Below are 861,029 nucleotides of genomic sequence, written 5' to 3'. Positions count from 1 at the left end.
TGACAACAATGGAGTTTTGTGTTTGTCTTTAATGGTGCAGGGGTGTGTAAGGCACATAATTAAACCATTTTCACCTCGTTTTCAACATTTAATTGCAGCAGACTGGCATAAAATCTGACTGCACAAAAAGATTTGTGGAGAAGGCTGTAATTTTCTTCAACTAAGGGTAGAAGCAAACATCTGGGATGTGGTTTAGGTTTTTTTTTTATTGTTTGCTTGGGTTTTGTTTTCAATATTATACTTTTTCTTTTTACACTTTGCTCATGCTTCACTAAAAAAAGAACACTTTTGTCTAGACCAGTCGCTGTACACTTGTCACTAGGGATGGGTATCGTTTAGATTTTATCCGATACCGGTGCCAAATCGGTACTTTTGAAACGGTGCCGGTGCTCAAACGGTGCTCAAACCGGTGCTTAAAGAATGGAGAACACAAAATTGGTCCAAAAACCTCTCATGTTCAGCTGTTTTTTGTAAAAAGATAACAATGTTAGCCTTTTCTGCAGTTATGGGGCATATATGGTATCACTCTTGGCTGGAAGCAGTGCTTAAACAATGGAAAAAAACACAAACTTTATCCAAAAACCTCTCATGTTCAGCTGTTTCCCTCTTTTTCTTTGGTCATTTTAGCCTTTTTGGCCAGGGTGAAGGGAGTATCTGCCATCAAACAAGAGGACAGCCGCATGTAGCTATGATGATGTTTGCTAGTTCACCTTACATGCATTAATGTAATAACGTGGTTAGCCTACTCAAAGTAAATTACACACGAACAACATGAAGCTACTCACGCAGAGAAGAACGGCTGCTGCTGCATCATCATCCGTCATCATTTCTGCTACACTGGCAGGGCTAGGGGCCAGGACTCTATTCTTTGGGCTTTTGGGGGATGTTGCTCCGGGTCTGATAACTGGCAACCCACCCGCAGTAGATGTGCACGGTGTGAGGTCTCGCAGCAAGCTATCAAATACGGCGCATTTCTCGGCTTTTAAAAAAAACGCTATGCGTCGCCAGGTGTTTCATCGGATTTGAGGTGTTACCTCCTTTGACAGTATCACAGTATCAGCTTAAAGCACTTGTTGCAGGCTGCTGAGTTTGCATCTTTTGCTGTGAAGTACAGCCAGACTTTTGACCGCTTCGCCTTGGGCATTTTTAATCTGTAGCTCTGCTCTAAAAGAACGTACGTACCTGGCCCCGCCTACTATCCTCGGAAACGTAAAATGATTGGCTAGAAGTGTATCACAGCTCAGGAAAAAAAAGCACCGAAATAAAGCACCGAAATGTGCGCTGCTTTTCGGTCTGGTTACTACCGTTTATGTCAGAACCGGTGCAACACCGGTACCCATCCCTACTTGTCACTCAACAGCACCTTTGCATGAACACACAACCACCAGTTCAAACAAAGGCACATCTATTTGCTCTACCATTTGACACCCCATATAAGATTTCAAACATGGAGAGAGAATGTGCAAACATCACTGATGGTCAGTAAGGTGACTTCAGCTGACTTCATCTTAATTGTGCACTTTACCAAGCGCCACTCCATAACAGTTCAGTTAATTGAACTGGGTACAGAGAGCATGTTGAAAGAAAGATTAGATTTGATGAGAAAATATTCAGTTTGCACAATTGCAGCTTTAATTAAAACCAGGATTGACCAAAGAGGAAGGGAAGCCACTGGCCAATAAAGGTAAAGGTTATCGTCCTGGTGGACATGCAGTAAATATAATAACTGCTTTGAACAAAACTGATGAGCATAGTGCTGCTCTGAGCAATTTATATGCAATTTAAACCCATGTTGAAAACAACTCAGCTATGATGCAAGTTGATGATATATTGTTGAGTATAATGGAAACTCTTTCTTTATATCCAACCCTAAAGATGTTCTTCCATGAGCACAAAATCTTGAAAGATCTTTAAGGTAATTCCCCCTTTAAACACACACACACACACACACACACACACACACACACACACACACACACACACACACACACACACACACACACACACACACACACACACACATATACATATATATATATCAAAAGCTATATCAAGATTGCGGGCCATTAACACAGATTCTCAATAGTACACTGAGTTACTAAAACACAACCTAGAACATAAAATATGTGAATCATATTATAAAGAATATTTACACTATAAATGAAAAAAAACAAAACTGTTCCAAGAAGGTATAATACAGAATGAGGAATATGGAGTCTTATGTCTGAAGGTTGTGTTTACTTGTCACAGCAGCAAGAGTTTTAGTATAGTTGCAGGGAGAATGGAAGGAATGATTTCCTGAAGCATTGTTTATGGCAGTGTGGTTAAATATATATATTAACATTTGGAGGTGTTTCTTAATATTGACTAGTTGTTACATAAAAAAAACAACAACAAACACCATAAATAACATGGATGGCCAGCAAGTAAAATCTATTTAAGGTGAAGTCTAAACATCATATTTTTGAGACTCATAAAGTTGATGCTTTAAGAGTGCTGATTCAGAACTAGAGATGAGTTTAGTCACCACATCTTGAAGAAAGCGATAAGCGTTTGGAATGGTGTGAAGGACAGAATAAAAGCTCTAAGAATTGGCCATGCTGTGGTTTTATGAAAAATGTAGTTGGGTGTTTGAGTGATAGTGAGGTGCAGGAGTGTGAGCTCACCAAAACCCCAAGCTGCCTGAACACAAGCTTAAATCTGAGTCCCCAAGCCAGATGGGGATCAAATCTATGGCTAAAGCCAGTTGCAAATAACTGAGCAGCAACCTGCTATTTCATGTTCCCTACTCTGATCTTAAGACTAGACTCTTCAGTCCTGCGGGGCACAATATCGACAATCGAAAATCAAACACTTAACACACAGTAACAGATCTCCAAAATGAACTCTCAGGAGGGGAGTGTTTTAACGCCTCGTCGTCTACAAAGCTGTTCCACAGAACCCAATTTAGAAATGACCTTTTCTAAATTCTAAACTCAGTTTTCATTAAGTTGATTGAATTTTAAAAAGCACCATACTCTTTAAAATACTAAATCTCGGTCAGCCCTCGTTAGGTTGGTCATAAACTTTTTAAGTGTGGTTATTACTTCACACATCATCAATGAGGATAGACAGGCTATTGTGTACTTGTGAGTATTTGTTTGAATCATGATCATAGCAAAACACTCGGGAAAACTACAGCGCCAGCTTTTCCAAGCCAGCCCTACCAGTAACTCAAGGCCCTCTTGTTGAGTGAATGAAAAAAAGAGAGATCATCAATGTGACATGCTGGACAGGATGACAAAAAACAAGAGAGCGAGCTAGACAGAAAGGGAGGAGGGCCATCATGTACAACCCATATTGATACAGCACTCAATAATCCCCACATCCAATTCAATACATGTGCTTATGTTGCAAACAGCCTTAAAAGCTCAGTCTTAAATCTTTATGACTGGTGTCCTCATAAACTTCTCCGTGAATCCTTTTCTCTGTGGAGACTTGCTGATGCCTCACACAAAGTTTTTATTGCGAGGCATCCGACTGTATGAACCTAAAAGAACAAGGAGAAAGAAGAGTGCCATCCTTATAAAACTCTGCCCTCTGTTTTCATTAGATGAGGTTTCCAATATCTTTTGAAGTAAACAATTAAAATACTGAACCACCTTTTTAAAGACAGAATTGGCATCATTCCTGCCCAATAGATTTTTAACATATGTCTAGCAAAGTTATAACTCAAGTTAAATACAACACTGATTGCCAAGTCCAATATCTCAGTAGATCAAATTCCCCTAAATTTCAGTATCGGCTTTGGAAACTGAACTGTTTAATAACCCCATATAAATCCATATAATTATGTTCATTGAGGGCACGCTATGTAAATAGGTTGATCATTACATTGCTGGTCTCCACAGCATGTTGTACACTGAGTAGATGTGACCCTGATTCACCTTTGTTTGCCCGTGCTATCAATTTGCAAGTATGAGGGGAATTCCAGCCAAGCATGTCGCAAAGTCAGGGCAAATGCCGTCCACCCACACATAAATGAACTCATTAATATGGTGGCTTCCACATTGTCTCGCATTGCATCGAAACGTAAAGTGCTGATTCAAATGTACCCTTGAGGCCCCGTAATTAATGTTATAGTTGCCCTGTTCTTTCACCTTGCTCTGTTTGCCTTTCGTGGTGTCTACATCACATATTTATCCTGACCCACTTTGAATTCCCTCATACTCTACAATTTATTACCTAAAACAATAGCACGGTGATAAAAACATATTGCAGTGGGCTGACATGGGACTTGACATGGGAAAGAAAATACAGAAAGGTGGCAGGTGTCCCCGTACTGCGATACAAATCACTGCATAATCCCATAATCCCTCACCAAAAGCTGACAAGGTTCAGCAAAAAGACCTTACCAATCACAAAGCCATAATTTTCTCTTTTTGAGTACCAAAGAAAATCAAGCTGTTATCATATGGCCTTAATGTAGAAAACGATATCACCATCATCATCATCATCATCATTTGGGAGCTCTGGCATTTAAATCTCAAACTGGAACTCAACCAGTTTAATGTCATTATTACCCAATTTAAACAAGGCTGGGACCAGTTAGAACAGCATTCCAGCACATTCCGTTTATGAGGAATTAAATTTCATATACAGTTTAATTCAGTTACATTAAATTTTATTTATATAGTGCCAATTTGCCAGAATGGTCAACTTAAGGCCTTTTATATTATAAGGTAAAGAGCCAACAATGAGACAAAAACACTAACATTACACATATGTCCCTGCGATGAAGTATAGCAGTCCTTTCAGCTGGTTCCAGTTGGACAGTTCCTTATCATCCCTGTCATGTGTTTATGCATGCAGGCATCAATAAAGTTGCAGCTGTGGTACTTCAGCTGACACAAGGCAAGTGAGCATAAACAAAGTGTACGAAACAGTTCCACAAATACCACTAAACACAAACTTTCTCAGTGCAGTTTCTGCGCAGTCTCTCTGCTGGCTAGAAGCTGTATTTTTAAGTGAGAAAAGGAAATTTTGATATGTGAAAATGTCATTCTGAGAAGGAGAAAAATGCAAAACAGAAAGGACTGGAAGAAAAGATTGACAAAAGGATGGACAGAGGACAGAAAGATGAGATTTCAAGGTTAAGGAGCGACTGAATTTGGATTAGGACTCCAGCACAAACATTAAAATAATGCAAACATAAAGCTGTGTCTCTTTTTGACACTTAGGCTAGCTTAAATATTTGCACTGTATGATAAAGCACTTGACGTGTTTGGAAAGCAGTCATGATGGCTCATGTTAATCTGGAAAACTGCATAAAAAGCAGTTAACCGCAAAGAAATTCTGCTGGAGCTCGAAACAAAAATGATTACATGACCTGTCTGTACGTGAGCAAATTTGCCCCACTCCACTGTTACATCAGAATTAAGGTTTCTTAAATCGTAACCCCTGAATATACTGTACCTGAAATAGTGCCTCGATTTCTGCCAGGAGTTATCTGGTTTCCGATTTTGGTTGAAGGTGCTGCAGGTCTTTCCACTGATAATAACTACAAATTAGGCGTTCAGATGAGCTTCTCTGTTACCCTAATGCTAAGTGTAACAACCTTTTATTGGAATCAATAATGGTATGTGCTCAGTTTCTGTATTCTGAGAAAAGCTAAAACATGAGTGACCTATAACTCAGTCTTGTGCCTAAACACATCAACTAGACTTGATTGAAGAGACATACTGAGTTTACCAAACATTTAGCTGACTGACTGAAATATGCAGATGTTGGCTTGAGCTGATTGTGATTTAACTTTTTCTTTTACCAAAGAATTAGTTAAACTATGGGTAGAAAAGCTTTTTTTTTTAACACACACTGGTAAAAACAAGCATCTCATGCCAAGCATCCACCCACCTGCCCACCCATGTACATGCAAAACATGTTATTTATGCCACACAAACTCTTCACAGCTTGACTGTGTTTGTGCCAAACTACACTGTATGTGTGTTATAACAGATAATACAGAAGAGGAACTGAAGCCAAGCACAGCAGCTGTTTTCGACTGAATGCCTAGGGGCTGATAACGGGAGGCTCCGAGACCTGTGACCCCGAATGTGCTCTGTCATTCCGGGCAGGCAGAGCATCTGAGAGTTAGCTTCTCCGGTCATGAATTATTCCATGTCTATGCCTCACTGAGTACCTGTAGTCGGCTCTGCAGAGACAGAGTCAAGGGGCTTTGACTGACAAAGCCTTTGATCCCACAACAGCCACGCACTCTATGATCAACGTCTCTCAGAAGGAGGGAAACCAGAGCTCTCTTGACATTTTCTCCCAATGAGCTCTTTCTCTCCTACTCCTGTCTCTTTCTATCTATCCATATAACTCTTTATCTGAACTCTGTATAACTGTGAATAGAACTCTGATGCAACAACACACGCAGACACAGACAGACTAAGCCATCTTTGTTCCCTTTTAATTAAATATAGCTCTGCCCTAGAAGCATCCGTTTAGAGATGTGTTTCAGTGTGCTTAATTTTGGATCTATAAGTGGATGCCTTGCATAGTGCTAGTGACCGTATAAGAATGCCTCTTGCTAATGTTTAACAGTCCTGCAATTGTCCTCCATTTATAATAAGGCACTTTTCTAATTTGGCAAGAAAAAGATTTATTCTGATGGTCTGTCTGATTGGTCACTATTTACAGCTGTCTGCTTTTATCAGACACACAATTCTCCATTGACATAGCTTATTTCTAAGCTATTATCGTGTTCTTTATTCTTGTTAAAAGCTTATTCACTGTGACTTTATATCAAAATATTTTAATCAAGATCCAGTAGTTATGAAAGAAGTCACACGTTGACTTGCAGTGGCAGTATATTTTGATGATTTTGGTGGAAAACTGCACAACGATTTCAGTTGATTATAATCTGTCATGATTAAGGACTGGACAGTATGATGGCTGTCCTAATGAAGTTCCTCTATGTAACACTGAGTATCCAAAACCAAGGCACTCGCTGATATTCTGCACTGACACAAATACATCTAAAATATGTGCAATATGTCATGTAATTTCATTGAAATACATTCCATATACACTCTCTATATATTTTTCATCACCAACAAGTTATGGCTACTTGGTCCAAACGCAGGTCTCACTCTGTGGAGAAAACACCACATACAAATAACCCACAGGGGACGAAGCGCAGACATACTTCACTGAAAATGGGGAGTGGGCATAGCTGGCCCAATTTCTGCCTAATATTATGAGGAGTGATACTGTTTTTTTTGCATTTTTCTTCATTTGCGTGTTAGCTCATAGCTCGGGGAGGGATGCTCTGTCATGACCCCGGCCCCAGCTGCAAGCTTGTACAAGTTAGTTGTTCAAATAAAAATGTTGCCAAACACAATAACAAAAAGCCTACAGCTGTGTGTGTAGCCATATGCTACCATTTTACAACATTTATCCAGTGCGAACAAAATAAAAAGAAAATAAAAAAAAAAAATAAACAACATTTTGTTAAACACAAAAGACCACCCCACTTACAGTATATGAAACCTCTCTGCAAAACTGCATGGCACTCTTAATCGGAAAAGTTATAATTTCATTATAATATACCTGTGTGTGTGTGTGTGTGTGTGTGTGTGTGTGTGTGTGTGTGTGTGTGTGTGTGTGTGTGTGTGTGTGTCTATAGTACAGAAAAGCCATTGTACATGATCCCTATCTCTATATTTATCTATTTTCTATCTAAGTAATATTTATCTATTTATATTTATCTCTGTGTCTACACTCATATGAGTACTTCATGTTTGTTGTATATTTGCTGCTATGACAACTCAATTTCCCTCTGGGAGTAATAAAGTTTCTCTGATTCTGATTCTGAGTATGTAGCAATCTACACCGTAAGTGTACATCAGGTTTATTTTCTCAATTTGCATATATTTTGCACATGTTATTTTTCTGTAGTATTTATCATGTGCTGTTCTTTTTCATTGTTTCTATGGTTTATCAATGATCATTTATTCTATTATCTGTTTTACATGTGAATTTCATTGTACAGGAAAACATGTGCATACAATAATATAGCTTTAAAACTCTGAAACTTGAAAACATTGAGCTTTTTAACCAAGAAACTAATTTTTGACAGAATTAGATTTATTTGTATTTAATGAATAAAACGTTCAATTATGTTCAAATACGTTAAATTATGTTAAATTATGTTAAATTCCAACCTTAAAATGAAAAAAAGAAAAAAAGAAATATTTGATTTCCTTCAATCCACCTTTGTCCTATATATTCATAAATGCATTCAAGACTCAAAAATTATGTTCATCACATCACAGTTTTCTAAATAAGCATAAAAATCTCATTTCACATAATTTCCAAGTGCTTATTAAACTCTGACTGAAAGGACATCGAGGCGTTTTCTTCACTCGTGTTTGGAGAGCAGAGGCTACAACAACAAGCGTTTCTTTTGTTATCTATGATCAGCAGAAATTAAATCTCATTGCACTTTCACAAAACAATCTGAGCGGCCCTGTTTATGTGTAATATTTTGTTTCAGACAAGCTGTTTGCAAATGGATTTTCATTTGGAATTCATTAGGACAAACCCGACTGACCATTTAAAGTGCTCTACAAGCCACATTGACCCATATGTTCATACAGCGCTTTATTCTATACACTTTAAGCACTTTACCTACTTCAGGGTTTAGAATCACACAATTTAGAATCACTATAACTGATCCAGTTCAAATCAACAAGTAGATACAAAGTTATTTAGATCATTAAATATGATGCAGCAAGCTGGGTGAAGCTAGCGCTACACAGCTTTTCATTAACAATTTTTACCCTCAGCAACAGAGAACCTTTATTCCCCATAAATACAACAATTTGTATTGTTGTACTTGCATTGTACAATGCGCTCAGACAGAGATGTTGATGCCTCAGCAGTGTGATTTCTTATTAAGACTAAATAAGCTTATTTAGCAGACAGAAGATGCAGAGGTAATTTCATGACACAAATCAGTGATGCAGATTTAAAACATACTTTAACTTAAATATAGCAGAAGTTCAAGCTGTTCTGATAGATGTTGTTACTTAAAAAGTGTCTGCTTATTTTTATTTGTTCTCTACCTTGTATCAAAAACATTAGATGTAGCTAAATCACTAGAAATTATTAGTTAAGTTTAGCTTTCTAAAATACTAGTCTGCAAAATATTTTTTGTAATTTATTATTTTAGTTTGTTAAAGATTTTTATCCGGTCGTTAAGTCAGACGTCACTAGCCGTGTCTGGGCCTAAACTCCGCTGCAGGTCCATATATCAAACAATCACTATGGCATTACTGAGAGTGGAAAACTGTCTAAAGTCTTTCATCTTTAATATCAGCGTTCTGCTCTACCAGGTGTAACAACTGAGTTTAACATCCAGGCATCCATGAAAACGGAATCTATGACATTTAACGGAGTTAGAAGTTAGCAGGAAGTTAGCTCGCTAGCTTCTATCTAAATACAATATAGCATGTCCTGACTGCGGGGTTTTGGAAACAAATTAAAACGTACAGCTCTGTTATCACTTCCAACATAAATAAAGACAGAAAACTAAACAGCAGTGACGTTTGTAGGGTTACTGAAGTTTGGCTAGCTGGTATATAATGATGTGCTATGTGACCACTAGCGACACAGCTATGTTAGCATAATATAAACAAGCTAACTTTTTTTCCACTCGATAAAAGTTTACGTGAGTGTTCTCGGTGGTCAGGAACAAATGTAATCGCATGGCAGGATGCTGTAAAAGGACCAAGCTTCAGCCAGGAGAACAACTGAGATAATCCATCCACAATACGAGGTTAGTCATTCATATACTGCTGCATAGGCTGGGCTGTAGTTACATCGTAAGGTTTTAAAAACTGAGCTTAAATAAATGATTGGCGGTAATAAAAGCCGAGGGAGGTCAACAGTGATCACTGACTGTTTTAGGAGCTTTTTGAGATCAAATAGAAGAAAATACAAAGCATTAAACATGTTAACAACACAAAAGCCATATTAAACGCAGACTACTTTAGGCCCGGAAGTAGGATTCGTCACTTCATTCTTTGCTACAGTACGGCTTAAGATTCAAGTCTAAAGGAAGTCTATGTTCAGCAGCAGCAGCATTCTGAATATTGTTATAAATGCAGATCAGTTTATGCCTTTTTATTGGTTTGCAAATTGTTTCACTGTTAAATTTCACTTTTGGGTGGCAGCACAAAGACTGAGAAAGCAGGATAGAGAGCGAGGGAGCAGGATGAAGACAGCCAAAAACGAGAGAACAAAAAAAAGATGGATAAATAAAGGGAATGTAGCTTCTATTATGCCCAAATTCTCTGATGATGTTTTTTTTCTCCCAGTGTCTAGATCAGTGGCGTGTCTAGAAAATTTTTGTTGGGGGGGCCAGGTAGGGGCACAGATTTCGAGAAGGGTGGCAGATGTAATTGGCAGATAATGTTAAAAACAATTCTACCAACCATTAACCATAATTCAATAATCCTATAAACCTAATAACCGAATGCACTTTTAACTCTTATTAGAATGAGATTTTAACCACTACAGTGCAAAGTTTTTAGATACTGCATTGATAAAGTACAAGAGATACAATCAGTCAGTGTTTATTCAGCAGTCAAGGACATCAATATTTGCATAGTATTTTTACTGACATGTAGAGCACATATGTTTTGGGCAAAAACATTTTTGAATATTAAAATACGAACATTTTTAACATACAATTGGCAAATTAGCTAATGCCAATGCAAAACCAATGCCTGTTAAAAAAAAGAAGATAATCTTCTCACAAACTGGTGTTTGATTTTGAAACAGGAAAAAAGTGGGGAAACAAATAAAAAGACTAAAATTTGAATAAAACCTGAAAGCAAGTAAATACTTTCTATGCTGCCTTATGGTAAACTTTGGTAATATTGATCAAGAACAACACTGGCTGATGATGAAATACAGTCAGCTGGCATGGTGACACTGCCAGTATTAACCTGCAGGGCTGGACTGGGACAAAAAAATTGGGCATTTTCACTAGAGACCGGCCCACCAGGTATTAAAGCCATAAAGCCTTTGAATGAAAACAAATGCTGTTGTGACAGTGATGTATACTGTCTTTTTGGTATATGTATGATTTCTATACATTTTAAAAACTGATAAAAACATTGTTCGCAAGATTCAGATAATTATTTAAAAAAAGCTAAATATTTTACATGAGAATAAAAAAGAAAAGTATTTCTTTTTGCCCCCCTCTCCCTGTTAATGCCCTACCTGCCCCCCTGGAAACACTTTGCTAGACCCGCCCCTGCACAGTTACCAGTTGTCAGCTACCTAAAAAAGGATCCTGGTGTTATTTGTCTCTCAGAAACAGTTCATAACTTCCCTTCAACTCATTCATGTCACCTAAAAGGTAAACCTGTTTCTCCATCACCTGTTCAGCTCTGATGATCCAGTAAGGACATCTCCTGGTTTCATCTTCACGTTTCCCTCTCACCACATATCCAAACCGACATCATGACCAGCAGCTTTACAGCTGTGGCTCCAGCAAACATCAGCTGATAGTAGAAATTAATATTAAATAAATTCTAACAACAGCTGATCAAGCTTAAACGTGTTGCTGTTGTTTAGCGCGATATCCGCTGGTTTCCTCTTTCTGGCGCAAAGTGGGCGATAAACAAACAAGAGAGACGATCAGCTGATCATTGATCAGTTTCATGATTGAAGTAGCAATAGAAGAGGCAGCTGTAAAGACAGAATAACTCCAGCTTTGTGTCTTTTTCCATCCTAGCTGAAGTACGGGACAAACTGTGTCTCTTCTCAGCTCAATACAAAATGCATAATATTTTCTCTGAATGAGGGACCATTCCATTTTTTAAGGAGCTGTTGGCAACTCTACTAACTAACCTTATGAATAAAATAAAGTTCACTATCAGTAACATCATAGCGAACAGCTGTATAAACTCGTCATGCTAGCTCACGCAGTATGAGGTATTGTAACTGACTGTAAAAAGTCAGCACAACGAAAATAAACTGCACCTAAACTTGGTTTATATCTGACCCAGATAGACTGCAGGTCATAACTTCTTACCTGAAGTTCAGTTCACCTGACACTCGGACCGGTGTTCCAGATCTACTGGCGTTTAGATCAACTGGCGTTGGTCGAACAGATGTGTGGCAGTCTTGCGTTTCAGTAGCTCCTACCGACAAACCAGCAAAAAAAACGCCAAATGTGTCATCTGTGACACTTGTGAGGTTATCTCAAACACACTCCGTCAGTCTTGATGCTGTTGAACAACAAAATGTTTAAAAATGTGGCGAGTTTACCTGGTGATATCCTCGTGCGCGACGCGATCGCGAAAACAGCAAACAAGTAACACCACGCCGTTGTTGTTCACGGGACAGCAAGAGTAAACGATCGGGAGACTCTTGTCGTCGTTATCGTTCCCCTCGCACGGTTTATTTCTCCGAATTCAGCGTTTTTGCTTCACAACTACAGCGAGCAGTTTACTTTGTGCACTAACATGGACTCGAGTCAACCAGCGCCACCTCTGGCCAAGTGCCACAGCCTACAGCCAGATCAACCTGTGACACATCTGCACCACGTTTGAATTCGTGTCATGCACATTTGTACCTTTCAATTGTGTCTGTTTGTGCGTCATGCAAATAAACCTTTGGAAAGAATGAAATGATATCATATATTCCTTATTGGCCTACATTTGTACAAAATTCCAAATTATATACACAAAGTCATAGAAATCACCACTCCAATTGGTCATCATGATTTTAATATTCTCTTTTTCCATAACAATGAAATACGCCTTGGACAAATATGACACATCAATATTTCATTAGTGTCGTCACATCACATCCTGTAAGCATCGTCTGTCTGTGTCTTTTCCCTGAAAATGAATATTTCCAGCCAATATAGGCAATTCATCAACATGGCTGGAGTTATATACAGTCTGTATAAGTGTGGTTAATCTAATGAAGATTTGTAAGGAGACGGCAGTTACTGTGAATTCACAGCAGTTACACAGTGATTAGTAATAAACAGCCAGTGAGAGTGAGTGGATATGACTGTTCCCACCACTAACACATGACCATAGGCCACTACTAGATTAACTTGTGACACATCTGCACCTGCTGCTATGATCACATTGAGTAGAGGCTGAGTGGCTGCACTTACCCCTGGTACATCCAAATCTACCCACAAACATGTTGAAAGATGCAATGCCAGCAATGTGGATTGTCAACACTGAAAACAATCAGTAAGCAAAGACAACAGGGATCACTTTTTTCTGTTTATTTAGCACCCACAACATTTGTAGTCGCCTTCTGCACAAGGGAAGTCCACACACACCGTGTGGTACCACTTTCCACAGAAGGTGCAATCTGCAAGATTGAATGAGATTGTCAGGGTCATTGTCTGACTGTTTATTACTAATCACTGTGTAACTGCTGTACATTCACAGTAACTGCCATCTCCTTACAAATGTTTATTAGATTGACCACACTTATGCAGACTGTATATCACAACCAACTCTAACATGTTTGTTTGCAGAGGGAAGACACAGGCAGACTATGCTAACGACATGTGATGTTACAACACTGGTGAAATATTAGTGTGTTCACGACATTTTTCGTATGGGCAAAAGTATTGATATCAGGATGGTGATTCTTATGTGTATGTCATTTGGCATTTTGTACAAATGTAGGCTGATAATAAATACATGATATCATTTCATTCATTTCAAAGGTTTATTTGCATGACGCACAAACAGACACAATTGAAAGGTACAAATGTGCATGACACGAATTCAAACGTGGTGCAGATGTGTGTCACAGGTTGATCTGGCTGTAGGCTGTGGCACGTGGCCAGAGGTGGCGCTGGTTGACTCGAGTCCATGTTAGTGCACAAAGTAAACTGCACGCTGTAGTTGTGAAGCAAAAACGCTGAATTCGGAGAAATAAACCGTGCGAGGGGAACGATAACGACGACAAGAGTCTCCCGATCGTTTACTCTTGCTGTCCCGTGAACAACAACGGCGTGGTGTTACTTGTTTGCTGTTTTCGCGATCGCGTCGCGCATGAGGATATCACCAGGTAAACTCGCCACATTTTTAAACATTTTGTTGTTCAACAGCATCAAGACTGACGGAGTGTGTTTGAGACAACCTCACAAGTGTCACAGATGACACATTTGGCGTTTTTTTGCTGGTTTGTCGGTAGGAGCTACTGAAACGCAAGACTGCCACACATCTGTTCGACCAACGCCAGTTGATCTAAACGCCAGTAGATCTGGAACACCGGCGGCCGCCTCGGGTCTCTCCTCCTGCCTCACCTTCCCTCATCCACCTGTTGCCTCTGTGGAAGCTCCGCCATAGCCACCACCAAACAACTGAGTTATTTTTACACATCGGCCAGCATCTGGCCAATCCACCACCTCTCATAAATAAGTCACCAGCCCACGTGCAAATGTCCGATGACTAGTCCAGCTATGTTAACTTGTTAATCTTTTGCCGAAAAAATGTTTTCTGCGGTGCCGTCTTTCGTGCTTGGCTCTCCTACCTTTGCTAACATGATGCGCATAGTGCAGAAGCCGGTGCTGCATTCACTTACCCTCGGATATCTGAGCTTCACTGTGAAACCATAATCGTACATTTGATATTTCATTAAATTTTATTGTTTTAGCTTCGGGGTGGCACCTGGGGTGGCCAGTCTGGTTGGGGGGGTGGCCTGTGCCCCCCCAGGCCACCCTGCTGGACACGCCATTGGTCTAGATGGGTTCTCTCTGGGTACTCCAGCACAGTCTAAACACATGCAATTAGTGAGGTGAGGTTAATTGGTGATTCTAATTTGCTCATAGGTGTGAATGTGAGTGGGAATGGTTGTTTCTCTGTGTTAGACCCATGACAGTCTGGCAGCCTGTCCAGGGTGTATCCCACCTCTCATCCTATGGAAGCTGGGATAGGCTCCATCATCCCCGCGACCCTGATAAGGATAAGCGAACGAGGATGGATGGATAATTTTACATGCATTTAATGAAAGCTTTGTGTGCTTTAGCACGGTTGAAAATATTAGTGGATGTTCGAAAGAACATATTTATTAATAGGAACAGTAGCATTTGACAGCTCTCGTACCAGTTTGCTTCTCGTCTAGGTGTCAGGATGAGTTTTCACTTTCTTTATTGAAAAATGCTACTTTAAGTGCTTGATGATTTGGTGGACTTCCACTATGTGGCTTAGAGACTGAAACAGTGTTGTGTATGTTTATTCTTTCTCATCACAAATTGTTATTTAACTTATTTGGAAAAAAAATCTGGTTAACACGATTTAGCCTTTGCCTCAGATTTGATAATTATAAGTATCCACCCTACAAATGGTGTATTATATTAAAATCTGGGATTAATTATTCTGAATTCATTTTAAACACTGCAATAGTTCATCCAACTATCGAAATTGATTTTGAAGGTAACATTATAATATGTACCCAACTGAAATGATGCTTACAAACGTGAATAGAGTTAACTAGAAGTAGCACATTCCTTTAATATTAATTGCAAGGCAATGTATGCATGACATTCTGACTGGGAGCTGAGCACCCCTAAATCTTTAAACCTAGATTCCCCCCCCTGGTGAACACGATTCTGACTGCTGGCAGACAGTAAACATTTATATCCTACAAAACCATTCAAAAACACAATGAAGTCTACAAAATAGATTAATAGTTGAGAAGCAGCAGATACTGCTATCAGGAAAGGAGTTTAATTTTCATGTTGTTGCTTTTTATATTATTGCTTTAATACTCTGTTGGATATTTGAAGTAGTCACCACTGGCAACCAACAAAATGCAATGTAATCACATAAACCTCAAATGATCTTGTATTCCTTCCCATAGACCTATAAATTTAGGCAAAATACCTTAGATATTATTTGTATATATGAGCTTGTATGGGATTTCTTTTTCAACTCTTGGGAAATATATTTTCTTTTTCTTTCTCGTTCTTGTTTCCATTTCAGATGTGCAGTAATTGGGTATGCAGCTTTAACGAAATTATATAGGAAATTGAGGACAGTTAGCCAAAAACCAGCTAAAGCTTGACTGTAAAGAAAAACAAAAAGATAACTGACTTTTTCAACAAATTTCACTAACACAAAACAAGGTTGATGCCTGGCAGATAAAAGCGAGAATGTCCATGTTATTGGCTAGGACCACCTCCTCCTTTGCATTTCTTATTCAATGTAGGAATCTTGGTGATTTACCTGACATACTTAAACTAGTTGAATTATGATTTGATACAGTCACAGGACGTGTGACACAGCCCTGGAGTTTGGGCAATTTGGTTTTTTCTTTTCCTTTTTTTTTGCTTGGGAAATAAAAATCTTCATTAAAACCAAAAAGGGCAACAAAAAGAGAGTATTTTAAGCTTCTCTATTGTTATGTTATTCCTATCAGTCCAAATTCAATCCATTTTTTTATTCAAAGCAAACCATCTGCCTATCTATCATCTTTCATTTTTATTGGTCTTTAGATCTTTATCTTGATCTTTATTGGATTGAGAGTTTTCCAGGAAACCTTTTGTTTTGTCCAGTTTTTAAAATAATAACTATCTTAGCAGAATTGAGACAGTAATATGAAACAAGTAGAGCTGTAACTGAATATTAAACTGCATTATTATTATTTTTTTATTGTTTCAGTATTTGCTTTTTAATTGTAGGATTGAAATTATGCGTGTATGAGACTTGAATGGAGGTTTAAACATTGCTATCACTGATAGCCAGCACCAAAAATGCTAGTCGGTTGAATATATTCTAATTTAATGAGTGTACAACAGCAGTTACTGGATCAGAGGTATTACAATGCCAGGCAGTTGTGCCCTTCTCTCAGTATTTCTTTGAAAGGAAGCTGTAAATGAGCCAGGGTAAAATAAATAGAACACAGCCATGACTTTGATGTTAAAAAAGCAACCATATAGACAGAATTTTTTTCTTTCATAGCAACTCTGTCAAGAGGCTCAGGGTTCAGAATCTGAACATATTTTATCTCTTTAATTTTACAGTTAGTTCGAGGTAGATGCACTCTGACACTGTCAAAGCAGTCCTCATAATTGGATTTGTCAGCCTGAGACTTGGCACACATGAAAATCTAAATGATAAGCTTCATTTTGCAGATGATGGTCAGTCCCAGTGGAAATGTGTTTATATTGCAAGTGATTAGCCGAGGATGATGTCTGTTTTTATGAGTCCACAACAAGCATCAGCAAAGCAGTAGTAAAATTTGCCGGCCATTTCAAGTGTGTTTCTACCCCATGGGGGAAAAGAGACCAACCAGGTCCACAAATGGAATAAAGACAGAACATGAATAATTTACTCACTTCAAGTGCAATGAATACAACATTGTTTCCCCAAAAAGTTGGGACGTTTGGTGAAATCTAAACAAAAGGAAAATGCACTAAATTTCCCTAACATTTTAGAAAGACATAGTCTGAAACAGAAGCTTTGTATTTATCTGTTTTTCACACACCACACACACATGAAACAGTCAAAGAGGCACAAAAACAGAGAGAAAAAACCAAAAGAAAGAAAGAAAGAGAGGGAGAAGAGAGTGAGAACAGAAAATGAGGCAGAGATGGACAGAGAACAGGTTGGTGTGCTGATCTAATATGTCTGAGGCCCCTTGAGAGAGCTAAGCCTATTAGCTAATAAAAGGAAGTGGAAGGAAACAAGACAGAGGTGGCCTAATCAGGTTGGCCTGAGGTATTGAGATTTAAGTAGCAGCGACTTTAGAACCCCAAATATGTAAGTCAAAGACCTCCCTCACAGTCTTCTCTGAAACTGACACCCGGGCTGAGCTACAGAATCTCTGCTTTTCTGAACTCGAAGGAGTTTCACGTTTAATTATTCCAGTGCTCTGTAAAGGTCAAATTCACTTTTCTATTTTCTCATTTCATCAACAGAATGGATAAAATAGCAAACATTGGGAACAACTATGGGAATGGAAACTCGTCTTAAAAGCATGAAATAAAGGCAAAGTCATAAATAACTATCTTCATAGACAACAAGAACAACAAGCTCTGCCTCCCAGTGTCAGTATAGGGTTAGATTATATTAGATGGCTGAGAAATATACACGTTAAATGCTTTTTAAATTATTTTATTCACATTATTTCACTAATTTGTGATCTTGTCTCAGTTCAGCACAGCGCAAGAATTCTACTATACTATATTTTTGCAGGTGATCTATGCAGTGAATTATATTTCTAACAAGTGGCAATTAATGTAAAAGACAAAACCTCCCAGTCTGATGGAAGGGAAGCTACTCAGGTAAATGGTACTAGAATTTCTGCAGCTGAACCACCCAGAAAACACAGGACATGCTTGGACCTGCACCTCATTTTAAAGACAGAGGACGCACCATCCAATGTTCTTCTGAACAAAAAACAGTGGGCTACTTTCCCCAAAGCACACAATTTCATTCCTCATAAGGACTGAGACAATTATCCAACACTTAGGTAGAACAACTCGCACCCCGTGTACCAAACTAATAAATCAAAGTTTGCCTGGCAAGATCTCGCAAGTCTCGCAAGTATCCAGATATGATCAGATGATGGGATCTGGTTTTGAGGATTCCACATTTATCATGTGATTAAAAAATACAAGCAATGAATCATGTGTTAAAAATAATTCCCATGTTCTATTACATTGTGTTGTCAAAACCACTTGATATTACCAATAAAAATAAAGAACGCACCCTTCATTTCTTAATGAATTATCACATAGTCCTTTCCTTTGTCATATTGAGACTGAAAAAACAAAACAGATGACAGCTCACCACAGGATTTTGAATCCATTGCACTAGAGCTCAAGCTGTAAAAGCAAAAAAGCCATTTTTTTCTGTCAAGACTTGCCCAACAGTGTATATAAGTTAAATTGTAGGGCAAATTTCCACAAAACACTGAAAGATATTAAAGACAAAATTGCCTAGTGTCTTTTACGTACTGCGCACGTGGACATTTAAAGCAAGTTCGTAGTTAAGACTTATGAGAGCACAACAGGCTGTGGCAAGACGAGTGCAGCTACGGCAGCTAATGCTTCCATGCATGTATAAGTACACTCCAGGAGAAGAAATGGCAGTTAGATCTTGCACCAAAAAAAAAAAAAAAAAAAGGCGCAATGAACTTCCAGTTCTCAAACAGGAAAAGGCACTCAGGGATCTCAGGAAACACTATGCATATTTCACTTTGTGCAATATAAATAAATAAATAAATACATAAAAAGGACAATCGTCATCTTCGAGGCATAGAATCCAGCACCACTGTCAAGGATTTGTCCACACCCCTTTAGTGCAGTTCTTAAAAAAGCATCTGAGAAATCGCATCCACACCCAGCTTCTCAGTCATTTCAGCTGGTTAAATAGGTGACTGTAAGTAAAATTTAAACTTTTGACTTTGAGACGATGACTCATTTGGCACAGTCACAGGAAAAGGGGCAACCATTAAAAATTGACACAGGTGCTTTTCCAGCAGACATTTGATGTATTACTTCAAGTGGAATGAAGAACTTTTATTTTGGCAGGTGAATAATCAATTTTTAAGGAGTCTTAACAATTGCCTCACCTTCTTTTTATGCCTTTCATCCTTTCATATCGTCCATGTTGCAGTTAGGTCTACTGAAGATGTCTAAGAGCAATCTCTTGTTTTTGCCCTCAGGCGTTAAGGGCTGTAAGTTATATGCACCTGTGTGTAATTACAGGTACATCTCGATGCAAAATATTGACACAGTTTACTGTTTACAGCTCTGAAGTTCATAGAGTTGTGCTTTCAGATTCAGTCAGTAAGGTTGTTTCGACAGCATTTCGCGAAGAAGATGGACAACAACCCAAAACATACAATCAAACTAATCCGGGACACTTTAAAATCAGAAAAATTCCAAATCATTGGCTACGTCAGTCATCTGATCTCAGGATGTAATCAACCAGAACGTCACTTGCTGAAAACTAAAAGCACAAAGAGCCAAGAACAAACAAAAGCTCACAGTTGGAGTAAAGGCCTGGCACAACATCCCAAAAGAGCCTTCTTTTGTGGCCAGGGGTTCCACAAATTAATAGTCATAGCCTGCAAATGATTCTCAACAAATAATTAAGTAATAAACTAGGGCTGTTTTGTAACACCCCTAGAACATGTACTTAAAGCCTTAATTTACATGTCTGCTTTGGTAAATGGCTGAAAGAGCAAAAACTGTCCCAAAGTAAAAAAGAATAATAATAACTGAAGAAGTCCTCACCACCAGTCCTCTTTACTTCAAATGATCTTAATCGTGTTACTATGGAGATACTGTCATAAGGGTCTTTCATAGAGAGGTATACACTCGCTATCAACATACACTCCTTACATTCACTTTACACACACTTCTATTGATCTGAGATGTGGAATTTTACTTTTCTGTGAAACAAAACGAGGACCAGTGAGTGTATGTGGGGGGTTTTTAAGTGAAAAGAGCTTTTTTCCCCCCTTTTTTTTCAACAACCACAAGCCTCGAGCAGCCCCGAGTCTGTCACTGTTAATGTCAGCTGCAGTTTAAGCTACATTTTTGATTTTAAAGGTTCCTAGAGACAACATAAAACAAATGTATTACCATAATCTCTTCCTCCCTGTGAAAAACATCTTTCAACTTTCAACTTTCAACTAAATAAGCAAAAAAAAAAAAAAAGGACAAGGAGAAGAGCATCAACTACACAGACAGCTGGAGCTGCTTTTTGCCCCCCTAGGATTTCAACTGTCCGTTGTGAGTGTGTGTTTGTTTGTTTTGTTTAGTTTTTGCTACTCTCTCCCCCTACAGTGTGTTTCATGAGCTTAAATCATTTGTCACACTCCACTGAATATGATAGTGGAAAGGTAAAATGTGATGCCAATGAAGAACTATGAATAATTCAAAAGTTTTATCCCCCCCACCCCCCACAAAGCATTTGCCTTTGTAATCTTTGAGCATACATTTTTCCAGGATTCATAGCTATATTTTGCTCCTGTGCTGTTAATACTTTTCTGGGGATGAACGCAATTAACTGCCATTTTTGGCCATAACTCATTGCCAACTCACACACCTGGTTCATGTCAATGATAAATTGTTTTGGAATTATTTATAAACCTAACATCACATTAATAAATTTACTCGGTCCCTGCTATTTTATATAATTTTTTATTTTATGAGCCGGCACTCCTCCCATCCAGGTCAAATTTGTGCTGTCCCTTTTTGATTTTACATGCACTTTGACACAGACAGTGACAGGAGTTCATTTTTGTGGTGCAGATTTCTTGTATTGCATTTATTCTAAAACATTTCTATCTTCTGATTATGGCAGGATGACACCGCTATCTTCAACAAGAAAACGGGAACAAAAACAGCCGACCCTAGATGACAAAATTTTAAATGTGACAGGTATAACATGTCATATCTTAGGTGTCGGGGTATGCTTTTTATTGGCTCAAACTTACACCTAGAACACTCATTTTAGTTCTTGCTGTTAAAAAGTGCCGTAAAACCATGTGTGTACTTAAATTTTACATGCATCTAATGTCTAATTAGATGCATAATTTATTTAGAATAAATTATTTATGCTGTGAATTTTATGTGTCATTTTAAAAGGCTAAAGCAACCACTTCTGTTGGATGCACATACGTTTTTACAGGTCTGTATAATGGCTCAGTCACACTGGAGGAAAAATACCAATGCAACCACTTTGGAGCTATAAAAAAAATAATTAGCTTTAAAAATGTAGTTATGGCGACTGTCTGACGTTGATCATGCAATATCCTCAATGCCTGGACAGCCACTTTTGATTGCAGGGTATCTGCACAGGTCGCCTGTTACCCAACAATCACAGTTTGTTTCCTATTGACTGCAGTCGTTCTCAGACAGATTGGCTAAAGTTTGCAAATTACTGGCATTTATTATATATATATCGGTCTGCACCAGTGTGTGCAACTTGTCTATGACGCATCTCTTTGCAGTAGGTAGACTTAACTCAGTTGGTTGCCAAATCAAATCTTAGTAGTTAATGTGAATTTCTATATTGATAACTAGCAAAAGAACCCTATCCCAGCTACTATAGGGCACACCCCAGGCTGGCAATCTGACACAGGGCGTACATGTCTCAGTATGAACAAATTAAAACAAACAAAGAGTGTACAGAAATATTTTTAACACTGGCATCAGTAAACCATGTTCAAATGACTTGTTGTGATCTTGCTGCAGTAGCTATTGACAGAACTTGGCTGCTAATTAGCTACTAATGTTTGATTATGTCTGGAGTCTAATTAAATGGTGCTTCCGAATTTTAACAGAGATTTGTTCTACATATCCTTTCCTGGTGGAACAATTACCACTTGCCAACGTTGCTGACAATATTTTGACAATTTTGACAACACTTTCTTTTATTAAATAACAAACAAGTTACTCTAAAAAGACTGTCGAGTAGACTTTTCAGTAATTCAGTGGATAAGGTGACACATAACTTTGTATAAATTGCAAGTAAATTCATTCATAATACAACAAATGTACTTTTATTATATTTTTTCAAATATTCACCTTAAAAAAATCCAGTCATGGCACTTCTAAAGCTTTTCATATGTTCATGTAAATCTCTCCTTTTTGGAGAAGAATTAATGGGTGGATAAAACACGAGTGTACGAGGTGGGGGCAATAAAGATGATGTCAATTTTGTAACATGAGCGCCTGGCCCAAGATCCCCTAGTGGAGGGAAACGGGGCCCAATCCAGGAGTCCTATTACTCTGTCTGCATGGGTAATGTCCTCAGATGATCCCTACTAGCAGTCTCTGGATGAAAATCAAATGACTAAACAGAAGAGAGGAATTAAGCGAGTGGAGGAAACATACTGAAAAAGACAGCAAGGAAACCAGTTCAGCTTTGGACTGAGTACTGTTGTCTGCAAGAGGAAAGCAGAATTAAGCCATTCTCTGACACATCCCTCCTAAAATAAACATCCAGATATTGTGATCAAAGCTATTACAAACTCTTCTGCCCCAGAAGAATCACAGTGCTATTCTAATCACCTGCCTGCTGTGGGTACAGCATCAAAGTGATACAATGAAAATGCCACCGGGCCTCCCAAATAATTATGCACATTTAAAATCCCAACACAAACAGACATGCGCGCACATCGCAGGTTGAAACACTGCCTTGCCCCAATTGAGCAGATGAAAAAGTGATAACAATGACTCCTTCAGCTGGATAATAGAAAGAGGTGTACTTACAAGTTCTTATCTTTCTCTCCATCTGCAGCTTTCACTCTCCCTTTCTGTGTCATACCCCTTCTCCCCTCAGCACTGTTCCCACTCATGTACATGTGTACACTGGGGGGAACCTGAGAAGGATCCATTACACGCACAGTAACTGATGCCAAATTAAGTTTATGCAAGCGTAAGCTCAAATATGTTTGTGCAATGAGTGCTAAGGGTGTAATAATACATGCATTTGTCTTGAACCATTCGCCGTGTGATTCAGTGTGAAATATTCTCAGATCGGTGCACTTTAAACAGCCCTGTGTACAGTCTACTCTTACTGACAAGTGTGCAGCATCTGGGAGGTTTTTTTCTTAGGGGAAGAATTGTGGTCATTTCAGACTCTTTTTATATAAAAAAAAATACATGCAATAATTTTATTCTTTTGTACAAAACTGTAACTGGATACTTCCAAGTGAAACCTAGGAATAAACGAAGAGAAACGCATGTTGATAGAGAAATCTTTAGAGCGCCGCCCACATCTCTAGAGGAGGTTTAGTTAGCAGAGAGCGAGCAAAGCTCATAAGACAAAGCCCTTCTCTAACTAGGTTAAAGGGTTTTCCTCTACATCCATTAGCCTGGTAATGAACCACTGGCCCTTTTATGACTTCCCACAGTGGTGCTATCTGTATCTCTCACCAAGTGTTTATGCTATATTCAGGGGGAAACGTTATTTGTTGAATTGAAAGCCTTACCTTAACAAAAGAAACAGAATAATTTATATTTTCACACTTTATATGGTTCAAGTTGTAACATGCAGCAAAGTCAATAATCTAATAAAAAAAAGAAAACTTATTTTCTTGCCACTGCCTTGTGATCACGCTTTTCTGTAGGAGAAAAAAATGAATGAAAACTCTGGGTACCATAATTCAGATTACTCAAAACATTATGCGCATTGTGACTAGGGAGGCAAGCTATATCAACACACCTCCCAACTTTCCTTATCTTACAACACTAACAACAAAAAAGTGAAAAAAGAGCAACATTTTAAGGCTACACAAAAGCTAGTGCAAGAGGTAAAATATGGAGAGTATATTACTCCATATCCGTCAATTCATACAAAGGAAAAGAGGACATGTCAGCGCTGACGTGACAAGATACTATCATCCCAACACCTGGAGTATTACTTACAGCAGTTTTACGTGGTGCTGTTTAACCCAGTCGGGCCTGTTTGATTGACCCATCTAGCAAAGTGTTGTTCCACAACCTTTTTGCACTACATTGACAGCAATAAGATGATAGGATCAATAGCAGGCCTGCAGATTGTTTGTGTGTTTGTGTGCTATGTGCACGTGTGTCTTTCTCTGCCATCAATCTGCAGCAGGATAACTGCTTATTCTGCTCTTAGGTTACATCAACTTCAATGGCTCACTGTGGGAGAAGGGTTCCAAACCAACATCGATACAGAGCATGCTGAGACACAGGGAGAATGACTGATTGAATGAAACCTTGGACTGGTATTTGAGACCAAAGTCTCTGACAACAACAGCTCAGGCTGTCAGCCTTCCAAATAGACAAAAAAAACCCTAACACAAAGCTTCAAGGTTAAAAGGAAGAGGGCAAAAACGATAGGAAAAAAAGAACAAGGATGGTTTGTTTGAGTAACTGCTAGCACTGTTAGCTAGGAGGTGAAAAAGGCAGACAGCTCATATAAATACACTACAGTGTTTTGAGGGTTTAATATCAACTACAGTGGTTTCTCTCCAGAAGACTAATCTGTGCTTTCAGTATGATGTCAACTGCTGAAACACTGAAAAGCCACTGGTGGCCTTAAGTATCTCTTTTTACAAGAGACATGCACAATATGCTGGATTGTAAATTTGTTACAAATTAACAAGAAATACCAGTTTTCCTGAACACACACACACACACACACACACACACACACACACACACACACACACACACACTATAAAAGCATGAATGATTAACTTAAATTGCCTTTTCAGGGATTCCACAGGCATATGAAATACAGACACTCATCACTGGCATCTGTGCGGTGATGATGTGCAGAGTATTGGAAGATAACGCTCTCTTTTCATTTCATTTTAGTTTTCTTCAAATCATTCAAGTTTGTAAAAGCTTTGAACGAGTTTGCATATTGCAGATAACAACATTATGCTACTAAGGGTTTGTTGCTTTACTTGAGGTGTGCAGAATCGCAATATTTTAAATCAACATTCAAGCAAACCTCTTGCTAGACATTAAGAAAAAAGATTGCCGTTCCATCAATCAATTTTTTTTAAACGTGCCTCCAGCTAGGCTTAACTAATCAAGATCAGAATGCAATCATAATTTTGGAGATCAGAATCATTAAATAGGGGTCTTTTAAATACGTTCCTCTCTGCAGTCCTTTTACTTTTTCAAGCAAATGACTGAACGATTTCCAATGGCTGAAACAAATGAGTAAATAAGTGAGTATTCTACAGTATCATTTAATATTGTGTTCAGTATTTGTTTTTGCTATTCAGACCTTTTAATTATTTTTTTTTTTTGGGGGGGGGGGGCTAAAGATGATGTCAGTAAGAGGGGGAGTCCTCTTATAGTGTTCTAATTAGGGCCAGCTCCAGGCAAGGCCATGAGAAATGCCTTGTGGCTGAACAATACATTTATAGCACCTGCACCAAAACTTACGAATTATGAATCAGACCTTGAGAGTGCATTTGTTTTCCTGTTTTTATTGCATTCTAAATGAAAATAAAGGAAGTTGTAGATGAAATACAAAATCTTAGTTTTAACAAATTAAAAAAAAAAAAAAACTCTGATAAACAGAGACATTCGTCATTCGTATTTGCCGCATGGCAGACAATTAATTCTGACAACATAGTAACTTCATTCCCTTGCGAAATCCTTCCATTAATTAATCTCAAATGCAACTTTCTCTCATCTCCATGTGCAATGCTGCTGCTTAGAGTTTGACAAGACCAGCTGTCTGGGATATTATAAAATCTTTTAATTACAGGTACTGACAGTGCAGTTTTCTTAAAACATCATTACCATGTAACAAGGTCTTTTTTGTTTGGCACTTTTTCCATTAATTTTGTAAATAAAGAAGTTAGGTAAGTGACATGATGTTGATATTCGTAAATTATTGTCTTATTTAAATTATGATTTTTTTCCTGTTAATGATCACATTGGATCAGGCTGAGCTTGCTATGGAACCCACTGAGAACAGTTTTAGGTTATTATTCCCCACTGACATCCACAAGGGTGGGATTGAGTGCCTTTCCAACAGAGACACACACACACACACACACACACAAAGTGGAGGCCTCAGTATTTGAAAGAGTTGTATCTTATTTGGATGATTTTAAAAAAGCGATAGTGCAACAAAAATGCAACAGCAGACTGTGCAAACAGATACAGTTTTTAAAAAAAAGCATTTTTACTTCGTACAGTTTAACTCCAGCAACAGTGTCCCTGTTCTAAATCTGTTACACTGATGCACAAACACTAAACTGCCCTGAAAGACAACCCTGATGCCAAAGAAGTTGACGTGGTGTATAAAGTGGAATTCACTGCAGCTCTCATGAACCTATATTTGATACACAATAGACTAGTGAAAACAGATCACATATTTAAAGAGACAAAATGTGGTAATTTTGAACTTCATGCCAATAACACTTTTTAAATTTTCATTTATTAGCCATTATTTATATAGAGCCAGTTTACCAGGCTCTATACTTATTTTTGGTTAATTTGATTTTGAAGCTTTGGACTGTTAATATAAGTTTATATAAAATGCTGTATTAATAAAATCATGTCTTGCTCTAAAATGAACCACTAAAAAAATATTTGCTAATGTTTTACTGAGTTACTTCCTGCATATTAGATGGCTCAAATTAAAAAAAAAAGTAAGCTAAGTAAAACCAATAGTGATATAAGGAGAATGCTTCCTACACTGACTGCTACACTCGAAGTGCCAGAGTTTCTTGAGGGATCCCACGGGAAGGTCAAGCATAAAGCAGAAAGGTTCCTGAGGTAACTGAGCTGGTGAAGACCATGCCGTCATCTTTTGTTGTGCTGTTGCCAGCTAACTGCTAACCGTCATCGCAAGGGATTGGCACTAAGAACAGACAGCGGGAGAGCGGTGATGTCCAAGTTCAAGCAGAGTGACAGCTAGTGCCTTTTGAAAAACTGGCCGTGGTGCCACCAAAGGGAACTAGAGGATAGGCAGTGAAAAGTTCAGCCATCTCATCCTGGCTCACTATCACTCTCCCTCCACTAATCTGACAGCTGATTCATGCCAGCACAGGCCTATTTCTTTCTCCTTCAGTCTTTTTCTTTACATTGAAATATTGTTTCTCATTAAATAAAACTTTTATTGTGACTTCATGCTGTATATCTACCACTCAGACCAAACTTTCTGAACATGTCAAATGACATCACTATGAACCATTCTGACCAGCCATACATAAACTCAGCACAAACACAAACAGTTCATTAGACTGATTGAAAGACTGCCTAAGGGAAATGGCTCGGGTATAGCACCACTGACTGATCGATTCATTGACTGATTGATTTTAGGGAGTGGTGCCACTTTTCCCACTCTAAAAAATGCTGATGCAGTCCCCTCACTTAATCGCTGACTTCATACCTCATTGATTTATCCTTTTGTACATTTAAATGAAAACCAAATTGAGTGCACAATCACTCACACAATTCAGAAAGACCAGTTGCATTTATGCAGAGAAAATATTCCATCTCTCCTGATATCTCTTCTTGTCTTTCCCCTCTCTTTGCATTTCAGCCCTCAGCCTATCTGAACTATTCACAGAGGGACTGCTAACAAGATGTTACCTATTAGATCCTAGGATGGTGGAAGCCTTTAACTATGATGTGTCATCAACATGCCTGTTTTATAGCAGCTTGGTGATTGGAATATTCCCTACCACTTCTCCAATAGTTGGCTAATTGAGAATGAGGGAGTGATGATTAATTATCTACTCCCAGTGCACTGTTTACCTAGATGATCATGCTGATGAGGGGTGATTAAAACTGCACTGCCACTCAAATTCAGGCTTTGTGTCAAGCATTGTGTAGATCTGGCGATCTAAGTCATTTTTCTACTCCTTTTACCATAGCTGCTGTTTGTAAAATCCTCCTCTAATTGTATCTTCCGAGTCATGTTCAAGAAAATAGTGCATGAACAACCAACAGCTGATTTAAGAGTATTACAGTTTCATTCATATATTGTGAATTCTTGGAGAATCCTGAACAGCTTAAGGAAAGGATGACAGTACAGAAATTTGCTAGTCAGTACCAATACCATTGAATTACCAAATAAGTGTGAAGTGTGATCACTCCAACAGTAAACACACACGCATGCTCAAGTAGTGTGTGCGAGAGTGAGAGAGAGAGAGCTCAAGCGGTGAGCGAAGAAGGTGTTTGGTGTACACCCTGGACACAGTCTGTTTGACCTGCTCCCCTCAGGCAGGAGGCTCCGGTCCATTCGCACCAGAACCTCTCGCCATAAGAACAGTTTCTTCCCCTCTGCTGTTGAACACATGAACAATAACCGTATGACTGTTCCCACCACTAACACATGACCCTACGCTGTGTTCACTGCATCATTCCATGTTTGGCACTGATCACCACCTGCACTCATGTATATATCATGTATATATCTATCTATCTACTTAGCACTTTTAATTCTTATTCTCATTTTTATTTTCATGTCTATTTAAGCTTAATTTATAACAGTATGTTTGCACTGAAGCACCGCAGCAATTTCCTAATGTTGTAAACCCGCTCAACATTTGACAATAAAACCCTTTCTGATTCTGATTCTGATTCTGTAACCAACACCTTCTGCAGAGATCAAGCTGGAAAGGATGTGCAGCAGGTCAGGATGATTAAGGATAGAGAATGAAATAAGAGTATGCGGAAAAGACTGAAATAGTACTCGGAGAAGCTGTTGGATGAAAGAAATAAGATGACTGATGGACCATAGCTAGTGAATCAGGAAGAATCAGGTGGTTGGTCCAGATGTCATGCCTGTGGAGATATGGAGATGTCTAGGAGAGGGGGCAGTGGACATTTTATCAATGTTCATGATTGTTTAACACCTGAGGACAGTGTATAGCTCTGTCTTTTTCAGAAATCATTACTCTAGTAACCCCCATCACATCAAAAACTTCACTGACTTCACCAACAAGTTTCAGAAACCAACCCCAGGGTCCAAATGAAATCAAAATGTTGTGATCTCACTCTTCACTTGCATACCTACAACTGAGGCCGTAGAGACTGTCAGACAGCTTCTTAGAAAACAGAACCAGCTTAACTCCTGATCAGATGATACCGGGGTCACAATCAAAATCCAAGAAGCAGAACTCTTCACTGTTCACATCTCAGTTTCTGTCCACTGAGTTCATCAACTCAGTGGACAGAAATATAAAGTTCGCCGGTGAGGATACAAAGCAAAATAGTTTACCATTTCTGGAGACCAGTACCTACAACACAAACTTAGAGTAATCAGGACGTATGGCTGTGAAGGTTCTCAGTCATCCAGGTCATCTTAGTCTAAGGAGCTTGGAAAGAAAAGCGTCTGGACTTCTTTGAGTTGCTTGAAGACGTTTCACCTCTCATCCAAGAAGCTTCTTCAGTTCTAAGGGTCAAATGGTGGAGAGTCCCACTGGGTTTAAATCTGCAGGGTCAAGTAATCAGGACCCTGCAGCACCGGGGAAAATGTTCCCTCCAAGCCAGGAGGGAAAGAAAGGTCTTAAAACATGTGGTTATCCCATTTGGGCTTCTGCAAATCAGCAACGATACACCGTAAAGGTCAGACACCAACTAGGGAGAAATAGAATGACAAGCAGAACACTGTCATCCCTTATGTAACAGGTTTACCAGAGAAACTCGGGAGATTCTTCTCCAAGCACAAAATCCCAGCGTACTTCAGACCCAGCCGCATCTCAGACAAAAACTGGTTCATCCCAAGGAGACAACTCCCAAACACAAACTAAACAACATAGGGTATTCTGTGCAAAGCAGCAAGGAATGCTCAGACCTCTAGATTGGAGAAACCAAACAGCCACTTCATAAACAACATAGAAGAGTCATCTCGACGGGACAAGACTCAGCTGTACATCTGCATGTAAAGGACAAAGGTCAATCTTTGAGGATGGCAATGTTCACATTTTGTACAGAAAAAACTGGTTTGAAAGAAGAGTGAAAGAAGCCATGTATGTCCACTGTGTACGACCATCCTTGAACCTACAATCTAATTTTGAGATTCCTTCCCAGGCACCTTAACACCCACTCATATCTTCTTTCAGATCATCTCAGTAGGCCAAATGATAAGGTCTCACAACCTCTGCCGATAATGACCCACACCCTTTTTCACATCTTGGCTCTTGTCATAAGGCACATGATCAATAGTGGGTCAAAGACCCTCTTAAGGGACAACTCCCACTAGGGCTTAAATACCTGGGACTCTTCACCATTTCGTCCAAGAACTGAAGAAGCTTATTAGAGGTGAAACATCTTCAAGAAACTTAAAGAAGTGCAGATGGTTTTCATTCTAAGCTCAGATTTGTGTGAGAAGGTGCACTGCCAGTGCCTTACAAAATTACCTTCAGTTAGCTATTTACATGCATGTTTCAAACCAAACTGTCAGGCACTGTTTCCTTGAGGAGGGTATTACAATCAGACATCTTTTACAGGGACCTCTGCTCATAGACCAGTACCGCGCAGTCTGGGGAACACCAGAACACCAGAACTGGCAGGTCTGCCACTGTGACAGAAATGAAAGAGTCTGGAGAAGCAATGGCATCTGTCACATGTGCTCAATGTGAACCTGCTCTCATCTGTGAAGAGAACAGAGTGCCAGTGGCGCAGCGTTGTAGTTGCTGGGTCAACATGTAATTCTAGATCAGCTTCCCTGGCACTGATCTGACAAGTCTCTGGATTTGGAAAATTGGGACTTGATTCTGCTAAAATAGAGAGTACCCCATTTGTGGGGTTGTTGTTGCTGGTGGAAAGTTTTTTATTCACAGTGCACAATCCATTATTGTGACTGTTAAAACATTCGACAGTCACATCCAAATTAGCTGGGTAAGGGTGCACGCCAAGGACATAAATAGGACTTATTGGATTCTAATGTGCCTTCCAAAACAAGTCTTGAGGAGAGTGGGGACTGGCCTCTGTTTTTAGCCATTAGTGATTTGATGCAGGTCTTCAGCGATGCCACATAGAAAGGAACATGTTGCCCAAGTGGCAGCCAGCCATAATGACTTGCTTCAGATCATATAAACAGATCAGTCAATTGCCAAACCAAACAGCACCAAACGATGGGTGACAGCCTAGACTAATTGCTTCCATAGTTTATTTTTACCCCTTTTTTTTAAATTATACTGCTGTGCAATTCATTTCTTGAAAAAAACGGAGGAACGTGCATTAAACTGAGTCACTGTGGAATGACAGCACCACACCTGACCTTTATTAACACTCCATTACAAATGACACAGATGTTTATGAGCAATTTATTTTCTTTTATTCAGTTGCATTTAGGTAGACTGGAAATATCATCTAACATTTGTGGGAGAAATTCAGAGTGAATTGAATTAAGATGGAAAAAAAGAATATGAAAAAAGATACTGCTGTGTATCCAGTAGTGGACACTACTGAATTCATCACTCCACAACACAGTCTGTAAGACTCAAAGTACCGCTTTGGATCATCAGTCCTCACATAACACATTGTTAAAGTCTTGCTCAGTGGGGCAGGATAGACACAACAGTCAGAAAAGCCAGAAGAAGGGGACAGGAAAAATGGAAAGGCCAGCAGCTGAGAAAAAGCCAGAGGGTCTGAAAAGCACAGGCTTTTTTATTTGAATATTATTTGAATGTCAAATGATAGCAATTTTCTATGCCCATCTCTCCGCCAGGACTTGTGAACACAGAATACATTTGTGGAAATCACAGACACCCCAGTACATTTCGACTTTATTTTACTATGAGTTCCAATCTCCTCTCTCGCCAGTTTTTCTGTCTTCCTGTCCATTTCCTGTCCTCTCTTCCTCCTTCCTTCTGTCTGAACCAACCAAAGGGTCCAAAATTGTCATTTGTTTTCAGAGCTAAATACATTTTTTGTCATTAGAAATGTTGTAGAGGGTTAATAGTTTGTGTGAAATAACAGTTAATGATAGTCCATTATTTGTCATTAAAAAACAACAAATAGTTATTGTTTTAAAACAATCCATAAATTGATGTAAAATTTATCATTTGGTGTAGTTTTAGCAAAATAATGACTGACTATATACTGATTAGGTAGGCTGGCTCTGTGATTGGCTGCAAACTAGACACTCATGAAGCTGTGGTGGACAGCAGGTCACCGAAAAAACTATCCATCCTGATCACCACAGAATGATCATAGATACAGGACATTATTTATACCACATGTTCTGACCCTCTATCAATCACTTGCAATAAAATAACAATAATAATAATGTTCAACTGCAAGTAAAAAAGTAACAAACAAGTATCTCTTTTCTTATCTTAAGTACAGGTCTCATTAGCCCACTCATGCAGATCCATTCCATATGAGTGAACCCTCACTTGATAACAATCTCATCCATCCAATCCACCCAGCTAAGCACATGACCAACAAAATGATTTCTTCACGCTAAATTATGCACAATGACATCTTACACATGCATTATCTGCTGTGCCGTGGGGCCTGAAATGCTTGGCCTCCTCATTGTGCAAGTGTGTGCACAAAAATCCAAACCACAGCAGCGCCTCAACACTGTAGTAAGAAAGGCTCCCGACCCATCTATGATTTAATCCTCATTATACATGCTGACATCCTCCACAGTAACGCCTTTTCAAACCACAGTCTACCAAACCGATTGTAGGCCATTACAAGTGAACGTATTACAGCAGCCACATTGTGCGAGGGAGAAATGTATCTTAAGCATATTTGGTGTGATCTGACGCTAGGTTGTTATGCAAAAAAAAGGCATCCGGTGAAAGCAGAGACATGCAAATGCACCGATTTACTGACACACAGAGGAGATGTCTAGAAGGGCTGAAAATGCTGAAAAGAAACGTAAGGGAATTTGATGGATGAGCTGTGGTGCATTATCTCAGAATGATGTAATGCGGAAGACACAGTTGATCAAGGGAGGCAAAGTGCTGTTTAGCTGATATCTCTGAGTAATGGAAAATCTGCATACATTTTTCTTCAATCCTCAGGTGGCTATGCTAAAATATGCTAAACTGACAGAAGGCCGATTGAAATAAATGATTATGCCCCAGAATTTTCAGCTGTAGCCAGCACCTGTGGGCAATCGCTGTGCTCTGTGTGTTTATGTATGGGTTTGTGTACCAGCTTGACTGTTAGACCTTGAAAGTGAGAGCATTTAGGAAGAGAGGTATACCTGGCAGCTAATGTACTAGTAACTTAAATGAGAGAAATTAAGGAAAAAATCAAACCAGTCACCAAGGGTGGGTGTGAGAAAATACTAGGAAAACAGCCGTACGTTAGCACGATCTAATGGATGAGGTTAAACACCAGCATTAAAACTACAGTGTGTATATTGTGGCTCAAGAGTTGGGAGTTCGCCTTGTAATCAGAAGGTTGCCAGTTCGAGCCCCGGCTCTGACAGTCTCGGTCGTTGTGTCCTTGGGCAAGACACTTCACCCGTTGCCTACTGGTGGCGCCAGTGTCCGGCAGCCTCGCCTCTGTCAGTGCGCCCCAGGGTGGCTGTGGCTACAATGTAGCTTGCCATCACCAGTATGTGAATGGGTGGGTGACTGGATGTGTAAAGCGCTTTGGGGTCCTTAGGGACTAGTAAAGCGCTATACAAATACAGGCCATTTACCATTTATTTTTATTTGTGTACTTTGCTGTAAACACACACAATTTCAGATCCATTTGTCGAGGTTGGCTACTGCAAAATCATTATCTTTTTTGCATGCATGTGCAGAATATGCTAACACAAAGCTTTAGTGTTTGCATGTCTGTTTATGCCTTGAGGCAATTGCTATTGCGATTCGTTGCTATATAAATAAAAGTGAATAAAATTACATTGAATTGAACTGATTGAACGCACACTAAACACAGCTGCCTTGTACCATGCCTGAGCATGATTGTTCCCTCTCCCCCTGCTCCAAGGTCTGTGCTCATTCGGCATTTAAAAACTCAGACACAACCTGTTTCTGTCTTTCATGCACATGGACATTTGAAAATAGAGAGCTTTTTAAGCTTCACTGTGGAAGTGGTGACACGCTGTCCTTTAAATATAAACAGGGCCTTATTATTAAAGAAGCATTACAGAGCACTGAAGTAAAACTAGTAGCCAGTCATTACATTCATACACATACTGCACATGGTTCAAAGGCAGGGCAAGCCTTGTTCAAGACTAAGAAAGTGAAGTAAGTAGTTCTACACTTTTTTTTCCATAATGCATACATCTCTGTCATAAAAAAGTCTATCCACTTTCACATGCAGTTCTTCCTGACCTCTTTTCATAAATCATGAGTGAACATTTTTGTTTTGGAAGTCAGCATAGCTCCAAAATAAGTCCTGGCACTAATGCAATTATGAGGCCTTCACATACCAATAGGCAGCAGCTGTGCAGAAGGAGTCTCCACTCTGAGACATCCTCTCCTTCTAAACAAGATTGTGTGCCCTACCAAGATCCAACGATGCAGGAATGCTTCCTTTTATTTCCTCATACCAAGACACACTACACAGCAGCACAAACACACACCTGAGTAATATGTTTCTGAGTTCAGAAAGGAAAGTGTATATCTAGGGATGACTGACCTTTTAATTTGGCACCGCTGGGCATTTTTTATTCAAGACATTGCTTGTCTAGTCATGACATTACCGATGAGCCAACACAGCTAAGTCATGGGGTTCAAGGCAGTGAAAATGTTGCTGCGGCTTTTAAATTAACTCCAAATGCACTCTAAACTCACATTTGAAACTAATTGCTTGTGCTGTTTTATAAAGTACAAACAGGATGCTGGTTTTTATGATCGTTTATATCCATTCAACCTGATTTAAATCAATTAGAGTTCATGGCAAAATCCCAAAACCAAGAGCCTGGGCAAAGGATGTTTCAAATATTCATTGGATATCAAAACAAAAGCTAGGATATTGTTGTTTGTTATTGTTATCACTTTGGTCAGCTGTTAAAAGCCCATTAAAGCTCAAGGATGCTTTGATTTGATGTCTTTTAAACCGGACTTGTGCAAACTTGTGCAAATGGGTCATTCTATCTACAAAAAAAATAAAAATAAACACTTTTCACTTGACCGTCAAATTTAAATGAAAAAAGTGCCTTGGGAAAGACACATTTTAACAGTTATTATGAAAAATTTCAGGTCATGAATGACATTAGTTTTCTGAGGAAAAAAATACTTTAATGGATGTTGATAGGAGCATTTTTCTACCATCCCACCATTTGTTTGAGGGGCCATTTTTAAAAAACGTTTATTATGCAAAGAACGCAATATTTTTTAAAGCACTCCAAATCAGGAGAATGATTTCACAAATATTATCTTGAATATGGGAAAGTGTGATATTCCCCAGGTATGACACCATGTATCAAATCCTTTTTAACTTTTATAAAAGGTTTTTTTAATGATATTCTGGGAATATTATATCCAAAGTCTGTAAATGCAACCTCTCTCATTTTCACATTATTAATATATTCATTTTGAAATTATTCATCAAAAATAATGTGAGCAAAAAACATAAAATGAGCAATGAGAGGCAATTGGTCTAAGTCTCAAAACCCACACTGATACTGCTGAAGTTACTTTAATACTGTGAAAGAACCACAGGGTGTCCTTTATAAATGAGATGTCAGGGCAGACACTGACATAAGGTTACTAAAGAATCCCCCAAAACTGCAAAGACAAAAAAAAAAAAAACAGGTTGAGAAAACTGAATGTTTTCTCAACAGCTGGTTGGGAATCAAACTGTCCTGGCTCCTTCATAATTTTTTAGCATGTTTGCATTTACATACTGCTACACTTCTAATCGCAATAACACGCACCACTTCTTCCTTTAAAATGCATCTGTTCATTTTAAATGAAAGACATTACAGTTACAATCCACATACACTTAAAAAATCCAGCAGCTGAACTTACGTGAAGAAAGAGTGAAGCACATTTGCTTATTTCAAACCACATGTTAGCCTGTACTAAGTAGGAACCTGCCAATGTCAAGCTGTGACTATCTCAGTTAATACAGCCATGTTTCCTAAATCATCATCTTAAGAGGCTGACATAATAATGTCATATAGCCTATAGGAGAGGAAGTGACTCATTCAAGCAGATCAGTGGTGTAAGAAAGGTGCCTTTGGAACTAGATTACTGAGGTACAAGTTGGATCAAAACACTTGATTAAATATGTTTCTTTTTGATCAAAACAGTATTTTAAAACGTTCCTATATATTATATTGTTTCTTTGTTTTACTCAGTGAAGTCTTTATTCTCATTAACCTCAGACACAGTGGTAGGCACTAGACCTCTATTTTAAGACAATGATCATTTCCATGTGCTCTAAACCTCTGATTACACGTTTCATGTTGGGAAAGATAATAAGTTGAACTATCACAACATATACAGGTTATTTCCTGGAATAAACAGCACTTACTTACAGCATACTGGAGATAAAAAATGCACACATACACTGATACCACCTTTTAAAATCTATTCGTTTTCAATCAAATGAGGAATGGTAAACGGCCTGTATTTGTATAGCGCTTTCCTAGTCCCTAAGGACCCCAAAGCACTTTACACACTCAGTCATCCACCCATTCAGACACTGGTGATGGCAAGCTACATTGAAGCTACAGCCACCCTGGGGCGCACTGACAGAGGCGAGGCTGACTGACACTGGTGCCACCGGGCCCTCTGACCACAATCAGTAGGCAACGGGTGAAGTGTCTTGCCCAAGGACACAACGACCGAGACTGTCCAAGCTGGGGCTCGAACCAGCAACCTTCCGATTACAAGGCGAACTCCCAACTCTTGAGCCACGATCGGCCATCGAGGGCACATTTGATGACTTTATACAAAACAACACCCTGATGTTGCATCATATTGAGAAGGCAGCTGCGCAAGTTACACTGTGACAATCACCAGTTAACATGGGCAGCTGTCTACTGCCTATGTTAATGTGTTTGCTAAATAAGCAGCAGCAGGTGTTAACCAGCTGACAGAGTTAACAAGATATATGCAGGTAAACTCAAGTCTCCATTGAGTTGGTGGGTGGTGTCACACGGAAAGCACCCGCTTCTGAATTATGGCACGGAAAAGCACTTTTTTATCACTTTAAATTTATTATGAAGACAATAGTAGGACTATAGCATGAACTGGAGCTCAGTGAGCTCTTGAAACTTGTCAAACCTTATGATATACTGACAGGCAGAGGGGACTACTTATTGAAAATGATGAATCTGCGGATGCAACATCTGGAACATCGAGTGGACAATGTAAACAAATCTCAGCAGTTAACATGAGGATATCAGTTAAACTAAAATAGCAAAAGTTGACAAACACATGCTAAAATGAAAGCTTTTTACTTCTTCACTAACTTCACAGCTGGCGTTATAAGCAACTAGAAAAAAACACCTCTGTGTGTAAAATTGTGCACATTTAATGTGAAATGACTTTTAGTATTTCAGTTGACATCTTGCACATTTTTATCCTTGAGCTTCATTTTCACACGTTGTTAGCTTCAAAACAATTAAGCTAGCAATCTGGGAATTCAATAGTCTACTTCAACACTGAACACTTAGCTTGTACCTATATGTATTTTTAGCATCCCGTTCAGTAGTTCTGTTCATTTGTCTCTGTCTGTTCGACCACCATCACAAAGTCAAATTAAACCATGTTAAGTACTATCTCAGCATGTCAGGTGAAGGTTGGACTGTACCATTACTGTATGAAGAGGAGCCACCCATTTAGCAGTGAACATTTTTGGCCTCGGTTGTGTTGAGGCCAAACAACACAATTTAAACCATTGCTTTACCATCACAATAGAGTAATCCAACACTGAGGAAAACTGTCAGTAATTTTCCTTTCTCTTAATTTCTATACACCCCCTAGCAAACCCATGCAATCAGTCCATCCTGTCAGTTTTATTCTACATTGGGAACCAATGTTGACACTAGTAAAAATATGAAATCCAAAAGCAGTTACATTGCAACTGAACTATGTTAACCTGGGAAAGACGGCGAGGGAGATGTATCTCTTAGCAATGTCAGACAGGCAAGCAGCTTTCTTTGAACCCAGTGCTCTGCCTCCTCACTCCTCCTCCTCCACTAAGGAGTCAGGCACAAGGAAAACACCCAAAGGGTTCAGAAAACCATGCTCTGCAGTAAGCAGAAACATCCTTAGCATTTAACACTGCACAAGAGATAAAGATCTGTCTCTCACAGTTTAGCCAATCTTTTCTTTCCTTCTCATTCTGAGCTTGTTTTCTCTGCCTCTCATCTTTGCCACGAGTATCACTATGACTGATGTTCCATCCTAGGCTGCCATATTCTGTCCCCTCACACTGACTTGTTGTCTCTCTCTGTTTCCTACTGGCAGTCCTCTGACCCCTCTTTTCTCTCTTAATAGGAACGGATACATTTTGCTTCCTCCTTCACATGGCCTTCCACAACAGTCCCATTGCCCCTGCACTATGAGATCACAATCCCATCTTCCCCTAGATTCTCTGTACCCCTGTTCACAAGATACATGTTTAAAAAGCACCATCAGTGGAATGGTTTGGTAGTGATAGTCCAAGCATGCAGGCAAGCAAATAGATCAGGAAGTGATATTTTAAACAGCATGTGGGATTCATCATGCTATTAGGATTACTTTGGTAACTTTCTGTTTGCTATCCTGGATTTTTTTAAACATAAAAAAAGAGATTTTCCAATTAAGACATTATATGGACCTAAAATAAAACTCTGTGGACACATAGCAAAGGTCATGATTTGAATTCAAACCTACTAAATGGTAACCAAATTGAACATGGACACTTGCTGACAAGACTACTTGGTTCCCTCTATGAAAGAACAGCTGTGGGGAATTTTGCAGCCACCTTTTTTCTTACCTACATAAACAAGTGCATTAGCCATTCCCAAGACCTCGGTAAATTCATTAAAGCAGCAGGGAGTGGACCAAGGGGAGACAGATAACCTCTCCTTCCAACTGTCAGACAGCCAAGGTTAGCCAATGTCAAACCACAGGTTGCACTCGGCACCAAACCTAATCTCCTCTCTGTCTCTGTCTGTCTTTTTCTCTGGTACAGTCTTACTGTGTTCAGTTTTTTTAAATGCAGCATTATTTCCCACCCTACTTTCTCAACTGTTTTAACCTCCTTCTTAACAAATAATTTCTCCTCATCATCCTCCCCCAGAAGTCCCCCATTACTTACCCAATTCTCTCCTTATTTATTTTTTTTATTGTTACCATTTCTCTTTCACCTTTACCTAATTTCTCCACCCTCTCAGTTCATCCCTCATTCCATCTGACTTCATACCCAAGCCCAAGCTAACAATGAATAAGAGCAAAAGCTCCTGACTGACTGAACTTTGCCCTTTTTGTGCCCTATGTGCATTTGTACAGTGGTGGTATATCACTGTACAGCACACAGAGATGAGGTCAGTGCAGCAGATTATAACACGGGGTGAACTACTGTGTGTTTTTTTTAATCATTGCGATATACTCAAAACAAATCTGTATGCAAACATAATGCTACGCAAAATCTGCAAAACTCACCTGACATATTCTAAGCGACCAGAAAACTCTGGAACGATAATCACAATTGAGCTCCTCTCCTCTTAAAGAAGTAGTTATTTTGCAGTTTCAGCATAACACATAAAAACTAGTGTCTCATAAAAGAGAGTAAACATGAGATAGTTTACTTTCCATAATGTAAAGATCACTTTAACTGGTCTTTATTCTCTTTGGGATGTTCATTGTCACAGATCACTAATATGTATGAAGTGGTAAGATAAAGTGGAGAAACAGTAAGAAGTAAATCAGATCATGCACTCCACAAACACAGCCACCTTAAACAGTCCCCTGCCTTTGCTTCTCTCACACCCTCTCACTGCTATCTCGTTCTGTTGCTGTGACACTCAGCAGCTGTCCCTGGGCCATGCCATGGCCTATCAGGACCATCTGCAGGCATGAGATGAGAAAGGCATCGGTAGCCACATGAGAATCAGCTGACTTTACTTAACCCGAGGTCACAGGTGGTGCCAGGGGACATAAAGAGGGTTTGCATATGAAAATAAATATGCATGCAAAACCTTATCTAAAACACATTCTATGGGATGTGATCATTCTTGTTGAAATTGGGATTAGATGGTGTGTTTTGTGCAACAACAGAAAAATGTATTTAATACTACATAGATAGCATTTTTTTTATTTGTTGCATTCACAAGGATGCATTCTATCACATTTACCTGCACAAGTGCATATTATGGCACTGGGCTCTTATTGCGCACTGAGCACAAATGCTTAGCTATGATATTCCATAAATCTCCACAGTATTTCCTTCAGTGAAAAAGTTCTGACGTTGCACATGCCATCAGACAAAATTTATGCACTTCAAAAGAGCTTACATAGATATTCTGCAGCTACCTTAAGTGCGCTAAGAGGCTTGGGCTTAACATTGCATGACCTCATCACTACATTTACACCATGACCTGACGAAAAACCAGCAGCCCAAACATCAAAGGGCTCCAGTCAGCAGTTCTTGCCCTGAGCCTCGATTATGCTTGGCTCAAGTCTAGTTCGATATAAAAACGAAAAAAATAAATAAGAAATGCTAGATGCAATACAAGACTGGGGTAAGAAATTGGTGCAAAGAACTAGGTGGAGATGAGAGCATGTGTGTGGGGGGTGGGGTAGGTATGCACAGTCATCACTAACACATCTGAGGACTGTAAATCACACATAATCATAGCAGTTTTATCCCACCGAGGCTTCAGGTCCCTCCCATTGGCATCACATAAGTCAATAATTCATTTTAAAACAACAACAGCTTAAGCTGTAGCCAGCCCAACACATACACTCACACACAAACCATTTTTGTGTTGTACTTAGAAATAGACCTGACTAGGTTGTTTCATGGTTATTTACTTCCTAAGAACATTCCCTTAATTTCTGCAACAGTGGTGAGTGAAAGTATTAGCACTGGCAGGAGGGTAAACAACAACAAATAATACCAGACTCAGAAAAACCTAGAAAGGTTGACATAAAGAGAAAAAAACCAGATCATAGTTGTAATGTGTGCAGTTAAGCACACGCACACACGTACGCACCTCTAAACCATCACAGGAATCCTGAGCAGCAGTGGTTATGTATGGAGCTGTATGGAGCTCTACCAATAGCAAAGACAGGGTACACACCATGTCTGCTACACACACTTGCATTCATTCACACAGACACTGAGGATAGTGCTGGAAAGTTTGGGGAACGAGGTGCTGAATAAACAGCTCCTCTGTGTTTGAGGGAAAAAATGGCAGAGGGACAGTGAGCGGCAGTCCCAGAGCTGGAGCTGTCCAAGTTACTGAAACCCTCTTACTCCCTCAGACACAATTGGCTGGTTTTGAAGAGAGCGGAGGCAGAGTGGGCTGAAGAGAGGAGCTGTCCAAGGTACGGAATAAACAGCATGCCTTTCCTTTCTGCACCAGATATATTTCCATATACAGAGTAAGCCTCTGTCAGACTGTTTCCTTATACCTTTGATACCATCCAACTGAATTTCCATGCAGCCATCAACGCTGGCTGTTCACAGACAAAATGGGCCGTCTGATGAGCTATAAAAATTATCCTCTGGCTGCATTAAATAGAATCAATAACAACAGAAATTTAACCTTATCTTAAGTTCTAAGAACAGGAATGGTGCTTAGCGCTTTGTTTGTTGACACATCATGTCTGTGTCAACACAGATAAATTAGAAGAAAAAAAACACTGTGTGTATTTTTTTGCTTGGTAAACAAGCAAAAAAATCTAAATTGTTAGAAGCAAAGCATCACCAGAACACAGCAGACGTAGTGTGCTTGCCATTATCACTGTGCCGTGTATCGATTCTGTTAAAAGATTTCTATTTAAAAAGTTGGTCTCATGTTCTCCAGAGCTGCAATGATGAAATATGAGGGCAACAGTTTACACTGGACCAATCGATGTTGGGCGTTTTGTAGCACAATTAATAGTCTAATTTTATTTCATTATTGATGTTTACGCTTTACCAACATCAGCTCTTAATGTGTTAGACTCTACATTTTACAGCTGGAAAATGTGAAACATTGACTTGCTCTTTCAACATCATTCAAATGATGTTTTAATCCTGAACTGAATCATTTATGGAGAATCTGAGCGATGATATTCAGCATAGGTTACCAGGGCGATAAGCTGCCATTAAAATTAAGGCATCTTCATGCAACAAGAAAGTCAGTGTTAAACCCAAGGTTAGCTGACTAACGTAATAGTCTGGCATTGTGAGACAGGCAGCAGTGTGGGAGAGAGGAAACAAAGCATGTGGGTAGAGATCTTTCCATGGTGCTGAAGCGACGGCAGCTCTCAAAACAGTGGCAGCACTAAGAGCTGTATGCCAATGGACCGTGTGCACAAAGCATGTCCTTCCTTAATAGTCATGGAGTCCTTGTGACTTGTGCGCCATGCACCCATTGTTTCTGGTTCAGCTGCACTGCTAAAGTGAAGAGGCAGGAGGTGGCAACGCACTGTGGAATGTGCCACAAACACTTAATGACATCACGGAAGGTCACTGAAATACTCAGAGCTAACACTCCACATTTGACTGCAGGCAGCAGATGGAGAAGATCTGAACTGACTAAACTCTGTAGCTTAAGGAATAATATGAAGGAAGACTGCACATTTATTCTGGACATCTCAAATTTTGGTTAAGCATTGTGGTTTTGGTTAAGGGCCAATTAAGAATTTTCATGTAGTTTGCACTTTAACTGATGAAGGAAAGCAAGGATTGAGGCTTTTGGTGGTCAGTTTCCTTTCAAGTACTCTGATTTACAGTTTTCCTGTTTGCCCACATAAAGTAAAAATGCTTTCTGTCGCTGACTCGATGAATACAGCAGTTACTGGGCTACAACTAGTTTTAGTTTCCATATTTCAAATGGTAAAAAATATAGCAGTTGTTATGAAATCCTTTTTTTTTTAATTTTCCACTATTCACAAACTTGGTTCCTGCCGCAGATATTTGCATGTTTTAAACCTGTAATCCTAAGAATGCTGTGAAAACTACATGAGCCACTTCACCTCAACAAAACAGTCACTTCAAGGCGCGTTATACTGTAAGGTAAAAATCCTACAGTAATACAGAGAAAGGCCCAACAATCTAATGACTTCTCTGTGAGCAAGTATTTGTCGACAGCAGAAAGGAAAAACTGCCTTTTAACAGGAAGAAACCACTGACAGAACCAGGCTCAGGGAGAGGTACCATCTGCTAAAACTGTTTGGGGATGCAAATGCAAAGCAGTGTAAAAACACACAGACAATCAAACAAGGTGAATGAAGAAGAGACATTCAGCCCATCATGAGACGCTCCCAGCAACCTAGGCCTATTCGAGTAGAACTACTCCTGATCACCTGATCCAACCCTAACTATAAGCAGTATCAAAATAGAAAGTTTTACCACAAGTAACCCAGCTGTCTGAGAGCAAAGTGCTCCATTGGGGTGAGCTTATCTTAAAAACCTCATTGTGGTACTATGAGGTCTTTAAGATAAGATGAGACCTGGATATTTAAGAGTGTGTATGTGGTATATTCAATTGATCCAAAAATACAAAATGAAGCCAGAAATGCTTTTTGATGCCATGCCATTTGTAAAGCGAGGCTGTTCAGCTCTCAAATGCACATAAAATATATAGCACCGCTTCCAGCTTCAAAGCAGCATAAGTTAAACCTCCCCATCCATAAGCAATGCACCTCAGTGTCAACTTTCTACCAGCCATGTAGCCTAACAAGTGAAATATATACATCTTCTACCATTTATAATGTTGATTACAACTGCTGGATGTGATCACTTTGCAAATGTGTGAGAACTCCAAGAAATTGCTTCTACTCAGAGGAGAGAACAACACACTCTCTCACTCTACTCGCTGACTTGCTCCGGGCCACACAGGTGTGACTAAGTCTTACAGATTGAGAGTTGAGCTGGGTTAGCCAGTGAATAGTGGGTAACTAGAGCAAAGTGCACGGCTTGCAGCTAGCGGCATCCTTGGAGAAAATGGCTTGGCAAGAGTGTTAGCTTTCAATCGATAATGCTCTGAAGAAGTTTGATAGGTCTTTGGAACGGCTGACTTTTCAGCACAGCTTCTGTGTTTTGGAAAACCTAAGAGGTCCTCTGGGCTCCTGTAATCTGCCTCTGTTTCCTTCTTTTCTCAATTTATGTATTTTTTCCTCTCTGTTAGTATCTGACTCTCTATCAGCCTGGAAGCTATCCCCTGTGATGATGTTGGCCCTTCTTCTTACTGTAATGTGGGTGTTATTATTCAACTCCATCTCTGGTTTAATACTGTAAGAGCAAAATCAAATAAGCTAGCGTTTGTTTGTCTTTGTCTTTTAGTTCATGCAATGTGTCTTGTAACACTTACAATTAAAATACACAAGGTAATAAATACCAGTGAATTAAAAACAAAATAATACCCTATTGTGGAAATCCAGGTTTTGATGACTGCTATGTTTCTTCAAGACATGCCAAGGTGACAGGCTGCTGTGCCATATGAGAGGTGGAAAACACCAATACATTCTTAGGGATCTGCTTTGTCAAAACAAGTCCGAGCGTTTCTGGCGCTAATACCATCTGTGACACACATGCACACTTCCTGTCTCCCACACTCTACAGCTTGTTGTACACCGGGGGCCATGTCAAATCACATAGTTATTCCAGGGACTCGCTGGGGAGTGGGAGGAACGTGTCATCGTATATTCCAGTCCCGGAACACCCAGGCCAAATGGTGTGACACACCAGCTTGGAACATAGGGAAAACACTGATGAATCCTGGACTGCTCCATTTGGAAATGGTAGAGAGACAGACTTGGAAACCTGGTAAGTGCTAAACCCCCATAATTAGCACCATTGCAAGGAAGAGTGGCTGTGATCCCAAAGCAGTCAAGTCTGGGCTTATTTAATATCCAGACCATGATCTGAGAGGCTGCAGCTTTGGACACCTTCAGTTTCTGCTGAAACCAATCCCAGAATGTCTTAAAATACAGATAGTGTTCAAAATCATGACAGTTCAGATTTTACACTCGGCATGAAAATACACACACTGTTGATGTGGTTTCAGTTAATATCATCTCAAATTAGTTGTTATTCTAATTAAAAAACAAATACCTGCTGGAAACGTGCAACATCTTTTTTTGTGCAGTAGAAGATGTTTTGCTGGGGGACAGCAAAAGCAGCAAAAACAAACTGCATCATTGTTGCACTATTATTGCATTATGTCTTTAAACAGAGTTTATAAATTGGGGCAACGACATATTTAAGGCATATTCAAGTCAAAATAGTAAGGAATGAGGATTTTATATTTCAGCTCACTGATTCACAACTAAATAGAAGCATATGGGACAGAAATGCAGGAAAAAACAGTAGACTGTGCATTTTCTTGGAGAAGCACACAGTCCGACAAACTAAATAAAAAGTCTGTACTGCATCTCAGCAGTTAGTCAGCAAGTCTCACTGAAGCTATTTGGATGGATGGCTGGACTGAAACAGCTGGACTAAGATGGAGGAAGGGATGGATGGCCTTCAAATCAGCTCTCCCTCTCCACACACCCTGCTCATTCTCTCTTCTCCGCCTCTTTTCCTCTTACCATCATTCTGACACATTTAGCCTTCACATCTTTGCTTTTCTCCTTCAGAACAGGAAAGTGGCAGCCAAAGTGGCAGATTGGCACAAATGTGACACAGGTCTCATTTGCTTTTGACAAATAGGAAAATGGGGAGAAAAAATCTGCATCGGCAACAGAGAAGTTACTAAAACGGAAATTTGAAAGAGTGCAAAGAAAAATTAGCACCGTGGCTATCAGTGAGATTGTTTTTTTACTACTAAAAACAAATATTCAAGAAACACAGTGCTTGAAAGCCTGATACATTACAACTATACAAATACAATAAAGCTAAATGTGACTGAACTCGATGCCTGTTTTATGTCTGTTTTTACTTTGAATCTCAAAATTGTGCCAGCAGTCATTGCTCAATGGTGCTTCTGTATTCCTGGCTCATTACAACTGAGAGAATAGTGTTGGGTAATTGTTTGACCCTGTCTGCTCAACCTGTGCCCTTGGCTCCTGAGAGTGCTCGACATGAGAGTTCTGTGGGATAAATGGTGGCTATTCCCACATTCTGCCCTGTGGCCGCCTGCGAAAAGAGTGCCATCGTATCAGTGACAAGAGAAGCCTGATGAAGGTACGCTGGCTGCACAAACCCAAAGCAAACCCCGGCAACAGCAGAACCACCTCTCTAAAAAGACCCATTGTGCCCTGCCAAAGCCTTTCCCTCTCTGCAGTGAAGTGGCCATTGTGGCTTGCAGAATAGTCACTCCTTTCCATTGCCTGGTGGGAAAAGTGCTGTCGTGCTGGGGTTGAGTGTGGCCGTGGTTGCAGGAGTAGACAGTATCTCAATATCATGACCCCCATCAGCCCCCGAGTGCCCCCTGTCGCTCAGTTCATTCATCCTGCACGTAGGAACAATCCAGACCTAATTTCAGATGGTGAATAAAACATAAGGAACAGCTGAACGCTGGGACTGGAAAATAGTTACACTTCAGAACGGGGCTAGAGCTGGACTTGTAGGCTAAGGAGCTTTTTGCACGAATAACTCATGTTCGAATATCTCGTATTGATTTGGCTGCAGGGATGGCTCCATGAAAATATGTTCATTTATGACAGTGCGGACAAAAGCTTTATGGATTTCTAGAAGAGGAATAAACTGTGGGGGAGAACAACAATTCTCTTAAGGGCACTTGACTGAGAGCAGTACTTACAGTTATTCAAGTTGGTCTGTTGAGATTCACGAAAGAAGGTGGGAGGAGGTGTACAGAAAAGAAAGAAAAACATGCACAGAGACAAGCTCGGTTAAAAACGTGGTCTGAGGAAACCTGGCTCGCTGGAACTCAGCGGCCAACTCATGAATGAATGGAAATATAGATCTGTGTTTGGGTTGACGCAGACGCATTCATATTGATAAGTGATGACTGAACTCTCCACACTCCCTGCATCTTTAAAAATGGTTAAAGAAAATAGCCTCATACTGTGCTTTGATGTCTAAATTGTGTGTAAGTGGTTAATGTTAAAGTCCAGCACTTATCTTTGGAAGTAAATGCTATTGTGTGCTTCGATATGCAAGTGTTATGCAAACAAACTGCATGATTATAGAGAACTAGCAATAGTGTGGATGACTGATATCCCACAGCATAAGGATTAGTTACTTACACCCACTCCTCAATTATGAGCATAAAACTCTTATGTGGGGTTTTTTTGTGTCCCATATCCCTGTTACGCAACCTGCTCCACTTCGAAATAGGATCCTTTCACAGCTAGCTTCATGTTAGCATACCCTGGAATAGATGGGTATAGCTGAAAGATGGAGGCAGCCTTGCTGTTTAGATATAAGGCTCAGAACTGTTCTATTGGTCTTACAGGTTCTGCAGTGCCAAAGACCTCCAATCATTGGCTGACTCTGAAAGGAAGGGCTAACTTTAGGTTGTTGATCATCATGTTTTCCCCCACAACATGCCTTTCCAAATAAGGAAGCAGCCATGATATTTTTAAACCTGAGAAACAGCAGCTACCTTTGTGCTGCTCGAGTAATTTAGGTTAACTAGCTCGCCTGCAGGTGCTAAAGAGATGTGTCCCACACCTGAAACATAAATTCTCAGGCCAAGAGTTCTTTTAGGTCTAGACTGGGCAGCACCTGGTGGAGACGACATTTGAGGCGAGCCCAAAGAAGAGACGGGAAGAGAAGTTTTATTTGTGTGTTACTGATACTTCACTATTCTCTTTAATGAATTCCAGCTAAACTGTAGCACCAAGGATCTTGGTTGAGGCTGCTAAAAGGCGAGCAATATGGTAATGAAAATATTTCACATCAAGCTCTCACTGGAGGCTACAAAGAACATCTTCATTAATTCATTGGAAGAGCCTGCTTTTCGGGGGTTACTCAGATATGAAAAAAGAGGTCTGGGATTACATTACTTTCAACAATTCGTGAGGGGGGGGGGGGAGAGAAAACCATCATCCAAGATTCAAATGCACTTGCAAGCTCTGCTGAATGAATTCATGACCCAATCTTTGTGGAATACAGTAGGGTATATGGCACAGTTCCAGCTTTTTTCAACATAAAACTCCTTCTCATTTAGAAAGACCAAAGGCAACTTGTTAAAAACCACACAGAGCTTTGAACTCAAACGGCTCCATCACATGACAATTTTTTTTCCCCTCTGCATCTGACAGCGCTCTGAGAGATGTATTAGCTTTGATATGCTCAATAATAAATGTCCTGCCAGGCTGACTAAGATTAGTCTCAATCTAGGCACGGATATCCTACCGGCAAGGCCACACAGGAGGCAAGGGCGTAAACTGATAGGATCGATAGGCCATACTGTATTCTCTCTCTTCAGTCTGTGTGCTGCTCCATCTCTTTCACTTCATGCAATCACCGTGAGACAATGAAAGGTGCTTCACTCTGTCTTTGCCTCACAGGCTCTTCTTCTACAGACTTTATCAAAGGAGCTAACATTATAAGCAGAACACATAGCAACCATGCTTATCATCGTCCCCACAGCTAAAATGGAGGGCATGAGGGAGAGAGAAATCTTTCTTTTCATATTTCTGTTGCATTTCCTCCTTCTTTTCTAACAGAAGCGCAAGTTTCTACCTTGTTTCTAGCTCCCCTGTGCACCTCTATAGCATATAGCATCTCTTTTGTCCTGCACTGGGGGCGGATGGTGGACAAATGGACAGAAAGATGGATGAGAGCCACGCGGCAAGCAGCAGAATAGTGAGTTAATGAGGCAGATTGCTCTCTTTGTGGGATTACAGGCAGATTACCCATTCCGATTCTCTTCTCTTCCAATTTTACTCTCTTGGTCTCTTCGGTGGTAAACCGGAGGGGCCAGGCAGGGCAGAGGGGAGGCGTGGGGAGAGCATGAGTACCCGTGTTTAGTGGGAGGTGAGGTAGAAGACAGTTTCTCAGCTCTGTCTTGCTGTCAGAGGAAAGATGTCAGCTGCTCAAAACACTGACCTATGAGTATATAGAATTTCTGAGTGATGCCTCAGCCAGCTGCTTCAAGGGCTGGATCTGAGCTAAAATACACCCAACCTAAGACTGAATCTCTCATTAATCACATTAAGTCTAGGTCCTTTATTAAATCTATTCCCTGATAATAGCTCTGCTAATCTTTGTCTACAGATTTCTCCTACATAGAGTAGAGTCTTCTCAATAAGTCACATTATACTTTTGCAAAGGTTATTTTCCAGCATAAAAACAGGCTGATGGCTGTGTGTTGACCCAGAATGATGGCATTTGAGTTGAAAAGCTGGAGATTTGTATTCAGGAAAGTTGGTGGAAACCTCATGACAGAGGAATGAGCGAAAACAAAGAGAAGCACAGGACCTCAAATCCACTTTTTGCACTCACTGAATAACAAACAGTGAAAAGGTCTGGAAAAATTATTCAAATTGCAGAGGAATTTGCAATTATTATAAGTCATCTCTACCCACAAAAGCAATGTTAAGCACCCTTCATGAAGTGCACTGAAAGCTCTGAGAACAAAAGTGGAACTGTATACGGGCCCATTTTCTGTCGAAGGTGTCTGCTCAGTGTGTATTGTTATAAAATGGAGAAGCTATTTAGGTATTTCTAAAGCCATTGTCAAAGCTGGAGTCATTAGACTGTGTTGATGGTGTTTCTTTTTACAAAGTGGGATTTAACAAGAAACTGCCAGAGTACAAGTATTTCTGGGGAAAGACGTGTGCTGTCAGTGTTGATTGAATAACAATAATAATGACAAAAGATGGAACAAAAAAAAGATTTTGTGCTGTGAGTTAAGTGCCGCTGGACTTCTGTAGTGTGGACTTGTGTCCTACATTTCTAGCTTGACAAAGTAACCAGGAAGTGAGTCATATCACCTTAGTGGATCTCTCCTGCAGGGCTTCATCTGCATTAAGAACATGGGTGGCTTCATAAGAAATACCACCTCATGTGTGGTCGCCCCTTCGAGGGTTTCATTTACTCCTTCAACTAATGAATCCAGGTCAGTGAGTAAGAGCTGGGACGCTTCTCTCTGTGTTCTTCCAACTTTGATAAACAGTGAGCATCTTCTTTGCCACTGATATTTCGCAAGGTCATAAAAAGGCAACATAATATGCCCCCCAAAAAAGAAAAAGAAAAAGAAATAGGACTCGTTTTTTATTAGTAATCAAGATGCAAGCAATAAACATAACGGCGAGCTAATGCTCTCGTATTTATTAAAAGTTCACTGGGCTTCATTTTAAAAGCACCGAGCAGGTCAGCTTCCCGCTGGCGTTCACACAGACGTTCATCATGTGGCGTCTGCTTTCCTCTCTCTGGTCCTTCCCATCAGCGTCCGCGTCTGCCTCTGCGCCGCCGAACAAGACAGAGCTCAGTGCTCAGTTAAGATATTGGCCAGTACAACTAACAACAACCCAGCCTTGAATCTGATAATCGGGGATTTTACCGATCTGTAGCACTTGTTAATTACTCTTTTGGCTCGGGGATTTTGTGCGGAGACACCGTTAAGCACCCCAGTGGGCGTTTGGCGACACGGTGGCGCAGGAGTCTCGTACGGTCGCAGTACACTACTCGGCGCAATATAGAGTCCAAAATACCCACGCACCTGCGTGCGTGCATTTCCAACTCGTTGTGCGGATCAGTTTTACTTGGAGAAACACTTCTGAGGTCGCTTTAGGGAGGAGAGTTACAGACCATAGGATTTCTGTCGTTTAACAAATAAAAAAAAACCCGCATCTGTTCATTCAAGAGTATACCCTCGGGGGGCACAATTGTCCGGGGCATCTTTTCCTTTTATCCTTGCATTTCTAATAATTTGAAGTAAAATGTTGCTGGATGAATAATTCCAGCGGATAAAGCCAAAATCAGAAACCGACTACTCAGTGAGAGGACTCCCAGCAAAATTCGCTCTTTTTGGACTGAAGAAGTGCGTACAATTAATCAGGCTGTGCGCGTGTGTGTAACGAAATAGGCGAGAAGTATTATCCCACAGCGTACACTCGCTATAATTCAACCATATATTCTGTTCTAAAGCCGAGCAGCTAATTTGAAACAAGACCTCGGGTTTAACGAAGGTCGGAACCTGTAAGAATAACCTCTCAAGTCATCTGCACGTTGCGTAAATACAGCCACAGCTCACCGAGGCACAAAAACTGACTTTCCAATTAACCGTCACCTCGGTGAAATAGAAAGATTTTTGTTCCCTTTATTTTATTTTATTTTATTTTATTTTATTTTACTCAATTCCCACACTCTGACATTGCTGTCACGCGTGGTTTCAAACCACATATGTCCATCATTCCCCCCCGCACGCCAAATTCAGCGTGTCTGCTCCAAGAGCCGCAGAAAACAAACAGCAGACCTCAAATCCACTCGCCTCCCAAATCTCCTCCAAATATTGACCCATTACGCATCATTTGCTGCTCGCTACATCTCAACAGCACAAAGCGAGGAGTGTTTTAGTGTAGCTTTTATTTTTTCCTGACATCACCTGTCACCAATTGAAAAGCCTTTCCACAGAAGGACAAATCCTTATGGCCAAAAGAAAGAAGGTAAAAAAGAGCGCACACGCACACACGGAGTGACACACAGAGCCATACAGTCACCAAAGCAAAGAAGAAAAAAAAGTCCTTACTTGTATTTTGCGGCAATCCCTTCGATATTATTCTCCAGACTTGGGGAGGTTTGTAAATATCCCTGGGTATAGTCTGGACGTAGTTCAGGCTTCTACGCTTATTTTCTGTTCAATTTTTATCCAGAGCGTTGAACAGACCCGAACGCAGGTTTTCTTCCCCCCCTCTCTCCTTCAAGACAGATGTGAACGGTCCTGGCCGAGCCGCTCCACCTGCATCCCTGCTGTCAAGCTAGCCAGAAGGCAGGAAACTCCGCTTTAGATTCTTCTTTCCAAATTAAAACATCCACGCTGATGTGTTCCGTTGTGACTTTTATTGTGAAGGTCCTGGCACCCCGTTTCTTGTGGTTGCTTTAAGGGCCTTTTGACGCACCTCCACCTGCATCCACTGGAACAGAAGACAGCGGCATCAGCAGCAGTGGCAGCGGCACCGCACTGAAGAGGCCGCCCACGGAGACACGCCCCACTCCGGCTGGACAAGGCTACTTCACCCCGGGCGAAGAGGGCAGGTGTATTGTGCAGATACTTCTCTCCCTCAGGAGTTACCACACATAGAGAGTGAAGGATTTAGAAATCCATAGACACGGTTATCAAACAACAAAACATAACCCCCTCCCCCAAAATGGGCCACAGATTTTATAGGTTGAGAACCATGGTCACAGGTTCATCCAGTAATGCAAAGATGAGAGCCAATAGACTGCCATAAGCTGTTTGTGAATGTAATATACATTACATTTGTCTGAGTCAAAATGGAGCAATAAAGCCCAGACTTATTTAAGATACAACAATAGAGTGCACTGCTGCTATTATTTTCTAATGACTGCTCGCAAACTGAAACATTTCTGCAGGCAATTATGTAAACAAAAGAGCGAGTCCACAAGCTCCTTTTGAACTTCATAATTAAAGGGAAAACAACATAAAAGGGATCTTTTTTCTTCTTCTGCAGATAGTTTGTTTATTTGAATCCACACAGAAAAATACCCCATAATAATTTATGATATCCCAAATAGGTGAGTTAAAACGAAATACAGCGTATATATAAAGAGAATATTAAAATCTTGGATTACATAAGGGTGTGCTTTTTTGTTTATGATAAAAAAGAAAAAGAAAAAACTGAATGAATGTAAAAGTATTTACTTCATCTTACTTAAGTGATTTAAAAACAAACCAAAACCTGGTGTTTGCAAATCTACTGAGATCTACAAGACCCTGGTCAAAAAGCATCCCATTCTGCCTGTATATCTGTATCTTGTTTGTTTCTTGGAGTATGGACACTCTGTAAGTCAGTTTGAAGGGATAAAAGGTGCATATGCTCTGAGCATGGTCTAATCACAGTTTTTTTTAAAAGCTATAACTCCTCACAGCAAAGGAACAAAATGAAAATTTCATGTTTTTCATAATCACCATTGTTAATATTTTCCACAGTGTCGGATGTACAGACAGATGCATATATTACTGTAATGTAAAGTAATTCTAAATTAAATGATCTATTCCTCGGAGTTAGCTCTTATTATTACTTATTGCATTTTTGTTTAAATCTTTGATGCATTTTGTGTAAAGTCAGCATCTGCAGTACTGCAAATCCATTCAATGAATGCAGAATAAATGCAGCTTTCTGCTACAGTTAAGCACGGATTTACTGATGTCAATTGATGATCAGGTAGCCACTTTATTTGAACATGATGAAGCTGCAAAGAAGTTATGTTTTGTTGACCATGATTATATTTGGAATCAAAGAGAACACAGATATCAGGGCAGACTAGGATAACAGTTAAGGATAAGAAGGATAAGTGTCTATGTGGTATAAATATACCATTAATAGTAAACATCTTACTCTGTGTGAGTCTACTAAATGTTTCCGCTGTTAAGCTTTTACTGTGATAAATATGTCATTTTCAAATTCACAGTATATTTCAGCTGGTCAAACATCAGCTGCATTCAAAGGTTTTGTAATGTTGAGAGGCAGAGCTGTTTGCTCAAGTGGAACTTGAATAATTTGCTGAGATGATGTGAATATCCACTCCTTTATAGCTTCCTTTTGTGCACCAGCAGGGTTCAAATCTTTGTATTTTCTCAAGTCAACAGAGCACTGATTATTTTTAATCCTACCAGTTAGTTTAATTGCATTTAGTTTACATCTAAGTGCAAATCAGCCCCCAATCAACAGCTTAAATTAAAACCAGTAGGGTTCTTAGCCACACTGGACTTAAACCCCACTGTTGTTGTTGTTGTTGTTTTGTTATTTTAGACCACATGCAGGATGAGCTTTAGATAGCCAGGCCACTCTTTTTCTGCTGTGCTGTTATGTATTACCTTAAAGGCTAGCCCATTGCCATTGCTCCTGACAAAACCTAAGTGTCACCTGCACAAGTGGGAACATTTGATCTGGGCACAGATGAGGGTCATTTGAGTCAGGAAGACCACTGGAGGGTGAATGAACTGCATTTCTCTCTGCTCTTACTTTCTTTTTCATGTCCTTTGTTAATCATGTCAGACTCTGGGCTGACAAAGTTCCTCATTAGAAGCCTCCATTGCCTTCATGTGGTCCATTGCTCTGTCTTGCCTCAATGGAAGAACGGCTGTGTCTGCTCATCACATCCTACATCTTGTGAGCAAATTGTTGTAGAAGAAGTCTTCATTTCAGCCTGAGATACTCTTCACAGGAAATAGTTTTTCCTTGGCCAGAACACCGTGGTCTTTCATTTAAAACACATTGCTATGCTGTAGTTCAGTATTCACATATAAATATAATTTACTTATAGGATGGCTAACTGGCTAATTTATGTCCTCCCAAATGATCAATCAGAGCCCATTAGGAACACACATGCACGACTTACATGTAAGTCAGTAATGTGTTTTTTTAAGTAGTAGCAGAGTAGTTCACTCTGTCCAATCAATCTAACCATCAGCATGTTCTGCCTTGAAGGTCTGTCAACAATAGAAAAACCAGGGTGTCGACAGAGAGAAATCACAGTCCTAGTCAATGAACCTGGAAGGGTGGGTATCAATCAGCAGTTTATTGAACAGCATGGCGTGAAAGAAGCCTTTCAAAAGAGTACCAGAACCACAGGAGAATTGATCTCCCCAGTCAAAATGTCAGATTTAAAACAATGGGATTTGAAAGCACATTACAGATTGTGTCATTGTCATTTCAAGTTTTTCAAAGTTACACCTGCTCGTGTTTGGAAGACAGAAACGTAAACGGTCAGCCCTCTTGTCTCTCAGTGTAGGATTTTAGAGGCCTCCTTTTGGGACGATCCCTCACTGTAATCTTGACCCAGAATATTCATCAGCCAAGGGTTCCCACTTCTGATACTAAATTGTTATAAAGATCTGAAATAAACAGATCTACAAAAACAGGTTGTCTTAGTGAGATTTGAATTTGCCTTTGCAGAGGAGTCAAACAACAATACAGAGCACAATAGCAGCCTGCGTGGCTTTTCACAAGGAAAAATAACAAGCATAGAATAATTTATAGAAACATGTTATCTAACCACCATGGTCGTAGAATACAATCAGAACATTAAGTAAAAAAGATAGCTTGTACAGTTGATTATATCTTGTATTACAAGATTATATAAAGACAAAGCATCATCATCATTTTTGCCAGGCCTGTGGCGTTTTTTCACATTCTTCATTCTGTATTTTTTGGTGAGTTGAACAAAGTTTTGTCACAGATGTTAGTGACTGTTAAGTTACGTACAGGCGGTGCATGTTGAACGTGACGTGAGGCAACCACAAATGGTTGGGGACGTGGAAATAAACATAAAATACAAAAAAATAATCCAAAGAATTTGTATTTGTAATAAATCTGGATGAAACACATTGAGATGTACATAATTTGTGTATTTGTGACGATGTAAAGCTTCATCCAGATTGTCCCACCTTTAAAGGAGCAGATAGGGTATAGAAATATGCATGCAGCATGTTGATTATAGTAAGATTACTAATCCAGTAATTGGTCAGCAGCCACTACATCCTGGAAACACAGTCTAACACAGACAAAGATGGTCATTCCCACTATAATGAAATAGTATTTTGGTCAAACTGCTCACAAACCTTTATTTGAGATGTAATTTGAGGTCACAAAGAGACCTGGTGAAGGGGCTTATCTTCCAAAAAGGCCAAAAAGCACCAACTTTATACATCCCATTGTTTGTTTGCAAAAATGCCCTTTCCCACAGCTCCAGAACGTCTTCTGATATATAAAAGTCTAAGCTATCATCAGAGAGTGTTTTTTATGAACAGTATATGACATTTGTCAAAGTCCTGTCTTTCACAAACTGCTGGTCTCTGCGGTCATTGTTAGATGTAACCATCAATCAAATGTGAGTCAGTGTTGTTTAGCCCAACGAGACTTTTCTATCACAAGCGCCATCTAAAAATAAATGAAAATATCTCACAGCAGACAGATGTCAGCTGAGTGTATAACACAGCAAATAGCATCAAATAACGACCAGCTTGTTATCATGATCTGATTTGAATCCAATAGAGATTTCATGCCTTTTAAATATCAGTATAACTCATTCCAGTCATATGTCTTCCAGCGCCTTGATTTAATATTCTCTACATATAAATCTGGCTGATTTGATAAGCTTTCACTCATGAGTAATTCATTTCATTGGAGGACCCAGTGAGGTTGTTGTTTTTTCCTCATTCTCTCCATTGAGCTAATTAAAACTAATTGAATTGAATTGATGGTACCAAGCCCCTGAATTGCAGTGCAACCATCTCGGTCCTGCTCATCCTTGAAATGAGACAAATCAAGTGTGCCGTGTAATCAGACATGAAAAAAAGTCAACACGCCAAAGAAGTTATCTCCCTTGTTTGTTGTTAGCACATTATCCCATTTCCATCAAATTCACAAATAATAACTTGGCAGAGCTGGCGTGGAAGTTGCTGTTTGAACACAAGTAAATGTTTTTTAAATTTTTTTGGTTTATATTTTCCTGTTCTTAGTATACCCAAAATCCTCCCTTAGTTACGCTGTGATAGGTCTAGGGCGCTGGGTGAGTCTTTCTTCTTCAGTCATCTTTTTCACTCACTATGTGTTTTTGCACCTCTCTGCATTTAATTATTAGTTATTATTAGTCTCTGGTGGACATCTTTGCATCTTTGTCATGTCTTCCTCCCCTCAACCAATCAGTTGCAGCAGATTGCTGCCCCTCCCCTCCCGAGCCTGACTCTGCTGGAGGTTTCTTCCCGTTTAAATGGAGTTTTTCCTTCCCACTGTCACCATATGATTGTTGGGTTTTTCTTTGTTTTCTGTTATTTATTATTGTAGGGTCTTTATTCTACAATATAAAGCACCTTGAGGCAACTGTTGTTGTGATTTTCTACTCTATAAATACAATCATATCAAAATAAATACAGCTGCCTCATTAAACTGAACATAAAAAAGGGTACAAGCACCAGCTTATATTCTTTGATAATACATTCGAAGAAAGTTGAACTCAGTTACCCCAACAAACACTTAGAAGTTTGACCTGGTGCATATGTGTGGTGTCAGCAGGTTAGAACTTTAAATTATTACTTCAATAAATGAGCTCCTACAGGATACAGTAATAGTAAACAGGGCAGGACTCATTAAAGGAATGTTTACCGATCAATGTGTACTTACTGTAAATTGAAAGTGCTGTTGTTGTGGTGAGAAACCTAAAAGTTTCCTTCCAGATCATTAACTAAGAAGTGAAGACCAGTGCTGAGACACACTGGTCCAAAAAACGAATCTGTCTCCACTGTGTAAGAAGGATGTTGATTAATGGTCAACAAATGACAGAGAAACAGCAGAGAAGAGGTTTGCATGCTGAAATCGTTGAGAGTTTAATATTGCTGCAACAAATCTGTGCTGCTACCCTTTGAGATACATTTGCAGAATGGCTTCCTGAAAAATGGTGCAGTATTTGTTGTTTTAGTAAAAAGAGCCTCTGGAGCAAATGAGAAAATAGTGTTTGATACCATTATAGGGCCATACGTCCACATACATAGTTGTTTGGTCAACAAAATGTCACATATTGATTGTTTATTTTCTTTTAGGGTTATAAATCTCTAAACTTGGCAGAGTTATGCCAGTGATACTTCAGCAACATTTGCCAGATTGTTTCTGTAGCCTAAGCAAATTCACTCACGCCAATCCCAATGTAAGATAAGCAAATTATTTTGATTTGACTCTCTAGTTTTTTTGTTTGTCTTTTTGTGATAAAATTGATAGGATAGACAGATCATACAAAGGAGCATTTTTTATATAATTAGTAATAATAATGTATTATAAACAAAAAGACAAAAAAGTAAGGAAATTTCTATTTTCTTTTATTATTTCTTTCTTATAACAATGTCTCTTAGCAACCTTATAAATCCTGTTTATTTTCCTATAAATGGTGCCACTGAAATTGTATTTTTGGCTTGAACCATAGAATTGAGTATGTGAGTTGTGCTCATGACAAACTTGCCAAATCTTTCCAAATCAGCAAATGTGGTTGTGTTGGTCACTTTGGTATAAATGACATGTCCACGCTAATCCCACAAGTGTTCATTGGGTTTAAAGTCAGGACTTTAGGCAGACTATTCCATCCTCTCCATTCCCGGCTAAACCTCGCACTGTGAGGATGAGCATTATCATCTTGGAGGATGAAGTTCTGACCGGACTGTGGAGATATGGAATTGCCACTGATTGAAGAATCTCACCTCAATATCTCTCTGCATTAAGATCGCATCCAATCATTACTTGTTTGTTCAGTGAGGTAGATGTCACCCCACCATCACACTACCTTCACCAAAAGTTCTTACCCTATCAATGCACCACTCAGGCCTACAGGCACCCCTATGAGCCCAGAGATTGGTTATGTGCAGTCTGTTCCAGATTGGCTGGGTAGAGAGCAGTCGGCCATATCATCCTTCAAACCTCGACTGCAAATCTGCAGAAGACTCCCTATGATTTTTAAATTTAGAGATGGTACTTGGGCTCTTTCCAAATGTTACTACAACTCGGTTTTGAGGAACATCAATTTGAAGTTGCTCTATGGCATGGACTATATTCAGATCAGTAAAGCATGGCATGCGCCCAGCTCACAGGTGCTGCTGATCAGGCACCTGATTGTCAGTTACCTGTAGTAACAGAAGCTCAAAAAAAACCAACAACGAGAGCAACAACAGCAGGATGAGCAGTTTGGAACTGGCAGAGAGGATCTGGCAAGATTTTCATGGGCACAACCCACATACACTGCTGTTCAACCCACAAATGTGTTTTCCTTTCAAATGTGACACAGTTTTTCCAACAGTATAAAATTAATTGCCAAGAATCATTGGTACAACAAAGAAATAATCAACCAAGCACAAATTTTGTTACGTTTGTTGATAAGTTTATTAAATGGTACTTTATGAAAGACAAAAGCATATTAGCCTCAAGGAAATTAGACGGAAGATTGCAGTTAACAAAGACTGCTTTTGGAACATGCATGGCAATTCTCCTGACTGGGAACTGACTCATTATCAGTTTCATTACTTCAACTGATGCAACAAAGTAGACAGTAGCAGTAAAAGAAAAGGTATTTCTCTCATCAAGATATTTGTGGAAATTTTATTTCAGACTGAAAAAAGCACTTTAACTGAACAATAACTGAACATGTAAGCAAACGTTGATAGAGCTGTCCGATGTGTCTGAAGCAGAAGCATGAGATAGTACCTTTGATGGAAAAAGTCGAGATACATCAATTATCTTAAAAAAATTGTCAAAGCAGCACTTCATTCATCTGGCCACAGTAGCAAACCACTCCTCAGATATAAATCTGTAGTGTTGAAGGGCGTTGTGGGAGAACTGTGTGATCAGCATTTATGATGAGGCAAAAAGCAAGCATGCTCTCTCCAAAGGCCTAGTTATGATTAGATGATCAGGCACAATGGCTCCGAACATATTTACCCTACAGAGCCCTTTGGACATGGTATGTGTGTGTGCATGTGTGTAACGCAAGAGTGACAACATCAGCACATTTGCAGATAAACGCTTCTACAGAAGACAGAGAACAGAACACAGATATACAGCCGAAACAGTCTGCTGGAGATTTGTATCTGTTTCTATAAATTGTGTGTTTGCATGTGAAATGTGTATCAGTATTTTTATGTTCTTTTTCATTTTTTTTATTGTTTTTTACAGTGTAAAGAAAGGGAAAAAAGCCATATTGCTGTAAAGATTACAATCTGGACTGAGACCTAAATGTATTTATCTCTGCGTGGTGTATTTATGAGCCTCTCCAGACTCTGAGTGTCTTCTCACCACAGCGTGTGCACAGATGCACATCAGGGGGTGCTATTTTCCACGGGGCTCCTCCACTGATTGCTGTTGCTGCATCGAGCACAGACAGCAGTGGTCTGTGTCTGAGCAAGGTGGGGGCAGCGTGGCTATTGCTATCATCATCATCATCATCATCACCACTGAAGGGGGGATGCACTGTACACAAAGTGTGTTGGTTGACAATTATTCCTTCTCTCTCTTCTTTTTTTTTTTATCCCCATGAGGTGGAGACTGCCAGCCACTGGTGAACAATGCTGCTTTTGTGATGGACTATCAAGACTGAGAAAATCAGAGCCGAGCTTCCCTCTGTCAGGCAGCATGTGTACCTGTGCTGGTATTCATGTGTTTGTGTGTGTGTCTGTGTGCGTGTGGGTTTGTCTAGCTCTATTTAATTTAGAACCTTACATCTTCAAGGTTACACCATAATGTTGCTTCTGAGTGTTACAAAATTTCAAGACACAAGATATTTTTGCAAAATATCACGGCGTATCTGGTAGAAAGCACCTGCATTTTACCAGCAGGCTGAACACGTTTACACTTGGTGTGTATGTGGTTTCTAGAACAAGAAAGAAATGAAAGAAAATGCAAACAAATAAACAAACATCATCAATAACGATACAACTGGTTACACTGTACCATAAACTTGATTTATAAGCTATCAATCCAGCTTCAGCTGACTGTAATTATCTGAAAGAACAGAGAGAAACGTTATTTGAAATTCTCATACGAAGTGAAAAGACAGCAAATATTCATATTCATGCTTTTTTTTAAATTTTATTTCTGTCATACATGCTTTATCCAGTGGCAGTTATTGAAATTTTCAATATTTTAACGTTTTAAACAATGTGTTCAGCATTTTTGCTGTTAATCCTTGTCAGCCAAAACCAAAAGCAGTTTTTTTCTTAATCTTGGCCCTAATATGGTCTCCTCAAACACACAACTGACTGGAAGCACAGAAGCCCAAATCACCTGCTCAGCAAATCATAAGAAATTTGGCTCAAATGAAGGGAGAGTGGAGGTAAAAGGACTTGTTCAATTCAATTCAATTTCATTTTATTTATATAGTGCCAAGTCACAAAAACAGTGGCCTCAAAGAACTTTATATTAGATAGATAGATAGATAGATAGATAGATAGATAGATAGATAGATAGATAGATAGATAGATAGTAGGGGTGCAACGATATTCGTATCGATATTGAACCGTTCGATACAGTGCTTTTGGTTCGGTACGCATATGTATCGAACAATACAACATTTGTAATTTATTTTATCAATTTTCCTTCTGACGATGCTGTCTGTGTTGAGCGCTCAGTGAATCTGCGTCGCCTAGGCTGCACTGTCGAGCGCAGATCCACTGAGCGTTCAACACAGACAGCATCGTCAGAAGGAAGAGCGCAGGGCAAGCTAGCGAGACAGAAGTTAAGCTCTCCTTGCAACAGGCAAATTGAACCTCATTCAGATCTGGCGTTTGGAATTATTTTGGTTTTCATGTGACGTATGACCCTGAAGGTAAGCGAGTCATGGACTAAAGTAAAACAGTATGTTGGATGTGCCATGCAATGCTCACTTACATTGGTGTGAACTAGTGTGTTAGCGCAGTTAGCTCGTTAACGTGTTGGCCGTCTAGCCCCATGCACGGGGCGATCAGGGGTAGCTCGTTAACGGAGATTTGCCGTGTTGTGGCGTTAAGGTCATTTCAACGAGATTAACCTGAAAGCACTAGTGGGAACACAACGAATATGACTGCACATTTACGCCGACATCATCCTAGTGCAAAGACCAAAACAACAAGCATGCTACTAACTTTAGCCGAGTCATTTAGACAGCTGTTAGCACATGATTCTCCTTATGCTGCTGAGAATATAGCCCAGAAGAAGCGGATAGTATAGCTTTTATTTTGGAAAGAGCCATTTCTCTGTAATAAACTCTCTTTTCCAAAGATGAGTGATTCCTCAATCAGATACAGGGCTTGCAATATCGCTAGCCCGAAGTCCCGGGGCTAGAGATTTTTTCAGTCGGGCTACCAAAATCTATCTCTTCCCTGCCCGTCGGGCTATTGTAGGAAAAATATATGTCAATGCTTTTGCATTCTTTCAGAAATGTAGCTGGGTAATTATGTCATTGGCATCGGTGAGCCACTGTCAATATGTGACATATTGAAATCGCGTTTGAATTTGCGCTTGTTTTTTTGCTTTCACTTTGCAATCGTGCAAACTGTGTATAGAGAGCGACAGCACTGATCTGTGAGTGATGATAATTTGTGCACCAATTCCTCTGACATCGTCTTATTAATCGTTAGCTTACTATGCAAACATGACAAGTGAAATCTCCCGCAGCTTAAACATGTGAGAGGTTGATCGCGCAGAGAATCGCTGAGCTTATGTGAGTGAGTGTGTAAAAGCATTTCAGTTCTGCTGAGCCAAATAAGACAGGTCAGGGTGAAGAAGTGACAGCCAAAGAAAAGCTTACCACAAAACGGAGAAGTTATGACAAATCAGACTATAAGGCAAAAAGAAAGTGCAGCTTTATGGTTTCATGGACAAAAGAATTTCTGTGGCTGCAATATGACGAGCTAAATAACCAGGGCTGCACATAAGTGGTCCGCAGGTGCGCATTCGCTGTCAAAATAAAAAACACGCACAAGGGTTAGGGTTAAATTTAAAAACTGTACTTTTGAGTTAAAATATATATTTATAATTTTAATAAATGACAAATTAAAAATGCATGAACATTTTTTTGTATCGAAAAAATATCGAACCGTGACACCAAAGTATCGAACCGAACCGAACCGTGAATTTTGTGTATCGTTGCACCCCTAATAGATAGATAGATAGATAGATACCAATACCAACATTGAACATCTTAACACAAGCATCAAATGTTTGTGGAGAAACTGAAACAAGAGAAAGTACATAAGCAGGGGCGATTTTAGCCCATTTTTGATGAATGAATCAAAGCACCCCCAAAGATTTCTTCCTTTTTTTTGACAATATTTGCTGTTTGTGTGACACACTACTAAAAATATAAAAAGCTTACAGTACTGTACTTGTTTGAGACGTAACATTTTAACAACAAAAGTATAGATAACCCCCCTCCCAAAATGGTTTGTTCCAGCTCGCCTCTCCCCTACTCTGGCTCTAGCCTCTTGCTGCCAGAGCGATGGTGGCTGAGACGCAGCAGAGCTGAGGTGTTAGTGCCTGGCTTAAAACAGGACATATTCACTGCATTTAACCTTCAGTTACTCTTTATATAGTTAGGTAGGATTCAGACCATGTTTATTTTTAGCTGAAAAGCATTACACCAGGTAACCTGCTGGGTTGAAAATGTGTTTTCCGACAATGTTTGCTACCCTACAATCCGTCCTGCTGTGTAGTAAATTCAGCGACATTTGACCCTCCCGTTGCTTCCATTGAAATGTATACAGTCTATTTAAAATCTAAAACTTAAAATTGTCCGCAGCCTACTGTTGTTACCACTGTCCTGTTTGAAATGGATACTAACTAGCTAACTGACTGAATGCCCATTAACCTTATAACTCCTGTTGTGTGTGTGTGTGTGTGTACAGAGACAGCCAGGTTCATAATGGATATAAGGAAGTTTTTTCAAAAAAAGGAGCCACATTCAGGTAAAAGTGTAAAATCAAATGATCCGTCAATCAAGAATAATGTTGGATCAGTGTTTCAATGTTTATATCTTTTATTAGATGTTCATGTGGTTTGGTTATTTGCCTTTTGGTTGAAAGTACACTGAGAGAGGACTTTTTGTTAGTGATCTTAATAGAATTTTTTTCATATCAATGTAATTTTTCATCTAATTGAATACAATCTATTTGTGTATGATTGTCAGTCCAAAGAGGGAGAGAGGAAAGAGGGAACGTGAGGAGAAAGTACAAGGTCAGGAAGAACCAGGTAAGAAAACAGACAGGAAACAGTGACAGGCAAAACAGAAACTGTTTAAACTGACAAAGAGAAAAAAAAACTAATTTTACTCACACAGTGTCGAAGTTGTGTTCTCCCTATATTAAAGCTGCTATACAGAATCTGCAAAACAAACTGGGTTGAAACATTTTTGACCCTCTTTAACAACATTCCAACATAACATTATCATTGATTGGGGAGATTAAAATTAATTATATATTTTTATGTGGTTCAGCCACAACTCTACTAAAACCTCAGACAGTAATAGGTAGACCAACTTTTGGACCGTCCACTTGTCTGTATGACTGCCGCAGTACATACGTCACATTTGTGCAATCAGAAAGTGCCAAACAGCCCTGGTGGAGTGAGGAGCTGTAAAGAGAAGCAGATGCTCTGTTTATATTCGAAAAATGTTTTAAGCTTGTTTCAAAGATTCTGTACAGCAGCTTTAAATGTTTTCCAAAAGCACACATACACTTCTCAGTGTTTCTCAAACTTTTTACAGTGTGTACCACCTGATAAAAATGTCAAGCTCTCCTAAGGACCACTATGAAAGCATGAAAGTCATAAATCTTACAACACAAAGTTATTATTATTAAATTAGTAAAATTAGTGTCTGCAGTAAAGATTTTTTCATACATTGTATAAATTCTACCACAGGCAAAGTTGCCTCCATTTTTATAGCTTTTATTAATATTTTGTAATAATTTATTCTGTTTTGGGAGTGTTTTTTAATGTGTCTGTATTGTATTATACATACACATTAAAAGTGAATCTCTGTCCAAAAAATGCACTCAGTTTACTTTTTACTCACTATGAGCATCATTCATTATTCTCCCACAGTAATTAAGGTTAGGTTATGTATTTTTTTTTATTCCAATCCATTCTTCTTTAGCAGCATTTAAATAACCTTTATCAGATTTGATGTTTTTGTTACAGACTTTTCAAAAAAGTGTTTTGCTTTTCTTTCACAAATGTGGAGATTAAATTGTGTTAAAATGCACAAAACAGTGATGTCGTGTTTTGTGACGAGGACCCAGGCACCGAGAGACTTGATGAATTTAAGAATCTTATGATTTAATAAAGAAATTTGCAGACTAGCACAGAGATGGTAAAATTATGATGACTGATAACGGAGACTAAGACAACAGACGATGAGGACAGGGAGGAACAGGGGTTTAAATGCACCAAAGTGACAGTCAGAGAGAACTCGGGACAACATTTAAGGATGCAGGGACTGACAGAGACAGGTTTATCTTGCCTGGCTGGGCAGCTCTCTGGGTGCTCAGCACCCCCAAAGCTCTGATCCTAAAATCGTCCCTGTACATAAGCCTGTTCACAGCATACTTTGTAACCATGTTGTCTAATGTGACTGATGGGGGATGCACTTTCTGAATCTATGTCAGCTGCAGTCCTCCGCAGCAGATATCCTGAAGGGTTCATTTTAGCACATTTTCTGCTAAGATCAAAACTTCTCAAATAAATATCGCAACATGTTTGGTAAATTTCCACATTTCCTGAGATTTTTTTCCCCCAACGATTAGTTAAATTCTGTCATCTCTTTGCAGAAATGCAGGTGTAACATCTATTACAGTCACACTAACTCCCCACCCTATTCAGCAGGAGTTCTTAGTGTCAGGAAATTAAAGATTGTTGGATTGTATGATGCAGCAATAAGCAGTCAGCTTGTAGCAAGTAATTATTTGCCCCTGACTCTGCTGTGTCATGCTTTATGTTGATTGCTACTAGGTATAGATTGGAGTGAGGCCTAACCTCATACTCAGACAGTGAATGTAGAGCTTATACATAGCAGATAAATGACACATGGGCCTTTAAAGTATAGGAAAGCAGACTTGCATGCATGAGTCTGGTTTTAAAGAGAAACTGAGATGGCCTCCTTTGTCCCTGATTGCAAGTCATTCCTTCAATCTCTCGGTCAATCTTTTTCTCCCCGTCTCACTTTCTTTCTTTTTTTTTCTCCGGGCCATCTCTCACTTAATCTCCCATTCTTTCTCTCTCCACCTTCAATTCAGTTTAATTTGCTTGGTTGGCATGGGAAGTATGCATTTATGTCAGCCAGGCATCTGCAGGGATAAATGATGGCGCAATAACCATAGGGAAACAATGCTCTCAAACAGGAGGGAGTAGGTATCTCTATTGAACCATTAAATAAGGGAAGGCTCAATGCTCCCTGTGACTTTCTAGGACAGAAATGAGTGTCTTTTTTCCTCCAAATGACTCTTCTATCTGCAGCAGGGCTGGCCTAAATCAAAGTGATGAAGTAACTTCTAATTTGTGCAGTTTTGCCGCCGTATCCTATGAAAACCCATTTATAGTGGAAGCTGAGTGTTAAACAGTGTGGATTTACTGAATGCATGAGTGCCACTGATGGATGGAGTGTGGCTCCATTTTGACTTAGAATAGGGATGCATGGATGGGTTTTGGATGTTTCATGGAAAGTGTTGTTAAGAAAAAAATATAATATAAATATAAGATATATATACATATACATATACATACACACACACACACATATAAATGTATGCAGATAGATAGACAGATAGATATTTTTCAGGAGACTGCTGTAAAGCACTGATTCAAAACCTTCCCCATGTGCTTCATAGGGTTAATAGTTTCTAAGAAGGCCACAGCATATGATTTACATTATTTTCATATTCAAATCAAAACATTTCTTAAACCCCCAATGCCCTAAAGTCTGTTTTCCATGATTCACACTTGAATTTTTAGAAAGAAAAAGTTCTGATGTAGAAGCATATTAGTGTTATTTTTATGACCTCTGTTTATTATATCATCATGATGAGCAGAAATGAATCGGGTCTTATTTACTAAAACTTGAAATATAAAGTGAATAATGATGAAAACATCTTGAAAGTATAAGATATTTATATTTACGGTATTTTCTACTTCCTCTGAGTTTACTTCTCGTGTCCACGTGTCTGTCTGGTCTCTCTGTGCCCATGAACACATCTGTACTCCTGTCCCTGTCTTTTCTCCCGTCCTGTTTCCATGTTTTTATCTCTGTGTTTTGTCCTTTTGTCTCCATGTCTGTTTATCCCCAGTAATGTGTCTTAGTTTGAGTCTCAGTGGGTGTTACTTCCTGTTTTACAGTCTCCTGACTCGCCGGTGAGATGTTTAGTTATGATTCTCTTCAGCTGTGTTCCCCATGTGTATCATCTTACCTTAATCAACCTCTTGTCTATATACTGTATGCAACGTCTTCTGGGTATTGTTCTTTTCTCCTGCTTTGTGGGGTCACGTGTCTGTTAGGTCAGCTCAGTTAGTAATTAGTTTGTATGTTTCCATGTTCTAATTTAGTTTTCTTTTCTTTTCTTTTTGCCAGTATTTAAAGTTCAAATTTTGAGGTATGTCAGTCTGCTAAGCCCCGCATCAGGGTTCACACCCTGTTTGCCACACACCTTTAATTTAATCATGTCTGTGGCTCTTCTTATAAACCTGAGCAGGTCCTGCACATTCATCCCTCCTGTACGCTGTGTATGTGAGATATATTACAATTAGGTGATACTGCACTTATTCTGAGATAAGGATATACGCATCATTTTCTCTTAATATGATTTACTCACAGTGTGATTAAAATGGATTAAAGGTATTTTAAATTGGAATGAGGTGCAATTTGGATTGCACCTCATTCCAACAGCTCAGACCAACAGCTTTTTTGTACATGGATTTAAGATCCTGGTAGAAAAAGATCTTTAGTAATAATACGAGCCTTTCTTATACAGTTATCGTAGGTGAAGGATTTCCTGAGCATCAAAATATTTACTTTTATGCCAACATACCTTGTGATCACAAAAATTAAAGAGGGGATATAATTAGAGCCATTTCATCTCCAGCTGTCTGTAGTTAATACATCTTTTTAAATATTGAAAACCAGAAATGAAGCAAAGATAGGATCTTAATAATCCAGGCTCATTTTTATACCTAAATAGAATATGACTTCATTACAGGTGGTCTAATCAAAAAAGGGGAAATTCACCCTGAAAACACAATACACCATGTGTAATATATTCCTGGGCCCTTTTTGAGCTCAGTTGCATATTTTTCTTATTCCCTTAGATAACTGAAGTGATGCAGATGATTTGAATATCAGGCTTGGATATTTCCTAGGTAGATATGACAGAGTCTGATAACAGCTTTTGTTCAAAACTTCAAGTTAATGGCAGGTTGTGGTACCAAATAGCAAAAGCTTTTTTATAAAAGCCCCATTTCAAAGTGACATTTAACAACCACAATGTAGATACAGTTCAGAATATGCTACATTTCTCCAGGGACAGTGGCTTGTTGTACCTGGATTAAGTGCAGCTCTTGATTGTTAGCGGTGTGACATTTTCAGAAAATTAGACTTAAAATAATCTGTGATATCTGAAGTGTTTGTATTTATGCATGTGAGCGTGGCTCATAACAACATGCAACATGTTCTTACATACAGTTTTATCTAAGGTGATATACATCCACTACTTAGACCTACATACATATATTGCATATGACTAACAAAGTCTCATCTTCTGCAAATACATATTTGCTTTCAAACGTCATTATGGGTAATTTTCCCAGTAACCATATGCTGAAAAACACCTTTGTCCCTTTATCATTAATTTTACGTGAGATGCTCACACAAGCCAGTTATTAGTGACAACGTGGCTTTCGATAACTGCAGATTAGAAAAAAGAATTCAAAGTTTTCTCTGTACTTCTCTCAGTTTGCCTTTACAGGAAACCATAAACCCTGTTCGTACACCGCTCCAATTACTGCAACACTGAAAATGGTCCATGTATTAAAGTGTGCTGCGCCTCTATATTTTCCAATGTCATTTCATTTGTCCAGTAAAATTAAAATGACATTTCTCATACATACACTGGCTGTATGCAATCAAGTGTTCATAAAAGATGCCGATGCACGAATAGCAAATCAACTCACTTGAAATGCTCACTGATAACTACAGGTGCACTGAACCTCTCTTATAGACCTGGTACTTTGTAGCTGTGAACAGCAGTTCTAAAGCTTGTTTTTAAGGTGCACTGAACCTCTCTTATAGACCTGGTACTTTGTAGCTGTGAACAGCAGTTCTAAAGCTTGTTTTTAAATAGAAGAAATACACACACGCACAATTCTATACATATACACACATATATATGAATTTGAAATTCAGTGCCTGAAACTGTACCAGTGACCTGCACATCTGTTTAAGGCTTCTCTTGTGTTACTTTGTGAGTGAAATTTCAGCCTCACACTTCCCATGAGGCGCTTTCTGGCAGTTGCCTTCCCCATACACCTGTTAAATGTGCTGTAATTGTCTGTTAAGTACTAGTGAGCATTTTGGAAAGGCGTAGATGGAGGTAAGGGAACTGAGCCAAGTGGGTTTTTTGAGTTTTATTGCAGCTGGTTTGAGGCGAAGCAAGAAATGGAGAGATGGTGCCAGAGGAGGAAGATATGGGGAGGCGACGCTGTTAAGTTTTCATCTGTCATTGTGTCATGAAATGGAATTCAGAAAGTTAGAGAGCCAGTCAATGTGCTTACAGGTACAGAATGTCTGACACTCGCACACTCAGCGTCAAAAACTGCTCACAAAAAAATCTGGAGAAAGTTCCACATCCACTTTCCCAAACATTACCATCGCTCTGTTCCTAAAATGATATTTAATTCAGCTTTTTCACTTTTTATCCAGCCAGAAAATAAATAAGAATTCATATCGAGCAACCACAGGTGTGTATTTGTGCATTTTAAGGAAGATTGTATGTCTCCATATAATATATTAATATATTTCTTGAACTTTTGGAATTACAGTATGAATGCTTGAAAACAACCTTTTAGTAGATGCAATGTCTTCTTTTCCCTGACAGTTGTCAAAGAAAAGAAAACAGATGCAGGTAATAGCAGGATGGAGAAGACCCTATTAAGTGTAATGGGGCTCTTCTTTTAAGTAGAAGTAAATAGAGAAATATATGTACAGCAGAAGGCAGGTCAGAGCTGTTCACTGTTTTTGGAGTCATATTGGGTTTGCTTAGCTAGCAGGTCCAAAGCCAAACATAATCGACTGGAAAAATACCGACTTTTATCCAGTGTGAAACACTGAGGATACCAAAAAACAAATGATAATTGACAGGCACTGAAAAACCTCTCAAAGAGGTGGAGCCCTCAGTAATGGACACCACATTGCCTCATATCACTCTTACCTGTCATTTACATCAGTACAGAGAGAATCCAGTAGACCTAAACTCTTTCATAAGATTGTGTGTCTAAACCTTCAGTAAGTGTCTGAACTCTCGGACCAATGCAGCAGATACTTTTTATCTTCTTTGCCAGGCAGCAAAAAGTCCAGCATTCAGCAAGTGCTCACTTCTGCTGAGACCAGGTGACTGAATCGGCCAATCTGCCCCCAAAAAGCTCTCAGGTTGTTTTGACTGTATTTTTTTAGGTTTTGCCGCCCAATGATTTTTGATGCATTTGTCTGAATGAGAGCACACAGAATGTTCCTGTACACCTCTGCATTCATCCTGTTTCTTCTGTCAGCAGTGAAATCATCAATAAATGGCAGAGTGCCAGTTCCATTGGCAGCCATACATACCCAAGCTGTAACAGAAGCACTGCCATGTTTGACAGATAAGGTGTTGTGTTATCTCATGAGCTGTGTTTTTCCAGCACAATTTTTCCTCTCTCCAATATTTTGATAGCGGCTTATTTTTGTTTCATCACTTTGTTTCTGCAACTCTGCTTCCTGTGTGTTTTGTAGGATGTGTGAACTTTAACCTGGTGTTTCTGTATTAAGGGAACAATTTACAACTTGTTGTGAAGCCCCCCTGAAGTTCTGATCAGGGAATCTTTCCTTGGTTGCTGGCGACGAATCATTCGCGCCCACATCCTGGAGCACATTCTTGACTTGTTGTGTAATTATAAAAGTTTTTTTCTTTTTCTTTTTTTTCACCATACAAATCATTTTCCACTTACCTACAAGACATTTGCTCTTCAGCAAAAGAATTCACTAGACAGCTTGCTATTTGAACATTTCAAAGTGTGCTAACCTTTAGCATACATCTCCCATACAGTCTATACATTATTTACTATGTGCCTTTATTTGCTGGAGACATTTTGCATTGAAAATGTAATAATAATGCTGTGACATGCAATGGATACCTGCATATAGTTGTTCAGTATTATTTAATATGCGGAAATGATATTAAAACTGAAAAATATCAACCTGCCTAACACTAAGAGGTACAAGGCTTTTATTTAGCCTTTTCCATTTCTCCAAAGCTGTGTTGAACAGCAGCTTTTCTGTCTTTTGTTGTTGAAACAAAGATCAAAATGCCTTTTGACTTGGATCACAACACAGATTCCCCTGTGCTCCTTCTTTTCCCCTTTTCCCCCTTCTGCTTTAAAATAGAGTCTGGAGGCTTACTAATAACTCCCATAAAGACTGCATTTTCACTGTAGAGGCATGAGGGAACAGGATAGATTTCATGCTCTGTGGCTTTAGTGGAATAAACAGGTTAGTGGAGTGAATTTTTGAATTGCTTTCACCTTGTCTGGCTGTAACTTTGACCCTGTTATTCCACCATAAGACACGACTAAAGTCAGCTGGGATTAGGGATAAGTCAGGACTTCTATTTAAAAATTTTACTGTCTTATCAGGCAAAATTATAAATCAGATCAGCAGTAGTAGAGAACTCTCCACATGACTCTATATAGATCCATCCATTCGCTTCCGCTTATTCTTTTTCAGGGTCGCGGGGGGCGCTGGAGCCTATCCCAGCTCTCATAGGGCGAGAGGCGGGGTAAAACCTGGACAGGTCACCAGTCTAACACACAGAGACAGACAGATTTGCGCTCACATTGACTCCCGCATTCACACCTATGGGCAATTTGGGTTATCCCCACACACTGCATATCTTTGGAGAGTGGGAGGAAGCTGGAGGTAACCCACACAAACACGGGGAGAACACGCAAAGTCCACGGCCTGATGGTGGAATTGAACTCAGGACCTTCTTGCTGTGCAGCAACAGTGCTAACCACTGTGCCACCGTGCTGCCTGACTCTATTAAAGAGTCTAATTTCTAAGGCTACGTTCACACTGCAGGCCAAAGCGCATCAAATCCGATTTTTTTGACCCTATGCGACCCATATCCGATCATGGTATGACAGTGTGAACGGCGCAAATCTGATATTTTCAAATCCGATCTGGGTCACTTTCGTATTTGGTACTGAATCCGATACATAGCCGATGTTTTAGAAAGCGACTGCTGTGTGAATGGTCAAGTCGCATTAAATCCGTCTTTTACGTCACCGACACAAGACAGACGCCAATTATCAGCGCCAGAGAAGCGTCCGAGAAGACATCGCGAACACTTCCTGGCCATCCGGTGAAACTGCTGGGAAGACAGCGTTGGAGAAACGTTAACATTTTATTTGTACTGTATAATCTTCAGATTCTGACAGAAATCTGCAGCTATCCTTTGAAGCACTGCTCCTCTCTAAAACAGCAATAAGGTTATTTACATTATTATGTAAATAGCCTAATAACTTAAAGCAAAAATTGGGAAACGTAAAGTCCGAAGTCTTTATATTAAGGGCCATCAGTCAAACAATATTGTTTGCTCTGGGTCTAAACAGAGCGTGTTGTGTGTGACATCTTCTTTTGTGCATGCGGGCCGCTTTGAGGGTTCACACTAGAGCACGTTTGCTGTCGCATTTTATTTGTAGTGTGAACAGGCAGACAAAAAAATCGGATCTGATCAAAAAATCAGAATTGAGCATTAAGACCTGCAGTGTGACCGTAGCCTAATTCAGCCTAATTTCTAAAATGTAAACTGACTGGTTTACACAGAATCTTACTTAGTTTGAACATTTAAAGCAAGAACCGCGTCCGTGGAATCGTTAGTCTGCTTGTCTAGTGATTCCACTTATCAGTTCTTGGACTTGTGCGACAATCAGTTGATTTCAGTCCAAAATGTGGATATGGACATTACTTTTATTTTTTTGCACAATTGGATGACAGGGCAATGATAAAGTGGAAGCTACATTCAGGACATAAATAGCTGCATTGTGTTGCTAACACAATTTCGGTTCTTTGCAAGCATCTGCACAGACAGCATGCTAGCTAAGAACCCTGGGTGATGTTAAAGGTGAGTGAATGCCGACCCCAGCCCAGCAGCCAGACCCTGTTGTTGCTTTTGTTTTCATACCTCAATACTAAGAGAAAGATTATATTTTTTTCCTCATTTAAATCTCAGTTTTTGTTGTTTTGTGTGCCTCAGTTTATATTGGTTAAATGGTAATTATGAGACAGTGTGTTTCAGCTAGTTTACATTAAGATGTAAATATCTTAATATAATCAATTACTTTTTCCTGGAAGTAATTAAGTAATATACTGTTTTGTTTTGTTTTTTTAACAAAAGCAATATGTGTAATAATTCCTTTTTTGGGTAATGACCACAACACTGATCACAACAAAGAAGGGAAATACCTCCAACATGGACAAACATTTGATCACACAGCATGCAATTAATCTGCACAAATGCAAAGTCTTTGATATGCTGATATGATGGTGGTGATTGTCAAAGCGGAGCCATTGAGAATCGGTAAGGAATCAAATCCCACAAACAGCATACATCTCCCATACAGTCTATACATTATTTACTATGTGCCTTTATTTGCTGGAGACATTTTGCATTGAAAATGTAATAATAATGCTGTGACATGCAATGGATACCTGCATATAGTTGTTCAGTATTATTTAATATGCGGAAATGATATTAAAACTGAAAAATATCAACCTGCCTAACACTAAGAGGTACAAGGCTTTTATTTAGCCTTTTCCATTTCTCCAAAGCTGTGTTGAACAGCAGCTTTTCTGTCTTTTGTTGTTGAAACAAAGATCAAAATGCCTTTTGACTTGGATCACAACACAGATTCCCCTGTGCTCCTTCTTTTCCCCTTTTCCCCCTTCTGCTTTAAAATAGAGTCTGGAGGCTTACTAATAACTCCCATAAAGACTGCATTTTCACTGTAGAGGCATGAGGGAACAGGATAGATTTCATGCTCTGTGGCTTTAGTGGAATAAACAGGTTAGTGGAGTGAATTTTTGAATTGCTTTCACCTTGTCTGGCTGTAACTTTGACCCTGTTATTCCACCATAAGACACGACTAAAGTCAGCTGGGATTAGGGATAAGTCAGGACTTCTATTTAAAAATTTTACTGTCTTATCAGGCAAAATTATAAATCAGATCAGCAGTAGTAGAGAACTCTCCACATGACTCTATATAGATCCATCCATTCGCTTCCGCTTATTCTTTTTCAGGGTCGCGGGGGGCGCTGGAGCCTATCCCAGCTCTCATAGGGCGAGAGGCGGGGTAAAACCTGGACAGGTCACCAGTCTAACACACAGAGACAGACAGATTTGTGCTCACATTGACTCCCGCATTCACACCTATGGGCAATTTGGGTTATCCCCACACACTGCATATCTTTGGAGAGTGGGAGGAAGCTGGAGGTAACCCACACAAACACGGGGAGAACACGCAAAGTCCACGGCCTGATGGTGGAATTGAACTCAGGACCTTCTTGCTGTGCAGCAACAGTGCTAACCACTGTGCCACCGTGCTGCCTGACTCTATTAAAGAGTCTAATTTCTAAGGCTACGTTCACACTGCAGGCCAAAGCGCATCAAATCCGATTTTTTTTGACCCTATGCGACCCATATGCGATCATGGTATGACAGTGTGAACGGCGCAAATCTGATATTTTCAAATCCGATCTGGGTCACTTTCGTATTTGGTACTGAATCCGATACATAGCCGATGTTTTAGAAAGCGACTGCTGTGTGAATGGTCAAGTCGCATTAAATCCGTCTTTTACGTCACCGACACAAGACAGACGCCAATTATCAGCGCCAGAGAAGCGTCCGAGAAGACATCGCGAACGCTTCCTGGCCATCCGGTGAAACTGCTGGGAAGACAGCGTTGGAGAAACGTTAACATTTTATTTGTACTGTATAATCTTCAGATTCTGACAGAAATCTGCAGCTATCCTTTGAAGCACTGCTCCTCTCTAAAACAGCAATAAGGTTATTTACATTATTATGTAAATAGCCTAATAACTTAAAGCAAAAATTGGGAAACGTAAAGTCCGAAGTCTTTATATTAAGGGCCATCAGTCAAACAATATTGTTTGCTCTGGGTCTAAACAGAGCGTGTTGTGTGTGACATCTTCTTTTGTGCATGCGGGCCGCTTTGAGGGTTCACACTAGAGCACGTTTGCTGTCGCATTTTATTTGTAGTGTGAACAGGCAGACAAAAAAATCGGATCTGATCAAAAAATCAGAATTGAGCATTAAGACCTGCAGTGTGACCGTAGCCTAATTCAGCCTAATTTCTAAAATGTAAACTGACTGGTTTACACAGAATCTTACTTAGTTTGAACATTTAAAGCAAGAACCGCGTCCGTGGAATCGTTAGTCTGCTTGTCTAGTGATTCCACTTATCAGTTCTTGGACTTGTGCGACAATCAGTTGATTTCAGTCCAAAATGTGGATATGGACATTACTTTTATTTTTTTGCACAATTGGATGACAGGGCAATGATAAAGTGGAAGCTACATTCAGGACATAAATAGCTGCATTGTGTTGCTAACACAATTTCGGTTCTTTGCAAGCATCTGCACAGACAGCATGCTAGCTAAGAACCCTGGGTGATGTTAAAGGTGAGTGAATGCCGACCCCAGCCCAGCAGCCAGACCCTGTTGTTGCTTTTGTTTTCATACCTCAATACTAAGAGAAAGATTATATTTTTTTCCTCATTTAAATCTCAGTTTTTGTTGGTTTGTGTGCCTCAGTTTATATTGGTTAAATGGTAATTATGAGACAGTGTGTTTCAGCTAGTTTACATTAAGATGTAAATATCTTAATATAATCAATTACTTTTTCCTGGAAGTAATTAAGTAATATACTGTTTTGTTTTGTTTTTTTAACAAAAGCAATATGTGTAATAATTCCTTTTTTGGGTAATGACCACAACACTGATCACAACAAAGAAGGGAAATACCTCCAACATGGACAAACATTTGATCACACAGCATGCAATTAATCTGCACAAATGCAAAGTCTTTGATATGCTGATATGATGGTGGTGACTGTCAAAGCGGAGCCATTGAGAATCGGTAAGGAATCAAATCCCACAAACAGCATACATCTCCCATACAGTCTATACATTATTTACTATGTGCCTTTATTTGCTGGAGACATTTTGCATTGAAAATGTAATAATAATGCTGTGACATGCAATGGATACCTGCATATAGTTGTTCAGTATTATTTAATATGCGGAAATGATATTAAAACTGAAAAATATCAACCTGCCTAACACTAAGAGGTACAAGGCTTTTATTTAGCCTTTTCCATTTCTCCAAAGCTGTGTTGAACAGCAGCTTTTCTGTCTTTTGTTGTTGAAACAAAGATCAAAATGCCTTTTGACTTGGATCACAACACGGATTCCCCTGTGCTCCTTCTTTTCCCCTTTTCCCCCTTCTGCTTTAAAATAGAGTCTGGAGGCTTACTAATAACTCCCATAAAGACTGCATTTTCACTGTAGAGGCATGAGGGAACAGGATAGATTTCATGCTCTGTGGCTTTAGTGGAATAAACAGGTTAGTGGAGTGAATTTTTGAATTGCTTTCACCTTGTCTGGCTGTAACTTTGACCCTGTTATTCCACCATAAGACACGACTAAAGTCAGCTGGGATTAGGGATAAGTCAGGACTTCTATTTAAAAATTTTACTGTCTTATCAGGCAAAATTATAAATCAGATCAGCAGTAGTAGAGAACTCTCCACATGACTCTATATAGATCCATCCATTCGCTTCCGCTTATTCTTTTTCAGGGTCGCGGGGGGCGCTGGAGCCTATCCCAGCTCTCATAGGGCGAGAGGCGGGGTAAAACCTGGACAGGTCACCAGTCTAACACACAGAGACAGACAGATTTGCGCTCACATTGACTCCCGCATTCACACCTATGGGCAATTTGGGTTATCCCCACACACTGCATATCTTTGGAGAGTGGGAGGAAGCTGGAGGTAACCCACACAAACACGGGGAGAACACGCAAAGTCCACGGCCTGATGGTGGAATTGAACTCAGGACCTTCTTGCTGTGCAGCAACAGTGCTAACCACTGTGCCACCGTGCTGCCTGACTATTAAAGAGTCTAATTTCTAAGGCTACGTTCACACTGCAGGCCAAAGCGCATCAAATCCGATTTTTTTGACCCTATGCGACCCATATGCGATCATGGTATGACAGTGTGAACGGCGCAAATCTGATATTTTCAAATCCGATCTGGGTCACTTTCGTATTTGGTACTGAATCCGATACATAGCCGATGTTTTAGAAAGCGACTGCTGTGTGAATGGTCAAGTCGCATTAAATCCGTCTTTTACGTCACCGACACAAGACAGACGCCAATTATCAGCGCCAGAGAAGCGTCCGAGAAGACATCGCGAACGCTTCCTGGCCATCCGGTGAAACTGCTGGGAAGACAGCGTTGGAGAAACGTTAACATTTTATTTGTACTGTATAATCTTCAGATTCTGACAGAAATCTGCAGCTATCCTTTGAAGCACTGCTCCTCTCTAAAACAGCAATAAGGTTATTTACATTATTATGTAAATAGCCTAATAACTTAAAGCAAAAATTGGGAAACGTAAAGTCCGAAGTCTTTATATTAAGGGCCATCAGTCAAACAATATTGTTTGCTCTGGGTCTAAACAGAGCGTGTTGTGTGTGACATCTTCTTTTGTGCATGCGGGCCGCTTTGAGGGTTCACACTAGAGCACGTTTGCTGTCGCATTTTATTTGTAGTGTGAACAGGCAGACAAAAAAATCGGATCTGATCAAAAAATCAGAATTGAGCATTAAGACCTGCAGTGTGACCGTAGCCTAATTCAGCCTAACTTCTAAAATGTAAACTGACTGGTTTACACAGAATCTTACTTAGTTTGAACATTTAAAGCAAGAACCGCGTCCGTGGAATCGTTAGTCTGCTTGTCTAGTGATTCCACTTATCAGTTCTTGGACTTGTGCGACAATCAGTTGATTTCAGTCCAAAATGTGGATATGGACATTACTTTTATTTTTTTGCACAATTGGATGACAGGGCAATGATAAAGTGGAAGCTACATTCAGGACATAAATAGCTGCATTGTGTTGCTAACACAATTTCGGTTCTTTGCAAGCATCTGCACAGACAGCATGCTAGCTAAGAACCCTGGGTGATGTTAAAGGTGAGTGAATGCCGACCCCAGCCCAGCAGCCAGACCCTGTTGTTGCTTTTGTTTTCATACCTCAATACTAAGAGAAAGATTATATTTTTTTCCTCATTTAAATCTCAGTTTTTGTTGGTTTGTGTGCCTCAGTTTATATTGGTTAAATGGTAATTATGAGACAGTGTGTTTCAGCTAGTTTACATTAAGATGTAAATATCTTAATATAATCAATTACTTTTTCCTGGAAGTAATTAAGTAATATACTGTTTTGTTTTTTTAACAAAAGCAATATGTGTAATAATTCCTTTTTTGGGTAATGACCACAACACTGATCACAACAAAGAAGGGAAATACCTCCAACATGGACAAACATTTGATCACACAGCATGCAATTAATCTGCACAAATGCAAAGTCTTTGATATGCTGATATGATGGTGGTGACTGTCAAAGCGGAGCCATTGAGAATCGGTAAGGAATCAAATCCCACAAACACAAACAAACACACTGATGGCCCAGGGATACTTCAACACATTGACTGAAAGTGCCATTTGTGTTTCAGATATGCCACATCATTACTGGACACATTTGAAATGACAATTCAAAAATTAAAAGCTGGACTGCTGCAAAACATACACGTTCCCAACCAAACTTCCCAAAAAGGTTTTTAACAATAAAACAAATATTTTAAACGATTTAATGGCAATTGTGGTTCAAAATCCAATCAAATTTGATTTGCAGCATTTTAGTAGTGGAAGTATTTGTTTCTCATGTAAAGCAGAGATACAGCAGAGACTTTCACACTACTCTACCTACTCTGTGTGTTTGTGTCTCACTAGACACCCAGTGTGATGTTGAATGCATCACACTATTAGCAGCGGTCTTCACACATTACAGCAATCCAGCACCACCGAAACTTTTTCCCCCCTAGGGAGTTAAATACCAGTGTGTGTGATGTGTGCACTCTTACATTTAGCTTGAAAAGATCAGACCTACAGGCATTTGTGAAAACAACTGTATATATAATCTACTACTCATGAAAACAAGAGATGCACACCACATGAGCAAAAACCGTGTGTCCCTAACCTGAAGTTTTTTCATTGAAGAGTTTTGACAATGACTGTATGAGTTGATTGTTGACTTAGCGAACCACTGTACTTGAGCCGATGAAGTACATGCATGTGTGTCTGTGTGTGTGTGAGCACCTTCACCTGTCTGACTCCCTCTCAGTGGTGAAAGAACTAACCTTTCTTCGACAGGTTTCCCATAACAGCTTTGCATAACTACTTATTATGCTAATTAGAAATGATAATGATCCAGTAGAGTACACTTTCCTCCATCATGGTGTGCAGTATGCGTTATCCAAAACCACCCCCGTCATCCATTTGTTTGTCACTTTTGTGGAAAACGCCATCCTAGGCATCTGTATCCAGCAAACAAAGAAGAGAAGAGCCGGAGCTGTGTAGACACACATGTGTGTGCTGAAGCAGCTGCTTCTGCTGCTGCTCGGCTAATGTGCTGCTCAAGCAACGTTTCCTGGGTAGACAAGGTGTTGGATGATGAATGCTTTTGCTTTAACATGGAGCCACAGAATAGCCTCACACACTGGATACTGTGCAAGATTCTATTTTTAAAAATGAAGAAATCTTAAGCCTAGTAAAAAAAACCAAAACAGTTATTTCAAGGTCAAGAAAAGTTGTGTTTACATGTATGGACATATCTGGCTTGTTTATCTCCAGTAACAACAAATACTAGTCATAAACAGTCTTGAACCATAATGTTAGGTTGCCAATGCCGTACTTGCACAGGCTGATTGAAATCAACTCTTTGCAGTATGTTTCCAATAACTGTCTGATTCATACCTGAAAAGCTAGTAGCATCCAGTCAAGTTCATTCAAGTGTATAGCTGTTATAACTTGTTACTTCTTTCTGTTACTCTCACTATCAAACTCATGCCTTCACTGTTTGTGAGGAACACCCCCACCTTGACCTCTTACACTGCACATGGTGTTATTGATTTAACCATGATTTAATGTTTATGTATGCTTTTATTAAGGAGGATTAAACTTTCTCAGCAGAGCCCTAGACACTTTTCTCCAATGTAAACTTGCTGTATGAAAAGGAAATGTCAACGACATGAAAACAAAAACAATGAAATCTGACATTATTGTGTTATTAATTGCTTGTAATTGCCACTCTCCTACTGCTCTGTTTACCACGTATAGCTACACTCTGCCATTCACTCTCACTGCAGTGCCTCCAAATAAAGAAGCATGGCCATACTGCTTGCCCCGTGTTCGCATTAGAACGAACAATCGCCTGAAGAGTGATGGGGCTTTCAAGGCAGCCACTGTAAGTGGAAGAAAGGAGTCTAGAGAGAGGGTGATGGTGGCAGAGGCGGTGGCGGGACTCCAAGATTGGTTGCAGAGGCGGGATGAAAAGGATTCTTCACTCACTCACAATGATGCACGCATACAGGTGCACACTTTAGTACACATGAAACACCACTTCCTGCAAACAGCAATATGCCCGAGATGAATGCTGGCCTTAAATAAGTAAAGGTTAGAGCAGTAGAAGGAAGGTGGTTGGATGTGTTCCTCTGAATATGCGATCATTTTATTTTGACCAGTGGTGGTAGTCCAGTCCCATTCCCTGTCCGCTCCTTGCTCTGTCTTTGTGAAACTGCTGATGCTTAGCTGTTGCCTCCATGAGTAGATACCGGTGGCTCACCAGGATAGAGGCCCTCTTTGGAAAGGCATTTTCCTGGCTCATCCTCAGGATGATTGAGGATTGAGGGTTGTGTTTCTGGGGCCAGTAAAGACGTCTCAGGGCACCTGTTCAAAGCACCAGGGACAAGGGCTGCTCTTTTGGCCACTGTTCCCAGGATCAGGCATCTTTCCAAGGGATTAGCAAAAGTTCAAGTTGGCTTGTCAGAACCAGAATGAAGGCTTTTAAGGCAATTAAGTCTCATGGGATCTACCTTCCTTAAGTGGGTCCACTGGTAACCCCAAGGCTGCAGTGTTAAGCCAACATGCAAAGTTTTAAATACAGACACAGGCTGTAGAAGCAGCCATAGAAATAGGACAGAGAGAAAAGGGCATTCATACAGTATGCTAACATGCAAATAGCAGGATTACACAGGCAGACTAATCATGCTAATCATACTCTTTCCTCATTATTTCCCCTGGGTAAGAGAATAAGACATCTTTGGTGAATTTAGGTCACTACAAAGAGATTATATGTGAACCACAATCGCTCCCTCCTCCTCTCCCCTCCTCTGTTCTCTGTGCAATACAAACAACCACATTATTGAAAACAACAAATATTTTTGGCAAAACAATTCCCTCAGCAAGCTGGGAGCCTTATTGCCTTGGATGTCCTCTCTCAGCGGCATGTGGGGTTTTTAAAAAAATGATTTGAGATCCGGAGCCTCATTCCTTGTTGTTTCTTTAATTTCCTTCCTCAGAGCTCCTGTGCTGAAAAAGAGCCAGAGAGTATTATTGCTGTGATTATTCTGCCACATGATCTAGCTGAGAGCAGCGGCAAAATAAGGTCGCAGTCGCAACTATCTGTACCCTAACTGAGTGCTAGCCGCCCCTATGGACTAACTGATAGCTGCTGCTGTATATGAGATTTATGCTGGCCTCTGGCATCTGGCCTCATAACTGAATGGGCTGAGAGAGACACAGAAGCCAGGCTGGAGCTGAGGTTGCTGCTTGTCATACAGTCGTACCCTGATCAGACCCCCATCTCAACTTGAGGTTGGGGTCTGGTCATGGTCAAGGTTTCAGGGCGATTGCATATAGGTTATTTATTTGAAAGCGGCGTCCATCCACTGTGTCACATTTCCAAGGGAAAGACAGTAACTGCAGAGCTTTTGGGCTTGATGAATATCACAGAGGGTTCAGTTACAGATGAAATCCACTAACAGGTAATTTGATACAGATAACCTTTTTCTACTGTGATATTTTGATTAGATAAATAGCACTTGTGCCACAAAGCACACTTTAGTTGTTGCTGCTTAGTTGTTTGTAATATGGAGGTTGTTGGGACTTGAAACATTTTAGATAATGTTGGCAAAAAGCACGTTTATATTTGAAATGTGAAAAGATTTGACTTCTAATGGCAGTTTCACAACTATGACCACCAATCATCATTAACCTATTTTCGCCCCAATTTTCAAATTTTAGCTAAAATATTATAAAAGAAAAGAAAAGAAAGACACTGTCATTAGTGAAACAGGTTTAATCTGCCACATGGGAACATTTGTTAAGGACCCCATAGCCTCTGATTGTGGTATTTTTAAATAATACCATAAAGTTCTCAGGGAAATTTTTACTGTGGTTTTCAATTCAATTTTATTTGTACAGCGCCAAATCACAACAGTCCCCTCAAGGCACTTTATATTGTAAGGTAGACCCTACAATCCCATATGGAAAATATATATATAAAAGTTTGTATCTGTCTTGTGTGAAGCATACAAGAATGAAAACAGATATAAGATCCCTAGAAAAATCATATAAATGAAACTTGTATGTTTTGGATACTTACTAAAACAATATATGAAAGTGGCCACTTTCATGAGTAAATCATATAAGCCTTATATGATTCACGATATGAAGTAGGCCACATCTGATGCAAGTCTTTTATAAGTTTTTTCTATTTCTTTTCCATATGGGATAATACACACAGAGAAAAACCCAACAATCATATGACCACCTATGAGCAAGCACTTTGGCGACAGTGGGAAGGAAAAACTCCCTTTTAACAGGAAGAGACCTCCGGCAGAACCAGGCTCAGGGAGGGGCGGGGCCATCTGCTGTGATCATTTGGGGAGAGAGAAGTTAGACAGGATAAAAGACATGCTGTGGAAGAGAGCCAGAGACTAATAACAGGTAACAGATAAGTTACCAGGAAGCCATTTCACCATTCAGCCACACAACAACTTCTTTTTAGTAACAAAGAGTCACACCCTGCTAGACGTTTAAAGCGCGTCGATGTTTGCTTCTCTTTTCAGACCCTGAAACTACGTCCATCTAATGTCACTGGCATGTCTTAAACTAGAAACACATTTCACTGGATTATTTACATAATATCTATTATGTAGCTCCATAGTGGCTAACATATTTACTTAACATGCAAAAAATCCTTGCTTTGAGACCGGAAGGAAACCCAAATTTGTGGGAAGGCTGTGTCAGGAAGGTCATCCAGTGTAATTCATCCACTGTGACAACCGACTGCAAATAAGGGATCACCCAGAGGAAGCTTCTCTTTTCATAGTATTTATTTTAAAAAGTTGGCAGCCTACGTGCTTAATTTTAGTCAAACGTGGCTATGGAAATGATAAGAACATCTGAATTTAGTTATGAGGATGGATGAGTCAATACCGTGTAACACCTGCTGTAAAGAAGATACTTATGTGGCATAGAAAGACTCATATTCATATCTGCGTTTGAGTTGAACATTAATCAAAATACTGTACAGGGCAAAGGGTCCAGAAAACTCAGAAAAGTAACAGGGGTGGCTGTAGCTCAGGAAGTAGAGCAGGTCATCTACTGATCGGAAGGTTGGTGGGTCGATCCCTGGCTCCCCATAGTCTGCATGCCAAACATCCTTCGGCAAGATATTAACTTCAAGTTGCTCTCCGATGCATCCATCAGAGCATGAACGTGTGGTAGTTAGCAAGCACTTAAATGCATAGAAGACAGTGCTGGGGTGAATGTGGCATGTTGTATAGAGTGCTTTGAGTACTCTGAGAGAGTAGAAAAGCACTATACAGTGGTCCCTCGTTTATCGTGGTAGTTTTTTTTTTTACAATTATTATAGCTGTTTTAAGGCTGTAAGATCCCTCACTACACACTTAATACAGTTTTCTCAGACAGGCACGAACATTTTCAAACATTTCTCTCTTTAAACACTCACAACGTTCAAACCTTCGCAGAAAAATAAGTCCAGTATTACAGAAAGAAACCAAAGGCAAAGTGCAAAGTGTTTCATCGAGATGTTGTGTTTGTTAGGGAGAAAACATAGAGTACAGCTCTTCAGAGTCACACTGCTCAAAGATTTATGTAAATTTGAAAAGCTGAACGCATTCTGTACTGTACAGGAGACATGGCACGAGATTGATTGACAATGGTCTACAGCCAATCAGGATGCAGAACACAATACGCATTTAAAAAAAAAAAAGCATGCGAGGACGCGAAAGGTGAACTGCGTTATAGCGAGGGAGCACTGTATGGGAATGAGTCCATTTACCTTTACCATGCTGGAAAGCCATATCCCAAAGCAACACAGACATAATATTAAATTAAAGTTAAGAGCTTGATAATAGCATATACACACTGAGGAGGATGATCAGGTGAGTGAATTGGGTAGCTGGAACAGATGCAATGGGTTTGACATGTAAGATACTACGCAGAGAGGAACACTGCCACATTTTACATGGCGCCTACTAATCCGAGCATAATCGGTTTAAAAACTCAAACTAAATAAAAAATCTCTGTATAAACTCAATCACGGGGAGGTAAAGCTTCCAAGCTGAACTGGTCCCAGGTGTAGAGTCTGTATTAAACAAACTCTCAAAGAATTAAGAGCAAGACAATAAATATCCGCGCTCAGGTTGCTGATCAAACAAGATAATAGATCGGCTTCACGTATTAATCTCGTTTACATGGATCACACTTTTCTGATTGGACGTCTGAGTGCGTGTAAACACCAGATTGTATTAAATCATATCACGTGTAAACATTTCTGCTGTCCCATTTTGCTTCCCTTTCAGAGAAGTCAAAATGTCTGCCACAAAAAAAAGAGCATTTATTTATTTAATTGGGATTACTGTCAGAATTTTTTTTGTAAAGGTAACTGCAGCTACATCTTGTGTGTGGGAACAATTACCTGAACAACTGACAAACAGTAAGCACAAATATTATGCTAAATCAAGCAATAATTAGCTCAATTATGATCACATTAGCATAACGTGTGTTGACTAGTTGTAACATGTGGTGACTTTATAAGAATGTAGGGTGGCTCACGTCTGCTTGATCACTGAGAGGTGCAACACATCATTGTAACTGTTCATTGCATTCATTTTCATTCATTCACACAATCACCTTAAGCCACCATCTAAACTTAGCACAGTAAGGAAATTTGTGTTTTTTTTATTATTACTTTGTTGTAACACCTTATCCTATTGGAAAGACTGCTTATTTCCCTTTAAATTGCTCCAGTATGTTTTTGGATGAGATAATTTTTAATATTGTACCTTCAGTCTTCAGTTGCAGAGAATTTCTAACAAAATACTCATGAGAAGAACTCCCAGCACTCAGCAGATGGTCTGGAGGTAAACCCAGCTCGACTATGCATCACATCTGGAGACAGCTTCACATCAAGATATGCAGCAGGATGCTACTGATTTCTTTATGGCTTTTCACAAAAAAACATCTGCGATCCTGTGGATGTTTCAACATCGAGCAGTCAGTTGTCTAGAAAGTGAAAATGTTTAACGGTGATAGTAAAGTTCAGAGGTTCACTTTTTCATATCATAACCTCTAGAGTGCGTTCAACAACAGCAGTGCTGAGGCAGAATTTGATGCTGTTTTATTTTTTGTTTATTAAGAGAAACGTGGCTCAGGGGGTTGGGAATCGCATCTGTAACCGGAAGGTCGCCAGTTCGATCCCTGGGCTCTCTGTCCTGGTCGTTGTGTCCTTGGGCAAGACACTTTACCCTACTTGCCTACTGGTGTTGGCCAGAGGGGCCGATGGCGCGATATGGCAGCCTCGCTTCTGTCAGTCTGCCCCAGGGCAGCTGTGGCTACAACTGTAGCTTGCCTCCACCAGTGTATGAATGTGAGAGTGAATGAATAGTGGTATTGTAAAGTGCTTTGGGTGCCTTGAAAAGCGCTATATAAATCCAATCCATTATTATTATTATGAGCCAGCTGGAGCGCAGGCCAACCCCACCATGGCCCTAAGTTGTAGTTTGTTGAACCTGCTTTCTGCAAGAGACCTGTTAAAAAGGTGGAACACTGTACTGCAATATGATGTATTCACTTTACATGTAATTTGATGGGGTTTAAGCCATATTTTGGACCATTTTTAAGCTTTTATGTTTGAATTTCCTGTGTAGCTAGTTTTCACTAGATACTTCATTTAACCCATTAAAACCGGTCGGAGCGGGCACGCTCCGTTTTGCGTAACTATTTTTAAATCTCTGTAGAACTGGAACCACGTAAGCTAGCACAAGAATTTTTTTTGCATATGAAACCGGAGGAGTTGTACTTACATCTTATGCCATCAGCTTGTCCTAGGTCACAGTTTCCTTCCACATATAGCTTTGCAAAAACTGCATAAAAAGCACTTGCAGCAACACAAACATTATATTCCAGAAACACGCTTTGGCGATCCGATCAGCTGTTCATAACGCTTCCTAGGTTGGAATAGATGTCAGCGCGAACTATCGTATGTCCGCCATTACCTGGCCGAAACCGGAAGTGACATCATTTTCGAGGAAAATGTAGTTATTTTTTTTTCACCTTCAGGGCCTTATAAGCCTATACTGGTGTTTTTAAAAGTCATATTTGGCTTTATGCTTTTCTGTATAGTTTCTGGCATGCTTAGAACTCAAATTGCACTGCTGGAAATAGTTTATTTTGATGCACATGCTGTTTTTTTTGCAAATTTGCATTATGATATTTATTTTCGTTTTTCCTGCAGTATATAAAAATTGGTGTATCTCAAAAATATAACTATGAAGACACTCAAAATAAATTTCCTGTGATTGGAAACTATTTTGTGCAACTTTTTTGTATTTACAGTTTTGAGCAATCAACCTCTTAAATTTCTCTAACTAGAAATATATGTAAAAAAACAAAACAAAAACGATTTTTTTTTTTTTTTTTTTGCAATTTATGTAGTTTCTTTGGACTTAATGCATACATGTTTTTAAAATTTGGGCTATAACGGTTGTATTGATGTATAGCAACTTGAAATGCTCCCAAAAATGGCACTACAGCATGTAAAAATATAAAGATAAGCGCTGGCGGACTTGGTTCTATGGTAGGTCTTAAAGGGTTAAAGCACCAAAACTAACTAAACTGAGCAAGAAAAGTTTTTTCAAATTAGAGTATTTTGCTATGTGAACTGCATGTTTAAATTTCCTTTTCTTTTGCTGATGACTACAGCTGGCACACAAAATGACCCCTTTAGATGAAAACAGTTTTAGGAAGGGATGAAAGAAAATCTTTTTTTATGCAGTCCCTGCTGCTGCATGCTTTTAGCATATCAGACCTCTCTTGCTCTCCCTCCAGCCTGGCTTTGGGTCTCACCAATGCAGAATCTTGTGGCAGCTAGTTTTTAGCCTCACCGCTAATAATCCTGTGTACTGAGCCTTGGGAAATTAGTTGCTCATTGAAGCATGCCGCAAGTAGCCTCATGAACCTTTGTTGGAGGAAGAGCAGCCACACATAGGTCAGAGGAATCAATGTCCTTTAGGGACCCAGAGGCCAAGCTAGAGAGCAATGAACTCTCTCTAACCTCAAACAGTGGCTGTGGCGTAATTGCACTGATGCAATGAGTGAAATAGGGTGGGAACTGCCAAGAACTGAAGCTACAGAAAAGCATGCAGGATTGTTGTTTACTTGACGGCAGGATGCCACGGCAAAGACTTATGAAATTAAAACAAAACCTTGCCAATTGTTTGAAAAAAGAAAAACCCACAGGCAAACTGTGCTGTGCAGGACTCCTGAAATTCTTAGCTGAATTTCACATAATCTCTGTGCAGGTCAGACGTAGCATTAAAAAATATATAAATAAATAAAATCAACAACTTTAATTTCTTCTGAGAAAAAAAAGTTGAAGATGGTGTTTTGTAAAAGAAAAAGAAAATTAATTTAAATTACATAATTGTAAGAACAGAAAACAAAAGAACATCCAGTGCATTTTCAAAACCTATTATTTCCTCCTCGGGAACCATGTGTGAAGTGCAACTTATTTTATCCAAACTACAGTTTCTGGAAAGCATCATCGTATTACTGTCTTATAATGACAGTGTTCCTACCTGTAGCTGAAATCAGCACCAGACTACATAACTAACTTAAGACTAGTCTGAAGTTTTCAACTGAGAAAAAATACACAATTGTAATTTTTTGAGATCCAACAATCACCTAAAACCTTAGATTTCAAACATATTTGGCACGTACTTAAAGTTAGATCTATTCTTGATGCATAGATGTATTTCTTGACAATATGATTTCGTCCTGCATTGCAGCTGACAAGCTGCCCACGATCAGCTGATAAATGTGCTGAGTAAATGGCCAACAGTCAGCTCAGTTTTCCCTCTAGAGTGTTGGCGAATGAGCCATCCCCAAGCAAGTGACCTAGGCCTGGTCAGACTCAGTCACCCAAGGAAGCCATCTGAGACTGCCTCCACTCAGCCAGAAAGCACAAGGGAGGTGACTGGGGCATGGGCACATCAGTAGAACTGCAGCTCCCATAGGCCAACAGGGTTAGAGATCACAGATGCGGACAAGAGGTGAGGGAGTGTTTACAGTTTGGGGAAGCTGATGGAAATTAGAAATGATGGTGGCAAAGGGTAGGAATGCTCTCATCTCACTGATACAAAGAGACAACAAGTAGACACTGTACTATGAAGTGAAGTCTTTACTAAAGGAAGTTGAACTGCTTCTAAGAAATCAAAAAAATTCACTCCTGGCATCTAACGGTTCCTCGTAGACATTCATTTAATTTTGGAATAAAGCGATAACTACTGGGATTCCATTTTTAGACGGAAAATATAAGTGAAATTAACATGTCACCTGACCTTCATAGAATTCTCAATATTACTGATGAGAATATTATATACATATTAAATACTTGCTGCCAGTGATACTGGTTAGAGTTTGATATTTTTGGAGAAACCTTTTTATATCATTGAAGTCCATCCATCCATTTTCTGCTGGTTAACTGGGTCCTGGACACCCAGACTACCCTCCCTTCAACCAGATTACATCACCATTATGTTATAAATAGTGAAAAATAAATAAATAATAATAATATAAGTTAGAGTGATTTTTTTCTGTTGGTTGAATCAAATAAGGAAAAAAAACATGGCATATCATGTAACAAGATGCAATGCATATACAGCAAAATCAATTAAAATTAGAATTATGAACTTTATTCTTCTATTTGCTGCTGATGCCAGAAACTTAAGTAATGATTCTGAGGAAAAATAATAAAGAGTTTAATGTAAGATGCTTGTAATGTAAGAAAATCTTGTTATAGTATTATAATTCTTCAGATTCAACTTTAATGTTTAACGGGCATAGTATTGACTGTACAGTGTTTACTGTTTGCTTTTCATTTGATAGAAGAAATGTAATAATAACAATGCAGAGGATTAAACTCATGTGCTCGAGCCTGCTCTGGCAGATATGGAAAATCTAATAAAAAACACAAACCAAACTGTGCTTAAAACACAATAATTTTCATCAATAAGCATAAGCTTAGTGACTTAAAGTATACTTCTTCAGGGGTTTTTTTTTTTTGCATCTAAATTTCAGCCACTGCAAAAAACTTTGTCGAAAATTACAGATTTAATCCTGCTTTCCACTCCTTTATGCATGTCTCAAAAACAGACCAAACTAGACATTTCACGGGCAATATTTACTTCAGTACGCAATGCCCATGACCAAATTGACTTGTTTTAAAGCGTTAATCCTGTAACTACTAGCTCCTACAATATTTCAGCCTGCTAGCTATGCTAACAAGTCTACTGATGCTGACTTGAGTATGACTTACGGCAGCTCATAATCCAGTTTTCAGTCACGTGACTGACGTTTGGGAAAAACATTGCTCCATGGCCACTAGTGGACAGTCAGTAATACTGCAGGACAAAACTGATGTTTTTTTCCACTGTCTTGATCCAAGACTACTTGGATCAGCTGTCCATGGTGGAAAAACAAAGCTAGGAAGAGAAACCACGAATTTTGGGTACTTGTGATTCATATTGTGCCTTGGCAGCTTCATTTAAATCCCATCTCTCCCAGAGCTCCATTTTGGTGACATCTACATGTATCTTGTACAGAATCTATCACCTTACACTGCTGCCAGGATGAAAGCTTTCAAAGTACGGACAGCTAGGTGTATTTTCAATCTGGATGGGCAAACTAATGCTGCTGTGTGAGGTGAAGAACAAGCAAAGGTAAGCACTTCATAGCTAGCTTAAACAAGCTAGCACACATAAGTCTGACTTTTACAGTGTTGTGCCAAAAAAAGTTCTGGTAGTATTAATTATAATTCGACTTTATTGTTAATTAGCTGGAAAAATCCCACAGCGAGCCTTTGGGCTAAAAGCATTAATTTTATAGACAGGACAGTATTGATTCAATGGCTCACCCACTTTCTAATGACCCATTACATCCAAGAAACCTGTTTGAACATGTGCAAATCATAATTAGCAGATCACAGACGTTTTCCTGTTACACTGAATCTGCTGCTTGCATAAGGATCAGTGAGGTAAGTAGATTTCCCTGAAAAAACTACAATTTATTTTACCAATAACCACTACTTTCTGAAAAACAGTGGAGTTAGGTCTTTGTCACCCATTAGAAGATGAAATACATTGACAGCGCACTTAGATATCGGCCCCTACTGTGCAATAAAACTAACTGCTGTTGTTGTCTTTTCAAGTTTAACAAAGAAGATAAAAAGACCCTGGGAGAATGTCAGAATTTTCTCTGGCATATCAACTTTAATGACTGAATTAATTGCACAGCACTTCACAGAGAGGCATGAACACGTTTCCCTTCATAGTCTTTGAAATCAATTACTGGTGTCCTACAAAACAACAGGTAAACATAACTCCATGTTTATTACTGTCACAGTGCTTAATGCTATCACTCCTCATGAAAAAGGAGTATGTTTCAAATCTCAATGGGAGCTATTTACCAGAGATACAGAACTAGAGATTACAGAACTAGACAGGCTCATTTGCGATGTGAATTATTTCTGGCAGTGTGATTAATAAGCTAGAGTTATATAGCTGCCATTGCAATACCAATGAGGAGATATTAATAACCAAATGGTGAAGATTGCTTTCCAAATCTTAGCTGCAGAAGTACTTTTATTTTGTAATACAAAATGTGTTTATTTTAAATTGCAAGGATTTCAATTGCCTCCAAATTCCTGCTGGCATGTATTTGAGTAAATATTGATTCACACAAATAAAAAAATAATAATTTGGAAGACTTTTTTGGTGACAATTTAATTGGCATATACAACCACAAATCATGCCAGCGAATTCTATCCTGCATTTCTTCTTTTGCTAATTTTTTTCTCTTACTCAGCTCAGAAATGGCATCAAAATGTTCAAACCAGTGAGCATCAGCAGGCTTAGGAGGACATCTGCACCCTTTGTCAAGAAAACAGGTTGTTGGGTCAGATATCTGGGCACGTAACAAGTGTGATGAATGCTCCACTTACCTGAAACTTGGATTTAACTCGCCTTCCTCCAGTGCCTCATGGGCCCAAATTCAATTCTAAGATTTAAACTGTCTTCATATGGGAAACAAGAGAGTAATGCTAATTCAAAAACAAATGGCGTTTGAGTAGATTTTGTGCATCTAAGTGTTTTTTTTAACAGACAAATTTCAAACATTACAATTAATTGAAAAATGTTTTTTTGTACCTTTAGTAACTCGTTATTGATCCTTTAAGACTAGATTGTAAGAAAACAAAGATTCCCAGTGTTCGTTTTGATGACACTGTAAGCCACTAGCCTGATGGTATTTATTGAAAATGCGCACCAGGAAACTAAACTGCTCTGCTCAGCCGAGCGCATGATGTGGATGAGTTTGTCAGTGGAGGAGAGAGAAACCCTCTTGTTGTGGTGACAGGGGTGACATTGCTGTTAGGCTGCCTTTTCTGATCGTGACTTCGCTTCCGAATGCTGCCTTTGACTGACTTACATTACTGTGCAAATGTCTTCAGCCATCATTTCTTTATATTTTGCTTCCAAGGAGCTGGACCCCTCGGAAGGAGTCTTATTTTTTTTTAAACTGAGCAATAGTTCTGTGGACTTTCTGAAGGTCCTTCAAAGTCTTTCTTTGGAGATTGGCAGCTTGTTTGTTTTCTGTAAGTTATACCACTTAACACTGACCTGTGAATCATTCACGACTTCCTTCCCTATGGGATGAACCAATGTTGTGTCAACACATAAAACACAGATTAGCAAAAATGTAAAATTTAATGATTAGACACTTTCTTTAGGTGATTCTTTGAAAAGTATCAGGTCTGACTGACATAAATTAATATGTTTGTCCTAATAAGGTTATTCCCAGAAAGCTACAATGCATCTGGAAAGTATTTAGTGCTTCACTGAGGGCATATTAAATACTTTTTTCACCTCACTATACCCACACAATACACCATAATGACAAATTGAGGAAATGATTGATTGAAATACTTGTACATTTATCAAAATTAAAAAACAAAACAAAACAAAAACATGTACGTAAGTATTCGTAACGTTTGCTCAATACATTGGTGAAGCACCTTTGGCACACTGAACGAGGGGAGGACACAGGAAGAAGTGTCAGGCCAACTATCTACAGCAAATGAACAGTATCATAAAGTGATGTCCTCAAGAAATAAGAAAAACCCATAAAGGTCTGACACAGGACCTGAGTGATGCTTTTGGCCTTTCAGCAGATCTCCTTACAAACAGTTAAAGAGTGACTGTCAGGAGGCTGTTTTTAAGGAAGGCAAAAAGGGAGGAAAACTTTGAGGTCTTGAAAATCAGTGTAAACAGGTTTTATAAAATATTGAACCCAAATTTGAAATTGTTGGTTTCATATGTAGAGATCAGGCGGGCTCTACAACAGTGAGTGTCTACAGTCATCTGTAAAGCATGGTGGAGGCCGTGTCATCGTTTGTGTCTGCATTTCAGTCAGTAGTTTTTGGGATCTTGTCAAAATGTAAGAAATTTTGAACACATTTTTATTTTGAGCTACTATGAAACATGTGTGATTGTCAATAGCTTCATTTTACAACATGATAATAACCCAAACACACTGCGTTGTCAGTAAAAGCATAACTGGATAAAAAAAACATAACAGAACACTCTCAGTCATAGATTGGCCTCCCCAGCACCTGGGCCTCAACATTGTTGAAGCTGTGTGGTCTTGACTGCTCTGTCTTGACACAGAATAGGGGAAAAGTCAGCCGACCTATGGAATGTCCTTCAAGATGTCTGGGTAAATATTTCTGAACACTATTTAAAGAAATTACATGAAAGCTGAAAATGCTGTTTTTTTTTTTTTTACAATATTCATTCATTTACCAATTGGTGTCAAACAGTGTGTGGCTGTGCGTCTTTGTGGACTTTTCACTCCCATTTGGCCTTTAGATGATGAAACTGCTTCTCCTTTGTTCTGACACGACCTGTCCCTTCACATCAGGCTTCTGTGATGGAGACTGTCAGCGTGGCATGCTCGCATTTGTCCCTGACTCATAAAACCCTCTTACGCATGTGTGCTCTTTCTTTCTCTCTCTCTCTCTCATACACACACACAGAAATCACCTTTGCTCTCCAACAACCTCTTGTCTGTTTGTTTCCTCACATGACTGTCAATCACAGCCCCTGAGATGAACAGACCTGAGATGAGACAGTAAATACTTGATGCCTTGAACAGCCCTAAAAATGGACACACGTGCGCACACTTAGGCATATACTCATCTCCGTGTTTACGCCTGGCTTTGAAATCCAGTCGTCACGTTACTGATCACAGAGTCAGCCCTTTGCACAGAAATATTTCATGCATGCCTGCATAGAGTCAATTCAACATCTGGACGTTCTTATTCTTTTGAAATAATACATGGCTCAGTTGTGAGTGCTGCTTGATTGAAGCTGTGCCTGCTCTTCAGCTAATGACCGTTAAAAGTACCTTTCATCTCCCGGCAGCTTGTTGCCCAAACGTTTTCCTTTTTTCACAGCAGCGCTGTCTAAGGGGAAGAGCAATGATAGCATGGAGGAGGAGGACGGCAGGAAGAAGATGTGGCGTAAAAGCAGAGGAGAACCTTAATAGTAGCACAGTTGAAGTAAGACAGGTTTGATCATAAGGGGATGGGGGCGACTCAGATTTTAATGATTATTCCTTCCTGTAAAAGCTCCATGGTTTCAGATGTCAGTGCAGAGATCTGTATAGATCACTAAAATTGGACTTGTGTGAGCCACCGTCTATAACTGGGGAAATAAAACACAACTGGTCTCAGGCTGCTAACATTTATGCCCTAAATGCTTTTACATGTGTGGCTTCAATGAAGAATTGCTGATATAGTAGAAGGATTTGTTTTCACACATTTATTTGCTTTGTTCAAGCTGCAGAAGCTCATTAAAGACATATTGTAGAGAAGTGAGTGCCAATCACTAATGGTTGTCTTAAAGAGAGTGTGGAACAGTTACACAGGGTGAACAGTGTGAATTCAGTTAAGTGGGGTCAAGAGTTAAACTGGTAACCAACAACATCGATACATTTCATCCTCCCTTTATAGTCAATCATATAAAACTCTCTAAAGTCATTTAGCATAGATAAAAATAAGTAATTAGGGACACTTTATATAGGTCAGTGTAAACCCTAATAATACAGACGCAGATCAATAAGGAGCAAAGAGAAAAATTTGTTACAATGTGTAACATTTAAGTAGTTTTGGCAGTTGCTGATGACAAGTGACATCTTAGAGCAGACGCCCAGATAAAGGTAGGAGAAAGTGATTGGCCCACCCAGAGTCTTGACCCTAGTGGTGGTACAGAGTTAGTACATAGCCGATTTGCCAGGATAACCTGGATAAAATTAAAATGAGGCCTGATGGATGGATGTATTTTTTTTTTAATTTGAGTGAGTGGTATTTAAAAACTATATAAAAAAGAAACACACATTTGTGGTTAGTGATTCTTTATTAGGTCATGAGCTGGTATTTAAGTCAACTGCTTGTGGAAGGTGAAGACACTGGCCATCCTACCTGTGTCAGGAAAAAGAACCTGAGTTAGAGCAGTTCATGTCGTCTCATTATCATTGGTCTGTAGCCTAAATTATTTTTGTATAAAGAGAAGTGTGTTAACATTACTCACCTTTCCTGGTTGCTTCCTTTGCAGGATGTGGAGCAAAAGAGTAAACACAGCTCAATCACCGCTTATGAGCTCCTGGAGCAAACCAAAGTGCCAGGTTAGGGGAGTGTTTTAATTTATGTAGTGGTGGTTGAAGTCTATATGTTATTGAATTAGATATAGGACTTGGTACAAATCTAAATATTTCTTTCATGTGTTGTATTGTGGTTTGATGTTTGCTCATGTGTTTATGTTTTCATTTGGTTTGCTAACCCCAGACTTGGGTATTCCAGATGCTCACCTGAATCGGTAGAGTATAAAAGGAAGTACGTTGGTTTTAGAGTCGGGTTCTTTTGCTTTGTGTTGGTGTGTAAACTCATGTTCTCTTTAATAAAGTCTTCCAGTTGCTGGATACATTTTATTCCAGTCTCATCCCATTTTGTTTGAATTGACACATGATCGACGGCCAAAACTGATAAGCACTGATGTCAGATTTTTGAATTAGGGATGGAAGTGAGAATGGCCCATATCGTGGAGGGGAATGGAGACTGAACTACAGAAAACAGATCTTTATTAAATTCAACATAGCAAGTTAAACTTATCACAAGGACTGTAGTTTAAGTTTATCTGCTGATTTGAAGAAAGAAAACTAGAAGGGAATGTAATGCGATTGTCGGTCTTACACACTATGGTTGTTATTTCAGCTGTAGCCATTTCTCTGTGGCAGTATATCTGTGACATCCTTGCTCTTTACCCACATATGTGAAAAGCCAAATGTGGTGAAAGCACACCTCACTGCCTTACACACGGATACCCAGCAAGCACCCTGGGCGACTGTTGATGTGAATTGGTTTTATATAAATGAAAATGAATTGACTCAAATACCTGGAACGCATAAAGGCAGGGCTAGCAGCAGAAAGACTCCCACACAGAACAAAGCAAGTCTTAATGACAATGCAAGATGTCAGAAAGTCAGAAATAGCTGAAAAGGCATGGATAGGAGGGGCGGCAGTGGAGGTGGGCTTGTGAGGCAGTTTGCAGAGGCAGCATCAATTGTATTCAGCCTTAAGCAATTTACAATAACATATCCAGTATAAGATTAACCAATAGAATGCATAGGGGGACATCATGTGATGCAGGCAGGAAACGATATTAGATTATCTCCGTTTAAATAATGTTGAGAAAAATTTGTACTAAATACAAGAAATATTTAAGAAAAAAAAACAGTTTTTTCTTTAAGTTTCATGAACAGCTAGAAGCTTAAAATACTTTGTAACAGCTTTAGATCAGATGTAAATTAAGCGTACACACAGATGATTTGCACCTTATTATTATGTTTCTGGATTTGACTGTTTTACAGCGCTCTAAACTTTTAATCCTTAAATTGCTTGATGTAACATTAAAGAGAGAGAGAGGATGTCGACACGTCTTTGTTTCTGTCCTGACAGGCTTCACCTGCTTCACCTGTCACCTGTTTCTCTGCTTCCCCAATTAACAGCACAGTGGTGTTTAGATGGAAAGGACTCTGAGTTTAGGGTTCATAATCTAAATTGTGCAAGTTTCCTCCTCTCCTTAATATCTCACTGTCTGGTGACAGCTACATTGCGAATTAAGTATTCCTTTTTTTTCTTATCCAGGTTTTGTCAGCAATTTGATGCGCCGCCTTGCTTGGCAGTGGAAGACAGAGCAGCAAGCAAGCACCGGCTTTGAGGGTTTTGATAGCTCATGTACAAACCCTTATGGATCATTCCTCGCAGAGCCAAAAGCTTTAATCAGTGCTCCTCCAATATGTTGGAAAGGGGCGGATTTGGAAAGAGCTTGAAATAGTTATTGAACAAACAAGCATGCTTGTTTATGTCCTCGGTGTAGGCTTGCCTCCCAGGGATGAATTACATGGATGTCTGCAAGATGGCTGCCATCTCGATAACATCCGAGTGTGGGAAAATGTGATGGACAGATTGTCTCACATGAACACGCTTCCACACTGCTCACCTCTCTCCCTGACAGTTTGAGAGGTGTCACAGTCTTAAGGATGCAGAGAGGGGGCAGGAGAAAGCAGGTTTCTGCTCACGTCTTCTCCCTGTGTGTCTGACATGTAACGCTTAATGAGAGATGCACATTTGGCACCTTGTTCTGTCTGTACATTCTTTTTCATCCTGGCTCACGTGCTGCTGAGACACTACGAGTCTGGCTTGTTGAGTGAGCACATATCAAAAGAAAGTGGCGTGTGCAGCGTTTGTTGATTGATGGTGTCTAGCCACTTAAAGTTGTGAGTTAAGCCTACATTTCAGCCCGATATGGGCTCTCTGTGATCTATATCTCTTTTTTAGTCAGACCCTCAGATACCTGGTGGAAGCTGTGATCATACTGGAACCCCAGTATGCCTGAGCACTGCACTTCACATCTCTGATCTCCTTCTCTCTCTCTTTTTTTGTGTGTGTGTAATTGCTGTGATCCTTTGGAGTGAGGTGGTGTGTTTATGCCTGTGATATTCAAAGATACTGTTAGTCATTTTAAAAAACCTCAATTTCAGAAGAGAGCACCCCAAAAAGCTTGTGTCAAGTGCAGATTTTCCTAAACAGGCCATTTATTGATGTGGTTCACTAATGATCACGCTGGTGTCACTCACTGCTTATTTTATTGATTGATAGCCACTGTTTCTTTCACTGGCAGAAATCTTGTACTTTCAAATATAAATTCCAAGCTATCATTAAACTGATGGGTCAGTGCATACATTACAAACACAAAGGCCAGGAAAGCCTCAAGATGAGTGAGCGTAATGAGAAAAACCAAGCTCTAGCATCATAATATTAAGATGATGAGGGCACTGACAGAGGCACACATCTTTTTTTTTTTAACAGTATGTTTATTGAGTTTTATATTACAGAACAAGCAAAGAATAATAGTACAGTTAACATGAGATTTATATTAAAGAACATAGTCCCCAAAATAAACAAATATAAATTAAAAGAAACAACAACAACAATAATAAAAATAAATAAATAATAAAATAAAACAAAACCGATGCACAGCATGGGTAAAACAAACAAAGCAGGACGTGAACGAAAAATAAAAACAACAAAAACAAAGAAACAGACAACAAAGAAAACAACAACAACAAAACACACACACAAACCCCCCCCCCCAAAACTCAGCACCAAGTATCGCTTCCTAAATTAATTCCCTTCATAATGTCTCAGAAACTCAGTTAAAGGTAACCATATTTCTTCAAAATCTACTCCCTTTCCTCTGACAATATAAGTAAGTCGTTCCAATACAATACATGATGCCATCTCCTTCACCCACATATGACTTGAGGGTACATCCACTTTCTTCCAATACAAAGATATTAAGCGCCTAGCTTGCAGGAGGCCAAAGTCAATCAATTTTAGCTGTCTGGTGCTAAAGTCACAGCTCTTTGGATATATACCCAACACACACATTTTTGCTTCAATGGGTATATTTACTCCAACAATCTTAGATAAAGTTTGCGTGATTAATTTCCAGTACTGTTGTAATTTTGGACAGCTCCATACACAGTGGAGCAGAGTGCCCTTCTCGTCTAAACATTTACTGCAGCTATCTGGGATGACAGGCGACCAGCGATTCAGTTTGACTGGGGTTATGTAAGTTCTCATCAACCACTTATATTGGAGGAGTTTCATCCTTGTATTAATTGATTGTCTTTGGGCTTTTAAACATGCAGTTTCCCAGTCCACCTCCTGTATCTCCTCTTGGATGTCAGCCCCCCATGCGTCCAACTTGTCAGTGGCAGATTCCTTATCATGTGTTAACAAAGCTGTATAAACTGAAGAGATGTGACCTTCTCCAAGTGTGATAATGGTGGCTCAGATACAATCTGTTTATATTTTGACATAATGAAATGTTTAACTTGTAGATATTTAAAAAAATGTTTTTTGGGGATCCTGTATATTTGGCATAGCTGATCAAATGTAAGAAGGTTGCCATCCTTATAAAGATCTGCCACCTTCTGTACACCTTTATCTGCACAGACTTTGAAACCCCCATCTGCTCTTCCTGCTTTAAAACATGTGTTGCCCCAAATAGGTTAAAAAACGAGAGCTAGAAGACTTATCTCCCATATACTGATGGGCCCTATACCAAACATCTATTGTGTTTTTTAAAAAAGGGTTATTTGTCTTTTTTTTTTAATTGTTCAGGCTCGCAGAATATAAATACAGATTTAACTGAAGATTTGTTACTGATGTTTGTTCAATTTGTAACCAGGCCGGGGGTGTCTCAGTGGAAAAGTAGAACATGGCTGAGCGCAGTTGTGCAGACCAGTAATACAGTCTAAGATTAGGGAGTTGTAACCCCCCCCCCCTTCATCCTTGTTCAGAAATGGATTTTGAATCATTTATATTATAGCCAGAGAATTGTCCGAATAACTCCATTTGTTGCATTAATTTTGGTATACTAATGGACAGCCTAGTCAGAAACACTATCAGGTCATCAGCATACAGAGCCAATCTATGCTCCTGATCTCCTATCTGGACACCAAATATGTCAGTTCTCATTCTAATTGTCATCGCCAGGGGTTCTATAGCTAAGATAAATAGCATTGGAGATAATGGACACCTGCTGGCGAGTGGAACGCTCCAATGTGATAGGGTTAGAAACTATGTTATTTGTTAAAACACTAGCTTTGGGATTTGTATACAAAAGTTTAACCCATTTGAGAAAATTGTTTCCAAATTCACATCTTGGGAGAACAGTAAATAAATATGACCACTCTATCCTGTCAAAAGCTTGACGAGCGCCAAGTGATAATAATGCTGTATCTTTAGCATCAAATTTCTCGTGAATTATATTTAGAACCCTTCTTATACCCGGTTCGATCCCAGGGCTCTCTGTCCTGGTCGTTGTGTCCCTGGGCAAGACACTTTACCCTACTTGCCTACTGGTCTTGGCCAGAGGGGCCGATGGTGCGATATGGCAGCCTCGCTTCTGTCAGTCTGCCCCACGGCAGCTGTGGCTACAACTGTAGCTTGCCTCCACCAGTGTATGAATGTGAGAGTGAATGAATAGTGGCATTGTAAAGCGCTTTGGGTGCCTTGAAAAGCGCTATATAAATCCAATCCATTATTATTATTATTATATTGTGAAACCCGTTACGTTTTGGCACAAAGCCATTTTGATCATTATGAACTAAATGTGATATATAGGGGTCTAATCTTAAAGTATTTTAGTGTCAACACCCATCAGACTTATTGGTCTAAATGATGAACGCTCTGCAGGGGGTTTGCCAGGTTTCATTATCAAAGGAATCATTGCCTGTCTCAGAGCGGGTGGGAGAGCTTCATTTTGATACGCTTCTTCATACATGTTAAAAAGTGAAATTAATAATTTGTCTTGGAAAGTTTTATAAAATTCAATCGGAAAGCCATCTGGCCCAGGTGCTTTATCACTGTTAATGCTTTTGATAGCCTGTGATATTTCTTCAATAGTTAGTCTAATTCCTGCTTTGTGTTTTCTGTTAGCGTCTGAAACTGAAGTTGATCTAAGAATATGTCCTGTTCTTCTGAGGTTTGAGCACATTCTGATTTATACAATTTTTCACAAAATTCTCTAAAGCTGTCATTAATTTCCACTGGATCTACTGTTACATTCCCTGAAGAGGTCTTTATACTATTAATTGCTGTTTCACTCTGCATTTTCTTAATTCTGTTAGGTGTGGCTGTGTGCAGGCAGGAATAGGACCCAAGGTGCAGACTCCGGAGACAGATGTGAACTCAAAACAACTTTAATGTTAAACTCAAATATAACATAACTGGAAAAATCAAAATAAACTTACACCAGGAGGAATGACAGAACACACAGCTAGGAAAACGGTAGATCGCGACACGGACACAGAGAAACACAGGGCTTAAATACACAGAGGGAGCAATCAGGGAATGGGTAACAGGAGGGAAACACAGCTGGGGCAAATCAGAACTGACGAGACCAAAGAAGCATAAACTGAACACACTGAGAAAAGACAGAGACCTTCAAAGTAAAACAGGAAACACATAACACAGACTGAACAAAGACACAGACTCACATGCAGGCACTACAAAGGGAACAGAGACGTGGGAACAGGGCAGACACAAACACTGACTGAACACGGGGATATAGGAACTTAAGATACACATAGACACGAACTAGACAAGGGGATGCAGGTGATAGGGGAGACAGAGCAACTAAAGACGACAGAGACATAAGCCATAAGACGGAACTCAAAGAAACCAAAAACTAGGAAGTATAAATAATATCAAAAACTCAAAAACCCTGGGTCGACGACCCAGGCATCCTAACAAATTCTCCATGCCAAAAGTCTACCTGCTTTCTCTCCTTGGTCATAATAAGATTGCTTCAGCCACATTAGACTTTTTGCTGCTGCATCAGATGATAATTTATTATATTCAGTTCTCAGACGTAGCAACTCACTTTGTTTTGTTGAGTCGTCGCTAAAGTTTAAGTCTAATTCCAAAGATTTAATCTGTTTATCCAGGGTTTCCATTCGCTTTCTTTGCTGTTTATTCTTTGTACTCGTAAAGCTAAGAATTTCACCTCTAATATATGCTTTGAATCCTTCCCATCTCACTGAGGCACAAGTTTGATCTGTATTTAACTCAAAGTAATTTTCTATTTTCTCCTCTATAAATTTAACAAATTCAGGATTCTGCGGCCATTTTGTTTGAAGCCGCCAGTGAGTGACTTGAATGACAGGAGAATTCTATTTTATCAGGATTTTGTTCACACTTCTACCAAGTTGATATCTGATATAAATTGATTTATTAGTCGTCTAGTTTGTGCTTTATATGTATCTGAGCCTGTTGAGCGATCTATACTCGGATTGAGAGTACAGTTAAAGTCTCCTCCAATTATATACAGTCCTTGCAAAGCAGATACAGTAAGAAACAGATCTTCAAAAAATTTGGGCATAGAGACTCACCAAGTTTAAAGTAATAGGAAGGATGGTACCCTGAGTGATTAGGTACCTACCAGCAGGGTCTTTTATTATTTTCGTCATTTGGAATGGTATGCTTCTATGAATCAAAATAATTACACCTCTCGCATAGTTATTGTATGATGCGTGGATCACCTGGCCAGGCCATCTGTTCCTCACAGACTTTAGTTCACAGTCTGTCAGATGTGTTTCTTGAAGAAAAACTATTTTTGATTTTAATTGCTTGATCCTGCTTATAACCTGTTTCAGTTTGATTAGTTTCCTGAGACCCCGGACATTCCAACTAGTGACTTTTATGTCAGAGATATTGCGGGTGTTTAGTTGGTCCATACTTGGAGTTTTCATTCTGTAATATTAAGATAACAACACGTGATGCTGATGTCGAGTAAACAAAAGTGACAAGTAAACTTTGAATAAAAAAACCAAAACCCTGGCATTGACCCATAACACTTAAAGTCCCCCCCTTCCCTTACTCAGAGTAGTCAAAGGAGCTTGCAAAGAAAAGCGTCTGGACTTACTTGAAGACGTTTCACCTCTCATCTGAGAAGCTTCTTCAGTTCCCTAGTTTACTACTCAGAGTAGTAAACAGCCCCTAGTTTACTACTCAGAGTAGTAAACTAGGGGCTGTGCTATTCCACTACAAAGGGGAATAGCTGAACTATAAGAACCCAACCCAACTAAAGCAACAGTGGTGTCTGTCAACCATGCATACACCATATTCAAACATAACATAAACATAACAAACCCATATGTGTTAACATATCAGACTAGCCACTAAATTAGATTAATTCCATGTGGAATTCCATTCCGTGTCCTTTTTGTGACTTACAGAATCCCACTTGAAAGGATAAAAGTTTAACCAAAGTAGGTAACATTGTTGTGTTCAAGAGGGAGAAAGAGAGAAAAAGGAAAAACAAACAAACCAAAAATTTCGTTTGTAGTATCGTTATTAAAACGTAACGGAAAATTTTCAAGCTCTAGAAAAGAAAAAAAACTTCCTGTGTCCAATAACATGGCAAGTCAATGAGTAGCAAAAAGCCAAATATTATAACTGAGCGAAAACACAGATTTTTACAGCTCATCTATTAGTTATGAGCAGCTGATTCTGCAGTTCAGGGAGTGAAACGCTCACCGCTACAGTTAGTCCTGTCCAGTGTGTCTACGGTGGAAATCCTTGGCCTCCTTTGGAGATGAAAACAGGCGTATCTTCCCATCGTGGAGGATCATCATCTTGCATGGATTATATTGAAAACTGCGGAACATTCCTTTGTCGGCGAACAACTTTCTGATCGCGTTGAACTCGGTTCGCTGCCGGATGGTCTCAGCTGAGATCCTGTGCAAAAAAGATTTTGTTTCCATCATGCTTGATGTTACTGTGTTTTGTGGAGCGGAAAACACAGGTAGGATATCCGCTTCATGGCATTGCTGAGATCGGCTACGCTCTTTCCCAGGAGCTCCTCTGCCAACATTATTCTATTTTCAGCTTCCTTCAGTCGTGTAGCATTTGCAGCAACATTTTGCTTTACCTCCGTCATGTTTGTCTCCACAGCAGCAACTGACTTCGTCATTTCGCCCATATGGTTATCTATGCTGTCCAGTTTAGTTCCGAATACACTAAACTCGGAGCGCAATGACCAAAGTTCAGCTAACTCCGTGCTAAGGTCAACCATGCTACTAACGCTAGCAGCTCCCTCGCTGTTTTCAGGCGTTGCCAAAATATCGGTTTTAACTGTTTTTTGGGAACCACGTTTTCGGGTGAAAATATCACAGTCCTTGAGATTAGTCATTTTTGACATTTTCCAATAGAAATTTAGTTTCTAGTTTTGGGTTGTTCTGGGATTTTAATGCAGGTTACACGGAGCAACCACTTTATGCTGCCATCCATAGCGCCCCCGAGGCACACATCTTTGATGTCATTCAAAGGACACTTACTCTCTGACTTTATCTACAGCGTGAGATTATTCGTACGTTTTTGAGTGCGATAAAGCAAGACTTCATTTTGCAGATTAAAGAATCTCTGTTGAGCATCTTCGTTCATTGTCATTTTGTATATGACTGTGTCGAACACAAAATTCCTTTCACTGCGTCAACACCACGGTAACCCAATAAAATGATGCAGGGTTAAAAAAAATGGTTCAAAGCAGCTATCTAATTTTGCATGAGCACATATCAGCCCTCCAGGCAGATCAATTTTCTGCCCGACCTCATCAGGTTTAAAGAGGTGAGACTCTGCTCGCAGTCCATTAAGCTCATTAGGAAATGAGTGAGAAATGCTATGTGAGAAGAGAGTAATCTGAGAGAGTATACGGTGTGGTATCTCAGCTCCAAAGCCTCCCTCTCCCTCTCCCCAACTTGATCCTGTCAGTCCACATAAACCAGTGTCATATAAGTCCCTTAGATTACTTCAAGTATGCACAATATTCTTTTCATCTGGCATGATGGAGGTGTTTGTCACAACACAGACTCACAAGACCCCTAAAAGGACGTCATTTGAATATTCTTTAACATTGTGTAATTGGACTAATGAAAGCTTAAAGGTCTGTTCAGTTCAGTTTCCCTAAACAGCTTCACCCTCCAGTAGGAAAACACTGGAATATAATAAAATGAAGTACAATAGTTACATGTGTAATGCAATGCCATGACCTCCTAGGACAAGGCATCCACATATGTAGACATTACATTTTAGGTTGTCTGGACCACAATACTAAATTTTGATCTACAAGGGCCTGGTATCCTCTTCTCAGAAACTACATCAGGTAAAAAGATAATTCTTTGTTTTTACATTCATCAGGTCCCAATCAGCCCAAATAGCAAAGAGAAATTGAAGAGTTTGGGTCTTAGGTGGATAAAGGTGTGTCGAAGTGTTGACTGGTCAAATTTCAGCTGCTTTACCTTTTTAATTTGTGGCTTTTTAAAGCAATGTGCAAAATCCAACAGCTCCAAGATATCAAATCATTTGTTTGTGTGGTGCTGAAGCTAGAACATCAAAGAACATTTGAGTCAAACTGCTTCCCTCAAGCAGCGTATTTCCTAGCTCCTTTGGTCTTTTAAGCATTTTAGTTGTTATTTATCACATTTTAGATCCTAGCATGTCAGTTTTCTGTCTAACTCACGATAAAGAAGCTCTTTTAGACCAACTGGCTCAAATTCTCTAACAGGATTATCTAAACAAAATAAATTAAAAGAAAAATGAAAACGTTTTTTTTCCCCTCCATTTTTCCGGCATCAACCACAAAGAGGAAATAAAACAGAAAAAAGTAGAACGCAATGCAGACTTAAAGAAGCTTTGATGAAAACTTTCATCTTCAGCAAACATCTTTGTGTGTTATCTAATTATAATTTAAGGTCATATACATTAAACTGAACTAACAAAAACAACATATTTCCCAACTTTAAATGTATGTAAAAGTCACAACTGTAATTGAATATAATGCATTTCTGAATGTATTTCATTACAAGAGCTAGACTCTTTCATCCATACACATACAAACATAATAAGTGAACTACACTTAGACTCTGTGGGCCCAATTCATATGCTAAACAGGGAAATGATGGTAAAGAAGAGGTAATTAGGGAAGGAGCAGGGGAGAGGTGGTGAAAATGAGAAAAGTGGAAGCACTGAAGCAGAAAGACTGAGGCATTTTAAAAAGAGACAAATGCATACACACACACACACACACACACACACACACACACACACACACACACACACACACACACACACACACACACACACCGCCCTGCACGCACACACGTACACATGCACATACATGCACAAACATTCTACACATGCAGTGAAAACTGAACATCTCCAGGGCTGAGTCCCAGACAGATGTTCTTCTGCAAAGCAAATGCCAGCACGCTGTGTAAAATTATTAATGAGGAGTCAAATGGCATTTAAAAAAATAGCACATTACAACAGCCAAACTGCACCCCTCACATTCACCTAGATTACCATAAAATGAACATTTGTACACAGATGATTGTACACACACACTCACACACACGCTCCTACCAGCACTCTCTGATGGAAATGCCAGTCTTGATCTGGCAATCTGGTGAAAATAAATTACAAAAAACATCAGTCATTTGCTGAAGTTCTGATAAGGCTGCCATCTCTCACAAGACAGGCCTGTTGGCTGTTGGCGTTCTCTGGCTGCATAGAGCATCAGCACAGATAACAATATCGTCTCATGTTCCTCTACACATGAGGTGAGTCTGTCCACCTGCAATCAATTTACCTCAGCTTGCCTCGCCTAGTTGCATGTTATCTCACTTGGTAAAAGTCTGAAGATTATTTACGTCTGTTTTTTTGCCGAGAAAAAAAGATCCTTGCGCATGTTAGGCATAAAGATTGTCTGACGCTCTCTCTTAAATTCCTGTTAAGTGAAAAACATTGTGCCTTTGGTAGTGGAAGCCACTACTTTGAAATAAATAAAAGAATTGCACAGCTCACTGAATCTCTCTTTTAAATCTTTTCAGTCTTTTATTGTCAATTCAAGTTTTAAAATATTAATATGTACAAAAATGATCGTGTCCTGATGTATTGTGCCATATTAACACAAATAATATAAACTAGCATCTCCAAAAGTTGATTCTGTTCATCTGGACGTAGCGTTTTGTGGGAGAAACGTTTCGTCACTCATCCAAGTGACTTCTTCAGTCTCAGCTGACTGCAGGTTTCCCCAAATCTTATAAACAGTACATTTGCATAATGACTGAAACCAGCCCACTGAAGGAACAATGGGCTGGGAACTAGCATATGCAAGAAAAATGCTGTGTGGTATTTGGGTCATTTGTTCCTTTTTATTCATTTTATTCTTTTTATCCAGCAGATTTCAGCATTACTGCTTAGTGAATTCTCCAGAGGAAACTGGACCACTTCCTTGAACCCATTTTAGGGATAATTATTTACACTATTAGTAAAAATAGTTGTGCCTTACTCTCTAGCAAGTAAGCAGATTTATTCAGTCTGTAAGCAGCTCACTGCTTGCAGAACAGAAACTGCAAATGCAAATTTCCTGTTACTTTATTTTACAAAACAATGGCTAGTTAACATTTTGAAACCAATAGGCAGTTTTTAGTCAGTTAAACATGTAGCTTAAGTAGTAGCTTATGCTGATAGGGGGAAACCACAAGATGTTACATAAAGTTGTACATGTGTATCAGTTTTAATGATCCATCCATCCATCCATTCACTTCTGCTTATCCTTTTCAGGGTCGCGGGGGGCGCTGGAAGTTTTAATGATAATTACTATAATTAATCCTCTTTTAACTAAAATAGATTAATTTATGAAATGTCACTCGGGGGTGACATTTTTAAAGCTCTGAAGGTGCTGTCTCTGTTTTAATTTCTAGTTATATTTTAGTGGAGCTTGTTTAGTTTTTCTGCTGGAACACTGCATCCCCACACTGCAAAAAATTGTAATATAAAAGTATTTTACTGTGTATTTTACAGTTTTGTACTGTTCTTCTAGAATATCATTAAATTTACATAAATAGACTGTGATTTCACATTTCAAATGTAAATTAATGTAAAATCACTGTAAATGTAATAAAACATAATTTTCTTGTTTTTAAATGTATTTGTCTGTACATATGCATATTTAGATATAATGCAATGCTATGGACAAATATATAAAATGATTCTTATAAAAAAAAATTTACATCAAATTATTATTATTATTATTATTTTTATTTAGGGCGATCGTGGCTCACGAGTTGGCAGTTCGCCTTGTAATCAGAAGGTTGCCGGTTTGAGCCCCGGCTCGGACACTCTCGGTCGTTGTGTCCTTGACACTTTACCTACCACCTACTGGTGATGGCCAGAGGGGAATTGTAAAGCGCTTTGAGGGTCTCAGAAAGCGCTGTATGAATGCAATCCATTATTATTTAAACCAACTGTTAACTGTATATTTCTGTACATTTAAGTATTATTATTCATATTGTCACATTCATTGACCTTGTTTATAGGTAATTTCATTGTTTAATCACATTAAAATGTTCCTAATTTAATGTTTAAAAGCACTTGAAAAGGCAAAATCCCATGTAAAATTAGGGCAACAAACTGTATTGTCATTACTGAAAATAACCGTATTTTCATGTGAAAGTTATTTTCTGTTATTTTCTGTTATTATTTTGCTGCCAGAATATTACAGTTTTTTTAGGATTTGTTTTTTTACGGTGCAGCAAGCATTTTGACAAAACAGAAAAACTTGAATCTGATCCACAATGACAGCTGTTAACAATAGAACCTTTGTGAGTGAGGTTGTGAATTTCAAAATTCAGAAGTATTGTAATTTAACTGGTTTGAAAAAAACAACAAACAAACAAACAGAAAAAAAAGAGTAGAAGTGTGCCTTGGTGATGTACATCATCAGGACCTACATGGAACTGTGACAGTGAAGTCAGAGTCAAATAATTAATGATCCTAAAATGAAATCACATTTTAGTTTAACTATCTATCCCACTTTCGTCACTTCATAATTGGTCTCTTCAGTACATTTTAATAAAGCCAGTGTAGAATACTTATCTGACTGGGCTTTAGCTGCCTTTTCCTAACAACAAGCCACTTTGATGCCATAATGATTACCTCCATTGTCATTGTGAATGCTACATGGGAGGCTGTGCACCCTGCCAAGATAGCAATTGTCAAGCACTGTCATGCTTTGGTAAGTGCCAATCTACTGTTGTGAGGCACATTACATTTTGCACATTTTCTCTCGAAAATTGGCTTTAACATGTTTTTGGTGGCATTTGGTACACAAAAGAAATAAAAATCCACCATCAAAGACTCTATGGTGCTGAGCCAAATGGTTTCCAGGTCTATTTCACAGCACGTTTTTTTTTTGTGGTTTTGTTTTTTCAGCTGGATAAGCCAAAGACCCTAAAAATGCCATTTTTGTTCAGATATGTCAAGAAAATGTATTTTCAGTTAAAACTATTTTCCCTTCCCATTATACTCATTTTCACTTACAGTGATATTAAAAAAAAACTTACTTAGTAGTTTTGCAATTGCCAGATATTTTCTACATTTTTCAGGAACTACCTAACTTTTAAATTTGCTAAGTTGTGCTAACTTCCCAGCAGACATTAATACATAACCACTGCATTTTTCCTTTTTTAAACATCTCAGTATGCTAGGATCTTTTTGTCATGAATCATTCAAAAATGATCTTACTTCTAATGACTTCAGTTTGACTGTTTCATGAAGTTATTTGCATATTCTCCAAAGTTGTACTTATCAGTAGGTAAACAATAATTTTGAAAAATTTAGCAGTATCCATGTAGGGCTCTTTCTCAACTCACTTTTTCTTCATCTTTCTCAGGGATTTTCCTCTGACATATAGAGCTTTTCCCCCCTCATCTTCTGATGCTTTCCTCTATTATTTTTCTGAATTTCATTCTCTAGTGCTCTGTGTATAACGAGACCCCTTTTTATCTGAGATTTCTCACTTTCTTAATAGACAACAATCCAACTTTTTCCTCAAAGGCGGAAGAGTCTAGAGCCATAAGTGGCAAGCTCTAGGCAAGTTAATGTTGAGCATTTTTACTTTTTAAAAGTAAAAATATACATTTTAAATGTATTTATGAGGGAATATCACACATTGTTTAAACATTGTTCTATAACTTGTACATGGATATATATTTACTGAATAAGTATTTATTTACATAATAAATAACTATCATGACAAATTAAGTGAAAAATAAGTATGCACAAGTACAATAAAATCTTCCCAACAAATGTTACCTAACAGTTACAACAAGAGTGCAAGTGAGAGTCAGATAGAAATCTACAGAGAAAGCTCTGTCACTGTAAGAGCTTTTGAGTCATGTCAACTTACTTGAAAACAGTTGGTGGTTGTGTCAAAAGCTATTGGAAACATGTAAAGAAATGTTGGTGAAGCAGGTCTGAAATACTCCAAGCTGCTGGCCCTTCACTCTGTGCTCTCCCACTAGCTACCAGTGTAATGATGATAAAACATATTTTAAAAAGAAATTCAGAAATTAAACAGACTGTACCATTGTCACTAATAGTGACCCAAACCAGTCAGGACTGAACCAATATCCAATTCAAATATTGGGCTTTGGTGTCAATGAAATCATAATTTAAAATAAAGGGAATTTGACCTTATGCAAAACTTTAGAAGTGCTAACATCATCACCTCCATAAGTGGACAGTGGTTTCAAATATTTTAACAGACCACATGACGGTGTTTGAGTAAAATTCATGGAGTTGGTAAAGTCACTAGGCTATTGGGACACAACATTTTAAATCCAAATTACTGGTGGTGCAAGTAGAGGGAACCTTTGGAAGTCAGAAGTTAATCCAGCATTAACATTTAATTTTTTCTGAGTTTTTGACCAGAATGTGTCCTTCAGCATACATAGGACAAATACATAGGACTGCTTTCATGCATTTGTGCAATATGTCTGAAATTATATTCCAACTCCAAAATTGGATTTAAAATCCTTTTTCTCACATACAACAATATTAAGACTTAATAGTTCCTTATCACCCCAACAGAGCACTTTGCTTTCAGACTGCAGGCTTTCTTGTGATTCCTATGGTATTTAAAAGTAGTATAAGAGCCTTCGGCTTTGAGGCCCCTCTTCTGTGGAACCAGCTCCCAGTTTGGACTCGGCAGACAGACACCCTCTCTACTTTTAAGATTAGGCTTAAAACTTTATTTTTTGAATAAGCTTATTGTTAGGGTAAAAACAGGTGACCCTGCATCATCCTATAGTTATGCTGTAAAAGACTGCTGGGGATCCCCATGATGCACTGAGTATTTCTTCTTCACTCACCTCTCCTAAGTCTCTGTGTTCATACACCATTTTGTATTTAATCATCACCACTCCTCACCCACAACCTGTCACAGCAGATGGCTGTTCTGACAAAGGGTTCTTGTTGTTAAAAGTAGGGATGCGAATCGAGAAACAGTTTTCTACAAAAACCAGTTCCGGTTAGTCTGCTTGCCTATCGATCTTGCTTATAAATTCTTGCACTCATGCTACAATCAACAAATGTCAGTTGTCGGCAGAGGAAACTAGTAGGGCAGTTTACTGCGTGGATATGGACCTTAATTTTTATTGCACAAAAGTACGAAGTGTGATTTTAAAGTGCAAACTCCATCTATGACAGAAACAGCTGCTAACACAACTTCAGCTCTTTGCAAGCACCTTCACAGATAGCATGCTAACACTAAGCTAGCCAGGTACCCAGAGTGATGTTAAAGCCGAGAGAACGCCAATCCCATTTTGTTGTGTGGCACTGTAGCTACAGCTTTATGTTGTTGAATGGTAATTATGAGACAATATGTTCCAGGACATTTTACAAATAAATGCAATAGCAATTCACAAATGTGTTACAAATTACTTACAGTAATGTAATGTAAGTAATGTACTGCATTACTTTAAAAAAAAGTGTTCTGTGCAATACGTTACTTTTTTTTTAGTAATGAGCCCAACGCTGATCACAACAAATAGGGGAAAAAACTCCAACATGCACAAACATTTTGCCCACAGCATGTCATTAATTTGCATGGATCTGGTGTCTTTGATATGCTGCTTGTATGCTGCTTTGATATGCTGATGGTGGTGACTCCCAAAGTGGAGCCAAAGAATCCATAAAACAAGCAATGAAAAATCCAATCAATAAGTGATATCGATAATGGAATCGGAATTCTTATCAATTCCCATCCCTAGTTAAAAGGGAATTTTCCTTTCCAGTGTTCCCATCGTTTGCTTATATAAAGTGCGTTGATGTGATTGTTTTAATGATTTGGAGCTGTAGAAATAAACTGAATTAAATTGCTTTAAAATAGTCAGTTTGAACACTGATGAATAACAACCATTATTATATCTGAGCATTAAAAATATCAATTTGATTAAATAGTTTTCTGTTCTCCATTTCCTGTTTCAAGTATTTTTATGGCCTATTAGTAGTTATACATCTTACCCCCCCCCCCCCCCCCCCCCCCCACTTTTGCAATAACATGGCTTGTCCTCATTAGTTTGACCTGTGCCTTGTTTCCAGATCAATTCCTTTGTGTTTGTGGTAACTTGTCAGTCTTGCTCTTCTTCTTTATAGATAGATAGATAGATAGATAGATAGATAGATAGATAGATAGATAGATAGATAGATAGATAGATAGATAGATAGATAGATAGATAGATAAAACTTTATTAATCCCTCGGGTGGGTTCCTCCGGGAAATTCGGTTTCCAATTGCACAGCACCGACAGAAGTTACAGAATGTGTAATGTAACTAACATTTCCTGTCTCTCTTTGTGCCACTTTCTTTGTTTCTTCACTTTTGCCTATTAGACTTTTGCCTTGCTTTCTTTTTGGATATTATTTTGTTCATTTTCTGAACATGCCAGCATTTTTGTTTATTAGTAAATTTAATTAAACTTTGTCTTTGTTCTTCTCTGCATCTTGTGTTTCCATTCTTAACCTGAAACCTTACAGAATTCATGCAAATGAATATGATCGTTTTTACAGCTACAGTCAAAGTAAAGATTCACACTAAAATTCTGCATCAACTGAAAATGTTAACACAAACAAATGTGAACCATTAAAGTAATTAAATCACACAGCGGACCCATGACATTCAGTAATTTCAGAATACAATATAGATAGTAGTCACAGTATCTGTAGAAACAGGAGCAATGATAAAACTGTAATGTGAATGAGGAAATGGGTTGATTGATTTGAGAACTGATTTAGAGCTAGTGAGAATAGGGCTACCTGATCTTAGATTTGCACCAATGATACACACAAGTGATATGAACAATACTATTAAAGTGACAATCATAAATTCAATTATGCTGCAAGTTTGTATTTAACAATTAAATAGACAACATAGAAAAATTTACACGCTGGCAACCTTCAGTGATAGATCACATAGCCAATCATCCTCATATAGCTATTTAGATCTATGAAGCTCTATAAAGATCCATTTACAGCAAACCTGTCTTACGTCTTTCCTCAAAGGGTTAACAGTTCATAAGGTTCCCCCATCAGGTCTTTCTAACAATACAGTGCATTGGCTCATTGTCTATGGAATACGGCGATAGAGCAGTATAAAATGCAACCATCAGATTCACAGGATTATCATTTATGTCTCGCAATTATGTCATCTTTATTGTCACCGAGTGTACACTTTAGGCACATTAAACGTATGACTGCTCAGCTGAAATTACAGATGGGACTTGCAGCTGACCATATGGTTTTAATAACAAAGCTGGCCAATTAGCATTTGCTTTAAAACTCATCCTTCAGCATGTCCTCCAAAATTGCATGTGAACAATAGGTTTGAAGCAGCAGACTTAGTTTCACCTTTATCTTCATAGACAAGGGTAAGATAAGGGCAGCGATATTAAGCAAAACTGTCCATCTGTCATCATGTTTTATTTTATTGTTTTGCTGATCTTTGCTTTATATAAGCTCTCCTCTCTGTGTGCCCCCTTCACTTTCTATCTATCTCCTGTCTGTACTCTGCGTACCCTAGGTAGAGGATTCTCGTGAAATGCCAGCTGTCAAAGTGACAGACGCAGTGTCACCTCTGTGAAGTCATGTCACAGAGGCGACAAGCCGTCAACATGCATGGGTGAAGCATTAAAGAGAGAGAGAGAGAAACAAAGCTTGATGCAGTGTGTGGGTGTTTGTTTGTATTGCTACATTTGAGAGGATGAGTTTGTGTTTGTGGTGTCAGAATTGTAGGAAAGAAAGAAAAAACAGGTCAGGATGAAATTAAATCTAGGGATTAAACATGTATTGCTCAGGGGCAAAGATGAGAAGGGGTTAACTAGAGTAATACAGTATGTACAGTATGCAAGGTGTACACAGCATGCATGTAACTGATGAAAAGGCAAGAGCAACAGCCTGGGGTGAAAGGAGGTAAAGTCATGACAGAAGTGGACAAAAGGGGGTTTCGGATAAAGGGAGGCAAAGTGTCTTGTTGCACATGGCAGCAGTGGACGAGGAATACATAACTAAAGAGGGAGAAAGTATAAAGAGATTAAAGACAGTGCATTTTAAGAAGGCACAAATTTAAGGAAAGAAGGAGGCTCAGAGAAAAAGAAAGAGATGAAAAATACACTAAATACAAGTTCAAAAGACTACAGAACAATTGGATAAAATGAGAGAAATGGAGTATACAATTTCAAGCTGAAGGAAAAGGCAGGGTGAAGGGATTAGAGTCTAAGTGAGTATAAGAGACAGGGAAGTTGGTGAGGTAGATGGATTAGAAACAAAAAGGACAAAGAGATGGGATTTGTTATGCTTAGAGAAGAAACGTGAGTGACTGACCAGCAGCTGAATTTGAACTAGCTTCCTTACCAAGCCTGTGAGCATGACCACTCACACATAACAGGAACATATGTTCTTCTTATCTTCACTGTAAATGTATTTTCTGAGCCACAGAGAGTCGAAAAAAGCTATTGCTATAGCCTACTATTGCTACCCAGCTGTAGGTTCTAACACAGACATGATCCTTCACTAATTTCTAGCATAGAGACAAATTTCAAGTAGAGTAATCTTGGTCAAGAAACATTTTTCATATCTTATTAACATTTTATTGGGTTGTATGGTATATGATGGCATACAAGGAGCTGAAATGAGCTTGCAGTGATGTGTGCCTATGCCTGTCCTTGGCGATAGGGTGAGGAGCGTCATCAGAGGTTTGAGCCAGTGCACCGCCACATAAACGAAACCAACCCCACATAGCAAGCTGGTCTGGCCCAGATCTGGTATAAAGCCGGCACTGCTGGCTGACTTCTGGCTTGGTGGTATGTCATCCAGATATGGGCCAGGCCTGGCATAGATGGCTCTGTCTATGTGATGGCATGCCATATCTGGCCCAATTGTGGTTTGGTGTATGTGGCCCAGGCCCATAAAAAACAGGTCTAGCCCAGATCGGGCATCAAGCTGGCACTTCTGAATAACTGGTGTCATGACAGAGTGTATGTCAACCAGATGTGGGCCAGGTCTGGCAATGATGGCACTGTTTATGTTCCTATTTTCCTGTTTTAGTTAGAAGATCCAAATGCCATGTTGCAATACTATACTGCTATGGTAGCCAACGTTTCAAATGCAGGTTTGACAGGTTTGTGAGTGTACACTTTATCCAATATCTAATATGGGCCAGCACAGGGCCAGCAGTGTGTCTGCAACTGGCCTTGTGCTGACCCATGTGTGGGCCACATCTGGCAAACCAGATCTGGGCCACCAAAGGGCTGTCATTCTTTGCGATGTGTGGGCCAGATCTGGGCCATACCAATTTTGCTATGTGGGACTGGAGTGATTTTTATGATTAAGATGCCTCCAAAGACAGGGTGCAGGCTGTATTTGGTAGGAAATAGTGGGTGAGACCTGCTGCAGGACAGCCTGGAGAGCTTCTGCCTCTTGGGTGGCATGGGAACACATTTGTTTCCCCTACAGAAGATCTAGAGGTGGTGAAAGGTAATGAAAGGGAAACCTGAGCAGCTCTGCTTAGAGACAGATAAGGAGTAGGAAGATGGATCGATGGATTCCAGACTTAATGTGAGATCAAGGCTCTTTGGTGGTTTGTATTTGAGGCTCATATGATGCTGTAGAATAATCTGAAATTGATAAGATTTTTTTTCCGCAATAATGGTGTATTAGGAAGAAATACAGGCGTGCCCTGTCTGGGGCACTCCTCAACTCTTTTCTAGGTGGGTGGCATGACTTGTCCTCTTTGGGCTTTCATACTCTCGGGTGGACTCTAGATGTCTGGGGCCTGGATCTCCTTCATGCCTGCTTCATGTCCTGGGGGGCAGGGCTATGCCCCCCTACACCTACATGGAGAAACCTTATGAATACAAGCGCGCTTGCACACACAGGTGTACAAACAGGTACTCACAAACACACACTAGCTTGGTTGGCTGCTGCCTCTAAACATATATGTGTTATTAGTCCTCCATGCTGCTCAGTAAATTTCAATATTTATTATTTACTGTTACTTATGCATATGTTGGTTGTTGCTGTGGTTTCCCTACTGTGTTGTTTTCTTTTTGCTTGTTTTGTTTTTAGCAGGTGGTAAAGCAGATTTTCTGTCTTTTCTCTTGATCCCCTTTCTCCTCTATTTTTCTTTCCTCCTCCTTTTGTAAACTCTCTTTTTGAGATCAAATAAACTATGACAATGAAGTGGACCAGTATAGCAAAAGCCAGTCCACTTGGGAAAATAAATCGGCCATTTTTGTGGCCTTCAGACAATAATGCTGATTGCTACTGTGTCAGACAGGACAGGCAAAAAAAGTGAACATATATTAATGGCAGACAACGACAATAACACTTCTGAATTTCTTCACTGCAAGTGCAAAAGTGCAAGTGAAAACTATTCACATAAGCTTATTTTACTACCTTATTTATATAAGAAAACCTGCATCACAGCAGCATGATGAAGCAGTCATAAAGACTAAATCATGAAGACTGATTTCCTCCCTTTGTCCAGTGTTCATCTAGCAGGACAACATTTCTGAGCCCATTTATCAAGCAGGCAGTTCAAAATAAATATATAAAAATCTTCTAGTGTATGTTAAGTGTTAACCTAATATTTTTTTATGACATTATGCTCCAACTGGGAAATCATTTCTTGGGGCAACATGATGAAAATGGGGTCAAATCAATTTTGTTCAGGAGGAAATGAATGTGTATAAATAATGACAAAGCTCTCACTAGTAATGTTTGGTCCTGTAGTGAAAATTTGCCAGTTGATTTCATTAACAATAAAGAATAAATAAATAACAAGTGTAGTCATTTTAATAACGTCTGAGTATTACAAGCCGTACGCCGCGGTGAGTGTCCACTTGAGATTAAAATCTTAAGAAAATAAAATGGAGAGACAATTTTTCTGCAGTCTCTGGTGGCATTTGGCTTATTCATAAGCAGCAATCACTCCTGGGTTACCTGACCTGGCCCTCCATGAATACTAATGACCGCAAAATGATAGAGCAGCAATTCACTTTCTTAGCAACCAAACAGAAGGGTAGAGCAGATATGAAAATAAGGCAACTGGCAAGTCAACAAAATGCCCCGACACTTCTCTGTGGTGTCAGACGACAACACTTTCCCCGGGGGTCTGGGAGGAAACCAACTGGCTTTTATTTACCTGGGAAACGCCGAAGTGCAGATAAGTGCAAAATGAGAAGGAGATGGTGGTGTGAGGAGAAAGACAGAGAATTAGAGAGAGTGGAAGATAATGATGAAAGGGCTCTTTTAGCCTCAAGAAGGCAATGAGTCATCCAATCATGCATCCTGACTCACTGTGGCCTGGATACAACCCAAGCCTCAGGACATCTTTGGTCACCGTGGTTACAGGGCACACGGGTTACAACACGCTGGAGGAGGAAGTAGAGTGGAAACTCATATGTCTATATTTATATGCACTTTACAATAAACACTTCCAGAAGACCTTGACTCTCAGACATGGTAAGGAATATGTAGGTTATGCATGGTGCCCAAAAGCACTTGGCAGCATTTATAATTGCTCTGTGGTCGGCTGTTATTTCAGTATCTGGCCAACAGGGATATACACCGTTAGTATTGACAGACAGACCCTGAATGACAGCTCTGCCTTCCTCTCTAGTCTCCCTCTTTCTCTCCATGACATTGCTCAGAATCTTCATCTCTCCCTTGCTCTTTCTCTCAGTGTTGCAGGGCCTTATAATGAAATTCATTACTGTTACAGATAGGAGAGTAACACCCGTTTAGAGATCTGTGTAGAAAATCAATCACTGGCTAGTTCAGTGTGGGGAAAGTTCACTGAGGTTTCTCTCTCACTGTAGTTGTGGTTAATGTCTGTGGCCTCTCCAGCTTTGGTATTTGGTATTATCAGAAAGGGGATTTCTTGCATCAGCAAAAAGATACCTTCTTTGACCTTGACCACCTCTGGTATGTGTCTGCACAAATAAATATAGAGTGCTGGGGGAACTATTTGATTCAAGAGAATGAGGCATGGTAGTCAGGTTTAATGCCGCCACCTACATTGATTTCTGATATAAAAGAAAGAAGGAGGGAAAAAAAGAATCACGGTCATGGTGTGGTTTCTTAAAATAAAGAGGAGAATGAGATTTTAAAGTCAAAGGTTTACTCTGCGAATGCATTTTTAATGAATCAAAGGGAACTGGCAATGACACACTGCTGTATACGATGAGTAATGGTGTCTTCTTAAAATGTAGGCAGTAACATCAGTGAAATACATCTTAGTTTTGTCTTGTATGTGTTTTCTTGAATCTCATAAACTCATGATTCATTTTGTAGCTGGTTGCTTGACTTCATGGCTCAAAGTGAGAAAATTATTATGTACTCTCTGGGCCTGTGAAAGATGCCGCAGCCGCTATTCAGCTCTGTATAGACGGCTGCCCACCTTAAGAATTATATTAACAACCACATATGACCAGAGGACCTTGTTTATGCTGGTCAATATTTTATTATTGCTTCTTGGCCTGGTCTAACAATATACAGCATCAATGTGAAAGAGGCTTGAAAAAATATTCATAAAAAAGCTTCAGTTTAAAACTTAAAAATATTAATGAAATTGAATAAAGGAATTATCAAGTGGTCCTAGTTGAGACACAGGTAGATATAATGATAAGCTAGCAACAGTGTGACCATTACATGTTCAACTAGAAAATGAAATATGAAATCTGGAATATATTTTCCACTCTGTCAAGTTTATTTCATTATCCTAACCCTAATCCTCCATTGTTAGAATAAATAATATAAAGTAATTGAGTAAAAAAAATTGGCCTGACAATCACAGGATAAAAAAACTCCCCAAAAAACCCCAACTTTTTTTTCCAGCTCTGCGTCAGGCTGGTGAAGTGTCCAGGGTGTAACCTGCCTCTCGGCCTATGATAGCTGGGACAGGCTCCAGCTTCCCCGTAGCTCTGATAAGGATAAGCAGAAGAGAATAGATGGATGAATGGATGGATACTTTTAACTTGTTTTCAATTGATATATCCACTGATGAAAATAGGTTTGAATTTATTTTGAGCTGAACATTTTAGGGCCCTCATGGAGTTTTGGTCCAGATAGGATGCTGAAGTGTTGTAGCTTTGGTGTCAATCATAGGCACATCTGAAATACCTGACTTTTTGTCTATTTCATACTAATCAGGACTATAACTTACAAAAAGAACATGGTGCTGATAAACTCATTACCTAAGCACTGGAGTCATAGATGAAGTAAGTGGTGAATAATTGTGTTGAACTTACATAAATGTCAGTACAACAGGTTTTACACCTTGATAGTACCTGTTGGAACACTCTTTACCTTCAAAACAACCTTTATGCCACTGTCATGATGCTGGGCCATGTTGGCCCAGCATTCTTAGTTTTCCTGTGTTTTGTTCTTTATTTATGCCATGGTTTCTAGGTTGTTCTGTTAAGATGTTCCTTATTTGATTACCCCCTGTGTGCCCCTCTGTGTATCTGTGAGCCCTCGTTTCCCCTCCTTGTGTTTTATTCCATGTTTTCCCAGCCCGTTATGTCCGTGCTCACCCTGCTCCTGTCTGAACCTCTCTGTACTTCCTGTTTTACTTTGACAGTCTCCCGTTAGTGTTGCGTTTACTCCTGCCATGTCTTGTTATGATTATCAGCGTCACCTGTGTTCCCCGTGTGCTCCCACTTCCCTCGTTAACCCTCTGTGTATTTATGTCTGCGTCTCCCTCAGTTCTGTGAGCTGAACATTTTAGGGCCCTCATGGAGTTTTGGTCCAGATGGGATGGTCTCCCTCATTCATGGCCGTGTTTCTCTGTGTATTACGTTATAGTTTCCCAGTTAAGGTTGTATGGTTTTCTCTCCAGCAATAAAGCTGTGTTTTGAGTTCATTCCTGCCTCCGTGAGCTTGCGTTTGGGTCCTCATCCTGCCTGCACACAGCCGCATTATGACAGCCACAGATTTAACAAAGTCCTGAAAACATTCGGTATAAATGTTGGTCAATGACATTAACACCAGCATTACACAGTTCCTGCAGATTTGTCAGCCCAGATGCGCTCTACTTTGAGATTTCGTGACTGAATGGTCGACTTGTTGCCTTCTGAGGAGCCTTAATTCTTCATAGCATAGATTCAATGAGGTGCTAGTAATATTCCTAATTATAGTACATATAATTAGTAGTTTTGGTCCATACTGATATTATAACATCATGCAGTTGCTGCAGATTTCTAAGCTGCACATCTATGATTCAAATCCCTCATTCCACCACACCACTGGTGACTGTGGATGAGGTTTTAGTACAGTGAACTGACTGGAATGTTCAAGAAACCAGTTTGAGATGAGCTTTGTGACAAATTGGATACTCTGCTGGATATAGCCATCAAAAGATGGCTTTTAAATGATGCTCAGTTGGTCCTGAGGGGCCTGAAGAGTGCCAAGAAAATATCCCCTGAAACCATTACGCTACCACCAGTATAGTATCTGTTGTATAAGGCAGGATGAAGACATGCTTCTATGCTGTTTACACCAAATGGTATTATCTGAATGTTACAACAGAAGTCAAGGCTCAACAGACCTATCAGTGGTTTTCTAATTTTCTGTTGTATAATTTTGATTAACCAGCAGAATCTTGATTCAATGTGCTGTGAGTTCAGAGATGGTCTTTTGCATTCTTGCATATTTGAGTTCATGTTGCCTTCATTGAGTTCATTCTCCTTTGACCTCTTGCATCAACAAGACATTTTTGCCTAGAGAACTGCTGCACACTGAATATTGTTTTCTTTTTTAGACCATTCAGACAATTTTCTGTAAATATAGAGAAAAACATAAAGACCAGTGACAGATAAAGTGAATAACACTGACTATCTCTTCATCATGGCACCTCTTAGTGGGTGGGATATGTTGGGGAGCAAGTGAACATTTTGTCCTCAAAGTTGATGTGTTAGAAGCAGGAAAAATGGTCAAGTGTAAGGATTTGAGTGAGTCTGACAAGACCCAAACTGTGATGGCGAGATGACTGGGTCAGAGTATCTCCTAAACTGTACTCTTGTGGGTTGTTCTCAATCTGCAGTGGTCAATATCAATCAAATGTGGTGAAGCAGCAACAGAGTCGTTGTAGAGACCCTTTCATGGAAATGGTATTCCCTGATGGCTCTAACCTTTTTCAGCAGGATAATATTCTGCCACAAAGTAAAAATGGTTCAGGAGTGCTTAAAGAGTACAATAATGACTTTGACGTGTTGACTTGGCCTCCAAATTCCTCAGATTACAATCAAATCCCGCATCAGTGGGATGTGCTAAACAAACAAATGTGATCGATGCAAGCCCGACTTCACAACTTAGGCTACGTCCACACTAGCCCGGATATATTTGAAAACGGCGTTTTCGTCTGAAAATGCTCCACGTCCACACTAGCGTTTTCAGTCGTTTTCACAGAGTTGTGCGTCCACATTGAAATGCCCAAAAACACTTGTGTTCCAGTCCTGCGTGTGCGTGAAAGCGAGTGAGAATTAAAGAATTTGAAGAAGCTGTCTGGAGCATGTAGAAACTGATATTAAACTTTTTTAGGGCTGTCAAAATTGAGAGCAATCAAAGCAACTGCTGTATTATGCACTCCGCTATCGTTGTTTGGTCACATGACTGCATCACATGACTAAAATGCGTCATCGTTTTAGAAAGTCTGCGTTTTCGAGTGTCCACACTGTGACGGGACAGCTCCATTTTGAAATGTATGCGTTTTCGAAACGCTGCGTTTTTCCTTGGGCAAAACGGAGAGAAAACTGTGTTTTCAAACAAAAACGCATTAGTGTGGACGTAGCCTTACAGGACTGAAAGGATGTGATGCTAACAGCTTGGTGTCAGATACCACAGCACACCTTTACAGGTCTAGTGGACCCCTAAAGGGTGCTAGGGTTAAGGCAGCAAAACCCAATATTAGCTAGGTGGCCATAATATTGTGCCTGATTGGTGTACTTTCATTAATGAGGAGTTACTCATTACTCATTACTCTTAATTGCCCCTTAGGGATAAATAAAGTCTTTCTGAGTTGCACAGATCGTATCTTTGCAACCAGAGAGGAGTCTCCCCTTCTAGCCAACAGAAAGAAATTCAGGTTTAAGGCAGCTGTCCATTAGTTTTACTTACAGTGCTGGAAGTGATGTTCCCCTTATATACAGTATGCACTTGGTATGTATCAGCCAATTTACACCACCTGTACAAATTTCACAGCTAAACTAACATCCAGTAGAAATAGCAAACTGTTTCTGCACAGATGAATAACAAAGAATAAATATGTGTGATATCTACCAGTTTAAGCTCTTTCTTACAGCCTTTTTCTGAGAAAAGATAAAGCCGGCACATAACATATGAGACAATGACCTGCTAATTTAAATAATAATTTTAATTTCTGTTCCTAGTCAGAAATTATTACAGTATCATGCTGGGCTGCACAAAAGTCCAGATTTCCAGCACAGCAATAATTTAAGCTGCAGAGACTCTAAGTGGTCTTTGTAGAGAGAGGAAGGGGAGAAAAACAAATTTAATTAGTGTGAAACATTTCTTACTAAAATGAGCTCAGTTATTATTTAGAATGTCAAGAGTTACAGTAAACAGAAACAAATGGACTTGAGTGTTTTGGGATCAGAATACGTAATTCTTCCAAATTAATCACTAAAAAATAGAACAGAGAAGGACAGCACAGCAATTGTTTTTCCTTTTCTTTTACACTGCTGTTTGATTGATTTTTGCAGTTATGTACCAGCGCAAGTTTCCTATCCTTGGGGATATTGTATTGAAAACTGTTACTTCACAGCAACCATATTTTCCAGTGCAGAAAGAGGGGAAAAAAGAGAGGATAATTGCCACAGCAAATAAAGACGTTCGGAGTCTTTTAGATGTTAAATAATTACAACACAAGCACATAAGTTTAAAACTGCACAACAGATTTTATTAAGAATGTATTTTTTAAATGGGTTCAGCACTAAAAGTCCTTGAAATTCTAGTCTGACAGACACAAAGGTGGCCATTGTTAATTCATTTCTTTTCTTTAAGCCCCAATCTGAATCTGAAGAGCTTGCCTGAGTCGAGTGACTCTGCTTTTTAATAACCGAGTGTAAATGTGTGATTCAGAACCTCAGCCTTATCAGCTCCCAGAGACTAAAATAGGGGCCATCACTCTGCCTGCTTAATACTCACCCTAGCACCTACAGGGACAGTCCAGGAAGTTTGTCACTGCTTGTCAGCTCTTCCATCAAATCCCCAGAGGGCTCTGCAGTCACAAAACTAAAACTATATTTCTTTTCCTTTTTAAACCCTATTGTAAGTCTGTGATGATAAGGGATCATGACAGGTCAGGACGCTTTTTTATCAACTGTACTTTCTTGTTGAAGAGGGAGGAATATAGATTTAGAAGTGATGCTCCCATGACACTTTGTGATTGATGGAATTAAAGCAAACATCTTATTTATTTATTTATTTACTTTTTTCAACAAGAGTGTTAAAAAAGAGTATTGACAGTTTGTGAAAAGTATGTAATAAATGTGAAGGTGACATAAACTGCGCTGTTTTCACTGTCTTCACTGTGAGCGCTGTAATATTTTTTCTTTCTCACCTTTTTTGCAAGATTCTAAAAGGGTATGAAGGGTTAGAGTATTGGACAGAAAAAAGAAAGCAAACATGCAGTCACAAGGGTCCTATTACCTGTATTACATTCTGTCTGTGATTAAGGATGAAATGCAGTTGGAAAAACAAACAAACAAATAAACAAAAAAATTCTGGCCTTCAGCTGAGTGGTTTGTTTGTGTGCTTCTGCAGAGAGCGGCTTGATTTACCAATCTCACTGATGCTGGCTGCTCTGTTCGAGTATTTTCCCGCCTCCACGGGTGGTAGGCTGGTATAAACTTTTCATCAGTTCAAATATAATAAACTGTTAATTGCATGGGAGCAACTTAATGCATTTAGACATGTAGGAATGGTGAAGACGTCCTACTCAACTAAAGAAAAATGACTTCAGGGACTTTGAAATTGCCATGAGTATTTCAGATGATCTGTTGGGATTTTCCCCACACAGTTATCTCTGGGATTCGTAGAGAATGGTCTGGAAAAAGAGCAAATATCCAGTGCACAGATGTCAGAGGAGAAGGACCAGAGTGCTGTAAGACAACAGTAATTTAAATAGACGCTTGTTCCAAAGTGATGCGGAAGAGCATATGTGAGCACACAACATGTTGAACATGCAGATGGCCTGCACGAGCAGAAGTCCACAGCAAGTGTCGCTACTGACAGCTGCTGTGACATTCAGATGGTAGGTTTAGAATTTGGTGTGAACAACATGTAAGCATGGCTTCTTCCTGCCTTGTATTAACAGATAAGGGAAGGAAATTTACTCCCTTAAGGTGGTGTCGGAGAGGCGGATGTTGTCCAAGATAAGGACGATGCTGGACAATACCTCCCACCCACTCCATGACGTGCTGGCCAGTCACAGGAGCATGTTCAGTGAGAGACTGAACTTACCCACAATGCACCACTGAACAATAAATATCATATCATACAGCAAATATAAAAAAATTTCAAATTCAGAGCCATTAACTGGAGTAGCAGTATTTGTACTATGCAAACGTCAGTATATGTTTATTTATCCCAAATCAAGCTAAGTTGCAGAATAGATGTATTGCAGGTGTATTGGCCCCTACAAGTGCTGTCATGGTCAACTAAGTTGATGACAGCTTAAAAGCTCTGCTAACAACATGTTTCTTGTTTTCCTCTCTCTCTCCCTCTCTCTCTTTGTCACGTTGTTATTAGATTTACTGAAGTTAACCACTTGCTGGGGCGATGTTATTTCATTTACGGCAACAAAACAAGTTTTCTTTAACTTGATTAATGTTATCTTCACTTAACCTGTGTCTTGCCTGCTTTACTCCATGTCTGCAGGGGTGCACATGATATAAATCAGAGATTAGAGAAGAGAGCGGAATTAGCACAACTATAAACTCAATTCAATTCATCCATTCAGTTCATTCACAATGATTAAATGCAGAGTGGTTTATAAACACATAATGAGTGAAAAAAAAAAACACTCACTTGCAGCCTAGACCTATTACAGTGTATTTAAGGGAGGATTCAGGGTCATTTGATCCAGCCCTGACTACAAGCTTTATCAAAAAGGAAAATTTTAAAGTTAATCTTAAAAGGAGAGAGGGTGACTGTCTCCCGAATCCAAACTGGGAGCTGGTTCAATTTTTAAATACCTGAGAAACTACAAATTAGCCCGCAGTCTGAGAGCAGTGCTTTAATGGGTGATATGCTGCCATTAGCAATTAAGATAGGATGGGACCTGATTATTCAAGACCTTTGATGAGAAGGATTCCGTTCTGGATTTAACAGGAAGCTAATGACAGCAAAACATAGTAGAGACTTTCACAATCAACTAAAGTGAAATTAGCTTAAATAAATTAGGTAAATAACATACAGACAATATCTTTGTCATCTATGCATTAGTGATAAATATCAGTAAATGTATATTGTATGTGTTACAGCTTCACTTTAACAGATGCGGCCATAAACACAAGCTGATACTATGTTGTGTATGCTAACTTATTAGAAAACAAAAGCAAGTCACAGCCATGATTTAAAGCTTTGATATATTTATTTATGTAGAGATAAATTATCTATAGAAATCAAGGCATGCTTTTTTTGTTCCTAAACACAAACAGAATATTTAACATGGTGATATAAGGAGAATTGTCTCACTTTTGGAGCCGTTCTCAGTGGACACTCAAGGAACTGTAGGAGAAAAAGTACTTTTTACCTCCACCTAGGAAGTTCTGCTTTTGTCAATGCTTGTGAAATCTTTTGAATGAATTCTGATATAACTTTGTAGGGGTCTAGAGGAGAGTCGTGTAAACAATCCATTAACATTACATTAACTTTTTGTCCTGTTGATATTTCTTTTACTAAACAATGAAATGATACACGAGTACTATATCCACCTAAATAAAAACCATAAAAACAAATCATTCTGAAAATGATGATCAAATACTGGTTTTAATGGGGCAAATAAGCAAAACAAGCACTTTGTAGTTGTTTTTACTGCACTTACTGCACTAAAAAAAACAAAGAAAACAAAATTAAAATGTACAAAATAAAATACTTTTTCCCTTAAACTGTTCCCAGAGCGAGTCACCTTGGCGGAGGTTTGCTTCTTTATTTTCAGTTTCGGGTTGTTACTGCACCACACACAGTATGAGGAAAGAAAGAAACATCTTTGCATGTATTTGGAATTAAACTGCTTGCAGTTGAAAGCAGATGTGTATTCATCACATTATTTAAAATTTAAACAACTGCTTCTTTGTATTTGGGAATCATTAGTGTAGCATATGTGGTGTAAACATCATAGCATTTTGCATATTTCATGCAGGAGTCATTCCCTTTTTAATATATGCTAATAGATGCTGGGAATGCACAGAAACACGTATCAGTGAAATCTTGTCAGGCTAACATGCTCTCTATCCGCAGCTAAAACTGCCCTTTGAAACTATCACTCACATTTGCATTCGCACACTAAGGTCATCTCACATTTCTTGGGAAAGGTCATCTGTGTTTTGTTGCTTGCCTCAGATTTACATCTTCTCACATTATCACATATGTCGCTTTGGAAATACTCTTCCAAGCAAAGTGTGGAACACACTAAGGTGTTTGAGCTGAATATGCATGAAGATCACACGGCGTGTTCTGGATGCCTAGGTGTCAATGATTTCCTCCTGAGCCATTATCATAAACTGTGATTTATTGCAATAGTAGCACGGCTGCACCACTACATGATTACCCAAAGCAGTGGCATATAATATTCTAACCTGCATAATCAGAATCTCTCCCAAGAAGCAATATTACTTGAGAGGTTCTGACGCTTAGTGTTGTTTCAATTCCTCACTCTACCTCAAGTCTGCAGGGGAAGAAACGCCTGTCAATTTTCATATCGCCTCTTGATTTATTTTGAGCAGTTATTAAAGTTCACCTCCCTCTGAGAATCTCCATAATGATCTCTCTTACATTGGTATATATGAAGCACAAAGACTGCCTGGGCATACCAGCGCGTCTTTTATTAAATCTGTTGAGCTGTGAATTTACTCAAAGGCATGTATGATTAATGAAGGTAAGGATTCAATACAATATTGGAGCCTGTTTCACAACTTTGTTATGGCGTGGCGAGATGTGTAAGGGTGAGCAGACATTTCTCTCATCCTACCAAAATCATCTCAAGGCACACTTGCTGCTTTTGTTTCGAGGTCTCACTGGAACTTTCAACACCAGAACGTTATTAGTGTATCAAAAATTATGCTTCTTGTTCTCAGGCGGTTAAATATGCAAACCTGTAGATGGAGATGTGTTGTGATTTCGGCTACAATTTGCATTGCATGCTCTTTTTCATGTGCTCATTCAGCGCCTTGCGTGCTTGAAACAATAAGCAGCTTCAGCATTCAGACGACATACAGAGGGCCAAATACAGTGATTGATTGCCCTGCATGTGTCCAGAGTAGAAAAGTGTTTCTGGTAGCAGGGGGATTGCCACTGCACTACATACTCCATTGAAGTGCTGAAAACTGCCTTTTTTTTCTCCCTTCCTTCCTTCTTGTCTGCCAGTCATCTCTCAGTACGAGTTCAATCCCACGCAGCGGACAGAAACAAATTAAGCAATACATAAATGCTCAGAACGCATATTTGCCACGGTGGGCTCCTGCCTCAGATTTGTCAGTGCTCCCCAGGAGGCAACTGGAACGTAAAGAGATGAAAACATCTAGACATCCAGATGCGCTTGCCTCAGGATCCCAAAGCCCCCTCCCCAGCCCCCATTTGATGCAGGAGGCAAGCCGTAGCAACTAATGCTTGCCACTACTCAGTCAATAAAACCAGAACCCCCGTGGCATCTCACTCCGTCACCTTTTAATTACAGCCCTTTAATTTTTAAACAGAATCGAGGGAAAAAGTTCAAGTCCAGGCAGAAGGCAACACAAACTTTTTAATGTGCGCTCTTTATCTGTCTGGCTTTCTCAGTTCTTGTCACGCTACTCCATCTCCTCTCCTTTTACCTTTTCTCACAGAGACTTTTATTCCTGCACTTCACTCTCACCTTTTTTTTTCTTGTTTTCATCATCCTCACTTATCCTGCTTGCCTGATTTCCCATCTTATGCCGTCTCCGGCTTCAGCTATGGTTTTATAAAGAAACAACAACAGACAGATCTTCACAGATGAGTATTTTGAGAGAAAGTCAGTGTGCTCACCTGCATCCATCAATGTCACCGTTCACAGTTGGTGAGCCCCTGCCAGCATCCTGACATCACAGCGGGAGTTACAAATGGATGTGACACTCTTGTTCCTTTTCTCACAGCCCTCTCCCTTTGCTCGCGTGCCTTCCTGGCCGCAACGTTCTCTGAAATACAGTGGGTATCTCTCACAGCCACTGCTGTGAACATCTACTTTTAATCTTTAACCTAGAGCATTTTAGAGATTTGAGGTTTTATCTTTGTCTTGGATACCTGTGCCGTGGTCCCTGCATTTGGGGTTTCATCAGCAGCAAAGGTGCTACTGATATCACTCCCTTCCTGGACGTTACTGAAAATTTGGATTCTGTATGTGTGGGATAACAGGGTGACCTTCGGGTGTAATGATGTTTGATTCTCATAGGAGCAAATTAATCTGTAGAAAAGAAGATGGAATGAGAACTTTGTGGAAAGAAGTAGAGCTGTAGAATCCACAAAAGGTCATGATTACAGTCACTAAGAAAACACAGCAGATGGAGGAAATGGATTAAATTACTGCTGTCAAACATATTTCTAAGAGGAAATGAACAGTTCAGATTCCTGTTGTCAGTGCTGGGTTTTGTCTTATTAAATCCCAAGTTTTTTGGTTGTATTTAGTTGATTTGTTGGGTTGGCAGCAATCACACCACCACACAATACTGACCCACACATATAGTTCTTACACACACACTGGACATTGTTTTCACTTCATCACTTAAATAACTTTAAGCATATTTGGACTGCACAAGACATAATGTGGATTGCACAACACTGGACATTATATTCTTCATTTCCAGTTAATACTTGTACAGCTGCTGTTATTGTGTATATATTTATTTATATTTCTTCATACATTCTTATATAGTTCTATATTGTGTATTTTGTTGTACAGTTATTTCATTTTCAACTTTAATTTATATATTTTATCTTATTCTTTCCCAGTTAAATTTACCCTTCATTCTAATTTGTGTTGTACAGTTATTTCATTTTTAACCTTAATTTATATTTTATTCCTTCCTAGTTAAATTTACCCTTTTTAATTTTTCATATTTATTTCCTATCTTATTCATAGCCTTTTCCTTTTTTTCTTTAGGTCATGAGCAGTTGTCCAAGCATTTCACTACATATCGTACTGTGTATGACTGTGTACGTGACAAATAAAATTTGAATTTGAATTTGAATTTGAATGATCATGAAACTAGGAAGTCTATGCAGTTTTCAGTTCCTTCTAAAGCCGCAGCTTTAAAGATAAACATGGTCATAAAGGTGCTGTAATTTTAATAGGATAGTTTTTGCAACTTATGGTTTCATCAGTGGACACATAATGATGTTTGGTTAGCTAATTACCCATTTTTCCATGTGCCAGGTAGTCAAAAAGACTAACAGTAATCCCTCTCTGAAAAGGATATCGCCAAAACCAAAAGTTCTCTACAGGTTTTGTCACTGTTACAGAACTTCTCCTTGGATAATGAAGCAAATCAAGAAGAAGCCTAGATAGGAGAAATATCCTTTCTGACATGATAAACAATGGGAACGTGTGCAGATTAACCAAATCCAGAGCGGTTTTGATTACTAAACTTGACCAAAACATAAATCAAATAGTCAAAAATGCCCAAAGTTAGGTCCTGTGCTATATCTCTCATGCGTATGGACATTTTTTTTACTTCCCTGTCAGATAAGCTGACATCTTAAACTAATTCTAATGAGGTTGATTAAAAAGGCAGTCTCTACCAGTCAGGGTGGGAATGTGCTCCATAAAATGCTGATGATGATCAGTGTGGTGTCAGCTCTCAGGTGATCTCAAAGATCAGCTGTCAAAGAAGCTACAAGCAAAAATATGATACAAATATGTCTGTCTTTCTGTTTTTGTACTTTTATTATTCTGAGGAATCATTCACTGGAAATCCAATTATGTGTCCAGGCTAAAAATTTGACTTTGCCAACTGCTTGTTAGCCGATTCACTTTCAGTCCAAATAACGATTTTACACCTCTGCACTTGGCACAAAGCGTTATCCACCATGACACTCTGCAGAATGCAAATGGAGACAAACTAAAGCTGCTAATAGGAGAGCACATCCTCCAGCATGGCTGATCCTCCGTTTAGCATTTTGGAAAATTCAGCCGGTTCTTGGTTTGCCCACAATCCACCTTTCCACTAAGTATCCTGAAACCTTAGCCGGTAGTTTTTTGCTGAGAGACAGACAAACATTGGATCAGCTCTTGGCTTGGTTGATGCTTTCAGTGTAGTGGGGAGCGGTATCTAATTTTGCCATTTAGTTTAGTTGTTCTCTTTTGACTAAAAGGCTATTTTGTTTTAATTCTAGTCTACTTTAAGTCGTTAAATACCATAAGATTAAATCCAAAGTTGATATAAATATAAAGTGTAAAAGTTTGTCCTGTTTTTATCATTGATTTAATTTCCATGAATTCAAATGTGAAATGTCTACAATTTCCTTCCTCCCATGCGTTGACATTTTGTTGAGTTTTCATGACAAACAGAGAGCATGGGATCTCCTCCGCCTGGCCCGGATTGGCATTTGTTGGCGACAGATCAAATGTGTGTATCTGTCCTCACTGCACAGAGAGGTTACTTCTGATTGAATCTCGTCTCTCCAGGACATTTTGACCTTGTTTGTACTTGTTGATGAAAGTGTCATATCATCTTATCATAGTTTTTGCCCTTAAGCATTCGTTTTTATTTAGTTTTTGTCTTGTTTTCATCAGGAAAAAAAATCGTTAATGAAAATTCTAAAGAAAATTATTAGTCAGTCAAATTAGCACTGGTGTGGAGCAATGGAATATCTGTTAGATGCATCTGTTTACTTCACTGTGTATCCAGTTCAGAGTAGCATGGGACTGAAGCCTGACCCACCAGTCAATCACAGGTGTGACACAGACAGAACTGCTGACACTCACAGTCTCACATAGGGCCATTAGAGAATCACCAGTTTACCTAACTGCATGTCTTTGGACAGTGGGAGGGAACCGGAGCACCCTTGAGAGAATCCACACAAGCAAAAACAAAACACACAAACTCTTAGTCTGTGTGGCAATTTAGTGTGGCAAAACAAGATCAATCAGTTAATCTGCAGTGATGAAACTGCAACGTTATTGAAATCATTTGCTGCTTTTTTTTTAAGTGTTTTTAAATCATCTGTAGACTGGTTTAAAAGCAGAAATTACCGGTGCAAGGTCCATAATATTTTTGTAACTGAATGGCAGCTGCTGATTTAATATTTGCTAGTGATGATGTAGAAATGTTATCAGACATCCAGGTACTTCACTGCAAAAAAATAACATATAAACAGTATTAGTAATGGTGATGGTTGCTCTTGTCTAGGGTATTTCAAAGAATTCACTAAATCTTCTCCATCAAAAAACTGATGAGATGCGACTGTGAGCCTTCAGTCACCCACAGTGAGCATTACCACATCATTGCCATCAGATAGCAGTCACCTTGAATTAACAGTTGCCATCATACCTCAGCCTATTTTCCTATGCAGTGTGTGTGTGTGTGTGTGTGTGTGTTTTCTCACATATACATCTTTCTGAGGACCAAAAATTCAACTGTTACAGTACTTGTGGGGATCAACAGTCCTTTATGGGGCCAAAACTCTTGGCAAAATTCCTACAGTTAGGTTATGGTTAGGTTTAGGCATTCATTTTGGATGGTTAGGGTTGGGATAATTGGCTAGGGAAAGCATTATGTCAATTAGATGTCCTCACTAAGATATGAAGGGCACGTGTGTGTGTGTGTGTGTCTGTGTGTGTGTGTGTGTGTCTGTTGGGGCACAACGAAACACTGAAAGTAGTGATTTTAGATAGAGCAGCAGTGATAAAACTAAACAAATTCCCACATGCAAACACCTATATGTATAATTGCAGAAGACACGCTCAAAATCCTGTGATTTTGAGTGCTGCCATAAGGAGCCAGATGTTTACTGTAGTACAGCGCTTATGAAGTTATGAGTTGATGATTGTCTGTTAAATGTCTCGGTAGCTGATATACCACACACCCTGCTGTTACAGATGCTATCTAATGCAGATTACCAACTCCCTCTAGAATTAAACATAATTCTGAAGCATTCTCAAACCTTTAAAGATTATGTGCTACATCCTAATTTGTGCTTCAACTTTCCCTTGGAGTTCTGCTGCCCATAATGAATGCTATGGGGAGATACCCGGATCCCCAGTGCTGCCAGATGGTTGCCATTTTCCTGGTTGCTGTCTAGTCAGCTGTTCACAGAGCAGCCAATTGCACACGTGAGGAGAACAAGCTAACACCTGAGGGCTTTCAAATAATGACACATCCAGCGGAGCGCAGTCCATACAGCTTGCAATATTGTGTCCTTCTGTGTTCTTGTTGTGAAGGTCATCATTGACTATAGTCATTCTCTAAATCAAGATAAAGACTAGTGCAATTTACTGCAGCTTGGCCTAGTGTAATGGGCAAAAAATTGGTTCTCTTAATCCCTGACTTTAGGGCCCCTTGGCATCTCAAATTGCTCTTATATTTGTATTTATCTTCTCAAAATGTTATTCAAATATGGGTTAAATATGATTTCTGACATTCCAATGATGGCAATATTTCCTCTGCATGTAAGGCATCTCCAGTCCATATTTAGAAGCAGTGCACACAATTAAAGGAATCTGCAGGAAGTGGAGACTACAAGCTAGATCTAATTCAGATCATGTTGGTCCTTTCCTCTTATAAAAAAACTTCCTGGAACAAAAGAAAAATGTCAACAAATCTTCTGAATGAATTATGCTGGGATGTACATACATGCACTCACTGAAAACTTTAATAGGTACATCTTCTAAGTACTAGGATGGACTTGGAGACAGAACCTGAACTCAGACTTTATTGCTGGAGCTCAGAAAATGAAATACAAAATAACGGAAAACTCAAATTAAACTGGGATCTAGGACTCACAGTTACGTAACTGAATGAAAGGAGACATGACAAAGATCAGGGGAAAAGTCAGACAATAAATACACAAGAATCAGGGCAGAGAGGACACACCCGGGGCACAAAGGAATCTAACTGACAAGAGACAGGAAGCAAAGCAGAACATAACACACATGACGAGGAACTGTCAAAATAAAACAGGAAACACAATGTGACACAACTGTGACTATATTCAGAAGAAGGATAAATAAATTCAAACACAAACACACACTCAGGCTCAAACTTCTTTTTTAACCCTGTACGATGTCAAGCAGAGTGGATGTGCCTATGGTCATCTCAGACATGCAGAGCCAACATCCAGCTGCTGTGCAAACCTTTTGTTTACAAGGGACAGCCAATCAGAAGACAGTTCTAGACAGCGGCTGTGCCAAGTTTAGTTATAGTATAAATAAGGATTATTTAAGGGTCCAAGCGTAAAAATATTGAGCTGGAAAATGAGCATTATTTTCCTCCACTGTGGTGTTACATACGTGCAAAATTGCCTTCATGTATAGACAGACTTTCAAACTTACAGACATATATGGAAAAAAGGCTCAACATCTAAAACCTTCCGGATTTGGGGCTCCTCTCAGGAGAGACAAACCAATTAAAAACGACAGCAGAGTCTTATCCGATTTTTGTCTTTGTATTGCTCAAAAATCTCCCTTCCTCATTTCCTTCTCTTCACCCCTTTCTCCTTTCTGTCATTTGTGGGAGATGGTCTAGTTTTAAGGCCAGTGTAAGGCGGGGGTGGGAGTAGGTTTGGGGGGCATCTTTTGTGTCTTTGTTGCTCAGGATATTTGAGTGTAATTGCTGCACTTGCTACTAATTAACAGTCTAACAGAGATAAGCTGGCAAGAGGCTCAGAACAGTATCTGTGTGGATTCACTGATAAAGGGACACTTTCAAGAGGAAGCAGAAACCCACATGACAACCTATCAGACATGGACTAACTGAGAAGGAACACTACTTTTATTATAATTAGCTGGAATGCATTGGTTTTAGGAGAGCAGAGCTAAAAAGTTTTGGTTTATGCACTATTTGTTTAGAAGTGCTTTAAAAGACCATAAACAGTTGGTGGACTCAAACTTCTAATTAGTTTTGGTTGTCACAGCACGTGAAAGAGAACGTACGTTTTAGTACGACACACTGACTTACTGGGTTGAACGGGTCAGAAAGTCAATCTGAAGCAATGTGCTTCTAGTGCTGTTGTTACTTAAATGTGTTTTGAATTCCCACTCAAAAGCTCCTACTTCATCTTAGTACAAAAACACAAACAACCCAAAGAGACACTGTGGTGGCTGTGACAGTCAGACATGGCTCATAGTATGTTTTAGCTCTGCATCATCCCTGAGAAATTCAGAGGAATTAATCCATCAATGACAGCAAAGCCCTAATATGGAGGCCAAGGAGGAGAGGGAATGTGTGCTGAGGGATTATGGATAAGCAGATGAGCAAACATTAGACATTACAACAGTAAACACTGATGTATTCCTTCTTTCTTGAAAAGGAAAAAAAAAACAACGACTAGGGGATCAGAATAAGGGCCTCAACTGAAACTGGAAAAGGAGGGGTGTTGATGAAGTGGTTCCTCCTGCTGTTTGCAAATGTGAAAACGCTGTTTTTCACAGTTGCAATTTTGGATACTACAGCAATCTGGTAATACTCATCCCCAACTATTTCCAGTCATTACAAAGCAAATTATAGCTGAATGTCAAGGCAATTTCCAGATAATCACTGGTATTGCAGAGATAGACATTGGTTCCCACTCGGGTCCTTCTTTTTTCCTGCTGATGGCAGTACATTTCACTCCAGTAGAAACTCAAAGTATAGCTCCATTCTCTCAGCTGGGGCCTATTATTCCTTCCTTCGGTTTTGTAGAGATTCAATTCCACCATCAGTCTCCTGAACTTGGCATCAACAAATAGAGGCCCAATCCCAGTGGAATGCTGCTTTCTCCTACCTATCTTCTGTCTTTCACTCGTGGCTTTCCTCTTAACGGAGCCCCTTTCCTTCTCTCCATGATCGGAAGCGATAATGGAAATGAGCTGCAGCACGCTGATTATTTTTGTCACATTTTACCTCCACAGGGGGTTCAATTTTAGAGCTGCGATCATTATCTAGGAATGGAAGGTCCTATGGGCGACACAACATGACAGCGAGTGCTTAATTTGACACTCACTTGCTTTATATCAGATAAAACACAGGTTCTTGTATTTGCACTGATGAGGAAGATAGAAATTAAACATTTACGTGGACTCGTTCAACTCGCAAATGCTTTTCAGTGCGTAGCTGAGGCAGTGGAGGCAAGCTGGAAGAGCAATTGTGACAAAATGCTGTGACAAGACAGGGAGGAGGGCTAGTGCCAGTGACAGACAGGTGAATTACTCCTGAACCTGGACCTGGGGGATACTTGTCCCCATAGCTTACTGACTGGGTTAGGAAACAAATGTCATCATCACAGCACAGAGCAGCCAATCAGCTGTTGGACACTGGCAGGCTGTGTCAGTAAAAGGGGGTTAAAGAGACAGAGCAAAGTGTTTGTGCACCTGTTCGCAGGTATGTTAGCTCATGTGATCACTGTCTTGATACATAGGCAGTCGTATTGTATCACACTTAAAATCCAAATCCAGAGAAAAAAACCCTGCCCTTGCCATCTGTTTCTCCTCTACCTGCAGTGCCTGCTCCTTCCCCTCCACCTAGCTACTCGCTTCACATCTGCTCTCCCTGCAGTGTTTGTGTTTACTCGTTCTGCGGCAACAGTTTCCCTTTCCTTCCTCTCTCCTCTTTCCACTTCCATTCTTTCCAAGCCACTGGCTGGAGCCTTTAATCGTCAGTGGCACCTGTCCCCAAGAGCCGTAATGTCCCCCATCCATCAGAAGTAGATGACAGGCCATATGCCCCCCCCCCAAACAGACACACACACACACCATCCATGCCTCTGACCAAGCAAGGTGGGGAGGGTTCACACTCTACCAGACCAGAGCCGCTGTAAGGTGTTTGTGTAGTAGAAGAGGACACTCATGGTCATTGGACCCGGACTCTTAATCATTGAGGCCTGATGTGTCTGTCTCACCCCTCCCGCTCCAGCCACTACAGCATTTCCCCCACATCCCCACAGGATGAGGATGGAAAAAGGAGGTGGACAGAGGGTGGAGGACATGCAGAACTGTTCATCTGAGGGATCTGTGTGTGGCATTCACCAATGCAGTGAGTGATACTGTCTATGTCTTGCATTGCTTCATAAAAATCAATTAATTTATTACACACTAATTCTAGAATACACTGATTCCATATACGTAAACAGAATTATCTTGAATTTAAATGCTATTTTTAGATATTTCAATCTTGGCACCAAACATATTCCAGAAAGTAAATGGTTTAGTTCCTTATAAAGCAATTTTCTAATTAGTAACTCAAAGCACATTTAAATGCTTTCTATCTAGCAATGACAATGAATGCCAGGAGAGAAACTGGAGGTTTATCATGGTCAAGAATACTTTGGCATGCAGACAAGAGCAGCCAATGATCAACCCACCAACATTCCGCCTAATAGATTAGCTGTTCTACCTCCTGAGATACAGCCACCCTCAAAGCATGGAGACTCTTGCAAGTGGTGTTATAAGTGACCACTGACACTGAAATGAACGTAAGTGTTTGAAGGTGTTTTAAGATGGTTGCCAGGTTTCCAGACTTACTCTTTCCCTCTTTTAATGGCTTTGACCACATGGAAAAACACCAGATTGAGGCATGAATAATGCATATGCATTAATACACGCTTTACAAGTAGGTGTTGCTTCAGTGTGTGATGGTGGGGGAGCCTATGTTGTTTTTGTCTGTTTGTTTTTTTAGTTTTTTCGTTTGTTTCTTTGATGTGCATTTGTCATAGCAACAACAACCAATTATTCGCAAAGCTAGCAAATGAGCAGCACCGTTAAACTGATAAACTCCGTCAGTTTGATGCCAGACTTTTTAATTCAATTGCTCTTTATACTGTAAATTAAAGAACCTTCAATTATACAGATTAAACAGAAAAAGCCCCAACAATTGTATGACCCCCTCTATGAGCAAGCCCTTTGGTGAAACTCCCTTTTAACAGGAAAAAACCTCTGGCAGAACCAGCGAGGCAAGTGAGGGAGGAGCCAGTTGGGGTTGAGGGGAGGAAGATAAGACAAAGAGAGCCAGAGATGAATAATAACTCATTACTACAAAAGCAACGACTTCAATCTCGAGATATCTTCATAATGTGATCCAATTGGTTTATGCCTGTGCTTGCACTTGAAACGAGTGCTACAAGGCTATTTGTTGTTGTTGTTTTTAACTGGGGAGTGAATCATTAACTATATTCCCAGGCAAAATAGTCAGATAGAAAAATTATGTTTAAAGCTGAAAATTCTTTCTTTTTCTTTTTCTTTTTTTTTTTGCAAGCAGTCTCTATCTGTGCTTTTACCCCCAGGAAAAGTAATTTTCTACTATGAATATATACAAACAAAACTAAGGCTGTCCAACTGCTCGATGTTCTGCTTCATTCTGAATCATACTGATATACGCCTGCTCAAATGAATGAATTAGGTGGGTAAATTGGTTAGGATCTACAATTTCTGGAAATATAAGAATATGTGCCATAATATAATCAAAAATCATGTTGTTTGGCTTTTTTACTCAGTATTCTTTCAGCGGGAATATTTTCAGGTAATATGACCTTTAGTCAGATCAATGCAAACACAGTCAATAATCACCATAGACTTCGCTATGACTTGGTATGACTACGATTTTAATTCAGTGAAATTTATACAAAGAGTACAGAACCTCTACAGTCCAAATATGATTTTTTAAGAATAATAAAAATATAATTAAGGGCTCTGAATGTTTAATCTTCATAAAACTAATACAATAGGGTCTGAACTACTTTTTAGCTTTTTTTTTTAGCTATTTTTTTAATAGTATTGGTCATAAGTATATGAAGTGGAGTAACATCAGTCGAATGTTTAAACAGAAATTAGGTTGATGGGTCACTACTCTTTTGATTCATTTGAAAGAAGCAGATGCAGTATATCACTGTTTGCAGCTGTGGCAGCACAAATCATATCACCGTATTTTACAAGAGAAAGTTTAAAGTGACAGAATGTAGATATTTAGTGGTCCTAAAAATTACAAAAAAACAAAGTCTAAAAACAGTGTGATCAAAGCTGAGCAGTTGTTTTGAAAAATGGTATTTTATTTCATCACAATTAGACGTGTCTGGAAAGCACTTTCTCAGAGATATCATCGCTTTCATCTGCTCTCTCACAGAAATCACATAAATAGATGATAAAAAGCTCATTAACTGATGTCTGCAGTGAAAACGGGTGCCAACAACTTCACCATTTGCTACATTACATGTCACTCAGCCATAATTGGAAAAATCAGCACAAAAAGGATGATCTGACAAAATGTGAGATGTTTCTCTTTCTCACTCACTCTTTTCCTCTATCTCTATATTTAGACCCAGGAGATGAACAAGAAAAAGGTTTGCAGTAGGAAACTTGCTAGAAATACATTTGAAAAAACATGGAACTCTCAGCTTGGCTGAATATACACAGCAAGAGAAACATTTTTAGGTCTTTTCCCCCACTTCAATCCTTCCTGTTACCATGGGGGCCCTTTAAGGGCTTTGTCTGCAAATTGCAAGCCATTTTTACTATGTGCACATAGTGTAGCACATACTGTGAAAAATCAAGCTGCTGCCTGATCCAGCAGAGATTATGTGAGGAAAAATATATATAGCATGAATAGTGCATGAGAGCTTGAAACCTCTACGAAGTTTCGGAGCTATATAGTTCATGGTAAAATGTCACTGCCTTTTAACATCAAGTGTTGTTCTATCGTTCTGTTGCGTAAGTACAGATTACTTTTACAGCATAGAACCCATAGAAACAAAACTATGAATGCAGAATAGTGTTTTGTGGTATTTCCACTAAATATTGATATTTGTACTATCTAGTAAATGCGAGGAGACCGTCACAGCCCTGCACAAGCAGAAGCAGTTAGTTAAAAGCAACCAAAGGGGTGTGCGTCGTGATCACTAAACTCGATATGAAAATAATCATAAAGCTGTAATATGTTCTACAATCAAGGACAGATGAGATGAGGGTGTTGTGGAAGTTTTCCATTTAAATAAAGCCTGCAGACAAGCGGTGAGCGGTAGCTAACATTCTTTAATCACAAACAAAGAACAGAAAACCAAGCTTGGTGGAGAGCCTGTATGATCGCGGGGCAGACGGTCAGCAGAGTCTCACCTGAGCCTAGCATGGCTCTCAGTTAAATACCTTCTCCAGGAACAAAAGGCAGTACACAGCTGTTTCACACCTTAAGGTTCACACTCCCTTGCTACCCCAGAGTCCTCGAAGAGACAAAAGACTCTTCCTGTGGAGTGTCTGCTTCCCCCCAACTTCCTTACCAAACACTGACAGCAGCAGCAGACCTGACCCTGGCTTCCAAAGCCTGTGACATTTGTGTTTGTGATTCTCGTGACTTACTGAGCTTTGTATATAGTGTGTACATTAGTTGTAAATAGCACATTGTAAATAGCCACTCACCTCATCTCCTGACTTAGCTTGTTTTGTTTGTTATTTTGGCCTTTGTTCACCCCAGAGCTTCATTTTCAGTGTAGACAAATAAACCACCATTCACTAAGAAATTGTTTTTTCTGTGTATGGTTTTGGGGACCAGGGCGGGGTGACTTCCTTTTTTTGTAACTCTTATGCTACGTTCCTGTACCCCTAGACTGGTGCGTAACCTATATTTTAGTGAATACCTTAAATTTCGATTATTTCCACAAAAGGTGGTGTTAAAACTGTTATGTTAAAGTAACTTTTGTCGACAGTGTACAGGAACATTCTGATGTACTTGTTATATGCAACCCCATGTAAAAGTATGTGTGAACTTACCCAGTTATCCTTTCAGAATAACATACTCTATGATACAAATGCAACAATGTCTGCAATTTACCCAACTGATCAGTTAGTCCAGTCAAATCATTCACTGTTATGACTATTTTTTCCCCTTGTCAAAGATAAGACTCTCAGGCAAGGGTGTGTGTGTGTGTGTGTGTGTGTGTGTGTGTGTGTGTGTGTGTGTGTGTGTGTGTGTGTGTCTTCATGTCTTCTGTTATCTTTGAACACAGGGACCATGCAACTCGTTCGCAAAATTGCTCAGCACTTATCTCAAAGTGTAGGCTTTAAAAACAAGCAGCAGTCATCAAGCAGACTGGCTTTTATAAAGCTGAATAGGAAAATGCATTAGAAATGGTGTTTGCAACACACACACACATTCATTTGAATAATTGAGTTTTACAATCCATCAAAGCCACATTTTGTTGTCTTGTTTCCTAGAAGAAGCAAGGTCTGAAACAAGGAGATGAAGGTACAATTTGAATTTTGACCCTGTACAGGGTTATGTTATTGATATATAATGAAAATATCAATCAGCTACATTTGTATAAACATGTTTTAATACCAGCATGCCAGTGTTATTGTCATGCAAATGTCTTAAAGTCTGAACAGTAAATCACTGGACAGTAAAACCTCACTGGCATGTAACAAACTATATGCAAGTTGGCTTGTGTTAGGGTACCAATGATTACTAAGACCTAAACGCTTGGTCTTCTGGCTGCAAGCTTTACCTGCTGAAAGTGTTGATTCGATATTTATTCCCCAAAGGGGGTACATGGATCATGTGTGCAATTTGATAGGATTTCCCACAAATCAGATCACATGTTTAATGGTGAAACAGGATCCCCTGTGTGGCACTATGTGGAACCGTGTGTATAAGTGTGTCTTGACAGTTGCTCCCTGGATGCCAGCTAATGTGTTGTCATCAGGGTTTTTCAAGGTGGGATCACTTACCCATGTCCTCCACGAACCACTCAGATGTGTGACCTTCACCACCGTAGGTGCCTTGGGTGCCGGCTAACCTTTCAGATTCATTCACTGTTAGCGAGGATGAAATATGTGTCTGTGTACGGTTACAATATTCAGCCCAGAACAAATGTAATTTGGAAGATCCTCATGCGCCTTTGGGTCTTATAACTTTAAACACATTGTAATTTAACATCATAGAGACCATGTAAATGCAGGTCAAGAGTAATGTTTGATCACTTACACTTGAAAATATTACCACCTTTAAAAAAAAGGAGGGAAAACTGAAAATATGGTAGTAACAAGTAACAAGAAAGAACATTAGGCTACAAAGTCACTCATCAGAACTTATTTGTGCTTAAATCGTATGTACAAACAATTTAAGAGAACTCCAGTTAGAAAATACAAGAGGTAAATGAGAAAATAGATAATGAAGTGTGTGTTAGGATGTGAAGTGCACATCTGTGCACTCTCATGCATGGTTGTCTCCTGCTAACTGTGGCCTTAGGGACAGAGTATGTGAATGTGTCCGCCTGGTGTTCACCAAGCAGAGTCGGTTAAAGGCAGACGCATCTCAAGGTCAACCTCCATCAGGAAACTAAAGCCAATCAGGCTTGACATGACCCCTCCATCGCCACATGGCTGGGCATCGGTACCACGGCCAAATTCTCTCTTTCTCCTCCGACTCTCCCTTCCCCTCTTCATTACCTCCGCCCACGAAAGCGCTGCTTCTGCCAAAAACCTGCTGCCCTCAACACTGGTGGAGACATGTCTCTCACTCTGTCTCTCACACTAACATACAGACTTGCTTACTCACTGGTTTGCTCATGCACAGTCATGCACTGTCACACACACACACAAAAGCAGCCACTGATTTTTTTTGTTCTCAGGTTATCCCTTCCAGATCCTCTGTTGCATTTCCTTCCCTCCTGTGCCTTACTCTGTTTATGTCTCTGTGACCTCTACACCATCCCCACTGCCACCATGACTGCCCACCATGTTGCCCATGAGCTTATTGTTCCTGACAGCAAGTATAAACACAGAAGCTTTGCTTAAGTAATTCAGAGTGCGTACTGTGAAAGGACTGCAGTTCAAAGTCGTTATTCTGACATGGAGAACTCTGAATGACATCTGAGTTTATATTTTTATAGCTCTACTATTTGTTCCTTTTCATTAGCTACTTAGAATTACGGATATACAATATTTTTACCATTAGAATAGCAAAAATGTACCTTACCCGAATCGTGGCACTTACTCATAGCTTTTAATTAGCAAGATCCCTTAACAGCTGTTGGATGTTGCAACTTCAGGTGTGTCTGTTTCCTGTGGAGGGTGGTGATTCAGTAAATAAACCCCAATGGGGAAGCAAAGAAATGACACCAAATGCTCTGGTTGTGCTAAAAGTTACATCCACATAAATAATACACCCAGCTGAAAATTCATTCATTTTCATTTATTTATTCATTTTCAGGCACAACAAATACCTATATTGAACATAAAATACAAAAAACAAAACTTGCCTGAAAAAGGAGTGGGACGAAGAAAACTTATTAAATCCCACCCCTATACTCACTCATCAACAAAAAAAAAACAATAAACTTCCCGCAGCTACGCCCATCATTGCATACAGACCCATCAACAGCCCCGGGCAGATACAAGCATCTAAGCGGCAGCTCGCAACCAACAATTAGAGCCTTCATAACTGAATACAGAATATATAAATTATAAATTGCATTACCACAGGTAACAGGCAGTAATAACTACAAGTAACAGACACACATACATATACATACATATATATCTACACACACAAGTACATATGTGTACATACATACGCACACTTTATTTTTTATTTTGGAATCCATACCAGCAATGGTAAGAGGACAGACATTACAGAGCACACTAAAACCCATCATTGAGTATACTGTGACCAGACCAACTGTTTGTAGAGAAATTTAAATCTATGAATATTTTTGCATTGTTTCAATTGTAAACTCAGACTGTTCCAGATTTTCACACCACATACAGACACACAAAAGCCTTTACGGGTTGTTCGAGTTCTGGGTAATTTGAATTCTCCAAAGCCTCTCACATTATAAACCTTTTCTCGAATTTCAAATCTAGTTTGTAAATTTGCCGGTAAAAGTTTAGTAAAAGCTTTATACAAAATTATGGATGTATTGTAATTAACCAGATCCTGGAATTTAAGTAACTTTGCCTGAAGAAAGAGTTTGTGAGTATGATCTAGATAACCAGCCTTGTGAATAATACGCAGTGCTCGTTTCTGTACTGTGACTAATGGATTAGTTGTATTTTTATATGTATTTCCCCACACTTCCACACAATATGTAAGATATGGAAGAACCAGGGTACAGTACAGAGTACGAAGTGCATCTTTATCAAGGAATTGTTTCACTTTGTTCAAAACTGCGAGGCTTCTGGAAATTTTGGTTTTTATGTGTCTGACGTGGGGTTTCCATGAAATTTTGTTATCAATTATAACTCCCAAAAATTTGTTTTCACTCACATTATCAATTGGTACACCTTCAATGATAATTGGTAATTCTATATTATATTTTAAATTACCAAAAAACATTGCTTTAGTTTTATTTATATTTAATGATAATTTATTTATGTCCATCCATTTTTTTATTAATTTTAGCTCCCTGTTTACAGTCATTACAAGATCAGTATAATCATCGCTACTGAAAAATATGTTGGTGTCATCTGCGAACAGTATGAGTTTAAGTACTTGAGAAACATCAAAAATATCATTTATGTATACATTGAAAAGTTTTGGTCCCAACACTGACCCTTGGGGAACACCACATGTAATACCAAGTTTCTCTGAATGGTAATGCCCTATGCTAACATATTGTTCCCGACCTGTTAGGTAACTTTTTAACCAGTTACCAGCTTTCCCTCGAATACCATATCTTTCCAATTTATCCAGTAAAATTGAGTGATTGATTGTGTCGAAGGCCTTTTTGAGGTCAACAAAAATACCAACTGCATATTTATTTTTATCCAGTGTATCAGTAATTTCTTCTACTGCCTCAATTATCGCCATTGAAGTGGTTCTTTGCGTTCTGAAACCATACTGACCAACATTTATTATTTGATGTTTTTCAAGGAATTTTTCTAATCTTGAATTAAAAAGTTTTTCTAGAATTTTTGAGAATTGAGGCAGTAGAGAAATAGGCCTATAATTGGTAAAACTGTGTTTGTCATTACTTTTATATAGTGGTATTACTTTCGCAATTTTCATTTTTTTTGGAAAACAACCGGACTGAAATGATAAATTACAGATATATGTTAAGGGACTAGCAATATTCAGAATAACCTGTTTAACTACAGACATATTTATGTCATGATAATCCATTGAAGACTTACTTTTACATTTTAATGTGATATTTATTACTTCTTGCTCATTTGTAGCTGAGAGGAACAGTGAAAAGGGATTTGATTTTATATTACTGATATTTTCATTTTTATGACACGGGATGTCCGCTGCTAGTTCAGGGCCAACATTTATGTTGAAAAATGATTTCAAGCTGGTGTTTGGTTAATTTGAGTTCGTCTCTGTGGAGGAGATACCAGTGGAATAAAAGTGTCTAAAGGAAATGTAGGTCTTTTGTTAGGTGGGAAAACATGTTTTTATTAATGATATAAAAAAATCAGTAAAATAAATGATGTGCTTGTGAATCAAACGAGGGTGCTGAATTGAGGGATCAGTGTTTCAGCATTAGATGAAAAAGATGTGAGGTAAACACATGCAGCTTATTTAACTGTTCCCCAGAATTCATTAAAAATCATGTTTAAAAGCGATAAAACTCGACAAAACCAAACGATTAAACTGCTTCAAATATTTTAAAGGTTTTAAATGCAGGGTAAAAGTATTGGCTCTCCCAAATTTATTCTCAAGCATGACAATGACCCTTAACATTACCACCAGAGTCTGTATGACCCCACAAAATGATACGAGCATCCTCAAAGTAAATTTGGGCTTTGATGATGATAAAGATGCATTTGAAAACAGCACAGATATGTGTAAGAATCTGGACAAATTATCCAAGGCACCCAGCAAAATAAACACATATTGCTGTGAGGAAGTGCTGACCACCATGCTGCTGCTATTAGACGCATTATTGTTTACACTTCTTACCTTTATTATTAATGCCTAAAACATTAAATGGTGCTAAAACTCAAATGATTCATTCTGGTGTTTATTTAGCAAATGTTAAGGCAGATTTTCTTTTACTATATTGACAAGCTACTAAATGCCAACTACTGCTACTGACTAAATGTGACAAATACACACGATCATCTGAAAAAAGCTAAATAGCCTTTTAATAAATGTGCCATGCACTGTTGAGGAAATAGCATTATTAACATTATTAAAAATCTTGGAAATGTAGTGAAATTTAAACGAAACAATTTGAAAAAGGTAATCATTGGCATACAATATTAGTTGTAATGATAGAATATGCTTGCTGATGGGACAGTGTTGTGTTTTTCTTTAGCAGACAGACAGAAAAGAAGAAAATAGGCCAAACAAAAAGAAAAGCAAGAATTTAATCACTTTTAGAGAACATAAAAAATAGTTCTGCAGGGAGGTTCAGGAAAATAAGTTCAGAACATAGAAGGAAAACAAGAAAAATAAAAACAGACAGCACAGCAACTGCACAGGTGAACAAAGTAAAGAATGAGGGAAGCCACAGAAGTAAAATAACCTTCAAAATAAAACAGGAACTAAATGAAAGTGTAACAAAGATGAAGCCCACACAGACAAACAGGAGAGCACAGAGAGGGCATAGAAACCATAACAAACAACTGTCCACAAAGTTTATGGGCTGAGAAAAACAGCATCAATATGCAGTGAAGTTTACCATATGATTGGCAAGTCAGATTCACAATTTGGTACATTTCATTTCAAACAAGGTGGGTGACATGGTAGTGTGCTGGTGAGCCCCACACATCCTTTTACTCTACAGGGTCCTGGGTTGAAATCTACCAACCCGCTGGAGCCTTTCCAGGTGGAGTTTGTTCTCCCCGTGAACTTTCTGTCATTCTGTGAGACAGAATGATGTTTATTCAGTTTAATATATTCACAAATGAAATGCAAAATCCAAACATGATGACATATTATAACATAGTTGTTTGTGAAATGAACTTCCCAAAAGCTATAATTCCCAAGATACATTACCATAGTAACCTAAATCACTAAAAATATCTTAAAACTACCCTAAGGATGCTAACATTTAAATAACACTAATTCAGTTCACCTAGACAGTGGCACATGAACATTTTAGTATGAATTATTTAAAGTATGAACTTTAAATTGAAAGCTATTTGCATTCCGTTCCCCTCAAACGTTTTCCCATGTATCCATGTGACAGGAAGATTATATTGGGATAAGCTGTAGTTAAGCCTACATACTATATTACACATTGCACAGGCATTATGAAAACATGTTGCACTCAGTTAACTTCAGACATTAGTAGCAATGAAAGAGGATGACAGGGAGCATCTACCTAAGGCCGTGATATGGCATTCATTTGTTAATTCATTCATTTACTTTGCCAGGACGCCTCTGAAAATTATAACAACAAACAAACAACAACAAAAATAACAACATTCAATATGCCTATAATAAACAATTTTCTTCAGTTGTTTGGAAAGAATGAGTAGTATAGATATAGGACAGTCATACAGACTGATAGAATAAGAGATGGCTTTTATAATGTCACTACAAAAGCCACCCAGATCTGTTTAATGGGAGCTCTTCGTTGTCACGATTTCATTAATCAGTTGGTGTCAAGGAAAAATCCTTTAAATAATTAGCTTGAAGATATTGTTTATATATGAGAGTAAATACTAATAGTTTTAGAAAGATTTTTTTCTAAAATTGTCATTAAAATTGTTGGCAAGATTTTCATTCAGTTAATTTTGGGTATTTTCCTCAACTTTGGTGTGAGGGATCACAGAACAATGACGTCATTGGGCTTAGTTTAATGTTTAAGTGTATTAATTCAAAAAATGTGTGTCAGCATATTTATATTTTTTAATATATAGGTGTTTGACTTGGAGCTTTAATATGGTATTTTTAAAGTATGTTATTTTTAAATTGATTCTAAAATACCCCTTTTAAACCATTTTCATTTCATAATAATTTCAGGTATGGTAGAGTTTGTGGAGTCAGTTATTTCATCATTTAAAGTATTATGTGCAGCATCTTGACCTTTACAACTACGGACTGAATCCCAGTTTTATTAATTTTGTATTTTGGCTATTTTTGCTCTGGGCTTAAAGCAAGCTATCTTTTTTCAGTAGATAACAAAACACGTGGTACCTCTACTAGAGCATTGATTTTCCCGGCTTTGAACTTTAAGTCGATCAACTAGCTACTTGCACTGTATTCAAGCTAAAATATCTATATTTATCTATGTAATAACATCACATTTTGAATGACAGCGAAATGTCCTGCAAATATTTATGTTCCCTATATAGTCCTTCTCTTTTTCTTTTTTCTTTTTCTTCTTAGCTTAGATGCGTATTCCTCTGGCACAACCAAGAGATTTAAGAGGGTTTGAGTTCCAACTATATGTTAATTTACCATGAAATTTGGAATAGATATTCATGTCCCACATGAATCCAAATGACTGTGAAAGTCCCCTGACTTGCTGCCTGGTGCCACCAGCTGGCCAAAACTTTACTTGTCTAGGGAAATATGTCAATAACAAGCAGATGACACAGAGGAAATTTGTTTTCAGCAAACAGCCACGATTCCAAGAGGATACAGACATGACAGCTATTTAAAAGTGTAATGGATTTACACTGCAAAAAATGTTTAAAGTTTATGAACAAAGGAAGCTGTGTGTATTTTTACGTTATGATAAAATGTAACAAATTAAAATAAATGTCACTTTAAACATTGTGTAGCTTTGTGTATTACAGGCTCGTGGACACTGCAGCTATTAGAGCGAAATGAAAGTTTTGTTTTAGGGCACAAATTCCCTTAATTGCCTATGAGAATACACAGGTTTTGATTTCATTTGTGGTATACTGCAGCCTTTATGCTACTTATGACTTAAGGTTTTAAATCAATTCAGGGCAGACTATTATTTAGAAAACTCCCACCATCTCTTAGAAAAGCAGACTTATCTGAGTGTGAGATTTATGTTTTAAATCTTCGCCTTGATGTGGTTAGACAAGAACAGCTGCTTAGCGCTCCCTAATGAATTGAATACTGGCTTGTGATTCAGGAGATTCACTTAACCATGCTGCGTGTGTGAATCTGTGTCTTGCTCACTTTCCTCTTTCTACATGCATCTTTGTCTGCCTGCATATCACTGAGTGTGCTCTTGCATGTGTGTCAATCAGTGCCCGCGTGAGTTTAATGCTTTTGTTATTGTGTCTATGTGCTTGCCAAGGATAAAAGATAAACAAAGTGGGAGAATAATGACCCTTCCTCCTTCTCTTCTCCTCTCTCTCACCCTCCCACTTTGTCTCAGCCCCTGTGATGACAGTGCTGTCTGCTGGAGTGTGCTGCTTCTTGTCTCTCGGCACATTGTGTACCCATTAACAAGGCTGTGTGTGCATACACCCCCCCGCTGCCAGCCACTCCACCCCAACCTCCAGTCCCCTCCTCCTCATCTTCCTTTCCTCTCAGTCGTCACATCCACTGAGGGCTGACATGTCTTGGGTAAAGCTAAGTGCTCTGCCGCAGCGTACTTTCACGAGGGAGCAGTCCAAATGAGAAACTGGTAAAGGGGTGGAACGGTGGAAGCAGTGGGTCTGTCTTTAGTATTCAGTTTTATAAAAAATTTGAATTTGACAGAGTTCATGCTTGTTCCCTCCCGGGCCAGACAGCAAGAGCATTAGCATAGGGAAAAACTGCATGGAGTGCTAATCTTCTCCTTTAGACAGATGAGATAGAACTGAGAAGAGGGAGGTTTTGGTTTGGCAAGAGATGGTGACCTGACACGTAGTTATGTCCTTATCTTTGTGATGTGTAGTGTCAAGGGTGTAATTTGCTCGCTAAAACCATATACAATCAAAAATGCATCGATATCTAATACACCTTTTAAACTGTCTGAGACACCCCAGAATTGTTTCTTTTATTTTAAAACCACCTCTAGTGGTTGATTTAGCACTGAAAAAAATAACTGGAACTTAAAAATGAATAAAGTGCCTATGAAAGTAAAAACACACATAAAATAATGACAAATAGAGAAAAGTGTTGCAGAAGAGAATAACAGCACATATTTGTTGTGCACTGCCCCTCCACTGGTATTATGAAGCATGTTTAGCAACAAATCAGGGCACAGGTAGCTGTCTAGAACAAAGAAATCCACTGTAGTGCCAACAACAAAAATGTGCCCATTAAACTTGATGTGTAACCTTTATTCATGCATTGTCATTTGTTAATATCTTAGACCGATGGGCTAGTCCTTCTCATTACATTTTTAGGGGAGCCTCTGAGATGGATGCAACAACTTCAATAAGTACACTTAAAATACTCTAACTGGAGGTATTAGAGAAAGCATGGGTAAATACATTAAAAGACTTAAAACTTAAGAAGGTCAAGCATGCTAATTATGCTCTAAATCACTACATTGTGGTGTTAGCATGTCTGTGTATTCTCGCTATCATTCAGTTTTAATGATGTATCACTGTTTTCCTTTCCCTCTCTCTCCCTGTCTTCCTGTCTTCTCTTCAGCTGTCACTATCTATTAATAGCAGAACTGACAAATAATAAATCTTTGCATAGATAATGTGTCAGTTTGGTTAAATAACTTGCTTTCTAATTTGCCTTCCCCCTGAGTTTCTTCTTATGAGTAGTCACAGTAACCCTTTGATTTTGTTAAGTCACAGTGGTGCGGATATCAATTTAGAGAAATTGAAAAAGAAAATATGGACTTTTGGCATCAGTTTATTGAATTGCAAGAAGATGCTAACCAGTATATTTTATTAGCCTTAATAGTCATGCATTCAGTGCTGACTCATGAGATTCAGCTGTGAGGTATTAGCCTGAATACAACAGCATGAATCATCTGAAGGGAGGGAGCACTAAGTCTTATAAAACTTTGGAAACATTATTTGTGTGTAGTTTACAGAATTGCTCTTGGTGGGTGTTATTAAATTGCATCTACAATTAGGTTTTGAGAAGAAAAACTTTCACCTCAACAGTGTGGTAATATATAATAAAAATTCAGAAGGGTTGAGGGAAAAAATAACAAACAAACAAATCAGGTGCTCTACAAATATTGCTTAAACTTCTGGCTATCAAATACTATGAGCAGAGTTACTTGTGACTCGTTACTGTAATCCGATTACTTTTTTCAAGTAACGAGTAAAGTAAGGGATTACTATTGCAAAAACGGTAATTAGATTACCGTTACTTTCCCGTAGGAACGCTGCGTTACTGAGTTACTAAAACCTTGATTTTTTTGCGAGAATGTCTCATGACAGTGACGTAAGCGAGTGCGACGTTTGTGGCAACAGCTGTGTGCAGATCAACAATGGATCATATATCAAGTGCAGGAGAGAGTGTGAGCGTGCAGCGTTTAAAGCGTGGAAGTACTGACCTTATTTTGAGTTTGATTCCATAAAAAGTGACAAAAACATTAGTGTCCGTTGTGCGTGGGAAGAAAACTTTTTACAGCGAAAAAACCCCTAAACTTCCAAGCTAGCACCGAGTGCGCTACGACGTAATGGGAAACTCACAGAGAAACTCGCGGATTCTTCCACTGATCGCTGCGGCACACCTGCACCAGGATAAACCTCCGCCTACGCCACTCCTGCTTTACAGGTGAAAATAGAGCAACAGGACCGCTAGTCTGTGACTTTATTTATTTTCTGCTGTGTTTTACTTGCATCTATTTGAAAGAGTGAGTGTAAACACACACAAAAAAAATATTTTATGTGCTGGAATGTGCAGAAAATCGGTTTAAATGTTAAACAAGTTTCTTCCAGTCAGAGAATGTTGCATATAATTACATTTTTGCTTGATGCATAAAGTTAAAAGATTAAAACTAACAAAACAAGTTTTAAAAAGAGACTTTTCCATTTGATTACATTTTGTATGATGGATTATGTAGAAAAAGTAGAATTGGGCTGAAAGATCTATCGATTTATCACCTATTCAGGTCGTAAATCGTGTTTTTAAAAAGTAACTAAGTAACTAAGTAATTAATTACTTTTGAAAATAAGTAATCAGTAAAGTAACGGGATTACTTTTTTGGGGAAGTAATCAGTAATTAGTTACTGATTACTTTTTTCAAGTAACTTGACCAACACTGACTATGAGTGACAAAGGGCTATCCACACATTAGTGAAAAGATATCATATTTGCAAGTGCCATTGTCCTCTCAATAAACAAAAAGGCAGAAACTACTGTTGCAGCATCTTTGCTGAGTTTCTACGATGACAACTAAAACTAAAACTAAAAAAATGCAAGTCACTATATTTTAGTGACTTGCATTTTTTTGACATATAAGAAACTCTTGCCTGAGTATTTGGGGTCAATATAACCTGAATTTGAGAATGCTGTACTAGAGCGATCATGCTGCATGTTGCCTCTCTCCTTAACAACATTACGTACAAAAGCTCCCTTCAGTTGTTCACCAACAGAAACAACAAAGTCAGATGGGAGACTTGATAGCGCCACCCTACACTGAAAACGTGTATGCAGTCAGATTGAGAGATTTGCAATTTTGGAGTACAGTCAACTTGAAAGTGACTCAGGAGAGGCATATAATCTGCAGTGTTATCTGTGACAGGATTCAAAGGCAGCGATGAGAAGGGACCCCAGGACATTATGGGGACTAAATAGCTCTATCAGGTCTAAGCTAGATCAGCACATGGTGGTGTAGGGATGCTTTGATCATACACGCTCGCGCAGACACATACAGACACACACACATACACATACACACATGAAATACTAGGTAAAAAACACCCAGCATGAATGTTGCCTCCCTACTCTTGAATGTTTTGAAAGCAAGTGAAGAAGCACATGTGGAGAGGCATTTGTGATTTACATGTTATTTTGGACTGCAGTTAACAGCCCTGACATGGGAACAATGACATATCATCTATATTCAAGCAAAAATAAAGGGAAGACAAACAAAAGAGGCCTGAGCAATATCACCGCATTGTCTGTTGTTTAGATGTTTGCTTTTTATTCTCTGAACATTCTCATCTTACCAAAACAAAAACGCTTGTTTTTGTCTTTGATCCACTGTTTTGTGTACACTGAAAGGCACTTTGGTGCCAAGTTCTCTCTCAGCGGGGGAAACTCGACTCCTATCTTACGCTGAAAAAGTCACAATATTGTGTTCATACTGTGCACACCCAATCAGCAGAACACTCCTTTTTGTTTTTGATAAAGTTCCAAGTCTCTTCTGGTGATCGTTGTGTTATCCAGAGCAAAATGAGGCGAGAAGGTGAAAAAGAAATAAGGGATAAGATTAGACAGGGGTCTGGAGCTCGACTCACACTCATAATGACAGGAGGACATGGTATGTGCCTTAGCTTGAGGTTCAATTTCAGTTCATTTGGAGTTTATACACTTTATACACACCTCATTTAATGGTTTTTCTTCATTTTCATGACTATTTGCATTGTAGATTCTCACTGAAGGCATCAAACCATGAATGAACACATATGGAATTATGTAGTGAACAAAAAAGTGTGAAATAACTCAAAACCTGTTTTATATTTTTGTTTTATATTCAAAACAGCCACCCTTTGCTTTGATTACTGCTTTGCACACTCTTGGCATTCTCTTTGTGAGTGTCATGATGAGTCACCTGAAATGTTTTTCCGATTGAAGGTCCTTTTACCTTCAATCTTGGGTCCATCTCATCCCAAACCATCTCCATTGGGATTAAGTCAGGTATCTGGCGCAGCACTCCATCACTCTCCTTCTTGGGCAAATAGCCACAGCCTGGAGGTGTGTTTGGGGTCCTGTTGAAAAAAGAATGATGGTCCAACTAAAAGCAACTCGAAAGGGATGGTGTGTCACTGCAGGATGCTGTGGTAGCCATGTTGGTTCAGTTTGCGTTCAATTGTGAATAAATCCCCAAAAGTGTCACCAGCAAAGCACCCCCACACCATCACACCTCCTCCTCCATGCTTCACGGTGGGAACTATGCATTTAGAGACCATCCGTTCACCTTTTCTGCATCACACAAAGACACAGCAGGTGGAACCAAAGATCTCAAATTTGAAGTCATTAGACCAAAGCACAGATTTCCACTGGTCTAATGTCCATTCCTTTTGTTTCTTGGCCCAAACAAATCTCTTCCACTCATTGCTTTTCCTTTGCAGTGGTTTTTTAGCAGCTCTTTGACCATAAGGGCCTGATTCACGCAGTCTCCTCTGAATCTACTGGAATTCTGTGTGGCATTTATCTGGGTTCTAATCTCAGGTGCTGTTAACTTGCAATTTCTGAGGCTGGTGACTCTGATGAGTTTATCCTCAGAAGCAGAGGTGACTCTTGGTTTTCATTTCCTGGTGCGGTCCTCATGTGAGCCAGTTTGATTGTAGCGTTGATTTTTTTTTTTTGCGACTGCACTTAGGGAGACATTGAAAGTTTTATCAATTTTTATTGATGTAGTATTGATGCACTGTCATTTTTTTTTTACATTCTTTTACTCAGCTGATTGGTCCTTGCCATAATATAAATTCTAAAAGGTGTCAAATAGGGCTGTCAGCTGTGTACCAACCTGACTTCTGCACTAAGAAGGCATTTCCCATTAAGAAGGCAAGAAATTCCACAAATGAACCCTGACAAGGGCAAATGAAACCTTTTCAGCTCATTGAGAGACGGCCAAGACTTTGCAGCGCTGTCAACAAAGCAAAGAGTGGAAGACTGGAAAATATTCTGGAGAAAAACACAATCAATTCCAATTCCACAGTAAAAGAGTCTGATAGGTGAATAATAAAATAATAAAAATAAAATAAGACCAGTTTGGAGACATTCAGACCTTTATGTCTTTAAGAGATGCCTTTAGTTTAACTGTATCAATTTGTAGATATATAGCTGTGTACTATCTGTATTGTAATGAAAATGCAGTGTTTTCTAAAAAATATTTGCCTCAAGGAATATTATATCAAAAACATCGGTCCCAGTACGGAGCCCAGAGGAACTGCATGCCTGACTTTCATGTGTGAGGAAGACTCCCCGTTGACCTGCATAAATCGAAATCTATCAGATAGATAAGATTCAAACCACTGCTTTGCATTGTCTTTAATATCAACAGTGTATTCAAATCTTGTGTCAGGAGTACAGAATGCTATATTTGGGTTTAAGAAGACAAGCATATAGACATGTGGGCGACTGTGGAGAGACTGTGGGTGCTCCACAGCAACTGTCCCAGAATAAAATATGAATAGTAGACAGCAGGAATAAATAGCAAACAGGGGAAATATATAGAATCAATAGGGATATGTACAAACCCAAAGAATATATATAAAAATGAGAGAACAAAATTGTTGCAAGAAGAGACTTGGTCTGAATAGACTCTGTGTGTGAGTGGCCTGAGTGATGCAGGTTACACAGACCATGGCTCAGATTAGTGAGGTGGGAGGGCAGAGTCGTGTGTGTGTGTGTGTGTGTGTGTGTGTGTGTGTGTGTGTGTGTGTGTGTGTGTGTGTGTGTGTTGTGGGGGGAGGTCACTTGTTTGAGGTGGGCAGGGTGCAAAGGGTCACCTGTAGTTGCCCTGGTTTTCCTCAGACAGAAGAAGCTGGTGGTGCCTCCAGGGGTGGCAGATGTCAGCCAGTGATTTTTTGGGCAGTGTTAATTACTCTCTGTTGAATCACACTTGTTATAAATCTCTCTATTAAGCCCCTCTGTTCTCAGTACTGGCCCCTGCGTACCAAACACCCAGGCAGTAAGAGAACAGGCACTCCCCTCACACAGTGACAGTGGGCAGTCGAACTGATTGAGGCCACTTGAGGAAATCTTTGATCCAGGAGCAGGTGGCAGGGGGCATTATTTGCAGCATCATATGCAGTCAGGATGTGAGGATTTTAAACATGTATCATGAAATGACACATGTGGGACTTTTTCACTGAGGATTACAGATCCATGGGGAAGAATTTTAGTTTACATGAAAAACAGAGTGACTTGTGTTGGAAGGGGAAAAGGATGAAATCACCTGTGAAGGTATCTCAAGTCCTTAAAACATGATGGAATTTTTTTGCAAAACGGAAAAGCAAAATCATACACGAGAAATGCAGACACCATATTCGACCTTCAGACATCACCTAGAAGAATTAGAATTGAATTTAGTGGGTGCTGAGAGGAAGCAAACAACAATAAAATGTTCAATACAATAAACTTTAACAAAATAACCAAAACAAACTTAGTAGGAACAATTGGATGGAATCAGATCTTGCCGAGGGCAAGAAAGCAAAGAAAAGAAAAACTCAGTGGAAGTGAAAACTGAGGATACAATTTACAGCTACTAGATACTGTTTAGACTTGTCGTGATGTCAGAGTTTGCTGACAGTGCCAGCAGGGTTAGGTTTATCATTTTTAGCCAGTTCAGTGCCTTCGTTTGCTACGACCTTGTGTTATAGAAAGGACAAAACTACTGCAAACTCTTGTATTCTTAACAAAGAATTCAGAACTCCAAACAAACATCCTAAACACAAAGCTATACTTTGTGCAAAAGATACGCAGTGCAAATAATGAATTGTGCTTAGAAAAATTATATCTCAAATTAGGAAAAGCAATTATTCCATATAAATTGCACACTGCTGCAATGTGCATTTAAAATAGGCTGTAATTTAAAACAATTTATTTCATACGACTTGCTCTGGAAAAATACACTTGTTCCCATAAGGCAAAGACCTGATACTGCAAGACACAACCGACTTAAGGTATTGAAACTCATCTGTTCTCATCTTCAGCTGTTTCACAAATAGATGGCTCTGCTGTGTTATTTTGACAGCTAAAAGAACAGAATTTATGTTTGGACAGTCTGAACACAATGGGAAAGTTTTATGGAGTGCCATTCAGTCAAGGCAGCTGCATGAGGGAACCTGGCTTGGATTCATTTAAAATTACTCCCCATTTTCACTATTTCTGTAATACTGACAATGCTTTTACTCATATTAAAACAGTATTTCTATGCACAAAACACATCAGCTACAAAAGAAGTATTAGTCTGACATATAATGAAAAAGAGTCAGCATGATTCTGTGCTGTGCCATGATGAGTTCTCTAGCTCTTCAGGCCTCTTGGAGGTGAAAGATGGTGGGTGTCTCACAGAGCGCCATCTGTTATGATTATGGAGACCCTGAAGGGGTGAACGGTGACTAAAGTGGGCTTCTAATTGAATTGGGTGTAGAGGTAATCTTGTCAGAGTGCCTGGGTGGCTGGCACTACTGCCAAATACTCCTCCAAAGCCTTCTCTTTACCCCAGTGCTGGTACAATGGATGACAGAACAGTTATGGTAGATCTATACCATACATGTATGAGTGGCTGTGGATAGAGAGATGTCTGTGTGAGTGTGTGGTAGAGTATTGAAATAAGCAAAAAATCTCCTGATTCTTTATGTCAGCCGAGACACATTTGAATTTAGTGAAGAAAATTCTCTTTTTTTAAACTAAGCTACTTAGCAGTAGCAAATGATAATCGGGATAACCTATTAGTTTATTGTGAATGGATTCCTCTGAGATGATTTAGATGCACTGCACCAAGTTTAGTGAGGTGCAATAGAGCAGAAACAAATGAATATATGTTATTCTGCAGGAGATTGATAGATCATGCGTCAGTATACAAAATACATCACTGCTTAAAAGTTTGTGGTCTTCCAGAAAATGTCACAATTTCAGGAAAACTCATTCTTCCATTTATCAAATAAGTTTCAAAATGAATACAAAATATAGTCAAAGGGTTAAAAAAAAAGTTTAATTTTTACATGCAAATTATCTTTAATCAAATAACCAATATTTTCCAACATAAAGTGCACAGCCTTGACTTTTTCTATTTCACTTATGGACTTATTCACCATTCATTCAAGTTCTTCCCACAATAATCCAATCAGATTCATTACATCACTCTTGTTTTGTCCAGTGTCTGTGTTCTTTTGCTCATCTTAGTCTTTTCTTTGTACTGGTCAGTGTTCTTTGCAACTTTGCCCAGAAGGCCAACATCCTGGAGTTACACCACGACTGTTGGTGTTGAGTCTGTTTATTTGTGGGCATTATTTCATGAAGCTGCCAGTTAAGGACCTGTGAGGCATCTGTTTCTCAAACTGGGGACTCTGATGTACTTATCCTCTTGCTCAGTTGTGCACAAGGGCCTCCCGCTTATCTTTTTCAGTCTGGTTAGAGTCAGATTGCACTGTTCTGTGAAGGGACTAGTAGGCACTGTTGTAATAAAATCAAGTAGTTTTTTGGGTTTTTTTAATCACCACAACAGTTTTCAGCCATACAGAGCTGGAACGGTGGTTCATGTGATGATCAAATATCCTTTTAACATGACAAATTTGCATGTAAGTAGCACTGTGTCATATATAACAATATTACTTTGCCGCTTCCAAAGAATGGTAATTAAAGCCAGGTACTTTAGAATGTAACTGAAGAGTTGTTAGCAGTGTTGGGCAAGTTACTTTGAAAAAGTAATTAATTATAGTTACTAGTTATTTCTTCAAAAAAGTAACTGAGTTAGTAACTGAGTTACAATATTCTAAAAGTAATTAATTACTTGAAAAGTAACTATCCCGTTACTTTAAAAAAAAACGTTTAACCCTCTGGGGTCCAGGGTATAATTGGCCATTTTTGACTACTTTTGATTTTCCCTCCACATTTTCCCTTTAAAAACTATTTACTTTGCCTTGTTTGGTATCATCCTTTTCAGCACAACCTCGAATGTCTGAATTTGCAGTTATGTTTTTATTTTGACATACTGTATTAACACAATTGATCTAAAATCAGACAAAAAATATAAAATCCGAGTAGAAAAATTTATATTTTTTACTGTAACAACCACAAACATGTTTATTGAATCATATTTCATAACTTTAAATGCAAACATAAATTGTCAATTTCAAAATCATATACACAAGTTTTGCAAATAACAAAGTTATTTGCATCCATTTACCTTTTACCCTTTTTTATAACCATTTCAAACTATTTACATAACAATCAGGTGTTCTACATTCAACAAGATGCCACACAAATTATTTGTGCCACTCCAAAAGAATTATTTGTCCACCATAAAGGAAAACATCACAGCCTGATACCTGCAGACAGCAGCTGCCTCATTGTTCTAACACACAACACAAAACTATCCACAACACTACACACTAACTACACGAGACAACACATTAACTACACACTCCAAACACACTAAACGTCACAAATCTCTCACATCTCAAAACTTGCTCTCTTTTTCTGCTCTTTCTTTCTCTCTCTCTCTCTCCCTCTCTCTCTCTCTCTCTCTCTCTCTCTCTCCTAAAACTTTTTTTTGTTTATTTGAACAATTGAACAACAAATATACATAGTAATGTAGTTATAGAAAGGGTATGAAAAATTTCACATCTTGCAGTATCTTTTACAAGTCATGTATACAAATACAAATACAAATACGTAAAGAAAAAAGTACTTTAGTACTTAAAAATTTTGTACAATGTATGTGAAATTTGGCAAAAATAATCAGAAGATTGATAATATATTTTTTCCCTGGATTTATTTTATCGGTATGTGAGAGGCCGAATAGAATATGTTGAAACTTCAGTTTGCATGAGGGATCAATTTTGGTGTTTATAAAATTATTTAAATCAATCCAAAAAATATGTGTATACGTGCATTCCCCAAATAGATGACATATTGTTTCCTCTGCATTGCTGCAAAAAGTACAAAGAGTATCAATATTTTTCTTAAATTTAACCACATATGTCTTTACTGGATAACATCTATGGATCAGCTTAAGAGTAACTTTTCTTACCTTATTAGTGATAATAAATTTCCTTGATAGGATCCAAGTGTTTTTCCAGTCTAGTCACTCCTAAAACTTCCCCCTCTTCCTAAACAACCAAATGTCATGTTGCCATATCATTTTTTGATTGGTCGACATGGTGCATTTTTCCACCAACAGGAACGGGCTGGGTTTTTTTTTTGTTTTTTGTTTTGCTCAAAAGCAGATGTTAAACGTGCCGAAACTATTCAGGAAAAAACACCGTGTATATATTGTTTATCATGACTCTGGTTTTACGTGGCCTAACCCTTATATATCACCTTGTTGCTTTGTCATCTTGAAGTGGTCATGTGATTGGCTTACCACGACTACTTTATTTTTCCTCAGTCAAACAGCAGCACTCACGCAATTGTTTTGCCCCCCTAGCTACAGCTGTTGTGCCAAAAAGTGATCATGATTGCCGTCCGCGGGAGCGCGCAGCTGCTTAAAGCTGTAGCGCCCAGATTACTTACAGCTACTTCTGTGCAACTGATATAAGATGCGGTAAGATGAACACAGCTTCAACCGTCTGTTTGTTGAAAAATAGTAACGCGACCCCACCGCATTTTCTTGTTAGTAACGGTAACAGCGTTGTAACGATAGGAATAGTAATTAGTTAGATTACTCATTACTGAAAAAAGTAACGCCGTTACGTGTAACGCTGTTATTCCCATCACTGGTTGTTAGTCTTGAGTTTACAGAAGTCTAAAGTCTTAATCAAAAGGAGAGACAAGAATACTAATAAATAATAATTATAAGGGAGAAACTGAGTACAACTACTACTCTAATTGGTAATTTGTTTTAGCATTTCTGTTGCAGTCTCTGATGAAAATGTATTCAAAGTTTGATTTGGTTAAACTAAATGTTTATGATATCGTGTTGGATGGAGGACTGATTCTCCTAAGCTAGCCCTTTTTCATTTGTTATGAAGCCCTGTTTACACTCTTTAGCTTTAGTTGACACACATGTATAATATGTGGCAATCCATCACTTCATGCGGATTCCATCACTTCATGCGGATACCCTCTCGGCGCCAGCTGCGGTCGCAAGGCTGGAGCCGAACAAAGAACACCCTGATAACGACTGTCTTTAGGCTGTTCCTTCCCATTCCATGCAAGGCCACCTGGGTTGGCTGGAAGACTGTTTAGGCAAGGCAAGGCAAGTTTATTTGTATAGCAAAATTCAACAACAAGGTGATTCAAAGTGCTTTACAGAGACATTAGAAACAAGAACAAATAAAAAGCATGATTTAAAATTGATTAAAACAAGCAAATAAACTAACTAACTAATTAACAAACAAACAACAAACAACAGTATATAAAATCAAAACAGATAAAATCAGAACAGTAGATAAAATCAGTAGTTAAATGTAAGTTTTGAAATTTAAGCTTAAAGTGTGGATTTGGTGCTTTATTCAAATGCAGCTGAGAACAGGTGAGTCTTCAACCTGGATTTAAATAAACTGAGTGTTTCAGCTGATCTGAGGCTTTCTGGGAGTTTGTTCCAGATATAAGGAGCATAAAATCTGAATGCAGCTTCTCCGTGTCTGGTTCTGACTCTGGGAACTGATAAAAGACCGGATCCAGATGACCTGAGGGATCTGGATGGTTCATACTGGGTCAGGAGGTCACTGATGTATTTTGGACCTAAACCATTCAGAGCTTTATAGGCCAGCATCAGAACTTTAAAGTCTATCCTCTGACGGACAGGCAGCCAGTGTAAGGACCTCAGAGCTGGACTGATGTGGTCCACTTTTTTGGTCTTAGTGAGGACTCGAGCAGCAGAGTTCTGAATGAGCTGTAGTTGTCTGACTGATTTTTTAGGTAGACCTGTAAAGATGCTGTTACAGTAATCAAGCCTACTAAAGATGAATGCATGGACTAGTTTTTCCAGGTCCTGTTGAGACATCAGATCTTTTATCCTTGATATATTCTTGAGGTGATAGTAAGCTGACTTTGTTATTGTCTTAATGTGTTTTTCTAAGTTTAGGTCTGCATCCATCACTACACCCAAATTTCTCGCCTGGTTTGTGGTTTTTAGATGTATAGATTGAAGTTCTCTGGTGACCTGTAATCGTTTTTCTTTGGCGCCAAAGACTATTACCTCAGTTTTGTTTTTGTTTAGCTGGAGAAAATTGTGGCACAACCAGTCATTGATTTCCTCAATGCATTTACCAAGAGCCTGTACAGGGCCTCGGTCTCCTGGTGACATTGTGATATATATTTGTGTGTCATCTGCATAGCTGTGATAGTTTATTTTGTTGTTGTTTATAATCTGTGCCAGTGGGAGCATGTAGATGTTAAACAGAAGGGGTCCCAAGATGGAACCTTGGGGAACTCCACATGTGATACTTGTCTGCTCAGATGTGAAGTTACCTATTGATACAAAGTATTTCCTGTTTTCTACGTATGTTTTGAACCAGTTTAGTACAGTTCCTGAAAGACCTGTCCAGTTCTCCAGTCGTTTGAGTAATATGTTGTGGTCAACTGTATCAAATGCTGCACTGAGATCCAGTAAAACTAAGACTGACATTTTTCCACTGTCTGTATTCAGACATATGTCATTAAACACTTTGGTCAGAGCGGTTTCAGTGCTGTGGTTCTGTCTAAAACCTGACTGGAAGGCATCGTAGCAATTATTCTGTTTTAAGAAGTAACTGAGCTGTTGAGAAACTGCTTTTTCAATGATCTTACTTAAAAACGGGAGATTTGAGATCGGCCTGTAGTTGTTCATTTGTGTCTTGTCAAGATTGTCCTTTTTCAGTATAGGTTTGATTACAGCAGTTTTTAGTGATTCTGGAAACACACCTGATAATAAAGAAAAGTTGACGATCTGTAACAGGTCTGACTCTAAAGTCTTTGAGACCTTTTTGAAAAAACTTGTTGGCAGGACATCTAAACAGCAGGAGGAGGAGTTCAGTTGACCTAAGATGTCCTCCAGGTCTTTGCTGTTAATAGGTTGAAACTGTTTCATGGTGTTTAAACAGTTTTTTGGTGGACACAGTACATATCCTGGATCTGCTGTTGATGTACCAATTGCTTGTCTAATTTTTTGGATTTTTTCAGTGAAGAATTTGGCAAAGTCATTGCAGGCCATGGTCGAATGAAGTTCAGCTGACACTGACACAGGAGGGTTTGTTAGCCTGTCAACTGTAGAAAATAAGACCCGAGCATTATGGCTGTTTTTAGTGATGATGTCAGAGAAGTAGGACCTCCTTGCATTCCTCAGTTGTAAATTATAATTGTGAAGTTTCTCTTTATAAATGTCATAATGAACCTGGAGGTTTGTTTTTCTCCATCTGCGCTCAGCTTTCCTACACTCTCTTTTTTCATTTTTCACCAGTGTGGAGTTTCTCCATGGAGACTTTTTCCTTCCAGAGATAACCTTCACCTTAATGGGAGCAATAGTGTCCATTACATTTAACATGTTAGCATTGAAGCTATTGACGAGCTCATTGACTGACCCTCTGGGCAGGTCAGGTGTTAATGGGAAGACCTGGTTAAAGATCTCACTACTGTCTTCAGTTATACACCGTTTTGTGATCACTGTTGTTGATATATTTGTGTGGGCTGAGATTTTACTTTCAAAGAAAACACAGTAATGATCAGACAGGCCCACATCAGACACAGTAACCTTTGAAATGCTCAGGCCTTTGGAGATCAGTAGGTCAAGAGTGTGTCCTCTATTATGTGTGGCCTCTGTTACATGCTGAGTCAGCCCAAAGTTGCCCAGAGTGTTACTCAGGTCTTTAGTCCCTTTGTCCTGAGGGTTGTCCACATGAATGTTAAAATCCCCAGCAATAATAACACAGTCAAAATCAACACAGATCACAGACAGCAGTTCACTAAGGTCATTAAAAAAGTCTGTGCAGTATTTGGGAGGCCTGTAAACATTAAGAAACACAACTTTGGATGGGGCCTTCAGCTGTAAAGCCACATATTCAAAAAACTGAAAAATTCCAGGAGATAGCTGCTTACATTGAAATGATTCATTAAATAAGACAGCAACCCCTCCTCCTCTCCTGCTCGCCCTGACCTCACTGATAAAACTGTAGTTAGGAGGGGCCGTCTCGATGAGAACAGCTCCACTGTTACTTTGGTCCAACCAAGTTTCAGTTAAAAACATAAAATCAAGGCTGTGCTCAGTGATTAAATCATTAATTAAAAATGTTTTCCCAGCTAGAGATCTAATGTTTAATAAAGCCAACTTAAGTGTTTTAGAGGTATTACTTGTCCCCTCGTGTTTGGGAGCAGTCTGTGGCACACAAGGTATGTTTACTATGTTTAAAGATCTTTTAGAGTGCAGCTCTCTGTGTTTTGACCAGGCCACATGTCTCCTGTCACCTAAAAGTACAGAAATTTTAAAACCTTCTAGTAAACAGGGTCCCAGCTTCTCCTGGGAAAAGTCACCACTGCCATAATCCTCACAGCCCTTCACACATCACGCATCAGACTGCGGAGACAGGGCATGAAGAGGAACTAAGGGGGGCGAGGCTGGGCAATGTGACTTCGATTGCTCTGTTGAGGGTGGGGCTCGATGGCGAACCTTTGGCCGCTCTGGTGGGGGGTTTATGGGGGACAAAAAGGGATTGGGATGGGGGGTAGATCTGAGCCCAGCATTGACCCGCTCCATCATCTCCTCAGTGAATTTCAGGTGTGGGGAGGAGGGAGAAAGGGAGGGGGAGGAGGGTGATGGCCTGTCAGGGGTTTGGGGGACTGGGGAAGGTCGTGGTCCCTTGTCCTGGTCGTTGGTGTTGTTGAGAGAGTTGGAGGCAAATAGGGACCCCTCTTCTTGCCTTAGATGTCTCTCCTTTCTGAGGCTCTTCCTCAGATGCCATGGATGTCTCTCCTTTCTGAGGCTCTTCCCGGGTGGGGGCAAATGGAGCTCCTCCTCAAGGTTTCTGCTGGGCTTTGTCTGTTCTTGGAGTACTGTTTGTTCCTCTTTATGAGATAACTCCTCGTTTATCTCAGCCTTGGCACCAAGCACGGATGGATGACGTATGGAATAAAACAAGTTGGAGGTGAACAGTTTCACCCCTGACTTGTTAAAATTAAATCCATTTGCTTTGAACAGATGCCTGCGTTCCCAAAAAATATTAAAGTTGTCGATAAAGTGCACTGAGTGGTCAGCACATGCTGATATAAGCCATTTATTCAGTGTAAACAACCTGCTGAATCTCTCGTCTCCTCCTCTGACCGGCGGTACAGGTCCACTGATGAATACAGCTGCATTCAGAGAGTTTACAGTATTTAATAATCCAGTAAAGTCCCATTTCAGAACCTCCGACTGTTGTTTGGACACATCGTTTGACCCTGTATGCAGAACAATGTTTGTCACAGTTGGATATTCATCTGCAATTTGAAGAATTCTCTCCTTCAGGTTGTTGACCATATCGTTAGGAAAGCAGAGGACTTTAGTGTTCTTACCGCACATCCTTTGTACATCCTTTACGGCAGAGTCACCCACAATCAGAGTTTCAGGCCTAGCCTTTAGCTTTCCCTGTGGCCTTTCACTTTTCAACAGATTTTCAGACCTTATTTCGCTGCTTTTAGATGGATGGTTGTCCGATATAGATCCAGGGTCCTTTGATAGTGGAGCAAATCTGTTCTGCAGTTTCACATTCAGTTGTTTTGGAGGTTTGTTGTTAACCTTCCTATTCACGGTTGTCCAGTCCTGTTTCCTCCCGTATACAGGGGTAGAAGAGCTTCTCTGTCTCGTAGGAAGTGAAGGCCAGTCGGTTTCGGAGATTTCAGCTCGCTGTGCCCTGCCTGTGATACGTCCTCCCCCTTCCAGGAGACATGATTTATGTCTTGGTTTTGCACCAAGACAGTCTAAGGGGGGATTATCACTTGAGGATTTATAATAATGCACAGTCCACTTTCTTGGTCATGTTATCTGTGCTCCTTAGCTGTGTACTAGCTTGCTCATCGCCATTGTTTTGAATCAAAGGCAAGGTTGTTTCATTTCCACACAGTCCATTTACCTCCACGTTTACTTCTAAGCGATGAATTTTTGTCTCCAGTACTGCAATCTTCTGCAGGAGGCTGTGGTAGTCATCTGTGGAGAGGGAAGGCATCTTGTTGCTAGTTAGCCTAGCGGTTAGCACCTTTCCAGGCTATTGAGGCTGCTCGGTGCCCAGACGCTGTAATCAGGCTTCAGCTGTGTCTAGGCCACAGACACACGGAGCGCTGAGGACAAGGTAACCATAAAATGTTGCTGTTTCTGTTAAGAACACTTTAGTCCTAATGATCTACAAGTGTCCAGAAGTTATCGCAGGTAAGCTCACACGGAAAAAAGGGAAAAAATCAGCATAAAAATCAATAAAAATCAATATAAGAAGCAAAGCATTCAAGAGCAAAGAGATGAAGCGTCCACACTCACAAAGGGGAGGAGAAAAAAAGCCTAGCAGGGCGAAGGACACTGTCTCAGCTGAACTCTGGACACGCACACACATACATATACACTGATATGCACACACTCATCCCCCCTCCCTTTCCAAACGCCTTCGACGCTTATTCCCTTCCAATGTTGACGGTGGATCAAGGAGACCAGCGCACGCAGGCCCGGATGTACTGTCTAAATCGGCTGTCTCTCACCCTTTACCCACCCCTGTTGCTTGTCATGTGTTTCTTTGGTGTATTAAGAGTTTTTTCATGTGCTATGTGCAGAGGTGTTTTTTTCTGTTCTCAAACTGATCTCCCTGTTGGAGCTCAGTCTGGGGGGAGTTATTTTTTTCTCCTTACCTTTCCTCGTGTGGTGCATTTTCCATTGTTATACCTCTCTGACCTGTCTTCCCCATGTGATGTTTTGTGTTATGTATGTATGGTCGGTGGGTAAGATGGCGCCGCCATTGCGTGCAATAGGTCGGCAGCCTTATGAAATTTCCTCTTGTGGGACTAATAAAGGTATATCAATTCAATTTAATTCAATATTCGATTATCTTCAGCTGTTCTGCACACGAGGAGGGATTTTATGACAGGGTTGTACCAATAGGTGCAAAACATGGAGAAGATTTAATATGGTGTTTAATAATTTTCTCTGGCCACTTGGAGAAGTTTCTTTTGATTAATGTGCATAGCTCTCCTGCACCACTGTCCATGCTTGACCTTAATGTCAGCTCATTACCAGCTTAATTGAAAGCAGGAAGTCAGAGTTGAATCCCTTGACCATTGCACAACTTTTATGATACGTGAACAAGGTTTTCTGCTACACACAAACACATATGCACTCTTCTACACAGTTATTACTTTGCATCACACAGTTGGAGGGATGAAGAAGTGTCCTCATTAGTGTCCCATGAGTATGTGTGGGACTTGAAAATTGCTGATAATGATTGTAAGCCATAAGCTTGTTACTGCAGCTAAAGCACATATAGTTGTGCAGCAAAGTAGAGCTAGATATACAACAGTTATATTATAGTATAGATGGTTTATGCTGCACATCTACTGTATCGGTTGCTTGTCATCAGGACTTAATTGAATGCAGACGTACAAAAAATGCAAGTAAACATTTTGAGCACCACAAATAATTTAATGCAGGTGACATGAACAGTTTCCTGTTATTTTGGAAAACAAAAATACATTCAGTAACACCACTGAACGCACACATCTCATACCTCATCCACACTCGAAACTGACCTTCGTCTAAGTGTGTATCCTCCCAGGAGGCTGTCATCCAACTTTTGACAAAGTGCCGATGGCCTGGCTCCAGGTCTCCTCATTCATGCTGTCTAGGTAGGGGCTGCAGAGGCCACACTGTATTGTACTAAGTGAATAGTGTAAGTCATCCATGGGAGCATAATGCAGCAGTGGCTGAATGAAGTGGAGGTGATCACCCTGAACTTTCTCCAGTGAAACCCTTTTCATTTCTTTTCTCTCAAATGACCTTCATGACAGTGGCTTGTGTGGAGATGTCAAGCTGGGCATGGAGAACAATACCCAGTGGGTTGGTCAGATAAATGCCCTGTTGATAAACCTCCCAGGTTTGAATCATGACCAGTTTTACCCTATTCATTTTATTCATCATTTTATTTTGTCCTCAAGATCACACCTCTTGAATGTCATTTGCACTGCCAGCCTGCATTGAAATGGGACAAAAGCTCTGTTCTCTGCTTTGTGCCCCATATCTTTTTTTTCTTTGTTTCAACTGTGCTGTGTATAATTGTTCTTCGTTTGGGCCCATTTATTTGTCCTCATTTGAAAAATCAATAATTATCAGAGGTGCAATTTTCCTGTTCCTCCTTTAGCTGATCTCACAATTCTTTAAATTACAGTTTCTTTTTGATTGTCCCACCTGTAATTACTGAGTAGACGCGCAGAATCCACAGTTAACACAAAGCTTTTACTCCAACGAAAAAGGCTGGGCTAATTAGGAGTATTTTAAAACCAGAGTTATAATGAAAAGTTCAGGTTTTAATAGCGCTGAGGCTCATTAAATGCTGCACTGGGTGCTTTTCACTTCTGGAGAAAATAGAATCAATGTCAGTTTGTGTAACCGGTCTTGGTTAAAAACTCCACAGTGTGTTTGAGTGCTCAGAAAAAGCAGTCTCATAATCAATATGAACGAAGCACATGCAATAATACTGACCTTGTTATTCGGCCAAGCCTCACGTTTCCACACTCCATTGCTCATTATTCCCTTATTTTATTGGAACACTTCTGGAGAATGGATTCTACAGCTGACCACTCAGCACGCTGGTCCCTGAAGGCAGATGTGCCTTAGACTCACCAACATCTATAAAAGATGACAAGTTGAATCACTAAGGTGGAGTTCTGCTGCCCTAAGCAATCTTTAGACTGCCACTAATTGATAGGAGCGTTGAAAGCTCAGAATGTAATCTGATGGAGGGGAGGTAGCACCGGGGGTCCATGCCAATTATAAATGAATGTATGAAGTAGAATATTCTGATTCAGAGTTTGGAAGCCCTGCGGGGCCATAGAACCCCACCTCACACCCTACGCTACTCCTCTTTTTTTATTGACACCAAAGTTTGATGTTATTACGTGGTGAAGGGCACCTATTTTCCTCACATGGGTAGTTTGAGCTGGACAAATATGAAAAGATTTTAAAAAAAAAAGAGGGTGAACTTAAAAGCATGTGTGAGAAAACACTGGGAAATGATTATGGTGATTTAGACCTCTCCTACCCACATGTCTCCTCCCAGTGGTTTTCAAGGAAGAACTGGAGTGTAAAGAAGACGGTTCGTCAGTCCATGTTTTTATTTAACCTCTCCACTTCACACAGTAGCTGCGATTAGGCACCTGTAGGTGCAAGTACATAGTGTACGTTTTAGAGAATCAAAGGGATCAATTCCTTTGTGTGCAGTATCTGTGCGCCCACAATCTCTGTATGTTGCTTTATATGTATGCATGCCTGTCTACGTAAATCTGAGCTTCATCTCTCCTCCTTTCCATTTTCCCTCCCTCTGTCTTGCCTCTTGTTTTAATGGCCACAAGCAATCGACTGAAACGACAGGCTTCAGGAGGAGCAGGAACAGAAGAAGCAGGCAAATTAATGTTCCCACATCACTGCTCAGATAAGGGTTACAATGTATTTCCCCCTAAAAGCTAGAAAAAAGAATAAAAAGAAGCCACCTGTTTTAGACTGTCTACTCACTTTTTCTCTAAAATCTTATCTGTTGTCCTTCTTCTCTCCCTTGATCATGCCTTCACAATGCACTGCTGCAGAACAAAGGCAAAGGAGAGGAAAACCTCACAAGGAACTGTTCACTCCATTGGTCCAGGGCAACATTTATTTTTACAGTGAGAAGATCTATCTATCTATCTATCTATCTATCTATCTATCTATCTATCTATCTATCTATCTATCTATCTATCTATCTATCTATCTATCTATCTATCTATCTATCTATCTATCTATCTATCTATCTATCTATCTATCTATCTATCTATCTATCTATCTATCTATATACATACATCAAGTCAAGGAAATCTTTTTGATTGTCACTGTCGTACTCATATATGAAAAACAAACTTGTTTACTCACACCACACAGACACCTGCTCCCATAACCCTGCTCACCATGTCAGTGACAACTGTTGAAGCTACTTGTTTATTGTCATTTCCTAATACACCCACAGAAAAGCACAAACTCAGACAATGTAATGAAATACTTATTTTTACAGTATTTCTGCCTGCATGCCTGCCTACATGGTGTGAGCAGAGCCAAGGCAGTCTGCATGCAGCCATCTATGGCAGTGTATTGAGCACAGGGAGCCAAGTGAGGGTAGCCCCATGGCATAAATTGATTGCTAGAGACATATGTTGGCAACGTTGTATTTCACTCTGTGTGAAATCTCCCCTATGGGGCGGACAGACTGAAACAGGGAGGGTGGGAGGGAAGGGAAGGGAAGGGTGCAGTAGTTGTTGAAGAAGCTAGAAATGAACATGAGGAATGAGCCTCAGCACAGGCAGGTGTGCAGTGTGTACATGCATTTGTCTGTGTGCAAAAAGAAAAAAAAAGCGTGCACGCAGAGCCAAAGGTTTCTGAATGTGTATGTGTGTGCGGTCTATGCAAATCTATATTCTTGCATAAATCCACAGCTGTGTGCTTCTCTTTTTGTGTGCCGGTGTGATGTCTACGCAGAGAGCAGACCTTGATGATAAGCGAGTCATCTTGCCATGCTGAGTGGGCCATTTAAAAGACAGCCATTTTTCTGGCAGCTCCGTGGAGAGAAGTATGATGGAGGGGGAAGGATGGACAGGGAGGCTGCTCTGAAGTGTGTGTGCAGTGCAGAAGAAAAAGAGAAAATATAAACAGCCTGTGGGGACAGAGCACCAAAGAACACAGTTTTCCTCTGCATCAGACATGAGCACACATTTAGAACACACACATATTCACGTGCTTATACAGAAAATCACATACATGCAAATGACATGTCTCCACCCACACACATGAAGACAAGCAGACGCAAATTATAGATCGCTTTCAGCCACAGCACCCCCTCACCTTGGCTGCACGGGCACTCAGAAACCACATACTGCGCTTCCATTAGCTGCCCTTTTATGTTAACAGCTGTCATTATAGAGATCTTCAAGAAGTGTTTGTAAGTGATTGTGCTGAATCACATGGGAATTGCACTTACACAAATCAGCATATTGCTGATACTGGGCATGTTGGTAGCTTACCTGACTCTGACTCTGAATTACTGATGTATTCATATACAGTGGGGCAAAAAAGTATTTAGTCAGCCACCGATTGTGCAAGTTCCCCCACCTAAAATGATGACAGAGGTCAGTAATTTGCACCAGAGGTACACTTCAACTGTGAGAGACAGAATGTGAAAAAAAAATCCATGAATCCACATGGTAGGATTTGTAAAGAATTTATTCGTAAATTAGGGTGGAAAATAAGTATTTGGTCAATAACAAAAATACAACTCAATACTTTGTAACATAACCTTTGTTGGCAATAACAGAGGTCAAACGTTTACTATAGGTCTTTACCAGGTTTGCACACACAGTAGCTGGTATTTTGACCCATTCCTCCATGCAGATCTTCTCGAGAGCAGTGATGTTTTGGGGCTGTCTCCGAGCAACACGGACTTTCAACTTCCGCCACAGATTTTCTATGGGGTTGAGGTCTGGAGACTGGCTAGGCCACTCCAGGACTTTCAAATGCTTCTTACGGAGCCACTCCTTTGTTGCCCGGGCGGTGTGTTTTGGATCATTGTCATGTTGGAAGACCCAGCCTCGTTTCATCTTCAAAGTTCTCACTGATGGAAGGAGGTTTTGGCTCAAAATCTCACGATACATGGCCCCATTCATTCTGTCCTTAACACGGATCAGTCGTCCTGTCCCCTTGGCAGAAAAACAGCCCCATAGCATGATGTTTCCACCCCCATGCTTCACAGTAGGTATGGTGTTCTTGGGATGCAACTCAGTATTCGTCTTCCTCCAAACACGACGAGTTGAGTTTATACCAAAAAGTTCTACTTTGGTTTCATCTGACCACATGACATTCTCCCAATCCTCTGCTGTATCATCCATGTGCTCTCTGGCAAACTTCAGACGGGCCTGGACATGCACTGGCTTCAGCAGCGGAACACGTCTGGCACTGCGGGATTTGATTCCCTGCCGTTGTAGTGTGTTACTGATGGTGACCTTTGTTACTTTGGTCCCAGCTCTCTGCAGGTCATTCACCAGGTCCCCCCGTGTGGTTCTGGGATCTTTGCTCACCGTTCTCATGATCATTTTGACCCCATGGGATGAGATCTTGCGTGGAGCCCCAGATCGAGGGAGACTATCAGTGGTCTTGTATGTCTTCCATTTTCTGATGATTGCTCCCACAGTTGATTTTTTCACACCAAGCTGCTTGCCTATTGTAGATTCACTCTTCCCAGTCTGGTGCAGGTCTACAATACTTTTCCTGGTGTCCTTCGAAAGCTCTTTGGTCTTGGCCATGGCAGAGTTTGGAGTCTGACTGTTTGAGGCTGTGGACAGGTGTCTTTTATACAGATGATGAGTTCAAACAGGTGCCATTCATACAGGTAACGAGTGGGGGACAGAAAAGCTTCTTACAGAAGACGTTACAGGTCTGTGAGAGCCAGAGATTTTCCTTGTTTGAGGTGACCAAATACTTATTTTCCACCCTAATTTACGAATAAATTCTTTACAAATCCTACCATGTGGATTCATGGATTTTTTTTTCACATTCTGTCTCTCACAGTTGAAGTGTACCTCTGGTGCAAATTACTGACCTCTGTCATCATTTTAAGTGGGGGAACTTGCACAATCGGTGGCTGACTAAATACTTTTTTGCCCCACTGTATATAGACACTGTCTCCGGAGAGCACGGAAGTGTTCTATAAGTTGGCAGCCCTGTGATTTGGCTGAGGAAGTTACATGTTTTCAGCTCAGGTTGTTCTTAATTACACATGTTCAAGTACTTACAAATACAAGTACACGCATGTACTAGCACAAGTAAGACAAAGGTGGACAAATGTCAAAGTAAATGGATACGAATAACATGGATTTTATGCATGAGTTGTCAGGCGTCAGCCTCCTGGTGGCAATTACATGAATATTTTAAAATTCTTCTCTTCACTTTCTTTTAGCTCATTTATGTGGATTTTATTTGCTGTGTGAAGAATTGAGCACCAGGCTCTTATACATGAAGGATTCCTTGTATTCTTTATATGGTAACAATTGAGGTGCTTGCGTGCGGATCACTCCTTTTTCATATATACTAGATTTATTTTTATCCAACCATCCTCTTATTAAAGAGTAAAATCTTTTTGTGTTATTTTTTTATTAGTATGGCTAAATAACAAACAATATATCAGTTAAACAGGGGTGGCTGGACACAAGAGGACCCTAGGGAGCTGCCCAGCTTAAGCCACAAAAATCCATTTAAGCGTCTTAAATTATTGTTTTAATAACAAAACCATGTTTCATTTTTTTTGTGCCTTTATACTTCAGCGCTTTCACGAGAATACTCACTTTCCACAGGATGATGTTTTGCAGGAAGAAATGCACAGGTGTCATTAACAGCTTGGAAGCATTTTGGTTGTTTGACTGTTACAGTGAAAACAGTGTGTAGTACACAGTTATTCTAGTATGAGCGCCTATGGAGAAAGGAATGGATACCTTTCTTGCTGTGTTTACGCTACTATTACGACACAAGAAGCTAATGACAATTGCTGCTGCTTGCAATATTGACATCTTGATACAGTTTCCAATATTTAAATCATGTAGCTCTGTGCTTTCGAACTAAATTAAATTGACTGATGCTGTACAGCAGATACAGCAGCAGAAATTTCACACAGTCTATATTTGGGTTACTTAGTGTCAGAGGGTTAAATGGAAGAAGTAGGACATGAACAAATAATGTTTATGTCATGCAAGAAACAGCAAAAGGTGAGATACTAAACGCGGATCCACGAACTAGTGGGTGACATTAGAGTAATTTATTGGTGAGCCAGTATTATCAGCTAATATTTATAACAGACGATGAACAAAAATTAAAAATAAAGATGTGAAAATTCAATTACAGTTTTTCTCAATTGGTTTGGCTCATTTCTTGAAACCGAGATGACATTCTCAAAATAACATGGACAAATCTCCAAACCACCTTGCAATTGTTCACAACAGAATGTCATTTTTCATTGGTTTTATCAAATTGCAAATGCTTTAGTACATGTCTCAAGTGACTCTGTGCATTTCTTTTCAAATGATTATGTACAAGTAGCTACAGTTAGCACAATGAGCCCACATTTAGCACATTTTCCAAATAAATAGATCTTGGCGATCTAAACTGATTAGTTGATTTTTCAGTGAAATGGTTACTCACTCCAAAACATATCAGCATGGTTTCATTGTGTAAGTCATCATATGCACAATTGTCTGTTCAACTGTCAAAATTAGTCAAAGATATAATACCATGAAAGAATATCTTGGAACATTTGATAAAGTTATGACAGTACTTGACAATCAATCAGGTGAAATTAGAACTTACGAAGGAGCAGTTTCCCACATCTCAGATGACCAATCAAACAGGTTGTTTAGATACCTGACAGGTGTTGTCTATGATTATGACTGCTGCCAAAAGTATATAGACAGAGCTTGGCCCGGGGCCAGTTTCATTTGCAGTGTGAACATGGAAGCACCTCGCCAAGTACAACCGCAACTTCCTGCTCGAGGAAGAGGAGGAAGAAGAAGAGGAAGAGGAGGAGTGAGAATGCGTGGAGGAATAGGGGGAAGAGGCCGAGGAGCACGGAGGCACCATGATGTCCCAGATGAAATCCGGGCCACCCTTATTGACCACGTTATAAACCATCGCCTCACAATGGCAGAGGCAGGTCGCCGAGTGCAGCCTAATGTGCCTCGGTCTACAGTCTCCTCCATCATCCAAACCTTTCGCAGGGAAAACAGGTACAGAACTATGCTATTGAACTATTCAGTGTTGGTGTGTGTGTAGGCCTAGAGTACTGTAATATCTTCATGTGATGTTATATGATACTATAAAAATGACAAAGAAAAAAAATTGAGAAAATACTGTGAATAGTATTCCAGTCACTGTGCAGTGCATCACACTTTTAGTACCATAAAACAGCAGTACAATTACATTGGTAACTCATTTTGTAACAAATTTACAGTGTTGACCTTTGACTTGTATGTCTAGGATTGGACGACAGCCTCAAGTGGGTGGCAGAAGTAAACTTCTTAATGAACAACAAGAACGAGAAATATGCAACATGGTCATTGCAAATAATGCCATCACACTGAGACAGATTCGTAATGCAATCCTGCTAGACAATGTAATGTTCCAAAATATAAACTCTATCAGCATCTCCACAATAGACCGGGTATTGAAGAAACATCAGATGACCATGAAACAGATTTACAGGGTACCATTTGAGAGAAACTCTGACAGAGTGAAAGGGCTGCGGTACCAGTATGTGCATGTAAGTCAACTACTGGTTGTCTATCATTGTAACACTATTACAGTAAGACATGGTTACCACTGTTTTTTTTGTTTTGCGTTATCCTTTTTACCTTCAGAATCCAGCTTTGTGTGACTAGAGCATTTTGCCTAGAAATTGTCTTCAGTTTTCCACTCCCTGTTTTTACAGTACTTTAGATCCTCCCTGCAGTATCTGTCTCTACTTGACTGATTAGATTTATTTCTATTCTATTGTAGAGAATAATGACATTAGAAGGCAAACCCCTCACATCCTAGTGTTCGTTAATGAAGCTGGCTTCAACCTGGCCAAAGGTCGAAGGCGTGGCCGTAACATCATTGGCCACCGAGCCACTGTGGATGTCCCAGGCCAGCGAGGAGCAAATATAACAATGTGTGCCGCTATATCAGAAAGAGGTGTGGCCACACACATTTTCCCAGTTTAGGGCCCTACAATACACAAAAGCTCCTCAATTTTTTGGACCACCTTTATACTGATCTGATCCCAGAAAATGAGAGAGGTGAAGAAGGACCTCAGCTACCACATTATGTCATTGTGTGGGATAATGTGAACTTCCACCGCGGCCCACGCATCAGAACCTGGTTCACCACCCATCCCCGGATGCTAATGGAGTTTCTTCCACCTTACTCTCCTTTCCTAAATCCAATTGAGGAGTTTTTTTCAGCTTGGAGGTGGAGGGTGTATGAGCATCAGGCTCAAGACCAGAGGGCCCTGCTGCATGCAATGGATGCTGCATGTGAGGACATCACAGGGGATCAATGTAGGGGATGGTTGAGACATTCACGCCGTTTCTTCCCTCGCTGCATCGCAAGAGAAAATATCCGTGGCGATGTGGATGAGAATTTATGGCCTGACAGAGAGCAGCGCGTCGATGGCCAGGGGGATGAGGATGGTGGCCAGGAAAGAGGGTGACAATGGCGACCACTGAAAATATTACTGTACTATAGTTCTGAAACTTTATTTACAGTATGGTAGGCTAGAGGTTTTTTTTGTTTTTTGTTTGTGTTTATAACTGTTCACATTTACAGAATCCTGTATATGTTTTCTTTTCACAGTATGTTCTCTAATGTTAACATTTCTTTGTACGAATAAAAATGTTTACAGTTTCCTTGAGTATGAGTGGTTTATTGGGGGCTGATTTTACTGTAAAATCTTTTAGTTTTATTCATAGTGGTATTCTGTTGCTAGACCTGTGCCTCAGTGACATAACGTCTAAGCATTTTGACTTGCAGTGCTTAAACAATGCCAAAGGTATAATGCATTTTGGGGGCATTGACTATTTATATGAGAAGGATATTTAGTTCTGACACATGGATAAACTCTTTTTGGGAGAGGTGTGAGCTTTTGCAGGGGATCCATGGTGTTGTGCTAAACCATCCAGGTTATTTTGACAAAAGCACTAAATGAATGCTATGTGCCAAGGCACTTGAGAAGGATCTGTGCTATTTTGACTGTACTGACCTTTTATATGGGAAAGGAATCTGCTTTTGAAGCATGGACGAAGAGTTTGGGGAAAGATATTTGATTTTGCTAGTGAGCTATAATGTTGGGCAGAACTGTAAGACTGTTTGGCCAAATGACCTTATGGTTTTGAGAATGTCATCTCGGTTTCAAGAAATGAGCCAAACCAATCGAGTGAAACTGTAAAGAAGAGATGGGAGAAACACCCTTCAATCATGTGATGAATGTTGACACTCCATAGTTTATCCACCAGAGGGCACTCTGCAGCCAGCTGATCCTAGCAGAGGTAAATAACTACACAAAACAAATGCAAGAAAATTTTCATGTGTATGATAGAAAAAATATTGGCCAATATATCAGATTATCAATTTTTAAAATCACCAAATATTGGTATCAATTTTGTTATTGATCGTAAACTACATCCATATTCCATAATCTTTCTATCCACCATTTATAGTGAACAACTGAACTTGCTTCATCTAAGAAAAATGAGATCTGAAACTCAAAAGACTACGGAAGATTTGGGAAAGATAATATAAAATATTTTATGAGATGGGTTGAGTCAAAAGAGTGCATAAATAAATGTTTTCTAAAAATAATTTTAAAAATTAGAATACTTAGACAAGAGCATGCAAATACATCAGGAACAATACTCACTGCACTGTAGTTCAAGATTAGAATGAGTATTTCTGTAGATAGAATATATAAGATGAAAAAGATGTGAAAAGTTGCTGTCAATTGGTGAAATCCTTGAAACAACAGATGTTTGGCTTGCTGCAAGAGAGAAAATCCAATTACTAAAATAAGATGGGGCACAGTGGAGTGTAGAGATGACATATGGAATGGCGAGTTGTCTCCTTTGTTGGTCAAAATACTTTCCTCTGGAGTATGAATCTGGGGATGGTGTGTATGAAGCAGAGATGAAGCAACTGGTGTAAAGAAGTGGGTGAAAGTGGAACAGTATTGTCAGGAAAATAAGTGGGTGGGGGTGGTGGAGGAATGTGTCTGTGATGAGAAAGGAGATGGGCTTTGAGTTAGCTTTTTAGATCTAGACAAGAAAAGCTAGTAAAAAAAAAAAGGAGTAACGTGAGCGACAGGTGGAAGTAAAGTGATGTTGACAAATGCACCAAGGCACTCAGAGGAGAAAAAATTTTCACGCCCTTTTTCTTTTTTCTTTTTAAAACTGAAAGCTTTTAGTCATCGCTATCATGAGCGGTCACTCAGAGGAGCAAATATTCAAGGGGCAGGCAACTGAGAGCTACAAATTCCGACCATGCAGACAACATTTTGATTAGATGTCTTCCTAACGAAGTAAATCGTTAGGAAGCACTCCACACACTGCTTGCACTCCACACACTGTTTGGAAACTGTTTACAGGTAAATAACCACAGATAAGCAGCTGCCCACGAATGCTGATGTGACTTCCAGCCAGTTCTATAGCAGTGAATGTATCCCAAGACGTAGTTGGATTGGCTTCGACAATGACGGATGGAAGGTTTTTCTCCCACGGTTATAATTTCCATTTCATAAAAGAACACGGGCGATAAAGAGTGCTTTGTGAAATACCCCCCAGTGTCTGCACCAGCATAATGAAAAGCAGAAATCAATGGGAAAGGACTTACTCTGCTCATTTCTCATTGGCCACGTGAGTGAAACTATGCAGTGTCTCTGTATGTTCATCTCAAAGCATACAGTGTGAGCATTTGAATGTGTAGAAAACCCAATTAAAAGGAGAATTAAAAGTGGAAATACATAAATGACTGCTATTTCAGTCATACTGCCTTTGTGCTATTGAAGGCAGCAGCATGTGGTGTGAGTCACTAAAAACCGGTTGCGATAATGCTCAATCTGTGCTCTCAGAGCTGACAGACACGCAGGTTAATTTTGATCCTACCTCACTGCATTATTCTACCTTGAGGGAATAGAAGAAGTGATAAGGATGTTTTTAAATGAAGAGAATATGAAAACAGCATCTTTCTAGTGACATGACAAGGAAATGTTCCAATTGTTTTCCATTATATCAATGCTGTGGTCCCCTCTTTATACATATACTTGTGTGTGTGCGTGCGTGCGTGCGTGCGTGCGTGTGTGTGTGTGTGTGTGTGTGTGTGTATACAGGAAGATAGCGCTCCGAGATAAGCTCCTCTAAGAATGCCTCAGGCAGCTGGAGACAGACAGTGATGAGGAAAAGGAGGAGGAACTGACAATCCAACCCCTACATTGGATATATCATCGACAGATGGTATATCCCATCTGAGCAAGTAGCTGACATCAAGAAATCCTTACAGTGGCTGGAAAAGGCCAGCTTGAAGGACAGCACAGAGGCCCTCATCATGGTAGCACAAGAACAGCACTGGGTCCTTAGAGGCAGGAGTTTACCATAGCCTACAGTTCTAAACTTTGCAAAGGCGCCTCAGACACTATCCTACACATAGTAGTAGCATAGAGAAGGAGGCTGGGACAGCATACAGTGAGAGGCACAACCAAGTGGCAGGGAAGCATACAGGAACATCAGTGCAACATATGAACTAGAAGACTCCAAGTCCTGATGGGAAACACCACCAAAGATTGCTGAGAAAACCAGGGCTGTGGGACTGTTCCAGAGAGACAAGCAGCTGCTACCCAACCAGCCAGACATAGTGGTGGTGGTTGACATTATTTATTTATTTAATTTGCACTGATCAGCACAGAACTATTTGGCTGAATCTGAGCAGGGAGTGTCGCTCTGAACACATCGACATTACTTTACAACACTTCTATCAGCAGTGTGATGTCCAAACCCATGACCAAGCTCTAAAGTCACTAACTCTTATTTACTTTTATTTATTCCTTCATGACCTACCATTTATTTATTCCAAACAATGACCTACGTTAGTTTGCAGTACGTTTACTGATTGGTTTAAACACATTTGTTCTGTTTGTAAGCACGCACATTTAGTTTACCTAATTCATTTCTCTTTTTTTGGTTTGTGATTGTGACTAATCCTTGTTTCTTTTACTGGTTCCTTACCTACAATCATCCCTCGGAGTCGCCAGACAAAAGATGATGGCCAGGGCTTAGAGTACTTAGAGGGGACTGCACCACCAGTTCCTGCTTGAGGGGGAGAATGTGTATTTTCTTTAATTATCTAGCCTTTGTATTTAACTAAATATTTGATCTTTAATTAGATTTTTCTGTTTTTGAGAGTAACCAGCAGCGTGTACCTTGTTGTAAATCCATGCACACCTCACTGCACTGCACAGCATACACTGCATTGTTTAGCTTGTGTCTTTTGTCCTTGGCATAAACCGCTTTTTGTCTGATGGTGTTGCTTGTTCTGAAGTAGACTGGATTGTCATTCTTTAAAAAAAATTATTGAGTTTCTCTGACAAACCTGTCAGATAAGGGATAACAGTGTTGTTCCATTTGTCTTTGTGTTTCTCCCTGGCCAGTGTCTCAGGTTGTTTTTTATGTGTGTTGCTGATTTAATGGAGGTCTAGTTTGGATAACTACATGTTTTAAGTGTTCTATGTCCCTTCTGCACTTCCCTTTGACTGTATATGTCTCCTGATAAGCCTAGAACTGTTTTCCAGCGTGTGCAATGCAAATTTGGGGGTTTTTGTTACCAAGAAAATTCATCAGAAAGTTGTCTTTTGTGGTCTTTCAGGACTTTTAGTATTGTTGAGCTGGCTGGTACATTCATTCTTCTAAAAATGTAGCAAATTTATTTATTCAGCCACTACTTGTCTGATAGGTTTATTGTGGGCCTTTAAACTAATGGTGTGTCTTTGTCATTGTCCAAAAAGGGACCTAGCTGTAATTTTTTTGATTAATAATAATAATAATAATAATAATAATAATAACTAGTGATTAAATCCAAAATGGCATATAAATAAAGCCTAATCTTAAAAACAGATAGGGTGTCTGTCTCCCAAATCCAAACTGGGAGCTGTTTCCACAGATGAGGGACCTGGAAGTTGGAGGCTCTGTCTCCCATTCTACTTTGAAATAACCTAGGAGCCACAAGTAACCCAGCTGTCTGAGAGTGAAGTGCTCTATTGGGGTGACACGGTGACATGAGGTGTTTAAGATAAGATGGGGCCTGATTATTCAAGACATTGCAGGTAAGAAGCAGGATTTTGTATTCAATTCTGGATTTAACAGGGAGCCAATGAAGAGAAGCCAGTGCAGGAGAAATATGATCTCTCTTTCTACTTCCTGTCAGTACTCTTGCTGTAGCATTTTGGATTAGCTGAAGGCTTTCCAGGGAGTTTTTAGGACATCCTGATAATAGTAGTCCAGCGCAGAAGTAATATATTCATGAATTACTTTTTCAGCGTCACTCTGACAGACAGATGTGATGCTGGATGTTTCTGATATTGCTTAAATGGAAGAAAGCAGCCCTGCATATTTGTTTAATATGAGCATTGAAGGACATCCTAGTCAAAAATGACTCCAAGATTTCTCACAGTGTTACTCAAGGCCAAGGAAATGGCATACAGAGTACAGATCTGATTTCATGGATATATAAAGCTGGGTATCATCTGTGTAGCAGTGAAAAAGTATGCTCTGCCTTCTAATGATGCAGCCTAGGGGAAGCATGTATGATGTAAAGAGAATTGGTCCTGAGAGAGAACACAAAGAAGTGCTTTCTTTTTTAAAAACAAAAAAAAAGCCCCTTAAAAAAGAGAAAAAGACAAAGACTGGTCAGACAGATGTTATTAGTTTAAAGGCCACAGAAAAACAATATAACCTTTTGCACAGATGCAAAATCACAAACATACAGTACAGTCTCCACAGCCTGTTTCCTACAGCACCGTGCCTATGCATATGCTCAACATCTATCAATTTAATATACCTTTATATCTGAGAGCAACCACAGCAACGCCAACACTATGGAACTGGGCAATTAGACAAATACATCAACCATGGAGATTCAACAGCACATGCTTTTTATGAGTCTCCTTACATCTACTTTCTACAAAATACACAGATAAACACTATTACAGGAGACATCAAAGTGCTGAGACTAGATATCGCTCCCCTCACGTATGTCTCCCATGAGTTGGTTGGGAGCCATTTGTCACTGATGAACCCCTCAGGCAAACACAAGGGAGAGATTTATTTGATGTACCTCTAACATGGTTTCTCCATTGCTAGAATGCTGTGAATGTTCAAAAGCATGACTATAGCTCTTGCAGCAGAGATAGAAAAGAAAGCCACATCTGGTCCATTTTCACTCATTCAGCTCATTTTTCCTTTCCCGGTATCTTGTAAAAAAAAAAAAAAATCTTCCTACTGTATTATTCAATCTAAAGGCTTCACGGCTTAACATTTTTGTGGAATCCAAGCCAGCCTTGAAAGTCACAAAAAGATGTCATGATGTCAAATTCAGCTCTTATGTGTTTATGTTATTTTTCCTTCATTTTTTTAACCATTTTATGAAGCTAAATGTATTAGTGCGACATGTTCCTATTTCAATTGAAAAAGCCAATATCTTTTTGTAACTATTAAGAAAATGATTTTAAACTCTGCTGTCCTTCACATGTGCAACAAACCAGCATAACCAGGCCTAACTCTAATTTAAAACTGTGAGCAAGCTGATTTAAGCAGTTGGTGCTGAAATGCTTTATTCAGTGGAGCAGACTAATAACTTTACACTCGAAAATCTCACATTGAATTCTTTCATAGTTAGTTATTGGAACTAACTTAACCAGGCAGCTTTTAAGGTTTAAAATGGTTCCACTAAAATGAAAAGTAGAAAGGAGGAAATATACCACTTGTAATGATATATATACCGTCATCAACTTCAGAGTTAGTCCCATATTTAGTAAGGGTCTTCGGTTAGGATCTGTTTGTCTGGCACGACGATGGGCCACAAGGCCAGCCTAATTACTTGCTAATGGTGATGTACCAGATGTGGTTCCTTATCTGGAGAGTAGAAATGGGAGAGGATAAACAAAGACCATACTTGCTATGCTGTGTGTTTATATTATTTGCTCCATTTTCCATAAAAATGCAGTTATAGAAAACGCTATTTATCTACCCTTCCTGCATGATTATTTCTGCATGACAGTAAACCTTATCACATTGTCATTTCGATAATCCCGTAGGATTTATGTTATTATAAACTCAAATACTGTCAATAGTGCCTAACTGCTATAAAGCAGTCAAGCATTTTGAACATTATGAAGCGCCTTGAGGCGACTTTTATTGTGATTTGGCGCTATATAAATAAAATTGAATTGAATTGAATTGAACTTTTACATTTATTTGGAGCCTTTAAATATAACCTACAGCAACTGTATCGCTTTTTGCATTTCTTTGACATGACACTTTTGAGTGTTACCTGATTACCTGCCTCCTAAAATAAGTAAATATTGTCTTTACTGCAGCTGCCTTGTCAATGATTTGTGATTTTTGAAGGAGATGCACAAAGCAAGACTACAACAGTTTTCTGAAACTGTTTTTGTGAAACTATATGTTTGCACAACTCGGTATTTGCTGGCATATTGGACTGGTTGGTCAATCAGTCAGGCTCTACTCACAACTGACATTTGAGGATTACCCGAAGCAATTCAGAGACATTAAGTCATAGCGATTGTTAGTTCCAGTCGAAAGACTTATAAATATTATACTTTCTGCTGTATTATGAGAAGTGTTGGGAAGGTTACTTTTAGAAGCTATTCCACTACAGATTACAGAGTACAGTATTCTGAATACTTTGGATAACTTACTATATTGTCATGCTTCTTACAACTACATGAATGTTACTGTGTGATTTATTACTATTACTGAATGCTACTCGCCACCAGGCTAACATTGTTAGCTGGCGTTAGCTGAGGTTAGTTCATAGATCGCAGACTGTTAGACTTTATAGATGGCATTAACAACCTGCTAGCTGCAAAAAATCACGAGCAGTTCTGAAAGCAATCCGAACTATTTTTAACTCCTAACCCTCTCAAGGCAGGCGTTGCCGATTTGCAACAGTTAAAAACTAACAACCTGATTACCCCACATACATATTTTGAGTTTTTTTTACTCAGAAGTACCACTGCAGGACTTGGTTGTGCCTTAGCAACAAAAAGTTTAATTTGAGCCTGAGAGGGTTAATATAAAATGAGTAACAGTAGGATGGACATTAGGTAAGGCTAGACTTTTTTGCAGTGATCTTGTATAGAAAACTATTTCTGTATCAGTAATATGTTTTCTTTTTGTCTGACTTCAGAACTGCACATTATTATTTGCAGCTAGCAGGTTGTTAACACATCCTTCAGTAACAGTAATAAATCACACAGCAATAGTACATCAAAGATACTGAAGTGGCACATAACCTGGGTAGCTATACTAAAACAAGGTACAGTGGAACCCCGGCTTACGAAGACCCCATTTAAACGAAAAATTCAAGTTACGAAGGCACTTAACGGCAGTATTTCTGCTTGTGGTACGGCAAAATGCCCACGTAACGAAATCCGCTGGCTCTGATTGGCTGAGCCCAGAATGCCCAGAATGCCTTCCGAATCATGTGATGAGCTCTTGGCTTTTGTACTTGCGTCGCTGTTCCAAGTGAAAGGCGTACTGTTGTTGCAGTTAGCAATTAGCCTGCCGTTCATTCATAATGAGGCCGTACACGTACATGTACATGTATGCATGCATACGTATGCTTTCTTCAGCCTCCACCACCTCCGCCACCTCCTCCTCCACCAAGAACTTTGTCTTCAGCCAGCATCGCCTCAAAATGGCGATGGAAAAAGGCGCTTCGATTTACGAACATTTTGACTTACGAAAGACCCTCTGGAACGAATTCATTTCGTAAGTCGGGGTTCCACTGTAGTTGCAGTAGGCTAACCTTGGTTTTTAAAAAATAACTTATTTCCAGATGTTTCTTTAGGTTGGAGGCGGAGTGTTTTGATGCTGAGAGTAGCTTGGTTGCTGGCAAACAGTCGCATGGTCAGCTTTCCCGTCGGAGCCTATTATTGTGTGTTTTCTTTGGGTTTCCGGCATTACCGAAATTAAAGAGGGCATAGCCTAACATATGAAACAGGAAAGGACTGCCATGTAATCCATTTATTTCAACAAAAGTAACTGTATTCTAATTATCACCTATTTAATGGAATACAGTTACTCATATTTTATATGTTAAATACGTAACACCAGTACATGTATTCCGCTACTCTCCAACACTGGATGTAAGTTGTATTTAGGTTCTACTTTATTAGAACTTACTGGAGAGTAGACATAGGAGAGGGTATACAAAGACCATTCCTGCTGTGTGTTTAGATTATTTGCTTGATATCAAGTGATATTTCATAAAAATGCAGTTATAAAAATCACTATTTCTGTTCTCTTTTTGCACGATTATTTCTTTTTGTTTGTGGTGTAGTTCGTTGAAATCTATATATTTGCTGTTCACCAGTTTGTAGTGTGCAGCCACTGTTTTTTCCATTAGCACCAATAATAAACAAAGTATGCTTGGAGCAATTATTATGAAATGCTCAACTCAACCTGAAATTTCATTTGATTGCAATTAAAAACAAAAAAAGATATAATGGTGGATGAGTGAATGAATGGAATGTAAGCTGAATGCATAGATCCTCAATGCAACCAAATTGCTGAGGGAGGCAATCATATTATATATGGAGCATTAAACACAATCCCATTTCTAAATGATCCTCAGCACATAAAACACTGATTTATACACATTATTTACTTTTTAGAACCATGTGACATTTGGCTGGCTGGAAATGTTGGTAAAATCATAGTTAAGTGTTAACTCTGAGGTCTCACGAGCAGCAAAAAACGGTTCTGACTCAAACCAGATCATGACTAAAATTATTTTTATATATATACCCCAACAGCTATTTCTTTAAGTAGCCATCACTGCATTTCCCATTGTGTCACACTGATTTTAAAGCTATTACAAATGGAGCTATTTGAGAGTCTGGCAGTAGTTCTGTGCACAGTGAAGAGATAATTGCTAAAGAACCCGTGATGCTATGTTGTGACAACATCACTGCTGATAGTGGATGAGAGGAATCACTTGTGTGTTAAAATTACCATTCAAACTTGGCCAATCAATCGTGGCAGGCATTTAAATGTTAACGGTTAAAAATGAACTGCTACACTGTTGGTGGACAAGTGGTGCTTCCTAGTCAATGCAGTGTTTATTCACAAACCGTTTAATTGCTGACAAGGGCATGTACCTTCAAGTGAAGTGACTACAGAACAAGAGATATTTACAGCTATTTTTTCCAACTGAGAAATCACCAAATAAAAAAGAAATCAATCTAAGAGAGGTCCCGCATTCATCATTATATGACAGAGATATATGTCATGCATGGGAATGGCGCAGAAAAAAGCCATTATCATATGTCATATCAGCCATGGAGTGCTCAGTTTCAATCTAATGAAAAATCTCACAACAAGATCTCAAACACACAGTTTCAAATGTCAGAGACTGCAGACCACTGCTTGTGAAGTGCACAGCCTTACAATACGTCAGAGCCAATTGAAATGATAGAGAAATGGGAAATCCTAACAACAAAAGGTCTTATATCAACAGTCATTTCATATTAGAAGCAATCCACCCTTACTTTAAGGCAGCGAGCTGTGACGAGGGTCAGGAGCTTGCAGTATAAGCTGTGGTGGACGGGAATGTGTTTCAGAGAGGATCAGAACGGAACAAGAGAATTCCATTAGCCTCAGCCTCTAAAAAGACATCATATTTATCTTTTGTACCATAAACTACCCTGTATCTTTTCCTTTTCCCTTCACTCAATTCACTACTTTTACTTTCATACCACCCTTTTCAGCTAAATGCTTTGCACTTGCCTGCCTTTTCTCACTTTTCCCTCAAATGTCATGTCATCCCTTCCCCTCCGCCTTAAATTTCTGTGCAGGAAGAATTCAACTTCCACCTACACTGAAAAAAAGGGATTGGTCATCGCTTGGATTTATGTAAGCATCTTGCGTGTATTTAACACAATTACCTTATGCTTTAAAGTTAAGTGTAACTATATAGTGTAGAAACTGCATGATATGCAGAGAGGGTAGATTAAATTGTTCATATCATGTTCGAGTGAAGTAAGTCAGTAATATAGCAATGTTGAATCTCGCGACACCGCAAGGAATATCAGGTTTGAGGAAGGCATCCATCTCAGTCAAGTCGAGCAGCCGCCTCTACTTTTTTTGGTATACTGAAAAAAGTAAATTGGGTGGTTGTTACATTAAAAAAGTCTACCTTGTAATTTGAACACAAAAATTTCATGTTTCTATCTTGAACGTAACTAAATCATGTAGGATCTGTACGAAATTCAACAACAAGATGACATGATACAATCTAGTATGAGTGGTTAGTTGCTGGACTCATGAAATTCACAAGATTGCACAAGATTTCAAACTGCAGGAAAATCACTGGAGTTATAAGAGGCAGACAACTACCACACCGCGTGTATGCTATCGCTATTTACTCTATTTATTGTGGTTTAACCTGTCAAGGACAAAAACACACAAAAGATTCTGCATCAAGCCTTGAAATCATAGCTTTCCAACTTTTGTTAAGCCTGGCTTGGTAGCATGATGGTTAGTGCTGTTGCCTCACAGTAAAGAAAGTCCTGGGTTCAAATCCACAATCTGGCTAGTTTGCAGTGGTTTCTCTCTGGGTATTCTAGTTTCCTCCCACAGTTAAAAGTCAAAAGAGTTAGGTTAGGTTAATTGGTGATTCTAAATTACCCATGAATGTAAGTGAAAATCGTTGTTTGTCTCTATGTGATAGACTGGTGAGCTGTCCAGGGTGTACCCTGCCTCCTGTAACCTATCACTTCAGGGTTATGCCCCAGCCCTTCTGCAACCAGGATAAAGATAAGAGGATGGTAGTTATTGTAGATCCATTTCATTTTTATGCTAACCAGACTCTAGACTTTGTTGAACATTATGTAATATGAAGACAACATGTAGTATTTAAGTGACCAAGTAGTACTGGGCTAAACGTTATTGAATAGTGTTGAAATAAAATAACAACATTACGAAGGATTAAAATATTCTTAGAGCTCACCTTACTTCATCTAAACATGTTTCAATCACGTTTTATCAACACAAAATGCACAGGTTTATTGAATATGAATAAGTTGTGTTGATTTAACTCAGTTGTTTAAGTTTCTGCCAAAGCAAAACAGTTGTGTGCAACCAATGTCCACTATTGAACTAAGTAAATCCAACATGGCCTTTTTTTCAGTGTGGGTTACATTTCATTTTGCTCTATAAGGTATTTTTTTCTGCTAAAAAAGGCAATAGTAAAACCTTAACAACAAATGGCTGGTACTCAGCTGAAATAAACAAAGGCATTTACATGAAGGTTGTTCTGTCAGCTTAATTAAAGCACTGTGGTTTTAAGCAGCTTTGCTATTTTTTTTTTTAAAACAGCACCACTAAAAATTGCAAAATGTTTTTTAAAATGTTCCTGAAATACAATCAAATGTCTGCTGCCTGTGATTTATCTCTGCAGAGTAGCTACTTTCTCAAACATTGCTTTCTTCTTAACCAGTGTTCTAAGTTCAGCTGCCTTTTTGCTTTCTATACAACAACATTATTCAAAAGGCAGTGACAGTTGTGCAATTCAGGAAAGCTGTGGCTGGCCCCTCAGTAAATCTAGTAGTGTTGGTAAACACACTGCTAAATTTAAAACTCATTTTCAAGCAAATATCTTGCAACCGCGACTGTAATTTTCATATGTGTGGTAAAAAGGAGAGAACCAGGAAGAACCTTTAGAGAGGAAAGGGAAAATGAAATAAAAAAATATTTATATTTAAGAATTCTATATTGTAACTGCATTAAAAGTGACACCATCATGCACAGTTAAAAGATATCTGTCATAGGTTTAACGACCTAATAAAACAAATCATCTGTCTTTAACTGGATCTAAGATTATTTAAATAAAATTTCAAATGAACAACACCATGTCAACATTTAACAAAAACTAAACCAAAATGCAAAAGCAATGTGTGTAAAATTAAATACACCCTTCAAAAGCTTGTAGAGCTACCTTTAACTTTACCTTTAACTTGATGTAATCACTTTCAGCATGATTTCAGTCTTTCACATTATGGCAGGGGAATTTTGGCCTTCTTCACAACACTGGTTCAGTTTATTGAAGTTTGGTGCCCACAAACATGGCAAAACAAGCCTAAATTATGATGAGATGAGATGAGATGAGATAGCCTTTATTTGTCAGTTGCAGGTCTTTTGCCCACAACCGAGATGACAGACCTTGCCAACCGTACATACAATACACAAACATCACATTGGGGAGACCAGTCAGGCTAGGTAGCAAGGAAAAAAACATTGAAATGTGTAACACAGAAGGATAATACAGGAATGCACAGATATCAACACACCATAGCACAATAAACACAGACAGCAACATGTGAAAGTGTTCCAGTGTGTACATCTGATCTGGGACCGCTGCAATCTTCAACTGCACCTCCAGCTGACCCGATGTCCACATCAGAGGGGAGGTAAACAATTAACACCCGTCCACCACTATGGTTTACAGCTGGTATGAGTCATTCGTGCTAATATGTTTTTTTTGTTTGTTTGTTTGTTTCCACCAAATTTGGCACCATTATGGTCAAATTAGATCACTCAAAAAGAAATTTAAAATCAGCAAAATGATTGAAAACTTTTGAAGCATAAAACCTCAAAAAGAAAGAACAAATGCAGCATTCTGAACTGCGCCAAAGAGTAAAACACTCAATTGTTTTGTCTCTCTTCCAAAGGAAAGAAAAATGACTCTCTTCAAAGTTTTTGTTATTAAATGAACTAATATTTAATCAACATATTGATTTATCTGCTCTTACAGAGACCTGGTTGTTGAATATGTGAGCGAGTCATTCATTTAACATTCCTGTGGATGCTGAAACCAACAGCCTCAACACTACATTTGATCAATTATTAGAGTCAATTGTCTTGATGCCTGCTCAATCATCCAGGTAAGTAGATCTCAAAAGGTTGATTCTGTTCATCTGGATGTAACATTTTCAGTGGGAGAAACGTTTCGTCACTCACTGCAGGTTTCCCCAATCTCATAAACGGCACATTTTCACAATGAGCTGTGAGGTCAGTTGCTTGATCATTAATTAATATGCAAATTGTCATTACCATTGATCAACAACAACTGATCTAAGCCCATCAGTCAACTGGCTTCTCTCAAAATGTAAATGAGCCCAGCTACCACTTTAATCACACTCTGGATGCTGTTCTGACATATGTCATAGAATTTCTTAACAACACTTACATTTACAATAATGGATAACACAGCAGTGGGCAATACATTTCAGTATAGTAGATGTCTTGCCAACAGTGCTACAACTATGTTTAAGGATACAGTTTCTCCAGTGCTATCTTCAATGCAATTTGCCAACACAAGCCAGAGCAGCTGCCTAAACTCTACTTCTCACTGCAACAATGGATACTATGGCTCACAAAAACGCAAACAAATGTGCACTTTGAATCAGATAAATCATAAGCTGGAGACGAAATAGCATCTCAGTAATTTAGAAGATTAGCCTGGAAAAGGAGTTTGTTGCTCTATAAAACACAGCCCTCTGTAAAGGTAGGACATCTTACTGTTTATCACTGATTGAGAAAATAAGAACAACTCTAGGTCTAACAGCTGACTGATCATCTGCAGAGGAATAGTTTATTTCTCTTATTCGTGAACAAGATCCCGAGATACTTAAACTCCTCCACTTGGGGCAGTAAACCCATCCCTGACCTGGAGTGGGCACTCCACCCTTTTCCGGCACAGGACCAGGGGACCAGACTTGGAGGTTTGAGCTCATTCTCGCCGCTTCACATTTGGCTGCGAAACTGGAGGCTACCACCTGATGAACCCAATAGAACCACATCATTAGCAAAGAGTAAACATTAGTAAAGTACATTACTTCGTAATTGTTAGCTGCAGCAGACATACCATATGATTGGTGTATGAACACTGGTGCTTCCGGCAGACTTTGCGTTGTGCTACAAATTTATGTCAAAAAATTCCTTCTCAATTCTACATTGATTCGCAGCTCTGCATGCACATTTTGATTAAATTGTTTGGAGCTAGATTACATGTATTTATTCCCCGTGTTTGTGGCAATGAAAGCGGGACAATTCTCTGTTTTGCGTTCGATTTGAGAAAATAGATCATGCAATATTTTCCCTGAGACATGATTACAACAGCCAGGTAATGCAATAGAATGTAACATCAACACAAAGGAAAGCTGGTGTTCACATCTGGAGGAAAAAGGGTTAAGTCCACAGTAAACAAGTTGTAATGAAAGACAGACGAGATGGAGAGATAGAGAGAGGAAGAGGAAGAAGGGGCAGGAAGGGCGTTCAAAGGGTTTGTTCTCGCATTTGAAAGGAGAATTTACAACAAGAAGGCAAACAACACACAGCAGCAGGGCTTTGAAGTGTCTGGCTATGTGTGGAGATGCCGGTGCTTACATGCCTTGATTAGCTGGAGAGAGTTTCACACCCCCTGCTGCACATGTTGTTGCTGTGATACCCTCACCAAGCAGGGGATGTGGTGATAGTCAGAGACTCAGCTGGAGCTGTCTTCATGAGTGTGTGTGTGTGTGTGTGTGTGTGTAGATGTGCATATAAACGTCTGCAGAGTTGGGTTACGCATTAGCATGTGTGCACGAGCAGCTCCGGTAGGTGATGTAAGGCAGTGGTGTGCAGTGGCGGAGAGTGCAAATGCGTGTATTTGTGTGTGTTCGTGGGCCAGACTGTCGGCATAATTGGATTGACAGCTTCAACTGTGAAGGGTGCAGCAGAGTCAACTGGTGTGTGTTCTTCGAGAGCTCTCCGTCCTCCACCTCCTCCTCATTGCCGTTCTCCTCTTTTCCTCCCACCTCTTTCTGCTGTGATCCTAACCCTTAGGCGTTCCTCGTCAAAAAAGTTACCCTTTTGGGTAACTTTGGATTTTTGATTTTCAATATATCAGTCATTTTAAAGACTAGTTGCATGAAACTGACTTATGATGTGCATTTTAGGATTATTTTTAAAATTCATTGATCCCCTCTATGGTGTGGTGTATAGTAAAGGAGATTCACATAAGTGTTACCTTTCGCATCCCTCGTACCCTTTTGGGTCCCATTGACTCCCTTTATAATCACATATTTTCGATATACTGTAATCCTGACATGTGATAATTTTTTTCTCGTGAATACCTAATGGATCTAAGCCTCAGCCTTCAAAATAAAGGAAAAATAGGTTTTGGATCCAATGAGCACAATATTAGGTACAGCACCACCATAGACATTTTCAGTGTTTTTGAATGCAGGACATGGTTATCTTATTATGCAAAATACATGACAATAAAACAGCTGACCACCATAAAATAGTCTCGATGTAGTGGAACTGATATAAGAGAGTGGTGTGAATGTGATTGAGAATATATTTATATTTTATATATATATTTATAATATATATTATGGGTTCCCCCCCCCCCCCCCCCCCCAAAAAAAAAAAAAAAAAAAAATAAACAGGGGTCTTTATGACAATAAAGCTATAAAAACATAAAAAATATTTACAAAATTATGAAAAACTTTATATCTGTGGTTAGGTCTGAAGTTGTTTAAAAGATCTGATGTGAAAAAAAATGAAAAAACAATTCATAAAATTCATTGCTATATCACCTTTTGGATGGGGACCATTTTGGGTCCCGAGGGATACCAATGGATGTATAATGCAAAAACTCTTATTGCTCCAAAAATAATAATGCAGCCAAATCAATTCTGTTATGAATTCTTTACCCATCCAAGGCTCTAATAACCTCATGCCAAGTAGTTCCATTTGCAACTCATTTTTTTGAAAATATTGCATATTATGGTTTTTTACCCCCCAAAGAAAATAAACAGAGGTCTTTATGACAATAAAGCCATAAAAACATAAAAAATATTAAGAAAATTATGAAAAACTTTATATCAGTGGATAGGTCTGAAGTTGTTTAAAAGATCTAATGTGAAAAAAACTGGAAAAAAAATTCATAAAATTCATTGCTATATCACCTTTTGGATGGGGACCATTTTGGGTCCCGAGGGATACCAATGGATGTATAATGCAAAAACTCTTATTGCTCCAAAAATAATAATGCAGCCAAATCAATTCTGTTATGAATTCTTTACCCATCCAAGGCTCTAATAACCTCATGCCAAGTAGTTCCATTTGCAACTCATTTTTTGAAAATATTGCATATTATGGTTTTTTACCCCCCAAAAAACAGGGGTTTTTATGACAATAAAGCCATAGAAACCTAAAAAATATTAAAAAAAATTATGAAAAACTTTATATCAGTGGATAGGTCTGAAGTTGTTTAAAAGATCTGATGTGAAAAAAACTGAAAAAACAATTCATAAAATTCATTGCTATATCACCTTTTGGATGGGGACCTTTTTGGGTCCCGAGGGATACCAATGGATGTATAATGCAAAAACTCTTATTGCTCCAAAAATAATAATGCATCCAAATCAATTCTATTCTGAATTCTTTACCTATCCAAGGCTCTAATAACCTCATGCCAAGTAGTTCCATTTGCAACTCATTTTTTGAAAATATTGCATATTATGGTTTTTTACCCCCCAAAAAACAGGGGTTTTTATGACAATAAAGCCATAGAAACCTAAAAAATATTAAAAAAAATTATGAAAAACTTTATATCAGTGGATAGGTCTGAAGTTGTTTAAAAGATCTGATGTGAAAAAAACTGAAAAAAAAATTCATAAAATTCATTCCTATATCACCTTTTGGATGGGGACCATTTTGGGTCCCGAGGAACTTAAAAGGGTGTAAATTGTAAAAACTCTTATTGCTCCAAAAATAATAATGGGTCCAAATCAATTCTGTTCTGAATTCTTTACCTATCCAAGGCTCTAATAACCTCATGCCAAGTAGTTCCATTTGCAACTCATTTTTTGAAAATATTGCATATTATGGTTTTTTACCCCTCAAAAAACAGGGGTTTTTATGACAATAAAGCCATAGAAACCTAAAAAATATTAAAAAAAAATTATGAAAAACTTTATATCAGTGGATAGGTCTGAAGTTGTTTAAAAGATCTGATGTGAAAAAAACTGAAAAAAAAATTCATAAAATTCATTCCTATATCACCTTTTGGATGGGGACCATTTTGGGTCCCGAGGAACTTAAAAGGGTGTAAATTGTAAAAACTCTTATTGCTCCAAAAATAATAATGGGTCCAAATCAATTCTGTTCTGAATTCTTTACCTATCCAAGGCTCTAATAACCTCATGCCAAGTAGTTCCATTTGCAACTCATTTTTTGAAAATATTGCATATTATGGTTTTTTACCCCGCAAAAAACAGGGGTTTTTATGACAATAAAGCCATAGAAACCTAAAAAATATTAAAAAAATTATGAAAAACTTTATATCAGTGGATAGGTCTGAAGTTGTTTAAAAGATCTGATGTGAAAAAAACTGGAAAAAAAATTCATAAAATTCATTCCTATATCACCTTTTGGATGGGGACCATTTTGGGTCCCGAGGAACTTAAAAGGGTGTAAATTTTGAAGATCGCCCAACTAATCAAGAGAGAAAAGCCAGCTTGTGGTCGCAGAGGATCTTACTCTCATGGAAATGAAAATAAAAAGGAAGAGGACAGACTTGAAACATACAAATATCTTCAAAACTCAAAGTGTGTGTTTGACATGGAAAACTGAAGAAAGTGTACCAAACCTGAATCTTGCAAGAAAACCAACTCTACACATGTTTTTAAACATACAAACATGGACTTTTCTAGGAAGAGGTGCCTGTAAAAACTGAAACATCCAATGCAGTTGGACGTTAGCTAGCATTTAACCTGCCAGCTCACGCTTAGCAAATTGGTGTGATGCTGGATTGCACTGATGGACAAATAGAGCAGGTAATCTGGTGGATATGCTACGAGTGATCGGGAGTCTTATGTGCTGCCTTTTTACATTCTTCTAAGCAGAGTCTAAAACATTACTTTCAGCAGCGCAAACTCAAGCGAAGTGTGCTATTTTCTGCTATGATCTGTAGAAAGGACAAATGTAGAAAATCCTTTGACCTGTTTGTCCGAAGTTTGCTCAAAACTTTCAGTAAATTACAGGGTGTTGCCTTGCTGAACGTGATAAGTTTGGTGTTACTGTTGCCAACAGGCAGTTTGACCAGAGCCAATACAAACCACAGTAATCGCACCAGAAGATAAAAAAGAAACGTTTATAGTCTTTTGTCAGCTAAATAGGGTGAAAAGCCAGAAGATGTGATAATTACTGAAATGCGTGCATACTTTTACACAGTCTCAGAGAGAAATGCACATGTAAAGAATGGAAAAAGAGCTGAATACAGAAGTCCAAACCACTTAGTTTTCCACATTTGTACACCTGCTTCACTGGGTGGTGTCAGAATATTGCCAATGGTTAGTGTATATTAGCAGTTTTTAACAAATCAAATATAATTCTTGCTTAACTTCTATTTCAAGTTTCTCATGCTAACCTTTTTACATGATGATAACACAAAATTTGCCCATGACTGTTGAAGGCAATCACATTTAGTGAAACACTCCTAATATTGATCAGCTAATTTCTTCAACTGTCGCACACAGTAGAGCCCACACATTTCTGCGGGTTCTTTCTGCTAAGTTACCCAAAATAAAAGAATACATGTAACGCAATTGCTAGACATATTGAACATATAATCCAAATACATTTTTAGGAGCAACCGAGGTCAAGTATTGTGTGCGGTGGCGTACATGGGTGCAATTTGTATCCACTGAGAACATTGCTATGGAACTTGTTGTATGTAAACATAAAAACATTTCTATCTGTGCTCAGATGGCTGTAACTTGTTGAAAAAAAGATAATGTATGAAAGAATAAAGGCAATAAAAAGTTCTACAGGACTACATGATATATTTGAGTCATGGCTGTGATTGAAGAGCAAAGCACTAAAATGGGTTATGTATGTTCATATTGGATCATGATCATTTTATTGTTGTGAGAGAAGTATTTCTCTAAAATGATTCCAGGGATCCAGTTAGTGGACAAGATTTAGTTTTGATGGATACATCTCATTGCATAAACTGGATTACTGCCACATCAGGTGACACGGATACTGGTTTGTGTGTGGACACTTTTAAATTCATGGTCCTTTTATTATATGCCTTTTTTCAACATTGGACACTTAAGAAGCAAACAAGGCTTAATGGAGGTTGCTACACAAGTCAACAACTCAGCTATCAGAACATTCCTGCCTGCATTTTTCTTGCATGTTAGACTTGTTACTCCCTGTCCCACCATGGCGTTGCTGTTAAGGCCACTCTCATATTGGCAATGGAACAGTGGGATGCTAGTTACCCGCTCTGCATGTGGCTGATGGCCGGAGCCTAACAAGAGCCATGGGTGATTGAGATGGATAGGATGGGGATTCAAATTCTTTTGCTTGTGTTCCTGCTTGCCAGGGATCTCCACTAACTGCCAAAAGGTTGGGAGGTTCTCTTTACGTTTGTTTGCTTATTAGGTTCTGTATGTGTTTCTCCGTTTCTCGGTATTTTTGTAAGTTATCCCCATTTTTCATATTTTCCCATTTAGCCTTGTTCCATCTGACTACTGGAATTTTAACCTCTGTAAACACAAACTTGTGTGCCCGCACTTTTTATCTGTACTTCCCTTAGCAAAGAGAAGCCTTACCCCAGATTGCCTAGTCACTGGGGGCAACACTGCTTACTACCAAATTGGCCAACATATGTCGCTCTAATGAAACTTTATGACAATGATGCATATTTAGTGATAGCTGTTTGACTCCTCTAGTCTACAAGTAAACTTCTAGTTTAAGTGCTTCTTGTCACTTTAATATGCTCTGTTTGAGTCATATAATGCAGCATAAAGAGTCGAGTGAAATGATAAAGTTCCTCTTCGGTTGTTTGGATATGTCAGTGCAGTACATCTTTCAGAGAGCAGTGCTGCTACAATAGATGCATATTTAGCTCTAAATGACTTGTCACTAATGTGTATGTTTTTGATTTAGAAGATGAATTACATCAATACATAGTCAATATGCTTTTGGAAGTAAAGCAGTGGAGCAAAGGCATACAGCACACCGTTGTCACTGCCATCAGCTTACTTATAATGGCTCTTCTGTCCCCCAGCTGTCCCTTCCACAGAGACTCTGTGTGTGTGTCTCTCTGTGCGCGTGTATGTGTGTGGTGGTTATTATGTTTCTCTCGCATGCTCTCTCCTTGACAACCTAATTACTACTTTCAGCAATACACTGACATACAGATCGAAAACTGCAATCTGGAATGTGGCTCATTTTTGACAGGGTGGTGGTTGATAAGATGTTTGTATAGGAGATTTTTTCCCCTCTTTTTTCCCCCCTGTTTTTGTTTTGCTTTCTCCGTACTATGCATAGTTATGTACATTGGCAGTGTCACTGAAAAGGATCGAGTGTGATTTGTGATTTAAAAAAAAAAAAAGACAATGCTTCCTCTTGCTGACTTAGAGTGAACTGCATTTACGCTGCATGCAATGTGGTTAATAGAGCGGTCAGTTTTTACCCATGCGACAGTGTTTTATCTATAAATGTGACATAACATCACTAGTGAGGTAGAAGTAGGTGCTATATACAGCATAATTAAAGAAAACACTATCATTTGTGCATGACTCTACACTATTACTGAAATGTGTGCTTTTTCTAATAAGAGATTACACTGTTTGGCTGTAGATGGAAGGGAGCACGTCCTAATCTAACAGTTTTTTCAGACACTTGCTGCATCTTCTTGTTGTTTACTAGGTGTTCTTTGGTGTTGGTGCTCATCAACCATTAGTCTTGGCAATATTGGTGACTGTGCATAACACAGACTGAAAGAATGGTAGATGGACTGGTTCTTAAAGTTTTGCACTTTTCTACTCTTCATACAACTTGCTTCATTCAGACAAGCACTTTTTTCCTGATACAAGTGCTTTCACACTCCAACAGATGCATCAGAGAGCATCATCTCAGGGTTAGCATCTTGCCCAAGGATATTTAGCATGCAGACTTGAACAGACGGGGATCACACCACCAACTTTCCAATCAATAGGCGATGTGCTCTACCTCCTGAGCCACTGCCACCAGAGCAATAGCTAGATGCCTGACCAAAAAATGACAGAATGACTGCAACTGACCAAAACTGAAATGAATGGTCTTGCAGCCTCAGCTCAATGCACAGAAACCAGGAGAACAAAAATGACTTTCTTCTGTCCTGCAGGTACAGTTTCAGGTAGGAACACACACAGTAGGGGGAACATGCACAAATGTGGTATTCTAAAACTGCTCCCAAACAGCCTAAGAATATACAAAGCACACAATGGAACATAAAATATAAAACTAAAACTTTAGTTGCTGAATAGTTTGTACTTTCAAACAGAACAAATGAGCCAAGATAGCAAAATAATCAAAGTGAAAAATGAGAAATAAAACTTGTGTTGTTCTCACAGTGAAAAGGGAAATTCTCCGGTGGGTCTTACTCTGAATACTGCGCACAAGAACTATACTTCTGGTGGCTGCCACTTTATTTAAAGAGAATAAACATTGGAAGAAGAGCAGTACTGCCACAGCATTACCTCCCTCTGCAACCCCATGGAAAAGTCCAGAATAATAGGCAGGTATTTGTGATCCCCATACAGAGTCAAAACGACTATGGCCCTAGTATAGAGACATAAAAGTGTTTATGGCCAATACACTGTTTAGTTGAAATTAAATTGTATATCACAGCAACCAGCATGTGTCTGCAGTTGTCATCCGAGTAAATGCTACACAAGAGAGTGTTTTTGTCCTTAGGGGTATGCAAAGATTGCAAATGAAATGTAGCGTTTTTACAAAAAATGGCAATATGCGCATTTGTTGCTTTAATCACGAAGTTAATGTTTATTGCACAATTTAATGGCTACAGTGACATAATTAGTGTTTAGATTCCACCTCACTTTCACTGTACAGCTCTAACAAAAGGCCCATGGTGCAGCCAAAGAGGAAGAAAACTGCCCCTTTTAACTTTTGATTTGCTCTTGCTCTTAATGTCTGAGTTGTTAGAACTGACTTCATTTGTGCACCTAAACACTGCAAACACAGCTCTCGAGCTGTGTTGCGTGTAAGCCGTGATTTTTAATTTATTTATTTTGTGAAGCATCAGTGATGCGTTTGATGTGTGAGTTTGTGTTATACATGGTAACATGCGTAACACCCGCTCTAAATACCCCCGTTAATCTCTTTGGTCTCTGGCTGAATCCTTTTGACCTGCATTTATCACGGAGCGCAGTTACAGCATTAATCCATATTAACCTGTGTACTTTTCTTCATGAACTAACTACTCCATCTCCAGTCTATAGCCTAACTGAATTACTTCACTGCAGGCTGAAGGCCACGTTTCAGTTATTTGCATTAATTGACTGTGGAGGCATCACAGGGATTCGCTGTCCAGCACTGCCGTGGGTGTTGACTGAATATCTAAATAAATAACTGCATTCATGTCTATCACAGGAAATAAATATATTTGCATTCTGCCTATATGGAGATCATTAAATTGCAGTTGCATTTCCAAGCACATTTGAAACATTCTCCCACTGTAAGGTTGACAGGTCTGAACAATCAATGGGGCTTTAGAGAGACTTTTCATAAATGTTCCACTTCAGAGGTTATTTTTCTGCTTGCCTGCTTTTACTTTGTATTGCAGAAAAGAGACTTAAATGTGTGAGTTCAAACTGGATGCCACAGTTCAGCTTCAGCAGGTTGTTTTCAAAAGCAAATGTGCGGACTGTTTTACTTTACTGTACCACAAAGGTTATTCTGGTATAGAAGGATTTCAGCTAATCTTAGCTGGGGGAAAAAAGTTTTTACAAAGTAAGTTTACTGTAGCCTCTTGTGCTTATTTTATGGCTTCACAGATGATGTAATATTCCTTTGTAGTCTCATAATTATGTCACCATTCAGATAAAATGGTTTATAAATAAACATCTGAGCAAATATTGAACAGTCTGCTGTCACAGATCAAAGGCATCAGAGTTTAACCGCCGACTATGACTACGCCATACCTTTTCTGATGCTTAGAAACCTGACAGCGCTGCACTTGTAATTATTTAATTCTTTTGATTCACATAGTAATGGCTATTGGAAATATAGTTCAAAGCAACAAAGAAGCCAACTTTAGTGACACTTCAATAAAAAGCGGGTTCAAGGTTACAATAAAACAGGTTAGCAATCAAAGACCAGGAAACCCTGCTGAGGCAAAATCCAAAGACAAGTTTCACAAAGCAAGCAGAGACTATTCTAGATGTACCCTGAAAAGCTCAGGCACAGGGGGAAAGAGATATCTGGCAACTGAGCAGTGGAAAGCTAGGAGTGTATACACTGATGGGGCTAATTGGGAGAATGGAAACAGGTAAGTAGTTGGGTGATTGGATCAGGTGATTCAGCGGGCTGGCGGTGAAAGCGGCCGGTCTGAAGGGGTGAAAGAGTGCATCAATTAAACACAATAAATCAATGGCAAAAACCCAAACGTGTGACACTCTCGAGCACCGATTCAGAGATTTTTCCTTGTATAAAATGTTTGCCTTACACCTCTGTCCTTACACCTAGCATATATAGGAGGAGAAAAACATTTGTGTGGTGGTTACAATGCCGTGTTACGCTTGACTGTTCACGCATGTGTGGTTTAGGCATGGTATGATTTACCACGCTGATACACCACCATATGGGGTGTCGACTGTTTTCTCTCAGTCAGCGATCCAACAGGAAAACATCTTCTTGTCTGTGAGTCATCGGTATGAATAATGACGCTTTGGGCTGAATGTTTGTTCACAGATCCCCAAAAGAGCTGCAATTTAAAGAAGGCAACATGAAGGACAGCCCGCTCCTTGCCTTGAGTGTTTGAAGGGCGGCGGTGACGACAATGCATACATGCTGAGAGCACAGGTCTGATCAGGAAAGTAATGTGTGCTGCGGGTGGAAAATAGACTTGGAGGGTGCCTGCATGCTCGTCGGGCTAAGAGAAAGAAAACAGAAGCAAATAGGAGTATATACCAGGCTAAAGCTGGGGACTTGGATGCACAACTCCCTGCAGAAGCTTAGCTACTATTTTAACCACGGAAGGTTTAAGCGTTTACCTCCCTATTTTTGACTGTGTCTGTTTGTAATGTATTCATCTGTGATTCATAAACATGCTTCAGCTGTGTGTGTGTGTGTCTGAGGGTGTGATTGACTAAATCAGTGTGTACTTGTGTTTATTTCAGAACCACATGAATCCCAGTCACCTCTCTGTGGCGAATTTTCCACTTAACATGATAGAAATGCCTTTGGCCATGAATAACACATTTACTATCAACTGTACCTGAGGCGAAGAACTACATGATCAGTTTCCTCTGCTAGGATATGCTAAAAATGAAAAAAAAAATTCTGTCTTCCTTGCTTAAGGAAGCAGAAGCTAAGGAAGCAGCACAATTTTAACGATTAAGAAAAAAGCTGGAAGAGATAGATCAACCCCCAAAAAAGAGAAAAACAGCCTTAGCAGTCAGTAATGATTTGTGTCGCCTTCAGAATCACAGTTGCTGGGAGGGTAGTGTGCATTTGTGCGTACTTGTGTCTGCCAGCGCAAGTGTGTGTCTGTGGGTGTCAGTGCATATGTGTGTCTTAGGGCTGAGTGTGGAGGGGCTAATGGAGTGTTGATTGCCTGGCGGTAAGCAGGCATCAGTGGGTAATTGCAGCTCTACGGTGTAACAGTTCTAAAATGAAGACGCATTTCACATTCAATCACTTTGCCTCCAGTATCGATGCATGTACATTTGGTGATTGGTGATAGAGGCTTAGAGTGTGACCGCGGTCCTATATCTACACGGAGCTGGGTGACATAATTGGCACAGTGATACTGAGCTGCAAGCCACACTTATACTCACCTTAGCTGCTTGGCTTGTATTAGAACAAGCAGTTTTTCAGGACGCTGCCAAACTGTAGATTTTAAATGGACTTGACAAATTTTTCTGGGAGTAAATGTAGAGCCGCGCGGAGAACAAACCGAAAGGTAAAAGAGCTCGAGGTGGAACCGGAGTGTCCTGCCCTTTCTTTTTCCTTCTGTTTTCTCTCCCTTCGCGCCTGGTTTAAGTCTCCCCTTGGTGAACCTCACTCGCGTTGCCAAGCGACAAGGTTGCCTGGGAGCAGGGCTTTGATGAACAGTCACAGTGTAATGGAGGTAGCCCTGCTAACACGCTGTACACAGGGACAGACAGGTGGACAAACACATGCATGTGTGCAAACACTGTGTGGCATGTGTGCAGCCAGGGCGGACAGGACACAAATACAGCCACTGGAATCGTGTCTGGTGTTTTTCTTTTTTTCCTTTTACAACTGCAGCTTTGACTCAGGCTAACAATCTGGACATAAGTATACAGTGATTGGTACTATGTCTTAAGATTAGTGCAAGAAAGGCAATTTGCTATTTAGTTTCCTCAATTAATTCCTTTGATGAATAGAAACTGATGTCGGGGCCAATGTCGAAAGCTACAGCGTGCTGAAATCTATTACAGTTATCCATGACCTCTTTAAGTAATTAGCCTTCTGTGTTGTAAAAGATGTGTTTAAAAAAGGCTATAAAACATTCTGCTGCTTTGGCAAATCCAGGATATAATTTAAAGTGTAAAAGGCAAAATTTTGTCTGACCATTACCTCAAACGGCTTTGCTTCCACATAAGAGAAAAACAAAAGATATACTTGTATTTACTTCCTCTATACGAGGCATGTCAGTGGGATTGAGGAGATCCTCAAAGTATGACTTCGAAGACCCAACTACTGTATATCCTTGGTTGAATTCAGGTCAATCACTGAATAGATGAATAGACACCACATTGAACCTTGAAGCAGATGTGCTGCAGCAGCAGAAGACCACACCCAGGTACCACTGCTGTCAATTAAAAACAGGAAACGGAGGCCCTACTTTGCATGGGCTCACTAAAATTGGACAACAAAAGAAACACCATTGCTTGGCCTACCTGAGCATAGTTACTGACCATTGTGACCACAGTGTATCCATCTACTGATGCCTGCTTCAGCCCTGTGGCAGAGCTCAAATCATTTCAAACTGCTTTCTTGACTATGACGATGAGTTCACGGTAGTGAATCCAACAGAGCACCTTTGGGATGCGGATGAACATCAGATCATGGATGTACAGCCAACAAATCTTCAGCAACGGTGTTATGCTATCACATCAATATGGTCCAAAATCTCTGAGAAATGTTTCCAGCACCGTGTTGAAACTATGCCATAAATATTTAAGGCCATTCTGAAGAGAAAAGGGATCTAACTCCACATCGGCAAGGTGTTTTTCTCAAATGCTACTCACCCTTTTACACATGATTTCTGGATCATCACCAAATGTGTTTAGAAGAAGAGACTGTGGCTAAACAGATGTCCAATTAGCCTGACTATTTCATCACAAACCTTAGTTAAGAAGGTAAGAAGATTGCAGACAGATACCTCAGTTTCCTCACCATGACTGTCACCTAATCCTCCTTCATACACGGAGCTGCTGCACTTTACGATGTCTCTTCTTGTCAAAACCCTATCATGTCTCTATTAGTAATATAATGAGAGCTCAATGGTAACAGCCATCGCAACAGGTCATCTGGGAGGTGATGCAAAATGGGAAAAGAGAGAATCATAAATATGGACCATCAGTTTCAGCCCTGTGTAACACTGACACTGAATCTGCACTGATGGGTCAACTAAACCGCATAAAATATGCACAAATGGACAGATATGATATCACCGCATGCAATCAAAGAAAAGATGGATGGAAAATGACACGAGCACAGTGGTCAACACCATCAAAGCTCAGTGTCACAGTCTGCTGTAACAAAGTGTCTGATTGAAGGGCCCCAGCATACCCATGGATGTGGTAATTAAGATTTAAAAAACGTTTGATCAGTCCAAGTAATGAAGTGTCTAACCCACACAGTCCACTGCCTGAAGCCCAGCTGCTCACATGTAGCTCCCCTATCTCTTTGCATTCTTAAAGTAATAGTCTAGTCTACAACTTTTTCAAATAATTGGCTATTTTCTCCTTCTTACTCTCTTTGTGTGGAACATGATAGTGATTCAAACTGGTTCATAAAAGCATTTACAGTTGCTCTAGGAAATGTTCCTCTGGCTCTCATAAGTGGTTTACATTTCCGATGACTGCAACAGTACTTCAGTTATAGCTGCAGGCTCACACCCAAAACTCTCTCAGCCTTTCCAGTCAGCTGCGTACATAGATGCACACACCATGGACTGTCATGTTTGGGGTTATGATTAAGGCTTGTGAGAGTGCCGCCTGCAAACATAAAGCTACTGGTGGAAAAATTGCTGAATCTGACTTTTAAAATTATCACTACCAGGGAATAAAACTCCCCAAAATGGCCCCGTAGTGAAGATTGTAATTACTGATTTTTTTCTTCTTCATAAGCTGTAAACATGGCACAGACATAAAGCAGATAGGGATTCACACTAGTATATATTTTGACTTAAATTTCTGGCCACCTGATAGATGAAAGCCCAACATTCACTCATCTTTTCATGGTTTGTAGCTAATCTGGTTTGGCCTCTGGCTTCTGAGGGAAATATCAGAACCACATTTTCCCGCAAGTAGCTGATTTTGCTGAGGCGATCAGGTAGCGTATGCTGAGGTTTTAGGACTTTTTCACCCGCTGTGGCCAAAACAAACAACAAAAAAACAAATCTACGAAAGCGAGTTAACAATGATGATAACAATAGTAACAGTAATGGGGCAAGCAATGAGCAAGGGGATGCTAGAAAACCTTGCACTGTACATTTATGACATGTCCTTCCATTGCTGGTATCAGTAACTGTTAGAAAAAACAGCATATAAATCATATAAATTGCCTTTTGTCACCATAAAGCTTCAAACACATAAAGCTTCAAGGACATTCAAGGACGGACTGAAAATGAAAGGAGAAAAACAGTCAAAGTAATCATTTGTTCGATAACTTTGATCGATCTTCCCTGATAACTTCCTGTTTATACAACCTAGATTGCTACAACATTGCTGTAAGACAGACATTTAGCTGCTAAACCTGGCAGTCCAGTCAGGTTGTGAAATAATATTTGCAATGCCTATATCACATAATAAATTGTCAGTCTAATATGTACAGATGGGGTGAAATGATGTGTGTATCTACTGCAATGCGAGTATTCATAAGTGTGTGGGGTTGTCTTTATCTGTCAGTCTAATTGTGATTATGGCATTTAATTAAGCCTGATGATTTGCACTTCTGTAATAATCATTAGTTGTGTGTGTGCATGCGTGTGTGAGTGAGTGTGTGTGTGTGTTTGTGAACATGTGTGAAAAGTTTTGGGCCGTGCCATTCCACTAAGACCAAGGATGAAACTCTCTGACTGTCTATCTGTCTCACTGCAGGATTAGCTCCGTGTCATCGCTCTTGGAAAAGAAAAACTCTGTTGACACTGAAATCCTCATCAAATCATCAAATGTCCTCTGGCTAAAAATAGTCACCTCATGTCAAGCCATGGAAACATTCACATCTTCTACAGCAGCTACAACTCGCACGGAAGCCACCGTGGTAAATGTCAGTGCCATCTTAGAACAGCTGCAACATCCACCTTTATAACCACATAACCTCTGTCAAAGGATTTTTCTACAATAATACAATGACAGCTTAGTTGTTTGTGGAATTTGTAAAAGCTTGACTCCCTTCTGGCAAACTAAATGACCTGTGAAAGCTGGTATGAGAAACACATAGTTGTGATACATAAACAGACTGCTAACTAGCCAAGTGTGAATATAGCTAATTAGAATAGCAGTGATGTAAACGTCCCCACCGCATATGCGTGGGCGCATTTGTGCATTTATGGGTTTGACACGCATGAGTGGAGAATTTAATGTTGGATTTCCTGTTTTGACTGTCAGCAAAGGTGTGATGTGGTATTTTAGCCAGAACCTCGTAATGTCCTCTATTATTTTCAGTCAACAGCACATGCACAGTCAGTCATTTACATAAAAGCTATAAGAACAAAACCAGCTGGCTTGCCTATTTTTTTTTAAAAGTATGCTGCCTGTAGAAAAACACAATACTTTGAAGTTTATATTTGGTATTATTGAAGTATTTTGAACACACTGAAAAAAGGAGAAGTAAAAAAAAATGTTCATTTTTGTTGTCTTGTTTCTGTTGAAATATGAAAGAGAAATAAGACTTCAATGTCCAGCATATATAATGTCCAAACTTTGATATGTAAATTGACACCATGTTTCATTAAGGCAGCAGTAAACAAACCAAGTGCTTTTCGGTTCTTGGAAGTGGAAGTCGTTGCAAAGAAGGTGCTGCACCAAAAATCTCCTCAGGATTGCTTTTAGGAAGTTGCTGTGGTCACCTAATGCAATGGGCATTTGTCCGCGTGGAAGATGCTGACTTGTCTGCAAAGTTCAAAAACTATTTGGAAACGGTTTGGAAAATGCTAGTTCCCAAAGAAGTTGCTAGGCAGATTTCAATGCAGCAGTATGCACCTATTTGCCACTATTTTAATGCTCGCAATTGCTAGCACTTTTCAACCGCTAACCAATTGGTCATACAATACATACTTTTCCCTAGCAACCACTGGTTGCCAGGGGTTCACTGACCAGTCTCTAGACCTAAGTGATCAGGGCACTAGCAATCAGTTTTGCAATGACTACCAGCAATCTCTCAAAACTGGTCAGGGGATGCACATTTTGTGCTATTGGCTGATGGTTTTTAGAGACAGTCACTGAGGGGCCTAAGATAGCGGACTTTTGAATACAAACTTTTCTTTTTACATTATATAATAAAACTAGAACAAATGCTGGCCTACAACAAGATATTGAAGGCCAAATTTATCCTGTTGAATACATACATGTTTCATACATGTGTGTTAATAATAATGGATTGGATTTATATAGCGCTTTTCAAGGCACCCAAAGCGCTTTACAATACCACTATTCATTCACTGGTGTAGGCAAGCTACAGTTGTAGCCACAGCTGCCCTGGGGCAGACTGACAGAAGCGAGGCTGCCATATCGCGCCATCGGCCCCTCCGGGCCAACACCAGTAGGCGGTAGGGTAAAGTGTCTTGCCCAAGGACACAACGACCAGGACAGAGAGCCCAGGGATCGAACTGGCAACCTTCCGGTTACAGATGCGATTCCCAACCCCCTGAGCCACGGTCGGTTGTTAGTTAAACTGCTGAATTTTGCTTCAGTAATCCATCAGACTAGAAAAACTAAATAAACATCATTTCATTCCTAAACCATTGTTTAAAAAACGAATTCATGGATTACATGTGATTTTTTCCTGATATGGTTTATATTTCAGTATAGTGATATCTACTACTATTATACTTAAACCCATACTAGTACTTAAACGCATCTTTATCTCTCTTAGCCACAACAAGTTGTTAAATATATATATTGCATTTCCTTAGGTAGTCAGTCAGGCCATCCTATTTGCTGAGACGCTCCCTCCCTGTGTTATGCTGGAGTCAGGAAAACATCTGGAAGTTAATTATGAGGCTTTTCCTCAGGATGTAGTCAGGCAGGTTTCCCTCTCGTTCACTGACTCCTTTGTCTTGCCCGGGGCTTGTGTATTGGCTGTCAGCAAATTGCAGTGCAATCTATGCTGGTTTTAATCATGTTTTGAAACAACTACAAGGTAGGCTATGTGTTCTCCTCCCCATATCTTACCTTTTCAGAGAGTATTGTAGTAGTATTTTATTCGCTTTTCCACATTCTTGATTGGGGTGTGATTGTCACAGAGGAGGCAGGTAGATGCTTTATAACCTGCGGTCGCAATACCGTGTCTCTTTATAGATAAGCTGATTTTGAGGGCACTTTGATTACATTGCACAGCCTGTTACATCTGAGCTAATGCGTAAATTTCATTTCTACTCTACTTGCTGTCACCTTTACAACGGTTGTATAACCCACAATGACCATTACATTTGTCCCCAAAGAGTTGGTGTCTTACCTAATACTGTCTGGCCTGAAGCTGTCTTGTATGGTGTTTGTCTGGTGATAGTAAGATAATGAGCTGGCTTTTGTTTCATATGCCCACTGATTAGTGCTGTCCAGCCATTCCTTCAGTAAGGTGGTCAGTCCTAATGCAAAAGAAATGTGATGTAGACGAGTTGTGTTCTGACTAAGCTCATTTGCAATGTGTGGCTGGACCGGAATTGTTTAGTGACAGGTTACCTGTCATGGTCCTGGGTCGTTGACCCAGCGTTTTGTGTTTTGTGATTATTTCCCTCTGTTCTAGTTATTCTGTGTCCTCCCCCCTTGTGTCCGGTTCGGGTTCTAGATTTCCTGTTTTGTTCTGAAAGTCTGTGTCTGTTGTCATTGTGTTCAGCTTGTGTCCTCCAGTCATCATGTGTATTCAGATCAGCTGTTCTTCCCTCCTGTGTGCGATTACCCGATTACCTTGTGTGTGTGTGTGTGTGTGTGTGTGTGTGTGTGTGTGTGTGTGTGTGTGTGTGTGTGTGTGTGTGTGTGTGTGTGTGTGTGTGTGTGTATATAGTGGGTGTCGGTCTGTGTTCGTTGTCGGCTCGTCTGTGTTTCTTGGTATCCTGGTCCTTGGTCTGCGTCTCTCTGCTCCGCTCTCCGTTTTGTAAGATTTCAGGTTTGCTCTTTAGTTTCTCCCAGTTTAGGTTTGTCATTACTCATGCTTCATTGCCTGTTTTTGCCACTGCCACCGTGTAAATAAACTTCACTCGTATCATCAGTTTGCTGCATTTTGGGTCCTCCTTTTCCTCCACACCACACGGCTCACTCCGCCAGCCGTGACAGTACGAGCCGACCAAACATGGACCCAGCGGCATCCGCACCTCCCGAGGAGCTTCAGGAGGAACTAATTGACTCTGTTTCCAGGTTGGTTAACCTATGGCTCGAGCATGAGGGGGAAGAGTGTCTCCGCGCTGTAGAAGCCAGGCTACAGCAGCTCATCTCTGCTCACTCCTGGCTGCTGGACTCTCTTCACCCGCTCGCACAGGACTTCATACTCAACGAACTGCACCTTCACCCACCAGCCGCTACCGCTTCCCAACTCAGCCCGGCGGCGAAGATTTTGCCCGGCCCGCCGGAGGTTTTGCCCGGCCCGCCGGAGGTTTTGCCCGGCCCGCCGGAGGTTTTGCCCGGGAGGAAGCGACGATCGCGCCGTCGGCGCATCACCCCACAGCCGAAGACTAGGACTTTGGAACTGCCAGCTGTGGTGAGTGAAAAGGACCCTTTTTCTGTTTTGGACTGTGTGTCTGTTTATTCCGGGGCTGTGTTTTTTGAGTCGGCTGCCCTGCCGGTAGCTCAGTTAGCTGCCCAGCAGCCACTAGCTCAGTTAGCCACTCAACCGTCACCCCCATTACAGTCACAGCCAGACCTATTAGACACTTGGTTACAATCCATAGCTCAGTCAATAGCTCAGTTGACAAGAGACTCATCCGCCTTATTATCACCTATTCAGCCATCGTTGTCACCAACTCCTCCTGCACAACAAGTTAAGTCCATCCAACCCGGAAAGAACTATTTTTCACCTGTTCATGTCAAGCAGAGAGACACACCACATAATATTGTAATCAGTCCTCAAAAGCTGGCCAGCCCAGAGACTGTGACACACTCCAGGGCCTCCCCAGAGGCTGGGTCCCAGCCCCCGGCCGACTCTGGACCCCTGGAGATTAAGAAGCCAGCTGAGGACTGTATCCGGCTGTCGCTGCCTGAGCTGAGTCGATGCTCTGTGCAGCTGCAGTCTGCTTTGTGTTTGCCAGAGGCCCGTGCGCCTGCTGGTTCTGATCTGTGCCTGCCAGAGGCCCATGCGCCTGCTGGCTCTGTTCTGTGCCTGCCAGAGGCCCGTGCGCCTGCTGGCTCTGTTCTGTGCCTGCCAGAGGCCCGTGCGCCTACTGGTTCTGACCTGTGTGTTCCAGGGGCCCCGGTGCCCACTGGTCCAGAGACTGTTTTCGCTGGGGGGCCCGAGGAGCCCGTCCAGCCTCCTGCTTCGCCTGCTGGGGGGCCCGAGGAGCCCGCCCAGCTTCCTGTCTCGCCAGCTGGATGGCCCGAGGAGCCCGTCCAGCCTCAAGACTCATCGGCTGGAGGTTCAGGAGAACCTAGCCAGCCTCCTGTCTCGTCAGCTGGGGGGCCCGAGGAGCCCGTCCAGCCTCGAGACTCGTCAGCTGGGGGGCCCGAGGAGCCCGTCCAGCCTCGAGACTCGTCAGCTGGGGGGCCCGAGGAGCCCGTCCAGCCTCAAGACTCGTCAGCTGGAGGTTCAGGAGAACCTAGCCAGCCTCCTGCCTCGTCAGCTGGAGGGCCCGAGGAGCCCGTCCAGCTGCCAACTGCAGCCTCATCATCCTCGCCAGCTGCAGCTTCATCCACGCCACGGGCAGCAGCAGCTTCTTCCACGCCTGCAGCGCTACAGTCTCCGGCTTCCACGCCGTCGCCTGCTGCAGCCTCATCATCCTCGCCAGCTGCAGCCTCCGAGCCTTCATCCTCGCCCGGTCCAGCTTCGTCTTCAGCATCGCCTGGTCCGGCTCCAGCCTTCGTGTCTTCAGCATCGCCTGGCCCGGCTCCAGCATCCTCGTCAGCATCGCCTGGTCCAGCTTCTGCTTCAGCTTCGCCTGGTCCGGCCTCTGCTTCAGCATCCTCATCAGCTGCCTCGTCTGGTCCAGCCTCTGCTTCGGTCTCGTCTGGTGCTGCGACGGCCACGCCACCTTCGGGTCCCAAACTGCCGCCTCGACATCGGCGGTCATCTGCCAGGCCGCTGGTGGAGCGTCATCGTCAACATGGACGACCTCCTAGACGCCGCCGCTGCCTTCCGCGCGGTCGGCCTCCAGACTTGTGTCATCGCCGCCGTTGCCGTCCGCGCGGTCGGCCTCCAGACTTGTGTCATCGCCGCCGTTGCCGTCCGCACGGTTGGCCTCCAGACTTCTGTCATCGCCGCCGTTGCTGTCCGCACGGTCGGCCGCCTGAACGGTTTCCCTGTTGCCGCCGCTGCCGTGTGCACGGGCGGCCCCCTGAACTGCCTCCACTCCGCCACCGCTGCCTTCCGCTCGGTCGGCTTATGGATCTACGTCGCCGACGTGGCCGGCCTCAGAAGATGAACTGTCCTGGACTTCTGAGTTGTCAGCCTCCGGGCCGGCCTCCTGAACTGTGTTTTGTTCTCGTGCTCCAGCATGTGTGTTTTTGTTTTGGACGATTCTCTCGGTTCGCTGGAGCTTGTGTTGGTCCCTCCATCCTGGGCCCCCGCCGCCCGCCCTGGGTTGGTCGTCTGTTTTTGTTTTGGGCTGTCTGGAGCCAGCCCTTGGAGGGGGGGTACTGTCATGGTCCTGGGTCGTTGACCCAGCGTTTTGTGTTTTGTGATTATTTCCCTCTGTTCTAGTTATTCTGTGTCCTCCCCCCTTGTGTCCGGTTCGGGTTCTAGATTTCCTGTTTTGTTCTGAAAGTCTGTGTCTGTTGTCATTGTGTTCAGCTTGTGTCCTCCAGTCATCATGTGTATTCAGATCAGCTGTTCTTCCCTCCTGTGTGCGATTACCCGATTACCTTGTGTGTGTGTGTGTGTGTGTGTGTGTGTGTGTGTGTGTGTGTGTGTGTGTGTGTGTGTGTGTGTGTGTGTGTGTGTGTGTGTGTGTGTGTATAGTGGGTGTCGGTCTGTGTTCGTTGTCGGCTCGTCTGTGTTTCTTGGTATCCTGGTCCTTGGTCTGCGTCTCTCTGCTCCGCTCTCCGTTTTGTAAGATTTCAGGTTTGCTCTTTAGTTTCTCCCAGTTTAGGTTTGTCATTACTCATGCTTCATTGCCTGTTTTTGCCACTGCCACCGTGTAAATAAACTTCACTCGTATCATCAGTTTGCTGCATTTTGGGTCCTCCTTTTCCTCCACACCACACGGCTCACTCCGCCAGCCGTGACATTACCTGCCACCAGGTGACGTGTACAATTGCCTTGGAAATGAAATTAATCACCCAGAGGTTGAGGCTCTTGCATGCGTAACCTCTGAGCAACAAGCTGGCTGCTTCAACTACTTGCAAATGGACTCAAACAGCAAAACAATTTCATTGCAATCACCAGGCAGCCATCAGTTTTTCCAAATTGCACCAAAGTTGCTGTCCTATTGTTACTTTCTGATTGTGCCATAAATGTAACTATTTCTGCTTTCCTTCAAACATTTGTGTTTTTAACAATCACAGAATTGTATTTTTATTGTAGCAGAAGATTTTAAAAACTTAATATCCTGTGAAGTAAAATATTAAGTTCCTTCCTTATGTTTATTATACTGTTTTACAATATTTCAGTAAGGAATTGTAGTAGATACTAGCTACTTTATTTGAAGAAAATATGACTTATGTACAAGTTATTTAAGTTTTAAACTTCAGATATAATTAATTTATATACATTTTACTAAATTGCTGTCATTATTTAATTGTTACTTAATATTACTTGCTTTTTTTGCCTTCTCAAGCAAAGTGGCGCATTAATAGATCCTAAGAGGTCTAGAACTCCTTCATGAGAGTGCACACGGAGCAGCTAACAATTAAGTAAGTTAATGTTAAAGGTCCTTATTTCTGTGGTAAGTGGCTGATTTCATTAATCAGGATCTACTAATGAATACATTTACAGTATATCAATTTATAGTTATTTAAGACAAATCATGACCTAATGTGTTAATGTGTGTCTGACTGAGTCATTTCTCAGGCATTCCCTAGTAACTACTTATTGAACACTAACAGTTTCACACATCTTTGCTCTTTCTTATTGGAAAAGATCACTTTTCCAATCTAATTAGTGATCCGCTCATATATAAAGGCCTCTTTACTTGTGTTTTTTCCAGAAAAGGAGAAGTGTATGCTCAAATATTTATCAAGCGAAATGATTTGCAAGCTGTGATTACATTTGCAACAGCCTTGACATCAAGAGCAATAAGAGATTTACTCACTTTATCGGCATGCTCCTCTAAAGGGAAGTCATACCTGCATTGCACAGTTTCATTTCATATTCCTTTTCATATAAAGTGCATTTGTTCACTGAATTATTGAACATTTTATGACTGTTGGGGAAATTGTTTTAGGTGTTAGCTGTACAGCATCGTTTTCTAAATTAATGTGCTATCTGTTTCATACTTTTTTTTTCTACGTTTTCCAAGTGTGCATTTTACCTGAAACATTTAGCACATGTTCCAGTGTCTAAGAGACGGACTGAGCATTTGTTTAGAATAAAAAATGAGAGGAGTGAGAGGACCAAAGCGTATTAAACTCCAACATATATCCAAATTAGAATTGTAGAAGCTTTACTACGATTGCAGGTGAGTTTAGATATAGAATTGTGTGAGCCACAAATGTGAGCTTATAGCCAAAACTTAAGTTGGAAAATGATACAATGTCAAGATCAAAGAACACATTATAAAATCTAAAATGCTTCAGTCGTCTAATCTTTATTTAATTCTTCAGTTTAGAAACTTTAGCACCGAGCTGAAGAGCTTTTATGGGATTTATTAGGGATTAATGCGAGCAAATGCTATAGGAAAGTCAAGCAGTATGCCCTACAGCATTTCCAGTTTAAGTTCACTTCTAATTAAGAAAAACAAGGTGACAGCATTTCTACTTAAGTAAGATATTCTGGCAGTCTTTCCAATCAGCAGCACTGTCCTCCCTAACCCGACCCTCACTTGTTTTTCTCTGTCCTGTCGTCATCTGACAGCAACAACCACAGAAGTAGCAGTGGCAGCAGTTGTGACAGTGCCAGAGGCCACACTACTCTGCCACACAGTGATCTGGCAGTCTGTTGCCTCCTCTGCTTCGTCCTATCATGGTTCTCCTCCCCTTCCTTCCCCCTCACCACCTCTCCTGGCGCCCTCTCTGTCTAAGCTGATAGACACTGGAGCAAGACAAGGGGTCAGCCTGGCCACCAAGCATGTTTGCCCACTTCCACCTTTTCACGGAGCATGAGTAAACGTTTGTGTGTGTGTGTGTCTGCATGCGTGTGTGAGTGGTTGCTGTAATAAATGAGTGTATATATTTAGCATGCCTTTTTTCTTTCTGTCCTCTTTAATTTAGGCCCTTCCTGCTGCTCCTGTCCCATTCATTTACAGTAGATAAATTTTGTTAGTTTTGTTTTCAGGCACAGTTTAAATTTACACTTTATGTGCCTTTAAAGTACATACATGAAAAGCCAGAGAGTAAAACACTTCAACTGCTGCACCAACTGCAGGCAGACTAAAACGGTTTCATCTCACTAGATTTGGCTAAGAGTTCTATGCCAACCGTCTAAGATGCCAAAGAGATGAAATCTGAAACTGTTGCAGTGCGTATAGAAAAGACACTCAATTAGGTTCATTTTAAAATGTTATTATCTTAATTTGCCCCTCTTTTATGGAATTTTTTTTGGTTCCAAGTCTTTCTATTCATGCAATAGCCCTTTTCTTTGCAGGCATTATAGTATTTCATAACTAATTTTGAATCAAATAAAAGTTCTGTTTTTATCAGGTTTTTCACTCCTTTGCATTATCCCTGAATTATCATCTTAAAACAACCTGTTTTCCTTTTTGTTTGTGAAAGTCTGAAAGTAAAAACAGGAGTAGAAATGCTTTCTTTGCTCTTTAAGCAAGCACTATTGATGTCTTATTGGATCTTTGTAATTAATTTGTTTGTGGAATGCTTAAATGTTACAGACCATTAAAGAAATTTTAAAATAAGACAAATGTAATCTGAGTTAATACAAAATGCAATTTTTCAATGATTTTTTCATTTCTTAAGTCTACCTGGCCACATAAAATTGCCTCCTCTTATTAAATCATGAAATAACTGTGACTAACCACATGTTTTTGAATAGCTAAGTTTAATTTCACCACCTACACCCAGACATGATTACTGCTGAATCGAGAAAAAGCTGAACCTGAACCTGTCTGAAAAGTCAACTGGGCTAAAATATCTCAAAAAGCTGTACAAAATGCTGTGATCTACAGAAACACAAGAACAGATGAGAAACATAGCTATTTATATCTATCAGTCTGGAAAATGTTACAAAGCCATTTTTAAGGCTTTGGTGCTCCAGTGAGCCTTGGTTTTATAAATAAAATTACATCGCTGATTACGTTGCTGAATTGTCGCATTTGTAAATTCTACATAGTTGAAGAAGAAGAAAGCTCTGCTTTTACTGACACGCTTCTAAGATTGGGGGGTCTTTTGAACGCAATCTGTGGCAGCTTGCTCAAATAGCCCTTCATAATAGGGACAGAACATATAGTGTGCCAATACTTGTGAATAGTAGTGGCCATATATTTAGTCAGACGTGAATTTTGAATGGCACATGAAATCTTCTTGTCTATATTTGTTCAAATCCAAGTGGTGTTTAAACGTTGAAATTGTATTCTTGAAATGATTCAGGCTTGTTTTACCTGCTAATGTTTATATTCTCTTAAAAGTCTTTGTTCTACATCAGCCATTTGTGCTTTGAAATCACAGTGGAACTGAGATATAGAAAGATTTCTTTTTAAGGTATAGAAAGATATGAGTCATTATCCAGAAATGGAAAAATAAACTGTGTTGAACCTTCTCAGGAGTGCCCAACATATCAAAGTTATTTCAAAAGTACATGGATGGCTCATCCAGGACTTCACAAAAGAACACAGAACAACATCTAAAAACCCGCAGGCCTCACTTTCTTCTATTAAGCTCAGTTTTCATGATTCAACAGTAAATGGTAAATGGACTGGTTTTTATATAGCGCTTGTCTACTTTACCTAAGCACTCAAAGTGTTTTATACCCATTTACACAATTATCGGGAAGGGGGTAAATACTTTTCCTTAACCGGTATGTTTTAAGTAAGGATGAGCACACCATTTGTGTTTGTGTTCTAAGGTGCTGTATGTAGTGTAATCTTATTTGTTTGCATGTGTTTCATCATTTCTGTTTTTCCTCTGTAGGATCCTCCTAAATAATGACATTGTACATCGTAAACCTTCTGGGAGAAAAATGCAGATAAAATGAGATGAAATGCACAGAGGTAAACACATTCTTTTATGCTTTTGTCAAAGTCTATTCTTTTTGCACCTGCATCCGTTTCTTGGGATCAAACACACTTTATTATTTATATAAATCTCCTAACATTGTGACAGATAAATCAGGATGTAAAGGTAAAAGCTCTTGAACTACACCTTTATCGAATATCTGTAATTATTCTATATTTTTACAGCAAATGAGCAGATAAGCACAGTGAGATATGCGATTAGACAAAAAGGGTTAAGCCACCTTGTAGGATCTCACCTACTTATGTTCAGGTAAGAACACTAAACACTGCATCACAATTCAACCAGCAGATAGTTATTTAAACCTCCATGCAATGATGATGCACTGAAAACATCTGTGTTTGTCAAACTTTAACTAAAGCTCACAGAGACTCATTTACATATTTTTAAAACCAAATATTTAAAAGTCTATTCAAATGGTCAGAGGACTTAAAGTGGCTTTTAATGATGGCCTGGACTGCACAGCAGTGACACCAGTGGACTCATTCAGCACTATCAACATATGGAGGGATTCTCATATTTTCTGTGAAGCCAAGCTGACAAAACTAGTAGTATTGTAATATTTTTCAGGCATAATGTTTTCTCAAGTTTATTTCACTATGCTGTATTTTCTTTACAGTTTAATAAGTTACATCCATGTTTGTTAAAATCCACAAACCACATCTAGAAGTACTGAGACGACTTTTCTGAAGGGGGCCTGCAACCCTGAACGTTTTTGAGTGTTGGTTGAGTATCCCCTGAATTTTTATAAATATCTACTGTGATTTAAGGTCAACCTCCACAATACCCTGTAAGACCTAGTTATTTACTTTCAGTTTAGCACTTCAGACATTATTAATTCAACCTGCTAGTACCACTCATCTCTTTTCTTTCACTGACTCAATGACCCAATTTGTAAAGCAATGAATTACATCTACAGCAGCGCAACTTTTTACTACTTTCCACATTTTAGATACAAACTGAAGACATGAAATATATGAAGCACAATATATGAAATTATGTAGCAAAGAAAAAAATGATAAATAACTCTACATGTGTCTCACATTTTAGGTTCCTGAAAGCAGCTCCCTTTGCTTTGTTGACAGCACTGCCAACCCTTGGCCTTCTCTCAAACGAGCTTTGTGATGTAGTCACCTGAAATGGTTTTCACTTCACAGGTGGTTCATTTGTGGAATTCCTTGCCTTCTTAATGGGGTTGGGATCATCAACTATGTTGTGTAGAAGTCAGGTTGGTACACAGCTGACAACTGTTAGAATTCACATTATGGTAACGTCTTGATGCATTCTCAATCATTCAGGAAAGTAAATCTCCAAAATGTTGATTCTGTTCATCTGGACGTAGCGTTTTGTGGGAGAAACGTTTCGTCACTCATCCAAGTGACTTCTTCAGTCTCAGCTGACTGCAGGTTTCCCCAATCTTATAAACAGTACATTTGCATAATGACTGAAACCAGCCCACTGAAGGAACAATGGGCTGGGAGGTCAGTTCCTTAATCTTAATTGCATAGCATTGTAAGATGGCGAAAGAAAAGGGAAAGACCATCTCTGAATCGATGAGGGGGCCTAAGGGTACATCTTTCGCCATCTTACAATGCTGTGATTGCAGCCATTCCCCAACTCTCTGTGAATGGTACTCATGGCCATTGATCAGTGGTCTTTGATCAGTGGGTTTTGGTCAGTGGTTGTTGATCAATGGTCATGAGAATTTGCATAATTAAGGGAAGGAAGACCAGGAGTCCCCTCTGGAACTGAGGATATATTATTATTATTATATCCGAGTCACCAGCCTCAGAAATCGGAAGTTAACAGCACCTCAGATTAGAGCCCAGATAAATGCCACACAGAGCTCCAGTAGCAGACGCATCTCCACATCAACTGTTGAGAGGAAACTGCGTGAATCAGGCCTTTATGGTCAAATAGCCACTACGAAACCACTGCTAAGGAAAAGCAAGATTTGTTTGGGTGAAGAAACACAAGGAATGGACATTAGACCAGTGGAAATCTGTGCTTAGGTCTGATGAGTCCGAATTTGAGATCTTTGGGTCCGTCCTTTACAGTCACCTGACCTAAACCCAGTGAAGATGGTTTGGGATGAGATTGACCTCAGAGTGAAGGCGAAAGGGCGAACAAGTGCTCAGCATCTCTGGGAACTCCTTCAAGCCTGTTGGAAAACCATTTCAGGTGACTCGTAGGAAGCTTATTGAGAGAATGCCAAGAGTGTGCAAAGCAGTAATCAAAGCAAAGGATGCCTCTTTTGAAGAATCCATAATATACCGATTTTATTTGTCACATAAACAGTACAACATATAGTGAAATGCTTGTGTCCTGAACTGCAAACAGGCTGCACTTCAGGGCTGTTTTTTTAGGATTAGGGGTAAACTCAATCAAACTTGCGACCCTCGCTCCAGAGGTGTGTAGTCTTACCACTACACTATCCAGCTGCTTAAAACTTACAACATGTTTTCATGTTTTGAGCTATATCACACTTTTTTGTTTATTACATAATTCCATATGTGTCCATTCATAGTTTTGATGCTTTCAGTGAGAATCTAATATGGAAATAATCATGAAAAACCATTAAATGAGAAGGTGTGTCCAAAACGTTGACTGGTTGTGTATAATATACTGGTCCTCTGCATTATATCCTCACACTACAAATGAGTGGAAGAATTTGCAGAAACAGCCATTGCTTTTTTTTTTTTAAATACAAGTCTAATTTCCTTAAACTTTTTTGGACTTTGCACTGCAATGAAAATGCAAATAATGACATTTCTGGGGAAGCTTTTAATTCCCTTGGACTGAAGTTGCGAGTACACTGGTTGGAAATGTGACTAAATTAAAATTTTTTACTGATGATGGTGCCGTATGCAAGAGCCATGAATATTTAAACAAAACTGTAAGGCTTTCTGTTGCAATAGCATTTATTTTTTTATTTTCAGGATTCAGCCTGTCTTTACCAAATTCCTTGAACAAAATATTGAATCTGCACTAAAGCAATAGACTGACTGGCACACCAACATTGCCATTCATTGACTCGTTCTTTTAGTAACCCAAGAAAAACTTGGCTAATGTAATTTGTTTTAACTGAGACATAATTATTACATTAATTAAGTTGTATTAATTTTCTAATTGCATTTACTTACTTCACTTTCTGAAGCACATTCACATGTAGATTTTGCAGAGCAATGCACCAGCACCGCTAAAGAAGCAATCTGGTGCTTTGCTCATGGTCACGTTGATGATGGTTGACGGTGCAGAGTAGGTTTTACACACTCATTTTTCCCTACCAATTTTTTTTCCAGGCTGATATGGGTTCCAGGAAGCCTCTAGTCAAAAGTCTGCATTTCTAATCTGCTGTGGGTCCTGCTGGTTCATCACACTCCCTCTGCCTCTTCCACTCCACCAGTATTTATTTTCTCTCCCTGGGCCAGACAGATGGGAGTGTTCAGGAATAAAAGCGTCAGTATTTACCATATTATTTACTACCATCAGTGCTAGCCCCTTTGGCCATGCCAGGCTAAGAAAAAACACCTCATTTTCCTCCTCCTTCTCTTCCTTTTCTTTGGCTTTCCTGGATCATTTAGGATTTATGTGGGACAACTATCCTGTTCAAGCCATTTAGTAGCTTGATCAAAGATGTGTCAGTGCAGCGATTCACTGCACTGACCCACGGGTTAAGAGTGGGTTTCATTCACTGTGTAGCATATATATCATACTGTGACAGATGAATGGTTTTGTATCTCTGTGGACAACCTGAAACCAAATACGGACACTAATGGATTTCTCTCTGCAACGGGAAAAAAGTCATATAAAGTGAGTGGCAGGAACGATATTATAAAGAATGGAGGAAGATATTAATCTGGGATTTTTATCAAATGTACACCAAACACTAGATGAAGACAGTCGATGTTGTGTCATCAGCGAGATGACAAGAAACTTGTACACAGTTTCACTTATGTAACAGATAGTATGCAGTGAAATTTTGATGTGCCTTTATGCATATAGTTGCATAATAGTGGGAAAACGCTGCTTTTCATTAATTCACAAGACTATTAATTCCAGAGCTCAAAGTCCTAATACCAATTTTCTTATACAACATTACTCATGCTAACAGAAAGACAACTTCTAATTAGAGCACGTTTTAGCTTAAAGAATGAGCTATGTCCATAAAAGTCTGTATTAAACGGAACCTAATATGCTCATTTTAGAGGGCAGATTTTCTCACCTAGAGTCTACTGGAACAGCTGTGCATGATTCACAGTTTAAAATAATCCTTTTTATCTCATACTGGGCCTTTGCTTAGCTCCTTGGTTAATCCACTGTCTGAAATAAGCTGCTTTAGCTCCCTTTAAGCCAGCTTTCTTCTGATTGGCTGTCCCTTTGGGAAAAAAGAAGAAGAAGAAGAATGGAAAGTGGGTGGGGCATATGCTCTTGCTGCCAGAGCCTTGGTGCCCATGTGAGGGCTATGATCGCTAACTGACATCATGCAGAGCCAAGAGTTAAAAAAAAAGTATTAAAACAGTCGGATGCCTGAGCTTTTGGCTCACACTGAATACTTGCACAGATGTTGGCCTCGTTATGTGAAACTTTGGCCATGCTTAATGAGCATCCACCTTTAGAATAGTAAATGTCACAGACAGACAGTTGCCAGTCCTTTGAAACTGTGGACACAAATTAGATTATTTAATTCACCACTGGGATAATGTCACTATCAATATAATCAATACCCTTAAGATAAACAGTTTTTGATGCTCAACAGGGTCTGAGTGAGTGCCTTTCTTTACATGCGTGCAGGAACAGCTTTGTGTTGTGCATATGTGTGTGAGATGCTGTGAGTGTGTAATTATGGGCAGATTATGGAAGAAGCGGACAGCATGAAGCAGTCTTTGATGGGATTAAACACTCAATTACTCAGCCAAGTCTGCCCAACCCCTCCTCCTACCAGCACCACCCGTGCACACACCCGCATGACTCTCAGGTTGAAACATCTGTGAGTACACAAAAACACATACACGCATAGATAAACGACAAATGATGCCATTCTCACTTCTGTTGACAGGAAGTGACAACAAGTTTAGAGCACTTTGTTTTTGCAGGTCAGTAAGTGTTGCCATGACAACAGTGTGGAAACATCCCATTTTAGAACAGGAAGTGGCGTTGCTCCCCTTGATGTTACATTAAAGGCAGTGTGTTTAGATTCTGTATTTTTTATATGTAGTCCAGATTCAATGCAGTCATTTAAACATTATGTTATAGAGAAAGGAGGCGCACACTTACGCGTGAATGGAAGGAGAAGCGTCTCTGGCAAAAGGAGGCTGTGCAAACTTGACCAGGAGATTCTAAGAAAATGCTTGTTCACTTCTTGCATTAGTTTGAGATTCTTTATGTTAACTAGTACTGAGGCTTTACATATCTGTGATAGACCTCTTGCCCCTTAATAGCAAAGATAAGCTTCAGCCCCTTGTAATCTTGAATTGGATAAGCAGTTTAGAAAATTGATTGAGTTATCAGCACACTGAGGAAGGTGAGTGTTTAACATCCACATTCAGACAAATTGTGTTATAATATGTTATTGTTCTGTGCTCAGAACACCTTAAAAACACAGTGGAGAAGGACTTTTGGAATCAATGCTACTAAACAGCATATCAGATTTTCTTTCAGCACAGTTACCCTTCAGACTAAGCAAACAGAGCTGATCGATTCTATCTTACTGAAAATATAAGACAAAATCTACAAATGTCATTTGTTATTCAAACTATCATCCCATCTGAGATGTCCATTTGCCTCATATTGCTATATCAAATCTTTCCCTTCCTCTGATAGAGGCGATTAAGGAAAGTCTTTGACTACATCCTTAAAGCTCTCTCCAGTTGTTGCAGTTTCAGAATTCTTTAAATGGGTTAGTCTCATTTGAGCACTGGGATAATGTGTAGCATACTCACCATAGCAGAGCTTAGGGGAGGGGCTATGTTATTCTGAAGGGTAGTGAGAAAGCTACAGTTCTTGGTGTTGTCTTTATTTCCCAAGTATATTTAGAGTTATAATTAGTTTTCTTATCCATTCACGAATGGTAATCCAATATTTACTATCCCTTTTATCTCTGTTTGTGGTCCATGATTAAATTAGTAATGCTCAGCCGAGTTCACCAGCAAGTTCCTAAATCTTTGTGCCTGCTGTTTGGTGGTAGGCATGTGGTTTACTGTCTATTTGTTTTTCTGATAGAAAGCATGTGCCTTTTGAGCTCTGAGATTGACCCAAAGGGAAAAGTAGGTGTAAAACTAAAACGTTGTACGTCTCTATAAAACAGACCTGTAGGGGTAGAGTCCAAATTTGGGGTGAAAACCACCTTAAACTAAGTGATGATGATTCCACAGCTGAAGGGGATGCTATCAGCTTCTCCTATTTTGAACCTTTTTTATTTTAAATGTAAATAACATACATAAAACAAGTGTTTTCATTCTTTTATTGATTGCTATATTTCTCTCTGCACAACCTCTACTCTACTGTCCTTTACAAGTTTACTTTTAATAACCACATTTCCACTTCCACTACCAAGCAGATATTGTCCCTGTCAGTGGCCTTTTACCAACAAATATACCTGACATTTGAATGCACACATTAAAGTGTGTGTCCTTGCCCGCCCTACTGTATAGATACATGGATGTAATAGGGACTTCTGAGAATGCCTATTATCTACCTGTATGGGTGTGTGGGTTGAGAAATTGAGGGCCAGCTACTGTGGAAAGGTCAGGTCCCCAGTCAGGCACAAGTGGTGGTCCTTGTTTATTGTACCCTTTGGAGTTACTCAAGTCCTGTAGTGATTTACAGTTACTAATGTTTTTCATAGTGTCTTACATATAACCCCATGACATTAATAGCAGTCACTTTTTCATAACATGTTACTAATAATGCCAGAGCCTTTGTTTCTTCTGTATCAGCAGCTGTTTAATCCAGCTGCCTCAAACTTTGCAGGTGCTTTGCAGGTAATTGAAGTAAACACAGTGATGAGGTTGTTGAATACTCACATTTCAGCTAAAACCTGTGTAACACTTTATAATATGGCTAAGGGTGTAATTACATGGAATTTTTATATACTTTATTTGAAATTCCAACTAATTATATTTACCTACAAATACTTAAATGTAAGTCAACTAGAATAAGGGGACAACAAGTCAGCTGTTTACAAGAAAGAAAAAAAAATTATAAGTACATTTAAATAGCTTGTCAGTAACTTTATTTAGCGCATGGGTGATTTAAATATTATAAGCAAAGTGTCATTTTAGGTATTTTAAGGAATGCACAAATTGTGGGTTTTTTACAGGAAATGAAACAAAAATTATACAATATATATATTATATATAATAATTATTGTGTTAGTAATTACAAGTATTGTGTATTTTCTTGATAATTTTGACAAAAAACAAACAATATTTTCCCATCTTACATTGTAAGTCTACTGTACTTTTTGATCTGCAGGCTGTATTATGGGGTGGCGTAATCTTGCCTACCTCCCAGGTATTTTACTATAAAAGTAGTAAAGGGAGAAAAGTCCTTATTACATTTATGTTGGTTAAATAAAAGTGCAATTGAAAAATGGAACAGCCATCATGCTCATCAACATAATGAATATTAAATATAGAGATTTAAAATTCAGATGTAAAAAAGGCAAAATTATTTCACTCCAAAAAGTACAAAAGGGAAATATTTTTTATTTGTCTGCAAAATTACCACGAATTACTAAAATTACTCCTTAAATTTATTTACTTACTTATTTGCTTACTGCTTGATACCCTTTTATGTCTGCCTTATGTTTGTAAGATTTGTAAATAAATAAATTACATTGCAATTTCAAATAAAATACATTGAAATTCAGTTCACTTACAATAGAACTGCGCCCCTTGAGGGCCATATCACCAAGTGTTAGCAAAAGTTATTCTGAGACAATTTAATCTCTTAGCTCACTTTAATTCCTCACTATGATACCTGCAAAAGTGAAAAATAGCTGTGTGTTTATTTGATTTCTTTTCTTTGACACTTACTTTTCCTTGATGACTAAATGATAAATATACTGGTTTTATAAAGCCCTTTTCTACGTGAGCACACAAAGTGCCTTATACAACTTGCCTCATCCTACATTTAAGTGCCTTTTATCTATCATTCATGCTCCAACAGATGCATCAGAGAAACCTGTGGTTAGTATCTTACCTTTGGATATTTAGCATGCACACTGGAACAGCCAGGGGTCGAGCTACAGCCACCCCCAGTAAACAGTTTGCTGGAAAGCTTCACAACAACAAAATTAATGTTTTGACAGGTTTGGACAGAGGTGGCAAAAGTACAAACATTTTGTACTTACGTAGACGTTCAGATACTACTGTCCAGTAAAGGAACTGATTCAAATTCCAGATGCAAGTAAAAAACTAAAGCCTCTGAAATGTACTCAGAGTAAGAAAGTAAACAGTAGCTTTTTGGAGGATGTTTCTAACAGCTATTTTTGTGCAAAGCTAGCTGAGCCCTGTGCTATATGAATGTATTAATGTAATATTAAAATAATATTAGCATATGGGAATAAAGATTTTATTTCACTCTAAATTTTAATTCTAATAAATTTTCTTAGCTTGAATCATTTATGTAGAACATGAGAAAAATATTAAAATTAAATTACAATTAAACGGAATTAAATTATATAAATTAAAAATAAAAATAAAAATTTCTTTGCCTCTAAACTGGAAAATGAGTACAGTATTTTAATGCCAATTGTAAATAACACATTTAGTCTACCTCAGTTTGTTTTGCAGCACATTTCACAATCATAAACAAACATAATATCACTTGTACAAACCTAATATGTGATTTAAAAACATGAGCATTTACATGTAATCTTTACATTTCCGGTTTATCACACCTCACTGTGCAGTCCTTACCATTAAATCTAACATCTCTTCTTCCTCTCCTGTCCTGTCTTTCTTATCTTTCTCCATCTCTGAGTGAAGTCTCTCCTTCTTTTATCTCCCTGTGAAATACAGCAGCTGGACCTTTAGCTAGCGACACACTGTGTGACAAATTGCACACAAACAGTTTGCTGATGTTTTCTGAGCTGATAAAAAAATTGCATTTGAAATTAATAAACGAATAGGACTGCCTTTCATGTGTTACTGTTTATGATGTGTGACGGCTCCCCTCTAAATGCATTAAACTAAAAGTAAAAAGAAGTTTTGAAAATGAGAAACGAGTAGAAACCGTTTGTTTAAAAATGTGGGGAGGAAAAGTAAAAAGAATATTCAAGTACAGATACCGAAGAAATCTACTTAAATAGACTAATAACATATTTGAACTTTGTTACTTCACACCTTTGGGTTTGAGACAGCCACAGAAACACACATGTAAGCATTCAGTGAGTGCATCCTTACAGCTGTCCTCTTTTCAGAACAGTACATTTATACAAATAACAAACCTGGGATTGAAACTGTGTCATGAGTCAGCGTGATTTAAACTCACATGTGATGTTATGGGCTGTAGCCTTACAGATTACAGACTCAGGATGAGTTCATCACAAAGCTAGTTTATTCACGTGGTTCATCTGTTCCTTGGTGGCTGTTTTACATACTTTTGAGTATCTCTGATACATTAAAAGTATCACTAGTTTAAAGTGGGTGGCTGTAGCTCAGGTTGTAGAGCAGGTCATCTACTAATCGGAAGGTTGGTGGTTCTAATTCCTGGCTTCCCTAGTCTGCATGCCAAATATCCTTGGACAAGATACTAACCCTAAATTGCTCTCCGATGCATCCATCGGAGTATGAGTGTGTGAATGATAGTTAAAAAGCACTCACAAGCACTTGCTTGGGTGAATGCACAAGTTGAGTGCTCAGAAGAATAAGAAAGTGCTATATAAGAACCAGTCCATAATACTAACAGACTGATATTTGGTGGTACTAATAAGACCAAGGCTGTGCTGCTGATGTTATTAAGCTCAGGTGCCAGCTCAGAGATGCATGTGATGATGTTTTTAACGGTGTTTAAGAAAATAATATGGAATTGTTATTGTAATGAATGAGTGGTGTTAACCAGTTAAATGCTACTATTTAGAAGAAAAAATGCTGTGCGAACACTGTGTTTTCTTTCCTGTTTGTCCCATATAGCCATTAAGACTTATTGTCCCTGACATGGTAACTGTAAAGCAGGCGCTTGCAAACCAATTCTCACTTTTCCCCAATCGACTTCTCCTTTCCACATTGGTGAACAATCGCTATGAAAAAATGCATGACCTTTGTTTTTATGGACCATTTGCGTTACAGAAAAAAATGCCAGAGTGTGATTCTTCTTACTACCTCTGGTACTAGAGGAAAAAGCCAACAGCCCTCAAAAGCTCTGGGCAGAAAAACGCCTATATAATACGTGTGTGTGTGTATTTGGTGTGGTCACCTTGATCCACAAGTTCATTTTGAACTTTCATGCACCATAAAGAGCCATCAGGCAGATACTGTAAACTCATGAGATTGAGGGGGGAAACAGCAAAACAGCTCTTGCATTAAAAGGTTGACTCCAGAACAGATGGGATGCTTCACTCGGCTGACAAAGCCCAAGGCCTAGGACCAGACTCAATCATGATGACCAGTCCACTGTAGCTTCCACAAGAAATAGCAAGTAAATCTTGACTGCCTGAGATCCAAACATCCAATTATTCAGTGTCAGGGAAAGCCTTTCCTCTACAGAGCCTGACTTTATTTGAAAAATCTGAACAGGCCAAACAGGAAATGTGCTTTCATTTCCAGAGGCAGCCAAGAGCTGAGACTGAACGCCATTTTAATGAGCTTTCCCAATGAGGTGCCACCTGTTTTATCCAGATAATTGGATGATTGGCCACCCTTAAACGACCCCTGCTTGGCAAGCAGTTTATTTCTTTCTTTTTTCTTCTTTCTTTCTTTCTTTCTTTCTTTCTTTCTTTCTTTCTTTCTTTCTTTCTTTCTAAGAATAACCTTACAAAAGCACGTAGATCTCACATTGTTATTAAAAGGCCTTGACAGATGATGATAAAACTAAAATCAGACTGCAGACAAACATTTGGCTTTTATATGAAGAAATTAGTCTTGCCTGCCACTGTAAACCTTCCCAAGCAGCTTAACTGCAGAACTTTGATTTATTCATAGTGTGACATCAAACATAAATCCATTCAGATAAGATGAAAAATACAAAACAAATGCTGCACATACAGTATGTGGTTTCAGCATTTGTGGAACAATATACGCCAGTGATGCAACTTTGTCTTCTTAATTTTAGAATAGCACGGTGGTGTATTTGGTTCAGCTGGACCACAGAGATGTTGCAGTGCACTGATTGCTTTAACAATTAATTTACAGTTGCTTTTGTCATTCTGAGTGCATTTGCTGTATAGCAGATATTAGACTCCACGCTGAGGCAAATGGCACGATTTAATCCATTTCACACTGAACAATTGGTCCACAGTCTATGATAACTTGATAATTTCATGATTTCACACTGCTCTTTTACATACAACAGACATAGTCAGCTGCTGCTCTGCCTGTGACTGTGAATGAAGCCAGTTCCAACGTCCTGGCATCTTATGGGGAAAGATTATTGACAAGAGACACACCAGGGAGATTCAATGTCAGTTATAAATGCAAATGAGCACACAGGAGAAGTTGTAGAGGTTTACCCACATGCATTTGACATTTAGAACTAGAGAATCTACTGCACATAAGGATTGCAGACATTTTGGCTTTATTACTTATTCATTCATTTGTTTTTCATGTATTCGTAGTGTTTATTTATTTATTTAATGACGTCTCTATTTGTGTTAAGTCTCATCACGGTCAGATTGTTCACTTAACTGAATGTTTGTTTTAAAAAATCATTTAACTTTTACTTTCAAATTGAAATATTTGCACAGCTTGAGCTTCAAGCTTAATGAGCTTTCCTGGATTCAATCCATTTTTCATGAGCACACGAAAAAACTAACCATCACATATTTGCCTTTCATATTATCACACACTGTAATTACACAACAACGTGAAAGTTAATTAGTGGATTCATATAGCAAAAACGAAACATGTTACATACGCATTTCATACGTATATCCTACTGAAGCAGCTATTCACATATATTTTACTAGGGGCGATACCTTTGTTGGGTTGACTTGTGATTGTGATCAAAAAACTAGCTAGCTAACAACTTGAGTTCAGCTTTTGATTACCTGGCATTATGCTCTTGTGTACCTCTGTGTACTTTCAAAAGCAATCACCCACCTGCTTTGGCAGTCAGCTTGCTTGTTGCCTTCTTGTGTGTATTCAACCTGCAGGCAGTACCTCCAGACACTGTCAGAGGTTTTATTTCTCAGAAATAAGCCACAATAAAACGTCATTTGTTATTTCATGGGCAGGATATATGTTGCTATTTACAACATAATAGATAGGAGGAGAGTGTATCATGTCTTAATGTGTATCATCTGGTTTGAGCAGAGTGATAATTTCAGACAGATTTGGTTCAAAATAACTATCTTATCATACCACACCTGTTAAAAATGGGTACCGAAAATTAGCAGAATTGCTCTGTCTCTGGTTGCTGTTTTTACATAGAAAAATAAACCTTGTGCAGAAAACAAAAATTAATGACACTCATATTTGATTCAAACAATAGCATCATGTCTATTCAGCCTACCTGTGTTTGCAGTGATGACACTAGCAGGCTCACTTGTTGTTGTGCTCCATTAAACAGTCCACAGCGTATGGTATAACACACTTTGTAGTGCGGAGGAGGCTTGCCTGCCTATACCACAGTCTTGTTTGTGTACAGTAATTACACTAAACTCTAACATCTGTGTTGTTTATTTCATCCAAAACAAGAGCATGTGCTGTAGCACCTTTAGGAGACGGTGGGCAAAGTAGCATAAATCCATGCTGTTAATGTTTAATTGCAATTAATGACACAGGTTTTTACACAGGATCCAAGATCAACGCGTTTTAAAATTCTTCAAATCATCACAACTGCACTTTGTGTCCAAACTTTATAGTGGCCTTGTCTGTCCTGTCATATGGAGGAAACCCTATAGAAGCCAGGTAAGGGGGCCAGGAGGCTTCCCCGAGTCATCCTGAAAAAGTAGGCCTAATCCTCCCAGACAGCGGGGAACGGCTGCTATCCTGGCCTGTCACAACCACTCTGGGCCCTCACGGCTGAGGCCGTCACAATGAAAGCCAGTGCTCCGCAGAGAAGAACAGGACATGGGGGAGAGGAGGAGGGACAAGGGGCATAAAGGAGAGGATTTAAATGCTTGGCTGTTCTTTTTATGCCACCCAGAGGACTCAGGTGGAGCAGGTGGATTTATGATACCACCGAGAGGATAGGAGGCTGCACTGGGCGTGAAGGATATTAATAGTTTTATTATTTTGTCTTTTATATATGATCCACCTTCTGGTCATATGGTATCCTTGTGTCCTTGTGTACTTCTGTGTACTTTCAGAAGTAATCAATGGCAATGCAATGGCCTCACCACAGACAACTGCTTGCACACTGAGATTTATGGCAGTGTTGTCTGACCATCATGATCCCGTCTCTTACACTTGTTTCCTTCCACTGTCAATCCATCCATCCATCCATCCATAGCAGCAGATAGGTGATGAACACAGTAAAACATTTATTGACTAATTTTCCTGAAGATCAGATGGAAAGTTCAACAAAGACAAATGAAATGTGCATTTTTGGACTTTGACATGACATGCAATGGGAGTACGGCCAAAGTATTGGCAAATATGTAATGTGGAGCAGCTTTCACTGCCCTGAACAGGTGCCAAAAAAAGAACAACCCATTGGGTGAGCGAATTTAAGCCCACTGGGGGCAAGGTGGGTTTTTCGTCTTCTGTCATATGTGAAAAGCTTTCCCCTGAGCAGTCAGTCACATTAGAAATTCCATCGGCTGTGGTCTTGTCTATACAAAAAAGAAGCCGAGTAAAAAAAACAAGAGGACGGGGGTTAGAATGAAGAGAGAAAAATAGATCAATATTTAATTTTCTCCCCAGGAGATATGTTCAGGCACTAATCAGCAGCGACTGGAAAAGATGACACCTGGAATAGCAAGCAGCAGAGCTGTGCCGTCCTCTCCTCTCCTTCCACCAAATCTTTTGCTTCCCATGTCAGTCTCTCACTTTGCCTGTACTGTCTCTGTCAGGATACGTTTCTTATTTATTCAGTCAAGTCCGTCCATCCCTCTTTGTCTTTCTTTCATATTATCCCAACACTTCGTTCTCTCACTCATCTACCTTCTGTCATCCTCTCCCTTTCCCCGCATTCATCCTGTGCCCTCGTGGATCTGCTTTTATTTCCAGCCGAGTCTCTTGCCCTTGCACCCCTCCCTCTCTTTCTCCAGTCTTCTCACCCAATCTCTTCTTTCTTACTTTCAATCTTTTACTCAATAACCGCTTGTCCAGCATGACAGAACAGCTGAGATTGGGGTTGCAGGAGAAAGCAGAGATTCACTTAACAAAATCACTATACATGGAGCAGGTATCATTCACAGCGGGCACTCCAGCTGTGTGCGGAATTGGTAATCCTGCATTGTGTGCTCTTTCTTCATTACAAAGCTCGGTGATTGAGCTCCTTGCACATGAATCTCGACTCATGTGCATTTACAGTGCTCTTATTGGCGGTATACATGGCTCTTTAGGATAAAATGAACTGTTACACTTGGGTGATATTTCCTGGAGAGAAGAATGTAACACAGCACTGAAGTGATTTCTCCAGACTGGTCATGATTTGATTTGCAAGGCTTTCACATTTTCATTTAGCAACATTGAGCAACCCATCTGTATTTCAAAAGCATTTCAAATTCATGTTCCTTCTCTCACTTGGGGTTTAACAAGACCTCAAGCGTAATGAGCTTCATTTCCAACTTGAACAAATTCATACAAATTGGGTGTTATCGCTTCAAATTACTGCTCTGATTTCAGTGCCAGAGATGCCTGCCTGATAGCAATAATAGAATTGTTTTTAATGTGCCAGAGCAGTTGTGTAGGAAGTCTCCAGATATTTTATTTAATCAATGTCATAAGGTAAAAATGTAAAGAAATAGTCCTGTATTTCACCTGTGTGTCCGTTATATATATAAACCTCTGAATTTTGTCAACTGTATAAAGCACTGTTAAAAATAAAGACCCCGCACTCTGTAGTCTGAAGTTTAGTTACATAGAAAGGTACTATATGTACAGTGGGGCAAAAAAGCTTTTAGTCAGCCACCGATTGTGCAAGTTCCCCCACCTAAAATGATGACAGAGGTCAGTAATTTGCACCAGAGGTACACTTCAACTGTGAGAGACAGAATGTGAAAAAAAAATCCATGAATCCACATGGTAGGATTTGTAAAGAATTTATTCGTAAATCAGGGTGGAAAATAAGTATTTGGTCAATAACAAAAATACAACTCAATACTTTGTAACATAACCTTTGTTGGCAATAACAGAGGTCAAACGTTTACTATAGGTCTTTACCAGGTTTGCACACACAGTAGCTGGTATTTTGGCCCGTTCCTCCATGCAGATCTTCTCGAGAGCAGTGATGTTTTGGGGCTGTCGCCGAGCAACCCGGACTTTCAACTCCCGCCACAGATTTTCTATGGGGTTGAGGTCTGGAGACTGGCTAGGCCACTCCAGGACTTTCAAATGCTTCCTACGGAGCCACTCCTTTGTTGCCCGGGCGGTGTGTTTTGGATCATTGTCATGTTGGAAGACCCAGCCTCGTTTCATCTTCAAAGTTCTCACTGATGGAAGGAGGTTTTGGCTCAAAATCTCACGATACATGGCCCCATTCATTCTGTCCTTAACACGGATCAGTCGTCCTGTCCCCTTGGCAGAAAAACAGCCCCATAGCATGATGTTTCCACCCCCATGCTTCACAGTAGGTATGGTGTTCTTGGGATGCAACTCAGTATTCTTCTTCCTCCAAACACGACGAGTTGAGTTTATACCAAAAAGTTCTACTTTGGTTTCATCTGACCACATGACATTCTCCCAATCCTCTGCTGTATCATCCATGTGCTCTCTGGCAAACTTCAGACGGGCCTGGACATGCACTGGCTTCAGCAGCGGAACACGTCTGGCACTGCGGGATTTGATTCCCTGCCGTTGTAGTGTGTTACTGATGGTGACCTTTGTTACTTTGGTCCCAGCTCTCTGCAGGTCATTCACCAGGTCCCCCCGTGTGGTTCTGGGATCTTTGCTCACCGTTCTCATGATCATTTTGACCCCACGGGATGAGATCTTGCGTGGAGCCCCAGATCGAGGGAGATTATCAGTGGTCTTGTATGGCTTCCATTTTCTGATGATTGCTCCCACAGTTGATTTTTTCACACCAAGCTGCTTGCCTATTGTAGATTCACTCTTCCCAGTCTGGTGCAGGTCTACAATACTTTTCCTGGTGTCCTTCGAAAGCTCTTTGGTCTTGGCCATGGCGGAGTTTGGAGTCTGACTGTTTGAGGCTGTGGACAGGTGTCTTTTATACAGATGATGAGTTCAAACAGGTGCCATTCATACAGGTAACGAGTGGGGGACAGAAAAGCTTCTTACAGAGGACGTTACAGGTCTGTGAGAGCCAGAGATTTTCCTTGTTTGAGGTGACCAAATACTTATTTTCCACCCTAATTTACGAATAAATTCTTTACAAATCCTACCATGTGGATTCATGGATTTTTTTTTCACATTCTGTCTCTCACAGTTGAAGTGTACCTCTGGTGCAAATTACTGACCTCTGTCATCATTTTAAGTGGGGGAACTTGCACAATCGGTGGCTGACTAAATACTTTTTTGCCCCACTGTATGCTGCTTGATTCTTTTGTGTTCTGTTATGATAAGGTGCTTTTTGTACCAACATTTAAAATTAAGCACTTTTACTTGATTTTTTTACTCCACTAGCATCAGTAAACGCTAGCTAGCTAATTACAGCTCTTGCTGTCTTCGCCTGGTATCTCCACAGCTGCTTGAGTCTGATGTGTAATTACGTTGCTGAGAAGGCACAAATCAGCTACAGCATTGTCAGGCTACATCACTGCCAGTAAAATAATGGGGTGGGCAAAGGCTGCCTTATGGTCTCTGAATTAGTACTTAAAATGTGTTTATAGTCATTCTGTACAGTTTCACTTGAGGGCAGAGCGAATAGCCAACCATTATGAAAGGGGGGGAAACGTGACCTCCACAGAATGGAGGTCAGAATGGAAGAACTGTGCATGTTTTCCAAAAGTCTTGTTCACATACCAAGATCACTAAAACATCTTCTGCTTTAAGACTAACTTACTTTACCCAGTCGGTTAGAAAGATGGGCCCACCAGTTTTGAATCAAACACAGTTTGCAGTTCTATCATAACAGTCTTTGAATTATAACAAAAAAGCAAGTGTCACTGATCCATTCATTCATCTGCCCATTTTCTATGCCGTCCAGGGTGCAGGGCCAACAGTATAAGCAGAATTACCCACTGCTCCATCTTCCCAGCAACCCCACAGCTTTGCCAGGAGCACATTGTTCACGAGCCAACCATGAGAAAAAACCTCTCCAGCATTGGCCTGCCTCGGGGTCTCCCTGAACCTACCACACCACATCTGGAAGTAATCCAGGAGGCACCCTGATCAGATGCCTAGACCACCTAAATGAATAGGTGGTTTATTCAATGAATGAATATCAATGAGGAAGAGAATCTACTGTCTCTATTATGAGCCCCTTCTGAATTAAAATCTGTAAGGGAGCCCATACACACTACTTTGAGAAAGCTCACACCACTTGTATCCACAATCTTATTCTTTCTGTCACTACCCACAGCGAGGTAACATTTTTCTTTTTTATATTCATCATAGGAGTCATTAGAATTACACTCTGTCTGGGCTTTACCCAGGACCAATTGGCTCATTTGGAGGCCCTATCAGGGGCAAATTACCCATGATAACTTAACTCTCGGGAAGGCTTGTGGCGGCTGTAGCTCAGGAGGTAGAGCCGATCATCTACCAACTGAGCCAGTTATGTTTTGATACCTTGGACCTTGTGCCAAAGTGTCCTTGAACAGGTTACTGATATTGAATGTGTTGTGCATGATAGGTAAAAAGTAGGGCTGAACGATATATCGCATTTGCGATAATATCGCGACATGATCAAGTGCAATTTTCTAACCGCAAAGGCTGCGATTATACTCTGGACATGTCCAAATTCATGGGCTGCATCCTCCTGAGGCCGCATTTGTAGACCGATTACGTCACAGCGACGTGCCGAAGGCTGTCCAAATTACTACCATATCCCAGAATTCATAGCGCGGCCCAGCCAAACTCCAGTTTCCAGCAATGGCGGCCGCTACTAAGTTTTAAAATTACTCATACTAATCTTTCTGGGTCACAAAATAAACTTTTAACATATTTTCAGGCGAGAAAGTAGTTGTGTAAACATCAAATATCTGCTCGGTTTATCAAGATATCCCATATTTGCAAAAGTGCTTCGACGTTTTCAGAGGCGTCTGCTACCCACCAGCTCGACAGCTAGCCGGGAGCTCGAGGGTTACTGATGCGGCCGAGAACGGCACAACTCCCGGCACATCATTTTCAGATCACCGCGGAGTTTCGGTGCTCGGGTTAAACGTAATATATAAGTCACTTAGACAACCTAAAAATGTTATTGTTGGGCTTTTTTCAGTGTTTTGTTTGTTCGTGAGTAAATCGGTTTGGCTGAGATTAAAGTTATTAGATTAGATAAAATAAAACTTTATTAATCCCCCGGGTGGGTTCCTCCTTGGTTTTCACACAGCTGACTAAACGTCAAACAGAAAACTTATTAAACAGAAGTATGAGACAGTCGAGAATTTACACCAGTGTCTGGTTATATTTTAGATAGCAAGAAGCAGACGGCCGAGTTTATTAAACTCCACCGAGACAGCGGTGACGCTAATCAGAACTAGCCTTCTGATTAGCTAATCAGAAGGCTAGACCGTCCAATTTCACGCCTTTAAACTTTAAAGGCGTGTTTGTGTGTGTGTTTATACAATTGCTATTATGTTTGCACTTTATGTGTAATGTTACTGACTGCAAAGATCAGTAAGATGTGTGTATTTTTTATTTATTAGTTTTATTTATTTAATATTATTTTTTAATTGAATGACTGTCTAGTAGTTCACAGATGTCGAAAAACTGAGTGTGGTAAAGCCACTGATTTTTTTTATGTATATTTCTGCAATCTGCACATTGTACTGACTTTCATTTTAATGTTTACACCAGGGTTCCTTGTCAGCACTTTATGCTCAGATGTTTGTAAGCTAAAAATAAACTATTGTGTATGTTCAAATATACTGTTGTGATTGAAGAAGTTAAATAAAAATGTCAGTCATCAATTCATGCATCACCTCATGTCATCATAACAGAGGTCTGTCTTCCAGGAAAGAACAGTTTAAAATTAATGTAATATAGTATTGGCCATACTATATGATGTATTGCTTGTCTTTGTTTAATAATACAGAAGACAAAGACCTTAAAAAATAATCGCATATCGCATCGCAATCGCAATATTGGGGCAAAAAATCGCAATTAGATTATTTTCCATAATCGTTCAGCCCTAGTAAAAAGTGCATAAAGTCATACAGTGAAGTGCTGTGTCAATGTCTGTCTGAATGGCTCTAAAGGTGCTTTGAGTCCTTGGTAAGAGTGGAAAATCTATATATAAAATGACTTTCACGATTGAAAGTGCAAAACTGATATGGTATCTGTAAAGCTATAAATGTTACCAGTACAAAATCTGGGTGATGCAAACCTATTCTCTACAAAGAGCAAATAACAGATTTGTTTAGTGATAGTACATTCATTATAACATTGGATAAGCATTTGATAGTGGTTAGTTTTCTTCAGTTAGTCAATCAAACTGCAATTCAAAATTCCTAACAAGTAACAGTATCCTGTACTGGTTTTAAAGCTTTCAAAAAGAAGCCACTCTGCAGTCTCTCTCCCCACTTTCCTCACTGCAGGGAATGAGTGAATGAGATAAGAGCTTTCGGAGGTAAGTGGACCTTATCCAGTGGACAGAAAGGTTGTTCAAGGTTGATCTGTTGTGGGGATTCTGACATTGGACAGCTAGCCAATCAAGCTGTCCTGCCGATATCTAAAAAGCATGCACACAAGCCCACACTCACATAACTGGAGCAAAACAGAAACTCAAGAGACTGGATTACCATACTAGACCTCCCTTTGAATATTTCACTTTACTGTATACTTCTTCTGACACTTAGACAACCATCTATGGCCTGTTGGTGGGTGTTGAATTGGTCTGCTATGAAGGAAGCGTGAGTGTGTGGATGGAAGTCTCTCCTGTCTACACAAAGCCTCTGGGGTGAAGATCCAAGAGACGCAAAGAGACGGGGAAGAGGGAAAGAGAGGCAGGAAACCTTTGGCCCCAAAGGGAAGTCCCAATACAGCCTCTGCCTGCCTGCCTGACTCCTTCTCTCTGACTCTGTGCATGCACTGTCAACCTGTCTGACCACAAACACACAGACACGCATACGTCATACGATAAAAACAGTCTATTACCTTTGCACTGCAGTGAAAGTGTGTATGTGATAGAGGAAATAGCAGTCACAATTCTAATGTAGTCGATTTCATCCTTAAAACCTCAGCTCGGTCCATGATGCAGACGGTTGTTGATCTCACACATACACACACAGCTCCCCCCCCCCCCCCCCCATGGAAACCAGCGTGTTTAATTAATACCGACACCATAGTCCTAGCAGGAAAGTCTGCATGTTTTGTTCTGTAAATTTACGTGAACGTGTGTGTGTGTGTGTGTGTGTGTGTGTGTGTGTGTGTGTGTGTGTGTGTGTGTGTGTGTGCGTGTGTGTCTGTGTGACACACGTGCGTGTAAGACAATATGAGCCCAGAAGTCTTTACAGCTACACTGTTTATAGAATAAGTGGCCATTAAATATTATGCAAAGCTCATTCTCACACAGAGTGAGGCCAATCTTCCTCTCAATGTCACCTACACAGTCTTAAGAAGCCTCAATTAACTTATTAGCAATTCTGCAGAGCTTAACATGGGTGCTAATGAAGGGAGCATTGAAAGGAAATGAACTTAATGATAGGAAACAGGAGTCTGACACACCGCATTTTGTAGTGCTCTACCTTGTTTTTGATGGGGTTAAAATGTCCTTTGCCTTTTGACCATTGTTAACAGTGCTGATTTGAATCCTTTGAATATTTAAAAGCAAAGAAATCATACTACTGTGATGCTTTTGAGGTTATGCTTAAAATTGTCCCTATTGCTAAAGCTAGGGCTGAATCAGGTGACCCTGGATGGTTAAATGATTCCCTGTGTTAGTGTTGTTTCTACATCATCCAGGATGAACATTGCAACTGACCTGTCACGTCATTGTGATTTGATAGCTTTAGAATTTGGTGCCATTGTTTATATAAAACACTCTTCTTGAACAAATGGTAAGCATTTCAAGTGTATTTAAACAAGCTACCAAATATATTATCAAGTTATGTTTGCTGTTAACCAGTGTTAGGTTACTCATGCTGGTTTTTATTGTTAAAATAGTTTTTAATCATATTAGCTAACGTCTTGGCTAATGCTAACTGAATGGTCAGACCAGTGTTTCCCAACCTTTTGAAGCCACAGCACATATTTCACATTAGAAAAATCACACGGCACAACACCCAAAAAAACCATGTCACAAAAAGCATATTAATAAATTCCCCTGCACACTAGTGGAATTGGCTCAGTTTGTCCCCAGTATACCTTTTTTGCTTTCTTCTGACCACTACTCATGCTAGATCGTGTATAAAGCACCTTGAGGCAGCTATTGTTGTGATTTGCTGCTATATAAATAAAATTCAATTGAATTCAATTGAATAGCTCCTTCATCTGGGTTGGAATTTTCTCCAGGACCCGGGACAGATTTACTACTTTTTCTTTTCAAATATTTTTCTATTGCTGTCTCACAGCATGACTATCATGTAGTTTCTTCTTCGTCTCTTTCTGTTTTACTGGCAGTTGGCAACCCATTTAATTAGATGAGATAGTTGTACTGCCCTCTAGTGGAAGAGAATGAAATTGTTCAGCTCGTTGATCACACAGATCGCTTAGTACTAATCAGAAGGAACGAGATAATCTTCCATGGCATGGGAAACACTGGGTCAGGCAATGTCATCATGGACCAGCATTGTTATGATGATACAGGAGCAACACCCAAATGGGGATATCAGATCCAGATCCTGAACCCTCCCTCCTGCAATTGACCTCAACTGCTGGGGGCTTCGCACGATGCACTCAGTGCTTTTTCTTCACTCACCTTTTTTCCCTCTCGTGTGTTTATATGCCTTTGGATTTAGTTATTATGATTAATGCTTATCTCTTCCACAGCATGTCCTTTGTCCTGTCTCCCTCCCCTCACCTCCAAACACCCGTGGCAGATGGCTGAACCTCCCTGAGGTTTGTTCTGCTGGAAGTTCCTTCCTGTTTTCTCTGTAGTATTGTAGGATCTTCACCTTACTATATTAAGCATCTCGAGGTGACTGTTGTTGTGATTTGGTGCTATAGAAATATAGATTTATATAGCACAATATTGAAATGGCCAAAAATAGCAACTCTATGAGATGCATCCCATTGGAATGGCTCAAGATGTAAAGAGATGACAGCGGCTATTAAGCAAAAATAAGGAAAAGAAACTATTCATTGTATGAGTACAGTTAGTGATTTCTGGCCACAACATTGTCATGGGAAATGAAAGAAAATATACACACCCTACTAAATTACTATAAATTCTTCCTCTACTTTAAATAACCTTATAATTTTTTATAGCATATCAAATATATAGCATTTTACTTGCATATGTGCAGTTATTCTTTAAAAATTCATTGCAGTAATGTTTTAATCATGCATGTTTCAAAAAGGAAAATTATGGATATTCAAGATAAACAGGAAAGTTTCAAAAGTAAGCCTCCGAATGACTTATCCTGTACATGATAACATCATCTAATTTCTCTCTCTCTCCCTCATTCCTGCACTTTCTTCATTGCTCATTACCATCCCTCTCTGCATCCTTTCCTTCTTTCTCAAAACTCTATCAGCTCCTCCCTCTTCCTCTGTTGCTTATTCATCTTCTCCTTCCTCACAATTTGTATCCCTCCTTTCCTTCTTCCGCTCTCGTTCCCTCCCTCTCCACCCCTACAGGCAGTAGCAGTCTTGCACAAAGTGACACGATGGTTGTAATTGGCTGCCCTCTGCCACAAATCAGATCACAGTTGGTGCTGGGAGTGCTCTGGCGATTATCCATAACCCCCCACCCCACAGATCAGTGGCTAACTCCAAAGAGACTTGGAGACAGGGAGGAGTGAAAGGGTTAGAGACTAATTTTGTTACTGTGTTTTTTCCTCTCATCAGCTTCCCTGCCATTTTACCACCGATATAGTGTTCATCATAGTGTTGTAGGTATACGAAACAACAGTTTCTTCTTAAGTGGCTCCTTTTCAGATTAGCATTGATCTGATCAGAAGGAGCACTGAAAGGGTGAACAATGTGGTTGTTTTTTTTAAATATCGGCTGTCCTTTACCTTTCTCCTCCCTTCTCTTTCAGTCCTTCCTCATTCCTTGTTCTAACACCTTCTTTCTGTAAAGCGAAAAGAAGGTGATGAGATCCAATTTACTCACAGGAGCAATTGACTTGGAATTGCTTGGCTTCTTAGACACTGCATCGACCCTCCATTCTCAGTAAGGGGTCACGCTTGATGTGGTCCTTTATTAGCTCAAATTAGGCTTCGGTGTCTCCAAGAAGGGAACATCCATCTCCTTATTCATTTGTTCTTCTTGTCCCATTTATTTACTTAGTTGGCTAGGCAGTGGGCTGTTTGGACAGAGAGCATTGGTCGCCCCAGGCAGGGACACAAATATCATCTTATGCACATTAGTTACAAATCACCAATGCAGGGTGAAGGTCAGAACATGGGGAATAGGTGAGGCTTGAAGAAGCATAGGAGGATGCGAAGTGGATTTGCTGAAGAACGTGCATTATCTGTGCAAACATTTGTAACATGACTTTTTAGACCTTTCCAATTAAACGCAGCTATTGGTTCATATTAATTATCCTTGAGCATGACAATCTGCCACTGTCATTTTATCAGTATCACACATCAGTGTGAGAGTTGTATGTTTTCTTGGTTCATGAATCTTAATTAATGTAAAAAAAAAGATCCTATTTTCTACATTTAAAAAGGGACTTTAATAAATATGCTTCCATTTGATGGTGGAACAGAATCAGTCTTAATAAAAATGTTCTTTTTTAAATCTAACTTTATTTAGATTCAGGTTTTTTTTAACTATTAACCAACATTGACTGTTACTTGGGTGGTTATTAATTTGTTTCTGATTATCTAGATGTAATTGTTGATGTTTAAGAAAATAGGCAGGCCGGGTAACAAGATAGGCAGCACGGTCCCGTGGTGGTTAGAACTGTTGTTGGTTCGAATCCACCATCTGCCGTAGGTTCACTCTGACTTCCTCCTGCAGACCAGAGACACTGGTGACTATAAACTGACCATATGTGTAAAGTGTCAGTGTGTGGATGGATGGATGGATGGACGGACGGACGGATGGATGGATGGACGGATGGACGGACGGACGGACGGATGGATGGATGCTGTTCTTGTTCAGTTGGCTTTCCTTTTTCACTTTCACCAGCTATTGCAGTAGAAATGGGCATCAAAAGTAGCAGGATAGTCTTAGGAAAAGCTTATGGTTTGCATTAAAATTCAAAAGTGAGACTAGTCTCAGTGTTGTCTTGTCATGTATCACAGCTACTACAACACTAAAGGGCACATTTGATGTAAGCATCTCTAACTGAGTGGCAGTATGTGAAACCCAGGAAATGAGGACAGGCTCAGTGACTGGTAAGGAACTTTTATTTATAAGCCACAACAACATTTGGCATTGAATTAAAAAAAAAAGTACACAGAATGTTATGAGCCTCTCCAGAATGTAAATGTATGTATCATCTATGGTACAATACAAACCACAGTTCTTATTTGCATCATGGACATTATTGAGATAAATATGAATCATGACATTACTGATAGTTTGAGACCATTATTAATTATTTAAATCCTTGTTAGCCATATAATAGCTTTTTACTGAAGTTTAATTAATTGTCAGTTTACAGTTCTTCAGCAATGGCGATCATGAAGTGTTTCCATGCACACTGGTGTAAGAAAAGCGTTGGTCTTTAAGTAGTTTATGCCTCTGGGTAATTTAATCCCTGTGACAGTACATATTTTATAAGCTCATTACATGGCTTTTAGGTAAAATATTATTCTACAAAGTAACTGTAGGAGCTGTCAGATATTTTATAAAAGGTGCAATATTCACTTTTGAACTGCAACAGAGTGAAGTAAGCAAAGAAGATCAAAATGCTGTTTAATTTGAGAGGACGTCTGTGGATATTTTTAACCACAGGATCGAAGTAAAACCATTAGATAAGCAATAGGACCGAAGCGCTATTGTGTAAAATGACTGTGATCTTTAGCTGTTATTGTACTCACCTAATTATGAACACCAAAGTTTGCTTAGTTTTGCTGAAAACCTACATATACAGGGCAGTGTTTGCACCCTTTGTTTTCAGCTGAGAGGGCACAGATATTTCATCAGTGACTTCCTATTGCCCATTTCCATAGCTGATTATTGGCTCATGAACTCACCGTATCAATTTATAGATTGATGGCTATGAAAAGCACTAAACCCAGGGGTGCTGATGGATCCAGCTTAAGAATCACTGTTAAACATGAGCTATTTAGAAGATAGTGGAGCATTGCTTGTAAATTGAGGTTTAAGATGCCTCGTGGCTCAGCTGCAACTATATAGCGAAACAGATGGTAATAATCACAGGGACATTTCCACCACAAAGACTGATGTTTAGTATGTAGTTTATGTGTAGAAAAGTCACTCTGAGAACCTTTTGCATGTTTCAACCACAGAAAACGCATCAAACGGACTCCCAGTTATTTGTGGGTACCCAACAATAGCATTTAAGCCCCCATCGTTCTGATCGTTACAATGACAACAGAGTAATATATATTTGTCTTTACTAGCAGAATGCAAAACACTACCTAGCTGACATCACTCTTGCCTGGAGTTCATCTCAACACAGTGGGATGGTTTGGGACGATTCATGAAAGGTGAAGTAGCAATGAAGTGTTCTTGGTGTGTGTGCCGTGGCCATCTCCAGAAGGCAAGACTGTGTTTCTCCCTCAGATTTGGTTCCTTTTACAGTCTCAATTTAAATTTAGGTGGAGTGAAAGAGAGGTAGAGGGGGATGGTGGGAGCAGACAGAGAGCACAGGGGTTACTGTCAGACAGAGATCCCTCTCTCCTCTGCTTATCTCAGATTCTCTCTGTCTGATCACAAATCATAGCCCTGACTTAACTCAAGCAAAGAGGAGAAAAGCCAGAGCCCCTCAGCTATCTTTGCTGCTTATACCCCTCTTCTCTATTTTTCATCTCTGTGTCTGTCTGCCTCTCTCTCCCTCTCTCTCTTTTCCAGTCATGCAACTCGGGGCGGCGTCCTGGCCTTTAAAAAGGCAAACTTGTAATCTGATAATTAACAATCTGCTAAATTTCTCAAAACGAAAACAGTCATGAGAAATGTCTGCCTCATGCCTGTGAGTAGGATGACCTTTTGCCGAGGCTGGAATGGCAGGCGAGGCGACTCACTTAGAAGCATTTAATTAGCTCTGCTCACGGCTGTGTGTGCTGCCAACGGACAGATGAGGGAGGAGGAAAGAGATAGTCAAGGACAGATGCAGACATGAAAAATGAAAAACGTTTCTTATTTAATACTTTTCCCCTCATCTTAATGCCGCAGCACCCTACTTATTGTGGAGTGAAGGTGGAGGAGGAATGGAAGCGACTCAGACAGTAGCAAGCTTCTCTGGCTTTTGCAGTATTTCTCTCTTTCTTCTTCTTCTTCTTCTTCTTGACTCCAACAGTTCCCTTTTGCAGCCTCAAGGTGAGACTATAAGGTCAGGAAGTGCATCTTTTAAAGTTTTATGACTCAAAAAATTAAATAAATAAAGTCAAATAAAAGTATCAGGCCTCTCACTACTGACTACTTTCATTCTGTCCTCTTCCTCTGTGTTTGTTCTTGCTCTTTGCCTTTCTACGCCCAGGCTGACTTGTCTGGGTGTAGGGTACACACTAACCTCAGCAGCAGTGTAGGAACATTGCAGCCCTTTGGCATATTTAGTGGCTTTCCCCAGAATGTCAGTGTTCATCTGCTGCAAAAAAGAACAAAGCTTATGTAACACCTGCTTAGTATAGTAGGGTTAAACTTATAGACTAGATTCGAGAGGAGTAAAATAAATTTGAGAGAATTGAGTGTTGAACAGCCGGCAGATTTATTACAATGTTACAGTGGTGCAATAATCCAATGTAAACAGCATAGAAAATTAACAGAAGATCAACAGAGAAGAGCGCTCTTTTGAAAATAACAACAAAATAAAATAAAATAAGTAGTCTCTTTAGACCTGACTCCTGATGAGCAGGATATTGGGAGTTCAATAGTTTCCCAGAGAAACAATCCGTATGAAGTAAGCAGTTTTTGCTCTTGCTTATCTGAAATCCTGCGATTCGAAGTAATTCAGACTGTAGCTCTACTCCTGCATCCAGAACAGCTGGCCACACTGCTTTTGGATTCGCCAAGAGTTTTCACAGGGTCTGGCTCGCCATCCATATCCAGAACCACTTCAGATCCAGGATCACAAAAAACCAGTCTGCACATACAGTACAGAGCAATAAACAAAATAGTTCTTAACAGTTTTTCTAAATAAAATGAGATCTCATAAAGTTTTCAAAATCAAGTACACTGTTGTTTTAACATTGTTCTGTCTCTATGAATTCCATTTGTATTGCTTTACAGCATTACAATCAATTGTATTTAAATACCCCTTTTTAAGGCATATGTAATCACATCATGAAATGTTTGTAACGTAACTAGTTTTAAATAACTTATTTACATGTATTAACCTATAACTGAAATGACAAAGTGCAGAAAAGGCACTGGACAACATTTATGGCTAAAAGAGAAGTGCATCCTGCATTAGTTTTGCACATTTGTGAAGATGCCCAATCAAATAGACAATAAAATAAAATACGACATTCCATTTCACACACGATTCAAGTACTCCGACTGGTTTTAGCTTTTTTTTAGACAATACGGAATTCGCACTGTTGCAGTGTTTACCACATGTAAAATTAGCATAAGTTTTCCTGCTAACTTATCATCTCTAGTAACTCACCGGAATTCCCAAGAAACAAATACACGCTCTGCCTGGTTTTGGTCGAGAGTAAAACACATAAAGGCCTCTGAAAAGTACATAACTTTAAGTTAGAGACTGTTGAAAATACTTTATAACACTTATTTTATACCAAAAGACTCACTGTGTAGCTTGTTAATTGCTCTCGGTGTCTTGCTCCGTTTTGCCTAGCTTAATGCAGCAACGTGCTTTTGTTGCATTCACTGAACTACAGAAAATCAAAGTGTGTTCAAGGGGTGTCGGAAATAATAATACCAGGTAAAAACAAGAAAATACTAGTAACCATGTCTATAGGGGTTACACTTACAAAGCAGCAAGAAATGTTTTGCTCTCTTGCTTTATTTTGAGGAAGCTCTTCTGCAGTTTTTTCCAATTAGAATGCTACAATGACTTAATGAATGCATGTCTTTATTCTGTTCTTTATATATACTTTACATACTGTATCCTATTAGCATTGCTTTGTAATGACACAGCTCCCTCAAGCTGGGATCATTTAACTTTTGTGCTTCACTGCTTTCTTGCTTTATAGGACACAATAAGGAGATACATTCCCCAAATCAAACACAGCACAGTCATAATGGCAACTGCAAACTAAAGCTGTGATTTAGCCGCATGGAAAGGGAATAAGGTATTTCAGAAATCCAAGACAAAACACCCACAGGAATCCAATGGAAGTCAGTTCAACAAAGTCAATAAACGCTCACGATTCCACCTCATTTCAAGTACACATAGACAAATAGTGAGCGGGATATTACTACTGTGACTCCAAGAAGCAGCAGCGCTAATGCACTTAGAGGGTTAATCACTGCATTTGTATGCAAATATGTATTTAAGAGTGTCTGCCCTTACGAGAGGGTTGAATGAAGGAATTGGGCCCAGGCAGTAGGTGACATTCAGCACCAGTGTAACCTCTGCAGATAGCTTCCCTAGCGCTATTTGTGAATGTTAATTGCTTTTCGGCTGCCGTTGCCTCCCCAGCCTCCACCTGTCCCTCTGTACGGAGCAACTTGAGACTCTCGCTGTTCTTAAAACCAGAGCTTATTGTTTAAAAGAGCGAAAATCCTCCTAGGAATAATGTTTGTTGTCTTTGCGCATCACATCAAACTGATGCCTTTATGATAAAAGTGTCCCTTGCAGGAGAACAACAATTTTAACCAAAAGACAGGAGCGACTTCAATTATCAAATGTATATGTATCTATGTATAGGATAGGAGTGTGAAGGATTACATTATGCAAAAAATACCATATTTAGTTTAGGGGTTTTTATTTTAGATTTTTGTCATCCACATGTATATACAAAAACAGCAGGAGAGGAAGGGAGGAGACTGAAGAGTAAAGATAGAGATCTTTCATTTTCTGACAGGGTGCTTTGAATTGAGGTAATCCACAGAACTGTGGAAATTAAAACCTCATCTGTTAAAAAATGCAAATAGACCTTTTTGATTCAGCTGTAGAGGGAAAATTGCTGAAATCAAAAGATTACCCCCAATAGTTATAGATTAGGTTTCAGTTTTATTCTCAGCCTCCTCTCTTCCCCTTGCATTTTTTTTTTTTTGCACCATTTCTCCTCCCTTCTTCCCCCAGATTTCAGTCGGGGTGTCTTACTGTTCCATAGACAGGTGGGGGAGAAAGGGAAATGGATACCTGGGATCTAAATTTGGCCTGTAACAGGGATATCAGGTACAGTCCATAGGCAGTTTATCATGCAAGCTGTCTGTTTAAGCAGCGTTCACATTGGAAAAAGAAATGTTAACCTAGAAAATCCAGATTCAATATCTTGCATTATTATTATTCCAATCAGTGTCTTCAGTTGTGACAGAAAGAAAGTGCCCATAAATAAACAGTGGATAAATCTTGAAATTACCCAGGTTAAAAGTGACACTAAACATTTATGAATGCCATGAATCTGTGTGTTAAAACACAACCATTTAGTCTGGAGTGGTGTTTTATGGACTGCGTCCAGTGGACAGCATTGCTAACAATCCTTTTTTTTTTATTTTGTTTCTATCGCTTGCAGGCTCCCTCTTAGTGATATTCAAGTAAAAGCCATATAAATGCTAACAGCATTCCATTGATTTTCCTGGGTGTGCATGTGTGTTTATGTGTGTGGATTTGTCTAAGGCATCAATCTTGTTTACATGGGCAACTTAGGGTGGAGGTCTCAGCTTGGGACAATATCAGATGTAAATTTAAACCCCTTTAAATTAAATTTCCCCCCTTTAAAATCAAATGTAATGCATTTACTGAGAACAGTCTGCAGTTATTTGACCCCATCAAAGCATTAAACCTAAACAGGAGTAAACAGAGAAGAGAGGTAACACACATTTTGAAGCTGGAAGTTGGTTTATCTCTGCAAACAACTTCTAAATTTGCTCAGAAGTGCGAATGTTGCAGGTTGGTCTGCTGACATTAGAGAGAAAGGGCACAGGGATCACAGGGATCAGTGCATGTATTCATTTGTGTCTGTTGTGTAGGGCTATGTGAAAACAGTGTCCTGACAACAACCCTTTCGCACATTACTGCGCCTGGAGTATGCGACTCTGGTGGGTTGTCAGGCAAGATACATATCACAACAAAGGGAGGTTAGATAAGAGGTCATCACCATTTAGTTTGTGACAAAGATTGCCAACATATTTTTAAAAACACAGTTAAAATCAATTTTGATCACAATATTGCATTTTTAATAGCAACTCATCTTATAGATATTGCCCACCCACCCAAAACCTGTTGCAAAGACATCTGACATGTTTTTGGCAAATGTTTAAGCCCACAGTGGTCAGCTGTGGGTAATCTGTGGGACTTTCTGGGTGGGACAAACCAAACACGTGGGTTAGTTAGATGTACTCGTATAGGGCTGACAGCAGTTTTGTGCTTTTGGTTTTGTATGGTTAAATCCACTATGGAAATGAACACGGGAGAACACATGTGGGGCTCCTTGTAGGCTAGCTTTGTTTTTGGGTTTTTTGGGCCCTCCTCTTTCCCAAGAGGGAATTTGGTGGGCGACCCCACAGTGGGCTTATCCAGAGAACAACCCATGTGGGGCCAAAGCAAGCTAGTCCACGTGGGGCCCATTGCAGTTTTGACGTTTCACTTCCACTTGAGCCTGTGTAAGGAATGAGTGTGGGTTTGATCTGCCCAGACAGCTTCACAGTTCGCCCACACCTACCCACTATTGGGTTAGCTTGCATATTTTTCAAATTAGAAAACACTACACAGAGAAAAGTGACTGCTGTGGAAAACATGAAACCATAGACTACTGATTCAAAACCTCAGTAAAATATAAGTTAAACTGAATATACTGATATACTTCATTTTCTCCAACTCCAGTGACTAGCTTGTTTGATAGGATTTGCATGCTGTGGGCATGTTTGGTGGGGCAATCTTCTCAAGTCATTGAAAATATGTTCATAGAGACGTTCCCTTTATATCTAAATGAGGCTGAAAAATGAAAAGACTCAACCTGCAGATTCAAAGCAAAACCTGTTGAATATCAAACATTGCATGAGATTTCTCATGAGATTCTGTGCAACAAATGAGAAATATAATTAGAGATATTGAAATGACAAATTCCCTGTCCACCAGGGCATGAAGCAGGTATGGAGATCAAGGCTCCAGACATCCAGAGCAAAGGAGACCAAGGAAGAAAAAAAGCATTATTCATGCACTAAATATTTTATATTCAATTTAATCAGCTGACAACTTTTCACCGTTCACTTTTGCACCAAAGACTGGTCAATCAGATTTAGCCCAGAACGTAGTGTCCATGGACTTCTAGTGGAGTCTGGCACCAAGACTCTACCAGCAGAACTTTGTGTCTCAAATAGCATCCAATGTGGGGCCTCTGAGTGTCTGGCTTGTTCTATCACTTTCCATTTATGCGGGCAGTTTGAAGGCTGCGTCAGCGCCCGGGGCTCTGATTTTGCAGAGTGGTGGGGCACATTGTCCTGCTGTTAGAGACAGCTGCCACTGGGGACCATCATTGCCACTGGGGAGTGTACTTGATCTGCATCAATGTTTAGGTGGGCAGTCTCCACATGAGCAGCACAGTCCAAAGTTTCCAAGCAGAACAATGCATTTGAATGAGACAATAAATCTTATCCACTTCACCTGACAGTGGTTTCAGTGTTGTGGGCCCTCTGTGTATATACACCCAGAGTCTGCCTATGCTACATATCTACCCAGTGAATCCTTGGGCTCCTTGTATTCATTACTAGCAAGCCATTTCATCAGTATGCTTTTTTTTTTTTTACATAGAGATCAGCAGCCATTGTTTTAAATCAGGGATCTAATATGTAATACGTGCTTGTAAAATCCCATAGGTTAGAAAAGAATCTGAGGTTAACTGCTGACTTCATCTGTGACTCATCTTTTTCATGTCTTTCCCTTCCCCCCTTGTTCCCACTGAATATGGAGGACAAACGCATCAAGCCGCTCATAAGCCTTTTTAATCAGCGTGAGAGATTGCCCACATATCTGTTAACTCTGTCACTAATGGCTATTCTTCCTCATTAGGGAATGTTATGCTCCCTCCACCACGTGCAGGCATGATCAATTCCTCTATCATTTAGGACCAGATCAATCTCACATGGCCCCTCCCTTTTTAAACTCCAATATCTCCCCCTTCCATCATGATGCATTAGAGCATCTAATTAGTCACATAGCCCAGGGAGCGAAACTGGAGCAGGGGAACAGGTCCGCACATTCAAGGTGGGCTCCAGTGGTGTAGATAAGTCTTCATTAAACTAACTCCCATATATCCACACGGTAGTACAAAGGGAGGATAAGGAACATCTCTGGATGTGGATAGTTTGTGAGTCAGTGCATTACATTACAGTATTTATCTCTTTGGCTTCTCCCGACAGATGTATGTTTTTTTGACATTAAGACATATGCGCTTCACTTTTTGGCCTGTTTTTAATGTGAGTTGCTTTTGTGTTGCAAAAAATATTCAATCTTTAGTTTGAGTTGACTTCTTAAGTGTAAACGCAGATAATTTTATCTGTTTCCAGCACAAAAATGAACTTTTTTCTAAACTCAGATATACAGTATGTCTTGTTCAAGTATGCCAACTCCACTTTGTTCTGAAAATAAAGTGAGCCATCTCATCCCACCGGTAGCAAATAAAGCACAAAACAAAAAAACAAAAAAAAGTGGGTCAAGATATGCAGGCTCATGAACAAAAGCTGTTTTAATGACATTATCACAGTTCTTGATGTTTCCTTTAAGAGGAGGTCAAGACTTACCCTTTGGGTGCAAGTGAACGACGCTGGATGGGCAAGCTTTTAGTGAAGCCATTTGGGAATCATTGTTTCTTTGGCGTTTAGCTCAGTTATAAGGTCAATACAGCTATGAAAGCACACTATAAAGCCAAGGTGTGCATCTTGTCTTGCAGTGGAACAACAAAGCAAAACCCCAAAGCTCTTTGTAGCAAGAAAGCTTGTAAGACCTGAAGACGCTGGATGTACGTGTGTGTGCTTTTTTTCATGCCAAATGATAAATTTGTACTTTTTTAAACAAATATATCATCATTATTATTATTATTATTATTATTATTATTATTATTATTATTATCATGGTTCAATAAAGAAAGTACGATTATGCCTACTCCCTTAGAGTGCTGGATCTATTAACTGGCAACACAAGGTTAAAACACAGTCCTCCACTTTAAGATATTCAATAAACAGGGTAAGTTTAAATATGAGACCTGATAAAGGTGCGTTTAATGAATCCACATATGTTGTAAATTGAACACTGAGATTGTAGCTAATAGCAATGCAGAAAAGGGAAATATTTCATTTTTTCCCCTTTAACCTGTTCAGCCTCCTAAACCTTAGCAAGAGAATACTGTAGGTTACCACAACCTGTTGTTACCCCTCTGCCATGCTCCTCTTCATCTCACTGCAGTGTGCAATGTGTAGTGTCGACTGCGATGTGAAGAAAGAGGACAGAGGGGAGGTATTATTTATTAATAGTCAGTCTCCCCAAAGCTCTGTAAAACATCCTGTTGAGCTCCCTGAGGTGAGCACTCAGCTTCAAAGCAATTAAAACCAAAGCTATGAGAGTGGAATGAGAGCAAAGGAAAAATGAATAGAGCAGGAGAAAGAGAGTGAGATAGGCCTGGCCTAGCCACAAGGCCAGTGGGCTTGGCTGACTGCACAGTCACATACTGTAGATTCAGCTTTCATGCCTGGGAGAGCAGGGGCTCTGAGCAGAATCAACTCCCCAGGTCAGGGATCCCTTGTCAGGGTTTTCTACTGTATATTGGTGTTAAACTATATTGGCAACCCCTGCAGGGTGTTTACCTGCTTGCAGCCACATGCTGGGATATGCTCCAGCTGCCAACAAAAATGACTGGTCTCATAAAAACAAATGAAAATCTACCAACATGTTGGCAAAATTAGCCCAAAGGCGTCCAATAGCTAGGAACTACTCAACGCATTTGAAAGCATCACTCTTAAACACAAGAACGGTATGCTTCCTCATTGCATCCAAAGGATTTCTACTTATGAACCTTAAACCTCATAAACCCCATGAAGCAAGGTTAAGCCTATACCCATCTGCAAATGCTGTTAGGCGTCATAAATGCAGCTTAAGTGGCCTTTAATAATGGTGGGCTTTACATGCCTCTTGGGCATTTTCTCATAAAAAACCTGGAAGGTTTTTGGCAAATCGTTGTCTCTTATGGGCTTGTAAATCCTTCGCATGCTCCTCTGACCACAATGACAATAATGTCTTTAGAAGACTTTCTAGGCCTTCAACAGCCTCATAACCCTTAGATTATTGGCCTAGGATGATGCTCTGTCCCAAAATGCCCTGTTGCCCCTCCACGTTTTTCCTACAGACCCTTGTGTTCCTCTTTGTTGCTGCACATCTAGGAGTATTTTTGTCATCAGCTTGATTTGATCAGCGAAGAAAAAACTGGAGAAAGAAAGATTCTGTGAATAACTTATGAGTGCTCCCAGCTCAAAACTGAGGCATTATGATACGTATATTAGTTCCACTGTTTTCCCATTCTGTGCCCGCTGTCAAGGTGGGTTATGCAACTGAACAGACTGAGACAAAGCAACTATTTTGGGCAGAACGCATGTGTTTGCCTCAGAGCCACAAAGGAGACAATGCCTTGCTTCCGCAAAAGTGAATAAAGTGACGTAGGAGAGGAATAGGATGCCACGTAATGGTGACGACAATTACAGTTATTGGAAGCAAACGTACTAAATGGAAGGGGAAACTGAGCGCTCATCCTTTTATCCCTTTCCTCTCTATTCATATTCTAGGTCTCAGTGGCAGAAGGCTGAGAAAGGAAGCTAAGAAATCCTTCTTCACATCCTCTAGCTCTTCCTGGGGCATCGCAAGGGGTTTCCAAGCCAACCCAGATATGTAATCCCTCTAGTGTGCTCCGGGTCTGCTCAAGGCTCTGACCACACTTCAGCAGGGAAGCAGGAGAAAGTCAATCATTTTCCCAAATCACCTCAACTGCTGACTGTTCTATTCTGAGATATCCCTCAGGGACAGTCCAGATATCCTGCTAGGAAAGATCATTTTGTTCTTTTTATTAAACAGTCTTGTTGTCAGATACTACCCATTTGCCATTACCTACTGCCACTGCCTCCGTGGTCTCTGAAAAAGAGATGGAGATTGTATCCAACAAGATCTCTAATGATGCCTCTTTTGCGGTGTGTGGGAGTTGTGTTAGGAAGTCTACAGATTTTTTTCTTTCCTCTACCTGACTATATCTTCAGCTGGGTTCAGTAGTTCTTGTCTCCTGCTGAGAACAGCCTTGGCAAGGCTCTGCATCCTTTTCCTGAGTCATCTGGTGGTTTGCCAAAAAGCAGCCCGTCGCTATAGCAGCCAGAAACCTTAGCAAGGCTCGAGTTTTTCCTTTCAAGACCACATTTGCCGCAATCTACCAATCCTCAGATTACCTGGGAATCTACCTAGAATACCCAAGTCTGAAATAACAACTTTTTCAGATTGATGGTTTTGTAGATACAGGAGGCTATTCCTCCTGATAGAAAGATGACATTCTGGTTATAGTTGTGAGCGGCTGCAACCAGGCAGCATCACAATAAGAGATATGTTTAAATTGGCCATTTTCCAGGACATATTAGGTGCAAAAGGACACTGAAATGAAACAGTGTACATCACTGAGCAACTAATTCTCCTGCTAAATAATCCAGGATTCATTTTCCGTTGGGTTTTATTTAATTGAACTTTTTGAGCTGACTGTGGAGGGCAGTAGGAACCCATCCAAGATATGATATGATTTTAGATCTCACACTGTGGAGCTGGAGCGGTAAAAGTCTACCATTAATCAGTTTATTCTGGAAATGAATCAATTAAATGAATAATCTACAAATTTATGCCTAATGAGAAGAAACGTTGTGGTCAGAAATGTCCACGAATGACTCCTTTTTAGCAGTCTTAGCCACAACTGACATCTACTCAGACAGCAAAGCTCTGCAGCGTGTCATTTGGATATAATGTATGAATAAATGTTTAATTGAAGTATTAACAACACTCTGAGATCTCCGTGTCATTATTCTTGGCGTTTTGTTAAATTAAAAAAAAGAAAAAGAAAGAAAGAAAGCAAACACTTTTATTCAAAGGATAACCAAGGATAATAAATACTAAATTCATGTCCTCCAGGTATAAATCAACTGAGTAACCTCCACCACACAGATAAGCAACACCACACAAATGAATAAATGACAGAAGGACAAAGAGCTACAAAGGGTAGAAATCACAGGACTGCTGAGGTGCTCTGGGCTGAAAGCAGACTATTTCATGCTTTCACTGATGAAATATAACTCACCTTTCAGAGCGATGATAGCCTGCATTTAGAGGCAGGTCTTTATTGCAGCCATTTATGCATGCATACTTTTATAGCCTATCATATCTGTGCTTTCATGAATACCTCAAAGCAGGAATGGTAGATGCGCTAAAGTGCTGCTTATAATCTTCAAAAACACCATGGGAATGAAAGGCATGGGGACTGTAAAGTACATCCAGGGATAAGCTTGTTGTCGTTCCTTCAGTTGTTTTTTTTAGGGGTCCCTTAGCAACAACGGTGACCCGGCTGTTCAGGTTATACATAGATAAGTCTCAGATGCTCCGCTGTCGGTGATGCCAGGGTCACGAGATACAATCTGCGGGTCTATCAGTCAAAACAGGTTTGCTGCTGAGGTGTGCTTCCCTGCCTCTCCTCCTCCTCCCTGTACCGCCACTTTAGGAATATTAAATATGCGAGGCGTCCCCCACTGCAGATGCAATGCTATTGATTTGGTGTCAATCCTCAAAGCCGCAGTAACATGATTTGGTATCAGCAATGGCTAAATGAGACTTCTCCCAGCAAGAATGGGAGAAGAGGTGAAAGGTTGTCAGGTTTCTCATTCGGAATGACTCCTTGTTTACAGGTAGCTTGATATTTGTCCATAGCCCTTTGGTTAAGGATTCAGTTGGTCTCTCATCTTACGTCTTGAGACAGCTGAGGCTGATTTTACATAGCATTTGAGTACATAGCATAACCTTGGCTACTTGGCTGTCTTCTTCTCTTCTCAAAAAAAAAAAAAGCCTTGAGAGTATTGAAACTGCAGAGATGAACCAGACATTAGAAGTGTTTCTCTAATTCTTTTAAAGTTACACCAGGTCCTGGCCACATCCCACTGGGTCTCTCTGGAGAAAGTCAAATTTTCTTAAAGCAATATTCATCATAACTGATTCTCCTCTAATGAGGATTCCAACCCCCTACAGTGCCCAGTGCTTCACCAGAGTCAGCAATGATCTTAATGCAATTAAGGCTGCAGCCTGACTGAGCCGCTTCGACTTTGAGACTGTTTGCCCGGCTGCTTTTTAAAAAATGTCGACAGAGCCAGATAAGCAGCGCTCAGGCGCTCGAGGCGCTTTCGCTGGAACCTATTTGACTTGCTTTACTTGGCATCAACTTCATTTATGCTGTTTGACTTTAAAGATTACTTTGAGCGAGGGACATCTGTGGATGCGATTTTAATACATACGTGGTTTCTTTGAATAAAACACATGTACTCACTCGTTTTTCTCTGCAGAGACACCTGCAAGCTGTGGGGTGAAAACATATTAAACACCGCTAGCATGTGTCTGCTGAAACGGTTCTGAGGGTATTTTATTTATTTATTTATTTATTGCTTGTCTGTGTGCAGGTGAATAAGAAATACAAGTATAAGTGACTGCTTATAAAGAAGTAGCAGTCTATTTTATTTACAGTATGTATCTTCTTGGGCAGTTTCAAAAATGTTATTTTATTTCATTTTATTGCATTTTATGAGACGAAACATATAAAAGGCAGAGGAATCCAGCGCCGTTATCTGCATTGTGATGCTGCATTGTGATTCACCATGAACCCCTGACAGTGGCTCTGTTTTTGTCACATCACTGGCACGGTTCCCACCTCACTGCTAAGAGCCCTACATCGCTGCGTGCTCGATTACAATAGCTCAACATTGCCACCAAGTGGTACACAGCAGCCATGACCCCGGTTTGGCAGAAGGTTAACAGCTCCAGATGCTTGCAGTCAGTGCAGCACAAGGGGACGGCGCTGCAGATGCAGGTGTCACTGTGGGGCTCAAAGAGACGAGCAGACGTCAAATAATCACACAGCTTGGCTGCATTCCCAGTTTTTGATGAGCAGACATGGAATCAATGATCTGTTCATTAGTCCTACATGAGCAAATCTGAGAGTGATCTGCTGCCCAAAAGAGGCAAAAAAAAAATCAATACTGCATGTGGATACTCTTTGCACCACATCCTTCTCTCCATACATGATAATCTTTTATCTCTGGCAACTGAAACGAATAAATGCCAATAACTAGGAACAAATATGCCTCTATAGTCTATCAGGGGGCTGTGGGTCGAATCTTTGTCTAATTGAACATCAGCTGGGGGGGGGTCTTAGCTAGAATGTGTTTTAGCTTTCAGGCCCTGGAGTCTTTTTTTTCCTTGCAATCAAGGTCACAGTGTGAGAGCGTGAACAATGCACGAGGTTATTTCCCTCCTGCCTTCATTACTATACAATTAGCTGTGGTGGTATTCCATTTCCCTCATTTCAGACTTTGTAGATCGATATTGCTCAGGCTCCTGGCTAAGTAGCTGCGCTGCTGGTAGGGCTTTTCAATAGCTGAATGGGAGGCATCACTCACTGAGCTAAAAGAGATGTTTGAGAGCTGTAGTCGGCGATGGCCACACACACACACTTTGATGAGCGGTTGTAGAGACTTTGCAAAAACAGTCTCACAAATACGGGGGACACTGGGTGATTTTTAAAGAGGAGATTGTGCTAATGTCAAGTTTGAACAATGGTTCCACTATCATCATTATCAAGGTCATTTATTTGCTTGTGTGGGGTCTGTTGAATTTTGCTTTGAGTCTCCTTTCTTTTTCGGATTTTCATTCATTGCTTTAGTTTAAAGGTACAAAAAATGGGTACAAACACTTTTTTTGGTTTGGATATCATTAATTGGACCTTCTTGCTGGTGGAACAAGTGGCTACAGAAGCTGAATGTATCACAGTAGCACGGTAATGTGCTTAAACTTGAATGCATCTACAGTACAAGGCGGTATTTGCCCCTTGTCATGCTTAAATGTTACAGACTATCAAACAAATTATATTATTTCCACTAGCCACACCCCAGCCTGATTATTGCTAGATCTGTTTGAATCAAGAAATGACTTAAATAGAACCTGTCTGACAAAGTGAAGAAGGCTAAAAGATCTCATAAAGCTGCTTTTCAGTAGCTGAATGTATCAGTCATTGATCGACATGTGTTCGAAGACATCGTGCCACAATCTAAAGAAACTCAAGAACCAGTCTGGAAAGGGTTAAAGAGCCATTTCTAAGCCTTTGGTACTCCAATAAACCAGAGTTAGAGCCATTATCTGCAAATGTAGTGCACTGGTAATAGTGGTGAACCTTCCCAGGAGTGTAAACGTATACAAGAGCGCATCAACAACTCATCCAGAGGTCACAAAAGCAAAACAACATTTAAAGAACTGCAGGCCTCCAGGGTTCATGATTCGACAGTAAGAAAGAGATTGGGTCAAAATGATCTAATACTAACACAGCATTTGGCAAAAAGAGCAACATACCAACAGTCAAACATGGTGGTGGTGCTGTGGTGGTGTGGGGCTGCTTTGCTGCTTCATTACCTGAACCATGACTGAGATCATGATGGACCTGGACCATGATGGACCCATGAATTTGGCCCTCTACCAAAAAATCCTAAAGGAGAATGTGTGACCATCAATTTGTTCCCTGAAGCACACCTGAGTTGTGTAGCAGGGCAGTGAAACACACCAGCAAGTCCAGCTGTGAATGGCTCAAAGAAATTGATTGAGATGTTTTAGCATAACTCCAAACTGGCCATTCAAAAGCTTGTGGTGTGTGTGGCTGGATGAAAACAACTCTTCAAAGAAGCATGGGCCAAAATCCCTCCACAGCGATGTGAAACACTCATTGCCACTTACTGCAAGGGCTTGATTGCAGTTCTTGCTGCCAAGGGTGGCACGACCAGTTATTACGTTTAGGTGGCAATTACTTTTTCACATAGCTTAATAAATTAGATCATCATACAAAAAATGCATTTTATTTTTTTCTGGATGATCTCTGTCTCATTTTTTGATTTTGATTTTTTTGGAGGATGTGAAATATTTAAAGGTCAAAGAAATCCAGATGGCAGCAAATACTTTTTGTGACACTATTCTTGTGCGTGATAGACCAAGGTCAAAAGGCCAGGTTATCAACACATCACCTCTCCAATTCATCAGCTCATTTTTATTTGGCACAGTCCCTCATGAGAGCATTTAGCAGCATGATGACAGGAGGGATGAGATATGAGCCGAGCCAGTGGCTGCAGAAAGTCTACAGAAAACACGGAGCAAGGGCTGTGCAATCAGACACCACAACTGACTTCATCTCAGAGAATAATTACATGTGGCACTGACTCCGAGGCTGGTTATTAATGCCTATAATGGACAGGCAGCAGAGGGCACTGGATCATGGTCACATGAAGGGTGAATGAAATGTACAGTAGTACAGTAGTATCCTGTTTTGTTAAAAAGGACCTATTGTGCTCATTTCCAGGTCCATATTTTTATTTGTAAACTTGACTTGGGCAGTCAAATGAGCCATGGCTCATCCTTATTTACCTCACACCGGGGTGTGGTGCAGGCCATCAGTGTGAATCGAGTGACTTTAGCTCACAACCCTTTCCCTAGCCAACTGACAGAACGAGCTGTGTGCCCAAAAATGACCTTATTAGGGTTATCCACTGACATCACACAGAGTCAAGAGTAGAAAATAAAGCTTTTGAGTCACATGGGTTGCTTGTATATACCCTAATTGTATATATCCAACAGTTTATGCAGTACATTAAAAAACTAGGACCATAATAGGTGCAATATCTCAAAGACCTTTTTTCAGTTGCTGTTAAACTGTCTCTTGGAAAATACTTGAATTTGGAATCGTAGAAAAACGTTGCATTGATATTTTAATGTGCTGCAGGCCATACATGCTACATTAAACTGGGCCGTTTTGTATTAAATGTGAGAACGTGTTCTGAAGTTAAGCATGTTTGCAGCTAGTGTTAACTAAATGATTTTACACCTCCACTCTGCTAAACCTCTTTGTCTGTTTTACTGAGCTAAGCTGATCTTGAATGGACAGATTCAGACAGGGGAACAAAGAGCTCCCTTTTTATGAATTGTGAAAGAATATCTTTGATGTTTTACTTGACACAATTGTTCAATTTTTTAAAAAAAAAAAGAATTTCTTCTTCACCAAAATCGCCAGCTTTCATTATGAAACATTATCTGTATTTATAGTAACAGCACAAAGTTTAAGTAAAATCAACCATCTTTAAGATCAAAGCAGCTGCTTTAATTTAAAGTGTTCCCTGCTCAAGTAAAAGAAGAGAAAGATTTATGTGAATACACCTTTGATTCAGCATACAAAGTGAAAAGAGGACTAAAGCAAGACAAATTTTACTGTTAGTATCATTATTATTATTATTAGTCACAGAATCTCATAACAAGAACACATATTAGAAAGATGCCTGCTGCATTTAATACTGAGGAATCATGTAGAAACAGACCACGAGGAATAGCATGACATCGTTCCGAATAACAGCAAACATCCAATCGTCAGGCAAGGAGTGGCACAGGACAGGCATATTCGTTTTTTTCTTTGTTTTTTTACCAAAAAAATAAATACCAGCAAACTGAGGAGCCTCATTCAGCGACAAACTGGCAGTTGAAGCAAACGCCACTCAAAGTCTGAAGTCATCTCTCCACAGGGACCAAGAGACAGAAACATTTCCTCTGTGTGGAATTTCAAGACATCATACTTGCTAAATAAACGAAAAGTTGGCGTGCTACGTAAAAAAAAAAAAAAATTACAAATTTAAAAATAGAAAAAAATATCTGTCAGGAGAATACGAGGAAGAAGGAAGAAGCATGCAGATTATAAACAGCGAAAATACAACTTGCATGGAAACTTCTCAGGAAAATGTTTTTAGAAGCTGCTGTCAAATAAAAAACGGCTCCAGTTCTAATCTTGTTCTTTTGATTATTTCATTTATTTTTTCTTTAATGCTCTCAACGCATTTACTGGGAAAGAAAAATGGGCTTCTTCATGTGACAGCAGCATTCCTGTTTCTGCTACATTCACAGTACTGCAGGAGGATGGGTCATCTGTCACTGCACTGGTACAAGACAGTACTCTATACTGAAAATAACACCAACCGCAATAACTATAGTTACTGATATTCAGGTAAACGTGACGAAGAACAGAACATTAATTAAAGTCCATCCCAATTACAGCCGTCGCCACGGTTCTTTCAGCTGTTTCCTTTGCTGCCGTTGTCATCGCACTTCAGACGGGCACCACAAATATTTTATCTGACATCAAAATTGGTCCTATTATTGGTCCGCTGAAATGTATTTCAAAACAACAAACAAGAGGAGAGGGGGGGAAAAAAGTTGAGCTTCCCACTTAAAGGAGACTGTAGCTTAGTCTGGGTGGCAGCTTTACATTCTTGGCAATAACAGCACCTCTTTTATGTTTTAAAGAAAAGACAACTGCGCCAATCTGCAGTGTGCTCAAATTTACAAACTCCACTGACGTGAACATTTCACCAAGAAAATACAATTTTGTGGATTTTCTTTTAAATATATATAGATATAGATATATAGAGAGAGCGAAAGAGTAAGTATTTAGTAAGTATTTTACAGTAACACTCGTGGCCGACACAGAATCAAAATGCACATCTTTTTTTTTCATAGAAATCATACAGAGACATTCGTTTCCCACTGGTCGTCACATTCCTGTGAGTCGGGCAGAGAGGAGTGCTGCTGCAGCGTGTGTCCACCGTGTGGCAGCATGTAGGTATCCTGGATCGTGTTCAGTGCAATTTCTCCTCAGCGCTGCGGGTTGTAAATCTGACACACTGTAGCACATTCTCCGTCTCGCTCTCGAAAGGGGCTGATTTGGCTTCTCGAACACCGACCGTAGGAGGGATTCTAAAAAAGAGCCAAAATCTGTCACCGGCCTGTTCATCAAAACCGCTCTTCAGTTCAAGACTCCTGCAAAGATTTGTCATACACTGACAGTCAGACGATGCTGTGTAAAGGCTGTGGGAAACTGTGGTAACGGTGAATAATTGCACTGTCTCTCTTCAAGGGAAGACCACGAGCTAAGCAAATCAGGCACGAGTCTGACATTCCCTGTGTGTAACTTGGTGTGAAATACTGTGGAAATGTGCACGATTTTATTGCACTACATCTGCAACGCCTTTAAGTGACCTTAAAGGAGTAAATATTATCATTATTATTTCAGTATTATTAATCTCCACATATTTGTTTACTTCTCACAGAGATCTCCAGGATGATCTCCAATACCATATCTGGTCCTTTTTTATGCACTCTGATACTTTTCGTTTTTGTCAAACTCAAACTAGTTTCACTTCTGTGGGAATAAGCTGAGAAGAGAAGTGAACTTTCATTTGAGGTTTCAAGCCAGAAAGGGATTAAACGGCAACACACTGGTGTGTTTTCTGTGCGGTTGCATGGGTTAAGTGGCTTTAACAGGAAGAGAAATGAGTTATGCTAGAAAACTGGGAAATATGTACGCATGTTTGAAGGTGACCAGCAACTCTGTAGCTAATTAACTAATTCCACACAATTTGTTATTTGTGAAAGAGCTACAGGTTGATAGCCAGGCTTTTAATGATTACTGTGGTAGCTGACAGACTGTGTCAGGTCCTGCTGACTTTACAGACAACAAGAATTCTTCCAGGTCAAAATGGAAGCTATGAACTCATTTAATTAATTAGGAACATAACTAATCAGCAAAAACATATAAAACAATTATCTATTAAACAGCAAATAAGCGGTCAAAGTGCACCTCTCTCACCTGGTTATAGATGGACATCAAATACTCCTTCCTCCACTGCCTCTATATCCTCCTCAGCAATTACTAGTGGGAACAGAGAAGGTGAGGGCAAAGAAATAAGTGGCGGTTTGGTCAGCCATCTGGAAATGCAAAGCATCGCCTAAAATCCAGAAATGTGTGGCCTTTGTCTATTTACCATTCCCAATTCATTCGTCTGGCAGCATTGTGCTGCCCACTGATGGAGCAGGTTTGCACTGATACAGAATTGAGCCAGGCAGGGCGCCACTTTTGCTAATGTCTGATGAAAACACTGCCTTTATGAGTCACTAGCCTCACTGTGGTGGACCATTTACATTTCCATTGCAAATTACACTCTATTGTTGGAAGAAAACACTCCAAATGTCAGCTCCCCATACACTCAAAGGAAGACAAAAGCCCCCATCAAAAAGTGGAGGTGTTGCAGTGGTGACATGAAGTCAAAATTCCTCCGGGCTACACTTGTTTATCTTTGATGCCTGCGATGGGAGATTCTATTTTATCAGCACGAGGGGTCAAACTTTAAGGTCTGTACACATATCAAGCTAGCTGGTACTGTATTCATTCCTGTGAGAAACAAAGATTCTAAAAACAAGTAACTCGATGCTTGAAAAATACACTTATTCTGTGGGGGCTTTTTGCTTATGCCTGTAGGCCACAACCAGCAGCAGGTAGTTGCATAAGGACCATAGATATATATATATATGTGTATATATATATACACTAGAAATAGGAGGGCTGGCTCTATCCAAAAAGGCTGAAATTGATCAGAAATGTTATAAGATAAGAGATAAGAGATAAGATAACCTTTATTAGTCCCACACGTGGGAAATTTGTTAAAAGACAGTTATCAGTGGAATCACAAATCATTTTTTAATTTTTAATGTAATACGTATTTAGACATGTGTAGGGGTCCATTTCAGCAATCATCCTCTTGGAAACATGAGGGATGCTAGCTGCATGTAGATGCATCTTACCAGTGTTCTGCAGGCTGGGTGGGGTGTTAGCAGGAGGAGGGAAGCTGTAAGATCTGGCCTGGAGAGCTGGCGGCGCTTCATGGCTGATGCTCTTGGTCCTCTTCCGGCACTCAACAGCCAGCCGGCTTCGGCAGGCCTTATGGCAGTTGACCCCGCAGGCTGCAGTGGGAATGTTCGCACGATGGGAGAAAGATGGAGGCAGGGACAGGTTTCGGGAGAGGAGGAGAGGACGGGGGGATTGGAAGGGAGGGAGGGACAATCGGCGAGAGAGCAGGCGAGACAGGAAGAAAGGATGAGAGGGCCAGGGGCGAGAGGAAGATGGAGGTGGAGAAGAAGGGTCAGACAAAGGGACGGGTGCAAACTGATGAAACGGGGCAAACGGGAGAGCTAACGGTGACAGTAAAGTGCTTCGACATGCTGTACAGACACGCGAACACTGGCACATGCACACGGTAAGGCCGACTGTGCCCGACAACAGCTCTGTCAGCTGTGGGTAGTCTACAAGGAGAGGAGTGATGGGTCACCCAGCAAGGCAGCAGGAAAGCAACTGAGTTACTGGAATCCACGGCAACAGAAATCTTTCCTGGTTCATTTCTTCACTGTCACTGGTGGTAGTCACCTGACTTTAAATAACTATAAAGTGTGCAGATAAGCATCATATCAAGAGAAGAAAACAGTAACAACCTACATAGTGGCAATATAACAAATTTTGATCATACTGGATTTTTTTATAATGCTTATTTCTTTAACTCACTATGAATTTTTCATTCTAAAATAATTATCACAGATATTCGTCAGTTCCCAAATAATGACACATACCTATCAGTCTTTGCTTAAACTCTCATGTACTCTCATGTCTTTCCAATGTATATGAAGCTATAAATGTTGCTACTATTCCCAGTCTTCATGCTATGGTGAGCAAAGCAGCTGGGGGATGACAATTCAAATTTAACAAGGAGATCTTAGAGCAGTCTTAAGGTCTAAAGCAAAAAAAAAGAAGCCTACCTGCTAAAACGTCAAAGAGATAGAAAGAAGCAAAGATGTTTCTGTGATATGGATGTTAGAATGCTGGCATGAGCACAGCCCCACATCTGTTCAGACAGTGAGAGGTTTCTGATTCAAATCTCAGTAGCTGACATCTACTACCCCATTACACACACCAGACAACCCACACACATCAAGAGCGCTCCTGCACTGCACTGCACTGCAGTGGGTGATTCATTTCAATTATGTGCCTGCCGGTCTGTCTACCTCCCTGAGTTTGGGCTAACAATGGTAATGGGGATGAATGGCTGTGGGGCTCTCTCATTGACTTCCCCTGGTCTCATTAATGGAACAAGCCAGAACTAAAACTCTCAGTCAGGCTCACAGAATGCACTCCTGTAGAGTGGAGAGGACACGGGAGAGTGTGAGGGTCAGTGGTGTGTATGTGTGTCTGTATACACAGAGAAATGCATCGATCTCTTTGTGTGGATCTGCTTGTGTTATTTTTTAAAGCAATCACATGCTTGTCTTTGTATTTTAACAACAAACACAAGTTAAAGATTTAAAGCTCCTTACATAACTTGCCTCATTCACGCAAGCACTTTTTGCTACACTTTTTCTATGTAGCAGTCACACAACAGAGAGCAACTTGGTGTTAACATCTTCCCCGAGGATGTTTGACATGTAGACTGGAGCAGCTAGTGATTGAACCACCAACCTTCGGATTAGCAAATTACCTGCTCTACCTCTCCTGAAGTACTAATCCAAGTCTCCCATCCAAGTACTAACCAGGCCCGACAAGATCGGTTGTGCTTAGGGTGGTATGGCCGTGACCTAGTCAACATGATGTCATCATGAAAAATAAGAAATTACTCATCCTTAAAGTTGTTACACTAATTCAAACACAAATATCTGTATTTGTTAACACATGTGTCCTTTTGTTCTCCTACTTAGACCTCCAAGGCTCCAAGAGAACAACAAAGCGTTACATCCTGCGATACACAAGGACTCTGCACACAATACAATACTACTGTGAGGTTTCTCAAGCTGTCATTGCATTAACACAATACTTAACTTCTTCTAAATAATGAGATATTCACGCTAGTAACTGAACAAACTGTGTAGGCAAGGCTGACTGAGAAATCTTTGCAAAAACCTGACGTGGAATTTAGTTTATGCAACACAGAAAAAGCAGGGAAACGCCATCTATGAAATATCTGCCCTACCTTTCTCGCTCAGATGTCTGAACTGTATCCAATCACTCCTTAAAAGACTACAGCAGATGGAAACTAGGTTTATTTGCATTTTAGATCCGGCATCATGTCCAAACCTTTGCTTGACATCTGGAGAGCAACATATTTGTTGCAAATTATTTAGAGAGTTTAACGTCTGCAGATCATCACTCTGCTTTACAACATCAGCACGGACCACCAACAGCATGTCCACAGAGGGGGGGGTGGACAAGCTGCAAATGTGTTTAAGAAGGTAGCCGGCCTCTGTGTATGTGCATTTGTGAAATGAACCAGCTTCCTCAAACACAGGTCCACTTGGAGGCCTGAAAGGGCAAATAATTCTCCATTGTGTATAGTGTGCTCTCCGGTGATGGAGTTTATCCAGCTGCTTAAGCAGAGGGCTTTGAATATAATTAAATGTGTGATATGTTTGATGACATTTACTTAGCACTCAAAAATCTGTGGAAGGTGCAACAGATGGGAATCGATGGCTTCAAAAAAAAGGCACTAATTCCTTGAAGCTTGTACCCTTGTAGCTAGAACAAGTTTATTTGTGCAGAAAACAGCGAGCAAAAGCTGAACGACTCCTCTCTTACCTTTACATTTGTAGCCTTGCTTGTAAAATCCCCAGATCTGGAAAAAAAGAAAGAAAAGAGAGGGGAAAAGGAGCGGGGTTGGGCATTAATCCTGATTTTATTTTGTTTAGGACACAAGGCGCTTTATATAATGAGGTAAAGACCCTACAATAATACAGAGAAAACTGCAACAAACAGGCAACTGTGAGTAAGCACTTGGCAAAGCAAGGCAAGAAAGAGGTACAATGAAGCAAAGAGACACGTAAGGTGTGAGAGCGAGATAGAGGGAAAGAAAGGGGGAGAGAGACGGGAGGCCGGCTGGACAGAGGGGGTGGAGGGGGACCGAGATCAAGCGGGATGCAGGGAGCGCACAGGCAGTGGGGGAACAATGACATGAAAGAGCTGAACTGGAGATCACACACCGCACTGGCACATCTGAGGAGGCACAAAATATCCTGACCTCTTCACGTACACACATACAGACACACACAAACCTACATGAATGACAGCAAAGCCACATACACCTGTAGGTGCACATTTGCACACTGACACAAAGAAAGTCTCTCTCACACACACACACACACACACACACACACACACACACACACACACACACACACACACACACACACACACACACACACACACAGCCAGAGGCTTTAAAACAAAGAGAAGTTAGTTCTGAGCAGAATATCCAAACACAACTATCATCACAGCCCTGCCTACGCTGACTGACCTTTAAAGCCTCTGTAGACGCTAAAACACAACACACTACAAACAACAGCTGGAAACATGCTGGTTTTAATTTAAGCTTTGCCACCTCTACTGGCTGTAGTTACACATTTGATATTTAAAAAATGCACCGGGAGACGTTTATGTTTCTATTTTTGAAATCATTTCTAGTGCCTCAGTGCTGAGTTTTGAACCAGCACTGACAAGCAGTGTGTATTTAATTTCTCAGGTATTTTAAGGCAATCTTTTATCAAATAGGAAAGTTCAAATAAGGGAAACTGTGCTGTCTTTAATGCCCCGACTGTAACAAAACTCAAATGTCATTCTGTTCCTGCTAAATTGCTTAACACAAAAAAAGTGACAGAAGGTAAAATTTGGCTTTTATACGACGAGAAAAGTTTCCATTTATCATTCTACTGAATTCCCATGAACCTTTTTTTGTTATCGCCATTTTATTTTAAGTATTTTCAAATGAGGGAACAAGTTGTTTTCTAAGTGACTGACATCAGCCATTATTGTGGAAGAAATAATGGAAGAAAATGTGCAAATTTGGAATTGGAATCACTTTATCTAGACAAGCTCAAAAGTACCCTATTTTTTGTCTCTAGTGGAGGAAGGGGGTTAACTGATCGAACTAACATTTTAGTCTGTCAGACAAAATAATTTGTAGTAATTTATGTCATGCACATAAGTAAAAAAAAGAGCACACATCCAACCCTTTCCATGTGCACACATGGAAAAACAGGGACAGGGAGAGCAGCAGCATGACCCTGTGCAGGACGCAGCAGGCAGGAAAGCCTGGTGGACGGGCACGCCTCTTTCACTCAATTATGTTTAAGGCTGTGAAATCATTTGCAGTAAAGCATCACTGTTCACTGTAAATGATTCTCAGAGTAGACGCGTTATTTTACATCTTTCAGAATCAGGCTCAGGACTGGGAGTTAAACTTAACATGTAGTTTTTAACCTCCATTATTATTTTTCAGTTTGTAGACCTTTATGCTAGTTTAAGAACCTGTAACCATATCAAACACATAATATGACGTCAATGTACAATTAACCCTGCAAACCAAAAGCTCATCGACAGCTCCAAACACTTAGTTTCAGACATTACATACTCTTACCAAACTCTGCAGTCCAGCAGGATAAGGTCACCCACACATGTCCATAGTAGGCTTGTTTAGAAATGCTAGTTTGCAGTATGAGCATACATGCATGTACAAATGTACCTTGGAAATCAAGTATATACTGCATAAGACACGCAGCCTGGAAAAGATCTGTGACTGTAATGAGATATTTTTATCTTTTGTCACAAGGTATGAACACTCTCGTAACTCAAAACAGAATAAGAGATGCAGCATGCGTCAAAAAGCCTCGATGCATCACTCTGTGTAATTTCTCTTCTGAAACTTGTTTGAATCTTTTCCAGAAGCCTGCTGCATCCTCCGGAGATGGAGAAGCTTGCACACGGTGCATTGTCGGCTTGCTTCTGTAATCTGTAAGCCAGTAATTAAAATAAAAGACCAAAGAAGAATGCAGGCACCACAGCACCAGACTGAACATCCTTGTGCGAATACCGGTGACTGGACGCTGGTGTTTACAGAAGGCCCAGCTGGAATTGGACAGCATGTTTTAGGCAAGTGTTGAAAAATGTGCTGCAGGAAAATATTTTGTTTGCACAGGAGCCAAGAGGAAAGCAGACAGATGAGGAAGTGGTTGGTGTACAGTATCTACCTCTGCCACACACACACAGATATATCCAAAGGAAGAGGCAGACTGCCAGGGTCCTTATCTTTCCCTGCTCTGTATTCTGAATTTCCCCCATGACGATTTAAAAGTAACAGACTTTCCCCAGAGTTTAACGTGCTGCTGTATACATGTTTAATTTTAATGGAAACACATACGGTTGTCTGTACGTCTCTCTCGAGAATTGGTCCGCTTATAATGCAATATAAAGAAATGAATGTCTCTACTTCAACACTAAAGGCCTGTTCTCATTACAGCTTAGTCACTGTCTGTGTCTCAATAACACAGAGATCCTTGGGGGACTTTTGGGAACGTTGAGGGCCAGAGGACGCACACTCACACACCCTTAACACTGCCACAGACGAGGGTTATCATCTCACCCAGTTAACTTCCTCTCATATTTCCCAGAATGCAACTTCAGCAGTGTGTGGCTGCAGCTCAAAGTGACTGCACTACCCTGACCTGACAGGAGGAACCTTAAAGAGTTGTGCTACCACGGCTTGACAGTGACAGCCAAGACAAATAATGAAGTGCATGACACTGGGGCATTTATAAATCCTACAGCTGAGTCAGTGCCTAAAATCGAGTTTTTCATGGACTGTGTTTCATGAACATTTTAGGATGGACTGAGGTCAAAAGCAGAATTATACACAAGCTGAAAAGATGGCTACTGTTTAAGTTTTAGGCATAGATGTTTACTCACAAAGCCAGCACAGTGTTCACAGAACGTGGGCTTGACATAGGTGGTCTCAGTAAAAGTGTGGATGAAACCCATCTTGCAGTTCAGCAGAGAGCTGGCTTTCATAAAGTAGTCTATCATCTCCTCCCTGCTGATCTTCCCGTCTCTGTAAGAGGACGCAGAAAGAGATGAATGTCATAGAAAGCAGATTGTAAGTTGGCTCAGTCTATAAAGTGCTTGTGAATAAAGCTACAGATTCTCACTGGTTCTTGTCCAGTTCTCCAAACTTGCTGAGGTATGGAAAGTTGTTCCTGATTGCTTCAAATTCATCCCTGGAGATATTGCCATCGCCATCTGTGTCAAAGTTCTTGAAGACTGACTGAAAAGAAGAAAGATGTGAAGTAATTAGGCTGTTTTAGGGAAAAGTGATTATTGTGATTGCCTGAAAAATAACACAAAAATTTATGTATTTAAAATTTAGATCCACAGATTTGTCCATGCATGAGCTCTGCACCAAGTTTCACAACATTTTTCTTTTCCATCTTTGGTCATATATCTGCATTTCACTTGTTTATTGTGTAGTTTTGATGAATTAGCAGTTCTGATACTAACACCTATAACACCTCTCAGAGCAACCTAAAAAACTAAATGTTCAAACTGGGAAACAAGTATTCCCTCCCTAAAAGGCAGAGAAACCCACAGCATCACAGCAGGTCACATTTATTAAATAATGTTGATTGTCTTTAAACTTTATAAATATATATACATACAGTAGATAGAACAAAGCTAACACTTTGACTGGGTGACAACCAACTTAACACATCTGGAAAATAACATTTGCTGAAACAGAATTTTACAGACAGAGTAGATCTGTCATGCAACTCATTTGCAGATGTGCATTTGTGGGGAAGAAGTTACCAAAACACATACGCCCTAGTTATGGTAGTTATGGTTTGTGCAAGACTAAAAAAATACACTCTGACATTTGCTAAATCTTTGACAAGCCCAATAAAATGTAGTAGATCAGACTCATGCAGTCTAAAAGATGATTTCATAATCCAGCAGTTTGATAATGAAGAGCACTGGTGAGCGTTATTGTTTTTGAATTAATCATTTTAGTGGTAAAAGCCTAGAGATGTATCAGTTTTTAAACTTTTGATCTCTGACAGTTGTGGTGGTGAGTACAGCCATAGCTCATTTTTATCCTTATCCTTGTAGCACCTCTCAGGCTCTGAGAGATGTGAATATGAAGGGAGCAGAGAAACTCACTTCCACCATCTTCTCTATGTGTTTCTTGATGATCGTGGGGTCAGCGCTGGGCTTCACTGAAACGGCCCACTCATCAATCATACTGGGCTTGGGATCAGGTGCGGGGGCAGGGCTGGAGTTCTGCTACAGTTGATGAGAAATCAGAGACCATGAGATCAATAATAAACCAGGGAAGTGAAGCAAAGAAAGCTGCCACACAGGGCAGAAGTCAGGAATAACCTCGGTGGATCAGAATGAAAATACTTTTTGAAAAAGATTTCCAGCGTAACAATTCTGATATTTTAATATCTTAAGATAAATATTGTCTACAGTATATTTGTCTGAAATGCAGGCAATTTTAGACTGAGGTTCAGAAGGCACGCTTAAAATCACCATTATCTATCATAGCAAGTCTGTAGAAAAGCAATATTAGTGCATGAGAGGTGAGGGGCTGGGAACACACGGGATGAGTATATCACCATGCTGCTTACCACTGGCTTGCGTGGTTCCCTCTGTAAAGACATCTGATAGATCTCCTCTTCTGTGTGGTATTGGTCCAGAGACACCTGCACAAACAGCCAATGTGAAAAAGGCACATGAAAAAATTCAAGTAATTTCCATTTATCAGGTAAAATCAGGTATTAACACCAGCAGTTATTTCAAATAAGAATACTTTTATTTCTTAAATGTAAAATACTTTTTCTATAAACATCAAAGTAAAGTTTTTTATAGAGTTACATTTTGGTTCATACCTTCCAAATCAGTCCTACAAAACCTAAACTAAAGGCTAAAATATTGTTTGCTAGCTAAAAATATGACATTTTGAGACATCAGTGGTTTATGCTAGCAGCCTGTGTCTAGTTAGCTATTAAAGTATGAACTGTGTTAGCAAGCTACTGGAGTTACCTAAGGCACTATACATATTTAAAATGGTAAATGGCCTGTATTTATATAGCGCTTTACTAGTGCCTAAGGACTCCAAAGCGCTTAACATATGCAGTCATCCACCCATTCACACACTGGTTTGATTTGATTTGATTTGATTTTATTGATTAGCATTCAAATATCTCAGTGAAAACAGAACAAAGATCTACCACAAAGCAAGAAAGCATGAGACAAGGCTAATCAAAAGGTATTGGCTGAAGCATTTGCTTATTACGCCAACCCTTTTAACAAAAGATCTTTTTGCATGCAGCTCCTGTACACAGGGCTCGAAGCAAATAATAAAACAAAGCAAAAACAAAACAAACAAACAAATAAACAAACAAGAAAAAGAAAAAAAAAACGTTCCACCTTAGATAAGTAACTACATCAAAGCAAAGGAATCAAGAGTTTTTTTTGTTTTTGTTTTTGTTTGTTTTTTCTTTTTTGTTTTTTGCTCTTTTCATTCTTGATTTATATATTTTTCTAATACTGTATTTTTAAACATATTTTTAAACAAGGAAAATGAACTACACCTTTTTAAATCACTGTCATAACTATTCCACAGGTTAACTCCTCTAACAGAAACACATCTCTGCTTTATATTTGTCCTTATCTTGTTTTTTTTTAAAGAAATCTGTTCCCCTTAAGTCATACTGACTCTCTCTGACTTTGAACAGCTTCTGAGTACTGGGGCAAAGCAAGTTATTTTGTGCTTTATACATTATCTGTGCCATTTTATATTCAACTAAATCATACAATTTCAGGGTATTCAGATTAATAAACAAAATGTTAGTTGGTTCTATATAGTTTGATTGGTTTATAATTCTTATAGCTCTTTTTTGTAACTTGAAAATAGGAAGAGTGTTCGTTTTATATGCATTACCCCATATCTCCAGACAGTAAGTCATATATGGAAGCAACAGAGTACAATAAAGTGTGTATAATGATTTTTTGTTCAGGACATGCTTTGTTTTATAGAGAATAGCAATGGTTTTTGACATTTTTGTTTTCACATGGTTTATATGAGACTTCCAGCTCAGCTTATCATCAATTATCACTCCAAGAAATTTATTTTCGTACACTCTTTCAATTTCAATTCCATTAACCCTTATTTTAGATACATTTTTCATTTGTCTAGTGCCAAAAATAATCAATATTGTCTTCTTTATATTTAATGATAACTTATTTACATCAAACCAGTTTTTTTATATATTTAACTCCTTTTCCGCTGTAGTCAGAAGCTGTTCTAGGTCACTGGTGAAGGCAAGCTACATATTTAAATGTAATGAGAGGGGAAGACCCAAAAGTCTTTCGCTTTAATGTGCAGAAACATCATAGCTTAGAACTAACATTTGAGTTTGGAAAGCTTATATAAATTTACTTTTTGGTTCTTTGGTCTGTTAGCAATTTGCTGCAACACTTAGCAGCCTGCAGCCATTTATTGTTGCTAGCTGACGGAACTCAAAAGAAGTCACCTAATATTTCAGCTGCAAACCATTTCAGAACACTTGTCACCTGCTATATATAGTGATATAGAGTAACTGCATGCTTTCGTTCTGAAAAATATATTGCCACGTTGTCTGAGCGCACACCATTTATTGCAATCTTTTGCTAATTACTGCCTACATACGCACATTGAAACCTTTTATTTAATGGGCATTGATCCAGTTTCTTGTATGGTGCAATATAATATTGGATTCTTTAATGGAGGCAAAGGTTGTCATTAGGGGTGGGTTTTTATAATCGATTCATCGATTAAAATCGATTCTGGCTTGGATAACGTAAAATCGATTCATTAAAATCCTGAATCGATTTTTTAATATAAATTTATTTTGTCCGAAATGCCAGAATCTCTGGTGACATCTCACAAAATTTCAAGAACCACCAAACAGTAAATGAGAGCAGGTACAGGGATTCTGCACATAGACTTAAACACACAGCGCGACCCGCGGATCAGAATCAGTTAGATGTCGCCTTTCTCACAGTCGGGGCTGAAAGCCGACAGCTCGCTGATCCGGGTCCGCGCTTTGTGTTCACGCCCTTTATGCGCTGATTCTAAAGCTGTTAGTTTGATCTCTCTCCAAACAATATTGACCGAATCAGCAGCAAAAGAAGATCCAAACGCTTCACATAAACATCGTCATGAATTCACTCTGTTTTGCTTCCATTGCGATGCGCAGCTCTCTCTCTCTCCCTCTCTCCCTCCCCCCCCCCCCCCCCCCCCCTCTCTCTCGAACAGTTTCGCTTTCTTCATTATTCGCTTGCTTGTTACGCACAAGTCTACTGTTGTTTACAGCGCTGTCGGCCGCTGTTTTTTTCCCTTTTACATTCTTCCGAAAAGAAAACCTCATTTCTGCTGTTCAATACTGAACAAATTTAAACTTTTTAATATTATTCAAAATGCAAAATGCTTAGCCGTGTGTCTAATAAAACCGCTGTAACGTCAGAGGTAATGTTCATTAATTAATGGTTTTCTTTCGTTTTTGATGTACTGCAGAATATTTTTATAAAATCCCAGGCCAGGAAAACCTTCATGTTTTTCTGTGTTTTATCCTCAGCTACTTTGACACAAAGGCATCTGCTGTGATGCTCACACCTTGGATAAAGTCTTGCGAGTGTCAGCTTCCTTTTTATAGATACAAAAATATGTAAATGTTCTGATCTGAATTATACTTCTGACTGTCAAAATTTCCCAGATTTAAATCGAATCGAATCGAATTAAATCGAATCGTGGATCGAATCGATTTGGGACCTTGTGAATCGGAATTGAATCGATTCTAGAAATCAGTGACGATACCCAGCCCTAGTTGTCATCACTTGACTTGTGTTAACTCTAAAGTCACATGATGTCAGCTGAAGTAGCTCCATTAAGTGACTTACTGTCAAATGTAGTTCAAAGCTGAGGATAGTCAATAAACATGGATCTATATGCATCTGTTAATTTGTAAGTTTAAAGACAATATATAAGCTTAATTACTTTATATTGTGAAAATTTAAAACAATAGCAATAATCCAAACACCTAAATCCAGGCATCTCATAACAACAATTTGTTGAATATAAATGTATTCACATATAGTTTCTGAACGCATCTGTCGAGTACTTAACACAAAGACCCTTTCACACAGAAACATATTTCTCAGAAGACCTGTTAAGCAGAGTCATCTCTTGCGTACAGAGCCATTATAGCAACAAGTGAGAGAGCAGCATCTATTTTTTGCACTTGTAAACACCATAGACATGTGGCATATACGGTCTATGGTTAACACATTTAGGTCTGCTGCTACACGTACTCGTCTACTGCATCCACGCTTGGCCTCGTACACTTTTGTTTTCCTTAAGTCCTACTCTCTCACTGTACTTGTGTGTCTTGTGTTTTAGTCAGCTGGGACAAAATTGCTAAATTATTTTCTTTTTATTGAACCGTGTCATTTCGAAGAATTCCAGACATTTCAGGGAAAAGGTTCAGTTGCAAAGCAAAGTACATCTGAAAAGCTGAAGAGAAAAATAACCTGCGTGGTTTGCTTATTTTACCTGTCTAAAATAAAGCATGCCTTCCCCTTTTCATTATTTTGAAGGATTTATTGACTTGCTTTCCATCTTATCGCTGCAAACCCAGCAGGCCTCATGCTAGATCAACTCCAATAAGCACTGGCATAAGATAATTGGATATTGACTCTGTCCAGCAAACTTTTTCTCTTGCCTCTCAGCTCCAGAAGCTGTCACGTTATTTTCTTTTATTTTCACAGGAGAAAAAAGGAGAAACCAGCTGCAATCTCACAGCAACACCTGCTACCAGTAATTGATCTCCTTGGATTGTTTAAATTCAGAAAGCACTTAAATTCAGGAGATTCTTGTCTGCATCTGCCAAAAATACTGACATATACACACACACACACTGGGTTGTGAAGTTGTAAAATGCCACTACCACCTCAGCTTTCAAACTAAAGAGCAGGTAGCAACAATTAAGGTATCATTCTCACTCACTGTTACATGATATTACAGTACATCCACTTTATTTCAAGTGGATGTGTAGTAAAATATTTGCTTAAAATATATTTCTTTATACTGACTTATTTAGTCATTGAGGTAAATCCAAAACATTGCCTTTTGTTTAAATTCCAGTTAGATTTTGGTCTGAATGCAAATCAGTTTAGTCTGTTTTCCCTGGGTAAATAAAAACAGCTGAGGATATCCTCACTGCTGTATATTTCCTGTGTGCTACTGTGCTCTCTAAAAACCCTCTCATTTCTCTCTCTATCAAAATGTTTGTCAACCACAAATTATGAGCCATTTCCTTTTGTTGTTGCAGAGTGCCACTAGTTAAAGCAGATGTCACTGACTGGCACCGTGGTAACATTGGTTACAGTCTTGCATTAGCCTGGTAGGGAGGTGTATACTTTTTACTTAGTTTTTTTTTGTCTTTATTATTGTAAAACTACAAAACAGCCCAGTCCAAATGAATGTGGTCTCAATTAGTTATGTGTATAAAGCAAACATGTCCACAGAGTCAATTTCTTCCATTCCAGCCACTCTGCCAACATAGGCCAGACCAAAGATCTGTCAAAGGACATCAGGGACATGATTGCAGCCCTGCACATAGCTGGAATGGGCCAGAAGACCATCAGCAAGAAGCTTTGTGGGAAGGGAAAAGCTGTTGGTGCGATTTCTCAGAAATGGAAGAAATATAAAATTTCCATCAGTCACCTTTGATCTGCAAGATCATGCCTCACAGGGTGAGGATGATCATGAGGAAGGTTGTGGATGGGTGAAGATGGGTTGTGAATTGGTCTTCCAGCATAACAGTGACCCACAATATAGTCTCCAGACCTCAAAATGAAAAATTCAGCATTGGTTCAAACAATTAATTCCGCCACTGTATTTCTGTTGATCTGGATAACCAAGTAAGAATCGTATGAAAATGAAAATGTCACAATGTCACTATGTTACAATTTTAATTAAACTGATCCTAAGCAGGCCTTAACACAAAGGTCTTTGTTGTTACTTTTTACCCAAGCTTCACCTCTTCACTAAGTTTTATTTAAGCCTTTGTATCACCTTGCTAGCAAGTATAGCAATACACATGACAACAAACAGCAGTGAACGCATGCCTCCTCCTCAGTTCTTCCCTCAGTAAAGGAATAAATACAGCTGAGCTATTAGTACAGTGATCTCTTAGGTAAAGGGCTTTCTTGAAAAACTGTTCAGATTTCAAAGAAGAGACTGCTGCTACTGAGATCCCCTTGGGTACTTTCAAAGCTAAAGCAACCTGACAGGGAAAGCTTTTTAGTCTAAAGGAATAGACATGAGGTTTCAGTGCAGGTTAACAACTTAAAGTTCAGTGAAAATGATGCTGCAGGGGTTACAACTCTCTGTCCCTGATAAAGAACAATGAGTCACTTCAAACAGTGGAACTGGGCTAGCAGTGTTACGAAAGTGAAAACAACAATGCTGACTTAAATGCCCTCTTTAATGTTCTCTGCACCCAAGCGTTAGCATTAAAGCTAACGTACGATGCCTTTTTCTTTTTTACCCATTTAGTTTTGTGAATTTTGCTCAGCCTGTGACACATTTATTTCTTTCCCTCCTGTACGGCTGTACAACATCATGTAAGTGCAAATGTAAGTAACCCAGCTTGTCTCGCTTCTGCTTCATCTTGCTGTTCATTTTCAGTGCATTTCCAATCAAACGCTTAGTAACCATTTCTCTGTTATGCCACTGTGGACCACATCTGTAAATCCCATTTGCTTTGTGATTGAAGGTTCATGTTTTGAATCTTTTCCTCTACACATGATCTCTGACTTTTGTCTGTGCACAGATTTTGTCCCAGCTGGCTACAGTCTGTCTGACCACGAGCCAGTCGAATCACAGCAGAACAAAGTCAAGCAGACTGCCTGTTTCACTGGCTGGAAATAAAATGTTTCCTCCTACTACCTCCTCACAGCCGTCTGGTTGACAAACAAATGCCACTTCATCATGACTAACTTGATTCGGGACCTGATTTGTCTCTTATTACTACCCCTTTAACTGCTTTCTGTAGAGGTAGGTAATTGAAGCCAAACATTTCTCTTGGACTCGGAACAAACTTTATACCCACTGTAAGTAAGTTGAGCAGGTCTGTGTTGGCATCGACGTTAGGTGGCGTGGCCTGAATGAGCGCCAGCTCTTGAAGGATAGCGTACAGCTGCTGGGTTTTTGCCAGGTTGACTCGTGTCTTCTCTTTGTCGGCCCAGTCTGGCAGTGCCACATGCACAGCTATCAGGTCTTTCAGGTGCACGCCAAGAATTGGGAACCGGAAGCCGGAGCATTCAGAAAAACGCTTGCGGTACTGACTGTAGTTGCCACATGATGTCACCAGTTCAATTAAGTTGTTAAAAACCTGTCGTAGAGTGAAAGGAATATAGGTTTGAGGAGCAGAAAAGAGAATGCCTGTCTCAGAAAAGATTGATTTGGAAGCATCACAAATATTGTCGAAAACTTTGCTCCAGATGGACTTGCATAACTGTAACTCGCCCAACTGTTGCATTTAACTTTCTAGTCATGTGACTCAAATTCATAGTTCTAAAAAGACACTGTGTAGGAGTAATGGGCACAGACAGGGAGCTTGGTACCGCTTACACAGAAGATGCTGAATACTCAATCAGGAAGCATTATCACTTATTAGCTCAGCGCACAGACATGCAGCGAACATTGAATTTGTCTGGTAGCGCCTGGTTGCGGTTGCCAGAAATAGATGACAGATGGCTGCAGCTACTGCACCTTGTTGGTCTCTGCACTGATGTGAGCCTGCGTGTCTTTGAGACGAGAGATGGAGCTGTTGCTGAGGCCGCCCACTACCGCCATGAGTGTATTGAAGTTCTGCAACTGTAGCAGCTTCTGTGAACGGAGGAGGAAGAAAAATTAGGAGTGAGGGTGAAAGAAGAGATATTTTATGAATGTGTAAGACACTGCCAAGAGCAACCTGGCCAAATTTTTTTTTTAAGGCGGAGAGAGAAAAAGATAAAGAAGGGTGGTATAAGTTAGGAAAAAAGACTTACAGGCAGTCAGAAAGATGCAGCTATGGAAATAAATGGTTACAGGGTGAAGAGACTTCTGGGTTAGATACTGAAAGAGTTTAGCAGGCCAAATACACATCCACACATAATCTGAATACCAAGAATTTAGTGAATGCTCTAACCTGTCTATGTCAAAGTTAGGCTAACTCTTTGTGAATGGCGCTCTGTGGGGCTGCTCGCTGCCCTTCAGACTGCTGGCATCTCAGTGAAAATCAATGAGGTCGCTGCTGCGTGGGAGGGCTGCCAGAGGGGATCATTTGATTCAGCTCAAACAACCTTTAGAATCAATTTGCAAAGCAGTATGGAAAGCAGGCCATCATTTGCAGAGTGTCGCTGCACCACGCATACATGTGTTCATCAGTGATGCCTGGGAAAGGTTTCACTGTCAACATGCCACACCTTTCCCTGTCACCTAAGAGTTAGCACACAGTGGACTGGTGATGCGGTATGCTTATCAAACGCAGGTGGAACATTCACAAAGAACACAATGTGCAATAAACTGAAGGCAGCCACGTTCACAATTGAATTTATAATGCAAGTGTGCAGTTGAGAAAAAAACACTAATGAGCATGAGTCATTTGTGATAGGCTCCCAGTAGGATGCCGAAATGGGACACAACCAGCAGAGGGAAGCTTTAGGAAATGTCAAGTGCAATAAGACTGCCTCCTGTGCTGCCTCTGAATACATCTGAAGCCAGCATGTGTTTGCCCTGGGATACATCAGAGAATATCAAAATTTGTGACATTTTAAATGGGCGGAAAATGAATGAGGAAATTTTGTGGAGGGTTTGATCTTCTCAGATGTGTATGCTCTAATTTTGGCCCACTCTTAGCCTTATTGGAGGACTTTGGGGCATAAATCGCCATTTAAGGTCATGCAAAGCATCTTAATCGAATTTAAGTGCAGTACAGTTTGTTTCAGTCCTGCATAATCCTGCACAAAGTGTGCTTGAGCTTCAGTGCACAAACTGATGGCCTAATACATTTGACTCTTCCAAAAGGTTCAAATTTTGTCTTGTCAGTCCACAGAATATTCTCCCAAAAATCTTTGGGATAATCAAGATGTTTTTCAGGTTTTTTTGTTTGGTTAGTTAGTTGATTTGGGGGAGGTTTAGATAAATGAGAAATCGGCCTCTGTGTTCTTTTTGGTCAGCAGTGGTTCTATCTTTCACGGCTCTGTACATTCAAGTGAGGAACTAGATTGTGTTAAGCTTTGCTGATGCATTGGACACATGTTTGCAAACTGGCTTCATTCACGGCACTGCCCCAGAATCTGAATATAAAGAAGTTGAAATGTGTGGAGTTGGTGTAAGGTGTTTCATGGGAAAGATAGTTACTTTGGTTTTAATCATTAACTGCATAGACAGCCATGCACAATCATCCTAAGAGGACCAAAAAAAAAGGGAATTTAACACTAAGCATTGGCTTCATTAAAATGTCTGCACAGATCAGCTGAAGTTCTGTATTCATGAATTCATTCTACTTAATAAAGCCACAAATTAACCTTCACCAAACAGGGTTAGCTGTGCAGCTCATGTTACCATGGTTATCTGCTCTGGTTGAAACTGAGCCAGCTTTGTATGTGAGGATGTTCTCAAGCACAGCGGTCCTTTAACAGTAAAATCAAAATCAAGCCGCAATTTCCAGGGATGAAAAATGAAGCAAACGGGAAATGTGAAACACTGCAGTTCCTATAATGGCCACTTGAAGCTGGCTCTACAAGTCAGACTTTACAGAATTAAAAAGCATAGCCTGGGACAGAGAACTGTTTTAACCTCTGCGAATCATTTCCCCATCATAATAACTGTAAGGAGGGTGAACAGCTTCTGTTAAGACTGACAGCTGGGCTTGAGGATACTTTGATTAACAGGTGTGTTAGTACTTGTAGTTGGAGATACTCAGTCTGTGCTGTGTTTCACCTCCTGTAATTCCACTAGCTCAACTTGACATCTGGGTGATGTCAGTTTTGATTAATCTAGCTTTATATACACACTAGCATTCTGAATGTGTACACATTTGAGCAAAGTAAGTATAATTGCATTATCGAACAGCCAGCAAAAATAAAATGAAGCCTAATGGCAAGTCATTCTTTTCAAATAACTGAAGAACAAAGAGTTCTCTGGTGATGGCAGTGAGTCAGCAGTGTGGGGATCACCACCGTTATTACGAAGGATCTCATAACAAACGAGAATATCCACCTAGCAGCTGGAAGGCTGTTTCAATCCACAATCACAAAGGCCAATGTGTATTCAACACAACAAATGTCATCAGAGCACATTACAATTCATCCAAGGGATGCACACTTCAGTCACTGCACTGCTTTAATATTGTGGATAAGGAAACACGCTTTTTATTTTTGATTAGTATCAATCCAAATTAAACCACTGACAAATATAAAAGAGTTTAATTGGTGCACAGAACATCATGTGACCAGCTGACTGGCCAATAGACACCGCTGTTTGATGGCGATCTTTGGATCGGGCTGCACAGAAAGAGCTCATTATCCACCGTCTGCACAACCGAACTTTAGTTGTTCATACTGTCCTCACCTCTAAAGTATCTAGCTCCCTGAAACACTCAAACAACCTTAAGTGTTCAGTTTGAAACACTTGGGAGAGCTCTGCTGGGCTTCCCCTGATAAGAACCCTGCAGAGGTGTTAGATTGCTGGCGTACCTCAACAGAGCACATTATGTGCGTCTAGCATGTGTTCTGCTGAAGATGAAATAAATGGAGAACGGGAGTAGACCTAAGCGACTCATAAAGATGAAAACAAACCCACACTAGACTTGCAGTAAGTAATGAGCATGCATTCACAGAGCACTGCAGGCTATTAAGATGAAAATTATTTTTCTGCACTTTCTATGGCTGACTGAAGCTTCCTCTTAACGGCTTAGATGACTGAGTTGTCGCGTGGAGGGGAAACTCAGCCCATCTGGCAGACCGAACCAAGCGATAACATCAAGCTGAACTGAAATCAATTACAGAGAAGCCCCGGGTGCCACTTAAAGACATGCGTCTGTAGTGAAAGGACGACAGTCTCCAGACATATGATTGGAAAACCATACAGCGCAGCTAGCTAGCAGTTTCTTCCAGGAAATTGTGGAAGTATTAAGATTAAGTGAAGATTAGGATTAGAGCGATCATGACACGCAGACGACCATAACGCTATAGCGAATGAGTACAGAAACAGGAAGGTGGGCACAGTTTTCAGTCATATTTCTCTAGTTGGAAACTAGATTCCTCCACTACAAAACATCATAATAATATTAATGAAGCATTTATAGAAAAGCAATTTTTAAAAAAAGAAATAATTGCAATAATTCTGTCAGTCAAGTGTATCTACAACTGTTTTGTGTGTCTGTTGTCTTTTTTGGCAAATGAAAAATGTTCAAAATACAAGTTTATGGAGGTGGTAAGAGAATCTTTAAGCATAAGTGTACAAAGGTAAACAGAAAGAAAAATCAGTTGTCTGTAGCATATGTGCAAAATAAATATTTCATTTTTAAATATCACCATTACCATAAATATCATATTTTCCTGAAACCCTCTAAACTCAAGGCATGACTGTAGGGCAACAGGTCAAGCTTTATGCTAAAAACTCTGCTGCAATTTTTTCTACTCTGTGTGATGTAAATATGAGAGGATATTTGTAATATGGTCATGTCAGACACGCAGCTCTTTCTGCATCACAGAAGCCCACCCACTGTTTCCAGGGGTCAGCCAGTCAGAAGTAAGCTGACTGAAGCTTGTTTCAGAAGGTGGATGAAGTCATGGACTGCACCAAGACTCAGCGTGAGATAAGTAAGGATTATTTGGTACTGTGAGTCACAGAGAACTACTCTGGTAAACTACAGGAACAAAAAAAAACCATAGATAGCTGGAACTGAGCCCAAAGATCTCCTTTATTTTTAAAAGATGCAAAATTGGCAGCAGCATTATCTCACTGAGCAGGGAGCTTGGAATGCTAATACCTCCAATGCCATTTTTGAATTAATGTTCCCTTTTTCACACAGTTGTGCTGCTAATGGGAAATCCTAGTATATTTTGCATTTGTTTGCAAGTCATAAGAGATCCTCGGTGACTTTTCCACTTCTCTCTGCTCCTCCTGGTTTTCACAGTTGCTTCCAAATCACCTTTCCTGCTTTTTTCTCTCTGCCCCCAACAATCACCCACTAACACTCTCTATCCATGAACCCAGAACCGCCAAGCTTTCCCGATTGTAACAGACCCAGCAGACAGACCTGTGCCACTCGGATGAAATGGGAGATAACAGCAGCTCTCTGCGGGGCGGTGGGCTTGCTGAGCACCATAAGCTGGATCCATTGTGAGACGCTGTTAAAGAGCGTGATGAAGCGCTCTAAGATGGGGTTATCCACCGTGCAGCCATGCATCACAAAGCTGTGGTAGTCCTGAAACTAGAAGGAGAAGTAAAGCATTGAAAGCCTTTATCTATTTAAATTACAGTACATCATATTCACATCCCACAGCAATTCTGAATATTAGAAAATGCCTGACGACAAACATATATGCAAAGGCCTTTCTCTTGTTTTGTATATATTCCTCTTGATTGTAGACAGTCTCCTATGTCCATACAGTAAACCTGGATATGCAGTTGGTTTGCTTAGCTGAGCACAGAACTTTAAACAATGAAATAACAAGACTGGATACAAAATACAGACGCAGTCTGAAATGAGAAGTACCGTAAGCCTGCATTATTTCTAATAGTCAAAGCAGGCGGAGACTCATCTGTTTCCAAAAAGAAATATTATCCAGTATTTATAACCTCAGCAGATCCTTTCCCGATTCATTTATGGTCTGATTTGTTAGTTTCAAGTGTCTAATAGAGCTGCATGTCCAAGTCAAATTTGGATTAAAATTGCCACGAGACAGAAAACAATTAAGGTATTGACAACTTCCTATCACATGAGCATCTAATGCTGTATCAGTCCGATTAGCCCCACAAACACTGGATGACGCCATTACGTCTGTCTAATGCAATCTATGGGAAACAGCAAGCCTGGTTTATGAAATTATATTATTATATTAACTGTCTGTAATCAGTCAAATGCAGACAAATAATATTGTGTAATTACAGCTGTACTCGTTGTTAGATCCTCATTAATTCGATTTTTTGTTTCCTTTTAGGCAAAACTCTATTTTAGCAGAGCCATGAAGACAAAGACAAAAGAAACGCCATTAACACTGTCCCTACTGTGCCACGAGCATCATCCCACTGGAATAAATTATCAACAAAAAGAATCCTCAAGCGTTTAATTCTGCACAGACCCAGTCATTTCTTTTGCCTCCTGAAATAGCTCTCAAATTGAACACTATTTCCAGTCACTAAATATAATTACTGCCCAGTTAAAGTTGATTTTAACAACTATTGCTTAGCAACTGCAGTGAGCCTTGAATCATGTAAACACAGAGTTACTTGAGAATTTAAGAGCTGTAAACATCACAGTAAAAAAAAAATAAAAACAGAGCCATGGTCACACTGACCAGGATCTTGCAGAAGGATTTGTATTCCAGATAGGTCAGGTGTTCAGCCAGTTCACAGGAGTCGAGGTGATCAAACAGCAGGGACATTTTCCTCTTTTTGGACACAGATGGGACACGCTGGGTCACCTGCCGCTTCCATTTATATGACGGCCTGAGAGGGGAGAAAAAGCACGGTTGTCTCTTTTAAGGTCTTTTGGAACTGCACCATAAAAAACTACACAAGGATCACTTTTATAGCCGCTGCAAAAGTTACAGCTGGCCTTTAAAGGCTGTTGGGGAAAAAAAAGGAAAAACTACCATGAGAAAATGATGATAGTACAATGTGTCTACAATATAAAAAGCCCTGAGAAACCTCATATTTGTAGACTGAACTACAACTCTCCAACTATTGCTGTAGAAGTTATTTTTAGAAGGCTATTCCCCTGCTTATTCTAAGATATTCTGGCATAGAAATCAAATCAGCTCCACGAATTCATTTCCTTGGAGCAATAAAAGAAAGCGGAGCCATATAGAAGTGGCATTTCTCAGAAAAGGACAGGTCACTGGCCCTGCATAGCACAGCTCAGCAATTTCAAATAACAGGCAATAAAGGGCTTGCTGACATAAACATCGGCAGATGGGGACACTCATTCAAACTGTCAACAACACACGCAGCATTCAGCGGCCTATTCACTCACACGCTGTCCAAGTCAATGAGCTGACTCTGCCTCTCATTGCCCTCAGTGGTCAAGAGGTCTTTATAGTCTTTGATCTGGTCTGCCAGCTCCGGGTTCAGATTGAACTCTGCGGGAAACTCAGAAATCCAGTACCTGGAAGAAAGAATAAAGGGAGAGAGAGAGAGGTGAGCGTGATGGCATACACTGAAAGGACTGGGCTGTGGTCAACTCATAATTTAAAATAGCATTATAGTTTTGGTATTTGATGAAACAAAGCACCTAATTGGAGCACATGAAGAAGACCATAGAAAAAACTAGAAAAGATAAAAGGATAAATGGAAATGACACTTGGAAAGATCAAAGATCTCTTAGAAAAAGGCAACGAGACGAGCAGAAGTCAGAAAAGATGGTTTGTTACTTGACGAGGTGGCATATTTTTGTTCGGCGCTCATCGGTGCAGCCATCCTCTTGAGATCTGATGCTGAGGTCAAGGTGCAACCGAGCTGCTCCTCGCAACACTACAACAACTTCTTCAAAAATCTCATTTAGATTTCACAGATTTAGAAGGGGAACAAAGTCTGGCACTATTTCCATTGCTCTGTGCATTATGTGTGAAAAAAGATATATTCATAGGCAGCATTCTTAGAAAAACAATAAGCAAAAAAACACATAACATTTGTCACTGATGTAAGAACACTCAGAGGTGAAGGATACTTCAGCACGAGCTTCTTGGCCAGGTCAGCTGAAGGGATATACCAAGGGTGCATCATGAGGAACATGCGGACCAAGGATGCATCCTTCAAAGTGCCCTTCTCATCTATGAGGAAAAACAGGGAGTCACCTGTCATTAAGAAGATACCTCAGCATGTTCAATTTGTGCTTGTGTTTTTTATTCTACTGCCTCCCTTTACAAGCAGATGAATAATTCATATAAAAGAAATAATACTTAAATAACCAACCAAAGGCTTTGATGCAGGCTTCCACCAGCTCGTCCACAGTGGCAGACTGTTCCGATAATATGGACTCCATCGTAGCTGTCCTCTCAGTTTTCCACCTCGTTTACCTCTCTGTGGTTTGAATCTGTTGGCTCTCACTGAACACAAAAGGAGATGAAAAGAGAGGGGAGTAATTATTAAGTAAACACAGGGGAAGCAAAACTTACTCTGGCTACTGCAGCACACTTAAAATAGCTGTGTGGTTAGTTCTTCTATATCCTGTTCAGCACTGCAGAGTGGCATATTCATTGCAGTAAGTTAACTGGGACATGTGCCTGTCAGTGTCATCTGATATGATGGTTAAGTATGGCCAAAACACATTCATGGTGTCAATGTGCAAAATCTGCAATGAACTCATTCTACTTATAGAAGCACCTTTTAAGTGACCCAGTTTTCAGGGTTAACAGTTTAAAGTTTTTGCAGTCTGTTAGTGTTGTGTGTGGGGAAATGAGTTGGTGAATTAGGGCTTTAGTTTACAGGGAACAGTTGCACCAATCAGTCTTTACCAAGCCTGGTCCTCACAGCAAAGGCCGGATCTTGATATCAGGACCAATCAAACATAAACCTAGTCTTAACTACACCTATAGTGCATTACTGAATATGAATAATTAGAATATCAACATATCCTAATTAGCGATCCAAGCTGGCGGCACTGAATTTAAACAGAAGTAAAACTGCAAACTTTTAATCCGTACTGCCAATCCTGTTTATTTCTGACTCCCTAAATAAGTCGTACACAGAAAACTGATCAGGTTCTATCCATGATTGTGTTTTTTAAATATTATGCTGTATTCATAGTGATACCTGCATGGATCTACTTTGCTAAGAACCAAAACAAATCCTGCTTTTCCTGCCTTTGTCTGGAACCCACTAACTCGAGAAGGACATCACTTCCTAACAAAGGTTTCTGGAATGCAGTACTAGTCTTAGCTATTTATATGAAGGCTCATGTGACTATCATTATTGTCTAACAGCAAGCACTGTGTTCCAAATTTGTCAAATTTGTGGGATCGATAAAGGAATAAACAAAAAAAAAAGAAGGCAATACCAAGAAGCCAGGGATTATAGTCCGTTTGAGGTCCTCATGAGACATACGCACACCTGAGCACAAAATACTGTCAGCTGAAGAGCATGAAGGCTACTTGTGTAGATTCTCACCCACAACAAGAACACAGACTTCTATTAGGGCCATTAGCATCTAGAATGCCAAGATATGACCCACTGCTGCAACTGCTCCAGTGGTTGGTCATTTGCTTCTCATTGGCCAGACAATTGCTGTGATTACTTCTATCTATACTGCAAATTCACAATAGTAGATTTCTGCTGACCAACATTATCTTTGACTACAGCCTCATAGAAAATGTTTTATATTTTGATACACTGGTGGCAAAATGCAGAAACAATAGGTATTTGGACCCATGTGTGTAGCTTGTGTCCGCTGCAGCGAGTAATCAAATGACTATTTACACCGTTAGTAGATGACCAGCTCTACTTCCTAAACTACAGACGCCCAATTTTTACACGATTGATTACAAAATATGACCCTTTTAAAATTGTTTTGCCCAGAAGTTTACATAAATATTTGCGTTACATCTTAACCAGCTGAACAAATTACTGCTTCGATAATAAATTGTTTTCAGACTGCGGCAATGCTAGTTTTGTATCAGTAAAGAATCAGATCTATAATCCTGGCTGATTGTTTCGTCAAACTAAAATCAGTTTTTACATTTACACACCAATTCTATGCTTTATAACTGCACTTTGGAGCCAAGCATAATAAACAGTTTTCACCGATGTGTGTGGCTTTTCTATCAGACAGATACTAAGCCACAAGCCCAATCAGCAGGAAACCACTATTTATCTTTTCCTGACATGCTGTAATGCTGTCTGCAGCAGGCTATAAAAACGTTTGATGAATATTTACGACACAATAGCAAATATTTTGACATGCGTTTCATTCTATCACATATTCATAGGAAACAAGCTAAAAATTTGCATCTGTGCTTTTCTTGATTTGGTAAGGTCTGGCTCCAAGTAACCATGGCAACAACAACTTAATGACCAGTTACTTTTTAACAACATATACACACACCTGAGCACAAAATACCTTCAGTAGAAGAACAAAAAAACTATTTTGGAGTAATCCCAAATTCTTTACTTGTGTCTCGATCAGTAAAATATACCATCTTCCAAGTTATGACATGATTAATTGGTCAAATGTATCCATCCATCCATCCATTCATTAAAGAAACTAGTAATTTTGATTCATTTTTATATAGCCCCAGATCAAAACATTGACGGCCCAGTGCAGTGAAAAAAGGATTTGCCTTCCCTCCTGATTTCTTACTTTATTTCATATTTGTCACACTGAAATGTTTCAGCTCATGAAAGATAATTGTAGTATTAAATAAAGATAACCCAAGTTAATCTAAAATGCAGGCAAACAAAAGGCTCCAAACCTACCTGGCCCTGTGTGAAAAAGCAGTTGCCCCCTGAGCCTGGTTGCACCACCCTTGGCATCAAGAACTCCAATCAAGCTTTTGCGATAACTGGCGAGGAGTCCTTCACATCACTGTGGAGGAATTTTGCCCCACCTTTCTTTGCAGAATTGCTTTCATTCACCCTCATTGGAGAGTTTTCAAGCATCAACAGCTTGTTTAAGGTCATTCTTTGACAGTCAGATTTTGACCAGGTCGCTCTGAAATCTGTTTGGTTTTTTGGGAATTCTTTGAGGCTTTAGGAGCTGGACTTGCAGATGTGTTTCGGATCATTGTCCAGCTGCATAATCCAAGTGGGCCTGAACCTCCAGGCGCAAACTGATGACAGTCTCCTGCAGGATTTTCTGGTCGCAAAATTCATGGTTCCTTCAATTACAGCAAGGTAATTGAAGGAACCACCTTCCAGGTCATGAAGCAGCAGTGGACGATCACACTTCTACGGTGTCTGACTGTTGGTGGGATCTTCTTTTTATGAAATGCTGTGTTATTTTTATGTCAGATGGTTCTTCCCAGTCTCTTTCTTATTACTGAATCATGAACACTTTCTTTTAGTTGTTCTGGGTTCTGAAGTAATTTTGGGATGGTTCATCAGCGCTCCAAGGTTTCTCCATGATCTGATATCTCTTAGCCTATTTTTACTGTGTCAGACTCAACTCAATTCAATTGAAATTATTTCTAAATAAAAAAATAAAAAAGGGTGTGGCTGTAATCAGGCCTGGGTGAGGCTAGTCAAACTAATTTCATGATAGATATTTTTTATCACATAGGGCCCGATAGATTTGAATAGCTTTTTTTTCCTGACTGAATGAAATTATTATTTAAAAAATATTTGATATTTACTCTGGTTGACTTTGTCTAATAGAAAAATTTGTTTGTGGTCTGTAACATGTAGGTGTGAACATTTTTTCATGACACTATAAGTGTAAAAGTGACACTAAGGTTAAGCTCAAGTAACAAAGTTAGGTAACAAAGTCCCCAACAACACACTGTGCACTGCTGTAACTTTATTTTAATGTGGTGGCTCTGTGAGTGTGAGAAGGGTGTGATGTGTATGTGTACGTATCCATTGTGCCTGACACAATGAAGCCTTTCACTGCACTGTCTCTGCCGCAACGCGGTGGGTGGACACACTCAATTACAGGCTTCACAAGCTGTCTCAGCCACGTTCTGCAGGGATGGTGGGGGAAGCAAACGTAGAGAAAGAGATAAAAGTATAATCCTCAACCGCAATTTAAATCATCACATTGTTAGGGCGATCAGCCACAGCGCTGATCAGTAGGCAAGATTAAACTGCTGAAACGATATGGTCAGATTACGGGAAGATAAATGGCGAACAACTAAAAAGGCTTTTGTGTTGCTGTAAATAGATATGAAAGTTTCAAGGTGGGTTGCTAAAGTCACCACAGGAAGTAAAGCAGTGTTGCATGTGAGTATTAAAACCTCAGCAAACAAACACCAAGACCTGTGATGCCTAGCTCAGAAAAAGGAGCCTACACTCCATCAGTATTGGCTCTGTGCACTGGCAGTTACGTCTGCTCGCATGTCATGAATATAATGAGAATGAAAACTGCCTTGAAGTCAATTGTTTCCTCACTGCAGTAGATAAGCCTGAGGATCATCTAGGTTTGAGCTGAGATGGCCTTGCCTGTGAAAAAATGTGCTCTTCTGTTTCACTTCTGCATTTTCAGTGTTTATTACAAAAGTGTCCATCCTCAAAACTGAATGAGGACCTAAAACCACTTTCTCCTTCTGTGTGGGGCCCATCTCTCAGGGGCTAAACAAAACAAGAAAGGGAGAAGCAGAGGTGTTTTAAAGTGTCACCAACGCTTTAGCAGAGTCTAGTCTGGCGCTGCTGAACACACTGTGCCCATCTTGATGATGATGGTATCTTCCAAATACACCATTCATCATCCTGCTGACAGGAACGCTTTGCCATTACCCAGAGAACAATTTTCTCTAAGTTTTTATATGAATTAAGACTGATCTGTCTTAAACAGGGTCCCTCCTCCCTTCTTTTCTAGACATTCTTTAAGTGTTTTTCCAACAGCGTCTTTCTAATACAGTCCCGATATCTGCAAAGCGGCGAATTGATTGTAAAGAAGCACACACTGCGAGAGCTTTAGTGTCATCCTTGGTTGCCTGGTGACGAGGACCCGGGGCCATCGATCAGGCAGATTAAGGGGTGGATGGGGCTCAGCGGGGATAAAGGGAAGTTGACGGGTGCCTGGTCAATCCTGGCCATGCAGAATCTGCTGTGTGCTGCTGCTTTACTGGGCAGTGAAAAAGGTCACATCCTCCAGCTAGACGCAGTCAGACCCCCTTCAGACTACTGCCTCTCTCGTTTTCAATATCACGGTCACAGAATAACAGGCGAGCTGCTTTTCAGCTCATTCTCAACTTTACACCAATGCTTTTGAAGTTTGACCCATAACAGTGAATTCACGCTGACATATTATTGTTGCTACTGTTTAAGAATTGATGACTCCTGTTGGACACATTTAAAAGCACCTGAAATATACATGTAGTTAAAATAATGAGGTTAACATAACTAATAATAACAAATAGTGGTTTTATAGGATGTCTGTGAAAACTGATATTCCAAATATGACGGCTTCTGTTCTGCTGCTCAAATGCAGAGTTTATGAGCTGACTTAAAGCAGCAGAACTCTTAATAAAAGGAGCTTATGCTAAACGCACACTTTTTCCAGCTATAGACATTAGAAGAAAACCAAGAGCTTAAATCTTTATTGACTTTCCCGTCTTAAAGTACTAACTGATGATAAGGCATTGACAAACAGGCAATAATCATGTCCATCGTCTTATCGACACTCCCATAATGGACTCAATTCCACGCTGATAAATGCTACATGCTAATTCACAATCATTGATTTAGCTCTATCCTCTCTCATTGGCGTTTGGGAAAAACACGTTTTTTGTGGATAACAGTTATAAGAAAAGAGACACAATTTTAACAGAATTTGATTCTTTATTCAAATTGTCAATGCCATAGCAAGACTGATTGGACAGAGTCCCGTTTTTCAAGTACGTTTGGATGGATTACTACCAAATTGTACATTTTGGGCCTCATATTTTGTGTGCTTACAACTTTTGTCACAACTTTCTTTAAGCAGACACACAAAGATGACCTCGGCTCTATGTTGTGTTTGGTGTGAATCTTCAGATATAAGCATGTGACATACTGAACAACATGGCAGACACATTATTAATTAATGGAGCACATTGTCATGCTGATGCTGCTTATAGCTGTCAGTCTTGTATGAACCTCAGTGTATGAAATAAATAAGTTAAGTATTCTTCTACTAAAACTTTAGCAAATATATAAGAGCTCTGAATTTGAGGCTACCGTGTAATAATTGTTTACAATAGTAAATGTTTCTTACTATTGTGTGGAAGAAATGCAAAAACAACACTAAAACATAGTTTTATAGTCTAGTCACATACTTTATGAATGACTTAAATAGCTACCGTGTTTTAAAGAAGAAAAAAAAGAGGCCAGATTTCCTATAAAACCTTTGATTATTTTCACCCGCGCGGGCTTTTCCTCCTATCTGCCTCCTTTTTACTTTTGCTGTTCCATTTTCCATTTTTGTGAACCACTTACTGGTGGGTAATGATGCTAAGACAGTTTTCCTTTCATCATATGTTACAGCTAGAAACTGTAATAGCATTACGTTTAGATTTCCACTAACAAATTTGGCCATGGAAAATGTAACATAACAGCAGGCACAGGCAGACAACCTTTTCTAATGATATTAGCTTTTAAAAAAAAAGTATATGATATTAAATCATATCTTCCTGTCTTTGACAGACTGTAATACGCGTACAAAAACCAGTTCTTCATACACACCACCCTTGTTTATTCCCCTACATCCCCCAGTTGTAGTAAGGGTGTTGCATGATGGGACAGATATAGTTCTTCAGAGTAGCTGGTGGCAGGCTTCTATTTAGAGACTGTAGGGTACTGAGAGCAGGAAGGGAAACATTTCCCTTTCCCTGGACACGCAGAATGCCACATCAGTGGGGGGGCACCGGCTGCAAACTGAGATTAGCAGCTACAGTTGCTCCTTAGGGAGGGAAGGGGTTGAAGCAGAGGGAGGAGAGGAGGAATGTTTGAATGGGTGATAAAGAGAGAGACTGGGAGGCAGGAAGAGTGTGCTTCAGCTCAGTAAAACACAAAAAGATACTGTTGGCCGAAGGAGGAAAGAGATTAAGTATAGAGGGTTAGTACTGACAGAAGACACAATGAGATATATGAAATTAAAGTGCAACTGGGAAATTTCTATAGGCACATGGAAGCACTCATGCTAATGCTTCTCAAAAGATTGAGAAAAGCAGCACTTCTTTGTAATCTTGAAATAACAGAGAGGGGAAAAGGAGAAAAATATGTAAATGTCCTCCTGCTGGGAGACAGCAGCTACCCACGTGGGATGTTGTGTTGTGTCCTTTAACAAATAAAGTCACGCATCCTGCTCCACATCTGGCTCAAATTAATATCTTATATCTCCCATTTCTGACTTCAAATGAAAAACGTAACGCAGGAGACAGAGAGGACATCGTGGCTGATTTCATGTGTTATAATGTATGCCTCCTGCCACCACCCCCCCAAATGCGACAATGCATCATTGTGTCAGATTGTTTTCACTGCTTTGTGTTCAAGCTTCCTGCTCAAATATGGGTCCTTTACCAGATGTGAAAGTTTGCTTCACAACAAATACCGGAAGGGTGTGCTGCTATGTGTATGTGAGATGTGGCAACTTCTTCTGTTTGTCCACACTTTTCTCTTTTTTTGCTACCTTATTACAAACACACTTGTACAGAGCGGCTTGAGTAAGTGTTATGAATAATTTTTTTCACACATATTTCCTCTATATGCTAGAGTTTTTCCTCACTCTGTCATTTATCCCTCTGACACACAAAACTTCCTTTTCAAACCTCACTGCGTGATGAGTAAAAGATGAGGCCACATGGCGTATTGTGTGAAAGGCCCAATGTGATACATCATTTTATGGAATTCTGCATTTGGGTTTGATTCCTGCCAGCTGTCTATTAACTTCAAAGCATGCCTCGGTCAGGGTTCGTGTTCTAGTGTTCTGCTGAAGTCAGGGATATCACTTCCTGTTGTTGCAAAGTGTTCCATCTCCAATGGCCAAATTTTAAATTAAAGGGGAAATACATTCATTCATATATTTGCCAAGAGGAATTTACTCTACTTGCATGTCTCCACAGTTAATATGAGGATATTGCTACCTATAGTTAGCTTACAAGGGTTTAACTTAGCAGATTTTATGACCTTGAATGCAGCCGGGCTAGCCTTTTTTTCCTGATCAGAGTTGTGAGTCTTCTAAACAGAGCGAAACTGGCACATTTGCACTTTTGTCAGACTTTTATGTAAGAAAACCTTTATGTGAAGCGGCGCCAAGAAACTACTTAGCTTAGCATAAAGAATAAAATAAAACAAAGAGCTATCTTAACAGACAAGAACCTCTAAAGCCAGTTAGTTGTGTGATTGTGTTTTCCCTTTGTGCAACACACAATCATGTAATCCCCCGTTTGCCAGGCAATACTGTCCATCTTTACTCAAGGCTATGCAGCTGCAAGCTGTTACATACTATATTTACCTTCTAGAGCAGAAAAATACGTTTGTGGTTAAGGCTTTCTGTATTTTTTACATGAGGTTAAAGTTAAACCCTAGATTAAAAGATGTAAAACATGGGTGTAGTCACAATGATAACACCCTCTGGTTAGTGCATAAAAGCCTCAACCTGGGTGTTTTTGCTGTCACTATCTTTTCACTACTGATAAGTGATAGTCATTAGCCAATAAGCACATCCTGGATGACCATGCTTTCTCGCTCTAATAGTAACCTTCATTTGCAATATGAAATTATGAACTTTGACCTGGAAGTAGTGACTGAGTCTATTGGGACAAAGTTTGGTGGTCACTGGACAAGGTTCGTTTTGCATAGACTTTTAGAGAGCCGGAAGTCTTGTTGCAAAAAGAGCAGTTGCCCAAAACCTAAGAAGCTTTCCTTCATAAATCCTGTCTAACACAAAGCCTTGAATGTAAACGTTGACCAACAGTCAGCAGTAACGTGCTATACTCAAGCAAGAAATCATCCGAACAAAAGAAAACTGAAAAGTATTTTTTAAGCCGCTTCACCTTCGCAATATAAATCTCAGCTACTTATATTGCCCAAAGGTGCTGTTTTCCACCCTTGACTCAGAAACAAGGAGGCACAGCTGTGCAGCTGCTGTAAAAACTGCTTCTGGTTAGGGCCACATACCAAGTGATGCTGCATGTTTTAATTCTCACAAACTCCGATCTTCGAAGAAAGGCCTGCGGTTTGCAGAATGAGGCACAAACTGCAGTTCTGGAGGCCAATTTGTTCTGTTCGCAATGTTTATCTGCTTCATTTCCTCCTGCCTGTCAGAGATGTGCTCACTGAGCTGCACAGTGGTTTTATACAACAGTCATTTTGAACTAGTTGTGAATGCTGGGAGTTTCACATTCAAACAACCACCCTCCTTTTTACCCCCGCAGGCTTTTTAACAGCCCTGGCTAGTTCCTGTTTATGTATTCCTCCCTAAAACAGCACACATCCATGAGCACACCACAAAGCCCTCAATTTCCTGTAGTCATAACACACCAAATATTATGCACATTCGGATAAAAAGCTTGACAGATTACAGACTGTAAACAGAATGAGTGGGAAAACAAAGGTAGAGACTACTTGGTAGCAGATGTGGGATAACAGGCACTTTCGATTCCCTTTCTGAAACTGAGGCACGCCTAACACCTGTTCAGTGCAGAGCGACCCCACTCAGCCCAAACTTTAAATAATGGTGATATTGTAACCACCTGCTAATTTCTCTAGTAATCAGCTTTGGATTTGCCCACAAATGCCTTTCACCCTATCTGATTGAATTCAAAGCCTCAGCTTGATTTATAGCTCTTCAGGTCTGACACTTTCCCACCCCCGCTACCTTCCCCTCCTACAGAATGTCTCCCTCTCCTCTGCTGCCGCCTCTCTTTCCTGTGTTCCCGCCATACCTTTTTACAGAGTACGTGGCCTTTGCTGCAAGCTGAAGAGTTGAGTAGGGAGCAGAGGAATCCAAATATCCCAGATGACCGCTTAATTATTTGCAGACCATTTGCAAAACAGTTTGTGAAGGCTGATACATAATTAGAAGTAACCCTGTTCACATCTATTCACAATTAGATCCTTAGTTGTCACAATTTTGGGATTGCTGTTCTTCTGCCAAGTTAGTAGGAGTCGTACCAAGTCTGATTCCAGCTCTGCCTACGCCGCGTGCCTTTAAATTCTCCTTTCAGGTGTTTAAATCAGTTAAAAGCATCACCAAACAAACAGCTCAAAAAAAGACTTCAACATTCAGGCGGCCTCCGTGGTGGTAATCAAGGAGGATTAAATTGGATTAGCTAATAAAAAGCAAACTTGAGAAGGTAGAGGACAGACAGAGAGCACAGGACCATCCATCCCGGTGATGGCAAATATCCAGTGCACATGTCTGAGCTGCTGCTCATTGTCTGCTCTCTGTAATTATTTTCTCTCAGCTTGATTTTCCTCCACCCCCCCCCCCCCCCCCCCCGTTCTGTTTTAGTTCTTGCCTTCCTCAACTCACCATCCCTTCCTCCCTAATTTGTTGCTGTCGGTCCTTTGGCATAAAGCAGCAAAGCTTTTTACAATACAACCAATTATAGCTGGCTTTCCTGATAAGTGCACCACCACTGCAGGTTGAGGTGGAAGGAGGCAGCTGGAAGTGATGCTAAATATCAAGGGTGTCTGCTCCACAGGCCAGAAGTAATTGCACTGCAGCAGCAGAGGAGAACGCGAAAGAACAGAGATGCAGAGATTTCCTACTTTAATCTCTTCCACTCAGTTTTTTCTACACTCGGTTTTTTGGAGGCACTTTAATCCTTGAAATCCCGTCTTTTTAAAGCGCTCTACCTTTCAAGTCAAGCACCACTTCAGTGTTTGTGTACATGAGATCACAGAGGCCATGGGTGACTTTGAGGTGACTGATGATCAAATGAGCCAGCATGTGACAAAATGGACTTTGGACTATTTTTTTTTTTATTATTGATTTGTTGGTCGCTGACAGAAGTGTGTAAGTGGGAGCCACACGCATGATGGTTGATGCTGAATGTCTGCCTCATTTGCATTCTCCAGATGAGCAGCTGCTAATCTGGATGAGCAAGTGCACAAAAGCAGGCTTGTCCAATATTCAAAATAGCAGCGGGAGCTACATCAGCAACGTGTAGCTCCAGCCAAATGAGCTACACACTGAAAACACTGAAGTGACTTCTCTGTTTTAGCCTCTCGCATGCAGCAAAAAAACATCAGTAGGGATTCCAGCTTACAAGTGAAATCCCACGGCTCTGACACCACGGCTCGGGGTGGATAAAGCTGGGGTGAACTTGGCAAAGACGCTGCAGTGTGAGTAAGCGTCCACACACTCCGAGATGCCTCCTAATCCCTGCTGCTCTGCACGCATTGGCACGAAATCACCTTGAATCATTACATTTAAGACAGCTGCAGTCTGCACAAGAAAACAAGCAATGAAGAGGTTGACTGAAGGCTGAGAAAGCTACACCTGACCTGTCACTCGTTTGACTCACCACTGGGGCCTGCTGAATCACAATCAGCTGGGATGTGGCCTACAGTGTTGCGTTACAGTCGAGGTAAATTCCTTTCAATGCAGGTATCATTACATCCGTTGGTTTAGTAGTAGAGCAGCCAGTAATCCTGAGACTCAGTGCATGTGCAATATAAAGCACACCTCACTGTGCTGTCAGCTCTGAAAGATGCATAAGGTTTAAAGAGAAGAACTCAGCTGGAGCTTTGGCATCTTGAGCTGTAACTGTGCGTGCCAGCAGACCTCTGTTAACCATCATTCTCATGCCAGCTGAAGCAGGACAAAGATTTTAGATTTTAGAAATAGGCATCCCTCTACCCCCGCCCCAACCACCGCCAGTGTAGCTGCAGCTCTAAGCATCTCAGCTTTATATTGTGGTTATAGTGAGTCTATTAATAGCCACAAAGATAATGCATTTCTTCATTCATTCTTACACACAGCCGCCGACGCTTGTTGTTTGCAAGCTAGATATACACAAACACACAAGCACACAGTCAGTCACACACTGGGCCCTGTGAATAGCACCATCACTGTCTGAACACTGTTCAACAGGTAGATGTATCTGCAGCTGCAAGTCTGAGCCCAGCAGCACTAAGTTCACCTCCTTTTTTTCCACAATGAATCGACGTGAAATTATCAGACAGACAATGCAGTTGTTGATGGTGCAATCAGGCATGCCCATGCGCAATTTCACTGTTGCAAAAGAAGTAACACTTGCACTCATGCATTAGTCAGCCTATCTAGGTTGTGAAAGGCTTTTAACAGAACCAGAAAAGGACGTGTAACGTTTCAGCAGATTTCTTCAAGAAATAGGTGCCGTAGTTGAGCTCCACCTTGCAGATTAAAAAGGAAAAAAAGTGGCACCAGTGGCACCATTTACTAACAAGTAAATAGGAGATTTCTTACCTTTAGAGTTTGAAGCGTCCCATGCTCTGAGAGGAGAGGCTGGAGTGACAACAGTTGTGGAGTGAGCTCTGATATGGGAAGCGTTACATCACCGTAACACTGTCGAACTCACAAAGTCTGTTCGGCGACCGAGTGTTAGAGTCGGCAAAGATGGGAGCCCGCAAGAAGTCATCAGATGATAAACAACTGGGGTCCGACCTCGGGGGATTAATGCTGCTGCTGTGAACGGGCCATGCGGCTGTCTCCAAGTTCTCGAGTGGCGCACTCGGAAGCACGTTGTGGATGTGATGCGTGTTGGTGCAGCGGAGGCAGCCGAGCTCAGTTATCTGCTCGCAGCTGGAACGCGTGCCAGTCTTCTAGTGTTCCAGCTGTGCAGCTCACAAACACACTGCAGAGCCACAGTCCCGCCTATTGGTAGTATGACTGCAATACCGCCACAACCTGTCCACGGGGCTTTTCATCGTCTGATCGCTTTTCTGAGAGATCGAGGCGTCCTATCAGCCGGGATCACATATTTATTAAATGTGGACGTGTGTTACCTGAAAAAAACTCATGAAAATGTAAATGTTTTGGTGAGTGAGTGCTGTTTAGCAGATATATATATGATGTATATATATATATATATGATATATGATGTAGTTGTTTTTTTGAATTTTGGTTTATCCGTTGAAAGTTCAAAAGTCCTCCCAAAGATCCTTCAGGATATTTATTATTTTATACATAAATGTATTCATTTAATTATTTATTTCAGTCACATTCCTACAGCCCAGCTACCTGTTGCTGTAGATCACAGTTGTGTCCCTTCATTACGTCACGCGTTGCATTCAGGTCTCGCAGGAATAAGTATAAACAACAGAGAAAACATTAAATACTAAAAATACAGTATTTTGCTGAAGTAATTTAAGCACAGCCACCAAAAATTGTTTATTTGATAAGATTTTTTAGTAATATTTAAAAAAAATCTGTTAGACAGTATTTTATAAATAAGCGGGACGACAGGTATAAATAATAATATAAATAATTTTTTATTTTCTTCTTATAAATAGAAAAATAATCAGTTAAATAAATCATACCACGTATTTTGATGTTAAGTCTAACCTATTTTCTTCATGTTCGGGTTTTACAGACCAAGGTTTAAATAATGCAACAAATATCGTACGCTCCGGGGTACAAGTTTGATGTTTCCGAAAACTTTGAAAGCAGCATTTCATGATTCCGCCCCACCAGGAAGACGCAGGGAGCAAGAACTAACCATAGGTGCGTTTAAAAAAAGAACTTTTCATACATTTTACATGAAAAGAAAAGAGATAAATACTTCGAGGTTAGCCACACTTAACCGAGGTGTCTAATTACGAATGTATGCTAATTAGCTGTAGGCTAAGTTACACTGAATAGTGCAGAAATACTTTCTGTGGTTGGGGTTTTTCAAAAAGCAGAAATGCATTGTATGGTGTATTGAAATAACATACGTACAAGTATATCATATACATATATATACATATATACACATATATAGATATATATCTATATATATATAAGAGGCTGAAGAAGTTGCTTAGATTAGTGACCAAACGTTTTTCACACTGAAAACCTTACGTCCAGATGATTGAGCATGCGCCAACACAACATATGAAATTGCAGTTCGGTGAATAGTGTATGTTTTTTATATAGTTTGAAATCCGACATATTATTGAAGAATTTCAGAATATTCTTACTGAACTAAACTTAGGTCCGTATGCATTCATTATTATGTGTTATAAGCAAATTCTTTAAAATGAACTAGATGAGGAGTTTTTGAAAAGTCCTGACAAATTAGGCCGTTAACACTATATATTTAGTCCCCTTTTAAAAGTATACAAGTTCAATTTCATCACGCGTTTTGTTGACTTATTTGTGTGTTTGTTTTTTTACATTTTTATCGTAATGTTAATGTTTTAAAATATTACAAACGGGCCGGATGTGGAGCCGCTCTTTCTCAACAATATTTCAACAGTATTGTCATTTCATGGAATTTCCCTCTCTTGGATCACTCTCTTACAGGAACAGGGTGAGGAGGCCAAGAGAGAAGGATTTTTTTTTCCTTTCCGAAAACAGCTAACTGCGTCTGTTTGCCACAATGGACAGTCGAGAGGTGGGAGATTTACTGGACGAGTGCCTCGGGGCAGCAGAAGCAGCAGGTCGGCAGTCCACCGGGGTTTCTGAGGCAGGGCCCACCACACAAGAGCGGCTGAATTACTGCAGCTGCAGAGGTCAGACACAAGATGGTGCTGTTTAGTGTTTTTTGAGCATGTGAGATACTCAGAGATTTGGGTCAGGATCAAAGGTGAGGTGGAATTATGCTTGCATAAGCTCTGTACAGCTCTGTAGCTTCCATGGCATGAATTTGACACTTTGTGATGTTAAGCATGTGCCTTTAACTAATGCGGGCTGGTGTCTCACATCTTATAGGGTCAACACACACGTACTGTTACATGTCACTGCTAAACAAGGGACAAAACATGCTCCATTTCACTTAGATTTTTCATATAAATGATGTTTTGCTGCTTATTTTAGAATCTTAGACCTAAAACTGTCCAAGGCAGCTTAAACTAAGTCTAAGTAAATTAAGTCTTCCTTTTGGGAACTTCCTGTTATTGGTTCAAACAGCAGTACATTTCTAAACAGCAATCCATCCAGCTTTTCCTTGTGTTGCGTTGCGTTGATGTGAATCTTTCATGCTTTTTTTTGTATATACTTTTTCTAATGGTGGATGCTAATATTAACCATGGTCAAAGTTTCAAATAAAGAGGTCAGTTTATGTACTAGTAATCCCCGTGTAGCTTGAATGTAGTCACTTTAGGTAAAGATATTCTTTTGTGAATACATTTTGAAAGCATCAGTGTATCTTAAGCCCAATACTGTTTGCTCATCTGGATTTTTATTTCCTGTAGACTCGCTGTGTGCCGAACTGGCCTCCCTCCTGCAGGAAGCCATGGACATGAAATGGCCTTTTGCACCGGAGAAGTGGCAGTATAAGCAGTCTGTCAGCGCCGCTGACAAAACCAACCTCAATGACCTCATCAGCAAACACTTGTCTCAACTACTGGTAATAATTAAACAATAGCCTATTCAGCTTGGCACCCTGTGGTGTCATTGTAAATAAAAACATAAGCACAATCCCAAACGTCGTGTTTGTGTCTGCCAGGATCTCCTGAAGGCCTGCATCAGAGCTGAGGAGGCACACTGTGCACTGGCAGTTGTCTTCTTAGTGGACCGTTACCTCTACTGGACTGATGATTCAAGCCGTCTGCTGAAGATTGCCAAGCTTCTCCACAGACGCTACCCCGAGACCCCCATAGCCCCCCAGCTGGTCATACGGCAGGCCAGGGTCTATTTTAACTCGGGTACAGTGCAGTGAAAGATTGGGATCGATGCTTTTAAAGTATTTTTTGTCTTCTCATCTCTGTGTGATATCAGTGACACGGGATTTATCTAATATGGTAATTTCAGCTACGCTGCGAGCACAGAAGCTCCACCCATCAGCTGTTCAAATCTTTTGTCTGCAGGGGGCAACAGATCAGTTTGGCATGTAGGGAGGGGTGAAAGAGCTAAAGCAGCTTTTTTTTCAGACAGTGGATGGACTAAAGCAAAATAAGAAAAACATAATTTTTTTAAACTATAAATCAAAGCCGTTCTTGGAGAGTGAAATAATAGCAATTTGGAGCTGGAAACGACTATATAAACTCCTGTTTGATACATGTTAGTGCTAATTATTGTTTGGAGAAATTATAGTGATTGACGTAAACTCATAACCTGGAAATTGCACATGAACGGCTCTCACTCCTTAGTTATTTTTGCCACATTTCATTAAAGGGTTATTTTAAGTAAGGCTTGTGCAGACCTGGGTAAATGCAAACATAATCATTATCTGCCCCACAGGAAAACTGCAGAAGGCAGAGTACATCCTGAGCAGCCTGATTAACAACAGCGGGACGACAGGTAGTTTCCTGTCTGTTCCTTTTCACGGACATTTATTGAGGATTAAACTGAGTCCACAAAGTAAACAAATAATGTGCCTTTATCTTTTATGTGCAGGTCATTGGATATACCACTCTGAAAGTGACCGGGTGCTCGTGCAGGCTGTGAGTGTTCAAGTGCGTGGCACGATTTTGCAAAAGCTGGGTAAGATCACTTTTGTGAAGTGAAAGATAATTGTCATTATTTTGTGATTATTTTTTATTGTCTTTGTGTTGTGTTTTAGGCCTGTGGTTAGAGGCTGCAGAGCTAATATGGGCTTCCTTGGTTGGGTACTACTCGCTTCCTCAACCTGACAAAAAGGTACCACAGACAATACTATCATTTGGTTGCCATAGTTGGCATAGTTGGTTGAGGTTTAAATCAGGGATGTCAAACTCATTTGACATTGTGGGACACTCTGCTTTGTGTCAGCTTAAAGAAGTTTAAGTACACATTTTATCTCTGGGATATTTGAATATAAGCAAAAGAAAGGTAACTTCTACATGATGAAGAAATGCTGCTGTGTGCTTTAATTGTAAGAAATAAAAGTGTAAAATTACAGAAAAGATTCTGTTAGCTCAAACTTTCCTCTAATTAAAAAAATGGAAAATCTTTGTTAATTTACAGAATGTGCTTTGTTTTTATTTTTACTCTGAACACACTGTAAAAATACTGCATTTCTATAGCAGATAATGATTGTGTCATTTAAGTGTTTATCAGATATTTGTTTTACTTTGGTGTTGTATGAATGGCCATGATGAAGCTGTAAAATCTATGAAAATACATTTAAAATATAAAACTTTTGTCCTCCTTCACATTTTCCAAAGCCATTCAGTGGACCAGATTGAACTCTTTGACACACTGATTCTGGTCCCCAGGCCTTATGTTTAATGTTTGACTATCCTGGTTTAGATGTTAGTCGGCCCAGTTTACACACTGTGATAAACCTCTGACCTGCAACTCTGTTTATTTTATAGGGTATTGGAACTTCCCTTTGTATACTGGCCAGTATATTGGTATCTATGAATAATGAGGACTTCCATGCCTTTAGGACTAATCCAGATATTGATTTTGTAAGCCCGCCTCACAATCTCCATTCATTAGTTGTTTTTTCTAAAAAAAAATTTGCTGCATTATTTATTCTGTCCATTTTTTCAGACGTTACTTGGGGATGGAAATCATCGTCTTCTCTCAGCAGCCCAGGCTGCTAAGATGGCAGTGGTATACACTCAGTATACTTCACTGTATGTTTTGACTAACGTGGTAAGTTACTTCTACTGAATAATCTCTGTCTACTTGCCTGCAATTGACCTTTAGAGTTCTAGTTTATCAGCATAGATTACTGACGCAGATAACTGAAACTTCCCCAGCATAACTAATTTGAACTAAGTTTTATTTCCTGCAGTGATAGAGAATCCTCATAGTCCAGCAAAAGTTTTATGTTTAAGCAAGTAGTTATCAGGCAATCCTCCATTGAATGTGTTTGCTGTTTTGTTGATAATATTGAAATCTTCCTTCCTTCAGACTTATTTTTTTGAGTCTGTTAATTAGAACCCCACTCAGGCATGAAATTGGTACTGCTGACTGATTAAATAATAGATAAATAATAATGACAATTATTATTATTGTTATAAATACCTATGCAAAAAGAATGTATGTCAGATTTGTAGATAGTCTTGTTGCGGCTCAGTTACACCAGAGTAGTCTAACAGCAAACACCTTATGATTTTTTTACCTCCAGAGATGACCCTAAGTGACTGCGTTAACTGTCTGATCACAAAACAATTGCACAAGTTGCCTGGTGGGAGGCAACCTGTCTCCAAACAGTTGCGAACAGACTCAGACTGCCTGCAATCACTTTCAGACACACTGTTAAAGGTCTGCAAATAACTGCTGTCTAACTTATAAACACAAACAGCCAAAATGTTGCAATCAGTATGAGTCAGTCTGCTGTGATAAGTGCAACTTGTCCTTGACACGTTTCTTTGCAACACTGGGCTCAACTCAGCTGCTTGTATTTGGTTTTATCCTGGTGATATTCCTATGTAAAGGTAAGGTTGCAGAGCACCTTTGTCATTTTGCAGTTAATCTGCCACCCTGCGTCACTATTTGAGGAGGAATTTCCATTAGGTTCTGGTTGGACTCTTAATGTTAAGTAGTTGCTGCATGAATTTCTGTACTTATGTACTAAGGTTGAAATTCATTGCAAACCATGGCACGTTTGCAATAATTTTGGTTGTGTTGTGGTCTTCAACTACTGTTTTCTCTATCCCCTTGAATGCAATGCTCCATCAAAAAAAGGGATTTTTAAAATGTTAATTAACTTCTTAACGATTTTTAAAGCCTGTATTTAGCCTGTGATAGTTTTTGCGATTTTGAATTCAGTACCACATGAGAACTGAGCAATGTTAACTACTGTGGTTAATCAGCTTGTCTTTCAACACTATCTGTGTTTGGGAACTGACGTGGAGGGCAAATAATTTTGTTGCTTGATAATAGGGCTGGGCATTTGCGATAATATCGCGACATGATCAAGTGCAATTTTCTAACCGCAAAGGCTGCGATTATTCTCTGGACATGTCCAAATTCATGGGCTGCATCCTCCTGAGGCCACATTTGTAGACCGATTACGTCACAGCGACGCGCCGAAGGCTGTCCAAATTACTACCATATCCCAGAATTCATAGCGCGGCCCAGCCAAACTCCAGTTTCCAACAATGGCGGCCGCTACTAAGTTTTAAAATTACTCATACTAATCTTTCTGGGTCACAAAATAAACTTTTAACATATTTTCAGGCGAGAAAGTAGTTGTGTAAACATCAAATATCTGCTCGGTTTATCAAGATATCCCATATTTGCAAAAGTGCTTCGACGTTTTCAGAGGCGTCTGCTACCCACCAGCTCGACAGCTAGCCGGGAGCTCGAGGGTTACTGATGCGGCCGAGAACGGCACAACTCCCGGCACATCATTTTCAGATCACCGCGGAGTTTCGCTGCTCGGGTTAAACGTAATATATAAGTCACTTAGACAACCTAAAAATGTTATTGTTGGGCTTTTTTCAGTGTTTTGTTTGTTCGTGAGTAAATCGGTTTGGCTGAGATTAAAGTTATTAGATTAGATAAAATAAAACTTTATTAATCCCCCGGGTGGGTTCCTCCTTGGTTTTCACACAGCTGACTAAACGTCAAACAGAAAACTTATTAAACAGAAGTATGAGACAGTCGAGAATTTACGCCAGTGTCTGGTTATATTTTAGATAGCAAGAAGCAGACGGCCGAGTTTATTAAACTCCACCGAGACAGCGGTGACGCTAATCAGAAGGCTAGACCGTCCAATTTCACGCCTTTAAATTTTAAAGGCGTGTTTGTGTGTGTGTTTATACAATTGCTATTATGTTTGCACTTTATGTGTAATGTTACTGACTGCAGAGATCAGTAAGATGTGTGTATTTTTTATTTATTAGTTTTATTTATTTAATATTATTTTTTAATTGAATGACTGTCTAGTAGTTCACAGATGTCGAAAAACTGAGTGTGGTAAAGCCACTGATTTTGTTTATGTATATTTCTGCAATCTGCACATTGTACTGACTTTCATTTTAATGTTTACACCAGGGTTCCTTGTCAGCACTTTATGCTCAGATGTTTGTAAGCTAAAAATAAACTATTGTGTATGTTCAAATATACTGTTGTGATTGAAGAAGTTAAATAAAAATGTCAGTCATCAATTCATGCATCACCTCATGTCATCATAACAGAGGTCTGTCTTCCAGGAAAGAACAGTTTAAAATTAATGTAATATAGTATTGGCCATACTATATGATGTATTGCTTGTCTTTGTTTAATAATACAGAAGACAAAGACCTTAAAAAATAATCGCATATCGCATCGCAATCGCAATATTGGGGCAAAAAATCGCAATTAGATTATTTTCCATAATCGTTCAGCCCTACTTGATAAAGCATTTTACTTTACTTGAGCAAGACGGAGTCACCTTTGCCATATTTTATGTTTGATAACGTGTCAGGTGATTCTATTAGTGACAGCTTAGGACTCTTAGCATGCCAGTTAAGCAACCACAGTGCTGCACTGTGCCGCTGACATACCTGAAAGAATGTGGTTTGGCCTTTTCATTCTGAAATAAGCGAGGCCTTCCTGAAAAGCAATGTGTTTCTCCAAAACCCAAAATTATATTGATCCATATAAGGGATGTTTCAGTATTCTTTTACTGATGATAACCATGATATTTAAAAAACTAAATATTTTTATGTGGTTTTGTATAGTTACTTAGAGATTCTCCACTTTCCAACGCTTGTTTTTTGATTGTGATTCATTTGCCCCCCAAAAAAACACGAGTTAGAGATGAATTTGACTAATGCTTCTTAATCTGTAATTGTGGCTTTTAGCACTGATAATAACAGAGTAAAAATCTGGTGTCTGACAGCCTTAGTTCAGCATAAATAAGGCCTTCACAGAGATGCAAGTTTCACATGTGCATAGCAATGTCATTGCTTTGAATAGTGTCCAGATCGCAGGCTGGATGGTTCCTCTCCTTTTAACCCAAAGGATGCAAAGTCAGTGATTCAGTCAGAAATATAAATTTTGATTAGTCAGTCAGACCACAGGAAAGTTTTCCCCTTTGCCTCAGTCCCAGAGGTAGGGGATATTCTGGATCCTGGTTTTCATGCATAGTTCCTTAACCCAGACAGTGGTTTCTGCTAATGTCTAATAGTTCAAAGATCACAATCATTCAATACTGGTTTTCACTTTTTCTCCCAAAATGACCTTTTTTGAATATCATCATTTCGTTCTGTCTTGATATGATATTTTCAGGTAAATAGAGGGTTTAAATGATTTGTCAACTGTTGCATTTTGAGTTTGCTTATATTTACATACAGTGACCCAACTTTTTTTTGGATGTATAGCACTGCGCAAAACTCTGAAGCCACCCCTCATTTCTTTATATTTTACTATGAAAATAGGAAAACCTGCAGTGAATTATTTAAACACATGTAAACATACATGGCAATATAGTACAGAGGGCGAAACAGTACAATTCCACATTTATTCTTCAACACAGCCTGCACGCAGCTTTCTTCTGATTTGTTTAAGGAATTTTCGGGAACAGCTCTTCAGCGTTCTAAAAGGACATTTCAAAGCTCTTACTTGGATGCTGGATGGCTTTTATTCCACTGACCTTACAGTGTTTCAGTAATGTTGAGGTTTGGGTTCCATTATTTTGACAAGCTCACCAACACCACTGGCTTAAATGCAGCCCCAGTGACAGAGCCTACAGATGGCCATAGACCCTCGCTGTTGTACCTCTCTCCTGGCCTACTCTGTACAAATTGATGACAATTTGAACCAAAAATTTCACATTTGGATTTGTCACTCTGGTCGCCACTGATTTTCAGTGCAGTTTGTGTGTTATTTCCATTCCTATTCCATTTCCATTTTTGATGAGCAAACAGTAGCTGGATCCACTAGTGGGCTAGATGCATCCCTCAGCTCCTATGTTAACCTTTTGCTGGATTTTTTCGTATTTCTTAAAGATAAGACTTTCAGAAAAAGTTCATCCACTGTAGATAGTTTTTTAGTCCTGATACTTTTTCTCTTCTCCAATTCTCAGTTTTTTTAATCACAAATCGCACACCATGGCAAGATATGCTAAGTAAAATAATAATATATGCCTGTCGAGCTGTGTTATCTTTGACCTTTTTCGCAGAATTAACCAAAATAATGGGAACAAATTATGTGTTTTTGTGACAGACCGCTAATAACAAAATGCCTAAAGATACAAAATTGGTTCTATGATAATTTGTCTGTTATGTGTAGACACAGTACTAGTACATGCATTGCATTAGGTTCTTCTTAATGCTTGAATACTGTCAGGTACAAGAACGGCACTGAAAATGAGTGAGTAAAGAAATGAGGGGTGGCTAAAGACTTGCACAGAATGTAGGATCATAAACGAGATCTTTCCTGTGGTTATGTAATTGTTCCTCTGTTTGTGTTTTTCTTTAGACAACCCAAGGTACCTGCTTGCTATCATACAGTTTCTCTGTGGAGTGTCCAGATTCTCAAAGACAGTCATTTCTCCAGCAGGCACAAGAAGCATTTACAATTGGCCTTCTCACCAGAGCAGAGGGTGATCTGGTAACCAGCAAGCAGGAGCTTCATACCTTTCTAAAAGCTGCCTATTCCCTCACTGTCACTCACAAGTGGCTTGGAACTCCTTTGGAGGTTGTAGCACAGGCAGTTCAAGCTTGTCAAAATGCTTTATCTAGTTTTTACAGTTACTGCCATGCTGGTACCCAAGACAAAGACAGCCTGTGCACTGAGATCATGCACCTGGTCACCCAAGTCAAGCTGCTTCTCCGAGTGGAGCCTTTCCTTAATTCAGACAAGGGGTCTTTTGTCCCTGACAGCTACAGAAATGTCAAAGACACCTCTGTAAATTTTAATCATGCAGGTTTTGCTAAGATAATGAGGCGGTTCCAAAAGTATCACGAGTCACTGTGTGAGACCACTAACACACACTGTAGGGATGCTAAAGATGAGATAGAGATGGACAGAGGAAGGCTGTGTATAACAGCGCTTTGGACAACCACTGGCACACTCAACACAGAGGCTCAGGGAGGCTCACATTCATCCAGCGTGCATATGCCTCAAAAGCCTGAAAGCACAGATATCCTTGGCTCCTCGTGGCAGGAAGTGTCCATAACAAGTTCAGGCTCTCCTCAGCCCAGCAGAAGCTATACAGGAAGCAGTGCTATTGGACATAGAGAGGGAGCGACCAATCAGAGCTGTCTACCCACAGAAGATGATGAAGAAAGGTCAGACGACAAGTCACAGTCTCCCCATGAAAACAAGAAGCGAAACTTACAGGGTTGTAACTCTGGTGTCAGTTCTGCACTACCTGCCACTTCCTCCTTCAGCATGAGCAGGGATTCAGAAAACTTTCAGATGATAAAAGCTGAAATAGAAACGCTGACCTCTGAAGAGGACGTGATGTCTGATGCTGCTGAGGCAATAGCTGAAGGAGTAGTGCAGTCCTTATCCCAGCTATCTATAACATCCTCTTGCTCCCTTGGGGACAGTTTCGGTTCCCAGTCATCATGGGAAAAACTTTCAGCTGATCTGAATTCTCCCACATACAGGAAACCACAACCAAGTAGTATTTCCAAAGCAGGAGCTTGCCAAAACAGCGATTCACCAGATTCAGATGGGAGCTTCTTCATTTGTGAAACGGTCGATTTTGAAACAGATGATTCCCCTTCTGATCACATGAGCAAAAACCAGAAAATACGTGCTTTATTAAAACCACAACCGATCAAAAGCCCCAAAGTTTACCAAAATGCGGAAACTGAAGTACAACCTGCAACAAACAGCACTTTAGCAATGCAAAATAATCAATCCCAAGCTGTCACAGAACTGTTACCTGTCACTGAAACCTCTACAAAGAGTTCATTTGGAGTCCTGGAGGTAAACCAAAGTTGTTGTCAACAAACTGAGGTGCAGAATGTGCCCCAGAAGAAGAACTCCATGTGCTACAGCTGCCTAGACCCAAGCACTGTAGCTGATGCTGTCCCTATGAAACCATTCTTGTTGTCACAATGGGATTACCGAGCCCTTCTGGCTGGCATTTGCAATGATTGTCTGCTGAAGAGGTTGCACAATGATGAGAAAAAATTCAAGTTGGAGCAGTACAAAACTGCCCACAGTAAGTTTACATTCCTGCTCTTCCTTTGTCACCATCAGTACTTTCTGTGAGCTACAGAAGAACTATGTCTCTAGGGTGTCAGCATCATTCTGTCACTCTAGATAAAAATATCTTAAATGTAAAATATATTATGTATGATCACGCGTTGGATGGATTACTGTGAAATTTTAAACACTCACATTCCCCGTCCCCAAACGATATATTCTACTGTCACTTTCCCTGTAGTGACACCATGATGTTCACACTTGCTGTTTTGAGTGAGGTGTCTCAACGGCGACTGGATGGATTCCAGCAGAGTTTGGCACAGATATTTATGTTCAGCACTCGTGATTAGGGATGGGTATCGAAAACCGGTTCTTGTTGAGAACCGGTTCCCACTGTTTCAATTCCTTGGAATCGTTTGCCACTTTTAAAAACGATTCCCTTATCGATTCCAGTCGCCCCGAATGACGTCATCACGTTGAGTAGCGTCTTTTACCCAGTAGGAAACACGGCGCCTGAGCGGCACAAACGCTCAAAAGTTTGGTTACACTTTATGAGAAAGGATGACAACAGGGCAACGTGCAATACTTGCAAAGTAGAGATTTCATCAAAGGGAGGAAACACTATGAACATGCAAAAGCATTTGCTCAAAAAACACGCGATTGCTTTCAACGAATGTCGTGTTTTTGATCCGCTCCGGACTAGCGAAGCTCAACCCAGCAGCAGCGGTAGCATTTCCACGTCCTCTCCCGTTAATACTGCAGGTAACTAATCAATTAGCATTGCATATTATGTTAGCGCGATTGACCTTATTACAAAACCTGCTATTACTGTGCGTTGCATTTAGATAACCATGATGAGAGAGACAGAGTCTGGCTGGCTCAGATGCTGGCAGTTGTCGCTGCAGTCTACCGGTAGCGTCTCCTTTCAGGCCAGGATAGACAAATGTCACCGAGCAGTGACTCAGTTTGTGGTCAAAGGCTTGCACCCATTTGCCACAGCAGATGCCCCCGATTTCACTTTGGTAAGTGAATGTGTTTAATTGTAGGCAGGACATTACTGGATATTCTTGTGTAATTGCTACAGAATAATTTATGTTAAACTTTGTTATTGCTACAGGAGAATATTTATTTTATTATTTTACATATACATTTTTTTTCCTGGGGACCCTGTGACACCCCATTGAAGAGCCGTAGGCTGTGGCTCTCTTTAGATCTCACTGTTGGGTTTGTAAGGCCATGTTACTCCTAAATTTCTATCTTGTTCAAAGAGAAGATATAAAACAAAGTTCTAAGCTAATCGACTTTAGTGTTCTCCTTTAAAAAAAAAAAAAAAGAATCGATAAGAGAATCGATAAGGAATCGAATCGTTAAACAGAATCGAAAATGGAATCGGAATCGTTAAAATCTTATCAATACCCATCCCTACTCGTGATATTTCCATTGCTTTGATTTCATTTTGCACCATTTTTTTCCAGCTCCCCTTTTAAATTTATACTTGGAATCTGATTCTATAGTTTTGCATGATTCACATTTATGACAATCCTTATTTTCTTTCTACACTGGGCTGCACCTCACTTCATACATAGCAGTTCTGACTCCTTTAAGCCTCCCTCACTTTCTTCTGATTAGCTGCACTCTCATAAATAGGAGGTTTAAACCATATAAGTAGGGCTTCTGTGCTCACACCCAGATCTATATGCTATATATATATCATACAGATCTGGCTATATAAGAATTAGACCAATTACCACCTTCACAGATGGCTTTGCTTTAGTTTCTTATTCAATGGGCTACATCCATCCATTTTCTTCCATTTATCTGGAACCAGGTTACAGGGGCTGCAGCCTAAGCAGGGAAGCCCAGACCCCCTCTCTAGCTACCTCCTCTACCTTATCTAGGGGAAACATGAAGGCGTTCCCAGACCAGCTGAGAGATATCATCTCTCCATTGTGTCCTGGGGCTGCCCCTCCCTCCGGAGCTCACCCAGGAGATGCCAAGGAGGCTTCCTTATCAGGTGTCCAAAGCATCTCAGCTGGCTCCTTTCGAGCTCAGTCATCTAGGAGAGGCTCTGAGTAAACCCGCTACTCTACCACATCGAAAGGAGCCAGCTGAGGTGCTATCTCTAAGGCAAAGACCAGACACCCTACAGAGAAAGCTTATTTCAGCCACTTGTTCGTTCAGTGTCTACCCAGAGCTCGTGACCATAGGTCTATGTCCCCATTTAAGGGGCTGAGATGATCTTTTTTTCCATGAAAATGAGCACCAATGAGTTCAGCAGGCGGGTAGCTTTTATATATCAACCCCAGCCTTGTCTTACAGAACAAAAAAGCTTGTAATTGTCTGTTGATCTCTATCTAGGTGCTCTCCATTTAAAGTTCTCCAAGGCCACCGGACTGTGGACAGCCATGGAAACTTGTGTTTACATTGGTGACTCAATGGGGGAGAAGGGCGCGCAGAGAACAACAATATGGGTGCAGTTTTTACACCAGGAGGAGCGGCTAAGCAAGTATGGTAGCAATCTTGGTTCAACCTAAATATGGTGACTTGAAGTCTCATCTTTTTCCTGTATTTGTCCTTAGTTATGTGGGGAAAGATTACTTGAAGCCAAAGCTGATCCAGTTTCCTCTGAAAGATGTGGAGCGACAGATGACAGCCCAGTACTATGTAACTGAATTCAACAAAAGTCTCTATGACAAAGAAGTTATGGCTCAGATCTTCTTTATTCCGTCAGAAGCCCTGTTGGTGAGGGACTGCTGGAAACACTTATTTAAAGGAATTCAAGATAACAAATGTTGCATTCAAAGTGCTTACTTTGTAAAAACAGCTTTAATAGAAGCCCATATCCAGAGTTTGGTACAGACTGCAGCAGCTTGAAATGTAATACTTTCAGTTTAGAGCTAGAAATCTGTTTCGTGATATAGTCAAGCAATTATTCTGTAGGTTATTAGTCTAGGAGGTGCTATGATCTGCAAATTTTTACAATTCTGTGTGGAAAGTATTTATTGATTTGGGCCAAAGACAGAGAGCCTTTATCATTATTCACTGAGTGTAAACCAGACTGTGTACTGCCATTTATCTTTATAAACACAATACAACAGTACAGCAATGTGTGTGCTGAGAGCCAATCACAAACCCAAAAGACACATAGAGCCAATGGATTACTGAGATTAGTAACATTTAAATACAAAGATTTATTTTAGTAATATTGTTGCTACCAGTAGAATCCAAACAGTCTTCAAATGTTACAAAATATCTCTCTTGTTTTCCGGTGATCAGATTCTGGATGGAGATGAGATTGTGGGCTGTGTAACCGTGGAGCCCTACATGCTTGGAGACTTTGTCAAACTGACCAACAACACTGAAAAGAAGGAGAAGATGTTCCATGCTACAGATTATGGCCTCGCATTTGGACACTTCACCTACCTGTTCTCTGGTGGCCAGGAAGTCGTTGTAGATTTACAAGGTGTGTGACATCTGCTGCTTTTCACTGAACGCAATATTGTCACATGACAAAGATTAGTAGTCATCCATTTATTTTTCCACAGGATGGGTGACAGCCAACGGCAAAGGACTGACCTACCTCACAGACCCACAGATTCACTCCACCAGGATCCCTAAGGGTCCTTCTAACTTTGCTGCCAGAGGGCTCAGTTTGTTCCTGAAATATCAGCATGGACCTGAGTGCAATCAGATTTGCCACCTGCTCAAACTACCTCCACTGGACCCAAACTCAAACGTTTCTCCTCAAAAACTTTGAGACGTTGGACACTATTTATTGCTATCCACAAAAAATTGAAAATTATTTAAGGGGCTTGTTTTGGCAAGTTTTTGGAACTGACTGCTTTTCTTTTTTTTTAAATGTACCGATAAATGCATTGTGCACCCTTTTCTTGGAATGCTAGAAGTGTAACAGATTTACAAAGAGCTTTTGGGTGCTACATTTAGTTACAAGAGATAAGAGATCATTCTTTTATAAGAGAAGGATCTGAAAAGACAAATGCTACAAAATTGTTTATGTGGTTTCATTATTGTCAGCAGATTATCAAACAGTTAACATCTTAGGCTCTTTTCATCAGGTGGTCAAAGATCTCACGCCTGACAGAAATTTTTCTTATTGTACCTTTTTTTTTTAATTGGAAGTTACAAAAACCATGTGACTGCAGTCACAAGGAAACATGATTTGATAAGAGAAAAAATATTTTTTAAAAGATGTTATCCATCACTGTCTCCTCTCTATGAGTGGATTGCTGCCTAACTGGAAAGGGAGTGAATCACCTGATGCTGTTTGAAGTCGTTTTGAATGCTATTATGGAAGATTTTAAGTAGTCTGTCCTTTTACTGGGATATAAAAACATGTTGTGTTTGGGGTCTGGGGCCTTTATTTGTGGTGCTGTCCCCCGATCCACTCCTCTTAGACTGAAAAATGATCCAATATCCCAGGGCTGTAAAATCCCTCTATTGCTGTGCTTGCTTGGTAATGTTGCACAACTTGACAAAATGTCTCATAATGCACATCCGCATAACCACACAATGCGTTCATGCACATGTGACTCCCACACAATTCTAATGACATGTAAAATATGCAAATATGTGCAACTGTTGTATTGTCTTCTTTTCTTGTTTGTATCACTGCATATTTTGTCCTTTTGTAACAATATAGATAAAAAAAATAATTAACTTTGATGATAAAAGCCAGCAATGTTTAGTGAACTGTAAAATCTGTGTAAACAGGCTACATGAAGATGATTATTGTGCAGTCTTCTCTACTGAAATGTTTTTGGTGCATATGGTCCAGTAAATGAGTGATAGATAGATGTTTGAAAAAGATACTTTATTGATTGCACAAGGGAAATTGATGTGTTACAGCAACACGATGAAGGGTACAGTCTACAATAAACAGCACAGTTAAAAAAAAAGGGCCACAGGTGCCTGGTAAGGGCCTTATACTATGAGATAGTGCAGGAATTTATATATTTACAACAGTGATAAAAAACAAAGAAAAAGAAAAATGATGTTAGTAAGACTGACATTTGTAAGGGAGAAGTGCAAATTGCATTAATAAATAAAATGTACAAATTAAATCGTGAGAAAAAGCTGCATGAAGGTATAATACAAAAATGTGTTTGGGACCATACGCCTGACAGGTGTGTTCATCTGTCACAGAATGAAGAGTTATTATACAACTTTACAGAGAGTGGTAGGAATGAGTTCCTGCAGCGTGCTTTATGGCAGCGAGGTTTATGTAGTGCAGAGACAATCAACTAAAAATGGCTTCTGACAACAGAACAGTACCTTGTGTAGCAGATCCACCATTAGTTGTGTACCTGTGTGTGTGTTAATAGGTCAATAAATGGAGCCCTTTGCAAAGTGCTTTGCAAACTGCCAATGGGGAAACGTGTAATGTAAATATAGTCCATTTATCTTTACAAGGGGTGTGCAACATGGTCAAGGTGAATACAGTAGAAAGACCTGACTGACATCATTTCAGTGCGACAAATGACCGCTGCAGGTCTACACCTGTAGGTCAGATACCCTTGTAACTGTTGGTGTTTGTTCAATTTCCAAATGGAAAATGATAACAGTATAGAAATGCTCTGCTCGTACACATTAAAAACATCTCACAAGGTGCATTACTGAGTCAGCCAAGAGTAGAATTATTAAGATGATGACAATGATGAAAGCAAAAATAATTCGGAGAATCTACACTGTAATACTACACATAGCATAACTTGCAAAGGATGTGTGTGAACTGCAATATTAGAAACGCCTTCTTGTATAGCATAACTACAAGTTTTGTATAGGCTTATATGTAATTAATGCATTTTAAAGTAGTAGGTTTGTAAGTTTATCTAAAGCTGTCAGGTGGTTAGGTCTGCTGACAGCAGTCACACACCTCTACAGTCACATGACAGTGATGTCATTCATGCGCACATGTTTACCCGTCCCCATTCGGCCAAAATCCTGTTCGGGCTTTATGAGCTGCCCTCTTTTGTAAACACAGCATGCTTTACCCTTGGCCCACTAAGCGCAGTATGACACAGTATCACTAAGCGCTGTTATGAATATTCGACTGGAAAGCGGTGTATTTTTGAAGTTTGTCCTCACTGTAAGTGCACTGTATGAATAGAGTTGGCATAACATTATAAGCACCTACAGATAGAAGAATAACACCGATGGTCTCTTCATCGTGGCAGCCGTTAGTGGGTGGGATATGTAAGGGAGCAGGTGAACATTTTGCCCTCAAAGGTGTGTTAGAAGCACGAAAAACTGCAAGCGTAACGATTAGCGTGAGTTTGACGAGCGCCAAACTGTGACTGTTTGGAGACTGAGTCAGAACATTTCCAAACACTGCAGCTCTTGTGGGATGTTCTCAATCTGCGGTGGCCGGTGTGGGTAGCTATGAAAAGTGGTCCATGAAGAACAGTGGTGAACCAGAGACTCGGTCGTGGACAGCCAAGGCTCACTGATAAAACGTGGGGACGAGCAATGGACGAGCTGCCGTAGCTCAGATTAAATGTGGTTCTGATAGAAAGATGTCAGGATACAGAGTGCATCACACAATATGAGGCAGGTGGTCATAATGGGGTTATGTTTCACTTTTGTTGCAGAATTTGTACATTTGTAAGCATTTACAGTCTACACACACTCTGCTGTATGAGTCTCTTGCCCTTGGAAAACATTAACCAGCTTTTAATGTACAAAGACATTTCCTTTTATGGGCTTACACTGCGACCTCACCCTGACAACACCCGAATCTGAACTTGAGCCCTCAGATGTTGGTTGAAAATAAAATCCGGAAGCATCTAGGCCTGTCTGGTCATCTGTCAGCATATATAAGGAAGTGCAGCTCCTCTAGAGCAACAGAGACTTCGCAACTACCTGTGAGAAAGTCTGCGGATTCCTCGAAGATGAAACTCTTTGTGGTGTTAGCGTGCGTGCTGGCAGGCTGCCTGGCAGAGAAACCTCGCCCATGCAGTAAGTAAAAAAGGAAATCGGAGACGAGCTCCGTTGTGGTTACAGTGATAGCTCACTGTTGGGTTCTCATTGCTGTTTTCTCTCGCTGACTTGTAAATATTAATAAATAATTCTGTTTTCTCTTATTTCACGCAGAAAGCCCTCCCCTTCTGACTGGAGCCCTCACTGTTGTGAGTTTATGCTTTGTGTACTTAAAACTTTTGCTGTTGCTATTAATTATGAGGGAGAAATGAGCCTCTGTTGTTGTTGTGCATTAGCAATGTTTGATTGAAACATAAAATATGACCCATTGTTTAATGTTTGGGTGAACAGTGGGTAAAAAGCATTTAAAAAAGAATAAAAGTGTGTCAGCCACTGCATCAGAGTTAGGAATGAGGTGGTCTTGTGGTGTTGAGATACAAGTCCAGACATTTCAGTGCTCAGGTCAAGGTCCAGATTGATGTTTATGGCGAGTGAGCACGTCTGACAGTGTGGAAAGCAAACAAAGAAAATGAAAGTTGTACTTGAACCAAACGTGCAACCACATTTAATTGTCATTCATATTCTGTGTGAACGAGAAAGATGTCAACAATCTTGCATTCTGTTTCTCCAGTCCACACAGAATGTGGACTGGAGAAACAGTCCACAGAAGCTGTGGGTTTATGCCAAATACCTGTACGATGCATGGGGACAAAGGGTCCGGCTCATGGAGCTGGGGAACTACCAGAACAAGTCTTTCACCTATGACGCCCTGCTGCTCTTCAGAGAGGTGACCAAAGCAAACACAAGAACGTCTCAAATATTTGTTTTAGTGTGCAAATCACTGCTGATACGATTCTACTGAAGTGGAGACGCATGAGGCCAACAACACAACATGTTATAAGAAAGTATTTTCTTTCCTTAATGTTTTACTGGAATATAATGGGAACTCGTAAGCATGTGCAACTGACACAATAAAAAGCGGGCCATATTTAAAAAAAAACAAACAAAAAAAACCCCGACAATGACAGCATATTTAATTAGTTTAAGGTTAGCACATCTTTCTCTTGATTAGAATAGATATTATGGCATAATTTTGGGTGTGAGCACCCATATATGTTATTTCTGTGCTAGGTTTTGGTTGTTATTTCCATCTTCAGCAAACAGAAGTTACTGAAATAACCATCATCTTTAGACTGAATCCTATTGTATGTAACAGCAAAAGAAATTCTCATTCTTACCCCACAACTCATGCACCAGGCTGCCATGTATGAGATCGACGACAAAGCTCGTACATGCAAGAAAAAGCCTCTGAAGGCAGACTTCCATCCTATGGAAATCCCAATAAATTCAACTCTGGTGGGCCAAGCCGTCCTGGGCAGCTCATCTGGACCTGGTGAAGGACTCCTGGTCAACACCTGGACTGGAAATCTTCCTGGAAACACAGGTGAGTTGGCATCTAATGTTCAGAACTGTCATCCTGGCTGTTTATCTGCACTCTGTTTATGGACACATTTCATGTCTGTCCTTCCAGGAAAGTACCTGACCACCTTCACTGAATTCGGATGCATTCCAGTCAACACTATGTACCAGACACAAGAGTATGGATGGATGGTGACAGGGTTCGTTTCCTCTCAAGTCTATAGTGTGAAAAATGTAGAATGAAATACGTTTGCGTCCGTCCAAGTAAAAGCTGTGTCCCTTTTTTTTTTTTTTTTGTGCTCACCAGCTTCTTCAACAACGTCGTTGGGATTTCTGACCCTGGTCAGCTCAACCCCCCCGACTTCTGCCCAACAGAGATGACGTCGAATGGAGAGAAGCCTGAAGATTTCACCAGCTTGTTCTTTAAGCTGCAGTGAAGGCTTCGGCGGGTTTTTATCTTACGCAGTGCACTGAGATCACCAATGTTGGAAATTGGCATTATATAAGTAAAAATGAATGGCATGTAATTGCATGTAAAATGCTGTCTCCCCCGTATTCCTGTTTAAAACATGGAGGACGAGTTTGGCCTCATTGTTCTTTCTGTGTATCTCTAACCGGGATGAACTTTGCAATCTTTTTGGCATGCAGAAAATGATAAAGCGGTTCGACAAATCATCTGGTTTGGTTTGGTTTTTTTGTAACAGGTTATTGCCTGTCATATTTGCTTTTCTTACTTCCCATTTTCTAACACTGTGTTGTGGCCACATCTTGTGTTCATCAATATAAATGTAACGCATGAATGCATGCGGTGTATTTCTTGTTTCATAAGAAAAGGTAAAGAAGGATGTATTCTCACAATCTGTCTATTGACACAAAAAAAACAACATGTGACTTAATGGTTTCAAGAGAAAAAAAAAAGTCCTGGAGGATCAAAAGTCTTTATGTTTAATGCCCACCTTGCTGGTTTCCAGTTGTTACTTGCTTTCTGGGTTGGTTCACCAGAGAGGTGACACTAGTCACCTTTACCAGCAGACATAGTTTCTAGCTTGTTAAAGTAGTTTGTGTACATATGAAGTGGGAGTGGTTAAGGTTACAAATGCTGCTCTTTTACATCTACATGCAGTCTATCCTCTCAACTTTCTCTTCAGTCAGCCTTCTAGCTCCTCCCCTTGGTTTGTTAGTTAGGGGTCAAAACAGCTAAAACGCAGTTTCTACTATTAAAAGACATTCCCCTTGACTTTTATTCTCACATAACTGGCGTATTGAGAAATGACAAACAAAAAACTTGGCAGCGAAAACAGAATGGGAGTATCACCTGCTTGTTTTTTAAGGAAGTGATATTTTTGAAGCAGTATCATATGAGCAGCTGTTGCAGAGGAAAACATTCAGATCTGCAATCGAACAGCATGAAGGTCCTCGTCCTGCTTGTGTGCCTGTCCGTGGGCTGTCTCGCTCAGAGACCACGGCATTGCAGTGAGTACGCAAACATCTGAAGAAAGTCCTCTTTCTTCAAATGTCTCCAAATGCAGCAGTTCTCTTGCTTTAGCATCAGAACTGATGGTGCCGATTTGTTTTTGCTTCAGTGTAGAATGACCAAGTTAGCAATGTAGCACATCTGTAGTGTAAATCCTCCAAAATGCTTTAATTTTCACAGGATACCCGCCACTGATGAGCGGAAGCCTGTCTGTGGTAAGTCTCCTCTCATATCCCTCGATTACATTTGAGTGTTGCAATAACAACTGATACTTAATGCAGTTGTTAGTTATTCAGAGTAATCTGTGAGAAGTAATCTGCAATGACGAACATTTGCCTCTGTTTGAAAGTCCACTGCAAATCAGAAACTGCTGGCATTCTCCAAGTACATCTATGATGGACTGGGAGAGCGCATCCGCTTCAGACAGTTTGGACTCTATGACAATAAGACCTACCACCTTGATGTGCTTCTACTGTACAGAGAGGTAGCGACGGCACAGCAGTAATATTTGCATTCAAGTTTATCCTGGATACCATAAATGACTGTGTAATGGTGCCCTGTCCTCTAGGGTGTTATGTACAAAATAAACAACAAGAACCGCACATGCACTAAGCAGCATCTGAGCCCTGACTTCCATCCGCTGGCAGTTCCAAGAAATGCCACCCTGATGGGCCAGGTTGTGTTGGGCGCCTCCTCTGGTCCTGGACAGGGAGTCCTGGTCAACAGTTGGTACGGGGAGGAGAAGACGAAGACGGGATCAGGTACAATAAGAGGAAATCAAAGCGAAAAATTGCAAAGTCATGTGTTAGTTTGTAACACATGACATTCTCTTACATAAGCTTGTGTTGATCACAAACAAACCTGCTTGTCTGGTTGCGCTGCCTCGGCTCCCATGTGATCCACTTCTTGTTTCTGCAGCCAAGTACTTTACCACTGTCACCCAGTTTGGATGCATCCCCGTCAGTACTCTGTACCACACCAGCAGCGGTGACTGGGTGGTCAACAGGTCAGTGGGCAGAAGGCTTTTAATATTGTTCTAGAACTTTCATGCATGTTTCCAAAACTATTTGTCACGTTGCGTTTTTTTCCTTAATATTTGCCAGTAAACACTGAACTGGGTCCCTCAGTAGGGCACTGGCTTTTTCTCACACTCTAAAGTCTCTGAGAATCTGTGATCCTGGTTGAAGAAAACTGTTGGCATCCTCTGATTCATTTTGCTTCATTTGTTTCTGTTTTTCAGCTTCTATAACAATGTCATTGGATTAGTCGATCCCCAAAAACTCAACCCGCCATTTTTCTGCATGAATGCTGAGCAGGGGGATGAAGACGAGCCAGTAACATTTCTCAGCTTGTTTAAAGAATGATTTTACAAATGGTGGTGACAATGATGATGATGATGAGTCACTGAACTGCGTTGCTGCCATTCATAAACAAGCTTCATTTGGTTAAAATTCATGCTAATATTTAATCAGAGTATTTTCATACATATTTTACATTCATCAGATTGAGCAGCGTTTCCTCTAAAATCTATTTTTAATCACACGGTTTCTCTTTTTTAATATTTTCCCATAACAGTTTATCGGTTAAATTAGTGTTTTAACATTTATGTCATAAGAAAATAAAAACAAATTCAGAAAAGTCGAGCCTGATACTTTGTTCCTGATACTTTTTTCACTGATCTGCACAAACTGCAGTAGGAGTGTGGCAATAATCAATACTCACAGACTAACAACGCAAAGACTAAAGGCCACTGGTATGTCCCACTGGGTGGCATGTTGGCAAAGTTCAGGAGTATCACACCAAAGAAGATCCTGAAGCTGAAGAAGCATTTTGCCATTCCCACTTCAAGAAGACTTCAAATGAATATTTTAACCTCACACCTTCCACAACAAAACTGGACAAATCAAGAAATAAATCTAATGGCATACATTCTGCTACTTTCCAGATGTTGCAGAGCGTGGTGTAAGGGTATTGCTACACCCTGTCATCCACTGATTGACTGGGGGGGTAGGCAAACTGAGGGCTATCAGCAGTGTCTTGGGCCATGTGGTTGATGTGTGTGAGAACCAGTTTTTCGAGGCATTTCATGGCAATTGGTGTGAGTGCCACTGGCCTGAAGTCGTTTAAGGTGGACATGTCCGGTCTTTTGGAGACTGGTATGATGGTGGAGGATTCGAAAACGCATGGGACTACTGCCTGACAGGTTGAAATGCACAATGCACTGTTACCTCCCAACAAGCATCCCTCATCATCATTTCTTTGTGGCGTTTCTCTCTGTGTGTGAGTAGTCCAGCTTCTTCCCACAGAGGCATTAAAGCCTCAGTGGGGTTAGGTTGTTTTGCCCATAGGTGTGAGCGGTTGTGTTTGTGTTAGAGAGACACCTTTTCCACCCACCCACCCTCCCAAAAAGCTAGAATTGGATGAACCGAATGACATTTGTAATGCATTATGTAAAGCTGCAAGGTATTTAGATGTTTCTCATAAATAAATCTGAGTAACATGAATTAATAAATCAGAAATAATATCTGAATGCGGGAGATCCATCACTGCCAAAAAATATTAATTTGATTGGAAACCATTAATGTGTCTAGCTGATGTTTTTTCTTCCCTTTTCTTTCTTCCCTATTGTAGTGCACTGTAACTTTGGTACTTTGTACCTAGAGCTACTCTTCTGTTTACAAAGAGGAAATGAGCAATGTGGTCGCGACCTGGAAAACACACTGCCACAACATCACAACAACTTTGCCTACTTATCTCTCTATATATAAGTTAGATATATATAGAAGTACTTCCATAATATGATCGCCCAAAACTACTGGGCTTTAAACATTACTAACGTGTACCTAAAACTGCCGTCTCCAGGCCTGGAAATGTTTCTACTCTACTCTACATGTCTTTAAAATATTTCTCTAAAAGAGGCATATGTGTGATGTAAGTATAGAGAACATTTACTTTGCAAATTGTATCACAGTGTTGTGTTCTGCTGGATGGGATTGAAATCCTGGATGCTGGGTGCCTGCTGGCCACTAGATGGCAGTGTGTGACAAGTAATGAAAGAGAGAGATTTCCAAATCTATGCAACTCAAACATGAAACACTGATTTACAGTTCAGAGATGATATTACAATTGTGTTGTATTATTTTATTTATTTATTGGAGTAAAAAGTTTCAGTTATAGAGCAGGATGAGGGGTCACCTGGTAGCAGTAGTAATGGATCCCCCTTAGCTCTCCAACTTCCTGCACCCCAACATCTGCTGTCATCACTCCCGGATCCTGTGCAGCCGTCTCCAGCCAAATAAGCCTGGAGTCAGGGTCCTCATCAGAAAACTGGAGCAAGGACCCTGAACTCCGCAACACCCTTAAACACTGCTTCAAGACCAGGCTGGCATTTCGCTTCCCCTCCCTGGACCTTAACAAGGCATCAGTGGTCCCCTTGTCAATTATAAGGTCCACAGTACTAGGACTGAAGCGTTTATCAAGCTGTGTGCAGTCCAGCTCTACGAACTCAATTTGAGAAGAACAGCTGTGAGGTTGAATGGCTTTAGCTTGAATGTGTTCCTGCATTAGTTTCACAGCTATGGGGGAAATGTCAGCACAAGTGACATGGACGGAGACAGGAGAGTGCCTGTAGATAGAGGGTCCCAGTGCTGACGTACCACAGCCCATATCCACCACCTGGAGCGCAGCGTCTGGGCGAGACATAGTTTGCAAGAGGGGCATGATGAAGTCTCGGACAGAATCGAAACCAAAAAACCACTCAAAGTTTTTGAAGGTGGCTTTCCCGCTGCTGGTCTCGGTGTAGAAGCGGTCCCAGGTTGCTTTCTTATCCATGTTTTCAATCAGTTCAGCTACAGTGAAACAAAGATGGGACACAGGAGTTATCAGTAATACACAAAACATCGGTTATTTTAGCATGATCATGACTGAGCTCTTTTCTTAGGTTATAAATAGACATTAATAGTTTCTTTTGAGGAAGTTCCCTCAACTTTAATGTGATTTCCAAGTTTATACAACAGCAGTGTGTATAAGATACATTTATGCATTGCTGATATTGTTGTAAAGATGCACAAAACCTTTCAGTCAAATCCACGTGATAAACATGCTTTGCTGTTTGGTTCAGCTTTTCGGAAGCTGCGGTTTATGATGTTGTTGACAGGTGTTTGGCTAAGTGTTGCCCAACTGTGGTCTGCACAATTGTTTAGAAGGCACACTGCGGCTGCGATTAGAGACTTAAAGCACATCTTTCTACACAGCTACGATGACCTTTAATGGGCTTTAATGTGTAAACTAGCAGCCGACTGTACTACAGGACTACCTCGTGGTACAACTGCTTTTTTTTCAGTGAATACGTCACTAGCTTGCACCCCAGTCACAGCAGAGTCCTTCGTCTCTGTGAATGGCTAAGGTGTTGTAGCTAGTTGCTAGCTGTAGCTTATTAGTCTGCAGTCACGTGTAGCATGAAATGTCATGAACACATTTCAGTCAGGCTAGCCTGGTATTAAAAAAATATAACATGTTTATACATACCAGTTAGAGAAGAATGATACCGCAAATAAGCCCCCAAAACTCTTCTGCCTGACAAAAATGACTTTAAAAACGGAGACATCTTGCCTTTCACTCTAACCTTTAACGTAAGAGTTCTCACTTTGGTATTTTTTCTTGGTACCAACAGGACTCAACGTCCATAAAATGCTAAAGAGCAAAGTATTTTATGGTTATAGACGATCTTTGGTTCGGTTATGCTGCAGTGACGGAACTGCGCATGTGTGTGAGTGCAAGCGTAAACAACATACACCCACTTAACCATTCTGTCAAAAAGCAGCTGTCCGTGTACATCACTGACATCTGTATATTGAGAACTACATATCAAACGCTTTCTAGGTACCAAAAACCTTTTAACATGTACGTTTTCTCTTGTAGGTCATATACAATTTATTACTGTATAGTCCCATATTCTTCTTTCTCCTCTCCCTGCAGGAATAATGCAATAATGCTTTCAATTCAAGTATGGTTATACCAGGTTCCTACAGATGGATGCAGCACAGTTCTGACATCAAATATTCATCAACGTGCAGTGTTGTTTACACAAAAAGACTTAGAACGTTATTCTCAACTTTCAATATTTAACTGAAAAACAAAAATCATACTGACACAAGAAATAAGATGTAAATTGCTTTAATAAAACTCAATGAAACGCAGTGTAACAAAGGAAAAGAAACAAAGCAAGTAGATAACATTTACAACCACAAAAGAAAAAAAAACTCTGTACAACTCTAAATGGTTGGAGTCACTTCTATATTTCCAAAGATTTTTTTTTTTAATTTAATCATTTTGTCATGACTGAAGGTAAATTTGGGGGTTTGGGGCAAGAAGGGCAAATGAGGCAAGTAATGTGATTTTCTCTCTCTTTTTCGTTTTTTTTTTTTCCAAATACACGAGTGTAATCTCATACACAGATGTACGTTTCATCAGCATGGCTGCTGGTAGGATTTCTTGAATGCGCTGCTGCGGCACACAGCAGGAGATGCATGAGATGGGCTGTGGCCAGGAGTGCTATTTGTACAAGATGTCGTAATGGCCAGGTCTATAGAGGAGGAAGATGCGGGGGTCTCCGCCTTCGGGAAAGACGTGGTGATTGACTGTTCCTCCCTCTCCTCTATCCATGTACTCCACCAGAATGGATACGTCCAAGGCCTGAGCTAAGGCGATGATGTGAATGTGGTCACTTTCTTTAGACATTGGCTCTACCTCCTTGGAAAAAGAGAAGAAAAAAGCACATTAGGTGCGAGTTTCAGACAATAAAACGTGTTTTTTGTACCAGAATGGCAAACAGTCATAACATGTCATAACAGTTCAACAGTTATGTACATTATATTTAAATTTAAAAGCAGGAAAATGATTATCTACGTAGGGAAAACCTTCACCTGCTGGCAGAACTCCTTGACAGTGCGCCCACCCTCTATGAAATGCTGAAAGAAGGTATGCTGTCGCTGCAAGTAGCCTGAGGTGAGCAACCGCAGGTACACCACCACATAGTCTGATACGTTCTGGTCATTGAAGGAGTTCAGCAGCTCCTGCAGGCTCGGCTGTTTCTCACATAGCTCAATCAGGTCCATGAACTAGCAAGAAAAACAAGATTTACATGTTTAGACTCATGTACTCAGGCCTCAGCTTGCCAACTTTCTATTTAACTGGCCAAAACATGTGCTCTGGCAGATGGCCATCTAAAATTGGCTAATCAATAAGGAAAAATCATTTGCACCTTAACCAACATAACAAATGATAGGCTGTCAATCAGGTTGAGGGTTTTACACCTCTTTTTTAAGCTTATTTACAGCAACAATGTAAAAAAAAAACCAGACAATAAAACAAATGTATCTAACTAGATGACATCCATTTGCATTTGTAGCAACTTCACAAAAATAGTCATTTAGGTTTGCCAGAATACTCACAGTATTGTGAAAATCTTCAATAGTAAACTCAGTGAAACCTTCGTTAACCAGATCCAGTTTACTTTTAGCTGCAACTGCTTTGAACCTGATGAGACAAAATGTGTATTTAAAAAGTAAAAATTGTAAATATTACAGCCGCCTATGTGCTTATCCGAATTTTAAAATATTGAAAACAGAACACAGTGTACTGCCCACACACACTCATACATCCGATGAACAGACAGAACAGCAGCAGAACGCATTTAAATCATCTGAGATGATGATGAAGTGTGAATTTGAGCATAGACACTAACAGCCAGCAGAGCACACACAGTAACCACTCTGGCACTCACCTCTGAAGTTCTTTGCTGTCATCTAGCAGGGACTCGAGATGTGCAAAGCCAAAGGCTCTGTAGAAACAGTTTCCATCTGGTCGCGTCTTGCGAATGTACGAGTATTTTTTGTGCAGGTCCTGTAATAACAATAATTTAAAAAAAATCTGTAACACCAGATCCAAAACAGTTTTTGCGAATTTAAACAGAGAAACTTTGGATTGACGTGTGGCTGCAGTAACCTGAGAGGTGCAGCGCTCTGACTGACCTTGATCTTGAGCTGATAAACCGTGTCATCCTCAGCGTACTCGCTCTGCAGCACCGACAGGTCCTGTCTGTCTGACACTAAAGGGTTACTGTTGGCTATCTGCACAACCACACACACAAAATTGCAAATTAGTCATTGCAATCCATCTCAATACTTGTTTTTAGACTTTTTATTAAACAGTATGTCAGTGATTATGCATTAGTGACATTTCTTTTTATGCTCATCATAATCTCACAGCTGTGCACATAAAGCCTGTTACAGGTCAAGGTCAGTGTAATTACTGCACAGATAGATTCTCAAAGAAATGCATCTCATTTGTGTTCAGAGTGCAAATGATGCTTTTATAGCCCTGTCCACATGTCATCTGAGATTTCTGAAGTTGTAACTGTGAAATAAAAAAATAAAAAAAAAATAAATAAAGACAGTGGAATAGGGCTGCCACAAACGATTATTTTGATAGTCGACTAGTCACCGATTATTTTTGCGATTAGTCGACTAATCAGATCATCATCCATTGAACGTAAAAGTACAGCTTATTGCACCAGCAGCATCTGCTCTTATATAACTATCATTAGCTTACAGCTTTAAGTGTTTAAGGTCTGTGCTAACTAAAAATAAAGACAAGATGATAGTTAATTGAATTTTAATTAAATGTGCAGATTGTTTCGGTGGAGTTTAATAAACTCAGCCGATTTACTCAGGAACAAATAAAATACTGAAAAAAGCCAAACAATAACATTTTTAAGTTATCTAAGTGACTTATATATCATGTTTAACCTGAGTAGGGCGGTGGGTTTGAAAACGATCTGCCGGGAGTCCGGTGCTCTCATGGCCCCCGGCTCGCTATCGAGCTAGTGGGTAACAGACGTCTCTGAAAACGTCGGAGCGCTTTTGAAAATATGTGGTGTCCTGATAAACTGAGCAGATATTTGAGGTTTACACAGCTACATTCTCGCCTGAAAATATGTTAAACGTTTATTTTGTGACCCAGAAAGAATAATAAGAGTAATATTAAAACTAACTAGCTGCCGCCATTGTTGACAACTGCGCTGGGCCGCGCTATGAATTCTGGGACACAGTTTCTTCTTCTTCGGGGTTTAACGGCAGCTGGCATCCTTGTACATGCAGTGCTGCCATCTTCTGTTTCAGTCCGTTATTACACTCTTAAATCCTGCTACTTATTCCTGCTTTTGGGATCTTACAAAGCTTCAAACGACGCGTCGACTATTAAATCAGTCGTCGACGATTTTGATAGTCGACGTAATCGTGACTAGTCGACTAATCGTGGCAGCCCTACAGTGGAATGTGGAAATTTGCTCATCCGGATCCCGAGAATAACACAAAGTCATCTTTATTTCTTTTTGCTTTCCAAACTAAAGGCTTTCTTACCTCCTGCTGAATCCGGTCCTGTTGAGCAATTATGGCCTCATCATATGCTAGGCAGTTCACTCCTGTAAGACAAAGGTGACATATTTAAGAGGCTTCAGGAGTAGAGTAGTACTTAAATGACATACTGGCCGACATGGAGGATGGTGAAGCTGTGGCATTGGGATTTTAACTGCACATCAGACTAGAAGCAGATTTACAATACCATAAATGTAGTAGCATTTATGGTGCTATATACAGACAATAGCACTGTAACAGTTCTGAAACTGAGACTGAAACTGCCCTACAAACATCTACAGTATCAAAGCACAACTCCATCTTCCCAAACTGTGCAAGCTGTATAGAGGTGTTAATGTTTCGTCAAAGGATGCTAGTCTGAGAAAACTCTAATGTTTAAAAACTGATTAGGTTAACGTCTTTAGTAGAGGGACCCTAATGTGATCTACTGCCCAGATCTGTGGTTTAAAAAAATGAAAAAATTGAAAAAAGGATGAACTGAAAGCTAGTTCCACCTTCTAGTGTTTCAGAAAGTTAGGATGCAAGCGTTTGCTACTAGGAAAACAACTGTTGCACAAATTCAATATTTGGATTGGATATTGATCCGATACCAACCGTGAAAACTGGACCGGCTATCAGTGATAACGAGCCAGCCCATTCGATTCACTTCTGTGTTGCTCTGTGTTTACTTTGCCACGTGTATCCTAGAGCTGTTTTCTTTTAATTCACTAACAAATACCAAAAATTGTATAGAATTATATTTATTTATTCATTCCTTTTTAGTTTTTTCAAAGTTAGGAAAGGTTTTAACTTGAGTCTCGTGTTTCCTGAAACATAAAAGAATACTTTCTAGTCTCTTGCTCACATTGATATAGATTATTCAATTAAAACTGGTATCCTATCGCTAGTCAGTATTAGCAGTTAGCAAAGCTAAGGTATCGGTATTGGATGGGATTCAGAACAAGCCGATTTGGGCCATCGCTGACTGCATTCACTTTTACAATTGGTGTGTTTAAGCAGATGTGACCTAGTGACACTGTCAGTGTACCTGCATTGCACCTGCAACGCTGTGTGACAATGTAATACCCGAACAAGCCAGGGACTAAAACTGAAATAACTTTATATTACTTGGTTATTCTAGGATATTTTTTAAAAACGCCTAGCTTGGATTTAGCAATCACAATTAAATGCGACTACATTATCTTGGATGTAAAAATAAATAAATAAACTTGATTACCCGTAATACAGTGTAGGTAAGGAACTAGTATCTTAATAAAAGTAACGGTGCCAGGTCCTGCATGTCGTTTTGCTTTAAATGTTTGTCTTTTGTCAAAAAGCCCTTTTAGCTCGGTGTTTTCCTTCTCACTGGCGAAACCACTGATTTCGTTATAATGCCAGACAGCTGCATGTAAACAAAATGTAATAAAATCTGGAATAAATCAATTGACAAAGACACACTTCCCCTTTCCGTCACCTGCCGACACCAATAAGCAAACAAGAGCGCATTTAGCCCTTGGTCAGTATTTAACATGAAAACAAGTTAACCTACAAGCTAACGTCAGTCAGCTAAACTTGGCTAGCGCGACTTGTGCGAAAACAAAACAAATTTTAGCCACGACGACAGTCGCAGTTTTACAAACTAAAAATACGACGTCTTTTCTTTAATATTAAGTACACATTTTAAGCATTTCCAAAAGTCAAAACCTCTGGAACTGTCACTCACTGCTGCCCTGACATTAACTAAACAAGCTTTTTTTTCTTTGTGTAGCAGTGGCAGCTAGCTAACGTTAGCCCAGAAGCTCTGGCCTCTGTGTGCCCCTCACCGCTGCACATCAGCCAGATTCAGCACGGAGGAGGTAACGGCTGAAACGCTTTACAGATGCTCGTGTGAATAAGAGCTTTGTTTAGAAGAGAAATGACAGCGCACTTTGCTTGACATTTGTTGGTGTAACTGTTTCTCTCACCCTCCATCTCTCCCTGTGATGACTCTTGCTGCTCCTCCGCCATCTTAGCTGCTGAGATCGGTTTCCTCCCTCCGCATGACATCACTCGTCGCACACTTCCGAGCGCAGGTCAACGGTAAACTTACTTTATTTACTTACTTATTTATTTATTTATTCATTCATTCATTCATTCATTCATTCATTCATTTAGTTGGTGGGCAACCTTTTCGCATGAATAATGACTTTGTTAACAAAGCTAAAGCGTCGTACGAGGCTTCCAGTAAATAATGCATTTATTTATATAATTACAGTATTATACCATATTTAATATACATTTATTTCTTTATTAATTAAAAACTTTAACTAAAATGAATAGAATATTTGGTAGTGTTGTCAAAGGGTTCGTGTTGTTGCTCCACGCCATTATAACAGGTTTCTTTTCTGAGGGTCAGGCAGGATTATGAGGCAGGTGAAGTGTGCAGTCCTTCCACAAAACCATGGACCCTCACAGACCTGTACAGTCACTGGTTTGGGGTCATTTGTTTAATTGCAAACATGGGGAAAATTATGCACTAATTCACTCTAAAATTAGAAGGGCTAAGGAGTTAGAAAATCCCTGCATACGTTAGTTCTAAATGGCTTGTTTTTATTTATTAAGTTAGTGGCTGTTCTTTAGTATCTATGATGAAGGTAAAAATACCACAAACAATTCGTTTTGTACATTCATCCTCTGTGATTTTGAGTTGGCCCTTTCCTGTCAGTATAAAGGTGTTTAACTGCACATTTGATCTTAGTATTAGAAAAAGCAGAGCACTTTCAACAACATATCTAAATATAAATACATAAATGTAAGAAATCTCTTGCGTCTCTCTTTGGGCATACATTTTAAGAAATAAAAGTGTCAAATTACATTTCTAAAAAAAATGGTAGCTCATTCTCCAGTCTGCCCTGTTATTACAAAACAACGTTTTTCTTAATTCACAGGAAACATCCTGTTTTTTAAATGTATTTATTTATCTTTTTTGTTTTGTTTTGTTACTATGGATGAAAAAAGAGACATTTTGATAGTATCAGAATCAGTAGTTAAAAAAATAACAGAAAGGGTCCTGTCATCTAATTGTTTATCTATTAGTTTTGATGCATGAATTTCCATAAGGGAGGGGAAAACATTAAGATGCATGGAAAAATTAAACTCCATCATATTTATCATAGCTGTCCAGTGGTCTGAACTGGAGTCTTTACCAGACCGATTTATGTTTGACACCCTTGCCCAACAGTACTCTTAGGAAAACCCCAACAATCACAACAACAAGCGCATATGAGTAAGCACTCTGTGACAGTGGGGAGGAAAAACACCCTTTTAACAGGAACAAAGTAGGGCAGAACCAGCCTTGAGGAAGGCTGCCACTCCTCCTGCTGTGCCTGTGGTTCGAGGACTCTGACAGTTAGCATGACTCAGTGGGTGCTGGTTCATTTAAACATATTCATCCTGTTGCAACCAAGATGACTACATTAACTCTGATGAAGCAATTGGATATATGGACAATGCACAGTGATAGAAGCCATTGGACAGGAACTAAAAATATAGTAAATTATTCAGTGGCCAAGATGTTTCTTTAAGGTTTAGTTTGCTACGATAACTACAACAAAAGAGCAAAAACTGTTGGTATCCCAACGTCCCCGCTTTGAGCAAGTTCTGTTTCAAGTGAAAAAACCCATCTGATGTGATGATGAAGCTCCTATTACAAGGAGAGCCTCTGGGGAAGGAGACCAGAAGTCCCAGGAGCTGCAGTGAAAAGGTTAATTAGCCTCCTAATTCTGCAATTAACAGTACCTACTGAGTGAGAGCACTGAGACTGAAGAGGCAAGAATTGGCGTTACTTGAACATTTTTTGATTTCAGCTGTGAGGGCAGATGGGTTTAAATACCTGGGATCAACCAAAGCAACAGACAGTGAACATAGGCAGCAAAAAAACCCATAAGGGAAGGTTTAAAAGTGAGACCTGCTGTGATGTATGATTTGGAGATGAAGTCGGGAGGCGGAGGTGGCAAAGATGTTCTTTGGGAGCAAGACTAAAGAGGGGGATTATGGATGAAGTAAAGGAGGACATGCAGACGGTTGGTAGAGACAGACTGGAGCAGCTCAAAGAAGAAGAAAACTACAAAATGTAATAGTTTCTGTGCCTTCAGTTTTTTCTACAATATAAAAAATAGTTTAAAAAATGAATGAACAGGGGTAACTAAAGTGCTGTACACCTGCACCTTTAGAAAAACCACATACATTTATTTCAACCCATCAGTACTAGCTGATAACCATCCAAAGCTCTCCAAATAATTAGAAATCCAGGCAAATGTCCAAAAAGATCATCTGGATCACAATCTTTCATAGTTGGTTAGTTCTGCAGTTTGTTGCCTCAGTCAGGCCCCTGCACTTTCCAGCAGTATACACCAGGGGGCGCTGTCTGCAAATGCATTTGCTTTCAGACATTATGGCTTCTCATTTGTTAGGTGCTGCCAGATAATAGTCACACATCACTTTAAGTTTGCCACAAACTGTCCCAGCACACTTTTTACACAACTAAAACAACATCAGACAAGTGTCTCGGAAAAAAGTCGTATTTACAGCAGATAACATAACAAAAAGGAAACAATACAATTATACAATTGTACAATAAAATGTATGTAACAAACAATATAATACTTCATATTTGTCAGAATAGCAAACCTGTTTTTTTTTCATGTTTTCCCTTTGGCACATTTTCCCCAATACTCATAACAGATATTTTTTTTAAAAATGTGTACACAGATAAACAATACATGTTTGGCTTTTATGCTGCAATCAAAGGCTGTAACATGTCCCTGTGAAACTCCTTTTGGAAAGACACGGTCCTCTTTTGGAGGAAATGTTCCAAACTGTACAGAAAGTCCATGTGTGGCAACCTTTTTTTCATTTCTATGATCTGCTTTGTGAGAATCCAGGAATACTTACAGACTCTGATCAATTCTAACTATGTTTTCCAAATGTTTGGCAGCTTTTCCAGATTCCATTGACGTTGACATTCATACTGTGTGTGTAAACATCGACAGACTGAACATAAATGCACTCTAATGTATTAAGTGTGCATGCTTCGTATATGCTTTTTCATCTCTAATCTTATATATGTATACATCAGTATGTTTGCAGTACACATGTACTATGTGCATGTGAAAGAGGCCACTGAGGCAGAAGGATGCGTGACCTGGCAGATGGATGCAGCACATTTTATTTGTTGTTGTTACTATGCTGTGTCTTTGTTACTTCAGATTTAAGTATTACAGCTCCATTTCAAAGGCGTTTGTAGTTTTCTTTGTTTGGTTTTTTTGTTCTTTGTTTTTTTAAGAAAAGGGAGATCACTCGTGTATTTGTACAGATTTACAGATCACTACATGTAAGGGACATTAATCTTGTTTTGGTATTAAGGTTTCATCTGATTCAAACTGTCTCAGTGCCTACGGCGGCAGGACAGTAAGACAATATGAAGGTATGGAGGTTGCAGGTGTGGCCAGAGATGAACAAGCCAAAAAAATCTGGATCAGGTCCCAACCAATGTTGTGTAAGAGAATGTAACACAGGCAGTTACTCTTACACTCACCACAATCTCTTGCAATCTCCTTTTTAGATTTACCGACTTTCCCACAGCCTTGTTTACTCCTCCTGTATTTCCTGTTTTTTCCACAACAAGTGCTTTCGATATCCCCTCATAAGCTCGGGCAGCTGCATTCACCTGCAGCTGGTTAGAGCAACAGCTGTGTTGTGAAAGCTCAGAAAGGAATATCATCGGTGATGATGCTGAATTTGCTGCACTGGAAAATGTGTGATATTGTCTTTGGTTTCCAGTAGCTCTGCAAACATTTGGGGAATACACCCAAACAGCAGGCAGCAATAAGAAATGCCCTAAAGATGCTTTGGAGTCAACCGCATCCACAAAAGCGGTGCAGTTCTGTAGTTTCACGTATTATTTTCTCACCAGCTGTTAAACTATTTGAGCCTTGTGGATTATAGAGGCGTGGGGATTGACCGGATGGGGGCTTGGGATCCTTTTGTATTTTAACAGGCCATTACTGGGGTGGCAGGGCACGCTGTGACCCTCAGACACCTGAGAGCTGTTCGTCTCGCTGTCTTGATCAAAAGGTTGCTCTTGACTGGCAGGACCGCCCAGCCCTTCGTCCACTTCATCATCGTCGTCCCTTATGGGTGGGCAGGTGCTGCTCACGGGAGGGTGTTGGTGATTTTTGGTGATGCTTCCCAGTCGCAAACCCACATCCAGTGGGACAATGGGGCTGCCGTTCATCGACCTCAGAAAGTCGGGCGTTTGCATTCTCTGAGGCATTTGCGTGAGAGGAGCGTGGTAGTGAGTTTCCGGCTACAAAGACACAGAACAGATTTTGATTGCATCATCATCAGGTTAACTATGCAGTGGTTAGTAATATGGAGCCGAGGCATTCCACAGTTTGGCGAACTCAAGCCTTGACACGCACACTAAGACACACTTACCAAAGATAAAGAGCTGTTTTTCACATATCTCTCCACTCTGAGACGGCTTTCCTCGTCTCTGTCCAGAGGCCTTTCTCTCCCCCTCCGGGAGTTGTTGTATATGGCTGGTCTGCCCAGAGAGTCATACGCAATTCCTCCTCCCCGACTGCCTGAGATAGTAGATCGGCTGTCACGGCAGTGAGGCTGCTCCTGTTTATGGCATGGAAACAAAACACTAGTAACTATTATTCGACACACTGATTAGGTGCATAGATTGTAGCAATTCTATGCTCAAAACAACAGAATTGCTACAAACATTCTCCCCAAATTCACATAAAAAACACATTTTTTAAAGAATCCCTGATTATAGTTAGATCATTTACTTACATGTATATTTAAAAAAAAGTGGTTTTAAAACAATAGCTTAGCATTAACTGGGGAAATGTGCTGTCTTGCTGACAGATGAAAAAATTGGTATTACTGTGTAATATCCCTTTAACCATTATAAAGCTAAACCTGGAAGTCTTCAATAAAGTCTTCCAAAAAGGAGTTGACATAATATTGATGCCAATAGTTTGATGTTAAATAAATAAATAAAAAAATGGCATAATTAGTTATGTTAAAAATAATTTTAAAAAAAAATAATAATAATAATAAAATACATTCAGTTTTAATGGAAAATAGTCTGTTATTTATTTGCATTAAATTAGTCACCGTTTCCAAGAAATTCGGAGGACAGTATTGGATAATATATAAGGATAATATATATAAAAAAAAGGATAATATATTAGATATAAGGGATTTAATTTTAGGCCCCAAACTTCACTCCAGGTCCTGATTGAATCAGGCCTGACATACAATTAGGCAATGAAAGCTTTAAAAAGTAGCTTTTTGGGCCTAAACGTTGGGCTGTAAAAGACAAAAAAATGGGAATAGCCACATACAAAATGTTACTTTTCTTTTCTCAGTAAGCTGCATTTGATGACACTACAGATGAAATTAAATGGGTTTTCTGTTGTTTTGGGAAATATGCTACAGCGTATTCTTCCTGAAACATAAAAGCCTGCCACTCCCATGTCTTCATGCTAATTACAGGAGCTACAACCAGCAGTAATTTAGCTCAGGAAACAGAGCACTATTAAACCAGTCTGATCTCACTAAAATGTGAAAGGTAACTACTGACTCTTAACACCACATTACATAGTGACATATGTCTGAGCTAAACATTGTCATTTTAACTCTCTTTAAAAGAATCAGCCACTATTTTTGCTCTTCTGATAAAGTTGTAAAGGCCAAATCATGGACTTATTATCAGCCTAGAAAACCAACTAAGCATCAAATAAAAATGAGCATGAGGACAAGAAGTATAAACACGTGAACCCAAACTTCTTCTCCCCTCAATTTTGTTTGCTTTATACCTTATCTAAAGGAGGAAATTCATCTGTCCACAGTAACAAAGTTTCTAACCTCCCAATTGCACCACGCTACATTATACTTCACCAATTAGAGCTGCTGGCTTGCAGTTGTAGTTGGTTGTAGTTTAAAACAGCCTAATGTCTGGCCTAATTCTCAGCATGAACTTTAGGGCCCATTGAGAGGAACAGAGATGTTAAAAGAGAAAGAGAAAAAGAGCTGTGATGCACTACATGCAGATTCGAAATGTTGAAAGTCAGAACTTAGCCATCTGGCATCTGGCTAGTAAAGCCTCAGTCCCGGGCCCTGGCCCTGCATGCAGATTTATATAGATACGTAGACTGACCCCAAGGGAAGACAGGCTGTTCCTCAGTGTTCCCTCCACCCTCAGAGGGATGTTTTCCTCTGTCTGCAATCAAAAGAAACACAACAAAATTCTAAATCGTGAAAAAATCTGTGCATTCAAACCTTACCATACTATGCTTTGATTACTTTAAAACTGATGGTATTATTGATAGAAGATATGAATATTTATCTGTTGCGACTAACAGATTGAAGTATTTGGAGTTAGTCAGAGTGAAATCTGAACGTTGAAAACAGGTTTGTGTGATACAAGTGGTCCACTGATTTGGATCAGTGCTGAGCAGTGTGAGAGAATAATCATGCAAACGTACTGTTCTCCTGGTGTCTGTACTCGTGGAGTTCATTCTCCTGATAGAGGCTTGTCTGGAGAGAGTGTGTATTTCCTCCCTGTGAGAAAAAAAGAGAGAGAAAAATTAATTTGTAAATGCCACGTGTGTTATTCTCTGGCAGCTCAAGTTATGCTAAAGCTTCATTTTTGAAATTTAGATTTCATGCATATTTGTGCCTGCTGTTAATTTACAAGTCCCCCACACAGAGTCATTTAGCCTGTGCATTTTACACTTTATGCTCCTCTAATTTTACACGCTCCGCTGTTGTATCTGTCAGCTGGAATATTCTTAATAGCTGTGATTTGCCCCATTTTTATATATATTCTTCTCAGCCTGCGGATATTATTAATTCATCTCATCTTTTCGCATCTTAATTAAACATCACATTATCTCATACTTTTTCTCAGTCAGCTGTCTCTTTAGCTTCTTGTTCTTGCGCTTGTGGTAACATGTGACAGCAATGATGATGGTGAGCAACAAGACCAGGAGCCCAATGGCCACGCCCCCCACAATGAACATCAGCTCCTTTTCAACACCTCTCGGCTTCGGGGCAATTTCTGTGACGGTAGAGTTAGAAAGATTAGAATTAAACGGATATGCACTTCTATACACATAGTTTATATTACTTTGAGAAGTATGTTGATACTGCTGCCATCTACCTTCCACATTAATCTCCACCTCTGTCTTTCCAACTCCCACTTTATTCGTTGCCACACACTGATAAGTGCCCGCATCTGAAAGGTTAAGGGGTCGCCCAAAAGCTAGCGTTCCATTCGGGTGTTCGATGACGCCTTTCGGCAATTTTCCATCCTTCCTGTAGAGAGAACGTACACAGACAATACTACATCACAGTCAATCCACACCAATTAATGTCACCTTCAATCTTGAACTCTCTGGACAGGTTGTCAGTCTGTTTGAAGGCTAACAGATAAGAACCCAGAGAGAGCCCATACAAACATGTTTACCCTATTAGGCTCAAGTGTCCTAAAAAAAATGCAGTTTCGCTCCAATAAATGAGATAAATTAGAGTTTATTTGCTGAGTGTCCGAGTCGCTAACAATGTTAGATCCACTTCAAAGAAAGTTCAGTGACACCGGCTTATAGCAAGAGCAAAAACAGAAGTGCTTATCACTGTCATCATGCAGAAGTGAGTTTCGCTGACTAATCGACCTGTATCAGACTCCTCTCACAAAGATTTATAACCTCCTGCAAAGTGGATGCTCCACCCCCAGCATTATAAGTTAAGCAGTGATCCGACAGCCTAGACTCACTAGATAAAAGCCAGCTGGAGTGTTTGAGGTAACTCGGGGACAAAAAGCGAAAATATCACAAAGTATTTGTCAAATATTTGTTTTTCTTATTACTGATTTACTTCCATATTAATCTTCGTTAATATAGTGTGTACATACAAAAACAGTAGTAGAAACACGCTAGCTAGCCACAACAGCTATGGGATATAAATGGTTAACAAGCTTGCTAGCATTAGCTGATAACTGTCACTCCACCCTCCGGTCCTAAGATGCTGAATAATGGCTGTAAACAAATGATAGCAATAAATAAATAAATAAATAAATAATGCCAAGGCTTCAACGTACAGCCACCTGAAAGCAATGGGTGACTTTGGTGTACCTTATACCATCTTTTATAGTAAAGACTCTTTCATAGCTTGCAGCCTCGTATTATTTAGATAATAATTCAGTGGGACATGGCATGCTCGCATAATGATAACAATCAATTCCACAAGATCTTAAAGAAAATTGAACACCCCATCCACCAGCAACACTAATTATACTTCTGTACCTTCTAGAAGAGAACTTAATGATATAGTAGCTGAACACATTGTTTATCTACTGTATCATGTCAAAAATCAAACAGCTACCTGTGGGGCTGAGAAATGCAGCCACAGAGAGAACTTATTCCCCACAGACAACCATGTTAAAATACCCAAATTAGTTAGCAGGGATCTGTCTGTACATTGTACCGGAACAGTTTATGAATGCAGCTTGCTAGCCAAGCGTCCTAGTATGAAATAATAATTTATCTCGCAAAAATGGTTACTTCTAGATCCAATAAAGTAGCGCGATAGAGACCAAAAGACAAACAACGAGGCTTCAAAGTGCAAAGCCCCGAAACTACTGGGTGACGTGGTTGCATCTTTTACATACAGTTAAAAAAGGACACAACTTGAACATTCTCAGAAATACATCTTCTTTTGTATAGAGGCCACTCTATAATGTAATCTATATTAGAGATGTCATAAGTGTGTTGCATAGAACTCTTGTTTCACAGAGTCGTTTCTTTTAAGCAGAAAGGAGGAACCATATACTTGTACTACATATGCAACACATTTTCATGATAACATCTCACACAGATCTCACGCTGCTTCCTTTTCCTCCACCCTCCACCCCTGCCTACCTGCTCCTACTAGTTAACTTCTGATTATTGCTCATCCCTTTCCCTTTTACTTCTCATCCCCCTCCTGCTCCCTCCTTCGTGTGAAACTGTCTCATCTGTCTGCTCTCGGCACAAGCCGGAACATGACACTGTGACAGCAGCTATTACTTCACCTGCCGCCATTTACTAACAGGTTTTCCCAGTGTGTGTGTGTGTGTGTGTGTGTGTGCACGTGCATACACAGTCATTCATAAGTCTGTAAGCGTGTATACACGGTGTGTGCCTCTTAATCTTTACTCACAAAACCTCCTTTCATAAGGTATGTTCCTGTTTTGATAACTATTAAAAAAAAAGTATTAGATGCTTTACTTTCTGTCAAAACAGCGAAGACATAACCAAACATTTGCTCTTTTTCTTGTTGTTTCTTTCAAAAACTTCAGATAGATAAACATATTTTCTGCGTGTTTTTCCCCCGTGAAAGCCTAACTGTCACATGCCTAGATTTAATCGGTGCCATTCCTCTTCCAGCTTTTCAAGGCCTGCATTTTTTCTAGCTACACCACACCCTGAGAATATATTAATGCATTGAAACAAACAGCTTAAAATGACAGCTGGTGACTCAAGCAGAAGAACTGAAACACCTGAGTCAAACCCTCAGCTGGCTGAAAGCAGGGCTTCTCCTGAATGAGCTGCCTTCCAGCCTTCCATTGAGGCCGCAGAAGCAGGAAGTGACAGTGTAATGAGGTTGTTTGGTTAAGACTACGTCCACACTAATGCGTTTTTGTTTGAAAACGCATCATTTTCTCTCCGTTTTGGCCTCCCGTCCACACTGAGACGGCGTTTTTGCTGATGGAAAACGCAGCATTTTGAAAACGCTCTCGAAAACGCATACATTTGGAAACGGTGCTATTGCGTCGCAGTGTGGACACTCAAAAACGCAGACTTTCTAAAACAATGACGCATGTTAGTCATATGATGCAGTCATGTAACCAATTAAACTAAGATAGCGGAGGGCATTATACAGCAGTTCTTTTGTTTGCTCTGAATTTTGACAGCCCTATTAAAGATTAATATCAGTCTGCACATGCTCCAGATAGCTTTTCTTCAAATTCTTTAACTTGCTCACTTGCTTTTGCAACTTTGTGCTTTTGTGTTACTCGCAAAAAAAAATCACTTCACACAGCTAAAATCTGTTAGCTGTGTGAAGTGCTGGAATAAATTTGACAGATGTATGATGGCAAAAGCACACTATGAGGATTTCATGTAAGGCCTTCACAATTATCAATGCAAAAACACTGATGCTAATGATATCACCACAATATTTAAATATAATTCAAATGTAAGTGCATGAACTGTATATTTTAGATATGTAAAATATACAATATTTAAGTTGATTTTAGTCCATTTAACTGGAAATTCAGGGTTAGTTTCCATAAATTCATAAATTAGACACAGACATTAGATTTAATAACATAAGTACGCAGGAATTATTGGGGAGGAAGCACTAGCTACACATTTCCATGAAAAGAATGTCAAAAGACAAGAAACTACCGTGATGTGTAGTCTACTGCCGGCATTGTGTAACTCCAGTTCACAGTTTCACCTATTCACAGTGGTGTCACCATTCCTCTTTCATTTTGCCATGTATGCACTTGTGCACATGCAGTGCAGTGTGTACCCAGCATAAGAGTATTACAGTAGTAATTAAAAGTTTTGTAAGTTTAATCATATTGTCTGGTGTCTTTCTGTGTGTTTAAGTAAACTCCTAATGTGTAAACAACAGTGACTGTTGCTTCTACTAAGCATTTTCCAACAAGACTTGCTGTATGTAATAGTAACTAATACATAATTAATAAGTAATAAAGTAACTGTAAGTTGGTGATGACCTGAATTTGCTTTCACCAAACGTTAAATTAAAGTGGTGAAATCATGGGACACAAAACTGGCATCACAACTGGCACTTCTGATTAAAGTAACCATGACCAGACAGTTAGTCATACAAACAGCAGACACCCGGAGAGATAGGTGGATCCTACCATACCTGATCCAGGTGAAGACGTGTGGTTTGGGGTTTCCTCCACTCACGCAACTCAGGGCAGCATTCTCCAGACCCACATACCAGTTTCCATTGTAGCCAGATACCTCTGCGTGCGGCGGATCTGAGAGAAAGGATAATAATTTACCAACTTTAACGCTTTGAGATGGAATAATCAGACTTACAGCTGATGCGAATATGAATGCAACATTTTACAAATAGTTAAAATCACTGCCACGGCTTAACGTCAGTGTAAGGTATTGTGAATGATAATGCATTAAAAATTAAGGAGGGGAAGTACTACTATTTTTTATGTATATTTAACACACTCTTCATCTTGAAAATGAAAGGTGAAGAGAGTTTTATAGATATAAAATGTAGGTAGTGTGAGCTAGACTTGCTAATATGGAGAGAAACGTGTGTAGCAACACAGTGTTCAGAAAGTCTCTTGTGACTCTGAAGGGATCACAACAGTGATAAAAACAGGAAGTGAGAACATCGGTCCTATTACTGCTTTAACTCTACGTATGCTTGTGTTTTTCATGATTTAAATGTGTCTCATTTCTGCACTACTGGATCATCTCAACTCTTTTGATTTTTAAAACATAGTCCAGTTTGGGTGTAATGTGGAGGGAAACTCACAGTGCACTACCAGCTGGTTTTTTAACCTGCGGGGTTCCGAGTAAGTCGGATGCCAAACCAGGCAGTCCAACTTCTTTCCATTCATGCCTCTCAGGGGATACAGGGAGAAGTGAGAGGAGACTGCCCCGGTGTCTGAGGTGCGATTGATCGACTTCCCGTTCAGTTCGGTGTCCCAGGAGAGCTGCGGCAGGGGTCGGGCTACGGAGCGGCAGGTAGCAACCTGGCTGAATTCCTGTCCCTCCACCACAGTCACAGAGTCCACTGTGGAAATGGGATGAGCTGGAAGAGGGGTGGTTACAGTGTTTGATCAGGGAGGAGATAATGATGGTTAGATCAACACACTCAGCAGCCAGTGTTGAAGGCAGCTGTACACTTAAACAGATATTTAAAGGTCTTTCTAAGTAAGCGTGTCTGGTCTTATGCAACATGCGGGTCGCAGCAAAAGTTTGCTCACTAATTAGAAGAGCGTGTGGCCACGTTTTTAGAGAAGAAATAAGATACATAGTTTCTTTCTTTCCTCGCTTATCAGTATTAAACAACTTTATGGTAACAACAGCAATAACTGCTTATGCTTAAATATTTAAAGCTCAAATAAGATTTGAATGCTTTCAGGGTAATAAAATTAAGTGAGCATAGTTTTTTTTTCAGGCAGTCAGAGTTCATTTAAGTCTGCAGTCTTGTTAGATCAGCTGATAACAGCTGATCTCAGTGTTGACATCTCAGCTGATTTACTACTGAGCAAATCTCATGTAAAGCCATTTATTTAAAGTGCTTTAACCTGCCTACAGTTTCTTAAAGCTTATGCAAGCAACCTTCCTCCACCCCACATCCTCTTGATACTGTATCTATTTTAATCAGTGCCATATCTGTTCAGTACTGTGGGATCTTGCTGCTGCTGTCACGGTCAGACTTTCCATGTGTGGTAAAGTAAAGAGGGACAAAAATGAAGCTATATCACCAAATATCAATTATTGTAGGCAGTAAAAACAATTTTCTTCAGAGTTAAGTAGAGCTGATGATGACTGATTTTGCTGTCGAATAATGCAGTTAACACTAATGATACCATTATAATAATAACGTTATTAGTGTTGATTTGCCTCCTAATGAGTTATAAGCAAATAATCAAGAGGTAGATTCTGGTCTGAATTCAAACCAAAGCAGAAAATCTTCAGTGCAACCTGATCAAGGCTTCTTTTGCTACATACTAGAGGAAACGTGTTGTTAGAGGTTGAATCCTAGAAGCACTTGTAAATTCTATATACTGATTATTACTTGCACTTGATCAGTTTTATTAATACAAAAGTGTAGAACCATATATATCGACAGTAAGACAATAAGTTAATGTGAACGTTGGAAACACGACAAAATATACTTCTGAACAATAAACTTCAATTACAACCTTAAATGTAAAAACCTGAAAATACGACCACTTGTAATGCCTTATTAGGTGCTACAAATGCTTAATCGAGTGACAAATACAGTCATGAGTAAGTGTGTTATTCATATTTTGTCTGTGTTACTACATTATTAGTCATGTATTAGCTACGCCTTAATAAACTAACAACCTGGTGACAATATGAATTAGTTTCCATCCTTGAGAAGACAACATATTGTCTCTTCTGTTGTGTATTGTATGCCAGAGTCATGATGGAAGGACTCACTATACACAAGGAGTGACAACTCTGTCTCAAAGTTTCCAAAGGGGAAAGTGCTGACATGGCAGGTGTACTTCCCCTCATCAGAGATCTTTGTGATCTTGATGACCAGAGACGAGTCCTTGGTGGGTTGGTTGCTGTTAAACTCCACGCGATCGGCCCACGGTCCGAACGCTAAGGACAGAGACAAAAAGAGAAAGACAGTTTAGGGAACCCAAGAGGAAGGATGTCACACAGAAAGTTAAATCCAGCAAGTTCAAACAAACCTCAGGCTTTCTTTTTAGCATTTTCAGTTCCGTACACATGTCTGAATCCCTCTCTTATAACTGAAATTACGTTACGGCGTGGGCACTAATGCCTTCTGTGAGCAAAGACTCCAATATCACCTAAAATTACACCAAACTATAAAAATCTCTGGCAAACTGCTTTTAGACATTTATGAGCTCAAGCCTTGGTGCATGATATGTTTACTGGGAGGAGAAACAAAGCCACTAAATAACTCTTGTCAGCTAAAACAGACGCATTAACTTGCAATACAAGGAAACTTTGTGAGGGATTGATAAAGAAAACATTTCCCACTGTGAGGAAAAGGGAAGTAACTCAATGTGACAATTTAGTTTTTAGCACTTGGCAGAGGACGTAAAGACAAGGTCGAGGGCAGAAAGAGAACTGGAGCTCAGACACAGTGCCAGTTACCTGTTTTTCCATTTACATGATGTGCGGTGATGATCTGCTCCTTGGTACCATCAGGTTTCTCCTGAAACCAGGTGACCTGCACCACTGTACTCTCGGCATCTGGCTCGTAGCGACAGGGTAGGATGGTCTTTTCCTCCGCCAGGGAAGTTAAGGAATAGTTTGGAGGAGGTGCCACAAAGTCTCCTTTTATCACTGTCACTGGAAGAGAAAGATAGGACCATAAATTCATCTGATATAAGAATCAAGTACTTGCAGCTAATTGACAGCACGGTGGCTTGTTCATCTCTAACACAGTGACACTGAGCTTGGCACGCTGGTCGTAAATACTAGAATCCCATTACAAGTGCCACATTTTTAAAAGTTTTAACCAGAAAGTGGAACTCCTGAGACTCAGAAAACACAAGCAAACTCTTCACAGAAGGACTCTGCCTGGGCTCAAACCCCAGACTCTTTTGAAGTGATCTACAGGCTTTCTGAAGCTCTTTTTTCTTTGCACATTGACTGTCTTTTCAATCATTTTCAGTTGACTCCTTATTAATAACAATTTTAAAGGAATGCTTGTTTCTTTGTTTCTTCATTAAGACAACTAACAGCAATTTATTAATCACTGAAGCCACCTAACTTAATAGAAGAACCAGGGTTGTCTCTACAAATAACACACAACATAACAAAGAAAAACAATTTTAAACAGTGTCTTTAGCAACTTGTTAATCCCAGCCTGTGGCAAAAGCAAAGAATTTTTTTCCAATGTCTTTAATTGAATCTACAGAAAATGCAAATGAAAACACAGCTTCATTGCAATTCTGCACCAACAGGCTGATTCCAGAAGAGCTAGAAGCCGAAATCTTGGCCTATCTCAGAATGGTGAACTGAACAAGCGGCAGGCGTTTAAAAAGACGTACAGCAGATGAACATGAAAATGAAAACCTTAACTGTTTGATTTTAATCTCAAAGTCACATCCATGAGAAACAGAAAAATGTCCAACAAAGAAGAGATAGGACCTGAGAGATGGATCAATATGTACAGAGGACATCAGGAGAGAGGTACAACATCTGTGCACCACTGCAGAGCCGCTGTCAAGGTTTGGGGCTGCATTTCAGCCACTGATGTAGGAGATCAGGAATACTGATGGAATTATGAATACAGAAATGTACCATCTGGAAAGTGTCTGATTGGCATTGCTTCATTTTTCAGCATGATCCCAAACACACTGAGAGTGCAGCAAAAGCATTTCTGGATAGAGAAACACACAATGGAGAACTATCATCTCAACAGAGGATGAAACAAAAGGCAGCAAAAAGGGTTTTGAATGTCCTTCAAGAAGCCTGGAAAACTATTCCTGAAAACAACATCAGAAAATTAGAAGAAAAGAAAGAGTTCAGGATGTGTTAAAAAAAAATAAAGTGACCAAATAGTGACTTTAAAGCTTGTTAGAAACACACAATCTCAGTTTTTTCTTATTAAATCTATAAATACACTATATAAATAATTCCATCTATTTTAAATTTTCCTGGCAAAATATAAAGAAATCACACTTTTAAACAGTGTTGTATCTTTAAAAAGAGAAGTCTCAGTTATATGTGCCAGTAACTACTGTAACTTGTGTGCTGTAGTGGTGATAAGGCTTTTAACTTGTTTTCTGTTTTCAACTTGCTACCTAAAGAAAAGTAAAAGCATACAGTTTTACATTAATACGAAGTTGCATCAGTTCTACAGTAACTTTGCGAAGCTGCCTTATGCCGTGCGTCAAAAGTCCCAGTTCAATTAAAAGCATAATAGTGTGGAAAATGGTGGCCTGGCTGTGCCGGAGTTATATATTATTTGAGTAAGCAAGCTGTGGTTATGTGGGGTGGCTATTTTGTCCGAGCACAGGAAGCCAGAGCTGCTTCTCGTACTGTCACGCTTTTCTGTTAAGCTGAGCCAACAAGCTGCAGGGTTTAATGCAGCTCTGATAGTAGTTTTGTCTTTTTGCCAAACTGTCTGGAAGGACTAAGCAACATTTAAAATGATTTCATTAATATAGTGTTTCAGGAGCAGAGTTTCGGTAGAGACAGGTGTGCACTAGTCTGACTGGCAGCAACATAGTTTTAAAAAATGGCAGTGTTTAAAGGCAACGGATGAGGTTTGAAGGCACAGAGTTAGTACAGAAAACAAGCTGTATATCATAAGCATGAGTCAGTACAAGTGAAGATATGTCGTATAACTAGTTGTTCAAGATAAGCTTTCAAAGAAACTAAATGCTCAGTGTCTGCACACAAACAAAGGGACCCCAGAAAACATAAAGTTAACACAAAGTGCATCGTATCACATGTCTCATTGTCACAAAGCAGCATTATTTAGTGCAAACCACAAGTTTACATAAATATCTTGTTTTTTTTTTTACTTTTCTCCCCTTCCTCCTTTCAGTTTGCTAACCTGTTTGCTCTCAACAGACTACAATCCTTCACGTTACCTGCAATATGTGCAGCGCACTGTTACACGGTTTAAAACTGTATTTAATGCTTCTTTGCATTTGTGCATGTTCACCTTGGCACAATGCTAAAATAAAACTGAATTCAATTTTGTGGAAGTTTTGCCTATACGCACAATGCCTGCTGTCATATTGCTGCTCTTAGATCAAGCTGGAGTTGATTGATACTACGATGCCACCATTTCCGGTTGTCATCTAAAGGCTGAAAGCTAAAAACAGCTTGCTTGCCTAATAAGGTTACAAGGTGTAGTTTTGTTTTTAATACTCATATATATCTGGAAACAAGAACTGAAAACTCTGGTTGTTTCATTTAAACTTTTCAGCTGGTTTCTAGCAGCTAGAATAAGTCAGTTTATCCACATAAGTTAGTTTTCATTCGAGCTTTTAGTAATATTCATATTTTCATTCATGGCTTCGTTCGGACGTTGATTCAGTAGCTGATGTGGTAGAATCTGTTCAGATATGTCGGTGGGTACGATGTGAATCATGCATTTACCAGCAGACCTGATGACTCTTCTCATCAGACAGGTGTGTTTTTTTTTCCATGAATGTGTGTGTGTATGTGTCACCCTGATGTTTAAACCTACTTTGGAATCTGCCTGTGCTGCATTACTGGAATGATGCCCAGCCTACCCTGCTTTTATGGGATTGAAAGGTTTTCTTCAGTCTAGTGTAGCATTATCTGTTCATGTTAACTTTTTCCAAGTCATTTTTGTCCATGAATTACCTGCAAAGTTCTCATCTCATACAATATTAGGTTTTTTGTTTTTTAAGCATGCACCCCAAGTCTCACAAAAGATGTATAATAGCACCAATCTATAAACTTAAGGACTGATTCAGGCAAAATTATGATGTATTGTTTAAAAACAAAAATGTCCATGGCTGAAGCAAAGACAAAAAAGCCACATAAATTACACAAAAAACACACTAAAATGCAGTAGAAACTGGAAGGGTACTCAGAGTCATGACACAAAGCCCTGTGTCCACTGTTGTGATTTAAAGATAAGAAATCGGGATCAGGATCTCTTACCTTTAAATCACATACACATCTTACATCTCTACAATGGTGAGATATGTATGTAGGTAGATGAGGGCAGACTGCCAATAGTGAGATGGTGACAGACAATAGCACCCAGCAAAGAAAGCTTAGACAAAAATCAAGAGGAAGTGCAGCGTCCACAGAAAGACTGCGGACACTTTTTAAAGTGTCATTGAGTTTTATTGTTGAGAAAGATAAATATAAATGACTTATTTGATAATAAATCAATTTGATGTCCATCTCTCAAAGAGTTCCTCCCCTTTCTGATCGCTGCACAGCTTATGGGCTAATGTGCAGTTTTTACAGTGACAAACGGTATATAATATAAACCACAGCCATTCACACTTTGAGTAAACAGTGTTTGACAAACACTGTAAGAGTGAAGTAAGTAAGAACTAGCTTTCAGTAAGGTTTTCAAACATATGTGGCTAATGACCTTACCTTCTATCTCAGATCAGTCTGACTGATTCTGACTCACAGGCCTTATCCCCTTTGAGCTTTAAGCGAAAGTTTAAATCACTCAGACCTCTGGAGTACCCGTATAACATGTATTTTGTAAGTGCATCAGCAGCTTCTGACATGTTTTGCATACATTTGAGTAGTGATGTTTGTACATAGTATTTAAATATGAAATGAATAGTGGGCCCAGGATAGAGCCTTGCGGAACACCTGTAGACAACATGGGAGTATTTGCATTTCTGGGTAAATTTAGCAACATTATTTTATAACGTTGAGTGTTGTGTTTAAGTATATGTAGTAGAAAGTCTTATGAAGGCTGTGTGGATATTATTTATCATATCATCACATTTTTGAATGACATATTTATACTTAAGCAGCACACACACATACACACTAGGAGGATCCACAGAGTTCATATGAATGCTGCAGAAAGAAGCGTATTGATCAACAGCAACCAGTTTTTCCAGAAATAGAAGCCAGGAGTGTTTCCTAACAGCCCTCCTCTATGTATTCTTGAGAAAACTGACTATGCCTTTAGAGGTTGCAAAACATAGCTCATGAATATGCTTCAGATACTGTATTAGGCCTTAATAGGGTACAGGAAAACCAAAGTGTGCATCATGATATTTTTAAAAAGCCTTTTTTAACTTCCGATGCGTTTGATGTGTGACACACAGCTGCTTTATCGCTGCGAATAGTGGAGTACAGCGGTGCATAGGCAACACATTAAACAATCACAGCACAATAAAGGGGTCAGTAAAGGCAGGGGATAAAGATATATAGTATTAAAAGAACACAAAACATGTTTAAATATCATTTTCATCAGACTTCATATGAGCGCTTATCTTACCAAAGACACGGAGGACAAAGAGGCACAGAGAGAGTCTGTTCAGCAGAGATGTCATTCTCTCTGGGAGTTGCTGTTAACTGTGCACAACTTTTGACAATTTCAGCAGTGGAAGAAAGCTCATAAGTCCAGGTAATATGATCCTAACTGACAGGCAGGCTCGAAGCATTGAGGCACGCTCATGGCTCGTACTGCCGGATCATCCTTGGAGATGTTTTTTCTTTGAGAACCAGATCCCTTTGAGAAATGGAAAAACTGTGCGTAACCCCGTCCTTGTGAAAAAGTTAAATCCTTTGAGTTTAGAGTCCTGTATGGTTGTTAAGCCCACGCCATCATGTTTGCCCTTTAGAGGAAAATAAGGCGCAGCTTTACCTGTTTGGGATACACCTGTTTGAGCTACACCCCTCTCTCTCTCTCACTCTCTTGCTCTCGCTCTGACATACACACACACCTAACAACCCGACAAGCCACAAACACACACTCACACGCACACAGCTGCGGGGAAAAAAAGTCACCTTTCCGGTTTGGTTGAGGCAACATGACAGTTATTTTCTCGTCTTTACTTGCTCTGCTCAGAGGAGAGGCAGGTGAAAAGCAGGCACAAAGACGCTGTTTAAAAGAATGAATGTTTCGCTTTAATACTCACCCTGATACTAAACTAGTGCCTCCTCCCTCATAAAGAAAGCAAATTAATCCTTTAATTTAAAGGGATCGTCACAAACATCAGTACTATGCAAAAAATTCCTGTGAAGACTTCCTCAATTTAAAAAGAAAAACACACAAACACACACAATAAAACACCACCCTGCACATAATGGTATTTGTAATCTTGTTAATTTGCATACATGTAACTGGCATATTCACAGCTTGTTACAAAATAAATCTGAGCAGCTGTAACCAGCTAAACCAACAGGACGCCAGCAGTAAAACTACTGCCAGTTACTAATCATTATTAGTATAGTATAGTAATGTTTTGTTTTATTATTTTGGGGTTTTAAATCACAAGGTTGGAGGCTTCTTGGAGACACAACATTTAATGTTAACATAAAACTTTTAATAGGTTTGGTGTGTATGTACATGTGACAGTTTTAAGGCAGAAGTTTACTTACAAAATAACATGCATGATTTTTTTCGATAGCACACAGGTGAGGACCAAAGACAGCATCGCTGCCATCCTGTGGTGTACAGGAAACACTGCTCATTAAAGAGAAGCACGATTATGTTTTTCTGTACTCCTCAACAACAATTGAACATCTTAAACTGCAGCATTTTTTAAAACAGTCATGTCTTCTTCTGTTCTGTTTTGTTGTTGTTTTCTTGTTTTTTGAATAGCAGAACTTGGGAGGCTAAAACTAAAACACACAATTTCTCATGTTCACACAAACGGGCAGCAAAAAAAAGAAGAAAAGGAGGAAGTGAGATGGACAGTACAGCTTGTCTATATAAAAAAAGAGTTTATATTTATATATATAAAAATATCAAGCAAAAATCACTCTTTTTTCAGTTACTGGGTATAAAATATACTGGATATATACTGGATATAAAATATCTCTGAAGCTTTACCGCTGTCAAACTGAGTTTGTGTTAATGTTAAATATACGAGCAATCAAAGTATGTCATGCAACAAGGAAAAAGCATTTCTCGCAATCTCCCCTTTCTGGCCTCAACTTCCCTGTTTGTGACTCCTTCCAAACTTCCTCTAGAATCTCTAAAAGCAAAAGGGAAATAACCCGTGATGTACAAAATCTCATACATTCTTGAAGACCTAAGCTGAGTATGATGTGCAACATTTAATTACAAAGAGAGAAAGAAGTCATTCGTCATATCACTTCTTCATGCCGATTGTTTCATATGTGTCCGTTGCATGAGGAGTGAGACCCTGAGGGGGAGGATGAGGAGAATTTCAGTCCATAATTCATTAAATATAATTATAATAATAATCCAGCATTCGACTATCTGCTGGTTTTCTTCTCTTTGACATGTTGATAGCACAACAACTCACCGTATATATGCCCTCTTCAACATTCTGACAAGGAAAGAGGAGAGAAAAATGTCAGATACAGTAGAAATTAAAGAAATCGGACATTGTAATGACGGGTTTTTTTTGGTTCTTAGTAACTAGTTACAGATCTGAGAAAAAAAATAGAAGCCAGTAAGCAACACATGAGTGGCTTAGGCGGTGCAGAGTTTGTGGCTAGCAATAGGAAATTAATAGACTTAAAAAGGGGGTGAAGCAGCGCACCAGTTTTGCATGAGAAAAAGAACACTATCTATCTCTGTATCCTGTGCAAGTCAGATTTTTGACAGAAAGAAAAAAAACTGTCACTGAAGCTGTTGCTTGTGGATTAAATTTAGAACTACGGATATTTATAAAACTGTCTTGGCTTCATGTAAATGTTAAATGTCCACATAGCTAAAACCAGATTCTTTGGCTCTAAGTGACACCCTGTTCATTTTCTAAACCTTCCCAGAGCGACAGATGTCTACACGAGCTCGAAAGTAAGCTGAGTAGTAAGTCCTTAATAGAGATTTGGATTAAATATGTCATGAACTAAGTAGACGTGGTTGTATGCGGCTATGGTGTGGCAGCTTCATCCTTCAGTTTCTGCTCCATTTTCAGACCTCAGGGTTTGTCCACTGAGGTTTGACCTGGCCAATGAGCTCATCTTTGTCTCTGGTGAAGTTCTGCCTTCTGGTTGTTTACCGAAACGCTACTTTTGTGCTGTGGTGTGTATGTGTCGCTGCTGTCTGCAGTTTAGACAGTGTGTTGCTTCTTTGTGCCTGTGTCAGTAAGGTATGCACTTGTGTGTCTGCATCCATTCTCACCCCCTTCGGCTTTCCTTTCCCAGCGGCCTCTTTAGCATTGGAGATCTGTAGAAGGCAAAGTTAGGGATCATTAAAGAAAAACTACAGTAACTTTTGAGTATAACCCTAAAGGTATGGTAAGCTATACGTGCATTTCCTGTTGTCACTTTAGAGTTAGCAACATTACACACGCTTTAGATATATCTTCTTTCGTTTGTCACAAATAAAGGAAGTGCAGTGCAGTAAGATAATGACCAAGTACTTGTGCTGCAAAAATAGTTTAAATCTAAAATCATCACTGTCAGCATGTAGAAGTACCACAGTCAAGAGAATATTTTTATAACCATCTTAAGAGTTTGTGTGCTTACTTTGCTGATGATAGCCTACTGTAGATACATTTCAACTTTCTTGGATACAACTTTTATGAAAACCTTATATTAGTGTTGATGTAGGCTTCTGCAAAGATATATACATTGATATCATATGCAAACCTTGACTTTGCAGTAGAGAGCTGTCAGGATGATCCCGTACAGAAACAGGATGCCATCCAGGATATAACAGATCTGGGGCTCAGCAAGAGCCGCTGAGAAAACACAAGGGAATGTCGTTAGCAGATTAGATTAGATCATATATTCATTTAAAATGATTATATATCATTGATATATCACTTATATCAGCAATAACACGGTTTTGTTGGGTAATGGCGCTGCCACCACTTTAGACTGAGAAACAGCGATGGCAGCAAGTTCTGTGCAACTGCAGAACGCTGTCTGTCGGTCAGTCTGCAACATGTAACATGTTTAAATGTATCCATAAATACATTCAAGTAGCATAAGATATGGGGTATGTTGCCTTTTTTTAATGCTGTGTCTTATCTGTGCTCTCAGTTGATCGACTACTGTGATTAACAAACAGCATGGGAGGAAAACTTCAAATATGCGCTACACAGTACTCAACAGATAGTTTTAACACTATAATCATTCAAAAACCTTTCATATTGCAAAAATTACAAGCAAACTGTCTACAAATAACTAGAAGGACTGGGTCATATCTTTCAATGACCAACATCTGCCTGACTGACTATAGAAGATACAACAAAAATCCTTAATGCTGTTATCTGTGCTCTCAGTTGATCGTCTACTAAAAGAAGTGTGACTAACAAACAGCATGGGAGGAAAACTTCAAATATGTTCAGGCCTAAAGTTTAAAGTGAATAAGAACCTACGCTACAATATTCAACAGGCTCTTCTCGCTGCATGTTTACCACATAATGGAAGCACTGAACAGTACTCAACAGATAGTTTTAACTCTATGATCATATAAAAACCTCTTTTATCTTGCAGAAATTACAAGCAAAGTGTCGACAAACAAACAAAAGAACTGGGTCATGTTTTGACATCACAAACATCTGACTGACTATAGAAGATGCAACAAACGGCCTTAAAAAGCATTGATCTTACATTACAGTACTTTGAAGGTTGTGTGTAATTTCAATATTGCGCGATCGTGTCATATTCAGTCATTTATAATCCATAAAAGTGTTGATAAATCTAAAACTGTTCTGGATATAAGAAATTCAAGAAACTGACCTTTTTTAAAATAAGTATTTTTTAGAATTATAAGTAATTATTGCCCAAATAATTCAGTTTTTGTACTAGTCTCTCTTTTTTTTTTGACAGCTACTTTGTTTTTCAAGGAACTAAAACTTACGTGATTACAAAGATCCCGTGTAACTTTAGATTGGGTAGATGAAAAGAGAAGTTTTGTCTTATGACTCCAAAAACAGCTACTGGCCAGTCAAAGCACAGAGAGTTGGATTTCTTCAAATTTGCTAAATTCAGATGGAAAAGATGAGATCATAGGAAGAATTCATCAAAAAGTCTGAATGGTTTATAATTAACTTTTAATAATGGCTTTTCTTATTAAGGCTGAAAGTATACACTGAAAGTATATTATGGCCTTTAAAACTTTGATGTGTACACAGTTATTTGCAGTTGGATGAAAGGATGATGTCTTCATTGTGAATTTCCCCAGACAGCTAACGTCATTTTGGTCTGTTCCTTCCTTCACAATTTGTTTCGCTCTTCTCATAAATTCACTTCTCTAAAATCTCTGATCACATGACGGCTGTGCACACAGAGACTCGCTTCCAAACAGTGTGATGTAAAGTTGGACCGCCACTAAATTTCTGCCACACGTGTAACAGACATGCTTGCTCTCAGGTGTATCCATTACGTTTGCATGTGATCTTAAAATGTTGCGGTTTATCTTTACTTTTTCTTGGCATCTTTGGTTTTTCATAAGCAGTGTTGGGTTCTTAAGAAATGTAAGTCGCCTGACAGCTATTGGTTTGATAGTGATGTAGTGACAGTTTTTTCTTTCCTGACTTCTGGGGCATCAGCAGTGAGCACAGCAATTCAAAATAAAAAATAAAAATCACTGAGACCCTTTTACTTTTTTTCCTTTTGCATTAGAACTGCGGGGTACTCAGGAAACATGAAGAGATTTTTTTCTTTAAGAATTTTATACTAGTTGTAGACTAGCTGTAGGCCGCTCAGATGGAACCAGACATTTGCACCTTATTTAAGGTGCAAATGTCTCTTACACGGTTAATCTGTTCAGTTTTTTGAGACAAAAAAATGCAAACTGCAAATGTTTAGGGATAAAAGTACGAAACTGTTCCCTGCTACCTTCTCACTTATGTTCTTTAAATAAATAAAACATCTTTTTTCTTTAAAAAAAAAAAAAAAATCATAATCCACATTTGCATAAAGACAAACATCGACATTTGACAACCATTAAAAAGTCAAAAAAATATCCCAGAATGATCTCACAGCAACTTCACCAGACGCGTTTCCGTCTGCAAAATTAATGGCCGATTTAGGGGCCGACAACCTGTACGTGTTTCAGCTTAGCCTGTAAAAATGTGTTTATTTGATCCCATTAACTGTTGGTTGTATTTGATTAAAAACGGAACAACAGTGTGATTTTATTTTATCTTTTACTTAACAAAAAAAAAGAAGAAGATTTTTGCACATACACCGTCAGAGACAAGTTTCCCATATTTGGAGGGAGCTGAATTTGTTACATACGCAGAAGTGGCTGAACAAATGCAGAAGCTGCTACTGGCCATATAGACCAGCATCCACACCCCTTGCCACAAGCAACAAACTCAGCAGGGTCAGTTTCTCTTCTCACAGGAACTAAAATGTGGTAAATACATCTGCTGCCTACACTGAGCGGAATAAGGCCAAATGTCAGAAAACCTCAGTGTTCTCTAACTTTCGGCAAACAGGATAGTGTAGTTAAAGAAATGCTGTTTAATTGAACAGCAGTGTTGAATCTAGTCAACCACATAATGAAAACACATCATGTTCATCCTGATTAACTTTACACCTCCGTTCACCCAAAAACTGTTCATTTTTCTCGGAAACTGAAACCAAGTGCGAGATCTCTGGACATTAAATCTGGTGACATAAAAACAAAGCGTTCCAGTATTTGTGTCAACTCACCGGCTTTCCCAAAACACATCCACAGAGGAATGGCCACCAGCATTTGGTTCCTGCACCACCCAGCCATGATAACACAGGCTCGACACGGATAATCAGCTCCTTGAACAGCGAGCAAACACGACTGCTTGGTGCGTTTTTTTTTTTCCGCTAAAGACTTCGACTACTGCATACCCAGCTTTACAGCTCAGAGGGGAAGTTGTGGTCTGAGCTCTAAGTCCATTTGTCTCAGATCTCATCAGACCACTCCCCCTGTTAACACCAACCAAGAGGAAAGACTTCACTCAGGCGTCGGTGTCTGCTGTCATCTTTAATACTTTATTTGTTTTCAGGCGGCACAAGAGCGTGGAAAGAAAAAAAGAAAAAAAAGAGGGTGTTTTAGACTTTATGAAGCCTTAAGATGTCAACTTATCGCAGTGGGACAAAGAAAACAGATGCGTTTACTGTTCAGACATAAAATATTTATTAGGTTGATTTGGGCATTGTACATGAATGGTGATAAACGAAGCCGCCTGTCAAAAAGCTCACTACAGTGAAAAGAGAACAGGAAGAAAGCCCGTCTGACAAGATAGTGGTGTGACAGAGAGAGAGAGTCCTCGCTGGGGAAGCGACACATTAAGAGTATCGCTTTAACGGTCCACCTCTCCAAACACTATGTCCTGCGTACCTGCAAGAAGATAACACTCGATGTGAAGCAGCTCCGTTTGCACGCTCGCTTCTGCATGTCTGCAAGTATTTAAGTTATTGTGACATTCTCACCAATGATGGCCACCACATCTGCCAACATGTGTCCTTTGGCCATTTTATCCAGACCGGCCTAGAAAGAAGCAAACATGAAGTAACATTTAGAGCAAGTGAAGCTTCCAGTATGCACGAGAGCACAAAAGTTGTCTTAATTCATGAGATTATAGCCTCGAGTTATCACAGTAACGACTCAATTAGTTTGTTTATGCAACTTCAAACACATTTTTAGCCTTGTAAACCCAAATTCTAATGACGACGTTCAACTGCATTAGCTCGTTTACCCATGAGCTAAGACGAACAGGAAGGAAGCCGAGGAGAGCTTTGGACAAAAAAAACAAAAAAACAACTGCTCCGTAACGCTTAATAAAATATAGTTAATGAACTCAAAGTAGCCTAGAGGACAAGCCGTTAAATGAGCTGAATAATTGATGGTGGGAGTATTTAATATTTCACAGTGTCGTGTGAAATTTTTAAGTACGCACCAAGTGAGCGAATCCAGGGGCTTTGATCTTGCAGCGATAGGGTCTGCTGGAGCCGTCTGAAACCATATATACACCAAACTCTCCCTGGAAGCCACACACACGCACACACAGACACACACACTCCAATAAGCATATTACACCACAACAAAGTCCCATCTAATTAAGACTCAAAAAGCCTTAGTCGTACACTTTGATGACTGCACAATTTGTCCTTATACTCTACACTGAGTGCTCTCACCTTAGGTGCCTCTACAGCTGTGTATGTGGCCCCTGGGGGGACCTGGTAGCCCTCTGTGTACAGTTTAAAGTGGTGAATCAGAGACTCCATGGACATCTAGCAAAATAACACAAAGTTTGTGGGGGGAAAAAAGCATAAAAAGAAAAGAGCATCAGTGTATATTGAGGGAATGTTAACATTACAACAGTGAGGGGAAGTACAGGTGGTTTCCAGCCTTAAGTGCAGCCAAATTTAATTGAGTTTTACAATAAAACTGTCCTAACTCTGAAAAAGGACGAGTGAACACAAATTAACAAGAAATTGAAATAACACACGAGTGATGAAATACAGAGAAGAACGTAAATAGCCTGCAGGCTGCACAGCAAAAGAGGAAACCTCTCTACTCAACACACCTTCATCTCAGACCTCTTAGGCGGAGCCACTTTGGCATCATCCACCTTTATCTCGCCCTCTGGCATCTTGTTCATCGCCTGGTGCATGATCCTCAGGGACTGCCTCATCTCCTCCACTCTGCACAGATACCTGAGCCGCACACATACACACACAAGTAGCAGTAAACCACAGGACTGATGTTGCTCTACGCCACTACACGATATACACCTCAAACACTCTGCAGAGAAGGTAGAAGGCAGACGTTAGCAGCTCAGTCTGGCATCATCATGCTCAGAGTGCATTACACAACTACAGTACTACGGCATAGTATAGTACAGGAAATCGACCTGAAGGAGAAAAAAATAGTTCCCAGGGCCATTTTGACTGATTAAAACAGAAGTGGATGTGTTCCACTCATGCCAGTGAGACTGGTGAACCACAATGTGCTTTGTACGCAGCCACATGTTTAGTCACTCCAAGAGGGTGATCAGAAAATAGGTCAAACTCTGTGGACAAACGAGGTCGCCAACTTCTGCCGTCTGTGAGTGACGGCTCATTCTGATTATTTATGCTGCATTCATGAAAGCCAGGAGCATCAAGCTCTCACCGTGTAGGCACGTAAACCAGGATTCCTTTTAAACACAGTTGGCCAATAATGTCTCTGTGAAGCTTTCTGTTGCTAGGCTGAACGTCTGAGTTTTAAACTGGGTGACATATTTACTGCTAAATTTACATTGTGTTGCTTTGATCAGAAACAGAGATATGCGCCATGGCAGCTGCCGAGTGGTAAGACCTGGTTCTATAGGCAGCCTTTTGTAAAAAAGCAACAGATAAACTCACATAAATCACAAGTATTTCATTTCAAAAAGACTAAACTGCTCAATAATAAGAGACAGTAGAAGAATATATATAATAAAGAGACCAAATATTCTTCTGGTGTGCTCATACCCGGGCTGCTATAGAGAAGACTCGGGCTGTTTGTCTGGAGGAGTCTTACCTGTCATAGCAGTCTCCATTGCTTCCAATCGGAACGTCAAATTCCACTTCATCGTACTTGTCATAGGGCTGAGACTTCCTCAGGTCCCACTTGATTCCAGACCCTCGTAACATGACTCCACTGGTGGTGGGAAAAGCAGAGTGATGCATTTCAAGGTTTACAAACACATGTATTTCTAGCAGCTTCCAGAAGGAGACTATTTAAATGAATTATACAAACTGATTTCATAAGTTTGTGGCAGATTGCACCATTATTAAGACTGAAAACACGCGTTGCCTCTGACACAGCAGTGTCACTTCCCTTTAGGAGGGTTTGTTTATTCATTTAGAATGCATTTATAACAGCTCACTACTGTGCAAGTGAAGCCATCATTGTCATCAGTGTAACTTAATTTTCTAATATGTCAGTGAACTTTCATTTATGGGTTACCTGAAACCGTAGTTGAGGGCCTCCTCAGCAGAAACCACTCCGATGTCCACAGTGCGATTCTTCCAGATACGATTGTTGGTCAGCATCTGCATGAAGGAAATCCAACATGAATGTCACTTTAAATTTATTGCATCCACAAGCTCCACACACCTATCGTGCTTGAGCTCACTGAGAGCTTGTGGAGAACTGAGGAGAACATGGAGTCATTCACCTCTTCAACTTCATCAATCCGAATGGAGAAATTCTTACACCACTCATAGATGTCATCCATCAGGCCAAGAGGCAAATCCTGAAACATATTCAAATGCAACAATATTATACTGATCTTTAGATTGCATCTCTCATCTATCTATCTATATAATCTATATGTATCTATAGATAGATTTTAAAAAGCATGTTTAGAGAAGTGTTGAACTTTCTAGTTATAAAAATGTAATGAATTCTTCTCCTACCTGATGTACGCCACCAGGCCTGACGTATGCAGCGTGCATCCTTGCTCCAGACACTCGTTCATAAAACTCAAACATCTGAGAGGAGACAAGAATTAAAGATTTAAAGAGGAAAGAAAAAGAAAAAAACCCCACACATTTCCATGTACAGTAGTGTCACAGTCTCAGGATTAGTGGCAAAACTCATACGCTGGATTAGACGGCCTATTTTAAAAGAAAAGCTACAATCGTATGTACCAGTCGATCACGGTGATAGGTTATCATTTCACTGATGAATGCTGTTACAATCAAACAACTGAGACTCTCAATGAGTAGACCGAGGCTGGTGCCACTGCAATCAAGTGTCTAGTCAACAGACACTGAATGCAAGACGTTTGAAGTTCAGTGTGAAGTTTCTAGACTTTGATTATTCGGGGTACCATTGTTTTATCAGCATATTAGTACTTTATGCAACAGTGTAGCCGTAGATTTTGGAGGACTGCGTATTCCACCTGTTGTCAGGATTTATGATGATGCAGTTTTCATTTCACTAACACCAAATCCTTTGATGACCACTTACTACTGTGTTTGCTTGACTTGGCTGAACCCCTTAGTGAATCTGTGGGGTATTGTCAAAAAGAAGATAAGTAACACTCTGACCTAAAAACACAGACAACCCGAATCTCACTATCAAAGCAACCCGGAATTAAGTAACATCACCGTGGAGCCACAAACTCCTCATTTCATGCTACGCTGGATGCCGTAAACCAGGATTCTCTTCAGATCATCACATTGTATCGCCAGCAGAAGATTCAGACTCAAGCGGTTGACTCATTTTACAGTCCTGTCATTTTTGGGACACTTTCAGTGACTCAGTGAAAATGTGAAGTCAGACGTGGCCCACATCCTGACTCACACACAGGATATTGTTGAGTAAACACCTGAAGAGCTGAAGGTCACTGTGCCACTAACTGATGAGAACATAGCTACTGTTTATGAATCAAAGATACAGCGATTTTGGGAGCGGGCTTGACTCAACAAAAAAAAAACTAGAACAATCCCCAGATTAGAACCACAGTACACCTTGTGATTGTTGTTCCGTTACCTTCTCTCGCTCCTCGAACATCCAAAAGAAGGGAGTCATGGCGCCAATGTCGAGAGCATGTGTGGTGATGGCCATGATGTGGTTCAGGATGCGAGTCAACTCTCCATACAGCACTACAAACGACACAGAACAGAGCTCAACAAACTGGAAACAGGTTCCAGCTGCTCACTGGTGAAGTTTTACTTTACTTTCAGTTCAACATGTTTTGTTAGCGTCCACGTAAAATAAAATAAAATAAAAAAAATCTACTTAAACACTTCAATGCTTCTTGAAATTAGATTGGTGATTACTTGGTCAAACAATCAATTCAATCAGATAAAAAAGCCCCAGGAACACTAACTGAGTGCAAGAACAGAGGGCATGTTAGCTCTAGATAGCTCGTATGTCAAGTTAACTCTTCACAAATAGAGCCTAAACATTAAAGGCAGGTACACAACACAACAGTCAACACAGTAGTTGACGCTTTTTGTTGCCAGACACGACTTTAAAGTGATCCTCTTTGAAACAAAACTACGACTCTGATCCTTGGTTCTCACTGTTTCCTGTTGAGGAAGAATCCAAGCAACCACAACTACATTTTCCAATTCTCCACATTGGAAAATGTAGTCTTTTCAGATCTTCAAGTTCATGTACGTTGTGCAATTGTGGCTGCCTGATCTCTACCAGAAACCTCATTTGTTCCGTACAAGGCTAAAGGTGAGAGGCACGTGTCTGTGGCACAGAAACACACTGAGCGTACATCTCCGTGCAGCCTATGCTGTGAACTTTGTAATGGACCAATAGAAGACAGTAGCAGCGCTTATGTTTAGTTAGCGCCCCCTAGTGTGTCATTTTTAACTGCATCTTAAAGCAAAGGGTCAAAAACAAACATACCAGACAAAGAAAACTGCTGTTGGAAACTCAAAAAAATGTAAACGTTTGTTAAATGCTCATGAAATCAAGCTTTAAAAGGGTTTTTTTTTGCCCAGTGAAGGTCTTACACTTCCAGAGAAAACAATGCTGCGCAAGTACCATGAAAGTGCACAACATTAAATTTGATTCATCTTACAGTCATAACAATAATGTAATGCATACTTTATTAATCCCCATAGGGAAATTACTCATCTGCATTTAACCCATTCACTCAGTGAATGGGTACCTCGGGGTAGCCGTTTAGTAGATTCAAACCTTCCAATCATGGGGCGACCACTTTAGGTCACGAGCAGTTGTCTAAGCATTTCACTGCATATCGTACTGTGTATGACTGTGTACGTGACAAATAAAAATTTGAATTTGAATTTACCCACTATCCCTGCTCCTAGCTATATTTATATTTATTTCATTTATAGCATTTTTATTTTTTTCTATTTTCTGACAGACTTAATAGTCTGTCAGAAAATAGAAAGAAAAAAAAAAAACACAGTTTCCTTCAGCTAAATACACAAACTAAAGATATGTAGATATGAGTACATAAGTGCAAACTACATTGTAATTAAATAAAAAAATTATAATAATATAATAATAATATAATAATATAATAATTTATAAATTATTACAAATTGTAATAATTTATAAAATGCAAATTTGGCATTAATAGTGGTTAAATAAGACTTCCAGAATAATGTTTTTTTAAATATTTTTTCTTCAGGAGTTTTCATATTTGACCACTCATGCTCAGTACCTCTGATCCACTGTGCACGGGGTGGGGCCTGGATGTTGAGCAGCTTCTCCACAGCCAGAGAGTAGGCTTGCTCATTACACATCATGGAAACATAGTCCAGGCGGTCAAAGTAGGGCAGAGCCTGCAGCAGAACGTGTTTTATTTAAATGAGGATGGTTACAAAAATAATACAAACTGCCCCTACACTTACATGCATACAAAATAATTTAACAGGTATGTAATGGCTGGAAGTTGGCGAGTACAAAGACCACTTAAGTCATCCCATTGTTCAGTACCTGCAGGTATGTCTTATACTCGATTAGCTTTTCTGTGCCACGATGCAGCAGGCCAATGTGTGGGTCACATTTCTTGACAGACTCCCCGCTGAGCTCCAACACAAGACGCAGCACACCGTGAGCTGCAGGATGCTGAGGGCCGAAGTTAATCGTCAGGTTGGACACCTCCTTCTCTGCAGGAGGATCTTTGTCTGAAAAACAAAGAGCACAAAACAGCAAACTAAAGTTCGACCAGTCTGACAGACCAGCACGTTTGTTTTCATCAAACAAATAACCATAATGCGGAACAAGCTGCCCAAACTATGAGCACATCTTAAATCAAGTGCACTGTGGAAATAGAAACGCGTAAGTCAGACACTGAATACCTGCCTCCCATCTTAATGAAGGCTGGCAGACAGAAAACACAGAGGACAAAAATGGAAATAAGTCAAACGTTTTACCGTTGTGTCTCTGCCAAAGGCTGACATGATACATTTAGACTTGGACTGTGTTCAACTCTCCCGCAGTCTTGGCAGCTCATTATTTTCCCTTTCAGTTACAATTAAAAGAAAAAAGTAATATTTGAAACGAGTAGATGTTGGTGAACAGCAGTCTTTACCATTCCACGGGGGCGGTGTCCACTTCTCATTAACAGCAGTGGGGTACATGACTGCACCAGCGAACTGCTCCGTCCACTCCACATCTGGCTGCCATTGTTTCTGCCTGTGAAACACAGCAAGGTTATTTTTAAGGCGATGTAGGTATGAGGCTGGGTGGCGACCTTTATCAGTGCTAACACGATCCTGCAGTACAAAAAGGTGGTGCCTCAGGCTACCTATGCGCTGCTTAAAGCCTTAACCTCATTATCAGATGTTACTTGGAACTGAGCCTGCCAACCTGAGGACTGATCGTTAGAAGTAGCTCATCAAGGAAACATGCAGAGATGGAAAGTTTTCTTCGTGAAAAACAAAATATGTCAATGATTCAGTAGTTTGGAGGGCCACCTTTTGCAGAACTTAGGTCGAGTAATTGTTTTGTGCATCACTTTATCAGTCTCTCGTGTCATTGTGGAGGAATTTTGGCCAAGTTTTTTTTTTTTACAATGCGGCTTCAGATCATTGAGGTCTGCAGGCTCTCCTAAGATCTCCCGACAGTGTTTCAATGAGGTTGAGGTTTGGACTTTGAAACTTTGTAGATTTACTTCTGCGACTGGAACAGCTATCCCTCATTTACTCATTTTAAGTTTTCACTCATCCATTCAGAGTCAGCGGATGCTGAAGAGTGTGCAGATGTCACCAACTTTCTGCAGAGCGAATCTCTACAGACCTCCATACTTCAATGGGCTTCGGATTAGCTAAAGAACAGTGCGTAAAGACCTTCATGGAATCGGTTTTTATCGTCGAGCAGCTGCATTGAGTGGTATAAAACTCTCCATCCCTGGAAACTAGAGCAGTGGAGACGTGTTCTCTGGAGTGACCAATCACACTTCTGTCTGGCAATCTGAAGGATGAGTCTGGGTTTGGTGGTTGACCGGAGAACGGTACTTGTGTGACTGCACTGGATTATGGTGTGGAGTTGTTTTTCAGGAGTTGGGCTCGGCCCTTTAGTTCCAGTGAAAGAAATTCTTAATGTTTCAACATATCAAGACATTTTGGACAATTTCCTGCTCCAAACTTTGTAGGAACAGTTTGGGGATTTCCCCTTCCTGTTCCAACATGATTGTGCACCAATGCACAAAGTAAGGTCCATAAAGACAAGGATGAGTGAGTTTGGTGTGGACGAACTTGACTGGCGTGGATAGAATCCTGACCTCAACCCGATAGAACATCTTTGGGATGAACTAAAGGAGAGACTGAAACCCAAGCCTTCTCGTTCAACATCAGTGCATGACCTCACAAATGTACTTGTGACAAAATGATCAAAAATTCCCATAAACACACTCTTAAACCTTGCGGAAAGCCTTCCCAGAAGAACTGAACCTGTTACAGCTGAAATTCTGTGCAGACATAATATTAAATCCTATTGATGAATTTCATATGTGTGTGAAGGCAGATAAGTACGTATGGAAACACTCTTATCCCACGCAAAAACAAACACACACTCAAAACTACCACCAGGTTTATGAAATGTGTGCACCGGCCTATTTTGGTCTTGCCATTGTGTGTATGTAAGTAAATCAGAATCACTCTGAACCAGCAGGCTTGTGCACTCTGCATACTGCCAAGGCCCCATGTCTACATAAGGAAATACGCTGAGCTCCAGGTAAAGTGGAAAAAGTGGTAATAATGCAAGAAAGAAGCCTGAAGACACTGAAACAACTGTGTACGAAAAGGAAGCCAGAAAAGGTACAGCCTTCCAAAGACTTTGCATGAGAGCAACAATGCAATGAGAAAAAAACCACAGATCCTCCAGAATATGTGGGACAATGCCAAAACTGTAAGTGATGTCATTCAGCAAATCACTGATTTGTGCGTGAACTTACATACTATTATTAAATGATAATTAAATCTTGTGGGGGGTTTCAGAAGCAACTTTGCAAACTTTTTCTCTGGGAACTGTCATGAATTTAAACACTTAACATGCTAACTCAGGCCTGTACAGTCTAAGATGGAGCTCTTGGGATTTTCCAGTTCCTCTGAGCACTGCACAGCCTGACCGTGGATTGCATTCGTTGGGATTTCCACCCCTGGAAAGAATGTGGCGTTGTATTAACACACACCTGAGTGCTCTAAAACTAGCAAACAGCTAGTTTGGTAACATTTGCGGATCAGTTATTCAAATGCATTTGATTAGCACCATCTGGCTGCTCTGTGCCCTCCTAACTCCTATAGAAGTAGTAAGCATGTACATGTTTTTGACAGCACTGCATGAGTCCTGTAACATACAGCCACGGTAATAAAATAGCACGTATTAATGCTGAATATTACAAATATACAGAGGCATAAATATGTCAGTAACTAGCATTGCATAATGCTAGTTACAGGTTTATATCCCCCTGAATTCGGTTCAGAGACCTTCTGAAGCCCTGAGCTGAGTTAAACATAGCGTACTACACCTCCAAAATCATCCAAATTATCTATTTATTTTCATCCTTGTGCCAAAACCTTTAATTTTCTGTCTATGCGTTAAAACCATTTTGACCTCACTGACCATGAAACACCGATGTAGTAAACACTGACACACGCTGACAGCAGATCTCCAGTTAACCCGACAGTGGGAGATGCGGACCTATGCTCTAAACAAGCTGCTGAGGGCACTCGTTATAGCCAAGCAGCCAATAAATATGTTTTTCATTTATTTTCATACTACTAAACTGCACAGGACGAGCCCTGCGATGTTTTATAGCAGCAAAGCCGGATTATGTAGCGTTTTGCTAGCATGAGCCTCTCGGCATGCACATCTGTGAGGAGCTAAGCGAAGACCGTCATGAGGACAAAGATAACTCGTGGAGTCACGGTTTGTCTTTTTGCTATCATACCTGTTCTGCAGCAGCGCACAGCCAGGGCTCAGCACATTATGGCCTAATAACAATTTTGTTGAAGGACGTCCGAGTTTGCTAAGCGACCTCAACATTGTGGCCGCCATCTTGGCTGTTAGACAACCTCCGGCCAGTGACGTAGAAGAGTTTCCTCTTCTGTAGTCGTGGTGTCGTGTCTGCCACCTGTCGGTAAATGTAGTTCAATTCATTGTTTTCTATTCTTATGTCTACGAAGATTTAAAAATATAAAGAATTATTAATATATATATATATATATATATATATATATATATATATATATATATATATATATATATATATATATATATATATATATATAATAAAATGAAAGTAACAATTTAATATCATAACTTACATTTTTACATCAATAATTCTCACTTCTAATTCTCACTGAGGTCTTTTAAGTGGATTTGGTATGTTCTCCCAGGTACTCTGGCTTGCTCTCACGGTCTACAAACATGCAGGTGGTTAATTTGTATTGTATTGTATCTTTATTTTGAACATGTTAAAATAGTACAAAAACAGAAAAACAAGACAAACAAAAAAAGCAAATCAAAAGGAAAACAAAACATTAATAATAATAAATAACTTACATGTTAATAAAGGAACAGGAAGATGCATAAACTTATTTAATCCCAATCCATCATTTAGTTACTAATAGTTATACTAATAGTTAATTGGTTATTCTTAATTTGACCACAGGCATGAATACAAGCTTGAATGGTTGTCTGTCTCTCTGTCCTGGATGGATATTGCACTTATATTATCATACAATGGTGCATCCAGTCAATAATCCATGTGCAGTCTTGGTTGTATTTAAACTTAACTATAATTAGATCCTAATAAATATGGGAAGAATTTGAATGATTACCCCCATGCTGGTAACCTCTAGCAGGTACATTGGATATAAAACAGCAGTGGAAGGTAAAAAGAATCACAGGCTATTGAACTTACTCAATGTTTTTACAAAACCAGCCAAAATTAGGACCCCAAAATTAGATAAAGTATTAAAAGTTTATTATTATTTTTCTAAAACACTTTGTACTGCCATCTATAAACATACTACAGACTTATAATGGACTCTCCAATGAAGAATTGAAGCTCCAGCAGTGCATGTTAAAAAAAATCTCCACCTACTCAAAGATGACAAATGCCACACTTTATAAAAAACAGTGCTTTTATTTATGTAATACTGTGGAAAAATAATTACATACCATTTTTAAAAAATATTGAAGGTAATGAAATTAAAAAATGAGAGTTTGATAACGTTCGTTGTACATCTTTTGAACAGTTTTCTCTGCTACGAAGAACAGTACAATAAGATAAACATTGGATTTTTCTAAATTCAAAGACACAATAATACAGGATACAGTCCTACCAGAGGTATAAAAGTACTGTAACAGGATTGTGAGAGAAATGATATGGACGTATACCTTAAACACACACACACACACACCCACACACTTTTAGACACAGACATGCACACACGCAAGTGCATACAATAGTGACGCGAGCGCTCCGATTGGGGCGCCGCGTGTTTAAAGTATGCTTCCCGTACACGCGCAGTCATTCACGCATCTATACAAACACGCTGTACAAATCGATGTGCGCGCCTACGCCCACGCACTCCCCCTTGATCCTTCTCTCTCTCGCTCTCTCTCACACACACACACACACACACACACTCGCACGCCCACACGCTCACAGTCATACACTACTACATGTCAATATTGTGGACAAGCCTTCATTAAACCTCTCCTTACACATTCTCCTCTGGCCATTTTTGGCAGACGGACGATGAGGAATGATTCAAAAATGGAAATGTATGACATGTTCCTCTATAAGGCCACTCTAAACCCAACATCTGTGTTTTCTCTCTCCGTCTGCACCAGGCTTGTAGTTCGGAGCTCGGAGATAAAGGCTCCAACCTACAAAAAACTGTCTGGGAATGACTCAAGGCCCCCAAGCCTGGTTTGTAAAGCAACAGCCGCCAATAGTAGGAGCTTCTACTGCATATACATGGTCTAAGGTGAAGAACAACATGAACACTTGGCACTAGGTTTCTTTTATACACTGATACAGCCTTCTGATGTGAAACACAACCTGAATTCAGGCTCTTCTGTTGGCACTCTTGTCTCAGTGGATTTCCCTCAGGCCCGAGCTACGTGCGCTCTCGTTCAAAGTTTTGGTCCGTACGTACACATTACATGTTTTTACACTGACAAAAATAATTCTGTAATGTTAAAAAATAGAATACAAAGCTCTAGTCTTGTGTGCAAATAAAAAGAAGACATAACACAGATATAGATGTCTAAGACGTCTAAGCATGAATACTGTTGATGCAGTGCAAAATGACGACAACCCCCCCGAGCCCCCCCGCCCCTCCCCAGCCCAAGAGTCCCCTACCCTGCCTGACAGGCATGACGGCCAAGTGCCACTGTACACAAGGGCGCGCTGGGCTACTATGTATATGTGCTCTATGATCACTGAATAAGTCAACCAGCAAAAAGGAAAGTTAAAATGACGGCCAGGAATGACTTCCACCGGTTGAGGTTTCTTCCGATCAGTTTGTACTATGTTTTTCAGTTTGCTTTTAAGACGCTCTCTCATCATTTTACAACGTCAGTTCACAGCAAAGGCTATGGGCTCCAAAGATCAGCGATCTCTTGTCCTCTCTCGGGTTCTTGCTCTCATTACCCATCTTGATTGTGACTTGCACCGTCCGCTCTTTCAGAGCTCAGATTTACAAACGCATCGGGAGTGAGGGAATTCCAGACTGTGGAATTTCCCTTCCCTGTCTCATTAAGCTCCTTCCTATCCACCCTCTCTTTTGCTCGCTCCTTGCTTGTTTCCCCTACCCCCGTCTCACGGGCATGGTTGTCTGACTTTGTGCCTGTGTGTGTCATGTTTTTTTTGTCTTCTGTAGTTGTGTTTGTGTTTAGTAGGGTGTGTTCATGTTAGTGTGTGATAATGTGTGCATGTCAATTTGTGACTGAGTGTTTTCAGGTGTGACTCTATTTATAAGATGCTTCCTCATGCGCAGCTAAGACTGTGAGGCGGGTATGCATCTCTGTCTCACACGTGAGTCTGCATCCGCTGTGTGTGCCGGCTGTGGGAGTAGTCAGAGTGTTGTGAGGTGTAGGAGAAGCGAGTGGAGCTGCCGTACTTTCCTAGTCCAGTCTCTGATCCCGAGGGAGCTGGGCCTCCTGGGCCAACCCCAACCCCAGGGCTGCCCACCCCAGATCCTACCCCGTACATCTCATAAGACGGGCCGGCTTCCAGAGGAGCCAAGCTGGATGGTGCAAAACCCATTCGGTAGGTCTGGTAGTGCGAGGGGTATCCATAGTTGTCGTAGGCCAGCTGGGAAGTGGAGTCCAAGAGGCTGCAGTCTCCAGGGAATTCACTGGTGGCAGGGGCAGGGTTAGCCGGGGGCTGCTGGCTCTGGCCCCCGCGGGTGAAGGTGTTGAACTGGGCGTAGCTGATGTGGGACAGTCTGGAAGGCGGTCGCGGGTCGTAGCAGGCTTGTGGGCGTCCGGGTGACGTGAGGGGGCCAGGGGGCCCTGGGGCTCCTCCGCTGGCTGTGGCACCTGAGCCACCGGTGCTGCTGCTGATAGATGCAGCTCCCCCTGGTGTTCCCGTGGGGGAGCGGTAGTCAGAGTAGTGCATGGTGGAATGGGAGGCAGGACGGACTTCATCGTGGGTGGAGGCTCGCACATTGTAATAGCCATTGGTGGGGTCCTGAAGAGAGAAACAAGACAGCAGGAAACAAAAGAAAGAATGAGTAAAAAGAGTTCAGAGAGTTTATTTTTAATGATTTTTTAACAATTTAGCAAAGTTCAAAGGTCTCTGTAGTAAATCATGTTCCTTTCTGTTCTCTCAGAGACTTTTCTGTAGTCGTGGAAGGTCAGAGGTCAGGGCTAACCGCAAGTTTTAAGCTGTTTAACATCAAGGTGAAGATTCATTAAAATCGTGCTGTGTGGCCAGTTTGCTCCTTAATCGTGACTCAGCTGCTCGAGTCCTTTGCAGAAATGAGTGCAAATCGATTTCTTGGGAGTCTTCAAAAATGACACTCAAGGCTAAAGCACCCTGCATGATTCGTCTGCAGCACGGCCCTATCAAACCCGACAGCTGAGAGAACCGTGACATCGTGTCACCCTGCTTGTCAGTTTTTACATTTAGACTTTTATTTGCATGCGTAATAATTTTAATGAAAAGCTGGAAATTATGCACATAAAAATGTGTAACCAATATTTAACCAGTGGTCAAAATTATTATAGAAAGGAAGAGGATAGCATGTAAGAGTACACTGAGTATATCTCATTAGTTTCAGTTCAAATATTTGCTAACAGAAACACACGAGTTTCACCGTTTATTTTATTGTTATGAATTTCACTCAAATATAAAATAACAAGAAAATGCACATTACACTAACGGTGTCCTAAAAAACTGACGATAACTGGGCCATTTAAAAATGAAATATCAATGATTTGTCAAAAATGAACCAATGATAAAACTGCAAATAACTGTATAATTTGTACATTATTCTACAGTTATGTTTACAGACTCTCTCTCACCTCCATGTGCTTATATTTTAAGTTTCATTTGCCAAAAAAGACAACACATAAGAATCATTTTTTTAAAGGTTTAGTAGCTTTAGTGCTATTATCTCTCCACCGTCTATATCTGGATGTTTTTAACTGCTGTTAGCAGCTCACAGAGATATCAACTTTCCAGTGTATATACAGAATTTGGGCTTTTATTTGGCAGGTATTCTTATTGTGTATTTTGTATCCCAGGAGACCAGATTAGTCAAGTTAACAATAAGAAGAAATTCTGATTCTTGCTGAATTTAAGCGTCCATGAGCAGCAGGACAACACGCAGGGCTGACCCCAGGATGCCTGCGTTAAAAATGAAACGATGCTTTCCTTGCTCACTACATCGCAATTTGCTCTTCAGCTCAATCTAACATGTTTCTGCAATTTCATTGTCTTTCAGACTTCTCTCCCACCCAACTTTGCTTCACTGTTTTGCTGCTTCAGGCAGCAGGAAGAACAAAAAATTTTTAAAAAGCAGTTGTCGGGGTGATCTAACAACCTCCTGGGGCGGATTCATGTCTCTGTTTCTTCAAAGTGATCCGAGGCAGCACTTCAGCTAGTGGGGTGGTTTGTTTGCCCTCACAAAATATTCATGGTGGGTGGAGGGTGGGGGCGCGGGGAGTTCAGAAGAACATTTTGGCAGCTGTTTGCGTGAAAATTCATTCATCACCTTAGCCCAACCCCACAGTGTCAAAATGTGTAAATGATTCATGCCAGCTAAATAGGCAGAGTGTGCTTGAACCTGGTTTGTTCTTTTAAACATTTCTTTCCAATTTATGGAGTTTTTGTCTTCTTCTGTGTTTTGTCTTGTAATGACTCTGCAGCCAGCTCGCTATGTAATCAGAGGGAAGAGTTACATCACAGTTGGACTGAGAGGGAAAGGCAGAAAAGACCAAAAGAGCTCCAGCAATTAAGGCCAGCTGCACTGAAAAAATTTGATCTTAAATATCCTACTCTAACATTCTCACAGATACTGAGTACAGCACTTACACTATTCCCAGCATACCACCAGCAAATGAGGCAGAACACATCTCTGCTGAAAAGACGATTAGCCCAAAGGAAAAATCTGGCTTCAGAAATCATACTTTTTTCCAACGTTTTGAAGAACACTCATTCCTGAACTGACATACGCAAATGTTTCTGGCATCTGTGTGATCTCACCTTGAGGTCATACTCCTGGCGGGTGTCCAGGGTGTCACTGCGGAGGTCAGACTTGAGCTCTATGTCATCTTTAAAGGGCTGATTGGAAGGAGAGAAGGACACAGAGGGGAGAAACTAAACCGTCAAACAACAAAACAAAACAAAAAAACAAAAACAAGGAGGAGACAGGAAAAGGGAAGGAGGCGACAGAGTGTGACAGGAGAAGAGAAAATGGGATTGAAAGTGTTAAAAAGGGGAGATTAAAAGGGAAAAAACATGGTGTTTTTCTTTAGTCAAAAGCCACAGTGTGGTGCAGGAAGAGGTTACCGAGTTAATCTGAGGGGTTTTTTCTACAACTACAGGCTGTGTAAACAGTATCCAACCCAAACACACACACACAGACGCACACACCCTGCCGCTTCTCACCGAGTACATGGCCTTGACCATGCGCGAAGCTGTGGACACGCTGCCGGAGTCCTCCTCTAAGCTGTGGGTCTCCTTGTTTATCGTTTCTACCTTGATGTCGGGCTTACCCAGCGTGACCCCGCGCCGACCTGGAAGCAAAACACGGCGAGGTTGAATGCAGCTTGACACACGCTTGTCAGTCGGTGTGTTTTCGTGAGCTGAAGGGAACAAGTTCAGAGGGGACCTGCATCCATACGGTGGAGAGGAAGTCGTAGGTGTTTGATTTTCTCTGGTTTGCTGCCCGTTTTTTGGCATTAAATGAAGCATTTAATCTGCGATGCTCCCTTAAAAGGCATGGGAAACAATGGATTTGCAGATTTTCTTTATAATGTACGTGAAAGCATATGGAGAGTACGACTCACTGCCTTTGCGTTGCCGGTAGAAAATGAGAACGAGGACCAGCAGGAATATGAACAAGAGGATGGTAGAGCCCACGGTCCCACCAGCTATTAGCCCCACTGGAACCTCCTCTGTAATGAGAGGGTGAGAGAGAGGAACAGTGAGTTACAGATGTCTGCTCTTCGCTGCAGCAGCAAGGCTTTAATGGAACAAATATTTTATGAAGCTACATAACAAGACATGTAAAATTTAATATATAAGCAGGAAACATCTTTTAGTCGCTATATGCATACACACAATCAGCTTTTACTATGATTTATGTGCATATTTTGTTTTAAACTCATACTCTAATCATTGTCTTCTTTCCTTGTGAAACTTCTGAATAATTGTGTTCACTTCTCCTTCCCACTAGATGGTCATTTCATTGAGATTTTCTCCAGAACACTGAAAAATGTTCTATAAATATATGTGAAACACACCGGTCTCCTCCAGCGTGATGATCATGGTGCCCGGGCCGAAGGAGTTCCAGGCCGTGCAGTTGTAAGTGGACAGGAAGTCGGACTCCATCACGTTGTTGATGGTGAGGGTGGAGAGGACGCCACCGCCCTCAGATGACAGTTTGCTCTGCTCCACTGTGTACCTCTCCAGCAGCGTCCCCTTCTCCTTCTCCCACACGTTTTCCTTCCACGCCCACACCTGACGCGCACGCACAAACCCCGTTAGACTAAATCAGATTCAATTAAAAGGCTTCAAGAGCAGATTCATTGTAGTCAGGAAAGCTGTGTAAGACCTGCTCAGTATAGAAAAAAAACATCACACTGTGTTTTGCACTAATGTCATGATTTTTTTGTAGCCGTGCAGGAGTCACTACTTCATTTCACTCCATAATAAAGTTACATAAATACTGTGACGAGTCCTACTCTTGCAACCATTATAGCAGGAGTTGTCCTGTGATACCGTCGTTACCATGGGAAACATATGAGGATATTATTATGACTTACTTTATGATTCCCACCCCAGCTATCAAATCACAGTCAAGTCAAATGCTTCCAGTTATGCATTTGTGCACAAATACATATTAATGTGCTGTATTCAAGCACATTAAAGGGTACCTGAAACAGAACTGGTTACATAAAAGTGTTCACAGTATGGCTAATAAATGCAGAAGATCTAAGTAACTGGCAGTTTAATGATTTGTGCTATCGCCACACTACATTTTCAGTTTTTCAAACATGAATAAAAAAATTGAAATTACCGCTGTTTAAATATTTGCTTTTCTCAACACAACAGGGTGATCGTAGCTGTTAAGATATTTCTTTTCAAAAATGCCAACTGGCTATAATGTGTCACACTAACATTGTAGAATGACATGACAGTAATAGATGAATGAGCTGGTGAGAATCTTGCACACCCTCCAACCTTAAAGCCACTAAAAGCAGCTGTATTATTCAGCACTGAAGTACTGCGCTAAGGTGAGTTAATTATACATAAGCCCACATGTTTCCATAATCTGCCCACTTATTCGAGAGAAGGAGATTCTCTTGGCTGTGGCGTTTACTGGGACAACTGTTCTTCCCCAGTCTTTTATATTTTATAAATCTTTCTCTGCCCAAACCACCGCCACTTGCATTAGAAGCGTGCAACGCAAGTCAGGATGGATCAGTCACAGAGGCGGGGGAGCCGCGGAGCTACTACTGCTGCGTTTCTGTGATACAACCAAGCAGGGAAAGCATCCAGGACGATTTCTGACGCAGAGCTAAAAGCGGGCCGGCTTAGTGTTGGTTTGTTTATGTGATGGGATGGAAGAACATTCTAGGAGAGTTTAAGGGTGAGTCACCACTCAAATAGAAAAGGGGACAGTGTCGGTGCCTAAAAGCATTCGCCATGCAGGAAAAGAACCATTTACGAAAAGGAAGGTACAGTAACCATAAAATAGATACTGCTGTCGGACTAAAAGGCACAACCTTGTTGTCTCTGTGACCAAAGCTTCTCCTGGTTTGGCGTTTTTCTCGGTCTGGACTAAAATGTAGAAAAAATTATCTTCGGTTTTTTTTTGCCACAAATGAGTCACATTTCCTTTCACTTACTATCTTATCTGGAGGAGGTGTACTAGCTATGTAGCATTTCACCTCTCCTCTCTCTCCTCTCCCGGCATACTGGACTGGATCACTGGAAATGATGGGTGGGCCTGCAGGGAGAGAACATGTGGATGCATTTAACAAAAATGTAAAAGAAACTACTAAAAACCGCTAAACCCAAGCTTATCACTCGTTTCTTTTTTTAACTGTTGACCTTACGGACCTGTTCAAAAGGAGGTGTAGGATGGTCAAAAACAAGTGCCCACCACTTTAGACATATAGCAATTTTTTTTTTCTTTCAATTACAGAGACGCTGACCTTTTCGAAAGTACAACATTTTCGTTTACAAGCAGTGACACATTAAACTGTGTTGATGTTTGCTGACCGTTGACTGTGAGCGTGACCTCAGTCTCTCCTACTCCAATCCGTGGGACGATAGCCTTGCATACATACTGGCCAGCATCCGCCTGGCTTACCGACTTCAGAAACAGCTGATTGCTGTTACTCAGAACCTGTGGGGGAGTGAAAAAAGAAATATAAACAAGGCATCTGCAAAACTGCAGCAAGGAATAAACAGAATAAAGGTCCACATGTACAGTGTATAGGGAGAAAAAAGGTCCATGTGTATTATCTCAAAAGATCCCATCGTAGATAGTATTTAAGTATACGTGTTCTTCCACTCTGACTCTAAATTGCCAACAATGCAAACATGCACATCCAATTTTAACCTATCACAAAGGTTTTGAAGACGCTTAGCAACCAAATCCAAAAAATTAGCCATGTTAAATTATGTCTAAATATGTAAGCATGTAGAAAGAAAAACACCTGAATGAGTTTGATTATACAGATGTGGTTTTTGGCCAAGGCAGACCACAGTTTCCAAACAAAGACATGTAACAAGCCCATTTCTTTTACTGTCTTAGTGATGGTCTCTTCCCCACTGTAAGTCACCGCAGCTAACATAAACAGCCTTATTGCTAACCAAACAGTGTACCATAAGTGTGCTGTTGCTACACTTATGGTAGCAACAGCACAAAGAGGTAACTGCTGATCCTCAAAAATTCAGTCAGATATAAAGCCAGAAACTGCAGTGTGCCGAATAACCATTAGAGGCTGGTTCCAGACGCAAGTCAATCCTCAAAGAGCCCCATGTTGAGCCTCTGAGATCTGAGCTGTCATTGGTGCCCACCATAACTCTAACCCTAGGCAAAACAGAAGCATTATTTTTGCTTTTATTAAAAGCTTGTGTTAAAGTTTTGGCAAATAAAGAGTCAAAGTGACACACACCAAAATTCATTCCATAAATGCCTGCTTTACCTTTCTGCAAAGGTTAGAATAGGGTTCCCTCTATAATGGCTTAGATCTCAGATCATTTTAAACTCAAAAAAGAAGAAAACAAAAAAAGAAACAGGGTGTTGGCCAAAAATATGGAGGTCCAGAAGACTCAGAGATCAAATAAAGCATTTTGTGATGTTTATTTTATTTATTTAGACAGTAATTTAATCAACATCCAAAGGAGGAATTATAGATATTTAAGAAAGAATATATAAGAAATATAAATACTTCTAAATTAACTATTATCCCATTAATAGAAAAAAGGATTTACAGAACAAAAATAACTCTCAATAAAAAAACATTTCAAATTTACAGTGTAAAAAATTGATTTTCAAAAATGCTATTTAAAAAGAGGAATTGTGTGTAAAACAAAAATGGCAGTAGACACGGGCTCATCAGTCCAGATGTTAACACATAATTTTCTGATACTTGAAGCCTTAAAAGACTTGACAGGGCGATTATGTCTGTCAGTCCTTGTATTGCTGCGCTCTATCAAGAGAAAGGCTAAAGATGATGCTATTGATTTCAGTTCATTTGTCTTACTTACACAAGTGCACGCACTTTGACACAAATCTAAGCAATGAAAACCATTTAAGGAGCACTGTACACCTAGCCATCAAAGGTTTAATAACATACCGTAAGTCCTGCAAAATCACACCACATCTGATGTATGAGTTTGGTAGATTTGCTTATTGTCAGTAAATCTCAAACCATTTGAAAGCCTGTTTATTTTCCCTTAAATTGTGCCACATTTGTAAAGAAAATGCATTTGTCGGTTGAGCAGCAGAGTTGTGTATGTGGGTTGCACCCATGAAAAATCTGCCAAATCTTCTTTTATACATCAGAGTTATTCAAATGTATCAGCAGTTGGATGTCACTGTTAAGTGAATGGTGAAAGTGACCTGCAAGTATTTTTGACTCTTTCTTTTTAGAATTCATCAGCAGCTGCTGAGGAACGTATTTGAATATTTGCTTGAATCTCTTCTATGCCACTTTCCTTCACCTTAAAGCTGAGGGATGGCTTAATCCTGGCGAGGAGACAAACATCAGTGTTTTGCATCCTCTGTGCAACAACCACTCATCAAGATCAGCCAGAAGTCTATACCTGTCTACAGCTCTGTTGAGCAGCACAAGATATAGGAACAGACAAAATAATGAATAACTCAATTTCAGGTAGATGATGAACAGACAGAGTTTTCATCCCTGAGCTGTACCATGCCCTGCTCTGCAGAACTGATCAATCCAACTGTGCAATTTCCAGAAACAATACCAACATACAATTGGACAGCTTGCATTCTTTGAAAAATGCTGGGCCATTTATGATCCGTCTATCAGAAATCACGTGTCCTTGGCTTTCCTGCACTTTCATAATTCAGTGTTTCATACTTTGTTGAATATCAATAATAAAAGAAATGACTGAACTGCTGTTCTGTCATTGTAATCACCCTGTCTAAAGTCTTTTAAGCATCAGAACGTTATGTGGTAATATCTGGACTGATGAGAGCATTTTAATAATTATTTTAAAGGTTGTATGTTTCAGTGATTGCTCTAACACTGTGTGTAAATGTGACAGGCTTTTTGTTTGTGAAAAGCAAATTAGCTTACTAAAAACGATAGCTAGCTAGTGCTAGTAATATTTTCAAAAGCTAACATGAGGCTAAAAGTGATGCTACGGTTAGCCATGTTAGCACGTTATTTATAACAGGTGGTCAGGCTGAGTTCACCAGAGCACACTTAGAGGATCATTTCACTGCAGTGTCCCTTTGCATACTTCTTATACAGGCTCAGTCATACACGAGGTTAAGTCTCCTTAAACAAGCACAAACATTTACTTAAATGCTAACTGGAGCAGCTAATCCAATAGCTTATTAACTACATGAGGTTAAATGAGGTTTCCTATTGAGAGTTTATTGAGATTTTTTCTGTAAATCCTTTTTCTATTTGAAGTATTTATTGATAGATTAATAGTTAATTTAGAAATATTTATCTATAATTCCCATTTTTATTGTCCATGAAATGATCAGATAATGAATTATTGTATTAATGTCTTATTTTCTAGCTCATAGTTTTTTCCACAAGTCAATATTAAATCATGAAATCATCATCTCCCGATCCTCCATAAAAAAATGGTACTTTGTAAACCAGTGAGTGATGTCATGATCACTACACTCATTTTTTTACATACAGGTTATTATTTGCAAACACCAACTAAATTTACCATTTTTGGGGGGGAAATACAATAGATGTGAGCGACAAGTTACTAATAGTTAACCAGACATTTGTCAACAAACAGATTTTCTAAAATTCAAATTGAAAATAACTTTATTGACATAATTGAAATATTAAATATTATTAATACCTTTTGCTGATTATAGATTAGGATAGAGTTACTAAATTGGAATCATATTACTATAGACAACAAATCAAAACCTAGTTTCATGTAAGTTATAAATATAAAAGATGGTGTTTGAAAATATAACATAATGCTTTTCGATGACCGGGCACTTTTGTAAACACTTGGGAAGAAAGTGTGACCTGTAAAAACAGTGTGAGCACAAGTACAGAGGAAAATGTGCAAAGCGTGGGCTCTTAGCTTCTTACCATGTTTGAACCCTTTTTGAACCAGGTGAGTGTGAGCGGAGGGTTTCCAGCCCATTTGCAGTTGAGGGTCACATCAGAGTCAACATCTACTGTTTTTGGCTGTGGCTCCACCAGCAGGATTGGACCGACTGGAGACAGAGATTGAAAGAGAGAGAGAGTAATAATGCAGTAGGACTAAAAGGGGAAAAGCTACTCGGAGAAAAAGAAACACAACAACGGTGTGTTTTATCCCTCTGACTCTGGACCGTAGTGAGTGAAGTGGGCCGCAACTTATTGAACATAGTGAGATGACTACAGTGTGACTCACAGTGAACGTCCACCAAGATGCTGACGTTGGTTTTTCCCACAGCATTGAAAACAAGACATGAAACCGGCTCGGTGAAGAAGGAGTGGTCGGCCTTGGTGGTGAACACGCTTTCCCTGGCACCCTGCAGCACCACGCCGCCCTTAGCCCATCTAGGATTTAATACAGTGCGTTAGATGTACTAAAAAAAACCCGGAAAAACACAAAGATGAGTAGCATGTGTGACATGAATTGAAACCTAAAATTGTTTGATAACTTAGTTTGAAACTAAAATCTGTCACTTTGACTTTGTAGCAGCTACTTTAAGAAGCATGCTGAAAATGAGAATGAAGCCGACCTGTAGCCCATGATAGGAGGGTTGGCGTGAGCCTGGCAGGTGAAAGTGACTCTGTCCCCTTCTAGGACAGAGCGAGGCTCAATGGACAAGGTCACTATTGGTGAATCTGGAGGAGAGAGAGAGCAAAAGAGACTCACATAAGACCAGGCCCTAGCACATCTAATGCATGCAGCAATCTGGAGGACAGGCTGATGCAAAATGGCTGCCGCGCATTACTTAATAGCTGCTATAAAAGCTTTTATCTGGTGGCAGATGGTATACATTCAAAATTATGATGCTTGTTCTTTTTTGTCATAAAAATAATAATAATAAAAGTAGCAGGGGGAACAGTCATTATATTTGTGTTTGTCTCTGTAGTAAATATTTGCTGTTAATATATGTATTTATCCTTCAGTCAAGGAATCTGAATGAGATGTGGAATACATTATTTTTCTTCTCAGTTTGCTAACTTGTCTGTATTAAGAAAATCACTGCTTACGGTGCACGTTAAGAGTGACGGTTGTGCTTTTGCCAGTGGGAACAGCCAGATTGGTGGCCACACAGCTGTAGTTCCTCCCAGTATCGGTGTCAACCGGCTGGATAGGCAGATCGCTCCGTGTGGTCACCCGCTTCCTGTCTGGAAGCACTTCCTGATGATTGGAGGATAGGAAGACAGAGAGAGATACGCACATATAGGAGTGTTAGAACTGCAGATACTGTGTATGTGTGTTCAGTATTTCTAGGCTCATGTGTGGGTTTGTCTTTTTAGGTTTACAGTGATGCTGTTAGCCCCCTCCACAGGTAGACCATCTTTGAGCCACTCGATCATGGAGGGCGGCTTTGCCCCTCGAGACACACAGCTCAGGTTGTAGGACTCCCCTGCATTCAGCAGTACCTCCGGACCCCCATCAATCACTGGGTCGTCTGGGGGGACTGCAGCAGAAAAAGAGCGCAGTTAGAATCAAACACCGTCTCGCGTGCATCCCATAGTCATGTGCAAAGACACAGATGCACACAAACATACTGAGGACAGTGAGTTTGGCCCTTCTGGACCTCAGGGCAGCATCTGGCGCCTGGCACTCATACAGGGAGTCATCGGACAGATCAGCTGACAGAATTTCCAGGTTGTACTGGCCCAACTCCTGGACCCGCAGCACACGGTACCTGGGCCAGGCTGGGAACACACATACACAAACCAAGGATATAGCTTCACAACAAACAAAGAGTGCATATTATATTATTGCTTGCTTTGTATATCTGTTTAGGGTTCCGGCACATCTGAAAACAATAAAAAGACAAGCAACAGGGACATTTTTAATCTGTATTTCCACTCTTATGTTGACATTTTAGCTGTAGTCTCAAATCTATTCCCACGTATCAATGTTGTCTTGTGTGCTTATGTTTTTTTATTTTATTCATCTTTTATATTTGAACCTTCAAATACTAACTACCCATAGTCACATGCTTCAAGGGCCCAACATATTCTGCAATATCTTGCAGCTTGCTGAAGTTCACGCAGATTTCAATCATCAGATATGTGTCATACGTGAGGTAGAAATTGGACCTTTTAACCATCAGCGTAAAGGACAACAGAGCAAAGCACGGCCACATGACGTGACTGATTTTAAAAAAAAACAAGCATGCATTCACTTAGTTTCACGATGCGCATGCACAGTAAAACACACACACGAGACACAGCCTTGTAATCTTCCCTTCCCCCATCCAGCATACAACCCAGTTGTGTGACAATACACTATACATTCTCACCATTAGGTGGCATCCCTGCTCTCTTTACCCAGCAGGGGGAAAAGATGAATGCATTATGACAGCAACGTTTTAGAGGACTCACATCGACTCTAGTCCATGGTGCAGAATTCATGTTTGCTGCCCAGACGTAGTTCACATGTGAAAAAATAGATCTCTGCTGCCGTTTGCATGTGCAGCCTCTGAACTGAGCCTTGCAGCTCGCCTAACCTTGCGCGTCCTTCTTTCTGCATGCATTTGTGCATGCGTGTGCCTTGTATATGCGTGCATTTGCATGTGAAATGTTGAGGGCGAGAAAGCGTATGAAAAGCCCAGAGAAGCAGGGATGGTGGTGGGGGGCAGAGGGACAGTGCTCCATACACAAACAACACACACACAGTGAGAGTATGTGTGCACTAAGTGGCCAGTGTTCATTCACGTTTTTGTTTTTTGGGGGGGGGTTTGTTTTTCAAGCTTTAGGCACTAGACTGTTACATTAATAATATGAATCAACTAAAGTAAGGAGGAATGAGGAAAAGGCAGGACAGACAAGGACAGGCCGAAGGAGAAAGAAATGACAGAAAGGATGACAGAAAGAGGAGGGGATGAAATAAGAGTGTGTCAAGCTAAGGAGAGACGAGCCCGACAAGTTAAAAGAAGAATATGAGAGAGGCCTCAGTGCAACAGTGGCAGCTGAAAGAAGGAGAGCAAAGGAGAAAGAAAGGAACAAGGGATCTTAGATGGGAAGGTCACAAAGGAATAAGATGACAGAGGAGAGGAGAGGAGAGGAGAGGAGAGGAGAGGAGAGGAGAGGAGAGGAGAGGAATAAATGGTGAAACAAAAGTAATCCAGAGCCAAGCAGAAAAAAATGTGTACACTATAAATTGACAACATCTGCAGAAAAACAATAACAACAAATGCAAGGCAACAACATGAGACAGATGATGCAGTGCCCCTCTGGACCAATCAGTTAAAAATGTACCCACTTGTTTAGACCAGTAATTGCACAGCCCCAGCATTAGTCCCTTTGGGCTAATCAGTGCAGTTCTGACAATGTTAGAAACAAGCGATGAGATGCATCATTTGCCCCCGAGTTTTGCCCAAGTCAGGCAAAATCAGACTAGGAATCATGTGAGGTAAAAATGGAAACAGTACAGGCAGAGAGCTTCATAACAGAAGGAGGGTTACGTATATAGCGATGAATCGCCCTTTCAATAAAAATCAGCAGGCAGCTAATCAGTGTCACCCACTGCTAATAATACAGAGGTGGTGATGTTCCTTAGTCAAAATGAAGGGTGTCTACAAAACCTGCCCAAGGGAGTTTAGAAATTCCCATCAAAAAAACTGAAGATATGTGGAGGAAATGGCTAAAAATATCATAAGCTGAATGATGTACACAGTGTGCCACAACAATCTGATTCCAATTCAATTCTGGTGTATTTATACAGCACCAAATCACAACAAATCACCTCAAGGTGCTTTGAATTATAATGCAAAGACACTCGCAGGATTCTGGAGAACAGCCCAACAATGAAATGAGCCCCTATCAGCCTATACTTGGTCCAGCCTTAACTTTATCAAAAAGGATATTTGTGAGTGTAATAAACAGTAAGTGATGCGACATCTGTGTCTTTTTTTTAATATGACAGTATCCTCTTTTATCACTGTGGGAAACTCGCGCAGGCACACCTGTAACCAACATTTTCTCCAGCAAAAACACTTAGTAACCAGTAGATACCACAGTTACAATGAGACAGGCTTTAGTAACACTGAGCAAGAGTGTATCATTCACAATGTGGCTTTATTAACAAAACTCTCAAAGTCCACAAGAGAAACAAAAGCAACAATGTTTCTACCATGCCACAGCATAGACCCGGTGAAAGTCTAACTGTTTTTCTTTAGCATACACAGCATCACACTGAATGGATGATGTTTGGTGGTTACTGTTGGTCAACTAAAACCATGTGAATATGTGGCATTGGGTTATGGAAATTATTACCAGTTTACTTTTAGACAAAGCGATTCATTACCCTATCAAGAAAGTACTCTGCAGATTAATTCATTACAAAAACAAATATCAGTGGCAGTCCTCAGTGTTAACCAGTCCAATTGAAAAACCCTTTCAAGGCCATGATGTTGGAGCCAGGCTTCTAGCAACTTTGTCTTGCTAACTATTTTATTTTGTGAGGCCATCATAGACGGTAGTTTTGTGCTGATGATCACATTTAGCCCAAAGCACAGCTGAGACTCACATGGCTTTAAAGAACTTTTAATAAAACCTCCAAACTTTAAGAGCAAATCACTGCACTATTTCTATAGCCTTTCAACATGCTATCAAGCTATTCCAATAACTGCCCTACTACTCGGACTTTGTGGCAGGTGCAGAAGCTCTCATTAAGGTGGAATTCAGTCATCCCGTTTGCCTTGCATGTACTTTGGTTTGTGCATTTCCAATTTTTGCTGATTGTCGGAAAAAGTCACACAAACAAAACAAAAAGAAACTAAACAATTGTAGCACCTTGATGCCTTCTGCAGTCCCACTTTTAGCTCGGTGCCATAGCACAGTACAACTTTACCCATGTGTACTGTAAATATTGTAGGCCAGACACCTCATGAATGGAGAATCGGGGGGGGGAAAAAGTCCAGACACTATCAAAATTTCTGCTTCTCTAAAGACGCAGCATGAAACGTAGCCCGAGAGCTGCTGCGATCCAAAGATATCAGAATCAGCTTTAATAATAAAACAATCTTAGTCACATGCTTAACTGAGTGAAAGAAGGGCCTCGGGAGGCTGTATGATGTCTCACCTCGGAGGTCCTCTCCAATGCCCAGAGCCAAGCCATCTTTGGTCCACTGAACAATGCCAGAATAGTTGAATACAACACAGGACAGGATCACCCTCTGGCCCCGCACCACCGACTGGTCTGCTGGCTCCTGAGAGAATCTCGCTGTCCAAACTGGTGGAGAAAACAGAGGGATAAGTTATGGAATTATAAGATATTTTTATGTGTACACTCTAAAGAGAAGCTTAAGTAAAAATCATTCGTTCAAGTGTATCGGCCTATACCTTTTATGGCTAATTGATTCAAACTTTATTCTCCCAGCAGCAACGGAAGGCCATAATTACCACGTTTGATCACACAGTGGCTCGTGGGCATTAAGTGCAGGGCAGCAAAGAACAGCGTGGTGAGACAGGGGTGTCAGAAAAGAGCAAATCAGAGCAGAACTGGAGAAGAAAGAAAGAGAAAGAATGAAGTGGAAGAGGCAGTCAACGCTCACTCACGAGAGGAGATCAAACTGACAACTTCAGCCATAGGGTGTCTCACACCCCCTTTTCTCCCTCACTCCTGGCTTTTATTTCTCCAAAACTCCCCGATCCTCCCTCTCGTTTCCCTCTTGTTTCTCCCTTCTTCATTCCTGCCTATGAGTCATCTCCCAGGCTTCCACTCCCCAACCAAAACTACAGTGGCTGTCATTGTCTACCACACTCTCTCACTCCAGTTTGTAGCCCACTACCACCATGAGGAAAACGGGTGTGTGTGTGGGGGGGGGGCTTCAGCCACTGTTTCATGCAGTACAATGACGAGTTGTAATTAGGTGTCCCCTGAAGACATGGTGCACGTACGATACACGAGAGACAGCCGCTGCAAGATTTGCTTCAAATCTTCAGTCTTTCCATTCGGTCTCTCGCCTCCATTTTTTCCCTCTCTCCCACTTGTTATTTCGAAGAATCTCGTACTGTAGATCATTAACCCACTGCTGCATTGTACACCCCCCCCCCCCAGCCCCCACCTTCCTCCTCCTCCTTTGTCATTGCCTCTCTTCTTCTGTTCTCTCTCTGTAACGTTGTACGTCCTTTACCCAAATTGCTTCGCGTCACTCCCTGCTTTTGGTGTATATGTATGCATCCCCACTCGCCTCCTTCACTTTGTACATCTATAATTCTGTCTATAACTGTCCTTTTGCTTCCTCCACCTCTCCTTTCCTACAGTGTGTACACACCTCTCTCTTTCTATCTACATACATAACGCCGTATATATCCTTTTACCCATAATGCTTTCTATTTCTGTGTTGCTTCTCCTTTGCTGGTTGGAAGGGGGTTTGAGGCGGACTGTCACAACTCATTTATCACATTAAATATCAGCCCTCTAGCACTTTCTCTCTCCCTCTCTTTCTCATCCCCCCATTCACCCATCTCTCTCTCCTCTCGCTTTTTCCCCTCACTCCTTTTTTCTTCACCTTCTGCCATTTCCATCTCTTCTTCTCACTTGTCCACGCCACTTTTTTTTATCACTTGTTTTGGCCTTCTGTTTCCCTTACACCCTCTTTCTCACTCATTCCCTCACACTCTCTTTGAGCCCTCCAGCGCTTTTCCAAAGGTTTCCATCTCTCTCACTTTTTTTAACAACTGCCATATGCCTCCGCACCCCACCTCCTGCCTCCCCATCATGACCCTCAGTGCCCATCTCTCGCATTCCCCATCCCTTTCACAAACACAGACATGCACTCTCTCCCCATCATGTCATATTTGGTGTGATCTGCAGAGGTTCAATATGCCTGATAATACAAAAGAACCCAGTCATGCAAAAAGATTTCTGTACCAATCACAACAATGGCTCCTGACAGTGCAGCACATTAATATTCTGAAGATAAAGGAGGTGTGCAAGGATACACGGTGAAAAGGGAACTGGATGCAGATGGAGCTTTGCAGCATGCATACCAAGAATAATTCAGTGTGTTGCCCCAAAAAACATATTCTAGTCCTTAATCTGCTCCCTGAGGACCCCAAAGAACTAAATCGATGAATTAAGATTAAAAAAAGATGACAGAGCAAAAGTGAGTGGCCATGAGAAGAAGGGAGTAAAATGTTCTTAATTAAAGGCTTTTAACTAAGAATAATGAAAAGTCATCTCTCAGTAGTGAGCAAGCACATTAGTCCAAAGCTACATGATCCTCCTAATGGGCACTCAATACAAGCCTGACTCACTGTGTTGAGATAAATAAGGAACTTGTGATTGCTGTCTAACGCTGACAAATCAACAATCAAACTAGAATCTACATCTGTCTGTTTTGAAACTAAAAGAACATCAATTCTTAAAGGGCCTGAAATCATCCTTCAATATCCTCTTACCGTAAGCAACAGATTCCTCATTAACACACACGAAAACACGTTTGTGTTATTTGCATTATTAAAGATTCGTATCCATGTTTTTCTCTGTATGCTGCCTGACTGATTGAAGTGGGTGCAGCTTCGTTGGAAAAAAACTTATGTTACATACTCCCGTGCACGCAATGCCAGATTAATGTTCTTTTTAGATCTGTTTGTTTTCTAACGGGTTTTCATTGCTGTGATTTAAAAATCAAGCAAAGTTGCAAGCTGCACAGTCAAATCAATGTGCTCAAACCAAGCAGAAGACACTGCGAGTGAAAAATGAACCTGAAAAATTAAGTGCCCGCAGTTCCTCCCATCAGGAGGCTGGTTCTAAAACACTGACGGTATATAAAAGATGGATGTAGCTTCCAGGTTCTGAAAACCTGCATTATCACTAATGGGCTACAGTTATAGACTCCTTACATTGCTAAAAGGCTTGTACTAGTACAAAGGCCTATGGATAAACTAGGGTATGCTGATTGCAATTTGCAAGTTCTTAAGCAATGAGAACAGGGCGTTCCCCAGCTTCACAGTCGGATTCACATCATATCCGGTTTGAAAAAACCAAGACGTTTAAGAAAAGCCAATAAAAGATCTGGGCTTCACAAAAGAATCAGCGAGTAAAATCAGTGTAACAGTGGTTACATCCAGCTTTTGTATACATGTTCCAAAATGGAATTAGTCAGCTGAATTTCTTGTGCAATAGATCTATTTGCTGAAAAAGTCTGCTTTAATTCTGGTGAGTAAAAGTCTCAAATAGGTATCTATGTCTGGAGTGTAGCCACACAGCCAAAAGAGTACCAAAAGATGCAGACTGAGCTAGATGCTCTTAGATATCCTAGAGTGTAATAACGGACTGAAACAGAAGATGGCAGCACTGCATGTACAAGGATGCCAGCTGCTGTTAAGCCCCTGAAGAAGAAGAAGCTGTGTCCGGTATCGTAGCTATGTCCAAATTCAGGAACCACATCCTCCTCTGCCCACATTTGTAGGCCAATTACGTTACAGCGACACGACGAAGGCTGTCCAAATTCGAAGACTCCGACAAATGCGCCCTTCATTTCTCCAGATTTGAAGGATGGGTCGGATGTATACTTCATGGCCCAACCTATCCCAGAATTCATAGGGTGGCCCAGCGCGGCCCTGCTCAGTTTCCAACAATGGTGGCAGCTAGTTAGTTTTAATGTTACTCTTATTATTCTTTCTGGGTGACAAAATAAACGTTTAACATATTTTCAGGCGAGAATATAGCTGTGTAAACCTCAAATATCTGCTCAGTTTATCAAGACACCACATATTTTCAAAAGCGCTCCGACGTTTTCGGAGACGTCTGTTACCCACTAGCTCGATAGCTAGCCGGGGTTCTAGGCTCACTAGAGCCAGTGAGAACACCGGACACCTGGCAAATCGTTTTCAAACCCACCGCTGTCTTTCACTACTCAGGTTAAACATGATATATACATAACTTAAAATGTTATTGTTTGGCTTTTTTCAGTATTTTATTTGTACGTTTTACGTCCAATGGATGATGATCTGATTAGTCGACTAATCGCAAAAATAATCGGTGACTAGTCGACTATCAAAATAATCGTTTGTGGCGGCCCTATTGTCCAAATATATTTACATTTGGCTCCAGGAAAAAAAGACTACCTGACAGCAACCAAAATACTGCCATCAAGACTTCAGGAGATTTCATAAAAAAGTCTGTACAGTCTATTGCCGAAACACACAAAACACAGCAGGGATAATAAGTCTCAGTGGGATTGTCATTATGAACAACGTCTTCGTTTCCATTGGAAATAAAGAAATGCTGATTGCAGTGCGTTGGTGTGGCATGCTCTCTTTGCACAAGATAAATCAAAGGAGTGGCTGGAATCTGTTTCTCATACGCCAGATCTAATGAGATGGTACAGTGTGTAAAGATCCAGTGTGCCTTGAGCAGTTAATGTAAATAAAACATTAATGCAGAGGTGATTAAGGTAGAAAAGGAAGAATTAGCTTGGATATTGCCTGCCATTACAAAAAAAGATCACTGTCGATGGCAGATTTTTGATGGTAGATTTGTCCTTTAATTTTCCTGCATGCACCCCAATTAAATGAAAGTTGCACTTTTCTAAAGCTAATTACTGGGATGCGGAGTGTGGATTTATAGCGTCTTAAAAAGCGTGACAAGCCTTTCTCAGTTATACATGGTGTAAAGAGAGTTTATCTGGGTTTAAACTACCCCGCAACCTCGACAGTAGCCTGAGGGCAAGTAAATCCTTCCTTCCACCACCTCTGCTACGGTAGCTGAAGGTATTCCCTCAGTAAACCAAAAACATAATCCAAACTGAATACTCCTGAGTGGAGGCTACACAATCTGCAGAGAAAACACCCATGCAAAGGCTGAAGACTGAAAACATTGACTCATTTAAACATGTGCTCATCGCCTTCTGATTTCCATATTACACAGTTAACACTTGTCAACATGAGTGTATGTGCTCGTCTCTGTGTGTTTAAAGAAGGAAATCTACAAGCGGCGAGTAGCCAGAGTGAAGGAAAGACAGGAGAGTGCATGCAAGAGAGCTTGTATTCTCTCATTATGTGGGTTATGCTGCAGTGACAAATTTAGAGTGTGTCCTGATTTCTTTGAGTCACCGATCCCCAAGACACCACCGGGAGACTCCGAGCACCCTGTCCCCACACAAACTACGGTCACAAAGGGATGCTTGCAGACACGCACGCGCCCGCACACAAATAGGCTGCAAGGATGACCTAACCTTCGCCACATGGGCAAACCATTTCCTGTCAACACACACATAAACACAACCACTCAAAACCCCAACCATATAATTGACACACAGAGGCGGTTTCCTGAACATGGATCACACCACAGCTTGGCGTAAACCATCAAGCCAGCGGCGCATCTTCATCTCCGCTGGGAATAGGTCTCGGTTTGGTCTGGGATTAAGTACAGCCCTAGCCAAAGTTTGGAAAGGGATTAGGATTAATCTGGGGCTAAGGACAACAGCCCCTTGCAGACACTGAGACACCAACCTCTGCTTGTCAATGCACACACAAAGCCAAAGGCGAGCGCATGCTGCCTCGTCGGGTGACTCACCAAAAGCATGGCCACACATCGCCACAGTGTGAACTACTACAGCAGTTTCCCCCGGGAGCACCTCTCGCACCACGCAATGGTGTTTTAATAGCAAGGTAATGAACCATCCATTTGAAAATCACCGAAAAGGTTTATGCGTGCAAAGACGTTCAGAGCTATTTTTAGCGAGTGTGCTCCTTATACGTCCCCCATTTCTGAAAGTGCCGCACATTCTGCTGTTAGGTGGCGACTGTCAAAACTTGTTTGCACCTTTTAAACACACGTTTGCTTCACCTCAGTGGGATATGAGACAAAGCTGGAAGTGATGCCATGCAATCCACAGTTCTGGCAAAGGCTTGACTGGTGGCATTCAGTCTCATTGAATTAGATGCTATTAAATAAAAAGCCATTTGTATGGATTGTTATGCATTGATCTAATTATCTTTGTGTCTGGCCCCCTCCCCGTACCCCTCCGACAAAGTCCCCCTGCCTTCCTCTCCCTCGCTCTCCTCCAGCCAATCCCCCGCCTCGGCTGGATCACGGACTTGCGTCACCATAGCAACAGCTGACGTGTAAAGTAACTGCCCAAAAAAAGTTTTCTGTACAAACGCGTCTACGAGCGCACCCGCGTATGTGCATCTGTGTCTGATGAAACCCTCCCTCGTGCTTGGTACACCCATTTTCCTGAAAAAACATTTTTCAATGACCTCATCCTCCCTCCACCTATTCAATTAATAGCCAGACGGCTATGCTGGGCTCTCATTATTTCTCTGTTTCAGCCCTCACTCCCTCTCTGTTCGCCATTAATCAATCCCCTCTAAATTGATTCTGTTATCTCTCTAATTCCATATCGCCGCCGTGTGTGGCCGATCCGTTGGTGCTATGGAGGGGCTGCCGAAAATGAGATGCAGGAGCGGGAGAACAAAGAGACGGCGAGGTCCACAGACACCGAGCTGTGAAGTGTGATGGAGGATGACATCATTGTTTCAGGACAAAGTTGCAGCCATAGGAGTCGCACTGGCTCACCCTCTCGCTGTTTGCTGTATATAGCGTACATGTAGCTGTGTGTGTGTCGCTCTGTGATCATATTTGTTTTTTCTTCCTGAAAAACTGATTTGGATATATGAGGTTTTAAAGCCCTACCGCACCGTGTAAAAATACTCAGACTATGTAGCCTACATACATTTTAATTTACTCTATATGCGATGAATGGCAAGAATTTTTAATTACATTAAATAAATATATTTATTCAATGTATTTATTAATTGTCTCTTTGTTAGGTCAATAAAATATACTCACATGTGAGTCTATGGTGATTCTTTAAAACTACTTATTTCTTTCAAACAATAAGCAGGGAAGCACCTGTTGTGTATTTCTGAACCCACATCAGTGTTTAAGATACTGAAATAACACTGTGTGTTTGTTATTACTCACCTCATGTATCCCCATCACGTGCCACTGAAATATAATAAGTATTTTTATGTCTTTTTTTGGTTCTTCAAAAGTTTTGCCAGCACAAAATGTATGTGATGCAAGAGATGAAACGTCTTGTCGTCTAAAGCACTTTGGGTCATCAGTAAGACAGGAAAACTGCCATATAAATCCTGGTCTATTCCATTGCTACATTTCCACTGAGGGGATGTGTATACCGAAGCATGTGTTTGGCCCATCTAGTAAGTGCTTTTCAGGCACATGGAGGCAGCGGTAGACCCACTCAACAGTGACATTAACATATCCTTCAATCTTATTCAGCACTGTTACAAGCAGGATGTGACGTTTGGTTGGTATAGAATTCGCCTTCCTCCCCTCACTGTGATTGGACATTGAGTAAAAAATGATAATCATAACCCAAATTAATAATCTTCCATGGCCTGACAGGAGATAATCAGCTCACCGTGCTTTTTTTATACTAACTGAGTGATCTGCTTCCATGAAAACTCATGGCTAAATTGAAGTCTCCATTCTTTTTGCTGAATTGAGATAGAGACTAGCATATGAAGTCCTGTGTAGACCTGGTCAATATTAAATACCATGAAGCAAAGCACCAGTTGCACACACAACTCTTCAAACATATATGTAGTCACCAGTTGTTGGACAGGCAACGTCAGATTGGCAAATTGGGCAAAAACATATCACCCAAACCTAGCGCAGACAGATTCAGTTTATCCTCAGACCAAACCCTGATACTTACGCAGCTGAACACCTCCCTTCTTAAATAGTTCATTTCTATAGCACATTTTACCCTGCAGTGCTCAGATTGTTTCAAATATTAAAATTAAAGACTAAAACAAACCTTCCACTATCAAAACTACGATCAATTAATGTCTAATTGATAAATCAGCCAAAGCTTTTAGCGCTAACTCAAGTGTATTCACGTTCTCCATTTATTTAGCTGGCTGTGGGAACTCTACCACCTGTGCCTGTCTTCTTTCAACAACATGGCCGCCTGGCAGGATGGCCATAATAACCCATCACCATGGTGACGGCGCTATAGGAACAAGCAAGTCACATAGATGGAGAGAGGCAGCGAATGAAAGGAGGCGACCCGCTGCGCTTGCTGACACCGTGTCACTCAAACACAAAGGTGTCTCCTGGAGGTGGGGACGGAGCACAGGGAAGATTAGGGCAGAGGGGAGAGAGAACAGAAAGACTCAGAGACTCCTTCCTTTGTTTGCCGCATTGTCTGCCCGCTCACTCCTTTCCTCTGTCACCTTACCTAGCCGTCCTCCCCCTTACTTGCAGTTAGCGACCCCTCTTTTTCTTCCTCTCTTTTGTGGCCATGCCCCTTCCTCATTGCTTATTCACTTTCTTTTGTCTGGCAGGCATCTTACTTAGAAATTATTACTCCTTCTCCCCTCCACCTTCCACCTTATCCCCCCCTTTCTATCTCTGTGCACATCTTTCTTCTTCTGGAGGCAGGTTTATTTGGAAATAGCAGGTGGAGAGGGGGGGTGAAAATTATTCCTCGGTCTTTGTTTGCCCGTTTTTGATACAACTGTGTGCACACGTGCTCCTGTGAAGGTGTGCAGAGTCGTTTTTCCATGAATATTTGCGCTGGGAAAGTGTGCGTGTGCCACCCTTCCATTCTCTGGGGCTCCACTCATACATTTCACATCTGAAGAGCTTTATTTGTACCAAACCTCTGTTACAGACATTGTTACCATGGCTACAGCCCAGTGAGGACCACTGACACAATGATAGACACAGTGGCCATGGCAACCCTATGATCACTAGTGGGTAATATGATAATTCACGGATGAGGCTTCTGACACATTACGGCCACATGAATATGCTCAATCGCTGGAAAGCCGGCCTGTCGCTGGTAATCCACAAGCCTTTGTGCAGCCAGCGTGCCGAGCGACTGACAAAAGATACTCTGCTGTAACCAAGGGTGAGCAGAACTAACAATAGCTGTCCTCTGGATAAGCTGGAACAAGAGGATACATACATATCAAGCTGCTACTCTGCAGATATGCACTGTGTAGCTTGCGCCACATGGGTCGCCACCGAATTCAAATGGCACAATCAATATCATAATGAACCTGTGATTCCCAGCAGTGGTTCCACATTGACGATAGTTAGCAGCCACACTGCCTCCGAAATCCTCGAGATCGGGCAAGTAGGCAAGGTCCCTCAATCCACCTCGTGTTACAGTATGGTGCAGAGACAGAATCCAGCAAGACTATTTTACAAGCAGCATCCCATCAATAAATCAGCCCTTCCAAGGTCTGCTTTAATTCAATCCAGAGCAATCTAATTTTATTGGTATGTACTGTAGCCTCTTGCAATGTCATCTGTCAGTAAAAGCATCCCATAAAAGCTGGGGGCCTTGACCTGCTAGAGTGTAATAATATTCATACATACCCCCACCCCCTTCCCCCCTGTCCAATATCACCTCCAGTGTCTCGTGTCTCTTTGAAAAGAAAGCTTCTTTGTTAGCAGCAGATACCAAAACACACTAGAAAGCGAGGATTTCTGGGACGAGGATAAGAAATACAGAAAACGATTTTCACAAAAGCAAACATCTGGTTTTTTTAACTCACTGATCTGTATCGTAGCTTTCTACGTGGGCCAAATATTTGTGTTAGGCAATATGTTGCAATGCAGTTGGAAAACTTAAAAAAATAACATAAAATTTTTAAAAAAAATTAAAAATCATTCCCACCAAAAGACAACAAAACAAATGGTGGCCAACTCAGCAGACTCCAACAGCAAGATGTTGAGCTGTTCCACAACTGCAGTTGACTCATGGTTTACTTACCTAGTCAGATTCTTAAGACGACGTACAAAAAATGTCAAATATGATGCAAAAGCATGGAAGAAAAAAATAACACAAAACAGCAATAGACTTTGTCAACAGCTGGTATAGTCCCCAAAACTGTAGTGCACTTGTGTTTTTGTTCTTTTTAACTCGTTCCAGTTAGAGAAAATGATTTAATAACGCAGTGGTGTTTTAAACACCTTTTTGCCAACAGTTTGGGAAAGACACATTCCAGCTTTATCACATTATCAGTTTGTTGTGGAAGAACTTTGACCAGCCTGCACAGAACCCTCCATCCAATCAGCTGCACCCCCCACCTTTGGGATAAACTGGAAGATCGCCAAACATCAGCGCCCAAGATCTTGAGGAAAGATTTCCATAAAGCAGGGGTTGCGGGGGACTTCAGGCTTCAAGAATCGGTGTCCTACAGGTTTTAGATGTGTCCTTGATCCAACACAGCTCATTTAAATGGCTAAATTACCTCCTCAACATGTCTTGAAGTCCTCCAGAGGCCTGGTAATGAACTAATCATCTGATTCAGGTGTGTTGACCCAGGGTGAGATCTAAAACCTGCAGGACACGGGCCCTTGAGGCCTGGAGTTCCCCACCCCTGCCCTAAATTGTTGAAGTCCACGTACTTTTGGCTATACAGTGTGTCTTCATATAAACTCCTGATGACTTGGCAAAATGTAAATTGGTATAATCTGCTTCTAAGAACTTGGGCACACTGGGTTATGGTAAACATAGCCTTGAGGGTAGAGCATTAAGTTGGCAGCTGTAGTCTGACAAAAGTAAAGCACGCGCAGAACATTGTTTTAAGGACTCGACTCTGAAGCCATTGATGATTATTATAACTAAAAGACGGCTCGCTCATTATTTGCAGTCCGCAACATTTTAGCCTGCAGGCTGTTATAGTCGATGACATGAGGACAGCGAGCGTTGCCGCGCTGTGGTAACCGATTTAGTTGGACGGCTGACCCTAATGCTTTTATCATAAAGGAAAGATGGATGGAACAAGTCAAATCTCTCTCTCCCTCAGACCCTGTCCCTGCAGAGCAGCAGAAACTGGGAGAGCAGAGAAATGAAGTGACATCATCAGCGTAGGCCACATTCCTGAAGAGGGAGGGGGTGAGGAGGAGGAGGCGGGGGAGAGAGGGAAGAAGAGGAGGAGGAGGAGAATGTCCCAAAACTTTTGAGGTTACAGGACCCGCACCCCCCAAAAACACAGACACACTAACACGCTCTCCCTCTGTGTGTGTGCATGTTTTCTAGCACACATTTCTTTGTGTGATAAAGTACATGGGCTCCTCTTCCTCATCATGTGCTCCCTGTTTTAATTCATGTGCTTCTCCTCCTGTCCCCTCCCCCCACTGCCTCCCCGACTCATACACTCTTCCCCCAACCCCCTACCCCACACACCCCCCCACCCCGTCTCTTTCTCTCTCCACCGACCAGAGGAATGCAAGAACCACATCTGGAACTTATTAGAGAGCGAGCAAGAGAGAAAGGGGTAGATGGAAAGAGAAGAAGTAATGGTGGTGGTGGAGGTGGGGAGGGGAGTGAAAAAAAAAGAAGTCCAGGAGGGAACAGAAAGCGAGAAAGAATGAACTTTGGTAAGCAGAAAAGGGATCACGCTGAGACAGAAAGTCAAAGACGAGCAGAAAAGAAAGTTAACGGCGACACCGGCTAATGGCAATTAACCTCAGTGGGGACGGAGCGGGGGAAGCGCTCGGCTGGCACCTCAGATGTGGGTTCAATCAGTTGTGATTCCAGCGCAAACGTAGCCTTTGAACCGGACTCGACCATATTCTGTGTGAATGAGCAGCTTTGCTGTCCCCACTGAGGGAGCAGTCAAGCCTGAGTAATAGTCCCTTTCTCTATGCCGCTGGCCTCCCGACCACTCCTCCTCCTTCGTCCTGGTCCCTTTCTCCTCACTCCCGGCTCGCTTTTCTTTTCATCCACAACCTCGTCCTACACTTCAATACTGCCCCGCCACCCACCCACCTCACCACCTCTAAAACAAACAAAAAAAAAGAGTGCAATCACTCTCGATTCCTGCTTCACCCACCTGCCCAAAGGACGACCCCCCCCTCTCTCTCTGTCCCCCTTCCTGCCTTCCAAAAGTTTGGGGGTTTTTTCTATTTTTTTTCCTGTAACCCCTCCATCACCTCAAATTGTTTCTTGCTACAGAAATGTGGCTGTGCCATGTTGGAAAATAACAAGGCCAATAGATTCAGTCAGATGTGATAAAGTGTTCCTCTCTCTTGCTCGGGGGACTGTGCATAAAGAAACATTTTTAAGGGGAAGTTTTTTTTTTCTTTTTTCTTTTTATAACTTGTTGGCCGCCGGCCTGTCAAACACAATCAGATTATGAGGCCTTTAAATCCTGGGGCTTCACTTGAGGAACATTTACGTGCATAGCTGCTGAGGATGCTTGCAAGTAAGCGTGCCCGCTTTTGACCGAATTCATCTCGGACCACAAGTCTGACGGCGAATTATCCAACTGCATACTTCTTCGAGGTTTTCGCTGGATCATCCGAGAGCAAGCGAGTACGTTCCTCCTCCCGAGCGCCACTTGAAAAAACATAATAGGACACTCGTGTCCAGAGGAATGCCCTTAAACAAACATATCAACTGAGAGAAGCAATCAACATGTCACACATTGACAAACACCCGCGGGGGACAGAGATGCCAAGAATTTCTTGATTGAATGGAACCCAATGGGGAACAACGGGCGTACATGTACATTATATTACAGCTGGTTCAGTGATTGCTTTCAGTGGCTAATGTCAATTAGAGATGCTTTTTTGGTAAATAGGCTTCATTCGAATCACATAAAAACCGTGACCTCAATTCGCATATTAACGGTGGGATGCAGCAGAGCTATATCTCTGCTCACTGGGATCAAAATTAAAAACAGACTTCTGCCTCGCTACATACAGTCTGTCACTCCGGATCTACACTCTGAGCCACAGAGAGCTCAGTATAGGGGAAAAAAACTGGTTCGTTAGCCTCAAAAACCGTAGCAGCGAGCTTTCAAAAAGCATCATATCGCTATAAATAGTTGTGTAAAGTGGTAATCCACTTGGAGGACAAGTTTCTGTAGGTGGAACTTTTATTCTTCATCAGTTACTAGTGCTGCGCTCTCTTTTTTTAATTTCCCGTAGCCATCATCTGAGTCGAAACAAATGAATCGCATCATTTTGTGGCAAACTTTTGATCCCTGGATATTGTTTTCCTAGTATGCATTCATGTGCTAAAAAGTGAGGCTCGTCTATGTGAGATCAGCCCAGACTAACTACAGAATCCTTCTTTTATTTATTGTGAGGACAATAAAAAAGCGCCATATGTTGTGTGATATGGGATATTCCCATGCTAATGAAAAAGAAACCATGCCTGAATCAGAGATAAGAAATCTGTGAATTTATTCAGAGGGAGGAAATGCCACAGATTATTACTGGCAAGAATGTATGTAATGTTGTAAATCAGCAGTTTTAACAGAGTGTTTTAGCACCACACTGGATTCTTTATGAGCCTTTCCCAATTCTTCATTTTTATTTGAGCTATTACAGCCCACTTTGAGTCATTAACATATCGCAGTTGAACCACTGCTTCTCTGATCAAACAACCCCTGAGGAACCCTTCTTTCTCTGGGTGTAAAATCCCCTCTGAGTGTGTCTGACTCTTCCAGCATGTGAATATTTTCTTAGCTGAGGACAACACAGGAATCCGTCTGAGGTCTGTGATTCACAGCCCGGCTGTGTGATTCAGGGCTGGAGAGTACAGTACAGGCAGCAGCAGCTCGTGGCTTGGATGTGCACAAAAGGACAGAGGCTGACAAATGGCACTGGAGCCTTTGTCCGCGTCAGCATTTCAGGCCCGAGGTCTGGCTATAGGTGCAGTGCTGCGAGTCCAACCTCGGGGCTTGAACGCTCATTAGTAAGTTAAAGGAGCGAATTCGCAATGATTGATTATGCAGTAACATTTAACAGCAGCATTAATGGCAGCGCTTGCTTAGGACTTATTACTAGGCTGGTATGTAGATACAAGGCTGGGATCCTGAATCAATCACTCCTGCTGCTAGTACAGACAAACTAACGCTTGCATTGACTTTAAATACCTTAGAACATTCTGATATTCCAAAGCTTTAATTAGCTGCTCCACTAATAACCATCCAATCATTAACACTAGCAGGCAATTATATGTGAGCAAATTGCAGGCTATGGAATACTGTTTTACCCATCTAATGAAGAGATAAGAGTGGGGATCAGAAGCAAAAGAAATTGTGCTCCCAAACCGAAAGCAACTGTTATCTCTTTGGAGGTGATATGAATTCCAGCTCTTTCTGGATTATGTCAACTCCTCTTCTGTTTTTGTAGCCCAGTGCAAAAAATTTTTTAAAATCTCTGGGCAACATTTGAGCTCTCATGTACGGCCCTGCTAATCACGTCGCGGGGAGAGCCTTCAGAGAGCAGATATCTCCTGGTTTGAGAGCGCAGCGTGGAGTAATAATGGATTATACAGCTGTAGCAGACAATGGGACGCAGGGCTTCACACATGTAAAACAGGCTGCGAGCAAGTGTGTCTCATGCACATTCAGTCATGTGGACTGAATGGTTTATGAGGGGGGAGAAATGGGAACGGCATGTGACAGTAACAAGGGGTCAGGGTGGCGAGGAGGGGGATCGGTGGTGGTGGTGCTGCCGCATCGGTTGGCAAATATGTAGACGAAGACGAACCTGCTCCCTAGTACGTGTACATCCTCGCGTGCTTATGTGAACCCTCAGCAGCACTTACTGGGTGGATGCTGAGCAGAAGCAAAAAAAATAAAAAATACAAAGCCTGGCAGACTAGGTGACATCATCCTTTTCTATACCTTCCTTTCCTCCAAACACGCCCCCTACCTATGATGAAGTGGTCTCCTGGCCGCCCAGCAGCCAGCATTGCATTACTCCCCGGTCATCCAAGGTGAGGGAAGGGGTGTGTGTGTGTATTGGGGGGGGGGGGGGGGGGGTATAGGTGGTCTGCTGTGGCTGTGCAATCACAAAGACACACAGATATGCCTCAATCAAACAGGTAGCTTAGAGAAATTATCCTCTCCTCATCCTCCTTCAGCCTCCTGTTTCCTAGCAACTCGGCTACAGCTGTGATTATCATAAGCCAATAGCATACCTGGCACCCCACAGGTACGGTGTGTGTGTGTTGGTGTGTTGGGAGGGGGTGCAGATGCATGGCGGCTACTGCTGCTTAAATGCACAAAGGACGCCAAAGGAGAGGGTGAAATGGATGAGGCGCACAGGTAGAGCAGGAGAGAGGTGTGTGTGCGCGAGGCAGACAGAGGGGAAACGGGGGGGAGACGGCTGCCTCTCAGCACAGAGGATCACTACAGGAGATGGTGGCAGAGCTCTCATTGACTGACACGCCATTCAGAGGCGATAGCAGCGTGGAAGTGCTGCTGGCATGTAGAGCAGCGCTGGTCAATCACTGTCATTCCCGTCACGTCCTCAGCGCCTCACAACCCGTCTGAGTAACGGCGCTGGCAGTTTGTCAAATACGCAAAAGGTCATTTAGGCCGGTGAGCGCGCGCCACACCAGTCATGTTCAAGTTAGACGCACGCGCGCACACAATCGAACGCCTGTAGTCGCGACAATAATCCTAAAAAAAAAGAGCGTAATTGCCGCGGTGCAGTCACACGCGCGCGCGTTCTGCGTGCTCGTACGCAGCTACACGCGCTCACAAGGTGATCCATCGCTGCGGTTCATATGGGAATGAAATCATATCAGATCCCCTCTCGTTAGTTTCTACACACACAGACCGCACAGTAAAAACTAAAGACAGGCTCGGTGTGCATTGAGCTTAATGTACACACACACACACACACAAACATTTGAGTTATTCGAGCTCGAAAGAAAGAGAAAATGTAGTCTTACCAGTTTGAAAACTCAGCACCAAACTCAGGAGGAGCAGCCTCTGCATGGTTCAGCCGACCAATAAGTCCGTTATTGGCTCAAACCTCCGTGAGGACAGCATCAAAAAGCGGGAGTTTACAGGACTTTGACGGTAATTACAGACAGAACAATAATCCTCTGGCGTTGTCCCTCCTCGTCTTCCCCCTTACTAGGCTTGCACTGGCTCGAGTTTTATACCATTTCACTGCTTTTTTTTTCTTTACCTCTCTCCTGCTCTCTCAAGCGGCAGTCCGTTTTCTACTATACCGAGGCGCTAAGCGAGCGGCAATGACAAACCTTACTTCCGGTTAGAGCGTCAAAACAAAATAAAATTCGAAGCAGGCGGTTTTAAGTAGCTATGTCATTGCTTCCTAAGCATTTACTCAGAAGCACTGTATGAAAGGTCTTTATACTGTTGGGTTTACTGTGACTTTAAGATTTTTATTTGCATTACTATTACTTTTTAGGGAACTCTGACAAAATGTGAGAGCTCATTTCAAATAATAGACGAGTAGAAATAATATTCTAACGGCTCGAATGCCGTTAATTTCTTCTTAACTTTCTATGATACGTAAAAACAAAAATGATAGTGAAATACAATAAATGTAAACGTTTACTGAGTATGACCCTGCGCGCTACTTCCGGTGTTGTGTAGTAATCTGTCCGACTTGACGTCATATTCTCATTAGCGGCACATTCCTCTCTCTCTTTCTATCACGTCAGCAGAGCCACAGCACTGCCCCCTTCTCCCGCTCCCTCTGGATCTTTAACAGGCCAACACCGTAAAAAAAAAAAAAGGGGGGGGGGGGGTATTAAATAAATAAAAAAATAAAAAAATAAACCCGCTTAGAGAGGCATAATCATTTTGACACATTTGCTGTAGCCGGAACTGCTTGTTTTCTCCTGCTTACTGTGTGGAATTAGGTAATGAAATAAGCTGTAACCCTAAAATTATCAACATGTACACATTAAGGTCAACGTGAGGTCATCTGTTTGAACAGAAACGTATTATTACACTAAGGTAAATCCAGATGGCTTAGAGTAATAAACTGATGTTATAGTCAAATGTCATGACATTGGCTGTAGTGTACAACTAATGTTGTTATGACCAACATATAAGCACAGTGCACCTAAAATAAAAGAGGAGATACTACAAGCATTGGGTTACAGCAAGGGTTTTTAGTTTTTCTGTTATTATTATTATAGCAACAGAATCCGCAGCGACATCATTAGAATAATACTGACTGCGCAGTGATGCCACTGTGATGACTAAACACCCCATGTCCTTATTCTTGCCACATCATGTAGGAGAGTGGTTTTAGTGACGGATTCCCGTGACAGGCCTACTGTAGCTGTCACAGCTCAGTAGGTCTCCACACTGAGCTGGTTCCTCCCGACTCGCTGTAAGTAGCGGGGATTACGCTGATGCTGGAGCGCCCCCTTGCGTTCAGGACCCAGACCTACCCTGCGCGTTCTTTGACCACTTGAAACGTAAAGGCAAATAGGCGGAGCGGTTAGTGCTACGTTTGTGCAGATTTGAGCAGGTAAAATTAGCGTTTGTGCTGCTACGGTTTTTGAGATATTAAACATTATTTTATAGGTCATTCAAAGGTCACCATCCCCCCAGACTGCTCCAAAACGGGCCAAAATGGTCTACTTTTTTAGTGCTAGGTTTGTGCTGATTTGTGCAGGTAAAATTAGCGTTTGTGCTGCTTCTGTTTTCCGAGATATTAAACATTATTTTATAGGTCATTCAAAGGTCACCATCCCCCCAGACTGCTCCAAAACAAACCAAAATGGTCTACTTTTTTAGTGCTACGTTTGTGCTGATTTGTGCAGGTAAAATTAGCGTTTGTGCTGCTACAGTATCTGAGATATAATGATTTTAATTATTACGGCCTACGCTGTATAACACCAGTGTCTGTGGCAGTGACTTTCAGCAGCTGTGGAGTTTTGCACTTTTTCTAGGCTTGCTGCATATTAACTTTTATTAGTTTACACTTTAGTAACACAATTTATTCAGCGGAAAGGTCGATATTTCTTTTGTTACTAGTGCAGAAACGTACACAAGGTAGGCTAAAGTTTTTATTTTATCTGTGGCAAAACTGAGTTTCATGTGAAGTGATTCACGTATACCTAAATTATTATTATTTTTTACATACCCAGTTTGCCTCTATGATTTTGTTTTGAATTATATATGTTCATTATTATTAATGTAGCTGTCTCAGAAAAAATGAAGTGTTTGCTTTGATAGGTTGTTACCTACGTGTAGAAAACTGAATATTCCACAGCACCTAGGCGAGGGATCTTCAACTTGCGGCTCTAAAGCAACATGTGGCTCTCCGGCCCCTCCACTGTGGCTCTTATAAGACCAAGTAAGTCATTTTTTTATTATAAAGACAACAAGAAAGGGTTCTGTTAACAGTTTTTTTTTTTTAATGAAATATCTGCATTGACTATTCACTGAATGTACAAGGCTTTTAAAAGTGATTTAATGTTTCTTAGCTTCAAATCTGTTTACTGTAATTTTCAAGTTGGTTGCCCATCTTTCCTAATTTTCAATTATTATGGAAAGGACTCACGTAGCTGGCTTCATTTTAACAAATACTTTTTTTCGTTATAAAGCTTTGATGATTCATTGTCTTATCAAATCTAAAAATAAACATTTTTATTTACATTTCCATAGCTTACACGATACAACAACTCATTTTCTAGATATTTATAGGCTCTTTCTTTTTTTAGGCACTAGACAGGTTTTGTAGCAGCAGGGGGAAAAGGGGCCCTTTGAAATGAAAAGGATGCTGACCCCTGACTTAAGCCACCAGGTAAACACAAAACAAATACAGAAAAATTATTGACAGAAAAATGGAACGGGTACTTTCAAGGCTACGGGTGAAGGTGACTGGGTGTGTAAAAGCAAATATGCATCAGACTGACAAAGAAAAGAGTGTTAAAAGATTTTTAATTTAGAACTTTAACTTTATGTGCAAAACTGAACTTACTGATAACACACACTAGCCATTTGAACACATGTAACTGTAATGAACCAAATAAAACAGAAAAATGCAGGCAGCACTCATTATACTGTGTATAACACAGCATGGGGTTGTATTTTTTTCTTTTCAGATGCTCCTGTCACTCCATTTCCCAGGTCATCATAGCACTCCCACACACATGGAGCTCTCCTGCAGTATGCAGTGTAATGCCCCAAACCATCAGTGGTCATCTTTCCATGGAAAGCAATTACTTTCCATGGAAACCAGGATGGCAGGAGAAACAAATGGCACTTCCCTTGTCATCCCTTTGCTGAGCTAGCAGTGCTGTGAAGAGCAGTGTTTGGTAAAATAAACACTTGAGATGTTCCTCATTGTCTTAGCAATTACAGCAGAGATATTGCACTGAGCATCGATTTGGATCGCAGCAGACCTCAACGAGACAGCTTCAAACATTACACTAAGCAGCTCTGCTCTCCTCCTGTAGGTTTGTTGGGTCACACCATCTGTGGCAATGGCTTTCACCAGCTGCAGGACTGGGTTTTCACTGTCTTTCAGAACAGCATTTTGAAATGTGGAGCTGTCACAGAAGGCACAACATAAGCACTGAAAAAATGCATCAAATGCACAGGTATTGAGCACAGAGATTGTCGATTCCCCCTAATCTAATAGGCTGATGGAGGTTTCCATTTTTTAATAATCCCACTTTCACTCTTTTGGCCCCAAAAGTTTCATCTGCATGGAGCCATTCGGTACATGAAGAGAGGTAGGAAGTCCTCTTCCTTTTTTTGGGTGGAACAGCTAGGCCCCTCCAGTTCTCAACTGCATCCCCATCAGCCGGAAGAATGTTTGTGGCAGCATCAGATCCCACAAACGGGTGAGCATCCATTTTTATTTTATCTTCTGCATTGTGAGTCGTCATGGATCCAGAATTGGCATCTGTGACTTTCAGTGGTCCCACTGTTGGCTCATCTTTGACCTTTTCTTTTGCAGAACAAATCCGCATATTTCCCTCGATGAAGGAAAGATGACGAGCAATGAAGCGATCGACTCGAAGAGGCAAGTTGTCATGTTTGAAAAGGCCATGTTTTATGTTTTTGAACTCAGCTTCAACAGTGGCTGAACTTGCTGTGATGCTGGTGCTTTGGAAGAGAGGGACCATTATTCCTGTCCAGAGTGGCAAGTAACTTGCCAGTCTTATTATATGAGGAATAATCTCAGGGAGAAAGTGAATATTATCTCTATCCCCGTTTGCTGCAGCAAGTGACCTGCTCTCCTCACATTTTTCTGTTACCCACTGTCGTAGGTCAGTCTGGATCTCATCCACTGAATCCACTCTCTCACTTTCCTCCGTCTGTTCATCTGGAATGATGATGGAGTCTTGAGCAATTTGGGCTTTCAAGTATTTCTTGCACCTTTCTGAAGGAAGAGGGGCTCCAGAACTGTCATCACCTTCTGCCTCACTGAGGGCCACAACAGTGATAGCATGTAGGAGCTGTTTTGCATGGTCCAAACATTGAGACTGAAGAAGTTTTGCTAATGACCTGAAAAAGAAATCTTTAACACGATGTGTTTTCTTCTTCAGGCAGTTCCACTGGCATATCATCTTGATGCAGTGCGCAACATCAACCCTGATATAACAAGAGGGGAGTTTGGCAGACTGGGTTCCAAGAAGGACATGAAAGCATTCATTAAGGTATGACTTCAGATCAGGATGAGGAGTGAAAGCCTTGACCAGAGCTCCCAGAATTGCCAGAGAAAAGTCACTCACAGCTTCCTTTGGCACAGGTGCACCTGCACGAATCCATTCTGTCAACCAGTTTGCGATGGCATTAACATCATGTTTCTCTGACAGCATTTGCACCACTGGGACACTGCGGCAATTGTTTTCTTTCAGAATACCTTGATAAAGGAATATATGGCCAGATTTGCCATTTGGTCTCAGCAGTTTTTTCACAACTGAACCGGTTGCATCAAAACACACAGTTGGGGGAGATTTTTTTGACAATGTCTTATAAACATTCATCTGTGTTTTACTCCAGTAGTGACAGAAAAACCTGTCCAGTCCAATATCTCGGATGCTACCACTGTGAGGAACACTATATTTTAACAATTGCAGAGATGCAATGGGGTCCTTATCTCCTAATTCCAAGTCTTTTCTCTCTTGTTTGGCTTTTCGCAGAGTGGCTAAATTTGGAAGGTGGCTTGGCTCAGGATCTCCAACATCCATCAGATCTGCTGCCCTCGCTGACCTCCATACAGCTGGTTCCATTCTGCCCTCACACAGCTCTTTAGCGATCACCCAGGTTTCCAGACATGAACCGCTTGGAGTGGCCAGTGTGCAGGGAGAAATCTGTATTTCTCATGAAACACTGGAGCACCATTGGACTATTAATTGCTGGCTGTCTGTCACATGACATTTCTAACTGGCCATGACACTCCTTACAGTCGCCTCTGATGTCCAGATAATTATTGTTGACAATTGGATGGACCTTTGCTCTACGGAACACAAGTGTACATGTATTTTTGATCTTCTTCCATATAAGATCGTTGATGATATGAGTCCAAGTGCCAGGTTTCAAAATTGTGTATTCCCTTTTTTGGGTAGGAGAAAACTTGTCATTGTATTCAACCTTTTCAGGAATAAATTTAACCCAGTCCTCAAAAGGGACTTCTAGTTCAAAAGCTTGACAGTTTTCTTGTCCAGGAGAAATGCAATGTGAATCTAACTCTCCTTCACTATTACTTTCCTGATCACTGATTTCCAAAGCTGACCAGATGTTGTGTCTATTTAGCTTCACAAAAGTGTACAGGGCCTTTGCTGACATCTTGTCTTCTAGCTGCTGACTCAGCTCTTTCCAGACTGATGCAGCTGGAGTGGCTATTTTGCCATTTTGGACTATGGCCTCTTTTGAATTGCAAAGAATTGCAAAAATGGAAACCTTGTCTACAGATGGCTTTCGAGGCATCTTTAAAAAAAAAAAAAACCACACTATGATTATGATGGAGCAAAACGTGATTTCTGAACTATATATACAACCAGGAGCAACCCCTCCCCCAAGTTCTCCACCAATCTACACTTTCATATTTTGTGGAATTATTGTTTTTAAGATGGAGCTATTGAATTTGTGAGTTTATTAAAGAGTCTGAGTATTTAACCCATGTACTGTACAGCACTTTAGTCCAGTGTGCTACATGTTTTAAAGTGCTTTAGAAACTTTTTTCTTGGACATTTTTGAAAATGTTTAACATTGAAAAAAAATCCTTTTGATCCAAACAGTTAGCTATATCATGTATTAACTCAGTAACTAAAATCTCAGTATTTTAAATGTAAGCTTACCTTGTTCAGAAATCAGATGAACGCTGTTCTAAGAATCCTTCAGACACAGTAATGCCAAAAAATATTTTTTTCTGCCAGAAAATGTGTATTTGATGCAAAAGACTGCGAGCTTGTTCGTTTCTCAAAAAGTGTTCATGGGAGTGTAAAATGTTCAAATGTAGTTTTCAATAAAGTTTTTTTAATCCACTCTAAAAAAAATAAATACTCAAGCATTTGCATCGTGGTTTTATGAACAAAAAGTGATTGAAGTAAAGAAATTGAAGTTTAAAAAAAAAAATACACTCATTACAAATTTAGCTGATTAAATACGACAAGAGGGTTTTTTAACAGAACTTTATTGAACAAGTGAACACACAAAGTGAAAGGTCATTTGAAAAAGACATTTTTCAGCAGTAAACCATAACAGAATATCTCAAATCATAGCAGCACAAACGCTAATTTTACCTGCACAAATCAGCACAAACGTAGCACTAAAAAAGTAGACCATTTTGGCCCGTTTTGGAGCAGTCTGGGGGGATTGTGATGTCATCAGCAAAAAATATAACTTTTAATATCTCAGATACTGTAGCAGCACAAACGCTAATTTTACCTGCACAAATCAGCACAAATGTAGCACTAAAAAAGTAGACCATTTTGGTTTGTTTTGGAGCAGTCTGGGGGGATGGTGATGTCATCAGCAAAAAATATAACTTTTAATATCTCAGATACTGTAGCAGCACAAACGCTAATTTTACCTGCACAAATCAGCACAAACGTAGCACTAAAAAAGTAGACCATTTTGGTTTGTTTTGGAGCAGTCTGGGGGGATGGTGATGTCATCAGCAAAAAATATAACTTTTAATATCTCAGATACTGTAGCAGCACAAACGCTAATTTTACCTGCACAAATCAGCACAAATGTAGCACTAAAAAAGTAGACCATTTTGGCCCGTTTTGGAGCAGTCTGGGGGGATGGTGACCTTTGAATGACCTATAAAATAATGTTTAATATCTCAAAAACCGTATCTTGCTGAGCAAGATGCCCGAAAATATATGCGCGCGCAGGCACACATTTCACCGGGGGATGTTAGAGGCGAAATGTAGTAATGATAAAACCTGAGGTAATCATATTTTGATAACAATAATAATAACGATAATACTAATAATAATAAAGTCATCTACATGCTGGCTGATAAAAGCTTTTGCGGTGCTATGAATACACTGCACTGGCTACAGTCAAAAGTCTAAATGTTTTCACATTTTTAAATAAAAGACATTAAAATACATACAGTGCAGTATATACAGTAAAATACATTGCAAAGTTGGATTAGGATTGTTATGTTTGGTCATAGGTACTGGAAAATGACTTTCATCAAACTCTTACTAAAGCTTTTAAACACAGAAATATAATGGGGGGAAAATCCCAATGTTTAAAATCCAAAATGTTATGGCTATATATATACCTATAAAATCTATTTTATGGGTTTTAAGCTTCTTGAAAATGGAGACATAAATACTAAATCAGTACCAAAGGCGTGAGGACTTGAAAGAGGACATAAATAAGGTAACGTAAGGAGAGCATAAACTAATCAGACTGGGATATCAGAACAGAACAGGCAGGCTCATGTTTGCAGCTCCTGCATTAAATCTGTACTAGAGGTTATATTTATGTTTGTGTGCTCTGTGTAGCTGAACATCAACCTTCTGAGCTCCCAGTTAAGGCTCACTATTAATAGCATGATCATCTGCAATCAAAATGTCACCCGCACAATTTGATAAAAAAAAATATCGCAGGTCTGCCGTGCGGCACACAGAGTGACTCATCTCTGCCGGGACTCGAACCCGGAGCCTCTGGATTAGAAGTCCAGCGCGCTATTCCATTGCGCCACAGAGACTGCGCCAGGATTACCCCTCTCTGCCAAGGTTTACATACTTCACATCCTCTCATACCGCCGCTCTCTGCATCCCCGCAGCATCAGGACCACTCTGAGCCGACATATTGGCAGTGCCTTGTTTTGACCACGAGAGGCCGCTGTTGTACAGCGATGAGGGGAGGAGTGCGTCAAGCTAGCCTGTGTGTAAGCGGAAATCCAGACTTAGTGCGTTAAAAAATAAAAGCCGCGAAGCCTGCAGATAATAATTTAACGTGTATTCGTAACTGGGGCTTTAATTTTGAAACTGCACCATCGAGACGCTAAGCGTTATTATTGTATCTTAGCGCAAGCTATTAGAATAGCCCCACAGAGCGAAAATGGTTTTTGTGGGAGCAAAATAACCAAACGTTTTATTTTTTAGGCTGAGTGTCGGTAAATTGACGGATTTAGTAACGAAAACGATTAAAGGCTTTTCTTAAGCGTCACATAAATTAAGCGTCTGTTTTAGCGGGCGGCCTTTAATACGCTTAAATGAAATGGCTTTCTAATGTCGGCTGTTGCGTGTAGTATTTCATATCTGTGTAATGTCAATTTTACAGGCCACCGTCACCGTCGTTTTTATGTTTATGAGTGGAAATGGTGCGCAGACTCACTAAAGAGACTGACATCCTGCTGGCATTACACCAGGGTTGCATCAGAATCCAGTTGTGCACGTCCCCAGAAACCACAGAGTGAGACATCTCGATTCATTCCATGTCACTCCGGGTTTCGTCCCGTCGTACAGCTGTGGAGACACTTGTCTTGCTGACAGTAGGGTTGGTTGCTACACTTTTTGTTCTGCATGAATTGCTGATCAAGCAGTGGTAATTATTGTGAATTAAGAGAAGTAAAATTAAGGAATTGACACAAAACGACTTCCACATTCCATAAAAATATCAATGATAACATTTATATTTATTATTTTTTAATGAAAGCAGTTGTCTGTATCTTTTAAAAGACAAAAACAGTCTGTGCAAGATTTCCCACAAGGTAACCTGCACAGTAGTGAGCAAGGCAGCGTAAACACGAGAACCACAGTGAATGACATCAATATCAAACCGACTCTAAACCTTTTTAAGTCTCCACGTGTGCTCGATCATCCAGGTAAGCAAATTTTCAGGGATCTCCATTTTAAGGTTGCTATTCTTGATCTAGATTCTCTCCCTGAATTGCCAGGGGTAATCACAACACGTAATCAGTTCTGGCACACAATACATCAACATCATACTTCATTTGGTGTATGGCTCAACACAAACCATTGTTCCAACAAAGAAACAAAAAAGAAAGAAAGAAACAAAAACATTTCTCTCAACGTTTTAACCTTTAGCTGGCTAGTGAAAAACTGATTTAAATCAAAGCTTTTTAACAAGTGACCATTTTATAAAAGACTAATATTGTCTCATCTTTTAATACAATAACATCAAAACCAAGAAAACTTACTCTGACCCATGAAAACTACAAACTGTATGATATCAATAGAATTCCACAGTGGCCTCTAAAGTGGCAACACCCAGCAATGTGACAACCAGCCCCGGTTTCCCCACATCTACCCTGCAAAGGAACTTCCACCCAAATCTAATGTAACTGGCATCCTTAAAATGGATACAAGACTCAGAGTCCACAAGCACAGACACGTCCCTCAGCTTGAAATTTGAGTGCTGATATTTGGACTTTGGATTAATCGCATGCATGCAGGCTTAGAGACCGAAAGATTAACAGAAGCTAGCCACTTCACAGAAAACGTAAGGAAGACCATTTATAGAAAAGAATCTTTGGTTTCTCCAATGTCACACATTTTTCTATTTAAAGCAGATTACACAACTTCCTTCTTATACTGAAGAGAAACATGTTCTTCTGAAGTTGTGTGATGCCATTACTACTAAGGGGATCTGAAACTTCAGAGAGGGAAATAAACCGTTTACGTCCAGCAGCAGACACATGGCGCTCTTTGAACCCGCTATACCTCGGTTTTGATTTCTGTTAGATCAGCGACCCTAATCAGTGAAACTTGATCTGCCTTTACTCGCTTTGCTTCTGAATCTTTGCTGGTATTGCCTAAGTTTTGACACTGTCTCGACACCCTTGAAAAAATAATTTGCAGAAGTGGATCTGAGAAACCGTTTGCTACGAAATTCAAAATTGTGAAATTCCGATCACAAAATATTATGTGCTGGTAATACTCGTACAGACGAATGAGGTGCATGTTGGTTACAGTATAATGACAAAATGACAGAAGGGGAAAATAACTATATAAAGAACACAATAGTATATTAAGGAAATTTGTTGCTGTTGTTCAAAAATATTTGGAAATCCATTTAAAAATGTAGTTATTCGGAGAAAAAGTGGACACTAAGGCACAGTTAGACATTTTTCGAGATTATTGAACAGGAAAAAAAACATGTTTTACTCATGCTCACTGATTTGTGTGCAGTTACATCTGCACATGACATACATTTCAAACATACTCAGAGTTCCTCGAACTTCTCTGATTAGCTGTTCTGGAACTGAAATTGCAATCTCAGAGGTAATAAACTCAGAGTTTATTTTTAAAGTCGAAGTTTTGTTGAACCTCCCTCCTGGAACAGGGCCCAGGAAGAGTGCAGCAAGCTGCCAGGAAGCATACTTTAAAGAATAAAAGACAGACAGCATCAAATGGCTTGTTTGGTCCAATCTTGTGAAACAGTCGAGGACAGAAACATAAACAGTTAGTTCTCTATATCTATTATCCGTCTATATTTCACACAATATTAAGTTTGCATTATTTATTATACAGTCTTCTTAAAATTAACACGATGATAAACATATGGAGAAAATACTTACTCACTTTTTTTGCTGAGACTTAGAGCAAAAAAAAGTAAGTATAAATATGTCTGTGAAGGTTCTCAGTCATCCAGGTCATCGTAGTCAAAGGAGCTTGCAAAGAAAAGCGTCTGGACTTCTTTAAGTTGCTTGAAGACGTTTCACCTCTCATCCGAGAAGCTTCTTCAGTTCTAAGGTCAAATGGTGGAGAGTCCCAGATATAAACCTAGTGGGAGTTTCCCCCCACAGAGGGACAAAAGGACCCCCTGATGATCCTCTAATCGCCTGAGCCAAGGTGTGAAACTGGGTGTGGGTCCCAATCAGCCAGAGTTTCGGGTGAGTTCATTGTGAAACCTGGCCCCACCTTATCATGCGAATTCCTGAGATCAGATGGCCCAGGATGTGAGTGGGCGTTAAGGCGTCTGGGAAGGGATCTGGGATCTGGGTCTGGGAAGGGGTCGTAAACCACCGAAAGATGGTTTACGACACCAACTCTCTGCCATCTATAATCCAGTTTTGAGATCCCTTCCCAGACGCCTTAATGCCCACTCACATCCTGGGCCATCTGATCTCAGGAATTCGCATGATAAGGTGGGGCCAGGTTTCACAATGAACACACCCGAAACTGGCTGATTGGGACCCACACCCAGTTTCACACTTTGGCTCAGGCGATTAGAGGATCATCACGGGGTCCTTTTGTCCCTCTGTGGGGGGAAACTCCCACTAGGTTTATATCTGGGACTCTCCACCATTTGACCTTAGAACTGAAGAAGCTTCTCGGATGAGAGGTGAAACGTCTTCAAGTAACTTAAAGAAGTCCAGACGCTTTTCTTTGCAAGCTCCTTTGGCTAAGTATAAATACAGAAATCAAATTTCTTAGAGGAGAAATTAGATTTCTGTATTTTCCACATGAAGTCTAAGCTCAGTTAGCTTATCTGGAAGTCCCACACATGAACCCAAACAAACACGAGAAAGACTCAATACTTCATGAGAAATGTGTAAAAACCACAAAAAAGAAAAAAAGAAGAAAAACAATCTTACTTGTGGGACATTAAAAAAAAACATCAGAGGAAGTAAAATAAAGTCGATTATAAACTTATTTTCAGCATTGAACACTATAATAATTTCATCAAAACATTTAAACACTATCACACAAAGACTTCTGTGTTTTTACACTGCGTTTAAGTGTCCAGGAGGAGAAGCCAAACTATACGTTCGACCGTGAGCACCACTGAGGTGACGAATCAGCCGTGTGACTGGCTACGGGGCAAACGTGGAAGCATTAGTTAAAAAGAAACTTAAGAAGGTGGTTTATATCTCTACTTGAGAAAAAAGTAAAAAGGTAAACAAGCACAGGGTGTTCCTTTCATCAAGGCTGATATCCTCTGTTAAAGGCCTGCTGGAGAAACATGGTGCTGTTAAAAGCTAAATCATCAGCCTCTGCTTCTGATAAAAAGTTCACCATTTCCTTCCTCCAAGAGCATGAGGTATTTCCCAGACTACTGTCCACTAACAGACCAAACAATGAGGCTGATGATTCATAAGGACATGTGGGTATAACCTTTCAGCCTTCTGGCCGTCTAAAACAAAAGACGGCAAATCTGTTCCCTGTTTTTTTGTTTTTTACTCTTAGTAAAGTAGGCAACTAAGTGATACATTCATTACATCGTATACTCTCAGAAAGCTGGGCATGTCTTTGTTTCTTATGTACAGCATACCAGGCTGCAAGAAATCCAAGGCAGTTAATACAGTTAATGGCAGCTGGACAGGGACAGTGCTCACAGGTCAACAGCAGACTGGCTCAGTAAGTCTTCCATATATATGAAGTAAAAACATTTAAGCTGTGACAGTGACACCATTGGGGCGGTGTGAAAAAGTATTTGCCCACTTAATGATTGTCACACTTACATATTTCAGGCCATCCAACAATTTTTTAGTTACATTTTAGTTACTTTTTTTACATAGGAAACAGTAGTTTTGGATAGATTTGTTTCCTTAATGAATGAAATCATTATTTAAAACCTGCATTTTATATTCACTTGTGTTACCTAATGCTAATATTTCCTTGATAAAACATTTAAGTGTGGCAATCGGGAAGGGGGCAAATGCTTTTTCGCAGCCCTGTAAGCGGTGCAAAGGTAGTAAGTCTGTTGGGATACATGCGTGGATGACGCTGTTCTGATTTGACTCAACATTCAGGCTCAGCTCACGACCAACCGCCTACTGTCTGCTGCCGATGGGGTTGCAGTTGTTGTTGTTTCATCTGTATCAGCAGCAGACGGGTCCAAAGAGCCTCACAGTATCTGACACATGGCGGTGCAATGCAAAGCTGTGACCCTGCACTAAAATGGACGTTTGTGTTAGGCTCGATTATGTAACCGACATGATTTCCAAAAAAGGAACCACTTCGGTGTGCAAACAAAGCATGTTGATAAGGGATCAAAATGCCATGGGAGCATTGCTGTGAATACAGAATCAACTTAATGCGTTGGTATATGTTGTGTGTCACTCCATAGGGATGATAAAGACATGCAGTGTTGTATTTCCCTGTGAGATTCATGGCATCAGATTTTAGCAGCACTAAATACAAAGTGCTGAAGCAGCAGCAGCTGCTTCTAGTTGCTCTTCTTCTTTGGGAGCACGAGGGGACGTCGGGCACTTATCACCAGTCTGGCTTGTTGATTTTGGGCTCTACCACAAGAGCAATTTTACAGTTGTCTTCTTCCACCGCCATGGCCTGAAAGTTGCACAGGGCCGTCTGAAAAGAGGAAGAAGAAGAAGTAGAAAAGAAAATGTGATAGTGTTTAAGAGAAAGCCAACTGTAGCCTGGCATTCAAAGAAAAACAACAACAACAACAACAAATGCAGTTCTAAGAATTTGCAGTACCTCGGTGATTATGAGAAGCATGCACTTACAAAGAAAAAGAAAAGGAGAAACGAGCACACAAGTACACCTAAGAGCAAAAAACTCACCTTATTGTTGTTGTCGCAGATATCACTGAGGAGATCCCGAGGCTCTGGTACTTTGGGAAAGATAGTATCCTTGTTTCTACACAGAGACAGTTAGATATCAGAGGTTAGCGCAGCCCCAAAAAAACAGAACAAAATAAAACCAAAACAAAGCCAACGAACAACAGGATCCATTCAGTAAGAAGAAGAGACTTTTTACTTACTTCTGGTAACACATCACAGTCAGGACTGTCAGGGTGGCAACCACCAATGGGACTGTAATCGCAAGAAACACTAATGGACTGAAGCCCGAGTCTGCTTCTGCATGCAAACACATATAAGCATTCATTTCAGCAACAATGAAACTGTTTCATGTTTCAGCCTTTGATGTTACTTTCCCCTTTCAGCTTTTTTTAATAGAGAAAATAACATGTCGGCTTCATTCATCCATTTACACCCAGGGATAAAACTATCTTCTGATTAGCAGATGACCTGCACTAGAGCCACCCCAGAGAAGAATGTATGGCCTTTATAATTTAAAAACAAATAATAAGTCAGTGCATTCTGTTTTTTATTAACACAAGATTAGAAAAAAGACACAAAACAGAAAATGACTTTACCAAAATACTGTTGGTCGGTCCACGGTGTTTCTCCTTTTTCTCCATACTTTGCTTTGATAGCCATGCTGTAGCTACAGTGAGGGACCCGGTCCAGCTCGTGTGATGTTTTTTCTTTTAGTATTATTGGACTCTGTGAAAAGTGTTTGAGGGAAACGATCGATTTGAGCCTTGAATCAGTTGATTAAAACTTCATCCTGAGAGAAACATCAGTGAGTTTGCAAAATTCAGCACGTAACCATAAAGGACAAATTTAAATATTTAATTTGGACTCATCTACTTGGGACCCTGTCGATTTCTGCCAAATATAATAACAACCGCCACTATAACTGATGAGGGTTTGTTTTTTTTAAATAAAAAGCTGCTTTAGCTGCTTGGAGAAAAGTCTGTAATTTTCTCCTTATTTTCTCTTCTTATTTTCTCTGGATATGATGGCTACCATTATTCCCAAACCAAGAGCTATCATGCTAGCATGGCTTAAGGTTGTATTTAAGCTAAGTCCTGTTCCAGAGGGAGCCCTGGAAGCTGATCCTTAGCCACTTCCTCCTCCCCCTCTGGGATTCCAAGACTTTCCCAGTTAAAAAAAAAAAAAAAAAGGTTATATAATCTGTCCACTGAAATATGAGTTAGCCTCTAACAGACGTCTTTTAACACAAAGGACCCCATGTCTTATATGAGCTCCCACACAATGTTTTGAACTCCTTACCGTGTCCTCCAACTTCACTCTAATGCTGGAACTCATTCTCTAAGTCAGGGGTGTCAAACTCAAATACACAGTGGGCAAAAATTCAAAACTGGAACAAAGTCGCGGGCTAACGTTAGTATTTTTTTGAAATATATTTATTCCTCCAGATATAAGAATGAATCTTTTCTTATGTGCTCAAACACGTTTTGCTGAAAAACTGAATATGGAACAAGCAAAGCTTAATACTAAACAATATATATATATTAGCTGTATAATACCAGTAGGCCAGCTCTAATAGTAATTTGGTATGGCTTCGCGGGCCAAATGTAATTAGGCTGTGGGCCAAATTTGGCCCGCGGGCCAGAGTTTGACACCTATGCTCTAAGTGCTTTCAGTTATTCGTTTTTTAACACAATCGTAACACACATTACTTTAAACTAATGGACGTGACAGACAAAGTAAGATAGTATTGTTGTTATTCTTACTTTTAGTTGACCACACTTAGTGTAATTTATTATATATTCCCACTCGTCCTGTGCAATCACTTCAGGAGGGTACCAAGTAATATTAAATTGATTCCCACTTTTCTCGACTTTCCAGTTAAGGGGCGGTGGTCTCACTGCACAGAGAATAACAGACAGATGTTGCAGTTAGTACAAGCTAGCCAGAGGTGCCTTAAATGCAAATCATAATGCAAAACAGTGTGTATTTTGCCTTTCGAAAAGTTGGTAGTTCTAGATTGTGTCATAAAATACACAGTGCTAGATACACACAGATGCATGCCACCCCCCCCCACACACACACACACACACACACACACACACACACACACACACACACCATGATAACAGCTAAAATATTTCCAAGAAAGGAGAGAAAGAACAAATTATACCCCAGAAACTGAATGAGGAAGCACAAAATATTTCAACACAAGTTTCCTCTCGCATTACTTTTAAATTCTGAATTAGCACTGACCACTACACAGCTTACCAAAGCGAATGAGGCGTTTAAGGAAGGTGTTCCTGACAGTTTTGTTGTTCAGTGTTGTGTTAAACAAGACGCTTATAATATGTTGTGTGCTCACTGGCAGATAACAGCCAGTCCTCAGATCATCAGTGTAAGTATACGATGGGCATTCTTCTATTCCACTGACGATTTCATTCCACTCATCCTCAGACCTTGGAAACATAAAGAAAAAGGTGATTTACTTTTCTACCAACACACGGTATATTCCAAAAGGAAAGGACAAAACAATGAACTAATAATAAGACACTGGCATGCTTTTGCCTCTCGGTGCTGGTGAATAGAATAAGCAGGGGAAATGTGTTTCTTGCTAATGTGCAACAACAGCATCACATAGACTGTGGGACTCAGCCACCGAATAAAATAATAAAATTTGAAGTATTTCTTTAATCTCGTGACATTTTGTTGGATATTTTAAATGCAAAATGTAATAACTGTGTTTAACAAAGAAGCCACCCGGTGGGAAACAGCCAGTTATCAATACCATGTACAATATTTGTACCTACAGTACAAGTTTGGACACAATTGTGACGCATGAATGTGTTGAAACCTAGAGTGTCAACGCATTCATTAGAACTACAGCCTTTTGCTACGTGGACTAGCGATGCTGCAGTTTTATGCAATGTTTTGTAAAGTTTTGTGATGCAAAAAACAAAAACATTTTAATTTAAGATACTAATTTAACATCTATGAAACTGTATAATTAAACAGTTTCTTTTACTTCCTTATTTGTGCTCTCACTGGGAAACAAAGAAGACAAAAGTTCATAGGAAAATGGGTCTTTGTTGCAGCCTAACAAAACAGGAGTGACTTCTGGATTCAGTCTCGTCTTGGTAACAATATTGTGCAAATACCATGATGTTCACATAATAATGTCATTGTCACCTTCGTTATCTGAGACACTTTAAAAAGTTTATGTTGACAATGAACTTCTCGACGATGTCGACGGGTGAGGCAATAGAGGCGCTATTGTGAAAGTTAGCCTTTGTGCTTTGGATACAAGAGTGCAGTCATAACACATTTGAAGCAACAACTTAAACACACAATTCTCACATCTTTGAGTAATTTCAACAGCATCCTGACAAAATCAGTGGACAGTGAGGAATAACACTCTCCAAGTGAATGCCAATATGTACATACAACCTTCCCAGAGGTCATCTCAATCAACGAGTCAGAGGGGTATACTGCAAGTAAAAGTTTGAACCTAAAACCCCTGCTGGAGATCAAAGTTATCACTGTTAAGCAGAGCTTTCTGCTTCAGCTTCTGAGCGTGCTCATATAAAAAGCAGCATTTCACAGGTCATAAGACTCTTCTTCCACAAAAAATGATCCCCGTGAGCGCCCCCTACCCATTCCCTTATAATGATATGAGGATATAATGATTATAATTCCTTATAATGCTAGTGTAACGGGGGGAAATTCACATTTAGATTTAGGTCTGTAGAACTTTACTGTTGGATTTAGTTTGACCTTTTCCTTCTTAGATGAAGGATGTGTGTGTGTCAATATGACCTGGTGAAAACTTCTTAGATATGCTTAACGATGTTTCACTAAGTTAACCTCTAATTGTTAGGGAAACTCACAAGAAGACCAGTGCCAGGTGCTGCCTGGAAAATAGATAGTGGGAAAGTCTTCCCTGGCCAGCAACAGCCCGGGTGGGACAAAAGACTGTTGTAACTGAAAAGATACAAAGAGTGTGTGTGATGTTATCAAAGGGACGCTGGGAAATCCCAAGGTTAGCTCTCTCGTGACTGTAGAACTGTGATGTTTGATGTGTGTTAGCTTTCCTGCATCCAGCAATTACATTAGCTTGACCACAGCTGACTGTGTTGCAGACTTTAATAACAGAAATTTCACCCACACTAGGCACAGTTTGCTCTTCACTCAGTGGTTTTAGTATTCACGCCTAACAACCTGCACATATAAAACACCATTATATATATATAGTAGAGAATTTATAATACACTTGAAATGATGTAAATAAAAGACTCAGTGAAAATGTGGTGCTTATAGCCGATTTACAAAGAAATGCTCTGCTCCTGAACTTGTTACGTGTTCGCTACAAGTTAGTGTAGTGATTTAGCCAGTTAAAAACAGAGCCACTTTCGTAATACAGAAACCTCTCACTTTATGCTCGACAGCTCGCGAGACATTTATCTAAGTTAGTTGACTCCGCAGGGTGTGGTAGGTTATTTACAGCAGAAACACCTCATTTAAGTGTTAGGGTCATGGATAACAGTGGAGCTCTGTGGCCCAGACGGATTAAACATATACCTCTCCAATATTATCTTTGATGCACTGGCTACTGGGCAGTGTGGATGAAAATTTATAATACCTTCTTCTAATGCAGGTGCCCTTTAAATAATCACCAAGCTGCACATTAAATGTACCATTTTACCCCAAAAGAGCACTTCTGTGTCAGAGCACAGACCTGCCTCCAGGTTCCTCCCCTGGGACAGCCCTAGGTAAGAGCAGGGGTGAATAATTCTGGTTTTGTTCAGCCAATGCAAAAACTGAGTTAATGTGTAACTGAGTCCTGCTGCTCATTCTAATAAGAAATGTTCTTATGCTCTCTCATGACACATCTCCCCTCCCCTTTGGTGAGGCTCATACATTTAATATAAAGTCATGTTGCTGTTGATGTGACAAAGAGAGTGAGAGTGGGAAGCTGCCACTTCCTTTATATGTGTGTTAAATTATTATTTATGATAATTCTGTGTGCCCTTTAAAACAAAAGAGGGCAATAGGACTACACTGAACGAGCAGCAGAGTTTCTCTTTGTACAATTCAGCAGGTCTTGGGTTTCCTATGTAAACTGGTAACATATCTTATGCTCTGGATTGGCAATATAAAAGTTAAATAAATAAAAATGCGTTTGGATACATGATCCCCACTTGTGTCCAAGATCACTTCATTTTTATGGATTGTCATGCAGAAAACCGCTGTGTTGCTTTAGTTCATTTCAGTATTTGCTTTTGGGTTTCTTTGTTTTTTCTTTTTTTCTTTTTCTTTTTACTTGCAACATATTTGTTTCAAGTTTGTGAAGACGTTTACTTAATTTGCTTAGGTTTTGCCTATTTAAATACATGACCTTAAACGGCAGTCCATTGGGATATCAGGGCTCCGGCGTGTTACAGTTGGCTTGAGTTAACACTTAACCCTCTTCATTTAATGTTACATTGCCAAATATGGTTTGGTTTTGTATGCATAAATCCCCACACCCCCAACAAACAGCCTGCAGCTGGCAAAAAAGACAGAGCCATTAAACACAAGAATTTAGCCCTGATTGAACTCTGGCTCATTACTTCCACTTCAGCTCAGAGTGACCACTGACTATCAGGAAGTGTTGCAAAATTACAAAACTACCTGTACTGCGTAATGCTGAATTTCTATTTCTTTAAACTGCATAATAAAAAAGCACATACTTGTAGAAGAAACGGAGATCTGCGGCGATACCGGTTGGTGACCATGAGCAGTTTGTTTGCTTTGGGGAGTGGACGTAGCACTGAAAATCTGTCACCAGCTCTGAGAGCGACAGAGACACAGATTAATAATCAAACACATAGACAGCAATTTGCTTCATATGTGGCTCAAAAGCATTTTTTTACAACAAAGCAGAGTCAGTGGTGAGAATTACCTGGATTAGTTTCACTGACGACCACTGGCTCGCTTGATGACTTATTCCAAAAACTTCTGATAGACACATTTAAGACGTTTCCATTCATTAACCCCTTCAAAACTAAGGAAGTGCCCTGCTATTAAGAGAAAAAGAGAAGAAAAAAACTAATTTGAGTAAACAGTCTAAACCAATCCCAGATCTTTTGTTTGAAGAACTGGCTAACCAACCAGACATAGTTGTGGTGTACATGCAGAACAAAAGGGCTGTGGTAATAGATGTAGCAATACCGAGAGAGAAACATCAGGAAGAAGGAACACAAGAAGCCCGAGAAACACCAAAGGCTGAGAGAAGATGTGGAGGGTGAAGACAACAGTGGTCCGGTTACCACGCGAGATCTAGAAAGCCCAGGACTCAGTGCCACACATACACACAGCTATAGCTGTCATGGCTTAAAACATGTGAGGTCCACAAGAGTGCAGCTGGAGAAACGGTACGCTGCAACACAACACAGTCTTCCCCTCAAAACTTAAAATAGCGGTTGTCTATACAAAATCTAGAAATTACTCAAACCTACTTTTCATATCTGAAAATGTTTTTCAGCAGTATGCAAATAATGAGCCTCTACTTCCAGGAGGTGGTTGAGATTACTTGCAGTCTCTTAGCAGCGGTCTTTCCGGGAATTATTGGTTATTAACTGATGAAAGACTTTTAAATTATGGGGTAAACGTTGTGTAATCACAATGAATATACGAGGTTTTAAAGTAAGCATATACACATATAAGCGTACTTACAGTGGATTCATATTTTTGTCCGTTTGTATTTGTAGACACTTTATACTGGTAATCGACAGAATTCTCTGGTCGTACCCAGGTCACGTTATGATCAAAGTCGTTAATCCTCCGCAGGGACACATTTCGTGGTGGTAAGATTTCGCCTTAGTGAAGAAGGAGAAAGAACAGAAAATGAGTCAACATCTGCAGGATCAGCGAATAAAGACGCTTTATGTGGCTCGCCAAGCAAGCTGTTGCGCTGAGCCAGTCACTCAGGAGGGAAAAAAATCTTTCCCTCAAGGCTTAGAGAACATTCACACTTCTGCGTAACAGCTGTTACGCAGACTGCTGAACAGTCTATTTACCAGATCTGATCCTGCTTTCGGATTTCTACGTGGATAATTTAAAAAAGTCAGATTCCTCCTGTTTCTGTCACGTAAACAGAATCCGGATTGGAATACTAACATGGGGGTGCGCTGAGAGGATTTACACGCGCGATTTACACGAAACACATTCTCCCACAAAGTTTTCTCTTTTTCCAGAGTCCGTTTTACTGTTCCGCTACACAGTGGTGAATGCCAGACGTGACGTCACTAGTGGGAATCACCGCAAATGACCCGAGCGAGAAAACTGGGAAAAGGTGTCAAAGAAGCAGGCAATAACAAAAACCCAGGTAAATGTGTTGTAAGCGTGGACGTGTAGATCGTCTTACCGTGACTGGACTCGATCGTCAGAGACAGGCAGCACAGAACTAACAAACTTGGGAACATCCTGCTGATCCCGTGTGTTCAGCTCTCCCCCTGAAAACTTTCTATCTCCTGAGTTTCTGTTGTGAGGAGAGCGGGGGAAGCGCTCTTGAAACGGGGTCCCCTGCTTCTCAGACTCTGTGTGGTCACAGCTGTTCAGAAGGCAAAAGCAGAGAGACGTCTGCCATGTCTCTGATCTACTTTCGCTTCCAGCTTCTTGGGAGGAAGGCACAGAAAAATAGTGGGAGGCTGGAAGTGGGTGGTACGCTTCCTCCTTCTGATGTAGACACGCTGACGCACGCACTGACATGTTGTGCTTTCTTCCTTTTTTTAGAAGTCATATTTTTCAGTACACATATTCTATTTTTTATGTAAAACAAATAACCTATGATAAACCTTTGCACAACTACTAAGACACATTTGTAAGTTTCAGAACTCTAACCAAACAAAATCTAACAAACAGGGGCGTAAAGACAAAAAAACAAACAAACATTGGCTGCTGCTGGTCCCCCAACAGTAGAATGTGCTGTGTGGAGTGAGAACGTGTTAAGACCTGCAGGTAGTCTGTAAGTATGTGAAAACGTTTAAAGGCTTGGACAAAGATTCACGTTTTATTGTCATGTACAGATAAAAAGTATAGCCACATTTATCCATAATGAAATTCTTTGGCTTGTGCTCCTCAGCTTTACATGAGCATATAGAGAGTGTGCAGAAAAGGAGAGAAAAAAAGTATTAAATATTAGAGAGTTGAGACGAGTTGGTATTTACGCGTTTGTGCAAGAGTATTTACAGGTTGTGCAAAGTTGTGCAACGAGCATTTAAGTGGCATTTGTTGAAGTGATGGTGTGCAGAGTCCTGTAATTGTAGTGAGTGTGTAGTGGTGTGTATGGAATATCAGCAGTTCAAAGGTCTGATGGCTTGTGAGTAAAAACTGTCTCTGTGTCTGGTAGTGCGGGTCTGGATGCTCCTGAGCCGCCTGCCGGACGGCAGGAGTGTGAAAAGTCTGTGGCTGGGATCCGCTGCATCTTCCTTATGCAGCATGGCTGGCAGTTCACCTCTCACCAGCCTCTGCAGAGCTTTGCGGTCCAGAGCATTACAGCTGCTGTACCAAGTGGCGATGCAGCCAATCAGAATACTTTAAATGGTGCATCGATAGAAGTTTGTAAGTATTCTGGGGTTCATTCTGAATCTTCTGAAGAAGAGCCGCTGTCTTGCTGCTTTTATGATCACGCCAACATGGTGTGACCAGCTCAGATCCTCGCTGATGTTGATGCCCAGGAATCTGAAGCAGCTGACTCTCTCCACCTCTGGATGGGGGTGTGGCCTCCTCTCTGCAGTCCCCTGTAATCCACGATGAGCTCCTTGGTTTTGCTGACGTTAAGCAGCAGGTTGCTGTCGCCGCACCATGATGTCAGGACATCTGCCAGCTGGTGGGCACATGCTTTGAAAACTCGACCTGGAATGTTGTCTGGTCCAGGAGCTTTCAGAGTGTTTACTTTCCTGAAGTATTTACACACGACTGCCTGAGATATCTGAAGAGGGCAGCACAAAGGTCACAATACACCAACACAGTGTAACCATGTGCTTACATCAGGCTCTGCATCTCTGCACCAGTTGTAGACTAACATGGTCTTCTTGCAGCCAAGCAGGCGTAGACAGCTAACAACACTAGGTTTGCACAAGTCATTCACAAGCATCACTCCAACAGGATTAAAACTTTATTTTATGTTTGGGGATCATTTTGGGGACTTTGGGCTTTTTTTTTTTAAGCCAAATGTTGATTTAGCTGCCACAGCCTCCTTGAGAATTGTTGCAGGCCATGTCCATCCCTTCAAGACCACAGTATTCCCATCTTCTTCCAGCAGGATAACATGCCATGTCACAAAGCCCAACTGGTCTAAAACATCGTAAACTTAAACTTGAACATAACGATGAGTCAAATGACCATCACGGTCAGCAGATCACTGTCTAATAGAGCATCTTTGGGATGTGGCTAAACAGGAAAGTCACATCATGGATGTGCGGCCAACAAATTTGCTGCAGATTTGATGTTGTTGTGTCAATATGGACCAGAATCTCTGATGAATGTTTCCAGCATCTTGTATCTATGCAATGAAGAACTGATGCAGTTCTGATGGCAAAAAGAGGTTCAACCCACTATTAGCTATGTGTAAGCAATGAAGTAACTGATGTCCGACCCTGTTCTCCAGGCAGAGAAAGAGCATGGACAGCCACTCATACCTTCAAGCAAAGACTTATAAAAATGGACTGTCGTCTGTGGCACAATACATGGTTTAGTGGGGTAAAAAAGTTCTTTGTCATTGTCACCTCAGTGTTTTGAAATCAGCTGAGCAGGGCTGGATCTGACAGATAAACAGACACTGTGTGCTCATACAGTATTCACATGCCCAGCCTAAAACCTTTATACACTTGTTTTTGCAGCAACTCCCCCTGCTGGCCAGTAGAACAAAGTGCAGGTTTACAACTCCATTGCAATGGCCTCACTTTTTAAAGATTTCACGCAAATGCGTCAGTTTATTTAAAGCCTATTTTTGTTTGCTATGACTTCACAGCAGCCAAAAAGGGAAAAATAGGTTGATCATTAAAAAAATGATAAAAAAAAACCCCAAACTCAGTGTCTGAAGCCTCATATAAGCTTTAGAAAGAGCGTTATTGTTCTGCCCTTCTTCACTTACATCATGAGATCCTGTTTCAGTGCTCATACAGGAACCTGACTATTGTTTTAAGAATGAGCTGAAAAACTGAGCTTCTGTACTTATCCTCGGGGAGTATCTCCCCCTGCAACCTCCAGTTTAATCTACAATGGGTAGGTTTTTTTTGTTTCCGTCTTTCAGGAACAAAAACATGTTAATGATTCAGGTTAATACCTGCTCACTGAAAATACACACATCCAGATGCTGAGACAAGCTGCTCATTTCTGTTTGAGCAACTATTACAAGAAAGGCTGAGCGGGTTCCACATTATCACATCCAAAACACAGATCAACACACATGTTTCCCTCCCCCAAACAAATCCATGTTTTTAATCTGTCTCAAAAAGTCTCTAAAGCTCAAAAGTTGTGTTGGAAGCCCCCATTTCCCCTGGAGCTACTTTGGACTTCACCTTCCTTCCTTCCTTTTCAAGGAAGAGCATTTCCCTCTCAAGGTGATATTTCCATTTGGTTGTGTTAAATGCCAAGTCAAAATAGCGCTGCACGGAGTTGACAGTGTGACGTCGAAGTTTGTAATTATTTTATTATATGTTCAGATGTTTACAGTTCTTGGAGTACTTACATCACTTCTCTCTTTACAAAGTTTGAAAGTTTTGTACAAAGACAGAAAACTCTTAATGCCACACATCAAAGATCTTTTATACAGCTTAACTTTAGTAAGAAAATGCCATCCAAAACATGTCTGCCAGCAGAGTTCATGCAAGTGAATATTTAGACGGACAAGGTGAAAGTTCTTTTCACATGCACCAACAATGGTAAAACAGAGAAGTATACGTAGGCTGTCGCAGTCACCCAGCACTAAAGCCCAGCAGTGTGCTCTCATCCCGACGTGTTTTCCACAGTTTGGGGCTTTTTTTGCTACCAAAACCTTGCATCCTAGTTAATTCCTGCACAGGTGACTCCGGATGGCAGTCAAATTTTCATTTGTACAAATAAGGTTCATGTTGTGACAAGATTACACTTGTTTTTCTTTCCATTTTATGAGTTACAGCAGATATCCAGGGAAAAGTCAGCTCTTGTTACCACTAGAACATCTTCCAGATTAATCAGCCTCCTCTGGTCTTCTCTTTCCAACGGGAATGCAAAGCCTCCCCTTATCTTCCTCTGCCTCAGCATGAGGATATCAATCCCACTCACATTTCTGGGTCCACGGTCGGGCAGCTTTTCTGAAGCAAATTCCGAAGATTTACTGCATTTCTTTATCCTGTCCACAGCACGCTCAATCAGCGTGGATCTGCACTGTCCCACAGAGTTACTTATTAGCAGGTGAAATTCCTTTTTATGCAAACACGGACACAGGTGTTCACCAGTGCAGCAGAGGTGCCCCACAGCACACGTCAAACCTGCAACAGGTATGAAACTTTCAACCGAAAAAAGGCAAGTGAAACTAAATGTTTTCAACCTGCTGTTAAGTTACTATGTATATGTTCCTTCAAGTCCATCTGCACTGCGAGCATTCCTCTGAACATGTGTGATTAGGAGATTTCCTGAGGAATTGTGTTTTCAGATACAAGGATGATGTGTTCAGTGGATTCTGGCTCCGCTTTGTACAGATCTCCAGGGATGGACTGAAAAACACAGCAGTGTAAAAATGAGTATTTATGAGGACAGAAAGAGCATTTGACTAGACTTTTTTTTCAAGTATATACCTTAGAATCTCTGTTTCCAGTCATCATCATTTCCTTGAATATTGTTGAAGGATCAGGTATCCTGGGACAAAAGATTTCCCTGTTCCTGCAACACACACACACAAAACCCCAACACATCATGTTTAGGCATGACTCTGACACTGGAAATACCTTGGAAGTACCTTGTGGTGTGAAATCATGTTACACAACGTCATATGGAAAATTTAAACCATCATTCAAATACTTTTCAGGGAAGTAGTACAGATACCTGCAAGTTCTTTCATTGATTTCAAGAACCAAAAGTGAGAACTAGGTTTCTTTGGTTTTTATTCCAGTATTTTAGCCAGGTAAGATAACACCAACTGAGATTCAAAGCAGTCGTTTTTATGTCTTGAAGTGAACCAATTCACCTTCTCCAAGAAAACAGCAGCAGAAAAGGAAGATGGTGGAGTTCGTGTAAAAAACAGGGACTCTTTGAAGGTCTAGTGTTATTTCTGTGTGTCTGCATGTTTGCTGTTTTATCAACATTTATTATAAATCTGGATTTCTTACAGGACAGTGTCTATAGGAGTATATAGTCTTTATTTTTGTCATTAATTCTTATCAAGAAAAATATTATATTTTTATTTAAGTTTTTAACTAATTATTAAAGATCTTAAATCTTATCTGAAAACATGTTGCACCTTTTACATGATTCACTGGCATTCAGTCAGGACAAACAACACACCCAGAGCATGTCAGGTGAACTGTAAAAAGCAGACCTCTCCTCAAACGTGCATGTTTGGACCCATCCTTTACACCACTGCCATCTTGAGGCCACCAGTGGATATGGTCTCTGGAAGCACAATTAACACTGAAGCCACTGAAATCTGGACTGGTAGGTGTTCAGCAGCTTGCAGTTGGTTAGTTTTTTGTACATGTGCATTGTGGGTAAATCTTTGGTGTTTGTTGGAAGACTGACAAAACATTAGCGTGCTAGCTAAGCTGTTGCTGGCTCTGCTTTCACTGCTCTGAGATCAGTTACCAGAAATAAGAGTTGTAGAAATAAGAGTTAGCGCTCTCATTTATCATTGTAAGAGAAGAGGTTTTTTTCTTAGTGACCACTTTGGCCGACATGCGTGATGTAAGAAACGTTTAAATTTAATAAAGTTAAGCAAGCTGACCAGGTGATGGTTCTACCGTGCCGGTAGAACCATCACCTGGTCAGCTTGCTTAACTTTATTACTTTTAACTTTTTATACCAGGGGGTTTCTCAGAGATATTGAAAGTGCCTTTCAATATCTCTGAGAAACCCCCTGGTTGACCTAACGTACAATTAACCCAGCTATTTTACTAATACACAACCTTCATTTTTCATTAATTATTTAATCCCACATATTTTCTTAAATCAAGTTAGACCATGCTCAGGTCTTTCATTTCAGCTCTGATTCTTTTTGAATAGATGAATATTAAAATACATGCTAAAATCATGATGAAAACCTATGATTTGATAGGATATGAGGCATTAGTGTAGATTAAACAGAACATGTATATGAAAGAAAGTGTTTAGAATAAGTTAAACATCTGCAGCAATAATATTAATTCATTTAGCACTGATGGGAAACATATTTCTGCAAAGTAAATCCTTTGATTTTTGATACTTTATGTGCAATTTTACAGTAATACAGTTTCATGTGAAGTATTCTTTTGCTACTTTTGCTAAAGCAGCAGTTTTAAACAGTCCTTCACTCCTCATTACAAGCTAGTGCTAAATAGTTAGAAACTATAGTAGTAATAAAATATTCAAATTCTATAGCCAGGATGAGGGCAGAAAGAGGCTGTCACAGCAGTATGTTTTGTAACTTCAGACGTTCACACAGATACGATATGAAGCTCCAGTATTAGATAAATATTATTTCCAACTATGGATCATGCACAGCTAGTCGAGTAGGTCCATGAATACAAATCCACAGCTGGAAAATGGCAGAGTAGGTCATATTTTTACCTATTTTATCGATGCAGCTCTACCTGACACACCAGTCTGTTGTGCTGGGAGAATCACTTTAGGTCTCAGTATAACCAGCTGATATTAGCTACTTGCCTATCTATTAGCATTGGCATTAATAGCGGCCAGTAAATGACACATGGGAAAAACACCCCACAACCATGCCATGATGTTACAGAGTTTCTTCACCAGAGGGCACTCTGAATCTTCCCTCTTGGCAACACATCACAAACACAACAACCAGCTTATCCAGAGTCATGTAGAGCACAAAAGAGTAAATAAGTGACTACATAAATGTAAAAGAAATCTATTTATGTTTTGACAACAAACAGAATATCTGATTTTTAAAATACCAAACATGAATATCAGTTTTAAAGATCCTGCATAGGCCAGGCTCTAGTCTGAACCTTTATTATTTTACCCTGCACATAGATCACGCCACAGACTCAATAAAGTTATGATATAAAAATGTGTGAAAGCTTTTCTTAGAGTAAATAAACTAAGCTGCTAAGTCATATGAGTTCATAGCACTATGGGAGGTTATAGTGCTTTCACTTCTGCTGTGTCTGTGTGTATAAAGGCACAGTCTGGCAGGAGAGGGTGAGAGGTTTTTAATCATTTGGGCCTATGACTAAGCCTTCTGCTATTTGCTACGTGTTTGCTGCAGGCCACACCTACCTGCCTGTGGCTACAGGTGGGGCAGTTTTGTCAACCTTTCCACTCAGAGGCATCGTCATTCTGTTTACTGATTAAACACTAGTCCTCAAGAGTCCTCAAGAGTAGCCACTCGCCATGGTCTATCAATTCTATTATCTTCTTTTCTTATAAAATCAAATTACACCAAAGTCACATCAGGAGATATTTTCACTACATGAAAAGCAAAGAGAAACTCAGCCCTCTCCCCGGGGCAAACATTTACTGACAGTGAGGAGGGGAAAAAAACTTTTACAAGAAGAAACCTCCTCAGGTAGCTTCCATGCTAGTGTTTATTTGGTTAACTATTGCTTGACAGACGCAGTAGGAGAAGCTTCTTTTGACATTAGTCTTTTAATGTCTCTCTGAGTGCAATGAGGCTACTGCACAAATCATTCTTGACACTGACTAAATCAACTCAACAATACTGTATGCTGTGCAAAACCATTGTTTAAAACATGGATTTTGCAAAATCTGCACTTGCACACAAACATTCACTTTTGAAATCATTCTGGCACATACCTCTGGAAGCAGTAGCAGGACAGAATGACGGAGACAGAAAGAATAATTGGGACGACGATGGCGATCACAGTCAGCATCTCATCTGGAGACCTATTCTCCCCTGGAGTGAACAAGAGAGACTTCCTGGTAAAGCTTTTAGGAGATTTTCAACATTTTTGCACATTGTGTTGCACATAATATTGTGTATCACAGTGGTTTGCTAGTGTCTAATTTCTAATTGATGATCCAAATTCAGTGCTCCAAAGTTTACAAACAATACTTTTTGTAAATTCATTTTAAAATGTGCCATTAGACATGATGGAGAACAGCTAAAAAGCAAGGCTGTATAGAGCTTTCATTAACTAACAGATAGCTCAATCACCCATCACATGAATGCTGGGATTTTCTGCTTCTAGCCGTGTTCCTGTTGTACAACATAGCTCGAATTAGTGAGCCAGCACCTGCAAAACTATTTTTTTTTGTAGCACGGTACACTGCAACATCAGACACAGGCATTTTAGTTATTTATTTGTTTTATGGAGTGTGTAAGATTAATGTGTGATCCTTAAAATATACTGTTTAGTATACGACAGTGTTGCTTTGATTCCTTGTGTCCAAGTGACTGTGAGTTATTTTCTTGTAAACGAAGTTCCTGATGATGATGAGTCATTATTAAAATGACCCGACTTCACCCACCCACAGAACTTTATACACTAATTGGTGCATTTCCGATTGCAGCCTCACGCTGATTTGGCCTACATTACAATATCTGCACCAACATGTAGTTTGACACAAAATTTAAAGATGAAGTGAAACTTGAATCATTGAATCAATATGCTGTCAGTGATGTGATTAGTACATGATAAAAACACGAACATACAACTCTGTGTGCACATCATGGGATCTCATGATAATGTAAATATAATTATTTAAATATACTCATATTAATAATTAGTAATACTGGTTAGACAGTTACCGTGAGTTATGACTTCACTGAGGTCACTGGACAAAGGGATGCAGTATTGATCAGTCTGCACACTGTATTGGAATTTGTATTGGCAGTTTTTGTTATAGAGGATTTTCAGAGGTGGCTCTTTAGTGTGGAGAGTCTGAAAAATAAGAAGCACACAAAACCAATGTTGCACTTTGTCAGTATGGAACAACTGTAGCATTGACATAATATCTGGATTTAAGACAGACAAATGTGAAAATAATTTTTTTTCTGATATTTGATAGAAATGTTCAGCTATGAGATTATTCCAGCGTCTCATAAAACACTTAAGCAGAACGTCACAATGTGAGAACTTACTCTGACTTTATTGCACTCGGTGATGCAGACACTATAGTTTAATCCACATTTTCCAACAGCCGGACCTCGATCTTCCCATGTCAGGTCGAGATAGCCTTTATCTTCTGCGATGTTCATCTTTGGTAAAGGTATCACTGAGGAAATAACAAAACACTTGTTAAAAAAAAAACAAAAAACGTTAACATTTCGTATTCATTTTCACAGCTTGGAATGACATTAACAATAAAAAAATTAAAAATAACACCAACCAAATTTAGGTTTGAGGGTGTTGCGTCCAGTTTCAGTCTCCACGAGCACATAGATGCCAAAGTTAAGATTATTCACGTTTAGATAACAAACATCCTTTTCATGGCTGGTGGACCCATCACATGCTCTGATTTTATCATGTTCCTCTGAAGTCCTGTAATAACAGAATGAGGAGTTAACAAGAGAAGTGAAAAACATAAAAAGCTTTTTCACTTCAGCCAGTGACTCATGTGATTCCTTCAAAGTTCCCAGATTAATATTCAGATGAAATGTTAAATAATTCAAATCGGCACAAGATTCTGACGAAGCCACAAGCAGGTTTTAACAAAATACTGCTGTCCAATATTTGTCACTCTGTAACATCCATACACAGAGTACTGCTACAGAAATGTATTGCAGTAGTTCATTTTCACAGAACCCCTGACTAATGATGTGCTGATTCACGGCACTAATCCTATATTTTTTCTTTAGATAAAATTTCGCTCCACACAGAGACTGCGTTACATTTCTTTTGTTGTTTGCAGCTTTTATGCTCACCTGTAGCTGATGTTCAGCTTGACTGACTCATTGACTGGTTTCCAGAAACACTTTGTTCTGTGAGACTCAAGTGAACATCTGAAGTCCGTCACCAATTCAGCTGTAAGTACAACAAAAGAATTAAGTCACACACATAGATATATATTTTAAAAAAAAATTATTCTAGAAGGACTTAAGTTATTATATATCAGCATTTCAGCTTTCTGGTACTTACTGCGGCGCTTTGAAGATTTAATGGTTTTGATCACAGGTCTGCTTTCCTTCCAGTGACTACACACAGGATCTAGAACAGCTTGAATGCTGATATTCCAGTGATCAGAGTGCTCATCTTCTGTGAAGTACTTCACTGTGAAATGATTAACTAGGCTTCGGGGCAATGGCTGGAAAAAAAAAATATATATATTTAGTGAAATTTAAATAATTCTTAGTTCTCCAGCACTCTGTCTGATATCCACTTTAAGGGCACTTTATTTTCATAAATAGAAAACATTTTTTTAGATAAATGACGCTTTTTGTGTTTTTTTAACTTAACTTTAGGGTTATTTACAGCGCTGTATTGTTCAATATAAATGATGTTTTATTTATTTATTTATTTTAACTTATCAGGTCAATAAATTCACCATTGTGAAAAACTAGAATTTGATTAATATTTTGTTTGTTTTCATATTATCATTAAACATGTTTGGACTAATTTGCCATACGTTTGATGATAGTAGGTCTATGGTACATGAAAAAAATGCCAGATAGGTCAAGTGGATATTCTTTATAGATTTGAAAACTGTCATTACACATGGAAAAAACAGTTATTAATAAGAACTAATACCAAATACAGGTTAAAACTTTGTTTCACAAATCTAATGTCAGCCTGTCTCACTGCTGGCTTTCAGTTCAATATTACCTCAACTGACTGCGGTAGTTCATATCTGGATACTGCATATTTGACTGTACAGTTTTTTGGGAGATTGTCTGGCTTCTTCCAGGACCAGGACACGGTCACTTGAAATTGGTCATCCCACCTATATGTCACATCTGTTGGTTCGGGAAGTTGATAATCTGCAGGTATAAGAAGAGCCGTTACTCCCAGCTTTGCATAAATGATCAATGCTGCTCAGAAACGATCGTGGTGGGCTACCACCGAAGCCAGAAATGACATTTCCCACGAACTCTTTCACAACACTCGCTGCAGTCTGCAATTAGTTCCTTGTGACACTCATTGTGACACTGATGTGTTTTGTAATACCTCGGACTGAAGCTGAAGATTGTAAAGCTGTAACTGTTGTCATCATTATACATCATTATATATATCATTTTTTGTGCTTCTGTTATGCAATAATGGTAGTTGATTGGCAGTAATTTGGCAAAGTCATCTCCAAAAACAGATGATCAGATTTATTACCAGCAAACTCACGGAAAATGTCATTGCACCTAGGAATACCTAGGAAAAATGAAATCATTTAATTGCGCCAAATCAGGGAAATATCCAGCATGAAAATCACCTGACTGTACATGAACTGGAGGACATTCCTCACATTCCCCCTCCACCTCTGTTTTTACTATTAGATTGGTTGGAAATGCTCTTGAATCATATGCAAAATGTCCTCGGCACCACCCACACATGGAGTGTTAGGGTGTAGTAAAATGCGCTGATATCCACACTGGGCATGGAAAAGGACAGCAGTGATTCCTAGTAGTTTTTAAACACATGATTATAAATATGAATGTGTCATTTTAAATTCATTTGTCATAAAAATGAATGCGTCTTTAGATTTATCTTACAATCACACAATAAAGTGCAGCTGCTCGGCGTTGAAAATGTGACGCTGACGTTTTCTTCGGATTACAGTATATGTGCACAGGCTTTTTATGCAAAGTGACACAACATAATGGGGGATATCATATCTTAGACAGATGTCCTGGAATCAAAAATAATGGGGGAGATGATTTAATTTAAATGCTATGAGACATCCTTTTAAATTTTGCCTCAGCTCTGTCATTGTTACACTTTCACTTGCGCAGGTTACCCCGCAACTGGTTGCGCTGCGCACCTGTAAAGTGAAAGACAGCCTCTTTAAGCGCAAACTAACCGTTAAGGTGCACTTGGTAAAATCGAGGGAGACTGAGTGAAGTCATAAGAATAAGAAATATACTCTGAATTTATACTCAAACAGAAAGACATCAGCGAATGTGTTCCAAAGAGCTCTCTGAATTAGCCAGATCCTTGGAGATAACTACCCTAACACATTAACACATTTTGTTACTGGGGATTAGAATTAACAACGCAAAACCACCGAGGTCAAGTTTAATGTGCTTTCCAATTCGTTTATTCATAGCAATAATTCATTACATGCCAATAATAACAACAATAATAATAATAGTAATAATACCACTTAGTGTAATAGGGTCAAGACCCTTAAAGTAACACTTCACCAAGTGTTATTAGTGCAGCGGAAAGGAAATGCTCCTTGAAGAGGAAGAAACCTCAGGGTGGGATTCCCGGATAAGGTGAGAGGAAAGCGGAGACAGAAATAACTATAAATAAATAAAAATAAAAATACGCACTTACATTTAAAATTTAAATATTATCTGACTTATGCGTTAATTTATTATTTTTTACAAGGGCAAAAACACACAAACTACAACCACAAAAGTGCTTTAATTTAATTGGCAAATAAATAGCAAGTTGTTAGAGAGCTCGAGACGCTCGGTTAACGAATAACGCGCGTGCGTCTAAAACATGCTAATTAAAGTCTGGTTTGACGGGCTGGGTACGCTCACCGACAGGTTCCCTTTAACCGAACAATTTTTAGATGTAGACTATTATTAAAACTGGGATAACAACTAATGAGTGTTTTACCTGCTTTACAGTTGAAAGTCATGGTGGTCGCGCAGAGAAAGATGAAAAACTGCTGAGCGACAGTCATGTTGCCTCCAAGCGTCCGGACTTTATTCCTGGAAGCGTTTCAGGAGCTCGTTTGATTCCCTCTAGGAATCAAAGTAGAAAATAAATGTATATATATCTATGTAAAAGGAAAAAATACCGGCGACAGACCGTCTAGGTTAAAAGAAAAAAAGGTTGTTTTTTTTCTAAAAAGTGAATGGAAACCGGGAAACGAGAAAACGAAGCCAAAACTCCAGCTACACCTTAACTGTCTCCGTGCCCACTGAACCTTACCGGGAAGGTCGGGGCGGAGTTGTTTCGAGTGGGAGGAAACTGTAATGACAACGAAGCTACGACATGTCACGGAGTGAAAATGCGTCAGCCTCGGTTACCAAACGCTGTCGGAAACGGGAATCCAGCGTCCATACAACAAATCGTTTTGGGGAATAAAGGAAGCTGCTCCCGTCGCTCTCTTAATGGGGGCAACATTACGCATGCGTGTGATCTTAAGTGCGATATATCAAACCGCAAGTGTCCATCCATTCCTCCAGGAAGTCGTCAGGCCCTAAATGAGTCTGTGAATCATTAAGCTTATTATCTATGTGGTAATGGCTTTATGCTGCAACAAACAATATAGAGTGGGCCAAACTGATAACACGGGTGCAGGAAAGGCCAAGAAAAACATAGATAGTTGTGTTAGACTTCAGATTTATTCGGTTATGGGTCAAGCTCAAAGCCTCCGTGGATGATATTAGACTAAATTAATGCTACAGTAATTGCGGTTGTAAAGAAAACTGCTGAAAACTTTGTGGTGGATTTCGCCTGTTTCAACATGCAGAAAGCAGCCGGTGGTTGAAAGAGGAACAAGCAAACCCCAGCGAGGGTTTCCAAAGAGCGCATGAAGCCTGAAAAACCAAAACCTGTGAGCGAGCTGCTGCTGCGACACTTCATGTGTGGTGTGAGACGTGATAGTATAATCCAGTCATAAACCCTGTTTCTCACTAGGACAAGCAGAATCGAGTGTGCAGACAAAAGCCATACATTTTTTTGTTTGCACGCTGTACTTGCAGTGATTTGTGAATAATTTTATCATCTACGTCTTCATGCATTTGGAAAGTTTTATCATGATCGTCTCATGTAGGATTTGTTCCAGGCCTCATTTCATGATGGCTCAAGTGTTTTGAACAATGAGGCTTGCTGACAGGCAGTGTCACACCTAACAACTTTTGTTTTTTAACTTATGAAGCGAGGCTGGTATATATATGAGGAATGTGCTTTGGTACTGTCTTGGTGAAATATGTTTTCTCTTAAAAAAAATGTTGCTGACATTAAATGAGCAAAAATCAAATTTCTCATTTCATCGTTTGATTCAGTTACTGACAATTCTTTTTTTAAAAGCCTTTTAAATAATATCCAGATAACTGGGTTTTGCTTGTACTTACACTGGACACAGCCTGTATACGCTCCTCCTGTGCTTTCCCAGCTGTGATGGAAATGAAAATGTTTTGGGAGACTGTTTATGTTGGCTTTAAAAGGCCAGTGCGGTGTCCTCAGCCACATCTGCGGAGAAAGAATGTATGAGCGATACTAAAAAAGCCCCACAGAGATCTTTTCAACTACTGTCTTTAAGTTCAAACATCATTTTAGGCAAACGCAATGAGTATTTCCCCCCCACAGGTTTTATTGAAAAAGGGATTTTACAAAGGAAGTTTGACAAGCAGCTTCACCTCAGTAAACAATGCAATAAAAATGACAAACAGAAATCTCTGCTAGGACGGATTCTGGACCAACAAGAGTCCAAAAAAGTGGCTAAATAATACACCATACATACAATACATATAAACATACATGGATACAGAGTTTATTTTACAGCATGTTGACAAATTATGTACATCTGCTTAAATATTATTTATCTGTCTGCTAATTTCAGTGTAGCACTTGTGAAATACTGTGAATAACCAGCATGTGAGGCTTCTTATTACTCAAGATAAAGGAGTCTTTTCAGAAGACAGAGCACAAAGGCACTGGATCCAAAATCAGGTCTTTAATAACTCAATGCACTGAAGTAAATCTCATCACAACGCTGTCATCGCTTTGTCAATTTCTCATTTCAAATGTCCAAAAATAATAATATTTCAATGATTGTTTTCAAGCTGTAATAGAATTAGCAATCTATATTATGCATTCACGCGCGCACAGTCCAGAACACTGTTACTCCAAAGGGATTTTGTTTTGTCTTAACAATGCACTTGACAACTTTTAAACTACACAAGCCACTCCTGTCAGATTTATTCCAACCCTGAGCTCTGTCTTGTCTTCACTGTGACTTTGGAGCAGTCACAAGAGGCCTGCCATTGAATAAACAAGGTAGTAACTTTGCCCTGATGCTCTATAAGCTGTTGCTCTTTAGTTGTGACTTATCTGTTTATCACCTTCTCCTCAGTCGTCAGGAATGCGCTGCTAGCACATAAACATCGACCCTTTGCCAGACAGAGTCTCGAAATGCTTTCGGTTAGTGCCTTTTATAAAAGAGTTGAACTAGTTGAGCCGGTATGGTAGCACGAAACCTCTCGCCACAAACACTGAGACGCAATCTAAAGGTGCTACTGTCTTTAAAAAGGTGACTCAAGTTGTAAAAGTTGGGACGGAGCGCAGTGTCCTGCATAGATCTAAAGGGCGGCATTGCAAATAGAAAATAGAAAAACTGTTTAACCAGCAGTCAGTCTGGCAGTTTGCTGTAAAGGTGGGGGGGGGGAAAAAGTGCAATGCAGCTGAGCGTAACACCTAAACCTGACATGCAGACACGTAAATGGTGATGCTGTAATACATTCTCAGAATTACTGCTGCTGTGGTTTGAGGACTAAATCTGAGTGCTGTGCCGCAAGCTGTTACCCCCACCGTCCACTGCACATCCAGCAAAGATGCCGTTGATAGCCAAATGGCATCTTCACCAGGGGGAATGTTTTGGCATGCATAGCTGGGCAGATTTGCACTGACAAATTCCCTGTTATAAACCAATCCAGGTCCTCAAGGGAGAAGTGCAAGGATATACAGAAGTGTGGGTGGCCGCAAGAGACGGAGGGTGGTGTGCAGGAGGTCAACCGAGGTCAGTGGACGTCCCGCTGATGGCACGGAACACATGGAGGGAGTTCTGTAGTAGCGATCGCATCATATCCTCCGGGTATATCTGGGGTCAAAGCAAAACAAAAGCACAATCAGTGTCAGACACACACTTTGAGTAATGTGAGTTGGTGTTCTTCACATGCAAGCTGAGTGCACACTAAAGCTGGACTTTATAGTACTGCACAGTGGCCTACACCACAGTGGGTGATGGTGCACCTGCATCGCCCTGCCCTCACCAGAGACTAAGATCAGAATTTTGGCCATAATCTTCAACAGTGGGGTACTTTTTGTCAAATGCAGAATATTTCAGAATGTACTGAGTCAAAGCGCAGACTGTGGGAGATGTGAAAATGGCATAAATCTGCACTGGCAGAATAATGGCTTAATGGCACTGTGAGCAAGCTAGATACATTTACAGGATAAAACATTGTGTTTAACGGATGCATTATTCTATGGTTGATCAATAAACTGTGTTTATGAAGCATATTAATTCCAAGCAGCAAAAACACAGTTTTTGTGTACTGTGTTGCCACAAAGTGCAGATAGTTTTCTGAGAAGGTCATGCAAGGCAAGGCAAGGCATTTCATTTATATGGAACCAAACACTACAGTCATTCAAGGTGCTTTACAAGAAAAATGAAAAACAAAAATAACAGGATTTTTAAAAAAAGAAGACAGAAATAATATAAATAAAAACGACAATGGTAACAATGATGGAACAGCTACTCGGTTAGTTGAAAGCAATAGTGAATAAAGCTGGTTTAGCTTCTTTTAATTTCAATGGATACAGTTGGAGAAGTCCTGACCTCAGTGGGCAGCTGGTTCCAGCTTTGGGCATCACACTGGCTAAATCACCCCATTTAGTTTAAGCTCTGTGACCACTAGGTGACCAGATCTTGGAGAAGCCTACCACATCTGTATCTTAGACATCTTAGGCATACATTTAACAACCAGTAAAAAATTATTTTTATTTTTTATTTAAAATAAAAAACTTTAAATTGAATTTTGTATTTTAATGGAAGCAATGCAGGGAGCTGAGAATTGGAGTGATATCCACTCTCTTCCTGGATTTTGTTAAAATTCTAGCAGCACAATTCTAGGCTAACTGTAAATGTCTTGTAGTCTTTTTAGCCAGGCCAATAAAGTCAACTCTATAAGAAATAAAGGCATGAATGAGCTTCTGTAGATCTTGCTGAGGACATAATCTCTCAGTTTAGCTACTTTTGTGAGATGCCAAAAAGCTGATTTAGTTACAGCCCCAATACGCTCAGTGAATCTAAGGTTCTCTTCCATGATTTTTTCCCACACGTTGCAATCGTGTATCCTTGTGTCCAAATAGGATAATCTCTGTTTTGTTTTCACTTTTTCAAGGCACAAACATAGATAGCCAAATAAATCTGAGTATCATCTGCATAGCAATGATAGGCTGACTTGTATTCCTGAATGATGTCACACAAAGGAAGCATATACAGATTAAACAAAAGTGGCTCAAGAACGGACCCTTGTGGGACTCCACGCAGTATTTTATGCAACTGAGAAGTATTAATAAAGACAAAATAATCTATATAAATAAATAATAATTATACCTTCAAGGTATGAACTAAATCATTTAAGGATTGTTCCTGTGGGACCAACTGAATGTTATAATCTAATAGTATGTTATGATGCACAGTGTCAAATGCTGCACTAAGCTCTAACAGTACCAGGGTAGTTAGTCTGCCTGAATCCATATAAAAGCAGTTTCTGTGAAACTGATGAAAGCCTGATTGAAAGACATCAGGACAACAATTAATAATCATCAAGAAATTACTAATTTGATTTAAAAATACTTTCTGAATATTTTTAGCATAATAATAATCTCTTTTTTCAGCTGGAGTTTTACACCAGCAGTCTTTAATGACACAAGGAAAATAACAGGGTGGATGGAACCATTCAGAGTGTTCAAGAGCTTAGGGTCTATGCTGCTGTGGTACTGTAAATCAAGCTTGACTTAAAACCGCAGCAAAGACATTGTTTTCTTTTAAAATGAAGCATGTAAAATATATATATAATTAATTCTAAACAAATAGCATGAAACGAGGACAACGACGGTCACAATTTCTAACTCTGTTGTTCATTGTGTTTGGTTTTTGCTGCAACAAAACCATAAAACCAAAGAGTTCCTCTCCAGCAGAGTAGGAAGAGTTACTAGCCATTGTCAGGACATCAACACTGTGCACACTGTTACAGTCATGCATGTTCATAATAATCCTAAATTGCAATTAATGAAGTCAGTGTCTGTGCAAGACCTTTTAAAATGCTCCATTTCAGACTGTTTTTTGTTTTGTTTTTAAATCTTGGCTCCGTGTGATGTCAGTGAGAACTGATCTTCTCAAGGACACAACTGCGGTTGTGCTCACAGAAGCCCCACCCACCTGCTGTTGAAACTTTATGTTTGAGAGTCTTGCAATAAGAAGAAAGTAGGTTTAAAGTGAGAGTGCTTCACCAAGGCGCATGAGAAAAATAAGGATTTTTTTTGGCCTGTCCCGTTTGCTACTTTTACAATCAGAATTATTATGTGAAGGCCAAGAAAGATGCCCAATGGTGTTTTTCTCAAGTGGATCATTATGGCTTAAGGGTTCTTTTGTCTTGTGTCTTAATCCTGTCCAAAAACAGCAGATGGCTGCCCCTCCCTGAGCCTGGTTCTGCTGGAGGTTTGTTCCTGTTAAAAGGAGGTTTTTCCTTCCCACTGTCGCCAAGTGCTTGCCCAAACTTGAATTGTGATTTCAGGTAAAGCTGCTTTAATAGAATCCAAGAATGTAAATGAGCACAATAGGTTCCCTTTGAAAAATTTGACATACGGTGACATATATATTTATAATCTAAAAAATATTCATATAAAAATAATAGAATAATATTAACTAAGAGGCCCTGTAATAAGTCAAAAACATCATCCGTCATTCCAATGAAAACTAAACACTGGAAAGGGTGATGTCACTAAAATCTGCACTCTTAGTGAAAAAGGTTATGAAGAATAATGTCTTATCGACTTAAAATGCATGTCACTTTATTTATTTTATTAAAGATAAAATGCAACAACATAAAAATTACTTTAGCTAGCAGATATTCATCCAGGCAGTGTCAGAGCTTTCATAAATCAGAGGAAGGTCGTCGACAGCTTGGCATTACTATGATCTATTTGAGCCTCCCCATATGGAAAAGAAATAGAAAAAACTTATGAAATACTTGCATAAGATGTGGCCTACTTCATATAGTGAATCATATAAGGCTTATATGATTTACTCATGAAAGTGGCCACTTTCATATATTGTTTTAGTAAGTATCCAAAACATACAAGTTTCATTTATATAATTTTTCAAGGGATCTTACATCTGTTTTCACTCTTGTATGCTTTTCATACAAGTTTCGCACAAGACAGATACAAACTTTATAAGATATATCTATCTATCTTTTCCATATGGGTCAACAAGCTATGTCGAGGAATATTTACAAAAAAGGTGCAACAGTAAAGCAAACAAAAGCAAATATTTCTTTATTCCACAGATGATTCAGCAGTCAGTGAGGCTGCACAGCATTCTCCGGGTGTTCCCCAGCTGTCGATGACCCCGCAACAACAGCACCTCGCCTCAAATCAACAGGATCAAAACTTTGACCATTCAGTGCAAAACTATATTTGTTTTATTCTAACAAGGAGAGAAGCCTTCCTACTAAAAACACACCCATGTGACATAAGACACAAGGTGACAGATGGCAGCCAAGTGGATGGTATGTTTGCCTGTAGTCTAGTTTGCTTGGGAATAATTCAGATGGCAGAAGATCCCTTTTTTTTAATTGGGATTCTGTTTTTACATATGCGGACACGCAAATAGTCAAACCTTAACCAGGACACCAGTGTGACTGTAAACAGGATTTGATTAAAGATGTCTCTCATTTGCATGGTTTTCAGCGCCATCAGTAGTGCTACTGATGACAGTGTGTCCCAGTGTGATCTGACAAGTTTGTCAAAGGAGGAAGTAACTGTGTGCAAAATGTGTCTCGTCTGCCAAACCACTTTTAACCTCTGAATGCATTATAAAGCTCTTTCCAGCTGAATGCATTTTATTTGACATTAAACAAGCATTTGTCGGATCCATTCCTTTTAATCCCGTTTTATTTCTAATTAGGACCTGACTATTAACCACCCAGGTATCGATTGCTGCTGGAATGTTTTTGGGGATCCAGATAAATGTATTTAGATTACTTTTAGATTTAACCATAAGGTGTCTGGAAGAAATTAACCGCAAAAGTGCACAGTCATCATTAATGTTAATCAAACACATACTTAAAAAAAAAAACAAAATCACACACAGTCGCACATTACCTTGGGTTTTTTCCTTAAAGCTTAAGGCCAGCATAATGGAGAGAAAAAGTCAGACCAGTTAGTTTGGTTGCATCAAAAATCGGCAGGCACAAAAACAAATGAAAATGTGGCCTAACAATACCAACGGGATGTGTGGCAGCTGTGCAGCAATACATCATGACTTATCATTTACGGGAAGAGACGTCAAACTAATGCACAAATGCGATGAGCAACACCGACCAGTTTTTTCATGCATAAAAACTCATTTATCGCTGTTACAGTTGCAACACAGACGTGTTTCACAAGAGCCGACTCATTTGGTTTTTTTAAGCCGAACATTTTTTGGTTTAGCCTAAATTCTACTGTCAAGGATTTTGAAGACCGTGCAACTAGAAGGCAAAGGACACAAGCAGTGTTCTGTAACGCTGGGAATAATTTTTTCTAGGAACTGTTTCTTCCCACTGTCACTCATCACATCTCACTTCCAGTTTGGTTGTGCCCAGTGGTGAAAATGAGGAATCAAAAGTCTGCTTCTGAAAACCGCTCTGTGAGTTATGTAACCGAAAGGGTCAAATAATCTCAACATACGCTTTCACAAAATCAGGCCTGTGTTCATGAAACTTAACTTGGCTCACGTTGAATGATAAGCGCACCAGCATTCCCGTTTATATCGAACATGAAGCACAGTTTTTCATTGTTGACCCTGACTAGGGTAACTCTGAATATCAGCCTAAAAACAGGCAGCTCTTTTGCCGATGTGGACATTTGCCCAGCTTTTCAGATATCCACTCTCCACACCGGTGCAAAATCCAGCACACAGGCATTGCAACAGGAAGTGACTTTTACACATGAATCTTTCAGTGTGTGTCCAGCATATAAAGGTTTAGACTCTAAGACAGACTCTTTCTGAAGTGAATTGGGATCGGTCCCTGGAAGTCCTGTTCTGACCTTTTACAGCTGCGTGGTTTCATCCTGCACCTGACAGCTGTCCAGCAACGACCCAGAAACAACCCACTGCACAAAGTCACTTTTGGACATACAATTTTGCTCTACTGAAGGGGTTGTTTTATAACGGCAGGCATCTATTATACTTCTAGTGTTGATGTCCATACAACCTCCGTGTTCGGGGTATTTATAGTCCAAACATGGTCGTTGTGGACGCCTTTTAAATGTCAAACTTAGACTCATTTTCGATATCGTTTTCGTAATGCTTCCACATGTATAGACTCTGTATTCCCATGTTTCCAGATGGGCTGTTAAACTAAACAACAGTGAGCAGCTGCTCCGGGGAGCAGAAATGTCCTGAGCTTCTCACAGACAGTTTGCAAAACGTGCACATCGACAAAGACTGTGGAGCAGATAGTCCAGTTCATACAAACACACTCGCACGAACTTCTCGGACTTTCCATCACAACTCCTCCCAGTGCTACTTCCGATCACACACTCACTTCCTCTGACAAGACTCTTTACAATAAGACAGGATACCAACCTCACTAAAATAAAAACAAACTATATATAATGCAAATGCACTTTTGAACTTGTTAAACACATTGTACTCCTATTGAAATGAATTCCAACATTGTTCTAAATACTTTAACCATTATTATTTTATATTTTAACATATATTTCAAAGTTTTTAATATTAAAAAAAATAATGAATCCCAGTTTTAAACTGGTTACAAACAAGTAAGTTGATGAATTAAAATAAATAAACCAGTTAAAGCAGGAAAATTAAAAACCACAATAACAAAAAAACCAACCCACATGTACTGAATAAATCAGTAGGCTAACGCATAATAAATTGTGTTTGTTTATAAATAATCCATGTTGTAAATGTAAATAAAAAGATTTTACATTTAACAATCATGTAAATTCCCTAACCCTGTCATAGACGTCCACATGATGTCCCAAAAAATTTCCGAGTCCAACGTTCAAATGTTGAACGTCATATTGACGTCCAAGTTGGGTCACGGCAGGATGTCCAATTTTCTGACCTTGGATGTCGTGTAGATGTCCAGAATTGGTCATGGACCGACTGACCTGATACAGACATGATCTGTACGTCTTTCCGACCTCCATTATTTAATGGGAAGGTTCAAAAGGCTCATGAGTGCCTTTGCTGCCTATGTCATCATGGGACTGTTTACCATGATTTTGAAAATGAACATCAAATGGTGGTGCGGCGCCCTGATGCATCGCAGGGAAAACATTTAGTACAAAGGCCTGACATTTTCATAAATGCCATTGTGCACACATTGTTGTATCTGGATATGATAGTGAGTTGTGGCTCACCACCAGATCTCACTTACCAAATGGGAATTTGTTCTGCTTCCCAAAAGTGATATTCAAGTTTCAAGATAGTGGTTTTAAGTCGGTTTAAAAACGGTAGACCAGAGCGTGTCAACAAAGTGCTTCTGTAGGCAGTCAGAACAGGACTATCAGGGCAGGATCCAAATGTGGCAATAGAGCTGGAAGCGGTGCATTTCTGAACCATTTAATGACCTTAAAAGGTTGCAGCCAAATTTAAATTTGGTACTTTTGTCTTCAAACCTTATTATGAGTGTGGTCATTTTGATTGCACCTGTGTGCACCGCAAGCGGAAAAATAAATTTTTAGTGAACTACATTTTGATTTGCCTTGCAGGAACCTCTCTGCCACACACCTCTTCAAAGCGGAACAAAATATAAAGGTTAAATTAATGCACTGTGGGATTTTCCCACTCCTAACACAGACAAATGACGTATGAGTTGCGCTCGGGGAAATAAAATTACCTGCTCGTGGATGATGTCCGACAGCTCTTTTACCATTTCTTTGAAATTGGTTTTCAGGCCCTCGTGATACTCAAACTGGTCCTCTTTGATCAGACGCTCGTTTATGTCCAGCGCCATGCTGCAAGCCTCGACAAAACGTCTGGAATCAGAAGAAAGACATTATGTCAACAAGTTAAAGTGAGGGTAAGCCAATAAGCCCCTTACGATTTTTTCTACTCATAAAGCAGACATATACCTGAAAACATCCTTGAGCTCTTTTACTTTCTTGTTGCCGGATTGGTTGGATTTACTGTCATCCAGGAATGCTCTGGCATACGCCATGGGGCCTGCGTTCACCTGCAGAAAAACATGCCTCAAAATGTAAGGCATTCTTCTTCTTCACTGATCAGTGCACGCAGATAACAACTGGTACATGCCACTCACTTTCTCAGCAGCCCCCCAGCACGGTTTCACCACTATAGCTTCTTACTAACAACTCATGAATTTTCTGTCAGTCTGTTCATCAATCTTTCATCCAAGCGTCAAACGTGGTGGGTGGATTGCAGGGAATACAAGTGATTTTATGACTGTCTGCAAGTGATGTGTAAGGAACGTCTGTATTTTCTAACTACAAACAGCAATAAAACAGCTCTGTACTCGTTTTTTACGGGGACTTATTTAATAATAAAAAATACACACAGTTAACACTTGGCACTCTGCCCAAGTGAGTCATAAAATAAACACACAACAACAAACACATTTCACTGATTATCATCTGAACGCACTTTCTCGTAAAGTGCTAACGCAAAGTTACTCGTCATATTTGGTGAAGCAGATTCTTACAAGATACCAGGAAGGTTGCACTCAAAAAAAAACTATTTACACCCAAAATGTTGACTTAATCTGATTACATGTAACATTAGCAATGGAATCAGGTAAATGAAATTTACTTCATCAGTATATCTCCAGTTTATGTCAAGCATACATTAAGAAAAAGTATCATTAAGAAAAATCATTAAGAAAAGCAGCAGGGCTGCGCAATTAATCGAATTTTAATCTCAATCGTGATTTTGGCTTCCCGGAATTAAACGAACACGATCGAGCGATATTGATAATGTGTGCACCACCGACAGAAGGCGAAGCGAAAGCAAATCGAGCGCTCCCTCAATCGCCACCTGAAACATACTCGCATGAACACTGTGTTCCTTCCACTGTGTAGCGTTAACGTTATCCTGAACCATCTGGAGGAGGAATGCAACAAACTTCAAATGCTTAGAAGTTCTTTGATGTTCCACAAGAACAAATCATAAGCAAAGAGTGCTACAGGACTGTGTCTGCACTACAAAGCACCTCAGCTCATTCAACCGCCTGGAAGTATATGGCAGACTAAGGATGCACGAAGAAAAGAGAAGCAGCGTGGAGGTCGCTAACGTGAACTGTCCGACATCGAGCCTGTGGCCATGTGGCCAAAGATAACTGTCCACCAATCACAGCGAGGAACAGAAGTTTCAGGAATTGTCAGCTTACTGGAAAAAAGAGACGTTACCCTCACGGGCAGAAACAACTGAAATGCCACATGTTACAGGGCAAATAGAGAGCTATGAATTTCAGTCCCATCCATCACGCAGGTACAGTGAATGATGTACTTGTTTTTAGGAGGTGCACTCAGGTCGGGTGGATGAACACCTTATTTGCCCCGCATAAGAGCTTTAAAGAAGACCACAACAACAAAACCTGTTGTAAACATTCGAGCTGGACAAATGGTACATCAAAACAGCAGCCGCTTCACGAGCACATCTGTTTGAAGTCTTACTTCAGGTGACTTTAACAGGAAGGGGAACTGGAGCAGCGCCAGCCTGTTCTCGTCATCAAAAACTGCACATTTGTAAACAGGGGATCTATTCTCAGCATAGTAGTGGGAGTGTTTTGACAGAAACTCCTACACGAAAGGAAACCGCTTTAATTCCATTAGGGAGGTTGTGGGAAGTATCCATAGATGCAAAGCAAGGCTTGACGGGACATCCAAGGTTAAAGCTGGCAGACTGCCTGACCAGGCCACACATCCTATATGGTGTTAATAAAAAGTGTGGCCGGGTCCAGACCGCACAAGAAACGATGACACACTGTAGTTGCTCAGTAATTACATTTGCAATGTAAACGTGATTTCTAAGAAGCTTTCAAAAGTCCTGCGTGTCTTCTCTGATGGCAAAGTCTGACTTCTTTAAAAATGCTAGCTGACTGTACAGACAATAAGCTTCGGGAAATGTTTGTTTAGTGTGAATGGTTTCAGGAAAAGTGTGTTAGCCTCTGGTAAAAACTGCAATATTTAATTTAATAACTAATAGTTAAACTGCAAAAGCTAAAAGGAGACTGTTGGAGGGAGTTTCTGGAATCAACCCTTTGAATTTCCTTCGGTGATCTACAAGAGTGAAAACGTGAAAGACTGCGGCACTGAGAGAAATACCTAAAGACAGTAAAACAGGGGTTTCAGACACATTGCCAGCACAGCCTTGTTCAAGGGTAATGTCCACTGGGTGATTGTAAAAAATGAGGAAAAAAACACAAAGCCAGCAAAATTATCAGATTTTCAGTTTAGCACATCTTCTGCCTGGTTATCAGTTAATCTATTCCAAGAAAGAGCTCTGAGTCATCCTTAGATTTACAGCCCTATTACAGACAGAAGTTCAGCCATGGAGCTGTTACTTTGTAACTACTGAGTCAGTGAGGATTTCCCAGGTAACTGCACGTTTTCATCCTGTGCTCTGTATGACTGAGGAGGAGGGTCAATCACCCCCCATCAGCATTTTCACTCAAGAATGACACTTATAACTCATCAACATGTAAAAGAAAGAAATAATACAAGTCAACTACAGATACAAGTCAACTACAGACAGAAAACTGAAATATCTATTTATGCGTAAATCTTGTTATCTCAACTAATCTGGAGGTACCTATGGCCAGTCAACTGAGGTTTCACCCCCTAAAGAATATATGCTTAATAAGTTATAAATACTATTTTAGTGGGAGTGTGCAAGAAATGCCATAGAACAACAACAATGGACAGTATAGCAAGTGCGGGAGAGAGTACAACAGTGCAGCGTCTAAAGCGTGGAAGTACTGACATTACTTTGAGTTTGATTCTGTAAAAAGTCACAAAAACATTAGCATCTGCTGTTCACTCTGCGTGAGAGGAAAACTTCTTTCTACAGCAAAAAATTTAACTTCAAATCTGAGCAAACAGCTAGCACGCTGAATGTGAAACCCCTGGATCCTCCCACTGACATGACCGCTGGGTCACTGGGCAAACCTCCGCCTGCCGCACTCCTGCTATACAGGTGAAAATAGATTTAAGAGCCGTTGAATCTTTGATTTTATTTTTTCTCTGCTGTGTTTTACTCGCATCTATTTGAAAGAGTGAGTATAAACACAAAACATTATTTTATTTTCTATGCTGGAATATGCAGAAAATAGGTTTAAATGTTAAAGACATTTCTTCCAGTCAGAGGCTGTTGCATATAATTTAATTTTTGCTTGATGCAATGTGCATAAAGTTAAAAGATTAAAACTAATAAAACAAGTTTTAAAAAGAGGCTTTTTCATTTGATTCAATTTTATATGATGAATTATGCAGAAAAATAGAGCTGGGTTGAAAGGTCTATTGCTTTTTTATGTATTATGTATCATGTTTTTAAAAAGTAACTCAGCAATACTTTTGAAAATAAGTCATCAGTAAAGTAACAGGATTCCTTTCTTGGAGAAGTAATCAGCAATTGGTAGCTAATTACCATTTTCAAGTAACTTGACCAACACTGGTAATCTGTAAACTAAAACAACACAGATTTTAGAATGACCTTTCTCTAAGATTAAAGAAAATCTGTGAAATTCAAAACAATTCATCTCCCTGCCTTATGTGGTGTGTGCTTCTGATAGCTAGAGATACAGAGTGATGAGCAGTGCTGTCTTGTACTGGACCTTTTTATTAGTTAAGATGGGCTAGCGCTTATCGTTTCACTCTTCACAGAAAAACCAATGTAAAAATAATAATAAAAGTGAGTGATCAGCTGTGCAGCACATCTGAGAAAGTTTACATTTTGTTTTTTTTTTCGCCTTTACCTGCACAGAGACGCAGCCCTGCAGTTTGAGCTGCAGCTGGATCATGTCCACTTCCTGGCTGGAGCAGAGCTTGATCAGCTCCGCCGTCCGTGCCTTCATCTCATCTATGGCCACATCTACCGGCTTAAGCTCCACCTGCTTCTCAGCCACCACCTCCACCCGCTTCTTAACATATGGGAAAGTGTTGGCAGCTAAAGACAAGAGCGCAGGCAGAACCTGTTAGGTCATGTTACGCTGCAGATACAACAAACAATGAAAGAAAAATCAACAAAAAAAGAGACAGTGACATGTTGTAGGGGTGAATTCAGGTGAATTCTTGTTGTCTGACATGCCCGAGCAGAAGTGGACATATGAACTTTTGTGTGCGCAAACAATGAGAGATACAAGCATTCAGCATACATAAACAGAAATAGATAAATAGATAAAATAAAAGGTGCTCTTCATTGCTCAGAGGAGACTAATGTCCAGCTGTCACTTGCTACAGTAACCAGCTGTTAATACAGTTCAGTATTTATTGATAATTCAGTAGGCAGACGTGCAACTACAAAAAAAAAGACCCATGTTTCTGCACACTGCTACTAGGTGTTTTTTTTTGCCTTTGAAATGTGCAACGGCGGAGGAAGAATGTGTTACTAATGTGGCGTATCCACATGCAAAACTCTATGAGACGTTCTTCTCGTGTTTGCTTTCTAAACGTGTTCTATGTACTTATGAGGATGGTCCTCCTCTTGCACTGCTCCTCCACCCCGCCGTGCTTCTTCCCCGACAGCGTGTACGGCGTCTCGAACACGAAGCGGCTGATGTTGTGGCACTTCTCAAAGTCCGTCTTCTTCTCTGGCGCTTCCTTCTCCTCGAAGTGGGGCTTGACAAAGGTCACTTGGATGTAGGCAAACTTGGGGTCAAGGTCTTTGGGGTTGACCTGCAGGCAAGCAGTCAGCAAGCTAAATGAGAACGTCATCCAGAAGCAACATGAAGTCTTGTTATTAAAGAAAGAAAGATCACTAGATAACCCACTGAATTCTTCTGAAATCAAAAGCAGACAAAGAAACTGTCTTTAAAACCACCAACTGGGACTTCATTGAAACTGATCACTTTATGTTGGACAAATGATATTTTCTGAGTAAACACCCGAGTGTGGCTTCACTGCCAAATTAATTATTTCTATTTCTGCTACTTTCTGCTTTCCACAAAAACAGGAGCCTGCCAATTAAAGTATTCCAACCGTCTCCCACCCTTTCCTTCCTCCATTTATCTACTGTACCTTATTTGAGTCTTGAATTATCTTGACATTTTCTGGCCCAAACTTTTCCCCGTAGAGCGTCAGCAGCCGCTGGGAGATTTCGGACAGGCCGGTCAGTTTGGGTTCTTTGTAAATGTACTCCTTCCCGTCCTCCTCCTCAAAGAAGCCCTGTTCAAAATACACATTTATATTGGAAAACATCTTAAAAAAACTTGGCAAAACTGCTTAGGACTAAATTTTCAACTTTTTCTTCAATACAAATGTCCTTACTGATTAGTAAATGATCATAAAAGATGCAGTCACAGACCACATGGCGCATGCTGAAGGATGTCACATTGTACATGTTTGCTTTATTTTCCTCAAACTTCCTCAAATCTTGCCTATAGTCACTTTCTAACCGTTATAATTTAAGATTGTGTAGGTGACTGTTTTTACTCACAGCTTTGAATCACACAAAGCAAAGTTGAGAAAGTTGAGAAACTGATTCACAGCTCTAAATGGGGCGATCGTGGCTCAAGAGTTGGGAGTTCGCCTTGTAATCGGAAGGTTGCCGGTTCGAGCCCCGGCTTGGACAGTCTCGGTCGTTGTGTCCTTGGGCAAGACACTTCACCCGTTGCCTACTGGTGGTGGTCAGAGGGCCCGGTGGCGCCAGTGTCCGGCAGCCTCGCCTCTGTCAGTGCGCCCCAGGGTGGCTGTGGCTACAATGTAGCTTGCCATCACCAGTGTGTGAATGTGTGCGTGAATGGGTGGATGACTGGATATGTAAAGCGCTTTGGGGTCCTTAGGGACTAGTAAAGCGCTATATAAATACAGGCCATTTACCATTTAAATAATCCTCAGTTACCTTCAACTTTGCCTCATTTATTCTTCTGAAAAAGTACTTTTTGGTTCCTCTTCCTTCAAGCCAAATGTCTGATTGGCTGATTGGCTGTCCTCACATAAATAGAAAGACTAGGCAGCAGGAGGGTGGGGCTTCTGTGCTCACAGATCGCCATATTAAAGACATCATATAAAGCCAAGAGGGAACAAACTGTCTGAAGCAGAACATTTAGCTTAGTAGTTCGCAGACCAGGGTTAAAGTCTGAATTTGAGACATTTTCCCAGAAAAGTGAACACACAATAATGTCTGACTACCCTAGAAATAAGGAGAAGCATTTCAAGGCCTAATTATCTCCCATCGAACAATTTACTTCTTTTACGTTCAAAAGCATAACGTCTTTTTCCTTACATGGACTGGCTGGAACATGACAGCTTCATTCAAATAAAAAAACACGGAACATCCTGCTTTGTATTTATATAACTGCAATGCTGAAATGTCCATCAAAGAGATTTGTACAGCTTGTAATTTCTTCCTGTTTGCTCTCCTGCACATGAGCACAGACAAATTAGCAGGCGTGCTGTTCCTGCTAACTGCCTGCTTTTGTAGTTTGAGTAAATAGATATTTGAAACCTCTGACACATGAAACAACTCTTCTTTTGCCTAATAGAGAAAAGCATAACATGGACACTTTTGAGGAAGCTCTATCTATCTAACCCAACTGGGATGGTGTCAGAACAGAAGAAATGAATATCTGATACATCATTGGCTTCCCAGCCAACGATAACATAGCTGTTAGCTTAAACATGCAAAGAAGCCAGAAGTAGCCACTAATAAACCTAACAGGCGAGAATGACCAAAAATAGCAAAGTTTCACACATAAGTCTGAGGACTCCCAGTGGGGGAAATAATTATTTGATCCCTGCCTAAATTGCAAGTTTGCTCATTTACAAAGAAATGAACAGCGGCTAATTTTTATGGTAGTTTCATTTTAAAGGAGAGAGACAGAATATCAACTAAAGAAGTGAGAAATTAATTTGGATGTCAGCATTTTATTCTACAGTCGTGTCCCTGATGTCCTTTGACACATCTTTGGTCTTGCCCAAGGTCGTGGAGAGGTTAGACTGGAAGAGACGCATTACTATGTGAGATCCGGAGCATCTGTGACTGACTGACTGACTGAATGAGTGACTACTGATTGCAACCTGCGGGCACACAGCCAATCTGCGGTGGGAGCCAGAATTCTGTGTTGCAGGGGATCAAATGTTTATGTCCTTCAGTGACATGCAAATCGATAATGTGTTTTTTTCTGTGATTTTGGTCTCTCTCCATTAACATGTAAACGCCCACAGAAACTAGAGACGACTCTTCACCTCTTTGTAAGTGAGCAAAGAGGTGACAAGACTATTAGTACTGTTATTTATATTATTTGAATCATCACCAGGCCCCGTATACACTCAACATTTACATTTCACACAGTCTTCGTGAGTGTGTGGGTGCTTTCGGAAGCTGCTTGTTGACCTCACCTGTCCATAAAAGGCCACTCTGAAATAGGTCCCGAGCAGCCTGCGGCCCGACTGGATCACCTCCATGATCTTATTGTACGCTCTGTGCAGAGTTTCGTACAGTCGGCTTAGTTTCTGGAAAAAGTAGAACAGATGCCATCAGAGCTCGCCTGTTGTTAGCGATTGTTTGTTTATCGCAGCAAGTGGGCCGTACACACAAAGCCGGCACAGGAATTTGAGTTATGCAACTCGGCAAAACACACACGAATTAAAGTCTATTTGTTTTTGTATACAGAAAAAAAACAAAACTGCAAACCCACGGCTCAAAGAAGCAATTCTGTATATCAAGACAAACCAAAATATTATGACAGCTCTGCCAAACATGTCGCTGCTACATCGTGTGACGCCAACCATGACCTCCCTGGGCATGGACTCTGGACACCAGTCATGGTGTCCTGTTGTATTTGGTTAGCCGCTCATCCCTGATGTAGGTTAAGTACTGGAACGTCTGTGGATCAGACTTGTTCCAGCACAGCCCCCAGTAGACTAACGGCGCCAAGAAGGCATTGCTATTTCTGAGCCGCACACACATCCAGTGCAGGAGCCAACACACTGCACACATTGTCATTTTGACATTTGGTTCATGCTGTTTTTCAATGCTGTTACAACATGTTGCCGCAGTGGAGCACAGTAAAGATATGACGGAACCGGTTAAGCAGGTACTTAAAAAAAAAAAGGAAAAGAGTGGGATGAAATGCCGCGAAAGACCTCCTCCATTCAGAGCAAAGAGCTGCTAAAAGCACAAAATATAACCAGATATACTCGTGAGAGAAAGTGTAACACTGGGCGTTTTGAAAGGTCAAATTGGTATTTGACAGACTGAAATGAAGTTATGAAGCAGTAAATAATCTAACACAAACACCAGTGCCAGTGGCTCCTCGGGATTGTAATGCTGACATCTCTGATTTCAAACTCAAGATGCTTCCTGCATTTTTTAATTGTTTTTCTTGAAGTTTTTAAACACACAGGAACGTTTCGGTGAGCGCTCACAGTCCTCTACCATTCAATGCTTCAGACTGGTGCGCACTGAAGTAAAAGGAGATGTTTTATGCATCATATGACTCTTCTTCTGCACAAAATGATCCCTATTAGTGCCGCCTGCTCCAGTCAGAGACGTTATCAGATGATGATGATGATGAACTGGTGGTAAAAATCGACAGAGAAGATAAATATAACAGTGAAATGCAACACTGTTGCAAGCAAGACAAGAGGTTAACGCAGCAGGAAATTGTTAATGCCACCTTATCCCATAGTCCAGCCAATAATGCCTACCGTATATACGCAGCCAATCAAGGTCGTTGACAACCTATGACAGCGTCCTTATGTGCCGACACCAGTGTTTTAGCTGGCAAAGCGGCGTGGCTGATGTGGAGTGAAGCGACGTTAATGACAACGTGTACAACCATTGGAGATGTGAGCAGGACAGACGGAACAATTGAGGGAAAAAGTGTGGACTTTATACCAGTTTTTAAATTGTGTTGATCGGCCACGTAAAACCAGAGTTGTGATAAAAAAAATGCAATGTTTGGTTTTCTTCCTGAATACTGGTTGTTTATATTTACTGCGGGAAGAAACGATTAAATCGGCGTTACAAAAAAAAAAGGCTCGAAAGCACTCTCCACCTGTGAGCAAAAACAAACTCCAGAGTGATACATCTCCTGTTGTCAGGCCTGCATCAGGCTGTTGTTCTCCTTTATCTCATAGTGGACAGAAATAATTTTTTGGAGTGGCACAAATAATTTGTGTGGCATCAGATTTGATGCAGAACAGCTGATTGTTCTATAAATAGTTTGAAATGTTTATTTAAAAACGCCTTGGCTGCATTTAAAAAAAATAGCTGCAAAAAACTTTGTTTGCCAAACTGAGTTACTTTTTTGAAGAAGTAACTATATAATTAATTGCCCAACATTGGTCATTATTTACTGTATTTTGCAGACAGAGAGTTACAGGACTCTCACACAGACTCATAATACAAGCCAGAGCTTTATATATATATATAAAAAAAAGAAGTTGTGTTTTCGAAATTGGAGTTCAAGTTATTTTTGCTTCCAGTAGTGTTAACATATTGGAATACTAGGTCATGAACAAGATTTTTTAAATTTTCATGGTAAGTGGGCTAAAGCAGTTAATTAAAAGTAGTCTAACATAAATGTAAATGCTCTAATTTGATTATTTTAATAAACCATGTAACTTGGATGGATTCGATGCCGGCGTGACCACAGTGCACACGTCTGACGTCGCTCACAGTGGTCAAAGGGATCGCTCAGGAGGTTTGTGTGTTCGCTCAGACACGTGAAAAATTAGAGGGAACTTTGCTTCTAAGTTCTAGCAGCTGAAATTCCTTTACAGCAGATTAGAATCACCTATAACAACATTTAGGCATTTTCTGCATCATTAAATGATTACATGCAAGTTCCAGTAACCCTGCGATGCACAGTTTGCATTGAAGTCTTGTTTGCATTGAAGTCATTTGCAGTTTTGCACAGTTTGATATCACACTTAGAACACGCTTATGAAAAGGTGTCATTTCTGGCTGATTTTAAACTGAAACTCTCCGTGGCAGGTCTTCAGAGAGCCACTTTCATGACTCCCAGAGTAACGCTCCAAATCCACTAAAGCTGCATTTGTCAAACCGAAATAATCATCAACCACAAATTCTTACAGGGTGAGAAGGTGCGCAAAGTGAAAATATGCACTGTGAAGGGATGAAATGATGTCCCGCTGTGCAGGTAAAGTTACTGAGAACTTCATGTGAAAGAGGACACTTCTGTAAATGCAGGCCATTTCCTGACACTCACAGGAACACAGCCTTATGCACGACGGATGCGCGTAAGGATGATGTCACGCTACCTCATATTCGTGGCGCTTCTCATAAATGGGGATAACAAGTTTGGCGATGTGTGTGATGACTTCGTAGCGCTCAGCTTTCCACAGCGCGTCCACGCAGACCTCCAGGTGTTCCACCAACACTTCCTAAACAATGGCAGAAAAAGAAATGTCCTTAAAATGTTAACACTGATTCATAAAACGGGACCCATTATGCTCATTTCCTCTTTTATTTGTGGACTCTGGTAGAGTAGCTTTGCATCATTTACAGTTTGTACTGAGCCTTGGGGCAGCCCCTCAGTTCATTCTCTGTCTGAAACAAGCCAATTAGGCTCCTCCCCCTTGGACCAAGTTTTTCCTAGATGGTTCACTCTCACAGCCAGTGTTGCATATGTAACATGACCAAATTAAAATTAAATTAAAATTTAAGTTTAGCTGCTCCTGCTAGAAGTCTTATTATTTTTAACACCTGTTTGTGAATGTTGACTCTTCCCATGACAGTAGCCTATTCAGTCTGACACGTCTTCACATCTTCGGTGCTGAAACATTTGGATCCTAAAAATGTCTTATATCTGCTCATCGTATTATTTGAAAGGTCTAATATAAGTATCCACCACTGTAACGGTGCTGAACACACTGATTAGGAAACCCCATTTGTTATAAAAACAAGAAAACTCCAAATATTTTAGAAATCTAAAACTAAAAATTATGTTGTTTTTTATTAGATTAATAAACTGAATTCACAGTTTTAACCCTTTAACCCGTAGTGGTCACTACAGCTATTCAAAGGCTGTTTTCTGGTATTTGTGTCAGTGTTGATGGTATACTCGCACATAAGCCAGTACATTGGACACTGATGTGTCACTCCTAACACGTTCTCACTCTCATAGCGTAACATTTTACGCTAGGTGACAAATCGTTGGTATATTACACTTCCGGGCACCTAATACGTCCCTATATTACGAGATCGGAAACATGAGAACCATTTGGAATGAATCTACACATGTATGTTGGTTTTACTTAAATAAGCATTTTTCCTGAACAGGTGCCACACCTCAGTGTAATAGACATCCTGCATGCCGGCGTCTTCCTTCATGGCAGCTTCCTCGTCGATGTTAAAGGTGATTTTCTTGAAAGCTGCCAAGCCGCTGGGGAACAACTCTGGTAAGCAAACAGCAAAGATGAGTGAGGAAAACAAAAAATGTTTCACATAAACCTCCACTAGAACATTTTCTACAAAACACATTTCTATTTATTTATTTATTTATTTCCCCCAGCAGGTGTGGCAGGTGTTTTTGTGACACTGAGAACTCACGAAAATCCAGATAGGTGTGACCCACAACCAAATGAAACACATGAAAGGTGGATATTCTTCGATTCCCAACATGCTGTAACTGCCTGGTGATAGTTAATCTACCTGATGGAAGGTAGCTTCAGTTCATACGTACCGCTGGACTAAAACCTAAACAAATTTTCAGAGATAAGCTTTGTCGTCTACCAACTGTTGTCAGCATATCCACCACACATTTGTTTGGCGGATTACAGAGACTTACAGCCAGTTTTGCATAAGATAAAGATAACCTAAAAAAATAACATACGGCATTGTGAGAATTTGCTTTTGCGACTCCACTGTGCTGTGGAGTGTTTGCACATTGTGACAACAGCGAGCCACAAACAAACTGCCAAGTATATCACCAGGAGGTCCACAGTAAAGGCTGCTTCACGAGTTTCTAGCAGATCAGTTACACTAGGCACACAATGCCAAGAAGGATCAAAGTATTTCTTGTGTACAGAAGGGCGGGGGACCTTACTTTTTCTGTTCAGGTATTCCGCAACCAGCGCAGCCACGTGAACATAACACATCGCAGCCTGTGGAGACAAGAAGAGGCCATCATGAACAGAACACACTGAAAAAAAACTTTTTAACACCAGGGCACACTGTTTAAATGCAGCTGGCAATTGCTCAATAATATTTCAAGCAACATAACATCATTACACATGATTTTCGAGGCTGCATTTAATGACTTTTTTGTGTTCAGTCATTCAGGCAGATATCTACAGCCACACCTACCACTGAAACAAAACTGTCTTCTCAGACTGTGCGAAATAGCTGTAAGGCATGAAAGCCATTTTTGACTTTCTCTTATCCTTTACTGAAGCATAACCCAATATGTTTCTCCACAGGAAGAGACGTGATGTGGAATAGACAGTAGCTGAAAAGCTCAGCAGTTCTTTTCACTTCACTCATTTAATTGTACATAAAAATGTTCATCCTGTTGAAACCCATGTGGATAAACTTGACATGATTTGACGTGTAATTAGTTTTCGTGTGGCTACATGTGCAGCATTCAATTCATTATTTAAATATTTAGTAATAAACATCAAGTACAAAAAACGTATTCAGGAACACTGCACATAAATGTGTATTTAAACTGTTATAACCTGTTACTGTAATGTATGTAACAAGGCCACAATAAGCTAACACGATAATTCTACGCCTATATGTTGCAAATAAAAAGAATAGCAGCTCTACATAGAATTATTATCATGTTGACCCTCACATCAATAATAAATCAATAAATCACTGAGCTGACCTTGAACACCTCGATGTCTGCTAAACTGCATCGCTAATTTGACCGCTGTCCACACACCTACAAAGTCCAGAACACACGCACACAACGCTACCAAAAACCTCGTTGGCAGAGATAAAAACAGATCTAATGTTACAATCCCTCTGGAGTGTTTAAATTAACTGGCTCACTTTATACTGAAAAGTTTGAAAAATCCTTTGAGAAAAGTCCTTATATAAATATCAACTTTTAAATAACCAAATAAATACACTTGACCTGCACTTAACAGCGCATCAGCTGCACGACCCAGGGTCAAGTTCTATATCAGTCTTCACCTTTGAACTCGCTTTCCCATGATCTAATCCTGACCAAGCGTTTCCTTGTACAACATCGGGACTGGATGTATTCACGGTATTAATATGAAAATTTTCATTTGAGTTTCATTTGGCAGAGGATGCAGCATTCAGTTTTGTTTCTTAGTCACCCTGAATAACCTTTTGCTGCAGCATCACCAAAAACACAAAAACAAAAGAAAAGGGGACAAAAAGTAAGTGGACTTGTACGTTTAAAGTTTCATTTAATAACAATAAAAATACTAAATGCTGAAAATACTCAAATACATGTTGAGCTGGGCCTATAGATATTACAGTGTCCAGTTTGAAATGACAGCATCTTGGATTAACTTGAACACCACTGCAGCTGAGAAAGGAAAACATGGCCTGCAGGACTAATTCTGCAGGTCTCATTGTCTGTGTACCAGACAGCGTGAATGTGATTGATGTGCGATCAAAGATGTCTGGTCAAACAACACAACCTGCCTGTCCGCGTTATTCTCCTACAGACCGCTATCCACATGACTGTAACAATACAAAGATAATGACTAAAAAGGGAGAGACACAGACGTCAGAATCACTCACAGTCTTCCTGTTCATACCTCTGACAAATCTCCATTTTTGAGGTGCGCTCTGGCCATGCTGTCCAACCAGGTCCGCCTCAGCTCAGGGGTGCTGGCGTAGGACCGGGCCAGGCTGTACTGGAGGTCCAGCAGCATTTCAGGATCTTTTTCATGCTCTCGCATCTGGGCTGTAGCCATCAGAACTGTGCGGATCCGCTTGGTCAGACCCTTCACTTCTGAGGGGAAAGCTGTGGACTGCAGCAAACATACAGACACTGGTTAAAAAGGGAACAAATCTAGGAGGAAACAGGAGCTTCAGATGTGGCCTGCATCCTGCTGCTAGACTAAAATTAACTCCTTTAAACGTTTTAAGTGCAGCGTGGGGGATGACTTTCTAATCTTCTAAAAAAAGGCTCTTATTCTGATAGGAGCGACAGAAGACAACATGCAGGTCATCCATATTGTGTTCCAGCCTTCGTTTTATGTGTGTTACTGCTTTGTTACATTACAGTTACATTACATTACAATCTTACCTATGCATATGGTTGGCTCATTATGTAAGGTCCTACCCACAAGAAGGTGCAAGAGACGTAGGACCAGATTTACTCTGCATTAAAATACTAATATTGGGGTTTACTCAACAGCAATGCACAGAGACAATTTAGTGACTACAGGTGTGAATGCAGTAGCTTTTGCTGCTGCCTGTGCTTCCTGTGTATTTGTTTCCTTTTCAGAGCATCGTATCTGGGGAGGAAGCTATTTACAGGAATCGCACGAAAGCGTTTTTGCCGAGCAATTAAGAGCAAGTTGAGCCAAAACTTGTCGGAATTTGCATCTTTGATAGTTGCCATGAAGGCCAATTTGTTTGAAATGCCGGAGGGGGGAACAACACCAGATCACCAGCTAGTCAGAGCAAATCAGAGTCATCATTTAGTCATTATTAACCAACTGTTGTATGACACTGCGTGGAGGAAGAATATCACCGAGTTACGCAAGTGGCACAGCAACGCCAGCTCATCTATTATGGACTTGTCCGTAGTAAAGCAGCATTTTTTCTGGGTGATTGTTAGGGTCCGTGTGAGGTGTGAAATGTATCCAGATGAATCCAAGTCTCCAGCAAGCTTCATGATGCTGCAGAGTCCAGTCAGTTTCTCAACAAGCTGGTTGTTTGTGACCTCTTATTTGTGCTAGATTACATTTGCCATTATTGAAACGTAAACTTTTTATTCTCATCGTCACTTTGTTCTGCTAAGTTAATCAGTAAATACTATACGCCTTAAAACACTGCGCCATACTTCACACTAGTAGTCCTAGCAGTAACTTGAATCTGTCATCTAAACCTCCTGAGCGGTATTTACTGTTTAACCAAATTACATCACTCAAGCAATGATTCAAATTCCCATGAGGAGTAATGTTTCACAAGTGTGATTGTGTGGCTGCTCTTAAGAACACAAAGAAACAACAAGGGGAGCGAAACTTGCTCCCTTCAATCGCTCATGAAAGAACAAGAGAAACGAAGCAGGAACAACCTGAAGGTTAAGTCAGGCTCGATTAACCTTCAGGTCATCGAAGATCGTCGAAGGCTAATTCACAGTCTCTTCCAAACAACTCGTGACAAAAACAGAGATACTTTGGTGGTTAATCATCCACTGCTAACTAGACTGTCTGAATCCTGATTAACAAGTTAAAAAAAAACCCAAGTCATAACATCTTTAATACTTTAATACTATAATTACTGTTTTTGAATTATAACACTAATACCTCGGGATTTCCTAATCATCACATTCTGTCCTGATAAGTGAAGTGAAGCACCGTGCTTTGTGTGTACTACAGAAAAATGGTGAATTATAGTGAAAAAATCATGAAGCAATGAGTAACGACTTGTTGTGACACTTCATTTACACGAAAAGAGCATAAAAATAAAGCTCATTCGCTGATTATTATCATCTATGAAGAAAGTGTGGATTTAGATCAATCTACAGATTGATTTTACAATACATCCACGTGGAAACTCCTCAGTGAATAATGGTAACAATGAATGTTTGTTGGTGCCAGCTGTGATTGGTTGTCTAGACTTCCACAATACCTTCATGGCCTTGTCGCTGTTTGCAAAGTTGTTGATGATGGAGAGAGACTCCTGGAAGCGTGAACTTCCGGTCAGCGCCACGTCAGAAATCAGCTGGCTTACTGCAATGATGATCTACTCGGGAAAGAAAAGCAGGGGAAGGTGGAGGGGGTGGGGCAGTGGGCACGGAGAAAGATGAAAATGAAAGGAGGAAATGCACACACGATCCAGTAAATAGTATGTGCACTAATCACTGCGAGACAACAGAAAGAGAAACTCAGCAGACCGTCTGCAATTAAACACGCTTTACATTCTTCTCCTCCCTTACTGCACGTGAATTGCTCAGAGGAGCGTGCTTGGAGAAAAGAAAACCGAGTGCTGAACGTCAACAGTTGTCAACATTAACACTTTACCTGCAGGTGTGTGCGTAGGAAGGTTTTCCTCTTGGTGTACTCGTAGTTGTTCCTCATGAGCAGGTAGAGCAGGGCCGATGCCTCGGCCCGCAGAGAGGCCAGCTTGGAGACGCAGCACTTGAGCACCTCGCAGCACAGAGCCTCGCACAGCGTCACGCGACCCTTGAACAGCACCGAAGGGAACTGGCGGGACAACGGGTTAGTGTATTAAAGACAGATTCAGGACAGGGCTGGAGTTAGAAAATAGAGTGAGTGTGTAGGAAAGACAGCAGGAAAACGATAAATCACTTGATACACAGTGAAGATATCACATTAAAACTTTGTGTTATGGTAGATACTAATAATAAGTCCATTTAGATTTGGCTGAAAATAAAAATAAAACCACAAAAAATAACTAAAAAATAAAATAAAAAATAAAAAACTTTATATTACCCACAATTTTTTATGGATCATCTTCAAACTTCACAAAAACATAGTAGACCTCCTGGGCTAAGTACCTAGGTTGGCTAAGCATTTGACCTTCATTGTTAGCACTCAAGGTCAAAGTTCACCTTGAAAAAAATTTCAAGAAACCATATTGAGTAATAACATGAAACTGCATGGAGAGAGTTGCACGACAACTGGGTAAAGGAGATAAGAAAAGACGCTTCTCTGGTAAATAATCCTTCGACGTCATAGGTCAAAGGTCAGACATTAGGGTGCTGTTAAAAATAAGCAGGATGGCATCAGCACGTTTCAATCAAAACATCGTAAAACGTCAAATTTATTCAGGTTTTGGGGGGAAATCAAAGGTCTAGAAAACATCTGCATCATCAACCTGTGTATCAAACATGATACACTTGGCGTTAAAAGGTTATTGCAAAGTTTTGCTTGGGGTTTTTTTTGTGGTGATTTTATTGTCAGGAAGTAACAAAAAACGGACCTGTTAACATTTTAGTTCTTCTTTCACATTGTAATGACCCTGACTGGTTTAAACTAGTACATATAAATTGAACTAGTACATATAAGATGAACTAAAGGACACTATTGCAATGCCTGCCTCATGAGTCTTGTGTACCAGCTAAGTCTTGAGTCGTGTTTAGACTTGAATTAGTCTCGATGCGCTATGTTGTTACCAGTGTTTGTGTGGCCAAGAACAGCAAAGGTTTGGCTGTTAACAGGAAAACACGGCACGCTGCTGCCAGGAATTACGATTGCCGGTAAGAGTTTTAATCTAGTGCAGTTACAAATATAAACCTGTGACGAAATAAATAATAAAATGTCACAAAAACTGATATTCTGTCTCTAACTAATGAGGGGGGAAATCTGAACTGTTTATCTACATTTTTTTATTTACTGCAAAAGAATGCTGCTGTTAAAGTCCTCGCTGCCCATATCACCTTTCTCCAGTTTTCAGGCAGTCACAATACTCACAATAGCAAAAATCCACTTCTGGAAGTGGAAAGTTCTGTTTGTCTGCTAACAAAGGCCTAATTTCTACCAAACGCAGCATAAATGAGTGGATCAAAAACAAGCAGACCGGATGAGAGCGCGGCTAATCCCTGATTAAAATAACAGTCGGCACAAGTTTCACGCATGTGTTCCACATGGAAACCGATCAAAGAAAGCCAGCTGAAGGAGAATCAATATGTTTCTGATACGAGGACGAGCTCTTCTGTTAGAAGGTGTCGTGCGTGGATAAATGTGTGCGATACCTGGATGAATCTGACCGCTCAGTTGTAGCACAAGATTGAGCCAGAGAAGGCTCCATTATTACCTCCAACATATATAAACATGATGTGCAGAAGAAAGCAAAAGATCACTGAGTTTGTAAAGACATTTCCGTTTGGAGTGTGAAAGATCCAATACTGAAAGAAGAAAGAAGAAAAACACGCGACTGTGTGTCGACTGCTGAGAACAGACAAACAGACCGTTCTCAGCTTGTCTGTGTGGTGGATTTTTAGCCACACAAAACTGCGGCTAAAACCCAGAGACACCGCTCTGCCTATGTGAAAACCATGTTTGCATATTTGCCTCTTGCAATCTATGATAAGTTCACATCAGTTAAGCAAGTAAGTTATTGTTATAACAGAAATGAAGGGGCTCACAGCTTTGGGATCATCGTTCATAGTGATAACATCTTCATCCAGCATTTAAAATAAATGAATGACGACCGCCAAAGCAAATAAAGACAAACTTTTGTTTTTTGTGTTGTGAAATTAAACACAAGCACTCAAACCTCCGCCAAGAGAGCTGACTACCGGGGCTGTGTGGACTTTTAGGGGAATAGTATTGGATTTTGTACATATTCATTTTGTTTTCTTCGTTCTTTTTAAACAGTAAAAAGCAGAAAAAACATCAAATGTAATGTGATACTTTAAATGTTTACAAAGTACTTTCCATATGTTGACTCAATTTCTGACCTTGAAGACCTTTTAAAGGCTTGTTAAGCTGACCTCACTCCACACTCCTACAAAGTTTTATTTGAATTCAGTTAAATTAAGCTTTTTGAGTGTTTGCAGAGAAAATGAAACACACACACACACACAAACATACCAAACACAACCTAATAAGTCTGGCTGCAAAAATAACTGTATCAGCACTGCTCAGTTACTAAATAGACATCATGTCTCTTTAGTAGATGTCTACAGTAGCATTTAAACACCTAGTGATGGTTTTTGCTACTTTTATTCTGTGTAAACACTAAATCTCTACAAAACAAACTAGTGTAAACAGACCACTTTGTAGAAATAAAGACAGAATAGATTAAAGTACAAGTTGCAAAGACTATTTTTTGGGGGACTACTTTCAGCCGTGCATTCACACACTCCACCATTTGTGTTAATGAAGGACAACGTCTGCACTGTGGCTCGCTCGTGTGCCTTTAACAGTTTGTGCGCAAAATCTGTTGACACAGGAAACCTGGACTACAAAGAAATCAAAGAGCAGTTTATTGGTTTTAGAATCTCACAAACCACATTGTTTGACATTTTAATGAACCTGTACACACTGTAATCAATTTGCAGACGACTATTCGCCTGATCCAAGCACGAGTGTTTAAAGTGTTCATGTTCGGATAGTTACTATTTGCAGAGGCTAACCTTTAATGCTTGAACTGTAACAGGAGGAAGCACGCCAGAACAAAGTCTTCACCGCTGCTGTTCTCTGATTCATCACTTAATTAACCCACATGACACTGACACTGCTGATATGATAACTCTAGGAAGAGGGTTGTTCTCTCCCTTGGGACCTACCTTTATTACCTCAGCAGCTTTTGACTGAGTTGTGCTGAAGCTCATTTCTATGCAACATAACAGTGAGAAATACTCAATTAGATACTAGGGCTGCCACGATTAGTCGACTATCAAAATCGTCGACGACTAATTTAATAGTCGACGCGTCGTTTGAAGCTTTGTAAGATCCCAAAAGACGCAGGAATAAGTAGTAGGATTTAAGAGTGTAATAACGGACTGAAACAGAAAAATGGCAGCACTGCATGTACAAGGATGCCAGCTGCCGTTAAACCCCGAAGAAGAAGAAGCAACTCCTGTGTCATAGCTGTGTCCAAAGTCAGAAACCACATCCTCCTCTGCCCGCATTTGTAGGCCGATTACGTTACAGCGACATGACGAAGGCTGTCCAAATTTGAAGACTCCGACAAATGCGCCCGACAAATGCGCCCTTCATTTCTCCAGATATGAAGGATGGGTCGGGTGTATACTTCGTGGCCCAACCTATCCCAGAATTCATAGGGTGGCCCTGCTCAGTTTCCAACATTGGCGGCACCTAGTTAGTTTTAATATTACTCTTATTATTCTTTCTGGGTCACAAAATAAAGTTTTAAGATGTTTTCAGGCGAGAATGTAGCTGTGTAAACCTCAAATATCTGCTCAGTTTATCAAGACATTTTCGGAGACGTCTGTTACCCACCAGCTCGATAGCTAGCTGGGGTTCAAGGCTCACTAGAGCCGGTGAGAACACCGGACTCCGGGCAAATCGTTTTCAAACCCACCGCCGTCTTTCGCTACTCAGGTTAAACATATATAAGTCACTTGGATAACTTAAAATGTTATTGTTTGGCTTTTTTCAGTATTTTATTTGTTCCTGAGTAAATCGGTTTGGCTGAGATTAAAGTTATAGTTTTTACACAGCTGAATAAACGTCAAGCAGACAACTGATTATCAGAAGTGTGAGATGCTCAAGAATATACTGCGGTGTCCTGTTATATTTTAGATAGCAAGGAGCAGACGGCTGAGTTTATTAAACTCCAATGAAACAATCTGCAGATTTCATTAAAATTTAATAAACTATCATCTTGTCTTTATTTTTAGTTAGCACTTACCTTAAACACTTAAAGCTGTAAGCTAATGATAGTTATATAAGAGCAGATGCTGCTGGTGCAATAAGCTGTACGTTTTACGTCCAGTGGATGATGATCTGATTAGTTGACTAATCGCAAAAATAATCGGTGACTAGTTGACTATCAAAATAATCGTTTGTGGCAGCCCTATTAGATACATTTCAGAGCATTTTTCTAGCCAGTGGCTGGGAACGAGGCAGAAAACACGAGAAACACTGAAAAGCCAGGTTACTTTATTGGAGCAGTGTGACCTATGGTTTTTTTTAGCTATTAGATGGAATGAGAGAGAACGTCTGTGTGAAGGCTGGAACCAGACATCTCACTCATCTCATTGTTCACAGTGGAAAGTTTTTTAGGCAGCGGCAAAAACAAAAACAAAAATGTATATCAGCTCCGGTCATCAAAAACACAGCATGTTTACCTGCTCCAGGCATCATCTGAGTCATACTGATTTTACTACTGCAGCAACACTTCGTACGAATGTGAACACATACCTTGTTAATGAAAGCACGCAGAGCGGCGAACACGTGTCTGAGGGCAGCTTCTGACTGGCCGACTTTGAGGAAAGTCAGGTAGACGTCAAACACCTTCTTCATCAGTGCGTTGTGACCGTCGCTGTCCAGCAGCTGGTTCTGAATCACACACACACACACAAGAATAGATGCACAAAATATCAGTGCAAACTATATTCATCAATTTCCTACATCACTGTTGATGTGTGAGCAGATTTATGAGCTGAACGATGCTGATGACGTTTTAGGCGCATCTCATTCTGTTCTCATCGACTAAAAGCAAACGAGATGACAACGACTGATGGCAGCGGCTGATTTTTACTGTGTCCCATCAATTTCGGGACCCTACAATTTGGGATCCAGTGTCAGTATCAGTACTCATGCTCGCATCAGATGAAGCCATTGATAAAGTTACTGTTTCGAAAAAAAACCCACAGCTAGAGCATGAGGATACACCCAATAAAAGCTTCTATATGTGAGCCTGCTTGTAATGTGGCAATGCGAATTGCGTAGGTTGTTGGTTGCAACTTTCTTGAGAAAAACCCAGCCAGACAACAGCTGCCAACAAATAAAAAGAATGACATCTAAATATGTCCAACTTCACTCCATCCACACCAAAGGACTACTTGAGAACAACACCAGATGTTCAGTAGGCTGGCTGGGGTCCAGAACTGTCTCGAAAGCATATCTCCACTTAAGGATAATAAGCAAAAGGACCAAGTCTGGTGTTTGGGTTTGTTTTTTTGTCTTTAGGTAAGCTGCGTTAAACAACACCGAGCAGTTGAGGAAGCTGTGACGTCAAACAAAGGCAGAGCCGATAAAACAGAGAATCAAACTCTCCCAGAATGATATGAACCTGCATGAAGGATGAAAAAATTAGCTCCACAAATCCAGCAAAGACATCCATCCACTGTGAAGCATGAGGTCAAGACTAGGACTTGGGTTTAGCTTGGCACTCAGGAGTGATGGTTAAACTCGAAGGAGCTTTAAATGCTTGAATAGCCTCTCATAAATACAACAACAAAAAATGGGCCCAAATTCCAGGCCCCACAAGTTTGAACACATTTTTGAGGCTCAAAATGTGGTTACTGTTAGGTTATGATTCGATTTATGCTAGGGGTTAGGGTTATGCATTCATTTTTGATGGTTAGGGTAAGCCGCTAGTGAAAGCATTATGTCAATTAGATGTCCTCACTAAGACATAAAAGGCAAAAGTGTGTGTGTCCCGCTACACACAGAGTGGAGCAGGCAGAGCCACGAAAGGTTAAACAAAGATAACAGAAAACTGTTTAAAATGTGTTCATTTTTTAAATCGTTCATTTAGACAACATCAGACTCAGCACTTACTCGGGTGACTTGCAGAAATATGTAAAGAAAAGATGAGCATACATATTAAGATTTCTCTGAGTGTTATTAAGAGCTGAAAACCTCTTAAACATCACGGAGGCTGACTCAAAATTTCATAACAAGCACATCACTTATTTAAGGACTCAGTGACATTTGAATCACTTTAAAAGCTTATCTACCATCTTGGTTGGACTGTGTGTGCAGTGCTTACCTTGAAACACTGAGTGAACAGACTCAGGATGTCCAGGACGCTGAGGCAGACCTCGGTGGAGGTGTTGCCTTCAAGCAGGGCCTGATGGTGGATTTCTGCTTCTGACAGCCCTGCCCCTGAAACACAGAAACACACATGGAGACATAAAGAAATCCTGAGGTGCTGTGCATGCTAATGGTTCACATTGTGGTGTAGAACAGATTCTAATTGTAACCCTTTTATCCAGAAAATACTGATGACTGCAAAGTTATTCTTAAGTATTGTTGTGTTTGCTGATTTCCTGCTTGCTTTGAAATGGTAATTTACATACAGCTCATTAGGCAAATGCTTCATTGACTGATTTAATTGCACAAATCAACATGTAATTACATCTTGTTTAAGATACTCCTAGTAGGTACCAAATGTTATTAAAGAACATAACATCCAGCGCAAGTCCATTTTTCATTATTAGCATAGAGCCAGAGATAAGAACAACTTGTTTCTCGGTAAAGTGCAAAATAACAAGGAAAACACATGTGACACATCAGTCTATAGGGTACATGTACAATCATTTTATACACAGGTTATTACATGCAAATCTTTTGAGAATCCTGTAAACAGCAAACACTGCATTAAAGCCACAGAGAATTTTTTATAGAGGATTTTATGTTTAAGATTAAGATGCAGCAAAGAAAATCCCTGTTTGTATGCGGGTGAACGCGCCCATTTATTTTCTGCAACAGCGTTTTCCGTGGTGATTCTACACACTGTTGCATTAATCTAGCATTGCTGCAAATCCATTACGTGAAGACCAGAGAGGCCTTAGAGCTCGACATACTGCGGTCAGTGGCTCAAGATAATGTCTGTTTAGAAAGCACAGCCTGAGAGTCAGTTGGCTAGCTCTGTCTTGGAGGAGCGGCATTTCAACCCATGATGAACTGTTTCCTTTCAGTCGATTCACTCGGTACAACACATAAGTATGGGATATCGCGCCCTTGCATTTCCTGGCTGAAGAAACCTTTATTCACGCCTTTAAGGTGGATGATCTGTGACAACATACACACAGCCCCTCCTGCGCATATACCCCCTGTCATCCCTCAGTTCTTACGCTCTTCATCTCGCTGACAACACATCTTTTTTTTTTTTTTTTTTTTTTTGTGTCCCGTTTGGATCTTTAGCCAAGTGGATCATCATGGCCTTGCCATATTGGTCCATTTGATTGACCTTTATTATAATTATGAATTTATTTTATTTTCAGTTGCTACAAACGGGACAGACATGACTGGGGGATAGGACAGGGAGAGAGAATGAAAGAAAGAGAGGGAGAGAAAGAAAACCAAAGGGGAGAAGAGACGGTGAGAAGGGGGGGAAGAAAGAAAAACAAACAAACAAACAAACAAAACACCTGGATCACCTGTATGGAGAAAAAAAACAGAAGAGAAAGCAAACAACAAAGAGCAACATAATAAAAAAAACGGCACCATCACAATAAACTAGCTAGCAGTAGATAACAGTAGATACTAAATAATAAACGATATTGTGCAGCACGCAAGATAGACAGCGCACAATGTGCTTTGAGGCAGCAGCCAAGAAAGCTGTAGTCCGCGTCTGTGAACACCCATGTGTACACCTGTGTGGATCAGCACGCTTGTATTCCAAAGGTTTCTCCATGTAACGATCTGCTAGGGAGTGTGGGGAGCCACAGCCCCGTCCTCCAGGGTATGAAGCAGGTATGGAGGAGATCCAGGCCCCAGATATCCAGAGGCCCCAGAGTACAAGGACCCGAGGAGGACCACCAAAGGGGGGGGAACCATGCCACCCTCCTGGGAAGAGCTGAGTAGAGCCCCAAAGGAGAGGTCACCCCGCAGCTACGGAGCAGAGGCCAGAGGGGGTTGCAGTGGTGTGCCCGCGGGCTCTGCCGGCAGCCAGCTGTGCCAGAGAGGACCGAGCTTCAGGCCCAGAGGCCAGAGGCCTGAGGGCCCCCCACCCCTCGGAAGGAGCCCAGCCGGGCCACAGGCGCCCGGCCCCGCCAATCGGCCACCAGGAGTGAGCCGGTACATACATGAGCGCCCAGTCCCAGACGACAAGGACCACCAACACACCAACGTCTGAGGGCATCAGCCACTGGCAGGGAGTGTGGTGAGGGGAGATAGGCCTGCGTACTTTAGAGGGCCTGAGATGTACCCAGAGAGCTCGAGTCTAAGACCCAACCTGACATATAGACACAGACGAACAGGCACACGCGGACACAGACGTGCATTCCCACCCCATATGCACAACCAAATACTCGGCACTCACCCAACGTGTAGACAGACACAAATAGACACTGCACAGACAGGTTGAGTTCATTCTCCACCTCTCCTATATCTCTCCCCCCACCTGCAGAGTGAGCTCCTGTAGTGAGGTGACCACCTGCAAAGATATAACAACCTCCCCACCAGTTAGAGAGCCCCCTAGTTGGGCCGATGCACCAGCGGTCCCCTGCACTGGGGCTGAGCCCCCCTGCACCCACCTGCCCACTGCTCCGGCGACACAACAGCCAGGACCCAAGCCCCCAAGCCCAAGGCCCGGCCAGCACCCCAGACCGGGGGGCGGAGCACCCCCAGACCCCCAAGCCTCCACGCCCGTCCCGGACCCTCCCAGGGGCAGCCAGGCTACCAGGCCAGTAACCAACGTCCGCCAGCACAGACCCTCCCCCATCTCCGCTGTATGCAGCCACAAGGAAAACACCATCCAAGAGCCCCCAGAGCTCCTAACCAGGTCATGGCCACATCCCCCAGGTTAGGGGGATGTAGATGCACACGTGGATTCATGTTCTAAAAAGACCTTCTTCTGACGATTCACAGATACAATTTTCTTTGGTGATTTTCACACTTTAGCACTTGTGAAATCAGTGGTCACACGGTTGAGAAACTGCTGCTCTGCAACAGAACTGATAGTTTCTAATAGTTCTTTAAGTAGCACTTTGTAATATGGTCGGCGACTAACAGCGTAGTTCCCCTGTAATCAAATGTCATTTCAACCAATGTTATTTGAAATTACAATGTAATTACATTTACCTATAAATACCTAAAGGTAGAGGCACTAGAATAACAAGTCAGGTTTTTACAGGAAACAAAGAAATGACTATACTGTAAATAATTTTAAGTAGTGTACAATTTCATGCTAATTTTGTAGAAAAATGTAAATAATCATAAATCGTAATCTTGCCTTTTTACAGCTTTATTTAATTCATTATGCTGATGTGCATTTATTATTTATCATTCAACTGTCTTTTTATTTTACCAATATAAATGTGAGAAGGGCTGTTCTTCTTTACCAGTTTACATTTGCAGGCCTATGTGACCTTATACAATAACCCCTTCATAATACAGCCTACAACAGGGTAAGATGGGAAAATGCTGTTGTTTTTTCCACAAATTACCAAATAATAAAGAAGTATTACTTACAGACTATTAAAATTTACTTTAAATTAGTTTAACTATTTGTTTCCAGTAAAAACCTGACTGGTAGTATTAAGTATTTGCAGGAAAATCTTAATTACCTTGTAAATAAAATACATTTAAATTCCTTTTGATTACAGGGAAATTAGTGTCATACTAAGAAGTTTTCTTTTTCCTCGTCCACATGCACAGAGAAGAGCTGAACAGTTAGGTTGTTGACACACTTTTTCAACTACTCATTGCACCAGCAAATATGACACACAAATTGGAGCGTGACCAGCAAACATCCTACCAGAGCCTACACGTGGAGCTGGTGTGGTGGAAGGATTGAAGCAACAGGCAGTGATGCAGCAGCACTCACATGACAGAGGTTGAGACAGAACATTTTTTATCTTTTTAATGCCAAAATTGGAATGTGCACTTGGTTTATGATGTGATGGGAGTGTTAGTGTGCATGCTCTATTGTAGCTCCAGTTGCCTCCAGTTCCTTGCATCTGATTCTACTACTTATAGATTTTTGTGTCCTCAAATAATACCAAATAAAACAATAACAAAACTAATAATTTCACATTCATACATTTCTTAAATTAAACACTTTCATTTCAACAGAAAAGGTGAACATAAGGATAATAAGGACTGTCACTACAGACTAGGCGTGCCACATTAGGAATGTAACCGCCTCTCTCCAGATTCTCCTGTGAATCTTTCTGCAAGCCTAATCTTTAACAAACAAATCATTGGTTGTGGAATTATTGTCTTTCATATGAAATATTCCTGTGCAAACCTCAACTGTATGCAGACTCCCTCGGCTGGAACACAAATGCAATCTATATCACTTTACCCGCATGATTTCTTGACGATTAGTGCGGTGCTGGCAGAATTAACTGTTCCATTACGACTTCAATTCCTGTAAATTTCTAGGAATCTTAGATGTGAAGTGTTTTGCAACCTGACGTTTTGCATGTGAACTAGTGGGAGTGCTTACATATGTTGAGTGTGAAGGAGGCTTCCATGGTGTTGAACTGGTGTATCTTGCTCTGCATGAGGCTGGCACGGTTGCAGCGCATGGGTGGCATTGTCTGAGACTTTCCACCTGACGAGAACAGCTTCGACACACATGCCTCCTGGCTCCTATATCGATAATAACAGGAGCAAGAAGGAAGGAGGAAGAGGAATAACATAAGACCCTGTTCCTGTAACTCTCACTGAGCTGGATGTATTACGATATATAACAAATATGTTAATACCTGATAATTAATAAAAGATCGACACAAGCTGATTAATACCAAACAGAACATTTTAATACATTTAAAAAAAGAGAGGAGTAAAGGTGTATTTCATTGGAACATGACCTGGCACCTTGCTTCCTTAAAACTCAACTAAATTTATTTGGGTTTCAAATTTCAGGCGCTGACAGATAAGGTAAATATGACACACAATACAAAGGCGCAGCTTTGTTTTCCAGCCTTACCTGCCGATGTTCCTCTTTCCAATGTAACGGAACTGAGCCAGACAGACCCTGCGGAGAAAACATGAAGCACGAGGCGCCTTTTGCATCCACTTAGAATGTTGACTGATAGAGCAGTTAAAACACACGTATAGTTTTGTTTAATATTTACATATGGCTGTTGTTTCATTAGCTACTCACTCGAGCAAACTGAGGAAGTTCATGATGTCTTGAGGGCTGATTTTGTTCCAGTAGGCCATCAGAGTGTCTGTGGGCAAAAAGACAAAGTGGACACACTTGGCTATATGGTTTTAGTCCCCCAGAGCGATCACTGTCAGAAATAGCAGAACAGGTAGCCGAGTCACGTTCTGAGTAAGTGATGTGCACTGTGGCTATAGAGCCTCACTGACCTTCTGACAAGGTCTTGGCGATGTGCAGGAAAGAGAACAGTAGGCCTTTGATTTCATATTGTCCCAGTCTGCCGATAGGAGGCATGGTGCTGCTGCTCATGGTTGAGGCGCGTCTCTGCAGCTGGAACAACACACAGAAAACGCTCGTTAACTCATTTTAAAGCACTCCTACTTCCTGTTTGGTTAGGACCAGCACTAGAGGAAAATCTTTGAGTGTCAGAGGATCTAAACGGTCGTATTTTACAGAAGGAGAATGATTTATTTAAACCCAGACTTGAGGACAGGCTCACTGATGAAACCTTTGTTACCAAAAAAAATCCTGAGCGCAAACAGTATGTGAGAGGTTGCTTTCGCAATTAATATCTCTTATCAGCAAACACACAAAACAAACATGTTATTGCTTTTGATTACACAAAGCAGTGACAAGAAACAATTCTTAGAATTATGCTGATGAGGTGAATCGTGGATGTAAAAATATACAGATTTACAGATAAACCAGCAGAAAAGCTAAATTTAGAGCAAAATTGCACAAAAACCACTGAGCAGAATGTCATCAGTCCTGGAGGCGAGAAGGAGACGGAGAAAAGGAAGAACCTATTCATTTTTCACTTGTCTTTACACCTTGGCCTTAGGGGGACGATATAGCTTCAGAGTGCTTTTTCTGTTTAAACGTCATTATGTGTTTTTCTTCAATCTGTCAGGGGTTTCATCTAACTGTCATTTACAGGTCAAATCCACATGACTAGCACTTTCTCACGTTGCGACTGAATTGTAAGCACGGGCGCCTGCTCATCTGGCATCTCATAGCGAAACGCGAATGATCGCTGGTTCACATGAAGGTGGTGTTTTCCAGTACAAGCCACGTCACACGTTTCCCAAATGAGTCATGGTTGAAGAGCAGGAGAAGAGTTTATGTTGGCTCTGAGTTTACAGAGGTTTCCTGCTGAGAAGACACCGCCATTGTCCAAAAGTAACATGCAGCTGCTTTTTAACATCATTGCCAGAAAGTGAGCCGTGAAGGCTTCAGATGTAACGCCGAGGCCGTGTGTGCACGTGGCCTACACGAAGCCCACGTCCGGTGAGTAAAATGTTAAAGTGGAACAAAGCAGCGCAAAAGTTTGAGCACTTCAGAACTAATTAGAATTTCCTGATTTGGGAAGTGACAACAAACCTACCAGTGAACAAAACACTTAAACCGAAATTTGCATATCGCATGTTTCAAGGCTGCTTTGCATACGGTATGTTTAGGTTTCCCGCACAGTGTTTCAGAAGTGCTTCCGTGAGGTGACTCCAAAGGGCTCAGACTGCATTCTTAGAAGTATTTAAAAATGCATATAAAAAGTTTCAGGGCTGCAACGCAAAACCGTGATAATCAGACATTGTCAGACTTGTCTTGATGTCAACAGTTCAGCATAACTGACATTTCTGAATGACATTCCAGGTAAGGGAAAAAACAAAGAAGAACAAACCAGTGTCCAGCTTGTCGGTTTTCTGGAACTTAGAGAAACCACAAAGTTTATTTATCTAAAAATGAACTGACTGACAATCTGCCCTAAATATGTTTAACCTGTTGGGCTAAAATGAAATGTTACCTCACCTCATTGCTGTCCGGTGTTCCTGGGTCCATAAATAGAGAGCCTCTGGAGTCTTCCCTCCTCACAACGTGGCCATTCTGAGTTGGCTGACCTGCAACCAAAATAGGTTTGTTGGGGTCCAAAGACTGCAGATTTGGCTACACTCCATGTCTCGTATTCACAAAGCTTCCTAACAGTAGCTCCTAGTGAACAATTCTTTATATTTTCCAATAAAATTAAACAAATTCATAATTCTAAATAAAAACGTATGAAACCATTCTTACGTCAGGACTCTCAGGAAATGTTTGGGCCAATATGCTATACAGGAACAACACACCATTACTCATTCCATTGAGCCTGTGAACATCATTGTACGCAGTAGTCCAGCACCGTGATGTCTGAGAACACAACCCTTGTTGTGTCACCAGGGAATAAGAAGCTAATGAACTCCTTTTCTGGAATAAACAAAGGCTTTCTACTTGAGACTACAGATGATTACATTGTTGCTTCTGCTGCTTTGATTTTCATATTTGTTTACTTTCAATCTGCCCATTTTGGCCTGTTTACGCTACCGAAATGCAAGACTACGTGGTCCCTGTTTTAAACATTTAACCCTTTTGGTCTCGAAGAATAAAAACTGTTTAGCCTCCCAATCTTCTCAGGTCAACGTGTATTTGAGCTAATGAGCAGCTGCTATAACTCAGTAAAACACCCACGTTCACTGGGTTTTCGAGGATTCTGTTTGATACCGATCTTATTCATCTGATTTCAACATCATGTTGGTAGTGAATAAAATACTAGAAATGTTGTAGGATTGGCTAAGAAGTTTGATGTCTGTCTGGCCAACAGCTGCTGCTTTCAGACAGAGTGCTGCTAATGGATCAGTGGGTGTTGAAGCCATATGTTTCTATCATAATGAATAACGTAAACAGGAAGACGCCATATGTACGGTTTCTATTGTTCTCTACTCACCGTGCTCTTTCTCGATCGCTGTGCTGATCCTCCTCATGTCTGTGGATATTAGGTCATCTCTGGAGCCCTGGCCAACCACAAGATGGAGCGAGTGAAAACTGTGTTGCAAAGAGGTGAGCTGGCACATTCCGAATATTATAATCAGACCAAGAGCAGATGTTCGACATTCTATTTCCTGCAATTTGAGGAAATATTTTAACGGTGAAAACAAAACGTAACAGTTCTGGCACCTTTGTTCGGAATGTATTGTGCCACTTTAGCTTCCTCGGAGCAATCTTTTACTGTTTACTCACTCAGTCTGAGAATTCCTGCATTACACAGGAGGGATTCCCAGCACGTACGGTGCTTAATACATCTATTGGACCACCAATTTATTATTCTACAGCTGCCCTAAATTAACAGTAATTACCAAAATAATTGCTGTACATTTTTGTAAATGCACTGGGTTTTAACTGATCTGTATACCAGACCAGACCAGTTTTCACAAAATCCACTGCACTTGGCACCACGGTACACTATTTGGCAACAACTGAATTGAATCTAAAATAGAGAGACTGACATTAAAACTTTTATAGTCTGTAGGATCCCATGAATGTGTGCCCACTGCGGGTCAGAGTTCATGCTGCAAGATTTTGTCTTATGATCACTTCCCTGGGATGGAATAGTTGTGAAGCTCCGGCTAGTAATGCTAGTAATCCCAGTACTGGAGTGGCGTCAGCGACACTGCCCATATGGAAAAGAAATAGTAAAAACTTATATGTGATTTACTCATGAAAGTGGCCACTTTCTCATCACTTTCATATATTGTTTTAGTAAGTATCCAAAACATACAAGTTTCATTATATAATTTTTCAAGGGATCTTATATCTGTTTTCACTCTTATATGCTTTTCATACAAGTTTCACACAAGACAGATACAAACTTTATAAGATTTATATATATCTTTTCCATGTGGGTGGGGTTTGCAGTCTTCTTGAAACGTGCTCCTTCAAACTACATGACATTAAAGTCATCTGCCAAGGAAAACAAATAATAAAGCTAAAAGCTACTTTTGACTACTCTCTTATCCACAGGAGGTCACCAAAGCGGGTAGCTCTGCATGTTTGATTTGGCAGAGAGTATTTGTCCTGGGATCAAGTCGGGGATCTTTCTTCAGCTATCTTTGTAACAACCACTTTGAGTTTCAGGACATCAGAAAGATGAATACGTCTGTTTCTTTGATCCCTGGACCTTCAGTTTATATCCCCACCTCCCGTGTTTCCCTGTTAACTCTCACTCGCTGTTTGGTGTTTTGATATTTTTGTTGATGTGTAGTTTTGCCTCCCCTGTCTCATTGCTGTTGATCAGTTTCAGCTGTGACTTGTTACCCTGGTGTTTCCCGTCTCCCATCAATTTTTCAAAATAGCGTTGTGTTTGAATTGCTCTGTATTTGTGTGCGGTTTGGAGTATACATTTGTTAGCACTCAAAAATGTGCACACAAATCATTGTAAACATTTGTAAATGTTAGCTTGTGTTTGTGGATTAGACCACACGCACATTTGTAAACCTTTTGAGGCTAATTTCACTCCAAAACCAAGCTTTGCAGGCCACGCTGGTCCTTGGCAGACGGTTTCAAGCCAGGTGTTAAGACTCTACCTTTGCATTCGCATTAACATTTTGAATTTTCACTCCACATCCACCAAGAGGCCTCACAATGTTGCTGAACTGAAAACAGGTCAACAGCGACAGCACAGTAGGCTGGGCCCTATTGTATAGCACAGGTAAACTAACCTTTTTAATTCATTTGTCATTTTCAGTCCTGTCAGACAGGCTAGTTTGGACACGTGCTGGAGAAAAATTCAAGATTCCTTACCTCGATTTTACATCATGTATCTGGCTTTGTTTAGTACTTCATACGACAAGTAGCTGTCATATTAAGGATTTTGCAACTAATTATTTGAAACTGGAAAACTGTAAATGAGACTTTTTGAACTGAACTGAGAAACTTATGAGGCCCTAATTATAGATGAAATCAGATTTTTATTTTGATAAACACGGTCATAAAAATAGACTGGTACATACTGTACAGTATGCTTCATGATTCCATTGAATTACAACAACCACTCCTGAATAAGTCTATGCCTGACTGAAGATCTTACAGCACAACAGCCAATTCATATGTGAAACTGACTTTGAGTTACATCACAGAAATCCCCAAGAAAAGGAGCGTTGTGAGGTGACTCACGTTTAGGCCCAGCCCAGGACTGGAGATGAGAGGCTGAGCGGAAAGCTGCTTCAAGTTCTGGTAGAGCAGCTCATAAAGTGGGAGGTACAGCAAACAGATCCTGGCCTGCTGGTTCTGAAACCATAAACATTTGAAAACAAGTAAAAGGAGATGATTATTGTAGGTTAATGTTAGCTACACATAGCCCTTACCTTTCTGTGGCTGCACTCTAACTTAGGTGGTTTGCATAAGAGACAATCTTATCTAAACTAAAATAGAAAGGTATGCACAGGTGGTGACCTGTGTCACATACTTCATTTACTTTTATGGGTAAAAATGCTGAGCTCACTTGGTAGGACATTTGGCCTCTGTTGATGATTGATGTATTACACTTTAAACAATATCTCCTTTATTTCTTATTCAGACTCTTCAGACTTTTGTTTCTAAGATAGGCGTTGTTTTTAATGCAGGTGTGTATTGTGTAAATGCCAAATCAAATACTTTAATCATTGGAACTCATTGTTATTTTGCATTGTTCCCAAACAGAATCGTTGAGAACAATAAATCATTGTTCTGCCCTTTTCTCCGTCCACATTCCTGCTCATCCTGCCTCTGCTAGTTCCTTTCTGTTTGCATGCTCCTAACCTTGAAAGCGGTGTAACGATCATCCATGGCGTGTTTAATAAGAAGGTTCTTGAGGATGCCCACGGCCTGTTGCCTCACTTCGGGCGCTTGCTGCAAGGCGTCAGCCACCTCTCTCAGCAGCAGCCCCACCAGGAAGTGGTTACGGCAGTATTCCTCCGTCAAACTGAACTCCAGACTCTGCTCTGTGATTGGGCCAAACAGGAAGTGAGAGAGCATCAGGATGAGCTGAAGTGAAATTTCCTAACAGTAAATTCTGGTCTGGTAAAAATCCGTTTCCAATCTAATTGAATCGACTTCTTACAACATTTTTTTCCTTGTGAGCAATCAGTCTATAATGTAACAACGTAAGCTGCAGATGTTAAAGGGAAAGCCTAAATCCTCGACCTCAGCAGCTGTGTAACACACTCTGCTAGCACACTTTAGGCCCCTTAGGGAAGTGCTCTGAACTTCATTTGGTATGCTTCACTTCTCAAACCACAAAAAGTCTGCACGACACATTTAACTATTGTTAGTTATTAACAGGAAAAATGGGAACAAAATTTTATTGAAACAAAGGTTAGCATGATAGAATCAGCCCAGCATCATCCAGCCCTGCAAAACCCAGTAAAGGCAGCTGAAGGCTGGAAAGGACAGACTTGCGTAAAAACTGTGGACAAGCTGCAAGAGTGAATGACAAAAAAAAAAACGGGAATCCCAATAAAAAGATTTTTTTGGATATTCTGGGAGTTACAACTGGGTTCCTAGAACTACTGGTGAGGTTATTCTTTTCTGTCGTCTCATCGGCCAGGAAGTGATATTCCCATATTTTCTCACACCCTTAAAACACGATAGAATGACATATAAAATTAGGTTCTGAAACATACTGAAAGTAAGCATGAGTAAATAAGCTTTATTTTATTATAAACACATGCTTGAAACAATGCATTTTGATTGGATATAGGAGATTTTAGACCAGTCACGAATGCTGAAATCAATGTTTCATAAGGGAAACAGTGATCCGGCTAATGAACTGTTTTTGTTTGTTTTTTTCCTTTAATTTCTCCTCAGACTGCATATTTTTACTAAATAACTATAAATAAAAAACATCCTGGCTTAATAGTGCACAACTTGGCCCTCAAGAGTTTTACTTCCTGGCTTTTCTCTTTTGCGGCGCCTTGCAAGATAAATGCTTCAGAGCGCTTTGCATTAAAAGCACCAAACAAGCACCGACACAAACACAGCAGATTTATACGATATGATGTGTCTTATTCAGTAGTTATAATGTTTGATAGAAGCAAGTGTGGCAAATTCAATCATTCAAAGTGCATCACTCCAAACCACTATGCAACAAACTCACGGAACACATTCATCAGGACATTAACGTTTCCACAACACACAAAGCGGAGCGGACTTGAATAATTCATCAGGAAATCTGCTGGAAATGATCTTTCGGTGTTATTCAGACAAGAGAAATAAACAAACAGACCACTAAAAAATGAGAAGTTCAACAGAAACAATGACATGGAGTTCAACAGCAGCCCTGGGTTAATATTAACACAGGCAGTGCAGCCTGGAAAACAGAAACCATCTCCAATTATCTCCTCTAATGACAGACACGGGCAGGCAGACAGAGAGACAGACGGGCGGAGGAAAGCGAGAGAGAACCACAGCTTCATGAGAGATGCTTCTGACTGGTGTTTACAACAATCAAGTGAATTAAGCATTAGGAAAAGAGGATTTGTTGATTCCCATAACAGCCCAGCTGCTCTCCTCTACAGCACGCAGGCTCGGGCCCTGGTAGGAAAATGAAGGCAAGAGCCCGGAATTAGCATTATTCCGAGTGTGAGGGGAATGAGTGCCCTATGAGGGTGGGTGGGAGGGAAAAAAATCAGGCGGCGGTGTGGTTAGTGCAGGTGAGGACAAGGAGGAGCAGTCATGTGCGAGGTGTCAGCAAACGTGGTGGTGTCAATGGGTGCGGTGGGCTTCACCTACCTACGGGCCCAAAAAGCTCCGTCGCATACGGAATAAAATCTGACCACAAGCAAAAACACACAAACAAACAACAAAAAACAGAGAGGGGTGGAGTAAAAATAAAGACATTCGGGGTAAAACTGTAAACAATCCATGCAGCATTTCCACAGCGCGCACTCCAGTGTTTGTTTTCATGGTGTCGTGTAAAACGGGTTGTGCGATAAAGTGTTGGCAAACCTTGTTCACCAGAGATCCGACTAATGCGGATAGGTGTGATGTAATGTGTGTGTGTGTGTGTGTGGGTGTGTTTGTGGGCCAAACAATCAGGCGGGTTAATAGGATCAGTGTGGTGGATGCATGTCAGAAAAAGGTCAGGGGCTGGGGTCGTGTGACAGCAGGTCAGTGGATACATGTGCGGTAAAAAGTAGGCCTACACAGCGCGCTCTTACCTTGTACCCTCTGCAGCTTGGTGCGCCCGAAAGCCATGGGCAGGTTGAGAGGGATGAAGTGCTCGTGGTTACACAAGGTCATCAAGAAGTCAAACTTCATCTCGGTCAGCACCTGTGGCCAACGGGCGAGAGTGCGGTTCGCACACAAATATGCAAATTTCGGCCAAACAGAATTCTCAATGTAACATCAAAAGCTGCCCGCGGCGGGGCGTCTGCGAGAGCAACACATTTGACTAACAAATCCAAACAACATAAACAGAGAAGGCCGGGAGAAACTGTTCAACATCAGACACAGCGACAGGTGAGCATGAGACAGGGCGCGACTACACACACATCGTGGAGGCGCTCACGAAAACGCCCCAGTGCACGCTTCAGTTCACTTTAGATCTTTGTCCTTTAAGGTGGTTAATAATAAATAATGAATGCCGTGAATCTGCAAACATAAAGGTGCAACTGATGCTTAGAATGCAGCAGTGCTGATGCACGTGTTTAAGAAAATTCAATAATAAATTGCTCCAAGGGGGAAAAAATGTCCCCTTTTTGGATAAAATTTTTTAGGCTAGTTTGAGTAGTTTCACTAGTTTTTGTTTTGTTTTTTTAAACTTAAAAAAAAACTTCCTAAAAACCTAAATTTGCCTCTGACATATGCCCTCCGTACAGTAATAATTATAAAGACTCAAAGTGACACTGAAGCGAATAAAAACTCAACTAAAATTAAACATTTTCAAACAATTAAAATTAAACTGAAATAAGAAGGGCTGCCCTCAAAACTAACTAAAAACAAACATTTAAAATGAAATTAAAAATTAATTATATATAAATATATATAAAACTAATAAATATAAAACTATAATAACTCATTTTTCATGTTTCTGTAATGGTTAATCCATCAGTAATAATATTTTTAATGCGAATATAATTATTGCAATCATGCATGAATTTTTCAAACGCACAGTTTTACAAGAAAGCTGCTAAAAGAGTTTAATATTGCATTTAATTCATTTCTGATCTCAGAGAGGAAGAGTATGCCTGCACAAAGCTGAGTTCAGAAACATCCATTCAGTTTATTTCACTAACAAACAACAATATGATTTTAAGATTTGTAAACAATTTGTCCACAGGTTTGTAAAATATTTACGTTCTTGTGTTTACAACAGATGGTTTAATACGTTTATGAAATTTTGTACGTGACAGGAAACCTCTGAGCAGGAAGCGGCTTTATTAGAACTGACTCACTGAGAAGTAATAGAACCTTTATTAGAAAACATACTACATCAGCTATAATCAATAACAGTGTGTATGATTCATAAAATTACTTTTATTAACATTTTATTGAACAAATAAATTAAATATTATTGATATGTGCTATTTATTATTGAATTATTGAAGCCTTGGGTTGTCACACATGTGCTACACCTCCACTCTGACGTTGTGAGGTTGCCCAGCTCTGTGGAACACGTACCTTGGGATCTTTAGGGCTGAAATGACACATGTAGTGGTTGACCAGGCCGAAACCGAAACCTCTGTTCATGACAGTCAGGCACCTCTGAGGAGAGAAAGCAGACACGAGAAAACAAGCTGCTGAAATTCATGCAAAACGATGGAGATCTCAGACAAAACAATGCACTATTTTGTCTGAGATCAGCATTTAAAGGCGGCGCTGTCGTGTCCTGAGGCACAGCAGTAACACATAATCTTACGGATCACAACAACACTGCTAATACAAGTTCAGGCTCGTAATACACCCTGAACTAAAATTACAGCAAACCTGTTTTGTTTTTTTAATTTTCTGTCATATATAAATTACAGTGATCCCTATTAAGGAAAGGGCCTCAAAGAGAGTACCTAAAATGGTTATCTTAGGCTTAAAGAGCTGCTTAAAGAACAAAGCCTCACCAGTTTGCCGTTGTAAACAGTCTGCTTATGAAGGGCTGCCAATCAGAAGGAGCTAAATCAGCCTGTTTAAATCAAGGGATGCCTTGAATGACTACAGCAAGGCCCAGTAAAAGGCCCTACTCTAGCAAAGTCCATGAATAAAAATAAGCAGCTGGAAATGAGCAACAGGTCTTCTTTGAGCTGGTTTCATATTTAGCCTTTGGGGTTCACACCTTGATGAAATTCGCCAGGCTCAAGTTGATGCAGCGAGCCTCCTCTGGGATTTCTGAGTGGCGGATGGTGATGTGCGGCATAATGGACAACACCAAGGACTGCAGAGCCTGGTGGAAACTCTCCGGAAAGCGCTGGGCCCGTGGCATCTAAAGAGTGGGGAGGAATAGCATGTAATGATGCATCACTTTAAAGTCAAACAGCCACCCATATTATGAAGACAGATCATTCCCAGCATATAGATAAGACTAAAAGGTTTATACTGTCTCTAACTACTTCTGTGTAGCAGCAAACAGCAGCGCAGCTCGGCCTGCTGCTGAATGTTTAGGATTTTTGGCAAAGACTCAGATGTAACACAGGCTCGCGGTATCAGAATGCCAAGTACACAATGAGTTTTCTTTGGGTGTCTGTGTTTTGTGTCATCGCATGTGGTTACGCGGACATAACAATATGTGGACTAGGTCTTATAACAACATCCAGTCCACATAAGACTTTCAGTTAAAGACTACAAACTCTTGAACTGCTCAGCGTTATTGAGCGAAAAACGCTTTTTACCAACCTTCATGCGGTTCTCCTCCTGCAGGTACTGAGCCATGGATTTTGCCATGGTTTCAAAGAAGAACCAAGAGTACTGCAGAAAAGAGCGAAAGGTTACCCATTATGCAATCTTCCTAGGAATATAATGGGAGTACATTACAAGCAGAGTGAGTCAGGGGAAACTGGAAGAGAGATAAAAGAGACATGAGAAGTGTAGTGTCCTACAAGCAGCTATATGTTGAACAAGTTTCTCTTTCGAAACTGGTGACAACTGCTGTCAGAACCCTTCGTTTCCATTCTTAGAGAGTTGCACCATCTGCTGCTTAAAGTTGGTTCTACGTGTGGACGGATGCATGAATTATCCGCGCGACTGAGTGCGCACCTTGAGCAGTTTATTGCTGGTGTTGAAATCAGCAGTTTGCTTGAGGGTGGCTGTTACAGCTGTGGCCAGCAACTCGTGAGAGGTCACTGAGTTTCCTGATGCAGGATTGTTGGTTACAAACACGTACTACGAAGAAGAGAGAGAACAGTAAAACAAAAGCACTTTAGTTTATAGACACAAGCAGAAACACAGGCAGTGTTTGCGGCAGCTTACCTTAACAAAAGAGCGCAGGTAGTGTTCCAGTCCCTCCTCGTGGCATTTGGAAACTATATGTATGATCACACTGAGGGCACAGAGCATGGAAATTCAATCTATGTCCTTTTATCAGGAGTAAAAGCAGTAAAAGTACAAAGAATTTGTTTTTTAGCTGACCGCAAAGAGTTAACGGCAATCTCGTGGGCTTCTTTGGTGGCGGCTGTGAGCACCTCAAACAGCTGCATCAGCACTGTTGGCAGGAAGGTGATGATGACATGAGTCTCCATGGCATGTAGGCACTGAGGGAAAGAGGCCAGACAAGATCACTTTTACTTCTGACTCCCAGATATTTACAAGAATCGTGATTACACGCCTCCACACAATATATATATATCGCCCTGATCTTGAAAAACTGTAGCCTATTAGATATAAAATCAGCGCTCGGCATTATTTTATCTGATAAGAAATATATGTGGAAAATCTGTCTTGATCTGTAGCTGAATCTCTGTGCTTGATGTAATGAAATTCCCTGTCAGACATTGCTGACACATTTCCTTCATATTCACAGCATAGACTGTATAAAAAAGATGGGCTTAGCCGCAGTGACATTCTGTTGGTACCACTTATGCTGCCAAAACAGCAAAACTTTGACCTGCAGCAGTTTGCCTGCTGGGTCGGACCACCCGGGCCAGCCTTCATTCCCCACACATGTTAATTGCTCCCTAAAATGTTAGTCATCCCATAAAAATGTTTTCCCAAAGGAAAACCTCTCAAAAATAAGACAAATACTTCAACTGATTTCCTCTAGCATTTAAATAGTTATGATTTTTCATACAAAATTCAGTACAAAAGAGGTTAATGTCTAAAAAGATTTCGTTTTTTGGCAATATCTTTTGTCATTGTTGCATTTGGGGTTGCCATCATCCATCCATTCATCCATCCATATCCCTTATTAACTTAATAAACTGTGTTATAAGCCTTTTATTGCTTTAATGGAGGCTGTTGTATAATAGCACTGAAAGGTATTTTGATTGTTGAATGACTGTGAAAGCTCATAAGTAGTCATAATGATGCACGCCCTACAAAAATGATCGATCTGTTAGTGCATTGCCGAATGACACATATAGTGGAAGTACTGTAAATGATCAATAACTGCACATGGACCAAAGCTAAAAAACTGACTGTGCACTGCCTCACAGCATCTTACCTTCAGGTATTTGATCAGTTCTGCTGGGTTGCCCTCTGATGCTGTTCTCATCAGCTGGCAGTGCTGGAAGAATTTGTGTAGGTGGAGGTCCTGCGGCGAAACAAAACAGGACATCAGTGTTCCTGAAAACCTTCATTTGTGCATAAAAAAGCAAAAGAACCAAATTGTACCTGAGGATATATTGTTGATGCTACGTGGGTCCTCACTTTAAACAGTGTCTTGGCGTTTTCCACCCACTTGATATCAGCCTGAGACCATTCGAAGAGAATAATAGACAAAACAGAGTCAATAAAGTATCTGCAAACTTTTCACATTCCCTCAAAACTCCAATAACCTTCAGGGCTAAAACATGAGGGGTCAACGTTCGCTTTAACATCGTGAGCATGACAGTGACAGAGCTGACCAGATCGTTTTCATGGCTACAATCTAACCTTCCTGGTGTCCTGACAAAGATATCCAGCAGGCAAAGTGGCAGCCACGGGCAACTGGAACTCCAACGACTGCATCCTCCCATCTTTAAGCAAAGGCATCCAGGAGTAGCCCACTGAAACATGCGAAAGCAGCCGAGCTTTAGAAGAAGGCATTTTAACAAGCTAAATAATGTGCTCACCAACATTTTAATAAAGCTTCATTAAGCCAAATTTCTCACCAAGTGACTCCACTCCGTCCCTCTTCTTGCTGCTGGCTTTGCTGCTGGATTCACAGCTGATGTGGTAAAAGGTGAAGAGGATATGATGTTTCTCATGCACGTGAACCGGCAGCTCGATCTTCACCTGCACACACAGAGGAGCAGGTCGCTGTTTTAATCTTCTTATGTCACCATCAGTTCAATCTTCACACATAAACAAGATTAGAGGCACTGATTCCAATAATGGATACCATATAGGTATTACATAGTACTGCCAAGGCAACATTTTAAAGGATGTGCCACATGCTGTGATTTCCTTGTTGTCTTTTTTGATGTTTTTTTGCTCAAATTAAGGGAGTTACATTAACCATAATGGCGTTAGTGTTTCTCTAAACCTGCAAAAATGTACTGACAGTGAGGATTTCCTTCAGCCTCTAAATTATTAAGAGGTAAAATTAACATAAAATCAACAAAAGGCATCTAAAAATAACCATCTTGTGTATTTTCAGCTATCTGTACTTTACTTGAGTAGCTTTTTTGGACTACTTTTCATTTTTACTCCCCACATTTTTAAACAAATATCTGTAGTTTCTATTCCTTACATTTTCATAACAGACTTGTTACTTCAGCAGTATCATCTATAGAGTTGGAAGTTAAAGTGGGCGCAGGTGAGTGCAGGTGTAAGTTGTGATAGCAGTACTTCAGAATCTAGCTTGTGCTGCAGAATAGGTCATTTTAAATGCAACGCTTCTACCAGTTCAGCGAACATCAGCAAACACACAGTGTGTTACAAGCTACAGGTCCACCTGCTGGATTTCACAGGGAGAGAAGAAAGAGAGCCAGCTTCACTCAGAGATGGAGAAGGATAAGAAAGAAAGTCAGAGTTAGGTTACATCAAGTGTAGCAGAGATGCATTTGCATTTAAGCTGATGAAGATTAGATTCATGCACTGAATTCCAACTTTATACCAACTGTGTTCTGTCTGGTATAAAGTCAGGATAAACAGTTTAGTGTCAGTGTAAGGGACGGACATCTGCCACAGTGAAACTGCTGACATCTTGTTGAATTCAGTTGTTGTTTCACTGCATCTAATTACATTTACTAAAATTTGAATTTAAATTTGAATAATATGTACTAATATTATGATATTATTATATTAATATCGGTTCAGTTACCTTTGTATGAAAGTTGTTAGTAGAACTTCAAAGAGCTACTTTCTTACTGTGAGTACATTTCAGAGCCTGTACTTTGACACTTTTACTTGAGTAAAAAAGTTGAACATCAATGAAAATGATATTTTTTAGATGGCGAAAGGCTAACAGCATTGTTTTGGAGTAAATGTCACACACTAAAGATGTCAAATCACCTTCTACAGAGAACGACACATGTACTGAAGCAGAAACTGGAGCTGTTTGGAGACGTTTGGGATGTTTTTGTAGTGTAACAGTTCTCTTTTTGAGTGTTTCTGGCATGAATTTGAACACTTTGTGCATTTTCTCTCCATGAAGAAAATGAAAGGGGTTTGCTTGTGCTTTTTTATTTATGTGTTTATCCTTAAATTAATGTTTAGAATGAAATCAAAAAAACAAACAACAGCAAAAGCATTGTTTCATCTGGGAGTTGCTGCTGTGACACTGAGACACCAGAGGGCAGCAACAACAGGGAGATGGATTTTCCCTGCAACCACACATGCTGTTTTTTATTGACAGGAAATGACACAAAAAAGTTTTGATGACATGCACAGACCCACATCGTCATAAACAGCCTCTCAATGCCATGAGTGAATATCACGGCTCTTACATTTATAACACCAGAACACGTGATTCATGCATCGTTCTGTTTTAAATTTACTCTTCTCGGTAAATTAGACAAAAGTCTAAAGACCAGACAAGATATATCCTTAAGATATAAAAGTTAACAAATTTTAGGTGTGAAAAACAAAATCAGAACCCTTTATATAATATCAGTAACTATAAATGTGTCCTACATGTTGCTTTTAAATGCACTTCACTATGGAACTAACAAGACTGACAGATTTAGAAGCACAAAGATCATCGTTGCCTTGCTGAAGCAGAAATTTTGGTTGATGTGACTGGAAGCTGAACAATGTGAAGGGAAATCCCACAGAGTGCACTTCTGTGTGTTCCTGCATGCATGTGGGTGCACACAGGGGGAGCTTAAGATCCTAATCCGTTTGATATCAAGGCCATATGGACCCCCTCTGCTCTACCGCTCTAACTGTACCTCTCTCGCTGAGCTGTATTTGTGTGTGTGTGCATGTGCATGCGTGCACTGACTGTCGGGTCAGTTTAGTGCGAGATCACAGCCCATTCCTGAGACAGATTTATGGGATTATCTCAGTGCTGCTGAGGAATGTCAGTACTAAAGACGGCCAATTAGGAAAAAAAAAAAAAAGATTTAAGGGCATAAACTAAATTTCTTTTTAAAATCAAACTCATTTCTCAGTTTTTGGAAGCACTCAACTTCCTCTAAATCTGCTAACTTGATCTAATTTAATATGAATTGAAAGGCGATGCCATAGAAGAAATAAGGTCGAGCCTGCAACATGAGCTCACCTCATCGTAGAAGTCAGGGCTCTGATTGTGGTGCAGGACGGCTGCATAGGTGCTGCTGGTGAAGAGTGAATCTCCCGGCTTGCCGTAGATGCACTGAAAGGCAAAGAGGCACATTGGTTATTGGACTCCTTTGATTTTACGGGCACAGTGATGAGTAAGCGCTCAGGAAGCTGTGGTTACTGCCATAATTTGTACAAAAGGCGAGGGAGTGAGCAAGCCTGTATGGATCATGCATTACACTTTGAATCAGCAATGATTTAAACATAGCCTGAGAGAAACTACAAAGGACGACCTAAGATCGCAAAATGTTTGGGCTCTGACTAGACAGATGCCACAGCGCAAACCTTGCACAAAACTCACGGACTTATTTTATGTGAGCAGCAGAGCCCTTCCTCCAGGACATGATGACACAAACAAGTCAATTCAATTCAATAAATGACAACAAGAGTTGTCTCGAGGGCTGCTTCATATTGTCAGGTAAAGACCCTACAACAATAGAGGGTCTTTTATTGGGTTCTCTAATAATAGAGATCCCACCCCGTTTCCATGAGCAAGCATTTGGTAACAGTGGGAAGGAAAAACTCCCCGTTAACAGGAAGAACCCTTTGGCAGGACCAGGCTAAGGTTAAGTTGACTTTTGACCTCTGATGATCACTTTTGAGGAGGAGTCAGTGCAAGAACTCTGTGGGAAAAATTAAAAAATCGCAACAAGCTCAAGCTTGACCAGGTCAGGATGTTTCTAATGAGGGGTGACAAAGGGGAGGGAAAAAATTCCAACCTCTTGTGATGGCTTCATACTGTAATTAGGATGCTAACTATTGTTGTCATCTCTAATGAGCATGAATGTGCAGTGCTAGCCAACAGGACGGACAGAGCTCCAGGAGCCAAATGCCTGAAAGCCTCCGCAGGAGACGAGCCCAGAGGATGGGAGAGGCTTCGTGAGAGAGGACAGGGTTCACAAATGCCAGAACAATCTGGAAACAAGCTGTAGGTGGAGCAGGAAAGAGGCGGGGGAAAAGATCTGAGATTCAGGAGTGCAGGTGGTGCATGGTTTGATGTGTACCTTTAGAGCCCTCACTGCAGAGGCAAAGAGGCTGATGGGAGTTACGATTGTCTGAGTCAGGATGGGGGCCGAAGGAGGTCTGGAGGAGCTGCTTCTGATATTATCTATCACAAAGGCTGGCATGTTAGCACATGAACTGTACCACACATGACTTAAAGTGTCGGCCACTGGTGCAAAAATGAGAGCACTCCAACCATGAACTCAAGGATTGAGGAGCAACTGGTCTCTCAACGATGAAATGGAAATGAATGCACTTTAAATTCCCGTCCTCTGAGAATTCCATCCTCTTCAGCCCTCACATTCCGACTCCATAAGGCTTTGAATGAATTTCCTCTCAGTCCGGCTGTGTCTTATGTAAACCCCAGGACCTTACTGAGCTTCCACTAACTCTGATTAAATCTCCCGAGAGGTGTGCCGCCTGCTCCTGTTTGTAAACAGCTTTCTGCCTCACAGTACTTTGAGCGTTGTCTGGAACGCAGTCTGACCCACGTCTGGGTCAATCTGTGTGTTTTCTAGCTGCGGTGTAATATGTCTGACTGCCCGCTGATTGAAAATTCTCAATGTTTTCGTGGTTAAACTCAGAATTTCTGTTTCTCTCCCTCAAGAAACGTGAAAAGAAAAACAATCTGCAGCGCTTTGATGACTATTTCCGACCACAAATATTTGAAATGTGTGGCCAGAGAGAAAAAGAGTGACCATTCATTATCTTCTGTTGCCAGCTATAATAACTGGTTGCTGCGAGAGCTTCCCTTCTCCTCCTGGGCCCCTCAGCTGCAATCTCAAGTCCACTTTGTAAAAAGCAATAAAAGGAAAAGTTTATCATATCTGAGGCCCCTGTCACTGATCGAATCTCTCCCAGGACATTCCACTGCAGTGTTATTGTTTCTCAAACAATAATCCGGGCTTCTGGTGCGCCTCTTCAACAATCTTCACTTTTTTTGTATTGGTCTTCCTCTATTTGTTTCCTTGTGTCCTTTTTATCGTTATGTTGACTGTAGCATTTCAAAACCTTTCCTATGTTCTTCTCTCCATTAGCTTTGCTGAGCTATGTAGAGAGCCAGGATATCACCCTAAGCCTGTCTTTTGACAAAACTATGAGACACAGATGTGAGTCACTCTCTCTTCCATACATTATTCCTTGTCTATAAACTCTCCTTTTCAAGCTCTAGAAGTAATAAGGCAAAAACAGATATTCCATATAAGACAAGAAAAATGATGTACAGAATAATGTCAAAAAAAAGCTTCAGGGTCTGTAAAACTGAAGCCGATGCATTCTTTCTGGCAGCCAGCAGAGGGGCGATTCCTGGCTGCAAAGAAGTGTATATTAGGGTGGGTTTAGATTATCGATTTTCTGATTAAAATCGATTTTAGCTTGAATAACACGATATCGATTCATTAAAATCCTGAATCGATTTTTAAATATAAATTTATTTTGCCCAAAACGACAGAATCTCAGGTTAAACCTCACAAAATTTCGACAACCACCAAACACCAAATGAGAGCAGGTACACGGATTCTGCACAACACATCAGAATCAGTGAGATGTCAGGTTTCTCACCCGACGGCACGTACGCAGAGATGCCATCGGGGCTAAAAGCCAAAAGCTCACAGATTCTGATGCGTTGGCGGGTCCGTGCTTTGTGTTTACGTCCTTTTTTTGCACTAGACTCTGAAGCTGCAGTTTTGTCTGTCTCCAAACAAAATTGACTGAACCAGCAGCAAAAGAAGATCCAAACTACGCTTCACATTTCGCTTCTCATAAACATCCTCATGAATTCCCTCTTACTTTTGCTGCTTTGCTTCCACCACGATATAATGAAACTTCCTGCACAACTCTCTCTCTCTCTCTCTCTGTACTTTAAGAACACTTTCGCATCTAAAAATCTCTGTTTTCTGCATCATTCGCTTGCTTATTACGCACCAGTCTACCGTTATGTACAGCGCTGTCGGCCACTTAATTTAACTGACTTCTGACAACAAAGCCTCATTTCTGCTGTTCACTGAAGAAAATTAAACTTCTTAAAATGATGCCAAATTGCAAAACACTTAGCTGTGCCTCTAATAAAACCTCTGTAACTCTTTAACCTCTGTAACAGGCCAGGAAAATCTCTGACATGTTTTTCTGTGTTTTGTCCTCAGCTACTTTGACATAAAGAGGCGGATGCTGTCCAAGATAAAGACAATGTTGGATAACACCTCCCACCCACTCCATGACATGCTGGTCAGTCACAGGAGCTCGTTCAGTGAGAGACTGAGATTACCGAAAAGCACCACTGAACGACACAGGAAATCATTCCTGCCTGTGGCCATCTCCCTGTACAACGCATCCACTTAACACACTGTTTGCTGCTACAACTACACATGTTTCTTTTCCAAATATTTATTTATAAGTGACTTATGTATGTATGTATGTATATATATGTATATATTGTACTATTCTTAGTTAGCGTATTGTCTGTCTTGTCTTAATGTTGGTTTAAAATGGAGCACTGTAACAAAAAATAATTTCCCCCAGGGATCAATAAAGTATTCTGATTCTGATTCTGATTCTGATTCTGATAAAGGCATCTGCTGTGATGCTCACACCTTTGATAAAGTCTCACAAGTGTCAGCTTTCTTTTTATAGACATAAAAATATGGATATGTACTGATAAATGATCAGAATTATAATATTTCTGACAGTCTGAGGCAAAATTTCCCCGATTCAAATCGAATCTGATCACATTGAATCGGAACCTTGTGAATCTGAATCAAAATAAGTGACGATACCGAGCCCTAGTGCATATAAACGTCTCTGAAAAAACGGACCTCCGTTGATCTTTGAGCTCACAAACAACTTTCCTGATGAGTTTATGGTCTCAGCCGCTAGCTTGAAATCTTATTTCATACAGCACAATGTTCATTTTGTAAACAACAGTCTCCACAAAGGTAAAAAAGATGGCAAAACAGGGTTTGAATTAGAGTGGGCCTACCTTGTAAGTAATTCACTTCAGTTTTGTTTATATACAACAACAAATCACAAGAAAAGTTGCCTCAAAGCATTCTGTATTATAAAGATGCTTCAATGAAAGAGTGAAACCCCCAACAATCAAACGACCCCCCCGTGAGTGAGCGTTTGGCAAAAGTGGGAACAAAAACTCCAGTTTAACAGGAAGAAACTTCCAGCAGAACCAGTCTCAGGGAGGGGCAGCTATCTGCCGTGACCCCAGCTGACCCTATTAGGCTTATAAATTATTAGTGTGCAGCGTCCTTTCATTCATCCACAAGATATGCAAATTACTCATCACATCCAGTTTTACAACAGCCAGGTGGCAACTGTAACAATACTCTGAGGCTTCACAGCAGCTCTTTGCTAGCAACGGCTGACGTCACAGTGGCTGCTTCTCTGTCCTATATATGGCTGCCAGCGGTGATTTAATGTTGCACTTGGTTAATGCATTTCTGACCATCTGCTATATATAACAGAAACAGTGGGAACAGCAAGGTCATATAGGTGCAGTACTTCTCAAACACACTGGACAGATTGCATGAACATGTAGCGATGAGTCCGCTCCAACCCCCAGCCACTGCTACACATCTGGTTATAAATTCATACATCAATATATCATGTCAATGATAGTCTGAAGACAATCACAGTTTATTGGTAAACCTGAAAAATGTTTGACCTTTACCATAACAGCATCTAGAAAAAGTCACATGTTGCAGTACACACTGACCTTTAGAGGAGCAGCACCTTCCTCATCAGAATCTCGGAACTGGATGCAGATGGCAATGTTTCTAGCCTGCAACGGAGGAAAGGTGACATTAGTCAGCCAAGCAGACGATCGGTAAGAACGACTGTGTCTCTGAGCTCAGTCAGTCACGCACGCTTCGTTCTCAGTATGCACCAGTAACACACAAACGGGCAATATTTAAAATGTACCAGCACCATCACCCATCACATCTTTTTCATCCTAACTCACGCACCTTAGTGAAGGTCTTCTGGTTGTCATATTTGAGCTGCAGGGGGTAGACATACAGCTGGTTCTTGTAAGTGGTGAAGGGGTAGTTGTACTTGGCTTCCTCGGGGAGGAATTCCTCGATCTCCACCGACACCCGCTCACAGCCGTCCTCGAAGGGCTTGACGGGAATGTAAGAGGACGTCACCGTGTCTGGGGCACAGAGCACACGTCGTGTCAGAGGACCAAACCTCCACTGCTGTGTCCCTGCCTCTCGTGTCATGTCAGTTAACGTCATTTCTGAGCTACAAAACAAACCCTTCACTGTGCAAACCCAGACATGAAACCTGACGCTGCCTACACGCCGTGTCACACGCTCTCTGTGGGAATCATTGCATCTGATAATACGGATGATCTAAAAATTTAACTTCTCAAAAGTTCTCAGATTTAACAAAATTTTAATTCAGGAATATTTGATTCTGTTGTTCTTCAAAGAACATGCTAACAAGGCTTTTACAAGGCAGCATCCAGCATGCTAATAGCCCAGTCTGATCGCTCTTAGTGGAAATCTGAAGGAACAGAGTGTCTGCTCCAACCTGTGCTTGTGCGATTTTTGCTTTAGCGTCCCACCCTGCGGCTGTTTCAGCAGATCTACGGAGACCGACGTACACACTGGCTTAATAGTTCAGGCTTTATGGATCAGAAAGTGGCTAAATAATCATTTATGTCTCTTATTGAACATCACTGGGATATACTAGGCTGATCAGAGGCAGTGACCACTGCCTATCTGCAGGCTACATTCATTCAGGAATGGAGATCATTTCCTCAACATCAGACCCAGACACTCGACAGACAGGTAGCTGCTTGCATCCCGCGCAGAGATGGCCAATGTAAAATCATTTAATGGAATTGTTGGGTTTTATGCAGTGAACACCACAAATCTGCTTACTTGAGAAATCAGGCGGGACACACTCGATGGTGACGTTCAGCTGTCCAGGGATGATCTGAAGTTTGCTTTTCTCTGGTCTGACAGGGAAAAGGAGATTCAGTACAAGATCAGTGTCCTTTTAAGGGTTAAGTGTGCTTTAGATGTGATGACCTCCTTAATGACAATCCTGGGTGAGTAGTACTTCCTCTTAGGCAATGGCATGTGAAATATAGACCTAAAGGCATAAGTGTACCCCTGGATGACGGTTTTGTGCCACAGTAACTAAGCGCTAGCTTAAATAGCAGAGGAGTGGTGTTGACTCACTTCCTGATGTCGGCCAGCAGCTTGATGAGGTCATCGGTCGAGATTTTGCTGCTGTCTTGGCGATAGAGAGGAGAAAACTTCCCATCCATATCCAGGCTGCCCTGAGCGTCTTTGAACACCTGCCTGCAACCACAACACACATGGTTCATTACAGTTCTCGCCTCATATGTGCAACCAAATACCAACATTTCAGTATAAAGTATAAAGTATGAAGTATAAAGGAATGTTTTGCTTTCACTGTTTAAAAACACTTGTTTTCTTCATGTGTTCTATTAAAGAGTTACTTGCTCCTGTACACAGACTCCCCTGCTTCCCTGTGTTTCCATATTTTTGTTGCTGTTGTTCTTCTTCCAGATTATAGTTTAGAACAGTTGTATGAAAGGGGCTTTTTGTCTTTGTGTGATCTCTACTGGATATTTGGATATATGTCAGCGGGTTCTAACATTTTTGAATGACGCCTGAAGTCCCTTAATCATTTTTCACACCATTTAGAAAAAGGTGTGACTTCTGTGCTGGCCTGGAGTATTTTTATAGCTCACAGCATTACCAGTTACATGTGAAAGCCTCCACTAGGCCTGGAGGCTTGGGGTGTGGATGAGGGTGGAGATGGGGGTGGGGATGAGGGTGGAGATGGGGGTGGGGCGTGAGGCTTGTAAAATCTGTCACAGATTCTAATTTCACGTCAAGACCGGACAGTTCCTGGAAGTTTTCTGTGCTGCTTTTCATTAGCTGCACTTCCAACAGCAGCTAATAAAAAGCAGAACTGTCTGCTCTTCATTATGAATGTTGAATTCCATAACTGGGATAACGTAATATAATGTTTATCAATATAATCCAGATCAAACTAGATCAGCAAGCAAGTAAATGTTCTTTTACACGAACTTTATTTAACCTCAAAGTTGAGAAATTCCTAAACTTTTGGGGTCCAAAAAGTAAATATTATCTTATTTTCTCCCTCTATGACAAATAGATGAGGCTTTACACCTAATTGTATGATGTTATTATGCTCATGCCTTTGCACATGTTCACATGAGATCACTCCGAGTTGAATCAAAACAGATTATTTACAAGATTATGAGGTTTGACTCATGAATTATTTCTGTCTTACTTGGCAGCCCAAGCAAACGGCATCCTGTACTGGCCCAAGCGTTGGCACGTCTGCTTGGCAGCTTTGAGCACCTTCTGAGCAGTCTGAGGAGACACAGGAAAGACATCATCAAGTCAACACCGGAGCGGTTTCCACCGTCTCCTCCACGAGGTCAAAATCAATGGCAGCGTACCTTAGTGATGTCAGAGGTTTTCATGTATGGCTCAGCACAGTGGGTGATGCCATTCTGTAACACCTTCTCCACACGGGCCACCAGGAAGATATCTGCATGGGGGTTAGTCACTGAAAAGATACCCTGCAAAAGAGAGGGAGAAATGAAGCAATCAAGACATGTGGTTGGGATTTGATTTGGCAGCTTTCGAGGGTCTTTTCTTAGAACGCTCTTCCGAGAAATCTGCTACTGTGAATGGAGAGGAGAGATGCCGAGTTCTATGGAGAGAAACTCTGACTACAGACGTGGCCAAAGTTTCAAATGATACGCCAACCTATCAGACTGCTCAACACGTTCTCACTCCCAAAGTCTGTTCACGGCTCTGTATGATCTCAGTGAAAACAGATATCCCTAACGTGCTCATGCCAGGAACACAGTTGTGGGCACAGAAGCTTGAACGGTTGCTGACTTCCTGTTTGGAAGGGTCATCCAATCAAGTGGTGTGTGTGAGAGAGGTAAAAGGAATTTAAAGGTGTGGAATAAAGCGCTGTATGAATGTGTGATAGTGTAAAAGTCACTCTTAAATTCATCACCTGCTTCTGTGTGAGATCGATTCAGGGGAAATGGTTGATGCTAAAGCTGTACAGGAAAACCACATGGTGCTCACACGTCTATTTAAGGGCCGATGAGATGCGTCTGCATTTAAGCTTCCAAGTTCAAGTAAAGCAAACAAAGGCGACAGTAACTACAATCAGACTAAGCTATGCTGCTCGCACTGGTATGACTAATAAAAACTTCAATAGAAATTTCTGGAAATAGAAAAAAAGCATAAGTGACAAAACTGAATGACAGTACCAAGGAAGCAGCTGATTCAGATGCAGACATAACAATCTGGACATTACTAACACTTATCTTTAAGGAGGCTAGCATGCTGCCAGTCACAGACACACACACAGAGCAGGGTTACTCTCCAGGCCATAAGCCTATCCATCCTCTGTCCTCATTCACAGCCCTTAAAACCACACACAGCTGCTTTTGCTTTCAGTTTTTGACGTTATTTGCTCCTCACCGCTCATCGTCGACCAGTTCTTACAGTGTGGTTAAAAAAAAGCTTGTAAATGCTCCATTTGGGCATTAAACTTTCCTCATAGTTCATAAACAGTGTCACATCCTTTTTGTGCAAAGATAAACCATCTCACTGCTGAAAATGCTGAAACTCAAATGGGTAAGATTTGTGACTTGCGTAATAAAGAGGGTCCAGAGGTTGTGGCGTCCTCCTGAGAGCTACTGCAGAGATGAGAGGTGAAGCCTGTGTCCTTGGAACACGCCCAATGCACCTAAATTAAACTGCGGTCTGCAGACCTATAATAGCACACTAATCACAGAGGCAGGAGCCGCTCTGTTTGTATGCATATATTTGTGTGTACATGTGTGTTCTGCTGGTGCTGCACAGATGTTTCTGGCAGAGAAGTCCAAAAATGAAACTTTTTCATGCCTGTAGCTTTAAGGCGGCCCTGCTGCTGGTTTGCTGGCTGCAGAAATCCTGCGTTTGTCACTCTCTGCCCTGATTCATCCCCTCGTCTCTGAGCTTTTTCCTGCTTTTTGCTGCGCTGTTCATCAACTCGTTTCTCCCGTCATGGAAATGGAAAGTGAGCTTGTTTTATAACCGCTGCTGGTTTATACCAGGCACCGGCCTTGTTTAGTGACTTCATCGCTGCAACGGGCCAAGCGGCAAGAGGTAAAGAACAGGCCGTGTGTGCGCCGAACTCACAGCACCTGCAAATGTTTGCAGAAGGGCCTGAGCCAAGAGTAACGCTCACACATGCACATTATTTCTCCCCAAATAAACTCTAGACTTAAAATACTGCAAAACAAAGTGACAGGACATAAAGCTTACATCCCGAGGCCTGAGCTCACATCAGGAAGCAAAGTGATTCTGAAATCACTTGCAAATGTTCGCCGAATGAGCCGAACGGGATCCTTTCACAGTTCTTTAGGTCTGGTTGGGGACCAAAGGCTGGCTTGTGACACACTCAGCATGACAGTGGAGAAATGAATGAAAAAACAAAAAAGATCATGCACTGGCCAAAACAGCTAACTCACTGCACACACAGTGTCAGCAGTCCTGACTGAGGCCAGGACTGTGCTGGGCCAGCTGCAACCAATATGGCAAAGCTGAACCTATGTGACAGAACCAGATGAGAGCTCAACAGTGTGTAGACATTTTAAAGACTAAGCATGACAGAGGGCCGCCTCCAACCATCAACTTGGCTTAGAAAAGTGCAGAAAGTGATAAAAACAATGCAAGACAAATGATTTCTATAAATTCTAGCTCATAAAACCATCATTTTCTTGCGTTTGAGTCAGTCTCTCATTACTTTTTAGTTTCTGCATGCTTCTACCTGCTCTGTCGAAGGAGAGAGTTACTCAAAGACACGTTTTCCCTCTTCTCGTAAGAACGATCGACTCTTCGTGTTTCAACATGTTAGTTTTTTAGGGTTTTTTCAGCTTTCAGGGTTTTTTCATATATTTCCTGTTATGGATTTCACATAATGACATCGCCATCTTTATAAATAAGGACAGCAGCTTAAGTTCAGATTGTTTTACTCTTCGATCTGTGTGATGTCCTACGGTCATTAGGGAAGCCCCACCCAAATAAATTAACACTCATTTTCAGTGTATTCTATATATAAGCTAACTGACCATAGGTCACGTAAAACCAGAAGCAGAGTTCAGTCTCAGTTTCACATCAACTAAACCTGTAACGCAGCAGGATGACAAACATGCTGGATCTCTTTTTAATAATCCAGCTCCAGCACCAAAGTTTTGCAAAGAGCACAAAATATTTTGTTTTCCACACAGCAAGATCTGTATGACCCAGTGTGACTCAGCTTTCACACCCAGGTCTGACTGTGTGACTCAGCTGCAGTCACTTTCTCTATCAGACACCTGTCTACATGCTATTATAGTTCCTACCTGAGTGGGGAAGCACAGCAGAGCCTCTGACACCCTCTGAAGCAGCGGCAGGCCGTTTCCTTTCCCTGAGTCTCCGTTCACGAGGACTCCTCCCTGTCCCCCGTCCTTCACTCCACCACCACCGTCCGAGTCAGATGAAGGAGATGCTTGAGCGGAGGTGTCGGTGAGCATCTCCCTGACAGATGGTGGATTGAGCTCAACGTGGAAGTCGGCCGAGATTTTGCAGCTCTTGGAGACATCGAAGAGAGCGAGGCTGATGAAGAACGGTTCCACCTGCGAGTCAGAGGGACGGTTACAGGCTGCAGTCCAGCACGTACCTTTATTACTTTACAACATTTCACTTTAGGACAAAATCTCAGAAATCAGGTCATATGACTCTTTAGTTTTAGCATGAATTAAGCAATAATGCACACTCTTCCCACCAGTAATGCAGCCTGCTAACATCAGCTAGCAACCTTTTGCCCAAATATGGTCACTTCTGGGTCCAACCAACATGCAAAGTTTTACTAAATACAACATGAGAGTCGTATGTGTGAGCTCAAGAATATATTTATAATTATTATAATAGGATTCAATGGACAGGTTTAATCTGTTTAATCTGAAATAATCAAAATTCTAGATTCAGACAAAATATTTATGGATAAATGTCTAAAAATATTTGTATTCTCTCAGTGTGTCATCCTCAAGCACAAGCAAAAAGTTTTCTATTTTGGAAACCTGCAATTCCTGCACGATGGACAAAAATCGCTCCATCCAGTGAACTTTAAAGCTGTCTGAGACCGCCGAGGGAAAGAAGGGATGGAAGAAGAGGAGGGAACGAGAGCGTGTGCTGCTTCCAAACCACAAATGAGTCAGATGATTTCTCCTGCCAGCCTTTCTAATGCATCAGCAAGCAGGAAAAGGAGGAGGGGGAGAAGTTGGTCTAGCTCTGTGTTTTATATCTAAAGCGATCTAAAGCCCTGACAAAGGCCGAGCTCACATATGCTCAAAAATGCTACCTCACGCTACTGAAAGCTCCTCATCCGGCACACATTAAACATTTCTGCATGACCCTCCATGCCTCAGGCTTAAATAAAGAAAGATTTGTTTTAGTGCTAATGCAACAATATTGAGTTGCGTTATCCTAGTTTGGCTACTTCCGTTGCTTCCAGCCAGACTGACATGAATTATGAAGGTGTATTATGTGGGGCAGCACTACAGAGGGAGAGGCTGGCGGAAAATCTGCAGTGTGAAGAGGAAAGCTATGTACTGCAGTTAAGAAATGTATCCTCAGGTTCAGGATGTAATTCACTGTCAAAGCCATAGATTTCAACCTGGCGACATACCTTTAGAAGGAGTAGTGATGTACTCTGTTGAACATAAGTCTTAATCTATAACGAGCCATTATGCTACCTCACAGTCTCAGCACGAAGAGATAATACCTGGTTTCAACTCTCTTCAGCTCTTGATGCTTTAAAGAGCAGGTAGATGGAGCGACTGTGCTCAAAGCCATCCTATTTAAAACTGCGGCCATGATTCATCTTTTTTTACCTGTTTAATGTAACAGTAGCACAAGTAGCAAACCACAGAACAGCTGTGTTGTGGAACAAAGGTGATGACATACATTGGTAAGGACACCGTCGCCCTTCTCATTCACGCAGCCCTGCAGACTGAAGGTGAGGTCGTGGCAGCTGACCACTATACGTCGACCAAAACGCTCCTCGAAGGGCTTCACGTCTGGCTCGATCCCAGAGAAGTCCAGCCTCTGGATATCAGGGAGGAGGAGAGTGAGAAAGCAGGAGAGGGGAGAGAGTGATCCCGCGGAGAGGAGGGAGGATGAGCGTGAGGAGTTGGAAGGGGGAGGAGAGATCAAACAGGGTGAATCAATAGTGAAATAAATAAATCATAGGAAAGCTAAGCATTTTAAAGGAATAACCTTTTGTACCTGTGTCTCAGGATCCAGAGAGGAGAGCTTCAGCCTGCCTTCGTTCCTGTTCATCTTACTGAGCTGGTCTGTCTCCCTGGTGTACTGCAGACAGACAGCAGCGATGTAAGCGAGCTAAAAATCCATCAGGTGTTTCTTTCTTCTCTTTTTTTAACTGCAGAATTTTTTCCCCCATGAATTTATTTATCTATACAAACAAATGGTGTAAATTTGAAAACCTACATCGCCTCGTTCTCGAGGTATCGAGTTCACAAAGTTGCGCTGGAGTGATGACAACAATACCCCAATCACCCTTTCAGGCTGAGGGATAAACCACACAACAAAACAACATGAAGAAACTGTTTCCACAACAAACAGCATTCCCATCTGTTTCTGTTCGATCCACATCCCCGCCAAAACTCTAAATTAAAATATTCAATGCCTTCATGGGCCCTGGCCTCCTCAGGACTCCCCGAGTTAGAGTTATCATAACGAACTGCTTAACACTTGAAGCAGACATAAACAGGAAGTTATCAACTGATGATATGTTTTAGAGATAAAAGACAAAGTCTGGCTTTTTTTTTTTACATAAATATCCAAAATATGTATATTACTCTCACATTTTAAGAAAAAAATCTGTAACTATCTCTGATACCTTTTGTGAACTCTTCTAACACATTAAACAGTAGCACTTCAGCCGCTGCGTTCCTTCTCTTTTATTTGCACACTTTATTGCAACAGATTTTTATAGCTTATTTGCATGGACTTCATTTATGAATGAGGCAGGAACTGCAGGTAGAAGAGCAGCCCTTACTGTAATGGTCTGGTACAGTGTACTCAGTGAGCTGCTTGTAAACTTACACAAACAGAAAAAGACAGGAAGGTTGATATGTAGTCAAGGGACAAAAGGGGGAAAACAAAGGGCGTCCAATGGAGCACAATCAAAGCCTCAGGTTTAGGTAAGAGCCCTCAGAGTCCATTTCTCTCCCCTCTCTTCCTCGTGTTCGCGCCTCTGTTCTCACTGTCTGCTCAGCCTGCAGACAAACTCGACCTTGTTTTTACGTGCACAGAGAAAAGCTTTGCTGCAGTGGCCCAAAGCAAACAGAGTGGAACAGCAGCAACAGAGGGCTTTGTTGCTGCTGTGTAGTTTGGGGTTTATAGACACATCAGAGCGGCTCTGTCTGAGCACCACAAATAAAAGAGATGCTGAACTTGTTCTGCTTCCGATTCATTTTTTAGATAATGTCTCATTAAAATCATCTCATATGCTTTCTTATTATGTCATTTACTAAAGCGCCACAGTGTGATTTAACAAACCACTGATCTGTATTCAGGATTATGCATCTGTAGCTGTAGCCCACAGGTGGCTGTGAGTCAGACTGTTCTCCTTTGATTTTTGCAGATATCTGCAGCATCACAAAGAACACATGCAAAAACGAGATGTACATTTAGTTGAATTTAATGCCTTAAAGTTTGCACACTTCTTTTTTTGTTGTTGTTTTATGTTATGCTAAAGGTTGATAGGGTGACAAACCCCCTTTAGTTTCTAATGGAGGACTTCACCCTTATATTTTAACACATGCACGGCTGTTTGCAGAGAGCAGCTCTGTGTAGAATTTGCTGATGGTTACTGAAAAGACCCGTCTGGGTCTGTGTTCATAAATTAGCGCGGTGTTAATAGCCACAGAACTTTCCACTCCCTTCAGCACATTTCTGCAGCTTCACACTAATTTGACCCACTTGGTAAGTCTGGCCCAACTAACGCAGCTTCATTAATCATCTATCATTCCTTCATACCTTGATGAGTTCAGTGTGCAAGCTCCTCCCCGAGTTCTCCAGCATGCTCTCGCCTTTACCTTGGCTGGCCGTGTCATCATCTGAGAGGAAAAGGACAATAACCAGACATCAGTACATGTAATCCACATGAATGCCTGTTCACCAAGAACCATGCACACTACAAGTCCCTATAAAGCTTCCCTCCCTTAATGCTAATACTTCTTTTGTTCTCCTCTTATCTAGTTTCCTCAGTTTTCTTTCTTTCCACACCATTCAGTAATATCAGAATCAGAATACTTTATTAATCCCTAAGGAAATTATATTATGCCAAGTTTTTGGCTAATAGCTCTTGATATCATCTTGGTTCAAAACTAGTATTTTATGCCTGTCATCGTGTTATCTTTGGCACTTCTCGTAGATTTAACAAAACAAATGGGAATACATTTGTTGTTTTTGCAACAAAGTGCCTAAAGATACAATTTTAAAATGTTTATTTCCCTCTGTCTGCTCTATGTAGACACATTTACTTATCCTAAGTGTCTTTTTTATGGTTGATCGATTCAGGATTGAGTCCAAGAAAGACTTTGAAGGACCTTCAGAAAGTCTTGAGAACCATTATTCAAGTCCACTTGAATAGAAGTGAGCGGTGGCTCAAGGTTGTTGCACTGTCCTGTATACACAAACTCCATTGTTCCTCAGTTAGCTGATATACTAGCATGTTATTGTCTCAGGGGCTACAGGTGAAGGAGTCCGCCTGCTAATTGCATATGTGTGACTGTAACGTGGAAACCAATGGAAAAAAACATGATAGGCCCGTGGTTAGAATCAGTGTTTAAAGTAAACTGACTATGAAACTATAGAAACCTTTAAATAAGACTATAAGTACTATGTTGACTGAAAGATAATGTGGACATGTAACTGCTCAAAGTTTGGTAGAACAGCTCACCAAGGACACAGTCCAGCGACTCAGCACCGTTCCTCCTGTCCTGGCCAGCCTCTGTGCTGCTCTGCAGAGCCTGTTTCAGTGTGGCCACCCATTCCTCCATCTCTGCCTCACTGTCTGCAGCCAGGAAGTGGCTATAGCGGTCTTGCATCTTAAGCTCAAAGCCATTCCGCCGCATCTTGGGACTCTGAGGAAGAAACATCATATTTGACTGATTTTTGACTAACAGGTGGAAACTGATGAGAATTACAGGATCTTTGGTACAACTAAATAAGCCGTTAAAAGCACAGCGTAGGGAATCAAATGTAATCAGAAGAATCTCAACTTAAATTCAGAAACAAACTGAGAGTCAATGCTAAAACCTGATTTCCATGCTAAACTCAAGCTTCCTCATTAAATCCATGAGCCAGAATGAACTCCCTCACTCCCTCCATTCATATTCTGAGCGTGCTCATTAAACTGAAAGCTGTCAGCTCTGCCTGAGGAGCAATCAAGGTACTAGGCTGTTCCATGAGCCAGCAACAGCTCTTCATAATCTGCTAGAAGCTGATGTTTCTGCCCAAGTCACTGGAATGCAGCAGATCTGCCCAATTAAAGCAGCCAAAAGCCCCCAAGGGAAAGTAAGACACAGAAACACGCTGAATTTCACGAGGGTGGGAGCTCGTGCCAAGTTCTGAAACCTCGCAGAGAGCGCACGAGGGAAATAAACACAGTGAGTTTAATTAAGCACACCAACATGGTCACAACAGAGAAAACAGCTTTATCCACTGCTGCTGGGATCCTAATTGTACTGAGTCTACCTGGATGACATCTATACAGGAGTCCAGGTAGATGGATCCTTTGGTTTCCTTGCAGTTTTTCTCATCCTTATAAGAGTTGAGGATGTAGGAGCCATCGGGGAGCTGAGACAAGTAGAAGTACCTCCTCTTGAACACCTGCAATCCAGAGCACATCTCATATGACTCATCTGACAACTCATGACAGCAGAAATATGACACTATGACATGTGACTTCAAGCTCATGTGCTGCCTTCCTAATGTAGTTAAAATTCCAGAATGAGGGCAAATACACTGGATACTGCAAGTTATACAGCTGTGTCTTTCAGCAACAGCCTTTTGTTGTTACTGTCCCAACTTTGGAGATGAGTTGCTGTTATCAAATTCCAAATTAGCAAATATTATTCTTAAAATGGTACAGTTTATCAGTTCCAACAGTTTATATACTTTCACTATCTGAGACCATATCCTCATTTAGGTTAGACAGCATTTCTAGTAGATAATGGCAGACAGCTTGTACACAAATTAAGGATGCGGTTTGGGGAAAGCCTCAGAGTATTTCTCATGTATTAATGAGAAGTGAATGAATTGAAAAAGAGAGGGAGGGGCACGAAAAAGAGAACAAACAGGGGTTGTATGTAGAGAGAGAACTGGAAGGGGCATGCATTGAAGCGTGGTCCCAGTCCTTAAATTCATATAAATTATCTCCAACTCTGCGTTCCTTTGTTCATAAATGACAGATTCATGTGCAAATCATTACAGTCTGTTTTTATTTACATTTTACATACCACCCCAACATTTTCAGAGTTGGGTTTGTATGTTTCTCATGGCGCTACGTCTCATATGTTGCATGCTGAACTTATTTGCACGATCCTGGACATTCAAAACATTCTCAGTTCAATTCAGTTTAACTTTATCCATATAGCACTGGTTCACAGTAGCAGCAATTTCACTGGGAAAGTAAAATGATGTGGGCTGATTATTCAGGACTGTGAAAGTGAGGGTTTATGCTGGGTGGGACGGTGTTACAGGATAAAGTCACGTACATCGATGCAGCTTTAACGGTGTATCATTTTTCCAGCATTACAAATTGCAGCTGCAGCTACGCTCCTATTCTGACCTCTACATGTTTGTGTTGTTTCACTTGTTGCTGTTATGCTGTGATAACAGACAGGAGGTCTGGTGCTGACTCACCCTCATGGAGACAGACAGGCTGCTATTGATGTTGGCTTTCTGAAGCCAGCCCTGCTTCAAGATGCCTCCCCTCTGGGAGCACAGCGATGCCGAGTCCTGACACACAAACACAAACACTTGGCAATCAGCAAAGACGGATTTCATTACTGCGGTCAACTCACGTTAATATCGTTGTTTGTAGTATTTTCTGCCATGAAGAAACAATTATTTTTTCCTGTGGTTGTGAGAACTGTTTGTTAATTAGAGCAGAGCTGTATTAACTTTGTCAGTGAGAAAGCATGAACATAAATCAGTGTATGGGGAGAATTTCTTTGGGATCCCATGAAGCAGTTCATCATAATTCAGGCTTTGTCCTGTCAGTGTAACATCTCCATCTCAACCAGTAAATATCATGGGACTGTTCATCACCACCACAGAAAACAAATCTGTTAATGATCACGTTCATACACACAAACGCACACACACATAATGGTAATGCATCGGGCCACTCGAAGGAATACAACATGCAGAAATCATAACACAGAGCAAGAAGGGTTCTTGTACCTTCTCTGACACACAGCTCTCGTTGTCCTCCTGACAGCTGCGACTCAAGTCTATACCTGCTATTATCATCTACTGACTGAGTGCTATTAACCCATAAACTGGCAGGTCTGTAAAAAGGTGCTACTATTCTTATCATCTTATCAAAACATGGATGCACAAAGATGCAGAGATAAAATAACAGAAGCCTGAGCTACCCTCCCTGTGCAGCCAGCAGAGCAGCAGCATTTACTTGCCTTCAGTTAAATTTCCTCTGTCTAAGTTTATCTGCATCCGGCCTGAGGGTAGCAGGGGGAGGAGGGTTGATGAGAGCTATTTATAGAAACTATAAGGGTTCTGGTTTCACTGGCCTGCAGTCAGTCTAAGAAGGGGTCGAACGACAAGCCGGAACATGCAAGACACGGGTAATACCTGCTTCGCTGAGCAGAAGGCTTTGAAATTCTAAGCAAGATTTATAGAAGAGCACTAAAAGCTGTGCACGTGCACGCGACACAATGTGTCCATAAAGGGCCCAGTGAGTCAATAGCCTATCATTCCTCCTCCCTGTAGGGAACGACGTCTGTGATCTAACCACGCTCAGGCCGCTCTACTCACCTCGTCTTTGGCGTCTTCATCGATTTCAAACACATGAGCTGGCAGTTTGTCCGTCTTCAGGCCTTTGCTTTAAAAACACAAAACAGAGGGTGAATGGATGAAGCTGGCCTTCTCCCCCTCTGCTGACAGCTACGTCACATATCTGGGTTCTTTATGTCTTTCTTGTTTGTAACGCTAGATCAGATTACAGCCTCCTTCATGTATTTTTTATGTTCAAAAATACTTCTCAAAATTCATGGTTGCAGTGATAAAGTCATTTCCTCAGTAAGATTTATCACCATGGAAATAAATTCTTTACATCTGGACTGCACCTGCTGTGTGGAGGAACATCTGGCTGAACATCAGAGCTGCACTAACACATTGATCCAGCTGAGGAAATCCGCTGCATGTTACACATCTGGCTGTTTTACCTTATTTTAGCCTGTATGTTTTCCCATATATCCAAACTACATTTTCAGTTTATTCCACTCATTTCTGTCTCATGTTCCTTACCTCGGCAACATGCGGAAGTCTCCAGAATAAGCCTCGTATTTGTAGTTGATTACGTGCCAGTCAGTGTTGTACATCTTAATGCACTGCAGAACACAGAGAGCTGGATTAGCAGTGGATACGTTCAAATGGAAAAAGCGAGCCATACCAGCAAGCAGACCTTTTTTTAATGACTGTAAATCACGGAGGAGGATTTTGGGGTGACGAATCAACTTCGATCATTTTTCATGAACTCAAAATACAAGTCTGCAAAGCATCAGATACTTTTAAGTGGACTTTTTGTGTTTTTAATTCAGCATAGAACTGCAAGCAAAAAGTCTCCTGCAAGTCATCTGAATGGATCTTTGTTCAATAAATGCTGAGCAAGCCCAGGGTCTGTTTTAACTGCCCCTATGACAGTTGTTTCCGTGCTACATCGCAGTCATGACGGCTGGCAGATGAACACAGATTTAAAGCCTGGTAGAGCAGCAGTGTATGACTGCATCGTGCCAGAGAAGTCTGTTTTTCATTGCTAATACAATATTTCATCAGCGTAGCTCGTGTTTACGACTGGACGGTGAGTACTCCCGTTTCTTTATGAGCTCCCAAGGAACACGTCAGGGTCAGTATCATGCAGGCTGGTGTGAAATCATCAAGACACAGCCTGTTTTGTTGATCATTTTTACTCGTATTCTTTACTGAGCAGACTGTATTTAATGACTATATGATAATATAATGCAAAATAACTGTGGTACCTCTTTGGCAAACAGACTCCTAGCCTCCCGCTCGGCATTCTGGGGCACAGAGGGAACAACGGTCCTCCTCTGCCGGGAGATCTGAGACTCCTGTACGCATGCAAACACAAAATGAGCCACATGTGGATTCACATGCATGGTGCATGATGGAGATATTTCTCATAACATCAAACACGGGAAAAGAGAATGAGAGAAAACAGAAGACAAATATACAAAGAAACAAATTCTCTCAGTACGAAAGGGGAAGAGTCGACACAAACAGATGCACCACTAGAACAAAACCACATGTGTCTGAAGCAACAGCAATAAATACCTGACTGGACCGTATGTGAGAGCTGGACTCAGCCGTGAATAACTGGGCCTAGTGTTTTGAGGATGTTCAGTGATTAATGATGGGAAAACGTCCTTTGGAAAGTAATAGTTCACAGCTCTTTGACTCGGACAGACTGAAAAAGCAGCTGATTTTGGCTGTTTACTGTGGAAATTTCAGCGCAGGTGCTTTGAGCGTAACATATTTGTAAAAGATCCATAAATCACAGGCCGTAGACGGAGCCAAAGACAGAGGCAACATATGTGACGGGTTAAGCCCTGCACTAGTTTATATTGCAAATGAGCACTTCCTTTAACTTTAACCTTCTGGGAGAATACTAGTGTAACTCTTGAAATAACAGGAATGACTTGAGATTCAAAAAATTTACTTTAAAAAGTAACTATGTTCAAATCGTTACTTTTTAAAGTGTTACAATGGTAATTAATGTCATATAGTCCTTGGATTTTTGCTATTTTAACGGTGTAACGTGGTTTTGGGGCCCAAAACAGGGTTCAAGTTTAGCTAGCAATGGGCCACCTGTGATAATAAGAAATAAACTGATAAGGATACTAAACTAAGAGCATAATAACAACTAAGCACCTGACAATATTGTAGATCTAAAGCTTATATTCCATGTAGCACAATAAACAGAACTGTTGCAGATTACAGAAGAAATCTATACAAAATAACAGTTTACACCTGTTATAAAAAATAGCTGACACATGGTTATTCTGATGGCGTGGACTCACCGAGACATCATCCACAGGGCAGAGCAGCAGGTCTCTGTGGGGGTCACTGTGGATCTGAGCCTTTCTCTGAAACACCACAGCCTCATAGTCGAGCGGTTCAATGATCTTTGGCTGCTCCTGAAGGGGGAGGAAGGAAAGGACACCAACACATGTCATTTCAAATAAACTTTTTTTCTTTTTCTTTTCATTTTGATCTCATGCACCAATTATGTTTGTCTTTTCTGTGGTTCTGGTGGGCCCTGCACACCCCTGCTGTTTGAAAGCAGCTAATGAGTGTTCACCTCTGGAACTCCTCACCACCCATGCTTCAGCAGAGCCACAAGAGATTAAAGACACAACCACAAAGTTCAGAGGGCTGTCACAGTGCAGGAAAACAGCTGCTGGGAGAAATGTGGGCTGATGGGAGGGAAATAAAGCAAAAGATGACCAAAAAGGAAGAAACTGAAGATAAAGTCTCAGGTAAGGACTGAAAGGGTAGCAAAGGCAACAACTTCATCGATTCATGAAGTCTGATAAAGCTTGACAGAGACATAATGAAACTAAAAAAAAGCAAGTTCAACCAAATACCACAACAAACTATCACGACTTCCTGTTTTAAGTTTCATAGAGAAGTAGATGACAACAAATGGGCCTTTCCACGGTGTCTTAAAGAGGCATGCAGCCTCTGTTCACTGTAGCTTTCCACAACTGGGTCAGAATGTGATCTCACATATAAATCTAGCCCACTTGGAAGGATTGAAAATTAATTCCAACAAAGTTCCATTTTAAGCTCAAGTTAAGCAGAGAGAAAAGTGATGAAAAGCTTAGCCCGACAAGGCTCTGGCTCAGCGACACCACGCTGCTTGGAGGCAATCAGACTGTATGGATTTGATCAGCGTCTGTGCCCCATTAGTGAGCCGCTGCTACATAGTCTGATACACGCTTAGTGGGCAGACGCAGTGAGGAATCTAAGGAGCCGAGGTTGTAAAGAGCTGACTGAGCTTTGCAGCTGGAAGAGACTGACTGAGCGATTTTCCACCTTGTACTCTGTCATATTTCCATTCATGTAGCTGAGATTAGAGCTTTGTGCTTCTATTGCAACAGAAAGGCAGTAGTTTGGCTCCTGCTTGCCCCCCTCTCTCTTCACTTTAGGTTAAGCCTATCATTAGGATTGTTTACCTGTGCAATTATTCCGGCTGGATCCAAGCTCTCACATAGGCCTTTTGGAAATATCCAGCTTTATGATCAAATATAGCATTCACCCCTTTGATTGCATGAAAAGAGCCTTAAAACATATTTTGCTCACTTTGAAAAAATATATATGTCTTCAGCAACATCTCATATATTGCTATACACTCCCTATTTAGGCTGTATTTTTACAGTGTGTGAAAAAGTAAAGTTGAAGCTCAAAACCAAAATGCCAGCTGTTTTTTTGTATCGTTTCCTCAAATTTCTTCCTGACATATTGGATATTTTGGGGCATATTACAATTTTCGAAAGTGCGCTGGATTTAGACAAGTGCAGGCTTCTTCAGTTTAGTTAAGTAAAAAGTGTGGGACCACTTTGCACTTTGTTTATTTTTTGTTTTTTTAAAGAAAAGTGAAAAGGCAAAAAATAAGAGCTCTGCTTGTTTGCTTGTTCAAAGAGCTGAGCTCAGAAAATCCATCCAAATGTGTTCACAGATTTGCAGACTAGCTCTAACTAGAACAGAGGGGAAAGTGGGAGACCCCGAGGTAAGACTTGTAATAGATGACTCCAGGCTCAAATGATAACTTTATTAACTTTATTTTTAAAGAAACTAAAGATGATGCTCCAGACAAACAACTAGCTACATCCACTTTGGACAGGCTCCTGTTATACATGAGCGCTACTGAGACTCTATCACTGCAGCCAGCGTCACAAATCATCTGATCCAGCTCTCCTAACACTTCCACGCTCTTACTTTAGAATCAGATCTTAAACTTTGAACGTTTGTTTCAAACTGCTGCTGAAAACACATTTTTACAGGTTTGCTTTACCTTAATCTTTTCCCCTTGTTTTGGGCCACAGTTTACACCTATTTATGAATGAATCTGTTACCCTACAGCTGATTGTGTGTCTGTATGCTGGAACATGTATTCTAATCTTTAACATTTGGCTTTTATTGATACCATGAAGCACTTTGTAATTCTGTGTTTTCAAATTTGCTGTACAAATAAAGTTGTACAGAAATAATTTCAGATGTGCTAACACAGTCAGTTTGAGTTTTAACATGGTAATTATTGCCATTTTGATCAATTTTATTTCATTTTAAACCAAAACAAATGCTTTTCGTTTTCTCCAAAACCCTAAATCTTCAAATCAGGGTGCATGTTTCAGGAGTGCATGTCGGCTTCTTGAATATGGTGGCATCTGTGCATGAGCCATAAATGAAGAGAAAGTTCTCCCTTTTGTAAGTAACCAGTAATTTAGCCTGTGAAAGAAGTGTGGTACATGTACATGTTCCTCCACAATTTTCCACCAGAGCCTGACTTTCTTGGCAGTCCACACAAACCCTGTGTCTCGCATTTTTTAAACCACTAATTTAAATAAAAACTTCCTGACCCTAATGGTACTTGTGCTATGTGGATTTAAGTATTTTCCTATTTATGCTGCTATGTAGCATCTGTGCTATCATTTTACATGTAGACCCGGCGGCAGCAAAACAACACCTACAAGTCTGGTAAAACCATTACATATGGCTGTGCACCGCCCCTGCACCCAACACAGCAGCTCTGCTTCCTGTCATGTGCAACAAGCCTGAACCGCAGCGCTACAAGTCAGAGGTGACAGGCTCGGCAGCACGCACTGCCTCCACTGCAACGGTGATCACGTTACAGACAGAAGGAGGAAGTAAGAGGAAGCAAGTTGTGAAGGAGCAAGTTCTGCTTTTACTGAAGAAGCTTTGCAGCCACAGGCGGTGTCACTGATTGAGAAACAGAGAGGCACAAAGAGAGCTGAAAACAATCAAAGGGATGTAGCGCAACACTTGGGTGTAGCTTGAAAGCAGTCGAGGCTCTTTAAACTGTTGCCACCTCCAATTAGGACACACACTCACTTCTCTCAGCTATCAGTGAGCTACATTCACTGAGTACAAAGCACAACTCCCAGCCCGCCTCCATAGGACTACAATGATGACGATGATGTTGGGCAGCATGCATTTCCAGATGTCTGTGTCCCATTATGGTTCTGCAGATGTAAGGCACTCGCGACTCCAGCGTGACCGAGTGGATTTCATTACTTTTAAGAGGGGAGCTTACACAGTATATACACACACTGACATTAGAGTCACATACAGCATAAAGCAGCTCCACTGTCCCACAGCTGACCCCACTAAGTACTCCAATCTGTGTGTAAGTGAGACGCACAGGCATACGTCTGCTTAATCTTTCTCTTACTTCCTGTCTCTTTAAAAAAACAAACAAACAACGACTTGATCTTTAATCTTTACTTAATCTAGAAAAAAGCATATCTGTTCTTAGTTACACCTGTCTCTGTTCTCTGTTTTCTCCGTAATGTCATGGGTTACAGGATATCTATAGAATTTATTAATAAATGAATCTATTTATTTATAGATTTCTGTATCGATTGTCTACAGAATATCTGACAACAATCCATGGAAACAAGATGCACTCAGGCATCTTGTTTTATTTAGATACCCTGATTATGACAAAGCTATATTTAAAATACCAATATGACTCATATCACATGCCAGTACCAATTCTTTTGTTTTTTGTACAGTATTTCCCACACATAAAAACTTGCTAACGATTAAACTTGGAATTAGGAACAACTTTTAGGGATCTTTTCCTCCTTTTTTAGCCATCCACAATCGATTTATTTTGAAAGTTTAGTCACTGCCAATCAGCTAGGCCCGACTCTTCCCACTTTGTGTTTTCACTTATGACTGGTTCTCCAGTCTGACGGCTTTTGCGGCAGTGCTCGGTATCATTTAGCCACTTTCCCACAGAGTCTATCACCCTGCAGTCAAATGGAGGCTAATTGCCAGCTGGCAATAGAATTCCTTCTTTTGCTCCAGAGATCTGCTGGGAGCTGGCGTGCTGCTCTAACCTGCAGTCCTTGGAGAGCTAGCGGATATGCAGCAATGCTCCTATTGGGACTACCATCAGATGCACTCCAAGACCCTTAGAATGGGATCCATCTGAAGGATGATGCTCGGCTATTAATTTTCAATTTGACCAATCAAATATCTCTTTTTACGAGGGGGAAAAAAAATTCCATTTATAAAATAGATTTTAAAAAAATCTCTTCACTCTTCAACAGATTAAATGACCACTGACTTTGGAAAATGCTACCTTATTTGTAGAAACAATGACATGAGTCATCAACCCCCATATCTGCCAAACCGACATTCAGCCAATATATCGATGGCTTCCTGTGCCACTAGTCCAAAATCCAAAGATATTTCATTTTCACATTTAAAAAGCTGGATTCCAACATTGTTATAGCTACTTCCCACTTCCTTTATTTCCCCAGTGGGGCACTACAGCAGATGGATCCTTATATTGGACTTATTTTTTCATCCATTGCAACCAACACCTGGGACACACTACCTTCTGACCCCCTGAGGCTGGGTTTATGACTCCTCCTGGTCTCAAACCAGGGGACTTTTGCATGAAAGGCAAATGTGTGAACCACAGACACACCACAGATCCCAGCAACTCCCAGTGGCTGTTTTCTGAAATTATAAATCACTGTGTACTTGTTATCAGATTACCTGAGAACACACAGCAGGACTCACGTTTATCAAGTCAGATTAAATAACGCCAGAGACACCAGCACAACACAGAGCGGTAATCACACGGTTTCAATTTTAGGATTGGTACGTTATCATTGTCCAATTGGTTCAAAGCAATTTAATATAATAGAAAACAAAACACACACACAGATGTGGATTTGATAGCAGGACTTTCTAGGAACAGCAGGAAGCCCAATAACCACTAACACATCTCTAATGGGAATTTCCATGGAACACAGTTGGCTCAAGGCCAGACAAAAACCCACATGTTCTCCATTGTGTAGTTTCCTTTTAGTTTTTCTATGTTTTATGTCATATATAACACTGTGCAAAAATCTTTGCCTTCCAAGGATCCAGATTCTGTTGCATCTTTTAAACTGGTCTCGACCGATAGTTCTCTGAGCTTTCTGAAGATCCTTAAAGTCTTGATTTGGACCCTGGGTGCTTTTTGTTTGTTTGCTTCGTTAACCCAGATAACGCTGGCATATGAATCATTCAAGCATAAAACAGGTACCTAATCAGGGGATGTCTGCACAGACAGCTTAGCAAAGAGCCAATTTTAATGTTGGTAATTACAGCCTGTCGCAAAAACATAGAATTTGTTCCCATTTCTTTTGGTGAATCTATGAAAAATATCAAAGATAACACAAACATAAAACTGTAGTTTTTGTATGTCCATTCCAACAAAAGCCTATTAGCCAAAAACGTGGTATATTTCAACATAGTTTGCAGTATGTCCTTAAAAAAATGAAGGAAAGTGGACAAATGGAGGATAAGCGAAAAAGTATCAGGACTAAAAAGTTTTTTACACCAGACGACCAGTATCTGAAAGTCATGTCCTTAAGAAACAGGAAGTCCTATGTCCTGTTTAGGACCTGAGAGACACATCTGGGCCTTCAGTTGATTCATCCAGTGTTCGCTGAAACATCATCAGCAATGATCTCAATAGAAGAGGGACTGTCATGAAGCCACTCTTAGAGAAGGGAAATGGGGAGAAAAGGCTGGAGTACGTCAAATTACACAAGGCTCAAAATCAAACAAGCTGTGAAAACAGATCTTCTAAAGAGATGAGAAAAAGTCAGACGGCTTCAAGAGAAAAGTCCAATAGTGAGTTTTTACAGCCATGTGTAAAACTCAGCAGAGGCTCTTATGAGGGTTTGGGACTGCATTTCACTCACTGGTGTTTGGGATCTCGTCGAAATTGATGAATTTATGAAGGCAGAAAAGAACTATTAGATTTTAATCCACCATGCAATACCATCTCACAAAATAACTCTAGAAGTCATGGATGTACCAATACCCAGACCTCAACATGACTGATGCAGTGTTTCGACACTTCGACAGCGACCGATAACCACAGCAGAGCTCCGAATGTTCTTCAAGACGGTTGGAGAATTATTCCTACTTAAAGAATTTACTACTACTTTAGGAACAAACTGTTTTTGCCTTATGCACTCTAGAGAAGAGATCAAAACAACTTGCTTCAGATAGTGAGGGGCTTCCCCAAGGCCCAGCAGAAATACTGATTACTTGAAATGAATTACAGAAATCTAATCTAGCAAGAATAAAAATATGGAGCCTGTAATGAGTATCATAGCCCAACTTTAAGTTTTATTCAACATTCTCCTTAGAAACTGATAAGATAGTTATTTTTTTCCTGTTGGGGCCCAGGAGTAGAGTCCTCTTCCTATAAGACCAACTCTCCTGAGACTAAGCTAAGAATGAATCCGCAGACACAGTCACAGAGGATGCATTGGTCACAGCATGCCCAAGGGAATCCCCATGTGAAATTAGCACAGGCCATGCACCCTCCACAAAACAGCATTTGTTCTCAGCTGCAGCCCAACCTTAAAACAGGAAACAGTAGACATACACACAGCCACACAACACTCTCACCTCTGTAAAAAGAAAAACAATCAGTGCCTTATCACAGGGTTTTTAAACTTGGAAACGCCTTACATCACACAACTCAAGATGAGCATCATGAGACTGATCTCAAGGGGAACAAGAGTTTATCTCTTATCCAAACTAACCTAGAACTAAAAGGAAAAAGATGCAAGAAGCCGCAGTCACACAAACACAAAGCGGATGAGTTGGCAGATGCATTTTGTTAAAAGAAAAAGAAAACAAGTCATTATTAGGCAAGTGTTAATGCTGCGCTGACATCACTGTGGTTTAACTTCAAGACAAATGTCACGCCTTCGATTTACTGTTATGAAAATCCTTCCCCTGACACACAAATGCTGCATCAGCAGGATACTAAACGCTGTTCATTTCAAGCCACTGCGCCTAATCCCAATGACAGCCACCAGCATCGACATTCATTCAAAGAACACCTTCTGCTTTGCACAACCATCGAGACAAATGTGATAAAAAGCAATTACGGAGACAGGCTTCTCTATGCACAATGTGAGCAATTTCCAGCAGAAACAGAGAGGCGAGCACTCACAGCCAGACACACACACACTGCTCCAAGGCAAGGACAGGGAAGCCATGCTGCTGCAGCTGTCCAACTGGCACTGCTCTTCATCCGCCAGCACACAAAAGGAGCCGCACAGAGCTGAGAAAGCGTGTGTGCTAGAGGACGCTGTCATTTTATTTATTTATTTCAAATAAAGGCCGTTTAGAAAAACCAAGCCACCACGTGGAGTGGATTTAAAGCACATACCTGCTCCCACAGTGACCCTGGTTTATAAGCCTTTGCACAGGTTGCAGCAGTGGCAGTTATGCAGACATACCAGGGCTTTACAGAAAGATGTAATAATGAGGACACGGACGGAGCGCGAAAACTCACAAAACAGACATAAAAGTCCAGGAAGAAGAGCAGCCACCTAGAAAGGAGGACTAGTCCGTATAGGCTTATCCTCCCCGAGGAGGGCAGAGTGGAGGGGGGTGGAGGGGGTCGGCTATGAGTTACATTATCCCTGGTGGCTAAAATGACCGGTTCACAGCCAGCCTTTAAAAAGCTCCGCTCACCACAAGGTCCACGGTGGTCCTCACAGCCTCCGACACGCTCTGTCTGACTTCCGCGGCCGTCCCGGGTTTGCTCAGCCTCTTTGTGAATTTTCGCACCTCAGACATTTCGCTCCCCTTTTAGATAAATAAAAATCCTCTTCCTCTTCTTCTTCTTCGGATATGAGCATGCCGCGGTACCGGACGGAGCGGCGGGCAGCGCTGTTTCCTGACAGCCAGATGTGAGACGGTGCTGGAGGTGAACCAGCCAGCGGTTCACGTCGCGAGGCGGGGCCGTTGCTGCTGGTGGTGCTGCCACCGCTGCTGCTGATGATGTTGGAAGGAGACCAAAGAGGGGCTGACAGCGTGAGATGCTTCACTCGGACCCACTTCCGTTTCTCCCGCCCCGGCGGAGAGCAGATTCAAAGATCGTCAGTGTGAGATGATAACACGGTCCACATACAAGGACTGCAAACACAGGTCGCATTTGGAGAGTTTATTACATTTTTTTTAGCGTCACAGGTGGGCTTTTTAGGTATTACTTATTCTTGAAAAAAAAAAGCCTGACATTTACATTACTAGGATAAGCGACAAAAAGAAGTAGAAGTCCATAAATAAAATATCACAAAAACGAAATTTAATAAGTGATGTACAGAAAGGCACATTAACAATCAAGACTTCCAAAAACAAAAAACAAAACAAAATCAGTTTCAAAATATATGAGAAGCTTAAAGCTGTGTTTTGTTGTTTTAACTATTTTTTGTGGAAATTAGAAATCGCAGTGATTTATTGGTCATTAAAACGTATTCTGAATTTTCAAATTGATAATTATTCGTCTCATAAGTCAGCTCTACCAGCTATCTGTGCAACAATTTTCTTTTGAATCTTATAGAGGAGTTTGTTTTTGTTAATGATGTTTATCAAGACACACAAAAAGAACAAAAAAAGCGGTGCTCAGAAAAGGAAGGAAGGAGAGAAGAGATCAGGATGACTTTAGACTTTAGTGGTGTTATCAAGGGCTGTACTGAGTGCAAAGCTGAACAGATGAAATTCTGAGAGATGATTATAGAAGACTGAAACATAACCATTTCCCCTTCATCCAAATATAAACACACACACACAGAATGTGGTATAACGTGGGGGCAAGGGCCCAGAAAAATATCCTCCCCTGGCCCATCACAGAGTTGTTACGCCCATGGTTTGATGTCTGTATACGTTATGTTTCTGGTCACATCCACCCACTTAACAAGGGTACAGCGCCACAGCAAATTGTCTGTTTGTTTCTTTGTTTCTTTGAAAATTTGAACTTTGTGATGTTTAATCTTTAGTTTTTATTGTATATCCAACATACTGTCAGTGTGTCATCTATCTATCTATCTATCTATCTATCTATCTATCTATCTATCTGTTGATCAAACCTTTTGTTTCAGAGGGGCAGCCAATGGGAAGAAATTTGGTTTAAATGGAGGAGGAAGGGAGTTAAGAAGGGGTTGTGACGAGGTCAGGAATAAAACAAACAAGGACTATTTTGAACTGTGCAAAACTGCTCTATAAGAGTTAAAGAATGCCGGGAATAAATTAAGTATGTGTCCCTTTTATATATATTTATTAGAGCGCATCTTGTGACATCTGAAGTATTAGTACGCAGGAATTTGGCTCATTTGATGTCTTGGATTATAAAACATTGTTCCGAAGATGTGAAACAGGTTGTTTATCAGTTACCGAATCTCATCCTTCAGGTGCGATAGCTGGCTCCAGGTAAAGCTAATAGTACACTGCCACCCTGTGGACTATTCCACAAACTGCAGCAAACGAAGTGCCACCTGTAGTCTGCAGCGGTTCAGTTTTATGTTTCAGGAGTCCTGTTATCTGAAATAATATGGACATGCTACAAAGTTACTGCAGGCTAAAGGCCCACAGTTTGTGTCTGTGGCGTGAATAAGGCACGGCGGGACCACAGAGCAATGTTCAGAGCCAACTTTATTTGATTCACGTCACACCACAGTGTCCAACAATTAAAAGCCAGCATGTCATTCTGTGGAATTCCAGAGCGGGATGAGGGCAAGGCTGGCATGTGTCAGCATCAGATACGCCCTTCACTTAGTCGTTATACTGGGTGAATTCTTTCAGTGCCCAGTTCTTCATCTCCATCTCCTGCCGTAATCTGCAGTACTCCTCGGCCAGCGCCTCAAAGTCTTTGCCCAAGATCTCGAAGGAGGCCAGCTTTAACTCGACAGACTGCTTTTCCGCTTTACACGCCTTCAGCTCAGACTCCAGCTTCTCCCTGAAAATGAGATCCGACGAGCTGGTTAGGTTTGGACAAAGGGATCAGTCAGAATGTAGCTTCAACAGAAGAATTTTAGTCTTGCCTTATTTTTCTGTGAGCAGAAATCGAGTCAGGCGTGTATGTATCCAGCTGGATTTCCACCATCTCCGCCCTTTAAAAATGAACATGAGAAACAGGAATGTGTGTATAGTTAATGCATCTCATTTTTGACTATGAGTCACGACTGGACTATCAGCACTGGATTAAAACATTCTTAGTACGAAATGCAGTCCAACTATCTGATTTACGAGAGCGTTAGAGTAATGCAAATGGCCTTATATAGAAACCAAGTCTGATGTACTGAAGCACTGAAAACGGCTTACTTTATCTTCTGCAAGATTAATTCACATTTGCCTTCAAAGTAATCCAATTTCTTCCTTTCCAGATCTGTCTGGATCTTCAGCCTGTGGTTCAAGATGAAAGACTGGAAAAGCTGAATGCACTTTGTCAGCTCCTGTGTATGAAAAGAGCAAACAGTGACTAAGCAAACAGAACACATTTACGCATTTCATGCAGCTTAATGTGGTGAGTACATTTCCTCGAAGCATATCCTTATTCCCCCCCTTCCCCAAGTGCCTCGACCAATTCATGCTTGCAGTGCTATCACTTTAAAAAGAAGCTAGTTAGCACTGTGACTTTGTGACTTGCAAGCTTGCTTATTACTACTAGCGCCCCATGTTTTTGGCTTTCTGACCCGAGCATTTTAAAACCATGTTTTATCAAATCTGACTGCGGTTCAAGTTTGTTTATATAATAGTTTAAAATTATATGTGGTGTGGTGACTTGCTCATATCAGAACTTTGTAATACATTTTAATTTCATCAAAATAAAAAAGCAGAACCAGACAATGATGGGCTGATGCAGTTTTTCCTCAAGGATACCTTATAAATGTTGGTCTCAGGATAATAACCACTTAGTCAAGTCAGAATGAGCATTTTGATGAATGATGCAGTGTGCAGAAAATCACAGGTGCAGGAATTCATGGATCCAGCTTTTTCCACTTCTAATAAGATACCAATACTTTGGCTTCAGGTGTCTGCTAATCCACTGTCAGTGTTAATGTAATGAGCTGAATCCCTCACTCAAAGAAAGAGCCTGGGATGATTGATGAAAGCATAAAACTTACTTTTTTTTCTCTTAATTTTGTAGTAAAAATTTAATGTGAGAAATAAAATGTAACAAAATTAAATTGAAGAATAGTAATTCACTATACTGGTATTCATTAGTAAAATTATAGCGTTACAGTAAACACAGAACTGCATGAAATAGACTGGACTGCTGATCGATATCCCCACTAAAAGCATTCCCTTACAGTGAGGTAGAGCTCAGTCTGTCTCTGCAGAAGAACCGTGTTTTCTCTGCACGTCTCCTTCAGACTTTCTGCTCTTTTCTTCTCTTTGTCCAGCTGTGCTGACAGATGAGACAGCTTGGCCATCTTTAGACCCTCGCTCTCATGCTCTAGAAGAAATCACAAAACAGCAGGTTAGTCGTTGTGTCGAGTGAACAGAATGACGTGGTATGAAGCCATGTGGTGAAAGTGTTTGTAGCTGCTGTACCCCATTCAGGCTGAGAGTAAGAGAGAAGGCTCAGACACTTTTCTTTGAGATGTTTCTCCAGCTGTCTTGGTAGACCCTGTTTCAGACTTTGTACATTCTAGTAAAGAAAATACAGCGTGGGCATGAGGAAAGCATTTGTAGTTTGAATTCATTATCAAAAAAAATAAAATAAAATAAAATAAAAGGAATATTAAAAGAAGTTTCCCAAACGGTTCTGGTGGTGTGCATGTTTTTATGGGTTTACGCTAAACAGATGCAGCACATCCCAAACAGATTTTAACTTGCATGTACTGAATTTTATGATTCACCTTCTCGGAAGGCATGAGCTCCATCACGAGCTGGGGGGTCAGGCCCAGGACCGACGGCTGGTCCTGGTTTGTTGTGTTACTGGGATCCAGCTGCCTGACACACTGAGCCACCAGTAGACACCTCTCCATCGTCTCATAGAACTATAAAGGAACAAACGCAAATTATTTGTTTTATTATATGTATTTTTTTTTAAGATCATCATTAGTAAGAGTCTCCTAATCGATTAAAAACTCCATGTGATAAACTTTTGTCTATAAACTTTTATCTGACCGTTTATCTATAAAAAACATTCAATAAAGTCGTTTTAGCCGTACAGTGAGATGAAAATCTGCTCAAAATTTGACAAAGAACATACAATGAATGCTTGTTAGCCTGTCCATAGCTCACTGATAGCTCTTTATGCACTTTTAAACTGTGTAAAGAAGTGAAATGTACCATGTTCTGGTCAGGGGGTACAGTGGCATGGTGCTTCCTGACACAGTGGTTCTGGATCATCTCCTGCAGCCCTCTGTGCAGGCTCTCGGAGCGCAGCCATTGAAGTTTCTGAATCTGCAGCTTCTTTTCAGCCTGGGAAAAAAAACCCCAAAACACTCACACATGTAAGGACTCACACAGTACCTCACAAAATCGGTCAGATCCTGTCCCAGTTCTAGAAAGAAGGCTTAACAAACTTGGAGCCAGACCCTAAACACTGAGACAGGAACCTTTGAGATTTGGAGTCGAGAACAGCTGATCAGGCTTAGGTAACGATGAGTCGCTCCATCTTGAATTAAGCACCTTTATGGGTGCTGGAAAAATAAACCAAAGCATTAATGGTAACCCCGTCAATAAAGATCAGGGTCTCTATTTGAATTCAGTTTCATTTTTAAATGCAATCGTTCACCTGTTACCTGACGAGGTTATAGGAGATGAAAATAAAATGTAATACAAATATGGACCAAACATAAAAGACTTCTGTGATTTTAACATTGTAGTCCAACCTGAAACTTCCACTTTACATGTAAAAATCTGACTCTGTGGCTTCTGATGACCAATCCAATGCAAATAAAGCTTTTGAAATGAAATATTGTTACAACATATTCAGACTGCCTGAAGCCTGTATTCACAAAACCCATTGTAAGATACATTTAGTCCAGCTGTTTAGTCCATGTAGCGCTCACTACATGTCTGGCTATCCACACAGCTTTTTCAGGTTTTGCAGGAGAAAATTTGCCAGTGAGCAGGTTATTCGAACATAATCTGTTTCTCTGGTAAACGACACAGAGGTTAAGTTAGCTCTCTTAAAACTATAAATAAACAAACAGCTTCTTTTATTCCAGTATTTTTCAGTTTTTTTTTAAAAAAAAGACTGTTCTCTTGAGCAGAGAAAGGGTCGATCCATGTTGTTGCAATTCTTAGTTCTCGCCAGTAGAGGTCAGTAAGTCACAGACTATTTATTGAATCATAATGAGTGGACTAAAATCTCATTTCCATAGAGGTGTGACAAATTATGACTCCTCATTTCTGAATAGTACAAGACAAAAAAAATACAAGAAAAACTGTTCCATGACCCAGTTTGAATTATTTTTTAAAACTCTACACTGATTAACTTCTGTGTTGATAAAAACAAATAGGAACAAATAGGAACAGGAACGACAGACACCTTGTCCAGCTCTGTTTTCAGCGGAGCGGTGAGTCCGGTTTGATCCACATGCTGTGCCAGAGTGGCCAGGAGTTTACAAAACTGCGGGTTCTGGATCAGATCTTCTTCAGTCATGTGACACAGTGGAAAGGAGGCGAGGACTGAGGGGAAAGGCACAAAATGCAGAGAAGTAATTAAGGACGGCCAAACTAAACGGACAATAGTAAATTTGGCAAGAAAATAAAGCTAAAAGAGCCTACTTTCGTATTTAACAATAACATCGTTATTTATACATTAATAGATAATACTTTAAACTACGTTAATTTATTACATCTACTTTCTGTTATTGCTACAATATAGGGTTACTAGTAGATATGCAGTCCACTTGTCTTCTTACCCTGTTGATGCAAAGTGTCACCCTTCCCAAGCGACGATATGTTTGCTGTCTCGGTACTACCGGACATTTTCCAATTAATTATTGTCCTTAGTATCCAAACATACAGGAGGTTTGTGGATTTGTGAACTATTTCTTTCAAACACGAAGACGAGCTGAAATCTTAAACACGTACTTCCTGAATCAAGTTGCGCGCGTTTGCCGGAAGCCTTCTTATTGGCTAACTGGACCACGTGGTCATACAGCGGTCCCTGGGTGACGGCAACGTGCTATTCACGAGAGCGTGAGGTGTTGAAGCGGAAAATATCGAGATTTTAATCTTTTCCCACTAACAACTAAACGTCCTTTGACATTAATATTAATAAAGTGACATGGCTTAAGATAAAACTGAATGTTTGTTGTTGTTAAACAACAATTACAGTAACAACAACTAGAAGCTAAAGAACGCATTTGGCCATTATGACACTATCAGAATATTCTCTTTCTTTTGTGTCTTTTGCTCCTCGATATTCTTTTTATTTTCAATTTTCCTGTTGTACTTTTAATTGTATCACATTTTTAGTTCATTTCTTGTTCATTTGTTTTTTTTAAATTAATTTTTAATCTTCACTTTTTGCTTACTGCTCACTTGGTTTGTTTGCTTCACTATCTGCATAACCTCCGATTAAAGATGTTGGACTTTTGCTTTGTCTCCTCTGGGTTCTCTTTCCCTGTGTTCCTTATAATTGGCATCTTATCCATCTACAAACAGGTATTTCACAACCACATGACAGAGGATAAGGCATGCACTGCTGTGTCTCTGGGCTTTCCTTGAACAAGCAGTTAATAAAATTGACGAATAATCAAAATGTGCTTTGACTCTTATAGCTCGATGTTGGGGAGTAAAATCAATAAATGACTCAAATTACGTGTATATGGTCAAATTATATATGATCAACTATGTGCTGCAAGTTAGGTGGAGAGGGTGTTCATTGGACAGAGATGGGGCTCTCGTGTTTTCATGCTGACTGTCAGTCTCCTCGTCCTTAAGATGATTTTGTTTTCGTGCCCTGGGCTTGTATGATCACCTCGCACCACGGCGGTTGCTGGCAGCGGAACTAACATCGCTTTGAACCTCCAAGGAGATATGATATTAGAAGCAGATGTCTCGTTGTGCTTTAATAAATGACAATCAAGTTTTTACATTCCACTAAATTTGGGGGATTTTTGGCTGTGGGATTTCTCCTGCTTGCTTTTTCTGTTTTTGATTATACAGCAAAGAAAATGGATTCAAAGACGTGGAAATATCCTTCTACATGTCAAGCAGAACATTACTAGCAGGGGGTGATTGGCAGGACTATGGCGCACACTGCCCTGTTTATTTACAGGCAATAAAACCCAGTATGTTCATCACTGTTAAAGTAGATTATTTATTTATTCTTTTATTGGGCCTGTCAAGTCTTTACAGGCTACATCAGCCCCTGTATTTATCAGTTTCTCTTCCATACATATTATATGTACATATGGGGCTGCACAATACTGGTATTCTTGTAGAGTGTCTTTTCCACATGAACTCTGACTTCTCATGTTTGCTTCTCGCAGCTGTTTCCTCGCAACAGTCCCTGTCCATATCTGGTCTTCTCAGTGAAGGATTTCTTACCTAAGATTTGCCAACACTGCGTGTACTTCTCTCCCAGTAAGCGTTAGCCAGCTTTAAACTTTGTGGATCTCCACTGGACGGAAAGGTTTGCGTTTCCAGTCTCAATGTGGCTGTTTCAACAGAGTAATGTAACTTTGAATGGTCCACAAATAGTAACTTCACTCTACTGCTGTTTACACAATAACTAGTGGTCCTCACTCATCAATGAGTGGGCAAATTTAGACATGGGAGCCAGTCAATTCGAGTAAAATTGTAACTGACAAGGGATAAAACCAATGGATTGTGCTGGGATGCGACTCTATGGGTGTGATTGGTTGCGCTTATAGACCAGCCCTTATTCGCTTGATCAATTAATGAAAGCTAAAGCTAACCGACAGCTACTTCGGCCAATTATAACGTTGGACTTCCCGGTAGGTGGGTCTCCGTGTAGAGGGGTGGGGTGTTCGAGGTCATTCAGTCCCTCTCTGATTCACTCTATCGGCGTGTGTGTGTGTTGAGGGAACGGGTAGTTGGAGTAAGGAATCGCCGGGCGCTAGTGCATCACGAATGCTTTTTTTTGGGAAAGAAACGCCGCTGAAAAATTACACCATAGACCGAAGAAGCGACCCCCGGTGACGACTTCTGTGAAAAGAATCTTTTCAACGCAGCGACTGCGCCACACGCACAGCCAGGCAAACGCAGCCGGGCTATCAAATGTTAGCCTACTAGCATCCCTGAAAACAGACGGGATCAAGGTGTTGATAGCTAGCCTCCCAGCTAATTGCCCATCAGCTAGCATCCTCAGCGGTAGCATCATTAGCTCGTTTCTCCTCGCGCACGTCGAGACCTCGCCATCGCTCGTGGCGGTCCCTTTTAGGTCGCGGCAATCAAATCCGACACTGAGACAAAAACAGAGAGCGGTTCCTCCTCACTGGTGCTGGAGACGGCGTCTGCGTTGCATTAGTTGACACCATCACACCCAACCCCATCACCTCTGCCCCTCTTCCTCCACCCGAAACACTGGAAATCCACAAGCGGCCGGGTAGCGGCGAGGGGCCGGCGAAGCTGGGGGTGGTAACGCTACCGGACTCGCAGGGAGTCACAGCGGCTACAGACAAGCACAGCCGTGGGGATCTACCGACAAGTATGGACGGGCTGGCCGTGGAAGTTCGCGGCTCGAACGGGGCCTTCTACAAGGTAACCAGGTTACAAACGTAGTTTCTAGCTGTCCCAGTTAAAGTTTTGTTTCCTTCTCAAAACGTTAGGTTTCGCTCTTCTGAGCTCAGCTCTCGCTAACTGGTACTCTGCTAATGCTAGCGTGGGTCCACTCCTGACGAACAGGGATGGTTTTGCGTTCAATTAGGGCTGGCCATTGTGGTGTAGGCAGCTAGCCGTAGCTAGCAGTTAGGCTAGGCACACTTGACATCACCATGCATGGCCTATGTGTGTTCATTTTCTTTTATCACATGTCAGCGTGAAAACACGCTGTAAACAGTTTTGAAGCGACACACGGCAGGTCCGCTAATGAAACCCTGGATGGAAACATTTAAAAAGGGCAGCGAGCTGCTGATCAGACAGCTGTTGTGCAGCTCCTACGTGCAAGTGTGATGTGATGCTACATCAAAGCTCACATTCTTCATAATTGCTTTGTAGCCCAGCCCAGGTTTCAGCTACAGCGCTGTCTCATGTTTATTGCCCTGACTGACGCTTTTGGTTTCAATTCTGCCTGATTTTAAACAGAAAGATCACTTTCACATGCAGACACATGACTTCAGGTCTTTGTTGTTGCTGTGTCACAGCTTGTTTACGACGTAACATTAAGATGGCAGCCAAACTATACTATCAAGCATGTTTTGGTTTGTTTTTTTTCTCAGATGTCTTAAGTGGTCAGGCTCACAGGTTTGGTTCTGCGAGAGATTGTAAGGTTTAAGGGGCAGCTTCAGACTGAGGAGACACTAAACCGTTTTGGGGGATAGGGAAATAAACCCTACTCACCCTCACCAACTCTGTCTAGTTTTAGAGAACATCTTTGATTCAGCTTTTTAGATAGCCCATTTCTTTGCCTGCGTCTTCAGTCTTTTTTTTCCTCAACCTTTCAGCTGGCCGGTGGAGCACATGGTGGGTTAGTGATGACCCTATATTTACCCTCCTCATGCTGCCTCACCTGTTGTTCTGGTTTACGGGGTGACAGTTTGGCTCTGGCGTCAAACACTTTCCACGAAACTCTGCTGTGTCCATTATTTCACAGCTCTTTCGGCCGATGTCATTGACACATAGCTGCGATTCTCTTTAGTGTATATTTTTGCCCTTGATGGAGGTGAGTGGGGTGAAAGCTTTGCTACTTTCCTCCTTTCCTGTCGTGATTGGCACATGGGTATAAAAGGATTTTATTCAATTCCACCACCATTCACCCCGTTACCACTTTGTTTTCTGTTGAGCTATGAATGGGCATCGTGTTTATTAAAGTGTCAGGAAAGTGGCACTCTATATGGTTTCTTTTGCAGCAGAAAACACAATGGGAAAACTGAGAAGACTAATTTTTAAACATTGTGACATTCCCTTTTTTCTCTATGTCACTGAAGCTTGTGCATTAAACTGCCTTCTTTTCATCTATTTATATTTTATTATAAGCCCAGTCTGATCAGTGGCTGGTTATATTGAAAAATCTGTGAGAGGAATATTGCAGACCTGGCATCTTTTCTCCAAATGATCTTAGTGACCACATGTGTGTGCTGGCCTAAGGCTGAAGTGTGGACACGGGCAACTGTAGTACAAACCTAGCAGTGCCTTGTGTAAGGGGCAGTTAACTTGACAGGGCATGCACACAGCTGTCTCACCACATGTGATCTGTGGAAACTGAAGGGTGATTACTTTGTAACTCCGATCGGTTGGCATTGCTGACTTCTGTGATAAAGGCCAATCTGCTCTGAAGCTGGAACCCTGCGATGACGTATAGTATAGAGGGATGGATGGTGTGAATGCTAACCAGGACCTTCTCAAAACTGAGGCAGTGGTGGTTAGCATTAATATCTGAGAGTAGACTGCAAAAAAATAAAAATGGTGTGACATCTATGCAACCAAAACCAAAGTGGCTTTAGAAAACTTTTAATGTGGTATCATGTTTCTGTCTTCCTGTATCATGATTCCCGTGTGGAGCTTATGTGTTCTCAGCATTTCCGTACCCAGGGCGCACACCCACACTTTGTTAAATTATTTAATAATTAATGCTATACATACTTTGTGACAGTAAATAATGGAGCACAAATCAGTTGCATCTCCAGTAATTGTCTTATCTTGCGGCTAGACCACAGCTGTGTCGTCTTGGATTGAAGGTACAGACTTAATTTCTGCTCTGCAGCCTTGATGAGCTACAGTGTAGCAGGTACTGGTGAAAGATGCCCCTCCAACACCAGAACCAGAACTATGTCACCGTTTGCTGCAGTCTAAGTCAGCAGGCTTGGATTTTGTCCTGTAGCCGGATGACATCAAACTGCTGCAACAGTGACCTGACCATCTAGCTGTAGGGAAAGTTGAAACAGAAAGGATCGAAGGCAAACTTTGAAATAAAAATGAATCTTGTAATTTATACTTAAATTAGGTTTTTTTTGATAGGTATTTTTGTTTTTAATTCATAATCAATGAGAAACAAAATACTGCGGTATAAATTTATACCTCAGTATTTTGGAGCATCAGGATCTCCCTCGTGTCTAAACATTTATTTTATCCAGGTTCAGGTCAACATTAGCATCTTTCCAGCAGGTGAATCCCCACCCCCTACAGTACAAACCATCAAGAATACTTGTACAACCCCTCTGTCCCATATATGGTCGTGTCACACCGAGAGACGTGACACACCCACACCACAAATGGGGAGTAGGTTGCTTAAAATTTATGGCATGCTGAGACAGATCTGTGGACAGCCATGATGGACGAGTAGTAGGTTAAAGTGATCTCTCGTAATGGGCAGGCAAATGATTGTCCCCTATAGGCTGGCCCGGATGCCTGTACACGCACTCATTTGAACAGTCCTGTGTAAAATTGTTGTCTTTAAATCTCCCACACAAACACACAGTGAAGAGGGCTCGCTTCTGGATTTTAATTCTGTTGTTGTTTGCGCGTGTGTGTGTGTATGTGTATGTGTGAGAGAGAGGGAGTGAGCGTGCGTGTGAGAGATTTCCCGGCTGTCTGTGCTGTCAGGAGGAGTCAGTGTTCCTCGTCACTTTATCCAACACAGAATTCACAGCCAGAGAATTGTGTCAGCGATGTGATGTCTTGGCTTCTAAAAAAGCCCAAGATGCGCTTTTTTTTTTTTTCCCTTTTGTATTTCCAGTCACAGTATCAGTCTAACATTGCTCACAGCCGCCTGTGTTGTTTACATGTACACAAAAAAAAAATTCAAATGCTCACAGCCCCACCCATCTGTCTTTCTGTTGTGCATTCATGGGAATAAAAATTCTCTCTTTTGTCTTTTAGGGTTATATCAAAGATGTCCACGAAGACTCGCTCACAATTGTGTTTGAAAACAAGTAAGTATGCTCTTCCTGTGCACCTCTCCTGTTTAGCCTTAGCTGCAGTATGCCTGGTTTAGGATGTTGCAAGGCATCAAAAATTGTCCTGTTCAGCACCTGTGTTTGGCATGCAGCTGTCCATACATGTCTCTAACAGTTTTTTCACCTCCTGCTCTAACCCCCACCTCTCGCACCACCACCCTGGTGGCATGCTTTCCTATATTCCAAGCCCCACCTACTGTCCCCTTCTACCACCCCTCCACCACCCAACTCGTCCCTCTTTATCTACTTGGCTCAGCGTGTAGATCAGGGAGCTCCTAAAAATAGTGACCCATGGTATGTGCTTCGGGAGGGGTGGCAACAGGGTGGCCTGTGTCATTTTTGGGATCCATCCTTCCTTCTCCTTTTACTTTCCCTTAGCACACGTAGTTGTTGGAGCAGCTGGTTGTATAAGATGGTGAATGAACTGTACACGTTTTTGGTCTATAGTGAAAGATGAGACCCATTTGGGGTCACCACAATTTGGTTGTGAAAGAAAATCAATGAGAAGCCCGGAATAAATTTTTTTTTTTTTTTTTTAATAAATGTCATTTTCTGTTGTTTGTGATTAGAATATAAATGTTAAAAAAGGATGACTCATTTTGAAGGGTCCCTACTCATCCTTATTCTAAAAGGCATTGAATTCATCAATCTAAAAATAAATCTTTAATAGAAGCAAAAGGTCTTACATAAATCCATCAAAGGTCTTAAAAAGAATTAAGACTTGGTTAGTGGAAAATATTTTTTGTTCTGATGTTGACTGATTTAAATTTGCACTGAAAATCGTGACTTGGTTGCTTAAGGCAGATGCACTTTGCTGTCTGCTATCTACCAACAGAATGAATGGGGAGGCAAAACTGATGAAAATATCAAACTATTCAACCAAGTGTTTCAAGTTTAAGTTTACTACACATTTGAACCCCAAGGCAATCAGAAGTACTTCATAAAATGTAACAGTCTATGAGCTAAGTTGAGAAGCATGAGACGGTGTAAGGGCACTTATAATTAAATTTATGGTTTAAATTTAACCAATAAAACAATTAGAAAAGGAGTAAAGGTAAAGCACAGTTTAAGAAGTTAGTTATTAATTTATTTAATAGTGGTAAACAAAGTGCCTCAGGCTTAATTTGAAAGGTCTGAGTTAATAATAATAATAATAATAATAATGGATACTTTATTGATCCCCATGGGGAAATTACTTGTTTTTCTCTGCATTTGACCCATTCACTCAGTGAAGCAGTGGGCAGCCCACTAAGCAGGCGCCCGGGGAGCAGTGTGTAGGGACGGTACCTTGCTCAGGGGTACCTCAGGGTAGCCGTAGTTGCAGCAGTTTGCAGTTTCTGGGAGTTCATTGATAATTTGTTCGGCATAAAAACTAAACATTGCATCTCCATGTTTAATTTTGACTGAGCATAAATGAAACTGGCCCTCGATGACCTGCAGAGTCTGTATGGTTCATAATGTAGCAACTGAAATGTTCACAACTTAAGGATGGGAAGTAGTCTTAAGTCAACCTTTAGCCGTCAACCCATCAAGGCTTTATAAACCAGCGGCTTTCAGATAACTTCTTTGTTTTGGCATCTTGGGAGCCAAGGTAGCGAAATTCTGTGCAGGTTACCAGTTCGAGATGTTCCAAGCCAACGAGTGAACCACACAAGTTAAATACCCTATGCCTCTAACTCAAAGAAAGTGAGGTTATTTTTAATTGAATTTAGAATAACTGAAATCCTTACAAAAATCTGGACTCTAACCTTTCTTAATCTGAAAGGATTCTGCTTTAATAGAGTGGCGTTCACAGCTGCAAGCCTTTCAATGGACTGGACTGAATGAATATTTGTTTCTCTGTTTATCACACATAAAGGCAAAATCAATTGTGCAGTTGATAAAGATGAAATAGACTATTATTTTTTTAAAAACGTTATTTAACCAGGAAGTGAAGTGCTTGATAAGCCTCTTGCCAGAGTTCCTGATCTGACACGTGCAACATTAACTCTGTTTTTATTTCCAATGGTGTGAAAAAAGGGATCTCCCGGCGAGAACCTGCGTAAGCAAGGACACGTGCACAGTTATTCTATCAGTGTATGGAAGCATCAGCATTTTGTACAGTAACCAACCACTCTGTTAGATGCATCTCTTCAGCTCCTCATTAACAGATATCTAATTGGTCAATTACATGGCAGCAAGTAAATTTATATAGGCATTTAGACTTTGTCAGGTAACCTGGTGAAGTTCGAGCGTTTGAATGGGAGATGAAAGGTGATTTAAGTGATTTTTAACATGGTTTGTGCTGGATGGGCTGTTCTGAGCGTTTCACAAACTGCTCATCTACTGGTATATTCCTCACAGCCATCTCTAGGCTTTACAGAGACTGGTCAGAAAAAGTAAATATTCAGTGACCCAATGCAAGAGGTTTTTGTTTTGTTTTGTTTTTTTTGTGTGTGGCCTTTTTCAGCCTTACTGCACAACGCAGTGAAGAGTGACAGGAAAGCGGAGGGAGGGAGGGAGGGAGGGGGAGGAGAAAGGGGAAGACATGTGGCAAAGGGCCACGGGTCAGACTCAAATCCGGCCATTCGCCCTGCTCGTCCCGGTGCAAGAGGCCTTTGGGTGAAAATGCTTTGTTGAAATCAGAAGACGATGGCCAGAGTGTTACACAACAATAGAATGGCAACAGTAACTAGTAATAACTGCTTGTTCAAGCAAGGTATGCATAACCTGATGAACCTTGAAGCACACAGGCTACAGCAGCAGAAGACCACACCAGGTGCATCTCCTGCCAGCTAAGAACAGGAAACTGAGGCTGCAGTTAGCACAGGCTGACCGATGGCAGATTAGAGAAAATTGGAAAATCACTGCGGAGTCCAAGACTGAGGAGTCTTGGATTTGGTAGGGCATAAACAAAAGGATGGATCCCATCCTGCCTTGTGTCAGGGAGTCTAACCCAATATTAGCAAGGTGTATCAAAGAGAGTGGCTGGTGAGTGTGGTTTGGTTGGTTTGTTGTAGCTCAAGTATAGTACAGCTGGATTTTGTGCTTATGTTGTTCTATTACACAAACACGAACAACAAGTCTTGATACTCTTTGTCCTGGGGTGACTGTAGAGGATAAAAATTTAAACATCAGGATATTTGTATGCCTTTGGTTTGTTTTGTTATAGATGTTAAAGCATTGTTGCTACTTTCTATAATAAAAGCTCCACCCACACCACATAATAAAGCTCCACCCACAAAAAACAAAACAAAACACAAAGGAGGATGGAAGCTCTCAAAAGAAAAGTCCTATAAAAACTTAGTTGAGAGATCAAACTGAATGAGCTGCTATATACTGTATATTAATCTCAAGCTTTAGGTTTTGCAAGTCTTTCACTTTTCTGCTTCTGAGTCATTTTTAAATTCTTGTTGAGTGTAAAATGACAACTTTTCCACTTACTGACCAGCCACGGTCCCTGGGCTTCCTCATTAAACCTAATGAACCTTTAAAACTGTTATTGTTATTATGTCTGTAAATGTGCTACACAGCAGTGAGTGGGTAATACGTACCCATACCATTACAATCCGAGTGTGACGTGACTTAGAAGAGCTTCAGCCAACAGCGTTTCATTTACCTGTGATTGTCGGTAGGTTGACAAGTGTTTTGTCTCCTCCACAGCTGGCAGCCAGAGAGACAGTTGCCCTTCAGTGACGTGCGGTTGCCTCCTCCAGCCGACTATCACAAGGAAATTGGTGAAGGAGAGGAGGTGGAGGTGAGGCCTGGCTCTTTGCATATGTCTGACTCAGCTCATACACATAAATTTTCCGACATTATGTCTCAAGGCCTTGTTTTTCACTCCGACAGTCAGATAATTATTCGCCGATACTTTTCACCTGTCGTTTCAAAAATCCTGGAAAATTCTGAAGTCTTTGATAGGTACACATTTTAGATCACATATACTTTTTTCCACATTATTAATTGGAAGTACTTACAGTTTATGTTATGTGATGTATATTATCACATAGTCTGCTATACACCCAGTGATTTCAGACATGACCTGAGTTCCTGAGGCTCATTTAAAAAGCCTGAAGTTTGAATCATGGATCTTGATATAATGATTAAATACGTTACAGGTCACATCTAAAACACGTTGTATATAAAATGTGTGCATATGTGTTTCTATTGCTGTGGGTGATGTTGTATTCAGACCCAATAAACGTGTTTTTGACCGTTTCTCTAACAGCCAATGAAAGAAGCAGTTCCTTCCAAAGTTAATCCGCTAGCTGGAATCATTTAACAGTAACAAACAGGAAGTTGTATAAAAAGCATCAAATACTGTGTGGCAGAGTTTATTGGACTGTTGAATATGTGCTTATCCATCAAGTAACTGTTTAAATGTGTTGTGTTCAGGCTTTTATAAACATGGTTTGGTCTGCAGTCTTTTACGAAGGACTTAAAAAGCATTTCTAAAACGATAGCATAGATCCAGCCCACACGCTTTTTACAGAGTGACATAGTTAAATTAGAATTTTTGTCACTAATGTGAGTTTAACAATCCTGACTGAGATCTGAGGACCCCGCAGATCATTTAAGTGTTGCATTCGATTGTTTTGAGATGTCTCCATAACTGAAACACGTCCCAGTCGTGGAGACCTCTCATCTGCATCTATTTAGCATTAAGAGTTTTGTTTTTGTTTTCATGGAAATGCAAGTTTAAGGACACGTGGCTCTAGATAAAAAGTACCAGAAATGTCTCGTTGCAACGGTTTTTTAAGGTGTGCCAAAAATCTTTTAAAGTTGGGACTATGGGAGTTATAGATGTGGAATCCACATAATATTAGTGGGAGCTGTTCATACAAGTGTTTCGTTAAGTTTTTACTAACCACTAAACTAATACCTGAGGTGTCTTGGGTTAAATTAGTCCCATTCAAAGTCAAACAGCTTCATTCTCTCTTTTCAAGGTGATGCTTTTTATTTATTTATTTGATTTTTAGTCTTTTTTTTTTTTTTTTTTAAGTGGATGAGCGTGTTTCTGTCTTTTGTCTGTGGTTCAGCTTTTATTCGCTGTCTCTCCAGGTTTACTCCAGGGCCAACGAACAGGAGCCATGCGGCTGGTGGCTGGCGCGGGTCAGAATGATGAAGGGAGAAGTAAGTGTTTGCTGAGAGTAAATCTTTGAACAAGTGAGATAAGTGGGTAAACACACAAACTGAAATTATATTTCCTGCTCTTATATAATAAAGCAAGAGTGACTAGTATGTATAACATCCTCTACCTTTGCGTTTCAAGCCCTGTTTGAACGTCTGCCCATCATTAGACAACACTTCAGTACATTTTAATACACAGTTGTTCTTTTAATCCAGCCTAATCTTTGTTTTGTGGATATGTTGAAAACTCAATAGTTACTTCCTGTTTCTAAGTTCCTGAGGCTTTCACTGAGCTGTTCAGCTGAAAGGAACTATCATAATTGAGAAGACGATATCACGCAGCGGTGATAGAATCCACCTAGGTCAGCTTCCTCTCTGTTTATTAATCAGTAAGCAGTCGTCTTTCACTTTGCCTCTGGCTGTACTGCCAGTAAGTCTTTATGGAGCTCTGAGTACTGCAGTATGCTGTGTGTAAAATAAATATAGGCCAGTAGTAAGAAGTGCTGCTGGGTAATGGGCCCAAAGAGTTTGTCCTAATCGACTCTGACATTGTACATTCAAATTACCTGTCCCGTTCACTCTGTGTGTCTTCTGCACCCTGACCTATCGTGTCAAAGTGGATTTGCACGGGACCAGTCTTTTTAAAATTTTTCAGATAATTACAAGGAGCTCTGACTCTCAGGCACCAGCTGCAGGTTGAATAGTGGGTCAGTGGGATATGGAAAGGACAGCTATGCAGGGCTAATGTGCCAAGGGAGCTGCTGCTGCTGCTGTAGTGCTGTTATTTGGAGCAGTCTGATAAGAGCCTGCAGGAATGTCTAGCATTGACTGATGGCTTTAATTCAGTCCTTTGAGCGTGGAGTGTGCAGTGTTGGTCTTGCTGCTGCACTTTTTCTGCACTACTTGTCGTGTTTTTCTGTATCTTTACTCTCATGCATCTTCTTTCACTTGATTTTATGTATATGAAATAGAAGAAAGTAGCAACAGAGTGTAGTTTTATTAGCAGCAAGACGCAGAAGTGCATCTCGAGACATCTTTGACTCCATCGGAGCTTTATATATCTGTGTTTTTGTCTACTTTATTAAAAATCTGTATCTCCCGTGTTGTTTTCAGTTCTATGTGATCGAATATGCGGCGTGCGACGCCACGTACAACGAGATAGTCACGTCAGAGCGCATCAGGCCTCTAAACCCCAACAGCCCTGCCTCTCGAAACACCTTCCACAAGATCCCCATCCCCGTCCCAGAAGACCTGAGGGACATGTGAGTCCTGCATATAAACAACCCCTCACTCATGCCTCTACACATCCAAGCACTTTGCTCCCTTAGAGTTCTCATATGTTGTCAGCAATCATGCGTGTAATGATGATTCGGTGCTGCCAAACGAATAACGAGATCGACCCTGCTCTGGATTGTTTTATCGACAGCTGTGCAAACGACAACATTCACAAAGACTTCAGGAAAGCAATCGGAGCCAACTGCATCTTCTACAGTGCCCAAACACATGAGCTCATCGTGCTGGTTAGTACTCTGAACACACACTTCAGCAGACGCCTCCTGATCAAGTTAATGGCCTTGTTTTATGTCATCACGTGAAGGAATGATGCAAAGCAGCAGCAAAAAATCTCACTCGCAAATGTGAACATCAGGGAAGGCAGACAGACGAAGAGATGTGAATCCAGATAATGCTGCTAACATTATATGCACAAAAGTACTGTACCGTATACACACACTGCTACTTTGTGACTGAGTGTGTAGACATTCATTCACAAATGTTTGTAAAGGCTATAGGACTGTATACTTCTGCTAATGCTTCTGTATTTAAGAAATATAAGCGATCCCCTGAAAGTAAACAGTTTTAAGTCGAGCTCACTAGATGACTAACTTTTAAAAACATCTTAAAATCCAAACTCCTGGATGTTTGGGCCCAGCGTAGGGATATTTGAATCATGGAATAATTCAACTACAACTGTGTCATAGTGATGGCAAAGAGTTTACATTTCAGCTCCAGAAAGAGCATTTTAGCAGTGCTTTGGATTGTGGTCAATAAAGAGAAGTGTGAATCGTAAATTGCGAAGACCTTAAGTCTTATAAATTTGCTAGAGCTGAATAACTTTACCAGAAAAAAGTCTGGCCACACAGCAGCCGTTCTGCAATGCTTTATTTGGGCAGTTATTTTAAAGCATTATCTCAATTAAAAAAACATCTATGGGCCTGCTAGAGAACTCTGATAAAAGCCACTTAAAAATGTGAAGCCTTTGGCCCAAAATAAACTTTTAAAAACCAAGGGATCATTAACACCGCCCAAAAGATCACTGGCTGCCCTCTCCCCACACTGGAAGTTCTACACAACGCCCACTGTTTTAAAAAGGCCCAAAACATCATAAAAGACACCTCACATCCTGGCCACTCCCTGTTCGAACTGTTGCCCTCAGGCAGACGGTACAGGGCAATCAGAGCAAGGACTAATAGACTCAAACACAGCTGTTATCCAACTGCAATAACACATCTGAATACTACAAAAAAATGTCCATCACGCCACTCTTGTGTTAATCTATGCACGGTCTGAAGCATGTGTGTGGGAATGTATGTGAATGTTTTACTGTTATATCTTATTAGTATTTTAAGTATTCTATCTATTTTATTTATTGAATTTTATTGTTTTATTTATATTTTGATATTGCTAGGGATGATGCAATGATCGGGGACCATTCTTAATTTCGTTGTTCTCATGACAATGACAATAAAGTTTCTGATTCTGATTTAATTTCCCTCTCCTTAAAGTTTGACTTCTACCACCATCTTTTACCGCTGTAGAATTAACCCAAATTTCAGTTCAGGGCTCTCTAATAAGGGGTTCATGCCCTACACATCCCGGATGACTGTCTGTTGTGGTTTAGGAACATGTTTTTCAAAGCATTTCTTGCTCTGGGCATTGAATGTCTGTTCTGTCTGGATCGTCTTTACGAGTCGGTTATGGCTTTTGTTGTATTAGTTTACCTGATTCTGAACCTTTGTTGCCTTGTGTGTCTTATGTTGTGTCTTCAGTCCACAAATGAAACCACAGTAAAGCGTGCAGCTCTTCTGAGCGACATGCATTTCCGGAGCATCCGTACCAAGCTTATGCTAATGTCCCGCAATGAAGAAGCCACCAAACATTTGGAGGTAATACATTCTGTCAACTACATGTGTCTCCCTGATCATTTAAATCCTAGCCATGCATCTTGGCAAGCAACCTTGCGTTTCCCCTCTCCTAGACAAGTAAGCAGTTAGCATCGGCGTACCAAGAGGAGGTGAGGGTCAGGGAGGACCTGATGGGCCTCGCCATCGGCTCCCACGGTGCCAACATCCAGCAAGCGAGGAAGGTGCCTGGTGTTACAGCGATCGAGCTGGAGGAGGAAAGCTGCACGTTCAGGATCTATGGAGAGGTACGCTGGTTAAGGAGGCTTTCTGCTGCTGTTTTTGGAGAAGCAAGCAGGAGAAAACAAATGATCCTTTTTTACATACAGCACTGACAGTTCACTGTTAGTGAATGTAGGTGGGCAAATATCATCTGAAGCACTGAAACCATAACATTTGTTTGGTTCTCTTTTACTATTTTAAAACTTTAATCCTGATTGGATCAATGGAATAACAATTCAGTTGATCCATTCAGGCTGTTGCCAGAGTGAGATGGCAATTATAGGCTAATTAGCGACATGAGGTGATTTATTGGATGTAGGGATGTCTTAAAACATAAGATTATGAGTGATGGATTGAGAATATTGACTCTTCACAGTTTTTGCCAGTGCGTAGAAATGCAGAGAAACTAAACTGCCTGCTTGTCAAAGTCTGTGTTCAGATTTGGACTTTGGTCACCCCCGCCTGCCCCAGAAGCCACTGGAGATAATAATTTAAAAACATGCATAATAATAATGAAACAGATTTTAATTACTTTATCTAATTAATGTGAGAGTTGCATTAAGCACTAACTTTTTAGATTGTATATTTGGTCACTAGACTTGTGCATGTGGCTGTTATTGAATGAGAGAGGGCAGCACAGCAGGCAGAAGTTAATGAGAACTCGCTAGCTTACAACGAACGGATAAATGCAGAAGTACTGCAAACATCCGAGTCTGAGCAAAGCTGTCAGAGTCCTGGCTAGAGCAGCACTGCTTCCACAGTGTGTCCGTCTTCCCCCCCGACATTCAACCGGTCACAGTAGAATGCTGCACCTCTCTGAGCCTGGTTCTGTAGGAGGGTTCTTCCTGTTAAAAGGGAGTTTTTCCTTCCCACTGTTGCCAAGTGGTTGTTGAAAAGGAGTCATTTGATTCGTGGGATTTTTCTCTGTATTACTGTAAGGTAGAGACACCTGTTGATGGGATTTAGTGCTGTATAAATAAAATTGAAACTTCATAAGGGCCACGGTTCTTTTTTAGTGCAGAATAATGCACTGAAACGGAATAAAAACTTTTTGCTGTGCATACTTTCATTTTGGTTCTTATGTGCCGTACACTGCATTGTTTGTGTTGTTACAGACCCCAGAGGCAGTGAAGCAGGCCAGAGAGTATCTCGAGTTCAAGGAAGACTACTTTCAGGTACCCAGGAACCTTGTAGGTGAGTGAACAACATAACATTCCTGAGTTCATTTTGCTGCTGACATTCTGCTTCATCACCACACCATATTCCTGATTGGAACATTCTTTACACCCTTTCCGCTTTCCCCGTTGCGCAGGCAAAGTCATCGGCAAAAACGGCAAAGTCATCCAGGAGATTGTGGACAAGTCGGGCGTGGTCCGTGTCAGGATCGAGGGAGACAACGACAAAAAGCTTCCCCGCGAGGAGGTAGGCAGGCAGGGGGCTGGCAGGGACGACACTGCCAGCAGCAAAGAGGTGAATGGACCGATCGGCTGCTCTCCCAGACCCTCCTATAACCTCCCCAACCCTCCCCCCTCCACCATCCATCTTCCCTCGTCTCTCCAATCAGAAAAGCTACTTAACTGCAGCAGCGTGCAAGCGTCCCATGTGCTGTCTGCTTTGACTCTGTTCGTTCTGCTGCTGCTTTGTATCTTGTTTTGTCACAGAGTTTGCTTTGCTTTCCACACACAGCCCACTGCACAGCATATATGTTATACTGGGCTGGTTAGCCAACTGTGGTCTGATGGGTTGGTATGCTCCTGTTGAGTGTGCAATTTAAGTATATAGTTGCTCATTGTTTAAACTGATGATTATCTGTTTCCTTTCTTTAAAGAAAAAAAAAAAAAAAAAAAAGACCTTCAGCTTTTAATTCCTCCCCCACTCTCTGCTGTTGTTTCAGGGCATGGTTCCCTTTGTGTTTGTGGGAACCAAGGAGAACATCAGCAACGCTCAGGCTCTGTTGGAGTACCACGTGTCCTATCTCCAGGTTTGTCAGTCTTCCATTTTTACCAGTAGATGGCACCACTGCTTTTTGTTTTTTGTCTTTTTTTTGTGACAGAAAAAGATAAAAACAGTGTATTTTCTGTCTCTGCCACCTCGACTTTATTTGAATACATGTGTTCATCCCACAACAATTATTTCTTCTTCTTTGGGAACGTGGAGTAGGTGTGTATCGGTCACCTGTCTCTCGACTTTCCAGCTCCACATGAGGAAAGCTGCTGAGAGCTCCTTATTTTGCCCTTACCTCATGTGCTTTTATAAATAGCTCCTCTCTACGGGATGGGGTGGAGAGTATGCCTGAGTATAGATTACCAGCTATCTGGACCCTCAGTGTTCAAAAATAACATCAGACCCCCTCCTGTCGCCCCTCCCTTCCTTCACACTTCCCTTGAGGTTCAGCTGTCATTGGTGGAGACAGCTGTCACACCGTGAACTGAGACCTTTCTCCCCACTAAATCCTCCTCTAGATCACCCACTTCTAAACTGCCATTAGTCACCACTGCCCACTCATCTACTATTTAAAAAAAAAAAAAAAAAGCTTTTAATTTATTGAAGGTGTCATCAAATTTGATAAACTGATACCTTTAAGTTTATCCCTGCTGTCAAGTTGTTTTATTAGAGGGCTGTGGGAGAGGTTATCGGTTTATTGGCTGTTGCTTATGTGGTATCCTCTCCAGCAAGATGATACAGAGATCCAACCAACTGGACAATCTCTGCAGAACCACTCAGCATCTGTGACTTGAACTGACTGAGAACATGTGAGCAAGCAGACTGTGGAGCTCTTTGTTATCCTTTAGAGATTTAGTAAAGGGGGGGGGGGTGCATTTCTAAAAGTGTAAAGGCAGCAGTTTGCTTAAAAAAAAGAGACTGTAATTGATGGCAGGCATGCCTGTGTCTGTGTGACAGATACAGCTGCTTGTTCAACCCTCGACTATGAATTAATGTTTATCGCAGTCAGCCGGTCCATCTGTTAAAAATCACTAGGTGAACACAAGTGGGTGTTCTGTGAGAATGCTCAGGTTGAACTTCACCAATTGCTGCCACCTAGTGGTGAGCAGTAGGCTTATTAAGAGAACCAAAGCAAAGCAAGGCCCACAACGGATGGGAGCTCTAGGCCCAACAGAATAATCTTGTGTGAGTGGACTCTTGAGTCCTTTCTGTTCGCGGAACAGGCTCTTAAATGCGATTTGTCCCCGACCTGTAGGAGGTGGAGCAGCTGCGCCTTGAGCGCCTGCAGATTGACGAGCAGCTCCGTCAGATCGGGGTTGGGTACCGCGCGCCTACCGGCCGAACCGGGGGCCCTGGTGTTGATCGAGAGAAAGGCTACCTGACAGATGAAAGCACCAATTCACTCCACACTCGAACCTACGGGGGCCGCGGCAGAGGGCGAAGGGCCTCCAACAGTCAGTACTCCGGATATGGTGAGAGTTACAGAGTTCAAATTTGACTTTAACGTGCGGTTGTAATAATACAATACAGTAATAGTACAACATAAGATTCAGTCATGAAATAAATTAAAAATAATTTTTTATTTGATTGTCTACCTAATGCAGGCACAAACTCTGAGCTGTCCAATGCCTCTGAGCCAGAGGACCTCACCGAGCGAGACCAGAGGCCCCGTGGAATAGGCAACGATGAGAGGGGATCCCGACGGGGTGGTAGGGGCCGAGGATCCAACTCAGGACGAGGTCGCGGAGGGCCAGGATCCAAGCCTTCGAACTCAATCAGCTCAGGTAACCCTCTTTGTACCTAATGACACATATGGCATCTCTTTTCTCCCAAAAGATCATAACAAAGAATGGGAGAAACAATTTTCTTCTCTTTACAGCTGTCTGAAGCCTGAGCTTGCAGCTTACTTGAGCTGACTTCTTTATTTATGACTGCTAAGTTTAACATGAACATCCACCTTAGTAACAGTCTATATAAGAACTTTAAGATTAAGAAACCAAATGTATTTTTGGTGCAAGCAGCTACTGAAGATTTTCCGAGAAGCAGCGGGCAAGCAGTTTTTTGTAATTGAGCCTGAAAGGTGTGGTCCTCTTAATGAAGTGAAGAGGAAAAACCTGAAAAACCTCTAAGCTTCATCCTTCAGTCAGAAAAGGTTTACTGCAGGTCGTTATGTTAAAAATGCACTCATTAAATGGAAGAAATGACACACAAGTGTTAAACTATTGTTTTGTCACCTGAACAGTACTGAAGGACCCAGACAGTAATCCATACTCCCTGCTGGAGGGTGAAGGAGAGCTGGCTGACGCAGACATCAGTGAAGGCATGGGAGACCGCCGCAGACGATCCCGCCGCCGCCGGAACGACCAGGAGCCCAGTGTCATGGACGCAGCTGCAGAGTCGGACAGCCAGGCCGGCCCGAGTGAGAACGGACTAGGTGAGAGTTGCGGTGGTGCGTTCTCCTTGTTGAAACTTGTTGCCGTGCGTTCGTGGTTAGTCGAGCAGAAATCCGAAACTTTTGGAGGGAGATGATCTACATTTTCTAATTTGACTGTTAGATGAAGAAGCCCGGCCTCAGCGCCGCAACCGAAGCCGCCGCCGCCGTAACCGTGGCAACCGCCCAGAGGGAGGTTCAACCAGCCGTGACAGACAGCCAGAAAGTGGTGAGTTGCTGTCCTTTTACTAGTTTAGCTATTTTACTTTCCACTTTCAGAATGAACACACCCCAGCTGCTGTTCTAGCTAACAGACTTCAATGTTTCCAGTGACTGTTGCTGACTACATATCCCGCGCCGAGTCCCAGAGCAGACAGAACCTGCCCCAGAAGGAAAACCACGCTGCCCCTGAGCCCAAGGTACAAGCTGACATATGCACAGACACTATCCCCCCCCACCCCCGATGTTTCGGTTATATATCGGCTACATTTTGAAGTTCATTTTGTCATTTGCGTTCATTCTAAGTGAATGAGGTGATTGATTCACCAGGGGACAGTTCCTCTCACAGAGCAGGCTGAACTTAGCCAGGCTATCTTTGCTTTTGCTGCCATGACAGAAACTAAAACGCCCCTCAGAGATAATCTCTCACAGCATTGGTTATCACCTTTCTTTCTTAACGTTACGTTCACCAAGGCAGCAGAGCAGAACAAGGGCTACTGCAGTTTTAGCTTGTTCATGAGATGAAGCACTCAGGGTGAGGGCAGCTATTATGTACTTAAAAAAAGCATAGTTACACCGTGTTCCCCTCCTGCTTGCAGAAAAATGATCTAATTCTGTGGTAAACAAGGCAGTGATCTCAGCTTTAGCTCAGTGACAATTCTCACTTTGATCTACGTTTTGCACCCACAGGAGAACGGCACCACCGCCAAGAAGGAAGAGCGAACGCCCTCGAAGCGTTCCCCCAGCAAAGGATTGACCTCGCCCAGCGAGACCCTGACCTTGGTCAACGGGGTCTCATAAAGAGACGAGCGAACCCTTGCGAACCCAAGTCTAGAGCAAGACTCCATGGCAAACTCTGTCCCTGCTTGCATTAACTTAAACCTTAAACAGATGAGTGAAAAAGTACCTGACAAAATACCTGAGTTCATACTACGAGAGTGAAAAAGTACAAAAAAACGACAAACGCATCTACTTAAAACCACACGTTAACGGTGTATGCTATCCTATCTATCAGTACTTAGTGCTTATTTAAAAGAAAAAAAAGAGGAAAAAAACAACTAGCTTGCCAAAAAAGAGCTGGTGGATATGACTTGATTTTTAAAAATACTGAAACACGAGAAACAGGACGAGACGTTTTTTTTTTTTTTTGTTGTTGTTGTTGTTTGTTTTTTGTTTTGAACTGTTTGTCTTTATTTCTGTTAATGTTAATTTTGTTCATTGTTTATCACTGGTTTCGACTCGGCGGTCGCTCTCTCAACCAAAACAGACGCATCTCTTTATAACGGTGTTTAAAGTGCACACAGGAGAGATGTAAAGCTGTATGAGCAGACAGTCCGGCTCATGTGACGCCATGTTCGCACACTGAACCTGGGAGTGAAGACGGATTGGAATACAGATAGACATTGTGCCTTGAATTTGAAAAACAAATATATATATATAAACACATAAAACAAAAAAACAAAAAAAACTTGAGTTTTTTTTTTTTTTCCATTAAGTTTGTTTTTGAGGGGAAGAAAATGAGTTCTTCTTCCAGGTTTTTTTTTTTTTTCTGTTTTTGGTTTGAAGGAGAGAACAGATCTGTGAGGGAGTGATGAGGAAAAACAAAAAAAAGAGGATGCAGAAACAGATGGCGTGGGTGGCCGATGTGAGGAAAATTCAATCTGGTGCCAAACGCGAAATTCAAGGCGCTTGTTCTCATTCCGCGTAGAACGGACGGCGTTAGGGGAGGTAAGTGTGGGGGAATGGAAGAGGAGCGGGGTCGGCGCGTGTGTCTGTCTGTGTGTGAACAGTTGAGACATTTGGCAACAACAAAAATTTTAAACAGAGCGGATGACGTGGGGAAAACCTAACGTAGCCCCGAGGGGCGTTGTCACGGCATGCGTCTCTTCCTCCTCTCGCCTGTTTCAGGTCCTTGGAATTGTTCCAGGGCCGGCACCCCGGTGCAGCCCCGCAAACAGGATGGGCTGAGACCAGACCGACCGCACACTTGAACTGTTAAGATTTCGACTTAGAGAGAACTACACCGTGCCTCTTTCTGTGTCAGAGGGGCGGCGGCGCTAGCTTCCAGCCACACTTAGTGTCTTGATTAAAACCACTGCAGTGCACAGCTCCAGACGCACACGAAGGGGGGGGAGGGAGCGCGACCACCTTTTCTGGGACGGGTGCTGCTAGTGACGTGGGGAGGGCCTGGAGACTGCAGACTGTGGGAACGGGACAGCTTAAAATGACATGAGAGCCACACGACACACAGGCCCACATTTACAGGTACACACACACCAGGTCGGCGTGGTTGCCCGCGTAGTGCAAAAGTAGAGGACCCAAAAACTCTGAGCGAGCGAGGTTGTCCGTCTTTTGTACCTGGTGGTTTGGGGTAATTTTTTATTTGTTTTCTTTGTTTTCGGCATATGGAGTAAGAGACGGACTCGAAAACCTCAGCGGCTCTCTGCTCATGTTGTTACTGTTGTCTTGGTTGTCGCTCTCAAGTTCTTTTTGTTGCTCTTTCCACATCGTAGAAAATATGAAATAAAAAACTGAAGTGAAATCAACCTCTTCTGTGGAGATGAACTTTGATTTCTCTTGTCTTGTGAGTTTGCAGTCTATTTTTCTAACTTGCATGGCCATTCGAGTAGTAGGTGGTGCCTGTCCTGTGCATGAGGAAAAAAGGGGTGTTGTTAATCTGACTTACAAAGCCATTGTTTCATTCACTAGAATTGCTGCTAATGTACACACTGAATGTCCAACTAACGTAGAAACTCTACCATGAAGAGAAGAAAAAGAACTATTTGTGACTGATTTTTCTGTTTTTTTTTCTCTCTCCCCCTCCAATACTTATATATCTGCCCAGACCCCCAACCCCCACACACACTCTGTTGGCGGGTACGAGTCAGGAAGGGACCGGTTCCTTTTACTTACAAGTTTTCAGAGTTTCAAAAGTGTTAAATTGTGAAATTACAAAGGGCGACATTGTGCATGACAAGCAAGCATCCACATGACCAAAGGTTTTGAGAGACAGACGAATGGGAGTGTGGTTGACTCAAGATGACCCAGATGCTGCTGTTTTACATTTCTGCTCACCTGTATGTTGTGTTTTTAGAGGATGATCGAACACTTGAGTATTTGTACCTTGGTTCAGTTGCATGTGTGCGAGTGGAGGATGAAGCCTTGCGTGGTATGTTTGTGTTTACCTTTATACCTCATTGTGTGAGTACTGTATTCCCTAATGTATCTGTATCCCTCGCGTCCTGTTGAAAGACTGCTGCGTGTGTGTGTGTGTGTGCGTGCGCGCACGTGCGTCTGCGTGGATGCTGGTTGTACAGTCGACTCCTCACTCTGTCAGATTTTGTCTCTGGTTTTCTCACTCATGTTCTGATGGCAATAAAGGACTTTTCATTGTTTGGTATACATTTTTTTTTTTCTTTTTAACATATACGAAACAAACCACATTAGATTAGGATGTTATGTTGATGCGAGTGTACTTCAGTGTAATAATTAGGGGACGATCACAATGGTGTCTTCTGAGTTGTAAAAAGAAAAATTATGGATGATATAACTGTTCCTACTGCAGTGTTAAATTTGTCCCAGGCTATTTTAAGCAAGCCTATTTTGAATTTAAAGAAGCATCGTCTGTTATTTCCAGTATTTGGTTGGCCATTATCTCACACCCCCCCCCCCCCCCCCCCTACCCTCTTTTTCATTAAAAATTTTTCAGTAAATGAGCATAGTGAGGTTTAATTAGATGTGAGGAAAATCTTTCAAAGAACCATTTTTGCACCTGAAAGAACAGATTTTTAAAGGGATTTAAGACCTTTGTTCAACTCTACCAACCGTTCATGGCAGATAGTCAACCCTCTCTGAGCCTGGTCTTCTCCTGCAGGCGTCTTCCTGTTAAAAAGTTTGTTTTTTGTTTTTTTCTCCCCACTGTCACCAAGTGCTTGCTCATAGTGGGTGGTCTGCTGTAATATTTTAAGTTTTTTATTTTACAATATAAAGCATGTTAAGGTGACTTATTGTGATATGGAATAATTAAAGTAAAATACTTTAAATGTCTAATACAGATATGAGACCCCACCCTCTATCTGATCAAATGTCTCTTTAAAACGTGTACTTTTACACAGTAGTGATTCAGCGGGGTATTTACAGCAACATAGTTTCTATTTGCCCGTACAAATGGTGAGTCATCACCTCTTTAGTGACCGGGTCAGCCCATCTTAAGGATGAGTGCAGATCGCTATAAATGAAAACGCAGCTGATCAAATTTCAAAGCAAAAAGAGACAAATGTGTGATTAAAAGTGCTTGAAATAAACCAAGAAGAGAGAAATGTACTATAATACAAGAATATGGCTGCTTTCTTTGATAGACAGCAGCTTCTGCATTAAAACTGATAGAAGTCACAAGCTTTTAGAGACAGGGTGGTGGAGAAACATCCTTTCATGGTTGTGTTTGCAGAGTTTGACTTTACGTACATACATAAATCTGATGGTGGATACAAAAAGGATTTTTTTGGGGGGAAAATGAAAGACTTTATTCAGCAGGTAAGGATATTAGTATATTATACCCAGAGTTTCGCCAAATTAGTGTCCAGTATAATCCAGGATTTGATAAAGAAAAGAAGTGATTTTATCAAAACTGGGGTGTCACCTGATTAGTTACCCTAAGTAATGATGAGTCAACTCCTTTGCGTTTTTCTGTCTGCGTCTCCCTCTACTGGAAGTTTACTGTTATGTCACATTTGCAGACTAACTGCTAAATGTCTTAAGTTGTAAGTTTTTAAGGGGCATTTTAGCAAAAGTAAAGCAGTGGTTCAATGATGAAAAACAGTCTTAGTTTCACTCATAAGAATGTCATTCTAATAATCTAATGCTGATGCTAAATAAGTAATGTTTAATAATGCACTGCAACCTCATGTAAAAAGATCTAGCTACATTAGTAATTGCTTTTTGTACACAGATGGCAATTTGAATAATTCTATAATTTTATATACTGTGTTTAAAAAAAAAAAAAAAAAAAGCTAAATTACACAAGATCATATGATCTTAATGTTGTTATTATTTAGATTTTAAGATGTTATCAACATGCCCTTCAAATACTTGCTACTGATAAGAGATAATGATGTGAGTTAATGATACTTAGCTAAGGAGAAAAAAATATTCAGCTTTAAATTTGAAGGAAGTTCCATTGAGTATTATAACACAAGTTTCAGACTGACCCAGTGGTTATTATCTAAGCCGGTTAGTGACACCAAGAATTTCCAATTTCCATAATTTGACGTGCAGCAGTCACATGAACTGTGAAGGTAAAGCAAACACAGGTTCGGTGTTAGAGAAGACATGAAAAACAAGAGCAGCGCCTTATTTTGCGTACTTGTTGTTCTCCTTTGCTGCTCACTTATGTCGGGTTGTGAGACATCGATTCTGCGCAGTTTACGACATTTTTACTCTCATATATTAAACTTTTAACTTAGAAATAAGTTCTATATGGAGAGAGTGAGCAGCACCAAGTTCTTGGGTGTGCACATCACAGAGGATCTCTCCTGGACGTACAACACCACAGCACTGGCCAAGAAATCACAGCAGCGTCTCTTCTTTCTCCGCAAACTAAGAAGAGCAGGAGCTCCAGCCCCCATCATGTACACTTTCTACAGAGGCACCATCGAGAGCATCCTGTCGAGCTGCATCACTGTGTGGTTTGGAGCCTGCAATGCGTCCTGCCATAGAACCCTCCAACGCATAGTGAGAGCTGCAGAGAGGATCATTGGTGTCTCTCTCCCCTCCCTCCAGGACATTTACAGCACCCGTCTCACTAAAAAAGCCCTTTGCATAGCGGCTGATCCCACGCACCCAATGCAAAGCTTCTTCAAGCTGCTGCCGTCAGGGAGGAGACTTCGGAGTCTCCAGGCCAGGACCAGCAGACTGAAGGACAGCTTCATCCATCAGGCTGTCAGGAAGCTAAACTCCCTCCCGATTCTGCCCCCCTCTCCCCTCTTCTCCACCACGGTCTCACTGAACTCTGTCACACACACACACACACTCACTCTCTGACGCACTCACTGGCCTGCTCCAGTCACTTTGTGGAGCATTGGACTGCTTAAGCATTGGACCTCATAAGACTCTGTTGTTACACTATCTCTTACCGTACACTACTAAATCCCCATTTGCACTATTTGCCTATTTTGCACCACTATGCCTTCTTACTTGAATATTGTATATTGTATAGCTTTTTTTTGTTATACGTAAAATTGTATTGTATTTATTTAAATTTTTACTTTTTAATTATTTTATTTGCATTTTTCTAATCACTAGGGTTTGAGAGTAACGCAATTTCTATTCTGTGTATGTCCTGTACATGTGGCAGAATTGACAAATAAAGTTGACTTGACTTGACTATAAGTTGTCACTATTCACTCACTGCGTTTACTGTGAGCAATACAACGAGAGGTTAAGGCCGTCTTTTTTTAAGCATTTATTTTTAGGGTATTTTTAGTGTCCGATTTAGATATAGAAAACAGAAACTTGGTTTCGGTTTTCGACAAGCTAAAGGCGCTCGTTACAAAACACTCGTTCGCGCTACGCCCCGTCACTCTAGTGCAGCGGAAGCGCTTTCAGAATAAAACTAAACCCGTCACCCAATGGCAGCCCGGACTTATTGAGAGACACACCTTCCCACCAATCAGATTCTTACGTGCGCTTCTACCGCCAGCAGATATCTACTACTCATCTTTGGAGTTTCGACCTCGCTGTTGCACAGTTCACAATCAGTGAGTATGGTAGTTTTTGGTGTTGTTCTCCTGTCCTTTTCCTAAGGTGTCATCATTTTACTTTTACAGACTCACAATTGCAACGTCAGACATTTTCAGTTGTTAAAGTTATTTTTTATTTTGCTAGCCAGTTCGCGTTCGCGTGAGTGTCGGTAACGAATATTAGCTTGCTAACAGCAACCTGGCTAGCAGCTTAACAGCCAGGAAGTGCAAACACGAAACTTACTGAACTTAGGTTTTGCTGAAGTCCCCCGAATTTGACCGCTTTAGGCTAACGCTGGTGGCTAATTTTAAATACGAATGCAATGAAAGCTAAATATGGGCGATGACGATAAATGGAGTCATCGCTTTACTGTGGTGGCCCTCCTCGCTCGACTCCATTACAAGCTTTCTATTTCCTCATAATGACGTTGTACATTCACTATTGGGACTCAGAAAGCTTTCTCTAAGCTCCCTTTTTGTAAAACCACTATGAACCGCGCCTTTATTCTGCCCCACCTCGCTTTTAAACATGTACAGCAACGACCTGTGTGGAGGGTGGGACCAGCAAGGAACCGAAAGTCAGTATGAGCTCGTGCGCTTGTTTAGGACCGCGGTCAAGTGAGCCTCACATGCGAAGTGACAGTCAAGCTAGCCGCACAGTCAGCCGCGCCTACGATGTTGTTGCACTTTTCTTACGGATATTACGGTACAGGTGCCGACAGGCTTAGAAACACAAGTCTTCTTATTCATTTTTCACTATTTCACAACTCATTCCACTTCTAGCTTTGAAATATTAGCTAATCATAAATTATAATTCTTACACTACACATTGAAAATAACAACAACAAAAAGTACAAATTCTGTAACAGTGCAGTGTTGTCAGAGTTATCTACCGGTTGCACCTGTTGCTCCACTCCCACAAGGCTGGTAAGCAAACTGAAGAGGGTTGACACTGACAACACTGTATTGGTTGGGTGTACTGAGGGTGGGCAGAAATCGGAGCACAGGAATCTGGTGAGGAACTTTTTTGAGTGGTCTGCATGAAATCACCTCTTCCATCTGAATGTCAGTAAGACAAAAAAGATGCTGGCTGACTTCTGAAGGAAAAAACTGGGACTATGCCCATCGACGACATGGTTGTGGAGGTCAAAACATTGGACAGCTACAGGTATTATGGGGTTCACCTGAATGACAGACTAGACTGGATGACATAGGTCACTGAAAAAACTGCTCTCCATCATGGACAATCCATTACACTTGCTCCATTTCACCCTTGTGAAGCAGCAGAGCTCCTTCTAACTGATCCAACATTTCAGCCCTGAAGAACACTTCAGGAAATCATTCCCAGTGTTCTCTCTGTAAAAGTGTACACTAACTTTTCAATATGGTATCTGTTTATGTTTAGTTTTCTGTCAAACCGTACAGTTCATTAGGAGGAAGAGTCAGGGTGACCTAGGGTTAGAATCCAGTGAAATATTTGTGTCACCTCATACGGGTTCCCTGTATTATCAGCTAAAAAATGAAATTATTCAAAGTACAGTACAGAAATTTCTCAGAAACCGTACAATTCAGAGAGCTGTGAGGCGGAAGAGGAAGAGTGAGGGTGATCCAGAGTAAGAATCCAGTGAAATATTTGCATCATCTGTAATAGTTTTCCTGTAATAAATGCTAAAAAAAAAATACACAATATCAAAAATACCGTTTTGCAATTTTATTAAATTGGGGATAAGATCAAGTTGAATAGAAATGTACAGTATAGTGAGAAAATTGCAAATATTTCAAAACTCTTGATTAGACTCTTGTGTGTATATAAGCCAGTCGGCACCCGTACCGTAATATGTATAAGAAAAGTGCAACAACATTGTAGGTACGGCTGGTGGTGCAGCTTGCTTGACTGTCTCTTCGCATGTGAGGGCTCACTTGACTGCAGTCAGCAAAAGTCAATAACAGGGTCCCTGCACGACTCATCGTCACTTGATGTGACATCACGTGGGCGTGGGGCTTTTTTCTGACAGACACCCTTTTCTTCTATGCCTTGCAAACACAGTTGCTTGGTGTAAATTGGGGGAAAAAAATCATAGTCTGGGTAAAAAATGCAGTCAACAAGGCAGCATTTGAGTTATTCTATTTGTGTATTTATGAAAGTCTTAATAAACATATATATGAGTTAATCCCTCATACTGGAACACCAAATATTAGTTGCTTTTTTTTTTTTTTTTTTTTTTTTTTTTTTTTTTTTTGAGCAGGCGCTCTGCTTGTTGGTCTTGTCAAGCCAGAATAACTTGTGGTTCCTTGTTTTGTTGCGTATGCAGTGAATCAGGGTGAAGTGTAAGAAAGTTGAAACAAAGCAAACAAACAGGGTTTATTGTCACTGAGGGGCACTGTCTGATGATTTACTGAATGAAGCAGAATTTTCTTTACACACAGAAGGCTGTTGGAAGCTGTCTAGCTTACTGCTGCCTTTTGTCTCCGCCCTCTGCTGTTGTGAGTGGCAGCACTTACAGAACATGTGTATGTCATGTTAGTTTGCTACCTGTTGTAGACGAGCGACACCGTCTTTATTTGCATTGGAAAAGTGACGTACATATATCCTTCTCAAGACTAGTGTTAACACCCTTTAAGGTGTTCTGCCACATTAATCATCAACCCATTTGTTTTGTTACTTCTGATTCCTAAAAAGCAAAAACACCCACCCAAACTCTTCAGTAAACGGTACTGTGTTGGAGATCAGGACAGAGGCTTATTTTATTCTATTGTGGATTCTGATGACACATCCTGTGTTTACCTTTTGTAGGTACTACACTGGAGCAACAATGGTAAAGATCTTTATCGGTAACCTCTCTCAGAACACTGAGAAGGATGAGATTGAAGCTCTGTTTACTCAGTACGGCACAGTAACAGAATGTGCCAAGTACAAAAACTATGCTTTTGTTCACATGGAAGACCGCAAATCTGCCACCAAAGCAATCCGTGAACTGCATCTTCATAAGCTGAATGGCAGACCCATCAACGTAGAGCCAAGCAGAAGCAAGAACCAGGGCCCCGTGAAGCTTCACGTGGCCAATGTGGAGAAGGGCTTTGACAAAGAGCTCCGTGACCTGTTTTTGGAGTATGGCAATGTCACGGAGTGCTCCATCGTCAAAAACTTTGCCTTTGTGCATATGCCTAATTCTGACGAGGCTATGGATGCCTTGCAGGGCCTGGATAATACAGAGTTTCAAGGTAAGCGTAAATGTTTGGGTCTATAAGGGGTTTTTCAGGGGTTCCTTACTTTTTAGATTTGAGGGACAATGTTTTTCTCTCTCGCAGGGAAACGCATACACGTTCAAATATCAAAAAGCAGACCGAGAGGGGAACCAGAGGAGGAGGAGTATCCACCTCCGCCTGTCAGAGGAGGCTATTTTCCTCCTCCCTTTCCAGGGGAGAGACCCGAGCCTCCCTACAGAGGCCGCATGTCCGCTTACCCTCCTCCTCCTCCGCCCCCGCCACCTCCCCCTCCTCCGAGACGAGCAGCGTATCCTGATCGTGGCTATGGCGATCGAGAACCTTATGGGGTGGTCGATTTCTATGAGAAATACAGAGCCCGTCCTTACGCCCCAAACTTCGATGACAGGCGTCCCAGTGCCATCCCCCCTCCACCCCCTCCTCCCTCTGCATTGGTTAGGGAGCGTCTCGGAATGGGCTCTCTTGATCCGTATGAGCGGCGTCCACTGCCCGCTCCTGCAGGTTACATGGCGAGGGATCGAAGCCCTATCAGAAGAGCCCCCCCTCCGCCTGCTCCTGCAGCTGGTAATGGTTACTCCTACGAGCGTTCTCGATTGTCTCCGATGTCAAGGGCGCCAATGTACGCAGTTCCCCGTCCCCGGGAAGCCTACTCGGCGAGAGTGCCGCCGCCGCCGCCACCACCGCCGCCGCCTCGCTATGCAGGCTATTAAGACACCTCGAGTGTAATACAAGGTGAGAACAAAGAGTGGATGCTTCATGAACTCATTAATCACATTGATAACAAGCAGAAATGACACGGAAACAAAAGTTATAATAGACATGAGAGCTGAATCCGTTAATTGAGGTAGAATCACGCTTTAAACCATCAGCCAAAACTCAAAATTTCCTTCAGGTTAATAATAAAGGAATTTAAACGGTGCTGCTAGAATCCTAAAATATTATTGCTTGAACTTCTCAGATCAGTGTTGCGCGACTCCTAAGTAAAACGCGCTCCTTGACATGTGTGGTGTGCTCTTTTTCCAGGTTTAGAATATGACAAGATCGTCGTCGTCTGCTGATGCACGTGGCGCTATACGCACCCCTCCCCCCTCCCATGTCTATGGCGGATTGCGTTGCGTTTGCTGAGACTTACTGGAAGATACTGTATTGCGGACAGCCCCGTATTTAAAAAATATACGATTTCTTTGTCTGCAGTTCTTCTGAGCTGATCATGCCTTTTTCTCCTCCTCTCTTTGTTTTCCTGTTAAAAGCTTTCAAAATGTTTTGCAGAATAGGTGCTTGGACTTCCAGTGTGACCAAAACTGGACACTCTGCTTTTCAATTTTTCTAAGTGGAAAATGTAATCTGGGAAACTGTGACCTATTTCTTCTTTTTAGAACAAGGGATTCATTTAGATACAAATACGTGTAGGCTTTGTAAGCAAAAATTGTTTATTTTAAGATTGTTGGTTGATTACAAAATGCTTATTGATCCAAGTTTTAAAGAAATTTCAGCATAGTAGTTCTTAAATACAACACCTGCTGTTGGAGGTTGTACAGCAATCTTTAAGATTTGCGACACATGTTAGCATGAAGTTTCAGTGTGGTTTTGTTCTTTTTACACTTTGTGTTCTTTTCATGCGACAGTAGACTCCTTAGCCACCATTTATGTATGATTTTTATTTACTTTACAGACTGCTTTTTTTGAAAGCTTTTTAATAAATGAATAAAACAAAAAAAAAACATTTTAACTGTGAAATTATTCCTCGTTGCGTTGGCCTCTTAGGACGAAAACCAATTCGTCAGATAAGATTTAGCTTTCTTTACTCTTGAAACACTTTCAGTTTCACTCTTCAGTCCTGATATTATCAGCATGACACATGGTAGGTGTTTATTTTTTTTTTTAATCCTCAGCTCACTACTAGAAAACCTGCCAGACTGGTTTTCCATGTAAAGTGTGAAAAACTATAATGCTTATTAACCCCCTGCCCCTCTCCCCCCTTTTTGTGACACACCCGAGACTTACCACTGCCTTCTTGAAGTCTTGCCAGGTTAGACTGCAAAAAGAAACCAAAAGTTGATTTAACTTTAAAGCTCAAATCCAGCGCAGTTAATGAAGTACGGAAATGTCCACTCCCAAAAGTCGCAAAAAAATAGGCAACTTAAACTTCCGTTCCACTCTGTGGCTACACAAAGACTTTTTTAAAGCTGTGTACACCGGCTTCTCCGTGTTTTGAAGTCACATTTCGTCAGTCATTGTCTACCTTGGGTTTTTCATCGATGGCCCCATGCTTCTGTCCAAAGTTTATTTATTTGTATCATCCTTCATTTCATACATTTTAGTCATTTTTCTACTATTTCTAAATTAATATATGTAACACATGAAATGCGCGTGTGATATTCTTAGCCTGTGTGCTCTTTATAGGTTGTTAGATTCAGTGCAGGAGATGCCAGCTCATGGTAAGTCCTCAGAAGATGTCCAGCACCCAGATTAAAACAGGTACATGCTGCTTAAACTGTGGTATTGCAATAAATGATCACACTTTGTCTTCTTGGATTCATACTTTTTCTGCTGTTGCAGTTTTGAAAGTAAAAAAACAAACAAACCCTGGCACTTACAATAATGGTAATAACTTTTAAAAAAATGCTGTGGTATTTTGTTTCAAAGCACTTTAATATTAATCTTAAAAGGTGCCATATAAATAACATTTTACTTAATAACATTTTAGCAACACTGTCTCTCTTTGTTAGAATTGATTCATGTAGATTGAAGGCTTGTTATGGAGTCTTTGAATCTGTGTCTTTGTTCACAGACGTGTCTTTCCTCTGGCACTTGCTCCGGGTCTAGAAGTGAATTCAAAGGGGATTACAAGCTGGGAAGGACCTGGTTAGAATGCAGTTTAAGGTAAAGGGACTCTTCTTTGATCAGTTCAATTTGTGAACCTTGTTTAAAGTGTCTGCTCTTACAGGGTATGGATTTTTGTCCCTCACTGAAAGTTTGAATGATTGGTTGATGAGTTGGAGTGAACATCATGGGCGATGGGACGGCTGTGTCGCTACATCTCTGCTTTGATTGGAGGGTAAAAAAAAAAATGTGGGAAAGAGGGAAATACGACAACTAAGTGGTTTTCCTATTTCCCTCTTTTAAATGTAATTGAAAGTTATTGTATGTTGCAATTGACTACAAGGACCTACTTTTTGTCTTTTTTTTTTTTTAACTCCCATTTTCTACCTTTTGAATTTTAGCTATTATGAAATAAACAATTTACATTTGAAAATGTTGTGATTTCTTTATTTCTATTTTTAAAAGTTAGCATCATACATCATACAGTACGTTAGGGTTATATGATAGTGAAGTTTTTAATTATCTTTTTTTAAGTTGCATAAATTCAACTGCTCCTAAGCAGCCAATCACATGGTAGCGACTCAATGCATTTACGCATGTAGAACTGGTTAACACAGCCTGCTAGCATGGGTTGTTCTGATCTACTGGGATTTAAAACAAAACCTTTTTCCAGGCAACTATCTCTAGGGTGTAAGACATTAAAAAAACAAAAACAAAAAAAAAACCCAGTTCTTTGTATTATAAATAAATATTTTTGTTGGTGTCCAGTGTCAGACGAGAATTAAAGTATGCAGAAGAGAATCTCTGAATTCTCAACATGTTGAACTATAAAGCAGATGGGCCACAGTAGCAGAAGACCACACCAGGGGTCATAACAGGAAGCTCGGGCTGCATTTTGCACAGGCTCACCAAAGTATGACGATAAAAGACTGGAAAAATGTTGGCTAGTCTGATAATTCTTAATTTCTGCTGTAACCAAATATTGGTGTAAACATCATGAAAGTGTGGATCCACCCTGCCTCATGTCAAAGGTTCATGCTGCTTCTGATGCTGCGAGCATGTGGAGAATATTTCTTGGCACACTTTGGGCCCTTGAGTACCAAGTGAGAATTGCTTATATGCCACAGCTGCCCAAGTATTGTTGACCATCCATTTATGGTAGTAGCCATCTTCTGATGGCTGCTTGTAGCAGGATAACATTTCATGCCTCAAAGCTCAGATTATCTCAAACTGGTTTCTTGAACGTGACAGTGAGTTTGCTGTGCTCCGGTGGTTGTCAGTCATCAGGTCTCAGTCTATAAGGACACCGTTGGAATGTGGTGGAACCGGATTTTTACAGCATACATTTGCAGCAACTGTGTGATGCTATCGGTATGTCAATATGGACCAAAATGTCTGAATCTATGCCATAAAGAATTATGGTTCTGAAGGCAAAACTCATACTAGTAAGGTATATCTAATAAATTGTCAGATGACTATATATTTATGCCAAATCACAACAGCGGTTGCCTCAAGGAGCTTTATATTGTAAGGTCTACAATAACATGGAGAAAACCCCAACAATCAAACAACCACTTAGTGACGGTGGGAAGGAAAAACTTTCCCTTTAACAGGAAGAAATCTCCAGCAGAACCAGGCTCAGGGACGGGGGCCATCTGAGATGTCTGGCTGGAGATGAGGAGAGGAAGAACTTTATAAAAAAGGAAAGTTTTAAGCCTAATCTTAAAAGTAGAGAGGGTATCTTCCCCTGAATCTAAACTGAGAGTTGGTTTCACAGAAAAGGGATCTTAAACCAGAAGGCTCTTCCTTCAATTTTACTTTTAAATATCCCAGGAACCACAAGAACCCAGCTATGTGACAGCAATGTGTTCTTTCGGGGCGTTATTATGAGATCTTTAAATGTCACATATCATTAATTACAAGTGGTTGATTGATTTGAGCACAAAGCATCTATAAAAGTCAGACTTCAGCATATAAACTGACTTAGACTGATGCTGCTTTGGTTTCAGGCCGAGTGCAAAAGTGTAGTTTTTGAGCTACAAAGTGTTATCTTCACCAGAGGGGTGTGGAACTGCCTGCAGCATTAAAACATACAGTCATCACATACTCCCTCCCCAAAAACCTAAAGCACAATGAGTCAGTGTGATTTTATTTGCACGATTCCACAGCTGTGCTTATTCAGCACTCACTAACATGATGTTATTTGAGAGAAACCAGCAACATGATGTTATTCATTTGTGAGAAACCAGACAGTTAAAGCAGAGGAGTGTTGAATCCAGGTTTTAAACAGATGTTTCCACTGAGTGAGGGGCAGAATGCATAGATGGATACTATAGTTGCCTAATCAATGAACAGTGAAACTGGAAGTGAGTTCATTGGATCTGCTAAAGAGTGAAGTATCATTTCCTCTAGTCCCTAAGTCACTTTCCCCTAAATCAAACAAATACTTGGAAATCGTGTGCGCTCATCCAAGAAGAATTTTTTTTTTAATACTTAGATTTTGAATTGTTATTTCTTTACTTGTTATTCTTTATCTTCAGTCTTTTGTAGTGGACATCAAGTCTTATTTGATCACAGAATTATATTTTGTCTCATTTTTATGTGGATTTATGGCAAAGTTAAATTTTTAGTTTATTTCACGTGAATTACAACAGATCAATGAAACATATTGGAATACTGAAAACTGGTTAGGTCATGTCACCAGTGGCACTTCCATGATCATAGCTGGTATGACAGAGTGCTGAGTGAAGCATTTTCCTCAAACTGTTGAAGGGGGACAGACATTAGAGCTGGAAGGTGAAAGTTCAGGCCAGGGTTTGAGGAACTTGAAAGGGGCAGAATAACAACACCCAAAGTCCATTATGGAAGCTAAGGCTTTGAAGTTGTGGGATTTGGTTTCTTAGTTGCCATACAGGACACCAGCCAATGAAGGGACTCGTCTTTCCATGACAGCACTGTTTGAGAGAGTTCTCACCTCCCAGAGGACGTTCTTTCAGAGATATCAAGATCGTTACTTTGATGGGCTGCCTAATCTTGAAGAATCTGCCTCGATTCATAGCTACAACCAGAAACCTGTAAATTCAGATCTGAGGTTATCCACATACACAATGTTTTCATGCCTAATGCTATCTTCGTAGTTGAGGACATCCCTCTGGTTTGTGTGCTCTGACCTTTACGTTTCTCTGAAACTTGGATGCATCTTTTCTGTTTGACATAATTAGAGGACCAGCTGTCTTGGTAGTTGTGGGCAGATTTTTTCCTGTTTTCATGTTTCATGGTGAAAAACCATTTTCACCATTTCTGAATAATTTGAACTCACTTGATAAAGACAGGAGAGATACAGTTAAATGTACTTTTAGAACAGTAATTAAATAAATCAACAGGGGGAAGAAGAAATCTATTCATTCTGCTCAACTGATTTCTCCTGACAGTATATAGGACTCGTATAGATTGCATAAATGATGTTTTAAGTAGTGGTCTCACACAATTACGTCCTCCACAGAGCACAAAAATACATTGCTAGATATCATTTAGAGTATGTGAAACTCGTACAACTACCGCCTGCATGGCAGCGACAGTGACCACATTCCAGACTAGGAATGCCTTTTTTCAACTCTATAAATGTGTGTTGTAGTGGCGGCACTCCGTCTCTATTTCACTCTTCTGTTCCACCTTTAGGAGTCAGTCCGGCAACATGCATTTGAAACGCGAGCTAGTCCAAGTACTTTTCTTGCAAAAAATATGTTTATTGAAACTTTTAATTTACATGGCAAGACTCGTTCAAAAACTGTGTTGCCTCCAGCTTATCCGACTCCCCAACTACGTAATTACAGTGTGCCGGAAGCCCAAAATACTAAAAAGCGCATTAGAATGTTGCACTTCTATATTCTATACATTTAACAAACAGTATTTTAAAATCAACTAGAATTATATTCTTAACATCAAACATGTATATTTCTCCTCTAATCATTTTACCAGTACCAATAAAATTAACCTTTAATTGGCTCTTACATGTGTTGTTTCTAGAATAGTGCTGTGTTTTCCCCTAAGCTGCCATGGTTGTGTGGAGATCTCATATTTCTACAGGCTTGAAAGGTTACCGCTTCATCTCAATGATTTCTAGAAAAACCTGTTTCTGTCTTCAATGCAAAGCCACACTTTTTTCATTCTTTGATTAATGATTGCCTTAGAGTAAAGGGTTCCACCAAAAAACAAAAACAAAATAATCAACATGCAGACAACTGTATTCCAGATAAACTGTTTATTTCTCAGTCATAACTTTCAAACTTTGCACTTTAACAGTATTTGCAAAATTAACAATGCAGCTTATGTAGACAGGATACGAAAAGGGTGCAAAATATTGATTTCACATATACAAAGAGGGATTTCTTGTCTAATGTAATAAATGCACTGAGCATTAAGTCGAGTAAATAACAACAAAAAAAGTCACACGTGAATAAGCAGTAATGGTTGGTTATGAATAACAAGGGAGAGTCTCATCACTCTCCTGGGGGCCAAAGGAGCTATCTTTGGGTGACAAACTAATCCTACTATCTGAGCATGTCTCCATGACTGGAGGAAGAGACATGGATGTCTGCTCGTTCCAGAGAGACGTGGATGTCTCTCTGGAAGGAGGTACTGCCAGCACCTCAAACTCTACCTCAAAGTTGGCCATGGCCTCACCAGACTCGCGGATGATCAGGATCTCATACTCTCCGAACCGGATCAGAGCTTTGTCTGGCAGATCCATTCTCTCCAGGTATCCCAGCGCTGAGGTGTTCACAGACAGTTTCCCCCTCTGGCTCAGATTCTGGATGATAAACAGCATCTCTGAGCTCTGGGGAATGTGGTAGGCGTAGAGCGCCAGCTGCTTACGGGACACCCGGGGATCAAGCAGGATGTAGGCACAGGCCTGGTCGTCACGGCCCAGCCTGAGAGGGTCATCGGCAGCATGTCTTCTTCTGGTCCCCAGAGGAAGCCGATCATAAAAGTCGTTACAGCTCTGCTGAGGATGGTAAAGCTTGATTTGGAGGCAAGTCAGGAGGTCCTCCTCCGTCTCCATCGTCATAGACACATTCATTGTGAAACAATAACTCCAGATGAAAAAAAGAAGACAGCTGATAGTTAAAGAAAGGACAAAAAATAAAAACCAAACAACAAAATTAGTCATACAGTGAAAATAGACCATCTTATCTGTAAAGCAGGGTTAAATCGTATTGCATATAATCAACAAACATTGTTTTTTTAGATGCCTTACCTGAATGTGAAACTTTCTTAATTAAAGAACGAGGTTTTTATTCCATTCACGGGACAGAAAGAAACTGAGTTAGAAGAATCTAACGGTGCTGCTACTGCTGCGAAAACAGGAAGACTGATTGCTGCGCTTTGCAAGCTGTTGCCTTTTATTCAGCCAGTTTTCCTGTTGGTCCAACAGTGTTGCTTTCAAGTGCAAATCCGGAAATTTTACTCTCAGGTTGAATTAAATTTTGTGAATGCAACATAAAAGAAAGAAAAATACAAATTTTCATTCAAAAGCTGAAAAACATAGCATCCAAGAATTAGACACTACAATACACAGTACAGTTATTAAAGTAAAAGTATGTCCACTGTTAAATCAGGAGACTGGACAGTAATGGCGTTACGCAGATCTGAAATATTTATGTATGTTTGATTGCGAAGTCAATGCAAACAGTTTGCCACGTGAAATTAAAGAAAATGAAACAAAATGCTAATAAGAAAAATACTAATTCAACATAATTCACCGAAGTCTTTGTTACAATTTAAATTCTTTTCCGCTGGTTTGCTGTACTGTGCGATTTTTAACGCGAGCACCTGAATGTAGCATTACAACACTGAAAATTCCATGATGACGCAACCCGGAGTAGACAGAAACGCTTTTAAAACTTCATTTGGAGCCGTGTATTATGATATCGCCTCTGTCAGTGCGCCCCAGGGTGGCTGTGGCTACAATGTAGCTTGCCATCACCAGTGTGTGAATGTGTGCGTGAATGGGTGGATGACTGGATATGTAAAGCGCTTTGGGGTCCTTAGGGACTAGTAGAGCGCTATATAAATACAGGCCATTTACCATTTACCATTTATTTACAATACTTTTTATGTAAACAAAGCAGAGAAATAAAATACAGACATGCAAACATACAGAAGAAACAATTAGATGTGAAACAGAGGACATTAATGATGTTTTGTAAAAAAAATAAAAAATAAAAAAAGTAAATGAACCAAAAAAACAACATTTTTTTACAAGAGGATTGATCAACTAGTGATAATTTTTATGTTTTGCATATCTCGGCAGTCTTAACAAATTACTTATAGGGTTTTTTCAGAAGCAACAATGTTTTAAAATACAAAATGAGATGTGTTTCTTTAAACGCAGTATAACAGGGTAATCTGTTAAGGAATGTAATTTTATGTATGTCAAAATTTAGCTACTTATTTCAGAATGAAAAGTCGCTCTTCATTACTGGGGTGGCTGGGGTTAGTGAAAAATAATAATAATGTCATCAGAAGTGTCACAACCAGTTACTGTAAACAGACTCAACTAAAGACACTGCTTCCCACCCTGCGGTATTTACAACTATAACGGGAAGAAGCAACCTCGTAAAATAGACCGTTACACATTAACCAAGTACGTTTAAAACGTACTTAACTCTCTTTTCTTCACCATATAAATGTAGTTCTGAAATGTTACTGGTTAATAAATACGAAACGGGGTGACTTACAAAACATGGACAAAAGTGTACCGTAAGATAATGTAGGGTATTTATAACAAAGCACAGTGCTATAGCTAGTTTTTTTTATATTGTTATTATTTTTATTAGACATGCAAAGTAGAAAAATAGATATATTGTAGACTACTGGGTGTATAATATGTAACATTTAATGCGGATAAAAGTTGTAAAGTTGTAAAATTGTTGTTTTACCCGAAGACTTTAGATTACTGCGCACGCCCGGGCGGAGGGGGCGGTGCAGCTGGCTTTTTGTATGCCACAGGCAAGACACAACCGGAAGTTAGCAAAAGGAAACCTCTCGAAGGGGACTTCAATTCCTTTTTGTGAGCGCCGACTAAAAGGTAATGAAAATAGAAAATTTACGTCTTTATATAAATGCACTTGTGTGGCGCATAGGTATGTGTGGAGTACCCTGTTAACCACGGTTCCTTTGTTCGCCCGCTAGCCTCGTTGCGCGAGAATATCGACTGCGCTGCTTTGTCTGTTAGCGTGGCTAACCGGGGCTAACAGGCTACACGAGCGGCGTTTAAACTCTGCTCATTTGTTCTTTTTGTAGACATATACAGATATGAAAGAAACGATTTATTGATAATAATGATTTAAAGTTGTTAAATTGTTGGTACTTGTGCCGCCGTGAACGACTCTAGGTTTTTACTATGCGCGGGCCTGTTAACAACGCTGCTGTTTTTATAGACTCAGAAAGGGTCAAACGTACTCTTCAATAGTATGTACTAAAAAAATTGTAACTATATGTTTTTCTCTCTCTTAACACTCTGCATTATCTCGAAACAGATTTGTAATCATGGTGAAGATTTTCGTGGGAAATCTGCCCAGAGCGACAAACGAGGATGAGATCAAGGCACTCTTTACCGAGTATGGCACTGTGACAGAATGTGCCATCATCAAAAACTTTGCCTTCGTCCACATGGACGACCGCAAGGCTGCCACCAAAGCCATCAAGAATCTGCACCTCTACAAGCTGCATGGCACGCCAATCAACGTGGAGGCCAGTCACGGAAAGAACCAGGGCTCAGTCAAACTGCATGTAGCAAATGTAGAGAAAGGATCTGATGATGAGCTGCGTGCTTTGTTCGAGGAGTACGGCACGGTCACAGAGTGTGCTGTTGTTAAGAATTTTGCTTTTGTACACATGTCCAACTCTGACGAGGCCATGGATGCCATCAAGGGACTGGACAACACAGAATTTCAAGGTAAGAGAGATTACCAACATTTATAAGGAGGTCAAGAAGAAACCTTAAAGTGTTGCCTTATTATAAACCAGCCCACATAACCTGTGTTTTTACTTTTTATTTTTTAATGTAGGCAAACGCATCCATGTCCAGATTTCCAAGAGTCGTCCCAGACATGAAGAACGGGATGATTACCCCCCTCCTCCCCCAGACAGGGGTGGCTATTGGCCCCCACGCTATCCAGGAGAGTGGCCCGAGCCTCCTCCACCTGGCTACATGAGGGGTCGTCTTAGCCACATACCCCCAGGTTACCCTGCCCCTCCTCTGCCTCCCCCTCCCCCTAGACGAGCAGTTTATCCAGATCGCCCTTACGATGCTGAGAGGGACAGATATGGCGTGGTAGATTACTATGAGAAGTATCGAGCCCGTCCGTATGGCATGGCCACCTACGACGACCAGCGTCCCGGCGTGCCTCCTCCTCCCCCTCCCCCGTCAGCCGTCGTCCGAGACCGTCTTCCGAACTCGTCGCTCGACCCATATGAGCGTCGGCCCCTTCCTCCACCTCCTCCGTCCTCATACTACGCCCGAGATCGAAGTCCGCTTAGGAGACCGCCTACCACACCAGTGCCCCCTGCCAGTAACGGCTACTCCTATGATCGCTCTGCATACGGAGTTCCACGTGCAAGGGACCCCTACGCAGATCGGCTGCCTCCGCCACCGCCTGCACGCTACGCTTATTAAGCAAGGGCGGCGCATTTTGAAGGTGAGGATAGGTCTGAGGTAGACTGGTGTTGCTCTTTCCTAAAACAGCGTTCCTGTAACGGCAGAGGCAGCCGGGGATTTGAAAAGCATGCGTACAAGGTGCTGTTCCACAAGTAAATTCGTTGGTAATGCACGTCGATCCATTTAACATGGCTTTTCAGATAACAAAATAGTACTAAGTGTGTTATAATACGACAAAGATGCACTGTTGAGGATGGAATCTCTGAATTTCGGGAAAAACAAGTCGAATTAGAAATTAACCTGGAAAAACGTCCTGTATTCAAGAGTTGCAGATCGTTCATTTCTGTCATTTGCTCTTTTTTTCAGGATTGTCGTCCGACTGCGTCGCCGCTCGGCGCCTCCTGATGCACGTGACTCTATCCTCTCCCTGTCAGTGGCTGAGCGCGTAACGTTCCCCTGCGATGCTGACAGGAGGAACCGAATAGCCGACGTCCACGTCTCTTTCTGTTTTTATTACTTTGAGGCAATTTTTACACTCGTATTTTTCCTCCTGGTTGTTTTAATATGTAATTGTGCTGTAGTACTTTTACTGCTTGCCGTCTGGAGTAGGTGTTTATTTTTTATTTTATTTTTTTTGTACTTTTTCGTTTGAGTAATACTGATGTTGTTTGTGACCTTAGAGAAGCTGAATGAGTTCAGCAACAGTTTCTAGGCGATACTTGTGACTGTAGATTTAACTGAACTTAACTTTGTTTGGTATAAAATCTAATCTGCACGTTGACTCCATCATGTAAAACTTTTACACCGCACAACAAACCGCTGTGAAAAACTTAAACTGCTCAAATGTAGGAGTTCGATGCATGCAGGAAGCAACTGTTAACTTACAGAAAATAAATGTCAATCGGAAGCCTCCTCAGAGCGTTTATATGTGCATTGTCAAACACTTCTAATTAACCTGATTCAAATATTGTTGTAGGGTCACCGGAAATATCATTATTTTAAAAGTTATCCGTTTGTTAGCGATGAAATACCGTGAGACAAGCTTGTTAAAATCGTCACGCTGATTAAAAAAAACACGCCCAAACTTTCCTCACTGGTCTTGTCTGAAATGCTGCAGCTTTTATTCCTCAGCAGGGCGTCTGACGTCTTTCCTCAGTGCCAAAGTTGAAGGCAAGTAAAGAAAAGCTAGCGAGCTAGCGCTCTCTAAACCTACTGAACCCACACTGGTTTTGATAGGTGAGACTGGTTTACCTTGAGTCATATTGGGGAGGGGGAGGGGGGTATTACCTCAACAACTTCTGGACACCTTCGCAGTGAAAAGGTAAGTGACAGGTTACTGGATTGGAAAGAATGCTGATGTAGTGCTGAAACACATTCCACATTTGTATGATTCTTTTAGGTGAATTATTACTTTCATTCAATAGTTTTTTGTAGTAGCCAGAAAAAAGTTGGGGATTTCTTTAGGCTCTTTATGCCAAAAAAGTCCTGAAAGTACCAAAGGTAGATACAGGGAACATGAATAAGAGAAAACCATCAGGTGTGGTCAGTTATTTAGTGATGGAATGATCCACTCTTACGCATCTTTTGGGGAAAAACATCATCATGCTGGAAAATCTTACACAAATGTCTTAAGCTAGATTGAACAGGTGAAGGAAAGTTGAGAACAAACGTTAACTCAGTTTGGTTTTGTGGAGTCTGTTAAGGCCCTTGTGCTTCTCTGAAGGTTAAATGAACTTCCACTGTCATCTGTGGTTTCTATAGCTATCCGGTGTGTGTAATAGTTTCACCACTTTGTGAAAACCTGGCATGTGAGTGTAATTGTTGGTTAGTACGCCTGCTTCGGTGTAGACCACAGGCGTTGAACTCCAGGCCTTGAGGGCGGCAGATTTAAATGGCTAAATTACCTCTTCAAAATGTCAGGTATGTTGACCCAAGATGTTATCTAAAATCTGCAGGACACTGGCCCTCGAGGCCTGGAGTTCGACACCCATGGTGTAGACCGTTTAGGGCAGGGGTCTCAAACTCCAGGCCTCGAGGGCCAGTATCCTGCTTGTTTGTGAGATATCCCTGCACTACCTGCTGTTGATTACCTGGATCAGGTGTGCTTTGCCAATAAGAAGCTACAAGGGCTGGTTAGTTTGAAAAGAAGCAGGATCGTGGCCCTCGAGGTCTGGAGTTCGACACCTGTGGTTTAGGGATTCGTAACCCACTTCCACTTAGGTAGTATGGATCAGCACTCAGTATATCTCACCCTCCACTCCAATGAGTAAACAGTGCTAGTGTGGATTTGGGCCATGGGCCGGCAGTTGAAAGAACGGGTCATTTTTAAGTAATCAGACATCTGTCACATTCTCTAATGTTGAATCACAGCATGGAGAAGAACTCGACTGTCGTCTGCCTGTCTGCAGTTTGCTAATGATGATAGGGACAAGTGAGAGAGCAGCTGGGGCAGGAGGTAGTGGGGTTAAATAAGAACAGTGGTGCTTTGGTTTGTGTCATTCCATCGCTCATAGATGGCTAATACTGGATCACTTATTTATTTGGGTTCTCTCTTATCTATTTTAGGGAAATCTGAGGTTCAGAGGTGTTAGCTAGTCTGCAAAACTGTCCGGCTGTTCTTTATGTACACTGTACAGACTGTGAGCGGTACGCTTTGCTGCTGACAGATTGGATGCCAGCTGTAGGGTTTCAAATGCATCTGAATTTTAAAAAAATGATGGCAGCTTTTAGGGAAAGTCGAGGTCTTTTTAAAATTGGAAATTTGAATAATTTATTTTTACAGTTTTTTCTTTTTGATTGAATGAATGTGAAGGATTTACCACAGAACACTACATTTGGACTTGAAGATGTGATATTTCTATATATGATAAATATAGATTTTAAACCCTTGTAAACATGAAGTTGGTTAAGTGTGTGGGAATTTCACAGTAATAATTTCTTTAATGTATTGTTAGTTTTTGGATTTTTGCAAATATCAATAAAATATTTAAAAACAACAACATGGACTCTGTTAACTTACATGCTGTGTGTCTAGTTACTTGGCTGGTTGCCATTTGAGTCACTGTTTTCACTGCATTGTTTTAGTTCTGTTTGCTACTGCACATTGGCCCTGTCCAAATTTATTTGTCTTCAAACACGTGCACAAGAAGCAATTTCTTAACATCCTGGTTTTTAACTGGACAGTAGCAGAGCTATGATACCTCATGGGAAGAGCTCTTTGCTCAATTTTATATGGGAAAGTAAATCTAACATAGATTTTATACTACAAAACTAAATTCAGGCTTTTTGTCATGGAATGGGGAAACACTTTTTTTCTGTCCCATAACCAAAATCAGTTAAAAATAAGGATTTCAATTTTGCTATAAAAAATTACACTTTAGGACAGTTTGTGTACATTAATTCCTACTTTTGATATAAATAAGTGCACAACTAACTTCATGTGGCAGGATTGGGTGTAAATTGATCCGTTTAAAAAGTTGTTTCACTATGCCAGCAAACCTTAGTGGGTGATGTTTGCTGTCAGGACAAGGCTTTAGGTTACCATTAACCCTTTCAGCAACAATATTAATATTTTAGTGAGCATTTCTGGCAAAGTTCCTGAAGGCAAACTTATGTTGTGTGATGTTATGTATAGTAAGTGTTCAGAGCAGTAACAGCAGTAACAGCGTCCTGATACTTCCCCATCTTGACTAATAAATTCCAAACAGCGGTAAAACAATATCTGCAGAAAGTTGCAATGAGACAATAAATACTCTTCTATCACCAGAGTGTGGAAGCTGCATTCAATAGTCACTGAGTAACCAGAAACTTCAAACTCATCAGAGGATGTTTCCCTGTTGTAAACCTGACACAAGTGACGCAGTGATGGGGAGAAAGAGCCCTCCAACTTGGTCTTAATCATATTGTGTATTTAAGTTTGATTCTTATTAATTTAACTCCTCATCTTAATGAAGTTAAGGTATTTTTAAAAACATATAATGCTGTATAGAGCAGCATAGTACATATATATCTTAAAAAGTGACTTTAACTTTTAGTTTCTATATATGTATATAGTGTGTGTGTGTGTGTGTGTGTAACACTGATTTTCCCAGTAGAACACAAAGGAGAATCATAGTAAAACTGAAAGTAAAATATCAAGTTTAGCCAAAGAATGAGAAACATAATTTTATCTGCTTTTTCTGGGAAATGTCATTTAGTCATAGGCGTGCTGGAGCATCTCCACCTCATCTCATGTAGCACGAGATAAGATAACAATCTGATACAGCTTCAGCAGAGTTCCCCCTTTGTAAATTCAGTAATGTAGGAACATGAACCTTTAGGTTGGACTTTGCTCTACGACAATGAGAACTAGTTTTTGGACCTGACCCAGAGGTAACAGATGACCCATGTGTCTCTATGGCTGGCTTACCTAATTCAAATTATATTTTCTCACTATGGCAACAAAAATGTTGTTTTTGTCTGAACCTGCCATACTGGCTAGTAATGATGCAACAACAGTAGCCTACATTCCCCAAAGTATTTTTTCTGTTTTGACCTTCCTTGATATGTTTCACCAAACACCAAGCATACCGGCACACACACACTGAAACTGGAAACTAGCCAGCTGACACACAAAGTTGATGCTGAAGGCAGACGGTCTAAAGAGAGCATTTTGGCCAAGCTGAAGCTGAAACAGGCTTTGTGAAGCTTACAGAAATATGTGCAAGAGCAAAATGAAAGGTGAAGTGAACTGTTCTGCAGTAACATTAGGATGCATTTTGCTTCATTTCAAGCCATATACTGTGGGTATTTTTCCTATTTACACTTGTGTAACCGGTGTTTGTCAGACTGAAACTAGAATGCAGTATGCTGCTTCACCAAACAATCTGATGGCTAAACAACTTCTTGTTGACACTTTGAGGAGTTTATGTGGACTTATCTGAGACTTTTGCAGTACCTGCAGCTACGGATGTCATTTTTATTTCCTTGCATGGCCCTGAGCTGGAAAACCATGTTGTAACTGTTACACTGAAGACACACAAAGGAAATTAGAATTATAAATTATATTTAATTATATTCATCTGACAAAATGTCAGAACGCTGTGTCTGAAACTATTCGGGTTTGCACTTTGTCGTGTATGTAGATAACTTTATAACTGTAGCTGTTTTATCTGATCTCTTGATAAACCTGTCTCAATAAGCCAAATTGGTTTGTGTTCAAGGTAAAGGCCTCTATAAACCATTTCCATAAACTCAAAGTGTGTATAATTGGCAGTCACATCAAACATTATCTAAAACCATGTGCAGAAAAACAGTTTAATTTCTTACACTGAAAATATAGAAACAAGTTGCTTTAAGGTTCTAAAACATTTGCATTTAAAACGCTTTAAATGTAGCTGTAATCATATTATGATAAGAGTTTTTTAATATCTACAGGGTACAAAGAGGGCAGATTTGTCTCAGCCAGCTTGAACTCTAATGTAACAACACCACAGCAATTTGCCTGTAAGTTCGCTAAGTCATTAACATAAACAATATACATGTCAGTAAGGATAGTGCATCTCATCACTCTCCAGAGGGTTGCGTACACTGAGCTCAGCTGAGAAGTTGTTCATCATACTCATGGATGTCTCTCTGGAAGGAGGTACTGCCAGCACCTCAAACTCTACCTCAAAGTTGGCCTTGGTTTCACCAGACTCGCGGATGATCAGGATCTCATACTCTCCGAACCGGATCAGAGCTTTGTATGGCAGATCCATCCTCTCCAGGTATCCCAGTGCTGAGGTGTTCACTGACAGTTTCCCCCTCTGGCTCAGATTCTGGATGGTAAACAGCATCTCTGAGCTCTGGGGAATGTGGTAGGCGTAGAGCGCCAGCTGCTTACGGGACACCCGGGGATCAAGCAGGACGTAGGCACAGGTTTCGGTGTCACGGCCCAGCCTGAGAGGGTCGTCGGCAGTGTGTCTTCTTCTGGCTCCCAGAGGAAGACGACCATAAAAGCCCTTACAGCTCTGCTGAGGATGGTAAAGCTTGATTTGGAGGCAAGGCAAAAACATAATCTTAGGTAAGAATGTGACTTAGTTTTCAAATTGTAGAAGATTGCTGCTTTTAACCGGTAAAATGGAAAACAAGAAATGCAAAGTATCTCAGTAAGAAGATTCAACTAACTGTGCTGTCGCCGCCAGAGAAAAATATGAATGAGTCTTTATGACTATACTGCTCTTTACAAGCGGCTGTCTTTGTTTCAAGGAAGTTTCCTCATTGGCTCTGCAGTAACCCTGCTGGTTTCAAGTGCAAATCTGCAAATACCACAAAGACTGTTCTGGATGAAGTAAAGTTCACGTTATTGGAAAAGAAAAAAAAAGTTTATTTGATTTGATTTTGTTAACAGTGTAGAATTTTGGGTAGGTGTCTGTAAGACAAGTCAGGAAAATAGAATTTCCCTGAAAAAACGTGTTTAGTGAAGAAATACTTAAGAGAGGACTCTGTGACTGCATGGCTACTATTGACACAGTATATTCTCATAGCTTGGTGAGTAGTCTAACACACACTCTGTGGATGAGCGTATGAATGTCACACTACACTGGTGAAATCTCCACCTGGAGTCCATGGATGAACCTTAAAGTTGACATTAAGGCACAGCATCTGTTTCACAGTATCTAAAACTAGAGCGGGAAGAAGGAACTCTGCAATATTCAACTGTTACACATTAACTAATCCTCTGCCACGATATGAGTCAAGCAGAGAAAAGCTAATGTTAATAAATGTCGGAGAGGTGGATATGACCAAACATGTACAAACCATTTCATACCACAGCTTATGAAGTCACTTACTTAAGGGCCACGGTATGATACAGGAAGTTTGTTTAAGGCTGTTCAGACAGAAAATAGTGCAGTATTATAATTTTTAACTGTACTGGGCATATTGAATAGAAAGTAGATTATATGTACCATAGAGTTATTAGTTATCATTGGCTTGAAAGGTCTAAAGTACTGGTTTACTTTTCTTTAAATTAACCAGTCCTTCAGTAGATCAATGCGCCCTCCTATACACAGGGTGGCGCTGTGGTTGTCATAGAATCTAGCTTGTATCGTGGCAGGCAGGCAAAAAAGCACCGGAAGTCGGTAAAAGGAAACGTCTCCACGGGTTTTAAATCGCTGTGGCGGCTAAAAGTAGCAGGGCATGTATATCGTCTTGTCACGATATTTACAATTGGTCGCATTTTAAAAGCTGGATAGTTCCTAACCTCAGTGTTTTTCCGCCGCTTTTCACCTCTGCAGCGCTTAGGGTTGCCAACCGTCCCTTAAAATACGGAATCGTCCCGTATTTAGAAACAAAAGTACACGTCCCGTATTGAGCTAATAAGGGACGCACTTTGTCCCGTAATACAGTGAGAATCAAAAGTAGTCTATAACTTTTAATGGAATTAACGCTTTGTTTGAAAACATAATTCCCAGCCCCTCTCCTGCTTTGTGACCAATGAGCTGACAGCACACTTACGAGTATGACAATTCAGATTACCGCTCATCTCATTGGTCAAGGAAAGGTCGCTTACGGAGAAAATACCGGAAGACAACAGATGACCACAACAAGAAGCATGGCCAACAGGGAAACAAACGCCGACACTGCGGTGCAAGTCTCGGACGACAGTAAACCTAAAGCTGGGCAAACACTGTGCGATTTTTTCAGTCACGTTATTCAGCTCCTGCTCAAACTGCACGATTGACTCGCAGGGGTTAGAAGTTGGTAGGTCACGATGCAGGTCTCACACTATACCGCCCGATGCTCTGATGCGACCTGAGTGCTCACACTGTGCCTCCATAAAATGAAGGTTATAACAGAAAATCTGTCGCGCTCTCTCTCTCCGTCTTTCACTCACACAGACACGCACACCACCACCATCAACTTTGCTAAATTGCTAATGAAAAACATTGATCGGGCAGCTGTGACTGAGCAGCAATGTAAATCCAACTATTTTCACGGTTGTGTGCCTCCATTGCTTGTGTCCAGATCACACGCTGCACAGCCGTGCTGCTCCATCTTTTACACCAACGTTTACGTGTTTGCGCGCGAGCAGTGTGAGCGGCTCACGAGCGATTGATGATCGGGAGCTGGTCGTGAGGTGTTAATCACTTCTCGTTACCCCACGTATACTACACGATGCAGGCCAAAATCGGTCCGATCACTCAAAAATCGGCTAAAAATGGGCCTAAAACCGCACAGTGTAAGCCCAGCATTAGAGCAGCAATGTTTGTTCAGAGAAAGGGAAAAATGGGAAAAGGAAAACACCTGGCTGGAAAAAGTTAATATGGGCATGTGCAGTGAATATCAGCGCTATGTGGCCAGAAGTGTGATAATATAATTTATTTTGTGTAATAAACAACTGTAAGGATAGATGATTACAACAAATAGATGACTAATACATAAAAGTAATACATAGATGAATAATGATGATGAGTTAAGATGCGTAATCATGGGAACAAGCGGGTTTACAAACAGGAGCAGCTGATTAGCATTAAGCCAATTGTACTAAATGCACTAAATGTGCACTGTTACAAGAATGTTTTTCTTTCTATTGTTTTCTATTATTTTAAGTTAAGCAGGACAGAGTTCTTTTAAAGAAAGATTTACTTATATTCTCAAAAGTTAAGCATGACAGGCTTCTGTTTAAGAAGGAGACCTGTTTTACTGTGTTAATGTTGTCATTTTGAGCTAAAAATAAATGGCTAAATGATCATTTGTTTCACATGTGTTCATATCACAAAGAATACACATCTACTTAAATCAAATTCAAGTCAAATGGTTAAAAAAATAATTTCACACACAAAAAAAGAGCTAGAAAATTCACCACACTGGGAAGGGTGAAGACAACTGGGTCGTCCGGCCCTGGCCACGAGGTGTCCCTTATTTATTTTTCAGGGAGTTGGCAACCCTAGCAGCGCTGTTGAGTGTTAGCTTAGCTTTGCTTGCTAGCGGACTGTTTTAAGACGCTTGTACGCTTTCAAAGTGTATTTACCACGCTGTAGATTTGGGTTCACAGCTATAACTAGTCACCCATCAAAGCCAGAGCTGTCCAAAAATGCTGCTCTCCCCTCTGTTTCACAAGCTCCATCTTTGTCATCTGATCACAACTACCTCCCCAGAAAAGCTTTCAAATGCAGTACCTGCTTGTGGCCACAAGAGTGCAGTAATTTACAAGACAAATACAAAAAAGTAATATGCGATCCTGCTGCTGTTCTAAGACATCAGGACGACTGTTGCTTTCATTTATTATTTTAGTTTTTTATTCAGATATTTAACAATGGTGAAGATATTTTTGTGGGAAATGTGCCCCATAGTGATGGCCAAATGAAGCTTTCCGAAGCACTGAAGCTTGTATTGAAAAACGGTTCATTACTCGAAGCTTTTCAACACAGTCCTCTCCGGTGACATCTGGTGGTGAAAATTTTGAAGAGCAGCTTGAATCTGCAAAATAAAACGGACTGCTCAATTATCACTGCTCACTCAAGAGTGGAGTTCTCTCTGATATTGGGCCACCGTTCCGTTGCTTTGAACATGTAATTGGTTTTGTTTTCTCGATTGGGGGGCTGAAAAAAATGTAATGCGTATCTGCGTAATACATTTTGATCAATAAACTTTCCCTATTTAAACATGCACTATGGTGGCCTTTCTTTGCTCATAACTCCTTGATGTTGGTAAATACAATAAGTGAGCAATATATATAATATACATATGAGAATGCACAGCACATTATGGAGTATGCCCCTGCTGTGAAGTCCTGCCTCCATCTACTTGTCGTTTAATCACTGGAAAGCTTGACAGGTTCATACAAAATATTAGATTAGGCCAATTGTCCTATACATATTTTTGACCTAGGGGTGGGATTGATTGTGAACTGGAAAGGGAAAATGCTTAGGGAGCTGAGTACGGCTGCATCGTCACTGATTTGTAGAATCATTTTGATTCGATACAGGATCCGATTCAATTTGATTGGAATCTGGAAAGTTTTGCCTCAGTCAGAAATATTACAAGTCTGATCATTTAACAGTATATATCCATAATTTCGTATCTATTAAAAGAAAGCTGACACATGTGAGACTTAATTAGAGATGTAAACAGAGAGTTATGAAACCTGCAGCTGCAGAAGCCAGCGAAAAAAAAGAGGCAAACACAGCGCGGACCCGCCGACACATCAAAATCTGACTCTGACGCGTCAGGTCCGCGCTCTGTGTTCACGTTTGTATGCAGAATCCGTAAACCTGCTCCCAGTTACTGTTTTAGCTGCATGGTGTTTGACGACATGTTGTGAGGTTTAACCTGAGATGCTGGCGTTTCAGGCATAATAACGTTAATTTACAAATCGACACAGGATTTTAATGAATCAATATCACTTTATTCAATTTAGCATGGATTGTAATCAGAAAAGCGATAATCAAAACCCATCCCTAATCAAGAACTTGCAAAGTAAAAACATGATCAATGTAAGGTAGCCCTTTTGTTATTTACATTTAAAAAGAGGATTAGTGTTACTGTGCGCTGGCTGAGTCTGTTTCTTTTCTTAGAAATAGTTTCTCCTGCCCTGGAGAAAATCCACTTGCATGGAACAGAAGAGGCTGTGGAGTGCAGGAACTACACTGCAAGCTGGTAGATATGCAGGTATTCCTGGGTCCTGCAGACTATCACCTAAAAACAATAAACAAAATGATTTTCTAAACTGTGTAGCAATGTAATGTACGTATAGTGTCAAATACATTTTTGTAGTCTTCATCAGCTTTAATTCACATGGAAGTGTTCCTAAAGTCATATGCTGTAATGATATTTACATTATGAAAACATGATTTTGGACATTTCAAGTTTTTCACTTCGGCAGATAAAATGAATTGAGCAAAATCAACTCAAAATATTCCCACACGCCAGAACGTCCTCTCTTCCTCGCTGGCTCCATATCTGTCAGTGGAATGATCACCTCGTCGCTATCTGTCACCATCAACACACTCCACGAATCCCGTGGATGATTCACTTCCTTATATCCGTTTGAATCAGGTACCGAAGCAGTTACGTGCGTAATGAAGCTTCGGACGTCACTGGTCACGTGACTTTTGCCAAACGAAGCAAGCCTCGACAGTGCTTCTGAACCAGTGTGTTGTTTTTTTCGACACACGCTCCGGAGCGTCAGCTTCAAGCGGGCCATCACTAGTGCCCCAAAAGGCAGATGAGGAAGAATTCAGGACACTCTTTAGCGAGTATGGCACAATCACAGAATGCACCATCATCCAAAACTTTGCCCTCTGTAAGTCAAAGGTAAAAACCGAGGCTTAGTGAAACTGAGTGTCACGAATGCAGACAAGGGATCCGATGACGAGCTGTTTGATGACAAGTAAAACACAGTAGGGTCAGGGCAGTGGTTCATTTACTTTCTGGCGAAAAAGGACATTTGCAATTGTTCGGTCACTCGTCTGATTGACCTGATCTGTTTGAAGGATGAAGATTTTCACCAGGAGATCCACGATCATCACTACAAGAACAGCAGTCAAAGCAGTTATTAAACATGCCAGCTCAGTTATTAAACTAGAACATTGCTCTGCTCGATCAATAAAGTGGACAAAACTTAAGAAAGCTCTTAAGAAAGGAGATGTTGGCGCTCATGTCAAATTTTCCGTTTTGAAATCCACGACAGAATGCTGCATCACCACTAGACCAGTGCATAGAGGTGGTGCTCTGATCTTGTTTCTGTTAACATCTATTCTGGACCACAATGTGTAAGGTATAACTCTGGAGATGTTGGAGCACCTCAGGGTGACCTCTTAATCAGGCTGGACCTCCCAGTCTGAGACTCAGAGGTCAAAACAGTCCGAAACAAACAGTTTAATTACTATTTTTATTATTTTAGCTGGGAAAAAGAGCAGTTATCATTCCGGTAAATAACCCAACAGTTGCACTACAGTAATTCAGTTTGCCTGGGACTATCTTTGAGATCCTGTACATGTTAATTTGTTTACTCAAACTGGACACTTCAGTTCAGTCTTAACCAGTGAATTAACAAGCTTTACCTACCCTGGTGTTCTAGGTGGACATAGACCGTGGTCACCACAGTGCAATGATTAAGTCAACTGATAACACTGGTTTAAAAAAGAATGCAAAAAGGTAACAGTGTTTAATTGTAATGCAACTTGATTTCTGAATGTATTTTATAGGGTAAGGCCTATTTTCCTATATGGAGACAATATCTTGCAGCCATTTGCTGAAATTTGAAATAAATTGAGTCACACACACTTTGTGAGTGTTATTTAATTCTGTAAAGGCTTCAAACAACAGTACAGATAACATGACTGCAGTCTGCATGCTTTGTGACAAAGAGTACTAAGTTTAGAATATCTGTAGAGACAAGTTATCTGCCATGGGCACCAAACAGTCAGAAAGATGACTGTGACTTTAGAACCTTTTCTTTTTGTGTACTGTTGGTTATATTGGAGTAAAATCCATTCAGTAAACAATATTAAAAACCTGCAGGACGTGAAAGTGTTGCATGTCTGATCTTTAACACATTCTCCAGAACTAATGGACCACCATGCTTGAGAAAACAGCATGAGCACAGTCAGTTATTACTTTATCTACTGTCCTTTGTGGCTAAATTGTGAAAGATGCAGGAAATGCTAGCATGCTGGTGAACGCTCTTCTTCCTGTTGTTTAGAATACAGCATAGACCAAACCACACACTGTGGGTAAACTACTGCAAATTGTGTATGTGTGCCTGAATATTTGGCTCTCAGTAATCTGTGCAGTTTAAAAAGGGTTTCCGTTACAGAATTGTAGTAAATATCACCTGCACCAGTTTGGCAGTGGGGCGGTGATGATTTGGGGAGACACATCCATGAAGGGACATACAGACCCCGACCTGCTACCCACTGGTACCCTGACTGGGTGGTACTGAGTGGTTCCTCAGGCCGTAGAGCTTTTTTCAGACCTCATTTGGGGCAGCTGACTCTGAATTCCTTTTGACCGAGGACAGTGCCTGGTCATATGTGACCAGCTGGGTGGGCAGTGCAGAGACATTAACTGGGTCTTAATTTCTTTAGACCTAAAATTGAAAGAATCTGGGATGTTACATATCACATATCCAATGCTGCCAATACACACACTGTTCAGGAGATCACTCATCACCTCTATCTGAATCTGGGAGGAGATCTCCTGTGACATCGTGTGTTATCTTATCAGGAGAATACCCAGGCCTTGTCTCATGCTAACGGCAGTGAAGAACAGTGGCAAAAAGTAATCAATCAGGTTTACGGGACTATATGAAACAAAGACATGTTCTGCCAGTGAGATGCCATTACTAGAATTATAAAGAAAAAACATGCAATTAAAATAATAGCACATAGTAAGAAATTAAAAAACAATTTTTCTTTTTGTTCATTTTTGTCCAACTTTTATTCATAATTTCTTTTTTTTTTCCAGCTATGGAAATCCACCAAACAAACATCAGAAAATCAATAATAAAACCTCAGTTCCACACAGTTCCAGATGTTTTCTGATTCTATCTAGTGGAGGAATAAATAACATCTGAGTCCACTTCTCTGACTGATGCCAGCCTGTGGTGACTTTCTGTTTTTGGATGAAATGTCACAGCAGCATAATCCGGGTCTGAGCTCTGGCTCTGTGAATGAAAGGACTGTCAGTCTCATAACTAAGCGGGTAAAGAAAAAGAAACATCGTAATCTAGGAAGGACACAAAATGAAACGCATCACCTCTTCCTGTAGATTCTGTTCTCCAGTGTGAGGTACTGCAAAGCACAGAAATAAATTGTATAGTCATTTTAGTTGCAATGTTTCTAACTAATGCTATTGAAGGATTTTTTTTAAACAAGAAGAAAAATGTTTCTCTTATATAGCAACAGTATATGTGAAAGTCTGTGGAAACAAAAATACCTTTCTGGAGATGTTTGATTTTAGCAGCCAGATAGATGACGGCCACAATGAGAAAAACTGTCAGAGCACCCAGGACCACACTCATCATCTTTGGTAATCATAAGTGAATTAAATAACAGTGACACAGTGTGCTACAGTTATAAAATAAATGCTAAGTTTAGTGTTGTTAAGTTTTAATGCTAGGAAGATTTTCCAACTTCAACATTCCGAATCTAAAACTTAGATCCATGTTTTCATGCATTCATCAAAATGAAATCAATATAAAATTCCTACCTTGGACCTCTACATTTGTTGCATGAACAATAACTGCATAATTGCTTAAGTATGTTCCACAGAAATACAGCCCCGAGTCCAATAAATCCACTTGTTTGATTTTAAGAAACACCGTGGATATGTTGGTGCTCATTTCAAATTTTCCACTTTGAATTCCTGTGCAGAATGAAGCAGGTTCATGAGGCTGGGACATAGAGCAGATACAGTGGAGTTCAGATCTCTTGGTCACTCTGAACCAGAATATCTCTGTGGGAGAACTGGAATAGTTGGAGCACAGCAGCGTGACTTCTTCTCCAGACTGAACCTCAAAAGTCTGAGAATCAGAAACAGAGACGGAGATCCAACCTGAAAATAAGAACAAAACAAAACAGAAATTTAAAAAAAACCTCCAAAAAACTGGACATGCAAGATAAAGTTTTGGCAAATGAATTAACGGAATCGTATAGAAAATGCAATCAATTCTGTGTAAATGAATTCCACTCACTGAGGCTGAGGAGAAACAAAACTGTGAGAGAGGGACAGCTCCACATTGTGCATACGATGCCCCTGAAATGGAGCTCTACACAAAGGTCTGAAAAGGTGTGGTTTCTACTATAAGCACACACATATGAACACGCCTACACACAGTTTAACACTGATGATTTGCTAATTAGTCTCCAGTGCTGCTTTCTTCAAATTGTTTGTATAAATGTTACCGTTTGCTTTGAGAAAATTAAATGTAAGAGACAAATTACATGATTGTCCACATATAAACAAATTAACCAAATTAAAAATAAATCTTCAACCTTGAAAGTATGTTGTACACACCATGTTTAATAATTCATCAAGCTTTCCATTAAAAGCAAAAAACAGTTAATTGCACTTAATTTTGACTTAAATTGTGAGTGCCAACTGAATCGGTTTGGGCCATAGACAGTATAAAATATGGATGTCAGCTTCTGGGTTGGGGAAGGGAAGGCAATGTGTAAGTCCATTGCCTGTATTCTCTCAGAAAGCCACCAGATGGCAATAGATGCTGTTGCAAAGAAAGACTTTGGTCCTGTAGAAGTCTAGGGCGACCGTGGCTCAGGGGGTTAGGGAATCGCATCTGTAACCGGAAGGTCGCCGGTTCGATCCCTGGGCTCTCTGTCCTGGTTGTTGTGTCCCTGGGCAAGACACTTTACCCTACTTGCCTACTGGTGTTGGCCAGAGGGGCCGATGGCGCGATATGGCAGCCTCGCTTCTGTCAGTCTGCCCCAGGGCAGCTGTGGCTACAACTGTAGCTGCCTACACCAGTGTATGAATGTGAGAGTGAATGAATAGTGGTATTGTAAAGCGCTTTGGGTGCCTTGAAAAGCGCTATATAAATCCAATCCATTATTATTATTACAGGAAAACAGCTTAATGACTTTTGAATGAGCTTATGGCAGGGGTCGGCAACTACATTTGTCCAAGGGCCTGAATTTTTCTTGGCAGACATTGAGGGGCAGATGCTGTTGTACAATAAAATAATACAGTATCATTGGTAATATGTGATTATTTCATTATATTTTTCCTCCCAAGTTGATGTTATTTCTTCACCTGGTCAGTGTTGATGGACTCATTATCGGTACTGCAACAAGCCACAAGAGGGCGACTGTGATATGTTAAGCTTCATACTTGTGAGGCCCTCATGTTGTCCATCACTGTCACATGCAATGTCATGGTTTGCAAAGAAAACCTAACCTTAACTTTTACCTCAACAACACAACCTCAAGCGGAAAGTTGATGCAGAAAACCGCTGCTATAATGAAGACTGAACCGATATGTATTCATAGGGCAACCTTTAGAAACGCTGTACCTGTAAACCTCATTTGCAGTGAAACTGTCGCTGTTGCTGAAGAATATAAATTGAGCTACCACAACACCACAAAGTATTTAAACCTCAAAGCGCCATATCCTGAACAGTCAGAGACCCATCAGAGAAAAAAAAATGATGCTTTGAAACTTAACTGAACTTTAACTGAACAAGAGAGGGAAAATAACCACGTCTCAGCAGGCTGCCTGGGTTTTCTCCAAGCACAACAAGCCATATACTGGCCTTGACGAGGCAGCTGTTTGAAGTGAACTGATTGACATCCAGGCCACTAGTGACATGAAGGCTGCTCTCCAGAGATGTTCTGGTTCAGAATGACCAAGAGACCTGGACTCCACTATCGGCTATCGGAAAGCTTGAGCACCGTTGGGTGGCTTGTCCCCAAGAGTATGATACACGTTGGCCATGTATGTGCTCACCATGTTTGGCTCAACATACACCTGTGAAGCTGCGTTCTCAAAAATTAACTTTATAAAATGCATTACAGGAATAGACTGTCAAGCCAGTCTTTGTCTATCTGTCACTCTCCTTTGGAGATGCCTTTGTGCAACCCGCCTCATCGCTCAGCCTCCATCTTCATCTCTACCACCACCAGCGTCTAGACTCTGAGAGGTCCGACTCTAATACTTATCACCGCTGGGGTTCTGTTGTGCTGAGACGGGCTGTTGGACTCTAACCGCCAAAATTTAAAATTCTGGACATCAGTAAAGCATGTTGCTTTCATTCTAATGATCTGTTCTTATTGAACTGCTTTCAGGGCTACAGTCAAACGAAGCCTGATCCACCGCTGCTTCCTTATTAAGCTGCCCAAATGAAATCATCAGAGCAAGTGTGTTATTGCCACCAGGTGTGCGAGCCTGAAGGCGGGAAACTCCTCTGGTCCTGACAAATTGGCTGATAGTGATCACCTGCTGAGGCCATGTGTCCTGAGGTGACCTATCAGCTGTTAATGGACCTATTAAAAGGGAGCTGGCTGAGTACTAATGCCAGTGTGAAAAAGAGGGACCTCCTGCCTGATTGTGAAGTGTGGCGACTCATTTGGAGACTGACCAGTCAGTGTAACGTGGCAACCCAGTCCTGACAGTAGGAGACAATGCGTGTGATTGACAGCACGGCAGAAGTACATCTGTGAGTAGTGTCTCCACTGTTGTTCACCAGGTGCAGCTGTGCTGGGAGAGGGTCGCCACAGCTATTAGCCATGCCAGCTTCCGGGATGATGCTTCTGGCCAATATTTGTTTACTTGCAGGGCGATGCCACGAGGGGAGCCGCAGTGGCATAGAGCGACAGACTCCAGTGCAGAGTGTGAGCTGGGCTGGGATGTGATGAGCCCAGTGGAGGGACGATTCGATTCAGTTTTATTTATAGAGCCAAATCACAACAATGTAGAAAAGCATTTGATCAGTGTAGTGAGGAAAAAATCACTAAACAAATACGTGAGGTGAAAGATCAAGTCCATTATTATTCACCTTAATTGGAAAATCTTAATTTAAGGGTAAGTTAGGCTTGGTTAGAGAGACAGATAAACATAATTTAAGCGGCAAACTTCCTTGTAGACTTTCAGCAAATGATGAATTGCTTGTTATGGGATCTCTGTTTGTCTGAAGAATGGGTCCCAACCTGCAGAACTTGAAACACTTTTCAGAAACGCAACAATGTGCTGTGTATTAAGAGTTGTAGCTCATTGATTTCTGTCATTTGGTCTTTTTTTTTTTTTTTTTTTTTCCCTCCCCAAGTCTTGTTGTCCAACTGATCCTGGTGGATGCAACACCTTCCTGTCCATCACTGAGTACTTAATGTTCCTCTGCAATGCTCACAGGATGGACCGTTCCTCCCTGTCAATGAAGTGCACAACCTGATCACTGAAAGAGTGGCTAGTCCTCTGTTGGTGTAAATAGACTGCAGAGTCCCGGCCTGAGGAGGCAGCTCTTATTTGTCGTGTCATCTGCTTAGCCAGGGGTTGTTTGGTTTCCCCAATCTACACGTTTATGGCAATGGTCCTTGCACCTTGTGTACTGTACTACTGTTTGTGCTGGGGAACCTGGTCCTTGGAAGGCAATATGTCTGTGAAGGTTCTGCACTCTCCACCAATTGCTCTTAGAACTGAAACGAAGTTTCTCAGATGAGAGGTGACATCTTCAAGAAACCTAAAGATGTCCAGACACTTTTCTTTCCAAGTTCCTTAGACTGGTCTTTGGAGTGGACCAAGTTTTGGAGTAGTGCGTTTTATGGTTTGAAAGCCGCAGAAACAGTGTTTCAAGAAAACACATCTCAGATACTCCTACTGAACACAAGATCCTCAAAAAATGCAAGGATTCTGCTCTTGGTGAATGTGTTGTTGTTCATGAACTACGTAACATCATGTGGAGACAAAAGTAGGATCAGTGCAGCGATTCGTTTACTACCTACCGATGGTGATCACTAGAAATACAGCAGCCAAAGTAGCCATCATCAAACATGCCAGCTTAGTTATTAAACTGGAACACTGCTCTGCATGATCAATAAAGGAGACAAAACTTTATGAATTTAAAATGTTTACATTTTACACAAATTCTCCTCAAGGCAAACATATTTAAGAGCCCTTAAATATCAGTGGCATGACAAGGCTCCACAGTCTCAGACTCAGAGGTCGAAACAGAAATCCAGTCTAAAAGAAACTGTTCAGATTTGATTTATTTTTAGCTGAGAAGGGGACAGCTAATATTAAACAATTCCTAATTCAGTACTTACTCTGGCTGCAGGGAAATAAAGCTGGTATCCAGATGAAGCTCCTCATTGTGTGCGTTGCCTCACTGCTATGACACTTTATCTCTGAGATCTTTTGCTTTAAAGAGGTGGAGTACTGTACATGTTTATTTCTTCATTCAAACCGGGTACATCAATGTTTGAGCAGAAGCGTCTTGATGCATTCTCAATCATCCAGGAAAGTAAATCTCCAAAAGTTGATTCTGTTCATCTGGACGTAGCGTTTTGTGGGAGAAACGTTTCGTCACTCATGGTCATGAGAATTTGCATAATTAAGATTAAAGGTGAAAGTTAATTTTCCTACATAGATAATTTAGCATTACCTCCACAAAATGTCACCAAAGCGCTGTGATGAAACATATTTTATCACATATTTTTGTTAATTTGGGTCTCATTTAGTTAGAAATGTTTATTTATCAGATGGACATAAATGATTATTGTGAGCTTTTCTTGACCCTACGTTTTGACTAGATGGCCTCAACAGGAAAGAGGTTCTCTTATGCAGCCAGGTTAAAGGAAACCTACAGATTAAGGTGTAAACTAGAGGGGCAAAGATGTTGACTTTAGCATGAAATGACATTAAACATTTTCTTTTCGTGCACTGTTGGATAGGTTAACAGATGCATGCCTTACTCATCCTCAAGTCTGTACACATTCTGCACGACAAACAGACGACTATGACTGAGAAAGCAACACATGTACAGCTGGTTACGGCTTTATCTGATGATGTAGCCGCTGCAGAGTAAATTGTGAAAGTTAGACACAGGAAATGTGGCTGAATACTCTTTCCTGTTTAGAATACAGCATACATCATACTGTGAGTAAGCTGAATATCTTCTGTATGCCATTAGTAACCTGCTCAGCTTACAAACGAAAGCCAATATTTGGTATGATTACTTCTATTCTTCAACACAGCCTGCAATCTGTTGGGCAGCTTTCTTGTAGTCATGAGGAATAATTTTCCAGCCTTCCTGAATGATATTCAGAACTCTTCTTTGGATGTTTACCATCTTTTGTACCCACACTTCTTCAACAATGTTAAACTTGGGGAGGCCAAATGATGATGTTGCAGTTTGTGTTTGTTTGTTTTTTAAATCCAGACATGCTTTTACTGCATCAGCAGTGTATTTGGGACCATTATCATATGTTTGGCAACTGCTTTATTTTTGAGGATAAATAAATGTGCCAGTCAAACACTTTTCAGATTGTATCACGTGGCAGATCACTTTGTGAACTGGTGCCAGCAGAGCTACCTCCAGATCAACACTAGAAAAACCAAGGAGCTGGTGGTAGACTTCCGCAGGCACAAACATCCTCCACTGCAACCACTAAACATCCAAGGCATGGACATTGAGAGTGTGGATAGCTGCAGGTGGTTCAGGTCTTTTGGAGTGAAAGGCCCACACCTGAAGACCTTCTATGACTCCGTGGTGGCCTCAGCCATATTTCATGGTGTGGTCTGCTGGGCAGCAGCATCTTTGCTGGGGACAGGAAGAGACTGAACAAGCTGATCCGGAGGGCCAACTCTAAGAGCCCCCTGGAGCCAGTATAGGTTGTGAGTGACAGGATGATGGTGGCTAAGCTGTCATCCCCATTGGACAATATCTCCCACCCCATGCAGGAGACTCTGACAGCACTGAGCAGCTCTTTCAGTGGCTGCGGCACCCACGATGTGAGACGGAGTGATTCCACAAGTCTTTCCTTCCAACTGCTGTCAGACTCTACAACACCTTGCAGACGACTACACATGTGCAGACACACACAGACATCAATACACCAGGGTCACCCTGACAGCACTGGACAGCTCCTTCGGTAACACATTGCTGCACCCACAGTATGCGAGGGAGAGAGTTCGGAAGTCTTTCCTTACAGCTTCTCTAAAATGTACAACAGCAGTGAATGCACACATGTCAAAACACACATGTGCAGACACTAAGGTCCGTACATATTTTTGCAATATTCAATTTTAGACTTGGCATGTTTTCTTTTGTCCTTCACTTGTCCAGTTTCCTCAAATTTTTAAGGAGACACTGCACATCATACTGTGTTATACTAGTTTTTTTTTTGCTCAACCTCTTTGGGAATCACCTTGTTGGTGCAAAAATACAATTGTGTGTTATCTTAGGCATTTTTCACAGTTTCAAATAAAGTATCACAAGATAAATTGTAAAATTGGTTCTTGAAACGCTGTAGGTTAGAGTGGCCATAAAAAAATCTGCACAGTCTTATTTGAAATGTATCTGCCACCCAACAGTAGTGGTTAAGATAATCACAACATGAATATCTGACAGCTAGATGCAAATGTCCACGTTTGGGCAGTTCATTTCATCTTTCACATCTTTCATCTGTCACAAGTAATTAGATGCTACGGTTAATACTACATAAATTAGAATGAATCAATAGTGCTTGGCCAGTTTGGGTCATAATAACTGGGCCATACAAGCAAACATAGATACATGGAAAAGTAAACTAAACAGGATTACCCCCATAAAATGGTCTGGAGATGCTGTAGCAACACCTATACTGCTACCAGTAAAGAAAGGACACTAGCAAAAAGCAAAACTAGACAAAAATTAGTCCAGAGGGACAAGGAGAAGGGGACAGCCTGCAGCCACTACCTGCAAATCCATTCCCTTTTTACTGGTTGTGTTGTCTTATCCATTTACATCAAAAGAGATCAAATTGATTCACAATTATTTATGCTTCCCATATCGACAGAATGATATCCCTGAGGTTTAAAAGTGCATGTTGAATCACTGCACAAAAGCTTACAATTTGTTAAAATGATACATATTGCAAGCCTTGCAAATCTAAAGAAAAAAAAAACGAAACTTTGCTATACATTTGAACTCTTACTGTTAATGGGAACCATCGTAACGCTAATGTACCTGATCTGTTCAGTCTGTATCAAGTAGTGAATACTTCCTGTCAGCCTGTGCAGAGTGTTTTCACAAGTTCTAAAGGCGCTCGTATTTGTCATGACTATGTATAGACGTCAAGCAACCACTGACTCTGTTGTGGTTAACGGTCAGCAGTTGCACAGCTTTGAGAAGATGGGCATGAAAAACAAGTTGTGAACTTGTCATTATCAAATTATTACTCTTTTAGAATTTAGCGGAGGCCTTTTCTAGGCATGTCAAATATATTTCTATGCAGTATCGATATGATTTCATTAATTTTTTTATTTATTCTCACAACCCCCTATTATTTATTAGGAAACAGGTACATGAGTTCCTCTGCCTTTACTAACATAGTAAGATGCAGTGAAGCTATATGAAACACGAGAAGATTTAAGATGAAAGGCCTTTATATTTGTACTGATATTTAAGATTGATTACAGATAAAAGAATTCTGAGAATAAGACCAAAATAACTGTACAAATGCTCACTGTATCATAACACTGTCCCATCTTTCTGTGCCATGATATTCATCTAGAATTATTAATACCGAAGGAGGAGGAAGAAACCTATAAAGAAGAACAGCCACCAGCCAGAAAGCTCAGTTACTTTCTGAGTCTATCGAGCAGAGGAATAACATTTGTGTCCACTGATGCAGGGCTGTGGTGACTTTCTGTGTCTGGCCAAAATGTCACAGCTCCATTGTGCCGGAGTCCTGAGCTCTGCCTCTGTCGATACAAGAACTGTCAGTCTCACAGCTGAGTAGAAAAGTAAACAACCATTAACTGATAAATAGTGAAAGACACAAAACTAAAAACTTCACCTGTTGTTTCAGATTGTCTTCTCCAGTGTGAGCTACGGCAAAAAATATAATTCAAAAATAAATTTTCTAATGTTAAAAATATTTGCATTATAGGATTAAAAAACAACAACAAAAACCTGGTAATAACTGGTAACAAAGAGGCCTTACAGTGGGAAGCAGGCGCTTCCCACTGTAAGGCCTCTTTGCTCACCTGTTTGAATGGGAGATTAGGGTAATGCTTTAACAGATGCTGTAGATTTTATATCGCACCTTCTCTGAGGCCTAAGGCAAACTGATCACGCATGTGCAGGTCAGCACACCAAGGGTCTTGTGGCTCCGTTATCTGCAGGCGGTGACTTCTCTGGAACGTAAAGTAAACTTTCTAATAGGCTCTTCTGGCCTTTGTCTGCAATTGTAAAACATGGCATGCAAGGTACCCACAGCCGTTTTATCCCCATACGGTTTTGCACTCAGCAGAAAATCACACTGCTGTACTACAGACCACTTTTGAGACCATGTTAACAGTTTTGGATAATTCATCTGCCATATTGATCACTTTAAGGCAGGTGGTTTCATATACTGGCCACAATCCTGTTGACAATGCTAAAGGGGCCACAAAAATGGCATCATCACAGGAAATGAATACGTTCTAAATAGTGAACTGTGGAAAACCACCACATTCAAAGTGAAACTAGGGCATACAAGATTTTCCTCTGAAGCAGACTAGTGGCTGCAGACACAGATCTGGCCTGCAATCCAAGGTCCAAAGCCACCATGGTCAAAATTGTTAGCCTGGTTAAAAACAGGAAAAGGTGGTCACTGAGAAAACACAGCCAAGCACATGTCAATATTGCTCTTCCTCACCAAGTCTTGAACAGTTTCCTCTCATCGGTTACCTCTAATTTCGGAGTAGGCTTTTCCTCTGTGAACTCCCAGAATATGCAGGTCCAGCACACCAACAGTCTCCAATCCAGTCTTTTTTTTATCACAACAAATCCATATAAATAATAATTGAAACAAATCCTCCACCCACTGTCATTTGATCACTTTAACGCAAAACCCTGCAGGCCTGGAGGGTTTTACTCTAAAATGCTCACCTCTCTGTGACAAAGTGGTTAGGCATGAACTCATTTACCACTTATCCCTTAACCATATTGATAATTTCTTTCCTTGTTATTTTACAGTCAGCCATAATGCTTTAATTTAGACATTGCTGCTGTAACTTTGCTTAACACACACTATCCCGGGTTTTGTTTGTGGTAGCAGTAGTTACATCCATTACATCCATGCATGTGTTTTTTTAACCATGTTTGTCCATGTTGTTTATTCAGGTCCTATATTTAAGACAGGTATATGGGAAGAGCCGCCCCAGTACTTCGTGTTTATATAGGGTCATGAGGTCAACTTCATGCATGATCTTATTCCTGTTCTTTGTTTAGAATTGTATTGTTTGGTCTGACCTATTTGTTTCAATGGTAGAGACTAACGAGGTCAGGTGTATAAAGCAAGTGGGATTTTTGCATACCAGGTTAATTGTTTTATGGTAGAATGGAGATGCCAGAAATAAAGGATACTTAAAAGAACTTAAATGGTCTGCTGATGCTATTTACTTATCACCTTCCTTGCTGTTTAAGTTATGCTACCTCACACGCTCTCACTGGAGTCAAAAATTTCAACCATCTTCCCCACTATAACTGTGTCCTACAGAAAAATCCCCTTCCTTCCTGTTTTCTCTCCCCTTTATAGAGAAGGATTCAAATCATTACCAGTCAGCTACTCCCTGTACTCAACTCCAAATAGGTGGCAGTTGGACGAGAGTGGAATCTCCACTCCCCACAAAACACTAAAACACCAAAGCATGCAATAACTAAAATGGAAAATCACTGAATCACTGCACAAAAGCTTACAATTTGTTAAAATGATACATATTGCAACCCTTGCAAATCTAAAGAAATGAAAAGTTATACATTTGAACTTTTACTGTTAATGGGAACCACCAGTGCATAACGCTAATGTCCCTGATCTGTTTAGTCTGTGAAAACACTCTGCACAGTCTGACAGGAAGTATTCACTACTTGATACAGAGTCAGCTCTGTGGTTAACGGTCAGCAGTTGCACGGCTTTGACAAGATGAGAATGAAGAACGGCTGTTAACCTGTCATTATCAACTTATTATTCTTTTGGCATTTAGCAGATGACTTAATTATTTATTTTTATCTTTTATGCTCTGCCTTTACTAACATTGTAAGATGTTGTGAAGCTATATGAGACATGAGAAGATTTAAGATGATGAAAGGCCTTTGTATTTGTACTGATATTTAAGATTGATTACAGTTAAAATAATTCTAATAAGACCAAAATAACTGTACAAATGCTCACTGTATCATAACACTGTCCCATTTTTCTGTGCCATGATATCGATATAGAATTGTTAATACCGAATTAAAGCCAAATGGCAACATCCAGGACTAAAATAAAACTTTGCCTGCTTAGAAGTGCAGTACCTCCAATGGCCACCTGAGGCTGGCACCAAAAATAAAAAACACAAACACTGTAGTGGCAACCTTCGGTCCTTCTTTGCCGCTTCTGCAGGACTTAAGTTTCTGACTCGTGCTCTTGTTGAATCGCTTGTATGCCTTTCGGTAGCAAAAACAAGGCGCTTGTAAAAAAGGAAAAAACATTTATTCTCCATACAAACTGAAAAATACAAACAAAGGCCTCTGGTGGGAGCTCCGTTTACATTCCTTTTATGTTACAACGAAAGCACAATAAACGGTGCCGGTTAGAAAACTGTTGCTCCGGGTCCTGCTTACTTGACTAACCTTTCATCCCCCCTCGTGCTTAACACACCCCCTTTACGACACCTACCAACACTTTACAACAACACAAAAGACTAACAAAGCAGGATCAATTTATGAAGCACGGTATATTACACTATAACATAAAATAATGAAAATTATAATTAGAAACTCAAATTAAAGATCACAGCAAAATGTTGGCTGAACTGTCTAAGCTCCAACAAACACTAAAAACCATACTTACAAAAAACATATGGCTCGACAAAATACCTTCATAACCTCTTGATATTATATTGCATAATATGAAGCAGACAGAAATACATTCATTCCTGTTACCTTTGTTCAAATTATTTCCTCTTGCACTGATAATTCTGAGTGATTGATACGTTTTTGATTAGTGGCTGACACTAATATCAATTCAATTCATACAGCCGCACATCTCAACAGCAGTTGCCTCGAGGTGCTTTCTGCTGTAAGGTAAAGACCCTACAATAATACAGAGAAAACCCCAACAATGACATGATCCCAAGTACTCGGCAACAGTGGGAAGGAAAAACTCCCTTTTAGCAAGAAGAAACCTCCAAAGAGGAAAAGGCATCTGCCACAACCAGTTGAGGTGAGGGGAGGAAGATAGGACAAAAAACACAATAAAGATTGTGGAGGCTAAAATGTTTTGACATATGACATATAGACCACTTATAACAGTAACACAGGACACCAATAGGATTCATGTACATTTTCACTTGTGATTTCACAGCATGACAATATCCACCAAACAAACATCAGCAGATCAATAATGACGCCTCGGTTCCATGAAGTGCTCGGTCACTTTCTGAGTCTATCGAGTAGATGAATAAATAACATCTGGGTCCACTTCTGTGGCTGATGCAGGCCTGTGAGGACTTTCTGTTTTTGGATGAAATGTCACAGCTGCATAGTGCAGGTGCTCTGAGCTCTGCCTCTGTGAATAAGAGAACTGTCAGTCTCACGGCTGAGTAAAAAACTACCAACATTAACTGATAAAGAGTGTGAAGGACACAAAATGAAACACTTCACCTCTTCTTGTTGTAGATTCTTTCCTTCAGTGTGAACTACGGCAAAAAGTACAAACAATTTATGAGGTTGGTTGAATTATAATATTAAAAATATTCCTGTTGGGGGATTTTTAAAATAGAAAATAGCTGTTGTTCCTTTTTAAGTGTAATCATAAAAGACATGTAAAAATCTGTTACAATAAAAATACCTTTCTGAAGCTTTTTGATTTTAACAGCCAGACAAACGATGACTGTGATGAGGAAAACAGTCAGAACACCGAGGATCACACTCATCATATTTGGTAATCTGATAAAAGTGTCTGTGACAAAGACAGATTATAATAAATGAAATGACAGCAGCTGCAGTTTATTAAATGTGTGGTTCAGAATCTAACATCTTAAACTTTGACTCTTATTTTCATGAAATTCAATAAAACCAAATGAAGAGGTCATTCTTACCTTGGACCACTAAATCTGTTGCTTCAACAATAACTGGATTGCTGTGTATTTTAAATCCACAGAAATAAAGTCCAGAGTCCAATAAATCCACTTGTTTAATTTTGAGAAACACAGTGGATAAATTAGTGCTCATTTCAAATTTTCCATTTTGAAATCCAGTGCAGAATGAAGCAGGTTCATGAGGTTCGAACATGGAGGCGATACAGGTGAGTTTGGCTCTCTTGGTCACTCCGAACCAGACTATTTGTGTGGGAGAACTGGAAAAGTTGGAGCACAGCAGCGTGACTTCTTTTCCAGACTGAACCTCCACAGGTTGTGATACAGGGATCCAACCTGAAAAACAAAAGAAAATAAATAAACACAAACATTAAAGCAACAGAATCTTAATCAACAGAATCAGCTGGTTCTGTGGAGTAAATGAGTTGCTGTACTTACTGAGGCTGCAGACAAGTAAAACTGTTAGAGAGTCAAAGTTCCTCATTGTGCACACGATGTCCCTGAAATGGTGCTCTACAAGTTCATATAGGGTAGTCTGAAGAGGTGTGGTTTTTAGTATCTGTATGTGCTGTACAATACATCTGTGAAAGAATAATCACACCCCCCAGAAAGTTTAACCCTAACAGTGAACCAAGAGACAAAGATTGTGATTGTTCGCATGTAGACTCTCAAACCACTGTTGAAATATTTTATCACATCTGCTCATTAAAAACAAACCTCTCAGAGAGTCCCAGTACAACTTCACATTAACGCTCTTGGAACTGGGGTTACAGATGACCTTGAAGGATACAGCAACCAAAGCGATCCTGACAGGCTTGAGGTTTTGTCTGTCTCCCTCTGAAAGCCATCTCTCTAAGGCCTGATTTACATATTTCTGGAGGATCTTTGTGGCTGACCTTATTTTGTGATTGTTTCCTGGCATTTTATACCAGTCAATAGAAAAAAATAAAATGCTGCCACTTTTCCCCTCCTGGCTCCCAACTTTCAGTTTATTTTAGGGGTGTTACTCTGTCACTGCTATATTCAAAAACTGCAGTGAAGAAGTAGCCAAAAATGCACATGAAGTGTGGACAGTACTGAACACGCTGCAGGCTGCATCGACCTGGTGTGGATTTGTGGACTTGAATTGATGCTGCCTTCTGAAGTATAAATCCCCAGTAATTCTCGGGTGGAGCTGTGGGCAATCATTCCTTGTTCTTTTTTCTGAAGGTTGTTATTTCTCACCATGGTGGCAAGCAGGCCCCATCTGAAACATGCTAATGCTAGTGCTGTTTGCCAGTAACTTTGTCAGCCTCCTGGTGCTCCTGAGGATTTTCACAACCACTGCTAGCTATTCTTAACTGAACCTTCCAGCTGATTTCTGAACCTGAAAAGGAAAGTACTTCCCAGTAATTTACCTGCTTTGCCATTCTCCTGCATTGCACTCTGAGCAGCGGCATTTCGTCTGCTCGCCAGTTACTCCAGATTCTCTGATTAAAAAGCAAACAAGTAAGGCCTCAGAACCAAATCACAAATATTTCAAGAACTTTTTGAACTCACCTTGACCATTCGTAACATTTCTTCTCTGGAGGAGCTCTTTGTTTCATTCCTGTTGGGTAATAAATTTATTCAAGCCACTTCCCTCTTCCTATTAAACTCATTCTTTCTTGTAAATAAGACTTGTGACAGTGCAGTTGCTCTGAGTGTTTTCTTAGTCCAATAAACATGACAGTCAGGTTTACACATTTCATTAGATTAGATTAGATAAACTTTATTAATCCCTCGGGTGGGCTCCTCTGGGAAATTCGGTTTCCAAATAGCACAGCACGTGTAGACCAGAGGATTTTTTTTGGACTGCATACAGTCCCACTGCAAACCTCGTCTCTCACAGTATCAGGAAGTCATCTGACTGGTCCCAAAGTCAGGGTTGTAAAAATCTGAGACTTCATCATAAAAACTCAGAATGTGAAATGACTGGAATCTACAGAAGATTTATAAAGGCACACTATTACAGTAAGCTCATTCTGACAGTACAGATCATCCTCAGACCCAGTTATCACAATAAATCCACATTATCATGAACGATATGCCAATATTCAGCAGTCTGGCAGGCAGGAAGTGGACCTGAATGGAGAATTTAAGAGGCTGAACAAACTTAAAAGGACAGAAAGAGACACAGACAATAAGCACTCACGAGATAACAAGGGGAAACAGGTGGGAGCACAGCTGAGGGAAGCTAGCATAATGACTCAAGGTGAAGTAAAACTAAACACAAACTAAGACAGGGCAACAGTCAGTAAAATAAAACAGTAAGTGAGACATAACTGAATGGAGAGATGAAACTGATTAACCGATAACTAAATGGGGAAACGTGAAAGACACCCACAGAGAGACAAAACCGAAGCAGCGACAAGAATGAATGAATAGAAAACAAAAGAGAATTAACAAAGCTGTAAGCAACTTTTATAATCAAACCCTTTTCTGGATTACTTACAACCCCCCTCTGTCTACATAGAAGTTAAACTGTGAGCTTCAGTTTAACAGTATTGTACTGTAGGGAGTAGTGTGTTGCTACAAATTGCATCTGTTCATTAATGTGAGACAATGAATATCAAATGGCTTGAATGGGACACTAGTGGAGAGGTCAGTCACTGTGGTGGTAGAATCAGCTCTCTGTGACACTTCTGTTTTCACTCTTTGACAGAAGGTCACTGCTAATCATGTCATCAGAGCCCCTCTATTGCCTTTAAATTTAACTCATGCTGGTTATTGACATACTCATGAACTGCAAAGTTGACTGTGTGGAGTGAAGAAGAGGACCCAAGTTTAATAAGGCTGGTAAAACATTACAAAACAAAAGGCGAAGCTAAACAATAACCAAAAGTGGGAAAACTACACAGAAAACATGACACATCTTAAACATGAAAAACCCTTAAACGTGGCTACCTGGCTAAATACATGAAGACCTGGGACATGGCATGAAGTGGCAGGATAGCAGACGATCTGACAAAGACTGAATGACACACACACAGACTAATTATACACAGGCGTTGCTGTAACGTATTCGACCTTCAAATGCGGCCTCCGAAGGATGTAGTCACTGAATTGAGACACAGCCAATGACACCACAGGGGAAGAGTAAAAATAAGCACATTTAACATAGAAACACCAGACTTTCAAAATAAAACAGGAAACAATTAAAGACTTAGACATGGCACACAAGCTTGACAACATGAAGCACGCAGACAAGGAACACATGACATATTGACACAAAAGACAAGAAACTAACAATGAATCAGGAATTATAGGAGAACCAACCCCTAACTAATAATGTCAACACAAGAACTAAGCATATATTCAATATAATGTAAGAAATCACAAAATACAAAATGAACTTAAAATGCTGGGTCACGGACTCTGCCCTGACACAAGCAGCGTAAAATCAACAAACATTCTGCTCATCGCATTTCTTCGCGATTATTCCTTGAGGCCTTTTCAAATAGGACACAGCATGTGCTGTGCTGACCCAAAATTTGTGGTGACTGCTGCATCCAATGTGAAAGGGCCTTGAGCTGTCCATCATTTTAAATTACCCACCATCGCACTATGAAACTTGGGATAGTTTGGGCCATGAAGCATACACCTAACTGTCCTTCAAATCTGGGGAAAAGGAGGCTCTCCCAAGGCTCATCACCTCGCTGTGACGCAATCAGCCTTCAAAGGCACCCTTCAGAAGGTGCAGCCCCTGAATTACGACAAAGCTAACAGTCGATGTGGGTGAAGGTTTTTGTTTTTCTTATTCTTTCTATTTAAAAAAAATAAAAAAATGTCAAGATGAAGGACTATGCCTGCTTTAACTGTGAGTTGTATTGATATGTGAGCTGTTGCCTGTAACTACAGACCTCACCAAATGCACTAACGCAGAGGTGTTTATTTAGAGCAGGGGTGTCAAACTCAAATACACAGTGGGCCAAAATTCAAAACTGGAACAAAGTCGCGGGCTAACGTTAATATTTATTGAAAGAAAAATCTTCCTCCAGATTTAAGAATGAATCTCTTCTTATGGACTCAAACAAGTTTTGCTGAAAAACTGAATATGGAACAAGCAAAGCTTAATACTAAACAATATATATATTAGCTGTATAATACCAGTAGGCCAGCTCTAATAGTAATTTGGTATGGCTTCGCGGGCCAAATGTAATTAGGCTGCGGGCCAAATCTGGCCCGCGGGCCAGAGTTTGACACCTATGATTTAGAGGAATCTTTTTCTGCCTTCAGTTACATGTGTCTTGGTTTTTAGTTATTCAAATGTTCATAATCCTGATTTTTTTTTCTATTTTGCATCATGGCATCAACCTGCTATTGAAGCTTATTTCTCTTACTGCAATAAAGAAGTCACATATTTGGAGTTATGGATAGCAATGTTTCGTTTTTGGTGGCAGAAACAGACTAATCGTATGTACTTCTTCATTAGGAAGATTTCTAAAGACCTTCATATGAGTTCAGCTTTAACATTAGCTTCCAGTTCAAGGTATACTGTTGTAAACAGTGTTTATGTGTCTTTGGCCCCCTTCCTGAGTTTTAATTTTTTTGTAGAATCAGTTTAATTCAACTACCCTGGAGAGATTTCAATGATTAGATTTGATTGGTGGCTGTGGTGGTGTGTGGTGACTTTTACAATAAGACAAGCAGAAACTATTCCAGTGACAGTGGCCAACTGGGGCCACAAGATGTCAGTGATGTAAAGGATGGATGCAAACAGGTATGAGAGAAGCTTTACAAATAGAATGCTGTTTAAAACAAAGGACATCTTTAATTTGGTGTTTATTTATGATTTTTTTTTTTACACTGCTCAAAAAACATAAATGAACACAATAACCTCTACCTCAAAGTTAAAACCCAGAGGACAAGTTTTGAAACGATGATCGAAGCTGCTCACCTTCACAAAATTTACTAATGCTGACAGTTCAGGAATTGTCTACTGTTGAGCCAGGGTTAAGGTTAGCAATTCAGTCTTTAAATGTTATCCATATTACTCGTATAAGTCTTACGAATACATAGGAATTTTTTTATTACAAGTGGATTTCCATTTAATGTTCATATTCAATATCAGCTTAATTTTATAACCACTTATGTACTTAGGGCCATAGTGTATGGATGGCTAGGAGTGACAAAATGAATGAATTAAATATCCCATTAATAATTACTTAAATGCCCTTCTATTTCATTTAAGCATTTAATAAATTATTAATTAATTTATTTCTATTATTAATGACACATTTATTTTATTTTTTATATATTTAATTTATTCATTATCGACACATTTAATTAATTATTTAGTTATTTTAAATTTTAATTAATTATTGAAGCATTAAATTAATTATTTAATGCTGTATTTATTTCATTCATTTTGGCACTCCTGGCCCTGCAGCTGTCATCATGAATTAATTTTATCTGTCAGTCTCACTGATCAAAGTCGGGGGGCGGGGTTAACACTGCCACTGTGGCATGTCTAAAATCTGATTGGTTAAACTGCACAACAAGTCCACACAGGTCCATGCCAGATAATAGATTGATGTACACCCAGTGAATTACACTCTGCTCCTTTAGGAGGCGATATTCATCGTTAACTTTGTTTGAATAGTTAAATGCTGAAATACTGAATGCTTGAAAAATCAAGAGGATAACTTGATAATAGTTGTGTGCGTCACTATTACCATTCGCGCATGTGTGGTACCGCATGCGCGAATCTTACATCACTTCCTCCCTTTGCCAACATTGCGACAGTTAATATATTTAAATGACACGTTTAGCACCCAGTCAGCTCCTAGCGTTTCTCGACAGCTCTGCCTCCTTTTCAACTGTCCGAGACATTTAAACAATGGATACCGCCGTATACAAACAAATTCATGCTTTTCTTCTCAACGGAGAGCTTCCTCCGACTGAACAACAAGCCGAAAAATAAGAAGAATCTTGTCAGAGGTACCAGAAACAGGGTTGTTGATGGCTATTACTAGCCAACATTGAACCAGGACATCGGTGAATGGACATGGTCTTATTTGCGTTAACAAGAGAAATCAGAACCTCTTCCTAATTTTTTCTAAAACATTTGTTAACTATATAATTCTGTATGAATGTGTTTACTTGCACACTTACATTTCAACATTAGTTTCTGTCTTTTTATTTTATTGTTATCAATTTACATCAACTGTTTTTTCAGTATCCTAGAAATATTGTTTGGAGTACATTTTTCAGGTCAGATGTCATCATCGCTGCCAGATGAAGGACCAAATCAAAACCGTGGCACCAGGATTACATCCCATCAAGGTACATCTTAAAGCCTGTTCACCCTTTTAATTTACATGTTAAAAAGCTTGTGTGCTCCAGGGTAGCTTTAAATTTTAATTTGAAAAGTTCTGTGACCTGCAGGTAAAAGAACTTTTTCGAAGTGCTGGGCATGGATTTAATTGGACCACTCCCGGAAAAATGTCTAGGGAACCGATATGTGCTAACCATGACCGATCTGTATACTAATTGGCAATGCTGATTGCAGAACTTCTTAAGTCCAAGACTGCAGCTGAGGTCTCTGCAATCATGATCTCTTAAGTTATACACATTTGGCATGGTCAGGAAAATCATGACTGACCAAGGAAAGGAGTTTGTGAACCAGGTAAAACTTGTGAAAGTGTTATTCGTACCTTTACCTATGATATGATGTATTTAGGCCAAGTCTGCTCATGTAACTGCAGCTCAACAACAGCATTTTCAGCAAGCTCAATATTAAACATGCTGTGTCCAGTGCATACCACCCCCAGACCAACGGGCAGGTTAGCATTTGGATGTCTAACCTTCAGTAACTCAAGTGAAATCAGTCATGCTTATTTATCTATTCTACAATACAACTCAATGGATGAGAGGACCAACCAGAACATTAAGCGTGCTCTCAGAAAGTGCATCAACCAGAACCACGATGACTACTCGTGATGCTTTACAGTGTATCATCGTCTTAAGAATGTATTTTTAAACTTATTTAAAGTTTAAAAGTTATTGACAAGTGCAAGAGATAATGAATTAATGAAGAGATTTTATGTGATCAGCACTACACCCACCACAGTCCCTATTTCCTGCTCTTCCACCGACATCCACGTCTTCCTGCTGTGACAAACGCCTGTCCCATGGATGATGACCTTGCAGTTGCCAACCCAGAAGAGGACATAAAGACACAAGACTTGAGGAGATGACGATTCTGAATGAAATGGTCTGTACATTTAAGAAGGGCTGACTGACAGGGAAAGGAGATTTGTTTAGTGGAAGACCTTTGGAACACGGAAAAGGAAGCAGGTACAACATTGTGTTGTTCAAGCAGGCGATGATGTTCTTTTGTCAGGAGATCCAAAAAGGAGACGCACAAGAGATGCATTATTCATTATTTGCATATTATCAGATCCACCAACTGAGAGGAAGTTTCTCCTGGACCACTCATATGGGACTCCTGAATGGCAAATTGATCATCGGTATGCCAGTCCAGGAGCAAAGTGTCAGAAAGACTTGGACCCTATTTATTCCAGTCTGGTGAGGCGCATTTTTATGCATTCACGTTGAACCTTGATGGTTTTAGAATTGCTGAAGCATGAGAAATAATGCCAGCCTTTTTAATCTGTTTCTTTATTATTTTATATATTATATTGAAGTAAAATCACATGAAATGCTTTTTTCATTTAGGTGGAATACAGTGGCTTGCAAAAGTATTCGGCCCCCTTGAACTTTTCCACATTTTGTCACATTACAGCCACAAACATGAATCAATTTTACTGGAATTCCACGTGAAAGACCAACACAAAGTGGTGCACACGTGAGAAGTGGAATGAAAATCATACATGCTTCCAAACATTTTTTACAAATAAATAACTGCAAAGTGGGGTGTGTGTAGTTATTCAGCCCCCTTTGGTCTGAGTGCACCCGTAACTATTGACTATGTGCACGTTAGCATATGCTACTTCCGGTGCGGAAACTCCTGTGGGGAGCTTTGTTTCCGGTGTCCTATTCGCACCTTGTTTACGGTCCAAAACAAGTTAAGCAAATTAATGAATCAAGCTGCGATTTACATTTCTCTAGATGTCTTGGGCATTTATCCAATATATCTGTAAATGATGTTCATCGACTTGTCGATTTTTTTCCCCTGCGCCTCAGAGCAAAAGAGAAAAGGGATTCAAATGTTATATTTCTCAGCTGTCCCTCGTTTATTGCGGGTGTTATGTTCTAAAAATAACCAGCGATGGGTGAAATCAAGTAGCCAATTTTATTTTTTGATGGTGCAAAACGTTTCATGGACATTGTGGACATCCAGTACTGCACATCAGTGTCACACTGCTAACGATCGATGCAGTGATTCTGGACTGTACAGGAGAGACGTCACGGAGGAGATCGTCTGCAGCGATCAGGACGCAGGACACAATGTGACGTAAGAAAAAGAAAAAAAAAAAAAAAAGCATGCAAACTTGCACTAAAAAAAAAAATCTGTGAAACAGCGAGGTGAAAGGTGAACCGCGTTATAGCGAAGGACCGCTGTAATTTTGAAAGTAAGTCACAACATACCTGCATTAGTATTTATACAGAGTAAATACTAATGCATAGAAACCGTTACCAGCAATCATTCATTTTTTGTGTGGCTTTTTTCACGGTTTGTTAACATGCTGTGTAGGTGTGTACTTGACTAGCTGATATCAACATAACAGGGAAACATCTGGTTTGACTATTCTTCACCTGTAGTTTGAATGCTGAACATTTGCCTGTTTAAATCATAAGACCAGTCATTATACAGAGATGTGCTTCTGAATGTGGATGATGTGTCTTCTGCTGCAGTAATGCAGTTCTGCTTGTGTTGAGTGATGTAAACAACTGATCGATCTAAACGCTTTAAACGTCAAAATTGATCATTAGATTTTTTATGACACAACAGTGGTGAGTGTTCCCACCTTCTCCTCTTTGTAACTTAACGCGATCTTTCTGTTTTCGGGTTTTGGACATGATTTTGGAGTATATCTTCGCAGTAGCGATTGACCGCAAAGTAAAGCTACTGGAAATGTACAACCCCACATCCGGTCTCAAACCAGGAAGTTAGCATTTTCTCGTGCACAGGGTCCATTGTAAAATGCTCAGAGTAGAAGTAGATGCTTTTTGCACATACGTGATATGGATCGGGTTTCCGGTACGGCTCGAGTAACAACAAATACATCGCACGATGTGCACAAAAAATGTCAAAAACCTGTCAGACGCTGTTAGCAAGAAACTGTATGCAGCCATCCATCCATCCATCCATCCATCCATTCGCTTATCCTTTTCAGGGTCGCGGGGGGCGCTGGAGCCTATCCCAGCTGTCATAGGGCGAGAGGCGGGGTACACCCTGGACAGGTCGCCAGTCTGTCGCAGGGCCAACACACAGGGACAGACAACCATTCGCACTCACATATTCACACCTAGTGGTAATTTGGATTATCCAATTAACCTATCCCCACAAGCTGCATGTCTTTAGACTGCGGGAGGAAGCCGGAGTACCCGGAGGGAACCCATGCAAACAGGGGGAGAACATGCAAACTCCACACAGAAAGACCTGATGGTGGAATTGAACTCAGGACCTTCTTGCTGTGTGGCAACAGTGCTAACCACCGTGCCACCGTGCTGCCTTGTGTATGCAGCCATCTCCAATTTATTTCAGTGACTGCTGGGAGATCCCAATTTTCTTGCTGGTCAAGTGTCAAAACGATTGTTGTAGTTGTTGAACTAAATACACATTTTCCATTTCATATTGTAACGTTGGACCCGTTAAGCATAGACAGGACACGGACGTAATGACAGCACTACTTTATTTTCGAATGTGATCACACTGTGGTTTTTGTTTTCACAGGGACACAGACACTCCCGTTCTGCTGTCACGTCCGCTCTCTCCCACTCCGACTGTCACTGTGAACATATAAAGAGACATAATCACACTCACATCCCAGCACACCTGTTCACCCCGCCTCTGCGCTGCCCCGGGAGCTCACTGCATCACCCCTCCTCTGCAGCCGACCAGAGACCACACCCACGCCACACATATTAATAGTCATTTGCTTCTTGTTGCAGAAATATACATCCACAGTCTGCAATTTTTTTTTAAAATAAGTATATACTGGTGTATTCTATATATACTACCCAGTGTCACATCTTCTTATAAATGTATTTTTTTCTTATCTTGTAAATTAATGGACCTTCTTTTATTTTTTTTAAATATTATTTTAAACTTTGTGTGATTGTACAGCATACAGCCCACACAAAGCTTTAACGACTGGCTTTCACATGTAAACAGCGCTCCACGTAGCACTTAGCTAGATGACAGCGTCCAGTGTTTCTGTTTCAGTCATTTAAACATACTGATATCCAGATAAGTGATATACCTTCCACAGAATAGCAGCCCATGACTACATGGTTTCCCTAATGGGAAGATACAGGAAGAGCCGACTGTCTCCAGTACTCTCTTAGCATTACCCATACTAAGCCTTTAGCTTGATCGACGCTCTGGCTCACCTCTACAGCTGCCTTGCCATCTTTAAGTTGCCTTGTTTGTTGAGCAGTACATGTAGGCCAGATATTGTCCCGTTTCTTTTTCCAAGAATGGCAGAAATCCTGTTTACTCCGCAGGTAAATCAGTTCTTTCTCATCATTTATATAACCTTATTTATGTGTAGAACTTACCATGCAATATTTATATACTGAACTTGTTATTTTCCTATTAACAAAAATGGTAACCTACATATTCTTTTCACAGGGTTGAAGTTGTCCTCTTTCATGTTCTATCAGATGGTATTAGACAAAATTACACGGCCAGTTGAGGATACTGATGAAGATGAAGAATTTGATGTTGAGTCCAGAATTGCTGCATCACTGGTTTTCTATGGATGTTCATTGAAACCGGTATAGGCAACTTTTTTTTTTTTTAAACAAAGCTATTGCTCATATTGCAAATGCTTGTTAATAAAACACTTAAAGTTATAGAATGCATGAAAATTATAGTTTAACGGTGTAGTTCCTTTGAAGTATTATGAACAATGAACTAAATGCTTCTTCCTGAACTGAAAGTGGAGATCTCTGGGGGGACCTTTCCTACAGCCTCCACGTGCTTTAAAACTCTGAAGCTGCCAGCTCATTTCCAAATGTACAAAGATTTTGAGGACGCAATTATTTCTATTTTTTTTTTACACATTTACAAACAGCAGATTCACATTTTTATTCAAAATGTATCTTTCGTTTAGAGAAAGTTATCAGTTTTGCATCTCCAGCCGTCATGTTTATTTTTGTTAAAGGTAATTTCATTTACAACAAACCGAAGATTATAATGTGATATTAAAAAAAAAGCTTAACTATGTGACAAACGTGATGACGGGCTTTAAGAAATGGGCTTTAAAATTATTTTTAATTCATCTCCTCTGTCTTTGCCTGCCTGGGCAGGGCTCATTTTGGGCTCTCGCCTCTGGCCCACACACCTGCCCTGGTTGCCAAACCTGCTGCTGATCTACCTGATTGCTATTTAAGATGGCTGTTCTGTGCTTCTAGTTGCTGGATCGTTGAATAACCTGTGTTAGTTAGTCCAGCAACCAATAGCTGAACCTGTGTGTTTTCTCTAGCCTGGTTCTGATTAATCATTTCTTGTAAATAGATTATTAGGTGTTCCCATGTGGAAAGAGTGGAGAGTTTTCTGGAGAGCTTCATATGTGTGGACCTTTCCCCATATCCCTCTCATGGACTCTCCTTGCGCATTGCATATATTGCACTAGGTAAACATTATAAATAAATCACAGTCTCTTTGCAAAAGGATTCCTGGTCTGCGCGTGAGTCCTTCTGAAACCTGTGACAGTGCATCTCTGTTTGTTTTAACATGCTAAATAAAAAGCCTGGTCAGTCTCCTGTGATTCTTGACAGGACTTGGACTGTCTCCAGGTATGATCCATTTGCATCTGTTAAAGAAACTCCTGGAACTGGCAAAGCAGCGAGCTCTTTATCTGATAGCTCACAGGTCAGCTGAATCTCAGGTACTGATATTTTAAAGTTTTAAATAATATGGCGCCCAGTTATTTAAATGAACTCCTCAACATGTATGACCCCAAAAGAGCACTGAGATAGTCTTGATTGAAGTATAGAATAGAAGAGATCATGTCTTCGCTGTAGCAGCATCCAGACTCTGGAATAATCTGCTAGAGGAGATTCGTACTTCAGTCTATTCAGTCTTTTAAATCGCTTTTTTATTTTGACTTTTAATTAGAGTTCAGTATGAGTACCATCAGGCCCGTTTTGTTTGTTATGTTTATTGTTAATACAGTGCCTTCTCATTTATCTGTATTTGTTTCCAATTTATCTATATTTGTTTCTCTATTGTTTTCTCTTGTTTTTAACCAATTGTGAAGCACTTTGCTCAACTCTTTTAATACTATATGTTCCCAAATACATATTGTAAAACAGTACAATTCTGCTACATGTACATGCACCAAAGGAAACCTTCACAGCTCAGAAAATCTTGGAGAGCTTAGGTTTGGATCTAAACTAAGATCAATATGTAGCTATTTTTTTTGCCTATGAGTAGACAATTGTAATAATTTTGTTAAAAAGCTGTTCTTTAATCATACACTCAGTAACCCAAGAGTTATTAAGAAAGATTAGGGTAGTCAAACACTGATAGAATCATATATCATATCTGACTGACTGACAAGGTTAGTGGTGTTGCCACAACACCTCATTTTCTTGCCACATGTATCGCAAACTGCGTCTTGGCTGTTTGTGGAGGTACAATACGTCCACACATGACTCTGTTTACGCTCAGCCATTGTTGTGAATGCGCGCACGCCAAAAGGGCTGCGACACATTTATACAGCCATATTTCGCACATGACTGTGAAACGCGGAAGAGGAAGTAGTTCCTTCCAAGTTAGACAATCTGAATGAGTTTCTTTCCACTGATCCCGTTAATGATAAACTAGAAATTTACCCCAAATTACTAAAATATTGGTATTTTAATAACTGGTATCGGAGGAATCAATATCGATCCGCACACCACTAATCCTGGAACAGCGGCACACTCACAGACCAGGGCGCCCACCTTTTGACATACCGAGTGCCGTTCTATAACATCATGTTCTCTGTAGATTAACGGTGAGAGAAATAGTGGCGAGGTTCAGTGTCTGAAAGGACAATCAGGAGGCGTATGGAACAAAGCAGCTTAAGGTATTTACAGCTTAAGTCATGACTTTTATCCAGTGTGTTACTAAAGCTCTTCAGATCAGATCTTCATTTCACTGGTAGATCAGGGAACACCTCAGCCAGACAATGAAATCCATCTTTATGCCTTGCACCTAGTCTTCCTTCCAGAGATGCAGAACAACCTCGACTCTTTCAGAGATGCATGGAACAGTCATCAATCACCACAGCAACTCTGGGTAAGATACAGAGACCCATGGAGGATCCTTCAGAGGTTATTTCCCTTAAAAGATCCTGGGGACATTTTCTGCCATTTGCTTTTTTAATGTTAAACCATTTTCACTGTGTTTGTGTTGAGTGGAATATAGACAAATTTGCTAAAGGATATATATAGATATATATATATATATAGATATATATATATATATATATATATATATATATATATATATATATATATATATATATATATATTTATTTATTTTAGAATTGTGGCCTCGGTCCATTAAATTAGCCTAAAATGGCTAAGCTACACAAAAACTTAAACTATTGATCCTAGGGACAAAAACTGCCCCACTGAGAACCATTAAAAACACAATTTTCCATTCCACATTTATTATAACATCAACTAATCCACTCCTTTATGTTAGGATTTCATTTTGGACTACTGGCCTTAAATTTCTGCAATGGTTTATGTGTCACTATCAATACTGGATAACGGCATGTGTGTTTAATAAAAAAAAAAAAGAAAAAAAAAAAGGGTCTTTTTGCCCCCCCCCCCAAAAAGTATGTCTGTATCTAACTTCAAAGAGAAAAGACTTTTGGATTTAGACACTCTTTTTTCTATTGTCCACACTGCAATACAAACAAATTAAATATAAAAGCAAGAACCAAAACCAAATTGGATTTTATTTTGTCTTGAAGCTCTGCTTGTTTATGCAGGTACACTGCAGCCGAGGTTATAAGAATGAGTCATAGCGCGGGAGTAGTCATTTCCACGATGGCAAAATACTACAGCACAGAGGAAGTTGTTGACATGCTCATGCACTGTGAGAGCAAGGATGGCTCCTCGTCACCCGCCAAGGACACGGAGGAAGCATACACACAGAGCTGCTGGAGTCCACGTCCAAATCATCTGATTTCTCTTCTGAAAATGAGAGCAAAGGGGAGATGAATGAAGAAGCAGCAGGATGGACCTCAAAAAACTGGAGAATAGTTTGGTCTCCCACAAATACGAAGACGCTCCACTATGTCCTAGCAGCCACAGGGTTTATCCCGGGACCTACTCACTATGCCGCCGCCCGAATAACTGACACAATCTCCAGCTTCGTGTTGTTCCTGACCGATGAAATCGTGCAGCATATTGTTGCCATGACCAATCTGATGGGAGACGCACAATCCAAGCCTGGCGAGATTTGGAAATGTGGACCCTCAGCCTCTGGTATGAAAAATCAGGACGGAGCATTTTCCGGGCTACGATGTCCCACAAGAGATTTAATCACATCACCAGGGCGCTGCCTTTTGATGACAAGCTCTCCTGACCCCGACACTGGGAAGACAAGTTGGCTGTCTTCCGCCAGGTATGGGATATGTGGACGTACCGCCTGGTGATGCTGTTATCCCAGAAAAAGACCTCTGTGTAAATGAGCAGCTCGTCCCATTCAGAGGCAGGTGCAGCTTCAGAGAGTACATGCTGAAAAAGCAGACAAATATGGCATAAAGATTTGGGCAGTCTGTGATTTGAAAACATCCTATGCCTGGAGGCTGCAGGTGTACACGGGCAAAGCAGCTGGCGATCGCTCTGAAGTTAACCAGGGGATGAGGGTGGTCCTGGAAATGACAGAGGGCTCCATGGACATGTCATCACCTGCAATAATTTTTTCACCTCGTTTGCACTGGCAGATGAGCTGCGCAAGAGAAACTGGCTCTAGTTGGCATAATTCGACAAAACAAAACCCGAACTTCCACCTCTTTTGCTCCCAAGCAAAAGGGAGAGCGGTCTTCTCCTCCACCTTTGCATTTACAATGACGCACGCACTCATGTCCTACATCCCCTGGGCAAGAATGTGGTCCTACTAAACACCAAACACTGCAGTCAGGACGTCAGCGATGAAGGGAAAAGAAAGCCCATCATAATACAGGACTACAACCGATGCAAAGGAGGTGTCGACAACCTTGATAAGGTAGGTGTCATTATGCATTAATTACGCACCCGTTTATTCATTCTTGCTCATATATTCTTGTGTAAAATATACATTGGTTTGATGTTTTCGGGGTTTTTTTTTTGTTAGATTGTTGGCACCTACTCATGCAGGAGGCGAACAAATTGGTGGCCACTGGCACAGTAGGAACTGTACATCAAAGAGGTGGGAGAAATGATAGTCAACCAGCACATAATGAAGAGAGGGCGCTTTCCCCGCTCAGCCGTTTCAGGCATCGCTACAACTGTGCAGGGTGCTGCTGCAGGCCCCTCTCGATTCATAAAATCCAAGGGCAGGAAGCAGTGCGAGTTTTGCACTGACAAAAAAAGACGAATTGGGAACACCTGCTGCAAATGTGGGAGGTTTACCTGCAGAGACCACAGCCAGTTCATTTGAAGCGTCTGCTCCACCTGTTCTTGTTTATCTTTCAAAAATAAATGTTCTTCTGGTTCAAACTGATCTTGTATTTTTATTTACACAATGTTTTTTTAATTTTAGAACGCAACAAGGTAATAAACATTTAGTGGGGAAAAGTGAAAAACATATACCATTTAGGCTACAATTATTAAATTTACTGTGCCCCTGCAAAAAATTAATAATAATGATGTATCAAAATCAGTGTTGGTGCCAATCTTTCACCCACCTAAAGGCCTAATTATAATAACAATCAAATATTTATTGAAATGCATTTTATGGAAAATATTTAAACCTTTTGTTTTTTCTGTTAAAAAAAACTGTCATGAATGTGTGAAGGCAGGCAGGAAAGGTGGACCCGAGAGCAGAACTCACGGAGGCACAGGTGAATTACAGACTGAACAAAGAACTAACTAAACTGGAAAGCAAATAAACTCGCAGGCAGGCAAACAGAACACACAGGGTGGTATGAGGGTAAACAGACGTTCACAACGCGACAGAACAAAGGAAACACAAGGCTTATATACACAGGGAGTAATCAGGGAATGGGAAACAGGAGGGAGACACAGCTGGGAGAAATTAGGGCTAACGAGACAGGAGGCAAGTGAACCTGAACACACTGACATCAGACATGAATGTTAAATTAATATTAAAATATCAACATATAACATTTTTGCAGCACTTTTTGGGAAGTGGCTGTTTTTTTGGCCTTAAGTTATTTTTAAGGATCTTTTAATTACAGAGTACTCTTAACATACTGCTCAATTGTTGTGTTTGACAGACAGTTCAGAACTTGTCAGGTCAGCAAGACGCCTGCTAAATTTACTCACTTCTACATCTACCACTGTTCAGCCCAGTGTTCAAACTCCCCAAGAGCCTCCCAGGTTTTGTGAAACTAGACGCAAGCAACACATGCACAGATTAACAAAAAAACCTTTGAATCATTTGACATGTGTGTTACTTTTGTACTATATAAATTAATTAGCATAAAACAATGAGATGCTTCTTCTGAATATTGTGTCATTCTAGCAGAATATTGTGTCAGGAGAGATGGTACACATATTTAAAATATGCTCTAAATTGCTAGGAATAAAAATAGCTACTTAACCTGACTAACAATTTGTGTTAAAAGAAATGGTTGCAGGCTTGGAGCAACGGTCATTGAGAGTGACCAGACTGCGAAGGCTCCCAAATATTCCTTGCTGGATCTTGATCAAGGAAACTTCCAGTAGGCCTTGCTTACATGCAGTGGGGTCCTTGTCTGTGTGTACACACAAACACACATTTTGGAAATTACTTGACTGATCTTATTTATCTCTTCTCTCACAGTAGTACTGGTGAAATTTCTGCTGCCTCAAAGATTGGTGTTACCGGTACTTGTGCAATGGAGAGCTTTTGATTGAAAGCATTATGAGAGGAGGATGTCTGTGATGTTCATTATACTTCTTTTATCTCTCAGGTATTAAGTTTTATAGGTTTCACTGCTCTAAAATGTTTGGAATTACATGTTTGTGGCACAGATTGTACCATCTCTTGTGTGTGTTTCTGTCCTTTAAGATTGAGTCGGCCGCAGAAGATAAAAAGACAGAACTCACTGTTAATATTTAAAAGAAAGAAGAAATTGTTTGGTAAAATTGTTTTACTCTCTGTTTTTCCACAAAACCTTTTTTTTCTTTTTAATTTAACAGTATGCAATTTTTTTTCTTTCTGCATTTCAATGCTGTTGTTCTTCATGCCATCCTTCAGTTGGTGCCTCTTCCCACCCAGCTACGTGATGGTCTAAAACTTCATGGTCGTACTGATCTACTGAGCCAGTACCCAAACATCTGCCAATCACTGTTTTTGTCCCTGGGGTGGAAGTTAAGGTGAGTAAATGTTGACTTTAGAAGGGAAACCACTTGTAATTGTGAATAGTGGTTCCAAGTACTCTTACCTTTACTTTTTATAGACTGTAAGTCCCATAGTAGAGTACGCAATTAATGGTGGGACTGGAAAAAGAATATTCAAAATTGTCTTAAGTTGCATAGATAACATACATCTAATCTAATTTGTCATGTTAAGAAACCCACATTACTCCACTGCTCACAATCAAACTATTTAAGCAAATAAAGAAAAATATTTAAACAAGGTATGATAATAACTTATCAAAATTGTTTGGTCTCAATTGAGAGGGTCAGAATAATAGTGATGGGATTTCCGGCTCTTTTTAGAGATCCGGCTCTTTCGGTTCGGCTCACTAAAAAGAGCCGGCTCTTTCGGCTCCGAACCGGCTCTTCGGGTTGTTTTGTTGCTTTAATTAATTTATTATTAACAATAATATGAAATTATGCACAAAAGGAATTACTAACGTAAAAAAAAAAAGTGGTTTTAGTTATATATGTTTATATATAAATATATGCGGTGGCCCCTAGAGACAAAACACGTACAAACTTCAAAACACAATTCTAGCATGAACTGAACTTCCAAAGCAGAGCTACTAGATCACTTAAATTACACAATTGAAAGCATGTGTGTATTGTTTCTGTATTTATACACAGGCACTCATATATATTCAAATAATGTAAAAACAAAAATGTTCATTTACCTGTTACTACTACACACCAAATCCGGTCGTTGGTACTTCCTGGCTTGTGTAGGTAGGTAACAAAAGCTCAACACTGCCTCAAACAACCTGGAGCACTGTTGTCTTTTGTACGTGCTTCGGAGTTTGTACGTGCCTTGTCTCTAGAGGCCACCGTAAATATACTTTTATTTATTCACTCCACATAAAATGCAATAAATAAACCATATAATACAAATTATACAAAATATAATACAAAAAACGCCCCTCCCCCCTCTGCCCAGCATAAAGCACAAGGCTCGCGTGCGGAGTGAAGCGGAAAAAAAGTGCGAGAGAGAGGCTGAGAGAAAGAAAAAAAAAAAAACCCCATGTGACGGCTCGCGATAAGGAGCCGGCTCGTGTCGTTCACGTCAATGAGCCGGCTCTAAGAGCCATTTCGTTCGAGAGCGACCCATCACTACAGAATAACATACAACCATCAATAGTGAGCTACAAAGAACGTGACAGATGTAGAATTTTACAAAAACAAAAGACTGCCCACAAAAACATTGTTGCACATAAAGTAGTATAATATAACTCAAAATGACAAATAAACATTGTCTCAGCTCACAACTGAGTTCAAAATGACATGCTGCCTGTCATTAAACACATCAAGTGGATCCGCTCTCCACCAACCTCATCCATTGATCATGTTCTGAAAACAACAAACACAAAACAACATGCAGGTACTATCATTAAATTGCACATGGTTGACATGCATTTATTTTATTTGATTTGTGGATAACACTTAATTAATTAAACACGGAAATGGATAAACTGCGACCTAATGGCGGAATACTGTCACTGCACTGGTAACACAATCGACATATTGACATATAGACATATTATAAGACACATTAACCACTCGTCTTGAGTTTGACATGTGCTGTAGATGCTTTCTTTTTGTAACATTACGGTTAGTTTTAATATTACTTTTTCCGGGTCACAAAATAAACTCTTACGATATTTCCAGACAAGAATTAATCTATTGTTTCCCCCGTGCACCACCCAGTACCCGTGTCCTCTAAATCTGAGAGTGATGACTTTCTAAACTTCTTTGTGGATAGGTTGTGTATGCAGCTGCACTAAAGCCGCGGTTATAAGAATGAGCCGTAGCGTGGGAGTAGTCATTTTCACGATGGCAAGGTACTATAGCACTGAGGAAGTTTTGGAAATGGTCCTGGACCCTGATTGCGAGGATGGCTCCGCGTCATTCTCCGAGGACTCTGGGGATGACAGCAGAGTGGACGTCTAAGAACGGAAGAATAGTGTGGTCTCCTACAAATGCCAAGACGCTCCGCTATGTGCCTGCAGCCACAGGACTTATCCTGGGACCCACACATTATGCCACCGCCTGAATTAGCGACCCACAGTCCAGCTTTGCACTATTTCTCAAAGATGAAATCGTGCTGCATATTGCATCAATGACAAATCTGCAAGGGAGACGCACAATCGCAGACTGGAGAGATGTGGACACCGATGAACTAAGGGCCTATGTGGGACAGCTGATCTTGGCCAGTGTGTACCGTTCAAAAAATGAATCAACGGCCAACCTTTGGAGTGAGAAATCCGGATGGCGGATTTTTTGGGCGACCGTGTTGGAAAAATGATTCCGTTACATCACCAGGGCGCTGCGCTTTGATGATGAACTTTCCTGACCCCGAGGTGACAAACTGGCTCCAATCCGCAAAGTCTGGGATATGTGGACGCACCGCCTCCAGATGCTGTTCTGCCCAGACAGAGACGTTTGTGTGGACAAACAACTCGTACCATTCAAAGGCAGATGCAGCTTCAGGCAGTACATGCCAAAAAAGCCTGCCAAGTATGGCCTGAAGATTTGGGCACTATGTGATGTCACAACGTCCTACGCCTGCAGACTACAGGTCTAGACAGGCAAAGCAGCTGGCAAACGCCTGGAGGTCAACCAGGGGATGAGGGTGGTCCTGGACATGACAGATCACATTATAACATGTGACAATTTTTTTCACCTCCTTCCCTCTGTCAGAAGAGCTACTGAGGAGGAAACTGGCCCTGGTTGGCACAATTCGGAAAAATAAGCCCGAACTTCCACCACGTTTGCTGGAGACAAGCGGGAGAGAGGTGTTCTCCTTCATCTTCGCCTTCACGAAGACGCACACGCTCGTGTCTTATGCACCCAGATGCGGCACGAATGTCCTCCTGCTGAACACAAAGCACCGGACTCCATGCGTAAGCGATGATGCTGAGAGAAAGCCAGCAATAATAAAAGATTACAACAAATGTAAAGGAGGTGTCATTACGCAGTTACGCACACATTTATTCATTCTTGCTCATATATTGTAGGTTTAATGTTTTCGGGGTTTTTTTTGTTTGTTTTTTGTTAGGGTTAGGTTGTTGGCACCTACTCGTGCAGGAGGCGAACGAATCGGTGGCCATTGGCCCTATTCCACCATCTCCTTGACGTCTCGCTCTACAATGGCTACGTCTTGTGGACCGCAATTGACCCTTTATGGCAGCAGGCCAAACCACACAGGAGGAGGCTGTATATTGAGGAGGTGGGAGAAATGCTAGTCAATCCACAGATAGCGAAGAGAGGCTACCTTCCCCGCTCATCACTCGCAGCAGACTTTGTCAAAAGTGCGCAAGGTGCTGCTGCAGGCCCCTCTCCAGCCAGGAAGGTCAGGAGGCAGTGCCAGTTTTGCGCAGAAAGCAGAAGAAGAGTTGTCACCACCTGCTGCAAATGTGGAAAGTTCGCATGCGGAGACCACACTCTGTCCATCTGCAGCATCTGCTCCACTTGAGCAGGACTGTCACACTGATCAGAAAACTTAATCACTACCTGTAATCAATCCAAAAATAACTGAGAGCAAAGTGAAGCTATCTATAAATGTAGTTTTATGCACACGTTCTCCTCCCAGTGATCACTTTACTTTGTGTTGTTCATGCAATCTTCTCTGAATCTGGTGAAGAAATTACCAAAGTTTGAATTTGCCCACACGTACATGTTTCTGTGGCGCTCATCATTATTAGCCTCTGAAGTGCTGGGTTAAGTGTCAGTATTGTGTGGTTTTAACCTTCTCCCTCCCTCCACAGAAGCTACTGTATAAGTAGCCTGCAAATATGATCCCCAAAACACCACCAGGCACTGTTTTTGCTCGTCCACTCCAAGGTAAGTTTGCTGTACTGCTTTTTTGCACTGTCCTGCAGGTTTCTCGCAGTGTTGACATGTGCTCTTACACTGTGTTTTATCCCTGTAGAAAACAACCGTGTCAATCCCATCAGTATGACGGCCGTCCTTATATTAAGAAGCCACCAAATGCCTTCATGGTCTATCTGGAAGAGCAGAGGCCGAAGGTGGAGGCTGAACTGAACGTCAGTGGGAGTGCAGCTGTGAATGCAGTTGTGGGAGCGAGAGTAAGTGTGTAACTAACTCTACATACATTTATGGATCTGTTCATGTTTTGTGCTGGTGTCTTTGCATGTGTACCAGCTGTCCTGTAGTAATGTGTAGTAACAGTGTAGCTGTGCATTTATATATGCTGAAAGTGTGTTCCTGTGGTCTTCTGTCCACAGTGGAAGTTGCTCTCAAAAAATGAGCAGGCGAAATATTTTGATCGGGCGGAGACAGAAAGATGGCGTCACACAAAAGAGCATCCACAGTGGTCCACTAAAGACAACTATGTATGTCCAAAGTGCCAATATTCATACATGTGCCTGTGACTGCACTGAATGATGAAACATTCACATCAGAGAGTTTGTATCAGCCCGTGAAAATTCTAATGTGTTTGTTTTTAGGGCAAAAAGAGGAAGAGAATCAGAAATCGCAGCTGTACCACCGGTGAAAGACTATTTCTGGGAATCACGGCGTTTCCTTCATGTGAAAGACAAACATTTGTTTAAAAAAAGAAGACTCATTGTGTTTTGTTTGTGTTGCAGTGTCTGCATCTGACCAGGAAGATCAACAGGTCAAGAAGCCTTACATCACACCAGCTCAGCAGCCACAGCCAGGTGTTACTAGCCTGCCTCACCAGCAGGCAGTGTGTCTGCAGCTGCCAAATCAGGTCCTCTCCTCCTCACATGTGGATGTTCCTACAGACCTCTGTGCTGGTCCTAAACTAAGTAACACCAGCCCTGCTTTTCCTGCGGATTCCACTCCATCCACATCATTTGCCTCCCAAGCAAGACAACCCCGAACAGAGCCCATCCTTTTCACTGACACTGAGAAGTGATCAGTGCTTGACCACCTTCCCATCACAGCACAGGGTGATCTGATCTCACCTCAATCAGTTAGACGCCTCCACTGGTCCTCAGCTAAACCAGAAAAGCGCTGCACCCACTCAGACAACAACTGGACGTCAGCCAGATTGACAGTTAAAAACTTTAATTGAGCTTTTTAAATAAAGCACATTGCTCAAAACTAACATCAAACTAAAACTGAGCAAAACTACACTAAAACATAGAAACACTGAAAATGAAATCCAAACTTGAAACCTGAACATGGAAACACGGAAAGCCTGAAACACAAGGGTAATTAGGGAAAGTATAGTAACATGAAACCACAGCTGAAACAAACAGACATAACGAGACGGGGAGAGAAAATTCAATACACGACGAGAAACTGTAAAAATAAAACAGGAAGCACACTGAGATGCAGACTAAGACACACAGCTTGACACTAGGCATGGGGTCACCTAACCTCATTTGTCACGTTACTCCATCACCCCTTCAAGCAGCTCTGTATATTATGGATGCAGATCTTCACCACAAAGCTTCATTGTTGTTGCCAGACGTCAAGACAGCACCATTTGCTACTTCACCTACCTGTCCTTCCCATCAGTCACCACTCAAGGAACTGACCTCGTCATCCATCTCCCTCACAGGCCTTTATGCGTAACTGATTCCTCAAGATCAAAACAATAAAACAACAAGATTCATAAGGATTATTTGTCAAGTTACTTGAAAATAGTAATTAGAGCTTGGTCACTCTGGCACAGCTGGCTGCCGGTGGAGCTCACGGGCATGTCACTGCAACCACCGGTTCAGCAAATGAAAATAAAATAAACAATAAAAGCAAAGGTGAATCAAATAGACCAATACGGCAAGGCTGGGATGGTCCATCTGGTAAAGTAAATCCGTTGGGCATCTTTCTTTGCCTTTAGACAACAATTCTGGTGGCAAAAGAACCAAACGGGACAGACAAAAAAGAAAAAAGGTAATTAGTTACTAATTACTTCTCCAAGAAAGTAACCCTGTCACTTTACTGATTACTTATTTTTAAAAGTAACTGGTTACTTTATTACTTAGTTACTTTTAAAAAAACATTCTACACAACCTCAATATGTTATAAAGCAATAGACCTTTCAGCCCAATTCTATTTTTTCTGCATAATACACAATGAAAAAGTCTCTTTTTAAAACTGGTTTCATTAATCTTTTAACTTTATGCACATTGCATCAAGCAAAAATTAAACTCCATGCAACATTCTCTGATTGGAAGATTTTTGTTTTACATTTAAGCCCATTTTCTGCATATTCCAGCATATAAAATAAACTGTTTTGCGTTTCACACTTTCAAATAAATGCAAGTAAAACACAGCAAAAAATAGATCAAATCAAAGATTCAGTGGCACCAAGGCTACGTCCACACGTACCTGGGTATTTTTGAAAACGCAGATTTTTCTATGCGTTTCGCGTCCCCCGCTCGAGTTGGAAAAATCTGAACTCCAGCGTCAAATCGCGCCGCGACAACCAATCAGGAGCCTGGTGACGTGGCTGTTACCTAGTTCAAAGGGGCAGATCCCGCCAAAGCCATTCATTCTGCATTCATCATGGAAGAAAAACTAATCAGTGCTGTGGCAAATCATCCCGAATTATACGATGCTACCTACTATTTCTACCGAGACAGGAATAAAAAGGACCTAGCTTGGAGACAAATCAGTGAGGAGATCGGGCAACCTGGTAAGTTCATTCCTTCTTTTTAATTTTCAGACTGACCCGATGAAGCGGCGCAAAAGCTAGCAAGCCCACCTACTGTCCCGCGATTTTCCCACTGTTGTACAAATACCTTTCCGCTAACCAGATAATGCGTTTATTCAGAGGACATCTGCAGGAGAAAGTGGAAGAGCCTCAGGGACACCTATAATAAGGAGAAGAGGGCAGAGAAGGAGAAGAGGAGTGGGTCAGCAGCAGGATCGGGGAGGAGATGGAAGTTCTTCGCGGTCATGGGGTTTCTGGACCCCTTCCTCACCCCGCGGGAGACTAGCGGAAATATGGTGCGGACCGTGGAGAACTTCTCCCCCGAGGACCAGGGACAGCCCGAAGAGGCAGCAGGGGAGTGTCAGTCAGAAGGTATGTTTACAATGAATTAATGTAGGCAGTTAATTAATGCGTGTTGTCATACAGGAATATATTTTGTTTATTAATAAACAGTATACAGTAGTCCCACTGTTCATCCGTCACCGCCTCGCCTTTTCGCTGATTTTTTTTTTATTGCACCGTACAGCTTTCAACAATGCGCATTGCATTCTGCAGCCGAAATGACAAATCTCCTCCATGTCATGTCTCCTGCGCTTGCCAAACTTATCATGTTTGGTTTTGATAACCATCACTTCAAATAGAAAAAAACAGCACAAAAACACTCATAACTATGACCCTCATTCGGAAATAGGCACCTGCACCGGGAGCGAAAAAGGCGCACCAAAGTGGCGCCACAGACGGAGAAAAAGCGCGGCATACTTTTACGTTTTAAAATTGACTTGGTTTGCACTTTGAGAATCAACTTGTGAGAACTGTGACTACTGTTCATGTGCTGCAATAAACGAGAGACCACTGTATATAATAATAAGTATATAATAATATAATATTCTCTATGACTATTGTCTTCGACCTGTTAACATTTAATATTGTCTTGATAGAGTCAAGTAATCATGCAGCAGAGTCCTCCCCTGTTGCTTCTCCTGACTCCCCAGTCCCTGGTCCCTCCACTCCTGCTGCTGCACCCACAGGTATGAACATCAAGCACTGATAGCTTTTTACTTGCTTGAATCCCCTTGTGATCACCTTTACTAAATATCTACAACCAATCTGTTCATATCCTGGTTTTCTTCAATTTTGAAAATGAAAATCTAGTAGCAGCCTTCTCATTTCTTTGTGGTGTTTTGTTCTGTGTTTTACAGGCCCACAGAGGAGGACAGCTCGAAGGCGGGCGAGGGAAGGGTCCCAGGACGGTCCATCGGCGGTGGAGCTGGCTATCCTGGAGTGCCTAAAGAGGCCACGCCCGTCTGCAACAGAATATTTTCTCCTCAGCCTTGTTCCTGCTCTGGAGAGCATGCCGCCTTAGACACGAGAATTCGTGAAATTCCAAATTTCTAAATCAGTTTTTGAAAATAGCACAGCTGTGCTAAATTTGGAAACATTGGACCCTAATGATCAGTAGTTTTCTGATGAGGCAGCAGCTCTCCAGGGCAGAAACAATGTTCTTATGTTTCTCCTCCTTCTCCCTGAGGCTCTTCCACTCCAAGCTGGGTCCTTTTTATTCCTGTCTGTCTGTAAATAGTTAGATTTCATATATTTATGTTATTTATGTCCTTTTGTTACTGAATTTATATATTTTATCAAATAAACATTTATAATGACAAATGTCTTTGTTCTACTACACAGCAAATATTGGCACCCGACTTGACAAAAGTAGAATTTATTTCATATTACACTAATAACAAAACATACTAATACAGTGGGATGCATAAGTTTGGGCAACATTGTGAAAAGTAATTATTTTCCTGTACAAATTGTTGGTTGTCTCAATAAAAATTGTCAGTTAAATACATCATATAGGAGACACATAGTGATATTTGAGAAGTGAAATGCAGTTCACTGGATTTACAGAAAGTGTGCAATAACTGTTTAAACTAAAGCAAGCAGGTGCATAAATTGGCAACACTAAAAAGAGAAATAACATAAATATGTAGTGTATATCAATGTGTGTGTCTCCTATATGATATATGTAAGTGACATTTTTTACTGTAACAGCGATTCATACAGGAAAATAATGACTATTAATAAGGTTGCCCAAACTTTTGCACCACACTGTATATAGGAACATAGTGAAGACAAGTTGCAGAGTAAAAAGAGGTTAGTTTATTTTGGAGTAGAGCTCCATTTATTAAGAAAATGTTAAAAACACAGGAACACTCTTTAGAGGTTTGTGGGTGGCTCTTAAAAGAGCCGTTGTGGGGAAGTCGTTCAGACTTCAAACAGGCTACTCCTTTGGTTGCCAAGACACGGCTCCCTCTGCCGAGAAGTGAGCCATGAACTTCTCCCTCACCAGGACAGCCTCTCTGGAGGAGTTGTTTGCTGCCATACGACCCAGGTCTTGCAACGGCTCCACCACAGCAGGCGCCACACCTCTCACAGCAGGTGCCCCTCTCTCGTCCACACAGCGCAGAAAGTTGTGGAGAACACACGTTGCCTTCACACACTTCTCCGCAATTTCAGGACGGAGTTCTATGGCGCGCCGATACAACCTCCACTGTGAGGAGAGGATACCGAAGGCACCCTCCACTATCATCCTGGCCCTGGAAAGGCGATAGTTAAAGACCCTCTTCTCTAAAGGGAGGAGGCGTCCAGGGAAAGGTCTCATGAGCTCACGCCGCAGCGGGAACGCTTCATCAGCCACAAAGACATGGGGCTGGGCTCCACGGTGTTCTCCACCAGGTAGAGGCTGGTCAGGAGGCAGATGGAGAGTCCCAGCCCGAAGAGCCTGACCAAAGGTGGAGTTGGCCAGAATACCACCGTCGCTGGTCCTCCCGTACCCCCCAACATCAATGACGCGGAAGCGATGCTCTGCATCCACAACCGCAAGGAGAACAATGGAAAAAGTTCCCTTGTAGTTGTGGAACATGGATCCTGAGTTGGGGGGTGCCTTCGTCTGGACGTGCTTCCCATCCAGAGCTCCACAGCAGAGAGGGAAGTTCCAGCGCTCCTGGAATCCCTCTGCGATGGACCGCCAGTCTTCAGTTGAAGGCACAGCCATGAAATCGTCCACTAGACAGTCCCAGATGGCCGTCGCTACCTGGGGGATGATCTGGCTCACCGTGGACACACCGACTCGAAAACTGAACGCGATGGTCCTGAAGGAGTCCCCGGTGGCAAGGAACCTGGACAACAGTGTTTAAAATGAGTATTATGTGTACTGCAGTTACAAAATACATTATTGAAATTCCAAAATTACAAATTCCAAAACATAAATCTTACATAAAACATTTTGTAATTATAAGGATAATTACATGATATATATTTGATATAATCTAGAACAATCTGCCGTGATCATAAACAAATATTCAACTATCCCAGAATTAAACCAGGTCTAAATGAAAAAAGGAGTGAGTATCACTACAAAGATTAACCCACATTGGTCCTAGTACAAGTTTGATATCAGCAAACACCGAGAGCATACCTATGACACCACAGCCATGCTATCATTCAAACACTGATAACAGCATAAATCGAATTAAATCGGGACTTGATGAGACCGTCTGAGTATCACTACAAATATTATGAAGTCGTCTCGTACCAGTTTGCTATCGGTAAACACCGAGAGCATTCACTGTTAGCATAGCACATCCATGTTAGTATACACTGCTAACATGGATGTGCTATGCTATCAGTAAACGCCGACAGCATTCACTATTAGCATAGCACATCCATGTTAGTATACACTGCTAACATGGATGTGCTATGCTATCAGTAAACGCCGACAGCATTCACTATTAGCATAGCACATCCATGTTAGCAGTGTATAAATGGATGGTTTAGCATATATTAGCGCAGGTATCAATAAAGGACTACCGTATTAAACACTTTTACTAACCTCAGGCAGATGGACAGGCGGTCTGCTGGTGGGATTGAGTGCCTGTAATTGGTGTCTAGGCGGGCAATTCTGGGACCGACGCGGGAAAGCAGGTCCTCAAACTGGCCGAGTGACAGACGATGATATCGCTGGAATCTGCCGTCATCCAGGCGCAGCTCCTGTAGCAAATGGTGAAACTCACCAAACTGCTCACGCGTCTCGAGGACCTGATGGACCCAGGTACGGCGAGGACGTCTTTTACGCCGCTGCTCTGCTCTCCACAGTAAATAGAGAAGGGAGACTCTCTCCTCAAGCGCTAGCTCGACACCTGCCATCTTGATGGCAGGTGCAAAACTTCCTCCCACATTTCCGGTTCACGCGCGTTAAAATATGATATTTTGGGGCGCGATGGATTTTTCTTGGACACGCGTAGAGGTGCGAATGTGCATGCGTCAAGTTAGGGGCGTTTGGGGCTTTTTTCACGCGCCCATCGCGTTCGGTGTGAACACACCGTTACAGACTGGATTATCCACTGTTGAGATTGCCTTCTTGCCAAGAGTCTCTCCTTGCGTTGTTATTAACTCCTGTGCTTAATGTTAAGGTTTCAACTAGTTCACTTTCCTTCCATGCTTGAATCTGCTTTTGGATCCTGGTTCATGCACTAGCCTCCAGGCTCCAGTGGCAGGTGCAGAAACAGACATGAGAACAAGACTGAAATATGTCTTAAGACTTTATATCTTGTTCTGTTTAATCTGAACAAGCCCATAAAATCAGTCAGTGATCACTAATGGCCTCTCATAGTTTTTATTATCACTATTTATTGGTAGCATGTTTTAGGCTACGTCCACATGTACATGGGCATTTTTAAAAAAAACAAAACAAAAAAAACCATCTTGTCCACATGTGCAGTTTTGAAAAAAATATCTCCGTCCACATGTAAACGTTATAAATGAAATTTTGGGCAATCATAAGTCTAGAAGCCTGGGAGTTTTTATATTTTTGGAAAAGACAGCTATTCTTGGTGTTACAGTCAACTGTCTGGGTGTTTGTTTCAGGCAGAACACTGAAGGTTGCAACGCTGCTATTCCTGCAATGAAATAACACCACCACATGTTGTAACAGGAAGAGCCCCCATTTGAGGCAGGCCACAAAATTTAGAAAAACAAAAAATTTACATTATTGGGCAACAGGCAAAGATGTTATACATTTAGACTAGACTAAAAGATCCACGGAAACAAAGACTGAATAACTTCACCACAAGTTGAGCCCTCACTGTCTTCTGTAATTTACAGCAGAAACTAGTGATGTGTCGGTCGCAAACGAAACGACTCTCTCGCACTTTTTTCCCGCGTCACTCCGCATGCGAGCCTTGTGCTTTGCGCTGGGAAGAGGGGGGAGGGGCGGTAGTTACACTCGCAGTAGCACAGGAACAGAGCGGGAGGGAGAGAGAGAGAAAGAGCCAGGGACAACAACGTCACATTAGAAAGGTATAGTAATCATCCACAACTATTTTCAGTTGCGGATGATAAAGGATTCATAAAGTTTATTCATGTAGGCCCATGACTGAGAATGTGCATCTTCTTTTTGTTTTCATATTTTAATTTATATTTAATTGTGTTGTGCAGTGTTTTGTGTTGTTTCACTTTAAATTTGTTTAAAAGGGAAAAGCTGAAAATTTAAATAGAAAAAGTTGAAATGTTTTTTGTATTATATTTTGTATAATTTGTATTATATGGTTTATTTATTGCATTTTATGTGGAGTGAATAAATAAAAGTATATTTACGGTGGCCTCTAGAGACAAGGCACGTACAAACTCCGAAGCACGTACAAAAGACAACAGTGCTCCAGGTTGTTTGAGGCAGTGTTGAGCTTTTGTTACCTACCTACACAAGCCAGGAAGTACCAACGACCGGATTTGGTGTGTAGTAGTAACAGGTAAATGAACATTTTTGTTTTTACATTATTTAAATATATATGAGTGCTTGTGTATAAATACAGAAACAATACACCTATGCTTTCAATTGTGTAATTTAAGTGATCTAGGTAGCTCTGTTTTGGCAGTTCAGTTAATGCTAGAAATGTGTTTTGGAGTTTGCTTTTCTCTAGGGGCCACCGTATATATTTATATATAAACATATATAAATAAAACCATGTTTTTTTTTACATTAGTAATTTTTTTTTAGCATGATTTCATACTGTTGTTAATAATAAATTAATTAAAGCAACAAAACAACCTGAAGAGCCAGTTGGGGGCCGAAAGAGCTGGGGTTTTTTAGTGAGTCGAGCCGAAAGAGCCGGATCTCTAAAAAGAGCCGGAAATCCCGTCACTAGTTTCAAATATACTGAGGGCTAATCAAGGGGATGAGACACAGCTAGGGAAAAAGAAGGTACAGGTGAAAATAATCAATGACAATTATAACTAAAGCTATGGACAGAGTACAACACACAAAGGACACAACAGGAAATAACATAACAGGCAAATATATTATACATTTAGACTAGACTAAAAGATCCAAGGAAACAAAGACTGAATAACTTCACCACAAGTTGAGCCCTGACTGTCTTCTGTAATCTACAGCAGAAACATTTACACCAGTGAATCCCAAAGTGGGGGGTTGAATTAAAAAAAATTGAATACTGCAAGCATAAGGTTTTTTTGACAGGGGTCCCACACAAACAGAAAGCAGAGGTTGAAGCAGCGCCAAATATGCTTCCAAACCAACTTCCTTCCAAGCCAAAATTAGAAGATATGCGAAGCATGTCTTGCCTTTGGCTTCACCTGCACAACAGTTGTTGTTCCAAGAATTTGTTTCCCCTGAGTCGGGAGCACACGCTGGGCTCTCCAAATCACGGACAAACAGTATCCCCTATTCTTGATTTTTAGTTCACAAACACTTCTAATAACGACTAACTACTTCTAAAACTTGGGAGGTTGCAACATAACTGTATGTTAAAGAGTGCTTTGTTTCATTAATAAACATGAGACTGTTTAATGCATTTCCAGCTATTTTTTAGATTTTTTTTAAAATATAAAAACTTGGCATAGGAATACACTTGAAAGTATAAAATGTAAATATAGTTTAAATGAACGAACATAGCATCTAACAAACAATTATAAATATCCACAAAAACAATTTAATTCATCCTTTATAAAATATCATTTTGCATATTTGAACATTATAAACATTTTGAACAAAACAAAGCAACTATATATTAAATACTCTTTTTTTGATGTCGCTAATTTGTTTCCTTTTACATACAGTTCTCCAACAGGATGCAGGTTGTACCGTGTCATCAAAAATCACGAGGACATCACACTTGAAAACGCACAAAACATACAACAGATGATGAGATGCGATGCAACACTATGATGGGTAGCTGTAGCTCAGGTGGCAGAGCAGGTCAGCCACTAACCAGAAGGTCAGTGGTTTGATCCCAGGCTGCCTCCTGGCTGCATGCCAAATATCCTTGGGCAAGATACTAACCCCGTGTTTGCCTACTGGTGGTGGTCAGAGGGCCCGGTGGCGCCAGTGTCCGGCAGCCTCGCCTCTGTCAGTGCGCCCCAGGGCAGCTGTGGCTACAATGTAGCTTGCCGTCACCAGTGTGTGAATGGTTGAATGACTGAATGTAGTGTAAAGCGCTTTGGGGTTCTTAGGGACTGAGTAAAGCGCTATACAAATGCAGGCCATTTACCATTTCACCACTAGAAGTGAGATCAGTGGGCTGTGCATAAAACTACATTCATACATAGCTTCACTTTGCGCTGCTGAGTTATTCTTTTTGAATTATGATTCGCTGGCAGTGATTTACTGATTAGCAAAGCTTCAAAGCACAGTTACGCAAAGGTAAAATACAAGGAAGGTGACCGCAGACTGATTTTAGAGTTAGGGTCCAGTGGGGAAAGGAGGAGGACGGGGAGGGCTGGGTGATGGCCCCAGAAAAAGGAGTACCTTCTGACTCCATGTTTACACAATATCGTCTAAATTTTCTCTGTTGTCCATTTTAATGACAGCGGAAAGTTTAAGTGCTGTTCTTGTCAGCACTTAAACCTTGTGCAGCAAACTAAATATGTATACATTTATATTTATAATATAAATTTAAAAGTAAAAGGTTACTCTGCAAATTTGAATTTTAAAGCCTTTCTTGTGATAAACTAATACAATATTAATTTTTGGAGAAAACATCTACAATTTTGATTAATCTCTCCCAACAGTTTACTGTGAAGGAAGTTGATGCTTACAGATATATACAAATGCATTTTAAATACATTTTTCTTTAAATGTTAATGAAATTCTTGTGTTTTCTTATGATGTCAATTAATTTTTCACTGCTCGGTCACACGACATTTCAATAATTCAAACAGAACTTTCTACACTTTTTGTTCAATTTGAAGGACAGTAAAACAACTACAGGATTCAAGAAAATATTTATGTAGAAACAATAATTGTGGGGTTGAAAGAATTAAGTGTATATTTTCAGTGATCCAGGCTGGGTTGGAGGCAGTCAGTGGTGCTCCTTGGCGGGACCAACTGTCATCTGAGGTGTCAGCCCTGGAGGAGGTACCACCAGACCACAACTACTGTTAACAGGCAAGCGCAAATTTGTCTAGGAACCTTTTCTCCGGTGGTATATGGCACTTCATGGCACTCCTGCTTGCATATCTCTGACATCTTAGGCTACGTCCACACGTACACGGGTATTTTTGAAAATGGAGATTTTCCGTTTTCGTTTTAAAAAATAATCCCGTCTCCCACTGTCACGCCTGGTTCACCCACCATTGTTCCGGTCCAAAATCCTTCTACTGGTTCGGAATTTATGCGGCAGGTGGCCCGCAATGAATCCTGGGATATAGTAGGACATGAAGGATACATCGGACCCATCCTTAGAATTCAGGGCAAAGTAGGACGCATTTGTCGCCACATTTTGAGTACTCTTTGAATTCGGACAGCCTTCGTCGTGTCGCCGTGACGTCATTGCCTCCAAGTGTGGCATTGGCGCATCCTTCCCCCGAATTTGGACACGACTAACCCTCAAATTCGCGGAGAGGTAGGATGCATTTGTCGCCACATTTTGAGTGCTCTTTGAATTCGAACAAGTTACATATAAATGGGGAAAAAACATGTATAATTAATATGCAAAATATTGTTGGGTTAATGAGCATGCTGACTGCATCAAAACATCTTCTGACTACACACACATTTTTCCTCCCTCACCTGGCGGGAGGAGTTTATGAAGGACACAACAACTCTTCACTAATTTCCCATTTCCACTTTCTTCACAACACCTCAGTCTTTGTAAGGAGGAAGTCTATCAGATCAAATGGTTGTAGATTGTTGTTACTCTGTCCATCTCTTCTTTCTCTTTATATACAGACCGGGAAAATGCAAAGAAGACCTCACCATAAGAAGGGGGAAGATTCAATTGAAGAACAGCTGGATCTGCGCACAAAAGTTCACACCAAACGATACCTCTGTGAGCAGTGTGGGAAAATGTTCAAAACACTATTAAGTTTGTGTTATGTTCCTGGGTCTGTTGACCCAGCGTTTTGAGTTTTAGTTTATTTGGATGATATGTTTGAGTTCTTTAGGGTAGCTAAGTTGTTTATTAGTTTCCCTTTGTGTTTTCTATTTAAGTTTCCCTCTCCCTTTGCCCTTTGTGTGTTTCATGCTGTGTGTCTTATGTTGTCAAGTTTATATTGTCTTGTCTGCGTCACGTTTCCTGTTATATTTTGAAGGTCTGTGTCCTATGTCAGTGTAGTCAGCTTTGCTTCCTTTGTCTCGTTATGTCAGACTAGTGTCAGCTGTTTCCCCATGTGTTTCCACTTCCCCTAATCACCCTTGTGTGTATTTAGTCTGTGTGTTTCTGTTCATTTCTTGTCAGGTCGTCTGTTGTCCACGCCATGTGTTCAAGTCTAGGTTTTTCTTGTTGTTTGTTTAGTTCTCCCAGTTTAGGTTAATGTTAGTTTTACTTCAGTTTGCCTTGCACTTTGGTTGTACCTAGTGATGGTGAGATGAAGCCTCATGATGAACTGAAGCTTTCCATCCAATTGGTCGACTCATGGTTCGAAGCATTGTGATGATTCATTTGCTCTACTGCGCCATCAAGTGGACAATTCAAGTGAAGCGGGCTCTTTGATTATAATGATGTGTAAACCTTATGTACATCTGGATAATGACAAACTAGTGTTTGGTGCTTCACTTTTTAATAAACTAAAAGACAAATCAGATTATAGGATGTGTAGTGTTGTTTATTTATATTTTGGTGTTTATCATTTGTGATATTTATTACTGTGTGCATACTTTATTAGGAGAGACAAAATTAAAAAAAAAAAAAAATCTCTTCCTTGCTGGTTCCATCGAAGAAGAAATGCACAAGTAACTATGTAGCACGTACGTAATCCAATTCCACAACACTGTGTGATGGGGAATCAGCTGTTTTCCTGCCCATGTTATTTCGAATCTGGCGCGAACCGGTGAACCAGTCCCTGAATCAGTCACGTGGTACGGACTGCCCACGAGGCCTCGAACGTCACTGCATACGTAATCAAAGCAAGCCTCAATACGCGCTTCAGAAAAACGCCCCCGCGATTACCCGACGCACGATTCGAAGCTTCGACACACAGGACACATCACTAGTTGTACCTTTTGTTACCAGCCATATTAAACGGCTCGCTTTTTGTTAATACTCAAGCTTTGGTCCAAGTTCCTATGTGTCTGCATTTTGGGTCCACTCTTCACAATATATACATCTGTCTCCGCCCGACTGTGACAGTTTGAAGGTGCATCAGCGTCTGCACACTGGACAAAAACCCTATTCTTGTGATCAGTGTGGCCAGAGCTTTGCCCAGTTAGTTCATCTTCAGGTGCATCATTTTGGGCACAGTGGGGGGAAAAGAAAGGTTAAGATTCTTTTATTTATTGACTCTAATAATAAAAAATGGCCCCGATCGGGTGAGAAAGGAGACATCTCACTGAGATTCTGGCGTTTCGGCCAAAATAAATTTATATTAAAAAAAAATCAATTCAGGATTTTAATGAATTGATATCACGTTATCCAAGCTAGAATGGATTTTAATCGATAATCAAAACCCACCCCTAGTTACCACTTGCCTGTTAACCTCAGGCTCCTGGATGTTAAACCCTACTACAGTCAACTGTCTGGGTGTTTGTTTCAGGCAGAACACTGAAGGTTGCAATGCTGCTATTCCTGCAATGGAATAACACCACCACATGTTGTAACAGGAAGAGCCCCCATTTGAGGCAGGCCACAAAATCTGGAAAAACAAAATTTACATCATTGGGCATTATGCGGAGACCCAAAGACAACAGACTCCAGAGGGCTGCAAACACTATGGCAAAAAAAAAAAAAGAGATCCCAGAAGAAACACGAACACGTTACAAGAAACCAGCTAACAGCATGGTAGACAGGGTTTCAAATATACTGAGGGCTAATTAAGGGGATGAGACACAGCTGGGGAAAAAAGGTACAGGTGAAAATAATCAATGACAATTATAACTAAAACTATGGACAGAGTACAACACACAAAGGACACAACAGGAAATAACATAACAGGCAAAGATTGTCACGATCCTGGGTGTTTTGAGTTTAGTTTATTTGGATGTTTACATGATTACGTAAATAACAATAAATGATAATAATAATAAAAATAATTAACTAATAAAGGCACTACTAAAGGAGTTTACAATTTATTACGTAACAGAGAGAGAGAGCAAACTGCGGTGGCAAGAAGTTTTTCTTCTGTCTATGTGCTCATTATTGGCTGTTTCATATAGATCCAACCTGTACATAATGCAGATTTTTGTCCACATACAAATTCCAGGCTTCCCTCGTTCAGGTATTCATATGCAGCATACTTTTGGGAATTTTAATATGTTGTTTTTACCTTCCCTCTTCTAAATTGGCTGTTTCTCTGATGTACTGTTTGTTTCTATGGTTTATTTACATTTCTTACACAATTAACATGGCTCCCACATACCAGAATTCAAAGCGTAATGTCAAGCCCTATATACTTACATTTATTGTTTATTGATAAGAACATTTCTGTCAGTATCTGGAGCTATACAGGCGATACATTGTAATTTGGACATCCCAGCTTTCCTTCTGACACTGACATCTGAGAGGGGGTTTGTTCATTGACGTCCTCCATACTGAGCACAGTTGACAGCTCTATCAGAGCATTTATAATAGTTTGAGGGATCTCAACCTGATCGGACAAAGATCTTAAAAGGACCATCTCATGGTCGATAACAAACTGCAAATAGTCCACATCGAGGGGTTGTCTGTGCATGACCTGGGAAACTTTATGCAGTAGTCGCTGAAGCATCTCTCTTTTTAGCTGCTCCTAAATTAAATACAAAGAATTTTACGTTACTTCACTAACTTTGTTGTTCTCCAAGCTTACAGATCAACTAGAACGTAAGTTTCAGCCGAAAATGATAGCGAGGCGTTTCTGTTGAGCTAGCATTTCAGAAAAAAACGTTATAAAATAAAAAAAAAAACAGAATAGCCGAAAAAATTAACCGTAACAATAGCCACTTCTTAAATTCGTAGTATTCACAGACTGCAGTGTAATTGTTCCAAACTTAAACACTCACCTGATTGTTCGTGCCAGCAGTGTTGTTGGAAGACGACGCCATCGTTCACTGAGGGACAAGTTAACAGCAGCCCCCACCCGATACAATGCGCGCTACTTTGAGAGCATGGAAAATGACCACTTCTCACGTAGTGGCTGGGAAAACGTGTCATAATTGATCAGTTACGGCGTAATTTGTACACATTACTGCTTGAAAGAGCTTTAGTAACTGAGTTTTAGCAGTTATGCATGACATGTTTTCTAAACATTATCAAATAATACAGTGCAGGAGGTGTTTGATAAATTATGTTCATTCCCAGGTTTCCTGAAGGCAACATGAAAAATGGACCATCTTGAGCCTGCAGCGGTCTGCTGTCACTCATGACTCCCCGGCCCTCTCTGTGTAGCCACGCCCACCAGGCCAAAACAGGGCCAAAAGTCTGTAACTGAAAAATAGAGATCTTAAAGTGAAAAAAAAAAATTGAAACTGAGAGAAAAATCCGAACCTGAAGAATTTTTTTTTGGACATTAATTTAAAAGATCTGAATCTGAAAAAATGTAATCTGAGACTGAATAGATTTTTTTAAAAATAATAATAATGAAAAGAAGATTACTGAAAATTTTTAAATAAAGTTTACTCAGAGAAATAATACAAATATTCAAAACGTTAGAGTTGGATTTCAAATAAAATCATTCTTTTTCAAAGTTCACTCTAAAAATGTGACTTTTGCTTTAAGTTTACATATTTTCGATTTCAAATTTTTCTTTTAACTACACAAACATTATGGCCCTGATTTAACTCCATAGGTCCCTAGAGACAAAGCACGTACGAACTCCAAAACACAACAGAAGTGCTCCAGGATGCTAGGCGCAGTGTTGAGCTTTTGCGTTGGGAGCACACGCTGGGCTCTCCAAATCACAGACAAACAGTATCCCACATTCTTGATTTTGAGTTCACAAACACTTCTAATAACGACTAACTACTTCTAAAACTTTGGAAGTTGCAATATAATTGTACGTTAAAGAGTGTTTTATTAACATGCTTTCTGTCTCATTAATAAACATGAGACTGTTTTATGCATTTCCAGCTATTTATTAGATTTTTTCAAAATATAAAAACTTGGCATAGGAATACACTTGAAAGTATAAAATGTAAATATAGTTTAAATGAACGAACATACCATCTAACAAACAATTATAAATACCCACAAAAACAACTTAATTCATCCTTTATAAAATATAATTTTGGATATTTGAACATTATAAACACTTTGAACAAAACAAAGTAACTGTATTTTAAATTCTCTTTTTGATGTCAGTAATTTGTTTCCCTTTTTGATTTTCACACTGACGATGACAGTTGCCTTCTCTAGGTCTTCATCATAGGGCTTCCACATTTCGCTGTCAATGTACAGGGTTTTGCCAGTTTCTATGAGCACCTCGAGCTGGTTGGACTTCTCTGCAGTGGCCACACCAATTATATGAACCTCTGCTCTGTCCTCTTCCTTTGTCTGTGGATACACAATAAGCAAATATGTAACCTTGCAACTTGACCTGTTTTCATATAAAAACAACAAAAATATGGTAATCACATGTCTCAATGTGTGCTCATCCAGGTACAGTGGGGCAAAAAAGTATTTAGTCAGCCACCGATTGTGCAAGTTCCCCCACTTAAAATGATGACAGAGGTCAGTAATTTGCACCAGAGGTACACTTCAACTGTGAGAGACAGAATGTGAAAAAAAAAAATCCATGAATTCACATGGTAGGATTTGTAAAGAATTTATTCGTAAATCAGGGTGGAAAATAAGTATTTGGTCAATAACAAAAATACAACTCAATACTTTGTAACATAACCTTTGTTGGCAATAACAGAGGTCAAACGTTTACTATAGGTCTTTACCAGGTTTGCACACACAGTAGCTGGTATTTTGGCCCATTCCTCCATGCAGATCTTCTCGAGAGCAGTGATGTTTTGGGGCTGTCGCCGAGCAACACGGACTTTCAACTCCCGCCACAGATTTTCTATGGGGTTGAGGTCTGGAGACTGGCTAGGCCACTCCAGGGCTTTCAAATGCTTCTTACGGAGCCACTCCTTTGTTGCCCGGGCGGTGTGTTTTGGATCATTGTCATGTTGGAAGACCCAGCCTCGTTTCATCTTCAAAGTTCTCACTGATGGAAGGAGGTTTTGGCTCAAAATCTCACGATACATGGCCCCATTCATTCTGTCCTTAACACGGATCAGTCGTCCTGTCCCCTTGGCAGAAAAACAGCCCCATAGCATGATGTTTCCACCCCCATGCTTCACAGTAGGTATGGTGTTCTTGGGATGCAACTCGGTATTCTTCTTCCTCCAAACACGACGAGTTGAGTTTATACCAAAAAGTTCTACTTTGATTTCATCTGACCACATGACATTCTCCCAATCCTCTGCTGTATCATCCATGTGCTCTCTGGCAAACTTCAGACGGGCCTGGACATGCACTGGCTTCAGCAGCGGAACACGTCTGGCACTGCGGGATTTGATTCCCTGCCGTTGTAGTGTGTTACTGATGGTGACCTTTGTTACTTTGGTCCCAGCTCTCTGCAGGTCATTCACCAGGTCCCCCCGTGTGGTTCTGGGATCTTTGCTCACCGTTCTCATGATCATTTTGACCCCACGGGATGAGATCTTGCGTGGAGCCCCAGATCGAGGGAGATTATCAGTGGTCTTGTATGTCTTCCATTTTCTGATGATTGCTCCTACAGTTGATTTTTTCACACCAAGCTGCTTGCCTATTGTAGATTCACTCTTCCCAGTCTGGTGCAGGTCTACAATACTTTTCCTGGTGTCCTTCGAAAGCTCTTTGGTCTTGGCCATGGCGGCGTTTGGAGTCTGACTGTTTGAGGCTGTGGACAGGTGTCTTTTATACAGATGATGAGTTCAAACAGGTGCCATTCATACAGGTAACGAGTGGGGGACAGAAAAGCTTCTTACCGAAGACGTTACAGGTCTGTGAGAGCCAGAGATTTTCCTTGTTTGAGGTGACCAAATACTTATTTTCCACCCTAATTTACGAATAAATTCTTTACAAATCCTACCATGTGGATTCATGGATTTTTTTTCACATTCTGTCTCTCACAGTTGAAGTGTACCTCTGGTGCAAATTACTGACCTCTGTCATCATTTTAAGTGGGGGAACTTGCACAATCGGTGGCTGACTAAATACTTTTTTGCCCCACTGTAAGTAGATACCAAAAGGTTGATTCTGTTCATCTGGATGAAGTGTTTTCAGTGGGAGAAACGTTTCATCACTCATCCCAGCGAGTTCTTCAGTCTCAGCTGACTGCAGGTTCCCCCAATCTTATAAACAGTACATTTGCACAATGACTGAAACTAGCACCACTGAATGAACAATGGGCTGTGAAGTCAGTTCCTTGATCAATATGCAAAATCTCATGACCAATGATCAACAACCACTGATCAGCTGAGACTGAAGAAGTCACTTGGATGAGTGAGGAAATGTTTATCCCACTGAAAATGCTATTTCCAGATAAACAGAATCAACCTTTTGGGTTGGTTACATTTGCATTATCTATCTATCTTCGATAGGGATATATAGAGAGACAATTAGACATATATAGATATACATATATATCATATTTTGACCAACACTGACAGAGGATCTATTTACATTTCAAAACCTATAATTCTAAGCATTTTGTTACATTGCTTTTACATGTTGGTACAAACATATGGCTTCTTCATACCTCAATGTTTGTAAATGAGGTCGTGTGCAGCTGCGGACCATAAGCAGACTGGTTAAGTTTGACATGGGAGACCTTTATGTGATCTCCCACGTGAAAGTGCTGCATTGCTGCCTCTCTCCACAGAGACACTGTCATGGTATAACAATCCTGAAATCACAAACATGACAGAATAAAAGATGTTTTCATTAATTAATACGAAAAGCCACTAACACCAAAACCAAGCCTACAAGCTAATACAATCTGCTCATCTACCACCAATCTCAAATATGCCAAATTACTTTCACCACTTTCAGTTGTTTCCGTGAGACAACCTTCCTCACTGCCACACACTGAAAATTCAATTAAAATACAATGTCAGGAATAGTGATTGTATAGATCTGTGATGGTTGTTTCTTTCTTGACTAATCTCAAACACTTACCTCCACGACGTCTTTGTCCACTGACATAAGCCCCCCCACAGTTGAGCTCGTTCTCAGTGGCATTACAGGGGCAAGGGAATGCAGAAGGTCCTCCGCTTTTGCCATAAGCTCTTCAGGGACTGGAAGGACAGCTACCCTGAAAAACTGAGTCTTGGCAGTTATATTTATCACGTAAGGGGGATTTGTGCCTCTGAGCTCATGTCCCCCTCCAGGACTTTTGAGGAGAACTCCTCAAACAATGCTATTTTTATGACCATCTCCCCATCGGAGATGGCTGCCACCTTGTTTTTTTTTTTGTTTTTTTTTTGTTTTTTGTTTTGTGATGAGTGGTTTAGCCACTCCATCCTGTAGGTCCCAGGTGATGACCCTGACCCTGTCCCGCATTTTTAAATCCCAGATGTGGATGGGTGGGGGCTGGAAGTAGGGTGTCTCCGGGAGGTTGTAAATCAAAGTCAAACAGTGACCACATGTCTTCTTGAACATCAGCAAAACAGATGGGCTCTTTTCTGTGTTCAAAGAATGTAACTGCAGATGAAAATTATGTAGATGAAGTAGAATCAACAGGAGAAGCAGGGCTGGGGCCCGTTCTTCGTACGTCGCTTACTACATCCAAGATCAAATGACAAATCCAAGACCAAATCATCGCGCTAACCGTGAGCTCGCTAATCCGGTTCTCCGAACACACCTGCTGTTGACGATTAGTACAGCTGGATGAAGTAATGTGAGATCACTGGGTGTCGTAAAAGGAGCTACGCATCAATAGCAGAAACATTGATCGGCAACCCTCTGATTGGTCGGTGAAAATGTCGAAGGAGCGCGCCCAGTATTTCTCCGCAGCAGAGCAAGAACTCTTGATTGAGGGATTTCAGGAGTTCCAGAGTGTAATTAAAATGCAAGGGAACACTGCAAAGGCTGCAAAAGCAAGGAGAGAGGGCTGGCAGAAAGTTGCTGACAAATTAAACACGTAAGTAATTCAACATATTACATGACACCATACCATATCATATTATATCATATCAAATCATATCACATGATATCCTCCTACACATTAGAGCCACAAAAGGACCCACCAGAACATGGGAACAAGTAAAAGTGAAATACAAGAACATTCTACAGAATGGTAATATCTATCACTCATATTGCTGTCAGTCTCTTGAAAAGACACCCTGAAACAATCCCTGTGTTTGTGTATAACAGCAACCAAGAAAAGGGCAGAGCAACAAAAGACAGGTGGTGGTCCTGCACCCCCTCGTCACACCCCGGCAGAGGAGCTGGCCCTAAGGTTGAATGCCACCAGACCCATTGTTGAGGGCATCCCTGGGGGCAGCTCTTCCACAGACCAGAAGCCGGGGTGCAGTAGCAGCAGCACCTACATAACTGGTGAATGGGCTCATGATTCCATTTGCACAATGTAAAATATTTGATTGTTGCCTTAATGAAAATGCTATTCGTACTTTGACATTCATTGGCATTGTGGGTTTCCTTTGTGTGTAGTGTTACATGACACTCCATCACTTTTACCTGTTCCCATGGAAGGGGTGACTGGAGCATGCATAGTAAGTTGGGAGATATATATATATATCTGTCCCCACCCAATTGTACAGAACAATAGGCTGTACCACGTCCCTTTGTAACACCATTGTGTTTCCATTGCACAGGACAGTGACGCAACCCTGTCAGATGACTGTGGTTTGGAGGAAGACCCTGTGAGTACATGCATGAATTGGCCTGAATTGCCATCTACTTGTGCACTGCCATGTGTGTCTGACTGCAGTATGATTTGCAGGCCAAGAGGCCGGCAGAGAGGCCTGCTGATACAGAGGTGGGCAGTGTTGTGATTAATTTTACTGCCTATATGACATGTATTTCCCGTTAAATGTTGTCACTACAATTGAAACAGGGTGACATTCGTCTGCTCTACAAGAGAAGTCTCCAGCAAAAAATGGAGTACACTGAGCTGAAGAAACAAAGGCTCCTAGGTGAACTCGAACTTCAAGCTCTAATGAGGCAGAAACTTCAACTGGAAATCAAGTTGCTTCAAAAGGAACTTCAGAGTAAGTAAGAATACACTTTCATACGGAGCACTATTGATGACCTTGCATGACACAGTATATATGATTTGTTTTTCCAGGCAACTGATGACTGGCTTGTGTGTGATGAGACAGACAAAGATGCTCAAATAAACGTCAATAGAAAATATGTTATGTCATGATTTAATTATTCGAAATTGTGTTGCACAATTCTGTCCCGTGCAGCTCTGCCACTAGGTTGGTCCAAGTGCACTGGCTGGAGGTCATCATCAGGCTGCACCTCCACCACGGGAGTCCTCTCTTTTCTGATGGTGGCAATGTTGTGCAGTACGGCACATGCAACAATAATGTCACATGCCCTGTCAGGTGCAACCCTCAGGCGTTTCAGACACTGAAATCGTTCCTTCATTTGCCCAAAGGTCATTTCAATGCGTGCCCTTGTCCTGGCTAGAGCTGCATTGTAGCGGGTTTGTGGCCCAGGGTTGGGGTCAGGGAACGGTGTCATGAAGTACTGTCTGCATGCATAACCCCTGTCTCCAAGGAGAATCCCATCGTAGGCCCCTGTGTAATGGAGAAATGCTGTTATGTTAGGCCCGAAATGAGTGTGAAATATCAGAATAAGCCTCTTTTTCTTACCACGCTCGAATAATGTGCATAGCCCTGACTCTCTGAAGATCCTTGAGTCATGCACTGATCCGGGCCATTTAGCTTCCACATTTGTGATATGGCACATAGAGTCACACACCATCTGGGAGATTACATTATATGTGAACACACTCCTCCCATTATATATTGCCATCTGGAATGTTAGTATTACTCACCTGCACATTTATACTGTGGACCCCCTTTCGATTGACAAAATCCCCTTTATTGGGGCCTGGGGGGGCCTTGATCGCAATGTGTGTGCAGTCTATGGTACCAATCACATTCGGAAAGCCTGCGGACAATCGAGCTACAGTTACCGACATAGGTCATGATTGCATCACATTCACTATCGAATTTACTGTACCTGCAATGGCAAAAAAGCCCTGTTTGACAACCTGTGGTCTTAAGTGGCTTGGAAAAACCACAAACGCACCCAGGAAATGCTTGAGTGCCAGGTACACTTTGCGAATGGCCCGGCAGACAGCACTCTTGCCAACGTTCTCTGCGTCTCCAACAGCGTACAGAAATGTGCCACTCGCAAAGTAACGCAAGGCAATGCACACAGTTTGTGCAGTTGTTAATGCCCGACTACGGTGAGTGGTACTCTTAACATGGGGATCCAGCAAGTTGGTTAGGTAGATGATACCCTCACGGGAAAATCGGTATCTCTCTATGAGCACACTGTCGCGCTGAGCTAAAGGATCCTGTCTATCCCGCAATATACGTTGGATTCTGAAAACTCTCCTTATCACTCTTGCACCTTCCGCAATGGGTGGCTCGCGTACAAACGGACAGGACATGGCTGCGACAGACTTCCCACTTCCACCTTCGCTTTTATAGCCGTGGTCTCCCATCTTGATTACACGACGTAATTTGCTGTTACTACTCTGACATATGAGTTGCATCTGGCGTGATCACCTACATGACATAGCTTGATTAATAGTGCATTTCCCTTTTTTAGGAAATGACCTGTATGTATCTGTGTGACATCAATAACAGTATCAAGTGCTGCATTATCTTTAGTTACATTGATGATGTCTATTTCTGGTGAAACAGTGGTGGGATATCGCTGTTGCTTTCGTATACATGAGGCCCCAGGTCTTTTTAAATAGAAGATCAGTGCCGGGGTCTGCACATAGACAGGAGGGCTGCTGAGATTGTGAGAAGGTGAAAGGATCAAGTTGAATTCAATGATCGTCTCTGTTAAAGGTGACCTCAGTGCGGAGCTGAACGGGTGCAGCAGAGGCAGCCAGTGACAGGAAGTGGGGACCTGATTTCCTTGACACACAGGTGTATTGAGTGATGTCTGTGTGTTTGGATTCTGCGCACACACTGATTGCTGGTGAGGCACTTTGCTAACATCTAGCTGTGGCTGCTGATCTGGGTCCTTCACAACTGAATAAGAGGAAGTGGATGGCTCTCTCAGCTGGCCTCATACAAAGCCTCTTGGTTTGCTGTGCTTCATCCTTGGATTCAACTGCAGATGCTGCAAAACAAACAAAAACACCAAATTATTGTCTTGTTTTTATCACATTTTGCAATAAAAATAACTGAAATGGTTTTTTCACTTGTGCTAGATGTGTGAGATGTCTTTTCCTCTTTTTGCCCTAAATACAAACACATTCGAATTTTAAAAAGTGATTCAAACGCTTTGCTGTGAATGTTTCATCATTTAGAGCAGCGATGGGCCCATGTATGAACTGCATATTGGCCCTTTGGACGTATGTAGTTGTCTTTGGTAGACCACGCTGGATTTTCTTTGGCATGACGACATCTTTCTGTTTCCGCCTGATCAGAATATTTCCTATGCTCATCCTTTGAAAGTGACTTCCACTGTGGACAGAAGAACACAAAAAAACACTCAGCACATAGAAATACACAGGTACACTGCTACTTCACATAGCTACAGCATGCATGCACAAACACAGGCATGAAATATTAGGAGATGCATAAATATATGGAGAGTTACAAACTTACTCTCTCTCCCACGACTGCATTTAGAGCTGCTCTCTCAGTGACGTTTAGTTCAGCTTTGACCTTTGGCCTTTGCTCCTTAGGATAAAGCATGAAGACGTTTGGTGGCTTCTTGATGTATGGCCTGTCTTCATCTTGTTGGGACACAGAGTAAGAGCAAGCAGATTCTGCGTGAATCATTGTAGTCAGTTTCCAGAAAAAACAGCAGAGAAACTTACTTTGGAGTGGAGCTGTCGGGTGGAGGAGATACAAAATCACACACCTTCACACCGTGCTTACAGATATACAGAGAGACAGATACACAGCAAATTCAAAAGTGTTAAATGTTTCGGTGTTAGTAGTCTTCTTGCAAAAGTAGAGTTAATTTTACTCTAAGCAGAGTCACATTCTTTTAATGTAACTCTGAGGTGTAAAATGATAGTAGTTAAAATCGAGTGTTAAAAATGAGTGTTTCTATGTCAAATCTGGAGGTGTTACAATGGAAACATTAACTCTTGACCTCTTAACTCTGAACTCCTAGAGGGGCTATGACACCAATAGAGTAAATTCACAGACTCCGCCCCCAGCACGGCTCCAATCGAAGCTGAAGTGAAGCCGTTTCAGAACAGTTTGCTCTACATATTTGAGTTGTTTGCCATGCTTGGTAAGTCATTTTTTCAAAGATTGTTTCAATTGTTATTAGCTTTCACTTCTGTGGCTCTTTGGAGTTGAGACAAAGCTGTGTGAAAGGCATTAGCCATGTTGCTCGCTGATAGCATAATATTCTGTTTTAGCTAGCTGAAAGGTATTGTTTGCAGGCAAATACCACAGCCTTGAAAAAAAGCTTGCATGTGAATTTTCAGTCAAACCTTTGGTCAAATACACCTAAAACGATGTCTAGAATGTGAAATGTTGGTATAATGGTGCTACTCGAAGCCTGAAAATGATCTCCCATAAAAATTTAAAAAACAAAACGAGCAAACAGCAGTAGCAGACGTCCTGACTGGGTTCTACGTTAGCATTTAGATCCCTCCAGAGTTTTGTGCACACGGTTTAGGTAAAAATTAAAAAGGTTGAGGTTTTACATTTAGTTCAGTATACCTGTTGCCTGTGTCCTTGTCTTTTGGGAAAATACTTTACACAAGTAATGGCTCAAAGAGGATTCCTTTTTTTTTTTTTTTTTACTGTGCTGCAATTGATTACTGGATTATTTGTGCCATTAATTAGTGTCAACTAATTTTTATTCAATCTCCGCACAGGATATGCTTGTGAAGATGGAATATGGGGGAGAGCAGAAGTGCGTTGAAGTTCCACAAAGTGATGAATGAAGGACATGCATATTGTATTGAAGAAATAAGTGATGAGAATGCTGTTATTTACATTTACCATGTCAGACCTTTTGATAAACAAAATTCTAATGAAAGTGAGAACATGTATACTGTTACATCTTTCAGAAAATGTTTTGAAATTGTGGTGCACAGTTCAGAATAAATGTTTTTCAAAAACCATTGCGTCTTTTTAGTAAATGTTTATTTCCAAAAGAAATTTCTAGAAGTTCAGAACAGTAAAATTCCCGCTTTTTAGAATGAATTAGAAGATAACTCTTATGTAGTTAAACTAAAATACTCTTTGAGAGTTAATATATAAACTCTTAACACCAAGTGTTAAATTATCAACTCCAGACAGATTTGGTGTTTAACACTAAATCAGAGTTAACGTACCAACTCTCCAAAAAGAGTTAAATTAACACTCTGGTGTGGACCCATATAGACACTTTAATAGTGTTGAAATCAAATCCGACAGTGTTAATTTGGACATGCTGGATTTGCTGTGTATGATTATGATTTCTCCACTAAAAGTGAGATCAGTGGGCTGTGCATAAAACTACATTCATACATAACTTCACTTTACGCTGCTGAGTTTTCTTTTGAATTATGATTCGCTGGCAGTGATTTACTGATTAGCAAAGCTTCAAAGCACAGTTACACAAAGGTAAAATACAAGGAAGGTGACCGCAGACTGATTTTAGAGTTAGGGTCCAGTGGGGAAAGGAGGAGGACGGGAAGGGCTGGGTAATGGCCCAAGAAAAAGGAGTACCTTCTGACCCCATGTTTACACAATATCGTCTAAATTTTCTCTCTTGTCCATTTTAATGACAGCGGAAAGTTTAAGTGCTGTTCTTGTCAGCAGTTAAACCTTGTGCAGAGTGGTGGTGATTTAACTGATTAAGCTAAATCGTGCAGCAAAATAAATATGTATACATTTATATTTATAATATACATTTAAAAGCAAAAGGTTACTCTGCAAATTCGAATTTTAAAGCCTTTCTTGTGATAATGGTTGGTTCAGTAAATTTACTGAACCATCACATCATCATCATCATTCAGCAGTGATGATCATTATGTTTGGATCAGACAGCCTGCAGCGAAGGACTTGGGTGTGTGTCAGATGCCACAGTAACACAAACCATCAGGGGATCTGAACAAAAGCTCTGTGGCTGACAAGTCGTAGCATGAAACCACGAGAGGAAGAACTTGAACACCAGTCATTTTGAAAGATTTTGCATTGTGTGTATGTGTGTCTCTAGGTTCTTGTTTATGTGCAACACCAAGGCTGGAGAGTTTCCCGCCCTGAAGTCAGCCACACCTGCCAACAATCATACTCACCTGCTGCTGATGATCCTCATCATAGGCTCACCCTGAAACAGAGTGGCTGAGGTTTGGGATCACTAAGTGAGTCAGTAAACTCCGGCTCGCTCAGGTGAACCTGTCTTTGTCCTTTGTCGGTGAGAAATGAACTAAATTGTGTCTTGTTTTGCAAACAAACCAGAAGGGAGAGTGTGGGGGGAGCCGAGCACTTTTATAAATATTGCTGAGGGAGTTGTTTCTTGTACCACGGACCAAGAGGAGAATTCACTGTTCGGAAGTTGGGAGATTGTCACGGAGGAAACCATGCTATTCAAACTGTTTTTGCACATCTTTGCTTGTTTGTTCACTATTAAAAAAATAAATTCAAAAATTAACTCTCACCTATCCAGTCCTGTTTCTCCAAAACCTGACAGGCTGAATTTTTAGGTAAAATGTTGCATATGACTTTGTTGTTTGCAAAATTGGGCGTAACTTTCTAAAATTATAAGCATATATAATTACAGAAAATTACACTCCAAGTTGACATTAAGGTTACTCACTGTTGGTTTCACATAGCTGTAGGCTTCAAGCGTGTGTTTTTTTCCAGTCGGTTTTGTATCTTTTGTTTCACTATTTTTCTTTTTTGCATGCAAGTATGGGCAGAAATCTGTGCCATCAGAAACTGAATTTGAATAAGTTAAATTTGAATTTGAATTGCTCAGATTGAATCTGAATTGTAACTTGAATAAATGCTTTTGAAAACTGAATTTGAATTATTCTAATTTGGAATTGAATTTATGGTTTGAAAATGATCATCACTAAACTGAAATTGAATTTTATATTTTGAAAATGAATTGATTTGCTTTGAAACTGCATTTTATCCTTTAAAAATTCAGCTCTCGAATAAATGTCAGCAACAAAGGACATACAAAGGACATGTGTTGATTTCTCCCTAAGATGGCAAACTGAAACACTCCACTCCCCCACCCCCTCAATCACTCAGTGAGTGATTGAGGGGGTGGGGGAGCTGCTAAAAGCGGTGAGCTTCCTTTTGTGTTTCATCTTGATGCATTCTCAATCATCCAGGGAAACAAATCTCCAAAAGTCACCAACTTGGAGTGTTTCAGTTTGCCATCTTAGGGAGAAATCAACACACATGGGTGTATGTCCTTTGTTGCTGACATTTATTGATAAAAACAGTACAAAAAACCAACCATTTGTACACATATTTACAAATGGCCTGCTGAGTGGTGCATGGAGCAAGTTTTGGGTGGCTTGCGACCTAAAATCCAAGTACACAGATGCAAAAAAAATCAGGCCACTGTGCGATGTGTTCACTGCTACAGGTACACATGTGGTAAATGCAGACGACAGATACCGTGGCAGTGCCAGGATTGTGAGTGATTGCTGAAAATGTTGAAATGTACTCACTCACTTTTTATCATTATTTGTAAATATGTGTACAAATGGTTGGTTTTTTGTACTGTTTTCATCAATAAATGTCAGCAACAAAGGACATACAAAGGACATGTGTTGATTTCTCCCTAAGATGGCAAACTGAAACACTCCACTCCCCCACCCCCTCAATCACTCACCCCCACTCCCCTCCCTCCAGAATTCCTAGGTAACGACCTAATATACATATGAATGACTCCAGCATTTGACTGACTGCTCTCCGGCTTTTAAAGGTAGAAACGCAAAATGATGACTCCGCGGGGGTCTAAGGTAGAAAACCAAAATGACTGCTCTCCGGGGGTCTAAGTGTTAAAAATTCAGCTCTCGAATAATTTCAGTTTCACTTCTCACCATTCAGTTTCAGTTATACAATTCAATTTCAGTTCCAAAATTCAGTTTTTTGGAACTTACATCCGGTTCTGGTTCAAGCGCAGATTAATAGAACTACGTTTTACTAGCGGACCGAAAGTGTTACTGACGGGAATCTACAGCGTCTTTAGCTGAATTAAGACTTCAGAAGTCATTCGTCATGTCGAATGAACTCTCAGGTTGGTAATAAATGTACTACATGTATAAGAACAAGCGTCATGTTAACAAATGATAGCCGTACGGTAACTTTTATGCTTATTGTAGCTGCTAGCTAAAAACGCTAATTTAGCGTAGTTTGCCCTGAATTCAGCTTTGACAACAAATATGATCGACTGTTTCTAGTAGAATTCCAAAGTTGTCATCTTGGACCCTCTCAGAGTACCCCCTCTGTATGCTTGCAGAGACCCCTACAGTAGGGAAACATGCAAAACGGTGTCCAAACCTTTGTATTTTAGCTTTATTTGGTGCATCATATCTTTATTCTCTTCCCCCTCCTGCCCCCCCCCCCCCCCCCCCTCTTTCTTAAATAGATAACTATCATATCTGATATCATATCTCACAGTACAATAATATTGAATGGGTTGCATTGTTGTATTTTGTCATGTTTCTCAGGTCTTTGTCTGAATTTCTACGAACATTATTGCTAAGGATTGTCTTATTGCATTGGAGTCACACTGGGTTAAATATGTACACTTGGGTTTTAAGGGGTATTTATTATTTTCTTCTTTTTTTTGGGTTGTATGGAAGCCCCAAACGCAATTTCATTGTTCTTGACAATGACAATAAATAAATAAATACTAAAATACTTTATTTATGTCTTACACAGCATCCCAACTCTTTAGCTAACTTAATAACTTTAGCTAAAGTGAATAGTTAGTCTAATTCATTAGTGCAGCATTACTGGATCACCTCTGTTTGAAGTGATATAATATGATATACAACTATCACTGTGTTTAACTACCATAATAATTCTACTTAATTAGATTTTTTTTTTTTTTAAACATACTGCTCCATTAATATGTTTGACAGGCTGAAGTTGTCGGGTCACCTCCTAAATCGACCATCTTTTACAGGTGGTTTGTGCCAGAAATGGAGTGTCCACTGAAGACTGAAGATACTGAATCTCTACGCCTTGCCATCCATCCCTCTTGTGCCTTCATCTAGACAAGAGACAAACGTAACCACTCTCATATGCTCTGTACCTACATCACCTTCCCTGACAGTCGTAGCTTGGCTCATCTGAGGGTGAAATTATAAGAATGTGTTATTTTGCAAAGTGCTCTCTAGGGTTCCTAAATAAAATATGGCATTGAGGTCTTTTGAATTAATCCCTTCTTCTGAAATATAAGAACCTCTCCTGGTTTTAATGGCACTTTGGATTTCCTTACTTTCTGTTCCACTCCCAACCCCAAATAGATGCTGACAAGCTGCCACAGTAACATGGAAGAGGGAAAGAAGTTGGAAAGGACTACTGCAAATAAACCTAATGCCTAACAATGAAAAGTGTAAAATAAGAACAATAATAAAGATAAGATGAAGTAACAAGTTTTTAGTTTTTAGTTTATTCCAAATGATCATCCAGATGTCTGTGACATGTGATGACAAACACCATAATGGAAGGCCTTAGTCATCACATGCTTGAACTCATCATATATTTTTGCATATGCTGAACAGGCAGCCAGACATGCTGTAACTGTGGGGTAGAAAACAGCATAAACACCATACGGCAGGGGTCTCAAACTCCAGTCCTCGAGGGCATGGAAAAGTTGCATGACACTGGCCCTTGAGGACTGGAGTTTGAGACCCCTGTCATATGGAATATGACAGGTGTGGTTGAACTGCATGAAGACTCTGAAGCTTCTCTTCTCTTCTGGCAGGACAAGAATGTGGCCTTGTCCTGTGAGCCACTGTAAGGATGTACTTAGAGTAGAACTGGACTGTCACCGGCCTCAGGCTCTTCACCCTTTTCAAAGACAAAGCAGTCATTTAGATAAAATATTAGATATTGTTTACCTGTAAATGCACAAAGTAAATTTAGAAATGTAATTATTGTCAAGAGTGAACAAGCACTGATAGTGTAATCTACAGCTGTGGCCAAACGTTTAGAGAATGAGAAGTGTTGTTTGCTTATTTACAAAGTTTGCTGTTTCAGTGATAGTTGTATATCACATTATACCACTTCAAACAGAGGTGATCCAGTAATGCTGCACTAATGAATTAGACTAACTATTCACTTTAGCTAAAGTTATTAAGTTAGCTAAAGAGTTGGGATGCTGTGTAAGACATAAATAAAGCTAAAATACAAAGGTTTGGACACCATTTTGCATGTTTCCCTACTGTAGGGGTCTCTGCAAGCATACAGAGGGGGTACTCTGAGAGGGTCCAAGATGACAACTTTGGAATTCTACTAGAAACAGTCGATCATATTTGTTGTCAAAGCTGAATTCAGGGCAAACTACGCTAAATTAGCGTTTTTAGCTAGCAGCTACAATAAGCATAAAAGTTACCGTACGGCTATCATTTGTTAACATGACGCTTGTTCTTATACATGTATTACCAACCTGAGAGTTCATTCGACATGACGAATGACTTCTGAAGTCTTAATTCAGCTAAAGACGCTGTAGATTCCCGTCAGTAACACTTTCAGTCCGCTAGTAAAACGTAGCTCTATTAATCTGCGCTTGAACCGGAACCGGATGTAAGTTCCAAAAAACTGAATTTTGGAACTGAAATTGAATGGTAGAACTGAAACTGAATGGTGAGAAGTGAAACTGAAATTATTCGAGAGCTGAATTTTTAAAGGATAAAATGCAGTTTCAAAGCAAATCAATTCATTTTCAAAATATAAAATTCAATTTCAATTTAGTGATGATCATTTTCAAACCATAAATTCAATTTCAAATTAGACTAATTCAAATTCAGTTTTCAAAAGCATTTATTCAAGTTACAATTCAGATTCAATCTGAGCAATTCAAATTCAAATTTAACTTATTCAAATTCAGTTTCTGATGGCACAGATTTCTGCCCATATGCAAGCTCTGTCCTAAGAGGTCTTTCTGGTCCATCATGAGTTTTGGTTTGCCCTCATGGATGAGGTGTTAAGGCAGAGGCCTTCTACCAGGACTCCAGTCCTAATGACCTCCATTAACCTGAGTGTCCCAGTGTGCACAGGCACCTTTAATCAGGCCTGATATTTGCCTGAGTATGAAGTCTCGAGCAGTGCTGCTGAATCTGCTGGACCAGGACCAAAAAGAAGAAGGAGGTGCCACAACTGAGACCCTTGGTTTGTGTTTCCAGCTACTGAGTGGAGCATCATACAGGGTGGTCTCCACAAGGTGTTCAGGGATGCTCTTCTCCATTGTCCACTGCATCATGTATCTCTTGGGTTTGCAGGGCTGATGTGACTAATGCCTGCCATGTCACTAAAATGTATTCAGAACGATGCAAGATCAAAGTGGTGCAAACCAGTCTCCCCTTCATCTTGCACATCATCCTTGGGCTCATCCCCCGGGGCCGCAATGTCACCAACACCAAGGCAGATGTTATGCAGAACAGCACATGCTGCTATGACCTGAAACAGATGTTTCGTTCTGTAAATAAAGTGTTTATACATGCACATACACTAAAAACAATAAAGATGTATTCTAATGACTTATATATGGTACAAAGGTGTGGTGCACCTCCAGCGCTTGGAGGAAGATGGCATGGAACCTTGTCTTCATCATTCCAAAAGCATGCTCTATAATAGACCATGACCTGGATTGATGAGAGTTGAAGCGCTGGGCACCCACACCTTGGACTGGCCTCTTGTAGGGAATGATAAGAGGGAGTGGATGTTGGACAGATGGGTACCCTCCATCTGTGAGGATGAAATGCACTGGAGGAGGGTAAATGGCCTGCCAGTACAGTGGGCTGTTGTGGAGCACCCTGGAGTCATGCACTGACCCCGACCAGCCCACATATGTACAGGGAGTGCAGAATTATTAGGCAGGTTGTATTTTTGAGGAATAATTTTATTATTGAACAACAACCATGTTCTCAATGAACCCAAAAAACTCATTAATATCAAAGCTGAATGTTTTTGGAAGTAGTTTTTAGTTTGTTTTTAGTTTTAGCTATTTTAGGGGGATATCTGTGTGCAGGTAACTATTACTGTGCATAATTATTAGGCAACTTAACAAAAAACAAATATATACCCATTTCAATTATTTATTTTTACCAGTGACACCAATATAACATCTCCACATTCACAAATATACATTTCTGACATTCAAAAACAAAACAAAAACAAATCAGCGACCAATATAGCCACCTGTCTTTGCAAGGACACTCAAAAGCCTGCCATCCATGGATTCTGTCAGTGTTTTGATCTGTTCACCATCAACATTGCGTGCAGCAGCAACCACAGCCTCCCAGACACTGTTCAGAGAGGTGTACTGTTTTCCCTCCTTGTAAATCTCACATTTGATGATGGACCACAGGTTCTCAATGGGGTTCAGATCAGGTGAACAAGGTGGCCATGTCATTAGTTTTTCTTCTTTTATACCCTTTCTTGCCAGCCACGCTGTGGAGTACTTGGACGCGTGTGATGGAGCATTGTCCTGCATGAAAATCATGTTTTTCTTGAAGGATGCAGACTTCTTCCTGTACCACTGCTTGAAGAAGGTGTCTTCCAAATTCAAATTCAAATTTTATTTGTCACGTACACAGTCATACACAGTACGATATGTAGTGAAATGCTTGGACAACTGCTCGTGACCTAAAGGAAAAGGCTATGAATAAGATAGGAAATAAATATGAAAAATTAAAAAGGGTAAATTTAACTAGGAAGGAATAAAATATAAATTAAGGTTAAAAATGAAATGGCTGTACAACACAAATTAGAATGAAGGGTAAATTTAACTGGGAAGAATAAGATAAAGATAAATATATAAATTAAAGTTGAAAATAAAATAACTGTACAACAAAATACACAATACACAATATAGAACTATATAAGAATGTATGAAGAAATCTAAATATAAATAAATATATACACAATAACAGCAGCTGTACAAGTATTAACTGGAAATGAAGAATATAGTGACCAGTGTTGTGCAAAACCAAAGTCCAGAAAGTCCAGTGTGTGTGTAAGAACCATATGTGTGGGTCAGTACTGTGTGGTGGTGTGATTGAGAGACCGTATCGCCTGCGGGAAGAAGCTCCTCCTCAGTCTCTCTGTGTTGGTCTTCAGGGAGCGGAATCGCTTTCCTGACCTCAACAGAGAGAACAGTCTGTTGTTGGGATGGCTGAGGTCCTTCACGATCTTCCTGGCCTTGGTCCAGCACCGCCTGCTGTAGATTGAGTGCAGGTCAGGGAGCTCGGAGCGGATGGTGCGCTCAGCTGACCGCACAACCCTCTGTAGAGCTCGTCTGTCCTGCATGGTGCTGTTCCCGAACCAGGTTAAGATGTTTCCCGCCAGGATGCTCTCTATGGTGCACGAGTAAAAGTTCCTGAGCACCTTGGAGGGCAGTTGGAAGTCTCTCAAGCGTCTGAGGTGGTAGAGACGCTGTCGGGCCTTTTTCACCACGGTGTTGATGTGACAGGACCATGACAGGTCCTGCGTGATGTGAACTCCGAGGTATTTGAAGCTGTCCACTCTCTCCACTGGGCACTCGTTGATGACGGGGGTCTGGTAGTTCCTCTCCTGCTTAGTGCTGAAGTCCACTATCAGCTCCTTTGTCTTACTGACGTTTAGAAGGAGGTTGTTCCTCTGGCACCAGTTCTCCAGATTCCTAATCTCCTTCAGGTAGGCCGTCTCGTTGTTATCAGAGATCAGGCCCACCACGACGGTGTCGTCAGCAAACTTGATGATGGTGGTGGAGCTGGTAGTGGCCACACAGTCATATGTGTACAAAGAGTACAGCAGGGGGCTCAGAACACACCCCTGGGGGGTTCCAGTGCTGAGAGTGGTGGAGGCTGGAAACTGGAAGTAGGACTGGGAGTCTTTGATGATACCAGCCCAAACCAGTACTCCACCTCCACCTTGCTGGCGTCTGAGTCGGACTGGAGCTCTCTGCCCTTTACCAATCCAGCCACGGGCCCATCCATCTGGCCCATCAAGACTCACTCTCATTTCATCAGTCCATAAAACCTTAGAAAAATCAGTCTTGAGATATTTCTTGGCCCAGTCTTGACGTTTCAGCTTGTGTGTCTTGTTCAGTGGTGGTCGTCTTTCAGCCTTTCTTACCTTGGCCATGTCTCTGAGTATTGCACACCTTGTGCTTTTGGGCACTCCAGTGATGTTGCAGCTCTGAAATATGGCCAAACTGGTGGCAAGTGGCATCTTGGCAGCTGCATGCTTGACTTTTCTCAGTTCATGGGCAGTTATTTTGCGCCTTGGTTTTTCCACACGCTTCTTGCGACCCTGTTGACTATTTTGAATGAAACGCTTGATTGTTCGATGATCACGCTTCAGAAGCTTTGCAATTTTGAGACTGCTGCATCCCTCTGCAAGATATCTCACTATTTTTGACTTTTCTGAGCCTGTCAAGTCCTTCTTTTGACCCATTTTGCCAAAGGAAAGGACGTTGCCTAATAATTACGCACACCTGATATAGGGTGTTGATGTCATTAGACCACACCCCTTCTCATTACAGAGATGCACATCACCTAATATGCTTAATTGGTAGTAGGCTTTAGAGCCTATACAGCTTGGAGTAAGACAGCATGCATGAAGAGGATGATGTGGACAAAATACTCATTTGCCTAATAATTCTGCACTCCCTGTATGCCACTAACATGTCTGTTACACATTCCTACAAGAATGCTCAAAACCTCTTATCGTTATTTACTGCTTTAATTTTAAATATCTCTTTCAAGACAGAATTGAGGAATGGTTCATTTGAATATTTTTATTCTGAGTTTTAGAGTGAATCTTAGCACAGAAACAGCAGTGAAGGTTACTAATGACCTTGTTATGCTCATCTTTGTGCTTGTCCTGTTGGACATCAGTCCAGTATTCAATACTACTGATCGCAATATCTTATTACAAAGACTAGAACACACTTCATTGGTTTGAATAATTTGAATATGTGATATATTCCAATTTCTGCATGTAAATGGGGAGTCACACAAAAGGTTCATCTTTTTAATGTCTTTAAAACAAAATCAGCACACAGCACGTTTGACATCAGTTTTGTTTGATTTGAAGAAGGTGGGGGCAGGGCACTTCACTCACGTCTGTTAGACCTGTTTTATTTGACCCACACAAAATGTGACAAAATTGGAAACATGCCTGGCTCAATCCACTTATCAGATACATCGAAAGATTGTGTACCAGTAAAGGTTCCCAAGGTTGTGCAGTCTGAAGCCGCATATAGATAGCTTCTTATTTGAAGCAGCAGCTTATAGGCAGACTGTGTACTTGTGCACCAGCACCTTTGCTGTGGCTATCACCCTGGTACAGACCGGAGAATATAATCTGAGGCTGTGCAACTGCCACGCCACATCTCACACTTACAGACAGGTTAAATAACAACAGGAAGTCCACCAAAAGATACAGCGGCTTGCTGTATGTGGCTGTGACTCAGGCAGCTGAAGACCTGATTCAAGATATAGATAGAAATACCGCACTGGTGTGAATGTTACCACAGAGTAAATGCAATAATGGACAGGTGAGGTCATATGCAAAAAATAGATAATGTCTTACAAAAGCAAAGCAAAGGTCAATAAATGCTCATTTATACACAGAAGTCTCAATAGGAGTTTAATCTGAAAGATTAATGGTTTATTCCTGAGCTGCAGTTACATTTATGGTGGAAAATAAATAATGGATGAAAAATAATGACTGTAGTGAAAAAAAGAAACAATTAACCTATTCTGGTCCCCAAACAGACTTTGTGTATCTTTTACCACTATCTTAGATATGTTTTAATTGCTGTGACCACTAGAGGGCGATATCTGTACAACTAGTAAATATATAAGTTGTAATTAAAGAGCAATTTCTGGGGCTGGAAAATGAAACCAACTAGTAAAGAGCTAAAATCTGCAGTTCTTATGTCCTCTTAAATATGGCTCTAAAAGGAGTAATTTCCCCAAGACTACCTCATCTATTTAGACATTCTTAAGGCTTAAAATGATGGACTTGGTCACTTTGATTGACAGGTATGTCAGTGTAGGCAGCTCTGGCTTCTAGCTGACTGCTAGGCCTCACGTGACAGTACTAAACCCGACTTGTCCATGATGTTCATCTTGTTGGAACATTTTAAATATAATTATCCGATAAATAATATACTATAAAAAAAGTTGCCATCTTAACGCCTGAGCGTTTGCATTCTGTGGGTCACCACGTTGGGGTTTTAGCATCTGAGGTGAGAAAGCACTGTGTGTCATGGATATGCATCCGCAGCTATATTATTTATCGGATAATTATATTGAAAATGTTCCAACAAATGATATGAATCTACAATAAACATTGCATACATCATTTCCTGGATTGTTATACTTTATTATTATTATTATTATTATTATTATTATTATTATTATAAATTTTGTGTTGCAGCATCAGAAAAGTTGTCCAAACTCAAAAAACACTCATTACACCAGCGTTACACCTGCTCTGTCATAGCATACTGAAGACAGGTGGTTCTGCTGAGAAACAATTTTTTTTTTATTTAGAAAAAAAAACCCCAAACAAGACAACAACAGACAAACAAGAGACAGATATTTGATGTGACAGACCTCACGATCTCAAAGTCAGCTTTGCTCAGACCACACCGTGTTATTGTTTCCTGTTGCTCATGATGTATATCTCACTCTCTCCTCGACAAACCTCCATCTAACTCTCAGCTTAAGAAACACTTGACAGTCTTTAATGTCCTGACTTATGTCCTTCAACATCAAAATTAATAAAGACAACAATATCATGTTCATCATATTTATTACAAGCTTAACTTTTAATCACAATACAGAAGCGATCTTATTTTTTTGGGACAGACACAACGTATCAACGCTATCTTAAAAAGTTGGTTGTGTTCAGGCTGTCTGGTTGCAGCATGGATAACACGAGTTTCTTATTTCTCCCCTGTTGCATGCCTCCTGGTTTTAATTGTTCCATGCAGATGAAGTGTTACATCCTGATGATCATCAGAGTCTAGATCAAGAGCTGAGTCATAAGAGTCAAACACGATTTCCCTTTATGAGATGCAACTAAACAACAGAGCTTAATAGCTCTCAGAAGAGGGCATTTAAGCTCATCATCATAAAGTTATTCTTGGCAACTACTGAAGCAGTTTTTCATGATTTCCTTTTAAACTAATCCTCCTGATGCCCTCACTGTCCGTTTACGCTAGCTTTCTGTTGATTGGCTGCCCGTCATAAACTGTAGATTTACCAACCAGACCTGTGTAGGTGAGATTAGTTATATCTGTGACATCAAACTGATGCAAGGGTTTAACGACTAAATTTATCTCTGAACAATCAGCCGTCTGTACTTATGACTCACAGGGGTTATTCGTACGTAAGACGACCTCATTATCTGAAACTTTGGCCATCTTTAATATGAACATACACAAATGTACCAGTATATGTGTGACAGATGGTAAGGAGATTTATGAAAGGTCTTCTTTAAAGATAAGCATTAATTTATTTCAAATGTCTGTGTTTGCTATGCTGTGTCACCTGTTTATTCACATCTCTATATTGTTTAAGATTCTTATTTCCACCTAAATGATAAAAATGGTGTGCCCAATTTATTACTTACTACAGCCATTATCACATTAATACTTTGAATACTTTGTTGAATGTAGATATAAATGTTGCTAATAAAATCTGAGCACGTAGGTCAGACAAATAGGACTGCTTCTGTTTATGTATCTAAGGCAGAATATCTGAGAAGAAGTTTGCAGTAGAGCAGTTTGAATTCTTCACCAAACTGAACTGCCTGGGCTGAAACAAAAGAGACATAAATTCTTTGATAATAAAGAAAAAAAATTAGCAAAAGAAGAGAAGAATAATGAATAAAATCAGTGATTTGTAGGTATTTCAGTTCCAGGACTTACAGAAGCTGCAGAGAAGTAAATCTCTTACATGAAGTTTGAAGATCGCCACAGTGTGTGGAACAGTGGTTGCTTGTTATGCTTGATTTCTCAGAGAAGTCGTGTGTGTGTGAAATTAGGTTATAACAAATTCAGTTTGCTATTTGCTTAATTAGTAGAAATATCTTTTTAGTTTAAAAAAGAATACATATTTCATTTTACCTTTTACCTTATTACCTTAGAATAATACTTTAGAATAAAAATTTATACAAATTAATATTATTATATATTATTATAATAATATACATGCAAATAGAAACTGAATTTTCAGATAGTGCTAAAAAAAGGTATTTTCTCAGTTACAGTTACAACTAGAAAGTTGTGAAAATGGCCCAAAATTGGGTTGCTCTTTCTTTCTTTTTGATAGTTAAAGCTTGAAAAGTGTAAATAATATCATTATTGTGTTATACAGTTATAATATAATAAAATATAATATAATCATGTTATATATTATAATCCTTGAGATATTCATGTTCGTCCGTTCAGTTCATCAGATTTTAATACTCAAAAAACAGGACTGAATATATGCATGTGTGTATGTGTCAAATCCCTCACGAGAGATCAGTGTGACAGCTTTCACTCTGTGCTGATCTTCCTGTTGTTTTTCAAGTGTTTCGTAGAAGCATACACCACATTTGTGTCCATCTCACTCTGTGGTACAGGCCTTCTGATTTTAGCTTTGGGATGGAAATTCAGTGCTGCATAGTTCATGTCATCAGAGTCCACATTCTGTAAATGAAAATGTTCAAAGTCACTAATCCTGCACATTACTTGTTAACCTCTTAACATCCAGAAGGTCACAGGGAACCCTTCTGGTGTTGGGGTCCAGCTACTGAACTTTCATCATTAAAATGAAAGAGCTTTTGAGAGAAAAACTGCAATGCCAAAATGAATATGTGAGACTTAATTTGGATTTTAGCATCCTGTAATTCCTTAAAATGTGCATATTCAAGCCTGGTATGGTCAGGCACGGCCTCCAACTGTTACCCTAAATGGGTTCAAGGCAGTTAAGTTTAATATCTTGCTTGGTGAGAATAAATCTTAAATAGATTACCTCACTCTGTTGTGGATTCTGTCCATCATCTTGAGCTAAATGACAGGAACAATCCATCCGTCAGTAATTCGCTTCTGCTTTTGTATTTGTAATTTAAATGAAATCAAATCATATAAATACCTGAGTGAAATTTCCTGATTTGGACAGCCAGACCAATGATGACCAGTAGAAGGAGAACAATTAAACTGCCCAGGATCACAGGCATCACATTTGTTAATCCATCAAACACATCTACAAAATGGACAATTTAAATAAAACTTTGTGTAATATACTGCCTATGACAGTAAAAAGTCATGCAAAATAACAAGATTTAAATGACAGAAAACATAATTACACTCTTACCTTGCACCTTTAAATATGTTCCACTTGAAATTACCGTCTTTTCATCATTGTACTCTCCACAGAAATACAAGCCAGAGTCAGATGAATCCAGATGTTTGATCTTGAGAAACAGCACAGAGGTGTTGGACGTCATGTTAAATTTGCCAGCTTGAAAACCATCTTGGAGAGAAGCATTTCCTTCAGCACTGACCATAGATGAGATTCTGCTCACGTTGGGTCTGTTGGTCATTTTGAACCAGGTTATGTGACCAGTATGTCTGCTAAAGTTGGAGCACTCCAGTGTGACTTCTTCACCAGCCTGAACCTCCACAGCATAAAACTGTGTGACTATGGAAGAGATCCAACCTGAACCAAACAACAAAATAAACTTCAAACTCCACCAAAACCAAACAACCAAACAATACCTATGAACTACACTGGCCATTCAGTGTCTCAAGATTCAGTTCTCTTGGATTACTCAACAAAATGTAATTCTTGTATGAGGAAAAAAAGTGATAGGTCTACTTACTGAAGGTGTAGAGTAAAACTGCAATCCACTTAAATTTCAGCATTGTGTGTATGACCACTGCAATGTTGCTAACTGAACTGTGCTCCAGTAAAAGTGATCTCTACATAAAGAGGCGGGCTGCTCTTTTATATGTACCGTTCCTCAGCCTGACGGTGCCACCAGATTTAGGAAAATGGTGCAAACCTAAAGCTTTAGGAAGAACAGAACATCAATATTTTATTGTTTGACAGCATTTCAGATAATGCTGGTTAATAGGATATATTTAATAGATGACTTATTTTAAAATACAGTCTTAGTTTTTAAGTCTCAAGTTTAAAATACATCTACAAAAGCAGTCAGTCTGTATCATTTTGATATATTAGATATTTGTTGTCTTTACCATTAGATGTTTTAAATAAGACTTTGCGCTATTGGTTACGCAGCTCTTTGAAAAGGTTTAACTCAGCATCAGACGTGTCAGTAATAATACGTGACAAAAATTCCTGATATCGAGCACTCGCTGAGGTTCTCTGTTGATTCTGTAACTGTTAACATTGCATGAAGCAGACTATTGGCCCCAAACTAAATAAAGTATTAATACTATAATCAAGTATCTTTTTTCATCATGCATGATTATATTATGTTAGCAAGGCTTAGTAGGTTCAAGTGCATCTCAGTGTGGAGCCTTTAGCTAGTGTGGGTTTGAAACGTACAGCCTGTGGAGGAGTAAACCCTTTGATATGAGGCTGTGCAAGTGTCACCCTGCTACAGCAGAGGGTAGTGATGTGAGTTTGTGTGAATAACAACGTGAGATTTATTTACCACGAAGATGTGTCCTGATCTAGATTTGTTTAGCATGCAGCAACACAAATGCTCTTCGAGTGAACCGACTGAATCAGCCCTGAATAAATTAGCAACTTAGTGAAGCTCCTTGTTGAGCACAATTGTCACATCAGCTGGTGCACTCATTGTTTACTTTTTCGAATCAACAGGTCCTTTTTGTCCAGTCTCACAAAATTTGGGCAAAAATGTATTTAATCAGCTTTAACTTGGAATGATTGTTGGTACCACAGTCACTCATCTAAAAATTATGAAACTGCTGATCATTGTTAATTTTTGCATAGCGGTGATTAGAGCTCACTCAGAATGATGTGACCAATGTAAAACATTTGGCGTCTGGGTCTGTCTGAGGGATTTATTTCCTCCTCTTGATGTTTTTGTTTTTTTGCTGCTTCTCTTTTAAAGTCCTTTCAGAGACGCAGAGATCCAACCAAGTAGCTCATTTAATGATGGAAGTGATGTTTCAGTCACAACACATGTCGGTTCTTCAGCATTAGTTAATGTTTGTGTTTTGATACATCATAGCAGTTTCTTTAGCACACAGATTACCTGTAAACTATGTTCAGACATTCAGATGATGCATTCAGTCCACTGCATTGTGTTAAATAAATATTTTTATTGGAAATTAAACAAATACACTTCAAACATGCAGTATGAAAAATGTCTCAACATAATAAAATAACATAATATTAACATTTTTGTGCTGACTGTCAAGTCTACTACAGATAACAACAGAAGCTGACCCAGAGTGCTTTAAACACAGATTTGCATCACAGGTCTCCAAACAGGCATTTTCACAATGAAACTGAAAGGCGTGTTTTGTTGTCTTAACTCTGGAAAGTAAAAGTCACAGAGATTCAGTTGTCATTGAAATGTCTTCAGATTTGGCAAACTGATGATCTCATCAGTCATGACAGACCAGCCTCCCCTACATAAGCTGCCTTTATAAGTTGGAAGTATTGGTACCACTATTGTTTCATTAGGAATAAGACACATTGGAATATTCTCATTGTTTAACATAAATGACAGAATGTTACATAAATGTTATATAAATTAGCTTATATACAAAACTGTAACTTTTGTGCACCACTACAACCCTGGTCCATAGCAATGAATCGTTGGCTGCCCTTGGAAGCCATCGCTAGATCCTCTTGTTTCAGGAAAACCAGGGCCACAGGTGTCCTCACGTCAGCGCCTCACGTCAATCAGGTCCCAAACCTTCAGACTCACAAACTGGCCCATGTGTGGATTACCTCTGGCAAAGTAGATCTGGGCCACAAAAGGGCCGTCATTTTTTGCGGTATGTGGGCCATGTGTAAGTTGTGTGCAGCCACGGGCCAGTTGCAGACACACTGCTGGACCTGTGCTGGCCCAGAACAGTTTCAGCTCTGGCCCCAGATGTCAGCCTAATGTGTACCTTAATCAAGCCAACTAATAACAACATGTGCCGGAACATAATAGCGCAAAAGTAGCATGACGAAACTTTATTCAGATAGTGAATGGACTGATGCTTATATAGCGCTTTTCTACCCTCATGGATTACTCATAGTGCTCTATACAACATGCCACATTCACCCAATCACACACTTTCTCTAAACTGAGTGCTTCCTAACTGCATTCACACTCTTGACATGCAGACTGGAGGAGCTAGAGATCGAACCACTAACCTTCCGATTAGTAGGTGACCTCCTCCTGAGCTACAGCCTCCCAGTAGTAAACATGAGTAAACCCTCACAAGGTTTTGGATAAAGTGTACACTCATGCATAAACCCTTGCATTTGAAACGTTGGCTACCATAGCAGTATAGTGTTGCAACATGGCATTTGGGTCTTCTAACTAAAATAGGAAAATAGGAACATAAATAGTGCCATCATTGCCAAACCTGGCCCACATCTTTTTGACAGACACCCTCCATGACACCAGTCAGTCAGAAGTGCCAGCTTGATGCCGGATCTGGGCCAGACCTGTTTTCTATGAGCCTGGGCCACATAAACCACAATCAGGCCAGATGTGGCATGCCATCACATAAACAGTGCCATCATTGCCAGACCTGGCCCATATCTGGATGACATACCATTTACCAAAAATAACTGTACACCATCTGTGAATGTGCTATTGGATTAGTTTATCATTTTGGTACAACGTAAATAGATCTAACCGTAGTCTTCATCAAGTACCTATCTGAAATCTCCAGAGTTTTACAGCCATAGCTGTGATAACGGGGATGAGAACAACAGTCACAACAACCAGTTTCAGTTTCATTTGGCATGCTGGCATGCTGAATTTAGCACATCAGACTTACAATTATCTCCTCCCAGTCTGCCAGTCAGCAAGAGTTTGTGGGTCACATTCATAATGCAACTTTGTCTTCTGATTCTTCCAACACTGAAGACATAGCTCAAACCAAAGTTGTGGTAACATCTGCAAAGTCAGTTCATTTTTATTTTGGAACTATTTTTTTTAACCATGACAAACAAAACATGTCAGCTAACGGCTATTCAGAACTACGTGTCATGGTTCTGGGTCATTTGACCGACCATTTTGAGAGCGCGTTTTTGTGATTTATTTGTGTTGTAATGTAATTTCTGGTTTACGTTCTCTTGTTTGTTGGGTCCATTTTGTGCCTTTGTCTTTGTGTCTCCCTCTCTTGTAGTCTGTGTTTATGTGTCTGTATTGCTCCTCGCACTTCTGTGTCTTGGACAGGTCGTTGCATTTCTTTTCCTTTTTCTGTTCACATTTCCCTCCTTGTGTTTCATTCCATCTTTCCCCTTCCGTCATGTGCATTCATGTCTCCCTCTCCCACAGTGTCTCGTCTCCCTTAACTGTTTCTGTGTCTCCCTCTTTGTGTCTCCTCCCTTTGTCTCCCCGGTCTGTCTTGTGTCCATGTGCGTTTCTTCCTTCCGGCCCCAGAGTCTGAACCAAAAGTTTGGTGCAGAAACCTGTGGTCGGGGCTGTGCAGAGCTTGCAGCAGGCTCTGGGTGCTGCGGCTGGAGCTCGCGTTGAGGGCTTAGCCATCTATTCCTGGGAACCGGAATGGGTGGAGGAACTGGCCAAACCCCATCCATTACCACCCGAGAAACAGGTATGGATGCAGGGAAAGGTTCAGGTCCTGGCCACTCTCACCCTAGGAGCAGGGGCAGGCGCAGGAGCTAGCTGGACACCAGCCACCCCCACCGAAGGAACAGATACGAGTGCAGGAGTGGACTGAGTGTCAGCTGCCTTTGCCCTGGGAACCGGTGTGGGTACAGGAGCCTGCTGGACACCGGCCACCCTCACGCAAGGATTTGGTACAGGCCCAGAGGTGGACTGGCCTCATCGTAGGAGCAGGCAACAATGGACACCAGCTGCCCCCACCTGAGGAACTGGTATGGATGCGGGGACACACTGGGCCCTAGCTGCTCTAGGAACCAGGACAGGGACCGGCTGGGCCCTGGCCACCATCACCTGAAGAACTGGAATGGGTACAAGGTGGCCCAAGCTGCTCTGCAAGCAGGAATGCAAACAGGAACAGGAGCAGGGACTGGCTGGGCCCTAGCCACACTCACCCAGGTGCACCCACAATGGGTGCAGTGGAAGGCAGGGTCCAAGTCACACGGCCAGCAGGAACAGGCTGAGAGACATGTCTTGATGCATGCTCAGTCATCCAGGTAAGTAAATCCATAAAAGTTGATTCTGTTCATCTGGACATGTTGTTTTCAGTGGGAGAAACGTTTCATCACTGATCCAAGTGACTTCTTCTGTCTGAGCTGACTGCAGGTTTCCCCAGACTTATAAACACAACATTTGCACAATGACTGAAACTAGCACCACTGAATGAACAGTGGGCTGTGAGGTCAGTTCCTTGATCATTAATATGCAAATTGCCATGGCCACTGATCAATGGCCGTGAGCACCATCCACAGAGAGTTGGGAAATGGCTGCATTTTAAGATGGGGAATAATGTACCCTTAGGCCTCCTCCTCGATTCAGAGATAGTTTTTCCCTTTTCATGTAAATGGCCTCCTTGACTCCGCGCTCAAACCAGCGTTGCTCCCTGTCCAGGGTGTACACATCCTCACCATTGAAAGAGTGTCCACTGGCCTGTAGGTGTAAATAGACTGGGAGTCCTGGCCTGACGAGTTAGCTCTTCAAACGTGTTTACCATTGAAACCGCTGAGAGGCTGAGAGACAGGTTCTGAAATAACCACAGGAGATCAGAAATGATCAGTTTCAGAAACATAATGATCTGTAATTAGAGTCTCAGAGGGCAGAATAGTGTTTATGGAAGCAGGATGAGTACGACCAGTCTTCTGACAGCCCAGCACGGGCTAGTCATTAACCCTTTTGCAGAGTGAACAGGAGTTTTTGACTGATGGTGAGCAGGAGGAAAAAAGTGAGTCTAACTCACCACAGGAAACTGCTCTAAATTGTTCTTCCTGTGCTACTTCTGTCTCATTGGTGTGTATGAATACTGTAAGTGTGGTGCGAGTTAACCTCACCTGCGTGTTAACCTCACCTTTGTGTTTGGGACCTTTCCTGGGTTTCCACCCTCTACATCCACACACTTTGAGGTAACAAGTTTACCTATTGAAAATCTTATTTCCAGCAATAACTTAAGATTAACTAACTGCTTTCATCAAGCCGGTTCTTGTTGCTTGAATGTTTGCTCAGTATTTGCCCTGTGAATTATTCACCCTTTTTTTCTCTTCTGCACAGAAACCTTAGAGTTTTGTCTGAGACAGAAAGACAGAGATTGATGAAAGAAAGTCTTACAGAGAAAATGATTTGTGGTTTATTGCTGTGCTGTAAATAAACTTTTATTGAGTTGCATCTGCATTCCAGAACTACAGTTATGATTCAGTGTGTTTCTTTCAAGACAGAGACAATTGACATACATGTAGCACTACAATTTTACTTGTAACTTAAATAAGAATATTCTCATAACGTTTGGTCTGCTGTGGTTTGAGGCAAGTAATTATCATCAAAATGAGTAAAATATGAATGTGTATTTTATTGGGATGTCTTAAAAAAAGCTCTACCTTAAACCGTTAAATATGTTGCATTAGTGTTAAATTCACCAAAGAAATACAATAAGTCAAATGAGTCCAGCTGTTTGAGCTTAACAAACAGCACAGTGGACATCATGTTATATTTGCCAATTTGAAAACCAACAAGGAGAGAAGCATTGATATCAGCACTGCATATAAACAAGATGCAGCTCGTGTCAGGTCTGTTGATCATTTTGAACCAGAATATGTGACCAGGAGTTGGAGCAGTGTGACTTCTTCACCAGCCTGAAACTCCACAGCATGAAACTCTGTGACTATGGAAGAGATCCAACCTGAACCAAACAACACGTTTTCATAAACTTCAAATTCCACAGGAACCAAACAATGCCTATGAATTGTTGTCAGTTCTCTTGAAATACTCAACAACAAGTAATTCTTTCATGAGAAAAAAGTGATGGGTCTACTTACTTAAGGTGTAGAGTAAAACTGCAATCCACTTAACTTCCAGCATCGTGTGTATGACCACTGCAATGTTGCTAACTGAACTGCGCTCCAGTAAAAGTGATCTCTTTGTAAAGAGGCGGGCTGCTTTGTTATATGTACAGTTCCTCATACTCACAGTGCCACCAGTTTTAGGAGAATGGTACAAACCTACAGCTTTAGGAACAAAATAATATACTAATGTTTTGACAGCATTTCAGATAATCTAGATAATATCTTTTTTAGAAGTTTACATACATGAAAAAGCTGTCGGTCTGCATAATTTTACCCAGCATTTGTTGTTGTCACCATTAGATGTCAAACATTTTTTAAAATAAAAATATACACTAGTTGTTACACAAGTCTTTGCAGAGGTTCAGCCCTACTTTATGCCAGAAATAATAATCTGATGTGACGCACTCGCTGAAGTTCTCTGTTGATTTTGTAACTGCTAACACTGCATGAAGCTGACTATTGGCCCCACACTAAAAAACAAATTAAACGTATTTTTTCACCATGCTTGATTATATTATGTTAGCAAGGCTTAGTAGGATCAAGTGCATGCTAGTGTGGACCCTTCACCTAGTGTGGCTTTGGTGTGCAGCACGTGGACGAGTAACCACATTGATTCGAGGGTGTGTAGGTGTCACCCTGAGAAGCAGAGGGTAGTGATGTGAGTTTGTATGAATAACAGAGTGAGGTTGACTTACAGTGAAGATGTGTCCTAATTTAGGTTTTGTCAGCAAGCAGAAACACAAACGCTCTTGATTTCTTCCAACTGACTGAATCAGTCCTCACTCTCTGAACAACTTAGCAGCTTTTAACAGTGAAGCTCCTTGTTGACTATAAAGAGCTCCATTGTCACGTCGTCTGGCGCTCAGAGCACACTCACCATGTATGTTTTTTAATCAACTATTCATTTTCTATATATCCATTATCAAGCCAGATTAAGTCAGATTTCTAAGATTAAAGTGGGGCTTATATACATATCATACAGTGGGGCAAAAAAGTATTTAGTCAGCCACCGATTGTGCAAGTTCCCCCACCTACAATGATGACAGAGGTCAGTAATTTGCACCAGAGGTACACTTCAACTGTGAGAGACAGAATGTGAAAAAAAAATCCATGAATCCACATGGTAGGATTTGTAAAGAATTTATTCGTAAATTAGGGTGGAAAATAAGTATTTGGTCACCTCAAACAAGGAAAATCTCTGGCTCTCACAGACCTGTAACGTCTTCTGTAAGAAGCTTTTCTGTCCCCCACTCGTTACCTGTATGAATGGCACCTGTTTGAACTCATCATCTGTATAAAAGACACCTGTCCACAGCCTCAAACAGTCAGACTCCAAACTCCGCCATGGCCAAGACCAAAGAGCTTTCGAAGGACACCAGGAAAAGTATTGTAGACCTGCACCAGACTGGGAAGAGTGAATCTACAATAGGCAAGCAGCTTGGTGTGAAAAAATCAACTGTGGGAGCAATCATCAGAAAATGGAAGACATACAAGGCCACTGATAATCTCCCTCGATCTGGGGCTCCACGCAAGATCTCATCCCGTGGGGTCAAAATGATCATGAGAACGGTGAGCAAAGATCCCAGAACCACACGGGGGGACCTGGTGAATGACCTGCAGAGAGCTGGGACCAAAGTAACAAAGGTCACCATCAGTAACACACTACAACGGCAGGGAATCAAATCCCGCAGTGCCAGACGTGTTCCGCTGCTGAAGCCAGTGCATGTCCAGGCCCGTCTGAAGTTTGCCAGAGAGCACATGGATGATACAGCAGAGGATTGGGAGAATGTCATGTGGTCAGATGAAACCAAAGTAGAACTTTTTGGTATAAACTCAACTCGTCGTGTTTGGAGGAAGAAGAATACTGAGTTGCATCCCAAGAACACCATACCTACTGTGAAGCATGGGGGTGGAAACATCATGCTATGGGGCTGTTTTTCTGCCAAGGGGACAGGACGACTGATCCGTGTTAAGGACAGAATGAATGGGGCCATGTATCGTGAGATTTTGAGCCAAAACCTCCTTCCATCAGTGAGAACTTTGAAGATGAAACGAGGCTGGGTCTTCCAACATGACAATGATCCAAAACACACCGCCCGGGCAACAAAGGAGTGGCTCCGTAAGAAGCATTTGAAAGTCCTGGAGTGGCCTAGCCAGTCTCCAGACCTCAACCCCATAGAAAATCTGTGGCGGGAGTTGAAAGTCCGTGTTGCTCGGCGACAGCCCCAAAACATCACTGCTCTCGAGAAGATCTGCATGGAGGAATGGGCCAAAATACCAGCTACTGTGTGTGCAAACCTGCTAAAGACCTATAGTAAACGTTTGACCTCTGTTATTGCCAACAAAGGTTATGTTACAAAGTATTGAGTTGTATTTTTGTTATTGACCAAATACTTATTTTCCACCCTGATTTACGAATAAATTCTTTACAAATCCTACCATGTGGATTCATGGATTTTTTTTTCACATTCTGTCTCTCACAGTTGAAGTGTACCTCTGGTGCAAATTATTGACCTCTGTCATCATTTTAGGTGGGGGAACTTGCACAATCGGTGGCTGACTAAATACTTTTTTGCCCCACTGTATATACATATATAGTCTCTCTCATAGATTCTGGTATAATGGTGGATGTTAAATATTGGCCACAAAAATCAAATAATTTGTCTACAAGCGACCTTAGAAAAAATGATCTAAAACAGAATCAGGTAGAACACGAATGAAGTACATATATGTTGATAGATGATATATAATTCTATAAATTTACTTTTATTAGCAGTAACATTTACGGATTTTATGATAGCAGTTAAAATATTCGGTTTTGAATGTGCAGTGAATAACATGAATATTCTCAGCTGGTGTTTACTGCTTCCTTTTCAGGTTTGACTTTTGCTCTTACAGTCCTCATTCTCCTCACCTCAGTTGTGTTCGACCACACCATGTTGCCTCTTCCTGTCAAACACTCATTTCAGCCCTACTGCAAACTCCCCTCTAATTCTGACTTCTGACTCACTGCTTACTCATATGATTTGCATGTCCCGCACTGAAACACAAAAGCAGACAAAATTAAATAGAGACAGGTGAGATCAAAAGCTGCTGCTGGTATAAAAATCATCTCTACTTCTCCACCTGCTACAGATCTTCTGCTTCTTATTATGAAATTGGGCATGCTCAGTGCTTTCATGTCATTGGAGTCTAGGTTTTGTAAATAAAGTACATGCACTAAATAACTGAGTTGACGTGATTAAACAAGCCTGAAAGCACTACATTGAAAGAATATTATGTTAAAACATATGCAATAGATTGATCTTTATGATGCATGAAACTGTCAGCGAGTCTTTCCCTTGCGTGGAAGGGAAATTCTGTGGATGGGAAAACCAGCAAAATAACATCACGACTTTTATAAAGATGCAAACTGACACCCGGCAAGTGGATCATGATGTTGTCAGTATTGCCGACTGATACTCATCAATGTACTGTTGATGCTACTGTCCACATATTTATAAAGAAAGACATGAAAAATAGCTCACCAATAATATTTTTCATTTCAACCAAGAAAATGTTTGGTAATGTACGTCTCATTTCAACAGCTGTAGTTAACTGTAGCTGTAGATGAAAATATTAACACCTACAAGCAATTAACTGTAACAAAGTTACTTGTCTCTAGTTTTCAGTGTGTTTTGGAAAGTGTATAAAATACAAAATCTCAGTTCCATAAAAGTTGTGATTCTATATAAAATAAAAAAATAAAACTGCTTACAATGATTTGCAATTTCATAAGCCCATATTTTATTAGCAGCAAAACACAGAAAAAAATCTAAATTTTTAAACTGAGACATTTTATTGTTTCATGAAAACTTTTAGCTCTTTTTAAGTTGATTACAGCAGCATGTGTCAAAAAAGTTGAGAGAAGGTAAAAAAGGTTGGAAAAATAAGTAGCACCAAAATAAACATGGAGAAATATTTCACAGCTAATTATGTTAATTGGCAACAGATCAGTGACATGACTGGATACAAAACGAGCATCTTAGAGAGGCAGAAGATTGACAGAGTCTCACTGGTCACTCTCTACCTACCCCTACAAAACTATAACTGTTTCTATAAATTATTGAATACTTTAAGAATCATTTTTGAGTATCTCATTATCTACAGTACATAATATTAAGGGAATATGGAAAATTCTCTGTGCAGAAGGGATAAGTCCAAAAATCAGTATTGGTTATCCATCATCCTGAGACCCTCGGGGCATGATTCTGTCATGGAAATCACTGTAGTGGCTCAGAAACACTTTCAGAAGTCATTATTTATTTAACCTTTATTTATACAGGTAGTTCAATTGAGACTTTTTGTCTCATTTAGAATAGACCTGTTTCAGACAAACATATTAAAAAACGAAACAATGAAATAGCTAAGATTGTCTAATGTTTACACAGTCATATCATAAACAGGAAGAAGTTCACAGTAATTATTTCACAAGGTCATTTTTACATCTTTTAAAGTCTGGAAGTGAAAGCAGTTCAGAGAGCTGCAACTTCCGTAATGTATTCTATGAGGACGGAGGTTTGATGGAGCGGTGAATCCAAGGAATTCCAGAGATCGAACACTATAGATGAAATGTTTATGTAACATCTAACATCTGTGAACACAGTTAAAGTTGGGAATTGTGGGGCAAAAAACATCTGGAGTTTCAAAATGGTCTTGATCTTAATCAAACTGAAATGATTGAGTTTCCTCTTCTGTTTTGCTCGATGACAATCAATACTCAGGACTCGATTCGGATTCTGTAAGGAAGAGACAGATTTTTTTTTCACAACAATACCCTAAAACAGTACAATATATCTTCCACTGAATATTACATTCAATATTGAATATTACAAATGGATTATCTGGTTGATCAGTTATTTTTGGCGCAGACAAATTAGTTATTTGTTTTTTTAATTTAACTTATGCTGGCTTTTGATGTGCTGTTGATACAGAAATTTTTAAAGAAGAAAGAAAATGGAATAAATATCAACAAGTCCTCCAGCAGTACCTGTCTGAAGCCTCATTTTGACAACAAGGCAAATGATGACCTTAGTGAGAACGACAGTCACAGCACTCAGGATCAGGGTTGTCAGGTTTGTTGTTTCACCAGCTTCCTCTAGAAGAAACGTGCCTACACTTGATGTCATGAATGATATGTTTTGTTGCAAAGATTGACAAAATTCTTCACATGTGATCCAAACTCTTTACATTACCACATTTCAATCTGACTGTGGTGAAAGCTGCGTATCTCATTCTCTTTGTTATTTCTTATCTCACCATTCTTACCTTGAACCTGCAGATCCATTGAATTAACAATCACTGGGAGTCCGTTTGTGTAATATCCACAAAAATAAAACCCAGCGTCAGACAAATCCACATGTTTGATTTTGAGGAAGATCGTCGAAAAGTTGGATGTCACTTCAAATTTTTCCTGATCAACTCCGTCGCAGAATGATGGTGGCTCAATAGAATTGTAAATGCTAATGCAACAAGGCTGGGTTCTGTTCACTAGTCTGAACCAGACTGTGTGAGTAGGAAAACTTGAAAGTTTGGAGCAAAGCAGTGTGGCATTTTCTCCAGGCTGGACTTCCACAATCGAGGACTCTGAGCGGGAGATCCAGCCTGAAACAAACGGCAAAGAAATATATTTTTGATCCAGTAAAACCAAAACAGAAACTAATACCCTCAAAGGTTTTGGTAGTTTTAAATTCAGGTTAAACACACCTTTATCACGGACATTTTGAGATAAAATGAGGTCTGTTACTTACCGAGGCTGCAGACCAGCAAAGCAGTTCTTATAGTAAAGCTCATCACTGTTGATATGAAATCACAGAGCTTCACTAAGGAAGGTTCAGTATAGAAGAAGGTTCCTATTTTTACCCCGCTGCTCAGACACACAGCAGCTCTAAAATCACTCCCACGTTATGCGCCACAAGTACCAAAATGAGCCAGGGGTCGTGAGGTGCACCTTTCCTGTCTGGTATTATGAGTAACCAGTGTTTTCACCACTTCTCAATTTTCCTTTTTTTGTTGTTGTTTTTTCCCCGAAGCAAAAAACAAAGAAATAAAAAGATAAAAACTGTACATTAGTTTGGTAAAGGAGGAAATCGTTTGAGATTCAATTCCGTTTTTTCAAGGCCGTTTGATTAGGTATAGCTTGATGGTATCGAGCTGGACCAGATGCTTTAGTTTAGACACAGCAAGCGGCTGAAAACATTCCTCAGAGACTATCATTTCTGTAGAACTGAAGACAGGACCTTCATTTAGCAAATCTTCAGTTCCATCACATCCCCAAAAGATGTGATAGGTTGAGATATAGTCACCTTACTAACCATTTGACAGCAAAAAGATATGTTGACGAGAGCATTCTGAAATGATATAAGCTTTGTGACACGTTGCATGCTGCAGTGGTTCTCAGACTATGGGGTGGACCCCTCTAATAGGGGTGCAGTGTGAAGGCAAAATAAACAAATGTAACTTTGCTGTTCTCCTGTTCATAAAAATGCATTTTAAACCTTTTTTTAATTGCTAATAATTAGCAAAAGATGTGGGGTCTGCTTCTGAATATAGCTAGAGGTGAAACCTCCTAAAAATGAAGGCCATTGTAGAAGTGCTCAAAACTGCTGTTTTTGAAGCAAATGCTGCACGGAAAGCACTGCAGCATTTGTTGCATGGGGTTTTATTGCAGAGCTAAATGCTTGCCTTTCTGTGGGTTTCAAGTTGGGTGACACACAGTGTTGTCACGGCGATGGAAAATGACAGTAGGAGGGTGCGCAAAAAATGTTGTTTGCCCACAAAGCTGCCCCCATTTTCTTTCGTATATATATTCAATGTTACAGGGTACAATAAAAAAAAAATGAAAAGGGCAAAAAGGGGCCGTGTATACACCATTCATCCATCCTAAGTAAAATCACCTGTATGTGTATGTCCTAAAACTTTACTTACTTTACTAAAACATCCCTTTTTGGTGTAGATTCCATAATTTAATTTTTTTTTAAAAGAGACTCTTGTTCATTATTCCTCATATATATATATATATATATATATATATATATATATATAAGCAGAACAGTAATGAGATAACTTTCAATTTTTAAGGTGGCGTCACTGCCAGTCATTCGCTGGATGACATGTAACTGATAATTATAAGACTTTTTATCCATTATTGCAAGTTTTCTGATATATTTACACTTTCACGCCTCTGATAACATACACATTCTGGATACATATTGTAGATTGTAGCAGATGTTCACAAATCTTTTACAGGTTTACAGATGTATTTATACATTTACAAATCTACAAACATGCATGTGATGCATGATATGGATCTCAGTACACAGCATCTTGATACACACACACACTAATTACAATATGCACACTCACAGATAGTTTTGTTATAAAAATAGACTCATATTCTTCTTGTGCACCTTGAAAATTGAATAATTTACAGAAATACCTGAACTTAAACATGCTCTGTTGGTGAATTTTAAATCACCATGATGGTGATTGAAAGTGCGTAGTACAGCACTTTCCATGCCTTTCATGATATATCCGCTCTTTAAGTGATGACGTGATGAATCCTGCTTCTGGGCCCAAACTACTCTGTGTTTAATAAGGCTTTTGTGTTTTTTACATGTTTTAATGCTTTGTATCTTGTTCTATTTAATCTCAACAATCCCCTAAAAACAGTCAGTGATCACTGTTGGCCTCTCTCAGTTTTTATTACTGCTATTCATTTTAAATCTCATTTTTGTAAAACCGTACGATGTAACTACACCCCAGCAGTATATTAATGACTAACCTCGTATTGTGGATGGATTATTGTCCCTAACCTTCGGGAACCCTCACATTAACTTTTGGAGTGGAAGAAGGTTAGCATTCATCCTGCAGCTTCACTGTTTATATTATGCTAACATAGCTGTTTTGCTAGTGATCACGTAGCACATGCCAGCTAGCCAAACGTCAGTAACCCTACAAACGTCACTGCTGTTTACTTTCCTGTCTTCATTTATGTCGGAAGTGATAACAGAGTTGTACCTCTTAATTTTTTCAGAAATCCCTCAGTCAGAACATGCTATATTATATTTAGATGGAAACTAGCAAGATAACTTCCTGCTAACTTCTAACTCTATTAAATTTCATGAATTCCATTTTCATGGATGCCTGGATGTTAAACTTAACTGTTACACCTGGTAGAGCAGCCACACTGATCATTTTATTACAGATGCAAGAATTTAGACAGTTTTTAACTCTCAGTGATGCCGCAGTGATTGTGTGACTTAGGGATCTGCTGCGGAGTTTGGGTCCAGATATGGCTAATGACGTCAGACTTAAAGACCGGATTACTTGATAAAGTTTCATGACATTTTTTTCCCAAGGTTAACTTTGACCTGCTATGCTAACAGTGAAACTCAAGGTCAAGTGCATAAGCCAACCTAGGTACTCATGTCCCCTAAGGCCTAGTATTTGGGTGAGAACTTTGAAGAATATCCAGAAAAAATTGTGGGTAATATGAACTTTTCACTGATTTTCACATTGTGGACTTTTACCGTTACCTGATTTTGAACAAAATAAATCAGCTCAAGCTGGTATTGGTATCTTGAAAAATGTGGATGCAGACAAACGGACAAAGTTAACGTGGAACAAACAAGAAAACAAACAATTAACTATGAATAAAAAAATTATTTTATATGGTCCAACCTTTATTAAGCTCCTTTATTTATTCACCTCCATATTTCCAGCTATACAAAACTAAGCCCAGAGGGTCTGTTACTTTTAGAAGGCTGATGTATAAAAGTAAAGCTATTTATACTAATGTGGATTAATACTGAGGACTTTTACCTTTTGCTGTTTCACGAAGGGTTAAAAAGGGAACGTCCACAATTTAGACTTCTTTAATGCAGAAGATTTTATTAAAGCAATTTAGCAGGATCAAAGGAAAAGCAGATTTAAATAATAATAATCACAGAATCTAATCACTTGGATCCCTAACCTATTTTAAGCTAATCCTGACTTTGTTCCAGTGTTTGGGAGCAGAGAAGTTGGAGAAGAGAATGAAGATGCCTTGACTGCAACACACTCTCTGTGTGGATATAATACAGTGGGAAAAGAGGCACTGCAAACCCATTAGTGGAAGGAAACTGCTGCCTTGGACAAGTTAAATGCATGATATGCAAATAAAACTTCTCTGCTTTTATATGCAAAACATTTGTGCTCTAGCTTACTTGGTTGCCATTTTACCGAGATTTAAAAATAGTTATGCAAATGGGATCTCAGCTCATCCCCTCAGTTTTTAGGGGTTAAATGTGTTACCATATTCTTTAACAGTGTATTTCAAGTCCTCAGGCTCCGACACTGGAGTTGGACCTATCAGAAGCACTCCTCTGGTTTTTGGTTTATATCCTGTGACTGAAGAAAATGGATCACTCTTGGACACATACTATTGTCTACTATAACAAAATATAATCAATAAACAATATAACAAACAGTAAACCACTGGTGGTAATCAGAGTTTGCTTTAGTAGTCAACATGCTTTTCATTTTTTAAAATTACAAGTTAATGCCTATTAGTTATGTTCTCAAAGCCTTTAATTGTTGGTTTCAGGGATTTATTATGCATGTTTTCATATGGACTTAGTACAGTTTCCTTTTAGCATAATAAACATGGTTTACAGTGTGATGTACTGATGTTGCTGAGTTACTGTTCTGTGGTTCAGAGCGAGGGCTCAGGCATGAATTAACAGTCCCATTTTACTGCCAACCATAGGACAAACCGAGTGAGAAGACACTGCTGGAATGTGGACAGAATGTCTGTCAACTATCTAAGTAATGTTTGTTTTTTGTTTTGTGCATTTTATGTTCAATATAGGTATTTGTTGTGCCTGAAAATGAACAAATAAATGAAATGAAAATGAAATGCTAATGTAAGCTCAGCACAATGATCAGTAAATTTATGTTGGATAGGTAGTTAGCTAGCACCATTACCATTAGCTAGAGTGATTGTTCACTCTGGTTTTTGCTGCTGTTCCTAATGAGGAATAAAGGATTTCTGTGTCTGTGTTAATTCCCTCATTAAACAAAGTGCTAAAAAAGTCTGGAATAGACAGCCTTAGCGACTATAGACCTATAGCCCTCACGTTTGTAGTCATGACATTTTTGAGTGGAAGGTGTCCCAGCAAATCAGAGACTGCCTACCGTTCTCTCTCGACCCCTACCAGGTTGCTTACAAAGCAAATCGGTCCATGGAGGACTGTACACAAATCCATCCAACCAACATCATCTTTAAGAATGCTGTTGACACCACCGTGGTGGGCTGATGTCCAATGGAGATGAGACAGCGTACAGGGCCGAGGGAGAGAATTTGTCCAACCGGTGCTCAGAAAACAACCTGACACTGAACATCCTTAAAACGAAAGAACCTATCATGGACTGGAGGAGACACAGAGAGGTCCACTCCCCTCAAATGGAGAATGGGTGTAATCTGTCTCCACCTTCAGGTTACTGGGCACCCAGATCTCTGCTTATCTCACCTGGACACAACACCAACACCCTGATAAAGAAGGCCCAGCATATTTTTCCTGTAACTGTAAATATAAAACAAGTGTATACAAAAGTTTACACGTGAAAAATACAATTTCAAATTATTTCTACACATTCTCACTTTTTATTCTGCAAGCTCTCACATCACATCAAAAATATTTACCTTCATAAAGAGTAATTAAAACAATCAGTGTGAATGTCAATGGAGGTCATCATGGTTTGTGGAACTGTGCCTCTGGAATTACTGAGTACCAGAAAAAGTTTTTCATTCTTGAGACTTGAGCTTTTGTTTTTCTTTTGTTTTTATTCTGTCATTCAACTTTGGAACTTGTTTGGATAAACCAGCATGAATGGATTAATAATTTGTTTTTAATTTATAATGTAGTAATGTTGTAGTGGTGGATGTTCATACTAAACATGGCCAACATTTTAAGCAGGCTGCTCCAAAATTTGGGAAGGAGAAAAAACTTCCATCCATCCATCCATTCGCTTCCGCTTATCCTTTTCAGGGTCGCGCGGGGGCGCTGGAGCCTATCCCAGCTGTCATAGGGCGAGAGGCAGGGTACACCCTGGACAGGTCGCCAGTCTGTCGCAAACTTATTTTCAATTAATATTTATGCACATCTACTCAGATAAAACTGTAATACAAACTGTGGATGTAAGAGACAATTTGATAATATTAATAGCTAAAATAACAGCGCACACTTTACACTAGTATTTATAACCCCCCCATCCCCCCACCACACACACACACACACACACACACACACACACACACACACACACACACACACACACACACACAAAACACGTAACAAACACACCAAATGCAGATACCCCACAAACTCAATAAGCACATATATTTCACTGTTTCACTACTGTTTCTCTGCTTGCTCAATCTATCGTGTAGCAGCATACACTACATTCGTATCCTGCTCTCTCGGTGGTACAGGCCTTCTGTAGTTTGCTTTTCGATGGAAACTCAGAGCTGCATAATTCATGGCATCAGAGGTCACATTCTGTTAAGGAAAATGATTAAAGTCACTAATAACAAAGCATTATATGTTAACGTGTTAACATTTACCAGGACAGGACAAAGCCATCTAAGGTTAGAGGCAGGGTTTGAGTTAGATAAATGTCCACCGCTCGCAATTTGAAATGAATTTTCACCAGTTTTTGAGCAAATGGGAATAAAAACTGGTGACAGAAAAACTGTAATTTCAAAATAAATATACAGTATGTGACTTAATTTGAAAGGTAATATTATCCTAAGCCTGGATAACTTTATTATGTGTTTACAAATCTTAATCCAAAATTATAATTTGATATGAAAATAAATTACCTCACTGTGTTGTGGATTTTTTTCATCATCTTGAGCTGAAAGAAACAATACATCCTTAAGTTCTGAGGTCAGTACCTTTGTATCTGCTATTTAAATTAAATCATATGGATACCTGTAGGAAATTTCCTGATTTTGATAACCAGAACAATGATGACCAGCAGAAGGAAAACAGTTAGCCCGCTCAGGATGATACTTAACGGATTTGTTAATCCATCAGATAATTCTAAAAAATAGAAAATAGAAAATTATACTATACTACCTATTTTAACTAAACACATATATAAAAAGACGGAAACAGTGTTATTTACCTTGAACCTTTAAATATGTTCCGGTTACAATTACTGGCTTGTCATTGAGTTTCTCTCCACAGAAATACAGCCCAGAGTCAGATGAATTTACTTGTTTGATCTTGAGAAATACCACAGACGTGTTGGATGACGTGCAAAATTTTTTTCCATTACAGGAAAAAACCTTTTCAGAAGTTAACATAGACGAGATGGAACTGATGTTGGGACTGCTGGTCATTTTAAACCAAAATATGCGGGAGTGAAATCTGCTGAAATTGGAGCACTTCACTGTGACTTCTTCACCAGGCTGAACCTCCACAGTGTAAAACTGTGCGACTGAGGACGAGATCCAACCTAAAACAAACAAGGCATCCTAAATTTAAAATTCAACAGGAACCAAACATTGAATTACACCATCCATGAAGTGTCTACACGATTCTTTTTGGCTCGATTATCGTACAGAATGAAGGGTTGAAACTTTGCTGAGAAAAAAGTGAAAAGTGTACTTACTAAAGATACAGGGCAAAAGTAGCATCAAGGTGAAGTTCATCATTGTGCATACCACCACTACAATGTCTGTAAGTGAACTGTGCTCCAGTAAAAGTTGTCTCTATGTACAGAGGCGGGCTGTTCTTTCATATGGGCGGCTGCTCAGTGGAAATGCTTTTTTAGCAAATGGTGAAAACTGACAACTGAAAACAAAAAGCAGAATATCATTATCATTATTGTATGACAGATTTTATATAATTTAGATAGTTTTTTTTGCTGAAGCTTACATGTCTACAAAAGATATTTCACTCTACATATTTTTTATACATTTTGTCTTCACCTGATATAAACACTGTTTAGTGAGGTTCTGTCGTGATTTTGTAACTACTAACATGGCATGAAGCAAAATGCTGATCTCATAATTGTACTATATTATATATGCTTGATCGGGTTGCAATTTATCTTTAGCACCAGACAGCCTGCGAGTCTGTATTTTCCTTAGTAATTTAGAACAGCTACTTGTGCAGTGTTGCCTCTGTTATTTATAGAAGTTATTAGCTCCATGAAATGAACACTGGTATGAATGCGCGTGCCATTCAAGTTGATGACATGTTCACGAAAACCAGCAGAAATCTAACCTGGTCAATGATAACTATGAGAATAATGTCCACAAGGCTTAGTAGATTCAAATGCGTGTTAGCATGGAAACTTCAGCTGATGTGGTGGCGTCATAGCTTGAAATGTGCAGCCTTTTAAGGAATACATGCTTTTGTCTGTTTGTCACCTTGCTGCACGATGTGAGTTAGTGATAGTAAGACAGTAAAGTGTAACCAAAAGCATAAGCTTGATTTAAAACAAGGATTTGACTGGGTATGTGTCCGTCTAGCACACAGAAGCAAAAAAGCCACAAAAAAACACTTTTAACAGTGGAGCTCCGTACAAAATACAGGCTCCACTGTCTGGTCAACTTGTACTGACAGCACACCCACAATACTTATTAGAAACAAATGTAGACCTTCCTGTTTTTGCATTAATAGAACCACTTTCCAGTTATGAAACCGCTGATCATCGTAAACGTCTGCAAAGCAGTCACGAAAATTAACTCAGGATGACGTGACCAACAAAAAACATACAATAAGCAACAGCTCCTCTTTGTAGACTACAGCTCGGCTTTTAATACCATCCGGCCATACAAACTCCGTCCCAAACTCCACCAACTGGGACTTAACTCCTCTCTGTGCAACTGGATTGTGGACTTCCTCACTAACCGTAGACAGAGTGTCAGAGTGGGTAAGAACACCTCCTCCACCCTTGTGGTCAACACCGGTGCCCCTCAGGGGTGTGTTCTGAGCCCTCTGCTATACACTCTCTTCACCCATGACTGTATTTCCTCCTGCGCGTCCAATCTCATTGTTAAGTTTGCAGATGACACTACAGTGCTCGGACTTATATCCAACAATGATGAGACAAACTATAGGACAGAGGTGCAACAACTAGAGTCATGGTGCCACGACAATAACTTGGTCTTAAACACCAAAAAGACCAAGGAGATCATTGTAGATTTCCGGAAGAGGGGTCATAACAACCATCTGCCTCTCTTCATTGGCAGTGAGGCGGTGGAGAGGGTGAGCAGTTTTAAATTCTTGGGGGTAACTGTGACCGAGGACCTGTCCTGGGGCAACCATATCACCTCAGTTGCACGGAAGGCCCAACAGCGCCTCTACTACCTGAGGAGACTGCGGAGCGCACACATTCCCAGATCTCTGATGTTGAACTTCTACAACTGTGCCATCAGCAGCGTCCTGACGCATGGATTTCTAGTGTGGTTCCCCAGCTGCACCAAGGCCGATCAGCAAGCACTCCAGCGGGTGGTGAAAGAAGCTGGCAGAATTATTGGAACAAGTCTGCCAGAGATCAGTAATATCTTCCCCACTCGCTGTCTGAGGAGGGTGCACAGTATCCTGCGGGACCAACATCACCCTGCGCGCCACCTTTTCCATCTGCTGCCCTCAGGGAGAAGGTACAGGTCTATACAGGCCAGAACATCCAGACTGGCCAACAGCCTGTATCCACAGGCTGTGAGGCTCCTGAACTCTCTGTCCCCCTCTCACGGACAATAACCATATCCAACTTCTTAATAGCAATGAACTGGTCTGCATTGGTGCATCATATCTTTATTCTCTTCCCCCTCCTGCCCCCCCCCCCTCTTTCTTAAATAGATAACTATCATATCTGATATCATATCTCACAGTACAATAATATTGAATGGGTGCATTGTTGTATTTTGTCATGTTTCTCAGGTCTTTGTCTGAATTTCTACGAACATTATTGCTAAGGATTGTCTTATTGCATTGGAGTCACACTGGGTTAAATATGTACACTTGGGTTTTAAGGGGTATTTATTATTTTCTTCTTTTTTTGGGTTGTATGGAAGCCCCAAACGCAATTTCATTGTTCTTGACAATGACAATAAATAAATACTACTTTTTTTTTTTTTTAAAGCTTTGTAAGTCATCTGCTGACATCCTGTGGATGGGCATAAATTGGACCGCAGGAAAGCAGCCACCTGTTGTTCCGTGGAGCTAATGTCAAGCTCTCCAGGTTCCTCGTTGCTGTCAGCGGTCACCGCCTGAGCGTATGACCGGGGTTTAATATGGAGCCCAGTGATGATGACGTCGTTTATCCTGGAGTATTGTTCCAGGTCAGCGACCTTACTTTCCAGGTATGCAATCTTTTTATCTTTTTCGGCATTTTGGATGCGGAGGAGCTTTACCTCCTCCACAATTTCAATGATATTTTTCTGCTGCAACCTGATAGTAGAAATTTCGTCCATTATGAAGTCAAGGGACTTTTTAATGTCCTCGACTTCCTCAGCTGTCGGTATCCTCTTCGGCCCCATTTTATCTGGTTACCCTGGTAGCAGGTTCAGTCAGCTGATTCCTCAGTCAGCTGTTAGCCTGGTAACGTGTTGGCTAGCCTGCAATTACCTCGTTAACTCCGTTAGTCCAGTCCAATATCCTGTATCAAAGTCGTAATCCAGACAGGGTTGTACCAAAAGTTCCAACAATTTGAGTAGTCTTTGCTCCAGAAATTGATGGCCAAATTTCAAAAATCCACAGGACACGATCAAAACACAACTTTCAAACAAATGGCAAACAGGTTTTGCCCTTTTGTTTTGTACTGTTAACCAGCCTTAAATAAACGGCGCGCCTTCTGATAAGATTTAGATGTGTTTTGTTTTTCGCGTGTCAGCACTTGGGTCCTCCTTCTCACACCACACAGCCAGCTTCCGCCAACTGTGGCAAAAGCTGGTTTATCCATCGGACTGCTGCTGAAATGTCGCAACATTCTGGTTTAAGTAGATAACTATTCAAATTTATGTTCTCTGCTGAGCATAAAAAGTGAAACAATTGTTTGCCTTGAAATATACTGCATCATCATGATTACAGCCATTTCAAGTAACAACAGTTATGTAATGTGCATTTCACTCACTGCTGCTGACTTCCACAAAACTTCCCATAAAATGTCATCAGATGCATCCTTTAAGTCTGCATCTGATATAAGGAAAAACAAATTGACCCTCGTAGAATGAAGATGGATGTTTCTTTCAATGTTCATCAAGTTATCCATGACTACTTTGTAATGTTCATCGTGTATATTAGGACTGGGCAACCAAAATTCATATCTCGATATTTTTTAGCTGGATGGCGATATAAGATATATATCTCGATATTTTTTTAATCCCATAAAGTAAGAACAAAAAGAGAGTTCTTGGTCAAAGGTACTTGTCCCAGATGTCACACAGGCACTTTTATTAACATACAACTGTAGATGTACATGAAAAAATAGTCAAAAATAAATTGTCAGCATTTATTAAATAATAATGCTCAATTTTTCTTTTCATGCATAACAAAAAGCTAAAAATTGTAAACTAAATGTAAAATGTAAACTAAAAAGATGCAGATAGAAAGATAACAAAGGCAACTTGCTCTTTAAAAAGTGCTTACACTGAAGTAAAGTTTTCTAAAGTGCTTCTTTGTGTGTATTCCTGAACAATCAACTGGTACTTTGTGCAAAAAAACACAAAACATGTAAACAGATTGAACGAAATTAACAAAAATCCATTCTTTGGTCAGTGAGTCTTTGTGCAAATCTCCAATCACAATAAAAATATAGAAAGAACACAAACAATTGGCAAGGCCAACTACTGTACAGCTTACAGATTTTGTGCCAGGAAACCTAATCTGTCAACAGTATCAGGCTTCAAGGATGCCCTGTGGCAGGTTACAATGTTTCCACTGCAACTAAAAATCCTTTCAGAAGGGGAGCTGGTAGCTGGCACACAAAGGTATTTCTTGGCCAAGAGGCTCAGTGCTGGATAGGCAACTTCATGTTCCTGCCACCATTTGAGAGGGTCAGCACCACTCTCTACACAAACTGACAACAGGTAGCTAGAAAATTCATTTTCAATTGCCTCCCTCTTTGTGAAACCAGTGTTGGTGGCTGTGCTGTGCTGGAAGAAGCTTGCCAGTGATCTCTCTTTTTTTTAGCTGTGTGTCCTACTGCTGCTTCTTCACGGTCTGCAGGCAGGCATGGCTGGATCAGGCAGCTCAGACAAACACGTACCCTGATAGCTGAGCAGACACTCTGTCTCCAAGATGAGTTTATGTTTTAGTGCATTAATTTTCTCACTTCGGATGTATTTCGCCCTGAACCGTGGATCCACAAAAGAAGCAATGTCCAACAGATCATTGGTAGACGGATCTGCATATTTATTGTTGAGGTAATCCACAATGCGGGTCTTGATGGATTTACACAGCTCACTATCCTCCTCTCCAGGTGCCAGGAGAATAGTGTTAAACAGGTGTAGCACAGGTCTGACATATGACAGGGTCACATACTTCTCTCCTGAAAGTGCATCAGTGAAGTCCTGACAGCGTTTGAGAGCTTTCTGAACTGCTTCCAGGACCTATATGTCCTGCCAAGTAGGGACTAGAGGTCTGGTTTTCATGTCGACAGAGAGGACTTTAGAAAGTGCTCTTTCCTGCTCCAGAACCCTCTCTATCATGAGAAGCCTTGATCCCCAGCGAGTTGTTGCCTCTGTGATTAGCTGGTGACTTGGAAGACCCAGCTGTATTTGCACTTCAGCCAGCTCTCTTCTCTTCCTCCAGCTGTAGGAGAAGCTGCTGATGACTTTCTTACACAGAGAAATAGCCCGGGTAATGCGGGCATCACCTATACCATGTCCTGTGACAAACAAAATACAAACTTTTAAAATCACTTTAATTGATATGTTAAGAGGCAAATCACTCAAAGGGAAATTAACATCCACCTCAGTTGTATAGAATGTGATGCATAAGACTTAATAATATTTGCAAAATGTGTCGTGTAATGTATAGCCTAGAAATGGTTCTAGTTAAACTATCGTGGTAAAATCACCAGCAAATGATTGGAACGTGTATATTTTTACATCTTTTCAATCTCACTATGTATGTACAAATGTAACCCTGTCTTGTCTCAGCTGGGGTCCTCATTTCGTGTCACAATCTTCAATCTAATACAAGCACAAACACACTCCAATACGTTTATTGGATTTAATAGCGATAGTTTATTTAATTATTCAACTAACTTTCAATTTCTAAGTGATAGATGTATATGCTGGCTATGACTTATAAAAATATTTGTCTTGTGGTCCATAGGCATGTTTAGCTCTGCAAGTGACTCTATAAACTTTTCATTTATTAGCATTTTTTTTCCAAATCAACAGATTCAGCATTGCACTCACCAATGGCCAGATGAAGCCTGTGACCAAAATACTGGATCCTCGGCCACTTGTTCAGTTGAACTGCCTTGACAATATTAGCCCTGTTGTCAGTTGTTATAGCAACCAGTCCCGCCGGGTTGAGCTTCCAGGTTTTGAGGACAGGGTTTCAGCTATATGCTCTCCAGTGTGGTCTTGAGGAAAGTAGCTGGTCTGGAGACAGGCAGTTTTCAGTCCCCAGTCTTCCATGAAATGTATAGTCACACTCATGTATGGCTCGCACGTCCTGCTGGACCACATGTCGGTGGTCAGTGCAAAGTGAGACACTTTGGTGAGCTGGGCAGCGAGACTCTGTCTAACTTCAGTATACATTTTTGGCAGTGCCTCTCTGGTGAAGTATTTCTGGCTAGGTAACCGGTATCTTCGGTCAAGAGTTTTTAGCAGCTGTATAAAGCCCTCTTGTTCCACAGTTGAGATGGGGACCACGTCTTTAGCGATATGATAGGCCACTGCTTTAGAAATTTCCCCCCACTTCTCACTTTTTCTATCATATGGCACAACACGAGCATATGAGTGTTGTAAGGTGGTCTATTTCGCGGCAGGAACCTGGGAAGACTTCGGTCTGGGATACAGCACCCAGTTTCACACACTCTTCATACTGAACTTCATGGCGCAGTTGTAAATGGTGGAAAAGATTAGTAGTGCTCGAAACTTTCGTCAGGACGCTTTTTCGACATTCTCTACAGAATACATTATTCTGCTGCTCATCTGACACTTTGAACCCGAACCATCTCCAAATAATTGAACCATTGGTTTTCTTTTTCCGACGATCTCCTCTTCGCTAGCTACCGTGTCCATCTTGTCGCCAACTGGAGGTGTAGCGATGGGTGTTGTGTTCAGTGAGGGAGAGAGGCGGGGCAGACAAACCCAGATGAGAGAGAGGCAAAATAGCGGCTCCATAAGTGTAATTATAATGCAACATAGACTATATCGATATAAACGATATTGTCACATCTTATGTCTTGTATAAAAATATATCGATATTTTTTAAAAACTCGATATATTGCCCAGTCCTAGTGTATATTGTGAAGAAGTTGCCCATATATCAAATTGTGCATACGTTTGTGCTTTTGGTTTTGTTTTGCATTCACAACACGTTCATCATGCCATCACGTTCATACATTTTCTAACACTGCTGGTACTCCATCCAACACATGTCATTTTTTATCATTTATGTCATTAAATGTGTTTAAGATTGAATAGTGAGAGTCCATTTTTCTTTTAAGCACACTCTGGATGTGACTACAGCCTCCTTATTTAATGTCTCCCGATATATGTTACATATCTCAGCGGCAAGGTGGTTCAGATTTTAGCACTTGTGGTAAATGGGTTGGTTCTTATATAGCGTTTTTCTACTATCTCTGAGCACCAGTGTTGGTCAAGTTACTTGAAAAAAGTAATCAGTAACTAATTACTGATTACTTCCCCAAAAAAGTAATCCCGTTACTTTACTGATTACTCATTTTCAAAAGTAATTAATTACTTAGTTACTTTTTAAAAACACGATTTACAACCTGAAGAGGTGATAAAGTGATAGATCTTTCAGCCCAATTCTACTTTTTCTGCATCATACAAAATGTAATCAAATGGAAAAGTCTCTTTTTTTTAACTTGTTTTATCAGTTTTAATCTTTTAACTTTATGCATCAAGCAAAAATTTAATTATATGCAACATTCTCTGACTTGAATAAATTAGTTTAACATTTAAACCTATTTTCTGCACATTCCAGCACATAAAATAAAATATTTTTTGTGTTTACACTCAGTCTTTCAAATAGATGCAAGTAAAACACAGCAGAAAATAAATAAAGTCAAAGACTCAGCGGTCCTTTTGCTCTATTTTCACCTGTAAAGCAGGAGTAGAGTAGGCGGAGGTTTACCCTGGTGCAGGTGTGCTGCGGTCAGTTGAAGAATCCGCGAGCTTCTCTGTGAATTTCCCATTACGTCGTTGCGCACTCGGTGCTTGTTTAGGGGTTTTGTTCGCTGTAAAAAGAAGTTTTCTTCCCACGCACGATGGACGCTAATGTTTTTGTAACTTTTTATGGAATCAAACTCAAAATAAGGTCAGTACTTCCACGCTTTAAACGCTGCACGCTCATACTCTCTCCCACAATCGATATGTGATCCATTGTTGATCTGCACACAGCTGTTGTCACTACCTGGCTTACGTCACTGTCGTGAGACATTCTCGCAAAAAAATCACGGTTTTAGTAACGCAGTAACTGTCACGGTCCTGGGTCTCCTGACCCAGCGTTTTTAGTTCTTTGTGATGTTTGTATTATTGTACTTGTGTGAGTTATTCTATGGTTTCTAGTTTCGATCCCTTGCCCTTCATGTTGCTCTGTGTCCCCTCTGTTCTGTGTAAGTCTGTGTCTGCATGTTTGAGTTCCCCTCTGTGTCTCTCGGTTCTTAGAGTCCTCTGCCTTATGGTTTATGTCTCTGTGTTTCTTAGTTGCTGTCTCCACTGTCAAGTTCGCGTCTCTGTGTGATCCTTCCTGTTTTACTTTGAAGGTCCGTGTCTTATGTGAATGTGTCCTGCTTTGCTTGTCTCGTCAGTCCTGATTTCTCCCAGCTGTGCCCTCCTTCTGTGTCTCATTCCCCTCGTTACTCCCCAGTGTATTTAAACCCTGTGTTTCTCTGAGTCAGTGTCGCGTTGTCCCTCATGCTGTGTGGATCTCCCTGTGAGATTTAGGCCATTGTTTCCCAGTTTAGCTTAGTTTACTTTGTATGCTCGTTTTTCTGTGACCAGCCAATAAAGCTGTGATTTTGAGTTCATCCCCTGAGTCTGAGTCCTGCATTTTGGGTCCAACTCCTGCCTGCCGCACAGCGATTCATGACAGTAACGCAGCGTTCCTACGGGAAAGTAACGGTAATCTAATTACTGTTTTTGCAATAGTAATCCCTTTACTCGTTACTTGAAAAAAGTAATCAGATTACAGTAACGCATTACAAGTAACGCGTTACTGCCCATCTCTGCTGAGCACTAAATGTGCTATTATGTTATTTTTATGCCCCTTTTCAGTGCTTTCTAGCATTAACATGCATTCACACTCCATGGGATGGATTGGCGAGCAACTGCCAAAGATATTTGTCATGCAGACTGGAGCAGACAGGGATTGAAACGCCAGCCTTGTAATTATTAGGTGACCTGCTCTACCAAATGAGCTACAGCTACCCCATTGTGAGTGACAGGAAGGTTCTATATTCAAAGCTTTGTGGGACCTTTCTACCTCCTGTGCTTACTGAGTTTTCTCCAAGTACTTTCGTTTCTTCCATCTCTACTTCCAGGAGCTCAGCAGCTATAAAGGTCATCTACCAACCAGAAGGTTGGTGGTTTAATCCCTGGCTGCTCTAAATATCCTTAGACAAGATACTAACCCCAGATTGACCTCTAATGCATCCATTAGATTATGAATGTGTGTGAATGTTTAAACAGAAAGCACTTAAGCATAGAAAAAAAGTGCTTGTATGAGTGGGTGAATGAAGTTGAGTAAAGTAGAGACTGTATAAGGACCAGTTTCTCTCACAGCCCAAAGACATGCACAGTTAACGACACATTCTAAACTGGATGCAGGTGTCAATAAATAAATAAAGTTTTAACTTCTTAACATCAGCCAGATCTTCAGGTATCCATTTAAGGTTTGGTTATGTTTTGGGTGTGTTTACTGTATATCTGAGTGTCAAACACATGAAATTTCCATACATAAAAACACATAAAAAGAGGTACGGTCAACCTTACACCTATTTCTTTCTCAGTGAATACCTGGTTGATGTTATGAGGTTAGCAATATTTGAGAATAGTGGTCAGTAATACGAGAAAAATACCTGAAAGTATAAAACATCAAGCACAAGTTGTGTTAACAAGGTATTTGATCTTCTAAGAATGAACACATAAAAATGGATTTCATGCATGAGTGTAGAGTTGTTGAAAAGCCTAATGGATGGATACTATAATCTAATATATATTGTTGGAATAACTGAATGTACTGTGAGGGGAGTGCATGTCACAGGGGAGATGGACTGCAGCTGCACCCGCTGTAGCTTTCCTTTGATCTGTTACTGCTGGAACATTCACAGTGTGGACCAGAGTGATTCAGTTTCAGATGAGGCTGTAAATGTTTCACGCTGCTTTAAGCACTTCACAAGTTCACAAGTTTTACGGACACTTATACATGTTGAGTAAAGTTACTGTAAACCTGTTAGACTTTAACACATATACATCTGACTAATGCAGACAGTGCCGAGTGTTACAACTGTCAAAATGCAACAGCAAGCTTGTGTCATTCATTTGATCTTTTTAAAATTCTGTGCATACTCACAGCTGTAGATTATGCAGCTGTGACAATTGTGTTCGCACATTTCACCCTAAGGAGACTTCAGCCCCATATTCTTCTTTCTTCAAATAAAAGTTTTAGTTTTCAAATATTATAAGGCCTTTAAAAAAAGCCAGGGTAACAAGTACCACAACAGCTTTCTGACAAAGAGCAGAGTAAAGGCAAAGTTCCACTCTGAGCTGCAGTTCAACTGCTTCATGAACTGGTGGCAGCGAACACAAGATTTAGCTCAGGGTCTCCAGAGTTTTAGTCCAAAAGCCACTGTGCCATAATTCATCAAAGCACAGATTCTGTAAATTATTTTTAGACAGTATAGTTTGAGAGCGAAAGTGCAGGAAAAAAAATCGTGTTGGATATCTATACTGATATGGACTGGTTAATATGTTAGGAGTGAAAGGCTGCCACATTGTGTGATGGAAGACATCCCAAAAAAATCAAATAAATACAATGATGGGGCATTTTTTCTCCCACTTCATTTTGCCGAATTTTCACCGCAACAACTGAAAAGGGTACAGGGTTGTTTGTATGACCCCCACACAATTGTATCCATCACTGAGGCATCACTGAGCTCCTGGACAGTCGAACGTTCGTCCTGATGCCGTTGGATGGACTGAAACATAATGTCCCAGAGGTGTTCTAATGGATTTGGATTTGTTATGGAAAATGCCAATAGGGCTCCACAGTGAAAGGCAGTGATCAGAGGGTCCACTACAGGACATCGGGCCCTCAGGGCAGTCTGTATATTTTGTTCAATTCAAGTTCTCCAATTCCAAAAATGATAAATATTACAACTGCTACAACAGCAGCATGTGAAAAATTTGCATTGATTGTGACTGATGTTACAACATGGAGCTGCAAGAATTCATTCTTAATGATACAATTATGGAGCCTTTTCACTTAGTTTTAGGGATCAACAGCAAAACGTAATTAAAAATATATAATTCAAAGTTGATTGTTTTGAATTTTATATGTCTTATCTTAGGCTTTAGAGAGGGAGGGTCTGATTAATAATTATATGCTCTCACTTTTATCAAACACTGCGTCAGATTTACTTTGGAGTGTTCCTTTAACTGGGTAGCCACAAAGAAATCATATCAGTCCTCCTTTAAACAGCAGCACAGTCCACAATGGAGTTCTGAGGGCTGGCAGTGGATTAAGTCAGATAAAGCTGTTTGTTGCTATTCTTGAGAACATGTTTTTTCAGCTGGTTTTTACTGCTTCCTTGTAGGTTTGGCTTTTGCTCTTACAGGCCTCATTCTCTTCACTCCATTTGTGTTCAAACCACACAGGGTTGTCTCTTCCTGTTAGACACTCACTTTGCCACTGCTGCAAACTCACATCAAACTCTTACTTTTGACTTACAACTTGCTTTTATGACTTCCTTGCTCATCATGTAAAATGCAAAAATAAGAACAGAACATCATTAAGAAAAAGCACAACAGCAGATGAGGTGGATCAGCTGCTGGTCTTAAAAAAAGTCTAAACTTTTGCTCCACCTACAGGCCTCCACCTTTGAAGTCCAGTGGTGGCATAACTAATTATAAATCCTGGAAACCAGTACATTCAAACTCTGAAGCATATCACAAAATATGTAATGCATTATTCTTTTTGATGCATGAAACAGACCTTAAGTCTTTTTTGCTTTCATTTTAGCTATGCACATTTCTGACTTTAGTCATGCGCGGTTTTTACATTAGCTTTGCTCAACACACAAACTGTCAAATGATTCATAAAGAAAAGGGGAAAAAAAAAAAAGGGGAAAAGAGCACCATAAAGCAAAAGATGCAGCTTTTACCACAACATCATGACCACATCACAGCTTTTAGGCAAGAAAAAGGTTGACAACAAATGAGCAAAATCTATACTGATACTTGCCGTTTTAAGCGCACGTGTGCGTTCACTCATTTGTGTCAGGTTAAAAACAACTGTAAGACAATTTAAAAGAAAATGAAACACAATTTCTTTATTAAAGGGCGAGGGGTGGGGGTGTTACAAAGCAGTTTTTATGCTGACTGCTAACAGTGATCAAGGATTATGATAGTCACTTTCATTATTCACACAATGTGTTAGCAGAGATCTGGCCTACTGATCAGCCACACTTCTTGTGATGAGGCACTTGTTAGTCAACTCATCCTCGACTGTAATTCCTGCATCCAAATAGTTCAGATTGCTGCTCTGAGCCTGGTTCTGCTGCAGGTTTCTTCCCGTTAAAAGGGAGTTTTTCCTTCCCACTGCAGCCAAAGTGTTTGCTCATCGGGGTTAAATGATTGTTGTTTTTTTTCTTTGTATGTATTATTTCAGGGTCTATCTTGCCTTGAAGCGACTTCTTTTGTGATTTGGCGCTATATAAATAAATTTGAATTAAATCGAATTGAATTAAAATCCCTCACCAGGTGCTGGCTGAAATGTTTATAAGAACATGGACAGAAAAAAAAAAGCTGCATCTTTTGTATTTTTCATATAAACAAATGTGTCAGGATACAATAGAGACAATTTAAAAACTTAAATCTCAAAGTATCCGGTGAAATTAAGAGATATATATTCTGATGAAAACACTCGTTTTAAATCACACCCAGACCACATAACCGTATTAGAAAGATTCATGTTGTGGCTTCATTATTTATTAGTCCTTTTCATTAGTGCTGTCAGCATTAATCTCGGTAGAATAAAGTTGACGCCATAACTGCATTAACGCGGCAAATCTCCGTTAGCGAGTATCTCCCCGTCTGTCATGTTTCAGCTGTGTGGCAGGCAGGGATTGGACCCAAACGCAAACTCACTGGAGACAGGATTGAACTCAAAAGGGCAGCTTTTATTGCTGAACACAAAAACTCTACAAAAATCTAAACTGGGAAGACTAACAAAACACACAGGGAGCTACACACAGCATGAGGGAGACTACGACACTGACAAAGAGAAACACAGAGCTTAAATACACAGAGGGATAACGAGGGAATGAGACACAGAAGGAGAGCACAGCTGGGAGTAATCAGGCTGGACGAGACAAGGGAAGCAAAACAGGAAACACTCACATGAGACATGGACCTTCAAAGTAAAACAGGAAACACACTGACTGAATTCTAAACATTCAAACTTAACAGCAACTGGGGAGACAGAACATAGGAACCTGAAACATGGTACAAAAACGTCACAGTGGACATAACATGGAACACAGGGAAGCCATATGACAAAGCCAAAGAACTAAACCTATGATAACCATAACAGACCTAGGGAAACAAGAAACAGTACAACAAAGGTCTCAAAACATAAACCATAATATAAAAACACAAGATCTCTTCAAAATAAAATAGGAAACATAATGAGACGCAGACATGACAACCAGAACTTGACAACGTAAGACACAGACATGAAACACATGAAGAGCAGGGGAGACTTAACATGGGTTGGAAACACAAGGGGGAACTAATGAGCTTAAACATACTATAAACATCAAAATGAACTAAAACCCAGGATCGTGACACCGTCTGTGCGGCTGGACGGTGCAAACGCGTTAAAGAGCTAGTCGCACTATATCATTGATGCCGTACCTGTAATATTTAAGTGTATCACTCAAAACAAAGCAAAACCTGGACATCTGCATAAAATCCATAGAAATACATTCCAGAGTCAAACACATCCACGTGTTTGATTAGGCAGAAGATGGATGAGAAGCTGAAAGTCATTTCAGGTGATCCCCTTATTGAAATCCTTTGCACCATTCACTACTTTTACCAGGAGTAAACATGAGTCTGATCCAGCTGTACCAGTGAACCAGAATGTTATGGAACTGGATGTTGGAGCGCTGCAGCATGATTTTTTCTGGAACGACCTCCACAGTCTGAGACCCACTGAATCAAATTAAATGCTTTTTTAAACAAGAAAATGCCATACATTCAGAATTAATGAATTAATTAAATTAAGTCTTAATTAAAGCTAGGTTAAAATATAAAAAATATGTCAGCACATACACAGGCTGCAGAGACTGTCTTAAGAGACAAAGCTGTTATCAAGTTGAAGTTAATCACTGCACACACGACTGAAGCTTTGCAATGTCTGGAATTATGTGAGACCCAGGAAGGGGGGTCTTTCAATAAAAAGAGGAGGGTGTTTTTCTCAAACGACAACAAAAACGCTACCAGGAAAAGCCACCGATACTACACTTTTACCCACATGACATACAAATGATATTTTCTTCAGTTTCTCAAGGTTAAAAAAGCAGCGACATAAAAACATCTTGTTAAAAAAGATCCAGTTCATTTCCATGCTCAAAAGACTTGCTAAATAAACTCAGATAATGAAAAAAAATAGTGTAAAATAGACAAGAAATGTGTGTAGAGGTGTGTATAGGTTGTCAAAACATGGTTTCCTGTGTCAAATGTTAATTATTTCTTTGAAACTTTATCATGATAACTGACTTCTTCCTGTGTTATACAGTAACTATGGCCACTAGAAGGTGCTGTTAATATGAATAGAAATTATGTAAGTTGTAATTAAAGAGCAAACTCTTTGGCTGAAAACCCATAATTCATTAATAAACAATTAAACCAATTTCCCTTGGGATAAATAAAGTATTATCAATCAAATAATCAATTAATCAATATGGATACTGTTAAAGTTTAACTTACTGGCTGCTGCTAGTATTGGCAGCTCTCTACCCAGTCTACAGGATATTTACACCTCACGCTGCATTCATAAAGACACTAGCATCATGGCTAACCTGCATGACCCCTCCAACCAACTGTTTACTCCTCTTCCATCCGGAAGACTTGAAGGAAGACAGTTGCCAGAAACAGAGGGGGCTGGCAGCTCAGACGAGCCTCTAATCGCAACATCCCAGTGGCTGATTAAATGTGATTATTATGAGTGTACTTGACCTAGGAATGGTGTGTACTCCAGGTGTTTTATTTAATGGACGCCAGGCAGGGTGGTTTCCAGCACTTGGTTAAGCCACTCCGTCTGGCCATTAGTCTGGGAATGATAACCAGAGGACAGACTAACCTGGGCGCCACTCATCACCATTATCATCATCATTATCGTTTATTTACATAGTACTTTAAAAACACACCTGGTAGACCAAAGTGCTGTACAATACAAATATTTATAGTAATAAAATAGCAGAAACCAGACATAGCAATAACATTCATAAAAATGTCAGGTACCCACAGAGTAAGAATAAAAATAGGTTTTTAATCTGGACTTAAAAACTGGCACTAATGTAGCTTGTCTAATATGGAGAGGAAGGCTATTCCAAAGCATCGGAGCTGCTACAGAGAATGCTCAGTCTCCTCTAAGTTTCATCTGTGACTTAGGGACAGAAAGCCACAGTTTCTCAGCTGACCAAAGCGTACGCATGGGGACATGGGGCTTCAACAAATCAGACAAATAAACAGGTGCCAGACCCTTTTAGAGATTTAAAAACCAATAAAAGGACTTTAAAACGAATCCTAAATTCAATTGGAAGCCGATGTAGACAAGCTAAAACCAGAGTGATGTGGTCGAATTTCCTTCTGCCTCAAAAATATATCGGTTAAAGATCTGGAGCACATTCTACCAGATATTGTCCATATTTGTGGCGAATACAAAGGCATCACTACCTCAGATAGTACAAAATTTTAAGTCTTATTCTAATCAAAATAAACAGATACAAAAATGACATGAACAAGAGAAGTCTATTGAGAGTTTATTGAGCTTGTTTTAGAAAAGTGAATATGCTTGGCACCATAGTGCTCTTAGATCATGATTCTGATTGCAAAAGCTCCCAGGCAGGATTGTAGGGGTTAAGAAACTAGGCAAGGACATTATTCCATATTGATCAAGATGATACTTCAGATGAGTCATTAGGATCTTTTTTTTTAAATACCTTTGTGAAGGCTAAAATTGGCCTTGAAAATTTCAGCTTGAAAAACACTCATATCATTGAGGCCTAGACTGAAGATTAGTTTTTGCAATTTTTGAAAAGTTACTTTTGGATTTTTTTATAGTTTAGTTTAAAATTGTGCATGGACTGCCAAAATAAACACATCTATCCACCCTTTTGAGGACATATGTAGGACAAAAGAACATTAATCATGTTCTTGATAATTGAAGGTTGTGGGTGGAGCTCATGTGGCAGATGGTGGGCCACAACCATCTCCCAGGCATCCACTAGATGGACATTCAGTTCTTTGAACATATCCCTGAGCACCTTGTCCTGCTGTAATGAGTACCAATCACTGTTAGTAGATGCATGAAGGAAGGTCTTCAAACTTTTGGGGTTTCCAGTCCGAATGACAATCAGTGTGTCTGGAGCCCTGGACAGCAGCCGGACCATCGCTCTGCGGATGGTCTGCAGCCGGCGGATAAAGAACTCAATAGGGAAAGTGCCAAAGTGTGCCCAGATACCAAGCACTATGACCGTGTCCCTGCCTCCAGGCACCTCGTCGAGCTCATTGGCAATATAATGCAGCTCAATGGCTGGGACACTGACGGATCGTAGAGGAGGACCGTGGGTGCGGTATGTCACCAAAATGTTGTTTTTGTAGTCCAGGGACATCAAAGGTCCAATTGTTTTCTGGCTATGCATGTTAAATGCCTTTAGATCTAAAAAGGATTACACAGGGAATAAGTTAAGCAGCAATAAATCAGTCGATGCCAGAAAGGTTTAGTAGATCTGCTACCTGGTAGTGCTGCATCAAGGTACTCAAACCACTGCCTCATGGTGGAATCTCCATACATATGAACGGTTTTTCCTTTTAGACACTGAGTGATTGCTGAGGAAGAGTTGAACTGATGAATTGGGGTCACACCTAGTCTTCTCCACACACCTTGAAAGTAATAGCCAGAGGGTCCAGACCCCGCTCTGCTGCTAGGCACCTCTGACTCACCTGACCAATAAAACAAACAAACAATTGTATATTAGTGTATTTATTATACACACATGGTAAACATCAGATGATACAATGATACAATCACTAAAGAGAGAACACATTTTTACACTGCTAAAGTTAAAGATATTTCTCTATTCAGATTTTATATCTGATGTGTGATTAAGACATTATAGGGAGCAGCCCACAGTGGTCCTAAACCTAACTAGATTTTAATGGGGTCTATTATCCATTGAAGAATTTCCAAGCACTTTTACCACTACTGCTGCTAAGTGTGGGTAACTTTCAGGAAGCTTTATCACTATGCTCTGCGATTTTTTTAATGTCCTGAATGTGTGCAGAGTGAAAAGAAGTGGTTATGTCTTAAATTTATTTTTATTTTAAGTTTTTAATTTTGTGCGGAGGACCGAAGCTAGTAATGAGAGCTAGGATTCCAGCCGCAACTCAGGAGATTGACCTGAGTTGCTCTGGTTTTGTGCATAACCTTGTGAGACTACTGAGGGAGAATGTTCAGGGGACAACCAGAACTGTGGTGCCTACCAGTGTGCCAACATGTGCTGGAACAGAGCACATTGAAAAAGTAGAAGATTTTTGTCCACAGAGACACAACTTTAATGACCACAATCCCTATACTTGCCTAATTTTGACTTATGTCAAGTTACTTATAACTCAAGTTGAACAACCACTGTTTGACTAAGCGAGGGAAATCCGGAAGTCACTTCAAAGACAAATCCAAGAGAACTGAATGAAACTTAAAGGGAGCTATCTATGCCAAACAATATTACTGAAAGCAAGCTGAAGGTAATCTTACAAAATACAAAGGAAGATCAGCCTAAGTCAAATCTGGGAAGGGGTTTAATTTTTACTGGCCTATTCCATATCTTGTATTTTCATAATAGACCTTATTTTAGGAGATAATAGAATTGTAAAATGAATAATAAACTGCTTGCAATTAGTGCAACATCCATAGTGTTTTAGTTGAATACTGTAAGTGCTCCACTTACTCCTTTCAGTATTTTTTTTTGTTAGAGACACCAATAGTAAAGAATCAGGCTTTACCGTTCTGTTTGGGCAAAACGTTGACACTCGCCACTCCTGAAGGAGGAATAGCGACTTTCAGATTGACACCACTTAGGGAAAGAACACATATTGAAATATTTTAACAAAAATGGCAGAGAAATTTTATGTTTTCTAAACTAGAATTGAATCAAACACAGCAGTCAGCAAAAACACTTGGGTTTCACACATCAGCTGTCAGACAAGCTGGTGACACCCCCTTCAGGCACATTAACATAAAAAGAACATCACAATACAGTTTAAAAGTAAACTTCTTTCACTGTCACAACAAATCGTGAGTTACTCATTTATGCTTTGCCCAACTCTGCTCACATCCTCTGGCTGTAGTTTGTTGCATTGCAAATGCATGTTGTCAATAGGGAAGTTGCAGTCTCTCTGGTGCCACATAAATACTCATAACATGGTTGAGTTGCTTCTCCTGTCTCTACTTCACTATTTAAAATTTCACCTATCAGCCATCAGAAATGCCAATACTGATGATAATATCAGATAGCTAAATAATTGATAGCTGCCTGCTAATACATCAGTAGAGCTGTAATAAAATTGTTTTACTTTGATTCTAATTGATTAATTTTAGTTCTGCCTCTTCATACATAAAACTCCAGAGATTTACCACCTTTGGCATATAGGAAATGCTCACCTCTGAAAGAGCTTCTCCATGGTGCTAATTTTTTGTTTATATCCTCCATTGAAGTTGCTGATCCTGGTATCACAGCTTAGACTTTTTGGCTTGTAGCAGAACCATGGCTCATTTGTATGGAGGTCAGTGTAGTTGCACACAGGCTGCTGGGTTGGACGTAGACATACATTACAAGTGGTAGTTTCAGTGACTGAGCCTAACTGGAACTGGCTCTTGAAGAAAATCCTGTCAGGATGTTCTGTGTTCAGCCTTCTCAGCTCTGTGACTGCCTCACTGGGGTGAACCAGTATCACCTAGTCGGACAAAAAATTTGAATTTTATAGTCTGCTCTGTTTGTTTTAGCTTCAAAAGCAAACAAGCAATAATAGTTAACGTAATGAGCATCACCTGAACCTGTGCACTTCCTTCCCAAAGTAAAGTGAATATAGCAGAGTAGGAGCCATTAAGATGATCTAACACTTGCCCTGCCACACCAGCACCAAGGATTATGTTATGCAACCGGGCAAGTAAGACATCTCTCCCAGACTTCTTCAAGTGTCCCTGGAAATTGTGCATTTGAATCATAACCTCAAGTTTGTCTCCTATGTGCCACTGTCCCCCTCCCCATCTTGGGAGAATGGTAAAGGCACTGTGGGCTGGGTGACTGGTACTACTCAGGGAGAGAGGTGATGGTAAAGATGGAGTTTCAGGCCAAGCGATGGACTCTAATAGACGTTGTTCTTCAAGAGCTTCCTTGGTGGACAGTGGTTTTAACTTGCAGAAGTCATAATGCATGTCAGCAGGTGGAGTGACAGTGACAGGTCTTGGAATGATGAAGGTGGTGTTCACTTTAATCTGAAACTGGAAAGAGGGGAGAATATGACATTGACAAAAGGACATTCAACCAGGTATACATCATACAGCTATTCATCTTTAGTTCCTAGCACAGTATAATGAAAGATTCTTTTTGAAATAGTGTGTCATGCTTTCATTGTCTTGTATTAATGCAAATGTATAATGTTGCCTGTCAGCTGGTAATTCAATAGAATAAATGTATCACTGAACATAAATAACTGATTGACTTGTATGTCCAATACCATTCTTTTTTCTTTTCCATTAAAATAAGACAACAAGCTGATGTTTTAATAGCTACTGGAATATGACTGTTTCCTTGCTAGAGCTTTTGCACAATCGGTGAATACAGGTACAATAACTGTTGTTCAAAGGCTACTAAATAAAAAAAAAAAAAACAGAATATAAAAAGCTGTTTTCACTTTTCAACTTTCTTTATCCTGTTTCACAGTGTGAACGAGAGACATTGATTCACTTGTCCACACCACAAGGATATACAGCAACGACATTAGAATGTTATTCAGACTGGAGAAGTGCACATGGATGATAACAAAGAGAGGAGAGGTAGTCAGAACTGCAAAGGTAGACTTTCCAATTAAACATACATTTAAAATATAGTAAAATATAGCGGGGAGGTGGGGGTACATATTGGCTTTTCTAGCAGAGAGAGGAAGAGAGTGATGAGCCTTGGTAGGATTATATAAAGTCTGCACAGGTTGAGACTAAATTTAATCCAACTGTTCCAAACCTGATAAAAGACATATTTCTGATTTCTAAAACTATATGTCAGCTTTTTCAATTTAAATATTTTTACAATATTACATCATGCCAATTATCTATTGTTCGTGGCCTCGGGCTTGGACATTTTCTTGTAACAGTCTTTTTACTGCCCACCAATAGTGCCTGTAGTCTAAAGCAGGGGTGTCCAACTCCAGGCCTCAAGGTCCAGTGTGCTGCAGGTTTTAGGTGTGTCCTTGATCCAACACAGCTGATTTAAATGGCTAAAATACCTCCTCAACATGTCTTGAAGTTCTCCAGAGATCTAGTAATGAACTAATCATTTGATTGAGGTGTGTTGACCTAAGGTGAGATCTAAAACCTGCAGGGACACCGGCCCTTGAGGCCTAGAGTTGGACACCCCTGATCTAAACGATTAGACTAAAGGTAAGTCTAAAGGAATTTGTGTTTTGAATACAGTGAATGTATTCATTGAATGTCAGTCCAGTATGGCTTGAGTTTTGGGGAATCCTAGACCATGTGCCTCCGCTGAATTGTCTCCAGAATTGTCTCCAGCAGGACATTTGATTTCTGTTATGGCTGTGGTGGCAGACGCGTGGAGCGTTGAGAGGAGGACCCAAGCGCAAGTACTGACTAGGAGTGAGCTTTTTTTTTTATTTATTTATTTTTTTATAGTGGCCAAACGAAAAACAAATGACAGCTGAGCATGCCAGCGACTAAACTAACAAAAAAACCTAAACTGGAAGGAGCATGAAACATAAAAACCTGAAACGGGGAAACATGGAACATGCAGACCAACGGCGAGAGACACAGGACTGAGAACATGAAGAACTCAGCAGGTGATACACTTGAGAAATGCAAGAGAACATGCAGATGAACAAACAACAAACAGAAGAAGACACAGGGCTAAAGTACACAGGGAAACAGGAGGGACTAAACAGGCATCACGAGAAAGGGAGGAGGCACACAGACATAAGGCAAGGACTATCAAAGCATTATTTGTGACGAGCTCATCAGCTTACTAAAAAAGAACGGTAGCTAGCTTGTACTGTTGGGACGTAATATTGTTATAAGCTAAGATGACCTTAAAAGAGCGGGGCTACATGTGGTGATGCTAGCTAGTGTTACAGATGTGTTGATGACACCTGGGTCAAAATCAAAACCCAAGAAGTAGAATCCTTCACTGCACACATTAACTCTGTGGATAAAAACATAAAGTCCACCAGCGAAGACACAAAGGATAACTGTTTGCCATTCCTGGACTGTGCCGTGTGCATCGAAGAGAATGGAAACCTCAACACTGAAGTTTACCGGAAGCCCACACACACGGATCAATACCTCGTCTTTGGCTCCCACCACCCTCTGGAACATTAACTTGGAGTAATCGGGATCCTACAACACCGAGCAGAAAATGTTCCCTCTAAGTCTGAGGCGAAACACAGGGAACACACACATGTAAAGGAAGCTCTTAAAACATGCAGTTATCCTAATTGGGCTTTCATCAAATCAGCAAAGAGGCACAGAAAAGTAGATCAGACACCAGCGAGGGAGGATAAGAAAGACAAATGCAACAACATTGTCGTCCCCTATGTAGCCGGTGTATCAGAGAAACTCAGGAGAGTCTTCTCCAAGCACGACATCCCATTTTACTTCAGGCCCAGCAACACGCTCAGACAGAAACTTCTTCATCCCAAAGACCAAACTCCTAAACACAAGCTCAACAACATATTGTAGCTTTTCCAAGATGGCGCGGCCACATCCAGACGCCTTCCTGACCGCTCCGCTCCGACTATCCACTTTTCTTGTTTTTTACTTATTTTTTGCTCTGGTTTACATCCCAAAATCCTCTAGTCTTATAGTATACGACAGCGGATCACTTGTAAACATCGGTGCCAAGGTTGCACATCTAATCTTGGACACTTTTAAACCTGACCCTTCCTGGCCGCCAGAGATTCTACGCGGCGCGGAGAACAAGAAAGGACGGGCCGCTCATCCGAGGCGCAGAACAAAGAAGCGCCGGGGAAAACGCGCTGGTATTAGGAACAGACTGAGACAGCAGGCGCATCGCGCACCACTGCCCAGTATCCTACTGGCCAATGTACAATCCATGGAGAACAAGCTCGATGACCTAAGAGCAAGGGTCACCTTCCAACGTGACACGAGGGACTGCAACATTCTGTGCTTCACGGAGACATGGCTGACCCCCACCGTGCCGGACCAGGCCGTAACTCCGTCGGATTCATTCTTTGTGCTCCGCGCGGACAGAACGGCAGAGTCGAACAAAACCAAAGGTGGAGGAGTGTGTTTCATGGTAAACAGAAAGTGGTGTGATGCCAGGAGCATTTCTACTCTCTCCAGCGGCTGCTCGCCACATCTGGAGTTCCTGAGCATTAAGTGCCGCCCTTTCTATCTGCCCCGTGAGTTCACCTCAGTCATCGCCACGGTGGTCTACATCCCACCCCAAGCGGACACAGGTATGGCTTTGTCCGAATTACATGATGCGCTGAGCTCGCTTCAAAACAAGGACCCGGGCGCAGCCCTCATTGTAGCAGGAGACTTTAACAAAGCGAACCTCAGACAAGTCATGCCAAACTTTTACCAGCATGTCTCGTGTCCAACGAGAGGGGATCGGATTTTGGATCACTGCTACACGCCATATAAGCAGGGCTACAAAGCTGTCTCACACCCGGCTTTTGGGAAGTCTGACCACAACGCCATCTTCCTCATTCCCCAGTATAAAAAAAGCATACGGAGGGAAGAAGTAACCATGAGGGAGGTAAAACGGTGGACTGCCCAATCAGAAGCTACGCTACAGGACGCACTCAACGACGTAGACTGGGACATGTTCAGAGCATGCGCAGTCGACATCAACGAGTTTACGGAAGTAGCAGTATGCTTCGTCAACATGCTAGCGGAGGAGATTATCCCCACTGCGAGAGTCACCACATTCCCAAACCAGAAACCGTGGATGGACAGATCGATCCGCACTGCAGTAAACGCCAGGACCGCCTCCTACAACGCGGGTCTCGCCACTGGCGATATGAGCGCCTACAAAGCGGCCTCATACGGCGTGCGGCGCGCGGTGAGAGATGCCAAACGCCGGTACCGGGAACGTGTGGAGTCCCGCTTCCACCAGGGCGACACACGGAGTATGTGGCACGGACTACGCACCATTACGGACTACAAAGCCAGGGACACTGCGCCGATCAACGCCGACTCTGCATTCACCAACGAGCTGAATCGATTCTACGCCCGTTTCGAGGTTAGCCAGGCGGCTAATGCTATCTACCGCCTGACTACCGAGGACAGTGACGTCATCAGCGAGAGAGCGGTGACCAGCATCGCGGAGCATGACGTCCGAGCGGTACTGAGGAGAGTGAACACAAGGAAAGCGGCGGGGCCAGACGGCATCACCGGCCGTCTGCTGCGCTGCTGTGCTGACCAGCTAGCAGGTGTGTTCACTTACATCTTCAACGAGTCCCTGGCGAAGTCTGTGGTCCCCACATGCTTCAAAAGATCCACCATCATCCCTGTGCCCAAGAACAGCAAACCCTCATCCCTGAACAGTTGCACTGACCTCGGTAGTAATGAAGGTGTTTGAGAGGCTGCTGAAGAACATCATCTCCTCCTCCATCCCAGACACCACAGATCCGCTGCAGTTTGCCTACAGATCCAACAGATCCACCGAGGATGCCATCGCCCACGTCCTACACACCACTCTCAGCCATGTGGACAAGAAACAGGGTAACTATGTGCGAATGCTGTTTGTTGATTACAGTTCAGCGTTTAACACAATAGTGCCCTGCAGACTGTTCACAAAGCTGAGGGAACTGGGACTTAACAGCCGTCTGTGTGCATGGGTGTTGGACTTCCTCACTGGCAGAACTCAGGTGGTGAGGGTGGGCAGGTGCTTCTCCAACAGCATCACCATCAACACAGGAGCACCTCAGGGATGTGTCCTCTCGCCACTGCTCTACTCCCTCTACACTTCAGACTGTGTGGCCACCCACGGCTCCAACACCATTGTGAAGTTTGCTGACGACACAGTGGTGTTGGGTGCCATCTCCAACAATGATGAGGCAGCCTACATGGATGAAGTGAAGAATCTGGCATCGTGGTGCCAGGACAACCACCTCCAGCTGAACGTCAGCAAGACCAAGGAGCTGGTGGTGGACTTCAGAAGGGGTCAGCACAGAGACTACAAGCCCATTATCATCAATGGAGCTCCAGTGGAGAGGGTGCAGTCCTTCAAGTATCTTGGTGTCCACATCTCCTCAGACCTGACATGGGCTGCCCACATTCAGGTCCAGACCAAAAAGGCTAGGCAGCGCCTGTATCACCTACGACAACTGAGGAAGTTCAGGGTCTCTCCAAAGATCCTCAGGATTTTCTATACAGGCGCTGTGGAGAGCATCCTCACACAGAACATGACATCGTGGTTTGGGAACAGCTGTGTGAAGGACCAAAAAGCTCTCCAGAGAGTGATCCGTACAGCAGAACGCTGCTGCAGGATTGCTCTCCCCCCGCTTCAGGACACCTACACCAGGAGATGCCGGACTAGAGCAGCGCAGATACTGAAGGACCCGTCCCATCCTGGCAACAAACTGTTCCAACTTCTGCAATCTGGTAGAAGGTTCCGCATCTTCAAGGACAAGGACAAGGCAAGGACAGAGAGACTCAAGAGGAGCTTCTATCCCCAAGCCATCCGTGCCCTAAACACACACACCCGCCCTCTCACATCATCTATAATTGACTGAGACAGGACTCTCTTCCAAACACTCTAAACCAAGGCACAATGTACATTTCAAATTCCTTTAATTTTAAATATGTTTATATTGTCTATCCTGTAAAATGGTCAGATGTCTATTCATATTAATGTACAGAACTCACCTGCTTGCTGCTACTACTGCACATTCACCCAGTGTATATACTACATGTAGATGTGTATATACTATATGTAGATATATATAATGTTCTTCCTCTACACCCCCCCCCAAATTTTTGCACATGTCGAGGAGCGTGTCTGGCTACATTTCGCTGTGTGTTATACTTGTATAACTATGCATGTGACAAATAAAGAACCTTGAACCTAGCTGTACAGTGCAGCTTTCATACCTTGGCTCGTGTGATTAGGTAGAGGATCAAGAGGGGGTCGATGACCCTCTTGCGGACACTCCCATAGGGCTTAAAAGCTGGGACTCTCCACCAATTGTGCTCAGAACTGAAGAAGCTTCTCGAATGAGAGGTGAAACGTCTTCAAGAAAACTTAAAGAAGTCCAGACGCTTTTCTTTTCAAACTCCTTAGATTGCGATGACCTGGATGCCTGAGAACCTTCACAGACATATAGCTAGCGTTTGCCATGTTAGCTAATTACCTTCACCAGGTGGGCCACAGGTGTATAGTTGGGAGTTCGCCTTGTAATCGGAAGGTTGCCGGTTCGAGCCCCGGCTTGGACAGTCTCAGTCGTTGTGTCCTTGGGCAAGACACTTCACCCGTTGCCTACTGGTGGTGGTCAGAGGGTTGACCAGTGTCCGGCAGCCTCGCCTCTGTAAGTGCTCCCCAGGGTGGCTGTGGCTACAATGTAGCTTGCCATCACCAGTGTGTGAATGTGTGTGTGAATGGGTGGATGACTGGATGTGTAAAGCGCTTTGGGGTCCTTAGGGACTAGTAAAGCGCTATATAAATACAGGCCATTTACTAACCCCAAGTTGCTCTCCATATCATCGGAGTATGAATTTGAGTGAATGTACTTCACCATGTATAGAGAAAGTGCTTTTGATTGGGTGAATGTGACATGAGCACTTTGAGTACTCCGGGGAGAGTAGAAAAGCGCTATATAAGAATCAGTCCGTATACAATTTAAAACAGGAAACACAAGACAGGTGTGGAGACAAGGAAGACACAGGAGATGCACGAACATAGACACTGACTAGACAAGAAAGGTGTAACACAGGAGAGGCAAAGAAGTAAAATCCAAGATCCAAAATTCACTAAAACACAACAAGACACTAATGGCAACAACCAATATTTATAATCAAAGAACAAAAACTGAGTCAGTAGACTCAGGACCATGACAGACACCTCCCTGCTGAATTCCACTTTTCTAAAAAGAAAGAGATAGAATAAGAAAAAAAAACTTAACCTGTAAAACACACTAGTCACACTTAAACCCTGGGACACTCCAAACAACCTCAACACAACGAGATCACAGAGACAGAAACAGCAGTTCAGGTGCTGACCAGGTGGCAGGTGGCAGCAACAAAACCATTAAAACATACCCTCTTAGATGAGCCCTAGCTAGACTTAGACTTTTAGTAGGTAGTGGTGAAAGTGTGGTCGCCACATGTGGTTGTGTAGGTGGCAGCATAACAGAATGCTGGACAGGCTTGACTCAACTCCAGCTGGCGTGGAAAGTTGCAGGACCAGCTTTTCTGTGCCCTCAGTAGAGACACGTGACTGGAGCAGCTCTCCTGAGCCTCCAGCAGGCCCAGCAGGTGCAGAGACCTCTGTCTGAGGTGAACACAGCCAGAGGGGGATGCTGTGGCTGGGGCTGCGCAGTGCAATCAGTCTGTTCAGGCGATGCCCGCAATGCAAAGTCTTCAGCAGGCTGGATGAGCTCACTGAAGTCCCCAGCTGACCCCCAACTGACAAGACAGGATGATGGGCCGGCTCTCCTGATCAATATTTTCAAAATTCTTTACCAGAGGGATGGAGGGCACAGCCTGATTGCTGGCCCAATGATAAAATTGTCTTTAGCGACGTGAGAAACGAAGTAGCCATAGAATTTACAGTGCAAGTACAAAGAGTCCCTGCTTCTGAAACATTAATAGTCTTTTCATGCCTGAGCTCATGAGTCCAACGGGGAAGCTGCGCGACAGTGAGGCTGCGGTGATGCAGCCCACACGCTGGGCATCTGCTGCTGTGGTGGTCAATGCAAGCCCCAGATCGTGGACAAAGTCTTTCGAATCCTCAGGTAAATAGTCCATAATGCCAGGGTTAGCCATGACTATCCGGGCCAACTGAGCCCGAACGGACTCCTTCTTTTTGGATGGGAAGAGGATCCATAGGCCATGGAGCTGGGTAACCCAGATGCTAAACCTGAAAAAGTCAGTCAAATGAATGCACGCTAGGTCCATATGGGAGAGGTCATTCATATAATTGCTTCCTAATACTCAGGATGGTGAACTGCTCCATTGCACTGGGCTCTTTTCCTGATAGCATGTATGAAGCCCACGTTTGTCTTCTTCCAAAGGACAGAGACCCCACCAATATGGCTTGTCACCCGCTTAGTCTATTAAATTATGATCAAAAAATCATTGCAAAAGTCTTGTCTTCACATCTTAATAAGTTTTGGGGCACTTTTATTCAGCAGGATCAAACTGGGTTTATCCCAGACAGATTTGCTTTCTCTAAAACCCGTGGTCTGTTGAATGTACTGTATGGAATAAACCCTCCAAATTCAGCTGTTATTTCATTAGATGCACAACAAGCTTCCGATCAAATTGAGTGGAAATACCTGCTACCCCTGAGAAATTTGGCTTTGGCAGTAATTTTACAACCTTGGTGTGGATTATGCATGACCAAGATCAACGGTACTGACAAATTTTGATAGGTCACATCCGATTCTACTTCACCGAGGGACTTTGCAGGGTTGCTGTTTGTCCCCCCCTGCTCTTTGCTTTGGCTATGGAGTCTCTGGCCATTGCAGTTAGGAACAGGTCTGATATTGTAGATATAGTCAGTGATCCCGTCAAAGCCATCATAATATTATATGCAGATGATGTGGCCCTTACGCTGTCAGATGCCAGGCTCTCTTTGCCTCCCCTGCTTCGACTCATCAAAAAATTTGGGCAACTCTCTGGTTTCACAATTAATTAGGACAAGTCCATGTTTATGCCACTGGCAGATGGTCTTGACTCTGGCTTTATCTTTGGCTTGCCTTTTAAAATCACCACCTGTTCCTTCAAATATCTCGGTATTAATATTCCCAGAAAAACCATAATCTACTATTTAAATTAAACTTTAAGGACCTCATTGATAGTATTAAAGCTAAGATAGATAAATGGACACTTCCCCCACTTTCTTTAATTGGACGTGTCAATATAATTAAAATGGTGGAACATCTCTTCCAAAATTGGTCGGTCAGAATTAGGTCTTCACACTATTAAGGACCTCTGTTTTATGCTTCCCTCTGCTTATTTATTTTGACACTTACAAATCAGGAATAATTAAACATTCTTTCTGCCATTTGGATCAACCCCCTGCTCATAGTCACTTCTAAGATTATTTGATTAAAAATCCCACTTCTAAACACCTAATCAGCCAGTTTCCTACACTTTTTATACTTACAGCACCCACACACCACATTAGGAATGCTTGGGTTAAGGACACGGAAATAATAATATCCGATGCTTTATGGGCCAGTGGGTTGAAGGCAAATAAAGAATGCTCTGTTAATGCCAGATTACAAGTTTCAACAGTTCAAAGTCCTTCATCATTTGCATTTCTCAGAAACAACGCTAGGCAGTATTTTTCTGTCTATTTCCTCATTGTGTGATACATGCAAAGCGATGGAAGGAACCCTTGGCCACCTTTTCTGGTCCTGCCCTATACTCAGGAGTTTCTGGGAAGAGATATTTGATGTATATAACCAGATATATGACTTAAAATTAAAGCCAGATGGTATACTTGCAGTACTAGGCTGCTGCCTAACCTCATTGGCACTTTGACATTGTTATTACAAAATAAACTCAAAGTGCTGGGTCACAAACACAGGCCCCTGACAAAGACTTCATGAAAAGTCTTCAATTGATCCAAAATGCAGCAGCAAGAGTACTGACAGGGGTCCTGTTATATTGATATGCGAGTCCATGCTTGTTTATAACATACACAATTATTTTAGATTGTATTATTCACAGATGAGATCCTCTCTTCAGATAACTAGAGCAGCACATATCCTCAGAATCTTGTATATTTTAGGAGCATTGCATTTAGGAACAATTTGTGATAATATTTTGTGGTCTGATTGGTCTTTCAACATGGATTCTTACATTTGCAATCTGACACATGTATGTTACCTATTTCTCAGTTAGCTATCCACATTTTTTGTGAAAGGTACTAATCTATCTCTAGTAGATTTTCAGAGGGTGTCGACCACAGAGGGTCCAGGTTTCCTGTTTAGCCTCTCTTTCAGATCAGTTGCACTTGCATTCAATGCAGCAGTCGATGATGAATGCTAAATTTTAGTCAGCAGTGCAGTTTCAAGATGGTCTTACAAAGAATATCTGTGCTGTTCCTGAAATATAGTTTATGTGTTTTAATTTATCAAGTAAACGGCTTTCTGGTCTCAACAAACATCAGCTTAGCTAAATCTGAGAAACGGCAATAAGATTTAAAATTTTCAGCAATGACTTCAGTGTTTAAGAATTTATGTTATAATATAGGGGAAAAACATGAAAATTTCCTCCATTTAACCTGAAATTATATTTACCTAACTATTCAGTGGCAGGTGGGTCACACAATGGCTTTGATATTTTCCATGTAACATTAGCAATTTTAAGCCAGCAACCTATGTTAGTAGTAATATACCTATAGCTTTTTTTGCTTTTTTTCTCAGCACTTCACAACTGCCGCAGGTATATCGTTTTAACTTTTTATTTTTTCAGATCCCAGACACAGCGGTGTGAGGTAGTTAGCACACAATTTGGCCATGTAAAAAACATCGATTGTTTGGAACACATCAGCAGAGAGGTAGAATTCATAGCTGTTCATAAGAGTTTAATTTAATCAAACCTCATTTTACGGATCTAAGTGGCTCCTCATCACTAGCCAATTCACCATTTTATTTAAATATCAGAATTTTCGGAATGAGGATCCAAGCGGGACACAGAGGCTGCTAGTTTTAACGCACGAGAATGCAAATATAAATAAAAGCCTGACATTCCTGTGAGCCTAGCTGCAGCGACACCTTTCTTTCACGCGGATTCCTGGATGTGCGTTGGAGCCAACTTTGCTACCCGCACAGAGCGTTTCTGACAGTCGGGCGCTGCTTATACAATAGAGAAAAGCAACAATACAGCGTGTTTCTCTGCTCCAAGAAATCCGAGGGCCTTTCACAAGGTAAGCATGTCTGTTATACCCAGCGCATAAATGTCTGTATGTCAGCACTGATTATTCAAACCCTGTTTAAAATGTGACACATATGTTGTCCGAAAACATTTCCTCTAAATTTGCAAAGTTACTGATTTTAAAAAAATATATTTTCGAATTTTTAGTTGCATGTCATGTCAACATACTGTATGATAGCTAAATTCACAATGGTATAACCATGCTAAATAAAAGAGGCCCAAGCACCAAAGTACTCTAATGCAAACCTCTAAACTGTATGTTGATAAGTACATGAAGTGTATCTCTACCTCTACAGCTGAAAACAGTTTGTATCTGCACTCTGAGGGTCTGCTGAATTGTTTTTAATACGGCACTTTTGACGAACTGCAGATGATGAAATCCTCTTTATTGTAGAAACTGTCCCTAAGCTATTGTTGCTCATACTTACTGAGTGCCCTAGCTACCTTCTTACTATGTCAGTAAACTTTTTGAAAAGGAAGCTGTTGTAGATTTAAAGAAACATCTTAATTGAAGCAAAGGCAAAAAATTGGAATGAATTTTATGTGACTGTTCATATTAACAACAAGTGAAAATCCAAAAACTGGCTCCAAGCCGTTGTATTAATGATCTCCCCCCCTCTCTCTGTGTGTGTGTTTTTGTGTGTGAGTGCCCTCACAGAAGGAAGGTCACAGCAGGAGGTTTTCTCAAACGCATTACCAATCAGTTTATTTTTTACAAGAAGTGTAGCTAATACAATGATATAAATGTATTCTTTGCGATACTTTATAAATATGAAACTCTAAAGATTTTGAGTTCAGGCCCATTGTGAAACAAGAATCTAAATATTTGTGTCACAATGATTTCTATAAAAGCATTTTGTTTATGGGGATAATGTGACAAATCTTTTGTGACCCTATTAATGATTAATGGTAATTGAAGAGGAACCCTGACTCAGGACATTTTCATGACAAGTGTCAGCGCAGACATATACTAACGAGAGAACATGTTTTATCATCATAAAGACTGTGATATGAAGCATCGTTAAAGTGTCACTTCAGTGATGTTGACTCATGTTTTTTAATAGATGACTTAAAACACTAAACTCTAATTTCTGTGGTTATTTTAAGTTTACAGAATATAACATGGGGTAAGACGACGAGTTTTACTTCTCACTGACCGTGTTATGTGTATCTATTTATCATGTATGCTACTTCGCTCTACGGACTGTAAAATGTTTCATTGTGTTCATGAAATAAACCAGACTTTCACTGTCTGCATCTTTTACTGTTTTTCTGCTTTTGTTCACTCCAAGTTTGACAAAACCTACAGATATCCAGAGTTAACTCGCTAACAATGTGGAGCAGTCTCAGTGTATTTAGCTGCTTTTTTCCTGAACACAACCAACTGAGAGAAACGCCTGTAGGCCTCACTTTGGTCATTTGAACGCTGAAGGAGATTTGTTCCATAGACACCTTATACTAGTGTTTCCTGCACTTAATCCATCACTACTATGTTCTATTTAAATCCAGATTCCTTTTATAGTTTGCAGTGAAATTTGTTAAACCGTTGCTTAATGGGACAGAAGTACAAGTCACTCTTTACTAACACATTTGTAGATGAGTTTATTGCTGAACAACACAGCTAGCAGTCTCACACACTCTTTAGGTTTTTCAAGTTTTGGGTGTAATGGTTTAGTCTATCAAACCTTACCCTTTTCTCCCCAGCATCACAACAGTATGACTCCCAAAGTACGGCTCAGTAAACAACCTATGATTCTAAAGACAGAACAGAAAGATACAGCTGGAAGATGAATGATTGTGTTTTTATGATGCATAGTAAAACTACCCCCTCTGCTTGTTTTTTGTGTTGTTGTTGTTGTTGTGTCTGTGTGTGTCTGTGCCTTAGAAGTCAAATAATACATTAGCCATACTTAAAAAAAACATCTGAATTTCATTTAGAACTGAGATTCTAAGTTGTAAGCAGAAATCTTATGCACAGCCAGAAACATGTTTCCCCACTTTCACAATGCTGAGGTGTCAAATCCACAACCCCCAACAAATGATTTGTTACACGCGGGTGTGAAGGGCAAGCTTTACTTACACAGCCTCACACACAGTAGATTTTTAAAGTTTTTGGGTACAGTGGTTTAGCCACAGATGTAACTTCTACTTTTGATAAAGATCACTTCACCTGCATATTTCTTAAGAAATTAAGCATCTTTATTAAGCTCTTATTTATACATGTCTACACAATAATAGACACCGTGTGCTCTGCAGTGTTGGGACTAACGCGTTATTAAGTAACGCGTTACAGTAACTACGTTATTATTGTGGTAACGAGCACGGTAACTAGTTATTATGCCAAAATCAGGAACGCGTTACTCGTTACTGGGATTTAGATAGGGTCGTTACTCGTTACTTCGTGTGGTGGCTATCGCGGAGCTTCCACAGATTCAGTAACATTCAGTGGCGTGTCCAGCGGGGTGGCCTGGGGGGGCACAGGCCACCCCCCCAACCAGACTGGCCACCCCAAAGGCAAAACAATAAAATTCAATCAAATATCAAATGTCCGATTATGGTTTCACAGTGAAGCTCAGATATCCGAGTGTAAGTGAATGCAGCATCGGCTTCTGCGCTATGCGCATCACGTTAACAAAGGTAGGAGAGCCAAGCACAAAAGACGGCACTGCAGGAAACAACTTTTCGGTGAAAGAAAATGAGGACAGAATAAATGTCCCGGTAAGTAATATTAAGTTTGTTGAGTTTAGTAAAGTTCGGTGAAATTAGAATACCAAGGAAAAAATAACACTTGAAGAATTATTGCAGCCGTCGAATATTTCAGACAGTATGCTACTGAGGGGAGCTAACATAAGAGTTATGAGTTATAAGATATAATCTAAGTCGTAACATTGCTGTATTGAGCTGCAGATTTGGTTGCAGGTTAACATAGCTGGACTGGCCATCGGGCATACCGGGCATATGCCCGGTGACTTATTTATTTATTTATTTTGTTAGGGCATGAACAATGAGAGGTGGTGGATTGGCCAGATGCAGGTCGATGTGTAAAAATAACTCAGTTGTTTGGTGGTGGCTATGGCGGAGCTGCCACAGAGGCCAGCAGGTGGATGAGGGAAGGGGAGGCGGGAGGAGGAGAAACCCGAGGCGGCCGCCGGTCCGAGTGTCAGGTGAACTGAACTTCAGGTAAGAAGTTATGACCTGCAGTCTATCTGGGTCAGATATAAACTAAGTTTAGGTGGAGTTTATTTTTGTTATGCTGATTTTTACCGTCAGTTACAATAACTCGTACTGCGTTCTAGCCAGCTTGACGGAGTTTCTATACAGCTGGGTGGTGCTATGATGTTACTGATGTTGAACTTTATTTTGTTCATAAGGTTAGTTAGTAGAGTTTCCAACGGCTCCTTAAAAAAATGGAATGGTCCCTCATTCAGAGAAAATATTACACGTTTCGTATTGAGCTGAGAAGGAGCACAGTTTGTCCCAGATTTTAGTTAGAATGGAAAAAGGCACAAAGCTGGAGTTATTCTGTCGTAACGCTGCACAGCTGCCTCTTCTCCTCTCATTCTCTCCTGTTGCTACTTCAATCATGAAACTGATCAATGATCAGCTGATCGGCTTTTCTCTCGTTTGTTTATCGCCCACTTTGCGCCAGAAAGAGGAAACCAGCAGATGTCGCGCTAAACAACAGCTGCACGTTTAAGCTTGATCAGCTGTTGTTAGAATTTATTTAATATTAATTTCTAGTATCAGCTGATGTTTGCTGGAACCACAGCTGTAAACCTGCTGGTCATGATATCGGTTTGGTTATCTGGTGAGAGGGAAACATGAAGATGAAACCAGATGTCCTTACTGAATCATCAGAGCTGAACAGGTGATGGAGAAACAGGTTTACCTTTTAGGTGACATGAAGGAGTTGAAGGGAAGTTATGAACTGTTTCTGAGAGACAAATAACACCAGGATCCTTTTCTAAGCAGCTGACAGCTGGTAACTGTGCAGGGGCGGGTCTAGCAAAGTGTTGCCAGGGGCCATGTAGGGCATTAACAGGGAATGGGGGGCACAAAGAAATACTTTTCTTTCTTATTCTCATTTAAAATGTCTAGCTTTTAAAAAATAATTATCTGAATCTTACAACAAACGATTGATAGATTGATGCATATATACCATCAAAACAGTGTACATCACTGTCACAACAGTGTTTATTTTCATTCAAAGGCCTTATGATTTTTCCTATAATGGTGGGCCGGCCTCTAGTCAAAATGCCCGGGCCAATTTTCTGTCCCAGTCCAGCCCTGTATGCAGCTCATCTGCAGTCTGGTGTTGCCTACATCTTCCTATTCAGAAGGCAGAATTTCTGAGTTCTGAGTACAATCGAGAGCACCACGACTGCAGTTTTTGTGTTGGATGTAAAAGGCGCACATGTCTCTGTGACGTAGGCTAGAATCATGGCAGCAGTCAATGACGGTCCAGGCGTGGGATTTCTCTCGTGGAAATATGCACATTATCTTTTCCTTTCTATTGGTAGGTGGCACAGTGCACTTGTGGCAAGTAAGCAAGCTAGAAGACTGGCAAAGTTATGGAAGCAACACATTAACAAGAGAATTCTGAGTAAAACCAAAGTTACTTTCCCTAGTAACTAGTTACTTTGAAAGTAACGAGTAACTTGAAGTAACTGAGTTACTTTTGAGAGAAGTAACTAGTAATGTAACTAAGTTACTATTTTAAAGTAACTTACCCAACACTGGTGCTCTGTGACAGAGGTGGGACCAAGTCATTGTTTTGCAAGTCTCAAGTAAGTCTCAAGTCTTTATCCTCAAGTCTCAAGTCAAGTCTCAAGTAATGTCAGGCAAGTCAGAGTCGAGTCTCAAGTCACTGGTGTAAAAGTCTGAGTCAAGTCACAAGTCTGAAACTTTGAATTTCAAGTCCTTTCGAGTCTTTAAAAAAAACAAAACGAAAAAATAATGTTGCAGTTATATGCTAAATGTAAATATTAGACCATGTAATTTTAAAATCTGTGTTTTTCTCAACACATGACAAAATAGTGAACTTAGAAAATATACACAAATTGTGAAATTGCACCTCTTTAAAATGCAGCTCAATTAAACCTAGCTCCAAGAATAATTTTCACCGACAGTTCTGAGATAAGCTGCATGTTATTCTTGGATGCGGTTGTAGGACCAGCTTTAAAATCGCATGACAAAAATATCATACACATTAAAAAAAACTGTATCACCAACGTAGCCTGGACAACATTTGCTAGTTAGATGAAGTCAGCTATCTCATCTTAGCATATTTATAATCATACGGTTCTTGGAGTGAGTGCATACACTCATGAAGTTTAGTAACTTCAGGTCACTGCAACAAGCCCAGGTACAGTTTACCGCCGGATAGGTACAGGACCTTGAAATGCACCGTGTAGAACGAAAGACCATCGTACGTATCATAAGTTTACCGGTCTCACAAATTGTCGTCATAAATACACATTCCTTAACCGTTTATTAATAGGACCTTTAAGCTCAACGGTAATTAATTAGTAGTGGAAATAATTTCTGGTACCCATCACAGAAATGTAGCAGTGACAACAATATTGTATGCTGTAATCGTACTGGGCAATTAGTGATACAAAAAACCTGTTTTATCCTGTGAATAAAAGTATATGTTTTTGTCAATGTACCATAATAACAGAGGCGAAACGCAATATTGTGTCAGGACAATTCACTATTTATGCACAATAAACAAAGGAGCATAGCGCGACCATTTCTGTTCAGCGCCAGACTTGCTTGTAACCTGTATCACTAATTATGTTATGAAAATGACGCATTAACTACTAAAAAACACTGACCTTCGTGTAAATGCTTGGAGCAGACTAACCTGTGAGCTGGAGTGTTCTGGGACATTATATTTGATCTTTGAATGGCTGCAATCCAGGCCACCCGTTGCCTCTTTGTTACTTCGGAAACATGGCTTGAACAATTTCTCTTCAATGACGTAATCCGATAACAACCGATCTCTTTACCCGTCGGCTTCCCGTGGCTGTCATGCGACCGGCTATTGCAGTTAATAATACAACGGCTTCTTGACATTTTTGTGTTTCTTTTTATCGCTGTATAACTGATTTTAATTGAAAACCTGCGTGCGCTAGTACCGCTTGCCACGAGTTCCCAGAATCCTTTGCGGTTCTACCCGTGAATGACGTCACATTTTCAATCTCCATATAATATGCATGTTAAATTTTATATTTGGGGTAAAATATCAAGTCTTTTCAAGTAAACCGGTTCAAGTCCAATTCAAGTCCCAAGTCATTGGTGTAAAGGTCCAAGTCAAGTCACAAGTCTTAGAACATTTTTTCAAGTCAAGTCTAAAGTCATAAAATTAATGACTCGAGTCTGACTCGAGTCCAAGTCATGTGACTCGAGTCCACACCTCTGCTCTGTGACATTATAGTCTTCTACTTCTGCTTCCATTGGTTTGCATTTTAAACTCCCAGCCTTTCAGTTTGTTATGAACGACTTATATTTCTAACATTTTGTGATATAAAAGTGAACCATGCGACTTTTTTTATTTTCTGTTTGATGGAAAGACTTAAGACACGAGTTATTTAAACAATTCTAAATGACAGTGTGATGGCCATAGTACTTTATGTGGGCCAAATATGTTAAGGATAATGTTTATCAATGTAAAATTGCAAAGAACTTGTGGATAGAATATAACATTTTGTAAACAGTTACCTCAGAAGCTGTACTGTCAGATCTATGTATGTAAGGTAAAACTTTCCACAGTACTTCCACTTAAGTAACTAAACCCTTACCCTTACCAATAATCCACTGCGCCTTGAAAAAGTAGCACAAACAGACAACTGACCCAGCAATGATAAGTAGAGCTACCCGAGGCCGAGACTCAAGCAGAAGAAAATTAAAAGTTGTTGTTTTTGTGGCTCGAAAAATTAAAGAAAGTATGTTTAATAATTCAACAAGACCCGCACCTTCAACACATGTACATTCAAATTTTGGAACAGGCTCAACATTGCTGTTTGTTCGATAGGTTTTATCCGTTCGAAAAAGTCATTTTACGGCTTTAATGTTTCCAGCTGATAAGGAGAATGAGGGCATTTCAAATGTGCGTCCAAAGGCTTTAAACATCTGCTTTGTCTGTAACGACAGTATCAAACTACAGAGCATTGTTTTTACTAAAATGAAACATTTTCAGATGAAAATTTGGCTGCTTTTTGTTTTTCCACTGTAACACCCACCTCAACGCCATTTTTAGGATATTCTTGGTGATCCCATTTTTTCAAATTTATGCTTTTGGGACTGAGGGTATCTGAGGGTATCTAATACGCACGTTGTCACTGTGTTTTGTACTACCAGCTGTGAGGGCTCTGCTTTTGCTTTGAGCAGTCTGTTTTTATTTTGTCTCGTGAGTGTGAGTGTTTTTCATACGAGATCCTCGTCAGTTTGATTTTGTTACCACAAACTTTGTGTGAAGCCAGTTTTTGGATTTTCACTTGTTGTTAATATGAACAGTCACATAAAATTCATTCCAATTTTTTGCCTTTGCTTCAATTAAGATGTTTCTTTAAATCTACAACAGCTTCCTTTTCAAAAAGTTTACTGACATAGTAAGAAGGTAGCTAGGGCACTCAGTAAGTATGAGCAACAATAGCTTAGGGACAGTTTCTACAATAAAGAGGATTTCATCATCTGCAGTTCGTCAAAAGTGCCGTATTAAAAACAATTCAGCAGACCCTCAGAGTGCAGATACAAACTGTTTTCAGCTGTAGAGGTAGAGATACACTTCATGTACTTATCAACATACAGTTTAGAGGTTTGCATTAGAGTACTTTGGTGCTTGGGCCTCTTTTATTTAGCATGGTTATACCATTGTGAATTTAGCTATCATACAGTATGTTGACATGACATGCAACTAAAAATTCGAAAATATATTTTTTTAAAATCAGTAACTTTGCAAATTTAGAGGAAATGTTTTCGGACAACATATGTGTCACATTTTAAACAGGGTTTGAATAATCAGTGCTGACATACAGACATTTATGCGCTGGGTATAACAGACATGCTTACCTTGTGAAAGGCCCTCGGATTTCTTGGAGCAGAGAAACACGCTGTATTGTTGCTTTTCTCTATTGTATAAGCAGCGCCCGACTGTCAGAAACGCTCTGTGCGGGTAGCAAAGTTGGCTCCAACGCACATCCAGGAATCCGCGTGAAAGAAAGGTGTCGCTGCAGCTAGGCTCACAGGAATGTCAGGCTTTTATTTATATTTGCATTCTCGTGCGTTAAAACTAGCAGCCTCTGTGTCCCGCTTGGATCCTCATTCCGAAAATTCTGATATTTAAATAAAATGGTGAATTGGCTAGTGATGAGGAGCCACTTAGATCCGTAAAATGAGGTTTGATTAAATTAAACTCTTATGAACAGCTATGAATTCTACCTCTCTGCTGATGTGTTCCAAACAATCGATGTTTTTTACATGGCCAAATTGTGTGCTAACTACCTCACACCGCTGTGTCTGGGATCTGAAAAAATAAAAAGTTAAAACGATATACCTGCGGCAGTTGTGAAGTGCTGAGAAAAAAAGCAAAAAAAGCTATAGGTATATTACTACTAACATAGGTTGCTGGCTTAAAATTGCTAATGTTACATGGAAAATATCAAAGCCATTGTGTGACCCACCTGCCACTGAATAGTTAGGTAAATATAATTTCAGGTTAAATGGAGGAAATTTTCATGTTTTTCCCCTATATTATAACATAAATTCTTAAACACTGAAGTCATTGCTGAAAATTTTAAATCTTATTGCCGTTTCTCAGATTTAGCTAAGCTGATGTTTGTTGAGACCAGAAAGCCGTTTACTTGATAAATTAAAACACATAAACTATATTTCAGGAACAGCACAGATATTCTTTGTAAGACCATCTTGAAACTGCACTGCTGACTAAAATTTAGCATTCATCATCGACTGCTGCATTGAATGCAAGTGCAACTGATCTGAAAGAGAGGCTAAACAGGAAACCTGGACCCTCTGTGGTCGACACCCTCTGAAAATCTACTAGAGATAGATTAGTACCTTTCACAAAAAATGTGGATAGCTAACTGAGAAATAGGTAACATACATGTGTCAGATTGCAAATGTAAGAATCCATGTTGAAAGACCAATCAGACCACAAAATATTATCACAAATTGTTCCTAAATGCAATGCTCCTAAAATATACAAGATTCTGAGGATATGTGCTGCTCTAGTTATCTGAAGAGAGGATCTCATCTGTGAATAATACAATCTAAAATAATTGTGTATGTTATAAACAAGCATGGACTCGCATATCAATATAACAGGACCCCTGTCAGTACTCTTGCTGCTGCATTTTGGATCAATTGAAGACTTTTCATGAAGTCTTTGTCAGGGGCCTGTGTTTGTGACCCAGCACTTTGAGTTTATTTTGTAATAACAATGTCAAAGTGCCAATGAGGTTAGGCAGCAGCCTAGTACTGCAAGTATACCATCTGGCTTTAATTTTAAGTCATATATCTGGTTATATACATCAAATATCTCTTCCCAGAAACTCCTGAGTATAGGGCAGGACCAGAAAAGGTGGCCAAGGGTTCCTTCCATCGCTTTGCATGTATCACACAATGAGGAAATAGACAGAAAAATACTGCCTAGCGTTGTTTCTGAGAAATGCAAATGATGAAGGACTTTGAACTGTTGAAACTTGTAATCTGGCATTAACAGAGCATTCTTTATTTGCCTTCAACCCACTGGCCCATAAAGCATCGGATATTATTATTTCCGTGTCCTTAACCCAAGCATTCCTAATGTGGTGTGTGGGTGCTGTAAGTATAAAAAGTGTAGGAAACTGGCTGATTAGGTGTTTAGAAGTGGGATTTTTAATCAAATAATCTTAGAAGTGACTATGAGCAGGGGGTTGATCCAAATGGCAGAAAGAATGTTTAATTATTCCTGATTTGTAAGTGTCAAAATAAATAAGCAGAGGGAAGCATAAAACAGAGGTCCTTAATAGTGTGAAGACCTAATTCTGACCGACCAATTTTGGAAGAGATGTTCCACCATTTTAATTATATTGACACGTCCAATTAAAGAAAGTGGGGGAAGTGTCCATTTATCTATCTTAGCTTTAATACTATCAATGAGGTCCTTAAAGTTTAATTTAAATAGTAGATTATGGTTTTTCTGGGAATATTAATACCGAGATATTTGAAGGAACAGGTGGTGATTTTAAAAGGCAAGCCAAAGATAAAGCCAGAGTCAAGACCATCTGCCAGTGGCATAAACATGGACTTGTCCTAATTAATTGTGAAACCAGAGAGTTGCCCAAATTTTTTGATGAGTCGAAGCAGGGGAGGCAAAGAGAGCCTGGCATCTGACAGCGTAAGGGCCACATCATCTGCATATAATATTATGATGGCTTTGACGGGATCACTGACTATACCTACAATATCAGACCTGTTCCTAACTGCAATGGCCAGAGACTCCATAGCCAAAGCAAAGAGCAGGGGGGGACAAACAGCAACCCTGCAAAGTCCCTCGGTGAAGTAGAATCGGATGTGACCTATCAAAATTTGTCAGTACCGTTGATCTTGGTCATGCATAATCCACACCAAGGTTGTAAAATTACTGCCAAAGCCAAATTTCTCAGGGGTAGCAGGTATTTCCACTCAATTTGATCGGAAGCTTGTTGTGCATCTAATGAAATAACAGCTGAATTTGGAGGGTTTATTCCATACAGTACATTCAACAGACCACGGGTTTTAGAGAAAGCAAATCTGTCTGGGATAAACCCAGTTTGATCCTGCTGAATAAAAGTGCCCCAAAACTTATTAAGATGTGAAGACAAGACTTTTGCAATGATTTTTTGATCATAATTTAATAGACTAAGCGGGTGACAAGCCATATTGGTGGGGTCTCTGTCCTTTGGAAGAAGACAAACGTGGGCTTCATACATGCTATCAGGAAAAGAGCCCAGTGCAATGGAGCAGTTCACCATCCTGAGTATTAGGAAGCAATTATATGAATGACCTCTCCCATATGGACCTAGCGTGCATTCATTTGACTGACTTTTTCAGGTTTAGCATCTGGGTTACCCAGCTCCATGGCCTATGGATCCTCTTCCCATCCAAAAAGAAGGAGTCCGTTCGGGCTCAGTTGGCCCGGATAGTCATGGCTAACCCTGGCATTATGGACTATTTACCTGAGGATTCGAAAGACTTTGTCCACGATCTGGGGCTTGCATTGACCACCACAGCAGCAGATGCCCAGCGTGTGGGCTGCATCACCGCAGCCTCACTGTCGCGCAGCTTCCCCGTTGGACTCATGAGCTCAGGCATGAAAAGACTATTAATGTTTCAGAAGCAGGGACTCTTTGTACTTGCACTGTAAATTCTATGGCTACTTCGTTTCTCACGTCGCTAAAGACAATTTTATCATTGGGCCAGCAATCAGGCTGTGCCCTCCATCCCTCTGGTAAAGAATTTTGAAAATATTGATCAGGAGAGCCGGCCCATCATCCTGTCTTGTCAGTTGGGGGTCAGCTGGGGACTTCAGTGAGCTCATCCAGCCTGCTGAAGACTTTGCATTGCGGGCATCGCCTGAACAGACTGATTGCACTGCGCAGCCCCAGCCACAGCATCCCCCTCTGGCTGTGTTCACCTCAGACAGAGGTCTCTGCACCTGCTGGGCCTGCTGGAGGCTCAGGAGAGCTGCTCCAGTCACGTGTCTCTACTGAGGGCACAGAAAAGCTGGTCCTGCAACTTTCCACGCCAGCTGGAGTTGAGTCAAGCCTGTCCAGCATTCTGTTATGCTGCCACCTACACAACCACATGTGGCGACCACACTTTCACCACTACCTACTAAAAGTCTAAGTCTAGCTAGGGCTCATCTAAGAAGGTATGTTTTAATGGTTTTGTTGCTGCCACCTGCCACCTGGTCAGCACCTGAACTGCTGTTTCTGTCTCTGTGATCTCGTTGTGTTGAGGTTGTTTGGAGTGTCCCAGGGTTTAAGTTTTTCGACTGCTTTACATTTGGGTGAAATATTCCAATTAAGTTGCTACTCTGGATTAGGATTCCTGTGTTTGGATCCTACCTTCTTCTGCTGCACATCTCACCTTTAAAAAATTGCCCCTTGGGGATAACAAAGTGTATCTTTACTTTTTTTTTTTTTTTTTTTTAAATGGGTTCACAGTTGTATGTTCTGTGACTAGTGTGTTTTACAGGTTAAGTTTTTTTTTTTTTATTCTATCTCTTTTTTTTTCTTTTTAGAAAAGTGGAATTCAGCAGGGAGGTGTCTGTCATGGTCCTGAGTCTACTGACTCAGTTTTTGTTCTTTGATTATAAATATTGGTTGTTGCCATTAGTGTCTTGTTGTGTTTTAGTGAATTTTGGATCTTGGATTTTACTTCTTTGCCTCTCCTGTGTTACACCTTTCTTGTCTAGTCAGTGTCTATGTTCGTGCATCTCCTGTGTCTTCCTTGTCTCCACACCTGTCTTGTGTTTCCTGTTTTAAATTGTATACGGACTGATTCTTATATAGCGCTTTTCTACTCTCCCCGGAGTACTCAAAGTGCTCATGTCACATTCACCCAATCAAAAGCACTTTCTCTATACATGGTGAAGTACATTCACTCAAATTCATACTCCGATGATATGGAGAGCAACTTGGGGTTAGTAAATGGCCTGTATTTATATAGCGCTTTACTAGTCCCTAAGGACCCCAAAGCGCTTTACACATCCAGTCATCCACCCATTCACACACACATTCACACACTGGTGATGGCAAGCTACATTGTAGCCACAGCCACCCTGGGGAGCACTTACAGAGGCGAGGCTGCCGGACACTGGTCAACCCTCTGACCACCACCAGTAGGCAACGGGTGAAGTGTCTTGCCCAAGGACACAACGACTGAGACTGTCCAAGCCGGGGCTCGAACCGGCAACCTTCCGATTACAAGGCGAACTCCCAACTCTTGAGCCACGATTGCCCCAAGTATCTTAGTATCTTTCCCAAGGATACTTGACATGCAGACTGGAGGAGCCAGGGATCGAAACACCAACCTTCCGATCAGTAGGTGACCTGCTCTACCTCCTGAGCTACAGCCACCCCATATGGCTGGTGGCTGGTTTTAAGCTGGCTGTTTTACTTTGGTAGTCTCATGTCCTGTGTTCAGTGTTTTGAGTTTCACTTTCTCCATCTCATTATGTCTGATTAGTCCCAGCTGTGTTTTCACCTGTTTCCCATCCTATCGTTGTTCTCCCTGTGTATTTTAGGCCTAGGACTTCCCCTGTTTGTTGTTGCATTATACCACTCCATGTGCTGTCTGTTTCCTCTGTGTTTTCAAGTTACTTTGTTCCTAGTTTCCTAGTATTTCTGGTTTCCCTATTGTTCAAGTTCTTAGTTTCTAGTTCGGTTCATTCTTTATGAGTTTGTGTTTTGAGGATCAACAGCCCAATAAAGATGTCTTTTGAGTTCATCTTCTCCGTGCTTATGAGTCCTGCTTTTGGGTCCTCTTCCTACCCACCACAGCACCAATCCGTGACAGAGGGAGTGTACAGTAACAGTGTTTATTGTATTTTTCTAGTCCACTAACTACAATGTATTTATCTATGTACAGAACTGTATTTGTTTATAAGGTACTGACTGTGCGAATGCATTTGTCCCTAACCATCGGGAACTCTCATGTTAACTTTTATCGAGTGGAAAAAATTTAGCGTTCATCCTCCAGCTTCACTGTGTTTATGTTATGCTAACATAGCTGTGTCGCTAGCGATCACGTAGCACAACATTATATACCAACTTCAATAACCCCGCAAAAGTCGCTGCTGTTTAGTTTTCAGCCTTTATTTATGCTGGAAGTGATAGCAGAAATGTACATTTTAATTTTTTCCAGAAATCTCTCAGTCAGAACATGGTTTAGGTGGAAGCTAACGAGCTAACTTCCTGCTAACTTCTAACTCCATTAAATTTAATAAATTCTGCTTTCATGGAACGCTGATCATTTTATTAAAGATGAAAGAATTTTAACTCAGTGGTCGTTTCACTTTGGGACCTGAAGCAGACTGAGTTTTCGACCCAGATTACTCTGCGAGGCTCCTGACTACCGTAGCCGTAATGTTCCGACAATCAATCAAGCGGTGCGGCTTCATAGCTTACCAAAGTCGTACTAAAACATTTTTTGACAGAGTTTTGAGCGCTGTGTACCAAATAAAATAGGTTCAAGGACAGTAAACACAACCAGAATTCATACATAAGGTTCACCAGATTATAAGGTGCACTGTTGATTTTTGAGAAAATTAAAGGATTTTAAGTGCACCTTTATAGTGCGGAAAATATGGTATGTAATAGCATTGCACACTGGCTAGGCTAACTAACAAGTGTCTGTGCTTGTGACAGTGCATACTATTCTTTTGTAGTTGGCTGTGTTTGAGCCCCCCCCAACGTTTCTGACCATTACATATTAGGTACTTATCCAGCAATACAATTTTAATATTACTGTAGTTGTATTTGGCAGTGTTAAACTATTACCAGATTATAAGCCATTATAAGCCACACCTACTGAAACAACCAGGCTAACCATTTTGTTCTTGCACCAGACAATAAAATGCAGCACTAAAAGATCGGCAAGTGTTCGTTTACTACATTTACTACATTTACTACATTATGGTTTCTCTGATTAGAATGCTACTTCCGTAAAGGGGACTTGTAGCAGAAAATGGAAGGATGAGCAGATAGCTTTTCACTTTAATTCTTTAAAACATAAGTTTTCATTTACTGTAATTTTGTAACAGGATGACAGAAGGAGAGAAGCATGGAGAAATAGAGAAACAGTTTGTGGTCCGATCGCATACCATTGTGGAGACACCGCACAGAATATGGCTGTCACTAGTGTTCAGAGATGATATGACGGCTGACAGAAGTAGCAGTCAACAGTAGCAAATTTAGCAAGTTTGCAGTGCTATACTCTGCTCACCAAAACCCACAGCTTAGTGCAACCACCCCAGAAAATCGCAAGGCAAAGAAATGGGCTATTGCACAATGGCCAAGTCAGTTACCGAATATGCTTTCCAGTTATTAAATACAAAACTAAAGGCAGAAAGACCTACAAACAAGCAGCAACAGAACTTGGCTGCAGTAAAAGCCTAGTAGAGCATCTGAGTGGGAACACAGCATTTGTTAATGTCTATGGGTTTTAAGCTTCTGGCACACACACACACACACACACACACACACACACACACACACACACACACACACACACACACCTGCACACACACACACACACACACACACACAGTAGTTTGAATTAAGCAAAAGTCCTCACCTCCAGGATATCCATGATGTATAGCATTAAGATAAAGATAAACACAACCAAGAAGAGGAAGATGTATCCTTTCTTTGGAAGGCAAGTGCGAACTTTCTCGTTACAAAGGTGAAACTTCATGATTGCTAAACTCTCATCATCTCTGGTTGCAATGTTGTACGATGACCAGTTCACCTGGTACTGGATTTGAGAACGAGAATATTAACTAATATCTGCTCAAAAATAATACATAACATTAAACAAAGGCAAGTACATTAACAATGCTAAATACATAAAAATCTGACATTTGCTTTTCAAAATTCTTTCCTACCTCAAAGGAGGTGATTCTTTGAGTCCCTGTGACGAAGGTGATTGTGCTGCTTTACAAGTAATTATTAGTTCTCTTTGTTTGGACTTCTTGGTTTCCAGATAGTTATTGCAAAAGGGTGGTAACATGAGACAAAATACATATAATATCTAACCATTATGCAACAATGTAACAAGGTACTTTTATTACTGATGTCGTTATGTGGGTGGAGTTGGAGGAGGAGTTGGAGGTGGAGTGAATGAAAGAATAACTGATGACGTCCTATTAAAACAATGGCCTATGGCCATGTTGTTGCAGTATATTAATGACTAACCTCGTACTGTTGATAGATTATCTCAGTTGTTCTACTGACTGAAGTTTGGTTTGTTTACAGCATCCTGCCATGCGATTGCATTTGCCTTTGCATGTTATATATTTGTATGAATATATAAAATACATTTATAAGTATATGAAACAGTGTTACAGTGAAACAGTGACTAGCTATTCCTGTAACACTAAGCAAAACACTAAGCTGTACTTGTCACGGCTGGCGGAGTGAGCCGTGTGGTGTTGGAGGAAAAGGAGGACCCAAAATGCAGACAGCCGACTGATGATATGAGAGAGAGATAATCCCATACAGCTTATGACAAAATTTGATCCGAAGTGATTGATGGCCCTAATCACGACCTTTTGACCCCCCGCCCCTCCCCTCCGTGGGAAACCCCCGCGTGACGAATCGTATCCGGAGAAAGGGGGGTGGGAAACCCCCCGCGTGACGAATCGTATCCTGAGAAAGGGGGGCGGACCCCGGAAGCGCGCCATCTGTTGCTAACCGTAACGAATTGCACCCCGAGAAAGGAGGGGTGAACCCCCGGAAGCGCGTCATCTGTTGTTGGGGGAAAAAAAAGTTTTTAGAGGGAGGGGGAAAACCTCCGGAAGCGCGTCATCTGTTGTTGGGAAAAAAAGTTTTTAGAGAGGGGGAAACCTCCAGAAGCGCGCCATCTGTTGGAGGGGAATAAAAAAGCAGAGAGAGGAGTCCATCACAATTTCTAAGGCACAGACACAAGATGGATTTCCTTCTGCAGCCCCGCAGCGGTCCTGTGTCCGATGAGATCTGCTCTCCCAAAGAAGAAGGTTTTGAATATGACATATTCAAATACAGCATATTTACTATGGAAGGCATCGATCCGGACCTTATGACCCTACCGGAAATACTCCGGAAGTGTCTAGTCATTTTCAGACCTGTTGCATCATGTTCCCTAACCACAGCGGTGATGCAGCAGATGATTCTGTGATGAAAAGAAGAACTTTCTATCCGCTTGTAACCTTTAAGATACACCATAGCTTGTGATGAAAAGAAGAACTTTCTATCCGCTTGTAACCTACAGGCTGCCTATGTGTAAAAAAAATTGAATAAATATCGCTTAGTGAATACTACTTTTCCTTTTGAGAGTCCTTTTTTTTACAAGAGACTGAAAAAACAAACCAGCGACAGGCGATCTTGTTTCACACACACACACACACACACACACACACACACACACACACACACACACACACACACACCTCTGTGGGAAAGAGTCAACCATGAGAGTTTTGTCAACAGCAATTGTCCATTTGGCAAAACAAATATCCGTCTCAAAGCCGTATTTTACCGTTGCAGAAAACAGACGGCGTTCGCAAGAAGGCCCACACACACACACACACACACACACACACACACACACACACACACACACACACACACACCCCGCAGGCCAAGGAGGAGTGAGACGGCAGATATCAGGTTTTTTTTTTCTCAATGCTTATATCCTATAACACGCCCTCCAAAAAAATATTATTATTATTATTATTAAAACATCTATATGAGGTAGGTTTTACGCAACCTGCTCCTTGTCAGACCAAAGTAGAGAGTTTTTTCTTCAATACTTTAACAATAAGTTTTCTCAATATATAGAAAATGTTGATCCGCTGAGGAGTCAACATCCGATATTATCATTGCTTGTAACCCGGTTTCTTACATCTCCCCATAAAACTAGTCTTAGTGGAAAAAAAAGCTCATATTCGAATAAGTTTATTAAAGCACCCCCCTCTGTGGGAAAGAGTCAACCATGAGCCGAGTTTTGTCAACAGCAATTGTCCATTTGGTAAAACAAATATCCGTCTCAAAGTCGTATTTTACCGTTGCAGAAAACAGAAGGCACACACACACACACACACACACACACACACACACACACACACACACACACACACACCCCGCGGGGCAAGGAGGAGTTTTTTTCTTCATTACTTTTTACAATAAGTTTTCTCAATAGATAGAAAATGATGACGCTGAGGAGTCAACATCCGATATTATCATTGCTTGTAACCCTGTTTCTTACATCTCCCCATAAAACTAGTCTTAGCGAGGAAAAAAAAGCTAATATTCGAATAAGTTTATTCCCCTCTGTGGGAAAGAGTCAACCATGAGCCGAGTTTTGTCAACAGCAAGAACAAGGTCAGACAGCAATTGTCCATTTGGTAAAACAAATACCCGTCTCAAAGCCATATTTTACCGTTGCGGAATGGGGGAAAACAGACGGCGTTCGCAAGAAGCCAATCGAAAAAAAACAGCCCACTCTAACTACCGGTATTGTCAAGAGAAAGATGCGAAAAACAGATGCTTCGCTAGACTAGGATAAAATGAGAGAAGAAGCGGAAGGGGAGTCGCTATCTGTGACAGTTCTACCAATCGCGAGGAAGAATCCGTGAATATTATGTCAGCATTCCGTTCAAACAACGACGCCGATCAGAGGGCCATCTCGCCAGATCTGTTCATACCTCACCCCGGTAAGTTTTTTTCTTTACGACTTTAAATTATATATCAACAGAGATGTCAATAATTTGATTACTTTCTTTTAGATTTCTACATCAATGATTTCACGCAAGTGGACTACGGTACGTTTAAATAAGTATATACCATTTTTTAAATAAGTTTAGATAGACTTGATTTAACCATGCTCTGATACTTACAGAAACAATCGATAATGCAGTGAGTAACAGCAGAAATCCGGCCGTTTTCCGCGGCGAATTAGAAGCCATATCCCCCGCAGAACCTCCGCCGCCGCCGCGTGGAAGAGAAGACGGCACTATTTTCGTCTCCGCATACCGGGAGAACCGCGGAGAAAAAAGTTTTAAAATCGAAGGTAAACAATATGATGCATTATCAGCCATTTTGTTGAATAACAGGATGTGACGGAGTAATCCGAGTGTGCTATACCGCCCCTCCCGACCCGGAGCAGATTTTTAAAAAGTTTTGCTTTATTTCTCGACAGAGGTAACCGAGAATATACAGACCCCGCCGCAGCGAAAAGAAGAAGAAGAAGAAGAAGAAGAAGAAGACGACGACGTTATTTTCGTCAACGCATACCGGGAGAACTGCAGGAAAATACCTTTTAAACCAAAAGGTAAACAATATGATGCAACATCCGTCATTTCGATAAATATCAGGATGTGGCGGAGTAATCAGAGTGTGCTATACCGCCCCTCCCGACTTGGAGTGGTATAAAGAGTGCTAGAAAGTTTTTTATTTATTAAATCTTTCTCTTTTTTTGTTTTATTTCTCGGCAGCCGAGATTGCGGATATACCTATTCAAGCCCCCTCCGCTACAGACAATCGCGCGGAGGAGCGAGGTAAATAAAAAGTTTTTTCATTCTCGAAAAATAGGGAGGAGGAGGTTGTTTTCTTAAATCTCTTCTGTTTTATTTCTCGGCAGCCGAGATTGCGGATTTACCTAACCAATCCCCCGCCGCTACAGACAATCGGGCGGAGGAGCGAGGTAAATAAAACGTTTTTTTTCATTCTCAAAAAAATAGGAAGGATGAGATTGTTTTCTTAAATCTCTTCTGTTTTATTTTCCCCGACAGAGACCGATACAGAAAATCAGACGGAAGAAAATCAGGTTGAGGAGGAACCGTCCAGATCGCCTCCTCTCAGGAGAGCTCCTCTCGGAAGACTGAGAGGTAATTGACGGGGGGATGAATCGAACCTATTAAACTTCTCTGCTCTATAAAAAATGTAAGGTTTAAAAAATACATTCTGTCCGTCTTTTCTTACAGCTCGACGGATGCTTCATAAGAAGAGAATCCTTGAAAAACTCGCTTTCATGTACGTCGCAACAGTTCGCACATTTGCATCGATATACAGACACAAGGACCTGTAAAGTAAAAGCATGTAAAAGTCTGTGAATTAAGAAATAAAGAAAATCATGTCGGAAGAACACAGCATTCCTGAGGCTTTGTTGGAAGCCGTGGCAGAATTAAACAGAAACCATGAACATTTAGCCCCACCGTTAGAAAACAATATAGCCCCACCACCACCAAACGACCCTCTACAACCTTTAGAAAACGCATTGCAGATCCTCCTTCAAAACATTGAAAACGAGCGGCTTGCCGGTCTACTGAACTTTGACCCTCTGCAGCCGATAGAAAATGCTCTTCAGCTCTACGACCGGCAGCAGGGGGAGCAGCAGGTGCAGGTGGAGCAGCATCATCATCAGCAGCCCAGGGAGGAGGACCGGCCTGCGGAGCATCAACAAGGAGGAGGAGGATCTCGGGTACAGAACGATGCGGTGACTCGCCGCGAACATTTTAATAATTTCGAAATAAGGCGAGTATTTAACATTCCCTCTCCGGATGAAGCGAGCGACCTCGCTCAATTTTACCTCGACGTCAGGGATAATTTTGTAGATCTAGCGGATAGGGTCAGACCGGAAGTTAGTCGTAACGACCGGGTTCAACTGGAGATCATCAGCGAGCACGCGCGAAATCACTCTGTTTTTAACGTCGATGACGAAAGCGCTGAAAACATTGTACCGGTTTTTGAGGACCTGCTAGCCAGGCTGATACAATCAAACGGAGCGATCGTCGCAGGCTCTCCCCTAGAAATTGTTGTGCAAGTAATTAGAAATCCTAGAGGCGGTGGCAGTAATGACCCGCGTAAAAAGATTCAAAAAATGTTAGACGATGAAATTCTAGTCAAAAAGCGCCGCTGTCTGTACGTGGTAAAAAACAAAAACGATAATCTGTGTTTTGCCATCAACCTGATTCACCTCACTCAACCTCATTTCACAGATAAACAGGCCCTGGAACGCGGCAGAGAGCTGCAGCGTTTAGCGGGGTTGAGCGATCGCACTCAGGTAACTCTCACCGACATAGGTAAATTCGAACAAATACTAAAACGTAAAATCGTCGTGTTTTACCGCCCGCCCGAGGACAGAACTCTTTCATTAATCGAAACAGACTACCCGAACACGCCTCACCCGCTGTACTTATTCTTATTCCACCATCACTATTACGGGATAAAAAATCTAAAAACATTTTTAGGAATTCAGTACATTTGCGACGAATGTCACCGCGGGTATTATAAAAGAGAAGAACACTTTTGTCAAAACCGCTGCAACCTCTGTTTTGACCCCGCATGCCCCTCTCACTTTCTGGACTCTGTAATCTGTACGGATTGTAACAGATCATGTCGCACACGTGCGTGTTATTTAAAGCACAAACAACCTAGAATTCACTCCGGTTCAGACCTCAGCGTTTGTCAACAATTGTATAAATGTCCGGACTGCAAGCACCTCTCCCGTCGCGGAATGCACAGGTGCACAGCCGCCAGATGTAAAATCTGTCGCGCGGAGCTTCCTCCCGACGACGATCAACACCTGTGTTACATCCAACCTTTGAAACATGAAAACTCTGATAACGCTTCCATAATCTTTTACGACTTTGAAACCTTCCCAGACAGGGAGGGGGCGCACGTCCCTTACCTAGTGTGCACAAAATCTCTAGAAGGAGAAGAGTGGCACGCTTACGGTGTAGACTGTGTTGAAAAGTTTCTCCAAAGATACAGAAGGAAAAAATATAGAGAGACCACGTTCGTTGCGCACAACGCGAAAGGGTTTGACAGCTATTTAATTCTAAGTCAGCTGGTGGGGGGTGGGATGACGCCCTCTCTCATCATGCAAGGCAGTAAAATTATATGTTTCACAGAATCCGATTTCCTTCTCAAATTCATAGACTCGCTTTCTTTTCTCACCATGCGTCTCAGCGCTATGCCCAAAGCTTTAGGCTTCGAGGACAAATCCAAGGGATTTTTTCCTCACAAATTCAGCTCGCGGGACCGCTTAAAATACTCGGGTCCGTACCCTCCTCCTTCAGATTACGGGGTGGAGCGCATGTCACCAGCCGAAAGGGCAGAGTTTTTGCGTTGGCACTGCGAGGCCTCCCGGGGAGTGTTTAACTTTGAAAAAGAGTCCCTGTATTACTGCCGAAACGACGTTAATATCTTGAGAGAGGCGTGCGTAAAGTTCAGAGACGGGTTTATAGGCGAAACTAAAGTAGACCCTTTCAGCTGCGTCACTATAGCTTCAGCCTGCATGAAAGTGTTTCTCACCAATTTCCTACCCGAAAACAGTCTGGCTATCCCCTCGCCCGACAACTACGGGCGCAGGTTCAAAGCCTATTCGCACGCGTCCATTCAGTGGCTGGAGTGGGTAGCTCACTCTCAGAAAATTCCCGTTCAACACGCTCTCACAACCGGCGGAGAGAAAAAAATAGGCCCGTACTTTGTCGACGGATACGCGCTGATTAACGGGGAAAAGTGGGTGTGGGAATTTCTGGGATGCTTTTATCACGGCTGTCCAAAATGCTACAGGCCTGAGGAAATCTGCCCTTTGACCCGCGCTCCTTACGGGGACCTGCAAGCCTCTGCCGAGGCGAGGCTCCGGGAGCTGAGAAACGTTTACAGAGTCCGCACGGTCACTCTGTGGGAGCACGAATGGAACGAGATGAAAAAATCGAACGAGGAGGTTATAAATTTTATGCGGAGCTACGAAGTCCCGGAACCTCTGTCTCCTCGCTCGGGACTTTACGGAGGCCGCACTTCGGCCTTGAGGCTGCGTTACAGCGCCTCGCCAGGAGAAAATGTGTATTACGTAGACGTCACATCCCTGTACCCTTACGTCAACGCCAAGCGCGCTTACCCTCTGCATCACCCCCAAATCATCAGAGAGAATTTTGCAGACCCTCGCAGTTATTTCGGGCTGATCAGAGCCACCGTTTACCCGCCGCGCGGGCTCTATTTCCCCGTTCTACCGTACAAAACCCCCGGAGGTAAATTAATATTCTCCCTCTGTCGCACCTGCGCCGAGACCAATCAACAAAGCGATCCGTGCCTTCACGACGACGAGGCCAGAGCTCTCACCGGGGTCTGGGTCACCGTCGAGTTTAACAAAGCCTTAGAATTAGGTTACAGAGTGGCTAAAATCACAGAGGTCTGGCACTTTGATAGTCGCAGCAGCGATATTTTCGCCGGTTATATTAACACTTTTCTCAAAGGCAAACAGGAAGCCTCCGGTTATCCTCCGGAAGCTCGCGACGAGGATGAGAGGAACAAATACGTGGAAGAGTACCACAGGCATCAGGGCATACGTTTAGACCCGTCAAAAATAGAGGTGAATCCGGCCAAAAGACAAGTTTCGAAATTGTGTCTCAACAGTTTCTGGGGAAAGTTTGCTCAGAGAACCAACCTGACTCAGACCACTCTGGTCAGAAAACCGAGTCAGTTTTTTAACTACGTCTTTTCAGGACAGTACGTCTTTAAACACGTCTCTTTTTTAAAGACTAAAAAACAGGAAGTGGCTTTAATTCAGTGGAGCTATAACGAGCGGTGCGTGATACCTCCCGGCGCTACCAATAACGTTTTCATCGCCGCTTTCACTACAGCCTACGCCCGCCTAAAACTCTACGAGTATTTAGAAAAATTGCAGCGCAGCGTTCTGTACACCGACACCGACTCTCTGATCTACGTAGTGAAAGAGGGGGAGGAACCTTTAGAGCTGGGTAACTATCTAGGGGATCTCACGGACGAATTAGACGGGGACACCATCCAGGAATTTGTCTCCGCGGGTCCAAAGAGTTACGCCTACCGGACCAGAAACAAAAAGAAAATGGTGGTAAAAATGAAAGGAATAACGCAGACGAGAGAATGTTGCGAACGCGTCAATTTCGACAGTATGAGCGGGTTGGTGGAAAGTTACCTTTCAGGTATGAAAGAGGCGGAGCTCCAGACCCCTCAGAACGGAATTCAGAGGGATAAGAGAGGCTTTGTGCTCAAAAACAGAACATTTCAGAAAAAGTTTCGCGTGGTTTACGACAAGAGACGTCTCTTTCCAGACGGTACAACTCTGCCTTTCGGGTACTAGTGTTTTTGTTTTCTTCTAAAAAAGAATGGAGGAAACTGATTTTGATCACAGACTGAAAGTGCCTTTTTCCTGTCTAGTTGTGGGTCCTAGCGGGTGTGGGAAAACTCATTTTGTAAAGTGTGTTTTGGAAAACTGTGAACGCGTCATGGATACTGTGCCCGCGAATATTGTGTGGATTTATACTTCTTTTCAACCCATGTATGAGGAGCTTTCAAAGACCAATAAAAACATTAAATTTATCGAAGGGCTGCCTGATTCTTTTGAAGATTTCCGAGACGTTCTGGTGGTGCTGGATGACGTCATCTTTCAGGCCTCGGATCACCAGGAAGTGGTTAAAATTTTCACTCAATACCGCCACCATAAAAACGTCTCGGTTATGATGCTGACCCAGAACGTTTTCCATCAAGGTAAATACAGCCGCACCATCAGCTTAAACTCCAATTATATGGTGTTGTTTAAAAACCCCAGAGACAAGCTGCAGATTGAGATTTTGGCCCGTCAGATTTTCCCTTCGCAAAAAACATTTTTCTCAGACAGTTTCAAAGACGCCACCGAGGAGCCCCACGGGTATTTAATCCTCGATCTCACTCCTTCGTGCCCAGAACGCTACAGAGTGCGCGCCGGTCTGCTTCCGGGGCAGTACCCCGTCATTTACCTGCCTAAACCCAAGTAGCCATGTCTCAGCGTATAAAAAGAAACGCAGTCTTACTGCAAGCTCTGTACCACGCGTCGCCGCAGAAACGCAAAGACATTCTCGCTCACAGCTCCCCGGATTTCCTCCAAGCGCTGTGCGAGATAGCTTTAAATCTTTTAAAGGGAAACATACCTCTTTCCGCTCCTCAATACCAAAAACTGAAACGCCAGAAAAAGATCATCAGGCTGCTGGCCGACAAGAAAACGAGTTTAAACCGTAAGCGTCAAGTTTTAAAGAAACAAACGGGCGGGTTTCTTTTCCCTCTGCTGTCCGCAGCCGTACCCATTCTGGGGAACCTGCTGGGAGGAATATTTCAAAAACGCTGAGATGTTTAAAAAAATGATTCTCGTTCCCTCTCACGAGTTGAAAAAACTGACCCGACCCACCGAGCCTACCGTCAGAGAAACTGCCAAAGACGATTTGGACGAAAAGATGAAAGCCATACTGGAGGATCCGCGGCTAAATTCGTATGAAAAAATCAAAAGATACGAGTCTCTGCTGCGGAGATATCTCACACTCTCTAAACAGGACCGGGACGAGGAGAGTAGGGTGACTTTCCACCTCCCGCCAGAGGAGGCGCAGCAGCAGGTGCAACAGCAGCAGGTGCAACACCAGCAGGTGCATCAGCAGGTGCAGCAACAAGTGCAGCGGCCCAGAGAGGAGGATGATGAAATGATGGAAGAAGTATTAAAATCCTTACCCCCTCGAGATCGCAAAAACGCCCGCTACATTATGCAGAAATTAGCTGAGGGTGGAGGAGGATGGACAAAGAGGGGTGAATTTGTTTACAAGGGGGATGCGGTGCGGGGTTCGCACATGATCGATCTATTTAAAAACCTCTCCTTCTCTTTTAAAAGTAAAAACCAAACGCGACCGAAAGGATGGAACGCGTTTTTAACTACTTTGGTCGAAACAAACATACCCTCATCCTCAATACATAACCGTAGAGCTCGCGACCAGTATGCGCGTCTTAAATCTGTGGAGGAGGAGGAGGAGGAGGGAGGACAGACACCTGCGCGAAGGGGGAGAAAACCTTCTCGGGTCAAAATAACGCTTTCCCCGACCTGGACCTCTATGTAAAAATCAATTGTTTTTTTGTTTACAAATGAAATAAAAAAAACGCTGCAACAAACTTTTTTTTGTTTACGTTTCTTTATTCGATACACACATCTTTAAACTTTTGTAAGGAGCACGCCACGTGATGACCTCTGCGAGAGCGAGCGGGGCAGCGTCCTTTCAGAAAGTCAGACACCATGTCATCATTTTTAAACACATCGTTATAGTACAGAGAAAGTATTTTACCGACGGATAACCCCTGAGCCTTGTGACATAGATAAAAAATGCAATGTTGCCCGCAAACGACAGACATAGGGTGCTGAAGTTGACGATCGTGATAGAGTATTTTGTCAGAGCGGTCTTCCAGAAACTCTGAGATGACCGAGGGATAGTGAGCAAAGTCGGGAGGGAATCCGTAAGAGTCAAAAAAAGTGGAGGAACCGTCCTTTTCCAGAGTCAGAGCCAGCCAGTGTTCTCCCCTCAAGTGCGAGGGGTGAGTGTTTACTATAAAGTAGGCGGGGGGTTTAAAGTCGCGCCTCAAAAAGGCCAGCTGGTCCGAGGCCCAAACCCCGCAGAAAACGTCTCCCAAGGCGCGATGTAGAATGTGCTCCAGCTGAAGGTTATCCATGTATATTTTTTTTTTTTAGTAATAATCCACCAGCACCTGTCTTTTAGAGTCAATCTCCAGAATTGAGTCGTAGCAAGCATACACTATGAGAGTGGTGGTCTGAGGTAGAGGAACTCTGAATCTCATCTCCAGCCTCAAATTCCCGTTGGAGACGGGAGACAGGGCGTCAGCATCCTCGCTGGGTTCCAGATTAAAGGCAAAAAGGGCGTACCCTTCATTAAATTCCCGGCGATCGATGCTCAGAGGTAAATCTTTGAGGTGTCTCCCCGTGGCGGAAAACATGTGATAAAACTCCCTGACCGAATTTCCGCGGTCAAACTGTGGCTGGAAAGCTTTGGCGGGCACCTGCCTGCCGTCCTGACACAACGCCAGATACTCCACATCGTTGTGTCTAAAGTTGAAAGGTGACAGATCCCTCCTCCCGGTGAAGGCGTCGTGATGAACCATGCCCAGGACCACGTATTTTGGCATGGCTCCCAGAAAGAGATTCTCTTGGTTGCAGATCCTGGAATTTTCAGGGATGGAGTAGGTTTTCACAGAAACGCGCGAAAGAGGATAGAGGGCGTTTCCTTTCATCAGGGCCGCGGCGTGCCCCAGCCTGACGGCCGGCGAGACAGTGACCTTTTTAACAAACAGAGAGGCCGAAGTTATTTTCAGAGCAAACTGCGAATCCCGAGTTCCCATCAGACTGAAGGCATCGCTGTTGCGTATCAATTTAATTCTCAAATCCACAGAGTTCAGCAGGAGCCTCTCGCAGAAGAAAATATCTGCGTGGAGGGGACCCAGCAGGTCCACTTCTCGCGACTCGGCCGTGAAAACGGCTCTCTGTTTTATCCCTCTGTTCGGCCCGTTGCTTATAACTATAGAATCCATGTCTCCAGCAGTGTCTTTGTAAAACAGACCGGCGCTGAATTGACTCTTTAGAGTGTCTTCTGAAAAGTTGAGCAGCGTCTCGATCATGGCCCTGTAAGGATGGGTGGCGCTGGACTGCGAAATCAATCGATCCCCCAGAATAACGTCGCACTGACTGAAAATTGTGTTGAGAGGATAATTGATGAGGGCTACCCCCGCGTCGGGTGGGATGTTGCTCCCGTCCCTTTCCGTAATTTTCACTCTCAGATGGAGCATGGTGTCGTTCAGATCGAGATACTTTTCCCCGTCTCCGGGGATGAAAAATTCAATGGGTGAGTTGTCGTTCAAAGCAGAGAGGGGCTGACATTCTTGATATTTTTTATCCTCTATGGATAGCTGGGTCATGGGAGCCGAAAATAGATCCAGTTCGGCAAGGGTGCATTCGGCAGATTTCTTGTGTAAGAGAGACATTTTTTATTTATTTATTTTCTTCTAAAATATGTCAGAGCTCCTCTGGGGCTTCCTTCTCTTCCCGCTGCCAGCCTTAACTGATTTACTTTTTACTCCGACGCTTTTATTTTTAATCCGCTCGCCCGGAGGGCGTTTCCTCTTCCTGCGGGAGAGGACCATCATACCACCCGCCCCCTCCTGGCGAGGCTCTGTCAGCTTACCCATCACTCTTTTCACAGCGTCTGTAGCGATATTGGTTGCGGCCGTTTTCAGGTGAGGTTTAGCTACGGCGAACCCGGATTTGAAGAGAGGAGACACGAAACGAAACAGTCTGGAGAAGATGGATCCTATCCCTCTGCCGTACATCACGGGCGCTCCGTAAAAACCCGGAAGGGAACCTCCCACCTGCCCCTCATAATACCTCACAAAACGGTGGGGGTCCTGCGGAAGACGCGCAGCCATTGTCAAGCCGGTTTAAAGTGCAGCTTGACTATCGTTTTCCCGTAAACAAAATCCACGAATCTGTCGCGGTCCGTTTTAATTTCTACGCGTATGGTTTTAATGTATTTTTTAGAAACGCGTAAGTAATGGACCGTATTATGTCTGATGCTGATCACGTCTCCGTAATCGCCTTTCACGTTAAGGACGCTGAGCAACGGTGAGTAACTGTCACCGACCGGCTGGTACTGAACGATGTCGGTGTAGAGAAACAGGTTATATACGCCCGCGTTCATATCGCACGGATACGGAGTAGAGCGCTTTGACAGAGTCCACCACTCGTTCGTTTTCAATCCCAGCATGTAAGCCAGAGGAGGGAAGACCTTTATTTTATGGCTCCCGACTCCTTTGATATCCAGACGTTTGGTGACGTTGTTGAATGAAGCCTCGAAGGACGGGTCGTACTTTTGGATCGCTGGCACCAGGTGATCCAATAGATCTTTAACGCGTCCGTAATGACCTCCCCTGCCGAATTTTAAAATCACCAGGGGCTGATCTTCCTCCGTCGTCCGCATCAGCTCCAAGTAGGAGGCGTCCGGCGGTAGATTGTACCATGTGCGCGGATAAATGAATTCGCATAAGCCCACGCTCCATTCTCCGGTCAGCTCGAGGGGTTTGGCCAGATCCACCGTGTAGCAGCCGCTGGCGTTATCTTTAAATAAGCCCTTGCTGGCGTTGGAAGGCAGGGTCACGTAAAACCCTTCGGACTGCATGATGAATTTTAAAAAATGAGCCGAATGATGCGAGGGGTCTCTTTTTTTATACTCCTACCACTTCCGAGGCTTTCACCCAGCTGTTGAATTTATCCGGCCAGTTTTTCCACTTGACAAAAACCTGTTTTTCCCCTCTGACTGTGCGCCGCTTTAAAATCTTCTCCACATGAAACGCTTTGTCCTCGGTCAGTTTCACTTTCTGCAGCTCGGGCTCATAAAACGACCCATCAATGGGGTCCCCGTCATAATCTTGTAATTTATACACCGGTGGCGATCGGTGAAGGACCCTGATCACAGTAAAGATTTCGTCCGTGAAACTCTGTTCGTATTTTTTATCAAATACTCCTCTCAATTTGGATATCCTCACCAGATCCGCCTTCTTAAATTTCAACTTTATTTTAGGACGGGCGGGTGTGTTTCCATACAAGTTGCGAAACACCTGATCCGCGTTCTCGGGGCGCACCTCGGCAGGTGCCATTTTAATGCTGCTGTGATAACTGCGGTTATATCCTTCTAACAGGTCGGGCAACACCTCCAGATAGCGTCTGGTATTGTGCGCGGTGAAATATCTCCACATCCTCGTTTTCAGAGTGCGGTTAAATCTCTCCACCACCGAGGCCTTTAGGTCGCTGGCGGTAACAAAATGGGAGATGCTGTGATTTTTCATCAGAGCTTGAAAACTCTTGTTGAAAAACTCTTTTCCCGCATCGGTCTGTAAATTTTCCGGTATTTCACTCTCTCTCAACACAGATTCGAAAGCTTCAGTCACTTCAGAACCCGTCTTCTTTTTCAGGGGGCGGGCGTAAGCCTTTTTTGAAAATACGTCTATGACGGTTAATAAATAATTGAATCCGTCGTTGTATTCAGACAGCTGTCTCATGTCGCACAGGTCGGCCTGAAGCTGCTTCAGGGGTTTGGTCACAAACACTCTATTTCTCTTAAATCTTACTCGCGCCGGCTTGTGCAGAGTATAGGCGTCCTGCTCGGATAAAAAATTCTGCACCTTGCGGATATCAACTTTTTTACCAGTTTCATCTTCTAAAGCGCGTCGGAGTCTATTTACTCCTCCGAAACTACCTGGGTGATGCGGGTCATAATACACTTTTTTCATCTCACTTTTCTCGGCCATCTCGTCTTCTGATAAAAAGCTCGTCTGCGTTATAACGTCGCAGGAGTCGGCTTTTATTATTTTATTCAAAAACCAGAGATGAATGTTTTTTATTATTACTTTTTTTTCTGAAACCAGAGGGCTTAATGTGTAGAAAACAGGAATACAATATTCAAAAACCAGAGATGAATGCTTTTTAAATATTTTTTATTCAAAACCAGAGGGTTTAAACATGCAAAAAAACAGGAATACATTTTTATTCAAAAACCCTGAGATAAAACACACTTATAGAATACAAGTAAGTTACAAAAAAAAAAAAACAGGAATACACTTTTATTCAAAACCCTGAGATAAAACACAGTTATAGAATACAACAACTCTTTTTTTTTAATTCAAAACCAGAAGGTTTAACATGCGAAAAAAAACAGGAATACATTTTTATTCAAAACCCTGAGATAAAACACACTTATAGAATACAACAACTCTTTCTTTTTTTTTTTTTAAAAAAACATGAGGTAAACATGATAAAAGGTTACAAACAGGATATTTTTTTTTTAAAGCATACACGATTAAAAAACGAGGTAGTTTTTTTTTTTTTTTTTTTTTTTTTTAAAAAGAAACAGAATACATGATTAAAATAAAGCAGAATTAAAAAACGAGGTAGTTTTTTAAAAAGAAACAGAATACACTTTTATTCAAAACCCTGAGATAAAACACAGTTATAGAGTCAAACGGTTACAAAAACTATTTTTTCTTTTTTTTTTTTTTTAAAAAACATGAGGTAAACATGTTAAAAGGTTACAAACAAACAGGATACTTTTTTTTTAAAGCATACACGATTAAAAAATGAGGTAGGATTTTAAAAAAACAGAATACACGATTAAAAACGAGGTAGTTTTTTTTTTTTTTTTTTTTTTTTTTTGTTTTTTTTTTTAAAAAGAAACAGAATACATGGTTTAAAAAACAAGGTTAACTATAGGAAGCATGCAGGATAAGAATCAGCAACCTTTGTAAAACTCCGTAACCAAACGGAGTTCCCCGATTTTAACCACATCTTGCCCCACCAAATTGTCATAAGCGTCTGTGATGGCGTCAAAGACTTTCCTCACCGATTTCAGCTCATGAAGCAAGGTCTCCGCAACCATCCCGACTTTAACATCCTCAGTCTTGATGTTGCGAGCAATCAGCAGACGTTGAATTGAAGGCACAAAGCGAGGAGTGAGCAGTTTCTTTCTGATGTTATAATAATTGTCGGAATAAAAATCATCCTCCAGAATTTGCAGGCACTCGTGTTGTCTCTGGCTGGGATGGTCTATCTTACATCCATTACATTCGTCGGTGCGGTGCTTGTTTATCACCAAGTTGACCAGATGATACACGGCTGTTTTCACAGTGTCGATGAATAAAGAAGACGCCCAGCCGTCCATCTCGTCGGTATGCTGCTGCTGCCGCTGCCGCCTCTGGCGCTTCAGAGGCCAGTAACCGGGAGTGTCGGGTACCAGCTCGCCCTCGTCAGAAAAACAATCGGTGGAGCCGGTCTCCTCATCGCGAAGCAGGGGTGCAGAGTCCATCTCTCTCTCAGAGCTAAAAAAGGCTTTTTTGATCGGACTTTTAAAACAGAAGGAAGGGGGCGTGGTCCGGGAGGGGCGGGGATTTTCAGAAGTTGAGACATTTCCTTACTCCTACGGCATCCCTCCAGCAGCGGCAAGTTTGAAAAAGAATTGTAATATCCTTCCTCACTTGCAGCATTCTTACGACCCACTCTTTGGCTGGTATAACCATCAAGCTGCGAAATAATCCGCAGTCGGAGCTGAATTTTTCCAAGACAAAAATGTCAGGGGCATCAGACTCGTCAGTCGAACGCAGACTCGCTCTCATTCTCCATCTCCCCGTGGCTGTGGTTCCTGAAGACCAGACGGTTGACAAGATTGTTTTAGTCTTGATCAGTTGCTCATCATTGAAGCGTATGCCTCCGTTCCGCGGCGGGGGAGGGGGAATAGCTTCTTCTTCCGTAGCTTTTTCTGGAGCCGGGGGAATGTTTTCTTTATTCTCAGCGGCTGCTTTCTCCTCTTTTATTTCTGGAGCTGGGGGAATGTTTTCTTTATTCTCAGGAGCTGCTTTCTCCTCTTTTGTTTCTGGAGCTGGGGGCTCATCATCTTCTTCTAGAAGTTTTTCAGCCAGGGGCTCATCATCTTCTTCTTCTTCTTCTTCTTCTTCTGTGTCGAGAGGATGATCATCATCATCATCATCATCATCAGCTGATTCATCAGGGGAGGAAGCATCCTCTACAGAGGGGGTCTTTTCTTTATCCTCATCATTCTCAACAGCAGTATCCGCTTTTTCATCAGAGGAGACAGAAGGAGGGGAAGGAGGATCTTTTTCATCAACAGCAGCATCATGCTCTTCTTCATCATTGGAGCCGGAAGGAGAAGGAGGAGGAGGGGGAGGAGAATCTACCTCTCTCCGGGGTCTTTTAGCGGCAACATCTTCCTCTTCAGGAATGGGAAAATCCTCATTTGCCTCTCCGATAGCCATCGCAACAAGCAGCTTCAGCACGGCCCAGTCACTGGGAGTCAGCTTCACAATGGTGCTCGATTCCGTCAAGCTTTCTCCTTCGTTCAACTGATAAAACCAGACCTCCCCCGACTCATATTTGAATATGTAGCCCCACTTTCCACAACCCTCAGCAGGCAGAGTCCATTCTCCTCGCAAGTTTCTCGGTGCTGGAATTTGGCTGCGGAACATGAAGACGTTCTTACTTCTTCCTTCTTTCCGCGGAGTGTCGGTTGCTTCGGGTCTGGTACTGTAGATAGAGACCGGCGTATCGCTGATAATCGACGAGGCCCACTCGCTGCTGCTGCCGCCCATGCTCGAGGAGGGTTCTGCGGGAGAGCAGATTTCTTCACCGTCCAAGTAAACAGGACCGCTGGAGGGCTGCAGAAGGAAAGAATCCATCTTGTGTGTGAGAGACTTAGAAATTGTGACGGGACTCCTCTCTCTGGTTTTTATTCTCCTCCCTCGCTGCAGTCCCTCCCACTAAAAACTTTTTTTTTCACATCAACAGATCGCGCTCTTCCGGGGGTTCACCCCTCCTTTTTCAGGATGCGATTCGACACGGTTAGCAACAGATGGCGCGCTTCCGGGGGTTCACCCCTCCTTTCTCGGGGTGCAATTCGTTACGGTTAGCAACAGATGGCGCGCTTCCGGGGTCCGCCCCCCTTTCTCAGGATACGATTCGTCACGCGGGGGGTTTCCCACCCCCCTTTCTCCGGATACGATTCGTCACGCTGGGGGTTTCCCACGGAGGGGAGGGGCGGGGGGTCAAAAGGTCGTGATTAGGGCCATCAATCACTTCGGATCAAATTTTGTCATAAGCTGTATGGGATTATCTCTCTTATGAGTGAGGGTTTATTTACAAGTGACAGTGGCAGAACAGACAACGAATCAGGTGACATACTAACGGAAACCTAAACTGGGAGAAACTAACTGACAAACCTGAGACCATACAAAAGGGGTGCGGGGCAGAGAGACGCAGAGACAGGAATACCATAGAACGCAGAGATACACAGATGAATGCAGATGAACGCAGATGAACGCAGAGATACACGGAAGAATGCAGATGAACGCAGATGAACGCAGAGATACACGGAAGAATGCAGACGAGCCGACAATGAACACAGACCGACACCCACTAAATATACACACACAAGGTAATCGGGTAATCACACACAGGAGGGAAGAACAGCTGAACCCAATACACATGAGGACCGGAGGAGACAAGCTGAACACAATGACAACAGACACAGACTTTCAGAACAAAACAGGAAATCTAGAACCCTAACCGGACATAAGGGGGAGGACACAGAATAACTAGAACAGAGGGACATAATCATAAAACACAAAACGCTGGACCAACGACCCAGCACCATGACAGTACCCCCCCACCAAGGGCTGGCTCCAGACAGCCCAAAACAAAAACAGACGACCAACCCAGGGCGGGCGGCGGGGAGCCCAGGACGGAGGGATCAAAACCAAACAAAAAAACAAGCTCCAGTGAACCAAAAGAATTGTCCAAAACACAACACACACTGGAGTCCCTGAACAGGGTCCCAAAACATAGTTCAGGAGGCCAGCCCGGAGGCTGACAACTCAGGAGCCTAGAACAGTTCATCTCCGGGGGCCGACCATGTGGAAGGCAGTGGCGGCGACGTGGAAATAGTTCAGGGGGCCGACCGTGCACACGGCAGCGGCGGCGACGGGGAAACCGTTCAGGCGGCCGACCGTGCGGACAGCAACAGCGGCGACGGGGAAACAGTTCAGGCGGCCGACCGTGTGGACAGCAACGGCGGCGACGACACAAGTCTGGAGGCCGACCGCGCGGAAAGTAGCGGCGGCGTTTGGGAGGTCGATATCGGCGATGACGCCCAACAAGCGGCCTGGCAGACGACCGCCGATGTCGAGGCGGCGGTTCAGGACCCAAAGGTGGCGTGGCCTTCGCAGCACCAGACGAGACGGAAGCAGAGGCCGGACCAGGCGAGGCTGAAGCAGAGGCTGGACCAGGCGAGGCAGAAGCAGAGGCCGGACCAGGCGACGTTGAAGCGGATGCGGAGGCTGGACCAGGCGACGGCGTGGGTGAAGCTGAAGCTGGACCAGACGAGGATGAAGCGGGTGAAGCTGAAGCTGAACCCGACGAGGATGAAGCGGCTGAAGCGGAGGCCGGACCAGGCGAGGCTGAAGCAGAGGCCAGACCAGGTGAGGCAGAAGCAGAAGCCGGACCAGGCGAAGATGGTGAAGCCGGAGCCGGACCAGGCGAGGATGATGAAGCCGGAGCCGGGCCAGGCGAAGATGATGAAGCCGGAGCCGGTGGCTGGACGGGCTCCTCGGGCCCTCCAGCTGACGAGGCAGGAGGCTGGACGGGCTCCTCGGGCCCTCCAGCTGACGAGGCAGGAGGCTGGATGGGCTCCTCGGGCCCTCCAGCTGACGAAGCAGGAGGCTGGACGGGCTCCTCGGGCCCTCCAGCGAAAACAGTCTCAGGACCAGTGGGCACCGGGGCCCCTGGAACACACAGGTCGGAACCAGCAGGCGCACGGGCCCCCGGCAGGAACAGGTCGGAACCAGCAGGTGCACGGGCCTCTGGCAAACACAAGGCAGACCGCAGCTGCACAGAGCATTGACTCAGCTCAGGCAGCGACAGCCGGGTGCAGTCCTCAGCTGGCTTCTTAACCTCCAGGGGTCCAGAGTCGGCTGGGGGCTGAAACCCAGCCTCTGGGGAGGCCCTGGAGTGCGTCTCAGTCTCAGAACTGGCCAGCTCTTGAGGAACGTTGTCAATAGTGTATGGGTTGTCTCTCTGCTTGGAATGAACAGGTGAAAAATGGTTCTTTTCGGGTTGTATGGACTTAACTTGTTGTACAGTAGGAGTTGGTGAAGATGATGGCTGAATAGGTGGCTGAGCTGATAAGTCTTCTACCAACTGAGCTATTGACTGGGCTATGGACTGTAACATAGTTTCTAATAAGTCTGGCTGTGGTAATGACTGAGCTATGGGTCGTGAGGCTGAATGTGATGGAGGTGACGACTGAGCGGCTAACTGAGCTAGTGGCTGCTGGGCAGCTAACTGAGCTACCGGCGGGGCAGCCGACTCAAAAAACACAGCCCCGGAATAAACAGTCACACAGTCCAAAACAGAAACAGGGGCCTTCACACTCACCACAGCCGGCAGTTCTGAAGTCCTAATCTCCGGTTGTGGGGTGACGCGCCGACGGCGCGATCGTCGCTTCCTCCCGGGCAAAACCTCCGGCGGGCCGGGCAAAACCTCCGGCGGGCCGGGCAAAATCTTCTCCGCCGGGTTGGGTTGGGAAGCGGTAGCGGCTGGTGGGTGAAGGTGCAGCTCGTGAAGCAGGAAGTCTTGTGCTAGCGGGTGAAGCGAGTCCAGCAGCCAGGAGTGGGCAGAGATTAGCTGCTGTAGCCTGGCTTCTACAGCGCGGTGAAACTCTTCCCCCTCGTGCTCGAGCCACAAGTTGACCAACCTAGAAACAGTGTCAATTAATTCCTCCCGAAACTCCTGGGAAGGTGCGGATGCTGCTGGGTCCATGTTTGGTCGGCTCGTACTGTCACGGCTGGCGGAGTGAGCCGTGTGGTGTTGGAGGAAAAGGAGGACCCAAAATGCAGACAGCCGACTGATGATATGAGTGAGGGTTTATTTACAAGTGACAGTGGCAGAACAGACAACGAATCAGGTGACATACTAACGGAAACCTAAACTGGGAGAAACTAACTGACAAACCTGAGACCATACAAAAGGGGTGCGGGGCAGAGAGACGCAGAGACAGGAATACCATAGAACGCAGAGATACACAGATGAATGCAGATGAACGCAGAGATACACGGAAGAATGCAGATGAACGCAGATGAATGCAGAGATACACGGAAGAATGCAGATGAACGCAGATGAACGCAGAGATACACGGAAGAATGCAGATGAACGCAGAGATACACGGAAGAATGCAGATGAACGCAGATGAACGCAGAGATACACGGAAGAATGCAGACGAACCGACAATGAACACAGACTGACACCCACTAAATATACACACACAAGGTAATCGGGTAATCACACACAGGAGGGAAGAACAGCTGAACCCAATACACATGAGGACCGGAGGAGACAAGCTGAACACAATGACAACAGACACAGACTTTCAGAACAAAACAGGAAATCTAGAACCCGAACCGGACACAAGGGGGAGGACACAGAATAACTAGAACAGAGGGACATAATCATAAAACACAAAACGCTGGGCCAACGACCCAGCACCATGACAGTACTAAATAAAAACCCACAGTACACCCATACTAAGAGGGACAAAAAGTATATGCACAGACTAATTAGTAAGGTTTTATTCTAACACGTTGTAATAGGTATCCCTTTTAGGGCAATAAGTAATCCTACCACTAATTGTGTTTTCAGGAAAGCCAACATACCATTAAGAGGAAAGTTCCCAGTCTGCAATTAATACAATACAAAACGTTGGGTGAGTGCTGAGTGTTTGTATATGTGTGCATGAGGGTGGGAATGCATGTTTGTGTCTGTGTGTGCCTGTTTGTCTGTGTCTATATGTCCGGTCGGGTCTTAGACTCCACCTCTCTGGGAACTCCCAGGCCCTCCAAGGCCTATCTCCCCTCACCACACTCCCTGCCGGTGACTGATGCCCTCAGGGGTCGGTGCATTGGTGGTTCTTGGTGTCCGGGGCTGGGCACTCAGGTATGTACCAGCTCACTCCCGGTGGCTACCTGGCGGGGCCTGGCGCCTGTTGCTCGGTCAGGCCTCCTCCGGGGTGCGGGGGGCCCTTGGGCCTCCGGCCTCTGAAACCTCACCATCAAACTGGACCACCTTAAGATTCCACCTTCTCCTGGATCAAAGATTTCCCAACCAACTGGCCGCAGTCAGCCAGACTCACCCTGAACCTCTCCCCCCTACTGTCAATCAGCACCGGATCCCCAAAGGACTGCGTTCTCCCCCCCCCTAGTGTACAAAATGACACAAATCCACTCAACCAACATCATCTTTAAGAATGCTGATGACACCTCCATGGTTGGGCTGATGTCCAGTGGAGATGAGACAGCGTACAGGGCAGAGGGAGAGAATTTGTCCCACTGGTGCTCAGAAAACAACCTGAAACTGAACATTGTTAAAATGAGAGCACTGATCATGGACTGGAGGAGACACAGAGAGGTCCACTCCCCTCTCAAATGGAGAATGGGTGTAATCTGTCTCCACCTTCAGGTTACTGGGCACCCAGATCTCTGCTTATCTCACCTGGACCCACAACACCAACACCCTGGTAAAGAAGGCCCAGCATATTTTTCCTGTAACTGTAACTATATAATACAAAATACAAGTTCAAATTATTTCTAAACATTCACACTTTTTATTCTGCAAGCTCTCACATCACATCAAAATTTTTACCTTCATTGTTTTTAATTTATAATGTAGTTATGCTGCAGTGGTGAATGTTCATACTAAACATGGCCAACATTTTAAGCAGGCTGCTCCAAGATTCAAGAAGGAGAAAAAACATATTTTGAATTATGATTTATGTACATCAACTCAGATACATCTACTGTAATACAAACTGTGAATGTAAGAGACAATTTGGCAATATAAATAGTTGATATATAAAAAATAATAACAGCGCAAATTTTGCACTGGTATTTATTAAAAAAACAAAACACAAAACCTAACAAACACACCAAATGCAGATACCCCACAAACTCAATAAACATTTGTTTCTCCTGCTCTGTCAGTCTGTCATGTAGCAGCATACACTACATTCGTATCCAGCTCTCTCGGTGGTACAGGCCTTCTGTAGTTTGCTTTTCGATGGAAACTCAAAGCTGCATAATTCATGGCATCAGAGGTCACATTCTGTTAAAGAAAATGATTAAAGTCACTAATAACAAAACATTACATTTTAACGTGTTAACATTCACCAGGACGGGACAAAGCCATCTAAGGTTAGAGGCAGGGTTTGAGTTAGATAAATGTCCACCGCTTGGAATTTGAATGGAATTTTCACCAGTTTTTGAGCAAATGGGAAAAAAACTGGTGATGGAAAAATTGTCATTTCAAAATAAATATACAGTATGTTACTTATTTTGGAAGGTAATATTATCCTAAGCCTGGATAACTGGACCATCTCTAGACCCAGTAGTCTTAGCTAATTATAGGCCAATCTCCAACCTTCCTTTCATATCAAAAATCCTTGAAAGAGTAGTTGTCAACAGATCATCTGCAGAGGAATGGCTTATTTGAAGAGTTTCAGTCAGGTTTCAGAGCTCATCACAGCACAGAAACAGCTTTAGTGAAGGTTACAAATTATCTTCTTATGGCCTCTGACAGTGGACTCATCTCTGTGCTTGTCCTGCTAGACTTTAGTGCAGTGTTCGATACTGTTGACCATAATATCCTATTAGAGCGATTAGAACATGATGTAGGTATTACAGGTACTGTGCTGCAGTGGTTTGTATCATATCTATCTAATAGACTCCAGTTTGTGCATGTAAATGGAGAGTCCTCTTCACACACTGAGGTTAATTATGGAGTTCCACAGGGTTCAGTGCTAGGACCAATTCTGTTTACATTATACATGCTTCCCTTAGGCAGCATCATTAGAAGACATAGCATACATTTTCACTGCTATGCAGATGACACCCAGCTCTATCTATCTATGAAGCCAGATAACACACACCAATTAGTTAAACTGCAGGAATGTCTTAAAGACATAAAGACCTGGATGGCCGCTAACTTTCTGCTTCTTAATTCAGATAAAACTCAGGTTATTGTACTCGGCCCTGAAAATCTTAGAAATATGGTATCTAACCAGATTCTTGATGGCATTACCTTGGCCTCCAGTAACACTGTGAGGAACCTTGGAGTCATTTTTGACCAGGATATGTCCTTCAACGCACATATTAAACAAATATGTAACCATTTGCGCAACATCTCTAAAATTAGAAATATCCTGTCTCAGAGTGAAAAACTGAAAAACTAGTTCATGCATTTATTACTTCCAGGCTGGACTACTGTAATTCATTATTATCAGGATGTCCAAAAAACTCGCTGAAAAGCCTTCAACTAATCCAAAATGCTGCAGCAAGAGTCCTGACAGGGACTAGAAAGAGAGAGCATATTTCTCCTGTTTTGGCTTCCCTTCATTGGCTTCCTGTTAAATCCAGAATTGAATTCAAAATCCTGCTCCTCACATACAAGGTCTTAAATAATCAGGCCCCATCTTATCTTAATGACCTTGTAGTACCATATCACCCTATTAGAGCACTTCGCTCTCGCACTGCAGGCCTACTTGTTGTTCCTAGAGTATTTAAAAGTAGAATGGGAGGGAGAGCCTTCAGTTTTCAGGCCCCTCTTCTGTGGAACCAGCTTCCAGTTTGGATTCGGGAGACAGACACTATCTCTACTTTTGAGATTAGGCTTAAAACTTTCCTTTTTGCTAAAGCATATAGTTAGGGCTGGACCAGGTGACCCTGAATCCTCCCTTAGTTATGCTGCAATAGATGTAGGCTGCCGGGGGATTCCCATGATGCATTGAGTTTTTCCTTTCCAGTCACCTTTCTCACTCACTATGTGTTAATAGACCTCTCTGCATTGAATCATATCTGTTATTAATCTCTGTCTCTCTTCCACAGCATGTCTTTTATCTTGTCTTCCTTCTCTCACCCCAACCGGTCGCAGCAGATGGCCGCCCCTCCCTGAGCCTGGTTCTGCCGGAGGTTTCTTCCTGTTAAAAGGGAGTTTTTCCTTCCCACTGTCACCAAAGTGCTTGCTCATAGGGGGTCATATGATTGTTGGGTTTTTCTCTGTATCTATGAAGCGCCTTGAGGCGACTTTTGTTGTGATTTGGCGCTATATAAATAAAATTGAATTGAATTGAATTGAATATGAAAATAAATTACCTCACTGTGTTGTGGATTTTTTTCATCATCTTGAGCTAAAAGAGAAACAGTACATCCTTAAGTTATGAGGTCAATACCTTTGTATCTGCTATTTAAATTAAATCACATGGATGCCTGTAGGAAATTTCCTGATTTTGATAACCAGAACAATGATAACCAGCAGAAGGAAAACAGTTAGCTCACTCAGGATGATACTTCATGGATTTGTTAACCCATCAGATAATTCTAAAAAATAGAAAATACAAAATTATTGTTATTATAAAAAATAATACCTATTTTAACTAAACACATATATAAAAAGACAGAAACAGTGTTATTTACCATCCATCTTCATCCGCTTTATCCGGGGCCGGGTCGTGGGGGCAGCAGCCTAAGCAAAGAGGCCCAGACCTCCCTCTCCCCAGCCACCTCCTCCAGCTTATCCGGGGGAACACCAAGGCGTTCCCAGGCCAGCCGAGAGATTTAATCTCTCCAGCGTGTCCTGGGTCTGCCCCGGGTCCTCCTCCCGGTGGGACATGCCTGGAACACCTCACCCAGGAGGCGCCCAGGGGCATCCTTGTCAGATGCCCGAACCACCTCAGCTGGCTCCTTTCGATGTGGAGCAGCAGCTGCTCTACTCTGAGCCCCTCCCGGATGGCCGAACTTCTCACCCTATCTCTAAGGGAGAGGCCAGCCACCCTTCGGAGGAAGCTCATTTCTGCCGCTTGTATCCGCGATCTCGTTCTTTCGGTCACTACCCACAGCTCGTGGCCATAGGTGAGGGTAGGGACGTAGATCGACCGGTAAATTGAGAGCTTCGCTTTTACACTCAGCTCCCTCTTCACCACGACGGACCGGTGCAGCGTCTGCATTACTGCAGCCGCAGCCCCAATCCGTCTGTCGATCTCCGGCTCCCTTCTCCCATCACTCGCGAACAAGACCCCGAGATACTTGAACTCCTCCACTTGGGGCAGGAACTCATCCCCGACCCGGAGTGGGCACTCCACCCTTTTCCGGCTGAGAACCATGGCCTCAGATTTGGAGGTGCTGATCCTCATTCCCGCTGCTTCACACTCGGCTGCGAACCGTTCCAGTGCGAGCTGGAGGCCCTCACCCGATGAAGCCAACAGAACCACATCATCTGCAAAAATCAGAGATGAGATTCTGAGGCCACCAAAGCGAAAGCCCTCCGCCACTTGGCTGCGCCTAGAAATCCTGTCCATAAAAATTATGAACAGAACCGGAGACAAAGGGCAGCCCTGGCGGAGCCCATCACCCACCGGGAACGAGTCCGACTTATTGCCGGCAATGCGAACCAAGCTCTTGCAACGGTTGTATAAGGATCGAAAGGCCCTTAGCAATGGGCCAGACACCCCATACTCCCGCAACACCTCCCACAGGACACCCCGAGGGACACGGTCGAATGCCTTCTCCAAGTCCACAAAACACATGTAGACTGGTTGGGCAAACTCCCATGCACCCTCAAGTATCCTGGAGAGGATAAAGAGCTGGTCCAGTGTTCCGCGACCAGGACGAAAACGGCATTGTTCCTCCTGTATCCGAGGTTCGACTAGCGGACGAACTCTCCTTTCCAGCACCCTGGCATAGACTTTCCCAGGGAGGCTGAGGAGTGTGATCCCCCTGTAGTTGGAACACACCCTCCGGTCCCCCTTCTTAAAGATGGGGACCACCACCCCGGTCTGCCAGTCCACAGGTACTGCCCCTGATCTCCACGCAACATTGCAGAGGCGTGTCAACCAGGACAGCCCTACAACGTCCAGAGCCTTCAGGAACTCGGGGCGGACCTCATCAACACCAGGGGCTCTGCCACCAAGGAGTTGTTTAACTGCCTCAGTGACCTCGCCCCCGGAAATTGGCGGGTCATTCCCCTCATCCCCAGACTCTGCTTCCTCCTCGGAAGACGTGTCAGTAGGATTAAGGAGGTCCTCGAAGTATTCCTTCCACCGCCTGACAATTTTCTCAGTCGACGTCAGTAGCGCTCCGCCAGCACTATACACAGTGCAGGTAGAGCACCGCTTTCCCCTCCTGAGACGCCTGACGGTTTGCCAGAATCTCTTCGAGGCAGTCTGAAAGTCTTTTTCCATGGCCTCTCCGAACTCCTCCCACACCCGAGTTTTTGCTTCAGCCACTGCCCGAGCCGCATTCCGCTTGGCCTGTCGATACCTGTCGGCTGCCTCCGGAGTCCCACAGGCTAACCAAGCCCGATAGGACTCCTTCTTCAGCCTGGTGGCTCCCTTCACCTCTGGTGTCCACCATTTGGTTCGGGGATTACCACCGCGGCAGGCACCAACCACCTTGCGGCCGCAGCTCAATGCAGCAGCTTCGGCAATGGAGACGCTGAACATGGTCCATTCGGACTCAATGTCCCCAGTCTCCCTCGGAATGCTGTTGAAGCTCTGCCGGAGGTGTGCGTTGAAGATCTCGCGGACTGGGGCCTCTGCTAGACGTTCCCAGCACACCCTCACTACGCGTTTAGGTGCACCAGGTCTGTCCAGCGTCCTCCCCCGCCACCTGATCCAACTCACCACCAGGTGGTGATCAGTTGACAGCTCAGCCCCTCTCTTTACCCGAGTGTCCAGAACATATGGTCGCAGGTCTGCTGATACGATTACAAAATCGATCATCGACCTACGGCCTAGAGCATCCTGGTGCCACGTGCACTTATGGACACTCTTATGTTCGAACAGGGTGTTTGTTATGGCCAAACTGTGATTAGCACAGAAGTCCAATAACAAAGCACCGCTCGGGTTCAGATCAGGGAGGCCGTTCCTCCCAATCACGCCCCTCCAGGTCTCGCTGTCGTTACCCACGTGAGCATTGAAGTCTCCCAGCAGGACAACAGAGTCTCCAGGTGGAGCACCCTCCAGCACCCCCCCCAGGGACTCTAAGAAGGCTGGGTACTCTGAACTGCCACTCGGCGCATAAGCGCAGATGACAGTCAGGACCCGTTCCCCGACCCTTAGGCGCAGGGAACAAACCCTCTCGTCCACCGGGAAAAACCCCAACGTACCGGCAGCAAGCCGAGGGGATATTAGAATACCCACCCCAGCCCGCCGCCTCTCACCAGGGGCAACTCCAGACTGAGACAGAGTCCAGCCCCTCTCCAGGAGACTGGTTCCAGAGCCCAAGCCATGTGTAGAGGTGAGCCCGACTATATCTAGCCGGTACCTCTCAACCTCACGCACTAACTCAGGCTCCTTCCCCACCAGAGAGGTGACATTCCATGTCCCTATTGCCAGTCTTGGCAGCCGGGGGTCAGTCCGCCAGGGCCTCCGCTCCTGGCCGCCACCCGGCACACAATGCACCGACCCCTATGGCGCCTCCTGCGGGTGGTGGGCCTGCGGGAGGATGGGCCCATGTCTCCTCTTCGGGCTGTGCCCGGCCAGGCCCCATGGACTAAGGCCCGGCCACCAGACGCTCGCCCTCGGGCACCCTCCCCGGGCCTGGCTCCAGGGCGGGGCCCCGGTAACCCTATCCCGGGCAGGGTAAACTGTTCCCTTGGTGTCCTTTTCATAAGGGTCTGTTATTTTCCTTGAACCTTTAAATATGTTATAATTACTAGCTTCTCATTGAGTTTCTCTCCACAGAAATACAGCCCCGAGTCAGATGAATTTACTTGAATTTACTTGAGGTTTTTTTTTTTTTCCCTGCTTGTTTTCTCTTTTTTCTTTCTCAACAGGTGATCCAGGTGATGTACTTTTTGTCTGTTTGTTTTGTTGGTTTTTGTTTTTTTGCCCTTGTCAATAGAAAATTGTACTTAGTAGTCAGTATAATCTTTTAATTATATAAGTTTGCATATGGTAGTGATAGGATGTGCGATCCTTAATAGTCTGCAAAGGCTTTGTGTGCATTCCAAAGTGCTCTGGCATTCACACCCACACTCTGGGAGTATGGGAGAGGTCGTACCTTGTCTTATTGTTTTATGGTAGGATAAACGTAGCTATGTCAAGTTTTAGTCTAAGTGTTTAGATGAACTGTTGGACTTCCAGACCACCAGTTTTAGGGAAGTCGGTTATGGGGTCACACTCTGACTACACCTACACCTACACACACAAACACATCCACATTCCAATGTAAGGAACAAACACCCACTGATGTATAAATAAAGACCAGCCCTCACTCTCGTGCGAGTGCTCTGGTGACTGCCCTTGCTAGCAAGAAAACCTGTGTGTTTCTCCTCTCTGATTCTCTGCTGAAGAAGTGTTTTAGAATACATCTCTTGACAGCCCTTTATCACTGCTCCTCTTCTCTGCTGTTTTTCTTTCCCTACCTCTCTTTCTTTCTCCCTTTTCTTTCCCCCAGTCATGTCTGTCCCGTGTGTAGCAAGTGAAAATAAAATAAATAAATAAATAAATAAAAACAAAGGTGAATCAAATAGACCAGTACGGCAAGGCCGGGATGGTCCATTTGGCAAAGTAAATCCGTTGGGCATCTTTCTTTGCCTTTAGACAACAATTCTGATGGCAAAAGAACCAAACGGGAAAAAAAATCAGCCAGATCTTCAGGTATCCATTTAAGGTTTGGTTATGTTTTGGATGTGTTTGCTGTATATCTGAGTGTCAAACACATGAAAATTCTATACATAAAAACTCATAAAGAGAGTTACACCTATTTCTTTCTCAGTGAATAACCGCTGGATGTCATGAACAAGCACGTGCGGGGTGGGGGGGGGGGGGGGCTAGAGGGGCTTGAGCACCCGCCCCTTTCCTGATGGGTGACCAAAGTGCCCTTTTGTTGAGGCAACTTTTTAAAAAAAATTATTTATTTTTTTAATGTGTGTGTGCGTGCGGAGTCCTGTCTGTGCCCCTCAACAATAATATTTAACTATTAATCACAGTTTTGCTAAATAAAAGGATCTGGCTTGCATCAGTCACATGATCACTATTAACCAATGATCGCCCTTGATGGCAGAACGCGCTGGTTACGAGCCGGGAACGAGCTCACAAAGAGCACGCGCATTTTTTGCGGTCGGAGCTGTAGGAGAAACACAAGTTAACTCAGAGACACAGACTGATGCCACAAAACCAGTAAGTAGGTGTGCAGCGTAAACTGTAGTGTATAGCACACAGGAGTATTAGCTTATTACGTACACGTTGGTAAGCTGTCTTGTTGCAACTGACGAACTGAAACAAATGAGCGTGCTGTGTGTGCAACAGCGCGACAAACATTACCTGTCCTTTTATTAACTGCACAAGTAGTGCTGGTCATAGCTGCTGGCTACCTGTGTAAGGCTGTCATGGGTCTGTAGCTCTGTCCACCGTTTTAGGGAACATATTTAGTTTTAAAGTATTCAGAACATATTTAGTTTTAAAGTAAGTTTCCGGGCTTTTCCTGCCTTTCTGGAGGGATTATATTTCACTAAAAAACGATCTAATATGCATGTCCACATAATTATGCATTATTATAATTATAATATATTAAAAAACACACGCTGTATTTTAAAGAACATACATTATGAAGCAGATTACATTAGATTTATATTTTAAATAAGACAAAATTTGGATTTTACAGCAGTAAGATTATTGTATCACTACAGTTTAAAAATGTAATAAACTTTGCCCCTGCACAGAGTGGATAGTGAAACAAATGGAATCATCATAATGACATTATTTCATATTTATTACTTCCCCCTCCTCATTGCTTTATTATTGTAGCTCTAGTAATAAATAATAATGTAAGGATTCTGAATCAGCACCATGAGTATATACAGTATTCTGAAGAAGGTCTAAAATGTCACTGTGTGTGCGTGCATGTGTGTGTTTTATTTAGATGGATTTTTAAAAAAAAATATTACTCATGATATAACATTGTCCAGACATGCCTGGTAAGGACATGAGGAGGAAACAGTAGGAGCTGTGTGAGGCTACTAAAGGCAGGGCTATAACATTTTTCTGTCATCATTTAGATTAAGTGCAAGAGTTGTTAGATGTGGATAATTAGATTATAGTTTATTGCAATTGCAAGTTGTGCCTTGTTCTCAGATAGCAAGTGGAGAGTGATATATGAAATGATGGGATGGAAGGAAGAAGAGAAGCAAAGAGTGATTCACAGGCAGAGCCTAAATTATTTCTCACAGTTTTTTGTTGCCTTATGGTTCCAAGCGCTGTCACCAATCTTTGCATTTTGTTATTATCTCATGATACTTGTTTAATCAGCTACCATCTCTCCTGTGGACTTTTTAATGTCTACAGTCTCAGATCAACACAGCCCTGCCCTCCAGCACTATCCACAGCAACCCCTCAACAGCAACATTGTACCCATCAGGTAAAGCATCGGCTACGTTTGCTTTGCCTTGTTGCCCATATTAGATTCTTGATGAATGTGTGTTGTTGTTATTCAGCCTGGTTCAATGTGCCCCTTTTTAACTTTGAGCATCCGCCCCTTTAAACCTCTCTGCACGGCCCTGGTCACGAGGTTAGTAATAATTGACAACAGTGGTCAGTAATACTAGAAAAATACCTGAGGGTATAAACCGTCTCAAGCACAAGTTGTTGTGTTAACAAGGTATTTGATCTTCTAAGAATGAGCACATAAAAATGGATTTCATGCATGAGTGTAGAGTGTTGAAAAGCCTCGTGGATGTAATTAGACTGACCCAAAGAAATTCATATAACTATAATCTAATATATATTGTTGGAATAATTGAACAATATATATTTGAACTCCTTCATTTGTATATCCCTAATAAGGCACTTAGATCTTCCAATCAAATGCACTGTGAGGGGAGTGCATGTCACAGGGGAGATGGACTGCAGCTGCACCCGCTGTAGCTTTCCTTTGATCTGTTACTGCTGGAACATTCACAGTGTGGACCAGAGTGAGTGGTTTCAGATGAGGCTGTAAATGTTTCACGCTGCTTTAAGCACTTCACAAGTTCACAAGTTTTATGGACGCTTATACATGTTGAGTAAAGTTACTGTAAACCTGTTAGACTTTAACACATATACATCTGACTAATGCAGACAGTGCCGAGTGTTACAACTGTCAAAATGCAACAGCAAGCTTGTGTCATTCATTTGATCTTTTTAAAATTCTGTGCATACTCACAGCTGTAGATTATGCAGCTGTGACAATAGTGTTCGCACATTTCACCCTAAGGAGACTTCAGCCCCATATTCTTCTTTCCTCAAATAAAAGTTTTAGTTTTCAAATATTATAAGGCCTCAAAATAAATAAAAACAAACAAACAGGGTAACAACTACCACCACAGCTTTCTGACAAAGAACAGAGTAATTTTGACTTTTGACTATTTTGACTTTTGTTGCCATGATGCCAGGTCTCTCTTGAAAATGAGATTTTTAATCTCAATGAGATTTTTTACCTGGATAAATAAAGGACTAATAATGAAGGCAAAGTTCCACTCTGAGCTGAGGTTCAGCTGCTTCCTGAACTGGTGGCACTGAACACAACATATGGCTCAGGGTCTCCAGAGTTTTAATCCAAAAATCACTGTGGCATAGTTCATGTCATCAACACGTAGATCCTGCTAATTATTTTTTTTTGAAAGAGAAAGTGCAGGAAAAAAAAAATCATGTTGGATATCTATACTGATATGGACCGGATAATATGTTACTAGTGAAGGGCTGCCACATTGTGTGTTGGAAGACATGCCAAAAATTCAACGAGAAAAAATGTCAGTTAGTTCAAAACGCAGCTGCGTGTCTCTTAACTGGTACTAGAAATTATACCCACATCACACCAGTTTTAGCCAACCTACATTGGCTCCCTGTTGATTATCGTATCAATTTCAAAATTCTTTTGTTTACCTTTAAAATTCAAAATAATTTGGCTCCCAGCTATTTATTTGAACTCCTTCATTTGTATATCCCTAATAAGGCACTTAGATCTTCCAATCAAATGCTCCAGACACAACCGAGGTCTCGTCTGAAGTCTAGAGGTGATCGGGTCTTTGCTGTCGTAGCTCCCAGAATCTGGAATAACCTCCCTCCTTATATTCGTTCCTTCCAGTCCATCCAGTCTTTTAAATTGTGTCTTAAAATGTATTATTTTAGTCTGGCTATTTTGTTCAATTCATGTTCTCCAATTTAAAAAATTATGAATATTACAACTGCTACAACAGCAGCATGTGAAAAATTTGCATTGATTGTGACTGATGTTACAACATGGAGCTGCAAGTATTCATTCTTAATGACACAATTATGGAGCCTTTTCACTTAGTTTTAGGGATCAACAGCAAAATGTAATTAAAAAATATAATTCAAAGTTGATTGTTTTGAATTTTACCTGTCTTATCTTAGGCTTTAGAGAGGGAGGGTCTGATTAATAATTATATGCTCTCACTTTTATCAAACACTGCGTCAGATTTACTTTGGATTGTTCCTTTAACTGGGTAGCCACAAAGAAATCATATCATTCCTCTTTTAAACAGCAGCACAGTCCACAATGGAGTTCTGAGGGCTGGCAGTGGATTAAGTCAGATAAAGCTGTTTGTTGCTATTCTTGAGAACATGTTTTTTCAGCTGGTTTTTACTGCTTCCTTGTAGGTTTGGCTTTTGCTCTTACAGGCCTCATTCTCTTCACTCCATTTGTGTTCAAACCACACAGGGTTGCCTCTTCCTGTTAGACACTCACTTTGCCACTGCTGCAAACTCACATCAAACTCTTACTTTTGACTTACAACTTGCTTTTATGACTTCCTTGCTCATCATGTAAAATGCAAAAATAAGAACAGAACATCATTAAGAAAAAGCACAACAGCAGATGAGGTGGATCAGCTGCTGGTCTTAAAAAAAGTCTAAACTTTTGCTCCACCTACAGGCCTCCACCTTTGAAGTCCAGTGGTGGCATAACTAATTATAAATCCTGGAAACCAGTACATTCAAACTCTGAAGCATATCACAAAATATATAATGCATTATTCTTTTTGATGCATGAAACAGACCTTAAGTCTTTTTATTGTATGGTCTTGTGATTTTTAGTGTTTCCTAAATGTGTGGATGGGATCATTTGTATAGACATGCAGCAAGTTACTGCAAAGCACACCAGCAATTCGACAGACACACACAGCAATGATTAATGGCTATTCTTCACACTCACCTATGATATGTGAGCCTCATACTAAGTATGTGTGCAAGTGTTTGGTAATGGGCCTTTTGTTTCAGCAGATCAGATTTCAATGTGAAGTCCAGTCAGGTGGTATAAATTAAGTTAAACACAGTGGTTGACTGTTACAGAGAGTGTTAAAGGTAAAGTAACTCTTTAAGCATCATCTGCCAGGCCTTTGATGTGTGTGGTTACAGGTACAAACCAGTCTTCCTGTGGTTTAGACTATTCCATTGCTATTTGTTGTCTTCTTAAATATGTTTATATTGTCTATCCTGTAAAATAGTCAGATGTCTATTCATGTTAATGTACAGAATTCACCTGCTTGCTGCTACTACTGCACATTCACCCAGTGTATATACTATATATATATATATAATGTTCCTCCTCTACACCCCCCCCCATTTTTGCACATGTCGAGGAGCGTGTCAGGCTACATTTCACTGTGTGTTATACTGGTATAACTATGCATGTGACAAATAAAGAACCTTGAACCTTGAACCTTAGTTTGTGCACTTTTTCTTCCCCAGATCATTTGCACAGATATAGACACATTTTATGAACTACTTTCTCTTTCATTTTAGCTATGCACATTTCTGACTTTAGTCATGCGCGGTTTTTACATTAGCTTTGCTCAAGACACAAACTGTCAAATGATTCATAAAGAAAAGGGGAAAAAAGGGGAAAAGAGCACCATAAAGCAAAAGATGCAGCTTTTACCACAACATCATGACCACATCACAGCTTTTAGGCAAGAAAAAGGTTGACAACAGATGAGCAAAAGCTATACTGATACTTGCCGTTTTAAGCGCGCGTGTGCGTTCACTCATTTGTGTCAGGTTAAAAACAACTGTAAGACAATTTAAAAGAAAATGAAACACAATTTCTTTATTAAAGGGGGAGGGGTGGGGGTGTTACAAAGCAGTTTTTATGCTGACTGCTAACAGTGATCAAGGATTATGACAATGACTTTCATTATTCACACAATGTGTTAGCAGAGATCTGGCCTACTGATCAGCCACACTTCTTGTGATGAGGCACCTGTTAGTCAACTCATCCTCGACTGTAATTCCTGCATCCAAATAGTTCAGATTGCTGCTCTGAGCCTGGTTCTGCTGCAGGTTTCTTCCCGTTAAAAGGGAGTTTTTCCTTCCCACTGCAGCCAAAGTGCTTGCTCATCGGGGTTAAATGATTGTTGTTTTTTTTCTATGTATGTATTATTTCAGGGTCTATCTTGCCTTGAAGCGACTTTTTTTGTGATTTGGCGCTATATAAATAAAATTGAATTGAATTGAATTGAATTAAAATCCCTCACCAGGTGGTGGCTGAAATGTGTATAAGAACATAGGCAGAGAAGAAAGCTGCATCTTTTGTATTTTTCATATAAACAACAAATGTGTCAGGATACAATTGAGACAATTAAAATGTTTTTACACCCAGACCACATAACTGTATTAGAAACATTCATGTTGTGTCTTCATTATTTATTAGTCCTTTCAATATATATATAATCCTTGTAAATACACCAGCAAAGATGACAATAATAAAATTTTTGATATTACTTTTCCAAAACTCTGTACAACTACAAACGCTGATTTTATCAAGTCAAAACCAACTAGGTCAGGTTTCACCGCCTCTTCTTCTCCTAAAAGACTACTGACTGTTGATGCTGTGCAATTTCAGCTGAAGTGATAAGTATTTCATCCCTCGCTCCCCCTGCAGACCATTTCTGACCTGTGAGTAAGTTTCACAAACATCAAGTAACACCTTATTTGTTGAGATAAAGATCAGAAGCGGAAATTTAAGACACCACAGCAGACATGAACAATATCACCTCTTCACAGTTGCCAGCAAAGTTCCTCTTCAGGCTTTAGTTCCACAAAAACAGGATCAAAGAGTGATGCTTTAGTCAGAGAGGAAAAGGAGACACAAGTAAGAATTTTTAAAGGTTATAAAAAATATAATAGCAAAAGTCAAAAGAAGTTCAAATGAGAGAGCAATGCTGGATGAAAAGTAATGCTGTGAATTCATAAGTGTTCATACTTTTGCTGTGATTTATTTCTAACATATTCAATCAATGACCCTTTAAATGCAACCCATTGAAACATTAAATCCTCCTTAGTTTATTCTGGTCTGACATGAAGATGATGTGGATATTTGCTCCTTGAGCCGGTTCTGCAGGAGGTTTCTTCCTGTTAAAATTGAGTTTTTCCTTCCCACTATCTCCAAATAATGATTGCAGAGAAGACTAAGACGACAAACAAACAAAAAAAAAAGTGTCCAGGCAGATTTGAGATCAGGTGAGTGGCAAAGGTAAGAAAACAGTTGGAGGTGGGGTGCCCCCGGCCTCTCGGCCTAGGGCTCGGTCACTCAGGCGCAGCTGGGGGCCGGCGGAGCTCACGGGCGCGTCACTGCAACCCCCCCTGGCTTCTGCTCCGCGGCTGCTGAGTGAGCCCTCATCTGGGACTCTCCTCAGCTCTTACTGGAACAGTGGCGCGGCTGCCCCTCTGATGGTCTTCCATGGTCTTTTGTGTTCTGGGGGCCTCTGGATGTCTGGAGTTTTGATCTCCTCCATACCCGCTTCACACCCTGGAGGACGGGGCTGAGGCCCCCCCACACTCCCTAGCAGATCATTACATGGAGAAACCTTTGGAATGCAAGCATGCTGATCCACACAGGTATGCACACATGGGTATTCACAGACGCGGACTAAAGCTTTCTTGGCTGCTGCCTCAAAGCACACTGTGCGCTGTCTATCTTGCGTGCTGCACAATATTGTTTATTACTTAGTAAATACTGATATCTATGACTAGCTAGTTTATTGTGATGGTGCTTTGTTTTCTCTATTATTATGTTGCTCTTTGTTGTTTGCTGTCTCCTCTGTTTGTTTGTTTGTTTGTTTGTTTTTTTTTTCTCCATACAGGTGACCCAGGAGTTTTTTTTTTTTGTCTCTCTTCCCCCCCCTTCTCACCGTCTCTTCTCCCCTTTGGTTTTCTTTCTTTCTCTCCCCCCCTCTCTCTCATTCATTCCCCCTGTCCTATTTATTAAAAAAAAAAAAAAAAAAAAAAAAAAAAAAATGACAAAGGATGAACTGAAGCTCTGCCATCACGTAATGTCGCATACTGCTGTTTCTGATGTCATTTAGAAAAAAAAAAAAAAAAAAAAAAAAAAAAAAAAGAAAACAGTTGGTGAGAGCAGCTGGTGGACAGGGGGATAAAGGAGAGCATCTTAAGCACACAGTGTACTTAAAAGATGTATGTAGCTTTTGGGTCTGAAAAGTGAAAACTGCTTATACTGGTATTTTTTCTAATGACCAGCAGAGTGTGACTTTTCCACCCATGTTCCAAAGACATGCATGTTTAGTTGCAGCCTACAGTGCAAGTGAAAAAGTATTTACCTCTTTGCTGTTTCCTGTTTTGCATATTTGTCACTGTTACGACCCGTCTAGGGCCAGGCCATAACATGAGCGAGGCACTCGCTTCCCCCCCAAGACCCAAGCAGTCACACGCAACAAATCCGTTAGATGTGAAGTGATTTATTTACAATGTGAATAAAGAGAACCAAAACGGGAGTGTCAACACTTCAGGGTGAGCCAAGGCCAAAACAATAAACAAAACAAACCTACACAAATCCCGCACCCCTGACCTCACCAAAATAAAGTCAAAAATAAAGACAGAGTCTGACCTCCTTAACCAACTCAAAAACAGGAGAAAACGGGTGATCAAAATAAACGGCAGCTCACCCCTACCCACTCCACTTCCACAATTTTCGCGCGTATACTGCAGCCAGCGGCTACCACAGGACTACTGCTGGGTGATGAGGAGAAATGCGAGGACCTCTCCCGCTGTAGCACTCCAGCCTCCTTTTATTGGGCGGGTCCTCCAGCTGGATCCAATCACGCCGGGGCAGTAAGTCCACGCACCAATCGGAACAGGGCCCTGGCACAGCTAAATTAACATAGACAAAAACACAGCACCTGCACAAACAAACACACGGACATACAAGTTCGTAACAGTCACACTTAATTTTCAGGTAATTTATTACTGACAACTCATACAAGCGGTCACAAAAGAACCCAGATCAATATCTAAAGAACCGCAGGCTTCACTTGTTTCAGTTAAGCTCAGTGTTCATGATTCAACAACAAGAAGAGACTTTGCGAAAATGGGAGTGTTTGAAAGTGAAAGCCACTGCTGATGTAAAACTAACCCATCATTTCATAGAAAGAACATCATACCAGCAGTCAAACATGGTGGCGGTAGTGCGATGGCCTGGAGAAAATACTTTTTCACAGCATGGAGGAATGATGATTGTCTGGTTATGTGATGGACTTGTAACCTTTTCAGGGTGTACCCTGCTTCTGTCCCTATGGGAGCTGTGGCCTTAAGGTGGTTGAGCTCAGATTGACGTCCAGAACTTCATCTAACTCTCATTATAAGAGAATCAGGATAGACTGTTGTGATTGTTCCAGCCTCCTCCAACAAACAAAGATTGGATCTAATTCAGGGAAAAGCCAGACAAGAGAGAAAAAAATTAATGAAACATTTTCTTTACTCTAATCAGTCGCACACAAACAAAATAAAACAACAATTTAACCTTGAGTTACATAAACAAGTATCCACTTCTTTCTCTGATGCCGACTTCTGTTTCTTATTCCAGCTGCTTCAGGTGAGTCCAGATTCTTCAAAGTACAGTAACAACTTGTAGTGTCTTAATTAATTAATGAAAAAATAGCATAAACAATGAACAAAAAAAGAAGATAAAAATTTATGCAGTTTCTATCCTTCAGCAGCAGCAGCTACATTACAGAGACAGAACAACATGACATCAATCATTATGCTAAAACCTCTTTCACACTATGCAAAAAATGATCAGATAAATCCTCTTGGTGCTCGTATGGAGTTTCTTGACTTCAACAGCCATACCACTGATGATATTTACAAGGAAAACAGTCAGAGGAGCCAGAATCAGCTTTGCCATCAAATTATTCTATGACAGAATCATTTCATTGGTTCAAATTCAGGTCTCTCTGTCGGTCACTCTTTTCTTTGCTAGTTGTCCACATCATCAAATTCACTGTTGCCGTTTGATAAAATGAAAATAGTTTTCACGTCATCTTTATTTTGACATCTGGATAAATATTTTTTTTTTGTGCATTTTAACATTTAAAACAAAGAAATCTGATCAAATGAAACTTTGAATTTTTCTTACCTTTATTTTTTTAAGTGTATCATTCTAAAACCTGGATATACATCTGCATTAAATCCATAGAAATACATTCCAGAGCCAAATACATCCACATGTTTGGTTAGGAAGAAGATGGTTGAGATGCTGAAAGTCATTTCCGATGATCCACTCTGAAATCCTTCGCAGCATGCAGCACTTTTGTCAGTTGTAAACATGACTCTGATCCAGCTGGATGAGTGAACCAGATTGTTAAGAAGTGGACGATGGAGCGCTGCAGCATGATTTCTTCTGGATGGACCTCCACAGCCTGAGACCCGCTGATGGAGATCCAGGATGAAACAAATCAAATGTGTTCTTAAACAAGAAAATGCAATTAAAATTAATCAATTAATTGAATTAAGTCTTAATTAATGCTAGGTTAACAGAAATATGACATCAAATGTAATTAAGTTAGCACAGGCTGTAGAGACTGTCTTAAAAGACAAAGCTGTTGTCAAGGTAAAGTTCACCACTGCACACACGACTGAAGCTTTGCAATGTCTGGAATTGAAGTGAGACCCAGGAAGGGGGGTCTTTCAATAAAAAGAGGAGGGTGTTTTTCTCAACAGACCACAAAAACGCTACCAGGAAAAGACACTGATACTACACTTATACCCACATGATGTACAAATGACATTTTTTTCAGTATGTTGGAGCTGAGGATATTTATGTATATATATATATATATATATATATATATATATATATATATATATATATGTAAAAGGCTTAAGAAATGTGTAGAGCCTTCTTGAACCTTTATTATGATGACTGATTTCTTCCTGTGTTGTATAATAACTATGGCTACTAGAAGGTGCTGTTAATACTCCAGCTTCCTCCCACAGTCCAAAGACATGCAGTTAGTGGGGATAGGTTAATTGATCAATTTAAATTGCTCATAGGTGTGAATACGGGAGTGAATTAGAGTGCGAATGGTTGTCTGTCTCTGTGTGTTAACCCTGCGACAGACTGGTGCCCTGTCCAGGGTGTACCCTGCCTCTTGCCCTATGACAGCTGGGACAGGCTCCAGCGCCCCCACAACCCTGGAAAGGATAAGCAGAAGCGAATGGATGTATTCCTGTCGTGTTCGGGTCAAATCTGACTGACTTAAAACACACATAAATATTGTTTTTTACATCTGATTGCCTCAAGGTCTTATGACTTTCTCCACCCTATGCACTTGATGATGACCTCTTTCATTTAATTTTGAGTGTTTAAATCAACCTTGTTACATCTGTGGTGTCCGCCGTAGGAAATTAATGGGAATCCACCCCCAATTATGACTCAGTGCTTGTCTACATATTGTCAATTAAGGCTTTAAAAACCAGCATGGTAGTAGCAAAAATAAAAAACTCTGAGGCTTAAAATATAAAGTTCAGAAACCAGTGGGTAACATCATGGTGAGTGCAACCATCCTTTATATATAGTCTGTGGTTCCAATAGCCTTAAGATCAGGGGTCACAAACATACAACTTCCAGCCCACTGCATGACTTTATAACGTGTGGAAATTGTGGTGAACGAGGCATCATTTCTTTGTCTTTGTGTGTTTATTGCACCAGGAAGCATTATGTTGTAAGTTATTACAAATGCATCTCTGTATGAGTAGTTGACCACCTTTTTAATTCCACCCAAGTACAAATACAGGAGCATTCTTAGTGTATTTGCTGTTAGCATAGCAGTTTGATAAGTTAAGTCATCTCCAGCTGTGTACTCTCATTTTTTTTGGCAAAAAGAAAGGAAAATATTTATAGGTAATAATTTATGGTTTACTTGAAATAAAATGAGTTTGACACTGCTGATCTAAGGGTAAGGCCAGTTTCCACAGATGTCAGTTTTGTACTGCATACTGCAGACGGTGGGAGCTACTTCTGCTATGAGTCTTCAGAAACACATGCTTTTACTTTAGGGTGAGAAAATGTCACACTGCTGCAAGCATCTCTTCACAAGTTTGAACACGCGATGCACGTCGTAGAGCTGAACTGGTGATGTGGGTCTAAATAAGTGAGACCTGTTACAAACCCTCAGGCAGCTGTATGGTGATACAGCTTTAGAGAGGTTTGAGTTACTTCTACAAACTTGCTCACTGTAAATACTGTATGAAATATACTCTATCTTCACGTTAAGAGGTCTGAGGTTGTTGGTTTTTTTTTTTAATTCTCTGAAAACTTTTGTTGCAATGATTCTGTGGGTTCCAGACTTCAGACAGTCATCGACTGTAAAGGATTTTCATCCCAGTATTATAAACGATCCTTATATTTAAATTTATGCTATGTTGTCTGATTTAAGTCTCTGTACATGGTGAAAAGTGTAGAAAAATGGCTCTAATAAAGTAGATTTTCAAAACTCTCAAATTAAATCTGAATGTCTGCACTTCAATCACACAGTGATTGTTTGATCTCAGTTCCGGTGGTGTAAAACTACAAGAGATGCGTTTTTGTCCAAGAAATTATAGACTGTACTGTGCAAAATGTCCACAAATAATGAGAAGCAATTAAAATATGTCTTCAAAATAAATATTTTAGTTTAATGTTATGCTGTCATACCCCATGGTTTGTCCTGTAGTTTCTCTGGAAATTAGAAAGTGTGAATGAGAAAAATAATTTCATACGTAATTTCATGTATTTATTCATCTCCATATTTCTACCTAAATGGAAAAAATTATATATAAAAATATATATCTGAGATTCTTTATTTAGAAGGATATAACAAGTGAGTGAAAGCTCTTGCTCTTTTAACTTTTCACAGTTTGGTCATTTCGGCAACCAGACCAGTGATTCGTACTACAATGAAAGAACTATAAGCATCAGGCTTTGGATTCTGATAGAAATCTCTACAAGCAAAAGAACAAAAACAAAAACTCTTTACAATAAACCAACTGAAGAAAGGGGCTTAAATATGTCTAAATATATGTATTGTACTGAAAATGACTTAATAATTACTCATGTAATATATACAACAATATCGCCAAGAGAGGGTGTAGTGTAGTAGAACAGAAGGACAAAAACAACGGCTTGAAATGTGCATTATAGGTCATCTTTAATCAACAGACTATAAAGTTCAGATAAACGTTCTGTAACATTTAGGGTTCTTGCCAAAATTGTATTTTGGATTATTTGAATGAAAAGTTATTGTTGTCTTATAAACCAATTAACAGTGGTTGCATAAATTTTACATAATTAATAATTACAACTCTTCCCACACACCAACGGTACAAAACCCCACATACAGATCATGTTCCACTCTGAGCTAACGTTGGGTTCGGTTTGTGAGTCTATCTCGTAGCAGCGTACACAACATTAGGCTCCAGCTCCCTCGGTGGTGCAGGCCTTCTGATTTTAGCTTTGGGATGGAAACTCACTGCTGTATAGGTCATGGCATCAGAATTCACATTCTGTAAATGAAAATGTTTAAATTCAGCAATCCCAAAACATCACATGTTAACATCCACCAGGACAGAGGCCATTATCTAGGTATCAGGTTCGGTTAAGGTTAGATTAACATTCAGCACTTTCCAATCTAATTTTCACCTTTTTTGGAAGCACCAATGAAAACTGTTGACAAAAAAACTGAGATGCCAAAAAGAATATATGAAACCTAATCTGAAAAGTAACCGTTTCTAGTTTCTAAAAACAAAAACAACAAAAAAATCAAACACAGTTAAATAAAAACAACTCGAACCCCCAATGGTTCAAGTTGGAAGTCTTTGTTATGCCCTTATAAATCTTAATCTAAAGTCAAAATCTAATATTAAAATAGATTACCTCACTCTGTTGTGGATTCTGTGGATCATCTTGAGCTAAACGACAGGGACAATACATCGGTCAGTAATATACCACAAATGTTTTATTGGACAATTTAAATGAAGTCATATAAATACCTGTATGAAATCTCCTGATTTTAACAGCCAGACTAAAGATGACCAGTAGAAGGAAAACAGTTAAATTGCCCAGGATCACAGTCATCATTTGTTCATGTGTTAATCCATCAGCCACGTCTACAAAATGGACAATTAAAATGAAAACTTTACAAAGTCTACTTCCTGTTTTTACATTTACTCAAAATTGTATATAATTTTCTTTGCTTTTTTATTTTATTTTTCTTTACAATAAAATACCATAAACAGCATTACTTACCTTGAACTTTTAAATATGTTCCACTTGAGATGATTGTCTTTCCATCAGTCTGTTTCTCTCCACAGAAATAAAGCGCAGAGTCAGAAGAATTCACTTGTTTGATCTCAAGAAATAACACAGAGGTGTTGGATGTCATGTGAAATTTGCTTTTTTTGAATCCATCACAGTAAGAAACGTTGCTATCAGAGCTGGACATAGCTGAGATGCAGCTGGCATTGGGACTGCTGGCCATTTTAAACCAAAATATGTGGGAGCGATATCTGCTGATATTGGAGCACTTCAGTGTGACTTCTTGACCAGGCTGAACCTCCGCTGTGTAAAACTGTGTGACCGAGGAAGAGATCCAACCTGAAACAAGCAAATATTCCTAAATGTCAAACTCCACACAAACCCAACAATGCCTATGAGTAAAGTTGGCTACAAGATTCAAATCACTTGGATTGTGGTACAGATTTAACCATTGTATGAGAAAATAGTGAAACGTGTACTTACTCATGGTGCAGAATAAAACTGGCATCAAGGTAAAGTTCACCATTGTGTGTACCACCACTACTGCAATGTTTGTAAGTGAACTGTGCTCCAGTAAAAGCAATCTCTGCATAAAGAGGCGGGCTGTTCTTTTATATGTACAGCTGCTTTGACTGAGAGTGCCAGTGCTTTTAGACGAATAGCTGCAAACTGAAAGCTGTAAGAAGAACAGAATATCTAGCTTTTACACAAATTTGGACATCTACAAAAGACGAGTCACTGTATAATTTTATACAGTGTTATATAGCTGTTCCTTTACCATGAAATATCCAACATGTTTTAAAATAAAAGTTTATGTATTTACATCTTTTCGTCTTTGCAACGATCTTTAACCACAGATATGTCAGCATAAGACAAATACTCCTGATATTAATAATTAAGTCAAGGTTCTCTGTTGATTTTGAAACTCATAACATGGCATAAAGTAAACTACTGACCACACAGTCAATACAATCTTCATGTTATAGTTGAACATGTTCAAATAAAGCACATACAATTCTTAAAGGGGAAAGTCTGTTTACTTAGTAACTAATAAACAGTTACCTGTGTGGTGATATTAACATTAATCATACAATATTAAGGGAGTACTTAAAATGCAAACTTGTATGAATGTGCACAACGTGCAAATTAATGACATGATCAAAAAAAGCAGCAGAAACCTTACCTGGCCAATGATAACTACTGGGTTCAAAAAGGCATGCTAGTCTGGAACCTTCACCTGGTGTGGTTTTAGTGTGTGATAACATCTTGAAATGTGTAACCAGGAGTTAACGCTTTGATATGAGATTGTGTAAGTTTCACCATGCTAGAGCAGCGAGTAGTGATGTCAGCAAGTTTTAAATCAGTTAAGTGTGACCAACAGTATTTACCACGCGGATCTGAACTGATCTATGTTTGTCTAGCACATGGAGATACACAGTCTGAGCAGCTCGTCCAAGTAAACTGACTGAATAAGTTTCCGCTGTCTTAACAAATTAATAGCCTTTAAATGTGGAGCTCCTTACTGAACACGAAGAGCCTCACTGTCAGGTCAATTGTGACTTACAGCACACTACTACTCTCGCCTAGTGACCGTAGGCATGAGTAGAGATCTACATCAACTAGGAAATTGGCAGCTTTCCATTGATGCTCACCTCTTTCTTCACTGCAAAGCACTGATACATCGTCTCTGCCTTCTCCAAGTCCACAAAGCACTTGTAGATTGATTAGGCAAATCAATGCAGACATAACTCAAACACATCCACTAAATCTTCCACTCCCCTCTTGTTCATCTGTGAACAAGAACAAGATACAGAAATCCTCCATTTAAGGAAGCAACTCGTCCCTGACCTGAAGTGGACTCTTTTCTAGCTGAGAACCATGGCCATCAAGTTGGAGGTGCTAGTCCTCATTCCCGCTGCTTCACACTTGACTGCAACACTGAAGATGTTGGCTACTGAACGCAACCCAATTATCTGCAAAAAGCTGAGACGAGATCAGAAACGAGATCAGAAAAGCCTTCTGTCACTTGGCTCCATCTAGAAATACTGTCCATAAAAATTATGGATAGAATAACAAAGGGCAGCCCAATTGGAACTAATCCAGTTTACTATCGGCAATGCAGGTCAGACTCTTTTTGCAGTTGTAAAGGGACTGAATGGCTTGTAGGAATGGTATCCATACTTCTAAAAGACCCTTCACAGCATTGCCTGACAGATAAAGTCAACTGCCTTCTCCAAGTCCATAAAGCACTTGTAGATTGATCAGGCAAATTGCTAGGCACCTCTGAATTTCTTCGATAGGCTAAAGAGCTGCTCCAGCAGACTCCTCTTCAGTACTCTGGTGCAGACCTTTCCAGGGAAGTTGAGCAGTTTGAAGCCATTATAATAGGAACACACCCTCCGGTCACCACTCTTAAAGATGGGAATGCCAATACACAGGCACTGCATCTGATCTCAACACAATGGTGCGGAGCAAATTTCATCCACCCTGTGGGATGCAATTTTAAATGTGTTTATTTATTACTTATATTACGTACTTTTTGAATTATTGTTTTAGCAATGTGATCTTTCTTTTTGCAGAATAATAAAAAACTGGTAGTTAACATTATTTGAGTATGATACAGGTAACTGTATTGGAAAAGTAGTTTGTTTCACAGAAGACCTGCATCTGACACGTTTAAGTTATCAATCACTGTTAAGGCGTTAAAGCCTGGAGCAGGGTAAGTAGTTTACGATGAAGATCTAAAAGTTTCACAACGCTTTCACAAGTTTGCAAGTTGTAGTTGTTTATACACTATGTAGATGAAATTGCTTTAAGTCACTTAGAAGTGTCACAACTGTCAAAATTCAACCGTTCAAGAGCGGGCTTTTATGTGTCTTTCATTTAAAAAAGTACAACAATCAAGATTTTTTAAAGGGACTGAATATTTTATTCAGGCATGCAGCACATTGACATTACAGTAAAACAAAAAAAAACAAAACAACTTATTTCTAGGCCCTTTTAAATCTAAAAAAAAAAAAAAAAAAGTACCTGTTTAAACTCTGTGCAAACAGGTACTGAGCTACTGAGCTATTCTCAGGCCTCACTGTGATGACATCTCTTCCTGTCAAACAAGCCTCACTACCTCACTAAACCCTCGACAGCTGCATATTCTCACAATACAATAGGCCCTAAACAGATATCAGCTTCTTCAAACACAAATCTTATTGCAAAAGAAAAGTAAAAGTAAAAAAATCCACCCACAGGTCTCTCACAAAGAGCAGAATAAAAAGGCATCAGTTCAACTTTGAGATGCAGATCTGGTGGCTGCATACACAACATTAGAATGTGGCTCTATTCTTCGTGGTTTTTGTCCAAATGTCACTGTGGCATAGTTCACATTATCAGAGGCCGGATCCTGTAAGGTATAAAAAGTCATGATGTGGAGTTTGAGAGAAAATGTCATGTGTGGCTGTTTGGCAGGCAGGATGAAGGATCCAAATGCAGGACTCACAAGAAGCCAAGGAGTGAACTCAGGGAGCAGGGCTCTACACTACTACACTTTTTATAAAATAAAAAGAAAGTCAAAATTAAAAGTGCCCCAAAGGCTTCGAACTAAACATCTCAGTATCTGAACAGCTTACCTTGGGCATGGGCATCTGAGAGGTTCTGCCCTTGACTAGCTCTGATTGGTTTAGACCACAATATGGGCATAATGTTGTCTGTTGCTGGCCACACAGAGACTTTAAGAGCTGCGGAGACTTTTTTTTACTCAAAGGGCTGGTTGCACTGGTGTGACCTAGGAATTTTTTTTGCAGAACATTGGCACACTGGCGGAATGTGCAGGTGCCGCTATCCGATTCAGATACAGCCACATTTTTGATTTTGAGGAAAATGGTCGAGATATTGGAACTCATTTCAAAGTATCCACTTTCAAATTCTTCACAGTATGCAAGACTTTTATCATTGCTAAACATGACAGAGATACATTTTGGCTGGGCCCCATTGCGCAGTCTGAACCAGAATGTTGCAGTATTACTTGTGGAAATGTTGGCGCACTGTAAGGTGACTTCTTCACCTGGCTGGACCTCCACATTTTGAGAAACTGACATAGATATCCAGTCTGAAGAAAGCAGAGACGAGAAACAATTTACTTTCACTGAACCCAAGGCTACATAAATAATTCATCTGAATAAACATTAAAAGAGTCTAGTTTATACAGTTTACATGTTCAGGACCAATACTCACTGAAGCTGCAGAGAAGTAAAGCTGTTATCAAGATAAAGGTCTTCATGGTGAATGACTGCAGAAAAGCAATGTGTACTAGTGAACTGTCCTCTGGTTAGTGCGTCTGATGTAAAGAAGCTGTGTGTGTGTGTTTGTGTGTTTAACACCCCCACGTTGCCCATTCTGTATCTTTAATCAACCATATGAGTGCTTTCTGTAAAACAGAGGTTAAAGTTCAGAGTAGTGGTTTTATGTTTTATGTGACCATATTATTTGGAGCGTGTTTAAAACAGAACTGTTATAAAACTTAATAAAAGAAAATATATAGGGTGCTTAAGTAACAAATCAATAAAATTCCTTAAATTAAGTCTCAAACTTGGAAAAAAGTTCTCTGAACTTGCACGGTCCAGTTCAGTAAGTGATGAGGCCAGCAGATAGCTAGAAGCTATACCACTAGTGTATGTGCTAGCACAAATATCAATCAAAGCTGCTGCCACACCACTAACTTTAAAGCTTACCAGTGTCATCATGGATAAAAATAAAGCAACACAAACCCCCTCCTCCCAAAACTACCTGCAGAAATCAAAGCTGTTTCTGTAGGTAAGTTTAAAGACCCCCAAGAGGCCATTAGCAATTTTTTTGGCAATTTCCGATTGGATTTATTTAAACACCTCTGTTGTTCTGGTGTGACTTTAACATGTAAAAAAACCCGATACCGTCATACTTCCTCTGGTTGACACCTCACTGGTTATGCAGATAAAAATACTGTTTGCTACCACAGAGGGCATGTGAAGTTCAAATGTATCTGTAATAACTGGAACCTTTAATAGGTTTTGAATTTTGTGTCGTTAAAATATTTATTATATAGCACAGACAGTACACAGACAGTTAGATCAGGGTTAAACATTAGTTACATCGGTTTTTCAAGATTGTAGTCAGCCACTATTCACTGCTTTGTTTGTGTGTTTTGTTAGTGTTGCCCTTTGTTATTTGTCTCCACAAAAGCCACACTAAGCTGCAAAACAGCACATGTAATATTATATGCATATGTAATATTATATGCATATTGTTTGTTCTTAGTCAAAATGTCACACAGTGTAGTTTTCATAATCAGAACTAATGTTCATTTCTTATTTTTTATCAATACACATAACTAATACATATCAATCACAGAAGGCCCTGAGTAAATGTGGTCATCCCAGCTGGACTTTTGTCAAAGCTGGGAAGGCACCTAAAGAAAGTTCCAGCCGATCCAGGAGAGAAGGACGACTGCTGCCTAAGCGCAAACCTGTAGTGATCTCGGAGCAGCTGAAACGCATTTTTTCTAAACACCGGGTCTCTGTGGCTTTTAGATCCCAAAACCAAAGAACCTCTGGCGAAGCGGATGGCACAACACAGAAGAGCTACCTCGTCAGGCCAGGACTCTGCAGTCTATTTACACCTACAGGCCAGTGGACACTCTTTCAATCATGAAGATGTACACATCCTGGACAGGGAGGAACGCTGGTTTGAGCGCGGAGTCAAGGAGGTCATTTATGTGAAAAGGGAAAGACCATCTCTGAATCGAGGAGGGGCCTAAGGGTACATCTTTCGCCATCTTACAATGCGGTGATTGCAGCCATTCCCCAACTCTCTGTGAATGGTACTTATGGCCATTGATCAGTGGGTTTTGGTCAGTGGTTGTTGATCAATGGTCATGAGAATTTGCATAATTAAGATTAAGGAACTGACCTCCCAGCCCATTGTTCCTTCAGTGGGCTGGTTTCAGTCATTATGCAAATGTACTGTTTATAAGATTTGGGGAAACCTGCAGTCAGCTGAGACTGAAGAAGTCACTTGGATGAGTGATGAAAGGTTTCTCCCACAAAACGCTACGTCCAGATGAACAGAATCAACTTTTGGAGGAACACATATTAATAATAATAAAAGTGTTTAAAAAATACATTAACTCTCTTGCCAAACTAGTTTTGTATTGATTAAGACTAAATGTAACAATGTAAGTACAAGTCTGAATTTGAAATTCGGATTTTGCAAAAGAGATTCCAACCTCCATAAACTGTAACGATAAACACTTTAAGTGCTCAAGAAAATAATGTCACAAATAGTTCAAGAAAAACTCTGAAGTTCAATTCCAATCCTGTTTCTAAAGAAATACTGTGGAGGTGTGTAAAATCAATATTCATGCAGAAAACAGAAATTACAATAATCCTGGATGTTGTGAACTAAGTTGCCCTTGTCTCCTCTTCTGTGATCCAGTGGAGACCTATGCATCTAGGTGGAGTTCAAGTTCAAATCTAATGGCACAGACCTTGTTTGCACTGTCTTTGTTCTCAGACTCATTTTTCTCCTTAAACTTTGAATTCAGAGAAATTACTGGAAATGTGTTATAGTAGATTAAAAATACAAGCTTAGTGACCAAATACACTATACAAGATAATGTTCATAATTGTTAAGGAAATTGCTTTGTGGCAGCTGTGGTCCAGGCTGCATGGGTTTCTATTGTCATGGGCTTCTTTCAAAACAAGGACTGTTTTAGCACTGTTTTTTTTTTTTTTTTTTTTTTTACACAAAAGAAGAGGTTTGAGCCAAAAACAGGTGAGGACCCACCAGTAGGGATGGGTACCGGTATCCATTATGCCATTATGGATTCTGACATAAACGGTAGTAACCAGACCGAAAAGCAGCGCACATTTCGGTGCTTTATTTCAGTGCTTTTCTTTCCTGAGATGTCATACACTTTGGATTCTAGCCAATCATTTTACCTTTCCGAGGATAGTAGGCGGGCCCAGGTACGTACGCTCTTTTAGAGAAGAGCTACAGATTAAAAATGCCCAAGGCGAAGTGGTCAAAGTCTGGCTGTACTTCACAGCAAAAGATGCAAACTCAGCAGCCTGCAACAAGTGCTTCAAGCTGATACTGTGCAAAGGAGGTAACACCTCGAATCCGATGAAACACCTGGCGATGCATAGCGCTTTTTTAAAAGCTGAGAAATGCACCATATTTGATAGCTTGCTGCGAGACCTCACACCGTAGCAAACACTGTTGTAGTTACATGCAGCTGTCTTCTTGTTTGATGGCAGATACTCCCTTCACCCTGGCCAAAAAGGCTAAAATGACCAAAGAAAAAGTGGAAAACAGTTAAACATGAGAGGTTTTTGGACAACGTTTGTGTTTTTTCCATTGCTTAAGCACTGCTTCCAGCCAAGAGTGATACCATATATGAAAAGGCTAACATTGTTATCTTTTTACAAAAAAGCAGCTAAACATGAGAGGTTTTTGGACAAAGTTTGTGTTCTCCATTCTTTAAGCACCGGTTCGAGCACCGTTTAAGCACCGGCACCGTTTCAAAAGTACCGGTTTGGCACCAGTATCGGATAAAACCTAAACGATACCCATCCGTACCCACCAGTGAGTTTTTGCTCATCTCATATACCCACACAGACACTCTCAAACAAAGAACGTTCCACAGCACATCACGTATCCCTATACCTTAGTCCAGCTCATCCCTGTTCTTCGTCTTGAGCCTACCACCTGCCTGGACATTAACACTCATCCCATTGTCCCATACTTGCACCTTACAATAACTGGCAAAATTATTGCCAGTTATTGTAAGTGCTTGATTGTAGTTCTTCCTGCTAAGGGTGAAATGACCAGTTTTCAGACAAGTACTTTTAAACATCTGAATAGTTTCCCTTTATTCCTGAAGTCATTATTTCCAATCTGCATCTTTTCAGTTTTTTCTTTTCTTTGTCTAAAATGAAATTTGTTTGATGACCTGAAACATGTAAGTGTGACACATATGCAAAATAAAGAAAAAACTCAGGAATGATGAAAATAGTTTTTCACAGCACTGAAATTCATATAAAATCAATTTAATGTAATCCCTCCTTAAATTGTTGAGTAGTTGTTGTTAAACTGAACAGCAGATTGCATGTCACACAGGAGATGGACTGCAGCTGTATCCGCCATAGCTTTGCTTCGATCTGTCGTTGCTGAAACGCTCACAGTCTGGACCAGAGTGAGTGGTTTCAGATGAGGCGGTAAACGTTTCACACTGCTTTGAGCATTCACAAGTTTCACAGAGACGTGTGGACTGTGTGAATTCAGTTGGTGTAAGTCTGTTAGAAGTGTAAACCTGCAGACACCTCACTCATGCAGACAGCCAGCTTGTCCTTGTCATTATTTTTAGTAAGTACAACAAAAAAACTGTTTTAAAATATGTTGAATATTTTAATCAGACATGCAGCAAAATGACACAGTCATGGTGATTTTTGGATTTTCTCAGCTTTTCATACTTTTTATTCAAAACTTTGAGCTAATAGGCCTCAGGATTTTAATATCAGCTGTTCTTAGCCTTTACTGTGTTGATTCTCCCCATCAAATTCCACAAACCTCACGTGTACCTCACTAAATCTTCCACAGCTCCATATTCTATCACACAAGTGACCCTAAGCAGACATGAGTAACTTAAGTCTTCCGTCTTAAAACACAAATGTTATTCTTCAGATCAAACAGGTCTTCAATGCAAAATGAAAAGTAAAGTAACAACTCCCCCCACAGGTCTGTCATAAAGAGCAGAGCAAAAGGACATCGGTTTCACTCGCAGCTGCAGTTCAGTTGCCTCCTGAATCTATCTGGTGGCTGCATACACAACATTTGGTTCAGGCTCTCTTCTTCGTGGTTTTCGACCAAAGGTCACTGTAGCATAGTTCACGTCATCAGAGCCCAGATTCTGTAAAGTGCAGAAATTCATCACATGTAGTTTACAAGAGAAAATGCAGGTTTGACATGTGCAGCATCATATATATATATATATATATATTAGGGGTGCAACGATACACAAAATTCATGGTTCGGTTCGGTTCGATACTTTGGTGTCACGGTTCGATATTTTTTCGATACAAAAAAAAATGTTCACGCCTTTTTAATTTGTCATTTATTAAAATTATAAATATATATTTTAACTCAAAAGTACAGTTTTTAAATTTAACCCTAACCCTTGTGCGTGTTTTTTATTTTGACAGCGAATGCGCACCTGCGGACCTCCTCCTGTGTCTTATGTTTTACGGAGTCGTGGCTCAGTGAGGACATCCCGGACTGCGCGCTCAAGCTGGAGGGCTTTCATCTGCTGCGCGCGGACCGGCAGGCCGCTCTCTCCGGTAAAACCAAAGGTGGAGGTGTCTGCTTCTACATCAATAGTGGCTGGTGCACAGATGTAACAGTGATTGCTCAGCACTGCTCTCCCTCTCTGGAATATCTTTTTATTCACTGCAAACCGTTTTATTCTCCGCGGGAGTTTGCTTCATTCATCCTGGCCGCTGTTTACATCCCGCCAGACGCAGATGCGCAGGCAGCTCAGTGCGCACTCGCGGAGCAGATTCTCCACACGGAGCGGACATTCCCGGACTCTCTCATCATTGCTCTTGGGGACTTTAACAAAGCCAATCTGAGCCATGAGCTTCCAAAATATAAGCAGCATATTAAATGCCCGACCAGAGAGGAGAGAACATTAGACCACTGTTACAGTACGATCAGCGGGGCCTATTGTGCGGTGCCCCGCGCTTCACTCGGACTTTCTGACCACGTCATGATCCACCTAATCCCCGCGTACAGACAGAGGCTGAAGCTCTCCAAACCTGTCGTGAGGACTAAAAAACTGTGGAGCAACGAGGCTGTGGAGGAGCTTCGCACGTGTTTGGAGTCTACAGACTGGGACACAATGAAGGCTGCTTCTAACAGCTTGGACGAGTTTACGGACACTGTCACCTCCTATATCCACTTCTGTGAGGACAGCATTGTGCCATCACGCACCAGGGTGAGTTATAACAATGACAAACCCTGGTTTACTCCTAAACTCAAAAAGCTGTGGCTGGAAAAGAGTAAGGCGTTCAGAAGCGGAGACAGGGACTGCTACAGAGAGGCCAAGTACAGGTTCACTAAAGAAGTGGACATTGCTAAACATCAGCACTCTGAGAAGATGCAGCAGCAGATCTCAGAGAATGACTCGGCCTCTGTGTGGAAAGGTTTTAGGAATATTACAAACTACAAGCCTAAAACCCCCCACTCCACTGATGACTTGCTCTTAGCCAACACCCTTAACAACTTCTACTGCCGTTTTGACGAGCCATCAGGCAGCCTTCACACCTCCAACGACCCCAACAATAGAGGCACTTTGGACACTCATTCCCCCACCTCTCCCCCCTCCATAGAGCCATCACCACCTTCAAACTGTTCACCTGCAACACCCGCCCCCTCACCCCACACAAAAGAGGATTTCACACCACCTCCTCCGACCACAACTCTTCATATTCATGAAGCAGATGTGAGGAAGCAGTTTAGGAGTCTGAATGCTCGGAAAGCTCCCGGCCCAGACGGTGTGTCTCCTGCCACCCTCAGACACTGTGCAAACGAGCTGGCCCCAGTGTTTTCTGGCATCTTCAACTCCTCACTGCAGGCATGTCATGTGCCTGCCTGCTTCAAGTCCTCTACCATAATCCCTGTCCCCAAGAAACCTAGGATCACTGGACTAAATGACTACAGACCCGTGGCTCTGACATCTGTGGTCATGAAGTCATTTGAGCGCCTAGTTCTCTCCCATCTCAAGACCCTCACGGCCCCCCTCCTGGACCCCCTGCAGTTTGCATATAGAGCCAACAGGTCTGTAGACGACGCCATCAACATGGCCCTACACTTCATCCTGCAGCATCTGGACTCCCCAGGAACCTACGCCAGGATCCTGTTTGTGGACTTCAGCTCTGCCTTCAACACCATCCTTCCAGACCATCTCCGAGACAAGCTTTCCCAGATGAATGTGCCTGATCCCATCTGCCGGTGGATCACTGACTTCCTGACGGACAGGAAGCAGCACGTGAGGCTGGGAAAGAATGTCTCGGACTCCCGGACCATCAGCACCGGCTCCCCTCAGGGCTGTGTTCTTTCTCCTCTGCTCTTCTCCCTGTACACCAACTGCTGCACCTCCACCCACCAGTCTGTCAAGCTAATCAAGTTCGCAGATGACACCACCGTCATTGGGCTCATCTCGGACGGGGACGAGTCTGCCTACAGGAGGGAGGTTGAACGTCTGGTGTCTTGGTGCAGCCACAACAACCTGGTGCTGAATGCCCAGAAGACAGTGGAGATTATTGTGGACTTCAGGAAGCACACAGCCCCACTCCCCCCCATCATCCTGACTGACACCCCCATCACCTCTGTGGACTCATTCCGCTTCCTGGGTACCACCATCACCCAGGACCTGAAGTGGGAGCCCACCATCACCTCCGTCATCAAGAAAGCCCAGCAGAGGATGTACTTCCTGAGGCAGCTGAAGAAATTCAACCTGCCAACACGGACGATGATGCAATTCTACACTGCAATCATCGAGTCCATCCTCACCTCCTCCATCACCGTGTGGTACGCTGGAGCCACTATCAGGGACAAACAGAGACTGCAGCGTGTTGTGCGCTCTGCTGAGAAGGTGATTGGCTGCAGTCTCCCATCTCTGCAGGACCTGTACACCTCCAGGACACTGGGGCGTGCAGCTCGGATCTCAGCTGACCCTTCTCACCCTGGACACAGTCTGTTTGACCTGCTCCCCTCAGGCAGGAGGCTCCGGTCCATTCGCACCAGAACCTCTCGCCACAAGAACAGTTTCTTCCCCTCTGCTGTTGGACACATGAACAATAACCACATGTTTGTCCCCGCCACTAACACATGACCCTACGCTGTGTCACTGCATCATTTCATGTTTGGCACTGATCACCACCTGCACTCATGTATATATCTTTCTACGTAGCACTCAAATTCTTATTCTCATGTATATATCTCATGTATATCTCATGCACATATCTTTCTTTCTACATAGCACTTTAATTCTTATTGTCTGCACTGAAGCACCGCAGCAATTTCCTAATGTTGTAAACCTCAACATCTGGCAATAAACCCATTCTGATTCTGATTCTGATTCTGATTCTGATTCTTATGTGCAGCCCTGGTTATTTAGCTCGTCATATTGCAGCCACAGAAATTCTTTTGTCCATGAAACCATAAAGCTGCACTTTCTTTTTGCCTTATAGTCTGATTTGTCATAACTTTTCCGTTTTGTGGTAAGCTTTTCTTTGGCTGTCACTTCTTCACCCTGACCTGTCTTATTTGGCTCAGCAGAACTGAAATATACATCCTGCTGCTTTTACACACACACACATAACGCTCAGCGATTCTCTGCGCGATCAACCTCTCACATGTTTAAGCTGCGGGAGATTTCACTTGTCATGTTTGCGTAGTAAGCTAACGATTAATAAGACGATGTCAGAGGAATTGGTGCACAAATTATCATCACTCACAGATCAGTGCTGTCGCTCTCTATACACAGTTCACGCGATTGCAAAGTGAAAGCAAAAAAACAAGCGCAAATTCAAACGCGATTTCAATATGTCACATATTGACAGTGGCTCACCGATGCCAATGACATAATTACCCAGCTACATTTCTGAAAGAATGCAAAAGCATTGACATATATTTTTCCTTCCCGACGGGCAGGGCAGAGATAGATTTTGGTAGCCCGACTGAAAAAATCGCTAGGACGTCGGGCTAGCGATATTGCGAGCCCTGTATCTGATTGAGGAATCACTCATCTTTGGAAAAGAGAGTTTATTACAGAGAAATGTCTCTTTCCAAAATAAAAGCTATACTATCCGCTTCTTCTGGGCTATATTCTCAGCAGCATATTAATCCTGTGCTAACAGCTGTCTAAATGACTCGGCTAAAGTTAGTAGCATGCTTGCTTGTTTTTGTCTGCTTCCACTTGTCTTTGCACTAGGATGATGTCAGCGTAAATGTGCAGTCATATTCGTTGTGTTCCCACTAGTGCTTTCAGGTTAATCTCGTTGAAATGACCTTAACGCCACAACACGGCAAATCTCCGTTAACGAGCTACCCCTGATCGCCCCGTGCATGGGGCTAGACGGCCAACACGTTAACGAGCTAACTGCGCTAACACACTAGTCCCCACCCATGTAATTGAGTATTGCATGGCACATCCAACATACTGTTTTACTTTAGTCCATGACTCGCTTACCTTCAGGGTCATACGTCACATGAAAACCAAAATAATTCCAAACGCCAGATCTGAATGAGGGTGCGGGAGGTCCATGTTGCAAGGAGAGCTTAACTTCTGTCTCGCTAGCTTGCCCTGCGCTCTTCCTTCTGACGATGCTGTCTGTGTTGAGCGCTCAGTGGATCTGCGCTCGACAGTGCAGCCTAGGCGGAGTAGTCGAACGCAGATTCACTGAGCGCTCAACACAGACAGCATCGTCAGAAGGAAAGTTGATAAAATAAATTACAAATTTTGTATTGTTCGATACATATGCGTACCGAACCGAAAGCACTGTATCGAACGGTTCAATATCGATACGAATATCGTTGCACCCCTAATATATATATATATATATATATATATATATAGCAGGAAGCCGGACTCACCTCACTCTGTTGTTGATCTTGCTGTTCATCTTCAGCTTAGTGACAAACAGCGAGAAACGGAGTGAGAGGTACAAAACACATCTGCTCAAATAACTGTTAAAAATCTTCCAGGAGAATTTTCTTATTAGCTGTACTTCATATTAATTTAGGTTTTACATTGCAAATTGACACAAAGTGACATTACATCAGCTTCACTGCAGTTTTGGTTAAATCCAAATTCTTTAATACTTAAAATATTAAAGGGTTATAGTAAATTTAGTAAATACTACATGGACCGCCTGAGATCTGGTGGATGCTGAGAGGTTAAATAGTAACTCTGCATGGCAAAAATGATGTTAACACAATGTTTTTACATGTGATGCTTACAGGTCGTCTTCAGTGACCGACCCATCACATTTTTGCCATAAACCTGGGTGTCACGGCAACAAAGTATTATGTATTTCTATAAGGTATGCCTGACGGGGTTTGATTAAACTGCAGTATTTGAAGTTCTAGACTTTAGAACAAAAACCTACATTTTGGAAATAGTCACATTAAGAAGGCTCTTGTTGTGATTTGGTGCTGCATGAAGAGAATTGAATAAAAAACTTGAATTAAATTGAACTGAACTGAGGAAGAAGCAGTTTCCATGTTCTGCTGTGACCCTCTACTGTGCTCTAAGTTTCTCATGTTCTAATAAAACAATGTGATTAAGTGTGAAAGCCATGCGCAGTAAAAGATATTGGATTTTTTTTTTTGAAATTGGTGTTCCAAAAGTATTAGTTTTGCATTTTCGCTTTTTGAAGAATAAGGTCGCCTTTTTATTGTTAGAACTAAATGGTTAACTAAATGGGCAAAACTATATTCTTCGTAGATGGTGATATTATAACGTTATTTTTTTTTTGCATATTTCTTGTTTACGGCTTGTTTTAATAATAATAAATCCTGTTGTTCCAACCTTTCTGAAAAAGACACCATGCTGCCACCATGTTGGAAAGAAAAATTAAGACAGACATGAAAAAAGCCAGAGGAGTACCTTTCTGATGCTTTTTGATTTTAACAAGCAGCCCAGCGATGATCAGTATGAGGAAAACGGTCAGAGTAGCAAAGATCGCACACATCACCTCCATTTTGTCACCAGAAATGTCTGCAACAAAAATCAGTCATTAGAATTTTTTTTTTCTTTTTCTGGGTTTGGCTGTTTGGCTAACAGACTAAAGAAAGGACTCTTACTTTGAGACATGTTGTTGATGTCATCATCAAGTTCATCATAGCCTTTGATTGTAATGAACAGTTGTTATTTTGATGTCATTTGAAAAAAACACATTCAGATTTTATACTGGTTTTAAGAAACGTATTAAAAGGAGGAAAAAAAACAAAGAAATCCAAACAAGCATGCAGATTAAATCTTACCTTGAACTTTTAAATGCTTCACACTAAAAAGTGGACGTCCACTTGTGTAAAATCCACAGAAATACAGTCCAGAGTCAGATACAGCCACCTGCTTGATTTTGAGAAAGACAGTAGAGATGTTGGAGCTCATTTCAAAGGATTCACTTTGTAATCCATCACAGTATGAAACGCTTTTTGTTCTTTCAAACATGACTGCGATACAGCTGGCATTTGTTCTGTTGATCAGTCTGAACCAGAATGTTACACCACTATATGAAGAAATATTGGTGCACTGCAACGTGACTTCTTCACCAGGCTGGACCTCAACAGTCTGAGAAACTGACATGGATATCCAGTCTGAAACAAGCACAGATGACAAACGGTTAACTTTCTGTAAACAAAAAATAAAAAATTCTTTGAATGAACATGTAAATGTTTATTCCAGGTTAGCGTAATTAAAGAACAATACTCACTGAGCCTGCAGAAAAGTAATGTAGTTATCAAAGTAAATGTGTTCATGTTGTATGACTGCAGCATGTCTCAAAGCAATGTCCGGTAATGAACTCTGCTCTAGAAAGTATGCTTTTAATAGAAAGAGGCGGGGTGAACCTCTGTCTTTCCTTGTTCTTTTCTTTTCTTCTTTTTTGTGTGTGTTAAAAACAGCCCCCGGGTTCTGTATTCTGTTTGTTAAAGTGACCACATAAATGCTTTCAGGAAAAAGACATATTCAGTATGTAGGTTTTAATTTAAAGACGGTGTTTGGTACTGTATTTACTATAGAAGTTACTTTTGTTATACAAAATATACACATAATATAACTTTTGTTGACCATAAATGGATTTTGGTTACTCCTCATATGTTGTACATAGTTCTTTAAACCTGTCACATGTTCTTTTGTACTCCACCCTATACACCATGTCAATGTGCCAAGTTTTTGGCTAATAGCTCTTTGGAAAGCACCTTGTTGGTCTGTCAACCTGTGTTATCTTTTGAATTTTCCATTGAACTGTTGAAAAGGGAACATATTATGTGTTTATTTGACAGGTTCCTTCTAATAGAGTGCTTAAGAACAAAACAGAATGAAAGAGAACAAGCAAAAAAAAAAAAAAAAAAAGTACTGGACTGATAATAAGTTAAAAAGCAATCAATGTCTATTATTCAAGACATCTTTAAAAAAAATACAAGAAATTCTGGTTCCTTCAAACCAAAGTATAAAGAAATGGGGATGATTCAAGACTTTTCCACAGTACTGTAATTATTTGTGTTTTTTAGATGAAACTTTATTAATCCCTCGGGTGGGTTCCTCCGGGAAGTTCAGTTTCCAGTAGCAAAGCACCGAAAGAAGTTGCATGTTACAGATACATTAAGGGAATGAGAGTAAGGATATAAGCATAAATACACCATATATACACATATACACATATATAGATACAGAATATACAATATGGATAAATAGGATTGCTCATTTGAGTGAGTATATTGCACAGTGATTATTGCACAGTCAAATATAAGAAAAAAAGACAAAACAAAAAAACAAATATAGCAAATATTGCACAGTGTAGAAAAGCACCTACAGCTCAGTTGTTCCCGCCCTCCCTTGAGTTAAACAGTCTGATGGCGTGTGGGACAAGGGAGTTTTTAAGTCTGTTGGTTTTTGACTTTGGGAGAAGCAGCCTGTCGCTGAATAGGCTCCTCTGATTGTTTACGAGCATGTGCAGAGGATGCCTGGCATTGTTCATAATGTCCATCAGTTTCCTTAAGGTCCTCTTCTCTGCCACTGTCACCAGAGTGTCCAGCTTCGTGTGTGTGTTCAGAGTGTTCAGCTTTTAATATGTTTCCAATAATTTTAAGCAACTCTTTGGGTTATCTAATATTTTAATAGTAGCTGCCCTGCTTTGTTCAGAATCACTCTCCCAGTAGGTGACAATATTAAACACAACTTACAAGTTAGACATTTTCTGTCACATATATATTATTACAGTGATGGATGATAATATCATACATGGTTAACTTCTTAAATAATAAGGCCATTACATGTGCAAGTAGCCCTTCTATGCCAAAAGCCCACTCATGATGTTGCTCAAAATACTCAGTTTCTGACAGTATTTTACTATTGATGACTCTGCATGAGGTGTGTGAGAATGGGTCCATAATATGATCACGTTAGAGAAGCTCACATATCCAGTCAGATGTAAGATGGCTTAAAGGGAGGATGGCCTGAAATAGAAAGGAGCTAAAGCAGCTTTCTTTGTTAGGAGGATGAACTGAAGTACATGTATGCTGATTTGACCCTTTAGTCAAATAGTGTGGGTGGCAATGCCAGAGGTGTTTCATAAATTTCACTTTTACTTAAGACATGCACCATAACATTTCATAGTGTATTTTTACACAGTGTGTTTACATAGTGCAATGCAGAGCATTGTTTTTTATTTCTTTAAAGGTTGTGAGAACATGAATTTTCTCAGTTGGTATTTACGACTTCCTTTCAGTCTTACTGTAACTTCTGCTCTGATCACATGAATGAATGAAAATGTTACTGTGGCAAATACAGAAATTATTATTACAATAAGCTGATTTCAGTTCATGTGCAGAATGAGGAAAATTAGCATTATGCTCTTAATACAATTTGCAAACATCTGCACAGACAGAATGCTAACACAAAGCCAGCCACTAATTCACAGTGATGAAAATTAAAAAAAAAGATGTAGCCGTGCCCAGCAGCCAGTGCCTGAATGGGTCACAAAAGCAGTGATGCGCAGTCAGGCTTGAGGCCTGAAAGAAACATCATTGTGGTGATTGCTGTGAAGTGTCTTTGGGCTAGTTTCTTTCCTTGCTTTATTATGCCGGCTTTCTGTTTATACTTAAAAAAATAAAAAAATACTTGGTTGGCCAAATGTACAAAGTTCAACCAGCTATTTTGTCAAAATGCCACCTTCATTGTTCATGAATATTTTTTACCCCCCTGTAGATATTGACAGTTAAAGATGCCATACATTGCTCAATCTTTCTAAATCAAATATGATTTTTGGTTATTAATATACTATAATATAAATTAAAAAAAAAAAAATCAACATCTGTCAGATGTTTCTACAACTTGATTACAGTCCCTCTGTGGTAAATTCAGTTGATTGGAAATGATTTGGAAAGGCCCCACACCTGTCTATAAAAGGTCCCACAGTTGACAGTATATTTCAGAGCACATAAGAGGCCTTAAAGAGTTATGCTATACTATCACCATTTGTCACCAATGTTGACAAAAACACTGAAAAGAGAGAGCACTGTTCTAAATCACATAATTCTGTACTTAGACTTTCCACCTGTACTGCAGTACTATACTAATGCCAATGCATTATTTGGTCATTGTCTTTTAGTCTGTTGTTAGGTGGTTGGTAGGCCTGATAACATCATGATGGATATGTTTCATGAATAGAAATTAGATTTCATTATTCTGAAAAAAATGGATACAATTCTCTACTAAGCTTTTGTCCTCACTCACCTGTCATCCATCGCCGATGATTACTCCTGCGCTACTTAAGGCCTCAGTGGCATATGATTCTTCGCCGGATCCTTGTGCTAACCTGTGTCAGTGTAACCCAGCTTGCCTAGTGATTTCCTCAGGTTTTCCTAGTGCTCCTTGCGAACATCAACTTCTTTTCTTGTGTGTAGACTTCCTGAACCCTGGCCTGTTTCCCTTCCTCGTGGACCCTGAGTAGTTGAGTGTGAGTGAGCTTGGATTGGATTGTGGGTAATAGTGAGTCACTGGCTGTATACATTTCACTCTGTTTCACTTGTGTAAATAAACCACTTTTTTGACTTTCACCCAGAGTGAGTCCTGCACCCGTAACCTTGACATACTGTAGGTAAATGTATGCTGAAAATTTGGTAGTTCTAGCCCACTGGTGGGTGGTTGTTAGGCAACATGATGACATCATCATATGGGATCTATCAAAACCTCAAGGAGCCTAAGACCTACCCGTCTGTACTTTTGGTTGCTTAAGACTCAATTGTGTAAAAATGTATGGGCAGACAAATTTTGTGAATAATAGTAACGTATGTGTAATCACCCTGACTATAATAATCATGATAACAATCACTACTATAGCAATTTAAATAATTTTATTTATGAAGCATTGACAAAAGACAGTGACCAAAGATCTGTGAAACAAGCAAACAAGCGAACTAAAATTAAAAACTACTGTAAATTGAAGTGAAATGGAAAAAAAAAAACCCCACTTAATTACAAAAACCCCAAATAATTAATGACAATTTTCTTATATTTAATACTGTTAAATTACGATGTTTGCTTAACAATGTTAAGATTGTTTCTGGTACTTCAATAGAAGCCAGCACTAGCCTCTCACACTTCACCCACTGCAGACTGCAGAGTGTAGGAATGAAAGAAACCAAAACACTGTCAAAAAGTTGGGAGTGACAACACTGAAAGGAGATTTAACAAACTCCCTTAACCCAAGATTTACAAGAAAACAACATAAAAATAAAATGACACTGTGCTGCACACTGAATTAAAAACCATCAGCATGTAAAACATGGCTGTGGTCGCTGTGATGTCACTCACTCGTCATGTTTGGTTTGATATCTGTTTCACTTTGTCAGCTCTTATGAAACATGCTACATCATTCTTACCATGAACCTTTAAATATGTTGAGTTGACTATCACTTGGTGTCTGCCACAATAAAATCCACAGAAATAAAGCCCAAAGTCAGACAAATCTGTGTATTTGATTTTAAGGAAGACAGTTGAGATGTTGGATGTCACTTCAAACTTTTCGTGTTTAACTCCATTGCAGAATGAGATGGGATCAGTAGAGATATAAATGGATAAAATACAGTGAGCCTGGGTTTGGTTGACTAGTCTAAACCAAATAATTTGAGTAGGAGAACTGGAAAAGTTGGCGCACAGCAGTGTAGCATCTTCTCCAGGCCAGACTTCCACAGTCTGAGACTGTAAGCGAGAAATCCAGTCTGAAAAGAACAGCAAAGGAATGAAGTTCTGAGCTGGTAAGACCAAAACAGATACTAATACCTCCCAAAGATTTTAGTAGACTTTAAGTTCAGTTTTTAAAATTCAGTTCAACATGTTTTTGCATTTTGGATTTTGAGAGAAATTCAGTGCCAGTACTTACTGAGACTGCCGAGCAGTAAAGCTGTTCTTATACTAAAGCTCATAGCTGTGCATATGAAATCTTTCAGCTTCAAATAAGAAAGTTGCAGCATGAAGGGGTGTTATTTCCTATTTTGACCACATTGCTCAGACAAAAGAACTTGCCCACCAACTAAAAAACACCACAGCTTTGTGCGCTTCTTTTTCTTTGTCTTGCATTCATGGAGGTTTGCGTTGGAAGAAGATAAAGTTTGGGCCTAAGGAGTACGCCACGCTGTCATCAAGTTTTAGACTTCACAAGTACTTTTCTCTGCAAGGATGGTCATCCTGCAGCATATGAAGGGAAAAGTACTTTGATCTGGAAGGCAAACTTACAACTGAACAATTCTTGCATTTATTCACATAAACAAAGACAGCCACTTTATTTAGGTAGTACTGAGTTTGACTTCCTACTGACATGGATTCAGCAAACATTCCTCAGATACTTTGTCATTGGGGAAGATTTGGAATTCTTTTATTTCCCCCGACTTGACCAGGGTGCTCCGCCTAATGGCTGTGGCAGCTGGGATAGACTCCAGGCGCTCTTTGGGACCCTTGTAAGGATAAGTAGAAGAGAATAGATGAATATACCAATGTGCTCCATTGGATTTAGATGACTGAATACAAATGACATGTTGCAGAAAACAGTCTGAGATTCTATCAGCTTTGTGGCATCGTGCCACCCTGCTGCACTGGTTCTCAGATAGTGGGGTGGGGTGGGGTGTGGATGACAGAATGAAAAATGTATGTCAAAGGGAAAGTAAATAAAAATGACTTTACTGGTCTTTTCTATTAATTTGGACCATTATGAAATTATGGCTCATGGCTCATGGGACATAATAATGGGCCATGGCTCATGCTGAATGAAACAAGGGCAGACTCCTGCAAAATTAGGTCAATGTGAATAGTTGCTCCTTAGACTTTCTGTAGAAGTGACTCTGGCTAACTAATTTTCCATGGCTGTAATGGGAAAAAACTTTTCACTAAGAAAACAGCCTCTTACCGGATGTCCGGATGTTTAGATTCTCTAAAATCTCCATCAGTGGTGACTGATAGTGATATTGGGTTGGCTAACAAATGCATTATATAGTTCACACTAACAGCAGCAGCATCACATCCTCGATACCACATTGCAGCCACAACACCTCGTCATAGCAACACAAACAAAACTATATAGAGAAATACCCAGAATGCCACTCACATACACACACATCCTCTCTCACACTTACCCACAAACCTTTTGACTATTTGTTTCTGTGCACACTAGCACAAGGCTTTTTTTTTCTAGGAAAAAACCAAATATGCAAGAGTGATGTATTGATGGCTGAATGATCAGAATGCTACAATGCCAGAAAAATCTTTTCACTTTCTGTTGATGCTGCTAGGGATGTTATGCAAAATGTGTGGAACTCTAGAAACTACCAATACACTGCAGTTGCAATATCACAACTATTTTGCAGCATAGTGACTCAAACAACTTGTTCCCAATAAAAGGAGTTGGTATGTACCGCAGAAAAAAATTGGTCTTTAAAGAAAAGTAGCAGGCAACCGGAGGGAAACAAACCTACTGGAATGAAGGACAGCACTTTACTGATGAATTTTTAGGTTTAATGGCAATAAACCCTCAATCTCACCATCAGAACTGGGAATGTGTACACAAAAACAGTGTATAAGTCACAATCCATACACTTACAAGTGTTAACGTTTACAACATAAAATAACTTAACCTTCTACACAACATTTAACAAATGCGCAGTTTTGGTCACACAAAATATTTTAACATGTACTTATTTACATCATTGTGTCTTTGTCAAGGGGGCTGCTAATGACAAAATAAACTTCCATAAACACAGTTACAACTCCCCCCTCCAACATCCCCTGATTGCTGCGAAAATTGCACGGCGACAACAGTTACACAGGAAGTCATTCCTTCAAAATAATAGCATTAAAACTCAAAAGGGAAGTGAAACGCAGCTAGAGATTAGATTAGATAGAACTTTATTACAGTTTTTCTCGATTGCTAAAACACATTTCCTGAAACTACGCCTCATATCCTCACAACAGTAAACACAAATCCATATCATCTCACTCAATTTCCCAAACATCCTATTTCCAGGTCAAAATGAAGCTCTACACCCAAAACTATTCACTCCTGCTGAAAAACCAAACTTTGCCCTCAGACATCAAACACAAGCCCTCAAAAACACACACACTACAACAGAGTTTTGCACACTGGTACAATTAATTCAAAACAATAGTTCCAAAACAAATAGGTTGCTTATGGTTCTCCCCTTCAAAAACCTTTTCACATGATAAACACAAAAGACGCAACCAATGTATGTACAGTGGCACATTTTTATTCATGTACTATACAGTACAACACACACCAAAAAACATTATTCCACCTCAGCATCTTGTCTTTGGTCTGGGTCAGGCCAGAGAATCTCATCCACATCACAGGCTATATTGGCCCCAGCCAGGCAGCGGGGGTAAAATCCTCTTGCATGCCTGATCCACCCCTGGCATGCATCTACTGATATGTCTAGGCAGGCCTCTTCCATGGCCTGAAGGAGGTGAACACGGACATAAGGTTCTCGGTCATACACTTTCCACCGCCATGCCGAAAATAACTCCTCTATCGGGTTTAGAAAGGGAGAGTATGCAGGCAGAAAGATATTAGAAAACCTTGGGTTATTGGTAAACCAGTCATGAACCAGAGCAGCGCGATGGAAGCTGACGTTATCCCACACAACAACGTAGTGAGGCTGCTCTGGCTGTGCTGGTTCCCTGTAGTCCAGCTGGAACATATGTTGTCTTACAGTTTTTTTCAATCGCTAACAAGCGCCTACCCATACTTCAGATACTTTTTCTAAACTCTTAACACAGACTCACACCTACAAAACACAATTGGCCAAATGGATAATTTTCTTCTCAAAAATACATTTTGTCAAATATATACTAACTCTTCATTTCAAAATAGAACACATCTTTCTCTGCACACACTAACTGTACAAAAACACTATAAATCTGACTCAAAATGAAATTAGTCTGTCAAAGAATAACACTTGTTTTCACTTCACAAGGTACATGCAGTCAATCAAAGTACACCAGGTTTCAAAATACTGGCTATTATTGACATTACAAAAACTGCATAGACTTTTATGTTTCAGTTTTACAGGTATTTGCATGCGAAACATGCAATCCACCATTTTGACACCAGAAATGTCTTGGTTGGTAACTGTATGTCCACATGTACAGTAATGTTCACATTCAAAAGCATTCCAGTAAAAAGCAAACAAGTTTATGTTTCTTTACTGTTTACTACAGGAGGTACAGTAGAAACACAGTATGATAGGACAGAGAAAGTTTTACAGTATTGCTTACAGTGAACAAAATATCCATGAAACACACAAGAGCATTCTGAACAAAAAAACAACAGCAAAAAGCCAAGATCAAAAGGGGGGGAGGGGGAGGGGGGCTAAAAAAAGGCAAAAACTTTGCATCTAATCTCTGCGATCTTCAGGGTTAGGCCACATTTTTTCATCAACATCACATCTGATGTTATCCAAGTCGATGCACCTGGGATAGAACCGCCTGGTATGTCGGATCCACCCTTGGCAATCGTCAACTGTGATGTCCCTGGAGCCAGCATCCATGGCTTCGAGGAGGGACATCTGGTCATGTGGCTGATGGTCATAAACCTTCCACCTCCATGCAGAAAAGAACTCCTCTATGGGGTTGAGGAAAGGTGAATAGGGTGGAAGGAAGAGACTTACCAGTCTTGGGTGGACTTCAAACCATGTTGTTATTGCTTGCGAGTGATGGAAAGCCACATTGTCCCAGGTAATTACAAAGGTCCTCATGTTTTCATCCTCCTGACCCTGCTCTGGAACCAGGCGCTGGTGGAGATCATTGAGAAAGGCAAGCAAGCGCTCTGTATTATAGGGTCCAACCTGACATCTGTGAAGGAGTAATCCTGCATTTGCAATTGCTGCACACATGGTAATGTTTGCCCCTCTCTGTCCTGGCACATCAACTGTGGCCCTTTTTCCAATTACATTTCGTCCACGTCGACGCCTTTTGGCCAGATTGAATCCTGCCTCATCGATGTATATGAATTTATGAGGGGCCTGGTTGGCCTCCAATTCCATAACTCTCTGAAACAAAGTTTATGTAAGTCATGTTATTACTGTATACCATACTGTACTGTAACCTAGTATTGTGTAGGTTACCTACTTGCAAAGTGCAAAGCTTATAGAACTGGACATTGGATTGAATATACACTATACCTGGACATATTGTCGTCGTAGCTCCTTGACCCTCTCACTGTTCCTCTCAAAGGGAACAGCGTAGAGCTGCTTCATCCGCACTCTGTGTTTGGACAATGTCCGCGTAATGGTTGTGAGGCTGATTCTATCGATATTGTCAAATATCTCATGGTCCGCCACAATTCTAGTTTGAATTTCACGCAGTTTTATTGCATTATTTGCAGTAACCATTTCTACAATGGCAAGCTCCTGATCATTACTGAGGAGCTTTCCTCTTCCCCCAGAGGGTGGAAGACATTGCATTCTTTAGAAAGACAAAAAATTCAACATATGCATTACTGTATGACCATATTGACATGTCAAGTGAGAATAGAAACAATCCATGTAAAATGCAATACTTACCTGTTGGTTTGTTGAAAGATGCGTATAATGGAGGCAACCGTTGACCGCCTCAAATTGGGCTGCACTCTTTCACCAGCCTCTCTTAGTGAAAGACCATGGTTGATTACATGGTCAATGATAGTGGCACGAATTTCATCACTGACTACTGTTCTTGCAGCCCTTGGAATGCCACCACCACGCATTCTTACACCTCTACCTTGCCCTCTCCTTGGGCCTGCTCTTCTCCCTGGGCCCCTTGCTCTTACTCTTCCTCGACCAGACATTACAGTGTTTGTCTTTTTTTTGTTTCCAAAAACATCACTCCTCAAGGTCTTGCCTTATAAACCCCACTGAGTCTAAGCCAGAATGGAAGAAGCTGTCGTTGGCCCAATTTACCCAACATAAATCAGCTGTGTGTCAATTATTCAATTGTTTGTTTATTATCAGCTGATATATATTTTTGATATTGATATTGTTTTTGTACTGATATCATTGCAGGGGCAGAGGTTTTTATACTGTATCTACGGTTTGGAATATTGTTTTTGCTATTGTGGGATGTTGTGTGTTAACATTCGTAAATACTACAAAAACAGTCCATAATTTTGTTGGGAGGTATAGCTTGTCTGTTAAGAAAATGTAAGCATTGTGGAAATGTGTTCACTGACTGCATATTGGGTGAACACGACATGAAATGTAAGAATGGTATGGCCACAACAGACCGATGCTGTGCTAATTGTGTTTAGAGTTTTGCAAATGTGACAACTGTTTGGACAAACGCTTGTTAGCGACTGCAAAAAACTGTAAACCATCAAGAAAAGCAAGGAGAAGCATAGTGTTATAGGGTCCTAGTACGGCATGGCGGTGGAGTACCCCTCGTTGGCTGATGGCTGTGCACATAGTGACATTCCCCCCACGCTGACCAGGGACATTTACAATAGCCCGATGGCCAATTATGTTCCTCCCCCTTTTCCTTCTTTTGGTCAGGTTAAAACCTGCCTCATCCACAAAGATTATTTCATGGGGAACAGGCCGTCCTTCAATCTCAAAGATTCTCTGCAAAACACATAACACAGTAGAGTCAATCGGTACCCTGAACCACAGTTCAAGAGTGCTGAAATGGCAGCATAAACTGCCATGCTGTGATGGTACACAATACTTTATACAGTATCAAAACTCATACCTGAACATATTCCACACGTTGGTTTTTCACTCTGTCAGAGTTTCGTTCGAAAGGGACTCGGTATGCCTGTTTCATCCGGAATTGATTCTTTCGGAGGATGCGGTCAATTGTGGAGAGGCTGATGGCATTTATGCCTCGAAAAAGATGATCATCCTCAATCACTCTCCTTTGAATCTCTTGCAGGCGGATTACATTATTTGCAATTACCATGTTTACAAGTTCCCTCTCTTGCCCCTCCGACAAAAGCCTTAACCTGCCTCCACCAGGTGGTCGTCTCTGTGTCCTACAAAAATAGAAGCACTCATTACTGTAACTGTCACACATTCGAAGGTTCTGATTGGTGTGTGATAAATTTTGACTCCTAGTGTTTCCACCTGGTTAATTGTGTGCTACTTGAGCTCAAGCTATGCTGACTTAAGTTAACATTATTGAATGCTAGTGCTTTCTAAATGACTACATGGTGTAAGCACTGAAAAATGTAGGGATTTGTGTGTAGAGTTTTGCAGTAACAGTTCACCAAATTTGACTCATGTGTCAAAGCAGGGAATAGTGTTTATAGTTCAGGGAAATGGGTGAGCTTTTTGAAAAATAGCGTTACGGTTTTGAAATTTTAGTTTAAAAGCCTGGTTATAGTGTTTAAGCAATCGAGAAAAACTGTAATCCCTCGGGTGGGTTCCTCTGGGAAATTTGATTTCCAAAAAAGCACAGCACCGACAGAAGTTACAGAGTTATACACACACACATATATATAAATACAGAGACAATATAAATAAAATATACGAAGGGGATAAATAGAATAAATAGGAATAAAAATAAAAATACAAGTGAATTGCACATTTCAAGTATTGAGTCTATTGCACCGTTGACTATTTACAAAAGTATTGCACAAAAGGTATTGCACAGTGAGGTGAAGAGGCACTACAGCTTAGTTGTTCCCCCCTCCTTTGTCCTCCTGTTTCCCCTCCCTCTCCCCTCCAGAGAGGAGTTAAACAGTCTGATGGCGTGTGGGACAAAGGAGTTTTTAAGTCTGTTAGTTCTTGTCTTTGGGAGAAGCAACCTGTCACTGAACAGACTCTTCTGGTTGTTAATGGCCGTGTGCAGAGGATGCCTGGCATTGTCCATAATGTCCATCAGTTTCTTTAATGTCCTTTTCTCTGCCACTGTCACTGTCATGGTCCTGGGCCATGTGGGCCCAGTATTCTTAGTTTTCATGTATTTTTGTATTTTGTTCTTTATTTAGGCCATGCTTCCTGGGTTGATCTGTTACGTTGTTCCTTATGTGTTTTCCCTTCGTGACTCTCACCCCCTGTGTGCCCCTCTGTGTATTTATGAGCCCTCGTCCCTCTTTGTGTTTTATTCTATGTTTTCCCCAGCCCGTTATGTCTGCGTTCTCCCCGTGCTCTCTCCCCTCCTGTTTGAACCTCTGTGTACTTCCTGTTTTACTTTGCCCATCTCCCATCAGTGTTACGTTCACTCCTGCCGTGTCTTGTTATGATTATCAGTGTCACCTGTGTTCCCCGTGTGCATCCACTTCCCCTGATCATCCCTCATGTGTTTTTAGTCTCTGTGTTTCATGCAGTCTGTGTCGCGTCGTCTGTGTTTCCACCCTCTATGTTTCCATGCCCGGTCTATTGTATTCTTAGTCATAGCTTTACCTTAGTTATTCCCAGTTTAGGTTTCCGTTTAGCCACGCTATCCCTGCTGTATTTGTATACCTTGTCATCAGCCACAATAAAGGCTCGCTTTTGTTTAAAGTTCACTCCCGCCTGCTCACCTGTGTTCGCACCTGGGTCCACCATACACACCACCGCACGGTCTGTCACAGCGGACCGTGACAGTCACCAGAGTGTCCAGCTTCATGCCGACCACAGAGCTAGCCCTCCTGATCAGTTTCTCCAGCCTGGATGAGTCCTTCTTTGCTGTGCTGCTCCCCCAGCACACCACAGCATAGAAAAGTACTCCAGCAACCACCGACTGGTAAAACATCCTCAGGAGCTTCCTGCAGATGTTAAAAGACCTCAGCCTCCTGAGGAAGTACAGTCGGCTTTGGGCTTTTTTATACAGGTGCTCTGTGTTGCATGACCAGTCCAGTTTATTGTCCACCCACAGCCCGAGGTACTTGTACTTGTTGACCACCTCCACCTCCTCCCCCTCTATCTGAACCGGCAGTGGACCTGCTCTAGACCTCCCGAAGTCCACAACCAGTTCCTTAGTCTTTGAGGTGTTGAGTTGCAGGTGGTTTGTGTGACTCCATGCGACAAAGTTCCTCACCAGACTTCTGTACTCCTCTTCCTGATCATCCCAGATACACCCCATGATGGCTGTGTCGTCTGCAAACTTCTGAATGTGGCATAATTCAGAGTTGTAGCAGAAGTCAGAGGTGTACAGGGTGAAGAGAAGAGGGGACAGCACAGTTCCCTGTGGTGCTCCTGTGCTGCTGACCACTGTGTCAGACGTGATGTCCTTCAGCCTGACGTACTGTGGTCTGTCGGTGAGGTAGTCGGAGATCCAAGCCACCAGGCAGGGGTCCACCTCCATCCTGTTCAGTTTTTCTTGAAGCATACAGGGCCGGATGGTATTAAAGGCACTGGAAAAGTCAAGAAACAGGATCCTGACCGTGCCTTTTCCCCCATCCAGGTGTGAGTGGGCTCTGTGTAGGAGGTACAGGATGGCATCCTCCACTCCGACACCCGCCTTGTATGCAAACTGTAGTGGGTCCTGGGCATGTTGTACCTGTGGTCGGAGGAGGTTGAGGAAGAGCCGCTCTAGAGTCTTCATAAGATGTGACGTCAGTGCCACCGGTCGGAAGTCATTCAGCTCATTGGGCCGGTTCTTTTTGGGGACCGGGACGATGCAGGATGTCTTCCATAGGGCGGGCACTCTCCCCAGTCGCAGACTGAGGTTGAAGACTCGTTGTAGCGGCTCCCCAAGTTCAGCAGCACACGCCTTTAGCATCCTAGGACACACCTTGTCTGGGCCTGCTGCCTTTCTGGGGCGAAGCTTCCTCAGTTGTCTCCTGACCTGATCCACTGTGACACTGGGAGATGTTTGGGAAGAGGGGAGGGGGGGAGATGTCTTGCTGCTGAGAGAGGGATTGGAGGAGGGGGGTGTCATGGTGTCAGGAAGGGGGGGAAGCGAGGGAGGTAGGAGAGTGGGGAGAGGACTCTGTAGCTAATAGTAAATAAAGGCAATAAGTGCCAAAATAAGATGCAAACAAATACATAAACATATTTAGGGTCATTTATAGAGTGTGTTACGTTATTTTATAGCAGAGGGAGAGAGAGAGAGTCTGGCTTATATGGCTAAAATTATTTAGAGAGAAGCTCACATCGCCAAAATTTCTGGGATACAAACATATTAATGAACCTTTCATTGAAGTCTGGTGTTTTTTTGGATCAAGTCCTGCTCAATACACAGTACAGCCAATGCGTTCAGCCTGTCGCACCCTATAGTATACTTCAAAGAAAGGATTTGATCCTCTTCAGTGTACTAAAACACAGCTCTCCCTCTGCTGATGTCACGGGGTTTCTGATGTTTAGATGTGTTCATTTCAGCTTTTCAGAAAATGTGTCCTGAAGTTTGTTCTCTTTCAGCATCCTCAAAAGTGACATTGCAGAGTGTAATCCTGCAAACTCCGCTCCAGTGTACAATACTTTCAGTTTCTCTTTACATATCAGTGGGGAATGTTTGATTGCAATGTCCAGCTGCTTCTGGGGGAGGCTTTCCTTAAACTGCAGAAAGAGCACAGGATCAATAAGCTCAAACGACACTAAGTGCTGTGCTTGCTCAAAGTGAGCCTTTGACTGCTCCATCATTACGTCACAGCACTGTGCTACTATACTGACACGTCGTCAGCCCACCGCATCCTGCGCGGCCTTGCTGCAGCTTCAGCTCTGGATGTGACGGTGCGGTATCTGTGGTCAGCTTGTTCTTCAGTTCACCAATGGAGCAGAAAAACCTCTCCAGGGCCTGTCTGCTTTGAGAGCATCTGTGGTCTGTTTTTGAAGAATGTTGCATAAAATATCAACAGTGCTGTAGTAAAATTGTTCAGTCTGTTTTGTAGTCAGTCAAAATGCCATTATGGATACACATTTGGTGACTTTGTAGTTACGTACAGGCATCCACTGAACATGACCTGTGAAGCAAATTCAAACCATATGCTGTTGTAGCAACCCTGGCTTCAACCTCCTGAAATAGCCAGGCACACCCCGAGTTCGTTTTACTTTTGCCTCGTATGTCCTGGAATCTTGTAGTTTGTTCAGACGTGACTTTGAAACACTAAGCTGTGCTGTTGTTTTTAAAGAGAAGCTTTTATCCTGGCAGCCCTTCTGTCATAGACTTTGACATGCTAACTGAGGCCTTCAGAAGCTGAGATGTAGCTCTTGTTTTTTTTTTTGTTAAATAATGTATACTTTATTGATCCCCGTGGAGAAATTACTTTATCTGCGTTTAACCCATTCACTCAGTGAAGCAGTGGGCAGCCACCAATCAGGGGAACAGTTTGTAGGGACGGTAGCTTGCTCAGGGGTACCTCAGGATAGCCGTTCAGTGGATTCGAACCCACTACCTTCTGATCATGGGGCGACCATGCTACCTACTGAACTACCCCGCCCCTTTTTTGCCATTTCTAAGCATTGCACTGTCTGATTGTGGGGTTAGTTTTCTGGGACGTCCACTTCTGGGAAGATTGGCAGATGTCTTTAATGTTTTCCACTTGTGAATGATCTTTCTCGTTGAATGATGGACTCTTTGTTTACTCTAGAAATGACCTCATAACTCTTGATGGGCAGCAACAATTGCTTCTTTAAATGCAAGATACTGCTGATGTGTTTCTTTCTTGGTTTGTGTTACAGTATCCTTGAATGATTCAGACCAAGAAGCTGTGAAAATGTGGGCCATTGATGAACAATTAATCATACACATTCCTCTGTCAGCACCTGAATGCTATGCTTTTGGTTCGGTTTTGTGCTTGTAATGTATCACACAGATGCCATTCATACATTTCCCAACACTCCTGTTTTGGTGTGCCAAAAACCTCCTTTTCACTGTTTAAGTCTGTTAAAGCTTCTCAAGTGGTCAAGATTATAAAAATGCTCTACAAATGCATGTCACCATTCAAAATCTACAAACCTAGACGAATACATTAATGTCTCTTCACCCATTTTTAAAGATTCATTTTACATTTGCTTTGTGGTGGTTTTTATTCCTCTACTTAACTTGTATAGAGGTCTTGAGAACATCTCAGCTGGTGTTTACCGCTGTCTTTCAGGTTTGACTTTTGCACATACAGACCTGATTCTCTTGACATCAGCTGACCACGCTGTGTTACCTCTTCCTGCCAAACACTCACTTCGCGAGTGCTGCAAACTCCCCTCCATTTTTGACTCTAACTTACTACTGGTATGAATTACTTGCTTGTCCCACATTCACACATAAGAACAGACATAATTAGAACAAGCACCACAGCAGATGAGTTGAGTTAGCACCTAGTTATATAAATAGAAACCATCTCAACTTCTCGTTCTTTTTCAGGCCTCAGTGTTTTGTGCACATTTACTGTTGAGCCAGTGTGGCCAAAACACTAACAACTTCAGGTGCTTTGACCTCAAAAGCATGCACGCCTAACCCTAAGTGCGATATCCTCCCTTTTGTCCTGGTATCTGGGTGTTTAAACACCCTTCATGTCAACTATGAGCAATTCGGCTCCGTGTGGTTTGGGAAAATAAATTAGAAGTATTTAGCTGAAGTGTGTTTTATTTATCTTAGTTCTTTTTTTTTAAACTTGTAGTTCTAAATTGGAAGATTATTGTGATTTTGAAATATAAAAATAAAATTATATTTTATTATTTTTTCATCGCTCAAAATAAGCGTCACACTCGCGGAAGCCGGTGTACCCGCCGGAACGCCGTGCATTTATCGAGACTTTCAACCCCAGGTAGGCCAATTATGGATCTTCGGATCCACATTATGTCAGCAGCTGTTCTCCACCATGAACTATGTTAAAAACAAACACCGCTCACGCCTCACAGATGACAGCTTACAGTCCTGCGTAAAGATGAAAGTGACTTCGTACAGCCCCGATTTACAGACGCTGTGCGCAGAGGTTCAGGAGCAGAAGTTCCATTGTAAACATATCACGGCAGACCCGACGATGTTTGCATGAACACGCTTTTCAGCATCTCTTTATTGACCACTTTTCACACACGGTTGCTGTATGCATACTTTTCAGCTCACAGCCCGACATATACCAACAACAGCGTAGATGGGACAGACGTTAAGGCGGCGAGGCGTGATTGCGGGTGCCGCTCAGGTGCGTCCGCCTCCCCTGCAGCGGCGCTGCAGACCACGCCCTGCCACACACATTAACCAGGTAAAATACATATTTAGGCAGAATTTTGCAAATATCTATTTTTCATCTTTTAGCAGCAGAGTGCTTTTTTTCCAATTATATTTTAAAAGTCAGGTCAAAGCTCCAAAAGTCCAAAGGCGATATAAGGGTGGCGGCTCACAACAGTTTTTGTTTGCTGGATCATTTTAGTTCAGCTGCGTGTCTTTCCTTTTGTTATATTTCTTTAAGAGTTCAAAATGTGTTAATTACATAAATAAAATGTAATTTTCTCTGTAGAACTTCATGGATTTCATAAGCAACAAACCTTAGTTGTTCACACAAAGCATAAAGGTAAAAAACAATATATACAGTGTTATCTTAATTTTAGATGTCAAAAAGTATTTGCGGCTCCCAGTGTTTTCTTTCGCGTGGAAACCGGGTCCAAGTGGCTCTTTGGGTCTTAAAGGTTGCTGACCCCTGACCTAGTCTAATAATTTTCTTGCCTGCCTGCTGTAAACCAATCAGAATCTGTTGCTCTGATGGTATTGGGGTCTACTTGCCAAATAGCTTATTAATTATGTATCTCAATAAATGCCAATTTCTTAAACAGTGATCTTTCCTAAAAAAAGTGACTTTAGTCACACGATTTCCATCTTGGCTTTGCTCAAAAACATTCTCTTAAGTAATGTCTCTCTATCTAAATTTTAGCAGCCATCAAAAGGCCAAAATATTAAAAGGGAAACCATCAATAACCATCAAAATTGCCACAGATTTACTTCCTGAATCCAAATGGATGAGTTTTAGTTGACAGTAGTTACCAGGAGGTTACCAAGAAGCAAAACACATTAAAGAAGCTCTCATTTTTGGTGTAATTGATCATGTTCTCATCACACAACACAGCGGGATCAATACTGAGCAGTATGGACACAATTGTCCAGACCTGATAGATGAGAGCAGTGTAACTGAACTAGATGATGCCCAGCCAGCTGTAATGACAAGATTATGGGCAAACTCAAAGTAGCAACCCAGTCAAGAACACGACTCCCCCGCTCATTGAAAAAGGGCCATCTGAGGAAATGCTTGCAGATGTAAACACTACTCTATAAATACACAACATCTCATAAGTTTTTGCAAAACGGTTTTACTAGAACATTACACACATTTACATTTGTGGGCACACGTAAACAGAAAATAAATTTAAACTAAAATTTAAGCCAGCAATGGACAAATATTCTAACCCATTGCAGGCCTGAGCAGCCGATGCTTGAGTACGATGGATGTTAACAAACACACTGTCCTTTGTAGTGTGCAGCACAAGAAAACTCACCTCAGCAGTCCTCACACCTTTATTGTTGTTAGCAGTTCTACAAACCACTCTGTTGTGTTGTGACGCCGAAGAGGGAAACCACTCTGAAATGTGGTAGTGCAACACACAGCCCAACTGTGTTTCACTTGGTCTTCGGGAGAAAAAGTTAACTACCGATTTTTACTGTTTTTCTCAAGTGTTAGTAGCTAGTTGCTACTAGCTGCTCACTCAGTCTGCCATAGAGCATGAACCACCTTGGCCTATTGCTATTCCTCTCTCAGGTAAATATACAAACAATTTACAATTGCAACAAAACAGTCCATCATGCAGTAAATGACATGATAGACATACCTTTTGTATATTATATTGTTACACCAACAATGGAAACAATGAAATCTTAAAGTGGTACAAATTATTCTTATTCAAACTGTAAGTTCAACATGTTAATGAGCTTTAAACACTGGGGTTTTAGCTCGGGGTTATACCAGTCACTAAGATTGGCCAAGTGGCCAGCTCTAGGAAAAGTCACGCTTGTGGTTTCACGCTTCATCCATGTATGGATGATGGAGACCACTGTGCCCATTGGGACCTTTAATGGTCCAGAAATCCTTTTGTACCCATCCCCAGCCTGGAGTCTACAGACAATCCCTTGGACTTCAATGCGTGGTTTGTGCTCTGTCATATATTGTCAATAGGAGCATATGTAGATTAGTGTGTGTCTTTTCAAGTCATTTACAATCAACTGAATTTACCACAGGTGGATTCTTTTCACAACTTTTAGAAAGATCTGACAAATAACAGGATGAATGAGTTAGTTTCTTTGGCCAAACTCCATCAAGCGGCTTTCTAGAAAGGCTTGTCAAAGCAAGTTCAACCGACTTTGAGTATATTTATCCTGAGTTAAGCACATGCAGTAGTGCCAATACGGCTCTCATGTCAGAATTTACCATGGCAATGAGTAAATAAAGTACAAATCCTCCATTTCAATCCAGTGATCTGAGGAATATGAAAATTGTAAGTGTTGATCGTTTAACCTAAAATTTGAAGAGAAGAGGAGTCATACTAATCAGCTTGTGCTTATCTGTCATCAACATTTGCTCTGCTCTTAGCCTTTGTATCAACTTTATAAATCAGGAAATGTAACCTGGGTTCAGCCAGCTGGTTTAGGTGCAGCAGGAGGCGAGCAGGACAGCTATTTGTTTAAATTAACATATGATAAGAAACAAGTAGGAACTTTGTGTCAAACTACTGCGCTTTGTTGTGGTTTCGTTGCAGAGTTGAAGGCTGTCTTTGTCTTGCTTTCGATTTTGCTGATACATAGTGTTGTCACCACAGTGGAAAATGGCGGGGGGAGGATGCACAAAACCTGCTTCCTGAAATAAACACAATAACGACTGTGTACAGAAAAAAAACGTGCCGGTAGAAAAGTCAATTAGAAATTTTAAAGATCTGATGAAATTAAAATAACGTCCAATGAAAACACATTAATGTATGTTACATGACTTTGGTAGAAATACACATGTTGCCACAGAACTCGCTTTCATCTTTTAATCAGTAAACTCTGGTTTGCTCTTGTTCATAAAATCTCCAGCAAAGATGATGTGCTTTATAGAAGTAGCATTATTCTTGGTCTTACAGTCATGCCCATTTGATGTTTGCGGTCAGGGTATTAAGTCTTCCTGTGGCACACTTTATTTTAGATTCATAACACATTTTCATTCAATCCTACAATCCTTCAAGGGTGAAGGATTTTAATTTTCTTCATTATTTATCATTAAGTCTGTACAAATACAAAGACTAGTCAAAACTGAGCGGGACAAGTTTCATTGCTCCTTTTTAAACTTTGTTCTAAAGCTGTATTGACTGTGGAGGCCTTGTCATTTCAGTTGTGCTCAGACCACACTGCACTGTCTGTTCCTGTGAACGGGTGAGTATTTCCCCCTGAAGACTATTTGACTCTCCCTGTGAGAGTTTGACATACAACAAGTACGCCCTTATTCTGTTTGGATGCAAACCAATTAAGACAAAAAATAGATATAAAAAAGAATAGATACACGTTTTTATATTATAAACACAGAAAATCCATTTTACCTGTTGGCAGAATAAAGCAACATGAGTTTCAACGTCATCTCTCTGTTGCTGGACTTCTGCTTCTTGTTGACAGAAGCCTTTGTGCTATTTCAGTTATTTCAGGGCACAAATGTTTTAAATTAGGAATTTTGAATCACATACTGAAACAAGCACAATCTGCGCTTGCTTAAGTGTTCTAAGTTCATGAAGGTCTCGTACTATAAGACAGCATGGGTTTAAGAAAAGTCTTTATAATAACCAGTATTATAATATGGACTGAATATTCTTCAGCTAATTATATACTGTTTGTATACTGTACAAACTTGTGTTTGCAGATTTAAATTATAGGAACATATGCTTTCAGGCTTGATCTGTGACCTTACAGAGGTGTCATTAAAGCTGGTTGAGATTGCCATTTACTCTCACATAGGCATAACACACACTGTGGGCTACAAGACAACCACAGACCATCTTCAGCCAGCCTGCACTGTCCTAAAAGAAAGTTAAGGAGACATGAGATGAATTATCAGTGCTATTCAGTGTTTCATTAGTGACCTTTAGATTAGTCAGGGCTCTAGAGTGCGACCAATTTGGTCGCAAATACGACCAAATTTTTCAGTGGTGCGACTAAAAAAAACTATTTGGTTGCACCTGTGCGACCAACTGTTCGGGTAGCAAAAAAATAAAAAAAAAATCTGCAACCTTCCCTGTGGTCAACAACAGACACACATTTTGCCCCTATCGTGGACTAAACCAATCAGAGATAGTAAGGGGCAGGACCTCTCTGATTGGCCGTGGTCCAGTTGAAAGTGCAGGTGGAAGTGGGAGGTGAGTAGCTTGAATAAAGCGATATTATTCATTAAATCCTGAATCGACTTTTAAATATAATTGTGTTTTGCTAGAAACGCCAGATTCTCAGATTAAAGCTCACAAAACCATTTCAACAACAACCAAACAGCAAATGAGAGCAGGTACACGGACTCCACACAAAGACGTAAACACAGAGCGGACCGACGCATCAGAATCAGCTTTGTCTTTCTCGGCTTTCTCACCCGACGGCCCGTAGACGGACACGCTGTCGGAGCTTAGCGATTCTGATGCGTCTGGTCCGCGCTGTGTTTACGTCTTTTTGCGCTGATTCTGAGCTGCAGGTTTTGTCTCTCTCCAGCCAAAATCCACCGAGCCAGCAGCAAAAGAAGCAGCAAACTGCGCTTCACATTTGATCAATGTTGTCATGAATTTTGCTGTTTTGCTTCCACGACTATTAAAATCACACTTCGTGCACAGCTAGCTCTCTCTCTATCTCTCTCTGTACTTCAAGAACAGTTTCCCAATCTCTGTTTTCTGTATTATTCATTCGCTTATTACCCACCAGTCTACCGTTGTTTACAGCGCTGTGGCTGCTGTCTTTTTCTTTTCTTTTTCTCTTTTTCACTTAAATGATCTCGGACAAGAAAGCCTATTTTTTCTGTTGTTCAATACTGAAGTAATTTAAACTTTATATGCAGAACATTGTAGAATATTTTTAAGGTTATCTGCTATAAAAAGCCAGGCCAGGAAAATCTCCTTCATGTTTTTGTGTGTTTTATTCTCAGTTACTTTCACACAAAGGCATCTGCTGTGATGTTCACAATTCTGATGAAGTCAGTACTGATAAATGATCAGAATTATAATATTTCTGACTGTCTGAGGCTAAGTTGAATCGAATCGGGACTTTGAAAACCGGAATCGAATGGATTATAGAAATCAGTGATGATACCCAGCCCTAGTGAGCAGCCTAGGCACGACAGAAGTGGATGTAGCTGTAATAGGAAAAGAACTATTGCTAACTTTTCTGTTAAGTTAAGGCCTGATCCTTCTGAAATTCATAGCCAGTGCTCTGACACGGTGTCATCAATCTTTGAATGCTGAAAAAGCACAGTGTATCCAGAAAAACACATTATATTATATAAATTATTATAAAATTTGTGTGCGCCTAACTTTTGTGCCGGTACGCCTAACTTTTTAAAGTTAGGCGTACCGGTACGCCCATGGCAAAAAGTTAGTCTAGAGCGTCAGTGTCATACAACTGGCAAGAAGTAGGATGATTTACATTATTATCATTGAACATGATTATTTAATCTTAATAATACTCTGTTATGACTTCTGCCACTAGTTTCATTTCGTGTACATAGCGTTTCCTGTCATGGAAATGTCTGTACTCTGTGGGGAGAGTATGATAATCTGACTGACTCAGTGCGGTTAGACTACAGCTTAGAGACGATTAGCTCCAGCCTGATGTCCACAACCCATATAAGGAGATAAGATGGCCGCTCTCTCATTTAACTAGCCACATTAAAGACTGACGACAGAATGGACTAAGCTACTTAAAATGACTTGTTGTCATCACTCTGGTTAAGTGGTGCAATGATTTTATTACCTGCTTGCTGCAGGACACCAACCCCTGCTTTATAGCTATTAGAAGATTGTGCTGATACAGCACGATCTACGCCAGGGGTTTGCAAACTCCAGGCCTCAAAGGCTTTAGATGTGTCCTTGATCCAACACACCTGATATAATTGGCTAAAGGACCTCCTCAACATGTCTTGAAGTTCTCCAGAGGCCTGAAGAACTCATCATTTTTGCTCTATAACTTTTGCACTGTCCACTTCCTGCTGTGACAAAACAAATTTCCCACGTGTGGGACTAATAAAGGTTATCTTACCTTATCTTATCATTTGATTCAGTTGTGTTGACCCAGGGTGAGATCTAAAAGCTGCAGGACACCGGCCCTTGAGGCCTGGAGTTGTCCACCCCTGCTCTACGCAAACCACCAACTAACATCAGCAGGCAGGCTCTCGGGTGGAACCCCCAAGATAAGTGAAAGAGAGGCCGCCCAAGAAACACCTGGCGACGAGACCTTGAGGCAGAAGCAAAAAAGATGGGTTACAACTGGAGCCAACTAGAAAGAATGGCCTAGGGCAGAAATCTGTGGAGATCTACCTTTGGTGACCCATGCCCTGGGAGGAGTGACGGGCAGCAGTAGTTGTAGATTACAGCTATTCTTATATAAATATTTATAAAAGTAGGCATTGGGACTGAAAATGCTGAAATTAAAAAATGAAGTAGAAGGCTCTTAACAAAGACACGAAAAAGAGAGCACATTACACCAGCTTTACTCCCATTACACTGGCTTCCGGTACATTTTAGAATTCATTTTAAAGTCTTAGTACTGACTTTTAAAACTCTGAGTTGTGACGCTCCTGCCTACATCTGATCTTTTAGATCCCCATGATTCCTCTGGCAGCCTGAGATCATCTAATGAAGGCTGTTGGTAGTCCCACGAACACGTTTTAAGACCAGAGGAGATAGATCTTTTAGAGCAGATGGAAGCAAGATGCTTTGCCTTCCAGTTCTTAATACTGAAACAAAACCCATTAACTTCTTTACTAAATTATTATAGAATAATACTATATAGTAGTATATTAGAGTAGTATTTCTTTTCCCTACTCACTCCTGCACAGCTGCAGATCTCCATCTCTTACGAAATGACAACCTGAACAGTCAGTTAATGTCATAATAGACACTTCCTGAAAGAAAAACCTGATTTTATTGTTCCAAACAAGACAACATTTCATTAAACGAAACTTTGTCAATGTATCAAACATTTTTTCTACATTACAGTAGACTCATTAACTACACACAAAATCCCAGTTGCAGATTTATCGGAAACCTTATCAGTGTTTCCCCGAGAATTTACTGGGCTACATAAAAAACACGAGTCTCGACTTCTCTCTGTGATGCAGGCCTTCTCTTTACTTTTGCTGCTGGGCACAAAGTCATTGCTGCTTCATCAGAATCCAGGTTCTGAAAACAAGAACTCAGAGTTACAAAGGTCTCATCATTTCAAATATTGAAACACATTATCATGGACAGTAAAAATGGATTCACCTCACTTTGCTGTAGTATCTGTCCTTCAGCAGCAGCTTCACCACAGAAACAAAACATCCAGTCAGTCATGCCAAAATCTCATTTATAAATTAACCAAAATTAACCAGTGGCTGTTTCTAGTACCTCTCTGTAGTGTCCAGATTTTAAAAGCCATGGCGATAACTGCGTTTATAAGGAAAACAGTCAGAGGAGCCAAAATCAGACCGGCCAGCTCTGATATTCCATCACACTCTTCTACAAAGACAGAATCATTGCATTAGTTTAAGTTCTGCTCTCGGTCTTGGTCACTTTCTAACAAAATTAGCAAGCAAACATAGAAACCAGATGATTAGTAATTAGGCTAAACTTACTTTTGGTGATGCTCTCAGTCTCATCAGTATCACTGAAGTCTTTAAATAAAGCGAATATATAATTTGACAAAAAAATAAATAAATGCATAAAGGACTGAAACCTCCCACAAAAACTTTTAAATGTTCTTACCTTTAACATTTAAATGTATCACGTTAAAAACTGGAAAAATTGTGAAAAATCCACAGAAATAAGGTCCAGAGTCAGATACACGTGGGTGTTTAATTTTCAAGAAGATAGTAGAGCTGTTGGAAGTCATTTCAAACGGTCCGTTTTGAAATCCATCACAGTATGCCACACTTTTATCAGCTCTGAACATGACAGAGATACAGCGGGCCATGGTTCTGTTGACCAGTCTGAACCAGAACGTTAAAGAACTGTGCGTGGAAATGTTGGCGCATTGCAGTGTGACTTCTTCACCTGGACGGACCTCCACAGTCTGAGCCCTGCAGACTGCAATCAACACTGAAACAATAAAAGTAATATAAAAGTACATTACCACTTAATTTAGGTAAATAATAAAAGCAACAGCTAGGTAAACATAACAAAAATAAGGTTAGCAGTGAAGTTGAATGTAATTACAAGTCAGTACGCACAGAGGTTGCAGAGACTTAAAGTCGACATCAAACTAAAGTTCATTACTGCACAGACCAGTGAACCTTTGAAATGTCTGGGGCTGAAGTGAGACCCAGGAAGTGTGTTTTTACACTTAAATGGGTGGGTGTTTGTTTTTTCTTCTTCTATTTTTAGGTCTGCCCACAAAAGCTAGCATGATGTACTGGACTTTTGTCAACTGTCAGTATTGCATGAACACACTTTATAAAACTGTCCTCTAGCCTGAATGTCCAGGTTGTTTATTCACGTTTTTCTAAATAACACTATATACTTGCGAGCCATTTCATTGGGTAAACCTTGCTAGTACCAGATTTGATCCCCCTTTGGCTTCAGAGCTGCCTTAATACATCATCAGAGGTGGAAAAAGTAAGGACTTTCTTTACTTCGTCAGACATACTGACACCTGGATTAATAAAATTCCAGGAAAATGGTAAATGGCCTGTATTTGTATAGCGCTTTTACTAGTCCCCTCTAGGGACCCCAAAGCACTTCACACACCCAATCATCCACACATTCACACACTGGTGGAGGCAAGCTATAGTTGTAGCCACAGCTGCCCTGGGGCGCACTGACAGAAGCAAGGCTGCCATATTGCGCCATCAGCCCTCCTGGCCAACACCAGTAGGCGGTAGGTGAAGTGTCTTGCTCAAGGACACAACGACCGAGACTGTCCAAGCCGGGGCTTGAACCGGCAACCTTCGATTACAAGGCGAACTCCCAACTCTTGAGCCACGATTGCCGAGTGGTGGAGGACAGTGATGAACCCATGATAGGATTAATGTGTTATATCTGAGACATGATTAGTGTTTTGGAAACTGGGTCCAATTCAGTAGACAGGACAGATGTTGATAAAGGAAGAGCAATTGTTTTTGAAATATTAGTTGGTAAGATTAAAGGTAGGGGAAGATGACTGTAAATTCCATAATATTGTGATATTATAATATAATCTGTTGTGGGTTTTCTTTCACTTTCTTGGTGCTGTACTGCATTTAAAAACATTATGCATGTGCGCCACTGCTGCAGACCTAAAGCGCTGGGCCAAACTAATAATGACTGAGAGGTCTGGATGAAGGGAATTTACTTTCATATTCCATATGGAGACAGTTAGTGAGGATAGCTTTCTATTATTAAATTTCCTTTTCTTTCAAATGATATTCCATTAATAATAATAGCTTACCTAGTATATGCAGAATAAGACTTCTCCTTATCTGTCTTTCTTGTTCCCTGGAAAGTTCTTCTTACTGAGGGCCTGACAACAGCTGATACTGTTCCTCAGTTATATTATAATATAATCTGCTGTGGGGTTTCTTCCACTTTCTTGGTTCTGTACTGGATTGATAAACATTGGTTTCCTGGTTTCCTACATAATCTGTTGTCACATATCTGCCAGCTTCATGTGCTTTACGCAACCTGAATTGGAGTGTCCACTCATCTGGGTTCTGGGTTTGCTGTGTTGGGAACCTTGATTTAGATTGATATCCAACTTCATAATCATAACAGCAGACTAGGAGATTTCTCTGTCACTCATTTTTCGTCCTCAAGCTAGCAATTAAAGAACCATTTGTTAAAGCTAATATCTCTGGCCTGCTGGCTTAATAACTCCTTTAAAGACAAGGACTCAATGAGTAGGGCACTTTCAGAAAAAGTTCATTATAAAGTAAGACACGCAGCGCATAAGGCATTCATTACTTGCAAGGTATAAGCATAAACAGGAAAACCCTATGCAAGTGCTCGATGGGGCAGTCCCACTGAGCCCTTTTATATATCTTTTACACATATAAACCAATACACACTTATCCTGGGAACAGAATGCATTACCTTCCTACACTTTACTTCAAAGAAACAGATCAGTTACATTAGAAAATCCTTTGTTGCTAAAAAGACTCTTTATTTATATCAGGCAAAGAAATAACTATAGCCAGCAAAGAGTTGCAATTAAATGTTTTGTCAGTAATGCTGATAACAATTGAATAGCAGAAAACAGAGAGGACACGATAGAGAGAGATGCACTTCCTCAGCTTACCTGAAAAGACTGCCGCATCACCTTCAGAAAAGGCACAGAGATCTTAATTGTGTATAACTGAACAATATTCTTGCTGGGATTAAAATATGTTTTTTTTATTCTCACTGCTTAAAGCCTGTCAGGGTTCCTGGGTCGGTGACCCAGTGTTTTCAGTTGTGTTCATGTTCAGTTTATTTTGCCACTTCCATGTTCTCACTTCCTGCTTTTCCTGTGTCAGCTCGTCTCGTGTCATTAGCCAGATTATGTTCAGCTGTGTACTCACCGGTCTCTCATTATCATCCTCATCAGTCTATGTATTTAAGCCCTCTCTTCCCTTCAGCCCTTGTCGTGTCATTGATGTTCCTGTCGTCTCTCCGTATGTATGTTCAGTTAGTCAGCCAGCCAGCCAGTCTTTCGTTCCTGCTTTGTTCATTCACCCGCTCCAATAAATCCTCATCATTTCTGCACCGTGAGTCCTGCGTTTGGGTCATCTCTTCCACACCTCCACACACAACCCCTGACAAAGCCACAGCTGGCAGTCATCACATTTACATGACATCATGTAAATTCACATTTACATGCAACTTTTACAGTACATCCTAACATACAGTTTAAATACATAAAAAAAAAAGTTAACCTTGCTTGTTACTTGTTCTTTAATCTTCATACACAGCTAAGTAGCAATATTTTATTGACAGCTATATTCTTTGCTTACACATCTGCATTCTTGCCTTAAAACATCTTTAAAGTTTAATGTTTATCAGAGAAACAGTAATATTTCAAACTTTACTTACAGTTGTAGCTGCTCTTATGTGTCATTGCTGCTTTTGTAAGTTTCAGATGAAATGCATTCTGGGCTACCTGACTGCACAAAGTGCACACCAGTCACCACTGATGCATGCTCAGTAGAATGGGCGGAGTGGGAACAAATCTGGACATTTGTAGCGTACCTGGCTTGATGCATACTTTGAATTGGAACAGTACTTGAGAAAAAAGAAAAGAACACATACTTAGTAAAGTATAGTCTCAGTGTTTATTTCCAATCTTATTTTGATAGTCTCATCCTGTCTCGTTATTTAGATTCTGTTCAGCTGTGTTCCTCAGTTGTGTTCCTTCTCATCTCGTCTTATTTTCCTTGTTTTCTTTGTTGTGTCCTCGCTCTGTGTTGTGTGAACCCCTGTTCGGAGGTTTCTCCTCAAGAGCTCTAGTTTGTGAATGCCTGCCTCATGTTCTGCACATGTTTTGTATTTTTTGCTTTTTGAAGTTTTCACCATTAAAGTTGCTTTTTAAAAAAAAATAAAAATCTGACTGTCACACAGTCATTACATAATAGATGTAGTCCACCTGTATGTACCTTCCTGCACTCTTATGCATTATCCAGTGTTCCTCTCTCATCACAGACATTTCCGTGCTGCTGGCAAAATCCATTACCATGTTTTCTCCTTATCACCTCTGTTCCCTTCACCTTTCTATTGAAGTCTCCTCCAATCATCAGTCTCTCCCTCAGGGGATACTCTCTACCACTTTGTCCATCTTAGTTCACAATTCCTTTCTCTTCTAGTACTTCTGGGACACGCACACTGACAACATTCAGTATAGACCTTTTTATGTCCGGCTTCAAAGTCATGATCCTTTCTGACACTCTCTTCACCTTCACAACACTAATCACAAATTCTTCCTTAAAGGTTACTCCTACTCAGTTTCTCTTCCTGTCTACACCACAGAAGAACAGCTTGAGTCCACCTCTAGTGCCCCTTAGCGTTGCTTCCCTTCCACTTGATCTCCTGTACACACAGTAAATGTGCCTCTCCTCTTATATAATCTTATATGTGAATTTTGTGGACTTTTTTATTGATAAAGGGTAAGGACAATGTTTGTAGTGGTTATTCAGTTATGTAATGTTCTTGGTTTTTTTCCCCTGTTTCTATAAAATATGATTAATTCTTTCCAAAATAACCTGTTGGAGTATTTTGGATTCACGGTCAGTCTATCTTATGTGACTGACTGAGATGTTAGTGGAGTCAGTTTTGCATTGATGGGAGCTGCTCCTGCTGTGTGTTGCTAACAAAAGAACTGAGCCTGAAGCTGGCAACATAAAGTTTGGGAGCTCAAAAGACACGTTTTAGAAGAGGGGGCTGCTTCAAGGTCAGAGTGTAAGAAAAACAGCATATTTTCAACTGTGCATTTTGTAAAGCTACTCTAGTAAAATTCAAGAATGAAAATATGAACTTAGGTTCACTTTAATTACCTTCATTTGACTTTATTTGTTCCGCACATCAGACTTGGTGGTTCTTTTGTGTTTGTCTGACTTGTGTTCACACTACAGCTTATTAACTTTTGTGAAGTGCATTTTAACCCCGAGTTTAGCCAGGAGTCAGAACGTGTCTGTCAGACCACTGCATGCTCTCTCTTTCAGTTTCTCTCTGATTCTGATCTCTCTCTCTCTCTCTCTCTCTCTCTCTCTCTCTCTCTCTCTCTCTCTCTCTCTCTCTCTCGTTCATCATTAAGCAATGGCAGAGCCTCACTCACTCTCACTATGAGGTAATCTGGGCTGTTCAGAATTTTCCACACTGGCTCCTCCTCCATCAACCACCACTTATACTGTTTTGCCCTTCGATAAAGAGCTACTGGAAACTGTGGGTGCAGGGTTAAAATAGTTACTTTCTGTCTGAAGACAACATTGATTCCTGTTCTGTTCATGGCTATAAATTTATATAGTCAGACTTCACTACAAAGCAAAATATGTTGCTGCCGTGTCTAAAAGCTGCTCTGCTTCTGTGGTATTCTTGTATACAGGCATTGTACTGGGAAAGATTTGCAAGACGTGTTTTAATGGATTAAAGATTTGAACACTTAGTCAGCTAAGTGCAACATTTTGACTCTTAAGATGTATGATGATTTTCTTATAATAGATAAGGCTTTTGCCTTTTTTGAAAATATGAAGGGTACAATTTTATAAAAGAATTAAGTGCACCAGTTAAACAATGTGTCATGAAAAGGCTGTGTAGCAGGCAAGAGGCAGGACCCAAATGCAGGACTCTCAGACACTGGACTTAAACTCAAAATGCAGCTTTATTCGCTGGAAACACGTTTCAAGGCATTGACTTTACAAAACAAACCAAAAACCTCAAACATGAGCTCGAAACTAAACTGGACTCAAGAAACTAAAAACTAAGGAACATGAGCTAGAAAAAACAACCAGGAACACAACAAGAAAACACACGGCAAAAAAGAGGGTAAGACGCAACACAGGGCAAGAAAAAAACAGGATTAAATACACACCGGAGCAATCAGGGAATGAGAGACAGGAGGGAAACACAGCTGGGAGAAACCAGACAAAAAAGGTAATATTGAGCAAAAACATGTACATTATAACAAGTTAAAATGTTTGGTGACAAAAATATGTTGACGAGACCAATGTCACATAAGAAACCATGTTCTTCTGCCTGTTTCTCTAAGTTTAAGCTGAAGATTTTTCTCCTGGCCACTGCAAGGTTCCAATCTAGATGCAACAAAGGAGTGCTAATCTGTAGCACCAGTAACTTGGGTATCCCTCGCAGAGTACGTTAAATTTAGTAAAACATGGTCAAATGATCATCTTTTCCATTACATTCACAACTTACCATTTTTAACTCGAGATACCTTTAGCCTGTTTAAATACACACACTACACAAGTGCACAGACCACAGGTAATAACAGAAGTGACCATAAAGCAGTCTAGCTGTTGGGAGTGAATGAAAAGAGTTGATTCTTTAAATATATATGTATGTATGTGTATATATACATATATATGTATATATAATCTTTTCTCTAAGTTAGAGGAAAAAATAAGAACACCCTTTACTGCAAAGTGACTAAGAGGTGAAAAACAATGACTATAGCTATAAAGCATAAATGATGTCACCATTTAAGGTTTGAACTGAGGACATTTTGAAGCCACAGTGTTAGTGTTCTGGTAACAGACATGTCAGATACAGGCTACAGCTGCATGTGTTGTGAACGTTTAAATCCAAAATGTCAATATTCCGATGGAACAGTTTTATAAAGGGTAAACTTGATAAAAAGATTTAAGCCATTTTTTAGCACTGTATCCTGTTCTATATTTAAGATATAAACTATATGTTCTAATGCACTGATCATCCTTTTACTCTGTTGTCCAGCTTGGATCACTGTAAAATTATAATTGTAAAATGTCAGATGGCTGGTCAGGAATGTGACAGCAGCATGACTAAGACTGATTCTCCTCTTCTTTTAGGTGATTCGATGAAATAAACAAAAAAATCAATTCTCAGGCTGGATACTAGATTCTGTAAAAAGAAACAAGAAAAATTTCTTATAGATTTGTCTTTGACTATGTCTTTGAATTGCACAAGTGGACTTTTTAAATTAAACATGAAGAGATAGGACCGAGTTCCTGAACAGTACCTGTCTGAAGCCTCATTTTGATAACAAGGCAAATGATGACCTTAGTAAGAACAACAGTCACAGCGGTCAGAATTAAGCTCGTCAGGTTAGTTGTTTCATCAGCTCCTCCTACAGGAGAAATGCCCACATTTGACTTGAATAAAATATTTTGTGCAAAAACTGAAAAGATTCTTCAAATGTGATCCAACCTCTTCACAGTACTGCATTACAATCTACCTGTACTGATGCAAGACACACATCTGTGGTTCCTGTGGTTAACTCTCATATGAAATGTTACATCATTCTTACCTTGAACCTTTAGATATGTTGAGTTGACGATCACTGGGTGTCCGTTTATATAATATCCACAGAAGTACAACCCAGAGTCAGACAAATCCACTTGTTTGATTTTGAGGAAGATAGTCGAGATGTTGGATGTCAATTCAACTTTTTCATGTTCAACTCCGTTGCAGAGAACACTGGGCTGAGCGAAATTATAAATTGATGAAATACAAATAGGCGAGGTTTGATTGACTAGTCTAAACCAGATTGTGTGAGTAGGAAAACTGGAAAAGTTGGAGCACAGCAGTGTGGCATTTTTTCCAGGCTGGACTTCCACAGTCTGAGAATCTGAGCGGGAGATCCATCCTGAAACAAACAGCAAAGAAATGTAGTTCTGAGCTGTTAAGACCAAAACAGATACTAATAGACCTCAACAGTTTTAGTAGCTCATAAATACCATTTTTCTTCTGGTTATTAAGTAAAACATTACCCTCACCCATGGAATTCATTTGGAGAAAGACTCATTGCCAGTACTTACCAAGGCTGAAGAGAAGTACAGCTGTTCTCATAATAAAGCTCATCGCTGTTCTTAATAACTGAGCTTCACTAAGGAAGTTTCAATAAAGAACAACTTCTATCTGTCTCGCCACTGAGATACAATAACTTGCCCACAAAATGTTGCAGCACAAACATCTGCATGAGCACCAAAATGAATGAGGTGTGTTTTGCCTGTTTCGTAACTCGCATTGTTAACACCTTCACCACTTCTTTGGATTGTGATCTCAGTGCTTTGAAGCTCCGTCCCAGCATGTAATATTGTAGATTTTTAAAGCATGTACCAAGACTGAGGCCAACATTGTCATCAAGTCTTTACAAGATGTTTTTTCCAAGCACAGTTTTCCTGTAATATATAAGTAGAAGACAAATAAAATGCATTAACAGATTTGACAGAAGATAAAAGATCGGAATTAGTTTAGCAAAATCATAATGAATACATAAATTTACCACTGACGAGATTATGAGTAGTTTCTTTCTTCTACATACAAATACAAATACTCTTACTTGGCATTTTACTAGGGATACCTTACCTGGTAGGACTCCCACCCCACACTTCCCCACCCGCCTTTGTGGTAACATTGCTGTGGTATAGATTCAGCAAGCTGCTAGAATCAGTCTTTCATGCACGTTAAGGCAGCATCATTTCACTGCTGCAGATTTAATGATGGAATCATGTCTGATATTTGGAGACTGTGGAAACCATTCAAGTCATGTTGATGAAAGCAGTCCGAGATCCTATGAAATTTGTGACATGCTGCATTACCCCACTGCCATGTTTCTCAAACTGTGGGGTCGGCCCGCCAATGGACGATGGCTTATGGTGGGGTGCCACAGCTAAATGACCATCAACAGATTGATGCATATAATTCTGGTTATATGCATTAATCTGTTGATCTAAACAGCCAAAAAGAAAGACATCAAGCATTTGTGCGAAAGCAACACAGCTTATTTGCATGTGGTTTTAATGCAGAGCTTAATGTTCATCTTGCTGTGGCTTTCAGTTTAGCTGATGCATCGTTTTGCCACCACGGCGGAAGATGGTGGGTGGATGGGCACAAGCATGTTCATGACAGCCAGGAAAGAAAGCTGCACACTTTGTATTTCACTCTTACAGTCACTGTTAAACAAAATTAAAAGTAAACTGAAATCACTTTTATGTTTCTTATCCTAAAACTTGACTACATGAATTTAGAAAAAAGAAAAGAAAGGAAAACACTGTTGACTGTTGTTGTTGGCAAACAAAAGGCTGTACTCATACTAAGCAATTCACATTGTTCTTAACCATGGTTGCTTTCATGTTCCTTCATGCCAGCTAAATATAGCTGGGACAACTCCCATCTGTGCTTTTAGGACCAGGACATCCTTGTCACGGTCCGGGTGAGTGGCAGTTTTTCTCCACAGAGCTGTGGTCTCCACCTCTGGGTGGAGCCCTCATCATCTCACCTGTTGTCCACACCTGGTGGTTCCAGCTGTACTTAAGACAAGAACACCTAACTAGTCTTTGCAAGTTCGTCTGCTAACTCACCTTAGTGCTTTGACTTCTAGTTTCGCAGTGCTTCAAGTTCTCCTTTATGCTTACCTTGTGTTTCCTTGTGTTTTAGTCTTTTCATGGATCTCCATGGATGATTTACCTCGATGCTGGTCATTGCTGTGGGTTACAAGCCACAGTTTCATGCTCTTTTTTCCCTTCTCGCCTCATCTGCCTGCCCTCCTGTCACCGTCGTCCCGGATGAGTGGATCACCCAGGCTGGACTCACGCCATCTCAATTGAAAAAGGCTTTGATGGCAAGGTTATCTGAAAATTCCAGTTTTTGGAAGCTATTAAGGTTCACTACATGGAGTTTACAATAGGCAGAGGATTAGCCACAACTCATCAGTAAAGATATTATATCTGTTGATAGACTGGTAGTTCAGTTCAATTTTACACATAAGTTATGAGCAAACCAGAAAAAAACTCAAACACATTTTGGTGACGTCTGTTTTATTACAACCTGCAAGTCTGTTGCTTCAGCTTCAATGAGATTTTATGTGTGATTATATACATGCATTTATGTACTAAGATTCAATTTCAAAATTAATTAGAGGTTTAACTGCCCACAGAAGAGTCTGTAGCTGTGGCAGGTGGATGTCACAGTGGCAAGACTTTGCAGCAACCAAACAGCTAACTCCATAGTCTAAAAAGCCGATGCAGAGTCTGGCCTCACATACTTGTAAAATGGTGCAGAACTTTTACCAGCAACAATATCTTTTTCATTGACTCTCAGACCACAGTTGCTGTCTCTTCATGTCAAACAAGGTAATTATTACAGTACAGCAGAGCCTCACTCACTTTCACTTAAGACAATCTAAGCTATACATCAAAGTCCTCACTAGCTCGTCCCCCATCAACCATCAGTGACAATTTTTTTTCTCAAGTAATGTCAACATGTGTGAGAGATCTTTTGTGTTGCTTTTCCTGTGAGTCTATCTCGTAGCAGCGTACACAACATTTGGCTCCAGCTCTCTCTGTGGTGCAGACCTTCTGATTTTTGTTCTCAGAGGGAAACTCAGTGCTGCATAGTTCATGGCACCAGAGTCCACATTCTGTAATGAAAATGTTCAAAGTCACTAATCTTGCACATTATTTATTCATCTCTTAACATCCACTAGGTCAGAGGCAATCTGTGTAGACTGATGTGTAGAGTTAGACAAAATTCTGCTCTATTGGGAATACAGACACACAAAGACTGTAATGTTTCATTTGAAATTCATGAATGTACATTTTCAGCAACATAACTCAAACCTAATTCAAGACTGATTGCTGGTGACTGGTGGATGTTAACAGATGAATGATTGAATCAGACAATATATAAATCAATCGATCTGAATCTACGGTTTAAACAGATTACCTCACTGCGTTGTGGATTCTGTCCATCATCTTCAGCTATTTGATAGAAAAGCTACATCTGTTAGTTATTCACTAAAAACCTTTTCATGTTTAGTTTAAGTTTAAGCAAATAAATACCTGTATGAAATTTCCTGATCTTGACAATCAGACCGATGATGACCAGTAGAAGGAAAACAGTTAAACTGCCCAGGATCATAGTGGATGGATTTTGTGATGAATCCTCTACAAGAAAGACATTTTTTTAGATTATTTAATAAAAATAAATAATAGGAATAATAAATGAGAGTATTATTAGTTCTTTGACAAGTACTAAAAATAGTACATATCTTAATTTAATTTATGCTGTTAATGAATCAATAGAGAAAAAAACAAGCTTACCTTGAACCTTTAAATTTGTTGCACCATAAACTATAAACATTTCATTCTTGAGTTCACCACAGAAATACAGCCCAGAGTCAGATGAATCCACTTGTTCGATCTCAAGAAATAGCACAGAGATGTTGGATGTCATGTTGAATTTGCCATTTTGAAATCCTTCATAGAAAGTCACATTGCCCTCAGGGCTGAACATAGATGAGATCCTGCTAGCGTTTGGTCTGTTGGTCATTCTGAACCAGAATAAGCGAATATTAAGTCTGCTAAGGTTGGAGCACTGCAGCCTGACTTCTTCACCAGGCTGAACCTCCACAGAGTGAAACTCGAAGGCTAAGACAGAGATCCAACCTGGAACAAACAGCGAGCATTAATGACATGTACGTAAGGTTCAGTCCTGCTGGATTACTGTATAGAAGTAAATGTGAAAAGGTGACAGATGTACTTACTGAAGGTGCAGAGTAAAATTGGCTTCATGTTCATCATTGTGACAAGCACCGCCTCAATGTCACTAACTAAACTGTGCTCTAGTAAAAGTGATCTCTACGTAAAGAGGCGGGCTGACAGTGACGGTGCTTTTAGGAGCACGAGTGCAAACTGACACTGAGTAAAAAAAAACAAAAAACGTGTTTCATTAAAATCCAGTTTGATACCATGTTTCATGTAAGTTTTGGGGTAAAGGGCTAACTGTTTACCAGATACAGAGTTTTTTGGAGATTTTTCAGGGTGTGTCCAGACCATCCTCTGGGACTGGATATCCTCCTTCATTGTTCTCACCCCACTGGGCACTCTCACCTCCCTCAGGACTCACCATCTCCAATATGCAAGGAAGCACAACCCACGGCTAATCATTCACTTACCTTCCTGCCCAGTAACCTCCCTCTACTCTGATGCAGAGCTCCTCATTCCTTGGCTCTCCGTGTGCTCCCTGTGTTTAAGTGTTTCTCCGCCCTTGATCTTCCTCAGCTCTAGGTCCCTTGTTTACGTTTCAGTTTCTAGGCATGTTCTTGTTTAAGTTCACATTTTGTAAATAAACCTTGTCAATAATTCAACTCGTGTATTGAGTCTGCTCTTGGGTCCCATTCTCATATTTCCACCAGTTCATGACAGTACCTTAATATCTAAAACGTTAACTTAGTATTTTATTAGGAGTTACCTGTGCAGTGATACTAAAGTTAATGATACATTAAACCAGTAGCTCTATAAATGCACAGTGACTTGCGAGTAGTAGATTCAAATGTATCTAATTGTGACACTTTCACCTGGTGTGGTTTTCACATTTAATTTCACATCTTAAAATGTAAAAAAAACAAAAAACAAAACAAAACAATAGTAGACTAAAGGTTATGCAAGTGTCACTTTACTATAGCTGAGAGCAGTTAAGCGAGTTTGTGAAGTTAAGTGTGACCAGTAATCTGGAGTGCAGTGAAAGGTAATTTACCACCAGCATCATGTGACCTGGCCTATATGTGCTTAGCACAGATGGAAAAAAACACTCTGAGCAGCTCTTCTAACAGACTCAACTCAGTCTCCACTGTCTCTGAACAAAGTAGCTGCTGTAGAGTTACCATAACAAGTTCCATGATCAGATCAACCCTAACTGACAGTATACACAGTCCTTATTAATGTGTATGTAGATCTTCATATATAATAATATGTAGATCATTATATATGAGTTTTTGGCCATGATTCTTTCTTAAATTCATTTTATTTATTTTTTAAGAGCTACATTTTGAGGTGGGTCATTCACGGAGGCTTTCAACTCCTTTTTGTTTGTTTGTGCTCGGAAGTCACAAACAGTCATCTTGTCTTCATATTGCTATTTGCCTTGATTTCTGCTGAAGACGGCTTATTGTCAGGGTTGACTGAACAGACTTGAGGAAAAGTGCAAAGATTGTTTATTTACAAAACACAGAGTGACCATCAGAGATGGGCAGTAACGTGTCACAAGTACAAGTAACGCATTACTGTAATTCGATTACTTTTTTCAAGTATCGAGTAATTAGATTACTGTTACTTTCCCGTAGGAACGCAGCGTAACTGTGTTACTAAAACCGTGATTTTTTTGCGAGAGTGTCTCATGACAGTGACGTAAGCGAGTGCGACGTTCGTGGCAACAGCTGTGTGCAGATCAACAATGGATAATATATCGAGTGCAGGAGAGAGTATGAGCGTGCAGCGTTTAAAGTGTGGAAGTACTGACCTTACTTTGAGTTTAATTCCGTAAAAAGTGACGAAAACATTAGCGTCCGCTGTTCACTGCGTGGGAAGAAAACTTCTTTTTACAGTGAAAAACCCCATAATTTCCGAGCAAGCACCGAGTGCGCTACCAGGGAAATTTACAGACAAACTCGCGGATTCTTCCACTGACCGCTGCGGCTCACCTGCACCAGGGCAAACATCAACCTACTATACAGGTGAAAATAGAGCAACAGGACCGTTGAGTCTTTGATTTTATTTATGTTCTGCTGTGTTTTGAAAGTAGTAGTATTTATTTATTGTCATTGTCAAGAACAATGAAATTGCGTTTGGGGCTTCCATACAACCCAAAAAAAGAAAATAATAAATACCCCTTAAAACCCAAGTGTACATATTTAACCCAGTGTGACTCCAATGCAATAAGACAATCCTTAGCAATAATGTTCGTAGAAATTCAGACAAAGACCTGAGAAACATGACAAAATACAACAATGCAACCCATTCAATATTATTGTACTGTGAGATATGATATCAGATATGATAGTTATCTATTTAAGAAAGAGGGGGGGGGGGCAGGAGGGGGAAGAGAATAAAGATATGATGCACCAATGCAGACCAGTTCATTGCTATTAAGAAGTTGGATATGGTTATTGTCCGTGAGAGGGGGGCAGAGAGTTCAGGAGCCTCACAGCCTGTGGATACAGGCTGTTGGCCAGTCTGGATGTTCTGGCCTGTATAGACCTGTACCTTCTCCCTGAGGGCAGCAGATGGAAAAGGTGGCGCGCAGGGTGATGTTGGTCCCGCAGGATACTGTGCACCCTCCTCAGACAGCGAGTGGGGAAGATATTACTGATCTCTGGCAGACTTGTTCCAATAATTCTGCCAGCTTCTTTCACCACCCACTGGAGTGCTTGCTGATCGGCCTTGGTGCAGCTGGGGAACCATACTAGAAATCCATACGTCAGAACGCTGCTGATGGCACAGTTGTAGAAGTTCAACATCAGAGATCTGGGAATGTGTGCGCTCCGCAGTCTCCTCAGGTAGTAGAGGCGCTGTTGGGCCTTCCGTGCAACTGAGGTGATATGGTTGCCCCAGGACAGGTCCTCGGTCACAGTTACCCCCAAGAATTTAAAACTGCTCACCCTCTCCACCGCCTCACTGCCAATGAAGAGAGGCAGATGGTTGTTATGACCCCTCTTCCGGAAATCTACAATGATCTCCTTGGTCTTTTTGGTGTTTAAGACCAAGTTATTGTCGTGGCACCATGACTCTAGTTGTTGCACCTCTGTCCTATAGTTTGTCTCATCATTGTTGGATATAAGTCCGAGCACTGTAGTGTCATCTGCAAACTTAACAATGAGATTGGACGCGCAGGAGGAAATACAGTCATGGGTGAAGAGAGTGTATAGCAGAGGGCTCAGAACACACCCCTGAGGGGCACCGGTGTTGACCACAAGGGTGGAGGAGGTGTTCTTACCCACTCTGACACTCTGTCTACGGTTAGTGAGGAAGTCCACAATCCAGTTGCACAGAGAGGAGTTAAGTCCCAGTTGGTGGAGTTTGGGACGGAGTTTGTATGGCCGGATGGTATTAAAAGCCGAGCTGTAGTCTACAAAGAGGAGCCGTGCATAGGTGTTCCTGTGTTCCAAGTGCTTCAGTAATGTGTGCAGCACTGTGGCGATCGCATCCTCGGTTGACCGGTTCTCCCTGTATGCAAACTGGTGCGAGTCCAGGGATGGTGGAAAAGCAGCTCTGATGTGTTTAATGACCAGTCTCTCCAGGCATTTGGCGGGAATGGGGGTGAGTGCCACAGGTCTGAAATCGTTCAGACATGTGACATTTGACTGTTTTGGGATGGGAACGATGGTTGCTGCTTTGAAACAGGATGGTACCAGTGAACAGGACAACGAGGTGTTATATATAGAGGTGAAGACGTCCGCCAGGTCCGCAGCACAGTCTTTTAGCACCCGGCCCAGCACTCCATCTGGCCCGGCCGCCTTCCTGGTGTTAATGCTCCGGAACACACGCCTCAGCTCATGAGTGCTCAGGACTGGAGCAGGATCGGTTGAGGGGAGAGGGGACAGGACAGGGTCGGTGTTCTCCCTATCAAAACGGGCATAAAAGAGATTTAGATCCTCAGCCAGAGTAGAACTGTCGGCTGAGGGTGATGGTGTTCTTCTTTTGTAGTCCGTGATAGCCCTGATGCCCTCCCAGACCTGCCTTGGGTTTGTGTTGTTCTCAAACCTGGCCTCGATACGCCTCCTGTGCTGCTGCTTGGCAGTCTTGATGCCTCTTCTCAGGTTGGCCCTGGCAGCACTGTATGCCTCCTGGTCCCCGGATTTGAAAGCGTTGTTCCTTGTTCGAATAAGTTGTTGAACTCCGTGTGTCATCCAGGGTGGATTATTAGGGAACACACGGAATCGTTTCAAAGTTGTTACATTGTCCACACAGAAACAGATGTAGTCCAAGACAGTGGAGGTGTAACTGTCCAATGCGACACGATTGTCAGTGTCCTGCACCTTGAATACATCCCAGTCTGTGCAGTGGAAACAGTCCTGAAGCATCGGAATAGCATCCTGCGGCCATGTTCTCACGGTTTTGGTTGTAATCCCAGTGCTCTTGATCTTTTGTGTGTATATTGGGTTTACTTGCATTTGTTTGAAAGACTGAGTGTAAAGACAAAATATATATATATATTATGTGCTGGAATGTGCAGAAAAATAGGTTTAAATGTTAAACTAATTTCTTCCAGTCAGAGAATGTTGCATATAATTAAATTTTTTGCTTGATGCATAAAGTTAAAAGATTAAAACTAATAAAACAAGTTTTAAAAAGAGACTTTTTCCATTTGATTACATTTCGTATGATGGATTATGCAGAAAAAGTAGAATTGGGCTGAAAGATCTATCACTTTATTACCTATTCAGGTTGTAAATCGTGTTTTTGAAAATAAGTAATCAGTAAAGTAACGGGATTACATTTTTGGGGAAGTAATCAGTAATTAGTTACTGATTACTTTGTTCAAGTAACTTGACCAACACTGGTGACCATATACAGAACGTGAAGGGAGTTCAGGGGTTCAGGGTTCCACAGGGTATGGTGAAGAGAATTCCACACACACTCTCCGATATGCCCCCACACTCCTCTTCGGTCACACCACTCATCTCTTGCAACTTCACTTACACTCAGGAAATCCAGGGATGAGAATCCTGGATGTGACCTGGAAATCTATATACAGAACAGATGAGAAATCAGGACCAGGAATATCACATGGAAACACAAGAGTGGGTTTGAGCTGGGCTACACTAACGTGAGTAGTACAACTTTTTAAGCCCTTGCCTTAAAATGTTGCCGGGAGTAGCAGCATAAAGAGCCACAGGTGAGTACCTGCTTCCAGGTGTGTTGGCCAAAAACGGAAGCCCACAGTGAGCTCCGCCCAGGTGAGGATGAGACAGCAGAGAGAGCGAGAGAGAAGAATAACAAATAGCTGTAGCCTTTTTGAGCTGGCCGGGCAGACACAGGGACCATGACACTTATAGCTGAAATGTGTCCATTTATTGCACTATAAGAAATATAGTGATGTGTCTTCATAGAGTAAACTTTTTTGTTTTCTCTTTTTTCTGATTTAAAATGGTAAATAGCCTGTATTTGTATAGCGCTTTTCTAGTCCCTAAGGACCCCAAAGCGCTTTACACAACCAGTCATCCACCCATTCACACACACATTCACACACTGAACTAAAGTGTGAACTAAACTAAAGATTTTTAACCCGTATCATTCCTTGCACTACTGCTTGACCAATGGCTGACTGTATGCTTAGACTAATAAGCAAAAAAGTGCAAGTGCTCCTAAAAATACCAATTATCAGTTTCATGGGGGAAGCAATCAAATTCAATACATTACTAGTTTAATGTGTGTGTGTACTGTATGTCCACATGTCTGGTTGTACATTAAATACATAAAGAAACTTACATAGCAGGTAGAATCAATTTACAGTTTACAGTCCTTCTGTCAGTTCTGGTTGGCTCACTACTTTCTATCTGTGTCTCTCTCCTTATCGCTCTACCTCTCCTCTGACTGACTCTATCTTGACTGAAAGGTTTGGTTATTTAGTTATATATAAGCAAATTCTGAAATACATTGACCAGCCTTGTCTGGCACCAACAACCATGCCATATTCAAAGTCATCTAAATCACCTTCCCTCCCCTTTAAACTTCAAAAGGTTGCCTTGACCTTGACTATATGCCTATATCTGGTGGCAGCCATGTGCCATGCATGCCATGTTGGCTTACAAGTAGCTTAACAGGTATATCTACACAGTAGAAAGTGAGTGTATTTTCGTAATGTGTATACATTAGTGTTGATATTAAATGTAGTAAATTAATGTTAAACATGGCTAAATTAAAGAAGTCTCTGTCTGTAACAGTAACCCCTGTGAACCTTAACTTTAGGCTTCACATTTCATTTCAGATAGTTCTAGCATTGACTTTATTTGGTGTCAGTGAAAGCACATATTTCACCCGCTCTGCCAACTTTCTGTTTAAGAGTGCCAATCTGTGAACCAGCACCCCAATACAGGAAGTCTGGATCAGGTCTTTGTGTAAAAAGTCCTAATCTCTAAACCTGTTGGTATTAGCCAGCAGGAAATGCAGAGTTCACTTGGTGAGGGCACTCGACCTGTGATAACTACATCTGTTATCCAGGTGTCTACACTGCCACCTCTGATAAAAAGCTGATGCACCGTTTGTCACCACGGCAGAAGATGATGGGTGGAGGGGCACAATCTGTAGCACGTTCATGATGGTCAGGAAAGAAAGCTGCGGCCTTTGTATTTCACTCTTACAGTTACTGTTAAACAAAATTAACAGTTAAATTAAATCACGTTTGTGCATTTTATCCTAAAACTTGACTACATGACTTTAGAAAAAAGAAAAGAAAGGAAAACACTGACATTGTTTTACTGATTCGTCTTTTTTTCAATGATCCTTTATCGCTCATTTCACCACATCAGCAAAGAGACAGACTTTCTATGTTGGTTTTTACAAAGTCTTTACTCTGTTCTTTAAAGCTCTATGACCTCGTGTTGTCACTGTGCTGCATCTTTCTGTAGTGTGATATGCACATGTATCTCACTCAACTCTCCTCCCCCTTGCAGACCATCTGACTCACCCTGTGACTAAGTTTGACAGTCTTAAGCCACTTTTGTGCCTCTTTGGCAAACATTACAGCTGTACTCATACTAAGCAATTCAAATTGTTCTTAACCATGGTTGCTTTCATGTTCCTTCATCCACAAACTATTGAACTGTTTTCTTTTTTGAGCTCTTTGGCTTTACATAACAGGTTGGAAAAAGATTTGCTTGGAGTAAAAAAAGTCCTTTTTTGAATGAGTATTGCTGTAACCCTGTGCTTTTGCTGCAGAACAGCAGCTTTGACACTGATTTTAATCACTGACCTGGGAATGCTGCTTTGCTGTTTTTGATGCTGAGCTCAAAGGCAAACACATATCTGGATGCAGCCTGAAAAGAGTGACATGGGCCCACACTTTTGTGAGTCAACAAAGTGGATACGATATTGTATTGAGTGCCATGTGGAATGGAAAGCAGTCAGGGATGGAGGCCTGGCAATCAAATCACAGTTTGCCAGTTTGGCTTTAGATAAATGGAAAGTCATCTCTTTGGAGGAAAAGTATGTTGTTAGGTGAAGAGATCCTAGTTAGCTATAGTTGGGCTAAACTCTCATCTGTGCTTTTAGGACCAGGACACCATTGTCATGGTCCGGGTGAGTGGCAGTTTTTCTCCACAGAGCTGTGGTCTCCACCTCTGGGCAGAGCCCTCATCATCTCACCTGTTGTCCACACCTGGTGGCTGCACTTAAGACCAGCGCACACAACTGTGAAATAAGATGTGTCTTGGCAAGTTTGTCTGCTAATCCACCTTAGTGCTTCAACTTAGGCCTGCTCAAAATAACACCCTTGAGCGAAAGTTGGATTGCATCGCGGAACAGCTCACTGCAGTTGTGAGTTCTCAGAATCGGCTGTTTGGGCAAAAGAATGAAAACACCAGCAAGTTTGATACCATCACTGGGAAGCTCGCGGTTCTCCAACAGGAGATTGAGAGACCAGTGTCAGAGTGTTAAAGAACAGCTTTGAAATTCTAATGAGTCGTCGCAAAGAAAAATTACCATCATAATCCGGCTACCCCTTCGGCGCCAGCTGTGGGCTCAAGGCCGGAGCTGAACAAAACACCCTGATAACGACTGTGTTTAGTCTGTTCCTTCCCATTCCATGCAAGGCCACCTGGGTTGGCTGGAAGACTGTTTACTTAGCCTGGCAGGGCGAAGGACACTGTCTCAGCTGAACTATGGACACACACACACATACACACACATACATATACTGATAAGCACTCACTGACGCATCACCCTCCAACGCCACCTCCAACGCTTACCTCCCCTCTGATGTGGACATCGGGTCAGCTGGAGGCGCAGTCAAAAGATTGCAGCGGTCCCAGATCAGATGTACACACTGGAACTCTTTCCCATGTTGCTGTCTGTGTTTATTGTGCTATGGTGTGTTGATATCTGTGCATTCCTGTATTATCCTTTTGTGTTACACATTTCAATGTTTTTTTCTTCGCTACCTGGCCTGACCTGTCTCCCCAATGTGATGTTTGTGTATTGTATGTAAGATCGGCAAGGTCTGTCATCTCGGTTGTGGGCAAAAGACCTGCAACTGACAAATAAAGGCTATCTCATCATCTCTTCATCTTCTAGTTTATGTTTACCTTGTGTTTTAGTCTTTTCATGGATCTCCAATTCTCCAACCTGGATGCACTCTCACTTACCTGGACGCTGGTCATTGATGTGCATCCCAAGTCACAGTTTCATGCTCTTTTTGCCGTCTCGCTTCATCTGCCTGCCCTCATGTCACCGTTGTCCGGGATGACTGGATCACCCAGGCTGGACTCACTGCTCACACTCATGCCATCTCAATTGAAAAGGCTTTCATGGCAAAAAGGCTAGCTTTGATGGCAAAGTTAATCTGAAAATTCCAGTTTTCGGAAGCTATTAAAAAAATAACACACAAATAACTACATGGAGTTTACAAGAGCCAGAAGATTAGCCACAACTCATCAGTAAAGATATTATATCTGTTGATAGACTGGTAGTTCAGTTCAGTTTTACACATAAGTTGTGAGCAAACCAGAAAAAAACTCAAACACATTTTGGTGACGTCTGTTTTATTACAACCTGCAAGTCTGTTGCTTCAGCTTCAATGAGAGTTTGTGTGTGATTATATACATGCATTTATGTACTAGATTCAAGTTTATTTATTTAGAGCTTTAACTGCCCACAGAAGAGTCTGTAGCTGTGACAGGTGGATGTCACAGTGGCAAGACTTTGCATCGGCTTTCTAGATTATGACTTTGGTTGTTTGGTTGCTGCAGAGTCTGGCCTCACATACTTGTAAAAAGCTGCAGGTCTTTTACCAGCAACAATGTCTGTAAAATAAGCCTCAGAGATGAGATGAGATTTTCATTGACTGTCAGACCACAGCTGCTGTCTCTTCATGTCAAACAAGGTAAACTACATCTGTGTTACTATTACAGTACAGCAGAGCTTCACTCACTTTCACTACAAGACAATCTAAGCTATACATCAAAGTCCTCACTAGCTCGTCCCCCATCAACCATCAGTCACACTATTTTTATCAAGTAACAACAAAATGTGTGAGAGAGTTTGTGTTGCTTTTCCTGTGAGTCTATCTCGTAGCAGCGTACACAACATTTGGCTCCAGCTCTCTCTGTGGCACAGACCTTCTGATTTTTGTTCTCAGATGGAAACTCAGTGCTGCATAGTTCATGGCACCAGAGTCCACATTCTGTAATGAAAATGTTCAAAGTCACTAATCTTGCACATTATTTATTTATCTCTTAACATCCACTAGGTCAGAAGCAATCTGTCTAGAGTCTAGGCTGATGTGTGGATGTCTTAGTTTATAAAAATGTACATTTTCAGCAACATAACTCAAACCTAATTCAAGACTGATTGCTGGTGACTGGTGGATGTTAACAGATGAATGATTGAATCAGACAATATATAAATCAATCGATCTGAATCTACGGTTTAAACAGATTACCTCACTGCGTTGTGGATTCTGTCCATCATCTTGAGCTATTTAATAGAAAAGCTACATCTGTTAGTTATTCACTAAAAACCTTTTCATGTTTAGTTTAAGTTTAAGCAAATAAATACCTGTATGAAATTTCCTGATCTTGACAATCAGACCAGTGATGACCAGTAGAAGGAAAACAGTTAAACTGCCCAGGATCATAGTGGATGGATTTTGTGATCTACCTTCTACAAGAACGAAAACTAAATTACATTACTTAATAAGAATAAATAACAGGAATAATAAATAAGAGTATCTGTAGTTTTTTGACTGGTAATAAAGATAGTACACGTTTTAATTGCCTTAAATGAATCAATAGAGAAAAAATAAAAACAATCTTACCATGAACCTTTAAATTTGTTGCACCATAAACTGTGAACTTTTCAGAACTGGGCAGGCCACAGACATACAGCCCAGAGTCAGATGAATCCACTTGTTTGATCTCAAGAAATAGCACAGAGATGTTGGATGTCATGCTGAATTTGCCATTTTGAAATTCTTCATAGAAAGTCACATTGCCCTCAGGGCTGACCATAGATGAGATCCTGCTAGCGTTGGGTCTGTTGCTACTTCTGAACCAGAATAAGTGAACAGGATAACTGCTAAGGTTGGAGCACTGCAGCGTGACTTCTTCATCAGGCTGAACCTCCACAGTGTGAAACTCGAAGGCTAAGACAGAGATCCAACCTGGAACAAACAGCGAGCATTAATGACATGTACGTAAGGTTCAGTCCTGCTGGATTACTGTATAGAAGTAAATGTGAAAAAAGTGATAAATGTACTTACTGAAGGTGCAGAGTAAAACTAGTTTCATGTTTATCATTGTGACACACAACACTACTATTTTACCTACTGAACTGTGCTTCAGTAAAAGCGATCTGTACGTAAAGAGGCGGGCTGTGCTTTTATATGTACAGTCAGACTGACAGTGACGGTGCTTTTAGGAGCACGAGTGCAAACTGACACTGAGTAAGACAAACTGGGTATCATTAAAATCCTGTTTGATACCATTTTTCAAGTAAAGTTTTTACAATAGGCTGTTTACAAGAGACGTGTCAGTAAATTTATACAGTATTAAATATTCTTTGCTGTAGTATTCAATATTTATCACAGTCATTATTCAGTTGCTGGTTTTGGTGCAGACTGTTTACTTCACATTTGTCTACAGACATGAAGTCTAAGTGTAATTTCAATAACTAACCTCTGTAATCACTCGTTTGCTTTCTCGGTGTTTGGCTGCTGGTTTATTCTTTATCTCACCTCCACTTTCACACACTGTAAAACTCAATGCTGACATCATTGTTCCAGTCCAATCATCTTTTTGGCTGCTTACTTCAAGTCAGTCAGCCTCCACTCTGTGTACTTAAAGTCACACTGCTCATCTTTCATTCTTGCTTGCAACCTGCTTCATAGGGACCCTCCAAGTCTTTCAGTGCTCCTGCCAAGCCTCCATCCTACCTTCAACTCATGTATTGAGTCTGCTCTTGGGTCCCATTCTCATATTTCCACCAGTTCATGACAGTACCTTTATATCCAAAAGTTAACTTAGTATTTTATTAGGAGTTACCTTTGCAGTGATGCTAAAGTTAATGATATATTATGATATATTAAAATAGTAGCTCTATAAATGCACAGTGACTTGAGAGTTCATGACTGGCTTGGCCATGATAATGCAAGTGAGGTTTAGTAGATCAAATGTATCTAATTGTGAAGCTTTACCCTGATGTGGTTTTGACGTCTAATTTCACATCTTAAAATGTAAAAAAAAGATTGCAGACTAAAGGCTGTGCACGTGTCACCTTACTGTAGCTGAGAGCAGTGAAGCGAGTTTGTGAAGTTAGGTGTGACCTGTACTCTTGAGTGCAGTGAAATAATGTGAAGGTAATTTACCACCAGCATCATGTGACCTATGTGTGCTTAGCACAGATGAAAAAAAAAACTCTGAGCAGCTCTTCTAACAGACTCAACTCAGTCTCCACTGTCTCTGAACAAAGTAGCAGCTGCAAAGTGATCATAACACGTCATAGACAGTGCAAATGCCACAAACATGTTGTTAACCTGCACAGGTGATTGAAGCTGTTTCCGATAAAGTGTGAGGTTTTCAAAATTCATTATAGTTGGAAATTTTGTGTTCAAATGACGTAGAACGAAATTTTTTCCACCAAAATTATGAAATGAGCAAATTTTTATGCTCAGAAAACAATTTTCATGTCACAGTTGGTGACCATATAGAAATACGGCTGCTTTCCCCCTCTATTTTGTTGAATTAAAATTGCGTATACATGCTGAATGTTGTTCTTGTATTACCATTTATATTTCTCTACTTGACTCACTGATATTTAAACTGGTAAGATCCATTTGTAAAGCATTTTTTCTAACACTTTTAAATACAAGCAGCATTTTGTTGTAAACCATCATATGTGTAAATATATCCTTTGTGCTATGTGACTACCTGATTAGATATTTCTGTTAACTAGCAGTTCAACAGGCCTACTAACAAAGTATGCTAACAATAAAGACATTAAAGAATATCTATTTATAAACTCCATTTTAATACTAGAATATTAAAATACAGTTTGACTACTCCTTGTATAATTCCTACAGTGGGTTCAACCTTTATGTTCAATGACACTGCATGACCATAACCACAGTAATTTTAAGACAGTCATGGCGCTCAGAGGATTATGACCTAAAAAAACAAATGTTTGCAAGACAGCCCTGTGATATTTTCAGTGGTATTCAGACCACAGCGTTTTGTCTCTTCCTGTTCAACATATTTTAAACACCTTTATGCCCCTCTCACTATTAAACTAAAGCAGAGCCTCACTAACTCTCAATACAAAAAATAGTCTGCATTATTTATCAGTCTTCACTAACTCCTCCTCCATTACCTACCTACCAATCACAATGGTTTGCTCTCAGATAAAGTCAAAGCAGCTGCGTTGGGAGACGGAAAGATAGCTAGAAAGTGAGAAAGTATTAGCAGTTACTGCACATTTTTTGTGTTAATCTTTTTTAGAAAAAGTGTTTTTTTGTTAAAGGTGGTTGTAAAGATTTACATACACCAACTGTACAGAACTCCACAAACAGATAAATATGATAGCTTTCACTTTGTGCTGGTGTTCGGTTATTTTGTGAGTCTATCTCGTAGCAGCGTACAAAACATTTGGCTCCAGCTCCCTCTGTGGTGCAGGCCTTCTCATTTTTGTTCTGGTATGGAAACTCAGTGCTGCATAGTTCATGGCATCAGACTCTGCATTCTGTAATGGAAAATGTTTAAAGTCACTCCTCTCAAAGCATTAAATGTTAACCTGTTGACATCCACCAGGTCACAGGCAGTCCATCAATGGATAGAGCTGTGGTTAGTATAAGACTGACATCCAACTGCTATTTATTGAAATTTAATCTATTGGCAACGCCCAAATGGGAGAGATGGAAATATGGTAACATTTTCTGCATTTTCAGCATGCAGCTCAAAATATTAAACCATAACTTAGATGGATTGCTGTTGACTGATGGAAGCTAACAGTTTAAATAACTGAATCAGACAATATATCAGTAAATCAACTGGAATCCAAGGTTAAAATAGATTACCTCACTGTGTTGCAAATTCTGCATCTCGTCATGAGCTAAATGGCAGAAACAGTACATCTATCAGTTCTTTACTCAAAAACTTTGCAATTTCAGTTTAAATTCAAACACATAAATACCTGTATGAAGTTTCCTGATGCTAACAACCAGACCAATGATGACCAGTAGAAGGAAAACAGTTAAACTGCCGAGGATCACAGTTGATAGATTGGTTAACCCATCTTCTAAAAGAACGTCAACTGAAAAAAAGAAATAGTACATATAGGATATTCTGCCTTTGTGACAATTACTCAAAAATCAAAGCAAAAGAAAAATCTTACCTTGAACCTTCAAATATGTTGCAGTATAAACCTTTGGCCTTCCCATGTTCAACTCTCCACAGAAATATAACCCAGAGTCAGATGAATCCACTTGTTTAATTTTGAGAAATAGCACAGAGGTGTTGGATGTCATCTTAAATTTAGTATCTTGAAATCCATCACAGAAGGTAGCACGACTATTAGCAGTGGGCATAAAAGAGATACAACTGGCATTGAGTCTGTCGGCCAGTCTGAACCAGAATATGTGGGTTGCAAAACTGCTAAAGTTGGAGCACTGCAGTGTGATTTCTTGTCCAGGCTCAACCGCCACAGTGTAAAACTGTGCGAGTGAAACAGATATCCAGCCTGAAACAATCAACAAGTATTCATAAAAGACAAATTTCCAAAGAACGAAACAACACCTAAAATTTATGTTGTCAATAAACTTTTGTAAACGTAATTTAATGACAACAACAAATTGCAACTAACTACTGATAAAAAAATAGATAGGTGTACTTACTAAGAGTATAGAGTAGAAATGATAGCAAGTTGAAGTTCACCATTGTGCACACGGCCACTGCAGTGGCACTAACTGAATGGTGCTCCTGCAAAAGTGATCTCTAGACAAAGAGGTGGGCTGTTCTTATATATTTAAACTGACTGCACTGACTGCAGACCAACTGCACGGGTGCTTGTAGAAAAGCGCAGCAACAAAAATCAGGATATCATCGCTTGTTTGTTAGGTTTGTTTGTTAGACAGTCTCAGTAATGCTTTTGTAAACCTTTCCTGACACTGGCACATTAACTTTGTCTTTGATTTTTATAACTGCAGGACATGATAATAGTCTATGTGATTAAGCTTTGACTAAACCAGCATCTCTCTATCTAGCTAGCTGGATAGCTCCTGCAGTTAAAAGTTTATATTCAGGTTAGTATTTTAGAAACAGTCATGCAATAAGAAAGCCAGTTGCTTCATAAATTGCAGGCTGGCGTACATGCACACAAATAACACAAGCAAATTAACAACATGATTATATCTTTAGTGGATATCTGACCTCTATAAAAGTGATAATTAATTGATAGCAATGGAATGATACCAGTATAAGTTCAACCTTGAGGGTAGTGATGTTAGTTTATGCAAGTCTTACAGTGGCTTGCAAAAGTATTCAGCCCCCTTGAACTTTTCCTCATTTTGTCACATTACAGCCACAAACATGAATTAATTTCATTGGGATTCCACGTGAAAGACCAATACAAAGTGGTGCACACGTGAGAAGTGGAACGAAAATCATACATGATTCCAAACATTTTTTACAAATAAATAACTGAAAAGTGTTGTAGAACCACCTTTTGCTGCAATGACAGATGCCAGTCTTTTAGGGTATGTCTCTACCAGCTTTGCACATCTAGAGACTGAAATCCTTGCCCATTCTTTATTGTTCCTCATTTTAACGTAAGATATCATTCTTAGCTAAGAAAGAACTTGACACATGTTGTGATAAGCTAAACTTCAGAGCTACCAGGACACACCCACCTAGAGGGAAACAGTACTGTTGTTATTTGCCCTCCAGCCATCCTTTGATTTTAATTTAGCCAGAATGCCAGACAGTTGCTGTGCTAGATGTGATAGGTGTTTATTTACAGCTGTCAGAAGGGCAAAGAGTATAGCACCAACACTTGAATACACTTCTCCTGACCCTACCTTACAGGCCACATCGTATGAATCCCTGCTTCTCCACAGCAATTATGGCTGTCAGTCGTAGCTCATTTAAACGGTAGGAATGCTTTGCCCGACACTGAAAAATACTTGGTCAACTTTACTGTTATACCACAAATTAATGCTACCTGAACTTTTCTGCCCCGACACTGCAAATGTCCAAGTCAACAATATGTAAGATTTACATGTGGTAGTTTGTTTAAGCTAGCTATGTAGCACTGACCTTTGCTTTAACAATGAACATTTCTTTTGTTCTTCTCCAACACAGTGGAATTATTTACATAATCAGACTGAAAATACATGTAGCTGTCTGCACTTGCTTTCAACCTCAGTCCAGCAGGTGGCAGTAAAGAGTATTTGAAACTACTGGCTAAGAGTAAGTGTAGATTTAGTAAAATTGAATTTACATTGGCAACAATGACATCTGTTTGCTGTAATTGGAGGTCACTAAAATTAATGTTGAGCTGGTGTGTAACTTTGCAAAAATAATATTGGACGAGTTTTCTCTGGTCTTCTGTAATTAGAGCAGTAATGACACTTTTCTTTGTAACCCACTGGCTGTCTCAGTGATGCCCATAACAGGGCTTGACTCTCTGGTATCACTCTTACACACACAACTTAAAGCATTTAACACAAAAACTGTTGAGGTTTACACTCATTTAAAAATTTAATTGGCCAGGAAAAGCTGTTTGTTAGCTATTAAAAAAGCCCTCAGCAAAGCAAAGCCATCTTACTATTTATCACTTATAAAAGGAAATAAAAATGGCCCAAGGTTTTTTTTTAGTGCTGTACCCAGGCTGACAAGGAGTCAGTCTGTCTGAAGTTTTAAGTGCTGAACATGCATGCATTTCTCCTGTTGTGTAGAGATATTTACACCAGAAGTGTCAATGAGAATAAAAAAAAACCCCACATTTGTTATGAGGATGATCTATTTATTGGATATTGCTTCTAAATATGTTTATTTAGGCTTTCACAGTTTATTTCCCTACACAGAAAAGCTGCCTGTTTTATCATCTACTCGAAACCACAGACTGTTTCTATTGTGATTGTCATACTGCAGTGTGCTGCTCTCTGCTGATAGAAGTCAATGAAACTCACCCATTTGTCTCTTTCTTTCTGCAAATTAGGATGTCCGGTGCAAAATGAAAAGCAGAAGTGACAACTCTACCCACAGGTGTCTCACAAACAGCAGGGGGGAAATAGCCATTCGTTACACTCTGAGCAGCAATTCACTTCCCTTCTGAACCTGTCTGGTGGCAGCATACACAACAGTTGCCTGTGGCCCTCTTTTGTTTTTGATAAAAAGTTACTGTGGCATCGTCCCTAAATATAGCATGTTTAAGGTATGTTAGTTTTGTTTAACTAAGTTGTATGTTTAAAATATCAATAAAAGACAGTATGCAATAACTTATCATATCAATATCATAAAACTGCATTTTATTTGACACAGAACACAGAAACACGCATGTTTAAGCTTTTTAAGTAAAAAAAGAAAGGTGATTTTTTGTTAACAAGTTAGGTATAAACAAAGTAAGTGTATGAGTCAAAGTATAAAAGACAGCATAAAATCTTTTCAGTCATGAAGACAGATATATATCTAACGGACACACAGCGCTGTGTGTTACCACATCGGTTCACATGTATTTGTATTAACTGGTATCTTTGATTCAGATTCAGACATGTGGTTGCACATGTAGTATGCATATATATATATATATATATATACACAAGTCAAAGTTTGATCCAGGTTCCACAATGAAATACTCTGTTGTTCAGAAATGTAGGTGGAATTTACTGTTTTATTAGAGATTCTGTAACAAGAAAGATGCAACTTAACAGGTGTCAGAATTTTCATCACAGTTATGTTTAAACCATGCACCAAAAAAGGGCCACTAAAAAAGGAGAAAAACTAGAGACTATCTGGTAGCAGCATAGATCACACTTAAATTTAGTCACCTCACTTTGGTCCAGATGTTGTTGTTCTTTAGAAGCTAGAAGGCAAAAACACCACAGTTACTGTCTGTTCATTACTGCACATCATGAAGATTAAATACAAGAAAAGCTGTTGTATGTTTTAAAAAGTACCTTGCTTAAGTTTCCCGTTTTGAACAACCAGTCCAATGATGACCATTAGGAGGAAAACAGACAGAACACCAAAGGTGACGTTCGTCAGCTTAGCTGCAACGTCAGACTCTTCTACAAGAAAAATGCAGAAAATTAAAGCCTCCAAAACTGTTTTATAGCTTTTAAATCATGTACATGTGCACAATAAAATACATTTTTAGAAAAATCTTACGTTTACATTTGCTGTCCATGTCATCCACAGGCTCATCAGTGTCTTTTGAAAACAAGACACTGAATTAGTTTTTTATTGATTCAATAATTATAATTATAAAAATATAGAGCATCCACATTGTTGTACAGTGGAACCCCGACTTACGAAATAAATTCGTTCCAGAGGGTCTTTCGTAAGTCAAAATTTTCATAAGTAAAAGCACCTTTTTCCATCGCCTTTTGAGTGAGGCGATGCTGGCTAAAGACGAAGTTCTTGGTGGAGGAGGACTTTGCTCATATTTATCAATAATTTAATATCAATAATCTCTTTGTTTCCATCGAGACTTTACGCTTCTTTGTTCACTCGAATCACTTGCAGAAAGTTTTTTTCACACCATTATGAATGAACAATAGGCTAATTGCAAACGAAAAGCACATGAAATAGCGCAATTATGTCTTTCACGTGGAACAGCAAAGTGCAAGCACAAAAGCCAAGGGGTTATCACATCATTCGGAAGGCATTGTGGGCATTCTGAGCTCAGCCAGCGTGGGCATTTTGCCGTACCACAGGCAGAAATATTGCCGTTAAGTGCCTTTGTAACTTGAATTTTTCATTTAATGGGGTCTTCGTAAGCCGGGGTTCAACTATATATGCGACCGTGGCTCAGGGGGTTGGGAATCGCATCTGTAACCGGAAGGTCGCCGGTTCGATCCCTGGGCTCTCTGTCCTGGTCGTTGTGTCCCTGGGCAAGACACTTTACCCTACTTGCCTACTGGTGTTGGCCAGAGGGGCCGATGGCGCGATATGGCAGCCTCTCTTCTGTCAGTCTGCCCCAGGGCAGCTGTGGCTACAACTGTAGCTGCCTCCACCAGTGTGTGAATGTGAGAGTGAATGAATAGTGGTATTGTAAAGCGCTTTGGGTGCCTTGAAAAGCGCTATATAAATCCAATCCATTATTATATGCAATGTAGGAAGTGTAGCTTAATGATAAGGCAAGGCAAGTTTATTTGTATAGCAAAATTCAACAACAAGGTGATTCAAAGTGCTTTACAGAGACATTAGAAACAAGAACAAATAAAAAGCATGATTTAAAATTGAATAAAACAAGCAAATAAACTAACTAACTAATTAACAAACAAACAAACAAACAACAGTATATAAAATCAAAACAGATAAAATCAGAACAGTAGATAAAATCAGTAGTTAAATGTAAGTTTTGAAATTTAAGCTTAAAGTGTGGATTTGGTGCTTTATTCAAATGCAGCTGAGAACAGATGAGTCTTCAACCTGGATTTAAATAAACTGAGTGTTTCAGCTGATCTGAGGCTTTCTGGGAGTTTGTTCCAGATATAAGGAGCATAAAAGCTGAATGCAGCTTCTCCGTGTCTGGTTCTGACTCTGGGAACTGATAAAAGACCGGATCCAGATGACCTGAGGGATCTGGATGGTTCATACTGGGTCAGGAGGTCATTGATGTATTTTGGTCCTAAACCATTCAGAGCTTTATAGGCCAGCATCAGAACTTTAAAGTCTATCCTCTGACGGACAGGCAGCCAGTGTAAGGACCTCAGAGCTGGACTGATGTGGTCCACTTTTTTGGTAAAGAGAAATATTCAAAAAATGGGAACCAAATCAAAACAAAGACTACAATAATACAATAATCTTACCACCAACGTTTAAATGCGTCACACTGAAAACCAGACATCCATCATAAAATCCACAGAAATACAGCCCAGAGTCAGATTGATCCACTTTCTTGATTTTGAGGAAAAGAGTGGAGATGTTGGTTGTCATTTCAAATTTTCCATTTTGAAATCCATCACTGTATGTAACCTCACATTTAGAAGTTAAAGAAAGAGAGATGCAGCTGACTGTGGTACTGCTGACCATTCTGAACCAGAAAGTCAAAGAGTCCCATTTGGAGTTGTTAGTGCACTGCAGAGTCATATCTTCACCTGGCTGGACCTCTACAGTCTGAAAATCAGAAGCTGAAATGGAAATTCCCCCTGAAACAATGAAAAAAACAGACAAATGTTCTTTAGAGACTTACTGTCAGATAACATGATGGGGAATTCGATTTTCTAAATAGTAAAGTTGGTAATAAGCAAATGTAGTTGATGATGGGTTAAACAAACAATAATAAGTTAATATTGATGTTAAGTGTAATAAACTATACTTACAGAAGCTACAAAGACTTAAAGCTGTTATAAAGCAGAAGTTCATCGTTGTGTGTCTGACGCTCTGCAAGCCCGCAGTTGGTATATTCACTAGAAAGGTTGCTCTCAGTGTACTACTGTGAATGCGATAGAGGCGGAGTGTCATGTTTTACTTAAACCATTTCAAAGGGGCCATGTGAGCTTTCTCAAGACAGTGTTTATTCCTGTTTGGCCATTTTGTAGATAGTAACATCGACCCACACATTACTGTTAACAAGTAACAGCAAATTTTATTTAATCTTCATTTCCTTTCACTTAATTTTCCCAAGATGAATATCTATTTGATTTACCACTTTCTAAATACAGATGTTTGCCAATAGGGTCAATAAAAACTTAAACAGAACAAAATAAGAATATATTAGATGTGAGCAAACAGGTCAGTAACCACACCCTAATTTAATTACCCTGCTAACCCTGATAATACTGGCAAGTTTTAGAGCTTGAGCATGTTTGGATCACTTCCTCGAAGTCCATTCTTGATACGTAGAAGAATTTACTCCACTATTCAAAATGAGCTTTGTAGCAGGGCACCTCAGTCAAACACTGCATTTCTGTACTGAAAAATCAAGTGTTGTGAGAACTGCAGAAGGTGTATAGCCAGCTTCTGTCTTCAAGTAACTGGTAGTGATGGGATTTCCAGCTCTTTTTAGAGAACCAGCTCTTTCGGCTCCCAACCGGCTCTTCAGGTTGTTTTGCTGCATTACAGTGGCTTGCAAAAGTATTTGGCCCCCTTGAACTTTTCCACATTTTGTCACATTACAGCCACAAACATGAATCAATATCACTGGAAATCCACATGAAAGACCAATACACAGTGATGTACACGTGTGGTACTATATTAAAAAGCTGGCAGTTGTTACAATGCTGATAGTGTCATGGTTGGCTGTGTGGCAGGCAAAGGTTGGTCCCTAATGAAGGATGCAGAACACAAAGGGATGTACAAAAGGAGGGAGTTTTATTACTGTAAAGTTATAAACCATAGCTAAACACAAAACTTTAAAACTAGAAACTAAGAACTGGAAACAAAGAGCTAGAATAAAGGAGCATCGATGGAAACAAGGGAAACAAGGAAACAAACAGCTATGTGAAAGACACGTAAGCAGAGGAAAACATGGAACACAAGTAGAAATAATCAAACCAACAGGATAGTAGGAAGCAAAACTGAACAGAGCCTGTCAATCCCCCCCAAAAACAAACAAACAAACAAACAAAAAACCCAAAAACAAACAACAAACACAACAGGAAACAGGAAACAAACATAGAAACACTGGGTCATGGACCAGGAACCATGACAGATAGTCACAGTCAAAGAGTTCTTGAGTTAAGATAAGTCAACACTTTTTTGATAACAAAAGATATGCTGTTATATCATGAAGTTGGGTTTCAACTTCCATTTGATTTACAACTTCATGTTCCATAGCAAATGTTTTTTTAAAAAAAAAAAGAATACATGATCAAAAAATGCCATCTACAAAAGACCGAAACACAGCGACAGGAGGTCACTGAAAAAACTGTTCTCCATCATGGATAACCCATCACACCCAGTCCACTGTGGTCTGAAACTTAGAACCTAAGACAGAAACCCAGCCTGAAACAGTAGAAAGATGTTTCAAATGAACATGATGCAAAATCTGTTGTAAATTTACTTTACAGCCACCACCTACATGCTTAAAAGCTGGTACAGTTTGAAAGACTCACCAGTCCTCCAAACATACCTCAGTTTTTGTCTTATCTGCCCATAAGACCTTTCTCCAGAAAGCAATTATTCTTTATTCTTCTGATAAATCGCAAGAAAGAAAAAGAAACAGAGTCCACAGTGTAGCAGGTGTGGTCTGCGATGCTGCTGCATGTGAGATGGATGCATCTGTGTGTCCCAGGACCGGGCCAGCCAGGGAAGGAGCTGGCCCAAATGGTGGCCGAAACCTGCACAGCCCGACGTTGGGGAGATGGAGGGACTGACGCCAGCCGAGCCGCCTGGGAGCCCCGGCGCACTTCCACGGCTCTTGTGCCTCCCCTGCCACTGGATGCGCGGGCAGTCCAACAGAATCCAGGCAGCACAAACAGCCAAGAAAAGGATCCAGCAGCACAAGAGTCAAGGGACAGTGAACTGACCAGAGGCCCGTGAGGAACACCAGCCGGGTTAATGTGACACGATGAGATAGAGATGATGCTCTTATTTCCCTTTCTTGCAAATAAGATGCAGGTGCAGTAGCAATAGCCTTACTACATAAACTTGATGACATGACTTTAATAGAAATACCATAAATCCAATTAGAGCCATCATTGAGTTCTGTTATTTCTTATTAGGAGACTCAAAAGCACATCAGGGTGTTTAGTTTTAAGTACCATCACTTTTGTACCTGAATTAAACAAAGTCATTTGATAGTTGTTGTCAGTGGTTAAGTTCTCCTGTGACAGACAGACTTTGATATCAAAGCACAAGTAATAAATAAAGTTTTAGAGGTGCAGGAAATTTAATTTTTTATTACTTGACTGGGCAGCACGGTGGCATGGTGGTTAGCACTGTTGCCGCACAGCAAGAAGGTCCTGAGTTCAATCAGGCCAGGGTCTTTCTGTGTGGAGTTTGCATGTTCTCCCCGTGTTTGCGTGGGTTCACTCCGGGTACTCCGGCTTCCTCCCACTGTCCAAAGACATGCATGGTTAATTGGATAATCCAAATTGCCACTAGATTTGAATGTGTGAGGGAATGTGAGTGCGAATGGTTGTCTGTCCCTGTGTGTTGGCCCTGCGACAGACTGGCGACCTGTCCAGGGTGTACCCTGCCTCCAGCCCCATGACAGCTGGGATAGGCTCCAGCACCCCCCGCGACCCTGAAAAGGATAAGCGGAAGCGAATGGATGGATGGATGGATATTACTTGACTTAAATTTAATTATATCCCAAATATTCCCATATGGATAAGAAATAGTAAAAACGTGATTACGGCTTACATGATTTACTCATGAAAGTGGCCACTTTCTCATTACTTTCATATATTGTTTTAGTATCCAAAACATACAAGTTTCATTATATAATTTTTCAAGGGATCTTATATCTGTTTTCACTCTTATATGCTTTTCATACAAGTTTCACACAAGACAGATACAAACTTTATAAGATTTATATACATCTTTTCCATATGGGTTTATACACATACAACATCTCATATTATCGTGTACATTTGTTTTGAACTTGGCTATAATGCTCTGCTGTATGTAGAGGCCTTGTGAGTTCACTTGTGCTCAGGCCACAGCCCTACCTCCCCTGGAGGATTTGACTCTCCTTTTGAGTACAAAAAACAATCATCATTTTCCATTTTGTCTGCTCACCAAAATAATGAATATGCCCTTTTTTTCTTCTTCTCTTTTTTCAAATAAAGATCAGGGGCAGAAAAAATACGAAAACGAAATACGAAATCGCACTAAATAGAAAAAGGGACACTAGCATTGAAAACTTTTGCGAGATCTCGCAACACTTTTGCGAGAGTTTTTTTTGCGAGATCTCACAAAAGTTCATCTTAATTTTTTTTCTCCCATGTCAGAGTCTACAGTAAAAAAGTGAGAAATTGTGTAGTTTTTTAATTTGTGTGCACACGTGTGCACAAAATTGAATCCTTGCTCCTCGCCAGCTGTGAGCACCAAGCATCCTGTTTCTCTATAGTAGTTTGTTCACATTTGAGGTGACTCTGGGGTATAAACTCAAATTATTACATGGACACAGAACTGTTTTTTATTCCTGGTTTATTGCTAAGTGTAGATATTATTCAAGTTACAATAAAGTGTGGACAAGAAAGTGTTTTCTTGCACTTTGAATGTGCACAAAGAGAAATTAGGATCTCCAGTGCATTATGAAAAGTAACAACTCCACCCACAGGGGTTTCACAAACAGCAGGTGGGAAAAGGCGTTTCTTCTACTCTGAGCAGCAATTCACTTCCCCCTGAACAAATCTGGTGGCAGCATACACAACAGTTGCCTATGGCATTGATTAAAAGTCACTGTGGCATAGTTCATATGTGTAGTATGTTTAAGTTATGTTAGTTATGTTTAACATGTAAATAAAAGAAGTATGCAATAACTTGTGAATCTCATAAAACTGCATTTTATTTCTAACAGAACACAGAAACATAGCAGGTTTAAACTTTTTAAGTAAATCTTTAACAACTCCGCAGTTGGTGTGTTCACTAGAAAGGTTGCTCTCAGTGTACTACTGTCAATGCAATAGTGGCAGAGTGTCACGTGGTGCTTAAACTATTTCAAACTGGCTCGCTCAAGACAGTGTTTATTCCTGTTCAGTCATTTTATAGATAGTAAAATGAACCCCCACATTACTGTTAACAAGTAACAGCAAATTTAATTTAATCTTTGTTTCATTTCACTTCCTTTCCCAAGATGAATATCTATTTGATTTACCACTTTCTAAATACAGATGTTTGCCAGTAGGGTCAATAAAAACTCAAACAGCACAAAATAAGCTTTAGGTTTTCCTGCCAGAAGAGCAGGAAAACACGAGGGACATAACTGGATTTAACAAAAAGCAAGTCTTTAATTATGGCTGACAGCGAAATGTAGAAACAAAAGGCAATGATGAAACTAAACTATAACCTAAACTGGGGAAGCTAGGATTAACTATGAAAACGGTGACATGAAACATAAACATGAACATGAATCTGAACCCAAGCTTGAAAGTAATCCTGTGACTTGAAGTACGTGATGCTAGAAAAACACATGACCCAACACTTAACAGAGGAAGACAGGGGCTGTGTCCCAATTCAGAGACCGCACGCTTGAAGTACGCATTTTTTTTTTCTTAAATTTTATTTCTGCATTTAAATTAAACATAACATGCTTATACAAATCAACCGAGAACAATTACTGTCTTTAACATTTGTGAACTTATAAGCATGAAAAGAAAAAAAAGAGAAAAAAAAAAGAAAAAGAAAAAAGAGGAAAAAAACAACAACCAAAAAAAATAAAAATAAAAGTAAAAAAATTATAACAATATTAACTAAATAAAGAGTGAAATAGACTAAAAAATAAATAAATAATAATAATTCACGTGGAGTGTGAGGCATAAATTATGATCAATTATTCTTTTAAGAATTCTAGAAATGGTTGCCAAATCATACAAAAATTCGCCAGTTTCCCCTTTCTATCAAATCTTATCTGCTCCACCCTGGCCACAGACACCATCTCATTAAGCCACCTGTTAAAACACGGGGCCGAAGAAGACCGCCACTGTAAAAGAATAAGTTTCTTTGCAGCCAGCATACCCATTGTAATTATCTGTTTTTGTGAAAAGAAAAAAGATTCGATTGATGCAAATGATCCAAGTATAGCCAATGTACCATCACGTGGTATTTTTTTCTTAAATTGGTTTGAAAACCAATTTGGCTCCAAAAAGCATTCAAAACAGGGCAATGCCAAAATAAATGTGCAAGGGAACCTTCACCAACTTTACATCTGTCACATAAGGGAGATACAGAATTATAGATCCGGTTAAGTTTGAGTTTAGAAAAGTGTAGTCTATGAATGACTTTAAACTGGATTAGTTTATATCTGGCATTTATTGAGCCTTTCTGAATATTGGACAAACAATTTGACCATTGCTCTTCAGACAGAGAGACCCCGAGGTCTTCAGCCCATGTTTTCCTAATTCGGTCGGAATCAACTGGGATTGTAAAGCACTTAACAAACTGAGATATCAAATGTTTAAAATTTGCTTTCCGAATTATATCAAAGTAAGTATAACTTCGTGGCTTCAGTGGAAAGTCTGAAAAGTTTTGTTGAACAAAATTCCTTATTTGAAGATAACGAAAAAAATGTGATTGAGGTAACTGAAACTTTTCTTGAAGTTGAAGGAAGGACATAAATTTGTCATCTGTATATAAGTCCTCAATGTATTTCAATCCCTTTTCCCCCCATTCTAAAAACACCCTATCCATTTTACCTGGTTTAAACACGTAGTTATGTGTTATTGGCATTCCTACTGAAAAATCAGGTAGTTTGAGAGATTTCCTAATTTGATTTAATATCTTTAAGGAGTGTTTAACAACAAAATTACGACTGAGCGAATTATTACAAGAACCCGTGTTAGAAAACAATAAGACCGGTAATGAGGCTTCAGATACTGTTGTTGCCTCTACCTGGAGCCAGATCGGAAGCTTGTCATGACAATAATCAATAGGCGAACCCCACTGCCAGTACAATAGAGCTCTTGAATTTGCTGCCCAATAATAATGTCTAAACACAGGGAGACCTAACCCCCCGCAGGAAGTGTTTTTTTGAAGATGAGCCATGGATATCCGAGGGGGTTTTCCTGCCCAAATGAATGAGTGAATCAATGAATCAAGCTGCTTAAAAAATTTAAGTGGCAAATGAATAGGAAGGTTTTGAAAAAGATATAAAAATCGTGGCAAATACACCATCCTAACTGCATTTATTCGACCGATCAGAGACAGAGGAAGCAGTTTCCATTTTCTAATATCCTCTTTGAGCTTATCCAGCATTTCCAAGAAATTCAATTTATAAAGGAGTTTGGGATTTTTAGAGATCTTAAGACCAAGATAAGTAAAGGACGTAGTTACTAATTTGAATGGGAGTGAGCTGAGGAACTTTGGGCATAGATTATCTGTTATTGGCATAAATTCAGATTTATCCCAATTAATCATATATCCTGATAATTTCCCAAAGTGTTTAATACAATTTAAAAGATTAGGGAATGAGATTTCTGGTTTGGAAAGGCAGATCAGTAAGTCATCTGCGTACATATTAACAAGACTTTCCACCTTCCCAAATTTAACTCCCTGTATACCTGGGTGGTTTCTTATATTAATGGCTAGGGGCTCCAGGGCTATATCAAAAAGAAGCGGTGAGAGGGGATCCCCCTGTCTCACCCCGCGTTGTAATTGAAAGGGAGAGGATTTATCTGCATTAGTAAGAATACAGGACACCGGACACAGATAAATCATTTTAATCCAATCCCTAAAGTACTCCCCAAAACCAAATTGTTTTAGAGTTTCAAATATATAAGACCATTCAATCTGATCAAACGCTTTTTGAGCGTCCAGAGAAAGTACTGCTGTTTTAACCTCTTTTCCATAACCTGAGTAAATTGTATTTAATAATAAACGGACATTATTAAATGACCATCTACCAGGAATAAATCCTGTTTGATTAGGATGTATAATTGTTGAAATATGTTTACTCAATCTTGTAGCTAAGATTTTGGTTATGATTTTATGATCACAATTTAAAAGAGCAATGGGTCTATAATTTGCTGGGATGCCTTCCTCCTTTCCAGTTTTATGAAGCAAACAAATATTTGCCTCATAAAGTGAAGCTGGTAACCTTTTATTTTTAACGGAATCATTTATCATCCTAAGCATGAGTGGAATAATTTTGTTTTGAAAGGCTTTATAGAATTCATTACCAAATCCATCTGGGCCAGCTGTTTTTCCAAGTGGTAAGGTTTGAATTGTTCTTAAGAGATGTTTTTCAGAGATAGGGGAGTCAATTTCATCTCTCAGGGCTTTGTCTAATTGAGGAATAGCTAACCGATCGAAGAAGTTGCTAAACTCACTTTGAGATGGTTTAATTTCACTAGAATAGAGATCTTTATAGAATTTGGTAAAACAAGTATTAATTTCCTTTGGATTGGTACTTACCTTACCCGATTTCATTATCACTTTTTGAATTGCTCGTTTTGCTTGTTCCCCTCTAAGCTGGTTTGCCAGCAGTTTCTCTGGTTTATCTCCAAATTCAAAATGTCTCTGTTTGAGCTTCAAAAGAAGATTGCTAACACGTTTATTTAAAATTGTGTTGTATTCATACTTTAATTTCAAAATTTCATTTAAATCAGTTTGCAACAAAGATGATCTATATACTTCTTCCAATTCAGGAAGCTTATTTTCTATTTCTTTAAGTCTTTTTCCCAATATTTTTTTCTTGGAAGATTCAAAGGAAATAATATGACCTCTCATCACGACTTTAAAGGTCTCCCACAAAATAGAATCTGAAACTTCTCCATTATCATTAGTGGCAAAAAACGTAACCATATTTGCATTAAGGTATTTAATAAATTCTTGATCATTCAGAAGGGAAGGGTTAAAACGCCAATTATATTTTTTGGTCAAAATGTTTTTAAAGACCATTGAAACCGGGCAATGATCAGATATTACAATATTATGGTAATTAGAATCAACAACTATGGGCATCAGCTCAGAGGATATCAGAAAATAATCAATTCTAGTATAGGTTTTATGAACATGAGAGAAAAATGAATAGGCTCTCTCAGTAGGGTGTTGTAAACGCCAGATATCAATTAAATTTCTAGTTTTAATTAAATCATTCAAAGTTTGCACTGACCTAATATTGGAGGGGGCTTTTGTAGATAATCTATCCAAAAAAATGTCGAGAAAGCAGTTAAAATCACCACCAATAATAATGTTGGCGGTAACTGTCGGTATTAAGTTGAAAACATTCTTAAAAAAATCAGGATTATCCACATTTGGAGCATAGATGTTAAGCAAGGTTATCGGTATTGAATTAATTTGACCAGTGACTATAAGGTATCTGCCATATGGGTCAGCGATCACAGAGTCTGGACAAAATGAAACATTCTTTTTAAAGAGAATCGCAACACCTCTGGCCTTACTGGTAAAAGGAGCTTGATACACTTGAGATATCCACTTTGTTCTTAATGTTTGTTGGTTGTTAATATTTCTATGAGTTTCCTGAAGGAATATTACATCTGCTTTAAGTGATTTAAGATGTGAAAAAACTTTACCTCTTTTAATTATATGTCCAAGACCTTTTACATTCCAAGAGACTATTTTTACATCATTTCCCTCAACGCAAGACTCTTTGTTTAACCCAAACATCATGTATCAAACTCGCTCAGATATCGACTTCCATCGCCATCCACGTACAGATACACACATACAAAAAAAAGAAAAAAGAAAAAAGAAATAACCCCATAGGCACTCCCCAATCCCCATCCACTCCCACCCCCCGCATAAAGCACTTCTAAACTGAAGTACTGGCGTCCCTCTCGGCTCAAGGCCACTGGGCACACGGCCTTCAACACATTCCTCCATGGAGTATTCCATTCAATCAGAGAAAAGAAAACACTACGCTTAACTCCGTGCTCAAACAAACTGTTAAATAGGAAAGAAAAAAATCAGTATACCGGTCTCTCAGAACATTAAGGAATCTTTAACAAAAGAAGCTTAACTCATACAGCTCAATTACGTACTATTCAACTCGGAGTTTATAAACACAGACACCTCACCCGGTGTAGCAAAGACCTTCAGATGTCCATTGTATTTCACATGAAGTTTAGCAGGATACCGAAGACTGTGTTCCATTTTTTTCTCCCGTAATGTCTTCAACACCTCGCTGAACTCACGCCGTTGCTGCCTCACCTCCGGCGTATAATCCGGAAAGATGAGCACCTTGTGACCCTGGTATTCCAACGCTCGGTCTCTTCGCAGCCGCAGAATGAGTTCTTTATCCCAATAAAAGTGGATTCGTACAATCAATGGTCTTGGTGCTGCGCCCGCCGCCGGTGGAGGTCTCAACGAGCGGTGTGCTCGGTCAACAATAACCGGGGATTTAAAATGATCCTCCCCGAGGAGTTTAGGGATCAAATCTTGAATGAATTCAGCCGGTCTGGGTACCTCTACTTTCTCAGGGATGCCGATGATCATAATGTTATTTCGGCGCGATCGACCCTCCAAGTCATCCACTTTTAATGTCAATGCTTTATTCTTGCTCTCCAAGATGGAAACCACTTTCTCCAAGCAGGACAGTCGATTTTCCTGATTTAGGGCTTGCTCTTCCATAGATTTCACTTTCTCCAGTAGATCTCTTTGGGATTCCTGTAGTGCTTGAAGAGTATGATCCAAATTATCAAACCTTTCATTTATATGACGGAGAATTTTGTTAGAGATCTTCTCCCATAGTAGCGGCATCTCTTCAGTATCGCTGTCTTCTTTGTCCTCGGGAGAGACCATGCTAACGGTAGGGTTAGCCTCAGCACTAGCAGCGTTGACCGAAGTCATACTTCGTAATGAAGAGTTAGTCTGTTTACCCGGTTTTCTGGGCATCCTTAGTTGTATACAATAAAGATTACAATAGTTGGCTTCTTTTTTTCTCAAATTAGGAGACCGTAAAAATAGATTTCTAAGTTTGGCACGGAGGAGCGTCAGGGAACGCGTCTATTCCATGTGCTACTCCGGAAGTGACCTTTTTTTCGCATTTTGAGTGCGATTACGTCACCGCCACGCAACGACGTCTGTCCCAATCCGAAGTGTACTTCAAATGCATACTCCAAATGCGCCGTCGATTTCCCCAAATATCAAGCGTGGTCCGGTGCACGCTTCGTGGTCCCATATATCCCACAATTCATAGCGCGGCGGTGGGTGTGGATAATTTTGTGGCAAAATACGATGTTTGATGTTTCTACTTTCAGCGTTAACTTGGTTTTAAAGCCTCTACTTCAAAATATATATATAGTCGACCTTAATCTTACAGAGAATGTGATGATTTTATGGATAATTAAAGTCAGTCATATATCCACAAACACAACAAGCTGAAAGTCAGTGATGCTGCTCGGTTTGCAGTCCTGAATATCACGGCACAAGCAGGATTCACTGCACTGTTAATGTTAGCTATATTATATTGCTGCCTCTGTTCGGTGGTGTCGAGCCAAACGGACTTTAACGTGTGTTTGAATGAGCTGACGGTTCACTCGTTAAGCTGAAAGAAAGATGCTTTATTCACAGGAGTCACACATGCGTCCACTGTACCATCTGGAAACTCTTCTTGTTTAGCACTCGTAATAACACAAACACTAAATCCTCCTTCTCTGGTGCTGTTTTGTAGCAGTGTATACACCTGAGACTGTCACCTGTCTGTCTGTCCTGCACTCTCTCTCCTTGTCTTTCTCTCTGATTGTGCAATAAAAGTATGAACATTCATTTATAAGTTACACTTGTGTTTGAATCCTGCAGCTTATCACACATTTGATTTCCATGTGTGACAACTGCAAGTGTCCAAAGTGAGGACAGACTGAGGGACCCACTGCTGCACATCATCTGTGAGGCTTTGCACCCCTGATGATCCACCAGGACAAACTCAGCAGTGTGTGAGGAAGAGGAGGAGGAAGAGCCAGCAGCAGCTGACAGATGGAGAGAATAGACAGACTGTGCCCTGTTTGTGAAGGACTGCTAGGAAAGTTTAACATAACTAATTGTCTGTCCTGAATCAGTCTTATTAGGCAATGTTCAAATAATTTTATCATCCCAGCGTTTTCAGTGTGGGAGAAAGTACTCAGGGCTCAGGTTAAAATACTGTGTGTGCATGTGTGTATCTATATGCACATGAGTAAGTGTGTGTGAACGGGGGGGGGTGTTTCGACCCGGCTTAAAAGCCGCAACATAAATAAGGAGACAAACATCAGATTGTAGGTGAGAAGAAGTTTTAATCCTAAAATGCGTAGCAGGTTGGCTGAAATGGCTGGTGCCACCAAGGTAAAGACAAGTGAGCTTCTGGGAAGCTTGCCTCAGGTATGCTTTTATCCACACCTGACTAGGTGTGGCCAATTGGCACCAGCTGAACACATTGCCATGATTAGGGGCTGCAGAGGGACGTAACAGGGTGCGTTTGTGTGACTTCCTGCTGATCACAAATGGTCATCTCCCCTCACCCCTGCCTTTTTAACAGTCTCACCATACACAAGCAAAGGTGAGCACATAAAGGGCAGGAAGTAAAACATCCTCACTAAATAAAAAAGCAGAACCCTCACATGGGATGTGCCTACATATACACTACAGCCCCCCTCACCATTCAACAAGCTGGGGAGGGGAACAGAAACACAAGAAAGTCTTTGATCCTACAGCTTGAACTAAGAATTACAAATTTAACTAACACAATGACAACATTTAACAATTTCAACCTAACACCTACCTAACTCTATAAAGAGCATACACCTTCTGCAGTTCTCACACCACTTGATTTTTCAGTACAGAAATGCAGTGGTTGACTGAGGTGTCGAGCTTGTGTTGTCATGCCTAAGTTCCATTATGCTTCCTATTTTATTTTGAAAGTCTTGTTTTTCCATGTTCAGTGTGTTTAGTTTTGCTTCCCCTGTGGCATCATGTTGGTTTGTGTCAGCTGTGTTTCCCCAGGTGTTTCCACTACCCACATTACCTTTGTGTATTTAAATCCTCTGGCCGTGTCCCAATTAAGAGACCGCACGCTTGAAGTACGCGCACTACGCGTACGGTGCGTACTATGAGTACGAGAAGTGTGGAAGTGAGAGGCTTGTGAAATGGGATGTGCTAGCCTTCGTGGCACTGTTCAGGTTGCCTAGCAACCATGACACTGACCGCGAGAAACATTACATACAGCATTGTGTGACATAAATGAAGGAGAACATTTTTTTGTTGGTCATATATATATATATATATATATATATATATATACATAAGACACCCAGCACGCACCTGCGGGCGGTTTATCCTTCAAGCTCGGGTCCTCTACCAGAGGCCTGGGAGCTTGAGGGTCCTGCGCAGTATCTTAGCTGTTCCCAGGACTGCGCTCTTCTGGACAGAGATCTCCGATGTTGTTCCCGGGATCTGCTGGAGCCACTCGCCTAGCTTGGGAGTCACAGCACCTAGTGCTCCGATTACCATGGGGACCACCGTTACCTTCACCCTCCACATCCTCTCGAGCTCTTCTCTGAGCCCTTGGTATTTCTCCAGCTTCTCGTGTTCCTTCTTCCTGATATTGCTGTCATTCGGAACCGCTACATCGATCACTACGGCCGTCTTCTTCTGTTTGTCTACCACCACTATGTCCGGTTGGTTAGCCACCACCATTTTGTCCGTCTGTATCTGGAAGTCCCACAGGATCTTAGCTCGGTCATTCTCCACCACCCTTGGGGGCATCTCCCATTTTGACCTCGGGACTTCCAGGTTATACTCGGCACAGATGTTCCTGTACACTATACTGGCCACTTGGTTATGGCGTTCCATGTATGCCTTGCCTGCTAGCATCTTGCACCCTGCTGTTATGTGCTGGATTGTCTCTGGGGCATCTTTACACAGCCTGCACCTGGGGTCTTGCCTGGTGTGATAGACCCCAGCCACGAGACAGATTAATATGAAGGCATGCCGGCTCGGACGTCGCCCGGATCAACAAGGTCCGCGTCAGGTGTTGAGGAACCAGGGCACCCTGAAGAGAAGTGGGCTACTGGAACAAGACCGTACGGAGCAGTTGTCAGCCACCTCCTGTACATGGATGACATCAAGCTGTATGCCAAGAGTGAACGAGACATCGATTCACTGATCCACACTACCAGGCTATACAGCAATGACATTGGAATGTCGTTCGGACTGGAGAAGTGTAGTCGGATGGTAACAAAGAGAGGGAAGGTAGTAGGAACTGAGGGGACTGAACTACCAGAAGGCAACATTGCAGACATAGAGGACAGTTACAAGTACCTGGGGATCCCGCAGGCGAATGGGAACCATGAAGACGCCGCTAGAAAAGCTGCAACCACCAAGTACCTGCAGAGGGTCAGGCAAGTCCTGAGGAGTCAGCTGAACGGTAAGAACAAGATCCGGGCCATCAACACCTACGCCCTGCCTGTGATCAGGTACCCTGATGGGGTAATAGCCTGGCCAAAGGAGGAAATAGAAGCCACTGACATAAAGACAAGAAAGCTCCTTACCATGCATGGAGGGTTTCACCCCAAGTCCAGCACCCTGAGGCTGTACGCTAAGCGGAAGGAAGGGGGGCGGGGACTGGTGAGTGTCAGCACCACAGTCCAGGATGAGACAAGAAACATCCAAGAATACATTGGGAAGATGGCCCCAACTGACCGAGTGCTCAGTGAATACCTCAGGCAGCAGAAACCCAAGAAAGAGGAGGGAGACGAGGAACCATCATGGAAGGACAGGCCCCTGCACGGTATGTACCACCGGCAGATAGAGGAGGTGGCTGATATCCAGAAATCCTACCAGTGGCTGGACAAAGCTGGACTGAAAGACAGCACAGAGGCACCAATCATGGCAGCACAAGAACAAGCTCTGAGTACAAGATCCATAGAGGCTGGGGTCTATCACACCAGGCAAGACCCCAGGTGCAGGCTGTGTAAAGATGCCCCAGAGACAATCCAGCACATAACAGCAGGGTGCAAGATGCTAGCAGGCAAGGCATACATGGAACGCCATAACCAAGTGGCCAGTATAGTGTACAGGAACATCTGTGCCGAGTATAACCTGGAAGTCCCGAGGTCAAAATGGGAGATGCCCCCAAGGGTGGTGGAGAATGACCGAGCTAAGATCCTGTGGGACTTCCAGATACAGACGGACAAAATGGTGGTGGCTAACCAACCGGACATAGTGGTGGTAGACAAACAGAAGAAGACGACCGTAGTGATCGATGTAGCGGTTCCGAATGACAGCAATATCAGGAAGAAGGAACACGAGAAGCTGGAGAAATACCAAGGGCTCAGAGAAGAGCTCGAGAGGATGTGGAGGGTGAAGGTAACGGTGGTCCCCGTGGTAATCGGAGCACTAGGTGCTGTGACTCCCAAGCTAGGCGAGTGGCTCCAGCAGATCCCGGGAACAACATCGGAGATCTCTGTCCAGAAGAGCGCAGTCCTGGGAACAGCTAAGATACTGCGCAGGACCCTCAAGCTCCCAGGCCTCTGGTAGAGGACCCGAGCTTGAAGGATAAACCGCCCGCAGGTGCGTGCTGGGTGTTTTATATATATATATATATATATATATATATATATATATATATATGTATATATATATATATATATATATATATGACCAACAAAAAAATTTTCTCCTTCATTTATGTCACACAATGCTGTATGTAATGTTTCTCGCGGTCAGTGTCATGGTTGCTAGGCAACCTGAACAGTGCCACGAAGGCTAGCACATCCCATTTCACAAGCCTCTCACTTCCACACTTCTCGTACTCATAGTACGCACCGTACGCGTAGTGCGCGTACTTCAAGCGTGCGGTCTCTTAATTGGGACACGGCCAGAGGATTTAAATACACAAAGGTAATGTGGGTAGTGGAAACACCTGGGGAAACACAGCTGACACAAACCAACATGACGCCACAGGGGAAGCAAAACTAAACACACTGAACATGGAAAAACAAGACTTTCAAAATAAAATAGGAAGCATAATGGAACTTAGGCATGACAACACAAGCTCGACACCTCAGTCAACCACTGCATTTCTGTACTGAAAAATCAAGTGGTGTGAGAACTGCAGAAGGTGTATGCTCTTTATAGAGTTAGGTAGGTGTTAGGTTGAAATTGTTAAATGTTGTCATTGTGTTAGTTAAATTTGTAATTCTTAGTTCAAGCTGTAGGGTCAAAGACTTTCTTGTGTTTCTGTTCCCCTCCCCAGCTTGTTGAATGGTGAGGGGGGCTGTAGTGTATATGTAGGCACATCCCATGTGAGGGTTCTGCTTTTTTATTTAGTGAGGATGTTTTACTTCCTGCCCTTTATGTGCTCACCTTTGCTTGTGTATGGTGAGACTGTTAAAAAGGCAGGGGTGAGGGGAGATGACCATTTGTGATCAGCAGGAAGTCACACAAACGCACCCTGTTACGTCCCTCTGCAGCCCCTAATCATGGCAATGTGTTCAGCTGGTGCCAATTGGCCACACCTAGTCAGGTGTGGATAAAAGCATACCTGAGGCAAGCTTCCCAGAAGCTCACTTGTCTTTACCTTGGTGGCACCAGCCATTTCAGCCAACCTGCTACGCATTTTAGGATTAAAACTTCTTCTCACCTACAATCTGATGTTTGTCTCCTTATTTATGTTGCGGCTTTTAAGCCGGGTCGAAACACCCCCCCCGTTCACACACACTTACTCATGTGCATATAGATACACACACGCACACACAGTATTTTAACCTTTTGTGACCATACCAACAGTAGGAGTCAGACCATGTTTCTTTTTAGCTGAAAAACATTACATCCAGGTAACCTGCAGTGTTGAAAATGTGTCTTCCGACGATGTTTGCTACCCTACAATTGTCATATGCGCACGTGCCTATATCAAACCCAAGGTACTAACTATCTAACTGACTGGATGCCCATTAGCCTGCTAACTCCTGTTCTGTGTGTGTGTGTGTGTTTGTGTCAGCAGGGCTTTTTTTAAAAAAAGGAGCCACATTCAAGTAAAAGTGTAAGATCAAATGATCTGTCAATCAAGAAAAATGTTGGATCACTGTCTCAATATTTATATCTTTTATTAGATGTTCATGTGTGTGAAGAGACATCGCCGGTCTCTCTCCAATTCTTTATATCTTGGTAGAGATCACGCAGAGATGTTTCCATGTTTTATTATCCATTTTCCTTACAGATGCATCTGGAGATCAGCACACTGCAGTCCTATGTTAAAGGCTGATCTAAAGAATTCCACACAACAGTTACAGTTAATCTATGAAGGTTCTCAGTCATCCAGGTCATTGTAGTCTAAGGAGCTGGGAAAGGAAAGCGTCAAGACTTCTTTAAGTTGCTTGAAGACGTTTCACTTCTCATCCGAGAAGCTTCTTCAGTTCTAAGGGTCAAATGGTGGAGAATCCCAGATTTAAACCCCGTGGGAGTTTCCCCTTGTTGAAATCTCCCAATTCTTTGAATCTTTGGGCTGAAGGAAGGACAATACTCCGTGTATTTATGCTCAATCAACAATCATTTATTTCCATACAATTCAACACTTAAGAGCATAAGGACCATCATGATGGGGAGACATGCCTGAAGAGGGTCACAGCAAGTCTCAAAATGGTGACGGGTTGCTCAGCTTTTTATAGTCTCTAGTGGCCCCCACCTAGTCGTAAAAGACTGTTATGGTTCATTCGATTTAGGGAAGAGAAGAAAGCAAGCCCAGGCCGAAGTAGGTGTCAAAAAATAGTGATCTTTATTACACACTTTGCGCAGTCAGTGTGGGAAAGACAATTTGCAATACAATCCTTCGTCGACTGGACCGTCCCGTCTCCTTATATTGCCATCATGACATCACAGTTGGATCTTTACTGGAAATGATAACAATTGCCCTCCTCTTTAAAACCTTGTCCTTATATAGACATCAACTGCTACTCTTAAGAGAAAAACAAGTGTGTATTACATTGTGCATTTTGTGAAAGTGTATCTATCAGAAAAACTGTCCTCAGACGACCCTCCTATTATTACTAAGTGTGTATGTGAACGTGCGTGTGTTAAATAAGTGCGTGCATGTGGTTACAGGCCGGCGTACGTGCAGAACTGAACGCAGACGGGCCTGGGCCCAACAGGACTGGTGGGTCTGAGCGGTGTGACTGCACTAAAGTGCAACAACTTAAGCAGATAACAAGAATGATACAGAACCTCAATAAACAGTCAGTGTGCATTAATATTTGCTCAGAATAACACAGATGTAATTAAAAGATTATTCTGTCCACTGATTCAACAATGGTAAATGATTAATCAATGATAACTGATTATAAGAATACAAAATAAAATATCTCCTGATCACAAGACCAAACATTAACATTCTTTCTCTCTTACGGCGCCTAAGTTATGACCTCGGCAGTTGTTTCTCTGCTTTCTGTAAGGTGGGGGTGTGGAATGTGGTCTGTCTATCTCCCCTGTCTTAGACACAGAGTCTCCTGCTTACAACCTTCTCTTCATGATTCAACAATTAAGCATGTAATACATTCACAGCAGATCAAGGATACAGAGTGATGCACACTTATCTAATAAACTAATAAGTGAATATGTTCTGTTAACTCAAAAGTATAATGAGAACTAAACTACATACAGCTCACACACTCTATATTAAAGGGTATAATATGATCTACAGCAGTATCATACTTCAACTACTTTGATTACAGATATAAGGTAACATATGATAACAGAATAATATCACAATTCCCCCTTTGATCTCTTTTCTTCAAAGAGATCACTTACAACATGCACTCCAGCATTGCAAGGTCCAGTTCTTCTTGGTCCTGAGGCCCTCTTTCCCCTTTAACGGGTGGACCATCTGTGGGATGACCTCTGTGTTCACGCAGTTCAGATGCAAGCAAAGTTAGACTTACGACCATAACAGCAGTTACAGATGACACTCCCATCACTCCCCAATTCTCCCACAGCTTTATTTTGGTGCTTCAGTTTTGCACCCCCTTTTTAATGCCACCTTATACCTTTCAAACGTACTTAGACTAGAACCTCTGTCTAAGGAGCTTTTAACCTTCATTTTTATTGCTGCAGCTACCAGTGTCTTCCAGTTGGGTGATTCTCAGCTTCTTTCTTCGACCTCCGGGGTTAGACCACCCTTTAGTCATTGCACAGTTCTGGGGATTATTCTGCCCCGATTTCAAACAAAGATCTGTGTGTTTTGGGGTCACCGCCGTGTCCCCCTTTTTGCCAAGAGCCTCTTGAACCTCGTTGGTCTGGTGTTCCTGGTTTTCTCCAGCCCCTTCATGGTTATTGCTGTGTTTGTGGGATCCATCTTCTCCAGGAGCCCAAACGCCATGACACTTGACCTCAGTTGCTGTCTCGGCAGTCCCTACATCTGCCTCTGCTGTGAAGGGTCCTCACATCTCCGTGTCCCCGTCTGGTGTCTCTTCCTTTCTCTGCAAGAGACAGAAAACCAAAACACCTCTCTCCCTAGCCTTGATAATCTAATATTGTTATCCATTGTTCTTCTAATGATTCAAATTTGGTTTAAAATATTATGTTCAGGACTCTCTGACCCAGGGATTTATTCTAATCATAATCTATGTGTGTGTAAAAGAAATCAAAAATTAGTGAACCCTTTCTAAGTCTAACACATTATAAGCTTAAGTTTTACCATGGCTAAATTATTAAACACACAAATAAAGTCATAAAATGTTCATAAAACCATTGTTTGATGTTCGGACTCAACTCCCCCCTTTTTGACACACTCCCATGTGTCAATTCATTGGAGCTAGACAATTAAAAGAGAAGGTTAGTGACATCATATCTCAGAAAGTATCAGAAATTCTTCTCTCGAGTACCGTTGCTCCAGCCTTGTCATCCCTGAGGATCTTCAATCCCGGAAATTTCCCTTCTCCTCATGTAATAAAGTCTATCATCCTTCCATGGCCTGGTAACTGGTCTATCCAGAGCTGTAACATTTTGAAATGTACATACAACAAGCCAAACCACACCTTGGTCACACCAACCCTTTTCTGCCCTGAGGATGTCCAACGCCATCTTAGTCTGGACCAGGGTTGTAATAGTTTTGCAATTTTCATTAGTTTTTATTTTTATTTAGCTTCGACTTCAGATTTTCAATTTTATATCAGTTTTAATCAGTTTTTACCAATTGTTTGCTAGTTTCAATAATTAAGTGTAGCAAAATCCCAGTCCCATCATATCAGTCATGCTCTTGTGCTTATCCTCGGGTATTGTGACTATTAACTCTTGCAGCACCGGGTGCTCCTAATTTTGGTTCAAGTGAATTTATAAACTTTGTGAAGGGAATTGACTCCTCTGCACACTGGAATAAACATAATCAACATGATCCACATTTTACTGCGTGTTATTTCACCATCTTATTGATTCAAATGCTCCATCCTTATGTGGTTTGCGACATTATGTTTATCCACTCTGTCTCTAAATGTTTGAAGAATCTTCAAGTTTGGGGTCAAATTTTAAGAATTTGACCATAAGTGAAAGTTATGGTGTCATCACCCCCTTCAGGGCTTACCTTTCCCAGTTTTGATGATATTCCTCCCTATTCTTTGCAAATACCCCCTGTTGGTGGCGAGAAACTGTTGGTGTGGTCAAGTGGGTGCTATAGAAACAAAAGCTCAGGACAGAACAGTTATCAGTCATGTACTTCATACAAAATTAGCATATATTGAATTTCATATTGATCCTCTGAGCATAATGGTACATTTCAATTTGAATTTATCCAAACTAAACACAATAGGTTTTCTTTCTTTACTTTGCTCTTGTTCTTTTGCAGTCCCACATCCTATCACATGTCCCTGTCGATTATATTCTACTTTTAATAACTTACTATTTCAAGCGAGAACCTAAATCACGTGGACCAATGTTTTTTATTGCATAACTCTATTCGGAATGTGGCAAGTCATTCATAGGTATTGTTAAAGTTTTGGCGATTTTCCTCTATAAAATTTAATTGACTTTTTACAGTGGCCTGCTAAGGTTAATAGTAACATATTCCAGTCATGAGTGATATCAATAGTTTTTCTCCACTGTAGCATTTGGCATTCCCAATAATATCACAAAGCAAAGCAGCCTGTAATTAAATATATATAGAGAAAAACAAAAAACAAAAACAGACAAAAAACAAAAGCAAACGAACAGGAAAATGATGTTGTGTTGGCTGTATTACAACGAGAGGGGAGAAACACCGGGACCAGGCCCTGTGTCAGCCTTCTCTCCCCCTTTTTTTTGTTTTTTCTCTCCCGATATAATCAACTGCTAACCCACCAAGTTGACAGGACAACATGCACCTTGCTAAAATTCTTAAGATCATGTTTAAAAGCCCAAAAAGAAATTTTCTTTCATTCAGTAATCACTTGTATCAATCAATCAGCAGAAAACATGTCACAATTTGAATCTTTTAACCCCTAAATTTGTCATGTCTTCACTGGTTGGTCAGACCAGTGTCTTTTTCTTTGAAGTTAAATTGTTGTCCTGCAACCCAGAGAGTTTATTTGTCAGTAATGTATTTATCCTTTAACAACAGGTGTATGTTAAGTTTCGCTGCTTTAGCCTTGCTGGAAAATCTTCACGTGTTCTTGAGTGTAAGCTGTTTCTTCATTGCGTGTGTGTGCATTTGTAGGCAGGCAGGTTAATTTTATCTTTTTCTCAAACTAGGCGTTACCTTAAAAGGAGCCTTTCTCTCAGATTTCTCTGCTTGTGTGTGTTTTTGTTTCACCTTTTTGTTGTGATGCTCCGGACGCCTTCCCAACCTCCACAAGTCCGTTGGCCCCAATTTTATGTGTTAAAACTTCTCTTAATTTCTCCTCTAATTCTCTCCTCGCTGCTGTCTTTTTCACAGCTGCTGATTCTTACTGGGTGTGGCTCCCATTACTTATAATTTTGCTTCGGCCGCTGTGCTTGTGGGGGCAGTTGGTCCAGGTCCGCAGCTTCCTGTATTAACACACTAAGAGATTTATTTAATTTCATTTTCATCACTGTTAAACAGATAAGCAGGCCACACGCCTACCTTGACAGCGTAAACTGTACGCCAGTCTCCCAACACATTCCTCTCTCTACTCCTCCATAATTCTCCACTACACACCTCTTACTATCTCTCTTTTTTATTTTTTATTTTTTATTACACCACAGAGTAATACACCCAATTATGCCCGTCTATCTCTATGTGGCTCCAAATTCCCTCTTTATTTAATTTCACACTCGTCAGGGGACAGGCACACAACAATTTTAACCACTGAAACGAGGAATTCAACCTTTTTATATTTCTTTACTAATCTAGACTCAACCTTTGTTCGCAAAATGTGTCTTGTTCTAGTCCAGAATAAATGTGAACCCGTGATTACACTGCGGTTCCAGTGTTATTCTGTAGCTATGCGGGAGTCCTCAGTTCCCAAGTTGCCACCTTGGCATCCAGACGCCGCTGGGCCTGGCCACGCGTCCACGACCAGGAGGGTCGCCACACCTTGAACAAAATTATTTCCACAGGTACACTAGGCATCAACCTTTGATCCTAAAATGTGTCTTTGCTCTAGCGTCCTCCTAATCAAACACATCAACCGTCACTGTCACTGTGTTCAGACTTCACAAACAGAAACACACTCAGCGCGCGCCTCACACACAGCCAGAGCGCGCGTTACACACACAGCACGTTACACCATCAGTGAGACACACAGAGAGCGCCTCTCATCAGCAGAAATTTGCACAGAAACCTCTGAGCTCAACTGTTAGACTCTTCTGAAGCACAACAACCATAGACCAAAATACCCCTTTCTCTGCGCTTATGGCCGCCACAACGGGGCAAAATCGCATCATAAAAGTGATGCTTGCGTCCCCTGAAGTTATACCCGACATCATAAACCAGGTTTTGCTCTTGGCAAGTAAAATTTTACTTTGTTTTATGACCGCAGCCCTTAAGACTCGACTGACGCCATAAACCACCGTCAAACCTCTCTTCAATGTACTGAAACCAGCACCAACCACTACTGCACTTCACGGCCGTACCACCGGAACACGGCCGTATCATAAACCAAACCTACGGACGTGTTTCGCTTTCGCGTTGCCAGTGTTTAACCGCACCGTGAGCCAGCATCTGCTTTTCCTTAAATCAACTTCTATTTCATAGCCGGCAAGAGCCAGGACTTAACCGACACCATAAACAAACTTCAAAACCTCGACTTCAATGTACTGAACTAATGGCCGCGTCTCCAGAAGAAATTCTAATGTATTATTGCTACAGAAGCCAGTCTTAGACAAAATTGAATGTGGAAGGTAAAGTGGCTGCAACTAGTCCAACGTAGTATGTTATTAGTATCTCGGTAGAAGCAGTTTACTGCAACTAGTCCAACGTAGTATGTTATTAGTATCTCGGTAGAAGCAGTTTATTTAACACACTGGAATTCAGCCTCAACTTATGTTGTTAGTATCTTGCGCCAAAAACCAGACACCGACAAATTTACTGTGAAAATACGTGTAACTCAGCGAACAGATTAATTTGGAAAGCCCAATATGCACATTTGGTATTTCTAATACAACAGGCTGTGCTTACCTTTTTATATTTTGACCGGTCCTCTGTTCACCTCGCCTCACGATCTCACCAAAGGCCAAATCTGCACCTCCTCAGCACACCAAAGATCCGGGTCACACGGCACCAAGTTGTTGAAATCTCCCAATTCTTTGAATCTTTGGGCTGAAGGAAGGACAATACTCGGTGTATTTATGCTCAATCAACAATCATTTATTTCCATACAATTCAACACTTAAGAGCATAAGGACCATCATGATGGGGAGACATGCCTGAAGAGGGTCACAGCAAGTCTCAAAATGGTGACGGGTTGCTCAGCTTTTTATAGTCTCTAGTGGCCCCCATCTAGTCGTAAAAGACCAAACATTAACATTCTTTCTCTCTTACGGCGCCTAAGTTATGACCTGCTTTCTGTAAGGTGGGGGTGTGGAATGTGGTCTGTCTATCTCCCCTGTCTTAGACACAGAGTCTCCTGCTTACAACCTTCTCTTCATGATTCAACAATTAAGCATGTAATACATTCACAGCAGATCAAGGATACAGAGTGATGCACACTTATCTAATAAACTAATAAGTGAATATGTTCTGTTAACTCAAAAGTATAATGAGAACTAAACTACATACAGCTCACACACTCTATATTAAAGGGTATAATATGATCTACAGCAGTATCATACTTCAACTACTTTGATTACAGATATAAGGTAACATATGATAACAGAATAATATCACACCCTCAAAGAGGGACAAAAGGACCCCCCGTGAAAACGGGTGTGTGCCACAATCAGCCAGGGTTTCGGGTGAGCTCATTGTGAAACCTGGCCCCACCCTATATCATGTGATTTCCTGACTGTATAAAATGATATATTATCCAGTGTCACTAAGTCGCCCTTACCTTTAAACATAACCTCATTTCTTACTCTTCTGCCAAGTATCCTTGGCCGAGTTGCTCTGTGTGTGTATATGTATGAATATATATGAATGTTAGATAGAAAGCACTTACCTGGAGGAAGCTTATAAAAAGTGCTTTTATGAATGTGCGAATGAAGCAAGTTGTACAAAGCACTTCGAGTTCTCAGAGTAGAAAAGCGCTTTAGAAGAACCAGGCCATTTACCATCCCTGAGTAAAATTATCTCACACTTTTTTCTCTCCCTGGAAACACAGTAGCTGTACCTTTTGCTAGCATATGGAAATGACACAGATATACAGTCTGAAACAAGCAGAAGCAACAAACAGTTTACTTTCAACTAACCAAAAGATGCATGAACAGTTCCTGAACAGCACTAGAGAATTTCTACATTTGAGAGGAATTCATGACAAGAAGTTACTGAAGCTTAAGGAGAGTAAAGTTGTTATAAAGATGAAACACTTCATAATGAATGATTGTTGGAAAGCAATGACCACTAATGAACACTTCAGAATTGTGCTGTTAAACTTTTATAAGATTTTTGGAGCATGTTTACAAATGTATTTATATTACCAGAAATGATGAGAATTAATAATACAGCACATACAAATGTACAATTACAGTAGCATCGTTTCTTCACTGCAGAGTTAGATTTTTTTTTTTTTTTATCAAGAGTTGCCGCACTATATAATTAATATGATACAGCAGCATTTCCATTTACACAGCGAGTCCATCTGGTGGCAGCATAGATCATATCTGACTCGATCTCTCTTCTTTTTGCTTTTGGTCAAAATATGCTGCAGTGACATTTTGACCAAAAGCGAAAAGAAGAGCGATGTTCAATTTTTTATGATTGGTAATACAATAAGTCAAATAAGTCAACTGAACCCATCACTAATTTATTGATCTTGAGGCTAATTTTTGGTAAACAAAAACAGAAGCTGCCAGAAGTCTTGCTAAGTCACCACCAACAAGGACAAGCTGAGACAACTCAGCTGATTTTTATCTGCATAGATAGCAAGGTTTCAACCAGAGGAAATGTTTCATATAAGTGTGTAGTCAGCAGTAAAAACAGGTCTTTTGCAGGAAGAGGAAGTATAATCTTGCATTGTTTTGTCTGTTGATCAAGACATATAATAGCATAAGATAATACATACAGTATCCATGTTCCACATGAATGTAGTCTTTATTTTTCAAGAACATTTATAGTCAGCAAGTATCAACTGTTTCTGTTCAGGTTGTGTGCAGATTTTTGCAAATTTCCATTTGATTAAAAATCACGTCACGTCTTTGTTTGGCTACATACACTTTGATGGATGAAGTAATAACTCAGAATTAACAGGAAAACATACAAATATTCAGTTAACATACAAATATTGGTTCACCACAGCAAAGTTGTTGTTTTTTTTTTTTTTAACAAAAGTTTTCCATTTCCACACTAAGTCATGATGACATCATCAGTCAGTTCAAGTCGCCTGCTGATTCTATCTGGTGGAAGCATAGATCACATTCGGCTCGATCTCTCTTCTTTTTGGTTTTGGTCGAACTGTCACTGCAGCATAGTTCACCTCATCAGATCCATGATTCTGTGAAAAGCACATTTATTATGAGTATTATATACATATTAATTATAATTATAGACAAATATAAGCAATAACAGTGAAGTGTTTATGTTACATTTCTAAAGGAAAGAAGACAATTAGTCAACAGCTACTTGGAAAATACAAACCAAAAATCTTATTTCTTCCTGTATACGATATGTAATTGGCACTGTAATGGTGTACAATAACATTTTGTTCAAATGCTGACAATCAGAGCATAAAAGTACATTTTTAGATTGACTCACCGTGCTGTGGTCCGGATACTTTTCTTCTTTATTTGCTAATCCATGAATAAAACAACATAGTATTACTCTATTTCAAAAAGCAATTATAAATTTAAGAAGATCAATAAAAAGTAAAGATTATGAGAGAGATTGTGTAGCTGTTAAAAAGTACCCGTCTGAAGTTTCATGTTTTGAACAGCCAGAACAGTGATGACCATTAAAAGGAAAGCAGACAGAACACCCAGGGTGACACTCGTCAGCTTTGCTACTTCATGAGCCTCTAATACAAAAAAAAGGTAAAAAGTGACACGGCTGAAATTTATTTCACATTCATGTGTTTTTAATCATCTGCGCAATAAAAGAAATGTTGACTTACGTTGAGAGATGCAGTCCATGTCATCCTGATGCTCATAGGTGCCTATTAAAAAAGCCTTGATTTTATTAGTCCTCATTTCTATAATAATCTTAATATAGAACCACCATATACACAGGGTGTTCACAATAATTACACTGTACATGCAATATAAACAGAAAGAGTAATAACCGAAGAATGAGGAGGCAAAGACTTTACAATAATCTTACCTCCAACCTTTAATTGCATGACGCTTAAATTTAGACGTCCTTCTGAGAAATATCCACAGAAATACAGCGCAGAGTCAGACACATCCACTTGTTTGATTTTGAGGAAGAGAACAGAGGTGTTTTTTTGTCATTTCAAATTTTCCAGATTGAAACGCAGGATTGTAGTTAACATTTGAACTAGACGCTTGCATAACAGCGATAAAGTTGGCTGTGGTTCCGTTGACCAGTCTGAACCAGAAAGTCATAACGTCATATGTGTAAATCCTGGGGCACTGCAGAGTGACAGTTTTACCTGCCTGCACCTCTGAGGTCTGAAACTCAGAACCTGAGGCAGCAATCCAGCATGAAACTGTGGAAACAATGAGATGTTTAATTACTTCAAAAGAACATGAGGCTAAACCTGTAAAGTTACTAATAAGCAAATGTGTTTAAATTATTACAGGTTAAAATGCAGTGCTAGATTAGCTAATGATGTCAAAGAGTAATAGAGCAAACTTACAGAAACAAGAAAGAGCTAAAGCTGTTATCACGTTCATCATCCTGCACATGACTGCTGCCCTGCAATGTCCGCAGATGGTGTGTTCACCAGGAAGGGTGCTCTCAGTGTGATAAATGTGATAGAGGTGGGAGTTTTGTGTTGCTTTCAAAGCTAAATGCATTTAGGTCATAGAGTCATGACACACGTGTTTAGTCATAAAGTGTTATTTCAAGGTTTTATTATGTCTTTATTTTAAAAAAGAAGAAGAAGAGTGATGTTTCAGTTTTCTCAGTTTTAAAAACATGCATTATTAAAAACCTGGCTATTGTTACAATGCTGATAGTGTCAGGGTTTGCTGTTTGGCTGGCAAAGACTGGACCCAAATGAAGGACTGAGAACACAAAGGGTTTAATAAAAGGAAGGAGTTTTATTGTTGTAAAGTTAGAAACCATAGCTAAACACAAAAGCAATAAGCAGAGGAAAGCAGGGAACATAGCTGGAAGCAATCAAACTAACAGAATATTAGGAAGAAAAACTGAACACAGAATGAGAGCCTGTCAAAAATAAAACAGGAAACACATGGAGACGCAAACCAAAACACACAGGCGACACGAAGACAACCAGATCACAAAAGGGAACAGATTAAATGAAGAAGACACTAAGAACTAGAAAAACATGATTAAAGTAGGAAGAACAAGAAAATATCAAATGAGAACTAAAGAATGTAGAAACACTGGGTCACGGACTGGGAACCATTAAAGTCACAGTCAAAGAGTCCTTGAGTTAAGATAAGTCAACACTTTTATGACAACAAAAGCTGTTATATGACAAAGTTGGGTTTCAACTTCCATTTGACTTAAAACTTCATAGGCCATAGTACTTTTATTATTTTAATTTTTTAAAAGAATGCATTAAATAATAATCAAATAATGCCACCTACAAAGGACAGAAGGTCACTGAAAAAACTGTTCTCCATCATAGACAACCCATCACACCCAGTCCACTGTGGTCTGAAACGTACAACCTAATACAGAAATCCAGCCTGAAACAGTGGAAAGATGTTTCAAATGAACATGATGCAAAATCTGTTGTAAATTTACTTTACAGCTACCACCTCCATGCTTAACAGCTAGTACAGAGTTTAAAAGACTCACCAGTCCTCTAAACATACCTCAGTTTTTGTCTTATCTGCCCATAAGACCTTTCTCCAGAAAGCATTTATTATTTATTCTTCTGATAATTCATTAGCCACTAAAAATACACATATATATAAAAAACTTATTAAAAAAATGAACATGCTTTCCTCTCCAACATCCCACCCCCACCAACCATCTCCCTTTAAAGAGAGCCAAGTCCACCACAGTGTCACAGTCTGGCAGAGACAGACTATGTATTGTGAAGAGTGGACCCAAAATGTAGACATGAAGGAACTTGGACCAAAACTTGAGTATCAACAAAAAGCAAGCCGTTTAATATGGCTGATAAAAAAGTACAAAAACAAAAGGTAGATGCACACAAGAAAGAAGCTAACTAGAACCAAACTGGGAAAACTAAATGCTAAACACAAAAAGAACAAAACCTTGAACATTGCAAAAACCCTAAACATGGAAAATCCTGGAAACATGGAACAACAGACGACAGAAACACACAGACTAAATACACAAAGGGTGATTAGGGGAAGTGGAAACACACAGGGAAACAGCTGACACTAATCTGATATAAGGAGACAAAGGAAGCAAAGCTGACTGCACTGAACTAGGACAGACTTTCAAAATAAAACAGGAAACATGAGACGCAGACATAAACTTGACAACATAAGACATGCAGCTTGAACACATAAAGGGCAAAGGGAGACTAAAACACAGGGGTAGAAGACACAAGGGTAATCGAAATAAACAAATGAGCTTAGATAAAGATGAATGTAGATAAAGAACTTAAAAATAAACCATAAACATCAAAAGACCCAGGATCGTGACACACAGTGAAATCCAAAAAAAGCTGGCCCAAATGGTGGCCACATTGCAGGACCAGTGTCACGCCACCAGTGGTTGGAACTCCAAGACCAGCTTGAGCACGGTGAGCGGAGGTTTGAGAATCTGGCAGCGCTTGGCTGCTGGAGGTGTCACGATCCGCAGTGGCAGGCCGAGTGGAGAGTGTGTGGAGGACTCAGGTGCAGACACAGGCGAAGACACGAAGCTGAGTTCAAACGAAAAGCGAGCCTTTATTTTGGCTGATGCCATGGGGGTCAAACAAGGCAGAAGCACAGTGATGAAACTAAACTGGGAAGCTGGTACTATGATGCCACAGAAAACTATGACTACAAACATGGTGGGTGAGAACACAGACGACACGACACAGAGTGCATGAAACACAGAGACTAAATACACATAAGGGATGATCAGGGGAAGTGGCCACACATGGGAGCACAGCTGACACACATGAACCTAAAGACAAGACAGGAGAAGTGAAACTAAATACCCTGACATTGAATACAGACTTTCAAAGTAAAACAGGAAACATGAGGATTAGACATGACATGAACTAAACATAACCACGCAGACATGACGCATGAACCAGGGAGACTGAGTACAGGGGGAGATGACATAAACAACTAAGAAACAAAGGACTAAACAAAGAACTAAACATCTGAAACTAGATGAACTAAACTAGGGCACAAATGAATACAAAAGATACATAAAACTCAAACACTGGGTCGCTCGACCCAGGACCATGACAGGAGGCGCCTGCTAGAGATGGAGGAGGAGCTGCGCGAGGGGCTGCTCCAACTTAATAGGAACATTTTTTCACACTGCTTTATCATCTCATCTAATCGACTGCGAGAAAGCAAAAAAACATATTTATCAACGTGTCAGAGCACTCCTTAGATTGTGGTACATCTTATCACCTGTTGTGTTTTGTAGACAGAGGTCCACTTGCTAGGGGAGGCTGCTTGGCCTGAGCCTGAGGTCAAGGCGCCCGAAAGACCTGCGCGGTCCGAGGTTGGGGAGATGGAGGGACTGACGCCAGCTGGGAGCCCCAGTGCACTTCCACGGCTACTGTGCCGCCGCTGCCACTGGAGGCTGGGGGCACCAACGGTTCAGGGCACTCCTTTCAAGCGGGAGAGGGAGTAGATTCGCCCGGATGTTCCCTAGCCTGTCGGGTGATGGGGGTATGTGGCAGGATGTGGTCTGCAATGCCGCTGCAGGTTCGTCTTTGGTACAGGGACTGTCATGGTCCTGGGCCATGTTGGCCCAGTGTTCTTAGTTTTGTGTGTTTTTGTATTTTGTTCCCTATTTATGCCTTGGTTCCTAGGTTATTTAGTTAAGATGTTCCTTATTTGGTTACCTCCTGTGTGCCCCTGTGTATCTGTGAGCCCTTGTTTCTCCTTGTGTTTTATTCCATGTTTTCCCCAGCCTGTTATGTCTGTGTTCTCCCCGTGCTCTCTCTCCTCCTGTCTGAACCTCTGTGTACTTCCTGTTTTACTTTGACAGTCTCTCGTCAGTATGCGTCATGTTGTGTTCACTCCTGCCCTGTCTCGTTATGATTATCTGTGTCAGCTGTGTTCCCCGTGTGCTCCCACTTCCCTCGTTAACCCTCTGTGTATTTATGTGCATGTCTCCATCAGGTCAGTGTCGCGTCGTCAATGTCTTCTCCCCGAACCTGTGTCTTTCTGTCTTCCCACGGTCTTCTGTTAGTATTCCCAGTTTAGTTCTGTTCCTTTGTGAAACCTGCAATAAAGCAGTGATTTTGAGTTCAGTTCCTGCCTCCGTGAGTTTTGCGTTTGGGTCCTCATCTGCCTCCACACAGCCAGTTCATGACAGGGACGAGGCATGATGTCTTCCACAGCACTGAGACCCTCTGCAGACTCAGACTCAGAATGAACAGTTTATGGAAGACACAGCTGGGGGTCACAGGCCTTGAGGATGTGGGGACACACTTCTCCAGCAGACGTGCCTGAGTAACGTTGTAAATTATTAACCTTTACAAGCTCATTGAGTATGAGGAACAATTTAAAGGACTCAAAGAGGCACAACTTAGTTTTGCTGCTTTTTGTCAAATGAAACCAGCCTGGACTTTCTTCTCTAAACTCTGTCGCTAACCAGGCATTTGGATTCAGAGTAGAGCCTCTTACTGGACCAGTATGTTTTTTTTTCTCTAAAAGCATGTCACTCTTTTCAAATGCATTAAAGCAGTTGACCTAAACAGCTGAAAGACAGATGTGAAACTTTTGTGTGAAAGCAGTTCAGCTATTTTTGCGTGTGGTTTCATTGCAATGCTAAAAGCCTTTGATAAACAGTGTTGCTACAAACTTTCTGTTTGTTCAAATGTCAGGAAAGACAACTTCTCTTTTCTCATACAAGATAATAGAAATGTCAGTGTATTCAAACTAAAATCACTTTTGTGTTTTATATGAAACTTGATGGAATTAATTTCAGAGAAACATACCTTATACCATAGCTCCTATGATTTCATTATTTTTGTTTTTTGCGTTACTCATATAAGACCAGCAACAGGAAAGTTTTGTAAATAACCTCTCTCTTAGTCTTTGAATCAATAAAGTCATTTCATATTTGTTGTTAGTGTTGAAATCTTCCTGTGGCACAGGCTTTATACGTTACCTGCAACCTTTGTCTTCAAAGGGTGCATGGCTGCAGTCTTAATCACTTTCATTAAAAAATTGTAATTCTTCTCAAAGTCTGCAATCTTGGACATTATGTAATCAAAACAAGTAGATGAGGTTTCACAGCTTCTTTTTAAACTTTACTATCACTTTACTATCTGCTGGCAGCTTAAGCAACATGAACTTTACTTCTCTCTCAGCTGCAGGCTCTCTGTCTCCTGTTGGTTCGAGGTTGAGGTAAACACAACAAAAAATCTAGAATCACATACTGAAAAAAGTGCCTGATCATATCTGTTAAAGGACAGTGTACAGCAGCTTCCTGCATACAGTGGCAGGCAGTCTATGTAAGAAACAAAACAAATAGGGGCTGATGGGATGCAGATGCAGCCGAAACACACTGTGCTAAATAATTAGAAGAAGTGCTGAGATAAAGTTTAAAAACTAGCTGAGGACCTGCTTGCTATATAACTCTCTTGTCAGGTAACCAGAAGGTTGGTGGTTCGATCCCAGGCTGCTCCAGTCTGCATGCCAAATATCCTTGGGCAAGATACTAACCCCACGTTGCTCTCCGATGCATCCATCGGAGTGTGAATGTGTATGAATGTTAGATACTTAGCACTTAAGCTTAGAAGTGCTTGTGTAACGCATTGTCACAACTGGATGGAATTATCACACTTGACTATCTGAAAGAGGCCTGGCAGTGTGACCTTGGTACGAGAATTACAGACAATCAATGGACAAAAGCCCAGGAAAAGGTACACTCTTCCTCTGTTTGCATTCGTCATGGACTCTTACAGTTTAAAGTGCTACATAGACTCCATTTATCAAAGTTGAAACTGTCAAAAATGTTCCCCAATGTAAACTCCTGCGAAAGATGTAAACAGCAACCTGCTTCACTGGTGCATATGTTTTGGAATTGTCCCTGTATAGCAACATATTGGAATAATGTCTTTCACATCTTGTCTAAAATTCTAAAAAAAACCCCACTTAAGTCAGACCCAATCTGTGCTTTATTTGGAGTGAAGCTGGTTGTTGTAGACCTATCAGCCACCCAAAATAATGTGATATGTTTTGTGATGCTGCTGGCACGCCATTTGATTCTACTAAATTGGAAACAAAAGGTGCCTCCTACCACATCAGCGTTAATACAAGATGTATTGAGACACTTGCAACTGGAAAGAATTAAACTCCTACTAAAGGGGAGGTTGGAGGAATTCCATTCAACCTGGCAACCTTTTATAGATCTCTTCAATACTGTACAGATATAAATGATCACTGAGCCTCATTGGTAGTTCGATAAATAGCATCCTCTGTCCAACTTTCTTTCGTTGTTTGTTGTTGCTTTCTTTGTTTTGTTTTGTTTTTACTTTGTTTAATTTTTATTGTATATATGTAATCATTTATATTTGAATCTTAGTTGCCTCTATGATAAAGAACACTGGAAAACCAAATAAAGAGATTTGAGAAAAAAAAAGAAAGAAGTGCTTGTGTGAATGGGTGTGATTGGGTGAATGAATTAGCTGTATAAAGCGCTTTGAGTGCTCGGACAGAGTAGAAAAGCGCTATAGAAGAGCCGGTCCATTTACCAAATTAGTATTAGCTACACCAAAACATGGCAATGAATTTTAAAATAAAAAATGTTTATGCACAGTCATAAAACGACTATACTACTATACATATAAAAGAATTTACACTGACTTGAACTGGACTAATGGTACAATCATCAAAATATTTAAACATTAAAACCAGTATAAAATGGACCCCAACTGTTGTTTCAGATACTTGTCTTCTTC

The 861,029-nt window shown here is 40.6% G+C and overlaps 30 protein-coding genes, 3 long non-coding RNA genes, 1 other non-coding gene and 1 pseudogene across 50 annotated transcripts; 12 read left to right on the top strand and 23 right to left on the bottom strand.

Annotated features, from left to right (window-relative positions):
* Positions 1 to 13,661: 13,661 nt before the first annotated feature.
* Positions 13,662 to 401,043, top strand: LOC146675427 (uncharacterized). 2 transcript variants are annotated; one of them, XR_014910275.1, is made up of 8 exons: positions 13,662 to 14,106; positions 398,816 to 398,936; positions 399,304 to 399,386; positions 399,688 to 399,900; positions 400,042 to 400,185; positions 400,284 to 400,431; positions 400,548 to 400,613; positions 400,861 to 401,043. It is a non-coding gene; the product is annotated as an uncharacterized LOC146675427 (long non-coding RNA). The 2 variants fall into 2 exon arrangements; XR_014910276.1 differs by lacking the exon at positions 399,304 to 399,386.
* On the top strand, positions 208,005 to 211,638 carry LOC146675438 (uncharacterized). The gene is made up of 5 exons (XM_085402544.1): positions 208,005 to 208,997; positions 209,244 to 209,585; positions 209,664 to 209,810; positions 210,006 to 210,621; positions 210,694 to 211,638. Exons 1-5 carry the CDS (start codon positions 208,593 to 208,595, stop codon positions 211,146 to 211,148), a joined length of 1,965 nt encoding a protein of 654 aa, XP_085258670.1. The 5' UTR covers positions 208,005 to 208,592; the 3' UTR covers positions 211,149 to 211,638.
* Positions 258,639 to 296,319, bottom strand: LOC146675437 (RAS guanyl-releasing protein 2-like). Of its 2 annotated transcripts, none has more exons than XM_085400462.1 (17): positions 295,937 to 296,319; positions 283,822 to 283,955; positions 283,577 to 283,679; positions 283,281 to 283,337; positions 282,884 to 283,015; positions 282,207 to 282,357; positions 280,946 to 281,119; positions 276,409 to 276,525; positions 275,747 to 276,028; positions 269,219 to 269,293; positions 268,749 to 268,868; positions 267,743 to 267,858; positions 267,504 to 267,645; positions 264,345 to 264,381; positions 261,533 to 261,691; positions 260,541 to 260,603; positions 258,639 to 259,648 (listed from the first exon to the last, which is right to left on the bottom strand). In XM_085400462.1, the coding sequence occupies exons 2-16, from the start codon at positions 283,889 to 283,891 to the stop codon at positions 260,545 to 260,547; spliced, it is 1,794 nt and encodes a 597-aa protein (XP_085256588.1). In that variant the 5' UTR covers positions 283,892 to 283,955; positions 295,937 to 296,319; the 3' UTR covers positions 258,639 to 259,648; positions 260,541 to 260,544. The 2 variants fall into 2 exon arrangements, with proteins under 2 accessions (XP_085256588.1, XP_085256586.1); XM_085400460.1 differs by having other exon boundaries at positions 268,749 to 268,871; positions 295,937 to 296,318.
* Positions 297,089 to 313,575, top strand: alpk1 (alpha-kinase 1). 2 transcript variants are annotated; one of them, XM_085400458.1, is made up of 14 exons: positions 297,089 to 297,193; positions 297,977 to 298,185; positions 298,867 to 299,021; positions 299,121 to 299,319; positions 299,855 to 299,914; positions 300,011 to 300,097; positions 300,177 to 300,253; positions 300,910 to 301,005; positions 301,091 to 301,195; positions 305,957 to 307,655; positions 309,998 to 310,145; positions 310,219 to 310,381; positions 310,916 to 311,102; positions 311,185 to 313,575. In XM_085400458.1, exons 2-14 carry the CDS (start codon positions 298,053 to 298,055, stop codon positions 311,394 to 311,396), a joined length of 3,321 nt encoding a protein of 1,106 aa, XP_085256584.1. In that variant the 5' UTR covers positions 297,089 to 297,193; positions 297,977 to 298,052; the 3' UTR covers positions 311,397 to 313,575. The 2 variants fall into 2 exon arrangements, with proteins under 2 accessions (XP_085256584.1, XP_085256585.1); XM_085400459.1 differs by lacking the exons at positions 310,219 to 310,381; positions 311,185 to 313,575 and having other exon boundaries at positions 310,916 to 311,084.
* Positions 314,532 to 316,611, top strand: LOC146675435 (ependymin-like). The gene is made up of 6 exons (XM_085400457.1): positions 314,532 to 314,618; positions 314,754 to 314,784; positions 315,207 to 315,362; positions 315,833 to 316,019; positions 316,107 to 316,194; positions 316,302 to 316,611. Exons 1-6 carry the CDS (start codon positions 314,548 to 314,550, stop codon positions 316,429 to 316,431), a joined length of 663 nt encoding a protein of 220 aa, XP_085256583.1. The 5' UTR covers positions 314,532 to 314,547; the 3' UTR covers positions 316,432 to 316,611.
* Positions 317,209 to 319,110, top strand: LOC146675434 (ependymin-like). The gene is made up of 6 exons (XM_085400456.1): positions 317,209 to 317,467; positions 317,649 to 317,683; positions 317,818 to 317,952; positions 318,037 to 318,229; positions 318,387 to 318,474; positions 318,709 to 319,110. The coding sequence occupies exons 1-6, from the start codon at positions 317,353 to 317,355 to the stop codon at positions 318,830 to 318,832; spliced, it is 690 nt and encodes a 229-aa protein (XP_085256582.1). The 5' UTR covers positions 317,209 to 317,352; the 3' UTR covers positions 318,833 to 319,110.
* Positions 320,595 to 322,188, bottom strand: cskmt (citrate synthase lysine methyltransferase). The gene is made up of 2 exons (XM_085400455.1): positions 321,996 to 322,188; positions 320,595 to 321,316 (listed from the first exon to the last, which is right to left on the bottom strand). Exons 1-2 carry the CDS (start codon positions 322,072 to 322,074, stop codon positions 320,640 to 320,642), a joined length of 756 nt encoding a protein of 251 aa, XP_085256581.1. The 5' UTR covers positions 322,075 to 322,188; the 3' UTR covers positions 320,595 to 320,639.
* LOC146675432 (ubiquitin thioesterase OTUB1-like) lies at positions 322,628 to 327,941 on the bottom strand. The gene is made up of 7 exons (XM_085400454.1): positions 327,847 to 327,941; positions 325,889 to 325,950; positions 324,500 to 324,598; positions 324,253 to 324,371; positions 323,921 to 324,005; positions 323,393 to 323,587; positions 322,628 to 323,219 (listed from the first exon to the last, which is right to left on the bottom strand). The coding sequence occupies exons 1-7, from the start codon at positions 327,926 to 327,928 to the stop codon at positions 323,022 to 323,024; spliced, it is 840 nt and encodes a 279-aa protein (XP_085256580.1). The 5' UTR covers positions 327,929 to 327,941; the 3' UTR covers positions 322,628 to 323,021.
* nectin4a (nectin cell adhesion molecule 4a) lies at positions 330,428 to 347,221 on the bottom strand. Its single transcript, XM_085400463.1, has 11 exons — positions 346,685 to 347,221; positions 341,866 to 342,063; positions 341,176 to 341,343; positions 339,515 to 339,793; positions 338,879 to 338,996; positions 335,103 to 335,257; positions 334,841 to 335,000; positions 334,426 to 334,501; positions 334,098 to 334,160; positions 332,360 to 332,548; positions 330,428 to 332,228 (listed from the first exon to the last, which is right to left on the bottom strand). The coding sequence occupies exons 1-11, from the start codon at positions 346,737 to 346,739 to the stop codon at positions 331,839 to 331,841; spliced, it is 1,851 nt and encodes a 616-aa protein (XP_085256589.1). The 5' UTR covers positions 346,740 to 347,221; the 3' UTR covers positions 330,428 to 331,838.
* Positions 347,416 to 353,198, bottom strand: fcer1g (Fc epsilon receptor IgFc epsilon receptor Ig). The gene is made up of 5 exons (XM_085400465.1): positions 352,999 to 353,198; positions 349,978 to 350,069; positions 349,508 to 349,552; positions 348,684 to 348,707; positions 347,416 to 348,560 (listed from the first exon to the last, which is right to left on the bottom strand). The coding sequence occupies exons 1-5, from the start codon at positions 353,063 to 353,065 to the stop codon at positions 348,507 to 348,509; spliced, it is 282 nt and encodes a 93-aa protein (XP_085256591.1). The 5' UTR covers positions 353,066 to 353,198; the 3' UTR covers positions 347,416 to 348,506.
* ndufs2 (NADH:ubiquinone oxidoreductase core subunit S2) lies at positions 353,435 to 363,325 on the bottom strand. The gene is made up of 14 exons (XM_085400464.1): positions 363,183 to 363,325; positions 360,324 to 360,427; positions 359,726 to 359,916; positions 359,451 to 359,571; positions 357,791 to 357,903; positions 356,710 to 356,784; positions 356,469 to 356,546; positions 356,258 to 356,343; positions 355,829 to 355,948; positions 354,852 to 354,981; positions 354,460 to 354,555; positions 354,222 to 354,305; positions 353,755 to 353,812; positions 353,435 to 353,662 (listed from the first exon to the last, which is right to left on the bottom strand). Exons 1-14 carry the CDS (start codon positions 363,287 to 363,289, stop codon positions 353,625 to 353,627), a joined length of 1,401 nt encoding a protein of 466 aa, XP_085256590.1. The 5' UTR covers positions 363,290 to 363,325; the 3' UTR covers positions 353,435 to 353,624.
* On the bottom strand, positions 365,870 to 396,848 carry kirrel1a (kirre like nephrin family adhesion molecule 1a). Of its 4 annotated transcripts, none has more exons than XM_085400450.1 (15): positions 396,544 to 396,848; positions 380,928 to 381,077; positions 377,402 to 377,551; positions 377,153 to 377,310; positions 376,877 to 377,027; positions 376,399 to 376,504; positions 376,065 to 376,213; positions 375,758 to 375,885; positions 372,207 to 372,333; positions 371,831 to 371,931; positions 370,223 to 370,439; positions 369,767 to 369,874; positions 369,366 to 369,493; positions 368,961 to 369,074; positions 365,870 to 366,941 (listed from the first exon to the last, which is right to left on the bottom strand). In XM_085400450.1, exons 1-15 carry the CDS (start codon positions 396,587 to 396,589, stop codon positions 366,279 to 366,281), a joined length of 2,496 nt encoding a protein of 831 aa, XP_085256576.1. In that variant the 5' UTR covers positions 396,590 to 396,848; the 3' UTR covers positions 365,870 to 366,278. The 4 variants fall into 4 exon arrangements, with proteins under 4 accessions (XP_085256576.1, XP_085256578.1, XP_085256577.1 ...); XM_085400452.1 differs by having other exon boundaries at positions 368,961 to 369,038; XM_085400451.1 differs by having other exon boundaries at positions 369,770 to 369,874.
* Positions 401,044 to 404,694: 3,651 nt separating the features above from the next.
* On the bottom strand, positions 404,695 to 404,768 carry trnar-ucu (transfer RNA arginine (anticodon UCU)). Its single transcript has one exon. It is a non-coding gene; the product is annotated as a tRNA-Arg (tRNA).
* A 2,543-nt stretch (positions 404,769 to 407,311) lies between these two features.
* il13ra1 (interleukin 13 receptor, alpha 1) lies at positions 407,312 to 418,467 on the bottom strand. Of its 2 annotated transcripts, none has more exons than XM_085400448.1 (10): positions 417,961 to 418,467; positions 417,270 to 417,412; positions 416,497 to 416,611; positions 416,285 to 416,384; positions 412,827 to 413,014; positions 412,322 to 412,455; positions 411,155 to 411,284; positions 410,759 to 410,855; positions 410,559 to 410,634; positions 407,312 to 410,343 (listed from the first exon to the last, which is right to left on the bottom strand). In XM_085400448.1, the coding sequence occupies exons 1-10, from the start codon at positions 418,016 to 418,018 to the stop codon at positions 410,248 to 410,250; spliced, it is 1,137 nt and encodes a 378-aa protein (XP_085256574.1). In that variant the 5' UTR covers positions 418,019 to 418,467; the 3' UTR covers positions 407,312 to 410,247. The 2 variants fall into 2 exon arrangements, with proteins under 2 accessions (XP_085256574.1, XP_085256573.1); XM_085400447.1 differs by having other exon boundaries at positions 416,497 to 416,614; positions 417,961 to 418,455.
* Positions 418,468 to 421,233: 2,766 nt separating this feature from the next.
* LOC146675424 (interleukin-13 receptor subunit alpha-1-like) lies at positions 421,234 to 430,967 on the bottom strand. Of its 2 annotated transcripts, XM_085400446.1 has the most exons (11): positions 430,796 to 430,967; positions 430,478 to 430,605; positions 428,522 to 428,676; positions 427,838 to 428,003; positions 427,624 to 427,723; positions 427,089 to 427,240; positions 426,841 to 426,974; positions 426,508 to 426,640; positions 425,553 to 425,652; positions 422,375 to 422,459; positions 421,234 to 422,293 (listed from the first exon to the last, which is right to left on the bottom strand). In XM_085400446.1, the coding sequence occupies exons 2-11, from the start codon at positions 430,542 to 430,544 to the stop codon at positions 422,201 to 422,203; spliced, it is 1,185 nt and encodes a 394-aa protein (XP_085256572.1). In that variant the 5' UTR covers positions 430,545 to 430,605; positions 430,796 to 430,967; the 3' UTR covers positions 421,234 to 422,200. The 2 variants fall into 2 exon arrangements, with proteins under 2 accessions (XP_085256572.1, XP_085256571.1); XM_085400445.1 differs by lacking the exon at positions 430,796 to 430,967 and having other exon boundaries at positions 430,478 to 430,786.
* Positions 430,968 to 432,145: 1,178 nt separating this feature from the next.
* On the bottom strand, positions 432,146 to 512,878 carry dock11 (dedicator of cytokinesis 11). 3 transcript variants are annotated; one of them, XM_085400443.1, is made up of 55 exons: positions 512,558 to 512,878; positions 504,826 to 504,942; positions 503,767 to 503,856; positions 503,036 to 503,118; positions 502,544 to 502,610; positions 501,410 to 501,505; positions 500,240 to 500,374; positions 499,443 to 499,626; positions 498,518 to 498,597; positions 496,742 to 496,825; positions 496,421 to 496,561; positions 494,818 to 495,090; positions 491,863 to 491,985; positions 491,691 to 491,773; positions 490,583 to 490,705; positions 490,280 to 490,356; positions 489,359 to 489,543; positions 489,109 to 489,174; positions 484,330 to 484,422; positions 481,775 to 481,898; positions 481,557 to 481,669; positions 481,296 to 481,373; positions 481,126 to 481,215; positions 480,096 to 480,217; positions 479,937 to 480,006; positions 479,724 to 479,849; positions 479,364 to 479,435; positions 478,807 to 478,953; positions 478,161 to 478,244; positions 476,699 to 476,810; positions 476,271 to 476,309; positions 474,300 to 474,481; positions 473,676 to 473,789; positions 471,451 to 471,517; positions 470,502 to 470,590; positions 468,905 to 469,025; positions 468,696 to 468,762; positions 468,519 to 468,566; positions 468,033 to 468,178; positions 463,626 to 463,741; positions 462,050 to 462,187; positions 457,217 to 457,399; positions 456,825 to 456,938; positions 454,778 to 454,993; positions 453,085 to 453,142; positions 452,328 to 452,434; positions 451,298 to 451,420; positions 448,409 to 448,522; positions 446,087 to 446,233; positions 445,534 to 445,744; positions 444,826 to 445,016; positions 440,969 to 441,069; positions 440,734 to 440,872; positions 437,984 to 438,003; positions 432,146 to 433,688 (listed from the first exon to the last, which is right to left on the bottom strand). In XM_085400443.1, exons 1-54 carry the CDS (start codon positions 512,660 to 512,662, stop codon positions 437,998 to 438,000), a joined length of 6,180 nt encoding a protein of 2,059 aa, XP_085256569.1. In that variant the 5' UTR covers positions 512,663 to 512,878; the 3' UTR covers positions 432,146 to 433,688; positions 437,984 to 437,997. The 3 variants fall into 3 exon arrangements, with proteins under 3 accessions (XP_085256569.1, XP_085256568.1, XP_085256570.1); XM_085400442.1 differs by lacking the exon at positions 437,984 to 438,003 and having other exon boundaries at positions 432,147 to 433,688; XM_085400444.1 differs by lacking the exons at positions 437,984 to 438,003; positions 476,271 to 476,309 and having other exon boundaries at positions 432,147 to 433,688.
* A 1,617-nt stretch (positions 512,879 to 514,495) lies between these two features.
* On the bottom strand, positions 514,496 to 518,949 carry haus4 (HAUS augmin-like complex, subunit 4). Its single transcript, XM_085402543.1, has 9 exons — positions 518,743 to 518,949; positions 518,367 to 518,506; positions 517,160 to 517,291; positions 516,724 to 516,864; positions 516,416 to 516,512; positions 516,172 to 516,317; positions 515,183 to 515,313; positions 514,903 to 514,971; positions 514,496 to 514,817 (listed from the first exon to the last, which is right to left on the bottom strand). Exons 1-9 carry the CDS (start codon positions 518,807 to 518,809, stop codon positions 514,634 to 514,636), a joined length of 1,107 nt encoding a protein of 368 aa, XP_085258669.1. The 5' UTR covers positions 518,810 to 518,949; the 3' UTR covers positions 514,496 to 514,633.
* A 1,886-nt stretch (positions 518,950 to 520,835) lies between these two features.
* fxr2 (FMR1 autosomal homolog 2) lies at positions 520,836 to 541,411 on the top strand. 2 transcript variants are annotated; one of them, XM_085400441.1, is made up of 17 exons: positions 520,836 to 521,554; positions 524,831 to 524,883; positions 528,550 to 528,643; positions 529,948 to 530,019; positions 531,130 to 531,278; positions 531,443 to 531,536; positions 533,064 to 533,180; positions 533,273 to 533,443; positions 534,533 to 534,611; positions 534,730 to 534,839; positions 535,312 to 535,398; positions 536,617 to 536,833; positions 536,966 to 537,145; positions 537,604 to 537,795; positions 537,917 to 538,021; positions 538,123 to 538,211; positions 538,702 to 541,411. In XM_085400441.1, the coding sequence occupies exons 1-17, from the start codon at positions 521,504 to 521,506 to the stop codon at positions 538,810 to 538,812; spliced, it is 1,971 nt and encodes a 656-aa protein (XP_085256567.1). In that variant the 5' UTR covers positions 520,836 to 521,503; the 3' UTR covers positions 538,813 to 541,411. The 2 variants fall into 2 exon arrangements, with proteins under 2 accessions (XP_085256567.1, XP_085256566.1); XM_085400440.1 differs by having other exon boundaries at positions 520,837 to 521,554; positions 534,730 to 534,887.
* A 3,297-nt stretch (positions 541,412 to 544,708) lies between these two features.
* On the top strand, positions 544,709 to 550,053 carry LOC146675420 (RNA-binding protein 4.1-like). Its single transcript, XM_085400439.1, has 4 exons — positions 544,709 to 544,766; positions 547,543 to 547,970; positions 548,058 to 548,705; positions 548,997 to 550,053. Exons 2-3 carry the CDS (start codon positions 547,562 to 547,564, stop codon positions 548,681 to 548,683), a joined length of 1,035 nt encoding a protein of 344 aa, XP_085256565.1. The 5' UTR covers positions 544,709 to 544,766; positions 547,543 to 547,561; the 3' UTR covers positions 548,684 to 548,705; positions 548,997 to 550,053.
* A 4,989-nt stretch (positions 550,054 to 555,042) lies between these two features.
* On the bottom strand, positions 555,043 to 556,211 carry LOC146675419 (TRAF-interacting protein with FHA domain-containing protein A-like). Its single transcript, XM_085402541.1, has 2 exons — positions 556,054 to 556,211; positions 555,043 to 555,913 (listed from the first exon to the last, which is right to left on the bottom strand). Exon 2 carries the CDS (start codon positions 555,874 to 555,876, stop codon positions 555,271 to 555,273), a length of 606 nt encoding a protein of 201 aa, XP_085258667.1. The 5' UTR covers positions 555,877 to 555,913; positions 556,054 to 556,211; the 3' UTR covers positions 555,043 to 555,270.
* A 1,554-nt stretch (positions 556,212 to 557,765) lies between these two features.
* On the top strand, positions 557,766 to 561,474 carry LOC146675418 (RNA-binding protein 4.1-like). The gene is made up of 4 exons (XM_085400438.1): positions 557,766 to 557,886; positions 558,338 to 558,756; positions 558,869 to 559,498; positions 559,825 to 561,474. Exons 2-3 carry the CDS (start codon positions 558,348 to 558,350, stop codon positions 559,474 to 559,476), a joined length of 1,017 nt encoding a protein of 338 aa, XP_085256564.1. The 5' UTR covers positions 557,766 to 557,886; positions 558,338 to 558,347; the 3' UTR covers positions 559,477 to 559,498; positions 559,825 to 561,474.
* Positions 561,475 to 564,747: 3,273 nt separating this feature from the next.
* LOC146675417 (TRAF-interacting protein with FHA domain-containing protein A-like) lies at positions 564,748 to 565,493 on the bottom strand. The gene has a single exon (XM_085401160.1). It carries the CDS (start codon positions 565,491 to 565,493, stop codon positions 564,981 to 564,983), a length of 513 nt encoding a protein of 170 aa, XP_085257286.1. The 3' UTR covers positions 564,748 to 564,980.
* A 5,337-nt stretch (positions 565,494 to 570,830) lies between these two features.
* LOC146675416 (uncharacterized) lies at positions 570,831 to 576,670 on the bottom strand. Its single transcript, XM_085401158.1, is given in 4 exon segments — positions 570,831 to 570,952; positions 573,364 to 573,443; positions 573,561 to 573,981; positions 576,553 to 576,670. Coding segments are annotated over 4 exon segments (741 nt in total).
* A 15,788-nt stretch (positions 576,671 to 592,458) lies between these two features.
* On the top strand, positions 592,459 to 593,755 carry LOC146675415 (uncharacterized; annotated as a pseudogene).
* Positions 593,756 to 610,422: 16,667 nt separating this feature from the next.
* Positions 610,423 to 611,933, top strand: LOC146675414 (uncharacterized). Its single transcript, XM_085401157.1, has 4 exons — positions 610,423 to 610,552; positions 610,691 to 610,942; positions 611,509 to 611,598; positions 611,770 to 611,933. Exons 1-4 carry the CDS (start codon positions 610,423 to 610,425, stop codon positions 611,931 to 611,933), a joined length of 636 nt encoding a protein of 211 aa, XP_085257283.1.
* Positions 611,934 to 632,402: 20,469 nt separating this feature from the next.
* LOC146675413 (uncharacterized) lies at positions 632,403 to 633,340 on the top strand. Its single transcript, XR_014910664.1, has 2 exons — positions 632,403 to 632,496; positions 633,092 to 633,340. It is a non-coding gene; the product is annotated as an uncharacterized LOC146675413 (long non-coding RNA).
* A 13,492-nt stretch (positions 633,341 to 646,832) lies between these two features.
* On the bottom strand, positions 646,833 to 648,306 carry LOC146675412 (uncharacterized). Its single transcript, XM_085402540.1, has 5 exons — positions 648,264 to 648,306; positions 647,756 to 648,100; positions 647,534 to 647,644; positions 647,414 to 647,448; positions 646,833 to 647,088 (listed from the first exon to the last, which is right to left on the bottom strand). Exons 1-5 carry the CDS (start codon positions 648,304 to 648,306, stop codon positions 646,936 to 646,938), a joined length of 687 nt encoding a protein of 228 aa, XP_085258666.1. The 3' UTR covers positions 646,833 to 646,935.
* Positions 648,307 to 666,024: 17,718 nt separating this feature from the next.
* LOC146675411 (uncharacterized) lies at positions 666,025 to 667,307 on the bottom strand. Its single transcript, XM_085402538.1, has 5 exons — positions 667,265 to 667,307; positions 666,776 to 667,108; positions 666,580 to 666,690; positions 666,468 to 666,502; positions 666,025 to 666,144 (listed from the first exon to the last, which is right to left on the bottom strand). Exons 1-5 carry the CDS (start codon positions 667,305 to 667,307, stop codon positions 666,025 to 666,027), a joined length of 642 nt encoding a protein of 213 aa, XP_085258664.1.
* Positions 667,308 to 683,419: 16,112 nt separating this feature from the next.
* On the bottom strand, positions 683,420 to 686,751 carry LOC146675410 (NXPE family member 3-like). The gene is made up of 5 exons (XM_085402537.1): positions 686,365 to 686,751; positions 685,978 to 686,270; positions 685,320 to 685,390; positions 684,054 to 684,260; positions 683,420 to 683,976 (listed from the first exon to the last, which is right to left on the bottom strand). The coding sequence occupies exons 1-5, from the start codon at positions 686,749 to 686,751 to the stop codon at positions 683,420 to 683,422; spliced, it is 1,515 nt and encodes a 504-aa protein (XP_085258663.1).
* A 29,187-nt stretch (positions 686,752 to 715,938) lies between these two features.
* Positions 715,939 to 718,160, top strand: LOC146675409 (uncharacterized). Its single transcript, XM_085402536.1, has 8 exons — positions 715,939 to 716,134; positions 716,207 to 716,242; positions 716,320 to 716,490; positions 716,620 to 716,751; positions 716,915 to 716,977; positions 717,061 to 717,123; positions 717,212 to 717,307; positions 717,404 to 718,160. Exons 1-8 carry the CDS (start codon positions 716,062 to 716,064, stop codon positions 717,505 to 717,507), a joined length of 738 nt encoding a protein of 245 aa, XP_085258662.1. The 5' UTR covers positions 715,939 to 716,061; the 3' UTR covers positions 717,508 to 718,160.
* A 37,415-nt stretch (positions 718,161 to 755,575) lies between these two features.
* Positions 755,576 to 760,743, bottom strand: LOC146675408 (uncharacterized). Of its 4 annotated transcripts, none has more exons than XM_085400437.1 (5): positions 760,674 to 760,719; positions 756,438 to 756,785; positions 756,182 to 756,298; positions 756,066 to 756,100; positions 755,576 to 755,695 (listed from the first exon to the last, which is right to left on the bottom strand). In XM_085400437.1, exons 1-5 carry the CDS (start codon positions 760,717 to 760,719, stop codon positions 755,576 to 755,578), a joined length of 666 nt encoding a protein of 221 aa, XP_085256563.1. The 4 variants fall into 4 exon arrangements, 3 of the variants coding, with proteins under 3 accessions (XP_085256563.1, XP_085256560.1, XP_085256561.1); XM_085400434.1 differs by lacking the exon at positions 760,674 to 760,719 and adding an exon at positions 756,930 to 757,038; XM_085400435.1 differs by lacking the exon at positions 760,674 to 760,719 and adding an exon at positions 756,930 to 756,972 and having other exon boundaries at positions 756,182 to 756,325.
* Positions 760,744 to 782,134: 21,391 nt separating this feature from the next.
* On the bottom strand, positions 782,135 to 784,327 carry LOC146675407 (uncharacterized). Its single transcript, XR_014910273.1, has 3 exons — positions 784,265 to 784,327; positions 782,491 to 782,773; positions 782,135 to 782,363 (listed from the first exon to the last, which is right to left on the bottom strand). It is a non-coding gene; the product is annotated as an uncharacterized LOC146675407 (long non-coding RNA).
* Positions 784,328 to 806,796: 22,469 nt separating this feature from the next.
* LOC146675406 (uncharacterized) lies at positions 806,797 to 808,123 on the bottom strand. Of its 2 annotated transcripts, none has more exons than XM_085402534.1 (5): positions 808,042 to 808,123; positions 807,591 to 807,943; positions 807,338 to 807,440; positions 807,222 to 807,256; positions 806,797 to 806,916 (listed from the first exon to the last, which is right to left on the bottom strand). In XM_085402534.1, the coding sequence occupies exons 1-5, from the start codon at positions 808,076 to 808,078 to the stop codon at positions 806,797 to 806,799; spliced, it is 648 nt and encodes a 215-aa protein (XP_085258660.1). In that variant the 5' UTR covers positions 808,079 to 808,123. The 2 variants fall into 2 exon arrangements, with proteins under 2 accessions (XP_085258660.1, XP_085258659.1); XM_085402533.1 differs by having other exon boundaries at positions 807,338 to 807,442; positions 807,599 to 807,943; positions 808,042 to 808,078.
* A 9,430-nt stretch (positions 808,124 to 817,553) lies between these two features.
* Positions 817,554 to 818,787, bottom strand: LOC146675405 (uncharacterized). Its single transcript, XM_085402532.1, has 5 exons — positions 818,751 to 818,787; positions 818,307 to 818,651; positions 818,048 to 818,167; positions 817,932 to 817,966; positions 817,554 to 817,673 (listed from the first exon to the last, which is right to left on the bottom strand). Exons 1-5 carry the CDS (start codon positions 818,785 to 818,787, stop codon positions 817,554 to 817,556), a joined length of 657 nt encoding a protein of 218 aa, XP_085258658.1.
* Positions 818,788 to 821,104: 2,317 nt separating this feature from the next.
* LOC146675404 (uncharacterized) lies at positions 821,105 to 822,417 on the bottom strand. Of its 2 annotated transcripts, none has more exons than XM_085402530.1 (5): positions 822,375 to 822,417; positions 821,876 to 822,220; positions 821,675 to 821,794; positions 821,559 to 821,593; positions 821,105 to 821,224 (listed from the first exon to the last, which is right to left on the bottom strand). In XM_085402530.1, exons 1-5 carry the CDS (start codon positions 822,415 to 822,417, stop codon positions 821,105 to 821,107), a joined length of 663 nt encoding a protein of 220 aa, XP_085258656.1. The 2 variants fall into 2 exon arrangements, with proteins under 2 accessions (XP_085258656.1, XP_085258657.1); XM_085402531.1 differs by having other exon boundaries at positions 821,675 to 821,779.
* Positions 822,418 to 861,029: the final 38,612 nt, after the last annotated feature.

This window comes from Rhamphochromis longiceps, linkage group LG3 (genome assembly GCF_057381845.1).
Source record: "Rhamphochromis longiceps isolate RC_006_pf linkage group LG3, R_longiceps_female_GT1.1, whole genome shotgun sequence".
Taxonomy (NCBI): Eukaryota; Metazoa; Chordata; class Actinopteri; order Cichliformes; family Cichlidae; genus Rhamphochromis; species Rhamphochromis longiceps.
The sequence above is the reverse complement of the archived record's forward strand: the minus strand, read 5'-3'. Positions and strand labels throughout refer to the sequence as shown.

What these genes read in the sequence shown, in the direction of transcription:
- LOC146675438 (XM_085402544.1), top strand. Translation starts at nt 208,593, where the DNA reads ATGGACCCAGCGGCATCCGCACCTCCCGAGGAGCTTCAGGAGGAACTA. An exon ending in CTGATCTGTGCCTGCCAGAG is followed by an intron (nt 209,586 to 209,663) that starts GCCCATGCGCCT and finishes TGCCTGCCAGAG; the next exon opens with GCCCGTGCGCCTACTGGTTC. An exon ending in AGACTTGTGTCATCGCCGCC is followed by an intron (nt 210,622 to 210,693) that starts GTTGCCGTCCGC and finishes GTTGGCCTCCAG; the next exon opens with ACTTCTGTCATCGCCGCCGT.
- LOC146675437 (XM_085400460.1), bottom strand. Translation starts at nt 283,891, where the DNA reads ATGGAGTCCATATTATCGGAACAGTCTGCCACTGTGGACGAGCTGGTG. An exon ending in ACATAGAGAAGATGGTGGAA is followed by an intron (nt 267,859 to 268,748) that starts GTGAGTTTCTCT and finishes TCTTCTTTTCAG; the next exon opens with TCAGTCTTCAAGAACTTTGA. An exon ending in ACCCAGCCTGCAGAACACTG is followed by an intron (nt 260,604 to 261,532) that starts GTAAGATGCATC and finishes TGTTCCCACTAG; the next exon opens with TAATTGCTGAGGAGGATATA.
- alpk1 (XM_085400458.1), top strand. Translation starts at nt 298,053, where the DNA reads ATGGACAGTCGAGAGGTGGGAGATTTACTGGACGAGTGCCTCGGGGCA. An exon ending in CAGGGTCTATTTTAACTCGG is followed by an intron (nt 299,320 to 299,854) that starts GTACAGTGCAGT and finishes TCTGCCCCACAG; the next exon opens with GAAAACTGCAGAAGGCAGAG. An exon ending in CACGATTTTGCAAAAGCTGG is followed by an intron (nt 300,098 to 300,176) that starts GTAAGATCACTT and finishes GTTGTGTTTTAG; the next exon opens with GCCTGTGGTTAGAGGCTGCA.
- LOC146675435 (XM_085400457.1), top strand. Translation starts at nt 314,548, where the DNA reads ATGAAACTCTTTGTGGTGTTAGCGTGCGTGCTGGCAGGCTGCCTGGCA. An exon ending in AAACCTCGCCCATGCAGTAA is followed by an intron (nt 314,619 to 314,753) that starts GTAAAAAAGGAA and finishes TCACGCAGAAAG; the next exon opens with CCCTCCCCTTCTGACTGGAG. An exon ending in TGACTGGAGCCCTCACTGTT is followed by an intron (nt 314,785 to 315,206) that starts GTGAGTTTATGC and finishes CTGTTTCTCCAG; the next exon opens with TCCACACAGAATGTGGACTG.
- LOC146675434 (XM_085400456.1), top strand. Translation starts at nt 317,353, where the DNA reads ATGAGCAGCTGTTGCAGAGGAAAACATTCAGATCTGCAATCGAACAGC. An exon ending in TCAGAGACCACGGCATTGCA is followed by an intron (nt 317,468 to 317,648) that starts GTGAGTACGCAA and finishes TAATTTTCACAG; the next exon opens with GATACCCGCCACTGATGAGC. An exon ending in TGAGCGGAAGCCTGTCTGTG is followed by an intron (nt 317,684 to 317,817) that starts GTAAGTCTCCTC and finishes TCTGTTTGAAAG; the next exon opens with TCCACTGCAAATCAGAAACT.
- cskmt (XM_085400455.1), bottom strand. Translation starts at nt 322,074, where the DNA reads ATGTCTCCGTTTTTAAAGTCATTTTTGTCAGGCAGAAGAGTTTTGGGG. An exon ending in GTATCATTCTTCTCTAACTG is followed by an intron (nt 321,317 to 321,995) that starts GTATGTATAAAC and finishes GTTTCACTGTAG; the next exon opens with CTGAACTGATTGAAAACATG.
- LOC146675432 (XM_085400454.1), bottom strand. Translation starts at nt 327,928, where the DNA reads ATGTCATGCGGAGGGAGGAAACCGATCTCAGCAGCTAAGATGGCGGAG. An exon ending in AGGACCGGATTCAGCAGGAG is followed by an intron (nt 324,599 to 325,888) that starts GTAAGAAAGCCT and finishes GTGGTTGTGCAG; the next exon opens with ATAGCCAACAGTAACCCTTT. An exon ending in TCAAGGAGTTCTGCCAGCAG is followed by an intron (nt 323,220 to 323,392) that starts GTGAAGGTTTTC and finishes TCTTTTTCCAAG; the next exon opens with GAGGTAGAGCCAATGTCTAA.
- nectin4a (XM_085400463.1), bottom strand. Translation starts at nt 346,739, where the DNA reads ATGACATCTCTGCTGAACAGACTCTCTCTGTGCCTCTTTGTCCTCCGT. An exon ending in CACGTCTTCACCTGGATCAG is followed by an intron (nt 335,258 to 338,878) that starts GTATGGTAGGAT and finishes TTCTCTCTACAG; the next exon opens with GAAGGATGGAAAATTGCCGA. An exon ending in AGACAGCTGACTGAGAAAAA is followed by an intron (nt 334,502 to 334,840) that starts GTATGAGATAAT and finishes TTTTTCTCACAG; the next exon opens with GGAGGAAATACACACTCTCT.
- fcer1g (XM_085400465.1), bottom strand. Translation starts at nt 353,065, where the DNA reads ATGGCTGGGTGGTGCAGGAACCAAATGCTGGTGGCCATTCCTCTGTGG. An exon ending in CTCTCTACTGCAAAGTCAAG is followed by an intron (nt 349,553 to 349,977) that starts GTTTGCATATGA and finishes TGCCTTCTACAG; the next exon opens with ATCTCCAATGCTAAAGAGGC. An exon ending in TTGAAGAGGGCATATATACG is followed by an intron (nt 348,561 to 348,683) that starts GTGAGTTGTTGT and finishes CCTCCCCCTCAG; the next exon opens with GGTCTCACTCCTCATGCAAC.
- ndufs2 (XM_085400464.1), bottom strand. Translation starts at nt 363,289, where the DNA reads ATGGCGGCCACAATGTTGAGGTCGCTTAGCAAACTCGGACGTCCTTCA. An exon ending in CTAAGAGGTCTGAGATGAAG is followed by an intron (nt 354,556 to 354,851) that starts GTGTGTTGAGTA and finishes TTATTTTGCTAG; the next exon opens with ATGTCCATGGAGTCTCTGAT. An exon ending in CAGCTGTAGAGGCACCTAAG is followed by an intron (nt 354,306 to 354,459) that starts GTGAGAGCACTC and finishes TGTGGCTTCCAG; the next exon opens with GGAGAGTTTGGTGTATATAT.
- kirrel1a (XM_085400450.1), bottom strand. Translation starts at nt 396,589, where the DNA reads ATGCAGAGGCTGCTCCTCCTGAGTTTGGTGCTGAGTTTTCAAACTG. An exon ending in GGCCAAACTCACTGTCCTCA is followed by an intron (nt 377,311 to 377,401) that starts GTATGTTTGTGT and finishes TTTCTGCTGCAG; the next exon opens with TCCCCCCAGACGACCCAGTG. An exon ending in GCCAGGAGTATGACCTCAAG is followed by an intron (nt 366,942 to 368,960) that starts GTGAGATCACAC and finishes TTCTCTCTTCAG; the next exon opens with GACCCCACCAATGGCTATTA.
- il13ra1 (XM_085400447.1), bottom strand. Translation starts at nt 418,018, where the DNA reads ATGTTCCCAAGTTTGTTAGTTCTGTGCTGCCTGTCTCTGACGATCGAG. An exon ending in GACAAAAATATGAATCCACT is followed by an intron (nt 416,615 to 417,269) that starts GTAAGTACGCTT and finishes TTCTCTTAATAG; the next exon opens with CAGGGCACTTCCTTAGTTTT. An exon ending in GACCGACCAACAGTATTTTG is followed by an intron (nt 410,856 to 411,154) that starts GTAAAGTCATTT and finishes GTTTGCATGCAG; the next exon opens with AAGCAGACTCGGGCTTCAGT.
- LOC146675424 (XM_085400446.1), bottom strand. Translation starts at nt 430,544, where the DNA reads ATGACTGTCGCTCAGCAGTTTTTCATCTTTCTCTGCGCGACCACCATG. An exon ending in GACTTTCAACTGTAAAGCAG is followed by an intron (nt 428,677 to 430,477) that starts GTAAAACACTCA and finishes TTATACCTGCAG; the next exon opens with ATTATCAACTTCCCGAACCA. An exon ending in CCGAGTGCAATAAAGTCAGA is followed by an intron (nt 426,641 to 426,840) that starts GTAAGTTCTCAC and finishes CTTATTTTTCAG; the next exon opens with ACTCTCCACACTAAAGAGCC.
- dock11 (XM_085400442.1), bottom strand. Translation starts at nt 512,662, where the DNA reads ATGTCTGAGGTGCGAAAATTCACAAAGAGGCTGAGCAAACCCGGGACG. An exon ending in AAAATGGAGATTTGTCAGAG is followed by an intron (nt 453,143 to 454,777) that starts GTATGAACAGGA and finishes TTGTCTCCACAG; the next exon opens with GCTGCGATGTGTTATGTTCA. An exon ending in AGAAGCGCCACGAATATGAG is followed by an intron (nt 448,523 to 451,297) that starts GTAGCGTGACAT and finishes TACTTTTTCCAG; the next exon opens with AAACTAAGCCGACTGTACGA.
- haus4 (XM_085402543.1), bottom strand. Translation starts at nt 518,809, where the DNA reads ATGTCCGGTAGTACCGAGACAGCAAACATATCGTCGCTTGGGAAGGGT. An exon ending in TTACTCTCAGCCTGAATGGG is followed by an intron (nt 516,318 to 516,415) that starts GTACAGCAGCTA and finishes GATTTCTTCTAG; the next exon opens with AGCATGAGAGCGAGGGTCTA. An exon ending in AGACTGAGCTCTACCTCACT is followed by an intron (nt 515,314 to 516,171) that starts GTAAGGGAATGC and finishes TTTCATACACAG; the next exon opens with GAGCTGACAAAGTGCATTCA.
- fxr2 (XM_085400440.1), top strand. Translation starts at nt 521,504, where the DNA reads ATGGACGGGCTGGCCGTGGAAGTTCGCGGCTCGAACGGGGCCTTCTAC. An exon ending in CGAACGGGGCCTTCTACAAG is followed by an intron (nt 521,555 to 524,830) that starts GTAACCAGGTTA and finishes TTTGTCTTTTAG; the next exon opens with GGTTATATCAAAGATGTCCA. An exon ending in ACGCTGCCCCTGAGCCCAAG is followed by an intron (nt 538,212 to 538,701) that starts GTACAAGCTGAC and finishes TTGCACCCACAG; the next exon opens with GAGAACGGCACCACCGCCAA.
- LOC146675420 (XM_085400439.1), top strand. Translation starts at nt 547,562, where the DNA reads ATGGTAAAGATCTTTATCGGTAACCTCTCTCAGAACACTGAGAAGGAT. An exon ending in GGATAATACAGAGTTTCAAG is followed by an intron (nt 547,971 to 548,057) that starts GTAAGCGTAAAT and finishes TCTCTCTCGCAG; the next exon opens with GGAAACGCATACACGTTCAA.
- LOC146675419 (XM_085402541.1), bottom strand. Translation starts at nt 555,876, where the DNA reads ATGAATGTGTCTATGACGATGGAGACGGAGGAGGACCTCCTGACTTGC.
- LOC146675418 (XM_085400438.1), top strand. Translation starts at nt 558,348, where the DNA reads ATGGTGAAGATTTTCGTGGGAAATCTGCCCAGAGCGACAAACGAGGAT. An exon ending in GGACAACACAGAATTTCAAG is followed by an intron (nt 558,757 to 558,868) that starts GTAAGAGAGATT and finishes TTTTTAATGTAG; the next exon opens with GCAAACGCATCCATGTCCAG.
- LOC146675417 (XM_085401160.1), bottom strand. Translation starts at nt 565,493, where the DNA reads ATGTTTTTGCCTTGCCTCCAAATCAAGCTTTACCATCCTCAGCAGAGC.
- LOC146675414 (XM_085401157.1), top strand. Translation starts at nt 610,423, where the DNA reads ATGGAAGAAAAACTAATCAGTGCTGTGGCAAATCATCCCGAATTATAC. An exon ending in AGGGGAGTGTCAGTCAGAAG is followed by an intron (nt 610,943 to 611,508) that starts GTATGTTTACAA and finishes TTGTCTTGATAG; the next exon opens with AGTCAAGTAATCATGCAGCA. An exon ending in TCCTGCTGCTGCACCCACAG is followed by an intron (nt 611,599 to 611,769) that starts GTATGAACATCA and finishes TGTGTTTTACAG; the next exon opens with GCCCACAGAGGAGGACAGCT.
- LOC146675412 (XM_085402540.1), bottom strand. Translation starts at nt 648,306, where the DNA reads ATGCTGAAATTTAAGTGGATTGCAGTTTTACTCTACACCTTCA. An exon ending in AACATATTTAAAGGTGCAAG is followed by an intron (nt 647,645 to 647,755) that starts GTAAGAGTGTAA and finishes TCCATTTTGTAG; the next exon opens with ATGTGTTTGATGGATTAACA. An exon ending in AATCAGGAAATTTCACTCAG is followed by an intron (nt 647,449 to 647,533) that starts GTATTTATATGA and finishes CCTGTCATTTAG; the next exon opens with CTCAAGATGATGGACAGAAT.
- LOC146675411 (XM_085402538.1), bottom strand. Translation starts at nt 667,307, where the DNA reads ATGATGAACTTCACCTTGATGCTACTTTTGCCCTGTATCTTTA. An exon ending in AATCAGGAAATTTCCTACAG is followed by an intron (nt 666,503 to 666,579) that starts GTATCCATATGA and finishes TGTTTCTTTCAG; the next exon opens with CTCAAGATGATGAAAAAAAT. An exon ending in AAAATCCACAACACAGTGAG is followed by an intron (nt 666,145 to 666,467) that starts GTAATTTATTTT and finishes TTTCCTTAACAG; the next exon opens with AATGTGACCTCTGATGCCAT.
- LOC146675410 (XM_085402537.1), bottom strand. Translation starts at nt 686,751, where the DNA reads ATGCATTATGACTTCTGCAAGTTAAAACCACTGTCCACCAAGGAAGCT. An exon ending in ATGGAGAAGCTCTTTCAGAG is followed by an intron (nt 685,391 to 685,977) that starts GTGAGCATTTCC and finishes TCTTTCCCTAAG; the next exon opens with TGGTGTCAATCTGAAAGTCG. An exon ending in CCTTGATGCAGCACTACCAG is followed by an intron (nt 683,977 to 684,053) that starts GTAGCAGATCTA and finishes AATCCTTTTTAG; the next exon opens with ATCTAAAGGCATTTAACATG.
- LOC146675409 (XM_085402536.1), top strand. Translation starts at nt 716,062, where the DNA reads ATGTCAGCATTCCGTTCAAACAACGACGCCGATCAGAGGGCCATCTCG. An exon ending in AAAAAGTTTTAAAATCGAAG is followed by an intron (nt 716,491 to 716,619) that starts GTAAACAATATG and finishes ATTTCTCGACAG; the next exon opens with AGGTAACCGAGAATATACAG. An exon ending in CAATCGGGCGGAGGAGCGAG is followed by an intron (nt 717,124 to 717,211) that starts GTAAATAAAACG and finishes TTTCCCCGACAG; the next exon opens with AGACCGATACAGAAAATCAG.
- LOC146675408 (XM_085400434.1), bottom strand. Translation starts at nt 757,038, where the DNA reads ATGCAGAGATTGCTTTTACTGGAGCACAGTTCACTTACAAACATTGCA. An exon ending in AGTTTTATTCTGCACCATGA is followed by an intron (nt 756,786 to 756,929) that starts GTAAGTACACGT and finishes TGCTTGTTTCAG; the next exon opens with GTTGGATCTCTTCCTCGGTC. An exon ending in AGAATCCACAACAGAGTGAG is followed by an intron (nt 755,696 to 756,065) that starts GTAATCTATTTT and finishes TTTCATTTACAG; the next exon opens with AATGTGAATTCTGATGCCAT.
- LOC146675406 (XM_085402534.1), bottom strand. Translation starts at nt 808,078, where the DNA reads ATGATGAACATGAAGCCAATTTTACTCTGCACCTTCA. An exon ending in AATTTTACTCTGCACCTTCA is followed by an intron (nt 807,944 to 808,041) that starts GTAAGTACATCT and finishes TGTTTGTTCCAG; the next exon opens with GTTGGATCTCTGTCTTAGCC. An exon ending in GATCAGGAAATTTCATACAG is followed by an intron (nt 807,257 to 807,337) that starts GTATTTATTTGC and finishes TCTATCAAATAG; the next exon opens with CTGAAGATGATGGACAGAAT.
- LOC146675405 (XM_085402532.1), bottom strand. Translation starts at nt 818,787, where the DNA reads ATGATAAACATGAAACTAGTTTTACTCTGCACCTTCA. An exon ending in AACAAATTTAAAGGTTCATG is followed by an intron (nt 818,168 to 818,306) that starts GTAAGATTGTTT and finishes AATGTAATTTAG; the next exon opens with TTTTCGTTCTTGTAGAAGGT. An exon ending in AGAATCCACAACGCAGTGAG is followed by an intron (nt 817,674 to 817,931) that starts GTAATCTGTTTA and finishes TTTTCATTACAG; the next exon opens with AATGTGGACTCTGGTGCCAT.
- LOC146675404 (XM_085402530.1), bottom strand. Translation starts at nt 822,417, where the DNA reads ATGGTGAACTTCAACTTGCTATCATTTCTACTCTATACTCTTA. An exon ending in AACATATTTGAAGGTTCAAG is followed by an intron (nt 821,795 to 821,875) that starts GTAAGATTTTTC and finishes TCTTTTTTTCAG; the next exon opens with TTGACGTTCTTTTAGAAGAT. An exon ending in AGAATTTGCAACACAGTGAG is followed by an intron (nt 821,225 to 821,558) that starts GTAATCTATTTT and finishes TTTCCATTACAG; the next exon opens with AATGCAGAGTCTGATGCCAT.